The sequence below is a fragment of the Canis lupus genome, chromosome 34 (assembly GCF_011100685.1).
Source record: "Canis lupus familiaris isolate Mischka breed German Shepherd chromosome 34, alternate assembly UU_Cfam_GSD_1.0, whole genome shotgun sequence".
In the NCBI taxonomy this organism is placed as follows: domain Eukaryota; kingdom Metazoa; phylum Chordata; class Mammalia; order Carnivora; family Canidae; genus Canis; species Canis lupus.
Genome location: NC_049255.1, coordinates 4,656,554 through 5,809,986, shown reverse-complemented (window position 1 = coordinate 5,809,986; position 1,153,433 = coordinate 4,656,554). Strand labels below are relative to the sequence as shown.

At 41.1% G+C, this 1,153,433-nt stretch overlaps 3 protein-coding genes, 4 long non-coding RNA genes, 1 other non-coding gene and 1 pseudogene across 8 annotated transcripts; 6 read left to right on the top strand and 3 right to left on the bottom strand.

Annotated features, from left to right (window-relative positions):
• Positions 1–36,160: 36,160 nt before the first annotated feature.
• On the bottom strand, positions 36,161–71,216 carry LOC119867462 (annotated as a pseudogene).
• Positions 71,217–105,481: 34,265 nt separating this feature from the next.
• On the top strand, positions 105,482–107,503 carry LOC111093954. Its single transcript, XR_005383496.1, has 3 exons — positions 105,482–105,670; positions 106,011–106,187; positions 106,570–107,503. It is a non-coding gene; the product is annotated as an uncharacterized LOC111093954 (long non-coding RNA).
• A 291,333-nt stretch (positions 107,504–398,836) lies between these two features.
• LOC111093884 lies at positions 398,837–410,156 on the top strand. The gene is made up of 3 exons (XR_005383495.1): positions 398,837–398,933; positions 404,116–404,207; positions 409,472–410,156. It is a non-coding gene; the product is annotated as an uncharacterized LOC111093884 (long non-coding RNA).
• An 87-nt stretch (positions 410,157–410,243) lies between these two features.
• Positions 410,244–413,020, top strand: LOC119867422. Its single transcript, XR_005383494.1, has 3 exons — positions 410,244–410,883; positions 412,134–412,264; positions 412,827–413,020. It is a non-coding gene; the product is annotated as an uncharacterized LOC119867422 (long non-coding RNA).
• A 57-nt stretch (positions 413,021–413,077) lies between these two features.
• LOC111093959 lies at positions 413,078–439,062 on the top strand. Its single transcript, XR_005383493.1, has 4 exons — positions 413,078–413,569; positions 415,661–415,723; positions 416,985–417,142; positions 438,856–439,062. It is a non-coding gene; the product is annotated as an uncharacterized LOC111093959 (long non-coding RNA).
• Positions 439,063–559,586: 120,524 nt separating this feature from the next.
• On the bottom strand, positions 559,587–1,033,152 carry SEMA5A (semaphorin 5A). The gene is given in 24 exon segments (XM_038583333.1): positions 559,587–566,680; positions 569,621–569,832; positions 574,303–574,350; positions 575,721–575,876; positions 577,411–577,581; positions 586,437–586,655; positions 590,054–590,279; positions 627,926–628,073; positions 638,448–638,591; positions 644,387–644,568; positions 654,827–654,944; positions 671,294–671,501; positions 699,074–699,278; positions 706,367–706,502; positions 709,551–709,836; positions 725,101–725,314; positions 727,298–727,381; positions 727,383–727,397; positions 739,177–739,239; positions 801,376–801,421; positions 817,655–817,754; positions 863,180–863,377; positions 930,600–930,691; positions 1,033,025–1,033,152. Coding segments are annotated over 22 exon segments (3,222 nt in total). The 5' UTR covers positions 863,301–863,377; positions 930,600–930,691; positions 1,033,025–1,033,152; the 3' UTR covers positions 559,587–566,560.
• Positions 1,033,153–1,034,917: 1,765 nt separating this feature from the next.
• Positions 1,034,918–1,082,052, top strand: LOC119867461. Its single transcript, XM_038583951.1, has 8 exons — positions 1,034,918–1,035,206; positions 1,037,879–1,037,976; positions 1,060,363–1,060,455; positions 1,064,122–1,064,272; positions 1,070,540–1,070,605; positions 1,080,409–1,080,540; positions 1,081,518–1,081,641; positions 1,081,920–1,082,052. The coding sequence occupies exons 3-8, from the start codon at positions 1,060,417–1,060,419 to the stop codon at positions 1,082,050–1,082,052; spliced, it is 645 nt and encodes a 214-aa protein (XP_038439879.1). The 5' UTR covers positions 1,034,918–1,035,206; positions 1,037,879–1,037,976; positions 1,060,363–1,060,416.
• LOC119867575 lies at positions 1,037,711–1,037,779 on the top strand. Its single transcript, XR_005384089.1, has one exon. It is a non-coding gene; the product is annotated as a small nucleolar RNA SNORD123 (small nucleolar RNA).
• Positions 1,082,053–1,107,916: 25,864 nt separating the features above from the next.
• Positions 1,107,917–1,108,810, bottom strand: TAS2R1 (taste 2 receptor member 1). Its single transcript, NM_001145505.1, has one exon. The coding sequence runs from the start codon at positions 1,108,808–1,108,810 to the stop codon at positions 1,107,917–1,107,919; it is 894 nt and encodes a 297-aa protein (NP_001138977.1).
• Positions 1,108,811–1,153,433: the final 44,623 nt, after the last annotated feature.

The window sequence follows — 1,153,433 nt, the reverse complement described above, 5'->3', positions numbered from 1 at the left end:
TATCATCCATCTCATTTATTAATTAGATTTCCATTTTTCTTCCATTAATAAAATGAATTATGAATGTTACTTCCATAAACCAAGTAACATTTTAAACATATACGTTCCCCAGCCAACCTCACCATCCTGTTTTTCCCTGAAGACTTGCTTTATGCAGAGTTACACATGGATACTCAACAAATGCATGTAACTGGAGGAAGACAGCTTGGTCCACTCTGTATGCCCAAATGCTCAGCCTGAGAAAGTTCCCTGAAGGGGTTAGTTGATGGGGGAAGATGGCTGTGCTTTCCCAAGGCAGCCCCCAGCAAACTAGCAAACTTGCCTGCTTGTCTGGTGTTTTAGAGCATTTCAGAACTTTCAGCTTGTACAAAGTTCTAAAACAGCCAGGGACAACCGAGCCTGTGAAGGGCTTCCCACTTACCAAATGGAAGACAGTGCTTGTCTGGTGCAGGACCATCCTGGGATTGCTTCCCAAATAGAAAGCACATCCTGCTTTGTCAACATCTTCCTTCCGTTTTACTCTTGACTTTAAAAAAAATGACATCTTCATTGGTGACTGAGGAACGTGGTTGAGAAAAAAAACGACTGATGGCTTATTTACGGGTCGTAATATTCTTCTAATAAAGGTTTCCGTGGATTCAATGTAGTTGTACTTTGGAATATTAATCAAATATCAAATATCTGCTCGGGATATTTTTTGTGAGTCTCCAACAGTATAAGTGCGCTTTGAAGTGGTATCACCTGAAATAGTATTAACACAACTTAATTAAAGGATCATTGTAAGCCATGTGCTTTTCCATTAATGAAAACAAAAAGAAGTGTATGCCAGGATAGCAGAATAGGAATCTTAAAAAAAGATGTGAAATTTACCCACGTGGATTAATAATAACTATAAGCCAGAATGCATTCTTTTTTTTAAAAGATTTTATGTATTTCTTCATGAGAGACACAGAAAGAGAGGCAGAGACACAGGCAGAGGGAAAAGCAGGTTTCCTGCAGGGACCCGGATGTGGGACTCCATCCGGACACCAGGATCAAGACCTGAGCCAAAGACAGAAGCTCAACCAGTAAGCCACCCAGGCACTGCCAGAATGTACATTAAATGTGAAGGAAGAATTAAGGATCAAATCCACAATTTTGTGAGGTTGAAGCTGACCCCTAAATCTGTGCAAAGGACCCATCAGCTAAATCGAGAACTGAGCTGAAATGTCATCACAAACAACTGAGAAACACATGAAAACCACCTCCCAGTTTTGTTCACATGCAAGCTTTGCTGGGTAGCTCAGCATTTTGAGCAGCATGGTAGGCAGTTATAAGATACAACCCAAAGCCCTGGAAAAGATCGCAGATGTGGTGTTACTTATTTCATGTTACTTTATTCATCCGACAGTACTGTACACCCCGGGCCTACTGGGTCCTGCTCAGAACCATAGGCTGAATTCTTTTTTTTTTTTAAAGATTTATTTATTCATTTATTTATTCATGAGATACACACAGAGAGAGAGAGAGAGAGAGAGAGAGAGAGAGAGAGAGAGAGAGGCAGAGACACAGGCAGAGGGAGAAGCAGGCTCCATGCCGGGAGCCCAACGCGAGACCCGATCCCGGGACTCCAGGACCACGCCCCAGGCCAAAGGCAGGCGCCAAACCGCTGAGCCACCCAGGGATCCCCCATAGGCTTATTCTAAGGAGCACACTCCGCTGCCTGCAGACTCGCTGTTGCCCGGGGAGCCCAGACAGAGAGGCCGGGCACCAGGAGTGACTGATGAGGAGGAGCTCAGTCCAGCAAGCACAAGGCGCCACCGAAGCCCAGGGACGCCATCTACTCCAGGTCAGAAGACAGAGTTGGCAGAAAAGGGCCATTCGGTTCAGCAGGAAGGGGTGCTGAGGGTGCAGTGAAGCTAGATTCAAACCTCTGACTGCAGGTGAACCAGGCCATGCTGGAATGTGAGCACGGCCACACTGGGAGAGAGCAGGTGGTTCTGTCGCCCACACACCTGGCACACTTGGAAGGCCTCCCACAGGTGGGACAGCAGGGAGATCACAAGGTCTGGGATCCGGCCTCCTTTCTGTGCAATCACTGAGTCAAGGCTGACTCACAGGACACTAACTCTGACCCCTGCCCAAGCCCCAAGTGCACAGATTCCTGCATGACTGCTGGTGGTACTGCAGCGTGAGAAACAAGGCAACAAACAGACCGTGTCAGCTCCACTGCTGAGTGGCTGTTTGAAGTAGATAATTTTAGAGTCAAGAGGGAAAATTGAGAAAGATGTTTTAAAATGCAATGTAAATGATTCAAAAGAGTTACCCTAGAAATTCTTAAGAAGGTGGAATCATAAAAAAGTTATAGATGCAAATCACATTGTTTTAATTGAAATATATTTAGAGATCACCTCCCCAAACACCAGAAATTGTACTAATTCTGCCCCAATTACACTATACTTTTTATATGTGAGACAGAATCATGTTTGAACAAAAAAATTATCCAAACAACATATAATAATAGTCTTAAAACTTTTAACATCAGTGCACATTAGCAATTCTCTGGAGCACATTCATATAGTGTTGTGATACTCAAGACTAAATAAAACTTTATTTAAAATGAAGGGACTATTTAAAATCCTGATTTCCTTTCAAACCAACAATGAACAATAACAATTCAAAGAACAGAATTAATTAATTCAAATTGCATAAATATAGATAGAAAAGTATCATAATGTAAATGGTCTTATAAGATATACATAGTATATATTGATTAAAATAAGTTATTAATGACAGCTATAGAAAGTTGATTTATACTGTATTGTTTTTTTTTAGTACTTCTATTTGGATTATTTTAGGACTTAAAATCTTCATTTCAGTTGAAAGGCTTTATCGAAATCTGTTTTTATATATAAGATGATAGATGATAGATAGATAGATAGATAGATAGATAGATAGATAGTTTTATTTGAGAGAGAGAGAAGAGAGAGTGGTGGGGAGAGACTGAGGGAGATGGAGAAAGAGAATCTCAAGCAGACTGAGCGAGGAGAGTAAGGGGGGGCTCACTCTCATGACCCCGAGATCATTACCTGAGTGAAAACCATGAGTTGGACACTTAACATCCTTATGTTAAAAAACACATATAGGGTGCCTGAGCGGCTCAGTGGTTGAGTGTCTGCCTTTGGCCCAGGGTGTGATCCTGGAGACCCAGGATTGAGTCCCGCGTTGGGCTCCCTGCATGGAGCCTGCTTCTCTCTCTGCCTGTGTCTCTGCCTCTCTCTCTCTGTCTCTCATGAATAGATAAATAAATCTTAAAAAAATATGGTTTTAAAATTTTTAAACATTGAAATGTCTGTTAAATACAGAGTCTAAACCTTCCTTTAGTCCATTAAATACATACAGAAATGAGGCATTTTTCTACCTCTGAATCATATATGCAGTTCTATTATTATCTGTCACCTTCATTTATAGAATTTAGATCTTCACTGATATAATAAATCAACTGACATTGATTTCCATTTTTAGTTTTATATTTTACTTCAGAAATATGTAAGTCTATACCTGGACAGTTAAAACTTCCAGTGTAGACAATAAATTAAATATGCAATTACTAAAAAATTTTCATATGAAATATTTTTCTGAGATATTTCCAAGTATAAATATCATTTATTCACTTTCTTTTCTGGAAGGTAGCAGTGACAAAATATAATTACTTGTGTATGCTAATGCGATAAAATGCAGATATCTTATAATTTAAACTTAAAAATCACAAAGTGTATCTGGATAATTCCAAATTTCCCACAAAGTTAATTAACTAGCTTCTTCCACTCTGCTAGCTGTTATCATTTTAAACTTATCCAATTAATTTATTAAAACTATGTGAAAAGAAAACAAGAACCATTTCCAACATAAATAAAACAGTACTTTTATTTGTTTTTTCTTGAGTCTTTAAATATGACCAAGAAGATGCTGTAGCTCCTCCCAATTAATTCCATATGAGTGTGGAGTATTTGATTCACCTAACATTTTTAACAATGTGCCAATTCACAAAAGATTTTGTTTTTTCTATATTATGCATGCATAGAAAGAGGTAGGCTTATAAAATATATATGTATAAAAAATAAAACATATATGTATATGTGATATATTATCATATGTTGTTATACATTATCATGTACAGGTACTGTCATGTATGTCATATAAGTTATGTGTTATTATTTATATATATAAAACAAGTAGGAATACAACAGGCAGAAAATTTGTCCACACACAGTTTGCAATGGAAGTGCTATTATGTATCACTAGGCTTACCTACTTTTAAATGCTGCTTAGAGGCAGACATATTTGAAGGCCACAGTGAAATAGCACAGACATCAGCAAATTGACAATTTCTATAATGAATCCAGTCCAAAATACTTCATTGATGTATCTTTTTCTTTTTTTCACTGATGTATCTTAAGCATTACTTCAACTAGCTTGTCAAGTTAATTTTTCATATTATAATACCACCTCGTATAACACTCCTTTGTTAGGGAAAGAAACTTCAAATAAAACAAGAGACATAGACATACTAATAAGTAAGTCCCAATGCTATACTTGTTGGTCCTTTCCTCCATCGAGTGATACACTTGGAAATACGATTTACTTGCGGCCTTTAAATAATACTCAGCAGCATATAAGGTTTCCAGCAGGCATCAATAGAAAACATCTAATTTACAGAAATAATACAAGACAGCTTAGAAAGTTGGTATGTATCTCTCTTACCGGTTGTATCGGGGGTAACACACAATGATCTCATCTTGCTGCCTCTGACTCGCTCTGTGACAGCCCTTTCCACGTGGTGGTGTGATGCATGCTGGCCCACGGAAATCAAGAAAAGAGGGTGGTTGGCCTTTTGCCCCTTCCCTCACTGTTGACAAATGAAGACATGGTTAGAAGTAATGGGTGCTTTCACTCTGCCCTCTGATGCCCACTGCACACCATCTTCTTGGCCTAAGATTCTTGCCTTCAATTATCATCACGCTTGAAATGCTGCATCATGGGAGACAACTCCATGGGTGGGACAAGTTCTGTTTTCTGGAATACAGATCATACCTGCACTCCACCACTTCAAAGTAATGCTGACACCATTTTGTTTATGAAAATAAGGCAAACCTTGTTTTTTGCTCCATTTCTCCAAAAACAACAGGATACAGGGAAACTTTAAACATGTACCTTTTTCTGATGTGGCTGATTGGTCCTATGGTCCTATCCCTGGAACTTTTTTCTTTTTTATAATAAATTTATTTTTTATTGGTGTTCAATTTGCCAACATACAGAATAACACCCAGTGCTCATCCCGTCAAGTGCCCCCTCAGTGCCCGTCACCCATTCACCCCCACTCCCCGCCCTCCTCTCCTTCCACCACCCCTAGTTCATTTCCCAGAGTGAGGAGTCTTTATGTTCTGTCTCCCTTTCTGATATTTCCCACACATTTCTTCTCCCTTCCCTTATATTCCCTTTCACTATTATTTATATTCCTCAAATGAATGAGAACATATAATGTTTGTCCTTCTCCGATTGACTCATTTCACTCAGCATAATACCCTCCAGTTCCATCCACGTTGAAGCAAATGGTGGGTATTTGTCATTTCTAATGGCTGAGTAATATTCCATTGTATACATAGACCACATCTTCTTTATCCATTCATCTTTCGATGGACACCGAGGCTCCTTCCACAGTTTGGCTAATGTGGACATTGCTGCTAGAAACATCGGGGTGCAGGTGTCCTGGAGTTTCATTGCATTTGTATCTTTGGGGTAAATCCCCAGCAGTGCAATTGCCGGGTCCTAGGGCAGGTCTATTTTTAACTCTTTGAGGAACCTCCACACAGTTTTCCAGAGTGGCTGCACCAGTTCACATTCCCACCAACAGTGTAAGAGGGTTCCCTTTTCTCTGCATCCTCTCCAACATTTGTGGTTTCCTGCCTCGTTAATATTCCCCATTCTCACTGGTGTGAGGTGGTATCTCAATGTGGTTTTGATTTGTATTTCCCTGATGGCAAGTGATGCAGAGCATTTCCTCATGTGCATGTTGGCCATGTCTATGTCTTCCTCTGTGAGATTTCTCTTCAGGTCTTTTGCCCATTTCATGATTGGATTGTTTGTTTCTTTGGTGTTGAGTTTAATAAGTTCTTTATAGATCTTGGAATCTAGCCCTTTATCTGATACATCATTTGCAAATATCTTCTCCCATTCTGTAGGTTGTCTTTTAGTTTTGTTGACTGTATCCTTTGCTGTGCAAAAGCTTCTTATCTTGATGAAGTCCCAATAATTGCATTTTTGCTTTTGTTTCTCTTGCCTTCGTGGATGTATCTTGCAAGAAGTTACTGTGGCCGAGTTCAAAAAGGGTGTTGCCTGTGTTCTCCTCTAGGATTTTGAGGGAATCTTGTCTCACATTTAGATCTTTCATCCATTTTGAGTTTATCTTTGTGTCTGGTACAAGAGAGTGGTCTAGTTTCATTCTTCTGCACGTGGATGTCCAATTTTCCCAGCACCATTTATTGAAGAGACTGTCTTTCTTCCAGTGGATAGTCTTTCCTCCTTTTTCAAATATTAGTTGACCATAAAGTTGAGGGTCCACTTCTGGGTTCTCTATTCTGTTCCATTGATCTATGTGTCTGTTTTTGTGCCAGTACCACACTGTCTTGATGACCACAGCTTGTAGTACAACCTGAAATCTGGCATTGTGATGCCCCCAGCTATGGTTTTCTTTTTTTAAAATTCCCCTGGCTATTTGGGGTCTTTTCTGATTCCACACAAATCTTAATATAATTTGTTCTAACTCTCTGAAGAAAGTCCATGGTATTTTGATAGGGATTGCATTAAACGTGTAAATTGCCCTGGGTAACATTGACATTTTCACAATATTAATTCTGCCAATCCATGAGCATGGAATATTTTTCCATCTCTTTGTGTCTTCTTCAATTCCTTTCAGAAGTGTTCTATAGTTTTTAGGGTATAGATCCTTTACCTCTTTGGTTAGGTCTATTCCTAGGTATCTTATGCTCTTGGGTGCAATTGTAAATGGGATTGATATCCCTGGTTCAATCACCCAATTTATGCATCTCTCCTTCCTTCTTTCTCATTGATACTCTCATACTGTATACTACCAAGCCTGGTAAACCTGGGAATTCCCTACCATGCCTGACTCTCTCTTCAAGAAGCTGTGGCAACTCTGGAAAACAGTGTGGAGATTCCTCAAGATTTCCCCAAAGATACAGATTCTGTGAAATGCCAGGTCACCTGCACCCCAATGTTCACAGCAGCAATGTCCACAGTAGCCAAACTGTGGAAGAAGCCTCGTTGTCCATCAACAGATGATGGATAAAGAAGATGTGGTCTATATATACATATATACAGTGGAATATTCCTCAGCCATCAGAAAGGATGGATACCCACCATGTGCTTCAATGTGGATGGAACTGGAAGGTATTATGCTGAGTGAAGTAAGTCCATCAGAGAAGGACAATCATCGTATGGTTTCACTCATACGGGGAATATAAGAAATAGTGAAAGGGATTATAAGGGAAAGTAGAGGAACTGAGTGGGAAAATCAGAGAGAGAGACAAACCATGAGAGCCTCCTAACTCTGGGAAACGAACAAAGGGTAGTGGAAGGGGAGGTGGGCGGGGGGATGGGGTGACTGGGTGACGGACACTGAGGAGGGCACATGATGGGATGAGTGCTGGGTGTTATACTGTATGTTGGCAACTGAATTTATTTATTTTTTTAAAGACTTTTAAAAAATGTATCCATGAGAGACACACAGAGAGAGGCAGAGGCACAGGCAGAGGGAGAAGTAGGCTCCCTGCAGGGACCCTGATGTGGGACTTGATCCTGGACCAGGGATCACACCGTGAGCCGAAGGCAGACACTCAACCACCGAGCCACCCAGGCGTCCTGGCAAATTGAGTTTAAATAAAAAATTTTAAAAAGATTATAGGGGATCCCTGGGTGGCGCAGCGGTTTGGCGCCTGCCTTTGGCCCAGGGCGCGATCCTGGAGACCCGGGATCGAATCCCACGTCGGGCTCCCGGTGCATGGAGCCTGCTTCTCCCTCTGCCTATGTCTCTGCCTCTCTCTCTCGCTCTCTCTCTCTTTCTGTGACTATCATAAATAAATAAAAATTTAAAAAAAAAAGTTAAAAAAAAAAATAAAAATAAAAAATAAAAAGATTATATACTGGTAAAAAACAAAAAACCCACAAACTATAGCCAAAAGGGAAGAACAGAACTCCATCATCCACTGAAGCAATTCAAAGTGATGTGCTGCAGTGTGGATGAACTTAACAAAAGGACTTTTTTCTCCAAAAGATCAATTTCCATAGTTTCTGTAACCTCCCTGTCTGGAGTGGGGAAAGTATGGCTCTCGCTTTCTCCATAAAGTTCCCTGGAGACCTCAGTGTTTTCTGAAAGAACTGAGTCAAAATGACGAATAATTCAGACCACTAACTGCTTACCTGAATCCGTTAAAGCATTAAAGGTGCTGTCACTTGAGATTTGCAGCTTTCACCCCCTGTCCTCCAGCCCTCCCTCTAGTGTCTCCTACAAAGGGCTCCCGTGAGAGCTAAGGGATCGGAGGTGTTAATATCTGTCTTTACATCAGCCTCACGTGACTTAACCTGGGCCACTTGCTAGCCAATCTTGATATTTTCTTCCCATATTTATCATTTATTTTGACAATCCTGTTCCACGTTCCCAACCAATTATACAGTATATTACTCATGGTAGAGTATACCTGTACTCTATACATACTCAAGTATGTATCTAGAATTTTTATTCTAGAATAATTTGAGATTTACAGAAGAGTTGCAGAGTGAGTACAGGAGTCCCGTCTATGCTGTACCTGACCCACCCCCCCGCCGCCAATGTTGACATCTAATGTAACTAAAGAACATTCACCAAAGCTAAGAGATTAACATTGGTGCAGCTCAAGAATGGTACATCCTGCTTCACTCCTTGCCTCTGCTACTTATGACACATTTTCATGTCACTCAGTATAGAATCTTCTTCACTTTTTTTAAAAACTGAAGAATATGCCTTTACAAGAATGAGCCTGAGTTCCTGTATACGATTTCCTATCGAAGGCAATATTTAGGTTATTTTCAAGTTTTTGTTGTTGGAAACCAGGTTGCAATGAACATCTCTTTGTAGAAGTTACCGTAGCACAAGTGGAATTCTGAGCTAAAATTTAGGATTTTGTACTGGTTAATTTTATGGGTCAACCTGACAGGATCATGAATGCACAGATGTTTGGCTGAACATTATTTTTTAGTGTGTCAGTGAGTGCGTTTCCAGATGAAATTAGCATTTCAGTTGGTAGGCTGAGTAAATCCCTGTGTCTCCCCCTGCTCCATGTAATGTGGGTGAGCATCATTCAATCTACTTAGGACTAAATAGAGCAACAAGATGGCTTGAGCTGGGACACTCATCTCCTGTTCTCGGGGCTGCTGATGCTCAGGCCTCCAGACCTGGATTGGAATCCACATCTATCCGTGTCCAGGCTTCTCAGCCCTTTGGATGCAGACTGAAGCACAGCACTGGCTCTCCTGTGTCTCCAGCTTGCTGATGGCAGGAGCTTCTCAGCTCCGTAACTGCACAATCGGTTCTGGTTCTCTCAAAAACCCGGACTTGAGAACCCGGACTAACACAAGGCATTATTATTAATTTTGTACTAATCAACAACATGGCAGTACATGCTGACCCCTTCTTTAATGCTACTATTGGCATATTGTTTCAACTTTGTCCTCTCTGGTAGATACATTAAACGGAATTCCCTGTATTTTTAGCCAGGCTTCCTCTTGCAAAGCTGTCTGCAGACCTAAAAAACAGCCCAGTGTTTCATGAGAAAAGTTTAAGCTGTTTCAGATGAAAAGCTGCCTAAAATAATATTTCTTTCTCCTGATAATGTCAACAGTTGTTCATGTTCTTAAAATTCTGCTCAAAGCTTAAAATCATTGTATTTTTTCTATCCAAATACAAAAGCCAATTCTATAAAAGAATATATTATATGTTTTTTCTTTGTGCTGAATATTTTTATGCTGAGCGCAAAATTTTGATCGCTTTAACCTTTACTCTAAATTATACATTAGGAAAAAGTGGTCAATTACTTCCATGCTCCAACAAAAATTGTTATTTGGGGAAGATGGCTTTTGTAGAGTAACCTATGGAAATTCACAGACACTGTGTTACAACGGGGATCATGAAATCACACCCAGAGCCTTTCTTTATTCTACTTCATCTCTCCTTCTGTGATGAAAATAGTTAATGAAGTTCTTTTTTTAGAAAAGATTTTGTTTATTTATTCATGAGAAACACAGAGAGAGAGGCAGACACACAGGCAGAGGGAGAAGCAGGCTCCCCGTGCGGAGCCCGATGTGGGACCCAGGAACCCCGTTAATGAAGTTCTTGGTTTATTATTTTAAGTTGGAGAATTCAGACTATTATCAATTTATATATTGTCCTAGTTTTGGATGTATCACAATTTAGAGAACATTGTTGGTTGGAATCCTAAGATCTAACATTTAAAAGAATTACTGAGGAGCACCTGGATGGCTCAGTGGCTGAGCATCTGCCGTTGGCTTAGGTCATGATCCCGAGGTCCTGGGATCGAGTGCCAGGTTGGGCTCCCCGCCCAGTGGAGAATCTACTTCTCCCTCTGCTCCTCCCCCAATGTGTGCTCATGCAGTCTCACTCCATCTCAAATAAATAAAATCTTTAAAAACACAAAGATGTCTAGTGATGCTTTATCCACCTGAATGCATGGAGAAAATGGTGATAACAGTTTAAAAAAGCAACAAATTTTCACTGGATCCTTGGGAATCTTATGACTCCCTTAACTATTAGATTATCCAAATACCAACTGGCTTGTCTTTGGTTTGTTCCCCACTGCTGGTAACTGGTGGGTAGAGCCCAGAGCCATCGCTAATCATTTTACAATGTACAGGACGGCCTCTGGAACCAAGAATTGCCGGACCCAAATGTCAGTAGTGCTCCAGATGAGGAAATATTCATAAAACAATGCTGAGGATGCTGACGACACCATTCACGTACAAGCCCACAGTTTTTTTTTTGTTTTGTTTTGTTTTGTTTTGTTTTGTTTTTTAGATACAGTTTTTGGCCATGTGACAAAACTAATCGAATCCACATTGTATCGAATCCACATTGGGGCATTTTAAGAAGAAATGTGACGTAGCAAAAACACACTAGCTAAACCTGTACAAGGAAAATAATAAACTAAATTTAAAAAGCACGATTCCACACAGATACAAGTATTGCCCACTTAGGAAACATCTCAGGTGATCTTGCTCATGTGCAGACATCAGAACTTCATAGGACACAACAGTTTCACAGGGACATGTGGATCATTATCGGAATGAACGCAGTCATGGCAATTAAACACCAACCCACTTTTATCAAGTTGTGTGTTTTCTTATTGTTCAGAGTTCTTTGTATATTCTGGGCAACAGTCTGTTATCAGACGTGTCTCTTGCAAATATTTTGCAAATATTTTCTCTCAGTGTGTGTCTTGTCTTTTCATTGACAGTGTCTCTCACAGAGTGGAAATTTTTAATTTTATTGAATTTCAGCTCATGAATTCTTTCTTTCATGGATCATACCACTCCCATTCTATAAAAAATGTATCATGAGACCCCAGGTCATCTGGGATGATCTTCAGATCACAGCGGGTTTCCCTTCCACCAGCGCTCACCTTGGTGGCCGCCTGTTTGCCCAGAGCTGTGCTTCCAGTCAGCGTGGCCCTTCTGCACATGCAGCATGTCCTGAGTAAGACCTCCAGCTGTCGCATCATCTCTACAGGGAGTAACGACTATTTTTCTTGGAAGTCTATCTTCAAGGTTGCAAAGATTTGGAGCAGCCTGTTGTTCTGCTAAGTCACACTAATTTTAGTGTGAGATTTTTCAGAATAAAATTTTTCAAGAATCACATATGGTTTTATAGCGAAAACACCTGGACATGGTTGTGTGTGTGTGTACACACACATACAAACTCATGGCCATATCTGCATTCCTGCAAACTAAGAAAATATATCAATTAAAGATACATTTTTAATGCTATCATAAACTCAATTTTTGTCTTCATGTTTCCAGCCATTACATTTGGTTACATAATTACTAACCACTTCCATCCTTTTGGATACTGTAGCTATCTTCATTTATTTCCGGTCTTAGATAAGGTAATATGTGCTTTCATACAAATGGTCATTTCATTCCATTGAGTCAATTTCTTAGGAAAAAATCCAAAAGGAAGTTTATTTTATTTACTTATTTATTTTTAAGTAGGCTTCACTCCATGCCCAGGGCAGAGCCCAATGCAAGGCTTAAACTCAAGGCCATGAATTTCTTCTTTCTGGCTCTTTTCATTATGGCCATGTATCTTTAAAAAAGCCATGTGTCTACACTCCACTTCATGGATCTGTACCATTTCCCATACTATGTCTGGATGAAAGACTAATTTCTAGACCCAAGGGGGAACGCAAACTAGCCAGTCCTCATAGGAAGGTACTTGGGCTACAGTTAAATCAACTGGTTTAAACACAATAAAAATTTTGTCTTAAAGCAAGTTTAAATGTCAAAGACTTCCAAGAGGAAGAGTTTTTTTTTTTAACTCTTCTATTTCATTGCATTATGATTGTGATTACACATTTTCACACGGTGAGCCTATTGAATAAACGTGATTATCATTACCATGGAATTGTAGTGTTATCTCTAAGGTAATTGCAAAGGGAACTAGAACCACAGCACTGTATCTGGAAGCTGCAGACATATCTAAGGAGCAATGCTTGCAAACTTCAAAGTGCCCCCCAAATAGGTGCAAAAGCCACATTTCGAAATAGTTAAGAGCTACATTATGGATATTATTTTACTAGGACTAAGTTACAAAGTTTTAAGTGCGTAGATCAATGATAAGGCTGAGAACATTTCCCAAGTTATTCACAAATGATTAAGTTTGCACATACAACTGGAGAATTTCTTTTCTTCAGTTCCATCTACTGTGAAGCTGGAATGGTAATACCCAACTGATAGGGCTATTTTGAGGCTTAGATGATTATGAGTTAAATGAGAATAAAGTTTTTTTTTGAGATGGGATGCATATGGCTACTCTGATTTATGCTTCAATATAATTACAAATTACTACATATTATGTAGCTTCAGGGGTATTTGTACACATTTTTACATAGAAAATGCTAAATGTGCAAAAAGGTTCATTACCTAGTAAAGCATGTGAGATGCCACCATGTTTTCCATTAAGTGGTATGAAACAATTCAGCTATCTACCCGAATCAATCAATATAGATTTTTTGACCCCTCGCATGTCCGAGGCCCAGTGGCACATGTGGAAGACATGAATGAGAATAGCAGGGACCCTGCTGCCTAGTGACAGGAGAACATTCTGATGAATGTTACAGAATAGCACAGGTTGGCAGGGATAAATATTAAGGGAGAAGCCTGAGCTGCACCTCTCCTTTGAGGAGAGTTTAGAGGGAACAGAGCATAGGAAGGGATTCCAGGGAAATGGAAAAGAATAGTGCAACTGAGTGTGAAGGACATCTCCAGTATAAGGAGGTAAAAGGGCCATAATGATGTAGAAAGAAATGTTGGAGGAGTGGATCTTAAGAAAAGTACATTGGCTCTAGTGTATAGGATGTGTTGGGCTTGCCACAGAGAAAGGCAGTGAAGCTATTAGAATATTAATGCATGACTCTCATAAATATGTATGATAAATAGTTTAACTATAATTATAAGTAAGTTATGTTAACTCTAAAAAACCTGTTTATATTCACTATGTATATCTTGCTAAAGACACTTAGTAATTCATATTACATGCTATTATGTGTAGGGCATATTAATCAATAATATTTAAGTAATGACTTGCTTTTAACATATTAAAAATTATTCATTATTGATCTTTTATATACTGAGTTTAAAATGCACTGAATTGGAGCACCTGGGTGACTTAGTCGGTTGGGCATCCGACTCTCTTGATTTTGGCTCAGGTTATGATTTCAGGATCATGAGATCGAGCCCTACATCAGGCCCTGTGCTCAGCATGCAGTCTGCTTCTCTCTCTTTCCCTCTGCCCTTCCCCCTGCCTGCACTCTCTCTCTAAAATAAATAAATAAATCTTTTAAAAACATGCACTGAGTAATGTATAGAATTGTCTAATTGTTATATTGTACCCCTAAAACTAATATAACACTGTATGTCAAATATATTTGAATTTAAAAATAAAATGCAAATGATAGTTTTTCATGTTCTAATTTGCTTTTAATGATAAACTTCATTAGTTGTTATGTAATACCAGTAACGTTAACCAAATAATTTTTAGTTAAAGCATTAATACGTGTTTATAACCCTCCAATTTTCCTGAAAGATGTGTTTTAAAAATGATCATGTTTGATGTAAAGTTTACAGTGATGTCTTTTGGGAGAAAAAAAAGAGTAAGATAAAGGCAGCAAGAGGAAGAAAGGGCATTTGAAATAACCAGTTCTGAAATCTAGTAATTAATTGATAGCTTCTGTTTCTGATGTGATGCAGACTATCTACAGCACTCACATGAGTCCCCCTGGTCCTCCACCCCTGAGCTGTTCATCCAGACCTCCCTGTGTGTCTCAACCATCTCAGTCATAATCACAGTCACCTTATGACATTTTCTGTAGAATAAACAGAAAATCTCTCTGGAGAGGTCAAGTCTGCCCCCAGGATGAGACTCTTCAAGGAGGGCAGCTTTGTTCTCAGGAATCAAAACCAGGATAAAGACGACACGGGGAGTATCGATGGCCCAACAAGACCCCTTCACAGCCCAGGAATGATGAAGTAATTGTTGGCAGTGAGGACCAGAAAACGCTGTGTCCAAGTGCCCAAGAAGGAAAGAAAAGAACCTATGGTCACTTCATTCAGGGAAAAGCCTGCCCTTTTGGTATTCTATGTTCTCTACCCTCAAAGCAGAGGGAATGAAAGGTCCACAGTCCCTTCTCCTCCTCCACCAATCAGAGATAAAAATGAAGAGACAACTGCTCATTAAAAAAAAAAAAAATTGAAGAGACAACTGCTCTTTGCCCACTTCGTGTTTCTTTGAGGGAAACCCTTCTGCGTACAAGGGTGTAATGAACAGAATCTGAAGACACAGGAGAGTTTGAGGAGTTGTCAGTTACACCTGAAGAATCCACAAGGGGTGAGATAATACATCTTAATTTTTACACAAAGCCTGATGTGCCTTCAAATATAAATATGTCAGCAAGGTGCTATTGAATTCTAATGGCCAATAGGAAGTGACAAATTCACAACACTCCAACAACTGGCACATCTCTGTATGTATTCCAGTGTTCAAACATAAAGAGCTTTCATGTTTGTTCTCGAGTAGATGAAAAACGGCCTTAAGTCTGTTTTTTGTTGTTGTTGTTGTTGTTATACTCAATAAAAAATTGCATCTCACATGGCAACCAGCACACATACAAGTTTCAAGGACAGTTTTACTGTCATGTTTTCTATTCTATTCCATTTATTCTCCTCTATTTTATTGTCTTATGTCATATTACATCATGACACTTTTCAATGGTTTCCAACATGTTAAATTAATTGTTTTTTTTAATCAATTGTTGATCATGGACCTCAACTTCCTGATGGATAGTTACTGATTTAAATATCTCTGAAGTGTAGAAATCACATGATTGATTCCTGTTTTCTAGAGATAAGAATATGTGAATAATCTCCCTTGCCAGTTGTGGCAATTATTCATAGCATATGCATATATAAAAATATCAAGTTGTACACATTAAATATATACAATTTTACCTGTCATTTATACATCAATGAAGATGGGGAAAAGAGAAAAATATTTGCAAAAGGCATCTGATGAAGGACTTTTGTCTAAAATATACGAAGAACTCTTCAATTTCAACAATGAGAAAACAAACAATCCAATTTGAAAAATGGGAAAAACACCAAACCAAAGACACCTCACCAAAGAAGATGAAGAGATGGTAAATTAACATATTACAAGATGCTCCACATTATACATCATTTGGTAATTGCAAATTATAACAATGAGATACCACTACACATTCATTAGAAAGGCCAAAATCCAGAATGCTATCACCACTCAATTCTGGAGAGGTCTTAGAACAACAGGAACTCTCATTCATTGCTGGTGAGAATACAGAATGGTACAGGCACTTCGCAATATCTTTTGCAGTCTGGCAATTTCTAACACGCTTACACATGCTCTTACCCTGTGACCTAGCAATCACATTCCTTAGTATTTCCCCAAATGAACTGAAAACTTATGTCTACATTAAAAATTGCATACAGATGTTTAAGTGGCTTTATTTATAATTCCCACAGCTAGGAAGCAAACAAGATATCCTTTAGTAAGCAACGGATAAATAAACTGTGGCATATCTGTACAATGGAGTATTTTTCGGCACAAAAAGAAATGAGCCATTAAGCCATGGAAAGACATAAGGAAAACTTAAGTGCATATTACTCAGTAAATGAAGTCGCTCTGAGAAGGCTACTTGCTTTTGATTCCAATTATATGACATTCTTGAGAAGACAAAACCATATTGCCATTTGTAATAACATAGATGGACCAAGAGGGTATAACGCTAAGTGAAATAAGTCAGATGGAGAAAGATAGATACCATATGATTTTACTCATGTGTGGAATTTAAGAAATAAAACAAATGAACAAAGGAAAAAAATGAGACAAAAATCTCAGACTTTTTTTTAAAGATTGTATTTATTTATTTGACACAGAGAGAGAGTAAGCGAGCACACAAGCAGGAGGAGCTGCTGGGGAGCCTGATATGGGGCTCAATACCCGGACCGAGGATCATGACCTGAGCCAAAGGCAGATGCTTAATCCACTGAGCCACTCAGGCACCTCAAACCCAGATTCCTGAATGCAGAAAACAAACTGGTGGTCGTCAGAGGGAAGGTGGGCAGAGGGGGATGTGTGAAATAGGTAAAGAGGATTAAGAGTACACTTATCTCAATGAACTCTGAGAAATCTATACAGTGAAAGAAAAAAAAAGAAATGTGTACAGTGGCTGAATCATTATACTGTACATCTGAATGGTATGCTGATTATACTAGAATAAAAATATTAATTAATAAAAGGAAAAGGCAAGACTATAGGGAGAGTAAAAAAAACTAGTGTTTGCCAGGAGTTGGGGGAGGGCTCAATGAACAGGCAAACCACCGAGGAGTTTCAGGGCAGGGAAACATAGTATTATAATAATATAAATGTCACTGGCCATTATACATGTCCAAACACATAGAATGTACAGCCCCAAGAGTGATCCCTGATATGAACTATGAACTTTGAGTGACATGACAATTTAGATTCATAGATTATAAAGAATGCATACCTTTTGTGAGGGATGTTGCTAGTGAGGGAGGCTGCATTTGTGTGGGAAGAAGCCATATGGGGACTCTCTGTATTCAGCTTTGCTGCTCTAAGAAATAAAATCTACTTTTTTAAAAAAAGTTAATTGCACAAGCTTATAAATGATAAGTTCAGTCCTCATAAAGTCTAGATCAGTTCCTGATTATTTTAGGAAAATACTAACGTAACATATGTTTCATAATTTACTAGGTGAGTGAATGCATTACAATGTTCTACTTCCTGTTGCATTTCAAATGACTCCTTAGCTGCACACCCCAACTCCCAGGACTTTAGGTAGTTACCTTATGATCCTGTTGACACAAGCCCTTCTCACTCAGTGTCTCTCTAATAATGTGCTAACGTAGTGGTAATTAGTGGTTTGATGTAATCAATTTTGACTTTTACCCTTTATGTTTTTAAATAGTTGCAATGACAGCATACATACAATTCTATCTTATTTTCCTCAATTAATGTTATGAGTATTTCTTCGTAATCATCATTCAATGGCATCAAAATAATCCATTGTGTGTCATTATCCTGTTATTATTGAAAACTCAAGTTGAGAACACTGGTTATTACTCAGCTCTGGCTTTAGAAACAACTTGGACATGAATATTAGGCCAGTTGATTGGTTTTGAGTCTACTCCAGATTCTGACTATAATGATAAATGTATTTTAATGATAAATAAATGTAAAATTTTATTTTAATGATAAATGTAAAGTGAAATCTCAGTTACTGCCAAGTCCCTTTAGCTCATATACACAACAGATATTAAGGAAATTTTACTTATGCCATAATTTCACATTAAACTTTCAGCCCCAAGAAAGGAGGGTCAGAGCTGCCTCCTCCATCACCATACACCCAGGACCTGGCTCAGTGCTTGGCACATACTAAGTTCAATAAATATGTGATGAATGAATTAACTAAAGAAAGGCCACAGTCTGTAGAGGCTAAACCAAAGCCAATGCAAACAAAAGCTCGACATTGAGATTTGGAAAACATGAAATTCATTTTGAAGGGAGAAGGTGTATTTTGTAACATGGATTCATGCCAAAATACCCTTCTGGATCTTTATGTGTTCCACACTGAATGACTAATGATGTGTTGCTGGGGTGATGAAGGACTTTGTAGGGATCCTGCAATTTCTCTCCAAACATGGAAACATCAGTGTGTTTCTCCCATCAGGCAGATGCTGTCTTTAGAGAATATTTAATTAATAGAAGCGCCAACCTCTTAACTCCACCTTTTGAAACTTTGCCCTTTTAAGCAATAATTGCTCCGCAGTTACCTAATTTCCATACTAATTTTCTTAATGAGGTGTTAATCTTGTGGTCTAAATGACACTACCAGAGGCTAACTGGATTAATGGTGTCCAGATACCAGCTTACACAAATGCAGGAAAAGTAATTTGTTTCACGGTACCATTTTTTCCATACCAGATTTATAAAGGAAGATTCCAATTTCAGGACTCCCCCATTTTTTGAACAGGTTAAGGTTCTTCCCATTCCCTACTTTTCCTGTCTCCTCAGCTGGTTAATAAAATGAAAACAACACAACAAAAAATATCTAAGGTCCAAGGGTTTTCCATTTGTTTGATACTATCTTAAGTCACCACAGTTTTCAGGAAGTGGAGAGTTTCACCATTTCATAAGGATTTGGATGCTCTTTCCAGGTAAACAGTAAAATAACCGTGAGGGGAGCTGTCAGGGGTTCATTTATTTACACCGTAAGTATTTACTGAGCCTCTCTTGCACTGGGCACCAGGCTGGAGGCTACATGGAACCAGAGAACAAACAAGCTTCAGCCTTGGGGAGTTCAGAGGTCCCCTGAACTGAATGATCAAAACTCAGACAGGAAGTGACTGGAAGTGACAGGAAGAACTCAGAATTCTAGTTAGTGCTTTACAACTGGTCCAGAGCCCATAAAATTCCCCTCAGCTTGGCCATATTTTTTTAAATTTAATTTTATTTAAATTCAATTAATAACATACAGTATATCATTATTTTCAGAGGTAGAGTTCAGTGGTTCATCAGTTGCATATAACACCCAGTGCTCATCCCATCACGTGCCCTCCTTCATACCCGTCACCCAGTTACCCCATACCCCTACCCTTGGCCATACTTTAGACTGACTTCTTCCTAACTCTATGCCCCTGACTTCCCTTTTCTCAGACCATTTACTTAGAGAACTAAACTTTTTGAAAACTGGAAATTATTTCTCTGCCCCTTTGAGGTGTAAATCTTTTTAAAGTCTTTGTCACCTTGACAGCACAGAATTGTCTTTCTCAAGGACCTGAGAGACATCGCTGTGAAATGTAATCACCAAGGAAGATGGGGCCCTTGTCTCCCAGTCTCTGTTGAGGGGTGGGAGCTTACCTTCCATGGGTGCTTACCAGCAAATGCAGATGGCCTAGGCAAAAGAGAACAACATTGCAAACTCAGGGATAACTCAATGCATTGGACACATTCTGTTAATCAACAGATTCGTGAAGTTATTTTCCACTAGCTCATGTCAGCAGTTAGAAAAGCTCCACCATCTTCGTTCAGCACTGTTGAGTCCACATTCAGTTCTCTCTCTTATTGTGATAGCCTTAAATAAAGTCTACTTGCCTGTTGCTTATGTTGCTTGTCCAACAAGTTGGACAAGTTGCTTATGTTCTCCAATTCAGATTCCACATCTATAAGAGATTGACCCTAAAATCTAACCTGTTCATCCAGTTTATAAATTACAGTGAGAAAACAGAAGAATAAATACATGTGTGAGTATCTGAAGAACATTAAATACTATGTTTTGAAGGAGTTATTAGTGTCTATAGTTCAATAGTTAAGTGCCAAATTAATGAATGTAGTAGCTCATTTTATAAATCAGTGTGTATAACAATTATCCACTAAAATATAATTATAGGCTAATTAATATACATCATCCAACTAAAATGATTTAAAAACTAGAAAAGGTCTCCTATTGCTATGACCTCAAGCTTTCCCTTTCTTACAATTGAAGAGAGACAATGAACCCTACATTGGAAGGCTTCAAGAATTTCTCACACAGAAAATAGCATCCTGTCTTATAGATATAAATAATTCAAGTTCTGGAGTCCTGCTTTTCTTCCTGGTGAAGGGAAATAGGAACACTGGGCTCTTCTCCTGAATTGTTTTCGTCCATGAAGCAGCTCATGAGACCCTAAGAGTTTTCCCTGTGCCTACTCTTGGCCATTTGATTCTGTGTCTTGTTTTTGAGATCAGCTTGCTTTCCCCCCTTCCTCTGACACAGACCTAAAACCACACACCTGCACCTTGATGGAAGGAGTTGTGTACAGGTTTAATCATCCTGTTCTAGGGCTGCAGGATCATGTTTAAAATATTTGGAAAATGCAGACCCACTTTAGAATGATCAAAGGGGTAAAAAAAAACCTCCTGCTCAGTAAGCTACAGAACAAAATGATACCACTCCTTCTGGTAAAGCATAATACAGAGGCTAATGGGACAGAATATCAACTAACTGTCAGGAGACCTGAGTTCTGCTTGTCTTGGAAATAAGTTCTTTCTTAGTGATCAACCATTCATACAAAATGAGAACACATGGCTCTTCTCCATTGGAATCAGGACACCTTTGACTAGAACACATGCATGACTCTCCATTGCTGTCAGCTTCTCTAACATGCTCTCAGGTTTAGACCCCAGGTCCTTACCCTCTCTCCTCTCATCTCCCACCTTTCCCCAATTCTCTATGCTTTTCCTACACTCACCATCTTCAAGGACCTCAGAGGACCCAAGTTCTTTACCCTTCCCAAATGCTGTGCCCTTTCTCTGCAATAATCCATAATCTTCACTACCTCACCCCATGTCTTCTTCAGCCAACTAGTTTTCTGTCTTTGTTACAGAGGTATAGTCTGGTTACTTTCATGAAAATCTCTTCTGAACCACTTATAGGTGCAACGTCATACATTGTGTGATTGACTAACTTCTCCTGAACCGACCATATGGTCTCCCAAGCTAGAGAATAAGTTCCCTAAGAGTACAAGACATTTGCATTTTTATTTATTGTTGCGTTCCTGATACCCGGCATAGGCCTAGACTCAGTGAGCATGTTCTCCATCGGTGCCATGGAGAACAGCTGCACTTGAGGTATCCCCAAACAATCTGTAGATATTAAATAGGTGTGTGCACAGCACATAAATTCCAATAATCAATCTCTGTGTGCAGCAAAGAATGATGGCAGATGCTTATTTTCTTAACAAAGAAGGAACTGGCATTTATTAGTGAAAGCCAAGAATCATGGACCACTGCCAGTGGTTAGGTGGTGATTTAAGTGTTATGCTTCCATAAATTCTTCCATCCTTACACAGCTCTGTGAGGTAAGTATTTATCCCAGTGTCATACATGACAAAACCAAGACATCAAGAAGCTGCCATTGGCTATAGAGCTTATTTAGCTCCTTATACCATTCTATGCAATACACACAATGTGAGGTAGGAAATGAGATAAAATGGAGGTACAAAGACTACTGTAGCTTAACCACACTCACATAAAGTAGTGAATTAGTAAGGCTAGTAAAGGACACAGAAATAGTACAGGCTCGGGATGCCTGGGTGGCTTAATGGTTGAGCAACTGCCTTCAGTTCAGCGCATGATCCTTGGGTCCTGGGATCGAGTCCTGCATCGGGATCTTTGCAGGGAACTTCCTTCTCCCTTTGCCTACATCTCTGCCTCTCTCTGTGTGTCTCTCATGAATAAATAAATAAATCTTTGAAGAAAAAAAAAAGAAATTGTACAGGCTCATCTGACCACATAGCCCACACCTGAGAATATCATTTTAAAAAAATACTGAAGTAATCCAAAATAAGATATACAAAGAGTAAACAGGGAGCTAAAAACAGGTTTGACAAATAGAAAACAAAATATAATATGGTGGGTTAAAACCAATCAAGTTAGTAATCACATGAAACCATTAAAACAAATGGTTTAAATATATCAGTTGAAAAATCCTAAATTGCTAGGTTAGATTTAAAAGCAGATCCAAATATACTGTTTACAAGAAAACAAACAACAAAAACAAAATAAAAACCCTCTCACTTTAAATATAAAGGTACAGTTATGTTAAAATAAAATGATGGGAAATGATATATCAAGCTACACTGATCAAAAGACAGTTAAATGGCTTAATTAATACCAAAGTGTATTTCAAGGCAAGAATATTGCCATGGATTGAAAGAATCATTTCACTAATAGGACATAATAACACAAAACATGTATAAAACTAGTTACAGAAGTTCAAAATTCATGAGCAAAAATGTATGGAGCTACAAAGAGGCAGATACATCCACAACTGTAGTTGGATGTTTTCACACTGCTCTCCTAACAGCGAACAGAACACTTATAAAAATATGTGACAAAATATCAATAAGGATATTGACAGATTTGAAAAGTGGTGTCAACCTTATTTATCTAATGGAGTTATAAAATCCTCAGTCCTTCAACTACATACTCACATTCTATTCACATGCATATGAAATCTTTACCAGGATAGAGTATAATCTAGGCAAAAAAAAAAAAAAAAAAAAAAGGAAAGAAAGAAAAATCCTATCAATAAACAAAAAATTTCAAACACAAAGATTGTGTTCTCTGAGTACAGGGAATTAAATAAGAAGTCAACAGAAATGTGGAAAATCACCCAATATATGGAAACCAATACACTTCTCAGCAAACCACTGATCATATCATGTGTTGGCAAGGATGAAGAGCAATTGGAACTCTCATGGACTCATAGTGGGAATTTCTTAAAAATGGTACACTTGCTTTGGAAAGCAGTATGGCAGTTTCTGAACATTTAAAGTTATTTGTACCATATGACACAGATGGTACACATCTAGGTACTTACCCAAGATAAATGGAAACATATGTTCATAGAAAAACTTCTACATAAATGTTCACAGCAGGTTTATTTGTTATAGGGCAAAAATGGAAATGACCCAAATGTCTATCAGCAGGTGAATGGATAAATAGATTGTAGTGTATCCATACAATCAAATTATTCAGCAGTAAAAGGAATGAACCATTAGTAATGAAAAAATATAGATGGATATCAAAACACTGTTTGAGTGAAAGAAGCCAAAAAAGAAAAGAGTACATATTGTGTGAGTCCATTTATACATTAAATGAAAACTAAAGTATCAGAAAGCTGATCAGTGGTTGCCTGGGCACAGGGGTGAAGGGATGAGAAATCGGAGAAGAGAAGGGAGGAAATAATTATAATTGAGGATTTCAAACAAGGAAACTTGTAGAGCAATAACTGTTCCCTGTCATGATTGTATTGGTGGTTTCATAGTGTGTGTCTATTCAAAACGTATCCAATTGTCCAAGTTAAATATATGCAATTTATTGCAATGGCTGTAATAACACAATAAAAATAGTTTTAAAAACCCTGTGGAAATATTAAAAAAAACAACCTACAGTGTTTAGAGGTACACAGTTACCTACCAAACCTATGATGAAAGGTAAAGAAGTAACGATACTTGATTCATAATAATTCACTAAGTTACATGTCTGTTCAATGTGGTTTTCTGTATCTGTTATATTTTATAATAGGAAGTTTAAAATTTTAAAGACTATAATGCCAAGTTACACCTAATCTTCCAATTCACTGTTTCTACCAAAGAACATGTGGTCAAGGGGCAAAAGCTTGAATTAAAAAAATTTATGATTATTTAATGTAGAATGTAATACATTATTAAACTATGTCTCAATAAAATAAGTAGGACTCCTCATTTATGTATTTAAGAATACTAGCCTTTTTGTTTGTTTGTTTGTTTGTTTGTTTCAAATGTTATTTTTTACTTCAAAAACTACTTTTTTAGAGCAGTCTTCAGTTTTTGGCAAAGTTGAAAAGAAAGTGAAGACATTTCTCATACGTGTCCTGCCCCAACACATGCACAGCCTCCCCTATTGGTATCCCCACCAGAGAGGTGCATTTGTTGTCATTGTAACACACCACTCACTCACTCAAATGTAACACATCGAAATCACTGAAAACCCATGTCATACCTTAAGATTCACTCTTGGAGTTGCACAATCTATGGTTTTGGACAAATGTATAATGACAGGTATCCATCAGTATAGTATCATAGAGTGGTTTCACTGCCCTGAAAATCCTGTGTTCTGCCCATTTATCTCCACTCCCCAAACCTCTGACAACACTGATCTTTTTCCTCTCCTCATTTTGCCTCTTCCAAAATGTCATATAGCTAGAATCATACAGTATGTATCCTTTTCATATTGGCATATTTTGCTGAGTAACATGCATTTAAGCATCCTTCATGTCTTGGCACGACTTAATAGCTCATTTCTTTTTAGCACTGAATAATATTCCTTTGTCTGGATGGAAATTTATCCAGAGTTCATTTACCCATTCACCTACGATGTCACCTGAAGGACATCTTAGTTCCTTCCAAGTTTTGGTAACTATAAATAAACTTTTATAAACATCTGTGAGCAGGTTTTTTTATGTGTGTGGTCACAAGTTTTCAACTCTGGTTAAGTGCCAAGAAGCTCAATTGCTGGATCGTATGGTAAAAGTATGATGAGTTTTGTAAGAAATCACCAAGTTATCTTCAAAACTGTTTTTTAAAAAATAATCTGTACTTCTATGTTTATCGTCATTTAATAAATTAATAAATCTCTAATGTTTTTATAAAGTATAATGCCTGTTTTTTAAGTCAAAAAGTATGGAAAAGTGCACTGAAGTAAACAAAAAAAATCACAATCACAAATAAAGTAATATTTCTAGAAAGCAGAGGAAGGGATGATTGTCCAAAAAAACAAGGATACCACCCCTGGAACCACTAAAGGGCCTCATAGCATGTTTAGTTGTGATAATGGAACTCTCTTGGGCAAAAATCATCAGTTCATAATATTGATTTTTGCTTGTGACTAATGAAATCCCAGAAGCTGAGGAGCAAGTGGAGGTAGTGGGTAGAAAATTCGAAGGTAGATAGGGTTGCCATAATAACAGAGACAGTCATTTCAACCTCAATGATCTGAACCATCAGGAAAATGATCAAAGAAACAGGCAAAGGTCATAAATAAAAATGGCTTACAGAGGTACAGCTTGCATAGCATCACATGAAACAGTAATAAATTCAATTTTAAGTGACTGCTGGAGAAGAAATATTTGCACAAGACTTATCAAAAAATGGAGTGTAACTTGGAAAGGACATGAAGACAGTCCCCCAAAGAATTCCAGTCACAACGATGATGTGTAAAGCACCAAAACTTGCTCTCCCAACCTCCACCCCACAGGAAAATATGTGCATGTCCTACAGCAAATGAGTTACTAAGCACACCATGGGAAGAGTGACTGGGGGAAAAATGTATTTTCAGCAAGAAATAAAAAAGTATTGGGTTTAAATGAAATGGTATTCTTGGAGCAGAGTAAAGTAGTAAATAAAGCTGCTGGGACAAATTCCTAAAACATTTCACGGAAACAAGGTGACTTGCACGTGGGACCTGAGGATGCAGCAACGATGATTAAAATCCCCACAAAACCTTCGAGCGCTGATAGCTGGAGGTGGAGACTGAGTTTCTCTAGACCAGCACAGTCCAGTGGAGATAAATTACAATCTTCATAAGTAGTTTTGGGTTGTCTGGTAGCTACAATTAGAAAAGTAAAAAAGTTTATTTTAATTATAAATTTTATTTGACCCAATAAAACATTAGGACTTACACATATAACCATTATAAAAGATTGAGTAATGACATAGTTTGCATTCATTTCTTTCATGCAATGTTTGAAATCTGATGCACCTTGGACTTAACGGAGCATCACAGTTCAGATGAGCCACATTCCCGGTGCCAAACAGATAGCCTTGTGGCCAGTGGCCACAGCTTTGGTCAACAGAGAGTCAGACCTTGGGAATCTATGGAGGTGTCCCCATGCCACCCTGGAGAACCAGGTACTCAAAACTAAAAAGTTGAGGGATTCACAACAACACAAGCTTCATTTGATTGCATTTCACATATTGAAATCTGCATAAAATTTCCTTTGAACAGAAGATTCCATCTCTAAAAATGTTTGAAAATCCCCATGCTAGACCTTCTATTGCAGGTAAGATAATCCAGGTTCCCAATGGGTAACTGATAGCTCATGGTTACCCAGCCAGTGAATGCAACGTTGGGTCTGAAGCTGGGTCCCAACCCCCCCTCCCTGGCCACTTGGCACCACCCATTGACAATGTGCCCACAGGAGCAACAAGTGTCCTGTGAGAGAGAATGAGAACATTTCAGAAGCTTATGGGTTGCCACAAAGCAACCATGAACATTAGAGGAGCTTCCTTCTAATTTTTGTTTGCTTTGTAAAGTTTCGTTTTAACTAGAGGTCAAGCTAGTCGCTATTTTTCTTTTGAAATATAGCTTCTGACTCACTTTTTCTGAAATGCAAAAAGAAATAAAAAAGATCCAGATCAACCTACCAACAGAAGAGGAGGCCTGCTTGCTTTTGTTTATTTTGGAACATTTTTACTTTGAAGTAATTATAGATTTATAGAAGGTTGCAAAGAGAGTATTGGGAGGTCTCAAGAACCCTTCACGTAGCTTCTCTCCAAGAGTTACGTGGTACATAATTATAGCACTACCAAGACCAGGATATTGACATTGGTGCAATGTGTGTGTATAGTTCCATGTAATTACCATGATTTGTGTAGTTTTGTGTAACCATGACCATAGTCAAGATATGGACTCATTTTATCACCACAAAGATCTCCTTAGTGTCACCTTCCACTCTTCCACCATCCCCAACTGATGGTAACCACTAATCTAGTTCTCATCTTTATAATTGGTCACTCTGAGAATGTTGTATAAATAGAATCAGAGGTATAGATCCTTTTGAAGTTGACCTTTCTCACTCCATGTAATACCCTGGCCATACTGTTCTCCATACTGTTCTCTGTATCATTAGTTCATTCCTTTATATTGCTGAGTAATATCCCCTGGTATGGAGATGCCATGGTTTGCTCAAACATTCACCTATGAAGGGACATTTATTTTTGTTGTTTTTAGCTTCTGTCTATAAAGATGAAGTTGTTATGAGCAATCATGTGCATGTTTTATGTGGTCATAAGCTTTCATTTCTTTGGGATACATGCCAAGGAGTGAAATAGCTGACTGATATGGCCGATGTATGTTCAGTTTTCCTAGAAATTGCCAAATTATTATCCACAGTGGCTGTATCATTTTAGATTGCCATGTATGAGAGATTAACATTTTTAAACTTTTTTCTTTTCATTTCTCCTCCTGTTTTTGTTATAGTTTAAGGGAACATTGATGCTTTCTGTGTACTGAATATTGTGAAGAAATTATACATGCCTATGAAATAAACAGCACCACAGAAAGTGGCCATTTTTGGCAAGGCATAGAGATTCACTGCAGAAACCAAGACTGCTGACCCAGAATGCTAAACTACTTTATTTCAAATTGTGTAGGGTCTGGGTTGGCATTATATGTGTTTCCATTTGATTTCTCACTGCTCTATCAGAGAGATATTTTTAGTGTTTGTCTCATTGACCTAGAGATACAGCAGAGTGAAAGGAAACCTTTTGTATTTGCATCCATTACTGTTCCAAGCATTATCAGTGAGGTAATGATGAAACGCCCTCTTCCACTCACTGGGCAGCATGTTGCCATAGCAATAGAGCATTCTATACAGTCGATCAATTCAGCTGGTCATTATCCCAAAGTAGCTGACCACTAACATATTTTGAAAGTTCTTGCTCTATGTTGTAATTGAACCAGTGAATTACATTGGCCTTGGCACTGGGAACTCAGCATCACATTTATATAGTAAAGGGGAATTAAAAGAAGAAAACAGGTCTTGGTTAGCATTTACCTGAACAGGAAATTTTAATTAACTCAGTTTATCAGATTCAGCTCATGGCTAATTTCTTCCCAGAAAGAATATGTTAGCTTGCTTAAGTATGTTAGTCATAAGTTATATACAACATTCTTTTTATCCCAAAGTATTATTTTAAGCCTATTCCCACTTTCTTTCCCTTGGTAGAGAAGCTCCAGGGAGGCAGGTTTTGGGGGATATAGCCTGGCTTGTTCACTGTGATCTCGTTGGCATCTGGAACAGTGTCTGATACACAGTAGGTGCTCAAGCAAAGCACAGGGTTCAGAGGGTGGACTCTGGGACCGTTGGCCCAGGATAGACTCCTACTTATAGGCCATGTGGCCAAGAGCAGGCCAATCACACCTCTGTGTCTCTTCACCGTGGAGTGCAGTTCATAGGTCAGTGGCCATACAGTGAGGTTCTCTGTGCAGAGGGCCTGCCCATTGCCTGACACACAGGGCATGTCATGTACGCACCCACTACTAGTATTTTCTTGCTACTTCTAGCCTACGGATTATAAACCCTACTCAAGTTCTGTGTAGAAAGAGCAAGCTGCTGCCAGTCCTCGCCACGCCCGAAGCTGGAGGGGAGAGGCTACCTCTCTTCTAACAACTTCCACTGCCTTGCACAAAAACAAAATCAAACAAAATGCTCTTTTAAGCATGCAAAATCATAAGCTGATAGCTTAAAAGAAATTTGCCACTACATTTTCTGTGAATGGGAACCAAATTATATATAAAACAAGAGCACAGTTAGTCGAGTCCTCTGGGTGTCCTTTCTAAGCTCTCATCCAGTTCTGCAGCTTAAATGTAACTCCAGCTAGACTGAAGATTATTCCGCTAAGGAGGCAATTCAAGGTTCTGAAAGGAGATTACTTGCCTTAGATTTATTGTATCTAAATTACCCAACAGCCACCCCATTGGCAGAGTCGGCAGCCCTTCCCTGACAGTCACCGGGTGGGAACACAGAGTCTAAATCAGCCTCACACCCCAGTGGTGAAATTTCACTGCGTCTGGTCCCATCAGTGCGAGTTGGGATGGTTGAGAAAAATCTGTGCTAAGCACTTTTACAGTACATTAATTTAAAAGAAAAAAGGGAACTGTCTACTCGGTAGAATAAGAAAATCAAAATGTCATTTTCCTGAATTGCTACATTATGCTAATTATGAGCTCTCCAAGTTATCTGGGAGAGTTTCCCAATGCTTTCTTCAGGCATGAACTTACCCATTCCTGTGGCTCCAAAGCTGGGCTGAGGTCACTATTACTGATTCAAACCTTTCTCTTTACCTTCAAAGAAAAATCCTCAACTGACTGTCAGACCAACCACAGGCAACTGGAACTCAGGATGTTCAAAACTCAGCTGTGTTTCCTCTCCATTGGCCCACATTTGTTCATACATCTGAAATCCTGAATTCGCTTGTTAGGATACAAATTTTAATCTGACACATCTTACCCTTTAGCTTCATCTCCTGTCTTTCCACCCACAACTGCAGCTAACTTCAATTTCTCGCCTTTTCCAGAATATCCCATGCCTCACTATGACTATGTCTGTGCACCGTCTGTGCCTTCATCCAGCAAGATCCCTCCAGACCTCCTCCACCAGACAGCCATCTCTTCATCTTCTAAGACCAGCTCTCATACTTCTCCTTTGGGAGGGGAATGTGTTTCTGACCCTCCTGTGGGGTCCGTGTTCCCAAATCTCTGTGCTCATTGGAGGTTATTCTTACTTTACCTAACATGGTGCATTGAGTCAAACTGTAAGGAAAGTATCTCTTTTCTTGTATGGATATGATTTTCTATGAGGTCAAGTGCTAAGTCTTACTCTCATCCGTAATATTTTTATTTTCTCAGCACATGGTAAGCTGTCAGTGAATGATTACATAAAGATTTCAACTGAATCTGTGCCTCAGAAGTCAATCATTAAGCTAAGGGCTGAACTTCTATCTTTCAATCTTCCTGGTTATTACCAAAAAACTAGCAGAAGAATGATCGTATTAAAAATTCTATCACTGGGCAGCCTGGGTGGCTCAGTGGTTTAGTGCCACCTTCTGCCCAGGATGTGATCCCGGGGTCCTGGAATCGAGTCCCATGTTGGGTTCCCTGCAGGGAGCCCACTTCTCCCTCTGCCTGTGTCTCTGCCTCTCTCTCTCTGTATTTCTCATGAATAAATAAATAAAATCTTTTTTAAAAATCCTATCACTTATTTTGATAACTTGAAGGGTCTGAAGTACACAGGTTGTCCCTAAATTTCTGGGCACCCCTCTTACTGTGCATTCAGCTGAGTTACTTGACAGAGGAGAAGCAGAAATAAGATGGGGTCAGGAGCAGAAATTTGAAAAGACAGGCATGACAGGAGATCTATAGGCACAGCAGATTGGTTCTCAAATCTCAACCACCATAAAGGCCCCTCAGTAGAATTCCTCAAGGAGAAATTCCAGGCCCAACCCCTGAGTGGGGGGCTCAGGAGGTTTGCTATGAGGCTTGGGGACTAATGTCATTAAAAAGAATTCTAGGTGAATCTAACACAAGTGACAGAGGATGTTTGTTTGACCAACAATGAGGGGCTGTTGGTTCTAGTCCACATCATCAAAGATGCTGACAGTAATGGTCAGATGTAGACACGCCTGGAGATTTGATGACTATCCATTAACTTCCCTAAGCTTTGTTAGCTACTACATGGAAAGTGCTTAGCACAGTGTCCGGACCCCAGGGAGCTCTAACTGCTTGAGCTCCAACTGGTGAGGAGGAGGAGGATGCCATGGCCACAAGCCCTCCTTCTACTCCAAAAGCTCTTCCTTTCCTATGTTAAAAAGTAGCTCCTAATAGATCAGAAGTGGATATTATGGACCTTCTAACAGGCTACATGGTAGACTCACTTATGGGGCTATAAAATATTACAAATGCCTGGATCTTGCCTTCTTTTGCAGATACTTGATGTAACTGGTCCAGGTATCAGTATTTTCCAAAAAATGTCAAGGTGAGTGTAATGTGGAGCCACTGTTGAGAACTACTGACATCTGTAGCAGGGGAGAGTAACAAGAGAATTATGGGTGATATACAATTAACGATTAGAGAATTAATCCAGTTTTCTTCATCATCTAATTTGGTCCTAAGTATTAAGCCATACACTTCAAAAGTTTGAAAGTCCTATACTTTTCCAGTATGTTTGGGAGACTCTACAAGGTCTACAATTCTTGGGGCAGACGTGGAGGTGTGTGAGGCAGGACTTCTACTCTTTGCCCAGCTTCAACCAGTATGGGCACCTGACAGCCTCCAGCTATTAACTCTTTCAGGGACTGCATTAGCTTTCAAATGAGGTCAAAATGTTGTCAGAGAAGTCCTCGGCCTGAGAGAGACAGTGGTAACCGTGGGCATGTTATTCTCAGGAATTCCCACATACAATGGCTGGGCAAGGCAGTGAGACAAGGTCCTCGCCATTTCTGCTCAATTTCTCCAATAGAAAAATTTGCTTGAAGATCCACTGTGCTAGCAGAGCGCAGATCTGTGCCAGGGTCTGATGCTCCCCTTGCCCAATCCTGCTTCCTTCCTTTTTCTTCCCACAGGTGTCACTCCCCACAAAACCACTGATGCCCCAGGTCCATGTCAGTGTCTACATCTAGGAGAACCCAAACTGCAGTATGAACAGAGCCAGAGCAACACAGTAGTGAAGACATATACGTGTACAAATCCCAACAAAGCCAATGGGTAAGTGATGGAAGATGTTTGAACTTAAACTCGTAGGTAATAGACTTTCTATGTGCATCTCCTCCTTATTCTCATTTAAAATGTCACAGAATAGTTATTGTGATTACTATTTGACAGATACTGAAACTAAGACTTACAAGATCTGGAAACTTACTAATGTCACATGGCTTATAATAGGTGGAGGAAGGATATGATCTCAACCTTTTTTCTGAAAGTAAAGCTTATCTTTTTTCCCCAGCACTCCATATTCTTTCCAGTTCCTCCATGTCATAACAAGTTCCTCTTGGTCTTAACTCCTAATACACTAACTTTCATCTAAAGACTTACATTTAACACAAATTTGCACCATTCCAAAATGGCCAGATATAATCACCCTCAATACCATAACTTCAAACACCATGAAGTTAGGAACCATTATCTATGTTTCTTGTATATCTTGAACTTAACTTAGTAAATATGGGTCCTCTATCCATGCTTGCTTGTTAACTATGTATATAACACATATATAATGGGGTTGGCCATGTTCAGGGAACTGGATGACATCCAAGACATGTAAACATGTTGACTATGCTGGGTGGCATCTGACAGATTAGCATATGTTTGAGGTATTCTCTCTTCAGAAGCCAGGCTGTGTAATGTGCATGTGATTGGAACTTTACACAGGACTTGTCCGGCTTGCTCACCTGTCATCATTCTCCTATCGTTTCCCATCTGTTACTCCACAAATGAAAACTTTGTGTGTCAGATGGTCTCCCCTTCCCCAGTCGGGCAGCTGGAGTCGAAAATGTAGCTGAGCAGCTTTGGCATGGCCTCTGATCAGGACTAGAACCCTTCTAGTTTCTCATTACATTCAATCCAAAAGGATATGAATTATAGTAGACTTTGCCTCGTGTGAAAGCTATAACACATACTGATGCAGTGTTATTTTACTTTGACACATGAAGTTCTGCATCTTAAAATTTAACAGAATGAAGCATCTCAGTATCCTCATTCTGTACTTTGACTACTGAGGACACTTTGCTCTAATATTTTTTACTTTGTAGTAGAGTTAAGTCTGAGATGTAGCTGACTTGAGTGCCAGACAGGGAGTTTATTAATTAGTAAAGTGAAAAAGGTCACAGTTATGCAGTGACTCTGCATACATATCCTTGCATTGTGTAGCATACTTTATACATTCAATAAATATTTAAAACAAAACTGTGTTGTAGTTGGAAGCTCTGGATATCCCTTAAGCTCAAAGGTTTTATGTTGACTATCAGGAGATGGGCTCCATGATGTTATTTCAAAATAATATGGTTCAGGGGGCTAATTATACCATATAGGAAACAAAATAAAAAAGAACCACAAAATGGGGGGCAGGGGCGGTATATACTCAGAGCTTAAGTAAAATGCCTTTGTGGGATTGTATGTTGATCAGTGGCCACCAAACTCTGATTCTAAGAAGGTCTAGAAGGTCTTGGAAATACGAACAGTCTTTCCTTATCATTTTGCATCTCACTACTCACTGCTGTCAGAACTTTGCAGTGCCTGAACTAAAGAGGCTTTAGTCTTCCCAGATCCTGCCCAGATGGGGAAATCTATGAAAAGAATTGGGAAAATGAATGTACTGTCTCTTAAGTAAAGATCATATTAGACCCTTTTCATCGTAATGTATGCCAACCTTTCCACCATGACTTTGGCACATTGAAGGTATTTATATTGATAAAAATACACCACATTATTTTTTTTTACAGATTTAAAATTATAGGCAGCCACTCCTGCTTTCTAAACACATGCAAATAGCTGACACAACCTGGAATAGAAATGACCCAAGAGCTGTATAATTGGTGACCTTTAGGAGACCTTTAGGAGAAGGAATTGGAGGAGCTGAAGAGCATCAGTCACAGGAGGAAATGAATCACCCTGAAGACATTTGTCAGGAGGAAAGGGAGAAGCCCATCGACCAGAGGAGGGGGATGTGGCTGAGAGTTTTTTGTAGCTGAACTACTGGATCAGATCCTGGGAGAGAGTGTCATATAGTGGGGCCCAAAGGCACCAGCCACATCGGGTTGGCAGCGGGAAGGTACAGCATATTGGCAGAAACCAGGACTCCAGTCCAGGACGGTAAGCAGGAACGAACCCTGGGGTGCTGTCCAGGGGTAACTTCACGTATGAATGGGCCAACCCAAGCTCCCAGTCCCTGGACTGATGCTGTTTGCTGAAGCCACTGGAGTTCACTGCCTCACCCCTCATGCTGGTGTTGGGGCTGTGGCACCAGTCGTTCTAAAGAGCCCTGAATTGGGGGCCTAGGATGAATGGCCCTCCCAGTTCTCTGCCTCCCAGGCTACTCTCTCTGTCCTTTAAAGAATACTCATTCTACAAATTTACAACCTCTTTTGGCTTCAGCCTCTCAGTGGCAGGCACTAGACTCCCTTGGCAAACACTATATTTTTGTGCTACTTTCCTGTTCACGCTACTTTCTAAGAATTAAATGATGATATACAATTGAAAAAAAAAATCAGGCTCACCAGACACACACAGTTTCCTTCATGGCCTGTTCTGTCCCCAGAATCTTAACAGAGTTTTCTTTCCAGTTCCTTCCTTTGGTGGACAAGAAAAAAAAGGGGGGGGGGGCGGGGGGGATGGGCTTGAGAAGTGCCTTGTGACAGACAGGGAGTCAGATCCCCAGCTAATCAGTGTCCTGTCCCCTCTCGTCCGGTTCTCAGCTCAGCTGCCAGGGTCGGAGCCAAACCGCAGCTGGACAGAGTGAGCCCTGAGTGCTCATGTTCATTCAGGAAAGTGAAGTGCTGGCTTCTCTCCTAGGAAAGAAGGGGTTTCTTGGCTTGATGGAGTCTGGCGAGCTTTGATTTTGACAGCAGGGAGGTACCTGAGACAGAAGAGCTTGGACGGTCAAAGAAGACACCCTCGATTGCGTGTGCGTGTGTGTGTGTGTGTGTGTGTATGTAAATTGGAGAGAAAACAAAACCAAAGCTGACTGGGGACAACTGCTGTGTGTGACACAAGGCCAGGACTTTGGGCAGCTTTGAGATGTGGTACCAAAGCTGTACGCCTGTGTGTCTGGCCCCTGAGCCGGCCCTTGGGTTTAAGCTCCTAGAACCAGCTCATTGACAATACCACCCCCGCCCCCCAAATATGTCTTTATTCATCCCTGCTTCCCTTCCCCTACCCACTGGGCTCGCTGTGCTAGACTAGGCTCCAGGGACGTCCCGCCTTTGTCCCTGTTCTTATGTGTATTCGTTTGTGACCTTTAGCTCCACTTTCCGACCACGGTACGTCCATAAAGACAGTATTACACTTAAATGAAGTATTCCTTTTTGTAATCGCGTTGTAGAAGGTAAAGGAATTTAATAAAGCTACCGTATGATAATGTCCACACACACACACACAAATTTTTTTTTTGTCATAACAAGATTTTATTTCTATGAAAAGGTAATTGGGCAGTAGTTACCAGGAAAGCTGAATACAATAACATGTAGGCTTGGGAACAGTTTTTAAATTTGCAGCAGACATCAAAGAAATTGTATATGAATTTCTCAAATCAGGTTTTGAAAGACAGCTTTTCAACATAATAAAGACACACAAATACAAACCTAAAACACCTCTTCCCGTTCTAAAATATTTATTTTTAGTCCATACGTACTATGAATAATCTTGTATTAAGTATCTGCTGCAACATTCATTTTTTTTTTTTCACCCAGACACTGAGTGTATTTGTGGGGCTTAGGGAAACTGAACAGGGAGCCCGACCGACGGGCAGGCGCCGGGAGCCCTAGAACTCCTGGCTCTCGTCCTCGCCGTCCGCGGACTCTGTTCCCACTTCTTCATAATCCTTCTCCAGGGCAGCCAGGTCCTCTCGGGCCTCCAAGAACTCTCCTTCCCCCATGCCCTCGCCCACGTACCAGTGCACAAACGCGCGCTTGGCGTACATCAGCTCAAACTTGTGGTCGAGGCGGGCCCAGGCCTGGGCGATGGCGGTGGGGTTGCTCAGCATGCACACCGCCCGCAGCGCTGCACCTTGGCCAGGTTTTTTGTTTTTTGTTTTTTTTTTTGGACTCAACTCGCTCTATAATTATAACATTTGCAAACACATATTACGTTACACACTAAAACAACAGAAATTAAATTTTTTTGGGAAGTTCAACAGGAGATCTTTTGGCTCGTTTCATCACAGTGGGGTGGAGAGCCTTCTCGGTGTTTAAAGTCGCCTAACTTTTCTTTCTGTGCTTTTTATATTGACATCTAACTTGCCCACTTTGGTTGTGAGGCGGTCAAGAATGTCATCTTGCTCCTCAGTTTCCGTCTGCATCCCCAGGGCTCTGTGCTTCAGCCGGCCTGGTCCCACGGGTAGCTCATCCACATGCCTGTGGATCTCCCGGTGACAGGCTCGAAGGTGGGGGTTCCTAGGGGAAGCCTCGGTGCTCGCCTCCAGGGAAAGAGCCTGAGCCCTTCGGCTTCCCGAGGTTTGGGTGGCTGCCCTGGATGGCGCCTCCTGTGCTTTACTGGTACTTACGCTCCTTTCAATCCGCTGTTAGGCTGGGGGGCAAGGGTGCCTTTCTGTTCGGGGGGCGTCTCTGCTGGTTTGGACTCGAAGTAATCGACGAACCCCCCCAACATGCTCTTAGGCTGTTAACGTGCTTCTGGCCGGTCTCCGAATCTTGATCCACCTTGTCCCGCATCTTCCCCGGCGTTCTAAGACCCCCGAGGGCGGACGAGCTCCTCTGCAGACGCGACGCCGACCTCGCCGGACTCGCACAGGAGGGGCAGGGACCCTCGGTGCCGGCGGCCCTGGCCTGGGCCACGCGCATCAGCTCCTGCCCACGTGGCCGCCTGTCCGCGCGCGTCCTTCCACGGGCCGCCGGGCGCCCTCATCCTCCGCGTCGTCGTCCCACGGCTCGTCCCGGCCTGGGCAGGGGGAGGAGGTGCGCGGCCGCGGCGGGGAACGGTCCTCCCGGGGCCCTCGGGGCGCCCCCGCCTGCGCGCACAGCTCGGCGCGAGTCCCATCACAGGAGATCTAAAAGTGAGGGCTTTTGAGACAAAGGTGATAAGACATAATACACTCGCGCGGACCTTCATAGTTTTCAGAGTATGAATTCCTTTGATTTTAGTAGGATCCTTCAGTTCCGTGGGGCTGAATCCTACCCACATAGATACTAAGATACACTAACACATGGCACAGCCAAACGTGCGGTGGAGCTGAGAGTAGTATTCACGCCTGCTGACTCCCCCGACTCCCCATGAATTTAAACAAAGATACTGGGCCCTGGTAGGGTGACATATTAACCATATAAGTTACCTCACTATTTTATTAAGCTGTTTGCTCTTGATGACTATTAAAACTAACCTAAATGCAAATTAAAATAATAATAATTATAATCATAAACAAACAAATAAAATGCAGCTGTATTTCCTTAAATTAAGATATGGGATCTTAAGTGATGAATGTTCTAATGCCATAGGGCATTTTTGTCTTCTGCTTTCATTTACATTGAATAATTTTTAAAAAGTTCTCTTGGAATCTAGAATCACCTCCTTCTTTTAAGGTCTACTCTCCTAGCAACTTTCAAATGTATAATGCAGTGTTATTAACTATAGTTTGAGGATTATTCCTTAAAATAAATGAATAATAGAGGAAAAAAACATATTTAGAATGAAAGTATAATCAAGTCAGTTATGAGCATAGTAAGTAACCCTCAAGCGTGATATAAAATATTTGGTGATCTACTTCCCACCAAGTAGAGATTAAAATAAAACTTACTTTTCCACTGGGTAGAATTTTTAAAAATAGTTTCTAAGTACTAAAATTGAGAATGATAGTGCATTAAATTGGGGACAGAGAAAGAAAAATCTGGCAAAAAAGTTAAATTGCTGTCTAAATAGAAATAAGATTTTTTTTTCTCCTAATTGTTCGGGTATATTTTCCTAAATTAATCTTCTCCGTTTTTAAATCTAAGCTATTTTAAAATCAGAATGTAAGTTAATATTTAAATCATATCAACTATCAATTTTATTCAGTATGTTTAGAAAAGCTATATACAGATCTTAAAGAATACATAAATATAGCAAAAGGGCTAAATAACTGTCTGGAAGCAGTTATTATACAGGGAGGCTTATCAGCAGGCTGGAGACCACCCTCCTTGGAAAGCCCTGCTTGCTAGTTCACACCTGGCAGGAGTTTGGGACCTTGGCTGGTATCGATACAAAATTCTCCCTAGATGATGTGCCTATGTTCACGCTATGCCTATGCTGTTTGTATAAACAATGTAGTTCATGCTGAACAACTGTCTTCTTTCTGGGAGACTACAATGTTGGTACAAGATAGTAGAGGGTGCCTACATAAGCCCTGCCCCCCAAAAAACCTCTGGTCAAGAGTGTCTAAGTAGCTTCCCTCTAGAGGGCACTGTACTCAGCTTGTCATAACTCATGGCTGGAGGAATTAACCTCATCCCATGTGACTCCCCTGGGAGAGAACCCTTGGAATTTTGTGCCTGGTTTCCACCAGACCTCTTCCCCGTGTATCCTCTCCCTTTGCTGATTGTCCTTTGTTTCCTTCACTGTAATAAATCTCAGTTATGAGTTCAGGTACATGCTGAGTCATGTGAGTTCTTTTGGCAAATCACTGAAACTGGGGATGGTCTTGGAGATCCCAGACCTAGACACCACAAAGGAAAATTTTTTTTTCTTAAAATAAAAATACTAGCTTACACATATATGATGAACAATTTTGCAAATTCCCATGCTATTATTTTTAAAAGATTGCTCACATCTGTTACTTATCACATCAAGGGAAGTGTTAACATATCACTGGGACAGAGTTGTAGGCACTGTAGGAAACAGGCTGTCGAAGTCCTCGATTACTGAGAAAGAAATTCTGTGCTCGAGGTAGGCAGTATAATTTGTAGGTTGTGTAATATTTTTAAAATGGTGATTGTGGTTTGTATTTTAAAACTACTCAAGAATGGGGATTCCTGAGTGGCTCAGCAGCTGAGTGTCTGTCTGCCTTTGATTCAGGTTGTGATCCCAGAGTCCTGGAATGGAGTCCCACATCGGGCTCCCTGCATGGAGCCTGCTTCTCCCTCTGCCTGTGTCTCTGCCTCTCTCTCTCTGTGTTTCTCATGAATAAATAAATAAAATCTTTTAAAAAAGAATTTAAAAGCAAAACTACTTAAGGATGTACAATTATTGATAAGTGTGACAAAAAGGACAATTCAATGTTGGTTGACATTTTGAGGGATTTGTAATGTTGAGTGATTGTAATGTGTGAAGAGCTGCACAGGTAAAGATGCTGAGAAAGCATTAGTGACCTGCAAACACCTGCCAGCTCATCAGTGGCAGAGCCGAGCCTCTACGCTAGGCGGTGGGATGGCACAGCTCCAGCACCCAGCCACTGTGATTCATTGTCCCACACTGTGAGCTGCCATGGCAGCCAGCAGAGGTGCCACCAACGCAGACAGCCTTGTGTGATGGATGCCTGTTAGCAGTAGCTACAAGCACCCACCTTTCACTGTCCAGTGTCCGAGGGCTTCATCTCCCACCTGTGTTCACGATGCTTCTGTGTTACCATGGAGAGTAAATGAGGGGAGACTATCTGTGCGTTAGTGCGAAAGAGCGGGGTGATGCGGAAATGTGCAGAGGCTCTTCTGCCACCTTTACTTTCATGACTTCCAACTCAACAGTGTGTAAAATGCCAAGTTCCTATCACGTTTTTTACAGTTCTCTCTCTCCACTCTTCCACCCTCAGAAATAGCTGATGAGGGGAAATTGAGTGGGAGAAAGAATTGCTGCTTATCCTTATCTCCTGAATCATGTTAAATAATTTTATGTTATTTTCTGTACTGTATCTGTGCATCTAAGAAAGAAGAATAACTTTTTTTTTTTTGTTTTTTTTTTTTCCAAACTCCTGCTAGATCTCATTTTCGGCAAGTATCTTCTATTTGATCCTGGAAAAAAGTGACCTCAACATTATTTTTGGGATCTAGAGGACATTATCAAGGTGCTTCTGAAGATGTAAAAATTGCTCATGACTGGTATAACATTTGATACATACATTTGCCTGACCATTGCTTGATTCTCGTTAGGCAACATTTCTTTTCACATGTGATTTCTTTTCAGATGTTGTAAGTACTCCACCCCCCTCCACTTTATTGAATAAATAACATAATTATATATATGCCAGTGTACATATACTTTGGGGCTCTGATGAACATTTTCTGAGAAGGGTAGTAGGATGAAAACAAGTCTAGGAGTAATGCATGTGGGAATCTGAGTCTCCGTGTTTTGCTAGTGAGACACACCGGCTCCTCATCACTGCTTTCTTCCCTACAAATCATTCACCTCTCCCAGAGCATTTCCATGCCCAACACTGCAGGCCACACAAGGTCTGGACAGCACTGTAGTGGGCATGCATCCTCTGTTCTGTTTTGTCTCTATGTGTAGGCATTTAAACCAAATCGTCGCTAACATATCAACGCACCTATGGTGGGGCAAGTCAGCTGCTCCCCAGTTAAAATGAGTAAGTGCAAGAAAAATAAAAGCAATTATTTATGTGTAAAAAAATAACCCAACAACTTCTTGCTGCTTTTTTAGCTGGAATGTATAGGCACAGAAATGTTCCATCCTCTAATCAACTCAGCTAGTGTGGAGTGAAGACTTGCCCATGAAATGGCCCAGTGAGCATGGACCTGACTGTGACTGTCATTATGGCCTGTAGCCAGGGAGCATGGCCCTGAGCAGCAAGTGTCATCAGAGACATTGCATTAAAAAATAATGGGCTCAGTGCTTGGAATAAGAGAGATCCTATTCTCACAGATTATTCCTCAGATGTTGGAAAGAATGGCGAAAGAGCAGGGCTGGCAACTTCAAAAAGAGAAATAGCAAAACATCATCATCATCATCATCATCATCATTATTATTATTATTACTATTATATCTCTAGATTGAGCAACTCTGTTAAAGGCTACCACCTTAACACACCAACTACTCACTTCTTAGCCTTGATATTTTAAAAATTGCAAGGGCTACACTTAGTCTGTGCCCTACTTCTTATTAGATCTTTATCTTGGGCAAATTATATAAGCTCTCTGACTCAGTTTTCTCATCTATAAGATGGAAGTTAGTAATAATAGTATCTACATCTACTGCATAGAGGCAATGGGGGAATTTTGTGAATTAATATAACATTAGCAAACAAGTGGGATGACATCAAACTTAAAAGCTTCTGCATGGCAAAGGAAACTATCCACAAAATGAAAAGTCATCCCTACTGAATGGGAGAAAATATTTGGAAATCATTTATCCGATAAAGGATTAATATCCAAAATATATAAAGAATTTCAAACAGCTCAATAGCAAACAAAACAAAATAAAAATAAAAATGGGCAGAAGGGGGCACATGGGTGGCTCAGTAGTTGAGCATCTGCCTTCAACATGGGGCATGGTCCCAGGGTCCCTAGATCGAATCCTGCATTGGGCTCCCTGTAGGGAGCCTGCTTCTCCCTCAGCCTATGTCTCTGCCTCTCTCTATGTGTTTCTCATGAATAAATAAGATCTTAAAAAAAAAAAAAAAACAGGCAGAAGGTCTGAATGACAGTTTTCCAAAGAAGACATACAGATGGCCAACAGGTACATGAAAACTGCTCAGCATCATTAATCATAAGAGAGACACAAATCAAGACCACAATGAGATCTCACCTCACATGTGTTAAAATGGCTATTATCAAAAAGACAAGAAAGAACAAGTGTTGGTTAGGATGTGGAAAAAGAGGTAGAAAGTGTAACTGTGTCTATATGACATAGAGTGAGCACTACACACACACACACACACACACACACACACAGAGCTACTAAATTATAATTAGTAGTAGCTGATTTTAAAAGTTTGAATTTAAGCATCAATTTGTACTGAACCATTGTCCAGCTCCCAAACAACATACTTAAGGTATTTGACAGTTATCATCAGTAGCAATGGCGACTTTAAAGGCCAAGAGGGCAATCTATCTTCATTTCTTCTGGAATACTAATTACTATCTCTTTGGTGACTCCGATGTGCTAAAATATTTTAGATAAAGGACAATAGCTACATTAAATATGACTTTATTCTAGAGGATGGTACACATCAAAAATCAGTGAAAAAGGAAAAAAACCCTATCATTTTTAAAGTAGCTTTATTGAAAAATAGTTTACATAAAATAAAATTCATTCATTGGAAGTGTACCATTCATTTTTTGGGTATGTTTACAGTTAAGCAACCATCAACGTGTTCAATTTTAGAACATTTAATGGCCTCAGAAAAAAGCCCCACAGCCTTTAGTAAATGCCTGTATTTTCCCCCAGTCCCTCATCCCTAGCCCCAGGCAACTGCTAATCTACTTTTTGTTTCTATGGATTTGCCCATTGTAGACACTTCTCATAAAGGAAATCAAACAAATTCTTTATCAGATATATGATCTGCAAATATTTTCTTCCATTTATGGGTTGTCTTTTCACTTTTTCAATGGTCCCTTTGAAGAGCAAATATTTTAATATTGATGACAGCCAATATGTAGGCTTCCCCTGCTCTCTGAAAGTAAGGTGCTCCTTTGAAACCTTCTGTAAGCTGAAATGACACAAAGAAGTAAACACCATTTTGTAAAAACAAAAATCCTTTTTGGATTTTTTTTTTGTTGTTGTTGTTAGCAAAAGCAGATACTAACGTGGGTCTTTTGTAAAAGAAAAGCAGCACAAATTGGACTTTTGGATAGTAGGGAAACTTGTATATATTTTTGTTTTGGTTTCTTGTGCTTGGGTGTGATATCAAAAAAAAATGATACCTGTTTTCTTCTAGGGATTTTGTAGTTTTTATTCTCACATTTAAGTGGATGATCCATTTTGAGTTAATTATTGAATATGATGTACAGTAGTGATCCAACTTCATTCTTTTGCATGTGGATGTCCAGTAGTACTAGTACCATTTGTTGGAAAAATTATGCTTTCCTTCTTGAATTGTCTTGGCACCTTTATTGAAAATCAATTGACTAGGGCATCTGGGTGGTGCAGTCAGTTGATCATCCAACTCTTGGTTTTGGCTCAGGTTGTAATCTCAGAGTCATGAGATCAAGCCCAGTGTCGGTCTCCATGCTCAGCGAGGAGTCACTTTGAGATTTTCTCTCTTTCCCTCTCACTCTGCCCCTCTTTCCTCAAAGCCCATGTTCTTGCTCTCTCTCTTTCTCTCTAAGTAAATCTTAAAAAAAAAGAAAGAAACAAAATCAACTGACTGTAAATGTGAAGGTATATTTCTAGACTCTCAATTCTATCCAATGATCTATGTGTCTGCTCTTATACCACATTGTCTTGATAGTATAGCTTTATAATAAGTATTTAAGCTGGAAAGCATGAGTCCTCCAACTTTGTTTTCCTTTTCAAGATTGTTTGGTTTTCAATCAAGGCAATTTGCATTTTTTTAAAAGATTTTATTTATTTATTCATGAGAGACACAGAGAGAGAGAGAAAGGCAGAAACACAGGCAGAGGGAGAAGCAGGCTCCATGCAGGGAGCCCGACTCAGAACATGACCCTGGGTTCCCAGGATCATGCTCTGGGCTGAAGGTGGCACTAAACTGCTGAGCCCCCCAGCTGCCCACGCCAATTTGCATTTCTGTATGGATTTTAAGACCAGTTTGTCAATTTCTGCAGGAATGCCATCAGGAATTTTGATAAAGGATTGCACTGAATCTGTAGATCAATTAGGGTGGTACTATCATCTTAACATTATTAAATTTTTTGATCCATGAACATGAGATGTCTTTCCATTTATTAAAGTCTTCTTTGTTTTATTTCAAGAATATTTTCTAGTCTGAAGAGTATAAGGCTTTGCACCTGTTAATTTTGTTTCTAAGAATTTTATTCTGTTTGATGCTATTATAAATGGAATTTTTCTCAATTTAATTTTTATTCTTTGCAAATATATAGAAATACAATTTTCAGCTTGTAAAATAACTCTTTTGTTAGTTTTAATTAATTTTTAATAAATTTCTTAGACTTTTCCACATACAAGATCTTGTATATGGAAATATAGAGATAGTTTTTCTTTTACCTTTTTAATTTGGATAACTTTTATTTAATTTTCTTGTCTAATTGTCCTGCTAGATCCCTAACAGGGTGATGAATAGAAGAAATGAGTGTGAATGTCCTTGTCTTGTTCCTGATTATGGAGGAGGAACACATCTTTCAGTAAGTAAGTCCAGTAAGTCTGATACCAATCTATTTTTTTCATAGATTCTCTTTATCAGATTGAGTAGGCTCTCTTCCATTTTTAGTTTGTTGAATTTTTTTTTTATCACGAAAGGCTGTGAATAATATAAAATAACTTTGGTATCAATGGATATGATCATGTTTCCTTTGTCCTTAATTCTATTCATGTAGCATACTACATTAATTAGTCTCTATATATTATACCTACCTTGCATTCCTTGGGTAAATTAGGTTTGGTTGTGGTGTTTGATCCTTTTTATATGTTGCTGTACTTGGTTTTCCAGCATTTTGTTGAGGATTTTTTGTGTCTATATTCATAAGAGGTATTTGTCTATAGTTTTCTTCAGATATCTTTGTCTGGTTTGAGTATAAGCCATCTCTTTTTTCTGTTTTTTTTTTTCTTTTAAGATTTATTTGCTTATTTTGAAAGAGAGAGAGAGCATGAAGGTGGGGCCAGAGAGGAGCAAGACAATCTCAAGCAGACTCCGTACTGAGCACAGAGTCCCATGTGGGCTCTATCTCAAGATTCTGAAATCATGACCTCAGCCAAAATCAAGAGTCCAATGTTTAACCAACTGAGCCATCCAGATACCCCAGAGCCATGTCTTCTTTTTTAAATAAAACTTCATCAGGGAAATTTTGAGTTGAAGATTCATGTAAATAATAGATGAAAGAGATATGACAGGCCTAGGAGTAAAAGAGTGATATGTAACTCTTAATATCATTGTTCCCACTCAGAACCCATTAGCGTAAATGGGCTTTCTCCAAATCATGATGGGTTACTCAGTACATTTGCAGAATCCTGTCCACCAGCAGGCCTGCAGTGAGCTGCAACTTGGAAAAACAGCTTTACAGTTGTGCAGTGATTAACTGTGGCCCACTGTTAAAATAAACTTTTCCTGGGATGTGGAAAATGATATTTTTCACTTGAATATATATCATTGTAAAAGTCATATCTTTTCTTTTTTCTCCTTCTTTCTCCTCTTCTTCCCTCTATCTTCATTTCCTTCCTTCCTCTTTCCTAATAAAAGATATAATTGCCAGTGTTATAGAACAATTCTAATTAATTAACTAAATAAAATTTTCTTTCTTTTCTTTCTTTCTTTCTTTCTTTCTTTCTTTCTTTCTTTCTTTCTTTCTTTCTTCTTTCTTTCTTTCTTTTCTTCCTTCTTGATTAGTTCAAAACTAGCTGCAGAATAATCCCACAATGACCATTTTTATGTTGGTTTATAATATTTTCATCCTTTTTTGTAAATATGACTCTTAACCAAAATGTATTTTATACAATTTATATCTTGTCGCTTTTAAATGGAGGTCTCCTTTCTAATGGGCATTACTGAGGATCATTTTAGATAACCTCACAATGGTCATTAAGATTAATAATAGATTATTACAATGCTTAGGATGGATAGAACTTATGTCCCTGAGAGTAGCTGAGTAATGAGAGGCATTGTTTTTATGTGATTCTCTCAGATTTACCTTTAGATATAATAAGTACCTCCTCAGAGAAGCTGAGAGCATGAACTTTGCTAATGAGACATTTATGAGCAATCAATGCAGCCTTTACTTAACCAACTACCTGAAGACAAGAATACCTGAAATTATAATTATGAAGGAACTTATCCTTGGAGACCAAATAAAAGTCAATATAAAGAAAAAAGTATTTTTCGATTTCCTATGTTGGCCAACTCTAATTAGTGCTAAATAATAGCTGGATGGTCGAGATGGAGAGAAAGAAGCTAATTGTTAACCATCCATCATTCTCATCCTCATTGGCATTATTTTAACTAATCCAAACTATTAAAAATAATATTTAAGCACATTCAGTGTACACTTTAGATTTCTGAAGCCTGAAAAACCTAAAATCTGTTTGACATTTGGAGACAACTTTGAGATTTAAGCAATATTCAGATTGTAGTTCTAATTACCCAACTTTAGTCCAAATCCTGAGCCATAGAAGAATAAAATAAGACCAATGAAATATGCAACCTTTTCAGAATTAAAATTGAGTGTAGAGAGAGGAATAGAAAATTTGGATAAGAAAGAAGATTTCTTTCCTAAACTAGTACATATGTGTAAATGTTACTACATTATGATAAAGTGCTGAACATTGCCTACTTAGTAAGATGCACTTACAGTAATACTGGCCTAAGTCTAGTAGAAATTGGTTTAAATGGTCACAAATTAGTTTAAAGGCTTTTATGAACAACATTTTTCATATAATGTTGCCAATGTGAAAACTTTTACTAGTTAATTATGTGAATGCCTCACTATCTTTCTGGAATTTTGGAGAAAAATCCTGACCCTGAGTATTCTAAGTATTCTCTAAATTTTATTACTGGGATTTAGAGCTTCATTTTAAGACTCTTTGACATAAACATTTAATTAATTTTTTAAATCTGACCTTAACTACAGAAAAAGAATAGTGACTCAAAGTGAGAGAGAAATAGTGTCAACCACAGCAACCTTCTTATCTTTGGTAAGTTGAGTCTTTAAAGGCAATCTTCACAATGAGCTACTGCACTTTGAGTTGAACTATAATTTTTTAAATTTCATTTAGAAATTTATTGATTATACAATGTTGACTTTTTAAAAAAAATACTTGTAGGCAGCATTCATGTATTTCTGAATAGACTGGAGAAGAACCAGTTGACTCGGTCTTTATTGAATTGCTGACCTGTGGTCATTCACGTGGCAGCTTGTCTTTAGGAATCTCTAACTTTCAAAGGTAGGTCCTTAACCTGCACCTGTGGGTTCCTCAGATCCCTTCCTGGCCTTGGGCCCACAGCATGCAGGGAGCAAGATGGCACAGGCTCAGTGCCAGCTCATCTCGCCCTGGCTGCTCTCTGGCCCCTTGCCTAGTTTTAGTGACAAAGCCTTCAACATCTCTCCGGAGTGATGTTACAGTCTTTCCTCCAGTGTCTGAGTTTCGTCCTGCCTCCTCTGACACATACACCTCCCAGGAATCAGGGACTGCATATATGCCCTGTGATGGGTCCTGCTCCATCTCCAAACACCAACCTGCTGCCTCCTCCCCCAACAACCCCTACCCCTGTCCCCAGTCCTCAGTCTCCTACTGTGATTGGAACCTTCACCATGGCCTTCATGGTTGAATGATGTATCATTGGTGTTAGGTTCAGGCTGTCTCTCAAATATTTGGATCCTACTTATGGAAAGACAGTGAATTTTGTAAATACTCATAATTTGCCTACTCCATGAATGAAAGTTGGCTCAGATGCCACATAGATCACAAACAAACCCACCAAAGATTCAGAGAGCCACACTGGAAAGTCAGCAAGCAAGCCAGCAGGCTGAAGGACTCTGGATTTGCCCATCAGTGTGGGGCCCATCATCTCAGAAGTGTTACAGTGGGAGCCTGTTTCCCAGTCTCCTGTGATGTTTGTTATTCCCAAGCTTTCTTTTATCACTTTGCAACTCTCCGTTGCATGTGGTTTGACCTAGAACATAAATGGAAAGACATGGTATTGTTCTATGACTTGCTTTTGTTCACTCACATTATTTCTGAGACGTATATCATGTTTGTGCAGGTAACTAAGATTTCTCTTCATCTTTTTAAAATATTTTATTTATTCATGAGAGAAAGAGAGAGAGGCAGAGACACAGGCAGAGAGAGAAGCAGGCTCCAAGCAGGGAGCCCAATGTGGAACTCAATCCTGGGACTCCAGGATCATACCCTGCGCTGAAGGCAGGTGCTCAACCACTGAGCCACCCAGGCGTGCCTCTTCATCTTCATCACTGCAGAATGCTCCTTTGCATTCCTGAATTTTATGTTATTGCACTGACTGATATTTAGGTTGTCTATTTCATTTTACTTTTGCAATTATGACCATCTCTGTCTGCATCTTCTGGGCCAGATGTTTCTCCCAGTCAAGGCTTTTCAGTCATGGCAATCATAGAAATTGGCACTATCCATACAAAACAGTGGGAAACAAATAAACCCACCTGTGATGGTCACAAGAATGGAAACCTTGTCCAAGAGTGGAAGGGATCAATATCCTGGTGTACTTGCTGCCTCCTCCCAGCCCAAGGGTTGAGGACCTGAACTCTGGGGATGGAGCTGCTGGTACATCATGTATGGACTATTCAGCTCTGTTACAATACTCGAAATTACTGTCCAAAGTCTTTTTGCAAACCTCGTGATCTTCATTATACTTGATCCAATTAGTTAGATCATGAAAACACACATAAGATGGATGTTTCTATGACTTTGAAGAGGCAGGACGGGACAGATAGGATGATTCCTTAGCTCCAACCCAGTGCACTGCCCTTCTAAGTAACACTGAGCCCTCCATGTCCACAAGACAAGGCCCCAGTCTTCCAGACATTGGTCAAGGCTCCCTCCCTTACATTTCCTAATTTCCTTTCTCTGTCTGGAAAATGGCTCTTCATCCTTCAAGGTCTTGTTTAAAAGGATAGGCTTTCCCTTCTTCATTCTTCCTTCAAATACTGATTATGCATTTCCAGGCCTCAGAAGCACTGTCTCCACTCTACTTTCCTAATGGTGCATAGTGTCCTATGTGATCCTTCCCTCCTTCCTGCCAGGCTAGGGGCCAGGTTGGGGGTGGGAGGAGGAGAGCATGATATTGAGCCAGCTAGATCACCCTGGAAAGTTCATACTTAGACTGGAAGAGCATGGCAGCTGAACTTCAGAACTTATAACTGAGTGCACATCATTCACCATAGCTCACATGTCCAGATCAAGAGAAGGTCCTTCCAGTAACTCATTCGTTCCAACCAGAGTAAATTGGTGGGCACTATGCCCAGATCCAAATATTTGAGAATCTCCCAAGTTTGACATATTAGTAGCAAAAGCAGCTAAACCAAAACATAGCCTAAAGTAAGTGTTCAACAAATATTCCCTAAATGAATAAATGAATGACTAATTAGTATTTGTGTCAGAGAGCAAATGGTTGGCATTTCTCAGGTAATAGAAGGTAATAGAAGGACAGTATCTCCTGAGCAGTCTACCTGTAGACCTGAGCAACCTGTGGTCCCCTGTTGTCATAATGGAGCTGTGCCCTTTGAGTGTGAGAAATAAAAAAAGGCTGTTCCTGCTCTTAAGCCACCTATCCCAGTGCAATAGCATAATTACACTTTTATCCTAATAGCTGTTAATGTGAACAAAATGACAACAAATGGTGCATAGGAACAAAAAGCAATTTGGAGTCTCTCCCTGTTACCTGGCTGGTCAATGAAGCCGAGGAGGTGTTCCTGGATTCCAGACTGTATTCTTCTTCACTGACCTGGCACCCTCACTATGACTCATGAAAACCTGTCTGTGGCCATGGCCCTAAGAAACAGCCACAGGTGAGGAACAAGGATGCAGATGAGATGAGACAAGCAAAAGTATAGTCACAGAGCTGAGAGGAGAGAAGAATCAAGTAAGAAAGCAATTTTGCAGACACACAAATGGTCAGCACACCTGTAATCCTAAGAGTGTAAAGAGAAACTGAGCAGCTGTCTGGATATGACTCGGTCATTTAGAGAACTCCACTCATCAACATTCCAACATTACCATTTACTATTTTGCCTCCTGCTCTGAGAACACCTTCAAAGAAGTTGCAAAAATACCAACACAGATACGGCCCGAAAACTGTGCCTAACTCTGGCTGGATTTCCAACAGCAGAGAGACATGAGTGCAGCAAGAAAATGGACCCAGAAGTATCTAGGAATGGCTGTTGGACTCAGCAGCAGGGAAATGCCACATGAACTTCAAGACGCCCCGTAAACAGCACTAGGGGCAGGTCTAGTTCACTTCCATTGTTGCGTAACACTGACAAATAAAACAAGTCAGCTTTTAAAATGGCCATTGGCAAGTTTTCTCCAATGTGTGCCTGTTCAAGTAAAACCAAAGTGTGAGCGAATAAATTTATCTCCAAACCTGGTTTCTTTTTCAAGAGTCCAAACCCAAGATTCCAGATTCTTGCGAAAGATGACATTTTTTTTTTTCAAAATGCAACATTAACTATGTTGCAAGTGTTCAAATGAAAAGATCCAGAAGTTAGCCGAGACATAAAACTTGTAATTTATGGAGAGGGGGACAAAGTTCATTTATAAAGATAATGAAGAATTGTCAGGCTAGTCTAAATAAACTTAAATGCAACCTGGGAGTCGAGCTTCTAGTAGAACTTCTTATGCGGCTGTCCTGTGTCACTGTGTGTGGTTTAGAAAAGGGACCGAGCCTTAAGACCCCATATACCCATAGTTTTGTCCTGCGAGAAGGTGCCCGGTCTCACTGTAAATAGCTCTTCTCCTTGAATTTAACAACCTTGCTGGCAAGAAATAGAGCAGAAGAGTTCTGTATATTTATGAGCATCTTTGTGGAAAATCCTAACCTCTGATTGGAATTAGCAACATCTTGATTACATATGCCACATAATTTCAATTTGTAAATAGCCATGAATTAAAAACAAACAAAAAAACCCAAGACTGTGGTAAAGTCCACTGCAGCCCCAGAACAACAGATCGACAGCCTGGGATCTCACTGTTGCTGAGGCCTGAGCTGATTCCCCTCACTATGGTGTCCAGGAGGAAGACTGGTCCAGGCATGAGAGTATGCCAAGCAGACTCGGCATTCAACTTTCTAGATGGTTGAAAAGTATTCAGTGCTGGAGCACCTGGGTGACTCAGTGGCTGAGCGTCTGCCTTCAGCTCAGGGCGTGATCCTGCAGTCCCGGAATCGAGTCCTGCATTAGGCTCCTTGCAGGGAGCTTATGTGTCCCTCTGCCTGTGTCTCTGCCTCTCTGTGTGTCTCTCATAAATAAATAAATAAATAAATAAATAAATAAATAAATAAATAAATAAATAAAATATTTTTTTTTAAAAAAGAGAAGTAACCAATGTTGATAATGATTTCATTTAGGAGTCATAATTTAGGCACATTTTTCTATTTGACTAGATTTAGATTTTGTTCAAACATATTATGTAGAATAAAAATCTTCATATGGGTATTACCATCCCTGAAGACATGTTTTAAACAGTGATTGAACAAGCTGACTCTTCAAGAACTTAAGTGCAAACCAAATTTCATTAGAAGTCACCAGAAGCTTCTAAAATCCTGTATAAGCACAATGAAAACAAACATCAGGGATCCCTGGGTGGCGCAGCGGTTTGGCGCCTGCCTTTGGCCCAGGGCGTGATCCTGGAGACCCAGGATCGAATCCCACATCGGGCTCCCGGTGCATGGAGCCTGCTTCTCCCTCTGCCTGTGTCTCTGCCTCTCTCTCTCTCTGTAACTATCATGAATAAATAAAAATTAAAAAAAAAAAAAAAAGAAAACAAACATCACAGTCAAATGGCCCATGTGCCAGAAAGAGATTGTGGCTGGTTCATTAACTACTGCCTCCATTCGAATGTAAGCTCCCAGAGAGAAGGACGCTACCAAAAAGTTCACCATCAGACTCATCAGGGCTCAACTGAACCACAAAATAGTAAAAATCCTATAAGTTTTAGTGACTCGGTGAACAAAATAAAGTAATAAATGAGTGATTACAGAATGAGGGGTGCAAATTATACTGGGACCTGAGGAATAAATAAATTATTTGCCGAGCAGAGAAATGGTATAAAAGGGGAGGGAGTGTGTATAATTCCAATGTGGGAGGACCAAATGCGGGGAAATGCTGGGCAAACTTGCTGAACTGGGAGGAGGTCCCTGAAACTGGCCTCCAGGACCTCAAGCTGCATGTACAATTAACAGAAACACAGAACATTCCTGGACTTCTTACTGCACTACTGCCTTATAGTACTTTGGAAATGGAACAGTCTACCTGTCAGACCTAATGAGGATTTACCCCAAGATCTTTTATAAGATGCTCTGTTCCTTATCCCAAGGGAATGGTTCCAAGAATGCTTCCACATACTATCCTACAACAAAAATATTTTGCTATATTATCTTTTGGCCAAAAGGAAATTACCATGACAGACACAGCATTATGCTTCACTTAAAAACATCATCTGACCTAATGCTCAGTTGTCTTCAATCACCCAAATTAAAACAGTCTTGTCAAGAAATGACTTATCTTATGAAAAGTGAAGAAGCAATAGCGAGGTACTAAGTATTGTTTTTCCAATTACAACAAAGTTTGAAAGAGAGAAAAAGAGAGAGAGAGAGAGAGAAATTTTCCCACCACTAGCGCAGAGGATGACAAAGATACAGGAGTGGGGTAGATTTGCTTGACATTGAAATTGCATGTTCTCAGAGCGAACCACAAATTCAGAAGACGGTAGGAAACACCTCAGTGGACGCGCCAACTCCTACCTGTGGCCAGATAGATGATGTGGATGAGCGTGTCTCTACCCTGCCCCACATCGATGACCATGTGGGAGAAGCGGCTGTTGTCTTCCATGAAGGAGGGGGCCGAGGTCACCGGCTACACCACCTCGTGCATCAGAATGAACTTCTGAGCGTCCTGCAGGTTCCTCTCCGTCAGGTCCACATACAGGCCCTGCTCCACCGTGCCACAATGCAAGGGAAGGCAGGCCGTGACTGGGACCCCCACAGGCCAGCTGCACCCCCCACAGCTGCTCCCCCCCATTCTGGCCAGAGGGCACCCCGGAAACTGGGTCATTGCTTGGTGCAAATGTGCCTGCTTCTCTGGCCCCAAGTCCCCATCTTCAGTGTCCCCTCCCATTCTAGATTTGAACTCTCATCACATTCGGGGAGTCTGTCGACTCCATTATAAAAACAAATGGCCAGGAGTGAAAAAAATGTCACGTGGAAGTTATTGCTGACTGTAATTTGAACAGCATATGCATAAAAACTCCTCAGCATATTTTAAGTCACTTGGGAGCTGTCTGTCTAAATGTGTATTAGTATATCTGTCTGATAAATCAGGTGCCCAAAGTGAAAATGCAGCAATCAAGAACATCATTTAGATTTATTACTTTCTCTATTGGAGCCTATAAGGGCCTATAAGGCCATGAAGAGAGAATTATTCTAGTTTCATGTGGAGAGGATGTAATGTTGTTGCAACGTCATTCACACCCGCCGTAAAAATCCATACTTCCCTTATTGTCTTATATTGTTATTCCGAGTTATAAGAAATAATAAAGTCACTAGAAATCTGAGAAACGTGCCAAACTTTGCAAAGCAGGAAGAAACTGGGCAGGAGAGAAGAGGAAAAAGAAGGAAAGAGGAAAAAAGATAAAGAAAGAGAGAGACATTTTGAAGGAGAGGAAAAATACAAGTAGGGAAGTGGAACCTCAAAGGGGACAGAATGATCTGGAAATTGCTGGGAATTTCATTCCTAGTTGTGTTGCAGAGAAGCTGGGAGTGTATCACATGTGATAAATTCTAGCAAGAAGGACTAAAAAGGCATAGGAAAGAAGGGAAAGCTTTCCTGGAGCAGAGGACTTTCAGGACTACCCAAGCCTTTAAAATTCATTTATAAGCTCTAAATCCTCTAAAATGATGACTGATACTCATCGGAATCTTGCATAGGTTGGTTGGATAGGAATACAGTTCCTTGTGTGTAACAGTAAGAAGCTGCCATTTATAACAGACCAATCTCATCCTGGCTTTCAATAATAGATTAGAGGTACAAGACATACATACAATGTGTTTGAAAAGTAGAAATATATGTGAAGTACTTGATGCAATGTTCTGCATGCTACCAGATGGGGGGAAAACTGAGGAATTCTACAATAATTTCCTGCAGATCCATGTTGCTGGGTGTATCAGCTGTCCGTGCCTCTGTCTTGCAGAGTCGTATTCATGGGATAAATGCCCAACATGCAATTGTCGGTTTGTATGACGGTTACATGTTTAGCTTTATATGAATCTGCCAAGCTGTTTTCCAGAGTGGCTACACCATTTTACATTCCCACTGGCAATGCATGTACGGTTTCCCCTGCATCTTTTTGAACATTTTATATTGCCACTCTTTTCATTTTCACCATTCTAATAGGTGTTCAGTATTATCTCATTGTGGTTTCAATTTGTGCTTCACCAATAGTGAAAGGTGTCGATGGACATCTCTTCATGCGCTTAATTGCCATTGGTATATCCTCTATGGCAAGATATCTCTTCATGTATGTGGACATTTGCAAATTGAATTGGTTTTTGCTTTTGTGTTCTTTCTTTTTTGCTGTTGCATATTTAAATTTTCTAATACATTCTAGTCCGTTATGGATGCATGGTTCATAACTATTTTCTCCCAGAATATAGTTTGGTCTTTTTTTTTTTTTTTCATTCTCTTAACAGGGTCTTTTGAAAGTAACTGTTTTTAATTTTGATGGTGTACGAATTTGTTGATTTTTCTATTTATGAATTGTTTTTAACATTAAGTCTAAGAACTTTTTGCCTAGCCTTAGATCATGAAATTTTTCTCTTATGTTATTTTTCTAAACTAAGGGTTTTACAGTTTAAGATATGAAGTTAAGATCAAAAGGGTTTTTTTGATTGTTTGTTTTGTTGTTTTTGCCTATGATTGTAAAAACACTTCAGCAGTATTTGATGAAAAAATGTACCTTTTGTCTATAGAATTGCTATTATACCTTTGTCAAAATTCAATTGGGCAAATCAGGGCTTTTCACCTAGACAAGCTAGGAGGGACCCATTTCTCCCTGCTCCTCACTGAGCACAACTATAAACCCTTGGAAAATGCAAGAGGCATCCAAAGGAGAATGCTAAAAGATGGCACAAGGATGACCTGACTTGGGGTGCAGGATGTCTTACAACCCTGTATCCAACGGAAGAAAGCAACTCAGGCCTGACACCTGCTGACCTCTGACTTAGCAAAAGAAGGTCTTCTTCTCCAGTTGAATAGGAGTAGGAGCACTATTGCAGTGGGGTGATAAGGACCCTCCCCAACAGTAAGCAACCAGGGGAAACTCTGTTTCCAGCAAGTGCGATTTCTCTCCTCTGTTGAGAAATACTTAGATGGACATGCAGAACCAGGGAGAGGGGCCTGGCCACAATAGGCAGCCTGGCCCAGGAAGACTCTTTGACTCTATTGAACTGAGACTCCACTCCCCCACCTGGAGACACAAGGGCAATCACAGTGCACCAGTAAGAGTGTCCCACAACAATATTCATCCAACTTGGGAAATCCTCTCCATTCCCCAGAGGTTAGTGGGGGAGGAAATCTTTCCATAGCAAGTGCCCACCCAGGGAAATCTCTTGGTCCTGCAGGTCTGAGACTCTTCTCCCCACCAGAAAAATACCCTACATCTGGTCTGGGGAAACACTTTTTTGCTCCATCACGCAGTACCATCAGGGATTTGGGCGTGGGGGTAAAGGGCTCAGGTAGCAGCATGTGCACCAAACAGATCAAAATGACACCATTATTGCAATAAAGAGCAAACGACCCTTGGAATCACAACCCTTAAAGCAGTTCAGGACCTGCATGCTAAACCTGAACAGAATGACCACATACTGAAATTAACAATCTAAATAAGGATGCCTGAGGGGCTCCTGACTCTTGATCTTGGCTCAGGTCTTGATCTCAGGGTCATGAGTTCCAGCCCTGTGTTGGGCTCCATGTGGGGTATGGAGCCTACTTAAAAAAATTTCTTTTAAATCTAAGTAATACCAGAATCTCTTAATGTAATAGGCAAAATGTCTAAGATACAATCAAAATGCACCTATCCTACCAAGAACCAAGAAAATTGCAACTAGAACTGAAAAAAAAAAAATCAGCTCACAATGACACTGAGATAAGTCACATGTTGGATTTATCTGACAAGCATCTTAAAGTGGCTGTCATGATAATACTTCCACAATCCATTACATGCTATCTGGGAACAAATGAAAAGATAGAAAATCTCATCAATAAAATAAAAGTCACAAAAAGAAGGACCAAATGAAAATTATAAAACTGAAAAATGCAATAATGGAAAATTTCTTGAAAAATCAGTGGGTGGGATCAATAGCAAAATGGAGATGACAGAGGATGAACTTGAAGCCAGATCGATAGAATTCGTCCAATCTGAGCAACAGAGAAAAAGAGACTGAAAAAATAAATAAACAGAAGGGAGCAGAGCCTCGGGGACCTGTGGGATGAAAACAAATGACCCAGCACGTTTGTTCTCAGAGACTCAGAAGGAGGGGAAAGAGAGTAAGGCTACAAGAGTATTTAAAGTAATAATGGCTGGGGCAGCCCGGGTGGCTCAGCAGTTTAGCACTGCCTTCAGCCCAGGGCCTGAATCCTGGAGACTCGGGATCGAGTCTCCTGTCAGACTCCTGGCATGGAGCCTGCTTCTCCCTCTGCCTGTGTCTCTGCCTCTCTCTCCCCTCTCTGTGTCTCTCATGAATAAATAAGTAAAATCTTAAAAAATAATAAAGTAATAATGCCTGAAAACTTCTCCTATATGGCAAAAGATATACAATCACAGATTCAAGAATTTGAGATATTCCAAGTAGGAAAAATGCAAAGAAATCTATACCAAGACATATCATAGTGATCTGGAAACCAAAAACAAAGGAAAGCATTTGAAAGCAGCCAGAAGCTTCTCCCCAACAAGGAGGGAGACAGAGCTGATAAAACTGTGCAAAGCTTTGAGCAAACTCAAGGGAAAATTGGGAATTATAGACACTTCCAATTAAATTTTATTGTTAACATTTAAATAAAGCAGAAGAGTGCCAGGAGAAAACCTGTAGTTAGGTCAGCTGGGTTTGTTGCTTGTTGGGTCAAGGGTGAACCCATACCATGGAGAGTGGTGAGTGTCTCGGGGAGAAAGGGTTAAAATGAAGCTATTGATATACTTGGCATCTCCCACAGTAGGGGCATAAATATGCCAACTGTGGAAGGAGCCTCGGTGTCCATCGACAGATGAATGGATAAAGAAGATGTGGTCTATGTATACACTGGAATACTCCTCAGCCATAAGAAAGGATGGATACCCACCATTTGCTTCAATGTGGATGGAACTGGAGGGTATTCTGCTGAGTGAAATAAGTCAATCGGAGAAGGACAAACATTATATGGTCTCATTCCTTTGGGGAATATAAAAAATAGTGAAAGGGAATAAAGGAGAAAGGAGAGAAAACGAGTGGGAAATATCAGAGAGGGAGACAGAACATGAGACTCCTAACTCTGGGAAACGAACAAGGGGTGGTGGAAGGGAAGGTGGGTGCGGAGGTGGGGTGACTGGGTGATGGGCACTGAGGGGGGCACTTGATGGGATGAGCACTGAGGGTTATGCTATATATTGACAAATCGAACTCCAATAAAAAATATACAAAAAATAAAATGAAGCTATTATAGTATTTGGATTTTAGTTATGTAGTTCAGGGTAGGGTCTAAGACTGTGTAAACTGGGTGGCACAGGAAGCTGGGGTGACTCTAGCATTAATTAGATAAAGAAATAACAGTCACTCCTTTAGCAGGAGGAGGAGGAGTCTGTGATACTCTGTGTGTGTCCTGGTGACTGTCTGGGCCATTTCTGGATGCTGTAACAGAATATCCAAGACTGGGTGGCTTACAAACAATGGAACTTATTTCTCTTAGTTCTGGAGGCTGGGAAGGCCAGGATCACGGTGCCGGGGTGGTCAGGATCTGGTAAGACAGCCGACTTCTCCTTGTGTCCTCACGTGGTGGGAAGCGTTTGAAAGAGGGTCTAGGGATCTTTTCCAGGGCACTAATCCCATTCATGAGGACTCTACTCTCACAACCTAATTGCCTCCCGAAGACCCATTTCCTTGTATGGTCACACTGGGGGCTGGGCTAGGATTTCAACATATGAACTTGGGAGAGACACAAACCTTGATTCCGAAAAAGTGACTTTGCTTTTGTCTATGCTTAAATGAAAATTATCTAGAGGCTTTGTTTTGTTTCATTTTCCCACAATGTCAGAATCAACCAGTTTTATATGAGATTGTTTACATACAATAGGAGAGTAACATGGCCTAGCTGTGAACACCAGGGCAGCTTCCAGATGTTCGGAGCTGCCACTCTCTCTCTCTCTCTCTTTTTTTCCTTTTCTCAAATGTTATTTGCATAACATTCTGTTGTATATGCACTGGACCCATTGATGCCTTTGCAAACACAGTTGTCCCTTAGATTTATTTTTTAAAACTCTAACAACTAGATTTGATTCTTACGTTGTTTTTTTTTCTAAGACATTCCGACTAATAAGCAAGTGAATGAATTTTACCATGTAATTAGGATAATTATAGCAAAACAAGCTTTAGTATTCATAATCACTAGAAAGGTACAGATAACAACTATATCTCTTAGAACACATTTTCAGGGATAATTAGGTATCTGCTGGGGTAATTGAATTGCTTGTATGCTCTGGTAGGTTAAACTGAATTGTACCAATTGACATATAATTAATAGAGTGATTGAAACACATCGGAGAGCAAGAAGAGCTGGTAATGTCAGAGTGAGACAGTTACAGTCTCTCCTAAAGACTGAATGTAGAAACCACGCCATCTGACCTGGAGCTCCTGTATCCAGAATATGCACACACACACACACACACACACACACACACACACACACACCATGGTAACCAAAGAGGACATCAATTGTGTTACCAGTGTTCAAGAACACCAAATTGGCAACTCTTGTATAATCCCTGGATTACAGTGGTGTGGCGGGGACTGGCTGGAGAACAGATGGCAGAGAGAAAAAAGTGTCCAGGTGGAACCGAATCTCAGAGCTCCAAGGGCTCTCAGGAATACATAGAAAAAGTGAGAGGAAATGGCAATAACTCAGAATCTTGATTAAGAAGAGTGTCGTTGGAGAGCGTGTGACCTGGCTCTGGACACACCGTTTCAAATAACGCCCTTGTGACTCCAGTGTGCTGAGCACTGTGACTTCATGTGTCTGTCATGTGTTTAGGGTCCACCGTACCAAACCACTTCCTGCCCAGATTCTCATAGAGGTTTGTCCCACGTCATGAGAGCCTCTTCCAATGGTTATAAAGCTCCCCCCCACCACCTTGCCTATCTCCAGAAAATCCTTTTATGAAGTTATAAAAGAAATGCTCAAATGTCATCCTACTAACTAAGCAAGAAAAGACCATGTTGTAGTATATAGATGCCCCTTTAGTCAAGGAGCCAGATGATATTTGGGAACGCTTGGGCTGCCCCGTACAGTTGGCCTGGGAGGACAAGGACCAGACTCAGTGTGTCCTACTGTTGGAATGGAAAAGTTCCGTTTCTAGAAAGCAGAGCTTCCTGAAATTAAGCCAGCAGTGTCTTATCCTTTTTCAAAGACATGAAAGAAAAGGAATAATATTTAAGCCCACCATGGCATCATGGAGCCATCAGATGGCAGCTGTCTGCAGTGGCCGCCAGTCACCAATACAATCTGTTTGGAGACCGACGTGAGGAGCCTTTAAATCTCACCACAAAGGATGAGAGGATACAAACTGTTTTCCCTCCTTACTTAAATATTTAAAGTCTGTTTCTTGCTAAAAGGCAATTTGCTGCAAATCTAATTTGTGTCACTTCTGACTTAATCAAAGAAATCATAAAGCAGGCTTTCCCTAATTTACAATGAATGTAAGTGAAAGAGAGCTGAAAGGACTTTGTGCAGAATAGATGTGCTAACTAAGCGAGGCTGGAAATAGGCACAAGAATATGTCAGCCTGCGTAATGACGTCATGTGCTGTGTGTGTCTGGATAAACGTCTGGAGATGCAGCTTTTGTCACATGTGTTTGGGTAGTTTCCTGAAGAACTTCACGTGCAGAAAAGGAATTAACACATAATTTAAGGATTTTGTTTTACTACTTTGTTTCCCAAATGGTCGTATAAAACAAGGTCTCTGAGATTACTCAGAAAAGATCCAAAATTGACAGAAGCACTGGGCATTGAGAGAATGAACCACCGCAAAGAGAGTGGGAAAGAGTCCAGCATGATTGGTTGGCTACCTGGTGACATACCTAAGTTTCTTCACATCACGCTTCTGTGAATATTTTACAGAAATATTCTAGTTAGTATGGCTTATGTTTCCTGATTTTATTTTCAAAATTACAAATGACTACTGTCGGGGCACCTGGGTGGCTCAGTGGTTGAACATCTGCCTTCAGCTCAGGGCATGATCTTGGGGTCCTGGGATCGAGTCCCACATCGAGCTCCCCACAGGGAGCCTGCTTCTCCTCTGCCCGTGTCTCTGCCTCTCTCTGTATGTCTCTCATGAATAAATAAATAAAATCTTACAAAAACAAAAACAAGTGACTACTGTTGTTGTTTATAATTTAACTCACAGGATCAGAAACAGCAGCTCTCAGAAGTGCAGAAAACATTTAATAGTCAAAGATTAAGAAAAATAATTTTGAAAATATTAACTTGAATTCAAAGATTCTGGAAGCGTTTTATACATATTGATAAAACTAAAAGGTCTAAAGCTTTTGAAAAAAATAAAGTTTAATGGAAAGAAATATCAGATAGCAATATCGTCTGGTTCCTATCAAATGCCATCTCCAGCATTCAACTAGAGAAGCATCCATTTCATTGTTTGGGCCTTGATTCCAAACTCTTGGAGGAAAACTGGTTTTGAGAAACTATGGAGTTTTCATGAGCCGAGAGAAAAAGAAGGTAGAAGTACCCTGAAATAACTTCCCAAAATTAAGTGTTTACTGTTGCTTTATAATGTTCACTAGAAAAAAAAATATATAGATATATAGATATAGATATTATTTGGAGAAAATTTACTAAAACGTGTAGGCCTGAATATTTTATATGTAGGGTGACCATATAATTAATGATCCAAACTAGAACAACTCTGAGAAGGAAATAGGATGCTGTGATAATTCAAGGACAATGAAATGTGTAAACCAGGACTTACTCTTCTCCAAATTAATCTTCAGACAATCCACATTTAACCTTCTTGCTGAGCTGATATGACGATAGTATATTTCCATGAAATACGCCGAGGTTTTGTGTGTCGAGGCTTATCTTCTTTGTGTGGGCTCCATGTCTTATGCTGTAGATTTCCCTGTGATCAACTGTACACAAGCCTGCCCCTTTGCCCTCGTGGTATTTTGCTGATAGCACGAAGGCAGCTAATAAAATGGAGGGGTCTGTGAAACCATTCTAACTTGAATATGTGAGTTGAAACTCCAATGTTTTGAGTGACTTACTCTCATAAGGACAGAGCTTGCATTGAAAGTCTGGAAGGGATTTCATGGTTCCTCAACTTTCAGGCACTTAGTGCTTGATGAATGAGCCAAAGAGACAGACTATTACAGTATTTTTTTAAAGCACCAAAGAAATGGATCCCTGCGTGTCTTTTATCACATGTATGTACACATAAAGAACTTTATTAAATTGACACAGTATTCGGTTTGGGGTTTAAAAATCCTGGTTCATTCATCTTTTGGGCAAGCCTTTAGCGACCAAAGAAAGACTGAATTTTTTCCAGTTTTCACATGTCCGTTTTCAATGGCAAAATGTGGCTTGGGTTAGCCTTGTAACACTAACCTGATGTGTTTTGAAAAACTCCAACTTGGGGAGAGAGACTAGGGAAGGTGGTGATGTTGGTGTCTGTTAAAATATTTTGACCAAACCCGGGGAGGCCAGGAGCAAGCAGAGAGGGAAGAATAGGAAAAGCTCTGCAGTTCAATCCACGTTGAAACCTGAGCACATCCTGGGGGCCAGGTGCATGTCTCTTTCCCCAAGCCTGAGCCTGCTCATCTGTAAAATGAGGACAAGCCTGGAGAATTGTGTGGAGGACTATAGATGAGGTGTAAAGGAAGTTTCCCTATACCTGGCACATTATAGTTTGTTTTTAAGATTTTATCCATTCATTCATGAGAGATACAGGGAGAGAGGCAAGAGACATAGGCAGAGGGAGAAGCAGGCTCCCTGCAGGGGCCTGATGTGGGACTGGATCCCAGGACCTGGGGTCACTCCCTGAGCCAACCACGTCCCCTTAGCTGGCACATTGTAAGTAAGGGAGGCACTTTCATTAAAGTAAACTCTGATGCTATGACACCAAACATGACTTGCAACAAAATTTCTGAAATGCATCTGTCCTACCCAATATAGAAAATCTGCCTGATGACTCCTGATGAAGCCAAATGAGGCCCAAAATGTAAAAAAGAGAGTTTCACACATCACAATTCTTGCCCCAATATGCCCTGTGTCCACATCGTTAGCCTAGCCGGCTTAAACTTTGGGCACCAGAAATCAGGCTTCAGCTTCTGCTTGTGGATTTTGAAAAAAAAAAAAAAAAAAAAAAAAACAACAACCCTGTTCACAAAGACACCCCTTTTCAAGCATTTCTGCAAAGATCAAATACATGCCCAGCCAGCTGGTACCCAGTCTTTCCTCATCTCTGTGTTGAATTCTGAGACTTTTCCTCACAAATATCCTTCATTTCCAAATCCCATTTATCTTTGCTTTGTTTTTCCTCCATTTTCTCTTACCACTTATAAATTTCCAGTGTTAGCAAATGTCACAGGTCCAGGAGGAGCCTAGGACAGGCCAAGTTCATATCTTTGAGCACTGAGTTGTGTGGAGTCTGCCAAAGGGGCTCTCATTTGCCCTAGGACAGAGCCCCAGAAAGCCACCCTAGCCTGGCCACAATGGTTGGATGGATGGCTGCAAGGTGTGTCGGCTCCCAGGGAGAGGTGCCAGGCTCCACCAAGCACCTGTCTTCACAAAAATCATAAACAATTTCTTGAGTTAAGCACAGATGGGATTTTCTTCCTCCAACTAAATTACCTTTAATTACTAGAAAGTTAATGATTGTTATTTTTAAACCATAGAGAGTCTACTTCATGCTTAGCTCACATCTTCAAAACATTTCAAACCAGGGCAATTAAGTATGCTTAAGAGTCTTCTTTATTACAAATAATAGATCATAAAATGACTTTGTTAAACTAAGAAGGGTTGTAGATAAGAAATAAGTAAGTGAATTTCATATACGATCATTTAATATGCAGTCATGACCCTGAGAAGGAAGGAAGCAGTGGAGTTCATTGTGACTACTGTGGACAGAATAATAATGTTTATTCCACATATGGAAGAAAAATTAGGAATCCTCTGGTGTAGGCCAAATGAAGATCCATGTTGAGACAGTAAAGTTGTGAGACAGATTTCCTAAGTTCCCACCGACTTTTCAATCCACTGACAGGCCGGTAGCTCACTTGGAGCTCAGGAGCTCAATCTTAAATTCTAGTTTTAAGGAACCATTCTTGCTTCTCTTTACTTGGAGGCATCTCTACCTTGGGTATTATTCATTAAGCGTTTACTTCTTTTTAGTAATCCTGCCTTACTGAATCATGTAAAGAGGCTTATTAACTGATTAAGATTACAAGGCATTAGATTAGTTTAGGTATGTCCCTTAGCACATACATTTGATTTTTTTCTTTTTTATCTTATTTTATTTAAATTCAATTAGTTAACATATAATGCATCATTAGTTTCAGAGGTAGAGTTCAGTGATTCATCAGTTGTGTATAACACCCAGTGCTCATCACATCAGGTTCCCTCCTTAATGCCCATCATATATTTGATTTTTTTTAAAATTTTTATTTATTTATGATAGTCACACAGAGAGAGAGAGAGGCAGAGACATAGGCAGAGGGAGCAGGCTCCATGCACCGGGAGCCCGACGTGGGATTTGATCCCGGGTCTCCAGGATCGCGCCCTGGGCCAAAGGCAGGCGCTAAACTGCTGCGCCACCCAGGGATCCCCATATATTTGATTTTAACAGTGATTTTGGCAAAAAGAACAGATCTTTTCGAGACTCTGATTTATCATCAAACACATCACTTATGTTCCTGTTTCCTTTAGTGATATATCCAGATGATTCCACTCCCCAAATAGATGATTGAAAAAGCAGTTGAAAATAAGGATAGATGAAAGATGGAAAAAGTAAGATTTGTCACTTCTTGCCCTCTTGCTTCCCAATTTGTTTTAAAAAGATCAATGTATTGTTTTCTTCTTGGTCATAAGTAACAGAGAATTTTTCCCCTTCTTGTTTAGCCTTTTTAATATTTCTGCTATATCTCAAGATGGTTTGTTTCTCTCTTATTTATCCAGAAGTTATTGATTGAGTCTAGACTATGTTCTAGTCTATGAGTAAGATGCTGGGTGCTCGAATGAATAGGATGTCACTCTGACCTCAAGAAGTTTATAAAACTGTAGTTTATTCATTCTTCATTAAAAAAAATAGTGTTTCTAAGCACTTGGGATCCATTGTGAGCAAAACATAGACATATACCTACTTTGTGGGACTTGCACTCTAATGATGGGAGAAAAACAATAACAATAATCATAAAAAGGAATACTTTTGTGGGTACATTAGAAAGTGATAAGAGCTATGGAAACAAATGGAGGAAGATAAGAGGGGTCAGAACTAAGCGGGTGCTAAGCTGGGTGTTAGAACATCAGAGAAGAAGGTATCATGGCAGGCCTCACTTAGAAAGTGATACTGAAGCAAAGATCTGAAGGAATTGGCCTGCTGGAATTTCAGATGGTGGGAAAGGCAAAGACAAATGTCTGGCACTCTAGAGAAAGAACAAGGAGGCCAGTGTAGCTGGCGCTGTGTGAATATGATAGTGAGAGGGGACATGTTGGGGAGGAACTAGGGGAACAGAGGTCAGGGCCTCAGAGTTTGCCAAACTTGAAAGAGGGGCCCATTGCAGGTGTCATGCAGAGGGCTAGTCAAGAGTTCTGGGCCCATGGAAGTAAGACCACACTTAGGGAGGTGATTATGGGTAAGAGAGAACTGAATGAATCAAAAAACTGCTAACTCCACAGAGCATTGAAGGAGGAGTGGAAAGGACCCAAGAGGAAGAAAGGAAGAGATGAAAATCAGAATTGACACCAACTATGAGGGAGCTAAAGTAAGGAAGAGTACATTGCCTTCAGGAAACAGCCTAGTGCTCCTCAAAGGAAAACAAGGGGTATGTGTTGGGGGGGAGGTCCTAAGAGCTGAGGTTAAGGAAGCAGGCTGCCCCTAGAGTAGTAAAGGCCAGCCAAGAGGAAGAAGAAAATAGAGCTGAATAATTTAGGGTGGCCACTGACTGGTCTCACATGCTCATGCCCTTGTCCTTGAGGGTAGCAGACAGGTCTTCCAAATGTTACAGGAGGAACCATCACATGTGCTGGTCATGTGTGCTGCCAGTACAGTGACACAGGACCGGTGGCTGAGGCAGTAAGGCAGCATTGGTGCCATAGGAAGGTGTAGTATGTGAATCCCAACCCTTGTATCCAAAGGACCAGCTTCCCAAGGGGATATTTCTGTAACTGTGAAAAATACTCATGCTAGAGTTTCCAAACAATGTGATGAGGGTCACAAGAACCTTAGCAAACCCTTACTCAAGACTTCCTGCAGTTGGGCAGAGCCTCATGCTGGTCAGGCAAAATAACGCACCTGCTAGTCTAGGACATTTGCCTTGAGGAACAAGGGTCCCTGAAGGGCCTGACATCATCAAATTTCCCCCAGACTAAAGTGACCTATGAATGTCTCCTGAAGACACAGTCTTTCCCCCTATGGTTGTCACTGTAACTTCTCCAAGACAATGGCATCAGAGTGTCTTTTTTGCCATTCTTTCAACTCAGTATTTTGAGGGAATAATTCAGAATACCATCCTCACAAGGGAGCAAAAAGTGATTTAAGACCAGCCCTCAAATAGAGTGAGGGACATCCCTTCCTCTAAAGCTATGGGGCAAGAAGAGAGGGGCACATAAACGTAAGCAATGTTTTCAGTGACTTGTGTGGTAGATTGATTACACTAATGACCTAAATCCTCCTTTGTCCGTATGTCCATAGCCTTTGCCGTGTTACTCTGCAGTGTCTTCCTACACCAAGGTTGGCTGTGGAATTTGCTCTGGTCAATAGGATGTCAGCAGACAACACAAGTAAAGCTTAAAAATGTGCTTATTTTTACTTCCTCTCCAATGTCTCTGTCTTCACCAAAGAGATACCCAACTAGCTGCATGGGACAGAGCAGAGCCTTCCCTGTCATCCCAACAAAGTCCATCCTCATTCAGCCCATCTGGGCTGGCCCTGGATGCATGATTAAAGCCAACCTGGCTCAGCTCTAGATTAGATGAACATCATAAACCCACAATAAGGAATGTCTGTTGAAGACCACTGAAATTTTTGGTTGTCTGCTATGTGGCATTGTATGGTACTAGGGAACTGATATTTTCAATTGAGAAGAGTAATTTGAATTTTTCTGTATTTAAGGTTAACATATAATTTATGGTCCAAACCAGGATACATTAGAGAATGGAGGAATAATTTTAATAAAGTTAATAATTATGCATAATGAGACTCTTGCCTGGCAAAGCAGGATATATATAGTAACCTTGAATTTATCTAAGAATCTTCATTTATTGTTGGGAAAATGAAATTATATGTAATGAATATAAGCATAATAAGGCTAAGACAGAAAGCCTAAAAATTTGACAACTGCAGCTCAAGAAAATGTCAAGTTTTGGTCAGAAAGTAAGACATTATGGTTTAAGGTTTTGGCAAGAACTAATATCTCAAGAACTGAGAAGGAAAGTCTTGCTGGTGTGGACCTGGATGGATGGTTGGATGGATGATGCATGATGGAAGAGTGAATGGCTGGGTAGGAAAAATGCCAGGCATGTTGCTGGTATAGGCAGACTCATTAAATGTTAGTAATTGAAGAACTAAGAACCGAGAGATATCCCATTATTTGGTAAATTGTTCTACAGTTAATTTAATCTCAAGCAGTGACCACAAAAGGAAGGTTTTCATTTTGTTTGTTTTGTCTGTATTTTTTCCCCATAGTTAATGGGCTCAATCGAGTTCTCCTGATGCTTGAGACAATCTTCTTTCTATAATCTGAAAGGGTAAAATGGACTTAATGTACACCATGGCTCTCATAACGGAGTACCATATACTAGGTGCCTTGAACAACAGAAAGTTATTTGCCTTGAACAACAGAAAGTTATTTGCTCTCAATTTTGGAGGCTAGAGTTTTGAGACCAAAGTATCAGCAGGGTTGGTTTCTTCTGAGGTCTTTCTCTCTGGCTTCTACATGGCCATTTTTTATCTGTGTCTTCACAATCTCTCCTCCCTGCGTATCTGTGTCCTAATTTCCTCTTCTTATAAGGACACCGTATTAGATTAGGACTCACCCTAATGACTTCATTTTTACCTTAATTATCTCTAAATGCCCTGTCTCCAAATATAGTTACATCCTGAGGTGCTTTGGTAATAGGATTTCAACAGATGATTTTGGGGGAACAAAGTTAGCCCATAACACTGTATGATGCCCAAGGCAAGGATTCTGATCCTCACAATTTAGGAGCAGCTATTATGATGATGAGTGGTAGCTTCCTAGGGGCTCTGAAGTCGGCTAAAGTCTAGATAAGGGCGAACAGTGATGGGAATTGTGTGAAATGTGCTTTGCGGGGACCTGGGTACAGGTAACAACACGCCAAGAAGGGCAGGAGAGCTCAGGACCCACAGCTGGTTGGCCAGAGCAGCAGCAAATCACACAGCAGAGACAGAGCATGACAAGATGGAAAGAGGAGGCTTTAAGTGTTGAGATTCAGCCACTCAACTAATGCTTATTAACTGCCAACGACATGTCAGAAATTGCATCAGACATTGGGCAGTTAATAATCTCTCTTATTCACTGAGTACCTAATGTGTGCCAGGCACTGCATATACATTCTCTTCATTTTCCTCACCAATGTAAGCAGGAGGAAACTGAACCTCAGGAGGAAATCCACTCATCCAAGTGGATTGTGATTAAACTCTAGGCTCTGTTGTTTAGCTCTAACCTGCGTGCCCCCAAGAGAACTCAACCTCTGGCATATGGTGGTCCACAACATACGAGGGATGGAGTGCTGGCGTAAATGCTAAAGACAGACAGGGACAGGACACTTGGAATCCCTGAGACGAAAAGACCCCCTGAAGAGGTTCTCCAAGGGTGCCGTTTGCATTTTGTAGGCAGTGAAGGAATGCAAGGACAGACAAAGGAGATTGTGGACAGCTGCAGAGTGGAAGAGGCTGCACAACAAAGACATGGGCAGAGAGTTTAGACTTCATCCCAAATGCCAGACTGGCAGCCTGCAACTGGATTCAGCCTGCAGAAATATTTTATTTCATCTCTACAGTATTAGCCTCAAGATGTTAGAGAAATTATGTTCCAATATTTCAGAAAGATTTCACCAAAAAGATAGCAAGTTTTTTACCCATTTAGTAAAATCCAGATAACTAGGCAAGGCTGGTCCTGCATTCCCCACAGCAACAAAGGCTAAGCTTTCCTGGTGATCAGGTTTGCCACTGCCCTCACCACTCCTTGGTCTGGTCCACTTATGCCGCTTTCCTAACTGGCTCCTGGAGATGTTTGAGTTTGTCATGTCTGTGTAGATGATAAAGGGCTTTAGGAAAATTTTATAAAGAGAATTATGATCAAATTTGCACTTAAAAAAAGGTGGCTGCACACAGAGAAAAGAAGTTCCCTACAATAGAGATCCCATTCATTCATTCATTCATTCATTTTTGGTTACACATTCATTTATTCTCTCATCCTCAAGGCATTTACTGGGTATCTACAGGCACTTTGGATGTAATGTTAAGCAAGACAGAAAAGACTCCTTAATGAATTTAATTTCTAGTAAGAGAGACAGCCAATTAATCACCAAACGAGTCATAATTGCCATGATCACGAGTAGGGATTCCTGCTAGGAAGCAAAGAGAAGGTTGATGGGACGGGGATCCCAGGAGGCTCCTTGGACAGGGTGACCAGGGAAGGCTTCTCCAAGGACAACCTGGAACAGGTCCTTGCAGACTGAGAAGGGAGCTCCTTGGGTAAGAATGTCTCAGTGGAGTAGACAGCCTGGGCGACTGTCCAGAGTAGGAGAGGATGCGGCTCATGGGCGGAAGATGGGGAGCGGCTGGATAAAGGAGGAATGGGTGGGCAGAATGGATGCACATGCGGTCCATGAGCAAGCCACTGGTGCCTCCAAGGAAGGGAGTGGGCATATTTTTCTTACAGAAAAGCAAGCATGGAAATGTTTTTAAGCCTGGCACTAACATGATTTGGTTTACTTTTCTTTCTTTTTCTTCCTTCCTTCCTTTCTTCCTTTCTTTCACAGTCAGAACCCAGATTTGGCTTTCTGTGTGTTTGCTCTTTATGAGTTGGGTCAAGAAATCCTAATATTGGGATCCCTGGATGGCACAGCGGTTTAGCGCCTGCCTTTGGCTCAGGGCGCGATCCTGGAGACCCGGGATCGAGTCCCACGTCAGGCTCCCGGTGCATGGAGCCTGCTTCTCCCTCTGCCTATGTCTCTGCCTCTCTCTCTCTCTCTGTGTGACTATCATAAAAAAAAAGAAATCCTAATATTACATTAACAGGATTTGCCTTTATCATAGGTAACTTTTCAATATTTTTGATAGTTTTTTTGTAAAGTGTTTTTTACAGTGACAAAATATATATTACATAATATTTTCTACTTAGCCATTTTTAGTCGTAAAATTCAGCAGCATTCATTATATTTACAATGTTGTACAAGCAGGTCCACTATCCATTTGCAAAATGGTCTAAGTTTTTGAAAGCTCATCCTGGCTGCTTTGCAGAGAGTGGGTTAGAGAGAGCCTAGTGCATGGCTTCAGGCAACAGATGGAACATCCTGACCAAAGACAGCATGGGGAAAAAAAAAGAAAAAACAACACACATCTGAGAGGCATGTTAAAGATATGCTAGCCACAAGTCAGTTGTAGAATGAGTATGGAGACTCAATTCTTGAGCAGCAGTGATGTGATATGCTGCCTTGGGTTCTGGTTCCAGGGATGGGAGAATCACAGAGCCTCTGTCTTACATAAGAAGGTGAAGAGGGAGGTGCGTGGTTTGAACTTGCTGAGTTTGTAGTACCATTAGGACTTTAATTAATTTAGTTGGAAATAAACATGCAGATCTGGAGCTACATCTGGGAGATGAGGGCCGGGAGTAGAGGCCAAGCTACAGTGAGTAAATGAGGAGCCCAAGAAAAAACATGCAAAGTGAGGGGGAGCAGGCCAGGCAGGTAGGGGAGGAAATTTCAGGGAACAAGTTGTGTTTCAGGTCTGGAAAAAGAGAGTCCAAACCCGAAGAAGTGCCAGAATGGAGGGACTGAACCAGTTATGACCAGTACAGTGAAGTTTTCTGAGAAACTTTAAGGCAAAAATAGCCGTCAATGTTGTCAAAGACATCCAAGAAGCCAATTATGGTAAGGGCTAAAATAAATAAATAAATAAATAAATAAATAAATAAATAAACAAACAAACAAACAGATAAATAAATAAAAATCATTCCTTAATTTCAGCAATTTGACATTATTGGTATAGGGAGACTTCAGTTAAGGGATGGAGGTCAGAAGCCAAATCAGTGGGATGGGCAGCAACTGGGATGTTAAGAAGTTAAAAATAGTAAATTCAAGAAACTTGGCTGTGAACAGCAGACGAGTGATGGAGGAAAGTATCATTCCGTTCTCCTGAGGTTTTTACAGAAAAGAGAAAATATTTATTCTCTCACCAGGAGGAAACACAAGTAAAATCTGAAGGTCCTACCGTTTCTCACAGCACCCCATGAACCATCCGTCTCCAAGCAACTCCACCAGCAAGCAAAACTAACTTGATCTTCATCTGTCAGACTCTCGTGTCTTGGTTGAAATTGGTCTGGATTTTGGTCAGAACTGGTTAAAAATTGGGACGCCTGGGTGGCTCCATGGTTGAGCATCTGCCTTTGGCTCAATGCATGAGATTGAGCCCGCATTGTGCTCCCTGCAGGGATACCACTTTTCCCTCTGCCTGTGTCTCTGCCTCTCTCTCTGTCTCTCATGAATAAATAAATGAAATCTTTAAAAAAAGAAACTGGCTAAAAATTAATTCATAAAGAGAATGGGTTTTTATTTACTGGCTTCACAAAAGCAAGAAACAGGTGAGTTGTTTTCAGCTTGTTGAGCTTTGTTTGCTGTATTGCTAAGGGATAAAGAGGTCTGAGCATGTTTTTAAATGAGTTGACGGGAGAGGAAGTAGTTCTTGGAGAGGAAGTAGTTCTAGCTGAAGCAGCAAGAGCTGACCAAAGCTCCATGATGCTTGAGTAGGAGAGGACGCAGAGAAAAGACTGACTATGGGCCGAGGACATTTCTTGGTCTGTCCTGGGAGAAACACCTGCCTTTGTCTGTGGGCTGGTGTTTCTGTTGGCTAGCAGGAGCCTGGAAGGCCCAAAGGTCTCTAAGGAAGTACCAGGCAAGAAGAGGCAGCTGGAAAGCAAAGAGGCTGAGGATGGAGGAGGGGGATCTAATTATCACCTCCCCAATGTTCTGAACTTCCCTACATGTAGGTAGCAAGTCCCTACATAGCAGAGCCTGGAAGCCACAATCATCCATAACCTATTCAAAATGCCTATCCCATTTTTCCTGTAGGGTAGATCAATCTCTGAGTTTTAAGATATCTACCCCTCCATCACATGGCTCTGGGTTTAAGTGAAAAGACGAAGACCTCCTTCCTTTGACAGAGACCTGTTTAAGGATGGGCTTGTGATGCTTGTGGCCAAGGAGATGTATGGCATGGTCCGCTGGGCGGGGCTGCTGGGAAAGGTTTCTTCATGAAAAAAAAAGAGACCTGCAGAAGTAAGAGTTCCTCTGGATTTTACAGATGTGATACCCAGATTACATAACCGTGTTGCATCTGCCCAGGTAACTAGTCCAAGGACCAAGCTGAGGATGGCAGAGTGGAAAATGGGAAGGACATGGGGTTCTTTCCTTTTGAGGCAGTAAATGAAATGACATTGTAAACTTCCAGATATGTGGAATAATATTATGCCCTTCCTGTTTAAGCAATTTCGAGCCAAAAGCACTTTAACTGATATGCCAGTAGCTGCAAATTTCATTAGAAGTGTTGCTTATTTTCCTTCCCTGAGATCTAATAAAGAACAAAAAAAGGGATATCAACTGATGATAGAAATCCTTGACACAGGCAGCCCGGGTGGCTCAGCGGTTTAGTGTTGCCTTCAGTGCAGAACGTGATCCTGGCGACCCAGGATCAAGTCCCATGTCAGGTTCCCTGCATAGAGCCTGCTTCTCCCTCGGCCTGTGTCTCTGCCTCTCTCTTTCTCTCTGTGTCTCTCATGAATAAATAAATAAAATCTTAAAAAAAAAAAGAAATCCTTGACATGACATTAAATTTCACACTTCTAAGTATACTACTTATGCTTACTACTATATGTAGTATACATGGATATATAAGAGTATGTGTAGTATATATGTAGCGCATATATATAGTATGTATGTAGTATATCAGAGATTAAAAGATGAAACTTGTACAGAAAAAAATAATACTTAAATTTATGAATAATTAACCCATTATAATTTCCCATGTCTTCTGTGATGTTGGAAAGGGAGTTTGTATTCCTTATACAACAGAGCCATGTGGAACCCTTCCATATTAACTTCTCAATATTAAATATGTAACATTTTAATTTCTTTAGTTTTTTTTTCCTTTAGAAATTTTAAAATTTGGGGCACCTGGGTGGCTCAGTGGTTGAACATCTGCCTTTGGCTCAGGTTGTGATCCTAGGGTCCTGGGATTGAGTTCCGGATCGGGCTCCCCACAGGGAGCCTGCTTCTCCCTCTGCCTCTGTCTCTGCCTCTCTCTCTCTCTCTCTGGGCCTCTTATGAATAAATAAATAAAATCTTAAAAAAAATAAATTTGAAAATCTGCCTCTAAACACTAAGGAATGGGCACCATAGAAAACTAAGATGGGTAACTGGAAATGCCTTAACATTGAGCCATTGGGAGTTGCACTGCACAGAGCAGAAAGGGGATAAGGTATCCAGACTTTGGGAAACAGTAGGAGCATGTCCTGAGAAATGCATGGAGTTCCCTGCCTAACATGAGAAGAGCCACGGGCTAGTAGGGGGCATCTCATTCAAATTACTCAACTGCAGAGTAGAAGGAAAGACCAAAAGTTATTTCTCCATGGAAACTCCTTTCACAATGCCAACAGTTTACATCTACCAGCATCTTAGTGGAAGTATTTACAACAAGCTTTCCAGAGATCAGGAAATAAATGAAAGACATTTTATACTCTGACTTTGGCAAAAGTTAACAGTGTGTAGTCCTGGATAGACAATGAGCCCTTGTGTGTGTGTGTGTGTATGTGTGTGTGTGTGTGTGTGTGTCTTTTTGCAGTCACTGGAATCCATGCCATTAAACCACACAGCATTTACAAAATGTAAAGTTAATACCATTTACATGAATAAGATTATTATATATTTTTATTACAAATGCATAAATGATCTTTATAGGTTTTTCTTCTTAAATAAGCTGACTTAAGTATTAACAGAAATAAAGACCAAAATAAAGGATTAGTATAGATTATTTTCTCTTCAAATAAATTTCAAATATAGTAAATATCCCCAAATGATGTGTGGTGTGTGATGGGACTTAAATATTTCAGGAAGACATCCTGATATTATGTAGATATTTGTTGTGAATTCATCATTCCAAATGCAGTTAACCTTGGAAAACTCTTTTTATGGGGCAGGAAAATCTTTATTACTTATGTCACCAATAGGTATAATGGCATTGTGGTTAGAACCGAAAATTTTAGAGCTAAATCCTTTGAGTTCATGCTTTGGATCTACCACTACGACATTTGTTAACTGAAACAACTTACTCCTATGCTTTTGAGTTTCTTTTATAAAATGGGACTAATGGAATTATCTGTGAGGTAATACACTTAAAGCACTTAAAACTGTGCTTGGAAAATAATAAATGTCCCATAAGAGTTAGCTATTAGCATAATTATTTATTTCTAATAACAAAATATTAACTTGAAAATAATGAACAGAACACAGTAGTTCATAAATAATACTTAAGATTAGTTGAACAATTAGGAATTTTACAATATTTCTTTATTATGTTTATTTTAAAATATTAATTAGTACTATTAAGTTACTTTTCTAAAGCTGCTGTAACAAAGTACCAGAAACTGAGTGGCTTAAGCAACTGGATTTTTCGTGGTATCTCCTAGTTTAGGAAGCTAGGATTCAAGATCAAGTTGTTGCCAGGATTGGTTTCTTCTGAGGGCCATGAGGAAGAGTCTGGTCCATGATTTTCTCCTGGCTTCTGATGGTTTGTGAAAAATCTGTGGTATTCCTTAGCATATGGGAACATCATTCTGATCTCTGCCTTCATCTTTCTTTCTTTCTTTCTTTCTTTCTTTCTTTCTTTCTTTCTTTCTTTTTTTTTTTTTTTGAGAGAGAGAGAAACAGAGAGAGACAGAGACAGAGAACATGAGCAGGGCAGAGGGAGAGAGAATCTTAAGCAGGCTCCACACTCAGCGCAGAGCTGGACTCAGGGCTCGATCTCAGGACCCTGAGAGATCACAACTTGAGTTGAAATCAAGAGTTGGTTGCTTCACTGACTGAGCCACCCAGGCGCCCCTGATCTTGCCTTCGTCTTAGCATGGGGTTCTCCCTGTATGCATGTCTATCTCCAGGTTCCCACCTTTATGAGGGAATAATCTCCAAGTGCTCTGGGTTAGGATGTCAACATATCCTGGGTTAGGATTTTTACAGGACACAGTTTAACCTGTAACAACAGGGAACTTGTACAATTCCATTTTCGCTGTGATAAACTACCTATTTTTCCAATGTGTGTACCCCATATTAATTTGTTAGTTACTCATAGGCTGCTTATCCAATTTGAAAACATTTTCTTCTTTTGAACTTGGCTGTTTGCTACGTTACTACTTACTAGTACCTCACCAACTAAGTAGAATAGGAGAAAATCAATCCGCTTTCGGGCCAATTGATTCTTCAGTAAATAGATTGAAAATTGCTAGTTAAAAATTGAATTTGAAAATCAGGTTTAAACAAATTACTCATGCCATGTTGTGCTGAAGATTATTAATAATCCAGCCTTGATTATAAATCATGAAGTATTTATTCAAGCTGACAAGCCATTTTTTTAATTAGGCAGTAACTCCTTTGTGTACAGACACACTTTTAAACTTGATGTTTAAAACCACTGTTTGGGTTATCCTTGAATTTGTCAATGTTCTCCAAAGAAACAGAACCAACGGGAAGTGTATGTGTTGAGATTTATTTTTAAAGAATTCATTCACACAACTGCAGAGGCTGGCAAACGTGAAATCTGTGTGGCAGACTAATATTCCACAGACTCACAGGACTGTTGACGTTGCAGCCTTAAATTCAAAGGCAGAATTACCTTTTCCTTGGGGGCTTCAATCTTTTTCTCTTTAGACCTTCAACTGATTGAATGAGGTCCACCACTTATGAATGGGAAAGTTTTATAATAAGTTTTTTCTGTACTACCATAATGTTTTGCATAAATTTATGAGTGAGCACATCACATTAAACTGTAACCAACTGTACACTTAGTGATTTAAATGTTAATGTCATCTAAAAAATAGTTTCACAGGGATCTCTGGGTGGCGCAGCGGTTTGGCGCCTGCCTTTGGCCCAGGGCACGATCCTGGAGACCCAGGATCGAATCCCATGTCAGGCTCCCGGTGCATGGAGCCTGCTTCTCCCTCTGCCTGTGTCTCTGCCTCTCTCTCTCTCTCTCTCTGTGTGACTATCATAAATAAATAAAAAAAATTAAAAAAAAAACTAAACTAAAAAATAGTTTCACAGTGATATCTAGGCTGGTGTTTGACCAAAAACATATGGTCATATGTTTGACCAAAAACATACGGTCATATGGTTACCATAGCCTAGCCATGTTAACACATAAAATCAATCATCATAGTTCTCTATTATTATGTTCTGTTAAGACCCAAGAAAAGACATACTATGTGGTCCACAGACAGGAATACAAGTGTTGGTTTCACAGGTTAATAAGTGATCATGATCCACCAAAAATGTCCATATCTAGTTTTATATTGTTCTCCCAAAAGTAAAAACAGAATAGAACAGCATGTATTCAGAAGGAACAAAGGAAAATAGTTAATAAATTTATCCAAATAATTAATACAATAGTATTTGACCATTAAATGTTATATTATGGTTTTGGGAAAAAAAATAACTGTTAATTAAACTGTCACAGGGTCTCCAGTAAAGTATTTCCATTAAATTAGATCAATGGAAAGTATGGAGGCAATACTTAGGTTCCATTTAATTCTCAAAGTATGTCTCCTATTTTGATGAATTCAGATTAATAGTTATCTGGCTAATTTGTTTATAAGCCTAAACTATCTTTATAAAATAGGCATACTACTTCTAGGCTAAATACTGTTTTTTATACCAGGAGGAAAGAAGTCACAGCTAGCCTCCTCTCCAGTAACTACCCTGTATGTGCTGAATCATGTGGTCCAGACATGGCAAACAGCTCTCCATTGCCAGATGAGTCCTACCTGAGGAATGGGGCCTCACATATTCCCATCTCACAGCCACTACCTTTTGTCCTTCTGAAAATTAGCTCATAAACACTCAACAGCTATCCTCTGATTCCCCTAGAGTCCTAAATTCTTCTGTACTACCATAATGTTTTGCATAAATTTATGTACGAGTGAGTACATCACATTAAACTGTAACCAACTATACACTTATCTGTCTTTTGCTGGGTTGTGTTGTTACAACTTGGCTAAGCTTGTGAACTATATTTCCCAGAGTCCTGTTACTTGAGTAGCTTTCATTATACGCCTCTAAATAAAGGGTATTAAAAGCAGTTTGTTTTCAGCTGGCAAGATCAACAAAACTGTATTAACTCTCCAGCCCTATGTAATACTCTAGTTCACAGGGATCTTGGTGGTCTCTATGTCCCACAATAGGTTTATGCTGGCCGTCTATATTGATATCATACTGACCTGATCCAGTGAGCAAAATGTAGCAAATGTTCTAGATACCTTGTCTAAACTCATACATGCCAGAGATGAGAAACGGACACCCCAAAACATAAGGCCCTACTACTTTGGTAAAACATCTAGAGTTTCAATGCTCTGTGGGTGTGTTGAGGTATCTCTTCCAAGGTGAAGGCCTTTGGGATTCATAGTGTGCTACTCTGACTTATTTAAAAAGAAACCTAAAAGACTATCAGTTTTGAATGAAGACCAGATCAAAATATTGTTCTGCAATAGGTCTAGGCTACCAAACAAATTGATCCACCACTGGGGCCTTATATCCCAGGAGGTCCAAAAGTGCTTTTAGTGTTTATTACACATGGAAATACTATTCAGAGCATTTGGCAAGTTTCTACAGAATCACATTGCAAAACTTTAGGATTTTGCAGCACAGCTTTTTCATCCTCTGCAGATGTGTTCTCTGATAGCTCCAGCTTACACCCTCGCAGAGACACGATACCCGAATATGCGCCATAAACATTCCATGTGCTCTGCTTTTCAGGAATGGAGAGATGCCTGAGCCACCAAATAAAGTTGAGTGTGGATAGCAGCACACTACCATCAGGTTGAAGTTTTACATAAGAGATTTGGCTTAACAGGACCTGAAGACTTACACCTCTCCTCCTGCTGCATCGCCGCCTCTCTTTCAACCCACACGTGGTCACATGGGGACTTGCTTGTGACTTGTTGGTGAAGGAAGAAAAAAAAAGTCAAGCAATTTTAGAGACAACTCTGCATACTATGCTGGCATCACCCAAAAATAGACAGCGATAGCATGACATCCTACTCTAGGGGACCCTTTTGGAGCCCTGATTTTCAGGACCATAAAGTACTGTGACACAAGGAAGCCCTTTCAGTGGGCAGACCTTCAAGCAAGGCCCCAGGTGTTTATTTTCTCTGGCGGGGTAAGAGGCTGTTCAAGGTACATATCCATACTGACTCAGAAGCCTAGGCTAAGAGATTGGCTGGGAAATCATGAATCATTCCTTCAAAGGAATAGCATTGGAAAATGGGTGACAAAGAAGCCTGGGGAAGAGGTGTGTGGCTAGATTTCTCTGAAAGGCCACAGTATAGAGATATTTTCATCCTGTTGTAAATGCTAGAAAGAAATGCAGGAGGATAGGATGGAGTATGTAAAAAAGTTTAAATCTTTTTAGGCCTTGGAGAGCAGTCACAGTTGTTTTTAGAAACTTATAGTTATATAGAGCTCTTCTCCAAAAAACCCACACACTGTAATACCGTATGATTTCTAGAAGTTCAGGAACCTTCTAACGTAACTGTATCTATTAACTTCTTTGATTCAAGGTCAAAAAAATCTTTTAAATAATACAGATCTGAGAGGGAGGGGCAAGATGGTGGAAGAGTAGGGTCCCCAAGTCACTTGTCCCCACCAACTTACCTAGATAACCTTCAAATCATCCTGAAAACCTACGAATTCAGCCTGAGATTTAAAGAGAGAACAGCTGGAATGCTACAGTGAGAAGAGTTCGCGCTTCTATCAAGGTAGGAAGACGGGGGAAAAAGAAATAAAGAAACAAAAGGCCTCCGAGGGGGAGGGGCCCCGCGAGGAGCCGGGCTGAGGCCGGGGCGAGTGTCCCCAGGACAGGAGAGCCCCGTCCCGGAGACGCAGGAGCTGCACCAACCTTCCCGGGCGGAAAGGGGCTCGCAGGGAGGCGGAGCAGGACCCAGGAGGGCGGGGATGCCCTCGGGCTCCCGGGGACACTAACAGACACCTGCACCCCGGGAGAGTGCGCCGAGCTCCCTAAGGGCTGCAGCGTGCGGCGGGACCCGAAGCAGCTCGGAGGGGCTCAGGGCGGCTCCGCGGAGGGGACTCCGGGGCAGGAGAGCGAATCCATCAGTGCAGGCCCGGGAGCACTGGGCGCAGGAGACACAGCCCAGGATCCAGCCTCCCCCCAGGACAGGCAGAGGCCGGGAGGGCCCAGGACAGCAAGGACGCTCCTGCCCCGAGCTGAGCAGATCAGCGGCCCCGCCCCGGAGCCTCCAGGCCCTGCAGACAGAGAACTTTGCAGTTACTGCAGGAGCTGACTCCAGGGCTGGAGAGCTGGTCGCCACCTCTGTGGTTGTTGTTCCTCCTGGGGCCTCAGGAGGGTAAACAACCCCCACTGAGCCCTGCACCAGGCAGGGGGCAGAGCAGCTCCCCGAAGTACTAACACCTGAAAATCAGCACAACAGGCCCCTCCCCCAGAAGACCAGCTAGATGGACAAGTTCCAGGGGACGTCAAGGGACTTAAAGTATACAGAATCAGAAGATACTCCCCCGAGTTTTTTTTTTTGTTTTGCTTTGCTTTTTGATTTCTGTTTGCTTCCCCCACCCTTTTCTTTTTGCTTTCTTTCTCTTTCTCTTTCTTTTTTTCTTTTTTCTTCCTTTTTCCTTTTTTTTTTCTCTTTTCTTTCCTTCTTTCTCTCCTCTCTTTTTCTCCTTTTCCCAATACAACTTGGTTTTGGCCACTCTGCACTGAGCAAAATGACCAGAAGGAAAACCTCACCTCAAAAGAAAGAATCAGAAACAGTCCTCTCTCCCACAGAGTTACAAAATCTGGATTACAATTCAATGTCAGAAAGCCAATTCAGAAGCACTATTATACAGCTACTGGTGGCTCTAGAAAAAACCATAAAGGACTCAAGAGACTTCATGACTGCAGAATTTAGATCCAATCAGGCAGAAATTAAAAATCAATGGAATGAGATGCAATCCAAACTAGAAGTCCTAACAACGAGGGTTAACGAGGTGAAAGAATGAGTGAGTGACATAGAAGACAAGTTGATAGCAAAGAGAGAAACTGAGGAAAAAAGAGACAAACAATTAAAAGACCATGAGGATAGATTAAGGGAAATAAATGACAGCTTGTGGAAGAAAAACCTACGTTTAATTGGGGTTCCCGAGGGCACCGAAAGGGCCAGAGGGCCAGAATATGTATTTGAACAAATCATAGCTGAAAACTTTCCTAATCTGGGAAGGGAAACAGGCATTCAGAGCCAGGAAATAGAGAGATCCCCCCCTAAAATCAATAAAAACTGTTCAACACCTCGACATCTAATAGTTAAGCTTGCAAATTCCAAAGATAAAGAGAAGATCCTTAAAGCAGCAAGAGACAAGAAATCCCTGACTTTTATGGGGAGGAGTATTAGGGTAACAGCAGACCTCTCCACAGAGACCCGGCGTGCCAGAAATGGCTGGAAGGATATATTCAGGGTCCTAAATGAGAAGAACATGCAAACAAGAATACTTTATCCAGCAAGGCTCTCATTCAGAATAGCAGGAGAGATAAAGAGCTTCCAAGACAAGCAGGAACTGAAAGAATATGTGACCTCCAAACCAGCTCTTCAAGACATTTTAAGGGGGACTCTTAAAATTCCCATTTAAGAAGAAGTCCAGTGGAACAATCCACAAAAACAAGTACTGAATAGATATCATGATGACACTAAACTCCTATCTTTCAATAGTAACTCTGAACGTGAACAGGCTTAATGACCCCCATCAAAAGGCGCAGGGTTTCAGACTGGATAAAAAAGCAGGACCCATCTATTTGCTGTCTACAAGAGACTCATTTTAGACATAAGGACACCTACAGCCTGAAAATAAAAGGTTGGAGAACCATTTACCATTCAAATGGTCCTCAAAAGAAAGCAGGGGTAGCCATCCTTATATCAGATAAACTAAAATTTGCCCCAAAGACTGTAGTGAGAGATGAAGAGGGACACTATCTCATACTTAAAGGATCTATTCAACAAGAGGACTTAACAATCCTCAATATATATGCCCCGAATGTGGGAGCTGCCAAATATATAAATCAATTAATAACCAAAGTTAAGGCATACTTAGATAATAATACACTTATACTTGAAGACTTCAATCTAGCGCTTTCTACACGATAGGTCTTCTAAACACAACATCTCCAAAGAAACGAGAGCTTTAAATGATACACTGGACCACATGGATTTCACAGATATCTACAGAACTTTACATCCAAATTCAACTGAATACACATTCTTCTCAAGTGCACATGGAACTTTCTCCAGAATAGACCACATACTGGGTCACAAATCGGGTCTGAACTGATACCAAAAGACTGGGATCGTCCCCTGCATATTCTCAGACCATAATGCCTTGAAATTAGAACTAAATCACAGCAAGAAGTTTGGAAGGACTTCAAACACGTGGAGGTTAAGGACCATCCTGCTAAAAGATGAAAGGGCCAACCAAGAAATTAAGGAAGAATTAAAAAGATTCATGGAAACTAATGAGAATGAAGATACAACCATTCAAAATCTTTGGGATGCAGCAAAAGCAGTCCTGAGGGGGAAATACATCGCAATACAAGCATCCATTCAAAAACTAGAAAGAACTCAAATACAAAAGCTAACCTTACACCTAAAGGAGCTAGAGAAAAAACAGCAAATAGATCCTACGCCCCGCAGAAGAAGAGAGTTAATAAAGATTCGAGCAGAACTCAACGAAATCGAGACCAGAAGAACTGTGGAACAGATCAACAAAACCAGGAGTTGGTTCTCTGAAAGAATTAATAAGATAGATAAACCATTAGCCAGCCTTATTAAAAAGAAGAGAGAGAAGACTCAAATTAATAAAATCATGAATGAGAAAGGAAAGATCACTACCAACACCAAGGAAATACAAACGATTTTAAAAACATATTATGAACAGCTATACGCCAATAAATTAGGCAATCTAGAAGAAATGGATGCATTCCTGGAAAGCCACAAACTACCAAAACTGGAACAGGAAGAAATAGAAAACCTGAACAGGCCAATAACCAGGGAGGAAATTGAAGCAGTCATCAAAAACCTCCCAAGACACAAAAGTCCAGGGCCAGATGGCTTCCCAGGGGAATTCTATCAAACGTTTAAAGAAGAAACCATACCTATTCTCCTAAAGCTGTTTGGAAAGATAGAAAGAGATGGAGTACTTCCAAATTCATTCCATGAGGCCAGCATCACCTTAATTCCAAAACCAGACAAAGACCCCACCAAAAAGGAGAATTACAGACCAATATCCCTGATGAACATGGATGCAAAAATTCTCAACAAGATACTGGCCAATAGGATCCAACAGTACATTAAGAAAATTATTCACCATGACCAAGTGGGATTTATTCCCGGGACACAAGGCTGGTTCAACATTTGTAAAACAATCAATGTGATTCATCATATCAGCAAGAGAAAAACCAAGAACCATATGATCCTCTCATTAGATGCAAAGAAAGCCTTTGACAAAATACAGCACCCATTCTGATCAAAACACTTCAGAGTGTAGGGATAGAGGGAACATTCCTCAACATCTTAAAAGCCATCTACAAAAAGCCAACAGCAAATATCATTCTCAATGGGGAAGCACTGGGAGCCTTTCCCCTAAGATCAGGAACAAGATAGGGATGTCCACTCTCACCACTTCTATTCAACATAGTACTGGAAGTCCTAGCCTCAGCAATCAGACAACAAAAAGACATTAAAGGCATTCGAATTGGCAAAGAAGAAGTCAAACTCTCCCTCTTCACTGATGACATGGTACTCTACATAGAAAACCCAAAAGACTCCACACCAAGATTGCTAGAACTCATACAGCAATTTGGCAGCGTGGCAGGATACAAAATCAATGCCCAGAAATCAGTGGCATTTCTATACACTAACAATGAGACTGAAGAAAGAGAAATTAAAGAGTCAATCCCAAATACAATTGCACCCAAAAGCATAAGATACCTAGGAATAAACCTAACCAAAGAGGTAAAGGATCTATACCCTCAAAACTATAGAACACTTCTGAAAGAAATTGAGGAAGACACAAAGAGATGGAAAAATATTCCATGCTCATGGATTGGCAGAATTAATATTGTGAAAATGTCAATGTTACCCAGGGCAATTTACACGTTTAATTCAATCCCTATCAAAATACCATGGACTTTCTTCAGAGAGTTAGAACAAATTATTTTAAGATTTGTGTGGAATCAGAAAAGACCTTGAATATCCAGGGGAATTTTAAAAAGGAAAACCATAGCTGGGGGCATCACAATGGCAGATTTCAGGTTGTACTACAAAGCTGTGGTCATCAAGACAGTGTGGTACTGGCACAAAAACAGACACATAGATCAATGGAACAGAATAGAGAACCCAGAAGTGGACCCTCAACCTTATAGTCAACTAATATTCGATAAAGGAGGAAAGACTATCCACTGGAAGAAAGACAGTCTCTTCAATAAATGGTGCTGGGAAAATTGGACATCCACATGCAGAAGAATGAAACTGGACCACTCTCTTTCACTATACACAAAGATAAACTCAAAATGGATGAAAGATCTAAATGTGAGACAAGATTCCCTCAAAATCCTAGAGGAGAACACAGGCAACACCCTTTATGAACTCGGCCACAGTAACTTCTTGCAAGATACATCCACGAAGGCAAAAGAAACAAAAGCAAAAATGAACTATTGGGACTTCATCAAGATAAGAAGCTTTTGCACAGCAAAGGATACAGTCAACAAAACTAAAAGACAACCTACAGAATGGGAGAAGATATTTGCAAATGACGTATCAGATAAAGGGCTAGTTTCCAAGATCTATAAAGAACTTATTAAACTCAACACTAAAGAAACAAACAATCCAATCATGAAATGGGCAAAAGACATGAAGAGTAATCTCACAGAGGAAGACATAGACATGGCCAACATGCACATGAGAAAATGCTCTGCATCACTTGCCATCAGGGAAATACAAATCAAAACCACAATGAGATCCCACCTCACACCGGTGAGAATGGGGCAAATTAACAAGGCAGGAAACCACAAATGTTGGAGAGGATGTGGAGAAAGGGGAACCCTCTTGCACTGTTGGTGGGAATGTGAACTGGTGCAGCCACTCTGGAAAACTGTGTGGAGGTTCCTCAAAGAGTTAAAAATAGACCTGCCCTACGACCCAGCAATTGCACTGTTGGGGATTTACCCCAAAGATACAGATTCAATGAAACTCCGGGACACCTGCACCCCGATGTTTATAGCAGCAATGTCCACAGTAGCCAAACTGTGGAAGGAGTCTCGGTGTCCATCGAAAGATGAATGGATAAAGAAGATGTGGTTTATGTATACAATGGAATATTACTCAGCCTTTAGAAACGAGAAATACCCACCATTTGCTTCAATGTGGATGGAACTGGAGGGTATTATGCTGAGTGAAATAAGTCAATCGGAGAAGGACAAACATTATATGTTCTCATTCACTTGGGGAATATAAATAATAGTGAAAGGGAATAGAAGGGAAGGGAGAAGAAGTGTGTGGGAAATATCAGAAAGGGAGACAGAACATAAAGACTCCTAACTCTGGGAAACGAACTGGGGTGGTGGAAGGAGAGGAGGGCGGGGGTGGGGTGAATGGGTGACGGGCACTGAGGGGGGCACTTGACGGGATGAGCACTGGGTGTTATTCTGTATGTTTGCAAACTGAACACAAATAAAAAATTTATTATTAAAAATAATAATAATACAGATCTGTGAACAACTAGAAATCCACTAAATACAAGATTTCAAAAGGAAGTTAAAATCATTGGGGCCTAGCCCCCAAGTAAGCAGGATACCTAAACATATCAGAATCTATTCTGTCTCCCACCTAGTGTATTTTACTCTTTTTGCCTTGCTCTTTAAATAAAGAACCATAAATTTTGTAAATGATCTTAGAGATCAACTAACATAACTTCCTTTGACTTAGGTTTCATTGATGAAAAATCAAACCCAAAAGACAAAGTGAAGTACAATCATGACATGTTAGAAAAATGAGACATAAAAAATTATAACTGATATCTACACTGTACTTAATTTCTTTATGCCAGACACTTTTTTCTAAGTTTTTTTTTTAAATTTTTATTTATTTATGATAGTCACAGAGAGAGAAAGAGAGAGAGGCAGAGACATAGGCAGAGGGAGAAGCAGGCTCCATGCACCGGAAGCCCGACATGGGACTCGATCCCGGGTCTCCAAGATCGCGCCCTGGGCCAAAGGCAGGCGCCAAACCGCTGCGCCACCCAGGGATCCCTCTAAGTTTTTTATATACATTAAATCATTTGATTCTGATACAACCCTACTACCACCTACAAGGAAACTAAGGCTTGAGAAAGAAATTAACTTGCCATAAGTCACTTGGTTAGCATGTGATCAAAGTTCTAGATAATGGGGTCTGACATAAATAGGAGTTAGGTGCATAATTAACAGGGTGGGGTTTTTTTTTCTTTTCTTTTCTTGGTCTTTCTCAATAGAACTATTTGATGGGAGAGGGACTAGAACTCCATTTTCCTAACTCCAGAGGGTTTTTTATACCCACAAGCTTGCCTTCCTTGATGTCTCTTCTCATCCCTCAACCTGACCACCATTAGACAATAATGCATGTATATTTAACTAAATGCAATTCACTCCTTTTGACTTAAAAATCAGAAGCTTCCCTTGAGTCCATTCCAGCTCACAGGTTCCCTATTACCTCTTTGTATTTTTATCCTCCCCAATTTCATATTAGTAGAGAAATTCTTTTGATACTAGTTAAAATAGTTTTCTGTACCTTTCAATGATTATAAATGCTAATTTATACATTTTCATAAATTTATATTTATATATCAAAAGTATGGTCTATTTTTCTTTTTTCTCACTATTCACTCCCTTTATTTTTTTAAAAGTTTTTAAAAGTTTTTATTTATTTATTTATGATAGACATAGAGAGAGAGAGAGGCAGAGACACAGGAAGAGGGTGAAGCAGGCTCCATGCTGGGAGCCTGACGTGAGACTTGATCCCGGGACTCCAGGATCACCAGGATCACACCCTGGGCCAAAGGCAGGTGCTAAACTGCTGAGCCACCCAGGGATCCCCTATTCACTCCCTTTGACTGAGATCTAGCCACCCAACATATTTAGGTGCACTTGAATTGATATGAAAAATAAACTAATCCTCTCGAAGAAAATAAAGCAACTCTGTCTCTTTCATCAGTGATTCTAATATCTTTTATTGTGGTTGCTATCATCACCATCACCCCTAACAGAATACTGCAACTGTTCCCCCAGGTCAGTGAAGAGCCTGCGCTTCCAGAAACTGCCAGCTTCCCTTTCCATGAAAAGGTTTAGCATTCTTAACCATTTTCTTATAATTCAAGTACTCCACCTCTTCGGGACTTCTTCTTTAGAGCATTATGGAAAAGAGGGAAAACACTGCTCATATAAAGTCTTCCTAGACTCTAAAACATCAAGCTTCCAAATGTTTCTCTGATCTTAGAAGTTATAACCAGCTTACCTTGAGAAGAAAATAATGTTTATCATAAAGTCAAATAGATGAAATTTTATCAGCAATATGAATTAAGGAATTTCAATAGTATTCTGGGCTGAAAACAATCAGAATGAGGGAATAGCCAATTTTCTAGTTTTCTAAACAAAGTGTGGGTCTTGGTAGCAAGTGATTTAAGCAAGTAGCAAATAAGTTTTTCTAAGTTTACTGATTAACTCAGAAACTTGACTGGGAGAAAGTTTTTGGTTGCCAAGTAGGAGAGAGAACTTTCTGCCATTACATCCAAAATGGGCTTTGAGGGAATCCATTTTCTACTGAGTATCACAGAATTGCTCGCAAAGTACATGTTGCTCTAGGACTTTGTAAGAAAATGATTATTGTGCCCAAGAATCTGAACATTTCGGAAATTTTATCTAGGTCTTCATCAGAAAAAATAAAAGGTGTTTTTATAGCACCTTTACCCATTTCTATAATCAGAGGTAGTGTCTGATCAAGAAGCACCAGCACATTGCACCTTGGCTTACTAACATCGGCCTTAAGTTAGAAACTATCAACTGAGAGATGTTGCTCATCTAATTTTTAAAAATGGACTGTATATCCACTTCTTCAGCCCAGAAAAGTGTACAAAATGACACAATACCCTTTGTAATAAATTCCTCCAATTTTTCACTTTGCATTCCAGGGCTGCATAGCTGGACTTTGGGAGTTCAATCATACTTTTTCCAATACAGACTGTGAGTATCTATGAACTCTTTCAAGCCAATCTCGGCACTCTGCCATGAGGCTCACTGACAGGTTACTATAGGGACCCATAAGCTACAGAGTCAGGCTTACAAAGCAGTCACCAAAGCAGCATTCAACAGTTGTTGGGATTCAAAATGAAGTTATAAACACTAAAGATGTTATTCTCTAGAATCCCTTTTTCTTCCATTTCCAAAAATTGTAAAAAGATTTCCACTGCAGAATTTTCAGCAGTGTCTCTGGTGATCTTTTTATTTTAAAGTCTACTGTAACACATCTATTCATCCATGTGTTTATTCTCGTTTGCTCTATCCCCAGTAGTGTACTTGCAAAAGCAGCAGCGCACCAACTCGATGAGCTCCTTTCCATTTTCTGTCCGGGAACTTTTAACAGCAGGTATGAAAAATTTGAGCCTGAAAGATGTTGGGCGTAGAGAAAAGAAGCACGGACAGAGCTGTTTTCTGCGAACATGACTCACAGGTTGATTTTTCAGAGCAGCCAGATGTCCCCATGGGGCAGGACTAGCTACATTTAAAAGATTCCTGTACAACGTCATCCAAATCATGTTGTTCTCACTTTCTCTTGAAGAGTACCTAAAGGAAAAAAAAAAAGAAGAAAAACTATATATATAGTATGGTTACCTACTGGAAAAGATTCTAATTCAAGAACATACCTCATTCAACAAAAACGATCAGTGCTTATGAAATACGCGTCTGTATCTAAAAATTGAGCAGAGTCCGCACTGGGTTCTAAGCGCCAGGACAGGACACCAGGGACTCCGATCCCCACATCCTAAAGCCTAGAGATGCCTGGTGCCTGGTAAGGGCACTAACTTCAGGCACCAGTGCAGTCGTCCAGCGCCGAGGCTGCGCCCACCGCGGGCTGCACGTGACTCGGGAAGCACGCGGGGCCACGCCGGGCCCCCCACGCCGGGCCCCCCCGCCCGGGTCCCCCCCCCCGGGTCCCCCCGCCCGGGTCCGGCGGAGGAGCTCAGCCTCCCCCTGCGCGTCTTCGCAGCCTGCGCGCGCTGCCCGTTCGTTGACAAGCCAGCGCTGTTGCTCAAGAGCGAACTTAAGGAAAAAGGTGGCTGCAGACGCTCGATGGTTCTTTGGGTCGCACGGTCAGGTTTCGCGCAGGTCAAGGCAGGAGGGGCGCTCCCAGGTACGCCGGCAACCGGGGGTCGCCGCCAGTTAGAAAAACCTCAGCCTCAGCCAACAGGGGAAAGAGGAGATCGGGACGGCGCGGGGGGCCGAGGCGGCGGCCGGTCCGGCCCTGGAGCGGCAGCGAGGCCCCAGCCCAGGCCCGGCACCCAAGGGCACCCGAGCCCGCGCCCGGGAGAGGAGCCCCCGCGCCCCGCCGCCGCGTGTCCCGAGCGTCCCGGACCCCGCAGCCGCCCAGGCACCGCCCACACGCGGAGCGCGCGGTGATTGGCTCCCGCTCCCCTCGGGTCACGGGCCCGGATTCTTATTGGTCCCGCGCGCCGAGCGGGCGTCCCGCGAGATGTGCGCAGGCGCGGCGGTGAGGCCCGCCGGCTCCGCGCTGTCCCCGGGCTCCTCCGGCCGGCGCCCTCGGGTGGGAGCCCCGCGTGGGCCGTTCCCGGGCGGGGCGTCAGCTCAGCTCGGCCCGGGGGTCCTCTCGCGGGTGTGTCGGGAGCCTGGGCCCCGGGGCGCCGACCCCGCAGGTCGCTGTGAGCCCGCGGGGCCGCCGGGAGGGGGAGCTGCTCCCGGCCTCTCCCGTGCGCGGGCCCTGCGGGGGTCGGGGGGCCGCACACCTGCTGGCTGCGGGGGGGCCGGGGGGTGGCGGGGGGCCCGGGGGTGGCGGGGGGCGCTGCGGGCGGTGGGCTGCGGGGGGCCCGGGGGTGGCGGGGCCTTCCTGTGGTCGGCGGCGGAGGGCAGTGATGGGAGCGCGTGGCCGCGGAAGCTCCAGTGTCCCGCATTCGTTCTGCTCCAGGCGCTGTCCTGACGCCCAGGAACAGAATTCAAGTCCATGTATTGAGTGATTTTTTTCTTTTTAATGTGTTGTTCACCATGATGATTGTACCAGTTATTTTCTTTAAGACTTAATCTGCTCTTAGTCAGGTGTCCAGAGGAGCATAAACTTAGTTCCAACTCCTCCTGGAAAAGCCTAAGTTATGTTTTTGAGTTTCAGCCTAAACCTTTCTTCGTGACTCTTACCCGACACTCCCCACGATCCAGGCGCTGTGATGAGTAGGAGAGTTCTGCGAAAGAGTTTTATTTCAGTCTTGATTATCTGCTGTGGAAAGCAGAATTGTTAGGACATGTTTCAAATATTTTTCAGCAAAAATAGCCTCACTCTTGGAGAGTAGAGGCGAGCTCATTTGTGTACTGTGATTACTTCGTTCAGCGTTAGAATGGAAGATCCATCAAGAAACCTATGCATTTTAATTGAATTTTTCTTAGTTTAAAAATTTTACTTATTCACGAGAGGCACAGAGAGAGAGGCAGAGACACAGGCAGAGGGAGAAGCAGCCTCCTGCAGGGAGCCCAATATGGGACTCGATCCCAGGTCTCCAGGATCACTCCCTGAGCCACCAGTAGAAGCTCAACTGCTGAGCCACCCAGGTGCCCCCCAATTTTTTTCATTACCATGAGGCTTATAACAAGCAGAGTCTCCTGGCATGCTATGACAATTTTTAAAACTTTCCTTAAGGAATGGTCACTTGTGATCTCATGTTTATGTCTTTGCTAGTGAGGAGCTGTTTCTCCAGTCTCTGGATGTCTGTTCCTACTATTCATCCGATGCCTGGTTCTTAATCAGGGCAAGTCGTCCAATTTTTCATGGGAGCCTTTATAAATTATACATGTCTAAGTCCTACCTTCCTAGAGAATCTAATTCAGTACCTTTACTGTGGAACCGAAAGCCTTTGCATTATTTTGATAAGCATTTAGGGTTGAGGACCAGTGGTGTAAGTTGGTGCAGGGAATTTGCCTCCTGCTCTTTCCTGCTAATCATGTGACTTTGAGTCCATGCTTAATTTCGCATGTCACGTAAAGTAATTAATTTTTTTAATTTTTATTTATTTATGATAGTCACACAGAGAGAGAGAGAGAGAGAGGCAGAGACACAGGCAGAGGGAGAAGCAGGCCCCATGCACCGGGAGCCCAACATGGGATTCGATCCCGGGTCTCCAGGATCGCGCCCTGGGCCAAAGGCAGGCGCTAAACCGCTGTGCCACCCAGGGATCCCACGTAAAGTAATTATTGACGAGATACCTGGCCCATGAGAGACCACTGGAATGGGACCTAGGATTGCTTATGAATGTACATGTTTCTTACCAAAGGAGTTAGTGGGAAAATAGGCTGAAGGAGAGAGTGGTAGTAAATCTGGGCTTGAAAGTGTAGGTACACGTGCTGCGGTGGTGTTCTGGTGACTTCCCTGGACTGTTGTCCAGTCAAGCCTCTGCAAAAGTTACCGCCGGCAGATACATAGGACCTACAGCAGTTTCATGGTCTACATTGAGCCAGTTGTCTTTAGATTTCCATACATTTTAGACATTTCAGGCTCCAACAGCCAGCAGACACTTGTGTACCACAGATGATCTGTGAGCCACTAAATCACCCACAATACTTCAAAACTTATCCCATCAACACTCCTCCAACACGGATGCCAGGAGAAATATGTCTTAGGAATATGTCTGTGTCTTAGGAATATGTCTGTGTCAGCTGGGCTAAATGCTGCCAAGATATGGATTTGGCAACTCTCAGGCACTGGAGACTTGGGAAGGCCAGTTTTAACAGAGGAGGGATAAACATCAGAGGGGATGAGGAGAAGGTGAATCATACAAAACACTTTGCAAAGTACTTTGCTAAGAGGTGCCAGGTTAAAATCAAATCCATTTATTCACACATACAAAATACCAGGCACTGTTAATGAGTTAGGAGGAAAAAATGGGGCTAGGTAGGGGGCCGCAGAAGTAGGCTCACAAAAATCCCAAAAATGTTGAAGTGTAAGGAAACCAGGGAATAAGCCAGACCAACCTGCCCTAAGGTAACCAACAAAATCATGGGACTCTAAAAAGGGAGTGGCTCAGGTTGTGATCCCAGGGTCCAGGATCCCACATTGGGCTCCCTGCAGGAGCCTGCTTCTTCCCCTGCCTGTCTCTGCCTCTCTCTGTGTGTGTGTCTCTCATGAATAAATGAAATCTTTAAAAAAAAATAAAAAGGGAGTAAGCCATTAAAGATGTTATCACTAGTCCCTACTCAATGGTGATATAAATGGAGATATTAAAAAGGATTAGGTTCCCTGAATTAGGCTTTCAGTGAAAGATGAACCCTACAAGCCTTCAGTGGCAACCCTGTCAGGACCCCTCTCACTTCTGAGAGCTTCCTCTAACTTTGCTTAATAAACTTCTAACCCTTTACTCACTCTCCTGTGTCCACGAGATTCATTCTTTGACTCCTTGAGGCAAGAACGAAGGTCTCCCATGTCATCAGGATATTGTGGGATACAACGATACACATGGTATGTGTCCTACCCTCAAGGAGCGAAGTTACAAAACACTTAGGGCAGTGTTTTTTGGAGGGGCTGCCAGAACTCAAAGTAGAGGCCCTTTACCCTGTCTTAAGACCCAAGACATGTGAAACCACTAAGAAAAGGGCAAGACATCAGGGCATCTGGGTGGCTCAGTCGGCGAAGTGCCTGACACTTGATTTTGGCTCAGGTCCATCCGGATCTCAGGGTTAGGAGACTGAGCTCCTGAGTTTGGCTCCATGCTTAGCAGGGTATCTACCTAGGATTCCCTCTTCCTCCCTCGGCCCCTCTGCCCACCGCTCCCACACACACTCTAGAAAAAAGAAAAAGGAATAAATGAAAAGGGTCAAGCACATATAAGTCCTCGATGTGTCTATTAAGAGGTATAGCAACATTTACATGGCACATATACTGTATTAAACATAATTCAAGTCATTAAATCTTTACACTTGTGGCATTACTCCCATTTACAGATGAAACTGAGGCATAGAGACCTAGGTGCCAAAGGTCTCAGGGCTCATAAGCAGCCAAGCCAGTGTTTGTATCTGTGCAGTCTGGATTGAGTCTCATTTCCCTGCGAGAGAGTGTGTGCTTGTGTGCAAATGTAATCACTGATGGCTTTTCCTAGCGATGCATCAAGCTGAGAGCTAAAGCCGGGAAGTATTCCAAGCTGAGGGGCAAGAGTGAAAAGGCATTAAAGGTGTAAGAAAGCTTGATACTTTGAAGATGAGTAAGTCCTAAATGTGCCTTGAGAGATGAGGGAAGGGAGTGGGAGCCAGAGAGGAGGGGACAGGCTAACTCGATCCAGGCCCCAAAATCCTTAGACTCCTATTAGATAAATGAGGTTTCATCCCAGGGCCAGTAAATGGGAAGTTTCTGAAAGACTTTAAGTAAGGGCAGGACTTGATCAGATTTGCATTTTCGAGCCTTCTCTGTGACTGCAGGCCTAAGGGTGTGGGGGAGGAGGAGTGGAGAAACTGGATAGGAAAGGGTCCTTTTTCCAAAGAAGGCCTGGAAAGAAGTCAAGTGGTGATCTTGGAGACAGCAAGAGACAGTTTAGTGAGTTAAGGAGGCTTTGGTAAAAGATTTGTGGTAAGAATCTCTGCATCCTCAAATATTCCTTTCTTTTCTTCTCTAGGTGATAAATAGCCAAGGATTTAAATGATGGAAAGTCGGAGCTGGAGAACTAGAAGCACTGAAAATGCTGACCACTTAAAGAAAGGGAATCGGTATCTTCAGGACATTAGGTCAGAAAACCAGAAATTAAAGGAAGAAAAGAGGGCTTTTTGGCTCAGAAACTCTGTAACTAAAACTCTGAAACTCCATTTTCCTGAAGCTAAGACTTTGTTTTGTATGTATTTGTCTGGAGGCAGGGTTGGTAAACACTGAATGACATAAAAAGAAACCCTGATCTGATATGACATGGCACCTGTCAGGCAGGTCCCTTCCTGTATCTCTGACCCTACCCCGCCCCCACCTGACCCTACCCCCCTGCCCCGCCCTGCCCTGCTGCTCGAAGGCCCCTGAGCTAAGAGACAGCTCTCACTCCTGCATCAGCACCTCCCTGGGGCTGCCTGTACTTCCTGGAGGACCTGGCAGGGTCCTTGATCAATTCACAGGGAATCCGTATCCCTATCTATATGTGTGAAGGCTTCCTGGTGTGACATAGATACCAACATTGACTGGGTAGGTACTTAACTCTGTGAACTTACACTACCAAAATTATGTTGATAACTTAAAAATAATTTAGAATTCTTAGGAGGAGTCTCCTTCATTATATATTGAATTTTTGGATTACTGCATTTAAATGCACATGTACAACATAGCAGATTACATTTTAATATAAATTTCAAACAATTATTATCAAAGCTGTGTTTCTGATATTTTAAAGTGCTTATAAAGTTCATGTTTTATGAGGCTGCAAATGCGTATTTTGAAATTTCGTTGTGTTTTTTTTTTATTTTTTTATTTATTTATTTTTTTATTTTTTTATTTTTTATTTTTTTTTTTATTGGTGTTCAATTTACTAACATACAGAATAACACCCAGTGCCCGTCACCCATTCACTCCCACCCCCCGCCCTCCTCCCCTTCTACCACCCCTAGTTCGTTTCCCAGAGTTAGCAGTCTTTACGTTCTGTCTCCCTTTCTGATATTTCCCACACATTTCTTCTCCCTTTTAACATGGATTTAGGTTGATGAAACTGACATTGTCAAATTTTACACTTTATATGGTTTTAAGGCAGGTATGAAACAATGCACATATGCTTGGTAATAAATGGATTTTCTTGTATTGATTACTTAAAACACCCTTTACAAGTGTTTTGGGATGAGTCCAGCAAAGAAGCTAATGCGTCAAAAAATGAAGTAACTTGTCTGAATACACAGCGCTGGTTATGGGAGAAGGGAAAACACAAATTTAGGGTTTAGTCCCACTCTACTGGGCTGTGCTGCCTGTGGGAACAGGTTACCTGGGAGTTCTTCTATTTAAGGCCTAAGGGTTATAAATGGTCTTCAAGCCTGCTGGTATTCAAAATACCCTCACTCCATTTCCTCCTGAAATGAAAACAATTCTATGTAGTATTCTAACTTGCCAATAAGTGTCAGAAATAATAATGTTTGTTAAATGTTTATAGGATTTATTTCAAAGAGCTATTTTGTAAACATTAATTTTTTAAATGAACTCTTTTTTTTTTCCCCCATTGTTCCACTCTATTTGCTAACTTTATTCCAGGAGTCCCTGAAGTCATGTTCAGAGCCCTGTGTGTTATCTGTCAAGGCTAAAGCTTTAAATAGGTAATAAGAAAGCAATAGAGTCTATGTGGAAAAGCACTGAGTGAGAAAGCTGGGGATGTGGGTTAGTATGGATCAGGAATGGGCTCGTCAGCCTTTGGAATTATTTTATTTTAATTCTAAGGGTGAATTCTAAATTCTTATCCTGATGGGGGCATATTACTGAAGGGAGTAAAGTAAAAGCAATGGTGTTACATGAGCAGTGATGTTAATCCATGTTAAAAGTCAACATTACAGTGATGTTACATGGAGGACTATTAGTCAAGGAAAGGTGTTACTACTTGAACCAAGCAGTGATAGGGATAGGAGTGACGGAGGGAGGAAGGGGCAGATTTTTGAGATAATTAGTTATTCCTATCAGAATATCTAATTAAGAAATGTGGAGTTCAAGCCTCACATTGGACTCCATGCTGAACGTGGAGCCTACATTAAAATATGTGCGTGTGTGTGTGTGTGTGTGTGTGTGTATAACAAAACAAACAAAAAACTCAGTCCTTTGGTGGGGATGGGGGATGGTAAAAAAATTGGTGTAGCTGTTCACTAAAAACAAATAGCAGGCAAGAAGTATTTTGTCAGAATCGTAAATTTTGTATCTCCAAATATCCATATGGCTTCCCTCTTTGCTTTATTAAATTTCTGGTCAGATTTCACTGTGTCAGAGAAGATTCCTTGAACACCAGTGATGGAGATGTTGTTTACTCATGGGACACCCATGAATGAGCTCCCCTAATTTCTCACCCCTTTTGCAGTAGGAGGGAGCATGACACTAGTCCAGCCAATTGGGTATGGAGACTTAAGGGCCACACATGACCCTGTGGTTGGTGTCTACCACTGCAGCACCTATGGAGGGACAATGGGGATATCCCGTCCCAGGCGGTATGATCTCCATTTATCTCTGTCCCTGAATGAATTGGTAGAGCAGAGCCCACTGCTGACTTGTGGTAGACAGAGTGTGAATAAGAAATGAACTTTTGTTATGCTAAGCCAGTGAGCTTCAGGGGTTAATTTGTCAGCACAGCATACCCAACCTAAGCTAACACATGGTTCTGAGTACACAAGCAGCCCCACTCCCCTCCTGCCTGTGGTCTCTTTACCCTGCCGTAGTGTCCTGTGTTGTACTCATCACCACCTGACAGGTGTTCCCCTGTCTTCCTGCATCACCTCCTCCCACTCCCCACCCCAGCTAAACCTTCAGCTCCTGGCCAGGCCAAAACCCATGTTGCATGAATAAAGCTGCTACTTCTATTTGCAATTTACTAGAGACAAGGAAATACTGCATCAAGTTTTGTCTGTGTTGTAACAATTCTCAGTTGGGGTGAGTTTATACTTTTGAAAACTGGCTTTGTATTTTTTAAGCTAAACACAAAGTATTATTTAGCAGAAACGTCTTCCTTAACATCCTTGAGTTTGCGGCAAGTACGTAGTAACAGGTATGGAAAGTAGTGCAGGAAAAGTCATCTGGCCAGATGTAATCTTCATTACGCTGGACTCTGAGGACCCCACAGGAGATTTGTGCAGAGATGTGAAAATGGGATTTCTCTTTCTGCTTCAGAGCTGTTCCAGGTGTTACTTACTCCACCGCCTATTTTTTGCCCTCTCTTAACCCTGGAAGTTACCTCTATTCCCTTCTACGAGGACTTTCTGAATAAGAGATTAATGGATACCAGTATGCATGGGAAGGAACTGAAGGCAAAAATCAACAGTCATTTTACTTTGAAAATGTCCAAGTAAGTGATACTAAATGATAACTGAGCACTAGGATTTTTATAACTTCCTGTGGCCATCCTAACAGCATCGTATTTGGAGATTTTGCAGATGGCACTGGTCTAAGATTCACTGGTCGTGAGAGGGGTGAACCTCCCTGACTCTGAATGGTGACCCTGGTGGGAGCACCACATTACGGACAAAGAGAGCAGATGGCAAGTACTTGGATGCTGTCTTTCTATGTGCCAACATAAGCTTTTTATTTAAGTTTTAAAACACTATGAACTGCAAGTTGTAAATTTTTGTTTGGAAAGTACAAATTTTCGTTCAAACATGAAATATTTTTCTAAAATTATTTTTCTGAATTTGAATAAAAATTTTAAATTGAAATCTTTTTGTTGTTTTAAGCACGAATGAATCAAGAAAATAATGGTTATATACATGATTATTACCTATTACATACTCTCATTATATATTGAGAGAGTGTTGATTGTCATGCTCTGTGGACCAGATCTGCCAGATTTTTGGTCAGGAGGTTTGGGGGATGAGAGGTTTGTTACTTCAAAGTAACAAGTGAGTTTGAGGAGATGGCCAGTTAGATTGAGGAAAGGGATGTGCTGGAGAACAGTGTTTCAAGGGGAATGCAGGTGGCAATGGATCCATCCCTATCCATACATAAGGTAAGAGGCAGGTTATCTGTGGGAGTTAACAAAATGCAGGTCACGGGGGCTGAGGAGCAGCTTCCGTGGAGTGGCAGGCACAGAGCCCGACTAGAGTGTTGTTTGTTTCTTTTAAAGATTTTATTTATTTATTCATGACACACACACACACACACACACACACACACACACACACGCAGAGGCAGAGGCAGAGACAGAAGCAGGCTCCATGCAGGGAGCCCTATATGGGACAAGGTCCTGGGTCTCTACGATCATGCCCTGAGCCGAAGGCGGCACTAAACCGGTGAGCCACCCGGGCTGCCCTAGAGTGGTTTTAAAAGGGATGTGGTGAGAATGGGTGTCCTCGTTACTGTAGGTCACTACTGTAGGCTTGAGTGCTGGAGGTCAAGGTCAAGACCCTGAAAGTCAATAAACAGAGCTTGATAAAAGAATAATGAATATAGCAAGTAGAAGGAAGAGGATAATGAGGAAAAATTAGGCAATGAAAGTAGAAAACAATTTGAGGTTAATCAATACAACCCAAATCTGTGTTCTTTGAAATGATTAATGAAGACATGAAAAAAAAAAAAAGAGAAGCAATAAGCATGATCAAAATAGAAGATGTAACTGGAGATCCAAGAATTTTGTTTATATCTAGAAGAATATACATTGCTTGATATGATTTATTGGCCCCATTTCTACATCTCGGTGATATACAGAAAAAATCCTGAGGTCTGGAGTCAGAAAATTTAGGAGCTATGGCTGCTCGAAGGCTCTGGAGCATGTGGACATACACATCAAAATAGCTTATTACCTCAGAACCATAAAAGTAAATACTATAAATATATTTGAAATACTTAGCCAATATGGTAAAGTCCCCACTCGAATAGGAACATTAACACAATTGGTTCTAAAAGTCCTGTTGCAAATACATACTGATATTAAATCAATTCCAGATTTTCATCTATATTTATCTAATGTGGCCATTATCCAAATAATGGGTATCTTTGACATCCCGCAGATATCCTCGACTATAGGATTTGATGGGTTTTCTCAGGACAGGAAATATTTTAAAAGGATTTGATAGAGCAAGACAATGTTAAAGTAGATGAACTTAAGTCTGACCAATCTATCTTTTGCATTGCAACAGTGTGATCACTTTAGTATGATTAGTGGCAAAGCCAGAGAAGAAAAGACCCACCTGAGATTCTGGAAGGGGGTGCAGCGGCTGCTGTTTGCCTGGTCTACCCAGTTCAACGCCCCTGATCAAGGGAGATAAAACACTGTGCCAAATGTTTATGTTGAAAACTAACAATAACAGCCCCTCATATTGGCAACTGATCTGAAGATCATAATTAGACCTCAGTGTTGTTACAAGATAGTCTGAGGCCCACATCTAGACGGTGGTTCTCTCCACTTGGACATCGATGATCACAGAGTATTGACGAGGTCACTGTGTGACATGAACCACCAAACATGGCTCTCACTCACTGAAAGGGTGTTAAGGACTCTGCCATCTACAGCTTTTCCTCACACTGGTGTTCCTCCCTGTAAGTAGGATTTGTCAAGATACCCAGTTATAGTATCACCCCAGCTTCATGACACCATCCAATCTAGGGCAAACTCCACTTCCTTAGATCTTCCACCAAATGCTGCAACCAAAGATCCAATTCTCTAGTAAGTTCTTTCTTACACCCCCTGCTGGGAGCACCCCGTGGCTCATTATGATGTACATTCTGCCTTGTTTCATGGAGTAATTAAGCCTGTTTACATACAAGTGTATTTCCAGTAGGCTTTTGCTAAAGGACACTAATAGTGTATATTATAACTGAATCTTTACAGCAGTTCTGTGGTTAATTATTCTCGTTCTCCAGATAAGGAAGCCTAAGCTCAGCAAGCTTAAGTATCTTGATCAAGTTGGTGTGGGTAGTAGTAAATGACACAGCAGATTTCAAAGTCAGATCTGCTGTGCTCCGGATCCGATGGCCTTTAAAACATAAGATCTTAAAATCATTATAATATATAATATTTTATAAACACAAATATTAAATGCTACATATTTGTAAATTATGGCACGTAATAAAATGAACACCCATGAGGTCACTTCCCAACTTCAGAACAGAGGATCATGAGATCTATCACTGCAGCTACTTGGAGGCTCCTTCTTATCCCATCCCCTTCTTTCATCACCACAGAAACCAGTAACCTGAGTATTATGTTTCTCATTACCTTTCTTCTTTTCTTTTTTTCTTAATTTTTTTTAAGGATTTATGGAAAAATTTCAGGTACAACACAAAGAACTTTCTTCTGAATCATTTGAGAATGTTACCAACCAGATCCTCCATTAGTGTGCATTTCCTATAAACAAGAACACTCTCCTGCTTAACTGCAATGCAACCATGAACCTCATGAAATTAATGTTGATGCTTTACTACCTTAGAATCCTCAATCTCCATTCAATCTTTACAGATTGTTCTAGTAATGTCCTTCATAGTGAAAGGAATCAGTTCAGAATCTTACATTACCTTTGGTTGTCATGGCTCTTTAGGCTCCTTTGGTCTAGAATATTTCCATGACCTTTCCTTGACTTTCATGAGGACAGTTTTGAAGATTGCAGGCCTGTTATTTTGTGAACCTTTTCTCAAGTTAAATTGGATGTTTCCTATAGATTAAGTTCCAGTTATGTATCTTTGATGGGAATGTCATAAAATGATTACTATATTGTACTGTCTGCCTCTCTCTTACTCTGTCTCTGCTCTTCCTTCCACTCGTGGGCTCTCTCTCTCTCTCAAATAAATAAATAAATCTTTTAAAATTGTATATTTTGAAGAGTTATGTTTTATAAATCATAATTACTGGTATATATAAATATGATGGACTTTTCTGAATTAATCTTATATATCTAGCAAACTTGCTCATCAGTTCTAATACTTCATCTACAGATTATTTATGCTTAACCCATAGAAAAACATTGCATGTAAATGAGTTATATTTCTTGCTTACCAATATTCACATACATTATATTTCTCTAATTTTTGTTTGTGATGTTACAGCATTGTGTATAGCTCCAGTAACAATGAATATAAATGGTAATGGTAAGTATGTATATCTAATTTCTGATTTGAAATATTTCTGATGTTGTACCATCAAGAATGATGTTTTCAATAAATACTTGATAGATTTTATCAGATAAGTAGATTCTAATCCCTGGACTTCTAGGATCACATATTTTAGCAAAGTCATGAATAGGTACCAAATACTATTTTTCAATCTGTTGAAATAATCATGTTTTTTCTCCTTTTAATCAGTTCATCTATAAATGTCATTTATAGATATTTCTGGTTATAAATTTGCATTCCAAGTAAAAAAAAAAATCAGTTCTTTTTTTTCTTTTTTTTTTTCTTTTTTCTTTTTTTTTTATTTATGATAGTCACTCAGAGAGAGAGAGAGAGAGAGAGAGGCAGAGACACAGGCAGAGGGAGAAGCAGGCTCCATGCACCGGGAGCCCGACGTGGGATTCCATCCCGGGTCTCCAGGATCGCGCCCTGGGCCAAAGGCAGGCGCCAAACCGCTGCGCCACCCAGGGATCCCAGTTCTTTTTTTTTTTCTTTTCTTTTCTTTTTTTTTTTTTTGTAATAGATTCTGGGAGTTATTTTGTAAGTTTTGTATTGAATGTTTACAACTTTATTCAAGAATGAGACTGACCTGAATTTTTTTTTCTCATTCTGTTCCTGCCTAGTATCAAGTTTATTGCCTCATATGAGCTGATTCAGGGAGTGCAACCTGTTAACTTAAATTTTCGGAGGGGTTTGCATGATATTTGACTGATCTATTTTAATGATCTATTCTTTGAAAGTTTGGTAGAACTAAAAACTATCTCTGCCTGGAATTATTTTACTTATGGAAATACTTGGAACCACTTATCTAGTTTTGCTTTGTTTTGTTTTTAATGGTTACATAACCATTCAGGCTTTCTGTTTCTTTTTGAGTTAGTTTCGGTACATAATTGTGTGGAAAAGTTACTGTAGCAGGCCTGAGATTGCTATCCTAGCAAAGAAAAGCTTGCTTGGAAGATTAATCATTGGTTGTCATCAGAAACAAGGATTTGGGGAGGATTTCCCTCATTCTACAAACTGTTCAGAGTGGCTGATTGTACCCAAGCTGTTTGTAGAAACGGTGTGGGTTCAGTTGCACACCTGCCCTCCTTCAGGGAGTCTGGAATTTTGGTTTGTGCCAGGTAGAGTGCCAATGTGACAAGCAGCAATTGCAAACCTTGGGCGTTGGGTCTCTCCTAAGCTCCTCTGATGGGCAGCAATTCACCTGTGTTGTCACATCTCCACTCTAGAGGAATGAACCACTTCCTGTGTGGCTCCACTGGGAGAAGACTCTGGAAGTTTGTGTCTGGCTGCCTCCTGACTTCACCTTCTGCTGATTTTGCTAAAATAAATTCTAGCCAGGAGTATGGCTGTATGCTGAGTCCTGCAAGTCCTTCTAGCAAACCGTCAACGCCGACGGGGATCTTGGGACCCTCAGATCAGTAATATCTTCTTAGACACTTTTCCATTTAATCTACAGTTTCTCATTTACTGCTGTATGAGTGTTCATAGCACACATATATGATCTTTTTAATTTTTGTATATAAATGTTCCTTTTGTATTAAATGTTTCATATTTAGTATAATTCCATTTGTTTTTTGTTTTTTGTTTGGTTTGTTTCCTAATGCTTCTACACAGTTTATTCATTTTCTTCAGTCTCTTTAAAGAAACTTCTTTGAGTTTTGTTGATCCTCTCTATGGTGTCTTTGTCTCCTATTTCATTGCTGTTTGCTTGTATTTTCCATTTCCTTCCCTTTTCTTTGGCCTTATTCTTCTGTTTTTTAACATCTAGCTTAAAGACACTTAGTTCATTAATTGTCAGATTTTTCTTTTCTGACATGAATATTTTAAACTATACATTTGCCTCTAAGTACTCCTTTTAATATTTTCCACCAGTTCTGATTTGTGATTTTTTTTTATTACTGTTGAGTTATTAAAGTTTGTATCCTTATTTCTTCCTGGGCCCAGTAAATATTTAGAAGTGTATGTTTAAATGTCTACATATATGAGATATTTTTGTACATTTTATGTAATTAAACTCTGATTTATTTATTTATTTATTTATTTATTTTGATTTTTTTTATTTTTATTTATTTATGATAGTCGCACAGAGAGAGAGAGAGAGAGAGAGAGAGGCAGAGACATAGGCAGAGGGAGAAGCAGGCTCCATGCACCGGGAGCCCGATGTGGGATTTGATCCCGGGTCTCCAGGATCGCGCCCTGGGCCAAAGGCAGGCGCCAAACCGCTGCGCCACCCAGGGATCCCTAAACTCTGATTTAAGTTACAAAACTTTTAGAGACTAAGCATATATAATACCAGTTCTCTGAGATTTTCTGTAATCTAATTTATTGTCAATCCTTTTATTTTAAGCTTCAAGCATGTTTATGAGTACTCACTATTAGTCAGGGGACAGTTCTGTATATACCTATTGAGTCAAACATTAATTATGTTATTGAAATCTGTAGTTTGTCTAAATTTTGGAGTACTTAACCTATAAATTATTAAAATCCATGTTCTATTTCCCACTGTAATAGTATATTGTTTTAAATCTCTGTAGTTGTCTGAGTCCAGAACTTTATCTCCCAAGAGCATCACTGATACCAAGGGATTGGACCATGGGGAAACACTGCATTTGGCATGTTTATCCCCGTCCCCCCAGACACTCTTCTTAAGTTTAGGCTCACTTTTCCTTCTTCCTTTCCTGAAAGGATGTGGGGATGGTGGTGACAGGGAACCTGCTTAGGGCAAGTTTAGTGTGGTAGATTGGATTTTTGGTTCTAAATATTTGCTATGGAGAATGGCCTTACTTACAATAGTCAGAGTGCACTTGCACACTCCTTGACTTTGGGCTTGCCCATGTGACTTGCTTTGGTCAATGGGATAGTAGTAGCTCCGATACAATGGAGGTTGGATGACACTTGTGTGGTCAAGCTTGCCCTCCTGAGCTCCGGTGATCTGTCATGAGAAGTATACACACCTCAGCAGCCATTGTCCCTTCAGCCTAGACCCCAGAATGAGTTATGTCTTAGACCAGTTGCTGTGAGCAGAAGCTGGTTCAAGGAAGATGAGAGAGATGTGCAGTAAAGTTGACCCTTTCCTCAGCCTAAATCTTAGAACCCAGAACCTGGAGTCTGATCTTCACTGGCCAAGGTGAAGCCAACTCATGGATCCATGAACAGAAGAATAAAGAATTCTTTTAAGCCATTGAAATTGGGATGGTTTGTTAAATAGTGCAATTGGGCACATACCTGGCTAATATACCCAGCAAATCATTAAAAATGTATTTTATACAAGTGCCTGGGTGGCTCAGTTGGTGAAGCATCTGCTTTTAGCTTAGGTCATGACCCCAGGGCCCTGGGATCAAGCCCCATATCAGGGTCCTTGCTCAGCAGGGAGTCTGCTTCTCTCTCTCCCTCTGTCCCTGCTCATGCACTCTCTCTCTCTCTCTCTCTCTCTCTCTCTCTCCCTCTCAAATAAATAAAATATTTTAAAAAATGTATTTTATCTAGGGTGCAGGTATTTTAGCAAGGAAGGAGATTTCGTAGTATCTGCCAGGAGCAGAAAAAAAAACTTTGTATTACCTCATCCTGCTTCCTACAATGATGTATGCTCTTTCACTAACATAACAAAAGGTTAGTTGGAAAGGCCTTAACCGACACATCAAATGATGTAATCAAGTGTTAATAATTTACACAATTACATATGCAGAAAATTAAAAATAACACAGAACATGGGCACAGTATGTTTCTGCTATTGACCACCAACCAGTGCACTAACCAGGTGTTAGATGCTGTCTTTGGTCTTAACAGCCATCATCCAAAATGCTTCAAAATACCTGGATTCTCACAACAGAGTGAATTGTGATTAGTATGCTTCAGTGTCAGTAATTCAACCCTGGCCAGAGACTGATTTAGAAATCAGTTCTTGCCTACGACATAGTAACTATCATTTGAAGGATATTTACCATGTACCAGACACTGTGCTAAAGACATTTCATGGATTGAACTTCTCTCCAAAGCAACTCTTTGAGATTGGCACGAATCTTATCCCACTGCCTTGGCTAACATAGCAGTAAGTGGCAGATAGGATGTAAACCTACGTTACTTTCAAGGACAGCACTAGTAACCATGATTTTTTTTTCTATATCCACTGATTCATTCATTCAAGCAACACACACCCATGGAGATGCTGCCTGCCATGTATATGCCATGGAAAGAGAAGGGGGAGTAAGAACACAAAGTCCCCATCTTCCTGAAATTTACATTTTAGTCAGAAAAATATGTGTTCACAAGTAAACAATTTGTGTGGATAATATAGAAAGTGTCGAGAGAGTGTCTGAGGATGGTAATATATTTGGAGTTTATTTTATTTTATTTAAGATTTTATTTACTTATTCATGAGAGACACAGTGAGAGGCAGAGACACAGGCAGGGGGAGAGCAGGCTCCCTGTGGAGAACTCGATGCGGGGACTCAATTCCAGGACCCCGGGATCAGGCCCTGAGCCCAAGGCAGAAACTCAATCACTGAGACACCAGGCACCCCTGGAGTTTATGTTACATAGTATTGTCAGGAAACACTGAGTAGATGTCATATGAGCACAGAGCCTTTTCAGGACCTTAAGGCGGAGCATTACGGAGATTCTCTGTGCTGTACTGTGTGCTTCTTAGCAGCAGATGCGATTCACAATTACAGAGACCTTTATCCCCGCATATACTATTACTATATACTCTGATATATACCATCTACTATATATTATCTATCCTCTCTGATGCGGCTGGCTATGGCACACAGTTCTCGCCAACCCAGCGCATCTGTGATGGCCGGACGAAGTTCTACAGGCTGCCATGGCTCTTGGAAAAGATTGTCTTTCTGTCTCAGGCATGATTTGAACATTCTCTGCTTCTTCTAATTCCAAGTATGTAACTGATGCCAGAAGGAAAATGCACATCCACACAATTTTTGCTTAAAATTCTAGGTCCTCTGTGAAACAGTTTTTGTGAATTAACTTCCTTATTCCTTGCCAACACCCTCTGATGCATCTAGAATGAAAACTCTTTTAGAGTTGGCTATTTCCTGTCCCCACCACACCGGACTCCAGCCATGTAGCGGTGACTAAAAGGCATCTCCAGTCTTTGGCTTTTTTTCTTTCAGTGTTCACGCCTGCTCCACGGACCTCAGGGACAGCTGGCACATCTGTTATGGATGTATTTTAGACTGATGTGGACCAGACATGCTTAGGAAAGATTTTGGTTTAGGAAGACAGTATTTTGGCAAAATTAGTACTTATCTGCACCATTCTTAGGGTAGACAGAGGGAAGCTGTCTGCCCAGAAGAATTAGTGTATTGAGGATGCCAAATTTAACACAGCGCACAATGGTAGCATAAAGGAGACCTGGGCAAATACAGCTTTCCAGATCCTTCTATAGCACAAGAGGCATAGAAAAAGGCATCCTTCCCAGGAAATCAGCCTTGTGGTGCTGGTGTCTTCCAGAGGATTACATCCAGGGATAAAATATCAGCATTCTGTTTTCATATGGATTACCTTCTTAGCAAAGACTTTTTTTTTTTTAATTTCCTTAAGGCTGGTTCATTTTTCTTCAAATTTCTTTAATTTCTGACAGTTATGGTCTCATTCAGCTTTGTGATAGCTCAGCTTGTTTCACCTTTAAAATTTTTAAAAAATATTTCTTTTTTTATCCATGTTTGCATTTGGGAGGATATATTTTTTTTATCATCATGGCCATCCTTACTATCATTTTTAAGTGGCCACATAGATACATAACTGGCCTGCCTCGTAAACAACAGTGTCTTCTTTTATTGATGTTGCAGGATGGGCTTCTCATTTTCTCTGCTGACTTCGTAGAGTTGTTTGAGCAAACAGTAAATTCAGTTAGTGTGGATAGACAGGTATGTATGCATAGGCACAGAATCTTCTTATCCAGTAAATTGTTGCATTTAAGTTAGACTCAATTCCACTTCCTTTACCTAAGCGACCTTGATAACTCAGGATAATGGCAAATGATAGAGGTATTAATAGTGACTAAGTTTCAGATCTCGATAACTTTACAATAACTTCTTTCAGTTTCATGCTGTGGGAAGAGAGAGCTTCATACTTGGAATCATACGACCTATATTTGAATCCTGGCTCACCCTTCTGTGACATTGGACAGGGACTATTTTTTTTTCTTTCAATTCTGCAGATTTCAGCATCCTTGATTATGAAATGAATCCCTAACCTTTCTTCCAGCACCACAAACTCAGTGGTCAGCTTTTCCTCAAGATGATGCTTCCTCACTTGGTGACTCAAGAGTCCAGTTACAATCACACCCACCTCCTTCCACAGATTATTTGAGAACATCTTTGAAAGGTACATGAAATTAATACCATGGGTCCTCTTCAGAGAGAAGAATGTCAACACTGGAAGGTAAGAGTGGAAGGGAGATTTTTCACTGCACCCACCCCACAAACTTGATCAGTTTTGTCCTTATAAATAGACTACCAATTATTTCAAATAAATAGAAAACAAAATTATAAATAGGGAAAGTGACTTGAGTGGGGGGGGACCTCTGTTATGCTCTGTTCTATGGCTATAGTGATTGAAAAAAAGAAAACTTTATCAGAGCCCTAAAGATAGAAAAAAATCATTAGATTTTTTTTGTTTTCCTTTACTACTTTACAGTAGAAAGATTAATGAGTAATGTAATAGCCAGAAGGAAAACTAGAAAATTGAATAAGATGTATTGAGCCTCTCAGCATTGAAACTTGCATTTATTCAATATTTATTTGAACTTTATTTTGTATTTCAGCTAAGAAGCATGATAACACCACAGCTAACACCGAAGATGCTAACATTCTCTGCATGCCCACCTAGCAAAGATGTTCCACAAAATCTTTACTTCCTCAGGTGTTACTGCATGTTAACTGAGCTCTTACTACATGCTAGGTGCTGTTCTACCCTCTGTTAGTAAAGACATTTTAAAACATTCATTTATTTTTGTAAAGATATAAGGCAGAAAACGAGAGAACTTGTCTTCAGCTCTGGGGAAACAAAATCCAATTCGACACTCACTTTTCTTATTGCTTTGAATGAATAGACAAATTTTTAAGCATTTTGTATGGTTTTGACAAATAATCGTGAGTATTTTCAAAGCATTTCGGAAGAAAGTGGTGTTTGTGCTCTGTTCAGTGGAATTAACAGATGGTAGCCTAGACTGCATAGCAGCTATTCTGGTCATTACTTATTCTGGCACAGGGCATGGAAACGTTTTGTTTTGTTAAAGCTAATAAATCTGTACTGATACGCACGGAAGTGAATAGATAAAAATCATATTTTAAAATGCACTTTAATTCTGGAAAAAATATCTCTTGCTTTCTGCTGTTAAACACATGTTCTTTACGTATAAATAGTACAAAAGTTACAATACATGAATTCTGTTCCATGAAATTTTCTTAATTACCTACACTGAGATTTGAAATTCAAAACAAAACAAAACAAAACAAAACCCCTTTGTTGTGACATATAAATCGAACTCCATAGGTTTGCCACCCAGACCCTCTGCAACCTCAAAACCTCAAAACCTGCTCTCTGAAAGCCCCCACCCACCGCACCTTTGGAAAAAAAAAAAAAAAGTTTTGGCGTTTACTTCAGACCCAGACAAGATAAAGTGGGCCTTCAGTTTTGCAAGAGCAGACAATTGTAGGTTTCCAATTTAGATAAGGTTTTGAAGAGAATGATTTAAAAATGGGTATTTAGTGAGAAAATCTTAATGAATGCTCACTCTTCTTTCTGACCTTGGCTACCGCCCCTGCCCAGCTGGAGATTCTCGTTTTAATGAGGCAATATTGTATTTCTGAGCAGCAGGCCCTGCTTTGAAACAGTTCTCTTCTCTTCGGAAAGCTCAAAGCTGCTTTCATGCAAGTACTATTGATTAAGAAATTATTCCTTTAAATGAAGGGAAAAAAAAGTTCCATCAGGGGCTTACCAGTGAGAAAGTTTAATTTTAAAGGGAAAAATCCTCCCCATCCCTATTCTTCCTGGTTGTCTTGACTTTTAAAGCATTTCCATTAACAGCAACCATTGTTCTATACTGTATTTTGAGTCACCATTTACTTTTTTGGAATCTGTAATTTGCATTTCATAAAGATAACAGGCAAAGGGCATTTCTGGCTTTCTGAATAATTAATCCAACTTTCCAGTGGTTCATTTCAAAAGGCCAGGAGGGAATAAGTATTCACAGTAGAAACTGAAGAGTAAGCATGGTCCTTAGTGCGTTCTCTGCTATTCAGACACTTTCATGTATCACCTAAACTTGGAGGTTTATCTAACCCTGACCCTAACCCTAACCCTAACTGAATTCTGCTTCATGGTTTTGAGCTTGAATCATAGCTAGATTTTGTTTCTGCTTAACAGGAGAATGGTTTAAGTGTTCTTTTAAATGCTTTTTATAGTGTAATATTTTATATCGGTCATGTATATAAATGGCTGGTTCAGAGAATGGCTCCAACAAAAATGGTCGAGACCATTTAGGTTCTACTTTACTCTGGTGCTACCCATTATAATTATTTTTAGACTCTGGAAACAAGTAAATTCTATGCTTTTGTTTTTTTTTGAAGCTTCTACAAAAGCAAACGTTATATTTTAAATACGTTACATGTATAAAAAATAATTCCAGCTTAACATTTAAATATCTTGGAAATATCTTTGTTGAATTGTTATTCCTACCCCTTCCTCAGTGCAAGGATGATAGAAATAAAAAGCAAAAGGTTTAATTCTCCTTGTTGGAAGTAAGGAAAGAGACATCCCCTCATTTCTTTGATCATTTACTTAAGATAACCTAGCTCCAAGTCCTTTCTCTGTCTCTTTGAAATGTATGCAAATCTTTTTAAAAGCTGGGTAACTTTCTTAGTAGCTTTCCAACTCTGGACTGTCTTTCTCAAGGACCTGGGAGCCACCTCTTGGATACAATCATCTATGATGGTATGTGCCTACCTCCCAGTTTCAGGTCTAGGGTAGGAAACCTAACTGGTGGGCACCTGACTCCGAGTTACAAAATTGCTTCCTGTCATAAAGAAATGATGAATTTATTTTCTCTCTGAATAAAGCCAACTAGATGGTCACCCCCATACCAAGTGTATTTAGGATGAATTACGTGTGACAAATAGTACAGTTCACTTAAGGACTACTTATTGTTTATCTTGAGAACAAGTATGTAATGGGTTGTATCTGCTTGGCGACGTAAAAGGGTAAGATTCTTTGCAATCTCGGAGCAGATTGCCTGTGATGTACAACACATTCTGGTTTAGTGCTAATTCAGTAATAAAACTTTTCTTTCTGTGACCTTTATGGAGAGGGGTTTTGTGTGAGTTGGGAGGAGATTTTGTCATAATCAAAAAGACAAAACAGAGAAGCCCAACTTTTTTTTCCCCCTCCACAGTTATTTTGGCACATGTATCCCGTTTTCTGTTTCAGGTGAAATCCCAGCAGAGGTATTCTGTGTGCGCCTTCAGGATGAGGGCGATCCCTGATAATGAAGCGGAAATAACAATGTCCCTTTGCCAGATACGCTGGCTGTGTTAGGATGTGTTAGCCAGGGGGTCTGTCTCACCAAGAGTGGGAGGGAGGAAAATCTTACAAGTCATTATTTTAGGAAGTCTTGGAAATGCCAGCACAGTCATTAAGCCCAGGGAGGGACAATTTTCCTTTATTCTGTACCCAAATAGATTTGTTTTCTTTCTGTTTCTTTTCACAGAAGTCAATAGCTTGATAGCTCCTCTTTTGGATCCAATTTTAAAGAACTTGTGTCTGCTTTGAAGCATTTTAAGTCAGGCTCAATTATTAAAGCAGATGCTGACCACTCTGAGACTGTCAGATGGAAACTGCTTAAAGAAATACTACTCACCCCATGGTGAGCCCAATTCCTCCAGAGATAGAAATTTCTGGAACGATGTCTGGCACTAGCCGCTAATGTGCACTATTAAAATATTAAATAAAAATCATCTGTTTCTCATAGGTTTAAGTTTCACATATCATCAATTCACAGATGAGAGTTGTTCTGAAATGTGTAGTCAGCTAGGAACATTTAGGAAGAAATACTTTATCCAGGGAATCCAATTATCTATCATTTGGCTTTCAAAATACCAGGGTCATAATAAATCCTAGTGTACATACTCTTAGGAGAAGAAGGCTGGAACTCTCTTACCATAATAGAATCATCTGGTTCTGATTTTCCCATAGAATCTCAATAGAAAAAGAAGTCTGAATGTTGTATCAAATCTGAGGAGCTCTGAACTCAAGCATCTGAGAAACGTTATCAAGGGCTTCTGTGCCTTACAAATAATAGGAAGATGGTTACCTGCCCGTTCCAGCTCAACACTAACTTCTTCTCAGAAATGTTGCATATAAATCTGTCTTTACTGAAGCCCTGATTTAGTGTTGTGATTTCACGTTGTAATAAATATATTGGGGATTATTTCTGGTAAAATGATGAGGTTTAATTTAGACCTTGCGGTAACAAGTTCAAAACCGGTTTTGTTACCAGGGTCTTGATTGTGTTCTGTTCTAATGAAAAGATGGGGGAATAACGTGCTGATACACCTGACTCTTCTTCTTTCAAGGGCCAGAGCTAGTATGATGGAAACCCCATTGTATTTGAAGAGCAACATACCCCTCAGTTAAAGTTGTGAAGTCATTTGTCCATTCCACAAGTCAGCGAGGAATGCGGTCCCATGTCCCATACAAGTCCAGAGGGTGAGGATTCAGAGATGCAGTATGGATGGATGACCTTGATAGTTGAGGGAAGCACAGAAAAAGCACAGGAGTTTGAGGCCCAAAGGAAGGGTACCTGGGAGAAGCTGCATGGGGTCAAGTAGAATAAACAGGTAATAAGGATATAGGGCCCCTGTCAAGCAGAGGAGATTAGAGGTGGAAGGGGAGGTGCAAGGTATTCCATAGAGAAGGAACTTGCCACATTCGGCAAAGAGAAGGTGGCCTCCTCTGAGAGTACAGGGGCTGTGTAAGGTTCTGGCAGTCAGTCTCAAGTAGGCAAAGCCCAGGCCAGAAAAACATGATGCGACATCCAAACCCCTATGTCCAGATGATGCTTTGTTTTATAGGTGTTATGTGAATAAGTGTATTAACTTTAGTAATATGCCCTCTTCACAGCTGATAATGAATAGTGATAGTACAATCTTTTAAATGTTTTAAGATACTATGTGTGTATATTATATACATATTTATGATTTAGTCCTCACAGCTCATACTAGTGCAAAGTCAGTTTACATACATATGTATTTATATTTGCTTTAATGATGTACAGAGAAATAAATCTTGTAAACACTAAATGAACACAAATTTCTTTTTTTCCTTTTTGTTTAAACCAGATGTAAGAAACTTGCTTTTTGCATATTTGAAAAGATAGAATTCTTTTTTGCTTTTGACTTTTTGAAAAAGCATAGTATGAGGCTGAGTCATGATTGGGCAATGTCACGCATTTCATCTGAGGGCTTCTGACTCTACTCAAGTCCACCTTCACAACTACTGCTTTTTTTCTTTAAGATTTTATTTATTTGACACAGAGAGAGAGAGAGAGACAGAGAGAGCGCGCACAAACAGGTGGAGCAGCAGAAGGAGAGGGAGAAGCAGGCTCTCCGCTGAGCAGGGAGCCCAATGCAGAGCTCGATTTCAGGACACCGAGATCATGACCTGAGCCAAGGCTCACTCAACTGACTGAGCCACCCAGGCGTCCTACAACTCCTGCTTTTTGTTTAATAGTGCGTTGAGCCACACTTCAGTAAAGCGACTCAGAGTAGGTCTTTGAGTCTGGCTTGTGCTTCGCTGGCAACACAAGGGCTTTTCCTAGACAATATCCGATGGCTGACCCCACTCAGAGGCAGGACCATGCAGTGATGTCGAGCCCTGGCTGCCCACTTGAATCGGCTGGGGGGCTTTTAATATAGAATCTAAAGCAAGAGATAAAAAGTAAAATAATGGTTTACTTTTTTTGAAAATAATGTTCTGGGAATAGAAATATTGCAGTTTTGAGACACTAGTTAGCAAATTTAATCTCAAGCTCTACTATTTATCATTTCTTGCCTGTATCATCTTTTTTTTTTTTTTTTTAGAAAAAACAACGACAACAACAACAACAACAACAACAACACCCCTGGCAGATGGAACTCTTGAATTATCATTTGCTTATGCCAAGACCTAAAGGAAAATTTCAAAGTCCTGGGAGGCAATAGCTTGCACACTGACTTACAGGATATTGGATCAATGGAATTCACAGTAAATTTACACTTGAGCCACAAAACTACATTGCATTCAACAAGATTCATTTATTTCAATGTCTTGTTTTGAAATTTTTCGTCTCTTATCATTAGACTTCCCTTTAATGGATAGCCTGAAATGAGTTAGAGACATAGAGGTTTGTGAATAATTAAAAATAAAAATAAAAAACCTTGTTCTTCCCAAAGCTTTATTATAACTACTTATTTCTTATTGTTTAAAATACATCATCTTGGTCATGTCAACTCTGAGTAAACTCTTTAATTCATTTCAAAAATAAAAAAAATCTGCAGGACAATACAGCTACTACTGAGCAGATTGATAAATAACCTGCCATTGATAAATTTGTGTGGACTTTTTAAAAAGGAAGAAACACCTTGAGACTCTAACTCTAGGAAACAAACTGAGGGTTGCTGGAGGGGAAGTAGGTGGGCAGGTGGGATAACTGGGTGATGGGCACTATGGAGGGCACATGATGTGATGTTATATGCAACGGGTAAATCTGAAACTAACGATGTACTATATGTTGGCTAATTGAATTTAAATAAAAAATTCTTTAAAATGCAATTTTATTTGAGTAACTATTTGAAATCAAGGGGAAGAAGAGGATTTTGATTAAGATGTCGGAAATTAAAGTATAATACCCATTACTAATTCTACACGTGGTCTCCCCTTCTTTTGGCAGTAATGGTACAGAAGGACACCGTCAATGATAATCCCTGACTATTTCAATGATAATCCCTTACAGCCTCCAGAGGCTGGAAGACAAGTTCAGATTCAAGTGCTAAAACAATACACATTTAATACTCTTCCAATGGGACTATAACAATTAGGGTACAGTCAATTGCAGATAACATCAAACCTAACAAACAGTGGCTTGATCCTAAGGATACATTGTTAATCTCAGGAGAAGCTGAAGGCATGTTGTCCCTATGGTATTAACTCTTGTGACAGGACTGTCATCGGTGGCCAACGTCTCCGTGATTCCCTTCCCTGTCAGGCTTCCAAGACGGCTGTCTCCCCTGCTAAGCATCATTTCTCACATGCACATGCATGTCAGGAGGCAGCACAGGCAGGCGGTAAGAGATTCTCCTCGTGATTAGGATGGAATGTGAGGCTCCCTGGCCTCGGTGGCTGGAGGTTGGCTGGCCAGGAGGGAGTGGGCGAGCCTGGTGTCAGCCATTCCTACAACGTGTGCTATGGAGCCTTCTGGAAAGAAGTATGCTCTGGAGAACAGTGGGACACACCACCATGGTGTGAATGAAAACAGTAACTGGATTAGCAAAACTGTTCAGTTAAACATGTCCCATGATTCCCTTTTCCTGCAGCTGCTTCTAACGAGCATCTCTCCCCCTGTTGGTACCTCCTGATCCGTCACCCTTAGAGTATACAATCCTTCTTAGAGGATACAATCCTTCTTTTGAAGGATACTTGATGATTTTGTTGGGCTCCAATACATCCAGGTTTCCTTGAATGCTTGTTGGAGAAACTTGCTGTTATATGTCTGAGGTCTCGTGTAATAGGGACTACATCTCTTCCCACTCAGCATGCCCAGGGAAGGCCACTGGAGGCCCAGTTCTGGGTGTGCAAAGCCCAGCTGGCTGGCTGGTCTGGCCATGAATCGGGGCAACAGATTAGATGCCCCAATTCACTTGGGAGGAGAAAACTTTTACTTTCCTCATAGTGAGGAAATTCATTTTTAGTACCTTCACTTCCATGACTTCACTATCTCTTCCTGAGATAATTGTCACAGTCTCTTCAGAGATCACTCTCACCCATCCTTCCTGCCTGCACATGATACTGCAAAAATCTACCAAAATAACACAAGAGTGAAGATGATCAAATACCTTCAATGGCTTTCCATGTCTACAAGATGAAATCGTAACTTCTTTCCTGGCATTGATATTCTTGTCCACAATTTGGTTCCAATATGCAGTTTAGCCTTATATCCCATCATGCTCCAGGCCACCTGGTCCCACCATCCCCTTTCTGTCCCATTGTCCATCTATTCCTTTGTCCTGGTTCCTGGAAGAGTATCCACCATGAGTACAGAAAAATTCTTCCCATCCTGAGTAGGAGACTGTCATTTTTCTATGTCCAATATGCATTTCTATTTTTCAGAGAATAATACCTAATTGTGGTTTGGAGAATGCTCAGCTATTTACCATTGGGGTTATGATCAATCACGGTGAGGTCACTACCCTGGCAACAGGTGGTCTAGGGCCCAAGGCTGACTTGGGGACCCTCCCCAGTGTCTGTTCAACAGGTGGCACCTTGGACAAACCATGTTCCCTCACTGAGGTGGACCGTCCCAGTGGCAGCACCCTCATGTAACTCTGCTGATTTTCCTTTCAGCCCAGCCCTTGGCCACCTCCTGGTGGTTTATTCTCTGAGCTGCCTCACCCACTCCCCATACCTCACCTTCTGTTTGTCATATTTATTACCTAAAGGAGCCTTTCGTTTCATGCAAGCAAAGGCTCTGATCCTCTGTGTCACAGGCCGAGTCCTGGATCACCTCTTGGAGTGCTTCCCTTACTGCTCTGGACAAACATGCATATCTTCCCACTCTGCATGGTTTTTCTTTGTGTGGCTACTTTTGCTTCTCATTGTGGCACTTACTGGTACACTTTATTCATGTTTTCTGGCAAGGATGTGTTGTGTGTCTGTTGAGGATGGAAACCACATTTTAGTTGCTTCTGAGCCATGGCATCTGGTCACCACCATTGGTGCTCTGGAGCTCGTGACAGAAGGATGAATAAGGACAGCTTTTGCCAAGAGTCTTGTGTTTTGATACATTTCTTCACAAGCTTATTTATTTCCTGAATGTGCCATGCCTTGACAAAGTATGCATGTGCATGTCCATGGCTGCTAGAATGAATTACCAAACTTGGTGGCTTAAAACACACATTATGGTGCTGAGGCCAGAAGTCGGAGATCAGCTTCTGTGGGCTAAAGTCAGTGTGTCAATGGGGCTGATTTCTTCTAGAGGCTCTAGGATAAAACCATTTCCCTGATTCCTCGGCTTCAGTGACTGCATTCTGTCTTATGATCCCTTCTTCCCCTCACTCCAACTTCTTGTTCAGTCATCAAGTCTCCTTCTTTCTTTATTGACCTACTTGGCTTCCTTTGACAAGGAGTCTTGTGATTACATTGAGCCCACCAGGAGAATCACAATGAATCTATCTCTTCACTTAATCATACCTGCCAAGCTCCTGTTTAATCTGTAAGGTTATACTCACAGATTCATCTGGTTATCTTTGGGATCCAGCATTCCGCTGCCCTCATGTACATGTAAAGGAGTGGGGCCAGAGGAGTGACATGCATAGGAGGAGAATAGGTTTGGGATCCAGGGAAAAGCAGACAGGAACCAAAATCAGGCTACTAGAAGCTGCCAGACATACTTTCACTTGTATTCTTTTGACAAGAGCTTGGTATCATGGCTGCAGCATGCCCATAAAGTGAGGGCTGTCATCATCATTTTACAGATGTCAAAACTCAAGCACAAAGAACTTAAGGAAGGTGCCTGAGATCCTAGAGCCATACTCCGCATTGCTTCAATGTGAGTGACTTCTCTGATGAGTCTTCAGTGCTTGTCTGTTCTTCTGCAGATTATCAAATTCTGTGTCAGCAAGCTGAGATCTCTTATGAGCAGAGAGCCTGTTATTCATCTTGTCATCCTGGTGTCTAGCCCTGTATGTGCCCATTTATATCCTGAGAAGTGGTTCTGATGTTACTGTTAGGAAGACAACCCCTTCTCTCCAAAACAATGGTTTCCCAACCACCCCACTGTGTGAAAGGCAGACGTCAAGGCTGGTGTTATTGCCGCCATCTTGAACTAGGTGGCTTGGAATCAAATCTTTGGGCTGTAGGACATCGAATGTGAAGGAGCCCAAGGACGTTATAAGGTACAATTGCTCTACCAGTCCAGGTCACCTGCTTTGGGGCACTTATATGTGAGAGAAATAGCTGCCCTTTTAAAAGCCGTTTAAATTTTTTTTTTATTTGTGATAGTCACAGAGAGAGAGAGAGACAGAGACAGAGACAGAGACACAGGCAGAGGGAGAAGCAGGCTCCATGCACCGGGAGCCCGACGTGGGATTCGATCCCGGGTCTCCAGGATCGCGCCCTGGGCCAAAGGCAGGCGCCAAACCGCTGCGCCACCCAGGGATCCCTTAAAAGCCGTTTAATTTGGGTTCTCTGTTCCTGGTAGAGGAACCCCATCCTAACTGTCATGGGGGATAGGGTTGAATTGGTGGCAGGTGATGAAGGAAACTAGAACTAAGCTGCCAGGTGTTTTCTTGTCATCTGGGAGAGTTTTTATTTTAACAGACTACCAATAATGTTTTCATGATTGGCTCAGAATCAGAGCTTGATTTGTTTATTCAGGGAAGACAACTTTGGGGCCACTTTAGAAGACAGGCAGTCAAGTTGTTCATGGAACTGAGGAGGCACTGGTACAGTAGCACATGGGAGAGAAAGTAGGGCTAGGCCCCCACAGTGTTCATGTGAAGAGAGGACACAGTCCAGGGCCCAGTAATTCCTGAGGTAGAAACACAGGTTTGGAGAACTATTAATTGAGAGAGGCAAAGGAGAAAGGGTAGTCATTGTGTGATTGATGTTTACACTGCAAGCACTGGGAAAGAGCTTTCTAAGGGTCAGCAGTCCCAATGAGGGACTGGCATTGGGCAGGCTCCTCTTCTCACCATGGGGGCTGCTGTGGCTGAACTGTGTCCCCTTCAAATTCATATGTTGAATACCCTCCAAATATAATTCATTTGAAGGTAGAGCCTTTAAAGAAGCAATTAAGGCAAAATGAGGTCACCAGAGGAGTCATAGGCTCAACCTGACTGTAAACCTTATAAGAGGAGATTAGGACACAGACACACAGGGAAAGAATACAAGAGGACACTTGTGTCTGTAAGCCGAGGAGAGAGGCCTCAGAAGACACCAACCTTGCCAACAACACCCTTATCTGAGTTCCAGTCTCCAGAATGGTGAGGATATAAATTTCTATTGTTTAAGCCACCCCATATCTGATACTGTGTCATGGTAGCCCTAGGGCTATAGATTGAACATTTGTGTCCTCCACCCAAATTCATATGTTGAAGCCTAATATACATTGTACTATTATTTGGAGGTGAGGCCTTTAGGAGGTGATTAGATCATGAATAGGATTAATGCCCTTGTAAAACAGACCCCAGAGAGCCCCCTTGCCTGTCTGCCATGTCAGGACACAGTGAAAAGAGAGCCATCCCTGAACCAGGAATCCATTCATCACCAGACACCAAATCTGCTGGCGCCTTGACCTTGGACTTCCAGCCTCCAGAAGTGTGAGAAATAAAATTCTGTGGTTTTTAAGCCACCAGTCAATGGTATTTTGGTAAATCAAACCAGGCAGGCTAAGGCATCTGGCAAAGTAATATAGGGCCATCGTGTGCTCAGCAGAGAAACTCAGTCAAAGCCCGGTAGCTCCATTGGCTGAACTGGAAAACATCTCAGGAAGGTCCTTGAAGAGACACGATCCCTGATTGACCAGTGAGCTGAACCCTGGGTGCTCAGAGGCTCCTCTGCCCCCCTCCTCATCCTTGCAATGTGGGTTCCACTTGCCTCTCCTGCTCCCAGAGGTGGCTCCAAGGACACAGCCTTGAGACGATGATATGGTGTTGAGAAGACCTGTGCACTATACATGACTGAATCTAGTTAAGACCTCTTCATAAACTTTTAGGGTTTGGTGGATGGATGTGGGGATCCTCATTCTTGCTATTGCCCAAGACAAGCCTCATATGTCAGTTCCTCTTGTTTATTAAAACCGCCACCTGCCATCCTGGAGTGGCCTGTCTGTGGGCTCTCCCTGTCCTAGTTTCAGATCACACTTGGAAAACTCCCAAGGAGCTTGCAAACTGACCCACGTAGAGGGAAGTCTCAGCTTTGCAGCCACAGGGACACAAGGATCTCTCCAGTATCACATCAAGTATCCTTGGTTCAGGAACCCAAGGATTTCTAGAACCTTGGTCAAGGTTGATTCACATTTGGTTTGGGCTCAGCCTGCAGGTAAAATTCCCAGAGCTTGCAGATTTTTACAGGCTTCATGACCAGTAAGTATAAAATGCTTTTCTGTGTTTCTTTGTGTATCTAGAAAAATAAAAAATGACAATGCTTATGATGGGACATAAGTAAAAGAGACATTGCTCAAAATTGTATCACCCATAGGAAATGAACTTTTAAAATTCATTTTAAATGAATATTTTAAAAGTGTGTGCATAGCTTTGTAAGATTGTATTTTAAGTTTTCTTCAATTTCTCTCATAATTGTTTCCCAGGGGTTTAGGTGGGTTATGCATTTGCCAACACTTCTAGAAGAGCCTACAGTTTACAAAAGCATACAAAAATCCAAAATTCTATTTCAATGTAAGTTGATATGTTTTTAAAAATTCAGTACATATTAGTATATGAGTGTTAAGAAGGAGATTGGGAAGAAAAAGAGACCACCTTGATGGGAAAGAAAATACCATCTTTTCCCTGCAGATTCTCACCTTGTCATAAATTATCAGGCCAAACTCGAATTTTTACTCAGTTTTGGATCGGTGCCTCCTATGTCATCTTTTGGTCCTTTCATGAGTCTGTAAGAAAGAACGCAGAACCATGCTTCCTTAGACAAGATTTCTCCAACAAGGAGCTTGAGGATAGTTTTAATAAACATGCATTCAAGTCAGTGAGCCACTCCTGACACAGTCAACATGGCCAGGAACGCATGCCTCTTTCCTGCATTATAGATGGTGAGCTAGGATCAAGGTCTGAATGAGTGTCCTGAGCCTAGAAACATCTTTAAAGACTCATTAGGCCTGAATCCCTTAAGGTTTCCACTCATAGCCATGCAGTACAACAGATGATATGGACAAACAGAAAACAGGCAGCCTCTCCAGTTCTTCCTGACCTCAGTGCACCTCTCCAGACTCTGTTTGTACAGTGTCTTCGTGGTAAAGGACTTCAGCAAATGGGTCCAATATCTGGATATCTTGTCCCCTTCCCCTCATGATCTCTTCATGTCTATCAGTGAAAACAGGCCTGGTCAGCTTGCCAGACATCAGTGGGTAAAACAATGGAATAAAACCAAAGTGCTCTGAGTACTACTGGCTATAACTTTTTCAGTGTGGACCCTATGTTAGAGAGCATTCTGGGGACTTTCCATACGCTTTATGTTCACCAGAGTTCAGTGAAGTAAATATGAGTAGATCCACTTTACAGAAAAAGACATGATGAAATAATTGGCAAAGGCACATTCTGAGTTGATATGTCTCCCCCACATGGCACTGAATCTAATTGAGGTTGGGGTGCCAGGGAATTGAGTGGATTGTGTGCCACCATGATTGAATCACATGTAAATATGTGTCTAATTAACTTTCTCTCTACTAGGCTTGGACTTCATCATGAATGATCTTTTCACCATTGTATCCCCCACATATGGTAGGAACCCTGGGACCTAGAGAGGCTCAAGCCTTATTAAGGAATGAAGGAGTATATAAGCTTTCAATTCTCCTAACACCTCTACTGAGAAGATTGCCTTTCATAGCAACCTCTATCATGAAATGAGTCAAAATCCATTTACTCTTCTGTCAGGGGCTGCTTTACTCTTGTTTTCTCAACTCCATACCACAGTTGGCTGCTCTGTCTCTTTTATTCCAAGGGACCTGCCTTCCCATCATGACCTACAACTTGCTGTAACATTTGGGAGAGAGGAGAGTGTCTCCCATCTGCTTTCAAGACACCGAGTATCTGTTCCATGACTGGCTCCAACCTTCTTTGAAAGGCTGTGGGCCACCGTCTTCGTGACAGGTCATGCAACCTTCAGACCTCAATCTCCCTTGTGTGATGTGGTCTCTTGAAATCAGACATTGGAGATCCTTGACATTCCAGGTACTCACACATCAGGCCCCACTGAGCATTTCTTGCCCACAAGAGTAGCGGGCCTGGCCTATTTGGGGCCCAATGTCCAGATGGTCATTGGTGGTAAAACACACATGTTTTCATTGGACAATCCGGGATACAGCAAGATAACTGACTATAGCAAGAAAGAGGAGCCTCTCCCTAAAAGTCCCGTGAGGGTAATGGGTGGCCCATCCTTGCAAGGTGAGGATCATCAGAAGACAGAGCAGCGTCTTCTTACTCCTCCTCTACTTTCAAATCCCAGCCCACAGACCTCCTGGGGAATTGTCACCACCAGGAGCCTCTGAAACCCAGTGTCACGTGTCTTCCTATAACAAGGAGCAATGCTAACCTTACAATGTAAAATTGAGTGGCATTAGTTCAAGATTCAAATTTAAGCTTGCTTACTGCCATTTTACTGACCTTCTCATGGAGAAGGCATGTTTCTACCAACCATCTTCACCAATGCTACTGGAAAATACAGAAAGATTTATAAGGCTAAAGAGAAGAAACAATGCCAAGAGAAGATAATAACTTACATTTTAGACACAAAAGACTAAAATCAACCCAACTGCTAATTTGAGATTTCTTTTCCTGAGTTCTATTATATACAAGCAGGTCAATTATATACAAGATATTACTGTGTGAGTCCCTTTCTGCAAGAACCCTGGAGGAGCCCAGAGTGGATGGAGAGTTGGTGACACAGTTATGCTGGAGAAGCCTAAATGACAGAATGGCATAGCTATAACATTTGCGGTGATAAAATCCAACTCTTCTCATTTGGAAATTATTATTTGTTACAGTTTTGTACCTTTTGCTTTAAATATCCTTCAAGGGATCACATCTGTTCTTGGGGATGTTGGGCTTATTTAGAGCCCCTTACCTCCCGAGTACGTAGTCTATAAAAGGGCCGTGTCCCTGTGGCTTACTAAAGTCCAAATGTTATTAGGTGTAGTTATTTAATTCCTTAATTTCCCTGCCCCTTTTCTTAAGGGCTCCTATAGTTTAGCATCCTTAAGCAACCAGGTTAATGAGATACTTTGCCCTTGGAGACTACTGGCATTGTAAGGAGCAATTCTCTCTCTCCTCGGTGGGGTCACTGTCCTCCATCAACTGACACATTAGGGTAGGAAATGCAGGGCTGCTGGCGGGGATGAGCCTGTGCCAGATCTAGAGAAAGCCCTCAAGCAACTCGTGAAGCTTGCTCTTGTTTTGTTTCTATGTATCTTCAAAGCTGATCTGGTACCAGCATAGTCTGAGTAAGTGCCCAAGTTCCCTTAAATCTTTGCAGAGGCATCCCCAGGTCAGGGAGGACCTCAGAAGCCTGTGACCCCACGGGTGCCCAGGGCCCCTTGTGCAGAAGGACCCAGAGCTGGTTTAACGCTCTGTCGTTGTTGGCTTGAGTCTTAGCAGTTTTTAATTTTTTTTTTATTTTTTTAATTTATTTTTTTATTGGTGTTCAATTTACTAACATACAGAATAAGGACGCTCCTGCCCCGAGCTGAGCAGATCAGCGGCCCCGCCCCGGAGCCTCCAGGCCCTTAGCAGTTTTTAAAGAAGGGATCCTGCATCTTCATTTTGCCCTGGGCTCCACAGATTCTGTAGCTGGTTCTGCCTGGAGTCCAGGCCCGGGTAAGCTCCTGAAGCTTAGAGTTAGTTACTCCTAATCTCTTCTACCCTGACTCTGCAGGAATCTTCAAGTTTCTCAGTGGCTTTCCCTCTGGAGCCCATGTCTTGCCTTCCCTGGATTTCCACCTCCTATGGGTGGCATGAGCTGGGAGGGTCATACTCAGATGGGAGAGTCTCAGGACTGGGCTTTCAGGCTAAGGTGGTGACATCTCCCCTGTGTGATGACTGAGCCTGGAAAGACCTGTCACTGGTGAGGACTAATTCTGGAACTTCAGATGTTCTGCATGAAGGCCACAGTATTTTGAATGCACGGCCCACAGTGGTAAGCGATGAGGCCAGGAGCAAGTACCCGCTGCGTGGCCTGTCCCCACCCCTCACTGGGCTCCTTCTCCCCTGGTCTCTCTTCCTCCTGCCCACTCCCCACATGTTAGTGAGCCCCTAGGCTCCTTAAAATAAATATAAAATGCTCTGTGTCCAGGCTACTCTGCAGACATGCAAGTGAGTCGATGGCTACACAGACTTTAGGGAGAAATCAGAAGAGGAGGTCTGACTTCTGAAAGTACTGGTGTCTCTTCCTCTGCTCATTTAGGAATCCTCTCTGTGCTGCTTCTGCTTTGACTCAGTTTCTCTTTTCTTCTAGTTACCTTCTTCTGTCTCTCCTTCCTCTGGAACTCTGGGTAAAAAGTTGTCTCTTTCGTATGCGATGGGGGAGGAAGGGCCTGCTCTCCATCCCCATTCATCTGTTTGTAAAAGTGGCTGTGGACTTTGGGAATCTCTCACATTCCACAGGCACATCCTATAAAAATGCTCATGTATCCCTAAGGCCCATACATCCCCTGGGACAGATGTGCTTGCCTTGGAGATCCCACCTGAGACTAGAAATTATTATTATTTTTAATTTGCTTCTTCTGTTGCATCTTGGTCAAGACAGGCTCCCCATTCAGCACTGGCCTTGAGAAAGCGTTCACGTCTGGCCTGGTTTCTACTAATGACCTATTTACATCAACTCGCGAGGAAGCATCTACTGTCCAGATTGTGTCAATGGTTTAGGAAAGGAAATCTGAACCAAAGTATATGCCTTTTTTAAGTCTCATATCATAATATTAAAAGTGGAAACATGTCATCTCCATGTCCCTACATTAAATGCGGTTCATGGAATGGGCACCTCCCAAAGAAACCCCATGTTCTTGCATTGCCATTTACAACTCTGTACAATCATCTCGGATTGTCTGATTTCTGATAAAATAGTCCACTTCAGCTCCAGTAATGAGTCCTTCATTTATAGTGATTAATTTTTAATGCTTGAGATTAATATAAGAACCTGTTTAAACATTTGCCAGGAGCTAAGAAAAATAATTTAAAATAATTGATTCAAAAGCCTGTAGAGACACTCATTTCAGGGCCAGATCCCCTGGCAGATATTTGGCTGCGGCTCTGAGGTGTGGATTGGTCTTGGACACATGGGGTGGATCACCACAGTGAGATATGCTTTAAAGGGCCATAAAGCTTTGCACTCAGGGGTCTGTTTCACTGGGTTGCTTGGAGGTTACTGGTGTCTTCTCTTAAAATTTCCACAGCTACCTGACTAGCTATTTTTTACCTGTGTAATACATATTTTTAAAAGCATAAGATAGAGCCACATGCCCAAGATACATGATTCTTTTTTTAAAAATGGAGAAGTGTATGGAGTTTGAGTTCACCTTTGTAACAATTTTGAAAACAAACCAAAAAAAAAAAAAAAAAACAATTACATAGATCTGATTTTGCATGAAATATTTTTCTGGGAGTAGACATTAAAAATCCAGTAGTGGTTAATTTTATGAAGAGATTCTACATGGGGTTTAATTAATTAACTATAGTTTTTCAACTATTTGGAATTATAATTATTAGAACAGGTAACTTTTTGTTAACATCAATATGGTTGCTTACTATGTCATTCAGGTCTTTGTTATGCTGACAGAGCACTAACATCTCAAGGGGGTATTTCACTTTTTTCAAGGAACATATTCCATGTGGATTGGCAGGAGATCTGGGCCCTCACGGTGGAGGCTCTGCCGTCCGACCACGTGGCCCTCTTATCATGATGGAAGAAGGAGAGAGTGGAGGCTGGACCCATCACAGGCTCCTCGCTATGTAGCCAGGAAGCAGTGAGGAAGTATGACACATCTGCTCAAATTTCATTGGCCAGTGCTAGTTCCAAGACCCTATCCAACTGTAAGGAGGGCTGAGAATTATAAATGTCCTTTAAGTAACCCCCAACCTTAGAGATATCATTATGTTAGATACATAGAGACTTTCTGAGACTACAACAGATTGCATAAAATTGTTTCTCAGGAGCTGCTGGGATAACTGGCATTGGCTGTCAGTGGCTATGTAACTCTTTTATGTGCTATGTCTTATTTACCTATTTCATTGAGGATGCTTCTTATTTCAGGTATGATTCCTCATGGCTACAAAACGGCTGTGCCTCTCTTGGGATCAAGTTCTCATGCTGCTACATTAAAAGGTAGGAAAAAAAGATATTTTACTGACTAGTCTCTATCTGCAGATTAATAGAGGTTAGGTTTAACTGCATGCATATAAAAACTAAGTCTCACAGTGGCTTAAAACACACAGGAGAAAAGTTTATTGGGTTATCGGAATCAGGGATGTTCTTACACTTTCATGACTTATCAGGGTCCTAGATTTTTTCTGTTATTATGCTCTGCTATCCCTAAGGGGTTGCCCTGGATTGCAGGACCCATGGTGGTCATTGGAGGACCCATAGTCACATCACCTTCCATACAAGCAGGGGAAGAAAAGAGATTAATAAGAGAGAAATAGGTCTGCACATGCTGCCTTTTGAGGAAGATTCCCAGGAGCTTCCACCAACTCTTTGCTTACCATTTTCCAGAACTCTGTGATATCATCCTCCTAGCTGTGAATACATTTATAAAATTACATAATAACATGTTTTTGCAGGCTGTTTAATAATATTACTTAAAATATTTCCTGCTTTCAAACATTAAGCTGGCTCTCAACTAGAGAATTGCTGTAATATTTAGTGAAGCTGATTCTGGAGTTTTGCCTCTGTATTTCTGTGGGACTCCTAATACTAACAGTAACAAATACAGGTTTTAAAATAGAAATTCTAAAGATTTTCAATAATGAAGAATACACAATTAACTCAAAAAACATTTTTGCCAACAAAAAGAGGATCATCTAGATTTAAAGCTATATCAAATGTTGCAAAGAGAGGAGAATCTCAAATGTCATGTGGTTTGTAGAGTGATTTCCCTTGAAGGTCACACCATGTCCGTTGTGTGGCCAGTTGTCTATGCTGCTCTCAATAGTATCATATTCAAATGTAATAATGAGATTCTAGTTCATGGTATACTCAGTAGTAATAATACTCTTCACAGAAGACAGAGTGGTTTAAATAAATGGCTTTGGTAACTTCAAAGGAAATACTATATAGAGTCAAAACAGTTAAGTCTAGAAACTTCTGATAATCCAAACGTAGTCGTATTAGCCAAACATTTACTGAATATTGTGAAGACAGCATCAATACACAACTAACAAATGCCAACAATATAAAAGCTCCAGTACATTGACTTCATGTTTCCTGTAACCTCTAGTTTTTTGCTTTGTTTTTTGTCTTTAGCTTACAATGTCACAGTAGTTGGAATGGGTCTTCTAAGATATGTCTAAGATGCTTGCTTTGTTCCTGGACTCTTCACCTTATTCCACTGAGGAGCAAAGAAAGTAAAGAAACTGAAACCTGACAGATGTCTGACATTATGTGCACGCTCATTTTTAAAATGTTGAGCCCAATTAAATCTAGTTATTGACTGACCCAGGGGTCCCAGATCATAATGATTTTCCAGCCATGCACTTCTAACAGGATCAGGACAATTCTTTTTTCATGTTAGTTTTCAAAACAAAATTACACATAACAGAGAATGACTTATCCTATAAAGTGTCCCCGTTATGTTTTCTTTCCAATCATGAAAAAAAGTTGAATCCTAATGTAGGTCACTCTTCCCAGATGTTTCTTTTCCAGTAGTTTTCACAGAATAGATTCGGACTTTTTAGAGGGCAGTTGAATGCGATCATAGTCACAAATTGAACCTTGGAAAACTAAACATTAGTATCAGTTGGAATAAGAGTAGCTTATCAGAAGACGTTATTGGCTAATACCCAAGAGACTGGCCTCCGTGAGCACAGGAGGAAGGGTGGAAGTAGCCTGCCATCATTCTGAAATTCCTACTAAACCACTAATAGGCAGCTGATCGCCATCAGTAGCCACTAGGAGCATTCAGAGAGCAGCTGAGGGTCATCTACGCAGTGGACATACCAGACAACACCAAGATATGCTGAGTAATTGTCATATCGCTAATGTGGGACAAAGAAAAATAATTTATCTTCTGAAAATGATGCAGCCAAGGAGCACTAATGGGACAGAAGTTTGGGATCATTACTGCCTGAATGAACCACAGGTATGGAAAACAGGGAAGGTGGTTCTGGCAGAGTATGAGCGCCAGATGTACCCCCAAACTGATGTCTCCCCGAGATCGTTATTTTGTTGGAGCTGCGGAGCTGCCTGTTGCATTGAACCCACACAGCCATGATGTAAATGGGGAGAATGAGACGGCCCCAGCAGGCATAGTCACAGCCAAGTTAGTAGAAACTATGAGAAAATGCAAATACTAATCTCTTGCAATTGAATTTTGTAGATAATGAAACCATTCATCAAAAGACTGCAATTTTTTTTTCAAAAATATGTCTCTTTTACATTTAAACCACTAATGGGACAGAAGTAGAGAATATAAACCACTTATGGGATAGAAGTAGAGAATGAGAAAGTTTCTTAGGGTTGCAACGGACCGGGTCTCCGTCGGATTTCTTAAGTCAAATGGGACGGTCAGGACATACGGTGGGAGTTAGTGGTGGTGGTGACCCTAAGAGGAATCTGGAAACCTTCTCATGCCCAGACCTCATGGGAAGCCACCATAAAGTCGACTAAAGTGTTTCTCTGAAGCACTGGCCAGCTGTGCAGACAGACTGCACAGCACTGAGAAATGTGGTTCATGTATCACAATCCCCTCAGTCCCTTCCTAAAATTCACCAGGGCCTCCCTTGCACCCAAGATGGAATGCACATGTTCTGCATCATCTCAGTGCAGGGGTCTCTCTGAACTCTGCACTGGGCATGCGCACTTTCTCCGCCTAGCACTCCCACTGCGGGTGGGAAGGGTGCTGCACTTGCTGCTCCTTCTGCCTGGAAGCTGCCTCCCACATCAGTGGGAGGCCCCACACTCGGTCCCCTTTTCCTGGATCTCCTCCTTGGAGATCCTGGCTACTCTCACTAATCTCTCCTTTCCTTTCCTGGGGTTCTCACTAGCACACATTTGACACCTAGCACACCTCTCCTTCAGAGTTACCAGTGGGGTTTTCTTTTCCCTGAACCTGAGCTGGTGTAATCTGACAGTGCAAACACAACCTGAGTGGAAAAGAACCCCAAAATAAGTTGAGAACCACCGATGAAGGAGCAGGGATGCAGCCTGCCATCATGCCGTGGGTTATATAGCAGGAGTGTGGAGAAGAATGAGCATTTAGCTAACGGGAGTAAATGAAACTTGTTCCATGCTTTACAGCTGCTTCTTGTGAGTGGCATCTGGGTAGATCTCTAAAGTGTAAAGCATAAAGTGAAAGATGTGATCAGAAATAATAGTTCTGCAGTAATCAAGAGGGAAAGGCCGTAACAGCCAGCACGTCCCGTGAAGGCTAGATTTAATAAAAACCTGCGTGTGCACAGTAATAGTTAGCTTTTATGATTATACATTTATAGCTACTAAAAACATTATCAAGTAATTTCCCACAGAAAACAACTCTGTTCCTAGGAGTCTGAAATGCTTTTCAAACCCATTTCAAGCCACTGATCTTATCATTTTATTTGTGTGACTTTTTATTCTGCTATAATTTCTAATTTATAGAAAAATCTCGAGTTTAGTGCAAGGAACCTCAGTTCAAATTCAACAATTGTTTGTTTTGCCACCTTTGCTTTCCCTTCTCTCTCACTCTCTGTCTCTCTCTCTTTCTCCCTCTCTCTCTTTCTTTCCCTCTCTCACATATATGTACACACATATATTTCAGATTTTTGGAACCCCTTGGAAGTGATTTGGGGACATTCTGCATTTCCTTACTGAGTACCTTTGCTTGTTGTGATTCCTGCCTGGTGGGGTGACCCAACCTGATTTCTGAAGTCTGGGTCATCCACAATCCCATCTGAGTGAATGGTCACAGTTTTCTGTTGATTTTATTCACAGTCCATGAGAATACTGAAAGAGGCCCTAGATGATCAGCATTCCAGACCTTCTCTTCCCTCCCTGCCTCACGGAATAACAACCCACCTACCTTCTGCTTCATAGTCAGGACATCACCCCAGCCAGCACAGTGCAACTGTCTTCTTTGTCACTTGAGTCAGAGGCAAGAGGAGCTCCAAATGCCCAGAAGACAGTCTCAACTTGTAGTTCAATGGACTTAAATTTTGTGTCCCCTGGTGAAATCATTTTTCCCTTTGGACTTAGGACCTCTACACCAGCAGAACCTAAAATCACAGAAAATCAGGCAAATAAACCAATATCGAAGTCAAATGAAGAGCACTTCTTTCTACATAAGGTAAAGTAATGCATGTCAGGGTGTGCTGATGCATAATGGTAATGAAATTCTCAGGGCAGTGGACCCAAAGAAAGGCAGCTGGGAGTTGCAAAAAGCTACATGTCAAGCAGTGATTAAAATTAGTGGCTGCACTTTCTAGACAGAGAAATCAATACTAATGAATGTAAGATTTGCCTTCCAGGGAGGAAACAAATGGTTCGGACCACTGCAGTTGACGTCCTCCAGATGCCTACATGAACTGCAAAGGGCCCATGTGTGGTGTCTACTGTATTCTTTTTGATGGTTATGCCCCAGAGGCAATCTTTAGAAGCTCCACATGAACAAAGTCAATCTGGAAACCCACTGAAAAAGCTACAGGGAATTTTCGAGGATTAGAGCTCTGTTGTTTCTAATTTTTAATCTGTCCATTCACTTTGATTTTCAGCAGAAACTTGTGTATTTCCATTTACAAGACAGAGTAACCAAAAATGATCCAAACTTCAGTAACAATAGTACTTTCTGAATTAAAAATGAGTAAAGCCCAGGGCGCCTGGGGGGCTTAGCCCATGAAGTGGCTGACTCTTGATCTCAGCTCAAGTCTTAATCTTGGGGTCATGGGATTGAGCCCTGTGTCAGGCTCCTCATTTAGCATGGAGTCTGCCAGAGTTTCTCTACCTCTGCCCTTCCCCCCTTCTCATTCTCTCTCTCTCTCTCTCTCTCTCTCTCTCTCTCTCAAATAGATAATAAGTCTTCCAAAAAGAAAAAAGCTTTATTATCCTACAAAGACAAGTATCAGTGAGTATAGCAGTATGTACTAGCAGCCCTGAGAAAGAGATGCAAACATGTTTCTGATTTAGAAAATATATTCAGAGGTCTTGAAAATTGATACTTTTTAATTGAATTTTTATTTAGATAATGGTAGATTTGCATGCAGTTGACAGAAATAATACATTAATATACTCCAAACTCTTTACTCCACTCCTCTCAGTGGTAATCATTTTGTAATTTTGATAGTGTAAATTATTGCAACCCAAGTTTTAATACTGATAGAAATCAGTGATCTTATTTGGATTTTCTAATTTTATATATACTCCTGTGTGTGTACATGCCCCTGCATACATGCTCATTTTATTTCTGTAAAATTTAATCATGTGTACAATTCTACCCCAGTCAAGATTCTAAGCAGTTCCATCATCCTGAGGAGCTCATGGTTGCCTCTAATAATCTCTGCACCATAGTCCCTAACCCGTGACAATCATTGATCTATTTTCTACTCTAGAATTTTTCCATTTCAAAAATGGAACCTTGAGGGCAGCATGTTAAGTGAAATAAGCCTGTCAGAGAAAGACAAATACTGTAGGATTCCATTTAGATGAGATATCTACAGTAGTGAGGTCAAGAGAAATAGAAAGTAGCACAGTGGTTGCCAGAAGTTAAGGAAGGGGAAATGGGAAGCTCTTGTTTAATGTGTATAAAATTTCAGTTTTGCAAGATGAAAAAGTTCTGAAGTTTTGTTGTGCAATAACTTGAGTATCCTTAACACTACTGACTGTACACTTAGAAATCGTTAAGGAAGGGGCGCCTGGGTGGCTTAGTCAATTGAGCATCTGACTCTTAATTTTGGTTCAGGTCATGACCTCAGGGTTGTGAGATCTAGCCCTGTGTCAGGCTCCATGCTCAGTGGGGAGTCTGCTCGAGATTTGCTTTCCCTCTCCTCCTACTCTCTTACTCTCTTTCTCAAATAAATCTTTTTTTTTTAAAGAAATGCTTAAGATGATAAAATTATGTTATGTGGTCTTCCTTATCATGATTTAAAAATATTAAATGATCAGTTAGCATACTTGTGTGGGTCTATTGTTGTGTTTTCTCTTCTGTTCCATTGATCTATGTGTCCTTCCCTCCACCAACACCATATTGTTGATTGCTATAGCTATTTTCATGTCTTCAAATCAGGGAGACTGATTCCTCCCACTTTATTCCTCTTTGTTAAGATGGTTTTGAGTATTCTGTGGCTTGAAATTGGAAAAATAGGGACAAAGGTCTTTACTTTTTATATTTATATGACATCAATACTATTTTTCTTTGATTGCTCTGTATGCATTAGCAGAACTTCATGTGCAGGAGACATTTAGTAAATATTGCGAACATTCTTCTCAGGCTTCATATTCCCTGAGGACACATCATATCATGCACTAGGTTGGCAACAACCTCAGCTAAGCTGCCTTAGTGAGGAGGACCCTGTGTTTGCTTTCTGTGGACAGCCAGAGTTGGAGGAGAGGAGGAAATGGTGTCTTTGACCTCCATCTTTACACAGCGACCAGACAATAGTCGCTGTTTTACTCTTAATGAGTGACCTCTCCTGTCTCAGGGGAAATTTAACTACACTATTCACAATGGCCAACATATGAAAACTACTTAAGTGTTCCTCAAAGAATGGATGGATTGAGATAATGTGGAATACATGTAATGAAATATTAGTGAGTCTTCGAAATGAAGAAAATCCTGCCATTTGTGACAATGTAGGTAGACCTGGAAGGTGTTATGCTAAGTGAGGTAAGCCAGACAGAAAAAGACAAATTCTGCAGGGCATCACTTATATGTGGAAGCTTGGACAAAATCAAACTGATAGAAACAGAGAGCATAAATGTGGTTGCCAGAGGCTGGCAGTGTTGGAATTGGGGAGAGGTTGGTAGAAGTGTATGCATTTTCAGTTATAAGATGAATAAGATCAGAGAATCAAATCTAAAACTTGGTGACTATGGTTGGTATCACCATAACATATAACTGGTATTTTCTAAGAAAGTAGAACTTAAATGTTTTCACACCTGAAATGGTAAATATGCAAGGTGATGAGTGTGTTAATTAACTTGGGTGGGATTCTTTCACAATGAATACATACATCACATCATCATGTTGTACACTTTACATATCTTGCAATTTTATTTGTCAATCATATGCCAATAAAGCTGGAAAAAACCCAGAAATTAGAATTACACCTGAGGACAATTATAAATTAGTCCTTGTGCTGGTGGAGAGTTGAGTTTTCTACTTCCTAAGAGTTACATTCAAAGGTGAAAATTCAGGGAATGAAAATTCCCTGGATGAGGATGCATGGATAAGTTAGTTTTAATGTAACTTTATTCTCTGAATGTACTATTCCCTCTCTGCTTCCTCAAACTTGTAAGGGTGGGTCACCCCATTGCTGTTTCAGGAATTCTTTGCCTTCACCTTGTTGTTGTTGTTTTCCCAAATAAATAAATAAATAAAAGATAATATGTATCTTTGGTTTTCATCACATCAGATCATAATTATTTCCTAAATAATCTGATAAATATTTAAATAATCTATTTATTAAATCCATACTGGTGATTACACATTCAGGAGGGGGCTCCCTTTATTATCTAGCCAGTTCATGTCTTGCTGGCAGAAATGGAGTCTCCTCCCATGTCTGCCCCCATCTCATGACCCAGTTTTGAAAGGTTGCTTACTAATGTATAGGGAACTATTTGTTGATCTGTATGATCAGAGAAAGATCTATTTGGTCTGTACCTCTGCCCTTCCTGGGACATCTCTATAATATATTTCTCTGACCAAAATTTCATTGGGAGCATGTAAGCTCCTGGGAAGGGAGAGGCCCTGGCATCTACTCTTATTTCCATCTGGGTTCTGCACAGCAGCTGATGTGGAAGGAGGACCAATAAATCCAATGGCTGAGTGATCAAGACCAAAAAAATCCAAGATGAGAAACAGGAAAATAGATAAGACTTCAAAATATATGTTCTCCAAGATTTCAGACTTCTTCACAAAAGGGAGCAGAGCAGTAATCTGTGCTGATCGGTGACAGTGGCCATCAGTTTGCACTGAAACCTTGGAGTGATCATAACCTTACTCATACTCGCTGTCCACATCAAAAAAGCGTAAACAGCCGGTCATTCAGTTGAAGGGAAACGTAGATCTATATTTTATACATAAAGTATAAAAAGCTGACTCATATTACTACTGTTAATTTGAAATGTTCTAAGCTTGAGATTGATCCTACTAACATCTTTTTTTTGTGGGTAAAATACATGCTTATTCAGTTAGTTACTGAGCATATGTTGTGTCCCAGGCATTGTTTCCAGCCAAACAGATAAGAATTCCTGCCACCACACAACTTGCATTGCCAGATTCTGTGCAAACATTAAAACAAAAGAAAGATAAAAATATACAATATGTTGTATGTGGGATGGTAGCTTTAAGGAGGAACATAAAATGGGGAAGAGGATAGGGTTGTGTGTGTTTGGGTAGGAGGATGAAACCCAAAGAAGGTGGTCAGAAAAGTTTGACTTGAGAAGTCAGCATTGGAGCAAAGATTTGAAGAGGAAAAAGAGTGACATGTGGGTGTCTGTCTGGAAGAAAAGTATTCCAGGTAGAAGGAGGAGCCAGGACCAGGGCCATGAATCAGAGGTATGTCTAGTTTAGGAAAGCAAGAGGCAGAATAGTATATTTCCAAGGTGAAGGGGTCCTCTGAGGCCATTATCAGGCTTTGTTTTATTCAGATTGGGGTGAAACCACTGGTGAGTCTTAGTTTTAAAAATAGTCTACAGAGCAGAGGAATTGAAGCAGAGACACCAATCATCCTGAATAGGTGTGGTTATAATCCAGTGAGAGATGCTGGTGGCTTGGACCCGTGTGGTAGTAGTGGAGACGGTGAGAAGTCGTCAGGATCTGGATGTGTTTGCAAGGTAGTGCTGACAGGAATGCATAGCAGTTTGGGTGTTAAATATGAGAAAAAACAGTGGTTAGGATGACACCAAGGGTTTGGGATGCCTGAACAACTGGAGGAGTGAAATTGTCATTCACAGATAAGGGAGGACTAGAGAGGGAAGCTTTTCTGAGGAAGACTGAGAGTTCCATTTTGAACTTTTTATGTCTCACCCACCCAGGAGGAGTCATGCAAGCAGTTATATTTGCAAATCTGGGGCTATGGGGAGAGGTTCTAGGGGGATATATGATCTTGAGAATCCTCAGAACATGCTGTAGGTGATACAGACCGTGTTTTCCATGAGTTTTATTGAAAGTTTGTCATGAGTGATGATACGATGATATAGACATCAGTAAAGAGGGAGTAGCCAGTCAGAAAGCAATATGCCATGTGTGAGAGACCTATTACATCCTCCTGGTGAGCCTTGGAGTGAATCAGAATTTGATTCTGTATCAGGATACATCCACACAATTTACTTTATGTCCTCAGGATGGAAATACATTTCTCTGAGGCATACGTAGCCTGGGAAAACACAGTGTGCCTCTGTATCATTTTGGCCATGATATAGCCCTCAATAGGAGAAGATTTACAAATCCCAGACCTCTACTTCCAAATTTCTCCATCAAACTGCCCCCTCCCTCTATCCTCCAGAATGCACCTGAATAGGGAGGAAAGAAAAGAAGGACTCAATTGGATAACTTGCCCACCACTTCCTGATAAAGACCAAAACTGGAACTGCAAAACCATCTGTGAAAAGCAGCACATTTCCTGTGGGAGGAGCAGAGATAAGTCCAGAAGCATGGATGGACCTTCTCTCTTCTTTGTAGTTCTCTCTCCTGTAACTCCTCTTTCATCTACTCAGTGAGTCCTAAAATCACTGAGTAGAGCATTCAAGGATGTATGTCACAATTAATTAGGACTGGAGTTCAAATCTAAGGTGGTGCTGGCTGTGACAGACAACACATAGTGCCCACATTTCACGCATAGAATAAGTGGTCATTGGGACGGGAGGTGGAAGTTTGTGGACACAGGCTGATGGAGGCTCTGCTTCTCTAATGCATGGTTTCTAAGGCCCCACTGGTACTGTCATCCAGATAGGGGTCAGAAAAGAGAGCATGGAGAGAATAGACTGCTTTTAAACCTCTTAACCTGGATGGGATACCTTCCATTGAAGAGCACTATTTACAGAGTTCTTCCAACAGCATAGGGAGCATCAAAAGGTGGGTCATAAGGAACAGTGAGGACATGGGGGTAAAAAGACCTAACATACCAGTGCAGTAAGATAGAGTAGGTGGACAGGAGGTGAGCCACCCAGGCCACCATGTTGTCTGGGCATCTTCTTATTCCCAGGCATAGGATTTGTAAACTGCCACTCATTCTTTCATTGTAATCTTATTCACAGGTGAGTAGAATATATTCCCTGTGTTTGTGGGTTTGGAGAAAGTGCAGGGCAAGCATCACAAGTTGATGAAGTAACTTTGGGGCGTGTGGGTGGTGGGGAGGTGGGGCGAAAGCTTACCTGACTCCTCCACAGAACCACTGAGCCTATTTTCTAAATGCAAAGGCACACTCAGGGGGAAAAGAGGAGTGCAAATAAGAATGTGTTCTTTATTCTATCTGTATAACTAGAAAATTGTTCCTATATTATCAAATCAGATTTCATTCCCTGACCAAGTAAGGGCTGGTCACAGGAGGATGTTGAGAGCAACCTTGAGCCTGGAAATGATTCTGAACAGGCAAGAAGGTGCCTCTGGATGTGATTCTGGTGAGGAAAAGGTAGTTGCTTCTTTTGATTTTTATAGTTGGTTTCCTTGGATTTTCTATCTAAACATAATATTTTTCTCTTTTTAAATATTCTCAGAAATACTTCATTGTTCGGTTTTATTGTATTTGATGGGATTCTTTTTTTTAAGTATTTTATTTATTTATTCATGAGAGTCACAGAGAGAGAGAGGCAGAGACACAGGCAGAGGGAGAAGCAGGCTTCCTGCGGGGAGCTTCATGTGGGACTTGATCTCAGAACCCCAGGATCATGACCTGAGCCAAAGGCAGACGCTCAACCGCTGAGCAACCCAGGTGCCTAACCACTGTCTGAAGTTTCTGGTGTACCATGCACCTTTCTCCCTTCTGGACCACACAGCCTTTTATTTTATTTTATTTATTTTATTTTATTTTATTTTATTTTATTTTATTTTTTTATTTTATTTTTAAGATTTATTTATTTATTTAATCATGAGAGACAGACAGAGAGAGAGAGAGAGAGAGAGGCAGAGACACAGGCAGAGGGAGAAGCAGGCTCCATGCAGGGAGCCCGACGTGGGACTTGATCCTAGGTCGCCAGGATCACGCCCCGGGCAGCAGGAGGCGCTAAACCACTGCCACCAGGGCTGCCCCACACAGCCTTTCAAAGAGAATGACATGGGAGATCTTCATATTTTCTTGTTATCACAATCCATGGAAAATTTATTGTAGGTAGAAATTGTTTTATAGATATCATGAATTTTAAAGTGTTGATAGGGATTTTTCTGTCTATTTAGAAAAAGGATTGCAATTTTTATTGAATATAGAATGCAATTCAAGGAGAGAGAGAGCCTTCCTTTAAACCATCATCAGAAATATCTAAAGTTCTTGATAAACAGGCAAATTTCTCACTCCAAGCCTTTCAAATCAAATTATCAGGGCTTGGAGTCCTAGTGTCTCCAGTTTTTCTTAAACTAGGTTTCTAACACACAGTGAAGTTGAAAACTACTCTAAACCCATGGGAATGGATGTAGTTGTTAAAGGTATATATTTATGTCACATTTTCAGGATATACACGAAGCAAGTTTGTTATCTTTGCTAGTGTAGAGAACTGTATGTGGCATTAGGATTCACCACACAAAACCCTGCACAGAGACGTGCACAACAGCTTTGCTCATTGTTGCCAAAACTCAGAATCCACCAAGATGTCCTTCAGTAAGTGGCTGGATAAACTAATATATCCATACAAGGGAATATTGTCCAGCACCAAAGAGAAATAAGCTATTAAGCCACGAAGCACATGGAGAAAACTTAAATACCCATCACTGAGTCAAAGAAGCAATCTGAAAAGGCTACATACCATGATTTCCAACTGCGACATTCTGGAAGAGAGAAATCTATAGAGACAGTAAAAATACCAGTGGTTTGCCAGGGGTTTGGGTGAGGGACAAGGGATGAATAGTCAAAGGCAAGAAGATTCTTAGGGCAGTGAAACTACTCTGTCCAGTATCACAATAATGAGTCATTATACATTTGTCCAAACCCATAGAATGTACAACACAAGAGTGAATTCTAATGTAAAGCATGGATTCTGGGGATTACAATGTGTCAATGTAGATTCATCAGTTGTGACAAGTGTACCTAGGGTAGTCTGGTGTGGGATGCTGACAATGTGGGAAGCTGTACACATGTGAGGACCATGGGTATATGGGAAATTTCTGTACTTTCCTCTCAATGTTCCTGTGAACCTAAATGATCCAGGAATCTCACTCTTGGGTATTTACCTAAATATAAAAACAAGAATTCAAAGGGTTACATGCCTCCTCATGTTTATAGCAGCATTATCTACAACAGCCAAATTATGGAAGCAGCCCAAGTGTCCATTTATATATGAATGGATAAAGATGATGTGATATATATATATATATATATATATATATATATATTCAAACATTACTCAGCCATATAAAAGAATGCCACCTTGCCATTTGCAACAACATGGAGAGAGCTAGAGAGTATAATGCTAGTTGAAATAAGTCAGAGAAAGACAAATACCATATGATTTCACTCATATGTGGAATTTAAGAAACAAACAAAAAAGAGCAAAGGATGGGGCACCTGGGTGACTCAGTGGTTGAGCATCTGTCTTTGGCTGAGGTCATGATCCCAGGGTCCTGGGATGGAGTCCTGCATCGGGCTCCCCGCATGGAGCCTGCTTCTCCCTCTGCCTCTCTCTGTGTCTTTCATGAATAAATAAATAAAATCTTTTTAAAGATGAGCAAAGGAAAGAAAAATAGAGAGAAAGAAACCAAGAAACAGACTCTTAACTGTGGAGAACACACTGACAGTCACCAACGGGGGGTGGGGGCGGTGAGGAGATGGGGGAAAGAGGTGATGGGGATGAATGACATCGTTGAATCATCATACTGTGCACCTGAAACTAATATAACACTGTATGTTAACTATACTGGAATTTAAAATTTTTAAATGCTCTAAAAAAAAGGCCTTAAAAAAGTGTAGAATTCACATACGGAGAAAGACGATAATAAGTTCAAGAGCATATGAACTGATAGCCATGGGGAGAAGGGAAAAAAAGGAATGTGGAAGCAGAGAAAGCAGATCAAAGCAAGAGGAAAAGGAGAGGAAGTGTGAATTAAAAGACCAGTGAGATGGAGACGAGTCCATGTCCAACCTAATTAAGGGGTACAAAGCAGGTGGTCTTCCCTGGGTGCTTCTCTGCGGCCGCCCAGCAGGGGGCAGACTTCCGCTCATTTCCATCTCCATTCTCACCTCACAGAGCCTTCTCAGACCCTAAATGATCACAGTTGTCCATTATGTCTCTCAAGATTTTTCATTGGCATCCAACTATCATTGGCCTGATATAAATGGGGCCGGCTGTGTATTTGCAGGCAGTCATCTGTGGTTTATGCAGAAGTGGATACCGTATATACATTTATAAGGTGCTATTATCTCCTTGAGCACCAGGAGCAGCCTCCCCCAAAGACCTAGATAAATCCGTGAGCATTCCTTTCCATAGCTGACTTTGCACATGTTCCAACCTTTGCTCTGGAACTCCTTTCTGCCCGTGGAAAAGGCCTGGTGAATTGGATAAAGCAACTCAGAGCAAATAAAATTCAAGGGGTGGGGTGGGGAGCGCTACTCTGGGCAGAGAATACATCACAAATTGGCCACTAAAGAAGGAAACTAAATGCTGCCCTGCTGGACGTTAGGAAGAATTTGAGGTAGGCTGCTGCATTCTCCTAATAGGAGCACTTGGATGGTGTGGTGTCAGCCCTCACAGTTTTTGTTTTGTTTTGTTTTGTGTTTGCTTTTTGTAATGGCAGTGCCTGACTTAAGCTTTGATGCCTAAGGCAATCGTTTCAAACAGGGCTGTCCCCAACTGTCCCCAGTAAACACACAGCCAGCCACACACTAGACAAAGAGCCTCCCGCCTGCGGCCCCTCTGAGGGATCTTGGTTGATTTTAATAACTGACCATTCAGACTGCGTGCTTTTTTTCTCTTCCTGCACATTACATCCCTGCTCTTCTGTTTTAAATTCACTAATAAAAAGTGAGCCCGTGAGACCCTTGGCCCCCACTCTAGATCCCAATAGATGCAGAACCCCAGGCCCATGCCCCCTTCTCTCTACCTGTGACCTCACTGTGTGGCCCCAACTGTGCCAGATAACTTCCAGGTCTTATAAGTAAGAAACCTCGATTTTGTCACAGTTTCCTGGTGGTTGTTGCTGGGGGCAGCTTGCCATCGTAGTGGGAACCACAGCGGCTAGTCCAAACACAGCACTGGTTATTGATAGGCCGAGACCGGCACACAGCAGATGGTTGCAGAAAAAAATAAAAGGGAAAGAAAAAACAAGACATTGATTTTTCCCTCTTCTATAATAGTAATAGAATAGGAATAACGCAACCTCCAAATGGTAATTTAGCAGTTTTACTGAAAGATAAAGATGAAGCAATTCCAAAAGAGAAGTGAGACAGGGACCCCTAAGTGCTATTTCCTTCCTAGCTGCTGTCCAGATTAGCAAGCAAATGGTACCCGGATCGTTAGGGATGCTTTCATCATCTCCGTAAACCCTGAACGCAAGAAACAAGTCTACAGAGCAAAGCATGACACTGTCCTTTATTTACTGAATAGCACATTCTCTTCCTCCATGTATCTTGAAAGGAATGGAATACAATTTTATGCCTTTCATTCGCTAAATTAATGCTTCCACTGTGCGGTCTCCAGATCAACATCATCACGTGAGAACTTGGGCAAAGTGCCAACTCTGTGCCCCTGTCCCAGGCCATTTGAATGAGAAGCTCCGGATAGCCTCTCAGGAATCTGTGTTAACAAGCCCCCGGTGTTGCTGACACCTGCTCAAGCCAGAGAAGCACGGCCCTACATAATGTCCATATTCCATTTTCAAGCCTTTCCATTTTCAAGCCATTTATGTAAGAAGGAAAATATCATAGAACCGGACCTGATGCATTTATAATTCACACTTCTAAGGGCTTTTTGCTATTCTGATTTGTCTGCTACTATAAAGCCCAGGGCCATGCTGACACCTTCTTCACGACAGGAATATTACTATCTGCACTGTGATGCCCTGGGAAACATTTCAAGGCATAAAGAAAATGGGTATGAAGAGCAAGAGGGAGTAATTTATTGAAAATTGTCGCATTGTTCAAAAAATACGATGAGTTTGCAGGACCTTTCTCTGGGGAATCACCTCTCCACTGAGAAGTGGGGCATGAAAGAGATCGTTTTAATCCAACACAGAAGAAAGGGACATGAATTCAAAGATTTTAGCCCTCTGGTTGACAAGACTGGGATCAGAGGGTAGCACATGGACCTATGTTTAACATGGCGACATCATAAATATTCACTAGGCTATTTCTTATTAATGACTTTTAATGATATTCCCCCTAATGGTCTATCTGTTATGGTTTGGTATTTCTGGAGCTTTCCTGCTCTTCTCCCTCTATGCCCCCATCATGTCCTAATATATTTTGATTTATTTAAAAATTTTTAAAAGGGTGGGTTTTTTGCACTTTGTGAGAACAATTTAATATCCTTTTAGACTGAGATACAGTTCATATATCATAAAATTGCCCTTCTAAAGTGTCCAGTTTGGTGGATTTTATTCTACTCACAAATCTATGCCAGCCTCACCACCATCTAGTTGTAGAACTGGGGAATGCAGTAGTTTCTCTGTGAAACACAGAGTGGAGTGAATCTGGGTCCATCCTGACAGCACCTGGGGTGCAAACTCACTAGGAGCAGTGAGTACATCCAAAAAGCACAACACCATCACCTAGATAATAATCGAGTTATACTTTGCTTCTTATTCCCTGTGGTATGTGGATGTAGAAATTTCAGTATGGTGACGTAACCTGTTCAGCATGATTTGTCAGCCTTCTTTTGATACAGGGCCTCAAGGATTTAGAGAAACGCCAATCTTCTCAGCTTCAGAGAAACAAGAGGAAAAAATAAAGAGACCCCAAACTTCCCATCTTCTTCCAGATGTTGATTACTAGTTATTATCTATGAGACAGGAAAGCCACCAAGGAACCAAGGCATATGGCAAAATGCTGAGGCTGGAGCTGGCTCCACAGCAAGAGGAAGGGAGACCATTCACAGCTCTGGACTTTCTGCCCACCCACCCACAACACACAGCCCACATCCTTCTGGAAAGCAGACCTGCAGATCCAGAATCCAGGCTTCCCTCTCTTGGAGTTAATATCTGTGATCCTGCCAAGTCTCTTCTGACCAAATGGCTGCGAGCTTTGATCCTGCTTAATTGATGTGGGACTTCTCTGAATCCAGATGAGGCAATCACTCAAGGAGCACCGCAAAGTCAAGACTTCGGAGCATTTGTCTAGCCCTCCTGGAGGCTGAGCAGCCAGATTCTGTCCAATACATCCCCTTGAGAAGCTGAAGGGTGGGGGATCCATTTTGATAAAACACAGATCGAGGGGGTGTTGATATCAATACAAATGAATAGAGAGAGATACAAACCATGGCCAACCTGCTGTCTTGGCCTTGGAGGCATAAGTAAGAGCTATTGCTTCGAGTTGTCGATCCATACACCAAGCTGCAAGGTCACCCCAGATGTCAAAGAGCGCCCGGGTTGCTGAGGGCCAGCCAGGATCCTCAGCATGAGGAACATGAGTTCCAAAACCACGTGGAGTGCCTGAGCACTGCTGTGTTAGAGACACCAGAACCCTGCATCATAGCCTGGGCCTCTCTCAGGGAACAGCAAACCAGCTTGCTAATCTGCCCAGCTCAGACACCCTGAGGCCACCGGGGCCTGCGTCCCTCTACAGCCAATCAGAAGAGAGTTTCAAAGGGGTTTCCACTGTGACAGCACTGATGGCAATTGTCTGAACAGCAGCAGGATTATATATATATATATATATATATATATATATATATATATATATATATATATATATATAATTTCACCACACACACACACACACACACACACACACACACACTGTAACCATGCCAGGAGGTGGATATGTTAATGAGCTTGACTTCAATATATATATATATATATATATATATGGAAAATAGCCTTTTACTGGGTTTCCAACTTGATAAGACTGAAAATAGCATGCATGAGAGACTTCTGAAAATAGCATATGTGAGAGACTTAGGGAAATTACAAATTAAATACATTTATTGAGAGCCTAACATAAGTGCCAGATGTGATAAATGACCCCAAGTTCACATTTTTAGGACCTGATTGATTAAAATTCTGTTTGAAGATGCATTTTCTTTTGTGAATTTTGGTTTAGAAGAGGAGTCTTTTTCTAAGACCTAATTGAAAGTTATTCATTTGATATGCAAGAATTATCATTAATGTTCATTCATTTATGTGCCCACTAACTTATTTATTCATGCTTCCATTAGATGTTATGGCGCTTCTACCATGTTCTGTGTCCTATACTGGTTGGTGGGCGGCAATGAGGCATGACTTTCTTTGTGGGGCACCCAGGGGCTAGTCAGCAGGGACTTCAGCATTACTTCCAGGAAATGCACACAGATCCTAAAGTTCCCTTAGAGTCTCCCCCTCTTATTTCTGCTGATTGACTTCTTCTCTACCCAAACAATGGAGGTATAATTACTGATGCTCTATGACAAAAGACAGGAATGATGAATTCACATTTTTCTCTCTTAATCCAAGAAACTAATATTCAATATATAAGTTCAATTTTGTTTAGAAGGCAAAAAGATTGACTCAAGAAAAATATTTCCCCATAGCTCTAAACTTCCCAAGTTTTTATGAACTCACAAGGAAGAAAATATAATTTAAATACAATTTTGAAAATAAATGTCGTTATTAACATCATTCATGAGTCATCAAATTTCAGATGAAAAACAATTCTATTTTGAAAATTTTAGGATTGAGGCCCTGGCAATAAGAGATTTAAATATAAAACTGTAGAGGTGTCATTGTTATACATCTTTTTTTAAAAATGGATATGATGAGATTTGTGAGTGATTTAGCCACTGAAAGTCCATGTGAGACATATTTTAACTTTTAGCTTTATGACAGAAGGAAACATTAACTGTAATATTACTCACATCATTTTGCACGTCTTGGAATCCACCATAAAATCTGGAATATTCAATCAGCACTGAAGTTCACATGTCATATTTGGGCTCAGTCTTATGCTCTAGCCTTCTGTGAGTTGTGACTCTGGTAGGTGCTGTGACAGGTTTTCGTGTGTTCTAACACTATTTGTTTTAAAAACTTTTTCTTTGCTACAGCTACTAGACTAGCACTTTGATTTTTGAATATAATGTTTTATTTAGTCTCAACAGGTGAGACTATTGTGCCCCATGGCACAATACGGTACGATTAACTTTCTTTCCATTCAGAATGTACCCAATCCTATGACACAGGGGATGAACATAAATATGAAGCGAGAAGTTAGATGGTCAGTTGTAGCCAATTCAAATACATGACCATTCCTCTGTGATCTATGCAAAATGGCTTATATCTGTAGGATGTTTGTAGGAACCATGGCTAGTTGATGTAATCAATAAAGCTTGCTAAATGACATTTGGAAAAACTAAAATTTTGGAAAGATTGGTGAAAATGTGAGAGAGAAACACAATGCCACCACATATCATGATGTTCAATTATGTGGGAGTTGCCATACATCCTCAAAGAACCCCTGGTCTTAATCCACTGTTAAGAGTAGACTTTGGTTGTGTACTTTCACCACACACACACACACACACACACACACACACACACTGTAACCATGCCAGGAGGTGGATATGTTAATGAGCTTGACTGCAATCAACATTTCACTGAGTATATGTGTATCAAACTATCATGCTATACACTATAATATGTATGATTTTTATTTTAAAATTTTAATTCATATTTATGAGAAACATTTTATGTATATATTAAAAATATAATTTTTAATAGGTTTAAAGGTAGTCCAAAATGCTAATATCCTGAGTATCCCAAGGGATTCTGGGGCTTTGTATTGGAACTAAGTGGCTTTTTCACAGGGCAGTCTCGAAGTGAAGGTGTGCTCTATGACCATTGTAAAATATTCTGTGATACTTTGTGCAGTTTTGTGCCATTTTTAATGTATTATGTCAGGGGCTTTCACTCCAACATATTTCTTAAGTTTTAAAATCCACTACATTTGAGGAAAGAACCACACCTTTTTACACCTTTTTACCACTACAGACAATCTCAGATTCTCCACTGAATGCCTATATAAAAGCCTGAGTGTGGGCAGCCTGGGTGGCTCAGCAGTTTAACGCCACCTTCAGCCCAGGGCGTGATCCTGGAGACCCAGGATAGAGTCCCACGTTGGGCTCCCTGCATGGAGCCTGCTTCTCCCTCTGCCTGTGTCTCAGCACTTCTCTCTCTCTCTGTGTCTCTCATGAATAAATAAAATTAAAAAAAAAAAAGCCTGAGTGCATTTGAGAAATTCAGTTATTTATTGAACATTGGAAATGTCCCAGGAGGTCAGACTCAGGGTCCAGCCAGCCAGGGGTGTGCCTGTGTTGGATACCAAAATGGACAAGGCTGAGTCCCTGTGCAACACCCTATGGGGGCATCATGGCATTTCAACACTAATCGTGAAAAAGTTATTTTGATGTTCTGCTGCAGTTTAATTAATTGAACTGACAATAACTGTATTACAAAAGTAAGGAGTTCTTTGGAAGACTGAAAATTTAATGGGAAATTTTATTAAATACATCATTTTGATTTGCAACCTTATTATGAAATTTTAAAAATTCATATTATACATTTGGATTGTCCATATGTTTCTTTAATAAGCTTCAATAAAAATAGAATTTAAAAGGAATGCAGCTTCCTGTCACTTTTATCTTTTATTTAATTAAACTTTCCTGGCTTGCTAAATCATATAATTCCATTCATATCAATTCTGGCATGGGTGATTTTTTTTAATTCTTTTTCATTTGTTGAGCTCCATTGTCTTTTTAATATACTTTTTTTTTGTTAATTGTCAAAAACTATTTAAGTGTTGTTTTTCCATTCTTGTTATATTTTAAATACTCTCATATTGTTTTATGATCAGCAGAAAGCCAAATTTATTGATATCAATAGGGAAGTTTTGTATTGGCAAAATAGGAGAGTGTAATCTAAATTGAAGGCAAAATATATGACATTCTAGACATTTAGGTGAGGAAGGACTATAACCAGTCTTTGATTGATCTTGACCTCCAATGGGTGAATCTAAGGAGATAAAATCATTCCTACAATTCAGAAAACCTTGTAATTGGTTCAAGTTTTAAAGTATCGTGGTCTGGCAATATGCATGGTATAATCTCATTCTTTTTTGTACCTGTTGAGACCTGATTTGTGACCCAGTATGTGATCTATTTTTGAGAATGTTCCATGTGCACTTGAGAAGAATGTGTATTCTGTTGCTTTAGGGTGGAATGCTCTGAATATATCTGTGAAGTCCATCTGGTCCAGTGTGTCAGTCAAAGCCCTTGTTACCTTGTTGATCTTCTGCTTAGATTATCTGTTCATTTCTGTGAGTGGGGTGTTAAAGTCCCCTACTATTATTGTATTATTGGTGTGTTTCTTTAATTTTGTTATTAATTGGTTTATATATTTGGTAATTGCTTTCAAGTTTGGGGCATAAATATTTACAATTGTTAAATCTTCTTGTTGGATAGGCCCTTTTATTATGATATAGTGTCCTTCTTCATCTCTTATAATTTTTGGTTTAAAATATAGTTTGTCTGATATAAGGATAGCTACTCCAGCCTTCTTTTGATGTCCATTAGCAAAATAAACTGTTTTCCACCCCCTCATTTTCAATCTGGAGGTGTCTTTGGGTCTAAAATGAGTCTCTCTGGTAGCCCGACTGGCTCAGTGGTTTAGCACCACCTTCAGTCCAGGGTGTGATCCTGGAGACCCAGGATAGAGTCCCACTGCGGGCTCCCTGCATGGAGCCTGCTTCTCCCTCTGCCTGTGTCTCTGCCTCTCTCTCTGTGTGTATCTCTATGAATAAATAAATAAAATCTTTAAAAAAAATAAAATGAGTCTCTCATAAATGGCATATTGATAGGTATTTTTCTTTTTTATCCAATCTGATTGGAGCATTTAGTCCATTTACATTCAGAATAATTATTGAAAGATATGAATTTAGGGAGATGGAGGGGGTGGAGTAACTGGGTGATGGGCATTAAGGAATTATGGTAATGAACACTGGGTGTTGTATGCAACTGATGAATCATAAATTCTACCTCTGAAAGTAAAAAAAAAGGAAGAAAGAAAAAAAGAGAGAGAAAGAAAAGAAGAAAGAAGAAAGAAAGAAAGAAAGAAAGAAAGAAAGAAAGAAAGAAAGAAAGAAAGAAAAAAAAAAAAGAAAGATGCTTTCTAAAAACAAATAAAATCCAGAAAATCTGACTCCTATCCATGAATATAACCCCCACCCAGAATGGAAGACTTACCTATGTCTTTTCTGGGATTTACAATTGTCAGTATATTCTCTGAATAAACAATGGACTCATTCTAGGTGTTTCCAGTTTTCAGAATTTTTTCATGACTTTTCTTTTTTGATTTTGGGGTGTGTGTGAGTGTGTACACATGCACACAGAGTTTAGGGAATACGCTTTCTTATATAAGTATATTTATAGATTTGCCTTTCTTTTTATTTAGAAATTGAGGGAAAGTACTTGCTGTAAATACTCTTCTAGTTTTCTTTGACCTGAACTGGAAATTCAAAAAGCTCAGAGAAATACCAACGGCACTGGTGTTGCCAAAGTGAATGTTCCTTGCTTAGATTTCAGTAAAACTTCAATATGCCCCCTTTGAAGTTGAATTTGTGCTTTAAGCAAAAGAAAAGTGGTGGTGCTAAGGAATCCCACTCAGCTCAGGAAGGGATGTGGATTTCACCTCTGCAAGGTGTCCATTTGATTCAGTCCAGGATGACAGTTTCTCAGAACATCTACTGTCTGATTGCTCTTTTCTGGTCAATAAATGAAGGAATACAGATGTGCTTAGTTGAGTAGAGATCCTTCATCTAAAATGTCTCCAGTGCTTATATGCCCCTTTATTCCCAAAAGTCAGGTTCAGTTAGACTGTGGATCCCTGAGAACCCTTTGTCCCCACGTATGGCTTGTCAGGTGATGGACATGCCAGCCCTGTGCCTCCTCACCTGACCAGGGGGGAGACCTGCCTCCCCGCTACATGGCCTGTGTTCTGGATGGAGGTGAAGAGCATCATTCCTGCCCTGCTGGAGAGCAGGTGAATAGGGGTCTGGGAAATAAAACTGTATTTTTATTTACTATAGCTCTATCAATCCAAATAAACATGAGTATTTCCTTGTGTTCTTCTAAAGATATGCTTGATCTATAAAGAACTTCTTAAACTCAACACCAAAGAAACAAACAATCCAATCATGAAATGGGCAAAAGACATGAACAGAAATCTCACAGAGGAAGATATAGACATGGCCAACATGCACATGAGAAAATGCTCTGCATCACTTGCCATCAGGGAAATACAAATCAAAACCACAATGAGATACCACCTCACACCAGTGAGAATGGGGAAAATTAACAAGGCAGGAAACCACAAATGTTGGAGAGGATGTGGAGAAAAGGGAACCCTCTTACACTGTTGGTGGGAATGTGAACTGGTGCAGCCACTCTGGAAAACTGTGTGGAGGTTCCTCAATCAGTTAAAAATATACCTGCCCTACGACCCAGCAATTCCACTGTTGGGGATTTACCCCAAAGATACAAATGCAATGAAACGCCGGGACACCTGCACCCCGATGTTTATAGCAGCAATGGCCACAATAGCCAAACTGTGGAAGGAGCCTCGGTGTCCATCGAAAGATGAGTGGATAAAGAAGATGTGGTTTATGTATACAATGGAATATTACTCAGCTATTAGAAATGACAAATACCCACCATTTGCTTCAACGTGGATGGAACTGGAGGGTATTATGCTGAGTGAAGTAAGCCAGTCGGAGAAGGACAAACATTATATGTTCTCATTCATTTGGGGAATATAAATAATAGTGAAAGGGAATATAAGGGAAGAGGGAAGAAATGTGTGGGAAATATCAGAAAGGGAGACAGAACGTAAAGACTGCTAACTCTGGGAAACGAACTAGGGGTGGTGGAAGGGGAGGAGGGCGGGCGGTGGGAGTGAATGGGTGACGGGCACTGGGGGTTATTCTGTATGTTAGTAAATTGAACACCAATAAAAAATAAATTAAAAAAAAAAAAAAGATATGCTTGTTCCGGCTCAGTGGTTTAGCGCTGCCTTCAGCCCAGGGTGTAATCCTGGAGTCCTGGGATCGAGTCCCATGTTGGGCTCTCTGCATGGAGCCTGCTTCTCCCTCTTCATGTGTCTCTGCCTCTCTCTCTCTCTCTCTCTGTGTGTGTGTGTGTCTCTCATGAATAAATAAATAAAATCTTTAAAAAATATGCTTGCTCCAGAAAATATTTTTCTTCAATGCTAGTCTCATCCAGTGCAGGAGATTGTTTTGTGCTCACCCGTGTAAGGCCTAGCAAACCCTCCTCCCCAAGAAAATTTGGTTAAGATGCCAAGACGGATGATTTTATACATGCACTAAGAGGCTGTGCAAGGACTTATTATCCACAGTAATGATGTTTCCTGGGAAGCGCAGGACAGGCTATCAAGCGTGTCTGAAATAGCTTGACAAAGCAGAGAGTGTAGCCCTGGGATGAACAGTAGTTATGGGCTGGGGCCAGGGCAGCTAAGTCTGGTGTAGCATGAACTTCCTGGCATCCCAACATGGGTGTCATGGGCTTTTCATTGACTTACCCAGATTTGGAGAAAGAAGGAAAGCAAGAAGGTGGGGCTTGAGAACTATCAGCAGATTCAAAATTGAGCCAGACATTTAGGGTGAATTTTTCTCACAAGATCCTATTTGTTGATGGATACTAAAAGGCATCTAGTCTAAACTTGTCCTGTCCCCCCCCCCCAAAAGGATATATTTAATCACCATCATCTGGGAGGTGAATGATTCAGCCATAGCCACCAATGTTGACATCCCCAGTAAGTAGACTAGAACCTGAGAGTATGAGGATTGTTATTGATTGGGCCTGGGCTGGCAGGCAGAACTATTCTGATAGGAATACTGATGTGAACAGTTTCAAGAATTTCAATCTGTAAGAGCTAATATTCTTATCCTTGCAGTGTAGGTGTAAGAGGCCAGGGAATGTTCTAGAAAACATTCTGAGAAAGGATGGACCTTCTGGATGTCTGTGGCCATTAGCTAAACATAGAAAGGGACACTTAACATTTTGGCTACACATCCTATACTTTTATTTATAAGTTAATAGAGGCTTGCTCACAGGCATTCAGTTTGGACATTTTTCATACATTTTCATGTTATACTTTGGGTGAAGACTCTGATTTAAAAAAGAGGTGTTTGGGAAACTGCCTTATTTCAGAGTAGCAGTGGTAGAGAGAAAATAAACATCTGAGCTATGGCTGTGCCCTGGCAATCCTGAAGGGGGAGGGCCTAAGGTCTAGTGCAGGTCATTACTGCTAAAGACAGATAATCTTAAGTTTGTCCAGTGACCACTGACTTCTCCTACACAGAGCTCAAAGGACTCTATAGAAATGACATGAGTCCGGTGGAAAGGCATCTGTGAAAATGCTAGATTTGGGTAGTAAAGAGATATCTGTTCTAGAGACAGTAGTGGATCCTCCTCAACCAACCCCACCATGATTTATCCACTCTCTGACTGAGGGTATGAGTTATAAAATTGCTTTAAAAAGCAACTCATGTGAAAAAGACATAGCATGTGCCTTCTTCCTCATCCCAGGGCTCTCCCTCCTACCCAGAAGCCATCACTCTTGTGTGCATCTTGCTTTTTGTGCTGTGTCTTTACCTCATTGTACACCTTTTGTCACACCTCTGTGTGTGCCTGTGTGAGCACGCACTTGCAGGCTAGGTTATATCTATAATAGATTATTAACCATCAAAAATTACACATAAAACCTTTACTTCTATTTTTACCTATATTGATCTTAAGTGAATTTTAATACTTAGAATATTAAAATGTGTTTAAATAATTAAAATCTGCTTAAAACATTCAATTTAAAAAAGTTTATTTTATTTATATTTAATGAAGTTTATTTTAACATAAATTATTTGCAACATTTAAAATAGTCACACTGCACAACGCTTAAAGAGACCAATAATTCTTTTATTTTTATTTTGTATCTTATTTAAAGATTTTATTTATTTATTCATGAGAGACAGAAAGAGAGAGAGGCGGAGACACAGGCAGAGGGAGAAGCAGGCTCCACGCAGGGAGCCCGATGTGGGACTTGATCCCAGGACTCCAGGATCATGCCCTAGGCTGAAGGCAGGCGCCAAACCACTGAGCCACCCAGGGATCCCTGAGACCAATAATTCTTATAAAGTTGATTGCAGACATTAGGAGCTTCTTACCACAATGGATACCCCAAACCCACTTCCCCAAAGGCAGACACATTCAGCACTTTTTAATTTTTTTAAGATTTTATTTATTTATTCATGAGACACACACAGAAAGAGGCAGAGACACAGGCAGAAGGAGAAGCAGGCTCCCTGTGGGGACCCCGAGTGGGACTCGATCCCAGGACCAGCATCATGCCCTGAGCTGAAGTCAGACGCTCAACCACTGAGCCACCCAGGTGTCCTCATTCAGCACTTTTAGCTGGTTGTTTTGGTGTTGGTTTCCATGTCACTGAGAATCATGCTGAAATGGTTCCTCTTTATGCTTTGGTTTTAGAACATCTGTTGATGCCCACTGTGATAGATGAGGTAGGCTGTCCTGCACACATCCTTCCACTGACCCTTCCATTCCTACGTGCACATATTCTTCTTGATTTAATCTTCCAAGTATGCTTTTGTCATAATTTTGCTTATAAACATATTTAATATTTCCACCACATTACGTGCTTGCTATTCACAAGAGTTTGTACAGTACAATTATTTTTTTCTTCATATGATTTAGTTTTCCTTTCTTCCTTATGTGTTTATCACTATTTCAACCCCAGATTCTTCTCCCATTGTATAAATGTGCTGTCAGTATATTCTGAGCCACTATCAGCATCATCCCCCAGCCTTCTGACTGGTTCCAGCCCATCTGGCCTGCTTCCTCTCCAGACATGCTACCCAGGCCCCCATCCTGGGACCCTCTTCACCTCTTCCTAAAAGTGGACACACTGTTTCCTGAATTTCCTTGTCCATTCTTCTATTTTCTTGGATTACTGCCTCAATTTTGTAAACCACGTTTTCTAGTAGCTTGCTAGGACAAAGTGCAAGGGGCGTAAAATCTTTGAGAACTTCCCTATCCAAAGTATCTTTATTCCACACTTGCACTTGATACACAGTTTGACTTGCTGCAGAATTCTAAGATGTGGAGCATGTGGGTGGCTCAGGTAGTTAAGCAACTTACTCTTGATCTCAGCTCAGGTCTTGAGCTCAAAGTTGTGAGCTCAAGGTTATGAGTTCAAGGTTGTGAGTTCAAGCCCCATGCTGGGCTCCATGCTGGGTATAGAGCCTACTTTAAAAAAAAATTCTAAGAAGAAAATAACTTTTCTTCACCATCTGGAAAGCATTCTTTTCATATTTTTTAGTTTTTTTGCTTAATTCTTTATAAAAACAAAACGATGATGTTTTCCTCCTTGGAAGCTTGTTGAACTCTTTGTTATACTCAGGGTTCTGAAGACTCACAATGTTATCCCTGTTATGGTTCTATTTTCAGCCATTGTGCTCAGCAAGTAGTGGTGCATCTAAATTTGGAGACTTGTATTTCAAGTCTGAGCAATTTTTAAAAAGTGTCTTATTGCTAATTTTCTCCTTTTTTTTTTCTTTTTTCTCTTTTTTCCAAAAGATTGTATTTATTTAAGAGAGTGAACACAGAGGGAGAGTGAAAGAGAGAAGCAGACTCCTGCTGAGCAGGGAGCCCAATGCAGCCCTCCATCCTAGGACCCTGAGATCATGATCTGAGCCGAAGGTAGATGCTTAACTGACTGAGCCACCCAGGGGCCCCTTTTCTGTTTTCTTTTTTCTTTCTGTTCATTCAGCCATCGTTAATTGAAAATCTACAATTCTGTTTCATTCCTAATAATGTTTTTGAGATCTATTTTGGGGCTACCTTTAGAACTGGTCAATGCATCTTAACTACAGTTTAACATTGAACTATATAGATATGTCTTAATTTAATAATATGTTAATAGATACGCAGACTGTTTCTCTTTTGAGAGTTTGTAAGCAATGCAGTGAATATCTTTGTGCCTGGGCTCTTGGACCCATGTGAATACTTTCTGTGTGTAGACCACAATTGGGGCACAGAAAACACACATGTAAGTGAGACGTTATTGTTTGTCTTCCTGGCCATACTGATTTACGCCTTTATTTGCATTTCCCAACATCTTGTTAATGCCTGATCCTGTCAAATCTCTAAAATACGACCAATATGACAGGTGAGAAACTGTTCCTCAGCCAAATTTGTAAGTCTTCAATATCCATTAAAGTTGGAGATCTTCACATATATTAACTAGACATGAAGGTTTCCTCGTCTATGAATTATCTATTTGTCCATGAGTTCTCAATAAAATTGAATTTCTGGATATGACAAAATGCATACCTCAAAATATGGAAACAAAACCAATCTGACCAGCACAGAAAACATGTGATTTGTGCATATGACATTTTGCTATTAATAAGAAATATCTGGATATGAGTGATATATTTAAATAAAACATATTCATAATAATTTCTATCTCACTTCATTATTCTAAAGAAAGAATCCTTTCTGGGGCAGCCCGGGTGGCTCAGAGGTTTAGCACCACCTTGAGCCCAATGAGTAATCCTGGAGACCTGGGATCGAGTCCCATGTCAGGCTCCCTGCATGGAGCCTGCTTCTCCTCTGCCTGTGTCTCTGCCTCTCTCTCTCTCTCTCTCTCTCTCTCTGTGTCTCTCATGAATAAATAAATAAAATCTTAAAAAATAAAAAAGAATCCTTTCCTTTTTTAAAATGAAAACAGCAAGTGGGTGATAACATTGATTTACTTTTTACATCTTAATCTTATCAGCTATGTCTTCATCATTCATAAGATATTGCTAATGAGTCTTGTTAGTAAGCTAATTCATTTTTTAAATTTATAATCATAAAATGAATATTAAATTTTTACTGTATTCATAGTAGAAAAGAAAATTTAATAATAATCTCCCAAACTAGGAAAATTGGCATTAATATTTTATAGATATTTTTATTCCTTTTTATGTATATATAAACATGTTATATTTTAAATATGAATATTTGTGCAGACTATTATGCCACATTTTTCCACTCCATATAATATGATGAAAATTTTTTTCTACACCATCAAACATTATTTTGCAACTATAATTTAAATGGCTGCATAGCATGTCCATTATATAGGACAATTTAATTAAGCAGTTCCTCACTTTTCTATACACATTTCTCATATTTGGATCTCTACTTTCAGAGATATGAAATAAAGACAAAAATTATATCCACATTCCTTGCTGAAAAAATAACGCTAATACTAAAAGTCATTCATGACTGCCTCATCTAGAATATGTTTTCATTCCTACTTCTTTCTATAATATTCTCTGGATACCATCTCAATTTCCCATTCTCAAATTATTACAATAATTCTATGCTTCATTCTATGCCAATGGGATCAAGTTTGGTGCCACAGGAAATTCAAGACCTTTGAATGCTTTGTTTGGCCAATTTTGGGATCAATCGGGAAAATGCTAGCTTAGTTTCCTTGCACAGTGGTTTTTTAAAAAGCATTAATATTACTACTGTTGTGCAGTTGCATGAGGCAGTGCCTTAATAAATAATTCTTTGAACTTATCACCACATCCTAGGGATTTCATATTGACCCCCCGACTTATATGATTAAGGAGCCACATTGATAGTATAGGGAAATTAAGCTTTAGTTTCATACTGAGCTGCCAAGATTATCACTGAAAAAACTCCGATGTCATGCTTTACTGAATCTAAAATGTATATTTTCTCACATTTTAAATTTCAAAATGAAGGTCATCTTACAATCAATTATATATTAAAATACGGTTGTTGGCAGTTTTGCTTTCTTTTTTTTAAATTTTTTTTTCAGTTTTGCTTTCTTAGTGGTACATAAAATAACAGCACATCTCATACTTAATGGCTTCTTAAATTCTTTGACTTACAAGCTTTTTTTGGCATAGTTCTCAACGATCCTCACCTTCTGCTAGCCATGCACCAGGTAATTCAGTCCCCTTGAATGTGGGCTGGGCTGAGGACTTGCAGAACTGCAAAAGCCATAGGGTATCACTTCCAAGATTAGGTTATAAAAGACTGTGACCTCTATCTTGTTGGCATTCTCAGTCTAGCTGCTCTTGCATTTTCGCACTGAGGGAAAAGACAGCCTGGTGAGGAACTGAGCGGCCTCTGGCCTGAATACATCTGAAGCCTGAAGAGCATAATAATTTATTTTATTTTATTTTTTTTAAGATTTATTTATTTATTTATTCATGAGAGAGAGAGAGAGAGGCAGAGACACAGGCAGAGGGAGAAGCAGACTCCATGCAGGGAGCCTGATGTGGGACTCGATCCCAGGACTCCAGGATCGCGCCCTGGGCCAAAGGCAGGTGCTAAACCACTGAGCCACCCAGGGATCCCCAGCATAATAATTTTAGAGGATAGCTGCATCTCTCATATTAGAAATATCTATATGTCCACCAATTACTGAATGGATCTAAAATGTTCTCCTTTATTTTTTTAAGATTTTATTTATTTATTTATTTATTTATTTATTTATTTATGACCCAGAGAGAGAGGCAGAGACATAGGCAGAGGGAGAAACAGACTCCCTGCAAGGAGCCCGATGTGGGACTCTATCCCAAATCCTGGGACAACACCCTTAGCTAATGGGAGACACTCAACCGCTGAGCCACCCAGGCATCCCTAAAAATGCTGATGTTCTGTACAACAGCATACCCCATATCAGTGGAAATGAGTGAGTTACTGCTATGTACAGAAATGTAGGTGCATCTCACAGATGTGATTCTGGGTGAAAGAAACCAGATATGAAAGAGCACACATGGACTGTTGAGGCAAGAAGCAAAGTGAATCCATGGTGTTAGAAGCTGGGATAATAGGTCAGACCAGAGAATGGGGATAAGGTTGGAAACTTGCATAAATTTTTTCAGATGCTAGTAATGTTGTATTGATCTGCTTTGTGGTTTATACAGTTGTGTTTATTTTGTGATAATTCAAAAACTTGTACATTTATGATTTGTGTAAATTTCTCTATTTTTTTCATGTCTCTCTTATCACAGTGGAAATAAAGAGAGAGTGAAATGTCATGCACCAATTCTTAAATATTTTGGATGCAAACATATGAACTTCTATACTCAAGTCCTTTGGCCAGAACTTGTCTCAAGTCCCTACCTAATTGCCTTAGGCTAAGAATTGTGGCCTTCGGTGTGCTCCAAATAAAAAACACTAGAAATCATCAAACTGCAGTAATGTCTACTATATTAAGCTACTTTCTGAGATCACGTGTCTGTTAAGTGGCAGAACCAGGATTTAAACCCAGGCATTCAGATTCTGGAATCTAGGCATCTAACATGCATTGGACTACCTAAGAAGAAAAGTAGCTTGTATGGTGCTTGAGTCCAAGTCCCTATTCCTTTTTAGTGCTCCTTCTACTGATTTAGGTACTTTGTTGTCTTTTTAAATCGATTCATATATTAATATACATTAAACATTTCTTCAGGAAATTGTTGTCTATCAGGCGCTATATATCAATCTTAGAAATTCACAATGTTGGGTAAAAGTTCCCCCCTCGAGGATTCTATGGCCAAGAAGGACATATGGATGCAAAAGTAAATGAAATCAAATTTGACACACATTTACTAAGGGCAACAGCTGATGGAAACTGGACTAAATGGGGATTCAGAGATGGACAAGACATGAAGCATGCCATTAAGGACCTCACAATTTAGTGGAAGAGATGGAAAATTTAAAAAGAAGGAAGAAAGAAAAGAAAAAAAGAAAGAAAAGAAAAGAAAAGAAAAGAAAAGAAAAGAAAAGAAAAAAGAAAAGAAAAGAAGAAGGAGGAAGGAGGAGAGGGAGGGGAGTGGAAAGAAATGAGGAAGGAGAAGGGAAGAAAAGAAAAGAGAAAAAAGAGAGGAGAGGAGAGGAAAGGAGAGGAGAGGAGAGAAGAGAAGAGAAGAGAAGAGAAGAGAAGAGAAGAGAAGAGAAGAGAAGAGAAGAGAGAAGAGAGAAGAGAGAAGAGAGAAGAGAGGAGAGAAGAGAGAAGAGAGGAGAGGAGAGGAGAGGAGAGGAGAGGAGAGGAGAGGAGAGGAGAGGAGAGGAGAGGAGAGAAAGCTGGGTTCACTGCAATATAATATTAAATATGTAAGTGGCAAAAAGCTGCATAAACCAAGCTGATCAACTAAGGTTTCAGATAGAAGGTGAATTTTTTTTTTTTTCCGGGCTTATAAATGTGAATAAAGTCTGCAAGGAAGATAGGGACACATGTGCCAAGAAGAAAATGCTGTTTGTGGAAAATGCATGGTATGACCATGGCATGGCTTAAAGTGCCGAGTGGCAATGTGAGTGGATCTCAGCATGAAGGACATAAGGTTTTGCAAACTAGAGAGTGGTCAGTAGTTATGGTGAATGGAGTCATGAACTTGGGACAAAGAGAAAATTCAGAAACACAGTCCATTGTTGGGGTGAGAGAGGACTCAGGGATGATGCTAGCTTTTGGCTTGAGCAAGTGGGTGCAACTAGCAGATGAAGGGGCAGCCCTTGTGGCGCAGCGGATTAGCGCCGCCTGCAGCCCAGGGCATGATCCTGGAGTCCCTGGATTGAGTCCCACGTCAGGCTCCCTGCATGGAGCCTGCTTCTCCCTCTGCCTGTGTCTCTGCCTCTCTCTCTCTGTCTCTATGAATAAATAAATAAAATCTTTAAAAAAAAAAAACTAGCAAATGAAGGATGGAGTAGTCGTAGAAGTGGCCAATTGCTTTAGAGTGTATTTTGGACATACTACATCTAAGTTGCCTGTGGAATATTTCAGTGGGGAGTCTAATACAATTCAGCTCTGTAGGTGTTTGCATATTCTTTATATCTTTACCTTACTGTATTATCAAATTCTCTTTGTTCTTTCACTATTATTTACACAGAGGAGAAATTCAAGTGGGGATGTTTCTAAAACACCCAAAACAAAAGATCCATTAAGAAGATCTTATTGAGGCTGAATACCGCCTGGAGCTACTGTTGTGAAATTAATTTGTGGAAGTTGAAAGGGAACTTGGCATTTTATGAAAGTTCTTTCATATCTGTTCATCTGTTTTCAAATATAGGGTGAGACTTTGTGTGTGCCAGGGTCAATTTTCCAATAATAAAACTACTAAAACAGGACCACCAAAATTACTTACCAGCTTTTTTGTTTATCTTTACCTTTGGATTTTAACAGCATAATTAAGATGCAATTTACATATATTATACAATTCACTCATTTAAAATATACAATTAAACGGTTTTTAATATGCTCACAGTGTTGTGCAGCCCTCACTAACACTGAACTTTAGAATTACTTGTTAAGATTTTATTTATTTATTCATAAGAGATGCAGAAAGAGAAGAAGAAACATAGACAGAGGGAGAAGCAGGCTTCCTGCAGGGAGTCCAATGTGGGACTCAATCCCAGGGATTCCGGGATCACTCCCTGAGCTGAAGGCAGACGCTCAACGGTCTAAGCATCAGAAGCTCAATGCTACCCATGCGTCCTGAACTTTAAAATATTTTCATCAACTCAAAAGAAGCTCTGTACTTATTAGTAGTCTACCAGGTTCTCTTAATATTTTATTCCAACTGGACTCATTACTGCAAGCACTTATCCCATTACTAAAATATGTATTTTAAGATCCATGAAAGAAGATATTATCTGTTAGTTCTATTAGTATAGGTTCTAGATATACCAGCAAAATCTAATTAAAAGTCAATGATCCAAACAAATAATAAAATAATAGACCTAAATGCTAGCCTGCTGATAATGACATTAAAAGTAAATTGTCTAGACACACAGACATTGTCAGAATGAATTAAACAAATGCCCAAATGGATGCTTTCTATAAGAAACTCACTTCAAATATAAAGATGCATGTAGGAAAAAGAGAAAAGAATTTTTTTGAAATATCATACAAAAGCAAATCAAACAAAAGCTGAGATTCAGACCAATTAGACTTTTGAGGAAAAAAAAAATGTTCCAAGAAGGAAAATACATTAGTGATGAGCACTGTGTGTTATACTATATGTTGGCAAATTGAATTTAAATAAAAAAAAGGACAATAAAAGTGCTCTTCACTAAGGAGATGTCACCATCTTTAAAGGGTATGCATCAAATGATTAGTTTGAAAAGACATGAAGAAAAAACTAACAGAACTTAAAATTCACAATTATATTTGGGCACATAAAGAATCCCCTCTCTATACCTGATGTACATAACTATTAGACTGAATATCAGAAAGCATGTGGAAGAACTGAACACCAGCACTGACAAATGGAATCAAAATGACATTTAAAAAACGCTCCAATTAAAAAGAGCAAACTACACATTTCTTCCTTGTGCCCAAGAGATTTTCACCAAGATACATTTTATTCTGGATTATAAGACAAATCTAAACAGGTTGTAATTATTAAAAATCATAAAAATATGTTCTCTAACTATACTGTGATTGGATCAGTTATCAGTACTAGAAAGATGAGAGGAAACTCAGCATATGCTCAAAAAACAAGCAACATACACCTAATAATCTGTGTGCCAAAGGGAAAGTCTTAAGGGAAATTTGAAAAGCATATTGAATGGAATGAAGATGAAAACACAACATATCAAAATATATGGAAAGTCAGTTAAGTTGTGCTGGAAGGGAAAGTTAAAGCCCATAGAAATGCAGAGGAGTGTGAAGTTAGTGATCTACCCTACGAAGGAAAAAAAAAAAAAAAAGGAATGAGAACAAAATAGCCAAAAGCAAGATGAAAGTAAATAAAAAGATAAGAGCAGAAATCAATGAAAATGAGAAGTAGAGAGAAATCAGTGAACTGGAACCAGTCCTTTGAAGGATCAGTGACACTGATCCACATCTAGCAAAACTGACAAGGAAAAGAGAAAGCACCCAAGTTACAAATACTTGGAACAAAGAGACTATTATGCCTAATCTCACAGATCTTAAAAAGATATCAATACTACAAACAGCTCTATGCACATAAATTAGACAACTGACACAAAATGGACCAATTCCATGAATAGCAAAGCTTGCCCAAGATCAAACAGATTATCTGAATTATATTGTTATATATATTATGTACATATCTATGTATATTATGTACTATATTAAACATAGATCTATTACATTAAACTGTAACCCCAAGTATGAAATAAATATTCAAGAGTCCATACTAATATAAATAGATGACTGAATTAATAAATGAGAGACAAGGGACCAATTTTACATGCAGAAGAACACTGAATAATTTACATAGATTTTCCATCCTCCAGGATGGGGAAAATGACCTTCCTTCCTTACATATGAGCTGTGCATAGTGACTTCCTGCCAAAGAGTACATTATGGAAAGTGAAGAGTAGAGTTACTTTACAGAGGAGAAACCTGACAAACATGACCTCCACCAGTGATCAAGGGCAAAGTCAATAGTGAGAAGTCATGTTGGTAGTATGTGCCCATGTTGATATGATGTCATTAAAATGACAACCTCTGTAGTTTGCCTCCTCCAAATCCATAACCCCAGTTTAATCATTAGAAGAATACCAGAAAGTTCAAATACAGGAATATCTATTAAATACCTCACCAGTACTTTTCAAAATGGTCAAAGTCACCAAAATCAAGGAAAATCTGAGAAATTCTTATAGCCAAGAGGAGCCTAAGGAGAAATGGCAACTTAATGCATTGTGCAATCCTGGATGGAATCCTAGAACAACAAGAACAAAAAGACAAAGGTTTAAAAACTTTAAAAATCTAAATAAAATATAGGTTTTAACTAAAAATAAAATGTCAATATTGATTCATTAATTGTAACAAACTGTACTTATGTAAGGTCTTAACAGGAGCAACTGACAGGAGGGTATATGGAAGGTCTCTAATATGTTCTCAAACTTTCTATAAACTAAAACTGCTTTAAAAACTAAAGCTGACTTAAAAATCAATTAATACATTTTATGAGAATAAAATAAACTTATCATGTATGCTTAAAATAATTTGACAAAACCCAACACCCATTTACCATAAAATCTCTCAGCAAAATTGGAGTGGAAGAGAACTTTCTCAACCTGACAAAGGGCATATATAAAAAAAATCTCACAACTAACATTACACTTAATAATCATTATTGAATGCTTTCTCACTATGATCAGACACAAAACAAGATAGAGTTCTTACTTCTCTTACACAATAAATTAAAAAATGGACCAAAGATTTGAATAGACATTATAGACATGTTACAAAGCAATCCCTATGAATGGTCAACAAACACATTAAAAATGATTTGTCATCAGGGAAATCCATAATTTAGTACAATCTCACACCCTAAGATGACCACCAAGATGGCTAAAATTCAAAAGACTTCCAGTACCAACTGTTGGTGAGGAATGGGATAGCTGGAATTCTCATGCAATTTCAGTAGGAATGCAATGTGGTACAATCACTTTGAAATGTTCTGGCATCGAAAACATGTGGACAGTTTCTTAAAAAGTCCAACACATATCTTTTCTATGACCCAGAATTCTACTCCTATTTATTTATTCAAGATAAATAAAAACATGTTCACAAAAAGACTTGCCCAAGAATGCCCATTGCTGCTTTATTTATAATAGTTAAAAACTAAAAAAACATCCCTGGTATCATTCAATAGATGAATGGATAAACAAACTTTGGTGTATTCCTACAATGGAACACTGCAATAAACAGGAACAAATGTGTGATACAAGCAAGAACATGGAGGAATCACAAAAACGCTGAGCAAAAAGCTCTACACACAATAGAATATTTGGTTTCATTCTATTTACATGAAATTCTATCCAAGCAGAACTGATCTGGGAAAACAAATCTAAACAGTGGTTGCCAGTTTGGGTGAAGGAAAAGTGAATACAGACAGGGAGGGATTTGGCAAACTCCTCATGGTAAGATTAATACTTCACATTTTGATAGGGCTTTGGGTTACAGTGTATACATTTGGAAAAGCATCAGTTGTACACTTCTTATCTGTGCCTTCCATCATGTATAAATTTTATGTAGTACCTTTAAACAAATACATATATCTAATTAATAGCTATACACCTAAGCATTTAAAAGGTTGTTTAGTGATGTCTGCAATTTATTTGACATGCTTCAGAAACAGATTAAGTAATGAATATACAGAGAGATGGATGTATGGAGATGTGATAAAGCAGATCTAATAAAATGATCATAGTAAAATCTAGGTGGCAGCTATTTGGGCATTCCTCACAAATGTCTTTCAATTTTCTGAGTTCTTGAAAAATTTTATAACAAAATCTTGAAAAAACTACAATTCTTTACATGATGTCATTTTCTCACCAAAAGAGAAAACAGGCTGATGCAGAAGTTGCCTTAAATCAGCTCACTCCATCTTAATAAGGTCATCGACCCCATTGTTTGTCATGTTATATTTGTAGATTCTAGATTCATAACTTCTCCTATTTCTCCTTAGCAATACAAGCCAACAATGAAATATGTGCTCTTAAAGATCCCGATATCTCAACTGACTTCAGCCTAGTAAACTTAATTGTTTGGAAGGCTCTTCTCAGTGAGCGACCTATATTTCTGTTGGTGTGCACATGGGGGCGGGGCATACAAGCTTCAGTAATCTACAGGGGGAAGCACATTTTACTAACCTCAGTTAAGGGAGCCAAGGTTTACAAGGTCTGCCCTGGGCATGTTCCTCATTCCCTGTACAGTCTTAGCTGAGATCATGAAACCCTGAATGTGGCAAAGACGCTATTTCCCTGCCAGGACCCTGTGAAATTACTCTTGGAGTAAAATTACACTACCTTTCTTCTCCATCTGCTGGCTTACCAGCCAAGACATATATCCATGCCCTTGGAATCAACGTGAAATATTTTATGAACTGGATGGAAAAGGTAGTTTTTGAGGAATATTCTTTGAAGTTAAGTTGAGGTAGGGAGTTTAAAAGGGACAGTCAGAGAGAGCATGTGACAACAGAGAAATGAGGCATGAGGAACAAAAGGATGAAAGCTCCGCTCTGGGAACTGACTTGGCTCAAATGTCCTCAATGAGGAATCTGTAAATCTAGTCACAGGGCCTCCTTCTCAGGGTCTGCTCACCCTGGCCCCCCGCCGAAGCTCTAGCCTGACAGGGTTAGCCAATTTAATCTGCATTTTGGATGTTCTGAGCACTTCCTCACAACGTGCATTTGCAGGGACTATGAGAGGCCAAGCTCTGGTTTATCTCCAGGAAGGGTGATGCTGGGCACAATATATTTGCTGCTCATGTGTGTCTGTCCACATAATGATCACTGCAGAGCTGTCTCAGTCCCTGGGAGAGCAGTGTAGCTGTAAGGAAAAAGAAATCAATTTAAAATAGAGAATCAGGAATGCCTGGATGGTTCAGTGGTTGAGCATCTGCCTTAGACTCAGGTCAAGATCCCTGGGTCCTGGGATCCAGCCCTGCATCCGGCTTCCCACAGGGAGCCTTTTTCTCTCTGCCTATGTCTCTGCCTCTCTCTCTCTCTGTCTCTCATGAATAAATAAAATCTTTAAAAAATTAAAATAAAATAAAACAGAATTTAAAAAGAGTCTATTATTTTGATAGTGTTGCTACAACAGGGTATTAGCAACTGGGTAATTTAAGCCACAGAAATTTATTTGCCCACAGTTCTGGAGGCTAGAAGGCCAAGATCAAGGTGTCAGCAGGGTTGGTTCCTTCTGAGGCCTCTCTCCTTAGCTTGTTGATAGCTGTCTTCTCCTTGTACGTTCACAGCCTCCCCTGGGTGCATGCCTGTGTCCAAATCCTCTCTTCCTATGAGATCACTAATCATTAAGTGGGTTAGGGCCCACCCTAATGACCCCATTTTAACGTAATCACCTCTTTAAAGATATTATCTCAAAGGCTGTTGCATTCCAAGGCCTTGGGAGTTAAGACTTCAATATCTGAACCTTGCAGGGAGATACAGTTCAGCCCATAACAAAGTTCTTTCCCTCAAAATATTGTGAAGCTTTTGAGCTGATAACGTATCAATTTGATGAATGGTGTAGTAAAAGAGAAGCAGACTTCCTTGTGTCACAAGGATGCTGTGCTTCTCTAGGGATGCAGACAGATGCCTGAGGGGCTGTGCTGGTTGCACAGACTTTTGCTTCCACAGCTCCTCTTCTCTTGCTCTACTTGTCACAAGGTGGAGGCTGATAACAATCCTGTTTACTGGGTTCTTGTGTCATCTGGCTTCTGTTTCAGTTTCGCCAATGGAAGGAGCTGCCAGGGTCAGAACAAGAGACGAAATGGAGATACCAGAGTATTTATGTCCTCCAACCCCATTTCTGCCTTAGATGTCTCTGGCCCTGGGCTCATCTTCTTTACTGCTCTAACTCCAGCTTGGCACCATGGCTTCACATTCCCCTAGGTTGTCCCACCATAGGTCTAGCTCATTAAGGTGCTCCTTGCTTTTGGTTACTACAAACAGTACTCCTTCCAAAGGTCGCAAAGGTAGCTCCTTCATGCAGTTAAAATTGCCACACTAAACTATATACTATGGAACCTTCCATCACATAAGCAACAAATCCTCTTATTGAACTCCTTCAATTTAGAGTAACTGGAGTAGTTTATGGTCAAGTGTTGGGGTTCTTACTGGTACAAGGTGCTCTATTGAGGACTCATTAATCAAGTGGGGGTCAGAGCCAGTGGAATTTTGACACTTATTAGGAATGTGCTTCCATTGGTACAGATAGTATAATGAGTTTAGGGAACCTCAAATCATATGAGATCAGGGTTTGATTATCTATTTTGTTAGAAAACCCTCTTAAAATGTAATGGTTTAAGGAGCACCTGCCTGGCTCAGTTGGTTAAGCATCCGACTCTTGATTTCAGCTCAGGTCATGATCTCAGGGTTGTGAGATCAGGCCCCGTGTGGGGCTCTGCCCTGGGCATGGAGCCTCCTTGAGATTCTCTCTCTCTCTCCCTCTGTCCCTCACCCCCATTCCTCAAAGAAACAAGAAAAAACAAACCACACAAAACAAAACAAAACCTTAATGGTTTAAAACATTACTTATTTACAAATGATTCTGCAATGTAGATAGGGCTTAGAGGGGAAAACAGTTCTCTGCTCTGTGCATTGACTGGTCTTTGCTTTGGTATGTGCTTCCAAGATGGTCTTATTCACATGGCTAAAGAGTTGGTTTTGGCTTTTGGCTTCTGATATTGATGGAGTCTTGGTTTTCCTCTGCATGCCTCTCCCCTTTGAAGACATCATGGCAATCTTAAGGAAACTGAAAGTCTTTTTTTAATATGTTTTCTTTTTATTTTTTTTGTTTTTTTTTATACTATATGTTTTCTTTTTAAAGATTTTATTTATTTATTTATTTATTCATGATAGACATAGAGAGAGAGGCAAAGGCACAGGCAGAGGGAGAAGCAGGCTCCATGCTGGGAGCCCGACATGGAACTTGATCCCAGGACTCTAGGATCACGCCCTGGGCCAAAGGCAGTCACCGAACCGCTAAGCCACCCAGGGATCCCCAGGAAACTGAAAGTCTTGCCTGGTAGCTGACTCACCCTAGAGCACAAGAATGAAAGTTGCCAGATATTCTTAATGCCTAAGCTTGCAAGTCCCAGAACATCACAATTGCCACCCTCTGTTGTTTAGAGCACTTGAGGGCAAGTCCAACTTCCCAGGGAAGGGAAATAAATGCCCCCCCTCTTTGATGGGGGTTGGGAGAGACAACAAACTTGCAAAAAGACATATATGATGAGAGGTATCATTGTGGTCCCTTTGTGAAAACCATCTGCCACATGAGGGAAGTCAGGATTTACTATATTTGCTATGCCCCATTCTTCACTGGTTTCCAGACTAACAGGAGTCAGAGCTGCAGAAAAGCCAGAGAAGCCAAGATACTGACAACTATTCTCCAGCCATAATTCTGATACAGCAAGCCTTCCTTCCACCTCCTGTCTCCTCAAGCACACCACTTGCTGGCCTCAGCAGCATTCTGTCTCCACTTTTAAAAGTAGACATAGAGGCATCTTTGCTTTACCTTAATTTGTAACTGTCATAATATCTTAGATATCTTATTGCTGGGATTTCTGTCTCCCTCATCCTTTTTTTTAAGGATCTATTTACCTTAGAGAAAGAAAAAGAGAGAGAGAGAGAGAACATGGGAGAGAGAGCAATCCAAGCAGACTCTGTGCTAAGTGCAGAGCCCAACACAGGGCTCAAACTCAGAACTCTGAGATCATGATCTGAGCTAGAACCAAGAGTTAGATGCTAAACTGACTAAACCACCCAGGTGCCCCTTCTCTCATCCTTTTATCACACTTTTTTATTAGTTTTTGCTGAAGGCCAACAATATTGCCCTTTGGTGATTCATGCCTCGAGCATTCCCTCACCACCTCCCAAGTAATAAAAATGTCAACCACAGAGAGAGAGAGAGAGAGAGAGATTGTTAGTTGATTAAAATAGCCTTGCAAATTGGCCTCAAATTTCCTCAGACTTCTAAATTTCCAAGAAGCTAAACTAGACTCCTAAGATAATTATCAACATCATCAATTTCTCCTAATTTCACTTGATAAAGAGAATTAGAGTCTGGCAATGGCTAGATTTGTGATTTGTAGCTAATATTCCCCACAAATCATCTTGGGTCTGTGGTGATTTTACATGAAACATGTAAGAATGAAAAGATTCAGGATTTCTTACATATCTCAGGAAAGACCACCAATAATGAGTTGAAGGTTTGGGAATGGTGAACATGCAAGACACAGCATTTTCTCCTTACTCTGTGGTTTTCACTTCTTTGTAAACCAAACCTTGTCACAAAACTGGTAATCTGGTGTTTTAACTTCGCCTTCCCTCTTATTGTTAAGGTAAAAAGAAGTAAGAAGAAAAAGGACCTAGAAAACAATTGTTATTACCTTTGTGAGTCAATCTGGTTAATTTACACATGCACACAAACACACACAGAGACACATGCACACATGTCTCTTTTCCTTTCCTCTCCTTTTTAAAAGTTTAAATAACTTTCATTATCCAATTTGTGTGGCAGGAGCATGGGGGGCATGCACTGGAGAGATGGGGAGATTGGGGTTCACACACCTGTCTTCACTGAGTAGAACTGCTGCTGATCCGGAGTGGGGAGAGAAACTGAGGACAGCATAGTTTAAGCAGGGGTGCACAGACCACTGGAATTTTAGAGGAGCACGCCAGGAAATGGGCTAATGGACTGAACTCCTTTTTTTTTTCCTTTTTAAATTTTTTTTATTGGAGTTCAATTTACCAACATTTAGCATAACACCCAGTGCTCATCCCACCAAGTGCCCACCTCAGTGCCCATCACTCAGTCACCCCCACCCCCCCTCTGCCCACTTCCCCTTCCACTACCCCTTGTTCATTTCCCAGTTAGGTGTCTCTCATGTTTTGTCACCCTCACTAATATTTTCACTCATTATCTCTCCTTTCCTTTTTTTCCCTTTCACCAATTTTTATATTCCCCAAATGAATGAGACCATATAATGTTTGTCCTTTTCTGATTGACTTATCTCACTCAGCATAATACCCTCCAGTTCCATCCATGTCGAAGCAAATGGTGAGTATTTGTTGTTTCTAATGGCTGAGGAATATTCCACTGTGTATATAGACCACATCTTTTTTATCCATTCATCTTTTGATGGACACTGAGGCTCCTTCCACAGTTTGGCTATTGTGGACATTGCTGCTAGAAACATCGGGGTGCAGGTATGGACTGAACTTCTATGAAGACAAAGGCAGCAAAGTGGAGTGACACCCAATTTCCCCCTTTGAGAGGATAAGAATCCAGCTTTCCCTTGGGGACCCTTGAACAGAGTCATGCAGAGAGGGTTCTTCAAAATCCACACTGCCTGGGAAGAGAAGACAGGGAAGAGAGTGACATTTAACTGAGCAAAGAGGCAAGAACAGACAACATACTGCAAGTGCCTATGAGGTGGCAGTGGAAGCAGTAGCTCTGGTGGCAGAGGTGACGACTGCGGGAGAGCCAAGGGCCCAGGGCTGGAACTTGCTGGGAGCTGCTGCCTGCAGCATCTGCACAAGTATTAGCTCTCCAGCCTAAAATTGGAACTGCTGGAGCTCAGGCAGGAGAGATCGTCAGTAAATTATTATAAAATAAAGGCATTCATATGGACATCACGATAAAGCATATCAGGGAATTCTTACAAATCTTCAAAGAGAATACCCACAGGCCTACAAATAGAAATTAAATTTGAAGATCATCACATTTGATGGCAGAGAACATTATATTCACATGAAGCTTTGGATGAATCTATTATTAATGGGGAAGAGGATTTTTTAAATTAATTGCCAAGTTATCAAAGATACTGTGATTGACCACAAAAGCAGTTTTTTTGAATTGTGTACAAATCATGAATCCACTTTTTGAGTTCTTGTATTATATCCACGAGTTATAGGAAATGCCAGAGGAGATGTTAAAACAGGATGATGAACATTTACCTTTAAAACTAAATCAGTCCACACAAGAACTTGTACATGGATGTTTATAGCAGTTTTATTCTGCCAAGACTTAGCAGCAACCAAGATGTCCTTCAGTAGGTGAATGAATAAATGAACTGTGGTCCATCCAGACAGTGAAATGTAGACACTAAAAAGAAATGAACCATCAATCATTGAAAGACATGGAGGAGCCTTAAATGCATATGACTAAGTGGGAGAAGCCAATCTGAAAATGCTACACACCATAGGATTTCAACACTATGACATTCTGGAAAAGGCGAAACCATAGATACAGTAAAAAGGTCAGTAGTTCAGGGGTCAGAGGAAGAAGCAGATAAACAGGTGGAGCATAGAAAATGTTTGGGGCAGTGAAACAACTCTGTATAATACTATAATGGTGGAAACACATCATTATACATTTGTCCAAACCCATAGAAAATACAATAGTGAGCCCTATTGTTAAGTACAGACTTTGGGTGTACTTATGAGGTGTTAATGCAGGTTCACTGATAGTAATGAACACACTACTGTGATGTGTAACGATGGTAGGGGAGACTGAGCATGTGCGGGGACAGGGGTATATGGGAGCATTCTGCTCAATTTTGCTGTAAAAATATAATCGCTATCATATTTAATGTCTATTTTTAAAAAGTAGCAAGGAGTACATGAGTGGCTCAGTTGGTTAAGCATCTACCTTTGGCTTAGGTCATGACCCTGGAGTCCTGGGATGGAGGCCCACATCTGGCTTTCTGCTCAACGGGGAGCATGCTTTTTCCTCTCCTTCTGTCTGCTTGTGCTCTCTCTCTCTCTCTCTCTCTGCTTCTGTCTCTCTTTCTCTGCCAAATAAATAAATAAAATCTTCTTTAAAAATGTATCAAATTCAGACACAAAGTTCATTTGTATGAAGAGTTAAACACTTTTAGAAAAGTTGTTCTACAAGAATCACTACTTTTAGATGTAGTACAGTTTATACTTCAACATCATTTAGCAGAAATGTACCCTAATGTTGTCACAGTATATATAGCACTCTTCATTAGAAAGTAGAAACATTCTACTCCAAATTAAAATTTATCGAAAGTTACTTGTGATCTTACATTTGCCAAGAGCAACTGATGTTACTTTTGATCATATCAATAGAAGATGAAGTTGCTGTGGGTTCACATTTCAATGATTTAGGATATGAATTTTCAGAAAAGTGAGCCATAGAAATCCTCTGCTTAATCAAGATATTGCATTCATGAAGCATTATTATTATTTATTTATTATATAAAATTACTGCACTAGACTAGGTTTTGCAATTTTTAAGTTTGAGTTGTTACTCATGTATTAAATTACTCCTATTATATTTCATTAATAATAAAATATTTGTAAATAAAAAAGGTCTATTTCTTAGTACTTTCAACTTCACTTTTTCCCTGTCTTCCGAACAGTGGCTGACATTTTCATTTTTTGCATGAGCTCCACAAATTATGTAGCTGGTTCTGCTTATAAGTGTATTAAATCCACAGAATATATGTATTTGTTTATCTCAAATCTATTTTCTTTTCCTTTAGGAGGTACTTTCAAGCTGCTTGACTTTCTTCATATCACTAATATTTTCTAACTAATATTGTCTTTTAGATTAATTACTCTGAATTGATTGCATAAGCTTGTAGAGTAAACAAGTCTAATGATTTGTAAACTTCCTCCAGCCTTCTATGTGCTTTACTGTCTCTAATGGAAACTGTCACCATTTAATTTACTTTTTCATGCTTGTGAATATTTCTCCCTCCCAGTGAATAGAGGAACTCTGAGCCCATCACCCTGAGGTGAATGTGGCCTAATTCCCAGTTAAATATGAACTTGAAGAGGGGTAGCTCTGGTCTATCCCCAGGACTGGTTCTTGGGCACCCCAAATGAGTTTTCCTCTGAAGTCTGTGAGCCAAGAAATAGAAAGCTTTTCTAAATACCACTTTTATTTTATTTTATTTTTTTAATGCCACTTTGATTTTAGATGTCCTCTGGCCTGCAGCAGATGTCAGCTATGGGCCTTCTAATTCACAGCAGGCCTCTACCATCCTTAGAACACACCACTGTCCCTTCGAATTGTGGGAGAATCTGCCACAGGCTGATTCAGCAACATGGTAGTTCTGAGATGGCATGAAGAAACCACATGGATTGGGTTCCACAATCAACCATTCAGAGTGTGAGTTAATACAAACTCTGACTAATTACTATTGTTATTATTTTAAGAGAAGAGAGATGCATTGCTATGTGGTATAGAACTTTCTTGAATCTCTGAACCTAAATTGTACTGTTGGGAGAGAAAGAGAGGTGGTACTAAGAGTAGCTTAAGGGATCTGAGCCTTTCCATATCTCACACTCATTTCCAATTCCAGTTATGCCAAATAAACCTGCAGTATAAGAAAAATAAAAAGCAGAGAATGGCCCTTCCTTCCATCCAGACTACTGTCTTAGGCCCTTCCTATACAGAAATTCTGGAACCTATCCTGGGGAAGAGGACTGGTTGGAGGGATGGAGGCAGATGGTGCTATTCTCCAGAAGTGTAGACATGGAAGGTGTTCTGTGATATGGAAGGTTCTGGGGCCAGGCCCTGAGGAAGAATCTGGTACCTCCCTGGCAGCCCAACAGAGACGAAGGTCTTAACAGGATCATACAATGTTTGTTCAGCATGAGGCTGGTCTTCCTCCCAGACATCATTTGGCAGACTGCTCACAAATTTCTGTATTTTCCAAAGGCATAACTGCCACTCTTTTCTTTGCACTGGATGATTAACTTCAGATTTTTAGCTAAGAAGTGCCAATGCCTTTCCTTTGACTACACACCATGCATAATTTATTTGTAACAGATCTCTCATATCATCTCTTATTATCTTGCTTAGCCTTGATTTATGACATAAGATATATGACAATATCTTTTACTCAGCTCTCTAAGCTGATAAAGAGTCTCTCCATTTAGTAATAACTTTAAGTCTCAGTTTTTTAAGATGAAGTTTATTAAATGTGATCTAAACAAATGGGGATTGCTAGGGGACCCATTTTATTCCTGTCAAGAAAGCAAGTCATGAGCCTACAACCACCTCTTCAGCATTCTGCTGTCAGGTAAAGGAGTAACACCTCTGATTGGTCACTTTGTGGAGTAACTGCATGCTCAGCTGATCTCTATCCTTCTTTGCCTGGGGAACAGACCAACTGGGCCCACCCCAGCTGGATGCTAACTGAGGCTGGGTGGCAATGAGTGTGCAATTCTAGAATTCAGCAAGCTCCCACATAAGCTAGGTCCTCAAGTGTGGCCCCTGTTGATAGATAATACAGGTTATAATTTGACCATTATGTTGAAGTTTTAAAAAATTTCTCAACCTATTTACATGGAGGAGGCATATAGAGGGATGCTATTTGGGGGTATGGGGATAGCCAAATGAAGGTTTTTTGGTTAATATAGTCAATCAAACCCCACAACCCATCTGCCACTGAACACTACAATTGTCTCTACAGAGTCAAGATTAATTTGACCTCCAATTGCATAGTGCTCCTCAGAATTGTTTACATGGGAAATATAATTTACATACATCTCAAGAAACCCCTATAGATGCTTTTAAGGCTAGTTAATGCTTGAAGATGAAGCACTGGTTAATGATTCTTTCTGGGCAATTCAATTATGAAGAATGTGTGCATGTTGGCTGTGTAGCCTCTGGGTCTTTCCTGCTTTCAGGGTTTCTGGCAGAAATTCAAAATGAAGACAGCTATTTGTGGACTGGTAATTGCTGGGTTCAAGTGTGTGTGGTGACCCATACATCATCCCTACAGGGAGGTGCTCTGCTACTTTGAGATTGTCATTATTACATTTTGTTCATCCCAGTATTTCAGAATTAATCCATGGCTCATCTAAATGCAAAATAGGTGATAGTACTGCAAATGAGCAGAAAGCTGAGAAGAAAAAAACCCAACAGTGACCCTAAGAAAGGATGGGTTATGGAGATGAGCTTTTGATGAATTGGCAGTCTTGGCAGTAATGTCATGATTAAGGAATCACTTGTTGCTGTACTGTTACACTGGTTTTACTCTGAAAATGTAGCTGATTGTCAGTGAAATGTATCCTAAATTTAGCAGAGATGGAGCATTCAAATGGTGCTCTAAGTTTCTGGGGACTCATGGGTGTAGAAAAACTCACCTCTGGAACTGAAACAAGAAGAATTCTACACTTGAAGGAGCTCAGCCAGCAATAGAAGAAATTTCCCAGAGGTGATTTTCACTTCTGCTGATGAAACTAGAGTGGCATGTAATTCAATCAGGAACACAAGATGGTTTTTAAAATTTATGGCATTCTCGTATTCACTTTCTAGTGATGTGCAACTGATTACCACAAAGTTATCATGTCTTAGTTGGATCCTCTGTTCAGGGTTTCTCCAGACTACGATGATGACGTCTGTTTGCCTGCATTCTCATCTGGAGGCTTGACTAGGGAAGAAACCCTGTCAATCTCATTCAGGTTAGAAGAATGCATCTCTGTGGACTGTATGCCTGAGGACTCTGGTTTCTCACAGGGTGCTGAAGGGAGGCTGCCCCCAGTTTCTGTGCCACATGGCTCTTCCCATAGGAAGCTGTGATATGGTATCTTGCCTCTTCCACAAAGGAAAGACACAATGTCTACTTCCTCATATGCTCTCCAGTTCCCTTTTAAGGACTTTCACCTGATTAAGTCAGAACACTCAACATAATCTCTGTTCGGCTTAACTCAAAAAGTCAGCTAATTTGTGATCTTAATTATCTGCAAAATCCCATCACTTTTGCCATAAATTGTAACTTAATGAAGGGAGTTAAATCTATTCATTTTGCCAAATAACATAGCCTAATCAAAGGAGTGACATCCATCATATGTGTCATACTGTATTGGTCAAAACCAATTTCTGCCAGTCAAGGGAAGGGAATTATGCAAGGGCATGCATCCTTGAATGCCACCTTGAAATATATCTGCCATAATTCTTAAAAGTTTTCCATATTTGCCATGATTTGTTATCTAGTGAATTGAATACATTTTAGAAAAAGGAAACTCCTGTTCTCAGATTTACCCAGTCCATCCCAGAGAAATGGGGATTTGGCTCCAGGAAATTTGTATTGATTATCTGGACAAATATATACTGCTTATGTTTTCCTGGATTGGTGGGCATATCCCTTAAAGAAAGTCATTTCCTTCTGATCTCTTTCTGATCGCCAAATAACCTTGAAATTTATATTTTGGTCTCCTGAGTGAATGTACCCATCACAAGAGGGTGTTCTGAGAACACCAGCAAAACCACTAGCCCGAATCCTGTTGTAAATTACTAAATCGACACTCTGGTTGCTCTCCATCTTGGAATTTTGTTAAGTTGAGATACTCCCTCCTTGGTCAGCTGGGGTGAGCCAACTCTTTTCCATGGAAACTGAATGAAGTGTGGTTGTTGTGTGACTGCCTAAAGTGGCCAGTGGGGTTTCCTCCTCAGCATCATTCATCCCCAGAACCTCCCTCTGGCATTAATATGACCATCATGTTTTTCTGTCAACACAGATTCTGAACCCATATTCCTCTGTTAAGGTAATGGTCTCTCAAAGTGGCCTTTTGGCAAAGGAAATATCTCCCAACATAAAACTGATTCTACACTTTGATAAATAAGATCAATTGGCCTAAAGGCAGACACACTCAAAGGAAGAGAAAAGTGACTGGATCTGGAAGACATAAGTAGAGTGTTTTCCTCTGTCCTGCTCCTGTTGCTTCTCTAAGAACTCTGCCCACCTTACCCCCAGAAATTGCCACCTCATGAGCCATGGTAGTCCTCACTTGTCAGATTTGGAAATGCTCAAAATGCCTTTCCCCTGGTTCCCCTGCTGCTGCTACACATAGGAGATCCTCCTCTGGAATTCATTACAATTTCATGTTTAGAACAATGGGGGTCAGTCCCTACATCTTTCACAGGGCACCAGCTGACTACCAAAACCTTGGCTCCAGCTTTTCTTTCTTCTTCTTTCCTTCTTCCTTCTTCCTTCTTCCTTCTTCCTTCTTCCTTCTTCCTTCTTCCTCCTTCTTCTTCTTCTTCTTCTTCTTCTTCTTCTTCTTCTTCTTCTTCTTCTTCTTCTTCTTCTTCTTTTGACTCAGAAACTCAGTTTCTGCCCCAACACTCCCCATCTACACACAGCATTCTCTGGCTTTTGTTTTCTGAGTGAGAAAGACACATCATTTTAATGCAAATTCACCAGCTTCATCTCATTTTGGCCTTTGGGAGCCCAGCTCAGGGGACTTTATCAGCAGTAAACTACATACATCCTTTCCAGTTCCATCTCCCATGCTCATTGTGGGGAAAAGCACTGGAAATCAAGCATGCCTGGAATATCAGACAGGACCCTACCTTCTCCATCCATGTGCTACTGGTTAAATTTCTGTCATCTTCCTTTCTTCTTTTAAAGATGCTAATTAAATTTCACTGGTGTTGAGGATGAATCTCTCCTCCCCTCATCCCAGTTTAGGATTTTCTCAGTCTCTCATCAAGAGAAATACCTCTGAGGGTACAGACTGCAGAAGGAATAGACATGAAGCAGAATTGTTTCAGAGGTTTGTTAAGACTTTAAGAATATGACGAAGGTGTTCACTGCCTTTCGTATTTCATCTTTGTTGCTAAGACATCATATTAAAAGATCAAACATTCTCCAGTATACCATACTGACAAGTGATGTCTTTCTGAATGGATATGATCCTCAACATCTATGTTCACTTATAGTGACAAAATACATTTTATTTTCTAAGACTAGGTGAGGTAAACAGTCAAAACCAAAACACCAGCAAAGAATTTCTATAAAGCAAGGATTTTTTAAGAGTTTAAGAGTAAAACTAAAATATCAGGATGACAGAAATCTACCCTAGTAATGCAATATTGATTTCAATCAAGATAACTGTTTGAAGGTCAAAGGGGAAAGTAGGCACAGAGTGACTACTGGAAAATATTATTTTCTTATTTTATTAAATGACATGAGAAAATGTCTTAGCCCATCCTTCACAAAGGACTTAGACTTTCTCTCTGCAGCCAGTTGCAGTTAAATGAAAATTATATGAAGCAAATGGAAGAGCCAGTTTCAGAAACTGCCTACATTTAAAATATTCACTTCTGGAACACTCATTTCATAATCTTCAACAAAAAATGATTAGCACAAATACTGGACACTTCCTGGGAAATACCATGCTGCACTTTCACCGTGCACAAATTCTTCCTGACACTCTCTTTTGGAACACCAATCCTGGGTCACTAGTCCCCAAAATAGGTTGTTTTGAGTAGAGTTTTAATTTACTTTCAACTCACTTAACATAAGAATTGAAATGCCTAATATCTCTAAGTAATCATCTGAATTCAGGTTTTATTTTATGTTTCCAAGTCTGATACTTCAAGCATTCTCTGATGCAGATGATTCTGTGATTACTGTTGTCTAGCAGAAAATTCTGTAATCAACCAAGTAATGTGCCATATTCAAGGAAGCACAAATGTTAGCCCAGAACAGAAGAATTTATTAGATGGACAAAAGAGTACAGCCTCCACCAGAAGCTCCTGGTGATTTTTATTCTTCAGTCTCTGTTCTTGGCAGCTAATTAATCCAGTAACAAATATGTATTGGGCTTCCATTATTAAGTATCTATTACATTTCTACTATGTTAGCGGCTCCAAAGGGAACATAAGATATATTGATAAGACATGCATAATAATGATGGAAAACATAATCCCAGAGACAGTATAATAACAGCCACCTCTCTTTATTACCTTTCTTCTCTGGCTAAGAACTGTTCTAGGTGCTTCACACAAATTGTTGGAAGTTCTCCTTGGGGAAATTGCAAGGTAGGTAATAAAGCTTCTTTTAAAAATAAGAAAAGCAGGACTCAAAACATACCCAAGACTTCACATACATAATGCATGAGCAAGAGTGCATTGCTATTATATTAATTAATATGATGATATTATCGACAGATAGTTGGCTTGAGTTATGAGTGGGATTATATGATAATGAGAAGAGAAGATGGTGAGTCAGAATCAGAATGGAAGGATAGAATTGACTGATTAATTTATTTTTTTCAGGCAAGATGGTATCATTTTATTCTTGAGATCTGAAAATTAAAGAAACTTTAGCTGGCCATGGTCTTGGTCTTGGTAGTAAATATAAATTACTTAGGAACTACTAGATAAACTGCTTTCCACTGAACTGGATAACAATAGCCAATTTGTATTCCTGTGATTACGCTTTTTTTCCTCATTTTATGACACTTCAACTTTTTGGAGTTACTGACTAAGAACAACAACAATGGCAAAAAAAAAAAAAAGAAAAGAAAAGAAAAGAAAATAGAAACCCAATAACCAAACCAAAAAAAAAAAAAAAAACAAACAAAAAAAAAAACAAAAAAAACAAAAACAAAGATACAACTAAGGTTAGAGCTCACTGTAGGTCATTTGCCAAAAGAGTAAGAATGAGCAAGAGAGTTAATGCTCCTTAACCTTGCCTTTCCTCACCTGTAGAGAGGGGAAAATAATATCTAAGGTACAAGATGTGAGAATAAGGACGGTAATAAGTGTACAGAACCATGGAGGCACATAGAAAGATAGAATTGGGGACACCTGGGTGGCTCAGTGGTTGAGCATCTGCCTTTGGCTCAGGTCATGATCCCGGGATCCTGAGATGGAGTCCCACATCGAGCTCCCCAGAGGAAGCCTGCTTCTCTCTCTGCCTATGTCTCTGCCTCTCTGTGTCTCTCATGAATAAATAAATAATCTTTAAAAAAGAATGATAGAATTAGTAAAAATTACCTTCCGTTGGGAAAAAAAATCCATTTTTAGTTAATTGCCTTCAAATTCAATCTTCAATTTTCCCAGCACCATTTATTGAAGAGACTGTCCTTTTTCCAGTGGATAGTCTTTCCTGCTTTGTCGATTATGAGTTGACCATAAAGTTGAGGGTCTACTTCTGGATTCTCTATTCTGTTCCATTGATCTATGTGTCTGTTTTTGTGCCAGTACCACACTGTCTTGATGACCACAGCTTTGTAGTACAACCTGAAATCTGGCATTGTGATGTTCCCGGCTCTGGTTTTCTTTTTTCAATACTCCCCTGGCTATTCCGGGTCTTTTCTGATCCACACATATCTTAAGATTATTTGTTCCAACTCTCTGAAGAAAGTCCATGGTATTTTGATAGGGATTGCATTAAATGTGTAAATTGCCCTGGGTAGCATTGACATTTTCACAATATTAATTCTTCCAATCCATGAGCATGGAATATTTTTCCATCTCTTTGTGTCTTCCTCAATTTCTTTCAGAAGTATTCTGTAGTTTTTAGGGTATAGATCTTTAACTCTTTGGTTAGGTTTATTCCTAGGTATCTTATGCTTTGGGGTGCAATTGTAAATGGGATTGACTCTTTAACATGCAGAACAATGAAACTAGACCATTTTCCTACACCATACACAAAGATGAACTCAAAATGGATGAAAGATCTAAAAGTGAGACAAGAATCCATCAAAATCCGTCCTAAATGAGAAGAACATGCAACCAAGAATACTTTATCCAGCAAGGCTCTCATTCAAAATGGAAGGAGAGATAAAGAGCTTCCAAGACAGGCAGCAACTAAAAGAATATGTGACCTCAAAACCAGCTCTGCAAGACATTTTAAGGGGGCCTCTTAAAATTCCCCTTTAAGAAGAAGTTCAGTGGAACAGTCCACAAAAACAAGGACTGAATAGATATCATGATGACACTAAACTCATATCTGTCAATAGTAACTCTGAATGTGAACGGGCTTAATGACCCCATCAAAAGGCGCAGGGTTTCAGACTGGATAAAAAAGCAGGACCTATCTATTTGCTGTCTACAAGAGACTCATTTTAGACAGAAAGACACCTACAGCCTGAAAATAAAAGGTTGGAGAACCATTTACCATTCGAATGGTCCTCAAAAGAAAGCAGGGGTAGCCATCCTTATATCAGATAAACTAAAATTTCCCCGAAGACTGTAGTGAGAGATGAAGAGGGACACTATATCATACTTAAAGGATCTATTCAACAAGAGGACTTAACAATCCTCAATATATATACCCCGAATGTGGGAGCTGCCAAATATATAAATCAATTATTAACCAAAGTGAAGAAATATTTAGATAATAATACACTTATACTTGGTGACTTCAATCTAGCTCTTTCTATACTCGATAGGTCTTCTAACCACAACATCTCCAAAGAAATGAGAGCTTTAAATGATACACTGGACCACATGGATTTCACAGATATCTACAGAACTTTACATCCAAACTCAACTGAATACACATTCTTCTCAAGCGCACATGGAACTTTCTCCAGAATAGACCACATATTGGGTCACAAATCGGGTCTGAACCGATAACAAAAGATTGGGATTGTCCCCTGCATATTCTCAGACCATAATGCCTTGAAATTAGAACTAAATCACAACAAGAAGTTTGGAAGGACCTCAAACACGTAGAGGTTAAGGACCATCCTGCTAAAAGATAAAAGGGTCAACCAGGAAATTAAGGAAGAATTAAAAAGATTCATGGAAACTAATGAGAATGAAGATACAACCATTCAAAATCTTTGGGATGCAGCAAAAGCAGTTCTAAGGGGGAAATACATCACAATACAAGCATCCATTCAAAAACTGGAAAGAACTCAAATACAAAAGCTAACCTTACACATAAAGGAGCTAGAGAAAAAACAGCAAATAGATCCTACACCCAAGAGAAGAAGGGAGTTAATAAAGATTCGAGCAGAACTCAACGAAATCGAGACCAGAAGAACTGTGGAACAGATCAACAGAACCAGGAGTTGGTTCTTTGAAAGAATTAATAAGATAGATAAACCATTAGCCAGCCTTATTAAAAAGAAGAGAGAGAAGACTCAAATTAATAAAATCACGAATGAGAAAGGAGAGATCACTACCAACACCAAGGAAATACAAACGATTTTAAAAACATATTATGAACAGCTATATGCCAATAAATTAGGCAATCTAGAAGAAATGGACGCATTCCTGGAAAGCCACAAACTACCAAAACTGGAACAGGAAGAAATAGAAAACCTGAACAGGCCAATAACCAGGGAGGAAATTGAAGCAGTCATCAAAAACCTCCCAAGACACAAGAGTCCAGGGCCAGATGGCTTCCCAGGGGAATTTTATCAAACGTATAAAGAAGAAACCATACCTATTCTCCTAAAGCTGTTTGGAAAGATAGAAAGAGATGGAGTACTTCCAAATTCATTCTATGAGGCCAGCATCACCCTAATTCCAAAACCAGACAAAGACCCCACCAAAAAGGAGAATTACAGACCAACATCCCTGATGAACATGGATGCAAAAATTCTCAACAAGATACTGGCCAATAGGATCCAACAGTACATTAAGAAAATTATTCACCATGACCAAGTAGGATTTATCCCTGGGACACAAGGCTGGTTCAACACCCGTAAAACAATCAATGTGATTCATCATATCAGCAAGAGAAAAACCAAGAACCATATGATCCTCTCATTGGATGCAGAGAAAGCATTTGACAAAATACAGCATCCATTCCTGATCAAAACTCTTCAGAGTGTAGGGATAGAGGGAACATTCCTCGACATCTTAAAAGCCATCTATGAAAAGCCCACAGCAAATATCATTCTCAATGGGGAAACACTGGGAGCCTTTTCCCTAAGATCAGGAGCAAGACAGGAATGTCCACTCTCACCACTGCTGTTCAACATAGTACTGGAAGTCCTAGTCTCAGCAATCAGACAACAAAAAGACATTTAAGGCATTCAAATTGGCAAAGAAGAAGTCAAACTCTCCCTCTTTACCGATGACATGATACTCTACATAGAAAACCCAAAAGTCTCCACCCCAAGATTGCTAGAACTCATACAGCAATTCGGTAGCGTGGCAGGATACAAAATCAATGCCCAGAAATCAGTGGCATTTCTATACACTAACAATGAGACTGAAGAAAGAGAAATTAAGGAGTCAATCCCATTTACAATTGCACCCAAAAGCATAAGATACCTAGGAATAAACCTAACCAAAGATGTAAAGGATCTATACCCTCAAAACTATAGAACACTTCTGAAAGAAATTGAGGAAGACACAAAGAGATGGAAAAATATTCCATGCTCATGGATTGGCAGAATTAATATTGTGAAAATGTCAATGTTACCCAGGGCAATATACACGTTTAATGCAATCCCTATCAAAATACCATGGACTTTCTTCAGAGAGTTAGAACAAAATATTTTAAGATTTGTGTGGAATCAGAAAAGACCCCGAATAGCTAGGGGAATTTTAAAAAAGAAAACCATATCTGGGGGCATCACAATGCCAGATTTCAGGTTGTACTACAAAGCTGTGGTCATCAAGACAGTGTGGTACTGGCACAAAAACAGACACATAGATCAATGGAACAGAATAGAGAATCCAGAAGTGGACCCTGAACTTTATGGGCAACTAATATTCGATAAAGGAGGAAAGACTATCCATTGGCAGAAAGACAGTCTCTTCAATAAATGGTGCTGGGAAAATTGGACATCCACATGCAGAAGAATGAAACTAGACCACTCTCTTTCACCATACACAAAGATAAACTCAAAATGGATGAAAGATCTAAATGTGAGACAAGATTCCATCAAAATCCTAGAGAGGAACACAGGCAACACCCTTTTTGAACTCGGCCACAGTAACTTCTTGCAAGATACATCCACGAAGGCAAAAGAAACAAAAGCAAAAATGAACTATTGGGACTTCATCAAGATAAGAAGCTTTTGCACAGCAAAGGATACAGTCAACAAAACTCAAAGACAACCTACAGAATGGGAGAAGATATTTGCAAATGACATATCAGATCAAGGGCTAGTTTCCAAGATCTATAAAGAACTTATTAAACTCAACACCAAAGAAACAAACAATCCAATCATGAAATGGGCAAAAGACATGAACAGAAATCTCACAGAGGAAGACATAGACATGGCCAACATGCATATGAGAAAATGCTCTGCATCACTTGCCATCAGGGAAATACAAATCAAAACCACAATGAGATACCACCTCACACCAGTGAGAATGGGGAAAATTAACAAGGCAGGAAACAACAAATGTTGGAGAGGATGTGGAGAAAAGGGAACCCTCATACACTGTTGGTGGGAATGTGAACTGGTGCAGCCACTCTGGAAAACTGTGTGGAGGTTCCTCAAACAGTTAAAAATATACCTGCCCTACGACCCAGCAATTGCACTGTTGGGGATTTACCCCAAAGATACAAATGCAATGAAACGCCGGGACACCTGCACCCCGATGTTTATAGCAGCAATGGCACAATAGCCAAACTGTGGAAGGAGCCTCGGTGTCCAACGAAAGATGAATGGATAAAGAAGATGTGGTTTATGTATACAATGGAATATTACTCAGCTATTAGAAATGACAAATACCCACCATTTGCTTCAACGTGGGTGGAACTGGAGGGTATTATGCTGAGTGAAGTAAGTCAGTCGGAGAAGGACAAACAGTGTATGTTCTCATTCATTTGGGGAATATAAATAATAGTGAAAGGGAAAATAAGGGAAGGGAGAAGAAATGTGTGGGAAATATCAGAAAGGGAGACAGAATGTAAAGACTGCTAACTCTGGGAAACGAACTAGGGGTGGTAGAAGGGGAGGAGGGCGGGAGGTGGGAGTGAATGGGTGACGGGCACTGGGGATTATTCTGTATGTTAGTAAATTGAACACCAATAAAAAATAAATTAAAAAAAAAGAAGAAGGAAAAAAGAAAAGAATCCATCAAAATCCTGGAGAATAACACAGGCAATACCCTTTTTGAATTTGGCCACAGTAACTTCTTGCAAGATACATCCACAAAGGCAAAGAAACAAAAGCAAAAATGAACTATTGGGACTTCATCAAGATAAAAAGCTTCTGCACAGCAAAAGAAACAGTCAACAAAACTAAAAGACAACCTAAAGAATGGGAAAAGATATTTGCAAATGACATATCAGATAAAGGGCTAGTATCCAAGATCTATAAAGAACACATTAAACTCAACAGCAAAGACACAAACAATCGAATCATGAAATGGGCAAAAGGCATGAACAGAAATTTCATCAAAGAAGACACAGACATGGCCAACAAGCACATGAGAAACTGCTCCACATCACTTGCCATCAGGGAAATACACATCAAAACCACAATGAGATCCCACCTCACACCAGTGAGAATGGGGAAAATTAACAAGGCAGGAAACCACAAATGTTGGAGAGGATGTGGAGAAAGGGGAATCTCTTGCACTGTTGGTGGGAATGTGAACTGGTGTAGCCACTCTGGAAAACTATGTGGAGGTTCCTCAAAGAGTTAAAAATAGAACTGCCCTATGACCCAGCAATTGTACTGCTGGGGATTTTCCCAAAGGTACAGAATCAATGGAATGCTGGGACACCTGCACCCCGATGTTTGTAGCAGCAATGTCCACAATAGCCAAACTGTGGAAGGAGCCTCAGTGTCCACTGAAAGATGATGGATAAAGAAGATGTGGTTTATGTATACAATGGAATATTACTCAGCCATCAGAAAGGATGGGTACCTACCATGTGGGTATCCACACAGATGGAACTGGAGGGTATTATGCTGAGTGAAGTAAGTCAATCAGAAAAGGACAAACATTATATGGTCTCATTCATTTGGGGAATATAAAACATAGTGAAAGGGATTATAGAGGAAAGGAGAGAAAATGAGTGGGAAATATCAGTGAGGGTGACTGAACATGAGAGACCCTTAACTCTGGGAAATGAAAAAGGGGTGGTGGAAAGAGAGGTGGGTGGGCAGTTGGAGTGACTCGGTGATGGGCACTGAGTGGGGTACTTGATGGGATGAGCACTGTGTGTTATGCTATATGTTGGCAAATTGAACTCCAATTAAAAAATAAATAAAAATAATTTAGAAATCAAATTCAATATTCAAAGTAAAAGTCCTTGGGTAGATTCTTAATTCATTTTCCTGGAAAGAACTATGTCTAAAATAATTCCACCAGTTCCAATAAGATCAGTCACACTATGTAATCAGCCTTGCATTCTGCTCCAATGTCACTATATTCAGAAGTCTCCAAGAATTTCTAGTATTGAAGAGTTTTGCTTTTGATGGTGTTGCTTATAATCAATGCATTTAAGATCATTCACCTTTAGGAGTTCTTGGCAAATAGTATGTTGTACACATATAGTTAAAACATGAAAAAGAACTAAGGTTTTTTGAGTCCTAGGGGCCCAAACAAAATGTCAACCTGGCTCTATATTTTGATTCCAACTGGGGTCTTTTCAGAAATAATTATCACTGCCTTCTAGGAAAAGGTCAAATAAGATTTTAGTATCCTGGTATCTCTTTCTACTACCTTTAGGGTGAAAGTGTCAGACACTGAAACCAAACTTTGGATCTTGGTTAATGATTCTGGGAAAGAAAGCTTTGGTGCTTGCTGACCTAGACAGTCCCCAGTTGGATATCTTTCTCATTTAGTCAGGCACAAGGTCCAACTTGAATAGAGTGAAATTCAGAGAGTAATTGATTGGGCTTTCAGTTTGGGGGAGGAACCCAGCTTGATGTCATGATGGTGAAAATTTACAAGATTACTTTTTTGTGAAATCTTTTACTAACAACTTATAATGATAGCTTTTGTAAACAATCCTTAAGCCCAACAAGGTCTTTAACTGATGAAGTAGAATATTTTGTTACTTTGAAAAAAACTTTAACAGCCATTGGAATACTCTGTACCAATTCCATTGAAAGAGGGAAGTCGCCCCCCACGCCCAATTGCCATCCCTGTCCAAACAAGGAAACAGAAACTTCTTTATGATGTCAGTAGTAACAATGCCATGTCATTCTCAAATGCAAACTTGTGCATACTATATGAATGGAGAACTTTCTGGCTATTTGTTTTCTTCCATGATGAATATTAAATTTTAAGAATTGAGCGAAGAAAGCCCATAAAGAAAGAAAGTATGATAATTGATAGGATTGAAAAATGTGTCCTGGTTCTACTTCCAAAGACTATTTTGGATTTTTCTTATCTCCTAAAGATTTAGCTACAAGCTACTATCAGCCCAGAATCTTATTACACATAGATATTAGAATTATGCTTTGAAGCCAAGCAACATAAAATCACAAAGAGTGGTCAAAAGGATGCCTAGAAGAATATTCCTGACTCTTGGCTTAGATCAACAGTCAAGCTATTAAAAAACTGGCCTCTCACTGTGTCCTGGAAACCAGCAGGTCTGAAGCTCTGGTCTGAATACATCTGTTGCAGATAACCTATTCTTTTTGGACCTCATTTCTATTTTATAAAATGAGATCAGCCTCAAAGATGCTTTGTACTTTTATAGCATCAAAGTGGAAAAATGTGCATGACCCTAGTGAACTATTCAATTCAACACATGTCTGTTAAACATCTACTACATACAAGGCTGGGCAACATAAAAATAAAACGTATCTCCTTCCTCCTAAAGCTTGTAGTCTAGTGGGGTCTGTTGCAAACTATCACTGAAAACTTTACTATTTCAGCTTATTACTACTTAGTTGGAATAAATCACTCTCTCAGCTTTCTTTCCATATATTTTATATTAGAGAGCAAAACTTAAGAGCTGTTAATATAAATTAACCAGGTAACACAACCAGGCAAGACATTATATACATAAGATTGAAAATTTAAGATTTCTTACATCCCCTTGCTATAGGGGAGTTACTACATAACCAAAGGAAATTTCTATCTAGGAGACTGAATGCTGGAGCAGGTACATGAGGAACATAGTAAGATTATAAGCCCATAAATAAAGGTCCCCACACAATAGATTTCACAAAAGTAATCTGCTCTCTGATGGGAGGTGAGGGCGGGCCCCAATTATACAAGTCAAACCTATACCTCAGAGAAGAGCCTGGAATCTTGAGAAGCAGACCCAGAGTGTGTCCTGGATATTCTTGCGAGACTGAATGACTCTCCTTTCCCTTCCTCTATGGGCTGTTCCTGGAATGCCACAGTTTTTATGCTTATGAACAGAGCTCTAGCCCTTGTCCAAGCAGAGGAGCTCTGTTCACTCTGCTTTTGTAAATATATGCTGCCCTCCTGCCCACTTGGGGTTTAAGAGCAACTGGAGAAAGGAAAAGCACGTGAAATGTTTAAGATGTAAATTACTATAAACGATAATTCTATTTCTTAAAATACAAAACTGGTAACACAAAGTTATATTTGTTCTTTTGAGAAATACTTCTAGGCATTGTGTTAGTTGTCAATGACTTAATAAAATGGGAATGCAATAAAATCCCTTCCAATGCTGAGATCCTGCAATTTTAAGATGAACTACGTGCATTCAACAGCTTGTGAACATGAATGTTTATAAACTGACACTTGCAAAGGTGATTTATTCAATGTCATGCCTTTTGCAAAATTTGTCTGTATCTGTCCAGTTCCTCTGAGACACTGAGAAACCAGAACTCCTCCATCTCCAAAGGAGGCCATTTTTTCTACCTTCTCTAAAGCTGCCAAACCATAATAGACTCCCAATCAAGTGAATAATCAGTTATCAATAAATCAATAATCAAGTGAATGCTCTGGATGGTTAAATAGCCAACATTATTAGTGAGCATTTTAAATTGTACTCATTTCACCAGATGTTCCTCCAATATATGCAGGAATTTTTATAATTTTCAGATCCTAGAAAATGTCCAGGAAGAGCCTTTGTACTGTGCTTCAGTGCAAAGCTTTCTCTGGGCACAGGAAACGTATGGATCAGCTTTCCAGGCAACTCTCCTCACCTTCCTTGCAGCATCCTGCAAGGATGTAGAAAGCAGGTGGTTCAAGGAATCCCTGTGAAAATGACTGTCATCTCCACAACACTAATGAAAGGAAAGCAAGCTTCAGTTCTCATCTCATTAAGCAATGTAATTAGGAAGTTGATAAGATGAAAAAGGAGGTGAAAATAAGAGTAAGCCAAAGACTGAAAGTTACAATTAAATGGAATCTGGAAATGATCCAAAATTTCTACCCAGTGAGTTTTTTTATTTATGTTTCTTTGTTCTAATTAAAGTCATCAATTTGAACTGCTTGATAGAAATAACAAATTCTAAGCCTATCTTTTTATTTTTTTATTTTTTTTATTTTTTATTGGTGTTCAATTTACTAACATACAGAATAACCCCCAGTGCCCGTCACCCATTCACTCACCCCCCCGCCCTCCTCCCCTTCTACCACTCCTAGTTCGTTTCCCAGAGTTAGCAGTCTTTACGTTCTGTCTCCCTTTCTGATATTTCCCACACATTTCTTCTCCCTTCCCTTATTTTCCCTTTCACTATTATTTATATTCCCCAAATGAATGAGAACATATAATGTTTGTCCATCTCCGACTGACTTACTTCACTCAGCGTAATACCCTCCAGTTCCATCCACGTTGAAGCAAATGGTGGGTATTTGTCATTTCTAATAGCTGAGTAATATTCCATTGTATACATAGACCACATCTTCTTTATCCATTCATCTTTCGATGGACACCGAGGCTCCTTCCACAGTTTGGCTATTGTGGCCATTGCTGCTAGAAACATCGGGGTGCAGGTGTCCCGGCGTTTCATTGCACCTGTATCTTTGGGGTAAATCCCCAACAGTGCAATTGCTGGGTCGTAGGGCAGGTCTATTTTTAACTCTATGAGGAACCTCCACACAGTTTTCCAGAGTGGCTGCACCAGTTCCCATTCCCACCAACAGTGCAAGAGGGTTCCCTTTTCTCCGCATCCTCTCCAACATTTGTTGTTTCCTGCCTTGTTAATTTGCCCCATTCTCACTGGTGTGAGGTGGTATCTCATTGTGGTTTTGATTTGTATTTCCCTGATGGCAAGTGATGCAGAGCATTTCCTCCTCATGTGCTGGTTGGCCATGTCTATGTCTTCGTCTGTGAGATTTCTGTTCATGTCTTTTGCCCATTTCATGATTGGATTGTTTGTTTCTTTGGTGTTGAGTTTAATAAGTTATTTCTAGATCTTGGAAACTAGCCCTTGATCTGATACGTCATTTGCAAATATCTTCTCCCATTCTGTAGGTTGTCTTTGAGTTTTGTTGACTGTATCCTTTGCTGTGCAAAAGCTTCTTATCTTGATGAAGTCCCAATAGTTCATTTTTGCTTTTGTTTCTTTTGCCTTCGTGGATGTATCTTGCAAGAAGTTACTGTGGCCGAGTTCAAAAAGGGTGTTGCCTGTGTTCTTCTCTAGCATTTTGATGGAATCTTGTGTCACATTTAGATCTTTCATCCATTTTGAGTTTATCTTTGTGTATGGTGAAAGAGAGTGGTCTAGTTTCATTCTTCTGCATGTGGATGTCCAATTTTCCCAGCACCATTTATTGAAGAGACTGTCTTTCTTCCAATGGATAGTCTTTCCTCCTTTATCGGATATTAGTTGACCATAAAGTTCAGGGTCCACTTCTGGGTTCTCTATTCTGTTCCATTGATCTATGTGTCTGCTTTTGTGCCAGTACCACACTGTCTTGATGACCACAGCTTTGTAGTACAACCTGAAATCTGGCATTGTGATGCCCCCAGCTATGGTTTTCTTTTTTAAAATTCCCCTGGCTATTCGGGGTGTTTTCTGATTCCACACAAATCTTAAAATAATTTGTTCTAACTCTCTGAAGAAAGTCCATGGTATTTTGATAGGGATTGCATTAAACGTGTATATTGCCCTTGGTAACATTGACATTTTCACAATATTAATTCTGCCAATCCATGAGCATGGAATATTTTTCCATCTCTTTGTGTCTTCCTCAATTTCTTTCAGAAGTGTTCTATAGTTTTGAGGGTATAGATCCTTTACATCTTTGGTTAGGTTTATTCCTAGGTATCTTATGCTTTTGGGTGCAATTGTAAATGGGATTGACTCCTTAATTTCTCTTTCTTCAGTCTCATTGTTAGTGTATAGAAATGCCACTGATTTCTGGGCATTGATTTTGTATCCTGCCACACTACCAAATTGCTGTATGAGTTCTAGCAATCTTGGGGTGGAGACTTTTGGGTTTTCTATGTAGAGTATCATGTCATCGGTGAAGAGGGAGAGTTTGACTTCTTCTTTGCCAATTTGAATGCCTTTAATGTCTTTTTGTTGTCTGATTGCTGAGGCTACGACTTCCAGTACTATGTTGAATAGCAGTGGTGAGAGTGGACATCCCTGTCTTGTTCCTGAACTTAGGGGAAAGGATCCCAGTGCTTCCCCATTGAGAATGATATTTGCTGTGGGCTTTTCATAGATGGCTTTTAAGATGTCGAGGAATGTTCCCTCTATCCCTACACTCTGAAGAGTTTTGATCAGAAATGGATGCTGTATTTTGTCAAATGCTTTCTCTGCATCTAAGAGAGGATCATATGGTTCTTGGTTTTTCTCTTGCTGATATGATGAATCACATTGATTGTTTTACGGATGTTGAACCAGCCTTGTGTCCCAGGGATAAATCCTACTTGGTCATGGTGAATAATTTTCTTAATGTACTGTTGGATCCTATTGGCCAGTATCTTGTTGAGAATTTTTGCATCCATGTTCATCAGGGATATTGGTCTGTAATTCTCCTTTTTGGTGGGGTCTTTGTCTGGTTTTGGAATTAGGGTGATGCTGGCCTCATAGAATGAATTTGGAAGTACTCCATCTCTTTCTATCTTTCCAAACAGCTTTAGGAGAATAGGTATGGTTTCTTCTTTAAACGTTTGATAAAATTCCCCTGGGAAGCCATCTGGCCCTGGACTCTTGTGTCTTGGGAGGTTTTTGATGACTGCTTCAATTTTCTCCCTGGTTATTGGCCTGTTCAGGTTTTCTATTTCTTCCTGTTCCAGTTTTGGTAGTTTGTGGCTTTCCAGGAATGCGTCCATTTCTTCTAGATTGCCTAATTTATTGGCGTATAGCTGTTCATAATATGTTTTTAAAATCGTTTGTATTTCCTTGGTGTTGGTAGTGATCTCTCCTTTCTCATTCATGATTTTATTAATTTGAGTCTTCTCTCTCTTCTTTTTAATAAGGCTGGCTAATGGTTTATCTATCTTATTAATTCTTTCAAAGAACCAACTCCTGGTTCTGTTGATCTGTTCCACAGTTCTTCTGGTCTCGATTTCGTTGAGTTCTGCTCGAATCTTTATTAACTCCCTTCTTCTCTTGGGTGTAGGATCTATTTGCTGTTTTTTCTCTAGCTCCTTTATGTGTAAGGTTAGCTTTTGTATTTGAGTTCTTTCCAGTTTTTGAATGGATGCTTGTATTGCGATGTATTTCCCCCTTAGGACTGCTTTTGCTGCATCCCAAAGATTTTGAATGGTTGTATCTTCATTCTCATTAGTTTCCATGAATCTTTTTAATTCTTCCTTAATTTCCTGGTTAACCCTTTTATCTTTTAGCAGGATGGTCCTTAACCTCCTCCTGTTTGAGGTCCTTCCAAACTTCTTGTTGTGATTTAGTTCTAATTTCAAGGCATTATGGTCTGAGAATATGCAGGAGACAATCCCAATCTTTTGGTATCGGTTCAGACCCGATTTGTGACCCAATATGTGGTCTATTCTGGAGAAAGTTCCATGTGCACTTGAGAAGAATGTGTATTCAGTTGAGTTTGGATGTAAAGTTCTGTAGATATCTGTGAAATCCATGTGGTCCAGTGTATCATTTAAAGCTCTCGTTTCTTTGGAGATTTTGTGCTTAGAAGACCTATCAAGTATAGAAAGAGCTAGATTGAAGTCACCAAGTATAAGTGTATTATTATCTAAGTATTTCTTCACTTTGGTTAATAATTAATTGATATATTTGGCAGCTCCCACATTCGGGGCATATATATTGAGGACCGTTAAGTCCTCTTGTTGGATAGATCCTTTAAGTATGATATAGTGTCCCTCTTCATCTCTCACTACAGTCTTCGGGGAAATTTTAGTTTATCTGATATAAGGATGGCTACTCCTGCTTTCTTTTGAGGACCATTCTAATGGTAAATGGTTCTCCAACCTTTTATTTTCAGGCTGTAGGTGTCCTTCTGTCTAAAATGAGTCTCTTGTAGACAGCAAATAGATGGGTCCTGCTTTTTTATCCAGTCTGAAACCCTGCGCCTTTTGATGGGGTCATTAAGCCTGTTCACATTCAGAGTTACTATTGAGAGATATGAGTTTAGTGTCATCATGATATCTATTCAGTCCTTGTTTTTGTGGACTGTTCCACTGAACTTCTTCTTAAAGGGGAATTTTAAGAGTCCCCCTTAAAATGTCTTGCAAGGCTGGTTTGGAGGTCACATATTCTTTTAGTTGCTGCCTGTCTTGGAAGCTCTTTATCTCTCCTTCCATTTTGAATGAGAGCCTTGCTGGATAAAGGATTCTTGGTTGCATGTTCTTCTCATTTAGGACCCTGAATATATCCTGCCAGCCCTTTCTGGCCTGCCAGGTCTCTGTGGAGAGGTCTGCTGTTACCCTAATACTCCTCCCCATAAAAGTCAGGGATTTCTTGTCTCTTGCTGCTTTAAGGATCTTCTCTTTATCTTTGGAATTTGCAAGCTTCACTATTAAATGTCGAGGTGTTGAACGGTTTTTATTGATTTTAGGGGGGGATCTCTCTATTTCCTGGATCTGAATGCCTGTTTCCCTTCCCAGATTAGGAAAGTTTTCAGCTAGAATTTGTTCAAATACATATTCTGGCCCTCTGGCCCTTTCGGCGCCCTCGGGAACCCCAATTAAACGTAGGTTTTCCTTTCTCAGGCTGTCGTTTATTTCCCTTAATCTATCTTCATGGTCTTTTAATTGTTTGTCTCTTTTTTCCTCAGTTTCCCTCTTTGCCATCAACTTGTGTTCTATGTCACTCACTCGTTCTTCCACCTCGTTAACCCTCGTCGTTAGGACTTCTAGTTTGGATTGCATCTCATTCAATTGATTTTTAATTTCTGCCTGATTGGATCTAAATTCTGCAGTCATGAAGTCTCTTGAGTCCTTTATGGTTTTTTCTAGAGCCACCAGTAGCTGTATAATAGTGCTTCTGAATTGGCTTTCTGACATTGATTTGTAATCCAGATTTTGTAACTCTGTGGGAGAGAGGACTGTTTCTGATTCTTTCTTTTGAGGTGAGGTTTTCCTTCTAGTCATTTTGCTCAGTGCAGAGTGGCCAAAAGCAAGTTGTATTGGGAAAAAGAGAAAAAGAGAGGAGAGAAAGAAGGAAAGAAAAGAGAAAGAGAAAAAAAAAGGAAGAAAAAAACGAAAAAAAAAAAGAAGAAAAAGAGAAAGAAAAAGAAAGGAGAAAAAAGGGGTGGGGGAAGGAAACAAATCAAAAAGCAAAACAAAAAAAAAGAAAAAGAAAGAAAAAAAAAAGAACCACAGGGGAGTATCTTCTGATTCTGTGTACTTTAAGTCCCTTGGCTTCCCCTGGAAGTTGTCAGTCAGTCTAGCTGGTCTTCTGGGGGAGGGGCCTGCTGTGCTGATTTTCAGGTGTTAGCACTTGGGGGAGCTGCTGTGCCCCTGCCTGGTGCAGGGCTCAGTGGGGGGTGTTTACCCCGTGAGGCCGCAGGAGCAACAGCCCCAGTGGCGGGGCCAGCTCTGCAGCCCTGGATTCAGCTCCGGCAGGAACTCCGGAGCTCTCCGTCTGCAGGGCCTGGAGGCTCCGGGGCGGGGCCGCTGATCTGCTCAGCTGGGGCAGGAGCGTCCTCGCTGTCCTGGGCCCTCCCGGCCTCTGCCTGTCCCGGGGGAGGCCGGATCCTGGGCTGTGTCCCGGCGCCCTGTGCTCCCGGGGCCGTGCAACCCCCTCCGCAGAGCCGCCCGAGCCCCTCCAGCTGCTCCGGGTCCCGCCGTGCGCGCTGCAGCCCTTAGGGAGCTCGGGGCACTCTCCTGGGGCGCAGGTGTCTGTTAGTGTCCCGGGGAGCCCGAGGGCATCCCTGCCCTCCTGGGTCCTGCTCCACCTCCCTGCGAGCCCCTTTCCCCCGGGAAGGTCGGTGCAGCTCCTGCTCCTCCGGGACGGGGCTCTCCTGTCCTGGGGTCACTCGCCCCGGCCTCAGCCCGGCTCCTCGCGGGCCCCTCCCCCTTGGAGGCCTTTGTTTCTTTATTTCTTTTTCCCCGTCTTCCTACCTTGATAGAAGTGCGAACTCTTCTCACTGTAGCATTCCAGGTGTTCTCTCTTTAATTCTCAGGCCGAATTCATAGATTTTCAGGAAAATTTGAAGGTTTTCTAGGTAATTTGGTGGAGACAGGTGATTTGGGGACCCTACTCTTCCGCCATCTTGCCCCTCCTCCCCTAAGCCTATCTTTTTAAATAAAATTTTATTTTAAAATAGATATGGATTTACAGGAAATTTGTAGAGATAGTAGAGTTCCCATGTACCCCATCTTATCCTATTAATATCTTATTTTTTTTACATCCTGTTAACATATTAGTAACATAACATCATCACCACTAATCAGTATTGATCATTTTATATTAGCTGAAGTCCATGTGTACCTAATGTCATTTTGCAGGTCCTGGATACCACATTCTATCAAGTTATCCTTTCTCTCTGGGCTCTTCTGGGCTGTGACAATACCTCAGTCATTTTCATGTCGTATCTATGGTACCTACCCACTGTCACCCCTACAACTTACTCCCATAATGGCTATTATGCCTGATTGCCTACCTGTGGTTCTGTTTGTTGGGTTCTCTATGGTAAAGTTACCCGCTCCCATCTCCACTCTTTGAAAGGAGGTCACTATACACAACCCACACTTAGGGAGTGGAGAGTTAGGCTCTATCTCCTTGAGGTTAAGTGTCTACATACATTATTTGAAATTCTTCTGAAAGGAAATGTATCTATTTTCCAAATATTTTTTCTTATACAACCATTAATGTGTATCAGTATGGACTCATGGATATGTAGTTTATACTTTAGGTTGGAACACACTCCTTCTTTATTTATTGTGTTGCTTAAACTATTCCATTTCTACCAGTTGGGGGTTCCGTCAGCTGCCTCCTATGTCTCTTTGATATGTTCTCATCACTGTGGGCTTTTTCAAAGACCTCTTTCCTTTCTGGCATCATAAAATGTTCCAGAATTACCCCAAATCAGCAATTTTTTGACATATCCCTGGTTCTTTTCATTGGAGAATGGTCATAAAAAGTAAGATCTGGTTGATGGGTGTGCTTGTGGTGACTGAGGTGTCATTGCTTCTAGCCCCTCTCAGCTAGGAGCAGGGAAATACACGTGTGTAGACTAGCATGTGTAAATGCACTTATCCATAAGCATCTGTGTATGTGTCCATCTGTATACACACACATATAACTGGACCTGAGTTCATACAAGTCTCCAACTTTAGTCCATAACCACGTTGATTATTCATTCTTGTGTCTATGATTGTCTGTGATCTTTTATTCCAAAAGTTAGAAACCTGGCTGTAACTATTTGCCATCTATTTACTTAACTGTTTTTTACTAATTGTTCAATTCCAGTACCTATGGTAATTAACCTGTAGGGAGCAACTTTATCAACTACAGTACTTCTTTGTGGTTTGCTTTGGCCCTATTTAGTCTTATAGAGTCCACTAATTCCCAACATTATGAAGATCAGTACCACGTGTTCCTATGTATCAGTGACATTGTATCACACATTTGTATACAAGAGAGTCTTTTGTCATTGTCTACATTCTATCCTGGGATCTCTTGACCTTCTAAGAGAATTTTATAAACTGATATACATTAAAGTTTACTCTGTGCTATAATATTCTATGGGTTTTGACAAATATATAGTGTCCCATACCTAACATTAAAACATTATACAAAATTATTTCACAGTACCGTCTCTTGGGCTTCACCTAATCAAACCTTCCCTAGCACCAAACTCCTGGCAACCACTGATCCATTTACCATACCTAGTTTTGCCTTTTCTAGAATGTCACATAATGGAATGATATAGTATGTACCTATTTCAAATTAGCTCTTTTGGTGTGGACACTTGGGTGGCCTAGTAGGTTAAGTGTCAGACTCTTGATATCAGTTCAGGTCATGATCTCAGGGTCATCAAATTGAGCCCCACATCAAGCTCCATGCTCAGCAAGGAGTCTGCTTGAGATTCTCTCTCTCTCTCTCTCTCTCTCTGACCCTCTTCCCACTTGCACACTCTCTTTCTCTTGCTCTCTCTAAAATAAATAAATAAAAATGTTTTAAATTTAAAAATTAGCTCTCTTTTGGTTTGCAATATGCATTAAGATACATCCATATCTTTGCATGGACTAGAAGCTCATTCATTTCAATCACTGTGTAGTTTTTTCATATCACATTCTGTTTATCCATTTATCTGATGAAGGACATCTTGTTCAAGTTGGAAAGAATTGCCATCTTCACAATATAAACTATTTTCACCTATGAACATAAAATATATCTCCATTTATCTAGATTTTCTTTCATTTCCTTTATCAGTGTTTTCTGGAATTTAGTGTATAGATTCTGCACATATTTTGTTAGAATTATGCCAAAATATTTCTTTTCCTGCAAGCTTATAAGTGCTATTTTTTTTATTTCAAATTCTAATTATTAATTGCTGGAGATCAACTGGCTTTGATATACTGCATTTGTATCCTGTGATCTTGCTGCATTTACATTTAGTTCTGTGGGGGTGAGATTTGTAGATTTTTTTCAGATTTTAAACATACATAGTCATGTCATCTGTGAATCAAGATAGTCATTTATTCCTTCCCAGTCTTGACTGTCTTGATACAAGACATTGTCTTGTTTCCAATCTTAAGGGGCCATATCCACTTTCTATTCATTAAGTATGATGTTATCTATTTTTTTGTACTTCTTCTTTATCTAGCTGAGGAAATTCCTCTTTAGTCCAAGTTTGCTGATAGTTTTTATAACAAGTATTGGACTTTGTTACATGGTTTTTCTGCATTGGTCAATAAGGTCAGATGATTTTTGTTTTTATGTATGGTAAATGACATTGACTGATTTTATCTGTTGAAGATGTCTTGTACACTTGGAAAAAACTCAGTTGCTCATAATATATAATATTTTTATATATCATTGAATAAAATTTGCAAATATTTTTTGAGAACTATTTTGTTCATATTCATGAGAGATATTATTTTGTAGTTTTCTTCTCTTATAAACTCTTTATCCAATTTTGTTATTAGAGTTAATGCTGTACTTAGGGAGTTAGTGTTCTGTCTGCTTATATTTTTTGGAAGAAATTGTTCAAAATTGGTATTATTTTGCCAATTCCAAAGCCAGAAGCACTTGTCTGAAGTACTTTACTAGAAACCTTTGATGGGATGTATTAGATTAGTTTAGAGTGATAGCAAATTCATGATGTATAAGGGTTATTCTTGGTTCTCATTTTCTGAAAGGATTTGAGATCATTGAAGGAAAGAAGGCAACTTGACATTATCCCTTGGATCTTAGGAATATGTTTGTCTCAGGGAAAACTTAGACTAGTCTAATCCACATTCTGCAGTTCGGCACAGGAAGAAGGAAGTGGGGATAACTGCTTAACTAATACATTAGATTACTTCATACCTGAGAGACTATAATGAGCATATGTCACATCTCCATATCAAGTCAAAACAGAGTCACCTGTCATTTTGATTTACCCAGTACAGGTTCATTTTGCTTAATGTCCAATCAACTTGTCCAATTTGGAATTTGCCTTGGATTTTTCATTTTTTAAAAAAGTGTTACTAATAGTTGTATACAAATAAATTGAGATGTTTGATCCAGACTTCTACATTGTACATTCAGCTCATCCTTTGGCCGCTATCTTACCACAAAAATAAACCTGTATATTCTACAGTGACACTAGACATTTTTTTAGATACAAGTCCTAAAGGTTTTTCTTGTTTTTGTTAAAACCTAATTGGAAATATTTGATCAAATATTAAATTAAGTGGTGGATCAAAAAACATAAGCTTACTTTTTCATTTTCTTTTAAGTTTTTATTTAAATTCCATTTAGGGGGCAGCCCGGGTGGCTCAGCGGTTTAGTGCTGCCCTCAGCCCAGGGCGTGATCCTGGAGATCCGGGATGGAGTCCCACTTCGGGCTCCCTACATAAAGCCTGCTTCTCCCCTCCACTTTGTGTCTCTGCCTCTGTGTGTGTGTGTGTGTGTGTGTGTGTGTGTGTGTGTGTGTCTCATGAATAAATAAATAAAATCTTTAAAAAATAAATAAATAAATTCCATTTAGGTAACTTATGGTGTAATAGTCTCAGGTGTACAATTTAGTGATTCATCACTTATACACAACACCTGTTACTCATCACAAGTCCACTCCTTAATCTCTATCATCTATTTAGCCCTTCCCCCAACTCACTTCCTCTCCAGTAACCATCATTGTGTTCTCTATAATTAAGAGCCTGTTGCTTGGTTTACCTCTTTTTTTTACCCTATGATCTTTTGAAAAAAAGTGAGTGAGCTCCAGTTAGTGAAAAAAATAATAATAATAAAATAAATAAATAAATAAAAAGCTTGCATGCAGAAAACATTTATCCCTACAAAAATAAGAGAGAAACTAAAACACTCAGTAGGAATTGAAGGGTACATAATCTACTGTTTAAGTTCTTAATTTCACTTTAAAATACCTCACCTTCTAGGAAGAATCTTTTGGTGGCACTCCAATATTTAATTTGATATATTTATACTTTGTGTCATAATAGCTCAATACAAAAATACCTGTGTATTTTCAGCATCAAGATTTAACAAAACTTTTCAAAAGAATCATGAAGACTAAAACTAGGACTTTTGAGAACTGAGGATGCTCAGTACCTGGAAAATATTTGTACATTTCACTTTAAAATATTTTCATGTTGAGAATATTCTCCATTTAATAGACTTTCCTTTCAGGTTAGCAGGTATGATACCACTTAGAGAAATCATATTTTCTCTATCATAACCATTATGACCTATAGAAAAATGTCCATTAAAGTTGTCAACAATTTCAAATTTATTAACCACAATTTGGAGTTGCAATTTCTAATTTTCAATTCAGAAAGTTAAAACTAATATGATTATGTTGATGAAACTTTCATAATAAAGCACTCTTGATGTTAACAACAATAAACAAGAAATCAAATGGATCAGTTACTCTTTTATTTCTATGAAATGGCTTCTTCAGAAAATAAAACCCCAAATCATTTATATCATCTAATTGGCCCTATTAATGACATTTATCTACTGCTTCATCTCCCACCACTCAGTTACTTGCTTACTGTGTACCGCATGTGTATCTTGTTTCCTGAAAATCCAACACAACTTCCCATGTCCCAGTGCCTTCATATCTCCCTCCTCCCCAGATTGTTCCCCTGCCTTGCTCCATCCAGCTAACCCCTACTTTCCTTCATGCGTCAACTAAGTGTCACTTTCCTCATTTTCCCACATCTGAATTCCCTCAGGCCATTATTGATTCTGATAACATTTTCTAGTTTTACTTCACAAAATTTGTTATGATCTTAGTTAATACCTTGCATGACTATGTGTTTCATACATTTTGCTTTTAGACCATAAGTTCTACTGCAGCCCAAAAGGGAGTGAGAGGAGAGGCCACCCCAGCCTTGTTGATTAAATACTTGAAAAGACCTGGACTAGATTGCATTTGCTAGAGTGTTGTCTAGGAAAGGAAACTCTTTATTCAAGTGATGTTAGAAACACTGGATAGTCAAAACCATGGGGAGGCTCCTTCTTTCCTGCTGGTTTCATCACTTCCTGTTAGGCATTCCATCAGCCCCTCCTGAAGCTGATAGACTCTGGAATTTACTTTTGGAAAGTGTGACTCTGTTGACTGAATGCCTAACTACATTCCAGAAGATAAGGATTGTGTTCCCAATTTTGCTCTTAATTTTCTCTGTGGTCCTGAACAAAGCAGTAGGCATTTCCACATACAACTTCATCTTGTTGGTGAAATGCTGACTTAGCTCTTTAGGAAAAAATATTATGATCCATTTCAGATTTTTTTATTTTTTTATTTTTTTTATTTTTTTATTTTTATTTTTTTTTTAGATTTTTTTTTTTAGATTTTTTAAAAATGATGTTGAAATGCTGAGCAATTACTTTCTTATGATGTAATATTGATCATAACCCAACTACCTTATTGACCCAGTGACATACTAATTATTGATGTAAATTATTTGCATTTACAAATGATGGTCACTGAAAATTCTAATTCAATTAAACATAATTGTCATCATGCTCATGGTAAAGTTGCATTCATTATCAGGACTAGTCATTGCTAGATAGTTTGAGTGTCCTGCTCACTGTTGCTCTGTGAGTGGGTTGCTTTATTACTGAAAACCAGCCAGAGAACAATATAAACCACACACTCAGCTGCCTTATTAGGTATTTCCTAGGATGTGACATGTACAGTCTAACAGTAGACTAGTAAGATGACTTCCTTCAAATACATTGAAAGAAACCAAAAACATGGCTGAAGATAGTCTGCTTCCCCATGTTTCTGTAGGCACACAATTCTTCTAGAATTGATCAAATACCATGAGTTGTCAAACTGTATGTTAAGTAGATTCAAAATGGATAAGCTAGAGGACCTGATATAATTTGTATTGTCTCATGGATTCAAGTTTGTTAACAGAAAATGTAGTGCCAGAAAATCATTGATTATAGCAATGTATTATAGATAAGAAAGCAGGAAAATCTAATGATATTACAGGTCTATAACTAAATTCATGATAAAAAATAATAAACTCTTGACATGAACTCTCTTGTGCACCATGCAATTGACTTATTTTAATGTATAGAAAAATCACATATTTTCCTCAAATTATGTTAAACACCTGCTGGCAGACTTCTTGAAGGCAATCAGGCTCTGCTAACAGGTTCTTAAAAGCAATTTCAGATTGCATTAACGCTCTTCCCAATATACTTGCAGCCTCCACTCACTGCTGGTTCCAATGCCAATCCTACTTGTTCTGGAATGTTTATCACATTACTTCATTTGTTTGTACCAAAATCTGTACCAGTTACCTATTTTTATGTAACAAACCACCCCAAATTCATATCATTTGTTATCTTGTGGTCTCTGTTGGTCAAGAATTCAGGAGCAGTGTGGTAAGGACATTTTGTCTTGAAGTCATTTTGTGAGGCTCCAGTCAGATGCTGGCTGGGGGTAAAGTTCTCTGAAGATGTGACTGGGGCTGGAGAATCCTGTTTCGAGATGTCGCCCTGACACTGCTGTGCGATGGCTGCTGGCTCCTGGCCAGGGACTTCCATTGCTACCCACAGAGGCCTCTCAGGGGGCTGCCTGAGTGTCCTTACAGAACAGTGTTTAGTTCGCGCAGAGCAAGTGTTTGTTTGTTTGTTTGTTTGTTTTAAGTGAGATTCTCTCTCTTTTTTTTTTAAGATTTTTATTTATTCATAGACACAGAGAGAGAGAGAGAGAGGCAAAGACACAGGCAGAGGGAGAAGCAGGCTCCACGCAGGGAGCCCGATGTGGGACTCGATTCCAGGTCTCCAGGATCGCAAAACCGCTGCGCCACCAGCGCTGCCTGAGCAAGTGTTTTAAGACAGCAAGCAACATAAAAGGCCTCCCTGAGAGCTTACTGATCACCAGGGGGTGACTCCAATGCAGGGTGAGCTTGGACTGCACCAAGGCATCAGGGCTGTATAATAGAAGTGAGGAATGTGGGAGATTTTCTATGGCTGCTGGTTATACTTCTAGAACAAACCCTGCACATGGGGGTGCTGTGCTCAAGGGAGCGTAGTCAGATCCGAAGTCCATGGGTGATTCCAACATGGAAACAAGGGGTGACCCACAGTCATGTTGATGTGAAAATGTTGAGGTTTGGGAGCAAATGGTCAAAAAATTATTGAGAACTTTTCAGCACAAAAAGGGTGTTTTTATGATAGCATGGGGATAGGACCCTGGGCAGAAAGGGCTGCCCGGGTATTGTGAGGTGCAACTGATTATAGACTTTGGAAATAAAGGAAGTAAAGACAAAGGGAAGTTTCTAGAAGGTTTTCCATATGTTAAAGTAGACTTACAGGACCCCAGAGGCTTAGCTATTGTCAAGCTAAGGTTGTTTTTCCCTCTAGCAAAGCATTAACAGAGTTGGAAGTTCCTGGAGGAATGTCACACTTGGCCTATCTCAAGTATTTGTCAAAGGGCTGCAGGTTCTAAGATAATTTAATTTTACCTACATTTCCTTTTGTCTTTGTTCTCTGTATCAGTGCTATCAGGTTGAGACGTGTGGGTCCCTGCACCTGTGTTTTTAGTTTTCTTTTTTTAATGTGAAATCTGAACATTTTAGAAAATAAACTTTTTACTTTAGAATAATTTTAGGTTTGCAGAAAAGTTGTCAAGATCATACAGAGAGTTCCAGTGTCAGTTTCACCCATTTTTCCCAAATGTTGACATTCTGTGTAACCACGGCACAAACACAGTTCATTAGCGGTGGGTTGAGAATATTATTCTGAACTTCTTAGCAGCTTAAACAGAGAGGGAAATGAGACCCATTTTATTAATGGCCCTGAGAAAGAAAGATAATTTATGTAATAGAAACATGTCTATTTCTGGTGCTTCATGCTGAAACTCTTCTCCTAAGGGTTCAGAGTCATGAATAAAGTACTCAGTGAGATCCCCACAATAAATCCTGTTGAGTGCCCGTCTTAGCCTGACCATAACCACAGTAGTGGCTCAACTGGCCCTTGTGGTTCTTAGGATTGCAAGATGACAGAGGTTTATTACTTATAAGTGCTAGAATTTTCATGGCACACCTGTGGCCACACAGAGCAGTCATGGGGTTGAGGAGAGAGGGACCTGGGCTCTATTTTTTGGGAGGTGGAGGATGGGGCCTAGGGTTTCATGGACTTGCTCTTTATTGGTGAATTTAAAACATAATGGTAGGGGGGACACCTGGGTGACTCAATTGGTTAAACATCTGACTCCTGATCTCAGAGTCATGAGTTCAAGCCTAGCGCTGGGCTCCAAAATAAAACAAAACAAAAAAATAATAATGGAGCTGAGGGATTTTAAAGTGGGGGGAAAGGAAATATGAGTGGTCCAGATGGTCACTGAAATCAACCAAGATCTGGTGACGGTGAGGAGGGGGTGGCCTGGCTCTTTCTCCAGTCCTGTGGCTGGCAGTGTTTACTCAAGATTGTCCTTTGAAGTCCATGCCTTGACAATCAAAGCTTAAGTCAAGCCCTTGACTGGCCTTAGAAAAAAAGAAAATCCAACTGTCAGTGTTTACACTGCAAATACCTGACAGGATTCCTGTGACTCTTTCTTCTTCACTCTTCCAGGATAAAGGCCAAGGGCAGTTCTGTATCAGAGGGACGAACAGGGGCCTGGAAGATGCATTAGAGATGCAGTTCTGCTGGCCTCCTAGAACCAACCCTTGCCCTCAGATCTCTTCAGATGTCAGTTTTTCCACTTTGATAAATTTTAGAGGCCACTTTGTATTTCTGAGTCTCAACTGACCCATCTGTGGAGAACAATAATGGGTACCTTGCCTGGTGGTTTAACCATTTTGAATCACATGTGTGTTTTGTTTTGTATTAAACTGTAGCAGCTCTTGCTAGGGAGGTGGTGGCCAGGAGGGTCTGAATAGTAATGATGATGAGGGATATTTTAGTTTTGAAGACTATCACGTGACAATGGGTTCAAGGTTATGTTCTCTGACACATAATGGAGGGCAAATATTCTATGTTGTTCTTCTAACTTCAGGCCTCTTTACAGTTTCTCAAGACTGAAATCTTCAGGGCAACTTCTTTGGAAAGTGAGGAATCCCAGGCAAGGCAGGTACCCATTCTCCATAGTGGACAAGCATGGATGAGTACATGCATCTCCCGAATCTCAGAGATCTATTTTCCTTTTGTAATATCAACAGCTGCTCCCGCTCATCTTGCCCCTGTGGTGCTATTAAATTTCAAGTTCTTCTTAAGCCTCACCAATAAGTTAACTACATTGTATTAGCCATGTTGTTTTCCCACCTAAGAAACATCTTCAAAATTTTAATCATTTACAAGGGTCATGGGTCTGTAGATAAGCTGTGGTTAAACTGATCTGGGCTGAGTTTGGCTGTGTTATATGGTCCAAACTTCCAGAAAGTTTCAGGTATGCTCTCCATGTTTTCATTCTGAAGCACAAGTTGAATGGGACTGGAGCTGCCAAAGTGGACACCAGTGCACAAGATCCAAATCAAACTTCACAGGTATGTCTAAAGCCTCATTTGGTCAGGTCCACTAACTTTTCCTTGCCTAATATAAGCCATGTGGCCAACTCCATTACCCATTGGTGGAGAAATGCACTCCACCATGGGGAAAGGCACTGCACTGCTACTTCAACAAATAATCTTACTGTGATGGGACAGTAATGAATAGAGACAATCTGATCGCCACACAGAGTATGACTAGTAGATTGGATTCTAAATGACTACTCTGATCAATGGGTAGTGAGCAGGAATCTGGGCTTCTTTCACTATAAGCACCAAACTCATCTCAATCATGTTCTAACTTTATCAGCTAGACAAGAGTCCTCCAAAATATGTATTGTGCCTGGCTTCTTCAAGGCATCAAAAATCCCACAGTAGTTTTATCCTTCACAGTGTATTGGGTTTTATCTTTTCAATTTAATTGTCTATGGTTTGTTTCCGACATGGCCTGTATGTGTCTGAATGTACTAGTTACATATATTTTGGGGGTAGGGTGAGATGGTTATGGGTAGCTACCTGCCCTTCTGTTGAAGTAGGTACTAATAATGTGATTCTCATGTTTTAGGGACTCAGGGACTCACTCAAGTTAAACTATCAGCAACCATGGGTAGTAAAAATCACCAACAGATTTTGTTTTGTTTTTGTTTTTGTTTTTTGTGTGTTTTTTTTTTCACCAACAGATTTTGAACAATTGCCAAAACACAGATCAATTATCCAACGCTGTTCTCATAACCTTGAGCAAAGATGTACTCTAGAACAGTTATATCAGGGGAAAATGAAGAAGAAATGACCACTTCAATGAGTTCTAAAACACATCAAATGTTAGTAAATGTAGAGTTGCTTCCTATAATGTAATCTGTGATACTTATTCTCTATGTTAAAAGAATGAGTAAGATTTCCTCCATACCTAGTACCCTAAATTATAGTTTATATTATATTTTACCCAATAGATTGATGTTCTAAATCCACTTGGCCAGGAGTTTCCATTTACAACCTAACTCCCCACATCAATTCTATAAAATCCTACTTTATCAGGGCATTCATAGCCATCATCACCCCCCAAAATATTAAACATATTTGAGAAATTATTAAAACAAGTTATTTGTTATGATTTTAGTCAGAAGATTGAATCAACTTCTGAGGGGCAGGACATAATATTCATAGTTACCCCTCATCTCTGCACCCAAGATTCTTTTCTTTGGGATGCATCTTGGGCAATGGTTTTCTGTAGAAAAATAAGGGAAAGGCTTTTCCAGAGGTACATAGCCCCCCAGATGGTGCTGTGGGGCTGCAGTGGGGCTTCTGGTTGGGAAAATAATGGATGCCTGGAGCCTGACCCACAGGGCCTACTCCACCCAGATGAACCCCTTATGGACAGAAGTTCATTAGTAAGCAACAGTGTAGGGGAGCGGGGAGGGGCCTGGTATAGCATTCTCAACCAGTGCACATAGCCAGCAGGTGTGCTTCAGGTTCACTGGGGCAAGGTTTGTCTCTTCACCTGCATTGCATTGGCTTCCACTCCCAAAACATTTGGAAGGCCTTACCTTCTTCTAGACTCAGCCACTACCTCTTCCAGACATAGTTACTTTGCCAGCAGAATAGAAGCCCCTGGTTCCCTCTGCACTTAAATTCTCCTTTCTGCTGTGCTTGAGTCCAAACAGTGAAAGATAATATGGTACAACTGTCTCAAAGGCAGACAACCAGCTAGAGTGAAGATGATTCTCTTCATATCTCTAAAATGAGCCATCGCCGTAGATGAAAGCAGCAGGAAATACTTAGCTGAACAAGGTGAACATAGGTTAGTTAGAATATTTTTTGCAGAAAAAGGTTGCACAGGTATCTGGAGGACAGAAAACAACCTGCTCCCTGGCAAGTGGTACCAGGTTTGGTGCAACCTCCGTGGTCTGTTTTTAAAGACATGATAAATAAAAAGCACTGAAAATTTTCCGGCAGAAGCCTCAGGCTTGGAGTCTGATGAATTTCATAAGAGATGAAAGAATTCTGTTTTTGAATAAAATTTCTAGACCAAGTTTTAGGTGGTTTGCTAAAGACTATGATTTATCTTGATAAATATTAATGCTCTTTTTAAAGAAAATATTTTATTTATTTTAGAGAGACAGGGGGCACACGAGCAGGGGGAGGGGCAGAAGGAGAGGGAGAGAATCTCAAGCGGAGATCCTGCTGAGCAAGGAGCCTCATATAGGGCATCGATCTCAGGACCCTGAGATCATGACCTGAACCAAAATCAGGCATTGGACACTCAACCTACTAACCCACCAGGTGCCCTGAGAAACTGTAATGTTCTAGAAAGGCAGGAAGTTATGGTCAGCGAGATCGTTTCCCAGGTCATCAATGTATGCAGAGAGTCATGAAACTGGGAAATCATGACACTTGGATACTGATCTGAAGACCCAGGCAATCTTCTGATATTAGTCATCATAAAATGGCAAGCAATTGAAATAAGAGAAAATTTGACTCAATTAAGACTTTGACACGACTCAGAGACACTCAAAAGCAGCAGTTGCAAAATAAGCCCACAAGAAACCAGAGCCTTAAAAACAAGCCAAGGTTTAAGACATACATTTGATACACTGAGATTCAAACCATCATTCAGAATCTTAATTAAAAAGCGTTTTCGCATATGTTTGACTGTCTGGAGATTTGTCCTGAGCCTATCAGCCCCATCATGCTCTCGACTGGTGACCACTTTAAACAGCATCTGTTTTCCTGATCTTCAGATGGCTGTCATTATAACTTTGATCATCATAAAATAATATATGCCTTATGCTGACATATTTATGCACTCTTACATATTTATATTACATTATCTATCTCTAACATAAACAGTTTCTCATTGCATGGGGAAGAGAGAGAGAGAAACAAAGTTTATGTATAATTTAGAGTATTCAAACATGCCCCCAGTGTACTTGAATGCACACATCAAATAAATTGTGAATTACTGCTAAGATTGACTCTAATCTTTCTCAAATTGGGAATTTCACATGCTGCTAAACATGCATCATTACTGTCCTGAGACAGTGAGGGCTAGGTTAAACAAAACCTGGAGTCTTCCTGCTTGATGAAAATAAAAAGTATTATAAATTTAGGTCTAGGGAATGTAAACATACACATTCAAAATTAAATTCAAATTCAAATTTAAATAATCTGCATGCTTATGTGTTTTTTCTTCTTCTTTTTTTGAGCTGCAGTGGTATATTTTGTAGAAATTCAGGATTGCTGTTACCCCCATAAAAGTAGCTGCCAAGAATCAGACCCCTGCCAGCCAACACCATCTTGTAGTAAAGAAAATGTCAGGCAGAAAGCTCTAACACATTCTGGGTGAGAGCACATGGAATTCATTTCCTGCTTGGTCCCAAAGCTGTCTCAGATGTAGAGGTGATGGAACTGGTGTGTCTGTGCTTCTATGAATGTCACACTTCTGTGTCAGGGCTGGCCTTGGGCCCAGGAGCCACCTCGTGGGTATGATCCCAGCCTTGGCAGGCTGTGCCACCCTTCTCCCAATCTTGTTTCCCCATTCCTTGAATCCTTACTGGCTCAGCTCTGTAATTTATAATTTGCAAAAGGCCACATTGGTGTGGATTATTTTCAAAGGTTAGGGTAGGACCCAGGACTTTTTAGCAAGTTTTACTGTGGTTGGGTATTTCCTGTCCCTCTGAGATGGCATTTTTAATAAATAAGATCAATGCTGGAAAAAAGCATACCCTTCACTGAGGGTATGTCCGGGGTGGGAGTCAGGAAAGAATGAACACACGAAGTACCAAGACATGATTCTTCCTCTCTGAAAGTCTACCTAAAAGCTAGCTCTAGACACTTTCTAGAACTTCATAAGGAAAAACAGGTAAAATTGGCCCATAAATTAGTCCAATATGGCAGCTTCCAATCAGATTCAGAAAGGAGCTGGGCTTCCATCTCAGTCTTATACTTGTGGAAAGTGGAACCATGCATTTGGCCACCAGTGTGCACTTGGCAGATACTTCTTTGATGACACCATAGGCCATTTGGAACTGACTGCTCTTTTGCTCAGGTGGTCCTGGGTGTTGTCTGAAGAAAGTCTAGCAACTGCCAACAGAGCTATGAATCAAAAGGAATCAGAGTTTCTTTGGCTAATTTGGATTTTTGAAGCAATTGGGAAAATGGCCTTCTCATTTGGACATACTGTCCTCTGATGCTGTTAACACTAATACTTGATACAATTTTTAATAAGCAAATTTGGTGATGTGATTATTAACAATCTTTGGTCAGAGTTGACATAAAGATCAAGTAAGATGGTACAAGCAGAGCTAATAGGAACTATGGTTCATGCCAAATGCCACTAATCCAAAAGGAAACAAACACTGAATGAAATAAGAGATTTTAATCTAAGTATATGCAAAAGATCTGTCCCAAACTGTAGAATTTTTTTAAAAGGGGGTGGGGGGGAGAGGAGGAGGAAGGAAAGAAGGAAGGAAGGAAGGAAGGAAGGAAGGAAGGAAGGAAGGAAGGAAGGAAGGAAGGAAAGAAAATAGACCCTTTACAAATCTTGCTGGACACCAACAGGTCACAAGGTTTATTATCCAGCCCTGAACTCCTGATTTTTCAGTTATTTGCAATTTTTTAAAAACTTAGCTTTATTTTAAACTTTCCCCAGCAGACATTTCCTAACTGTTTTGATTACCCTTCCACTTCAATGTAAAGCAATATTGGCTCTGTTACTGTAGTATTTAATTTAGAGTAGGTGGTTTCATAAATCCACCAAGAGTACATGGGCCAGGAATAAGTTTGCTTATTTTTCTCCTTTGGAAGAATATAGCATCCTGCAGGCATACCTGGAGATGCTCACCCTTGAGTGGTCTTTATTCTACATACTGAGGGGCTAGCATTTTTTGATACCTGTTTTATGTTACCTTCTAGAAAAGGCCACTCTTATATGACACTCAGAGGGAGAAGTCATTAGTTCTAATTGTAACTTGTTCAGGAGGGGAGGATTTCAATTTGTAAGCCTGTTAGGATATTGTGGAAATCAGTGGGAATTCTACTGGCATTTTAGGAGGTACACTCTTCATTGTAGATTACAGTCCCTCACATTGTAGGACTTTTAGTAGGCCTACTCCCTTCCTATAATAGTATAATATGTTCCACTCAGGCATTATAACTACCAAAATACCTCCGCACATTTCCAGGTATCCCACAGAGGAGGAATATTAACCATGCTTGGGATTAAGGTTCTTGGTGGGACCAGGCGATGTAGATATTTTGACCATGTTGATGTAGAGCTTTTGGGAAAGAGATCTGAAACCGTAAGCTATAGGATATTTTGTTTCAAAGGGTCCCTACAGGCGCTGGATCAATATATTTGAGTCAGAACCATGGTTCACAGGCTGCAACAAAGGTGTGGGGCCAAGCCTAGACCACTTATTCTCAGCAAAACCAAAATGGCCCTTGGGTATGTCTTGAGGGTGGCCATAAGCAATAGTGGGAATTCAAGTTGTTGACAAACTTTGAGCTACAAGGGCAAAAGCACTGGACCACAAGGCACCTGAATAGACACTGGTAGTCCCCAGAGGGCTTAGCAAGCAAGGTTTATTTTCCTTATAATAATATCCTTATAAGACTGAAGACAAGGCTTCTTGGTTGACATGTTTAAGAAGGAGCCCCTTCTTCCACAGCACACATCATGCGGAGGCTCAATTCTGCTCATGATTGGGTGGGAAATTGTATCCAGTTCAGGATTAGGTATTAATTTAATATTAGGTATTAATTTAATATTAGGAGGCACATTTTGCTATGCCATATAAGATACATTTTTCAATTGCTCCCCACCCCACCCTGTCCAGGAGCAAGCTGCCTGCAGAGATAGTTGTACACAATTACTGTCAGTCCCTAAAGTAACAGGGCACAGTCCCCACCCCTGTGAGAAAGGGGTGGGAAAGGCTGCAGAATTTGGGTATGATCTCAAATCTCCATTAGTTTCTTTGCTTGTTAGATCCGCATTCTCTAATCCATGCAAATAATTGTGTATACTGTGTCATTCATTTAACCTAAAATGCACCCCACAAACCTTCGAGGGCAGGTGAAACTGCTAGAAATGTTCTGGCAAGATTATGGCTTCATGGAGGCAGGAACTCAACTAATGTCATTATGTAGAAAAGTGTAAGAGTTTGGACAGAAAATGCCAATGATTTCATATTAAATTGTTTCCTTATAAAAGTGATTTCGAAGACTACAGATAACATCTGACATGAGACATAAAAGAGAGTTACAATGTAAGTTAAAATAAGACTTTATGAGTTTATATTGCTTTATTTGTTTCCTTATGCAGCAGGTACACAGAAGGACCAAATCACATTTGGGGAGAATTGCTGTGGAATTTGGTAATAAAGAGTATAGTCTCCCTGAATTGTTTGAGGCTAGTAGGAGACAACTTTTACTATAGTATTATCAAATTTTACCTGTGATCCAGCTTAGAAGAATGAAGACCTCTGGAACCTCATTTGGTGGCAGGTCACAGCACTTTCTGGAAGGCAGTCACACTGCAGGACAACTAGTTTGGTCTGGGGTGCTATAGGGATTGGATTAGTGTGTGACTAAATTGGCCTTAAAACTGAGATATGGTGCAAGATACATCCATGAAAGCAAGAGAAACAAAAGCAAAAATGAACTATTGGAACTTCATCAAGATAAGAAGCTTTTGCACAGCAAAAGAAACAGTCAACAAAACTAAAAGACAACCTACAGAATGGGAGAAGAGATTTGCAAATGACCTATCAGATAAAGGGCTAGTTTCCAAGATCTATAAAGAACTTCTTAAACTCAACACCAAAGAAACAAACAATCCAATCATGAAATGGGCAAAAGTCATGGACAGAAATCTCACAGAGGAAGACATAGACATGGCCAACATGCACATGAGAAAATGCTCTGCGTCACTTGCCATCAGGGAAATACAAATCAAAACCACAATGAGATCCCACCTCACACCAGTGAGAATGGGGAAAATTAACAAGGCAGGTAACAACTAATGTTGGAGAGGATGTGGAGAAAGGGGAACCCTCCTGCACTGTGGGTGGGAATGTGAACTGGTGCAGCCACTCAGGAAAACTGTGTGGAGGTTCCTCAAACAGTTAAAAATAGACCTGCCCTACGACCCAGCAATTGCACTGCTGGGGATTTACCCCAAAGATACAGAATCAGTGGAACGCCGGGACACCTGCACCCCGATGTTTGTAGCAGCAATGGCCACAATAGCCAAACTGGGAAGGAGCCTCGGTGTCCATCGGAAGATGAATGGATAAAGAAGATGTGGTCTATGTATACAATGGAATATTCCTCAGCCATTAGAAACGACAAATGCCCACCATTTGCTTCAACGTGGATGGAACTGGAGGGTATTATGCTGAGTGAAGTAAGTCAATCGGAGAAGGACAAACATTATATGGTCTCTTTCATTTGGGGAATATAAAAAATAGTGAAAGGGAATAAAGGGGAAAGGAGAAAAAATGAGTGGGAAAAATCAGAAAGGGAGACAGAACATGAGAGACTCCTAACTCTGGGAAACGAACAAGGGGTGGTGGAAAGGGAGGTGGGCGAGGGGTGGGGGTGACTGGGTGATGGGCACTGAGGGGGGCACTTGATGGGATGAGCACTGGGTGTTATGCTATATGTTGGCAAATTGAACTCCAATAAAAAAAAAACTGAGATATGGAATTCTTTCATTAAATTGTCACCAATTTCCCACTCACTCATATCCTCTTGGCCACATTAGCAACAGCAATGTAAATATTCATGGGGGCACCCGGCTGGTTCAGTCAGGAGATTGTGCAGCTCTTGATTTCAGGGTCATGAGTTTGAGACCCATGTTGGATGTAGAGATGACTATACATAAATAAATAAATAAATATTCATAGTCTATTAACCTTGATAATCAGTCAACATGCAGTAAAGTCTCCACCTATTGATATTGGTAATTATTACAGAGTAGTCATTGTGAAACACGACCCATAATGGTTTAACTTTCTAATCTTCAGAAGAATCTTAAAAAAAAAAAAAAAAAAAAAGCCAGTGTTAAATGTCCCAGTTTCTCTTCTAGGCTAATCCTCTGAAATCCCACCAAGGATGGGAACCTAGTCTCAAGTAATCACTTGGCAGTACCACTCTGAACCGTAAACCTCCTATTGACTATATAGCCAGCCCAGATCTGAGAGGCGTCATCCTCCCAGGCACGGAGAGAAGGACCCCCATGGTCCATGGAGACTTCTGTGTTCTGGGCCTGGACCAAGATCCTGAGGGTTTAGTGTCATTGGCATTTTGAGACCATGAGAGTGTTTCTTGAAGTGAAGACTGCCTCTTCTCACCATCCTCCAGATGGTGCATTCTTCACCAATGCCTTGGGGAGAAATGAAAGCAGTGATATTTTCAGTCTTCACAAAGAATAAGCTTCATAAGACTCAGGATGGGTGAGCCATTCCAGGGTTAAGCTTATGCGTCCTCTTATGAAAATCCCTTGAAGGAAAGAAAATGATAGGACACCTGGGTGGTTAAGCATCTGCCATTGGCTCAGGGCATGATCCCATGTTTCTGGGATCGAGTCCCACATTGGGCTCCCCGCAGGGAGCCTGCTTCTCCCTCTGCCTGTGTCTCTGCCTCCCTCTCTCTGTGTCTCTCATGAATAAATAAATAAAAATATTTAATAAATTAAAAAAAAGAAAAGAAAATGCTAGGCCAGGATGTCTTATTTAAGATGCGCACAAATCCTTTATGAAACTGAAAAATTCAGACGGTTTTTATTAATTTATATAAATTAACACAAGGAGAAAATCATTTTTGGTGTATGGTCTGTCAACCATAGTGCCTTATCTTAATGTGCTCAGGTTAACACAACAGAATCTCACACAACAGACATTTAAGTCCTCATAGCCCTGGAGGCTGGAAGCCCAGGTTGATTTCTCCTGAGGCCTCTCCTCTTGGCTTGCAGATGGCCCCTTCTTTCTTAGTGCCCTCAGGTGGCCCTTGTTCCATGAGCAAACACTCCTGGCATCTCTTCCTCTTCTTATAATGACACTAGTCCTACGGGCCTCACCCTTAGGTCCTTATGTAGCCTTAATTACATCTCTAATGGCTCTGTTTCCAAATACTGTCAGGTTAGGGGTTAGGCTTCAACCTCTAAATTTGGGGACTGGAGACATGATTCAGGCCATAATACACCTCACGCCAGTGCCTTTCTGCTTGTGCAATAGGATGGGTTCACACTGGGAATCAGGCTGTAGGAAACACTCTCATCTGTGCTTGTGTAGGAACATTATGCCCAACAGCAGATTAACAAGCTTATATTTTTCCTTGGTCTCAGAGCCCTTGAACTGCACAGGGGTTGATGGGAAATGTAATGAAATGAGATAGAGAAATACATTCTAAGCATAGTTCTGAGCAAGTTAGTCATGTCATGGCATCATGGGTCAGACCCTGGCACTAACAGGGCTTGGAAATCAGAACCTCATATGGATCAATGAACTTCTCAGAAATGCAAATTCTGGCGCACGTCTCCAGAAGGCAGCACAGATGCAAGCTGTCCTTCCCAGCAACACCTCATCAGAGCAGCTGAGTTAGAGAAAGCCGATCCATCACACTACCTTAGTAAGAACCACGGGGGCCCCTGGGTGTCTCAGTCTGCTAAATGTCTGCCTTGGGCTGAGGTCGTGATTCCTGGGTCCTGGGATAGAGCCCTGCATGGGGGTCCCTGCTCAGTGGGGAGTCTACTTTTCCCTCTCCCTCTCCCAACTTGTTCTCATTCTACCTCAAATAAATTCTTTTTTAAAAAAACCCCACAGGTATAAGTTCTTGAAGTGATATATTAGTAACATCATACTTTTTTTCTGTTGAAAATTCCCCTGGATCATTCAAAATGGAACACATCTGTGAGATGGACAAACATGGCGCCCAGCCATCTCTGTCTCTAGTTCTGAGTTCCAGCAGGACTGTGAGGTCCACCGGGGATCTCTCAGGGCTGAGTTCTAAGCTAGATACAGGACAGGCTGCATGTAATATGGCAGATGGCTCACATGCTCCATTACTCCCCATGGCCTAGTCCTTCACCATTGCAGAGGGCTCAGGCCTTGGGGCCCTGCTACCTTTCCCCTTGATAGATTTGGTCCTTTCCCAGTGGCCCCGGTCCTCTGGCAGTGCCTCCCTGACAAACTCCAACCTTGGAGGAGCCCCTTTCTTGGGCAGAACTTGGACTACTGAGCATTCTGAGAAATTAATTGATCCATGTGGGATCCAGATTTCAGAGCCTCATTAGTCTCCTGCTCTGACCCATGGAGCTAAACATGAACATAATTTCAACTTGCTTAGACATAGACGTGCAATTTTCTTCTTCATCTCATGTTATTGTCTTTCCAGCCAGTCCCTGTACAACTCTGGTGATCTGAGACCAACAAAAAAATACAAGCTTGTTAACCCACTGCTCCTCATAATGTCCCTATAGCCTGCTCCAGGATTCACCTCATTTCCAGTGTGGGCACATCATACCACCCAGACAGAAGGCCTTGGCATGATGGGCCACCATTCAATGGAAATACATTAAAAACGGTGCCTCTTATTTTGTCAGTTTTTAGAAATGAATAAAAAATCTTCTGAATTTATTCAATTTCACAAAGGATTTGTACATATGAGAAACAAGGACCTCTGCTTCAAGTTGTCTTTCTGTAGAGGTGTTCTGTGGGGCGTCTGGGTGGCTCAGTTGGTGAAGCATCTGCCTCAGGCTCAGATCATGATCTCAGGGCAGAACTTGAACTGGAGCCCTGCATCAGGCTTTCTGCTCAGTGGAGAGTCTGCTTCTCCCTGTGACCCTTCCTGACCACTTGCATGTGCCAGTCTCTCTCTCTCTCTTAAATAAATAAATAACATTTTTAAAAAAGAGGTGTTCCGTGTGGAAACCCCTGATCCCTGGGATGCCTCCCACCATGCTTACTCACCAAAGCCATCACCACCCCTGGATAAACTTACTCTGCATAGCTATTAACTTTCTCTCTTCTCTTTCCCTGGGAATCTATGTCCAAACATTTCAAATTTCCTCTGTTCTCCTCACTCTCAGCCCAGAGAGAAACCAGAAAACATCTGAAATGAACACCCTCAGTTGCCCTGTCATCAACCTTACCTGTGCCTTCTCCCTCCAGGTACACGAAGCATTTATGTCTGGCATCTAAACACAATCTCACCTTCAGGACTCCAGACCTCATAACTTGTCTTCTGTTAAAGAGTGTAGATGGACATAATATCTTCCTAATAATTTTATTAGAATAAATTTTAGTGCTTGAATGGCAGGATGAAAAATATATACTGTTTGAGAATTTGGGTGTAGGATGGTAAATGGCTCATGGGTAACTTAGTCCACCTCCCAATAGCTGTGCATGAGTGTACCCATGTCTTCCTACACTTCTTAATTTATTATGCATGTGGCAATTTAAAAAATGCCCATCCCATAAGAAGGAACAAAAATTTTATTTTATTGTTTAAAATTTGTAACATTTTACTAGGGGGTTAACATTTTTCCCAAGGGCTTATTGACCTTGACTGAATTTTCTCTCTGTATTGCCTCTTACAGTCTAGCCCCTCTCCTAGAACATGTTCTTAAATTTCCACATTGACCTCAATAGGAGGTTGAAGCAGATAACAAACAAAACATTAACAATTATTCTGAGCTAATTATGTTTCAGGAATTGTACTTAACATTTTAATTATATTTTCTTATCAATACAATAACACTGAGCTTGGCTGAAAGTTTTACTCTTACCAGGTTTCCCCAAATTACATATAATTGCCCCCATACTAACCATACTCGCTCTTATAAGTTAATTTGTTTCATGAGTGAACAAGTCAATGCTAATAATGGTGTGGACTTGCACCTGTGCAAGTCCATCCACATCTGATTATTTTGTCTACCTTCATGTGACTCATCTCATTGGCTGAATCATACATCTCCATTCTATTTCTGTGAATGTAGGAGTCACTCAACAAAACCTATTCTTTTCTTTGTCTTTGTTTAAAAATAGGACCAGAGAAGTAAATTGGTGTCTAAGGTTTACATAGATGTACATATAAAACATCCAGATGCCCTGCTGCAGCATCTTAGTGCCACCTGGGAGGACTGTGCCCTCTTTGGGGAGTGTTGGGTATGACACCTTGCTTAACTCAGTGGTGGCTCCACTCTGGGCCACCTACTGGCAGGTGTAGACACAGGTGTCCAGCTCTGAGTACAATCCTGAAGTTTCTTCCTTGGTTTGAAATACATGGGGGGCTGTGGCTGGCCAGAGAGGAGAGCATCAGATAGAAGGCAGCCTTACATCTTTGTAGGCAGCATGACATTTACCGCGTGTGCACACCTGCACAGTTGACCTTCACAGCCCATCGGCTCAGCAGCTGCCTCCTTTCCGACGCCAGGGGTGGCTTTGGCACAGGCCAGTCTCTCGCCCTGCAGCTGTGTCCCTGAAACTGGGCAGAAAGGGGATGTGTAGGGTTTCCAGCTGTGGAAACCGCTGCCCCAGGTCCACTTTATGCAGTTTAATTACATAGGGAAGGAAGCCTTCCGGGCTGCTGTGTGTCTTGATTCCAGTGGTTCAGTCTGTGTGTCCTTCTGAACACTCTCTGGACTCTGAGATGCCCACAGTTCATGGAATATCTGGCCTGCGAAGTCCTTGGCCCACAGTGTCCCCAGCCCATGGGGTCCCCAGATTTCAGTGTCCTCAGCCTGTAGTGTTCCCAGCCTGTGGGGTCCCTGGCCAGCAGTGTCCTAGCCTGCGGGGTCCTCAGACTGCATGTCCTCAGCCTGCAGTGTCCTCAGCCTAAGGGGTCCCCAAACTGCCATGTCCCCAGCCCACAGTGCCCCCCTCCCAAGGTTCTTTGGTCAGCAGTATCCGCAGCCCTGGTAGTTCTCCTCCGGTAGGCCCTCCCTCAACCCCCACCCACCCAGAGGGAGTTCCTTCCTTGGAGGGAGGCCCCTCTGCAGAAGATCTGAGAAAGGTCAAGAGTTGGGCCAGGCACAGCTCACCTCAGGCTTTCAGGCTCTGTCTCTGCTGTGTCTTTTCAAAGAGCATGCACTTCACCGAATTTATTTTCGATATTGCAACCTTACCGACTGCCATTTTCATAAAGGACTGTGGCCGAATCAACCTTTACAGGTAATAACTTTACCAGATAAAGTTGACTCATTGTTTTTCTATAAAGTTCAATTGTCAAATTCCACTGCAGCTCGAGTTTTTAAAATAGAACTTTTGTTCCCATGGCCTCATAGTTGTTTTTTCCTTCTAACTTTTGGAAAACTACCTTGCATGGAATGGAAAGTTCCAGAAGAATGACCATGGTGGAAGCCAGCTTTATGGTGGGAGGTGATGAAACAGGGACAAAGGTATGGCCATTCCTTGTGCCAGGCCTGTCAGTAACCCCTGGGCCTCTGGGTTGAAGAACATGTAAGTGGAAGGTACTACTTCATGCCATAGATAAACTGGTATCTTTTGGACATCGTGTGTTAGAAATTACAAGTGATATGACTGGTCCTTACGGTGTTTATGACCATGACTGTATAGAAGGGGGAAACCCACTAGTCTCAACTGATGTAGTTCATTCAAACCTAATACATCGAAACACTTCGAATTCAGAAACAACTGCATTTATGTAATCATTCTATAAATAATTTTTGAAACCCTGCCTTGTGTAGTTACACATCCTTGTGGTAGAGATAAGACCCTCTCCTGTTTCTGGAGATACCATCTCCCTGGGGCAGTTTATTCATGTGCACAGCATCATGGATTCCAGCACATTCCTAAACCCAGGTGGGTCCTGCTCAATACTGCAGCCAGACCCTCATGCCTTCCTCGCATCATGTACCTGAGGGCAAACCCAGTGGCTCCTACTAGCCCCCATCTGCCACAGTGTAATCATTTCCTCTAGGGATGTCAGGGTTTGGCACATGTCCAGGGTGGGCCTTCATGGGAGTTAGACTTCGAGTCAGCATTTCCCTGCACTCCCAGCCTCCTCATCTAGAGAATCCTTCAAATCTCTTTTCTATAATTTTGGTCCCACCACCCCCACCCCAATGCTTACTCTGCTACTGTGACTCTTGCAGGTTTTCCTTAACTAGCCCCCACTTCATTATTATTCCTCCAGCTCTCCCTTTGCCCCCCCTCACCCTTCTTACCTCAGGCTGTCCAACTTCCTCCCCTTGATCCACTCTGATCAGCGGGGTCAATGTCAATGAATTCCAGGGCACCTGGGTGGCTCAGTGGTTGAGCGTCTGCCTTTCACTCAGGGTGTGATCCTGGGGTGCTGGAATCAAGTCCCACATTGGGCTCCCCGCAGGGACCCTGCTTCTCCCTCTGCCTGTGTCTCTGCCTCTCTGTCTCTCTCTCTGTGTCTCTCATGAATAAATAAATAAAATCTTTTTTAAAAATATTAAGGGATTTTGGACCATTTACAACATGGCTCCAGCCCTCATGTTTATCTTTCTTTCCTGACTCTTCCTTCCACCAAATCTCTGCTTCAGGCTCAGTGATTTAATTTGCCCTTAAAATATGCCAGGTGCTTTTTGTTCATTCTATTCCCTAGTCTTGGGTATCTTTCTTCTCCTACTATTTTTTTAACTTAATCTTGTTCACACTTCAAAAGTTTATCCGTCTTGAGGAGCCCTTATGCTCCAGCTCCCCATTGTCCTCTTCTCTAAACTCTACATTGTTGCCTACCTCATTAACAGACCCTTTTAGTCATGTCCCTGTGTTTTTGTAGCTTCTGTAGAACTACACATGAGCTTTACTGCATCACTGGGTGGTCTCAGACTATCTTGTTTCCATCCAGGGCTTGGCAGTGGGGTCTCCCCTCTTCATCATCACCGATTTATGCTGCTTCATTAGCTCAGCATACATCTATCAGGCATTTATTGTGAGATAGTGGAGTTGTAGAGGAAATACAGTAGACCCCCTGGTCCCAGGGCACTCACAATGTAGTAATGACTACCCGCATAAAAATAGGGAAGTACAACTCAATGAGCAAAGGATTTAGCCGGGTGCTGTGATAATAGGTTTGGGTCTGGTGCATCTAGATTTAAATCTCTGCTCTGTCATTTATTATTTCTACCTCACCTAGTATCTATGTTCACTTCCTTACTCCACAAGGTGAAATTAACAACACCTCTATTATAGGAAGGTTGTGAGGATGGATGTGATTATCTTAGCCCAGCACCTGGCACTGTGTACAAACATAACAGTTGGTCCAGGTTGTTACTATAACTCAGCCCAGGCACCAGGGAAGCTGTCTGGGAGGGAGGCAGGGGATGTTTCCTATATGGGAAGAGAAGCATTAGGTAACAGGGTAAGATATGAAAACTTAGTAAACTGCTTTCCTTCATTGCAAGTCTGACTATGGATTTTTCTGAAAAAAATCTGCTCTATAGAAGGATTTGATGCAAAATACAAGAAAGAAAAAGATGATGCATTAAAATTCAGTTTCTGAATGTTCAATGTGCTTAAGAAGCAGTATTACAGTTTTGGCAATGTTGTTTTACAAGAGAATTTTCCATATTTCTTTGAAATTCCTCTTTAGAAACTTTCAGGGGTAAACTTGGATAATCCGATCTGTAGAATTTCTCTCTAGTTTGAAAATATATACCACCTCCCACTTATGAGAGTGGAAGTCAGAGAGAAGTCTCTCCTTCTCTGGCGAAGGACTTGTGGAAAGGAGAGGCAGAACAGAGAAGAGGGTATCTGTTCTCCCACGCCTGGAAAGGCAAGGCAAGGAAGCCCCTCCTCCAACACTATAAACATGGGAGCCAAATATCTTCTGTCCTAGATTCTGGGCTTCTGTGAGGTGCAAAGATTAAGCCATTTGAGTATGGAGCTTCATAGTACAAAAAGGTAAGTTATGGACAAAGAAAGATAAACATTTTTTTGCACATTGTTTTCTTACTCAAATTTGTACCATCACTCCACTGGCAGAAACAGAGGCAAAAAGATAGCATGATGACCATGAGAAAACCCTCTAAGGCAGTGGTCAGTAGTGAGGCTGGTGGTGTGGTCTCACACAGTCATATCAACCATGTAAATCCTCAAGCAGTGACAGGAGGAGATCTATTGAGAGATGTGCTCTAGGCAACCAAATGCTCTGCTGAGTTGTATTTATTTTATTTTATCATTTCTATTGGTAACCCTAAAGTAAAAAATAGTCTCCTTTGTCATCTTATCATGGTTTGTCTCTTGTCTGATATTTCGCATGATATTTTGTTTCTGGCCTAATGTATTTGAAGGCCAAGACACACCGACAACAGCAGTTGAGGGGAATATAAGTTATAAGAAGGAAAGAGATAATTGTCTCTAAATTTGGATCCCTACCCCACACACAAAATTTAACCAAAATGAACCAAAGACCTAAATGTAAAATCTAAAATTATAGGATTCCTAGGAAAGTATAGGTGTAAGTACTTGTAACCTTCCATCAGGCAGTCTTACATATCACACCAAAACCACAAGAAACAGAAGGAAAGAATAGCTAAATTAGACTTCATAGAAATTAAAACCTTTGATGCCATTAAGAAAGTGAACAAACAATATAAAGAATGGGAGAAAATACTTGCAAGACATATATCTAATAACAACTTGTATCCAAAATATATAAACAACTCTCACAACTCAATAAAAGAGGCCAATGACACATGGGAAAATCAGTAAAGGATCTACATAGTTGTTTTTTCAAGGAGGATATACAAATAACCAATAAGCACATGAAAAAAATCCTTGATATTATTGGTCATTAAGGAAATGTGAACAAAATCACAATTATTTCATCACTCCCACTTGAATGCAAACAATGCAAAACACAAAACAAAATAGCTAATAACAAGTATTGATGAGGATATGGAAACACTGGGACCCTCCCACAGGGATGGTGGAATGCAAAATGTTGAAGCTACTTGGGAATATAGAATGAAAGTTCCTCAAAAATATAAACAGAGTTACTGTATGACCTGGAAGTTTCACTTCTAAGTATACACCCAAAAGAGATGAAATATATGTCTACATGAAAATTTATACATGTAAGTTAACAGCAGGATTATTCATAAGAGCCAAAAAGTAGAAGAAACCAAATGTCAATCAAGTGATAGGTGGAAAAATTAAATGTGTCATAGAACAGGGGATCTTTCTGTTGTAAAAAGAAATGAAGTCCTATACACCTTTTGACATGGATGAACTTTGAAAACCTCATGCGAAGTAAAAAAGCCGTAAGGCAAAAGACAACCAGTCACCCTATGATTTTCATGCCTATAGCTTGATGGCCATTTCAACCATAATCATAGATCAAACAGCATTGTTAGTTTATTTTTTACTTAACTGTGAGAACAAAGTACCACAGTAGACAAGTACACAATAGACACAGTATACAATAGACAAGATGCAGAGTGCATTAGAGTGCATCATGCTCAAACAGAAGTAAGAAAGAAAAGAAGTAAGAAACAATGAGGGAAAGCCAAATTTTTTCTCAGGACAATTTCTTTCTCAGGACAAGTTTTCTCATTCAAATTTTTTCTTAAGTTGATATTTTCTTAATTTAATTAAAAAATTCCTACAGCTATTTTTATTTCTTATTATTCTGGATTTGAAATTTTCTCTTCCTCCAAATGTATCTTTGTGGGTAAAATCTGCAATTACCAGTTGTAATCCAAAAGCAATTAGGTCATACATTTCCATGAAAATCAAAGCAGAGTAAAATGACCAAATTGCAAATATTTCACCAGACAGACATTAGCTATCATTTCTAAACCTTAAATACTAAGAAAAAGAACTTTGTTTAGGCATAAATGTTCATATTTCCATGAACACAGGTCTGAACAATATATTTTTCTAATTCAAATTGAATGATGGGCATGAAAGGTGTTCTTAATAAGCAGGTACAGAATGAACTGAATTATCTATTTTGGATTTCCCATGAGTATTTCTTTTTTTTTTTTCCCATAGTATTTCTTATGCTATGTGGTCAACTTTAGAGTGGTTAATAAAGAATTAAAGGGCTGGTCTACAAAATGTGAATCAGAGTAAAACTCAGATGTGCCAAGAAATGAGTTCTGGGCCTTTTGGGACATAGTAACTCCAAAGCAAAATTACTGGATTCTCCAAAGTGCATATGCATGTTCAACATTCCACATTGAGCTCTCTAGCATGAGCCCTTGAAAACAAGCCAGCTCATGGGTCAACCTGGTGTCTCAGTTTCTCCCTTTGAATACTGGGTACAATTTCCCCAATATAATGTTCTACAGCTTCTGGTACAGTACCATGTCTTCAGCTGTTACCAAGCTCAGAAGGATGGTGCCAGTCATTAGCCTCCTTAATATACCTTCAAAATTAACTACTTTTTGGATTCATTTTATAATTAAAGTTCTCCCAAATCTCCCAAATCTTCCCAAAATGGCAAATCCATAAATTCAATTTCTTTCTATTTCTTTTTTGCAAATATTATTTTTAAAAATATTTTTTTCAGAGGCACCTGGGTGGCTCAGTTAGTTGAGTGGCTGGCTCTTGATTTCAGCTCAGGCTATGATCTCGGGGTCCTGGGATCAAGGACTTCATGCTCAGTGAGGAGTCTGCTTGAGAATCTCCCTCTCTTTCACCTTTGATCCCTCCCCCCACTCATACACATGTGTTCAGTCTCTCTCTCTAAAAGAAATAATTAAATCTTAAAAAAATAAATGTATATATTTATATATACATTTATATATATATAAATATATCTTTCAAAACCTCCACAGTCTTTTCTTCAGTTTTATGCAAACTTGCATTCATAATAAGTAATTATTCTGTTACTCTTACATAATAAGTAATTATTCTCTTACTCTTACATATTCTCTGGGATCTGAATCATCCATCCCTATTACCTTGAAATGATTTCTTTTCCTTTCATTTTATCTCTTACATTTCCCAGGTCTCGAGTTGCCTTTACCTTCTGTTTCTTAACTCTGAGGGGCCTGAATGGGAATCAAATTGTGACAATTAATGTGTCCATTTGGCTGGGCCCCAATGCCCAGACTTTTCATCCAACAATATTCTGGATGCTTCTATGAAGGTTTTTTTTTTTTTTTTTTTTTTTTTTTTTTTTTTTTGAGGGTGAGTTTAAAATTTGAATAGATGGACTGTGAGTAAAGTAGATTACTCTCCATGATGTGGTGGGCCTTGTATAATTAGTTGAAGACCTTAATAGAACAAAGACTGATTTTGTGAAGCAGGAAGGAATTCTATCAGGGGAAGGCCTCTACACTTGACCTGAAACTTTTTTTTTTTCTGAGTATCCAACCTGTAGGCTTCCCTAATCACAATTTGGACTCTCCAAAATACAGTGAGTCAACTCTTAAGACAAGTCAATCAATTGATCAATTGATCCAGCCATTCATCCATCCAACCATCCATCCATCCATCCATCCATCCTGTTTCTCTGGGGAATCCTGACTAATACAAATTTATACTGTGTTTTTTTCCCTCTTCGTCCTGTCTTTATCTACTTCAATATCTCTAGGCCCCTTATTCCCCACTTTCTCTCTGAGCCCAGGAAATGCTCTCTCCTTAAGAGGCTGCAGAGACCAGGCTCCACATTACCTATTCCTATTCCTCCCTAGGAACCTGCTTGTCCCTGCTGTTTCACATCACACCTGCCCATCTCTAGTTTGTCTCCTTCTCTGCTTCCCTCCTCACATCAACCACTTGGGATCTATGTTATCTACCCCACTCCCCAGGTACTGTCCCTGGTTTGGAGCACACATTGTTCCAACTGGCTACTAACTTGGTCCATTTTAAACCATCCCAGCTATATATTTGTTGTGAGTCATTTGAAGTTGCTCATCTCCTGCTTGCCTAGTGGTTAGTGTCAGCTACCTGCCTCTTCACAAGTCATTTATTGGGTCTTCATGCTCCACCCCCATGACATGGTTCCCAAATAGTCATAGCCCATGAATGGTTTCCTAACCTGTTTCTCCAGTATGTCCTTGGCCATGGGCCATAAGTGCTCTGCCATTCCTTTGTTTCTACATAGAAATCATGGAAAACGTCACTTCCATGCTTTGCATTTGAGCAAGTTCTATTACCCACACTTCTCACCTGAATCCCATTGTTATCCTGGAACTGGTTCATTCTTCCCCATCTAAACCTTTTCTATAGTCAGGGTTTCAGCACTTGAGGGAGTGAGGATTTCAGGTATAAATATGGAAACCCAACTCACTTTTTCCAAAAGTTTTAGATCCTAATTATCTCAGAAACCTCCCACTTAATATTGGTTTATTTGCAGACACAAATCTCTGTTCAGATACTTTATTCCGAGGAATAAGATTTACAGTAATTACATTCTTAGGGATTAATTAATCAAACTGATAATCTGGCCTTCCCTGTGTATAGTTTCTTGAAAGCTAGCCTCCTGTTTGTGTGCAAACTCTCCAGCATACATCTTCTCTGGGAAGAGTTTCCCTGCTGCTTCCCATGCCCACTCTTCCTATTTCCTCCACAACTGGGAGAGAATCCATGCCCAGAGGGCAGGGTTCATCTTCTTCTCTGCCTACTTGCCCCTGCTCCATGTTTCACTGTCCTGTGTCTCACTTGTTGGCATCCTCAGTATTCACTGGTCCAGTTAGCATATCCATTCCTCTGGTCAAACAGGGGAGAGGGTTTCTCAGTGTGTGTGTGTCCCAATGTCACAGCTGCGTGCCCTCTGTCCTTGGTCAGCTCTGTAGAGCTTCCTGGCACACAATCACCTGCCAGCTAGAAACTCTGAAAGACAGAAGGGACAGCATCCAGAGACCACCAAGGAATATTTCAAAGAGAAGATGCCAAACCATGTGACAGAGGAGGGGTTTCTCTCTCCCAGTGAGAGGCTGTTGTCCTGGGGGCTAGCCAATAACAGCTCAGCACTGATTGTTAAATAGGGAAATTGGCAAGCCAGCTGTGACGTCATTGGCAGTTGGAAATCAGACACGGGGATTTACACTGCAGAGATTGACAAACTCACGAATCCATTTTGTTGTTATTGTTATTGTTATTGCTTCTCTTGAGGGGCTGATTGCTGGCTCCTGAGCATGAGGCTTATGCTGGGTCTTTCCACAAAAGCAGTAGAATTTCCAAGGGTGTGTGTGTGTGTGTGTGTGTGTGTGTAAGAGAGAGAGAAAGAGAGAGAGAGAGAGAGAATGGGACCTCCAGTTTCTAGGACGGGAAGCACTCTGCTTCCTTGCTCTGAGCTGCTCCCTCTGTCTGATCCCCTCCTCCCTACACCTGGGCGACATCTTCTCATGTCTCTGGCAGCTCAAGGGTCACAGACCCTAGGTCCTGACCACCCAAGCCTTAGATGGGGTGATCTTCCAGTTAAACTGCAGCACACCTGCACATGACTGTCTACTCATGGTCTGAAACCCTGTTCATTGGTCTGTCTGCCTTAGCTGACTGACTGGATCACCTTGAGGCAGAAACCCCATTTTATTTGCCTTTAAATGCACAGACTTATTCAATGTCTGCAGATCACACACCTCCTTCATTCAATGTTCCATCAATGAAGAAGCATATAAAGAAACAAAAAGAGAAAAAAATATGGTAACAAAGGAGCCCTGCACCCTGGGAAGCAAGCACAGACTGTGAGAACCCCAGGGACACCTGAGAGCCTCAACATCTCTAAAGCAGTGAGAGCAATGGTGACTCCATCAGGAAAAAGCAGGAGCCCCACAGTATAGATTTTAAGAACCCAGCCCATCTCTGCAGGCCAGGGAGGGACAAACCTCACACAGTTCTAAGCTCCTTATGTGAGAAGAAATTGTGGTCTAAGTGAAGTTCATCGATTTGTGGTAAGTTACATTTATATCAGTTATATATGCTTAATTTAAGTGAGTCTGCCACTTTTTAAAAAAGATTTTCTTCTTTCTTTCTTTCTTTCTTTCTTTCTTTCTTTCTTTCTTTCTTCTTTCTTTCTTCTTTCTTTCTTTCTTTCTTTCTTTCTTTCTTTCTTCTTTCTTTCTTTCTTCTTTATTCTTCCTTTCTTTTTTCTTTCTTTCAGAGAGAGAGAGAGAACATGCCCACAAGCAGGGGGAAGGGGCAGAGGGAGAGGGAGAGAGACTCTCAAGCAGACTCTGCTGAGCATGGAGCCCAACATGGAGCTCAGTCTCATGACCTGAGTCCAAACCAACTGAGGTATCCAGGCACCCCAGTGAGCCACTTTTAAATTTCTTAATTATCTGCAAGTAAAATCTATCACCAAGCAGTCCCATTTTGTTGCAGTGTAATTGGTTGCAAATTGAGGGAAATTTTTCAACTGCCTGGCCGCTATGTCTATGCCCCAACAGGTATTAATGACACCTTGTTGGGTCAGTCTATCTGCACCATTACCTATGGCATGAGTGTGTGGTGGCTGGGGTAGAGATGGGGATATGGGTGGTGTCTTATCTGCATAACTCTTTCTCTTTCCCCCAGAAGTTTCCTCATTCTGCTTATCACTGTCCATCCTCCTTGACTTACCACCTGTTGCCTTACCTGTACATTTGCTGCCCTGGGTCTGAACTTTCCATCCACTTGCCCAACCACAGGCACACTCATACAGGCTTGCCAATAGTTGATATTCATCTGATTAATGCAAATTCTAGAAAAATTGCCGTAACTATCTCCATTTAGAAGATGATAAAACTGAGGGGAAGACTGACCCTGACACCTATAACTAATCAGTGGCAAAACTGGAAATATCATCTGTATCCTTCAACTTGGACATGCAATTGTCACAGGTGCACTGAGGGTCTCTCCATCTGGTCTTCTAAACTCTAACTTTGCAGGACAAGGTCCCTCTCTTGACCTTGAGTGGATGGTAAGGGAATCACTATTTCAAAGTCAATGAAGCAAAACTCACATGCCTACATTACCCAAAACTAGCCTTTGAAATACATTAATTATAATAGTCTCTGTTTTTCTGGTATAGAATTATCAATGACTATAAAAAAAACATTTTGTGAGAATATTTTTTAAAATCAGATATATCAGGTATGTTTTCCATCTTATGAAGGATTCCCTGTGTCTTCTCTCCAGCTGCGTTAGCTATGTCTTTAACTAGGTTGCATATATGGGATTAAATTATTGTTAAGCAATGAATTAGAATGATTATGATTTTTAATAACCAAATTTGAACAAAAATCAGTTTGTAATCCACTAACTATGAACATTTACAAATGAATGATATCCAACCAGAGCCAGCCTAAGGTGTGTCAGGGGCTGAGTCTCATTTGCTTGTGGAGGTTGCATATTTATTGAAAAGACCAATGGATTTGGAGGTATAATTTATGCTTAAATATAAAAATTTACACAATTGCGTAGATTTTATGATGGAAGAACTAAATCTTCTAAACAAATGGTAAGCACACCAAGCTACACCCATATGGTCTTGAGTATATAATTCCAGGCACACAGCCCCTCAACCCCACAACACTCCTTCTCTCACTGGAGTACTTACATAAGAGTTCACATGCATAAGCCCCATGCTCTTTCATTGTGAAGGAACATGAAATTAAAGTGACTGTGAGTGGGGCACCTGGGTGGCTCAGTCCGTTAAGTGTCTGCGTTGGGCTCAAGTCATAATCCTGGGGTCCTGGGATGGAGCTCGAGTCAGGCTCCCTGCTCAGTGGGGAGTCGGCTTCTCCCTCTCCCTCTGCCTCTCCACCTGGCTTGTACTCTCTCTTTCTCTCTCAAATGAATAAATAAAATCTTTCTTAAAAATTCATTATGAGAAACAAAAGAGAATACTAACAGTAAACTGCAAATATGACGACAACAACAACAAAACAGGCTAAAATTAAGTCCAGTGTGACTTCTCTGCCCTGGTTTTAACGCTAATGGACATGAACTTGGCAGGCCCGAGTTCATCTGGGAAGCTCTCACATTTATCTATCAGGTCCTTTGAGGACAAAACATAAACATACCCTTTCCCTTCTTGTCCCCTTCACCACAAATCTACATTTCACATTAGAAAATAATCCAACTTAATGGCTTCTCATGGGAGATACCTCTAGATTTATGCATTTATTGATAGAGTAGGTCAAATGGAAATTTAATCTAATATACATTTAAGTAGAAAAATTAAGAACAGGCACACTCATTATTTCTGTTTATCCCCAAGCCAGCTAAGCTGATGTTATTTTGAAATCTCTACAACTGAAGGTTTTTAAAAATATGAGTATGAAGCAAAATGGAGCTTGCATCATAATTTAATGTTCCTACTAATGTGCTCCTTGATTTGAATCTACTATAAATTCATTGCAATTAAGTGGTAGAATTATTTAATGCGATTTTTCCTGTCTGAATCCATTATCATTTGTCCACTAGAAGCTGTCTGGCAAATACCAAGAATGTATATCACTGACAGGCAAATATATTTCCTTTCTCAGCAAAGTGTAATATGTAATTTAAATTCATTATTTGAGAATGTAAGATCACATTAGATATATAGAAAATAATTGGGGATCCCTGGGTGGCTCAGTGATTAAGCGTCTGCCTTTGGCCCAGGGCGTGATCCTGGGGTCCCGGGATCAAGTCCTGCATCGGGATCCCTGCATGGAGCCTGCTTCTCCTCTGCCTGTTTCTCTGCTTCTCTCTGTCTTTGTGTCTCTCGTGAATAAACAAATAAAATCTTTAAAAAAAAAGAAAGAAGAAAGAAAGAAAGAAAGAAAGAAAGAAAGAAAGAAAGAAGAAAGAAAGAAAAGAAAAGAAAATAATCTCACTATCAAAGTGTGCCGAATCTCTACCACATAATGCTTTCTTTATCTTGAGAAACATAAGAAAGGTGCTATTTTTATCAGATTCACCCCTTGTATTTTATAGATCCTAGTATGTGTCCTCCACATGTCCACAAATCTTTAGCATTAAAACCAATAAAACAGACCATGCAGCTCCCTTTTTCTGTCATATGGGACCATTCTTTGCACCTCCCTTCTCCTACCTCTTCATTTTGTATGAGCACCAACATCCCAGAGACCATTTAAACCCTAATACTTTACCAGTTACTAAAAGCAGGTATGTCAGCATTTTGTCATACCAAAGTTCCATTCAGACTCCTTCCTTTCAGTTCTAGAAGGGTCAAGTAGAAAGAGACTTTCACAAAATCTGTCCAACTATCCTATTTCCCAGAAAAGAACATTGAGGCCAAGAATTGGTAGACTCGCTCATGTGTAGAAACACAGGAGCATTGAATAATACAAATTTCTTTCTATAGGCCTCCTCTTTACGGCTTCCCTGACTAGCACATTTCACCCATTCTTCACCATTGTCCCTGATAGATAGATGACCAGCAAACACTTTCCACCTGAGATGACCTCTGTGAGCCCAGAGTACGGTGACCAGTGGCACCAGGGGTGCTTCTCAGCAGCAAGGGCTTGGGGCTGGCCTTCTGCACAAGCCCGACTCAGCTCATTCTGTTGTCTTCCCACCTGGAGCCATTGCCATGCCTCTTGTCCTGCCTGTTCATTACTGTTTCCAGTGATACTTCCAATGGGAAGCTCACAGGAGGGTCCTGATGAGTCCTCTGCTGACAACTGCAGAGCCACATCTATCTTTGGAAAACCAAGTCTCTTTGAAGGAACTCATCTATAACTCTTCACAACTGAACAAATGAGAGAGGCAGGCACAGCAGGCTTCCATCACATTCCTTCATTCAAGGATTAATGATTGAGCAACTGCTGTGTGCTGGGACAGACAAGGGCTCTGGGGATAGACACAGTGGTCAAGGCAGCAGACACAGTACCTGATGTCCCAGGGGTGTAGATGCAGAGGATCATAAACCATTCAGTAAATAACAAACAATATAATTGCAGGAGTTGTAAGTTTCTGAAGGGAATAGTCAAAGTGAGGAAAGAAAGATTGACTGAGAAAGCCTTGTATTAGGTGCAAGTTTCTCAAACTCCAGCCACATTTACTTTTGCTCATGAAGCTCCTACCACAGTGGTGTCCATTAAGAACCTCAAATCCCCAAGCTTACTGTTGCCTTAGAGTTTCACTCAGAGTGTTTCCTGCTCCCAGGTGACCCCCAGAAATCTCAAGGTCACCTCTTTCTAATTTGGTTCTCAAGTTAAACATGACCTCTTCAGAGACATGACCCTTGCTTCTGCAACATAAAGTAGCCACCTAATGTTCTCTATGACATCACCCTGTTTTCCTTCCTTATTCTTAGTGGTTCAGAAACAAATGATACGACCTCAAGATTTTTTATCCAATCTTGGTTAAAATTCTAGTTGAAACTGGAAACAAATGGTAGTTAATTGTTTAAAAAATCTTGAGAGAAACTAGGTGTAGAAGCTATCAAGATTCAATTTCAAGAAATATAGTGGACTAAATATATTATCTGACTGAATGCTAACCCTCTTTAAATATTAATTTAAACCACTTTATAACAAGATGCCATCTCATCACCAATAAGCAGAAACAAATTAAAATAACTCCAAGTGATGGAAGGGAGGTGAAGAACCCCAATGCTGATTGACATAACCATGAGTGTTAGTGGTACACCACTTGTTAAATGGTTTGGTATTATCCCATTGGGTTGAAGAGGAGCAAAGCCTACAACCTGTCCATCCTCCTGGTAGATACCCCGGCAGATTTTGCACTCCTGCACAGGGACCCATGTACAATTAGTCCACATGGGCATTGGGAGGCAAAAACAAACAAGAATGGCAAATGACCTAAATTATCAGTAAAACAGAAAAAAAGTAAATGTTGTTAATTTCTTCACGTATGCAATTCTACAGAGGAATGGTTATGGTTATAGCTACATGCATCAACAAGAATAATCTCACAAATGGGACTCCTGGGTGGCTCGGTGGTTGAGCATCTGCCTTTCACTCAGGATGTGGTCCTGGAGCCCTGGGATCGAGTTCCACATCAGGCTCCCTGCATAGAGTCTGCTTCTCCCTCTGCCTATGTCTTTGCCTCTCTCTCTGTGTCTCCCATGAATAAATAAATAAAATCTTAAAAAATAATAATCTCACAAATATCATATAGAATGAATAAAACAAATCCCAAAAGAATATGTATGTAAAATGTAAAAACCTTCAAAACATCGTTTAGTTACATAAACCTACACAGATACATGACTACTGGGTCCTGACAATTAAACAATAACAAAGGCACAAAAAAAGATAAAATTCAGGATGGTCGCTCCCTCCAGAGGCAGGAAAGGGGGATAATATTGGGGAGGTGCACAGACAACTTCTGGGGTAGGGGGATTTTCCATCTATCTGGTTGGGCAGATGGTATGCATTGTGTTATTGTTTTATTTGCATATGTAATTTATATAAATTATTTTTATTTGGGAAACATTTTGAAATAAAAATGAGAACTAGAAAAAGAGAAACCAATAAAAGAGCTTTTAGAATACAAAATGCTGAGTTAATAGAATACAAAATGCTGAGTTAACTCTTAAATTTATATAACTAGCTAAGGATATACAGGGACTATGCAGGCTTCAATTCTCATAACAAAGTACATTACGCCTCTAGTTTCTCTATATTTTGTTTTTTTGTTGTTGTTCCTATTGTTATTAATTCGTTTTTAAAGATTATTTGATTTTTCAAAAAAGAACCCCAAAACCTGCTTTTATTATAGACTTTTTGGTTCAAAAGCATTATTTTCTTTTACATTGAGGTATCATTGACCTATAACATTATACTAGTTTCAGCCATAGTACGATTCATCATTGGTACAAATTGCAAAAGGATCACCACAATAGGTCTAGTTAACATCTGTTACCACACATGGTTAAATTTTTTTTTTCTTGTGATAAGAACTTGTAAGATCTATTCCTCTAGCAACATTCAAATATACACTATAGTTTTACTAACTGTAGTCACCATGCAGTATATGATATTGTCATGCCTTATTTATTTTATAACTGGAGGTTTATACCTTTTGACCCCTGTTACCCATTTCACTCACCCCTCTACCCCCTTGCTTCTGGAGCCCACTAATCTGTTTTCTGTGGATTTAGATAATATAATAATTATCTTTCCCTGTCTTACTTCACATAGCATAATGTCCTCAAGATCCATCCATATTGGCAAATTTCATTATTTTTATAGATGAATATAATATTCCATATTTTATTTATTCATATTCTATTTATCCTGTTTTTACAATTTTGAAATTCTATCTTTATCTTTTACCAAAAGTTAAAGAAATTTCCTATAATATTGAAGATTAAATTTAAACTTTCTTTCTTTCTTCTTTTTTTTTTTTTTTTTTTAGAGAGAGGGAGAGATAGTGAAAGAGCATGAGCAGAGGGTGGGGGGCAGAGGGAGAGGGAGAGAAAGAATCTAAAGCAAGGTCCACACTCAGAATAGAGCCAAACACAGGGCTGGATCTCGTGACTTTGAGATCATGACCTGAACCAAAATCAAGAGTCAGATGCTTAAACAACTGAGGTGATCCTGTAAGGCTAATTTTAGTATTTCTAAAAACTGCTCTGAAATCTAGAATCACTGACTTGTAACATCAATGCTGTGGAGCAATTTTACAAAAATCTTTATCAGAGCGAAGTGTATTTATTCTCTTAAATTTATACACTTGAGTTCATTTTGATCAACAACTTTGTAATAAGAGAAAATAATTTCTCCACTCTAGTTAAAATGAATTCAATTCGCTTATTAATAGACATTTACCTTTTTCAAAAGTTTAGTTTTCAAAAGCGCATTACCTGCAAACTGCAGGGCTAACTCTTGATCCTCTAGAGCTCTGATCTAATATCTTCATGTTTATGTACTTCCTTATTTTCTTCTTGCCACTCTTCATAGGTTGTAGGCATCATGAAAGGAAGCTTCTATAACGAAGCTCTTCGAATAGCATCTAGATTCTAGTGAGTGTTAATAAATATCAGCTGATTACCGGAATGAAAAGCTCTTCGGATACTTTATAGTCACTAGGATATCTCAAGGGAGTCAAGTAAAACCCAAGTCTGAGCTTGCTATACACAGAGATTTTTTTTTTAATAATTATCAGTGCTAAAATTTCAATGAATTCCCTGGTTCCTCTTGACCTTCTCCATGAATAAAACATGATGTTTCTGATATTCTTATTTTGAAGGACCCTAATTTTTCCATTGACTTTCTAATTAGTCAATGACAATTATCATTGGTGCCAAATATCAAGCAGTATATTTTTATAGATATTGCTGCAGTGAGCCTAGCCTTAAATGTTATTTTATCAATATTTTCCATATATTCTAATTTTCCTTGTGTGAATGGCTTCTGATTCTTTGTTACTAGCTTCAGAGAAGATGGCATTAGCTCCTGAGGCACACCTGAGCTTAGAAGGTCTACCTTGCTCATCCATCCACCTCAGATGCTAACCAGTGAATGACCCTTGAGAACTTTGAGAGAAAGAAGCAGAAGCTACCAGGGGTAAGAGAAATAACAAAAGACTTACATGAAGGGCATTAAAATAAATCAAAATAGATGTTTTAAAATGCTTTTGGCAGAAAAAATGGCAGAAGTTTCCATGGCTGAACACAGCAGCTGCCCTGTAGTTTTGAAGCCAGTGAACAGGTAAATGAGCAGAATGAGGATGGAAATTGTCAATATAGAAAGGGCTGAGCTATTAGAATGGCAAATTTAGAAGAGATCACGACGAGAAAGCAGATGTTGAATAGACAACTAGTCATAAAACTGGCTAATGTTTACAATGTGATAAGTTTGGACATATGGACACACCATTACCACAATCAAGATAATAAATGTATCATGAGTATATGTATGTGTCTAAACTCTTAAAAATATATACACTAACTATGTGCAGGGTTTTTTGTATATCAATTGTATACCTCAAACAGCTGCAAAAAAGAGAGAGAGATTTGGGCAAAGAAAAAAACCTCTTTACAATGAAAAATACTATATGAATTATCATCCTCTTTCTTCATAGCAGGTTCATTGAGAATGATGGAGAAGAGAGAAGAGAAGACTATGATAGCTTTGGGTGTCTTTCTAGGTGGAGGCACAGAGGCCCCTGCCAAATAGAGTGAACTGTGTGGAAATAGTCTCAGGAATATCTACTCAAAAAATATTCCTAGTATTGTAATGAACATGATTCTTTACAATAATATTTTAAAAATTAAAAATTATATATTTTAGTTGTAGAATCTTCATAGGATTTGACTTACATAATAACAACTGAATTAAGTATACTGTTATAGTTCATTTTGCTTCCCCTTAAATTCCCTAAATTCATATTTTGAAGTCTTAAACTCTAGCACTTCAGAATGTGATCTTCTTTGTAGAGTGTTTTATAGATTTGAATTAAGATGTGGTCATTAGGACAGGTCCTCATCTATGGCTTGTTCCTTCTAAGAAAGGGAAATTTGATACAGGGACAACCCCACATGAACATGAAGATGAGGGGATCCCTGGGTGGCTCAGTGGTTTGGCTCCTGCCTTTGGCTCAGGGCGCGATCCTGGAGTCCCGGGATCGAGTCCCACGTCCGGCCCCTGCATGGAGCCTGCTTCTCCCTCTGCCCGTGTCTCTGCCTCTCTCCCTCTCTCTCTCTCTCTCTCTCTGTCTATCATGAATAAATAAATAAAATCTTAAAAAAAAAAAAAGAACATGAAGACGAATATTGGCAAGCCAAGGCAAGAGGCCTGGAATAGATCCTTAACTCACAGTCCATAGGAACCAATTCTGCCCACATCTTAGTTTTAGATTTCTAGTCTCCAGAACAATGAGATAAGAAATTTGTGTTAAGCCACTCAATTTGTAGTAGCTATTGCAGCAGCCCTCAAAAACTAATACACCAACAATTTTTTCCACAGAAAGAACTTTGCTTCATGAAACTATATATTTTTTTAAAGATTTATTTATTTATTCATTCAGAGAGAGCGAAGAGAGAGGCAGAGACACAGGCAGAGGGAGAAGCAGGCTCCATGCAGGAAGCCCGATGTGGGACTCGAACCTGGATCTCCAGGATCACACCCCGGGCTGCAGGCAGCGCTAAACCGCTGCACCTCCGGGGCTGCCCATGAAACTATATTTGAATAGGTTGTTATTTAAAAGGGCTATAACGCATTTTGGAATATTTACCAAGTTCAAAAGAATGTGGAGTTCATTGTGACCATTATCTAATTGATCACATCTAGCAAATTAGGAAGTTTGCAATTTTTGATACTATTTTAAATTTTTTCTGAATTATGTTGTTAGAATCCCCACCAATGAAAACTTTATTATAAATCTAACAAAATATGTAAGATAAATATACAAAAAAATATAAAACTCTGATGCAATAAACCAAAGAGTTAAATAAATGCAGAGATATTCTGTATTCATAGATAGAACTCATATTCACACTTAATATTGCCAGGATGTCAGTTCCTCCCAACTTAATCTATAGATTCAATGAAATCCCAATCAAAATACCAGGAACAAACAGATATCAACAAATAGATGCTAAAATTTATGTAGAAAGGTTGGGATTCCTGGATGGCTCAGCAGTTTAGTGCCTGCCTTTGGCCCAGGGTGAGATCCTGGAGACCAAGGATCGAGTCCCATATCAGGCTCCCAGCATTGAGCCTGTTTCTCCCTCTGCCTGTGTCTCTGCCTCTCTCTGTGTGTCTTTCATGAATGAATAAATAAAATCTTAAAAAAAATAGAATAAAATTTATGTAGAAAGGCAAAAGGCTCAGAATAGGTAATATAATACTAAAGAAGAAGAAAGTTGGAGAATTGATACTACCCAACTTCAAGACTTACTAAAGAATTACAATAATCAAGACATGTGATATTGGTGAAAAAACAGACAAATAGATCACCAGAACAGATTAGGGAACCCAACAATAGACCCACATAAATTTAGTCAACTTATCTTTAACAAGGGAGCAAAGCAAAACAATGAGCAAAAATGGTCTTTTCAATAAATGATGCTGGAAGAAATTACATCCATGTATAAAAAATCAATCTAGTCACAGATCTCACACACTTCACAAAAATTAATTCAAAATAGATCAGTGTCTTAAATGTAAAATACAAAACTATAAAAACCCCAGAAGAGAACATAGGAGACAACATAGGTGACCATGAGTATTGTGAGGACTTTATAGATGCAACATCAAACACATGAGCTATGAAAGGCATAACTGATTATTTGGACTCCATTAAAATGAAAAACAATGTTAAGAGAATAAGAAGACAAGCCATAGATTGGGAAAAATATTTGCAAAAGACACATCTGATAAACGACCACTACCCAAAACATACAAAGAACTGTTAACACTCAACAATAAGAAAACAATTTAATTAATAAATGGGCCAAAGACCTTACCAGACAGCCCACCAACGAAGATGCAGATGGCAAATAGGAATTTGAAAAAAATGCTCCATGTTATATGTCGTAAGTGAAATGAAAAGTAGGACAATAAGATGCCACCACACACCCACTAGAATGCCAAAATCCAGAACACTGACACCACCAAATGCTGGTGAGGATATGGAGCAACAGGAACTCTCATTCCTTAGTGGTAGAAATGCAAAATGGTACCATAACTTTGGAAAACATTTTGACAGTTTCCTACAAAAGTAAACATACTCTTACCATATGATTCAGAAATTACAGTTTTGGGTATTTACTCAAAGAGGTTGAAAACTTGTATCCACACAAATACCTATACATGGGTGTTTATAGTAGCTTTATTCATAATTGCCCAAATATGGAAGCAACCAAGATGTCTTTCAGTGGGTGAGTGGATAAATATACACGGTGGTACAACCAGACAATGGAGTATTATTCAGCATTAAAAAGAAATGAGCTGCCAAGGCATGAAAAAACATAAAGAAACCTTAAATGTATATTATTATCTGAGAGAAGCCAATCTGAAAAGGCTACTTACTATATGATTCCAACTATGTGACACTATGGAAAGGTTAAAATTATGGAAAGGAAAAATATCAACAGTTGCCAGGGTTTGGAGAGGGGGGAAAGGATGAATAAGGAGAGCACAAGGATTTGGGGGCAGTGAAAATATTCTGTGTGATACAATTGCAATAGATACATGTCATTATACTTTTCCAAAGTTTTGGAATATACTACACCAGGAGTGAACTATGGACTTGGATTGATTATGATGTGTTAGTGTAGGTTCATCAGTTATAACAAACATACCACTTGGCAGGGTGTTTTGTTTTGTTCTGAGAGGGAGAGAGAATACACACAAACGAGGGCTTGCAAGCAGTGGGGGAGGAGGGCAGAGAGAGAGAGAAAGAGAGAGAATCCCCAGCAGGCTCCACACCCAGCAGGGACCCTGACATGGGACTCTATCCTATGACCTGGAGGTCATGACCCAAGCTGAAATCGAGAGTCCTACAGTCAATGGACTGAGCTACCCAGGCAACCCTCTGCTGGGGAATGTTTTTAATGAGGGAATTTATGCATGTGTGAGAGGAAACGTACATGAGAATCTATATATATTCCCTCAATTTTTCTGTGAAGCTTAAGCTGATCTAAAAAGTAAATTCTTTAAAAAAATGCACTGAGAGGGCTTGCTAAATTCTTTGTCAGTAAGAGTAAAACTAAATGGAATCACAGAAATTATTTCCATGTAGTGTTTTCAGTTCTTACTACATTTGAAAATACCATAATTCATATTCTGTCCTTTCTACTTGTGATATTATGGTCAGTGCTGAAGCTATTCATGGTCATGGCCATCAAATTGAATTTCTATCAAAAATTCCTTATTTTATAGTTGGCATCTTTTTCTTCAATCTCTGTGATATTGTTTCATAGATATAGTAGTATTGTATTCATCCACCATCTATTGAGTGTCTTGTTTGTGCAAAATGTTTTGTATATTTTGCTTCCACTGTTGATTTATGTTTCACTGATTCCTTTTCAATGTCTAGGGAAAGCAGTTTGAACTACTGCTTTTCCAGGATGAAATGTAAAACCTGAATCTGCCAAAGCCCCACATGGGGCCTCTGATAACAGCCCACAATTCTTCTGCTTTGCACAACTTTTATGTCTGACGTGCATTGCTCACTCACTAAAATACATAATGCAGATATAGCAGCAGTCCTGTGCCTAATATGTGGATTCTCAATCTGTGTTTATGTGATTCAAAATATATCACCCACAAGGAGTGCCAGGGCCTATGTGGCTTAGTCGGTTGAGCATCTGTTCTTGGTTTCAGCTCAGATCATGATCTCAGAGTCTTGGGATCAAGCCCCACATTGGTTCTGCATTCAGCAAGAAGTCTGCTTGAGATTCTTTCTCTCCCTCTGTCCCTCCCCTCTGCTCTCTATCTCTCTCTAATTAAATAAATTTACATATCAATATATAAATCATATATGTATATTTATCATATTCAAGCCTGATTTTGTTAGTAGCTACTAATTCTTTGCATTCTGTCTATGCTTATAATTAATTATTTATTTCAACAAAGCATGTATATCCTAAGGGCATTCATTTATATACAGAGACATGCCTAAATATTATTCAGTCTGTTTCATACTGGTAATGGCTATCAATACACTGAAGTAACTAAATAGAAGTCTACTTTTATATTCATTTGGCTCCATACAAGACAGATAGAAAAAAACAAGCATGTTTAATATAGTCCTACTTAAACAAATAGGTGTGATTGTGCCTAGGAAAATAGCAATAGAACATATCTATTGGAAGCTGAGTTAGGGTGGTTCTTTCCTTCTCTTTGTGATACTCTGAATTAAGGAAGACATACCAAATCTACACTATTTGGGGAAACTCAACACCTAGGAGATTTGCAGGGAAGTTAGCCCAAGAGAACAATTTCTGCTCTGCTGGATTGTGAGAATTTTGATTTTTAGGATTCTTGCAACAGCTTACTGGGGTTATATAGTGTTCCTAAGTTTCTTTTTCTAGACATAAATGGTCTTCTTCAAAGAGATTTTTAGCTCAAACATTTCAATAAATTTACTACAGCCATTTGAAAGCAAGTAAAACTCTTGAACATAGATCAAACTTGCAGGAGTAAAGAGAAGCCAGGCACAGAAGTCTAAATGGGGTTAAAACCTGCTCTTAACTACAAATAGTTGTGAATTTTATTCCCTCACCGAGCACAGAGCAGCTCTCAGCATAGATCTACAAATTTTATTTTATATTTGAGTCACATAGGTGTTCTGTAAACTCTGTATCCTCTTTAGCAACATGCTGTCCCGTTTACTGAACTATCTATTAGCACCGGATGCTTGGGCTTTTATATATGGTCACACATCTGCGGGGAGGGAACAACCTGACTCTGGCTCCTAAGGTTCCGAGATCTACCTCCTGAAAACCCTTTAATTTTTCAGAGACCCAGTTTCTACATTTGCATGCTAACACAACTACTTGATGATGACATAACTAACTAGGTGTTGTAATACAATCATATTCAACAGGTATTGTAATTCCCTTTTTATAGGTGAGCACCTGAGGCCCTGAGAGGCAGTCTGCCTAATTCAGTTGCAGAGCTGGGATTGGATCCTCCTTCTCCCAACCTGGGAGTTTGGTAAGGTGCTATCATGGCCCCCGTCCTAGACTAACCAAGTCAGTATCAGCCCTAACCTTCTTGTGGAAAACTTGGTACACCATGTACTTGGTGGTCCTTATGGTAGTATTCATGTTTTATGAACTAATAGTGACAGATTTGATCGACTTTTCTTAAGAGCCGGTTCAAGTATTGGAGGATGAATCCTCCTCAGACAGATTGGTCCCCTCCCCCATGACACAATGAGCCGATCACTTGGATAGAGTTTTCTACCATTCTGTCTACACATAGCAGAGCAACTTTTTAATTTTTTTTTACTGGAAGAAAACAGTGACCATGTAGAAGCAAGACCCACAAGCTGAGGCTTTCCTACAAAGTCAATAGATAAATGCTTCCTATTTTCATGGCAGTGCTGATCCTACAGACCACCTTAGTAATTCATGCATTTACAAACCTTAAATTTTTAGACTAATGAAATCCATGACTTTGCCTGATTTGTGTAGTTTTGCAATGTTCTCATGCACCTCGGTTTGGGATTATTCTAAAATCCTTTGGCTTTTCCTATCATCGACAAAATCAACAGTGGGTTATCTTGTATTATTTTATAATTGATCTGCATTGTTTGCTAATTGATGTCTGTCTGAGTCTTATCAAGGAAATCAAGCCAAAAATCTCTTGAGAAGCTTAAAGAGACTAGAAGATCTTCTACTGGGAAAATCGTATAAGCAAACCATGACTGACCTCTCCATCTTGCCTTGGTCATCCTAGAGTAAGATCAGGAAAAGAGATGGGAATTTCCTTTGTAATTCCTTTTCAGAAAATTCTTGGGTTAATGGTGATATGGAGCAAGAAGTTATTAGCAAAAGCAAGGTAAGGATTGTTTCAGGTCCAGTCACATTTCTGGAATAGGTTGATACTGTAATGAAGTCTTTGTTGTTGTGGGGTACAAATGACTCCAACATGGGCTCGTCATTTTTTTTTCTTTATCTCATTTGTGACCAAAATGGCCTTGACTTTTCCTTCAGCTTGATTCAAGGTAGATGTTTTTCCTTGATTCCAGGTCTCACCTCCCTTTTCCTAAAGCATTTACATTCAAAGACTTGCAATTGCAAATTATTTTTTTTTTGTTTTTTGTTTTTTTTCAATTGCAAATTATTTATCTGACTCTTTGAGATGTAAACATTTTCAAACCTCAGCCTACAGTTTTATAATGCAGAAATTCTTTTCTCAGGGAACCTGGGCACCACATCCTTGAAATGCAGTCCTTGCCCCTGGCTCCCAGCCTCTGTGGGAAGGGGGGAGACCAACTGAGGCAAGCTCCTAATTCCACCTTGTCAAATCACCTCCCCTGGCATCTAGAAGCAAGTCTACATTTTGTCTGGTGCCTTGGAACCTTTCCCAGTTTCCTCCCTCTACTACCCTTCCCAGAGCCAAGAGCCCTCATGAACCCAGATACTGTTTCTATTGTCACTGGGAAAGGGGGAGATGCACCCCGCAGACCCAGGTGACAGTGTTGGGTCCTGAACAATGTCCACAACCTGCTGTGTCAGAAGAGCAGGACCTACCGTGCTGATAGAGGAGGGGTCGGAGGTGGCACCTCTGCCTGTTGGCCTCCCCTCTGTCTCTTGGACCCTTTGGAGGGAGGGATGGGAGGCTGTCCTTTCTGAGCAGTACCACCTGGAAACCTGCTTCCCCCAGGTGTGGGGCCTCGGGGTCACCAGGTGGTCTAAGCAACCCCAATTCCTTGTTTGCAGGGGAGCCCCAGTGTCTCTGAGAACACAGCTCCTGCCTCTAGAACAGAGCTGGCTTCCTATCGATTTGCACTTGGGCAAGTTGATTAAATAGGGACCCATGTGGAGATATTGCTCCCGGATTGAGGTCCAGTTGGGGTACTCTGCCTCTTACAGTAGACCCGAGCATGGGGCCCAGCTCCACACAGTTCAGTTTAGTAGGTATCCTGTTCACCTTTGGGTGATTCAAAACAAAGGAGAGCTGCACTTTGCCTCGAGGAGTCCCTGGAGAGGCCACGTGCAATCCCACATTCGGCCGACAGGGGCGGGTTCTGGGAGCCCCAGGCCAGGCCCAGTGCCCGTCCCCTGCCCCACCTCACCCCCGCTAAGCCTCTGTTGGCAGCAACTGCTGATATAAGGGTGGCGAGCTGGGCTTTTCCAACATTAAACACTGTGGTCCCGGGGGTCATCCTGGAGTCCTGGCCTTGGGGAGACAGCTCCTCTCTGGGCAAAATGCTCCTCCTCTGCTGATGTATTTCCAAGGCTTTAACACTCTTCTGTCAAGCCCTTTGAGGTTCATCCAGGACAAGCGTTGGTGTGAGTCACAGAGCACAACAGAAACACTTGAACAAAATGCTGTGTCGGCAGCAGGATTTCCTGTTCTGTCCTTGAGATAAGCAGGGAGAGAGAACTCTTGCCTCCACACTGACTTTGCCTGGACTGACCCCACAGTGAGCGTCTCTCACTTGTCCCACCTCGACTCCCGGGCCCGTTCTGGGCACCTGTGAGAGTTGTCTGGCGTCACTGACACACCCCCACTCTGGCTGACTCGAGCAAAGGGGAAATCTGCTGACATGGTTCACGGTGGCTGAACAATCAGTTTTCAGAAGGTCCAGAGCCAGCGAACACAGGGATCCTGGAAAGTGAGACACGATGGACAATTTCTTCTGGGGGCAGAGTTTCAAGTATTTTATCCTTGATTTTCTCTCCCTGTCAAGATTCACGTTCCAGAAGAGAGAGATTCTGATTGACCTGGTTTCGATCACATGCTACCTCCCCTGAATAGGCTAGGGGTTTAAAGAGGAGGCAAGTTGATAGATAGTCTCCCTGTACATGGTCTGGGGAAATGGGTTTATCAATTCTTCCTGATTTATCCAGAAATTATCTCATTTTATTGCTAAAAGTCCCACATTCTAAGAACTCCTTCAGTTTCAAGAAAAGTGGAGAAAGGTGTCCCCTAAGGATGGCTTAGAGGAACTGAGGCATGATTACTAAAGGCAAGATGAAGGTAGCACTGCCCTAAAACAGTAAATAGCCATGACAGAAAAAATTAAGGTTCTATTATTAGACATATGGGCAAGGTTGAGCAAACCGAAAATGGTACTGACATCAGCCCTTTCTGAGGGAGAGCATAAGTGTGAGTGATGGGAGGGAAGAGAATCTTAAGCAGATTCCATGCTCAGTTTGGACCCTGATGCAGGGCTTGATCTCATGACCCTGAGATCATGACTTGAGCTGAAATCAAGAATTGGATGCTCACTGACTGAGCCCCACAGGCGCCCAATCAGTCCCTTTTTTTATTCTAGCTGTGGTATATGATTATCTACATTCTGTTGGGCCACTGCAGTGGGAAATATGACAGAGAATGGGAGGTCCAATATGTGGATTTGGTTTCCTGTTCTTGTCAAAGAGCTCTGGAGTCCTTTTAAAGGATGAGGATTCAAAAATAAATAAGTAAATAAATAAGTAAATAAATAAAGGACGAGGATTCATTAATTAGGCAGGAATGTTGCAGCACTGTCATCGCCTTTTTCCTTAGATCTTTCATTATATTTTTTTTGATTCTAAAACCAACGTCCTTCCAAATCATGAATTTTGAAAGCCAGTATGTACAAGTCCCGTGTTGACCACATTGTGATGCTGCCAGTGAATTCAGGCTCTCTAGGTTCTAATTGAGCATTTACTCAATAATGGGCCCCGACAATCCTCTGCAGTTTGACACACGACCAAGATCTAGACCACACCTCTGAGGGGCATGTGGTCAAGGGGTCCCAGTCATGGGAGCAATTTCTCCAAGATCAGTTAACTTTGCTGCGTTCTGTGGCCACAGCTGCCACCTCTGCCTGCTGCAAACCTCCCTCTCGTGAGCCTCCAGGAGTCCAGAGAAAGGAGCTTCCACAGGTCATTGAAAATCTGCCACCTCTCCTGAGAGTTTTATAGAACTCTCCTCCTTAGTCTGGGTCTGAAAGTGCAACGCTCCATTCATAGGCTGCAGAATTAAGCATAATTTCTACACCATGATGAAAATTTTAGGACTAACGGGTGACCAGTGTCGAATGGTACTTCAACCCCACAATTCATCAGACCCCTACTTCACTTCTATCTCCTGTTGCATTAGAAATTTCTAGTGTAATATGTACAACTGTAATAGCCACATTGGGGATACCAAAATACCTGAACATTGTAACAAAACCACAATTTTAAAGCCTCCATTGTTTGTTTGTTTTTCTTCCTTTTTCAGGTTTTTATTTAAATTCCAGTCAGATAATATACAGTGTAACACTGACTGCAGGAGTAGAATTTAGGGATTCATCACTGACATAGAGCACCCGGTGCTCATCACAAGCACCCTCCTGAGTGTCCATCACCCATCCAGCCCATCCTCTACCCTCCTTCCAGCAACCCTCAGTGTGTTCTCCATAGTTAAAAGTCTCTTATGGTTTGTGTCCCTTTCTTTTTCCCCCTTTTCCTATGTTCGTGTGTTTTGTTTCTTAAATTCCACTTATGAGTAAAATCATATGGTATTTGTCTTTCTCTGGCTGACTTGTTTCACTTAGCATTAGACTCTCTAGCTCCATCCACATATGTTAGGTTATGCTCTACTCAGAGAAGATTTTGAAATATAAAAACTGAAACATCCTTAGCTATTCCTTTTAGGCTTAAGAGAATTTACTTATCTTTCCTTCAAGTTTTGAGTTTTGTGTATGTGTGTGAATTAGCCTCGTCCAGATGCTTCTTAGTTGTTATAAAATAGATCATCTTATGATAATATTTACACTTTTCAATGCTAAAGACAAGCACCTGCCAAATTTGTAGGGGATGTCCCACTTTACATTATTTTCTGCATCAGCAAAATTAACCAGATAGTCCAATTATTCAGCATTCAAAGCACATGTCATGGACAACCTCTTAAAATGGAAACGGCACAAAGTTGCTTTCTTGTACAATTGTCCCAATTTTTGTTTGGAGCAAGATGATGATCTTCCATTTATGTCTTCCTAAGAAACTGAGGCAAGGACTACAGCTGTCACCCTGCCTGCACATGTGAATGGTAAGAGCAGGCTTGATGATGAGTTGGAGCATGAAGGACATTCTGTTTGCTTTGCATTTTAGTGCACAAAGAGTCAAAACCTACTGAGAGTGAGCAGAGCCAGCAATTACCCAGCACATTTCTGTGAGGCAGGTAGATTTTCAGTATATTACTTGGTACAAGGAAGATGTAACAAACATTTGGGACATAGCGCTTTGTGTTATGGGAGGAGTTCTGTCCTCCCAAAAGACATCGAAGCACTGAACTCCAGAATCTGTAAATGTGTCTTTGTTTGGAAATAATATCTTTTCAGCTATAATAAAGTGAGGTCATCAGGGTGTGCCCTAATACAGTAGGACTGGTGTGCTTACACTAGGGAAGTTCACACACAGGCACAAACAGACCTGTGACGACAGAGCAAGAGACTCCAATAAAGCTGCAAGCAAAGGAAATTCAAGGATTGACAGTAGCCACCAGCAGAGGCAAGAGTCAAGGAAGGATTCTTTCCTACAGGTTTCAGAGGGAGCATAGTCCTGAGGACACCTTGATTTTGGATGTCTAGCTTCAAGAACTGTGACCTTCTGTGTTTTAGGGCATCCAGGGTATGGTACTTTGCTCTGACAGCCCAAGGAAACGAATACACCTCATCTTCAAAACCCACCGTTATGCAGAGAGCACCAGCTCCATACTAGACACCGGATTTATTTCTGGGGACGCAAATGCAAACACAATGTGGCAGATTTCCTGAAGAAGAACATGTACAGTAACTACGCGGGTGTTTTGGCACAGCTAAATGATAGCATCGCAGATGGAATCCCTAAAAGGCAGTCTTGATTTCCTGCAGTGGTAGCACACTGTAAAATAATGACTGAATTGTACACCTCTTCCCAGACCGCAGGGTATTTCAAAAAGATGTAGATTTATAATGATAAAGCCTACCAACAGACCCTTATGCAAACTGTAGTTTTACCTCCTATATTTATTTAGGAACCATTTCTGCAGGCAGGAAGATGAAGGGTGGGAATCCTAAATCATGGCTTGTGTCTCTGCGACTCCAAAATCTCCTGTAGATCTCCAAGAGAGAGAAATCTTCTGTACTTTACTGCTGTCTGGTCTCAAGTCCATATTTCTTGGTGGTAATTGTTCTTGAGTTTTGCACAGCAGCTTCCTGAGATTGCTTCTCTTTCAGTCAAAAGGGCTCTGTGTTTGATCTTAGGAGAGCATTAGTGGGAACTGGTAAATCAGGGATGTCTGCATTTAAAATTGCGTTAAAGACAAGAGCATCTCCAATTCTCTGGGGCTTTTAAAAATTCCAGCTATCCGTATGTTTAATTGGAAAGAGAATTTGAGGATAAATCAAACAGCATAAGGCTTAAGAGATTCTGGTACTATTAGGAGTATTGCTTTAAAATTATCGCATGGATTTGTTTTAAACCTCACAGTGATGTTATGACAAGTAGATGACAATGAGTCAGCCTTTCTGCCATATGCTCTCATTATTTGATATTAACATCTCCCCTGGGGTCCTGTAAACTAACCATAAAGTTTCCCTCAGGAATAAGACAGTTTAGCCAGCATTTCTCACCTCAGTTTATGCAAATGTATTAAATTAAGAACTGAAAAAATTAAGAAGGATATCAGGAATCAACTCTTTGTCTTTCACTGAGCAAATTAAAATTTAATAATTAGAAATACTGTGTAACTACTGAGTATTGAACTAACTTCCTTCCTTCCTTTCTTCTTTTCTCTGGCCTCTCTCTCTCTCTGTGTCCCCCTCTCTTTTATTCTTTCACAGAGCCAGGTCTGGAAAACCTCAAGGAAGAACTTTGATAGTATCCTCTTTTACTCCTTCATTATAAAAGAGAAACAGCAGGCCCAGAATAAAGTGACTTTTTATGACTATAGAAATAGTATATGTATATATTTAAACTGACAGTGTCATTTGTAAATATGATCTGATATTTATTTGGGGTAACCCAGAATAGGAAGCATACTGAAATTTGAGAATGTGACATGTTGTTTCCTAGCAACCAATAAGAGAAGAAAATGTATTCTGAGAACTCTCTGAGGATACTAAACTGTGACTAAGTGAATATTTTCATGTCCATAGTGAGAGCTATACTTTTAAAAAAACAAACTGTGTTTAATGTTGACCAGACATATCAAATCAGTGGCATCATTAGTCTTCTAAACACCAAGCCAACTTTTATACAAAATCCTAGGGAATTTATGATGGCTGCACAATGCAGAGATCCCCACTGGGCATGCTACCCTTACCAAAGAGGGTGACTTACCATAGCTCCATTGCTGAACACCCTTTTCTTGAAGCACATGGACTGGTTCAGCTAATTCTAGCGGGTCACCTGTGGTATTTGGTGATGGTGGCCTCCTCAAGGCAATGACGTCAGAGAAATAATTTGGATTCTTATTTTGCAACCTATGATTAGAGCACACAACGTGTTACCAGTTTCCATCAGAGCGTATGCACAGCTCAGCAGGTTTTGTTTGTTTGTTGCCAACCTTGAACACAACTTTTCAAACTTAGAACAAATTTTACATTTTGAAGAAACACAGAGGAGGGGCCCCTACCCTTAGACTTCTGGGTCCACCATTCAGCATGAACCCTAGCATCATTATTTGATACTTTATGCTCCTTTATAGTAACTACAAAATCAATTTAAAAGCTCACAGCAGCATTTAACTTGCATGAAGTATTTTTTGTTATTGCTAATAAATAGCACTGACATATATAAAACACATAAATTTTTTTTTTAATTTTTTTTTTTTTTATTTATGATAGGCACACAGTGAGAGAGAGAGAGGCAGAGACACAGGCAGAGGGGGAAGCAGGCTCCATGCACCGGGAGCCCGACGTGGGATTCGATCCCGGGTCTCCAGGATCGCGCCCTGGGCCAAAGGCAGGCGCCAAACCGCTGCGCCACCCAGGGATCCCAAAACACATAAATTTTTGAAGAACTCTACTTTGCTTCGAGTTAATTTACCCATTTTATAAATCACTAAATTAAATTAAATACACATAAGAGGTGAAAAGAAGACAAGAAAGAGGAATTGGGATCTTAATCAAAACAAAAGCATTTAACTTCACAAAAAAATTGACAATGTACTTACCTGGTAGTGGGGAATAAACAACAGAGCAGTGTTTAAATAATATGGTTGCTAAATATGCTAAATAATATGGTTTACCAAAATAATGTTGAGGTCAATAATTACTTTGGAGGATTTCTTTTATAAATATGATTCCTTAAAAACTCTTGCTAGGAAAAAAAAAAGTAGTGTTCATTATGAAGTTAAATAACTATGTAATTGTTGCTGGCTAAAACCAGTCTGAAGTAGTTACAACTAAAATTGAGGAAATATTTTTTTTTAAAGATTTTATTTATTTATTCATGAGAGACAGAGAGAGGGAGAGAGAGAGGCAGAGACACAGGCAGAGGGAGAAGCAGGCTCCATGCAGGGAACCCGATGTGGGATCATGCCCTGGGCCGAAGGTGGCACTAAACCACTGAGCCACCGGGGCTGCCCTGAGGAAATATTTTTAAGGAGATTCTGATTTATTAATGTTAACTTTTATCTTACACTGTAGTCTTAAGTAGATTAGCATGAATGAATACAGATGGTATTAATGAATACACACTAAAGCATACTCTCAGGAAGTAACCTAACTTCTATTAGTATGTAAAATGGGGACGAAATAATACCTGCCTCACTGGATAACTGGGAGCGCTGAATGAGTCCATATGCTGCAGCAGTATTGATTAGCATTGTTATTGATCAAAGAGTATGTCATGTGTGCGTGTATTATGTAAATAGCTCTGAATGCTAATATTCACTTACCAACAACAAACCATATGTGCTTTCCCACCACTGGGACATATTACCTTCTGTTAACTTCTTTGTGTATAAATATTTTAAATTTTTCAAAAACAGGTTCTTAGAATTAGCTTCCCGGAAAAAACCTCCTAGACCAAAAAGTGTGAAAAAATCAGGCACCTAAAGATGTTGCCTGACTCCATTAAAATGTTTTATAACTATATTATATGCATTTCCCTTTTACTCCACTGTCACTAATATCCTAACTTTAATGTTTTTTATGTTTATAAGTAAAAGTATGATTTTAATTTTTAGAAGTTGAATATTTTCTTATACATTTCATAATAAGTATATTACTTAGATGAATTTAATTAGATCTCAGAAACACTGTGCTTTCTCAGTGGTGAGACAAAATTAAAAAATGAGTTGGTGGTGGAGGCCCAGATAATGCACCTTCATCGGTCTGGATTCTTCTTAGATCAAGTGTGTGGGGACTGAGCAATGTAGGTTGAAGGAGCTCATCTGAGGCCACCTGTTTTCTCATGTCCTCTCCATCAACCCATCTACCCTGGGGTCAATGCTACTATCAGCTATTGGATTGTTAGTTCGTGGCACTGGGTCTTCACAATTTCTCTAGAGAGAAGCTACCTTATATTCACCTTTAAGGAGTCTATCTGGTTCCCACTCGGGTCCAAAGAGGTCGCACATGAGGACAGGCAAATGTAAATGGACTAGACGTGTGTGTGTGTGTGTGTGTGTGTGTGTGTGTGTGTGTGTGGCTAGAGGTGTTAGCAGGTTACAAAATGACCAGACTTAGGTGGGTTCTCCTGAATGAAGAAGCAAGGAGTTCTGGGCAGCCAGAGATGGAGTTGCGGAAACAAAGACCACCTGATGAAAACACAAAGGGCCCATTATTCAGAGCTTGCTTGAGCAAGGGAGTCTGTCATCATCACTTGCATTTGGAAAAACGTTTTATAGTGGAAAACAGGCAAGACTGCTCCAGCTCCTGGCTGGAGGCTGAAGTCGGAGAGGATTTAACTAGAAGCAGGGCATCCGTGTGACCGGTGAGGGGTACATATAATTGTCTTCCCCTGGTTGATTCTAATTTTTCCTAATTTTGTAGGGACAAAAATTAAGGAAGCTGTCAGCTATTAACCAAGTCCTTGCCATGGGGGGCCTGTTGTTATAGGGGTTATTGTTTGTCCTCCTGGATTATTACTAGAGATAGTGCTCTTCCTAGATTATTACTAGAAAAACTGGTCTGACTTCCTGCTAAGTCTGAGGTACAGAGAGCAAGCCAGCTTCCTGGGCTGGTTACACAGATGACAGGTTGGTTTCCTGGGCTCATTGGAGCTGACTGTGGCTCAGAGTTCTATCTTTATGCATGTTCTGGCTGTTTTCTGGCTGTGTATGCATTCAGACTCTCAGCATGAAGACAGTGGAGCCTCCACAAGGCACAGGATAGGGGTCCGATGCGTACGTCAAACACTGCAGGTGTCATCGCTTTGCCTCCCTTTTGCCATGGCTGCTCCAAGCAATGTTTGGGGCTTCACAAAATGACAAGCTGATATCCCAGAACTTGTCTCTCTCTAGTTTGAAAACATTGCCCTGGAGAAGTAGGTGTTTAACTGAGGAGAGATCTGTTTATTCAAATCCTGGACCTACTGATAGATGGAAGAGGGCAGACAAAAATTCTCTTTCCTTTGATGATTTTACTCATAATGTTTTAATTCAAAATGACAAGAAAATTTCAGGTTTTGTCAGTGAAGAGCAGACTTACTTCATTTCTGGCAAAATGAAATAAAGTTGGTTTGTGAGTTCCGATTTACATCCCCCACATCACCTGAATTTGTAATATGATTACATATGTAATTAAGTGATTTTTCCTCCTGACTATAGAAATAGCAGGTCATTGCTCATCTTGCAAGCTGTCATACCAGTGTGCTTTGTCTGTGTCGTGTGGATATGCTGATGCTCACAAGTTTGGCATTTTGACCATATGTGTCTTGACCCCAGTCTTGAGGGTGCTCGTTACTGGCCTGTTTTGTCTGAGTTTCTGTGAGCTATACCTGGACAGAAAACACAGAGGCAGGCTGAAGCTTTGTGTGCCTGTGCAGGGAGATCTGGCAGTAACCTGACATTGACCTCCCTGGGCTGGGATCCTGCCTTCAGAATGTGATCAAAAAGAATGCAGCAGAGGCATGCATTCCAGATGCCTATTAAATACCACATGTAAGTTCGTGAATAACTTTCACAATCTTTACTCAACTACATGATGATTTGGAGTCTATGGTGTTGTCCTCTCTAGGACAGTGTTTGTAACTGTAATGTCCACATGTCACGGTGTGTGGGATTTGTGTTTTCTGAGACCTACGGGAACAGTGAATATGTTTGTGAGGTGGCTAAACGAGATGTATTGGTATCTTCCTTTGGGCGACCATCCGAAGCCACATTTTGCCCTTACATATAAAGTTGGAAATTCATTTATCTGTGATTTGTACACTAATTGTCAGTCTCTTTCCAAAGACTTTTCCCTGATCAGAATATTAATCTGTTGAATAGCTCAGTAAGGAAACATGTCTGCAAGGTGGCAGGAAGAGGTAAAGCAACACATCCTGTTGATGGGAAACCTCATTACATGGAGAATCACATGGATCAGGACCCAGTCTACACACCCAGAGGCCAGAAGGAACAAAATAAAAGGCATGAAGTGAGTGCAAAGTTAGTCTACAACGGTTAGTAGGGTGTCACAAATATTCCACGATGAAATAAATAATCATGGCAAATGAGCAGCTCTGAGTATATTGTTTATTCAGATGTCAAATACCAACTGTGTGTTGGGCACATCTAAGCACTGTGAGGGATACAGAGGAAAGTCATGTCAGAAAAGTGAAAGTTGGTTGAGATTACTACATTGTAAGTGATATGTAGGATGAGTGTTAAGGGAATATTCTCACCCGTCAAATATATTAGGTGGCTCCAATGTTAGAACGTTTCACACAGGACATATCACAGTTTTCATACCTCAACTAAAGCAATGCTACTTTTTTCTCCCAATCTTTACTGTTTGATATTTATATTTTACATTTCTTTAGTTGAGGTATAAACTTCCCAGGCTGAAATGCACCCATCTTACTATGCAGTTCAGAAAACACTTGCCTTCTTAGAAATCTCCCTCTTGTTCTTCCCTAATCAATCCCACCAGAGGCAACCAGCAGTTTTATTTTTTCATCTTAGTCTAGTTCTATATGACTGTGATCATATAACGTGATGTTTTGTGTCTGGAATATTTCACTCAAAATTTTGTATGAGTATCCATGTAGTTTTGTGTATCAGAAGTGTTACTTTTAAGTGCTCAGTAACAATTAGTACTTCCCAGTGTGTTCATCAGTCTCCTGCTGATGGGCATTAAGGTTGTTTTCTGTTTGAGGAAATTGTAAGTAGAGCTGATGGATATTCCCATGCAAGGTATTCTACAGAATACTCTCCAAGTATTAATAATAAAAAGACTGAGAGATTCATTCATGTTTTTGTATGTGTCCATAAGTAGTTCATTTGTATTACTGAATAGGTGGCATTGTATATAATATACTATAATTTTTTGTCTACTTATCGGTTGATGAACATTAGAGTTTTCTCGGTTTTGACAATAATGAATACGAATGTACACATCCACATGTAATTGTCGCTATCTGCTTTCATTTCTCCCAGGGAAATGTTGGAAAGTGGGATATTTGGGTCTCATACACATATGGTAAGTATATGTTTACCTTTGTAAGGGATTTTGAAGGTGTTTTTCCAAAGTGGCCATATCATTGTGCGTTCCCACTAGCAATGCATGAGAATTCCAGCCATTCTTTGTCCTCACCAACATAGGGAGCGCTCAATTCTAAGTTTAGCTATTCTAATATTAGAGGTGGGGAGTGATGTCTTATTGTGGTTTTTATTTACATTTCCCTTCAACTAATAATGCTGAGCATCTTTTAATATGCTTATTGGCCATTCTCTTATCTTCCTTGGGAGCTGTCTGTTCAAATATCTTGCCTATTTTGTAGCAGTTGAATTGGTTGTTTATCTTGATTTTTGAGTAGTCAAAATTCTCTCAATATTCTGGATACAAGTTCTTTACTTGATATGCATTTTGCAACCATTTTCCCTAAACTCTTCTTTGTCTCTCATTATGTTAAAGTAACTTTTCAAAGTGCAGAAGTGTTAAGTTTTGATGAGCACCAATTTGTCTTTTAAAAAAAGCTTGTAATTAGTGCTTTCTGTAGACTTTCTAAGAAACTTTTGCCTAGTCCCATGTTGCAAAGACGTTCTTTTATGTTCTTTTCAAAAAGCTTTTAATTTCTAGCTTGTACATTTAGGTATCTGATCTATCTTGAGTTAATTTTCATATATATTATGGGAGGTAAATTTTGTCCATATAGAGTAGAGCCTTCTTTATTTGTGGGGGATATGTTTCAGGCCCCCCAATGAATGCCTATATTCATGGATGGTACTGAACCCTATATATCTTATGGGTTTTTTTCTTATATATAAATACCTATGATAAAATTTAATTTATAAATTAGGCACACTAAGAGATTCAATAATATCTAAAAATAAAAGAGAACAATTATATCAGTATAGAGCAATAAAAGTTTTGTGAATATGCTCTCTTTCTCTCTCTTTCTCTCTGAAGGTGTCTTACTATACCATATGCTCTTTTTCTGGTAATGACATGAGATGATAAGATGCCTGAGTGATGAGGTGACATGAAGGGAATGATGTAAGCACTGTGACTTAACGTGAGGCTACTGTCGGCCTTCTGATGCTAAATCAGCAGAAGCATCATCTACCTGCCTTGGGGGTAGTGGGGGGCAGTTGACTGTGGGTGACTAAATCAGCAGAAAGTGAAGCCCTGAACAAGAAAGGACTGTTAAGGCCACTTTTTTTTTTCTTTGCCACTAATTTAAGAAACTTAATCTTTCCCCATTGAATATCTTTAAAACCTATAAACCTTGTTAACAAACCATTGTCAGGGGATCCCTGGGTGGCTCAGCGGTTTGGTGCCTGTCTTTGGCCCAGAGCATGATCCTGGAGTCCTGGGATGCAGTCCCACATAGGGCTCCCTGCATGGAGCCTGCTTCTCCCTCTGCCTGTGTCTCTGCCTCTCTCTGTCTCTCTCTCTGTGTCTCTCATGAATAAATAAATAAAAATGAAAAAAAAAAAAAAACTATTGTCAAACAGTGTGGGTCTCTTTGTGGACACTACTCTTTGATCGATTTTTCTGTCCTTTGGCCTCACTATTATTTTCACTCTTTCCTAGGTCAGAGTAGAAGAATATATTTCCTTCAATTATCAATGCTTTGAAACACTTGTTCAGGATCTCTCTATTTCTGATTGACTTCCCAGGTTCTTGACTTCCCCAAATGGACACATTCAAAGGACATAGAGACCTAAGTCATCTCAATGTAAAGCTGAAGTTGACTATTACATATAATAGAATGTATTAATTCTTTATTTTTCTGCCAGTAGGAATGGAGTGAGATCAGATTATCCTTTTCATCTCCTTTTTCTAAAATTAAGGAGTTCTTTGGCTCAGCATTTCTTAGTGTTTTCTTAGGCTACTCAGTGGCTTTCGTGTATACACAAGAAAAAGTGCCTGGCAACCCCAGCTGGTATGTTAGAGTCAGGGACAAAATAGTGCTTGGGACTGTGAGGAGGAGGGCAGTGTCTGCAGATAAAATAAAAAACCCATCTCAGATCTGGGTTGGCCTCTAGTGGGAAAAATTTTAGAATGAGAAGTGAGTGAGTACTCAGGAAGAGAGTTTGGGGAGATGTCATCGAGAGAGATACATTTTTTTGATAATTTTATGTGTCTAATTGGAGTATGTTTTTGGATGAGATTAAACATACAAATACATGAACTTTGGAGGAAGAAATTGTTCTCTATAACATAATAATCTCAGGTCTCACTCACTCAGCTCAAGGCCTGAATAGAACAAAAAAGACAAGCATCTCCAGACTTTATCTGCACCATGGATTCTCCTGTGTCTCCAGTCTGCCAACTAACACTTAAGACTGTGTAGTGTGTGTATGTGTGTGTGTGTGTGTGTGTGTGTGTGTCCTAGCATAAATATGTATTCTATTGTTTTTGTTTCTCTGGAGAACCCTGGAGTTTTATTAGTCATAAAACTTCCTAGATCTCCCTTCTAGCAAGCCCTTGCTTGCTGCCTTACTGCAAAGATTGTGTGTGCCTGGCAGGGTGACCTGGAGTCAGCTCCTTCAGGGTATGCCTCAATTACAGAGAGGAACCTCACTCTGTGTCTGCTTTTGTGGGCAGCCCTGGAGACAGAACAAGGCAGGTGTGTGATGGCCTTCCATTTTGGCCTGATAAGTACTCCTTGCATCAGATTTCCTCACCAGGTTGCCCAAAGCTTTGTTGATCTGCTATGCAGTTCCATCTGTCTTTGCACCCAATCCTGCCTCATCTCCATTCCTTTCATAGGTGTTGACCTGCAATTCCAATTTATACCTTAAACCTCAACCAATCTTCTCAGTCTGAAAAAAACAAACTAAGACAGAAACATGAATTGGTCAAATGAAATTTTAAATTGGAACATTCAGTTTTAAAACTGAAAACACCTTACTTCATCCATCTATTTCAACTTTACCATCATGCTGATGATGTTACATCATGTTAATGTAAAGCATCAACTTTACACTAATGCTTTGGGCAAATGACTTATTCTTTTGAGGGAGGGAGGAGCTTCATACTCACTTTGACATTCAAAGACGAATTATACCTGTCGGCTTCAAGCCACCGTCTACTAGCTACTAGCTTTGACTCGGTGATCAACATAGCTATCAGACAGCCTCTATGGGGTCATGTCATGAGCTGTGTTGTAGGTATGTACTACATTTGGAGTCATTATAGCCCATTCACAATTTTGTCCTACAATGCATGTTTGCTAAGATTGTGAAGAAGGTCTAAGAACAAACAATCCAATGACAGACAAGGCACCAATTTTCTTGTCAACAATTCACTTAATTATGGCAAAATATCTCTTGGATCATGGCTGCTGGACCTTATTTGTAATACACCCTATGCCAGCCTAGACATGGACCATAGTGGACGGGGAAACAAAAATCACAAGTAAGGCCAGCTTTGCTTGTGAAGATGGACCCAAAGTATTCATTCTCTTGCAAGACACATATTTGTCTCCATCTTCTGGTGACTTTATCACCATCTGCCCCTCGGATCCCCTGTACTCTCAACCCTTGATTTCAACAGGCGCTAGAGGAGCCTCATTCTGGGATATGCCATTTCAAGTGCCCCTTCCCTACCCCTCACCCTCCACTGCCCGCCAAGTGGGAGGGGACACCAGTGATAAGTCATGGTTGAAAAAGGAATCAGAAATTTAGCAGGTTCATATCAGCCCACGATCAGGTTCAACAACATATTCTTTTTTTTTTTTTCTTTTTAATTAAGTTTTTAATTTTTTTATTTTTTTTATGATAGTCACAGAGAGAGAGAGAGAGGCAGAGACACAGGCAGAGGGAGAAGCAGGCTCCATGCACCGGGAGCTTGATGTGGGATTCGATCCCGGGTCTCCAGGATCGTGCCCTGGGCCAAAGGCAGGCGCTAAACCGCTGCGCCACCCAGGGATCCCTCAACAACATATTCTATGACAAACTGAACAAAGGAAATTTAATGCCAAATAGATAATTAGTCCAAGACTTGAAGACCTTCCTCTTAGATTTGTTTTTATATCATTGTGTTTTATTTTAATCCCAAACCATTGATTGGGGAGCTCAGAAGGATTTTGTTTTTTGGCATTTTGGTGATTAGCTCTGAACAAGAGTTCAGATTAATTTCTGAAGGCATCTTTTGTGAGGTGATGTGGGGGGAAGATGAAAAAGAAATCACTTATCTTTGGGAACAGTGAGAATTCAAGGGACACTGGGCCTCATTGGACAGTATTAGCCTAGGCCCAGACTATACACTCAAACCTGTGATTTGGGGGACTCAATAATTAATTTTCATTGGTTACTGAAAGGGGCAGGTGTCAGTGGCAACCCAGATGTAAATGAAATATAAATAGGAGACACGAGGGAGTCATTTTCCTAAACCAAACTCACTGCCCAAGACATTCATCTTCTGAAAGACAAGGTTAACTTTTTAAAGGTTTTAGGTAGCAAGAAAAATGAAAAATTAATCACATTTTTATGGCTTAGGAAGTTTGAGGGTATAAGGCCTTCCTGGATTTATAATTATGACCATATTCTCATATTTATTTCCTTAAATTAGTGTGGGGTCCAGGAAATCATGATTTTATGTGCATACACACTCTCTTTGTAGTATTGTTCAGTGTATGCTGCCATGTTTTACATTTTCACGACCTCTAATTACCTGCAAAATATTAAACGTTTAGAGAAAATATATTTAATGATGCTGTAATGCATAGTTAGCCCCTGCTCTTCTTGTTTATAAATATTCACTTCCTTTTATTGTTCTGCAAGTTTGCTACCAGACCAGAATATGTAAAGTTAGTTTTTTGGTAATTAGGGAACAGTGCATGCTGCTAGCATGCATGTGTGGCCGGATTGAAATTGAAGGGTGGAAGGTGTCATTTCCTGCATGGAATAATCTTTTTCACCTAATGTTTTGATGTATTAAGAAATGTGTCTGGTGTTCCACACAAATAGGATGTTAATGATGAGGTAGAGGCTGCCCTGATATTCCTACACAACTGTAGTACCTACCGTATTACCTACCAGAAGGTGTGTATCATTTTCAAATCAATGGCAACATTTGTATGGTACTTTGCATCTGTGGTAGCTAATACGTCCATTTGACTGGGTTGGGGGATGCCCAGAGTGCTGGTGAAACATGATTTCTGGGTGCGTCTATGAAGGGCATTGAGGAGATTAGCATTTGAATCAGTAGACTGAGTAAAGATTACCCTTGCTAGCGAGGGTGGGCATCACCCAATGTGTTGAGAACCTGATAGAAAAAATGGTGGGAGGAACGGTGTGATGGAAGGAATGGTGAATTCGCCCTCTCTATTGAGCGAGAATGTTCATCATCTCCTGCCCACTGACACCAGTGCCCTTGCTTCTTCAGCCTTCAGACCTGACCCAGACTTATACCATCCACCCTCTGATTCTCAGGCCTATGGGCTCCTCTTGGAACACACACTGTTGGTTCCTTTTGTGCTCAGGCCCCTGGCCTTGAACTGAATGACCTGACCCACTTTCCTGGTTCTCCAACTTACAGATGGCAGATTGTGGGACTTTTCAGCTCCCATAACCATATTGACCAGTTCCTATCCTCAATCCCCTCCTTAATATGTATATATAAAATTGCTCTTGTTTCTGTAGAGACCTTAATGCTGTGTCTCAGATTTTTTTCTACTTACCTGGTCTCATTTGACTCCAGGGACTGACACAGGGCAGATCTTATTATTATCCCAACTGTTAGGGGAGGAAACAGATTGGAGAAGTTGGAAGCCTATCTGAGGGAACTCAGGACCTCTGACTTCACTCTTCAAACCCCCCTCAGCAGGCTTGGGGAAGGTTCTGTGACCAGCTCAGGCCGCAACAAGCCACTTTCTATCTTCCTCAGGAGAACCTCATGGGGCCCAGGGTTTGTGCACACCAGGAGCTCCAGCATCTGCCCTCAGGGTCCTGGGCAGAAGGTGTGGTGACTCAGAAAGATTTGATCTTAAGGAAAGCACTGCATTTATTCACAGAGAACTCATGTTCTTGTTTTTCAATGAAAAATTTTCCTTTGCCTTTCACTGTTGCATTTTCATAAGAATATCACCGGATGATATTTGCAAGTAAACAAAGTCAAAGGAAGCAAAACCACCACTTCCAACTTTCTTGTATTTTCTTTTTCCAAGGTAATAAATGACACTGCTTCTAAATTTATTTTGTGACAAATAACAACAATGAACTTTGATTTTTGCTATTACTTTTGCGAACCCTAATTTTTTTTGTTGTATCAAGGAAGATTTGAAAGACACACTAGAACTAATTTTGACTGCATTTGTCTGTGGGAAACTTTCCTGCCTTATCTGTTCCTGCTCTACTTATTCATCATCTCTTTGTATTTTATTTTTCCTATAGAATCTATTTGTGACTTAAAGCTGATACCTCTTTCTGTGCCTGATGGGATCTCTGGATGCCACAGTCCATATCTCTATTTCTGCAGGTATCAATTTTATCCCTTCCTCCCTGGGTTTGGAGCCATCCCCATCCCATCCAGTATACCAATGTTCAGCCATTTCACATCATCTATTGCTTTGCAGACCTTCTTCGCTTCCTGAATTTATTTATTAGCACTGATGATAGGCATTGGCCAATATATTTATTTGTAATGAAAAAAAAAAAGAGTGAGGTAGGTAGACCAAAACCCCCCATTCACCTTAAAGATCTCCATGTCAAAATTCCCATAATTGGTGAACATGGTAGGTTATGTGGCAAAAGAAAATTAAGTTTACATATGAAATAAGGTTGCTAATAAGCTGATCTTAAACTAGGGCAATTTTCTGGAATATTTTAGTGGGTGCAGTGTAATCCCACAGGCCTTTGAAAGCTGAAAAGGAAGAGTGTGAGTTAGAGGGAGAGAGATGGGACAGTGAGGGGACCGGGGGAGTGGGAAGTAGGGAAAGGGACATGACACACTCTGGCGGGCTCTGGAGGTGGAAGAAGGGGCTACAAGACAAGGAATGCTGGCAGCCTCCAGCACCTGGAAGAAAGAGGAAGTGGATTCTCCCTTAGAACCTCCAGGTGGAGGGGCATCTGGGTGACTGAGTGGTTGAGCATCTGCCTTTGGCTCAGGTCATGATTCCGGAGTCCTGGGATCAAGTCCCATATAGGATTCCTGCAGGGGGCCTTCTTCTCCCTCTGCCTGTGTCTCTGCCTCTTTGTCTCTCATGAATAAATAAATAAAATCTTTAAAAAAAAAACAACCTCTGGGTGGAAACCAGGCCAGCCAACACCTTGATATTAGTCCAGTGAGACCCACTGAAGACCTTTGGCCTCCAGAATAGTAGGAAAATACATTTATCTTGTTTTCCACTCCTAAATTTGTGGTAATGTGTTACAATAGCTATAGGAAAGTTATCCAATGATAAAGGTAAAGGCACATGGAGACCATCCAGTAGTGACTCAAACAGAGCTTTCTAGTCATGGGCAGATACTGCTGCTGGTGAGTGAGTCTGACTTGGGGGGACGGCAAGAGTACCAAGCCCGTGAGGACATGGTGCTGGGCACAGCCAGGAAGGAGGCTCCTTGTCATGGGAACATGGATGCAAAAGCCTGCAAATTAACCTCATCTTTTCTTCAAATAATACATAGTAATTCTATATCTGTGTGTGCATGTGTGTGTGTGCAGGTGAGTGTTCTAAAATTTTCTGTTGGCATTCGTGGCTGTTTATCATAATCCAGGAGCCTAAACACTGGGCATGGAGAGGCTCCAGGGTATCCTGCTTGGACATTTCTGAGCTGTGCCCTCTTCAGAGAGCCAGCCAGTCAGTCTCTCAGCGGATGATTGCACTGACTCACAGTTGATTTCTCAGGCAAAGAAGGACAAAATCTGTAGTGTACTTTCTTCTTAGCTTTGAGGAATTTTTTTCCCTTTCTAATCACACATAGAATTACAGACACAACCACTGACTCCTATTCTGTGTTTCTCTCTTTATGAAAAAAAAATTAAATATAAAGCCTGAAGAAATTTACCAGATAAACATAATCATCTGTGTAACATAAAATATGGGATAAATCAACTGCTTCTTCAGGCATGCATATGATTACAGGGAGTGTGTAGTAGTTCCTTGACTTTTAAATTATTATGTTGAATTAGACCAGTGGGAAATTTTTCCTACCATAATGTACTCTGTTTATATTTTCACGGAAATTTAACATTTTTTTTATGTTTGGTTAAAATAATGATCCTTGAAGTGCTCCATATACATTCCATGTTTGGGAAACACTGCCTCGTATCTGTGATATTTCTAGTGAGCATAACAGAGTGGCACATTTCTGTTGTCTACCCCGTATCCTGTACTGAACTATGAAGGTATAAATCAGTCATATGATACAGTTCTTATAAATATTAATGAAAGGGCAAGATGATTGGTGTCACCAATCTTATAAAGTTTCCAGAAACAAGTTCCATCGTTAAACATTTGCTGGTATTCTTAAGAAAATTAGTGAGAAATGCAGCATAGCCTCTTCACAGCAGATTGTAATACCGTGCGGACATATTTTTTTAGTAGTAACTTACTGAGAGGTTGAGTTCTATTTCTATCCTATGCAAATGAGTGAATTAATTTTTCAGATATCCATACAACCAGTGACATAGATAAAGGAAGCAAATGTACTGAGAATTTTAGAAATTCATATGTTGCTAGATATTTTGGGCTGAATTCTGTTCCCAGCCCTACCCCACCCCACATGGTGAAGTCCTAACTCCTTAGTACCTCAGACTGTATTTAGGATTATGGGCTTTAAAGATTTAATTAGGCTTGATAAGGCCATGAAGGTAGGTCCCAATCCAATATGACAGGTGTTCTTACCAGAAGAGATTAGGACCTAGACACGCACGGAGGGAAGGTGACGTGAAGATGAGGGAGAAGATGGCCATCTCCAGGACTCCTCCAGGAAAGGACTCAGAAGAAACATCCCAGTGGACACCTCCATCTCAGAGTTCCAGCCTCCATGTTGTGAGAAAAGACATTTCCATTGTTCAAGTTTCCCAGTCTGTGGTGCTTCAGGATAGCAGCTCAAGGAGACCAGTTCATGAGATTGGACCTTGAAAAGCAGGAACTCAGCTTCTCAATACAAAGCAGAAAATGGAATTTGTCATCTCAATAATGACCACTTCTTCTAAGCTGTTGGCGAAGAAAACTGGTAGCACAGACAATGATTTTACAGTCTGCATATTAAATTGTGTGACAGAAAACATTTTTAGACATTCAACCTATCTGTTCATATTCTGATTAATATACCCTTGAAATACACTCAGAACCAATTAGAACATAAAAATGGATATGTTTGATATGAATGTCGCCTACCATGGTTTTCCTTCAGTACTTCTTTACATTTCCTAATCTAGCTGATCTCTTCTTTATCTTCGGGATTTCAAGTTTACATTTTTATCCAACCCTTACAGTTCAGAAATGCTTGAGCAAGAATAAGCTGGAGAAACGAGGATCACAATTGGCTCTACATTTGCATCACTATGAACCTGTTTATGGAGCTTTCATTTCAAGTAACAGAGGTAATGGGGAGTCTGGGTAGCTTCTTTTTTTTTTTAAGATTTTATTTATTTATTCACGAGAGACAGAGAGAGAGAGAGAGAGAGAGGCAGAGACACAGGCAATAGGAGAGGCAGGCCCCATGCAGGGAGCTGGAAGTGGGACTCGATCCCGGGTCTCCAGGATCACGCCCTGGGCTGAAGGTGGAGCTAAACCTCTGAGCCACTGGGGCTGCCCTGGGTAGCTTCTGACTCTCAGTTTTGGGTCAGGTCATGATTTCAGGGTTGTGAGATGGAGCCTTGCATTGGGCTCTGTGCTCAGCATAGAGTCTGCTTGAGATTCTCTCTCTCTCCCTCTCTCCCTGTCCCTCCCCCTACTAGTACACACATACTGTAAATAAATAAATAAATAAATAAATAAATAAACAAACAAATAAATAAATAAATAAATAAAATATTTTTAAAAATTAAAAAAAAATAAAATCACAGAGATGAGGAAAGTCCCCACACCTCTTCTTTTCTTCAACTATGTTTTCTACATTTCCTAAATATAGACAATTAAGATTAGCCACAGAAAGCAAGAAATCACTGGGAAATTATGGTGGGGAAAGGAATAAATTGGAAAATAGCAAAAGTAGCATGAGGAAAGACCTTCAAAACAGAGTCAATAATAGGCAATAATGCTCAAAGTTGCTTCCTTCTTGCAAGTGAGACGAGTGGCAGCTAGGGTCCTTTATCTTTTCATTCTTTTTCAAATTCCTATAACATTTTGTCACATAGCTATTTTTACACATTTGGAAAGATTCTCGAAACTGTTGCTCATTGTCTCAAAAACAACCAGTTTTTTTTTTTTTTTTTTTTTTTTTGGATAAAAACAACCAGTTTTTAAATCATACAGATGTTTTTAGGTAAAAAAATAAATAAATAGAAGCAAAACTGAATTTTAAGTAACACATACTACAAACGTTGGAAACACCCTCACTGACTGTAGGGTTGTAATTCGTTGATCTTGTTTTGGGCCATGGGAAAGAAAGGTAGTAAGTGGCACACACATGTTATCAATTACTTTCTTTGGGTTTTTAACTTTAATCACATCTGAGTTATACTCTTTTTCTGACCTTTGGAGTAATTTATGATCAATAACTACTTAGGATTTTTAAAAATCCTGGGTATTTAGTGTATGATAACTTCAATGTTCAGAGTCAATTAACCATTTTAACCCGACCCATGGATAAATGAGTTGTTAAAAAAAAATGCTACTCCGGTTTGTTCATCAGGTCTATGAGCATGAGCTGTTTACTCTTTAAAGTGGTTCCATAAGCTTCTAAAATGAGAAAGCTGCCACATGCCCTTTCTTTCCCAATAGCTGCCTGTTTTTAACAAACAATAACTAATTCTGTAGTTTCTTTGGTATTATGAAGAGCTTCTATTACTACAGGCTATGGCATCAGGAAAGTGGGCAATCCTGATGAAAATAATGAATTTATAGGTGAATATCTAAAGTGAAAGAAAGGATTTTATTTTTAATTTTCCAATGAACAAAAATAAAGTCTATGTGTATAACTTAGAAGGATGACCATAGGATGTTTGGAAAGTTCTGTATTTGTCTTTAAAAGTTGTCTTTTGGAATTTTGAATGGCAATTTTTCTCTCCACTTGTATTTATTTATTCAATAATTTGTTTTGAATATCTACTATACAGCAGGATGTCTTCTAAGTTCTGATAGCTTTCTTAAAATGAACCAGTTCCAAATGGAAACTATTTAAATTGGAATAAAAGGAATATCTGATCATCAGTCTAAACTTATTATATTTGCTTCTTTTTTACTTCTGATACAGTTATAGGATAGCTCTGATATTGATTATAGATTAATATCTCAGATTACAGGGAGGGACTCTAATTTAGTAAGGATATGGTAAAGTGTCTCAATCAGTGCACTAATGTGAAAATTTTTTTTTCAGGATCCTATAAAGACCTAGGAAATGAAAGACTTTTAGACCTAAATGTATGTGAACTCTTCAGGACTGGACAATAACAACCAGACAAGAGCATTGGAGAAACAGATTTCATTTTCAAACAGAAAGGTATGTAATTAAATTAGGAAGAGCTGAAAGCAGGGATGGAAATAAAGATTTTTTTCTGCTTTTAAAGATATTCTTTAATTTGTGATATTTATTTTTTTCTCCTCTATTGTCATTTCCAGTCATATCCTAGTATATTAGTAGAACCACCAAGATGGACTCAGTGCCTGTACTTAAATAAAGGGTCTATCCAAGAGTCCAAGGATGAGGGAAGGAAATGTGGTCAGGCATTTGATTACAACGACATTGTTAGTTTATTTTCACTTAAATCTTCATTTTATTAAACACACACACACACACACACACACACACACACACACACATTAGAGGTGCCTGGGTAGCTCAGTCGGTTGAGCATCCAACTCTTGATTTCAGCTGAGGTCATGATCTCAGGGTCATGGGATCAAGCCCTGAGTTGGGCTCCACACTCAGTGGGGAGTCTGCTTGTCCTTCTGCCTCTCCTCTTTTCGTGCATGCACGTGTGCTCTCTCTGTTTCTCTCTCTCCCTCAAATAAATAAACAAATCTTTTTAAAAAAGAACTTAACAGGGGACTAGGAGCTCTATGCTGGGAACTGGGAGCAGAGACCAATATATGCATTTTCTATTACCTCACATATGCACAAATTGCATTTTCTCTATCATTTCATCTGTGAAGGACACTTAGGCTGTTTCCATATCTTGACTATTATGAGTAGTGCTGTAACACACATGGGAGTGCTAACATATTTTTGAGATCCTGGTTTTAATTTTTTTAGATAAGTACTTTGACATAGGGTTGCAGGATCATGTTGCAGTTCTCTTTCTTATTTTTTTTTAAAGATTTTATTTATTTATTCATGATAGACAGAGAGAGAAAGAAGCAGAGACACAGAGAGAGGGAGCAGCAGGCTCCATGCAGGGAGCCTAATGTGGAAATTGATCCTGGGTCTCCAGGATCATACCCCAGGCTGAAGGCAGCGTCAAACCGCTGGGCCATAGGGGCTGCCCTCTTTCTTATTTGTTGAGGAATCTCCGTACTATTTACCAAAATGGTTGCACCATTGCATTTCCACCTAGTGTATAAGGGTTCCAATTTCTCCACATCCTCACCAATGTTGCTGTCTTCTGTTTTTTTTTTTTTTTTTTTGATAATAGCCATCCTAACTTTGTGAGATGATATATCATTGCAGTTTTGATTGTTCAAGACCTCAAACTGTAAAGCTCCTGAGGAAAACACAGGGGAAGTCCTAGTGGCCAGGACTGCCTGCTGATGCAGGCTGCACTGCAGCTGCCACTCCATACACAAGACCTTGTGGTTGGAAAAACACTAGCATTTTTAGGTACCAGTTAGATTCTCTAATTACAAGAATTTTAACATGCTTTTGAAGGAAGACCTTATGGATTACCACTATTCAAATGTTATAGTCTATCGTGTCTCAAATCCTTTTGGTACCCTATAACCCTAACCCTGATCTACAGGGTTAAAGAGTTTCTAATATCAACTACACCAAAGAATGTGTTTTCTTGTTTGGGCCATAAATTGGACCTAAGCTCAATGTTTAAAGGCCAGTGTATGTTTTAACAACTCCATAAATATAAATTCTGCACAATACGGTGTCATATTGGCTTGCAGAGAAACAGTAGCATTCAATCACTTTGGGATAAATTCTAAAAAATTGCTCTCTATGGTGGCTATTTCTATTAGCTTGGCCACATTTTCATTCTAGCCAGGATATTTCTCTCAGGAACCAGATACACGTTTAATTCTTGGTTCAGCAAAATCAAGATCAAAATTGGCTAAACAATATTGCAGGTATTTATGAGGCTCAAGTTTCAATTATGTCTCATGTGGATTTTAGTAATACAAGTAGGAGTTAAAATGGAACATCTGCTCAATGGAGCTCAGCTAGAAGTCACTTACACTGTGAGCATCCCTTTGAATTTCAAGGTGTTCAAAAGAACACTATTATGATAGTCTGAGGTGGGGAAACCCTTGAGAACATATTTTGTCTACACAGCAAGAATCTTTTGAAAGTGGAATTTTTTGTATTAATATAGAGAACCAGCAAAACTTTTGTTTCACTAAATAGAATATTATCATGAATGAAATACTTACTGAATTGAAGTTTGAATTCCTGCTGAAAACTGGGGACACATGGTCATCTCTGGTATTCTCTACTTTGGGGACATACGCAAGAGAGATGTGGGAACATCCTGCATTTGTAAACACTGCAGACATGCTGTCACCAGGAGGGGGCAGGAGCTCCTCACCTGCGCCCCCGGGAAGGTGGCCTGTGCCAGGGGTGATGAGAGGCGCAGAATGGCACTTCTGTGGTGTTTTGCCTTCACAGGGAACTCTCAGGTGTGATAAGTCACTGGACACACAGCCAGTCTCTTGTTAATCTTCCCTAGCTGTATACACAGCAGGGGTCACCAGCACCTTCTACAAAGGTAAATACAAATTGTGTTTGGGTTAGTTGGAGCCAGGGCTGAGAACAACTGCATATCTGGTGGAAATGGAGAAGATACCTCTTCTGTTAGTACAGGATCATGGGAGGACCTCAACTGCCACTGCATCTTCTTCCCTTCTAGAGAGTTCTTTCTTCTATTTCATCCCAGACTTTAAAAGAGCATCTATTAAACATCAATGATTCCCCTTGTGTTTAAATGGTCTTTCTGAAGTCTTTTTTCTTGTAGAGCTGAATTGCTGCTCTTCCAAAGACTGGAAAACATGTGTACTGTTCCCCTTAGCATCAATACTCCCCACTTCTTTATAACCTACACTTTCCCTGCGAGACCTATTCACAGAGCTGCCCTTTGGTCTTAGTAAAGTTTGTTCTTCCCGAAGAAATAGATTTGTCATCCTTGTCATGGTGCAGCAGGCCAGATCAGAGACAGCTGTGACTTAGCAGAGAGATACGGGCTGGTTGGGGCCAGATGGGCAGCCAGGGGTGTGGTCTCAGGGGCAGGAAGCAGGGGAATGAGGCTCAGGAGCCAGAGAAAGATGCCTCAGGCAAAGGAGAGAATGTGTTTTTGTTTGCACTTTCATTCTTCTTATTGGAAAGTGTTTTTTATGAAACCTTGACTCAGGAAAAAGGCAAGAGACTCCTTACTTTGGGCAAGAGGTAATGTAAATGATACTGAGCCCGATGTTCTTTATCTTTTTCAAACCATCTATATTATCAGATCTCCACATCCCTATCCAGCCAATATAAGGCTTCCTTCTGGAATATTCTCTCCTACTTTACCAACTACTAACCTCTCTGAGATCTATCTCACCTCTCTTGTCAAAGAGGGTTCTATCATTTTCATATGCAGAGCTAAGTGATCACCTCTCATAAATCATGCAGAGTACACAGTGGTTCCAAGTTAAGAAGACTCCAGCAAAAATGCACTAAGCTCTGCGTGTATTAGAACCTCCTTTCAGTGGGAATAACAAAGACACAACACTGGCACTTCTTTACATATTAAGTGTCAAAACATAGCAATTTAGGATATCTTACACAACAAGCAGCACAGCAAACAACAGTTGATATGATGTGACCTGACAAGTTTTCAGCATGAGAGATGTTGCCAGCATCGCTTCTCTGCTGGGAAATGTGCCCACCCTGTCGTTTACCGACCAAATACAGGTATTGCATTAGGGACAGGTCACCTTCTCATCAAAGCTCCTCTGCCACTGCAGGCACAGTGGCTTCTAGGACTTCCTGTGTGAAATTGAAAATGGTATATCCTGCCTGTCAATTCTTTGCATTGAAGACCCATTAAAAGTACAGACAAATTTCAAGTCCAGATGCATCAGCATGTGCGGCTGCCCAGCCAGTGAAAGCTGGGCTGTGTGGAATCAGATTTACTTTCAAAAGTTTTCTCCCAGTGGCCAAAGCCCCCTCCTTCCTTATACCCACTGGCCTTCACTCTCATCTGGGCATCCCCCCTCCCCTGCCCGCCACTGCCACCCGTTCATCTGTTCTCTAGAAAGAAGCAGGAAGAAACAAACAAGCACAAACAACAAAACATCTCACTGCCGCTTGCTTCCAGGGGGCAAGGGTCAGGGCTGAGAAGGTTGCCACCTGAGGTCCTGCTTTATGGAGAACTCGTTCACAGCCACTATGACAGACATATACATAAGAAGAAGCCAGATGTTTTAGCCCACACTGCTGAATAAGCTAAAATAACAAACATCAATGTATTTCATGGCTTTGTGTTTCAGAGTTTTGGAGGCAAGTCTTTTGAACTTCCCAGAAAAAGATAAAATATGCCAAGTTCCCAGGAAGACAAGGAGCTACACTTCGCCCTAGAAAAGATTGCAACCCTTTCTCGCAAATTTTGGTAGGAAAACTGAAATCATGTGCACTTATCTAGATGGGAGGGAAAATACACCCCCTCTCTTCACCCCACCCACATACACTGACTGACATTCTTTGAGCTAATCGATAAATGCAGTGAGATAAAACCAAGTTTTAACTTTAGATTCAAATCTGAAATTAGCTGAATTTTTCCTAAGTTGGCTTTAGTGTTGATCTGACAGCCCTATAATAATTTATTTCAGAAAGAGCTTACTCACAAAGCATTGTCATGCATTATATGCAAGAAAAGTAAAATAAATACCTATCATTTCGATCAAAAACTAAATATATAAAGCTTTATAAACAAGGCCTATACTTTATAATACAAAAAGCCTATCTATTCAGTATCTAACTGCTGAACTTAAAAAGAATAATGGCTTGTGTAATTTAAAAATTTCCCCATGAGAATGGAGCTGTGTCTTTGTAGATATAAAGGCTCCTTCTACTTTCTGTAAGTTTTATAAAAATATTACAAGTCAGCTTCCTTTCCTCAGAATTCAGTCACCTTACAATATTTTTGACAAAATTCTTTTCACAGATAAGGAGAAAAGAAAATAGGCATTGGAGAAGTGATTATAGAAAGTTTTATTTTGACAGCGAGAACTGAAGAAGAATATTGAGCTGTAAGTTTTTGCAAATTTTCAAGGTTTTCCAGAGGTGATAGCACCTCTGCTAATGCAGGCCGTAGATTTTTCACCGTCTGCTGTTCAGAAGGTAAACATTTTATACACTATACAGAAATGATTCTTCTTCTTTACGCTTCATCTGTGGCTGGAGATCCATTAGGAAGGTGGTATTCAAACAATTTAATGCATCCCACATTTTAAAAATCAGTTGTAAGTTCCACTTCTGTAATGACAATCAATGCCTCTCCAAAATCTGCTCCTCCATGTAACAACAAGAGGACAAACAATGATTGCCAAAACCAACATTTTCAAAACTCTGGACACTAAGCAAACCTTTTAAAAATTCAAGGAGCATTTATTCTGGAAAAATAGCTAAATATTGGTCACAACAATGATATTTTTTAAAAGGTTTTATTTATTTATTATTTATTCATAGAGAGAAAGGCAGAGACACAGGCAGAGGGAGAAACAGGCTTCATGCAGGAAGCCCGACGTGGGTCTCGATCCCAGGACTCCAGGATCATACCCTGGGTTGAAGGCAGGCACCAAACCATTGAGCCACCCGGGCATCCCACAACAATGATATTTGTAATGCTTGCTGCATCCCTACCACCCTCTTCTTAGCTGCATGAAACTTCAAGATAGCCTTGAAAACCAACAAAGTGGGAAGCACGGTAGCCGTGATAAACAGCATTTTGGGAGCCACTGGAAGGGGCAAACTAGGTTAAGAGTTCCCCCAAGCCCTATCCCATAGAACTGGTTATTATATGACTTATAATTTCCTTGGATCCCCCATCTCATAGACCTACTCAGAGTGGTCCATTAGTATGAACAGCTTTTTCCCCCAGGATTTTATTTTTTTTTCTTTGACAACAATCAGCAATAATTTTAAACATTGCAGCTCCCTGAGATGATCCAGTTGGACCAAACAAGAAACTGGCTAAAAATTTAAAAATTTAAAAGGGAAAAATTGTGGAATGAGATGCCCATGGAGACTTCGAAAAGGTTTCACATATTTCTGAGGAACTAGAAGTCCACATACATGGGGAACAGCTGTCTGCATGCATATGAAAGACCCAAGAAGACCAGGGCTCCTACCTGTGGCTGGCCTTGGGGTTCTGCTCAAGGAATTAAAGGGGAAGACAGAGCTATAAGCTGCCTGCTGGAGCAGTTAAAGCTGCATGCCCCAACTTGTATACAGAGCTTTTCAGCAAAGGTTGGGAGACTCTCTGGTTGAAAGGCACAGTAAGGAAATTTCTGCTGGATAATTAGGTGACCACCAAGCTTACTAAGCCGACTTCAGCTGTTACACACAATACACACAATAAAGAATATGGACTTTCCTATAAATTTAGGAAAGTCAGTAAATAACCAAAAAGTAATACCAAAACCATCAACAAACCCCTGGGAAGGGGAAGGATCTGATCCTCAGAGTTGCCGCAGTATATTACTTAAAGTGTCCAATTTTCAGGGACATCTGGGTGGCTCAGTCACTTAAGCATCCAACTCTTCATTTTGGCTCGGGTCATGATTTCCCGTCGGGCTCTGAGCTCAGCATGGAGCCTGCTTAAGAATCTCTCTCTTCTCTCTCTGCCCCTTTCCCTCCACTCATACTCTCTCTCTCTCATAAATAAATAAATAAATAAATAAATAAATAAATAAATAAATAAATAGAATAAAGCTCATCCTTACAAGTTGTATTTTTAAAACTCTCAAATGAACACAAACTAAACTCTGTTGTAGTCTCTAAACAATGTCCTAGAGTACTGAAGTGTGTGTGGATGTCTGTGTGCATGAGAGGCAGAGGCAGAGACAGAGACAGAGACAGAGACAGAGACAGAGACGGAGACTGAGAGAGGTATCCGTGCGGAGGGAGATTTTTCCCTGAAGCCTCTCAGGGGTTGAGATGGGGACCCTCCAAGCTGCCTGTGACCTTGGAAAGCTCTCCCGCGTCCTCCTTCATGATTTCTTCTTGCTGGGAGAAGACAAGGGGAGGGAGGCCGGCAGTTGTAGGAGACAGCTGAGCGTGGAGGACACAGACGGGGCAGAGGTGGCCTTGGGCCACCGAGAGCAGGTCGCGCTCCTTCTCCTGCAGACCACCTGTGCCACCCGGCGGGCACTGCCTGAGCCGGGACCCCTTCCATCACCCAATCAGGATTGGGTTTGCACCTTCCAAGAGGGCGGCCTGGCCGCAGGAGTCCCTCTCGGGACAGCCGGGGACCCTGGTATGCTGCCTCCCAAACGGGCATGTGCACCACGGGGTCCCAAATGTGCAGGTGCACCACGGGGTCCCGAACGTGCAGGTGCACTGCGGGGTCCCGAACAGACAGGTGTACCACGGGGTCCCAAATGGGCAGGTGCACCACGGGGTCCAGCTCCCGACGCCCCCTGAACCGCTGCTGCCCCTGCGCCTGATGGTCCCCGCGGGTGACCCGCTGGTGCGCAGCCCTGCGGGGCCCAGGACCCGGAGCCCCAGCCGGGAGGGAGCCTCCTGGACCGCGGACACCCTCCCCGGAGCTGCCCACTTTGCAGGGCGAAGGGACGCGTCAGGGCCCTGAGGCCCGCGAGGCCCGGGCTTCACCTGAGGCTCGGGAGGGCGAGGGGCCGCGTGCTGGGACATGTTGCTTCCCCTGGGCCCGGCTCCCTCCTTGGATCTACTGGCCCCTGTCCCCCTTCTCCCCGTGTCTCAGGACCTCTGACCCTTCCCCTCACCAGCCTGTGTCGGGGGCCGGCCAGGACCCCTGACTCCTCCCCACAGCGCCTCCACTAAAGCTTTGCTCCCACTGATGGGCTAGTGCTCTCAGGGGTGCCGGGGGACTCTGGGGCAGGTGTGCCAAGAAGGAGGAGGCCCTCTGACCCCCAGCCCCGGTCCTGGGCTCGGAAGGACCAGACTGCTTGGCCAGGCAGCAGGGGCCTTGTGCACACCTCCCAGGCCTTTCCTGGGCCCAGAACCTATGAAGCTCTTACAAAATCAGTCATTAAACTCCAAACTAATCAAAGTAACAGAAAAGATCTCTCTCACCTTCTTATCTCCCTTTTCACTGATTTCAGCTGAAATAACTGATTCCTGGTTGTCCATCTAAAAATGACAAAGTCCTTTACGCAGTGAGAGGAAGACACAATTTAGATCCAAGATGATTAGCTCTGAATCTGCTGTGTGTGTGTTGCTCATTGTGGGAGAGAAAAATTCTTTCCACTTTTTTTTCTGCTTGAGAACAATACTTCCATTTTCTACCATATTAATTAACCAGCAGAACCTGCAGTGGCTTCTCATCTTCAGTTATTAGGTGGAGGTTTGGTTACTAAGAGACCTGCTACCTCACGTCTCTCCAGGCCTCATTATGCGGGTGCACAGCTCTCCAGAAAGATTTAGAACATAATTACACCACCTTTATTTGAAACATATGATGCTGTTAAAAGATACCTAAATGTTTACCATACATAAGCCGTTAGGTGACTCAAGTGTTCTCTAGATTTATTTTTATGATAAACACAGATATTTTCGTAGCTGATTTTCTAGCCAGAGAATCGTAGGAGACTTGAGGATGGTTGCTGAAATGCAATGTCTAATTCATGAAATGTAAAATGAAGGAGCAAAGGCCTCAGTAATTAAATCTCCTATGAATCGGAGGAAGAGAGGCAGTAAACGTTATCCACAGCCTTATTGGTATCCCAGCCGCCTGCTGTGGCCACATCTGTCACTCTTCTGTGACACGGCGCTGCTTCTGCCACTGTATCACTAATTGAAGAAAATGGACACTCTGAATACCTATTGCTCATTAGAGTCTGGGAGCTGTCACTCACTGCTTTCAAGTTGTTTGGGTTTCTTCTAACCTCGTGCACGTCCGTGATTAGCTCACTTTTCATGTTTGTGAGTGGGTCTTTTTAAATTTTCTCTTTGGTATTTGAAATTTGATTTCCTAAAACAGAAAACAGGGCAATCCACTCATCCATAACTTGCAACAGCAGACTAGTTCAGCTCCGTGGCTCAATGGATGGGCTCCACGTGGGACCGATTGGCCTCAAATTATGGCTCTGGACTTCCTGGCTATGCAACCTGGGGAAAGTTCCTTCATGTCTCTGTGGCTGACGGTTAATTTTATGCCTCATCGTGACTAGGCTGTGATGCCGAAAAGCTTGGTCAGACATCAGTCTAGATATTGTTGTGAGGGTCTTTTTTGGATGTGATCAACATTTAAATCTCTAGACTGAATAGTGAAAATGACCCTCCCTAATGTGGGTGGGCCACATCCAATCAGTTGAAGTCCTTTATAGCAAAGGGTGAGGTTTCCTGAGGAGGAGGTGATTCTACCTCAAGATTGCAACATAGAGACCCTACCTGAGTTTCTTCCCTGCTGCCCTGAATCCTGCCAGCCTGCCCCACAGATTTCACACTTGTTAGCCTCCACAATCATGGGAGCAATTCTTTAAAATCTCTCCTCCTCCCTTCTTCTCCTTCTCCTCCTCCCTCTTCTCCTCCTCCTCCTTCCTCTCTCATATATATATATATGGCTGGAGAACCTTGACTAATACTCTCCCTGTACCTCTCTTTCCTCCATCATTATACGGAGGTAATCAAAGCACATCTCTCTAAGTGCTATGAAAAGAAAAATCACTTGGAACCATGCTAAGGATATACTTAAGGCTAAAAAACAAAGCTACTTATTAACCTCTGTGTATTAGTTTCTTGTGGTTGCTGTGCAATAAATAACCACAAACAAGGTGGCTTAAGACACAGATATTTATTCTCCCCTGTTCTGGAGCCCAGAAGTCCAAAACCAAGCTGTTGGCAGGGCTGCACTCCCTGCCGAGGCTCTAGAGGGGATGCCTGCCTCTTGTCTTGGAGCATCTGGGGGCTCCAGGCACTCCTGTGGCTGCTGGCAGCCTCGCTCCAAGTCTGTCCCAGTCTCCACAGGGCTTTCTCCTCTGTGTTCTCTGTGTTACAAGGACATTGAGGATTGGATTTAGGGCCTGTCTGGATAATCCAGGATGATCTCATCTCAAAACCCTTATCTTAATTATATCTCCAAAGGCCCTTTTAAGCAATAAGTTTGTATTCACAGAGGCCAGGTTGGATATCAGGGCACAGACCTATCTTTTTGGGGGTGCCACAATCATTTCACTGATTCACCTTGCCACTCAGTTCCTTTATTACTTATTTTTTATTTTTTAGGGAATTCTTTCAATTCTCAGTGATATGATTTTTTTCTTATCAGAACAGCAGAGCTCTAACTTCAGGTTTTATCCACATTTTTTTTTTTTTTTTTGGTTGTTGTTTACATTTTCCCAGATTTGGAAATAATCTGGTTTGGTTTTTTTTTTTTTTTTTTTTTTTTTTTGATAGACATCTACAGATTTGTCACTGATACGTTTGTTAAGGCAAGGACACATTTTCTTTATTTAGAAATCCATCCTCTTGACTCCCATTCTGTCCTTAGAATGAATATATCCTTAAGACTGTTGATAATCTTTCAACTCTCTTTCAAAACTAGTTAAACTTTTGGCTGGTAAAGACATACAAAAATAGTTGAAAGACAGCATATGATTTTACTCATATGTGGAATTTAAAAAACAAAACAGATGAACATAGGAGAATGGAAGAAAAATAAAATAAGATGAAACAGAGTGGGAGGAAACAAACTGAGGGTTGCTGGAGGGGAGGTGGATGAAGGTGGGGTAACTGGGTGATGGGCATGAAGGAGGGCACGTGATGGGATTGTATGTATCTGATGAGTCATTAAATTCTACCTCTGAAACTAATAATATACTATAATTTATTAAACTGAATTTAAATTAAAAAATTTAAAGTTGAAATAATTTGCTTCTATTTTAAATTAAGGAATAAATTGGGAAGATACCATAAGATTTTCACCTGGATACTGACTCTGCTTTCTCCACTAAATGAGGATATTATTTTGTAACTCCAGGAGACCCCAGTGTTTGCAAACCTCTTAAATGAAGTGCATGGGTGTTTTGTGTAAGTTCTCCAGTGGGGATGGAAGCCCTGAATAAAGGCACCTATGCTAAAGCAACAAGGGGACTTCCCAGATGTCATCAAACTCTCCCTGCTCCCACCATGTCATTGAGTCCACCCCCATCAGGACCTCCGTGGCCAAGAAAAGCTGCCCTGAAATGTGGGGTCTGATCCTCCTCCACGTGCCACCTCACTTGTGACAACATTCTGTATTCTTTGCTAAGGAAGTTACAAACAGTAAATTCACTGTGAATGTAGGTGGGAACCTCTCCTACCCACTGCAGCCCCCTCACCCACAACCCCGTCATTACCTCGCAGAAGCAATGTAATGATATGCTGATATGCTGTTCTCATTTTAAAAAATGTCTTTGTTGCAGGGGTGCCTGGGTGGCTCAGCAGTTGAGCATCTGCCTTTGGCTCAGGGCATGATCCTGGGGTCCTGGGATCGAGTCCTGCTTTGGGCTCCCCTCAGTGAGCCTGCTTCTCCCTCTGCCTTTGTCTCTGCTTCTCTCTGTGTGTCTCTCATGAATAAATAAATAAATAAATAAAATCTTTAAGGAAATTTTGTCTTTGTTAATGCATGAAAACAAACATTTATGGGAACTAAAGATGCAGATATTCAAGATCTAATGAAACAAGAATGACCATAATCCTATGTGTGAAACCATGCCATAGACAGGGGTTAAGGATTTAACTCAGACCATGGTGGTAGAAGAACTATTATTCCCATTCCTCTCCCACCGTCTATAGGTAAATTGGGTTTTCTTGATCACTGAAATGATGAACACAGAAAATGGAAATATGGAGTCTTCAGATCATAGGTGGGATCAGATGATAGAGTGGGAGGAGATAGGAAATGGAATTGAGAAGTTGAGGGATTCTCAAGTGGAAAGAACCAGCCGAAGAGGCAGAAACCAAGTAGACATGGTGAAGATACTGGTAAGTTGTCCTGTGTCACCAGAAATTAAAAACCAAAATGCACTACTAGTTCTCACACTAAACTGACACAACACAAATGAAGGAACATACACAATGGAAAAATTCATTTTAACGTTTTGTTTTTGGGACGACTGAGTGGCTCCGCCGCTGAGCATCTGTCTTTGGCTCAGGTCATGATCCCAGTCTGGGATCCCTTTAGGGAGACTGTCTCTCCTTCTGCCTTGTCTCTGCCTCTCAACTCTGTGTCTCTCATGAATAAATAAAATCTTTTAAAAATAAATAAATAAACTTTTTGTTGTTGCTATTATAACAGATATTAGGCGTGGGATGCCTGGGTGGCTCAGTGATTGAACATCTGCCTTTGGCCCAGGGCATGATCCTGGGATCCAGATCCAGTCCTTCATCAGGCTCCCTGTGAGGAGCCTGCTTCTCCCTCTGCCTGTGTCTCTGTCTCTGTCTCTCTTTCATGAATAAATAAATAAAATCTTTAAACAAAACAAAACAAAACAAAGATATTAGGCAAACAGGCTGATGTCATTGCGATGACCCTTCAGAGAAGAATACTAGGCTGTCTGTGCACGACCAGGATCAAAGGATTACACGATGTAGAAATATCACAATTCATCTATATATTCCTTTTGCTTGTTTTAATGTAATTGTCTCATGCAGGCAAACTTAAGCAGCATGTATTGCTTTTACAAAAATGCTTCACACAAATACAATGCCAGAATAAACTCTTATGTGTTTCATTATTTTAATATACATTTTGGCAAAAATTAAGAATGTTTTCTGCAGAACATGATAGGAATGATATTCACATTAAAGTCGTGCAAATCAAAATGTATTCAAGCTGTCTTTTAAAAAGTGATGGACATTGCCATGCAAGCCACAGCCTTATTAAAGCATGACATTTATTTCAACATCCTTCAGTGATATTTGTAATAATATGGTCATATGTTCTAAATTTTGCTGTTTTATACCAAACTCCACAAGCTCTTTTGAGGCAACATGTGAGCACACATGCACAAATATGAATTTCTTTTTGAAGAAACCGAGTACACAATTTTCTATCAAATATAACATTTTGTGGAATTCCTGTTAATATTTTCAAAAGGTGAATGTGATTAACAGGGCAAATTCAAGATCTCTGTTACTGTGTTTAAATCTGAGATTAAATAGTAATGAAATTCAAAGAAAAAATTTCTACATAAGAATCCAAACAAGAAAAAAAAGAGTATTTTGAAACCTGGGCTGACTGTTTAAAATGTTGGCCTTAAGTATTCAATATTTTAAAAACAATTTTGTTAAATAAATAAGGAAGTCTAAAATCCTCTAATGCTGGGGATAATTTGCTTTAATGCAATCTCTATTTGATAACTATTTTGAATATAATTTGGCACAAAGATGTTTAAAATGTATTTTAGGTACATTTTGACCATTTTTTGTAAGGTTGAAATTTTGCATACTCTGTGGCCCAGTGATTACACCCATATATAAACTGCAGCTCATCCTGCCAGGATTAAGAATATTCAAGAGGTCATTCATAAGAGCAAACAATCCAGAAGGCAATGGGATCATGGATTCACAGCATGGAATACTGAACAGTTCTGAAAAGGATTTTAATTCAGCTACAAGCAATCATGTGAATTAAATTTTATAACAAGATGGAGGAAAGAAAAAAGCAAGTAATAGGAAGACTACATATAGTATATAGTGTAATGTTATTACACTAAGTGATAACAAAACTAAGTGATATTCTTTAAGCAGATGCATATGTGTGGCCAGATATTAGCGTTTTTGAAGTCACTCTTGGAAGAGGTAAAGTACGTTTAGTGCCCAAATTGTACCCCATCAATCCAGCTTTGGTTGAAGCCAGATTGGTGTGAGCTCAACCTTCTGTATTTCAGGAGGACAATGAAAGATGGTTTCTGTACACTTGTCCGTAGGTCCTAGTATAATCAAGTCCCTGAGACCTGCAGTCATGAGCTTGATCATCCAACCACCAAGATTCAATTTGGGTAGGTCGCATGAAGTAGAGAAAGCATTGTCATATTAAAGGAAGAGCCGTTTAGAAGAAGAAAACAATTCTGCAAATAACAATTACCAAAAAAAGCTTACAAAGTATCTCAAAGGAATCCCAGCAGGGAATGTTGAGAGCTTTTTTTCATTTTATATATATATATATATATATATATATATATAACCATACAAAACCTGTCTGTGCCCTGAACACATGGCGAGGGGTGTAGGCTTCCTATTTAGGCAGACTCATGAGTGAGGGAGGGCAATCTTGTGCTAAATATAACATAAACTCAGCAAATTTAATAAAAATTTTCCCCAGAGCACTTTTATTTATCTTAATAATCTAATTATAAATTCATCTGGAGAAAAAGCCCCAAGAATAATCAAAGACATGTAAAACAATAAGGGACCTTGCCTTACCAAGTAAGAAGGCACGTTATAAATTCAGAATAATTAGAACATTATCATATTGGTATGAAAATATTGAGTCATTGAGACACACTAGATATTATTAAGAGATCGTATGTATGAGGCACAATTTATCAGAAAGGTGGTATTTCAAATCAGTGATGAACATAAGGAAGCACAAAAATAAATTTCAGGGGGATCCCTGAATGGCTCAGCAGTTTAGCACCTGTCTTCAGCCCAAGGTGTGATCCCTCATCAGGCTCCCTGCATGGAGCCTGCTTCTCCCTCTGCCGTGTCTCTGCCTCTCTCTCTCTCTGTGTGTCTCTCATGAATAAATAAATAAAATCTAAATAAATAAATAAATATTTTCAGAAACATCTAAATGATAAACCCAAAAGAAAGTTGTAAATGCATTATAGGGAAATTTAAAAAAACATAATTTTTAACATTGGGATCTGAAATAACTGCCACCAAATCACAAAATGAGAGTTTTTCCTTTTATGGCAAAAACCATAGCAGAAATAATGATAAATGTTGTGCCCAAGATTGCGAATCCGAGAAACCACCAGGGAGCCGACACTGATGCAAACACACGAGGGTTTATTACAAGCTGGAGCCTGGGTCCAAGTGCACCCGACACAGCGGAGCAGGGACTTGGACCCCGAGACTAAGAGGCACAGCAGCTTTATAGGGGCCAGTGGCCAGTGGGATATGCAGAAAGTTGCACAGTCATGTCGGTCCACACACAGGTGGCCGATTGAATTACACCTTACCCTATAGGATCCCCTTGAGCTGGCCTATTACTTTGGTCAGAATCGGCGCGCAGTTGTGGCGGGCACAAGGCAGGGTTTCATTGTTATGAGCCGATTTCCGATTAGGGTGTGTCCAGGGGCTTGACTACGGTGGGGCAGCGCCTTAAGCAATAAGCAGGTCATGTGGGGGTGATACAGGAGGTGGCGGGTGTAGCATAAAATGGAGTTAGTCCTGCTCTGCTTGTCCAGGGGTAGGGGATTTTTGTTAAATTTCTTGGGTCCCACAATAATTATATCATAAAAATATGCTTGCATGTGACAAAGTCACTGTAAAATTAAAATATATGTTAAACACTTGGCGTATTTGCTGGGATCCCTGGGTGGCGCAGCGGTTTGGCGCCTGCCTTTGGCCCAGGGCGTGATCCGAGACCCAGGATCGAATCCCACGTCGGGCTCCCGGTGCATGGAGCCTGCTTCTCCCTCTGCCTGTGTCTCTGCCTCTCTCTCTCTCTCTCTCTCTGTGACTATCATAAATAAATAAAAATTTAAAAAAAAAAAAGGCGTATTTGCTGCCGGGATGACAATAGAGGAATAATATTTATAATATTTATATGAATATTTAAAAATCTGTAAATATTCATAAAAACATAAAAATCCAATAGACCAGTGAACCAAGGTTAGAGATTGGGAATTCAGAGAATAGGAAACCATGAGGATGTGTGAAAATCATGTTAGGGTAAAAGTTTTCTCCCACAAGATTTTCAAGATTGAAAAATAGAAGAATGGCACCATCTTATTTTGTGGACAATGTAGGGCACAGTCACTGTCCTTTCACTGGTGATGGATCATTCCAGTCTTCAAAGGACAACTTGTAAGTATTTACTGTCATGATCAATGTGGTTCACTCTTGACGCATCATTACTCCTCAGCATCAAATCTTATGACATACTCACATGGGGAAAAGGAACATAGTCACAAAACTTTTCTTGTGCATCTTTTTACTTAGTAAAACCAGTAGTGGATGGAGTGGATGGCAGGTGTGTGGGGGGCACCCTGATATTCTCTTCTGGCGAATGGTTGCTCTACCCTGCACCCACCTGGCAAAGCACTGTTGCTGATCCATGAACCAGTTCCTCTCCAGGGCTAGACTCCTCAAAGGTAACTCCGCTAAAGTGTGGTTTCTGTTTTTGAACTTTTCTAGTTTTTTGTTTGGAAACTACATATATATATATATGCATATACACAAATTTATATATGTACCCACAAGTGTATACATGTAAACATTTATATATACACATGGTTATATATATAATAATTTTGCTTTGTATATATTTTTCTAAACACAAGACACAGTGTATGTTTTATAATTTGTATTTTTTAGTTATTAACAGGTAGTGGAGATAGTCCCATGATAACTCACACAGTTTTTTCTCACTTGTATTAACCTTGGTTTAAAAACTACTAATTGACCATAAGGAGACTAATTCACTACAGGAGAATGATGTTGGGTGTATGTGTCATGAGTGTGCATGTGTCTGTGCAAGTGCTTGCATGGATATATGTGTGCTTGTGTCTGCGTAGACTATTTAATTGATAAACAAAACTTGATGTTCCAAGATAAACCATAACTGGTCATGTACATTTTACTTTTTATTCGTTTTAACAAATGTGTTAATATTTTGTTTAGAATTTTTGTAATCACTTTCAAGAAAGAGACTGACCTGTGGCTTTCTTTTCTAGTACCGTTCTTCCTACTATAAGCAGCAATATTTTAAAAGATGCCTTTTTATATTTTTTTCATGATATAACAGAGGCATGTGCTCATTTACTATTAGAAATGCATATTTGCTCATGTTGATTATTTGTGATATAATACTGTTATTCTACTTTAGCATTCAATTTTACCAGTATTAGTACTAACACTGATATTGGCCTGGAGTTCTTATTTTGTGGAGATAGGGTTATTTATTCAGTTTTAACCCTGAGCACAAAATCTTTGCTCTTGCGAGTTCATTCATTTTGTGTGGCTTTAATGAGCTCTGTGTTAATGTCACAGTCAAAACATCACACACTGCTTTGAACAGTGGGGGTAAAGGTGGAAAATAATTAGTATCTATTTTAGGCCTTGAGGTCTTTCTGTGACAATAGAAAGAGGAGAGGGCAAAAACAGAGTAATGAAGGAAGGACTTTGCCCAGCAGGACTCTAGCTTAATTAATTTACCCCAGGTCAACCTGAAAAGAGTGGAAATGGACTCAAGATGCTTATCCTCACATGCATGTGTATTTAATTGCTAAGCTTCCCATTGGAAATTTTGCTTTATGCCTGTACATAACAAATATAGTTACTTTAGTGAAGACTTTCTATAAACTTGAAGCCAAAAAGAAGAACATCATCATTTACTTATTTTAATCCCTTCATTCTTTTATTTAACCATGCGATAAACATTGATAATCAAGGCCTAACATATGAAATAAAATAGAAGGCAAATACTTCTAAGTAGACTCTCCTTCCAGCAATGATAATGTCACTCTCTTCCCCATATTTTGCCAAGATGCCTTATGTGTGATTTTCAGCTATGCTTATTTTTTTTATTTAAAAAATTTTTTTAAAGATCTATTTATTTCTTTGAGATAGAAAGAGAGAGAGAGAGAGCTGGGAGTGGGAAAGGGAGAGAATCTAAAGCAGTCTCCATCCCCAGGACGGAACCAGATACATGGCTCAATCTCATGACCCTGAGATCATGACCTGAGCTGAAATCAAGAGTTGGATCCTTAACCAACTGAGCCACCCAGGCACCCCTCAATTATGCTTATTTTTTAATTAGTATATTTGGGACTCTTTCGGTTAGGACCATGGAGATGCTGTCAGACTTAAAGTTGTGCCTATGTTTCCAGTACCTCCAGTGATCAGGAGACATATGAGTAGCACTTTACTAATTCCAAGGAGGAGAAAAAATAATTTAAACGGCAGATGAGCACTGCAGAGAGATCTGTTAGTGGGTTTGAAGATATTTCTAAGAAACAGCCTTCTGAATAGAGTACAACACGAGGCATGTTTGAAATGAAGAGATAAGATACTTGATCGTGGTGTCTTAATGGCAGAAGCTCTGGGTCTTTTTCCAACTCAGTTCCTGACCTGGACAGTTTCACTGCCGCACCTTCGTGCATGCAGACCTCTCAATTGAGAGTATGTGCACAGCACACAAAGTAACACATGGCTGTGTGATGGGCCACTCTGCTGGTGGAAGGAGCAGGGAAGCAAGAGATGAGAGGCCCAGGCAATCCCAGACCTGTTTTTCCCATAGTACCTCTTGGGGCAGCCCTTTGACTTTTCTAGCATTGTTTTCTCAACTGTAAGGTAGAAATGATTAGTCTCACTTTGCAGCGTTTTTAGTCAAAATGACCTTATCTTCAAGAAGTTTTCACACTAGTGTAATACTCATTTTTTAAAAGGTGTTATTTATTTATCCATGAGAGACACAGGAAGAGAGGCAAAGACACAGGCAGAGGGAGAAGCAAGCTCCCTATGGGAAGCCCGGTGCTGGACTCGATCCCAGGACCCCGGGATCATGACCTGAGCCAAAGGCAGATGCTCAACCACTGAGCCACCCAGGTGCCCCCGATAATACTCATTTTAATTAGATCATATCACATAGTCATGAACTGACATCTCATGGTGCTGCAATTGGTGCTCTGGTGCAATGCTTTGCAATCATTGCTCCTAAAGAATGGGGATTGGATCTTAACCTGTGCATAAGTCTAGGGATTCACAAATATTCCTGGTGATAAAATTTGTAAGTTTTTGATTTGAGAATGAACAGCTAAGAAAGCATTCTTGAGACGTTTTTGGTACCAAAAGATGCCTTTATTATTATAGGATGGGGACAGGAGTTGTGGGCAGGAAGAGCTGCCCTGGGATTGTGAGGAGTGGCTGATTCTAGACTTTTTAGCTTGTGGGGCTTAGGCAAAGTGGAAGTCTCTAAGGAATTTGGAAGCAAGGCTTCCAAGACCTTGAGGGGCTAGCTGCTGTTAAGATAAGGTGACTTGTAGTCTTTAATAAAGCACAAATATGAAGGCGTTAAGGCAGCCATGAGTTCCTTGAGGAAGGTCAGGCAGTACATGTTCCAGGGATCTATCAGTGGGCTATAAGCTGTAAGGAGATAGAATGTAAGCTACGTTTTTCTTGCCTCTGTTTCCCTCATCACCTGGGGACTCCTGTGGGTGAGGATGTGTTGGGGCAAGGGGAGTGTACTGAACCTAAATCAGAAAAAAGACATCTCTCCTTTCCTTCAACTACTGAGACTGATTGTAGGTTCACATACAGTGTCAGTTCAGGCTGCTGTAACAAAATATCATGGCCTGGGCGACTTAAACAATAAACAACAATTTCTCATAGTTGTGAGTCCCAGGTCCATTGCAAAGATTCTGGCAGGTCTGGTATCTCTTCCTGGTTCACAGATGGCTATCTTCTTGTGACCTCATGTGGCACACACACACACACAGTACGATAGATCTTGATTTATGATGGATAAATTTGGCCTATTTTCTTTATTTTCTTCTCAACTCCTGGACAGTGATAACTGCTATCTAACTCTCTTGACAGCTGACCCCTACCTTTTGTAAAGACAATTCTATGCCTAGCATTGTTTTGGGGCCAGGATGTGGCCATCTGCCTTCCTAAATGCCCCTAAATGACGTGAGTTTCTGATAACCTTCACTGCTCATGATCCCTGCCCCTGCAGAGAAGCACCTGTTTCCATGCTACACTTGATGCCCACTGCTCAATGCCCACTGTGCTGACCCAGGAGTGATTTTTACGTCAGTTCCTTCACCCCTCCTAGGAGCACTGTGGGAGGTGTCTTCAGATGACAATTATTCTTGGCTACAGCCGTGGCCCCATTAAAGAGAGAAGTCTAGAGATGAAAAGTCCCAGATCCCATTATCAGTCTCTACTTCAAACATGAACTCTGGGTCGTGAAGTCTCTTCATGTGGCTTCCACAGCTTAATGACACTATTAGCATCTCCTACCTGAAGGCAGCGCTAATTAAGGCACTCAGACGCATGGCCATATATCACTTAATTGAGTTCATTTGCTAGTTTGCAAAGAAACACAATTAATAAAATAAGTTGTGCATGTCGCATTTTTTGGCAGGTCAACTTTGAAGTGATAACTGTTTGATTTACTCTGAATAAAATGAGGAAAATAGTTCATGCTGAACTATTTATAGGCAGAGGTGATGAACATATGTTTCTAATTTTGAGCTAGGAGAAAAGCAAAAATACACAAATTTAACAAATCTTAGTTCTTGACAACCACTTACAGGGTATTTCAGCTAAGAAATGAGCATATGGTTCAGGGAATAGAGAAACTAGCTGGTGTGGGGTGGAAATGAAGCTTCTAGGCTGAGTTTCATGACCACCATGAGCTCATTCTTTCTGAGATGGGGGTCAGGTCTTGAACGTTTTAGGTGGATTCTCCCATCAGTAAATGGATGCTTATCCGTGCAGGTGAGTTGTGTGGGGGTAGAAGGGGCACCTCATTATCTTACGTCACGCTTTGAGTGGGATAAGTTTTACAAGGAGAGGATTAGGTCGCTGCAGAGCTGCTGCATCTGGAAGAGATCAGGTGGTTAGATTCACTTCAGGAAAGTGTAAAATGTGACAGCAGAGGGGGGTGGGTGACCATCTGCCCTGTGAAGGAGTGTGTGCTCAGAGTAGAACAGTGTGGACACCATGACACTTGACTTCTTTTTCAGCCAAAATTGTTTTACTATAGTTAGATTATGGGCAATCCATTTTATTTTTGGCATGTCTCTTCATGTTTTTATTCCTAAGCCTATGTGTACCCTGCTGGCTTTGCATTGTAATTTACAGAAACAATATTATTTTTAGGGTTTCTCTGATGATGGAGTCAGACTCTGAGTTGAGGTCCTCAGCTGACCCCAATCCACATGAAGGTTTGTGCATTGCTGGGGATGGGGAAGAGTCACAGTAACCACCCTGGTGTTCTCAGCATCATCTCTTAAAGGGAAGCTGAGCTGGGAGGGAGGTTTTTTTTTTCTTTTTTTCTTTTTTTTTTTAGGAGGTGCCATGTCCTTTATTGAAAGAAAACAAAACAAAGCAAACACATTTCTTAGTAAGTGCAGTTTGTTAAAATCCTGTTAAAACATATGGGTCAAGGGGGGAGTAAAAATAATCAGAGGATCATTGTAGGAAAAACCTTTAGGTCTGGCACCTGGGAGACCTCTGGAGAGGAGGTGGTGGGAGAAATTTCATGTTCTGAAGGGAAGGAGCCCCCCCCAACTTCCCCTTCTTCCCTCTCACCCGCTTAATCCCACCAGAAACTACCAAGACGCCCGCCCGGAATAAAAGGTTTCAAGTTCAATAGTCACACTCTCTCCAAATACAAAAAGCAGTTACAATTCAACTCAACACAGAAGCTTGTGTGCAAGGTTACGGGAAACTGAGACATCGTATAAAAAGTTAGGTTAAAGATGATTCTGTGGTTTTGTTTTGTGTGTATTTTGTTTTGTTTTGAGGGTGTGGCTCTTCCTCAGTCACCTGAACTCAGCAAAGAAGTGGTTATCCTAATGAAATATCAACAGCCACAGTAAAAACAGATATTCTAAAAATTAAAAAAAAAGCATAATTACCAAAAAATATGTCACTGCTTCCTCCCTCCACATTTTACTTTTTAGACTTGTGGGGTTTTTTTTTAAGTTTTTTTTTTTTTTCTTTAATCCTGAAAAGTAGACAGTAAAATAGCTCCTGGAAGAATGTACAACCAACTGCATAAGGGTCTGGAAGCTGAGGGGCTGGACCAGGGCTGGGAGAAGTGGGCAGAAGGGCCCCTGCTCAGCCACTGTAGCCTCACTGTATGACCAAAGGGGGGTATGTGTCTTTAGTCAAAAATGAGGAAGGGAAGAGGAGGAAGAGGAAGAGGGGGAGGAAGAAGGTAAGGGGACAAACAGAAAATAAAAGGTCATTGTTGCCTGTTTGAATCCAGAGAAAAATGCCCAGCCCTGTGTTGGGGAAGAAGCCCCTCAGAGGGGAGGCAGTGGGCTGAAAGGAGGCAGCCCTGGGATGACCTGTCCCCCAGCACCACAGGACCCAGGGTGGGTAGATGAGGGGGCCGAGGTGGGCGCTGGTGGATGAAGCCAGCAGGGGCCTCCAGAGCACACTGGCTACTGTGTGCTCATGCCTCCCTGTGTGTTCCCAGAGTAGCTCCCATAGTCGTAGTTCCCGTAGTATGGTGGCCATTGGCCCTGGTTCTGATAGTACTGGTTCCACCGCTGGACATCTCAGCCAACATGCCAACATGGTGCAGAGGGGGTGTTGGGATCCCATGCTGGTCACGCGGGCTTTAGTCTCAGCTTGCCTCTTGCTTGGTGACTCATTCCGTTGGTGTTGCCTCAAGTATTGCCTTAGCACTGGCCAGGCTCCACACATCACAGTTCATCATGCTACACACACTTTCCTTCCAAATTGCATCCTTCAAAAGTCACTTCTCATCCCAGCAGTGAGGGGCAGGTACATTCTTTTTGTTTCTCTTCTAACATGTTAGCGCTTCTGAGACCCTTGGGAATTTTATGAAGTGGTCTTATGCTCCTCTGTACCTTCAAGGGAACTCTTGTCTGAGGCTTGTCTTCTTCCTTGGACCACTCATTGGAATGTATACCATGGGTTCTCTATCTCTTTAAGGCAGGTTCTATAGTGCTTCCCACGTGGCTAGAGCTGGGCAGTAGATTCCCAAAGTTCTTTTAGATCTGACACTTCTCTTCTCCAAACTTCTCTGTTTCTCTATAAATCTGAAATTCCATTCAGGCAGGAGAGATGGCATTCTAGCTGCCTAGATGCCTTCTCAGATCCTTCTGTCCCCACCTGTACAGACAGGAGCTTGCACTGATCTCACTCCTGGTCAGTGGATGTCTCTGTCTCTCACCTGCATGAAAGTAGGCATAGGGAAGAAGAAACAAATATGTGGTTTCTTTTCTTTTCTTTTCCTTTTCTCAAATTTATTTTCCCCCGTGAAGATTGAGCCAGCTGATATAATGGAGTCTACCATCTACAAGGTTAATTTTGCCATCCATGTTGTATAGACTTTCCTGAAACAGCTTAGCACATTTTGAGTTTTAAAGAAGTTGTCCTAGGGGGCACCCGGGTGGCTCAGTAGGTTAAGCATCTGCCTTTGGCTCAGGTCATGATCTCAGGGTCCTGGGATCAAGCCCCATGTTGGGCTCCCTGCTCAGCAGGAAATCTGCTTCTCCCTCTCCCTTTCCCTTCTACCCCTGCTTATGCTCTGTCTCTGTCACTCATTCTCTTTCTCAAATAAATAGAATCTTTAAAAAAAGTAAAGAAGTGGTCCTAGTATAACGATTGATGAATGGATAAAGAAGAGGTGATATCTATATACAATAAAATATGACTCAACCACAAAAAAGAATGAATTTTGCCATTTGCAATGATGTGTGGATGAAGCTAGAGTATATTATGCTAACTAAGCCAAATAAGTTAGTCAGAGAAAGACAAATACCATATAATTTCACTTATATATGGAATTTAAGAAACAAAGCAGATGAACATAGGGGAAGGAAAAAAAAGAGAAGGAGGCAAACCATAAGAGACTCTTAATTATAGAGAACAAGCTGATGGAGGGAGTTGGATGGTGGATGGGCTAGATGGGTAATAGGGATTAAGGAGGGCACTTGTGATGAGCACAGGGTGTTGTGTGTAAGTGATGAATCACTAAATTCTACTCCTGAAACCAATATTATACTACATGTTAACCAACTAGAATTTAAATAAAAACTGGAAACAAACAAAAAAATAAAGAAATGGTCCTAGATATTGGATGAGTAGCAGGTGGGAGGAAAGACAGAGATAGACCAGAGGGCCCATGGCTTTCCCCAAGGACTGGGTCTGGATCTGCCGCAGGTGCAACATAAGTGCACTGTCTATATGGGAAGCAGTGGGTTAGTATTGATGAGGCTAACCACATTCCAGTTGTCCACTGGCTTACTTATTTTGGAATGACCTTTAGAGCAGGGGGGTTACTTGGTAGAGAAATGGCATCCTGAAAGATGCTGGATTTTCCATTTTTTATAGTCCTCAACGTGAGAGGTAGTTGTGGTCTCCTCTCAGACTTGCAGACAGGCTTCACTCCTAATGCTGCACAGCACACGTGCTCATTGGGAGTTCAGGCTGATTGTACAGGTGTGGGGATGCCTGGCTCCCTAGGGGAGGCTAGTGGACTCTGGCTCTGATGCTGAACATGCAGTTCCCACTTCATGGTTCATTTGAGAATTGAGACTTCATTAGTAGGCAACACTGACCTTCTACTTCTCCAGGGCAGTGAGATGAATTCTCTTATTCTGCCCTCCTGTTCCCCACAAGTGGGTTAAGTACTGACTTAGATTCGTGAGAAAGGATTTGTGTCCTCTCATGTCTCCAATTAAAAAAATTTCACTTTAAGATGTGTCAATCACCATCTTAACTAATACTATGACTAAACTTTTCAGATAAATACGATGTGGAATTTGACCTATATAGCTTTTCATAAACACATTTGCCTGCATTAAACAGTCTAAAATCTGATCCTCAGTGTTCAGCAACACAAGGGGCTTTGTCTCACACACAAGTAGAACTGGAGGAGTCTGTGCTCTGCAGTGGATCCCAGGCTGTATGCCTGAGGATGTTCTCTCTGAAGAACCCTTTGTCCCACCCCCAATCCGTGTGCTCTGTAAGTTTTCTTATCTTCCCAGAGCCCTCTTCACCTCTTCCCACCCATGCTATAAATCTTTGTGTGGGACAGCTGAGCTACTAGCACAGTTTGCTGAGTAAAGTCCCCAGAAGCTAAATTTGCTAGAATGACCTTCCCATCCATCAAGTTAGCCCCACAGATCATCCTTGTTAAATGGCCTGGACAAACATTCTTGGAATCTCTAACACCATCCTCAAGGCATGCTCCTTGAAAAATGAGCAAGAAAGCAAACTTCTACAGGCAATTGGTATTTCAAGGGAATTAGATGCACGGTTGTGTTTCTCATCCCCATCCTCACCAATAAAACTGACTTGTGATCTATCACCTTTGTCTCATAGACAGGAGACTGGTGTCTGTAGTGGTAAATTTAAGTGCTCAGAGGTTCACGAGAGTATGAAATGCTGTTTGGTCTCTAAACAAGCTACTGACAAAAAGAACCTATGCTCTTGAAAATAGTAAGAGTTGATGCCCAAACCAGCAGCCTTGAAGTCCTTATCCTTATCTCAGTGAAACTGGTCATTGCATAATTGAGCCACAAAGGTTGTATTCAGGTCATTACAAAAGTTGTCACCTCTTACCATACAGCAAGACCAAAGCTTTCAGGAAAACAGTTCTGATTACAAATATTACTGGAGATTCTAGATGCACTTCTACTTCACATTTTGTATTTCAAAAGTATAGACCTTGAAACAAATCATCCTTATACAAGGATAGATACCTTGCTATACAAGCTATCTAAAGTAGAACAGTGACTTTTAATAGCTAATTTTGTACCACTTCTTATTTTTCGAAGATTTTATTTATTTATTCATGAGAGAGAGAGGCAGAGACATAGGCAGAGGGAGAAGCAGTTTCCCTGCAGGGAGCCTGATGTAAGACTCGATCCCAGGACTCTGGGATCACACTCTGAGCCAAAGGCAGATGCTCACCATTGAGCTATCCAGGCATTCCTACTTCTGTACTTCTTCTATTGAAAGTAAGCAAGGTTCTGAAGAATAATTTTTGATGAAGGAATTATTAGAAAGCCTTTATGGTGTCGTGTCAGTAAATCCGAAGAAGAGCTAAATGTTCTTCCCTTCAGAATGCCTTGATTTCAGCTATTTTGTGAGGTGTTTTTTAGGTTTTTAATTTTTTTTTGATTATGGGATTATTGTCTCAAGGTTGCATCCTTCAGTTACATTTATCTCAGATGAGTTCCCTTGTCATTTACTAGAATAGCCATATTAATAGCTTCATAGTATGATAATCTCTATAGAAGTTGATAATTGAGAGGTAGAAATAAACTTCAGCACAACCCATCTGCTGAAGTTTACATAAATGGTCATAATAGCAGGTCTGCGAAGGAGGTAAAAGCATCAGGAAAAAAATACTAGGTTCATTAACAATAATCAATTAATTTAATGCTTTATTCAATAAAATGTAGTTGGGTTTCAAGTGTATTGTATTCACTGCTGGGTATAAAAATATGAAGGCCACAATCTGTGCCCAGAAGGACTCTTACTTCAGTACAACATTATTCAAACTCACCACTGGTAATATTTGGGGCCAGGTAATTCTTGGCCTGTGCAATGAATGTGTCCTGTACAATAGGAAGGAGCAGGAAGTTCAACATCATCCCTGGCCTCCACCCACTAGATAGATGCCAGTAGACTCCTCTCCCACAGTTGTGACAACCAAACTTGTCTTTAGAGTTTGCCACATGTCCCTGAGAGGTCATATCATGGTTGAGAAGCACTATCTGGTAGGAGAGAGAACTCGTGAAGCTCCATGAGATGTGGCAAGTGCTGGGTGAGCATAGGGTGTCCTGTGGTGGCTATGGACTGACCCTGTACCAGGTCAAGAGGACAGAGTAGACTTGATGGCTTGATTTTATGTCAGTACACTAGTCTATTTAGTAAAAATAGGCTACATTTCTTACTTAATCCGGTAGAAAATATGATACTGTTAAAGCTTTATTCTTAGTGAAGTGACAAGATAAATAACATTTTTACTATCAGCCAATTTCTCTATGTTCTGAGATTTGCAACTTGTTTATGACTTTCAGATGGGGAAGTTTTCTTAAAAATATTGTCCTATATGTTTTCACAAGTATTCCACAGCTTTGCCTTTTATGTTCATACAACATATTCCATCTGATGGTTTTTCTAACAACTTTAAATCGAGAGACTAATTTAATTTTATTTTCTTTTCTTTATACAATAAGCAAGTTTTCCCAGGCTAATGACCTTGATTTGTGGTGTCTGGGCTCTAGACAGCTGTGGTTTCACAATCTAGACTTCTCCACTCCTTTCATGTTGGTCTGTTTACCTACATCTTTGGGAGTGCCAGACGCTGGCTTCATAATATCTTCTCTATAGAAGGATACATATTCTTTTTCTTTTTCAGAATTGGTTTATAAATATTGAGAGAAATATACTGTCATAAATTTTGAAAACTACTCAATCCCTCATCCCCGAATGTGACTCACCCAGTGTCACATTAAATTTTCTTGCTTAGTTTAGGAAGGATGCATATCTTAATGTTTGTCTCTGACTCTTTTATTTACTTTTTTATTTCACTAGTTGACTTAAAACTTACTCTCTGGGAGCCAATATACCAAGGGCAATTCCTGACTATGTAATAATGTAGTGTTTGGGCAAACAGTATCTTTCTTCATTTTCTAGTTACATTTTATTAATCTTCATAGATGTTTTATCTTTACAGTCGCTTTGTACTCACATTTTATCTTAATTTTGCCATTGATACTTCTGAGTTTTATATGTATAGTTAAGTATCCCTTGCAGATAATGACATTTGCCTTTTTTCTTCTCATCCTTATGTTATATGTTACTCAATAATGGTATTGAATGGGAGTATCTAAAATGGAAATCCTTATAGATTCAGCTACACTATAATTGAAAAATGATATAATTGAAGAAAAAAGAGGCAATTGATCAACCAGCAATTTATATTTGTCATATAATTGACCAATAACTGTATATAAAATGTCCTAGTAACTCCTAAAATCAACATGGATAAAGCACCATGATCCATTAGATAAACTGCAAGCATCTGAAAAGATAATACATGACTTTTAAAAATCTGGTTTACTTGATAACTATAAATGTTCAGTTAATAAGATAGTATATTGAAAATTAAAATACCTTTATATGTCTCCCAATTGCTGAAGTTTTAAAAAGTTAAATACAAAATTTATTGGCAGTATGGAAAAAAAATTAGTGGGAGCCTGAAATAATGCAGCGATTTTGAAGAAAAATTGAAGCAAGTAATAAAGTGAGGTCTATGTTTCACTCAGAACCCAGTGGTTCCATCACCGAGGTTCATATTCAGGAGGAGCTCTCAGTGAATAATTCATGTGCATTGTGGAATGAAAGGGAGTGATAAATAATATCTGGTCTACAACAGCATGGCTTCCCCAGTCAAAGCTGGGTATCTGTCTGGTCACCTTCCCCATGGAAATCTCCAGCAAGTTCAAAAGGACTTCTAAAGAATGCTAATTTCATCATTGTCTATATTAGTGAATAATGGAAAAGTCTAGACCTACCAAAACAATGAACGACTAAATTCCGGTATGTAAATATATCTTGAGATATCATAGAACAGTCCAAAGTAGTATATTATCTACATATCAATATATATTTATCTCAGAAGCAAATTTAGAATGAAAGCATTTTTGTGATATGTTTATACATTATGCATGCATATAATACACACCAAAACAACATAATGTGCTCACTAGTAACATGCATATTGTATCTTAGTCTGTTTGGGCTGACCTAACAAAACACCATAGACTGGGTGGCTCTAAACAGCAGACATTTATTTTCAGGCTGGAGTGTCCAAGATCAGGGTTCGAGCGAGGTCAGGTTCTGGTGAGAGTTCTCTTCCCGGCTCGTGGGTGGTAGCTGCCTTACTGTGTGCTCACATGATCTTTCTTCCATGCATGAAGTGTAAAGAAGGAAAGATCTCTTTCTTTTCTTATAAGGCTGCCTACCCTATTGGGTGAGGATCCCACCTTTATGATCTCACTTAACCTTAATTACTTAATGGAAACCAATGATCACATTGAGAGGTAGGGCTGAATGGGAATTTGGGCAGGGGGATAAAATTCAATCCATAGAAGGTAGTCAATTAGATTTATATTAATTTATTTTTCTTTTATGAAGAGTTCTTATATAAGCCTTTTATAGGAACACTTATTGTTTATATATAAGTATACAGTGTATGGAAAGTATGTTAGGAAAAAAATATTTTCAAGTTGCTATCACTGTAGAAAGGATAATAAAATTAAGATGCTGATGAAGGGATAAAAAATAAGGCTCTCCATGGATGGAGACATTGGACAGTATATCCAATACAGAGATTTATAATTGATAGTATAAATTCAATTCTCTACCATTGAGGACAAGCAGGTTATAATATATGAATTCAAACAATTTAATAGTGTGCAAAATAGATCAAGTACAAGAATATGTGTGTGGGGGAGTATAAAAATGAGGGTAAGGACAAAATGATGTGATTTTAATCTAGCAAGTTGAATTTATGAAAACGTAAAGAAAATTGTGCTCTAAATAGAGACAAGGTCAATTTAGATATTAAATGGTAGAAGTAATACCACTTGAAGGCTAACACACATGCAATATCTGGGGCCATGTAGATGAGAACAAATCTGGTAATATTCGTGGCGTTTGTAGCAATTCATAACTTCACATGAAGATAAAAAATAGACAAAATGAGAACTGCAATTTAGGCATGCGATATGTCATGTGACTTCTAGATGATAAAATAACATCTTCACTTAAGCCATCAGCAGAGGAACATACTTTCTTGAATCAGGATAACTCTTATCAGCATTTCAAATGACCTCCATATATTCACATTCAATGGTGGCTTCCCTTTCCTCATCTTAATGTGTTTTTGACACAGCAGATCACCTTCCTGAAACACTTCCTCTTGCATCGTGCCACATAACACCCTCCGGGAGTGTGTGTGTGGTGCAACCCAATCTCCATATGTGTGTCTTTCTGGTCTCACTTGTTGGCTTTTCTCCTTCTCAACCTGCTGGGGTCTCTGTTCTCTCTTTTGTCTTCCCCTCTCCATCTGTTTGCTTTCTTGGTGCCATGGTTTAAATGCATCAGATGCCGGTGACTCACACATCTGTATCTACAGTCCTAACTTGCTCTGGAGCCCTAGTCTTTCACAGGCCACTACAAATTTGATGTCTCTCCTTGAACATCAGAGAAGTGCATCACAGTTAACATTACCCATGTATAGCTCTTGCTTTCCTATCTTAAGGACTCGAATCGGTGGAGTGCTCAGATTCCAAACTTGATTCATCTTTCCTTAGCTGTCCACTTCTAGACCAAGGGCAGCCTGCCCCATCCCTTAGGTCCTGAATTACCCATAATTCTGTCTTCTCACTGCTGTGTTTCTGGCTGGTTCTCTTGAACCCCTGACTGGGAGTGGTCGTGCTTCCACTCCTTTCTCCCCGGCAGTCTCCTCTTCCTGCAATACTCAGAATGACCCTTAAAAATGATCATCAGATTAAATCATTCTCCAGTTTCAAAGCCTCCCAGGACTTCTGATCATTCTTAGAATGAACTACAAACTCCTACTATGAAAATTATAGGTCCATATCAGTTGGCCACTATCTGATGTTTTGACCTTTGTCCTTTGTTCACTTATTCTCTGCTGATGGTCTGTTCCAAGCACACATAGCATGTTAGTGTATTGCTGCGTGGCTTGGCTGCTCTAATTCCCACTGCCTGGAAGCCTCTTCCCTTGTGCCTCTACACAGGGGACTCCAGCCTGCCATTCAGTTCTCAGGTTGAATGCTGCCTTCAAAGAGAGGACTTCTAAATAATCAACTTGAAGCAGGACTCTCATACATCCTACATTCCTACATCCAAGTTGCTTTCACATTGCCTGGATATTTTTTTATGTTTCCTTTATTTTTATAATCAATTATTGTGTTTACCTTTTAAAATTATCTGTGTTCTCTCTAATCCACTAGAATTACATTTCATGGGGACAAAGACTATCTTTTTTTGTTCATATAACAAAAATGTTGCCTAAAATGGGTCCTGTCACATGAGACACAGAAAAGGGGATATATTTGGGTGTTTATTATGAACCAGACATGGCTCAGACTATTACATTAAAATCACCTACAGAGGAGAGTCTAAAAGCAGACTCATTCACGGGCTTGCTGAGGATGTAGCATTGCTAATAAGCAGGGCTGGAATTTGAATACAGTGCATCAACCTCCAGAGCCCACAGTCTTCATGGTACATTTTTACTCTTCTTAAGTGCAATGACCAATGTTGAATGAAAGAACAAGCAGAAAACTTATTCACATTATTATATTATGTTCTTATTTTAAGACTCAGCTGAAGTTACTGGGTATCCTCAATGCTAAATGTTGGAGATACCCCAATCATTGGAATTGAGAATAGTAAATATTATATAGACATCTTGAACTACAAAATCATTGATGAAATACTATGTATCCTATTCTTCCCATGAAAAACTGGAAATTTTGAGCACAGTGGGTTTATACCCTCTGCCTCTGAACTAATCAGCCAAGACCCCAGATCCCTGAGATCCCTCTGTCTCCTGAAACACCTAGTGCTTTAGGAATATTGTTCAGAGCATAGATTTTCCTTATACGTAATTATGTTGTCTGTTAAAGAATAGTCTTCAGCGTTCCCCTTCACAGCTTGTGAGTGACTGCGCCTTGGTTAGGTGGTGAGCCAGGGTACAACTTATTCCTTTTCCTTTCAGATCAGCTCAGAACCCAAAGTGGGATGTGTGTTTATGCTTGTCATTGTTCCAAGTAACACACCTTGCATTGTTATTAATCATTATGAGCAATCCCAGTAGATGGATCCATGAATATAAACTTGTGCCTTGTAGTTCATGATTCATGTCTTGCATATTAAAGTGTATCTTGCATGTCACCTGTGCAGATTCTGCTCTGTTTCATCACTTTGCTTTCCTATGTGCATAATGATGAGGAAGTCATGCAAAATGGTGTTCCTGCTAACTACCAAACTGTAACAAAACTCCTGTAGGGCTGCTTATTTTAGCAAAAGTTTTCATTCCTTTTAGCCACAAGTTAATAACATATATCACTGTGGTAAGACACTCTAGGTTTACAGAAGCTGTTTGAGACTGAGGTATAAGATTTTACCTTTACTGAAATAGCAATTTTCATCTTAAAAAATATTGGAATATTGAAGTTTGAAAGCTTTCTTCAACAAGTTTTCATGATTGTACAAAAAAGGGATTCTATTAGGCATAAATCTATCTCTGCAGACTCATTTGCTTCTACTGAGCCTTGCCTTATTTCAGAGTATGTATTATTAATCCTTAAAATGAGGTTTATGATTCCTTCTCTATGTTGGGCTATTTATGAAGGATGTCTCTGAAATGAGATAAGGTTAATGAGAAAAAAAATATCACCTAGAGCAGCTGAACCAGAGAAGGGACATAACCTCATATTGATGATAATAACTTTTTCAAGTATGGCTAAGGAAATAAAAATATTCTGGAGAAGAGCAGATAACACAGCATGGGTGTGTCCCATTTGTGCCCTGGAGCCATACCGTGAGTTTATTAATCCCTGCAGTTCTCACTAATACTTCAGACTTGAAAACAATAAAATGGAAGGTTTACAATTAACTTGATCCTCTTCCGGGGGGAAAAATGAGTGAAAATAAGGAAAGTGGACAAGACTGCACACCTCTGTCTGATTTGAAGCTCCATTGCTCTGTGGTGCATAGAGATATGATCTGAAATATTAGGATATTACCCATGGGCACACACACATTCCCTCACAAACACAGACCCATGTGTGGTGTTGACCTGAATCTAAGATATTTAACAAACTCAAGACTGTGGCCAAGGGACCTACATGAAGAGGAGACCACCACAGTGGGGTTCAAACATCCCCAGCAACCCAGTTACTCCCCTGGAGTGCATACAAGTACGCTGAAATTCTGGGGAGAAAATAAACCACTACCCAACAGGATGAGAAGAAGCATGAAGTCAGCATACTACCTCAAGAGAACCAATAGGATCTGTTCTGCCCAGTTTCCATAATCATGAACAAAATAAAATGCTGAATTTGCAAACACATGGCACCAAAAATAGGCATCATAGAGGACAGGAGGCAACCACTTAGCAGAAAACATAATTCAGGAAAAAAAAGAAAAAGAAGAAAACTCAAACTCGGAATGGAAGGAAAGTGCTCATAATTATTTCTGAATACGAAACTCAAAAATATTTATATTAAAATGAGCTTAGAAAAAGATAATAGGAAAATGAAATGCAAAGGAGATTTCCAATGAAATCTAATAAAATTATATTTCAAACACCGTGATGATACACCAAATAATGAACGAGATCAAGGAACAGAACAGTCTTATGAAATATAAAATTAATAACCTAGAGGAAAGATTTGAAATAATAAAAGATACATGAAAACAAACTCAGAATGTGAATAAATACGGAAGACCTTGGTAATTGTTATTCCTAAATTATGTATCTCAGCAAATGAAATAGAGCAATGCTTAGAGATACATTAATTTTCTCTAGAAATTCTGAAATACTGAATTAATAGGTCAGTTAATAATATCATGCTCATGGTACCTTGATGTAAAAATGCTAAACACTAGCACATATTTGAGTTAAGTAATTATAGTTCAAGGAAAAAATTCTTGATGCATCCAGGGAGACTGTTAGACTGGACTTATTGTCTAGATTTAAATATGGTCTAGGGGCAATATAAAGCTCTGGGTCTGTGTGACTTGAGGATACTCTGTGTGGCCAAGGTTGAAGTAGCTCAGGAAATGTTATTCTAGAAACCCTGGAAAAAAACAAAACTGACTTAATCATGGATTTTTTTCAGTTAGGGATAAATCACAATAAATGCTTTAGAGATATAGAAATCATAAGAAGTTGAATAATAAATTCATTTCAAGATGGTACTCGAATATATTCATATGATATCTTAAAAATACGTTGGAATAAAGTTAACAGTAACACTAAATTACAGAACATTTACAAAACTACAGAAATTTCAGCCTTGTAATGTGAATGTTTTGTAATGATCACAGATCACTTCAATAATTGAATACACTAAAGAATGAAAACTGGAAGCCAATATGACAAAAATATTCTAGGTGTTGGGAATGTAAATCTTTATGCTCATGCATTTAATTTCTAAAATAGAAATATAGAGTTAATTAGTTTCAGTAAGTAACTTAGCTTTACAAAACTGATGTTAGTATGTATCTCTAACAGTAAAAAGGATAGAATGGTTAATGACAATTTCACAGAAATTGGAAAGTACGAATAGCTAAGTTATAGGAATAAATGACCTTAAACACAGGCTTTCTCAGGGCACCTAGGTGGCTCAGTCATTGGGCATCTGCCTTCAGCTCAAGTCATGATCCCAGGGTCCTGGAATCGAGTCCCACATCAGGCTCCTTACAGGGAGCCCACTTCTCCCTCTGCCTATGTCTCTGTCTCTGTCTGTGTGTCTCTCATGAACAAATAAATAAAATCTTAAAAAAATGCAGGCTTTCTTGTGCAAATACTAATGGTATGTATCAATACAGAATATAAAGGTGAGAGCTACTACTTATCACCTTTGCAACCAGCTAAATTTGCCTAATTAGTTTGGGAGTGAGCCTTATATCCTTTGTCATTACATGATTTCTATTGAGTTCTCTTGCACTCCTTTTCAGGGTTGTTTCAATACTTTGTGGAGATATGAAAATAACTAGAGGACTAGAGAGCCCTGAGCCTTCCAAATGACTGTATCCTGTAGCCAACCATTGCCACTATTAGGGTTACCCATGGCCTGGTAAGTAAGAGAAAGAACAATATTTCTAAAAGCCTACTGAAAACTACACTTCTTATATATCACCTGCATTTACCTAAATTCATTATTTTGTTAATATCAACCTACTTATAAACCTGTCAAAATATTGAATTTGTTTTAAAGTTTGGATACTTCAATAGGATTTCCTTAAAACCAAATTAAAGGCCATTGGTTAAATTGATCTCCATCAGAAGCTACCATCTTGCTCTAAAAGCATTAGCACCCAGTCCTGTGGATGGAAGGCTGATGTTCTTTCCAGTATTAACTTCAACACTACTGTTCTATGTAAGTCTTAAATGAATTTGTTTAAATTATATTGGATTGGGCACCTGGGTCGTGCAGTCCTGTTAAGCAATCAACTCTCGATTTCAAGTTGTGGTCTCGGGGGTCTTGAGATCGAGCCCTACATTGGTATCCTTTGCTCAATGCAGGGCCTGCTTGAGATTCTCTCTCCCTCTCCTTCTGCCCCTTCCACTTGTGCTGTCTCTTTCTCTCTCAAATAAATAAATAAATATTTAAATTACACTGGATCTATTTATGTTTAAATATTTTGCAAAAGCTCATTAGTTTTCTGTTATAAAGAACAGTGTTTTGTTTTGCCTTCCAAAATCCACTCTGGAAAATAAATTCAGAGACAGACATAATAAATTTTTCTTCCTACCAACATAAAAGAATTTTTACACAAAATTATCTACCTTTATATATTACCAGGAGTGCTCAGTAGAGCAACATCCAGGTTGTTTTGGGTAACCATTAGGCAATGATGTCATGAAGATTTATTTTCTTGTGCTCCTAGCTTATGTTTGACTCTCTCCAGGGACCCGTGTCCACCCTCCGAGCTGAGGTTGCTGTAGTTGCCACTATCATCATACACGAAACCAGTCACCTGAAATGGGCTCCCAGCATTCTTGGGGAGTTAAAGCAAATGCTAAACACTGAAGATTCTCTCCTTTCAAAAGCCTTTTTTTTCTCCTATTGCAGTCCCCTCCCTTTTAGGAATTTCCTGAGCATTTAGTTACATAGCATAACCTAGTTCCATGTCACGTGCTACTTTCCGTTTCCAGTAGGCCATCTGTCTTAGTGGCTAGACCACATCTAGAAGAGGGTACCTGGGTTCCTGCAGCCCTGCACACAGATGGGGCCCTCTATGTACTAGCTGGTCTTCACCACACAATATTACAGACAATATTACAGGTGAAAGCTTCCACCTAGCTGAGAACCTAACAAGGCTCTCATCTAAATTTAAGAGATAAAGTGTGAGAACCTAAATAAGGCCTCCAAATATATACACTTGTTTTAGGTAACATGTCATTGGCTGGAGTTCTTGTTCACAAATTGGCAGTTCAAAATAATTACCCAGTAATCTTGAATAAAGAAAGCATTCTCATTTGAGAAATGTTTTATTACATTTTGAGGCAGGTGCATTACGTCCCCTTTAAAATCCAGTATTAGGCAAGCATGCAATTTTATATTTGTTCGTTTACAGATTCTGAGCATGGTTTATGAAGAAAGAGAGAGAAGGTGTCAGAAAATATGAACAATTCCCCCCTGGACAGGAAAACCAAACAAAAAACCTTGGGGTAATGTGCCATATGCATCACCATAATGTCAGGTGTCTATAGTCTACAGTAAAAATGTTAAAATTCACAACATTTGTAAATGATGAGTCTTTTCACTTATTAATCTAGATTTTCCTCCCTTAGGGAAATTTAATCTCACAGATTTCAATGTGAAACACATTTTGAAATTAAAAAAAAAACACCACTTTATCTTTCTCAGAAAAGCTGTCACTGGATTCTCTATATGAGCAAAAACACTTATAAGTGTAATACTTGAGTTTACAGGTGGTAAATCTTTTTTGGGAAAAGATATTTTTTATTTTTAAATGTTAATTATAGAATTTTCCTAGGAAAAGACACTCTCAGTTATCAAAAATATTTTAGAAATGACAGCATCCTAAAATGTTTTGAGTTTTTATTTCTGCATTTTTCACCTGTATTTGAGATTCTAAGGAGATGATAGAGCATATTCACTCAACAAATAATTTGCTAAGTGGTTACTATGTGCCAAGTGATGTGTTGGATATTAGTGAACAATACATCTCGTGTTCCTGGGTGGCAGACAATGAAACTTGTAATCACTGTAACATTCAAATCCTGTCATAATAGGAGAAGTACAGGGAATTGAGGAATGTAAGAGGAGCTGACTTAGCCTGTCTGGGGCCAGAGGAAGGCACCCTAATAAAGGGATGTTTAAGTTGAGACCTCAACCAAGGGTGAAGGTTGCAAGTGGGAAAGAGTGGAGGACCAGGGGAAAGGCTGAGAGAGTGCATGGTGCCTTTGGGACAAATGAAGGATGCCAGCAAGTTCAAACCCTAGGGGGAAGGGTGGTGACTATGAGTGAGATCTGGCCAGATCTGGAGAACTTGAGAGCCAGGTGGTCTGTACATAATCTGCAATGATGAGAGCCATTAAGAGCTTAAGTACCACAATTACATTCATGAAATCCTTGTGGCTGCAGATTTTAGAGAGGTAGAATTGGAGACACGAGATAAGTTAGAAAAGGATCCATAGTCCAGGAAAAAGAGGATTATAGGTCCTACTAGGAACTGGCTGGGAAAAATGGGTAGGTGCAAGAGAAATTCCAATATTCCAGCAGTAGAGCTAGCCATATTTGGTGATTGTTTGAGCTATGACAAGGAGAGTGAAGAATACCTGCATAGCCCATATAGTTGTGCAGGTTATACACTGAGAAACTCGGGTGTGTCATTGTCATCACCTCTCTAAGAAAGGCTCCTGATGAAGTTGTGCAATATGGTAGAACCTGAGAGCCCAGTGATGAAAGAGGGTCTTGGTCTCTATCCTGGGCAAATAAATAGGGATGCCATTTATTGTCAGGTAGGAGGGAAATCAGGGTTGATGATCGGTAGGTGAGTAGTGGTAGCAGTCATGAGGAGAAAATGATGAGTCGAAAGCTAAGCAGTTTGCATTTGAGTGGAGATGGATGTTAGTCACATGTGTGTCTGCTCTTCAGGATACTTGCATGATGAGGTAAGTTTGAGAAATCTCTGTATCCAGGTGATAATGAAAGAAGAGGGTTTCTTGAGACTGGAGAGTCTCAAGTGTAGTGTAGGGAGTGTAGGGACAAAGAACCTATGGGACTGCAACATTTATTGCTAAGGGAGAAGCATAGGATGGAGAAGACGTGAGAGACCATGGAAGGCTAAGGACAGAAGGTTCATGGAAGAGAGGGAGGAAGGGGTAAAGCAGCTGTGTCTGTAAAAGGAGTGTCCAGGAGGTATAAGGACACAAGAGTGGCTTAATTAGAATCAGCTTCACTGGGAAGAGGAGCAGAATCCAGGTAGTGTAGACGATGAGGACAGTAGGGGGGGTAGGACAGTAGCTGAGAGAAAGTTAAGAGCAAAGAGCGGTTTTAAAAATGCAACGCAAGAGTAATATTTCTTTAGTAGGTTAAGTAAGCAAAATTGAAGCAATTAGCTTCCTGTCAAAGCAGATACATACTGTTCTGTGTAATAATAGTGTGTTATCCCATACACTACTCATTTCTGTTTCACTTGAACTAGCTCAAATCAAAAGGGTATGAGCAGATAGAGAAAGATATTCAGAGAAGAAATTTTTCGGGAAACATCTTGAAAATTTATATGTTCCCTAATGCAATTACTATTTTATCACTTTCTGGAGAAAGTTCTCTTTCCCTTTTCAATTTACCTGTTCGGTGGCTTATAAAATTTTAATGCTAGTGGTACAGGAAAATCAAATAGTGATACATACATATAGTAGGAAAGGAATATCAATCCTATACCAAATTAGTTATAGAAATCTTGAAGCAGAATTTCAAAGCAGTAGCTGGATTTGAAAAAAGCAGCTTCTCTGCTATCCATCCATAGCCTGGCAGCCAGAAGTCCATGTTGGAAATACTTTAAGTGTATAAGAAAATTCAAGTTTATGACTCACTTTAAATTCTCTTAAATTATATAGAAAATCTGGGATTGGTAACCCATAGTTTTCAGGATCTTTGTTTTAACAAATTTGCAAGACATTCTTCACAGATAAATTAACCTTTCTGTTATCTTAATTATGCAAGGTCTGAAAAACAAATGCATAACAAATGCATAACCTTATTCAGGGTTATGTATTTCTCATATTTATGTTTGAACTAAAGTGCACATATTAGGTATTCACTATTAATTTATTGATTTCAAGGTAGTCTATGTTTGCTTGACTGTATTATTACTGATTTAAATATATATATATATATATATATATATATATATATATATATATTACTGCTATATACTGAATGGTGTCCCCTGTCCCCTCATTACTCCCAATTCATATGTCTAATTTTGTGATGGTATCTGGAGGTGAGGCTTTAAGAAAGTAATTAGTTTTAGATGAGGTCATGAGGGTTGGGCCCCCATGGTAAGATTAGTGCTCTTGCCTAGGAAGACACACAAGACAGCTTGCTCTCCGTGTCTACCATGTGAGGACACACGTAGAAGGCACCATCTGGAAGAGTTTTCAACAGAAACCAACCATCCTGGCACCCTGATAAGGGGCTTCTGGCTCCCAGAACTGTGAGAGCACAATTATCTGTTGTTTAAGCCACCTGGTCCATGGTATTTTGTTATGACAACTTGAACAGAGTGGTACAATTGCCGATCATGTAGATAATTTGATCCTAAATTAAGCTAGAGGGATATGTTATGTCATCCTAGGTTGGCGTTTTGGCAGTATTGGTATTTTAGGTCAAATAAGTCTTTGTAGGGGGCCACATTGTAGATGGCTCACCATTCCTGGCTTCTGCCCAGTAGATGAGAGGAGTATGCCTTTTCCCCCATTGTGACCATGTAAAGTGTCTCTAGACATTGTAAAAGATTCCCTGGAAGGCAATATCCTCCCGTCCCCTGTACCCTGGTGAAAATGATTGCACTGTGTAATATTTAAAGCAAAGAGGTTCACATAGCTTAGTCTTAAATAATATTCTCTTCATACTTCTCTTTTCCTGTCCATAAGCCCAGATTAGTTCTAAACAATGGACACATTATTTTAGCTCAAAAAACTGTTATGCAAAAATCATGAAATTTAAATATACTTATAAGAACTAAAGGACATTTTATTAATAACTTTATTAAAAACCTTTTACAAAGTAAACTTAGAAATAAAAGTGTATTTATATGTATTAAGCATCTTCCCAAATGAGGATATCTTCCCGTGTTGGACTTTTATTAGGGAATGGGGCCACAGTGGAGAATCACCTTGTTCATCTTCATGGTCATTTTTGCTGCTTGAATTTTACAGTTGTAATCTTCCCCATTTTCTCTGTACCACAATACAGAGAGAAAACCTAGATTTTCTAGGTTGAGAAAATCTAATGGGTTCATAAATCTCAGTTCTATTTATCTCAGTGTACAAACCTATCCTCTAAAGATTTTGAGAATTAAAAGTATTTTATGAGGAAATAAGAAAACAATGCAAAGTGTTTATAATGAGCATGATCAGCCTAAAAAACTCCTTTGAAAATTTCTAGTTATATAAAATGGAGGTTCTCAACTTTTATTCCATAGAAAACTGCAGGGTGTTCATGAGTGGACATTCAGGGGTCTAAGTTCAAGTCTACAGAAAGCCATGGTTGTATAAGCAGTTTCCACTGAAGAAGGCCATTGATTCTGATCAAATTCTCAAAAGGTTCCAACATGAAAATTAAAAACAAAACAAAACAAATAGTGAGTTTAATAGTAAGAGCTTAGACTCTAAATTTATCCTAAACTGTTCTTCTATTCATGCAAGCTTTTCCTGCTGTTTAATAGAAATGGTTCCTAATTGCCATAAGGTATAACTAAAGAATATCATATTGTTTGTGTTCTCAAGAACTCTAGGACATGACATCTTAACATATTTATTCCTTCATCTCATCAACATTGATTGACCAGAACTCAGTTGAAACCATGACAGTCAGAGGGGACAGGTTTTCCTCATTTGGGACTGACAAACAGATGGCAAATGTGTGAACACATGGCAAACATCACTAACCACTCTGTCTTCCAGAGCAGGAGGATGCTGGATGCTCTTCATCACCATGAGCTCTGTCAGGGAAGATGCATGCTAGCTACCTGTCAGCGGCAGCTAATCTCTCATTCTTGATTTCCCTCCAAACTATTCTCCACAGAGCATCAGAGATCCTAACATGCAAGCCTGATAATAATGTTCGCCTGCCTAAACTATGTCCCACCTGAGAATAAAGACCTGGGCCTTTGACCTGACTTCAATCATTCCCTCTCTGTCTGCTTGCTAAATCCATATAATCCTGTGTATATAATTCCTTCTATGAAATCAAGACCTTGTTCTCTTTGCTGTAATTTTATGAGGCCTTGAAAACAGATGTCAAGTTTTTGGGCAAATAGGAATGCCTAACCACATAAATACTGATGCAGCAACTTGGATGAGTACCAATGGAATTGTGCCAAGAGGGAAAAAAAGGCACTATCAATGGTTCATGTAATGTGTGATTCTGTTGATGGATCACTTTTAAAGTGACAAAATTACATATGGATGACAGGACAGTGGCTGCCAGAAGTTAGAGTTGTAGAAAGCTTGTAGCTGTTAATGGATGATACAGGGAGTTTTCTTTGAGGTGATATACTAGATCTCTCGATTTTGGTGACCATTACTCAAATACATACATGTGCTAAAATCTTAGAGCTATATATCCTTACTCCTCCCCCCACAACTGACTCTCCCCTAAAAAACCAAGGGCATGTTAAAAAAATTGGTAAAATCTCAGTGAGGTCTGCATAGGTTTTGGTAGTATCATATCCACCTCATCCTTATGGTGTTGACAATGCACTGTGGTTGTATAAGAGATGCTATTTTACAAAGCCTGATAAGGGTATGCAAGAACTCTGTACTCTTTTTGCAAACTTGTATGATTCTTAAACTATTGCAAATAAAGTCATTTTTTAAAAAGATTTATTTATTTTAGAGAGAGAGTGGAGAAGGGACAGAGGGAAAAGGAGAGAGAGAATCTCAAACAGACTCCCCACTGAGTGGGGAGCCTCATGTGGGGCTCAATCTCACAACCCTTAGATTATGACCTGAACCCAAACCATGAGTCATATGCTCAACTGGCTGAGCCACCCAGGTGCCCCTGCAAAAAAGGTATATAAAAGATTGTTCCAGAGCTAACGTCATTGGGATTTTCTGACATTTAGCTGCTGATTTCAGTATTATAATAGCAAAAAAAAAATTCTTAAAATATTTGTGGAAACAGTGAGTTATAAATAGAAAGCAAACACTTTTATGATTAGAAACTATTATCTGAGTATTTTCAGTAATTACTTAAAAGAAGGAAGATTATGAATATTGTACTTATCCTCTTAAGAAATTATCCAGAGAAAGAGTGTTTTCAAGGAAAAGTAGTTGAAAAGCTTTACAGACTATTTTATGACCACAGTGTGTACCATACTTTTGAAAAAAATAATTTTGAATAACCTATAATTTCTCCTGGGAAGATAATTTACAAGGAATTTCCATGTTGGGGATCCCTGGATGGTGCAGCGGTTTGGCGCCTGCCTTTGGCCCAGGGCGCGATCCTGGAGACCCGGGATCGAATCCCACATCGGGCTCCCGGTGCATGGAGCCTGCTTCTCCCTCTGCCTGTGTCTCTGCCTCTCTCTCTCTCTCTGTGACTATCATAAATAAATAAATAAATAAATACCTTAAAAAATTAAAAAAAAAAAAAGAAAAGGAATTTCCATGTTGGAATTGACAAAGCTGTATCTAATTCATTATTTATCGCAGGTCTTAAAGCAGCAATTCCATATAATTAAATGCGATTAGATTATATGTTTTCTTTCTCAAGTCATTTTCTTCTTCTGGAAGATTTTGCAATAATTCTTTCTCTTTCAAATGTATGCCTTCATCATTTATAACAAAGCTGAAGTATTAAATCAGCTCAGGGGATTTGAGGGTCTTCCATACGGTTCATTTTCAGTGTTTGTGTTGGTACATCCACATGAGGGTCCATTAGCTGGGAAGCATCCAGCATGTCTGCATTTGGCATTTTAGTCATGTGGGGCACCACCTGTCATGCTAATGTGCTGGCATCCTCTCATATGGCAACCAGGTTGCAAAGTCCTACTCTTCATTAGCGTGAGTTCACTGATTTCTCTTGAGATACAAAAATTCTTCAGTTGATGTTGAAGACCCTTAAGAAAGGCATCTTGGTATATGACAGATGGAAAAACAGAATCCACACATTCCTTCCCAGCATTTGGAGACACCATATTGTCCAGTAAATTATTTTTATTTTATAGAAACTAGCCCATTCTGTTTACTTTTCTCTAGCAGTGTCTATGAACTTTTGTTTTGATACAGCAATTGGCCAAGTTTGAGAGAAGTGAGAGTATTTGATGGTAATGTATGAGAAAACTAATTGTAAATAATTAATAGATAAGGTGATGCATTTGTCCTTGCCTAATTATTGGGAAAATTGCTCATTCCAATTCTTTTTGCATTCTGGATTTTTGGTGCATTTTTTTTTTTGCATGAAATGTCAGCTTCATTATTGTGAAATTTTGCAGATGAATGAGAAGTGTTTTTCGTCAGCCCTAGTCACCTGACAGTCAGTTCATGGCTCTGCACTCCATAATAATTGCTTTTAATTGACAGGAAACAGTGGGGTTTTATTTCCCCACAAAATTAAATATAAGGTAATTTTTCATTCCCTGTGTTAGAAGATTCTGATATTCTAAATGAAAATTGACTCATATTTAAGTAGTAGAATCAAGGAGGCAAGATGTTTCTATGTTTAACATATATGACATAATATGTATGTTACACTTATATGTACACATATCATCCTAGATTTTTTTTCTTAAATTAAGCAAAGTGATACAATGTATAAAAGCCTCCTTAAGCATATTAATTAATGTCAGTCAAAGGCACATTATGCTCCAGAGTGTCTCTTAGTTGAAAGGGGCATATTCATTCCCATACTTTTTCCTACCATCTGGATGTCTTAACCAATCCAAATCTCTGTGTTTGTTCCCAAAATACAAGTATTCCTTCAGACAACTGAATGGCAAGGCTGGTTTTGGGAGTAGGATGGAAATCACTGGCCTGACCTCCTCTTTTACTAAAAGTGGCTCTTATTAGCCATTCCTTTGCATTCTCTTGCATTATTAGCATGATTTTGGGTGAAGGGCTTATACCTAGGAAGAATGCACATACTGGTCAAATTGAAAATAATGTTCACAGTTCTGTAGTGATACCATCTGAGACTTTGTGGTCTCAGATGTGTGAGGGACCTAAGGTACCAGAGGGACACTGTCTTCTCAAAACCCCAAGCGGGATCTCACAGGACTCCCCAGAGGGCAGTGAGGCAGTCCAGGGCATCAGAGAGGATGGCAGGAAGTGCCAAGCTGCTTGTATTACATTGGCCAGACTTAGTTCTTTACATGTCCTTCTCATACACAATATTATTATTATTGGTATTATTATTATTATTACTTACTGTTTACGACCTAAAAACTCGCAGGTTATCAAACTTCAAAACCAAGTGTTGGCTTTGGATGATTTTCTATCTGGTTGCTATTGTAAGGTTTCTTCTGGACTGTTTTCAGATATTCAGCTATATTCTCTACTCATTCTCAGTTGCCTACATTTTCCTTTGAACAAGGTAATCCCTATTTAACAACAAGTATGCACGGCTGGGTACAGGGATGGATGTAAGGCCAAATAATTTCATGACTTACATGTTTTTCCTAGCACTGATGGCAAGACCAATAACAGGATATCAAATGACTCCTCTTGAAACAAAATTTGGCCACCTCATATCTCAATTTTGCGTTGCTTATGTTGCTCATTTAGGAAGAGTTTTGAAGGGAAATGTGGTTACCTGAAATGAACGGGAAGCACTCCCTATGAGTTCCATGTAGCTTTCCAGGTTGGGGTTTCTCCTTCCCATAGTACACACTGCTTTCTTCCTCCATCTCAAAGCAGGGCTCCAGTTAACTGGAACAGGATTGGATTCCTCTCTGAACCTCTTGAATTCTGCTTTTCATATCATTGCTATGGTAGGATGGGGGAAGATTGGGGAATGAGCCTATGAGGAGCTTTATACCTGATGCACAAAGAAATCACAGATTTATCATGGTCTCAACTGCTTTGTCTAATTTAGGGAGATAATTTAGGCAATATTGTGGATCTCCTTGTGTGTAAGATTGATTTTAGGATCCTTCATTAATTTAATCAATGCTTTGTTGGGAGAAGAAATATACTACAAATAATATATCAATTATAAAGTACCAGTCTAATTTTTAAAAAAATATTAAGGGCCTTTAAAAATTGTGTATTAGAATAAAGAATGAACAATAGTGAAATTAGGTCTCATTTTGACTCAAGATATGTATTGTATGCAATACCTATCTATTATCTGAGCTCTGGCATTTCAGAGAAAGTGTATAAAAAACATATTTGGCTGGCTACATAATAGGTAGGCCTAAGTACAAGAGGAAAATGAAGGCTTCTTGTTCAAAAAGCAAGGAAAAATATGTAAAGTACTAAAATGAAGGCTTTTTTCTTCTGTATCTTTCTTATGGTACTTTTTGTATTTAATGTCATTCTAAGAAATGAAAATACAAATTATAAATTGCTACTAGGACTCTTAACATTCAATTTTCATATTAGGTAACACCAGCATTAAATGCAAATATAAAAGCGTTCAATTCGTTTGTAAAATCACCAACATTATACAATTCACATTATATAGCTCATACACATGCAAGTTTTGTTCTTATCAGAAGAGTAGAAACACTATACAACCCTACATCACCTGCTTTTTATTTTTGTTTTCACTTCTCCTGTGTACATTTTACCACCATTCTCTGCTTTGGGCTTATTGGCAAATAACTAAAACCGAAAGGAGAACCCACCACATATTATTCTGTTTTTCTCTCTTTTGTCATCATGTTTAGCATAAGTGGCTGCCATAGGAAAGTAACATGGGTTAAAAAAATCTTTATTTTATCTCCAAGGTTTCTATTTTTGGAGACCATCACTGCTTACCTCCCTGACTTTTGTCTCTCCATCCTCAAAATAACTCTGTAGATGACTCTAATTCCTAAATGTAGCTCATTTTTATCTTTAGTACTGCCTTCCTATTATCTCAGCTTGGTCCTAATGTTATCCCTGGTGTGGCTGTAGGACTCTCCATCTGCAACCATCTGGCTCTAGTCTTGCACATAATCAATTCTTCACATTTTTTTCTGAAAAATCCTTGGAAGACACAGATATAATCATGGTGTGTCCTTCTGAGAGCCTTCCCAAAGCTCCTTGAATGACAGTTTTCTGACATGTCTCAGGAGGTCCCCTATCTCTAACCTTACTGCTTGTGGAGTCTGAACTCATCCCTACGACCCACCCATAGGTAGCGGCATGTCAAATGGCTCCTTGCTCCCTGGATACGTCAGACAGTTGAATTGCTTCAGGTCTGAAAAATCCTCCCTCTTACAGGAATATCTTTCCCATTCATCAGCAACTGAATTCCCAAAACTCTAAGAGCTTCTTCCTCTTGGAGACTCCCTAGTGTCTCACTATCATCAGGAAGAATTGACCATTTTCTGTGTGCCACGTATCCACTGCTAGCATGGCTTCTTTCTTACAAGAATTGCATGTGTGACTGCATGCACAAACACACACATATATATATATCCTTTCTCCTGAGTAGACCAGGTGGCCCATGTCTTGCTCACCCTGGGCCACTCATGCCAGCCCAGTTACTGTCTTGGTTTAAGCACATAGTCATTACTGAAGACTGAATATTTATGCTTACCCTCTTTATCATAAACATTCGTTAATACCCAAGAAAAAGAAACATGTCAGCAATCTTCAGCATAAATTAAAAACGAAAATAAATCTGTGAAACAAAATGTATGTAATGCAGACAAGACGTTGTTTTCATTCCTTTTTTGATACAGATATATCCAGGCAAATATTGTGAGGTTACCTTCACTAGTCAGGTAAATAAAATAAATGATTTGTATTTGGTTCAGATGAAGCCATCTACAATGTTTCTATATTTTTCATCGTTGAGAGCAAGATGACAAAATATATACAATAATTTACTTCTGTGGTTGAATTGGAATAAATCTACAATATGTTGAGAGCGATAAAAAAAATGGGCATGAATGAGCTGATGCTTTCACTTGTGTGACCTCATACACATTTCATAAGGTAATATATTTTTAATTTAAGAAGAACAAGAAGGTACAATTTTGGGCCAATAAATAAATATATACTAGAAAAGACAATATAGCATTTTTAGCCACATAGATATGACAAATGGAAATAAGGAAAGAATTTTAAAATTTAGAATTTTGTTAAGTAAACATAAGAGACTGAAACTTTTATCCAGTCTTCTGGCAAAAGAAAACTGCATGACTTGGTAAAATTGAACTTAATATATGTGATTAGGCAGCCTGTGAGTTTTCCTCACTGAATTACAAATGCAGGTGAATGCAAGCAAATATGGAGGGCTTAAAAAAATCATTGAGTCCATAAAGTAGCTTCTGAAAGGTTTCACATTTTGAGAATAGAGTAAAATCTGACAGTTGCTGACATTCAAAAATGTTATAATATTCAAAAATAATACTATTAATAGGGCCCACTCAGTCTTTAATATATACAGAGTACTTGTTATGGTTATTGGATTAAATGGCAGTCTGTGACAGTCTGTGATTAGTCTCTGATTATTAGTTAGCAAAATATCCTCATGCCACAGACCTTTCAGCTAAAGCACTGGACTGAGGCTTACCAACCAGTTTCTCCAGAGCACCCTGGGCCCAATGCGTTGGCTGGAGGTGTCTTGAATGTGGTTGAATAGGATTCTGCTGTTCCATTCAGGATCAGAGTGGGATTTCTTTCACACTTAGAAATGAGGGTGTGTGAGAGGCTGGAAACCATTAAGAATTAAGTATTTGCCCTCACTGTTCTCAGTCATTTCTGGTATATTTTAACTTTTTGGTCTCAAATTGTACTTTATAAAAAAATCTTGCCTTATGAAACACATATAAGATCACACAATATCAACTATAGCATAGGTAACAAGGATTTGAATGGCAAACATCTATAGAATGATGAATAAAATATTTAAAAGAATCAAAACTTATAGGGGCTCCTGGCCAGCTCAGTCGGTGGGGCATGTGACTCACGATCTCAGGGTTGTGAGTTCAAGCCCCACACTGGATGTAGAGATTACTTAAAAATAAAATCTTAAAAAAAACTTTATAGTGAGAGGGACTTTTCTGACTGTATATAAGACCTCTTATAACCAATAAAAAAAAACTGGAGTTTATGGAACAAGGTAGTATATATAGCCAGCTCATAATTCTCCCACACCAGTTTGGACCAGGACAACCTGAGTATTTTGATCTAATATCTTAGATTGCCATGCATTTCAAAGACTATTAAAAAAAAACAGGCAAGTCAGCCTATAATAAATCCAGGAAAAAAAGGTATAAACTGGCTTTAATTTTCTTTATTTAATTGATACTCTAATCCATAAGGCTAATCTATTTAACAGAAATTTAGAGTGAAACCATCATATAATTCTTTGGTAATATTCAGAATCACTACCATTTCTTAATGGAGTATATTCATACAGATTTCAAAGAGTAGAAAAAGTTAGGTAAGAGGATACTGAGGACAAGATTAAATAGTCAGGAAGCCAGGAATTTTAATTTAAGTGAAATACAAAGACATTTGGAAGGCTTTAAACAGAGGACTTACATTAGGTCCTTGGAAGATCATTCTGGCTGCTAAGTGGACAGAGGACTCCAGCAGTTGGAAACAAACACCATTATTATTGTCATATAAACTATTTCAGTAATTCATGTATGCAGTAATGGCAGGGAATGTGCTGATAAGTGGTTATATCATAGATGTATTTTTTAAATTTTATTTATTTATTTATTTATTTATTTATTTATTTATTTATTTATGAAAGACACACAGAGAGAGGCAGAGACACAGGCAGAGAGAGAAGCTGGCTACCCTCAGGGACCCCAGTGTGGGACTCAATCCCAGGGTCCCTGAACCAAAGGCAGACACTCAACCACGAGCCACCCAGGCATCCCTCATAGATAAATCTTGAAGATAGATCTGCCAAAGAATATATCCTGACAGCTCAGGTGTGGAGTGCTAAAGAAAAAAAAAACTGTCAAAGATGAAAGCCAGACTTTTTTTCTTGAGCAAGTGGAAAGATGGAGTTACTACCAACAGAAGTTGGGAAAGCAGAGAAGACATGGGGTGTAATCAAGTTCCATTTTGTACATGCTAAGGTTAAATTCTACTTAAGATGTTCCAGTGGAGATGTTGAACAGGGACTCAGTGATACGACCCCGGGAGTCTGAGGGGGGTGTGATCTAATATACAGATGGTTTTAAAGTCAGGAGAGTAGAGGAAATCTAGGGGCATCTATTGATAGAAAAACAAAAAGAACCAAAGACTTGGGGCCCAGAGTTGCTCCAAATTAAACCTTGAGGAGAAAAGGAGGTACATCAAGAGGTACTGAACAAGGAAACTAAGGATGTGATGTCCTCAAAGCCAAGTGCATTAAGGATGAAGGAGTGATCAACTATATGAAAAGCTACCAAACAGTGTGAGGACTGAGAATAGATCCTTGGATTTCACAAAGTGGAGCTTAGTGCTTATTTTGAAGAACAGTCCTGGTGCAGTGGTCAGAGCTTGCTTGGAGGGTGTTTAAAAGACAGTAAGAGCACAACAGGGGTGCCTGGGTAGCTCAGTTGGTTAAGTGTCTGCCTTTGGCTCAGGTCATGGTCCCGGGGTCCTGGGATAGAGTCCTGCATTGGGGGGGGCCCTGCTCAGCGGGGAGTCGGCTTCTCCCTCTCCCTCTGTTCTTCCCCCTGCTTGCACTTTCTCTTTCATTTGCTCTCTTTCTCAAGTAAACAAATAAATCTTTTAAAAAATACAAGAAGAGTGCAAGAAACCTAGATAACATATATGGGAAATTCTTTGGAGGAATTTTGTTATAATGGGGAGTAAGAAAAGGGCCAATTGTGGATGGGGAAGCAGCATAAAGAAAACATTTTTAAGATGGGAGACAGAACACCATGTTTATGTGATAATGTGAATGGTCCAGTAACTTTATGAATGGTCCAGTAAAGAGAAACTTGGATATAAGCAAGAGGGTATGGGGGACCCATCAAGTTCGACCTGGTGTGGCTGAGAGGGGATGAAGTCATATATACCAGAGGAGGTGTCTGCAGGATGGGAGCTGCAGGGTTTCTATTTACAATAGGAGGTTGGAGTATGTGGGTATAGATGATAGTTGATGGGTGCAATTGCTGGTGGGTGTCTGTGGAAGTTCTTTTTTTTTTCTTATCAGTCAAGAGTCACGGTCGTCTGCCGAGCAAGTATGGGAAAGGAGAAGTGGGACATTCGAGAAGAGGGCATAAGGTATGAAACGGTCACGTGAGAGTGTGGGAAGGGATGTGGAGTACAATCACCAGGTAGCACCGAGGGTCCGGTGCTGCTGATGACCCTGAATCAGAGAGACCAGCAGCCAGGGCATCCATGCAGGTTTATCCAGCTCTGGTCAAATGCATGTGAGCGTGCATAGCAGAGCAAGCAGAAAGCTGCCGGCACAGCACAGAGCAAAGCAAAAGGGGGGCCAGAATGTAAAAGATGTATGATGCAGGAACAGTATAATTATACTGTCTTAGTTTAGGATTATATTTTTAACTTCATCTCTTGTTTTACATCTTTCCTTTCAATATCTTGTTCTTTTCAGAGTGGCATATGTTTGTCGAGAGATGCCACGCAGCTCTAGGAAAGAATCTGTCCTCTCTGAGAGGGATTTTATCTTTTTTGCTGTTCTTCACTTTTTGAGAAAAGTGGTTGTTTTTTGTTTTGTTTTGTTTTGTTTTGTTTGTTTTCTCATTTTCCTCAGTTATCTTAAAACAGGTACACCTGGATGGCTCAGTGGTTGAGATCTACCTTCGGCTCAGGTTGTGACCCTGGGTCTGGGATTGAGTCCTGCATCGGGCTCCCCCCAGAGAGCCTGCTTCTCCCTCTGCCTGTGTCTCTGCCTCTCTCTCTGGGTCTCTCATGAATAAATAAATAAAATCTTTTTAAAAATTGGTACGTTGTCTCTGATCAATCTTGGGAAGTATTATCAGAATGCACCTTAGATTTGTCCCTGATGCTTGGTTGATAGCTGGATGCTCTTCAATCCACAACTAGAGACAGATGGAAGCTCATAACTCTCATTCTTATTACCAATTTTTTTCACATGCATTAATGGTAGTAGTTGTTACATCTAATGGTCACTGGGTTCTTTTGATATTGTTTTTAAATCGCTGTTTCTGTTTCTAGGGGTAAGAAGCACAGCTTGGAGGGGTTAAGACACACTCTTATCTGATCATAAAGCTTCTGTGTTACAGACATTTCCTTTTTGTTCTGTTGATAATCAGATATCTCTACAACCATTCTATATTTTGCCTATAATTAGACTTGCAATACCAAATGTTTAAGTTGGTGCCATCAACCCCTGTGGTCTATGCTGACCACAGGTTGCTGCTTTGGGGCCAACCTCTCAGCTCCGGGCCAGAGATAATGCACCTGGCAAATGTGCTACTGATGCTTTCTTGGTCAAAAGTACTCTTGAATACTCTTTTAATCGAAGTTTCATTGAGTAAGCATATGCTCATTTATCATTCTTTCTCAAATACTGAATAATGTTTTTCCATTATGTGGAATGCCACGTTTATTTTTCAACTTATGAATCATTCTTTTCAACCTTATTTCCTTGAGTGAGAATATTTATTCTGTTTTTTTTGTTGTTGTTGTTGTTGTTGCAGTTGCCAAATCAACAAGTTTTAAAATATAATGATAGCAATTATTTCTATCCAAGTCTCCTGGACATCTGATCATTTGGCTGTAGTGTGCACGGTTTTTCACTGTGTAACATAATTTTGCAGTAAAATGAGGATGTTTTGTCAAAATCATTAAGGATAAGCAAGCAGGAGTTTGAGGCTGTGTAGGTGTCACTTGGTTCAAATTTTTGTCTAGTAATTTTAAATTGTGAGACTGAATGTTTAACTGGCACATCCAGATACAATGAACACAATGAAGCTATAATTAAAACTTAATTATAATTAAAACTCATTATGATTAAAACAGGAAAACAGTCTGCACCTTTATTTCAATTGCCTGTTGTATAAAATTTTAAATTATTTTTAGTTTTCACTTGAAGAATATAGTTTCTAAATCATCGGTAAACTTGAAGATGATAATGGACTTTTACTATCTTTTTTTTTAATTTTTATTTATTTATGATAGTCACACACACACACAGAGAGAGAGAGAGAGGCAGAGACACAGGCAGAGGGAGAAGCAGGCTCCATGCACCGGGAGCCCGACATGGGATTCGATCCCGGGTCTCCAGGATCGCCCTGGGCTAAAGGCAGGCGCCAAACCGCTGCACCACCCAGGGATCCTGGACTTTTACTCTTAAAAAGAGTTTCATATTTGTTTGATGTCTTTGCTGACTGTGTATTTCTTAGCTTTTGCTCTGAAAAGAAGATATACCTGTTTCTTGGCTACTTTCAGTTTCTTGGGTTTACAACTTTGAAGTCAGGGGCTCTGATTTGCCCCAGCATGAGTATCTGAAATAAAGACTAAACATGACCACGACCTCATTACTCTATGCATGATGCTCAAGAAGTACAGTCAAAGATCCAGGAGCCCCTGGGTGGCTCAGGCGGCTAAGCATCTGACTTTGGCTCAGGTCATAATCTCAGGGTTTGGGGATCGAGTCCCGTGTTGGGCTCCCTGCTCAAGGAGGAGTCTGTTTCTCCCTCTCTCTCTGCCTTTGCCTCCTGCTGCCCCTGCTTCTGTGCTCTCTCTCTGTCAAATAAGTAAATACAATCTTTAAAAAAATTTAAACACAAAGTCAATCTTCATAAATTCAAGTTAATATCACAAAAATGAAAATGAAACAAAATGATATGTACTGTTGAAATTGCATAGTTCAATGTGACCTTCATGTCCACCAAAACTAAACAATAAATGGATATGTCTGCATTACAATGATGTGATGTGATGTGTACTTCCAGCCGATTTCTCCACAGTAATATATGATAATAAAAATTAGGTCTAATTAGGCTTACTTGTTCTCCTCATTATCTTTTTCTGTATAACAAACTTCTCCCAATTTTGTTGCACAAAAGTATTATGTTGTTATTCTCAGGGATTCCATGGCCCAAAGATTCAGGAAGTCCACAAGAAGAATGACAATTTCTGTCCAGGATGTCTATGGGCTCAAAGACTCTGGCTGAGAGATGAAACACCTGGAGAAGAAACTCAGTTCCAAGATTGGCATCTCCACCACAGTTCTGACATCTTGCATGAGCACAACCTGAAGGCTGGCAGAACGAGAATGTTTACCTGAGTATACAGATGCCTCTCCAGAGCACCTGACTGGCTCTGCTGGTAGAGCATGTGACTGTTGATCAAGGGGTCATGAGTTTAAGCTCCACATTGGGGAGTTTATTTAAAAGCAAACAAATACAGCCTCTCCCTCGACTTGGGCTTCTTCCAACATAATAACTGGACTCTAAGAAACAGCATGTTGTGGTAGAGCCTCAGGGAAGAGCTTCCTAATGACACAAAGTGTTGGTTACATGACTTTTCTGACCTCGCTTCAGAATTCACAGTGTTAATTCCATCCATTGTACTCTGATGGTCACAGGAGACAGAAGCCCACTCAGACTTGAAGGGAAGAGACCTAACTCTACCTCTTGCTGTGAAGAGTGATGAGGTCACCCAGCATGAGAAGATGTGGGAAGGGCAATAATGCTGGAGCCACTTGGATATTGCAATCAGCGACCTGAATGTTATTACCATTTGCTTCCATCTCCCAGTGTGCGTGGTCCCATGCATATGAACACACTCACACACCACATATTAAACCATGCCTATGAGTGCAGCACTAAGATGCTGAACTCTGCCGTGAGCTTCTGAGGCTCCTACCTGGAACTTGGCTTATACTTGAAATAGCTTCTGAATTATTTATCAGACGATCCATATTTTAATTACATGTTTGTAGCAAAGCTATAGCATTGGAGATGAAATTCAGGGTCAGTGATTTTAGCTCCAGACAAAAAATGGTGAGATATTTTCTAAGTAAAATGGAGCTATCATGCTAGAACACTATATGTATGTATGAACTTATATACGTACATTGGTGACATATATATGTAATTATATTATTAAGATAAAACAGGGAAAATATGTGATATTTTGTAATTTTTCTATATGCTCTGAATTGATACTGTATCAAAAAAATCTATTATAAGAAAAATATTCAAGAGCCTGCTACAACATGCATTTGCTGACTCTCGTGTCCATATGTATGAAGAATTTGAATACAGAGGAGTGTCTACTGAGAGCAATTTGCTTTGCTTAGCTTGTAATTTTTAGCATACTACATAGAATTTTAAAAGTATGTAACATATATTGGATATATGGAAACATACAAAAGTCTACCATGCAGTGTTTTTTTACCAAGCAAAACTCCCTTCCCCTTTTACGAAATTTCTATTGATCAAGTGAATATATTCATGTAATTAATTGGATTGTTAAATATGATTTATCTGATAAAATAGACAACTAAAATATATTTATTTAGACTAAACTGTCCTTTAGGTTACTGAATAAAGCAGTAGGGTTGTACTTGCTACTGGCTTATTTAAATATAAGGAGTAATAAGTAAAAAAAAAAAAAAAAGCTAAACTATTAAAATTAGGTACACGGGTGACATCTAAGCCTAACTGAAAGTAATAAAATCCTTTTTATGCGAGAAAAAAATGTATTACTTTTGGTCAGGACATCTTCATGAGAAATCAAGATTCATGCGGATATCTACATTGTCTAAAGAACATCCGTCTTTTCAGAACGAATTTGCAAATTACCCAAATAAAACTCTGATGCAGTCCTGCTTCTTTTAGAATGGGCGGGGTCAAAAGTTACTTGCTCTTATCTCTCTTCATCTATATTTTATTACTATGTATACTTTATGCCATCCCATGTTATTACAGTTCATACATGTGTCAATGCCCTCGACCATTCTAGGGTTAATTCTGTGAACATCTTTCCATTCCCAGTACTTACCACCATGGATAATAATTTTCTATCAACAGGAACATTCATTCAAATATGTTATTTGGCTGAACCAATGAAACAATGCATGTCAATTCACTTCCAAATCTGCTACAAAAATTGCTATCAGTTTTCTAAAAGTTTTTTTTTTTTTCTGGTAAAATTTACCTTACTGAGTTCATTCACATTATCCAATTTAGATAACTCTTTAAAAGCCATGTTTGAGGCATTTCTTAACCTCGGCTTATATCAAAGTCCGATGAGAATTGCCTAATCAAGTTGCAATGCTTCAAGGCCTTCAGAATGATGCAGTCCTTACCTTTCATTAAAAGATTGAGACAAAGCTTAAAATGTATCTACTATATTCATACTTTCCTATTAGATATTTGATGCCATCCCGAGGACACTTTTTTCACCTTGCTTTTTCATACTTAATATATAAGAGATGATCACTCCACCGACGGAGAGCTGTTTTCTCCGTCATTTTCATGCCATGAGAGTTCTGCACTGGAGAATGCACCTTTGTTTATGCTGCACATGGACCTACTTTTCATAGTTTTTGCTATTATGAATAGTGTTGCAATAAACAGCTTTATGGATATGTCTTTAATTTTCTGCCAGTTTATCTTCAGAATAGATTCTCAAAAAAAGAGATTGATTGCATTCTAAATTGTGTTATATTTTTCAAATTCCTCTTCATGGATAAACACTCAGAAGTAGGATTGCTAGATAACGCAGTTGCTCTATTTTTTGGGTTTTTGAGGAATCTTTATACTGTTTTCTATAGTGGCTGCACCATTTTACCTTCCCACCAATATTGTGTAAGGGATCCAATTTCTCCACATCCTTGCCAACATTTTGTTTTTTCTTTTTATATATAGCCATGCCGAACAGGTTGTGATACACTTCCTATCTGACAGTTGGGTGTTCTGTTTTATAATGTAAGTACCTGATTTGTGTTTTGAACACTAAGGCACCCACTTCAAAGAGCACTATCTTGACTAAACACACAGCTGGCCACACACTAAAGAGCCAGGTTGCCTCACCACTCTGAGGCTCCTTTGTTGTAGAGATCTTGGTTGATTTTGATAACTGACCATTTGCGTTGCTTGTTTTTTCTTTTCTTGCACTTTAATTCCTGCTCTTATGTTTCAAATTCACCAATAAAAAGTGAGCTTGCAAAAGCCTAAGTCCCTAGCCTTGACCCCAATGAAAGCAGAGCCCCAGGTCTGTGCTCTCTCTTCCTGTGTGGTGGCTCTTCCTAGGTGTGGACCTAGGTGTGTTGTGTATTTCCATACCCCCAATTTTTTTTCATACCCCCCAAATTAAGGTGTATTACTTATTTTCCCCAGAGTTTCTTGTTAGGTTATTACTGAGGTCATCTCGATTCATAAGAACCACAAGAGACAAGTCCATCAACTACATGGGTTGTCGATAGGCTGAGACTAGCACAAAATACAGGTATGAGATGTTATCTCATTGTGGTTTTGAGTTGCATTTCCCTGATAATCAGTGGTATGGACATTTTCCCTCAATAAACCGGTGAAACTAGAAATATATACAAGTTACAAGCTATATTGCCAAATTTTTAAAGGTACAGAACTTTAGAAGTATTAAAGGCATGAATGAAATCAGTGTGCAGAAAAATTTGTTGACTAGATCACCAGCTGAGTTCTTTGGCATAGCAGTTTCTAGGTCAAATGGCCAATAGAACATTCACCAGGGATGACATTTTAGCAAGGGGTATTCAGAATCTAGTATGTGTTATTTATTTATTTATTTTTATTATTTTTGTGTGTGTGTATAGTATGTGTTATTTAAAGGCTTGGTTCTCATTTTGCCCTTACGCAAAGATTGTGATATTTTCCTTTTCTAATCTGTAAATAAAATTTCAACAGGTATGTCTTCCAATGGAAACCCCTTAGGAATTTTTCTATTCTTGAATTTACTTAGAAATCTATTTATAAATTTATCTACAGCTGAAAAGGAAGTTATTAGTCAAGAAGTATGACCATTGTTTTTCCAAATGAGAAACTTTAAGTCCAGATGTTTTATAGTTTGCCATAATCAGAGGCTATGGATTTATGGAAACACACTGCATTTTTTTTTTAGTTTTTATTTATTTATTCACAAGAGACACACACAGAGAAGCAGAGACATAGGCAGAGGGAGAAGCAGGCTTCCTGCGGGGAGCCTGATACAGGACTCAATGCTAGGACCCAAGGATTATAACCTGAGCTGAAGGCAGACACTCAACCACTGAGCCACCCAGGCATCCCAACACACTGCATTTCAATATTTAAATTAAACAGGGAGATCTGGGGCATTAAGAGGCAGTAAGAGCCTACATGACATAAAAGTCCTAACAACAATAGCCCATGAACCAGCTAAGCAAAATTTGGCTCTACATGTTTGCAATCGTCTGATCAGTCCAATTAATGGCATCTCTTATCTATTGGGAAAGAAGTTACTAAATCCATTTACAGGATAATATGAGCAAATCTTATTTGAGCAAATCTTATGCAGGAAATAAACAAATGTGCTTCTATATTCTTGAAACACAGATCTGATAGTGTTGTTTCTCATGATTTTTTAAACATTTATTCACTTCATTGATTCTCATTTTTTTTCTGGAAATGTAGAAATATGTATAATTCACTGTACATGACACTATAGTACTTTTTAGTCCAGTGTTCATAAAAAATAAAATTGCATGGAATATCATCATGTTTTCAATTGAAGTCATGAATACCACTCTTTACTTTCCTGGATGTTGAGATACTTATATGACTTTGTTTTCTACAACTGACTTTATTCTGTCTGCCTACCATTATTGGACTTTCTGCTTTCCCTAAAAAAAACACTTATAAGAGAAAGCCTACTGGATGGGGCGCCTGGGTAGCTCAGTGAGTTAAGTGTTTGCCTTCCATTCAGGTCATGATCTCAGGGTCTTAGGATGGAGTCCCAAGTCAGGCTCCCTGCTCAGCGGGGAGTCGGCTTCTCCCTCTCTCTCTGCCCCTCTCCCTGGCTTGTTCACACTTTTTTTCTCTCAAATAAATAAATAAAATCTTTTTTAAAAAGAAGAAGACTGTTGGAATTAATTATATAATTAATTTGTTAAATATATCTTTGCTTCATAACTTTTCACCTACATTATTTGAAATAGTCTAATATTTATGTTTTATTTGAGCATTGAATTCTCTCCTATAGTAGGTATATCAAGTCAGTATTCACAATATTAGCAGCTATAAATTGACTGGCTTTACATTTGTATTAGTTATGTCTGAGTAGGGTTTATTCTTACAGTTAATAAACCAATACTTATAGACGTGAATGACATAGTACCTTTGTTTTTGATGGTGTTAGTCTTGGCTGTTATTGTTCTGTGGTTGTGGTTACAGTTTCCATTACAATTTTTCCAAGTGTCTGCACCATTAAAAATCTATGAACACTGGATAAACCGTGAATATTCTTTTTCATTACATGAGTTAATGTTTTTCATTTTTAATTTTTTATTGGAATTTGAAAGTTTTTCGGTATTAGAAAAAAATGACCTTTCTGTTATAACAGCTCAAATTCAAAGGTATCGCTAAGTTCCTTTAATTAGTGCTTTAGTCTTTATCCATGCTCATAAGTGAAGTAGAAATGTATTTTTCTGACATTTAACAAAAGTGTAGGAGAAAACTTCTTGCTTTGTTAGAATTAAATATTGGTATGGACCAGTATATTCAGTGACTATTCAGAAAATTATGAAATTTTTATGGCAAACATTAATTGTATCTGAAAAAATTCTATCCTGAGCTGATGTGTCAGTATTCAACTACAGAAACAGGGGAGATTTGGAAATGCTGGGTCACTGCCCCACTCCTATTACCATCATCATTACAAGATTCTTGTTTAGAATATTCTTAAAATCCAAATTGATCTTCCTGAGCAGCAATAGTTTGAACACATAGCATCTGGTTCTTCCTTGCTGGTCATCTGGCTCATTGTTCTTCCTCCTGGAGAGGCTGCTGTCTTCGAATTTCAGTGGCTCTTTTATTGTGATGGCTTTAAACATGGCTGTAAAGTCTTTGAAACTCCTTCCACAAAAGGCAGAGCCTAATTTATCTTCCCTTGAATATGGACACTTGTAATGAAAAAAAAGGAAGCAAAAATAAGATTGCATTATTTCTGCGGCTACATTAGAAAAAATGATACTGTTTTTGCATGGCACTCTCCCCCTCTTCGGATATGTGCCTAAGCCAACAGGGAAGTACTCTTGCCTGCCCTACAGCCACTGTGTGTAAGAGGCCTCATGAGGAGGACAAGGATAGATGCCCTAGGTTCATCAGTGCCCAGCTGACTGAGCATCAACCCTCTTCAGCAACTTCCAGCCCCAGGACTCAAGGCTGTGATAGTTACTGCAAATTTAGCAGAGATGACCCCATCTTCTCTACCTTGTCCAAATTTCTGATCCACAGAGTCTGTAAGCATAAAAAATGATAGCTATATCCCAATAAGTGTTCATTTGTTCTGTAGTCATAGTAACTAAAATCCCTCTAAAATACATTCTTAAGAACATAATTAATCTAGGGGCGCCTGGGTGGCTCAGTCACTTGAGCATTGGCCTTTTGATTTCAGCTCAAGTCATGATCTCAGAGTCCTGAGATTGAGCCCCACGTTGGGCACTAAGTTTAGCGAGGAGTCTGCTTCTCCCTTTCCCTCTGCTCCTCCCTCCACACTCTCTCAGATAAATAAATTTTTTTAAAAACCCAATTAATCCATTGATACCATAGGTCCCTTTTGCCCACTTTTTCCCATATCTTAATTGAATTCAATTAGCTAATTGATAATGGAGTATTAAAACACTTTTTTCTATGCTTTGAACATATTTAATTTCAATAAAATATAGTTTCTGTTTACATTTTTAAATAATTATATCTTTTCCTTTTCCTTTTTAGATAACAGTGGAGATGGGATAAAGCCCTTAAGGATCATCTGAGACACATTTTGTAAACAAATCCTTGGTCCTCCTTTCTAAGGTTATCCTTCACTCATTATCCAGGTAGGTGAATGTCCAGTGATTAGCATCAAGTGCTGTTGGATGTTTACAAAGATGAGGAATGAGAAAGACAGCAGGCCATTTTGATAAGGCTGGTGTTAGCCTTGGTGAGGCACCCTCAAATGGAATTTCAAGAGAACCAGTGGGTGGAAGAATTAATAAGATAGAAAAAAATAAAGACAATGAGCATAGCTAAGTCATGATTTTAGCTGTGAAGTTGAGAAGTAAAACCACAATTTCAGGCAAATATGAAACCAAAAGAAGGTGTTGATTTTTCATTTTACTCTTTTTTAAGATAGCACATACTTTAGCATGTTTACATTCCTTAATGGAGTCTGGAAACAAGTTGACAATATAGGACTTAGTAAAGTCAGAAAAGAGATCCAGGTCCCTGACTAAGGGAAAATGAGCTACACAAAGAAAAGTTGGTTTAGAGACCGAAAAGAGGATCCCTTTCATTATCATAGGAAATGAAAGTAAATATTTTAAATCCTAAATAGAATATCAAACATAGGGGCACCTGGTGGCTCAGTGGATAAGCATCTGCCCTGGGCTCAGGTTGTGATCCTGGGGTCCTGGGATCAAGTTCCGCATCAGGCTTCTAGCAGGGAGCCTGTTTGTCCCTCTGCCTGTGTCTCTGCCTCTCTCTCTGTGCCTCTTATGAATAAATAAATAACATCGTTTAAAAAAGAAAATAATATTAAACTTAACTAGCCAAAAAGTATGAATCTTAAAGTACTGGCAAAATGAAAGGAAACAAAAGGTAATGTAGAGAGTTTTCCAAATTGAAGGACTTGCCCTAAGACTAAGGAATAGGAGTTCTAGTGGAAGGAAGGGGAAACACTTCCATCTTTTGCCTTCCATTGGAAGGACATCCTCCATAGCTCACCAGGAAGCCTTTTGGCAGAGATGTCCATCAGATGTCCTTCTTTCTCTCTCCTACTAAAAGAACAGGATATTTTCATACTTTTAATGAATTCAAAGCCCTCTACTCCAAGAATACAGTTTTACACTTTGACAATGCCTCATATTTCTTTGACATGATGCAAATAGATAAATCTTCTTAATGCAGTAACATTTGCCAGTACCTTTTTGTCAAGGCATATATAAAGACCATTCATTTTAGATCATCCATTTTATAGCTACATAATGTATATTCTGTGTATGTACCCACAAATCTATGAATAAAAATAAGATATAAACGCAATATATTCAGTTACATTCAATTGCTTTGACATGTAAAGCTAATGGGTTAGTTTAACATTCCAAGAATATCTGTGGAGAGTGAAGAAGTGCAATAATGCAGTAACCTTTCAAAGCTATTTCCGCTGCACATACAAATTTCTGCAGTATTTATTTTCCAAATGGATTTTTCTCATCTCAAAAATATTATGGAATATACAAGGTTCAAAACACCTTTTTACTGTCTTTGCTATGTATAAAATTATTGTGTTAGTTGATTAAAAGCTCCAACCCCAACATAAAAGCCAAATCATGAAAACACACTTGAGGCTATAAACATTTATGAGGCTCTGATTTGAAAGTATTTAATTTTACCAATTTGGATTGTTCCACAAAAACATCCCTCTACCTCTACCAAATATCAGTTGGACATTAGTATCTGAAAAATTATTTTTTATCTGGATAGTCATTACTTCTCAAGAATAAAGCAAATAACTTTAGTGATTTTTTTCTAGTGGACTTTATTATTATTACATTTTATTTCTTGGTATTATTCTGCATGAGTGACAGGAGTTTGCTGAAATCTAGCCCATGGTCCATACTAAAATTCCTAACTATAGGTACTTTGTGGAAGTAGAACTATAGTTATTAGTATTTATCTATACTCCCCCTACAGCCCTCCCACACACAATATACAAGGAATAAAACAAAGATAAGGTATAGAAAACTGTCAAGAAATGAACTCATGTAAAACGATGAGGTAATACCAGAAATTCAGAAGTCCCAGTGGATGCACACAGGCTGGTAAGGCAAGATAGAAAAACATGGGAACAAATCTAGTGGCTGTTATTTGAGAGGTAAAGACTATTATCTGTGTGTCGAAAGATAGCCAATATGTCTACAGAGGTGGGGGTAGACAAGGCTCACCTGCCGTTAGAAAGTGGTACCATTGGAAAAGCCATTGGCTTTTCAACTAACTGATCATTAAACAATCAGTAGTTCACTCAACTCTTGGAAGTCTAGCTTCTTTACCTGTAGAATGCCAGGGATTCATTAGCTATTTTAGAAGATCCTAATATGTATACTATATATATATATATATATTATATATATATATAATATATATATAGACACTATATAATATATATAATATATATACACAAAAAAACCACATATATGTATATAACTTTGACTTAGTAAAATTTTTAGAATATTTGCCTCTGTTTATAAAGGATCTTGGTCAATAGTTTTCTTTTCCTGTGATTTCTTTTTCTGCTTTTGATATCGAACTATTCAGCATTATAGAATGAGTTGAGAAGTATTCCCTCCTTTTTAGTTTTCTAGAAGAGTTTGCATAGATTTAGTATTTTATCTTCATTAGATGCTTCATAGAATTTTCATTGAAGCCATCTGGATCTGGGGTTTACTTTATTGGAAGGATTTTAACTACCAATTCAATTCCTTTGACAGATAAAGGTCTACTCAATTTTTTACTTCTTCTTAAATATGTTTGGTTGTTTATTTAAGTAATTATTCAATTTTATCTAGCTAACAAATTTTTTTAATATTTTATTTATTTATTTGAGAGAGAACAGGAGAGAAAGCATGAGATGAGGGGAGGGGTGGAGGCAGAGGGAGAAGCAGGCTCCCTGCTGAGCAGGATGCCAGCCACAGGCTCCATCCCAGAACCCTAGGATCACAACCTGAGCCAAAAGCAGATGCTTAACTGACTGAGCCACCCAGGTGTCCCTAAGCTAACAAATTTGTCACAAAATCAATCAGATTATTCCTTTATTATTCTTTCAATATTTAAAGATTTTGTAGTGATATCTCTTTTTTTAGTGAGTATTTTGATAATTTTCATCTTCTCTTTTACCTCTAAACTGTCTAGCTAGAAGTTTATAAATTTTATTGATATTCCTAAGGGACCAGGTTTTTATTTCATAGAGAATTCCTTTTGTTTTTCTGTTATCTAATTCATCATTTCTGCTTTTTATCTTGATCATATTTTTCTGCTGACTTAAGTTTAATTTGGTATTTTTCTAGCTTTGTACAGTAAAAGCTGAGGTCATAGATTTTAGGCCTTACTCTTTTTTACTAGAGAGTTTATTAGTATACAATTCCATATATATACTGGTTTAGCTGTATCTCACAAATTCTTTATGTTGTGTTTTCGTTTTCTTTCAGTATAAAATAATTTTTAATTTCCCTTTTGATTTCTTTTTTGCACAATGGGTTATTTAGAAATGTGCTACTTAGTTTCTAAATGTTTGGGGATTTTTTTAGATACCTTTCTGTTAATATTTTACAATTTAATTTCATTTGAGTCATAAAGCATGGTATGTATCTTTGAAATCCTTACAAACTTATTGATGCTTGGTATTGGCTCACAATATGATTTATATTGGTAGTATTCCATGTTCACTAAGACTGTGTTTCTAATGTTGGATGGAATATTCTAGAAATGTCAATCAGATCAAGTTTGTTAAGAGTTTTTCTGTAAGTCTTCTCTGTCCTTACTGATTTTCTGTCTACCTAGTCTCTCAATTTGGGGAGGATGGATGTTGAAGTCTTTGACTATAATTGTGGATGTGTCTTTCTCCTTTCTACGACTCTATAATTGGATGCATGGATGTATAAATTATTGTGTCATATTGTTGATTAGACATCTGAAGGTAATCAGAAAAAGTGAACCAAAAAATCTATTATCTCAATTGTCCTTGAGTGAAGTTGAGCATATTTTAAAAGGCTTGTTTTTTGTTCTTCTTTGTTGAAGACCTTTGAGTTCATATAAACAAATTGGTAATTTAAGGGAGAGACAAGCAATTTAAGTTCCTGGGGGAAGCCCTGAGGGCAGGTAGCGGAGTTAGCATATTAGGGAGACTTCTCTTGAGAGTGAGGACAAAGAGGCTGCCCAGTGGCAAGGTGGGCAAAATGGTACCTTGCAGAGCTGAAATGTCTATGATGAACTGTATCTTCTGTGGGTATATGGCATAAATATTTCCTAAAAGTGACCCATCAAATCTACATTACAGTCTGCTTTTATACTAACGCTCTCTGCTCGAATAGCATCGTTCTGCTCAGTTCAGAAGAGTTTTAAGTTTCAAGTTTGAGTTGCCATGTTAAGGCTCAGAGATGACCAAAATGCAAGGACACAATCAGTGTTGTCCATCACCATGCGGGGTGCCTGAGAGTTTGAGGGAATTTAGGAAGCTTTGGACTTTCTCAAACCATGAGCATCCTCATCTGTCCTAGCTGGAAGACAAAAATTGCAGCAAAGAAAATGATTTTTAATCATTAAATGCATGAGATTTGCCTTCTTTAGAAGTGAGTACAATGGAGGGAAATTTAATTTTTTTTAAGTCTTGCAAAATATACTACTTCCTGTACTCACTATGGGCAATCCCAATGGTAAGGCATAACATTGGTAACTGAATAATTTCCCCTTGGTCTATGGTCCTACATTTTCTGGTTGTAGTTTTGAGAACCACAATATATAGGTTTACACATTTATTACACTGGTTTCCACACATATGCCTATAATGAGTCATAGGGTCATTTAAAGAAAATTTACATTTAGCTGAAGGAAGCCCATAGAGCCTTTACTTACATGGTTTGAGTTTTGTTTACAGCTTTCCATATGCCCAGACTTTGACAATCTGTCACACAGATTTAAAAAAAAATCATTTGCAATCACCCAAATTCGCTTCAGCATGAAGCTTATATACCCAGAAATGCTTGAAGATAATTAAAATGAAAACCAGCAATTTAGAGCACACTGAGTATGAATTAAAGTATGCTATCTGCTTTAAATGGGAATTTTCTGAGGAACAGATAGGCTTTTTTCTAAAGTCAGTAGCATTCACTGTGCTACAGGGTCGTGGAGTCATTCAGTGCCACATGTGGAGGCATTGCCATGGGAAGATGGGAATAGAAATGTTGCCATCAATGAAACACCCCCTTGCCCCCACTGAGATGGAATATCCTCAGAATAAAGAGCAAAAGAGCTACTAATAACATATTTTAGAGAAATATTGAAAAACTCTAAAATTCAAAACCTATGCCCCATTCGCCATGTGGAACTGGAGTGAGTTCTGGATTAATAAAACTTTCCTGAATTTGAAATTTAGTAATGAAGTTTAAAAACTGGGTGGACAAAAATTCATAATTACTGAGAACTGGTTTATAGGAATGGTTAAGACACTGGCTTCATGTCGGCTGTAATACAACTTCATTATATCCCTTTTGGCCCATTATTTCACTTCTCTGAGCATTGGTCCTTCATCTAGAAGACAGAAGTAATGATGGTGTCTCCTGATAAGGTTGCTGTAAGACAAACTAAATGATACAATACACATGTAAAAATACTTAGAACTAAAATAAAATACTAGTCACTACACGAAGTTACTGTTCAATAAATGTTTGCTCATATAATGAGCAAATTCCTGACCAAAGACAGGACATTTATTAATTTTTTAAAAGATTTTATTTATTTATTCATGAGAGACACACAGAGAAAGAGGCTAAGACATAGGCAGAGGGAGAAGCAGTTTCCCTGCAGGGAGCCCAATGTGGGACTTGATCCCAGGACTCCAGGATCATGCCCTGAGCCAAAAGCAGAAGCTCAACCGCTGAGCCATCCAGGTGTCCCAAAGGGAGTATATTTAATGCCTTCTCCACTGGCCATATTGCCCACTATGCCATGGAGATGTGTATTTTAATGTCTTTCATAAGTACATTAATAAAGACAGTTCATTGACACTTTAGCTTTCTAAAAGCATTCAAAAAAGTTAAGCATTTGGAAAATGGCTCCATGTCCTTAGTAAATGTCAGCCAAAGGTACAGTCAAGACTTGGTTAATTGTTCTGGAGAGAAAATGATCATTGCCCTAAGGCATCGACCAACATTATTATGTTAGTACAGAAACTTCTAAACTGAATAAAATGTCTTTGTTATGAAGTATTTACAGGATGGAAGTTCAGGGACATAGAGTTTACACCTACTCACTAATTATAAATTAAAATGAAAGAATTACTTACTTTATAATTCTTAAACTCATTAAGAATGGTCTAAGAAGATCATATCCCTACCTTAGGGATCAAATAAAGTCATCTGCCATTAAGTAAGGCCCAGCAAATTCAATCATGTAAAAATGCAGATTGCATTTTTCTAAGATCAGAAGAAAAAATTTTCTGTTAGTTTATATTCTCACAAAGAAAGCTCAAAAGAAAAGACAGTAAAGCACAAGGCACACATGGAACATTTCTGACCGGAGGAAAGCCACAGGACCGGGGGCATTCACTTTCTTACCAAGTTCCCTGAAGTCAACAGCGTGAGCCCAACCACATCTTGACCGCAGGGGCTAAAAGGAGAAGAGAGACTGCTAGAGTGTTGCCTTAAATGAGAATTTGCTTTTTTCTGGATTTTACTGTGTGGCTAAATGCATCCCTTCTTGCCAGGCTGTGTACAGTGGGGATCATTTAATGGAGCCCCATCAGAATTGGACTTCATGATCAGATGGCACGTGCTTTTCTCTGGCTCAAGTATATGATAAACTATCATTGTCATGTGAGTAAAATCCAAAGTTCATTTAACTCAGTTCTGGATTGATAGTTACACTCCAACCTTCCCTAGTCCTCAGAAAAGCACCAGAAGCCACCCATCCCCACACCCCCTGGAAGGGTGACCCTGGTCTCAGTGGAGCAGATTTCTGCTCTAGGACTGCACCAGGGTTGACAGCTTTTGGTGAACAGTAGCAGTACTCCCCTCTGTAAGGGCAGGTGACCTCTCACATGCTCCACCCTGTAGCACTCAGTGGTCCTGGGGTATAGCCTGGGCTGAGCCAAAGACAACCTGGGGTGAAAAGCCCAATTCCCAACTCTCTCATTTGTCTACACAGAACTGGGATGCACTCCACTGGAGAAATGAGTGCCAGTCCACACCTCGAAATGCTACCCAAATCCACAGAGGACATGTTTTTAATACCCTGCTTCTCTCAGGATACCATTTTTGTCATTCATCATTCTCCACATATATACAGGGAGGAAATACAAAGTAACCGGAAGAGGAATATTTGTGTTATTTGGGATTTACAAACAAATAAGTGAATGAATGAATGAATGAATGAACAAATGAATGTATCTCTGATCCACTCTGGTCACATTTGCTGACACTGAAAACAATGCCTGGCACAAAACAAACAAACAAACAACCAGCTCAAAAATATAGTTTGAATCACTGGATAAATGAAGTAGTTTGAGCTTCGACGCTGGTCATTTCCCCACGATGACAGTGCTTTGAAGACCCAAAGGTGATTAAACAGGATCCCTGCTATCGTGCAATTAATTCTCTTGAATTACACTGCCCAAGCTATGGTTTTAAACCACTTCTTAAGTTGTAATTTACATAGCAAAATTCTACCTACTGAAAATCTATCATTCTATGCTTTTAGAAAATTCAGAGCGTCATGCAATTTTTAGCACAACTCAGTTTTAGAAGATTTCTTGTCTCTGCCTTTCAGTTAATCCTTACTGCTAACCTCCATCCCAGACAACCATGAATCTGGTGACTGTCTCCATAATTGTACTGTTTCTAGAAATTTCATATTAATAGAATCATACAGTAGATAGTTTTTGCGTCTGGCTTCTTTCTCTTAGCATAATCTTCTTGAGGCTCTCCCATGTTGTCATGCATATCAGTTTATTCTATTTTATTAATGAGCAGTATTTCCATATATGGGTATGCCTCATATTATTTCTCCAGTTACTGATGCATGGGCATATTTTTGGCTATCACGAATGATGCTGCTGTCAACTTTCACTTACAAATCTTTGTGTGAATATAGGTTGTTGTTTCTTTTGAGTAATACCTGGAATGGGACTGTTGGGTCATCTGATAAATGCGTGTTCAATATTTTGAAAAGCTGTTTTCCAAAGTGCCATTTTACATTTCTACCAGCAATCAGTGATAAATCTAGTTTTTTCAGATCTTGTTAGCACTTGGTATATTCCATCTTTTTATTAAGGCCTCTCTAGTGTGTATATAGCAGTACCTCACTACGATTCTAATTTGCATTTCCCAAGTGATTAATGAGGGTGAACATATTTTCATATGCTTTTTAGTTATTCTCATATCTTCTTCAGTAAAATTTTCTTTCAAAATTTTTACTCATTTTTAATCTATTTTTTTAATTATTGAATTATAACAGTGCTTTTTTTTATCCTATGAACTCCTAACCAGATAAATGATTTGTGAATATTTTCTCCTAATTTAATGGAGTCCAATTATCAGTATTACTTTATGGATGAAAGAAATAAAGGTCAATTTTCTCCTGTTTCATTCTAGAAGCCAGGAAGTTTTAATCAGTTATGATCTTGTAGCCATCAGTTGCCCCTTTATCTTTTGTCTTTCCTCTCATCTATCACTTTTTTCTTGATAATTCTTTCAGATTTTTGTAACCCCAAAATAATGAGAATCCCTATTCCTATTTTAGTATAATTTTTAAAAGATTTTATTTATTTATTTGAAAGAGAGAGAGGGAGGGAGCATGTGAGTGGGGTGGGGGGGAGGGACAGTAGGGGATAGAGAGAGAGAATCTCAAGCTGACTGCACTGAGCAAGGAGCCTGACTTGGGGCTCCATCTCAGGACCCTTGAGATCATGACCTCAGCTAAAATCAAGAGTCAGATGCTTAACGGATGAGCCACCCAGGTGACCCCCCACCAGTCCCTATTTTAAATAAAGTGAACTATCTTTTGTTTTTGTTTGCTTCCTTTCTTTAATATACTGAGAAATTTCCTTGATGCAGTCGTAGCCTCAACCGTGTATGACAACTAGGCTCTCCCTACCACAAAGAGCATCAGTTGAATTAAGATAGAGGAAACACATGTGGTATAAATATTTATTTTGTGGTGAGAATACTGAAGATCTAATCTTTTAGCAAATGTCTTTTTTTTTAAAGATTTTATTTATTCATTCATGAGAGACAGAGAGAGAGAGAGAGGCAGAGAGGGAAGTAGGCTCCATGCAGGGGGCCTGATCGGGACCCGATCCCAGAATTCTGGGATCACACCCTGAGCCAAAGGCAGAAGCTCAACCACTGAACCACCCAGGCATCCCAGCAAATTTCAAGTATACAATACAGTGTGAACTATAATCACCATGCAGTACATATAATCTCTATAACTTACTCATTCCTCATGACCAAACCTTTGTACTCTTTGGCCAAAGTCTCCCTATTTTCCCCACCCTTAACCCTTTATCATCATTTTATCTCAGCTTTTATGAATTAAGCTTTTTTATATTCTACCTAGAAGTGGAATCATGCAGTCTTTGTCTTTCTGTGTCTGGCTTATTTCATTTAGCTGAATGTCCTCCAGGTTCAGATGTGGAAACAAGTGTCCATAGATAGATACATGATAAACACATTATATATGTAATGAATTTAAAATATGCAGCAAGAAACAAGAGGAAAGAGAAGCAAGACGGGAGAGAGTGGGATGCAAGCATGGTATCAGTAGTTCAGCTGAATGGGAGAGAGAACTAAGCTGTCAGGTGTGGGAGTAGCTGATTCAAGCAGGAAGCCCAAACTTAATAAGGTGAGCCTGTCATCACTTACTGGGATGGTAAAACAAGTGCCTAAAATGGAAAAAAAAACACTCACTCCCCATGTTTCATTCCTCCCCACCTCCCCACCATGGAAAGACACATCAGTCCCAATTCAGGTGGATCACTGACATGTGGGGATCATATTGCTTTTGAAAAAGCCCCAAACAAAAGGCTCCAGCAGCTTCATGAAGGCTGAGACAGAGAAGGCCTTGGAGCAAAACAGTACCAGATACTGAGTCAGAGTGACTCTGTGATGTGTCCTCGAGGTTTCCTGCTCATTCTCCCCAGAAAGGGGTCTCAGAAGAAGTGCCTGACCCCTCACTCTTCTCTCTCCCACATAGACCTTTATTGCTGTTTTTCTTGTTGATCAAAGTGACTTAGCAGAAGGAAGGTGTCTCTGACCAGCACTCAGCTGCTCTACTCCAGAAAAATAGAGGCAAAATACCCCAGGTTCATCAATAACCAGATGAGCAGCCATAGTTTTTATCTTGTGTCTCAGACAGTAGACATGTAGATGGAGCCAGATGGATTTTACTAGAGGGTGGCCAGTGTAAGGATGGTGTTGCTTTCAATCTGGAGGTGACAAGATCAGTCAGTGCCTTATGCAGAGACACAGTTTACTTGGGTCATCCATTCTTCCTTACTGAAACCTAGCACAGATCTAACATACCTTACCCACTATTTCTACTTTTTAGCAAAATGGAATATTCCATCATTTTAAGATCTTGGAAGAAAAACCACTGTCACCCTCATATATGAATAACACTCTCAAGATTTTGTCAAATTACTCTGACAATGTTTAAGAAGTACATCAAAATGAGCTCAGATTCTTATTAACACCGTAAAATTAAAATTAAAACCAGAAGAAGGTATGAGTAAACATCTGTCTATATAGGCAATTCAAGAAGATTGGAAATATGGAATGAAACCGCCTTCATGTGCAGTTGGTAATTAGAGATTTTGCTTTGTTAAACAAAAACAAAATGACATATGGTTTTTATTCAGGTAGAGAAAAAACACTCAGCAATGAGAAATAAAAAGGAATTACTGAAAGAAATGTCCAAAGACAGTGGGAACATGTGGTATCCTCTGATAGCCAGTATTCATTTCAGGCTTTTCAGGGTAAATTTTAAGTTTTCATAGACAGAAGGGGAAATTAACATATATTTGCAGGACTTAAGCAGCTGATTTATTTGGGTCTGCGTGTACATTACTCTTGCTCCCGCAGGAAAGCTAAGACAAAGTCTACCTAAGACTTTCACAATTGGCACCTCTTTCTTCAAACTTGAATGTCTTTCTCAGACTTCCTTGTGTGCTTTCTAATATACATATAATAAATTACTGCCATGGGTATGGTAACTAGAGTGAAACAAATTGCAGTGGTCATTTAGTAAAATGATGAATTGGTCAGAACCAATTAGAGGCAAAAAACTCAACACTAAGACTATGATGAATGGCTAAGTGATGTAAAACTTTTCTATGAGATGCAGCTCAAGAACTCTTCTTCCAGACCCAAGCAATAATGTCTTCATGGTGAAACTGGGGAGGCACATGAGAGGAAGGGAGAGAGATTTGCAAATTTTAATATAATATATCATGTCAAGTAGTTCATGTTATGGCAAGATGACTTTCCCTAAAAAGAGCATCCTTAGTTCCTCAAAAAACAAATTACATATTTGTTTTTAAAAATCTTATCCTTTGTCTTTATTTTTTCTGGCAAATTACTTTTTTACTTTTATTGCTTTAATACAATAATCTTGTTTTATGCTGTACTTCAATTAATATTATATTTTAATGTATCCATTTATTTAACATTAAGTGCTATAGAATTTCATCATAACTACCTCCAACTTTTTTACATTTAACAAATGCATCTTTTAAATTCCTTTATCTTCTAACTGTATGCATTATTTTACTAAATATATCACTTGTAATCTGCAAAGCTGAATTCTTAAAAATCCAAATCTGTCTTTTATTGTTTTTTTAAGTTTTTATTTAAATTCCTGTTAGTTAACATACATACAGTGTAATATTAGTTTCATGTGTACAATTTAGTGACTCAGTGCTTCCATACAACACTCAGTGCTCCTCACAATAAGTGCCCCCTTAGTACCAATCACCCATCTAGCCTATCCCCACACACACCTCCCTCCATCAACCCTCAGTGTGTTCTCTATAGTTAAGAGTCTGTTTAATGGTTTGCCTCTCTCTTTTTTCCCTTTATGTTCATCAGTTTTGTTTCTTAAGTTCCACGTATGAGTGAAATCACATGGTATTTGTCTTTCTCTGGCTGACTTATTTTACTTAGCATTATACTCTTTGGCTCCTTCCACATTGAGGCAAATGGCAAGATTCCATTCTTTCTGATAGCTGAGTAATGTTCCACTACATATATATTTTTTCTTTATACATTCATCAGTCCATGGACACTTGGGCTATTTCCATAGTTTGGCTATTGTAGATAATGCTGCTATAAACATTGAGGTGTATATAGTCCTTTGAATTAGCGTTTTTATATTCTTTGGGTAAATACCTAGTTCCTCAAAAATTTAAAAATAGAACTACCCTACTTTTTACTTTTAAAGTAAAATAGCATTTCATGGGTTCTTATTTTTTCTCTACTATTTTTAAATTTTTGAAAATGATTAAATTCCTCCACATCCCAACACACAACTTTGTTGACTTGCACCTTTACATCACTTTTAATCTTATTCAGTGGAAACTATATTAAGATCATTAAAGAAAAATAATCTTACAGGACAAATTTCAAATATGTTATGAATATTAAAGAGTTGGGTAATAAATGTGGTTGTAAAAAGGGCAAAAAAGACTATTTTCAGAGGATTGGTTAAAATCTGAAATTATTTTTCTGATATTGACTCATATGTTATTGTTAAATGAGTTAGAAAAATTAGATGTTTATTCCAAAGAGTAAGTGAAAATTTAGAATTCTTAAAAGTAGTTTCAATTGGAAAAAAAAATCAAAGACCTTAAAATATTGACATATTCTGATTTTCTGTATTTTTACCTTCATTCACTCTCTCCTCTAGCTCTAGCTCTAAGTTCATTCCTGATTGTCTGTCATGATTTCCCCACAAATACCATGAAGCTAGTACCCCTGTAGCTCATTACTCAGTGATCTACTAACTTATATGCATATGTGTATGGTAGGAAATCATAAATATCTATCAACATGATGTGTGCAAATTATTATGAAAGATACAAAGAATAAGAACTGTCCCTTGTCTTCACTTTGAAATGGTGGTGGTGGTGGTAGTAATAGATAGCAATGTTTTAATTCAATTTTAGTCTAAGGCAGGGTTTACCAAACCTTTTCTGAAAAGACCTATATAGTAAATATTTTAGACTACAGGAGTCATGTACAGTGTCTGTTGCAGCTACTCTGTCATAGCAGCATGAAAGCACGTTTAGACAATACATAAACCAAGGAGTATGGCTAGATTTGGCCCATGGGCCATAGTTTGCCTACTCCTGGTCTAAGACAATAGCACAAAATTGGATGATATGTGGGTAATAACAATGTATTCTGTAGCCAAATGTGATATGACAAAAGCAGATAAGATCTCCATCAAGATGATTTCTAAAGGCTTCAAAAAAAAAAAAAAAAACTAGTGTTATTAAACACTGCCCTGGAGAAATTGCTAGGCTTTAACAGGAATTGGAGAAAATACAGTTATTCTCAATAATATGAAACCTCACTTGTTTACCAAATATTTTCTGAGCTGAGGCTGAGCCAGATGAAAAGTCGGTGGATAATAAGTAAGAGTAATGTCTCTCTGTGCTCTTGGGTGGATAATCAATGCAAAGAAGTAGAAAGTTCCAGCATGATCTCTCATTCTGGAGGCCAACTTGACAAAGGCACAGTTGGATCTTAGACCAGAAAGACTAATCAGTTGATATACCAAGAATATAATAAAAGCAGAAGCCATTTTTCATTAACCCGTTAAGGGCTATCAACTTTTCCACAAGACTGCTGGCCCTGTGAGTTCAAACTTTCATAATTTCCTTTTACCTATGTGTAAGAGCTAACATATTACATAGCAATTCACTTATATGCCATGGTATGATATGATGTTTACATTTAGACATATGTAATAATTGCCTAAAACATCAGACATCTGTAATTAGAAGACTTTATCAATTCATTTCTTTTATACTTAGCTTTCACCATATGTAGAAATACTACCTTACATAGAAGGTTAGTATAATGTAAAAGTACATTATGAATACTATCAGTGCTCACCTGTTTTTATATCTCTATTAATTTTTAAGTATATAAAATTCCCTTCCTGGCAGGATTTCTCTGCAACCTAAATCCTCTCTTCCTCCTCACTGGTAGTGGCCACTTCTAAGTCTTACTTTATGAAAAAAAAAAAAAAAAAGTGATGATCCTTTGCTTAGATTTCTATTCCTTTTTTGTTTGTTTCATGTTTGCTCAGTAGAGTCATGAACTAGTCAACAAGCAGAGATATTTAAACAATTTATTCTTTCCCTTCAAGTTATTTAAATCGATGCATTAACATCTTGGAATTATCTTAATAATTTCATAGTACAGTATCTTTGATATTTCCCATACTTCTTCTACAAAAGAATGGCATATGCCTAAAGACTAGATTGAACTATTTTAGATACAAACAGACCTGTATCCTTTTGAATAAGAATCAGCATCCACCGTATCTTTTGGGACTGAAGAGAGAGTCAAGTTGATTCAAGTGAATCTCTTTTATTTGGACCTATTTTAAACTGTAAAAGTATGTATGGGTAAAATTATCTGTAGAAATGACAGGTTACTGAAGACTAATATTTGAAAATACTTTATAACTTAGCTATTTTTTCCTCACTGTTGAAGTAACTAAAAGTAAATTACATCAGCTGTATATCACGTACAAAAGGATTTACCTCCCCCCTCCACAGGCTTGCTGCAAATAAAATTATGTCAATGCAGTGAATGTCAGCTCAAGCTCTGAGATTGAATAATAGATGATCAAAATTAATCAACTCTTCAAAGTAGAAATTTAGACCCAATTTCACTCTATTTCTCTTAGAACATTTTCATGCTTAAATGAAGACAATGGAATTTTCTTCACATTTAGGATATTCAGATAATCAATTATGTTTAAATATGGATACCTTTAGATAAATCCCCTAGAGATATTAAAAATGTTGCAGTACGCCACCATTTCTCATAGCTGACTCACTTATAGCTGCTGTGACAAATGATTAAAAAGTAATTCAATGAGTAATTTTAAACTTTTGAATTGTGGCTCATGAATGGGATCCTGCCTGGTGACTCTTGGCAAAGTTAAAAAAAGCCAGGTTCATTGTAGTCTTGCTCATGAATGTTTAGCCTTTCTGGTACCATATTCTAAATTTAAACTTTCCTTATCATATATTCTTCTATAACTTATTAAAAACAACTCTGAAAAAATAAGAAACATATGAACACCATACCCAAGATAATGGGGGCTGAGACAGCAAGGTAAGGTTCTGATAAGCTATCAGCATTCTGATGTCACTATTTTTCTATGAAAAAGTGAATAGTTCAAACTCTGTTTTCAAATGAAGTTGCCAAAATGTAGAGTTTCAGTTTTACTTTGAATAATCTTTAGGAACTTGATTCTATATTTTATTTGCTCCCTTTCCTGCCTTTTAATGTTAATAAAATAAAAGCCTTAAATCCTATAGTAAAAACAAAAGCATGTGATAGTGTGGGCCCCCTGACATTAAAGGACCCAGGTGATTGGGAATTTTCAGAACTGATTATGGACCTGTGAATGTTGACTATATCCACAAGGATTTTTTTTGGGCTTCCCTCATAATACCCTAGGACTTTTACATCCTGGAAAGGGTTCTGGAGCTGGAAGACATGGGAATTCATCTTCATTCTGCTGCATCTCCTGTAGTAAGTGAACGTCCTGAATGGGGAATGAGGAGTACAGAATGCAGATGGCCAGGGAGATCTCCAGTCCCTGAATCCTATCCTCTTCTTTTCATGGCAACTGAAGAAAATCTGGAGAGGTCCGGACCTACAGACGTCACTCCATAGCACAGTATCATCTGGTGCTATCCTCTCAGAACTGGAAATGGAGATGATGCACTTTCCGGGGCTACGTGCACCCGGGGCATCTGAGCTGCTCCCTGCACACCCTTTCATCTTGACCTGGCCCTGAGTTGAGGATCTTCCTGATCACTCTGGTGCTGCGGCAGAGAAGAGTCAGATGGGAAATGAGCCTAGTCATCCAAAGGAAGTCCAGAAGACCCGGAGGGATGAAATGAATGCTTCTGACTATTCCTGATGAAATGAACCCTTCTGACTTCCTGCCAAGCTCTTGTGTCGCCCAGTCTACATTTCAACATTTCAACTAATTGAGGATGATCTTGGAAAGCAAATAAATGTGGGGTGTGGCACAAAGCAGGACAAAGAATGAAGTACTGAATGCCTTATCTCTTACATTGTAGACTGAATTCCTGTCAATAGAGCTGGAGACTCATTAACCCACTGAGTGAAATCAAATTCTGTGATTTACTCTTAGCATGTTAACCTGGATCTGGGGAGCAATTGTCCACGAGAAACTGGGAGCATTAATTCCTAATCAAACTTGGAATGAGGCTAAATGCATAATATCACTTTTACACTTCTGACTCTGTTTGCTGGAAAGACTGTACTTTGAATGCCCTATTAATTTGGAGCTCTACTCCAAGATAGTCAGCTGGGGTAAATAAATAAACTAGGTAAGCAGTATGATGGTTACAAACACTTCTCACTGGTGATACTGTTTCACTGCTGAGAGAAATTTTCTAGTAAAAAACAGACTTAATGGGATACTCCCTCTCATCTTGATACTATTAATTTTCTTGAATGAGCTGAGAGGATGGGAGTCAACCAGGCGTATTATCCCAATTTCACCACCTCACTAATACTCAATTGCCTGTCCCAATCATGCATCCTGTGCACCCCCTTCTTTTGCTTTATCTTCTCAACATTGTAATGACTGGCACTGCCACACATGCTCCGGAGCTCTCACTCTGTGTATGAATGAAACACGCAATAAATTAGGATGGCATTAAGGATGGGCAGCTCATCAAGTTGTCATGGGATCTTTCTGTTTATCATCCAGCTGTGGTCATTCTTATTCCATCAGGCCTCATCAGGTTTGATGTGGGGCTTCTGTTTCATCACACCAGGCTCTCCCAGCTGTGCCCTCATGTGGTCCTCATTACCACCACTCTCCCACCTTTGCTTGACCTTGAAAATGTTGGTAGGAGGATCGTGGGCTACTTTTTCTTACAGATGTAGGATCTGATCCTGTCACTCTTAGTGTGGCCATGGAGAAGGTAGTTGACCAAACTCTGAAGGAGATGATAGTTCCAGTCTCCCAGAGCTGGTGAGAAGATGAAATGAATCAGTGTATGCAAAGGCCTTACTTATACTTCTATGTTGTTGGCTATCATCAAGCACTCCTCCTCCCCCTGCCCTCATGTGCACACACCAGGCTTTGCTCCTGTATTTTCTGGGTATCATTAACACCTTCATGGTTCAATTTTATGTCTCCATTCCTTCTTGCAGTCTTTCTTTGAAATCTCAGCTCCTAGGTAGCCTCTCATTTCCTTGAACTTCTACAAAGATGGTAGCTTCCAACTTTACACCTGATTCTATTCCTCCCAGAGTCCTAAATCTGAGTTGGCTTCATTCAGGGATGTCTCTAGCAAAGCCAAATTATATGATGTGGTTTTCATCTGCCCGAGTAGGTGCCAGGCATACACCTGACTTCCTGGGTGCCCTCCTCTGTTGATTTGTAGACTCTCCATATCTTGGGAAAGAACACATGTTTTAAACTCCCTTGTTTATTAAAAATCTACCTATGGTGGGCATCATACCTTCTCTAGGCTTCATAGGTGAAAGTCACTGAGCAGACAAGATGAAATTTTATCTAGTAGGTAATTCATGCTCAGACATCAAAAGCAAGTGAAATTTTGAGAAAGATCAATAAAATAAACCTTATCATAACCACATTTGTAACTGGCATCTAATTAGAATCATATTCTTATGTCAGATGTGCCAAATCATGGTATTTGATTATAGGTAACCTATGTATTATGTCACTTACTTTTTAAAAAAAATTATTATTTTATTTTTGAGACAGAGAGAGAGAGTGAGAGGATGAGAAGGGAGAAAGGCAGAGGGGGAGGGAAAGGGACAAGCAGACTCTGTGCTTAGGACACTTAACTGACTGAGCCACCCAGGTGCCCTCTCATAATATTTTTTTCTTTCAGTTAGAATTTTATCTTATCATTATGTTTTATTCCTACTAATTTAGGATAAGTCAGCCTTTAGGAATAAACTAAAAATGTCTATAAAAGATTTCCAGTTTTATTTTTTTAAATTTTTTTATTGGAGTTCAATTTGCCAACATATAGCATAACACCCAGTGCTCATCCCGTCAAGTGCCCCCCTCAGTGCCCATCACCCAGTCACCCCCAACCCCCGCCCACCTTCCCTTCCACTACCCCTTGTTCATTTCCCAGAGTTAGGTGTCTCTCATGTTTTGTCACCCTCACTGATATTTTCACCCATTTTCTCTCCTTTCCCTTTATTCCCTTTGACTAATTTTTATATTCCCCAAATGAATGAAACCATATAATGTTTGTCCTTCTCCGATTGACTTATTTCACTCAGCATAATACCCTCCAGGTCCCTCCACGTCAAAGCAAATGGTGGGTATTTGTCATTTCTAATGGCTGAGTAATATTCCATTGTATACATAGACCACATCTTCTTTGTCCATTCATCTTTCGATGGACACTGAGGCTCCTTCCAGTTTGGCTATTGTGGACATTGCTGCTAGAAACATCGGGGTGATTTCCAGTTTTAAAATGTTATCTAATAGTAGCTATATAAATACATCAATATGCTGTTGGTTGCTAAATTAGGCCTAAAAGTAACTATTTATGAAAATTTTCAGAAATACAGTACATCCAGATATAATCAATTTCTAAAAGCCAAAAAATTATGACTGTCCAAAAGTTCTTTGATGGTTTTTCTGCCATTCCACAAGGGCTCTAAATAAATCTTATTCAACATTCACAAGGCCCTGAGAATTATGAACACTTCCTCTGTCCCTTTTAGGCAGAGAAGCAATACTCTGGCTGAGACAGCTGGCTGGTGTGGCTGTCATTCATATTTTGTAGGGGAGTGGCCGAAGGTCATTGGGTTAACAATTACAGAAAAGAGAAGCAAAATTACCTTTCCACTCTATTACAAAGATACATGTTATATGAACATAAATTTTATTGTGTATATTGTGACTAGATCTTATAAAGTTTCTTCCTATTTATCTGCTTTTGTTGTTTTTGAAAATAGATCATATTATTTCAATATATTTATGAACAGTTTCTATTTAGGAAAGTCACTAATTTTTGCATATTAACTTTGTATCCAGGAACTTTACTAAATTGTATTACTTATTCATGAGTTTTTATTTGAATATTTTTTGCTATCTTATCTATAGTTTTATCTCTCATAGATACCTGTTTGCAAATGATTCATTATTCACTTGTATCTTTTCAATATGCATGTAGCCTAGGTCCCTTTGGTTTTAGACAGACATTATTTTTTATTAATTCACCAGATTCCAGTTCTACCTCTTATTTTTTGCTATGTCAATTAAAAAGTGACTTAAGAAAAATCTCATTGAGAATTCCTCTCAATTCTTTGAGTTCTTCTCTACTTCAAAGAAGTGTTATGTGAATTTATAAGATAATTCTCTTAAAATAATTAAGACTGTTCAAGAAAGATATTTCACATAAGTATTAAGATACAGCATAGTGCTTTATCTTATAAACATTCAAAAATAGGAGATGATGACATAAGAATGGTAAATGGGCTCATGTGTGCTAAGAATTTAAACTCGGTGTGTGTGAATTGTAGATTCTAGCTTAATGTGGATCATTTAAATTAGGAGAAGTTGTTTAAGTACATAGCTTAGAGAAATATTCAAATTCAAATATGTATCAGCTAATGCGGGGTGTTGAAAAAGGACACAATTAAAAGAAAGCAGATGTGCTGAATATTATGTGGGTGAACATTTTTATTTTACTTCTAACACTTCTTTGAAATTTTCTGAAATCATTGTGCTGTCTTTTAATCAGATTAATGCTATAGGGGATAACCCATACACCTAAAATGTTAGCAGCTTACCGTAGAAATTTTTTAATGCATTTTAGGGATAAGTTGGGAGAACAGAGGGTATGCTAAGCATTTGGGGTAGAAGATTTAATAGAGGAAATTGCATCTTCTGTGACTTCAGAAGCTCAGGAAAGCTGCTGCGCACCCTCAGGGAAGCTGCCATGGGCATCTCAGTCAGCCTGATGCCCTGAAGTGGGTGTTTCTCAGACTCACCTGGAAGCTGTAGAGGTTCTCAGGAATCTCTAAGAAGCTCCTGTCTGATCTCCGAGGCAGTGGCAGCAAAGAGAGGGGTCCCCAGGCAGTCCCCAGGGAGTCACAGTGAACCTTGCATCTGCCAGAGTCTGCCTGCAGCCAGCTCTGGGGACAATGGCATCTCCTCTACCCACCTCCCAAATCATGCATGTTATTCTCCCGATGGCAAACTCTAACCTAGACCCAGACAAGGAACAGCACTCTATACTTTAGCAAAGCATAAATGGGTAGCAGACAACAGAGAAGGATGCATATTCACCTAACAAGGCAAAGGGATGTGAGCGATCCTGGTGGGTGTGGGGTCTTACAGTTGGGAGGATAGGGATGATATTTCCTGTCCACTCCACATTCATTTTCCATTGATGGGGACAGGTCACATGGCCTGCCAGGCTGTAAGAGGAGCTGCCTCTCAGTGGCTACTCATATGACTGACAGAGGAACATAAATGTGGATGAAAGGTTGTTCACAAATAAATTATTTACAGAAAAGATTCAGTTAAACTTTACAGTTGAAGAAGACTAATGCTGGGCCTGGGATGTAATGTGAAACCATAGTTTGTCAACATAAATTATATTGTTGACATCTTAGATATTCTCATTTAATGAATGATTACTTTCAATACCTTTGTAACATTCTAGGGTTTTTCCTAGGATACGAATATTACTGATAAAATGATCCCTAATTTTATCGTATGAGAGCCTCGAACTGATATATTAACTTTGCTCTACTGACAATCACACTGGTGCTCATCCTGAAGGAAATGATCAGATCACTGGGAATTGAGAGAAAATCTACATCTACTAAAACGCGATGAGTTTTCTGAAGTTTTTTGGGAAAGCGATTTTAATAGGGACATAGAGGAGCCCCGTTTGAGTTGTATTCAATCACATGTGGCAAGTCTATGTGACATCTTACAAATACACACATCTTATAATCTTGTTTTGGCAAAAAAGAAAGTTTGGCTTGCACTCATTATCATGAAAAAAATTAGAGGTTACCTGAACTTCTACTGGAAACGAGTAGTAAGCAGCAAGAAATCGAACACATTTATGTTTTCTGAAGTACCTTCTATGAAGTTAACTCTAGAAGGTAATTTGAGGAATTACCTGAGCGAGGAGCATGTCATGTATTTTATTCATCTAAATAAATCTCACTGAATAGTCTCCAAATGAATGAATGAAGTGAATTATTTATGTAAAGTGTTTACTTCTGTCTCCATCCAGTTCTCTTAAAATCAGCTATTTTTACTGCCTGCACCTAACGATATCTGCTACATTAATTTTTGTGAATGAATAAAAGTGGAAATTACTGTCAGATGTGCTTGATCAGCTCTTTTCTTCTAAAATGAAAATGCTAATTCTCTGTGCAAAAAGATCTTAATTGTGCATTCACATCACAGCAATGCTCTTCCCTGACGCCACAGTCCCCTGATGCTATTGAAATAAATGCACACCATTCATGGTACCCAAGCCCGGGCTCCTGTAGTCGGCAATGTCACGTGTGTTAATACTATAGAAAAAGAAAGTTTATGAAGATAGATATGCTGTGTTTCCCCCAAAGAGGCATTACTGCTTTAAAGGCATAAGTAGAATTTTACTGTATGTCTCCAGGTCATCTGAGTTATCACCTAAATAGATTTAACCATTAGTGGCTGCCTGAATTATAGCTTCTTCAGGGGTTATCTGCAATTTGTTTAATGTTTGAGAACAATTAACAGAACTGCACTGTGCTAGGTCATAATTGTAGCTCTGAGAAAGATATTTAACAGATCATAGATTTTCAAACACTTTTCTTGTTCTAAAATAAGCTTAGCAAAAAGGTCTTACTGTAGATGCAGCATCTAAAAATTTTAGGCAAGATGTATTTAAAAGTCAATTAAACTACAAAAAAGGGGCACCTGGGTGACTCAGTCAGTGATTCGTCTGCCTTCAGCTCAGGTCAGGATCTCAGGGTCCTGGGATCCAGCCCTGAGTCAGGCTCCCTGCTTGGCTGCAACGTGCTTCTCCCTCTCCAGTTCCCCCTGCTTGTGTTCTCTCTCTCTCTCTCTCTCTCTCTCTCTCTCTCATTCTCTCTCTCTCTCCCTCTCCGTTAAATAAATAAATAACATCTTTTTAAAAAAATCCACAAGATAATAAAAAGCACATTTTTTTTATAACTCAATGTTCAGAGTAGTCTTTTAATTTGTGCAAAGCAACTTTATATACATGGAGTTTTCAAGCATGTGACTGTATAATGGCGTTCACGATGCCCAATGAAAGGGGCGCAGATAGGGGCAGCCCGGGGGGCTCAGCGGTTTAGCACCTGCCTTCCACCCAGGGCATGATCCTGGAGCCTGAGGAGTGAGTTCCACGTCGGGTTCCCTGCAGGGAGCCTGCTTCTCCCTCTGCCTCTCTCTCTCTCTCTCTCTCTCTGTCTCTCATGAATAAATAAATAAAATCTTTTAAAATATATATTTTTAAAAAGGGGGCACAAATAGAATTTGGGATTGGTCATGTTGGGACTATCTTAGCTTATAGGAAATTGGGGAGACACTGAGTGCTTACCACTTTGTTTTTGTGAAGGAAATGGAGACTGAGAGATAAGACTAGAAATGGAGTAGAATTTACCAAAAAGGAACATGAGATGTATGTTGTGCATAGACCTCGAGAGGAGACGCCTTCTCAAACGGGGCTGCAGGAAGAATCGACAGCTGGTGCACTCTCCGTTGTGACTTACAGGTACGCAGGTGGATTCTTGGGGTTAGGGGCAGCATCTTGGGCAGGACTACCATTGGCCCTAAGCAGCTCTTGCATTTTTATTACAGCAGTGTTTATTTGGGTCACAGAAATTATTCTGCATCTTAAAATGAGTATGACATATGAAGTAAATAAGAAAAATAAATGACTTGGATTAATGTTGCTATTTTAATCGAACATCTAACTGACAAAGTCTTCCGTCACTGGCACATTTGTTAATTTGGCACTAGGCCTCCATGACAAGAGGGAAGGTAAATTCCCTGTTATATGAGATATCCATGCTTTTTCTCTAATTAACTATGGAGAAATAAATTATTATGTAAGGTATGCAGCAGTGAGTCTTGTCACTTTATCTCACAGATGACCAAACATTTTGAAAACTAAATTATATGTTAATAAGTATAGATATTTTTAAAAGGAATGTTATAATAGATTGTTGCACCTGTTAATCAAACACCAGGAAATTGACATTTGTCCACCAAGGAAATATCTTGCTTTATGGAGCTATGTAACATTGTGCAGAAAACAAAATGTTGTCTTGATGAAGAAATGAAAATTAATGTTTTCATACCCTAAATTGTTAGCCTACTTTTTATCTACAGTTTTTGATGATATTTAAAGCATCACTGACAGTTATGTTTCACTATGTTATTATACAAACAATGGTAAGCCAACTTTCTGTTCTTTCGTAGATTTTTAGATTAATGAAATTATAGCTTAGCATTTATTATAGTTCCATATTCCCTATGGACAATAAAGCAAACTAGTAAAGTTTCTTACTTCAAAACAATCAATTCAAATGATTGAAAGTCAACAGAAAAGTCTAGATAGAATGTGCAACTCAAATTTTAAGTAGTGCAGCAGAATCAATACCAGTATAACCTCTGGTCTGCATCAGATCATTACTAAAATTGAAAAAAGCTAATATGCAAATGGATGAACTATTCAGTGTTTAATACCGCCTTATCTGAGTATTTTATTTTCTGATGTGTGTTTTTGCCAGTTCCTTAATATATTTACATAGGAGAACTTTTTTTCATGAATTAAATTGTAAAACTCCTTAGGGACATTATGTTAAAAAATATCGAGCAGTGTTAGTACCTGTCAGTATAAGAGTTCAACCTGCAAGAACAATAAGATTTCAAATGCTGTGAATTATTCTAATAATGCCAACCATTGTCCGACAACCCTCAAATTTTCCTAAAGTTAAAATTTTTATTGATAATAATAAGAATTAACTTTTAAAAAACATTATTTTTGTTTCTTTATATTTTAAATATTTGCATTTTCCATAGTAAGTAAGTTTACAGGTTTTGGTAACAAAGTCATATACTTATGTATGGCAGGATTTACATTCTTCTATACAAAGAAGGGACCCATGGTGACTTTGGATTGAGACCCAACTTTATTAGTCTACCCCTGGTAAAGCTAAAAGACAGGGAAACAAGGTAGGAATGGGGTGGAGGGTAAGAGAATGAAAGAGAGAAAGCATGGAGATATAAGGGGCGAGAAGGAGATGTGAGGGCATTGTCTTGACTTTTAATGATTTGGATGATAAGTGTCCCTTCTGGAGAGCACTCTGTCCTTGCTCTGACACATCTAATCCCTTGAGCATCTTCATGTAAACCCATGAGCAATGGGTATTATCTTCCAAAAAATGTTGTTCACTTTTATAACAACTAGGGATGTGTTTTTTCTCTCCCAACACCTGCATTAAATGACAAGGTTAGGTTTGTTTGTTTTTGTTTGTTTTCCAAAAGGTAACGGCTTTCCCATAATACCCAATTAGAACATTATTCCAAATCTTTAGAATGTGTTATTTTTGTGAGACAAGTTGTGCCTATTAGAGATAGTTGAAACAATTTCTCCCAAATGGCTCTTATCTAAACGGATTCCTATTCCACATTATTTGCCAAAATAACTAAAATTTAGTTCTATTTTCAAAACCATCTCTTCAGAGACCAATCTTACCATTGTAATAAACAAAACAATGTATTTACTGAATACAAATAATGTATTTACTCAACTACCATGAAGAGGTTTGTTTTTTTTAAGTTGTATTTTTATTTATTTATGATAGACATAGAGAAAGAGAGAGAGGCAGAGACACAGGCAGAGGGAGAAGCAGGCTCCATGCCGGAGCTGGACGCCGGACTCCATCCCGGGACTCCAGGACTGCACCCTGGGCCAAAGGCAGGCACCAAACCGCTGAGCCACCCAGGGATCCCCTCATGAAGAGGTTTAAAATGAAAACCAAACACACCCTGAATTAGACCATTATTTTCTTTGTTTTCCTTATCAACGAATATATTGAAATGTTCAATACATTTCATGTGTTTTTGGAATTGCAGATTTTTCAAATTTTCTCCTTAAATTAGCTATACTATTTAAGAATTATTTAAAATTGAATCCAGGGATCCCTTGGTGGTGCAGCGGTTTGGCGCCTGCCTTTGGCCCAGGGCGCGATCCTGGAGACCTGGGATCGAATCCCACATCAGGCTCCCGGTGCATGGAGCCTGCTTCTCCCTCTGCCTTGTCTCTGCCTCTCTCTCTCTCTCTGTGACTATCATAAATAAATAAAAATTTTAAAAAATTGAATCCAGCAAATAGTTGATGTGGAAGGATCAAAAAGAATAAAAACACTAAACTTCTTAGCGCTCTGATGACTGACCCAAATTTTATTTCAGTTGAAGATGATTCTTTTCATAGTATTTTCTTAAATTTTGTCCTTCCTTCCCTTCCTTCATTTTGTTAACCAGATTTTTAAAAATTTCTCTGTGAATATTATTGTTTTGAGGTAGTTTGCTGTAAACGGCTTCAAAATACTTAAGTAAAAATGCTATAAATATACAAAAATGACTGAAACTGGAAAAAATGGTTGGATTATGAGTTTTTCGATTAGTGCCTCATTGGTGGCACTTTGTACTTTAGCTTTCCATACTCAAATAGGGTTGTGGGTTGTTACATGACACCCCTGTGTTTCATGCACTGTATGTGTCATAAAAGTTTGCTCTTTCTTTTAACTGCCCCCCAACCCCACCCCACATCACCTTAGTGGCAAAATGAGAGAGGCTTAAGAATGGACATAAATAGGGCGCCTGGCTGGCTCAGTCAGTGGAACATGTGACTATTGATTTCAGGGTTGTGAGTTCAAGCCCCATATGGAGTGTACATATTGAGTGTAGATATTACTTAAAAATAAAAATCTTTTACTTTATTGGCTCAGTTGGTTAAGTGTCTAATTTTCAATTTCAGCTCAGATCATGATCTCAGGGTTGTGAGATCAAGCCCTGCATCTGGGTCCATGCTGAGCTGGGAGTCTGCATAAGATTCTCTCTCTTCCTGTCCCTCTATTCTTCCCCCTAGCTCACATTCTTAATCTCTCTCTCTCTCTCTCTCTTTCTCTCTCTCTCAAAAAAAAAAAAAAAAAAAAAGGACGGCTGGGTGGCTCAGTGGTGGCTCAGTGGTTGAGCGTCAGCTCAGGGCATGATCCTGGGGTTCTGGGATCCAGTCCTGCATCGCACTCTCTGCAGGGAGCCTGCTTCTCCCTATGACTATGTCTCTGCCTCTCTCTGTATCTCTCATGAATAAATAAATAAAAATCTTTTTTAAAAAATAAAAAATAATCTTAAAAAAAAAGAATGCACATAAATAATTTGTCTCTCTAGGACTTGAAGGAAAAACTTCAGTCTACATACTTCTGAAATCTGGGAAAATGTCAAAACACCACTTGCCTTACTCATTTGTTTTTCAAGGCACATGTGAAGACAGCTGCCCTCCTACACTAGAACACTGTTCAGAGCTGGAGGGTCTTTACAGGAGTAGTAATTAGACTATATATTTGGGTAAGAAAATAAACATCTATAACATTATTCTCTAATACATTTGGTGTTTTCAAGGTATTATTAATGCAGAAGTCTCTCACTGTATATTTTTCTCATAAAGTAGTATTTTAAGTTCTCACTAATAAATGAGTGATGATTCCTAGAAGAGATATTTTATAGTTTTCCAAAATAGTGTAGGGAAACCATTTAACCACCAAATGCATTATACAGTCATTACATTCTATAAATTCAGAGTTAAGATGATTTTTAGGAATACTTATTTAAGATTTTCTTGTCATGACATTTTATGTTCAACAAGGTAATATTTTACCTTGATGATTTCAGTGACTTACAGCCACGTTTACTAGTGACTTACGAAGACTTACTTGGATAGCTTCCAAGTTTTCTTTTTCCTAGCTAAAAATATCTTTAATTCATTTCAGTTATGATCATAGTTTATGTGAATTCCATATATAGTGTTCTGACTTTCCTATATCAGGATTTTGTTTCAGCTACTAATAACAAAGCCTGACATCAGAGTTCGGGACTCATGGGGACTCACTCCCTCACACTAAAGGACCATGGAAGTCATCTGTCCATGGCTTGGAAAAAAGCTCTGCAAATATGATAGGCTCTGATGTACTTGAATCTTCCATCTGTACCTCACCTCCAGCAGTCAGAACGCCTCACGTACCAGGACAGCAGCTAAAACAACAACCCTCCTGCTCTCACATCAACATTCCTGGCAGAAGGAACGTTGCTGTCAGCATATTCCTTCATGTGGACACCACAGCAAATGAGATAAAGATAAATATTTATAATGAAAATGAGCACAATGTGGAAAACAGATTTTATTTCCTAAAGTTCTTAAAAGATTCATTAAAGATAGATTTGAAGAATGCTAAAGTTCCCAAAAAATAATTTCACTTTGAGGCAGATCATTTTCCAGATTTTGGTTTGTAAACCCGTATAGAATATAGTGGTTTCACAAATCACTCTTTTGGTATTTTTAAAACCTCCCCTCCCTACCACACATACATCCTTTTTTTAAGAAATGCCAGCCCTCATATGTCAGTGCCACCAAAAATGGTAAAGAACTAAGGATGGTCTACAGCATCAATGAGAGGGACTTGCACACTCTTTTGTTTACAGCCTATTGATTATATTCAACAATAAGATAGTAAATCACCAGTGATTTATAATACATTCAGGTCATTAACAGTGTCACATGTCTACCAACCCTAGCAAATTGATTTATTCCAAAAGTTGCATATTTATTCATAAGATTTATTAAAATATTTATACCTATCTATATGTAGGGTATAAAGTTTATAGTGATTGGACTATTAAATAGTTATAAAGTGTCAACAACTCATAGAAATTAATTTTCTTTAATGGCTGTTGATTTCCCAATAAAGGCTTATGATGCACTTCAGAGTCTTAGTGAAATACGAAGTGCTTAAAATGGATATTTCTGTAGTGGAGGTAATAATGTTCTCAGCAGCAACGTTGTAAATTACTCGTGATTTGCAAGCATGTTTCTCCCCTCATGCTTCTGCCACAAATACATTATTAATGCATTAAATCTGCTATTAAAATAAAGTGACTAAATCACCAAAGCAGTACTATCCACTTCCGTTATCCTTCCCATTGAATATTTTGTACCAAGAAAGTTAAATTAACTCTCTGAGACTCATGGAACCCATTGCCAAAATGTTTTTTGTGTGTGTGTATTATAGTGAAAATGGCATGATATTAAATTTGTGTCTTGTTTATTATGTAAGTCTCGGGTTTTCTGAAGATTCTGAGTTGCCTATGGCTTCCTTGAGCCATTCAAAATCCATAACTCTACTCAATATTTTCTTCATAAATTTACTGAGAAAAAGATCTGAGAATTATCTTCTCGATCCAGTTTGAGATTTTAGTGCTTTGAAAATGTATCTTAGTGAAGCTGTCAAATCCAAAGAATTCTGCTCCTTGGATTGTCTGGCCTATCAGCAAATTCTGTTTCACTGGATGTATTTTCAAGTGTGTTTAATCTGAATTGCATCATTCATTCAGTCAGTTACCAAGTATTGACTTCATATCTGCGACATGCAAGGCACAACTTTTACATCTAAACGAGGTCTTCAGCTGATGTCTTACTGTCTTGTGGAATATTTTCTCCTAAATTAGGTATGTTGTATTGGTCTGGGTTGTTATGATAAGCCCCACATCATCCAGGCTGATCTACACCTTTACCCCCTAATGACTTTACAGACATCTCTAGGGCAAACACCTCCATTCCTCATAACCTTTGAGTCCAGAAACTGCCAGCATGCCATAGGTATCTTAGCTTCCTCTGAAACAAGTTTATCCAACTATATATTACATTTGCTACTATCAGGACATAAATTCATATGTAAAGCTTTAAGTTCTGAAAATTATCATAATAATTTTTAAAATAAATTGTATTCCTTAATTCATGGTGTCCTGAAGGTCTTCATATAATCTAATATTACATGGAAACCAGTGCTTGTTGAGTGTATGCTTTAGATATTTCTACTCACCAATAGCCAACAGTGTTCTGACAAGACCAATACACTCTCCGGTGGAGGGAGGAGAACACAGACTTTAAGTGCTGGACCATAACTTGCCATATTCCCTGACTTCTTAAACAACTTTGTCTTTGGCACTTGTCATATCGAATGAAAATACTTGACATTAATTACACTTTTGTGATCTGTAACTACTCTTGTTGGAAAAAGGCAAGCTCTTCAGAGGATGATATGGCACCAAGAAAATCCACAAGATCAGCTCATCTTCCCAGTGCTGTCAACTCAAGTTCTATTTCCTGTGGGCAATTGTTAAAAGGGGCCTCATTGTCATTTTGGTACAAAGATGCTGAAAGACTTGTCTCATTGCACAGGAAGCAGCAGAAATGAAATGACATGTTTTCTTCAAGTCATTTTTAACGTTCTCCTCCAGGAGCTTACTGGCACCTCTGTGTTTTCACGGCATCCTTAACAGACCCCCCATTGGGGTATCCTGCTGTGATTATTTGGGTTGGCATCTATCCCTCAACCAAGGTGATTTTGTCATTTTCTTTCAAGGGACTATTATATATTCTTATTTACATTTCCAGAACTTAGTATAATGTTTAGCATATAAAAAGTGATCCACACATATGTAACAAATAAATGTAAAGTCATCATTACATAGTATATTTATGTGCCTGGTTTTAACTGATTTGTTCATTGTCATTTCTAATTTAGTTTAGGTAAATTGATATGTCTTATTAATCTAGAATTGATGCAAATCTGTGCTCTTATGGTCATATTTGGTGTGCAGTTCAATTCATGTAGTAGCTGAGAATAGATACTTCTGGGTTTCTGCTTATGTGCAACTCTGCAGCCCAGCAACTCTGCACACTTGAGCTTCCATTTGTGTCTAAAAGTCTTCAAAGAAGAGATGCAGGCTAGATAAATTTTAGTGTGGCACTCTTATTTCCTTTAAATCCTTGGCTTAGTGAGAGGGGTTGTTTGTTGTTTGTTTGTTTGTTTTATACTGTTGGTTAAATGCAAGAATGGGCATGGAGTTCTAGGAAATGTTTTTTCAGTGTACACCGTGAACTATTGCCTGGCACTAATAGCTTTATTAACATTGGACCACGTTTGCTTCTAGAATTAACATTACTTTGTCATTATGGAGTGTCCTTTTAATATCTTATGGATTCCATTTTAAAGTTTTTAAGGATTCTTGTCTTTATATTCATAAACTGCTCTATAGCTTTCCATCTTATAAAAATTCAGACTTCAGTGCTAGCTTATATTAGTCTGGAGGAGCTAGAGTATGTTGAAACAATGAGTAAACCCCTAGTGTCGGTAGCTTAACCGAGAACAGTTGATTTTTTTTTAAATATTATTTATTTATTTATTTATTTATTTATTTATTTACTTATTTATTTGAGAGAGAGAGAGAGAGAGAGCATGAGTGGGAGGAGCAGAGAGAGAGGGAGAGAGAATCTGAAGTAGACTGCCCTCAGCTTGGAGCCTAAAGTGGGGCTCAAGCTCATGACCCTGAGATCATGACCTGACCCAAAAACCAAGCACTTGGTGCCCCAGAAGGGTCAATTTTTAGCTTAAGGTACAGAGGCAAAGCTGTTGAGCCAGGTGCTCCACTCCACAGGATCACTCAGGGACTTTAACCCAAAGAATCATTCATCTTCACCATTTTCTGGCCACAACGTCTGGAACGTGAGACCTTTGCCATCACTGAAGCAGAGAGTGAGTGGAGATCTCATACTGGCTGAGGCCATGCCAGCCGAGGCAGTCAAATGTATGTGTTGCAGCTCAGTGACTAAAAGTAGATACGTGGCTCAGCAACAGGCTGTGTTGTGTAGCCCTTCTTGTGCTTCAATGCAAAATTACATATCAATCAGCCATAGCAGTATTTAACATATTTCAATATTTGGCATGTTGTAGAAGAGTTACAATACTTTAGGGCACCCACTTCCTAGGATTTCTTTGAGGATGAAGTAAGTTAATATGAGTAAAGCAAATAGGGTCAGACACATAGTAAGCACTATAACCTGTCCACTTTTATAATTATTAAGCTAATTAGTAGTAATAATAGTAGTGGTGGGAGTGGCTGAGATAGTAGCAGTAGTCATATTTGCAATAGTGGTAATATTGGTCATAGCAGCAGTAACAACAGTAATAGTTGTAGTAATAGTACTAGCATGAGTAAGAGAAGCAGTAGTGCCAGTACCAGCAGTAATAATAGGAGCAGCAGCAGTAGTTGATGTATTAGCAATAGTGGGAATAGTAGTAGGAGCTAGTAAAAGCAGAACAGTAGTAATTGCAGTAAATAATTACTAGGTTAATAGAAGCAGAAGTAAAAGCAGCAGTAGAAGTAGTAGTAGCATAGTAGCAGCGATGGTGGTGCTAGTAGCAGTAGTAGTAACAGCAGCAGTTGGTGGTAGCAGGGGAGCCCTAGTGATTGTAGTAACAGTCATAGTGTTTTTGCTATGACTTCTTAGATGTGGTCATTTTGTATGAAACTGCTTCCATTCCCTTAACCTCTTAAATCTGTAGAGTGATTTCCTTATTGATTTGGGTTTGGGGAGATTATCACATTTCTGTCTTGGTCTCTTGTTTTCTTCTGGGATCCCAAGTATATGTAAGTCAGACCTTTCGGCTCAACCCCTCACTTGGAAGCTCTAGACATTCTCTGGTTTGGCAGAAGTTTTAGCCTATCCTGCAGTAGACAGCTGGGGTAGAACAAAACATTTCATCCCAATGTAGATCTGAGCTGTCAAACTCAACCCTTGAGTTTCAACTCGGGTTGAAATTCTGAAACCTCTCCTGACCTCTGATTCTCCACTGTTTCTCCTGCATAGCCCTCCCTCCCCACCAAGACCAAACTTACAGGGTTATGGTAGTGCCAGAGTGCCAAACCCACCTTAGGTGCTCAGCTCTGATTTTTAAAAAATTTTATTTTATTTTATTTATTTATGATAGTCACAGAGAGAGAGAGAGAGGCGCAGAGACACAGGCAGAGGGAGAAGCAGGCTCCATGCACCGGGAGCCCGATGTGGGATTCGATCCTGGGTCTCCAGGATCGCGCCCTGGGCCAAAGGCAGGTGCCAAACAGCTGCGCCACCCAAGGATCCCTCAGCTCTGATTTCTATCTCCCATGCCCTGGAAATCTACCAAAAGCTACACCCTAATGTTTGGTTTTTGTCTACCTAGTTCCTCATGCACTGCACCTGCGCAGTGAAAGAATTTTGCAAATGCTTAGAGGGGCATGCAGCAAAGTATGAGCTTACCCCTTAGCACTTTTCTCTCTAGCATTTTGTCCTGTTTAACATGAATTGTCTACCCTTTTGGTTACAATTATGTCTTTGACATAAAATCCTGAAAAAGTAATTGCTGTGTAACAAGTCTTAACATTTTTTTTTTTACAAGTCTTAACATTAACGAAACTTTTGACATGTGTTGCTAAATTGTTCTTCCCAAAGACTGAATCAACCCATTCTCTTACCAGAATGTATGGCATAAAGTATATTTACTTGTAAAGGGATTATTTACTAGGGTCTCTTGCATTGATATAGGTGATAAATGAAGATGAACAAAATTGAAGGAGTGGTTTTATACGTAATAAAATTCCTCTATAAGTAAGAGGGGAAATGTAGTGGCGGAAAATTCTTTTTAGCCTAATAAGTGAAAATAAACTAATGGCTCTTCCTTGGTGAATTCTGAGCACCAGATAGGGATGACTATAAATTGAGCATTAGACAGTATATCAAAAGCTTAATGTTACAGAGAATTTATAATATCACTCAACTGTGAGAAGAGATAAGTCTTTGCCCTTCCTCCTCCCCATTGGTATATATTTTCCTATCAAGGCATAAATAATAGTTTATGTGTTTTAATAGACTTGAAATGATTTGAGGTCTGGGGCTCTACCACTTGCTGTTTGCATGTAATGGTGCCTGGTATGTGGTGGGCACTTAATGAAAGCATGTTGAATGCATCTTTCCTGCTTTGTGAACTCAGCAACATCAAAAAAATCTTTAACCTTAACTATAACACAAGATTTGCCTTTTTCTAAATATCTTTGGTGAGGAGCAAATAAGTTCCTCTTCTGTTGCTCAAAACACTTTATCAGTGCCTCCTCATGGGTCAACACTGATGAAAGAAAATCCTACAATTTATGAGCTCAATTATCTCGTTGGATGTACTTTGTTATATTTTTTAAATTTCAGAATCTTTTCTTGATAGTGCAGCTCATATCCAAAACAGAAGGTATTGTTATTTTTACAGTATTACACCTAAGACTTAAGAAACTCTGGTCCTTTCATGATGTGTGCCCTCTTGCTCCAGGGTCTGGAATGTGTGGACACGGGGACCCAAACCACACGCACCCCCTACAGTGGAGTCCCCTCGTCTAAAGAAGTCTTTACAACCATTTTATTCACATCTCTTAGTTGAGATTCTCCTTGTACCACAGTGAAAGCCTTGTCGCCCCTTTCACCCACTGGATTAAATAGGTCTGCGGAGCTTCGGGCACATCTTCCCACATGTTCTCTCCAAGCATATGTTTTACAGAGCAATGGAGCCCTTAAAACTTTTAAATTATAGCATTTAATATTCTTGTGACAGTTATGATTTTAAAGGGCCTCGGCATCACTTTTTTATTAGACTAGAACTCTTTAAAACAACTTAATGTTCCAAAGGATAAAATGTCTTCCAAAATATAGGCATTTTGCAGGATTAAGGTCAAATAATGGTAAGCCTTAAAGAGATAGTCCTTTGCAAAGTAACTCAATGATGTTGGAGATTGATGGCTTCTGCCTCAGCGATTTGGTCCTTTGCTAAACCAGGTGAAATTTAATTATCCCTGGAAGGTATTTTACCATTTCAACTTAAAAAGTAAAATGGGGCACCTTTAGCAAAAATATTTTTGAACCTGTTAAATGCAAAGCTATGAACTATAGAGAGTACATGGAATAGAAAGAAGTCAAAGAGGTATAGATCTGGAACATACTGAATGGATCAAAAAGAGTTACCAAGAATATTAACGTATTCTCTGAGAAGCTGAGCGTAGCTGTCCAAGTGACTGAAATTTGTTAATTTTATGTGAGTAGATAACATTTTCTTTTATTAACTTTAGTTATGCACAATATACACATTTTACTATTTAAACTTTAATTCTTAGTATGAAGTCTCAGTGCCTGAGTAATGATGGATAATTAGAACAGATCCATAATGACTATCTCTCATTTAGTTTTTTATGAAAGCCTCATCTTTCATTAATTTATTTATACTACGACTATGTGTGTTTTACTTTTATGAACCATTTGGAAATATATTTTTAATATCATGTCCTTCTCTCTGACTACTTCAGTGCATGTTTTATGAGAATAAAATGTTCTCATCCATAACCATAGTAGAGTTAGCAACTTCAAAAAAGATCATGTTTACTTAATTTCATCAAATTTACATTCCATGTTCTAATTCCTTCATTTTCTCCAACAGTATCATTTTTAATATTCTGTTTTTCCCTGGTACAGATCTAGTCTATGACTATTAATTGCTTTTGTCACTTCTCTTTTGACTCTTTTACTTTTTCAGATCATTATTATCTCTTGATTGATATTTGGAATGCAAGCCAGGTATTTTAGGAATTTTTCTCAATCTGAGTTTATCTGAAAGGTAGTTGTAACCTGAGTCAGTTTATGCATGACCAGCTGGATCAGACATGATGGTATGCCCACAAAACATTGTCCACACTCACACTGGTAATCTGAATTTGGACTGTCTGGTTAAGATCTTATCTATTTTCTCCACTGTATAATTAACTGTTGTCCCTTTGCTATTTCCACAGTGAGAAGTCTGGCTTATAATAACATTATCACACTTATGCATTTGCTCAATTCTACAACATACACAAAATAATTTCGGGATCATTGTACCTGTAAACCACAAAAAAACAAACCTAATAATAAAGAAACAAGATTTGCTTGCATGTGATTCAGGTGATGAGAAATTTTGGTTATCACATGTTGGGTCACATTTTAAAGTAGTTCTGATGATCTCCCCTTATTAAAAACTGATACGAGCTTTAAGATATAGATTCTATATGCTAGTTTTCTTTACCATTCATTTGTGTTACTTATTTCTACAGTATTTCATCTTATTGCACTGCATATATCTTTGTAAACTGATGAATTGGTTGGCTGCCTGTGTGTAACAAATCGCACACACACACACACACATACACGCATGCACATATTCATATATATAATAAGAACCACTTAAAACAAGAACAATCATTGATTTGACTCATGATTCTGTGAGTAACCAATTTAGACTTGGCTCATTCTGGTGGTTCTGCTGCTCTTTGCTGAACTGGCTCACACACATCTGTGTTCAGCTATAGAGGTGGCTAGGTTCTGGCTGGACCAGATGATCTCATTTGTACGCTTGATAGTCGGCTGTTGGTTGGCCAATAAAAGGTGATTGGGGCATGTGTTTTTCTCATCCAGAGGTGAGTTAGAGGCTGTTTACCTATGGAAGTGGCGATTTCCATAAGAGTGAGTAGAGTGCAAGGTCTCTTGAGGCCTGGGTTTGGAACTGACTCACCTTCAGTCTACCAAATTCCATTCACCAAAGTATGCCATAAGACCAGGGCAGATTTAAGAGGTAGAGAAGTGGAGCCCACCTCTTGAAGAAGAATTTGGAATGTTACATTGGAGAGTTCATGCATACAGAGAGACATGAAGAATTTTGGACAATTTCACAATATGCCACAGGTTCCTTAAGTCTTCTCAGGAAAGGATAGAGTTAACAACAAAAACAAACAAAAAGAAGCAAAAAGGAAGTTATGTATACTAATGTAAATACATTAGTGGTTATGAAAATGGATATAAAAATCCACATGTGAATTATGGGTTATTTGGCTTTTTGATGTTTTTAGTTTGTCACTGCTTCATCTCCTAGTTATTTAACACAAATATCAAAGTGGCTCATATCTTCTAAGAGAGTCTATCTGAGGATTGAGGGCCCAAGGAAAGATTATATTTTAACTCTGATATTATCTAAATGTAAATGATCCAAATAAAATGTCATTATTTTATCTGTGTGAGCATTTAAAAGCTCTTTTAGTGATTATTGCATGAGATAAGTATATAGGTTTTTTTTTTCATTGCTGATGATCTGGTTTCAGATCCTCTGTGATGTCCTTCACCTTTTTTTTTCTTTAAGATTTTATTTATTTATTCATGAGAGACACACACACACACAGAGAGAGAGAGAGAGAGGCAAAGACACAGGCAGAGGGAGAAGCAGGCTCCATGCAGGGAGCCCGACGTGGGACTCGATCCCGGGGCCTCAGGATCACGCCCTGGGCTGAAGGCAGGTGCTAAACCGCTGGGCCACCAGGGCTGCCCAATGTTCTTCACCTTTGATGGTGTTTCTCTCTCTCTCTCTCTCTCTCTCTCTTTCTCTCTTTGTCTGTCTCTCTGAAGCAATTCACAGGTAAGATAGATAAACAAGGCCAAACACTGAGAGGGAATGGAGTTTTCAAGTGTTCATTTCAAATATTTGACTTAGTAGCTCGGAAACTGTAGAACACTCTTTTTTTTTCCCTTCAGCTTTATTGATATATATTTGATACATAATATTGTGTAAGTTTAAATTATACAATGTGATGATTTGATACACAAACATGCTGCAAAGTGATTACCATAATATGGTTGGTTAACATCTCTATCACATCACATAATTACCATTTTTGCATGAAGTAAGGACATATAAGGTCAACTTTCTTGGCAACTTTCAAGTATACAGAATTGTGGACTATAGACACCATGTTGAACATTAGATTCCCCAGAAGTTACTCATCTTACAACTGGAAGTTTGTACTGTTTGGCCAACATCTCTCCATTTCTCCAACCTCCCACCCTGGCAAATAACTTCTAGCCTCTGTTCCTACAGAGTTCTGCTTTTTTAGATTCCACATAAAGTAAGACTATACAGTATTTGTTTTTCTTCATCTGGCTTATTCTGCTTAGCATAATGCCCTCAAGGTCTCTCTATGTTGTTGCAAATGGCAAGATTTCCTTCTTTTTTATGGCTGAATAATATACTTCCACTACACACACACACACACACATACACACCTCTCTATATATGAACATATACATACAACATTTTCTTTATCCATTCATCCATCCATCCATCCATGGATGCTTAGGTTATTTCCATGTCTTGGCTTTATGAATAATGTTGCAATGAACATAGGAGTACAGGTATTTTTCCAACATAGTATTTCCTATCCTTCAGACATATATCCAGAAATGGTATTGATGGATCATATGGTAGTTCTATTTTTAATTTTTGGAGGAAGCTTATGGAATACTTTTGAAACCTGAATATATCTCTTATATACACATTAGATTTTCCCATGGTTCCTCATCTTATTCCATGTTTTCTCCACTGAAGTTTGAGGTATCATTAAATGCTTATAAATATAAAATGATTTTTCTACTTAAATTGGTAAACAATCATTTAATTCTCCTAGTTAAGAATTTATTAAAGATGGTGATAAGTACAAACAGGTACAGTGGATACCATTGGTCAATGCAAGTTTGTTTTTAAACCCAGATACTTCCTAATTCTTCTAATTTCCTGGGCTGAGTATTGGTTAGTCACCAACTGAAAATTACATATAAATATATTTCTTTGGAGGATGCCTGGATGGCTCAGTGGTTGAGCGTCTGCCTTTGGCTCAGGGCATGATCCTGGTCCTGGGATCCAGTCCCACATCGGGCTCCCTTCATGGAGTCTGCTTCTCTAAGTCTCTGCCTCTCTCTGTGTGTCTCTCATGAATAAACAAATAAAATCTTAAAACATATATTTCTTTGTTTAATATGCTAATTGCAGACAGTTTTCTGTTTGTAAGCTTATTTATAAAATTTAAAAGACCAAGTGCTTTTAAAAGGAAATTTTCTTGGAAATGTTCCATATTTGGAGATAATGGCATCTGTAGCAAAACAATATGAATGAGAATTCAAGAGTGAGGGGCTTCTGAACTTTCTACTGGATTTCCATGTCATATTTTAAGTAAGTCACTTATGGTATTAAAACAAATATGACAAGGGGTGCCTAGGGGACTCAGTTGGTTGAGTGTCGGACTCTTGATTTTTGCTCAGGCTCATTTCAGGGCCATGAGATCAACTCCCAAGTCAGGCTCCATGCTCAGCACCAGCATAAGATTCTCTCTCTCCTTCTGCCTCTGCCCTTCCACCTCTGTTCGTGCATGGATGCTCCCTGGCTCTCTCTCTCTCTCTCAAAAAAAAAAAAAAAAAAAAAGAGAGAGAGAAAAAAAGAAAATAGTATATATTTTGAAGATAGATACTTCATGTTAAATTTCTAGGAGTTAAAAAGTTGCTCTTCCATTGTTAAAGACTGCAGAGTTGCTATTTGAACATTACTGTTTGGTGATAAGCATATTTTCAGACATTGAACATAACCGCTGTCCTAATGACAACTCACTGAAGTTAGAAACTTTTCTTGATGAATGCTCATTTCCTTACATTGTCTGTATTCCATTAAAATTATCCAGCATACTCGAGATAATGTTTACTATTTCTAAGATAAAATCTTTTTCTGAGGCTGTTTGGAGCATCACTACATACAGTTGTGTTAGTGACATAAAAAATATCAATCTTCAGTACAAAGATATTGATAAATATGTCAGTTCTCTGCTCTGCTTTTACCTCTGATAAAAATCCTATTTTTAAATAAAATACAGTAAAATGAATGTCACTTCACAATATGATTTATAAAATTATGTCATTGCCTGGAATCCTCAGGTTAGACACAGTCCTTCACTCCAAATATAAAATGTCTCAGGCCACCTGAGGGATTGTACCATCGAAGGGATGGCAGTCGTTGCTGCGGTAACGTGTCTGCATAGAAGGACAGGACAGGTTCACGGACATCTGGAGAGAGAGGAGGAGCGGCCTGTTTGTCTTTCACTGACAGTAAGAGGCAGTAATGCTAGATTCTTTTACATTACAGCCACCAGTGCTGGGCCATCCATGAAGTCTAGTTGACTGGGTGAGTCATAGCAGCTCCATCGGACTACAGAGACACTTTATAATGACATGGTCATTTCCCAGCGTGTTGCTTTGTATAATGTCATCGATTTGAATTCTTGTGGGTCTGTATTTCACTAGCCAAGTCCAAGTTCCTCTTCTTTGGTAGAACAGGTGTCTGGCATCCCAAGGCATCTAACGCCCGCAGGCACCTATTGTGTTTCTGATTAGTGTGGAAAGGGTAGTAGGTATTTACACATATATATCATGTGACTATTTTACAGATTTCATGGTCACTAGTGCGTGCATTTGAAAGTGAAATGTTGCAGTTGAATGCTCTTCTAGGCCACTGCTACATATAGGCGCTTGGAGAATATTTGAGGGCTCAATTTAATATGTTTATATACCCTTCACATATTTCCCAAAGAAATGTGTATTAACTGATCCTATCAAAAGCTACACTCAAATATCTTACTATAAACTTTCTCCTAAATATTTCCTTAGGTTTGGTTTTGGGGGTGAAGAGTTAATAAAAATGACATTAATTTGTCATTTTCATGTGACTATATCACAGGAAAGCAAAAACAGAGGCACTGAGGGAGGAATGATAGAGAAACCCAGTCAGACCCTCCAAAAAGAGTATTTAGTGAGCAACAGATATAGAAAGATACCTGTCCTTTCTAGCATATGGATAATATAACATGACTAAATTTCTAATAAAGTTCACATGATTAATAAATTTGCTGATTTGTTGATCTAATAAAGTTCACATGATTAATAAATTTGTTGCTAAGTGAAAGTTGGTCAAAAGCAGGAATGCTCATATTATCTTGATTTTTACATACGAAGGTGTTCTAGACAGTTTTAAATATAGTGAAAACATAACCTCTTTGCATAACCAGTGCCAAAAGCATTCCCAGGTTAATTGCTTAAATTAAATAGAGCAAACATAATTCACCCTTCCTTAATGACTTGAGGATGTTTCTGTGAACCTTTGGTTTTGTGATGTCCTGAAAGCTATAGGCTTTTCAAATATGCCCCAGTTCTCATTAGCTTGTATTTACCTCTGCTCCTGAGCTATTTTAGCCCATATTCTAAACCTCACCATCACCAAATTGAATCCTTGAGTTATTGAGGATTTTCTTCCCAAATCATCCTACTGGGCAAGACTTTATCAAATGTAAGGTGATATAATCAATCTTCTCTGTTTGTTTTGTTCCCATCTCATGTGACTGATGCCTACAGCCACTCTCACTGTCAGTAAGATATCATAGTGGAGACATCAAGGGGCAGCTCGAGACTTTAGTCCAGTACTCACAGAAGGGGTCAAGGCTGGAGGTTGGCCTTTAGAAGTCACCAACATGGAGATGGTATTTGATGCCCACACAGGGGTAGCCTTGAATGTCATTGAATAATGTCTTCATTCAGGCTTCTCTAACAGAATACCACAGATTGGGGGGATTAAACAACTAGCATTTGTTTCTCACAGTTCTGAGGCTGCAAGTCCAAAATCTGAGTGCAGCATGGTTCTGGTGAGAGCCCTCCTCCTGGTTCATAGACAGCTGTCTTTTCTATCTATCTTCCCAAGGTTAAGGAGAGCAGAGAAAAAGAGTAAAGTCTCCTGTCTTCCCTTAGAAGGACACAAATCTCATCACAGGGACTCTACCCTCATGATACAATCACCTCCACAGAGACCCACCTCCTGACAGCATCGCAAGAAGTAATGCTTGTGACTTTGCCCTGCTGAGGCACAGCCAGGCAATCCCTGCAATGACTGTTGGTCTCCCAACCGAGGCAGGTGATAAGATGGTGTAAGGGAAGAGATGAGACTGTAAGTCAATTGTACATGCCATCAAGGGGCTTGGGTTTCATTCCCACTATCACAAAAAGGAAGGAGCCCCTTTGATGTCAGTTATAGAATCCACTTAATCTCTTGAAAGTGGTCTGATACCTACAGCAGTTCTCTTGTCCTGTACTCTTTTCATAAAATGAGGGATGCTATATTTGCTTCATAGAGTTTGTATGTGGATTAAGGCAGATATTTTGGTGACAGGTCTAAAAGGGCATTCAGTTGTCTCTCAAGCAAACATACCCCCCCCCCCCCACCACCACTAATGTTTCCAAGTTATTTGAGTAACAACTACACCCGTATGTTTTAAGATAAATCAGTATAATGCATTCCTTTGACTGTGTACTACCCCTACTCAAAATCTCCTATGAATTTGTGAAATCCTGATGGAAAGATATTTTCTTCTTGATCTCCTCTCTACTCTACAGTATGTTTTAGTTTCTGTACCCTCCAGCTCTCGATATTTTGGTTTATCTTTATATCTCTATATTTTTACAACTTGATTTAACAAGGTGCGGCCAACTTTGAGACAACAGACACCACAATAAATGAAGCCCTCCTTTCCAGAAATGCTTAAATGTTTCTGACTTCTCAAAATAATTAATATATAAGAATAGACTGACTCCCCAGAATAACAACACCCTTTCTTACCTATCAAGCACCTTCAGTTTGTCACAAACCGTCCTGGTTACCTACAATGTGGACACTCTTTTTACACCCATTGTGCACATAAAGAAAGTTTACAGAGGATTAGGAACCAGTTCATAAGCATATGTTTGGGGTGAAGACAGAAATTTAAGTTCATCCAAATCTTGTGTTCTGATCACTGTGCATAGATTCCAGAATACACAAAGATTACATTAAATTAGCATAAAATAAAATAAAAATAAATAAAAGCTCTTGCACTCCTCATTATATTTTGTCCTAAAAGAATGTTTTTTTGGAGTGTTTCAAACATCATATCTGTAATTTGATCTGAACACCCTGATAATACTCAAAAAAATTAGAAGGAAAACCAGAAGAATGGCCTGAGGTTATTCGCATAAACTTGAAGTTATTCTCATAAACTTGCATAAGAGGCAGATACTCACAAGTAACAGTCACAGACTGTTATCTTGTGCAGCACTTAGAAGTAATTTTTTAACAGCTATTATGATCCATTTCAGACATATGAAAGTTATCTTGATCTATACTAATTTGGCACTCTAAAGAATGAGGTTTTTTTGTTGTTCTATTTCTGTCCTTACGCAGCCAGAATAGATTCAGGTTATTTTTCTAACATGAGACCCAATGGGGGGTTAAATTGGTTTTACAACAGTGAGTTCTTAATTGTCTGCATTTTTTTAAAGTGATGTCCTCACTTAAAAGTTTGCTATAAGTTCATTACAAAAGTTTGGATCTTAATGTCAGTTTTCATAAATAGAAGATACAATTTGACTTCCCAGGTGTGTGGGCTGCTTCTACTTCACAATTTAACTCACCAAAAAATAAACATTGTCACCGAAAAATGCCAGTCACTGTTGTCTGTTTGCATGGAGGTTTTGGCTCAACCTGCCTACCCTAAGAAACACTTTGGTCTCCATAATGTATCTTTAGAGTGACTTCTCAAAGTCAGAACTCATCCCATAATGTGCTTTTGCTCTGATTGAATGTATTACAGTTTCAATCCAGTTTAATTTTAGCTTTATAATGATTATCATTATATCGTAAAGCCAAATAGCATAGATCATCTTCACTCACACATAGTTCATAATCAAAGAGAAGTAATCATTCTTGATGCAAAAGGATGCACCATATCTCATTTCAGTTCTAACCTTAAATAATCAGCCATGTTGCCTAGTTCATATTTGGATGGTGTAGTCATCCATGTATATGAAATTATGAATGAATGAGCGAATGAATGGATGAGAGAATGAATGAATGGATGGAATAAAAGGAAAGAAAAAAAGCCTACTTCAGTTATACACTGGAGAAGTATCATACTCTGTTTTCTATCTGATGCTCTGTTTTCTATCTGATGACACAGCATAATTCTAGATGTGTGTATATGTGAACATCCATGTGCAAACGTACACAAACCCGAGAGAATGTTATTCCCCAATACATATAGGTACTTGTAATCATTTCCCATATGCTATTTTCTATTTCTCCATCAAATATTTCTACCAGTTTTTATTCTTCTAATAATGGTTTATGCTCCAGTTAAATGCAAATATTGTCTCTACACAGTTCAACTAGGGCTCACTCCTCAGCAGTGTCTGCCATGTTGGAGAATTTACTGGAAAGTAAATGTTATAACCTCCACTGTCACTCTTCTCAGCAGCCACAGTATTCCCCAGTTCATAGTGTATTTAATCTGGTCCTGCTTTCTATGGACTCAACGTTATTTTTTTTATCCCCTCCGAAACAAGACAAATTATATTCTTAACTTAGTAATGCTTTGCCTTTTGGTTTCTCAGAGTGATCAGGGACAAAGGCCCACATAAATAGAAAAACTAAAAATTTGCAAATCTTATCTCTGTTCCTGGGTAACAGTTTTGCAAAGGAGAAATCACTTGTGATGCTAATAATAGAAACAATTTGTCTCATTAATGAGTGTTGTCATTGACTTCTAGTTGTAATGATTGTTATTAGGGGTGTAGTTTATATTTTGTATGCCTTGAGAGATGGATTTTTGTGAAAACGTTTGGTGTTTTCCACTGGGAAAACTTTGCTTCATTATTCACTAGTGCTTTGATCTCTTTGCTTCGTTATTAAGAATATACATCATGCAAATCTAAAGGTCCCCCTCTTTCCCCTCCCTCTGTGTGACTGTGTTTCTCCATCCCTGTCTTTCACCTCTTTCCCTACTTATTCGGACCTTCCAAATGCTTTTCCATCCAATTAACCATAACACTGTGCTCCTGGACTTGAAGTATCCCTGGGGTTGGAATATGGGAACAAATCCACCCCAAAGGACAAGACAGAAGGTTCTCCGATGGGGCTGAGAAAAGAGCAAGTTAAATAATTTAACAAAGAGAAGAAGGAAGCCTTTCCCATTAGCCTACAGAGATGTAGCATCTCCTATCTCTTTGCAGAGCAGTGGACACAAAGCTACACCATGTTTAGAACCAAAAGTAGTCACCTCACACTCTCTTCAGGTAACAAGATCCCCAAAAGATAAAGCTGAACTTTTTAACTCCCCAAAGTTAAAAATAGAGAAAAGAAAAGAAATCAACTTATTCAGGAACAAGAAAAATAAAAAGCAATATTTATTTATTAATATAAATGTTTGCCATACTATTTCTTGACTATTATGCATTAATCACATTATTTTTTGCATTAATCACATTATTAAACTAATAACCTTGGTTCTCATAGTATAAAAGTCTTGTGTAAAATGTACAAAGTGAAGTATAGTGAGTTTATAAACATGTTTATGAGTTTGATATTTATTATTTAAAGGAATAAGGATATGTGACAAATTTGCATAAGCACATAATAGTTTTATAGATTATAGAATACATATTATGGGCTGTGATTGATATATTTAAAATGCATCACATCTAGTTCCTATTTACATTTCTCTCATCATTCCAGTTTGCTTTATACAGTGTGTTTGATTCAGAGACCATGAGAATGGTGAGCTGTGCTCAGTCTTCAAGGACATCAAGCTTGGCTTGAATAGATTGGGTTCTTTAATCTGATTTCACCATCAGTTAATGGTTAATTTGAAAATATATGTATTAAGATGTAATGTAAGTAGACACTGGAACATGTGCCACACTTCTACCCAACAACAACGATTATGTGTAAAATGTCCTGACCTCCAGACATTTTCGTATTATTTGATAAGAATTTTTAACTCTGGCGTTCAGATTCAAAAAGTTGTTTTTATTTTTATTTTTATTTTTATTTTTATTTTTATTTACTTATATGTTTGGGCCATGAATTCTATGCTTTTATTGATTGATTTTTTTGGTTTTGTTTTTATTCTGGCATAATTAACATATAGTGTCACATTAGCTTCAGGTATACAGTATAGTGATTCTATACATTTCTCAATGCTCATTATGATAAGTATATTTTTCCCAGTGGCCCTCACTCCATCTTCACCTAACTTTGGTACTTAAAAAAAATTAAGTATGTTTATCTTTCACAGGTTTAGGACACCCTTTTGACCTCGTATGTTTCTTTTTTTTAAAGATTTTGTTTATTTATTCATGAGAGACACATGGAGAGAGGCAGAGACACAGGCAGAGAGAGAAGCAGGCTTCCTGCAGCCTGATGTGAGGCTTGATCCCTGGACCTAGGATCACACCCTGAGCTGAAGGCAGATACACAACCACTGAGCCACCCAGATGTCCCTGGTATTGGTCTTCTTCTGATTTATTTTACTCAGCAGCATACCCTCAAGATCCATCGAGTTGTTGCAAATAGCAAGATTTCATTCTTTTTTATAGCTGAGTAACATCTCATTATACATATCACATAGTCTTTATCCCTACATCTATCTGTGGACACTTGGGCTGCTTCTACATCATTTACAAAAGTAAATAATGCTGCAATAAATGTACAGGTGCATATCTTTTTGATCTATGTTTTCATGTTCTTTGGGTAAATACCCAGTAGTGGAATTACTGGATCATATGTAATTCTATTTCCATTTTTTTTTTTACAATTTTATTTATTTATTCATGAGACACACAGAGAGAATCAGAGACACAGGCAGAGGCAGAAGCAGGCTCCACACAGGGAGCCCAATGCAAAATTCGATCCTGGGACCCCAGAATCACACCCTGAGCCAAAGGCAGATGCTCAACCACTGAGCCACCTAGGCATCCCCTATTTCCAATTTTTAAAGGAGCCTCCATACTGTTTTCCACAGTGGATACACCAGTTTGCATTCCCACCAGCAGTGCAGGAGGCTTCCCTATTTCTTATTTCCTGAGTTTTCGATTTTAGCCATTCTGACAGATGTTAGTGAGATCTCACTATGGTTCTAATTTGCATTTCCCTGATGACTAGTGATGTTGAACATCTTTTCATGTGTCTGTTGACCATCTGTATCTCTTTTGGATTCAATAGATTGTTGAAATATAAGGAATATAACTCCCCGAAGAACAAAGTTATCTTTTCATTTAAAATTTCTAATGGGTACTTTTCAAAAACTTTTAATAGTTTTTTTAAAAGATTGTATGTGTGAATGTATTCGTAGTAGAACTGGCCAAACATTTTAGCATTTAAAGGCACAGAGATGTCAAGACAGACATCAAATATCGAATGATTTCTACAATACAAAACCAGTCTCAGGAGTTATTGGTCCTATGCTCTTCGAGTCACAACATTTGCTCTTTAGGTTTTTCTCCTCTTTCTCTCCACTGGCATATCCTGATGTCAAGTATATTTGTCTATTGAGGGATCTTTTTCCAATGGTGTGTCAGTTCTGTTCTGGAAAACCTTATGACTAAACTAAAAGTACAGGAAGAAAGTAAGTTAGATCTAGCCTATTAAAGAGGGCTGGGAGTATCTCGTAGTTCCAGAAAGTAAAGAAGTGCTAAAAAAACAAAACAAAACAAACAACAACAACAAAAAAACACCACTTCGTTGTCAAAGGAGCATAGGAGCCAAGCAAAAGAGCTCCTAATGGCCAAAGCTGGAACAATTTGAGCAACAAAATAAGAAACTAATGGATTATAATCCAAAGTATAAAATAAATATCCATAAGTACATATTAATATAAATAAATGATTGAATAAATAAATAAATGGGAGAAAAGAGCAAGTCTCCCATGTAGAAAAACTTCAAATAAATTATGTTTATCCTCTGTCCTCTTTGAGATGAACCATAACTCCTCACTCCTTCGAGTGGGGTTCACATTGTGACTTACTTCCAAAGAGTACAGTTGAGAAAGTAGAGATAAGAGAGTAACTTTACAGTAGAGAAACCTGACTGACTCAATTACTGACCTGAGTAAGGTCAAGATCAACAACCATAAATAATGTTGATACCATTGATAAGATGTGATGAGGATAGCACTTTACCTCTGTGGTCTTTGTCCTAATCATTGATAGCCACTATCTAACCATGAGGAAAATGTCAGACAAACCAAAACAGGAATACTCTACCAATAACCTGACCCATACTCCTCAAAGCTGTCAAGGGCATCAAAAAACAAAGAAATTCTGAGAAACTGTCACAAGCCAAAAAAGGTCTAAGGAGTCTTGGACAGCTAAATATGGAATCCTAGATGAAATCCTGGAAAATAAAAGGATATTAAATGTTGGATTAAAAAATAAAGAAAATTTTAAGAATTGGAACATCTGCATGAAGCAACTTCAGTTAAGAATAATCTTTTTTTAATGCTAGTTCATTAGTGGTGATGAATTAATAAAGGATGTTAGCACTACACAAAACCAGATTGGGGTATTCAGAACCCTCTATACCATCTTTGCCATTTTCTGTTAGTCTAAAATTATCTTAAAATAAAAGTTTATTATAGAAACCAACACTTTATTTCATAATATTCAAGTATGCTAAATCTCCCTATTATTTATTGAGGGTGTTATATAATTTCTCTTTTTAAATTGTTATCTCTTTAAATGTGAGAGTCACTAACATCTATTAGAATCTCAGAAAATTAGGAACTTGGGTTTCCCTAAAATACCACCTATCCCTGGATCCATCACTGAGAGACACTAATTTATTTGCTCTGGTGTGTTGCTGGACAAGAGGGTTTTTAAACACTTCACGTTGATTTCAATGTACAGCCAAAGTTGGGAAGTCTTTTTGTTTGTTTTGTATTGCAGTTATTAGCTGTGTTTCCCTCCTCAAAATGCAAATAGCTGACCAATTATATCAGCATCTCTAGGGAGGATTGTTAAACATATAGCTTTCTAGTTTCTACTCCAGCAGTTAGGATGACGATCTCTCGAGATCTGAGGTCAAAAAATTCAAATTTGGCAGCAAATAATTCAGCCTTATGCAAATTTAAATGGCTGGTAGTGCCTCATTATAAGGAAAGCAAGGAGCAGTGAGGAAGAGAATGATTCAAGGCAGGAAGAAAGTGAAGGAACCAGAGGGAACTTGATGGAGTGAAAGGTAAGTATTACAGAGTGAGACAGAGAAGAGGACAAGGAAGAAGGCAAAGAAAGTGAAACGAGAGCTCAGTTACTGGCTTTGTGATTAATCACCTACCATACGTATTTCCAATATACTGTCTTATTAAATTGTTACAAGAACCCCTTTAGTTTGGTATTGTTGTTCCCATCTTACATATGAGGAAGGAGACCCAGCGAGGGTTGATAAGTTGCGCTGGAGAGTGTGAAGACCCTGGAGCAGAGCCAGCAGGGAAGAGTATGAAGCCAGTGTTGCATGCTGCCCAGGAGAAGACAGCACAGTGGACAATGCAGCTGCAGGCTGATATCACTGAAAAAAATAATAATAAAGTCACGAAAAACCTAGGGCATTTCCTGAATCTGAGTCAGTGATTCTAGAGAGAACTGCTCTTCTAAAGTCAATACACTCACTAAATACTTTATTTTAATATTGAAAGAGCATGTGAGTGTCTTGACCTTACATTGGTGTTTTCCTTACATTGTTGAGTATTTGCTCTCTGAAATAATGTTGTGTATTTTCTAGCTGTTGATATATCCTCTATTTTTTTAGGAGTTTCTACTAGAGTACCTGTAAAGACATACCTGAGTCATGCGGATTTGAACCCAGAAGAGTCCAGGGGGATTTGTACCCTCTGTGAGGCCCCTAACACCTGGAGTTACACCTGTGATGTTGAGTTTGGAGGTGTAGGTCTGTGTGGGTAGGCACATTGAAGCCCCAGTGCCAAACTCTGAGAAGCAATGAGCAGATAATATTGCTGAAAAGGCCACACTATGGAACAAGAGTATTTAATCATGCTGTAGAATATGTAGACGCTAGTTGTAAATGGAGAACATCAGGGGAAACACCTAATACTCTTTGGAAATATTGCTGGTGTGATACATGGTTTACTTAGGGAGGGAGCTGTAGTACCACCTAGTTTATCTGCACAGAGAACAGGAAGAAGAACCTGTGCTCAGAATTAGAAAGCATCCCTGGATGATGAGAGGAGGCTGCCATATGTCGAGGGGAGACACTCTCTCATCAATGAGTATTACTTGTGCTGCTGCATTTTTTTTTTTTTTGCGCTGCTGCATTTCGATGAGAAAGGGTCTTAAGGCAGAGAAGGGAGGAAAGGAGATGAATGTGCCAGCTGCATGAATGAGTTCAGAGGAGACTCTGTCTCAAACTACCTAAGAGCAAAACTTCTGTGACAGACATGAAGGTCTAATTCGACCTCCCTTCCGTTTTCGCTTTACTTTATCCTCAGTTGGTGACCTAGCATTTCCTGGGTTCTGACATAAGACAGGATTAACTGAATCACTATGATAATTTGTTTAACATATTCTACAGTTTGTTGAAATAAGAGAAACAATACCACTCTCTAGTGATCTGAACTGTTAGCATGACCTGTGATGTGCCATGGCTTGTCCATTTCCCTAGGTATATAAAAATATTTGAGAAAATAGCATGTGATAATCACTTAGAAAATGCCACTGGTTATTTAATATTAGAATTTGTTCAGGTAACATCTTGACTGTATAGTTAAACATAATTTGGACTAAAAGGCCTCCAGGCCAATAAAATTAAATTTGATTTAAGTGTTCATATTCAACATGTTCCATGGATTTTTTTAAACTAAATTAGGTAATGTTAAATCCCAAATCATTTTAGAGGTCTTTTTTTTAGTATTTTGAACTGGAACCAGGGGAATGGTTCTGGGAGGTCATTTTTCATAATTAGCTTTGTTGAGGTATAATTGATATACAAGAAACTGCACATATTTAAAGTATACAACCCAGTTAACCCAACATACATATATATCTGCAAAACCAATGATATCCAGGTAATAAACATATCTATCTCCTGCAAAACTTTTCTCCTGCTCCTTGGTGTTTGGTTCCATTTTTCTTTTTAATTTGTTTTTTTGTGGTAGGAACAATTAGAGCAACATGAGATCTACTGTCTACAAGAAGAATAACATGAGCTCTACTTTCTTAACAGAATCTTAAGTGCATCATACAGTATCATTAACTATAGGCACAATATTGTACATCAGATCTCTAGACTTTATTTCTTACATAATAAAAACTTTACCCCCATGAGTTCCCCATTTCTCCCTCAACTCATTCCCTAGCGACCACCATTCTATGCTCTGCTTCTATGCTTGGCTATTTTAGGTACCTCATGTAAGTGCAATCATGCAGTATTTGTCTGTGACTGGCTTACTTCACTTAGTATAATATAATGTGTTCTTGTCACATCCATGTTGTCAAATATGGCAAGATCTCCTTTTTCAAGGATGAATAATATTTCATTGTGTATATATGCCACATTTTCTTTATCTCTTAATCCACTGATATCCATTTAGGTTGATTTCTTGAATATGACACCAAAGGCATAAGTGACAAAAACAAAACAAACAAGTGAGACTACATCAAACTAAAAAGCTTCCACACAGCAAAGGAAACAATCAACAGATTGAAAAGGCAATCTATGAAATGGTAGAAAATATTTGCAAACCATCTATCTGATAAGGGAGTAGTATTCAAAACATACAAGGAACTACTGCAACTCAAACAAAGGCAAAGCAAACCAAAACCAAAACCAAAAATAAAACAACTTATCTAATTTTTAAAATGGGCAAACACTTGAACAGACATTCTCCAAAGACATACAAATGGCCAACAGGTATATGAAAAGATGTTGACCATCACTAATTATTAGGGAAATGGAAATCAAAGCCATAATGAGATATTGTCTCCTACCTATTAGGATAGCTATTACTGCCCCTGCCCCAAAAAAGTTGTGTTGGTGAAGATGTAGAGAAATGGAAGAGCTTATATGCTATTGGTGTGAATGTAAAATAGTATAGTCAGTAGGGAAAATAGTATGGATAGTATGGAGGTCCCTCAAAAAATGAGAACTATCACCATGATCCAGCAATCCCACTTCCAGGCAGACATCTAAAAGAATTCAAATAAGAATCACAAAAGAGGTATGTAAACTCCCACATTCATTGCAGTGCTACTCACAATAGTCAGGACTCTGGAAGATCTTCCTGTCACTTTAGTTTAACACACCTAATTCCAATCTCACAAGTTCAGGACTAAACCAGCTCCCTGACCAACTTCCTGTTGACCACCAATTTCCTGCCTGACCATCTCTCAGCTTCTCTCTTTCTCTCGTCCCTTCACCCTCCCCACTGCTCATTTGGACCCTGCTGGAGCAAGCAAGAACTCAGTCCACTGGATGCCAGCCCCTGTGAGAGCTGGTCTATAATTGACAAGGTGGGGTGGGACTGACGGTGAGAATTCCTGGAGTGACAACAAACTTGGGAGAAGGTAAGCATCATTGTGTGTACTGCAGGCACATCTTTGGCATCCTTGAAGAAATTATAAAGGGAAGCATTCTGGAATCAAAATAAGTCCCTTTCTAATGCACTGTTCTTCTAGCACCTGCTCTCCTGACCTAGTTTAATACCTTCCCTGCTGGAGAGGAGAGGCAGTGGGACTAGTTCTTTTATCAAAGAGAAAGACAAGGGTGTATTTAAAGAGGAAGGGCGATACATTGACAAACTGGCACAATTGACTTCTTGGCATTGCCTATAATATATTTTATCAGCTCATATATTTTCATTTTTTGTTTTCTTTCTTCTAAAGTGCTTAAATCTGACTGCTGGTGGTGCACCTCAGCGTTAGAAGACTGAGAACTGGTTCAGCAAAAAGGGGAATGCCCTACATAGCAGGTGGACGTGGTATATACCTGTGAATGAGAAGACACCTGTCCTGGAATTCATTTGCTCAACAACACTTCCGTGCTTAGTGTCAGGCTGTCAGGGAAAAGAGTGAGCATTGTACTTGATATAAAAGGAATCAGACATTAAATAACATTTTTAAGTTTTTATTCTAATTCCAGTTAGCTAATATACAGTATTATATTAGTCTCAGGTGTACAATATAATGACTCAACACTTCCATACATCCCCCCAGTGCTCATCAAAAGTGCGCTCCTCCAACCCCATCACCAATTTCCCTCATCCCACCTACTCCCCTCATCTCTGCTAATTAATCATTAATTTGTTCTCTGTAGTTAAGAGCCTCTTTCTTGGCTTGTTTCTATTTATCTTTCTCCCCATCCTTTGCTCATCTGTTTTGTTTCTGAATTCCACATATGAGCAAAATCAAATGGTATTTATCTTTCTGTCTGACTTATTTTACTTAATACTCTACTGTCTAGCTCCATCCATCATGCAAATGGCAAGATTTCATTCTTTTTATGGCTGAATAATATACCGCATCTTCCTTATCCATTCATCAACAGATGGACACTTGAGCTTCTTCCATATCTTGGCCGTTGTAAATGATGCTGCTATAAACATTGAGGTGCATGTATCCCTTTGAATTAGTGTTCTTGAATTCTTTGGGTAAATACCTAGTAGTGCAATTGCTAATTATATGGTAGTTCTATTTTTAACTTCTTAAGAGAACTCCATACTGTTTTCCACAGTGGCTGCATCAACTTGTATCCTTACCAACAGTGCACAAGGGTTCCTTTTTTCCCACATCCAGGCCAACACCTGTTGTTGATTTTAGTTATGTTTCATTCTAGTTTCGATTTGCATTAATCTGATAAGTGATGCTGACCATATTTTCATGTTTTTTGGCCATCTATTTGTCATCTTTGGAGAAATGTCTGTAAATATCTTCTGTCCATTTTTTAAATTAGATTATGTGTTTTTGGGTGTTGAGTTTTATCAACACCCAAAAGGGTTATATTGAATACTAACCAATCTTTGGTTAGGATAGATTGGATACTAACCAATCTAACCCTTTATTGGATATGTCACCTGCAAATATCTTTTCCCATTCTGTAGGTTGCCTTTTAGTTTTCTTGATTATTTCCTTCACCATACAGAAGCTTTTTATTTTGAAATAGTCCTAATAGCTTACTTTAGCTTTTGTTTCCTTTGCCTCAGGAGATAGATCTAGAAAAAAAGTTGCTATGGCTGATGTCAAAGAAGTTGCTGCTATGTTTTCTTCTAGGATTTTTATGGCTTCAGGTGTCACATTTAGGTCTTTCATCCATTTTGAATTTATTGTTATTATAAGAAACCAGTCCAGTTTCATTCTTCTGCATGTTGCTGTCCAATTTTCCCAACCCATTTGTTGAAGGGACTGTCCTTTTCCCATTGGATACTCTTTCCTGCTTTGCCAAAGACTGATTTGCTTTATTGTTGTAAATTTATTTCTGGATTTTCTATTCCCTTCCATTGACCCATGTGTCTATTTTTGTGCCAGTATCAGATTGTTTTGATGACTACAGCTTCGTAATATAACTTAAAGTCTGGAATTGTGATGCCTCCAGCTTTGCTTTTCTTTTTCAACATTGCTTTGGCTATTTGAGGTCTTTTGTGGTTCATACAAATATTAGAATTGTTTGGTCTAGCTCTGTGAAAAATGCCATTGGTATTTTGATAGAGATTGTGTTAAATATGTAGATTGCTTTCAGTAGTAGAGTCATTTTAACAATATTTGTAAAAAACAGATTTTTGAGAATAAGGAATACAATCATGTATAATCAGTGCTTCTACAGTTATTTCTAACCACCATGAATAATATTCTACATTGCATTGTGGAGGTCATTATTATAAAGTAAATCTCTCTCTCTTAGAAGGTTTTTCATAATATGAATAATGTCACAAATTATTTTCATGAATTCAAAACTGTAGCACTTTACTCTCATAAAACTAGTAATCATATCTGGTTGTACCAAATATACTGAAAATCACCTGCCTTTCTATTTGTGACTGTGACTGAACTCAGGTCATTCTTCATTGGTAATGCCAGGACATTATCTTTATAGTTATTTTCCCCTGTCTTGAGAGGACAGGATGAAAGATGGTCTTAACTTTACCTAGCAGAAGCAATGCCACAATTATTGAGATAAGCTCACCACATAAACCAGCAATTCTTTATCCAAACAAGAGCCTGGATTGGAATCCTCTGAAAATGTGCTGCAGGATGCTAAGAGTTGCCATAATCTATGTAATAAATGAAACTTCCACACTCCTCCCAAGAAAGGTTGTTTCCTAATTGGTATTCAGAGTTTGTTGGACTGGGTACTATTTCACTGTGGAAAGAGAAAACCCAAAGTGTAAGAGAAAGGAGATGTAGAGAAGAGGGCCAAGCAAGGGTGGAGAGGATGTTGTTGGTCTTGGGACTCATTCAGCCATTCAGTAGTTCGTACTACCAGTTGTCTATTCCGGGAAAATAGAAAAATTATTAGTTCAATAATTGCATTTCTTTTTAAATATGACAAACTTAATGATAAAAATAAATCAAGTAAAGTAATTTATTTTGTTTAAAATACATAAAATAGGGATGCCTGGGTGGCTCAGTAGTTGAGGTCTGCCTTCAGCTCAGGGCATGATCCCGGGGTCCAGGGATCAAGTCCCACATCAGGCTCCCAGCATGGAGCCTGCTTCTCCCTCTGCCTGTGTCTCTGCCTCTCGCTGTGTGTGTCTCTCATGAATCAATAAATAAAATCTAAAAAAATAAAATAAAATATAGTATTCTCTCCCAGAATGATCCAAAATGTCTGTTTATTTATATATTTATCTAGGGTAAAATGCCAGCAGGCCTCATAAATATAGGACATCCAGCATTTAATAACTCATGAAAGATCCTGAGTGATTAGAGACCTTTCTATTTGTTCTATTCATGTGGTAGAAGCTCACTAAATGCTGAATAATTGGTAGAACCTGTGCACTGAGGCACTGGACTAAAAATCAATTCCACAGGTAATATTTTCTTTTTGCTGGATGATTCTTCCACACTTCGGTTCCTGAATTGAGAGGAAGATCTCAAAGGGAGATGTCAATGTCCTCCAGAGGATTATTTACATTTCCAATATAGCTGGGGTTAAAAGGCCCTCAAAGAAAAACAGCAGGTAATAACCTGGGCTCCAGGAGGCCCCACGGGAGGATGCTGCCAGAGTTAGTTATTTGAAGAATGTAAGGCAAATACCACCCTGTCAATAATGCTGAGCTCTTTCAGAAGATGAGTTGTGGGAGAATAAATCATAAATACGTTTTCAGGTGTCAGTCAGGAAATAAGCTATTACTTTGTCCGAAGTGAAGCAGTTGGGAACAACAGAGCAGAATATTGCATGTCTGGATGCTTCTGTGAGCTCTGCGTGCCATGACTACTGGGCCAGGGGTGGGAGGGACAATCATTCCCAAGGGTAAATGGATCACAGCAGGTTTTCCTTCTGAATTCAGAATACAGAGGCTAAGGGGTATAAATGGATAATTCATTTCCCTAACTCCATGCATGACACTCTTGAGAACATCCAAACTGTTGAATGGTTGAATGGAGACTATTGGACAGGTCCAGGGTTATGGGGAGTGGGGCCGCTGATGGATATCCTAATTCAAGCAGCATCGTTTCCTGCTCTTGCTGTGTTGAAACTTGGGAAATCACACATTCACTCTGTATAAAGCACTGATCAGAAGCTTTGCCAGCTGCTGCTGGGAAGCAAAAATCTTAACTTTTGCTTAATTTTTAATACCTGAACTTCAGTTCAGGTATTTTAAAATGAAATACCTCCAGGTAACTCATATTTTGTATAGAATGTGAGTCATTTGTTATTATCATAGGAAAGATATCTTTGAAATTCTAAAAACTTTAATCATCTATCCATCGTGTGGATCTCAATAACAAAAAGATCTGGGTGGCAAAAGATTTTTTCCCTTTCATTAGTTCTTTGGTCTTATGTTTAACTGGCATAAGAAAATAAAAACAAAAAATCTCAGATTGGGACTTGCGCAAACACAGGTGGCCACAATCAGAAACATAGGCATTGAAACTTCACTGTGCTCTTTAGGACCTTTCTTCTGTCATAGTTTTGTCTGAACTAAAGTGGCAACTTGCCTGTTGAGGCTTACACAAACCAGTTTTAGATGTGGCCAGAGTTACCTTACAGACCATTTAAAAAAAAATGCTTTTGAACTCTGCATTTGTAGGCCTTCTCAAGCTGTGGCTACAATTCCAAACACAATTCTAAAATATGGAATTTTTCCAGACACCAAGTAATTCTTAGAATACCTGGGTATCCTATCATTAACTCTATTCCAATACAGTCTGCCTGGAGCAAGCATCAGATCTTACACGTCCTATGTCTCTCCCCCCACTTGAGATGCCAATCACAAGTCCAGGTTGTCACCTGTGTCTGACCTAGTAACTATAGATTAAAGGTGCCAATGCCCCCCTCGTTGGGTTCCATTAATTTGCTAGAGTGGTTCACAAAACTCAGAGAAATACCTTAATCACCAGATTGCTGGCTTATTATGAAAGGTTATAACAGACCAGATGGAGAAAGGCATAGAACAGGGGAGTTGAAAGACCTTGGAACATTCATGCTCCATGAGCATGCAACTGGCTCCAAATCTTGTGTTCACCAACCTAGAAGCTTTTGGAACCCAGTTCTTTTGGGTTTTTATGGAACCACTCTTGGCTGAGAGCCAGATTCAATTCCTAGGTGCTTTCTAAAGCTCATCTCACTAACATAAACTCAGGTGTAGTTGAAACGCTTTGTTATGAATATAAAATCCAAAGGTTTTAGGAGCTTTGTGCCAGGAATGGAGATGAAGACCAAATGCATATTTCGTATTGTAAATCACAATATTACCATGGCTTTTATGTTTCTGTTGGTGCCTGGTATCTTCTCACATATCAGAATTCTATAAAATCCTTCTTTATCAGGTTGTGGGTTTATCTCACTGAGAGTCTTTTTCCCCCTATTATATTAAGAAAAATCATTCTTTTTAAATTGATATTACATGTCGAAGCATTTTTTTCTAAAATGGACCCTTAGATTCTTCAGTTAGACTCTTGTAAGGTAGGATTGTATGTCCTTGCTATTTTATTTTATCTTTAAAGAAATCAGGGGATCCCTGGGTGGCTCAGCAGTTTCCCGCCTGCCTTTGGCCCAGGGCGCGATCCTGGAGTCCCAGGATTGAGTCCCCCGCCGGGCTCCTGGCATGGAGCCTGCTTCTCCCTATGCCTGTGTCTCTGCCCTCTCTCTCTCTCTCTCTCTCTCTCTCTATATATATATATATATATATATATATGTATATATATATATCTCATAAATAAATAAAAATAAACTTAAAAAAAAAAGAAAAAAGAAATCACTCCTCAAGTTTGGAGAATTCTGCTGTATACACATCTATGTCACTCCTTGTTCCCAGAACTTTGGCATATAACTCAGTGATATTAAGCAGCTTGCTTAGTAAAGCTAAGCAGCTTACCTCTAGGATTTCAACCTAACAGTCTTTCATTTGGCCATCCTCTTAAATACTAAAATCAATACTTGTTAAAGTTTAACAATAAGCACTAAAACTAAAATTTAACAGTAAAATCTAATTGGTGTTGGGAAACTATCAATCTTTATGCTTTTAATGCAAAGGAAGGTAATATTCCTGATTTTCACTTTCAGTATTCATCAGTTTGAACAGAGAAAAGAGAATATGACTAAAGCAGAGCAAAGCTGTTGGGAGGATGAGTGAATAAATATACATCTATTGATTAGTTGGAAATCCATCTCAGCATCAGAATTAACTAAAGTGTTGGGAGATAATCCTCCATATGTTTCTCAAGTTTCTGCAAGTCTGTGAACAGGAACAATAATTGACTTTATTCTGGACTGTCTTTCCAAGGATGTTTATGTAGCAAACGACTTGGAATAATAGTGATAGAGGGTAGGCTTCCTTACTACCTAGAAAGATAGAGTGTCTTCCACCAAACAAAAAGCAGGCACATTTACTGCCTATTATAAAATATTCAGGTTCCCTAAATTCAGGATTCCTCTCCTTTAATACAACCCGTGAATATGAAAATACCATCTAATGCTCCTTATATCTTCCTGCTGCAAGTAAAGAATATACTTGAGGCTATTTAATATGAAAAAGATTAGAGAACTGGAAAAATACGTTGCCCTTGGTATGATCCCAACTTACACAGGAGATCTTATTAATATTGAGAGATGTCTATACTATATTCATCTTGGGCTAAAAGTTTCAAATCCCAAGTAGTCATGAAATTGGCTTTGAAAAAAATGAGGTCATTTATTGAGTTGAAATATCTTCCTTAAAACAAACAAACAAAACCTATCTTCCCTAAGAGTTTGTAGAACTCTAGCATCTTTACTTGACCCTGGCATTGTTCTTTGTTTCCAAGAATCACTGTAAAAAGAAATTATAAAAGTGTTACATTAGGGGGTGCCTGAATGGCTCAGTCTGCCTTTGGCTCAGGCCATAATCCCAGGGTCCTGAGATCAAGTCCCAACATTGAGCTCCCTGCTCAGCCAAGAACCTGCTCTCCCTCTGCTTGCTGCTCTCCCTGCTTGTACTCTCTTCTCTTTCTCTCTGTCAATATATATTTTTAAAATCCTTAAATATTAAAAAAAATAAAGTGTTACATTAACAAGTCTTGGTATTTCCCAGGCACCATGCAAAATCCCTCCTGTATATTGTTAATCTTCACAGAAAACTCAAGATCTGAATACTATGCTATTTTCATCTTTTTTTACAGAGGAATACAATTAATTTATTCTGTGCCTGGGGATTTAACCAATTAATGGGCAGGAATGAGATTTGAATTCCTATCTGGGCATCTCAAAAGCTCACCTTCTCAACAAGATGCAGTTTGTCACACCTGTTTCCACTTTCATGCATTCCATTTAATTCAGTTCTGAAATTCACTCAGATGCTGGATAAATTTCACAACCTTTTTTTAAACCAATAAGAGCCCACTCCTTTGTTAAGCATAGTATTCTACCAATGGGCTGTGGAAATGCCACTTTCTTTTTTTTTTTTTTTTTTTTTTATATGTTGGCAAATTGAACACCAATAAAAAATAAATTTATTAAAAAATGGACAAAAAACTTGAACAGGCGCATATTTATAAAGAGAGGACATACAAATGTTCATAAACAGATGAACAAGTACTCAATTACATCATAAGTGATAACCAAATTAAAATTACAGTATTATACAGCCCATTGGCATGGATACAGTGGGGGAAAAATTATGTCTTGGAAACTACATGATGAAAAATGAAACTTTCAAATCAGAGCTTCTTCCAGATATGCCTCTCTCTTGGTTTTGTGGAGCTTCCTCACTGAATGGCCCCCAAAGGCCAATCTTTGCTCCCATCTCAAATGAAGAAACCAAGACTGCCTCCTGCCCCCAAGCTAGAGATGTCGACCTCTCAGCACTTCAAAAATAAAGTTTTCTCCAAAGGATTTCATTGAATGAGAGTGGTGATTCATCTTCAAAGTCCTCTGAAATCAAATGGAAATCTGGAAAGGATTTAACGAAACTTTCAAGTCAAATGTAGCTTGAAGCCAGCAGGAGGAGACAGCATTAGGGACCAGAGAGCTTCTTCCCCTGATTTACTGACCACTCTGATGCCGGTGCAGGTGAGTTAGGAGAGGTCATCAAAGATGGTGTTTGGCCAAATCCATTACAGTACTACTTGGTTCCTGATATGGATGATGGAGAATGAGAAGAAGGTGCTGCTGCTGCTGAAGAACGATTAGAAGATATTTGATGAAAAAGAAGATGAGGATGAAGGTGAAGAAGATGAAGATGATGATGAGGGGGATATGACGTAAATCAACATTGAAGTCCACCATTGTAGTTGCTGCCCCTTGGAAATAAGAAAACAAAGCACTATTTGGGAATGTGAGTGTTCTGATCCAATGTGTCTTTTTTATGAGGTCTGGTGTCTGTGTTTCTGTGATTCTCCTAAAAGGAGATGTGCCATGATGACATTCCAGGGCTGGGATGAGAAGTCTGAAGAGGTGGAAAGCAATGAAGATTTCCAGCCCTCATCCTCAGTGACTTTGAAGTTCACATGTTCCTGGTGCCATCACTCAAACTGTGGCTGCTCCGTGATTTTCCTGGTATGGTGATAATGTGGATTGGCTGCTGTACAAGGTGACCCATTAGGCTGCCACAGGGTTCAGCCAGAGTTTTGTTTCTGTACATTTGGTTGAACCATAAATCACTCTCCTTCCATATCTACCATATTAAATTATCTTAGGTTTGAATAAATTATTTCTGAAAAAGATTACTGTGAATGGGTTGTGAACAACTTTTCTTTTTCTGATCTATAGGCAAAGAAGGTCTGTTAATGATTCAGTGGTAGTGGACGGGGCTTTGATTACTTACTTTGATTGTAAATCTACCAGGTGGTGATCCTATGCAACAATCAGAAATAAAATTACTGACCTTACAAATTAATTTGTTTGCAATTAAATACCTTTCATGCTATTGTTTTAGGAAGGTCCCAAAAGTATTTTTATGCATTTTCTATAGATTCCTATCCCATAATCTTACTGCACTTTCCCTATAAAATTAGTACCCATGTTGCTAGTGCTTAGGAGATATTAAATACAAGCAAAGCTTTACTATCATTTTGTTTTCTGTTATAACAATCTGGTTTGTGAAGCAATAGAGAGGAAATAGGCTCACTTAAGGAAAAAAGAATAAAGTCACCCCAATCAATTCAATTGGATAGTGTCAAGGTTTAGGTGGAAGGGAATGAAATGGCTTTAAGATATTTTCCTTTTTCCATGAAATTACGTTTGCATGTCTTGTGGCCTTCAATCAGAAACCATCTAGAGAATAAAAACCACCTCAGGAAAGGTGTTGCATTTGTTTTCGGGAGGGAGGCTTCCCTTGGTTTGATTTGGAAACGCTGCTTGCCACAGAGGTTCCTCACAGGGCATGAAGATCAGAGGGCTGCGAAGCGTGAGTTCCTCCTCCTCATTTATCATAGATTGTCACTGCCATCATTCTCTGACACAGGACATCTGCTCAGGAGGTCCTTGGTCCCGATGTGCCCCCACCCCCCAGAGCTTCCCCAGAGGGACAGCGGCTGGCTGCATCTAGAACCCTCTCCCAGTGAAGCCCTGGGTGTTTTCTTTTTTTACTGGGTGCCGCCTCAGTTACCATTAGCCCAATATTTAGAAATAGAAAACAAATGCAAAGTGATAATGCCATAAAACATAACTGTTTGCTGGGTCTCCTAAGACACAGTTACACAACTTCTGCGGAGAACATTAACAGCGAGTTAATTAGCCATTGTTTTGACTGATAGTTAAGTCCACAGATTTTCTTTCTATGGGACTGATGTGCTATCTGGGCTAATCTGCCAAAGTTTAATAAGCAGAGGTTTCACAACAGCATGAAAAATAAATCATCTGAGATGAAAAACTATTACAAACATCCAAATCATCATTCTGCAAACTGCCGGCTCCCACCCACTACAAGTCATCAAAAGATAATAACCGAAAAGAGGGATCCTTGGAGAGCTACAGCTGAAATTCTGTATTTTAAAACCCTGGACAACTGTCGCAGCTGATGGGAACCAGGAATCCCAGGCCTCCCAGCCACCCGGCCGTGCAGGTGGCGGTGGGGTCCCCGGCGCCCCAGGCTGCCCTCCCCGCCCCCCCCCCCCGCACCTGCCGAGGCCCCGCGGGGGCCACGGGACGACCCCGAAGCGGAGCCGTGGGTCCCCGCGGGCCCCGCAGTCTGCGCGGTGACGCCCCCCCCCGCCCCGGGCTGCACCCGGTCTCACCCCCCGCCGGGAGGCCCCCAGGGCCGCACCGCCTCCAGGACGGCCTCCAGGACGCCCTCCAGGTCAGGGGCGCCTTCCCCGGAGAGGGGCGCGGCTGGTGGCACCGCGGCTCTGACGGCGGCCCAGGGGCGGGGGCGGGGTGCAGAGCCGGCGCAGACCTGGAGCACAGACCTGGACGGAGGAGGGGAAGGCGAGCCCTGCGTGGCTCCTGCCGGTCGCGAGGTCAGAGCCCCCTGCGCATGGTCCTGCCTCTAACTCTCCCTGCCGTCCCGACCTCTGAGCTCTATGACCTGCCTCTGACCGTAGAGGGAGGGGGACCCTGTGAGCCCGGTCGTTCAGCTCGGGGCCCACGGCGGCAGGCCCCGGGCCAGGACGTGTCTGACCCCGGAGCCGGGGCCCTTCTCCACCTCCTGCTCCCTCTGGAGAACCGGGGTGAAGGCCTGGGCTCCCCTGGGTCCTCTCTCCGTGTCTCTGGAAGCAGACTTTCCTCACCTGTAGAGCCGCGCTCCATCCATTCCCGCCCAACACACAAGGTAGTCAAGCTACCAAGAAAGAAAATAAAACAAAGCTCAGCCAGGGACGGAGGTGACTGCGATGTCTAGGTGGGGGGACAGAACCTAAAGTTAAAGTACTTAGTTTATCCTTCCAAGGTTCAAGAAAATCAGAAAACTATTATTTTGCAAGTTAGGCACCAGTCCTTTCCTTTGATTGCTCGGAACTCCTGATCTTCCCGAGTATCTCTTCTCGGGTCACTACTCATGAAGAGGAGACAAGCTATGCATTAGAGGCATCCTGGATGATTTTGACTAAATCTCTCATAATCGTTTAAGAGCTGCTATCCATGTATTGCACCTCTATAAAGTGATCATGGGAGAGTTAATGGAGGAAAGCAGTTGAGGCGGCGCCTTGGTAGAGCAAAGAATAGGAGTCCCAAAGATGCACTCACTTGAGCAACCAAAATATGTAGTGGCACAGGGAAATGTTTCCAGGGGGTGATTCAGGAAAACCCACGAGAGAGCGGGGCACAAGAGACATGAATCATGAGAGAAGACGGTGCTGCGGGTATTTGGAGATGGAGCATTTTGTTGGAAGGAGTGTTGAGTGTGAAAGCCTTTAGGCAGGAAGAAACTTGGCAAGGATTGAGGGCAGAAAGGCCAGCAGCCCTGGAAGGCAGTGACAGGCAGGAGGAGAGCATCTAAAGGACCAAGAGGGGAGACACACGCAAGCCCCCATGAGCCCCGTTAGACCGTGCGGAGTCTGCTTCCTGCTCACCTTTCAGCCTGAAATCACAGTGGTGTGTCAGTGTTCATTGACAGTTTAAGAAGGTCAGGCTTCCTCCTGGGTTACCAGTAGGTTCTAGGGAGGTAGGACTGGAGGAGCACAGAGACTCGAGGATGCGTGGAAGAGCCCCAAGCACCACATAATGCTGGTCTGGACCATGTAATTACCATTTGCAATATGAGAAGTGGATGGATGATGGATGCATCTCGAATGTAAAGCCAACTAGATGTGCTGCCAAAGCAGACGTGATGGGGTGCCAGCAAGAGAGAACCAAAGACGGTGTGGGTGTTGGGGCCAGAGCAGCTGGATTTTGGGTGTTAGCAGCTGCGATGGGAAAGGCTCTGTGGGGAGCAAACTTGCCTGGGCATGGACTTGGGTGGAGGGAGGTGGGACAAGAAAGCTAAAGTGCAGTAGGAAAGCAAGAGAGAGCCCCACTCCTCACCACCCCCATTCATCCATGAGGAGGTCTGATGGATCCTTCCCCATTGCCCCACTTTAGTAGCCACTTCCCACATAGCCATCATCTTCGCCTGAGCATCCGCTCTTGCTCACCTCTAGTCCATATTCCGTTTCTCATGAAACAGCATGAACTTTGAAAATGCAGATCAGATCCTATCATTTTGTTGCTTAAAATCCTCCACCGAGTATCTATCAGTCTTCGGGTAAATGCCACACCCTGGCTTATCCAGGACCTGGATGTCTGGTCCTGCCATCCTTTCATGCTCCAGCCACACCACACTCCCCTCTCCCAGTGCCACCCTGCATGACAGACTTCTCTTCCCCTTCAGCCTCCTCAAAGAGCCATTCTTGGGACCTTGGATATAACTGTTTTCTCTGCCCCATCTCTACATAGCTGGTCCCTTCCTGTCATTCAATCACAATTTAAATGTCATTTTTCAGAGAAATTATTTCTGTCCACACTCTGTAAAATGGCCACTGCATCATATAACCCTGCTGAAATTCTCATTATGGTTATCATCACTGGCATGATTATTGATACATTTGCTATTTATGGGGCGTCTCTCCCAAGTGGAATTAAAGCACATGAAAAATGGCTCTGTTCTCTTTGACAGCATCTGACACCTAGAAACTCACAACACATTTGAATGAATTAATTGTCATTTCTCCAATACCTTGGAATTGCACTTGGCAAAGTTTTCAAGATTTGAGGTTTTTTGTAATATATGACACTCAAGAATCACCCAAGTGTCTCATTTCTTTTCGCTGTACCACTTAGGTAGGGAATAACAAGTAATGTTCTTAATCTTTCCATCAAAATGCCTCTGTGGCAACTGTCTACTAGCTGCTCTGATATACCTAATTTTTCCTTAAGTTTTGAATTGAGAAGCATTATTTCAGAAAATTCAAACCCAATTGTCTGTCATATTGTTAAAAATAGTAAGTGTACCATCCCCATGTATCGAAACCATTTGTCCTATTTGCCTCAGGACGGAGATTAGTGCACCTGCCATCATCAAAAGAAGCTTAGACTTCTCTTCAACTAGAGGCATTTCCTTCTCTGCTGGGGAACATTTCACCCTAAAATATGGAGTCTCATTAGAAAGATAGCAGCATATTTGTAGATGGGCCGCAATATCAATTTATTTCAGAATAAATGTGTAAACTAAGAAGATAACATTCCTTTACTTCCCCAAGAAAAGCAAAATGTTAATTTGATCTGAACGACAGAATCAGTTCTTGCTAAATTGGTCGCTTATCAAATTGACTCCATTACACTCATGCCCCACAGACAATTAGCCTGACTTAAATATGTTGCCAGAGTTTGGTGGATGATGGAAGAGAAAGGAAACAGTGCTGAAAACACTGTCACCCAACTGTGGCCTCTGAGTTCAAGAGTACAGTGAGGTGGCCAGCAGCCTCAGGATAAACATGGTTTATAAACTACAGCCCTGATCTGTCTCAAAATTTTGGATAAAATGTTAGGCAATTAAACTTACAAGTATTAGGTATATCTTTTTGTTTTATTAAAATAATACCCGGAAAAAAATAAAATAAAATAATACCCGGAATGCTAGGAAGTAGAATGCATCTGCACTTGAATTTATGTGATAAAAGACAGAATTGTAAAGAGAAATTCCTTGACCCCTAGGCATAAGGACTGCTTAAGTTTTATCCTCAAAATCTCTGTGGAGTGTCCCCACTTCCATTCAGTTCCCACCACTATCAGGGATTTCCGCAGGAAAATATGAGAAGCCCTGTGATAAGTAAGACCACCCTCCTGCTGCCCTGGCCCCAAGGCCCAACACACACATCCACCTCCGAGTTGTGCTTTCTTTTCTCTCTTGGCAAACCCCAAGTAACTCTTCCATGATCTGCTCACAAACACTCCTTCAAGAACCCATGTAAGATGCCAACCTCAGTGTTATGAGCTTCTGCGACTTGCCTATTCCACTAGCCTTCAATATCTGCTCTTCCACCAGGCTGTGAGCTCCTTGATGACCACTGAGTAATTATTTGTTTTTCTCCCTCTCTTCTGTTGCAGATTGTCCCTGATCCCATAGATGTAAATTTCCTGGCCACCTTGCTTTCAATGACCACATTTCCTCATCCAAAGATCTATTGTATCTTTACCTTCCACTGTCCCTCACTTCTTCCTACTTACTGGTTTTTAAACCAGGTACAGAACACAAAACCTGAGCAATTTTCCCCCTCTGGTTTAATTCTTTTGTCTCAAAGCAGAGCTCCTTTCTCTTCATCATCTTCTTTAGGTGGATTTAGCGGTGATAATCTTTACTAAGTTGTGCTCCATGGAAGTGAACAAGTCAGGGGTTTTAACCTTGATTCTGCTAGAGTTACTGCTTTCATCAATCCAGGGCTACTTTTTATTGTTATGTCTCAGGTTGGGATTCCTGATCCATGCAGACAATGCAAATTCAGATTACACACCTCTGTATGGCAAGGACTCAATAGAGAGTTTTCCAGAATTCAACAACTATTTGCTGATCACCAACCATGTGTGAGATACTGCTTTAGACGAGATACAGCATGAACCAGAGTCAACAAGCCTGTTCTCAGGATGCTTAAATTTCAAGGAGAGTGGGCCTCTTATCATGGAGACGCAGGACAAGAGCAAGCTCTTTTGGGGTGGTGGTTTTCTTTAAATGATTAGACTGGTAGCACTGAAAATCCCCAGTTGTATGCCAGGGAGGCAGCTCTATTTCCCCTTCTTGGGTTGACTCAAGCCCACAGAACCTGTCCCCCCCTTGGGATTTTGAATCTTATCCTTTGCATGCCTATATCCAATTCCTATATCACCTTGCTTGAATTCTGTAACATGTCCTGACCACACTGTTTCCCTTGTTTTTAAGCTAAGCAATTTATTAAGGTCATTTTTGTTATGGTTTATTTAGCACACCTCAGGGTGTCCAGAAAGTCTGGAAATACAGATAATTTTTTCATAGTGAAGATGTCCTAGATGACATTTATCTATTAATCTCTGTTTTCAGTCTTTACAGACACATCTGTTTTTAGAAAGCAAGTTTTGATTCAACTCAGTCCATCAATCTACTGCAAGTACATGCAACATTTCTGCCATCTTCATGTATGGGTACCATCTCCACCTTCCCACATCTTGCTGTAATAAATTGTTATTGTGGATTAATACATAGAGAAGGCAATGAGTCCCAGATGAGGGATATGATTGGGATAGACTGTTACTCATAATTTAAGGAGCTAAAATTTTATTTTTCTTTCAGGGTGTCTGTTCTCTGAGCTCAGCCACTGAATGTTCTCTATTTTGTTGTAGTTTTTCTTGGTCTGTACCACCTGAACACTGGTGTGGCATGAGACCTGATCCTCCACCGGATGCTGAAGGGTTGTGGGCACCCAGCATCTATTTCCTCAGCCATAGATGACAATGGCCATCCACAGGGGGCGGGCGGGGGTGGGGGGCTCATTTCTTCCCTTTTCATGGTTGCTGGCAGGACTGTTAGCAAACCTGTTCTGCTCTCCGGGCTGACAGGAGGAGACATCTGAGCCAGTAACACCCTGGACACTATTTCAGGTATCACTTCTGCACAGTGGGGTGGCCAAGGCTTAGAGCTTTAAAACTACTTCAGTTTATATTCAGCCATGTGTACTGTGGGCTCGTAGGGCAGTCTTCTTCTCCAAGTGCTGTGAACTGGTGCTAATGGTAGATGATCCACCCAAAATGTCTTAGGTCTACTCACCTCTGTGTTCCCAGCTCCCTCAGAAATTCTCAGGGGAACAGACTCCTTCCACCTCGCTGCCATTCATCTTATCCCACCCAGACACTGTGCCACACTGTTGCCATGGCAATAAGTGTAGAGCAGACATGTGATCACATCCCTGGCAGTTCAGGATCCTGCCAGGGGCCCCCTGTAGACTATCAGTGTCAAGCCCTGTACTGTGATGTAGCATGGAAGAACCACAATGTGCTCATCCCTCCAGTCTTTTCCAGCCTCACCCCAGTCACAGCTTCCCTGGCTTCCCCAACCTCTGTCCATACTGAAATTATCCCAATTATCAAAATAGAGGTCACTTTAGAGACAGAGTTCTGGGGCTTCTAATGGATTCCTCTTTTGTCCTTTCATCAGAGGCCATGATAATGCTGGAGCCCAGGGGATTTGGGATAGGTCCAGGCAGGAGGTGGGAAGGAAACTGCAAAATAAATAGTAATCCAATAGAAAAATACATTTGCCCTTTGTTTTTGTTTTTGTTTTTAAAGATTTTATTTATTTATTCATGAAAAACACAGAGAGAGAGAGAGGCAGAGACATAGGCAGAGGGGAGAAGCAGGTTCCATGCATGGAGCCTGACGTGGGACTCGATCCTGGGTCTCCAGGATCATGCCCTGGGCTGAAAGCAGTGCCAAACTGCTGAGCCACCCAGGCTGCCCCACATTTGCCCTTTGACTCAAAAATTGTACCTCTTGTCATTTAATAGAAAAAGTACTCAAAGGAGCTGCAAAATGACTTCACTGCAACATATTCCATCACAACAAAAATTGGAAACAACCTAAATGTCTTTCCATAAGATACTGATTACATAGTATTTTGTACAGGGGTGCCCGGATGGCTCAGTCCATTGAGCAATCAGTCCTTGATTTCCCCTCAGGTTGTGATCTCAGGGTCATGAGATGGAGTCGTGCGTCAAGCTCTGCACTCAGCCCAGAGTCTGCTTGAGATTCTCTCCCTCTCCCTCTGCCCTTCCCCACCTTTTCTGAAATATACATAGTTTTTATAAAATTTATTTAAATTATAAAATTTATAAAAGTTATCTAAAATGTATATGTATATATCTTAAAATATATTTAAAATATATGTTTATATTATATTAAAAATATTTTTATACATTTGTGCAATAAAATGTACTATTTTTTCACAATAGCATGAAGAGAAAAATTGTATCATCCAAGAGCATGAAGGGAGAGGGAGTTTGAGTGCCTGGAAATGCTGCTTATGAAAGATTGTTACTTTCTCTGTGTTGATTGGACTTTTATTATTTATCATCAGAAATGTATGTAAATATTATATAACTAAGTTTATGTAATTTATAATTTATAAAACTGTATAAATATATCACTTCTGGAACATAGAGGTAGTCATCTGCTTAGATATATCAACAAATGAATTCAACTTCTAGGTTTGAATGAGAAAACTTTGATCTTATATAATAAAAATTCTCCATTTTTAGGACACCTGGGTGGCTCAGTGTTGAGCCTCTGCCATTGACTCAGGTCGTTATCCCGGGGTCCTGGGATCGAGTCCCACGTCGGGCTTCCTGCAAGGAGCCTGCTTCTCCTTCTGCCTGTGTCTCTGCCTCTCTCTCTGTGCCTCTCATGAATAAATAAATAAAATCTTAAAAATAAAAATCCTCCATTTCCTCCCGCAGAGTGCTTCAGAGTTTAATCTGCTACCTTCAATCTGCTGCTAACGTGTGTGAAAAGTCTATGAACTACAATTAGCTACATTTGAAGAGTAAAGAATTTAGCTTAACTAAACTCTTGTTCTTAGCCACTGATAACTTCTTGAAAAAAAAAAAAAATAGCCTTTGGCCTAAAATTTCTTTATCTGTTTTCAAGCCAACAATGAATTTTATTTGAAAAGCTTGAAGGAAAAATACTCAGCTCCTTTCAGTTATTAATATTTAAAGCAATGTGGCTCTTCATGCACAGAGAGAGGGAGAGAGAAAACATTTAAAGACTTTTGTTTATGGCTAGTTTGAGATGGTTCCCACTGAATTGCCCTCCAGTTGGCATGGTTGCTGCCTGAATTATTTTTAACATTTTCTCTGTTCATACCTGCATCCAAGTAAGTCAAGGGGAGTAGCGGCCATGGTTTTGCAGCCTCGTGCCTTTGTGGCCTCTCTGTATAAACATCAGATTCCATATGGGTCCACACAGTTTCTCCATGGCACCCAGACCACAGTGGAAGTCTTACCTTATGAAAGGGCATTTCTTTGTTTTTAACTATGGCAGCAGATCAATCTTCTCTCTCTCCCTCTCTCTCACTCTCTTTCTCCTTCTTTCCCTGCTCCTTCCTCCCTCTCCCTCTTCCTCCCTGTCCCCCTTTCTTAGCTGCTCTTTCAGTCCAGCTGTATTCACTTTTCCTCTTGAAGCTGGTGGCCCCAAGCCTAGGTCAGTTTTTTTTTTTTTTAATTTATTTTTTATTGGTGTTCAATTTACTAACATACAGAATAACCCCCAGTGCCCGTCACCCATTCACTCCCACCCCCCCGCCCTCCTCCCCTTCCACCACCCCTAGTGCGTTTCCCAGAGTTAGGAGTCTTTACGTTCTGTCTCCCTTTCTGATATTTCCCACACATTTCTTCTCCCTTCCCTTATATTCCCTTTCACAATTATTTATATTCCCCAAATGAATGAGAACATATAATGTTTGTCCTTCACCGACTGACTTAGTTTTTATAGCATAGTGACAATGTATGAAAAATCTTCCTTCAGCCTTCCTTTTTTTTGTCCCCTGGGCCCCATGTTGTGACTTACCTGGTGGTGCCAGCTGTGTTATGTGAAGAATCTACCCTGTGAGTTGGGTCAGCCAAGGTTCCTAGCTGCTCTCCTCATCCTCTTAAAGCAGAGGACTTTTACTTCATTCAACACTGTGACCTGCAAGCCTCAGGCGCCTCAGTCAGCCAGGTATTAACCTTTTCTTCCAGCTTCCAAAGCCTCCTTGCTGTCACCTCTCGTGTGCTCACCATATTTGTGTTCTGTGTCTTTGAAAAACTAGTCTGGTAGTGATTTCTGGAAGGAACCGATTTAATTCTGCAACATAAACCCAGCCAGTAGGGTGTTTCTTTTTTGAAATGTAAGTGCCTGACTTAAGCTTTGATTGCCAGGCATTACTCAAAGAGGGCTCGCCTCTGCCTTGACCTCCCTCCAGGCTCCTTTGTTTTAGAGATCTTGGTTGATTTCCATAACTGACCTTTAGGATGACTTATTTTTTTTCTCTTTTCCATGCTCTAATTTTCTCTCTAATGATCTAAAGCCAATTATTTTATGATTTCACTCATATATAGAATTTAAGAAACAAAACAGGATCATAGGGAAAGGCAGGGAAAAATAAAATAAGATGAAATCAGAGAGGGAGACAAACCATAAGAGACTTAACTCTAGGAAACAAACTGAGGGTCCCTGGAGGGAAGGTAGGTGGGGGGATGGGGTAACTGGGTGATGTGATGAGCACTGGGTATTTTATGCAACTGATTAATCACTAAAGTCTACCTCTGAAACTAATAATATGCTATATGGTAATTAATTGAATCTAAATAAAATAAAATAAATTAAAAAATAAATAAATAAGTTCATGGATCTATGAAACTCTAGGTCTCCACACTCCACAGGATAAAAGCAAAACCCCAGGCCTACACTCTCTCTCTCTCACAGCAACCACACTGTTTGGCCCCGGGGGCCACCTTGTAATTTCCAGGCCCTGTGACTAATAAACCATCCCCCCCCCCCAACACTTCTGATGGTTGTTGCTGAGGACATCTTACAATCCTAAGGGCTGGTCCAGCCATGACCATGGTTGTCAATAGGCTGAGAGCAGCACCCAACAAGTTCTAACTGCTTGAATTCAGTCTTCCAATTTATCCTAGAAGTTACGTATAATCTTTAACATGAGTGCAAAGTAGCTTTCCTTTGCAAGTGGCTCTGCAAGGCTGAAATGGGCAAAGAAAATCTAACCAAGAATGACACAGTGTATTCCTTATCATCTTAAGCAGAAAACAAACTAAGCACTGCAGAACTACTCATAATGGACAGAATAGTATTTTATATAAAGACAAAAGAAACTATCCCAAAGCAGCAGTACTAATGCATCAAAGTTCCTGTGTCATTGTAAAGGTTAAATTAAAAAATCATTTAATCTCTTACGCAGTAAGATGCATAATTAAAGTAACCTATAAAATAAAAATATAAACTAAAAGAGAATTATTAAATGCCCGTGTGTGAAGAGGATAATTATTGGTGACTTCCCAGTTCTCATGTACTTAGAACTACAGGAACACCTCAAGTGAATTTTATAATCCATTTTTTATTATCCAATTCAAATTCTCCTAAAAGTACAATTAGAAAATTAGGAGAAAGGAATGAGAAATCATTAAAGAATAAAGCCAATACCAAATGTCTAATTTATGGACTTTCAAACTTTTAGCCTTCTGCCCTTTTTATTGATCAAAACTTGTATTCTTTACTAATCCACATGAACAAGCCATTGAGCTTTAATTTGTCATTACTAAATAATCTGCAAATCCTTCTATGTTCTCCTTGTTGATGCACAGATATGAGCCATGTAATTAACACTCACTGTGAAAGGTTCTGCATTAAATATCTCTCTATATAACTAACCTATGTGTCTATATCTGCATCTGTACTTAATGATAACCCTGGTCTTGTACTTCCAGCAATATGGCAGACTAAACACAACACGTTTAGGTCTTAGATAAAATGAAATAAATACACTTTAAATGTATTCTGGAGCTCCTACATGTAAGGTAAATATCTAAAGAGCAAAAAAAAACAAATTTAAAATTTCAGGAATACCCAAAATATAAAGCCTGGGTTTGCTGTGGAAAAGTGCTGGCCCTAGGTCTGGTTTTAGGAAATTAAGCCAGAACCTGTGAAAGGTTCACTCTTTAAGATACAGTGACACGCGGTGTCCCCCTTAGCATTCCATGACTAAGTTTAATAACCAGGGAGAAACTTTTATACCACCATTTGCAAAAAGAAACAAGCCACCAGTGAGCCATGGTCAGTAGAAACAATCCAAAGTAAATAAACTCTTCAAAAGGCTTCAGATATCAAAATTACAACCAGAATGTAAAATGCTATGTATAAAAGATCTAAAAAATAGAATATGAAATCAAATATTAAGCAGCAGTATACTATTAGAAATGGCAAAGTAGATTTGAAAAATAACTAAACTATATGACAGTGAAAAAATGTAATCACTAGTAATAAAATCTCAACCGATGCATTTAATGTCAATTAGGCTAGGCTGAAGAAGCAGTTGGTGTCTTTGGAGATAGAATTGAAGATATTATGCAGAATATATAGTGAGGCAAGGCACAGTAACAGATGTTACAGAAATATTTCAGATTCTATTGTAGCATTAATAGCCCATCCCAAAACTTAGTGGCTTGAAACAACGATTTTATTATACTCATAGATTCTGAAGGTCAGTATTTTGTTTAGGGGAGGTTTGTCTCTGACCAGCGATGTCACAACCTCCATCAGGAAGATTCATAAAGATAGATGACTTTAGCTGGTAGCTTAGATTATCTGGGGCATCTTTACTCACATGGCTGATGGGTAAGAATGATTATCAGCCTGTACCCAAATGGAGCTGTCAACCAGAACAACTGCATATGGCCCCTACACAAGGGATTTTATCTGCACACCCAAACATTTTTGGGGATTCCTCACCGGTTGCAGAGGCTAGGCTCCAAAAGCAAGTGTTCTAAAAGCATGTGTCATTGTTACAATGTAGCCTTGGTTGTCAGCTAGCATCATGACTGCTCTACCTTTATGACTGAGACAGTCACAAATATCCACCCAATTTCCAAGGCAGGAAGCATGCATATATCCCAGCACTGGATAGGATAAATGTCAAGATCACATTATACAAGAGCTCATGGGCCATCTTTAGAAAACAAGCTCTGTCATGAGTGGTTAAAATCCACGGAGGAGATTGAAAGAGTCTAACATATAAACAATCAGAATCCCAGAAATGGAGAAGAGAAACAATTAAAAGAAATAACAGAATTTTTCACAAAGATGGAATAGATAAGTCCACCAGAGAGAAATCATAACCTACACTAACAAGAATTTTTTAAAAAGAATATATACCTTTTGCATATTTAATTAAAAATACAAACAAAAGAAAAGAGGGAGAGAATTCTTAGGATGATAAGAGGACAGAAGAATTACCTAATGAAACAATGCAAAGAATGGCTCCTTAGACACGATATCAAAGCCAAAAAGCAGAGAACTGTCTCACCAATGTGCTGAGAGAAAATAAATCTCATCCTAGAGATGAGATGTCTATGCAGTAGCACTGCATTTTATTAATGAAAGTGAAATACATTTCAGATTACCAACAAGTAAAAAAAAAAAAAATCACCATCTGTCAATCTTGCCAAATAATTTATTTTTTTTTAAAGATTTTTATTTATTTACTTATTTGAGAGAGAGCCTAGCAGGAAGAGGAGCAGAGGGAGAGGAAGAAGTTGATTCTATGCTCAGTGCAGAGCCTGAAGCAGGGCCTGATCTCAAAACCCTGAGATCATGACCTGAGCCAAAACCTAGAGTCAGATGCTTAACCAACTGAGCCACACAGGTGCCGCTAAAGAATTTTAAAGGACTTCTTTTTGGAATTAACAACTCAGGAAACAACAGCTGTTGGTGAAGATGTGGAGAAAGGGGAACCCTCTTAAATTGATGAGAATGCAAACTGGTGCAGCCACTCTGGAGAACAGTATGGAGGTTCCTCAAAAAGTTAAAAATAGAATTACCCTACAATTCAGCAACTGCACTACTAGTATTAATCCGTAGGATACAGAAATAGTGATTCAAACAGAAACTTGCACCCCAATGTTTATAGCAGGCATGTCCACATTAGTCAAAGTATGGATAGAACCTACATATCCATCAACGATGGCTGGATAAAGAAGAGGTGAGGTATATATATATATGATGGTATGTACTCAGCCATCAAAAAAGAATGAATGAAATCTTGCCAGTTGCAAAAAAAAAAAAAAAAAAGAAAGAAAGAAAAGAAAAGAAATCTTGCCATTTGCAAGGATATGAATGCCTCCCCCCCAAAAAAGGATGTGGATGGAACTAGAGGGTATTATGCTAATTGAATAAGTCTGTCAGAGAAAGACAAATACCATATGATTTCCATATGATTTCAGTTATATGTGGAATTTAAGAAACAAAACCTAGGGGAAGGGAAGGAAAAATAAAATGAGATAAAAACAGCCAGAGGGGTAAACCATAAGAGACTCTAAACTATAGGAAACAAACTGAGGGTTGCTAGAGGGGAGATGGGTGGGGGATGGGGTAACTGGAGGATGGGCATGAAAGAGGGCACTTGATGTATTGAGTACTGGGTGTTATATGCAGCTGATGAATCACTAAATTCTATTCCTGAAACTAATAATACACTATATGTTAACTATTTTGAATTTAAATAAAATTAAATTAAAATGAATGAATGAATTAATTAATTAAAGGACTTTTTTGGATAAATCTTCAGTCTTATTAAGGCATAATTGACCCATAAGGAATTGCTTGTACTTAAGGTATACAACTTGATGTGTTGCTATATGTATACATTGTGAAGTGATCAATACAATCAAGCTAATTAACATACCCATTCACTAATTAACACACCCATCACCTACATTAGTCACCCTTTTTTCTGTTTTATCAATTTATTTCCACCATTCCTTAATCTACTTATAAAAAGTCTTTATTTAGACTCCATTAGATTATGATGCCTTTTTCCATTAAGGCTTTATTCTGTTAGGGATGTCTGGGTGGCTCATTGGTTGAGTGTCTGCCTTGGGCTCCTCTCGTGATCCCATTAACCCCTGTCCAGGGATCAAATCCCTCATCGGGCACCCCTGAGGAGCCTGCCTCTCCCTCTGCCTATGTCTCTGCCTCTCTCTTTGTGTCCCTCATGAATAAATAAGTTAAAAAAAAATATTTTATTACTTTAAAGTAGTATAAAATTCAAAGCAAAACTGAAGGGAAGGTTCAGAACTTTCCCATAGGCACCTTGCCCTCACACATGCATAGCCTTCCCCGTTAATAATATCCCCCACCAGAACAGTATATTTGTGACAATGGATTAACCTGTGTTGACAAAAAAGTCCATATTTGACATTATAGTTCACTCTCACTGTTTTGCATTCTATGGATGGAGATGAATATTAAACGACACTATCCATCATTATGGTACCGTACATGGTATTTTTACTGCCCTAAAAATCCTCTGCCTTCTGTGTATTCATTCCTCATCCCTAACCTCTAACTAGTAGCAAACACTCATCTTTCTACTCTCTCCATAGTTTTGACTTTCCCAGAATTTCATTCATGGAATCATACCCTATGTAGCACATTCAGATTGCTTTCTTTATTTGTAAATACTTTTAAGATTCCTCCACGTCTTTTCATGGCTTGATAGCTCTTTTCTTTTTCTGGTGCTAAATAATATTCCATGGTGCAGATATACAACCATTTTTTTTAATCCATGCACCTACTGAAGGACATAGAGTTGCTCCCAAGTTTTAGCAATTATGAAGAAACCTATTATTAACACCTATACACAAGTTTTTGGTGAACAAAATTTTCAACAAATTTGAATAATTACCAAGGAGTGCAGTTTCCAGATTGTATGGTAAAGGTGTCTTTAGTTTTGTAAGAACCACCAAATTGTCTCCCAAGTGGTTGTACCATTTTTCATTTCCACCAACAATGAATGAATGTTCATGTTCTTCACAACCTTGTCAGCTTTTGTTATTGTCTGTTCTGGATTTTGGCCACTGCAATAGGTGTGTGGAGGCATCTCATTGTTTCCATATGCATTGTCCTAATGAAATATGATGCTGAGCATTTTTTCCTATGCTTATTTGATATCCCTGTATCTTATTTGGTGAGATATCTGTTAAGGTCTTTGGCCCACTCTTTAATTGAATTGTTTCCTCTACTTACTGTTGAGTTTTAAGAGTTATTTTGTGTGTATTTCAGATAACAGTTCCCTTATCAGATGTGTCTTTTGTAAATATTTTCTCCCAGTCTATGACTTGTCTTCTCATTGTCTTGACATTGTCTTTCACAGACCAGAAGTTTCTCATTTTAATGAAGTCCAGAAATCAATTATTTCTTTCATTTGGTAAAATGACATGCTATTGGTGTCATATCTAAAAGGTCATCATCCTACCCAAGGTCATCAAGTTTTCTTCCACGTTATATTCTAGAGTTATAGATTTGCATTTTATATTTAAGTCTATGATCTATTTTGAGTTAGTTTTTGTGAAAGATGCAAGGCCTGGGTCTAGATTCTTTTTATTGCATGTGGAAGTCCAGTTTTTCCAGCACCATTGTTGTCCATTGTGTTGTCTTTGCTCCTTTGTCAAAGGTCATTTGACTATATTTATGAGGGTCTGTTTCTAGGCTCTCTATTCTATTGCACTGATTTAGTTGTCTATTCTTTTGCCAGTGTCACCCTATCTTGATAATTGTAGCTTTGTAGTAAGTCTTGAAGTCAGATATCATCAGCTTTCCAAATTTGTTCCTCTCTTTATATTGCCTGGGGTATGCTGGGTCTTTTGCCTCTCTGTATAAACTTTAGAATCGGTTGGTCAGTACTCACAAAATAATATTGCTGGGAGTTTGATTGGAATAACATTGAATCAATAGGCTACTTTAGGAAGCATTGGCCCATGGAGCCAAATAAGACCTGTGTCTGCCTGTTGCATGTGGAGCATTTTGGAGCCCACAGACTGGGGACTAGAGCAAAGTTGAAGACTGGGCAAAGGTGGAGGGTGGCTTTAGGCACTGGGGTGGTAGAGATAAAGCCAGTGAGGAAAACCCTTGACCTTGTGGGCCTGTGGCTCTAGTGGCCCCTGAAACTTCATGACACATAGGTAGGTTTTCCCTCCCTATGTGCTCACTGTGATGTTGAAGGTCCTGGCTTGTGAGATGGAGGTGCTAAGCCTACTCATGCATCTGTCTCTTGGCCAAGCCTCTAGTCATGCCTGTGACTCAATATCTGATCCCACACTCTGAGCTGAGTGGGCCCACAATGGGTGTGGATGAGGTGCAGGGGGATGGGGAAGATGAATGGGCCTGAGCAAGGATGAGTAACAAGTGATGCTCATCACCCCACTGCACTGGGCAGAGCCACAGTGCTGTTCACAAGTGCGTAGACTAGGATGCTGTGGGGGTGGGGGTTTGGAGGAGAGGATGCTGGAACCACCCCAGGTGTCTGGGTTGCTGACTCCAGGAAACAACTGTGGGAGAGGCTCTGGAAGAGCTTATTAAGAGCCTACCATCTCTCCTTTGATGTGTGGGAAGAGCTATTCTGGAAAGCATCTTACAGCATAGGGAAGGACATTACCAATCATTCTTTACATCCTGCTTGTGTAAATATATAAAGCAAACCCAGAATGAATCATCTGTGGAAGAGCTGCTTTATTTTCCAAGGTTAATTCAGTTGTCAGTAGATGGAAAACAAAGCAAGACTGATTCTATCTTCACCTTTCCCCCTTTGGAGGTTCTTATGCTGTTGCCATAGCAACTCAGTCCACAGATTCGATGATAATTAAAACTAAACAGGGCAGCATGTTTACCTACTGGAACTGGGAAGTAAATCCTGAAGAGTACAAAGAAAGGTAAATACCAAACCGGTAGCCAAAAGAATAAAAACAGTTGGGCAACTTGCTCCATTTGGGAGACATATTGAAGCTAAATTGTTTAAGGATTTAATAGCTAATGCTGCAAAAATAATTCTTGTCAACCACAATCTGAATCAATAAAATATTTTTACTCAACTCAAAAATATTGTATGGGGTTTGGGGAATGGTTTTTTTTGTTGTTGTTGTTGTTTACAAAAGTAGATGCCACTATGCCATTTATTACCTTTTTGAAAGATATAGACGTACAGACTCTAAACAAGAAAAAGTCTGCATTCACTCTCCTTACTTGTAATTTCCAACCAATGCTAATGACTCTAATCCCTTCTCTAAAAACAAGCAAATAAACAGAGCACTCACTTTTCACAATTTCTGTGTGGGGTGTGTGTAGTGTGTGTGTATAAACATATGTAGCAGAACTCCTGAACCTCGTGTTGGCACTAGATCATTCTTTGCTTTGGACTGCTATCCATGTTTAGTGGCACCTTGGCCTCTACCCTGCAGATGCTAGTAGGATAATCCTCTCAGAGCTGTGCCAAAAATAACTGTATGCAGATCTTATCAACTGAGTCTCTTTTCCTAGACCAATCTTCTTTGACCTCATTTTATTTATCCTCCATTCACACTTCAGTGCGTATGGGTCTCCTGCAAAGAGGACTGGATTCCCTCCCACAGCTGAAATAGTAACAGGCCAGGGAAAGCTCCCCAGTACCATGCTAAGGGGGCATCATGCCTTATAGTTGCATATTCAAGAATTTTAAAACTCACAAAGGAGTTGGTGCCTTATACCCTCACAGCACATCTATATGTACAAGAGGAGCTGGAAGTTGTCCTAACCAAACTGAGTTTGCTGTGATCTGAAGAATGGCAGAAATTCTCACTTTGGAGAATCAAAATTTTTTTTCAAAATTAAGCCAGCCTCTAGCAGATTGCTGATAAGAATATAAATTGGTACAACTTCTGTAAAGGGTCATTTGGAAATATAGATATTACAACTGCAAGTGCATATGCCCTTTGATCTCACAATTCTATACAGCATTCTCTTAATATTCTTGTATACATGTAAAAATATGTATTTACAAAGACTCTCTCTCTTTTTAAAAATATATATATATATATTTATTCATGAGAGATACAGAGATAGAGGCAGAGACAGACAGAGGGAGAAGCAGGCTTCCTGTGGGGAGCCTGATGTGGGACTTGATACCAGGACCCTGGAGTCACAACTTCAGCCAAAGGCAGATGCTCTACCACTGAGCCACCCAGGGGTCCCATATTTACAAAGAAGCATTGCTTGTGATAGTAAAATATGGGGGTCAGCCTAAATATTCCCAATGGGACTGCCTAAGTAAACAAATTATAATGTGTAAAGGTAACCAAATCACATTTCATTGTATACCCATTCATGAATTTTAAATTATGTGAATATATCAATCATGCAAAAATGAAATATAGAGTAATAGCCAGTATCTTCTAAGAATAAAAAGGGAATACCTAATTATATAGCAAAAACCTGGGAATATTGATGTCATTTAAAAAAATTTTTTAAGATTTATTTATTTATTAAAGAGAGAATATGCCTGAGAAGAGGGAGGGGCAGAGGGAGAGGGAGAGAGAATCTCATGCAGACTACTTGCTGAGCACAGAGCCCGACATGGGGCTGGATCTCACAACCCATAAGATCCCAACCTGAGCCAAAACCAAGAGTCAGCTGACTGAACCACCCAGGCTTCCCTGATGTCATTTTAATTTAAAATGCATTAGCTTCGACATTAATGGAACTGGAGGGTATTATGCTGAGTGAAATAAGTCAATGGAGAAGGACAATCATCATAGGGTTTCACTCATACAGGGGGTATAAGAAATAGTGAAAGGGATTAAAAGGGAAAGGAAGAGAAAATGAGTGGGAATATGAGGGAGGGAGACAAACCATGAGAGACTCCTAAATCTGGGAAATGAAAGGGATAGTGGAAGGGAAGGTGGGCAGAGGGATGGAGTGACTCAGTGACGGGCAACGAGGGGTGCACTTGATGAGATGAGCCCTGGGTGTTATATACTATATGTTTTCAAATCAAACTTAAATAAAAACAAATGAAAATAAATTTTTTAAATAAAATATATTTTATCTCAATGTATATGAAACAGAAAGTAAAATTACTTCTTGAAAACCATTGTTTTAAATATTTTATTTATTTATTCATGAGAGACACACAGAGAGAGAGGGGCAGAGATACAGGCAGAAGGAGAAGTAGGCTCCACATAGGGAGCCCCATGTGGGACTTGATCCCGGGTCCCCAGGATCACAACCTGGGCTGAAGTTGGCGCTAACCCGCTGAGCCACCCGAGCTGCCCTGAAAACCATTTTCAACTGGATCAGTTAAAATACGGATGGGAAGCACACTTACCAACTTTCAATGTTCTTTTCCTAGTGTGTTTCTCTCGTTAGTGTTATTATCTTGGGAGACAGTAGAAATGAAAGGACTTCAGAGGATCAGCAAAGTCTGAGTACCAGTTGGTCCACCTTTGCCAGTAGTTGATTTTCTTTGTTTTTATTTTTGTTTTTGCTTTGAGAGGTACAAGATTGTTCTTACAAGCATGCAGTAATATTTCTTTGTGATTTTAACTTGTTTTTCTCTAAAGACTAACAGTGTTAAATAAATTTATCTCCTATATCACTTTTTTTGTTTCATTTTTACTTTTATTGTTTTGTTATGTCTGTTTTGTTTGTTTGTTTGTTACAATTTGGGAGTTCTTTCCATATTCTCTTACCAGTTGTTTATCAGGGATATAGTTTGGAAATATGTTCTCTCGGTCTGTGACTCCTTTTAGTATTTATTTTCATAAAACTTGAAGAGCAGATATTTTTTTAATGGGTTAATAAAATTTGTTTCTTTTATGGTTCATTTATATTATATTCTTGATAAGAAATGTTTAACCCAAAATCATCAAGATTCTATTCATTTTTGTAAATAAAGTTTCTAATTTTAGGCTTTTCATTGAAGTCCCTGATCCAATTTTAGTTCATTTTTATGTAATGTGAGGCACGAATATTCATTGACTTTTTAGCTGTACTCTTTTGCATCATATTTTGCAGTGACTGTGTTTGGGATTACAGTATACATCCTTGATTCTTCAAAGATTTTTAGAGTTCATACTGTGAGAGATCTTCACAAATAATACCTTTACTTCTTATAAATATAATAATCTAGGACTAGTAAGGTTCCATTTATTTTGCCTGCATTGTTATGCTTCAGTTGCCATATATATTACATGTTCATTTCACATAAACTTCAAACACAATGTCAACTTTTTTGCTTTTATACTCATGTGTTTTAAAGAAGAGAAACAACAGTTAATTTTTACATGTATCATATGTTCCCATTTTCATTGTTATTCATGTTTTCTGGAAAATGCAACTTTTTATCTAGCTTTATTTTTCTTCAGCCTAACTTCTCTTTAGGATTTCTTAGACTATAGTTATTCTGTTGACAAATTCTTCATTGTTTTGAATGAGATATAAGCTCTTTTTCATATCTTTATTCTTCTGCATGGTACACATACTTTTTCTTTCTATCTACTTTCTATAGTTCACCTTGGTCTTCATCAATGTAACTCTTTTGGTCCCAAGGTAATTAGTGTAATTTTATTTATTTTACTTTCAGATTACTCAGTGACTTGAGCATATCAAGTATATATTTCACAAAAAATAAGTTATTATTTTCACAATTTTATTTTCTATTCTAGTTTTTCTTCCCCTTATGGAACTGCAGTGTTGAACAACTTGATATTGTCACATAGATCACCGAGGCTTTATGTTTTTTAAGTCTTTTATACATTTTCCTGTCTTCAAGTTGAATAATTTCTATCTTAAAATTTACTGACTTTTCTTATTCTTCTTCATTCTGGTGTTAAGCACACCTACAGACTTTAGTTTTTTGTATTATTTGATTCTCAAATTTCATTAGTTTCTTTACCTTTCTCTACTGAAATCTCATATTTGTTTCCTCATCAAGACCATATTTTTCTTCAAGTCTTTGAATATTTTCCATTAATTATTTAAACAAATTTAGAATAGCCATAATAAAATTTCAATGTCTCCACATTGATTTCCTTAGATAATTCATTACAACCTATTTTCTTTATGTCCTTGAGCATAGTTATAATAGATATCTTCAAATTTATATTCATTGATCCTAGCATCTGGGACATGTCTCATTTATTCTGCCTTGACTGACTTTTCTCTTTCTTGTGATTTACTTTTTCTTTCTTTTATTTGATGTTTATTAATTTTGGATTAGACCCCCCAGATAATGTGAATGACACCTTGTAGAGATCAGATTCTGTTATATTCCTTCAAAGAGTGTTTATTTATTTTTTTCCTTGATAACAAGCTTTTACCTCAGCTGGACCCAGCTCCAAATTCTGTCTTCCACAATCATCAGAAACTAACACCTGCTATGTCCCTTTAGCGTTTTCTGGATTATTTGGAGTCTATTCTATATAAACTTAGTTAAGGGTACAACCAATGATTTGGCCAGAAATTAGACAGAATTTGTTGTTACTCTCTTCTTTGGCTAGCTTCTGAATAGAATTTATCCTCTAATTTTCAAACTGCTGTGGTCCCTCCTACTTTGTGCTCTTATTTCTCAGCCAGTAAAACTGTAGGTTTTAACCTAGGACTGGAGCACGCCACATGAGAACAATTATGGTCTGCCCTCAGGCATTAAGCCACAAACTTGGAAACTTACTCAGTGTTATGATCTTCTTTCAAATGTCAACTTCCTTTCTACTTGCTTTAGATGGCTTTCCTTTGGATTTTTTTTTTCATTTTTTCCCCAAGAGTTTATCATTACTATTTGAGGGTAAGTTAGTCCAACACGAGTTACTCTGCTATTATATGAGGCAGAAATTTTTATGGTGTTTTATTTTTTAGGGAAGAATATTCTACTACCAAGAGTATTATTAAAGAGTTTGTTTTAAGAAAGATAGTAAAGGAGAAAAGTGATGATTTCCTAATGACAAATAATGTAGCAGCAGAGTGCAATGATAATTTTGTAAACAGAATTGACTTTTTATTTATCTAAATTTACTTCTGTAATACATAATCCATGAATATTCCAAATGTGTTTTTTTGTTTATTTGTTTTTTGTTTTTTTTTTAGAGAGGTTGGAAAATAGGTCTGTACTTCTTAAAAGTGTATAGAGTAAGGGGCTATTGCAGAAGAAAGCTATGGCAACTGGACTAGGAATGAAGGTAAGTTCTTCAATAAATTAAAGAAAGGAGAATTAAAGAAAACAATTTTATTTATTTCAGCCCTCCATTGAATTTCTCATTTTGCATAAGCAGTCACATAGAAAATTAATTTAATACATGATTAAAATTTTGAAATATTTCTAATTGTTTTGTTCTTCACTGATTCCTAAAGTGTTTTATGATAATAAAATTCATGGTTATAACTATCATTACTATGCATAAGATGAAAATAGGTGGGTTTTTTTTTGCACTATCCAGAAATTACATACAGTCTCCTAATCCTCCTAAGGCAGTTATTAGAAATATGCCTGTACATTGTCAAAGTGTGTCTGCCTTGATATAACAATAATTATTCTTCTCTCCTGTGACATAAGTTTTAGATTTAGTCAATGGAATGTGAATGTAATAACTTTCAGATTCCTCCTATTCAATTAATACTTGAAAATATTTTATATTTATAAAGCAGAAAATTTACCATTTCTTTTGGTAGGATGACAAATTCTTCTGACGTTCTAAAATATAAAAATAGTGCATACATTTTATCTCAGAAAAATAATATATGTGGAATATTGTAGTAAATTTCTATTTATTTAAAATTCTCTTTAAAAAGTATCGGGGTGGGAGAGGAGTATCAGGGGATATATCACAGCATTTGATGTTTCTAAGACCCTGCAAAATCTTGACTATTAGACAAATCACTGCTTCTCAACCTGCCAGTTCTCACAGATTCTCAATTGTATAAGATCTACTGAAAATAGGGCTGAAAAAAAAATGGGCTGAGACATCAATATTTTTACATTTTTCCATGGTGACAATGTGCATACAAAATTGACATTACTGTCAATTACTGACAAAGTTCACCAAATAGAGATGCTTATTCCATCTTGATTGTTAAGTTGTTTTTCTGGTAATCTTCATTTAACATACACAACTGTTAACAATTTAATCCCACTCATCCTGGAAAAGTTTGTGTTTGATCCTTGTTTGATAAAATATAATAAAATAGCATTTAAAATTCCAAATTTAGTATGAAATAATACAGTAAAGCTACAATGCCTGGAGATACAGACATGCAAGGGAGTAAATATAATCTCACTGAATCTTTCCAATAACATTATGAAGTGAGTGGATTATTATTGCCATTTTACAGGTGAGAAAACCAAGGCACCAAGTAGCAAAGTAACTTGCCCAAGGCTACAAGGAAACAAGAAACTAAAAATGAACCCAGACAGTCTGGCTTTAGAGTCCCTGCTTCTCCACTTACATCTATACTTTTATATATGTATAGCAACATTTTCCAGTAAAAAAATAATCCTCCAGGAACATCTATTCCAAATATTCCTCTTCCTCTGGGTCTCATAACTCCTGAATTGTTTTCTTTTACTACCTCTTAAGGTAACCAAGGGGGAGTGTTTTTACTTTTTTTTTCCCCAAGGAGAGTCCCTGAAGTCATGGTTCTTCTCATTTCTATATGATAACTTTTACCTCCTCACCATGTGTACATGGTTCACCAACAGTTCCTTGAAACACTTTCTATTCTTGGCCAACATGAATGTAGCAGATGCTTCAGGTCCCTGCCCATGTTCCCTTAGCCCACCCAGAACTTACCTATAGCTCTGGAGGATAGTTTCCAAATACACCTATGGTGTCATTTGTTATGAACCTATGTCTTCTGCCTAAGGGCAGTCCATGGGTGCAGGAGCATCTAGATGTACATAAGAGGTGGAAAAGAAGTGACATGGAGCAATGTTCCATAAAACAATCCCCTACCATAGATAGAGTGATGGAGAATAGTAGGTAAAGACTCCAGTGTCCTTGCCCCTCAGTAGGATAGCTCTGAGTTGTGTTTTATACATTCTCTTGGATGTTGTCCAGTGATATCTCTCTACTCTGTGGCCAATAGCAGTCAGTCACTCAGTAATGAACCCCTTACTGGCCATCCTCCCTTTCCTGAATGATTTCCCTGTTCCCTCTGTGTGTTTCCTGGGATCACATTCAGATAAAATGAATGAATCAAAAATTCTTGATTCAGGCTCATCTCTTGGGAAAACTCAAACCAAGATGAGAGGGGAGCCCTCTTCCTCTTCTCTCTTCAAGGTCCTTGTTGCTTTTTCTCCACCTCCTAAGGGAGCGCTACTTCCTCTTCCCATCTCTTAGAAGATGGTATGCTCAGGATAGACAATTATGTGGATCCTAGTCTCATCTTACTTCCAGACGATCTCATTTTTTTCAAGATCTTAAATGGTTATCTATGTATCAACTGTGCAAAAATCATTAACTCTAGCTCACATGCCTCTCCTGTTATACCACTATCTTTTCAGTCATTTATTCCACAGTATTTATCACTCTGTGGCTGGCACCATTCCAGACTATAAGATCTTCAAACACAGAACCTACCTCAAGGGGCTCATGTCTCAGGTGGGAGAGATAAAACACCAACAAAGTATAACTGACAAGATTAGTGAGCATAATGGAAATAAAATGGAAATAATGCCAGAGATTCATGAAGATGAAAGAGAGCTTTAGTAAAGATGGGCTAGGAAGGCCTTCGCACACAACACTTTAGATGAAACCTGAGTTAACATTCCCCCATTGAACTCCTCCGTCAGGTATCAGATTGCCTTCTGGAGAGCTCTGTGTCTGCCTATCTGTCCCTCAGATTTGAAGGCCAGTAGTTTGCCCAGTGACCTCACTTCTCTGAAGGATCTAAGAGCATTCTTCAATTTTTCAGATTGTTCAACTTCTCACTTGTTGTTAAGGAGTAGTAACTTCCACGGTCCTACACACCAGGCTAGAAACCAAGTCTCTGATTCAGTTTTGATTTTTATACTCCTTCATAGATTAACCTTTACTCAAGTAAAGGAATGCAACTTTAAAATATGGACTCACTGTGTTTTTAAATGCTGTTATTAAAGAGCTATGAAATGCATGCACTGGTTTCTTGGTTGTGTTTTTATTTTGTTTTCTGGTATAATATATGTGATTTGAAAAAACCATGCAATTTAGAATTTATTAGTCTTGGCATTGAATACATATTCCATTGAGCATTATAATTATGTTTATAGCCAACATTGAAGAGTAACTTATAGGACTTTATCCAGCATCATCTTATAAAATATGTATAAAATTTATTTTTCTTTTTTAGAGTCTTTACACACATAGAATCAAACCATAGCAGAAATGGAGGATATATAATCTGGATCCCATCTGAAACTTGATTCTGTTTATGAGGCAGCTTTTCTTCAAAACAAGCATCAAATTAATCAGAAATATTGATGATAATTATGTTAATTTTAGAAAGAGGTTTAGTAAAGGAGAACATTTCTTATTTTGGGGGACTATTACATCTTAAAGGATAGTGCTGCTATAGAGCCCTCTGTCCAGGGAAAAAGGAGAATCTTCCATACCAGGCCACTCAGCTGTAGATTTAATTCAAGTCAAAGGAACTTCTCTGAAAAAGTAGTTCCCAATTATACTATCTCTTTAAAAGCTTTTGTCTCATTTAACCAGAACCTGAGTTGAAATAATGTATCCCCAAAAGTAGTTTAAAAAAATAAAAAGAAAACTTCTGTGCAATATGTAAAGAAATCAGACTATTGATTTACTTAGAGTCTCTTAAAAGTGACGGCCATATGTGGGTACATCATTATTGACTTCCCCCAAAATATCTTTGTACTTAAAAGGCAAGATGCAAGTCGATGTCCTCAATCTTTAACCTCACATTGCTCTCCTTTTTCCTTCATGCTCTCTCTCTCTCTCTCTCTCATATGCACACGTACATACACACACACACAAACTAGAAAATGTAATCAAACTTCATCCCCTGTGCATCTTATATTAATTGTTCAGAAGTGGTAAAGAAAAAGAAACAAAGTTTATATGGTGATCACTGAATTATTTAGATTAAAACGCACATTATTTTCTAATTATATTGTGTTAAATTTAATTAATAATCTAATTTAATTTTATTGTGTTATTGTATTCTTGGCTATATAAGATAAATGCAATGCACTGATTTCCACCTAAAGTCCTTAATTATGTATTCATAGTGAATACATATGCAATGTGTCTTTTAAAATATTTGCGTCATCCAAAGAATTCAGATGTTTTTAATTTTTTTTTAATTTTCCTATATAAAAGATTTAAAAACCTGAGAATAGATTAGGCTAAGATTCTGTCTAGAATAAAGCTTGGGTGTAAGAGTAGTTATATTATCACCCTACAGACAAAACATAAAAAGTTCAGGGTGAAATTCTCTATTATTATTAAAGTTGCAAAATTTTATGTCACAAAAATATTTCCCTAAAGCATATAATGGGTAAAATTATCTTTCTGGTTGATGCTACCCTTTGATGAATATACCATAAAATATGTAAATGCAATTTAATATACAAAACCAAAAAATAGAATATTAGTTCACTTACACGTATTAACATTTTTCTCTAAGACTATTTTTTGCATATAGTTATATTTTTATTTTGTTTTAGGCTATAAAGTCAGTTGCAATACTACTTAAACATACCATAAAATAACAATTGTTAAAGTAAAAGTATTTGTCATTAAGAAAAATTTTTGCAGAACATCATGTATTATTAAACCAAATATTTCTTTAGGCTCATGATGTGAACTTCTTGGTAAGTTATCATTTATAACAGGAGAACATATCCAGAAAATTCCTCTCCAGTGATTTTTTTCTCACTAATTAATTACAGAGTTAAATGCTGATGCAATTGGAATATTTCCTACTCACATATATTTCCCCAAGTGTAGCTTAACAATATTTACTTCAGTCACTCATTTAAATAGCTCATATCCCAACAAATTCAAATTCAGACACAACACACTAAGCTGCTTATTGTTTATAGCTTTCTTATTGATTGATTGATTGATTGATTGATTGACTTATGCAATATCTACCTTCAGAAAGGCTTCAGGGGAGTTCACATTAACACATAGAGTGTATTAAAGATAAAATATGATTAAAACTCAACTGAGTCTGGAGATTGGGCTCTTCTTCCACTTGTGTGTCCTTATGTGTTCCTTGTATGTCACACAATGTTTGTCAAACACCCTTATTCTTTGAGGGGGAAAAAAAGACCTATTGAAGAGAATCCAATCTTATCTAGCAACATAGTGCTGAATGTTCTAGAATTTCAACCATGGGAATTCTGACTACTTGTGGGTCTGTACTTTGGGCAGTTTTGCATCTGGACAATGTTTTACATGAGACCTCCTAACAATTCTTTTATTATACCTCTTTGTAGACTGTTACTTTTGAAAGTGAAGATGCCGTCTTCCTAATCACAAACTCACACAGAAGACAAAAGAAATAACATTTGTGATGCTACTATTGTGGGAGCTTGGTAAATGCCCACTGAAATGCTAAAATATTCCTTGCTGTGGGCCAGGCATACAATGGCCACCCAAGATAAATGCCCATAAACACCATAGCAGGGCAGGAGGAAGCCCATGCCTTGGGCCAGCCCACCACCTTATATATTGTCTCACAGAGCTATTCAAATGGAGCCTAACCTAGGATCATTTATGGTTACATACAACTACTTGATTTGTTCTGTACCACAGCATCTAAAAGTATAATCAATGAAACTATATTCAAAATTTTTCTGATAAAAGTCTGTTACTTCAGCAAATATACTTGCTTCATGAATGTGTAGTTTTATTCCAGATCTCAAAAGACACACAATGAAAATTTTCACAGGATGCAAATTTTCCATCTTGACAAATCAGTGATATTCCTTTCTCTTTCCCAAAACTGGTAACATGAGTAAAGCCCAGAAAACCTCATTAGATCTTTGTGTTTGCCCTGCATTCTATTCTGTTCCTTCATCCTTGCAGACCTCCAGTCAATGGTTATTCACCAGGCACTTAGAATGTGCCAGAGCAGGACTGGCCCCAGAAATATAAAACCCAACAGGACTTAACTCAGTGTAGGTGCTCATGAAACTCCAGGTCCATCCGGGGAGAAAGTCTAAACAAGGAAGTAAAAATAAATACGGACATAATTAGAAACTGTGGTGTGTGTTATAAAAGCCATAAGCAGCTCTGAGACAGAGAATATAAGAAGGATGAGAGCAGGGGTATAGAGTGAGCCCCATAAGCCCCTTGGAGGGTGGGCTCAGGAATGCACAGGGCATTCCCCAACAGAGAAGGAAGCTAGAAGAAGAGCTCAGGGATTAGGAAAGGAAAGTGACTTCTAATTGTGATTCTGGGCTGTCAGCCTCTGATTTCTTTGCTCACACTGTGGCTATGCAGCTCGGAACATAGTGCAGAAAGAATGAGTAAATACTAATAATCTGTTTACCTCGCCTTTTCTTTGCTTGCATGTTTACAATGCACTTCTCGCCCGCTCACATGTTCCAATCCGCCATTTCTCTCTCTTCTGGAAGAATTCACTGGTGCTGACCCAGGACTCATTTTACATTTTACGTCTTTTCTAAACTGATGCCCCTTGGAACCCTGTATAAAAGCTCACCTAATACGGGCAAGGTGCGAACAAAGACTTCAGCCCAAGATCCCCCTGAGTCAATGTCACAGGAGTCTGACATACCCAACTGGGAAAGGAGGCAGTCCAAAGAGCAATGTCCCTCCCAATGCCAGTACAACAGACCAGCACACAGCCTGCCGCCATTTCAGGGACGTTGCTCTACTGATGAAGGTACATTGTTGTTAACTAAGGATTTGCCACCAGTGCTTCCAATCACAGGCAATCTAGGGCCATCAATTCTGCTGTTACTGACAACTTGTCCTCAGACTTTAGGTGTGATATACTCTTATCCCCACCACTGGTGAGAGTTATTTTATTTTTACTATAAATCTGTGTTATAGGCAGAATAACAGCTTTTGAAGATGTCCATGTCTTAATCCCTACATCCTGAGAATATCACCTGACTTGGCAAACCAGAGACTTAGCAGATGTGATTATGTTACGGACCTTGAGATGGGCATATGATGTGGGATTTCCCAATTGGGCCCAATCTAATCAAATGAGTCCTTGAAGCCCAGAGAACCTTTTGTGGCTGTGGTTGGAGAAATCTGTGGCCACAGAAAACAAATCATAAAAACACAGTGTTGCTGGCTTTGGAATTAGAGAGAGGGCGTTTTGTTTTTCATGACATGGTCAGTCCGGTATGGCCAAAAGAGGGGACACGGGAGAGATGCAGGAATACAAAGTTTATTCCACTCACAGGTCCTGGAGGGACAGAGTCACCACATGCCATGAGGGGCCACATTCAGGGAGCACCAAGGGAGCAGACTCAGCCCAACTAGTGGGAGCCCAGAGTGAGGCCCCTGGGACAAGCACCTTTCCTGCGGTCAGGGTGAAGTGCACAAGGCACAAGGGGTCTCCTGGTACATGTGAATCACAGTGTGTGACCAGATCATGGTCAGGAGAAGGCAAAAGGGGAACATTGGCAGGGGCCTCCCTTGCCACATGGGTGCACTGGCCACCTGGGAGGTGTATTCACAGTCGAGGCAGCAAGAAAATATGAAGTTTCACAAACTACAATGGACTTTGTAGGGTCTCAACACCAACAATGCTAATTAGGATGGATAATCCTTGTCACCTGAGTTGTGGAGATAGTGAAGGTGACAGGGACAGCATGCCTCGGTCCCCGGAGGCAAGCTCTGGTAAGGGTGATGACCAGGAAGAGTCCTGATAGGCACATGTTGAGGTTCGGAGCCCACTTTGTACTTTGTAGGAGAAAACTAGAAGCACTGGTCAGGCTCCTCTGGATTAAGAATCTGGGGAAGATTGGGTTACATCAGAAAGACGTTTACCTCTTGGCCTATTCCTTGTCGCTGGGCCTGCACCTGTCCCGAGCAAGTGATGAATATACGGCAGGGGGTATATGGCACTTGATACCTCAGCCTGGTCACTGTCCTCTCCATTGTTTCCTTATGCTGCAGAAGCTGGACCTGCAAGGGATACCCCGCAGGCTCTGGAGATCTGCTGGGCTTGCCATCTCTGCTTATCACCTCTGACGTGACCTTGGGCAATTTACTGAGCCTCTCTGTGCCTCAGCTTTGTCATCTCTAAGGTGGGCATAGCAAGTAGTAGCTACCTTCTATGTTTAAAATGAGAATTAAATAAGTGAATGTTAGAATAATACTAGAATAATAATGGGCATAAAACTGGGACCAGTAAACTAGTGTTGCTATTATGGTTTTTTCTCATGGTAGTTACAGCTTCTGACATTTATCTCCAAGGGAAAAATTCAGAGGAAAAACATGAGCAGCCAATTAAAAGGCATTGATTTAGATGCATGCAATTTTAGGACAGAAAGAACCATGGATACGATCTGATCCCAACTCCTCATTTTCTGAAACTAGGAGAAAATTATTTGTTTTGTACTGAATGCCCTTGGTGAGTTAGCAGCACGACCTGGCTACAGTCAAAAATGGAACTCTGTGCTGGATCAGTGCACTTTCTAGAGTGATGTGACCTCTCCCTGTAGACTCTTCTTTCAGAATCCAAGTGGCAGATTTATTTGAAAACCATCAAGGAAAGTCGAGAGACTAGACCAGGCTGGCAGCGTGTACACTCCGATGGGATATTTTTGCTTACTTTTCTCTCCTATAATTCATTTCTTTAATTTCTAGTTTTCTACCTATGATGGAAAGCAGGAAGAATTACTTACTGCCAACTCCTCCACATTGTAAAGAGGAACTGACTTGTCTATAAAAATCTCATAAATCTCAGCCTAGATAAAGAAAGATCATCTAAGTTATTTATCATCAAAACTCTCAGCCTCCGAAGCCTACTGACTAGTGACCAGTCTGTAAATGTCACAGGACAAGGAACCCATTGGGTTCAACACATCTTTGAACTTTTCAGATAAGAAAGACTTTTTAAAACAAAACATCTCTCAAGGGCTGGCTGGGTGGCTCAGCTGAGTGTCCAACTCTTGACTTTGGCTCAGGTCATGATCTCAGGATTGTAGGATCAAGCCCTCTGCCAGGCTCTGCGCTCTGCTGGGAGTCTGTTCTCTCTCCCCATCTGTCCTTCCCACTCTACCCTCCCTCCCCTCATTCTCAAATCAATCAATCAATCTATTTTTTTAAAATCTCTCCAGAACCAGGACACACAGGAAGACAATTGTGCCAAGAAAATATTTGGAATTAGACGGTCTAATTCTGGCCACTTACCAAGAATGTTCTCAATGGAATGGATAAATAGCTACATGATGAGGATTAAGAGATGCATCAGAATCGCCCTTCAAAAGCCAGAGCTCTCCTTTTGCCTCCAAGGAAATAGGACCTTACTTCCCAGGTACCTAGAAGCCGAGGATGGGAGGAAGTGAGTGAGCACGTGCATGGGGGCCTTCCTGAGTAGGATTCTTGAGGTAAGTGGGGCTTGAATGAAAATATATCTTTTACCCTAGATACACAAATCCCAAACATTAAAGGCCACGATTTCCAGAGCACAGTACTCCTTTGCTTCCCAGGGCATTGCTAAGGTGTTATTTGGTACCCATGCACACACTGTCCAGTTGGTCTGTTTTTTCACTCCTCAGCCCAAGTTGCCTTATTTTTGTTTGGCTGGCTTGGTTAATTCCTATTTGCTTAGGTATACTCCCTCCAAGACAACTTCACTGACCCTCACTGAAGGGGCCTGGGAATCCTTCTACGTGAGACTTCGCCCAAACCACTGTCATGGCAATTGTCACATTGTCATCATTATCTTGTTCTTCTGTGCCTCTGAGCAGTGAAATCCCAGAATGTGGGGGCTGAGCCTTCCATCTTTATTTCCCTGGCACAGAACATACATCCTGGGGGCAAAATAGATCTTCAACTGATGTTTGGAGAAACTTTTAATCAATTAAACTCCAGTCCTTCCTGCTCTCTGCTACCATCAGAGCATTTGCTGACTTCCATACCAACCCTTTATTATCACTTGGAGACAGCATCAGAATTTGAGTGAAGAGAGTGTCATATTCTAAGGATCACACTCAATCTTCTATGATGTATGATAAAACTGTATTATCGGATGATTCTAACTAGTAACAAGTGACCTGGAAAGCACCTCATGTCAGATTATAATGTACAGGTATTGTACCAATCTGGAGTTGATTAACAAGCACCATGGACCAGGAGGAAGAAAGTTCTATGGAAAAGATGTGTCCCCAAACCATGTGAAGACAGAAACATAACCTTGACTTAGGTGAATTATAAAAGCTACATCTGTACACTGACACCATCATCCCAACACTGCCCATGTTGAATGCAGAGATAGCTACAAGGGGTGAGAGAAGAAACCTGAGTTAAATGATACAGCAATGAAAGAGCATCCACCTAAAGCAAATATACACAGACCCCTTCAAGGGAGGCTAAGTACCAAAGAGGGAAAAGACAGAAGATTAAAGAACTACTTACTGCTTCCATTAAATCCATGTATATTTATTTGAGAGCCATATCTATCCTGTTTTCCTGATGAATTAGAAAAAAGGCACTCTTTGCTCATAGTAGAAACCCTGATTACCGTCCTAGTTCACAGAGCTACAGTAGAAGCTGAGTAAAATCATTTGAGGAATTAACATCAAGAGAAATTTTATGAGATGAAATCTAAGCTAAAAAGAAATATTACATCTTTGTGCCATGGTTATTCAAGTGAAATTTTTTACATGTTCCACTGAGTGCACAAATGTGCACACATGTGGAGGGATCTGTTCTGGGCAGAATCATCTCCTGACTGTTGGATGTGAACCAAGAGCCCCAAATAGTAGACATTGACCCCTTTAGAAAAAGCTGGATACCAAGGCAAGCGTTTAGAAGGCAAGGGTTTAGAAGCTGGCAGAGAGAGATGATGCCTTTTGAAACAAAATGCTATGTGTTGTGATGGATTTTAAAACATAGACTTTTTCCTGGATGTCAGTACTGAAGGCATCTCCCATAATAACTTGGTCTTGTGAAACCTGCGCACTTAACACTTAATTCTACTATGGTGTGTGTGGTCATTACCCTCCCTAGTTGAGAGTGTGAAACATAAGCCAGCCCAGCACTTTGCAGCAGGACCTGGAGAGGCACGGCACAAAGGCTGGAGCTTCAGTATGGCCCCCACACTGCCCATGGGTGCAAGTAGGTCTCTGCCTCGAATACTATGCAGTGATGGTGAGAAAGAATAAGGTATCCCAGTCCAGGGATCCACCTGAGAAAGACGTCGGCAGGGAGCCCCTGGGGTGTCTGAAACCGAGGCTTGCACGAGAAGTGGATATTGACAAGGGGTGAAGGATGTTTAGAAGTGTCCAGTAAAACAACCAGGGTGCAGTTGTGCCCTGTATGGTCACAGAGTTGTTCCTTCATAAAAGTCCATGAGCAGCATAAGCCTCCAAGCCTCCACCTTACGGCTTTATGAGACTCACAGGAGGGAGGCCAACTCATTCACGGGGACAGTCATTTTTGGAGATAGCCTAGGCCTCGCTTTCATTTGTTTCTAGGTGAGGTGATAAGAACATCCCTTTTCTGCAATGATGACCCCATGGACCCTGGTCCAAACCCAGGTGAGCAAAGATGTAATATCAGAGCAGCGACCAGCTTTCCATGTGAGCAACCAGCTCATGGACGATAGCTGGGAATGCTTTTTAACTTACACATCGATTTCTCAGTCTCTTGTGTAAAAATCACACAACATCACATAAAATGCATCTAATTAAGCATATTTGGGTTATAACAGAAGGCAAAGTTCTACATATAACAAAACTTGTGCCAGACCCCCGGAGAGAATAGAGCCCTCGACAGAAGCCCATATTTTTACTCTGAAATTACTGGCTAGAAAACAGAAAGTTAACATGAGAGAGAAAAAAGGAGAGATGGGAGAATAAAATATTTGGATTTTTAATTTTTGCATAATTATTTTTGTATGCTGTTAGGCAGATATCTTTCTAGTGGGATATGGAATTGGGCCAATATTTTAATTGAATAAGAAATATATTATGAGACCCTCATAATGTATATATTAGAGAATTTGTTCTTTTTATCTTATAAGCACTAAAAAAAAGTCATTGAAAAATTTTATTAGAGGAAAGACATGATTAGTTTTACTCCTAAATCTAAAATACTATCCCCCATAGAGTACAGAAAATGGATTAGAGGATCAGGAATGCATGCATTGTTGGATTAGTCTATTTTCATTTCTCTTTGGTATTAAATGTCACAATTCTAATATGAAAGTCTCAGCCTTTCTAGACAGTCTTTCTTTCTTCTATATGAGTCACATGAAATTGACCAAAAGTTAAATTCTGTGAAAACTCTTCAAAGAATGATTTTATATTTTCCAAAGATACACAGAACAGCTTGAGTTTGCAAGACATCAGAAACTCTAAAAGACCAACCACAAGTTCAAACAGGATGTATTCAACAAATTATGCACCCAACAGGGTATCTATATTGTTTGGAATGCCTTTCAGAATGGCGAGATTTCCAGAAAGTTTATGTGACAATTGCAATGTAGGTCACCGTAGGAACTCAAGACCAGGTGATCTATATTGATCATTTACCAAAATTAAAAATTTCCATAAAGGTCATTTGCTAAAAGGAGTTGAGTGGATGAACTAAGTTTGTGCTTTCATGGAACAAACTCAGGGCAACTTTGAAAATTAACAAAGTTGCCCTGAGTTTGTTCCATGAAAGCACGAACTTCATACATTCCTCTCATTCAGATAGTTGTGAAATAGTGTTTTGGTTATCTAGTGCTGTGTAACAAACCATCCACAAACTTACTGAAATAAAACAATGTATTAATATCACTTGTGGTTCTGGCAGATTGAGGCTGAGGCTTGGAGATACCTGAAGTCCTCTTCACTCGCATGCCTGGCATTGGATCTGGACCTGGGATAGCTGGAAAATCTGGGGTAGACCAGGCCTCTCTCTCAATGTGGGAAAACATCTTGGGATCCCTGAAGCATAGTCATAGTCTCAAGGTAAACAGATGACACCTATTTACCCTAAGGAAAGTGGTCTGAGAAATCATGGCCAAAGTTCTGTAGTGTCATTTAGGTTTCTTATAGCCAAGTCTCAATAATCACACAGCATGGGGCTCCTGGGTGGCTCACTTGGTTGGGTGCCCAGACTCTTGATTTTTGGCTCATGTCATGATCTCAGGGTCCTGGGATAGAGTCCCACGTTGGGCTCTGCACTCAGTGGGGAGTCTGATTGATGATTCTTTCTGCCTCCCTCTGCCTTTCCCCCCACTCATGAGTGCACACTGTCACCCAAATAAATAAATTTTTTAAAATGTCACATAACATCACTAATAACACATTTTCCTGGTTACATAGGCCAGGAGGATTTGCTGTGGGAGGGGCTACCTAACACTGTGCATACCAGAAGCAGGGTTCATGGAATCATCTGAGACACTAGTAACTAGGAGGTTACATCATGTATTGGGGGCATAACGGAGAGAAGTGTGTGACAATAAGGGAGTTTAGGGGTTTGGGCCCAATTCCTTTGAATAAGAGGGCTGTGTGTTACACAGCAGATCAGGTCTGTGATAGCTCATTGAACAGATACTACATGGGAAGCCAGTTTAATTAAAGAGAGAATTCACATATTGTTATTACTATTTGTTAACATTTGGGAAGAAGCAGGGACAGGGAGTAACATGGACACTGAGCATTGTTATTCCTTACTCTCAGAAAAAATAATAACTGAACTATCTCTTGGAGTCAGAAGGTTAAATTTACCAGATAAAATTTCAGGAACTGTGATTTATCATCAGGAAATGAGGGACCAGACCAGTGCTTAGAACCAATCAGACCCCTGGTTAGTTCCAGAAATCAGGGAAACCACTGGCTGATTTATCTGGAAATAGAAATGTCACTTTGCCGCCATCACAGATAAGAAAGGGAAGGTGTCTATTTGAGATATTGTAAAATGTGCTGCCTTGTATAAATTATCCACAATGAACAGATCTGTTTCTCCCCTTTGACCTTGTTCTTTGATATAATTGGACACTGGAATTGCTCCAGAAACCTCAAAAGCCCCATGGCCTTGTGCTGCACCCCAAAGGTAGCTAAAGTCTTAAGATTATGGAGCTGAATGCCAAAAGAAAAAGAGTAATTCTGAAAATGGTCTAAAAGCACCGCCTTGTTTCACTGGCTGCCAGACAAATCAGTTCATGTCCAACAGAACCTAAGCGACACTTGCAGGGAAGGTGGGAGCCGCTGACTAACACCGAGCACCCCCATGCCAGAGTGTAAACCAGGAAAGGAAAATACCTCCTGAGAAGGAATCTCAGGAGGGAGAGGCTCTGTGGGTGGCAGGAACAGTCAAACTCTGGAAGGGCCAAAGAGCCCCAAGGCCCCCAGAGGAGCAGGGGTTAGAGGAGTAGGGGCAAGGGGAGGGGAATATGCATCTCTCATGACCCCATTTGCTCTTCTGTGTTTCCAAATCTGCCTTAGTCTGGTCCTCTGAGATCAGGTCATCCAGAGCACATAGGGGTGGGGGATGGGGAGGTGGGGTCTGGGAGTAGAGTTTACCTTCTGTGAAGGCTCCTAACCTTCCTGGGTCCTAGTGCTGGTCACCCATCCCTGGCCTCAGGAAAGAGGGGGCACCCACTGTCCCCTCCACAGCCCACCACGGGCAGGGGGCCTAGGGCCCACCCGAAGCCTCTAGGGGAGTTTATCAAAGAGGAAGGGGTCCTGAGGGCAGGTCCTAGCCCCTCCCCTGCAGCCACCCGGAGCTAAAGTCCTCTTTGTGTGGCCTAAAGGGGACGACGCCCTGTGTCACCTCCCAGGAGGGTGTGCGGGTCCTGTCCTGTGCCTTCAGGGCCCACCATCCGTCCTCCTCCAGGCGCCCTGAGCCTGAGCAGGAAGTGGCCCAAGGGGCACACCCCGACCCCTGGTGTCCCCACAGGCCCAGGACACAAGCCTGGGGTGACTCCGAGCTCCCGTGTGGACACAGGAGCGGTGGCCCCAGGGAGGCCCGTGGGGAACACGGGCACCGCGACCTCTGGCTGTTCAGAAGCGGCGTCCTTTCCCCACGATGTCACTGGTACCACAGCCTAGTGCCCAGGATCGCCCAGGATTGCAGAAGATCACAGCGTGGGGACCCCGCAGCCCCCAGGGGCCTCCCCACCTGCTTGCAGACACTCGCGACTTCCAGCCTGGGTTTCACGCTCCTCAACGCAAAGCGCGGGGCTGGGACTAGCAGATCCGACCTGCGGTGGCGGTGGCGTTTAGGTGGGCCCATGCCGGGGCCAGAGCGCCCGCCGCCCTTGGCTCTTCCGCTCCCGCATCTCTCACTTACTCCACGTGAGTCTTTAAAGCCTGATGCGGCAGGATGACAGGATGTGGGCCTGGTCCCCCGCGGCCCGCGGCCGACGAACCATCCCTGCGTTTGATGATGCTGACATATTAAAGGGAGATCAGGTTTAACATTTGTTGGAAAAAACATTGCCACTTCCCGGTCCCGGCGGGGGGGCGTGAGCAGGGGGTCTGCGCACCGCTCCCGGGAGCCCGTCCCCGGCGCCCCAGCTGAGCGGCGGGACCCCGGGGCGGGGGAGCCGAACCCGAGCCGGGCCCAGGCGCACGAGCCCCTCCCTCCACGCGCAGGTGCGCCCGCCGACGCCGGCTCGGGGCGGGACACGGGCGCCGGGCACACGCGGCGCGAGGACGGACGCCCCTGCAGGGCCGGGCCGGGGGTGCGAGGCCCTGTCGGGGGTGGGGGGGGAGGCGGGCCCCGACGCCCCGGGGTGCAGCGTCCTGGTGCTCCTGCTCGCCGCCGTCCTGGGGACCTGCCTCCGCGCCGCCGGCCTCCCGGGGGCTGCGGGGGGGGGGGGGGCACACAGTCCGCGGGGCCCGCGGCGCCCGCAGGTCTCCTGTCCCTGCTGCTTGTCCTTGCAGCCCGTCCCTTCGCCCCCGCAGGCCTCCAGGCCCCGTGAGGCCCATCGCTTCGGGTCAGTGACTTTCCAGGAGAAATGACTGGGGAAAGGTCTCTCTGCTGCTTTTGGATCTGCTCCCTCCACCTGGGCGAGCAGCTCGGGTAGCAGGATCGGCGAAGAGCCCAGAAGGGTCTCTGACCTGGCTGTTCCCGTGGGCCCCGAGGGCCGCTCCGAGGCCTGGGCGCGCCCCGCACCGCCTCCCCTGCGGGCAGGACGGTCCCCCGCGGGCAGGTGCGCGCAGCAGGGGCGCCGGGGCGCCGGGAGCAGCCGAGGACAGCCGCCACGGCCGTGCCCCCCAGGTCTCTCTGAGGAAATGGGGGGCAGCCCACGGGCCCCGGCTCGGCTTCTCTCAAGGCCGAGAAGGAAGCGCTCACCTGGGGACAAGCCAGAGATGCCGCAACACGGACAGAGGACAGGCGGCCGGAGCCCTCCACGCTGAGGGTGAGAACGTGCGGCAGGGAGTCAACCCAGTCCTCACCTTCAGGCTTTCGTCCCCAGTGTCCACGCTGAAAAATCCTGACGCCCCATGCAGATGCATTCAATGACTAGTTTGAGAAAACCTGTCTTTCTCCGGGAGCGTGAAGGAGCACCTCGGGGAGCTTGTTCACTTCCGCACCTGAGACCCTGAGAGCTGTCCGTGGTGACACCTCGAGGTGCATGGGCTCCTGCGACCATCGTGATGCTGAGCCACAGCCCCGGGCGAACAGGGATGGAGACCCTGTGTCTGCTCCATTCTGCAGCTGCATGCAGTAGCCCTGCTGCCATGACGTCAGGGGATGACCTACAAAGAGAAGACAGAGTGAAATCCGGGGTCTCAACGCTCCCAGAAGTTGTGACCCCACACTTTCCACCCAGGGTACTGGCTGCTTTTTCTTTCCTGAAAAATGCAAGTGATGCCTGTCCTTTATTCATATCAGTCCTTGTGTCAAACTTAATACGGTTGAACCAACTGGAAGAATATTCCTTCTGATTTGTTTTCTTTTATGAATTTTCACTTATGTGATCTGCGTGGTTTTAAGGGTAAACCCAAAGCCAAAGGAAAAATACTAGGTAAAAGACATTTTTACTGGCATTTCTAACATTTCAGGATGCCAAGATACTTTCATTTCCGAGAACAGCACCTCCGGCAGAGACTCTTACCCCTGAGCATTTCCTACTGCCTTAAAATAGAGACCTGGCAGGATTTTACAACCTCCTGATTAAAGAATGTGAGGGAGAGTGCAGTTCTACATATTAATGACACCTCTGGAAAATTATCTGGGTCACCCTGGAGGGCCTGTCTTAATCTTTCTACAGGGACTCCTCCACCCTCAGAGGAGCAACCCAAAATTCTCATCTGTTCAGCATGTGCCACAAAGAATTGAGAAGGAAAGAAGGGAGACAAAAGCAAGATTCTACATAAGGCATTAGGGTATTTTTCATTATTAGGTCAATATAGCAGATGATGAAAATTCCTGCATTGCTTTATGATGACCAGGCTTTGTGCCCAATGAGAAATGCATCTCCTTCCATGAGGCTAAGTGTAAGTGTTTCAGTTTAGGCTGCTTTGATTTATTACTCATTGAAGAAAAACCAGGTTGCCAGTTCTGCGAAAATGTTGAAATCAATCAATGTCAAGTTTAAATTAAACAAAAAAGTCAGTCTTCCAAAATGGTGTGTTCAGGAGTCACAGAACTTCCAGGAAGTGAAGGGATTTTAGTGAAAACTAAGACCAAGACCACATTTAAACATGTGGGTCCTGACTTGATTGAAATATCTTATTTGGGGGGAAAAATGTAAGCACAGCATTATGTTATCCTACTAACCTAAGGACCAGAAAAATGAAGAAAAAGAGAAAGATCACATCCAAATTTATCAGTTTAGACATTAGGAGAAGGAGATACATGAAGGGAAACAAAGCAACTTAAGTGGCAATTAGCCATAAATTCACCACCCATCTCAACAGAAGCACATTTTTTAAAGAGTAGAACAAACAAATAAGAATATTTCTTGAGTTACTCTAAATGTCCTGCAACCATTTTCATTTTGTATTCTCTGTCTCCATATGACTTTGGAGGATTTCCTACTGGCTCTCCATATTCTGAAACAAGTAGCTGGACTTAAAGCTTGTGGTGTCAGGGGAGCATACCATCCTTCCTACAACTCAAAAAAATTATTACCATTGAGGCAAATTTGGTACTCCTAAACACACCTTCATGCTGCTGCATTTTTTAGCCAAGAATATAAGATGGCCTAGTGGAAGGTGGGCCACACTGCTTAGATATTCCAATTGCTTTGGAAGAAATGAAAAATAAAAATAATACAAGTATTGTATTCACTTTACTATTGCTGCCATGACAAATCACCACACATTTAAAGGCTTAAAACAGAAAATTTATTAAATTTATTATCTCACAATCTGATAAGAAATTTCTGGTCGGGAATCCACATGGGAGGCATTTAGGTGGCTCAGTCAATTAAGCATCAGACTCTTGATCTCAGCTCAGATCTTGATCTCAAGGTCATGAGTTTGAGTCCTGCATTGGGCTCCATGGCCAGCATGGAGCCTACTTTAAAAAAAGTAAAAGAAAAAAAAAAGCCACATTGTTTGGCTGATTTCTTTGTTCTTGTCTTCACAAGTCTGTAATCAAGACATTAATAAATCTATTCCTGCCGGAGGCCGTGGAACACCCACTTCTAGACTCACGCTGACTGATGACACAATTCAGTTCTAGGTAGATGTAGCAGTGAGATCCCCATTTCCTTGCCAGCCTCTGCCAGAGGTCTGTCTTAGCTTCTAGAGGATACCTGAATGCTCTGGTTCATGACCCCTTCAACTTCAAAGCTGAAGTCAAGTTTCTTTCAGGCTTGAAATCTCTCTGACATTCCTGTCTGCTTCAGCTGGAGAAAGTTCTCTGATTTTCAAGGCTTATGTGATCTGATTGGGCCTGCCTGGATGATACAGGATAATCAACCATCTCAAGGTCCATAAATTTAAGTATATCTGGTAAATCTCTTTTTTAAAATACGCATTGTTTCTTTTATAAAAAATACATGAAAGAAGCTATGTGTTTTACATAGGAATACACATATTAACAAAGCATTTCTTAGACTTTTCTAAAACTCTATTATATCTGTCTGAATTTTACCTGTTAAATCAGAAATTTTTAGGTTAAAATGAAATCCCTGAAACCACTGGATATGCTAGACTTTTCCAAAAACAAATGAACCAAGAATATTAATATCGTTTGTGTTCCCTAAGTTTACTGTTAGCATTGTTACTCACAGTCTATAAGAGACAATTATATTGTGCCTTTGTGATAATGATACATTTCTTTAAAAACTTCAGTTCTATAGGATAGATTATAGTGCAACATTATTCTTGTTACATAATTATAGGGATGTTCTAGAGCCCAAGAGGACAGGGTAAGCAAAAGAAATATAATCCTGGGCCATCTGAACAAGATGTGACATAACAAATTCACAGGTCTCGGAGACCAGGAATGCTCATCTTTGTGGGGTCAGTATTCCTTCTATTTCAGAAAGTTTTTAAACAATAGAATAGGTTTAACAATTGTCCTAATATAAGTATCTGCTATTTGAGAATCAAATATTGGAATTTTGACCTCAAAGTATTTGGATTGGTTAATACTGAATTATAGCATTTGGTGAGAATATATATCTCATATTGGTTCCATTTGCTTATACTTTTTACTCCATGCATATGCATAGTTTGTATGTTTGTCTTCCATATAATATACCATGTATGTTGGGACGCCTGGGTGGCTCAGCGGTTGAGCACCTGCCCCTGGCTCAGGGCGTGATCTGCGGTCTTAGGATCAAGTCCCACATCAGGCTCCCTGCCTGGAGCCTGCTTCTCCCTCTGCCTACATCTCTGCCTTTCTCTCTGTGTCTTTCATGAATAAATAAATAAAATCTTTAAAAAAAATACCATATACGTCGTATTTGAATAGATCAATATGTGCATATTAAAGTTATGAAGTTATGGTCACTGAATTTCTCATATCAGTGTTGACTATTTCAATTTCTGATGATTCGTTACCTTCCTTTTTTTACTACTCTTCAATGTTTGTTCTTTTTTTGTTGTAATAATTAGCATTTATTATCTAAACCATTAATAAAACTTCTTTCAAGACTTTATTTATTTAGAGAGAGATGGTGTGTGTGAGTGGTGGGACAGGCAGAAAGAGGGGGAGAGAAAGAATCTCAAACAGACTCTCCGCTGAGCACAGAGACCCACACAGGACTTGATCCCGTGACCCTGAGATCATGATCTGCGCCAAAACCAAGCCTGACACTTAACTGACTGAGCCACCCAGCACTCCCATTGGTAAAACTTTTAAAGTCCCTTTTCACTGGGGGAAAAATAACTGCTTAGTAAATGTAAAGCAGATCTGCTCTTATTCTATATATTTTCCCCTATAATACAGTGAACTCTTTGAGGGCTCTTCCACAATGTAATGTGTTTACTTCTCAAAGCAAATACTATAATTATTAATAGAGGAAATATAAGTTAGTAGAAGAAACTAAAATTATTATGGTTTGCAGTTCATTTATTTTTACAGTAAGTCACTTCATTAACTTTTTGCATTCATACTTATTAGAATCAAATCAAACTTTCAATTTGCAAATGGGATTGATTTCTAAGAAACATATTCCAATATGGTTCCTCAGAGGATGGATAGTTGCAAAACCAGAGCCAGGTACTAATGCACGATGCTTCAGAAGTCTTCATTCCAATCAATGACTAAGAGAGTAACAAAGTACCCAAGATACCTGCACTTATAGGAAGCCTTTGGTTTTTCTTGGGCAACAGAGAAAATATACCAAAACCCTCAAAAGCCAAAGCGATTTTCATCGCCTTAATAATTTGTCACAGTTAATTAACATCAGGTAGGAGAAACCTTTGTTCATGTTAGTCCTCATTTCTAAACAAAGTAACAACTTCTTTTCAAAATAAAATGCTGACTTTAACTCATTTGTTATGAAATGTTGTAGTGTAAGATAAATATAGAACAAAATAAATTTATTTCATTTCTTCTAAAGCATGGCTTAGTGAAGATGAAGCTTTGTGAAGAAGAATTGGAGCACTAAAGATTACATGAAAAGGAACCATGAAAGGAAAATGACAGAGAGGAAGTATTAAATATGAGAAAACCTGCCCTGAGCAGATACTGTACATTGATGTCTTGATTTTATAGCATTTCAGTATCATTTGTAAAAATGTTTTACAAATTGCCTTTAATAGTTTCAAAGGAATCCAACAGACTCTGGCAAGGTTTAGAGGACTACCCACCAGTGGAAGCTATGGCACCAGAATTGGCATCATGGCCTCAGATCCCGATTCCCTCCCCTAACCACAGGTCTTCCTCAGAAGTCACACAAGGGCATGATGTCAGCGAGCTGCAGCCACTGGCTAGTATGTCATCCAGGACAGGGTGAGGGTGGGTCTTTGGCTCCAACCTCGCTGCCAGCACCGAGGTCACATAAAGCAAAGTGGACGTGGTACACATTGTTCTGTCTCACTGTGACAGGCAGTGCTGTGATGGCGAGACCAGGTGTTGGATGTCAGAAAGCCCCCTACCCCACACACAATGCATCTGTTCCTCAAACTGGGCTCTGCGTGGACTGGGGAATAATGGGCAGATGTCTGATTGGATCATCACACCCATTCCTGATTAAGGCTGTGTGGGGACACTGGCTCCAAGCAGGTGCCCCCAAAGGGGACAGGAGACAGGCAGCACTGGGCTGCTCAGCTCATTCTTCCCAGAGTTCAGACACAGCTCTGTCCTGGGCACAGTGAGGAGAGTGGAGGGAAGCCAGGGATCACACTAAAGGAGCACCTTTCCTCAGGTGGAAGATTCAGGGTTGGTCAAGGCTTTGCCCCTAGCATAAGGTCTCTAGGGTGGGACGTTCCTGGTCTTGACTCTGGATCCAAGACTTATGAGCCTATAAAGTGGGCAAGCTGCCTGATTCCCACGAGATGCAGTTCCTCATACATAAATGCATAGCAGTTAAATATGAGCACCAAGTTAAGATGAGATCAATCTATAAAGTACCAGGCAGATGCTTAAGTAATGGAAGCTAACATAAATATTGTCATTCTGAGCCAAATGTGTAGCTGGTCAGTAATGTTTAATTGATCATTATTCATATATTAACATTTGACTGGTTACGGTTACAGCACACTGCCAGTCCACTCCATCTGTCTATAGCTATTCTGAGAGAAACCAAAACATCCTGAACAAAAATAATGGAATATTTTCAATCAAATGAGAAAGGTGAAACCAGGTTATAGCCAGATACTCTAGACTAGATGTTGCACCTCCCCAAAATACGTACCATATTGATACCAGATTCATAATGTAATGGAATTAGGAGGTGGGCTGTTTGGGGGTGATTAGATCATGAGGGTGGGGTATCTTGAATGGGATTAATTGCATCATAAAAGAGGCTTCGGGGAGCTCCTTCATCCCTTTCACCAGAGGAGGACACAGTGAGAAGATGGCCATCTCTGAGCCAGGAAGCAGCCTCAACAGACACAAATCCTCCAGTGTTTTCATCTTGGACTCTCAGCTTTCACATTGTGAGAAATCAATTTCTGTTGTTTATAAGCTAACCTGTCTATGATATTTTTGTTATAGCAGCTTACATAGACTAAGATACCAGATTTTTAAAAAAATCCTTCTGTCAATTTTACCATCTTACCATGGCTCAGATTTGTTTACCTTTTTTTTCATTTTCCCCCTACAACCCTGGTGTAGGTACTTCTCACCTGTCCTCCTACACAGGCTCCTGGTCACTGATCTATTTCCTTTAATTTCTAACCCAGCTAATTGAGAGCCATTATTTTAAAAATATGCATCAATTCAAGGACTTCCTTTTGCCTCAACACAAAATCTATGCTCTGCTTCACTCTGCAACTTTGTCAAACATAGTCACTTCAGGACTCCTGGGCTCCAATGATGTTACCTTTAGGCTGGATCAGTTTTCTCACTGTGCCCACCCTCTAGACCTTTGCATTCTCTCATCTACACACTACCCTCCTCTTCTTGCCTGACTTTTACTAGTTTTTCACATAAGTGAGTTTCATCGGTCCTCAGATTAGACAGGACTTTCTTGAGAAAAGTAGTCCTTGACCTCCCAAAGCTAGAATAGGTACCCTTAAAACCATAGCTTCATATTTCACTCTATGTTATAATCTAATTTTTAGCTACCTCTCTCACTGGAGTGGCGAGTCTTCCAGAACCCAGAGCAAATTATTTCATGAGAGTTCTCACTGCCAGGTCCAAGGTACATACTGTGTCTTGAATTAACATTTCTCAAGAATGACTCAAGAATGAATGAGTGAATGAATGAGGTGATGAAAGTATGTGACATTACTTCGGTGACTCTCCTCTGCCTGATTCAGTATTCCTATTGTCCCAATCTCTGTCTTTCCCATCCCACATATGAACCTCTACAATACTGTATATTCCGCCCCCCCTACTTTAATTAGTGGCATTCACTTCTTTATCTGGAATGACCAGCATAACACTCAAAGTCAAGGTCACCATGTGACACAATTGTGCAACCAGTAGATTCTCAGTGTAAAGATTAAAAGTTGTAGAATCCAGGGCACGTTGGTGGCTCAGTCAGTTAATCATTTGCCTTTGGTTCAGGTCAGGATCCTGGAGTCATGTGATCGAGACCCACATCAGGCTCCGCGCTCAGTGGAGACCCTACTTTTTCCTCTTTCTCTGTCCCTTCCCCTGCTCATGTTCTCTCTCTCTCTCGTTCTCTCTCTTTCTATCTCAAATAAATAAATAAAATCTTCTAAAAAATAAAAAAAAATGAAAGTTGTAGAATCCATTTGGGGAATTCCTTTGAGAATCTTTTTCCTAAAGTTTCCTTCTTTGATTTCTTTTCTTTTGGACCCTATGTTTGTCTTCACGCCTTCTGTATGTCATACTTATCCTCTCTTTTTGGCCTTCACATATTTAATTCTCAGTTAAAGCTGTCTACATCTGCACAAAACCAACAGCTGGAGCTATAGAACAGACAAGCTGAATCCAGAGAAGAAAAGAAAAAAAAATTAAGGCTTTGAACAGCTGCATAGTACTTGAAATCAGCATCTCAGTCCCATGAGAAATCTGTCCTTTCTTCTCCCTGCTGAAGTGAGAACACTATGGAGGACCTAAAGAACGGGTGTGCCTAGGAATGTGAAAGAGGGTAAAGATGAGTGGTTTTCGTTCATGTCCAATTTACAACCATGTGTGGACGTAAGATCCAGGCCAGACTGGACCATCAGGTGCAAGGCTTCCATGCTGGGTTCCTTCATCAAAGATGAAAATTATACATTAATTAAATATTTGTTCAATCTTCTCTGCTGGTCTCCTTCAGATCCTTGTAGAAGTGGGAGGCAGACAACTAGTGGAGGTTTTAAGGATCTTGCATCCTACTCATTTCTCCGATATAATTCTACGTAGACAGCATGAATCAACACCTCCTGAAGAAGGCCAATTCCTCTCTAGTGCCTGTGACTTTATCTTATCTTACACCAGTAAGCATGACTTCTATCTCTTGTGTCTCCTTTCTCCTGCTTGTCTTCTTCCCTCAGCAAAATACAGGCTCAATTCATCATGTCTCTGAAAGAAATCTCTCCAAATGTTCCCATCAATTTTCCCTCTCATGCAGTTGACTTATCCCTGATCTTCCCTTTAATTCCAAACTCCTACAAAGAGCCATTTAGAGCCACTGAATGTAGTTCCTTACCTCTCATTCATTGGCCAAGTTGCAAAGTAATCAAATTGACTTCTTTGTTATTTTCTGGAAATTGCATTTGCCAAGGTCAACATTGGCCTATAATTTGCCACATTCAATGAAACTATTTTTTAAGAGACATTTTATCTTCTTTTATTTTTAAAGATTTTATTCATTTACTTGAGAGAGAGGGAGCAAGAGCATGAGCAGTGGGAGGGAAGGCAGAGGGAGAGGGAGAAGCAGAGTCTCCATTGAACAGGGAGCCTGATATGGGGCTCAATCCCAGGACTCTGAGATTATGATCTGAGCTAAAGGCAGATGAGTAACTGACTGGGCCACCCAGGTGCCCCTCAAGATACATTTTCAAAGTCAGCATTAAAGTATGTTTAGGGATTCCTTACTCTTTCACAATACTCACTGAGTCCTTGATGCCTTTTCCTGACACTGATTCTTCAGTTCAGCCCTTGGTTGTCTACATCTGCTCCTCCTTTCCCACTCTCTCCCATTATCTGCTGTTACTCAAAAGTCTGACAGGATACCCAATTACTTCTCAGTATCCATATCATCTGCAGACAGTACTATTCATTCCCATGTCTTTAGCTACCACTGACAAGTTTTAATATCCTTCAATAATTTGACATTTTTCTGAGGTTTAGTTCTACATTTCCAAGCTATATACAGAAAAATTTCATGAAAACATCCTAAGACAATTGAAATTTAAACTTCTTAAACCTGATGTCATTACCTAAACACACTCATCCTACATCCCTTATGGAACCAAGATTATTTGGTTAATAATGGTTTATTAATTATTTAAAATCACTATCATTTCTCCATAGATAAGATCCCACAAGAGAGGAGTTCTTATTGATCTACAAAACACTTTAAGTGGATGTGAAGTGTAGTGTATCAATAAAGCTGAGATGAGTTAAATGCTTGACATAAACAAGAATTGCAAGTGTTTGGGTACTATTGCAGAGAAAGAGAGTGAGGATTTAATACTAGAGTGGGGAAGAAGAGAAAAGAGGAGTTAGAACAATGAAGTATAATCTGAACTTGTAAAAAGAGGTTAGTAAAAGACTATAAGTGTCAAGGTAGCTGAAAGGAGGCACAGGTCATGATAAGTTCCAGCTCATCCAACGGGCAGGGTGATCTGCCCAGCTCTTCAGTAAAGAATCTTCTACCCACATTTAGCAATAGACTTCAATGTGTGAATAAAGTAGAGGAGATTATTTCTTGGGTCTGGAATGATACCAGGACAATGACCATCTTATAAGGACAATCTTAAAATATAAAAGACAATTGAATTCATATAGGTAAAACAATGACAACAAAGACAAGACAGTGTAGACCCTGATGAAAGTTTGGAGAGATCTGGGAGGTGTTTTCAGAATTCAACAGTTGTTGGAAAGAGGATTGGAATCAACTTTTTTTCTGACGAGGAGGCTAAGAAAACTCCTTTAATAGTGAATTTCCTCATCTGAGTTAACAACTTGATCACAATCAGCCATCTGAGTTACATTAGACTCAGGGATACTCATCATGAACGTCTCCCTCTCCTTCACTTTGGACTGCTTCTGGACTTGTTGGTTCTCATCCATTCATCCTTCTTTCTTGTCTCCTACTGTCCATCATAGGGTTCATCCCTGAACAGCTTTGTTCTGGCAGGATCTTGTGAATAGGAGGCTCCAACAGGAAATGAGAGAAACCAGAGCATTTCTTCCCTTCCCTCTATCTTCGATGGAGTCTTTGGCAGTGGCTGCATCTCATCTCTGTACACAAAATTCTGTGCTTACCTCTGCCTCTGGGGGACCCCAGTTCTGTCTTTGAGTCTCCCACCTGGGGGATGGTAGAAACCTGTATGACTCATCTCTGGATGGCTTTACCAACTCATTTGGATTCTCAGTGTTTCCATGGTATGTATGAGCAATGTTGCTTACCTTGTCTCTGTTTTAAACACACAAAATGGTTTTCTTTTGTTGTTGTTGTTGTTGTTTGTTAGACCTTTGCTGATAAGTTACATGCAGCCAAACATTCCTAATGAGCCCTAATGAGAAATATACACTAACATTTCAGTTTGAATGTAGTATTTCTGCCAATATCATTCTTTGAATTTAATATTAGAAGGATATCTTAAGTATTAAGTACATAATCAATTCTATAAATTTTTTTTAAGTTTTTATTTATTTATGATAGTCACAGAGAGAGAGAGGCAGAGACACAGGCAGAGGGAGAAGCAGGCTCCATGCACCGGGAGCCCGACGTGGGATTCGATCCCGGGTCTCCAGGATCGCGCCCTGGGCCAAAGGCAGGCGCCAAACCGCTGCGCCACCCAGGGATCCCCATAATCAATTCTAAACAAGGGTATGTCAAGGGTAAAATAGCTCTAGAATGCAAAATGTCTTATTAATGCTTTGAACAAACCAGAGAAAGGCAATAAAATCATTCATCCATCCATTTCTGCCTGTGCCCATTTGTTTAACAAACATTTACTAGCACCTCCATGAATAAGAAATTCTCCTTTTTTCTACAGAGGAGGAATTAGAGGAAAGTGGACAGGGATAGAAGGCTTCTGCTTCTGAGCAGCTCAGATTCAATCACAGAAGAGGGTAAATGAATAATTACTATAGACTTCAACCAGGTTCTGCAATACCATATGTGTCTGTGTCAGCTAAGGAAGGAAGGACCTCATGGTCATTTCTCATTAAAAACACAGAAATGTGATTTTTGAATAAATACTTATTATCTCCTGTGAGTTTACTCTTACTGCAAATCTGTTTTATTCATCTTCTGATTGACTTTCTTAAGCTTGTTTGATGGTTGGTCCTGCAAAGCTTTGCCTTCTCACAGCTATTGGGGGACAGACATCCATGTTTTTCATTAATTTGATTTATCATACAGGAGATAAGTGTGTACTCGGTTACAAGCACCAGAGTAGCAATATAGCAAGACGTATTTGAAAATTGACTACATTATATGTTTCTTTTTTCCAATTCACTGAATATTTCCTATAGCAGAAATACATTTAAATTTGATATTCCATAGACTTATTGTGTACCACCAAAAACAATACTTACTTCATTTAATTTAAAAGCCAACTGCAATCTGCGTGCAGATTGTGCTTACAGCCACATCTTTTATGAAATCCTACAGCATAAAGCAAATCTTAACGAATCACAGATTGTGAGTGATGTCCTGTGGATCACCTCAGCATCTGGGGTGTCACTGGAGAGCCAGGCAAATCTCCCTGATCCACAGCTCTGAGCAGAATTTAAAAGAGGCATGAAAACATTTTCAGAAATCAATTATGTGAAAGACTGAATATACAAAAGCACAATTTCACATCATATATGAAAATGGAACTCTAACCTACAGTCTGTAGCGACCAGCCAGCAAACCAACCCATTATCTCATAACCAGGCCAGTGAGCCAGCCTGCTATCTATCAGCCAGACTTGTAAGAGGCCAGACCACTATCTCTGGTAACTGATCCCAGAAGCCAACCAATAATCCCTGGAACAATTGGCCAGAAGTTGATTAATAATTGACAGCTTCCCTAATTTTTGTCCCTGCTTCTAATTTAAGACCAGCAAGAGGAACCCAAATATTCCCCCTAACTACCCACATAGGTCGCCCGTATCTAGTCAGCCCACCTCCAGGATCTCCATGCCAACAGCCTCCATACAGGGCACACCTGAAGCCATCCCCTCCTCCGCTATAAAATTTCCCACTCCTCTGCCTGCCTTTGAGTCTCTGCTGAAACTCAAGTGATAGTGGCCAACTCCCTTGCTAAACCAAGCGCTGAACAAACGGCCTGTGCTTTTCTCATTTTGTTTTCTTTATCTCCACATGTAATTTCTCTGCTTTCTCATTCCACATGCATTTAGTTGGCTACATATAGCGTTATTGTACTGAACAACACACTTGGGCTTCTAAAACCAGATTAATCATTGGATCTTCAGCAAGCCACTTCTGAGCCAGGGTCTGAAACTGCTTGTCGGAGTCTTAACTCTAAACCTCAATGCATCTAAGAAACCCGTAAATGTGCTACAAGAGATTCCCTACTGAGGTCTGTGCCATTTGGGCTAAGCAGAAATGTGGGTTCTTACAGGGAGAAGAGCTATGAGCTAAAATCCAAATATGCCCGGAGGCCCACTCTGCCATATAAAAGTGGATTGTGAGCGGCTACAATTCCTGGGGAGGGTGGCAGGACATCACCTGGGGGTGGGTGGTTCTGGAAGTCTCAGTATACTAGTTACAACAGGGGATGGTCTACTCATAGTAGAGGTCTAAAATTAATTTTCTAGCTTATCTCACAGATTTAAACGAATCTGTTGTTGAAAGGGCAGGGTGGTCTGTTTTGTGAAGTCCTAAAATACAAGCACTGGCCCTTGAATGTAGGTGGAGAAAAAAATACCTTTAACTCTGAATATATTAATATATGTAAAATATTGAAGAGATATGAGGGTATTGGATTAGATTAGATTAGATTTGGGGTGGGTATTAGATTAGATGATTTGTGGTCTTAAATGTCTCTCAAATTTTATGATTCTGTTCAACTATAGTTATACTAAAATAATAAAGTAGCCAGACATTTGCATTGCAAATCTGACTAGTCTTGCTCCACTAAACAAAACCAGGAGGGCATTTGGAATTCAGGGAGGAAGCTTGTCTCTCAACACTAGAAAGAGCTTGCTTTACCAAAAATAATAATGATAATAATTAACTAAAAAAAATAAAAAGAATAAATCTGATGCTTTATCCTAGATGAGATCCTAGAACAGAAATGGCATTAGGAAAAAACTAAGAAAATCCAAATAAAGTACGAAGTTAAGTTAATAATAATGCATCAATTTTGCTTCTTTAGCTGTGACAAATATTTCACAGAATGTGACATGTTAACAATAGGGAAAAGAGTGTCAAGGACACAGAAATTCTCCAAACTAACATTACAACAATTTTTGAAATGTAAAACTATTGTAAAATTAAATGTTCATTAAAAAATTAATGCTCATTAAAAATACAAATGACTAAAAGTATATAAGTTTTAATTTTTTTCTCTTTCCCTATTGATACTCAGAACATTGTCAAAGGTATATCAGATCAGAGATACTGCAATACATTCAAATCTAAATCCGTGAACTGGGAAATAAAAATAAAGTGAGGTTAGCTCATGCTAAACAGATAGTTAATTAAGAGTAGTCATCAGTATATTTAAGAAAATGTTAAGTATCCATCATTATCATAGTTTCAACCTCCAAATCATTTGCATCTAATAGTTTTTCCATTGCTCATGACTAATGTTAAGGCATCGTGATAGGAACCTTTATTATAACATGTATGAAATATTACAAAATGGGCAGGTTCTTTTAGAGGATGTCACTCATAAATTTGGATTTCCTTTCTAAATAGTGTGAGAATTTAAGCTTTTAGTAGTTACACTAAATAAACCTTTATTACCAAAGACTCTTAATAAAGGCATGTTCTTTAATAACCACTAACAATATTTAATTATCCAGAGTGATGACAAAGCAAAGCATAACATCTGCAGCCTCCACCGGAGTAAACAGCATGCTTTACTCAGCAGGATACTACTTTGAACAATTAGTTATCTATTATAAAATTATAAATCAATCCTAATTAAATGTTAAACATGAGATATAAAGGGAATAACTAACAAAAATATTTGCAAGCAATCATTGATGCTTCGACTATGGGCTTCATTAGGAATTCATCACAGAAATATTTTGATATATGAAAGTTAAAACATAGAAAAAAAAGTAAAGATAACTAACTTTTGCATTTTGAAATATATATATATTTTTAAGTGTTATTGAGGTATAATGGACATACAATAGACCACATATATGGAAACTGTGAAACAGGTGCATAAACATAAAGCTCTCACCATCATCAAGATAGTGAACATACATACCAACTGCATGAGAGTCCTCATGCCTTCCCATAATTCCTTCCTCCTTTAGTATTCTGATTTCCTGGCAAACACTGACCTACTTTCTGAATTTTTTGGAATTATATATAATTATATAGATGATGATGTTAATGTCAATAGATAGATAGGTAGATAGACACAGAAAGCACTTCTTTCACTCAGCATATTTTGTGATTATCAGTGTTGTGTAGGTATCAATACAGTAGTTCATTCTTTTTGATTGCTGAGTAATATTCCAAATATTTCATGGTATGGCTATATTAATATTTGTTTATCCATTCACTTGTTCATAAATACCTGGATAGTTTCCAGTTTGGGGCTATTGAAAATAAAATTACTATGAGCACTGGCATAAAGGTCTCTGCATGGACATAAGCTTTCACCTACCTTGTCTAAACACTTAGAAGTGGAGCTAGGTCATATGATAGAGTGAATGTTTAACAGATAAAGCATTGCAAACTGTTCTCTCCAAAGTGATTGTACCATTTTATGTGCTCCTTGAGAGTGTATGAGTTTCAGTTACTCTGCATCATTGACCACGTATCTGATAGGGCATCTCTTTACTTTTAGCCATTCAAATGAGTATGTGGCATATTTCATTATGGCTTTAATTTTCATTTCCCTAATCACCGAAGAAGTTGAAAACTTTTCAAGTGCATATTGGCTATCAATATATCTTCCTTGGTGAAGTGTCTTTTGAAATCTTTGGCCCATTTCATTATTCAGTTTATTTCCTTATTACTGAGTTTCTAGGGTTCTTTATATACTCTGGATACAAGCACAGTACCAAATATGTATCTTGCAAGTAATTTCTTCACATATGCAGTGTCTGTTTTCATTCTTTTAATATTACTTTTCAAAAGCCAGAAGTTCTTAAATTGGATGAAGTAATTTTTATCCTCTTATACACATATGGAGGGAGAAGTAATTGTATATATGTGTATTATGTATGTGTATATGTACACATAGTTGTTGATTTGAGTTTCCTTGGCATATTTCTTAGTCTCCAGAAATCCTTAAGGTCCAAAAAGTTCATCATCCCCCCTTAAGGATATGGATTTTATTTTCCCATGCCACAAGTGTGGGCTGCATATAACATCTGCCTTCTAAAGAGTACAATTTTGAAAAAGGAAAAAGGAGTAATTTCATGTGAAGAGAGCTGACAAGCACTACCTCAGCCAGTTGATCAAAATTAACATCAGTAGTGATTAGTCATGTTGATAGTATATGCTTTTGATACAATGTGATGAAAATGACACTTTATCTCTGTTCATATCAGTTCATTAATTGTGACAAATGCACCATGCTAATGTAAGATGTTAGCAATAAGGGAAATGGAGTGAGGCATATACCTACAACCTTCCACATTGTTCCTTAGATCTAAAAAGATCCCACTTTCAAAAGCATATTCAGGGGAAAAAAAGAAAAAAATTTCTAAGGATATGGATTTATGTAATACATTTAAGCTCTCCTTTGGATATAGATATTATAAATTGAAGGATCATTCTCTATTTTTATTATAATACAAATTGGTCACCTACTGCCATAAAACTGCTGATTACATATTTATAAGAGAGCAAATGTTCCTTTACTATTCCTTTGGTCCAATGAGTTATTATTGTGAGAAGTCACCGCGTACGATTTACAAAAGTAGATAAATATTTCACATCAAAGTCTTCCATGGCTTATAGAATTTTCTGTGCCTCAGTGGTTTCTGAGGATGAAATTTAAGTTGGAACAGATATTACAGTGAAATCTGAGTGAATTTTGAAGGATTCCAAAGGATTGGAAATGGTTAGTGAAACAGAAGAAAAATATTGCTCCTTTCCTTGGATAATGTTGTACAAACTATAATCAAATATTATACTAAATACCTTTAATGAAATTCAAAATTTTGACAGTTCCATGCGCAGCACATGAACATAATTGTACTTAATTACACAATTGCTATAAATCATTACTTAACAGAGACTGGTGTAATAACAGGGAGAAATAGTTCTGGGTGGTAGGTCAGACTCTGGCCCTCACCCTACTCATCTGCTATGAGATTTTAGGTAAGCCATTGAACCAATCTGTGGTGCCTACTGTTTGCTTCCTCTGCAACATGGAGATAATGAAGTACACTCTACATAGGATTGTTTGCCTATAAATGTCTGAAAACCTATTATTTATTCTTTTAAAAATCAGATTTCTTTTTTTTTAAGACTTTATTCATTTATATACTTGAGAGAGAGAGTGCACGAGTTGGGCAGAGGCAGAGGGAGAAGCAGACTCTCAACTGAGCGGGGAGCCTGATGCTGGGCTGGATCTCAGGGTCCTGGGATCATAGTCTGAGCAGAAGGCAGACCCTCAACCTCCTGAGCCACCCAAGCACCCCTAAAAGTTAGTTTTCTTGTACCTTAAATACAAGAAGAAAGAGCACACCATCCTTTGCAGTTCCTCATCCCTTTCCCATTTATGGTGCTCCTCTCTGCTACCTGCAGATCCAAGCTTCCCTCTGGCCTCCTGTCCTGCAGCCCAAAGGTCCTCCAACAGCATCGCCTGTGCTGCAAACTGCTGGCAGCAAAGCATCTGGGTTCGTTTACGCAACCTTGATTTCATCCTCAGTTTTAAAGGGTCTTTTTGGCCGATAAATTTTTATTTTTTAACTTCCAGCAATTCAAAAAATGCATCGCTGCTATCTTCTGTGAAATTAACATTTATTCTTACTCTTGCACACCTGTCCATAATGTGGCTTTTCTTCTCTCGCTGTACTCAAGGGCTTTTATTTCCTTTGCTTTCACTTCAGTTTGAAGGATTTTGATTATGGTGCATCTAGGTATGGTTCTTTTCGTATTTTTTTTTTTTTTTGCTTGAGTCTTGCTGAGATTCTTGTACACATAAGTAAACTTTCTCATCAAATGGCGAAAGGTTTTAACTGTTATTTAGTCAAATATTTTTTTATGTTCTGATGTTTTACCCTCCTTCTGAGGGACAATTTCACATGTATGCTAGGTCATTTGATATGATCTACTTCTTCCTGAAGATCTGGCCATTCTTGTTCAATCTACTTCTCTCTAATCCTCAGATCGGAAAATTTCTATATTTAAATCTATATTGTAATATTATATACCTAATATTTTATGTATTTCAACATATTAAATATTTTAATAAATATTAAGTATATAAAATTATGTATCATATGTAAAATGTTACATACATTATTTTATATATTTATATATTATATATACAGTGACCCTTGAGCAACACTGATTTTAACTGCCTAAGACCACTTCTTTAAAATAAATACAGTACAGTACTCTAAATATATTTTCTCTTCCTTATGATCTTATTAATCTTTTTTTTTTCTAGCTTACTTTATTCTAAGAATAGAGTACATAATACACATAGCATACAAAATATGTGTTAATAGCCTACTTATATTATCAGAAAAGCCTCTAGTCAACAGTAGGTTATTAGTAGTTAAGTTTTGGGGGAGTCGAGTATTAATTTTACAAGGATTTTCTGATGCACAAGGGTTGACATCCCTAATCTCCACATCATTCAAGGGCCAACTATATTCTACATATAGAATATATAGAATATAGTAAATATATTTTACATTAAATATATAATTATTTTATATATAAATATGTTTATATTTATATATTCTATTTCTTTTAAATATGCAAATATATAAAATATGTATTTTATATGTAATGTGTATCACATATAAATATATATGCCACATGGTATATTTTATATATAATACATAAAATAATTATGATGTATATATACTATTTTATATAACATAAAATTTATTATAAACAAGTATATAAATATTGTAATATCTGTCTATTATTTATTTAAAATTTGATATGCAATTATTTATATTTATACTATTTAAATATCGATGATGTTAGGTAACCATCTGTATGCACATATTTCTGGGATACTATTTTTGCTTTAAATATCATATGTATCATAGTTTACCCTGACTGATACCACATTTTTATAACTAGGAGACTTAGTTCCTTTATCTTCTGGCAGATTAAATCAGTTACTGTCCTTCCTTTGTAGAATTATATTTCTTCAGTTTCCTGAACTCACACATGGCAGTCTGACCCTCTTTCGTCAATGAAATGTGAAGACAATACGTGACACTTCAGGCATCTCTGTAAGAACCCATCCATCCTTCATCGTACTCTCTGTTCTCTCTGCTGGGATGCCCATCAGTATTCCAGAAACCTGAAGTCTCATCAGGCTGAGTGTGGCGTGAAAATGACAACCATGCAAAGCAAAGATCTATAATGATCAGAGTGAAAATAAACAGTTGGTGCTTAATCAATGAAATGTGGGTGTCACTCATTACTGTAGCACTGTTAGTTTACCCTGACTGATACTACAGGTAGTATATGTATGTATGTACATATTACAATTTTAGAATAATTAGCCTATTTTAATTGTGTTCCATCAAATTTGGGGGGAAATTGTATTAATCATATGAAATTGTTCAGAGTAACAGATACATTTAAATTATTGAATTGTACTCTCCAAGAGCATAAAGTGCCTTTCCATTTATGTAAATCTTCCCTTATGCCATCAAAGAGGCATTTTAGCATCTGTTATAGCATAATAAACGTCAACTGGTTCTAACGAAGAGTAACTTATTATTTTATCCTTAATTTATTAATAGTAGTATAATGAAATATTTTGCTTAAATATTTGACATGACTTAATTAATCTCACATCACAAATGCATAGAGTATGACTATGAAATTAAAGATAATAATGATCTTTAAACTTTTGATTATTGTCAAAATAATATCTTAGAAAAATTACATGAATTTACTCTTCCTCTAGCAATAAATCTATACTGGTAATTTATTGCAACCTTAATATTAAATTTTATCTTTTCTTCAGTAAAACATCGAGATGGATGATAGATAACATGGATGTGTTGTGAGTGTTGGTAAAGACACTCCTGCAAATAAAAAGTGTATAAAATGCATGTGTATATACATAGTACACACACACACACACACACACACATATTTTTAACCAAAACAGTGAAATATGCAGACATGCACTCATATATATATTCACATACGTGTGTATATGCATACTCATTCAGTTTTTGACTGTTGCTGAGTTAGAAATTATGTCAGTCTTGTTTTATTTTACCTTCTAACTCTCCACACTCCCTAATCCATTGGAGTGCTTTAATGCAAACCCCAAACATCAGACCATTTTACCCATGAATTCTCCACCACAGAACCTCTAAGGATTCAATACCTTGCCATACCACTAATGCTATTAACGAAATTATACTACTTCCTTAATTCTGTGTAGTATTTGTTAATTGCTCAAATTTCCCCAGGCGTCTCATGAATATTTTTTGTTTTAGACATTTTTGTGTTTCCTGTTTTCTTCTATCAACAGAATTTTATATTAAGCATTATTTCAAATAAGGCTGCAATTAACATGCCTGTGCATACATCTTTGCAAACATATAATTTATCTTTGGTCTCTACAAAAAAGTGGAATTGTGGAATTGAGTGGAATTGAGATCATGAAACAAATGCATCTTCTTATTTTATTTTATTTATTTTTTTATGGGGCTAAATAATTCTCCAAAGTGTTTAGACTTCAGTTCCCTGAACTCACACATGGCAGTCTGACTCTCCTATTATTTCTTTTTGATATACATCCTTAGTATATTATTATTATTTCTTATTGATATACATACCATCTAAATTTAGCTGTAGGGGCCAGACGGTGGGAAGAGTAGGGTCCCCAAGTCAACCGTCCCCACCAACTCACCTAGATAACTTTCAAACCATCCTGAACACTATGAATTCCACCTGAGATTTAAAGAGAGAACAGCTGGAACTCTATACAGATAGAAGGGTTTTCGCTTCCAGCAGGTAGGAAGGTGAGGAAAAAATAAAAAAGAATAAAGTGGGGGAGGGGAACTGTGACTAGCAGAGCTGAAGTGGGGTGCCACAGCCCTCGGAGAATCGGGAGAAGTTGGTCAGTCAGGAGAGCGGCTCCAGAGCAGCCTTTACACTAGAGCCCAGCAATGGACAGAGGTGACTGAGCCCCATTTCCAGGTGCGCTGGTCTAGCAGCCACAGAATCCCAGGGCGCCGTGGACATAGCCCCTGAACCTGCACTCCCCCTGGGACAGGCGGGGATGGGGAGGGCACAGGACTGCGAGGACGCTCCTGCCGCCGAGCGCCCCCAGCTGTGCAGGTCAGCGCCCCCTTGCCCTGGAAGCACCTAGGCCAGTGCAGACTGGGAGCTGCGATGGTTACTGGGGGAGCTGACTCCAGGGCTGGGGAGCTGGCCGCAGCCAGTGAGGTTGTTCCTCTTGGTGTCACCCTGTGCCTGGATGGAGTGGGCTGCCAGGGAATAGGGGTCTCATGGGGTCAACAGCTCCTACTGAGCCTGGCACCCGGCAGGGGAGGGCGGGTAGCTCCCCAGGTGCACACACCTGAGAATCAGCACAGCAGGCCCCTCCCCTGAGAAGACCATCTGGAAGGACAAGGGAAGAGCAAGTCCTTGGCCAAGCAGCGCTGGAAAGCTCCAGGGAAGTTGAGGGATTTACAGTATATAAAAACAGAGGGCACCCCTCCCTTTTTCTACTTCCTTTTTCCAGTGCAACTCGTTTTTATATCAGACTAAAAATTTCCAGTATTTTTTTCTCTTTTCCCGCCTTAACTACAATATTTTACCACCTTTCATTTTTAAGTTTCTTCCTTTTTGACTTTCATATTTCTATAATTACATATCTCAGATATATTTTCCACTTATAGATTCCCTTCAACATACTCAACTTAATTTTGAGAGATATACAAGATATGTTTTTTGGTTTTGTGTTTTTTGTTTTCTCTGTCTCAGTTTGTTCTACAATGATGGAAGTTAATACCTTCTAAAACATGACCAGCATGCACCCAGAACAAAGTGGTATACCGTGATACATTCTGTGAGATTCCTCATTCCCATTCTGCCCCCCTCTTTTATCTCGTTTATGTTTTGGTGGTCAATATTGGGCTTTCTACAAGTATTGCTGGTTTATATAAATTTGGGACTAAGCATCTTCTAACATACAGAATTTAATATACTCAGAACCAAGAGGATCACCCTCTAGGACCCCTCAGGTAGACTACATTCTCCCTCCACTACAACTTCTTCACCACCATCATCTCCCAGGCCCTCCCTTTTTTCTTTCCTCTCTTTTTTAATTTTTTCCTCTGTACTTTTTCTTTATTCTCTTCTTTTATTTTTTTCTTTTTTTCTTCTTCTTTGGGATGCTTGGCCTTTTATTTTTTTACTACTTTGTTTTAAAATTTGTTTTTCACTTTAGTGGTCTTTTGTTTTCATTTTCTGGTCTCTGAACTAAGTCAGAATCATCTAGGGTGAGATTTACTTAAGTTGTGGTTGATATTTTTGACTCAGCCCACTCATACAGCCACTCTACACTGAGCAAAATGACTAGAAGGAAGAAGGCACCACAAAAGAAAGAATCAGAAACAGTATTCTCTGCCACAGAGCTACAGAATATGGATTACAATTCAATGTCAGAAAGCCAATTCAGAAGCACAATTAGAAAGCTATTGGTGGCTCTGGAAAAAAGCATAAAGGATTCAAGAGACTTCACGACTGCAGAATTTAGATCTAATCAGGCTGTAATTAAAAATCAATTAAATGAGATGCAATCCAAACTGGAGGTCCTAATGACGAGGGTTAATGAAGTGGAAAAAAAAAGTGAATGATATAGAAGACAAGTTGATGGCAAGGAAGGAAACTGAGGAAAAAAAGAGAAAAACAATTAATAGACCATGAGAAAAGGTTAAGGAAATAAATGATAGGCTCAGAAGGAAGAATCTATTAATAATTGGGGTTCCAGAGAATGCTGAGAGGGCCAAAGGGCCAGAAAGCATATTTGAACTAAGAACTAAGAACTTCCCTAATTTAGGGAGGGAAACAGGCATTCAGATCCAGGAGATAGAGAGGTCCCCCCCCCCCCGCAAAAGAATCAATAAAAACCATTCAACACCTCAATATTTAATAGTGAAACTTGCAAGTTCCAAAGATAGGGAGAAAATCCTTAAAGCAGCAAGAGACAAGAGATCCCTAACTTATATGGGGAGAAATATCAGATTAACAGCAGACCTCTCCACAGAGACCTGGCAGGCCAGAAAGGGCTGGCAGGATATATTCAGGGTCCTAAATGAGAAGAACATGCAGCCAAGAATACTCTATCCAGCAAGGCTCTCATTCAGAATAGAAGGAGGGATAAAGAGCTTCCAAGATAGGCAGAAACTGAAAGAATATATGACCACTAAACCAGATCTGCAAGAAATATTAAGGGGGACTCTGTAAAAGAAAGAGGAAGACCAAAGAAATAATCCACAAAAACAGACTGAATAGGTATTAGGATGACACCAAATTCATATCTTTCTTTATTTTATTTTATTTTTTATTTATTTATGATAGTCACACAGAGAGAGAGAGAGAGACAGGCAGAGACACAGGCAGACGGAGAAGCAGGCTCCATGCACCGGGAGCCGGACGTGGGATTTGATCCTGGGTCTCCAGGATCGCACCCTGGGCCAAAGGCAGGCACCAAACCGCTGCGCCACCCAGGGATCCCAAATTCATATCTTTCAATAGTAACTCTGTGAATGGGCTTAATGATCCCATCAAAAGACGCAGGGGTTCAGATTGGATAAAAAAGCAATACCCATCTATTTACTATCTACAAGAGACTCATTTTAGACCTAAGGACACCTCCAGCCTGAAAATGAAGGGATGGAGAATCATTTACCATTCAAATGGTCCTCAATAGAAAGCTGGGGTAGCAATCCTCATATAAGATAAATTAAAGTTTACTCCAAAGACTGTAGTAAGAGATGAAGAGGGACACTATATCATACTTAAAGTATCTATCCAACAAGAGGACCTAACTATATGAATATTTATGTCCCTATTTTGGGAGCTGTCAAGTATATCAATCAATAACCAAAATAAATACATACTTAGATAATAATACACTAATAGTAGGAGACTTCAACATGGCACTTTCTGCAAATGACAGATATTCTAAGCACAACATCACCTAAGAAACAAGAGCTTTAAATGATACACTGGACCAGATGGATTTCAAAGATATTTACAGAACTTTACATCCAAACGCAACTAAATACACATTCTTCTCAAGTGCACATGGAACTTTCTCCAGAATATACCACATACTGGCTCACAAATCAGGTCTCAACTGATACCAAAAGATTGGGATTGTCTCCTGCATATTTTCAGACCACAATGCTTTGAAACTAGAACTCAATCACAAGAAGAAATTTGGAAGAAACTCAAACAGGTGGAGGTTAAAAAGCATCCTGCTAAAAGATGAATGGGTCAACCAGGAAATGAGAGAATAATTAAAAAGATTCCTGGAAACTAATGAAAATGAAGATACAACCATTCAAAATCTTTAGGATAGAGCAAAAGCAGTCCTAACAGGGAAATATATTGCAATACAAGCATCCCTCAAAAAAAATGGAGAAAATTCAAATACACAAGCTAAACTTGACCTAAAGGAACTGGAGAAAGAACAACAAGTAAAGCCTACATCAAGCAGAAGAAGAGACATAATAAAGATTTGAGCAGAACTCAATGAAATAGAACCAGAAGAACTGTAGAACAGATCAACAAAACCAGGAGTTGGTTCTTTGAAAGAATTAACAAGATAGACAAACCATTAGCCAGCCTCATTAAAAAGAAAAGAGAAAAGACTCAAATTAATAAATCATGAATGAAAGCGGAGAGATCACAACCAATACCAAGGAAATACAAACGATTTTAAAAACATGTTATGAACAGCTATACGCCAATAAATTAGGCAATCTAGAAGAAATGGACACATTTCTCTATTTCTACCAAAACTGGAACAGGAAGAAATAGAAAACCCGAACAGGCCAATAACCAGGGAGGAAATTGAAGCAGTCATCAAAAACCTCCCAATACACAAAAGTCCAGGGCCAGATGGCTTCCCAGGGGAATTCTATCAAATGTTTAAAGAAGAAATAATACCTATTCTACTAAAGCTCTTCCAAAAGATAGAAAGGGATAGAATACTTCGAAACTCGTTCTATAAGGCCAGCATCACCTTGACTCCAAAACCAAAGACCCCACCAAAAAGGAGAATTATAGACCAATATCCCTGATGGACACAGATGCAAAATTCCCAACAAGATACTAGCCAATATGATCCAATAGTACATTAAGAAGATTATTCACCATGACCAAGTGGGATACATCCCTGGGATGCAAGGCTGGTTCAACACTCATAAAACAATCATGTGATAGATCACATCAACAAGAGAAAAAACAAGAACTATCTGATCCTCTCAATAGATGCAGAGAAAGCATTTGACAAAATACAGCATCCATTCCTGATCAAAACTCTTCAGAGTGTAGGGATAGAGGGAACATTCCTCAGCATCTTAAAAACTATCTACTAAAAGCCCACAGCAAATATCATTCTCAATGGGAAAACACTGGGAGCCTTTCCCCTAAGATCAGGAACAAGACAGGGATGTCCACTCCCACCACTGCTATTCAACATAGTACTAGAAGTCCTAGCCTCAGCAATAAAGCAACAAAAAGAAATAAAAGGCATTCAAATTGGCAAAGAAGAAGTCAAATTCTCCCTCTTTGCAGATGACATGATACTGTACATAGAAAACCCAAAAAACTTCACCCCAAGATTGCTAGAACTCATACAGAAATTTGGCAGTGTGGCAGGATACAAAATCAATGTCCAGAAATCAGGGCTATTTCTATACACTAACAATGAGACTGAAGAAAGAGAAATTAAGGAGTTAATACCATTTACAATTGCACCCAAAAACATGAGATACCTAGGAATAAACCTAACCAAAGAGGTAAAGGATCTATACCCTAAAAAACCACAGAACGCTTCTGAAAGAAATTGAGGAAGACACAAAGAGATGGAAAAATATTCCATTCTCATGGATTGGAAGAATTAATATTGTGAAAATGTCAATGCTACCCAGGGCAATTTACATGTTTAATGCAATCCCTATCCAAATACCATGAACTTTCTTCAGAGAGTTGGAACAAATCATCTTAAGACTTGTGTGGAATCAGAAAAGACCCCGAATAGCCCGGGGAATATTGAAAAAGAAAACCAGAGCCAGGGGCATCACTATGCCAAATTTCAAGTTGTACTACAAAGCTGTGATCCACCAATGAGAATGGGGAAAATTAACAAGACAGGAAACCACAAATGTTGGAGAGGATGCAGAGAAAAGGGAACCCTCTTACACTGTTGGTGGGAATGTGAACTGGTGCAGCCACTCTGGAAAACCATGTGGAGGTTCCTCAAAGAGTTAAAAATAGACTTGCCCTACGACCCAGCAATTGCACTGTTGGGGATTTACCCCCAAAGATTCAGATGCAATGAAACGCCAGGACACCTGCACCCCGATGTTTCTAGCAGCAATGTCCACAATAGCCAAACTGTGGAAGGAGCCTCAGTGTCCATCGAAAGATGAATGGATCAAGAAGATGTGGTCTATGTATACAATGGAATATTCCTCAGCCATTAGAAATGACAAATACCCACCATTTGCTTCAATGTGGATGGAACTGGAGGGTATTATGCTGAGTGAAGTAAGTCAATCGGAGAAGGACAAACATTATATGTTCTCATTCATTTGGGGAATATAAATAATAGTGAAAGGGAATAGAAGGGAAGGGAGAAGAAATGGGTAGGAAATATCAGAAAGGGAGACAGAACATAAAGACTCCTAACTCTGGGAAACGAACTAGGGGTGGTGGAAGGGGAGGAGGGCGGGGGGTGGGGGTGACTGGGTGATGGGCACTGAGGGGGGCACTTGACGGGATGAGCACTGGGTGTTATTCTGTATGTTGATAAATTGAACACCAATAAAAAAATAAATGTATTTTTAAAAAAAGCTGTGATCATCAAGACAATGTGGTACTGGCACAAAAGCAGATACATAGATCAATGGAACAGAATAGAGAACCCAGAAATGGGCCCTTAACTCTATGGTCAACTAATATTCGACAAAGCAGGAAAGACTATCCACTGGGAAAAAAAAGTCTATTCAATAAATGGTGCTGGGAAAATTGGACATCCACATGCAGAAGAATGAAACTAGACCATTCTCTTACACCATACACAAAGATAAACTTAAAATGCATGAAAGATCTAAACGTGAGAAAAGAATCCATCAAAATCCTAGAGGAGAACACAGGCAACACCCTTTTTGAACTTGGCCACAGCAAGTTCTTGCAAGATACATCTATGATGGCAAGGGAAACAAAAGCAAAAATGAACTATTGGAACTTAATCAGGTTAAAAAGCTTCTGCACAGCAAAAGAAACAGTCAACAAAACTAAACGACAGCCTACAGAATGGGAGAAGAAATTTTCAAATAACCTATCAAATAAAGGGCTAGTATCCAAGGTCTATAAAGAACTTATTAAACACAACAGCAAAGAAACAAACAATCCAATCATGAAATGGACAAAAGACATGAACAGAAATCTCACAGAGGAAGACATAGACACGGCCAAGAAGCACATAAGAAAATGCTCCACATCACTTGCCATCAGGGAAATACAAATCAAAACCACAATGAGATACCACCTCACACCAGTGAGAATGAGGAAAATTAACAAGACAGAAAACCACAAATGTTGGAGAGGATGCGGAGAAAAGGGGAACCCTCCTGCACTGTTGGTGGGAATGTGAACTGGTGCAGCCACTCTGGAAAACTGTGTGGAGGTTCCTCAAAGAGTTAAAAATAGACCTGCCCTACGACCCAGCAATTGCACTGCTGGGGATTTACCCCAAAGATACAGATGCAGTGAAAGACCAAGACACCTGCACCCCAATGATTCACAGCAGAAATCTCCACAGTGGCCAAACTGTGGAAGGAGCCTCGGTGTCCTTCGAAAGATGAATGAATAAAGATGTGGTCTATACATACACTGGAATATTCCTCAGCCATCAGGGAGGACAGATACCCACCATTTGCTTCGATGTGGATGGAACTGAAGGGTATTATGCTGAGTGAAGTAGGTCAATCAGAGAAGGACAATCATTAGATGGTTTCACTCATATAGGGAATATAAAAAATAGTAAAAGGGATTATAGGGGAAAGGAGAAAAAATGAGTGGGAAAAATCAGAGAGGATGACTAACCATGAGAGACTCTTAACTCTGGGAAATGAACAAGGGGTAGTGGAAGGGGAGGTAGGTAGTGGGATGGGTGACTGGGTGACAGGCACTGAGCGGGCACTTGATGGGATGACCACTGATTGTTATACTATATGTAGGCAAATCGAATTGATCTCTAATTTAAAAAATATACAAAAAAATAAAAATAAAAAATAAACTTTAGCTGTATTTTTAAACTTGTTTTCTCTATTAATGAAGTTGAGAATCATTTCATATGTTTATTAATGCATTTGTGTTCTGTTTTGATTTTTTTCAGGTCCTTTGCCACTAAAAAAGTGGCAAAAGAAGCTTTGTTTTCTTTTATTAATTTGTAAAATATCTATATATATTCTGAATGTGAATCCTTTGTAATAAGCATTATAAATATATTCTTCTAATCTTTGTTTGATTTTCGCTAAGGGTTTCATGTCATATAGAAGTCATTTTCTACATTTTAATGCAAGTTTTCCTTTACAGTTCATGCCTTTTATTGTTTGTATAAAATTATCTCATATCACAAGGTCATAAAGATATTTTATATATTTTTTAAAGTATTTTATTTATTTACTTGACAGAGAGAGAAAGAGCAAGCATAAGCAGGGCAAGGGGTAGAAGGAAAGGGAGAAGCAAACTACCCTCTGAGCCGGGAGCCTGTTGGAGGACTCGATCCCAGGATTCTGAGATCATGACCTGAACTGAAGGCAAATGCTTCACCAACTGAGCCACTCAGGCATGCCCCCCCCCTTTTTTTTAACATTTTAAGTGCTGCTTTAACCTCTAGGTTTTTAGTCTATCTCAAATGCATTCAGAATATTTCCCCACTTGGATATCACTTTTCTCAAAGCTACTTTTTTTCCTAGGAATTTATTACACATTACATTATTACACATACATTATATCAGATAAAATTAATATCTTATTTTGATTATTCTCATATCTCTCATCTTATTACTCTTCTTTCACTTTCTAAAAAATCACATTTCACAATTTTTTCCATATGTTATTTCTATATATTTTTTAAATTTTCATTTTCCTTGGTGACTGCAATAGACTTTTCTGCTTCTTGCTCATACTCCCATTTTCTCCTCCAGCCACTTGGAAGGATTAAATAACCCCACCTGAAAGTTAGAGGTAGATACACGTCTTGATTTGACCAATGAGGTATGAACAAAAAGGAAGTCTGTCATTTCTAGATGGAAGCATTAAGAGCCAATAGCCCTTTCCCCATGATCCTATAACAAACTCAGCAACCAAGGATGTCTCATGTTACACATGGCAGCTATTGGAGAGTGCTTTCTCCAGCTTGGAATGTTGGTAAAAAAATGGGTCCCAGGGTAATTGACCAGGAGACAAAGTCAGACTTACTTACAATGGACACTGAATCAGCAAGAAGGAAGCCTTTGGTGTCAAAGTTCAGAGATTTGGCCATTCTTCAGCATAATTTATTCTAATCTGATTGATATAGTACCTTCCCAGTAGATTTTCTATGTAGACTATCATAACCATAGTAAAAAGTTTCTTTCCTTTTTTGCAGACTCCATAACACTTGTACTTTCTACCTCCCATCTCCTTGCATTGAAAAGAGCCTCCCATGCATTACTGCGTGTGTGCTGAACATCCATTGGATGTTAAGGCGATAGGAGGTGTCTTTGACTTGTGTCTCTGCTTAATGTAATGGCTAATAAGTATCTCCAAAAAGTACTCCATTTGCTGTCGGGCTCTTATAGCTGACTTTTCTCAGGTAACAGAATTTCATTTTTATTTCTACTTTATTTGCTAGATTTTTAAAAATCACAAACAATGCTGAATTTAATCAAACAGTCTTTATTGCTGTGTCATAGGACTTGGAATCCTAATGGTTCCCAGTCAAGGTGATTTTGTACTCTAGATCCTTTGCATCTCCACAGAAAACATAGAGTGGACCTGTGAGTTTCAACAACAAAAATAAAAATAGCAACACTGACAAATCCCACTGTGATTTGGAATCCACAGATCTATTTGAGGGGAATTAATCATAATTAATAACAATATGGGATGTTTGGTGACCTCCATGTATGTCTTTAGTTCTGTATAAAAAGACTGTAGAGTCCAGGATTTATCTGTTATATTTTGTTTTGCTTTTTCCTAGAGAAGATGATTTCCTCTCCTGTTATGCAGCTATAATAAGGGGCTGCCCTCAATTCAATCAGGAGCTGAAGGTGGTCCCAGTGGTAGCAACTTTAGTAATAGTCCACATCTGCTTTCTACTACCTGTAGGGTGAGTCTGCTGCTGTGTTTACTGCAGGCCCCTCCCACCAGAAGGACTTGGTCTCCAGGAGATGGAGACAATGCAGCCCCGCTCCCTACCTTCCCTTGCCAGCCCAAGGCTCAGCAAATGCCCCCCGCTGGGAAAACCGTGGCACAAGAGGTCCCCTCCACCTCTGTCCCAGCAGCCCAAGCAGCCAGGCCAACTCTGCTAGTTTCTTTCTCTGGTAGAGTCCAGGGCTCTGAGCCAAGTCCCATGATTATTCCCTCCAAGAATTGTCAAATGCCCCCAGGAAGATAATGTCCAGTATCTCAGCCACTGAATGGAAGTGCTTCTCCACAGAGTGTTAACTTATTAGCTAGTCCTCGCTCTGACCCTTTCATCTTTAAAATTGACTTCTTAACGAGTCCGCCTTTTCTCTGGTTTTTGCGGTAGGGGGCGGTAGTTTGTCACTATTTACTACCTACCATTTAGAAGAGAAAGTTCTTAGGACGTTTTTGAATGAATTCTTTGCCGATTTTCAAGAATTCTTTCATGACTGCTGGTATGTTAAAGTTCTCTGCTTTTGAGCTATATATGGCAATATTTTTTATCAGAGAATCATATATTCATAATGCCATTCATTCATTCATTGAATATCTTAATTCTGTTAGTATAGAGATGTACATAGCTGTTTACTATAATATTACAAATTTAATCCACGCTTTAATTTTTTTATTTTAAATTAACAAGTGTTTTTTTTTTTAAATAACCAGTGATAAATATATTTTGTCTTTGAATCATGAGAGACACAGAGAGGCAGAGACATAGTCAGAGGGAGAAGTGGGATCTCTGCAGTGAGTCGGATGTGAGACTCCATCCCAGGACCTGGGGATCATGACCTGAACCAAAGCAGATGCTCAACCACTGAGCCACTCAGGTGCCCCTTTCTCTTCTAATCTTATTTTCAAGTTCACACTTATTTTTCAAACTTTCTTTGTTTTAACATCTTTGATATTATTTTCTACCTTTTAAAATAGCCCTAGCTGTAGAATACAGAGTGACAATTTCTGCCCAAAATAATGTATTAAACATTAAATGGGATAATAATGTTAAGCCCTTAGCCTGGGGCTTGGCCAATTTAATATCACAATGATTATAATGCTTTTATTAAATCATATCTGAGATTTATTTTATATTTTGATGCATCATTCTCACTAGTATTGTTTTATATAAGTTTTAATTCAATCCTTAGCCTATTTCTGAAACTAAAACATAAATATTTTTATAAATCATATATTTCCTATGACATACATATGCATAAAGAACAGAAAAGTTACAAATAAGAGACGTTTATGTCTAATGCTATTCTTGCAGAATCTCAGCGTGAAGATCTCTCTGGGGTTCTCCCCTGTAGCCCACCCCCTCCGCTCTGTCTGGCCTGAAGATGCCCGCCCCCCGACTCCTGTGCCCACCACGTGTCCCAGTGTCTCGAACGGGCTGTCCCTTTGTACCCCCCCCCACAGCTTACTGCTCTGCTTACTGTGATTTTTTGTGTCCTTTCTGTATCTTTACTCTAGCAGGAGGATATGTTTCAGCTTTACTTACCACACAGAATTACTACCTGAATGATAAAACTTTATAAAAATCCCAGGTGCTATGATTTTTTTGTTACAATGAAATGTTAAAGTTTATTTATTTCCCCCCATGCGGCAGGCCTTAGGAAAGGGAGTCGTCTATTAGCTATCAAACCCTCAATCCCTAACCCCATGTATAATGTCCCCCTGGGTCCTAAGAGAAAACGATGCCTTCTTTCCTACCTTTGTTGATCCCAGAACCACTGCTCTCATGGCCTCTCTCCAGCACTTCTCTGAGAATATTTGAACATCCTGAGGCTCTACGATAAATTCATCCTATTTGTGAGCAGCTACACGAATAAAGTCTGCAGTCAGTTACTCAATCCACTCTGAGCTTTGTGCTTTCCCTTCCAGCCCCCTCGCTTCCTCTTCCCACAGAGGATGGAGTTGTCCCATAGTTGGGAATCCCTGAAACACATCTTATTGGGTTCAGATGTATCAGCTGTTGGAAGCCCTCCCTCCCCCTGCTAACATGCAGACACTCTTGCTGAACAGACATCTGCACAGGTTACCAGTCACCTGGAAGAAGAGGAGCAGGTGTTCTGAATTCCCACACTGCCCTTCCCCCCTGGGCTAAGGCCTCAGGTCACAGCCGGTCCCTGCTTCCCATAACTGCAAGTCAGGCATAGGGTTGCTAGGGGAAGAAGGATGGAGACAACTCTGTCACCCTTGAGTCTGGCTTTCTCTACACTTCTCATGCTCCCCAGCACCCAGGCAGAGGGGTGGAAACCCTCTTGTGGATGCCACCATCTGCTCCGACATGCCACCCAGACCCCTGGGGGCTACTGACCTTCACGCTTCTATGTGTCTCTGAATCCGCAACCAAAAGACACCATGGGGCCTACAGACCATTGCATCCTTCTTAGCAAAATGCTGTGTCCGAGGTGGAGTCTATATTCATTTCAGCAAAGGCTGGGTCAGGGATGGAGCAAAGTGATCCTGGGTCCTCAGGAGAGAGAAATCAGTGATCCCAAGTGACCCTGGGTCTTAAGGAGAGAGAAATCGGTGCCTTCTTTCCTCTCATCCTTAGGCAGCCACATTTTTGTAGTAACCAGCTTCCTGATGGGTCAGAGAATCAGGAAGAATGTTACAGGTTTAAAGAAAGAAAGATAATTCAGGGAGTGAAGACAATTCAAAGCTAGAGTGTAAGCCCACCACCTTTCAGCACCTCACTGCCCGAATCCCTTCTCAGGAGAGGGGTGCCCTTGACCCACTGGGATGGCAGCACAGGTGTCATAAGGACCCCACAGGTAACCTTTGTTCTAGGGGCGAGGGATAAAGGAAACCAGCGTGCTCACGTTGCAAAAAGCAGGTGCGAGAAGGTTGCCCAAACTTTCGGACCTCTGTCTCCTCTCAGCACGTTTCCCAGAAGGCCAGATGAGAGGAGCAACGTGTGGGAGAGTGAAGCTTTCTTCTGCCCCAGGTGAATTTATGGTTCATCCGGGCGTTTGCTGCAGACACTGCTGGAAGTGAACCACGGTCCTCCTGTTTTCTGTTTTCAGCTATTGTGTGTTATTTAAGACTTCTCAGCCTCATTTTGAGCAGAAATAATGGATATAATACTGCAGACTTTCCAAGCTGCCATCATTACTCAAGACTTCCCTTTGGAACACCTGTTTCCTTGCAGCAGGATTATCATTAGAGTGTATCAGCCATAAGGAAACGTCTTGAACCCTAAAACATAGTGCTTCTGGAGAGCAGTCCTTCATGTCTTGGAGGGATGGAAGACTTTCTTTGTCTTCCATGTCTTTGGAGAAATGAAGACTTTCCCTCCTTGGCACTTCCCCCTCATGATCTTTCCAGGGCACGGTGACTCCAGCGTATTTCCCTGTACCCCTGGGAGCACAGTTGGCTACTAATGAGGTGAAGTGACTACTGCATCACCCAGAAACTCAGCTTTCATCCACCTATTTAAAAAATAAACACTTGCCCTGCTTCTAGTCAGTTTCTGCATGAGAACCATTTCTCTGTCTTAAGATAAAATTCTCAAAGTTTTCTAGACCCAAATCTCAGGGCTGAAAGAGATACTGGAGTAAATAGTAGGGATGTCAGAAAAACTGAAATTCATATTTGAACCCTCATGTTTCATCTGTAAATGTCTCATGAACTTTGTAGCATGTGCCATTACATACTCATTTTTTAGAAAAATAATATTTTGTGTAGCACATCTTCAATTCTACTTGGAAATTCACTATCTTTATAAAATAGCTTCCTGTTCTCCCTAACATGTATGGGTCCCATTTTATTTATTTATTATTATTTTTCAAACTAAAAGCTTATGGTTCTTCATTTTCCTTTTTTGGGAATGCCCCTTCTATGGCAGACCATGGCATGGCTTATCAGTCACAGTTTAGTATAAAGAAGCTTGCTAGATCTTTCCTTAAGTGAGTGTTAGTAGAGAATATCTCCCTGTCCTCACACATGCGTAGCCTCCCTTATTATCAACATTCCCCACCAGAGTAGTTACATTTGTGACCATTGATGAACTTACATGGACACATCTTGTCATCTAGAGTCCATAGGTTACATTAGGATTCACTTTTGGTGTTGGACATTCTATGGGTTTTAACAAATGTGTATTGGCATGTGCCCATCATTATAATATCATGCAGAATAATCTCATGTCCCCAAAAGTCCTCTATGCTCTGCTTAATCATTCTTCCCCGCACCTAATCCCTTACAACCACTGATCTTTTTACTGCCTTTTCCAGAATACCATACAGTTGGGATCAAATAGTATGTAGCTTTTTCAGATGGGCGTCTTTCACTGAGTCATATGCATTTGAGTTTCTTCCATGTCTTTTCATGGCTTGATAGCTCATTTCTTTTAAGTGAAGAGTAATATTCCATTGTCTGGATGAACCACCGTTAGTTTATCCATACACCTACTGAAGGACATCTTGATTGTCCCAGTTTGGGGCATTTATGAATAAACCTGTTATAAACATCTGCGTGTGGGTGTTTGTATGAATGTACGATTGCGACTCACTTGGGTAAAACCCAAGGATGACATTGCTGGATCATAAGGTAAAAGTATGTTTCGTTTTATAAGAAACCACCAAGCGGTCTTTCAAAGTGGCTGTGCTATTTTGCATTCCCACCATCAGTACATGAGCATTCACGATGCTTCACATCCTAGATAGCATTTGGTATTGTCTGTTTGGGATTTTCATCATCTCAATACAAATCACCAGTGTTTAACACAGCTGGAATCGGGTATGTGTAGGAGAGCAGTGGAGGCTAAATACATACAGTGAACTCAGGCTGAAAATGGCCTTAGTGGCCCTTCTAGAAAGCCTACACTGTTCAATAGATGCATGATCTAAGCATCCTCTTCTCCTTTTTCCAGAAACCAATCTTTCCAGGTCATAAATGGAAAGAGGACAGAATTTATTTCACAGCCCATTTGCTTCTAGGCTCACTTGCTCTCTCCCAGTCCCTTCCAGCCTATCCTTACCCCTTACCTCTCCACCTCACCATCCTCTAACCATTCTCTCCCCACCAGGTCCATTCCTGGCCCTCCCCATGCTCCTCGCTGTTCCCTACCTGATCTCATCCTCCCACTCCTCCACTGATTTCCCCTCACTCCCCCAACCACAACTCCCCCACAGGGCTGGAGCCTGGGTGGGAGATCACTCCTCCTCACAGGTAAAAGTGGGGAGGCCTCATCTGCTTTGACTTCTCTTTCTTTAAGCCTATAACAGAAACCTACCCAAGGCTCCCCAGGTGGGCCAGAGTAAACTCAAATTCCTTACACTGAGTTTCCTCCTCTTCACAGGCTCATGGCTCCAAGGAAAGGGCACCACCTCAAGCCTATGATGAATAGTCCCTACCCACCCTTCCAGAAGTGGAACTCAAAATTCACAGGGTGGATAATAATCCATCCCCACTCCCAGAACAACACATCAAAGTCTGACCCCAGAATGGCCTTTGCCATCCAAGGGATGAAGAATGTTCCAGCAAGAGTTGTGTTGTTTTGACTACAGCAAAAGATTTCCCTGGCGAAGCTGCCAGGGAAACTCTCTGTCCACCCTTTTCAGGGGCCACATCCCCTTATCTCTGCTCCTAACCCAGTGTGAGCTTGGGTCTTTATGCACCCTGAGTGCTCTGGGATGAGTGATGAATTAGATCACGGGCACACACATATCCACACACAGGTGTACAGGGACACAAACATATCAAAATAATTTTCAAAGGTTAACAGAAATAGTTTTCTTACTTCTATAATCTTCATGGCTATGTCTCTGATAGTGGATAGCTTTTCATATTATCAAGTAAGTTATACATTTTGTTCTTTTCATTCTATGCTATCTCGTTGTGCCCTTCTGCATAACCAGGCATAAGAAGCAGGGTGTGTGTGGATGATTTATTCCTTATGGGTCCCTCTCTCATCTGCAGGAGACCAGGTTGGAGTTTCAAGATGACCACATGCAAGGGATGGCTGAGTTCTTGCCAACACTCATGTATCCTTGGCCTCTGCCTGGGTGGAGAAAGCAGCACTTCTTTTTTTGTGAGAAGAAGTAGAGAGCCAACATGGGCTTCGGATAAGGAAAGTGATACTACTAAATTGGTATCAAACAGAGGAACTAGCCAATTGCATCGTGCACCGGGCCTGCAGGGAAGGAGTCTGGAGTGAAATATTTAGGCAGCTGTAACAGAAGAACAGAACTAGCCTGAGAACCAGTGGCCCACGTGGAATTTAAAAGGCTCACTGTAGCTACAGGTGTTCATGTTGGGGTGCTGGGTTACAAGCACTGTCCCAGCTTGCTGTGAGGCACAGGATACCTGCGTGGGGAGATTCGCTCCTGCACAGACATTGGCTGCTCCTATGCAGCTTCCTCTGCTGCCTGAAGGCTACTGGTTCTAGTCTGGGCCATGCTGTGAACCTTACTCCCATCCCAGTGACACCGGTGTCCAGGTGTTCCTCCCTTCCTGGCATTTCTAGAGACAGCTGCACCTGATATATCTGTTGATAGATGTGAAAACAAATGATGGTGTGCCTGCTGCTGCTCTGTCTGGACTGGTGTCCCCACTCATTTGTTAGAAATAATGAGGTCAGCAAGCCTCATTTCATCTGTTGTGCCTGGACAGTGGCTCTGACCTACATTTTTTCATCTAGACTTTAGCCTAGAGGAGGTCGCAGCAGTGTCTGATCAGCTTGAACAAAAATCCCCAATGTTTTGATTTTGCTTCTGAAGCTCTGTTTTCATTGTGGTCATTGGGAGCCATGAGCATCCTCAGGGACCTTCTTTGAGAGGATCCTCATCTTTTTGAATAGTTTAAGCCTATTGTCTACCAGAGGCTAAATTACATTCCAGGAAAAACATGTTTTTGAAAAGCAATACTTTCTTATTAGTTTGTCAACTGAGCCCATTCTGCACTGGGCTGGAATGCACAGGAGCCAAGAACATGATTGCATCCAACCCCGGAAGTCTCCAAGCTTGAGGCTCAGTTACCATGGAGATCACCCACCTCCCTCCTGTGGAGCACCTGTGACAATGAAGATTAACTGTTGCTATTGTACTTTTGGTCCTTGGGTAGACATCATAGAGAATTTGTGTGCAGGAATTCATGTAGCTAAAATCCTTGCTGGGATACAGTATTCCCACATCTCAGACATATCCCCAGAAATTTCAACTTTCTTGTTCTGTGACCAGCCTGGACATTGGGATGATAAAAGCTTAGTCAGGATTATCTATCCCTGAGGATCACGCAAGGTGGGCTAAGTCTCAGGCAATTGTTCCAAAGGCTCTTTTTCTCTTCTGAGACTTGGTATGAAGAATGATTTAAAAAACAGTAGGGGCGCCTGGGTGGCTCAGTCGGTTGAGCATCTGACTCTTGATCTGGCTCAGATCATGATCTCAGGGTCATGGGATTGAGCCCTGTGTTGGGCTCCACACTCAGCAGGGAGTCTGCTTGGGGATTCTTTCTCTCCCTCTCCCTCTGCCCCTGCCTCCCCTCTCATGCTCTCTCTTTCTTTCTCTCTCTCAAATAAATAAATCTTTTTAAAAAATAGTAATAGTAAAGGAGTTCTGTTCATACATATGCTCCAAGTTTCTTTTTTTTTTTTTAAGATTTTATTATTCATTCACGGGAGGGGGGGGTGCAGAAACACAGGCAGAGGGAGAAGCAGGCTCCACACAGGGAGCCCGACGTGGGACTCCATCCCGGGTCTCCAGTATCACACCCTGGGCTGAAGGCGGCACTAAACCGCTGAGCCACCCGGGCTGCCCACACTCCAAGTTTCCAACTAGCTTTGGGTAAATGCAAAGTTTTCTGAGTTCAGGAGGATGCTGGTTTGCATCCTAGCATCTTTCTTTTCCCAGGTGTGCCCTCACTACTTGCCAGGAAGCAGGTCTCCTAGGGAAGCCTCAGAACCCATAAGGCTGCCTGAGGGCTGGCCACGGAGCCTTATTCTCCAACACTTGTGGTTTTAAAACTTGTCAATCAAAAGAGTTAAACTGTACTATCATGAAGTCTTTTCAGTCTGCATTTCTCCCAACAGCTTAACCACGTTGCTGTCTGGAACAATGTATCCTAGTTTTCAAAATCTGCAGAAGGACTTTATAAATGCTTTGTGATCTACTGAGAATGACTTTATCAAGTATGTGATATCATCCCCATTCTGATACGGCAGCCTGTTTGACTTACCAAAAAAGAGATTATTTTTAATGTGTGACAGCTATAAAATGTGTTCATGACTTCACGTGGCAATTTCTGGGATCGGGCCAGTGTGACTGAGAGACCCTAATGTGATCCAGAGATTTCTGATTCTGAAGCTAACTTTACAATTATGTTCTTTAAGAATTTTTTTAATTATTTTATTTTTTTCATTTTTATTTTATTTATGATAGTCACAGAGAGAGAGAGAGAGGCAGAGACACAGGTAGAGGGAGAAGCAGGCTCCATGCACCGGGAGCCCGATGTGGGATTCGATCCCGGGTCTCCGGGATCGCGCCCTGGGCCAAAGGCAGGTGCCAAACCGCTGCGCCACCCAGGGATCCCTGTTCTTTAAGAATTTTGACTCCAAGTGACAGCTGTCGAGGATGCAGTGAGAGCACTTTCTGAGATGTAGTGATCAACGATTTGGACATCAAAGATCCCAGACCTTGTATGAGAAGCTTCAGAGGAAGTTCATTTCTCCCTTTGAGATTTAATGTTCTTGGGTTTAACTTAATTCCATACCTGAGATTTGTTATTAGCTTATGCTCGTGGCAATGAACTAGGTGGATGGCATTCAGCTGAGATCATATGCACAGAATTAGATGAAAAATTGAAATATCAAGGTTCATTTAGCACAGCTGCTTGCTAATGAAGACACGTTACTAATGGAGAAATTTATTTTCTAACAGGAACTTCCACCTGAGGCTCTGAAAATCCAGAAGAGATGAGTAAACCAGGACAGAGACAGGAGGAACTATTCCAATTAAACATCAGTGAGGCATTTGGTGAACCTCAGATACTGTGTGGAAAGTTCAATGGTTGGAAAGGGGAATCGAGGCTCCCTCCACTGATATCATCCCAGAATAACTTGAATTCGAAATTGCCAGTGTACTTTGCGCAGTGTTCCTGTCATTTTAAAATGCATCTCCTTCTGCTCTCCTCTTGGTTCATGTATTCCAAAATAGGGCGCTGAAATACCAAACCGTGCTCAAACTTTAGAAAAACAGCAGTGACAGCAGCAACCACATTAAGCAAAACTGTTCTGTTTCTTGTGCTGAAGAGACTAAAATACTGTTAGCTGCCAGAGTCGAAGCACAGCCTATAACTTGTCTGGTGGTTGGAAGCTCATCTGTATCTGTTTCAACGTACTCAGTGGGGTGGACTTGTCTTATAGAAATACATGGTAAAATAGAAGAAAAAATAATCTATTTTTGTTATCCCAAAGGATCTTTCAAGAATAAGTACAACATCAATAGTAACAAAATGATAATCACTGGGACTGTTATATTCGAGGCAGGAGCACACAATACAGAGAGGCCAACCGAGCCAATGAGAGGATGCGGATGAGGTACAGAAGGCTGGTCTATTAAGAATTGTTCTCAGCCCAGGACAGGTGATTATGGAGTCTCACACCTTTATGGGTTGGCCCGATGCCACTCCCCCCACCCCTGGGCTGTTATTCAAACAGGAATCTGTTGAAACATTCTGAAAGTTTAAGTCAAGGATTTTTTTCCTCCATCTCAAACATTAGCATCTGTGTTGTCCTGCAGGCAGAGTTCTTGCCACAGCAGCAGAAGCTCAATGACATTTTGGATAGGGACGTTCACTCAGGTCATCGTGGGCATTTACCGTGTGCTAGAATGCTACTGGAGATATAAAAATAAACAAGGTCAAGACCTTTATTTTTCAGGGAGACAAATCTGGGTGGCCCTTGGGGCTTATGTTCTCCTATCTTTGGGAGCCCAGCAGAGAGAGGACAGAGCTGGACAGGGTTATTTCAACAGAAGAGGCTGAAGCCAGCCGCGGCTCACCCTTCCTGACAAGGGAGCTTGTCCAGCCAAGAGGCGTCCATGGGGAATAGTGACACAAGTGTGCCCTGCTCCCTGGCCCACGAATGTGTAAAGCATGAGAGGAACAGGAACACTATACACTTAACAGGCTGGTCATTTGGGTGGAGACCGGGGTGGGGTGTGACAATTCAGATGTGTGTTCTTCTGAGCACCTGAGTCCTGCCAGGTAAGCCCCATGTTCCACCTGCACTAGGGGCTCACGCTGTCTGAAAGCCACCCCTGTGCAGGGCCCAGGCTCCCTCTACTTATGTGCAGGGCCCAGGAGGTGTGCGGACAAGCAACCCACCAACCCAGACAGGGTTGACCCGGAGTAAAGCCATGGTTCTGCTGCCCCACGGGGAGAAGAGGACGAAGTCTACCCAGGGTCCGCGGACGGTTCCACGGGGGGCAGGTAAGCAGGTGGGGCCCTGAAGGCCGCGCCGGAGCTGGACACACCAGTGTGTTGAGGTCCCCGGCAAAGGCAGGGCTTGGGGAGCAGTGTGGGGTGCCTGGGTGGTAAGAAGCCCTGCAGGGGTCGGAGGTATGTGCCCTCGTGGATCACATCTGCCCAGAGAGCAAAGGGCTCGCATCGGGAGGTGCCGCCACCACCCTCCCAGGGGCACCCACACCTGCAGGACAGTGGTCACCAGGAAATCCGAGAACACCAAGCCGAAGTGGACCAAAGACCCTTCCTAATATTTTTTTCTCTTCACCCAAAGGTTTTCCGCCTCTCCTTAAATGCACTGCTTCCTCGAAATGGGAGTCTTGAGCTCCTCCAGACATGTACAAACATAATTAAGCATTCCTTTATTTTCATAGGATGCATTTTCCTAAACCTTCTCATAAATTTTGCTTGGTATTTAATGGGAATGGATAGGTGTCACCTCTTCTCCTCCAGCACATGGATTCGTGCTTTTTCTTCTGAAAGTTCTGGAGTTTGCATAGAATAGGCTCAAAGTTGTCAGCATTCAAAGAAGAAAAGATTAGTTCTCTTTAAATTTTCTAAGAAAATACCTGTGTTCAAATGCCAACTCTATAATAATAATGTGACATTCTATAAAGGATTGTCATTTTCTAGGAAGGCTTACTAATATCACTTCAGCAGAATAAATCCTGGGGGGGAGGGAATGAGAAAGGTCACACAACTGCTTCTTTATATATTCTTCCCCAAAACATGTAATACCATTGACTTAAGGTAGAATTTTTAATTTAACTAAAAATTCCTTTGGACTGTTGAACAAAGGTTTTAAAGATTTAAGGTTAGGTGAAAATTATAAACTTAATAATGCAACTCAAGTGGAGATGGCCTAGCTTCTGCTGATGGGAACATGAATTGGTAAAAAGGGCAGTTTTCACATTGAATTAAACGTGGAGTCAATGCTTATTATCTATCCTCCCGTTCCAACTGCCTTCTTTTCTTGACACATAGTTCACACTGACCTTCTCAAATCACTGTTTTCAGCTGCAGTTGAAAGAAGACCAGGAAGCATGATACAGTGGATGTACAAACTACAAGGGGGGGACACCAACCCAGAAACCCATATCCAGGTAACATTCCATCCTGAAGGTAAAATGAAGACATGTTTAGCCAAACAAGAACAGACAAGTTTTTGCAAGCCCACCTTCTCTACAGGATATGTTAGAGACATTCCTTTGGGTTGAAGGGAAATAATGCTACATGGAAACTTGTATCTACATAAAGGAATGTAGACGCTCAGAAATAGTAAACATAGGAGGAAATAAGAGATTTTTGAAAAATATATCTAAGGTGGGATGCCTGGGTGGCTCAGCGGTTGAGTGTCTGCTTTTGGCTCAGGGCATGATCCTGGGTTTGGGGATCGAGTCCCCCATTGGGCTCTCTGCGAGGAGCCTGCTTCTCCCTCTGCCTGTGTCTCTGCCTCTCTCTGTGTCTCTCATGAATAAATAAATAAAATCTTAAAATATATTTATATATATATATATATATAAAGTATAATTAACAGTTAAAAAACAATTCTGAGGTATTTTTGTCTCAAGACACCTTTACAGTCTCAAAACTTTAGAACCTCAGGGAGCTTTGTCATGTGGATTATATATCTATCAGTATTAGCCATCTTAAAAATCACAGTTGACATACGTATTAATACACATTAATGAAAATATTTATTTATTAATTTTTAAAGTATTAAATATAAACCTATGCTATATTAACAGAAATAGTATCATTTTATGAAAAATAACTACATTTTCCAAAAGAAAAAAATAATGAGTGAGCAAGGTGGCATTGTCTTATATTTTTGAAGATCTTTTTAATGTCTAACTAAATAAAAGGCAGCTAAAGTATCAGAACTGCCTTCACATTCATTATGTTGTAATATGACACATAATGCAGGCCTCTGGAAAATTCTCCTTATAAGAAATGAGAGTGAAAAGGGCAAGCCCTGGTTTATAATTATGAAAAGAGTTTCAGTCTCATGGATATCCTAAAAGGACCTTGTGGACCACCGGGAACCTCAGGCTGCACTTCGCAAACCATTCTTTTAAATGAAAACTTGTAATGGTCAGCTTGAAGTGTCTAGCATATATGGAAGTGCATGAGAGCATCAGCATGTCTGAGGGAAGAAGGAAATGCAGGGAAGTTGGATATGGCTCTCACATTATATTTGAAATGGCAAAATATAATTTAGAAGTAGCCAGTGATAATATATACACTGAAACCCTAAAAGCCATTATTAAAAATGAACACATGGGGATCCCTGGGTGGTGCAGCGGTTTGGCGCCTGCCTTTGGCCCAGGAGGCGATCCTGGAGACCCGGGATCAAATCCCACATCGGGCTCCCGGTGCCTGGAGCCTGCTTCTCCCTCTGCCTATGTCTCTGCCTCTCTCTCTCTCTCTCTGTGTGACTATCATAAATAAATAAAAAATTAAAAAAAATGAACACATGAAATAGATTTAGCAAATAGTCCCAAAGTGGAAATAAAAAATAATATTAAAAATAGCTCACTTATTCTCAAAGAAGACAGGATAAAAAGAAAAAAGTAAACATGAACAAGCAGCTAAAATGGAAAACATGTAGTAATACACACACAAGCCCAACAATCTCAGAAAGTGTATTAAATACAAAAGGTTCATAGTCATTGACGTGAGCTGCCACCTGAGAAGCTAGAAGAAAAAGAGCAAGTTTAACCAAAATGCATACATTGAAGGGCATAATAGAGAGTCGAAACAATGAAAGAGAAACAGTAGAGAAAAATAGTAAAACCAAAAGTTGGACCTTAGAATACATGAATCTAATTACTAAAACTCTAGCTATAATAAAGAAGGAAGAAAGGAAAGCAAATGGGGCCCCTGAGTGGCTCAGTGATTAAATGCCTGTCTTTGGCTCAGGTCCTGATTCCAGAGTCCTGGGATCGAGTCCCACATCACCCACAGAGAGCCTGCTTCTCCCTCTACTTATGTCTCTGCCTGTCTCTCTCTCTCTCTCTCTCTGTCTCAAATAAATAAATAAATAAATAAATAAATAAATAAATAAATAAAAAATAAACATTAAAAAAATAGAAAGTAAAAGAAAGAAAAGAGAGCAAATACAAAGATTAGCACTATCCTGTCCGGGTTTGACTGCCATCACAGAATACCACAGGCAGGAGGACCTGGACAACAAAAGTGTATTTCCTCTCAGTTCTGGAGGCTGCAAGTCCAGAATCAAGATGCCTTCGGGCTTGGGGTCAGGAGACCTTCTCTTCCTGACCTACAGGTGGCCACCGCCTCATCATGTGCTCTCCTGACTTTCCTTTGGGCAAGCGCAGACAGCAAATCTCCAGTGTCTCTGCCTCCCCTACAAGGATGCCAGCTCTATGGGATTTGGGCCCCATCCTTATGGCTTTGTTTAACTTTGATTATGCACACATAGGCCCTATGTCAAAGTACAGTCACATTGAGGGTACGGCTTCAACATAGGAATTTTGGGAAAACACAATTCAGTCCATAGCAATCACCATCAGAAATAAAAGGTGATATCAGAGATCCTACAGCTATTAGGAGGATATGAGTTAATCTTATGAACAAATTTATGCCAAAAAATAGGTATGCCTAAATAGGTTAATATGTTTCTCAAAAGATAAGAATAAGATTGACAGAAGAGAAGAACATTTTGAATAGCCCTGTATCTATTAAAGAAATGGAATTTGTAGCTAAAAACCTTTTTACAAAGACACAGCAGCCCCAGATGATCTTACTGGTGAATTCTATCAAATATATAACAAAAAATACCAATATTACTCAATATTTTAAAAAATAAAAGAACAAAACATTTACAAATCATTTTATAAGGCCCATTACTCCAAGCTAAATAATATAAATAGAATAGATAAATATATATAAATAAATCTACAATTCTCAAGAACATGTGTGCAAAATCCCTTTACAAAATATTATTGTTTAGCAAAACAAATACAGAAATACATAACAAGCTTAATACCTCATGGCCAAGTGAAATTTTCCCCAGGAATGTGAAAATGATTTACAAATTAAAAATCAATTATTTAAATTCTCTATATGAGAGTAATATAGAAGATTACTCTCCATAGAGGCAGAAAAAAATTGGCCAGGATCCAACACTTATCTGTAATTTTAAAAACCCCTCTGAAAATTATAATTAGAGGTGAACTATCTCACCTTAAGAAAGATCATTTACAAAAATCAAAAAGCAAACAAATATACAAAAAAATACCATTTAGCTAACATAATACAGAATTATGGAAGAATAAATCCTCCCTAAGTTTGACAATAAGTCAAGCAGGGCTGCTCTCACCAGCTTATTAGATATTATACTGAAGACCTCATCCATAGGAGTAATGCAGAGAAAAGACATTTTTAAAATATAGAATGCAAAAGAGGAGGTAAAATTGCCCTTATTCTGAGATGACATGAACTCATCACCTAGAATATTCTAAAGAATTTGCATAAAAGCCAGCAGAACTAACACATGATGTTAGCATAGTTGTAGTATACAAACTCAACACACAAAATAAATATGTTGTATACAAAAATACATTATATAGAGAGATAAACAAATGAACCCTTGGAAGAAAAAGAAATTAAATTATTCAAAATTACATGAAGATCATGAAACAAGGACAAATATAATGACAATATTAAAGACCTATACACTGAACACTACAAATCATTGGTGAGAGAAATTAAAGATCTATATAAATGAATGATAATATTTTGTCACTGGATTGGAAAGCCCAATATTTTCAAAATGTCGACACACCATGAAGTGATCTATGGACTCAAGGCAATCCCAAATCAAATTCTAGGGAGTTTCTAAAGATATTTGATAAACTATTTCTAATATGTATGTGGAAATGCATATAAATTACAGTAGCCCAAACAGTTCTTAAAAAGGACTATCAAACTAGACAACTTACATGACTTTGTTTCAAGACTTATGGAAGAAGATGTGGTCTATGTACACAATGGAATATTACTCAGCCATCAGAAAGGATGAAATCTTACCACTTACATCGATGTGGATGGAACTGGAGGGTATTATGCTGAAGGAAATAAGTCGATCAGAGAAAGACAATTATCATATGGTTTCACTCATATGTGGAATATAAGAAACTATGCAGAGGACCATAGGGGAAGGAAGGTAAAAACTAAATGGGAAGTCATCAGAGAGGGAGACAAACCATGAGAGACTCTTACCTCTGGGAAACAAACTGAGGGTTGCTGGAGGGGAGGTAGCTGGAGGGATGGGGTAACTGGGTGATGGGCATTAAGGAGGGCATTTGGTGCAATCAGCACTGGGTATTATACGCAACTGATGAATTATTGAACCCTACATCTGAAAATAATGATATATTATATGTTGACTAGTTGAATTTAAATGTAAAAAAAGACTCATGATAGAGCTTTGTCAAAGGCATTGACTGGAGCACCTGGGTGGCTCAGTGGTTGAGCATCCTGCCTTCGGTTCAGGTTATGATCCCAGGGTCCTGGGATTGAATCTTGCATCAGGATTCCTGCAGGGAGCCTGCTTCTCCTTCTCTCTATGTCTCTACCTCTCTCTCTATGTGTCTCTCAAGACTAAATAAAAATAAAATCTTTTAAAAAATAAAAAATAGATAAAAAGCATTGACTAGTGTCTGGGGACCAGGTAGATGAACCCACATGAAGCTGCATTTTAGCCATGAGGCTGCAGAAATTATGAACTTTTAAAATCAATATTCCACATAATAGGATTCAGGCCACTGACACACTGGGAATCATAAGACATTTCCATGATAGCTGTAGCTCCCTTGTATTTCAGACTGCACCATGGATGGTGAGGGGTGGGGGGAGCTGAAGGCACAGCACATCCGAGGGCAGAGGCCCTGGCAGCCTGGACACTCATGGGCTTCCAAGGAGCTAACCCTCCTTTAGCCTTACTTTGCTCATCTCTTATTACCTGCCCTTGGGAGTCTTTTCAAAATTTTCTGAATTCAAAATAGTTTCCTTTAAAAATTGCAGAGGCATGTTTTATGCATAGAAAACTGAAAAAAAAAGACATATAAGGGAAGAAAGTAGGGTTTGGTTACTGAATAATAAGAACAAGCTTGGTAATATTTTTCTAAAGCCATGAGTGGAGATACAGGCAAATGTGAGATGAATGTTTGATGAATATTTAGAAACTGGTTTGGACTGAATCTGCAGCGACAAAAGTCAAAATAGAAGTTGCTGTCAGAGGCAACTCAGCAGGAAAGGACACTCGGGCACCTTCAGGGTGCTAGACATGTTCTCAGGTCACGAGTCTGTGTAAAGATGTAGAATTAATTGAGTCACACCTTTAAGATTAGTGCACTTCACTTGATGCATGCTTCCCTCGATAAAAGAGCAGAAGAAAAAGTCTGGGAGTGTTTGTCTGGCTAGATATGCTGGGTGAAAGAAAACACAAAATTAAATTTAGAAATATTTTATTTTCCTATAAGAAAGTTTCCTCTTTCAAATAGATCTGAAACTGGGATAAGGAACGGGCAGGCTTTGCTTCATCACACAGCTCAGTGGTCATGTGAGATCCAATTTAATGAGAAGAGAAATAAAGTCATTCCTCATCAATGAAAGGCCCCACAACCCAGGCCTGGAGCTCTGCTGAAAGGTGTAGCAACCACCTGCTGAGCCACAGGCAGTGTGCCCAGGAGCACACTGTGTCCACCTTTATTTATGACAGTATCTGACGGCAGAAGACACTACTTAATACCGGCATCCCACTTGCACGTTGTATGGGCTGGCACATTTTTAACCACCTGGATCACTATGGATCATGGACCCACTTGGACGCACTTCTCTCTCTGAGAATCGTCTTTCACTTTTAACTGATGCTGCATTCAAAAGAAATATTCCAAGCAGCAGCAAACTAAGGAAGACCAAAATCTAAATGACTGCAAGGCTATTCCCCACACAGATAGGCTTGTTTGTCCTCCTTGCAAAGCAAATTAATATAGGACTTCTAACGAATGGGGCAGACCGGAAAGTTATGGACTCTGGTCTTATCACAACGGACTCAGGGAGAGAGACCACATAGCTGGCTAGTGTGGAGAGTGGAAATCCTGGGCCCTATGAGCCAATGATCCTGCAAGGAGACATGCATGAATATTCTAAGTGAGCCATTCATAACGATTTCAAAACAAGCAAAATATTTAGAGGAAGAACAGATAAAATTGACATCTCAGTGACTCAACATAATAGAAAGTTATTTCTAGCTTCTGTAAGGGACAATGGATGCATTCAACTTTGTGCAGTCATGCAGACATCCATGCCATGGGAAGCTCGGCCATGTGCAAGCATCCCCAGGTCACACTGCATTGGCGATCTCCCCACTGATGGAGAAAGAGAAAGAATGGACAGCCTGTCTAAAAACTCTTAAGGGTCAGGACTGGAAGAAGCATAAATTACATCTGCCCACATGCAATTTGCTAGAAGTCAGTGGCCCCATTTGAAAAAAGCGGGGGGAGCCCACAAAAATAGCTACTTTATGGAAAAGATGCATGTCTTTGGTGGCCGGAGAGCTGTCTCAACAACCACAGACCTTAAAGCAGTCTTTGAAATTATTTTCAAGACTTTATTGTAGTTTAATTCTTTCAGGGGTCCGAACCAGAAAAATGCTTTCCCTGCACATCAAAATATCCAGAATAATTAGATTAGATTGTCCGAAACAATCTTCTAGACACACTTGTTTTGAGGATAAAATAATTTCCACGTTTAGGGAAGAGCAATAAGCAAAAATTAATAGGATGTGAAGAGAGAAAGAGGAAAAAGGGAGCAGATGCCAATATTTCCAATTAGGGAGAGTTCTTCATCGGGATATGATTGACTAATTTCTTGCTTAGGATGTTTGAGAAAGAATTTTTAAAAATGTACAAAATTTATTGTTAAGCAGGTGTTTTATTGAAATGTAATATCCAAAAATGTGCAAATCATAAGTGTGTGCCTCAATGAAGTTTCACAAAATGAACATCCTAGGAAACCACCACCCGGATCAAGATAAAGAACATGACCATTGCCACCCACCCCCAGCCCAAGCCCTCTTCTGCCCTATACAAACACAGTGCCACATAAAGCTAATGGCTCTCTTGGCTCTATCTGCTGCATTCCCCAGCCTGCTCTGCAATTAGGTGTAGCCATATAATTGGGTGTGAGCCAATGGTATGCATACCCAATGTCTGAGATTTAGAGGAATGGCCCAACAGCCTCTCTCGTTTGATCCTTCATGTCCTTTCCCCCCATCACTAAGTGTATGGATCTTGGAAATCACATGTTCCAGATAACAGAAGCACAGAATGGAAGGAGGCTAGGCTCCTGGACCACCTGTCAAAGCAGAGCCTTCTGCCATTCCAGAATACCACTAATGGGATTTACATGAATGAGAACTAGCTTTTTAATTTGTGCTTGAGGGGCACCTGGGTAGTATAGTCAGTTAAGTGTCAGACTCTTGGTTTCAGCTCAGGGTCATGATCTCAGGGTCATGAGATTGAGCCCTGTGTTGGGCTCCGTGCTAGGTGCTCAGAGACTGCTTAACACTCTCTCTAGCCTCTCCCTTTGCTCTCCCCTCAAATAAATAAATAAATCTTTAAAAAATTAATTCATGCTTGAGATACATCTGTGTGTTTGTGTTTGATACAGTAGCTAGAGTCCTCTTAATTAGCACACCTGCTGCAGATGCACACAGCCAGCTGCCCATTGACATCTTCCCTATAGGTGTCAAAGGTTCCTCAAGCTTGGCAGGTCCAGAATTGAACCTGCTTCTCCTTTCTCCACCTTGATTTATTTCAGATTCTTTGGAGAAGGACAAACATTGTATGTTCTCATTCATTTGGGGAATATAAATAATAGTGAAAGAGAATATAAGGGAAGGGAGAAGAAATGTGTGGGAAATATCAGAAAGGGAGACAGAACATAAAGACTCCTAACTCTGGGAAACGAACTAGGGGTGATGGAAGGGAAGGAGGGTGGGGGGTGGGGGTGAATGGGTGACGGGCACTGAGGGGGGCACTTGACGGAATGAGCACTGGGTGTTATTCTGTATGTTGGTAAATTGAACACCAATAAAAAGTAAATTTATTATTAAAAAAATAATAAAAAAATAAAAGAAAACATATTTCAGATTCTTTGCTCTGTATAAAATCCACCCACACACCTGGAAGTCAACCTGGAACCACTGGACTCCCAGAGTCAGCCACTCACCATTTTTGTGGATTCTTCCTCCCAAGTATGTGTTGTGCCCACCTCCTTCTCTCATTCCTCACATCATCGCTTACTTTGAGCCCTTAGCATCTCTCACCTGAACCTCTTTGATATTTCTGCTTTCTGATTGCTCAATGTATCAGTCTGGGTTCTCCAGAGAAGCAGAACAAATAGCATGTATAGATACATAAGAGGATTTTTTTAATGAGAATTAGCTTGCATAATTATGGAATCAGAGATATGCCAAAATATGCCACCTGCAAGCTGGAGAGTCAGGAAAGCCAGTGGTATAATTTAGTCTGAGACTGAAGGCAAGGGGAGAGGGTCACTGGTACAAGACTCAGAGTCTGAAGGCCTAAGGTCCAGGAGCCCCCATTCTGAGGACAAGGGGGAAATGGACTTCCCAGCTCAGGAGAGAATTTGTCCTTGCTCAGCTATTTTATTCTATTCTTGCTCACAACAGATTGGATGAGACCCACTCACCATGGTGAGGGCGGATCTTCCTTCCTCAGTCTACTAATTCAAATGCTAATCTCTTCCTGAAACACCCTCACATCCACAAATAATGATCTACCAGCTATCTGCCCAGGCATTTGACACATAAAATTAACCATTACACTGTCCATCAGAATATTCCTCCTATAATAAAAATCATGAAAACCGTTACAAACTTCAAAGTCCCTCAATGGTCTTTAACTTTTTTAAAAAGGGTCAAATATATAGGGCTTTTTACGATCTATGATAGCTCTCCAAGTTCATCTCTTGACATATTTCACCCACCTTTCCCCAAGCCTAATTACCCAACCCATCCTGTGACTCGCCAGTTCCAATGGGCTTCCTCTTCCACCTCAGGATGTGCGTTCCTTATTCTGTGTTCTCTGCCTGGCACACCAGGCATCATTTTGTGAACTTCTGGGTAATCTACTCAGAGCTACCTGTTACCATGATCTCCTTTCCTTAGAAGGGAGAGCGGGTTATTAAAATTGTCTGCTTCCTATTTTAAAAGCGTCTCTCTCTCATTCCCTCCCTGCCTCTCTGTCCTGGGGTCTATCTGCCCCTCTCCATATTCTTTTCCTTGGCTTATCCACTTTTTCAAGCTCTTCTGATCCAGGAGTCCCAGCCAGCTTCAAATCCCTTTGGATTCACATGCACGTTATTGAAGACACCATTCCAAATGTGAGGTTCCATATTCCTTCACTAACAACTCCGTTCACAGCAACCTGGCTTCCATGTCTCTTTCATGCTCAACTATTTCCTTTGATTTCCTAGAATAAACTTAAAAAAAAAAACTTGCAATCCCCACCATATCTTATCTCTTTTATCCATGTCATGGAAGACTTGAGTTCCACCCCAAGTTCAATCTCTGCTGCATTGAAGGAACCCGTTCTGTGTGTTTGGGACTCTTGCTAAGCCTTTCTTCTGTGACTAGTCCCCAACAAAGGCTCTCTTTCAAGCTCTGCCCCTGACTCTAGGGTGTCTGGCCAACACCCTTTGGCTAGATGTCCACATGCAACTCCCCATGGCATCAGAAGGCACTCCAGCCATCAAGGTGGAAAATGGGAGCCAGAGCCCTCCTCTGGACTCTAGCCACCACTTGCATGTGCTCAGGTGCCTAAACTCATCATATCCAAATGAAACCCACTTTGTCTACCTGCCAATGTCCTTCTCCACCTTCCACTCAGCTTTTCAAGCTATGCCATTTAAGACTTTGATTCCTCTTTTTCTTCACCTCTCCCAAATTCCTTTACCTTCCAAATCTCTCTTGCATCCTTCTACCTCTCCTTCCAATTCTCACCACCTGAGTCTGCCCAGATCATCTGTCTTCCAGACTACTACCTTCGCTTCCTTTCAACTCCAAATTGGCTGCCAGAAATATCTTTCTGATATGAAGTTGGGGACATCACCATTCTGCTTATAATGCTCTGGTAGCTCTTATTGAATGTGGAGTAAATATAGTGATTCTTAGAGAGGTTTTTGGGCATCTAACTAAATGATAATACCAATATTTGAGCCCTGTATTTGAATACTTCCCTGCCCTGCTTGCCTCATGTGTCCTACCCCAGGGGCCCTCATAGTATTTTACTTTCATCTGAGCATACTGTACACATCTTCATATATCCCTCTGTCTAAAAAAAAAAAACTCCAAAAAAATGTCTCTGGTGCTCCTTTTAAATCTCAAGCTATTTTGAAAGACAACTCAGATATCATCTGTGATGCCTTTTTATCTATCATTTCTTTGTAGAACTATAGCACTTTATTAACATCCTTATTGTAAGTAATGACAAATATACCTATTTGTTTTACTTTCTAGAATATGGTCTCTTTAAAATTAAGGATACCATGTTACTTTCCATTGTATTCACAGTGCTTAGGATAACACCCAGAATAAATTCTTTGTAGACATTTGAGTTTGTTCCTATTAGGCATTTAATTCTATTTTGCATTACACCTCCATGTTGGGACTTAAGATACTTCTAAAGCTAAGCCAAGAAAACTTGTATGATGTCATTATTGACTTGAAGAAAATGTTCTTTATTTACATTATTATTTTCTCAGGGCCTCCTTTTCTCATGGAGGCTGTAAAGTAACATTCAACACTGGATGCCTGACTACCATGAGCTCTGAGCTAATGGTTTCTGAACGAGATTTTAGTCCATTAAAGTACTTTCTATCCCGAAACAAGATGATTGACATATCAATAGCACACATACTGCATTTGAAGTTGAAAATTCAAGTCAAGTGAATTGCTTGAAATAAGCAGTAACTTAATCTGTAGATAAACAGTGGCATACATAATGGCAGTCTTAAATATAATTTTGTGTACTTTAAATGAAATCCTTAGATATCAACTTCCTGAAGATGAGGGAAACCCATGACAAATACAATGAAATCCAGTAAATATAAAATAGCAATAAAAAAGAACAAAAACACTGATGGTCAATTAAATTAGATTCATGAGAAAGCCAGCTGAATATTCTTGCCAAGACCAAAGGAGATAATGTAATGTGTATAAGGAACAGTCAATGGCTGGGTGTATCCCAGGCAATCTGCAAAACCAGAGACTTAACCATAGGAAAATTCCAGTGCAGTTTCTACACCAACCAGAAGGAGAGCAAGAAAACCAGAATGTGTCACAAGGCCTTGAAAAGGTACCAAGGAGGATGTGACCATTCCTTGAATGGAAACCATCAGAACACATAAAACAAGAAATTTGCCAACAGGTCTTGAATTGGAGATACCAAACATTCAGCCTCTGGATGGCCTGTATTATGAAGGATAGAGCTTGATCATATCAGTTTGTTTCTTTAACAAAAATACACTGCTCTGAAAAGAAGAAAAGAAAAAAATTCTTTATATTGAACAACTGTACCTTTTCTTTTAACTCCCTGCAATTATTTTTTTTTCCACCATCATTTCAACTAAATCACATTTTCTTCCTAATCCAATGCTTGGACATGGTTATCTACCAGGATCAATATTGTTCTGTTGTTGGTGTTGTTCTTCTTGATTTTCTGATTTAGGTGAACCATTCAGACAAACCATTTCCACTTCCAATGACCTGGTGCTAAAGGGCATGGTCTGTCCAGGAAATCTAGGAAATGATACCATGAGTATATCTTTGATCTGTAACAGTGCTTGATTCCTCCTGAAGAATTAGCCCTTCTTCCTAATGTTCCCCAATCACAGTGTTGACAGTACCAGGGGACAGACAGCACAGAAGGTAAGAACCAGTTTTACATAATAAAAAAGGTGTGCATTTTTTCCTCCTATGAATAAGTATAATACTTTTTCATCTTAATAACTGAGTTTATTTGGGTAATTAGTTTTCAAAGAGAAGAGCTGGTTTTGTATAGGCTGTTTTCACTCACTTCTTAACTGACCTGAAAATTCTTTATTTGTTCCTTTTTAAGACTGCAGAGTATCTTCTCCCATTCTGTAGGTTGCATTTTGGTTTTGTTGAGTGTTTGCTGTGCAAAAGCATTTTATCTTAATGAAGTCCCAATAGTTCATTTTCGCTTTTGTTTCCCTTGCCTCTAGAGATGTGTCTAGCAAGAAGCTGCTGCAGCTGAGGTCAAAGAAGTTGCTGCCAGTGTTCTCCTCTAGGTTTTTGATGGATTCTGGTCTCACATTAGATTAGATTTTCATCCATTTTGAGTTTATCCTTATGAATGGTATAAGAAAATAGTCCAGTTTCATTTTTCTACATGTGGCTGTCCAATTTTTACAACACCATTTATTGACGAGACTGTCTTTTTTCCATTGGATATTCTTTCCTGCTTTTTTGAAGATTAGTTGACCATAGAGTTGAGGCTCCATTTGTGGGCTCTCTCTTCTGTTCCATTGATCTATGTGTCTGTTTTTGTGCCAGTACCATGCTGCCTTAATGAGTACAGTTTTGTAATAGAGCTTGGAGTCAGGCATTGTGATACCACCTTCTTTGGTTTTCTTTTTTAACATTCTTCTGTCTATTCAGGGGCTTTTCTGGTTCCATATAAGTTTTAGGATTATTTGTTCCAGCTCTGTGAAAAATGTCAGTGGTATTCTGGTAGGGATTACATTGAATATGTGGATTGCTCTGGGTAGCATAGACATTTTAACAATATTTGTTCTTCCATGAGCATGGGATATTTTTCCATTTCCTTGTATCTTCCTCAATTTCTTTCATAATGTCCTGTAGTTTACAGAGTACAGATCCTTTGCCTCTTTGGTTAAGTTTATTCCTAGGTATCTTATGATTTTGGTGCAATTGTAAATGAGATTGATTCCTTAATTTCTCTTTCTTCGTCTCATTGTTAGTTCATTGTTAAATGCAACTGATTTCTGTGCATTGATTTTATATCCTACCACATTACTGAATTCTTGTATGAGATCTAGTAATTTTTGAGTGGAGTCTTTTGGATTTTACAAATAAAGTCTTATCAGCCAGGGATCCCTGGGTGGTGCAGCGGTTTGGCGCCTGCCTTTGACCCAGGGCGCGATCTTGGAGACCCGGGATCAAATCCCGCATCGGGCTCCCGGTGCATGGAGCCTGCTTCTCCCTCTGCCTGTGTCTCTGCCTCTCTCTCTCTCTCTCTCTCTGTGACTATCATAAATAAATACAAATTAAAAAAAATAAAGTCTTATCAGCCAAAGGGCTAGTATCAAAGATCTATAAAGAAATTATCAAACTAAACATCCCAAAAAACAAATAATCTAGTCAAGAAATGTGCAGAAGACATCAACAGACATTTCTCCAAAGAAGAAGTACAAGTGCCTAATAGATACATGAAAAAATGTTCCATATCACTTGGCACCAAGGAAATACAAATCAAAACCACAATGAGATACTACCTCACACCATCAGAATGGCTAAAATTAACAAGTCAGGAAACAACAAATATCGATGAGGATGCAGAGAAAGGGGAACCCTCTTGCACTGTTGGTGGAAATACAAGCTGGTACAGTCACTCTGGAAAATGGTATAGAAGTTCCTCAAGTGGTTAAAAATAGAGCTACCCTATGATCCAGCAATTGCACCACTGGGTAATTACCCAAAGGATACAAACATTGTGGTCCAAATGAGCACCTGCACCCCAATGTTCATAGCAGCAATGTCCATAATAACCAAACCATGGAAAGAGCCCAGATGTCCATCAACAGATGAATGGATAAAAGAGATGTGGTATATATTTATAATGGAATATTACTCAGCCATCAGAAAGGATGAAATCTTACCATTTACATAGACATGGATGGAACTGGAAGGTATTATGCTGACCGAAATAGGTCAATCAGAGAAAGGCAATTATCATATGGTTTCATTCATATGTGGAATATAAGAAACAGTGCAGAGGATCATAATGGAAGGGAGGGAAAACCAAAATAAGATGAAACAAGAGGAGACAAACCATAAGAGAGTCTTAACTGTTGGAAACAAACTGAGCATTGCTGGAAGGGAGATGGGTGAGAGGATGGGATAACTGGGTGATGAGCATTAAGGAGGGCATGTGATGTAAAGAGCCCTGGGTGTTATATGCAACTGATGAATCACTGAACTCTACATCCGAAACTAATGATACATTATACATCAACTAATTGAATTTAAATAAAATAATTTAAAAAAAAGACTGCTGAGTAATCCACATCATTTTCTTTGTGAATTACTGTGATTTTCTGTAACAAAGTTTTACAAGAGTTTTTTTCTATGAGCAGGTGGCTCAGAATCCTTCATTACTGACTCTGTTGACTTGCTTCCTTTCCTTCAATTCATTACAGCTTCTTGGGGAATTACTTACATCCAGTTGACTGATAGTGTGAAGACTCCAACGTCATTTACAAGGGGATCTATACAGTACTGTAATTGGTATCACCTGAAAATCACTGCTGCACTATTACTGTCCCACTTGAAGAATTTCCTTTCACCACTGCCCTTCAAGATCCTCTAAGTGTTGCAGGAGGCCCCTCTCTTTCTCACCTCTGCCCAGCAGTAGCCTATCTAGACATCCAGAACCTCTGAGAACTGCTGTGTGTTTTCTCACAAAGCAGTGCAGTAAGAGAGTCCTCAGGAGGCTTTGCACTCAGAGTTCCAGGCAGAAAAAGAAGAAAGGAGAATAGAGAGAAGAACAAAGAGGAATACTTGTGTGTTTGTGGAGACACATAGAGCATCCCCTAAGAACTTCCAGAAATAACTGTGAGATGCTTGGGGAGGAGGACTGATACTCCATCATTAACACAGAATGAATTTATTAAGGTAATGGCTATTGACTATGTTATTATTTCAGAGGGCCAAGTCACTGTTCCATGAGTAGTTCTGTGATCTCAGTTGAAATGGTGTGCACCATTCATACAGTGGGCTTCACTTTCTCTTCACTTGGGAAAAGGGTGGAAATACAAATTGGGATAACCTTTCCAAAGAACAATTTAGCGATAAAACCAAAAGCCTCAAATATTGCCTGGGTTTGACCCCATAACTTCATTTACAAGAAATGTCTTATGACATACTTACAGAGCTATTAATCTCAGCCTTGTTCATACTATGACACTGCACTTGGAAACCATCTCACTTCTCGTAAGCAAGGATTTCACATTTCTTTAAAATATTTTATTTATTTATTTATTTATTTATTTATTTATTTATTTATTTGAGATACAGAGAGAAAAGCAGAAACCGAGGCAAAGGAAGAAGCAGGCCCCCTGCAGGGAGCCTGTTGCAGGACTTGATCCCAGAACCCCCAGGTCATGATCTGAGCCAAAGGCAAACCCTCAACCACTGAGCCACCCAGGTGCCCTGAATTTCACATTTTTGACATGGAAACTCTGAAGCCACTTGACATGATGGGGATATCCAACAGTGTTGCATGAGACATTTTGTTGTTGTTTTGTTTTTAAGATTTTATTTATCTATCTATTTATTTGTTTGTTTAATTGAGAGGGTGAGAGAGAAGAGAGGAAGACAGAGGGGGAAAGAATCTCAATAAACTCCCTGCTGAGTGCAGAATCTGATGTGGGGGTCCATCCTATGACCCTGAGATCATGATCTGAGCTGAAATCAAGACCAACACTCAATGGGCTGAGCCACCCAGATGCCCCAAAACATTTTTATATACGATGTTAAGAGTTGGAAAACAGGTTAAAAAGCTCCATATTTATAAATATAAATATATATCCAATAATATACACATTCCTATATTCCTCCCTGGAATAGACACATTCTGGATATTGATTTGCCTTATAAGCACCACCTCCCACTGACTCACAGAATCCTAATTTATCATCATGGTGTTCTGCACAATGACACATCTAAACAGGAACTCACTTCACTGTAGTAAGTATAACAATGGGCTCATGTCCATGGAAGGAATTGATTTTATCATATAACCCATTACTTGGAAGCAGATGAACTAGTTGGATGGCAGAGCTGTCAGCTGGGGCCTCTGTTATGGCAGCAGTTTGAACACAATACTCTAAGAGAACCATGCCTGTCTTATAGGGTGCAGTACTTTCTTTGAACCAGAGATCATTTCCTCTCTCTCATAATCAGAATCCATGAGTCTGGGAAGCAAGGGGTGGATGTCAGTGTGTTTCCTGCCAATGTTATTCCTAATGGCCAACTCACAAAAGTTTTACTTTCTGTCATTGAGTTCTGCTAGTTTTGATGTTTTATTTCCCAACGGGTAATGGTTGCACCAGGAGAAACAACAATGGTTCATTGAATTAGAAAATGAACTTGCCATCTGGACATTTTGGTCTTTTTATGCCATTGAACCAACAGAGATAAAAGGAGTTACTCTACTGGGTGAAATAATTGATTCTCATTATCAGGGGGGAAATTTGACTGCTGCTACATGATTGCAGTCAGGAAAGACTGTGTCTAGAACTCATAGGGATTCTCTGGGCTCATGTTTAATATCGTCATGTGCTACAATAAAACTGAATGAAAAACGACAGTAATCAACACGGTAGAACTTTTCAGTATCAATACTATACAGGGATGAAAGTTTGGATCACTCCATGGACAGGGAATCCTGACCAGCTTAGGTTATAGCTGAGAACAAGAGAAGTGTGAAATTTTCAATGGAAGAAAAAAGCCAGAGATATCAACTACAGCCTTGTGATCAATTTTTAAAATGAAGATTATCATATATTTGCATATTTTCTTATATTTTATATATATTTATATTATTTGTATATGTTAAATATTTTCTCTTTCTCTCTTCTTTCCAGTTTTATTCTTATGGAACAGTTGTTGGAGGTAACTCTACTGTCTTCAGTTGTCATTTTGAGAGAGGAGATAATGGATCACAGGTACACTTTTCAAAGTTTGAGTCTCAGCCTTGGGGGTTGGCACCTAGGCTCTTCCAAGTTACTTCTTTCTTTAGGCTATTCCCCTCAGCCCTAGAGTTAGTAGTTGCAATTTATATCTCTTATTCGTATATGCCTTAAAGTTCTCTTTACCTTTTTTAGATGTTAAGCCAATTTCACCATTCCTTGTGAATGGATACAAGAGTACAGCATGTCAAAAATATGGAGGCATAAAAGCAGTGTGAGAGTTATGTCAGCAAAAATGCTGGACTAAGGACTTCCAAAAGTTTGCCTCTGCATAAAAGCAATGAAAAATCTGGCAAAAATGGTCAAAATCAACTTTTTCAAGACTCTGTAATTAAGCAATAGCTTGCAGCAATCCGGTGAACATTTACTCAAGAAAAACAGCTAAATCTCAGGAAGAACAGTGAAATTTGTGATATTTCATCTTGTGACATTTCAACTGCTCCCATCTCATGCTGCCCAGCTCCATGACAGCCTTGAAAGAGAACTGCCCAACTTCCCAGTATGAGAGGGAGCAGAGCAGCACCAGAAATCTTTCATTTGAGAAATTACATTTGAATTTGGGTATTCTGATCTGAGTGGTGGTTCATTGGAAGAACCAGAGGTTCCAGGCAATTATGGAAATCTCTTCACAATCCTTAGCTGACCACTGAGCTAATTAAATGAAGTCTTGAGGAAAGATACAGACTTTACAAAAAAGGATTTGAAAGTCAATGAACAGGGACTCTTGGGTGGCTCAGTCAGTTAAGCATCTGCCTTAGGCTTAGGTCATAATCTTAGGGTCCTAGAATCAAGCCCCACATCAGGCCCCTACTTGGCAAGGAGTCTGCTTCTCCCTATCCCTCCTCCACCCTGCTCCCTCCCTGTGCTCTCTCATTCTCTCTCAAATAAATAAATAAAATCTTAAAATGAAGAAAGTCAATAAACAAATGATACTACAACAAACAGCAGCAACACAAACATTGAAAGGGTCTAGAAACTGATTTCTAGAGTTGCCGTATTATATTATCTGAAAAGTCTTATTTTCAACAAAAATAGCATGGACAGAAACAAGAAAGTACTGCCCATATAGAGGAAAAACAGCAGCCAGGAGAAACCCAGACACTGGCCTTACTCAACAAACACTTTAAAGCAGCAATGGCTACATATTTTTAGAGGACTTAAGGAAACTGTTTCTAAAGAAATAAAGGAAACAATGGGATATGTCTCACCAAATAAAGAAGGTCAATAATGAGATGGAAAATTCAAATGGAAGTTCTCAAGCTGAAATGCAATAAAAACTGAAATTTTAAAAATTCACTAGTGGGACTGAACTTCAGTCTTCTGACAGAGAAGGCAAAAGAATGAATGAATGTAAGCTCAAGGAGAGTTTGACAAACAGAAAAGAAAAAATGAATTGAAATAAATAGAACCATAGAAACCTGTGGGACAAAGAAGATGTGGTTTATGTATACAATGGAATATTCCTCAGCCATTAGAAATGACAAATACCCACCATTTGCTTCAACGTGGATGGAACTGGAGGGTATTATGCTGAGTGAAGTAAGTCAATCGGAGAAGGACAAACATTATATGTTCTCATTCATTTGGGGAATATAAATAATAGTGAAAGGGAATATAAGGGAAGGGGGAAGAAATGTGTGGGAAATATCAGAAAGGGAGACAGAACGTAAAGACTGCTAACTCTGGGAAACGAACTAGGGGTGGTAGAAGGGGAGGAGGGCGGGCGGTGGGAGTGAATGGGTGACGGGCACTGGGGGTTATTCTGTATGTTAGTAAATTGAACACCAATAAAAAATAAATTAAAAAAAAAAAGAAACCTGTGGGACAGTGTTAAACAGAGCAACACATGCACAATAGGAGTTACAGAGGAGCAGGGGCAAAGGGGTGGAGACAATATTGGAGCAAACAATGGCCAATTGTCAGAAGACAAATGTTGAGAGTGCGCACACCTAATCACTGAACACCTTCATTTCTCTTTTGATTGCCTGGGCATCGGTCTGTTAGACCAAGAATAAATCTAATTCCATGTGCACTTTGCCTTGCAAACATAGAATGACAGAAAAAGTCACATTCCTCTATTTCATCTCAGTGAAATATGCTTAGCCCCTTACCTGCTGATTATTGGGAAGTTCAGTCATGTCACTATTAGTGACTATTAGTGTCCTTTGCCCTGACCCCTCCCTGTACAGGTTCTGCAGGATCCCTGGTTTGTGTTACCATAAGCCAGGCTTGCTGATAGATCCTAAGGCCACAGTGACCTCTTAAAGATACAGACACAGATAGAGTCTGTTTGCTCCATTACAATCAAGGGCTTCACTCTGACCCAAGCATGGGATTTCCTCCCAGCCCTCAGATTTCAGCCCCTGAATGTGTGAACTCCTCCCACATATCACAGCACCTGATACCTCAGTACATTTCAGCATGCTCAGCTCATTCCCAAGTTTGGGAGGGCCACCTTTGCTTTCCTGAATCAGGGTTAATTCTTCTGCCTCAAAGCTAAGCGTGCATCTCACTTGTAGAAAAATCCAGAATCATGGCCTTTAATGGACCAGAAGCACCGAATCTATTCCCACTGTATACCATCCAAACCTCAGACCTTTAGAACCCAAATGGAAGCCTTTAAATAATAAGATAAGAGTCAAGGATGGTTCTGCTTTATCATTTCCTGGTGAAGCCCCAGCACCTCAAATACCACTGCCACCAATGATTAAATAATGCTAGTTGATGTTCTTTCGTTTTGATAATTCAGTTAGTCGCATGCATATAGAGATGGTACATATAAATGCGTTTGATGTACATCATACCTGGCATCTATTTCTTCATTTAGTCCCTTTTACCAGAACTTTAGTTTCATTCAGATGGTCATATATTCAGGTGATTTATCAGAAGTTTATTCTAACCTCATCCATTCATTCATCATTCCCTCATTTAACACATTCTCCCATAGTCCTTATGTCATTCCAGATTTTTTTTTAAAAAACATCAACTCAATAACTCACCCCCCTTTGCAGACATGCCCCCTAACTAATCCAAATCAATCAGGTTCAGCCCATTGCCACTGTTGGGATCCAGAGTGGAAACGTGGTACCACGTGGACCAATGACGTGTAGGGACAGGTTTGCTGCTGGCTTCAGAGGCAGGCCCTGTTGGGAATGCCCAGGAGCAGCCCTTTCCATCCGCAGGTGTGAATGAGGATCCCTAGAGCCTCAGGGCCTAGCGATTCTACCTTCAGGGAATGGACCCCGGGAGGAGCTGGACTGTGGGCCAGGGACTGGGGAGACAGAAAGCCTGGGTGCCCTGTCACTCCTCTGAGCCAGGGGACTCATCAGCATCAAGGCCAGTGGCTCCTCGGCCCTCCTGGAAGTGAGTCTGGGGGCTTCCTGACCTCCTCGCTAAGCAGTTCCTGGTAACTTTTGCTTTCTAACAGCTGACATACTCCCGCATGTTTCAGAGGCCCTCCAAGCTGAATCAGGTTGTTCCAATTAAATGGACAATATGCATTGATAAACAGAAGGGCCCAATGCACTGGGTTTGGGAAATTTGCTCCAAATAGGAGACCTGCTCCCTGAGACCAGCTTGGCTTTTCATTATAGGCAAATTCATTATTTCCCCTGTCTATGCATTGACCCTTCCTCACTGTTAACATTCATAGGTAAGAAAAATTCCATGGGACTTAGTGAACATGCAAATGAATGTCAATACCCGCACAAAGTTAATTATAATTAAATTTATCATGCTTGGCCTGAATCATTATGGAAAGTAAGTTCTCACACAACTTTGAATTAATTCTAGAATAGAATTTTGGTTTCCAATTCCTTCCCTTAAAGCACTATTAAGTCAGCCAGTGGCTGTGATTAAAATGCATTCCATTTGGAAGCCATCTAGAGGAGCTCCTCGACAGGAGTAAGAGGAAATGAAATAACGTGGAATTTTCATAGGCCTCTTTCACATGGGATATCAAGAAAATCGCTTTTTAGAAAGGTGTTTAAAATTCAACTTCCCAATCAGTTAATCCTTGTCTACTCATGTTTCTAACAAACTTATCGAACTAATACGTATTTTCCCAAATTAATGGATGAAACCTCTCTACTTTCAGGAGAAAAAAAGTCAAGTAACAATGTAGCTCAAAACACATGGCTCTTACTAGTTGTCAAGGGCTACGCTAATGGTCATCTTTCAGCCTTAGTTGCCTTTTCTATATGATGGGAAAAATTAATTAATTGCAAGGTTTTGGGGAGTTAAATAAGATGAAAGTTATAATGCACAGTACCGTGAATGTCTCACAATTGATATGCAATTGCTATTTGGGTTCACCTTCTTTTCTGCTCATAGACTTCTAAACCTAGCAGCCATTCAGGCCAGTATGCAAGTTGGTCCTCAGCTTGGCTCCAGTTTATTTATTTTTTTTCTCTTTTTTATTTTATTTTATTTATTTATGATAGGCACACAGTGAGAGAGAGAGGCAGAGACATAGGCAGAGGGAGAAGCAGGCTCCATGCACTGGGAGCCCGACGTGGGATTCAATCCCGGGTCTCCAGGATCACGCCCTGGGCCAAAGGCAGGCGCCAAACCGCTGCGCCACCCAGGGATCCCAGCTCCAGTTTAATCTTTACCTTGACCTTCACCTCTTCTCCTACCAAGTCCTCCACTCTCTCCAGAACCACCTCTGGATGCCATTGCCACCCACTGCAGGTAACCACCTGTATCCATGCTTCTGCCCTTCCCCCCCCCCCACCCTGGCAGGTCTCCATCCTCTCTGGCTCAGACACCCTGGCAAGCCAGTTTGCAGCCTGCTCCTTGCTGGAGGCTTCTCTCACCCTTGCAGCTGTCCATTGGGCTGCAGGCAGAGCTGGGCATTCTGTGTGGGTCCTGAGCTTCCTCTGTGGCTCTCTGCCTTCACTCCTGGGGTCCGCCTCCGTGGCTCAGCTTCACATGTCTGTTTTCGGGATGACTACGCACTAGGCTGCTGGAGAGCAGAGAAGAAAAATAAAGTGTTCTCTCTCGCAGCATCCACAGGGACTTGGGGTGTGTCTAGTCATTAATGTTTTCATTCCTCACCTAATCCTGGACACTAGACAGATTAATTCTCTCTCTCTCTCTCTCTCTCTCTCTCTGCTTTGGTAATTGAGCACTACATTCTCTATTAAACAGGACACACTTGACAAAGACCATACTTTTCTTAATTTGGACCTTTGCATTTTATGAACCACAAAATGAAAGTCTAAGATCAAAACTGATCATTGGCTACAGGACATATTCCAAAACTGTTTTCAAAGTCATGATGAGCAACTGAATTTTTTGTAACTCCTGGTATTTTATGGGCATCATTTTATTGTCATGGCAAGGCTGGGTAGCACCAAGGTAAATGGGGTAGCCTGGGGATCTAGAGCACCTGGTTTAAAACTAAACTCATTAATTATGTGACTTAGGCAAGCTCCTTAATCAAAGCTGATGATCCTCATAACCCTATCTGTAAAATGTGGTGATTATAGTATGTACCACCTCGGCTTGTTGTGGGCGAGAATCAAATGAGTGGCCCATCTGAAGCACTTAGAACGCAGGCCCTGGAGGTGGCAGGTGCTAATGGACATCACTGCCCTGCAGTGTGCAATGACATGGATCCTCCACAAGGGGGCAAGGTTAGGGGGCAGGTAACACATAACTTGCCCCAAGGAAAGATCTGGAAGTGGGCAAGTTGTGGTATAAGCAAAATACCACAGCTGTCCACCATTGACAGCAAATAGGTTTCCACAAACCAACGGTGATTGAAAATAATACATTATATTTTCTATATTCCATGTGATATGACTTGATTTCTTTCAGTTTACATTTTATTTCATTTAGTTTATTTCATTTTTTAGTTGACATGCAATGTTACATTACTTTCAGGTGTACAGCATAGTGACTGGACAACTCTATACAGCATGCTTTGTCCACCACAAGTGCAGCTTCTGTGTGCCACTGTACAATGCTACACAATACTCTTGACTAAATGGCAATGCTCTAAATAAATAAATCTTAGGGGGAAAAAAGGTGTCAGGGATGCCTGGGTGGCTCAGCAGTTGAGCGTCCAGCTTTGGCTCAGAGTGTGATCCTAGGATTGGGGATCGAGTCCCACGTAGGGTTCCCTGTGAGGAGCCTGCTTCTCCCACTGCCTGTGTCTCTGCCTCTCTCTGTGTCTCTCATGAATAAATAAATAAATCTTTAAAAAAATAATAAATAGCCCATGCTCTGCCTCTCACCTGGATGACTTATTCATCGCATGACCGAGGCCCGTGCCTCCCACTCCCCTTCACCCATTTTGCTCGTCGCCCCCAGCAACCATCAGTTTGTTTGCTGTACTTACAGGTCTGTTTCTATTTTTTGTTTGTTCTGTTTGCGACAAGGATGGTAAATGAAATAAGTCAGAGAAACACAAATAACATGATTTTCCTTAAGTGTGGAATCTAGAAAACTCAGTTTGTATTTTCAATTAGCAACATTATTCCTCCAGAAAACCCAGAAACTTATAATTAATTAAAAAGTAACCTGCCTACTTTCACTACTATTTAAATTACCTAGTCTATACAACATGGTTTTGTAAGAAAATATTAACCTGGACTCTAAATCCTGCTTAAAAAATTACTGGCCACACGACCTTAAAAAAAGTAATTTTCTTTCAGGAGACTCATTGTCTTTATTGAACACCACACAAATTAAACAGCTGCCCTCATTACCTCCTGCATGTATTGAGAGTTTGGACTAAAATAATTTACATGAAAGATGTGTGAGAACTTTGAACTACACTAGAAACACAAAGGTCTATCAGGAAGTTGAATGTATAGCAATATGTTTAAATTAAAATGTTCCTAGTGACAGACTTTCACTGGGTCAACCACTCAAATTTTAAACAGAGCGAAGTGTGCTTATTGTAGTCTAGTTGTAATGCTGGCTTTTTGGAATTCACATTTCAATCAAACAGGATACCAGGATGAAAAGTGGCTTTTTTCCTTTCAAATGTCCTTAAGCTAAATATTAATGAATCACTTTTGATTTGTGTTTTTCGTGTAAGAGTTAGACACATATGTGCATGTTGCCACTGTCTTGAAAAATCCATGAAAAAAAAAAAAAGACACATGCTTCTGCTAGAAAAGGGTGACCGGCAATTGTTAAAAAAAAGAATGCACACGATTCTGGATCTTCAACTCTTCCTACTGTTCCCTAGCTTCCCGTGCCCAGCAGGATGTCCCTTCATGGAGCACAGGAATAGCCAGTGTCGTGGCACTGTGGTTCAGTCCTCTGTACTTGCTGTGAGCAGGGGCCATAGGCAGGAGATGAGAAAGAACCCACAAAGAAGGAGGGTTGTTTTACTCTCTGCTGTTACATGCTGCCCATGTTGGCAGAGGTAGAGAGCAGTCACTCTGGGGTAGAGGTGAAAAGCTGTTTAGGAATCTTGACCCCTGCCGCCGCCCCCTCCCCCATGACATGGGCACAATGGGACCACCCTTCACAGCACTGCCATGAGGATGAAATGAGAATTCGCAGCATCGTGGGAATCCTGTGTCTGCTGCGTTCTCTTTCCTCTGTGCCTCCCTGGACGCACAACCACCTGACTGCAGCCACCTGGACTGGACTGCCCTGTGCTGGGACAGGAGGTGCCAGAAGACACGTCTGCCATGAAAACATGTGCTGTCTGTACCCATGTTTTCCATCAGGGCTTCTTTCTTTTAAGTGTTGAAAGGCTATAGAGCAGAAGTGCCTTCCTGGGGTTTGTCCAGAGTAAAACAGACTGGGGAGCGGTTCCATCTTCCCCCACAGGGGGAGGTTGAGAGTGTAGGAGAGAATCAGGAGGGGAATGGAAAGAACTGTGATCCCCAGACACTGGCTTCTTCCATTAACCTCTCCAAAAGCCACTCTAAGTGGCGCCTGGAAAGAAGAAATTGGAAGAGATAAGTGATGTTGCCAGTCACACAGAGTGTACACTACTCCAGGTTGGCTGGGTTCAGACAAGACCTTTTGGAAAAACCTGCATCTCCCTGGCAAATGAGGGGATCAGCCCACTTGCAGTCACTGGGGGACAGTCACTCTGCAAAGCCACAAAGCATGGGCTTGGGGAGAGTATCTCCTTCATTGGGACAAGCAAAGAATGTCTTCCTTTCTTCCTGTCAAGGTCTTGATCATTCTTCTCCTCAGTAGCTTGGAGCCAAAGAAGGATGTCCAGCCCCTATAGCTCCTGATGAATTGACAGGTGGCCCATCAAAAGGAAGGGTTTTGATGAAATGCTTCTCAGTCACAACCACTCACCTGGTAAAATACTGCCTTCTTCACCATATGTCAGGTCTTAGTCTCTGCCAAAACATTTCTTGGCCAGCGTAAGTGCATGCCTTTACAGGAGAGTCTTTCTCATTTTTGGAAAGGAAAGAAATAAATATTCATCTAGTGAATTTGAAACTACAGAAAATGGGACAGAAAATTGGCCAATTTAATGAAATTTACTTCAATATTTATCATAGAACAACTAAATTTATTCTGGATGTTGTGAGAGGACACTATTATGGGAAAATTTACTTTCTAGTTGAAATTACCTTCTATATAGAATGCATTTGTTGGCAGCAATGAAAGTCTTTCAAACCAGGAATAATGATTTGTAACTTAGCCAAATTCACAAGTTCTAGTTTAGTGAGATGCAATCAAAGTCTCGATGTGGTTAGAAACAGTGCCTCAGAATGGTTTACAAATCAAACTGACAAGCAATTGTCTCATCCATATATTATTACTATTAAACATTTATAATTGAATTCTTGATTTAAATGCCTTTCAGTTGCATGCATTGAGGAACACTTCTCATAAATGGAGAAAAACACTAGACAATTTGGATATTATGGCATAAATGTTTTAATAGATTTTTGGAACACTGATTTTGCAGAGGTGACATTTATAGCTTAACATAAATTCTGAATACAATAAAGTAGGATGTATGGCATTGGAGTTTATATACTTAAATATTAATCTAAGTTGCATGATATCAGGTAACAGGAAGAGCAGATATAGGCATGTCCAGGGCAGCAAAGCTCTGATACACAAAACCCGAGACCCCTTCCATAGAAGTCATGAGGCTGAGTCCATAGAGGGATGACAGCAGTAATCTTTATATTTTCATGAAAAATAGGCAGTAATGGTGCATAAAAATTCCATGCTGAGCATATGCCAGGCACAGCACTAAGGATTGTGCATGGCTGTCACACTTAACCTTCAGGATTTCTCAATGAAACAAAGGCAGAAGTCAGCAACAGGAGGAGCAGGGGACCTGAAACTTGGCTTAATGAGGTGGTATCATAAATGACTCCCCACCATCCAGGAAGAAAAGTGAGAGTTTCTCAGTGGACCACGTATATATGTGTCAAAGAGTTTCAGTTATTCGAAGCAACCTGTGCATTATTAGTGTGGCATAATGACCAAGCAGAAAATACACTCAGGGGGAGAGAGAATTAAATAAAACTAGATCATAAAACAAAGTTGAGGACTCCCTCGACTGTACCTTAGCAAATGTTAAGATTAGTTCGAACACGTGATTCTATCTTGCTCTGATGGCATCATATGTTCAGTTGGGTCAATGATTAATTGACACAGAAGCTGAGGAGGGTTTAGGTCACATGACATTTCTATGCATGGCAGATGGAGGTTGTCTGGGGAGACAGTTAAGCCGAATGTAGCTCGTGTGAGCACCTAAGGGAACTCTCTACTGCGAGATTCCCTAGTATGCATATTCTCGACATGAAATTTACATGGTGCTAAAATATTCAAAGTATTGAATGACTTTTTTAATCTCATAGGTTACCTCAGGGAAAAAATCTGTTGGGATTTTCACTGAGGATGTGAAAGCAGTGGTGGGTAAAAGCGCTGGCCCACACATCAGAGCAGGGGTGGGAAGCCATGCTAGCAGATAATGTATTTCTCCCTGCTGCATGCTCCCACTGAATGTAAAAGGTTATACTTAAGAATGTTCCAAATGAAGAAGTAAAAATTATTAATATTACAAAATCTCAAACTTTTAGTATATATCCTCTTTAAAAATATTTGGGGTGTTAAAATGAGAAATGTAATGGTTGTCTCAAGAAAAACCACTTGTGTTATTATTTGAATTACAGAGCAAATTACATAGTAGCTATTTTTTTTCCACAGAGCACCTTTTATAGTTGAAGAAATAAGTGACAGACCAACTATGGTTATTCAAACACAGATATTTGGCAGATATTTTCTTTAAAATGAATAAAATGAGACATTTGCTTTAAAAGAAACAGCTGACAATATTTGTTTCCAAGGATAGAATTTGAGCTTTCAAGTGAAAATTAGAATTTTGGAAAACTTGTGTCTGCCATCATGAGCTTGATCATTTCCTAACGTTTAAAAAATATCCTTGTGAGACTGAGAGTCAGATTAACAAACGTGATTATTTGTGCTGTATTTATAATCTAGTGACTATTAATAGATATCACACTCATTACCAGAAGCTGTTTGGGAGGCTTTGTTAAATTTTTGGGTGTATGAAGGGGCCCTGAAATCCAAACATTGGAAAATTTGGTAATATGCTCCTGCAGGAAAACAGAAGAGGGTCAGTGGAAACTAAACCCCAGTCGGACCAGCGAAATAGAGACAATTTCTTAATTCAGTTTGGCTAAGGGTTTTCATCAGCACCATAGTGAGGAGGGACTGGAAATTCATATCATAACCGATCTTTTTTACATGGAGCCATTTTAACAGGAATATGGTTGACCCAGTGCAGTGTAAACCCTACTTGAGGGAAACTGGTTCTCACCATGTGATGTGGGCTCAGTCTGGCCTGAGGGAAGCTCACTGAGCAGGACATGCATGTCCTGGCAGATGAAGCATGAATGTTGGGATGAGAGTTCCCTCCACTGGTGTCGTGGCTCTGCCAATAACCATGCTGTGACTTAGACAAGTCGTGCCAACTGCCAGTTTTCTCTCTATGTGTTAGGATAATATCAGTACTTAGTTCATGGAGTTGTAGGACAATGAAATGCAATATCTGACAGGAGCACCCAAAACAGAGAGAAACACAGTCAGTGCTCCCTGTCAGCAGCATTTTAGTGGCCAGAATGGATCAAAACAGAACCATCTTCCTTACGGTTGTGGTTCTCAAACTTGAGCGTTTTGGTACCCTCCACAGGACACTCCTGGCCCCCTATAATCTGGTGCCCCGCTCTCTTCCAGCCTTAGTTCCCATCACCCCATGGTATGACAGACTTGGTGAATCCTCTGCCTGGCTGTCCTACTCCCCAGCTCATGCCCTTCCCTCTCCAGTTCCCTCCAGATAAAATAGAACATCTGTGTTAGTTCATCAGGAGCCTCACTTACAGCCAGAATCAGTGCCCCATCTTCTGATCCAACATTGCCCTCTGTGATTCCTTTGTTACAGAATTGTTATAACATCTGCTGTTGTTATATATGAACATGCCCCACTGGTTCTTGACACATAGAACTATTCCTGAACCAAATTGAGAACATTTTGTCCACAAAGTGATATATTCTCAGATGATCTTCTATAGCAGTGTCATTGGTATTTAAAGGTACCATGCAAAATGACAAGACATTGCAACAAACTATATTGCTTTTTTGATTAATAAGGGAAAATATTTTTTATTGGAGTTCAATTTGCCAACATATAGCATAACACCCAGTGCTCATCCCATCAAGTGCCCCCCTAAGTGCCCGTCACTCAGTCACCCCCACCCCCTGCCCACCTCCCTTTCTACCACCCCTTGTTTGTTTCCCAGAGTTAGGAGTCTCTCGTGTTCTGTCTCCCTTTCTGATATTTCCCACTCATTTTTTCTCCTTTCCCCTTTATTATCTTTCACTATTTTTTTATAGTCCCCAAATGAATGAGACCATATAATGTTTGTCATTCTCCAATTGACTTATTTCACTCAGCATAATACCCTCCAGTTCTATCCATGTCAAAGCAAATGGTGGGTATTTGTCGTTTCTAATGGCTGAGGAATATTCCATTGTATACATAGACCACATCTTCTTTATCCATTCATCTTTCGATGGACACCGAGGCTCCTTCCACAGTTTGGCTATTGTGGACATTGCTGCTAGAAACATCGGGGTGCCGGTGTCCTGGCGTTTCACTGCATCTGTATCATTGGGGTAAATCCCCAGCAATGCAATTGCTGGGTCGTAGGGCAGGTCTATTTTTAACTCTTTGAGGAACCTCCACACAGTTTTCCAGAGTGGCTGCACCAGTTCACATTCCCACCAACAGTGCAAGAGGGTTCAATAGGGGAAAATATTTGAGTAAAGAGTCATTTCACTCTTTTGGTGCAAGCCCAATATAATGACAGAAGAAATCAGTAAGAAATAATACTCTTAAAATACTAAATGAATTTATGTATAATTTAGGGAAGCATTTTCTAATTTTGTTAACTTACAAAACTATTACATTATGTCTAGTCTCTGTAAGAAAACAGTTCTTTGAAGGCCAGATTCTGTACGTTTAAAAAGATAAAAACAAATCAACTGAAGATGTGATCTGATTGCCTTAACTCAAGCTTGTTTTACTTCACATTGAAATCGATCATTCTCTCTCGAGTAAAATATAAGTTATCTTAATTAATATGTAGATAAACCAGTAAGCATTGTAAAAAAAAATCTAGGGCCATATCACGGGACATGTGGAACTCAAGTGTTTTATGTGATCATTCTTTTGATTTGCTGTAAATATATTTAGTCCAATTGAATGATTTATACTCATGAAAGCATACTATCATAGGCCTGACATTATGTTGTTTATAACAATTTAGAAGTTTGTATGAATTCTTTTGCACAACAGACCCGCACTGTCCTATTAGGGAGTCACCACCCATATATAGCTAATGAACATTTGAAATATCCTAGTTCTAACTGAAATGTGCTCATAAACATGAAATACACATGAGATGTAAAGACCAAAAATGAAAAGACAGTGTAAAATAGCTCACATAATATTTTATACTGATTGCATGTTGAAATAATATTTTTGGAGGTATTAAAAATAAACAAATAAATGTGTTAATTTTTTAAAGGAATAAATATTGCCTTTGGACTAGGTTATGGACACTTGTCTACATATTCTCACTCTAATATGTATGGCTATAGGGAATTTCAGTCATTTCTTTGACTTGGTTTCTCTCATCTCCAAAGGAGGAGGAGATTTTTTACTTCTTTGCATTGCCGAGGAAGCTAAATGTGAGTGTTCAGAGTGCCCAGCAAAGCAATCATTATTTTTCTTTTTCTTTTTTTTCCTGTTCTTTGAATGTCATAGATTTCTAGTATCCCAGACATTGTAGAGGCTGCATGGGTGATCCTACTTCCTCCTGTATACTAAAGTATTGAGAATATAGTATTGATGTCGTAGGCAAAGAGTGAATTAAACAATGAGCAGTATTTATTCACTTTCAGGTCATTGCTATAAGGAAAATTACTGCAAGTGGACACAAAACAACTACATTTGAGACATCAATGAAATGGGCATAGTTGTTCGTTTCTTTTCCCACAGATGTTTTTAAGATGCAACAAACAAAAGTACTTTTAAATACACACATGTATATGCACCTGAAAGATACTGATTTTATTCTGAGAATCAAACAGAAATTATAATGTCAATGAAAAATATTCAACAAACTATAAAAATACTCTGACTGTTCATAATTTTCTATGGCTTCTCCGGAGGAATCTAGAATGTCATTACTGAGCGTTCCATGTCACGCATTCTGTCAACCAACTATTTAGCAGACTCGACACTGGGCTAGGTGACAGGTAGGTTAGCCACCTGTATAAACAAAAGGAACATTACTCTGCCTTCAGAGAACCCTCAGTCATAGACCAAACAGGAAAAGAAGCAAATTTTTAGTTGTACACTGTGATAAGTCTTATGAATGAAAACAGTAGGCAGTTACGAAAAGGCATACCTGGTGCAAGGGCTTTGATTTAGACGGGGGTCCGAAAGTCTCAGCCAGGATGTGTTTACACTGAAACAACAGAAGGAACAACAAAAGAGGGAGTGTCGAGAGTTGGGGGCAGTGAGAGGGCTGGGCCTAATCATGCGATGACACACGAAGGATTATTTATTTTCTCACACTTGCAGTGGGAATCCATGAAGAGCTCACAATAGGGGAATGGCAGGATCCAGTCATAGGGTGGCAAGGTCACGCTGGCTGCTCTGCACAGACACGCAGGAGAGGAACAGGTGGGTGAAGGAGGGTAGGTGAGGATGGCTTCCTGGATACCAGTGTGAGAAAGAGGACAGCATCTCACTGCTGTGAGGGGAGAAAGGAGGACAACATTCTGGCCACCGGGATGTGAGGAAGGAAGACTGGACCCAGAGGAAGAGAAGATAGAGTAGGGGTATATTTTAAGATAGAATGGCCAGGTTGATTTGCTTAAGTAACAGCCAGGCAGCAGGGGTCAATTCCCTATATGGAGAAAGAAATGGTATAAGCAAGAAGATATATCATGAATCTTTGCAAAGAAGAGATTCTGCTGGATGAATGCCTTTGACAATTGTTTGCAAATATGTTCTGAGATGATTGGATAACTCTCCATTGTCCTCAAAGGAAAAAATAAAATTCTAATAATTTTTCAAAAACAAATATTATAGTACCGGGCAATGCTGAGTGGTTATTGGTAATTGTTGTACTCAATGTTATCATTTCATTTATCCAAACATTGAACTACTGTCATCATAGCTCTATCATAATAATTTTTATCATAGAAGGCTTTGTGATTCTATTTCAAGAGGATTATTAGACATTTTTATTTGCCACTTCTACTTTGCTAGTTTCCCTACATATATTTTCTAGAGGTTTTTATGTTGTCTTCTAATACATTAAATACCCATAGTTATATTACCCACACCTCTACTTGTATTTTTGTCTTATTTTTTTTGTTTATTATTTGCTTTTAGAGGAAAAATGTTATAAGAAATGGCAGGTTTTCATCATTTCAAAAATAGGGGTTTGTAGGATGATATTTCCATGTAATTTTGATATACTAATAATAGCATTATGACTAGTTTGTTAAGGAAGGGAGTGAGGAAAGAGAACTTTCCAGTATAGATACACAAATTATATGCATAAATCATACAGGATTTTAAAGTAAATTGGCCAGCTAGCAGCATATGCGATAAATGTCTTCAGGCTTTAGTCATCAGCACACTTAAAAGCTTGTTATCTCCCCTGCATTATTAACACAAACCAAATTATCCCTCCTCCAGCTTCATCTGTGCTCATAGTACTCCCTTCTGGGGAGCTGGACAGGGTGGAAGGATGCATATTCTGTCCCACAAGGTGCTTAAGCCATCTGTAGTTCCTCTTCCTCTTGGCGATCTTCTCCCAGTAAAGGTTTCCATATACTCCCTCCTTTTCAACTTATCCTATGACTAATTTTTTCTGTAATGTATCTTTCATTCACCCAGGTACACATAAAAATAACTTATAGTTTGCCCTATGGCATCAATAATAGGAGCACAGCTACCACTATGTGCTACCACTGAAGGTGCTGCCTATCAGCCAGTTCATAGTCAATGCACTGATACTAACAGTAGCGCTAGTCAAGTTTTATATCAGTTTCATGTATCTTAAGATTTCGTATTGTGGCCAAAACAGTAAATAATTAAGAATCAATAAACTCTATGGAGATTCGTGGTTTCCTTCTTACCAGGAACTTCACAAAGCCCCCAAAGGGGACTAAGGGGGATAAGGCCTTCAAATTCCCAAGACTTTGTTGGGACACTTAGCCCTCCATGAGGGGCACTCCTGAGGAAGAAAGAACCAGAGAATAAATTATTTCCACTTCTCTTCAATGTTTTCAGATTGGTCAGGACCAAGTGAATGTTAAGCCACTCGCTTAGGATCAGTGACGCCAAATGTGTTTATCTTCCCTCTGGGCCCTTTAAATTCAGGTAACTTCAAATACTAGGGGTAAAAACAGAGCATGTTGAAGAGACTTGGTTTATAGATAGTATGAAATTACCCCCCAAAATAAGCCTGATTTTGTTTCTTCTCATGGTTATATTCTCTCTCCTGAACAGCACAATTATAAGGAGATATTGTATGTAGCTTGTCTTCTACTAAAGACACAAATTAAAATTAACGATGCCTAATTCTAGACAGGCGATATAGACCTCATCAGTCTCTCACTTTTACTTTATCCACCCAGACACACTGTGAAGAAAGTAGAGTTGTTATCAGCTCTGGTTCACAGATGAGAAAGATCAGACAGGAAAGTTGTGTGATCTCCTAAAGGCTTGAAGCCCAGAAGAGGCGGAGACAGATGTAAGCCTAGATGTCTGACTTCTAGTTCCACGCTCTTTCCACAGTAGCATGAGCCTCCTTGTCGCCCCTTACTCCCCATTGGCTCACGGTGCTTTGGGGCAGAGGATTCACATAAATTCTATTTGATTAAGAGATAAAGGTAATGACAATGACAAATTTATTTAAATGATATTAGTGACTTTTCAATTATATTATTTTGTGTTGACTTGGCTATGTTTCCAATAGTTATCAGTGAATTTTAACTCTTCTGATAATTGTAGATGAGCTTCTGCAATCCAACCCTTCCACCAAGAACAACTAGAAACAATGACAAAAGATATGGAAATACCTCTTTGAAGCTTTGCAGAACTATCAAGACAGTATAAGTTGAGAACCCATAGACAAAGTACCGAGAATTAAATTCATCATGAAGCACTATTTTCCCCATCAGCCATTTGTGAATTAAAGAGTCAGTTTACACTGGTTCTGAAGCCAATCAGGTAACTAGTGAGAATTGAAGAAGCTGAGCAGAGCTTCCAGAGGTTTCATTGCATTAGGAGACTAAAAATGGAGTTCAGGTCCCAGCATAGAAGAGAATTCCTGGTAATTAACCCAGCCATTCAGTGGAAATCCTGAAGGGCTACATACATGAGTTAAGAACAAACAAATGGATCAAACATCAAGATAATAAAGCCCAATTGCTAATCAGTCAATCCCTGATCAGATTTAATTTATGATTGGCTTCTGAGCCACTGGGTTTTAAATTTTTAATTCACAGAAGTCTCTAGGGGAAACTTGTGCTTAATGATGAGTTATTTTCCTATCAGAAGTAAAAATAGGGATCCCTGGGTGGCGCAGCCGTTTGGCACCTGCCTTTGGCCCAGGGCGCAATCCTGGAGACCCGAGATCGAATCCGACGTCGGGCTCCGGGTGCATGGAGCCTGCTTCTCCCTCTGCCTGTGTCTCTGCCTCTCTCTCTCTGTCTCTCTCTCTCTCTCTGTGACTATCATAAATAAATAAAAATTTAAAAAAAGAAGTAAAAATAGATCGTCTCTAAGGATGAAGCAAATTATCTTTACAACATTTTAAAATATGTGTGGCATTAAATTAAAATTACTTAACATACCAGGAGATAAGACCAAATGACAGAAAACAAAGAAAATAAAAGAATACAGAGACTCATGGGGAATCCAGATATTGATATTAAAGCTATCAGGCACAAACTTTAAATTATATATACACACATACTAATATGATCAAGAAATTGGAGGCAAAAATGGAAACTATCAACAGAGAAATTGAAACCAAGGAAACAAATCAAATAGAAAATTGAAAATTAAAAATACAATAAATATAGTTAAGAACAATCAATTAGAATCAGTCTATTAGATTGATATGATAACAGGATATTGACAGCCAAAAAGAGAGTTATTAAGCTGAAGACAGGTCAAAAAATAATTTTAAATGTAAGGTAAACAAAGTTAAGAGTATAAGAGATATATAGTACCTTATTTTTTTAAAAAGCCCTAATGCATATTTAAGTAGAGTCTCAGAAAGTAATAAAGAAAGATAATGAAGAAAAAGCAGTAATTGAAGGACAGCAATGACAAGAACTTTCAAAATGAGTGCCACCAAACCACAGATTCACAATTGTAAAATACATACTAGGAAAACCATAATGGAGAGAAACACACGCCCCAACATGAACGTTTTTAAAATTTAAGACAATAGAAAATTGTAAGAGCTGCCAGTGGAAAAAATACATAAAACTTCAATGAGGACAAAAAGTTTCACAGCAGACTTCTCAATTGAAACAATGCAAGCCAGACAACTGGATAATAAAATCTTCAACTTGTTGAAATGAAACTAGAATTTTATATACATCTAAAATACCATTCATTTTAAAAGGCAAAATAAAGAAATTTTTAGACAAAAACTGGTAGAATTTGTAAGCTCCACACTAAATAAAACTAGCCCCAAGTTCTATATATTACAGAGATACCAGTAAGAATAGCACAACAGAAAGATTATGTGGGAAGAATTCTAAATGAATATTAATTTTCTAAGTTAATGTTTTATTGAGTTTTTAATATCTAGGGTATTAAAATATGTGGCAATAATAGCACAAAATATAAAAGGAAAGTAAATGGAAATAAAAAGTTCTGAGTTCCTTGACATTGTAAAAGCTGAAATCACAGATTCATGTTGTAAACTCTAGAGCTGTGGTTCTCAACCAGGGATGATTTTTTTCCTCCCAGAAGATAAAAATTTCTGTAGACATCTGTGGTTGATGCCACTGGAAGGAGGGTGGTTGCTTCCAGTATCTACTGGGTAAAGGCCAAAGATGCTGCTTAACCTTCTGCATCACAAATAACCATCCCCTAAAACAAAAAGAAATTAAGTCCAAAATGTTAATTGTGCTGAAGCTAACAGACCAGCTCTCTCTACAGTACCCACTAAAGATTGAGTAGAGAAAAAACCTGATGATAGGTATGTGCCATCACTGCTAAATTTATACTTAAATTTGTATCCTGAAACCAACCCAAGTGGTCATCAACAGTAGGATGTCTAAACAAAGTATGTTTTATTTATTCATACAGTTGGAAAACTATACAACAATGAGAATGGACACAAAACAACATGAATGAGTCTCATTAACACAGAAGCAAAGCACAGTAGAATACATCCTTCACTACTTTCCTTATAAAAACGTCAAAAATCATCAAAGCTTAGCTATGCCATGGGAAGTGAAGGCAGTGTTTTCCAGCTCTGGAACCAGAAAAGGCTTCATGCTAAGGAACGGTAGAGGGCAGTCTCTGGTGTGCTGTGAATGCTCAACTTCCGGATATGGGTGTTTATATGGGTGTGTTCACTTTATGATAATTCATTAAACTGAATACCTATGACTTCTTTACTTTTCTATACATATGGTATACTCCAATTAAAAAAAGCAAAGATGTCTTTGAAAATGAGCAAGCAATGAAAATCTGAGGTCCCTGATTCCCAGAATAATAGCTGGTGCCTTTTTCCAAAAGGCACACTATTTGTACCAGGCTGGAGGTCCTGCAGCACCAAAATATCTGCTTTTGCTAAACTCCAGCTGGCAAGTTTGCCTGTTTTCCCCGTAGTGACATTTTATCTTTCCTGTGATGCTGAAGGAAGAAGGGAGAGGGTGTACAGGAAGCAATAGGATCTGTGTGGGATTGCCTTGAGGGTGATCCATGTAGTAGAGACCTCCCATATGATGGGTGTAGTGCTGTGCTTATAAGGCAGTTAAGTGAGAGTACTTTGGCATATGTTAAGTAAAATGCTTCAGAATTCAATTTATATATTAGAATGGTATTACTCATATTTATAATAACAGTGACATTATTCTCTTATAAATTTACTTCCCTGGGAACAACATCCATAGGGTAAGATTCAGTTGAAATGAGTTTCCAATGCTTTAGCAACTGAATTAAAAGATCAAAAATCAATCATTGAGGTTATTTCTAGTAAGATATAAAATAGAGAATATATAGTTTTAAAAGTATGAGTAATGCTTTTTATAAAGTTAGCTTTTTCCTTATTCTTTTAAACCTTCTCTCTGCCCTTTATAAATATGGAATGATGTCTGGAATAGAAATGATAGAATAGAAAGTTTTTCCTCCAAATCAAAAGTAAGGATTGAACTATATCATCATGAGTTCGTGCTTTTGCTCATTTCTTTGGTCTCTCATGTATTTGTCTTATGATTCCCCTGGGCTTTATGAGTCAGGAGAGAATCTAACTCTACTAGAATTCTACAAAAATAGTATGTGGTAAAGGTTACAAGCAGTAGACACAGGAGCCACAGCATATTCAGAGGACAGTTTCTATATTCATTCAAAATCATTACTGAAATTGTGGATTTAAATAATGGTGTATTTTATAGTAAAGAAGGCAATTATTTAGGAGAAGACATCTTTAGATTAAAACAAACATCAGGGCACCTGGGTGGTTAAGTGTCCGACTCCTGATTTTGGCTCAGGTCATGATCTCAGGGTCATGAGATCAAATCCCACCTCAAGCCCTGCATCAGGCTCCACACTGGGCATGGAGCCCGCTTAAGATTCTCTTTCCCTCTCCCTCTTCCCCTCTCCCCTCTCTAAGTAAAAGTAAAATAGGGATCCCTGGGTGGCGCAGTGGTTTGGCGCCTGCCTTTGGCCCAGGGCTTCGATCCTGGAGACCCGGGATCGAATCCCACATCGGGCTCCCGGTGCATGGAGCCTGCTTCTCCCTCTGCCTGTGTCTCTGCCTCTCTCTCTCTCTCTCTCTCTCTCTCTCTGTGACTATCATAAATTAAAAAAAAGTAAAATAAAATAAACATCCCAGAATAAAATGAAACTTTATTCCCTTCCAGGCCATTTGAATCTCTAAACAATACCAAACTCAGTTTTCCATTCCTTGGATTATTTTGAGTATTTTCCCTTCTCCTAAAACTGCCTCCATTTCTACAGAAGCTCTTCTTTCTACCACAACTGGGAATTTAGCCATCACTAGATCTATGTCATATTTTTTCACCAATTCAATACAGAGTTGCTTTCATTTTATTCACTCTTTCTTTCTTCCATCCTATCCATTGGAAGCAGGTGCTCCTGGCTTAAGCAAAATCCCTCCCCAGATATCCCTCCTGCAGACTCATCCATCCCACCTCCTCAGTCCTCAGCAGCCTAGATCCAGCAGATGTCTTCTTTCTGCTCTATAGTCAACCTCACCTTCTTTGTTTCTTCATCGCATGTAAAATGCTCAAAAATCTCCTATCCTTAAAAAACTGCCCTTGGCCCTATATATTCTTGCCATTACCACTTCTCATTTCCCACCAAGAACTTGCCAATGTTTGTTTCCTCCATTTCTTCACCACCACTCCCCAAATCACTCAATTTCTCTTTTCTACCAACACACAGTTATAACCACCATACGTAAGACCCTGCAGACTCTATGTAGCTGTACCCGATGAATGTGTCACTTTTCCTCCCTGCCCCCAAACTTGATCCTCCTTTCCCAGCGATACCACGTTCTTTGCAGCTATTGGAGCCAGGAACCTAGCAAGGAGTGTCATTGAGAGGGGAGCAAATATCACTGTCCTGTTTCACTGCCTACTCCTCATGGACTTCTACTATGCTTCATAGACGGGGTAAATGCCAAGCGCCAAGCACATCTTTAAGGATTTTAAATTAGTTTGTCAATTATCTCTAACAATGTTGTATCAGTTTATAATTCTAGAACCGTACAAAAGGGTTAAAGCTGATGTCAGGATATATTCAGTCTCTTTTGTCTTGACCAACATAGTGTGTAAGAAATGGTCTTTTCTTTTCTTTTTCCAGTAAGACTTGATTCTTTTTCCACATAGCCATTGACCTTAGTATATTTGAGTGTTTGCATTTTCACACTTGATTCAGTCACTTATTATTATGCCCACTTCTTACTGTTTTGTCAACACTCTAAAGATTGATATGAATCCTTTGAATATTTTGTTTACCAATGAAATATACTCTGTGTTAAGTCTATGTATGCATATACAGGATAAAAAAAATTAGCTCAGTGTATAGTAGAAAATCACAATATTGTCATTAAAAAATATTAGCATCATCATAAACCTAGTTTTGGGGCTAGGAAGACAATAGTGAGCCATAGATTATGGTCTATGTTTTACTAGTTCCTTCTAGACAGACTATGACTTCTCAGTGAAGTTCAGTTATTGATTTTAGTCCTCAAGGCAAAGAGATCATGGTCTTACTTTATGGTGAACTGTGAGGTACTTCCCATCTCTCTGACTTTGTTATAACTGTCCCTTTGATGAGTGTCCGTCTGTTCCTCCTGCTGGTTCCAGGTGGGGACAGTATTGGAACGCGAGGGACAGGGTGCAGAAATGAACAGCAGGGCCGTCTCATTAACCCCCAGTGCCCATGACCACCTAACACTTACTCTTTCTTTACAATTATTACATAATATCAGTGCTAAAAAGCAGTGATATGCAGAAATCTGGACCAGACGAGGGATTGTTTTTGGCACTTGTCAGACAGCTGCTCTCCTCCCAGCTCTCTCCACCCCTGCCTGGAAGATATGACTAACCTCCCAGCCTCCCTGCCTCCATGGCCCCCTCACCCCTAGCCTCTAACAAAGTCATCTGGAAAGTCTTCCTAAACCCTGACTTCAGTTCTATCACTCTACACACCCTAAAGAATAAGGGTAGGTTTAGGCTATGGTTATTCCACAAAGAAAGTATTAGTTCCTTTTCCAAACTTATAAAGATAATAATTCCATGAACTGTCTCTTACACAGCGGGTGGGGGGGGGGAGGTTGAAGCATCTTAGCACCCCCCTTAAAGGGCCTTCCATTCCCAGACATATCTTCGCCTCCCTTTCACAGACACAGCCCCACTCACCCACCATCCCTAAAGGACCACACTTGGCTCTACTTTCAGCATTTCCTGGTATCCTGGCTCTTTACTGGGACCTCATACCCCAAGCTGGGAAAACCCTGTGTGTTCTTCCTCCTGTGCCCTGACCCTGTTTCTCCTCCATCCCCGCTGTCCCTGAGGACCCCACATGCCCAGGGAAGCTGTGACTCTGGACCCTGGATTAGAATCTAACAATGTCCACTTTCTACGTGTGACTAGACATTTGTTGTCTGTGTTTTATTAGCTAGTTTCTAGAAGCGTAGCTCTCTGCAGGTCAACTCTCCCCCTTTGTTCCTAGGTACTTCAGGCCTGAGCAGTGGTCACAGATCCAAAACTAGGTTGCATCACTAGTTGCATCAGCATCCCAACCCCATCACTTGGCCTCATGGATGACAGGTCTCAAGGCTGCTTCCTTGACTCATCTGGAGCTGCAGCTGACCACCTCCCACCTGATTCCCTCACATCCCTTCTGAGTCCCAAGGTTCCATCTTCCCACATAGTCTGTCACTCAGTCCCTGCTCAACCATAAGAGCCCACCCTGGGGTTCATTGCTCTCTAGGTGATGAGTAAATGTAGGCTTATCTAGGTCACCTGCTGTGTGCAGGGGCCCCACTGGCAGGATTTCTGAGACTTCTAAAGGGGAAGGAATTTGGTGGAGCAACCTGCCTTTGCTGAGCACTTCCTGTGTATGGAAGAAGGCAGTAGCTTGAAGAAGCAGAAATCATAGGAGTGTCCTTTCTCTGAGACTCCTTCCTCTACCTGACAGTACAATCAGAAAATGCAATTTAAGCAACTGGGAAATCTCAGCTTTTATTTGGGGGTATGATCCACCTGAGATGACTTGTTCCAGTAAAGCCAACACCACCTGCATTCCTGAGTGTCTGCAAAAGCAAATTGTCACTGCTATTAGTTCCAAATACCCTTAAGATTGGTGTGAACACAATAGGGTTTACTTTCCTCAAATGATAAGAAGTCCAGGGGTGTAGTCCAGGGGTGTAGTCCAGTTCCTCTGGGGCCCAGGGTCCTTCTGATTTTTCATTCCAGCATGTAGCTTCCAGCCTCAAGTGATGAGAGCAGCCAATTCACATTCTGGGCAAGGAAAAGCACAGAGGAATAGTTTTCTTCCCATGAGTTTTCGTGGCTTCATTTGGGCATGACTGTCCGGATGTGTGTCCCCAGCTTACACAGTAAAGATGGATGATTATTTTAGCCGGGAACATGTTACACACACCCCTCACTCCAGACAAGAGACTCTTGTTAATAATAAAGAAGGGGATAATGAATATCAGGGTAAGCAAAGTAGTAATTGGTTGCCACCATGGATTTACTTTCCTCACCCAAGCTGACAAAAGTGGAGCTCATGCTGTTGTAAAATTTTATACTGCTTGTAACACTATATTAGAAATAAGAATGCTATTGTATTATTTGCTTTCTTTGTGTCTGTGTCAAATCATTTGGCAAACCTCCAAGTTTATATTTAGTCAAGGGTAACCATGTAAGGAATGATACTCTTATTTTTAGACACTTTACATATGCAACATTCCTAAGTAGGACACAGATTTCATTTTTGTTGTTCATTAACTATTTGTCTTCTTCAGCCCTTGAAATTATTTTGCATGTATCATTTCTCATGAACAGTTTGAGTTTGGGATTCCAAGACAAAAAGGAGAGAAACCAAATCCCCATTTTGCTGCTCTACATCTGACCCCCTCAACGTGCACACATGATTCTTAGATAAGAAGAGGCATGTATGAGAGAAAATGAAAAGCCAGGTGGCAAAAGTACTTCGATGTCTGATTCACCTTGTTTTGAGAATGGAAAAAATTGCTTAACTCATTCGAATACAGAAGCTGCTGATTAGTTCTTAATGATTATAGAACATAAAACACTGATAAAATATTTGGTTTATGAGTTAAGATATTAAACATTTATAACAGTTTATATTCATACGGATTAATTCATAGTGACTTCTTATGAAGTCTGATTATCTAGATCAAATTGAGGAGGAAATTTTGTAACCATGCAGTTACTGTGAAAGATGGTAATCCCTGAAATGGATAATTCAGGTAAAAATGGCCTCCATTTCATGCCTCGATTATCAATGTTCACTGATCTCTACAATTTGTGTTTAAGAAGATGAGACAGAAAATTATGCAGTCTAGCCATGTAACAATAAAGATAACTGCTGAGAATGCTAGTTCTCTCTGATTTGGGCATGTCATTTCTTCTTTGATTTCTCTAAAAGGGAATGAGGGTAAAGATTGACTGTTTTCTTTTAATATCTTCACCAAACTTATAATAACCAGTGAAAAATTTTGAGACTATTGTATCAACAGAAAATGAGTATCTGTGTGTGTGTGTGTGTGTGTGTGTGTGTGTGTGTGTGGCGAGATGGGTGAAAGACAAAAAATTGAATACAATCAAGGTGAGTTTAAAGAAAAATTGAGTAGATAGGGATCACCATATATCTGTCTAGCTCTGTGGTTCCTTCTTGATTTATCTTCTAAGAAGTACTTATAGCTATATTTGGTTGCTGTCTTTCATGATGATAACATGTCGAATTCCAATTTTCTTCAGATTATTTTGTACATTGTATCAGAGTTTCCTTCAGCTTCAAGTAATACAAAATTGAATGAAGTGATTCAACCAAATATATTTTCTCCGTAGGCAACAGAAGGAAGAGGGATCCATTCTGAATGGGAAGATTATCACCAAAGGAACTAGGGAAATACATTCCTCCTACCTCCCTGATCTGTGCTCCTTAATGTAGGGCTTTCATTCTCATACTCACAGAATGACTGCCATGCCTTTAGGCATCACATCCATATTCCAGGCAGCAAAAAGGAAAGGGAGAAAGGAGCCAAAAGAATGTGCCAGCTAACTCTGACCCTTTTTATCAGAGAAAATAGTGGCTTTCAGAAGTCCCCTTCACCTCCAAGAAAATCCTGATTACTTCTCATTGGACAGAATTATGTCATATGGTCACCACTAGGTAGAAGGGAACCTGGAAAATTGAGATTGTTAGGCTGAACACACATCTGCTCCAGTAGATAGGAGTTTCCTTACAACTGGAAGAAGAGGGGTAATAAATATTGGATAAACCAATCATAATATCTTTCACAGTTTCTTCTGTGGTTAAGATATAGTTGTGTATTCATTTTTGTTTAACAATTGACACTGGACATGAATTAAAAATGCATAACTAACTAATTTCATAGTTAAAGCTAAGATTCATTATGTTTATGGTGTTTCAAAGAGGGAGCTGTGATCTGGAAGGGAATCCCCAAACAGAGGCTGACTAGTGTGTGGAAGTGCTCACAGGGTCAGCATGTAGCCCTGGGAAAGGCTTCCATCCTCTCTGTGTCCACTGGGTCTCACAGTGCAAGAGTAGGTGAGGGGGTGGCAGGAAGATGGCAGGGGGTGAGCTGAGAAAGAAAAGGCATGAGAGGGGCTCCCTGGGTGGCTCAGTGGTTTAGTGCCTGCCTTCAGCCCGGGGAGTGATCCTGGAATCCCGGGATCGAGTCCCATGTTGGGATCCCTGCATAGAGCCTGCTTCTCCCTCTGCCTGTGTCTCTGCTTCTCTCTCTCTCTCTCTCTCTCTCTGTATCTCTCATGAATAAATAAATAAAATCTTAAAAAAAAAGAAAAGCCATAAGAATTGCAGTGTGGAGGGTAGGGGTGTACAGAATATGTGTGTTTATATCCACCCAGAAGCAGGGAGGGAGAGATGGTGGGACAGAGGTACCCACTGACAATGTCAGAACCCCTGATCTAGTGATGCTGGATGCTATTTCTGCTCTGGGAAGCATTAAACTCTCATTTTATATTAAGCTAGTTTAAACTCTGTTTAACAGGTACCTCTTCTTCCCCACTTGCCAAATTGATAAGCAGTAGATCCCTTGGGGGGATCCTTCTTTCAGCATGTATGGGCCATTCCCAATGTAGGGAAAAGAAGAACAGGCCAAGTGCAACTATTACAAAAAATAAAATGTGCATATATTCACTAACACACAGTTCTCAGCCACCAGAGAACTGTTCCTATAGGAGTCTGCATAGATAATTTTGAAGTCATGATTTGGAAAAACAGATTTATACTCTTTTTATCTGGAAAATTTGCTCACTTTAGCTCTGTTTTATCTGTTTGTTTTGGTGTTCTTTGTCGATGTAAAACAAATTCAGATTCTTAGAATAGTTGGTATTCTCAGACCACATTAAATAGTTTCACATCAGGAAAATAAGCTGAGCTTCAATCTGCGGTAACACACAGAATCTTTCATAAGGCGGTCCTGATACGATTGGGTCACATTGACAGCTCTAGTCTGTCCCACCACAATGGTGGAGATGACACCTTGAAAAAAATGCTTCTCTCCTACTTGGCTCACTGTGAAGCCTTCCTCTTCTCTGTCTCACTGTGAGGATGAACTCAGCTTTCTCACTAAGACCTTACATGCAGTCACCTTAAAATACAACCAATTTATTCTATGTTTAAAACACCCTTTTTAAAAAACCTTTTATGATTTTTCTAATTCATTGGCCATGTTTCACATTGACAAGAAAAGCGCCTGATTATATGATGTATATATATTCCATATTCCATACACAAATTGCCAGTCTTATTCTTCAGAAAGTAATTTAGTAGCATAAATTGAGGACAAGCAAATTTACACATCTAGAAATAAATGTTGAGTTCTTTTACTCCTTGAATAATTTTCCAAAATTATATTCCTTGTGTCCCAGAACTTTAAATCTGATGAAATAAGACTCTTCTGCCCTCCTTCCCACACCTGTATTTACCAGGAAAAGCTTAAATTTCTGTTAATTGTCTCAAATGTCTCACCACCTCTTAGAGCATTTATTTCTGACCAGGACATTATCCCATCTCGCCAGACTTCCTTCTCTGCTGGCACTTAGCATCCTTCAAATCCAAAAGTAACAGCTAATTTACAGGCCATATGGTTTCTACTTCTAACTAGTTCTGCACCAGATTTTAAGAACCACTTAACGAAATTACTGTTGAAAAGTATCAACCTTAAATTGACACTATTAGAACCAATTATTAAAGCCACATTCAGTGATTTGTCTTATTTTCTTTGGGGATCCAGGAGGTAGAAAAAGTTTGTGTGTAAGATTAAATGATAATCAAATTGTTCTTTGATCTTCTTTCCCACAGTGTGGAGGTCATATGGCTAGTCAGAGGTCATGCAGATCTTTTCTGAGCTGGGACATCACTTTGGTAGAGGTGAAGCCAGCCATATGCAGAGTGAAAAGGGTCCCTCTTGGGGAATCATCTGAAATGTGTGTATTAAGGTTTCATTTGCATGACACATGAGAAATCTGTGAGCCCCAAGTGAACTTTTATTTGTGAGTCTGCCAAGAATGTGGCTATAAAGACATGGTTGTGGGGTCTCCAGAAAACCTGATATAATTGCCATCAACTATTTCCTAGGAAAATCAACATTGATCAAAATAAAACTAATTTAAGAAGAGTTTCTCAATAATGTTTTCAATGAAATCAAGCAAAATAAAAGAAATAAATTGAGTTGCATTAATATAACTCTATTGGGACATCTCCTGGCATCTTAATGACTTAGTCATCTTCATTCATCTTATATTTTAGTTGAGAATTCAATAACTTTCTTATTTTTATTATTACCACTAATATCAAAGGAATATTACTATCTGCCATTTAACACACAACATAATCACACTAATGTGATTATATGATGATGTTCTCACAATTTCTGATTTTACAAAGGATCCAGATTCCATTAGTGTCTGTAAAATGTCGAAACTATACATGGTAGGTATTGGCAATGATCAAATCAGGTTGTTTGACCCCAGATCCAAGCACTGTGTACCTATATGTCCCCACTTCCCAAATTCCCATTGCTTATTACCTGGGATTCAAACACTGAGAAGTTTCTTGAAAGCAAATTCTTTAATTATACCTCTGTTGGGTATTGGACTTGTATATTTGTAGAAAATCCCTACTCTGTGTGTCTTTTTCTCTGGAAGATACTTAAGTCAACTTTTGTAGCATGGGTTTAGAGTGTACGTCCTCAGGGCCAGGTGGGTAACCTGCATGTGTGAGTCCCCTGAATATAAGGAGATACTAGAGGCCAGTGCACACACACACACACACACACACACGCACACACAAACTGGCCAAGCATTCAAATATGCTTTGATAACACATTACACTGATCAGATAAAAGCCTTTTGTCATCCAGGTGGTTCTCATGGGCAAGTGCTTGTGACCCTAGATCTGATGTCTGCAGTAAAATCAGTTGGTAAGACTGCTCAGTTAAAATTTTGCTCCAAGCACAGATAGTGAAGATTCAGACTTTGAGGTACTAAGTAAGTACAGTATACATAGATAATCTTTCACAAGATTGAAAAGGAAAACTATTAGAATGGAAGAATAAAACCAGGCCATTATACTGATGGGTAGTGAAATAATAATTGGGTCATATGAATATTCTAATTAAATGCATTTTTAATGCTGCTACTGCTCCAGAACTCCAAGTTTTCAGAGGTTAAAGTCCTTTGTTCTTACCTGATGAGAATGACCTTAATTGTTAAAAATGCAAAACCAGCTGTGCCAAAATGGAATATCCAACTCGTGCAAACTCCTTGAGCATTTGACTCTATTCTGTGGCATGTTTACTAAGGAAAATAAGATTTCTCACTTCTATAATCCATCTTTGTTTAAATTGTGCCATATTCAGTGATGCATCAAAGATGACTAAGGATTCTATTTACCATCATTGGTAAATATTAGGGGGCAGTGTAAATGTACACCTGCAACTGGGATGTACCGTCGTGATCACTCACAACATGACTACCTCTGAGAATCACTGTTTTGGAAGGAAGAATGTTTTAAATTTGGACTTCAGCTGCTTTTGTTGTCTATATCTTACATCAACAAAACATTATATTGACTGCATGAATTCATACCAATTTTCTACTGCAGATGGAAAAAGGAGACATAAAGAGTTAGGATTGCATCAGAGGTTGTCCAAGAGTAGACAGAGCCACTAGGAGAAGGCCATGTGATGTGAGAGGGTTGGAATGATGTATTGACATACCAGGGAGTGCCTGTAATTACCAGACAACCACCAAAAGCTAGGAAGGAGCAAAGGATGATTCCCCTACAGTTTTCAGAGGGAGTTTGGTCCTGCCAACACCTTGATTTCAGACTTCTACCCTCCAGAACTGTGAGACAACACATTTCTGTTGTGAGGTGCTTCGTTAAGGCAGCTCTGAGAAACTAATGCAAGTGGGGAATGACAAATGAACCTCAACAATACAATTGCCCAGGATATTGCCATTTGATTTTGGTTATCTTGGAACAGTTCTTAGTAACATTCCTTAACTCTTGAAAGTGACCTGATTTAGGGATCCCTGGGTGGCGCAGTGGTTTAGCGCCTGCCTTTGGCCCAGGGCGCGATTCTGGAGACCCGGGATCGAATCCCATGTCAGGCTCCCGGTGCATGGAGCCTGCTTCTCCCTCTGCCTGTGTCTCTGCCTCTCTCTCTCTCTCTCTGTGACTATCATAAATAAATAAAAATTAAAAAAAAAAAATTTAAAAAATAAAAAAAAAAAAAAAAAAAAAAAAAAAGAAAGTGACCTGATTTGGATTAAAGTATTATGCTTTGCATCTAGCAACAATTAATTAATTGTTAATTCCAAATGTCGTTCTTCTTAAGTGGGTGCGAGTAAGGGGAAGGGAGAATTAAGAGAGAAAGTGAACAGCATCTTGGTATGAAGGGGTAAGATTTTTTAAATCTCTGAAATAGAGACATATAGATCATGAAAGCTTAGTTGAACTGTAGGAAAATTGGTTGCTTTAATTCTTAGTTTTCATCTGCTTGTGACTGGCTGAGCTCTCTAAGGACCCAATAACAGCAAGTAGAAACTCAAAGAGAAGGGGATTGATTACTAGTTGAGCTCCCATTTTTGACAGCGTGCAGGTGAGGGCCAGCTTCAGTCCAGGCCATGCTGGTATAGAAACAGAGAGAAACCCAAGGTCTTACGAGCTTGAGAAATGAGAGGACAGACTCCAAAGTAAACATAGCAGATGGAAAGAGAGGAAGGCAATGCTGAGAAACCACAGTGGAGGGGCCACAAATTCTGTGCATAAACTCTGGGCACACTCCTGGCAGCTGCCTGCCTACTCCCATGTAGTTCTACGTGTAGACTGAGCTCAGCTCAGCTAAGTCTCAATGAACAGAACAGAGATTTCAGCTGCTGCCTTCTTCTAGGGTGACAGGGTGGGGAATTTGAATTTACTCAAAACAAAAAAATAATTTAACACTTTTGAGAGAAACATTCATAATTGTTATGATGTCTCAGTCATAACATCCAGGATACAATCCAAAATTAGCAGACATACAGAGAAACGCATGCTAGAGAAAAAGGCAGCCCATGAGGACCTCATTCCCTGCAGCTTTCAGCAAGGAAAGTGAAAGGAAGCAAAGCCTCAGCTAAAGCCCTGGGGATCTCTGGTATGTACAGCTAGGCAGGGCCCTCTGCCTCCAAGTACCCATGACATTCTGCTTTCTTTTTCAGGGCCATTGTTCTCTTACTTTGGTCCTCATCAGTGAACACATGATGCTTGTCACTGGAGTGAAGGACAGAGTAGCCCAAGCAGGGAGAGTAGGGAGGATGAGGGAAAGTAGCTTCTTCTCCTAATTGGTAGGTTTGTCTTCACTTTCTTGGGCTTGAGGACACAAGACATGTGTGGGAGCTGCTGGAGTTCAGCTTCTGAGCTGTGGTGACTCTGTGGCTCATTTACTGAACCTCTGTGGGATTGAGCAGGGGAAGCTACTATATGCTTGTCAAAGATTGAACATTGCTCTGTTTACCTCTGGGCCGTACTTTTTAGTTGCCTCATTAACTTCACTTTGTAAGAGCTAAAGGGCCCTGGAGATCATCTAATCTATCCTCATCTTGTAGGAATTAGTCCCAGAAAGTTCAATATATTCACAAGGTTGGACAGCCAGGTAGTGTCCATACCTCGTGTGCAACCCCACGTCTTGATTCCCAGCACCGTGTTCTCTACACTTTGGCAGCTTTCACCACTCAATCACTTGATTAATATATTGAATGCAATGTTTATCACATGCCTACTGGGTGCACGAATTGTCCTGTGGGGTAGAGGTGCATTCGTGATTGTGTTAGAGGAGGACCTGGTCCTGACTCTACACTTGCTCTTCTGTCTTGGAAGCTATCCATCTGCTGACTTGGAAGCTCTCTATCTCATTTAATCAATGGATAAATGCATTATTATAATTTTCACTTCCTATAAAGGAAATCCATTTGTTGATTTTCCTAACGTTGTTATCCCTCTGCCTCTGTTAATCTAAAAGAAGTTAAAGAAAACTAAACATTGAAAAAAGAAAAGGTACCTATTTAACTTTTGCTGTGACCAGGCTGCTTCCAGGCATTACTCCTTTCACTTCCTGTACCTGTCAATCATTTATTCACATGACATCTGACACAGTGAACGCAATTTGAGTGAATTCATCCTCAGGTGACTAGCTGTTGGGTCTTCCATATGAGAACCTGGATATTGTGGAGCAGAAACAAGTTGTCCATGATGTTTGTTGCTATTAAAATTTCAGACCCATAGAATCTATCATCATAATAAATGTTTGCTTTACTCTGCTGAGTTTTAGATTTAGAGTATTTGTTACAAAATTTTAGTAACCATTCACAATTTATTCCTTTATAATTTACCTAGTGTTGATTAGTTTGGCTTCCATAGCTCAAGACAAGCATATGATTTACTACTTTTCTCCCAACATTTTCTTTTCATTAGGGAATAATCTAAGGAGATAGATACATATTTGCTATTTAACTTTATATAAATAAATTCTAGGTATTTTTCCATATCCAGGGTTTTCAGAATCTTTTTCATCAAGATTTATTGTAACTATTAGGGGCAGGTGAGGTGGGGAGAATGGTGTTCTCACACCTGCTCTCATATACTCCCCAAGTCCAAGGTTTAATTGGCCCCTGGTGCCTGTATAAGCATTTGGCGGTGTGCCCTCACCACATTGCTGCCTCTCTGCCTCCACCCACACATCAAATCTTGTCTTCAAAAGAAGTAGAGTTCTAAGACCAAGTCTAAGTAATTTCCATATCAACCAGAAATCAGAAGGTATGTGGAAAGTGAATTCTAGTCTGAATACATAATCTTTTTTTAATTTACTTGAAAGTAGGCTTTTATATAAATTCTAGAGTCATATAAAGATATTGTAGGCTGTTCTTTAGACAGCCTTATTTCTATGAATAAATTAATATTTTTGGAGTCATTAGCATTTTTACCATAATGCCCTTTATTCCAAAGGCAATTCAATCACCTAAGTGGCAGCCCAAACTGCATGACTGTCTGTGGTTGCTTGTCACTGGGGTTCATGGCTGTATCTTTTTAATATTTTCATTAGACTCAGATTTCTAATTCACTGACTTGACATATCATGTTGATTTGATTTCCTCACTTGAGGTGTCAAGTATGCATTTCTGTAGATGATAACATGAGACACAGACTCTTTCAGAGTCGACTTCAGGGGGTAAATTTCAGTGCTGTGCTAAAATTATGGTTCTTATGGATTCTGCTGAGGCCAATTTAATTTCACTGGTATCATAATTTACAAGAAAGAGTGATATAAAAGAAGATAGGTTGAACACCTGGGGTGTATAATCAAGGTGATGAAGATGGAGTGAGTCAAGTTGCCCTTGGTGTTAACAAAGCTTGGACATTTAATTCCCCAGTTTGAGTGATAAAAATTTTTCTTGAATGCCTAATAGTATCTCTCCTGTTGTGACTGGTTATGTTGTTGTCTTCAGTATGGGGGAAAAACATGTATTTATTCCCCGCAAGTTTCCCATGTCATTGTTGTTTAGTGCCGCTCTCGAAAAGAGCGAAACTTTTCTCCAACCTTCTATATTTTCATACCTATTTTCTGCTCCCATTTTTCTTTTTCTTCAATTAAAAAAATCTGGAGACTTAAAACATCATGACTATATGCCATCGTATTTACCAAATGCCAGGACAGGGCCTGCTGTCAGTGAGGTCACTGGCAAGTCAGTGGCACACTTTTACAATGAGCTGAATTAGAGCTGGGGTAGCAAACTATCAGCCTGCATGTTAAGTAGAGCTCAAGTTGTATGTTCTCAGGGATTCTTATAATATGACTTCAATGCTTTGAACAGACTGTTACTAAAAGTGGAAATAATGAATATTCTATTAATTTATTTATTCACTTATTTATTTAATTTTTAATCTAGCTTTCTGAGAAGACCTGCTGCATCTCATATTAGGCACGTTAGATGCGAAGGAAATAAAAATAAAATAAAATCCTCTCCCATAAGCAGAGTCTAAAAGAGCAAAAAATAGATGTTAACTAGAGAGAAAATAATCCTCAGGCTAAAGCCACCCTATGTTATCTCCCTTCTTCAGATAGCTCTTTCATTTGCCCAAATTCTGTAGTAGTACTGGTCTTGCATCTCACATGATGGGCCATCTGTAATGGAAACAGGACCAAGGTCATCACAGAAGCTTGGGGAGAGGATTATTGTTGAGGATTAAAGAAGCTAAAACAAAGGCATTTTTTAAAATCCAGCTTAAATTTAAAATCTTAAATTTAAAAACATCTTGGAGCACCTGGGTGGCTCAGTCAGTTAAGCATCTGACTTCAACTCAGGTCATGATCTTGGGGTCCTGGGATTGGGCCCCACGCTTGGCAGGGAGTCTGCTTTGTCCTTCTCTCTCTCAAATAAATAAAATCGTTTTTAAAATTTTTCAAAAAAAAATCTATTCAATGTATTCAACTATACTCCCTAATTTTAAGGATTAAGTGATTTTTTTTATAAATTTATTTTTTATTTGTGTTCAATTTGTCAACATATAGAATAACACCCAGTGCTCATTCCGTCAAGTGCCCACCTCAGTGCCCATCTCCCAGTCACCCCCACCCTCCGCCTACCTCCCCTTCCACCACCCCTAGTTCGTTTCCCAGTTAGGAGTCTTTCATGTTGTCTCCCTTTCTGATATTTCCCACTTATTTTTTCTCCTTTCCCCTTTATTCCCTTTCACTATTTTTTATATTCCCCAAATGAATGATTAAGTGATTTTTTAAATAAATTATTTCTTTTTTAAAAGATTTTATATATTTACTTGACAGAGAGAGAGAACACACACAAACAGGGGGAGGGGCAGGCTGAGTGAGCAGGGAGCTGGATGTAGGGCTCAATCCCAGGACCCCGGGACCACGACTGAGCCAGAGGCAGATGCTTAACCAACTGAGCCACCCAGGTGCCCAAGGATTCAATGTTTATTTGCCTTGAAGTATTCTAATTCACAATCTCTTACAAGACACCCATTGGGACCATCATTCACAGGTGAGGAATGAGTACTTAAGTGAAGGGACTTGCTAGAACTGTGATGAGCATCTGTGTTTGACACTGGAGTGCTCAGGTGAAACTCCCTTGCTTGAGTCTCAGGAAAGGTCATGGTATGGTTGGCCTCTTCTGATAAAATTTGTTGAAATCAGAAGATGTAAGAAAGGGTCTTCTTTCTTTCCTTCTACACACCCAGTGGGAAGCTGGCTGCCCCTTCCTCTGCATTGCTATCACTTTTTACCTTTCTCTTGGTATTTATTAGTATCTCTCTCACATTTTTCCAGAAACACATAATTCATTAATTATGGCTCCTTGAGAGCAGAGTCTGTGATCATTGCAGATCCCAAACAACCCCCGTAACAATGCTTGGCCTGAGATTGACTCTGCACAGTGGCTTCTTAAATGTGAAAGGATTAGTTCCAGGATCCTCACAGAAGCTTTTAATCCACATCTCTATCCTCACCAGGGCAATAGCAGCCTATACAGTTCCCTTGTATTTAATAAAATTTTTCCAGAACATGAAAAAATTTTTTACTTGTCATAATACACAATTGTGCTATAAAGATCTGCTCTCTGCTTTGTTGATGAAATATACTTTGCCCAATCTACCAGATTTTATTGATGGCATGCTCTCTATTTCAGCACTCCTGGTTCTGTAGAATACTTCAAATCCACATTAAGTGCATCAGTGTTCCATGAACTTATGGTGACCCCAGGAGACAGGTGTATTGATACATCTCCTTAATCTAGCCAGAAAATCAGCTTTATAGTCTATAGGCAACAAGGGTCAGAATAAAGACAGTGCTGAGGACAAGTCATGAGTAGCTATGGCTTCATGTGGCTTAGGGCACTTCATGTCCACTCCCTGACTGAACAGAGAAAGGACCTTCTTAGGGACCTGCATGACACTGGGAGGAGACAGCCCACATGGATCTTTACACACAGGCTGCTCCAGGTGCTCGGACAAATACACACTCGGGAGACCCCATCCCAGGACACTGAATGAAAGAAGATGGAGGTCCCAGCCCTGACTCTGTCCCGGTGAGATCTGTGACCTGGAAAGACACTTTGCCACTCCTGCTGTGGTTTCCTTAAGGGTGTGATGAGAGGACTATACCTAGATTGGCCTGAAAGGCAATGTCAGCTTCAGTACTTTGTTCATTTCATTCAAACATTAGGGACAAATCCAAGTCATCTTTAATCCTATCAGATGTTCAAGACGGTTAAGACTGTAAAAGATGCACCTTTGCCTAGGTAAAGAGCTACCACCAGATGTGTGCAGCCACAGCTGGCAGTATCCTGTGACCAAGAAACTCAGAGACGAATGTGAAGGATCATATAACTGTGAGGAAACAAAAGGCATGGTGTCTCAGGATTTCTATTTTTCTACAAAGAATTTACAGAAGCTAAAGCCCATAGATTTCATTTTTAAATCAGACAAAAGGAAGGGGTGTGCCAAAAAGAAGCACAATCTGATCTATCAAGTAGTTATTTTTTTTTATCAAGTAGTTACTGAAATAGAATTGTGAGTTTAATTTGAGGGAAGTTTTGTGGGATTTTGTTTTGTCTTATTGGGGTTTTGTTGTTGTTGTTAATGAACAGAAAGGATGCTAGTTCACATAAGCATCACCTTAAAATCCAGGAGAAAAGTTACAAGGTGACAGAAATCAAAGAATATCAAAATATATTTATTGTGTGTTTGGTCATTTTAAAGCATAGCCACAGTTCACATTGATTTTGCTATAGATGTCACTCTTCCTAATGATTATGAAAATGTTGTCACCTATAATGTAGAATTCAGTTTTCTTTAAAGATACAAATCCCTAACACAAATCATGTGTAAAATGTAAGTGCCATTAACTATAAGATGTAGCTGTTTTTTTGTAATATTCTTCTATGATTCAGTTATTGATATAGTAGATTGTTACAAGTCACTTACACGTTCAAGACACTGCTCTATGAGGTGATCTAAGGATGTTTGCCACCTCAGTCTTTCTTCTGAGAGAAAGACTATCTATCTGTGAGAGATATTGCACACACAACTAACCACTGAATAATGCACTGAGAGATAAATACATATAATGGAGTTTCTTGGTCTAGATTGTTCATTCTAAACATTAACTTTATGATCCTCTCTACAAATCTATAGAAGACAAAAGGGTTGATGATACTGTTCCAAATTCACCAATGAATATATAAACTCAAATCACCCAAGGGCAGAGTCAGCAGCTAAGAAATGGAGGGTTTTAACTTACTGCCAGGACACCAAGCTATACTTAAAAGTCAGAGGTGAGGATGGTTATTATATTACCCTGTCAAGATTAGTAACAAGAGAAAGGTTCTGATTTTGAGTAAGAAGGAAGAGTTGTGAGTTATCTTAATGGACTAGAAGTTGTTGAACATTCCAGACAGAGGAAGGAGCAGAGGCAAAAGGACACACATGATAAAGTTTAATGAATACGCAGGTTACTCACAAGCAAGCCACTGACTGATGTGTGAGGTACCTAGGGAGGAATAGTGGCAAAGAAGTCTGGAAAGGAAGGTAGCATGTGTTGGATTTGGAATGTCAGGTCAAGCTTGGACATGCAGATTTATTCCTTGGAGACTGAGAATCACTGGAAACATTCCAGCAAGCCAGTGATCAATCAAATGGGTGATCTGGGAAGAGTAACTTGGAAGCATCTTATAGATTCGCCCTGAAATAATCTAGCTGAAGGGGAGAAGGTTGGAGTGAATTGGGAATTAATGGGCAAGGAGGATAAGAAACTCAATTGAGGGACACCTGGGTGGCTCAGTGGTTGAGCGTCTACCTTTGGCCCAGGGCGTGATCCCGGGGTCCTGGGATCGAGTCCTACATCGGGCTCCTACAGGAAGCCTGCTTCTCCCTCTGCCTGTGTCTCTGCCTCTGTCTATATATCTTTCATGAATAAATAAATAAAATCTTTAGAGAAAAAAGAAACTCAATTGAGATCAAGTAGCAACTCAGCATTAGCTTCACTTTTACATCTAGTTACGGTTAGAGGTCCTAACCACTCCAAAAATAAAATTGACCAATCCCAGTTGGATAAATTGGGTTTAACAAACATTTGCCTATCTTTCTTAAGCAAATAAGAATCTCAATTCATATATATATATATATATGTGTGTGTATATATATATACATATAATTATATATATATATATATATATATATTAGATGTTGCATGGATATTAGACTTTGCCTCTTCCTCTGACAACTGGAGGTTCCACCAGATTTCCTTTGAAGAACCTCATTTGGTGTCATTCCAAGAATCCTACAATGGTAGGAGATCTAAGAGGGTGCTTTTGATCCCCACACTCTGACAAGCCTCAAACTGCTCATGATTCTCTAAACAATAGTATTAGATATGACTTTCTCATTGTGCTGGTATTTTTAATTTCTTTGGTTATTCTGTGATTTGTTTAAAAAATAAGTCTTCAAAAGAACAATTTGACCTTTTTTTGGAGAGGCAACATTTGGTAAATATTGTCACTATTAATCTTATTTCCCTACTCCTTGCTTCATTTTCACTTTTTGTTTCTATGCATCTTTATCAAGTCTTGTCCTGTGTTTTAATTTTGTTCTATATTATGTCCATTGAGCCTACAAGGGAGTGATCCATATGGAGAGATGGAGGTGTAGACCGAATAAGCCCCCATTCAAGTGAATCCCATGGACTGATAGTTGAAGGTCTGCAAGAATGGCAACCAACCGGTGCAAAGGTAATTGGTCAGTAATGTTTGGGTCTCCTCTGTCCCTGTCCCCACCATGAACCAAATATATGTGAGGACTTTATCTTACCAAGTCATGAGAGACGACTTTGCTAACTACATATTCTGAAGTCAGTTTGCCAGCTTGTATAGTTTGTATATCATATGCCTTCTCCTTAACTTGTATTCTTCAAAGGCCTAAGACAGCATTCATCAGACTTCTGAGAGTATAGCCTCCTTTGTGTTTGTCATGAATTTGTCAAAGCCACAACAGAAAGCCAATTTCCCATATGACATCTCAAACTAATCCTTGTGACTACCCTGGCAACTGGCAATAGATCACTAAGGAAGACTCAGGAAGTGTTAGAGGTGTTTTGATATACGAAAGATACATTTATTGGGAACTTTAGAAAAAAGACAAAATGTAAAGCATAGTGTGGTCGGCTTTCTCTGATTGGATGCTAAAGCCTCAAAAGAAAGACTGAAGGAGAGCCTCCCTCAAAGATTCTAGGAGAAACATCAGGAGGAAGGGTTCACTGCCACTTGAGCTCCCTGAGAGTACTCTCCCTGTATCCCTCCTTAACCGGCTCTGTCATCACCCACTCACACCACTTCCATTCCTCCTGCTACTCCTCCTGACCTTCTTAAGGTCTACATTTCCTTCAGGGTTCTGTATGTGTTTCTACTTTTAAGCAGGAAAAAAATCACATTGAATAATCCTCCCTTTAAATTTCTAGATCTTTATTTTTTTTTTTTTTTTTTTTTTTTTAAAGATTTTATTTATTTATTCATGATAGTCACACAGAGAGAGACAGAGAGGCAGAGACACAGGCAGAGGGAGAAGCAGGCTCCATGCAGGGAGCCCGACGTGGGACTCGATCCCGGGTCTCCAGGATCGCGCCCCGGGCCAAAGGCAGGCGCCAAACCGCTGTGCCACCCAGGGATCCCAAATTTCTAGATCTTTAGAAGGTGAACTCAAACCCTGGTCGGGAGAGGACTTGAGGGCTTTAAAACTATTTTCCTGACTTTAAAAGTATTTCTACTTGTTTCATGAAGACAGACAAATCAGTGACAGGATTCAAGATTTTTTTTAGAAAACTATTGTCCTGGATTACCATTTCTGCACCAACTGACTCCTTTCATCTTAGGCTCTGAGAAAGGGAAAATGGTTAGAAACAGCACAGTGAGGAAGTGCCAGGAGAAGATTTAATCTAGCTGCACATAAATCCAAAAATGGCATTTAAAAAGGAGCTTATTATATAAGGTTGTTTCTGAAGTCTTTCCCTTAAGTTCAGATTGGACAAAGGTTATAAACAAAATAAAGATGAATATCTTTTAAGATGGACTTCAGAAAATTTCAAACAGTATTCTGGAGCACAGAAAGAGCTGAAGTCAAGACAGATGTGTTCCTCTTAAAACGTGTTCAAATATTAATGAGGCTTAAAAATGGAATTCAAGATTGCCAATTTAGAAGATTTTGAACATTTGGATAACATTTTCCAAATGCCTGGGAAATTATTTGCAAATCACTATCTGATAATACATTAGTATTCAGAATATATAAGAACTCTTAAAACTCAACAGTGAAATGACAAACAACCCAAGTCAAAAATGGGCAAAGGACTTGAATGGACATATCTCCAAAGAAGACATACAAATAGCCAATAAACACATGAAAAGATATTCAGCATCACTAACCATGAGGGGAATAGAAATCAAAACTGCAGTGAGATACCACTTCAGACCTATTAGAATAGCCATTATCCAAAACATAGGAAATATGTGTTGGTGTGGATATGGAGAAATCAGAACCCTGGTGTAGTGCTGCTAGAAATACAAAATGGTGCAGAAACTGTGGAAGACAGTTCCTCAAAAAAAATTAAATAGAATTGTCGTGTGAGCCAGTAGTTTCTCTTTTATTTACGTGTCCTGAAGAATTGAAATCAGGGAGTCAAATAGAAAATTAAAACACCAGTGTTCACCAGCATTATTTGCAACAGCCAAAAGGTAGAAACAACCAAATGTCCATTGACAGGTGAATGGATGCAAAATGTATATCCATACAACAGAATATTTTATTCAATATTAGAAAGGAATGAAGTTAGGGCACCTGGGTGGCTCAGTGGTTGGGCATTGGCCTTTGGCTCAGGTCCTGATCCCAGTGTCCTGGGATTGAGTCCTGCATCAGGCTCCCCACGGGCAACCTGCCTCTCCCTCTGCCTATGTCTCTGCCTCGCTCTCTGTGTCTCTCATGAATAAATACACAAAATCTTTTAAAAAAAAAAGATTTGGAAAGGAATGAAGTTATGACACATGCTACAAAATGGATAAAACTTGAAAACATTAGAAGTGGAATAAGCCAGACACAAAAGGATGAATATCATATGACTTGAATTAATACGGTATATAGAAAAGCCACATATGTGGAGACAGAAAATAGAATAGTGGCCACTGACACAGAGTCATTGAGCACAATGGTCAAGAAAGAATTCTGGAGATGGTTTATGGTGCAAAAAGGTGTTTTTATAATAGCTTGGGGCTGGAACCCATGGGCAGGAAGAGTTGCATTGTGATCGTGAGGAGTGGTTGATTATACAGGGTTTGCCATCCTATGGAAGTGAAGGTGGCTTAGGGCTCTGGGAAATAGTCTATAGTTTTCTGGAGGTCTGGCTATTATGAAATTGTGTTTTTCTTGTAAATCATGAAGACAGTTATGAACTATAGTGGAGTTTCAGGTCCTGCAGGGCTGCACTCTGTATCAGATGACCATTTGTTTCTCCCCTGCCTTTGTTCTTACCATCATGTGAATGGATCTATTGACACTGAATTGAACACTTAAAAGGGATTAAACTGCCAAATTTTATGTCATGTATATTTTTCCACAATTTTTTAAAGATAAAAGAAGGGGCGCCTAGGTGGCTCAGTTTGTTAAGCATCTGACTTCAGTTCAGGGTGATCTCAGGATCCTGGGATCCTGCTTTTCCCTTGGCCCTTCCCTCCACCCATTTTCCCTCTTTCCTGCTCTCTTTCAAATAAATAAATAGAACCTTTAAAAAATAAAGCAAAGATTTTTAAAAGCCCTAGAAAGTAAGCAAGCTGGGGAACAAATATATAGCCTTCTATTTCAAAAAATACCTGGATCCCAAAATAAAAACAAGATTAGAAGGTCCTCTGCTCTTTAAGAATTAGGAGGCTATGAATCTGGACACTTATAGATAGAATAAGTACAAGGACTACTGGAAGGACTCCTGTCCCACACTAAGAAACAAAGGACAACTTTCCAAAATGTTTCCAAATATTCTAAGCCAAAGAAAACATAAGCCCCCCCCCAACCAGATTCCTTGTCTGTATTCCCAAAACCTCATGTTGACTTGTATATAAACCTAAGTTAAAATAACATGACTTTCTGTAGGCATGAGTGCTTCTATACCTACCATCTATGTAGATCAATGATGACTTAGAGTATCCCTGATTTTGCCTAGTTCTTAATTTATACAAATGACTTAGTGAGGACACATAGAGGTCAATGCCACTGAATGAAAAGTTTAATGTTACTTATATAAGTTCCCATAGAAGGGAAGAGCATGCATGCCACGCAGGGCCATCCTGGGGAGCACCAGGGGCAGCCAGGAGGCAGAGGCGAGAGAGGGGAAAGTATAGACCAGAGTCCTTCCTGGGGTTTCCACAGGAAGGATGGCAGAGAAGAGTAAGTAGTTTAGGATTTGCTCATTTTAATAATTCCAGCTGGCTTTTGGTCATCAGGGCTGCCTTTAGCTGTCTGGTATGCGTGCTGGGTCCACTCAGGGCAGGGCTGACTCTGGCATGGTGTGTGAGCATCAGACAAAGGAGGTTGCTTGGGGCATGGGCTTGGAAAGGGGGTATGAAAGGCAGGCTTACTGACAAGTCCCTGGGAATTAGCTAGCCTGTCTGGCCAGAAGGCCCCCCAGAGACATCAAAACATTGTATCCTATAGAAAATAAAACACACGATCAGTACAATCAGATCCATTAGAATTCTCTAATCACTCAAGTAGTGGAAATGTCTAACGGTTGTGTCTTTCCTTCATAGCATGAACTGCAACTGTTATTTTGGGATCATCATCAGGCAAATGCAGGGTTTCCTGAAGTATGACCTCTATAAAATTTAATAAGTAGAGACCTACCCTGCAAAGGGAACAACCAACAAAATGTATTGCAGAAGGACTTACCTTAGAAGAATTTGAAAGTTCTCTTATACTTGGCCAAATTATGGCCGATCTAGATATTAATATAACATTATATAGGATTCAAAAGATAAAGAATAAGTTATATTCCCAGAAAACCTCCAAGCAAAAGACTCCCCAGACCTAGGCAAAATGATTTTTTAAAGTCCTTAGAGCACCCAGGGTGGCTGGCTGGCTCAGTTGGTGGAGCGTGAGGCTCTTGATCTCAGGGTTGTGGGTTTGAGCCCTTTGTTGGGTACAGAGATTTATTTATTTATTTATTTATTTATTTATTTATTTATTTATTTATTTAAAATTTTAAAGATTTTATTTATTTATTCATGAGAGACAAAGAGAGAGAGGCAGAGACACAGGCAGAGGGAAAAGCAGACTCCATGCAGGGAACCTGATATGAGACTCGATCCCAGGACTCCAGGATCACGCCCTGGGCCAAAGGCAGGTGCTAAACCACTGAGCCACCCAGGCGTCCCCAGAGATTATTTAAAATAAAAAAATCTTTAAGAAAAAAAAATGACTTTAGAACACAAGAATGATTTTTTTCCGAGGTAATCATGACTATTCTCATTGAATAGCACATGAAAGATGATATACTCTGCTCTAGGGCTATGAACAGGACAACACAGAAATTTCATGATGGTGATTACGGTTTTGAAATCTGAAAAGTGTCCACTCCTATAACAGATACATCAGATATTTTCATATAAAATTCTAACTTAATATTGCTTATGTATTATTTTAAAATGAAAGGAGATAACAGCAGGCTTATTCTGCAATGGTACACCAAGAGGGATCGTGGAGTCAGTCCCTTATAAGATTATAACTCGTCTCAAATGGCTAAGCCTATGGCCTTCTCTGGGGCACGTTAAATTGTTAAATGTAAAAACAGTAAATATATACACTCATAGTTTCTATGCTTTGGGAATAGTTCAAGGTTTCAGAATTCTGTGGAATCAGTGTTCTTAACTTCCATTGGCACCCCTGTGAAAATGACCAAAAAAAAAAAAAAAAAAAAACAAGAATTACTTGAGCTCTCAATTATAGCCCCAAAAGCTGCCATCATAAGAAAAAGAAAAAGGAAGAGGAAATAATTTAGCAGACCTCTATGCTGAACATGCTCTTTCAACTAAAGGAATTTCAATAGAACAGAAAGACATTCATGGAAAAACTGTAAGGAAGTACTGTTTAAGGGATCTTTTCAGCAAATACTTCCAAATGGATTTCAAACAACCGCCTCCCTCTATGGGCTGTGGATGTAGACTAGTCCTAATATAGACTAGTCCTAATATACTTAGTCTCTTAAATAGATTGAAACAATCTCGTTTAAAAAAAAAAAAAAAGGCTTGGGGGACCTAGGTTCAACTCTTGATTTTGGCTCAGGTTGTGACCTCAGGGTCGTGGGATCAAGCACCAGGGCAGGCTCTGCACTGAGCATGGAGTCTGCTTGGGATTTTCTCTTTCCCTCTCCCCCTCACCCCTGCTCACATGCCCACATGCTTGAACTCTCTCTCTCAAAATAAATAAATCTTAAAAAGAAAAAAAAAAAGACTTAGCACTCAGTGGTTTGAAAATAAAACAATGTATCCTCCAGTTAGGGAGTTAAAACTTATATTATCACTGTATAGTGACAGAGGGAATCATTTTTCTGGGAAACCTATTTGTGATTTAGTGAAAGCTTCCTCCATTTATCAGAAAATCCACTGTCCTTATAACCTGAGAGGCTCCGCAAAAGTGAAATGAACATATAGACTCTTGAAACTAAAATTATTTAAACTATCAGACACCTTTGAAATCTCATGGCCTAAAATACTACCCTTAGCTTTCATGGTCCTGCACTATTCCCCCTCAAGAATTTATATATTTTCTCTCTGTGAACTGGTCATTGGCAGGGCTGTGTCTGAAAAATGCCTCCAGTGACCCTCGGCTCATATATTTCATGGCTGATGTAACTGAATACTGCAAAGGAGCAGCTTGCATGCTCAGTCCTCTTGTGGACTTTTACAGGCTGTTTTCCTTCACCAATCATTAAATTAGCCCCTAAGTGATCTAAAAGTAGACGATTTGATGTCAGAAAAAGACATCAGAGAAGGGCTCTCTTCTGCCCTCACTGGTAAGCACCATATCCTGTACTCATGCCTAGCATCATCGTAATTAAATCTCAAGGAATTCCTTTTTAAAAGCATGTTTCCCAATTAAAACAACACTGCCCATTCTCAAATGACAAAAGTGGGAAAATTAGATATCTTAAACTGAGGCTTTCCAAGGAGTTCTAGAAGCAGAGGGTCTATGGAAGTTTAATGATGATGTAGGATCTTCAGAACAAGCTGGCAACTGTACGAAGTCGACAGCTTCTGCCTAAGGCTATCAAAAAAGATTCTCTTGCTTTCCTGGAGCCATGGACTATCATATTCTCTTCTGCATACTTTTTTTTTTAAGATTTCAAATATTTATTCATGAGAGAGAGGGAGAGGGAAAGAAGGAGGCAGAGGGAGAAGCAGGCTCCCCACAGAGCAGGGAGCCTGATGCAGGACTCGATTCCAGGATTCCGGGATCATGACCTGCGCCAAAGGCAGATGCTCAACCACTGAGCCACCCAGGTGCCCTCCTCTGCATACTTCCTTCGAACATATGCTTGAAACAGTTGATGGTACACACTTCTGTCTTAATAGCAACTTACTCAAGTCTGTGTTTTACTACAATCACTACCGTAACTCTAAAATTCAGATTTCACAAGCTACTGCCAGCACAAACACTCTAAAGAAGTATCAGGTATATCATTCTTTGCCAATTCCGAGGAAAATTCAAATAATGATTATAATCTCAAGTGAGGTTATTAAAGTACATCTTGATCAGGATATTTAAATTCTTAATTATTCTTAAATGGTAGACTGATTAACATTTGAGACAGGGTGGCTATAATCTTACTTCTATAAAAACCGTAACTCAACCCAATCCTGCAATTTTATCTGTTCCTTATCATATTTTGATGGTTATTCATGATCTTTACCTTGTGGTAATATTACAAGTCAAAATCCCAAAAGATTCAAACATTTGCAACCACATTTTTTGCTATAAAATAAAAGAAATGTAAAAATGTGTTCAGGCCTATAGAAAACTAAATAAATGACATAAAAATATGCTTGCCACACCAAACTAGCCAGTAATGAATCAAAGGCAAACACAGGATCAAATATTGACCCACAAACTATAAATCAGACTTCTGTAAATAAAACCTGAACCCTGAGGGCAATCAACACTGTTGCCTATAACTTTGGACAAGAGATGAGCAAAAAGGGAGATTCTGAATGAGAGTTATCTTACCTTCTGGAAAGCGTGGAATATACTGTAACCATGATGGCAAGTTACCGCCAGAACCAGTTTTACCAAAATCTACTGGATTAATGATACCTCAATGTCATGATATCACTTTTTAAAGCCAGCCAGCCAGTGACAGGATGCAGTTCTGGAAGTCCACCAGCTGGCAGCACAAACATGTCAGGAACCACCCTTGTGAAGGACAGCTTGTCGGCACCATATACATACCACTAAGTAACATGGATTGCCCAGATAATCAAACCATATAAATGCCTTTGGGTGCCACCTTTCAAAGTCCACCAATCTCTTAACTTCCCCAGTCCTCAGAATCCTCTATAAGGTCAACTCCCTACTCTGCTGGAGAGATTGTTCCCACAAGCATTTTCTTTGACTGAGGGATACAAAAGTTCAGCTTCATTGAGTGCTGGCCCCCTTCTTTGTCAATCTCATAAAAACAGATCTCATTGATTCGTTGTTGTTTTTTTATAGTGAAAATGCTGTGCTTTTGTTTTTTTCTAAATATGTCAACAATGCAAGATGAGGAATGGTAAAGAACATGTCTACAAACTGGTAGATAGATCCAGCAAATGTTTTCAATTTCCCCCAGGAAAAACCTTTGCTTATTTAAGAAAAAAAAAAAAAAGCAGTAAGAAAATAATGATTTTGTTACAGAAGGTTCAGAAGCACTTGCCTGTTTCTCTTAAGAGAAACAGCAAAGCAGATATTTCTCAGAATAGTCCTACCTTCAGGGAATTTCTGGTTAACATTCTATCCACTGTTAGTCCCTTTTGAGGTCTTGTCTTACTCTGCTTTCTATACCTATATAAGCTTTGGGAGCTCAGAGTTTATCTATCTTTTTTTATAGCATTGCCAGAATTTATATGAGAGAAAAGCAAATAGTAATCCTTAGCATTCAAAATGGTTACATCTTATACGATATCATATGTCTCAAATATTTTTCCCAGAATAACCACTTCCTTTTAGATCTGATGAGAACACACAACCCTCCGCCTTCATCTCCAATCTCCCAACACACAAATTATAGACAGATAACTCATTCAAACTCTTGCTGAACAGAAAAAAATCATGACATTTAACATTCTTTTATTTTTTTATTGAAGTTCAATTTGCCAACATATAGCATATCACCCAGTGTTCATCCCATCAAGTGCCCCCCTCAGTGCCTGTCACCCAGTCACCCTGTCACCCCGCCTACCTCCCCTTCCACTACCCCTCGTTCGTTTCCCAGAGTTAGGAGTCTCTCATGTTCTGTCTCCCTCTCTGATATTTCCCACTCATTTTCTCTCCCTTCCCCTTTATTCCCTTTCACTATTTTTTATATTACCCAAATGAATGAGACCATATAACATTTGTCCTTCTCCGATTGACTTACTTCACTCAGCATAACACTCTCCAGTTCCATTCACATCGAAGAAAATGGTAGGTATTCGTCGTTTCTAATGGCTGAGGAATATGCTGTTGTATACATAGACCACAGCTTCTTTATCCATTCATCTGTCGAAGGACATTGTGGCTCCTTCCTCAGTTTGGCTATTGTGGACATTGCTGCTAGAAACATTGGGGTGCAGGTGTCCCGGCGTTTCACTGCATCAGTATCTTTGAGGTGAATCCCCAGCAGTGCAATTGCTGGGTCGTAGGGCAGGTCTATTTTTAACTCTTTGAGGAAACTCCACACAGTTCTCCAGAGTGGCTGCACCAGTTCACATTCCCACCCACAGTGCAAGAGGGTTCCCTTTTCTCCACATCCTCTCCAACATTTGTGGTTTCCTGCCTTGTTAATTTTCCCCATTCTCACTGGTGTGAGGTGGTATCTCATTGTGGTTTTGATGTGCATTTCCCTGATGGCAAGTAATGTGGAACAAGTGCTTGTTGGCCATGTGTATGTCTTCTTTGGTGAAATGTCTGTTCATGTCTTCTGCCCATTTCATGACTAGATTCTTTGTTTCTTTCCTCTTGAGTTTAATGTGTTCTTTATGGATCTTGGATACTACCCCTTTCTCTAATATGTCATTTGCAAATATCTTCTCCTTTAGTTTTGTTGATTGTTTCCTTCACTGTGCAGAAGCTTTTTATCTTGATTATGTCCCAATAGTTCATTTTTACTTTTATTTCCCTTGCCTTCATAGATGTATCTTGCAAGAACTTGCTGTGGCCAAGTTCAAAAAGAGTGTTGCCTGTGTTCTCCTCTAGGATTTGATGGATTCTTGTCTCCCATTTAGATCTTTCATCCAATTTGAGTTTATCTTTGTGTATGATGTAAGAGAGCGATCTAATTTCATTCTTCTGCATGTGGATGTCCAATTTTCCCAGCACCATTTATTGAAGAGATTGTCTTTTTTCCAGTGGATAGTCTTTCCTGCTTTGTCAAATATTAGTTGACCATAGAGTTGAGGGGTCATTTCCGGATTCTCTATTCGGTTCCATTGATCTATGTGTCTGTTTTTGTGCCAGTACCACACTGTCTTGATGACCACAACTTTGAAGTACAACCTGAAATCTGGCATTGTGATGCTCCCAGCTCTGCTTTTCTGTTTTAATATTTTCCTGGCTATTCGGGGTCTTTTCTGATTCCATACAAATCTTAAGATGATTTGTTCCAACTCTCTGAAGAAAGTCCATGGTATTTTGATAGGGATTGAATTAAGTGTGTAAATTGCCCTGGGTAGCATTGACATTTTCACAATATTAGTTCTTCCAATCCATGAGCATGGAATATTTTTCCATCTCTTTGTGTCTTCCTTGATTTCTTTCAGAAGTGTTCTGTAGTTTTTAGGGTATATATCCTTTACCTCTTTGGTTAGGTTTATTCCTAGGTATCTTATGCTTTTGGGTGCAATTGTAAATGGGATTGACTCCTTAATTTCTCTTTCTTCAGTCTCATCATTAGTGTATAGAAATGCCATTGATTTTTGGGCATTGATTTTGTATCCTGCCATACTGCCAAATTGCTGTATGAGTTCTAGCAATCGTGGGGTGGAGTCTTTTGGGTTTTCTATATACAGTATCATGTTATCTGCAAAGAGGGAGAGTTTGGCTTCTTCTTTGCCAATTTGAATGCCTTTTATTTCTTTTTGTTGCCAGATTGCTGATTAGCCTTCTTTTAAGAAAAGCTATCAAGAGGTCAACAGAAGATCATCTAATAATTTGCTTTAAATATTCCTAGACCTTACTCCATTTGCTGCTTACAGATTCACACCTGCTTCTATAAAATGTGAAAACACCAAAAGCAAAAGAAGAGATGATCTCATAATAGAAAGTACATAGCATTTGATTCTTCCCATGGTGGGGTAAGTATTGAGAATCATTCACATGATGCATAGACTAAGACTCATTAGTATACTAATTCTTATAAGTAAAAGTAAATGCAAAATATTTCCTTAAATGTTATTTAAATGTAATTTAAATTTTAATAATGGCCACTTTCCCCTGATCCTTAAATGATTCATAATTACTAATTATTGTAATGGTCTTGTAAGACCATTACAAGAACCACTGAGTTGGCTTTCTCTATTGGCATAATTTAAGAGATAGTAAATACACTTAATAATTTCAACTGTATCTTTAATATCCTAGTTAACATTCTTGTTTTTAAATTGCATTACTGCTTAGAGACTATGCTTAAATATCTTTTTTCCTCTTCAAGCTCTATCATAACTGTTTGCTCAATTAAAAATAGAGCATAAGTTATTCCTAAAACCATAGACAGAGTAGGAAATATGCAGTTTGAATAGAAATAAAAAGATACTACATATTCCTAGTTTATTGCAGGTTTACTTTCTTTGAGACCTCAGGTCATGGTTGGCATGGAGTACAAGACTGTGCATGATAGAGCCTTGGAGACTCTGTAATCAGAGGACACATCTTTCTGGGGAAAGCCACACATTACCACTATGTGGAAGTTGTGCATTTCAGAGACAGGTGTGTACTCACTGCATCCGTGGGTGTCCCACGAGGAATCTGATATTGCACTGAGATGGGATATGTATAGTGATGTGTGCAAGCTTAAGATAAAGCCAAAAGGGATGTCTTAATACCTCGAATTTAGCAACTGCAAGGATCTATGACCAAACATAGCCATAGGACATGGGGAAAGAGTTGCTCCCAGAACCTGAAGAGAGTTGTAGCGATAGAAAAGGGATACTGGAGGGTATTACGCTGAGTGGAAGAAGTCAATCGGAGAAGGACAATCATCATATGGTTTCACTCATATGGGGAATATAAGAAAGAGTGAAAGGGATTTTTTCAAGATTTTATTTATTTATTCATGAGAGACAGACAGAGAGAGAGAGAAAGAGAGAGAGAGAGATAGGCAGAGGGAGAAGCAGGCTCCATGCAGGGAGCCTGAGGTGGGAATCTATCCTGGGTCTCCAGGATCACACCCTGGGCTGAAGGTGTTGCTAAACCACTGAGCCATCTGGGCTGCCCATAGTGAAAGAGATTCTAAGGTAAAGGAGGAGAATTGAGTGGGAAAAATTATACAGGGAGACAAACCATGAGAGATTCCTAACTCTGGGAAACAAACAAAGGGTTGCCGAAGGGGTGGTGGGAGGAAGGTTGGGGGTGACTGGGTGATGGGCACTAAGGGGGGCACTTGATAGGATGATCACTGGGCGTTATACTATATGTTGTCAAATTGAATTTAAATTTAAAAATGTAAAAAAAAGAAAAAAAAGGAACACCTAAAAGAAGCAATGAACTTAGGTGAAGGATCACAGTCACTGCCACCACACAGACTAGGAGGCAAGGAACCGTAGGAGTAAATAAGCAAATAAAGTAAATAAGCAAACCTTTTTCTCCCAGATTATGATCCACTCCATTGCACAAGTTCAACTGGAAGCTTGATGACAAGGGAGCCTATTGAAACAATCCATAAATTGTCAGCCGAGGAAAGTACAGCACGGGGCGGGGCAGGGGGAGGGAACCGGTCTGGGGGAGCACATGGAGGATATCCAGCACACTAGCTTTGCTGTCCTTCACTTACAAGGGGATTAGTCTTCAAGTGGCAGCAAGAATGCCGCCTTTGCAATGAGGCCGTCCTCTCTGAAAGGCCAGCTGCTCCCCTGGCCCCTTATACTGACCACACTGTGTTGTTTCCCACCTGGAGAGTTGCTCAGTGTGACCTAGCCATGAAGACAGATGCTATCTTATTCATCAGTGCCTCCCCACCACCTGGCAGAGGTCCTGGCATAAGGTATATACAATGAATGTTTGTTGATTGAACAAATGTATAATCTAACAGCATAATAATCATTTTTCATATTATGTTATAAAAGGACTTCTCATTGAGTGGAGAAGAATAAATATCATAGGACTTGGTTCTTCCAGATAGGCCACTAGCTCTGTGTTTACTTCAGGGGACCATCTTAGTGTTTCCCTAAGACCAATTTCTCAGGGTTTTCAGAATATCACATTTCCCTGTCATTCATTACTATTACATGTCCTCAATCAGAGACAATATCATAATGAAGTTTATCTGTAAAAAAGAAACTCCAAGCTTCCTATTTTCTCCTAAATCCTGTCTTTGATGCTATGTGTCCTTTGACCCTGGTCTGGTGATATGCTCCTGACCCAGAGAGAACTCTTCCAATATCATTTTTGACCAATCTTTGAATCAAACTAAAATTAAGAGAATTTTCAAGTAAATCCCCTAAATGAATGACTTAAGGATCCAACTCCATTGTCCACGCACTTAACTAACAGTTTTTCCAGCTAAGCTGGGTTCTCATAGTCCTGGGTCTCAGGGCTCCTCTGCTCCCTTCCTGGGTTTCTCTCAAAGAATCCCAAATCCCTCTGTCCTTTATTCTCCTACATGAGCATGTTTCCGGAGTGCCACTCACCACCTGAAGTGACTTTTTTTTTATTAAAATATTTCTTCCAAACATAGCACAAAGCTCAATCCATTGTAATTGTCAATAACTATTAATTTGCAGATGAAATAAGAGCTAACATTTATCTAGAGCCAGCTTTTCTCTTAAATTAACTCATTTAATACTCATTAGCAACCCTAAGCAGTACTTGCAATTATCAATCCCATTTTGTAAGATGAGAAATCGAATATAATCAATCAATTCTATCACAATGGTGCACATTGGCTGGGCCCAACCTGAATCAATATCCAGCAAGAGGAATTAATAGGTGACCATGAATATTGGTCCTAATCAAGACCTATTCCAGCTGCCTGGTTAGGAAAACCCACTGTGCCCTGGGTAGCAGGGAAATGTACTTAATTTTGAGGAATAAACAAAAAAATCTAATTTACAAGGATCAAAGCACTGTGGCTAGGAGCACTGACTGTGGGGAAGACCCGCTTGAGCAGAGATCCTGATACCACCAAGTCCCCCCCACCCCAACATTGTCATTGATGTTGTTGTTGTTATCGTCCCATCCTCCCTGCCTGGCCCGCTTATTAACCATGTGACTTCAGGAAAACTATTTAAAGATTTTGTAGCTTCAATTTTCTCATCTTAGAGTGAGGATAATAAAGGAACATACATCAGTAAGCATGATGGAAGAATTAAATTAGCATATGTGGGTTAATATTGAGAAACAGTGGCACCTGGGTGATTCAGTCAGTTAAACATCTGACTCTTGATTTCTGCTCAGGTCCTGGTCTTACGGTTGTGAGGCAGAGCCCCACAATGGGTTTCTTGCTCAGCAGAGAGTCTGCTTGATTCTCTCTCCCTCTGTTCCTTGCCTCTTATCCCAAACACCCCTCTCCACTGGCTTACATGCACATGTGCTCTTATATGCTCTCTCTCAAAAATAAATAAATAAATCTTCAATATTGAGAAAGAATTTATAGCCTGGTACTCTGTAATTCCCCATTCAATTTTATTTACCAAACACATATATAACATTTATTGTCTCTGTTTGTTAAACGCTAAAGTAGAGATATAGCTTCAGGCTAGTAATAAAGTTTCTCAAACTTTCATATTTTAGGAGTCTATAAGATTTCTCACTGAAAGGAAAAAAAATTGAAAATGATGGTCTTTGTCAGCCTAATAGAAGACAGATAATTTAAATGCTGTGAATGAGCTTGTAAGTTTCTAGCAAAAACTCTACTGAAACACAACCTCATTTCATATTCTTACAAACCAGGAGATAGAATTTATTCCCATTTTAAAGATAGGAAAACTGACAGTTCCAAAGGATCAGAAACTTCAAGTATTAAGTACAGAATAAGACAGGAGGAACATCTTGTGTATTAGTTTCCTTTTACCACTGTAACAAATAACCAGAAGCTTCATGTCATAAACCACACAATCTTATAGTTGTGAAGATCAAGAATCCAACATGGCCTCCAGGGGGCTAAAATCAAGCTGTCAGCAGGGCTGCATACCTTTTTGGAAGTTGTAGGGGAGAATCCATTTACTGACATTTTCTAGCATCTAGAGGCTGCCCACATTCCTTGGTTCATGACCTCTTACGCCTCTTCAAAGCCAGCAACAGCTGGTTGAGTCTCACATCACACGTTCTGACTCCTTCGCTTCCTTCTTCTTCCTACTTTTGAGACCACTTGTGATTATATTGGGCCCATCTGGATAATTCAGTATAATTCCATCTCAAGATCAGTTGATTAACAAACCTTAATTCTATCTGTCACCTTAACTCCACTTTACTATAAACGTAATCTATTCACAGGTATTGGGGATTCATATGTGTACATATTTTGGGAAGTGTCATTCTGCCTACTATATCTGGATAATACAAAGTATCAAATATAATATTAAATCAAACCCATTGTGAAGATATTTTGAATTTCCTTAATTAAAAACTATAGTGCTATGTTTAATATGATGACTTATTATTTCAACTCTATAGTATTTTTTTTTAAGAGAACCAGATGGTTGATTAGATGCCTCCAAGACAAATCACTTTCACAGACCTCTAAACTGTGGAATTGCTGGGTCGTAGGGCAGGTATATTTTTAACTGTTTGAGGAACCTCCACACAGTTTTCCAGAGTGGCTGCACCAGTTCACATTCCCACCAACAGTGTATGAGGGTTCCCTTTTCTCCGCATCCTCTCCAACATTTGTTGTTTCCTGCCTTGTTAATTTTCCCCATTCTCACTGGTGTGAGGTGGGATCTCATTGTGGTTTTGATTTGTATTTCCCTGATGGCAAGTGATGCAGAGCATTTTCTCATATGCATGTTGGCCATGTCTATGTCTTCCTCTGTGAGATTTCTGTTCATGTCTTTTGCCCATTTCATGATTGGATTGTTTGTTTCTTTGCTGTTGAGTTTAATAAGTTCTTTATAGATCTTGGAAACTAGCCCTTTATCTGATATGTCATTTGCAAATATCTTCTCCCATTCTGTAGGTTGTCTTTGAGTTTTGTTGACTGTATCCTTTGCTGTGCAAAAGCTTCTTATCTTGATGAAGTCCCAATAGTTCATTTTTGCTTTTGTTTCTTTTGCCTTCGTGGATGTATCTTGCAAGAAGTTACTATGGCCAAGTTCAAAAAGGGTGTTGCCTGCGTTCTTCTCTAGGATTTTGATGGAATCTTGTGTCACATTTAGATCTTTCATCCATTTTGAGTTTATCTTTGTGTATGGTGAAAGAGAGTGGTCTAGTTTCATTCTTCTACATGTGGATGTCCAATTTTCCCAGCACCATTTATTGAAGAGACTGTCTTTCTTCCAATGGATAGTCTTTCCTCCTTTATCGAATATTAGTTGCCCATAAAGTTCAGGGTCCACTTCTGGATTCTCTATTCTGTTCCACTGATCTATGTGTCTGTTTTTGTGCCAGTACCACACTGTCTTGATGACCACAGCTTTGTAGTACAACCTGAAATCTGGCATTGTGATGCCCCCAGCTATGGTTTTCTTTTTTAAAATTCCCCTGGCTATTCGGGGTCTTTTCTGATTCCACACAAATCTTAAAATAATTTGTTCTAACTCTCTGAAGAAAGTCACTGTTGGGGATTTACCCCAAAGATACAAATGCAATGAAACGCCGGGACACCTGCACCCCGATGTTTATAGCAGCAATGGCCACGATAGCCAAACTGTGGAAGGAGCCTCGGTGTCCAACTAAAGATGAATGGATAAAGAAGATGTGGTTTATGTATACAATGGAATATTACTCAGCTATTAGAAATGACAAATACCACCATTTGCTTCAACGTGGATGGAACTGGAGGGTATTATGCTGAGTGAAGTAAGCCAGTCGGAGAAGGACAAACATTATATGTTCTCATTCATTTGGGGAATATAAATAATAGTGAAAGGGAATATAAGGGAAGGGAGAAGAAATGTGTGGGAAATATCAGAAAGGGAGACAGAACGTAAAGACTGCTAACTCTGGGAAACAAACTAGGGGTGGTAGAAGGGGAGGAGGGCGGGGGGTGGGAGTGAATGGGTGACGGGCACTGGGGGTTATTCTGTATGTTAGTAAATTGAACACCAATAAAAAATAAATTAAAAAAATAAAATAAAAAAATAAAATAAAATAAAAAAAATAAACTGTGGAATTGAAAATAACCAACAGAGGGGTACCTTGTTGACTCAGCTGGTGTATCATGTGACCCTTGATCTTGGGGTTGTGAGTTTGAGCCTTCACATTGGGTAGAGATTACTTTAAAAAGAAAAAAAAAAAAACAAGAGAACACATCATCAGACTTCTTGAGCTGCCACTCTGACTGTAGCTTGAGAAAAAAAATGATAAGTGTACCTGAAAACCTTAGCTTTCAAACCCTGATAGCATTCAATTTTTTATATCTTCCAAAAGACATTAGATTATAGGACAGATAAGTGGGTCCAATGTGGCCAAAGATTGAAATCTAGTGGCCCACCAGCCATTTCAACCTTGAAGATATATAGAGATGTTCTCTTTTCCCTGATTTTTTAAATCTTTTTTCAAAAATTTTAATCTGTTAATACTGAAAAATAAGGGATCTCAGGTTTTTACAAATAAACATCATGTGATAGTTGTTTTGTAATACTGGCTGCTTTCTTGCAGGCTGACAATATACAGAACCTGAAGAGCAGCCACCCAGTTGAGGAGCAAATCTGCCTCAGGAGGATTGGTTCTTCCCCTTTTATACCCAGCCCACTTAACTGCCAATGCCAGATAGATGCTTGTACCTGGCCTCCTTATTCTGGGTTAATATCCTGGAACAGCCTAAGGGGAGGGCTCCATCCACAACCTCAGTAGAAGGAAGGATGTGGATGGAAGCAGGGGAGCAAGCCTATGTGCAACTTACGTGCAACAATTGAGGGGACAAAATGGGGACTGCCCACCTGTGTTGTGAAGGACAGAGGGACCTTTTGAGAGGAAAGTTCTGGGACCCAGAGTGAGAAGGTCTGGGGCATGTGCTAAATGGGCCAAGAGAAATAATGGGGCCAGAAAGCTTGGGGTTTACTGATTTTTTCAGTAGGAAATCATCTAAAAATAAGAACATCTAATAGTAACTGAGCATTTATAAGTGTCAAATAGGGATCGGAGGCTTACAGGCTTTAGTTCTTCAAATCCTCCCAAAGATATCATGACACAGACTATAGTTTTATCTTCAGCTTGTAAATAAGGAAATACAGATGTTAGGTAAATTTGTCAAAATTATGAGCTAGTAAAAAGAGGAAGGAAGGAAGAATGGAAGGAAGGAGAGAAAGAGAAGAAAGAGAAAGAAAAAATAAAAGAGGGCAAGCTCCACCTTTTAACCATTCTGCTTCACTGTGTCCCTCACCACAGCTCCTTGCTATGCACTAGCCTTTATTATACCTCCAGGTAGCTCCAAGGTGAAATGACAACACTAGCCACGTCTCTTCTTTATTTAAAACCTATTCCATTCATTGTGCGTTCACCATTTTTACTTTGTTTCTTTGTCAAGCAAATCCTGGGATTGAGCACTTGCCAAGTGTGTCTAAGGAAGTTACAGAAGCAGAAAATAAAGCAAGCTGTGGGCAAATACACATGGGAGAGCACTTGGCTCCAGGTTCTCTGGGACATCAGTGCCCCACTCAAGCCCTCGGTAGGATCCTTTCTTTTCTATTTGCATGCATGGTGCCTGATTTTGAAAAATGAGAAGGGTAAACGGGAGGTTCTGGTGAGATAGAAATAAAATAAGAAGAGAACTTTGAGGAGTAAGGGGCACCTGCTCACCCTGGGGTCTTCTATGCTGGTTTAATCCTACAAACAAGAGAGCTTCACCTGCTCCAGATCACTGACCTGTTTGAAGGATTCAGTTATTTGAGCTGCTTGGCAGCTCACCTTATGTCCAGAGTTTTAGAGGGAAGCACCATGACAGACAGACCCTCTCCACTCCCAGCCTGGGCCCTGTACCAGCCTGCAGTCCAGAGCTCCTACAGCTTGGAGACCTGCTAGGAGTCTTCAGTGTCCTCATGAGGTCCAAACTGCAAGAGGAGTCTTCTAGGGGCTTTGCAGCAAGAGCTTATGTGGCAGTGGGGGTTAGCCCAGACATGGAAAAAAGGGAGAGGCTCATTTATTTGTGGGGACACATGGAAGTCCTTGAAGGACTTCTAGAAATTACTGGGGTGGAGAGGGTCTTTGGAGCAAAGGAGCGACGCTTCATCACGAATATAGCCGGGACTCTGCAATCCTAAGGCTGCCAACTATATAAATAGTTTACTCACTTGTACTGCCTCACAAATGGTTCCCATAATTTTTGTTTTCTTTTTTTTTAAGATTTTATTTATTTAATCATGAGAGACAGAGTTGGTCAGAGACACAAGCAGAGGGAGAAGCAGGCTCCTTGCAGGGATCCTGATGTGGGACACGATCCCAGACCTCTGGGATTACACCCTGGGCCAAAGGCAGATGCTGAACCACTGAGCCACCCAGGTGTCCCTCCCATAATTTTTCAATTGAGATGGTTTATACCAGTTATACAAACGGGCCTCAGATTCTCCCAGTGAAGTATCTGCATCTTTTTAGCAGGCTTCACAATTTTAGAATGTTTTCACCAAAGAGTTTTTCTTTTTAAATGATTCCTCCATCCCGGCACTAGTAAAGGTACTTGGAAACAGGATGGAAATGGAAATCAGAATAACCTTTCCAAAGAGCAATTTAGCAATCAAATCAAAAGCCTGCCATACTTACCTAACTCTGACCCAGTAACTTCATTTACAGGAAATACCCTAAGACATACTTACAAAGATACTCTTCACAGTCTTGTTTCTAATGACCTTGGAAACCACCTAAGTTCCCCCAAACACGGTACATTCCCAACAGGGGAATTATGGAACCAATTAACACAAAGGAGAAGCAAACAGCTTGTTGTGTGGACTATATCCATGCCCATTGTTAAGAGAGAAAAAATGGTTTAAATGGTATTCAAAATCATGTTTATAAAAATATGTGTTCACTCCTAATAAAATGAACGTAGATGTTAGTGGTCATCTCTGAATGACAGGTTTATACGGCAGACTCTGCTCTTTATTTACACATTCCTGATTCTGTACTTTTCCCTGAAATAATCTTTCCTTTGTTTGGAATTACAATGTACCAGGTAAAGAACATTTTCCAAAATCTCTTGCACCTAGAAGTCTAACCAGAAGAGATGGTGCAGCAGGCTGCCAGCAGCTGTACTGCAGGACCACCAGTCCTCGTCACCCCCTCACTTTCTTCCTGTCTGGTGTAGAGACAGCACTTGGAGTTGCAAGAGGGAAAAGACTACATGCTAAGACTAGAAAAATTTTGGATACGGTGCTATAAACATTTGTGCACAGGTACTTGTGTGAATATAAACTTTCATTGCTCTGGGAATGCCATCACTGGGTCGTATGGAAAACACATATGTAATTTATAAGAAAATGATAAATCATTCTCCCTGGAAGCTATACCATTTTGCGTTCCTGTATACAACCGTTGATGAAGGCCTGGAGCTGGATCTATGGATGGCAAATCAAAAGATCTTTCTTCAAAATTACCCTCTTCTAAATTTACTTTTCAATACATTCATATGTACTGTAACACAACTTTTTCACATAACTCTACTGAATGAATGTCATAAAATGACTGACATTTGTTAGTATTTTATTATATTTCCACATAGAGGTGTCAGCATTTTCTCGTCTCCTAAATCTGGGACTCAACGTCATTTCCATCTTGTCCAAGTCAGAGAAACATAGTGAGATGCCCAAGTAGGTCCACGGAGGCTCCACAGCCAGCAACAAGCAGAAATGCGGTGAGATAGGGTAGCCTCTGGGAGACTTGGTAATTGATGTTGCTAAAATCTCAAATCATGGCTTCAATCCCTGGAATATTTCTTAAAGTACTTTCTTAATATTTAAAGTATCTGCTGAAAACTCCTATATTCCACTTCTCATCAATGGATACTTCCCATGAGCCCAACAGTGATTTTTCACAGATGCTTGACATTCTAGATACTGGAAGTCTTTATAGTATCTGACTTTGAGCATTTCAAAACTATAATATAGAACCTCCATTCCTTCAAGAAAATAACATCTTTTTATCTAATAGAGTACTTTGATTATTTTTGGTAAATGTTTGGAAAAAACATATAATGCATAAGCTCAAGATCTGCTTATGAATAGAAGGCGGTTTTCACCTCATTTATCCCTGTTGATACAGTGGAAGGAACTTACCAAACAGCAGTCTTGAAAAAAGACTTTTACAGTTATCTTTTTAAAAGTTCAAAGAGGTAAGATCCTCATATAGAAAGCATGTTTCTATAGGGCTATGAAAATGTGTTTTGTTTTGTTTTTTTAAGAGAGGGAGTGGGGCAAGGAGGGCCAGAGGGAGAGGGAGAGAGAGAATCTTAGGTACACTCTATGCTGAGTACAGAGTCCGATGCAGGGGCTCTATCTCACAACCCTGAGTTCATGACCTGAGCTGAAAGCAAGAGTCAGACACTTAATGGACTGAGCCACCCAGGTGCCCCTAGAAATATTTTAGATGACATTTTGCCATATTTAGGATAAGCTGATTTAACAAATAGACCTCAAATTGCACAATGGTTCAAACACCATTAAAGTCTGAGGTGTGCATATACCCTTCCAGGTCCATGAGGAGGTGGGGCTGGGGGCTAGGAAAGGAACTGTGGATATATCAGCAACATCAATGAATCCCAGACTAATCATGCTGAGTCTTTTAGGCTCCCAGGTGGCAGGAGCCCCCCTGACTGAGCAACACCTGATTTATAAGGACTTATGGAGCACCTCCAACCAGCACATGAGCAAGGCTGGGAGAGACTCACACTAGTAGTGACACAGTCCATGTTCCACTGCTCATGTTCCATTGGCCAGTTACGTGGCCCCACTTAAAGACATCAGGATGGGGAAATAAAGTCCTTCCCAGAGTGGCCGCTGCCCAGGAACAGTTCCAACCTATGGATGGGGGAACAGCAGTCTATGATGGACAGTAAGCTCTTGATAAATTATCATTCAAAGAATTTGTCATTTGTTTGATTGATTTCTAGAATATGCTGGGACATCAAGACAGGTCTTTGATTTTTTTTTTTCTCCTAAATCTTTTCCTCCCTATTTTTTCCAAGTGCCTAATACTTTTTATCAGCAGCGTTCAATCTAGGCAAAAGAGTATAAAAGCTAGTACCTGACAGTGGTTTCTGATTCCACTTTTTACTATTGCCCTCTATTCTCATCTTCAGCCCTAGGTATACATTAAATCCTCTCATTCCTGTGTCATGACTCTTAACACCCATTGTCTATTTCATCTCTGTGGTTCTTTTCACCTATGGCCTCAATTCTATCCTCTAATTACTGACTTCCTGTCATGAATATCTAATTTATCAGTTACCCTTTGAGATATTTTTCCACATAACTTTAAAAAAATTTTTATGGTTTCTCTTAATTACTCTCTTCTCCTTGCACCATGCCCTATCTTGACTTACAGATTCTCCCCTTTCTAATAACTTTTCAAGCATATTAAGTATACTTGTCTTCAAATCTTTCCTTCAGATTCGAAATAGCTGAAAACTAGAAATAATCCAAAAGTTCACCATCCCTCCCAGAGGGATGTTTTCTGTGTGTTTATGTTCTTTCCTTACCTTATAGCAGGGGTGGGGGAATGGGGAGCTGTTTCAGGGAGACACACTTGCCTCCAATTGTGGTATCTTGTAGTGAGAGAGTTTTACTTTTATCTCTGTCTGGTCTACCATATTTTATCGGTTACAGACTAATTTTTTTTCCCATTAGCATTACTGAAGTATATAAATGACATAAAATGAATTGTAAGGGTAAACTTTGATAATCTTTGACAGAAATATACATTAACAGAACCAGAAAAGTCATTTCTATTACCCCTGAAACTTTCCTTGGAAACAATAAGCTCTCCACCCCAACCCCTAGGTCCAGGCAGCCCCAAATTTATTTTCTGTCACTATTATTTTGCCTTTTCTAGAATTTCATTAAATGGAAGAATAGATCATGTAGAGTCCCTTGTGTGTGTCTGGCTTGTTTCACTTAGTCTAATGCTCTTGAGATTCATTTATGTTGTCATATGTACCAGTAGTTTCTTTCTTTTTATTCCTGAGCCCTATTTCATTTTATCAATATATCCTAATTTGTTTATCATTTGCTAGTTAGTTGCTGGACATTTGGGCTATTTTCACTGATTTGCTACAATGAACAAATCCAGTAGGAATTTTGCATACAAATCTTCTCATGGACATATGTTCTCATTTCTCTTTGAGTAAATATCTAGGATGGGTACTTGAGTTTCATAATAAACATATGGTTAGCTGTGTTTAAAAATTGCCAAACTATTTTCCAATATGGCTATTCCATTTTGTATTTTCACCAGCTATAAAATAGTTCTCGCTACTCCACATTCTTGCCAATATGTATTGTCAGTGTTTTTAATTTTTGACACTGCAATGGGTGTGTAGTGGTATCTCATTGTGGTTTTTAACTTGCATGTCCCTAGTGACAAAGATGTCAACCATTTGTTCATGTGTCTCCTTCCATCTGTATCTCTTTGGTGAAGTGCATGTTCAAATTTTGTGACTTATTTGTTGTGGTTTATTGAGTTCTAAATTTCTTTTCATATTCTGGATACAATTACTTCTTAGATTTCTTTTAGCAGATATTTTCTTCCACAATATGGCTTGCCTCTTTTATTTCACTAACACTGTCTTTCAAATAGTGAGTCTTTAATTTTGACAAAGTATAATTTATTATCGTTTTCTTTCATAGGTTGTGCTTTTTGTGTCCTAGAAATCTTTGCCTAACTCAAGGTCACAAAACATTTTAGTCTAGGAATTTCATAGGTGTAGCTATTGTCTTTAGGTCTGATACATTCTGTATTCATTTATAAATAAAGTATAATTAATTATTGTGACATTTTTCTATACACAAAAACAAACAGAGTTATATCCAATTGTTTCTGAATCATTTTTGGAAAGAATTATACAATTTTGTTTCATAAAATGCCTTTACTAGGGGTCTGTTTCTGGACTAAATAATATACTTCCATGTTCCATCCTCCCTTCCACTATGCTGATGCCCAGTAACATATACTATTACTACACATGTAATAAACATACAATACACTGTTTTTATTTTTGTTTTAAACAGCTATTTATTTTTTAGGGAAATAAATAAGAAAACATATTTTCTGTTACCCATACATTTATCATTCCCAGAACTCAACATTCCTTTACTTAGAACCATGTTCCCCATCTGGTATCTTCTTTTTGAAGAACTTTCTTGAATATTTCCTGCAGTGAAGGTTTATTGGCAATGGATTTTCTTATCTTTTTTTGCATGAAAAAATTTTTTTTCTTTTTGTGTTTTTTTTTAAAACATTTTATTTATTTATTCATGAGAGACACAGAGAGAGAGGCAGAGACATAGGCAGAGGGAGAAGCAGGCTCTCCACAGGGACCCAGATGTGGGACTCGCTCTCAGGACCCCGGGATCATGCCTTGAGCCAAGGGCAGATGCCCAATCACTGAGCCACCCAGGTGCCCACTGTTTTTAAAACATATTTCCTAAAAATAGACTTTTCAGTTGATAAGATTTCTTACCAGTAGTTCAGCTATATAATCCCATTTCCCTTGTTGGCATAGTTTCTGTCAAGAAGTCTGTTGTTCTCTTAGCTTTGTTCTTCTATATAATGTCTTCTTTCTCTCTAGGTGCTTTTAAGATGCTGTCTTTATTAATGGTGGTCTGAAACTTGGTTACAATGTTCCTTGTCATTTTCTTCAGGTTTCTACTTCAAAAGATTTGTTAATCTTCCTGACTATGTGGGTTTATAATTTCCGTCAAAGGTGTTACATGTTTGGCCAGTATCTCTTCAAATAGTTTTCTTCCCCTTCTTTTCTCCTATTCTTTTCAGAGAACAATTATGTACATGTGAGACTAATCTGCTATGATGAACAAGTCCCTGGTGTTTTGCTCATTTTTCCAGTCTTTTCCCTCTTTTCTTTTCCTCCCTTATTCTGGATGCTTTCTATTGCTATGTCTTTAAATTCACTCATCTTTTCTTCTGAAGCCTATTTTTCATTCCAGGTAAAGTTCCATTTATATCTTTTTCATATAACTATGACTATACCTTATATTGCTGTCCTCATCATGTGCATGTTTTCCTTTTTACTCTTGAGCACTAAGAGGTTACTTATGGTTGCTGTTTTACTTTTCTTATCTGATAATTTTATTATCTCTCTCTATAATGTCCAGGTTGATTTTTCATTAATTGGTTATTCTCCTTGTGAGGAGTCATGTTTTCTTGCTTCTTTACATGCTTGATATTTTATTAATGGGTACTGAAAATTGCAGATTTATGTTATTTAATGTTGAGTTTTATTTTATTCCTATATAGAGTATTAGGTCGTGGCCTGGTCTTAAACTACCTTAATCATTTCAGGATTTGTTTTTAACTTTTGTTAGCTTGAGTACAGAGATGATTTTATCATTATAGACTAGCTTTCAAACTTTATTTCTGTATTAGATTTTTCCACATCACACAGGCTATGGGTTCTTCTTTCTCATCACTACTGTTTTCCAACCATAGATCAGAACCAGTTCCCACATAAATATGGGGTTCCTACGTAGTGAGCACATGTTGTTTCTCTTTATGTCATAGGTAAGACTGCCTTCTTAGTTCCCAAATCCATACAACAGGTTCAGTTCCAATTCCTTCCAAAACAAAAATACAATCTTTGAGGAAGCATCATCTGGTTCCAACTGTATTACCCCCCTTCTCCACAATGATATTTACTACCTCAGTTATAACTTGCCCAATCTTCTGTTTTAATAAAATATTTAGCCCTCTGTCCCTCTTTGCATTTTCTGGAACCCCAATTATATGTAGATTCTTCCTTCTGAGGCTATCATTTATTTCTCTTAACTTTTCCTCATAGTCTTTTAATTGTTTTTCTCTTTTTTCCTCAGCTTCCTTCCTTGCCATCAACTTGTTTTCTATGTAACTCATTCTTTCTTCCACCTCATTAACCCTCGTCATTAGGACATCCAATTTGGATTGCATCTCATTTAATTGATTTTTAATTTCAGCCTGATTAGATCTAAATTCTGCAGTCATGAAGTCTTTTGATTCCTTTATGTTTTTTTGTCAGAGCCACCAGTAGCTTTATAATTGTGCTTCTGAATTGGTTTTCTGACATTGAATTGTAATTCATATCTGTAGCTCTGTACCAGATTCTTTCGATTCTTTCTTTTGTGGTGCATTCTTCCTTCTAGCCTTTTTGCTCAGTGCAGCGTGGCTGTATGAGCAGGCTGAATCAAGAATATCAACCACGACCTAAGTAAATTTCACCTTAGATGATTCTGATGAGGTCAGAACCCAGAAAATGAAAACAAAGATCAGAACAAAATAAAACAAAAGGACTACTAAAGTGAAAAACAAATTTTAAAACAAGGTAGTAAAAAATAAAAGGCCAAGAATGCCAAAGAAGAAGAAAAAAAAAAAAAAGAAAAAAAAAGAAGAGAAAAAAGTAAAAAGAAAAAAAAGAAATGATAATAATGCACAACGCATTTAGGTTTCAAGGTATCCACAGCGGGGACCTGGGAGATGGTGGTGGTGAAGTTGTAGTGGAGGGAGAATGTAGTCTACCTGAGGGGTCCTAGAGGGTGATCCTCTTGGTTCTGAGTGTATTAAATTCTGTATGTTAGAAGATGCTTAATCCCAAATTTATATAAACCAGCAATACTTTTAGAAAACCCCAATATTGACCACCAAAACATAAATGAGATAAAAGAGGGGGGCAGAATGGGAATGAAGAGAGAAGATAATCTCACAGCATGGTATTCCACTTGGTTCTGGGTGCATGCTGGTCATGTTTTAGAAGGTATTAAGTTCTGCCATTGTAGAACAAAGTGAGGCAGAGAAAACAAAAAACACACACACAAAAAACATATCTCGTATATCTCTCAAAATCAAATTGAGTATGTTGAAGGGAATCTAGAAGTGGAAAATATATCTAAGATATGTAACTGTAGAAATATGAAAGTCAAAAAGGAAGAAACTTAAAAATGAAGAGGTGGTAAAATATTGTAGTTAAGGCGGGAAAAGAGAAAAAAATACTGGAAATTTTTAGTCTGATATAAAAATGAGTTGCACTGGAAAAAGGGAAAAAAAAAGGGGGAGTACGCTCTAGCTCTATATACTATAAATCTCTCTACTTTCCCTGGAGCTTTCCAGCACTGCTTGGTCAAGAACTTGCTCTTCCCCTGTCCTTTCAGCTGGTATTCTGGGGGAGGGGCCTGCTGTGCTGATTCTCAGGTGTGTGTACCTGGGAAGATGCCCTGCCCCCTGCCAGGTGCCAGGCTCAGTGGGAGCTGTTGACCCCATGAGGCCTCTGTTCCCTGGTGGCCCCACCCCTCCCAGGCACAGGGTGATGCAAGGAGGAACAACAACACTGGCAGAGGCCAGCTATCCAGCTCTGGAGTCAGCTCCCTGCTAGTAACTAATGTAGACTATCCAACGGGAAAAGGAAAGTCTCTTCAATAAATGGTGCTGGGAAAATTGGACAGCCACATGCAGAAGAATTAAACTAGACCATTCTCTTACACCAAACACAAAGATAAACTCAAAATGGATGAAAGATCTAAATGTGAGACAAGATTCCATCAAAATCCTAGAGGAGAACACAGGCAACACCCTTTTTGAACTCGGCCACAGTAACTTCTTGCAAGATACATCCATGAAGACAAAAGAAACAAAAGCAAAAATGAACTATTGGGACTTCATCAAGATAAAAAGCTTCTGCACAGCAAAAGAAACAGTCAACAAAACTAAAAGACAACCTACAGAATGGGAGAAGATATTTGCAAATGACCGTATCAGATAAAGGCTAGTATCCAAGATCTGTAAAGAACTTATTAAACTCAACAGCAAAGAAAAACAATCCAATCATGAAATGAGCCAAAGACATGAACAGAAACTTCACAGAGGAAGACATAGACATGGCCAACAAGCACATGAGAAAATGCTCCACATCACTTGCCATCAGGAAAATACAAATCAAAATCACAGTGAGATACCACACCACACCAGTGAGAATGGGGAAAATTAACAAGGCAGGAAACAACAAATGTTGGAGAGGATGTGGAGAAAGGGGAACCCTCTTGCACTGTTGGTGGGAATGTGAACTGGTGCAGCAACTCTGGAAAACTGTGTGGAGGTTCCTCAAAGAGTTAAAAATAGACCTGCCCTACAACCCAGCAATTGTACTGCTGGGAGATTTACCCCAAAGATACAGATGCAGTGAAACGCTGGGACACCTGCACCCCTATGTTTATAGCAGCAATGGCCACAATAGCCAAACTGTGGAAGGAGCCTTGGTGTCTATCGGCAGATGAATGGACAGAGAAGATGTGGTCTATACATACACTGGAATATTACCTCAGCCATCAGAAAGGATGGATACCCACCATTTGCTTTGACATGGATGGAACTGGAGGGTATTATGCTGAGTGACATAAGTCAATCAGAAATGGACAAACATTATATGGTTTCATTCATACGGGGAACATAAAAAATAGTAAAAGGGATTATAGAGGAAAGGAGAGAAAATGAGTGGGAAATATCAGAGAGGGAGACAGAACATGAGAGACTCCTAACTCTGGGAAACAAACAAGGGGTAGTGGAAAGGGAGGTGGGCGGGGGGACGGGGGGACTAGGTGACGGGCACTGAGGGGGGCATTTGACGGGATGACCACTGGGTGTTATACTATATGTTGGCAAATTGAACTCCAATAAAAAATATACTTATTAAAAAAAAAAATAAAATAAATAAATAATATATTTAGTTTAAGGGACATTGGGCACTTTGTTAGAACTTTCTGGATGGTAAAATCTTAAGTATGACAATTTTTTTTGTAAATTTATTTTATTTCCTTAGTAATGCTCTGAGTATGTCCCGAATAGACAGTATGAAAATAGGGGATTTAGGATACACTGGTCACACTACTTTTCAGGTATTATAAGAGCAACGCAGAACAGCTTTTCCAGTGTAATGTAAGAAACACAACAATTATCTTTTCAAACAAAACCCAATATTGGCAATATTCTCTATAATGAACCCATTTGTGAGTTTCCTGAGTTAACTTGCCTCAGGTTGTCAAAATTTTGCAAATAAAAATGCCCAGTTATGGCAGTGTGGATGTAGGAGTGAGACACGCCTGGATTTTCTCCCTAAATCCCTTCCTTTCCATTATTTCCAAGCATCTAATCCTTTTCTGTTCATTAGCCACATTGAACTTGGCAAGGTGGTGAGCTGTCACCCCTAAGGGTACTAGAAACACAGTCAAAAGACATTGATCATTGTCTCAAAACAGATGACCTTCACAAGCCCAGAAAACTTTTAATACAGCCCAACAATAAGAATTATTGTTACCTAGGCCCCAATTTAATTTTATTATACTGTTGAAACTTGTTTTCTGAGAAGCTTCCAGAAAATAGCCTGACTACATTGGAAAGCTGACAGTGATGGGTTTGAAGATGCACAAGACAGTTGGCCACAGTCGAAGCCCTGAGCTCACCCTGCATCCTGCTCTCCAGGTTGTCGGGGGGACAGCTGCTGACTGCCAACCCCCAAGGCCCTCCTTAATGGAGGCCTCAGCCCTGCCCAGGGCCCTTCATTCTCTCCTGACCTTTCCTCCCTCCTTCTTTCTCTCTCTCTAGAATTGCACCCCCTTTTTCACCTGGGCACCTCCGGCTCTGTGGATGCACCACCCCAGCCCAGCAGAGTCATCCCTCAGCAGCAGGCTGACCTGGAGGCTTAGACTGGGACCAGTGCCCTTGGCCCTGGTAACAGCTCAGCAAAAGCAGGTCTCCCCACACCTCAGCTTCAGGCATACCTCTGTCCCCCCTCACTGTTCTACACACCCCTGTTTAACCTCAGTGTTTTACCTAACAAAAAGAAGGGAGCCCCACAACAGACAACAAGAGATTAAAGCCACTCGGCCCCAGGATAAGAGTTGTTTTTGTGTTTTGACAAAAGTACCCAAAGCCCCTCATTGTTCAGGCTCTTCCTGACCTGACTCCTCTCAGCTCCTCCCCACACATGTGCTGCTCCCCAGATTCCCCAGCCTCCCTGCACCATCCTGGGACACCCTCACTTCCTCTGCTGGCCCTGCCCCTGCTTTGCCTAAAATGTCCCAACTGCTGGTTTTCAACCCCCACCCTTCATCTGCTCCATTCCTGCCTTTTCTGGTCAGGGCCCTTCCCATCTCAGGGGCCTCCCTGGGCCCTGACCCCCGACAGCGCTGACACCCAGGAACCGATCCCTCACTGACAACTAATTCCGGCCTCACAGAGTCTTCTTTCCATGTAATGTTACATAAAGATCAGAATTTTCAGAAAGGCATCTTCCTATGAGATTGCTCCTACCCAAAAGTAGATTCGTATTTACACCTGGCGGCTGTGAAAAGGTTGGTTTTTGCTAAATTATGTTTATCTGAGTAGGTGCAGGTCCCTGGTCCGTGGTGAGTGGTTGGATGGAGTCAGTGAAGATGGTGTGGCAGGTGCCTCCCTCTGAGAGGACAATAAAACCTGGATAAGTGAGAAGGGGGCAAAGAAAAGAGCGTTTAATTTGGGGTGTTCCTTACTGAATACGGATCCTATCCGTGTGGGGGCAACTGTTAAACCCTCCACACGCCTGAAATGGGAGCTCAGACTGGGCCTCATCCCTCCTGTCATCCCCGCCTGTGCCAGACTGTCCTGAAGGGGCTTTCGGGCCCCTCCCCACGTGCGCAGGGATTGTGTCCTTGTGTCCTGTGGACAAAGCCCCACATTCACTCCACCACCACGGGCGGCGAGGTGACGCTGGATGCTACGGCTGCCTGGCCACCGGCTCTGCTCCCCAAGCTGGTGGTGTTGCCTGCCGCGTGGACCTGGCTCTATCCCCAGGGAGGACACCAGTGCAGCGAGCTTCCACGGGCTTCAGTCATAGGTTTCCACACTTCTGATTCTTTTGTTGGTGGCTCGCCCTTGCACTGAATCACAGCAGCTAAAAATGCATGTTTACTTTTACTTTTGTTTTAGAAGAAATTTTCTTTCTCCACTGCTTTCAAACAGCAGAATTTGGCAAAGGCTCCTTTGTCTTTCTGTTCGTGTGTGCAGGGAAAGTCCCACCGAACCGTTTTCGCCTGGATGGGCATGAAATGGGCACCTTTTAGTTCCAGTTGACTTCATCTTTTCACATCTTGCCTCTGTCCCGTGGGCCTCTCAATCCCAGTAAGAGCCGTCTGGTAGGATCCAGGACCCATGCTCTCTGAACTTGGGTACATTTTACAGATTTTCCCCATCCTGACCTCCAGAAACCTTTTGAAAATATGCAACAGTGAAAAATCAGACTAAAAGACCAAAAGATAATTTGTATATCCTGACCATGAAATACGGTTTCCTTGGCGGACTTTCCCGTCATCCTCTCAAATAGTTGGGGTTGGGGTGGTGAGGACTTTGGTCCCCATTTTCTGAACGGAAGTTGGGAGGCTGGACTTTAGGCTTTTTTTTTTTTTTACACCTTGAGGCTTTCCATCCTCATCTCTTTCTCTCTCTCTCTCTTTTTTTAAGATTTTATTTATTTACTCACGAGAGACGCACAGAGAGAGGCAGAGACACAGGCAGAGGGAGAAGCAGGCTCCCTGTGGGGAGCCTGATGCAGGACTCGATCCCGGGACCCGGGATCATGTCCTGGGCCAAAGGCCGACACTCAACAGCTGAGCCACCAGGCGTCCCTCCATCCTCATCTCTTTTTGACAACAGAAAACGAGATTAGAAACAAAAGCACTCAAACCACCTGTCTTTTAAAAAACCCTTTCTTCTTTCTCCAGTTGTCTCAAGAGCTGACAGCCCAAGACCATCAGCAACCTTAGCTCCTGCCCCTGGACCACAGAAACCCTCTCTCTCCTGGAATTCTTGAACAGGTGAAAGCATCACACACTCTTTGTTTAAATACTAATATACTCCAGGAGAATGTTACCTTAGATCCACAGAGAGCCTTCCTTCCTAAGAGCTGTAAGAATAGTATGTGTTTGAACAAGTCTTTCTGTCATGATGTGAGGACCGGGAACAGCTCTGTTCCAACAGCTTCTTCTGTATTCCTCAGAACGGTCGAGACTCTCAATGTTTCCTTCCCACGGGCACCTCAGCAATCGATAGTCAGAGCTTATTTAGCTGTTGTGGGACTCTTAAACCATCCCCCAAATATGCATCTGACCAAACAGATTCACTATTTCTCCATGATGGACACATATCTGTTCTGATATTCAGACACTTATTTTTTTAAGATTTTATTTATTTATTCATGAGAGAGAGAGAGAGAGAGAGAGAGAGAGAGAGAGAGAGAGAGAGAGAGGCAGAGACACAGGCAGAGGGAGGATCGGGCTCCCTGCGGGAAGTCCGATGTCGGACTCGATCCCAAGACCCCAGGATCAAAGGCTCAACCACTGAGCCACCCAGGTGCCCCTGCCATGGGATGTTTAATAGGAAAATTTTAACTGTACAACATCCCAGTTGCCACAAAGACTGTTTAGTAAAATTCCTTATATACAATTCACGTTATTCTCCCATTTGTAATAAAGGCAATGACATATTTGTTGAACGATCTGTATGTGTCCAGGCCTTTTCTACGTACTTTCCTTGTATTAACTCAATGAATCATCAACATAACCTTATATTATGGAGGCTTTTATCATTATCCCTACAGATGAGAAACGAGGCGCAGAGAGATGAGCAGCCCCGAGGTCATCAGCCAGCAAGGGCAGGGAGCTGCTGTCGGAACCCCGGATCCAGGCCCTTGGAAGGAGCTACTACTGTACAGTTGCCTTCACAGACTCTGGCCTCCCAGGATCCAGCTGAGACCTCACAGCCCGCGGGGGGCAGGCGCAGGCCCACGGATCACCTGCATGCAGCCGCATGGGCTTCGAAATGTGGTCAGATCAGTGATGCCCCGCAGTGGAGACTCCTTTCTCTCTCCCTGCTGACTCCCTCTCTAGGTCACGTCTGCTTCTATCAGGTGGTGGAGTGGCTGCGGGCATCACTGGGGGTTCTATGGGGACACTGCGCTGGGGACTCAGTTTGGGGACAATGTGTGTATGGGGTGACAGTCACCTCCAGGTCCCCTCCCTCCACCGTGTCCTGTGCTGAGGCACAGGTGAGGGGTGGAAGGCTGTCCTGCTGAGCACAGCCCCGACATCTGCCAGTATCAGGGGACAAATTCTGGTCTGTGCGAGAAATCATCTGGTCCCTCCACTTGTACATAAATGAGAGCTGATACAAGTGTGCCAAGGTGTGGACCCTTCAGAAAGTTTTGAAAGAATTAGAAATCCTAAAATTTTACATGTGCTTCCTCATAACAAAGTATTGAAAGATAAGTCAATCTGGACTAGCAATTATTTTGCGTTCTCGCAATGGAGAAAGATATTACAAAACTGTCCTCCTGTGGTGAGTCACACAGGGTGCCAACAAGACACACGGGCAACTATGATAGGTGTGTGCGAGGCAGTTGATTTACACGAGGGCTCTATTGTTTTTCTGGACTTGGTTAGATATGTAGTTTCTACCGGATTGTTCTTTTTTACATTTAAATTTTGTACTGATTTCTAAATCCAAATAAATATTTTCTTTTTTTTTTCCAAATAAATATTTTCGTGCTTCGTTTTGTACTGGAAATTTTGTATTCCTTTTCTTTCAAAAGGCCCTCTGAATTATATATGCTTCAGGTGCTTTGAAAATGGGATCTGCCCCTACGTATGTGCTTACAGAAATGCGTATTTCACAGTGAGTTAAGTTGAAATGACTATGAAAGATGTTGCTCCAAATTCAGAATGGAGTCCTTCTAGCTGTCACGCTGTGTGAGCAAGTATGTGTCCCCCGGTCCCCTCAGCAAATAGGAGTGCCTCGAGATTCGGAACAGAGACTCTTTCCAGCGTTGTACTCAGCTGCGAGTGGGGGAGCCTCCTCTCCTCATCCCGTGCACCCAGCAGACCTCTCCCGAGCACCCTCCAGTGCTGGCGTGCAGCTGGCCACTGGGGAGGGAGGGGGAATGAGAGAGAGAGAGAGAGAGAGAGAGCACTGTTTGGTGTCTTTTCTAATAAGGACACTTATTCTATAGGGTCAGAGCCCCACACTTATAGCCTCATAAATTATTTCCTTCCAAGATCCGTCTCCTAATACAGCCTCACTGGAGGTCAGGGCTTCAATAAATCGATTTGGGGAGAAAGAAGCATTCAGTCCATAATAACTAAGTTGGCAGAATGAGACACAAAGTCATATTTTCACATCAAGCTGAGACTTGAATGTGTGTCCTCATTTCTACTGCTCCCGGCACTTTGATGGCACGAGCTGGATTTCAAGTTCCCCCAGCTTCATTCAGGCCAAAAAACTATTCAGCAGGAGAGCCAGACATGGACCTCATAACTGATGGGCGTGGTCTTGCTAGAAGCATTTAACTTTTGTCCACATTATTCTTTTCTCAATACATCCTCCTGTCTTCAACCACAGGCACACACTCCTGGGGCTGCCATATGCCAAGCTCAGTGACGCTGAAGCCTACAGCTTCTATCGGGAGGCTGAACTGATGGAGAATGCCCCAGCCTGGCACACAGCTTACAGGACGCCTTCCAAGAGCATTAATGCCTGCATGGCTATTTGGCAATCGCCTATCGGTTCCCTGGATTATGACCTACTGGGTTTTAGGGGAGCCTTTCTATTTTTCACTGTGGTCCTTTCTGGTCTAAACACCTTTGCACCCTCAGCAGGTTGGGCCATTTGAAACCTGTCCCCTGTTCCAGGTCATCAGAGAACGCTGACCCCAGAGACCTTTCACTGTTTACTTTGTGCCCTAGGAACTGGCCATCCACTCAGACAATGCTTCCCCCTCACAGACCTTTTTGAAATAAATTGTTTGCCATCGTATTACTCTGTGGATGGCGTCCTCCTTAGTCTGAGGGGGAGTTAGCAAAAGCTTCTCCAATCTAGAAAATGTCGCACGTCTGAAAACATTGTCTCCTGAGCTTCCTTCAGCCACTACTATCTCAATCTCAGAAGTTCAAGGATACGTTGATTTTGAAAATGTTGTATTTTCATTTTTTTCACTTTATTAAATCTGTGTTGGGTGAGATTTTATGTGGTTTTCTTTCTTGTTCCTCCCATCATTAGAGGTCAAGCCTATCCTGTCCCTCGGACTCATGTTCATTTCAGACTTTCCAGTATTCCTCACTGAATTTGCAATTCTCAAACAAACAGCAACCTCTTTGGATACCCTTTTTCAAGATCTATAGAACAGTTACCAGGGCATGAATGTTGGTCTTTAGAGTGTATTCATGAAAGGATATCTGTATGCTAGATGGACATCTGGTCACCCAGCACACACAGCTGGCATGTAACAAGCCTGCTGTTCAGCTGATTCATGTCTGTAATGCTGAAAACTTGTCTTGGAGTGAATTTAAAGAAGACTCATTTGATTTCTTATCCCAGACATGAAATTCTTATTTCACTATGGAAACCTAAGTACTGGGGGCTATTACATTGGGAAATATCCATCAAGCAAAGCTCAAATTACTTTCTCTGTGGCCTATGTGTCTTGAAGATGTATCCAACAGGCTGTAACTCCCATGTGGAGCTGTCTTGGACAGGTGCACGATGAGGACCATGGAATATCATCCCTCATGGCAGTGCCCATCAGTGGAATCCATAATGGGCTCTTCATTGGGCCAGAACAGCTGGAAAAGACTTAGGACTATATATATATATATATATATATATATATATATATATATATATATATCATGGTAGACTGCTCTAGAAGGAGCTGCTGCTCACACCTTCTGACCCGACAGCACCTGGACACAGGTCTCACACGTTCTGAGAGGTACAGGTGAATCCTCAGTCAGGCATGCTCCTCCCCTCCTCCCAGGTCAGGTTTCTGGTTCTAACCTTGTCAAGAAAAGCATCAGCTCCAGGAGGGCTCTTAGTAATGGTCTCAGCTTAGAGGTGATGAGGAAAGCAAATCAAGTAAAGACAGAAGGAAAATTGATCTGCCTGGAAGGTTTCTGAGAGGGGGCACCCCAGAGAGGACCAGGTCTAATTTGGACTGTATCTCATGACCCCAACAGTCAGGAGGGCCTCCTGGAAGAGATGCCACCTCAATTTTCATCCCAGATTTGATGACCACAATATAGCTCCATGACTGAACTGACCTATTACAAACATATTAGTTTATTTCAACATGAGGAATACAGGGATGAAGAGGCAGGGCAAGGAGAGGAAGCCAGAGGGGAGGAGGGCAATGATGAGGGGAAAGAGTGGGAAGGGTTGTGAAGCTTAAGGAATAGACAATCTCTAAATGGTCACTGGAGAACCTGAGGAGTGGAATACAGTGATATTTGAGAGTCCTCAATTCTGGGCATTCATTCAATGTTTCTCTTATTCCCCTCAGCTTCTGCCTGTTGCTAGCTCCTTCCCTATGCAGCTCAGATATCCTGGAGCATCCCTTCCACTACCTACCAGGATCAGCACCATCCTACCTTAGTGTCCTTCCCTCCCATCCAGCTGAAACTGCAAGGGAGATAAATAGCAAGCCTTCTTAAATTCTAAAGAACATCATCTTTAATAGAAAAAAAGTAGAAGATGTATAAATGATTCAGAACTACTGCGTATATAATGGGAAAAAGTCAACATCTATTTTCACATCTTTCTGGAACTGACAAATGAAATTTCTTTAGAAATTTTCTACCAGGAGTTGATGGCATTTGAAATGTTAGATAAAAATGGTGAACTGTGTTTTCCATAGTTTGACTCAAGTACCAGAGCGGAAATCAAAATGACAGATATTTCAATGCTGAAATATGTGATTGCTTCTTTGGACTTAACTAATTAATTAGTGCTAAATATATAGCATTATATAATTTCTGAATTCTGACTTTTTAACAAGTATGAAAATCAGCAGAGTTTATATCATCTTTGTGATTCAGGAAATTTGTGCTCAAAGACTTCAAATAAAACAACCTCCCTTTAAAAGCAAAATAAGTACAGACCCTATAGAAATGCATCATGCCACCCTGGACTGGATACTACTTTATCTTATTTTCAGCCCTTTGTGTGTTTTGAGGAAAACAGACCTAAATAATGTCAATCTCACTTATTTTTATCATTAAGGTAAAATAACTAGAACACCTTGGTGGCTCAGTCAGTTAAGCTTCTGACTTTTGATTTCAACTCAGGTCATGATCTCAGGGTCTTGAGACTGAGCCCTGAGTCGGGCTCTTCACTCAGCCTGGAGTCTGCTTAGGATTCTCTCTAGCCTTCTACCTCTGCCCCTCCCCCTACTCTCCTCTCTCTAAAGTAAATAAATAAAATATTTTTAACAGGTATAATAAAAAATAAATAAAAAGGTATAATAACTTATCACTTTAAAACCTTTTGAAAAACTACATAGAATGTTGTAGAATTCTTGCTTTGGGAACACAGGTACAAGCCCCTTCACTCATTTTCATATTTGTTTGATAACTTGGCAAGGTTTTTGTACCTTCAACATAAATTAGAAAAACAAAACAATTTGTTGTTTCTTGAAAGGCTCCTAAAAGAAGATGTGGCATTTTTCAGAAAGAAAAACAGAGTAACTAGAAGTCTATATGCACTGAATGAGATGAAAGAATGATCCTTTTGTTTCAGTCCTTTGTTTTCCCACTTGCCTCTCTCACCACAAAGAACAAAGGAAACCTGCTTCAGTTAGAACCTTTACACCCATTTTTCCAATTCTCATACCTGTCCAGGTCACTTCCTTCCTGAATATACCAGTTGTTCTAGCAAAATATTTATAATTTACTCTAATTTTTCAATCTATGTTAAGTGCCTGTTTTAGTGAATGTTTCCAAAGAATTAGGCCTTAATTGGTTTCAGGTATGGGCAGCAATGCTGCTTGCAGAAAGAGGAGAATGACAAGCCCAAATTGTATAACTTTTATACAAATCTTATGAGTTACTCAGCACAGTAATGGTCAGTTGTAATAGGATTGTTCCCCAACAGCAGACTAATTGTTGCTAAAAATAGGCTGTTTGTCTTTTTTCAGGCAAAATGAGCATTTTCCCTGTTTATGGGATTAACTGGCTTAAAACACCAGGTCACATTTACCCAAATTTAGAAGAGATGGGAGTTGGGGTGCCTGAGTGGCTCAGTAGGTTAAGTGTCTGACTTTTGATCTCATCTCATGTCTTCATCTTAGGGTCGTGAGCTCAAGTCATGAATTGGGCTCTACTTAAAAAGAAAAAAAAAACAAAAAACAAATGGAACTTGTGTCAATTAATTATGTTGATGAATTGCAACTGCCAATTTTGGTGAAAGGACACCCTCTTTTTCTTCTGAGAAAGGTACACCAAGCCTGGATCTCACAAAGTATTCTGGTCTCAGGAAAGAGAAGAACCAGAAACAGACTTTTTTTTTTATTCGAGACAGATGGAGATCTATGAAGCTAGGTGAGGAGAAGCAAGGTGGGAAGTGAAGCCTGAACATGCCTTTCCCTCTGCTCCATTTTCTAACAAAATGTGGAGCCATCAGATGATCCTTCACACAAGGTGTGATGATCTCTTTGGAACTGTGTGTGTACTGAGTCTGTGCCTTCTTCAATCTCATACATTTATTCCTTAAACTCCTTTCTCCAAAGAAGACTCAGAGCACTTGAGGGAACAGATCTTGACATGAACCACAGCACCTGTCATTTCATCCCTACCTTTGGGCACCATGGTGGGATACTGTGGGATTTCCAACTGTGTGTGAACATGTGAATGTCTCGTTCTTATTTACTTTTAGATTATCTCTAGATTCTAGAATAAGAGTAGGAAAACCTCCTACATGCAGAACCAGGACAGTGTTTGAGCAAAGCGAGATGGATAAATCATTAGCCTGAAACATTTTCTAAGGACCTCACTGACATTAAAGAGAATGATGACATATTCTGAGCAGGGGCTTGATGAACCTTGCATTTTTTTCCAGGTGAAGAGAAGCCTGCGGACAGGAAGGCTGGAGACAAGAGCACACTCGATGGCGAGTTGCTGAACCAAGTTTGGACCTGCCTCTGTGCCATACCCCTCCCCAGGGTCCTCAAGGGTCCTTCCCTCTCTGTACAATTAGGTGACTTCATCACTTTCTCTCAAACTTAACTTTACACTCAAAAACTCCACTCTTTCACAGAACTTAGATTCTTGGAACTTCCAGCAAGGAAGGAAACAGAGAAAGGAAGATAAAAATATGAAGAAAATCACAAAGGAGAATGGTATGTTTTGATGTGCTGGGGGAAGGGGGCCCCTGCACTCACTCTCTGAAGGGCTGTTTGGCCTCTGCTACCCAGTGACAGGACTTTCCTGGTGACTTGATGTGGCGGTCACTATCCGCTCAGGGAAGGGTGAGGCAGGGCCACCAGGGGGCACATGGCCTCAGAGGGCAAGACCCTGTAAGGAGCATCTACTTTAAGCAAGAAATGGGGAGCAACAGCAAATCTGAGGTAGAGGAGAGGGACAAAATTGAAGAGGAAGAGAACTGTGGCCGGGCACTCACTGAGCACTGGAATGTTACCCTGACTTTCTGAGGAAGGATGGCCTCTGACACCACTACTGTGATGAGCAGTTGACTTTGGGCATCCCAAATCAAGCCCACATCCATGATGATCAGGAAGTCACAATTGAGAAGAGTTTTATCTGTGCTCTACGGAGTTAACTTATTTTCAAAACATTAATAGAAACTTTTCAAACTAGAAGTGAGCACAAACAATTCTGTGTATTGTATGAGGGTCACTTTTACAAGGGTAACTTTAGGATTTTATGTCTTCTGTTACACTTTTGGTTGCTAGTCTTAAGACCTCTGCACCACCCAGGACACACACACATTTATCGTTTATCAAATGCTGTCTTGTTTCAGTTCTGGTTCTGACTGTGATTGCAGGGGTGAGGTGAGAGCTTCAGATGCTTCCCAAGAAAATGGATGCCAAGCTGGTTAATGAGAGAATAGCTTGGCAGCATTGTTTTGTTTCGTTGTATAAACAAATTGTATCTACTTTAAAGACAAACCAAGTGTAATTCCAGAAAAATAATACTATTTTGGATATTATTTTAAAGACAATTTCCTTTTACATTAAATAGCTACATTCCTGCAGTCAGGACACTCAATCATTTCTGCTTCCTTCACAAGGTGGGTGCTGGGAGACACTTTAAATGGAAGTTTACATTATATATTTCAAATAGGTCCCAAAAAAGTACTTTAAGTTGTATTTCAATTTTATTTTTTTAAAGAACAAAGTAGACTATAAAAAGAAGAGCTGGTTACATTAGCATCATGTGAGAATGTCTAAGTAGCAGAATGGATCTCTCTAAACACAAAGATTCTGTGAAATAATCACAAGAAAATTGTGACACAACACCTACTTATTTTACTCACTTTCTAAACTGACAGCCAAACGTAGGGTCTTCACAGAATGTTTTAAAATTCTAATATTTCATAAACTAGAGATACTCAGATTCCAAACTGAATTAGTTGAGAAAGGGACCTGGGTGTTATTTAAAAGCAAAGCAGAAATCTCTCCAGATAATGCGCAGCCAGAGCTAATAAACTCCTGGACAGTTAATGTGTTGAACTGGGGGAGAACAGAACTCCCCACGAAGCTTTAAGAAATTATTCTTCTGGGACTCTCTTCACATTAAAGGACATCCAACCTTCTAATAGGAGAGAGGTCTTTAAACTGTGCAGTCAGTCTGTGTGACCAGGGCAAAATACAGATTTTTTAAAATTTAAAAATTAGTATTTCATTTTTTGGGTTAAGAACAGTTTAATAAGAATAACATGCTTCACTATATATTTTTACTTTATTATGTTAATTTTGGCCTCCATATTAAATGGGCTTTATCAACATCTTAGTCAATTAAAAATTATATATACATATGAAATTATACATTTTTATACACATGTGTATATACATATGCATATATACAGTTGGCCCTTCAACAACACAAGTTTGAACTGTGCAGTCCATTTATGCATGGATTTTCATATTTTATTGATACAGGACTGTAAATTTTCTCTTCCTCATGATATTCTTAATAACATTTGCTTTTCTCTAGCTTACTTCATTATAAGAATAAAGTAGATAATACACACAACGTAAAAAAAATCCATGTGTTAATGGACTGTTTCTGTTATTGGTAAGGCTTCCAGTCAACACTAAGCTATTAGTAAAATTTGGGGGGAGGGGAGTTCAAAATTATACAGGGATTTTCAACTGCAGGAGTCAATACCCGTAAACCCTGCATTGTTTAGCTGTGTACTGAACAGTTGCAAAAGATAGAGCGGAAGAGGTAAGGGGATCTTGGATCTTGGATATTCCAAATGAAATGTGGCTCTCATTCTAAAGTGGTTTTCCTGGGCCAGGTATCTTTTGTGTTCACGTTAGCTGAAAGTCAGCTTTCATTCTAGAAAAACCTTGTTTTATGCAAGAAATAATGGAATATGATGTGCTGGAGAGAAGATGAATATAACTTCATGAATTAAGCATCAACAGTGCCTGATAGCAAATCCTAGTAAATTAAAACCCTGTTTGGCTTTCCTTGTCACATATGTCCTTTTGCCCATGGAAACATTTCTAACACTCCTTGACTATATGGTAGGATCATCGTGAAGCTGCTGGGGGCAGTCTCTGGCCACCACTCCAGAGGCCTTGGGGTCTGAAGAACAAACAGGAGCTTGATAGGGGGTTTGGCCAGAAGGCTGTCCAGGTCTCACTCTGATGAAACTCACTCCAAGGTGCTGTCACACCCTACCACATCTGGGGCAAAGGGGCATAGAGGTAAGAAAACAATTCCACTAAATTGTTTCCTAAATGGTAGGATTTATTTCAATGCTCACATACAATCGAATGAGACAAACTATTTACATAAAACATAAGTACAAAAAATATAATACAATTTATACTGTACATAATCAGGATTCTCTTATTTTGTCCCAAAAAATGTTAGCAGATAGAGATGGTGCAGAGGGGATGCTATGGAGGGAGATCACACTCTTAATGGAACTCAGGATCATTCTTCATGAATTTATTGTTTAAAAATAAAGATTAATTGGTCTGGGTTATAGAAGCTGGCAATTCACCAAGAGCAGTGAGTGAGCATGGCATTTCCCCTTCAGTAATAACAGCTCATTTTATCTTACAAATATGTTTGCTCTTCTCGGAGTTGGGGCATGCAGCAGGTGTGAGTTGGTTTCTGCTGATCGGCAGGTAACCCTTGACCCTCCTCTTCTCAAATTTCCATAATTGATCCAATGCAGCAGCTCATGAGCTCCCTGCCTGGGATGCCACAGTTGGTATCTCAAACTAATTTTTCAAAGCAATGGATCTGTCAGGTGTCATTAAACAATATTCTTGGGTATAGACCTGGACAGCTCTCAAGTGAGCATTTAAGACCAATGAATTGATGAACAGAAAGCATAAAAGGGAAGACTACCGGAAAGTCGCATTACACATTTCTAACAACAAGGTTTCAAGTGTAACCTTGAAACCAAATTTAAGGACTGAAAAAGAGTGCACCCAACGGCCCAGTGAAGTAAGTTCTGGCAATCCATGAGGATTCCAATAGGGCAACTGGCACTCCATTTCCTCATTCAAGGAAGGGAAAGGCAATGCTACCTCATCTAAGAAGCCCCACTATGATTAACACATACTGTCTTTTAAAAATTAATTTTAATGTCAGTAACTTGCTGCAGGTTTACCAAGGGCTGAAGTTGGCTTTGGAGAAGGTTCAGTGAAAAAAATGAAACACTCCCAAATAAGTTTATTTTGTGTCACAAAACAGCAACAGCAAATTAACACAGAAAGAAGCATTTAACATTTTATAACATTTTCAAAGTCGAGTCAAGGGGTGCAGCACACAAGCTTTGTTACCCACTTTTGAAGAATCCTACAATGGACCAAGTTGGTGCATTTTCTTTGCAGACGGTGTAGAGTTTCAGCGGGGAATGCAGGTGCTCACGTTGAAACTTCATCCTGTGCTTTCTTTCAAGGTGCAGAAGTTCAACTTTGATTTTGGCCAACAGTCATGCTATACGAAGAAACACCCTTAGTGGAGAAAATACTGTTAACTTTCTTAACCTAAATTAAGGTTGACAATTTTGTGTACTTGTGAAACAATTTTGACATTGACTCAAAAAAAAAAAAAAAAAGCCCACAAAGTTCTAGGTGGTCCTCATTCCATTCTGTATCTGCATTCAGCTGTCAGCAGCCTGATTTTCCTGTATCTCTCAACTTACCTGAAGGACAGTAACAAAAACTCTACCTTCTAGAGGCAGGGCATCATCCCTATGACAGACTAACACTGTCACTAAGGTGTTTTGTGGACGATATAAAAGTAAAGTGATGTCACTTTCTGGAAGGCAATAACCCGAATTCTGAACACCTGTCTGCACCTGTTCTGATGCCACACGCCCTCCCTGGTAGGGGGCAGACATCACATCTGTGATGTGTTCCTTGGCCGTTTTCTATTCCTGAGTTCAAAGAGACATAGAAGAATGATTTTCTTCAAAGTGTAGCCAATCAATCCTCTGCTTGGCACTGGAACCACTAATATCCAGAGGAGATGATAAATCACCATCTTAAACAAGGCACTGGCAACTTTTTATAGGGAAATGAAACTATGTGCACTAACAGAGGATGGCTAACAATGTTCTCTTCTTAGCAACATGATAGTACAGTTTGGCTTTTTCAGAATCCAAATTTTGCTCCCAGCTTGTATTTATCGCACATTTGAACCAGTCTGAACTACCTTTTGAACTACCGTTCACCCTCCATTTGGACTATTTGGCATTAAGGTGCCATGAAGCTGAAAAAGAACAGGATCATGTTCCAACTGCTGGGCTCAGACATCTTACTCAATATAAAGAGATGGAATGGATGGTATTGCCTGTCCAAAATTTGGTTTAAGAAGTGCCACAGAGTAGTTTTCCATCTCTACTCTGTTCCTTCCAGGTTTTAAAAATATCCTTAGCTATTTACCCTCATCATGTCAATACAATAAAACCTGTTTGCCTGAACAAAAATCAATTCTGACTCTGGTCATGGGTAATCAGCTTGATTGCTTTCTATGGCAGAACCAGTATGATCTTTTGCAAATACTATGAGGCAGCTTACACTAGGAACTATACACGCTGTGTCAGGCTCTGCTTTCAGTTTTGACGATGCTCTAAGTCTCCTGTGCAGTGTAAGCTATGTTTTCAAGGAGAACAATCTCCCTTCCTGATGCTTTTGTAAAATGTACCAATAATTTGATAATGTGACATATGATAGATGAAAAAACCTTGATCCATCTGTTCCTCAAAATAGGTATAACACATCTTTAATATAAGTCCATAAAAAAAGGAATATAGAATAGTCATCATAGAAATCCCTGCCAATAATCCAACATTGCATCTTGTTAATTCTTTTTCAGTTTCTGAAAGGAAAAGCAAGGATTCTAGCAACTTATTTCCCTGTGTTTTACCAGGTTAGCAAAACAGATAATATGAATACTTTGTCAGTATATGCAGAATTACAAAGAGCCTTTAAATCAATTATTATTAATGACCTCAGTAGGGAAGAACAGCAGAGATAAATTCCACAATGTTTTCTGGTTTCCAAATCTTTTATCTTACATGGCGACGTGCTGTGCAATAATTGGCATTCTTTTTTAGGCATTTCTCTGGTCAAAGTGACTGTAACTTTATCTTCTCCCATTTCATACCCATCGTCCAGAGAAGCAAGGTGTTCAGAATGGCTTTCTGTTTTCTGATAACAGATCATCCTAGGTACTCAAATTTGCAATGGTGTGTCAACATATTATCACCACATGACAAGAGTTGCTGTGACATAATGGAAGCAGTAGTAGGGATGTATTGGGCATGGCAACACAATCTGTGAATTCCACTTTGTATCATCTTAAAAAGAATAGCAGAGAGTTTGCATGAGTTGATTTATGGTTCCCACTGGAATTCCCACCTTCACAAACATGGATTGTTGGAGGCTTAGGGACAGTCCTGCTCAGTGGAGAATGGCTGCTTTAAGGCAGAAGCATTCCCTGTACCCGCCAGTGGTACCTCTCGTCCCTGGATGGGTGCCCCAGAGCCATCCTGTGAGGCAGAAATGCTAAATGCAATGGAGCTGCCCCCATTTGCCACACACCAGAAAACCCCAACGGAGTGTAAAGGACATCCTGCCGAAGGTGGTTTGACAGTGCTGGGGACATGTTCATGATTTACTCTGGAAATAAGTAAATATCATAAAGAAGCATAAAGCTATTTGTGAATTCCGACACTATCAAGACTGTATCTTCAGTGCGCATTAAGGGGGAGTTTATGCAGCGATTAGCTGAGTGCTGACCCGATGCACTCCCACCTCCCCGAGCCCGGGGCACGGGGCCCCCCGCTGGGCCTCTGCCCCTCACTGGAAGCGGGTCCGACCACGAGTTCTCCCCAGGCCTCCAGGGGACCCGCCCACGCTGGGCTCGGAGTCCCACGGCTCTCACCCACGTGCAGAGCTGTAAGGACCTGCGGCCACCGTCGGGCCACCTCCTGCCCTTGGACGGTCCGGCCTCCGCCCCACGCTCAGCTCGGAGCCACCGGGTCCCCACGTTCCCAGCCCCCTCTCCCCACCGTCGCTTCTCCTCTCCTTGGCATCACTCGGCGAGTCCCCGGGCCCAGACCCGGGTCCCCCACCCCCACCCTCGCCCCCGCTCCCGAGCCCCGGGGCGCCCCTTCCCCGCCGGGCGAGCTGGGTCCGGGGGCCGCGGGGTGGGCGAGGCTTGGCGGGGGCCCAGCTCGTCCCGAGTCCCAGCCCCGTCCTCAGGGTGACAGCCGGGCTCCTCCGGCCGCTGGCCCGCAGCGCTCCTTGGGGACGGGACCCTGAGCAGCCCTGCTCCTGGGACTCCCTCCCAGAGTGTGAGCGTGAGCCCAGGGCCAGGTTCCTCGGGAACACCGGGCCAGCTGCCCCCCTACCCAGAAATAGCCCTCCAGATTAAGCCGTGACTATTGTCATTTGATGTTAGGTTCAGAGAGGGTGCTGCTTGTACTAGGGAGGAGGGAGGAAGGAAGGAAGGAGGGAAGGAAGGAAAGAAAGGAAGGAAGGAAGGAAAGGGGAAAAAAATAGACAGAATAAGTCATTTAGAAATTTAAAATCTGACCCAGAGAAATAGCAAAGCCCGCAGCCTCCCGGGAGCTACTTTCAGGAGGAGATGCCAGCGAGGTGGTAGGCACCCCTGCGAAAGCCCACCTGGGGCTCAAGAAACAACCAGAGGCATGGAGGGGAGGCACACCCATGAGCAACAGCCACACAATGATGGAAAAGCAAAAGTTACTCCATAGCTCGTTAGAATATAGTTAAAATTATTCTAAACAAATTGAAATTCTGTGAAATGAGAATGTGAGAGAGACAGACAGAAAGAGAAGCCAGTGCAATTTTGCTCTGAGTAGAGAGGCAGGGAACAAAAATGAGAGCATTTCTTTGCCGTGCTAAGTTCCTGGAGGTATGTGACTCCGTGGGGAGGGTGGGCACTGTCTCCAGTCACCACAGGACACCGACTGAGGTCCAGCGTGGAGAGCATTTAGAAAACATTTCTAATCAGGTCCAGGGATGCTTTCTCAAAATATTAGTATTCTCTTTCCTAAGGGAAATAAAATAACCGTTTAAGCTTAGAAAACACTGTAGAGAGGGATCCAAAAACAACTGTGATGTGCTTCATGGTAGGGACATTTTTCTTAAAGGAAGGTGATGACACTAGTTGAAGCATCCAGTGCAAAACCAGTTGGGGGACAATGAGGAAACCATCTGGCCGAATTTCACCTCCTGAGTCCAGACTTCAGCTGTGTGTGTCCAGACCAAGCAGTCCCCCCACAGCAGACCAGCCACGCAGGAGAGAGGCAACATGAACTCCCTGCTGGAAACACCCAGAACACCATTCAGTTGCAATCTATTAGACCTCCTGGAAACCACCTGCCATTTAAGCTTGACTTTTTGTAGAGTCGCTTCTGAAAATTTGGGTGCATGAGAATACTTTCAATACAGCAATACTCATGACTCAACATGGGATTTTTTTCCCCCAACACTTTCTGAAATTGTTTCTTTACATTGGATAGGCCACAAACACGTGTGCTGATAAGTCTGCGTTCCTCAATGCCCGTGCTGTGTATTTCCACAAATCTGAAGGTTCACTGTGCAATAAGAATGTTTCACCATCCACACAGGTCTTTATTGCAATGCCCAAGGGCATCGATGAACAGTTTCAATCCGGTTCTGACTTTCAAACATTATTCAACCAGCTGCCATGTATTATTTATCAGCTGTTTATGAGTAATTCATCCTGCTGTTTTTCCTTGCTGGGGACCTCTATGAATAGTATTATAACACTCTGAAATGCTTAGCAGTGTCAGTGCTCAGAACCACAGGGGTCACTGAAAACCTTACGTCCCTGCTTTCTCCAGGTACATCTTGAAATGCTCTTGCCTCCATGCAGGAGAAGAGGGAGGGGTGGAGGGGAGGGCAGCATTGAGATAGAAACACAAGGCACCAGAACCAAACGTCTCCTCCTTGCCTGACCTGGAGGCAGCAAATGACAGCTGGGTACTCGGGGAGCACTTCAATATGTACAGCGATGGGCTGCAGAAAGCCAGCCTTACGCATCAGTAATGCTCTGGGAAGTGGCTGACTGCTATACATGAGTTCTATCGGGAGATAGAAAATAAAAAGTTGCTTCTCCTTAAATGTCATTTCTTTCAATCCTTTCTGTAACATAGGAAATAAAAAAAGTTGGTTTCCATTTTATACTTCAAAGTATTTTTAATATTTAATACTTTTCCTCATTGGTGTCATGAATGTTCACGATTTTTCCTTGCAGGGACATTAGACAGGGCGTATGTCCAATGGTGAATAAGTAGTGGTTTTATAGATGTCTCTTCAGGCTGTTACTATGGACCGGACAGGTGAGCTTCCGGGCCTACCACAGGGCGAGGAGCTCCCTGGAATGCTGTGAAATCCAGAAGTGAGAATATGGCTAGCCTTGCAGCATCATGCAGAACACTGGACCCTTCATCATGTCTGTGCCTCTGGTCTTCAAGCTCACCTCCACCAGGGATAACACAGTAACTGCATCAAGACCAGGGGTCAAGAGTGTGCCACTCCTCATACCATCACCTCTGCAGACACAAGCCAGGGTGATTTTCTGCCTTTGCTCAGGCGAGAACCATTCCAAGTCCAAACACGCAAGTTGCTTTCAAGGATTCCACAGACTTATCCAGGTTGGGAAGATGGGAGATCCATGGTGAATAACTATACAGCCACATTCATATCCTTCATTTTATCAAATACTATGGACCTAACACTCCTTGTGGAGGGAGGGAGATTCTTAGTTGAAGTGTCTGTTTTCTTGAATTAGAACATCATGAAGATTTATGCTCAAAAGCAGGAAGACATTCCTATTTCTAAAGACTCCTTTCCCATGTGGGTGGCACATATATTAAAAAGCTCAAGAAAACAACCGACTTGTTAGAAAAATGGACTGGACACAATAAAAACAAAACAAAACAAAACTTCACGCCATGGCTCATTCAACAATGATCAAGCATTTAGACCAGATTTTCAAGACATCATATTTAGATTTTTGTTGCTTTTAAGGATGTCTGTTTTTGGCAGCAATGGGACACTGGTGGCTTGAAATGCACTTGAAATGTATCCAAACTTCATCTCTGAAGCCTTGGAAACATGGGAAGTCATGGAGCAGGGCTTGAGGAGGTGGGGGATTACAAGGAGCCAAAAATATAACAGCTATTAGTACTCATCGTAATTATTGAGATCTGTAAAGTAGGCGTTAGAATAGGTCTTCCCACTGAGATGCGGGTTGAAGTATTTGTTTCTTTCCTCTAGGATCAAGTTGTTTTTGTTAAATGCCTGTAAAAAGTAAAATTAAAAAAAAAAGGATTTAAGAAGACTCCATAAGTAGCATTTTGGAAAGAGAACATAATGAGGGGACGATTATATTGAATCTGAACTCCCTTCTGAGGCTCCATTGTTCAAAATGTGATTCCTCACCTACTGGCTTCCTCACCTTATTTGCCTTACTGAGGACCTGCCTCATGACCAGAATGAGGGTGGCAATCTTTGATAAATAGATCTTGAGAAATCTAAATCTTCAACAAACCTAAAACTCACTAGTGATTTCAAATCAACAGTCGCTTTGAATGTTACGTAACAGTAAAATTTAAGCAGCCTTCTGATTATCATGGACAGGTACATTGATAAGAGATTTTGAAGGAGCTTATTTAAGTAAATGCATGCAATTTAAAACGGCTTGATTTCTTTTCATTTTCTACACTGTTAGCAGGTGAGCTTGTGATGAGAAAACAGCCATTCTCAGGTGCCACCTGGGCATTTTTCAGCCTGACAAGCCTGCTCAGACCCACAGAGTCTGCACATTTACATGAGGACCTGAGCTTCAGGTTCCCACCCCAAGTTCCTGTTTTGTTTTTCTTGCAGCACCTGCTAAAATAGCCACTTACAGGGGCACCTGGGTGGCTCAGTTGTCCAAATCTTGATTTGGGCTCAGGTCATGATCTCAGGGTCCTGGGAAGGACTCAGCGTGGAGTATCCTTGAGATCCCCTCTCCCCTTCTCCCTCTGCCCTTCCCCTCCCCCTACTTGAGTACTAAATAAATAAATAAATAAAATCTTTGAGAAAATTAAAAAATAAAATAAGCACTTAGAGCTGAGCCCACAAAACGTGAGTGATGTCTCCCTCAACCACCTTTTAAGTAACAGGTGCCTGCCACCCTCTCTGTCTCCTGCTCACTGCTGACCAGGCCCAGAGGACTGCCCTTCCCTGGCAGTGTAAGTAATAAACCTTGGGACTTGACTTTCTTCAAGTGAGTGTACTGAAATTGCACCTTGAGTCAAAACAACCCCAGGGTCTCCCCTTCCCCAAAGAGGGAGCTCAGGTGCTCAGGGAGCTTCCTGCTGATCCCGTGTAGCTTGTACCTTCTTCTTCAGCCGGCCACAATATGCATATTCTTAATTTAACACACCAGCTATGGGCCCCCCAAAAGCCTACTCTAGCCACTTCTGACACAGACACCCATCCTTATTAAGTCATTAAAGCCACCTATGCTTTCAAAAACCTAGTTTACTATGCCAAGTGGAGGGTAAATACTAAAAGGGCTGCTATAAGGATGTAGGATGGTCAGCAGAGGCCAACTGTCCAAGACTGGTCTGGGCAAGGTATCAGAAGAAAGTTCCAGAAGGATCATTAGAGATTAGGCAGCAGTCAGTGCCCTCAAAGCCCTCTGCCTTCCGAGCAGTTAAATTTCTTATTATCTTGAGTGGCTCTTGGATCTTAAGTGGGAACAGAAGACCAGTCAAATTATCTTGAGACATTTGAAGTAAGAACCAAGTTGATTGGTTGGAATCACATTTCAAGGAGCCCCATTCTTGGGATCTAAAGGCTTGTTCTTGTTCATAAAAGGAGCTCATGTTCCTCCTCATACTCCAGAAGCTCAGTTCTGACAAGGTGTGAGGGGTGTGTTATTAGTGAGCAGTGCTTTATTTCTTGGCCCTAGCATTGATTAGCATAAGGTACTCATGGGTTCTGGATCCTGGTGGAAGCAAGGCCCATGGATAAAAGTCAACTGGCTCTGTTTCTGTCCAAGGGGTGGAGAAGGAGGCCTCGTGGTAGGGGGAAAACAAGAGAGGACACTGTGGCTCCCAGGACTCAAGACCTCCCAACCACTTGAACTTGTAAGAGTTGAAAAAGTTCCAAGTTCCCACATGGGAAGGAAATCAAATTTCAAAGGAAATCATCATGGCAGAGAAAGCATCAAAATGCTCCCTGAGAATGTTAAGGAGAACCATCAATTTAAGAGGAATGTCAAAATGATAATATCCTTCATTCACGTGGGTGGTCGGGCACATTGGGTGAAGCAGATGATGGCCCCAGATGTCCTTCCAGCTACACCCCTGACTCCTGTGTGTTATCCCATTTAAACCTCACAACAGAGAGATGATGTTACATATTGCTCTACCCATTTTAAAGATGAAGAAACTGAGGTTCAAAGAATTAACTAACTTGCATTTTAAACCCTGATGCACAATGCCTCAAATAAAAACCACATTTATTTTGCCAGGCACTACTCAAGGCATTTAGTGTAGCTGTTTCATTTGTTTCTCATGATCTCCTGTTTACTGAGGAGAAAACAGGCTCAGTGAGTGTAACTGGCTTTACGTTTACGCAGCTGGTGACTCATGGACACAGGTCTTCCTGGTCCAGAGCTGATGCCCTTTCCACTCCTTCTTCCTCAGAATGAGGAGACTGGCCATCAACTCTCTACTTCTGGGTCAGGCACTGAATTAATCACCCATTGAGAAAATTTAGCAGAACACTTCACCCCACACCAGTCACACACCATGCAAAGCTGAAGAAATTTCATTATGCAAACAAATTATTTTAAGATCGTTTTTATAATAACATAACAATTTTTCTCAGGATGAACCTGGATATCAGACTACCCCACCCTGGTCCTCATTACCACTGTCAGATGGGTACAGGGCCTCAGCCCAGAGCTCCTCTCTTTGAACATGGGAGGCACAGTGGAAGCAGAGCTGGACATTGGCCAATGACTCAATATTTTCCAGTATTTTATTCATTGCTGTTTCTGAGTCCTATTTGTAACCTACTTCCCAATTTGAGGCACCATCTTTTTTGCAGGCAAAGCAAACAAGGCAGCTCATCATAAGGGCCACCCATTGCCTTGTTCTCCACTCTGTCACTTCAGCCACCGCCTCTGAGCTTTGCCAACAGCCCCTAGGGCCCTTCTTTCACATCTGTCTGCCAACTCCTTACCTTGATAGCTTCCACCGAGTCATACTTGTCCAGTTTGTTGATGTGGTTAGTTATGCTGGTGTTGAGAGGGGCAGGAGCAACAGGGTGGATGACGGTGGCATCGTGGGACTGCTGCTGGTACCGTTGGCAGTAGGTGTAGACGAGCAGTGTAAGGAGGCAGCCTAGAATGGAGCTGCTCAGCCCCACAGCAAGCATGTGGAACAGATTGAACTCTGGGAAGACAGCATCAAAAGTGACGGTACTTTGGAAAAGAACACACTACTCAACAGCTCAAAGCACTTGCGTAAAAAGAGAAAGACAACATAAGAGGCCCATGACCTTCCTCTGAAATGTCATCCCCCACAGGGAGCACAGCATATTTTAAGTTAATGTTCTTATGGACTACAATCCGTCTTTTGGAGATCACCTTAATATACTAGAAGCATTTTTTTTTCATTAAAGGATTGTACAAGTCTGCTCATCTGTTTCACATGCAGCATGATCTCTGGTCTATGGGGTTCCTAGAGAACATTTTTTCCATGCTCTTAACAGGTAGAGCATCCCAGCCAATAGCCTGGCTGTGTCCCATGAAAAAAGTGAGAATGCATTAACTACTTCCAGTTAATTGCTCAAAATTACTGTATTTTGGAGACCTTATAAAGACAATGGTTTACACCAAAGAAATAAAAGAATTATATCAAAGGAATAAAATATGATCTTTTAATGGTGATGAAATGACCCTCCTTTACATATTTTTTCTATTAAATAGCATCTTTGAGTTATTTTCCTTGAGTTTTGAATACAAATTGCTGAAAAAATAAGCAGATGTGGATTTATGTCTCTAATATGGGATTGGCTTGAGAGACATCAAGGTAACATAATGAAGAACTTTGTAATGTCTGAGCAAATAACCACACAGGAAAATAGATGTTCATCATGTGTTGGTAAAACACCGTACAATGAAAGTTTCCAGCCTTTCAGGGAATAAAGACAACATCTGGGCAATGCTGAAGTAGAACATGACCTTATTTTTTCTATGCTGGGCTGGCGCCATGTGGCTACCCTGTCCCCTGTGGGTTATTGGCCTCTGGCACCTGTGCCAGGACCCATCCTGAGGACCAGCTTTCCCCCATCGTGTCCCCTCAAGGCACCACCAGGGGGCGCAGTCACCCACACTCTTCCTGGATGTGTCTGTCCATCCTGCATCTAAACAGAACCATTGGAAATGCCTGCTAGGCACACTACAGATCTCCGGCGAATCCCAGAGCCACAGAGAGAGGCTCCCAGGCTCTCAGGGTGAGAAGCCTTGCAAGTTTGTTCCTTGCATCCAAGCCTTGGGGTGTCTGCCCCTCAACTACCCTGGCCCCTGCCTGGATCCGCAGCAGAGGTGGGGTACCCTCACTGTCCCCACACGCTGACGTCTCCCTCTAGGCCATGACCCTTTGCTGCTCACAGATCCTGCATTCCCAGGACCCCTGAGAGCTTGAACTGCCTCCCCAGGGGAGCGAAGCATGCAGAGGCTGGGTTCTCTGTAGGCTGCAACCCACTCACTCCCACCCCATTCCTAACACAGAAGTCCAATGTCTGCAGCACTAGGCCCTGGATAATCCAGGTGGATGTTACTAGAATATTCCACAAGTATCACCTGCTTCCCCATATCCACCTGGTTTTCACTTCTTGGTTCTTTGGTCAAGCAGTTCATGAATCTCCAGCCTGTCCTGATTTTGTCTGAAGCTCTAGAGCTGGACGGCCTGGGCTGGCTGGACAAAGCATCCAGGGAGCATCCCACCAGCAGCCACCGGAAGTGTCTACTGTAACACTGAAGCTGTGCTCCAGGTGAGCAAGAGCAGATTTCACACGTGTTGTCATTGTTTTATACTTTAGCCACTTTGAGTCCCAGGGTCAATGCCATCTACCGATAAAAGGACTTCCTGCTGCACTGATAACATTTGATTATAATATATGAAAGATGTGTGATGCTCTCCATATGCAGATACTTTGTCATTAGTCCAATGAATCACGCCTGCAGGTGCCTGGGGAAGGCCGGGGCCAGCTGACATCTTTATGAGGATTATATAGTCTTTGTGTCTCATGAAACTAAAAATAGCTAAATTGAAAAATTTCAAAAGGCCGACACTTTCTGCATAGGGAAAAACAGTGCCTATTAAATCTCTTTTGAATCTGCTTGGTGTGGCTCTTTGCTTCGAATATGTTTTTCTGTTGTTTTTGGTCAGTAAAGCTGAAATAGAAACCAACTACCCCGTTGGCTCAACTGGATGATTTCCTGTAAAAAATGTGATTGATTTCTCTTCAAATGGGGAAAAAAAAAAAAAAAAAAAAAAGACATCTGTGTTGTCTCCCTAAACATCCCATTTAGGGATGCTGTATCCCTAAACATTTGCTAGGTGATTCTTTTTACCCATCAGTCCTACAATTAGATCCATGTGACCTCTGACTTGCCTAACCTGGTGTGTCAATGATCTAAAAAAATCAGTTCGGAATATTACAGTTAGTAGTATCTCTGTGATTTAATCAACAGCACATCAACACTTGGTTTGTAGTTGGGTAGCCAATTAGCCTGTTTGACTCAGACACATGGAAGCAGCAGTTTAAGGATGGGAATGGACTTTGAACCCTGCTCTCCCAGGTGCTTAAGGCCCTTGAAAGTCTCCTATATCCTAACCCAGAGACAGCTGGCTGGGGAAAATGGTTTTTAAATCTCTGGCAGACCTGGAGGTCAACTCTGCAGAGACATCAGCTGGCCGACCCCAAGTTCTGTCTTGGCCTCACATAGGACAGGAGGTGCTCCTTAAGAGCTCTGCTTCACTTCTGATCTGGGCTTCCTCTGAGGGCAGCAGGTGTCCCCAGCCCCTGAGTGTCGTCCAAAACTGTCACCTGACCAGGGCTGCTGTGGCTGCAGCCCCCGAGACACCATCCTCTCAGATACTCACTGCCAGGATCCTTTCCCTGTGGTTCTCTGGCCTTGAAGCTCACACTCGGATCCTACAGCCTAGACTCAAACTCTGGCTCTGTTGCTCTCTACCTGTGTGAACTTTGGCCAGTGGCCTCATCTCTGACTCTCACCATCCTTAATGTAGATGACAGTGCATGGCTGCTCTCCCTTTTCTACAATTTGTGAAACCCAAACTTCTGGAAATGGATTTTTCATCACTCACCTGGCAGCAAAGCCTGACCTGACCTGACCCTTTTCCTGCAGAACTAACTAGAACTGCAGAAGTATTAGCATCTTCACTTTGTCCACACTTCACAAAGCATCATTAAAGAGACTGGTTACAGAATGTGGACCTGGACACTGCAGAGTGTTACATAATAGACATCCTATGCCCCATATTACCCCTCTGAAATCTGAAAAATGCTGAATTCTAAAACTCTTCCGTATCTCCAAAGGTTTTACATTAAGGAACTGTGGGCTGCAGCACCTACACGTAAGCTCTTTGTGAGGATCAAATAGGATACTTCTTGCAATTTAATACAGTGGCATATAGTGACTGATCTAAAAATATTAAAGGACACTTAGAGCTATGATTATTTTTATGGGAACTTGTATATATTCATCTTCCAGCTGGATCCCAAGTTATCTAGTGCCAGTCTGTGAACTCCTGGGACCAACGTAGGTCAGACAACAGACACTGCATTTTTCAGGCACTGGGGTCTTTTATGAGATGACTGCTAGTTCCAGAAGGACTGTGGCTATTGTGTCCCGTGGTAAACTCAGTGTCCCTCACAGAGCTCATGGAGGGGGTGCTCAGCAAAGATTATTAAATGAACAGATCAACAACTAAACAGAATACAACAGTGGACTCTTAATTAATGTAGTTAAAAACAGTAAGTACATTCCTAAAACACACCCACAAAGTTCCAGATTCTATTCGAACATAAACAAAGACCAGAGCCTACGGCTGAGTTGCTGGGAATCCCCTGGTGGCATGGATTATGGCAGGAATGGGTATTTTTAGGTCACCAGCCGAATGTATAAATACGTGGTCTTGGTGTGGATATTGGCTCTGATTACCAAGGGTGGGCAGAGGATGGGCTTTGATCAATGGACAGTTAGCCCCTCCTGCCCAGACAAGTAAACACAGACATAAAGTCCAAATTTAGCATGAACTGGAACCAGAGAATGTAATTTTTGTCATCCAGGTTTGCAGAAAGTTTCAACAACACCTCCAGAGATGTAGGTATAATCTCATGCCTCATTACAATTTTGTCATTCCAGCCTGGAAGTCTGAGGCTGGCTGCCATGTATTTGCACTATATGTATAAAAAAATGCTTGAGTTTTACTCATGAGAAATTTAACTACAGCTAATATCAAGATCACTCGTTCACAAAGCTTATTATCATCCACCAAAATCACCTGAAAAGCTTATTAAACCACAAAGTGCTGGGCCCCCCTCAGAAAGGTTCTGATTCTACAGATTGAAGCAGGACCTGAGAATCTGTATTCCTATCAGCACTCACGGGGATGCTGATGATGCTTAGTCTAGGTACCACACCTGAGAACCACTGACCCAGATGTCAAATACTGACTTTTTGCATTTGTACTGCCAAAGTTTAAGGTGTTTGGATCAAGAGTTTCTCCATTCTGTTTTTCTTGGGCCAAGCATCATATGACACATACGGGGAAAGAAATGATCAGAAAATACCAGAAATCAATTAAAAATTAGTTAAAAAGAGAACTTACCCCCACACCTTTTCTCTTCTACACTACTGGATCTTGCCACAGATACTTCTGGAAAAAGAATTAAATCATGATGTGTAAAGGGTGTTGGAAAGAAAGACCACATCAATGATTGATTCACTTACAGAATGTCTAATGATTTCAAGTTTTATGTGAGTCAAAATTCAAAGCCCGATAAATTGTTTAAAAAAATTGCATGTTTCTTTGTTTTAACCAACCTGAGATGTATTTGGCCAAGGTTATCTGGATTGGAAAGGAGTGAGATTCATTATCACAGAAAGAAAACGCGATGGTCCTTTGGGTTGAAACCAGGGCACAATTTCAAAATAAGGCCAGAGTATGTGCTGATTTTCTGTTACCAATATATTATGCCAGTTGTGGACCCCAAAGAGTTGGTGTTGGTGTCCTTGTCTCTGATCAAAGCCAGCATCGTCAAATTCTCTGAACAGGGGGACCAACCCACCAGAGCTTGAAGGAAACTGCCATAACTCTTTGCCATGACACACATTAAATACCCAAGTAAAATGCCAATAAAAAAACAGATCCTGGAAATGTTTTAACCCACAGGGGTCAAACACCATTTCAGGAGATTGGAGACATTATTCTTTCCTGTACTGATTTTTCAGTGGGTAACAAGAAAGTGTGCAATATGTCTATGGTCAAAAAGGAAAACATCACAATAAACAGCATTTCTATACCATACACAATGGAGGCGCCTTATAAGACTAAAGCTAATAATTTTCTCTGAAATACAGTTACCATTTACAAAAGTGGAAGAAAACAAGGCAATTATCTATTATTGCCTTGTAAGAGGCTGGTCTCTGCTTTGGTCTATAGCATAGTCCTAACCCACACTGGACATATACAAATGATTTGTAAGTACCTAACACCATGCCTACAGTGAACATGTGACAGATGACTTGCTATGATCAATAACTGACCATCAATTTCACATGGAAAAGCCAATAGCCAAAGAGCCAGCCAGTCTCTTCTCCAAGATGAGAGCCATGGTAGGTTTCCATCTTCCCAAGTATATTAAGGTTGCATGAAGAACTGGCCTTTTTAATCTGTGCAAACACATGCACACAGCACTGCAAAAGCATTTAACCTAATGTTAAAATAACAAAATAATCTATTTTGATTTTTTGAGCAAAATTGTCACACCATGTTATAGTCAGTAAATTGTAGAAGGCATCGTGTTAAAAAAAAAATCTTAAAATTCATGGTGTAAATTCAAGCCTCAACCCACAGTTATCTGTAAATCTACGGACTAATTACCTTGAAACCACAGAGTTGATAGAATCATCTCTGTTTCACCAAACAAGACCTCGAAGGACAGATAAAACTTCCATCTGTGAATCATTTCCTTTCTAAATGATGGAAATGATTTTGTTCACACTGATAAGGCTCTCTGCCCTTACCTGGGACGAAATTGGAATCGAAAACACAAGGGCGGCTCTCTGTGGTGTTTCCAGAACACTGACTGCCCACAGGGAACAGAAGAATGCATTGGCGGGCACGGACCTGGACCCCAGACACGGCACATTCAGACCAGTCTGACCACTCTGACCAGCTCTCTGCAGTGACCAGAAGAGGGGAGATGCAACAACAAAGCCACTGCGATCAATCAACCTGGAAGCACTGTAGGTCACACACATTACTTTAAGTTTTCATATTACATTTTTAATGGGTCTATGTATAAATACGATGAATGCGCCTCCTCTGAGCACTCAGATAAATTATATAGGGCATGAATAAAAGAGCTCGTAGACCTTTGATAAAAATTAATATACTTAAAATACATTTTCTAAAATCCATGTTATTTTAATGTTTTAAAGTAACTACTAGACACTAAATAAGCTAATTCATGAGGTCCAGCTGTGCAGAGACGGTCATGGTGAGGGGAAAGAAATCTTCAAGGCAGACACCATTTCCCACAGGGCTGTGCTCCTCTGTAAGAGCAGCCCTTAAATGCTTTCCTGCAAAAATTCCTACAGGTCTTAGAGCTTGGGCAAGAGAAGTGACAGTGCATGAATGAGAAAGACCTGGTTGCTGAGAGGAGTTTCCAGCTACTACAAATACCTTCCCTTCTGTTACAAAAACAATTCTGCAGAGTCAATATACTGAAGTCAGGCTGTACTTGCAGAATTTATTTCATCCCATGTTTACTATTGCCTGTGTGCCTAAGATCATTGCACGACTTGGGTTAAGGTCCAAAGCTGAGTGATATAAGGTCATTTCACCCTGAAGTGGAAAATTTGCTAGGATTTGTTAAATTCACCCAGGCTTATGGATGTGTAAAAAGAGAACAATACTCATGTTTTAAGTAAGGAGGTTAAAAAATGTGCTCTCAGCATTATTAGGAAGTATTATTAAACAAATCAAAAAGACATTTTTGCACACAGTTTGCTTTTTTCCTTCTTTTTAAATTTCAGCATCATCTTTGCAGTACAGGGAAAATTCAGAAATCAAACTTGTGCCTTGATTCAATGTAAAGAGGTTTCATTTTTTCTGTAAAAATGGGTAAAGCACCAGGTTTGGGGATGACTGTATCTGGTTTCTAGGCACTTTTCAATACAGAGGGAAGCTTCCAGAAAGATTTGCAGGAGCAAGTTAGAAAATAAAAAGTATGACTTTCAAAGTCAAAGTTAGACTCAGAAGAGGGTGTCTCATTTTCATTCCAACTGGCTTCCATGTCTCTGGACAAGACGGGTTATTGGATGGGGAAGCTGTTGCAGTGTATCCCCTGGGCACCTGTGCTAGCCAGCCTCGAGGCTTGGATTCCCCCAAACCCTTGGACCTGAGGCCAGGTCCTTCACAAGTGTTCTCCTTGCTCCCCACCCTGATTTTCAGATTCCATTACCAGGTTAAACCTTTTAATAATGCCTTGTTAGAACCAGTTTCTGTTAACTAGTTGTGAAACCATGGCATGGTGAGAACTCTTCTATAGTAGAACAAAGTGGTCTGAAGTCACTTGGTGGAAAACAGTGCGGGACTGAGGTGTTCCCTTCTTTCAGTATTTGCTCTTATGAGCTATCATCAATTTCACGGTTTCTAAATCAAGGTTGGGAAGGGGTGAGTCTACCGCAGTCATGCGGTCAGGTTGCTTACCCGGGCAGGGGTCCGTGTTGCAGACTGCCTCCTCCGTGTGAAGCCCCAGGCAGATGTCTCCTCCGTAGGCTGGGGCTGGGTTTGTGCATGAGCGGGTCCTCATGTAGTGTCCACCGCCACATGTCGCTGAGCATTTTGACCAGGGAGACCAGCAAGACCACACGCCATCCACTGGGAAGGGACACAAATTCACATCACTTCTGAAAGTCCAAATCTGAGCAATCCGATGCGGCTGCAGATGGGATGTGCCTTACAGGAGGGCATCTGTGCACACCCCTGACTGCTCACGGGGCTGTCTGTGGTCTTCCTCCTGGGGAGGAAACCAGTTTTGCACATTTCTCCCTATGCTTTCTCAGTTCCTTTTACTTATTCTTTCAGGAAATATTTCTAAACATACAATATGTAAGCATGAAGAGAGCCAAGGGATGCTATGTATGTAATACAGGATCCCAGTTCCCGGGAAGGACCACAAGCTGTGTTCCGTAGTCATTCAGGTGAAGGCCAGCTACTTCTCCCCTTTGCTAAGCACACAGTCTACCTGGGGTCAAGGAAAAGCAGCTGTAGTCACAGGCTTCCTTTCCAACTGGGTTACGCTGTGCTCCACAACGGGGGGATAGAGAAAAGCTAATGGGTCCCAGGAGGAACTGTGAGGGGTGCTCCGGAGCTGCAGGCCTCAAACAACCAAACTGAGCATGAACCATGTGGACTTGGTGGTGTGCTTACAGGGGAGCCATACGAGAGGAACCCCAGTATTCACAGCCAGACTTCAGGATGATTATGGAGGTGAGTCCTACCATGTGGACATGAGGCATAACTGGTTCCAGGGCCAGCCACTGGTAACCCAGAGCGTGTCCCTGTTTGCTCCAGCCCAGGCTCCTGACACTTGTGCATAGACCTCCTGAGTGCTGGAATCGGCAGCCCGCCTCAATCTGGGACCTCGGTGCTGGTCCTGCATTAACTGATGTTGCTAAAACTGGCACCTCACCCTGGCTTCAGTCTCCAATACTGTCCCATCCGACCTGCTATTTATCTAATTCCTGAAGAGTGCTCCCTCTTGCTAGCCAGCCCCATTTTTTTTGGTAGAGGCCTAGAACAAAGCTGCAGGACTTTGTCAACCTGGCATTAGACGCATCAGTGGGCAAAAGCAGGCATCACCACAGCCGGCTAAATTAAAAGGCTAATGAGAGACTTACTATTACCATATGTATATAGTTTATTTTCTCTGTATCCTACATAAAAAGAAAACAGAACGGGGCACCTGGGTGGCTCAGTTGGCTGAGCATCTGACCTTGTTTCATTCAGTTTATGATCTCAGGATCCAAGGATCGAGCCCCTCATGGGGCTCCATGCTCAGTGGGCAGTCTGCTTGTCCCTCTGTCCACCCCCTGTTCATATTCTCTTTCACAAATAAATAAATAAAATCTTAAAAAAAACAGAAGCAATCATGAGAAGCAATGCTAAAGTTGTTCAGGATGCAAGGTTGTTTTGACTAGAATCACATCATTTGTATTTTAATATATCCACCATGATTTAACACATCTTTATGGAGTAATATTTTTCTTCAGATACAGGCATAGGTAAAAAGAAAGTATTTTTGAGAAACATGAGCAGGAATTTCATTTTTAGGATATTTGTATCTGCAAAAAAGTAGAAACAAAACAGAAATCAAACATTTAAACCTAATTTTAAAGTGAGTTTGTGACCTAATTGGGAACTTCATGATTGAAAAGTTCACACATTACCCCTAATAGGCAATGAGATAGACTAGGAAGAAAGGGGGAACCAGGCACGTATCTGTCACTGGATGAAGTACTAGTAAAAGGAGGCAGAACTGTCAAAGTTTCAAAAATCTCCTCCCATGTCTCTTCTTACTGGAGGGATGCTTGCTGGCAGTGTTCCTCTGTAACCTGAGCTGAAGTTTGGTCTGTAGCACATATGCTTGCACACCCTAAAGGAAGGTGCTCACAAGACATAGTGCCTTAGAATAACAGGTATCAAAGAGCCTGGGTGTCTGAATGTACACAAGATAGTCTGGAGCTCATCAAGGTCTAGTGTGTCATCTAGATGGTGCTGGAACCCAACTTAGAACCAACCATGTGACTGGAGGATTCTTACTTTTGTATCTCATGATAGATCTGTTGGCCAGTGGCCAATAGGGGCATGAAACAATGCTCAACATCACTAATTATCAGGGAAATGCAATTCAAAACCACAGTAAGACATCACCTCACACCTGCCAGGAAGGAGATTCTAAAAAGAAAAGCGATAGATAATAATGTTGGTGAGGAATTGGAGAAACCAGAATCCCAGCACATGGTTGGCGCAAATGCAAACTGGTGCAGCCACTAGGGAAAGCAGTATGGTGGTTCCTCAAAAAATTCAAAAAGGAACTACTGTATGATCCAGCAATCCCACTTCTGTGTATAGACAGCTGAAAAAATTGAAATCAAGATCTCAAAAAGATATCTGCACTCCCATGCCCATTGCAGGATTATTCACAAAAGCCACCATATGTTGCTGTACGACACTGTGTCTCTAGATAACAGTACTGTCTTGTGCACTTAAAGATTTATTAACAGGGGTGCCCGGGTGGCTCAGTCTGTTGAGCATCTGGCTTTTCGTTTCGGCTCAGGTTATGATCTCAGGGTCGTGAAATCGAGCCCCGTGTTGGGCTCTGTGTTCAGCAGGGTGTCTGCTTGAGATTCTCTATCCCTCCCTCTGTTCCCCCACCCCACCTGCTCTCTCACTTGCTCTGTCACTCAAGTAAATAAACAAATCCTTTAAAAAAATAAACATTTGTTAACAGGGTGGCTCTCACGTTGAATATTCTTACTACAATAAAAATGTTAAAAAAATTTAAAAACAAACCAAAGATAAGATGTTTTCATTCATAATCATTCTTTTTTTTATAAATTTATTTTTTATTGGTGTTCAATTTGCCAATATATAGACTAACACCCAGTGCTCATCCCATCAAGTGCCCCCCTCAGTGCCCGTCACCCAGTCACCCCCACCCCCCGCCCACCTCCCCTTCCACCACCCCTAGTTTGTTTCCAGTGTTAGGAGTCTTTCATGTTCTGTCTCCCTTTCTGATATTTACACTCATTTTTCTCCTTTCCCCTTCATTCCCTTTCACTATTTTTTATTTTCCCCAAATGAATGAGAACATATAATGTTTGTCCTTCTCTGATTGACTTATTTCACTCAGCATAATACCCTCCAGGTCCATCCACGTTGAAGCAAATGGTGGGTATTTGTCGTTTCTGATGGCTGAGGAATATTCTATTGTATACATAGACCACATCTTCTTTATCCATTCATCTTTCGATGGACACCGAGGCTCCTTCCACAGTTTGGCTATTGTGGACATTGCTGTTATCAACATCGGGGTGCAGGTGTCCCGGCGTTTCATTGCATCTGAATCTTTGGGATAAACCCCCAGCAGTGCAATTGCTGGGTCATAGGGCAGATCTATTTTTAACTGTTTGAGGAACCTCCACACAGTTTTCCAGAGTGGCTGCACCAGTTCACATTCCCACCAACAGTGTAAGAGGAGTTCCCTTTTCTCCGCATCCTCTCCCACATTTGTGGTTTCGCCTTGTTAATTTGCCCCATTCTCACTGGTGTGAGGTGGTATCTCATTGTGGTTTTGATTTGTATTTCCCTGATGGCAAGTGATGTGGAGCATTTTCTCATGTGCTTGTTGGCCACGTCTATGTCTTCATCTGTGAGATTTCTGTTCATGTCTTTTGCCCATTTCATGATTGGATTGTTTGTTTCTTTGCTGTTGAGTTTAATAAGTTCTTTATAGATCTTGGAAACTAGCCCTTTATCTGATATGTCATTTGCAAATATCTTCTCCCATTCTGTAGGTTGTCTTTGAGTTTTGTTGACTGTATCCTTTGCTGTGCAGAAGCTTCTTATCTTGATGAAGTCCCAATAGTTCATTTTTGCTTTTGTTTCTTTTGCCTTCATGGATGTATCTTGCAAGAAGTTACTGTGGCCGAGTTCAAAAAGGGTGTTGCCTGTGTTCTCCTCTAGGATTTTGATGGAATCTTGTCTCACATTGAGATCTTTCATCCATTTTGAGTTTATCTTTGTGTATGGTGTAAGAGAATGGTCTAATTTCATTCTTCTGCTTGTGGATGTCCAATTTTCCCAGCACCATTTATTGAAGAGATTGTCTTTTTTCCAGTGGATAGTCTTTCCTGCTTTGTTAAATATTAGTTGACCATAGAGTTGAGGGGTCATTTCCGGATTCTCTATTCTGTTCCATTGATCTATGTGTCTGTTTTTGTGCCAGTACCACACTGTCTTGATGACCACAGCTTTGTAGTACAACCTGAAGTCTGGCATTGTGATGCCCCCAGCTATGGTTTTCTTTTTTAAAATTCCCCTGGCTATTCGGGGTCTTTTCTGATTCCACACAAATCTTAAAATAATTTGTTCCAACTCTCTGAAGAAAGTCCATGATCACTTTCTAATCATGCAGCATCTAATGCTCACACACGAGGAAGCCGATAAGCTAATGTCTGCAACCTACCTTGTGAAATTTCAAACAGTATTCATTCCCATGCACATTTCAACTAATATTCGAAGCATTATCTCATCTAGCCTAATTAATGCTACCCTGCCCATTCACACCACCTGTCCTCTTGGTATCATGAAAAAGTCCCCTCGCACAGAACTTGTTTGCTAAAACATTCCCATGTGCCAGTTTAAACCACAAGATCACATCTGCCTTTCCCAATTTCAACTGCAATTTCATTGTCCTAAGGGATATGGTCAGAACTGGGGAAAGAGACCTCAACCTCTTCTCAGAGCACTGACTCTGGACTCAGGGGGTATGGTGCTTTGTACTGGATGAAAAATGATACTGCATTTTGAAGTAATGTTTCATATTAGGAACGCTAAAGTATTTCCAAAATAGAAATCATAGAGTATTAAGAAGCTTCAGGACAGAGCCTTCACTGCCAGGGAGATGCAGAGCCTGGTGGGGAAAGAGGAACACTGAAGCCAAGGAGAGAAAACAAACATAGCCAGGATGCAAGGCATGGCACAGACAGGAAACTGAGAGGGGCTGGGCACCTGCAATTTTCCTTTCCTGCTGCATAAACTATGCTAGTCTAGCCGGATAACCACACTGGTGGGAATAATAACTCAGTATTGCACCACCACCATGGGGGGTGTTCTAGTAATATGGATGGAACCACAGAGGGGTGAGGACGCAGAGGGGATGGGTGGGGAACTATTGTATGACCAGGAGGCTGAGCCCAGGGTCAGGCCCAGTTCAGGGCTTCACGTAGCTCCGGTCACATTGCTAGAAGTCCTGTGGGAATCTCTTCTTGGCCAAGAGAGACCAGGTCAGAGGAAGATCAGACAAATACACAAAGGCTCAGATCCCAGTTTCTTGCAAGGATCAAAGCAATTAATTGCAGGGAATTATTTCTGATAAAATGAAATTAATACATGAGGTACACTTGATAGAAGAGGATGACAATTCTTATTCACAGGAAAATAAGAATGATGGCCACACACACACACACACACACAAAGAACGATGGCCACAGAAAGGACAATTACTAGCGATCTGAAGAGCAAAGCAAAACAAAATGATTACTGTCTGAGTGTCAGGCATCCTGTGGGCTGTGAGAGATAGAAAGTTCTGCATTTATATTCCTCCAGGGCGTGGGTGTATTTGACACTATTTCCCCAGAGTCCTGAGGCCTCGGCCACACCGGTCTTCACTGTAAGACAGCAGTGCTCTGGGCTCCTCCAAGAACCTCTGGGCAGAACCGTCCTACACTGGCTGCCCTTCCCCAACCCCGCCAAGTAGCCTCAGCGCTCCCTCTGGACAAAATATAAGTCTTAGGATCCTTTAGTGTCACTCAAGGCTTACAGAACACAGTGTGGACTCAAGGATTTCATGAAGAGAAAGGCATGGAGCACTCTCAGCTCAGCCCTGGTGTCTAACACACGTTATCTACAGAACACACAGCTTCCAGAACTCATCATTTTGATTCAGAGTCGGCACTCTATTACATTGTCACTCAGTGCCCCTCTTCCCTCATACAGATGGTTTTCAGCCATCTGTCTATCTTCTATCTATTTATCTATCTATCATCATCTATCCTCTCACTTGAATTTGAATATTTTTCAGTAACACAAACTATGTATTGTTTCTACCTTTGTAGGCCAAGGTCTGGAATCCTTAGTTCTGAAACAAACATGGACTGAAAAACAGGAGAGAAGAAAGACCAAGCTATTTCTCAATGTTGGAGGAAAATTATACAGGTGAAGTTACTATCAGATAAATCCACAGAAAGGGAAAAAGGATCATTTCAACATAATCTTGACTTTAAAACCTTATGGAAGTTTATTATGCAAATTGGACTAGAGATCAAATTTTTCATTGATTGATTTAAAAGACTTTACATTCATCTAGCCTTAGATTTCAAATTTAATCAGGACAAAAGTGGTTTTTAAATAAGATACAGTGCCTATGTGTAACTGCTCTTTATGGACCCAATGGGACTAAAGATGAGTACATTCACAGGGAGGACAGTGTCCTAAATGAGGTAAAAATGGCACTCTCACTGGCAGAGCAGCTCAGCATCCACATCACGGAGTGGTTCCAGCCCCTCTTTGCCAAGTTACACTCTGTCGTGTGTTTAGGAATTTTCTAGAAGGTGGGAGAAAAGATAGATATTTGCTCAACTCAATCCCTTGAACTTGCTCATTCCCGAGTGGAAAGTGACAGGGGCCACTCTAAATATTTCCACAACCCTCTTTGGAATCTTGGTTTTCAGAAAGAAAATGAGGATGGAGCTATTTTGAGACATTAAGGTTATGTATACACAATACTGGCTTGACTATCAAATCAATTAAATAAAAACGGCCACCAGGTCATGTTAAGTGGTATCTCTGAGATGGGCCTGAGTCTTGCACTCAAGGACCAGAGTGGCGTCCAAATATTTGGAGGAGTCTGCATGCTCTGCTGACAGCATGTCTGGAGTGCAGGGAGGCGAGGGTGGATGGAGGGATCCTGACATTCCCTTGTAGCCCTCCCTGTTCAGTTTCTAACACGGATCCAAATCTAATGATGTCACCAAAGAACTCTCCTAGCACCAGGGAGGAATCCTACTCTCCATGCTGGGGCTGTGGGAAAGAACTGGCTCTGTGACCTTTCCCACCCCCTCAGCATCACTTGGCTGGGTGAGCCAAGTGGTTGGAGGGAAGAGTCTCCTGAGGCTGGAGAAATTCCGGCACAGTCAGTCTAGGAGGAGCGGAACAGCCATGAGAGCAGGGGCATTATTAGGATCCTCTGCCTCAGAGCTGAGAACTATGTATTTTCCATTTAAGGTACATTCACTCATTCATCCATCCACCTATCTATCCATCCACCAATTCACCTGCCACCCATACATCCATCATTCATCCACCCATCTTTTCATCGATCAATCCGCCCATCATCCATTCATCCTCCCGCCAACTCATCCATCCTTCATCTACCCATTCTTCCACCTATCTTTCCATCCACCAATTCACCTACCATCCATCCATCCATCCATCCATCCATCCATCTATCCATCACTCATCCATTCATCCATCCAAGAAATACTCACTGAACACTGCTACAAGTAGGTTCCTTGCTTAAGGAACTCAGAACCTTATTTGTACCTGCTGAAAAAAATGCTTTGCTCCCAGGCTTCTGTACCTTTAAAAACACTGTTATTTGATGTTGGGAATGACCCCTCCCCCACTCCTTATCCCTGTTCCTCTAGTGGGCCAACTCCTATCTGTCCTTCACCACCCAGCTCAGGGGCCACCTGATGAGGGTAGCTGCCAGGACTCCAGCTCCATGGGTCCTTGGCTGATGCAGTCACTACATCTTGTCACCAACCCAATAGCCAGTGACCATACTGGGTGGACACTCTTCACAGGATGCCTCCTCATGGACTCTGGGTTCCTCTCTGACCTGGACCACATCACTGTGCCCGCGTATTACCCTGTGGATGGTGCACAGTGAGCTACCCAAGAATGTTTGCTGACAAAGTGGAAGGAAGGAAGGAAGATCAAGTAACCAAGTGCTTGTTTTCTCATCATTCAGCGAACGGTCACTGATAGCTGTTTTGTGCGCACCAGGCCTGTGCTGGGAGCTGGGGGCACCGCAGTGAGCGTGATAGTCACAAAAGTGTCTGGAACCCTCATCGGGCAGAGTCCAAGGCAACATGCCCAGCCATAAACAGCGCTTGGTGGCTCCGGGGCATCCATGAAAGAGCCTATGGTTATGGGAACATCAGGTGGAATCAAATCAGGTGCCAGGGCTGTGCCCAGAGCTGTGACGGGAGGAGCACAGAGACAGCTAGAGCACTGCACTACAACAGGCAGCCCTGGGGACTGTCTGAACACAATGTCCTGTCCAGGAAGACGGAGGCTCCTTAAGCTCATTTATTAACCTTGTGCTCATCTGGAATAAAATGCCAGGTCTCAGGAGGAAGAGCCAGACAACACAGCCTCTGTCAGCCTCCGAGAGAGAAGAGTCTGTGTTTTGAGGAGTGAACTCAGGACTAAGTGGAGCCCTGTTGAGTGGGGACAGGAAGGGCTGGCTTGACAGGCCCCTGGTGGGTCACTCTTGACACCTGTCATTCTAGAGGAGGAATCTGTGGTATGGAGAGAAGGCAGTCCCCAGAGGGCTGGGCCCATCAGTTTGGGAGGAGGCCAGCCTCTAGTTTCGATGACACAGCACACCTCTCCATACCTTACCTAGGGCCCAGGATCCTTAGAGGGGCTCACGAGAATGTTTTAGTTTCTTTAAAATTAGGAGAAATAAATGAATATAACCCAGCCTACGTTATATCTATCTTTTTACCAATGACACTGAAAAATATAATCTGTGACTTTACATACCTATAATCTCAACCAGAAAGCCAGGGAAGCTGAGCAAGCCTCCCTGAACTAGAAGGTCTTCTAAGGCCCTTGATCTTTCAGATGTTTTCCAGATTATTTCCAGTCAATCAACTCACCTGGGCAGGGCAAAATGTTGCATTCCTGGTATTCTAGGGATGGGCCCAGGCAAGGCATCCCTCCATACTTGGGCTCAGGGTTGTTGCAAACACGCTTCCGGTTCCGGATGCCCCTGCTACAGTCACGGCTGCACTGTGACCACGATGTCCAGGCTGACCAAGCACCGTTGACGGTGTGGGCGGAGTACCTCCCAGCACGCAGGAAATCACCAGAAAGGCCTGCCAACGAAATGGCCCAAGTGTGATTCTGTTAGAAGTTCTTCGAGCCACTGCGGTCCAAACTAACTTTCACTCTATATCAGCTGCCCGCTTCATTCTATCATTACCTTTCCCAGATCTGCTGAGTACTTCCTATGCATTAGAAGATAAAAAACCTCTTTTACTTCGGGATGATAATCTCCTATAATTCCAGCTCCTTCCTCCGCAGTTGCTCTTATATAGGATGCAACTAAGAACCTGATTCATAAATGTGGTAACATCCTATGTCAGTCATAGATCTTAGGTTTGTAGGTCACTTATTTTTCTGAGAAACTTCTTACAAGGAAAACACACCTTTCTCACTTCCCTCGGGAGTTCTTTTTTTTTTTTTTTTTTTAAGATTTTATTTATTCATGAGAGACAGAGAGAGAATGGCAGAGACACAGGCAGAGGGAGAAGCAGGCTCCATGCAGGGAGCCCGATATGGGACTCGATCCCGGGACTCCAGGATCGCGCCCTGGGCCGAAGGCAGGCGCTAAACCGCTGAGCCATCCTGGGATCCCTCCCTCGGGAATTCTATAGCAAATGGTGCTGTATCGGACGAGGGGATGTTCACCATCGGGGACCTCTATCACTGGAGCATGATTCAGATGGTATTCTAAACCTGTTTCTCTACCGGTGAGCCTTTCCAAAGTGAATTCAGCCTGGTGAAAGGTGCAGAGCTCAGTGCCTCTGAATCACAGGCCACAGAGACAGGCGTCTGTTCAGGAACCATGCAGGGGGCGGAGCTCATGACCCAGAACTGAACACATCCCTGAACGAACTTGCACAGTGGCACACGCTCCCTTGAAGTTCAGGGCCTGCTACGCTTCCCCAGATACAGATATGGCCATAGAAGCAGCAGCAGTTGGGAGCTGTCTGGGTAGGAAAAGGCTCTGGATACCTAATGTGGATCTGGCCAACTCTGAGCACTCTACGCTCCCAAGGTCATTTAATTGGCCATAGTCAAAATTCCTGTTTGCTTTGATGAAAATGGCCACTCACTTAAAATATTAATAAATATTTGAATTTTCTCAAATGCTAGCAATGTGATGCAGGTTTTAACAAAAAAACTCTCCAAATACGCCATGGAGTTCACTGGGGAAGTGTTAGAAGGCAAACACCCCAAGAGTCCTGTCCAGGGCTGAGTGCCTTTGCCGTTTACTAAAAAATTCAGGCCCAGAAACCTCAGTAAGATGCTCTTTAGAGAAAATGTATTCGAAATGTCTTTCTGTGATGAGCCAATACTTTGTGGCTAATCAATACGGAACAGCTCTGCACAAGTAAACCTCATTTTGTGTGGTCAGAGGCAAAGAAGTTCAATTTTGTATTTTCAAGATGTCAATACCAAAATGTGTGGATGGTCATTAGGACTTGAAGCCCTCAAGACACAAAAAGATGAAGTACTTGTTAAGTCTTGCCCATGATATACTTTTGGAGGAAATACAGGGTATCTTTCATAAATGTATATCAAACTGTTTCTTAGTTTATATTGCTATCATCAAAAACAAACTCCAGCTTTTGGTTTTGTATGTATCTGAGAATAAAAGGGTAAAAAAAAATGTATGTTCAAAGAAGACAATGACATTCCTATGTAGGGAAACACTGCCACTCATTGTTTCTTTTTCACTCTGATATCGTAAGAAATAAGACAGTTCACCACCTGCACTGAAATAAGAGATTTAAGTACATAAATTGGAGACAGGGTTGCCAGAATTTGCAAATAAAATAGAGGAAGCCTGGTGAAATCTGAATTTCAGATGAACAACAAATAATGTGTTAGGGTAAGTACATCCTAAATATTGCATGGGGCACAGTTATCCTAAAACAGATTCATGGGGCATACTTATACTCAGGAAAATTCTGAGAAATATCTGAAATTCATCTTTAACGGAGAATTTTGTATTTCATGTCACAATCCCAATCACGATCACAAGATCGTCCCTTGTAGAATGTAAAGCTTTATAATGGGGTCTCGGTTCCCCCTTGGTATTCCATCATATGTCTTTTCTTCTAACTAAAGCAGGAGTTTACAAAATTAGCAAGGGTGAAGATAATTTTGCTTGATTTTCTACATGTATAGGTGTTTATTTAAATTGTAGACCTAGTCACACAAAATTTTTCACTAAAGTGGACTTTTTCAAGAAATGACGAACCAGCTAATATATAGTTGCTGAACTATAGTGAGCAGAATAATTTGAGGTCAGGAGGTGAGTCATGTCAGGACATACAACTGGGAGTGGCTCTTGATGGCAGCTGCCAGGCCTCCCAGCACACAGGCTGCAGATCCACCTGCCCCAGCCGATAGCAGCCTCCAGAGGAGGCATGGGGCCCTCACTCAGAGCCACCCCATGCAAGAGCTTCCCTGCTGGCAATGCAAGAGGACATTTATCACACTCCCATGAATTTATCCTACCCATGGCAGCCCAAGGGGGCGGCTTACTACCTCTGTGGTTCATCAAGGCCACCCACTCTAGATCTAAGGAACCCTCTCTCACGGTGACTGTGCTTTCTAGGTCACATTCATGTTGGGAGAACAAGGTGGAATCAGAAATACAACGTGCTGAGAAAATGTTCCCGGTGGCCTAGTGCATGATGTTACTATCACTGTTCTCATCACACCATGCTCTGGGAACCATCTGTGAATGCCCATCTTCTTGTTAGAAGTGGACAGATCTTGGTAAAGTAGATGAGAGAGATGGAGGAGATGAAGAAGAAAGCAGAAATGGAGCTCTTTGGGACGACCAGACTCACCCCCTTCCTGTGGTAGAGACAGCTGAGCTCCAGACGGAGTAAGTGCGTTGTTGGGGGAGAGATGCCCACGGAGCCCCAGGGCAGGCATGGGGGTGCATCTCTTAGTCTGTCTCAGAGCTTTCCTTACACTATTAGCATAGTATTGAAGGAATTAAAAGGACAGAGCAGTTTCAAAGACTATCAGAGGATTCTTCACAGGCTGAACTTCTGAGCAGAAAGACCCTTCTATAGACAGGTGCCCTTTCTTTGTTCAGTTTGGGGATAATTAAAGTAAAAGCTTATTTGCAGCTTATGTTTTTTGGGCCAGAAGATTTATGGAAGACCACTGAGCCCTCCTCAATATATTTTCTGACATTAAGTAAATCTGCAACAAACTTTTCTGGATCTATTAGAGTATAGTGTTATTTTGAGGGCTGAATTTCCAGGACCACCTCAGTATATCATTCTTTCCCATCAATTTGCTATAAAGCCAGTTCTGCACTAGTGAGATCGTTACAAAGACAGCAAAGCCAAAAATAATCAAAAGGAGAACATCCCCTTGCTCTCCTGCGACCTGAGAGATGGGATCGATGCCTGTCTGTGGAAGTGGGTCAGTCCTGGGCAGGGGCAGGGGGGTCTCCGCTCACCGTCTGTGGAGCAGCCGCTGGTCCCATCGCTGGAACAGTACCGCATCTCGATTCTCTGCCTTCCCACTTCCAGCAAATTCGGATCAGGCAGGCGGGCTTTGCATGTGTAGCGGAATCGCTGCTCATAGTGCCCCCCGTTGTCTGAGATGTTGACGGGTGTCCAGGGCGTCCAGGGCGTGGTCTTCTTCAGCTCGGGGCATGGGTTGGTGTTGCAAGGCTGGTACTCCTGGAAGAGAAAGGAATGACAGGGGCTTGTCGTGCGGCACCAACAGAGTCCAGAGCTTCCTTTCTCTAAGAAAGACAGGGCTCTCTCCAACGTCCCATCCTGACACCTATCTGCTACTCTACAAAGTGAAAAACACAGTTTTGTCAAATTGGGCATTTAAGAGCATGTTCAGTGGTCAGGTCAACTGACAGAAAGAATCTGCATAGTTTCTCCTGTGCCAACGAGGAGAATGAGACGACAAATGTAACCGCATGTGAAAAAGAATGAGCCTATAAAAATCATCTACTTCGGGATCCCTGGGTGGCGCAGCGGTTTGGCGCCTGCCTTTGGCCCAAGGCGCGATCCTGGAGACCCGGGATCGAATCCCACATCGGGCTCCCGGTGCATGGAGCCTGCTTCTCCCTCTGCCGGTGTCTCTGCCTCTCTCTCTCTCTCTCTCTCTCTCTCTCTGTGACTATCATAAATAAATAAAAAATTTTAAAAAATCATCTACTTCCCACTTTAGAAATTACCCTAACTGCTGATTATTCCGATGTTAAGCTGAGCCATTTTGTTTTAAAAAGGCTCAAAGTTAAAATGATGGGATCAAAAAATACATATTTTTTTGGACAACAGGATACTCAGTTTGAGATTAACGAGTATTTTAAGCTCCGGGATCACAGATGCTAAGTATTAGGGTAGAAGGGTATCCAAATACCACACACAATACATAGTAGCTTTTCGTATGTAAGTTTTCACAACATTTCCCTGGTTAATATCTGGGCAGCATTTCTCTATTTCCTCCCTTCTCTCCCTTATAAGCACAGGTGGGAGCGTCCTGGTTACTGAGCAGTGTACATTTGAAGGTCTGGCAAATGGGGCGTGAGGTGAGGGTGTTTGCGTGTGGAACTTAGGACTACAATGATAAAGTTTCTTAAAGATTTGGCAAGAATTATAAACATGGAATCTCCATAAAAAGTGCCACATATGAGGGGTATAAGGTTTGACCTTGGACACGGCACTGTTAGTTCTTCCATTTGAGGGAAGGTCATATCATTAGAGGGAAACTCACAACATATAATGGACTCAGTTATGACCATACTTGAAAAATGATTTTTATCAATGTTAAATATATATATATATATAAAGTGTTAAATAGCCCTCTCAGCTTTTTTATGAAAAAGAGAACCACTCTATCTTTCCCCCATATATTTTAGTTAAATATTTGCATGTTTATTCCCTGGATCTAACCACTAGGATTTTCCAGGATCAAGCATTATCCATTAACTGTGCTCTATGGAAAGAGAGGGTTTGTCCCTTTACTGCCTAACCCATCCCTGTGTCTGCAACATCGATGAAGACTTCCCATCTCCCATCATCTCAGTGCAGTCACACTGCTCTTTTGGTCAGATCCAAATCCAGTGTTTGCACTCATAACACCATCCACAGCTGAAGGATGTGGTGAACTGATGGGATTCTGTTCTTATCCACGTCTCTCGCACACCAAGTTTTTTGGGGGGTAGTCACTTAGATTCTATGAATTCGTCATTAATTCATCCTCCCTCCAATCAGGGATTTAGGCATCGTAAGAACTGTCCTTGTTGCCTTATGCTTTGAAAGAATACTCCTTTAATATGATATTCATGAGTTTCCAGTAGGAGAGAAAGTAGCTGCATGTGTCCCCACTGCCACCTCTATCTGGAAGCTGATTAAAATATGTATTTTGTCATTATTCTAATTACTATAACTACTTTTTTTTTTACTAGTAATCCAGATTTTAAGAAATTCATAAGTAACAATATTCAGGAGTTCTTCGTGTCTGTGTCATAGGCATTTAGCAGGAATCATGGAAAATGGTCACCACTGCGTCTGATTCCGTATCTTCTCGCCATTCCTTCCTGTGCGTACTGGTGCACCTCGTCTCCACACCAACACATACCAGGAAGACTGATGACTTCATTTCTCTGTGTTTATGGCATCTTTTATTATGGTATTATTTGGATGCTGCCTCCCAAAAGAAAAAAATAGCCCAATGAATGCCATAAAACCAATCATGTGAAAAACCAGACAGGACACTCAGGAGCCCTCTCGTTTCCTCTTGCAATGGAGGCCACGTGATGGGAACACAATAAACTCTCATCTGGGCTCTTCCAGGCTTACAGTGTGACAGCACTGCCAGTCCCAGGTTGAAGATGCCACATGCCACTGTCTTCCCCTTCATCACCTGGCACAACCTGGCAGGGCAGGTGTCCAGGGATCCTTGCTGAACAGACTCTGAATATACGTGGTATATAGACCCCGGCTACAAAGTACAGGTCTTTAAGATTAACAAGTTCATCAGTAAGATCCCACATCTTAAGAAACAAACATACAGGAGGCTCCCAATAACTCCTAGCTCTGTACACTAGAAATTTCACCCTTTTTATGGAGTGAAGTTTCAGTGTCGAAATACATGAATAGCAAATATATTTTAAAGCTAACTCAAGTAGCTGAGTTGGTCTCTGTGTGCTGGTGACAAGCCGAATGGGGGGTTCACGTGCCTCAGTGGTGGGCACGGCTCAAGGATAAAAATCAATTCGGGCTTCTTAGACCTAGCCTCTGATAACAAAGTTTTTTCTTCTGTTCATTGTCTTTTAATGGTATAAGGTTTACCAGGAGACTCAGAACTTCCCTTTTCACCTGCTTCTTGAGGGTTGATTGTGATGCATTCATTTAAGATGTCAAATTATGAAATGCTGAGAAATGGTATGACCACTCAGTTTCATATCAATGACCAAAAGTATGACCACTTCAGTGATTTTGATTCAATGGTAAGTAGTTCTATGGCTCAGCTGAATCTGCATGCTACAATGTGCTGATGACTCATGGCAGTAAATACCCAACTCTGAATGCAATGTGAATAAAATTACATCCAATGCTAAAGATAGAAATTATTTTCAAAGAAATTTCAGGGAGCCAATTACTGTTACTTGCCACATAGGATTAATATTCTGGTGGAAAATTTAGGTAACAATGGTTATTAATATCAATCCCACTTTTGGGTATATATCTGAAAAAACTGAAGTCACGATCTTAGAGTGATATTTGGACTACCATGTTCACTGCAGCATTACTCACAGTAGCCAAGGTACGAGAACACAGTAAATATCCATCAACAGATGAATGGATAAACAAGATGTGGTATGTGTGTCAATATAATATATAATATACAATACAATTTATAATAATATCTAATATAAACTATAATACATACTCTGCAACCATAAAAAGGAAGGAAATCTCCCCATAGATTCAGGCTTTTATGCCTCAGGGTAGATTATTTGGGTCTTACGAGGCCCTCAAGGCTTATGACTAGTGATAAAAGTTGTTTTCCCCTGTATACATTTCATTCTAGAACATTCTCTAGCTTTCCTGAAGAACAAAGGGGGAACACAGTCACTAGGTTGTCAGCCATCCTACACTTAAATCTAATTTTCCTACAGTCACACACAGGTAGTATCATGATAATCCATGCAACATGTGAAGGAGCATACTACCCAAACTTGGAGGTCTTCCCCACGTTTTCTTTTTCTTTCTTTCTTTTTTTTTTTTTTTAAGATTTTATTTATTTACTCATACACACACACACACACACACACACACAGAGGCAGAGACGCAAGCTCCACTCAGGGAGCCCGATGTGGGACTCGATCCTGGGTCTCCAGGATCACACCTCAGGCTGCAGGCGGCGCTAAACCTCTGCGCCACGGGGGCTGCCCTTCCCCACGTTTTCTCGTGACCAACCTTTCATGTGTACATCACAAGGTGATTATGAGGGTCAAATGAAATCATTAATATACAAATACTCTGTAAGCCATGAGAAGCTCTATGAATATAAGTCATTATTATTACTCTATGGGGAAGCCAAAGTCCAACATGGATATTCTGTCCCATGTCACTTTTCTTGACATCAAAGCACTGAGAAAATCCTTAATTAAAGAACTGATCCCAAGACCTGAGTACTGCTTTCAATTTATTTCAGGAAACAGATTGGCCCAATATTATCATTTAGAATGGAAATCTCTTCTTCGGTCCCCGAAAATCCCTGCAATAAGTGGAAAGAGTAAATGTTATTTTCTGACAAAGGAAAGAAAGAGTAAATGGAAATGTTCAGAGGAGCTATCTCATCATGGTTTAGCTCAGGCCCTCAGAAAATATTTGCTGAAATACCAACTTCAAGGCCACCATCATCAGCCAGTGTTCCAGGACATCAGAAACTTTAATGGCGGCAGGGGCAGAAAACCCTCATCTAAGAAGAGCAGGTGTGTTCAGGGGGAAGGCTGCTCTGCTCAGCAGTTGGATATGGGCACCCTTGGGAGGAGATGCCAGGGAGAGAAGGCTGGACCGCAGAACACAGAACACAGTGGAGGAGCAACAGCCCTGTTGTGGGGCTGACACTGCCCAAAAGGGTGATGGTTATTGAAAGACAGCAAATGGGGCCTCAGTGCTTCTTGGATGTGAATGAACCAAGGATATTCTGAAGCCTTTTGGGTGAGGAATCAGAGCATAAAAGCCTTGTTTGGAGTCAAAACTCCCATGAGACAATGACTTTCTAAAAACAAATCTGCCACTTGTGACAACCTGGATGGACCTCGAGGACATCATGCTATGTGAAACAAGTCTGGCAGGGAAGGACAAATTTGACATGCTATTGCTTCTATGTAGAATCTAAAAAGGACAGACTCAGAGGAACATAAATAGTGTGGTCGTTACTAGGTTGGGGAGATATGGGTCAAAGGGTATAAACTTCCAGCCATGAGGTTAACCAGTTTGGGGGTCTAATGGATAGCACAGTGATGATAGCTAATAATATTGTATCATGTAACATGATGATGGCTAAGAAAGGAGTTGTTAGGTGTTCTCACCTCAGAACAGAAATGGTAACCATGTGATGGGACCGGGGTGGTAGTTAATTCTACGGTGGCAGTGATTTGGCACTATATAAATGTATCAAATCAAATATGATACACTTTAAACTTACACAGAGTTATGTATTGATTATTTCTGGAAAAAAACGAAGCTGGAAAAGCATAAAAATAAATACAGGAAACAGTTGAGGACTAAGGACAAAATACAAAGGGTCAAGAACAAGAAAAAAACCCGTGTTTCTAAAGCAATTTTGCACAATTCTCCAGACACATTCCCCATGTACTGTCTGTCCCTGTCAACAGTAAAAGAACCATCCATTTAAAGTTTAACCCAGGGGTGCCTGGATGGCTCAGCTGGTTGAGCATCTGACTCTTGATTTCAGCTCAGGTCATGGTCTCAGGGTCGTGAGATCGAGCCCTGCATTGGGTTCGGCACTTAGCAGAGAGTCTGTTTGAGATTCTCTCTCTCCCTCTGCATGCCTCCCACCCCCCCCCCCAAATAAAAAAAAAAAGAATAAATCTTAAAAAAAATTAGAGTTCAACCCAGAAGCTGGACCTATGGAGTCCATTCTCTCCTCCCATTTGAACTGGCTCTTTCCTAATTCAGGCCACTGTCACCTCACACCTGGTTCACAGAATCAAAGCATAAATTTCATTGAAGTTTGTCGATTTGGTTTTTTAAAATATTTTATTTATTTATTCATGAGAGACACACACAGAGAGAGGCAGAGACATAAGGCAGAGGGAGAAGCGGGCTCCCTGCGGGGAGCCCAATACAGAACTCAATCCCAGGACCCTGGGATCACACCCTGAGCTGAAGACAGATGTACAATCGCTGAGCCACCCAGGCATCCTTGAAGTTTGTCTATTTGTAAGTCTGCTTTCACCCATAGGCTGCAAGTTTGTCAAGAGGAAGACTTTTGTCACATTTACTTTGTATTACCAATCTTAAGTATAGTATTTTTTTGGTGAATGTATAAATCATATTGATCATTTCACAAATAAGTGTATTCTGAGGGAATGTGCATAAATTTGGGGAACAGATTTAGGTGGTTAACAGGGGCTCTGTGTTTTTGCTGTTTATTTTTCCTTTGAAAAACGTTAAAGTATCTATATTCCATAGGTTGAAAGTAAAATAAATGGTGACAATTCAAGCAAAATTTTGATAGCTTGTGCTCAGCACAAACTAAGAATATTACCCTTAAAGTCATTTCATCAATAGCTGGATATATGAACTGAATTTATTCTCATATGGAATACTCATGGTTTTCACATGCATTTATCAAGTTCTCTCTTAGCAACAAAGGTTATCCTGCTGAGACAGAAAGCCTTCTGCATAAAACAAACAAGGAAGAAATACAGCTGTGTTTGCAAAGGGCCAAAATGCTCAAGCATGTGCACATCAGTAGGCCTGTGCCCCCTGGAACCCATGGCAAACAGAGCAAAAACCGACAGGAAGTCCTGGAAACCAGCTTAGTGGTACCCAGTAAGGAAGAGGAGTAAGAGAGATGATGGATTCAGAATTATATGGCCACAGAATGACTTCTGTTTCTGACCAAGATGGAGTAACAGAAAGGGGATAAACTCTCTCACCAAAAATAACTAAAAAAAATATATGGAACAATAGTTCTGAAGACATTGGACACCCGGGAATAAAGGACAGTGATCATCAAGTGACAGGAAACATGAGGTGAGCCTCACAACCCCACCCTGAACCTTGATGAGGGTTCCAGGCCTTGGTGGGGGGAAGGCGAGACCCAGACACACAGCTGAGTGACTGAGGAGACAGGGCTGAGGAGTGGAGGAAGCCAAAGGGACTAAGATTCTCAGGAGGGAGACGCACAAAGTAACTCCAATATTATCCAGAGATCCTGCCTCAATCACTTGGTTGGGTACAAATCCATGAAATGTGAGGAAACCACACAGGTAGGGAAAGACCCACCTGAAAAGATCAAAGGGAACAGGACACATCACTCACCCAGGGCCAGGCATGGTGTTCACTCCTGAGAGCAAGAGTGAATGACCTCACAATTCACTGGGCATCCATAAGAGTGCGAAGACGGGTCTTGCCTCTGCACTGGGAAAAATTACCCCAAACTCTGTTCTGGTCTCAACTAAAAAAGCCTAAAGCAAAAGCCAGAATGATCACTCTGGTTTTACACCACTTTATTGTGTCCCCAAGGAGAGCTCTAACTTAGTATCAGGAACACAAAGGTTTCCAGGACACAAGGGGAAAAAAAAATCATAGTGTCTTGTACTTAATTTATAATGACTAGATATGCAAAGAAGCTGCTGAAAAATAGGAGCTATTATGAGGAGAAAAATCAGTAAATTGAAATTGACACATAAATGACACAGATGATGGAATTTGTGGTCAAGAACATTAAAGCAGTTATGATAACTGGATCCCATGTGTTCAAGAAGCTAGAAGATTGAACATGTTAAGCAGAGACAGAGAGGACATAAGGGAGAAGTAAAATCAACTACACATAACATTTCCAGATAAATGCAAAGGAGAGATCACATCTCAAGTCATTCTATGAGGCCAGCTTTAATCTGGTTTCAGAAACAAAGACATTACAAGAAAAGAAAACTACATGTGAATATGTCCCATGGACTTAAGACACAAAAATTCTTGACAATATTTTAGTAAGTAAAACTCCCAACTGTACAAAAAGTTTAATATCTCAGGATTAAGTGGGGATAATGTCAAGGATACTATATTGCATTAACCATTGAAATTTGTTCAGTGTAATTCACCATTTATTAACAGTCTAGAAAGTAAACCTATATGATCATTTCAATAGATGAAAAATATCACTCGATAAGGTTCAAAATTCATTCCTTATAGAAACTCTCCACCAGCAATGAAAAGAAATAAATTCCCCAAATCTGATGAAGGACATGTATTAAAAATATACAAGCAACATCTTACTTAGTGGTTAAAGCCTACATGCTTTCTTTGTAGGATTAGAAACAAGGCCAGAGTATCTGCCCCTACCACTTCTAGTCAATATTAGACAGTTTTAACTTGTACAGCTAAGAAAGAAAAAGAATTAAAAGTCATCTATAGCAGAAAGGAAAAAGTAATTATCTCTTTATTCACAAACATTCGGATTGTATATGTAGAAAATACTATAGTATCTACCAGAAAGCTACTAGATCCAAGTAATGTTAATTTATCAAGGCTTCAGAATACAAGATCAATAGAAAATATTAATTTCATTCCTACATACTAGTAATGAGCATTCAGAAATTAAGAGTGCCATTTACAGTTCATATAAAAAATATGAACTACTTAGCAATACATCTCACAAAGTGTATACTTGACTTGTACACTATAGGAAACCAAATCCGCTAAGTGATCTATAGAATCAATGTGATCTTAATCATAATTCTAGAAGGCTTTTTTTCTGGGGGGGGGGGGTAAATATTGACAAGCTGCTTCTAAAATTCGTACAGAAAGAAAAATATCTAGATTACCCAAAACATTTTGGAAAGGAAGAACAAAGACGGGGGGCTTACAGAACCTGTCTTCAAGATTCATGATAGAACGACAATAATCAACATGCTGTGGTGTCAGCCTCAAGATAGAAAGACTGAGCAAAGAAATTCTGGACTGGAAGTCCAGAAATAGACCTGCACATATATGGTTTATTCGGTTTTGATGAGGGAGCAAAGGCAATTCCGCAGAGAAAGTAGGGACTTTTCAGCAAATGGAGCTGCAGCAATTGGATACCCATCTGTGAAAAGAAGACTTTTGACCCATAACTTAATCTCTTTGATAACAAACTCAAATGGATCATAGACCAACTGTCTAGAATCATAAAACTTCTAGAAAGAAAACCTAGAAGAATCTCTCTGTGACCTTAAGTGAAGCAAAGATTTCCTAGCTACAATGCCAAAAACATTATTCATATAAGAAAACTGACAATTTGAATTATTCAAAATCAGGAACTTCTGTTCTATAAGACACACTGAGGAGAAAGAGAGGCAAGCCACACGCTGAGAGAGTATTTGCAAATCAGATAAAAGACTCATATCCATTATATATTCAAAAAATTAAAATTCACTAATAAAAGACAATATAAAAAATTGTCAAATGATAGAAGACATGTCATAAGAGAAGATAGATGGCAAAAAAAGCATATATAAAATGCTCAACATCATTTGCCAGAAAAAAGGAAATTAAAACCATGAGGAAACTACCACACACCTATTAGAATGGCTAAATTAATCATAAACCCCAAACCTGACAACAACAAATGCTGGTGAGCTTGCGGGGACCAGGAACCCCCTGGTCTACTCTGTTGGTACAAATGTCGAATGGCACAAATTCCTTTGAAACTATTTGATGCTTCCCTAAAAAATGAAACATATACTTACCATGTGACCTTGACATCTGCTTCTTAGATATTTACCCAGGAAAAAAACAAAGTAGATGTTCACACAAGTACAGATACACGGATATTCTTAAAAGCTTTTCTGGCAATAGCCCAAAATACAAATAATCCAAATGTCTATCAGCAGGTGAGTCTCTAAACGAGTCATCCTATATCCATATAAGGAAATACTACTCAGCAGTAAAAAGAAATGAACTGTTGATGTATACGTCATAAAAGAATCTGGAAGTAATGCTGAGTGAAAGAAGTCAGCAGAATGAGTGATGCTGTGTGGCTTTGGTCACATAAAATGATGGAAACGGAAACTAATGTAGAGGCAGAAAGATCAGGGGTTGCCTGGGATGGGGGAGGTGGAGGAGGAAGGGGTTACAAAAAGAAACTTTGGGGTGATGGACATGATCATTATCTTAATGGTGTCATGGTTTCATGGATGTACACACCTGTCAAAACTTGTCAAATTTTATATTTAAACAGTCAGTTTGGGGTGCTTGGGGGGCTCAGTCAGTTAAGCAACTGCCGTCAGCTCAGATCATGATCACAGGGCCCTGGGAATGAGCCCCACATCGGGCTCCCTGCTCAGGGGGGAGCCTGCTTCTCCCTCTCCCTCTGCCTGCCACTCGTTCTGCTAGTTCTCTCTCTCTGTCAAATAAATAAATAAAATCTTTAAAAAAATAAACGTGCAGTTTGTTGTATGCCAACCGTACTTCAAGGAAAGTATTAAAAATTATATGTCCACAGGAAAAGTCTCTTCCTAATAAATAGTGGTTACCTTGCTGATTAGAAGTGATCTATAAAACAGTCCTGTCTGCACATACTTGCACACATTAAAATCACAGTTCTATTTTTCATAGTATTGGCAACTGAATGTGACCACTAAGTATTTGTGGATAAATGCTTTATAAATGCAAAATGGGCACCATGGAGCCCAACTGTCCTTTGTCATACATGCCTGCCAAATGCTACTTTCTATCCACAGCCAATGTAGCAACTACCTGTCACAGCCTATATACACATGTGTATCAGCTGCAAACTATTATAATCCTATTTCTCTTATAACCAGTGTCTTTAGCTGCAGTGCATTTTCATGCTGGTACAGGCTTTTAGAACACGAAGGAGTTAAAATATTGTTCCATGGCCTTGGAGAAGTCTTGGACTCACAGGATGGCTTGGTGGAAGAATGCGCTCCAAGGCCAGCTTCTTACTGTCTAGCCCTCCGCAAATCTATAAACACTGGGAATGTGTGTCAGTCCATCCTGGCCGCTCTAAGGAAACAGAGGGGTACACAGAAATGTACTCCCCACAGCTCTGGAGCCCGGGAGCCTAACCTCAGGTGTTAGCATGGTCAGGTCTTCTGGGTTGCAAACTTCTCTTTGTGTCCTCACATGCAGAAGGGGCGAGCTAACTCTCTGGGGCCTCTTTGGTAAGGACACCAATCCCATCCATGAGGACTCCATCATCATGACTTAATCACCCTCCAAAGGCCTCATCTCCTCATACCTTTTCCTTAAGGCATTAGGTTTTCTTTCTTTCTTTTTTTTTTTTTTAGGTATTAGGTTTTCAACACATAATTCTGGGGGAGGACACAAACGTTCAGCCTACAATAGCCCAACAAAGGCCAAATCAGGACCAAGGTGATCTCATGACACTGCACACAGTTTGGAATCCAGTCTTGTTTTGGATTAGTCCAGTGGCCCAAAATAATATTCAGAGCATATTAATCCATTTTAAAAAGGTTTGATACTCCAATGCTACATGACAAATAGTCTACACTAGCTACTCTGAAGAGAGGCTGATGATTTAGGGATTTTTATGAATATTCCTGAGCTCTTTCCATTATTAGGACTAGCCATTAAAGGCTCAGTGAAAAAAAAATGCAATTTTTTAAAATGGGAAAGAAACACTGTAACAAAAAGCATATTCTGAAGTAGAAAGTTGTACTGTTACTACTTGCTTGCATTTCAGTGGGTTTCCTGAGTTCGCCCTCATTCTCTCACCAACCTTTAGGGTACCAGTTGTTTGCATGGGGTTGCCCCAGCCTGTGAGTTTCTTCAACACTGGGATGACACAACTTTCTTCCTCACTGGGTGACTGGCACTATCTTTGGCTCTAAAGAGGAAGAGGATTGGGCTGAACATGTCAGGGGCTCTCCAATGGGTGAATGAATTCACTTTCAGCAGTGGTCATCCTGTAGAGTTGTTTTGTTTTGTTTTTAAGTGAAGAAAAGCAGCAAATACTCCTCTGCTGTCTTACTAAAAAAGAGATATGCTTGTGTATGTACTAGATTATATATGTGTGTGCTTATATATAAATGGAACTGGCTTTCCTCCTTACACATTATTTCAGGCATTCTTTTTTATAACACTGTAGAAAGCCCAAGAGAATAAGAAAATCAGTGCTGTTGTTGGAAATCTTTATTACAGAGACTGTGATTTGTGGGCAATCTATAAACTTACATCTCAAATGAGAAGATCCATCTATTTATTTTATTCTCTCACTCTAATGCCTTTAAGTTCGTAGTCTCTGAGAGTGAACATCAAGAATTCAGACAGCTTTTTTTTGTCAAATACCATGCATCGAGAGGAAAGACTACTTTTAGCTGGAAGTGAGAACCTATCATCGGGGGAAAAGTTTCCTTCCCAAATCAACAACTGCAATGGCCTTGAGCAAAGGACCCCACCCTTTACTTTCAGTCCTCCATTTTGGTTGTGATACCTGCTACCTGCTTATTCAATTGGCAAAATTCCTTGAAACTATCTCACAAAGATCCCAGAGCACTCAGCTCTCATACATTCCATCAGGCGTTAAGATTGTGTGTTTGAGTACCATGAGTTGAGTCGTCCTATGTGGAGCCTTGGGAATACCTGGTCTGTTTCCCATTAGTCATCTGCACTCTGTTACCTCAGTTGTGGCACAGCTTTGATCTTAAGAGTACTCTGACAGTAAGCACCTGATATTCCCATCACCTGGGTGCAATCCCCTCCTGGCGAATGTGGATGGGTCTTGTGAAGCTGATGGGATAGTCGTTTTCTTGATGAGATCCCTCCTAAGACCTCCTTGTGGTGGACCAAAGAGGGATTTTCCTGCTGGCTTTGAAGAAGTTAGCTTCCATGCTATAGGGGACAAGTTGCTAGAACCTGGGGAAGCCTCTAGAAACTAGGAATGTCCTCTAGCCTGTAGCCAGAAAAAAAAAAAAAAAAGTTCCTTCCTAAACCACAAGGAACTAAGTTCTACGGACAACCAAAGAGCTTGAAAGAGGACCCCAAACCCCAGAAATATTTGCAACTCTGGTCAACATCTTGATTTCAGCCTGAAACACTGGGCAGAGGAGGCAGTTAAACTGGTCCTGGACTGTGAGATAATTAATCATGCTGTTTTAAAACACTAAATCTGTGTTCATTTATTATACAGCAACAGAAAATGAATGCACACCTATGTCAATATGCATTTATTTGGTATTTGTACACAAAAGAAATCTATTCCATGACCTTGCTTTTTTTTTTTTTTTCTAATACTCCAAAGATTCAATTTAATAGATGATTCAAATGAAGTTGAGTTTCCTTATCTCTGGCCTTCTTTGCCTCTTAATCTGGATTACCCAAGGCAAGAAATTGGAAGGATTAGATTCCTTCATGGAAAACTCATTATCATCCTGCTATGTAGGATACTCTTCCATTTTTTTCTTATGTGAAAGTCTTGGTTAACAGTCTTTAAAAAGTGACCGTTGCTTATTATTAATAATACCTAGGAAAGTCAAGGTGTGAATGAGAGATCTGCAGGTTATGCACTAAGTTGAGGTTGGTTGTTACAGGTCAGGTTTTAGTAAAGATGCCTGATACCATCCAGAGTTAATTTTTTTGTAATTCAACTTTACAGAATAGTGACAAAATATACACGAGTAGATGATCAAGTTGTATCACAAATTCACGATTCCATTAAAGCTTTCTATTTAGTGTGAATCCACTGTGTTTGAGGGAAATATATTGGGTTAATGCTTTCTGCTTTGAGGGCATAAGCAGAATTTAAAGTGCTGTTCTATTCATTCCGAAAATGAGCTTTTCCCCAAGTGCGTCTCTGTAGGGTGCTGGTGGGTGCCTCAGAGAAAAGCTTCTGCTCTCAGGAAAGAGAGAGGCCACGGGTTCAACAAAGTTAAATGGGTTTCTCCAAACCACGAGTGATCAGGGCTTATATTGAGAAACCAGAACTGAGTGGAGTTCACATTACCATCGCCCCCTGTTGTGGGGGAAGCTGCCTGGAATTGAAGTTCTCAGAGGTGAGAGCGATTCAGTTGTTTATGATTGGTTGTACAACTGACTTCATTGATTCAAAACTGAAAATAGGGGTGTATCTTATATGGCAGTCACTTCTCTTTGCCAAACCTTACTAGGATTGGAAAGACTGAGATTTCATGAAACCTGTAGCCCATTTGACTCCATGATCTAATGGGGAAAGCCACCTCAAATATCCTCTTCCTTCAAGACTGTTGGTGGAGGGCTTTCCAGTGAGTGTATGATGCAGAGGGAGCCGGCACATCATTAGTCACGCTCCTCAAGCAATGTCTTCTCTGAGTTTATTCATGCGTGGGCTGGCCAGTTCTTACTGTGAAACTCTCTTCACTTCCAAGTTCATGGTCCCATGTGATAACCAGGAGGGCTACCAAGTCCATCCAGGGGGGTCTACTCCCTTCCATCTTTTAACCTAGTGCCTTAGTTTCCCATCTGTAAAATGGGCATATAAAGCAACACATGGTGATAATTTGGGAATGTTAACGAGCTAATATGTTTACAGTGGTTAGCAGGGAGCCTGGATTGTGGGGCATCTTTGTTCTGCACAGCGGCCTGGAAATGAAAGTGGGTTGCAGAACACGAAAACAGTAGGAATTCTTCAAAGTTGGTCAGGATCCTGAACATAAAAATATTAGAGGCTCTCCAAAGTTGGTCATTAGCAATCTGGAGAAATCATCATCTCTCAGAGTGGATGGTCACAATAACCCATAATTATCCCAGCAGGTCATACTCAGGGGAATGGATTTATCTGACTGGTAAGACAAGTTTAAATTTAACTTCCATTCAAGTTTCCATGTATATATATATCATTTCACTCCCCCTGTAATGTGATCATCTAGTGGAAAATTTTCTTCAATATTTGTTCTTATCTGAGTTTACATAAAACTGGGTTTTTATCAGTTCATGTTCCTTAAATAATCAGCCAAGATTTCATGCTCTAAAAAATAGTAGTAAGAACATTCATTTAATCTAAAATCCTTACATCATTAATGATATATTTGGAACATTCACTGGCAGGGCCAAAGTCCTTCTTTGATTTCATCTAACCAGTTTGGAAATAGAACGCTTGGGTATTGTTGGGGCTCTCCAAGCTGGGATCCCATCATTAATGGGTCTGGGAAATGGAAAACATGTCTTATAAGCATCTTTTGCTAATAATTTAAATCACAAGGGACTGTATTATTATTGTGATTTTTTTTTTTTTTTGCTCTTCTTTACTGTGGGAAAACAACTAGTTCCTGAAATAAAGATACTTAAGCTACTTTCTTTTAATAATCCAGATTGTTTAATTAGATTCCTATTACCTCCCAAATATTTCCTGCCAGAATTTATGGTTAATGACCTACATATCTTTTTTTTTAGATTTTATTTACTTATTTATTTATTTTTCTTTCTTTTTTTTTTTTTGTATATTGTTTTATTGGAGTTCGATTTGCCAACATATAGCATAATACCCAGTGTTCATTCTGTCAAGTGCCCCCCTCAGTGCCCGTCACCCAGTCACCCCGACCCCCCGCCCACCTCCCTTTCCACTATCCCTTGTTTGTTTCCCAGAGTTAGGAGTCTCTCATGTTCTGTCTCCCTCACTGGTATTTCCCACTCATTTTCTCTCCTTTCCCCTTTATTCCCTTTCACTATTTTTTATATTCCTCAAGTGAATGAGACCATATAATGTTTATGACCTACATATCTTAAAGCATTTATATTTTTGAAATTTAGAGTCGCAGTAATATTGTCCAAATGACGTTTTCAATGAACATTATAGTTATGAGAGTAGAAGTATCATGTTATCTGTCCATCCATCCATCTGCTCACCCATTCATCCATCTTTCAATAATCGCTCTTGGAGCATTTATGCCATGTACAAGATGCTAAGCTATATCTTCGGAATTTTGGATGTTATTGGTGAAACAAACACAGGAAGTCCAAAGGAGACATGTATAAGAGCTTTCAGCCCACATCAACTATGTGTTATGGGAGTCAAGATGCAGAAGGAACAAACCAGAAATAACACAAACATCTAGTAACTAACTGCACTGTGACCACTCCCAAGGGCTTACTCAGCCTGGGATTCTGTGTCTGACCAACCAGTTTCATAGCAAGGGGTGCTGTCCTCAAAATCACCAGAGGAAGGGCACACTCCGTGCTTTAGTTGCTTTGAGCAACCAATTCTGGCTAAATTATTTATGCCCTTAAGAGTAGAATATCACTGCTATTACAAAACAAAATGAAAACCCAAATGCAATCTTAGCTACTTTAAGAAAAGTATAACACCTTAATCACAGAAAACAAAAAGATCTACTAGTTAAGATATAAGTTGTCAAAAATATTAAGTATTTATCCTAATTTTCTTCCTAATACAGTGAGAAGTTTTTGTGCCTCAGTTTTTTTTTTTTTTTAAGATGTTGTTTATTTATTCATGAGAGACACAGAGAGAGGCAGAGACATAGGCAGAAGGAGAAGCAGGCTCCCTGCAGGGAGCCCAATGTGAACTCAATCCCAGGACCCTGGGATCATGCCCTGAGCTGAAGGCAGACGCTCAGCCACTGAGCCACCCAGGTGCCCCATGTGCCTCAGTTTTATAAAAGATCAAAATATATGAACAGGGTCCTTTCAGTAATTTTAGTGAAAAGGGTAAAGTACTAGGAGGGCCTACCCAGGACACGTGGTCACAAGTGTTGGCCATTTTAATTCCCAGACCCAAGGCCTGGATGGCCTCCCTGTCCTCCATCATTGTTCTCTTGCCTTTCCTCCCAAAGTTGGGAGTGGTATTAACAAGAAGCTCCCAGTCTCCCAGCAAAAGAGATGCATTTCCTTTTTTTTTTTTTTTTTACATTATTTATTTGAGAGAGAGAGAGAGAGAGAGAGAGAACGCACAAGCAGGGGGAGTGGCAGGCAGAGGGAGAGGGGGAGAAGCAGGCTCCCCACTGAGCAAGAACCCTGATGTAAGGCTCGATCCCAAGACCCTGGGATCATGACTGAGCCAGTGAGGCACCCCAAGAGATACATTTCCAATCTGAGGATAAAGGCTTTGTCCTTTCCTGCTAGAATCACCATCCTAGTGTAGTAGTCTAAACATACAATGGCTTTAATATGATCGTTTCCAACCAAATGATCACAAAAGTGAATATTCTGTCTAAATGAGGTGACAACATCATACAACAATTTGTCTATGATGGGATCCCTGGGTGGTGCAGCGGTTTGGCGCCTGCCTTTGGCCCAGGGCGCGATCCTGGAGACCCGGGATCGAATCCCACGTCGGGCTCCCTGGTGCATGGAGCCTGCTTCTCCCTCTGCCTGTGTCTCTGCCTCTCTCTCTCTCTCTCTCTCTCTGTGACTATCATAAATAAATAAAAAAAATTAAAAAAAAAAAACAATTTGTCTATGACTGCTGATAGATTTATTTCTAAGATTTATCACCTTGTCTCTCAGCTCTTAATTTAATGGCTTAGTGATTTCTTGGGGTTATAATTAAATTTGCTTATTACTGACAATACTATTGATGCAGTAGTAGAGTTTTGTTTTTTGTTTTTGTTTTTGTTTTTTTTACTATAGCCTACAAACATTTCTCACATCTGCTTATATTTTGTCTGTCTGTCTGTTTTTCTTACCTATAACCAAAGTTTTAGACCACTACTCTGCGGCTTTCGATGCCCCACTTCTCATGGGCCTCTCTCTCTACTTCCATCTCTGTGACAGTGTGGACAGCAGATGACCAAGCTTGAGCCAGTATCAAGAGAATCAGAAGACTTTGTGAGGACATCAGAGTCTTGGCCACAGGTTGGACAGGAAAATCCCTGCACCTCACCTGCTGCCTAAACTGGGTCTTGCTCCTGGTCACTAGCTTCGATGTGGCTGCCATCCCACAAATGAGGACTGCAGTGGAATTAAATATTCAAGATGTTGAAACCAAACTCACAAGTTAAACACTTATAGACTCAAATACACTTAACATATGGCAATGACATAAAACAGTTGATTCATCTGGAAGTTTCCTATAAAAAATAATTGTCCACATCAATGTTTAAAGACTAAACAGCATTGTAGATTTTCATCTGTTTAAATACAATTAGAAAGTCATCCTGCTGGAAATTCCTAAAATACAAAATGGTGATTGAATCATTATGTAGGGAAATTTCCCAAATCCAAATTTTAAACCTGCAGGTATGCCATTTATCGTGATGCATGTTGCATAACCCTTCCCTTTTATTGGTACTACGTAGACACACTTTTATATATGAAAATATAAAAGCTCATGATGGAGGTCACTCATTTGGAAGTTAAGTGAAACTTATCTGAACCAACAAACACAGTTATAATTCTCTCATTCTAGAACGTTGCTTCTTTAATAAAGAAGAGGTGTTTCTTATTCAAAGCCATCTCTCAGGCCTGTGGAGAAAGCCCCAGTTATAATCTTTAGAATTCTGTACTGTGGATGACTTTAAAATTCATTTTTCTATTCTATGAAACATCGCAAAATTTAAGCAAGAGTATTGATTGCTTTCTGCTTCGATTTCTATTCATTTAGGCAAAAACTTCTATAGCTTGGCAGAAGAAAAATGCCCTTCCAAAACACGACTAAAGCATCTCTAAGTTGCTGGATTTTCTTACAAATACAAGTATATAGAATAAAAAAATAAGTGATAGGTTGGAGTGAATGTAGACATCTAAGTTTTGTACTGTGACAGGAATAATTTTAGTTTTCTTCTTTTAGAACATTAAAGGTTATTTGGCTTTATTGCGCCACTACGTGTCCTAATTTGTGTTCCGTTAGAACATTTCAGGCAGGGGAGGGAGATGTCAGGTGTGCTCACACACGTGGTCAGGCAAGAATGACATTGGCAGCTGGAAGCCTAAATATTCATTTATTACCTATAATATAAACTTACATATAAAATATATATAACGCCACAAAGTCGTAATGAAATTAGCACGTGAGGGAACGCCGGTGTAAGAGAGTGTGAAGGGTGGGTCGAGGTGCCCACCTAGGGGGATGTGGACTTCAACAGTGTTAATGGTATTTCTGTGGATTCATGTTCCCCAAGGGTAAAGGCTGGAGAGTTCTCAGCTTTCCAGATACTGAGAAACTCAGGCCAACCCTTCGGCCCTGCGATCTGCATGCCAGCCCCTGGCACTGTCTCGAAGACCCACACACAGATCTCTACTGCGACCGTCACTGAGCCTTCACTGTGACCACCTTTCTTGTGAGATGCTTCTTCTCCTCAGTTGACCCCAAAACACTACTCCCTCCTTGGTGCTACCACTGTACTTTCTCCTGGGGAGTCACAGACAAAGGACAGACAATTGCAGTGACCTGTCTGCACAGGTCTGTGACATTTGTGAAGAGGGCTGCTTCCTATTTCTCATTTTCCTGCTCCTCGCCCAGGCCTGGACACCTGCCATTTGTCAAACAGCAGATGATCAGACGACATCAGAACTGTCAGCACATCCTCAGGCAAACACGACACTAACGGGCTTCACATGTCAAAACCCAGGACAGTACTTGGGATTATTTTTGATAACTTTTCCTCACTGGCGTCCAAAATCTTTAGAAATACTGAATAACCTTTCAATCAATAAGTAATATATAAACAGGTAACAATCACGTGGCTCTGGTTCAATTGGGGCGGGGGTCAAGTGACCCTCCAGCTGAGCACGCCCACTCCACCACCATCTGCAAGGGCTCAGCATTTGGCAAACACAGCAATGAGTGAATGTCACTCTCTATCTAATGACCAGTCATTAACTGATAGTGTCTGACCTTTTTTTTTTTAAGGATTTTATTCATTTCTTTGAGTCCTCAGAGAGAGAGAGTGAGCAAAAGAGAGAGAACTACAAGTGGAGGAGGGAACAGAAGGAAAAGGAGAAGCAGACTCCCAGCTGAACAGGGAGCCCGACATGGGGCTCAATCCCACAACCCTGGGATCATGACCTGAGCCGAAGGCAGATGCTTAACTGACTGAGCCACTCAGGTGGCCCAATAGCGTCTGATCATTGAGGCACAGGTAACAGAGCTGGCAAGAATCCTTGGGATTAATTATTTCTATCCCTGACCTTTTAACTCTTAATTTTTTTGCCTTGTTGTGTTGAACTGGCTGTGCTCTCCAGTACAATACTGAACTTTAGAAGTGCTGGCAGGAATCCTTAGCTTTTTCTTGACTTTAATGGAATAGCTTCCAATCTTTCACCACATAGTATGATGGTGTTTGCTAGAACGTCTTAATAGGTATCCTTGAGGTTACAGTTGTCCTTGGAGGTTAAGGAAGCTCTCATCCACGCTGTGTTGACTTTTATTTTAACTATTATGAATGAGTGCTGGATTTCATCGAACATTCATTCTGCTTCTATAGGAATGGTTTCAACATTCTTTCTGTTAATCTTATTAACATAAAATGTCCTACTTACCAGATTCTCCACTTGATCACTCTCATGTCAAATCATGAGTGTAAACACATGAATATAAGTGAAATGTAAATACACAGGTATAATTTATACTTGCACTAAAAGCGTGATGAACTGACATTGTACAAGATGGCACAAAAGAAGATCTCGGCTCTCAACCGTGTCTAATCGTCAGAGCCAACACCATTTACCAAGTGACTCCACCACTGAACATGTTCTCCTGAGAACTCACTATAGAAGTCTTGCTTTGACATCATCATCCTCTATGTGCAGAATCTCTGCTGGGAGTCCGTGCTAACTCTGGAACCTCTAATGCCTGTCCTCTACTCAGGGAGGTGGCCATGAGAAAAACCATCCAGAGGCTGAAGTGAGGGAGAGAGACACAAATGAAACTTAACATGTTGATGAACTGACTCTTCCCTGCATGCATTCCAACAAATGCGAGGACTGTCTGGGGCCTTCTCAAGAGACCGTTTCATCTCTTCTACTGATCCAAAAATGTAACAGTTCTCCCTGGAGCTGAACGCTGCCGGTGCATTTCACAGAATTCATTGAGCAGCAACTTTGTGCCAGGCACTGAGAAGGTGCTAAGGATGCAGGGGAGAGCCAGAGAGACAAGGTATCTGCAACTGGGGGCTGGAATCTCACGGCATTCTCCACCAAGTATCCTCGTGTCACGTGGTAGGGAGACAGCGAACGAGCATCACCCTGCTTCCTCTACCTTCAGCCTCACCAATGATTTCATCTTGAAATTGTTACAGGACATGATTTACAATTAAGAACCGGGCTGAGCAAATATCTATCCTCCACTGAGATGTAAATAAAATGCCTGCAAAGTGCCAGGATTATAAAACTTTTTTTTTTTTTTTTGTAATACTAGTCCTGCTGTAAATATTTATGTGGAAAACTTGTCTTTAACATGAGTATTTATGCTGGAGATTACTTCAGATTCCTTTCAAACAAATGAGGCAAACCCAGTAAGTTTACAGTAAACTCACAGCTGCACTAGGTCAGGGGCCTCCCTATCCAAATATCAGTATGAAAGCAACAAAAGGGGTTACAAATTCTACTAAGGAACAAGAAGTAATGTCTGCTGGGAAAAAAGTTATCCATTACATTTTTTTTCAAAGACTCAGGTAAAAGGTACAAATAACATGGTAGAATTTTTAAAAAATAACAATTTGTATCAGGATGCCATAGGGTTTCACTTGGTCAGATTCCTCTCATTATGCTGTGACTAATGGGGCACATCTAAGAACAATGAGATCTATGAATGCCAAGGATGACAAGACAATGCAAGAGCATGAGAAGCCCTGAGAAGATAAAATAAAATATGGGCACCCTAGTAAAAGCCTGCCAAATCCCTTCATGAAGGCACACCCACAGAATCATGTCTCCCAAACCGTGTAAACTGTGGTTTACAAAATACTAGATCAGTCCCAACAGGCCAGAAGTATTTACATTTGCAGTTTAATGGATGGTAGGCTAAACGACCCATTTGTCTCAAAGAGATTCACAGTGGACAGAAAGCAACAAAGCTGTTAGGTCCACAGGCAAATCTCTATCCTGTAGTGTAAACGCTGAGGGTTCCTTGATGGACATGGCAGGGGGGCGCAACAGAGGCAGGCCATCCCCTGGGAAACACTAGATGCTGGCTAACACCAGAGTCAGTGCCCCTTATTGGAGCTAACTGCTGGGGACACTATTTATATTTCAGGTCCCACTGAACACTGGTCTTCCGAGTCTCAATGACTGCCCTCCAATTAGCCAAATGCTAAAATGACATGGGGGATTTTCCAGAAAAAGCCATCCATACAGGAGACTCACTGGCTTCTTCCATTCCCTGGACACCTGCAGCTTGGATTCAACTATGACACTTTCTACCTGAAGTCAATGCTATGTGGTTGGTTGTCAGTATCTTTCTCCCCCGAGGCTGAGAGCTCTTGAGGACAGCAACCTACCCAGATTCACGTCCCGCCCAGCTCACACCCCAAGTGCTGGCTCACACTCACAGTTACTCAAGACTTGTTAAGGGGACAGAGCTGGACGAGACTTGAGTTGGTGTGTCTGAAGTATAGCAAGGGAAATAAGACAACATTTGATTAGCAAGCAGGTTGATGGTCTGAAAAGGGCTCAGAATCACTAGGACATGGAATTCTTACTTATAGGAGGGAGCTCAAATATTGGAATCTGTGCCACTTTAAAATGGTAAATTCAGATTTTCTTTTCTAATTAGATGCTCGGCATTAGTTTACTTGTGTCTTGCCTGTGGGGATCTGATAAAGTCTTGGAAGGTCACTGCCAAGTATAATCTAATATCAAAACCAATTTTAATGAACTTCACACATTATTACTGCAGGCGAACTTGTTTTCGGTGCTAAACTTCACTCACTTGGAGCAGCCTTGTAAAGCTAATTAAAGAATTTGAAATAATTTAAGAATATGAACAAGAAATAAAATGTTCATAAGTAAACATCATGGGAAGAAAAATTAAATGTGAAGTCGAGGCAACTCCACTAGGGTGTGAAGAATCTCTGCGAGAGAAGACCAGCCACAAAATATGTTTTTGTTGTAAAAGACTAAGGGGAAACCGCAAAGCAGACAGGGTGATAAAATCCACGAGAATAATCACTTCATTTGAAAAGACGTTGACAATATTTCCCCAAACTGCCACCATCTTTAAAAAGATTAATACATGAATTTAATAACTAGGTTTATCTACCCCTTATCCTGCACTCTGCTGGGTGTTGAGGATACAATCATGAATAAAACAGGTCCCTCTGTCCCTGACTTTAAAAACTTAAAATATCTTTTTGTTGTTGTTATTAGTTGGTTTAAGACCAAATTAGTTCATCTCGTGTTAATGTGATGGGACTAAATCCACATTTACATAACATATTTTTGGGCAACACTGACCTGAAATTTAAGTGTTTTAGGTCAAGGAGCAAGCATCTGCAAAGGCAACGCATGTCAGAATAAGGACCACATGGACACAGATGGACCCTCACATATTTGCACCCACAACATTATGTATTTATTCTGGATTAGATGGTGTCTGTCTTTTTTAGTAAAACCAACATTTTGTTTTTTCACGGCAAGGAAAAACAACTGAAAACATCATGGAGCTTAAATGTTGGAAGTCATAAAGGAGTGGTACTGTGGCAATACGAACCGAATAACATCAGTCCATCTCCAATCACAGAGCTGCCCCAGCAAGCTAGCAAGAGCCAAGTGCCGAACACCTTCAGCCTGATGTCGAGGACCTTGTAGGGATGAATCAATGTCCTTTCCAAGTCAGCGTCCAGCTGCATTTCTGTACGTATCCTCAGGCCACTCATATGATGCTACTTCAGGTCCTGGTGAATTCCCCACATCCTCTGACCCCCAGCCTTCACACATGTTCCATTCACACTCCCACTCCATCCCAACTTGACCAGATCCTGGCCACACCTCGTGGGGCCCTTGACCCACCCAGCCAGAGGTGACCTCTGCATCCTCTGGACTCCGGTTCCTCATCCTTGTTCCATCGGCATTCCTCCTTGTTCCTTAATTCCAGCCACGTGCTCTGTGGTTCCCTTCCCAGGCTAGGAAGTCAGCTCTTTGAGGCTAGAACCTTTACTGCACTCATCTGCGTATCTTCCCTGCTACCTAATGCACTTCTACCTACGCACAGCAGAGAATCAGTATTTTTGGTCAATCAGGCCTATACGTGAAAAGCTCCGAAAATTCTACAAAGGACAGGATGACCGACACAAATTGGTGACTGAAGTTGCTGAGACTTTTCTTTTCTTTCCACATGTGAAGCCATTCAGAAATTCATAATATCGTAGGCAATTCCACCAGGCATTAGAGAAATTAATTATCAAAGAAGACTCATGTAACAGGCACAGATGGCAAGGTCTTATCACTAAAAGCTATTAGCAGTTGCAAAGATAAGAGAAAGAAATCAATTAAAGAAGCTTCATAACAAAAACTGCCTGGCAAACGTCAAAGGGCTCCTCTTCGTGTCTGGATGCCATCTGTCTGCCCTACTATTTTTGTCTCTCCCTCTTCTGAGAGGCTACAGCTCACGTGCTTCTGGCTTCACATATGCGGAGGCTGGATAATTTTGTAAGGTAGAAGCCACAGCTTCCTTCTCTCTGCTGCGGCCGTTTCTTCCTCCCATGCGACGACACCAGAGTTCCTTTGAGGACTGCTTTCTCATAGTCTCACACTGGGGCAATTTCACGGGACCCAGAGAGACTGGAACAGATGTGGGAAATGTTTCCCATCATGACCGAAGCAAGATGCCCAATAAATGGCTGTGTGGGGGACGTTACTTTCTCACGCAGCATGGCTTATAAAATAACACAAGAATGTGGCCTGGTATGAGCCCATTTTATCTTTAGTCTTTAGTGCAACTCTTCCCTTCAAACCAGAGCCTCCTGAGATCCTGCAAGTCAAACAGATCTTGAAAAACCATGCTGAGGAGTGAAACGAAGAACTACTGTTCGAAGAATGTCTGTTCTTGAGGCACAGCACCAGACCACAGAGCAAAGTAATTACGTTTTTTTTTTTTTTCCTGACAACTTTAGAAGGCTTCTACACATAACCTTGTATTTCTGTTTAGAACTATTAAAGGAAAAAAAAATCTAAATGTAGTAGGAACTTCTTATGGTCTTTCATGTATTCACATAAAAGGGTTCTGATCTGGGCTCTAGTTCTTACACATTTTGGGATTGCCAAAGGGGTAGCACTTGGGGAAGAAGAAATTCTGGCATCTGTGAAAAACAGTCAATGCTTTAAAACCATTTTTTCATGTTCCAACATCTGTTGCTTCCCTTCCTTACTTAATTACAAGTTGCTTTGAAAATTATTATGTATGTGGATTGTTTTAACAACCAAAATTATACATGTTTAATAATTCCACTGAGGGCGCTCAGATGAAATAATAAAAAAATGGGAAATGCAAATCTTAAGCAAAACACAAATTAAAACATATTGTTGATATAATTAAACACGTATGTTGTTTCTCCAAAAGGAAGAACTGCCTGCCGAGAGCCAAACCAAATGACAAGGAGAGTGTGATCAAAACTCATTTTAAAATCCTCTGACTACATTTGGATACATGTGAACTATTTCTACAACACACCCCATCCTTGCTAGTGAAGATGGGTATCAAAGCACACTGGGAACCATAGCACCCACAAACAAGAGTAAGGCAATGAACAAACTAGTACAGAGACCGTTTCGGGGTAAGATTCATTATTCCTAAGTTTGAGCAGGGATAGTGATTCCCTTATTCACCCTGCTGTTCCCAGAGCCCATCACAGGGTAGGAGCTTAATATTCATTCGATCATAGTGGAATGAAGATGGGTAAAAAAAAATAATAATCAAGGTGCTTACAGTCTAGGTACATCAGTGTGAGTTCAGACAAACCTCTACTGAGACTGTGATGTATGTGGGGCAAATTGAGCAAAGCAAATGAAGATCACACAACAAGAAGTAAACTCAAGTAGATGACAAAAGCCTTTGATCAAATAATTTCTCTCCAGGTTTCTGTTTGCTTATTAATTTTTTTATTTTAGGGCATTTTAGAAATGAGTCAGCTGAGGCAGACTGTCAGCCACTGTAATGTCAACCTGCAATGGGTCAGAGCCCCACCTTTCTCCAGTTTTTCCGTAAGATGGTTGAGTATACTATCCCAGCCCCAGATTGGGATGGTGGGGCAGGTGGGGTGTTCCTCTTGTGCATTCTTCTCACAGCCCTGGCCTGTGAAGTGAGGTCTGCAATGAAGTACAACTTTTCCAAAGTGGAGGGTAGACAGCAGGACCCAAAGATGCAAATAAATGCCAGGGCCCGTCCTTGATGCTACAAACGGTCCTTGTCTCCAAATGAGAGGGACAGCGTCACAGCCTATCATTTAAAGGGCAGTTTGGCTGGACAATGCAGTTGCTTTTTAAAAACTATGAGCAATGCTGGGACACCTGGGTGGCTCAATGGTGGAGCTCTGCTTTCAGCTCAGGGCATGATTCCGGGGTCCAGGATCGAGTCCTGTATCATGTTCCCCATGGAGCCTGCTTCTCCCTCTGCCTGTGTCTCTGCCTCTCTCTGTGTGTCTCTCATGAAAACATAAATAAAATCTTAAAAAAAAAAAAAAAGAAAACAACTGTGAGCAATGCAATGTCTGCTCATACTCCAAGAGAACATTCTCTTTAACAGCAGGGCAAGCGCCTGATGCACCTAGAAGCAGACAGGGTGAGCCACAGGAATCGACCACACGTAAGCACACCAAACTGACTAAGCGACCCCAGAAACCTTCTCTCTGGATAATCCACGATTAGCCCACAGGTGTCAGCAGGGCAACAATCAAAGACTGAAGATGCTTTTGGAAAAAAATACTCACTGAGAGTTTTTGAGGAACATTTACTTAGGCCAACATTTAGGAAGTAACACTTAATTACACAGGTAATTATTGCAGTTAAAGATCTGACATCATTTGTAAGAGACCTGGGTTTCCTAAAGCTGAGAATTTGTTATGCCTTTTTTTTTTTTTTTTTTAAGATTTTATTTGTTTGAGAGAGAGGGGGGAAAGAGAGAGAGCACAAGAATGAGGCCAAGGGAGAAGGACAAGCAGACTCTGTACTGAGCCCAGAGCCTTATGTGGAGCTTGATTCCAGGATCCCAAGATCATGACCTGAGCCCCGAGATCATAACCTGAGCTGAAACCAAGAGTCTGGCACTCAAACGGCTAAGCCACTCAGGTACCTGTGTTATGTCTTCTAGAGTCAGTTCTGTGTATACTGTCCATTCATACAGGCCTGCAAAGATTTTTAGACTCATGGCCATTTGGTGAAAATCTTGTGACCGGCAATATTGTTACTATGTTTCCATAAGTAGGTTGTAGATATTTTAATGTCAGGTATTGGAAAATCTTTGTCCTGGAATTTATTGGAAAACTGAAAGGAAAAAAAAATCTGGGTGTGTCTCACCTAAGTCACTTCCACAGCAGAACCCTCTCTTCATGAAGCTTCTCCTTTCAATTAACTTTGCAATCACTGCATTTGAGTTATTATAGGCAGGAACAAACCTGATTTTGTTTTTTTTTTTTTTTGGTAAAGGCAAAGAAATCTGTGCAACAGACTCTTCTAACACTATAAATAAAACATTTTTGTGAAACACTCCAGATCTCCATACCAATTGCAATTTCCAGAGATTGTAGATGATAATTTATATGTCCTAGAAGCAGACTTTTGATGGATTAATTCCTATCATCCATCATTTTTCTTTTCTCCCCGTCTGTGTCGTGCACCATTCTTAAACTCGATCACTGAGCTTGCAGGGCTACATTTCAGCAAACCCACATTTCTGTGGCCACCCGCCATATCACCTGATTCTGTGTACTGATAGTGACTTCTTCAAAATGCTCAAGTCTCTTTTCACAAAATAGGGTATTTTTACTCTGACAGTCTTTCCCATTTGCAAGCCCTTCACTGAGGTAGCTCATAACAAAAGAAAGCAATTTTTGCATTCCCATGCTAATGAAGGTGTAATATCAAGTTTCAGCTAGGGAGATCAATCATTTCTCTGGGGAAGGATATTTGGAAATACAAGTGAATGCATTCTACAAGCAAGGTGCAATAGAAGAGTTCATACTGTGACCTTCTTCACGAAGGTCAAGATCAGTTTTGAGCTTTTGTGGAGCTCATGTGGATTGCATGAAAATTTCAGACCACTTGCAACAAATAAAACAATCAAGAAAGAGCATGGCTTTTACTATCTTTGTGAAGTGGTTTTAAGAGGCAGCTTCCAGAGACTGGACAGGAGCGAGAAAGCTTGGTGGGGGGGGTGCCCGCGCCCTCCCCATCCTTGAGGACCTGGCTTCTGAGGAGGAGGATGGTGAAGGGCAGGAGCAGCCACAGCCCTTAGGATAGTTTTGACTCCGGGCGGGGAAGCAGACACACGGGTGCATCGGTGCTCCCAGCTCTGCCTCTCTGCTGGGCTATTGCGTCCCTGGGCCCCAACCTGGTGACCCCTCAGGCCCTCAGCAGCTGGGGAGCAGCCTTCCAGCTTCACCTGCCCACACAGCAGTATCCAGAGAGGGAAGGAGCCCTCCCTTCCTGCGTCTCGCATTGAGGGGATGCAGAAACCTTTCCCAGGACCCCCTAACGGCTTTTCCCAAGGGAAGAACTGGTCCACGTGGTGAGAACCACGGAACTAGATAAAAATGTCTGCTGGAAAACAAGGTGCAATCTGCCCAATAATGAGCATCTACAGCCATCTGATGGCTGGAAAGTTCAGGAGGCCAGAGGACCCTAGAAGGCAGGGTGTAGCTCCAATTATTGGACGGCAGCTTCAGAATTCCTGTGCTCGCTAGCCCGTTCTAGCCAGGTGTAGCCAGTGCTTTGGGGGCCTCCAGTGGGGACCCCAGCTGCAGGCATGGTGGTGGCAGCCGTGTGGCAGCCACACCCACCAGGGGCACAGGTCTCACTTCCTGTGACTTTCCCTATCAGGGTCTTCTCTGAGGCCCCCAAGGACGGTGTAGCCAGGAGCAGCCCTCCACCAAGGGGAGCCGATGAGGCTTGCTTCTGACAGCCATCCTGCAGGCTTCCCAGCCATCCCGGGGAGAATCTGCCCTGCTGTTCACAAAGGTGACCTTGGCAGCAAACCCTAACATGGGCTCTTTCTTCTTCCCTGCCTTGCTCTCCTCATCCGTCTTACCTGCTGCTGTAGATTCATCTCCAGAATTAACTCTGTGATCAAGCCCTGTTTTAAATGGAGCTCAGGCTAAGACGTGCAGCTTGCCCCCCTCGGCTTCTACACCGCCATGAAGCAGAACGAAGTTCAAAGTGACAGGTGGCAACTGCCACATATATTTCAGAGGTTTTGAAGAACTATAGTGTTTATGTATGCAGGTCAGGTCTAAGGTGGCCCTGCAGTTCTACCATTAGCACCCAGGCTGCACACTGGCTTTCTATAGGGGTACTACTCACATGTAGATGATCTTCAACAGCCCTTAGAACTATGCAGTACACAACCTGTACAACTGTATATAGTGGCTTTGAAGAATAGGTATTGGAGGGTGCCCCTCCCAAGAGCATCTGGATGTCTAGGCCTCCCCCAAGAATCCTCTAGTCCCTCTAGCTCCTCATTACATGCATTCTCAGAAGCCACCAAGAGTCACCTGCTGCTCTCAATAAGTGAAAACTGATTGCCTCCTTTCAGCTTTTAGCTCGAATGATCCACTTTATCAAATCTGCTGTGGTTCATATTCAGTTGGGTAAAAACACTTCCATAAACACATTCGTGTGTATGGTAGCATCAGGAAAACAGCAGTCTTTTAAACTTTACCTTTGAAGTTATTTTTCAAATATCAGATAAGGCTACAGAATGTAGCTAGAAACACATAGGCCATCAGTACAAATGCCTGGCCTTGAGTCTGGCCACCCCTTGTGTGAGCTGAGCTATCACGTCTCTTTGTATCATGTTTCCGCACCTGTGAAGTGGTTAATCTAATAATAATGCCACATCCCTGGTTCACTAGCAGGAATACATAATAAAATCCCTAAGAAGTTCTTCCAACAATACCCAGCCTGCAGAAATTATGATGGTGATGATGAAACATATAAATTTTCTCTATAAAAATTCTATATGCCTTCAATTGAGTTGGAATCAAGTTATTTGATTTTACTTGATTTTATCTATTCTTATTTAAGAAGATTGGGTTGTTTTAGAACTATAGAATGGTATTTGGGTAAACAAGGCACAAAACTAGTTGTATCTAAACGAGCTGTATCTAAACTAGTTGTATCTAAAACTAGCTGATACAACTGGCTAAAACTAGTTGTATCTTGTATAAGGGCCAACTGGCTTATTAAACAAAAGCTTCCACACTGCTGCATAAGCAGCCCACGCAGGGACCCAGGTGAGAGATCAGCGCCTATGATGAGTTTTCAGGGTACAGTTGGCGATGGCAAATGATCGTATGGAAATGGGGATATGGATCTTGTCCCAAAGTGAAGTAACCACTTACCCGCAGCCTGGCCTGTGCTGGGCATACACGGCACACATGGAACAAAAGCGAACAAAAATACAGAGTAGGGACTACTGGGTAGCTCAACAATTGAGTGTCTGCCTTCGGCTCAGGGCGTGATCCCGGGGTCCTGGCATCCAGTCCCCCAACAGGCTCCCTGCATGGAGCCTGTTTCTCCCTCTGCCTGTGTCTCTGCCTCTCTCTGTGTGTCTCTCATGAATAAATAAATACAATCTTTAAAAAACAAAACCAAAAATAACAGAACAAAGGGAACACCTCCTACACACCTCCTGATAAAAATGTGCCTATCCTCCACGGCGGAAGCACAGATCTCCAGGTAAACAATGTTCAGAAATGGAGACGCTACATGTGAGCACAAAGGAAATCAACAATCACAAACTAGCAAGGAGAAACTTCCAACTACTTGAGGCGTCTTCTCGGCCGAGAGCAGCGGAGGTGCCACCGCCTACCTGCATAGAAGCAGGTGCCACTTCAAGGAGGCGGGTTCCCCTGGTGAGGGTTGAGCACGAGGCGATACGTGGGGTACGAGGATCACTGCAGCAGTCTGGGAGGAATGGAAATGAGCCTTTCTAATTAGTCTCTGAACCTGTCTGGTTTGGTGGGTGGGAGGAGCTTAGCTTCTGGCGGCTAATGTCGCAGGGCTTGCCCCATTTCCTGAGGAGGCCACGGCATCTGGACCTTTCCAGCACCTTAGGTGCTGAGAAGACCTGGAGCAGGGCCTTGCTCTGCCAGCAGCAAGGATTCGGGTGCGCACATCATTTTATCCAGGCCCTGATTCTCCCGTTTGGAAAACCAGGAATGGGCGAGATGACATTTTTCAAAATTTTGCAAACTCCAACGTGCTATGGAAAACCTGAGGTGTTCTGCGATAGTGCGATTATTTTCGTCTGTAACAAACTATTTAAAACTTCCGGTTGCCGGGTTTCATGTGTTCCCAAATTTACCCATAGTGCCATCATTTGACACCAACAATTTTCAGTGTGTTCCGCCAACTCTGATTAACCGTCCCTGAATCCCCTTGACAGGGTGTATTAATCTTAACGTCTTTCTTCTTGACCTTTCTGGGTCTCCTGGAGGCTAGCTCTTTTGTTTCTGGGAAATAGATACTCTCCCATGCTTCCTGTTGAGAGCATAAATCACAGCGTTTGGTCAACTGTTTTACACTTTGTGTGACATTTCAGTAATAAATACAGTGCGGGCCGCGCTACGTCTGTTCCCGTCTTTGAATTATCTCTCCTGTATCTGACCCCGTGTTTAGCTCTATTCTTCCACACATCCGCTGAAATCTTTGGGGAGGTTTGAGTTACATTAATTTGGGAAGCAATTCTATTTATACAACACAACATCGTCAGGTCTTTCTTCCTTTCATGTGTTGTAATTTTCTTCCAAAACACAGAGTTAAGACTTGTGTTATGCATTTGTCTTCAGTTAATTTCCACGGTCATGAAAATCTCCCACTGGCACTCTTGTGGTTAGCTGAAAACATGGGCACAGGCTTCTGAAAATCAAGGGTGCTCATGAACACAGAAGTATACAGAAGGACAAGAGGCCCTCTTTCTTTTCAGATATACTTTGTACTAGATAAAATGAAAAAGGAAATAAAGTCTTATCATTTACTACTGGGCATCCAGCAGAGAAATTAGGCAAAGGGGGTCGTGTCATTTACTTCTGTGTGTGCCAGTGAGCCAGTGCTCAAAATGCTGGCCCCAACACCCACTCGCCACTTGCTACTGGACAGGTTCATTAATCTTTCTCAAGCTGAGTTTTCTATCTCCACGTGAGGTACTAATGAAAACTGCCAGCAGGAGTACAAGGGAGAATACACATAATACATTTTAATTGCTTTTGGTGTAATTTATGGCATGTAGTAGGTGCTCAATAAAAGTTCACTGTTGTCTTATGTAGCACAGAATGCCATTCTATCCTAACACACCTACATAACAACTACGGTATGCTTCGTTATAATTCCATTTCAGCATGTCATTAGACATTGTGCAGTAAGTTAGGATTTTCAGGACTCCATTTAACAATTATCACTATGGTTACTAGTTATTCTCCAGAAAAGGTTAAACAGGAAATGAAAATAGGCCAACAATCATTCACCCCAAAATGGCTATTCTAAAATGATCTGGCTAATTATTTTAAATTAAATAATTATCACTTTGATTGTCAGGGCACTGATGTGATGTATGCTCAAATCCTGGCAGGAAAACTGTCACCCCTCAGCTTATTTCTCACAGGTGGGATGGGAAGGACAAGGGACCATACTGGTGACAACTTCTCCGGGGGCCCCGCTTCTCTGCCTACCAGCTCAGTACCCTTAGGCAGGTTACCTCCCTCCGCTGTCTCACCTCCCTCACCCATAAACATTAGTAAAGTCACATTCACAGAGCTGTGGTCACAGAACCAAAGACAAACAGAATGCTCCTGGCTCTTGGTGGCTATGCATTAAATATCTTTATTTCTCTCCACTGCCATTCAGGGTTACTATGAGCATTTTATTATGTAATACAAGATTTCTGTCTACCATAACAGGTTTAAATAATAATAATTGCAGTATGTTTAATTATAATTTCATTCAATAATTCATTTGATGTTACCCAGTAAGTTACCATTTGTAAGACTTGATATAATAATTATCACTATGGTTACTAGGTAGTATCAAAGCAAATTAGAAATGAAAGACAACCAGGGCATCTGGGTGGTTCAGTTGGTTAAGCATCCAACTTCAATTTCGGCTCAGGTCATGATCTCAGGGTCGTGAGATCGAGCCCTACATCAGGCTCTGCAGTGAGCATGAAGCCTGCACAAGATTCTCTCTTCCCCAACCACCCCCCCCATGCTTGCATGTATTTTCTGTCTTAAAAAGATTAAAGTGGATTATATTCATTAAAAAAAGAAAGGTAACCATGCCAGATACAATTAGTGTAAAATAATATTATATTAACATAGAATATCGATAATATTCATGTATTAGTACTTAATATAAAGATGATCTAAAATATAATAAAATATAAAATGGTAGCTGTTGCTGTTGTTATATTATTCAAGAACAGAATATTTTCCCACAGAAACTGTACAATGGCTGCCAATATGATGATGACGGGAATTCCTATTTTATGAATGCCTGTGTTACATTTGTCACTGAGCAACATTTACTCTGGGTGAGATTACATGTAATCACCCAAACCGCTGGGTGTTTATGCCGTGGCATAGCACGGGCAGCGTCCTGGTGACTCAGAGGCCCCACCACTCTACCCCTCCACTCCCCCCACTGCTCTGTGAGGTCACATTTGTGCAGGGATATCATGGAGGAACACTGAGGTTCAGAGAAGCCCAGACACTCCTTTGGTTCTAAAGAGGCTTACTTGAATGTGGAGAGGAAATGTCTGTCCCTTAAATGTCCTGATGTGTCATCAATTGTCTCATTCTAAACTTATCAGAGGACTCAGGCCCTGGGGAGGGACACCTGCTGGAAGTGGTCCCCTAGTCAGCTGGACATATGTAACCCCAAGGTCCACAGATGAGATACCAGGATCACAGACTCAGTGATTTGAGGGCCCTGGGAGCTTGAACACCGGCTGGCTTTGCCTCAAATCATGCGGAGGAAGACAGAGGTCCGGGACTGGGTGGGCCCCACATTCACACAATTAAGTGGCTGCACAAGATCCAGGTCTCCACTCTGAGTCTGTCAATCAGCTCCCCATATGACTGAAGGCTCTACAGCCACCACGCCTTCAACACTTGGACCTTTTCCCCCTGAACTTTATGTTTTTATTATTTGATTTTATTTTATTTTACTGTAGTAAGAACATTTAACATGAAGTCTACCCCCTAAACTTTTTTCTTTTAAAGATTTTATTTATTTATTCATGAGAGACACACAGAGAGAGGCAGAGACACAGGCAGAGGAAGAAGCAGGCTCCCTGTGGGGAACCCGATATGGGACTCGATCCCAGGACCCTGGGATCATGGCTTGAGCCAAAGGCAGATGCTCAACCACTGAGCCACCCAGGTGCCCCTACCCCCCAAAACTTTTAAGTGCAACGATGCAGGTACAACGATGCAGAGCATATCTCTAGAACTTGCTCATCTCGCTTAACTGAAACTTTGTGCTCATTGATCAGGAACTCCCCATTTCCCTCCCTGCTCAGCCCCTAAGGGGCCCTTTGATTCCACCACCATTCTCCTCTTTGAGTCTATGAATTTGATAGACTCTATCTGTGTCTACTTAAGTGCACGTAGCATGATGTCCTCAAGATTCATCTACGTGTTACATGCTGAGCAACGTGTTCCTTGTAAACGGCTGAATAGTATTTGATCGTATGTGCACATTTTCTTTATCCACTCATCTGTCAATGGACATCGAGATAGTCACATTTGGCTATTGTGAATAGTGCTGCATTGAACACAGGAGTGCAGAAATCTCATCAAGATCCTGATTTCGATTCTTTCAGATGTGAAGGGATTGGAACCCTGGCACCCTGTTGGTGGGAATGAGAAATGGGCAGCTGCTATGGAAAACAGTATGGAAGTTCCTCAAAAAGTTAAAAATGGAACTACCATATGATCCAGCAAGCCCATTTCTGCATGTTTACCCAAAAGAACTGAAAATGGAGATCTTGAAGAAATGTGAACATTTGGAAATTTTAAGAGCAGGGTTTTGAGGAAAAAGCTCATAGCTGTCCAAGAGGGCCCTTACCTTGTCTGCACTCAAGTTCTTATTGAGATTTAAATAAAGGCTTGGAGATTTATTCAAAGATAAGGATATATGAATTTCACAGATGATACTTGGGAAATCTTTTCGCAGTATTTCGGTTTTAACATGGTGGAGCAAGAGAAGATCCTCAAGTCTTTTATAACTTGTTAATACTTGGAACTTGAAATCAACTCTTTTTCTATAAATTGCTATAGTACTCAGGAAATTCGAGTCATCGTTTCCACAGACCCGTCTTTTACTGTGTAAATAATGCTTCATTAGCATACTGTCATGTTCAGTAAGTTTGAGCTTGGTGAAGCAGCTGTAGTCCAGGAAAAACAAACAGAAACAAGGGTGAGGAAAGTGCCAGAACCTCAGGCATCACCAGTTTTGACATTCACAGCTACCCTGGGAGGAAGGGACTGTTGTCCCCTTCTTGGAGGAGGAGACCAAGATTCAGAAATGCCACCTGACTCATCACCCATATTAGATATTGGCAAGTGGATAATCAACTTCAAGACTCCAAAATCAAAATGTTACCTATGCTTAACAGCTATTATTGTATAGAAGACCTCCGTAAAAAATGAACATAGTTTGAGGTTCAAGACTTAAAAACTGTAGCAAGAGGCACCCCAGGTGGCTCAGTGGTTTAGCGCCACCTTCAGCCCAGGGTGTGGTCCTGGAGACCGGGGATCGAGTCCCACGTCAGGCTCCCTGCATGGAGCCTGCTTCTCTCTCTGCCTGTGTCTGTGCCTCCCACCCCATGAATAAATAAATTAAATCTTAAAAAAAAAAAAAAAAACTGTAGCAAGAATCCGACAATCAACATGTTACTTTAAGTAACTGTCATTTTTAAATAAACTTAGGGATTTAATGGATGGGATACATTTTCTCAGTAATCCAACAAAGCCAAGCCCCTCCTTTATCCTTCTCATGTTGCTCAGTTGGCATGAGCTGGCATTAGTGTCTTCGGAGAGACAGGAACTGGAATAAGTGGGAAAAGCTACATGAGAAGAAAAATCAACGTTGTGCCTCTATCATAAAAGAGCAGACTGCACGACTGTACCACAGTGATACCTTCTTGGAAGTACATGACCACGAAGAAAAAACAAACAAAAAAACCACCCTAAATTAAAATACCTAAGAACTGACATTAGGCTCATTGGAGACAGGCATGACATTTTTCTGGATTGGAGAAGTGATGCTGTATTTGTTTCATAAACCATAATTCTGTAAATTTGGACACAAAGCAATAAATACATTAACACTTTAGGAAGACATTTGGTTTTTACATTTATAATCAGATGTAACACACACACACACTCCAGTGACTATACAGGGGATTCCTTAATATAATTATTTTTTTCATTAAACTGTATTTAAACCTAATTATTGAAGTCAATGACCTGAAATGTTTTTCATTTTCATTCATTTCAATGACCTAATTATTGAAAATGAATGACCTGAAATGTTTTCTGAGTTATTTGTATTGAAAAGTTTTAGAAACTAAAGTGCAAGATCAACCCAGGTCATCCTCCCTGCAGCTTCCCAGCTGATGAGACAAACCTTCATATGTGAGTGGGGATCCCGGTCCCTGACGCTGATCTACCAGAAATAGGAAATGATGTATTTCAGCAGAAAATGAAGCTACCCATTTAAACCATCTTCCTAGAACAAGTGAGTGTTCATGGAATTACCTTGCTCATTTTAACAAATAATTTTATGTTTCAGCATCTGAAATATCAATAAATATCATTCTAAACTGGCACTAAGATTCTTCATGGCCATAATTCAGTGCAGGCCAACCCAGAAACAAGTGCTTCTATAATCAGTTATAGCTTCTATTAAAGCTATGGCAATATTTGCCAGGTGAAGGGGAAGGAATCTAATTGCAAATCCCAGTAACAGAAATCTCCTTGCATTGGGCATCTCTGACAAAAATGCCCATGCCTTCTTCCTCTCTGAATTTTCCAAGGCTCTCAGGAGTGTGTGGTTTTTGCATTTCACAAAAACAAGCGTTACTGCAGCACAAAAACATTGCTCAGCCTCATGGACCACGGTTATGAAAACGATGCAAAGAATGACTGGAAAGACTGGCGAGGAAGAATGCCAAGCTAGACCTTCTCATGCTGAGCTTCTCCCCCAGGACATGCTCACCCACTGCGTGCACGCTATGCCGCCAGCCCTGGGGGAGCTGGCCGAGGCAGAGGCCCAGCAGCCCTCAGTACTAAGTCATCATTACAGGTACCACAGGAAGAGCAGCAGCAGCCTTTGGAATGGTGCTTGCACAAGTGGAATTTTTTGTAAGGATTTAGAGTGTTAAAAGAAATATGACCTGTGAAGGCAGAAGAAAAACAAAACTCTAAGTTGTCCTTTATTCGCTCTGACTTGGGCACCAGTGTGCTCTGACGACAGCCCCATAAAGTTTCTCGATCCTCAGAGTGTCTCAGGTTTGTTCTGCTTTCTATACCTTCGTATGGTTCAGTGTGGAGACCTTATGCCATTCTCCCAAACCGAATACAGTGACCAGAGGTAAGCACATTGAAGCTTCTGTCATAGCTTAGAAATCAGAACTGGGAACTCCGGGGGCAGTTTATCCCATAAGTGAATATTTAATTCAAGAAGCCTCCAAGCTACTATGAATTTCCAGTATTTCCTCCAAATATTCTCATTAACTAGAGAAACTTACATGATTTACAGCACATAGCACATGCAGAGCATCTTGTCAAATGTCACTTTACAGAGCATTTCATGTTTGCAGAGCATCTACTGTATACAGAGCATCCAGTGTCTAGACATGTCATGTTTACAAAGCATGTAGTGTTTGTAGAACACCTAATGCTTGCAGTATATCAAGTGTGTGCAGAGTACCCAGGATGTGCTGGCTTGAGACTCCCAGCTCTAGGTCATGGGCTGAGAATGAAGAGGTCCATACTCACCACATTACAGCCCGCGCAGTCAGGTCCATTCTCACAGGTCCTGCGGCGAGCTTGAATGCCACCGCCACACTGGGCTGTGCACCGTTCCCAAGGACCCCAGCCCGTCCAGAACATGTGCGGGGGGCACAGCAAATGCTCATTGCAGTATCTGTGATGGGGAAATCAAGAGGAAAAGGAAACTGTTCAGGGCAACATGAAGCCACAGACCTTTCCACGGTCCTTCCCTGCACCAGATGTTGAATACATGGGCATGCTCCATGTGGAGGGGCTTTTTGTGTGCGGAGTGGTTTGCACAGTCATGGGGGCAGGTGGGGTACTGGCCATGCTGTGTGCGCACAGACAGTGAGATGCACAGGAGACAATGAAGAAGATGCTCAACTCACAATGCAGGATGGAGCTTCCTGTGCAGCCAATTAGAGAAGAAACAAACAAAACAGAACCCTTCAAATAGACACTCAAAAATGAGACCACACAGAGAATAGCTAGGTAGGGCATTTATCTTCTAAACACAAATACTGAAAGATAAAGTAGGTTATGGACACAAAGGCAGCAAAAGTGTCTTTGGAATTCAATTCTCATTCTTGAATCAAATAAGGCTCACAATCCTATTAATATAAAGTAAAGAAAAGTTAAAGCTTGATTATAGCAGGAAGCCTCATGCTTCCTTAGGTTATTGTATTTTTAAATGTATTTGTAACCTCTCAAAGTGATGTCACACAACCTTAATTCTAAAAGACCACCAGTTATCCTTGACAACTTGAATAACTATTTACAAACACTGGTCCTATTCATACACCCTGTCCTTCTACATATATGTTCATATTGTCAATTATTAGCCAACTATACAAGGCCTTCTCTGGCCTTAAATGAGTCAAATTTCTCCCCAGTTTTTAATACTATAAGCGAAATGAAGCCAAGTGAGAGAAACAAATGAACAAACAAAAAGCAAGAAGGAAGCAGCCTGGCATTCTACAGGTTACAGCCTCTAGAGAGGAAGAGATTGTTCTGACCATGGTCAAACTTCGTGAAACATATCTGGCAATTTAAAGCACTATTTAAGTTCAGTTCTCCATCTACTAAACAGAAATTTAGCTTCTAGAGGACAGAAGCATGCAGGACTTTTTCTAACATGTCTCTCCCCACCCCATCTGGATCCAGACACGAGGCAGAGACTCTCATCTGCAAGGCTACGTTAAGTCACCTGTAATGCCACCGTTTTAATAAACGCTAAATCCTGCAGGGCATTATGCAAAGGGCATTCCAAGCGTGTTTCCATATGACAGGTGTTTACAACCTAAGATGAATACAGGGAAATGGACACAAGCCCAGAACAGAAAATACTATTAATGAGTAGGAAGTAAGGACAAATGGTAGCTGGTTTCCAGAAACCAGAACAAGTCATTTGAGGAAACAAAATTGTACCATCCAGGTTGGAAAGTGAAGACTGGTCTCCAGGGGTTGCTGTCTCATTCCCACTGGTGGCCCGGAGCTCCCTGAAATATCAGGAGCACTCCCTGTGTCAATGTGAGGTCCAGTCTCCAAAGACTCCACCAGCAGGAAGAGCAGAAGGAGCAAATGCCAACCAGGAGAGTCTGGATTGCAACAGTGCCAGGGAGAGGTGTTCCAAGCTGGACAAACACGATGGAAAGGAACACACTTGGGCTTGGGCTTGGTGCAGTGGGGCGAAGATGGGGCATCTGTGTGAGTGCAGAGAAACACATAAAGATGAACAGTAGAGTCATATGTCAGCCTCTCCTTTGTGGGAAGGAGGGAGGCACGTGTACTTCTGGGGGGGAGACAGCTGATGTGTCATAGCAGAAGAAGCCTCAAAGGCAAGAACCATAGGGCACATTTCATTTCTCTAAATGTTCACATAGATGAGTAGTCAGCGGAACCAAATAGTCCTCGCTCTTTCATCTTCTCAACTTTTAAGGAAGAGAAACATATAACCTTGCTCTTCCAGGTCATACACAGCCTCCCAGGGCTCTGGCTCTCAAGAGTTCAGGGCGATGGACATGCGTATGTGTAGGTGAGAAAGGGAAGGGGTTTGCTAATTAAGAGAGTGTGGCTTCTAGGTAGGAGAGCCAAAACAAGATTGAGGATACAACAGATGAAAAACATTTGATCTCAGGAAGCATGTGCCAACAGGCACAACTGCAATAAGGAAAACATCCTGCCTACCCAGGGATTAGTAACATATGTGTCAGCACATGGAGCATCCAAAAAGGGAGGTGCCATTCAAGAACATGTTTGGGAGGAAAGAAAACACAGAACATCAGAACTCTCAGATTTTGATTCAAAATATCCACATATAACTTCTCTCACTGTGATAGATTGAGGGGTAGGAGGCCACCTCCCGCTGGGCCGATTGGCCAACATGTAAAATGTATGGACCGCCAGGACTCCTTATCCTCATTTTAGCTTTCAGAAACAAAAACAAGCAATAGAAGAATAGGGAGGATAAAGGAAAATCTTGCTAAATATACTTATAAAACACTTTTAATAAAAAGCACAGCAAGGCAGCTACCATCTTCCCATAGCAAAATACATCCTAGAACATAAATACTTTCTCATATTTACCTATGGCAGGCCACGTCAGAAATCACTCTGTTAGCAGAGCTGACGTCCTACTGCAGGAGAGCCTGAAAACTGCATGTAGCACAGAACTTGCAACCAGGGTCAATAAATTTGACTGCATTTTAAAGCTATCCACATGCGCCTTCCATTTTTCGCTCTTTCTCTTGTTACAGCAGTCCTGGGAAAAGAGCTTCAACCAAGATATGTGACTCTGTCACCCTCTGCAAGGCAGGTCGGAAAGGAAAGAAATTGCTAGGCTAGCCAGCAATGCCCCCTTTACGTCTGGGTTTTCACTCACAAATCCACCTCAGGAAAGTTGGCCCAGAGGCAGAGCCCTTCCTTTACAATCCTCAAACACAGGATTCTCTGCAATTTCAAGGAAGCAGGGTCCTTCTGACCCCCAGGTCCCTCACTCCAACCAGCATGTGCTCCCGACAGAAGTGCCTCTTCTTGAACTACCCACTGAGTCTCCAGTGTCTTTCCTGGTCACAGACGACAATGGGGACTAGAAGTTAGATACCTTGGCAACTCTGCTTGTTCCAAGACTTTTATTAATTTATGGATAAAATATCTATACAATGGACCGGCCAGTGGTTCTTCATCTCTCTAGCCCTCTATACACAGCTAGCTTTTGCCCAATAACAGCTGAACATTCTTGAAGTTTTTTAGGCTTTCCTGGATCTCTAGTATCTTAAAGCACTGAAAGTCACAGATGCATTTCATGATGCATTAAAAATTCAGATTTTAATTTTGCCCTTGACTGCTCATTCTCATTTTGCATTTAAAAGTGAATTAATAACCCAGCAATATTTCTCCATAAATTATCAATTTTTCCACAAATTAGTCTCTGTGAAAAGAACTGCCTTTCATAACCCAATGTGAACTAGATTCTCAACACTGTATCATTTCTGGTCATATCTTTTTTTTATATAATAAATTTATTTTTTATTGGTGTTCAATTTGCCAACATACAGAATAACACCCAGTGCTCATCCCGTCAAGTGCCCCCCTCAGTGCCCATCACCCATTCACCCCCACCCCCCCCGCCCTCCTCCCCTTCCACCACCCCTAGTTCATTTCCCAGAGTTAGGAGTCTTTATGTTCTGTCTCCCTTTCTGATATTTCCCACACATTTCCCCTCTATTCCCTTTCACTATTATTTATATTCCCCAAATGAATGAGACCATATAATGTTTGTCCTTCTCCGATTGACTTACTTCACTCAGCATAATACCCTCCAGTTCCATCCATATCGAAGCAAATGGTGGGTATTTGTCCTTTCTAATGGCTGAGGAATATTCCATTGTATACATAGACCACATCTTCTTTATCCATTGATCTTTCGATGGACACCGAGGCTCCTTCCACAGTTTGGCTACTGTGGACATTGCTGCTAGAAACATCGGGGTGCAGGTGTCCTGGCGTTTCATTGCATCTGTATCTTTGGGGTAAATCCCCAACAGTGCAATTGCTGGGTCGTAGGGCAGGTCTATTTTTAACTCTTTGAGGAACCTCCACACAGTTTTCCAGAGTGGCTGCACCAGTTCACATTCCCACCAACAGTGTAAGAGGGTTCCCTTTTCTCCGCACCCTCTCCAACATTTGCGGTTTCCTGCCTTGTTAATTTTCCCCATTCTCACTGGTGTGAGGTGGTCATATCTCTTCATGCTACAAGCTGCGTTCTGCTCTGGTTTGGTCCGTGCTAGTTTCTCACTGCAGTGTCTGTCAGCCTGAACTAGTCAGTGCCCTGTCTGAGCCTCTGCTCCTGGATTGGCTCAAGCGACCATCCCTTTCCTGGGCCATATTGAAATAATCAAATCTCTGTGGCACCAGAGAAACTGTACCTACAATAAGTCCCCCACACTATTAATTTTTACCCCAGGAGAGAGCTAGGAGAACCCAGGAGGAGAAAGGAATGGTTTGCAAAGGAGCAGTACTTTAGCTTGCTAATAAGCAAACACACTCCAGAGAGACAGAGAAAAATATAATAAAAAATCATATGATAAAAGAAATCAAATAATAAAAATCACATAGTAAAGTCCCTACTGGTTCTGGGCCTCTTAACTTTGATAATGCAGTGGGGGCAGACTCTAATGTGGTCCCTGTGGTCCCCCCTTCTGGACGTCACACCTTGTGTGTGTGTGGTGGGGAGCAGGAGGTGGGAAGGACCCGTGATTTGCTCCTAACCAAGGGAATATGGCAAAAATGACAGGATATCATTTCCATGATTAAATCTACACAAGACTGCAATATGCATTTTTTTAGCAAACTCTCCCCCATCTCCCCATGCCACCGCTTTGAGGAATGAAGCAGTCAGACCTGAATGGCCTAGGTGGTGAGGGATTGAGGGAACTTCTGGCTCAGAGACTTAGTCTGATAGCACCTGGGGAGCGGAATGCTGCTGACAACCATGTGATGTGGGAAGCACACCTCCCGTCAGCCTCAGATGAGACCCCAGCCATGGTCTACGGTGTGTGGCAGCCTCGTAAGATCCAGAAGCAAAGGACCCAGGTCAACTGTGTCCCAGCTACAAACCCACAGAACCTGTGAGCCAATAAACACGAAGTGCTTCAGGCCCTGAGTCAGAGGTAACAGTGTTATGTAATGTCTCCTGAAAAAGATTTTGGCGCCTTAACGTGCAGTGCGACTGCAGAAAATCCTAGACATGTGAACATGACTTTGGGACCAGGTAATGGGTAGAAGCAAGAAGTTTGAGGATCGTAGTAGAGAGACTTTGAGGATGCTGCCAGTGAGGCTTTAGAAGGAAATAGAATAAGCACTAAAACTTCATGACAAAACCAACTCAATAAGCAAATGGGCAAAGGACTTGAACAGACATTTCCAAAAATGTAGACAAGTGGCCAGTAGGCACAGGAGAAGATGCTCAACATCATTAGTCCTTACAGAAGTGCAAATCAAAACCACGATGAGATAATTACTTTATACCTGCTGGATGGCAAGAAAAAAGGAAAGAAAGGAAGAAACAAACAAGCGCTGGCGAGGTTGTGGAGAAACTTGAACCCCGACACACTGTTGGTGGGAGTGTACAATGTTGAAGCCACTGTGTTGAACCATTTGGCAGCTCCCCAGAAAATGAAACACTGAATTGCCATATGACCCAGAAATTCTACTTCTAGGTTCATACACTGTCAGGTTTATACACTGAGCACTGTCAGTTACACAAAGAACTCACACAGGGACTTGAACAGACACTCATATGCTAGTGTTCACTGTAGCACTATTCACAAGGACCAAAAGGTGGAAATAACCCACCTGTCAACTGATGGCTAAAGAGATAAATACAACATGAGAAAGCCATACGGTTGAGTAGTATTCAGCCTATGAAGAGGAATGAAGCTCTAACACATGGTCCAGCACGGATGAGCCTTGAAAACATTATGCTACATGGAATCAGCAAGACACAAGGATGCCAATATCCCGTGATTCTATCTATATGAATATCTCAAATAGGCAAATTTATAGAGAAGGAACATAGATTAGAGGTTACCAGGGGCTGGGAGGAGGGAAAAAATGGGGAATCACTGCTTAATGTTTACAGGTTTGGGGTGATGGTTGGAAATAGGTAATGTTTTATAGTTATACAATACAGTAAAGGTAATTAATGCCACTGAATCAAACACTTAAACATGGCTAAATGGTGAATTTTATGTTAAATAATATATATATTTTTAAAGATTTTATTCATTTATTCATGACAGAGAGAGAGAGAGAGGCAGAGACACAGGCAGAGGGAGAAGCAGGCTCTGTGCAGGGAGCCTGACGTGGGACTTGATCCTGGGTCTCCAGGATCAGGCCCTGGGCTGAAGGCAGCGCTAAACCGCTGAGCCACCGGGGTTGCCCTGGTAAATATATTTTACCACCATCAAAATGAAAAAGAAAAGAGGAGCCCAGGATTGGAAACTGGGGTAAGGGAGAACATTGTGACACAGCAGAGAGCTTCCAGGCTGTCTCTACGGTTCTATGGAAAGCGGAACACGTCAGTGTGAAGTGAGTTACGCTGCCAAGAAAATTTCCACACAGAGTGTTGGAGGTGCAGCCTGGTTTCTTCTTGCTGCTTATGCTAAAATGTATGAGGAAAGGAAAAAAAAATTGTGGGAAGGAATAACAAACAGGAGGGACCAGGATGGAATAGTTTTGGAAATTCTGAGTCTCTACTGATGGCAAATATGCTCAAATCGATAAATAGCTTCTGAGTACTGTCAGGAATGGCTGGCATGGAGGAAAACGCTGGAGGCGTGAGGGTATAACCTCTTGCTAAAACCTCAGAAAGACCAAAGGATCAGAGTAGCTTCAGTTACACAAAGGGTGCTCTCCAGAGGTCAGGAGCAAGGGTGTGCCTCACAGATGGTCTCAATCACAAGCAAGCCACAGGGTGGGGTCCCGCACCATCAGGAGGATCCCTGGCTAGAGAGAGCTATCTCAAAAAAGGTCTGTGGGTGTGGATTTGTTTACTAGAGTAAACCTTAAGGAAATCCACAAAAGACCCATAAAGTTTATTTCAGCAAAAATACCAGCTTGCACCGTACAGAGAAAATACAAATGGAATGAGACTGCTGGAATTCAGAATCCTACTGGCAGGAAACAGTTTGATAAAACTACCCGGCTGCAAGCACATGCTAACTTTCATGAAAAAGAAAAGATGAATCAGGAAGCAGCAATGAGAGCCTAGAAGGCAGAGCCAAGAACCATGCAGAATTATGCATAGGCCTTGAAACTTAATCGAGCAACTCCCAACACTTGTCTGGCTAGATTTCAGAATTTCCATGGAGCAGTGATTCCTCTATACTTTCCAACCCTGCCCCCCGCTCTTTTGAACAGAAATGTCAATAGCTGTTACCCATTGCCTGTCCCACCACCACAAGTTGGGTGTATTGGTGGTAGATACCTTGCTTTGATTTTAGAGGCTGAAAGGATGAGAGGAATGACACCCAGAAAGCCTCATTCATATCTGAGCCTGATTGAAATGGTAAGGTTCTGGAATTTGGGGAGATGATTTAATGGTATGAAACTTTTGGGGGCCTTGGGAATAGGTGAAATACGTTTTGCATATGGAAAGGACATGAATGACTGAGGGACATGTCATTGACTGTGGCAGATATTGCAAGGTGACCCCAGTGATCCTTGCCTGCTTGTATTCATGTCCTGTGTAATGTCTTCTCTTAAGTGAGTCAGGGTCTGTGACTTCTAACCAATAGAATATAGCCAGGTGATGGCATGTCAATTTGCAACTGCACTATATAAAACCATACTGCCCATCCCATGAGGAGACTTTCTTCCTTGCCAGATTTGAGGAAGAAAGTGACCATGTCAGAATAGCTCACTTGGCAGGAAACTGAGATTCTTAATTTGACAATCCCCCAGGGACTAAATGCTGACAACAACCATGTGATCTTACAAATAGGTCTATCCCCAGTTGATGCCCAGATGAGACTGCAGCTCTGGGTGAGCGGAGAACCCAAGTAGTCATACTGAAACTCTTCATCCACTAGGACTGTGAAATAATAAATGTGTGCCTTTTTAAGCCACTAATTTTTTGCAACTATGGTTACATACGAAGAGAAAACTAATACAGATAATGACACTTGCATTTTGATAGTATTGACACAGAGGTCCACTGCTTCATCCTTGTTAGTGGCCTCTTTGGGAATCAGTACTTCCACTTGGTTCTTGGTACTCAAGAACATCATTTTCCGGTACCTTTTAGAACAGAAAAACTGTCCACACCCTCTAAAGTAAGTGTACAAGATAAGTTAGATTATTTTTTTAAATCCAGTATGTCAGAAAAAATGGTGTGAATACTTTTGAGATTTTTATTGCCATAAAACTACCATTGAATCACTCCATCCTGGACATTTTGATCCAAACGAAGTCACTAACTATAATCCCGGCCTTAACTTAGGGACTTTTCTGGGGGAATCAATCTATTCACTTGGGGCCACTTGGGAGTTCTTTAGGGCTGATGGTATTTAGAGCAGCAGGTACAATGGTATTACTGTGTATATGTCTTGTCATTGTCCTTCTGTGCCCTCCTATGGAGACCAGAGTCTCCTGGAATCTTGAGTTTAGTTCTCAAATATGTCTAGGGGATGGTGTTCCCTTATACTGTGCAGGCAGAGACACCTCCCATGTAACACAACAAAGAAATCTCAGAACTATTTGCTTGTGAAGACCAAGAAACAGGTATTCTGTACTGTTTTTTCTAAGTTTTATTAATCTCTTGATAGCCTGTTAATCTAGAAAGGCTGTTCAATAGGGAAGCTTCAATTTTATAAAAATCTTATAGAGTTTCTGTTCCTACCATCCACCCATTTATTATATATATTCAAATATTCCTCCACTAACAAAATATTTATCTTGCCCAAATAAGCCTGTTTTCTTTTTTTTTTTTTACATAAAAAGGGAACATTTTAAGTGTAAATCCCCCAAACATGCTAGCCATCCTGATTTTTCCCTGAAGACGTAGCTTTACCATCACAAGTGCATACAGAATGTACATATCTGTTAGCCATGGAGTTAAACAGCAACTTCCTTCCTGTGCACTCAGCCTAGGAAAGGGGCTAACGGGTGCTACATTTGCAGAGTTGCTGGGATCCTAGGGCAACTTCACACTGATGAAGGTGACTCTGCCTGAAAGAGCTGTATTATGTGACAATGTAAGGCATTTTAAAACTTCCAATCAATTTTAAATCTTACAAGGTTTAGAAATAGCAGGGAGACAATTCGCTCATAACCAGCTTTCCCACTTATCAACTGGTATTGGATTGGAAATGATAGATGTCTCAGGGGACCACTTCAAAAACGACCATCCTTGCTTCGTAAAAATTATCCTTCCTTTTCTTCTGAGTCAAAAGGAATGACATCCTAATTGGCAATTTAGGATCACAGTGAAGAAAGAAAGGCACGATTCTCCCCGGTTGTTTTGAGTTTGTAATAAATACCTAGCAGGGAAGGACCTGTACAGTAAACCTGTTGGTTTTGTCTATATAAATATTGATCACATAGCAAAGAGCTGCATACAGTAGTTTTCTAAGAGGCTCTTACTGAACCCATATGACAGATACAATCCTTACTACATTTTAATTAAAAGGCATCAAAAGCCATTTTGTTTCACATGGGTCAATACATTTATATAAGTGGGAAAAAATAGAAATCCTGGGTGGTGTGAAATTCACCTACTTGGATTTTCTCCCAACAGTCATAAACTAGAATGTACTTTACATATGCAGGAAAGAGCCAACCGTCACAACTGTAGATTTTATGAAGCCAAAGCCAAATGTTTGATTCTAGAAAAAGCAACAAACTGTTCAATGCAAGCTGAACTGAAACATCCCCACGAGGAACCGAAAGCTTACAGCACACACGGAACACGGCGCCGTCTGTGTTCCGCGGCGGCCTCCCCGAGCATCTGGGCTAAGAGAAGAGGGTGTCCTTATAAATGCACCCTGACCCTGAATATGTTCTCACCTTGCTCCAGCTGCTGGAGTTAGTTCTGATGGGAAACTACTTCATCCGACTACCATCTGGACCCAAGGCCGCCTTAGGTCCTACCTGGAACCGCAGGGTTTGAGACTGGGTCTGGTTGAATTCTAACACGAACACTTTTCCTCCAGCAGACTCACTTTCTGCGTCCCCAGGGAGCCCAGCACAGAGGTGCCCCCTGTCCCTGCACCTCTGCTCCCCTGGGAACTGCTCAGCGAGCCAACCATGCAGGCACGGCGGACGCTGGCACAGTGATGCTTGTCGACATGAGGCTTGGATCAAAAGTAGAGGATGTCAGGAGAAGAACAGGACGCTTTGGCTCGACAGAAAGGGATGCCACAGATAAGCTAAGCTACATCCCAAACTGAAACCGCAGAGAAACGCGGCCGCGCTGGAATGGCAGGAAGCGTGAGGATGGCAGTGCTGGGGGCAGAGCGGCGCCTACCTCTCCTCGCGGTTCTGGCCCACGCACACCCGGCCCCCGTGCCGCGGAGTGGGGTTGCTGCAGGATCGCTGGCGCACCTGGAAGCCGATCCCACAGGTGGTGCTGCAGGGAGACCACGAGGTCCAGGGGGTCCAGCCTCCATTCCTGGGGAGAGGAAGCAGTGGCGTCACAGAGTCAAACTAGCTCAGCATCTCCCGCCGTGTGCGCCCACCTCCAAATTCCTCCACGCGTCCCCCATGTGGACTGTTGGATCCCGGGCTGGGAAGGGACGGGGAAGAGGAGCCATAGGACAGGACTGGACACATCCAGTCCCGTGAGATCCTTCTCCTCGGTATCTGATTTTAGAGTCAAGGTAGGACCTTTGAGACTAATGCTTAAAGTGCACTATACATAATTTAAAATGGGCTAGAGAAACTACTAAAACATTTTCGTTATGAAAATGTTAAATTAATGAAGAATAAGTGTAATGAAGAATAAGTTTATTCTGTTGAAAAGGAATTAGATATGCCCTGAACCTCTGGAGTTTATCTTCTATTTGATTTGTACTATATCATTTCTGATGTATAAAAAGGGCACATCTGAACAAAATATCATCCAAAACTACCTATAATGCTTACTTTTAAAATCTAGTAATATCAACAAAGATCAGTAATTCTGATAGCATTCCTACTGATAAAGAGCATCGTAATGTCCAAAGTTTTAAAACAAACTTCAATAAAAATGAAGGAAGGGTACTATGAATTCAGATTCTTGGCTATTTTCTTAGAATTTGACGAAGATATGGAATATAAACAAAAAGTACAAATTGCACATGACTGTATTTATGTTATCCTACACATAATATGATAGGCATATAAACCATAAAATTAAAATGAAAAACAGTTTGTATTAAAGTGTTTTATAAAATGAACCACCACTGATAGAAGTTTTTGTTGTTGTTTAATGTTGTACTTTTCCTGTATTAAAATGTCTGTATTCAGAATGTTTAGAATTTAAGTATCTCCCTTAGTAGAGTCCCTGATATTAAAAAACAAATTGCAGGCATTTTTAAAGATTTTAACTGTCAAAAGATCTGTTAAATTCAGCATCCAAACTCCCATGTGAACAGTCTACTTCAATTGGAATATGTTTATACTTCTCTGATCACATATGCGTTTCTATAGATATGTTGTCCTCATAGGATTTTCATTTCCACTCAAAAAAAAAAAATCAACTGAAAAAAATCATTCTTATTTTTACTTTATACATTCCTTTAAAAATATGTAGTTGTGGAACCTGTGCCATTGAAACTCAAGGTATAAACAATAATTTGAATATATAATTTCTATAATAATTTCAAGTGAAAATTCCTCTGAGAAAATTCTTAGTATATTTCATATTTCTCTATTTTCTGAAACTTCTTCATGATATAAATAACTAAAATACATAGTGATACTTTGATGTATTATATTATCGTAAAGCTGCTTTAAGGTAATTCAACCAAGGAATGACAAAATATGACAAATCCTCCCAAGTTGCTCATAAAGGTAATTAGCTAGTATCTTATACCCTGTTATCCCACACAATTTAAAAAAGATATCAAAAATTCATTGAATTTTCTAAAAAACAGCCATTTCAACATGAATAAAATGACCTTTTGACTCTCAAAGTTTCTTTATATGTCGGCAAAACTGTTAGATACTGCAGGGAACACTGCTTCCAAAATTGTTTGGAAATTCTTAGTTTCCTAAACCTTTTAATATGACATCTTGTGATATATTCTATTTACAATATAGGGAACATGTTGTAGAGAGAGAAGTGGGTAAATGGAAGTATGCATAAATAACAGAAATACATTAAGTTTAGAACTACATGAGTGCAATTACCTACGTGTGTGTCTACTCTTCAGACCTGGGTTTGCAGGCTTGTAATGTCTCTTAGAAGCAGACACTGTAGCTGGCGGCCGTTAACTAACACCAAGTAAGCATGTATCAGCATACCAATCATTTCGAGGATTAAACCAATCCACAACAGGCCAGTTATGCATTTAAAGCATCACTAAGATGGGTTCAGTTATTCAATTATTAATCTTAAAATAACCACTAAATATATTGCAGGTCTGCTCAGAGGATGACATTTCAACAGGAACCAAAGCCAAAGACATATCAATAAACAAGCTGCAGTCATGCACTTGACTGTCCTTTTTTCCATAAATAGTATCAAAAAGAATATTCATCACTGATCACAACCTTCAAATAGCAACAGTTCTGTAACTTTTATAAAGTTTCTCCCATGCCTCGATGGCAACCATCTCAGTTTCATAAAAAGAATGCTGTGCAGACTGCAAAGCTGATATGCCTCTGTTTTCTGTAATCACACAAATCTTTTAAAGATTTTATTTATTTTTTCATGAGAGAGACACAGGCAGAGAGAGAAGCAGGCTCCCTGCGGGGAGTCCGATGTGGGATTCGATCCCGGGACCCCAAGATCATGACTTGGGTTGAAGGCAGGCGCTCAGCCGCTGAGCCACTCAGGCGTCCTTCACACAAATAATCTAATCTGTGGAGCCCTGCTGTACTCCTTTCAATCTTGTGAAGTGACCCGGGCTGGCCTGAGAAGAGGAGCAGGGGCACAGCAGGTCCAGGTCCTGGCATTGTTGGTGGCTAGACTCTGATTGGCCTTTCCTCCTGGGGAGGAAGCGCCCTCGCACACTGCGCTCTCACAGAGTGGGATCCCCCATTTGATCTGCAGGGTTAGGGATGTCATAGAAGACCTGCCCAGAATGGTTTTTGCATGCTAAACAGGCTCATGGAAACAAGACCATACTTTAAAAAAAAAATACTGTAAATTAACAAGCAAGTGTGGAGAGAGCTTGAAGACTGATTTGAGAAGTTTTCCTGATACTTGTTTTAAAATATAAGATGCTGCTGTGGTCATGACACGCCAGGGGCAGGGGAGCAGGAGCATGGAGTGTAGTAACACAATCAAGGGAGAGCAGAAGAAGAAGCAGAGGAAACAGGAAACTCAGCGCATCCCTGTCTGAACTGTTCTCCTGGTTACTCAGGACCAGGACCAGGATGTTGAGCCAGCTGGGTTGTTCTGCGTTCTGACATGCTGCAGCGCAGAGCAGGACTCTGTTAAGGACTGGGCTTCTTCTAGCCTCCAGTTGTCAAAGCCCATAGGATGGGTGCCGTGCCCTGTCGTGGCCCCAAGGACCGAGGCCCTCGTTTCTCCAGCTGCTCAGAGGGCCGGTGGCTAGGACTGGCAGCTGAGAGGATCGAACCACCACCCAGGGCTGTCCCAGCTCTGGGGCTCCCTGTTCAGTCTTTCAGGCCCACGCACAGATCATTTCTCCCTTCCCTGGACCTTCTACCTTCCTATTTGGCTACGTATTTCTCTCTCTTCTTCCTATCTACCTGGTTCTGCCCCTCCTTCCCCAAGAATTAGAATTCAGAAGTGACAGGGTATCATGTGGATGCACATTCAAATGTTCATTTTAATTATAAAATAAAACCAAATCTTTCTGACTGATAGGCTGACATGGCCCTGCTTTGAAAGTCTGGCTTAGCTAATTACTTTATATTGTGGATTTCCTTTCATACATTGAATGACTTCAATCTGCTGCTCTAGGGTAGTAAGAAAACATATTTAAATGATGTGATGTGATAAAAGCATTTAATCAAAAATATATTTGTGGGGTGCCTGAGTGTCTCCATCAGTTAAGCGCCTGACTCTTGATTTCACGATCTAAGGGTCCTAAAAGGCTCTTTGCTCAGCGGGGTGTCTGCTTCTCTCCCGCTCCCTCTATTTCTCTCTCTCTCGAATAAATAAATAAACCTTAAAAAAAAAACCCAAAAATATATTTGCAGGATGTACTGAATTAGCAATATTTTGAATTTCTCGACACTTTCTGAGTATATGGGGTTAGAGGAGATGCCTATGAGTAAACAATAACAGGTTTAGTTTGTAATCCTCTGGTTGGCCTTCTGAAAGGCTTTCCTGATGTGCTTTGCACAAACGGAGGAAGTATCTGTCAGTACTGAATGAGCAAAAAAGTTGGCTTGCAGGTAAGGTGGGTTGCAATTTTTTGCTTCCAACAAAATTGAACGCCAACATAAACAGGTCATCAATTGATATGAAGCAATAAAAGCAATCTTTGGCTATTAGATTACCATACTTTTGGCAGATGACTTCAAAAGAATTCAGAAAAGTGAGTGAAAATGCTGTAATCTTATATTTCCATCTACTTATGGGAGCCGTACTTGTCAGTGCTTGTAACTAGTAAGAATGGAATTGATGCTAAGCCCTCCCCGAGTCAGACAAGAGGCTGCATTCATGCCTGAATAGGAAAAATAGTTGGGAGTTAAAAACAATTGCCTGAAGTAATGGATTTCCAATAAAATCTGACATTTTAGTTTCAAAAAATTGTCAAAATGTGTAACATTCATGATGTTAATATTCATAGTAAGCTAATTTTCAAAATAAATATTTAAAATGTAAAGCCTATGGTTATCAGAAATAAAGATTTGGTTTTTCAATTCCATTCATATAATTTGCTATTGTGGTAGTCACAGAGAGGTATGATATAGTAATCAATATAAGACTTTTAAACATAGAAACATAATATATTTGGATAAGATTCTACGAGAGAAAGAGAATAGAAATAGGAAATTCACAGAAGGAAAAACATACATTTTCTAAATGTTAAATTAGAGCCTGCTGATTGATTTTTTAAATGGGCAGGTAGCTATGAAATCACTAAGGCATTTGGATTACCATTACACATTTAAATAGTGACGTAACAGAGATTATTTCTCTGCAACTGTTAAAACTTTTGATAAAAAAAAATATATGCCAATCTACAAGTGTTTGAGGGGTAGCTAGTTTAGCAATATTCTTTTAGGGGGCAGATGAGCAAGTTGCTGTGAGGACCACTGCCCCAGGACACTTGTACTGTGCAGGTACAGACATGGTGCATGTGCCAAGTCATGCACAGGCATGTGAAATCTAGCAGCCACCCCAGATCTGTCCTTTACATCATATTCGGGAATATTGACTCTATGGATAGCTTCTGAGACTGTCAAAACTATGCCACCTTGCTGCTCACACTCCAAAGGAGGCCAAGTGCATGTCACTTCCCGAATCTGCATGAGGGGGCACTTAGTACCTGTGCTGCAGGAATAATTTTTGTTTGATGCCTTAAGTGATGTCAGGATTGGGTGGGCTGATACACTATGCATGTACCTCTGTCTGTGCAGGGACTGGGTGCAGGGCTAGGGGCTCTCTTTCATGAAGTGTCTGCCTTGATAGCAGTCTGACTAAGGGGTTGGCTGAGGTGCTGCCAGAAGCATCACATCTGCCTTCTGAGAACCTCCATGTGCATACATGTCAGCAGGCCCGAGGGATGGGGAACTGGAACTCCATTTGTAAGAATCGGCTGTGTCAAGGTGTGGCCAAATCTGATTTCAGACTCACTTTAATTCTCAGGAACCACCTAATGGCAAAGTCAGGGTGGAGGGTTGATAGCACTCTCATGCTTCTAGACACTAGGGTCACTGACGTTGGCAAAGGAAAGGGACCACTGTGAAGAGCCACATGGGTTAGGTCAGTTCACAGCAAATGTATCGTGTCCTACCAGAAGGGACTATTAGGCTAGATGTTCCTGAAGAGGATTTTAATTGATATGGATGTTTCCCTCAAACAAGTCAATAACAGTATGCCCATTAAAAATATTTTTCCTAATCTAGCAATGAACATATTACACAGGTTTAGATTATAAATTATAATCTAATTTATAATTTAAAATCTCCTTCTGTAGATCACATAACTTTTATGTGTTCTGTAGTAAGTGTATGTCTTTTGATACCCTTCTCTTGAAAAGGGAAGGACACTACGAAGGACTTCCACCCCCCACAGTCTGCACGTCCACACGGAGCTGCACCAGTGTTGGGGGGACACACCTTGAACAGTTGGCGATCTCCATGCGGGGGCCCTCACATTGCCAGCCGCCGCACTGGGGGGCCGGGCTGTCACAGGTGCGGGTGCGACACAGGCAGGACCCCCCAGCGCTGCCATCGGTGTGCGTGCAGGGTGTCCATGGAGACCACGCGCCGAAGTGCCCGTCCACGGTGAGATTCCTTATCTAGGAAGAGGATACAAGTGAGGATGTCAGCAAGGGTTAAGGCTGGAAACAGAAAAACTGAAAGCCTCTCCTAGCACAATCAGAACACGTTTAGAATGTTTTAATGTTACAGTTAAAGAGGGATGAACGGGGAGGTATTTCATGATAACATAATGCAGCAGAGGTCATTGGTGGAGAGAGTGCTGGAGGAGGGAGGAGGAGGAAGAGGAGGATGGAAAGGAAAAGGAAGAGGTGGGTGGAGGAGGAAGAGAAGGAGGAGAAAGAGGAAGGGGAGGAAGAGGAGGAGGAGGAGGAAGAAGAGGAACTGGGGAGGAGGAGGGGGAGGAGGAGAAAGAGGAGGATGGAGGAGGAAAAGGAAGAGGAAGAGGAGGATGGGGAGGAGGAGGAAGAGGAGGAAGTGGGAAGGAAGAGGAAGAGGTAGATGGGGAGGAAGAGAAGGAAGAAGAGAAAGAGGAGAAGGAGGAAGAGGAGAAGGAGGAAGGAGAGGAAGAGGAGGAAGAGGATGCAGGAGGAAGAGGAGGATGGGGGAGGAGGAGGAGGAAGAAAAGGAGGGAGGGGGAGGGGGACAGGAGTGAAGAATGCTAATGGCTTGGCAATCAGGTCATCCCAGAATTGTCCACTAATGTTGAGAAACCCAAAGAATAAGCAGAGCCAGAGTGAAAAATCACAGATGTACAACTCTGTTCCATCTTTACATCCCTTAAAAAAAAAGACTGAGAGTTCAAATAGTTGCATTTAAGACCTAGCCTGGCTCAAATGTCACCGCAAACTGACATTTAACTTACAGCTTATTAAAACAACTGCAACTGGACTGATGGCTAGGCACACCCCGGCCAGAGCCACACCGTAACCACCCTGCAAGTGCTGGCAAGTGGGCAAGGAAGGGCCGGCATGAATCTGATGCCTCACGCTGGTGCAGGACCAAGGGCTGAGTTCTGAGCGGGGCTGTGTGGCCCAGCCTACACGCAGGATCTGGGGAGGCCGCCAGGGGCCAGCGCTGGCCCTCGCCTAGGCACACGGTGTTCGGGACCAGGCAGAGAGACTGGAGGACTCCAGGTCACATCTGACAGTAGAGCTGCTTAGAAGTCACAGGGTATTCCCATCACCCCAGGCTCCTGGAACCGAGCTGTCAGTCACCCTGCCCAAAAAGGCAACGGCCGGCAGAAGGCCTAGACGCCACACCTTCTAAATTGCATATGGGACTTAGGTGTTTCCTAGAAAACATGACAAACGAAGAGGTCTGACTGCACATGATAGCATGCTTTCCCTTGTCCCTCGGCTGCCTGTTGACCCAACTTCCCACTCCCACCCCCAACTGGTCCTTACACTTTTAAAGACCCATCATCCTCCCAAGAGAGGACTCCATGGACAAAGCAATTCATTCTTTTGAGGCTTCTAACTCTCCCTGTACTTCATCAGTTCAGAAAAACACCAGCACCAGGTGAAAAACACAGGGGAGCTTTACTTTTCTTGCATCATTTCTCCAAACACGGAAGGAAAGAGGCCACATGAAACATGTTCGCTTGCTCTGACTTGTCTGCTTGGTCGCCTCCAGCTGCCACAGTGGGACCCTCTCCCTCCCCCTTTCTTGTCAATACTCTAACCTTTTATGTCCCCTGAGGTGGATGAAAACCCAGAATCCCCTGCCATGCCTGGCTCTTTCCATAAGAAGCAAAGAGGAGGGAATGGCGCTGGATTGGAGGTGACTCTCTGGACCCGACCCAGAGAGAGAGTGAACACACAAAGGCACCTTTCTCCCAAGAGGAAAACATCCCTATTTCCAAGGTCCCTGTAACCGCCCCGTCCAGCCAGGATAAAAGTGCGGCTCCCACTCTGAAGTTAACTTTCCCTGGAGTCTTCAGTGTTTTCTGGGAGAACCGAGCCTCACATGACAGCCAAGCCACTAATTCCTCACACAAAAGTGTCCTTCAAGCAGCAAAGGCCCTGCCACTTGGGAGCTCCCAGTCCATCTTCCATCCACCCTCACCTCTGGCCCATCGGGCTCTGGGGCAGGGAGGACCAGCTGTGGCCTTCACTGTGACTGAACATGGAACTCAAGCTAACAAAGCCCCAAGTGCCTTTAAATCCAAACTTGTAACAATTGTAGGACTTTCAGAGACAGGGAACAGGTTATGGCAGCTGGGCCAGAGGCAGAGCCTGGGGAGGGTAGCCTGACAGAGCTGCAGTCTACGCTGGAGGGGGCAAGGAAGAAATACCCCAGACTCTCCACTCTTGCCCATGCCTCCTGTGGCCTAAACCCAAGACCACAGGGGAGCCTAGGTGGGAGGCAGCCAGATGTGGGGCAGGTGGGGCCTGTGGGCCACAGAGTAGATGGGGAGGGGGTGAGGACCGCCCAGCACAGAGCGCTATCAGAAGAGGCTCTGTGAAACATCTTGTCCCTTCCCTTTGCCTCTTCTGTGTGGAGATACGAGGGGTAAGGTAGGGAGGGGGCGCTGCCGTGATTTCTGAAGGTTTATGAATCCCCACACTATTAACCAGAAACTTTCAAAAGGTCTGACTGTTTGGGGATAGAGTAGGGCAGAGTAGGGCAAACAAGATTCTCTCCAAACCCCCTGGGCCTCTGTTCCTTCGTCCTAACATAGGAGGGAAACGCGCCTTCCGACTGTTGGGATCTCTTTAGCAATAGGAGGTTTAAAGGAAATCTGAAACCCACGGCACAGAACACTGAGAGACTGAAGACTGGTGAGACTGTGAGAAATACATCGTGATGATGACAAATGAAAGCGTATGGAAACAGAAATTATCCAGATTGTTGAAAGAGGGCCGTTTATGATGGAAACATATTTAGATTGTGTGGTCATGAGTCAAACTCACAGCCAAGTAAACTTCGTGCAGGCTAAATTTATCAGTGGATGGTTAGAAAAGGAGAGAGACAAGTAGAAAACCAAGAGTGTGTGAGAGAGAAACAGGCAGGTGGTGAGACAGACAGATGTGGAGAGGAGGGATCACAGCCACTGTCTGGTTCCTGTCCAATTCGTATGCTCTCTTGAAATAAATCTCAAGTCCTGGAGAGAACCTGGAAATCTGTTTCTTCAGCCCAAAGGGCAAGAACACCTGCCGGGGTAGGTGGGTATTTATGAAAGAGTCACTTTGAATACACAGGGTCTAGAGTTCGTCCTGGGAATTATTCCTCACCATTCTGGGGAGATGGCAGGGCTGGGTGAGCATCACCAGCCACGCACTTAACAGGAGTTAGCCTAAGACTATCATGGGAACCCCACCCACCTGGGCCAGTGTCCGGTCCAAGAAACAATGTGTGACCTGATTCTGGTCAATGGGACTCAATAGGAGACTGGAAGAGAATCCCAGAAATGATTTTCCTCCAGATAAGAGGAGCACACACTCTCTCTGTTATGTGAGGGCTCTGTGCCTGGTGCTCCTGAGATCAACAGAAGGCCCAGCATGTAAGACAGCTGCTCGCACACCACCTCCCCAGACTGGGCAGCAGAATCAGCCCCAACCCTGCTAACTCCCCGTCGCTAGGATGAACCCGGTCCTTCTTAAAACCCTACTCACAGGGAATTCAATTCTGTTTAGGCAGGTGCTATACTACTGGACACAATTATTACATACTATTTTTACAGAAAGAGCAAACCTAGATGTAAGGAAATTTTATAACTTGCCAAAGACTGCCTAACTCACGATTCAGGAGGTGTAATCTGAAGTGCTAGTCAGCATTTTCCTTTCCACGAGACCAGAGTTTTAAAATGTCAGCACTACTGACATTTGGGCTGGATAATTCTTTGTTGTAGGGGCTGCTCTGCACGTTAGTGGCATCCCTTACCCCCACCCACTGGATGCTAGCACCCCACCGTCCCTGGTTGTGACAACCAAAATTTCTCCAGGGGCGCCTGGGTGGCTCAGTCGGTTGGGCATCTGCCATCAGCTCAGGTCATGATCCCGGAGTCATGGGATTGAGCCCCACATTGGGCTCCCTGCTCAGCGGGGAGTCTGCTTCTCCCTCTGACCCTCACCCCGCTCATGCTCTCTGTCGCTCTCAAATAAATAAATCTTTAAAACAAAAACAAAAACAGAATTTCTCCAGACATTGCTAAATGTCCCTGGGGGCAAAACTTTCTCCAGATTAGAACCATTGTTTCTCAGGAAGTTAAAAGTAAACTACCGTAAGATCCAGCATATTCTACTTCTGGGTTTATAGCTGAAGGAAAACAAATCACTATGCTGAAGAGCCTGTGGCCCTCCTGTTATCACTGCAGGGGTACTTACAAGCAGACAAGACAGGGGATCCCTAGGTGGCTCAGTGGTTGAGCGCCTGCCTTCAGCCCAGGGCGTGATCCTGGAGACCCAGGATCGAGTCCCACATCGGGCTCCCTGCATGGAGCCTGCTTCTCCCTCTGCCTGTGTCTCTGCTTCTCTCTCTCTGTGTGTCTCACATGAATAAATAAATAAAACCTTTAAAAACAAAACAAAACAAAACAATAGCCAAGACATGGAGACAGCCAAGTGCCCATCGACGGTTGGATGGATGGATAGAGAAAATATCATGTATACGTATACACACACATATAATGGAATACTATATTCAGCCACAACAGAGAAGGAAATCTTGCCATTTGGGAACACATGAATGCACCCAGAAGGCACTATCCTATGTGCAATAAGTCAGACCGAGAAAGACAAATACTGAACAATATCACTTATACATGAAATCAAAAAAAAGAACAAAAAAAGAGGTCAGATTTCTAGTTACAAGAGGTGTGGAGCTGGGGTCAAAGGTATAAACTTCCAGTTTTAAGATAAATAAGTCTTGGGGGTTGTCCTGCACAACGCGATGACTAGAGTTCATTCACACTCTGGATGGGACATTTGAGTGTTGCTAAGAGAGGAGATCCTTTGTTTCACAAGGAAAAGAAAAACGTTCAGGGGTGGGGGCTATTTATATGAGATGATGGGTGTTAGCTGAACTTACTGTGGTGGTCGCTTCACAACATACGTAGGGAAGTCACTATGCCGTACACTTTAACCTTATACAGTGCTGGCAATGATATCTCAGTAAAACGCAGAGGGAAAGAAAGTATCCACTGCACTAGTCATCCCCGTCCCCCCACCCCTGCCAGTCCACTTGGGGCACTAGTCTAAGATCATAGTCTTCAGGCAAAGAGATACTGTACATGTTCTCATCCACATGTCTGGATGAGCAAGGGATGAGCTAATACAACAGAGTAAATAAAAGAGGACGAATTTGAAATAAGTGACGATAAATGAGAGAATTCTGTGGAATGGGGTAGAAAAACACAAAATGGTTACTACAGCAAAAACACTGAGAAAGAAGAGGCATTGCCCTGGGTACTTGGTAGTAAGGAAACTTAGTGATTGCAGTTCTCAGGGTAAGAGCAGGGGCTTTCTGTTTTGGCCAGGGGTGGGGAAGCTGTAGACGTTGAGGGGCAGCATTTTCAATCCAGGACCACAGCAGCTGGTTCTATTAACTTTTGGAGCAAGAAGAACCTGCAACATGCAGAAAAGCACGTGGGCAGTCAAACTCTGCATCGCATTTAACCACATGCTCCTTTTGACCCTGACTGTATTAGCTTGACAATCTGCCTACAGAACAAATCTGTGAATAATGGGGCAGGTTCTGCTGCTCCCCTTTCCCACATGATTATTTTTATATTTTATTAGTTTTTCTTAGAAATAAAGCCGTCTAGAATATATTACGTGTGGTTGTGCTATCTCTAGGCTTCTGCCAAGAGACTATTTGAGGTATGTGCTTTGTTTTATTAAATATTAAGCCACAGTAGGACATATACCACATATAGGTAGTTTAGCGTTTGTCAGGCACTGTGATGAGTGACGTCCATGTGTTAACTCTACAATGTTCACGATGGTCCTGGTACCCACATCCCATTCTACAGAGAGGCAAACTGAGGTTCAGATGAGGCTCAATTTACCCAGTCTCACTGGTTGTAAAGACCCAAGAATCAGTCCCAATAAGCTCATCCAGAGCCTGTGATCTCAGTCACTTCATTCCATAATGTGATTCATAGACACTTCCCTGATGAGAGTCTTATGGAAAACGGCACAGTACACTTTTATCCCTAATTGTATAATAGCAAAATTCCCTTCACCTAGGAAATAATGTATTTACAAATGGTAGCTAAGCAAGATTCAATTTTTGTTCGCAAGCATAATCTATAATCCCACATTTGATTCACTCATGTCAATTCATTAATTCCCAAGAAACCAAAGAGGTGGATACATTTGATGGGTACAGAGATCCCTGGAGTGTATCTTTAGGTTCTTTTATACTCCAACTGTTATTCTAATAATTAAATCAAAGTCTTCTATTTTCTACTGGGGTGCTTTTTCAGAAATCAAAATATCTTCCTTTATTTATTTTTAAAGTTTCATGTCTTTTTGGTCAGAGATTGTAACACAACAGGATGTGCTCCTTGGAAAGGAGTGTCTCATATATGACATCAACTTAATATCCCTAATCTCCGTCCATGAATTAACTGCATGAAGGAAAGCTAGCTACCTTTGAGGAGGGGTACATAGGAGCACTACTGGCCTCGGATAGGATGGGTGAATAGGGGCAGTCTTTAAAATGGAAGCACTCATACTTATCCCCAGTGTGATCATGACATTAAATGAGATAATCCATTGAAATGGCCTAACATGGCACTCAGCACATTGTGTAGACACACAATTAACCTTAGCTCCTTTCTTCTTCTTTTATAGTATATTTCACTATAAAATTCAGAAATAATGTCTCACCTACTATCTGAGCATAATATTGCAAGGTGACCACTGGGTCACCTGCTGGGTGCACCTATCAGCTACAGCTCCGGGGAGATGCTGACAGCTGGAAATGTCATTGTCTTGTAGATTGAGGATAATGTCAGAACCACTGGATTTAAGTCCTGATTTCTTTCCCAATGTAGTTTTAGAATCTTCTATAAACCCTTTAGACTCTGGTCTGTGGTGCTGCTATCTAAATGGAGGGCTCTGAGCTTAATCACTGCTTAAGTATCTTTTCACTGAGAAGGTATTACTTAGTATCCTGGGAGAGAGCCAGTTACTGCAAGACATTGAGGTGCTTATTTAGTATACGTGTTTTCCTAGTTGTTGCATGATGTATTTAGGAACAGGGAGCCATCGTATGAGATAGTATACTGGTGATCATGTACCCACAAGGGATGTGGATGGAATTTGGGCATAAATAAATCTCAGTACATTCTTAAGACTATGCTATCCTTGTTAAGTGTCACTGCAAGCTTTGTAAAATATAAATAATATTCAAATCACTCTAGATCTGTAAATTCAGATCTTATTCGAGCACTTCAAATCTCTTAAACTGAGAATAATGTTTTCAATATAATTTATATAAGCCACCAAAATGTTAATCTATATACGTCAGTTAACTATTGCTCTGTCTCCTGGACAATAGAAATCCATAAACATTTTAAAATAGGGATCTTTTAGTGGAAAACAGGTTTCCTAGGGCACTAAGTCCATTACCAGGTGGAACTCTCTAGACAGTGGAGGATCTGCCTGGGTTTTGACCACAGCATTGACTTTTGAGAACTCAGTGGTGCTGAGTCATTGGTCTGAAGTTCATGAAGATTTACTTGGTTCCCACAGAGTCTGCTATGACCCTCAGTGTACTTCCACGTTTGTCTAACTCCTACTGAGCTCCATGTTAGTAGCATATCCACTTTCATTATTCAACTTGGGTCTTTACATTGGATATAAGATGCTCTGGTCTCATTCAAAAATCTTTCACCTTATAATGCTTAATTTCCTTTGGATAAAGATATGTAGGTAAAATTATTTAACTGATTATAAGATTTTTAAATATATGTGTGTGCATGTATGTATACTATATATATAGCATATAGTATGTATACTGCATGTTTATATAGTATACATCTTTGAAATCAATTTGCATCTTGCAGCACATGGCAACATTTTTTTTCCCTTATAAAACAACAAGGGCATATCAGAAATGATGAAATACAGTAGGTTTGACCAATACAATCAAACCTTTCTTCTATTTTAGTCAAAATAAACAAATATCATAGAGCAAAATTATATTTTAATAGCTTTTAAAAAATCTTTCTAAGACATCTCTGTAATAATGCTAATAATTTTCATTTAGCTCATTTCTAAGAGATTTTTAGAAAGAGATACACAATTAATATAGCTGCTAAAAAATAAAACTACAACTGGGTGGTTCAGTTGGTTAAGTGTCTGACTCTTGGTTTCAGCTCTGGTCATGATATCATGGGTTATGAAATGGAGGCTTGAGTCCAGCTCTATGCTCAGTGGGGAACCTACTTGAAAATTTTCTCCTTCTGCCCCTCCCCCCACTCATGCGCACTCATGCTCTCTCTCCCTTAATCTCTCAAATAAGTAAATAAAGCTTAAAAACAAACAAACAAACAAAAAAAACCCTACAGACCCAAAATGGAGTTTCTTATGCTAAGCCCCATGTCACCAAACTGAGACTTGACTTAATTACAGTTTTGGTTCTTCTAGAAGAGGAATCTTCAACTAATCAGGAAATGCTTGACTAGCACTAGTTAGGTCATCTGTCTGATAGATCCTTGCCATCTAATAATCAACCTGCTCTTGTTGCCTAGTGTCACTTCCTTGTTCTCACTTACTTCTGCCTATGAAAGTCTGATTTTGTACAGCTCCTCAGAGCTCTATTCTATCTGCTAGATTGGATGTTGCTTGATTGGAACTGATTTTTATTCAAATAAACTCTTAAAATTTTTAACACACCTCAGTTTATCTTTTTACAAATAGATATCTTGCAAGCTATTTTTACAAGTGGATGTCTCAGACAGCCACTAAACCACAGTCACAGAAGATGCCCTTACTGCTTAAAAACTGTTATGATCTTCTTTTGCACTTTTTGCCATTAAAAATGCAAGGTCAAACACCTCTAAGAAGATTGGTCCTTAAAGTATATGCTCGTAATTTAGAACTACATTTATGTTTTCTCCAGCTACAAAGGTATCTCTGTGATTTTTAGCATTCTTCAGAAATGAGAAAACTTAGCACAAATACCAGCATTTTTCTAATCAATTTCAAGAAACACTGAAGAAAAGTTTGCTTCTAACCTCAGAGAGCTGAAGCTCCACAAACCAAAGGACTGGCAGTGAACCCCACGGCAAAGCTCTGCTGGAAGGCCCAAGGCGGTGATCACACACCTTTGCAATAAACAGCTTCGATTTTGTGCCCAGATCTGGGATTTGATGCTGCTTTTACTAACCCAGGCCTTCCTCACTCCACGTTGCCTAATTCCCTTTAAAAACCGAAGGACAGGCTTGTGAATAGATGGTTTAAGTAATGAAATAGCGCAGGTTCCTTGATAGGAAACAGGGACTGTCCGGTCCGGGTGCCTCAAGCAGTTTTGCCTCAGAGAAACAGCACAGATTTCAGGTAACAGAACGTGCTGTTTCTTTTCCTTCCTCTGTCTTGCAGAGGTTATGTCAGCGGGGACAGTCACAGAGATCAGCAGCTAGGTGACAGCACAGTGACTCAATCAGTTTTCAAATATGTGGAGGTTCATAGCCATTGCTCATATGGGCTGAGAACAGAAGAATTTGAGATTACTACGTTAAGAGTTCTAAAGACAAAAGAAAACAAATAAGCTGGTTCCTGCAAGCAGGGCCTCAAACAAATAAATTGGCAAAGGAAATTGTTTTCCTAAATTAGAGAATCTGGCTCTAAAGGGAAGTGAGTCTCTCTTCATTCTGTGGGTTCATAGTGGGAATGGCCATCATACTGTTTCTCTCAGACCTTCCCCTGCCCCTGAGCAGAATCTAGAAGACTGTCCCACATGGGTTCCAACAGTAATATCCCTTATTTTATTCTTTTAAAAGCTCTACTTATATCAGTTTCTAGAATTATAGCTCCCGAGGGAAATTGATGGGTGTGGATGTCACTATTTTATTAATGCTAAAAAGGGCATAATAGTCCACACCAACCTCTGGAGAGAAGATCCAAGAATGGTACAGAGATATTACACTCCATTTTCAAATCAGCAGTGTTTTCTCTTAAGACATGTCTCTTCAAAGCAGACAAAAAGTTTATGGCAACATCTTGTGTGGCTCTGGTGAAAGATCTGAGCGGAATGAGAGAGCGCAGACGGGGTTTGCAAGGAAGATTCCAGATGTGTGGACACCACTGAGCTTTAGGCTCAGATTTAGCACAGCTGGGTTCCTATGGACAGTGCTTTCTGAGGCTGGAGAACATGCACACTTACAGGACAGGTGGAGGTGATCTGCTCCCACTGCGTCATGTTCAGGCTGTCCTCCAGACTCGTGCATTTCTTCATCACCATGTCCCAGCCACAGTAAGGGTCCTGGGCCCCAATGCAGGCGCTGCAAACATACACCCAAAGGTCAACAGAGAGGCAAGGCAGCCTTCCCCACACTACAATAGACCCAAGTTTACAGGAGTCTGGCCCTCACGAACTGACATGGGAACCAGTTCCGAGAAACAAAGTTTTAGTCTGCACGCTGGAGAACAATGTATGCATACATCCATAAGTATCTAACTGAATCAATTAATTTTGGTTGAAATATCTATATTTTTCTTAAGATACAGGTTGGACAACTAAAGAACTATGTGTGCCAACATGAACCTTTTGGTGTCATGAATAAAGCTAGTCAGAATTTTGCAATGCTCAAAAACAGTAGGTTTTGTTATCACCACCACCATCATCATTATCATCATCATCATCACCACCACCACCACCACCACCACCACCATCATCATTATCATCACCACCACCACCACCACCACCACCACCATCATCATCTTCACCCCCTTAGCAACAGGTAGTATTTGCTGAAAACCTGTTATATCTTTCAGATACAACTTTTATAAAAAGGCATTATCATTTTCACTCTATCATCATCTTAATCACTACCATCACCACCATCATCACTACCACCAGCACCAACCACCTCCACCATCACCATCATCGCCACTGCCATCATCACCATCACTATCACCATTACCACACCACCACCAACTCCACCACCACCATCATCTCATCACCGCCACCACCATCATCATCACTTTAATTCCAGACGTTATTTGTTGAACATCTCCTGTAATATATCAATTTATTGTATCATTTAGACACTTAACTCTAATGAGGAAGGTAGTATTATTTTTATTTTGTTGATGAGAAAACTGAGGCACAGAAGATTTAAGAAATTGACCCAAGGACAAGCAAATATACCCAAAACCCTTCAACATGGTTAGTTTGAATTTAATAAAATACGAAAATCTTTTGGGTGCTGTAGCTTAAAAAGGAATTAAAATTTTCAATTTAATTGTAGCTTAATACAGTTCCAACTGCAATACTAAACACATTATTTCAGAAGGATTGCAGGATGGTAGATGCTTTATTTTAGCTTTGTCTCCAAGAAAGAGTTCATACATCACAGGGGCATCATTAGATGAAGACTTTGGCCCCTATGTTATAAATGCAAGATAAGGTATTCGAGGGTGGAGAGAAGCAGACAGAGTGATAATGACTGAGCCAAAATTATACAAAAGATGATGCCGCAGGCAAGCAGGGCATTGAACACCTGAGAATTCTCTCTCTGAAGGGGTCAAGAGACCAGATGTGCAGTAAATGGGAGGGAGGAAAGGCAGGCTAGTGCAGCATGGAAGTGCTAATGTCTTCTTAGGGGTAAGGAGCCCCTTCCAACTGGGAGAATCTGTTAGAGGATTGATTACCAGTTAACCAAGAGTAGGCCTAGAAATAATGGCATATCTATCAAACGTGGGCCAAAGAGGTAGTATAAGTAAGATTAAATTGTTAATATCAATGATATAAAATAATCCTAATTAACATATCAAATATGTTACCATATATCAAGCACCATTTTAAGAGCCTGACTTCTATTAGCCCACAGAACCTTTCTAAATGAAATAAATGTAGTTGCTTTAAAATAAAGAAGCTGAAGCAGAGAAAGCTGAAGTAGAAGTCTCACAGCAGGGGCATATAACTCTAAAGACAATAAATCAAGCAATAATGGTATAAAACTATTACTTATTGTTATTATGGAATTATTATTTATTTACCACCCAGAGAAGTTCAAACAGAGATGGTTAACACTGTTGCTTCTCCCAGCAGGACTAGGTTGGGTGGAGAGGGGTATGGGACAGTCACCTGTCACCACTGCCTCATAAGCACTTGTTGGTAAGTGACAAGGCACATGTTAAAAGGTAAACTGAGGCACATTGAAATTTCGAATCTGGTAGCATCAAATCTAAAGGGCTTAGGAGTCTCCCCTAATGGGAGCCAGGGGAGAGAATTTTACAGAGAAGACTCGGAGGCAAACCAAGGAAATTATTTTATTGCCTGTAGCTTAAGTGGTGGCCTTATTTGGGAAAGCCTGGTTGACTGGGATGGGTCGTTCACAAGTTTCACTTTCTCAGATTCAAGGGCAGTGACTCTGACATTGGTTTTAGTTTGCTGAGGTCAGCTACAAGGCTTTTAGGGCCACCCCAGGCTAAGAGCCTCTTGTTGAACTACCTAAACAGGCATATAGCGCCTGCATGTGAAAGATCAAACAAAACAGTTATAATGCACATAATACACGCTTTTCTTCCCCAGAACTAGGCACTATTCAGACTGTTATTTATTTGGAATATATTTTTTCTTCACAAATTAGAATTCATGCATGGTTACGTCTATATATACTTACATATTTTTGTTTGTGTTTATCATTACGATTAAATAAAACACACACAAAGGGAACTGTACACATAGCCTCTTATTTTGCTTTTTACACATAAAAATATATTCTAACTTCTTTTTTGTTAGCATATATAGCTCTACCTTGTTCCTTAGATGGCTGTATAGTGTTCTGTTCTAGATGAGTCAATATTTATTTGAATCCTTCAAAAGCAAGGCTGTAATGCACTTTTGTACGTATTTTCTACACGATAGACTTCCATATGTGGAACTTATGAGGCATAAGTTATGGGTATTAATAATTTTGTATCATCAATAGTTTGGAGGGTAACTACTCTCCCTCTTTCATGTTGAATGCTGCCTTTTTTTTTTAACTTAGCCCTTTCTAATAGATAAAAACACTCTTCTAGTCATCCGTTCTATTTGTTCAGTTGTGAGATTAAAGTGTAGTATATGTGTATGCATTTATGCATCACCTAAATTTCCATTCCTGTAAATTTCCTATTTGTAACCAATTCCTGCTTTGTGCTTCTTTTTGATTGAATAACTGGCTTCACCGTTTTTATGTAGTCATTGCAAGTGAAAATTTCGGTGTCAGAAAATTAACCCCCTTTCAATAATATTTCAAATACTTTTCCTACTTGTCATTAAATATTTTTTCTTGAGATACAAATGTTTTAAAATTTTATGCAGTCAAGTTTATGCATCTTTTCCTTCACAGCATCTGAATTTTGTGCCATATTTTGAAAGAGCTTCCACACTTAAAATCATAAAAACATTTATGCAGGATTTCTTCTTATCCTTTTATAGTATCATTTCATTTGCCTTCCCGTGATCCATGTGAAATGTATCTCTAGCAACAATCCCTTCCTCCCTCCATTTGTTGAATTAAAACAAACAGGCAAACAAACAAACAAAACATGTATTTTTTTTAATCTAAACTTCTCCATCCTCATACCAACACAAACAGATCTGGGGCTTAGAAGTAACAACCAGGAAGCTGTCGGGTTTCTTTTTCCTTTTTCTACTGAATTCAGACAACATCTTTTTAAAACACAAGTTTATAACACAGTACGTGAGCATCAGCTTTTGAAATCTCTAGCTTTTGAGGTTGGGGAATATAATATTTTAATAACTTACTTTTAAATAAAAATTCATTTCAGTGATCAGTTCCATAGAGTGGAACTTGACTTGTATTCATAGTAAATAAAGCATAACCCACATTTCTCAATTTTAAGAACTCATCATTTTAAAGACACACAATTGATTTAATACCTTTTTTTGTTTTGTTTTGTTTTAGGGAATAAGAGAGATGAAAATAAACCAGTGACTGTGTAAGTCAGGAAAGTGTGCATTTTTGCATCTACAAAATAAGATATTTCACATATTGTCACTAGTTTCAAGGTCAGCAAATCATCCCTGAGAAATGTTGCCTGTGCAGATGTTGTTCTGTAGGAAGTTTGTGGAAATCTGAAGACCCCTCAACTATGAGACAGATCTGGGCACAGGTGAGAACTAGGAGTCTTTCTGTTTCCTGCTGTGACCCTGCTTGGCTGGGACAGTGAGACCTGACTCACAGCATCCAGGTCTCAGCGCATCTGCCACATTGACGGAATGCCACAGCCTGTATCACACATGGGAATCCTCTCGTGTGTGAGCCCATTTTCACACTGGCGGGTAAACAGGGCAAAGCTATATTTACAAAATGATTCAAAAGGCCTGAATTCCTTTTCATGTTTCTTATTAAAGCAACTTGACCATCAGACAAAATTAAAATTCCAAAAACAGTATAATTCCACCAAACCCCCTTCACTTTGCCCTAGGCTTCTCTTTGCAAATCTGCCTGCAGGGCTGAAACAATGCCACAGGGTTACACAGGATATTTTAAGCTGTTTTAAATGAAAAGCTGCTTGTAAAAACATCTCTGTCTTCCCATAATGTTGGCGGCTTTGCACATTCTTAACATTCCACTTATCCCTTAAACTATTAAAACTTCTCTACAAGCACAAATGCCCATTCATTAAAAATTCCATTTATATCTAAATATGTTTTCCTCAGTCAAAATATTTCATACCATAGCAAAATTCTGATGAGCCCTACTTTTAAAGTATGCTTTAAGAAAACCCAATCATCATAACTGATTGCCCTGGGAAGGTAGGTCTTTTAAAGAGACCATGTAGAAAATAACAGATGTCTTACTAATGAGGCCATCAGGAAAGCAGCTTTTCTTCACCACACTTTGAAAATGTTTTTCTTTGTATGATGAATCTTTTTAATAAAAAATTTTCTTATTTTGCTAATAACCTCAGATTATTCTCATTTGATATATTGCCTTGGTATTTGAGAGGATCTGAATTCAGAAAATATGCTGGTCAGAATCTGAAAGTTTAATTTAAAAGCACATTTGTTGAGAATATGTTTTTGAGCTCAATGTGTATTTAGAGACAGGCCTTAATTCTAGAAGAAGAATAAACTTCTTCCCGTTTCTAGGACAGTGATATTAACATTTAGCTAATTTTTTCCTTTAAATTTTAAAGTTTGTAGTTCTATTTTCTAATTTAAGTATGAGGGAAAAGAGATATATTCATTAAAATCTTCTCATTGTATTTCTAGACAGCTGGAGCTGATTACTGAATACGTTCCCCTCACATGTTAGATTATCCGAGTGTCGATGATTTACCTGATTTGTTTCTGTTACACTAATTGTCATTAAATCAGCTTATTTTTGATCTTAAGAATTTTTGCCATATTAAGAAAATGCATTCATTAAGCATGAGATTTTAAATGTTTTAATCATTCATTCACTGGGCGCATACTTAGGACACCTGCCATGAACTAGACTGAAATTAGGGGGGTGCCATGGACAGCAACACTCACTGCACCTACAGAATTTACCCTTTAGCAAAGGAAATAGACACTAAGCAGTTACACTGATAAATAGTAACAACCATTTCCAAAGGAAAAACCCAAAGAGGGAACTCCTGTTTAGATAGGGTCAGGACATACACAGGGAGTGGCATTTAAACTGGGAGCAGTGAGATGAATAGGATCAGCTTTGACATGGCTCAGGAAAAACAGAACATCTGACGGCAAGATGGACATGGAGAAGGCACTTAGTTGGATGGAACTTGGGGAGTTTAAAGGATGAGAAAAGTGGAGGATAGACTTTGGTTGAAGCTTGAGGAGCAGAATGTGCAGAACCCTGGTACCCATTCAAGATTCAGGGTCTCCTAGTAAGTGCTGAAAACTTTAAAATACTGTGCAAAAACCATGTGTCTATACTTAACTTATTTCTACTATTATCATGACAGTAGTGGATTAGATGGATTTCTCTGTTCATGAAGGATCTTTGCCTTAAGTCCCAATACAATCTGAGGTGCCTTATTCCTAATGACCAGTGTCACTCTATACCTTAGAATATGCTTTTAAGATTTGTATTAAAAACACCGTTTTACTAGAAATAAGGCTGAAAAAATTCTAATGAGACCAGAAAGCACTTGAGGAATGCATTATAAGATACCCACACATCCGTCCTTCAGTTGGTGAATCCACCTGAAACATATATTTTCTTCAGTTTCTCTTCCCACGAAACTGGAATGATAATAATTACCTCATAAGGTATTGAGGATTAAGTTATATCATGTATTAAATAAGAAAAAGTAATTTGGGGGGATGGGATACATATAGATTATTATTCTATATATAACTATATAGAATTATATAGTAATTCTATATAACTATAGATGTTATTCTAATTAATCTCTAAACATAATCACATATTACAATATGATATCAACTTTTGGGTATAGAATGTTTGAAAGCATTCTATATCCAAAATACTAAATCTACCAATGCCCTGGGCTCTTTATTTATGCAGGCAATGTGACACACCACAGCACATTCTATTAAGTGGTACAAAGTATTTTAACTACAAGTTTGAATAGATTCACAATTTATTTTGACTACCTGGCAAAATGCCACGTGTTGAAGACACAAAGACCAGGAATGAACATGCAGTCTTGTGAGAGAGGAAGACTATGTTCATGAACACTGTCCACCAACATAAGGAGAGGTAACTACTAAGTGAGAATATCAGACAATTGATGCTACAAGGGTCAGAGGAAAGAGCAGTAGGCCAGACGAGTTCCCGGGAGATGCCATGTGCAGACTGGCTTTTGAATGAAGCTGGAGCTTAGCTGAGCGAGATAAGCATCCCTGGTCATGATGGTCCCAGGAAGGATGACAGAATCATGTGCATGAGGCAGGATCAGGATGATAAGCACAGCAGCATGGCTGGGCTGAAGTTTCCATAAGATTCCTAGGAAACATACTGATGTGAATAAAATGTTGGCGTTTTGCTTCAGCAAGAAAGATTTGGCTGCGGTGTGCAGCATGTATCTAGTTGTGAAATCTACTAGAAGATTAATTTATAATTCCCAAGAACTGAGATACAGCTACAGCATAATGGAATTTTTAAATTTAAGACACATGCCAAGTAAACAAAGATATAATTACTAGTAAAAATACATGTTTATACTCATTAACATCACTTGCTAAAGACATTTAATAGTAATTCACATTGCATGTTATGATTTGTAGATGAGATAAGTGAACTAGAATTTCAATTAGTCACTAACTTTTAATACATTAAAAACTATTCACTATTGGCTTATCATTAAATGACACTGATTAAATACAATGAGGATTTTTTACATTTAATTTTTCTTTTAATATTCATTTAGAACATTTAATATGTATCACCAGTAGTACTAAGTGAATGGTTTTTCATTAAAGTCTTATTAGGTGGATGGAACACTCAAATTTTCCTAAAAAGTTGTTTTCAAACTGAATGGAACTGACACACATTTTACAGTGAAGAATTTTGGGAAAATTGATAGTAAAAAAGAAATAGTGAAAGGAGTAGAGTATTTGAAATAAGCAAAACAAAAGTGCTCTCTGGAATTTAGCAATTGTAATCAACTTGGGGCATCAGCTTTGGTTTCTGATATGACACAGACAATCCTTCTTCCCTGACTCATCATGCACAGAACCTGAGCTGTTTATCTTGCCCTCTGGGTGGATCTCAATCATCGCAAAATTTGTCTCTTAACAAGCATAATATCTTTCTGGAGAGGCCAAGTCGGCCCCCAGGAGGAAGCTCTCCAAGATAGGTAGTTTTCTTCTCAGGGATCAAAATCAGGACAAAGAAGACAAGAGGAGTATCGGTGACTCCACATGAACCCTTCACAGCCCAGGGATGATGAAGTAATTGCTGGGAGTGAGGACCAGAAAACACCATGTCCAAGTGCCCAAGAAGGAAAGAAATGAATCTATGGTCACTTCATTCAGGGAAAAATCTGCACTTTTGGTATTCTATGTTCTCTATAAACCAGAGGGAATGAAAGGTCCACAGTCTCTTCTTCTCCACCAATCAGAGATAAAAATGAAGACACAATTACTCTTTGGCCATCTGATGTTGCTTCAAGGGAAACTTTCTGTGGACCAGGAGATGAGGGTTTAATGGACAGAATCAGAAGACACAGGAGAATATGAAGAATTGTCAGTTACACATGAAGAATGCACAAGGGGTCAAGTAGTTTTAATTTTTACTTAAAATATTAGAGGACAGTAAATCCAGAGAAAACATTTATATTACTTTGACTCTTTATAATTCACCCAGCTTAACAGTTTTCCCATGACTGAGTGAAGGAGGCTTAAACTCCAGAAAATGCCCCCATGAGAGCATAGCCAAGCTCAAGGGAAGAATTTCTGTCTGTGTCAGCAGAACAGTTATAGTGAGGGTGGCATCTACCCTGAATTTGGACACTCTGGTGCCTTCTCCAACTTGGTGACAACAGCAAGGAGGGTAAGCCCTTGGCTCTCCTCACACCTGGCCCTGTCCAACCTCCCCTCATCAGTGACTGAATCTCAGCCTCTTGGATATAGAGATAAATGACACAGTGAGGGACTTGAGACAGGGAATTACCAAATATCCACTGACAGATGCTCCTGCCAACTGAATGGAGCCATGTTGACATCACTCATCTACACATAGAACGTTGTCAGGGTAGAATTTCACAAACTGCCAGAAAATTTATTTGCCAGACAGACCAAAGCCAGGTACATAATATAATACATGTAGAGTCTGGCCTGATCAGCCCTGTCCCTCTCAGATAAAGGGTAGTTGTTAAAGGAGAAAAGTAAATTCTTGACAGGTCCAGATGGACTGGTCCAAAGGCAATGTGAAGTATACCTCAGCAAAGAAGGCAAAGCAGTATACAAGAGCCATTTGATTTTTTGTTTTCTCCGCTCCTCTCCTCCCTTTTCTCCCTCCCACTCTCTCTCTTTCTTTTTTGCCTTATTTCTTTCTTCCTTCCATCCTTTCTTTTTCATATATTTGCATTTGACTTTCATTTGAGACAGAGAAAAAATTTGAAACCAAGCCTTCAACAGAGTGTGCAATGAATCAAGAAATACCATCCACAAGCAATGTCAGCTCAGCAGGACTGACATGAACTGGATATACTGTAAGTAGAAGGGAAACAAATCATGGACTGAATTCTTTTTATGTGCCAGATTCATTATGTACTCTTTGTCCGTGTGCTTGCTGTAACATACGGAGTGGCTTGCTCATAATCACATACTAAGTAAAGGCTTATTTAGGATCCACCTGAATCTGAAGCTTATGATCTTTCCATATGTAAACTGTTTTGTAGACATGGGGTTAGTTATTTCCTTAAGAACCATTAATTCATTGGATTATGCTACAAATAAAAATCTTAAGGGAAGCTTGGTGTATAAAAGCCAAGATGCTGCTGGCCAGGATAACTCTGGTGCAACGATTTGGAGCCTGGAAAACTGCTACAGCCCAAGCTTACCCATGGAGTTCTCTATGCAGCTTTAAACTGGGGAGTGCAAACCCAGGAAGCCTGTGGAGTAGACACTAAATAGTGAAACCTCACATTGTGAGCTCTTTGGTTGTGTTTCTCAAACTCAACTGAGGTACAAAAGGTTGGTAATTACACCAATTACATGACTTTATCCAAGTGACTGGAACACAGATTGTCATTTAGGAAACAGAAACATCTTCTTTGAGGAAACTGAACAGAAAGCTAAACCCAAAACTGTGCTAGTTAATGCATAACCAAGGAAAGCTTTTGTATCAATTAGGAGAGCATTTTGTATTAATAATTTGATATTCTTTTCTTAGCTGGAACCCCTATCAAATTGTATAAGCTTCAGACCCCACAAAATCTGCATTTCTCCCTAATTATTACAGAGCAAACAGTAGTATGAATTGTGTTTCTTAAATTACTAGTCAAGTTCATGTATGTTCATCTTCTATCACATTTCAACTGTTCATTTTCCAATCTGCCCAGGACCTGGGGATATTAACTTGGGATTTCACTAAAAAGCAGTATTTCAGCCAAGCCTCTCTTATAGTGTGCTTTGCATAATAGTAAGTAGACGTTGGTGAATGTACTTTGTCTTTTTCTCCTATTTTTGGAAGTTATAATGATGACATACACATACTGCTATTTTGTTCTTTTTCAGTTACTATCATATCATGCATATATCTTCACAGTCATCACTTACTGGCTTCAGAATAATCCACAGAGTAAATACTCCATTGAATGAGTATATTGCAACTTGGTGATTAATTCTCTTACTATTAGAAATTTATGATTGGAACACTGGTTGTGATTCAAATAGCGCTTAAGAAATAATTAGACAGGGATGTCAGGCTGGAAGATTAGGTCCTAGGATAGTATAGGATCAGATTTTAATGACAAATTGATTTTGGGATAAAGTCTAAGGTAACTCTAAGGTCCTTTGGCTCAAATCCACAACAGATATTCAGGAGATTTTATTTATGCCAGAACTACTCATTAGACTCTGAGCCCCATGAAGATAGGGTCAGGGATGCCTCATCTATCAATCTATACCCAGGGACTTGGCACATATTAAGATCAATAAATATATTATGAATGAATTAACTAAGGAAAAGCCAGTCTTGAGAAGCTAATCCAAAGTCAATGCAAACAAAAACTCAAGACACCGAGATTTGGAAAATATTAAATTCATTTTGAAGGGAGAATATTTAATTTGTAAATTGAGTATATGTTAAAATTTCTTCTGAATGTTTATATGATTCATAACTGAATGGCTAAAGTTGTCATGCTGGAAGACCTGTGGGGGTCCTGCAATTTCTCTCTGTACATGGTATTTCTCCCATCAGGCAGATGCTGTCTGTAGGCAACATTTAATTAATAAAGGTGCCGACATATTAACTCCACGTTTTGAAACTTTGCTCTTTCAAGCAATAAATGTTCTGCAGTAACCTAATCTCCATACTAATTTTCTTAATGAGTGTTAATTTCTTTAACTAAATGACATTATTACAAGCTAAATGAATTAAAAATGGCTAGACATCCATTTGCAAAGGGAGCTGATCTCACTCTTAATCGTACCATCTTTCCCTAGTTTCATTAAGCAAAACTTAAAAGACATGTCTCTTCTGTTTTGTATGAAGACTATGATTCTCCTGGCTTCCAGCTTTTCTTCTCTCCACAGTTAGTTCTTATAATAAGCCCAAAATGAAACAACAAACACCTAAGGCCTGGGAACACTTGATCCTTTATCTAATGTTTCGTATCAGTACATTTTTCTATAAAGACAGTTTCACTATTTTGTGAGAATTGGGGTTTACTTTATAGATCATGAAGTAAAATAGCAGAGAGGGGCAAGGGAGTGTCCATTAGTAAATCTGACAGATGTTTACTGACCCTGTCTTGGGCTGGGTACCATGCTTAAGACTGCACAGACCTGGAAAGACATGCCCAGGTTGTGACTCATGGTTTGATGGGTTGAAGGAAATAGGGCCTGGCATGCAGTTCTTGGAATTCTAGTTTCTGGTCTAGGCCTGATGATTCTCAGGACATTCTCTCTCCAGTTTGGACCAATCCCTCATCTACACAAAGTTAGCCCTATAACTTGAGAGGTTCACCTTACCTTGTAATTGTGATGGATGTCAAAAAAATAAAGAATATTTAAGTGTCTGAAGAGAAGAAAATGCCTGGTATTCAGAAAAAGTAAGGTATAGAGTTAGTTCATGTAATTTAATAATTAACATAATAACTTAACACATTATTTTATGTGTACATGGGTGGCTCAGTAGCTGAGCACCTGCCTTTGGCTCAGGGCGTGACCCCAGGGTCCTGGGATCAAGTCCCACATCGGGCTCCCACAGGGAACCTACTTCTCCCTCTGCCTATGTCTCTGCCTCTCTCTCTCTCTGCTCTCTCTCTGTGTGTCTCTCATGAATAAATAAAATCTTAAAAAAACCCCAAAACAATAAAACACCTTATTTTATAAATCAGAGTTTATGATGATTGAAGGTACATTCATTCAAAAGGCATATATGATAAAATTCAAATTCAGGAGTCAGCAGGTGACAGCCCACGGACCAAGTCCAGACTGCCACCTCAAGTTTTACTGAAATGCAATGTAGGGCAATGTTCTGCCCTGACGCCCTGGTGACCTAACCTCAGCTGACTGAACTTTGGTGGAATGCTGAGTGATCTCCCCAATCGTGGTACACGGGAGGATTCCAAGAAGCTGTTAAAAAGCCATTTCCCTCCCACTACCCTATGTCCAGGGAAGCTATCATGAGATCGTTTCTCATCACGTTCCAGGCTCTGAAGAGGTTGAAGGCCTTCACCCCCTACACTCACCCCAGTACTACATAACTACAGGTTATGAAGCTGCTAAGCTGCAGCAGAGCTGGATCCTCAGCATCATGTCGCCCTCGTTCTGTGCTGCATGGTCATCTGGCCCTTTGCTTTGCCGTCATACCGTGGGACAAAGGGCATGGGTGGCTAAAACCTTTTCTGGTCTTGTATTTGTTGTCTATAAAAGTAATAAAGTGTTTGCACCTAAAAGTGAGTTGTTCCTTTGGCCTGGTGAATCTGTTACCCTTGTCAACCTCCATTCATTATGGTTGGCTGCTCCCATGCTATAAGGAGGGAGAGATCATGTAGTCTGGGAGGCCTAAAACATCTTCATCTGGTTCTTGACAGAGGCAGTTTGCTGACCCACTGATGTAATTACTGTGTAATCGTTATGCTGACTTTCAAGTCCAAATCAAAAGCCTTCCCATCACTACTTGCTTTTCCTGAGGCTGAGGAGTGTCAACCAGTTGTATCAATTGGAAAGCTACATTGTTTCCCGGGGAAGGGTAATAGCCCAGATCCTGTGATCATTCCTTCCTTTCTGAAGTAGCGAGATGAGGACTCTATCAGTTGTGACCAGAGTCTGTTTTCCTTCAAGGGGCATGTTATAACATCACATTCATATTCATGTCAGGCAGGAATTAAGGTAGCACAAGTCTTGGCTGCTCTATCCTTTGCATCCCTGTAGAGACCTCTGCCCACTTGAAAGGCCTCATGCTGCTTTGGGGGTGTCCTGACCCATGTGCCACGTGCATGTGATGTGGCCCAAGGGATGGCATTGGCTCACCTATATTCCACTGTCACATGCGGTACCCACGTCTGGGCCTGTCAAGATCCCCACATTCCTCAAAATTAGTAAATGGCAATTTACTTTATGAAACAAATACCTATGTATGGTAAGTCCTGGAGTACAAAAGGATATATAAAAAAAGGAAAAGTTCCCCTTGCACTTTACATCCCTAGTGGTAACCACCTGACGAGCTGGGTTTAATCACTGGCCTAATTTTCCCATGCTATTCATTAAATACTTATGCAAATAAAAAAAAAGCTAAAATTAAAACAAAATCTTTTCAATCATTTTTGAGATAAAACTGGACTAACATGTATTTTTTAAATGTTGTTCTTCCAAAATAACTTTCTGAGGTCAATGGCTCTGACTAGTTAAAAACATGGTGCTATTTGTTCCAAGTTACAAGGTATGTGCAGCATGGCATGCACACCCAACACATTTTTCCGCCTCCCCCAAGGCTCCAGAATCCTTTCTAGAACAAGTGGAGGTGGGAATTCACTGTGGAATAACCAAAGGGTATCAACCTCCCTTGGGTGTGCTGGGTGAAGCCTGACAGCAAGTGTAATAAAGAGGAAATGATGGGGAGAGGCGATGGCTAATCATCAAGCGGACATGCCTGACTTCTGCTTGCCTTTGTGCTTACCAGCTCTCAGAGACACACGTGGTCAGTGCCACGGTGCAGCTGACACCCAGCCATGAGGCTTATGTCCTCATTGTCCCAGGGGCAGCACAGGGAACCCAAGAGAAAGCCTGGGCCTTGGGGATAGGGCTCCAGTCCTGAAGCTGGCTTTCATATTGCAGAAGGTATATGTGATGTCGGGCAGGATCCAAAAAACCTGAGCCACCATCTCCTCATCTGAGAAATGGAGATGATGGGCAACTTGCTCCTCAGGGTGTAGCGGTGACAGGAAACGATGGTAAGAGCTAGCACTGCGCCAGATATGTAAAAGAAACTCATGGGACTGAATCAACTGTCATCATTTATAAACATTTGAACAGACACCAAACTGTGCATGGCTTTTGAAAAATGGACACTAAAAAAAAATGTTAATGTGATTTGGCAGGAGACAGGTACTTTAGTTAACCTCAGTCTTTCTTGTCAAACATTACAAAGCTCATTTATAAAATTGATTTTTCCAATAATGAATGAAATTACTTATATTATACTATGGAATATGGAAAGTATGTTTATCAAAGTAATTACTGCTCAGTTGTCACTCAGTTGTTATCCTGTTCCTATTCACTCTACTTCTTTAGGCATATTTCTAGAAAATTAAAATTGCTTTTGTCAAAAAAAAATCTTTCCCCATAATTCATCAAAAACAAATCTGGCTATGTAGATATTAGTTCCTTAAAAATCAGTGCTTTTCTCCAGTTAGTGTTCATGAGGGAGGTTTTCTCATCTTTCTGTAGGAAGAGGACAGCAAAGAAACATAAAGGGAAGAATCCACAGAAACGCTTGGGTTTAAGTTTTCAGATTTTCTTCTCTCAAATGGAATACTGAAGGGTCAAACACAACCTAACCCATTCTGAGTGTGGGGACACAGAAGACCACAGTTTATCAGTTTACAATAAAGTTATAATCTCTCGTGGCTGCTCTCTGAATGGGTGGACAAGTTAACAGCAGGGAGATTCAGCTCTGGGTATAACTGTATCATTTTCTCCTCCCAGGAGCGTGATGAAGACAGTCAAGTGGCCCTATTCTCCTTATAGGAGAAAGAGGGGACTATGAAAACCTCCTGGGCTGCTGTGCCTGGTGGTGGCTGGTGCCCATGGTTTCCTGACTGGGCTCCATGTCCAGCCGTGCAGGAGATGAGTTGGGCACGATGACACCTCGCTTCCCTGACCTGATGCAGGAGTTAGCTTTTCAGGTTGTACCCGGAGTTGGCCTCGTAACCCCAACTCAATGAGGCAACGCACCATGGGAAGGATAAGCTTTCCCCTGCTGAGTAAGCCATGGACTCTCATTTTGGTCCCCCAAACACCCCACATACACACAGGCCTGTGTCTTTCTGCGTGTTATCCTGTGTTATGCCCCCAAAAGTCCGTTACAACTCAGAGCTCACTGGGCTGTGGTTGGAAGACTGGTGCCCTTCCAAGGGCATTCCAATTGGTGACACTGACTGGCGAGACTCCAAGACTCCCTGTCACCCACTGACCATCAGCAACTGGGTAGAATCATTCCTGCACTAGGTCAGCCTTCCAAGGAACACAAATCAGAACACATTTCAAGCAGCTATCAGTTAATTTTAGGAAAAAGACACTGTATAAAGGATAGTTGCTGATATATATCAGCCTTTGTTATTATTGCTCACAACAGCATCACTGTTGGGGAGAAAGTGCCTTCTGTTCTTCAACACTCTGATCCCAAAGGAGGCATCATATAATATACTTCATTGTCTAGAATCATCTGAAAAGGAATATTGTCATGATTTTTATTATAGATAAAAACCTTCCTTCTACAAAAGATACCTACTTTGTAAACTGCTTTAAGTTTTAAACCATCTGCATTATCCCATTATCCCATTTGATTCAATAGCAATTTGCATGTGTTAGATGAAAAAGTGAGTTCTAAAATACTTTAGTGACCAGGTCAAAAATGGCATGTGTAGTCGGTCATGTGACTGCCAGTCTCTGAGCCCCAGAGCTCATGCCATGGGGCATCTTGTTGGGGAGAGAATGACATCTGTGAGTGATATACCCAAACAGTCCATTTCTATACCAGATCTGCCCTTATGCACTGCACTGGGGGCTGGAGTTACTGAGATCACTGATCCCTACAAACGTTTGAGATTGTGATTGCCCCAAGGGCTATCTTTTGTTGGGGGTCAGAGCACTTTTGCAATATTCCATCATTCAAGGGCTGGTCAAATGGATAGTCTGTACACTACCTTTCAGTTTCCTGAGTACCTGCACCTGCACTTTTCCAAATTGAGCTTTAAAGGCCACTGTGGTCCATAGTGGATGCTCCATGGACAATGAGAATGGAGTAGGGATGAGGAAAGGTGATGGTACTTGGGGTTCCCTGCACCTGCAGGGCTTCCTTGTTCTTCCCTCCTCCCAGGTGGCCTACAAGGTCCTGGAGCTCAAGAGAGAGGCAGGATCCCAAGGGAGCTGGTGCTGAGGATAGCACTGTGAGGACAGCCCTAGGGAGGGGACACCACATAGATCCTTCTCAGGGGATTAGCTCTGGGTGGAGATGATGCTTGCTCTGTACATATATTACATATAATACTCATTAAAAATAAACTTGTACAGAAGAATGCAGGAACACCAAATATCAGCATTAACACTGTGTGTTATCACACACCAAATAGTTTATGTTAACCCTGACAACTGTTCACAGGGGTGATGATGCAGTTCCTCCTCTGCAGATACTGTGGGTTGTTCTCATCACAGTAAATCAGTTTGCAACAAAACTCTGGATCTTGGGATCCAGGGTTCACAAGAATGTTAAGGTCCTGATGCCATAAACCACCAAGGCTGCCCTACCTGCGGGTGCGATAGAACTGGCACCTCTTCAGCTGGATCTTGGCCACATGCTCCTGCAAGCCCACGAACAGGGCACTCTGGCTGTGGAGGATCTGCAGACTCCTTATGGGCTCTGCCCGCTGCTCGGGGAAGATCTCAATCTCTTCCAGCAAACAGCTGCCGGCAGCTGGAGTCAGGGGCGCCCGCACTTTTTTAATGGTGCCATAACCTGTGAGGGCAACAGGAAAGCAAGAAAAGGGGAATAAGGTTAGCAGGTCTCACCAGCCACTCATCATGTTTCTCCAGCCTGGCTGCACACAGAATCATCTGAGGAGCTTTTAAAAATGCTGGCACTCAAATCCGACCCCAGGCCTGTTCCATGGCCAGCACTGGACATGGGGCAGATGCCAACCCTTGGTACAGCTCTCGGCAGGGCTAGCATGTAGCCTGGGATGAGAATCACTCAGCTACCATGTGTCTCAACAAGTTCCAAGTCCAGATACCCAGAGCACAGTAAAGCTCACTGAGGCTCAAAGTAGCCAGCTTGGCTTCATCCTGTGGAGATCATCAGATGAGAGGAGTCCTCAGGAAACCATGGTGGATTCCTAGTGTCAGAAAGAGGTACTGACCTTGCCTCCCCTTCAGGGCAGACACCTTAACTGCAGGTATGCAGGACAGCGAGGATGTGCCTTCTCCTTCTTGCCTAGGAAGTATATCCTCCTCTGTCTCTCTTCCTCCCCTGTCTAGAAGGCCTTCTTCCTCTTTCTCTCTAATATATGTTCTTTGGGAAGCCCTTCTCTGTCTCAAAGATCCGAATTCGTCTCTCCTGTACAAGTGAACAACTGTTCTCAGCCTGGTTTCTTCTGTGCCCCAGGGCTTCTGCTCACTGCAGGTCTCTGCTCGCTTGCTTGCTTGTTTGTTTGTTTATTTATTTAAAAGATTTTATTTATTTATTCCATGAGAGACACACAGAGAGAGAGGCAGAGACACAGGCAGAGGGAGAAGCAAGCTCCATGCGGGAAGCCTGATGCGGGACTCGATCCCAGGACTCCAGGATCACTCCCTGGGCCAAAGGCAGGTGCCAAACCACTGAGCCACCCAGGGATCCCTCTGCTCACTTATTTATAAGCATGGCTGTAAGTATGGCCTCTGAACCAGGCATCTCCCTGGACTGGCTGTGAAGAGCAGAGAGAAGAGTCCTTTCAGCCAGTGAAAAGGCACAGCATGGCCAATGCCACATGTCAGGGACACAGACATGAAAAACACACTAAAGGCCCCAGTGCACTAGGGCAAGGCCCTTGCTGCCAGCCTACAAATCCAGGGCAAGTTAGGAATATCTATCCTATCAAACCAAACCACTAGGAATATCTCCTAAAGTCATCATCAAGCTCCTCAAATCAACTCATCAGAATCCTGAGTTTTAAAATATAATTCTCATCCTGTAAACACAGAAAATGAGGCCAAGGTGTTGGCCCAAAACCAGAATTAAATCAAGAAACTTTGGCTTTGAGGCTTCCTCTCAATTCATAAATCTCAAGACAACTTTGGACAGAAATATTTTTCAGTTTTCCATGCCTAATGGAAGTCCTCAGAGACTTAGAAAGTTTCATTTAAAAAGAAAATACATGTGCAGACATATATTATCCCGAATTTATTTTAAAAAGTATATCTGAACCACATCTCCAGTGAATATTTATTGATTATGAATTGACTTCATAATAAGGTATGCAGTATTAGTAAACCATTGTTTAAGTTTCCCTTGAGCTAGCTAGGTACATGTGTTTTTGAGAAAGTTCAAGCATAAACAGAATTATGCTATATTATGGGAAGATAAAAAAATGTAGTGCCTGTCTTTGAGGAAAGTGTGTGTGTGTGTGTGTGTGTGTGTGTGTAAAACAGAGATAGAGAGAGAGAGAGAGAGAGAGAGGGAAAGGGAGAGAAGAGAGAGACAGACAGCCTATACAGCAGGCAGCAGACATTCTTATAAATGAACATCTCACAGATTTAAGTGTGTAAAAAAATATGTATGCCTTTGCTATGAAAGTCAACCTAATTTGGACTTGGTGACCATGGTTGGTTTCCAGCTGGTGGGAAATTTAACTTCAGTGTTCTGGGGTCTTCCTTCCCTTGCATAGAGACAAGCATCAACAAATATGCATAGAACCAAGCCATGATGGGGACAAGATGGAAACTTCAAGGAAGGTGACTTCAGTGCAGGTGTCTCAACCATAACACCCTGAGAAGAGGTCCCCACCAGCAGATGGAGGTGCCAGCCTTCCTATAGAATGGTGAGATGCATGGAGCCCCTGGCCACCCTTTGGGACACCATGATAACAGAAGACATCATCTAAGCCAGAGGACAGGAGGGGGAGCCAGGGACTGCCACCACTCAGTGGGCAGCAAGGCTGGTATGAGGGCGAAAGTGAGAGGCCCTTGGGATGAAACAAGAGCATTTTATAGCACTGCAGGGAGGGGTAGGGGCAGAGCAGATGGGAGTCCAACAGGAAAATCATCATCTTTAGACTACTGTTACACTATATTCATGGGAAATACGTGTTACAGAACAAAATGCTATTCAACAGTTGAACAAAGACCTTGATGTTTAATATTTATATTGATGGATTGCTAGTCTGAGAAACCTACCCAAATGAATAATAGTTTAGCTGTCAACATGCTCACATGCATGTCAAATTGTTAAGCAACTACAGGGAAAAACAAATTTTAAAAGATGTTTAATAACTTGATTTACAAGAATAGCCATCATTGGTCAAAACATCTCAATGCATAACTCTGCACACCTTGTACTGCTTTCTGGCAGCCTGGATCTAGCACAACTGTGGGACTTAACATTTCAGACAACAGAACTTAGCATGGAATCTGTACCTCTGTTGGGACTCCTTCACTTGCACTGTCTGGCCATGTGAGAAGCCTCTGGAAGCTCCACCTGGCCAGTCCATCTGGACCAGGGTCGTCTTGCAGGAGCCTCTGTTTCTGTGAAGCTTTTCCTTTCCTGGCCTGCGCCTTGATCTTGTTTCATGCTCACACCCTGCTCCCTTGTTGTAGAACACCTTCCTCATGTGGGTGCCTCCAGAATGCTTGCTCTACTCTCCTGTGTTTAAAGTGAGCATCAGGACCCACATGTGCTCACACATGTGAGCATCAGGACACACTCAGATCCTCTGCGTGAGCTGCCACCTGTGGGTTGTGCTTGGCTTGAGCCCTCACCATAGACTCCCTCATACCTTCACCTCCCTGTGCACCAGTCACAGGGGCCACCTGTAGCTCCAAGAGCCCAGGAGGACCTCAGCTCTGCACATATAGGTTCTCTGCCTGAAGTGGCTGCCCAGACACCTTCCTCTGACTGCTGCCTCTGACTGCTGTCCTGCGTCCCTGCTCCGATAGCTAGGGGGTGTTCTCTGTTCTTCTCTGCACACCCCCAGGTAGATGCTTCCTCCGGGGTGTCTATGATTCCCCGGTCAGGGATTTCTTTCACCATGTCTTTCGCCCACCTCTCTGTCCACAGGGGAAGACTTCTCTTGGGGGGCATGATTAGGTCATTTTTAAAAAAGATTTTATTTATTTATCTAAGAGAGAACATGCGAGAGAACACAAGCTGGGGGAGGGGCAGAGGGTGAGGGAGAAACATGTTCTTGGCTGGGCAAGGAGCCCAACAGAGGGCTTGATCCCAAGACCCTGGGATCATGACCTGAGCTGAAGGCAGATACTTAACCAACTGAGCCACCCAGGCTTCTTTTCATTTTTTAAACAATTGACTGAGTTTCTTAGTCATATTCCAATTTTTATTGAGGTGTAGAACATGGTGTAAGTAGAAGGCACACAAGTTGATCTTATCTATTCATACATTGCAATATGATTACCACTGTAGCACAGTGTCAGTTGACACTTCTATCCTGTCACATAATTTGATACAAATTTTGAAATATGAAATAACTGTGGAATTCCCAGCAATCTATTTCTCCTTGGAGTACATCAAAACAAAGAAAAAGAAAGCCTGAGTAATCTCGTGTTTCAGAAAAAGGAGCAACATTTCTGAATCCTACAACATTAACATGCCACTGTTATTTTAAGGAGGTTAATCAGATTCTAGAATCCCCACCAGCCACCATTTCACTGGTAGGTGGCCAATTCGACCTTTTATGCACCCTCAAGTTCTGATGGAATGTTCTCTCCTAGTTACCCGACACATGGTTGAAGCCCACTTGCTCCGGAACAAAGATATGGCAAAGGTATTTGTCGCTTTCCATGGCAGAAAGGCAGAGCCTGGCTCATAAAAGAGATGAGTGGGCAAACATCTATTTTGTTCAAAAAACAGTAGGACTCTGGTTGGTCCCAGAGAGCGCTTAATTTTTTGCTGTTGTTTCTGCTTCATCACATTTATCACAGTTTAATTACTCATTTACTTGTTTTGTGGCTTCTGTGCTTGACCTGAAGCACCAAGGGGGCAGACACTACATCACTTCTGTCCTCTGGTGTATGCAGAGTAGCCACTGCGATGGCCTGTGGAGATTAATAAACCCATGCTGGGGGACAGGCTCAGAGATGAGTGAGGAATGAAAAGGCAGAAAAAAGCAATGGGAATGTCACTATCATCTCTGCATTTGGTAGAAAACATCCTGGTTAATATTTTTCCCATCGTGGTCTTAAAATAAAACCATATATGCCCTCCATACACTGAAAATTCAATACTCTAGTCAAAGTGACTTGCAAGGGAAAAAAGATCAGATGCCACTGTCAAAAGTTCAGAAATCACAGAAGTAAAGCCAGCGACTCACCGAAGTAGCAACTAGTACAAGTGTATTGTGCACATACTAAAAGGACAGTGTGCAAACCAAGAGTACTTGAACTCTCGGAATGAGGCTCAGAGGAATATTATTATACGACAGCTTGTGTCCTGGAAGCTGGTGACTTTATTCTTCACGGGGATTGGTTATAATATTAGGATTTTCTTAAATAATAGGCAATTGGCTATTGGTTCCTCATATCAACCTTGGGCAACAGCTCAAGTTATCTTAAGATTTTCAGAGCATAAGCAAGAAATGACCCAGGTCAAGTCAGCCTCGCAAAAGTAGCAGATGAAGTTTTATTTGTTTGTCTGTTCAGAAACGTTTCGAGATTAGTCTCTAGTTGATTTTTATTGTAAGACGAGAAATCCATACAACTTTCTCAATCATTCTTTAAAATCCTGATGGGTAGGGAGAAAAGAAAAATTTGGCACTTTCTGTCACCAGTGGGTGAGGTCCCCAAGGAGCTAACAGCAGAACACACAGAACTCACACTGTCTTGCTGCAAATCTTCTAACAGTTGCTTTTTCTGGCAAGTGTCAACTACTAAGTCTGTCATGGACACAAATCTGAGAGTCATATTTTTGTAGTTTCTTTCTCAGATTGTAAACCATGTGTATTGTGGAAGAGACAGAGCTACTCCAAGATTTTTAAGATTGATCAAAGCTGATATTACGGTTGTTATTCCAAAGACATGAATAGTTGTAATCACATGGAAATTTCATTATATCTTGTACTGAGTAACTTATACTTGCCTCGTTTCAGCAGAACAAGCAGTAGGTTTATATCCTAGGGGGTTACCAGATTAAATAAAGGCTGCCCACTTAAATTTAAATTTTAGATTAACTATGAATGATTGTTTTTAGTAGTAGTGTGTCCTACTCAATAGTATTCATATTTATCTGAAATTGAAATTTAAGTGGACATCCTGTGTTTTTATTTGCTAACTCTGGCAAACCTATTACACCCGCATTTCATTTGATCATCTCAGCAAGCTAGTTAAGATGTAGGGAATACAGCTGAACCCTGATCACGGGCTTGAACTGAGCAAGTCCACTCACATATGGATTTTTTTTCAATAAATATAGTACAACACTATAAATGTATTTTCTCTTCCTTACAATTTTTTGAGTTTGTTTTAAGATTTTATTTATTTACTTGACACAGAGAGCACGAGAGAGCACAATCAGGGGGAGTGGCAAAGGGAGAAAGAGAAGCAGGCTCCCCACTGAGCAGGGAGCCTGATGAGGGCTCAATCCCAGGATCCCGGGATCCTAACCTGAGCCAAAGTAGACATGACCCACTGAGCCACCCAGGCACCCCCTGCCTTATGATTTTCTTGATAACATTTTCTTTTCTCTGGCTTACTTTATTGTAAGAATACAATATATCTTACATATAATAGAATATGTGTTAATGACTACGTACATTATTAGTAAGGCTCCCAGTCAACGGTAGGCTCTAATTAGTTAAGTCTGTGGGAAGTCAAAAGTCATATGCAGGGTTTCAAGTGTGGGTGCCTCTAGCCTCCTGTCATTCAAGGCTCAAGTGGACATGTATGATTATTCTCACTTCATACATGAGACAATTGAGTTTCAGAGAGTAGAAGAACTCCTACATCTTTCTCATAAGCTGTACTTTCTTATAAGGGGTCCAGACATGAAGTAAGATTTCACTTCAGTGCCTATGTGATCAAAAAGTATAACAAGGAATTCCAAAGTAAACATTAATTAAAAAGCATTTATATCAGTGAGTGAAAATTAACAAGACAAGGAACAACAAATGTTGGTGAGGATGTAGAGAAAGGGGAACCATCTTGCACTGTCGGTAGGAATGCAAACTGGTGCAGCCACTCCAGAAAATAGCATGGAGGTTCCTCAAAAAGTTGAAAATAGAGCTACCCCATTATCCAGCAACTGCACCATTAAGGTATTTCCCCCAAAGATATGGATGTAGTGAAACAACAGGACACCTACACCCCAGTGTTCACAGCAGCAATGTCCACAATAGCCAGACTGTGGAAGGAACCCAAATGTCCAGTGACAGATGATGGATAAAGAATATGTGGGCTATATATACAATAGAATTTTACTCAGCCATCAGAATGAATGAATATCTACTAGTTATATCAACATGGATGGAACTAGAAGGTATTATGCTGAGTGAAATAAGTCATCATTTGGAGAAACACAATTATTATATAGTTTCACTCATATGTGGAATATAAGGAACAGCATGGAGGATCATGGGGGAAGGGAGGGAAAACTGAATAGGAAGAAATCAGAGAGGGAGACAAACCATGAGAGACTCTTAACTCTGGGAAAGAAACTGAGGATTGCTGGAAAGGAGGTAGGTTGGGGAATGGGGTTGCTGGGTGACAGTGTGATGTGATGAGCACTGGGTATTTCACACAACTGACGAATTACTACACTCTACATCTGTCACTAATGATGTACTATATGTCAGCTGATTGAATTTAAATAAAAAAAAGAAAAGCTATTGTTGAGGAAGCAGTGTCATGTATAGAAAGAGGTAGTTTTATGGAAATTGTTTGTATTCTCTTTTTATTCCAGGAACTCTGCTGGAAGTCATAAAACTTAACCAGTTGGGAGGTAGCAAGGAGGAAGTCAACATTCCCATCCAATGGGAGCCACCACCTGATGTTTAAGTGAAGGACACACACTGGGAGTACTTGCTTCAAAAGGCATGTGTTCCCCTGGTCACCAGGATCACATTATCCTCTCTTGTGTACCTTGCTGATGCAGGCATACTTGGGACAACACAATGACTGACACTCCTGCTCCTTTATGCCACCTCTAGTGAGGCATGCAGAGTCAAATTCAAATAAGTGCTTGCAGATGAGCAGAAGCTGTACATACACTTACAAGGTGGTATTTCTGGGAATAAGAGAAGGAGATAGCTACCCCAAGAAACAAGGAGCATGCAAGGCAATATAGATTGCCACAAAGCAATCATAACCATTAGAGAAGGCTCCTTCCTGTTCTTTGTCTGCTTTGCAGAGTTTTCCTTTCAACTAGAGCTCAAGCTAGTCTCTACTCTTCTGTGGAGTGTAGTCTCTATATCACTTTTCTGAGAAAATAAATGACCCTGAGGACCTCCTGAACAGAAAGGGTGTGGGTAACATGATCTTCTAACACCCACAGCCTAAAGAATCAACGTGTTACAGCTAATGCAAAGAAGAAGAAAAGAACTAACCCAAATTAAGCTAACAAGGAAAGAGAAGTGCAGGTGTATAGCATGGTGTATCAATAGGAAAATATAGACCACCTTCATTTTCGTAAATCAGTTCATTTTTCCAAATCCAGCAAGACAAATCCAAGGGGGAGAATATGAGAGACCCCACTGGAAGGGCCACCTCTAATTGCAAATGATCTATCATCATTATTTTTTCTGAATTAAAATTCCAAATGGTTACAGGACATCAGAGATGGATGGGACCTACAACAATATTTTGAATTTTCTAGGTGAGGAAAGCAAAGCCCAGAAAGGTTAAGTGAGTGCCTAAGTTCACACTCTTGGGCCTGAATTTGGATCCTCTTCTTACCAATCAAGTGCTGGTTATTTTTGTTTTAAAAGTATGGGAGGGGTAATATGCAATCCCCATAATAGTGCATCAAGATCAGTATGTTCATGAGTCCTAAAATATCAGGGGGATGGTAAGCAGGATATGAAATGGTAGTTGTTAATCAAGACAAAGATTAAGCTATGATCTATGGTCATGTGCTTCTCTTACCATAGAATTCACTGCACAGATAACTAATGTATAAGTGGTGCCAAGCCCAGAATTGATCTGACTTCTCTATCAGGCTTGGAGCTCTCACTTATAAGAGCCTGGAAAGTAAACAAGAGGAGAAAAAAAAAAAGAGGCTATGAGAGGACAAAAGATATATATTTATTTTTAATTTATTAATGTTTTTGGTAGACTCTATGCCCAACCTGGAGCCCAACACAGAGCCTGAACTCACAGCCCTGAGATCAAGACCTGAGTTGAGAAGCTGAGATCAAGATGCTTAATGGACTGAGCCACCCAGGTGCCCCAAAAGATATTTAAACAAAAAAATTTACAATAAAAATAAGACCCTTAAGCCACTGTTTGTTGTATATGATGTTGCTCTAGCACTGTAAGCTCTATTGCACATCATTCAGTTATTACTGGTTGAAAATTAGTCATATTTTTAACTTTGAGGGCAAATAGCTGATATTTTTCTACTTTTCAGTGTTCACTTTGCTGACTAAAATTGACTGAATAGTTTTAATGAGATTTCAATTTTGCATCTTGATAGAGATGGTCAACTATAACAATCTCTCATTTGCTATGGAAATAAGCCTTATAATAAGATAGGGAGGATTATGGGCTAAAATGTGTCCCTTCAAAACTCATGTTGAAGTCCTAATTCCTAGTGCCTCAGAATGTGATTGTATTTGGAGATAGGGCCCTTCAAAAAGTAGTTAACACAAAACAAGGTCATATGGGTGGTTCCTTACCCAATATAACTGGAAATGATGTAGATACGTACATCCCCATGTGAGGACACATCAACAAACCAAGGGGAGGAGCCTCAGACAAAAACACGTTTGCCAATACCCTGACCTTGGGCTTCTGCCTCCAGAAATAAGTGGGAAATAAGGTTCTGTTGTTTAGCCCACACAATCCTTAGAACTTGTGATCTTTGTTAGGGTGGTTCTAGCAAGCTGGCAGAGACATTCTATGTCAAGAATAGAAAATATTAAAAATCAGATTTTGTCAGCCAGATAATTTTCTCAAAACAATTTTACAACTAGACCATGAATTATTGTTCTATATTTCTTTAAGATATCATAATTCAAATTTGAATGCAAAGACACTATAAATTATAGGTTTGATTCAATTTTTTTACCTTGTATGATCACAATGTAAGAATCATATTAGTAACAGCCTAGTATTTTCAAATCCTGTCATTTATTTCACTTAATCCCCTATGTATATGATCCTGAGCTAGTGAAGCAGCAGGAGATGATATAGGGCATGTAACATTGTGAAAAATGGATGCATTTTGATAAGGATTATAAAATAATTCATACAGATGGTGCTGTTGCTCCCGACCTTTATGCTAATGGCTCTGCTGCTCTTTGGGGGAACATTCAGAGAAAACTGAATGAGCACTCAAGAATGAACTTTCAGGTATCTGAGGAAAAGGTCACTGATTATAACGAATTTCTTTTTGGCGGATTTCTAGAATTTTAGTCTCATCAAAATCTCAGAAGTTTATGAAAACAAATCTTTTTATAGGAAAGCGGGCAGGAAGAAGGGAGGAAGGGAGAGAAGAAAATAAGTGGTCAGTTCAATATAACCATCATTATTGCTGTGATGAAAAATGATATTTTTTGAATTTTCATACTTCTATATAATCAGAGAGCCTTCTGCAGCTCATAAACCCTGGACAATTCCTTATGCTCTATGTGTGGGGTGTGGCTTTAATCTGATGAACTTGAGAACCCTGACCAATGAGAAAAGACTCAGAGAAACTGATTCTTCTTAAGAACAGCAGCCAGAAGCACTTCCAAAACACAAAATAAATATATGTTTATTCTAAAGTGCAATAGAAAACTTAGAAGGTGGAGTTGTAACAGACTATATACTGTGTGTGTGTGTATAAAGTTCTCTTTTATATAAACAAACAAAAAAAAAAAACAGTCATAAAAAGCAAAGAAAGAGCCAGTTCAGAAAAAAATGGGGACTAAAGATGCAGAGATTATTGTAGAGCATTGGATGGATAGATGTGATCTTGGCTCATCTTGTTATGGCTCTATGTTTTGTTATGTTTTAGAAATGTTTATTATTATTGAGCTTGCCATGTGCTGAATCCAGCATAGAAATTAAACCCATGAAATGGGCACACGGCAATTCTGACAATGGTTTCCTGCGACCGGGCTGGAGGCTCACTGTGGACATCAGACCACTAGCCAGGAAAGCTACACTGTTTTCTTTCTAGTTGGGCGTTTGACTCTCTGATTCTCTGCCGCTGTAACCAAGAGGCAATTTTAGTGTTTTGTCTTTATCGACCCAGAGTTACAGCAGAGTAAAAGGAAACCTTTTGTATTTGCATCTGTTACTGTTCTAAGCATTATCAGTGAGGTAATGATGAAATGCCCTCTTCCACTCACTGGGCAGCATGTTTCCATAGCAACAGATCATTATATAAAGTTCATCAATTCAGCTGGTCATTATCTCAAAGTAGCAGACTGCTAATATGGCATGAAAGTTCTTTCTTTGAACTCCTAATTGGGTAAGTGAATTAAACTGGTTTTGGCACTGGGAGCTCAGTACAGAATTTATGTAAGTAAAAGGGAATTGAAAGAGGAAAAGAAACAGGTCTTCATGGCTACTTTTTGCTTAAAATGGAGATTTTAATCAACTCAGTGTATCAGATTCAACTAATGGCTTTTTCCCCCCGCAAAGAGAATATGTTAGTCTGTTTAAGCATCTTTGTCATAAATTGCATGCAAACTTCTTTTATCCCAAAGTATCATTTTAAACCATATTCCTGCATCCTCGCCCTTGGCAAGTCTTGGGGGATGTAGCCTGGCTTGTTCACTGTGATCTCGCTGGCATCTGGAATAGTGTCTAGCACACAGTAGGTGCTCAAGCAAAGCATAGGCCTCAGAGTGTGGACTCTGGAGCTCAGTGGCCCAGGTTAGACTCCCTGCTCCAACGCTTACAGGCCACATGGCCAAGACTGGGCCAATCGCACCTCTGTGTCTCCTTCACCCTGGGGTCCAGCTTATAGGTTGGTGGCCACACGGGGAGCGTCCCTCTGCAGAGGGCTTGGCCGATGTCTGGCACACAGGCGTATAATTAGTATTTTCTTGCTACTTCTAGCCCATGGATTATAAGCCCTATTCAAGTTCTGTGTAGAAAGAGCAAGCTGCTGTCAGTCCTCACCATGCCCGCAGCTGGAGGGGAGAGGCTACCTCTCTTCCAACAACCTCCACTGCCCTGCACAAAAACAAAACCAAACAAAACACTCTGTATGTACAATCATAAGCTGGTGCTTATAGGAAGTTTATCACTGGAGTTTCCTGTGAATAAAACCAGTATCACAATTAAAATGAGAGCAACCCATCGAGTCCTCTGGGTGTCCTCTCAAAGCTCTCATCTGACCACACTACTTACATCTAACTCTCATCGTTCTGCTAAGGAGGCAATTCAAGCTTCTAGAAGGAGATTACTTGCCTTAGATTTATTGTATCTAAATTACACAACAGTCACCCCATTGGCAGAGTCGGCAGCCCTTCCCTGACAGTCACCGGGTGGGAACGCAGAGTCTAAATCATCCTGTCACCCCAGTGGTGAAATTTACACTTCATCTGGTCCCATTAGTGTGAGTTGGGATGGTTGAGAAAAATCTATGCTAAGCACTTTTGTACTTTTGTAACATTAATTTAAAAGAAAACAGAGAGCTTTCTACTCAATGGAATAAGAAAATTATTTTGTCATTCTTCTGAATTGCTACATTATACTAATTATGAACAAGTGACTGATGCTCCAAGCTATTCAGTAGCTAGAATTTTCACACACTGTCTTCAGACATGACCTTATCCGTTCCTATTACTTCAAGCTGAGCCAAGGTCTCTTTTCCTGACCCAAACCTTTCTCTTCAATTTCAAAAACGGATTTCCAACTACCAGACCACCCACATGCAACTGGAATACAGCATATTCAAAACAGTTCTGTCGGTTCCTCTTTGGCTCAAAAAAAAATTCTGAAATCCTGAATTCATTTGTTAGGATAAAATTTTCAACGTGATACATCCTATCTTTCAGCTTCATCTCCTGTCTCTCCACCCACAACCCCAGAGAATTTAAATTTCTCACCTTTCAAATGCCTCACTTCTTTCTAGGTTTTCCATATTCAGTGCCTTCTCTTAGGAAGATCCATCTGTCCTTCCTCACCAGGCAATCATCTCCCTATTTTTCAAGCTATACTGACAGCATGTGAGAAACTCATCCCACCTGAGCATAGACAGGACTCTGTGAGTCTAAGACCAGAGATCACTTGACAGAAGTTATGGGGAAAACTGTAGATGTCCGAAAACACGACAATGGTAGTAGGATGAAATGAAAGTAGGATGTGAAACAAGGAACCAAACATCCAAGGGGCAGGACAGCCCCAGCTGGACCCAATTGCTGGTGTGACACGTATTCTCAAATGTTCCTGCACTGGGAAACAGGCTCCACCTCTGAGATAGGCCCCACACTGATGGGCAAATCCAGAGTCCTTCAGCCTGCTGGCTTGCATGCTGACTTTCCAGTGTGGCTCCCTGAATCTTTGGTGGGTTTAGTTTGTGATCTACGTGGTGTCTCAGCCAGCTTTCACTCATGCAGTAGGCAAACCATGAGTCTTAACAAAATTCAATGTTTTTCCATAAGTAGGATCCGAATATTTGAGAGACAGCCTGAACCTAACACCAGTGATACATCATTGAACCATGAAGGCCATGGTGAGGGTCCCAATCACACAGTAGGAGACTAAGGACTGGGGATGAGGGTTCAGGGTTGGTGGGGGAGGGGGCAACAGGTAGGTGTCTGGAGATGGAGCAGGACCCACCATAGGGCACATATGCAGTCCCCTGATTCCTGGGAGGGGAATGTGTCAGAGGAGGCAGGACGAAACTCAGACACTGGAGACAAGACTGAAACACTGCCCAGGACAGAAGATGTCAGGCTTCGTCACTGAAACTAAGCGAGAGGGGCCAGAGAGCAGCCAGGGTGAGATGAGCTGGCACCGAGCCTACGCCCTCCTGCTCCCTGCATGCTGTGGGCCTGAGGCCAGGAAGGGATCTGAGGAGCCCACAGAGGCAGGTTAAGGACCCACCTTTGAAAGTTAGAGATTCCTGAAGATAAGCTGCCAGGTGAATGACCACAGGTCAGCAATTCAATAAAGACCGAGACAACTGGTTCTTATCCAGTCCATTCAGAAATGAATTAAGGTTGCCCACAAGTATTTTTAAAAAATGCCAACATTGTATAATCAATAAAATTTCTAAGTGAAAGAAAAAAATATTGTTTAACTCAAAATGCAGCAACTCATTGTGAAGATTGCCTTTAAAGACCCAATTTATCAAGGACAAGTCAAGGCCATTATTTTTCACATTGAACTAGTGTTTTTTTGCTAAGGACACGGTCATACTTTAAAATTAATTAAGTGATCATATCACTGAGGACCTAAATGAAACCCCTGCCCTGATAATTAATCTTAGAGATCACTTTCAATACTAAGGGTGGATTTTTTTTTTTAATTTCAAAATCCCATAAATGTAGTTGAGTACTTAGACAATTAATTATTGGACTTTTTGATTACTGGCACACATACATGAAAATGGAGGCCTCAAAAACCTCCTATCTGTTCTCTAGACTGTGAAAACCAACTTCTATTGGTCTTAACTGAGAGTTATTTTTTTTTAAGATTTATTTATTTATTTGAGAGAGAGAGAGAGAGAGAAAGAGAGAGCAAGAGAGTGCTCAAGTAGGAAGGGCAGAGGCAGCAGGAGAGAGAATCTCAAGCTGACTCTGTGCTGAACTCAGAGCCTGACACACAACTCTGTTCCATGACCCTGAGATCATGACCTGAGCCTAAACCAAGTCAGTTGCTTAACCCACTGCGCCATTCAGGTGCCCCAACTCAGGGCCATTTTAAGGGACTTCTACTGATATAGACAACACTCAGTGTTTCAGCCTCACATGGTACATAGCTGCACATATGCTTTCTGGTTAAAGAAACAAATTTTCCTTGAGCAAATTCTCCTTTCCTTTCTTTCAAGTTTAATACCTCAAATAAAAGAATCACATATTCCAACAGTTTATACCCAGTTGGAACACAAGAGTTAGACTAGAAACAGATAACAAGAACCACTCTCCTGGATGTTGTTTTAATCTCAAAATGCTTTAAAAATTTCAAACTGAGTTAAGCTTCTGCAGTCTTCAGAAATCCAAAAAGTGATGATAATTACTCCCTTGGTCAGAAAGTTACCTAATTTGCATCGAATATTCCTAAAAGGTCAGACAAAACCAGAAGCTCAGAGTTTCTTTCTTTCCTCTGTGGGGTTAAAACTAACAACAGTGGGGCTGGCTGATGAGAACAATAGCTGGATGGACAGAAGGACAGAGGCCTCTCACTTTCCATCTGCCGGTACATTTGGCAATTACTTGGCATATCCTAAGGTCACCTGATGCAATACAAAGGAAAGAAGTTTTACTTCACATTGATTTTCCTTTGGTCTACATGTGTAATCACCCACAGAATCATAATTTCAGGTATTCCTGATTTAGGGTTTGGTTAGGTGCTCAGTCTTGATTCTTCATAGATGGTTTCATCAGTAAAAGTCATGTCCTCAGCTTCTCTGAGGAGATACTTCTTTATGGAATGGGTAAGTCAGATTGAATCAGGTCAGGGCAGCATTTGCCCCTAAGGACATTAGCTTGGAACATCATCCCAATCTTGACACCATGAGAATTGTATGGTTCCTTGATAAGAATCCCTGCAACATCTTTTTGTATGGGCAATTCTATTGAAATACTATAAAATACCCTATTTAAGAAACATCGATGTGGCTATTTCTAGGTTTCAAAGGGAAAGAGGGGTGGAAATTGAAGAAGCCAACCGATAATTTAACACTCTTTCAACCTGGCTGTGAAACTATGCTATTTTTTGAAAGACAAAAATGAAAAGAAATGCTTATGTTGACATCTCTGCACATGACAAACACTGTTTCCCTCCATCCAGAACAGGTTTGTTTGGAGACATGCACACTGTCAATATTTGCACCACTGCAGCAGGCTATTTACTCAAATCCCAGTTTGCTGCGGGCATCCTGGTGGAAGGAAGTGTGCTGTGCTAATTTGCCATGATGATCTGGGGAGAGCCCACTTCTTCTAATGGGTTCCAGGTGGGAACTACAATTTTTTTTTGGGGGGGGGGGAACTACAATATTAATCGATAGAGCCTTCTCCCTATACCTTGGCTATCTCCTCCCACCAGGTCTGGCAAATCCCTAGGAATTTTTCTATCCACATTTCCTCTTCAGAAGGCTTATTTTCGAAGAAATGATGGGTGTGTTTTCTTCCCGTCCCTCTGCTGTGTAACCACTTCTGGATGAAAGCTTATATATAATGTCATTGGTGATGACATTTTGTCATACAGTGGAGATCGCACTTACTCCTCCCTAGTCCTTCTGAGTGCCTGCTATCTGCTCTAGAATTTCATTACCTAGGCCAAGGCTTAAATGTCATGCTCAGGAGTGGCTAATCACCATCACCAGGCAAGCAGCATATCTACAAGTTAGCGAGGAGGTGCTTAGGTAAAGAATGAAAAAGGAAGACGTGCGAAACTAAGGCATCAGCAATCCTGTGAGCAATTTGCCTGCCTGATCAGATGGGGCTCCAAGCCGCTTGCTTGGAAATGGGCACTCCAAGCCCCTGTTACCATGGCCAACATCATGTTAGACGAAATCGTTACAGAAAGATTTACTCTGAAGACAGCATTCCTTTCAAGGGACAAGACACAACAGCCCTGTGGCTATCTGAGTGGAATCTGAGTTTTCCTGGTGCACAGATTCAATTGGTTAACATAAAAGAATCAAATTATTCCAGATTTTATGGAGCTATGAACAATTTATTCTTCTGATTTAACAGTGCAGACAATGACTGCGTTGGGCCTGTTGACAGCAATTTCACATATTATTCTAATGCCCACCTGCAATGTGGACATGCAGTGGGTAGAGTTCTAAAATTCTGTCCCTTGCATTCTCAAAGGAATCCCAGACCTCATCCCCATCCTCTGTGTTCAGAGAGGTCCACATCGATCCCAGGGCAGTGGACAGTCCCTTCCTGAGGGACCCCTGAATGTGCCCAGGGGTCCTGGAACCACCGAATGTCAGAGAGGTGGTACTCACTAGGGGAGAGACATGGCCACCTCACTGCCTGTGGGGTGACTGGACCATTCTCCTGCCAGGGTGTGTGTTCCTTCCTCAAGTCAGGCAAAGAACATGTATCGTGGTCACGGTACGAAGAAAGGACGGAGGAGAGAGAGAAGAGGTGGCACACTGTTGATGTCAGCACTTTGCAAAGGTTCCACAGAGAAAGGGTCCCCTTGTAGAAGTGGAGATTGGGGGTACTGGGTAGACTTCACTAAAATCTCTTTGGAGTTATGACATCATTTCCCACAGACACAATGAGATCCTACCCAGATTTCTTCACAAACAGGAGGCCAGCAGGTCTGGGAACAGGAGCCCTTGTACTTAAACTCTAGTAGCCACCGTGAAACCTTAATGAGATACATCAGTCATGAGCAGCAGCTGGGATTTATATGAACAAATGCAGCAAAGAGAAATGGTTTGTATTTCTGTCCACAGATCTCAGTGCTTTACTACCTGGGGCAACTTTTGATCAGTAGAAATCATGTGAAACAAGCAGGAGAAGACTGAAGACTCAGTAAGGTCTCAGCCCAGAGAAGGCGAAGAGGAGAGTGAGAAAATGGGTCATTCCACAAATACCTGCCCCACAACTGGGGGAAACTGGGACATCCACTCATTTGCAGCACAGAATTCCTTATTATTTGGTGGTTGGGGAACTAGGCATGAGCTACTAAAATTATTTGGAAAACATGTTTAAAAACAAAACACATTAAAATACAAGAATGAATGTTTCTGTAGTTAGTAAAACCAAACAATTAGTCGTTCTTAAACCATTTAAAGTGGCTTGGCATATATTAGATTGTTTTCCAAAGCACACTTTTCATTTTAATTGGGCCGGACGTAGACTAATACTAAAATACCAATTCTGTTCATTGAGTTCTGGTCACTGAGAAACATCAAGGGAAACAAGAGAAAGCCAGGCGACTCTTGAAATTTGGTTGCAAGATCACATGCAAAGTGGCAAAGTACCATCGGGTGGATTAGTGTCCTGGGGCTACTGTAATAGAACACCACGCTCTTGCTGGCTTAAAGCAACAGAAATTTATGGTCTTGCAGCTCAGGAGGCTGGAAGTCTGAAATCAAGGTATAGACAGGGCTGTGCTCCCTTGAGATTCTGGGCAAAATCCTTCCTTGTCTCTTCTTAGCTTCTGGTGGTGGCTGTTGATCATTGGTGTTCCTGGGCTTGCGGCTGCACAGGCTAGTCTCCAACCCTGTTGTCACATGTCCTTCCCCCTGTGTGTCTCTCTCCCTCCTCCTCTTAAAGGGACACCAGGCATATTGGATTAAGAGTCTACCCTATTCCACTCTATTCCAGTATGACTAAATATTCACTACTCACATCTGCAAATACCCTATTTCCCTTTTTTTTTTTTTAGAGCAATAGAGATTTTTTTATTTTTTATTTTTAAAAAGGCCAGTCAGGGAGAAATTCGTCAGGAAAACACGTTTCATGGGACATCTCGTTGGTCTCTACATGAAGGCACCACAAAGCTGCCCCCTTCCCTGGGGTCCTTTACCCCCCCACCACTCCCCCTCCCCCGCCCCCGCATGAGGGCTCAGCATAGTCCTATTTCCAAATAGGCTCACATTCCAAGATATTGACAGGTTAGGACTTCAACATGTCTTTTTGGGGGAACAGAATCCAACCCATATCACCTTGGGATTTTACCACACTGCTATTATTCTCTACAATTCTACAAGGATTTTATCATCAAACACAAAATTGATTAGATTTTATCTAATGAACACTCAAACTACTTAACATTTCCTTCTAGCCTACAAGAGAGAACCCAAATGGGCACACACAGAGCAAGTTCAGCTCAAGTTTGGATTTCCGACTTCCAGCAAAATGGACAGAATTAGGGGTGATTGTTGAAAAATCTTTCCAACCCAGGATCTGCACAATTTTAAGCTTGCTCATGATACCTAAGTAGTTGCAAATTGATTATAAATATTAAGGGAGACAGCTATTAATAATGGCAACAGAAGTGAGTCAGTTGGGTGGCTCAGTGGTTGAACGCCTGCCTTCAGCTGAGGGTGTGATCCCAGGATCCAGGATTGATTCCTACAGCGGGCTCTCTGTGAGGGGCCTGCTTCTCCCTCTGCCTATGTCCCTCTGTCTCTCATTAATAATAAATACATTTAAAAGAAAAGAAGTGTGTCAGTTAATATTTGGTACCCATTGGAAGTCTCTCTAGAGTCTCTCAAGTTTTGTGTACTTCAGTCCAAGGGCTTGTTGGGGCCCATCCTGCCCTCAGCAACCTCATCTTCCTCCCTGTGGGGCTAGAGAAGGTACTAGAAGAAATTGTACACAGAGAGATAAGGTCAGGACTGGGATTTCAGCATGTGCTAAGCCAGCTGCCAACTGTTACTCATACAAGAAAAATTCTAGAATATAAAGAACATTGTTTCTCTCTGGATGTTCCTACTGGCTCATCTGGGAAGCATTACTGATTTCTGGATTTTAATAATGGTCGGTCACAAGTAACAATAAAGATGCCATGTTCTGTGTTAAAAACATACTTGGGGGATGTCTGGGTAACTCAGTTAAGTGTCCGTTCTTGATTTCGACGCAGGCCATGATCTCAGGGTCATGAGATCATGCCCCACATTGGGCTCCACGCTGACCTGGGAGTCTACTAGAGATATTCTCTCTCTCGCTCTCCCCCTTTGTCCCTCCACCCTGTTCACATGCTCTCTCTTTCCCTCTCTCTCTGAAAATAAATAAGTAAAATCTTTAAAATATATACATATCTAGGGGCACTAAGGTGGTTCAGTTGGTTTAGCGTCTGCCTTCGGCTCAGGTCATGATCCCAGGATCCTGGGATCAAATCCTGCACCAGGCTCCTATTCAGTGGGGAGTCTGCTTCTCCCTCTACCTCTTTCCCCTGCTTATGATCTCTCTCTGTCTCAAGCTCTCTCTCCCAAAGAAATAAGTAAAATCTTAAAAAATAAATGTATATACATAGTTGGAAGGAAACAATGGGAAGGTAGGATGGAGCACTGGCTCTATTTTCTCCATGGTACTCCCAGAAAAGCTATGGGAAGGCATGGGTGCTTGGGTTCCATCTGCATCAAGGTGTCTCCTTTCTCCTCCCTGGAGTTATGTGACCCCAATCTCTGGCAGCCTTCAGAACATCACTCGTTCAGTGACCCCTTCCCCTGCTCAGTAGGCAGTCTCAGTGAGATGACTCCCTTCAGTAGCTGGGAACTTCATAAAAGTCAGATTTATGGGGTCTAATTTCTACTGAAAAGACTCAGGATGATGCCTTCCAAAACACAGAAGTCCTTGAAAGTACAATCCCAAGCTCTACCTCCTACCTTCTGATAATCAATAAACAGAATGGATCCCATTCGTTACACTTAGAAGTGACTGATACCCTGGCCTCTCACATTCCATCTCTGCTTTATTTTTTTTTCTCCAAGTGACATTGCATATAATTGTTTAATTGTATTTCTCTCTAAAATACAAGCTTCTTAAGGGCAGGGAGCCTGTGGTATTCACGGATGAAACTTCTCCATGGAATCTGATCCCTAAATTTCCATTTCTCTCTTCTCAGACACACACACACATAAAATTTTTTTTGAGAGGGGAGAGAGAGAGCAAGCAGGCATGCCAGTGGGGCTGGGGTGGGGGACAGAGGGAAAAGAAGAGAGAGACTCTTAAGCAGGCTCCATGCCCAGCACAGCCCAAAGCAGGCTCGATCTCATGACCCTGAGATCACGGCCTGCACTTGAAATCAAGAGTCAGAAACCCAACTGACTGAGCCACCCAGGCTCCCCATTGTCTGATACATTTTCATCATTCTGTACTAGCTTATGCATCTTAGACATTTTCTTTCAAATCAAGTCCCAGATGTTTGGTGTACTAGTTAGCAAATCATACCAGCAGCCACTGAAACAAACAGTAAAACATATCTGTTAGGCTCATGTTGGATAACAGATTTCACATCTGCATCACAAACAATTAGGAATGATGATGATGTCAGCGCCTAATCATAGAGAAAGGTAAGGTACATCTGTTACAGACAGATTCTAGGTCAAGAAAATTATTATTTCATCCAGAATGGCATGACTTGAATATGGTCCAGAAATGCACAGCATTAAGTTGACCTGGGAGCCTGTTACAAATCCCAGCCTTCTGCATAATGTATAAACTTGTTGAGTCTCTATGCTGTATACCTGAAACTAATGTAACATTGTGTATCAATTATGCTTCAATAAAAAATAATAAAATTTAAAAACTAAAATAAAATTTGTAATTTGTGATTAGCTCTTTCCCTGTTCTAAACACATATTCCTTTCTCTCTCTGTGTGTGTATGTGTATAAAATGCCAGATCTCTGTACTAAAAATCAGAATCCAGGTCTTATTCATTCTCAAGCTGAACAAACACTGGTATAAGATAGTACTGGAGGGACGCCTGGGTGGCTCAGTCGGTGAAGCATCTGCCTTCGGCTCAGGTCATGATCCCGGGGTCCTGGGATCCAGCCCCACCTTGGGCTCCCTGCTCATCGGGGAGCCCGCTTTTCCCTCTGCCCCTCTCCCCACCTGTGCTTGCTCTCTCATGTTCTCTATCTGTCTCTCTCAAATAAAATAAATAAATAAATAAATAAATAAAATCTCTAAAAAAAAATCAAATAAATAAGAGTACTGTAGAAATAGTAAGAGACTGAAATAAGGGAATGGCTTATGGAAAAATAAAACAGATGGTTAGCAGACGTGGTGGAGGGATCACATCTCCAGGATGGGCCGCCTGATCACGAACAGGAGAGAATAGGGAGCAGAAGCAATCTGTGCGGCAAAGACACATACTTGATTAGAGACACATTGGCATGGAGACAAAGGAAAAATAAAAGTAACCCACTTCATCCTGGAAGGCAGAGTAGAAACCCGGAAACTGAATGGTATTTCCAGGGCGGTAGCATGAAACAGAACCACTGGGGTTAGAGCCTGAGTAACAGCCACACGAGGGGCAGGCAGGGAAGGTGGAGCCAGCCGGGGGGCCTCCCCCGCGACGCAGGGAGGCGGCGATCTGAACCAAGGACAGAGGGTGGTCAGCACGACTCTAACTCTGTCTTTGCAGGGGCAGCTGAGCAGCCGTGTGGATGCAGACTCAGTCACTTACAGAGTCCAAGCATACATATTATCATTTTGTTTATTATTATTATTATTATTTTATTTTTATTTGAGAGAGAGAGAGAAAGAGAGAGAGCATGAGGGGTGTAGGAGCTGAGGGAGAGGGACGAACAGACTCCACGCTGAGCATGGAGTCCAATGCAAGGCTCGATCCCAGGACCCCGAGGTCATGACCTGAGCAGAAATCAAGAGTCAGACGCTTCACCGCAGAGCCACCCAGGTGCCCCCAGGCACACATGTTCCAAAGGAGTGACCGTTTGCCGTGTTGCCTCTTGCTCTGAGAAGACCTTCAAAGAAAGAGCTTATAAAACAGCAGCATATAATGTTTGTCCTTCTCCGACTGACTTACTTCACTCAGCATAATACCCTCCAGTTCCATCCACGTTGAAGCAAATGGTGGGTATTTGTCATTTCTAATAGCTGAGTAATATTCCATTGTATACATAGACCACATCTTCTTTATCCATTCATCTTTCGTTGGACACCGAGGCTCCTTCCACAGTTTGGCTATCGTGGCCATTGCTGCTAGAAACATCGGGGTGCAGGTGTCCCGGCGTTTCATTGCATTTGTATCTTTGGGGTAAATCCCCAACAGTGCAATTGATGGGTCGTAGGGCAGGTCTATTTTTAACTGTTTGAGGAACCTCCACACAGTTTTCCAGAGTGGCTGCACCAGTTCACATTCCCACCAACAGTGTAAGAGGGTTCCCTTTTCTCCACATCCTCTCCAACATTTGTTGTTTCCTGCCTTGTTAATTTTCCCCATTCTCACTGGTGTGAGGTGGTATCTCATTGTAGTTTTCATTTGTATTTCCCTGATGGCAAGTGATGCGGAGCATTTTCTCATATGCATGTTGGCCATGTCTATGTCTTCCTCTGTGAGATTTCTGTTCATGTCTTTTGCCCATTTCATGATTGGATTGTTTGTTTCTTTGGTGTTGAGTTTAATAAGTTCTTTATAGATCTTGGAAACTAGCCCTTTATCTGATATGTCATTTGCAAATATCTTCTCCCATTCTGTAGGTTGTCTCATTCATTTGGGGAATATAAATAATAGTGAAAGGGAAAAGAAGGGAAGGGGGAAGAAATGTGTGGGAAATATCAGAAAGGGAGACAGAACGTAAAGACTGCTAACTCTGGGAAACGAACTAGGGGTGGTAGAAGGGGAGGAGGGCGGGGGGTGGGAGTGAATGGGTGACGGGCACTGGGTGTTATTCTGTATGTTAGTAAATTGAACACCAATAAAAAAATAAAAAATAAAAAAAATAAAATAAAAAAAAATAAATAAAATAAAAAAAAAATAAAAATAAAAAATAAAACAGCAGCACAGTTGTGGCCCAGCTAATGAGCCTCGCCCTGGCTGGATTTCCAATAAGTGAGAAATGGGAGCAGCAGCTAACAGACCCGGGAGGTGTCCGGGAAAGGCCCATCGCCTCAGTGGGGTGGCAGCCGGCAGGGAAAAGCCATTCAAGCTGCAAGAAGCACCATCAACAGCACTATTAGCAAGGTCTATTTCACTTCGATTTTTAGATAATACTGACAAATAAAATACACCAACTTTCAAATGGCCATTGGCAGGTTTTCTCCAACTCCTGTTAATTCAAGTAAAATCAAGGGAGGGAGTAAATAAATGTATCACCAGACCTGGATTCCCAAAGCCAAGAGAGCAAATTGATTTTATTAGCAAGTTAGGAAGCACTCTGCTTCATGTTCGCTGGTTAGGAATGCTACACTCACGCTCTACCAGTTGAGGCTTGTAAATTCCCAGATGAAGTCCAGCAGGTGCTGGAATGGGACCAGACGTACCCCAACTATGTGTGCTCAGTATTAGCTTTAGCATCAAAGAGGAGGAATGCCCCATGTTTTGTCTTGATGGAACTCTACTGGAGTTTATTTATATCTTTCTACTCGAAAGTTATAAATAAAAGACCACATCAACATGAGCCTTTAGAATTTTCAGTCAAAATCTCTACCTTTGTCATCCCTCCTTGTCAGGAAGTTGCTCAGGTCTTAGCAGGGTAAGTGAAAATAGACTGGCATTTTGGACAATTCTTTCCAGTATTCATATTCCAGTTTTACATTTCAATTCCTTGGAAATAAAGAATAAACCTAAATATTTGATCATAAAGATATATCTTTTAAAAATGAATTTTATTCTAAACAAAAACATAGACAAGAAGGCATTTCCTTCAAAATATATTGATCAGTGCTATAAGAGATACATGAAAGGGCACCCGGGTGGCTCAGTCAGTAGAGCACATTGGACTCTTGGTTTTGATTCAGGTAGTCCTCTCAAGATCATGGGATCGAGCCCTGCATCAGGCTCCACACTCAGCACAGTTTGCCTGAGATTCTCTCTCCTTCTCCCTCTGCCCCTCTCATCACTCGCAAACTAAATAAATAAAATATTTAGAATAAAAAAAGAGAGAACAACACATGAAGAGATCCAGAACTTGGTTGAGACATGACATTTCTAATTTACAGAGGTCCTACAATTAGAATTACCCAGCTCGTTTAAACAAACTTAAATACCATCTACGCATCCAGCTGCCAGTGGAACTGTTCAAGCTTCCGAGTCCCTGTACATGGTTTGAGGGGGCCTCACTTTAGGAACCCATGTATCCATGGTTGTTTCTGCTGGAAGGGACCTTCACCCACTAGAACCTCCTCTTTTTTTACAGTTTAACAAACATCCTGCCTAGTGATGCATGGAAACTGCAAGAGAGTTCTCTATACGGCATCTTCCCCAATAATCCCAACCTGTGATTCCAGTTAGCAACATCTTGATGCATGCCAATTTTCAATTTGCCCAGAGTCAGTATATTAAAACAAAAGCAAAACATCAGGCCTGTAGAATAAACAAGTGAACCTCCATAGACATATCTGCTGAAGGGCACATGGTATATGGTTCTCAGAATCAGATCTGCAAACCTAGAGGCAAGACAAGACAGCCTGGGATGGCTGGCTACCAAGATCTGAGCTAATCCCCTCCTTATCCTGTAGGAGGTGATGGGCTGGGGTGCAGAGGGGAGCGGTAGCTCAGTTTTGACGTCCTATGACACAGACATGGGCAAGCAAGTTTCTAGAATGATATACTATTTAAAAAAGTCATGGATGTTGACCATAATTTCATCTCAAATCTGTAATTTACCCAAATTGGTCTGTTTTGACTGGTTTAGATTCTGCAAAAGCTTATTGTTTGTAATAAAAATCTGCAAATATTTTATTCATGTGGGTAACTTTTAAAAAGTAGTAGAGGGGTGCCTGGGTGGCTCAGTCGATTAAGCATCTGTCTTTGGTTCAGGTCATTATCCCAGGGTCCTTGAGCCTTGTGTCTGGCTCCCTGCTCAGTGGGAAGCCTGCTTTCTTTCTCTCTCTCTTTGTCTCTCCCCATGCTCATGCATGCTCTCTCTCTCTCAAATAAATAAATATATAAAGTGGTAGAACAACTTTCTCATTGCTATGGACTGAATGTGTGTGTGCTCCCAACATTCATGCTAAAGACCTAATCTTCAAAGCGATGATATTTGGAGATGGGGCCTTTGGGATTTCTTTAGGTCATGAGGGTAGAGCCTTCATGAATGGGATTAGTGCTCTTTTAAAGAGACATAAGAGGGGAGGCACCTGGGTGGCTCAGTTGGTTGAGTGGCCAACTCTTGGTTTCAGCTCAGGTCATAATCTCAGGGTCATAAAATGGAGCCCTGGGTTGGGCTCCATGCTCAGTGGGGGCTCCATGCTTCAGCAGGCTCCATGCCTGCTTGAAGATTTCTCTCTCTCCTTCTACCCCTCCCCTGTTCAGATTCACTCCCTAAAATAAATAAATCTTTAAAAAAACTAAAGGAGACACAAGAGAGATGATCTCTGTTTCCATCCTATGAGGGCACAACAAGGAGATGGACATCTAGGGACAAGGAAGAGGACTCTCACCAGGAAACAAGCTGGCTTAGCACCTTGATACTGAACTTCCAGCGACCACAATGGTGAGAAATAGATTTGTCTTTTAAACTACTCTTCCTGACCCACCCCCAGTCTATAGTATTTTGTTACTGTAACCTGAACTGACTGAGACACAAGTCAAAATTAAAGTACCTGGAGAGTGCCATTAGAAATCCTCAATAGCTCAGTACAAATCATTATAAACACAAGGAAACAGATGTCACCTTCTTACAGCTTTGGTTGTGGAAGAGTCGGAATTCCTAGGCTGAGGCTTCAGGCTTCACCATCCAGACCCTCCATGGCCTGCTCAGGATGACCTCATCTCCCCTTCACCATCCCCACTCTGCATACTGATGAGACACTCAATGGCCTCCTGGAATTCCAAGAGGACTCTCTTCTCTGTGACACCAACCAAAACATTTATGGAAAACAAACAAACCAACCAACGAACCTAGGGAAACCTTTGGAAAGATCCAGTTCACTCATTCCTCAATCTATACCAACATGCCTGGCACCCTGTAGGCATCAAGGATAAAAATGGCAGAAAACAAGCCATGATTCCTTCTTATGCTCTAGTGAACAAGATGCACATTGCTATGGTAATTCTCTGTCTTCTCTTAAAACACAATAAACTTGACCTCCCAGTCCCTCCGGCTCCCGTCAATCCTCTTTGAAGCCTTGCTCATCGTGGACTTTCCACCTCAATTCCTCCCCGCTCCTCCCTCAGACTGACCTTTAGAGGCACCGATGGCCTCCTTTGGCAATCCCAAGATCACATCTTTGTCCTTACCTTACCTGACACCATGGTGCCACCGCCCATAGCTGACCACTCCTGCACCTTTGCTGTTTCCCTCCTCCTACAAGGCCAGGTCTCCCTCCTTAGATGGTTCTCAGCTTAAGTGTCACCTCCTGGGGGAGGCCAACCCTCACCAACCAAGTACAGGAGCCTCCCTGGCTCTTGTGAGCCCGTGGCTCTATTCACATCCTCCACATAAGCCTATTACACCTGTCTGTCATTTCCCACAGAAGCTGGTTGATATGTGTTGTCCTCAGGAGAGGAGGATGTTGCCTGTCTGCTCACCGTCTGACCACCATTGCTTATATGAACCACAAAATAGTAAATATTCAATAAATCTTGGTGACTTCATGAATCAAACCAACTGATAGGTATATAGGATATTATAAACAGCAACTGCAATGGAAATTGTGTTCTGTGAGAAACTGGCCATTACACAGGGTGCTGGGCAGAGGATGTAGAGATGGGGGCAGGCTCCAGGGTGAGGGAGCTCTGTGTGGGAGGACCCGAAGGCAAGGAATAGGTGGACAAGTGTACGAACCGGGACAGGATCACTGAGGCTGGCCTAAGGCACCCTTTGCTGTCTGTGCCACAAACCAAGACAGGACCTGCCTCCAATATGCTAGGGACATTGGAAAACAGTCATTCTAGCTGTCACTGATAATTTGATAGACAGTGTTGCCTATGTTTTCTTTAAAACAACTTGTTGTTTGTGCCTCAAAACATATTCCTCAAAATGCTTGTAGCTACATCCCACAACAGGAATATCCTGTGAGCACTGTTTTGAACCAAATGAATATCACGATGACAATCCCAGGATAGTATCGCACCCAACAACGTCCTCTAACAGATTCCATTGTCTTTAATTATCCAACTGAAAATGGTCTCACTAAGAAAAGACTTATTTTATGAGTTGTGCAGGAATAATAGTTAAGAAATCAGGCGTTGTCTTCCCAACTAAAATTAGGAGAAGGTAAGACAAAAAGAGAGTGAAACCAAGTTTCCTGTGAGAAGCACAGAGGATGATGAGGACCAGGCTGCTCTGTGGGTTTTGCTGGGTGTGACACAGACTCACAGCTTGTCACCAAAACTGCAAATTTAGAATTTACAACATGAAAGCAAAACATGGCAGAAAACTCGGTGGAAGCAACTCCTACCTGTGGCCAGATAGATGACGTGGATGAGCGTGTCTCTACCCTGCACCACATCGACGACCATGTGGAAGAAGCGGCTGCTGTCTTCCATGAAGGAGGGGACCGAGGTCACCGGCTGCACCACCTCGTGCATCAGAATGAACTTCTGAGCGTCCTGCAGGTTCCTCTCTGTCAGGTTCATGTACAGGCCCTGATCCACCGTGCCGCACTGCAAGGGAAGGCAGGCTGTGACTGGGACCCCCACGGGCCAGCTGGACCCCCACAGCTGCTCCCCCCCCCCGCCCAAACTCTGGCTGGAGGGCACCCTGGAAGCTGGATCTTTTCCGTTTGCCCCCAAGTCCCCGTCCTCAGTGTTCCCTCCCATTCTAGATTTGAGCTCATCACATTCGAGGAGTCTTTAAACTCCATCATAAGTGGATGATTAGATGCTAAAAATAAAGTGGAAGTCAGTGTTGACTTTAACTCAGACACATGTGCATACAACTCCTCATCACCTGGTGAGTCACATGGGAGCTGTCCGGCCACGTGCCCACTATTACATCTAGCTGATAAATCGGTGCCCAAATTGAAAAGGCAGCAATTGAGAACATCGCAGAGATCTATTACTTTCCCTATTAGAATGGCGAGTCTATAAGCAAGATAGGGATTCCATGGAGACAGAATTAGGCCATTTTCATCTGTAAATTATGTAATATTATTCCAGTATTTTCCACCTGGGTACAAAACACTGCTGGCCTCAATGCTTTGTGCTCAGGGAAACATCAGGCCTGGCAATTGCTGAGAAGTGAATCCTGCGTTGTGGTGTGGAGAGGTGGGCAGGTAAGTACTGTGTAGGATGAGTTTTGGCAAGGATGAGGTAGAAAGAGGGGTGGGAAAGAGAGAAAAGCTTTTCTGGGGCAGAGCACATGATCAGAAAATCCTCATCAACCTTTCTCATCGCTTTCATAAGCTTAAATCCCGGTGCCAACAAAGGCTGATCCTCAGCAGCACTTCCCATGAGCAAGTTTGATGGAAATGCATCTCCCTGCCCGTACCACCTGAGACTGTTGTTTATAACACGTCATCTCTAATACTTGGTTTTGTAACAAGTGAGAGGTGCAAAACTGTAAGATGGAAATGGCTTTTTTTAAAATAGATGATATTTATGTAGCACCTGATAAAGTGCCCTACATGCCGTAAAATGATACGCTGGTTGTAAAATCAGAGACTATCAGAGAGGAATGGATTCTAAGTCTTGTCCAGTGTAGAGTCGATGTCACACATCCCTGAAAGGGCAGCCCATCTGCCAGGGGACGGCACCACTTGGGGTCAGGTGAACGGTCAGCTCTGCTGCCCAGGGAGCCACGCAAACTCAGGTAAGTCACTGCCTCTCCACCTGTCTCTATAAAGAAGCTAGAAAAACACTTACTCCTCTCACTCTGCGGGTGGTTGTGAAGCCAACTGAGATCATCAGTGGAAGGCATTTGTAAATTAATTGAAAGTGCTTGTAAATGCCAAGAACAAAACAGTGTGCCTGGCACAGAGAAGCCATTCACCCAGTGGTCTATTTGTCTTGTAGCAGGACAGCAATTCTATGGTCCACTGAGCTGCAGTGGCCAGGGGAAATGCATGAATAAATAAAGGATAGAATCCGTGGGTGAATACACAAGCAGCTGCCAGTAGGGCAGGGGGCATGCTAGGAGGTTTCACACTATCATCCTAGGTATCAGTAGCACTTAAAGGACAGGCATGTTGCCTATTAACAAATGTGTTACAAAATGACAGCTCTCCCCAGGCTTGGTCTGAGGTCTACCCAGGTGAGCTCTAGTTCTGAGACTCTGTGTTTGGCAGTTTTCTCTTCCCAAAGTCAATGGCAGTGTTGAAGCACAGGTGGCACTCAGCTATCTACCTGTTGGGTGAAATTTTACACCTAGGCTTTGTGTTGTTGGCACAGTGTTTTTTTAAAAAATTGGCATCACGAAAACCAGGAGTCATAACACAAAACTGAGGACCTTGTGCTGCTCCTGAGGAACTGGGAGGTCTGCGAGACCTGGGAGGCCTTGGTGGGCTAGAGCTGGGTGGTAGGACCCCTGATCTGCCTTTGTCCTTTTTACCCTGGTCCCCATATCTTAAGTCACAAACCAAAACTACCATTGTGATATGATTTGTACAAAATACATATTTGGTCTTTGTCGTCTTTCTGACACAGAGCTCCTTAAACCATGGAAATCTTCTGGGTGCTATGAGGAGTCAAGGTGCCCTTTGTCATGTCAGTGAGGTGACCCTTGGGCCACAGCCCCCAGGTAACCTAAGGAGGGGGAGCCAGTTGATAGGAGATCCAATTGCTTGATTAGAAGGCAGGAACTTTCAATCCACTGCTGATCGCCAGCGAAGGGAGAGAGGCTGGAGGTTAAATTCAATCACCGACAGCCAATGATTTAGTCAATCATGCCTTGTAATGAAGCCTCCATAAAACCCCAAAACGCACAGGATTCAGACAGTTTCCAGGTTGGTAAACAGGTGGAGATTTGGGGAGAGTGGTGCTCAGAGTGGGCATGGAGTAGCTCCATACCTTTCTCTAGACCTTGTGTTGCACATCTCCTCCAGCTAGCTGTTCTAGAGTTAAGTCCTTTTAAAATAAACCAGTAATCTAGTAATTAAAATGTTTCTCTGAGTTCTGTGAGCCCCACTATTGTTACTGGGGCCCTCATTAATTGAACCCAAGGGAGAGGTCATTGAAACTTTCCATGGAGAATCAATGGGCCGGAAGCACAAGTGGGGACCTGGACTTAAGATCAGCATCTGAAGTGGCGAAGGGGTGGGGAGGAGTCGGACTGATCCTTGTACCTGTGACAGCTGATGTTCTCTCCTGGCAAACGGTGTCAGAATTGAGTTGAATCGTAGGACACCCAGCTGGTGTTGGAAAACCCCCCACATTGGAATTGGGTAACATCTTTGGCCAAGAACGAATTCAGAACTCTCCTCTATGACATCTTGGTTTATTTTGCCTGCCTATGATAAATATCTCACCCAAGGATTCTTTTTCAAATATTCTGAAAGCTATAGAGATTTACAGTATGTATTTATTGGCTCGTAAGTAACCCACCTCGCTCTCTAATGGGCAGCAAATTCTCTAGCTGTGTCTGATACGCTGGGTTCCCATGGTGTCTCTGTGACACCTTGGGGACTCTGTGCAAGACGGAAACAATACAAAGAGTCACTGTCTTCGAGTGTGTTACAAACCACAATGGCTGTCGTGCTAACGCTTCTGAAAGTAATAAGGGTAATCATTCTACTATTTTTTTTAATGCAATAATACTTGCATTTTTGTTTGTTTCAGGGACAGTAGACCCATCCTCATTCCAGCTTGCCGGAGCTTTGTGCGAGTCCACAATCATCCAGCCTCAGGCTTAGAATCCCTGATCTTAATGACCCTCTTTCTCCTATCTTGCTGCAAACATGCACTGTGTATCGAAGGGTCCTGATGACACTGCCAACCCCTTCATTTGGTCCAGCAACGGCTTCCTCACCTGCCTGACCACCTTTAAGGGTCTGTTTTCCATTTTGGCTCCATCATTTCTGATTGGTGGTTATCAAAACTACTGCACAGAAAATTCTGGAGTCTGCCCACTGGACCTAGATGGTGTTTTCTGTTACTGACCAACTCATTTTTTCCTTGTGAAGCTCAGGGCTGGGATGACTTTGGGGACTGCAGGCTCTAACAAGGTAGGCTTTCACAGCACTGCCTACAGTGGTTTCTAGATGGCAACTGATAAAAATACTAAATATTTTTCATTGTTTTGTTGTTTTCAATTGATATTTCTGTATTAAATCTTGAAAAAAGATGCACTGTTCTTAATCCATTCTCCTTCCTCAACCTGAATCATATTTCTACTCCTCTAACTTATTTGCTAGTTCTAGTTCTAAGAGCTGCATAAAATTCCAAATGTCAGTAGGCAAACAAGAATAAAAAAAAAAAAAAAAAAAAAACTTCTCACTGCTGGTTGCTGCAAACATAAGACCATTTATATCTGACTAGTGAGGGGATCCTTGGTTCAAAATATATTCCCACCCTGTGCCAGCTAGACAGTCTCATGAAATGTCAGTAAGGATGCCTATGCCAACACGGTTATCAAATATGGTAAACCAAAAGAAAATCCTTGGTACATATTTATACCAGAGATTATATAAGGAATCATCATCATCTATAATTTTAGTTCCCTGCGAATCTTAAATTCTGCCCAAACAAGTTAAGGCCAGCTAAGCAAGCTTCCTGCCTGGAATGCACGCCGCATCTCTGCAAGCTTCATTTGTTATATGGCACAGAGCTACTCCCATCTCATCAACGTGAGTAAGCCCTTCAGTGTGACACTGGCATTATAAAACCAGACGCCTGTGGCCTTAGGAAATGAGGGATTTTGCTGTGTGCTACAAATATATTCAGACAAAGAGGCTAAAAGTTATCCACTGCCTGGAGGTGGTAAGGCATCACGGGTTTATTAAGTCACCGTTCATTGTGAAGATGTTTGCAATAGTAACATCAAGGCATTAAAAGTACCCTATAAATATAGTGAGCATCTTTGTTAATTTTTTTTTAACCTTCAGGATTTTACAAAGAATTTTTTAAAAATAATAAATTTATTTTTTATTGCTGTTCAATTTGCCAACATACAGAATAACACCCAGTGCTCATCCCGTCAAGTGCCCCCCTCAGTGCTCGTCACCCATTCACCCCCACCCCTTCCACCACCCCTAGTTCGTTTCCCAGAGTTAGCAGTCTTTACGTTCTGTCTCCCTTTCTGATATTTCCTCCCCATTTCTTCTCCCTTCCCCTCTATTCCCTTTCACTATTATTTATATTCCCCAAATGAATGAGAACATATAATGTTTGTCCTTCTCCGATTGACTTATTTCACTCAGCATAATACCCTTCAGTTCCATCCACATCGAAGCAAATGGTGGGTATTTGTCATTTCTAATGGCTGAGGAATATTCCATTGTATACGTAAACCACATCTTCTTTATCCATTGATCTTTCGATGGACACCGAGGCTCCTTCCACAGTTTGGCTATTGTGGACATTGCTGCGAGAAACATCGGGGTGCAGGTGTCCCGGCGTTTCATTGCATCTGTATCTTTGTGGTAAATCCCCAACAAAGAATTTTCTTAAAGGGAATGATCTATTTCACCTTTAGGATTTCACAAAGGGCCTTCCTAAACAGTTATGTTCCGCCCCAGCATTGGGGGCAGAGGGGAATTCAATGCAAAGAGCAGAGGGGCAAAGGATCAGTGTTCAGTTAATAATGACATAAGCTGTCTATGCCATGAGGAGCTGGAGCTACTGCAGGTTCGGTTCCACTAAACTGTTAGCTCACCTCACCTGTAATAGGAATTTGTCTAGTACTGAACCTTCTTAGCAGCAGGGCTGGCGTAATACATATAAACCTAATCACTTGGTTTCCCAACTTCTAACGTGCGGAAGATGATGCCCACCTTACAGAGCTGGGGAGACGAACGGTAACAAGCATATAATAAAGCATTAACACCATGTGTGATACCCAGAAGGCACACAGTAAATGGTCCCTGAAAGTCATCTTGTTCAAATATATTCTACAGTTAGCAAGGCACATTAATCAATATTATCAAAGTTTATCCCTAAAATAATCCTGTGCCTCTGTGTTCCCACCTTCCTTTTCTGATCAGTGAGAATGAGAGATGGAGGGTGCTAACTGAATGTTCCAGTAAACCAGCAAATGGTAAAGAGCATGTAAAAACCACCCATTTGCTGCTAATTCCATGCTCTTAAATAAAAATAAAAATTTAAGTTAAAAAAAAAAAAAAGAAACCTCTTTCAAAATGACAAGAGCTGAATGGCTCTGGCTTAGTCTTAAGTAAAGTATAAAATAATTGAATTTTTTCTTATTTCCAGTTTTCTTAGAAGGTACGATGTATTGAGATGATAAACCAACCAGAGCTCGGAAGCCTGGCTACAGGAGACGTTCTAGCACTGACTCGTGCTAATGAATGGTCTTTTAGATGGAAGATGTTGGGGCTTTGCAGCTGGGGACCGAGTCTGAGATCTCAGCTCAGCTGCTAAGCAGACAGTGTCCTCAGCCTGATGATCGGCACTGAGGCTTGGCGCCCCTCTGTCCAAGGGGACATCAATGGCCACGATCATGGCATCGTGGCCAGCATGCATCATGACGAGCACTTGGTGGTACTAAAAGCTACACCCATGCTGAGGATGACGGCGATCTTATGAGCATTCTTGTCAGAAGGGAGGCCCTCAAGGCAAGCCCGCTGTTGTGGACTGAATGTGTGTCTCCTCCCAAAATGCAGAGGTTGAAGCCCCAACCCCCCAGTGTGGCAGTCTTAGAAGATGGAGCCTCTAAGGATAATTAAGGCTAAATGGGGTCACAGGTGTGGGGTCCTGATCCCACAGGATTAGTATCTCTCCCCACTCGCTGAGGAATGGCCACATGAGGACACAGGGTGAGGGTAGTCACATTTAAGCGAGGGAAGAGAGCGCTCCAGAAACTGAATCAGTCTGAGAGTTCATCTAGGACTTGTAGCCTCCAGAACTGTGACAAAACACAGGTCTGTTATTCAAGTCACCTGGTCAGGGGCATTTTGTTACAGCAGCCCATGCAGACTAATACACCGGCTGCCGACCAAATGTGAGAAAAGTAATAACTTCTTTGGGTCTCAGCTTCTTCTGAAATTGGGAGAGGAGAGTACATGACATACAGAGCCCCTTATAGCTCAAACATCCTGTAATTTTGTGATTCATAAGCAAACGGCCACCATCTGCTCTGCCCACTCCCGCGCCCCCCCCCCCACCGCCCCACCCCAGGCTGTACCATCACATCCTGCTCACCCCGATGGGAAATCTCGCCACATTCACCAATTAGTGCTCTAGTTCTGTTGATGTGTCTCCACTGCTCTGTGCCCTGGGCTCCATTCACTACAGTGTCATTCATTAGGGATCAGAGCTTCTGGGGACACAGAATCCACCACCATTAGCACTAATTGAAGCTTGGACTCCCAGCCTGCTGCTTTATGCTGGCCTTTCTCAGTGCGGCCTCGGGTGTTCCAGCCAACAAAAAGCTCCTTTACGGCCCAGGCACCTCGGCTGACAAAAGGCCTCGGCCCCCTTCCATGAGCCAAGCTGAGTGGGGGCCTGTCCGCGACGGCTGGGGGGCTCCCAGCTGCACTGTGCACACTCAGGGGTGTGTGTGGGGGTTCAACTGTGCCAGGCCGTCTACACGGGGTTCTGCTTTCTTGGGGAAGGAGTGGCCCTGGGCCCCCAGATATTACCTGGAAGTTGGGGTTGGGGTTGGGATACGGCAGCCAGGCAGAGCGTGAATTCTCCTGGTACTTGAAGGGTCCGTTGAAGGCCTGGGAGATGGCGCTCAGGTTGAAGACACACACGGCTGAGGCAGCGATGCTGTTCCTGGGGGGCCGAGGAAGAAATGGGGGGAGACGCGGTCAGAGAGCCCCACAAGGACGCTGTGCAGCATAGGTGCCTGCTGGGCGACCGCCAGACCACTGGCTCCGCAGCACCGTGAGGAGGAAGTTGAGGACATGACTGGGCGTCTCCGTGGTTTCTTTGTGGAAAACAAACCCTTCAGTGTAGAAGCGAGACTATTTAGCAGTTATGACACTTCTAATCCTGCCAGATGGGATTAATCCACTCAGCCACAAGGAGGGTGACAAAGGACTGTGAAGAGTTGCATGTTAGGCCTTTCAAATTCTGGAGGAAGCAGGCATCTTCCTGTAGGGGCTGGAGCCTCCCTGTAGTCCAGGGGGCTCTCAACCCCACTGTTCACCCAGTTCCTGGACACCAGTGGGGCCCACTGCTCCTGCTCTTCTCAAATCCTCACAGAGCTGTGTGTGTTTTCAACCCCTCAAATAATAACTGACTAAAAGCGTTTTGCAAAAAGTACCTGTCAGAGACCATTCACATTTTTTTATTCCTTTTTTAATTTAAAAAGCATTTTAAATTCAAAGGGTCAGTGGGAAAAACTTGACGGAGGAAAATCTTGAAACCTCAAATCAGAGTTCAAGCTCTGCAGAGGGAGCTGTAAATGGGAGGCTCCTAGGAGTTCGGTGCCCTTTCACTAAGTGTGTTAACAGCAAAATATTGTCTGCTTAAATAAATCTGCATTTTCGAGCACAGCTCTGATTTCTACCATCTGTGAGTCGCCATTTTTAGACATCTGGGAACAAAGGGCTGCAGTGACCCCCACCCTACAGTAGTATCCCATTTCCTGCTGCCCAACCCATGGCCAAAGGGGTAAGACAACCATACAGTCCCAGGTCAGAAGGAGCTAGAACGATGACCGTCATCCCCACTCCCAGTGCTAAGAGGCCATGATGAGTATACAGAGGCCAACCAAAACCAAGAGCAGAAGCACCGGGAGCTCGGCCTCAAAGCAGCCACCCAATGTAGAGCCAGGCAACAACTGGCCGTCTCTGATCGTTCACTTTTTCAATTTGGAGCAATTCTTTTAAAGAATGTGGTCATTGGGATGCCGGTGGCTCAGGGGTAGAATGTCTGCCTTCAGCTCAGGGTATGATCCCAGGGTCCCAGGACTGAGTCCCACATCGGGCTCCCCGCAGGGAGCCTGCTTCTTCCTCTGTCTGTGTCTCTGCCTCTCTCTCTCTCTGTTTTTCAGGAATAAACAAATAAAATCTTTAAAAAAATGCAGTCATCTGTCCAGAAGGTAAGATCAAGGCTGAGATATGAGGGGGAGGAGAGATGGAGTATATTGTGGGATTCGAAATGGCTGTATTAGAAAGTTGTTCCTAAGACCTGGTAAGACTAGGTGTTGGAGGGAGAAAGGGAAGATCCAGCGATTCTATCTCTGCTAGTATACTTGCTACAGACTGGGTGATTTCCAACTTGATGGGGATCTGCAAGACTCAACAAATGGTCTGAAATAGTCTAAAACCTGGTTTTGCGAGTATCTGAATTGACCATTCACCACTGGAATGGCCCAGATGCGATACTTATATAACTTTTTAAATTGTTCATTTTTGCCCAGAGCCAGGGGAATGAACAGCTAAGTAAGCCAAGCTCCCATTGTGTATAAAATTGATGTCAACTCAGCAACTGAACATCCATCTTGTGCCGCCAACACTATTTCTTAAACCAGGTTTTGGAAAGCAAATCAACTTGAGAAACTATAAATTGATTTTTTAAAAGAAACTTATCAAAGACAGAAAATAACCTCTAGGGTTGAAAAGCAGGCTTACAATGAAGATGGTCATAGTGGGGCAGGGGTGGGTGGGGAGCCTTCCATTTCTGTCTTATTTTTCTAACTTCATGTCAGAAAGAAGACTCTTCTGGAGTAAATGTTATTATCGAGCGGCTGTTAGCACTTAAGCTCCGCAGGGGAAAGAACAGAGAGAAAGAGTAACAGGGAAGGAAGAGCAGATGAAGTGAGTCTCTAGCAATTTCGACAGGCTTCCCCAATTCTCCCAGGACTGTGAGGTTTCCTGGGACACAGGGCTGACGCCAGGGCAATCCCAGACACCCGAGGACAGCTGCTCACCCAACCCCGTTATAAGCACTTTCAACCCACCCCGATCTAGGTTTTCTCCAGACTGTTAGGCCACCCGATTAGAGATTTCAAAGATGGTCCAAAGCAGAACCCACATTGCAGACCAGCATTACCACCAGCAAAAGGGAACCCAGACCTTGTCTGAGTATGAAAAGGCTATCTGTCACTCCTGGGGTGGCCTGTGATCCTGTGCGCCCTTGCAGGGCACATGCGCTACGAATATGAAATAAGTGTGGGTCACAACACACTCCTCCAGGCTAAGAGTGAACGAAAGACCAGGAAACATCAAGTGCTTTCCCTCAACCAAATTTTGTCAGTTCCGGAGCTAGGAGTATCTCCCTTCAAGAAAAAAAAAAAAAAAGACGCTATCATTTTTTTCAGTTATATTTTAAAAGTATAATTATCATTTTAGAAATGCTTGCCCAAGTTAACCATCTCCTGGAACAAAGGGTTAAAACATAGTTACAGGAAAGTGAGAATGTCCATTTTACATCTGAGCAGGGATTCAGGCATGAGTTACATTATCTCAAAGATCAGACTCTTCAGACAACACTACTTTCATTCTGCACAAATGCATGACTTGCATGTTGGGGAAAAAAATGCATCTGATATGTACCAGCATTTCAGAAAGTGCCCAGAACACACTGGCACATCAGGAAGGAGAAATTTATAGTCAAAGTAATTTGATGCTACAATTACACAAGGAATAGATTGAAACTTTTTCATTTCACTGTATTTTCCGAATACCAGTTTCAGAAATCACATTATTGTCGCATAATATTTAATTCCTACTCAAACATTTATTTGGCCATTAGCCCAGTAAAATAAGAAAGATTTCTTTTAAAACAACTTTGCAACCACAAAGGTCAGAGAACAGTAGGCTCATTCACAATGAACAGAAGAGCAGGGAAAGAAATTTTTTTCCAGTTACTTACACATTGGTGGTAAAGATGCCATAGATCAAATCCAGCTCGGCCAGGAAGAAAGTGCTCTGCAGTTCGTTGTAGTAAAAAGGGACCTCCCCGGGCCGGGAGCAGTTCAGGCGAGCCTTCATGAATGTGGTCCAGGTGTCCTCCAGCAGGAACCGGCCCCCGATGTCATTCTTACAGACCCGGGCAGCTCTGGAGAACACAGTTTTCCCACAATCGTGCTCCACGGCATTCTCTCGGAAAAAGAAGTAGGTGAAATTTCCAATGTCGTAAGATGACACGAAGTTTGGTTCTGGAGATCAGAGGAAAGAAGAAACATGTAAATGTTCCTATGATGTTTCTTTATGTCTTACCTCCTCGGTTATTTATTCCAAGGAGATATGTGTTCGTGCAGACACCACCCAGGTTCTGAGGGACGAGTGGGATCCCTGGGAACAGCTCCATGATCTGCGCTGAGGGAAGAACTCAGGACAGAAGTTCCAGGTGACAAGAAATCGCCCACATGATGTCACACGAAAGCATCCTGATTTAACGCCGCACTTGAGTCACACATTAATGTGTGACTGGGGAGAACAGGGTTTTGTGATACACTTTAAAGCAACACATACTAGTTACTTGTATATTCTCATGTGACCTTCAGAGAGAGTGGGGCAAAATGAGATTAAACATACGTGTGATTGAGAATATAGGAGTCTATTATCATGTTTGTATAGAAGACGACAAAATTCCTTGATCTTACTTGAATACATATGACTGACATAATTTATGTGCTTTTAGTGAGAACGTGAAGATGGTTTTCATTTGTGAAACCTGAAACAAACATTGAGACTATCAGGTTAGTGTCCTGAATTCTCTTTAGCAATTCCAGTTACTATGGTGACCACATCACTGTGAGGACCAAGCCTCATCTTCTTATTTCTGGGTTGCTGGGAAATCCGTGTAGAAGAGGGGAGTGTATGGAGATAGGGTCAATGCCTTCCAGCTTCCTGGTCTCATAATTAGCTTAAAAATAAGGATTCAGAAATGACAAGATTATGGCAAAACCTTTACTTTATCACCAAGCCCACTGGGAGCTTAGGAATTTTAGTTTGTCAAATGAATTTCATAAATAGTATTCAAAGTGTTATCTTTGTAGCTTCTTGTTTGAATCCATTCAGGGTAGAAATGATACTCTTTCAAACATAGATATGCCCTAACATTTATCTTTAAAAAATTCTAATAACCAGGTTTGGTTTTTACTCTTTCCTCTATTGCCAGGGGTTTTCTATTCAATTAGCAAGTGTCTGAATTTTATGGTGCCATTACAATAATATGGCAATAACCTTTTGTGTTCAAAATTAATGGAAAGACACATACAACAACTATCTCCACAAGGACACATTTCAGGGACAATTAGTTTTTGGGGGCAATTCAATTGGCCTTGTACTTTGCCAGATCCAATCAGATTGTACCAACAGATGTGTTACTGGCAGGACAACTAAAAGTACATTTGGCTACAAGACAACCCATCATTGTTAAAAGTGAGACACACAACAAGCTCACCTCAGGTCTGAAATATAAACATGGAGGTAATCCTGATGACTACTATTCCATCCAAAAAACTGTTACCAGTTTTCAATTAACACATATATTAGATATCTTCACAAAATGCCTCATTTTAATTCAACTTTACATCATAAAAATGTAACAACTAGTCTAGGCTGTGTAAGCTGTGCATGCAATGTGTTCTTCTTGGTCCGTGATATTGTTCTTCAGTAATTTAAGCACGTCAGGTAATAGAGACTTCAATAAGGACTATTTGTCATTTATACACAGTCAAACATCCTCGTAGATCACTATTATGTTAGCCTGAAATGGGTATAAAGGAAACTAGATTGCATAAAAGTGTATGAAATGGAAATCAAACATATTTTCTGTACAGCAAGCTTTCATATCAAGAAAGATGCTCACAGAGAAGCAGGAGGTGACCTGGGTTTCGGGAACATTCAGCAAAATAATGCGGATGTTTTTGAACCTGTGTTTACTGAGCTTCCAAAAGAGAATTACTCATTGAGGAAGACCCCAAAAAGCAAAGATACGGAACAATTACAAAACTATATTTGGTTGGTTTCTCAAGAAAATATTCACTTATACAGCTAATTCTAAAGAGAAGGCTAAATCAGTTCAGAATATGCCCTGTACCCAGGCTCTAAAACAAAATTGTAATTTGATAATTTTGCTAAAAACAAACAATAAAAATCATCATGATTATCATGAAAACAACAACCACAAAGCTTACATAAGATGGAGAAAGCAAAGAAAGAGGATTCAGGACTGGAGTGTCCAGCTTGGGGCTATGATCACCAACACACGTGGATGAGGGGTGGGCAGAGGCCACAGCATTTATCAACACCCTCACAAAGACCTATTCCTGCTACCAATTTGAGGACAAACAGCCTGAAGACCAGAGTGTATGTCTCTAGGAGGTCTGGACCGAGGAAATGAGAAGCTGCAAAGGTAAAAAGATCTGTCACGGTTTCTTCCAGTCAGAGCTGAGTCTGTAACTTAAAAAATATCTACAGAGTGCTAATGCTACTGCGCCAGGCTTCCACTCGGGGCTTCCATTCATGTGCTCGTTAAACTCACAGGCATCATAAAGGTAGGTACTGTGTTACTAGTTATTAGTAAAATGGCCAAGTTCACACAACTAGCAGTGGGGAGCCTCGGGAGGGGGTTACATCCCGAATCCAGACCATCTGACCTCAGAGCCTAGGCACTTAGCCTTGCACTCCCCTGAAAAAAACAACGCGCTACAAAGGAACAATGGACTATATTCATAACATTCACAAAACTTAGTATTCGGGATGGTGGTTTAGAAACCAGAGTGGGGGAGCAGGTTTACTCCAGAAGACAAGTGTCCAGACTGAATTTACCCTGCTGCTATTAGGGACATGAGGAATGACAGGGCAACAAAAAGTGGGAGAAGGAGCCAATAATCCAAAGGCTCATTAGGCAAGAGTGCTGCTGGGAAGCACCTGCCCAACTCCAGAGACATTTCAAGAGGTGCCACCACCGCCCCAGAGAGCCAGGGAGTGACACTTAGGACATCTATTCCATGTCCATCATCTGCTCAAGATGAACAGCTTCACTTGGATGTCTCCTAGGAGGGGACACTGGCCAATGCCATGCAGACCGGCCCACAGTTTCCTCTCTCCACAGCAGACTTCCACTGTATCTCCAAACCACCTTGAGATAGTTGTATGATAGGGTGACAAAGCACACTTCAGACAGAAACGCTCAAACACTTTTTTTCCTACTGAGTACAAATGGGGGAAGAATGCATGCTCAGTGGGTCGTGTGTGCCATTTTCTAACTCACCACCCGTTACAGGTCCATTTAGACAGGGAACTAACTGACACTTGGAAACACATCCTGCTGTCCCACTGTGGCCCTTTAGGACCATGATGGGTCCCTGATGGTGCGACCTGCTGTAAAACCAGGAAGCTCCATTTCCTGGAAAGCACAGCCTTTTGAAAGTCAGCCAGCATCCTGTTCCTTTTCCAAAGACAATAAAAAAGCTGGAATAATTGGTAGACAGACAGCCAAATATCTCTTGCATTTATAGATATAACCCCGGAGGTAGGAGATGTTTGACTCTCACCAGGCAGTATAATAAGATGTCTACTGTTTCCCTCTCATTATTTAAGTTCTGTCTCTTGTTAAAATGCAATTCACCACATACTAGTAATCTGTCACTCCTGAGTGAACTGAACAAGTCATAAATCAGGCACTCGCCTTCTTGCCTACAATGAATATAAGTGCGTGAAAGAGAGATCTGAGAGGTCCTTTATTCTTTATTGTCATTAGAGCGACACACGAATAGAAGGTGCTGCCAGTTCAGAAAAAAAATAATAAAGCAGACATGAGTATATGGCAGCTTATTATAATTATATGCATGGAGAAGCTGTTTTTTCTCATGTTTATAAAACATCTTGAGTTATGGATTACAAAGCATTTTACAAAATATGTCATATCATAAGAGCAGATATGTTTCATGACATAGGAACTTTCATTTTATACATTTACTTATCAGTGACCATGCAGAATGCAGATCAGGGTAAGGGAAGTGAGCCATAAGATAATAAATAGGAGTAATGAAAAGAACAAAAGCTTCAACATTTTTGAGAAGACTTTGACCAGGTGAAACCAAAGGCTGAACATCCAAATGGATCCTTCCATTCTGTAGTCTTTCTAAGGCAACACCTCCTCTGTCAGTCTGGGGGCGCCTTATGTCCCGTGGTTCAGTCAGATGACAGACCAGATCACGTACAAGCTCTTGATATAGAACTATTTGTCCAAATTAATGCCCATGGATATTGAAGACACAAAGGAATTCCAGTCTGTCAGCTCTACAAAAATCTTACTAGAATCAACATCTATCATAAATCCTTTTTTCAATCAACAGCCAGTTTGTAATACACTCATCAAAAGCTGACTGGAAGAGGGCTGGGCATGGAGCCTACATGGGCTGTGGCCTCTGACCATCCCAGCTTGAAATCCTGGGCTGGACCATGGACATCTAGAGGGCTCTTTTATCCTGGATGACAATTCAGGTCACAAAAGACCTACTTTGCCTTAAGGATCAAGAGACTGGTACACAGTAGGATCCCAATAAATGGTGCCTATAATTATTATTTCATGATTTATTCTTGATTTCCCTCTTAATAATTTATGTTTAGTAGAACTTCACATAATTATAATGAATTATCAAACACACAAATGTTATCAAACACACAAATGTTAAGCTTAAAGATGATCAAAATTGGAGAAACATAAATAAAGCCATGCTGAGTTTTTAAAGGAGCAAGCCATTGCACAAAAAGGAAAGAATGAATGGAAACAATCTTTAGACATGACACAGTAAGCCAGCTTTTTTAAATCCTCTAATTTGTTGCTGTCAGGCACTACCAGAACAAAACAAAACAAACAAACAAAAAAAAACCCAAAACATTTCCATATATCTTCCTAGATTTCATACGCCCTCTTACTGTGCACATTTTCCCCTTGTCACAGTGACATGAAAACGTGCTGCAGAGTGGTCCAAAGTAAACTAATTTCATCCGGTATCTAGTAAGCATGGATAATTACACTAAAATTAAATTAAGTACAATATGGTTTAAAAGCCATTGACATACTAAAGCTTTCCTGAAGATTTCCAGTAAAAGGAAGACAGACAGATAGGTAGATAATACATGTGTGTTTGGTGTCCTTGTGTCTATGCGTGTCTGTGCGTGTGTCCCACGCACACATACATAAGGTACCGAGGCATATGTATATATGGCTCAATACCTCCACCTACTGGCTGCGTGAACTAGTCAAGTCACTTAACAGCACAGATTCTGTGTCCGGTTTTAGAGTGGTGGTGACCCCACCCAATGTGTATCATTAGGGGAATTAAAGGTGATGCATGACAAGTGCCGGAGCACTTAATTGCTAATCATCGAAATGTAGATCACCATGTGTTTGTATGTGCAAATTAAAATATAATAAATATGCATATACACAAAGTATGTAAATCAATATTTACACATATATTGGTAAACTTATAGTCAGTATTTACTTAAAAAGCTACATCATCAACTTTGCATTCTATGTAACAAATTAGGGCCTTTGTTCCCCTAAGCAGATGTGGCACCAGATATAGTGTATAGTGGAGGTGCTATAGATAGAGTCCTCCTCCGTCATCAGCTACTCACCACCTACGGTGGGGACAGTGCTGAGCTCTGCGTGTGCGGTAACTGAAAGAGCTCATGTCCTCAGGGACAGTGTGAGGAAACCAACAACACAGACCAACAAGTAATCACAATGATGACAAGGACAATGATGACCAGCAGCAGCGAGGTGAATTCCAGAATCAGAAAGGAGAGGATCAGAAAAAAGGCAGATGTAAGGTTGGGGAGGGACCGCCAGGCCAAAAGCAGGAGAGACACCAGCTAAGAGGACTAAGAGGACACCCAACCAGTGGCCAGGAATGGAATGAAGTTCGTGTTGGAATAAAGGAATCAGCCGGGCAGGGGAAAAGCCAGGACAGCAATCCAGACGGGAGCAGGGATGTCAAGTGCCCCTGGAGAGTCAGTCACCGAGGAGTTTTAAAGAAAAGTTCATGATGCAGGCTCCTGTGTGTGAGGGGTGGCAGTGGTCAGGTAATAGTGGGGTGAGGCCAGCCTTGGATCCCCAAGCCCTTCGCTCACTGAGCACCTGGCAGAAAGAAAACCATTGCATAAAACCAAAAATGGAGTCCCAGCCAACTTGATTCCTTCTTGCTTCAAGGGGAATATGACCTGATGAACATTTTTTTGCACCATTTGCTGATTCCAGCAGGAGCAACCAGTACCAAGTAGACCTGTGCCATCTCTCTCCGAATGAGATCTGCTCCTCTACACGAGCGCTCACCCTGCAAGGCCAAGACTGTCCTCCAAAGCCCCCTCTATGTCTAGAGAAGTTTCACTAACTGGCTGTCGTCTAGACGTTCTCGCTCAGAGTGACAAAGACATCCTTCGTCTGTTCCCCCTCAATCTGTTCCAAGCACAGAGCCTCTGCAGGTTTTCCCTTCTTCTGAGAGCGTCTCCCACACCACATGTTCCAAGGCTCAATTCGTTCGAACTAATTTCACAAATATGCATTTTTAAACATTTACAAAACGGAAAGTTTCAATTTACTATGCTCATTTTTTCTTGATTCTCTTTTAAAAGCAGTGGTTCACTTCTTTTAAGAATGAATCATTTAACCTGCAGAATCATGAATCAAAGCTGAGAGGAATTCTTTTAATTGGAATAATAACTTGAATTCAAAGATCTTAGAACTATTTTAATGTTTATAAATAGTTTTAAAGAGGAAGAGGAAAATATGTGAGAGCTCACTGGAAAAAGATACCGGGCTGCAAGAGTATGCAGTTAGAAGACATAAACTTCAACGATGCTGTGGTCTTCATCTCCTGAGCTGACCTGGGCCAGGGCAACGCAGAAGCCCAAAGAACAGAGTCAACTGTCTAATATGCAGCCATGCAGATAAAATGTGAGAGGCCACTGAGGGGATGCAAAGAGTTTAACAGAATAATTTGGAGACAAATTTACTGAAACACATAGACCTGGGGATTTATAAACAGGATGACGATATGATTTATGAGCCAAATAGGAGCACTTTTGAGAGGGACAGGAAGCAATGTTATAATCATGCCAGGGAGGCAGGAGTGACCTAGGACTGTCGCAAGGAAACCGCTCATGATGTCTAGACAATAATACATTGAAGCGTTTTCCTGCCTGGTGATTAAGTACTAGAAAATTTCCATACAGTATATATTGTCTTCTTTCTAATGGGACACAACTTCTCCGTGTGGATTTCTGCTCTGTTTGATGCAGGTCTCCATATGACTTAGTGTATATCGTTGTGCCTTTGGCCACATAATGCCTTGGTGGAGGAAAGAAGGGCTTATTCATCCATTCTCTTCTGAAATGTGTAAATTGAAAGTCCTAATGACTGACTGGTGAGTACAGAGCTGTCACCACAAGACTGAAGGGGTTCTGTACTCCCCTACTTTCAGGCATTCAGCACAGAGACCCATCAGTACATGACACTGCTTGCAAAGAGCACCAGAAGAACCGATTCCTTTATGTCACTTAACAAGCTTTTGCGCCCATGAAGGGCTGTTTTAAATTATGTCACAGGCTTTTCTACTTTGGGTTTAATAATCCCCATTCATCTCACCTCTTTTTGCAAACTTTCACAAATAAAGGAAATCCTCCTAAACTCCAGGGTTCTCCTATCCCTCCTCCATGGTAGCTTATGCATTAAAAAAATGTGTATGTTAGGAGGGAGATGGAGGCAGGTTATGATGTTGCTGTTTCCTAAGATGTGGATGAAGCAAATGGGATGAGGGAGCATGTGGAGGGGCAAAGATGCAAGCTCCGGAGTGGGTGTGTCTTCAAACCCTGGCTCATGTACACATCTGCCTAGAGGCTCTGGCTCAGGGAGCTAGTCCCTTTGACCACAGCTTGCTCATCTGTAAATTAAGGACAGCGTCATCTCCCTTGGAGGATTCTGTGGAGGATTACTGAAGGCATGTGTATGGAGTCTCCCATCTACCCAGCAAGTTCGAAATGGCCATTGCAACCCTATAAAGATAATCAGATTTGGTTTACAACACAATTTCCAGTATACCTGCATCCCACACAAGACAGACAATCTGCCTGATATCCCGCCAATCAGAAACGGTGGCTCATCGTGCTGGGTCCCACGTCACCCGACTGCTCACATGCTCTAAGCCCACGACTCATCATCCTAGCCAGCTGAAACTTCACACATTAGATGTCAGGCTTTAGCCTCACAGCTGCAGTGCTGAAGAAGCCCACTGTTCGCGATGACACCCCTTTTCAGCATCTCCCCAGATGCCTGTTTAGTAACATATAAAACTAGGCTGCTGACTATGCAATCGTGATTTTTGTTCTGGTTTTACTGAGCTTCTTCTTGATAAAGACTTGAGTTTTCCTACACAAATTCCTAGGCTCCACTTGTCTTTATTTTGCTTGTTCTGTGAACACTGCTTCCAATTTATGAAATTCCTGCTCTAGCAATGTTGCCCATCCAGGGAGCCCCTGGAGCAGATGATTCACACCGTTAGGGACTGTGCTATTTAGACTCTGCCAAAAGTGAACTCATTGTCACCAGGATGAGCCCGAAAGAGTCACCCTGGCATGGCCATGCCTAGAGCTTTGAGAGGCGGCATCTGCTCTCAGGGAGAAGCGCTGCGCTCCTCCACCAGGCACCTGTCTTCACGGTTAGGACAACCATTTCTCCTTGAGTTAAGCACAGAGAGGATTTTCTCTCTCCAAGTAAATTATCTTTAATCATTAAGAGGTTAATCATTATATTTTAAATACCTCAAAGAGTCCATTTAATGCATAGGGCACATCATTAAAGTGTTTCCAACCAGGAGAAGTTGAGGTTGTTACAAGAGGAAGTCTCTTGGCCTGAAACATAATAGCTGATATGAAACAATCTTGTGTGGATAAGATGAAAACCCCTGTGCTATCAGGTTTTTCTGCTTCCATATGAGGTCATGGTGGGAATCTGCAGAAACAGAAGGAGCTGCGGACTTCATCGGGACAACTTCGTTGGACAAGCAAACACTTCCCCCCAGAGAAGGAAAACAAGCAGGTCATCGAGTGTCAACGAGATTATGTCCACACAGACATCCATGCTGACTTATTAAGGCTCATTTATGAATTAGTTTTTCCAAGTTCCTAGTGAGATTTTTTTTTTCTCTGTAGGGAACATGTAGTTCCCTAAGAACCCATAATCTCAATTTGCACAATATTATTTTGGAAATGTCATTTCCCCCTTTGTCGTGGGTTTATTGTTTCCCCAATTTGATCGACAATTTCTTGGCAAGTTTCTGAAAGCAAATTTTACAGCTTCTCTATTTTAAGCATTGACTATTAAACATTTATTATCCTGCCTTACAGTAATCATTTAATAAGAGTAATGATTAGTATTTTAATGCATTAAAGTGGTTTTAAGGTATTTCTCTAAACACATAAGTTTTTTTCAGAGTAATTTCAGCACAGGGCATAAATTTGATATTGAAACTTACATTCACTACCAAACACATGACTCAGTGTTTCAAATTCCACCAGAACATTATCCAATCAATTGCACTGCCTTTGATAACTAACTAACGGTTGAGGAGTGCCCAAATGAGAGGACAAAGGAAGTTTTCTCAGATGTTTTGATGTGAATCAGTTTCAAATGTAATAAATCTATTTTTTTTTTTAATTCTAGGTTACAATTCCCATGACACGCTCCCTTTGTTTAACAACACCATTCATATTTCTACTATTTATGAAACGCACTTATCTCCTACTCATTCAAAAAATATTGATGGAACATCAACTGTGTTTCAGGAACTTAGTGAAATTTTTTTTTTTAACTTAGTGAAATATTAAGCACACAAAGATGGCTCGCATATAATCCCTTCTCTCAAGGAAAGAAGCAAAGAAGCAAACTAATAAGTAGTAACTCATTTAGTCAAAAAATATTTTTGGGTGCTTATGATGTACCCAACACTGTTGAAAGCATGCAGGACACATCACTGAACAAAATACATTAGCCCAGCCACTGGGGAGCCTCCATTCTGGGGGGCAGGGAGGAAGGAGGCCAGCATTCAAAGGGCATAGGAGTTAAGGATCAAAGCTGAGCATGGTAAGAGGGACAAAGTAGTCTCAGATGGGACAGGGTGTCACTTCACATAAGGCAGGGTCCCATTGAGAAGCCCCATCTGAGCAAAGACTGGAAGGAACTAAACCAGTTGGCCAAGTGGCTTTTGGCGGGAAGGAGCTTTTCAGATAGAACAGGGACCGGCAAACTATGGCCTGCCAGCCAACCCTACCCACGAGCACACAGCCTCCGCGATCAGGTGGGCGCTGGTGATGGCCACTATGAGGGAGGGACCGAGAACATGTGTTGCAAGAAGGGAAGGACAACATGCATTGCAAAGCTTACGCTGCTTTTACTCTCTGGCCCTTTGCTGATCCCTAAGAGCCAGTGAAGAGCCAGAAGCACTGGGCAACATTTAAGAGGCCAAAGCAGAAGGAGCAAGGGAAAACACAGAGGTAACAGGCGGCAGTGGGTAGGCCTTCAGCTTTCTCTGCAGGTGGAATGGGGACTCTAGATTTTAAGCAGAAGAACGGCCAAGAGCTCCAGGATCGTGAGACAAGCACAGTCCTGCGTAATGCAAAGAAGGGATAGGAGATCTAGGAAACCGAAACTCTAATTGTAGCTGAAGGGGGTGGGGGATGGGGGGTGGAGAGCAGCATTTGGGAGGAGGCAAAAAATCAAGGGAAGTGAGGACAGCATAAATAGCGTGTACAAAGAAACGTGGTAAGGAAGGCATGCCCCTGCACACTTCCCCTGCAAGGTCACCAAAGGTGCACACGAGCAAAGTTGCAGGAGTTAGGGCAGAAAGAACAGGCGGAGCCAGACCACATGGACCAGGAAAGAGAAAAGAGCAACCCCGATGAAGGTGTCCACAGTCAGCCCTTGCTGACAGCTGCTGGCACGTGCCAGCACCCGGGTCTTGGTGCACACAGACAGCGATGCTGTTGGGGTACCCACCTAACTGCCATAAGACCATAGAGGTGGTGGTAATAAGAAACTGTGCCTGGAACTCTGCTGTTAGATCCAGGGTACATAGCTTGCTCAAAGTAGGTTATTGGAACTAGAGCAGGTGTTTATGCTGGGTCCCTGGGGGCATGAGAGGCTTGGCAGGTGCTCACTCAGGGTTCCCTGTGTCCTGGCCAGATGTGAGCCTGGGCAGGCCAATGCCACCATTTTCCTGAAGATTACCCCCAAAGCACTGAGGTTCCTGGGATGATGGGGTGACCAAAGGGCCCTGGCTTGCTGTGCTCTGTCCACATGTCCTGAAGTCCAGGCACTCTGTGTCTATTTGCTCTTCTCAGACTGGGGTGTCCGTGTGCTTATTTCTGTCAAGCCTTCACTAGAGACCTTTGAGGGAAGATCCCCAACACAGAATGAGCGAGATGAAATGCACTTCTGCATGCTGTGCATGCTGCCTAGGAGACGGGCACCCCTCCCCGCACAGATCACGGGGAGGACAAGGGATATACAGCAGACAGGGCCACAGTTTAAGTGAACAGACTGTCCACACCAGTGGTCTGGAGAATGCAAGGAAGAAATGGGGGAAAACCAGCCGTGCCTTCGGCAAAGAGGAGACAGCACAACCTGCTAAGCATGAGATACTAGAGCAGAGATAAGGAGGCTGAGGAGTGGGACAGAGGATTGACTCATATATAGCACAGAGAGAGAAGTAGAGTTGTCATCAGAAATAAGACACTGCAGTGTAAGATGGCAACATCTGAGCATTCCCTGATCAGTGCACCATTACAGGTTGAATTATATCCACCACTCCCCCCAAAAGATATGCTGAAGTCCTAACCCCCAGCACTAAATGAACTCTTATTTGAAATGGGGTCATGGTAGATTGAATTAAGAGGAGTTCATGCCAGCGGATGGTGGGCTCCTAATCCAGTATAACCAGTGCTCTTACATGAAAATGGCCAAGTGAGGACAGAGACGCACAAGGAGAAGGCCACGTGAACACAGAAGCAAAGACCGCGTGATACTGCCACAAGCCGAGGAATATCTGGGGTGACCAGTGCTGAAAGAGACAAGAAGCATCCTCTCCTACAATCTTCAAAGACCACTGTGTTTTTCCTGTATTAGGCAACTAACTGAATTATGAAAAGGGCCACCTCTGTGTAAAAGGCAAATTGTCCTGGGTGCAACTTAATCACAAGTACCACATCTGGACACAAAAATTGTGCATGCCATAGTTAAAAGGTCCTATATTCTAGACCTCTCTCCTGCTAAGACAATTCTCTTCTGTCAAACAAAACTGTTGGCAAAACCAAAAAATGGCCAAAACAAAGAAATGAGTCCTGATTCATATGCAAGCAGCTGTTAGCTGAGCGACAGCCTGAGATGTGTAAGTAATGAACCCTGTTTGCTCACGTCTATGAGTGAGTGTCATGAAACCACATTTCCCATCAGCAGGCTTGGGCTTTCCTAGAATGGGCTCTCCAATGCGGAGGGAGCTCCCGATGACTGTCATGAGGCGGGCTTGGGCCTCCTCATTCAGCAGGCCATCATCTGCATATTCGTAGCTGACCACACCAGCTCCGGGTTTTCCAGAGCACCCACTCAGCTCTATCAACAGTAAATCCAAACCTCTGCTCTGCATTTGTTTCCTGCGTGCCTTGATTCTCAATCAGCTGAGAACTCTGGAGAAGAATATAAGAGCCTCATTGAATGGGTCGCTAAAATCACAACAGGAAATGGGACCCTTTTTGGATACTGCAGAACTAACTTTGTTTTCAGCTTGTTTGGGTTTCTTTATTTGTTTTTGTATCCTTTAAGGGGAAAGACATCTGCACAGTTTTATAAAAAGATGGCAGTCATCACTAGAGAGGAAGAAATCTGAGGCTATGGGAAAAAAAAGGGCGGGGGGAGGAATAACAGATACGCAAACAATCTCAAGTAAAGAAAGAAAATTTCTCCAGAACATAGCAGGGAACTGAGACCAGGGCGTCTGGTTACACAGCAGGTGGGATGCAAAGGACAGATTCCAGCGAGGTCAGTAAGAATAGAGGCCCCTGCTTCCAGGTTCAGGTAGGGGACAGAAGCAGAACTAAGTGGAGTCAGAGACCAGAATCTGTCCTGGATGGTCAATCAGAGCAGAAAACCAGGGCCAACCAGGAGTAGAGACAGTATCTTGGGGCTCAGTAGAAGAATGCAGTGCTCCAACAGGACCAGGAGACGGAAGAAACACTCAACACTCAAATCTCTGCTCTCTGCCCTGGGAGTGAGGGCCTTCCTTGGTGGGCAGGGGAGGGCAGCAGCACCATCTGGTGCCATGGGAATTAGGATGACAAGGTGAGTCGAGGGTGGCTTTACCATGTTTACCTTGGACTTATCTTCAATTTTTCAGTAGTTGGATTCTATCATATATAAACAGCAGCACACTTTAGGAACCTAAAACATTACTCATTATGTTCGACAAATACTGACAGCACGCCTACGGTGACTGTGCTAACAAGCACAGTTAGCTCTCCCATCGCCCTTCTCACATCACTTGGCTCTCAGACAGAAAGGGTTCCACCCAGAGGTTAATGGAATCAGACCATCTGATCAGCCAGTGGGTATTGGAGTCACATGCAAAGAAACAGTCCACATTTACAACTCATGCTATGACCTGAATTATTTTTCCAGGATATTCTTCAATGGGTCACTTTTGGGAAAAAAGAGAGAGAGAGAGAGAGAGAGAGAGAGAGATGGTATTCCTAATGACTTTTTACTTTGCTTTGGACAAACTCTAATTACACTGCCTTTGGTTGGGGGGCAGGTGATTCTGATTTTTAACTAGAAACTTTGCTTGGTCAGTAAAAATCAACAAATGAACAGAAAGAAGAACTTTAAGTAAACAAAAGAATGCTCCAGGGCCCAAAGGGGTCTAAAACCGTTCAGTGGAAATAATGTTAATGAAGAAAATCTAGTTACAGCTGCAGTTTAGGAAAACAATTCATGGTGCCCTTTGGAAGCTACAGAATCATTTAAATTACTGGAGAAAGTTGATGAGGAGATTCTCTTTTCTAGATGGAGTCTTTTAAAGGCAACCTGGTGGCTAGTTGAACCATATTATCTGGAAAAATGCTTGTGTCATGTTTATATACACATACAAATAAATATGCATAAATAATGAGCCAAAGCCAGTGGTTCTCAGCCAGAGGCGTTTTTCTCCCCCAGGAGACACTTAGAAACTTCTGGAAACTGTTTTACTATCACAACTAGTAGAGGGGTGCTATTGCATCTAGCGAGTAGAGGCTAGAGATACTGCTATCCATCCTATGATAACCAGCACAGCCCCACACCACACACATATCAACGTATTATCTTTTTTCTCAGTGCTGAGGTTGAGAAATTCTGGTCTATATAGTTAGCTTGTACTTGACAAAAGGCCAGTAAACCTTTGTAGAATTTGAAAGTTCAAAATAATCAATATTATAAGGGCAATTTCAAGATTTCATCTTCATGCAGACTATTGAATAAAGGGATGTCCTGTGGTGTGTGTTAAAACACTGTGTGTACAGGCACATTCACACATGAACACCTACGTATACAGAAAGCTCAGTTTCTGCTGGAACTCCACACTCAGGTCTGCTTAGTGAGCACATGACCAATTTCTAGTCCAAGATTGAAAAGAAGTCTTCTGGGGGTTTCTGGTCTCTTTAAAAATAAAATAAAACAAAACAAACAAACAAAAAAACACCACAAACCCCCCAAAATACGAGGAATATCCTTTTCTTCTTCTGGATATTGTCACACCTGGATGCAGGGCCAGGAACTACATCACTGATCCTGCATCCCCAGCAGAGAGCTTGAGGACTGTGGATGGCACAACAGTGTAGGTGGCAGAGAGACCAGGGACAGAGCTTATGGACTCTGGTGCCATTGAACCAAGTAACTCTGAAGATGCCTCCCCCGGTGTTCTAATTATGTGACTTGATACTTTTTTTAAATCGATCAAGCTCTTTGGAGCTACCTTTTACCCAGTGTCCGAAAAATTCATGAAATTCCAGGAATTTCCTGTTTTTAGATATACAATGAGAAGTTAAGAAAGAACATACATGAATCTACAGATATCCTTGAAGCAATATCAAATTTCCTGAACGTCAAACAATAGCATTATTTGAGACATCGTAAGTTCGACGAATGGTCCTATCAACGTTAGCCCTGTGTTACCTGTGGTTCACAGTGTTGACAGTATCTGATCCCTTCTACTCCTAAAGAGCCCCATACAATGCCTTCCACACAGATGTACAAAACAAGTGACATTTTGATTTCTTTAGAAAACAAAGAAATTGAGTTGTGACAGTTTGCTGGTTACCAAGCAACCAGGCATGACAGACAAACAGGGTGGACCATGGGCAGTGACCATAAGACTTACCATTGAGCCACTTGGAGTTGTACTGGGCCGTGCGGAGAGGAGGTAAGATGCCCAGACTCCGGTAAATGGCAGGATCCCGTCCCGGAAAATCCATGGCTGTGGCAGCATAGAGTTCCCCGCCGGCTGTGAGAAGAGCCGTGGAATTGTGCTGGGGACTGTAGGGACAGCGGGCCATGCCACTGATCTGATCATGGATCTCGGTCAGGTTACTCAACTGTGGGTGAGGACCAGAGAGAGGAAACCGATTATCCCCTTGAAAGCCCTTTAAGAGCATTAACGGATTACATCTGCCCAAACTGCAAAGGATACATAAGTGATAAACTTTCTGGGGCTCAGGATAAGACAAGACCGATGTGTGCACTCTGACTTTGATGAAAACACTCTTTGGTGGACATGGACAGAGAACCCACCTCCCTCATCGTCCCTTCACGCTTGCTGGACCTCAAACCATTAAACTCTCACAAAATGCGAAGTAAGATTATTGTACATGGGTCCTTTTTTTTTTTAAGATTTTATTTATTTATTCATGAGAGACACAGAGAGAGAGAGGCAGAGACACAGGCAGAGGGAGAAGCAGGCTCCATGCAGGGAGCCCGATGCAGGATTCAACCCTGGGTCTCCAGGACCATGTCCTGAGCCGAAGGCAGTCGCTCAACCACTGAGCTACCCAGGCGTCCCGATTGTACATGGGGCCTATTTATGATGTATGGGCACTGCAGATCCCTCCACTTTAATAAAGAAAACTTCAATATTTACTGAAATGCAAACCACAATAAAGACTATGTACAATTTTATCACTACAAGGGAATTAAGATGTTACAAATAGCCCAAAACTGTGCTCACAGATAAGGATACATGCTATTTTGTACTGTGCAACCCAAATTTCCAAGACTTTATATCATCAGTTTTTAGACAGACAAGTCAGGCATCTGGTATGAACCCAGGCATCTGGTGGCTAGATTCCCAACCAATCACTGAATGAGAAAAGTTCCACCAGTTTCTTCATCCTGACCTAGGTCGTAATAGAGGAGAAGGACTAGACAGGGGATCTAGACACTCTGTTTGCTCTGCTGTCAGAGGGTTAGCTCTGGGGAAGTTACTAAAATCCTTGCACCTTAAACTCTTGTTTTAACACACAGGGACCAAAAAGCTCAGCACCACTTGGTATAGATAACCACCACCTGAGTAGGTGCAAAGTGTTGAGAACAGGGCATGAGACAAAGGCCTCTCTCTGTAACACTTACCCTCCTCCTCATCTCCCTTATACTTCCAATAACCGAATGTTATTTTGAAAATATTGCAGATGATAAATTCAGGCTCTGAGAGTTTTGCAACCAAGAAATCAACATAAAATATTTCTTTATTATCCTCCCTGCAGAACATCCCACTAATATCTCAAATTAGGAAGATTGCATGTGTGCTGTGGCAACCCTGCAGATCTACAGGTGTGAGAGGCAGGCGCTGGAAAGCCCTCTGCCAATAAGGACGGGTTAAAAAACAAACAAACAAAAAAGAGGTCAGGATGGAACTTTACTTTGGCCAGGGCTTCATTTGCTGGCTAGCTTCAATTTTTTGACGTTGTTCTTACCCAATTTATAAATTATATTTTCTTCATTTTGATTATAATTTTTTTACAGATTTTTTGCATTTATTGGAAAGAGAGAGAAAGAGCGAGAGCGAGAGAGAGAGAGCACAAGTGGGGTAAGGAGCAGAGAGTAAAGCAGGCTTCCCGTTGAGCAGGGAGCCCGACATGGGGTTCAAACTCAGGACCCTGGGATCACGACCTGGGCTGAAGGCAGATGCTTAACTTGACTGAGCCACCCAGGTGCCCCTGGATTATGATTTTAAGGCCATTTTAATACTTGTCAGTATCTCTATAATAAACCAGAACAAATGAAGAGTATGTTGAGGATTAGTGTTTGGGATCATTGGTGGGGAAAAGCTGGTAGAAACAGTAGAGAAACATATTTGGATTTAATTAAACAAGCTATAGCTACTTCCAGCTCTTTATATCATAGGCAGTATGATTAGTAATAAATCAATACATCAAATATTTATTCAATTTGAAAAAAGACTTTTTCTTTGGTTTAAAAAACAAGTCCTTAGAGAACAGAAATACATGTAAAACTATAGATTTAACAGAGTGTTTGGATTTTCCTGGTATTAGATTGTGTCAGGGCTCAAGATGAAGACCTACCGTGCGGTTGGTGCAGACAGGTGTGAAAGCATTGGTCCCACAGGTAAATAACCAGTCACCACTCACCAAAAGCACCCGGATGTAAGTTCTGACATTCCTCCTGAAAAAAAGTCCACATGAAACATGTTAACAAGGCCTGAGCTCCAAAGAAATGGTGAAACTGAATATATTTTGACTGGTGAATAAATTATATGGTAATTGACCACTAAAGGAAAAAAAAAAAAAAACATCTTAGATATTGACCCCCCCCCAAAGAAACAATACAACTGTTAAATAATCTGATCTTCTCCATCTGTACACCTGTCCAATAGAAGATATTAATGAAGATAAATATATACATTCACTTAAAATCTCAAAGCATGTATCTTTTTTTGATGAATGTGGTTTCATTTTGAATTGTACCTGTTAACAGTGCAAACTGGAAATCTCCTTTGATATGTGTTAGGAGAATAAATAAAAGGAAACTGTTGGATGCCACTCATGAAAAGATGTCTTAGAAATCTTCTCTGGAACTTTGAAAAAAAATGTTACGAATGCTTCTGCAAAGGCAAGGGTCACATGTGAAGCTCTGTAAACAAATTGGAACAAGTTTTCAGAAAGTTTTCAACTGCTGTTCCATACACAGTAAGAATCTATGAACATTTCTGAGTCTTGATGGAGAAGTAAAAATGTAACTAATAAGGAAAGGATGTCCAGAACATGTGGGATAAAACCCCATGCTGAGTGATGACCCAGAGTTGAATGTTTTGTGCTTGCAAAGTATGCATAGAAAATATGGGGTACTGTCATCGTAGCGCATGGGCCTCAGCCAGCATTTACTGATTAGATATTCTTTGGCAGACATTGTGCTCGAGGTCACAATCCAGGCACTTAGCAGGAAATGAAAATACAGGGCCATAACAACTATTACAGAGTTGTGCAGAGAACAGAATGTCGCTACCTCCAGAGGGAAGGGGAAGGGGAAGGGGAAGGGGAGAGATGCAGGAAGCCTTCCCAGAGGAGGTGACATCTAATGTAAGTTTTAAAGGAAGGACAGAATTTAATGAGGCTTCCTGGAGGAAATGCCACCTGACACACATAGGATTTTAGTGGCCTAAAGTGGAAAGACATTCGGGGTGGGGGGTGGGATGGACCGTGCCGAGGCACCGTGCCTCACGAAAATATGGTGCTTTCCTTGGGTATGGAAGAGGTAACACATACACCATGGAGTCAGAAAGGGCCAGCTGTGCCTAGTGAATTTGAATTTTACTCCGAAAGCAAAAGGACTCATTTTCTGTTTTCACTGCATGAAGTCTGACCCGATCCAGTGTTGAAGGAGCACTCCATGTAGAAGCTAATCTTGTGACAGGGAGATTACAGTTCGGGAGACGGGCAAGGAAACCACTTCCCCAACTGGGGCCCTTGTCCCTTAGTGCCCGGACTGGGTGGGAGGTGTGGAAGGGCACGACCAGAGTGCAGTGAGCCACCAGGATGCGGTAAGGAACCAAGCAAGGGGCCAGAGCAGATGTCGTGTGATCCATGAGGATTTGAATCGCACACTGCCCTGCGTAAGAAGCTCTGGATCGGATGGCTTGGCAACGCTCTCTTCAATCTGAGCGGAACCCCCACCTCCAGGCGGTGTTGATTTGCCATAACTCAGCCTGCTGGTGCCCTGGCCCTAAGGATGATGAAAAGAGCTAAGTCTGGGGATCTGCTTTCTAAATATGAAGTAAAATGTCAAGGGTAGATACTTCTCCCAATACCATAACTTAGCAAGAATAGTAAGAAATGATCACTGGCGACTAATCTGAACACACGTTGAGAAAAATAACAATAACAAAAAGGAATGAAAGCTCTAAGTTTGATATCAGAAGAATTAACAAATGAATGTAAACAGTGGGCGGTGCGTTGGGTAGCTGAGAAATGGAGAGGAGGCTTGTTTTGTTCTGTTCTATTTTGTTTTTGTGACTGGAGAAAGGGCAGAGAGTTCAAAAGAGAAAGAACAAAATATGGCTTCAAAGAGCCACACGGTCATCCCTTCCCAGGCTGAGGGAGCACAGGGAGGTTACGGAGGAGGGGCGCGGCGGCCCAGCCAAGTCAGGGAGCACGGGGGCACCGGGGTCTGCAAAGACAGGATAAAGGCGAGGATGGAAACCCGAAGCCTAAGCAAGGTCGGAGGGAGACTCCAAAAAGGCACCTTGGAGCACACAGGGCAGAGAGGGCTTGGTGCCTCAGCACATAAAACAGACACAGAAATGACACTGCCATGCCTAGGAGACAGGAAGTTCCCAACAGTGGAGAGAGGTAGGGATTTGGCTTGTTTTCTGTTGTGCTTTTAGAACTCTTTCCAGGAGGAGTGAAGATGTACAAGAACCTTTAAGGTGTCATTTTACTTTTTTCCTTTTGCTTGTAAAGATTTTATTTATTGCTTTATTCGAAAGAGAGAGTGAGAGAGAGCGAGTCCAAGCAGGGGGAGAGACGAGGGAGAGGGAGAACCAGACTCCCCACTGAGCAGGGAGCCCGATGCAGGGCTCAATCCCAGGACCCCAAGATCATGACCTGAGCTGAAGGCGGACACTTCACTGACTGAGCCCTGCCCCACCCCCCCACAAGGTGCCCCTTTTGCTGTCATTTTAAATCAAGAGACTAACACATATCCATGAACACAGTCAGGGGTAAGTTATTCCAAGATCCCAAGTGAAAGATGCTGTTTATAGACCTGGGGGAGAGAAAGCAAGTGCCTCTTATCAGTTCTGGGAAGGACAGAGCACAGGACAACACAATGTTTATCTCCCAAAAGAAAGACAAAAGTGAAAATAGGACCAGAGGTCATTAACACCCATGAAGGCCCATCACAAACATGACAAAGAACTGGAAGGATGGTTAGGGAGGGTGATCACCAGGATGCAGAAGTGTTCCAGGGAGGCAGGACAAATCCAACTTGTAATTTTTTTTTTTTTTAATCTTGGAAAAAAGTAAATAAGGGTGGGCACAATATTATTTCAATTGGAACAGAGAAGTGTTAACAAGCCTGGTTGAGTAACCAGGACCATGTGAGAACACCTTGGCGGCTCTACTGTCTGAGAAGGGTCACGTGCCCATGCACCATGGATCACCTCCCAGCTCAGTGAGTCTGCAGAGCGGGGGTATGGAGGAACAGGCCAGGGACCAGGATGATCAGACATGGAGCTCTGTGCAGTCCTTCCCTCAAGGATACAGGACAGACCCAGCCCTGTGGTCCCGAGTTGCCTGAGATATATGGGACCTGACCAGTGTAATGTTCTAGATGAGTCCAGTATGCCAACCAGGGTGCACTGGAGGAGGAGGAGAGGAGGGGAGGAGGAGAAGAAGAGGTCAGCATTATCACTATCACTAAGGAGGCTAGGACGGTATGCTGGCTCCTTGTGTTCTGTAAGAGGAACTTTGGAGGCAGGTGCACTTCTGTGTCAAGAGCTTCTTAACTGTCAAGAGCTGAAGTCATCTGCCCAAAGTCTGGCTCAACTCATCTCAGAGCTTTCCCTGTTCTCACTCCCTTAAAAGTCCCCTCATGTTTAATTCACAGACTGCTTCCACTGATTCTAGAAGCAGGCAGGATGTGAATCCTAAACAAATAAGTGCATCTAAAATCATGTTTTTAAAGAACAATTGGGGTAAGTTCAGACAAAACAGATGCAGACCACATAGAAAGTAGAGGTACTTAGCTTTCAACCAACAGATAAATTTAGGAAATCAGAGAGTCAAAATTAAGAATGAAAGGAATGAAGCCCCAGCTCTGTAATAATCAGTCTCCTGCTGAAAATCTAAGACCCAAATTCTCCTGCGGAAAATCTCCTGGTGGATCGCGTTGTTGGTCATGGCTACAAATGTGGCTGTTTTACAGGTTATCTAAAGTCCTAGAAGTACAGGCATGACAGAGAAGTCCCTTTAGGAAATTCAATCATAGGTTTGTCTTAAAATTCAACTTACCTAAATATCTTTGAATTTCCCTTTCTCATCTAAGAATTTTTTCTCTTTTATCCCATTTCTGTATCTTGAAAATGGTTTAAAGGAATTTAATGAATTCTGGTTTTCCAAGAAGTCATAGTGCTCATTTCCAAGGCCACGAGCAGCCCCCACCACACGGCTTCTGTTGTTGATAATGAGAGTCATCTATCTACATTTTGATAATCCCACTTGAACACTGAAACGACCCATGTGCGCCTGTGATCCCACAGGCGGGTCAACCTGTCCTTGGCTTCAAACCAATTCTTATTTGAATTGATAGCTGGGGTGCATAGTTGCTGACTCACTAAACCGCTTTGAGACAGAGGCAGGCCAAGGTCCACGTGGTCTCAAGGACATATGGCCTTGACCCCAGGACAGAAAACACATGTCTTTAGGACCTTTGTTTTGAATGAGTTAACTGGTTTTTCCCTTATAGTATTTCATCATTTCCCCCCTTTCCAAACAGGTACGTTCTGCTTGAAGAAAGATTGTCACTGTGTAGGCGGATGATCTGTAAACAGGGTAAATGTCTCAGCAACGCCAGCCCATCTTTGTTAGGAGTAGGGGATGTGGGCTGGGAGCCTGGCAGCATTTATGCTAATCACAGCGCTCCCAGTGACAGCAGCATGTCTCCCTAAGCGATGCATCACCTTTCCGAGCATCCAGAGCACCGAAGAGCAATTTATAGTAACTGCACGTGCTTCTTATGCTGACTGTATACTTACTGAAAGTCACAATTACCAGGTGAATCTAGAGGAACTGTATCACCCAATCAGATGTCTATATATTTATATATATGGCATATATACAAATGAGACATATATGTGTAAATCCTATATGTGTGTAAGAGACACATGTATTACATAGGTAGGCATGTGCATACAGGTTTCAAAAGTTTTTTTTTTCTTTTCTTTTTGAAGATTTTATTTATTTGCTTTGAGAGAGAGTGCATATAAGCATGAGCAAGGGGAAGAGTAGAAGCAGAGGGAGAGAGAGAATCTCAAGCTGACTCCATGCTGAGCTCCCACAACACCCAGATCATGACCTGAACCAAAATCAAGAATCAGACACCCAACCAACTGAGCCCACACGGGCACCTCCAGATTACGTAAGTTTAAATAAATATATAGACATGCTATTATAGTCATATTTATATGTGAATATGTAGATGTCATATCTATAAATATGTAGACATAAATACACACAGATGTATGTGAATATATGTTAATATATCTATTGTATGCTACGTAATACAGTGTATGGATAAATTAAAGTGTATTTATTATGCATATATTTACACAATGTGACTATTTTCAACTGAATTCCATGGAAAACTTGCTGGGGACACCTCAATTAAACAAAACAAGACTAAAACTTCCTGCACAGAACCTACACAGGTTGTGTTTCTAACCTAAAAAGTCCTCAATTTTTGCAGCAATTATATAAATTCAGGTCGATAGTGTGCTGCATGCATTAACTCAAGAATTCCAAATAATGGCACTTTGGGAGAAAATGTCCAAGATCCCTCCCTCCCCCCGCATGCCACCAGGTTCCCAGGCAGGATGGGGTCTAGTTGGCTTCTCCCCACCATCTGGAGTTGGCCAATCTCCTTGCACAGGGGGATGACATGGCTAGTGGGACCCCAGAACAGCAGGAAGGACAATCTACAGAGTCCTGGATGTCCATCAAAACTCTCCCACTACATAGCAAACTAATTCTAGGAACTTGGTGTTAAAAGTACTGAAATGAGGTCACGAGCAAGAAAAGTCTGAGAAGCATACGCTGCAACAGGTGCCTGAGGCCAACCAGGCCCTCCGCCTTGGGGACAGCAATGCCTTTCCCAAAGGGCGTGGCAGATACACTGACCCCAGACATGCAACTCTTGCTAGAGCACAGGAGAATTGCCCGTTTATGATTCAAATACTATTTGTTTAAAACACATTTACATAATTCTTAAGCCCATTTCTGCAATGGTGCTCCAAAAAGAATTAAATATGACCCATTTTATAATAAAAAGTTTTAAAATACATAATACGATGTTTCCTCCCCCCTTTAATACATGAAATGTTTGAGTCATTGTGGGTAAAGTCACCTGCTTTCTCCAAATGAGCTGAAAATTTTATAAATACGATTGAACTCAAACCTCACAAAGAATTGGCAGCCCGAGTACCTCCTTTGTCTTCTAAATGGGCCCAAATCAAAGATCTGGTGACATTTTCTTGACCTGGTTCCCTGAACTGTCATTTTAATGGACGACACGTGACATGGTGCCCGTGTGGGTCTGAGCAATAGCAGGGAAACAAAAGGAAAAGTGTCATCTCCCCCCTGCCCTGCTCGGCAGCCGGCTGAGGAATGTCCTCATCACAGCGGCAAGTGGGCCCGGGAAGCAGCGCCCCCGCCCCGCGCCCGCGCCGGGCACCCCCGCTCTGCATGCGCTGCAGTATGCGGAGCAGCGACGCCACTGTTCCCAGGCTGGAGGGAAAAATGAGATCAGTCAACGTGGCTGGCATTTTTCTCATTTCTGAGATGTCACATTTTGCATTATTCTTTTGATTTTGGGGAGAAGGGAAACTTTGTAATTCTGGTGCAGTTGTCATAATACAACTGCACAAACAAAAAATATGAAAAAGCTGAATTCTTATTTCTAAGCTCACAGCTCATACGGAAAGCCTGAATTAGGCTCCCCCAAACAGATGTTAGAGCTGTCCCTCTTGATCCACGAGTATGCCATACAGACCTCCGGGGGATGTCTGAAACCACGGGCAGTACCAAGTCCTCTATGTACTATGATTTTTCCTCGACAGACATACCTATGATCAAGTGGATTTTGTAAATTAGGCACAGGGAGAGATGACAACAGCAAATAATGACAGAACAATTAATGCACTGTAGTGAAAGTTTTGTGAATGTGGTCTCTCCCTCCCTCCAGACGTCTTGTGTACTGTATTCACCCTTCTGTGAGTGATGATGTGAGATAAGATGCCTACGTGATGAGGGGACGCGAGGTGAATGATGCAGACAGCGTCACGTAGTGTTACAGTACTACTGACCTTCTGACATGACATCAAACAGAGAGGATCATCTGCCTCTGGACCATGGATTTGCGGTTGACCATGGATAATGGAAACTTCAAGAGGCAACACCGCGGATAAGAGGATTGCTTCTAGGTAAGCTGACTCTGCGAAAATGTTTTCGGATTTGGCCCCTTGAACTGTCAGAGAAATTTGGGTTGTCTGAATTGTGAATTCAGGGACTGGCCCTTGGGCAGGTGGTGTCTGGCCTGACCGCTCCTTTTCGTAGGAAGGACCTTGCTTCCCTCTCTTCTGTGTCCTTGGCGCTGGGCTCAGGCCTCTCACAGACAGCCACTATGTCAGGGGCTATTCTAAGAAGGTAACAGAGAAGCTAAGTAAAAAAAAAAGGAACTAGTGAAAGAGGATGAAGAGCCAGATGTCCTGTTGCTCTCCCTACCCATGGACCATCCCAACAGCGCTGCTTAGGCTGATGCCTCTGTAACCCATCACATCATTTTATGCACATGAACTTCTACCTCACACGGTTCTGCGACAAAACCGAATTCCATTTCAACTGAGTACAGGTTGTTCAAAAGTGTATATGGGTCTATCAATACACTTAATGCAACCTAAAATAACACGCGATCTCTCCTTAGAGGGCTGGCACTTGCCATTCATCTTCATCTGTGTTAACATATTCCTCTTAAAAAAATGCCATCTACAAATGCAGTTTGAATCAACTTGTAACTACTGAGATTTGCCATTGGTTTTAACCCATTAAAACTAGGAACAGGGGATCCCTGGGTGGCACAGCGGTTTGGCGCCTGCCTTTGGCCCAGGGCGCGATCCTGGGGACCCGGGATCGAATCCCACGTCGGGCTCCCTGGTGCATGGAGCCTGCTTCTCCCTCTGCCTGTGTCTCTGCCTCTCTCTCTCTCTCTCATTCTGTGACTATCGTAAATAAAAAAAAATTTTTTTAAATTAAAAAAAAAAAAAACTAGGAACATGTGAAATTTGATGGTCTGACTTTAGGCAATAATACTTGTTTTGCTCATTTGCCTTCTGTGTCACAGAGGACCCAGCTGAGGGTGTAATGAAGGACCCCTTCTGTCAATCAAGTGTATGTTACCTAATGGAATGAAAGATGCTCTTTCCTATTTGTTTCTGATTTTCACTTGCCTAATTTCTAAGCACCAAACAACCAATGGTCACAGCTTAAGGCAAAGCATGGGTCAGTTTTGATTTAGCAGAAGCAATTTTTCACTCCAAGCAGTAAAGATCTGCTAGGAATAGGCTACCACACTAATTCTTATAAAATTATCGACTCAGGGATCCCTGGGTGGCACAGCGGTTTAGCGCCTGCCTTTGGCCCAGGGCGTGATCCTGGAGACCTGGGATCGAATCCCACGTCGGGTTCCCGGTGCATGGAGCCTGCTTCTCCCTCTGCCTGTGTCTCTGCCTCTCTCTCTCTCTCTGTGACTATCATAAAAAAAAAAAAAAAAAATTGACTCAGAGACTATCAGCAGGAGAAGGCTACATAAATAATCAGATGTTTTCCTTAAATACATAAGGGACCCAGGAGACTGATGGTCCAAAGAGGGGAAGGAAATCGTTATTTTTTAAAAAGTCCATGAAATGAATAAATATGATCTAAAGGAAGCACAAAAATCATTTGAAATGGACCGTGTAAAAGTTGCCAACACATTCAGCATTTGAAGAAATACAGTAGGTATTCTTAACCATGTCAGTATCTGGCAATCTCTGGAGAAATTTTTGGTTGTTTTTGGTTGTCATGACAGGGTGAGAGGGATTGATTATTAGCACCTAGTGGGTATCTGGGGACACTGCTACACATCCACAACAAGCAGGACAGACCCCACAACTAAAAATGATCTGCCCCTAGACATTGAGAGGGGCAGGATGAGGAGCGCCTAGGTGGTGCAGTCAGTTGAGTGAGCAACTCTTGGTTTTGGCTCAGGTTGTGATCTTGGGGTCATGAGATTGAGCCTCGTGTTGGGCACTGTGCTCAGGACTGAGACTGCTTGAGTTTCTCTCTCTTCCTCTCCCACCCCGGCTCTCTTCCTCTCTCTCTAAAATAAATAAATAAATAATTATTTAAAAAGAGGGGGCATGGTGAGAAACCCTGAATTAATAATGTTCACCACCCAAGTGCGGGTCTCATGTGCTTGGTCACACATCAAAACACTGGGGTTACACTTTCAACAGAGGCTGTGTCCTGGGTTCAACAAGAAACCATCAGGCCCAGCTCCCAGCAGAGGGCCATGGATTGCATATTGAAAATGCAGCATGACAGCGAAAATACAAATGGCTATTGGTAACTGGTGTAATGTGGGGGTGCAGCAGGAGCAGGAAATCCTGCAGAAAAAGATACAAATCCCAGGCAGTAACTAGGGAAGGCAAAGGGGTAGTGCAGGCAAGATGAAACCAGGGGAATGCCTGAGATGAGGCCCCTTGTAAGGGTAGGAAGGCACGGCCCCCCACAGGTCCAGGTTACACCCATGCTGAGAGATAGGCACTGAGGTAGGTGTCCACCAAGTTTGTTGCTGGGTTTCCCCAAACTGAAGTGTGCTGACTGGCATGCTCACGGACCCAGAAGGAAGAAGACAAGGAAGAGCTAAAGCCAGAAAAAAAAAAAAAAAGAAAAGAAAAGAAAAGAAAAGAAAAGAAAAGAAAAGAAAAGAAAAGAAAAGAAAAAGAAAAAAGAAAAGAAAAGAAAAAGATAAAGACAAGAAGAAGGAGAGGAAAAACAAGAAGGAGGAGGCATAGCCACAGACCCTGGAAGGCACCTATGATGCCGGGCAAAGGGGATGATGAGGGTATTGGAACCATGGAAACAAAGGTCAATGCTTTCTGCTGGTAGAAGGAAACAGTCTTTGCCCCCAGCACCCTGCGTAGTCCTGCCTCTCCACATCACGGTCAGGCCATCTTATCTGAGGAACTCCCTGTGCTCTGGTGAGCAGGGGGCAATGCATCTGGTGTAGCAAGACATGAAAGCATTCCAGGGAGGAAAAGCAAACCATATAAAAAGCACCTTTTCAGACAGAGTTTTACACATAATTTCTCCAAACTCAGTAATAATTCATTAGTTACTTATCATTTATTTTGTGGGGCATTTTAAAAGACAATTTTCCTGGGTTTTGTAACCTGGGTTATCTTTACATCTTCTTGTGTCTCTGATGATTTATCTCAGAAGCATTTTCTGAGGTTAAAGATCTCCCAGTAAATTGCCTTCATCAATTTCTGCCTTTTTTTTCTTTCTTTGTCTCCACGTGTTTTCCCTGGCTAAGACTGCATTTTATTTCTTCCCCTTTCCTTCTTCCCAGGTTCTTTACTCGGTTTTGGAAAACCCAATAACTAAGTGTGCTGACATCTGCCTCCATGTCTGACTCTCAAAATTGTTCAGTTAAAAGAAAAACGGGCAATTAAATTGGATGAAATAAAGCATTTAATGTCTTTCACAAACAACAGAGGATCACTCGCTTCATAGGCTAGATTTCCCCCAAGCTCTTGGCTCTGGGATCACATGTACATGGGGAGCCTTACTTGCTACTCTCTGGGTATCTGCTTTCTTGTGTGACCCAAGTTGTGATTCATATTGGAAAGGCCCGTGCTCCAATACAGTAGGACCATCCCTCTCAAGATAAGACCTGATGAGCCTATGTACCAGCTGCAAAGGAATTCCTCAAGATGATCCAGTATCACTTTCTCAGAACCAGATTTCCTGGATGGAGGAATTCTGCTTCTATGGAGCCAGCTATACATGTGGAAGCAGGTCTACCCTATTCACAGTTGCTCAAGAAATGCATTTCCAACCTTAGCTATAAACTACTCTTTCTTTAGGAACTTGGGGATGCTGATTTTCAAACAGGAAGGGAGGGGGTAGAGGAGAGAGAGAGAGAAAGAAAGAGAGAGGGAGTTTATTTTATAGATATTTTAAGATTGATTATAAAGAAAGCTCATCATTTTAGATATAATTATACGATTTTTTAAATTGAAATTCAATTTGCCAACATATAGTTGTTTAGTTCATTAGTTTCAGATGTAGTGTTCAGGAACTCATCAGTTGTGTATAACACCCAGTGCTCATCCCATCATGTGCCCTCCTTAGTGCCTGACACCCAGTTACCCCATCCCCCCACCCACTTTCCCTCCAGCGACCCTTTGTTTCCCAGAGTTAAGAGTCCCTCATGGTTTGTCTCCCTCTCTAATTTTTCCCATTCAGTTTCCCTCCTTCCCTCATGGTCCCTTTCACTATTTTGTATATTCCACATATGAGTGAAACCATATGATAATTGTTTTTCTTCGAGTGACTTATTTCATTCAGCATAATACCCTCCAGTTCCATCCACGTTGATATAAATGATAGGTGTGCATCCTTTCTGATGGCTGAGTAATATCCCATTGTATATATAGACCACATCTTCTTTATCCATCATCTGTCAAAGGACATCGTGGCTCCTTCCACAGTTTGGCTATTGTGGACATCGCTGCTATGAACATTGGGGTGCAGGTATCTCGTCATTTCACTACACATCTATCTATTTATCATATTGTCACTTTATAGAATCATCCCTAAGATATGATTGGGGGAAATTAAAATGTTATTTTTAAAAATCAGGCCTATATTTCCAAATGATATCATGGCCAACTGAATCTCTCTCTAACTTAGCCTAATGATTAATAGTGCAAATCAGATCTGATTTGCATTTTGAATCTTTTTTGCAAACTGAGGTTAATCTTGATTTAATGTTAAAACCTTGAGAACCTACTGTACATTTATTTTAAATCCTACTTTGTTTATCTTTTTCAATTACAAGGCACCATCATCAGGAACGTATAGTCCTGCCAAACAGCAGTGACTACACATACCTGCATGCTCCTTACCTTGGATTTACCCTTACTGTAACAGGCCTTCTTGGTGGCTTCGTCACACTCCCACTCCACAGCCTGTAGGAAACACCAAAATGACAGTGACTTAATATGGTTTTGATTGAATAAGAGGGGGAAAAAAATAAGGCATCGGTACTTAGAGTAGGAAATGTGGGCATAATATGGCATCAAAGTTTTCATACTAACAGAATTTACACAAAATTTATGAAATTCACTCATAGGGGCTTATATTTAGCTTTGAAATCAAAGCATTTTCAAGGACTTGTCCCCTAAGCATCTGTACTAAGCACAGTGTGATATTGAGATCACTGTAAGAAAGGTACATGCAAGGAGTTGGTGGCTACTGTGCTAATTACTGAAAGTATCACTTCAGTGAAATCACAGGATAGATCCATGGGATCTATCCAGCATGCTGGAAAGAAAAGCCATGGAACAAAATGATGTAAATACTCATTTAGACATTTGTATTTTCTGTTAATAGAATGTCATTTATCAATATTCAAAGATAATGGAGCAAGGATGATTTTGTACATTCTTACTCCCAAGATCCATATATAAATGATGAACAGTCAATCAGAGAAATAACTCCTGCAAAGAGCACATCTACTACTTCATCCAATACCACGAATTCTCACACTGTTAGGAGCTCTGACTAAATAGAGCCACAACTCTCGAGCATGTTTTCCCAAACTTTCCAAATCTAACTCATAATGATCAAGTTGATGTGTACTGTTTCACATATGCAGCTGCCTCACATATGGAATCTGTGATTAGCTGAGATAGTATACAGCCCTTACTTCATAGGAAGAAATGATGATGACTGCAAATATTAACGATCTATATGCTGAGATTGTGAATTACTTCTTTGAGCAAATTTAAGAAACTGAGTTATCTTTTGTATTATTGCATGAAATGTGGATTTATGTTTTAGCTTATTATTAGAGCTAGATTTCCACAGAATTTAGGATTTCTGGAGGACCAGTTAAATCATTATGAGTGATTTTTTTCAAAAAAAAAATTTTTTTTTGAGAGAGAGAAAGCCTGAGCAGGGGAAGGGGGTGGGCAGGGAGACAATCATAAGTAGGCTCCAAGCTCAGCGTGGAGCCTGATGTGAGGCTCAATCTCACAACCCTGAGATCATTACTTGAGCCAAAATCAAAAGTTGGATGCTTAACCAACTAGGCACCCCATTATCAGAAAAAGTAAGTAGGGGGCAATTTTTTTGTGAATTTGAACTAGTGTTAAATAATAAACTAAACTAAATTAAAAATAAGCTACTGTCAAATAATATGAAGGAGAAAAATGGCTTCACTCTTACTTCTAGGAAGATATTATTCTCTTAGGTTTAGAGAATTACAAAGTAATGGTGCATCATAATCTAGTATTGACTGTCCTCCAAAGAATGTTACATAATAGAGATTAAAACACAAAGCACTGTATCTTGTATAACTTATCTTCCTTGGCAAACATGAGTCCATAAGTGAAGTATTCTAAAGAGAACCACTTCCTTCCGTGTCTTTCAAAGAGAAACAATATTATAACTGCTTTCCCGGGGGGTAGACTTAGAGATTTTTATCAGTGTCAACATTTGATAAGAGAATTTGTTAATTTTCTGTGATGTCTTCCTGTTCATAATGTTTAATGGCAGCAATAAAATCACAGCTAGTCAACATCTGATGCAAACAAATGACTTGAATTCTGTGCAAGGATGACAAATACTTTCATGAAAAGGGATGACACCTCCCGAGCAGACATAAGGGCTTCACATGTAGTGGCAGATCTATGTGTCCCCCAGGGGGTTAAAATAAGTGCATTACTATTGTTCCAAATGGACCTTTCCTTTCTTAGGTCTCTTTATAAAACTCACTTTGCTATTTGTATTTAAACAAAGATATCCATATTTTGCCTTACTGAAACTAAGAACAGAATTGATACACTATGATATGGTCTTTTACAAAGTTGACCCATTTGCAACTCTGACTTACCATCACCAGGAGGATGTGGTTATATAATTGCAAGGATGACCACAAAGTAAAAAAGATTTAAATAAAGAGGTATTCGTAGTGGCTCTTGTTAGCCCAGTGATTTTACTGAAAGTTAAATAGTAATTCCCTTTTCAGTCAATTTAAGATCTATGAGGAGCATGGTTAGACCCAAGGCAGCAAGAATATTTATCAATGCCATCAAAATTGTTCATTAAAGCGTTCTGTCGAAATGGCAAACAAACAGTCTTCCCAGTCTGCCTGATACCCAAGTAGCCTGTGCGTTTTCAGATAAACAGAGGCCAAGGATTGGATGGGGAAAGTAATAGAAAAAAGAATATAAGTTTTCAAAAATATTGCATTACTTTATCCAGTTTAGCAAGAAAGAGCACCTGCACACACAAGTTTATTAGACCAACAGAAAATAGGACAAATCTTACAGATATTTCTGAAGAGTTATTAAAAGAAGCAAAGTTACTTCTGAGGCATTTTTATTACAGTATAACCGGCTTTCCAATAATATTCAAATCCAGAATTAATTGAAGACCAAGACTGTACGCCTTTTCTGTTGATTCAATTCCTGCCTGAAGAGAGGACAGGATAGACAAGATTTATACTAGAAATGGACTGAACTACCTATTGCAGGGCTGGACAAATATTACTGGATCACAGATTCTGATCACAAAATGTATCACAGAATGCAGTGGGGAAAACACGTCTTTCCCAGATTGGGCTAAAATCAGATGTTCCTGCTAATCCTATAGAGTCTTTCTATTCTCTCAGTACACTGGACTTTACCCATTTGACCACATCACAACTATAGGAGGAAATAAAAAATAATAATATCACTTTCATTAGAAAGAAATACGAGTATCAGCAAAATCTTCCTGTACCAGAGTTTATTTCTCAGTTACTCCCTCTGTTTGGAATTTTATTATGTTTTAACCTGGTCATAACTTTCTTTATTTCACAAGATTTGTTCTAATCAATTAAATTTCTTTTAATCAAGTCTCCTTGCTGTATTCTCACAGGAGATTCATTGTTCTTCTTTCATGCATCATAATTTTGGAACAAATCCCACTACTGATTTGTGAAGCTGTCTTTCCAGCTGACTACCTTTTAAGACACTTTTCTATCTACACAAACCTATCTTTATGACAGTCAAAACAAATGCGAAGGCGTTAACATTCTACATCTCAGATCTCAGTACAGCACTCATGATCTTATTTCCTGAGTCTTTGCGTTCTTTTTTAAATCTAATTTTTATCACTTCTTGTCTTTTTCTATTGCGCAGTAGCCATGTAGAGAAAAAAAATCTCAATTCTCTATTCTGCATTTAATCTTCATTATACTTTTTGGCAGCAGACATGTAGCAGTAATTTTGTGGTTACTTGGCTATCCAAAGACTATCCACAGTAGGCAAAGATGGGGAAGCATCTATATCTTAAGAGACATGAGGAATCCCATTTATGGAACCTTTTTTTGTTTTGTTTTGTCTGTAAATACATACCGGTAACATCTGTGCTCTTCAACTACTTACAGAAGCTTTGCTTTACACATATGCTCATTCTCTCTCTCATGTCATACATAGTGAAGTATCTACCTATCAAGTGCAAGACACTACACTACATAATTTTGGTGGAAGAGAAATAGACTCATAGGTGATATCTGCACATGTCGGATAAGTCTATGATAAAATAGAAGTGTCTTCCATCAGTCTGGACAACATCTTTCTAGCTCTGAGAATTTCCAGTGGTCATTTCCATCGTTCCAATAGCCAAGTGCATTTCCGATCCAGGGATACCCTGGAACGTACAACATCATCAGCTTTCCAGAAGTCACAGTGCTATAGATGGAAAAGGAAATAGAGTAGGTTTACAGAAAATCATTTCATATCTGCAGAAACCCTGGGGATGTAAGGAAGCGTGACACAGTACATACCTCACCATCACGCACATACACATGCTCAAGTTGTGATAAACGGAGCTCTGATCTCAGGAGTAAATCAAATGTGGGAAAGAAATAAGGTTGGTTCTTTGTATGTACGTGTTACATACATTTAAATCCACAGTTCTCAGAAGTATATAAACAAAGCTGCGTATTATCACATTCCGCAGCGAGAGGAGTTAATTAGACAGGGACCAGCAAAGGCAGATACTTTTCATAAAAATGAAGAGAACAACATTCTAGGCAGATGGGCCACTACTCTTTCAGCAGATGGCTTCGCTAATTAGATACTGGCAAAAGATAACATTAAAAAAACTAGTTTAATTACACAGTGCCAAAAATTAGCAACCACCTGAGGGCTTCTTCTTTTTTTTTTTTTGACATCACATTCATATTCTTCTGTTATGTATTTCTGTGAAACACTGGAGAATGTTAAATCATGGTGGCAACTGTAAACAAATTGCCAGGGAATGTGAGACCATACCCCTGTACAAGACAAGCAAAACACAAATGAGTTGGAACTTGAAATAACTGATTTTTATGTAACGTCAATAAAGTGTTAATCCAGTTATCCTTAAGCATGGACATGTCCGCGAATTACCTTTAGGGGCCACACATGGCAGGATCAAAACACGTGGAATCTGAGATGGAAATGGTGGGTATTGAAAGACAGAGGGGTAAAGAGTTTAGTCAGTTCGGAGGAATTTGTTCTACATTCCTCTGCCTTTACTTTGTAGCGTCTATTGTATATTTGCTTTCAATATCAATTTGCAGTACATTTGCCTTCATGTTCATGGCAAATATAGAAGTCTGCTTCATTGATACTGGTGACTTCCGAATCAGAGAACTACATGGGAACGTTAGTCCTATTACCTAACGACTAGTTTTTGATTCTCATGACACTGACATCATCTACAATTACATAGAAATCCCATAAAAATGTGTTACTACCATTTTTAAAATCCTTATATGAAAGTCTGAGATCTTCCACATCCGAATATCAAATCAGACTTACTTTGATAGCTACTCACTCGAGTTCCCAAATTGTTAAATGTTTGTTGGACCTTTTGTTTTTTGGTGGATCTTTTTAAGATTTTATTTATTTATTTCAGGGAGGGAGAGAGAGAGAGAGAGAGAGAGAGAGAGAGAGAGAGAGAGAGAGAGAGAATGGGGGGGGGGAGCAGAAGGAGAGGGAGAAGAAGACTCAGTGCTGAGCACAGACCCCTAAGATCATGACCTGAGCCGAAATCAAGGGTCAGATGTTTAACTAACTGAGCCACCCAGGCACCCTCTTTGGATCTTTTTAAATTGAGCATTGCTTTTTAATCGAGTAGACAGTATATTAGATTCCTAGAGCTGTCATAACAAAGTACCATAGACTGGGTGGCTTTAAACAGTAGAACCTTACTCCCTCACAGTTCCCAAGGCTAGAAGTCTGAAACCAAAGTGCCAGTCAAGTTAATCCTTCAGGAGTCCCTAGGAGAGTCTGCCCCCTGCTCCCCATCCCAGCCTCTCGTGGAGGCCAGCAGCCTTGGTGTTTGAGGGCTTCTGGAAGCATCACTCCAGCCTCTGCCTCCATTTGTCCAAATGTTCTCTTCTTATAAGGGCTCCGGTCTTTGACTAAGGCCCACTCTATGCTAAGAAAACCTCATTTAGCTTATTGCACATGTAAACACTCTACCTCCAGATAAGGTCACCTTCTGAGAATCTGGGGGGACATGAATTTTGAAAGGATACCATTCAACCAGGTATAGACGGTGTATATAAAAGTAACAGTTTGAGATTGACAACTGCTAGTACACAAATGAGGGTCATTGCTTCACCAGAAATCAGCTGCCAAGTCTTAGGCAAAATACTGACAATTTACAAAACTCTTACATCATGCTGACCACAGAGCTGGGTGCTTTCTATACATTTTCTAAGTTTCTTTATAATTTTATGCAGGGGATTAACATTACTCTAGTATTCTGGATGAGGACACTGGCTAACTGAATTACCAAAAAGCCATAAAAATAGTAATTGGGACATTGAGATTTGAACTTGGTAACTTGGACTGAAGCCTGTGCTCTCCAGCTACTGAAATTGTTAAAGAAAGTGACCCTCATTTCTGATTGTCACACTTTCTTTGTCCCACGGTTTAGAAAGATACATGTCTACATCACAAATTTATGCACACCTAAATTCAGAGCTGCTGGCATTCAGTAAATATTAATTAATCATAAAAGACTTTGATTCTGGGGTAGTTCAGTAGCTCAGTTAAGCTTCTGCCTTCAGCTCAAGTCATGACCCCAGGGTCCTGGATCTAGCCCCACATCTGGCCCCTGCTCAACGGAGAGTCTGCTTCTCCCTCTCCATCTGCCCACCCCCACTTGTACTCTCTCTCTCTCTCTCTCACTCACTTGCTCACTATCTCAAATAAAATAAAAATTTTTAAAAAAAGACTTTGATTCCTTTGTAATGAGTGTACTCATTTTTAAAGTTTCCAGACTGATGCTAGTATTGATCTTAAGTGGGATGGGACATGATTCACTAATGAAACTCTAGGTTCAACAATTATATGATCAAGATATAATATAAGATGGGGTGCCTGGGTGGCTCAGTGGTGCCTCTGTCTCTCATAAATAAATAAAAATCTTAAAAAAAAAATGATGCTATTAACAGAAGTGGTACCGGAAGGTAAACCTAGTACCAAAAGCTGCTCTGCTTTGGGTTTCTTTCTTGACAATGATGTGAGGCCTTGCAAATATTAAAAAAAAAAAAAAAAAAAAAAAAAGAATGAATAGCATATTGGCATGGGATGATTTGTAAGATACAGAGCAACTCTAGGGACAAACAACTTGCTATATAATAAAAGTTGTCCTGGAAATGTCTTTGCAAGGATAACATTGTAGCATGGCTTTGACCAAAACATTCCTATGCACAGCACTTGACGACTAGCAATCATATTCTAAAGCCATTGGGAAAAGTGAAGAGAGACAACTGTGGCCCAAATACAAGAATGAGCCATATAATGAAATTTCTTTTGGAAATGTAGTCAAATGGTTCAAAGGGAATTTATCACACAAGCAATATGAAGGACCAAGGTATTTATTTTGAGACAACATGAAACAGATGTAGAAAAAGATTCCAGCAATCACAGCTTGAACATAAATGAAGATGCAGACACATGATAATTCTTATATAAGTTACATACTACTTATGACTTTTGTGTGTTAGCTTTCTCTTGCCAGAATTGTAAGGTCACCTATGTCACAGTCATTCAGTTTTGGTCTCATTATTGTATATTCTGGCTGAAACCTAATGAAGACATTCCACATAAACTGTCAGCTTAACAGCCAATATAGATTTATTTATTTAGTTTTAAAGATGTTATTTATTCATGAGAGACACAAAGAGAGACAGAGGAAGAGACACAGGCAGAGGGAGAAGCAGGCTCCATGCAGGGAGTCCGATGTGAGACTCGATCCCGGATCCTGGGATCATGCCCCAGGCTGAAGGCAGACACTAAACCACTGAGCTATCCAGGCGTCCCGCCAATATAGATTTAAATAGATGAGTGTTTGTTTTTAGTTTTTCCATCAATATTTTCTTTTCTTTTCTTTTCTGAAACTGGCTTCATGAAAACAAACAACACTTCATACCTGATTACTTTTCTCTGCAGTCCTGCATTAGAATATGTGCACTGGATTCACTGGAGTACACAGAAAGCCCAGATTATAGATGCTTACTGGGGACTTATTTTATATCCACTGAGCCAACCACTCAGAATTTATTTACTATTCACATTATGATGCTGGTTTCCTGAGATGCATCCTACCACTACCAAGATTGACTTTACTTCCAGTTTCAGAACATATCGATCTAGTTGCCAAATCTCAGGATATACTGAAAACCCTTTTTATGAGCCTTATTCAGCATTATTTCCATAAATTTTTGTTTGCAGCTGAGAAAAATGAACATTAAAATTTGTCTTCTGGTGTACATTTGGGCAGTTACATTTCTTTCTTATTTTAAAGAAAATGTGAAACTGGATGATATACTTCTGTTCAAGAAACATTACTTATAATATGATCACAATGTTAAATGAGAACTTAATGAACATTATTGATATATTCATTTCCAGTTAATATTTAATATTCTCATGATTTTATGAATATCTGCTGCAACTTATTAAATCAAATAAGTTAGCATTAAACAATACTTTTTGAGTTTGCCATTTATTTCCTAAAACATTTATCTCTCTTCTCTAAAGAGTTTACTTACCAGAGGTAAGTCCTAAAAATCTTATCACAACTATTACTAAAATCTTAGATGAGAAAGACCTCTATCCAGCAAAGAACCTCAGAAGTATTTCATGTCTGAGAATGAGAGGTGAGTTTTTTTATTTAAGATTTTATTTATTTATTTATTTATTTATTTATTTATTTATTTATTTATTTATTTATTTGAGGGGGAAGCAGAAGAAGAGAGCGAATCCCAGGCAGACTCCATGCTGAGCACAGAGTCTGACGTGGGGCTCGATCTCATGACCCTGAGATCATAACCTGAGCCAAAATCAAGAGTCAGATCCTCCACCGAATGAGCCCCTCAGGCAGCCAAGAGCAGGTGGATTTTGGGTACACGTGATGTCTAAGATATTTTGTTTGAAAATGGAAATTTTTTGGTATAATTTTACAAGAAATTGTGATGAACATCTTTCATGGTCCCCCTCCCCAATTTGGTCCATTCTCCGTAGCTTTACTGCTATCCCAATCAGCGGGAATTGGCAATTCACTGCCAAACGCTGTAACTTTACCCAACTTCCTATGAGGGAACTGGGTTCTATGGCTCTGGCCGCACCCAGAAACACACATTTGTGCACGTCAGGGTGAGACTGTGGTAGACTGATAACAGCCCCACAAAAGATTGCCACATCCTATGCCCTGGAGCCTGCGGATGGTACCTTGGATGGGGAAAAAAGGACTTGCAGATGTGACTGCATTAAGGATCTGGGGATGGGGAAATTACCCTGGATTATTCGGGCGGCTCCCAAATACAATCTAACATACCCTGAAGAGGAAGGCAGAGAGGGGTCTGCACACACGGAGGAGAAGGCAGAGCGGCCCTGAGGCAGAGACTGGAGTGATGCAGCCACAAGTCAAGGAAGGCCAGCAGTCGCCAGGATCTAGAGGAGGCAGGGAACAGATTCTCCCCTAGAGCCTCCAGAGGGAGCATGGCCTATAAGACACCTCGGTCTTAGCACCATAAAACTTATCTTGGACTCCTGGCCTCTGGAACTGTGAGAGAATGAAGTTCTGCTGTTTCCAGTCCCCATGTTTGTGCTAATTTGTCACAGCAGTGATAGAAAAATAATAGAGGCATATGTATATATGAACTACACACATGCACACACACCCACACGTACAGATGATCTTCATGTTAGCAGGTGGATAAATTCATCTTCATGTTTCTGCCAAATATCTGAGTCAGTCCCTATAAATAGGAAAGATGCATCCCTGATCCCAAAGAGTTGCTGGGGAGTTCGTGCTGCAGTTTGGGGAGTACTGAAGGGGAACACAGATATAGATAAGCGTGAATGAAGGGCAGGTCCCAAGAAGGCAATGCTTGGGCTGGATGTGAAGAGACTGACCAGTGAATGAGGAGATTCAGGGGTGGGCATTCATGACAAGCAAGGAAAGCAGCCAGTGCAAAGCCCAGAATGGTAAGAAAGTATATTTGTGTGAGGAACTGAAAGTTGCTAAGGTGGGGAACAGAGAGGGATATGGCTTTACAGGCTGGCATATAGTTAAAGACAGACTCACGAGCTATGCCTCTGAGTTCAGAGTTTTCATGAGCCAAGAAAAGCCAAGGGTCAGATAGTAAACAAGATGCCAGCACAGTGAGATGAGTAACTGAGAAAGACCTCTGGGGCTGCTTGGGCCTCGGGGGCGGGTGGTGGGTGAACGGGACTCTGGTGTAGAGGTTGTGGCAGGCAACCAGCAGGCAGATGCTGATACAAGCAGGGACAAAAGGATGGGCAACGCCCTCCCTAGTGGGAACAGCACTACCTATGGTCAAAGCAGACGTTGATGTGAGGGGATGCCACACATTCGACCCAGCCTGACAGTGGGTGGACATCAGTTGGCCAAGTCTGTCTAATATATAACAGAAAAGCCTGTCCCACCCACTCTGGTGGCTGGACTGGGCACCATGTATGATTCTGGATTGCCTTCCGGACCCCCAGAAGTAACTCTAGTCTTAGAAAAGTAACACTACCTTTACCATGCTGGCTGAAGAAAAAACACAATAGGATAATAAATGGATTTCCCGAATAGCAGAGTAGTTCATCCCCACCCCCCACCCCGCGCACACACACACACATCCATAGGCTATTTGGATCACCATACTTTTGAATTAAATACATGTTTAGTTCATTGGTAATAAATTCTGGTTTTACAAAACTACCTGAAAATAAATCACCCAAACAAATCATATTAATTACATGATTAATCAAATTAATTACATGAGAGGTATGAGAAATTCATACTAGTTCAGTACAGGAACTTCACTTTTAAAGTCATATGATCATGACTGACTTGCTTGGAATTCTGTGTCCCGAGTCAAGCAAATGTGATTAAATAAAAAACAGAAATGCAAAATGAGGGAAAACTCATAACCTTTGACATATAGGACATTTAGCAAAGAAGTTGAAATTAATAAGTGGAAGAAAACAAGAAAAATGGAAAAGAAGAAAATTAAGTTTTTCATATCTTTTAGGCTTACACTTCTCTTAGATTTTTTACATGTGTGGAAAATTCAGAAAGAAATATGCTATTAAAAATGTAATATTTATGCAGCTTCCAAACCAGCCACATTCAGAATTAATGTGAGAGTTTCAGGTATATTAGGGTCTCCATTATAATTCTCAATATCAACAGAGGAAATTTAATGCTACTTTGAGTCTGTGATTTTCCAAGTATTGACTGGATGAATTCACAGGTGCCCACCCTTTGGATCCACATAGTGAGTTCAAAGAAACCCAATAGATAAACCTGTACTGTAGAAAGCTCTGGCTCACTCTGGAGTTGACACAATGTTTCAGGCATAAGTGGTAAACAGAGCAGCAAGGTAACAACAGAGACCAGAAAATCAGACATGTGACAGTAAAATACCCTAAAAGAGCGCCAGCAAGATATATCAGGGAAAATATCCTGGAGGTCCTGATGGGGATGATGTCTGCTACTTTTCTACCCAACACTACACACATTCACCTCCCAACAGCCATGAAACACAGGCACTACTATCAGATTCACCCTACACAGCAGGTGGCAGAAGAGGTAACTCGCCAAATGTCACCAAGCTATCAAGTGGATGACGCAGGATTTGAACTCAGGTCATCCAGCTTCAGCATCCATTTGTCTTAAACCATGTGCTCTGACCTCATCTTTCAGGGAGTGCAACGCAAGGACCTCCCAGATTTCTAATTCCTTCCTGTCTCACCAAGGTCCCACCGAAAGACTGAGTTGGCTTGCTTTGAACTTGTCAGAAGAAATAACACGTTGCTTTCTCTTTGTAATAAATGGGAAAAGGGCTTTGGTGGGGAAATGAGAAATAAAAGAGTTTGAACAGACGATGCTTCTTCACTTTGTCATTACGGAGATTTTGACGGTTCCATTGTAGATTTCATATGAACCCATTCGTTTGGACATTTTGGGCTGGCAACCCCTCCTACCCTGAGTTCTGAAAGGACATAGATAAGACAAAAGTAAATTTAATCGAAAATAGCTTATCATTCTGCAATGCTGTGGAATTATCCAAACCAACATGAAATTATATCAAAAGCAAGACAAAGAGCATGTATGAGCAATAAGTGTGCATACAATCCCATCTTCCAGGACATTACGCTGGGGTAAAGATTATTAAACTACCTACAGAGTAATTCACACTGGGTTATATTCCCAAAGTGAGTCTATGTATTGGATTCGAGAGAATAAAGGAAACACTATCCCACGGAGATACCAGGCAGGTTGAGTTGAAAAGCACCACGGTCAACAGAGCCCAGGGTCCTGGATATGGCATGGACCCACATTATGCAGGCATAGCCAGGAAAACACACTTGAATTTCTAATCTGAGCTTCTAAGGTTCTATGACCCTCCCACTCCGGTGAAAAGTGGGTCGTTACCTCCCCATGTGTAACATGGAGGTCAACCTCCTTCTCTCATAGCACAGAGCAGGGGAACTCTGAGGAGGTAACAGACCATCCAAGAATCACCACAAGGTCCCAGAGAGATAAGGACAAGAGGCACTCCTGGGTTCTTATCCTGGGGGGAGCTAGCCTGCCTTTTCTCCAGATCTCTATTCCCCGACCCCAAACAGTTGCTCCAACCCCACTGCTGTCTTCTTAATGCAGGGGCCAGCCTTTCAGAGTCTCCCTATATGGTCTCAAGAATGGCAAGAGCACCACTAATAAACAGGGAAGCCAAGCATTCTCCCCAGAGCCATTACATAGGCTGCAGAGAAGCACTGTGCTTTCAATTTAATATTTTCTAGGACAATCATGCCCTAAGAGTGCTAATGTCTCTGAGATAAATCATGCTAACAGAGTTATCCTCACTTCCTAAGGCCTACAGGTCTGGTTAGGCTGAATATTAAGAGGAGTAGATTTTTTTCTTTGTTTTTATAAATAAGATAACTTTTCCCTATACATATCTATATGTGCTCTCAAGGGCAACTGATTTAATGGATTACGATGATGGATAATTAGGCCTCTTAATTATTTTCTTAGGATTATTGTAGCTGTGAAAATCAAGTCATATACACATACATCCAAATAGCAATTATAAAATATTTAATTGCTTTTTAATTTAGAAATGATTTCTGGTTTTGAGAACTATCTCTGTCCCAGTGTGTTCATCATTTTCATTGCATATTCAAAGACCTTATCAGTCTATTTATAACTATTTTGCTTGGGTTACCTTCTATGGTATTTTGACAAATGTCATTCTTAATTACTTAGATTTGTGTTCAGATCAACACATAATCTGGGTGATTCAGCCAACACATAATGTTTAATTACCCAGTTTTAATTTAATCTATTTTTAAAAATGGACGCAGCAAGTCCAAAAGTGATCTAGAAAATCTCTGAATCTTACCTTTTCTAGGCACCAGACTCTGGGCATTTCACAAAGATTTCATCCCTAGGCCTTCTCTGCCAATGTTCGCTTTTTCTTTAAATAATGGTGAATCCCAGGAAAAAGAAACTCTTGGCTTAGTGAGTAGCTTCTATATTCCCTCTACATCAGTGATAAACAACAATGGTACAACAGCATAATAATTCTAAGCTGACAACGCAGTTTCTCCTCCAATGTGTAAAAACACGAAGGACAGTCATTGAGGATTGTCTGAGTTTAATATTAGGTAAACTCACAATATATGAAATACAGAGAGAATTCTATGTTATCTTATGTAGTCATTTTTTAAGACTTCTTTATTTATCTAAGAGAGAGAGACAGAGACAGAGACAGGCAGAGACAGAGAGAAAGAAAGCGCATATGAATGGCAGGGAGGGGTAGAGGGAATTTTCAGGCAGACTCCCCAACATGACATGACCTGAGACAAAATCAAGTTATCCGCTTAACTGACTAAGCCATCCTCGTGCCCCTGTAATCACGTTAATTGGTTCTATGCCAAGGAAACACCCCAAAACAGACCATGTTAATTATCCAGTATATTTCTATGTAATCCATCTTAACTTGTAAATATATTCAGCTAATATTTACTGAGCACCTATTATGTGAAAGAATGTGGGTTACAACACGATTCTTCCTAAAGCCTCCTGCACTTTAGAAATTCTGAGCATAAGGACACCTCGGTGGCTCAGTGGTTGGGTGTCTGCCGTTGGCTCAGGTCATGATCCCGGGTTCCTGGGATCCAGTCCTGCATCCGGCTCCCTGCGTGGAGCCTGCTGCTCCCTTTGCCGTGTCTCTGCCTCTGTGTCTCTCATGAATAATAAATTTAAAAAATTTTTAGAAACAGCAGAAGGCACAGGTGTAGGTACCAGCATTGCTAACTAGAACAGGATCTACTGAAGGCTGCACGTGCTCTGGACAGAAGGTCTTGAGTTGGTTCTCTGAGGTCCATTTGAGATACTCCATTCAAATGGTCCTGGTGGTGTGAAAAAGCATCTACCTTCCAGGAAAGAAGCTGGTTGGAGGTAAACACAAAACACGGTTTCTTCTGCCCCTTGTACTCATCTTGGCTCAGAAACAAAGGGAATGTTGTGATGTAAGTGTGGCTCACATGTTTCATTTTGGCTATTGTCTTTCTCTTTTTTGGGAAGGGGGTGGAACAGGAAGTCACAACAGCTCAATCAACAGCCTGTGTTCCCCAGAGCTGGTCCACATGCAGGGGCTGAGCCCAGGTGCTGGCTGTGTTACAGGTGTGATGAAGGGAACCCCAAGACCTTTATGTGAAATGCCCTTGTTCGAGGGATGATTCGCTCTAACACACTGACACCTGGCTTGAGGACTGTGACACTGAAGTCAAGAAAATTCCATAGTTTCTTCTGGACAACAGAGTACAAGGGCCATCATACCACTAGTCTGTCCAGGCAATTTGGTTTTGTTTGTTTGTTTGTTTGTTTGCTTTGATTTTTTTTTTATTGGAGTTCAATTTGCCAACATATAGTATAACACCCAGTGCTCATCCCATCAAGTGCCCCCCTCAGTGTCCGTCACCCAGTCACCCCTCCCCCCCGCCCACCTCCCTTTCCACCACCCCTTATTCTTTTCCCAGAGTTAGGAGTCTCTCATGTTCTGTCTCCCTTTCTGATATTTCCCACTCATTTTTCTCCTTTCCCCTTTATTCCTTTTCATTATGTTTTATATTCCCCAAATGACTGAGAACATATAATGTTTGTCCTTCTCTGATTGACTTACTTCACTCAGCATAATACCCTCCAGGTCCATCCACGTTGAAGCAAATGGTGGGTATTTGTCGTTTTTAATGGCTGAGGAATATTCCATTGTATACATAGACCACGTCTTCTTTATCCATTCATCTTTCGATGGACACCGAGGCTCCTTCCACAGTTTGGCTGTTGTGGACATTGCTGCTATCAACATCGAGCTGCAGGTGTCCCGGCATTTCATTGCACCTGTATCTTTGGGGTAAATCCCCAACAGTGCAATTGCTGGGTCGTAGGGCAGGTCTATTTTTAACTCTTTGAGGAACCTCCACACAGTTTTCCAGAGTGGCTGCACCAGTTCACATTCCCACCCACAGTGCAGGAGGGTTCCCCTTTCTCCATATCCTCTCCAACATTTGTGGTTTCCTGCCTTGTTAATTTTCCCCATTCTCACTGGTGTGAGGTGGTATTTCATTGTGGTTTTGATTTGTATTTCCCTGATGGCAAGCGATGCGGAGCATTTCCTCATGTGCTTGTTGGCCATGTCTATGTCTTCCTCTGTGAGATTTCTCTTCATGTCTTTTGCCCATTTCATGATTGGATTGTTTGTTTCTTTGGTGTTGAGTTTAATAAGTTCTTTATAGATCTTGGAAACTAGCCCTTTATCTGATACGTCATTGGCAAATATCTTCTCCCATTCTGTAGGTTGTCTTTTAGTTTTGTTGACTGTTACTTCATCCAGGCAATTTGTTATGGACTTTTCAAAAGCATTAGAGAGTTGACTTCTCCTTCATTCTAGAATCACTTTCTTCTCCTGGTCTGCAGCCCACAATGCCTGGGTTTTCTTCTTTATTCGCTAGCTGCTCCTTATGAGTCTCCTTCCCAGTCCCACCACTCTGCTAGGTCTTCCCCAGATGGTGGTATGCCTCTGGCATCTGCCTGAGACTCCCACGGTTCTTCTAGACTCTTGCTCCTCAGGGAGTGTCACCTGGTCCCATGAGGGTAAATACCATCCATACACTGTGCCTCTACTCCTGTCTGTTGCCAGGAACTATTCATCCTTCTCTCCCCTGAGTACATCCCTAGGGACAGCCAAAATGCATCTCATGGTACCCAAATCACCACACATGATTCCTCTCAGTGTGTTCCAGCTTGCTTTTCCCCATGTTCTGTTCATATCACCATCCACTCAGGAAAAACACAGGCAAGATCATTTTTCATATCTTCACTGGTTTGCCATTGTACTTTAAACCTGGAGTCCTCAGCCTTGCTCACACATATCATGAGCTCTTGCTCCCATTTCTTGGACCATGGGTAGTATCATTCCTCTGCCCCTCAACACTATGATCCAGCAACACTAAACTTCTTTATGTTCCTTTAGCCTTCCAAGATAAATCCTTCTTCTGGACCTTTGGATTTCCTGGTCTCCCTCTCCATAAAGTTTTTTCCTCTCACCTCTGCCCTGATGCCCCATTGTTCACATGTTAGCTCAAACATCACTCCCTAAAAGTTGGCTTGTGCTGCCCACCTTCCATACAGGAGCCATGACGACCCTGTCTACTGGATAACTGCATTCACGTTCTTGACAGCACACCGATCATTTTCCAACCCTTTCCTTAACTATTAATTGATTGAATGTTTGTCTCCACTATAACCAAATTTCTAAGAGAAAAAAGTCCTTTTCTTTGATCACCATTTTACTTCCCCCACTTAGAAGTCTGATGGTCACACAGAGCATCCTAGTTAAATATGTGTTGAAAGAACTAATGAATCCACGAGTTCGGAAAGGCACACTGACTTTACCTTCAGAAACTTTCTAAGCAGAGGGCAACAATTTCAAGGCTAAACTTCCTTACTGGTTTTAAAACCGGCCATGGGTTCAAGATGAGTGAAGTTCAAGCAAATCACTGTGCATTTCTTTTTCTTTTTTCTTTTTTTAATTATTTAATTATTTATTCATGAGAGACACAGAGAGAGAGGCAAAGACATAGGCAGAGGGGCAAGCAGGCTCCTCACAGGGAGCCTGATGTGGGACTTGATCCCCAGACTGGGATCACGCTCTGAGCCAAAGGCAGATGCTCAAACGTTGAGCGACCCAGGGGTCCCCACTGTGCATTTCTAAAATGCAATCTGCACATCCTTATAATGGGAACAATAATGCCTGTGCTTCCTGTTGCATAAGATTGTTGTGAGATACAAAGAGATGTGGAAGCTCTCTGTAATTCTAGGGCAAAGTCAGTCAGTAGGAGTAGTTGGGCCTGGAGTCTTTGATCTTCATCAGGAACTGGAAAGCTCATTCTTATCATTGATGGATGTGTTGACCCATTAAATGGATGAGGCATAAGCAGGGTAGTGGGAGTCAACACTTGGCCCTGAAGAGTTCTGCATCCAACAGAAATCCAGAGAATGACTCCTCCACCAGGTAAGAAACCCAGAGAAAACTCCTTCATCACCATCGCACTCATTGACTCTGCACAGCAGCCTGTACTGAAGGTCTTCAGACTGACTGCCCCAGGGATGAAAATCAAGTCACTTTTTGCTTCCATAGTATCCACGGCACATGTACTATCACATTGGAGAAACAGCCACAAAACAATTCTAAGGGGGAAAAGTAAAGCTCATAATACCTGGCAAACAAACTATGTATTTCATATTTTACATACATATATATGTATACCTAATTTCATACACACACACACACATATATAATCTTTTTTTCAACACCAAGTTAACTGAAAGTCAGTCAAATGAAATAACAGCTTCTGTATTATACCTGAAAATGGCCATCAACAGGGCCAGCTCCATCATAAAACGTGTGGTTTATATTATGGACAGAGACTGGATGGCTCTAAAAAATTAATTATCATTTCTCTTTGCAGCAGAGGAGGCCAGTGAACACTGTTTAGAATAAATGAAGCCCCCTAGCCTCTTCCTTCCACCACTTTACTTGTCAGGCATCCCTAGTGATTCAGAAACCAGGCACAAGAATGGTCAGCCTTGTGTCCTCGTGCTGGGCATGACTTCCAGACATTTCCCAGAGGCAACATCAAGGAGCATGAATGGGATGTGTCAACAAGGTTCATGAATAGTTACATCCAAGAGCAAGCAGAGAGGGTTGCCCCCTGACAGCTCTGCACCCAGCCGCCAAGGTCCCCAGGAGGCTTAGAGAAGGGCAGCCAAAGGTCAGGGTGGTCATGGTTGAGATCACTGAGCCTGAAGGCACCCAGAGCAAAAACCAGAGGTTTGCATCTATCAGATCCTCATACTGAACACTGAGAAATGGCTGAGGAGGAACACTGGGGAGAAGAGTTGTCAGATGTCACGATGAAAAAATAAAATAGATATATTCATGCTGATTTGGAAAGAATCTCCAGAGAAGTTACAAGTCTAACCCTCTTCCCTTCAATGGGGTTCTCAAATGCTAGTCTGAGGCATAATTCTACAGATTCATTTGTGTTCTTAAATTAGAAGGCTCAGTGAAGCAAAATTCTCCTGTGCAATATAAATCCTGACTATTGGATTAAAAATGTATTGATCAAACCTACTCAGTCTTGAGGACGGTATTTGGTTACCTAATGAAGACAGAGAGCCATGCAGACAGGCTGCTGATCAAGAAGGGGAAACAGCAGGTCTGGTTGTCAGTCTGTCTTTTCTACTTGCAGATTCAAAGGCAAAGTCACAGGTACCTCTCTCCTTCATCAAGACAGTGCAAGTCCTGCTCCAGCCACCTTTGGGTGCTGGGGGTAGGGAGAGCTGGGCTGAATCCTGGCTATGTGATTCTGGAGAATCTTTGTCTTTCTCTCACCCTCATTATTCCTCATTTGCCTCATGGACATAATAAAAATCAATAGCATCGAAGGGCCGTGGCAAGTACTAAGGAGAATTTATAAATAGCATTGAATATAGAGCATGTACACAGTAAGCCTGCCAAATTGTTAACTATTTAATGATTTGAATTATTTTTTAAGAATCCTTTCTCGTCGCATCTTAATTCTCCAGGTATCTGTGTATAGCCTGGAAACCTAGCTACAATGAAAGGGAGGAATGTCAACAGCTATTGGGCAAAAGTTTGCTTTTAACATTCTTAAAAGGTTCATAATAACATATATTTCCATGTGTGTTGACAAGAAATGCTTTTTTGTGTGTGTGTGTGTGTTTGGTTGTTTTGTTGTTGTTGTTGTTTTTGCTCCGGGGAAGCCTTGAAAATAAAATTTCATATAAATGTCTACGGAGGGGCCTCTGGGTGGCTCAGTGGTTGGGCGTCTGCCTTCAGCTCAGGGTGTGATCCCAGGGTCCTGGGATTAAGTTCCGCATCAGGCTCCCAGCAGGAGCCTGCTTCTCCCTCTGCCTCTCTTGTGTGTCTCTCAGGAATAAATAAATAAAATCTTTACATGAATGAATGAATGAATGAATGAATGAATGTCTAAGGAATTCCAAATGGCTAGGAAAGCTTAATCCATTCAGTCACTTAGGGAAAAAAGACACAGATATTTGCCCCCCTGCCAAAAAAAAAAAAAAAAAAAAATATCTGTTCAGAATGTGAAGCTGATGATTGCAATATCTGAATAAAGCTGGAACAAATAGTTCTGTGCATTAAGGAATCATTGAAAATTTGTTATCAATGTGTGATACCACAAGGAACATACACTTGGCCTTTGCTTCCTTCCTCTCCTAGTTCCTCACACAAAGCTTTGAAAACTCTTGGAATTTCAGGAGTCATAAGACACACTCCTGACAGGGACATCGTGTGATACTCATAACAAGGTCCTTTCAACCACACCTGAGTCGGTGCTAAGGTCGTGCCCCTTGGGGACCCAAGGATAGCTTCAGGATGGGGGCTGGCTCAGCAGAAGCAACCACCCGAGCAGAGGGCTGGAATTGACAGTCCCACCCGTGGGCTTCCAGGAAGGGAGAAGGGCTAAAAATTGAGTTCACTCATCATTAACCATGATTTAATTAACCATGCTGATGTAATGAAACCTCTATAAACCTAGTACATGATGAGGTTTGGAGAGCTTCTTGGTGGGGGAACACACTGAGGCACTGGGAGGGTGGTGAGCCCACCATGCACATCTCCCCATTACTTTGTCCCATGCATCTCTTCCATGTGGGTGTCTCTGAATTTTATCTTCTATAATAAACTGGGAAGTTTCAGTAGTGTTTTCCTGAGTGTACAGGAGCCGTTTCTAGCAAATTATTGAACCTGAGGAGAGGGAAGAGAGAAGCCCTGATTGAGAGCAGGTTGGTCAGAAATACAAGTGACCATCTTGTGGGTGGACTTGTGGGTGGTATCTGAAGGGGAGACTACTCTTGTGGAACTGACTTACTCTATGGGGTCTGAGGAATTCCAGGAAGCTAGAGTGAGAATCAAATGGCATTTCAGGACACCCAGTTGGGGTCCAGGAAATCAGAGAATTGGTCAGTGTGCGAAAAACACCCACTGATGTCTGAGGTGTTGTAAGTAGAAACAAAACAGACTGGATGGTGAAAGGAATAAAACCAGCCCCTGGGAAAAAAGAAACAAACAAACAAACCAGCCCCTGCTTCCTCACTCTGTGCCCCAGGGCCACAGAAGCTGCCCTGACACCTGCATGCTGTCATTAAGCTTTTTCTATGACTTGAATTTCATGCAATTTGATTCATGCAAAACAAAAGAAAATATGGTCTTTAATGCCTGTGACCTCTACTGGTTCCTCATCATGTGATTACCTGGTAAAAGTCCAATCACTCTCACTGATTACACCTGGATTGTTAACCTCACAGCTGCTCTAAAAGAGGTCTGTCCAGGCCCACATTTTCCCTCTTTGGCTTGGGTGTTTCTCAATATGTCTCCCTGCAGAAACCAACCATGAGTGCTATGATGATTTATCTTTTCTCAAACACACGCTCGCCTCATCCCTCCCCATCTTCCCTGCAGAGATTGATAAGTGGAATTTAGCTTGTAAATCTACTTTTGCTGTTGACTTTGAACTAATTGGAGGATTAGAAACTCTCAAAAGGTGGCTTTGTGCCTGGTTTCTTTTTAGGAAATGTGGACTCCTCTTGAAAGATGTAAACAAACTCAAATTCAAGTCTATTTGGGGAATTATGTTGTAAGAGGGGACAGAAAGAAAAAAAATACCATTAAAAGAGATCACCTTAGTTTTAGTTTATGGCTATTATTTCCTGTTGAAGAGCATTTCCTATTTGCCCAACACACATCTATAAGCCAAGAGGGATGGGACTTGTGTGGCAGGAAGACAGAGGAGAGACAAACAGGGACAGTGAAACAGGGAAGGGAGACGGGGAGCGAAGACCAGGAAGGAGAGGGGAGATGGGTACGGTGAAGGAGGGAGGGGGGTTGTGATGAAGAGGAAGCCTCCAAGAAAAGGACGGTTGTATTCCAATAACGTTCCAAGCAAATCCCAGAGCAGTGCACCAAGCATTTGAAATTAAAATATGGCCACACATTCAGGGAACCATTTTATAAGAAAATTAATCCAACGTGATGTTGAATAAATTGGTGGAGTAGAGCCCAACCTCCAGTTCTCAGCTTAAGATTCTAGGCTGGTCAGAAGGGTGATGCCCTCATACCACACTCCCTCTGGATTCACCTGTGGGTGACATCCAGTTGAACCCTGGAGACCCAGGATGGAAAACAAAACAGGCCATGGAAGACTCTTAACTCTGGAAATGAACTAGGGGTGGTGGAAGGGGAGGAGGGCGGGGGGTGGGGGTGACTAGGTGGCGGGCACTGAGGTGGGCACTTGACGGGCTGAGCACTGGGTGTTATTCTGTATGTTGGCAAATTGAACACCAATAAAAAATAAATTTATTATTACAAAAAAAAGTAAAAATAAAACAAAGCAGGAGGTGCATCTCTAGTCTTATCATTTTGTATATCCTACTGAGGACAAAGGGTATCCTCCTCTTAATAATGAGGACAGTCTTTGAACAACAATAACAGCAGAGAACATTCACGTGGAGGTGTAATGTGTGACCTCTTATGAGTGAGGAGGTGAAGAAAGGGAGAGTGCCATGTGGCCAGGAACCAAGTATCTTTACTTAATAATAATTCATCCCTTATTTTGAGCCCCCCAAAAGGTGAATAAAGACTCTTTGACCTGAAATTCCTTCTGTCTTTTTGTTGGGATTTTTTTTTGCTGTAATTATATGTTCATTAATATTTAGGCATACAAAGGTCGGGGGAAAGGGCACCTGGGTGGCTCAGTCAGTTGAGTGTCTGATTCTTGATTTCAGTTCAGGTCATGATCCCAGGGTGGTGAGACTGAGCCCCACATCAGGCTTTGCATTGAGTGTGGAGCCTGCTTAAGATTCTCTCTCTCTCTCCCTCAGACCACCCCCCCCCCCACTTCAAGTGCTCTCTCTGTCTCTCTCTCTAAAAAAAAGAAAGAAAGCAAGAAAGGAAAAAGAAAAATAGGGAGAAAGTATTCATATGTGAGCTGAGTGAGTGAAAAAATGAGCGAGTGGCCCACCGGGGTTACAAATGAGTGCATTTCTTTTTCTCTCTCTTGTTCTCTCTCTCTCTCTCTCTTTTTCCCAGTCATGATGGCATGAGGTCTAAACTCAAGACCTATTTCGTGCTGCCTCCAAAACTGGAGGACTGGGAGCATCTCAAATGGCCAAACTGCACATTCCCCTCCCTGCTGTGTCACCATGGCTAAGGTCCCCTCCTTATCACGGACCAGGCACTGTTCCTATTCATCCCCAAGTAGTGGCTTCAGCTGTCAGCTCCTACAGTTCTTCAAGCAAACCCAGCACCCCCTGCCGTAGGAGCCGGGGGGCACCCCAACCTCTTGATACCATGAAGCCTGAACCCACAGTCTGGTTTCTTCACTCTGTGCCCCATTTGGTCTGGGCTTTGTTTCTATATGACTAACAAACTGCTGCCAGCCTACCTGTCCAGGGCCAGGTTTCCTACGTCCCCAGAACCCTGAGGCAGAGGACTTCCTCCCTCACCATGTAGGTAAACGAGGGCTCCTAAACCAGTCATCACCTCCTGCGTTAAGTGAAACCAAGTTCAAGGGAGCTGCCCCCTCGGCTTCCTTTCAGGCCATCCCAGAACTGGTTTCTACCCACACTGAATGTCTGGGCTCCAGACAGCACTGGCCAGCTCCACACCACGCGCTCAGTGGGAATGTCAGGCACTTGGATGGCATGCCGTGTTTTCATGGTGAGGGCCTGGCATCTAAAAAATGCTGGAAGGAGAAAGGCAGCATTTTGCGGAGGAAGACCAAAGAGGAATTGCTAAATTCCAACATTCCTTGTCCCACAGCACCCTTTCTTTCCAGGCCTCTCCCACATTTTCTCCTACCACCACCAAAAAAATAAAAAAAATAAAAAATAAATCCATTTATCTCACATTTCCCAACCTGTTGGTGGACAAAGAGAGCACCAGTGCTGTTTCACAGGGCGTGAGCTCCAAATGCTGCTGGCTCTGTGTCTGCCCTCAGGGCATTTTAGGGTACCAGGGATGGTATAAGCCTCTGAACACAGGTTGATGTTTCCAAGGAGAGAACAGTCTTGTCCACAGTTTTGTGTTTTGATGTTTTGGATAACATGACACGTCAGTGAGCCAGGGCACTTTTCAAAGCTCAAGAGCGTTTCTGTACTTTCTAGGTATGCTTTCAATTGAATCCATGGGCAAACCTACACTTGTAAATACTATTAATAAAGAGGAGGAAGAGAAACATGAATTGGGGGGCATCCTGTTGTTTGTAGCAACCTGTAGAAGGCGATGATTCCCTAAACAACTATTACACATTTACAAAGTCTCTATCAAAAAAATGATGCAACGTTTGGTTAAATGAGCCATGATTGTTCAGTGTCATATTTAGCTACAATGGAAACTTCTATCAGGTCCCTTAAGACAACACTAGAAAAAAACGTTTTATTTTTAAAACAACTTCTTCCCACCCCTAAGAGAAAGAACGTAGCAATGGAACAACTACAATTGTCTTTTGATGGGAGGAAGCAAACATGATTAAATTAAGAATCCCTGGGCACTGAGGTGGCCACTTGACGGGATGAGCACTGGGTGTTATTCTATATGTTGACAAATTGAACACCAATAAAAAATAAATTTATAAAAAAAAAAGGAAAAAATATTCATATTTCTTCAAAGTAATGAAGAGAACTTGACCTAGCCCAGAATGCCCACCAAATTCTAGCCTCCCTCTGGAAAGATCATGTGCATTTCATCATTGTACCCCCAGTTAGACTGCTGAATAAATTAATACAAATACGACGACTTTGACACAATATTAACGTGGAAGTTTGTGAAGCTCTGGACATTTGAACAGTAAATCAAGCACTTAATATCAAGCACTAACTTGAGTACAAAATAAAGGAAACAAACTTAAATTATGGCCCCCTATGTCATTCTCAGAAAACCCCTTCAAAAACCCCTTTTACAGATTGAGAACCTCGGGTTGAAGCTGAAGGTAAATACCTCGTTGAGTCCTGCCCAACTAGAAAGTGGTGGAACCCAGGCGGATCCCCAGATTGTTGGCTCAAAGCACTAGGATCTGTCCATGGCCTCCATGTCCACACTACAAATGAATGAAGCTCTTGTCCAGCTTTCATATTTAGAAAAGATTCAACTATTATTTCATAAAAACCAAGAGAAAGGTGAGCTGAGAATTCAATCACACCTCCGGGGGCTCTTTGGAGCAAGCCACATGACACCAAATCTCACCTAAACCCTCTCTACAGGCAAGAGCTGTGGCTCTGTCTGCGTGATAAACCAGGTTGGCTGAAAATACCAATTTCTTGTGACCATCCATTGAATCTCTGGCCCACCTGACTCTAGAAGTTATTTCTTAAACTGAGCTGATATCTATGACCCCAACAGCTTTTATCCTTTAGTTCTGGTTCTGCGCCTTAGAGACAGTGGGATAAAATCTTTGCCTTCCTCCACATTATTGCTCCTTTCTTGTTTATGAACCCCTAAACTGTCCTCCTGGGTCTCCTCCCCTCTAGACCTGTGTGCCCAAGTTCCTTTTCTTGTTTTTCAGATACTAAGGCATCTGATTCCTCTGACTGTTCTGGCCCTTTTTCCTCTCTCCTTTTTATGACTGCCCATAACTCAAAAGTAGAGAATTCAACTTAAATACTAAAAGATGATATATGACCTATTTTCTAAGACTTGCTTCAGGATCCTCTGGGGCTTGGGTGGCCACTGGGGAAGTGGATAAGGAAATAGAAACAAGATTTGCAAAAATATTGATACATGTTTTTAACTGACTGCTGAATACATACAGTTTCATAGAATTTTCTGGACCTTTATCTATCTCAAACTTTCCATAATAAAATGCTTTTAGAAGTATAGCATCCAAAAATATTCATAATACTTCTACATGATAGGATTAGTTAGAAAAAGCTAAGGGATTACATTCTGAATCAGAGTATTGTACCCTGATTAATAAAAAATGATTACTTTTTTTAGAGCCACCAAAATCTGTTGTTTTGTGTTTTCTGAAACAACTCGGCTATTTCTCATTCTTGATTAACATAGTTGGCTCTTGCTGGTTTTTATTGGTGATGGATTTATCTCCAACTGGAGAGCTTATTATTTTGCCTTTGAAAATATTATTTTGGTAGATTTCTATAAAGAACCAACAGAAGCTAAAACTGCCAATCAACTTATTCACTTGGGACTATCCACAAATATTTTCCAAATATCCTTTAAATCCTAATCTGAATCATTGACAAAACAAACAAACAAACAAAACCCACTAAGGCTGTGGTGCAAGCCCTAGAAATGATCTTGCAAAGCATTTTCTGTGTGTGGAGGATGTTCACAGATAGCAATTCAGTCTGGAAGGATGACTGAACAGTGATAAGACCATCCATTCATTGAGAAAAATCCAGAAAGTGAGGTTATGGAGCTCTCAAGGAAGGAAATGTACAGCTTGTTTTTGCATCCTTCTTTTGCAATCAAGTTTGGAATTTGTTGATAATGTGATGATGCTGATCTGGACGAGAAAAACACCAATAATGCTCTATCTAAAAAGGCCACCTTAATAAATAGGATTGTCCTGGAGCAATAAGAGTTGACATAGAGGAAGGACATATTGAATCCAGAAGTGAGAGAAAGAGATAATTGGATGTTAATAAAGAATTTATTTTCCTTCCGCTGTGACAAATTTCATTTACATCACACTTTATAAATAATCACCTTCAACACTTCAACAGATTGCTGCAATTTATCATGAATTTTTTAAAACACTACCTTGCATATAGATAATTAATCAGCACCAACTGTTTGATTTGTAATTGCTTCATAATTTGGGGATAAATTATATTTATCTCTGTTTTAAGCATACTAATTTATTTTTGAAATAGGTATATTTCAATTTGTTTTAGAAATGATGACAGTTTCATGAAAAATAAGGCAATAAGGAGTACCACATTTGCATCACACAGTTATCTTCTGAGACCAGCAAAATACATTTATTTTTTCTTTTAGGTTGTTAAGATCAGATCTTTAGACTAAAGGAACTACCCGAAGTACATCGCTTAAAATCATCACATAAAGTCACACGGGGAAAAGATTGTACTGACGGGATAATTGTTGGTTGGGAAGCTGAGAACCTTGTGCCTCTACTTTGTTACCGCACTGAGTCACCCAAAGTCCCCCCACCCCCCACCCCGCAACAAATTACCTAGCCTAGAATCCCCACCTGCAGTCGGAGATGGTGAGGTGGCATCTCAGGGGAGGGGGCAGCCAGGTCAACAACACTTCAGGGAGAGTTTAATCCTATATGCTGTAGGCATGGAAGCAGTAACAGTAGATATTAAGGCTAGTAACAGCCTCTTGTGTTGTAGGTGGGACTCTGACCTGCCTCAATAACGACACCCTAGAGATGGCCATGGAGTTCACGAAGGAAGACACGTGATTTGCGTTCAGGCTTTGTTCTTAGTATTAGCTATTCAACCCTGAGCAAATCACCTAACCTAAGTTGGTTTGCTCATCTGGAAATAGGGGACAAAACCACAATAAATGCCCTAATTACCAAAATAGGGTGATGTAGAGTTTCAAAGAGGTAACATCCATGAAAATAAAAATACTCTTGTTAACACTAGAATGAGTAGAAACATTTCCATTATAATTACTTATGTAATGATAGAAAAAAAAAAAGGAGGCACCAAATATAGGATGTAAGATTTTATATGACAAAGGGTGACCTTAAGGTTTCTGTAAATAGGTATAAAATTTCTCAAATTACACTCCAGACTTCCACTTATACAGTACTAAAATATAATGGTTTTAAAAATAAGGATTAGGGAGCCTGGATGGCTCAGTGGTTGAGTGTCTGCCTTTGGCTCAGGTTGTGATCCCAGGGTCCTGGAATCAAGTCTCACTTCGGGCTTCCTGCAGGGAGTTTGCTTCTCCCTCTGCCTGTGTCTCTGCCTCTCTTTGTGCCGCTCATGAATAAGTAAATAAAATCTTTTAAGAAATAAAAAATAATAATAAATGTTTAAAAAGTAAGGATTAGTTCTAGGGGTCTTTTCTGACCCAGAAAACCAGTGCTATTAAACCCCATCTGACAATGAGCCCCCTATAATGACGAGTCCACACAGCAGGCCTGGGACTGACCCCTAGAAGGATGTGCTTGCAAAGCAGCCTTTAGCTGGTACCTGGGAGCTTGGATTTCAGGAGAGTATTCACCATTCTCCATTATGAACAGCTCGCTGTAGCTAAACCACATATGCAACAAGGTGGTTTATGCTGAAACTTGCTTTGCTTCAAGGAGTCTGGAATTTTAGAATGTTCCAGGCAGAGGGTGCCTATGTGACCAGCTCTGAATAAAAACCATGGGCCCTGAGCTTCCCTGGTAGAAAGCACTGCACATGTATCATCATAGTTTATTGCTGGAGGAATTCAGCTCATCCTCTGTGACTCCCCTGTGAGAAGATTCTTGGAAATTTATACCTGTTGCCTCTGGACCTCCCCTCAACCCATGTGCCTTTTTCTTCTGTAGATTGGGCTTCATAAACTTCACAAGAAACCACAGCCATGAGGGGCGCTTGGGTGGCTCAGTCTGTTAGTCTGTTCAGTGTCTTATTCATGATTTCGGCTCAGCACATGACCTCAGGGTCCTAGGATTGAGCCCCACACTGGGATCCATGCTCAGTGAGGAGTCTGTTTGAGGATTCTCTCTCTTGGTCTCCTTTTGTTCCTCCCCTGCTCATGTTTGCTCATTCGCACCCTTTCTCTCTCAAAATAAATAAATGAATCTAAAAAAAAACAAAAAACAAAAAAACAGACCTAGAGAGAAAGAAAGAAACCATAGCCGTGAGCCTGACCATTTGCTGAGTCTTATGACTCCTTCTAGAGAACTATGAAAGGTTGGGCGGTCTTGAAGACCAGCCCCCCAACCCTGCTCCAACTTCAGCACAGTCATTCTATAAATGTTTATGGAAGTGATAATTTTCAGAAATCGATGGCCAGAAATCTGAGTAAGATTTCACAAGTTAACCTGAAGCAATCATGTCTCTGGACTCTGAATAAAATGGAGAGTGTGGGAGGCAGAAGAATCCTGGGGACCATGTTAGGATTCTGTCCCCCACCCTTCTTGGTTGGGAAAACTGAGTACTTCATCAATTTGCCCCTGCCAACTTATCTTTAACCAAATCCCCCAACACAGGCCAGTTGGTGAATTGTAGGCACCGCCCAGAATAGGCTCACTGCTACACAGAACACGTGTTCCTTCAGGCCTCCCCATGACTACCCCCAAGTTGGTCTCTCCGCTCCTTCTTACTTGTCTCAACGCCTAACATCACTTCGTTTTCATGGTCATAGTACCCAAACAAAACAGGGGGTGTGTGGAATTAACTACTATGCACCTCAATGCACATGATCCATGGTTTTACTAAAAATATGTATATAATGAATTTGTCCGTATCAGCTATGTTTTCCTGATTGAATGTTCCAATTCCAAATGAAAGCACATTGTAATGAATATCCAGCAATGTAATAATTTTCAGAGGACTATAACACGATAGCTAATATAGAATTCGGAAAGAAACTAATAGTGACAAGGGGAAAGCAAAAGATCTTCATTTTCATAATGTAAACTCAAATCTAGATTTGCTTGCCTGAAAAGTATCAATGTAGACACATCCTGAATGAATTATGGAGAGAAATTGGCCATGTGGGAGTTAACAATGAGCCAGCGAATAAGGAAAGACGGGAATCTAATTACTTCCATTCCGTTTTTATGACAGATTGGGCTGATTCACATTCAACACTATTTATCAATTATTTTTAATAATCACCAGTGATGGGATTTTTTTTTTTTTCAAATTCCCAACTCTACCACTCTTGCACAGGGTAAAATTTTGAGGAAGTCACAAATGGAAATCATGAGCTAGTGTGGACCTTGGGTATTTTTTGCATAAAATGAGGAACAGCCCTCCTATTTGTTCTTGTAGCACTCAGTTGGAAGAAGCCTACCAGGATAAAACGGATGTGCTTTAATAAATAGCTCTCCTTGTGCCAACACGTCACATGTTGCTTCAATTAGAGTTCTACCCCAGCCGTGGGGGAAGGAAGGAGCAGTCTTCACAGCCAGGTCCCAGCCCTGGGAAAAGTGATGACAACACAGGAGGAGGGCACCCCCTTGGCCAGCCAGATAAACGCTGCCAGTCTGGGGCAGCGGGCCCAGCAGGACGACTCAAGAAGCCTTCTATTCTAATAATAACACCAAAGTAGAGGAAGTGAGGAAGCAGCATCTGTGGTGTGTGCGAAATTCCTCATGCCTCCAATGCAGTTCAAGTTCCCTCCCTCTGACTAGAAGCATCTGCACATCACTGCAGACGCTTTTTCCTTCCATCCACTGACGAGGCTACCCTATCGGGCATTTGGAACATTTCTTGTTAGAAAGTGTTCCTGCCTGCAAAATGCTTGCATTCCTGGAAACTGCCCTAACTCGATGGTGCGGGGTTTCATTCTGAAGCTGGCCTGCAAGGAATTCAGAGCATCAGTCTCTGCTCTGGGGACTCGCCAAGACTGTGCCTCTGTGAGTCAGCCTGAACGGCCAGAAAAGCCTAGAGCTCTTCCTCCCCAAAGGAACATGGGATTAACAAGGAACTCTTGACTTAGTCTTTCAACATATTACCATCCAAATTAAACACATCATTTAATTCAAACTGTAGTCGCCCTGGTCAAGCCATGAGTCATGACACTCAAAAGCAGCCAGGCTTGGTTCTTCTTCTTCTCTAAGTGAAACTTCAACATGAGCTCACAAGTTTCCACAACAGCTGTGTCCGGTGCCTGACTCGTCAGCCAAACAGCCATCCATGAGTGCCCAGGGGAAGAGCACACTCCCAGGGAGGTCTCAGAGCAACTTTCTCCCCCATGGAGGTGGCGTGCTACAGTGAATCTAGACCCAAGTGCTCTGCTGGTGGCTGTTTCATGGGGAATCCAAAAATACTGTCAGGAGTGCCTGGGTGGCTTAGTCAGTTAAGCATCTCCTTTGTCTTGGGTCGTGATCTCAGGGTCCATGTTGGGCTCTGTACTCAGCAGGGAGTCTGCTTCTCCCTCTCCCTGCCCTTAACCCTGCTCAATCTCTCTCTTTCTCTCCCAAATAAATAAAATCTTAAAAAAAAAAAAAAAAAAAAGAAAATACTGTCAAAAAGTATGGATGTTTCCAAGAAAGCCAAGGCAAGCAGCACAAGCTTTGAGACAAATCCTTTACAGAGTAGAGAGCTACACTAGAAATACTGAGTGCTTTGTATAAAGCTTCCAGGAACACTAGGGATTTGTTTCCCCACCTTGACCAAAAACAGATGATTAACTAAGGTGCTACAATTCCATCTGTAATATTACAAAAAAAAAAAAAAAAGAAATTACAAAGATTTCTTACAGGTTGTGTTTGACAATGCACCTTTGCATTACATGTAGGTGGGTCACTGTCACCTGACTGTACCAAGATAAAGTTAAATCTTCAAATCATTACAGTGCTTAAGGTTACATTAAGTGCTTAAGGTTACATTACATTCAACAAATGTAAGCATCATACAAAATGGGTTTTCATATCATTTTATTGATAGCTATATTTCCATAGAATCTGGTGCTCACCCCACCCTTCCATCTCCCAATCCAATACATTAATAAGGCTCAGCAATCTTTCTCTGCTGCCTGATTCTAAATTCTCACCAACTGCGTTGGGTTACACAGCAGACATCTGTGATCCTCTCCCCAGCTCACCATGCCCACTGCCTTAGAAGCACCCCTTCAAGGAATAGCCCCAAATGACATAGTCTTACTATGATCTGCCTCCTGGTCATAGCCTATTGGACCAGGAATGGACAGCTAATCCATTCCAGTCCAAATAAGATATTCCTTAGGACTTGTTTTTACACACTTTTTTTTTTTTTAAATAAAGGATCCTAGGTTCTTATTTTTTTATTTTTATTTTTTTTAGATAAGCTCTACGCTCAACTTCGGGTGCGAACTCACGGCCCCAAGATCAAGAGTCACATACTCCGCCAACTGAGCCAGCCAGTCCTCCCATATAATCACTCACTTAATATTCATATTTTATCTCTTCCTCTATTTTATAGGAGTCTCCTAAGGTCTTGGGCCAGGGCCTTCCAGCACCAGCTGACACTGGACACTTCCTTCTTTGAACACGTTCTCCTTTTTCAGTTGCACAGAAAACAATCACAGTCAGTTTCAGCCTTCTGTTTTGGATCTTCATGCACCCTATGCAAGGAGGAGACAGCACACGCCCTGACACAGCATGCAGTGCAGAAGACCCAGAACTAACAGATGGATTGATCCACTTTCCTCATCCACCTAGATTTCACACAAAGACAAACGAATATGCATGCATGCATGCAGACACACATGCACACATGTGTAAAATGAAGAAAGACATTCATTTTTATATTAACTTAGACATCAGCATGATCTGGAAAATGTCATCTTGTTCAACAGTCACTAGGGTCAATTAAATGTCTGTTAAGTGGTTTCAATGTCAGAAAAAGTATCAAACACTATTTTTAGGTTTCACACAATACACTAAATATTACTTGATTCAAAAAAGACTAGATGTTGGGCGGCCCAGGTGGCTCAGCGGTTTAGCGCCGCCTTCAGCCCAGGGCCTGATCCTGGAGACCCAGGATCGAGTCCCACATCTGGCTCCTGCATGGAGCCTGCTTCTCCCTCTGCCTGTGTCTCTGCCTCTCTCTCTCCCTCTCTGTGTCTCTCACGAATAAATAAAAATCTAAAAAAAAAAAAAGACTAGATGCTTCGTTCTTTCATGTGTATGTAATTCTTATGGCCAAGTATTTCTTTGTACACTGTAACTATTTTTAGATGAATATAAGTAGTTTTCTCTAAAGAGAATTTAAACAATAATTTAAATGTCAAAGATTTTATCATTTTATCCACTGTAAAGGTTTATAATCTATCTACCTTTAAAAATGTTATACTTTTAAAAGAAATCATATCCATTTCCTTACACTGTTAGTCTCCTACAAGAACTGGCAAATCACAACCAGCAGGACAACCTGGCCCACCACCTGTTATTATAAATAGTTTTATTGGAACACAGGCACTTCTGCTCATTTATATACTGTCTGTGGCCAGTTTTGCATCACAAATGGCAGAACTGATTATTGGCACCAGAAATCACATGTCTGCAAAGCTTCAAAATTTAGTACTTGGTCCTTTAAAGGAAAAAAAAATGCTAACTCATACTCTAGTCAAATATAGCATAACAGTTTGAAAATCCTTCTCTTCAAACTCTGACTTAAAAAATTAAACTATGGGATGCCTGGGTGGCTCAGTCAGTGTTCAAGTCTTGATTTCAGCTTAGGTCACAATCTCAGGGTCGTGAGATTGAGCCTCATGTCAGGCTCCATGTTGGGTGTGGAGCCTGCTTAAGATATTCTCTCTCTCTCTCCCTCGGCCCCTCACCTCCCCACTGGAGAGCATGCAAGCGTGCTCTCTTTTGCTCTAAAATAAAGAAAGAAAGAAAAAAATAAATAAATAAAATAAAGAAAGAAAGAAAGAAAGAAAGAAAGAAAGAAAGAAAGAAGGAAGGAAGGAAGGAAGGAAGGAAGGAAGGAAGGAAAGAAGAAAGAAAGAAAGAAGAAAGAAGAAAGAAAGAAAGAAAGAAAGAAAGAAAGAAGAAAGAAAGAAAGAAAGAAAGAAAGAAAGAAAGAAAGAAAGAAAGAAAGAAAATACCATCACAGTCAAACGAACTCAAACAAAAGATGTGTATTCTTAAAATGTCTGTCTCTCTTTGAAATTATCAATGGGTAAAGAGTGTAAGCAAGCAATATAAGACAAGTTTAAAAGAAACACATGACCTATATGATGTGTTCTAAAATAGAATTAAAGATATCTCCAAAGCCTCGGAAAGTCATAAAATAAATCTGTAGAATGTTTTATTAAATGATGGTCCTCTAGAAAACAATGAGTAATATCATTATGGAAGGTAAGAAGGACATAATAAGAGAACTATGAAGAAAGATGTGGGAGGGGGGAGGGGGGTAGAGGGAAACACAGGAGTCTCTAGTGGCTCCCAAGAAGTCCAGATGGATAGTGGGAGAAAACTGGGACCATAAGAGGAAGCCAGGTCATATGGAGCTCTGTAGTCTGAGTCCTTGGATGGAGCTGACCTTTGACCAAGGGTCACAGCCAGTCCAAGGTGACTCTGTGAGCACAAGTGAAGAGAATCATAACCCCAGTCCTCTCTCTTCCCTCCTGCCTTTCTATGTACCTTCTCCATTGGCCTCATCCAACTGGAGTCTTGACGAGCAGGAGCATGGAGGCAGTCCATGCAGTTGGGCCCACTGGAGAAGGAGAAAGTTTACTAGAAGGTACTAGTGAGGGTGACCATCACAGGTACACGTTCTCTCAAGGGCGATGAAACAGGAGCAGATAAATGTGAAACCATTCTCTATGGCATTTACATTTTTAGCAAGTATCATGAATGAAATTTGTTTTCTAAAAATCAAAGTTAATCCTGAGAGGGATTCTGTTTTTCCAACATTAAACTAAAAAAAAAAAAAAAAAATTCTTTTACTACAAACTGGTTGCATATGAAGTGGCTAGAATCAAAAGGCAGTCCTGATCAGAAAACAATTCACTTGGCAGAAGCTAAATGCTCAAGTTTTAAACCACATCTCCTTATCAGAGTAGAAAAGACAAACAAAACAAGTGAAAAACAGTAAAACATTTAATCATGTTCTCCAAACAAAGGCTTGGTTTTCTAAAAAATATTTTTAAATCAAATGCCTCTTTTGCTAGAAAGAGAATCGTAGCTGTAGTAATATTTTATTCAATTGTTTAAGCTGACTGGAAACCAGTACACTGTGGTATTCACAAAAAATCTTTAATAGGACTCTTCCAGTATTTCTCAAAATGCTTTGCTTATACATCCTTACCACTAAGACTCAACATTTACTCCCTGTCAGTGTGTATTTCCTCATTTATGTGTTATCTACACATACAGCTGTGTATGTAGATATATATTTTTTAATTCTATTTTTAAAGAATGGCAAAATGATAAAATGAAAGATGCAGCAGAATAAATGTTGTTTTATATTCTAATTGAACAGAAGGGTTTTTTTTTTCCTTAAATCCTGGCTTAGTAATTTATGATATAGTGATACAGTGATTCAAAATTGTTTAGGGAGTCTGTTTTTACATTCAATTTATTTTGATTTTTGGTTTAAAAGTATTACAGCTAAAGTATCTCAAACAGATACATAAATCCAATTGCATCTCTGACTGTTCTTACTAAATTTTGATCTGCTATATATTTTCAGACCTATCTTCCAATTACATGATTTTTTTGTTGTCAAAATTTGCCTAGTACATTTCCATCCTCATGGACAACAAAATCTCATGCTTGAAAACTCATAAGAGTTTTTAAATGAACAGAAAACACACCAAAAGCCTCCAGTTGGAAGTTTTATAACCAAGTTAGAAGTGTATGTTAAAATATAATTTTAAATGTTCTAAATTCTTAATTCTTAAGTATAGATAAGACATTATCCAGTGACACCTGTATCATTTTCAATAGCAAATTCACATAAAGATAGAACTATTATGAAGTGTCTGATTAAAAAATGACTTCCATTGCATGAGGCTTTTTGGTTTTTTACTGTTTCTCTTTTTAAGATTTTATTTATTCATGAGAGAGGCAGATACATAGACAGAGGGGAAGCAGGCTCCCTGCAGGGAGCCTAATGTGGGACTCGATCCCAGGACCCTGGGATCACGACCTGAGCCAAAGACACACAAGAGGTTTTTTGGTTCACTCATCCTTGAGATGAAAAGGTTATTTTTTCTATAATTACCTACTATTTATCATACTACTAAAAATTACAGAAAGTTCAGCAAATTTGGATCACTTTTATCTTAAAAAAAGGACACCTTCATATATGTGCAGACACATATACACACACCCATATATTAAGCTTGATGACTTTAATGTTAAATGTATGTGATGATTTTTAAAATATGTTGCCACTAGATACCTGGAGAACCTCTCTATGGAACACAAAGTAACAGTCCCTTTGCACTTCAATACAAAATACTAGGAAAATCCTATCATATTAAATAACATAATGCAAAATTCCACTATACTGGCACTTATAAACCAAAATCTGTTCCAATTTGTCCATGACTCCCTCAAGATGGCTCAGAAATTAACTCTGACATGTGTCAGTAGCTTGACATATTGAGAAAGCCAGGGCACCAGCATCAACTGTACAAATTAGCAAGTTTTATACCAACTTTTATATAAAAATAATAGAAACAGAAATTCTGGTATTATTTCCCATCCATTTTTGAAACCACTGCTTCTGAGTCCAGATTCCCTGCATCAGACTCATGTCCATATGGGTGTTAAAGATGAAGACTTTTGGGACGCCTGGGTGGCTCCATGACTGAGCATCTGCCTTTGGCTCGGGTCGTGATTCCGTGGTCCTGGGATCGAGTCCCGCATCGAGCTCCACGCAGGGATCCTGTTTCTCCCTCTACCTATGTCTGTGCCTCTCTCCTGTGTGTGTCTCATCTCTCATGCATAAATAAATAAATCTTTAAAAAAAAAAAAAAAGACGAAGACTCTTGGTCATGGAGGTCAGAATCAATGGGAGGTGGAGTCGCAGAACACAGGGTTGAAACAAGGTTGGAGGTGTGGCCGACCATGCCCCTCAGAAGGCCCCCCACTCTTTCTCCCCTCCTTCTGTAAGGACTTGCCTGTCCTCTGTCCACAACTGAGTCTAGTTCACCACTCTGAACCCCTGCAGACCTAGGACCCTCCTGACCAATGGAATAGGACATAAGTAACCCTGTCCCTCTGAGCTCCATGCCCAGCCCTACCTGGCCCATCAGCTTAGCCTCCTGCCTCTCATAGTACAACTATCTTGACCAGCAGGAGAGGCCCTGGAGTATAAAATGCCAACAGAGGGTCAAGGAGGGAAGAGGAGAAAGAAAGAGGGAGAGAAAGAGATTTGTAAAGTTCAGAACTATACTAATAAAATGATAGTGACTTTCATCCAGTGCTTAACAATACACCAGGCTGCATTCACAGAGTGTTACCCGCAGGTGCTTGTTTACTCATCATGAAAATCTGAAGGGTTTTCCCGAGAGGAAACTGAGACACAGTGAGTTTAAGTAATTTGCCCAAGGCCATGCACATGGGAAACTGAGGCATGGGATCCAGACAGTATTTTCCAAATCTCTTCTTCACTGCCTCTAGTTACTAACACAGAAGTTATAGACAGAATGCCACATAACTAAACTTTGCTGAATTTACGGGAAGACTAACTCTTCTAGGATTCCCTATAAGTTAAACAATCAGTTTTCCTGATGCTTTATTAAACAAAAACTAGCATGGAAAAGAATACTTCTTTGTAATCCTCAAATAATACAGTGGGTATTCAACTGCATGGATCATACGTGTAATTCAAAAAGCTAAGCAGTTGCTTAGCAGCTAAGTTGCTGCTGGTGTAGACCAATGGCTGTCTGCTGGAGGCTATTTAACTGCCTCCCTCCAGGGAACATATAGAAATGTGTGGGGACATCCTTGTTGCCATAATTGCAGGGCTGGGGCACTGGCATGTAGTGGTTAAATGTCAAGGACGATGCTAAAAATCCTACAATGCACAGGGAGTATTCATTAAAAAAAAAAAAAAAAAGAAAAAAAAAAAGATGATCTGGCCCAAACTATGAACAGTGTGGGAAACCCAGGTGTGGAAGGTGATCAGAGCCGTCCTGTGTCTCCTCTGACAGTCTCTGTCCCTGAGCATCTTCTCTCCGGGCTCTGAACTCCAGTGCTGGTTTATGTCACACACCAGCAATTAATCACAGAGTGCCTGGGACAGCACTCCACTATCACCATTAATTTTTCAGGAGCATAAATCTTATCTTGTCAACCAGAACATAAGTTTCTAGTGAGCTCTCAGGTCCCCTTCTCTCCCAGCAGAATTTGCCAGTATGATCTACCTTATAATTTCCATTTCTTGAAAATTTGAAATGGAAGCCTCAAAGCAATCCAGGTAATTGCCTCCTTCTGAGACAATGTCTTCCTTAAATGTCTTTTTTACCTCTTAAGGGTTTACGATGCCGTCCTTTGTACCTCCCGCTCCAGAGGCAGGAGGAAAATAAACTTCCTCCCATTTTAAATTGCAAGAGAAAGTTATCATCAGAGAAACACAAATTCCAATTTTTGAACGCTCAGTGCTGACATTCCAGCTGCTTCAGACTCATTGCATGGACCAACGGTAATTGCGGCTTTGTTTGTGATAATAATAGCAAATCCAAAGCATGTCATTAAATTCTACACTGTTCATAATCTTAGTTGGTCATAGGATGCATTTATAGAATTTTTCTCTCATGTCTACCTCTCCTGGACTATTTGCTCATCTAATTTCTTTTTCACTTTTCATTCTGCTCCTCCTCTAAAACCGAAGTTTATTTAGATCAATTAGCAATCTGCCATATGCCTAGAGTTTGCCCTATGACACCCAGTATTTGGTGTTGAGAAAGTGTTAACCCAAATTAGTAATTGAAATTCAGGTGCAGGTGGAGGGGATAATAGTATTTTTTACAAAAAGTCAAAAAAGAACTAAATAAAAAGATGAATGCTCTTGGCACCGTACGTTAGCTCTATGTTAACTGTGTTAGCTCTATGCTGTTCTCTAAAGAGAAAAGAAATGAAGAACCATTTGTCTCTTTATTTGCAATATCACAATTCCAGTCTCTATATTCCAACCTCCTGTCTTATTACCTGGTAATACCTTTGCCAACAGAAGCATCACTGGTGTGAAAACACGTTGGATTTTAATTAAGCATATAATAGAAAGGAGGGAAGAGACAAGCACCTGAAATGAGCAACAGAAGCTCAGATCATAGACATCAGTGGATAATCCCCAAATCTTGTCTATCTGTCTCTGATATGTAGCCAGACAGCCCCTGGGCTTCCCACCACACATCTGCAGCGCAGGGCCCTCGGGCACACACTCGCCCCCAGCTCACCGCCACGGCAGGCACTCGGGGTCGGAGAGCTGCAAGCATCGCGACTCTTCGGAGGGCCTTCTCCTGAGGTACACGCCAGAGCAGGCACCAGTGATGCACCCCGCATCACTTCAGAAAGTTGCAAACACCCAAGAGATAGTTCCCTTGACATCAGCAGATATGCCCAAAACTGGGGCAGCGGATCTTTGCCTTGGGCTCAAAACCCACAGTTCTGCTGGATGCCAGGAGGTGGATACAAACTCGGCTCCTTCCGTTCTCTTCTGGGCTCCTCCTGCTGTTCTTGCACAAGAGTTGACAGTACGCCTCTCTCATATCAATACCTGTATCAGTGCTGACTCCCCGCTTGGCATATCTGAGCCCCCAGGGCTGCCACATACCTTGCCAAGAAGCACTCTGCAGATCCCCAGCCAGTTTACCTGCTGCACGCTCCGAACCCCCAGCCCCACACCTGACATCTGCTTCATCCGAGGACCTCCGGGCTCCTCAACACTTCCCCGCAGAGCAGGCAATCCACTCTTCCTTTACATTGAGAGGCCAAAATGCGGGAGTGGCCCCATTCCCAGACCTTCCTGGTTCCACATTCACTTGTTCATTTATCCACTCTTTCAGTCATTCTCTCCATCACTGTCGCACCACCACTTGCTCTGTTTTCCTCCTCCCTATCCTTCCTCATCCCCAACCCACCAAGAGTTTAAACTGCTTTTTCAGATACCCACAGGACAGTGAACTGGATACCTCCCCGTCACTCAAGGTCACCAGGGTCAGAGCAAAACTTCTTCCATCCCCTCGACCAACCTAAACATCCACTCCTCAAAAAGCTCCTCTCCCATTGCTCTCAGCCGCTCTGTGATTAGATGCACTGTTTTCACCGTCCACGCCTGGATTGTCCCCACAAGTGTGAGGTGTGCTGTCCCAGAGTTTGGGTTCAAGGCAGAGACATGAAAGATATTTGGGGATTTCCATCTATGAAAGTCTATTCAATTCAACTTGATGATCTATCAGATTCTAGAACCAGTGTGTTAAAAAGTCAGTAAGCCTCTTATCCTGGCTCATATTTGTAATATTCATTCTACTGGAAAAGGGAGCATAGAGAAATAACTTTGCTTTGCTAGGCTAGTTAAGGATAGCTGGTTTTTAGAATTAATTAACACAGTGAGAAATAAGAGACCAAATAATTCCTGGTGAATGTTTGGACTCAATAATGAATTTTATAATGGTTCAGATGGTACACAGAAGTTTCAAGGGGGAGAGGGGAGCAATGAGGAAGAAGGAAGAGTTGCTTCCTCCCCGCCCCCGAACTGCTCTTCAGTATTTATGGTAGAAAGTTAATAGCAGGAACACTGCAGCCAGGAAGGCTGAGGTCTGTTCTGGAGTCCAGCACAGAGACATGTGACACTGGGGCGCCTGGGTGGCTCAATGGTTGAGCGTTTGCCTTTGGCTAGGGATGTGATCCCAGGGTCCTGGGATCGAGTTCTGCATCAGGCTCCCTGCAGGGAGCTTGGTTCCCCTTCTGCCTGTGTCTCTGCCTCTCTCTCTCTGTGTCTCTCGTGAATAAATAAATAAAATCTTAAAAAAAAAAAAAAGGATTCATCATATGCAAAGTCAGGATAAAGTTGGTGCCTATCAACTAGGAGCTCTGATTCAAGGCATGCCCTGTATGCTCTCAGCATACAGATCGATATATATATAACAATATTCATTAAGATCACTGTTACATCTAAGATTCAGGAAAATTTAACCTCTTTCTCTTGTTAAATATCTTCAGAGAATGACACTGCATTGACAATGCACGTATCTGAAACATCTGGCTTGAAATCAACGTACTCATTCAAATATCACTCAGTGCTTCCTTTGATTCTAGGTAGAATGAGCAGAAAATCTAGTTTCTATTTGCCAAATACCAACTCTGATCAACCGGTGGAGCAAACAGATTACAATTTATCATCTAAAGGGTATTTTAATGTGATGAATGATAATTAAGGACTTAAAATCTCAAATGTTACCATGTTAATTTTAAAAGGCTGTAGAACTGGGGCAAGAAAATAAAGAGCTGACTCCCATGCAGAAAGGAATACAGTCTAAAAACACCAGTTATTTTAGAAGGTCAGGGAAAAAAAGGTCATTAGTGTAGAATATGTAGAGTTAATATATTATCCGTACATCCATTTATAGACTTACGGTGCCAGAGAGGCTGATCTATGAATCTTCAAATATGTTGGCTATATTTAAACCTCAGTGACAAAGGGAAATTTGTCAAAAACTGGTAAAATGGTTTTCTTTTTAAAAGAGCTAACTGTGGTATATTTATTTATACAGAGCTCTCCTAGCATCAGGGTGTGAGTACATGAAGCAACACACCCTGTGACTACAAAATATGCATTTTGCATGAAAATAGAAGAGTCTCTGTTTTCTATTTGTAAAACCTTCCTTTCCACAAATGTATTTCTTAGCAAATAATGAGCCTTCCTGGCAAAATTCACTCTCACTTTGAATGTTATGGAAAAAAACTAAAAATGCAGGTCCAGAATTTGACTTTGGACCTGAAACAGTTTAATTGAACTTAATAGGAAGATACCAATGCTACAGTAAAATTATTAAATAATTTCACCAGGAATTCCCTTACTGCATACATGCCACATATGCTAGAGGGTTTTCTCCAAACTGAATGACCTCCTCACTCCTTTCCAAGTAGCTTCAAGTACATACTATCTTTTCAAGTTTGCTGCTCTCATTCACTCTTCTTCTTTTCATATAAACTCTACCTGTGTCCTTGATCATGAGCAATGAGTTTGAGATTATATATATTTGCTTTAGTCATGCCTCAAAATGACAAGCCCATTTTAATTATGATTTCCTAGAGGAAAATGAAATAATTTATTATTAGAATTATACTTTTATCCATACATGGAAATCTAATAAAAAAGCCATCAATGTAAAATCTGTGTTTACCAAGGTAAACAAATTGTAAATTCTTTTCTGACTCAAGGAACACATTTACATTTATGGTTATGTGCACCTTCCATTTTATACTTAGTTGCCAAAAGGCATCATATTATGTTCTTGGTCAGATCTTTATACTGCCTATTTTTAAAATTTTATATTTTCTAACTTTTATGCTCAATTAATTTAGCTACTTGTTTTTCTCTAATTACAAATGGAAATCTGCCTTTTAGCAAGTCTTGAAGCAAATATAAATGCAAAACAAAACAAAGAAGTAACCTGGTCCAAAAGAGTGACATGAGGGGACACGTGGGTGGCTCTGCGGTTGAGAATCTTCTGCCTTTGGCTCAGGGCATGATCCCCAGGTCCTGGAATAAAGTCCCACATCGGGCTCCCTGCAGGGAGCCTGCTTCTTCCTCTGCCTGTGTCTGCCTCTCTCTCTGTGTCTCTCATGAATAAATAAATAAAATCTTAAAGGAAAAAAAAAAGCAACATGGGGAGGGAAATACAGAGTATTTTCTATATGTAAGACATGCTTCAAACTGCATGGGCTCAAAAAATATATAAAAGCACTCTCCTCTGCTCAGGGAGTTCTGATCAAATTATGGCAGAAGCTTCAGGATCTCCCTCTGGAAGACACCATGCTCCAAGTGACACATGATGGAAAAGAACAATGTGCAGTTAAAGTCCAGAGAAGATAACCAGCATCTTATGCTCCATTGTGAGAAAAGGAGAGCACGGCAGAAAGGAATGAAGAACAAGGAAGCATGGTGGTTGCCTTGGAAAATCTAACAACAGTGGTGCCTGGGTGGCTCAGTAGGTTAAGCCCCTACTCCTAATTTTAGCTCAGCTCATGACCTCAGGGTCATGAGATCAAGCCCCATGTTGGGCTTCGTGCTGGGTGTGGAGTCTGCTTGGGATTCTCTCTCTCCCTCCCTCCCTGCCTCCTTGCCCCCAAGCTCATGCGCACACTCTCTCTCCAAATAAATAAATCTTAAAAAAGAAAAAGAAAATCTAATAACAGCTGAATGTTGAAGAGTAATAAATTCAACTAAAGAAACACATACTTTTTTCTAAATGTTCTACAAAAAGATGAAATGCATTTACTTGCACATGCGCGCACACAGACATAAAGAATATATCATTATGAACTTAGGTGACTAAAATGTCACCTATGATTAAAAATTGTATTGACGGTGTTAAAAGCTCAATTATACTCCCCCCCCAAAAAAAAAAGATGTTGACATTTCCTCACCCCCAGTAGTGAGTTAAAATGAATTCTTTAGGGTAGGCCCTAATCCAATAGGGCAGGCATCCTTATAAAAAAGAAAAATCTAGAAACTTGAGACAGTGAAGCATAGAGGGATGTTGGTGTGATGACACAGAGAGAGAAGATAGCCAGGTGATCAGAGTGACACACCGTGGAAGGAACATCAAGGATGGGTGAGGAACTGCTGAATTCAGCTGGAAGAGGTGGGGTGGAGTCTCCTGTAGTGCCTTCAGTGAGAGCACAGTTCTGTGACACCTTAATTTCAGATTTCTGGCCTCCAGACCCAGGAGATAATAAATTTATGTTGCTGTAAAACCACTCCGTTTTTGTTACTCTGTAACAGCCTGGTTAGAAGAAAAATATCACAACCTAATATTTTTCTGAAGAGTTGTTGAACGGTCTTCCCAAAATAAACATAAACGTATAAATAATAAAAAATGTTTAGGTAGTTTAATTTTCTAATGCTGCCCTGATTCCATCTTTTTTAAAGAATATTAAATATGGGATCTGTTCTCTGTCTGGAATAGAATTTTGAACAAGGGGGCTAATGGAAAATATCTGTGATTAAGGTTATTTTGCAAGACCAGGAGACTGGCTGACATATATGAAGTCGCAAATATATGGAGTGATCCTTTTTCGTGAAGGAGGATGGTGATACTCAAATACTTCACAATGGGCTCATTGTTGTATGATTTCAAAATACCATAATATTGTAGTAATGTGCTCTCCCAGCCTTCAGTGCTGCCCACTGTGCAATGGAGGCCATTAGCCTAAGTAAATCCTCCTCTTGCAGAGCTGTTAGGAGTGTGGGATCAACCAGTTAGTCATTTGGACAGGCTTGACAAGCCAAGCTCACAGTCAATGGCCACTGAAGGCACAGAGTGAGTGAGATTTTCTGCACATTAATATTAATTATATAGCCAAAGTGAGCCTAACTGTTCAGAAGAAGGGTAATCTATAGCAACTGGACATGCAAACCTCAGGCTCTTAGAGCTGAAAGGGCCCTTGGAGATCATCCGTCCATCTGGTCCAATCCTGTTGAGATGGAACAAAGCAAATAAGAATACCGGCAGGAGATATTGAAGAAACAGCCTTGCATGGAAGCAGACAATGCAAGTAAAATTGCCAGCATCTGATTTGGGGGAGAGTGTAGACAGGCAGCCCAAAGAATCAGAGCAGGAGACACAAGTGAAGACACAGATGGAAGGTCTGGGTTTGACTGCATGAGCCCAAGCAAGTTGGGCAATGAGGAATTGGTGGCTGTCACATTCCAGGGACTTTCTCAGAGCTGGCCTGGTATCTGCATCAGCTCCCTGTCCCCAGTGAAGCGAGGAAATGGGGCAGTAGGCAAGGAAGCTGGGCAGCAAAGCCTTGTCACCCTGGCAGGGAGAGGCTCAGGTGCCAAGTGTAACCTTCTCTTTAGGCATAGCCGTAGGCAGAACTTCATCCTTTGTAATTTGTAAACACCTGTTATTTGAACACGTTTGGGGAAGGAGGTCATAAATATGTAACACCTTTCTCCAACTTCCTATGTGAAACTATAAAAAGCAAAAGAATATTTGCAAGAAAACCTTGGCAGTGATGAGTATGAATGGACAAGAGCAACATCTTCACATTTCCTTTCTCCCATACATGGCAGGACCATGGATGCCCTAATGTAGTTGAATTACAACGGCCAGTGAGCTCTGGAAGCCCTTCTTCAGGGGCCAAGCTCACCAGAAAACCACAGGTTCCCAATGCTCTCACCTTGAGACATCACCACAACACCAAAACGACATCCAAAATGTGAACAGAAAGAAAACTGCAATCCCACCCTCTCACTTTCCCCCACTTCCAAAGGATCCTGTGCTCACCCACCTTAGGGCTTTGGTGGGTGGTACTGTGATGCTGTGTAGTACCTGCTGCCATTGTAAGGCAAGGCGAGCTATGATCACCTTGTGGAGCTCTTGGGGAGGTGTGCTCCAGGATGGCACCGAGATGGTGTTAGGACAAATGAGCTCTCAAGGTCACTGACCCCCTCATCCATCTAAGATAATGTGCTCTCAAGAAAGGGGTAGATGGGCAAATCACAGCTCCTTCCATACACCACTGTCCACTTGCTTTGCCAGAGACAACACATTCCTCCCGTTTAGATTTGGGAAAGGCAGAGTTGACATTTGTCTCTGTTTTCTCTGATCCTGTTCTCTTAACTCTTTGCCTTTTTGTCAGAAAACATTCATCACCATCATTGTGTGATGTGAGGATAGAGCCATGCTTTGCAACTACAGGTGATTTTGCCTCCCAAAGGGCATTTGGCAATGTCCGTAGACATTCGTGTTGTCACAATTGGGGAGCAAGGTACTACCGGCATCCGGTGAACAGAGGTCAGAGCTGCCCCTCTGCCCTACATCCTATAATGCACAGGATAGCTCCCCAGAACAAAGATTCATCTGACCTAAATGTCAATAGTGTTACTGTTTGGAAACCCTGAGGTAGAGAAATAGAGGAATCGTCATTTTTCAAAATCTTGCAGTCATGGCACAAGCAGAAACTTCACGGCACCACAAATAGGTAGGACCTCTTAAAAACAATGATGCATATACTAGGGAATGTTCTTCTAAAGAGCCCCCACCTGCCATCTGCATTGGGTTGAATGGTCACCTTCCTGGAACCTGTGAACGTGACCTTATTTAGAGAAAGGATCTTTGCAAATCTAATTAAGGATCTCACAATCTCTGATCATCCTAGATTACCCAGTGGGTCCTCAGTCCAATGGTGAGTGTCCTTATAAGCAAAAGGTAAGGGATATTTGAGATACTCTGACACAGAGGAGGCCATATGAAGATGGAGCAGAGTTTGGGCCAACAAGCCAAGAACTCCTGGAGCCAGAAGAAGTTGGAAGAGACAAAGAAGGAATCTCCCCTAGAATCTCTGGCAAGAGTGTGTCCTGCTGACATTTCAATTTTAGACTACTGGCCTCCAGAATTATAAGAGAATACATTTTTACTTTTTTAAGCCACTAAACTTATAATAATTATCATAGCAGCCCTAGGAAACTAATAAACTACTAAATAATAATTTACAGACATAACTTGTATTCTTTCTAATGGACAGAAATACCTGGTTTACATGTGACTTCCAAATGAATTTGGTGAGATCTATATTTATAATACAAGCATGTGCCTCATGAATTAAATGATTCTGTCAACCAACGGTAATGTTTATTTTAAACAGGAGAAAATCACACTTGGTATATGCATCAGACCCAACACTCTAAAGACAGCCTCTTCTCCCAAAGGGTAGACAAATTTTAGGCAGCAAATTCACAGGCATCAGGAGTCTCAAACTAAGTGTACACTGGCATTCAAATCTGTCTTGAGAAGGTTTAATGTGAGCAGAAGACAGAAGTAAAATCATTTTAACCATGTTCTTAGGACTCTCTTTCTAACAAGTGATAAAAACTCAACTCCAATCAGTTTAAAGCTAAAGTTTTCAAATCCCTTCTGACTGGAAAGTGTAAGAAAACCAGATATGACCACAGACTAGCTCAAAGATTCAGAGCACACCATTAAGAATCCAACGGGGGCAGCCCTGGTGGCGCAGCAGTTTAGTGCCGCTTGCAGCCCAGGGTGTGATCCTGGAGACCCGGGATCGAGTCCCACGTCGGGCTTCCTACATGGAACCTGCTTCTCCCTCTGCCTGTGTCTCTGCCTCTCTCTCTCTCTCTCTCTCTCTCTCAATGAATAAATAAATCTTAAAAAATAAAAAATAAAAAAAGAATCCAACGGGTCAAGTCCTAGTTATGCTGGCCCCTGCTGGGGCTTAATCTTGGGCAGATACCGCCCAGTGACAAGATGGCCACGAGGAGCCTACAGCCAATATCATCCTTCCCACTCATGACTGCCAAGAAAAGAGATTATGTTCATTTCTCTCAGGGCATATTCCACAATCCTAAAAGGCCACTAATTAGCTGCACTTTGGTTGTTTTCAGAACCCTGGACCAAGGACATGGGATACAATTATTAGGCTTCCCGGCAGCCCACCTGTAAGATACAGGAATTAGAAGCCATATGTACTTGTCCCCTGTGGCTGCCATAATGAATTACCATAAACGCGGTAGCTTAAATCAACAGAACTTTAATGTCTCATAATTCTCGAGGTCAGAGTCGGAAATCAGTATCATTGGACCAAAATTGAAGTGTTAGCAGAGCCATGCTCCCTGCAGAGGCTCCAGGGGAGAACCTTCCTTATCCATTCCAGCTTCTAGTGGCTGCTGCTTGTGGCCACATCATTCCCATCTTCAAGGCCAGCCTCCTCAAGTCTTGCTCTGCTCCGTGTTCACATAGATTTCTCCTCCTCATGCATGCGTCAAATATCACTCTACTGCCCCCCTTCCTAAAATAACACTTCAAACGCATTAAGGACATACTCATATAATCCAAGATAACTTCTCCATCCCAAGATTCTTAACCTAACTACAGTTTTTCCATATAAGGTAACATTCACAGGTTTCAGGGATTGGGACACAGACATCTTTGGAGAGTCAATTTTTACCCTACCACATCATGTCACCAGCAACACTGCCAGAATCAGAGTAGGGCCCTGATTATCCTAGAAGGAAGAGAAGCAAGCAGTAACAGATGTCCCTTACAGGCTAGAGCATGGGCTTGCTCTATTATCCCTGCTGCTCATCCTCTGGATACAGTAAAGTCATCACACGTTTGAAATACCACATAAGCCAAACAGAATCTCATACCTGCTTTATCTTCACAGAGAGGTTACAGGGAAAGAGTGATGAAAATAGTGTGCTTCATTTCAGACTCGTGTTCCTTCATGCTCATGAACCTGGCTCAATTCATGGCTGTTTCTCAGAGTAGATATGCGTGCAGTGATCACCAAGGCATGATTCCAGCCACCAAAGAGGCATCAAAGGCTCCATAATATGAATATTAGCCAATCTAGACAAAGACAATGCCTTAAACACTGACACAGAAGCAACTGCTACAAAGTTCAGAAATCTGAATTGCACCTGCTAGCATAGCAGGGAACTGTGTGGATGGTGAAAAAGAAGATATACACCCATTCTTTCAGCATTTCTTCCCTGACTCATATGAGGCTCAAGCCAAGAGAACAGAATGGAAGCCCTTAACAAACGCTAATTATAATACAGAAAGGAGTTTTGAAATGAAGTATAATATTTTTTTTTTTGCTTTCTTCATGGGTCTATTTAAATTGATTAGCTTTTGCCCATACTAAAAAAAAAAAAAAAAATGCATATACACAGCAATCTGGAAAATTACAATAAAGTATAAAAAGGAAAATCTAAACCACCCACCGCATGAAGATCACCACTGCTAATTTACTTATCCCAAAATTAAATTTAAGTCACACATTCAAAAGAAAAAGCAGTTGAGATCAAACTGAAGGAATGCCCGAACTTCCTATTTCTTAACTGAGGTTATAAACCCCAAAATGTTCCTAAAAGGGACCATTAAAAAAAAAGTTGTCAACATGTAGAGGAAGAGGTCAGCAATGTAGCTCTTTAATTTTCAACCACATTCCTTTAGAAAGATGTGGTCTAGATATACAATGGAATGCTACTCGGCCATCAAAAAGAATGAAATCTTGCCATTTCAATGATGTGGATGGAACTAGAGGGTATTATGCTAAGAAAAATAAGTCTGTCAGAGAAGGACAAATACCATGTGATTTCACTCATGTGTAATTTAAGACACAAAAGAGCTGAACATCGAGGAAGGGAAGGAAAAATAAAATAAGAAAACAGAGGGAGACAAACCATAAGAGACTCTTAACTAGGAAACAAACAGAGGGCACTTGATGTAATGAGCACTGGGTGTTATATGCAACTGATGAATCACTAAATTCTGCCTCTCAAACTAATTAACAGTATATGTGTCATTTAAATTGAATTTAAATTAAAAATTAAAAAAAAATAAAGAGCACATTCATGTGCCCATATAGTAAAACTTAGACCAGCTGCTTAAGAAGAATCAGAAGAAACAAATAAAAAACAATCCTTTTCATGTGACTATTAGCCATCTGTATGTCTTTGAAAAAATGTCTATTCATGTCTTCTGCCCATTTTAATTGGATTATTCATTTTGGGGGTGTTTTTAAGTTCTTTGTATATCATGATACCAATCCTTTATTAGATATGTCATTTGCAAATACCTTCTCCCATTCCATAGGGTGCCTTTTAGTTTTGTCAACTGTTTCTTTCACTATGCAGGAGCTTTTTATCTTGATGAGGTCCCAATAGTTTATTTTTGCTTTTGTTTCCTTTGCCTCAGGAGACCTATTTAGAAAGAAGTTGTTATGGCCTATGTCAAAGAGGCTATTGCCTATGTTCTCTTTTTGGATTTTTTATGCTTTCAGGTCTCACAGGGGAGGTGAGTTAAGGCAATGCGAGCAATAGGTGATAGGGATGAAGGACTGTACTTGTGGCGAGCACTGGGTAATATATGGAAGCGCTGAATCACTATGTTGTGTACCCAATGTTACACTATAGGTTAACAACAGGAGTATAGATAAGAACTTATAAAAAGAATTCTTGACAATTACAAAGTTTAACAACTCTTGTATAAAATATTTTGAAAAGGAACAAATTTTGAAATCTAAGTTTGCTTTTAGCGTGATACTCAAAGAAAACCGGAAGGGAGAAGATGAACATTTATCCAGCAAAATATCCCATTCATGAGACAAATAACTTGTTAGGGAAAAATAGAATAAGCATCATTGAAAATTGATGTATTGTGAGCTATAAATAAAACCCAAGAAATCACACGCAAATATAAACTATAGTCCTTATGTTCCACCCACATTTGTTGCTTTTGCTTTTTTTATACTCAAAATTGTTCCAAGTTTGTTTTATATTTGGAGCACCATTTACTTGTATACTTATTATTTATCTTGGTTTCCCCATAGAATTTCTAATTACATTTCCACTTTTCCTTTTGTTAAAAATAATCTTCATATAATTAACCACTTTTCAGTTGTTAACCTTGTGATTTGAATTAAAATGATCTGCTTTCTTCTTAAAGGCATTTTCATGGAACCCTCTAATTCCATTTTGCATAATTTCTGATGAGTTGTATATGTGAGACCTCATACTTTTATTTCTGTGAATTCCTCTGAATTCTGTTGTTTTTTTTTCCCATGGCAGCCTCCTAATGCCTTATGAATATAATATCATGTTGATATTATTTTCTAACTGAAATTAAACATGCACTTAATTTATATAGAAATTTACAGGAGCTAAAATAAAAGACTCAAGTAAGCCCTCTATGTTGTGTCCCATACACTGCTCAAGGTAAGAGCTTTCAACTCTTTTATGGCCTATTTGACATTTATCTCCACATCTCTAAATAATATAATTTTACTGTTGTTTCTTAATATTGTTTTTCAGCTGAAAATACCACTTACTGGCTCCTTTTTCAAACTATCCCTCTTCCCCCATCAATACATATAACTCCTCGTGTCCCTATTTGCTCAATATTGTTTTATCGTAATTCTGCTTGGATCTTCGGCATTTACATATTTATGACTTGTCAATACTATTCACAGATGTGCCATAAAGTAAGAAATGTTTTTCAAAACAATTCTGTTTTTCTTGGAGTTAATAATGGTCTTGTCTTAGTTTTTTTCAGGCTGCTATAACATAATACCATAAACTGAGTAGTTTATAAAACACAGAAACATTTCTCACACTTCTGGAGGCTGGAAAGTCCAAGATCAAGGCGCCCGCACATTTGGTGTCTGATGGGGGGGAATGGTCTGCTTCCTGGTTCACACATATTGCTTTTCTCTATAACCTCACATGGGGGAAGAGGTGTCTCTGTTTTTGTTTTACAAGGGTACTAATCTCATTCATGAGGGCTCTCTCCTCATGACCTACGCATCTCCCAAAGACCTCATGTTCAAACCCCATCCTACTGAGGGTTAACTTCTTTTTATTTTTTTTTTTAAGATTTTTATTTATTTATTTGACAGAGAGAGTGAGAAACAGAGAGACAGAGTGCACACAGCAAGGGGAACAGCAGGCAGAGAGAGAAGGAAAAGCAGGACCCCAGTTGAGCAGGGAGCCAGATGCGGGGCTCAATCCCAGAACCCTGGGATCATGACCTGAGCAGAAGTTAGACGTCAACCAACTGAGCCACCCAGACACCCCTTCTACAGATACATTCTAACACCCCAAGTATTCCATTATAGTTCTGCCAGGAGGATACCTTCTGACACTGTCCCACCTACTCCAACCTGACCCCAAATGATGATTAAAAATTTCCAGCAAAGAACCTTATGAGGTCTTTGGACTTCAATTCATACACACCTATACCTATCTCGTTATTAAGTAGACCCCTTCTCTAGCAAATATCTGAGTGGGAAACTTGCCTCTGTGCCTTACAGAAAACACGTACACAATCATTGAGTATCTATCCCTCAAAATTGAAAATAGGGTTGAACTTCAAGATTTAAATTGGGCAATCAACCCACATAAAGTCACAGCAAAGACTGTATCCTTCAAGAGGCAAGTCCCTAGGGCAGTAAGAACTGATGCACACAGATGAAATATTGGACCTAATGAGAAAGTAACATATCAACTCTAAAAGGTTAGCTATTAAAGAATAGCAAAAGGAGACTTGATAAACATACATTAAACAAAGGCAGTGCCTATCACGCCTCTACCCATACTTATTCTTTTCTTTTTAAAGATTTTTATTTATTTATTCATGAGAGACACAGAGAGAGAGGCAGAGACATAGGAAGAGGGAAAAGCAGGCTCCCTGCATGGAGCTTGATGTGGGACTCAATCTCAGAACCCCAGGATCATGACCTGAACTGAAGCCAGACGCTCAACCACTGAGCCACCCAGGTGTTCCTACCCACACTTAATCTATCCAACTCCATCACATAAATTCAGGATGACAAAGTGCTCCTAACTGAAGAATCACCCAATCAGGAGATTCAGTACAGGCCCTGTTGAGAATGGCAGGTCATTGGGACTCACATGTTTTTCATTTATATTTCTCCCTTGCTGTTCATTTTCACTCAGCCCCAGGTCACTGAATACCTAATTTCTTACACAAATAAGAAATCCTTTACTTCCCTCTGAAACAAAGGGTTCTTCTGGTGTGTTGACTTATCTATATGTGTCAGCATTGGGGGATGAGGCACATGAATAAGGAAACTGAAAGCAGGGCAGGGAATCTAAGCAGGCCCATCATTCAGCAGTGGTGTCAGGTGCTGGGGCCACTTTCTGAAATAGAAGTAGAAATGCATTTTAGATAAATGAAATGGACCCCTCCGTTTATCTAGCAGCCTGCCATTGCCATACAGTATTTGCTGCTGGCTCACAGAATCTTCCTGACTTTATTTCATGAGACTAAAGGATACACGCAACTAAGAAAAAATATTCACACATCTTCAATTTTGTTGCTGATGCATAAATTATTCAGAAATGGATAGGGGAAAATCATTAAAGACCAAGGCATGGACAACACAAGAGAATGCATTCAGTAATCAGGTATGTATTACCTTCTCTTTTCAAAGACATACAAATCGTTTGCTTCTTTGGTGGCAGTGGCTGGTGCCTCTGCACATAAGGGCTAGAACATGAGGACAAGCCTAAGTAAAATATGCAAACATACTGAGTAGTACACATCACAGTGGGCGCTCCTGGTATCTTACCTGGTTCTCCTTTCAGAACAGTGGCCCTTCCACTGCTGCTGTGAGAGCTGGCCAATACTGGCTCACAACTGTTGCCTTCTTAGCTGCTGAGTGCAGCCTTGTTAGGAGACTATGTTTCCACACCTCTCCAAACATGAAAATCAGTAGCTAACGATTGAAAGAGAAGTGGAAGTTGAAGATAAATCATCATCCCTCTGGCCTCAAAGGTGACCAACTGAGATTCTATCCAGGCTCCAGAATTCTCTTGGGACACTAGACTCCAGCTGAGAGCAAATCCCTGCCTACTTCCATTCTCTATTTCCCTCACTCTTCCCTGCTGAGCACATGCCCTCAATAAAACACAAGTATACAAATTCCTGTCTCTGACTTCCAGGAAACCCAACCTAAAATCCAGATATAACTTATCATTATAAATTAACAACTACATTCACTGGAAACCGCTGTCCACCATAGATGTCATGGCAGTCAGTACCAATGAGTAGAATAAAGTGACATATTGGTTAATGATAAAGAGACAGTCCTCTGGATACCAACATATCCAGATCTAAATCTTAGCTCGGTCACATGCCAGCTAGGTAGAGTTAGTTAAATCACACAAACTCTTTAAACCTCAACTCCTCCTCTATAAAATATTAAAAATAATATAATGTCAATCTTGGTGATGTTGAGAGGATGAAAGTCAAGACAGACAATGCATGTGAAGAACTCAGTACAAAGTAAGGGTACAGTGAGCGCCACCTGCTATTGCTATTGCTCTTGTCACCATGATTTTATAGCATTTGGGTCATTGTAGTTGACTCAAATAAGCACAATGCCAAGTTTCCAATTGTAGGAGTTTCCCTTAAGGAAAAGGAATCCAGGAGTCATTTAAGCAATGACAGAAGAAAGAGAAAGTAGAAGGATGGTGCACATTGAGATTTTAATGCTGAAAGGGACTGCAGGGATACTCCACTCTTCTTCTTGGCTCTCCTCTCCAAAAGGCACCGTGGAGAAAACTGAGGTCCAAAGAGGCTAAGTGGTTTATTCAAAGTCTCTCACCTTTTTATTTACAAAAATGTTAGAAGCATGAATCAATCTGTTTGGGTGGTAGCAGAAAATTAGAATGGCAGTGGTGGGGAGGGGAGTGTGGAGAACAGGGAGTAGTAAGGGCATCTCTAGGGACTAGACTTGTTTTCCCTAGCACTGTCTAGGAGAAAATGCTAGAGTCTGCCACTGGCCTAATGTACCCAGTTTTCTGCTTCTTCCTGGGAAAGCAAACTATACTTCCCACCACCACCACCCTTGCAGTGGATGGAGGCCATGGGACTGAGTTATGCCCACTGGAACATGGGCAGAGGGAGGTGTGCCACTACCTGGCATGGCCCATATGCTCTCCTTTGCATAGTTTCCATTTTTTCTTCCATGCTGTCCCTGCAGATGTGGGTAGAAGATGGGGTACATAATGCAGAACATCCTGGGCTCTTGGATGGCAGCATAGAACAGGGCCCCCACAGCCTCTGTGCTGGCCTGTCATGCAAGTGAGTAATAAGGCTGTGTGTGTGTGTGTCTTCAGCCACTGAGTATACAGGACTGTCTACTGACAGCAGTTAGCTCAATCTCACTGAGACTCTGAAACTAGTAAAATCCTAGATGTCATTATAAAATACACATAAACAACTACAAGTCCTCCAGGAAATTATGAGAAAAGGAAAGTAAAGGTGTTTGAATACATGGGTAGATCAATAGCACTTGACAGGGAATGTTCACCAAAGGTTCAGAATCTGGGGCGAAGGTCTCCAAATACTTAGTTTCTCAGCTCAGAGGTCAAGGCGTCCTGGGACCAAGTAAGGCATTACACATGGACTCAAATGAACACAGCAACCAAATACTACCTGAAAAACTAAAACAAAAGAAAACAAATTACACTGCCTTATATTGTATTCACTCATTCATTCAAGAAACACTCACGGAAAATTTGCTATGTACCAGGTCCCATAACAAATCTCTTCTTAAAGGATCACTTGGTAACTAGTTTTGGCTTTGTTGGCAGGACAGTCTCTGCGACAATTGGTTAACCCTGCTCTACAGCAGAAAGAGACAATATATAAGATACATAGGTGTGTCTGTGCTCCAAAAAAATTCATGAACTATAATCCCAGGCAAGCAACATCAAATGAATGAGCATGGTCATGTTCCAAGAAAACTTTAACTATGAGACACAAGCCCTGGTTTGCAGATAGGTTTTTTTCTTTTCTTTATTCATGAGAGAGAGGCAGAGACACAGGCAGAGGGAGAAGCAGACTCCCTGCAGGGAGCCCGATGTGGGACTCGATCCCAGGATCCCGGGGTCACGCCCTGAGCAAGAGGCAGGTGCTTAACCACTGAGTCTCCCGGGCACCCCTGAAGAAAGGTTTTAATAATAATGATCTCTGTGATTCCCTCTATTTCTACAATACCATGATTTTAGGAACATGTTTGATAAAGAAAGGCAAAAATAAAGTTTAGAATTACAATACATGAGGACTACATTAGAGATTGGTCTCTCCTTATCCTTATATCATATAAAATTTGATTTAAAAATTAGTCTTTATGAATACCATTTGAATAGTTATCCAAAATTAAGTAATATATCATTCTTTAAATTATATAAAAGAACTCCAACAGAGGGTAGTTACCTGATATTGTTACCACCACCCATCAGAGAGGTTCTGGTATTATTGACTGAACTGATTTTTAAATGCAATCGCATATTGACAAAAGGAAGCCATCTAAACTCAAGAATTCCAGCAGCGTCTTTAGAAACAGACACTAAAATTTCATACATGCTTTTGGTTAAGCATATGAAGAAATCGAAAGAGAAAAGTTCCTTAAGCACATCAAAGATCTCACAGATTTAATCAAGGAAGCTTAACATCACAGACTAGAAAAGCACCTTCTTCAGAGCACGTGGGAGTGAGGCAGCGATGATTTAACACAGGGTTTCAACCTCGGTGCTGCTACCACACTGAGCCAGGATAGTCTTTGTGGGGTGGGGAGAGGCTGCCTTGTGCATTGTAAGATGCCCGTAGCAGCCCCCATCTGTGGTGAAAACCAGAGGCTCCCAGCAGGTTAAACAGCCCCCAGTTGAGAAGCCCCAGTTTAGAAACTGTCTTGAGTTGAAACTGAACTCAAACCTAAAGATTCAGGAAACAAAGTCAACATTTACCCTAACTGCCAAGAGAAATCTCTACCAATATTGACCAAGTTGTCAGAATCTTAACAGTTTTTAACTCACAAATCGTGGAGAGGCAGGTGGCAAATTGGAACACAAATTTCAATTTTTCTGCTCATTCCGGCAGTTCTAAGTGAGAAGTAGGCTGCGAATTCCTTTTCCTCAGTAACAAAACAATATAAAAATGGATTTTGAGCAATTTCCCAAAAAAATATTAGAAAGATAGGGAGGCTAAATGAACTGCAGTTGCTTTGTGTTCTTAGGACACTGCTCAGGGAGTGTCTACCTCGGGCCATCCGAGGTACGATCCCAGATGGGCAAATGTTGTCAATTAATCTTGAGGCCAGCTGCATTTTTATATTTTTCAAAAAGCTTCTTTGTTCTTGCAAAATAACTGCTGTGATCAAGGCAAGAAGAAAAGCGATATTGAAGAGTTGAATCTGTTATCATGACAACAAGTAGGAGAGACGCATAATGGTGACCGGCCACGTCTTCTATCACTATGCCTGATTGGTTTCCCGGATGCCATGGCTAAATTTCAGCAATTGGGGGCCACGAGCAAACTCATCACAGCCTCTGAGTGGAAAAATGCCTCATAAAGGATAGCACATTGATAAATCTGATTCTCTAGCCACCGATAAAAAACAGGTTTTATTTCCTTAAATTAAAGCAACTCTTGATCTCTCACTCTAATACATAAGGTATGCCTGTTTGAAAATCATAACAAATATTCTGAGTACAGGCATTTTACCTCGTGGTGTATTTATATGTGCATAGTTTTGTGGTGATGCCAAGAGATTTTCCTCAAACAGATCACATTCACTCAGGGTAACAGAGGAATTGTGCCCCAACCCGATCCCAGCTCAAATCTTTACTGCTTCAGAAAACCTCCCAGTGGTGTCTCACCTTTGCTTGAGAGGCAAAGGGAAAGAGAATTCTCTCTTTTTTTTAAAGATTTTATTTATTTATTCATGAGAGACAGAGAGAGAGGGGGGCAGAGACATAGGCAGAGGGAGAAGCAGGCTCTGCTGGGAGCCTGGGAGCCCGATGCGGGACTCAATCCCGGGACCAAAGGACCACGACCTGAGCCAAAGGGAGACGCTCAACCCCTGAACCACCCAGGTGCCCTGGGGAAAGAGAATTCTGATTCAGGGTTCTGTTGACTCCGGTTTCAGAATGCTTTCAGCATCGGGCTTGCCAGGCAATCTGAGTTTTCCTATTCTGAGGCCACCCCACCAAAGTCTATTTTTCCCACCAGTGAATTTGGGCATAGCTCCACAAGCCGAGTCACAAGGCGTGACCATGTTTGCACGGACAATGTGCTTGGACTCCCATGTGTAATGCTGGCTCCACCACTCTGGCAGGAGTAAGACCAGGCCTCTCCCCTTCCCGTCTCACCAAACAACATAAACTGGGATCACCACTGTGGGGACCTCAGGAAGGGGAGAGGGACAGGGTGTTCACTGTACTCCTGTTCTGGCCAGGAGCTGTACTGGCTGCTCTCCGTAAAACAGCACCGTGAATTCAGGGAACATTGATGGGGGACAGTCTCTAAAATTCTCTATCAATCACTTGGTAGGAGGAGCAAAAGGAACACTAATCAGCATTTTCTTTCTTGTTACTGATCCTAAAACCCTGTCAAAGCGGGAGATGAACTTGGGGCAGAGGAAAAGTGTAGAGCAATACTGAGCACACAGGTGATTGGTGTGTCAGAAAGGAACGAGTCAGCCAGCAGTTATCTGTTTCATCCTAGAATCACGCTTTGGGGCAAAGGGATGTACGCACATGTTCCTGGATGCTTCTTTCCACAAGGGTTTAGCATTGCTCTAGTTTCTGGGTTGTGTTCCTTCCCTTCTCTTGAACTTCTTGAACTTCACCTATAACCCCACTAATGAGAAATTTAAAAAGTTAAAGAATGAACCTATTACTCAAAATCAAGGGATTAAAGCAGACATTTGTCTTGAGTCTACCACTTGCCAGGTAACCTAATGATCCACTCCTACCCAACATCAACAAGACAGCAAGAGAACACTCCTCACGACACAGAGACAACTTCCAGGTGATACAATAGGGACTCATCAGAAATAGAGGCCATGAGGCTGTGAAATGATCAGAGGGTCACCGGTCCAAATTGATTCGGGATGAGTTACAAAGAGGAGGTAACTCAGGATCAGCAGCCTTTGGGACTTTGAGGGACTCCAGATCGGTAGCCTTTCCTAGATTAAGATGATGATGGGGTTAAAGTGTTTATTAAGGAGGACAAACAGCAAGAGCAAATATGCCTGACATTGGGCAAGAGCCTCCAGGCTAGGAATCTACAAGCAGCTTGACATGACAGACAAGGTGGAGGCGACTAAAGGTGATGGAGAGGGACACGAACAAGACACACAGCCACCAGGAAGCAGACCCGCTGTCATGAAGAGGAGGGCAAGATCAAATGAAGCCTTGCCTAGTGGGAAAAAAGGGCCATTGTAGATTCTCAATTCTGATTCTTTCCACTTTGCTGCAAGTTGTTTTTCCCTCATCTCAGGCCCCTTATTCTCTCATGTTTAAACATTCATTTTTTATCTTTAGTGAGAAAAGGAAGGAAACAATTAGTAGCCTGAGATATTCAAATTAATCCAGCTGATCCTAATAGAAAATAACATTTCTATGCCGTAACTGAATGCATTCAAGTCATAAGTGCTTCTGCACACACTCTCTTGAACAGCATGGTCCAACTGAGGAGCACTTGCCATGCTGAGCTCCTGAATGGTGGTCAGTCTGACTCACAATGTGCTATGTGTGTAAAATCCACACTAGATTTTATAGATTTAGTGCAAAAAAAAAAAAAAGAAAAAGAAAGGAAAAGAAAGAAAAGAAAAGAAAAGCCAAGAAAGAAAAGAAGAAAGACAAAAAGAAAAAAAGAAAAAAAGAAACACAGCAAACTAACCCACAACAACCAAAAAATCAAGAAAACAGCTCCCATACACCCCACACAATACAAAAAGAAAACAAAACGAACGAAAAGATCCCCTACCAGAAAAGAAAAAAGCAAAAGAAAAAAAACTAAATACAAAAAACCATCTCATTCATTTCTGGTAATGAGTTCATCTTGAAATGATATTTTTGATGCAATGAGTTAAGACCAATATATTATTAAAAATAACTCCCGTTTCTTTGTACTGGTTTCAATGTGGCCACCAGCTTCAATAAACTACCCATGAGGCTCACTTTATGTTTTATTGGACAGCACCGTTCATAACACAAGTACAACCCTGTCCTTATTGGCAGGCATCCCTTTTTGGTCACTCTTGGAAAGAGTCATTTAGATTAGAATAAATTATTCATAGAAATCAATAAGACTGCTTTACTGAAGACATGTAAGAAAGAACAGTCTGTAGGGAAAAACTGCCAACTCTCTCTCTCTCCACACTGAGTCAACAATAGACTACCAAGCAGCACACACAACCACAAAATGTGTTAAGAGGAGAATTGCACTCTTTTGCACCAACAACACAGCAACATCTGACAGTTGTCACCAGGGCTGGGTGGTCAAAGCCACCATTCAGAAAGTCACGGTCTCCTTGCTGGGTCGTCTGCGAGTAAGACTGTGCTCTCTCACCAGGAGGTGATGGTGATGGGTTTTCCACAGTTCCATCAATAACATAAACTTGATTTCCACCAAAAGGCAACCACAACAATGGGAACCAACTATGGGAAAAGCAATTTGGTTTCCTCATCCCCACTCCCCCAGCAATAGTGTACACAGGTCAACGGCAAACACATGGTCCCATTCTTTGCATCTCTTTATTTTGAAATAACTTAAAGAAAAGTTGCAAGAAAAACATAATGGACTATCTTAAATTCTTCACCTAAATTCTTAGATTTCCCCATTAATTATTTTATCCCCATTTGTTTTATCATTGATTGTCTCTATGGGCATGAATTACCATTTTTTCAATGATTTCAGAATAAGTTAAATGATCCCCTTTACCCCGACTTATCTCAGTAGATTTCTCCAAAGAACAAGATCATTCTCCTACATGATCACATCACAGTTATCAAAATCAGAAAATTAATACACTTCTATGACCTCAGCTACAGACATTAAAATTTTGTCAATTGTCCCAATAGCATCCATAATTTAAAAAAAAAAATTCTGTTTCAAGATACAAGTTGGACCCAGTGTATCATTTGATTGCCATGACATTTTTTTCTCCTTGATGAGAGACTAGTTCTTCTTTCTTGTTATGCCTTTCATGGCCTAGTGAGTTTTGAAGAGCAGAGGCCAATTTTTTATATAATGCCCTTCAGTTTTGGTCTATGTGATGGTTTCTCCTGACAAACTGGTTATAATATGTAGTCCGAATATCAAGGAAATCCTGCTGTGTCCTTCTCCATACATGGAATAAGGACACGTTTTCTGGCTCTTTGTCCCACCACGGGGCCTTTGAGTACTCGGCTATGGTGTGAGACTGCCTGGGTTTCTTCACCATCAAGTGACAATTGTCCTCTTATGATTAATACATATGTTTCCGGTAAATACTCTGAGACTATATAAATATCTTGTCATCATCCGAGTCTCATCCATAGATTTCACAGCCGTTGATCATTTGTGCCTGAATCAATTTTTAGTATCGTGGTTGCCAAATATTAATTTTGTAATTAAGTCATTTATTCAGTATTTGTCAGCTGGCATTTGACAGAAGAAGAATGGGCCCTCTGCCTCATCGGAATACCCAGTTATTTCGATGTTAGTATATCGTCCTCATTGATTCTTAGTTTATTCAACGTGTTATGATCTGATACCATCATTATTTGTTTTAGCAATCACATTGTCCCAGATTTCTTTACTGAGCCCACTTCCAGCTGCCTCCTGGGTACTTCTGACCTGCACTCAACATGCTTTGAATATGTCCTTAATTTCTGAAACAACAAGATCCTCCAGGCTTCTCTGGGACTTTTATTGCCCAGGCCCTGGAACCAGCTACTTCTCCAAGAAATTTGGTTCTTTTTAGTGGAGAATTAAATTTAGAAACCAAGCACTGTAGGGGCGCCTGGGTGGCTTAGTCGGTTAAGCTTCTGCCTTCTGCTCAGGTCATGATCCCAGGATCTTGGGATCCAGCCACAAGGGGCTCCTTGCTCAGCAGGGGGTCTGCTTCTCCCTCTCCCCCTGCCCCTCCCCGCACCCTGCTCTTGGGCTCTTTTTCAAATAATTAATGAAATCTTAAAAAAAAAAAAAGAAGAAGCCAAGAATTATACACTAAATGTGCTCATTGCTACTAGGACACCAATGCTTCCAGACCCTCTCAGCCAAGACAACTAAAAGACGAGAAAATGAGTATGTACCCACAAATGTGTCTATGCACTCCACTTTCCTACACACACACTGCGGCAGACAATCTAGTATACCGTGAGAATCAAAACAAGCATAATATATAGTTCCGATCTATCTCAAGATCTATACATTTCATAATGATTATTGAAAATCAGAGTTTTAAAATACAGTATTTTGGTTAAACTGATCATTCTGATTTCTTACTAATACATTCATGATTTTACCAACAAATCAATTCATTTAAAAGACTTACATCCTAAATTGCAGTGGCAAGACCATTAATTCACTGACAGTGGGATGAAATGATTATGATAAGTCATTATTTATCACTATCACTTTTAAAAACAAAACCAATTAACATTTGTTGAGAAATCACTATGCCTTCTCCCTTTTGCACACCTTCATTTAATTTTAGCTGTGACAGCATGAGGATAGTAGGGCCTTGTGGCCATTTCCCAGATGAGGAAACTCAAAGTTTCCGGGATGCTTGAAGCTATATCCCAAAACTAGGTCTACAGATCCTCAAAGCCCTTGCTTTTTACCAAAATTAGCTTTGGCTTATTTTGAAGCCCTGGTGAATAAAAGGTCTAATATTAAACACTTGCTCTAAAGTTTCCTGGATACTTGCAAATACCAGCATTATGTAGAGAAGAAACTAACATAAACTTCTCTCCACTACTTCTTAGAGCTCTAGTACACGAGGGTAACATTAAAATTGGTTGAAGAACTTGTCCCAAGCTGCACACCACCCAAGAGTCCTGGCATATGCCACTGGGAGTTCCAGATGCTTGGCAAGGAAGATATTCATGTCCTAACTCTTGCCTTGTCCAAGGAGACCCTGGTTACCAGACAATTCTAAAACCCTGGAGGGCAAAGTGGGCTTTTGTGACTCATATCTGCCACTAAAATAAATATCCTATTCAGGCAGAAGGATCTCAGACTCCTTCTTCAAACTATGTAATCGCAAGTAAGTAAACTGCATTTTTACCTATCATCACTTATTCTTTGCTATATGTGGCTTTTAACCATCATATTTATATTTACTTCATTATAAATAATAAGGAGGAAACAAAGATCTTTTTCTAAAGAAATTGACTTTTACAAAAATTGATGGCTGAAGGCAGCAAACTAAATAATCAATTATTCTAACGAGCAAGAAAAGGTGCTCCCAGACATTGAGGGGGTGTCCTTTGAATTGTCTATTGTTTGATGAAGACTAAATCAGGATGATGCCCATGAAAGGAAGGGAGGCCGCACAGTAAGAGGAAGGGGCCAATGAGGAATATCAGCAGGTGATGACCCATGTCAAGCAGGGCAGCCAAGAGTCCTGCAGCCTGGCCTGCTGGGGAAATGAGCCCCCGCTCAGTCATGATTACTACCTTTGCACGCATCTGTCTTCATACCCTCAAACAGTAAGCTAATTGGGGCTGGAAATGAAAGCTTGAGAAAGATAAATTGCACCTACCTGGATCAGAGACAAATCCTCAAGCTGTAACCTGAAGAGGTAGTTTCTACAAAATACAAAAAGAGAGGAGTTTTATTTTTAATAGACTTAGAATATTACAGGTCATTAAAATTATGAGAATAAGGGAAAACAAAGTAATGATGATTTTTGGCTTCCAAAGCATCCTCTGGCTAAGAATGTATTTTCTTTGCACCTCAGAGTTCAGAGAGGCATTCATTATGTCAACAGGTATACATGTGGGATTGGCAAGAAAGTCAGGGAATGGTGTGTGTGTGTGTGTGTGTGTGACACTAAGGTAAGTCTCAATTATTAATTGACACTCTTGATCTACTTGGAATGGACCAAAGGACACAGGCAATGGATTCTGCATCCGAGTTGAAATAAGACAATGCAAAACCATTCTTCATGAGTCTTCATTCTTACAGATCACCTACATTCACCATGATTTACAATTACAGCACGTCCAGCTTCTGAATTCAACCACAGTCTGAGTATTAGAGTGTTCTCTCCTGTTGGATGGATTCGGTGTAAGTTTAGAAGCAGAAACTTGTTGGGCTGCCAGCAAAGGTTTGAAAAAGTCCCCTCTGGCTGGCCAAGTGTGAAACAAGAAATCAGAGAAAAGGAAACTATCTGTTTTCAACAATGACAGTGAAGAACAATGAAATATGCAGTCAAGATCAGCATAATGGGGGAGAACACAAATATCCATCACAATTAGGCTTTGGACTTGACCGCTATAACTTTCAGAAACAAATTGGCCTCCCTCCTGGGAGATGCTCTGGCCTCTGACTCAAATCACAAATGCCACCCTAACATCATGCAGATGAGGAGCTGGTGTGACCAGAGCCACATGCCAGGGACCATGGAGGAGAAGGTTAGACCGGATGCAAACAGTAACTGCTGGAGACCCGGCGTACATAACAGAGAGCAGACCCTATGAATGCATGAGTGTGGGAAGGATCTCTAAGAAGCTGTGGTTTTGTATCATGGGCTGCCCCAGGATTATTTCCATGGCACTGAGAGTAAAGAAAGTTTCCCAACCACCCAGATGCTAAAGTAGATTATTTTCCTTATTTGGGGAGGTGCGTAGATGTCAGAAGCGGCCAGGCTGTCCTAGTGGAAGTGACAAGTGATGGCCAAGTCAGGCCAATGGCATGACCTTGGGGAGACTGAGAAACATCCTTACTGAGCGGGCAGGGATGCAAGGACAAAGCCAGTATGGAAGCCAGGGTCCAGTAGCATGCGTGTGCATGCTTGGAGAAAGAAATGGGACAAGTTCACTTTTATTTTTTTAAGATGTTATTTATTCATTTGAGAGAGAGCATGAGTGGGAGGAGGGTCAGAGAGAGAAGCAGGCCCTTCAGCGAGGGGGAAGCCCAATGCAGGGCTCGATCCCGAACCCTGGGATCATGACCTGAGCTAAAGGCAGACACCTGGCCCACGGGGTCACTCGGGTGCCCCACAAGTTCACTTTGTCAGTGGTCTCATGTGTCCCCAGTGTCGCCCCCTGGGAATCCTGCTTTCTTGGGGTTTGTCCCCCAGCACGGGGGGTACCACGATCCTACACTCAGTGGAAGCTGCCTCGCCAAACCACTTCAGTGGCCTCTTCACCACACTCTTTCCGAACCTCCAATTTACTCTCTGAAATAGTGCCAGAGAAGCTCCCAGAAGCATTGCTTGGCACATGCCACCTCCACCGCTAAGCTGTTTGTGGAAGACACCCCCCCACCCCACCCCCTTATCACAGACAGCTCTCGCAGCCCTCTGTGCAGACCCGGATTAAGGATGCCTTTGACGAGGGAACGTGACAGCAGCATCTATTTGTATTTAGTCAAGCTGAGGCAAGGCTTCCAACAGAAACCTCTTCCTGCAGGGGAAGGACAGGCGTCGGGGCGCGGGCACTCGCAGAAGCGCCCGGCCTCCGCCTGCTGGGAACCCGAGGCCAGCGCGACTCCCAGGAGAAGGCAATGACTGGCCATAAGGCACACGGAGCACCGGGCTCCCTGCCCTCTGGCCTGCAGGAGGCGCCCCGCGGGCCTGTGCCCCTCCTGCCCGAGCAGGGTCCCCGTGTGCCTAGGAGTAGCTCTGCGAGAGCCAAGGCTGTGCCAGCCTCGTGCGGGAAGCACTCCCACCTCGGTCTTCTCTCTCGGGGGGGGGGGGGGGGGGGGGGGGGGGGCTAATCGCCCACCTACTCCCTGCAGCTGTGAGCCTTACATCCAAGGAGAACAGTTAGAGTGGTCTCTGCGCCACCGCAGGCACTCGACCAATTGTAGCCACTTCTAGACAGTTTATTGAAAGTACTGAAAATACTGAAATTTCCAGACACACTGAAATTCCCAGTATGTTCTCCATTGAGCAGAGAAGGAAAGAGAACTTCTGCTGTCCAGCCCTTTCGGATTTGAGGTAAAAGGCAGCGTGACTCTCTTGTTCAGGTGCGGGGGCTGTTGTCACCAGGGACGGTATGGCACTGCGGGCTTTTTAGAACAGAAGACAGCATTGTTCATCTTGTCATGGTTCTGGGTTACAATCATCACATGCTTCAACTCACTAGCTCTTTTAAGAAATACTTCTTCTGTAAATACTTTCAGTAAAAGAAATTATTCTTTATTTTAATTATTTTTTATTCAAAAATATTCTTATATTTTTGGCCAATTAAGTACCTAAGGGGTCTGATGAGTTGCAAGGCCACCACATTCCCCACCCCTGTCTCCCTTTCTCTCTCGCTCTCTCTCCCTCTCATACACCCACCCCCCTGCCATACACACACAGGTACACATGCACACATGCATCTGTATCTGGAAACTTTCTAGAAAGGCACTTCTCATACACACACTCAGAGCTGGAATGACCTTCTCACCATTGAGGAAAAAGGATGGGAGTGTCCACCATGCTCTGGACAGGATAAGTGGAGAGGAAAGTTCAAAGGAGTGGATTGGAGGAGGTATAGAGATCATTCTCTGAAACTTATGGGTCCAGCTTTCAGGTCCACATCTCCCCAATATCCCTATATTGAAATATTGAAATCCTAACCCCCAAAGGTGATGGTACTAGGAGGCAGGCTTTGGGGAGGTGATTAGGTCAGAAGGGTGGAGCCCTCATCAGTGGGATTAATGGTCTGGTAAAAGAGGGCCCAGAGATTCTTCACCCTTCTACCACTCAAGGACGGGACACAGCAAGATGCCGGCCATCTGTAGCCCAGAAGAGGGCCCTCCCCAGAAGCCATCCATGCTCTCGGACCCCTACCACTGAACTGTGACAAATAAATTTTTCACTGTTCATAAGCCACCGGAGTCTGTCAAGTTCTGTTCTAGCAGCCCCAACAGACCAAGACAGGAAGACACTGATCTGTGTTAAGAAACACGCCACATTCTCAGTCCACATCCCCCCAAGCAAAACTAACTGCACTGACCATGCTTTTTCTGCCCATCAGGGGTCGGGCTGGAAAACTAGCCCTCCTGCCCCCACCACTGCTGGTGAATTCCAGCCATTTGCTCTCACTATTTGAACTCCTACCAACTATGGTGCCCTTACTACCATCTGGTCAGTAAGAAATCAGTCTGGTAGAGACATACAATAGGTAAATCGAAGGGAAAGGGAGAGAAAGAGCCACAGTAATTATGAGATGCCACCACCACCACTACCACCACCACCACTACTGCCACTATGCCCAGTGCTCCAGTGAAGAGAAGCAATAAAAAAACACAAGAGCTTTTCTTTTGATATTTTCTAGGTTGCAAGATGCAAATTCGTCATTATTTTTAAACCATCCTCAATTTTTTTTAATCTTAAAAAAAAAAAAACAGGCAGAGAATTCAAGAATTCTAAAGCTGAGTCGTCATTGGAGGGTATACACCTTCAATTTGCCAATGAGGAAAAGTCTGCATATTAAGAAGTGATGTGATTTATTCAAGATTATTAAGACAAGATAAAGTGCCAGGATTAGTATCAAGACCTCTCACACCGTGCTGCCCCTTGACCCACTGTGCCTTTCAGCTTCACCAACCGGTCATCCCATGACCCCTTCCTAATTCCACCAGCATGCACACTCACACTCACACCCACTCCCACACACACACACACACAGACACACACAGTAATAGTTCTTACACCACAATTATTTCATGGCTTCATTGTTCATTCACAGGTGCATCTACATATCATTTTGAGATGATTCAAGTCTTACACTGCAAATGGCCAGTTTTTGATCCTGCATAATTGATTCTCAGCCCTGGGATGAGATCTGACTGCGACAAATGTCTCCCCATTAGTCGAACATGTTAATGCTACTGGTCTGGCTGATTAAATGGTGCATTCTTTCTCCCTATTTCCCACAAATTCTTCCTGAAACTGCCTGCCCATACTTTAAGAGTGCCCATGTTTCTTCATTTAGGACATGAGAGAGCTAAGCTATACCACCTCTCAATATATTTAAGTCATACACCTTAAGTATATTTAAATCTTTTAGTTTCTAAGAGACCATGACCCTTTTTAGATATGAAATAGTTAAGAGAGCTACAGAAATATGTGACCATTGGATGACTTATTATCCTGACATATTTTGATAAATTCCTGAGAAATATTTTGAGTATTTCAAATATTTTAAATGAAATTTCAAATAATTTTAAAATAATTTTAATATTTCATATTTCAAAATAATTTTAAATGAAATCTAGCATGTAAGAAAGGAAGGAGAATACTTTTTTCTTTTTTTCTTTTTTTTTTTAGAGAGAGGGAGACAGAGGGGTAGGGGCAGAGGGAGAGGGAGAATCTTAAGCAGGCTCCACACTCAGCTTGGAGCCCATCACAGGGACTCGATCTCTCTACCCTGAGATCACGATCTGAGACGAAATCAAGAACCAGATGCTTAATGAACTGAGCCACCCAGGTGCCCTGGAAGGATAATTCTTTATGAACACAAACTCATTCAACAAGTACCTACATATAATATTTGTTAATTATAGTCAACTGAATAAGCTAACTTAAAAATTTTGAAACTAGAATTATTAGAAATATGTTATCTGTAACTTTGCAGAGCTTCAACATCTGTTTAAGGTTGATCTTTGCATTGGTTGGTTACATTTTTGTCGCTAATTTTTGCTTGATTTTGGAGACAAAGAGTTGGTAGGGGCGCTCAAATATTTGTTTAATACATGACTGTGGTCTACACAAAATCCAAGTAGGCAAGTTAATGCCTTCCTGGACCTTCCCATGGTAGAAATATGTAACATGGAACATTTTAGTGTTCACTTTATCTATCATAATTTTCAAACATTTAAGATACCTTTAAGAAATGAAATACAAATGAAACATTTGTGTAATTCCCTAATCACCTCCCTGGAACCTAAGAACCTGATAAAACACTGTGTGGATTCTACTATTCGCAAACACCTTTCCTCAAACTATTTGGTTCCAAGTACAACTTTGAGTCCATTTTTGCTATTGGAAAAGTTCCAATCCAGCTAGCAACATGAGGGACCTGAAATCTCCCAAGATAGCTTGATCCATCACAGTTGAGGTCAACAACCTACGAAGTTAAAGATTACACAAAGAAAGAAAATCTTCTAAGGGGAATAAAAAAATTGATATTCCCAGATGTTGGGCCACTTGCACAGTAAAGTAAGATCTATGGTCCCCTGCAAGTGGCTGTTCTCCAGGGAATTAGAGAAGGGGCAACCACTTTATCTTGCAATTGTGAGCACACAGATGAGGAAAAACAATATATGTGAGGTTCACGAGAAAGGCTACCAACCTTTCCAACGAAAAGGAGTAATGGTTCTGGCTCCCTGCCAACAGGGAATGCTAACAAAATGTTTCATACCGGTTCAATTTCTCTAGTTAGAGCAATGCTTTGAGCCACCCAAAGCATTTAAGTGGTCTCATTCATCTTCATAACACCCTGAGATGTAAATAGGTAGTAATAAGGAATATTGCCATTCTTCAGGGACAAAGGCACTGGTGCAAGAGGTTAAGAGATCAGAATTTTTAGAATGTATTAGTTATACAGCTTACAGGGAACTACTCTGTATTTTCATTTCTCCCCTCTCATTAACAGAAGTACACAGCAAGAGTTTGCCACGTTGCAAAGGTTCGGTTTTATGACGACACTAAATAAAAGTCTGTGTTTTTCTTCCCTTGGTATGCATCTCCTTTTTTTCAAACGCCTTGAAATAAAATTTGACATTGTGCATTTAAATGTAATAACTGTATTACTTTTAGGAGTAATAATATATGAGAGATACATAGACCCAACAGACTGAATAATTCAAATCACAAAGCCATTAAATTTGGTAGACAAAAACTGACAGTCTCCCCACAAGACATCTGCATGTGTTTTCGCCCTCCTCACCAGAGTTTCTTTCTTATTGATTGTAGGATTGCATAACTCATCTCTGCCTCCCATCAATCCCCCAGTGGCCTATTAGCAACAAATCACTAAGCACAACAATATATTCTCAGAGGGAGCAGTGCGGGCCTTAATAGACGAAGTTCATTTGCGTCTTCATGTAAAGTAATAAAATTCAGCCGGCATTAAAGAAAAGGTTGAGCCATCACGAGCATATTAACTAAATGACTCATTTTATCTAGAGACTCTATAAAACTTAACTCTGACCTCCATTAATTATGAAAGACACAGGTGTTTTAAAATGACATTCTCTTAGAATAACTCAATTGGTCTCTGATGAATATAGCTATAAAATCAAAGAAGAAAACTCCAGGCTCTTATTGAACATGTAGATTAGAGGCTTGCTTATAACTGAGGAGCAGAAGACCGAATAATGAAGACAGACAGGTATGCATTTTGCACTAAGAGAAGGTGAAGACAGGATAGCAACTAAATCCATCAAATGCATTTAAACAATGATGAGAATGACTTCTCTTTCTTTTTAATAAAAGCTTAGACCATAGCCAATCATGAAACAATCTGAAGACAAAACACGCCCTGGAGCTGACGTCAACTGAGAGGCCAGCCTCACCTATACCTGGGTCAACTTTCTCCTCCCTGATTTTTCACCACAGCAGGGTTCCATCATAACTGTCATCAGCTGGTGACTGCACAGAGCTTGAAAGAGCAGCATCCCCGCCAAAGCCCAAATTTTCAACTGCACTGGTAGGCCTGAATATTAAAATATAAGCTCATGATTTTGAAGTAAAGGAAAAGTGATAACTATATCTTTTAAAGCAAAACTAAAAAGTCGTTTATAAAAATTATTGTATTATTTAAATGTAAAAAATATATAAATCGTATCAATAACCTTAAAGAATTTGAAGATTTAATTTCATCCTCTAACCAACTCAGGTAGCTCACCAATCCATCTAAAATTGTTTTTCCAGAGACTTTCATTATCCAAACAAATTCCAGGAGCCTTTACGTTCTCTGAGGTTATAACCATTCTAAAAATATCTCTTTTGTGTGCTTTTTCCACAGATTTTGAAGGATTTAATTATTTTTTTAATTATTCAGTTGGACTACATTTAGATTACAGTTTGAATAATACACTCATGTTATGAGCTACCTCTTCTGTCAAAATTATTCCTCAAAAATAAGTATATGTACTCTAGGCTATGAAAATTTAAAAATTCTGATCTTATTATTGTTGTCATGAACATACGTGTCCAGTATAAACTTCCCCAAAATTGCATCAACTTATTTCCTTCCTTATCCCCAAAAGGTTACTTCAAACCCTTTAAAAATCTTGGTTATTAGGAAAGTTTCAAAGAATTCATCAAAAATAAGAACAAATCATTTTAATAACATTCTTGTATGTTTAAACACCCATATTAAAAGGCACAGAAAAAAGACAAAAAAGGCACCGAAATAGTTGGGAGAGCTTCTTGTTATTAGCAAGTAAAATGAAATAACAAAGATGGATTCTGAAAGTTATGCAATAATTAAGACCAATGCTGTTAGCAAATTGCAGAGACATAAAATCATAAACTTTTTCCCATAAGCACATTTAGGGTCAAAGTTATTAATCAATATTATTAATAATCACGCTGATAATTTAAATTTTATTATGTTCTAAATATTACTTGCAAATCCCTCAGTGCTTTAAAGATTACAGATAATGACTTATTGCTCCAAATTTAACTCACAACTTCTGCTTTTGTGAGTCCACTGGGTATTTGATTTGTTCCTTCCCATTTTTCAGTTGATAGAGATCATATTTCACTTGAAAAAATACCAACTGAACTATCTTATGATTCCTTTAACCTCTGCTTTCTTAGGAATATTCACTCCTCAAGTGATCTCCATATACAATTCTTTTTCTGGGTCATTTTCATAGTTAAAGTGGAAAATTTTTTTTTCATGTATCTTCAAATAATCAAATTGTAGCTCATTCTCCACATGCTTAGGGCTAGCTAATGGCATCACAACAAGCCACACTCCCAAATCTTGCTCCAAATCTCACCTTTGAGCCTTGCTCTCTGCCACCCCATTCCAGTCACCATCAATCATTGTCAAACTCAGCTCTGAAATATGTCTCAAATCTGACTCTTTTCCCCATTCCCACCACCACTGCCTGAGTAACATTCTGACACCTGATCCACAGCTCCCAAGTACCATCCCTACCTCTGAAATCCTCAAACTCTAGAACACTCTGCACATAGTACAGTAGAAGTATCTTCCCAATGCAAATCTGAGCACTTAAATATGTAGGCTTAGAAATCGTCCAAATTTCTAATGCCCTTAGCACAAGTTCTCAAATCTTCCAGTCTAGTAGATCCTCAGAATTTTGATTAAACCAAAGATTCCAACATTACTTCCAGAAAGTCTAATTGCAATTGAACTGAAGTTGGACATCTGCGTTCTTGTAAGGCCCTGTAGGCGACTCTCATGACTGCCAGAACTGCAATCACTGGTCTGGAGGATTATGTCCAAGGTCCTCCATGATCTGACTCTACCTAAAACTCCTGCCTCCCCTGCAACTACTTCCCCTCTCAGTCACCAAATGGTCCAGTCAAGCTGAGCTCTTCTCAGCTTCATCAGGATCTCCAAGGTTCCCCAGGGTACGAACCTTCTGGCAAGAAGACCCTTCCATCTGCCAGACTCCTGCATTTCCAAGGCCCACCTGAAAGAGCACTTTCTCAGTATATCCTTTTCACTCCCAAAGATCATCATGTGTCTTAATTTGTAGGCTTTCCAGGGCTCCGACCCAGGCCTCCATGGGCAACTCCAATTGCTTGTGTTTCCCTTATAGCCACCAGCCAAGAGTCAGCACTTTTTATTTAAGGGCCAGAGAGCAAATGCTTTGCCTTCAAGGACAGTCTCAGTCACAACCACTTATCTCTGCCGGTAAAGCTCAAAAGTAGCCACAGGAAATACACAACTGAATAGGTGTGGCTACGTGCCAATAAAACTTTATTTACAAAAACAGGAGCCAACCCTGGTGCCTCAGCTTGCCAGCCTTGCACTAGATTTTTGCTAGGTTATAAAGTCTTCATCAGGTGGAGACTACCCTTCATCTTTGTTTCCCCAGTGCCTTAGATACTTCCTGGCATAAAGTAGGTTCAATAAATATTTGATGAATGAACAGTCATGAAAGAGTAACTGAGTGAACTAATAAATTCTGATGGACCCTACGTGGGACTGGCTGGGAGCAAAGCTCTCAACACTCAAACACTGCAGCAGACACATACACTCAAAGTAAAGAGGATGATTAATTTTTATTACACTGCTTTGTTGGCTCATTCATGCATTTTGGAAAAAAAGGACTTTATAACTAAATAAATAACTGTTCCACTAGACTTACTGTTCCCCAGTTCTAGCAGGGAAGAAAACACAGAGATTATTCTTTTTTTTTTTTTTCTTTTAACAGCAAAAAGAACAGGATGTCCAAAAGTCTTTCCCACAAGAGTGTCTGTAGACCACCTCTTGGTTAAGAGCTCACACTCCTGGTCCCCTTCTTTCCCACTGTGTCAGCAGAACTGGGAACAAGGGATAGAAGAAGCTTCACTTTGAATGAACAGTGGTGATACTCAGGTACCCTGAAGTCTGGCAAATATTTCTGGACAAAAGGTAACAAAGCCAGGAGACAATGAGTAGGACTTTTTAACACAGATCAGATTAATTAATCAAATGAGCCTCCTGGAAGAAAGGAGACTAGTAGGTATAAGAAGGAGGAAGATAAGCCAAGAGAATCCTAAGAGAAACACACATCTACAAATCCTGTGCCAATACTGAGAAGGAAAATCACAAAGAAAACATTTAAACAACAAACTAAAGGATAAAAAAAATACTCAGTCGGGTAAGAGTCTACCTGTTGATTTAGGCTCAGGTCAGGATCTCAGGGGATCGAGCCTGAGTTGGGCTTTGTGCTCAGCAGAGAGTCCACTTGAGAGTCTCTCTCTCCCTCCCACTGTCCTCCTCCTCTTTTTCTCTCTCAAATAAATACATAAATCTTTTTAAAAAAAATTCCAGGTGAAGATCAGGAATGAAAAGTGCCATCCATTTTTTTCATTACCAGCTGTTTTCCCTAAATCATAATTAATATAAATACAATGTAAACATCATCACTACCCTGGGTTTCTTTGCATTATGGGGGTCTACTGCTTTCTGGATTCACTCCCAATTGCTGACTTCACTCCACGCAGCAGGAGTTCACCTTAAATGTGCAAACTTAACTAGAAAGTATCCTTTGGAAAACAGAAAAACATCGTGGCTACTGGAAGCAGAACTGCTGATCTTTTAAAAAATCTCCATTTTTCCTTTTAATCATATGCTGCTTCCAACAGATTAATTCTAAGGTAAAACTTTAAAATGAAAATAGCAATTAAAAATCACCACTACCTTGGGAAAAAAAAAAAAAAGAGTGAATAACACTGGTCAATTAAAAAAAAAGACTTTACATGAATCTAAAATTCAGCTCTTTGTTTAGATCCAGTGGCAAAATCATTCTTAAAGGAGAACTTAGTCTAATTAAATAAAAGCCTGCCCATTCATTCAATGTGATCTTATGGGAACAGATGCTTTGAATACTTAAAGCAAATTCAGTGGGAGCATAACAAAAGCAAGTTCATCTTTCCTTTTTATTTTTATTTTTGCAGATTCAAACCATGGGAAAAACAATGCTTGAAAATAAAACATTAAAAATTTTCAAGGCTAGTTTTTGTGACTATAAGGAAGATCAAGTTCTGCCTTGGAAGCACTAGGGTTTCTGTTTTAGTTTTTAGTAATAAACATGCTCATTAGAAAGCTATACAATTTATTATATAGACAAATGTACGGAAATATCTTCCCACTTATGGAGATAGTCCATATATCCATTAACTGTACAGGCAAAGGCAAAAGGCTCTGGGCAAGGTGCAAAGCTTTGGGCTGGGCCTCATGTCAGGTCATGTGTACAAGGAGACTCATTCATCCCCATTTACCCTTTCCCTTGATCTCTCCCTAATGCATCCATTTCATTATGTGACTTTAATAGAATTAAAATGTGAAATCTCCAAGGTCATAAGTTGTTACAATTATCATCAATCGTGATTGTGACCCAACCCAAGTATTGAGTCTATGAGCTTCAATCCTACCACCTTAAACAACCGGCAAATGATTGGGCCTCCTGGAAGCCAAGGTGCTTGTATGAAAGCTTATGGGTGAGGGTTCTTATTGAAATATCACAGGCTATGAGACTATGCCCTTCAATTTATATGTTTATATTGCACTGAAGCTAGTTAGAGAAGAGTAAAATAGTCACAAATCAACTGAGAGGCGCTTGGCTGGTGTAGTAAGTTAAGAGTTCAACTCTTGGTTTTTGGCTCAGGTCATGATCTCAGTTTTGTAAGACTGAGCCTGGCACTGGGCTCTGCACTCAGCTCGGAGTCTGCTTCAGATTCTCTCTCTTGCTCTTCCTCTGCCCCTCCCCACCCCTGAGCTTTCTCTCTCTCTCTTTAAAATAAGTAAATAAATCTTTTATTTTTTTAAAAAAAATCAACTGAAAGACCAAAAAAAAAAGAGAGAGGAAAGAAATTCACTTCTCTTTGATGAGAGGCTTTTTTCATTACTACTATATGGCTTTATGCTTTATAAAAATGTGGTTAATCAGTAAATGCCCCAATTATAATTTGATTATAATCAAACACTAGGTTGGATGCAAAGCAAGTTTGTTGCCATTTAGAATAACTTGAATTTAGTGCAGAATCACTTATCATCCTTGCAGTGAACTTGGCACACTAAAGACAGATTCATTTGGAAAATAAAAATATAATCACCTGCTTATTTCCAGCATTACAATTCTATCTGCAACAGAACTTAGACTTACGTCAACTTTGTGAACTATTATTAATATCAATATTTTTATAGTTATTATACAAAACCTCTATACCAAAACATATTTCTTTACTTTGGAATTTTTCTTCCTATATATAAAAGATCACGAAAAATACAATAAAATGTCATGGAAACTGCCTTTAGTAGGCTGTTTGACAAAGAAATCATTCATATTCATTTGAAATATTATTCAAATCATAGAAACAAATAGAAATTAAATAATGTGGGAAAATAACTGAAAAGGTAAACTGTGATTATTTCCAAAATTGTGGTTTTTTTCTTTATGCTTTAACTGTATTTTCTAAAAAGCTTCAGTCTCATCATTAAAAACCCAAATGCTATTTTAATTTTCATAGAACCCTTTGGTGAAACAACATATGAATGTCAATGCTATTAAAATAATATAAAAGATAATGTGCACCCTGGAAATAGTAAATTTAGGGATCTTTCCAGAATCTCCACGAACTCAAGATGCAAGTACCTTCTGGGACTATATAACCACAAATCACTTAAAGGGAGGTCTTCCTTTTGCAGCACAATGAACTTTTTGTGAGGAGTCCAAAGAATCTTTAACTGAATTCAATTTCAGAAACAAAGTGTCACTGGCATAAAGTGAAACAACCCAATAAATGGCTTTGCAATGCCAAGTGTTCATCATAAGAAAACAAAGCCTATTATCGTATTTTCCCACGTTTCATATTTAAACCATTACAGATTTCTTAAATATGCACCTGCTATGTATACTTTTTTGCCAGGTCAAACCCTCCCAAACAGGAATCTGAGGGCTGAGTTATTTTTAAAGTTTTATAACTGGCTCACACTCCCTCTCAAACTTTCTGAGCCTAATCCCATCAAGTTTCCTAGTAAAATTCCTCACTCAGTGATGTCTGCCAAAAGCGTGCATGCACACGTATGCCAAAATCCATGGACATCCAGCAGAGCTACCCCACTGCTGCCCGCTTACTGCGTGCCTCTTACTATGACAATCACTTTTCATGGATTATTTTATTAAATCCTCACAACAGCTGACAGGGGTAGAAATAATTACATCAATTTTAAAGATGAGAAAATTAGACATGGAAACTGGCTTAAGGTCACACAACTGAGCAAGTCCAGTCTGTCTCTTTCTTCCTTTTCCTTGTTTATCAAATGCCTATGAGGTTCATGTACTAGTGTTCCGGAACAGAAAATAGAGCCTATGTTCCTGGGGTTGCTTACCTGAAATTCAAATTTAAATTGTGCCTCCTGGACTTTTATGTGCTAAGTCCGGGGATCCTGTTGTTCCTGGTCACCATGCCATACCATGTGCCAAGTGGACTCAGTGGTTAATCTGATCTCTCTCCAGCATGGCTGGACTGGGAATGTGGACATAGGGACACTGGGATGGATACCTTCAGGGACAGGTGTCCCTGTGGACAGTTCCCCAGGGCTGTCTCCCATCAGGACAGGACCATGACATATCTCTTCCAAGTGCCAATGTGCTCAGTGGCTTTTCACATCCATTAGGAGAATCTCTGTCATTCGCCAAAAGCCAAACACCCGCAGGGTGTAGCATGTGTGTGCTGCTGTCCTGTTCGTGCAGCACCACACACCTCCAGAAACAATGGAGAGTCTTTCAAGTCAAGCTCACAGGCAAAACTTTTCCAAATTTCTTTAGGGTTGAATGAAGGACAGAAGTTTCAGCTCTTCCAACTGAGGTCATATTTGCACCTTCTACACCAGCAGCTGACTCCTTCCCCTTTGCCTAAGAATAAGAGTTCATTTTCCCTAAGGGTTAGCTTTGGGGCTAAAGATTGCCACGCCCTTGTGTCCTTGCCCAGACATGGGAATCTGGGATAAATCTGCAAAACCCAATCCATTTACCCCTGAGGATCTTCCCAGACGCAGAGTGGCACAGATACAAATCACATCCTTGAAGTAGATATATTGATTCAACAGGTATCTCTACGCTTCTGCCAGGGGAGAAACTATGCTACATTCTAGAGAAACAAAGAAAAGACCAGCACATCCTCCGCCATCTGGTAAGTCAGTATCTGATAATGGCAGGTGGGGTGTGGGTGGTACCCGACAAAAAATAATGCAGTAATGCAGTTAAGGAAGGTAGATGAGAAGTGTGCTAACAAGACCACGTAGAGCAGGGGATGGAGGAACTCAGGCCCAGGGGAAGACTCCTGAGCCAGAACTCTTGACTACAAATATGAGCTCAACAAGTAAGAGAACTTGGGGGAAGGGGTAATGTTCCAGGAAAGCAAAGAAGTTTGTTACCAAATCCCAGAATAAGAAAGAATCATTTTACAGTGGTGGGCAATATAAATAACTCCACATGTCTGGGCTATGAGAGAATGAAAAAAAGCGGAGTTTGTAAGGGATGTGGAACCACAACCACAAGGCAGAGGGTGTGGTGGGCAACACCAAAGCGCGAGCATTTATCCAACAGGAGCTACCAAAGTGTGTGGGGGTGCATTCTAAAAAAGATGGCGTTGGCCATGGTACACAGGAGGAGGACAAAATCTGGAGGCTAGAGGACAAATTAAAACCCCTGCAACATACGGTCCAGGCTCCCAGTGATGAAATGTGTTGGAAGTCAGCACCTGAAGTCCCCCATGTATTCCTCACGTGCCAAAGTAAGTCCAAGTACACCAAGTAAACCAAACCACTCTGTCCTCACTGTCAACTCCAAAATATCAAAAGAAATGCAGGTGACGGGATCCCTGGGTGGCGCAGCGGTTTAGCGCCTGCCTTTGGCCCAGGGCATGATCCTGGAGACCCGGGATCGAATCCCACGTCGGGCTCCCAGTGCATGGAGCCTGCTTCTCCCTCTGCCTGTGTCTCTCTGCCTCTCTCTCTCTCTCTGTGACTATCATGAATAAATAAATAAAATCTTTAAAAAAAAAAAAAAAAAAAAAAAAAAAGAAATGCAGGTGACATGCTCAGTGCTAGGAACTAAGCCAACTTCTGTCTATGCTTTTGAAGTTGTGCCCATACACCTCAATGTCTTCAAGGGTTAGGTGGATGCACAAGGGCTCCTTGAGATCTGAGAGCCAAAGCGATTATTCTAGAAACTGTTCAGTGTTTATCTAGAGTGCCCAGAGTATAAGTCAGACTGAGCTTCACTCAGCTATATGTGGAAATTGCATATACTCTCTTGCTATGAAAAGTATGTTTTATAATCTAGTAAAATTGACCAAAAGAGATATAACCATTCCAGTGCCCAAAGTGCTTTGCTAGAATGCCAGAAGAGTCCAAATGGCCTCTTTCTTCAAAGTTAGCATTCTTCCAAAGAAAATGGTATGAAGTATTTTTCATACATCATCCTCAAAACACATTGGCAGGATAAGTGATTTGAATGCAAGGATTATGCCTGTTTTCTGAAGAAGTAATGATAAATAGAAGAGCAACAATTCAAGATCTGTTCTGATGGTGTTCTAGCAGCCTCCTCATTAAACTGGAATGTCAAGTGTTGACCTGGATATAGGACCTTAAAAGAGGTAAATAATAACAATTTCCTTGAATTATCAATAGACTGGTAAATGGTGTAATCATGGTCTCAGAGAAAGGTAACAATAGGCATTGGAATGGATGTCAAATGAACCTCTTGACTCTAGAATTTTCTTAAAGAACATACCGAGACTGGAGTAAAAAATGCCTGCATCTGAAATCTTGAGTCCAGCTTTTATTAGACATCATAGTATGTCCTGCCTCAATGTCCTCATTTCTACCATCAGAATGTTGACAATACCTACCTCTCAGCTTTCATGGAAAAAAATGAATTAGTTCCTGTCAGAACAGTTCCTGCCACATGAGGAGCACCCAATAAATGGGTGTAGCACCTTGCTACAAAGAGCAGGTGTCATCCTATTATTAGTAGCATACTTTATGGTACCCTTATTCCATATTTCATTCTTAGAAGTATTACTTAGCACTCATCAACTATGGCAGAGAAGCTCATGTATAGCTGCATCGATGTCAAATGAAATCCAAAATTATCTGTGGTGGCAAAACATTAAGATCTCTCACCTTGCTCCTACAACAAGTTCTTTCTGTCCTGGGTCAAATGTTAACTGCGAGAAATCCACAGCATTCTTCGCTCTGAACTCCCGTAACCAGGGGCCAATTTCTAAATAGGAAAAATAAATAAATGAAAAGATAAAAATGAATGATTTTTTTCCTCCAGGGACCACAAAAAGTGCACATCAGGTAGCAAACATTACATTTCAGAGAGGATTTGGAGGTCCCCTAACGTGAGCGCTTAGGGGCCACTGGAAGTTTCCATCAGAATGTCACATAATCCATACTGAGAATGTGTAAAACATAGAGGGCAGCCACCCAATAAAGAGTGAGCAAAGCATCCGCGCTTGGGTGTGATTTACAAGCCAGAGGTGCATTTTCCTTTGGGCTCTGGCCTGGCCCGAAAATCACGCAGCATTCACAGGCTTCATCAAGGGAATACTGAATGCCAACAAGACCATTTCCTGTGTGTGCTCACTGGCAAGAACTGAAGACTTGAGAATCACAAAGCCCTCCTGGGGAATCCAGGACAAACACAGGGGTACCAGGAGCCCTCCTTGGAGGTGAACAGTCTAGGTCCCTGTCTTCAGGTTTCTATTTTGGCCCCATGATCAGGCATGTTAAACACATACAGAACTTTCTAGATGAGAAATCTAGTTACTTCTAGGGCTTGCTGGCATTTTTTTTCCTAAGGGAAACCAAGAAATAGCACCCTTTAGAAACAGGTTTTTCACAAGACTGTTTCACAAGACTCCTATGATACGGCCTCCAGCCTAGAGTCCATTTATTGTAACATGACAGCATTGGAGAGCAAGAGAATGCTGCTTCAGGAGCCATTTTTGCAATTTTTATTAGCACATTTTTAATACCACAAAAATACTCTGGGAGTTGCCTGCCAGTTGTGCCTCGCCTTATCATTATTCCTGACAATTAGCCATGTTATCTGTCAGTTTTTTCTTGAATTTACGATTTTGAGTGATATCACACTGACTAAAGAGGCACATGACAAATGTCATATCCACAAAGTCATTGGTATCGCACAGGAATAATGTCTTTTAACAAAAGCAGATGCCAAAACCAGATTTAATATGGAAATATGCCCACGTCACATAACGTGTCCCACACAAACACCTTTGTTGATGTGATTGAGATGGATTATTTTCCAGGATTGGCTCTGTATAGCACTTCTCTGCTACAAGTTATTGAGGGAAAAAAAGATCATCGATGGAAAGCTGTTCTAGTCCACATAGAGGAAACCAGGGTTGAGTTCTATAGAGACTTGTATTTGGGCTTTGAAATTTTAATATGTGTCTTGATTCTTTTTAGAAGTTTCTATAAATTTACTCATTTTATAGCCAAGTCATTTAAAAGAAAACACTTAATTATAGTAGAATATGTACAAAGCCCTGGAGCTATAAAAAGTTGTTAATAAATGGTGTGCTCAGGAGTTCGTAATTCAGTTAGGGAACTAGCGCTAGTATCTTTAAGCACAGTGTCTATGAATAGAAGATCTTTTTTTTTTAAAAGATTTTATTTATTTATTCACGATAGACATAGAGAGAGAGAGAGGCAGACACACAGGAGGAGAGAGAAACAGGCTCCATGCCGGGAGCCCGACGTGGGACTCGATCCCAGGACTCCAAATAGCGCCCTGGGCCAAAGGCAGGCGCCAAACCGCTGAGCCACCCAGGGATCTCCTGAATAGAAGATCTTTACAGGTATTTGTAATATTATAGGAAGTACTCACACATAAAAAGAAGAGATGATGGGGGCCCTAGATAAGAGGAAAGGAAAGATCTGACTGCATATGTACAGTCAGACTTGGGATGCCATGGTGCCCCTAGGCCATATTCCATGTTGCTCACCCTCTTGCCCACCATGCCTCATCAGTTCTGTTTCTGGAAGAGGGAGCCAAAGGCTCTTTTGTCTGCAAAGCACACAGCACAGTACCCTAAATGTGGGAGGCCAGAATGAATGATGCAATAATGAAAGAGCAATGGTTAGTGAATTCAAGAGAAGAAGAATGAACAATGAAAGGAGAGAAGGTAAACAGAGAAGAGAGAAAGGGACAGTAACTCAAGAAACCACTGGCAGGCGTCTTTAAATATAACTGTAAAAATATCTGCTCACAGGTTAACACGTCTGGACTTGGCTTCACCCATGCCAGAGAGGCTTTGAAATGTTCTCAAGCAAGTACTTGACAGGTGAAAGCAGGTATCCTAGGAAAGTGCCTGGGCCACCGGTGGGCAGGATGGGGGCAGGAATGTTAGCTGTTGGAAAGCACCAGCATACACGCTAGGTAGCGGCTATGCGAATGGAAGGAAGATGTGGTGGGGGAGCCTCATGGGCCTGATAACCAACTGGAGGTGAGGCTCAGGTAACAAACTGAAGATAACAAAATCTTTCCAAGACTGAATGGAGAGGAAGACGATGATGACAAGACACAGGCATCAGGAGGTGAGGGTGGTCTGAGAGAGAGAGAGGACAGTTTCAGCTGCAACAGCAGGAAAGGTCACATGTGAAGGATGGCCCCAGAGCCATTGCTGAGCATGGCTAACATCTAGAGATGCCTGGAGAGCTCTCTAGGTCAAGAGCTTCATCACACAGGCAGGAAACTCATGCCCAGGGAGCCCTGCCCCGGACTGAGTCCCTGTTCCTGAGTGTCCCTCTAGGGCTCTCTTCTCCCAAACTTACAGCTCCCAGAGCCAGGCACACATGTTGACTCAAGGGGGGAAGAACAGGAGGTTTCATGAGGCCAGAACAGAGAGGCACAGGCTGACCTTTGCACTGGAGGGGTAGAAACATGAGCCATATAAGGGGAGAGGGGGCTGCAAAAAGACATTAGAAGAGCATCAGTGAACCTGTCTCTCATGCATGAGTCTCTCTTTTCTGTTAGACAAACGGGAAGAGTGGCCAACAGCGACCAGGATGAGGAGACGCACTTAAGGTTTGGTTCCTACACTGAGCAAGGAGGAGGGCTACACTGCTTCCTAAAACACCGTCGAATAATAAAACGAGGCACACAGACAGGGAAAGACAAGCGAACAACATATAGATTTATCACTATTGTTCCCTTTTCTGTATTTTAATTTCCAAAATGCTTCCAGGGGATTTTTATGGTCAGCACTAGATCACAGTTCAGTGATCTGCACATCCTCTTCTTTCTTTTTTGATTTTCCTGTGCATTCCCCCAAGTCTGGCTGTCCTGACTTTGCATATCACACAGCCTCTACCTGACGGACTACCATGAAGGCCTGGGGAGAAAGCTCCAGCACCAACTCATCCCTAACTGAGAATGCGCCTGTCCCAACACCCCTTCTCCACCACTTTCCTGGCAAGATCAGGGGCCAGAGCTCTCTCCTCTATGCCAAGACCAGCCCTTCCTCCTCTGCTCATCCCACTTCTTCCCTCTCCTTTGGTCCCTTCCCTAAATCACCTGTTCTCTCTTCTAATATCTCCCATGTTACCAGGCTCCTTCCCTCTGTCTGGAAGTATACATAAATTCCCTCATAAATAAGTAAATAAATAACCTTTCAAAATACATTTTCCTTACACTCTTGTTATGACAGTGTCAAACACCCAAGACAAAATGTATAGTAAACTCTGAGCCTGTGCCTTCTTTGACAAACTGTACCTCAGTTTCACATGTGCATTCCAACAACCCCTTAAAGAACATGGAATCCCAACTCTATACAGCTTATTTCAGAGATGAGCAAAGAGATAAAGCTTCCTAATGCAGATGGGAGGCAACTGTGATCCTGATAATCTTGCTAGTAAGGCTGCATAAAGACATTATGAGAAAGGAAAATCATTGTATAACCTCATTTAAGAACATGGCTGAAAACATCGCTAAGGAAAGCTGTGTATTAGCAAATCATACACACACACACACACACACACACACACACACAGTGTGTCATATGAGATAGAGTCTATTCCAGAAAAACAAAATGGATCAACAAGCTTAATGTCAGAAGTCTTAGCGCCGCCTTCAGCCCAGGGCCTGATCCTGGAGACCCGGGATCGAGTCCCAGGTCGGGCTCCCTGCATAAAGCCTGCTTCTCCCTCTGCCTGTGTCTCTGCCTCTCTCTCTGTTTCTCATGAATGAATGAATAAATAAATAATCTTAAAAAAAAGAAAAGAAAAGAAAAAGAACCATTAGGGATACAGAAAGCGAGAAGAATAGAGTGTCAAGTAAGGCAGGTGAGGACAGTCTGACCATGAGGCAGGTGGTGGGAAACAAGCTCAGCAAAAGCCACAGAAAGGTCAGGGTGACAGAAGAGAGCAGGGGACGGCACATAGCACCTGGTAGGTTGAGAATATAATTTTCAGTAACATGAACTTTCTTAATAGATGCTCATTTCTCCCAAATAATGGGTTTACCTTTTTCATCTTTCTCTCTTCTGATCTTGCTGGGAAAAAAAAAAAAAACACTTGATAAAATGGAACTTAAACACGGCAGCCAATACCACCGTGTTTGGAAGTTAAGTAGTAACATGAAGCCTATAACTTCAAATTCAATATTTTGTAGATAATTTTTAATATTTGATAGCAATCATTCTAGCTAATCTATTCTTTACACAAATAGGGCTTTTTAAACAGGGCCTCTGGCAATGACTTTCTATTGCATAAGTAGCTGCAAAGATACATTTGTTCTTTCTCTTACCACTATGTAAGCACCCATATGATTGTTTTGCAAAGATTTTAAAAATTTTATTTATTTATTTGGCAGAGAGCACACAGAACATAAGCAGGCAGAGTGGCAGGCAAGGGGAGAGAGAGAAGCAGGCTCTCTTCAAAGAACCTGATGTGGGGCTCAATTCCAGGACCCCGGAATTGACAACCTGGGCCAAAGTCAGACACTCAACTGACTGAGCCACCCACGCACCCCATTTTGTAAAGATTCTACTAAAAAGTATACTGATCCAACTTTAAAAAGAACCTAGTGTTGGGACGCTTGGGTGGTTCAGTGGCTGAGCATCTGCATTCAACTCAGGGCATGATCCCAGGTCTTAGGATCCAGTCCGGCATTGGGCTCCCCACAGGAAGCCTACTTTTCCCTCTGCCTATATCTCTGCCTCTCTCTCTCTCTCTCTCTCTCTCTGTGTCTCCCATAAATAGATAAAATAAAATCTTTTAAAAAAGGAAAAAAACCCAGTGTTACAGTTTTAAGAAATATCTTTTATGAAAGTGTCAGCATTAACAAATTTGGTCCCAATGATGGTATAGATAAACTAGAAACTTAAGCTTACAGATTCAAGTTAGTCACCCCCTACCTAGCCCCAGAAGAAGATATAAAATCTTTTTAAAAAGAATAAATGTTACTATCAAATAAAGATTCAAACACTCTAGAGATACTGAAGGTAGTCATGTTTATAAGCCAAGAAGCTTTTGAGATCCTGATAAATAAGTATCACAGGGGATTCTGGTGTGGAAGCCCAGGGCAGGTCCAGAACCTGACAGTCGCTGGGAAAACCAGATCGATGGCTCCTGTGAGAGCTGAAGCCTACAGCACTCGCTGTCAGGAGACCATGCTGACTGGTGGGCAAACCTGAGCAGTGAAACCTTTCGGGTCAAATAAGAGTGGCTCCGGGTAGCCTGTTCCATTCTTCACTCCAAACGTCAGTCAATTAAGGAGTCCAGAAAGCAGGATTGAGAAACTTCTTTGGAAGCCTTGAAACCCATACTGGAAAAACCTAACAGGTAACTTCCCAAGCAACACATTACACATTTGAAAAGTAATAAGACGAAAGAAAAAAATCAACATCCTCTTCATTTTGAAAGTGAACTGATTCCCAGGGATGTATACTGTTAAATAAAAACTGCCACCCACTCAGTTTAATAAATAATGCATCGATTGTTTCTGCTGTTGTGATTATGAATAACAATGATCTACAAGTCAGTTAAGATCTAAACAAAAGAGTGTTCCCATTGCCACCGGTTAGGTTTTATGTTCCAAGGGTCTTGGTGCAATGAAGGCAGGAGAAAATGTCAATAATCATGCACTGATCAGCTTTATTAAAGCAGAGAACATTCTGGAAGGAGAAAGAGAGGATGCAGGCAGAGTCTTTCGGCTGGATGGTTCAGCAGTCTAGGTTACACAGCTCTGATGTAAGGGGACAGGACAATGTCCTGAAAACTCAAGGGTTGGGTCCTCACCTTCCCCAGAAGGTCATTCGTGCTGGCTGGAGGAGGAGAGGTGCAGAGTAAACTCTTGGCTGAGCATTCTAGAAGTTCTCCCTGCCTGACCTTTCCCCAAGTTGTGAAAGAAACCATTCTACATCAAAGATACCTATTACTCTTTACAGGTGGCATGCATCTCCCTTCCATGGACGTCCTTTTCAGCTTCAGTGCATTACATGACCAATCTAGCAAGACAATCTTAGCTAAACCATGATTGGAAAACAAAGGAGTGGAATTTTTAAGAAGCCATAAAAAGAATAGCAAGGCAGGTCAGTGCTGGTTTACTGCACCGTCGCTGGACCGCTACCAATTTTCTTCCTTTTCCTTTCTCATCTGCTTTTTTCAGGCATGTTCCTCCAACCGCGATCATTCAGAGCAAGGTAAGTGTGCTTCAGGCAGCAGGTCCTAGCACCCCATGCCATGTTTCACCCCCAAAATAAGATACATCCAGGTTTTCAGTTATCGGAGTCCTGCCCGAAATCCTTTAAGGGATTAGAATAGATTTCAGTTCTAAGCCTCACGTGTTTGTCGAGTGACAAGCCAGGGAAAACACTTCGCCAGGTAGGAAAGATGCAAGTTCATCATCATTTATGCTTATGAAAAATATATATATCAGAAAAACTGATGTCTCCTATTAACACTTTTTTTTTCCTTTTGGTTACTGTCTATATGATCAGTGTTTACTTAGTTTCAGGAACTACAGGAGATACCCTTACATGTTAACAGTGTCTTATTTCATTTAATGTTTATAATCCTGTGAAGCTAGAGCTATAATCTTTCGTGCAGAAATAAAAATTAAAAAAAAAAAAAAACCCTGAGTTTTTGACAAGTTACACATCTTGCCAAATGTAACATAAGCGGTAAGTGGCTAAGCTGGAATTTAAACCCAGGATAGGACTAAGGCAGTGTTGCCATGAGGTCCAAATTAAAAATCAATTTTCTCAAGAATGTATAAAGCACATTAATCCTTAGCACCTAGTAATATATCAGCATGGATTAATCTATCAGAAATGGTAGCTGCCACCCACCGAAAGAGAGCAAAATTAGATAGAATGGAAGAGGTGGTAATTTTCAGATGGGGGGCAGGAATGTTCCAGTGCAAGCTGCCTATTGGGCAGAGCACAGCTGGAAGAAAGAAGGTCCCAGAGAAAAGCAGAAAGAAACCAGGGTCCTTCCACAGGCATCCATGGAAGAAGATCCCAACAATGGAAGATACACTGTCATTTTTTCCTCCAAGACAGGTCCTATTTACTACCTCAGCTAATGCAGAAATATGCCAATATTCTACTCACCTTACTTTAGCTTTCTAGAAAGACTGAAAAATACCAGGCCAATTTTGTTTCTCCAAATGTAAAGACCAATTATTTTCTCTATAACTGCTATCTAGAACTCCACAGAGTCAAAGTAGGTATAGTAGGACAGGACACTGGCTATCCCGCAATCCACTGCCCAACTCTATAGCTTATAAAACTAAGGGCAAAGAAGTTCCATGACCACCCAAAGTTACATGCCAATGAGGATGAAGTGGAAAATCCCAAGTCCAGTGATTTCTTTGCCAATCTATATTCTTCTTCATCACAGCACTAGTAGAAAATCCATCCAAATGGGAATACCATCGTGTGGTCTCTGAGCACACAAAACTTTCTAAATCATAGTATTTTCAAGGGCCTAAAATGTCTATATCTTGATTTAGATCTCAATATATTCATCTGTATGTTGGCATGTATAAATTATAGGTACCGTGTGTTTATTTGCACATATATACATATATAGATATATAAATATGTATATTAAGTGTATTTTTACATATACATGTATACCTGAATACAGATCTATATAGTTATACATGTATCTAGAGGCATCAATATGTTCATTTGTATATATACATGTGTGTATATGTAAATACATACATTTACACATATGTATTTGCAAAAATGTATATAAGATCTATATATCTGTATATATACATATATATATGTTAAAGACACTAAATTAGAGGGAAAAAATCTCAAAAGATTGCTACAGGAAATGATCAAAATGTTCAATTGATATGGCTTTTTTTTATTTAATTTTTTAAAGATTTTATTTATTTATTTATTTGCCATAGAGAAAGAGGGAGAGAGAGCACCAGAGAGCACAAGCAGGAGGAAGAGCAGAGGGAGAAGGAGAAGCAGACTCCCTGATGAGCAGGGGGTCTGATGCCACCACCACGGGGGCTCCATCCCAGGACCCTGGAATCATGACCTGAGCCAAAGGCAGACGCTTAACTGACAGCCACCCAGGCACCTTCAACTGATATTACTTTTTAAAACTAAAACAAAAATATTCAGTAGTAACCAATTAGGGAAAGTAAAACATTTTTTTCCATAAAGCATTTTTACGCCGGTAAAAGCAAAAAGGATCCAGTACACTAAGAAGGCGTAAAGCATCTTTCATTTCCATTTTTATTTGTAAACATGACACATAAAACACAGAGTTTTGAAATGCTAACAGTGCTTTTTCCCATCCTTTCTGTGTTCAATCACGTATCTGTTCAACAGGGGTCAGATGCTCCATCAAGCCTCTTCATATGTTTCCTCTGCAATGACATTTTAATACTTAATCCTTCTTTCACAGGTTCACCACTGCAAAAATCCACTAACTGCAAGTTTTGCAAAATATCTGTGCTCTGGAATTGGGCTCTTCTAAAGTTCACTGCTCCACCTCAGACAGCTTGCCAGGTAGATTTCTTAAGAACCCAAAGAGCTGTGATCGTGCACTTTTTACTCACACTATTCCCTGATTTGGGTGTTCTCCACTCAAACACAATTTGAAAGCCACAAGTGTCATTTAAGCTCTGTTTTACAGCCTGGAAGCTCCATTATAATATAGATTCAAAATGTAAACAAGCATTAAATAATAGCCACAAATCTGTTAAAATTATAGGAAGGAAAGCATGCACTATTCCTGTAAGGGCAGGACCGGACAGCCTATCTTGAGAAGGTGGCTGTAGATAAAGACTGGCGGGGGGAGGCTGAGGACATGCTTCACCCTTCAAAGAGATTCCTGCGTGAATTTCAGACATGTTGCTTCTCCAAGCTAGATTATCGCAAGATAATATAGAACTGATAAATGGTTTCTATTTTTCCTGGGTATACATTTTAAGAGAAATCTTAGACAAAACTTCATTACAATCAACCACCATCTTCATAACCAACTGAAATGTACTCCCTTTCTGAATCAATGGTGGGATTCACAGTTTCTACTATTTCCCCAAATCTTCATTTGTGTGCGTGATCTTCTGGCCATACCAGGAAAACCTGTTCAATCTCAGGATCTAAAAGCCAATGGGGCCCAAGAAATTCTGAGTCATCCAAGGGTTACCTGAGACACACCTGGCAAGGCGTAAAGAGAAGTTTCTGGAATGTTGTCAGTAAACTAGTTTTCAAAATCTGCCTGGCAGGCTGGCGTTGCCTTCCCTTTTGTTTATAACTTTTAAGATCGTGGAAACCTCCTATTTCATTAAACCATCTGGAGCAATTATTCCTAGTGGCTGCAGGATAAGAACCAAGCTGATAAGAAGCAGGATTTTATTGCTGGATAACTCACACAAGAAGCAATTTCTATTCATCCATCCATCAAGACATATTTTTTTAATTTAAAAGATTATGCAAATGCATATGTAAACTAGGCAAGACCTTCAAACCCCTGGACTGTGACCAGCTTTGTCCTCCAGGCCCTGACATGTGTTCCAGGGCTGCCCTGCCCCTAAACTCTGTGCAACTTTCCTACAGGAAACTTTGTTGGTGCAGAAGGGTCTTAATTTTGCCTTGTGACCTGCGGCATATGACTACAGGCTATAAAATCTAATTGCAAAATCTTAATGTTGTGCCAGAGGACATTAAAAAGTAATTTCCTTCAGATTTATAACTTGAGAATTACAAATGATGTTAATGTGACTCAAAATATAAAAATGAACTGTTTCTACTCAACGGGCACTTAGATTATTCCGGGAGTGGCCACATGCTTGCTATGTAAGCAGTGATGACCAGAAGTCTGAAGGGCACAAATAAAGCCCTTCATGCAAGAAAGTCTCCTTGCTTGAAGGCATTCTAAATAAGCCTCAAGATGGTCTCTTTGCCAAACTATTGATTCTATCTTATTCACCTGAGCTAGAACATTTTCCAAGACCCACCCAGATTCTTCCAGAAACTTCAGGATTCGGCAATAGGGTGATATACATCCAACTGGACAACACAATTATTCATTTACGTAGTCAACAAACAGTTGAGTACTTGCTACTTGGAAGACCCCGCCTGAGTACTGGCCAGGATACAGTTATATAAGACAGACTTCTGCCTTCAAGACACGTATAATTCAGCTGAAAGGGTAAGATATACACAGAAGAGAGCTAAACTGAAGAAGAGGAACATGAGCTGGCCCCAAGAAAGTGTGATGGTAAGTGCTCTAAGGCAGCGCTATCCAGTGAAAATAATAACATGACCTACATGTGTAATGTCAAAATTTCCAGTAGCTATATTTAAAAAAAAATGCTAAGAAGCAGGTAAAATTGATTTTCAACAATAGAGTTTATTTAACCCCATATACCCAACATATTATTTCAATATGTTACCAAATAAAATCTGCTCGGATAGTTTGACTTCATGTGCACATTCTAGGTTTTTGAATTCCTGTGTGTATTTAATACTGATGCACATCTCGATGTGGACTAGTCACATTCAAGAGCTCCACAGCCAAACACGGCTCCCGGCTACTCTCGCAGACGGCGTGGGGCTCAGGTATTAAGAACAGGGCTTCCTTGGTGATACCAATTATATCCATTATTGAAAAACAAATTAACTGAGTCTTCTCAGAAACAACTGCCATTAACTCGGCAATTGAATCAGAGACCACTTCCAACAAAACTGCCCTCTGTTCACCCAGTTGCTGAGAAAAGTGACACGGTCCTTGGAGTTGAACTGACTTGGGTTTGAATCTCAGACTCAGAGCTTTCAGCAGAGAGACTGTGAGGCCAAAGCCAGTGGCCTCATCCTTTCTTAACAGACTATATTAACAGGGAGAGAATAAGAAAACAAGAGTTTAAGTTGAGAAAAATTGTAAACCGATTTCCATGAATCAGCTGACAGAGCACCTAAGCCACAAGAGGCTCCAGAACCTGGGGTCCCCACCCTCACCACTGCAGGCAGTAAATGGTCATCTTCGCCTACGTCACAAGTCCACTGTGGCCCTACTCTAGCTGGTGACAATATCCTGAGTACCAGCAGAATATATGTCATTAATTTTAGCCCCCTCTAGAATGATACGCGAGTTCATGTAAACCCTGGTCTACCTGTGAAGGCTGTAAGAGCCCTGCCACATTTAGGAAGGGCCACCAACAACTGTTCAAAACCAACTGAACAGATAACACTCTGGCAGAAATCTATTAATCAAGTGAGCGACTGTTTTGTAACCAGTTGAGTCAGCTGGTCTGGGGGGTGCAAACCCTGCAAATTCCAAAGAAAAGTTTGACCCTTGACTGACTCCTAGAGATAATCTCTAAGACCTTGGAATATCCTGCCTGATAAGATAAGAGTACCTCTGCGTCTCAGAGGGCCTTGGGCCCTGCCAGATAGAATGTACTAGCAATGCGATTGATGGTGGGGACCTTTGACCATGCTGCAGTCATGTGATCACTTGCACAAGGGTTGTCTCTGTCTGCAAGTTTCCACAGCCACAGCAAAGGGTCTCAGCCTGGCGGTCAGCCCAGCAAACTTGCCTGCTCTCCACTTCTGCTCTCCCCAACACAGATACCGCAATGGTGCTGCCACCAGCACTTCACTAGACTCATTCTCACAGCCCCACTATGCTAACAGGATTCCAACCTCTCATGACGAGCCGGCCTGCTCTCTAACAACTATGAACAGGCTGGGAGCCACTAGAGAGGAGGGTGCAAGTTCATCAGTATCTGTGTTCTACTCTGGATGACGATAGCCCTCTCCAATGAATGTGCGTTGGCTAGGATGTCGAACATTCCAAGGCACGACGCAGTCCCAGAAGCTACCTGCACCCTTCCCTAAATAGTAGCTCTCCATCCCTCTGTCCCCCAAGATACTGCCTGCATAATAGAGCTTGACGGCTGATTGTATTTAAGCTGGAGTTATGAACTATATCCTACCATTCTTTTAGTTGTTTTACATATGAATGAGTTTATGCCCAAATAACATTGTGAATTTATTAAAGAAAGCTAACTTTAACATTTATGTAGTATAATTTTCAGTGTCTAGGCTCTGGAACAGGGATTGGCAAATGGTGGCCCATGAACCAAATCAGGCCGGTGGCCCTTGCTCATAAATAAATTTTTATGGAGCACAGCACTGCCCAGGTGTTTACCTATATTCTAGGACTGCGTTTGCACTACATTGGCAGAGTTTATACAGATTGTCTGACCTCCAACACCTAAAATATCTTGCCCCAACCTCTTCTCTAGAACGTAGAGTGAGAGCTCAATAAACATGTATACCAGATAACTAAACATACTATGTATAATTCTCTAGTAATAGCAAAAAAAATAATAATAATACAGACTCTCAAAGTGAGCAGAAACTCAAGACATGCCTATTCAGATGTCTCACTGCAACAATCAGAAATCTGGAGTCCAGAAGAGCAAAGGGACTTGCTGAAATTCACTCAGCCACACATCAATATGGATTAATCTAGGAAGAAGCCCTGGTCATTCACCCTACATGATTTACCCTACATCACACAGCATCAACAAGTACTAGCATTTCCAAGATATTTTATTCCATTAGTTTTTTATGACCTTTAATACCTTTCAACTAAAATGAAAAAGGTATACAGAAACTCATTACGTGACTCATAGAAAAAAGTTGAGTGTTCTATGCACAAAATCATTTTGATAACCCAGCTAATTATTATACTTCCATCTCCTCCAAGAGGAAAAGCAAACCTTCTGGAAATCCTAGCAGGGCCTATTCTCCATTAGCTAGTGTTACCTATGATCCCATAAAACTGACAGCCCTCCCTCACAGGGTCCCTTAGGTCCCAATAGCCCCAAGTCACTCAAGATGTTGGACTGAAAAGAAAAAAAAAAAACAGCATGTTTTAAATGTGAAATCAAAGCTGACATTTGTGGCCTGAGGTTTTTATTTCCAGTGGAAGTAGAGTCCTGCCTCGGTCCAGCCTTTGCAAGAGAGCTCAGCCCTCCACACCTTTGAGACACCGACCCTAGTGAAGATAGGTTCACAAAAGGAAGACAGAGGAGACAGGCAAATCAAGGCTAGGTTTCCTCTTGTTTGGCCCACATGGGTGTACTTGGGGAAACCATAGTAGTTTTCATTTCCAGGGACTAACCTAATCCGATGGTGACCTGGCTGTCTGAAGCTGCTCGGGTTCCCAGCCTGCAGCAAAGCCGCTGTGTGGACAAGTTCAGAGCTGCATTTGTGAATTCCTTAGAGAAGTTAACTCAGTGTCACAGTCATGTTTTTAATCTTGTTTTTGATTTTTCTTGACAAGTTCATACACCCATTTCCTGAGGTATCCCATACAACTTCAGAGACCTTTCCTGATCTGAGCCCCATTTCCATGGCCAACGCTAACTACTTGCTTGACCTCCTTGCATTCTCTCACCGGACCATCCACCACCAGGTATGTGACAGCCTTCACTGTGTAGATACTTATCAACTCCGTGCCTGGACCTATTCTTAGAACTAAAGACAAAGCGTTCCCACTCTGAACAGAAAAGGCTCCTCCCGCATTAGAGGTATACTGTAGTGAGGAGGACGGGTTCAATAAAATAAGTAATAAAAGTAGTAAGTTATTGCCACAAGGTAAATAAAACAGAATGACTTTTGAGAGTAGGGCTTGGAGTGACATTCTAGAGTTTTGGGGGAAGACCACTCCACTGAGGTGATATTTAAGCTGAGACCTGAGTGACAACAAAAAGCCACACAGAGATGTGGGAGAAGCACATTCCAGGAGAGAGACCTGTCCAGGAGAGGCCTGAGGAGAGGGTGGGGGATGAAGCAGGGTAACTGAGCAATGGAAACAAGGCAGGTGTGCAGTGAGAGACAAGGTGAGGGGAGAGCCCAGAGGGAGGCAGGGCCCAGAGGGAGCTAGGGCCGGTTAAGGTAGAGTCTTGCAGGTAAAGGTGAAAAGTGTTTAGATTCTATTCTATGGGAGCAATTGGAAAGCTCTTGCTGCAAAGGGCCAGATAGTATTTTAGGCTTTGCAGGCCATATGGTCTCTGTCACAACTACTTAACTCTGGTTCTGTTGCTATAGATAAATATACACTTGTGGTTATGGCTGGGTTCCAACAAGACCATGCTCACAATACCTGGAGGTGGGCCAGATTTGGCTGTGGGCTGTCATTTTCACCAGCCTCCGTTCTATGCCACTAAGAAGCCAAGATAGGTGTGGGGAAGGGGTGGTGGGTAGGGCGGGGAACATAAGCTACTTTGCATTTTTAAAAGCTCCTATGGCTCTTATGTGGAGGATGGACCACAGAGGATGTGAAATACAGGAACTGAATACGCCCAAGCAGTCCGAAAACACTGAGGGGCAAAGGTAGTAAGTGTCTGCAACTAATTGGGGCCCTAAGGAAATGTGAGGAATTAAGGATGACACCCACCCACGTTTTCCACAAGAGTTACTCCATCTCTAGGGCCATTTCTGAGACAGGAGAGACTGGAAGAAAAATAGGCTTGGAGTTTGGAGAACAAGCCAACAGTGCTTTGATGAATGCCTAAGTGAAAATCCCCAGTGGAAATCCCAGTGGAGATATAAGTAGGTAGTGGCAGGGCAGTTCTGGGGTTGAACTCCAGATAAAAGTTTGATAAGACATAACCACATTGATTGTATTGACCGCAGGTCTAATTGGGATATTAAAGGGAGCAAGTTAGAACAAGAAAAAAATGGTCCAGACGCTGAAAGTCAGCAGAAAGACTTGAGAATGTTGAGCAAAGGCACAAACACACAAAATGATAAATGAGGAAATCCCATTTTCTTCATCCAGAGGGTCATGTTATCCATGGCCAATCATCTGTACCTCCAACAGTTCACTGCAGACACTCGCAGCTCAGAATCATGAAGGGTGTTGGTCTTACAGCGAATTTGACTACTTAGCCATTTACCTGCTGATGTGCCTTTGCTTTTAAGTGTCTCCCAACTGGATACCGTTCCCAGCCCCATAAACAGAAATTCTAATCTGCCTCTTCGCCCCAGTTCTTTCTCTGGAAGAGACAGCTTATGGCCCTAGTTATGTCTCAGCCTCACCGAAGACGCAATTCCTTCCCACGGGCTCCCGGCAAAGTCAGAGGCTCTATTACTGGTAATTACACGGGTAACTCACCTCCTGCACTAGCCGGTTTACTAGTTATAGGTTCTGATTAGCTCCTGCCTCCCAGTCAACCCACGTCAGGGGCAGGAGCAGGAAGAGAGGCTAGTGTACGTGTGTGGAGAGAGTTTAGCTTTGCCTGTCTGCCCCGGGCTGTGGAATGTAACAGATGGGATCCTAACTACGAATATATGCTTTACAAAAGGATGAAGGAGGCGGAGTGGGCTGACTCTGGATTCCAAATCAGACCCAAAGAAAAAAAAGAGATTTGCCCAAGAAAGTGCAAGCGGAAAAGAACCCCCCACGGAGTTCAAAGGGACCTGTGTTTAATCAGACAAAAACAATTTTTATAGCCTCAGGAACCCACTGGGTGCACGAGGAAGCTGTACAGTTGGATGGTATTAGGGGCTGAAGCCAGCGTACGTCTGTGCTATTCTCTGTTTGCAACTAGTGTTCAAAGAAATTAACTGTGTAACAGATACCGAAGTGGATCAGACCCATGAATTAACACAGTCCTGGAAAGCAGCTTCTTGTTACAGGCAAAATAACAAGTGGCCTATCAAACACAGCAGTCACCGTAGAGCAGCTGTCAAACTTTCTCCGGGGGTTCCACCGTGTGGCTTGCGTGGTCTCTTCCAATGAAGCTCTCATCCACCTGGTGTGCCCACCTAGTTGCCTCCTGAACACATCAACGAGCTCAACTTCCAGAAGCCCTTAAGAGAAGGTGGTGGTATCTGGCAGGGTGTACAGTCCTGTTCTTCTGAAAAATCCTCCTCCTTCCTGAGGTCTATGGGCAAGGGGCTCTGTTTCCTACTTGAAGGTCACACGTATGGCCAGACCTCCATCTCATTATTATAACTGTTGGCAAGCCATTAAAAATCTCATTTCACTTTACCATTCACCCTCCTTTTAACTGACTTTTCATAATTATAATTCTATTTTTGATATACTAGACCTATTAAATTTAATGCCATACAGAGATTTTAGAGCTCCCGAAGAAAAGACTGATGCTGGACTGTGTCCAGGAAAGGATGTGCAGTCCTTGCTCGGGAAAATGGCAGTGTGCTCTATTTTCATACATAGAGAAAGAAAAGTCAAGTTAATTGCATATGGTCAGTATAATAATGCTGTCCTTCTGGAAGGGCTATAATTAGCGAGAACTGTTTGCACAAACAGGACGACCACGCTGATGACTCCAACTTGAGTTTGCTCTTTTTCTGCCCCACCAGCTATAAACATTTCTATTTTTGTTCTTCCCCAAACATAAACACTACTATATTAGACACCCAGGGAGAGGAGAGCCTGACAGTATCTTTATAAATGCCGAGAACAAATATAAAACTCTTTTCAAAGATTGAATCTGTGAACGGGACTGGGATGACAAGGGAGAATGGGAGGAACCAGTACTCAATAGCCCACGTTTATTTAGGTGGTGACATCAAGAGAAAAAGCCTTGGAAGAAACATGTCCTTTGACTGCCAGTAGCTTGTACTGAAGAGACATGTGCAGAGGGGTAATGCCCCGTGTAAAGATGAGGGGATCGCTTAGAACTTTTGGGTCTTAAAGAAGGCAAAAATTATTTATCTCCACATCATATAGGACAATACAGATGAATATTTATGGACAAATTTCTAATCTCACTTCTTTTGCTGAAGTTGTTTAATGTTATTTGGACAGGAATTGTGAGGAGGCCTTTTCCAGGGCTGAAACTCAACCACAAATGAGGAATTATCAGGTTTTAATCAAACTGGATTGAAGAGAATGGATCATCTCTGAATATACTAGAGCGATACCCGCTGAGCAGCAATACACACACACACACACACACACACACACACACACACACACATCCATTCACGGAATCCTCTGGCTTCTACTTCCTTAATGTGCTTCCTTCTGTCCCCGTGCCATGACCTGGGTCTGGGCCACCACAATCTCTCATCTGCACTACTGCTCGCCTGGCTAAGCCAACTGTCTCTCCCTCACTGCTTCGGCCTCCAGCGTCCCCTGCCTGCGACTCCACATCAATATCCCTAGATGAACCTCAACATAAACCATCCCAGTCTGGGACCTCCAATCCTAATCTCCAACCCCATCACTCTCTCTGCCATCCATAGTGTATGCACTTTGGGCTCTGACTATATAGGGACTGTGAGCCAGGGACTATCCAGAAGTCCCCATACCTCCCTTTTCTCACCTGGTGCTATATGGCCTGCTCTTCATTTGCCAGCTGTGACAGCCCCTCCAGAAAGCCTCTCTGAGTCTCCATAAATAAGATGAAGGCCCCTGGCCACGAGCATACACCACACAAGCTTTGCCCTATGAGAACCCATGATGCCATGCTCAGTTTGCCTATTTACACATCATTCTGCTTCCCATATTCCCAGCACCTAACATGAAGGCTAACACAAAGCAGGTGTTGCCTTAAAAAAATGTATTTAAGGAATGAATGGATGCTGGTTGTATGAATAATTGAAGGAATATATGTTAGACATGAAGAATAATGAATTAACATTACTCTTAGGTACCAAGTCTATAATGAAAACAATGAAACTAGAATGTAAGAGAAAGCTATGGTTATTAAACTGGAGTTCTTTCAACTGAATTTGGGGTGCTCTGCTCCTCGGTAGTATACTAAATACATCTGGAATCTAGAAAAGGAATCTCTTATTTTGGGCACTGAGGTAAACCGAGTTATCGTTGCCTTAAAACTTTTGGATTCAAGGAGCAAAGCATTGGCTCAGAGCCCTCTTGTAAATATAACAGCCAGCAGGGCTTTAGGAAGCTTCTGTTAAACTGAGGAGGGGGAGTATAAATGTGTTGACTAGGGAACAGCATGCTTTCCCTCCCATTTGAGCTCCCAGATCCTCAGCTCAGCACCCAAACCACACATGCATGTGCACACACATGCACACATGAAGACATTCACACGAGGTAGTAGCCTCAAGGTGCAGCCTCCTCCCATCACAGCGAGGGCCTGTAAAATTTTAGTGCCTGGCCTTTTCAGCCTGACATGCCAGTATTCTAGTATTCTAGTCCTTATTCTGCTACACATGCACCATGGGCTTGTGGGCAAGTCACCTCACTCTTCTTAATCTGTTTCCTGGGCTACATAAAAAGGCAGAGACACAACCACTTTATAGAATTTTTATAAAGACTAAAAAAACATGGTGTTTGTTGGCATTATTGGAATTTAAGACTGCTTTTAATTTTTGCTTTTCTCATAGCCTGTCGTGATTATCAGCATTGTTTTGCTCCAATAGAGTCCCTTTGAAATACTGTGGCTGGAGTGGGGACTTCTCAACATGTTCAGATTGAAGCTGAATTTATGACAAATTGACATCCACGGGATCTAAAATGATTCCTTACTCTCAAGGACATGACACAACTTTTATGCCTATAATAATTATTTTCTATACCCAATTTTGTCCTTCCTTTGAAAATTTCAAAATTTCATCAACTTCAGCTTATTCTGTCTTTATATTTGGCACCACATCACGTTGGCTTGTTGAGCAATGAAGTATCCACATTCGCCTAACTCAACCATTTTCTTGAGGGCAAGGAAAAAAAGCAAACAAGAAAACCATGAAAAAGTTACCCTTTGAGGGCAAAATGTCCACCCCATTTCATAAGAATCACTGGGGCAGGGGAGGCAGAATGATCCGGAATTCAAGACTGTAATGATCTAAAAATTACTCCATTGACAACATTTCCTGGTTGTTTATCTTAAGGTCATGATAACAGATTTTAGGATTTTTGTTGTCCTCATTTTATAGAAGGATAATGAAGGAGACTGGTTTTATTTAGCTTTTCAATTCAAGGTAAACAAGAATTTCAACTGTGAGATCATCTTCCAGCAATGGCCTGTGAACCCTTTGGGCAGGTCAAAGAACTAGTCACCAAATGAACCATGATTCACCTTTGTAGTAGATCATCACGTCTCATCTGTAGTTTGGACATTAATCAGAAGTTAGCTTCAATTATGGGCATACTTACTTGGAGATAACATATAGGGAATCACCTACTGGGATGGGATTTGAATTCTGTTAGTGGCCCTGATAGAGTCCAGCAAACAAGATCTTAAGAAACTTGACAGACTGGATATATTTCAAGAGAGACAACATTTTAACAGTCTAAAAATCAGTAAAGATGTTTTTCAGAATACAACTCTTACTAAAATAAAGATGACTATAAAGAGAGGTTAGATTAAGAGACAGAGACCCAAAAAAGAACTCTCTCAATAGTATTCCCCCAAACAAATACATTTTTATTATGTCCCATACTATGCTTTTTTATAACAAGGCCATAGCTTCCGAAGAAATGAAGCTTTAGCACACACTCTTGAGGAATTTTATGTCAGATGATGGTGCAAATAAAACTGCAATGAAAATGATAACACCAATGATGCTATGTATTGATTACACACAGTATTCTAAGTACTAAGCTAGGCAACAGGGTGGTTATTTTACATATACATTCCTGAATCTTTCAAAAAGCCCCAAAGGGCAGATATTTTTATCCACATTATTCATGCAGCAAAACTAGAACTCCGAAAGCCAAAAGGCAATGAAGAGAAAAAACCACAAATGATGAATACTCTATGTTAAAATTTTATCTATCAATCTCTAATTTACCATTTGAATGCTTAATTTTCTGTTTTCTTCATTCGTATTGGAGAGAGTAAGCTCTTTGAAAGTAGAGAATTAAATAGAAGACATGCTCTCCACCAACATCTATAGAGCTCATGCTTTGGGTACAACAATGAATAAAACAGAAAGTTCACCATCTAAAAACACAAGTCCATGCAGGATCAGGATCATATACCTTTCTCATTGAAAATAAAGGAAGAGGGCACCTGAGTGTCTCAGTGGTTGAGTGTCCACCTCCAGCTCAGGGCATGATCCCAGGGTCCTGGGATCTAGACCTGCACCAGGCTCCCTGTGGGGAGCCTGCTTCTCCCTCTCCCTGTGTCTATGCCTCTCTGTGTGTGTCTCTCGTGAATAAATAAATAAAATCTTAAAATAAAAAACAAAAGAAAGGAAAGGAAGAATGCATGGCTCTTTTAAGGGGGGAAGGAGGGAAAATGATCAACATTAAACCATTGTAACCTCTATTTTTTTCTGTGATATAGGAGAGAGCCATTTCTTTTTCACATGTTATGAGCTGTAGGTAAATACTTAAATGAATTTCTTGCTTTGAATTCAAATGTCGATTAATCTATTCCTTGTTTTGCACTATACTCACACAGATTTCTTAGAATTTTTTTCCCAACTCACAATACTCTTGTTCACTACATCTATTCTCTGTCTCATCTATTCTGTGGCCTCTTGCTCTGGCCATACTGATTCTACCTGTATCTCTTACACACTTCAAAATCTGCTGGGGGTTGGTCTATTCATGGGCCGAGGACCTTACATTTTGCTTTGATTGTGTCTGCCAACTCTTAGAGCCACCCATCATGTCACTGGTATGTTTTCCTTGACTCTGAGCTCCTCTGCAGCAAGAGTTATTCTCACAAGAACCCATGACCCAGGAACTATGGAGACACCACAAGACCGTAGAACAGAGAGGGCCCGCTCTGGGTCTGTGGTTTGGTGTTTGAGTCCATTGTTGATCTCTTTGCTTGGGGCTCTCCCTTGCAAGGACAGTGCCTGTTTAGATCCCCCATGGGGCCTACAGAGCAGGCTTGATGTTCCAATTTCTCTTTCAAGACTCTGTTTCCCCCCTCGTTCCCCCCTCCTTCTTCCCTCTACCTAGGCGGCTGATCTGTATTTCTTTTGGACTTCCACTTCAAAGGTAGGATAGCTCACTGTGGCTTGCAGCATCGTATAGGAAGTTGAGCTTCTGCTGTCCATGCCAATCAGCACCCACCACCCACCTCTCCTGTCCTCGAGCATGTTTTGAAAACCAAGTCCCTAAGGCATTTCAACTTGGATTTTTTTATAAAACTGTCCCCTGGGACTTTCCCTCTCTTCTTTTTAAGGCAGCTCTGTATTTTTTAATGCTATTATATTATGGTGATGGATTTCTCCCATCCACTCAGCATTTTGCTGAAAATCTTGGTAAGAAGTGTCTTCTTTACATTTTCACATCATTTCCTCAGTAACTAGGATGACAACACCTAGCGAACATAGACAATTAGTTTGAATGCTACTCCACATTTCCATGTGGATAAATATTGACATTTTAAATCTTCAGGGACATAGTATGTAATTTGAAGTCCTACTTCCTACTTAATATTAGACGTTTCACAATAGAATTTAAACTACTGAGGTAAATCTCATTTAACCATTAATTCTATCCAAAAAGAAAAAAAAAACATAAAAACCCAAATGAACACAGTCTACTTGCCCTATCATTTTGGGATCCAGCCCACACACAACCGAATCTCTTTACTAAGCCTCCCCACTAGCAGAATCCCAAAAGTGAGGCAATCTCACTGGCTTAAAGCTGAGGTTAAAGCAGAAACTTTTTAGTCTCCAACTCAAATCTTAATTTTTACATGCAAAACCATCTGTAAATACTTAGAGGAGAGATGATGAGCTGTCCAGAAACCATTCTTCACTTCACCTGGCCCCTGGGGAGTGTTCGGCAGACTTTCTCAGTGACTGCCCGGGCATCTTGGCATGGTATTTGGGAATGCACCTCATTTTTTATTTTGCACTTCTATTTATTTTAACGTGGTTAGAAAACCCCACCAATTAAAGATTCCAGGATGCTATAATACATTTCTTTAGAGTAGGATTTTTCATGAGATCTTATAATCACATTAGGTTCTTCAGACATCGTTTTGTTTGTACGGTTATGCGGCCAGAGGAGTTCGGTCACAGGCTATGAAAGGGATAAGTCCTTCTAATCTATGAATGACAGATATAGCACACAGGAAATCATTGCAAAGTGCTGATATAATCTTCTCTGTTTTACCCCGTCTGAAGATGGTTACTGTCCATCCATGCACACTGGCCTGTTAATGTACTACAGATGATAAAAACAAACAGAGCAGCAAGGCAGATGTGGTCGTGTGCTAGATCTGCACTTAAAAATAGGGCTGCTACCCTCACCTACCGCAGTAGAAGAGGAAGGTCACAATTAATGGTAGGGCAGGAAAGGTCAAAAGCAAATTTCTGGGACGAGAGAAGTTCTAGAAGGTCAACATGATTGGATTGGCTGGAAAATGGCTCCGGCACTAGCAAATATTTTTGCTTGGCTTGAAGTCATGGGAAGAGCTATTGCTGCATAATAGAATTACACATCCTTTGGGAGATATTCTTCTCTTACTTGGAGTGTGAAATTCTTGGCAACAACAACTGAAGCTTCACATAGGTAGGGAGGTAGAGGAAACAGAGGCATTCAAGAAGTATAAAACATACTGCAGACAGGGTATTACCCAACCATCGTACCCTGGCTTGCCACCCTCACGCCAAGCAGGGGTTACATGGTTCTGGCCAAGAGATGCAGACCAGCAAAGGGTCATTGCTCAGTTGCAATAAAAACAATTTTTCATTCATGCAATGGGATGGCCGAATCAAAAACTTACATAAAATGGGGGCGCCTGAGTAGCTCAGTTGGTTAAGCATCTTCCTTAAGCTTGGATCATGGTCCCAGGGTCCTGGGATTGAGCCCCATGTCAGGCTCCCTCCTCAGTGGGGAGTCTGCTTCTCCCTCTCCCCTGCTCATGCTCCCTCTTGCTCTCTTTCTCAAATAAATAAAACCTTTTAAAAATAAAAAATAAAAATGATATAAAATCGAAAGGCATCTCAAGCGGCCAGAAAAAAAAGGGGTATAGGGAATTAGTCAGGTCGTGAGGCCAGACATGGCTAGGAAAAACAGTATTTCATTGGTTGCTTCAAAAAAAAAAAAAAGTTGCTTAGAAAAACTGGGGTGCTCAGGTTTGGCTCAGGGAGAAGGGGAAGTCTTAAATAGGAGCAGTAATGATAAACACATGCAAAGTTCACTATAACCTTCCCACTTTTTCTATCACTGCTGTGCACGTTAAACCTTCTCATAGCAGGCATCTTTAACAACCAACTATGTAAATTTATTATTTCCATATGTTCTTCCCTTTTTATCCTCTAAATTCCAAACATTGCTCTCAAGAGCTTTCAAAAGCTGAATTAAATCAGACAAGACATTGAACAATTTTGTGCAGACACTTTTGAGATTGAAGAATTTATATCTTATAAATAGTGTGAATAATACATTTGGCCCTTAATACAAACTTCTTTTATAGCCTTGCATGAAATTCCTACTACATATCTATATCACTCAGGCTTCACAGGCCTAGATGAATTTTTTTCATAAGAAATTTTCACTGTAGGAGAATTACTTGTATTCGCAAGGAAAAGCCTGCTAGAATTTTAAAGCTTTTCCAGTGAGAGATGGCTTTGTATCACGCCCCTTAGGAAAAAGGGCTTACAAGGTTTCAAATAAACAAACTTACCAACATCAACTCATAGTTAATCAGACCAAAGCTAGAGCAAGATTAAAATTATAGGAAAGATGAATTCTTTTGTACCAGTTTTCATATTACATAATGACAATTTCCATAATTTTATGACATGAGTTCTTTGAGAACATACTTCGTCATTCTCCAAGACAGCCGAATTCCCATTGTCCATTTCAGGAGACACAAGAAAGCATCAACAGATCTTTCTATCCTCTTAGTCTCTTATGAATCATTTTAAAATTTCAAGTAATCCAACAATATGTCTTTTAAAATATGAGAAAATACAAAAATGAGAAATTCCTGCTTTTCATAATGGTATCTCAGATATGTTTTGGAACAATCTGCTGGGGCTAAGTTTTGCTTCTTATCAAGAGTATCTGGTTAGTTATTCAGTCAAAAATGTACTGAGTCCCCATTATTCACAAAGAGTCCTTGTGCGAAGTGCAAGGTACAATATACACTCTGTTTATCAAGCAGGGTGTTAAAATATAAAAAGAGAGACCTATTCCGTGAAGCATATATAAAAACTTACATTTATGAATATTCATGGGGCAGACATACCAGAACCAGCTACACAGCTGTACAGACACAGTTAACTGCGCATCACTTCTTCCTTGCTAATGGAACCCAAATTTGGTTCAAGAGCAAGGGCCAGGACAAGAGTAAGGCAAGTAAGCTTTCATATACTGCACAAAATTTAACCGGGTACCAAAAAAAACCTCAGTGACATAGTATTTTGAGGCAATATTTTTTACATTCTAAATTAATGCCCAACAGCCCGGATGGCTTGGCAGTTTAGCGCCGCCTTCGGTCCGGGCTGTGATCCTGGGGACCTGGGATCAAGTCCCGCATCAGGCTCCCTGCATGGAGCCTGCTTCTCCCTCTGCCTGTGTCTCTGCCTCTTCTCTCTCTCTCTCTCTCTCTCTGCCTCTCTCTCTCTCTCTCTGGTCCCTGATAAATAAATAAACAAACAAATAAATAAGTAATCTAAAAAATAAAAAATATTTTTAAAAAATTAATTAATTAATTAATTAATTAATTAATGCCCCCCAAAATCCATGATGAACAAACTGTCAACATTTTAAATTAAGACAATGGAGCTCCAAGCAGGGCTCAGCAGGGGACTGACTATATTAATCCTATCTTCATTTAAAATCTGGATAATGTGTTCATCGTGAATTCTTCTTTGTCATTAATACCAATTTTGTAAATATTGCATTATATAGAGATGTACACACACACACACACACACATACACACACACACATCTATGATATTTATTTTGACCACGGAGGTTTTTTACCTCTTAAATTTGCATCCAAGGTGAGTTCCTGTCTTCCCCCTGCTACCAGGCCTATTGGATTCAAGAGTTCAGTCCTGATTTTTCCCATTGTCATTTGCCAGACACTTCCTTTCCCCTTGTACCTAGAGGCAGGCAGGTGACACAGCTCTGGCCACTTACATGTAAACAATTCCGAACATTGGTTTCCATGAGCAATCTTGCTTTTGTTGTTGATTTCTGATATGAAACACATGAATCAAGAACTTGGTTATCCTGCCTCCTCTCATCACCACCTGACTTTGAATGCTGCCAGCTGCCTTCCAAACATGAAATAGAAACAAAAGTGAATGCCAATCTCTGCAGGTGACTGAGCAAAATGATGGAGCTCAAGTCCTTGCTGACACCCCCGAGCTCCTAAGCCAGCCTAGTTCTGTACTTCTAGTTGGGGAACAAGAAACAGCCTTACTATTTAAACCACTGTTAGGTCTGTTTTCTGTACCTTGTAGCCAAGAAATTTCTAATTGATGCTGCAAGCTTACCAGTGAGCTTTTGAAGTAAGAGTTTCTAAACTTCACTGCATTGATGACTTAAAATGTATATTAACATTTCATCTCTGAATGTTTGCTTCTAGGTATCAAGAAAAACTGCTAAATCTATTTGGATATGAAACTAACCTTTTTATATGTTAATTAATTGTGAAAATGGATGAAAATGAAAGGTCAAACCATTCTTCACATAAAATATATTAATGTTTCCTGCTACACATTTGTGATAAAAATGTTGCTGATGTCAACAATGTCAACGGAAATCTCTATTTATATTTTGCTCTTACAATACAAAATTTTACAGTGTTCTTTTCTGAGGATTAAGAGGGAGTTTTCTTGAAGAACTAACAAATGTCCCAAATATCCCTTGGCCTCCCCTGTTATCCTGGTTTAAAGAGCAACAAAATCACTGGGGTGGTAGTCTTTGATAGAAGACCCCACTACATTCATTTTTCACTTGAATAAATGGAGACCAAAACAAAAGACAGAAGGAGATTCCTTTTACATCAGAGAAGTAGTTAACAGCAGACGTATAACAATTACACAGTTCTCCTCTTCTCAGCCTGGTCTTTATTTTTTTTTTTTTTCTTTTTTTTTTTTTATTTTATTTTTATTTTTATTTATTTATGATAGTCACAGAGAGAGAGAGAGAGAGGCAGAGACACAGGCAGAGGGAGAAGCAGGCTCCATGCACTGGGAGCCCGATGTGGGATTCGATCCCGGGTCTCCAGGATCGCGCCCTGGGCCAAAGGCAGGCGCCAAACCGCTGCGCCACCCAGGGATCCCTCAGCCTGGTCTTTAAATATAAACAATGACACTTTCCAAAAACCTGACTCGGATGAGATGCCAGAACAGAAGAGCCTTTGAATAGACATGGGGAAAAAAACCTATACCAGTAGTTATTATACAGTGCTAAAGGCCAAAGGTCCCCACATGCACTGTCCAATATGGTACTCCACCACTAATAGATGATTATTTGTATTTTAACAAATTAAAATTAAGTACAATTAAAAATTCATTACTTTAGTTACACTAGTAACATTTCAGTCCTCAAAAGCTATGCATGGCTAATGGCTATATTTTCCAGCACAGAATATAAGCATTTCCATCATCAAGGAAGATTCTATTGCACACAGCTCCTTTATACTAATGGTCCTCTTATTGCTGTAGAAGTAAGAAAAAGTAAATGACCATGTTAGAAAATCAGCCTTGAAAAGGAAAAAGAAGAGTTGTATGCTTGTATTGCAATCAAAAATACTAGATGTATGTTTCTCTTGTTTCTTCTCTATAGTTTTAATAGCTGCTAATTCCAAGAAGTGTTTTATCTCTTAGTTAAAAAGTTACCTAAAAATGAGCAATTTTCAGATGTGATGACATCTTATCAAAGTATACACGAATCAGAAATATTTTCCTGCAACGATTTCCATTGAGGGGCACCTGGGTGGCTCAGTGGCTGAAAGTCTGCCCTTTGCTCAGGGCATGAGCCCAGGGTCCTGGGTTCCATTTCAGGCTCCTCGTGGGGAGCCTGCTTCTCCTTCTGCCTATGTCTCTGCCTTTCTTTATGTGTCTCTATGAATAAATAACACTTAAAAAAAAAAAACAACAAAAATTACCATTGAATGAAATAGTATTTGAAAGAAAAGCTTTCTATATAAGTTACTTATCTTACATCAAGTTAACCTGAACTATAGGGTTCTTGTCTCTTAATGTAACTTTGGCTTAAAAACTTAACTGGTTAAACAGTTTATGTGGCAGGTTTTTCATTAAAGACCTGAGTATCTTAAATTCTAAGAAGCTTTGCTGATGCATATCACACACACACCCACACACACCCACACACACATACACACTTTGTTAAATGTCACATAACACATTATTCGTAACTATCTTTCTCACTGTAAAGTTCTCACATAATGCTTGCCCATATTGTCAAGGAAATGTAGCAGTGTTTTGACAAACTCAGGCTATTTCTTAAGCAATCTGATTACTGAATCCTACATTCTTGACAAGCCCGTGCTTCTCTATTAGAGTTAGAACTTATATATATTTCCTTTTAAAGCAGCTTCATGGAGGTATAACTGAGACACAATAAATCTACTAATTTAAATTCAACGACTTTCAACAAATGTATAAACTCTGTCACCATCACCTTAATTGTGATATAAAATACATGCACCAACTCACAGGATTTCTCTCGAACCTTTGCAGGGAATTCTTTCCCTTGACTGCACACAGGCAACTCATTAATAAATATTCTGTAACTTTAGTTTTAGCTTCTATTCTATAGAAGATAAAACTGAGATAACCCAAAATATACGTAGTCTTTTATACCTGGAATCTTTCACTTAACATAGTATTTTGAGGTCCATCTGTCTATATCAGCATTTTGTTTCCTTTTACTGCCCAGTCATATCTAGTTCACATAACCAATCTGGCTGCTCCTACTGATGGGCCTTAGAGTTCTTTCCAGGTCTTGGCTAGTAAGAATGAAGCTGTTATAAACCTTTGCATGCAAGTCTTCCTGTAGACACTATTCAGTGCTTCATTACCTTTGGACAAGGAACTATGAGCAGTGTTGCTGGGATTTATGGTAAGTGTATGTTTAACTTTTGAAGCAACTGTGTGTCTTCCCAAGTGGCTGTACCATCTTGCTTTATCTAGAGCATGGTGTTAAAGGTCTAGCTCCACCAAATCCTTGCTGATGCCTAGCACTATCAGTCTTTTAAGTGTCGCTCTGTTGCATGTGTAGAGACACCACACCATGGCTGCCATTAGCATTTTTCAAATAGTTTAAATCTCTAGACCATTCCTTAAAATTTGGATTATTTTTTTTAGATTGGAAGAATTTCCTTATACATGCTGGACACAAGACCTTTCACAGATACATGTTTTGTAACATTTCCATATAGCATCCAGCTTGCTTTCCCTTATTCTCAAAGATATCTTTGAAGGGCAGATATTTTTAAATTTGATGTGGACTAATTTATATGAAAAAAATACATATGCTTTTCGTGCTTTTCTTATCCTAAGAAATCCTTGCCTAATCCAAGGTTTCAAAATCTTTTCCACAGTTTTACTTCTAGAAGTTTTATAATTTTTAGCTCTGAACTTTAGGTCAATGATCCATTTCAGGTCATCTTTGCATATGAGGTATCAAATTTTTTTCATTACCATTTGTTGAAAGAACTATAATTTCCTCACTAAATTACCATGGCTACTTTGTTGAAAAGTAATTGACAATATATATATGCATCTACTTCTGGTCTCTGTTTTCTGTAACATCGATGTACATGTTTATCCTTTTGTAAACACCACATAGTCTCGATTTAGGTATTGCCAGCCTTCCAACATTGTAATCTTTTTTCAAAACTATTTCACCTTTCCTAAATCTTCTGCCTTTCCATAAAAGTTTTAAAATCAGCTTTTTGATTTACACAATAAAAGCACAGTAAGATTTTGATTCGATTTGCATTAACATATAGATTCCAATGCATATGATATAGCTGAATTGATATCTTAACAACACTGAATTTCTGATTTATGAATATTTAGCTCCATTTGTCTAGGTCTTTTTAATTTTCTCAGTAATGCTTTCGCAGCTTCCAATGCTTGGCTCTTGCACATATTTAGCTAAATGTATCTTTATTTCATATTTAAGATGATACTATAAATGATAGAATTTAATTTCATTTTCTAATTATTAGTTGATGTCACAATGCAATTGAATATTTTTATAATCACTTTGTATCTTAAAATCAGGAGCCCACTTATTTGTTAAAGATTTTAAAACTTTAGTTAGGATGTTCCATATAGATAATCTTGTTTGCAAAAAAGAAGAAGAAAAAAGTCAACTTTAACTCTTCCTCTCTAATTTGTATGTCATTTGTTTATTATATCAGTTCCATTATACTATAGCATTTATCTATTATTAGCGTTTACAGTGGTTAGCATAATGGTACCTAAACGTTAGGCTACAAGTGGAAAGAATGAACATCCTTGTGGGGAAAGCATTTAGCCTTTCACCATTAAGTATCATATTAGATTCTGACTTTTTTAAGCTACCTTTTGTCCGTTTCTAGGTAATTTTTTTTTTCGTTTCTAGGTAATTTTTATTCCTAATTTTTTATCATGAATGTGTGTTAAACTTTATCAAATGATTTTTCTATATCTATTGAGGTTATTTTTTAATATTAGATTTTATTTATTTATGTAATTGACAGAAAGTGCATGCATGAGCAGAGGGAGGGGCAGAGGCAAGGGAGAGGAAGAGGGTAGGAATCCCAAGCAGATGCTGTCTTAAGTGCAGAGCCCCACGTGGGACTCATTCTTAGGACGCTGAGATCATGACCTAAGCCAAACCAACAGTTGGATACCTAACTGACTGAGCCACCCAGGTGCCCCAAGACAATTATTTTTTTTAATTAGTCAGTTAACACATTGATTTACATGGACTGATTTTCAAGTACAAAACTTTAGAAATCCTGTGCAATCTTGCATTTATGGCATAAAAGCCAGTTGGATATAATATATTATCCATCTTACAAATTACCAGATTCGACTGCTAAAATATTATAAAGGATTTTTGTGCCTATGTTTGTGAGAGGTGTGTCATTTTATATTTTGGAATGTCTTCTCTGGTTTTGGTAAAAGAGTAATGATGACTTCTTTAAAAAGCTGAAAACCTATTCCACTCTGGAAGAGTTCCAACCTCTTCTACACTGGAAGAGTAGAATGGGTATCTGTTTTTTTCTTCCTTAAATATTTCTCAAATTCACTATTGAAGCCATCTGGGTTTGGTGTTTTCTTTGTTATAAGGTTTTTAATTATAAATTGAATTCCCATAATGGATATTAAATTATTCAGGTTATCTGTCCCTTCCTAAGTGAGCTTGGATAGACTGGATCTTCAAAGAATTTGCCCATTTCATCTAAGTTGTCAAATTTATTGGTATAAACTTGCTCACTGTTTTCTATTACTGGTCTCTTTACTTCTGTAGGCTCTGTAGAGATGTCTCCTCATTCATTCCTAATATTGACAAATATGACTTCTCTCTTGTTCCTAACCAAACTGTTTAGAGACTTATTGATTTTGCCGATCTTGTTAAAGTGTTAGCTTTAGTTTAATTGATCTTCATTATAATTTTCCCCTTAACTGATTTGCGCTCTTTTTTATTTTCTTCTTCCTCTTGTTTACCACAGATTTAATTTGCTTTTTTATACTTCCCTAACATCCCAAAATCATTGATAGCAGATTATGCTCTATCTCTAATACAAGCAAATAAGGTACCAATTCCTCTGTAAGCTCAGGTTTAGCTGCATCCTACAAATTTAGGTAAGTTGTGCTTTCATTGTCCCTCAGATGAAAATATTTTAGAATTTCTCTCTTGATTTGTTCTTTGACCTCTGCATCACTTAGAATCATATTGCTTAAAGTCCAACATTGTTTTCCATATATCATTCTGTTATTGATTTTTAGTTTGGGTCTTATGTGCTCATAGATCACACAGAAATGATTTCAATGCTTTTACATGTATGAGACTTGATCTATGCTGGTCTATGTTTGGATTCCCCATTACTGTACTCTGCCTTGGAAACTACTTCCAGTGAACTAAGGCTGTCATAGGACTCATCTATTTCCTTTGTCTAAGAATTACAGTCCTGCTCTGCCCTCTGCCTATTGTCCATTGTCTAAAAAATATGGTTCCTAATATTTTGTCTGGTTTTCTTGTTTAAAGCAAGAGGGTAAATCAAATCCAATATTTCCACCATGCCTAGTTGGTAAAGTCCCATATATAAAGTTTCATCTTAAAAATAAAAATAATCTGTTTACCAAATCTTGGTCAAACAACAGCTATATATGACAGAAGCTCTCTAACAGTCTGTATACAATTTCTAAAATTAGTATTAGATACTACGGTTATATATTCAAACAAGAAACAAGAAAGCCCACATTTATAAATTTTGCTCTGATTTACACTTTTAGTCTCCAAACTACTTAATTTAGATTTCAGATTTATATCTTGCTCCATGAGTTTATCATGTAAGCTTCTGTTTCCACACTATGAAATGAAGGATTTATGATTTCCATGCTGGGGCTTTATTTTTGTAGATATGCTTCTTAAAAGTAGGGCTGACCTTTGGAATTAAAAAAATAAAAGCATGCAAACGAGTTCTAAATTTTACTGAATTGTGCTTACATTATTCTAGCCCATTTTTTTAATTCAGAAAATATTTAAATATGACTTGGACCACTTGTGTAATGACTTAAATTTTGCCTTTAACTCCCAAATGAGAAGTTCTCAACATATGTTTGCATTATCCAGTGATTAACATTAAAACCCAGACAAAAGTCATGAAGACCAAATATTCAGATTTCTTGTGCATTTCGTCATGGCTAGCTCCTCAAATTACTATGCCTCAAAGAGTTTGAAAAACTTCCTAATAGTTAGGAGTGCTATAGGAGTGCTACATTTAAGCTCAAAGGCAGCTAATTCTAATGTTAGATATAATGACAGCTGGCTCTGTAAGTCTTTGTACTTTCACATACACATAAACACACACAAACTGTCATTTCCCCTACTGAATAACCCTAAGAAGGTGGCACTATCATCCCCATATTTTTAAATGCTAAAGAAGACACAGAATTATTAACCTGCCCATGTTCACACGATTATTAAGTTACAGGACACAAACCCAAAATCTTGTCTCCTGGCCATGCTGCTCTTTCTACTCAACAGCTGGCTAATAATGATCTCAATTAAGGGGTCAAGACCAACTTCTGAGATTTCTCCTTTTACATATAGCAACCTCATACAATACTGTTTCTTACAAATCACTAGGGCAATTCTTTCTTTGGCCACTATTCAAGGGATATTCGCATTCAAATTACATGGCATGTCCCACAGTCCTCTAAGTATCTGAAGAGTTCTACTGCTTAGAAACTTCAGCACCTCCTGCTAATATTAATATTGGCCTCCTGCTTCCTGGTGTTCAAAGCAAAGTCTCTAGTTTTTAACCTGTTAGGCCACCATGGAAAGAACTTTTCCTTCACTTGTCTCCTAGGACATCTCTGAATATTCCTTCTCCATCTTATCTGTTGTCTCATCTCTCCAAACTCTATGTACTGAATTACGCCAGGGCTTGCTCATTACACCTCTTCACCTTTCTATGTACACTCTTTCCCCTAGAGAGCTCAGCCAGACTTAGAGATTTAAATGCTCTCTGTATGTTAATAACTCCCAAATGTCCACCTCCAGCCCTGACAGCTCCCCAGATCTGCAGACTTGTGTATGCAACTATTTGACATTTCTACCTGGATGCCAAAGAAGCATCTCAAGCTTAACATGCCCCAAATGGAGCTCCAATACTCCTTCAAATGTGACTGTCCTACACACTTCCTCATCTTCCACTCTTCCAGTTGCTCAATCAAAGCCCTCAGAGTCCCTCTTGCCTTTCTCTTTCTCTCACAACATGTACACAGTCTGAAAGAAAATGCTTTGGACTTGACTTCCAAAGTAAGCTCTATCCAGAACATGACCACTGCTTCCTGTGTCTGCTGCTAATACCTTCATCCAAGCCACCACCAATTCCAGCCTGGATTATTCGCCAGCTCCCAAACTGGTCTCCCAATCCTGCATCCCATCCATCCACTTGCAATTCACTCCATCCTCAGCACAGCAGCCAGCATGATCCTTCTAAGTCATGTTAAATCATATCAATACTCTACAACAAATCTCCCAATGGCTTCCCACCTCACTCAAGATAAAAACCAAAATTCTTCAAGGCCCTATAGGATCTGGTCCCTGTTATCCTTCTGACCTCATCTCCATTACTCTCCCCCAAGATTCACTCCACTCTGGCCATTCTAGCCTTGTTGCTGTTACCCAAACCTGCTAAGCATAATCCCACCCCAAGGCCTTTACACTTGCTCTCCTTCTACCTGGACCATTCTTTTCTCAGTTATCCCCATGTTCTGCCCCTCATCTCCTTTAAATCTAGACTCAGTGCCTCCTGCTGTATACATCATAATCCATCCAGGAAAATACAAACTGCCCAAGGTAGTTGATTAGAGAAAATTCAACATAGAGAATTCATTGTAAAGATAACGTGAAAACTAAAAAAAAAAAAACTGAAGGATGAAGGACTAGGCCTGAGAAAGCCAGAAGGAAGAATGCATAGCCCACAGAGATGAGCTGCTCTAACAAGCTGGACTGAGCCCATAAGCTTGCATCTGCTGCTGTGCTCTTGTCCAGCAGTTCTGACCTAAGTGGGAATTGCCAAAAAGCACTGCCTCACTCTTGGGCTGCACTCAGCACTCGGAGGTATACACTTCCCTATTCCTCCCCAGCTCCTGCTGCCTCCTCCCACTCACACACCCGCAGAACAGGAGCCCCGCTGGCACAGGAGCCTGAGGAATCTTTCAGACTCCCTGACTAGTGTGTCTGGAGGCAACAGGTTAAGTGTCAGGCCCGCCTTGTTACCTTGATCTTGATAAAATTGCAAGACCCCATACTGAACCTGTTCCCTGTTTTCTATTGTTTTGCAGCTCTCATGTAATCCACTCTGTAATACACCATCTTATTCTTGCCTGTCTCCCCTAATAGGATGTAAACTCCGTGCACTCCAAGATTTCTACCTGTTTTGCTCACTGGGGTAAGTAATCCCAGTGACTGGAACTAGCCCATAATGGGCACTCAATAAATCCTGATTAAATTATTAGTGAGCTGGACTCAGCGTTTTCTTCAAACAAGCAGAAGCTAAAACACTCTGGGTGCTGGAAGCCAGGGAATCGAGTGGCACAAAAATAAAAAACACAAAGGCGAATGACAATCGTTAATCATCACTCTGGGAGCTACCACAGGCTCTCTGCTAGCCTGGCATTGGGGTCCCACTTCACTGATTTTATTTAATAGGGTTTGCAGTCTCCCTAACATGTGGTCCAAAGGTGCTTTCAAAGAGGGAATGATCAAACTGCTTTACCACAACTCTGTCACACAGCAGACTGGAGGAATGCATTCATTTCAACAAGGTCCACAACACTACGCTCTTGACCAGGAGTAAGAACGCCTCCTGCCTAGTGCAACACGTGTGATTAGGCTCTCTGAGTCCACCCCTCAGTCACCTGAGGGAGACAGGAGAGCAGAGAGGAAATTAAGGAATAAGTCTTCCCACAAAGCCAGAGTCTATTTCTGAACCTTTTTCACTCTACCATAATAAAGCCTCGGGAAATAAAAGGTTAGTGTGATGATTAAATTAGTAAGCAAGCTAAATTTAAAAACCTCATTGGAGTCCCTTCCATGTCATTAATATTCTAGGTCATCGATAACAGGAAAATGGCAGCACCGCTGTCTGCTGGAGCTGGCCTAATGCTTCGTCCCCTCATGTAACCACGGTTGCTTGCCTTGTCTTTGATATTCAAGGAAGTCAAGAGAACCAAAATCCAAGAAGAATGCCACCTAGTAAAAACTTTATACACTCTACATTCACTCTTCAACTCTTACTACATATAAAAGAAGGATATGATTTTTATCTACTTTCCTTGTGAGAACAGATGAAGTGCCCATTTAACGCTCAGAAAGATGAGAATATGCTTAGAGATAAATAGAGTAACATACCATTTGAGGCCAAATGAAATGACTGCTTTGAATCAGAACCCTGACAGTAACTTGACAAAATCTTATTCCCAGTTTTAATGCAATCACATTGCTCTACCTCACTTGTAAGGCATTCCATTTGCAGCCTTAAAATAACAGGAACTATTTCCCTGCCTAGCCAAATCCATCAAAACACTTGAAATTGTATCTCAAGATACAATATAAATATTCAGTCTTATACACTATTTCATTAGTGGCCCTGGAACACAAAAAATAATACAGAAGTTGTTGATAATTCTCAAAACTCAAGAAATCATTTTCATCAGAACTTAAGCATTATTTGTATAAAAAAGGGAGGGGGGGCTCTCCCAACTCTCATCAGTCAAAGACCAATAAGGACATCAAAGTTCAATGTAGCAGGGCGCCTGGGTGGCTCAGTCAGTTAATCATCTGCTTCAGCTCAGGTCATGATCCCAGGGTCCTGAATTGGGCTCCCTGTTCCTGGGATCCCAGGATCCCAGGTCCTGAATTGGGCTCCCTGCTCAGCGGGTGTTGGTGTTGGAACCAAATCACCCATTGAGTAACACATAGCGGTTTTACACTGTGTTTTCTCCTTACACCTCTGTGCATCCATGAATGATCATGATATACCTACATTAGAGACTTGAAAAGTTGTGTATTTTTAAATATTCACTTTTTCAGATAGCAAGCTAGCAACAGACTCTGAAATAAAAAATGTATTCCCAAATGCAGTTTTTAATGTACAAAACAGGCAGTGTGCCTGTGCCATAGTGGCTTCACTTGCAAATAGATTGGAATATTTTGCCCGTGTGATTTTGACAGTACATTATACAAACCATTCAGTCATATGTATGATAACAAAAGTCAAATTATTTATGGAACCAAGAACTTTTAAGGATCCATAACAACAATTTTCCTCCCCAAAGAAACTCACAGGAGGATAACTCATATCCTGTTATGAAACCAAAAAGAATCATACTTGGTTTATGTAGATTTTACATTTCATAAAGAAAAGCATTGCATTCAAGAGTTTTCAACAGTTAGCAGTGTCTTGCTATACCTATACTCTAATCAGAGTCATATGAAAACATTCAAACTAAATATTAAAATGAATTTCATACAATCTATTTTTAATTAAAATAAACTTTCCTAATTCTTCCTTGGAGAAAGTAGGCCAGTGTTATACAATCACGCACATCTATGATTTATAAAGGTCAAATGGCAGATCTGAGACTAGACGAATGGGGAGAAATACTAGAAGCAATTTCAATCAAGGTTTATGTACTCAAAGACTCTCAAGTCTCTAAAATCTTATGGGAAACAGAAATCATCTATTGCAGCCCTTCCTGTAGTGCTGAGGACCAGGTCCCAGAGAAGGGGTGCAATCCAGGCACGGCCATAATACCACAGGGCTGACTCGGGTACTGGACACCAGAATGTCAAAATCCAGAGCAGAAATGGAACATCGTGGGACACCATGGAACTGTGGGACATTCCTGGGTCCTGGGACATGCATGAGGCCATGGGACACAGGGAGTCATGTCACAGAAACAAGGCCTGTGGCTCCCTTCTGGCATCCCCGTCCTTCTGCCTTGGAGGGTAACTGAGGCTGCCCAGGCTATAGCTTCCTCAGCCCCGAGGGAAGCACAAAGCAACACAGTGGTCCCAGGAACTGAGGAAGCCATGAGAAGAGCAGTAATTGGTGGGATAATGGGCAGGAATGATGGCTAATGGGGCAGTAAGAAACGTGTAACTTGGCCAACCTACAGACTGGTAGAAAGATAGCCTCTCCCAGGTAGGAAGAGGCTGGGCCTCCCAGTTAAGTTATCCTGAAGAAGACAGTTACAAATATGTCACATGTCACTGCTGCCAACATTTAACAAATCAATGCTTCTAACACACAAATACAATGGAATATAATTATGATTCAAAAGAAAGACGCGGGATTTGTGAAAAAAATTTATACTGTGCTAAGAGAATAGAACCCTAGTTCAAAATCCTCTGTTGTACCCTGTCAATCTTGGTTCCTTCAATCTCCTAAGACAACACGTGGAGATAAAGACAGTTGTTTAAACTGAAGGCCCAGTGCCACTCCCAGTCCTGTCCCAGGGATGGCCCAAGCTGGAACACCCCAATTTGATTCCCTCAGATGCCCCTCCCAAGATCTGGGGCCAAACGTTGCTAATCCTGTACGAAGCACTCACACCACTCTTTCCTCAGTTCCAAAAACAAATCTCTGGCCAATTGATGAATCCGGAAGTAGGAAGGCAGTCAAAGTGGACACCAAGGAGTCAGAGATAAAGATCTTGGAGACCCTAGAGTGGAATGAATAGTGCCTCACCTGGTTCTGCGGCACGAGTAATCTTAGTGATCATTAATACTAAGCACTACCAGCTAAGGCACTGAAGAAAGGCTTCCAGATTAGTCATGATCTTAAGGCTCTAAGCCAAAGGAGGCCTATGTGTGGCATGACTCACCCCACTGGTGGTCGTCCTCTGCGCATACTGTGAAATTGTTGCCCATAAACCAATTCCTATAAGTGGAGCACACTCTGAATAGCAAGCATGCTGGGTAAACTTTAATCAATAAACAAACAAAGGCAGACTATGGCACTATTGCCTTAAGTGGACATTAAACATTTAAAACTCATTTCAGAGATGGTTATGAGACTCAGTAAGCATGCTGAGAAACATGCTGTCTTAAAGGGTCACTATTTTTTCCTTCTTTATTGGAACAGACATGTAAGCAAATGACAAGGACAGAAGTGTAAACAGTGTGTCTGCAATGGGTCGGGGTGTTTTAGCAGGCCCTGCACAATCACAGAAACATATTCCAGAACACGCATCATGGGAGTAACCTTGCAAACACAGCAAGCTGCTAGAGCATGTTGAGCAATGAACTCTGCTAGACAAGAGAAGCCCACGGTGGCAAATATTTTACCTGGGATCGGGGGAGAAGATCCCACCAGCACCTTCCGCCTACCCAGGTAAATCGAATCAAGACTTCAATAAAACGTGCTTCGTTGTACTAAGACGTGAACGGCAGCATCTGGTCCAACTCATCAGCCTCTTGTGCAGAGTGCCTCCGATGCACGACATTAAATCATGAAATTTTAAGTGTATGCAGAAATCAGGAATTTAACACTCAAGATTACCCAGATTACTTCCTTTGTCTTTCCCACATCAGCCTTCCATCTTCCTTTCTCAAACGTTCCTGGAGAGTCACGCTTTACACAAAAGTGTCCATGTGGCCCAGCAATGGCCACCTGCTCAGCTGTAACATGAGCCATTTCAAGGACGGCCTGGGCTCCTAACATCCCCCAGGGACTCTCCCATGTGTGTTGATTAAGAGCCTCACCCCTTCTTCAGAGAAGCCTTCCTTCCTAAAGCCCCATACTCCTGGTCCAAGACCTGCCGGCTCCTCCTGAGCTGGGACAGAGAGGGGAGGTCCTCAGGGACCCTCTCTCCCTCCAGCCACCTCCACCCGCTAACTCTCCTGCAGCCTGGGTGCCCCGGTCTCCCTCCCTCCGACTCACTGGAGGTGGGGTCTCCTTCCTGTAAACTAATCCCCCACCTGTGCCCAGTATCCTATCCCCTCCCACAGCCCCAGAGACCCTGTCTAATCAATTTTCTCCCCCTCTCTCTGCACCCCCTTCCTTCACCTGGCCTTTCCCCATCACCACTTAAGGATGATTAAGTAATGCTCCCTTAAAAGCTGTCCCCTGCCCTCACATCCCTGCTGGCTAAGTCAATAACTGTCTCCTTTTATATTTACTTCTTCATCTCACATTTGTTTCTCTGCTTATTACCATGCAGTTTCTACCCCTGGCACTGCCCTGAAACTGCTCTGATAAATGCCATTTGTTACAGGCTTAATTGTGTCCCTAACCCACCCCACCCCAACAAGGTATGTCAAAGTCCTAACCTTAGTATCCACGAATGTGATCTTACTTGGAAATAGGGTGTTTTCAGATATAATTAGTTAAAAGGAGATCATGCTGGGTGAGGGTGAGCCTGAAATCCAATACGACCAGAGTCTGTATAAAAAGAGAGGCAGACAAAAAGACACAGCTACACCAAGAGAATGCCACATGGCTGCAGTCTCAGATTGGGGTGACGCATTTACAGGCCTAGGAATGCCAAGGACTGTGATCAACTCCCAGAGGTTAAAGGAGGGTTTTTCCCCTAGAACTGTCAGAGAAAGCATGAGCCTGCTGACACCCTGGTTGGTTTGTTTTTTTCACTTCTAGCCTCCAGAACTGTGAGACCAGATATTCCTGGTGTTTTAAGCCACCCCGTGTGTGGTATTTTGTTACAGCAGCCCTAAGAAACTCATACACAGATTATAAGACTTTCAGTGCTACCCCAGCGAAGTCCTGGACAAACCAGGACGAGTCTGTCACTCTGCCGTCTGCACCACATCTGCCTCAAACTCTGTATTATCAGATACTCGGAGGGCAGCCTCTCCCCCCTTGGATCCCATGGTGCCTCACTCTCAACTAGACAGCCCACCTGATGGCAGCTAGGATCTCAGCTTTCTCAATCTCAAATCATCATTTTAGATTCCCTCCTTTATTCTATATGCAATGATCAGCCAAGAACTTAGGGATCATACTCAGTGTCTCCTTCTCCCTCCTGTCCTACATCCATGAAATCATCAATACCTCCTACGCATTTCTAGAACTCGCCTAATTCTTTACATTTCTGTGACCATCCCTCCAGCTTACTTCCTCATGATTGCTCCCTCTGATCACAGCAGCAATCCCAGGCTGGGCTCTCTGTGCTGCCTTTGCTATTCTAAATACGGGCTGGGAAACTTCTTAAAGGGTTTTTAGATACTGGGCTAGAGGGAAGCCCTACAACTACTTTAGCCTCCTCGTCTTCATAACCTGAACTACAATTTCATGGTTTACTGTGGAGGAGACTTGCCAGGACCTGCTGTGCTCCCCTCCCTCACTTCAGGGCTTCTGCACTTGCTCTTTTCCTCTCCCTGAGACACCTCTCCATTCATCAGACTCATAAACACCTTCTAACAATCACTTGGGGCTCAGCTTTGCTGTTACTTAATCCCAGAAACCTGTAACGATTCTCCTAAAACCTAGGCTGCCTGGTTCAGATGCTCCTCTCTCAGGCTCCCCCAGCACCCAGTGAAGACACCTATTAGGACCCTGAATAGAATGTAATGCAATGTTCCTTCCGGTTTATATTCCTAGAGCTATTCTAGACCTTTAATGCGGATTCTGTTTTTTGCTTTATCTCCTCAATATTTAGCAGAGACCCTGTTACATAAAAGGCAAATGTTTGTTGAACATTTGCTCCAAATTAAACACAAGCAAATTAAAATTATGCTGAGATATCATTTATGAATTATGGGATTACTCCACATCCTGAAGAGTGCTAGTACACTCTGCTGAAAAGGCTGGTGGGAGACAGATCCTCATATCCAAGACAAATGAGAACACAAAATGGTGCAACCTTCATGAAAGGGTATTGGGCAATATCTAGCAAAACCACATATGCATTTACCCTCTGACCTAGCAATCCCAGTGCTAGGAACCTCTCCCAATGGTACCCTTGCAAAGGATTAAGAGATGTTTGTAGTAGGCATTACTCATTATAACACTACCCATGACCACAAAAATGGTCAAAAAAATACTCTAAATCTCTCTCAGTGGGGAGTTCTGTTGAGTATACTATGATTCATTACAGTGGAGAGCTATGTGCTATGAAAAGGAGTGGCACGGGGGCACCTGGGTGGCTCAGTGGTTGAGCAGCCCAGGGTGTGATCCTGGGGTACTGGGATCGAGTCCCACATCGGGCTCCCCATGGGGAGCCTGCTTCTCCCTCTTCCTGGTCTCTGCCTCTCTCTGTGTGTCTCTGATGAATAAAATCTTTAAAAAAAAAAAAAAAAAAAAAAGGAGTGGCACAGAGTCTGCCACTGGGGAGTGGACTCCAAGATATATCTCCATGTCAAAACTGCCAGACAGAGAAAAGAAGTGTGGACCATAAAATATAAGTGAAAGGTTAGATAAGTGCAGAGAGAGAACGGGGTAGAGAAAACACAAGTGAAGCCAGTTTTTCCAAACATTCCTTGTTTTCATTAATGAAACTTTGAAGCATTATATAATAAGGTAAATCTTTAAAATTTCTAAAAATCAAAAGTTAAATTAGACAAATGAAATGAACTGGGTTTCGAGTTGGTAGCATAACCATGCAAAAAGGAAATCACTTCAAGTGATTTCAAAGTCGTCACTTTGCTCTAATTTCCCAAGAAGGGAAGGACTACAAGAAGAGAAGCAGATCATCTTACAGCATTTTCAGTAGTAAAAATGACTAGAACTGCTGGACACTAGCTCTGAAATGATGCGGTGTACACTGCAGGAAGGGCGAAGGAACAACTGTGTTGGCTGCATAGACTCAGGATTTCATGCATGGGACAAAAAGACACAGACATCAGGTGGAAGAGAGTCAGAAAAGTCATAGAGTCCTGGAGATGAAATGGAAGTATCTGGAGGAAATTACGGTGCATTTTAAAAAATTTTTCCTTAGCTCTGAACACTGAAAAGACCTAACACTGAAGACCTCCACGCTCAAATCAGCCAAAATGGCTGATTCTCAGGTCTACAGAAGAAAGTGGCTGAGAAGAGCCAGGAACATCTTGTTGTCCCAGAATAAGCAAGCCATCAAAGGCGGCCATGGGTTATGTCAGAAAAGCTTTGGAACCAACTTTAAAAGGCTACCATGGGCTTCACGTGAGATGATTTCACCATCTATGAGCATCAAAACTGGAATTGCCTGAAATGTTTCAAATGTTAAAATCAATACATTAACATTGATTCTAATAACCAACATAAGAAAATAAAGCAAAACAAAAAGTAAACATAATATATTATTGCCCCCTGTGGATAACGTTAGAGAACCAACTAACTAGTCTAAAAAACAAACAAATGCTAGAAAAGGGAAAAAAAAAGGATTTATTTTGCCTTTCCTATATGAGCTGGGCCCTCAGGATATTCAAATAGTTGATAAAGGAAAGTTACCTTATATAAAATATTCTTGCTGTTAAAATGAAGAAATAATAATAAAATTAGGAAATCCCAGCTTTACACCCTTCAATAAATCAGTAGATTAAGGACGCAATCATCAGTGACTGCTAATTTCACACCTGGACATCACCGGGCTCCCCACAGGAGGACACTGCAGCATCCATGCCACAGGCGAGACAAAAAGATTCAAACCTGAATCTAAGCCACCTCTTGATCTACTATGCATTTATACAAATATTCGTGACCAAAGAACATTTGAACACCAATGGGATACACTTGGCAAAAGTGAGAAAGGCTACAGGACAAAGAGCTTGGATTTCCTCCATAACTAATTTGCACGGGAAGCAACAGCAACCACAACAAAAGGGAGATTAGAAGAGCGTCAAGAGCCACGCCAACCAACTGCAGTGTATGAACTCCATTTAGATCCTGAGTCAGTCCAACTGTTAATGAAATGCATCGGCCTTCACGAGACCATCAGGGATCTCACAATACTCACTGGATGTCAAATGATTTTATGGAAATGGTGTTTTGGGATTTTTTTGTGTTTCTTGACTGATGTGATAATGGTGCTGAGAAAGAAAGCTTTGATAGTCATGAAAGGAAATATTATAAATACGATTATATGATTTTTTGAATTTGCCTCAAAATAACTTGGTGGGTGTAGGGTGGAGCATGCATGAGGATTTAAAAGAAGAAAGGCAGAGCATGAATTAATAAATGTTGGGTTGGGTGTTTCTTAGACTATTCTATTTTTGCATATACTTGAAATTTTTCACAATATAAAGTTTAAAACACAACAAACCATAAAGCTATTTATTGCATGAATTATTAAAATATAATATCTGATTAATTATAGTTGGCCTGATAATATAATGCTAAGTTTCTTGAGGACAGGGACAAAGACTGATTTATTTTTCATCCTGAATGCTTTAATGTGCCCAGGGTAGAGACTGCCCTAAGTAAATTCTGATAAATAAAGGGGTAAATGACTGGATATACATACTAATTAATTAATCCTACAGATCCACTGACATTCTTAAGATGTTAAATCAATTCTGTCTGCCATGCAGTGTCAGATAAAGACCAAAGCATAAGTTTTATGGTAAGACTAATAAGGCTTTGTTGGGAAATGCTGAAGTGAATAATTTTTTGTTTTACTTGGTTTTATTGTTATTTCTGAAGATCATAATTTTAGTGTATGGTTCAATTGCCTCGGAGACTCTCAGCACATCTTAAATAAAGGTGACCTCATCAAGAATGGGATTTTCAACCTGTGAAACTCTGATTTTGAATTCTTCTTGAGAGAGTAGTGATCAGTTTTGGGATAGCAAATTCTTACAATGGAAGATTTTGTATTTTTGCTCATATTTTAAACAATATCTAAAACAAGAGTCACAGAATGACAGAGCAATAACTGAACATGGAAAAGTGCACGTAAGAGGTGCCCTTGTCAATTTACACATTTAATGCAATCTCTATCAAAATACCATGGACTTTCTTCAGAGAGTTGGAACAAATTATCTTAAGATTTGTGTGGAATCAGAAAAAACCCCGAATAGCCAGGGGAATACCAAAAAAGAAAACCATAGCTGGGGGCATCACAATGGCAGATTTCAGGTTGTACTACAAAGCTGTGGTCATCAAGACAGTGTGGTACTGGCACAAAAACAGACACATAGATCAGTGGAACAGAATAGAGAACCCAGAAGTGGACCCTGAACTTTATGGTCAACTAATATTCGATAAAGGAGGAAACACTATCCACTGGAAGAAAGACAGTCTCTTCAATAGATGGTGCTGGGAAAATTGGACATCCACATGCAGAAGAATGAAACTAGACCACTCTCTTGCACCAGACACAAAGATAAACTCAAAATGGATGAAAGATCTAAATGTGAGACAAGAGTCCATCAAAATCCTAGAGAAGAACACAGGCAACACCCTTTTTGAACTCGGCCACTGTAACTTCTTGCAAGATACATCCACGAAGGCAAAAGAAACAAAAGCAAAAATGAACTATTGGGACTTCATCAGATAAGAAGCTTCTGCACAGCAAAGGATACAGTCAACAAAACTAAAAGACAACCTACAGAATGGGAGAAGATATTTGCAAATGACATATCAGATAAAGGGCTAGTTTCCAACATCTATAAAGAACTTACTCAACTCAACAACAAAGAAACAAACAATCCAATCATGAAACAGGCAAAAGACATGAAGAGAAATCTCACAGAGGAAGACATAGACATGGCCAACAAGCACATGAGAAAATGCTCTGCATCACTTGCCATCAGGGAAATACAAATCAAAACCACGATGAGATCCCACCTCACACCAGTGAGAATGGGGCAAATTAACAAGGCAGGAAACCACAAATGTTGGAGAGGATGCGGAGAAAGGCGAACCCTCTTGCACTGTTGGTGGGAATGTGAACTGGTGCAGCCACTCTGGAAAACTGTGTGGAGGTTCCTCAAAGAGTTAAAAATAGACCTGCCCTACGACCCAGCAATTGCACTGCTGGGGATTTACCCCAAAGATACAGATGCAGTGAAACGCTAGGACACCTGCACCCCGATGTTTCTAGCAGCAATGTCCACAATAGCCAAACTGTGGAAGGAGCCTCGGTGTCCATTGCAAGAGGAATGGATAAAGAAGCTGTGGTCTATGTATACAATGGAATATTACTCAGCTATTAGAAATGACAAATACCCACCATTTGCTTCGACGTGGATGGACCTGGAGGGTATTATGCTGAGTGAAATAAGTCAATCGGAGAAGGACAAACATTATATGGTCTCATTCATTTGGGGAATATAAAAAATAGTGAAAGGGAATAAAGGAGTGAAAATGAGTGGGAAATATCAGAGAGGGAGACAGAACATGAGAGACTCCTAACTCTGGGAAACGAACAAGGGGTGGTGGAAAGGGAGGTGGATGGGGCTGGGGGTTACTGGGTGACGGGCACTGAGGTGGGCACTTGATGGGATGAGCACTGGGTGTTATGGTATATGTTGGCAAATTGAACTCCAATAAAAAAAAAAAAAAAGGAGGTGCCCTTGTAGTCCAAGGGTGCCAGTCCCTCACCTTTATAGGAAGTGACCGGGTGCTCCGCTCTCTGGCACTGGGATGTATCTGTTTCTGGCTGGGCGAGTCTCCACCACCCCAGGCTTGAGAAAAGCCACGCAATGACGCAGGTCCCCTTCATGGTGAGCAGAAAGCCTTGGACTCCCGGCACTTGTCTTCTAACCAGAAGCTCCTCTTCCTGTCATGTGGGGAAAGTGCCTAAAACACACAAAAGAGAAAAATTAGATGAACATGAGTTCAGGTTTTCTGGTGGGTGGTCTTTTAGGAAAGCTGCATCACTGTCTTTAAAAACGAAAAGTGTTCGAGTGCCTGGACAAATCTTTTTCCTAGGTGATGTTTCAGATATGTGTGAGTATGTACCAGGGCAGACCTTGCTTCCTGCCCATAATTTTCCAAAATAACCCATTTATTATAAAAAGACAAATATTCAGGTTTAAGCTGTACCATGTCATCACTCCTAAAGAAAGCAGTTTGTTTAAATTTTTGCAAGATATTACTTATTTGAGAGAGAGAAAGGGAGGGAGGGAGGGAGGGAGGGAGGGAGGGAGGGAGGGCATGAGCAGGGGAGGGGCAGAGGGAGAGGGAGAAACAGACTCCCCACTGGGCAGGGACTCCGAGATCATGACCCCAGCCAAAGGCAGATGCTTAATTGACTGAGCCACCCAGGCACCCCAAGAAAGCAGTTTAATAGTTGTGATCGCTGATCATTTTTCTCTTGGAACATCTTCCTCACCCCCTCGTGCTAGCACAGATCTACACATGGAAACCCTAAGGATCTCTGCTCTTTTCTTTTTGATATCCAAAGTCTCCATTTAATCCAAAGCCTCCACCACTGCCTTTTCCCAATAACCTGACTGATACTAAGCTACCCAACTCTTAAAAACTGCCCATGTTTGGTGCATTTATCCTTTGAAATTTATAGATGACCTGCGTGCAAAGTTTCTGGCCAGAAATCAAGCACAGTTCAAATAAAAACCCATAGTGAGCACCTAGTGGGTGAAATGAAATTGCTATGCTGGGAGCTGGGAGACTTTAAAGATGATGAATAATTTAAAAGATTAATAAGCTTTAAAATAAGATGGGCTTGTAAAAAATAACTAAGCTAAGCTGTTAGAAAACCTCGGAAAGGGGCAGGAGTGCTATAGGATTAGGATCTTGAAAGCCACCACCATTTAGAGGAAGCCAGGGTGGGTCCCATAAGTTGTTCACATTTGAGTTTCATACTGCAGGCTAAAGAGGATTTCAACAGATAGATGATTCTGGAAGTGCATCCCAGGCCAAGGGAAGAGGATAAAGAGGTGTACTGGACGGGCAAGAAGAAGGAGGATGTCACGATAGTTTGGGGAACGGTTTACTGTACTTGAGCCAGATCTCAGGAGATATAGAGAGGCGTTCCTGGGAAGCAATTTAGACAGGGGGTTGGGCTAAGATTTGGAAGGGGTTCTACAACACAGTCTGAGGTCTCTATTTCTCTTCAACAAGCTACCATGGTAGAGTAACTGCAGAAGAAATTTAAACAGTTGTTCTCAGAATAGCGTACACAGGAAATTGGATAGCGAAGAGCATAAAGATAGAGAAGTTCATTTGACATGACAGGAACTGTTCAGATGAGAAATAAATGAAGCTGTGACTTACTCCGGGTGTTACCAATTTGAATAAAAATTCAAGCATGCACAGCAAACGCTCAATGTGAGGGGTAAGGGGACGTATGGCAAATTAAACACGGCCACTGCTTCCTCGACTTTCCTCCCATGGAAGCTGGGTTTACTCCCATTCTCTTGAATCTGGACTGGCTCTGTAACTGCTTTGTTCAGTCGAATTTAACTGAAGCGATGGCATGCTAGTTTCCAAGCCCAGACCCTAAGAGATTGGGAATTTCCACTTCCTGTCTCTTAGAATACATTCTCTGGGGTGCTAAGAAACCCGAGAGAAGTCCAGATACCCTGAGACAGCCATATGACAGAGACCACACACAGGGATACCCAGTGACATTCCCCACTGAGCCTGGCTGGGCATTCCCCACCAAAGAACCTGATACGTGAGTAAAGCTGAACCCCACCAAGTAACTTCAGTATCATGAGAGCCAAAGAATCACCCAGTTGAGTCCTGCCCAAATTCCTAACCTCCAAAGTATGACATATAACAAAATGGTGTTTGTTCTAATCTGCTATGTCTGGGGGGAAAGAAAGCAAAGAGGCACAGACAGACTCAAGATAGAGAATACTAGTGACCATAAGACTAGTGATGCCCCTCATTTAAATATCATAATCAACAGAAGAACCTTGTTTATTTTTTTTTTCTTTTTAAGAACTTGGTTTAGATGAGAATATGATCACTTACTTTTACGTGTGTTGGGTTTAAGATGCTGAGAGAATATTTAAGGGCATGTAGCAGGCTGCCGAAAATCCAGTTTGGACACTCAGAAAACCAGGAAGTCAGAGACAGCACACAAGGTTTGGAATACTCACATTCTGGGAGTGGCTAAGCTTCATTGGAGGAAAGCATGGAAGGAAAAGAAAGGGCAAACCATCTGCTGGGAAACTGTAATTTAACAAGTGACCCCCACAAAGAAAAGGAAAATAGAGATGGAGCACCCAAGGCAGAGGGCAACACAGACGTCCAGCTAGGTTGGAGCACAGACATAACACATTTTATTTTAATTTTTTTAAGATTTATTTATTGGGGGCGGGGGGGGCAGTGCATTAGAGTTGGGTGGAAGGGCAGAGGGAGAGAGACAGTCTTCAAGCAGATTCCACCCTGAGCATGAAGCCCAACTCCAGGCTCAATCTTGCAACCCTGAGATCATGACCTGAGCTGATGCTCAACAGACTGAGCCACCCAGGTGCCCCAGCATTACACATTTTAAAAAGAGGCCTGTTGAACTATATCCTGGGGAGGCACAGCAAAGACCATTAACTTTTTCTCCTCCCAAATTTTTCTTTAAATTCTAGTTAGTTCACATATAGTGTAATATTGGTTTCAGGAGTAGAATTTAGTGATTTGTCACTCACATATATAACACCCAGTGCTCATCACAGCAAGTGCCCTCCTGAATGCCCATCACCCACGTAGCCCATCCCCCACCCACCTCCCTCCAGCCACCCTCATTATGTTCTCTACCATTGAGAGCTTTTTACGGTTTGTTTCCCTCTCGTTTTTTTTTTTTTTTTTTTACCCCTTCCCTGATATTCATCTGTTTTGTTTCTTAAATTCCGCATATAAGTGAAATCATATGGTATTTGTCTTTCTCTGACAGACTATTTCACTTAGCATAATACCCTCTAGCTCCACCCATGTCACTGCAAATGGCAAGATTTCATTCCTTTTGATGCCTGAGTAATAAAGACCATGAGCTTTAGTCAACAGTCAGTGATCAACCTGGGACAACGAGAGCCAGAATCTATACAGCAAAGATCCAAGAGACTGGATGGAGCAAAAGTGGGACAGAATGTGCATGGCCATCTTGAACGCTAGGTAACCCCCCAAATTCAATCAAATCACATAAGCACTGAAAGACCAAAGTTAGGAAAAGTCCAGGATCAGAAAACCCACAGCTAACGGGGGTTGCTTTTCTGAGCCGTGGTGGGTAAAGAAGAGATTATAGATTTGGGCAGGGGTGGGGGGAACTATCCGATGGAAGAAGATCCAGAGGATACTGAGGTGGGAAGCTATTAGGATCCTAATAAAGAAAGTGGTCCTGAATGAAGAAAAGAGGACTTCTCTTTCAAAGAAAAAAAGAGGGCAGCCCCGGTAGCTCAGCAGTTTAGCGCCACCTTCAGCTCAGTGTGTGATCCTGGAGACTTGGGATGGAGTCCCACATCGGGCTCCCTGCATGGAGCCTGCTTCTCCCTCTGCCTGTGTCTCTGCCTCTCTCTCTCTCTCTCTCTGGTGTGTGTGTGTGTCTCATAAATAAATAAAATCTTTAAAAAATAATAAAAAATAAAAGAAAAAAAAAGAATGCACACATGAACATATGGTCAGATGCCAAGAGAGAGAAAACAGAGAGTTGAAGGTTCCTCAAATTCCAGTCTCTGTATTTTGAGTCCCATTGAGTCAATGCCCCCATCCACAGAAATATTCAAGTTGGGCAGAGAAACAAGAGTCAGGACTGTAAATCACGAGGAGGCAAGAGTATGGCTTCTGTAGGAGCAAGAAACCCTGTGCTAGAGAGGTAAACTGGCTGTGGGGGTGCATCTGTCCACTGGGCCGGTGTCCCCACCCAGGCTCAGCACATCAGAATGGATGATGGAGGCACAAGCGTCATTTCCTTCCCCGGGGTATAAAATTAAACATATGATTAACTGCATTCTTGCAAAGGGGGCACGATCTGTAGAACTGGCAGCGGCTCTACAGCTCCTGTCTAGGCGTAAACACATGGAGCAGTTCATCTCTTATCCTTCAGACCAGAGACTGGGACACAAAATTGCATCAAATGAAATATCTTAACACAAGAAGGCCCACGAGAGGTGTTGCAGATGCAATTTCCCTCAGTTCAGAGCCAGGAGATGTGGACCAGCGGCACCGGTCGGCCAGGGAAGGCTGCAAGCAGATTATCACCGCCCCACGTCAAAACAAACTGGCTCTGACCACGATACCAGGGGAGGGCAGCCACCCCAGGGCGGAAGCCCCAGCCCAGGGACTCCCCGAGCAACACTGCGTCGCAGAGACGGACGGGGCACGGCCCTGTCTCCATGTCCGACGCCGAGCTGCGGCCAACCGCGGCTAAGGGCGAAATTCACTCCGTGCACACAGTTCTTCAACGCGTCGGGCCCACGCCAGCACACAATCCCGCTGCTCACCGTGAAGCAGGTCCGCCAGACCCACTGCCACCTGCAAGGGCCCGGCGGCAACAGCGGCCGTCACTCCCCTCTGCGGGCTAACACGGTGGCCTCCCGAGGGAAAGGTACAGAAGGACCACTCGCGGGCCCGGAGCGTGCCCTCCCTGGGATCTGGAAAGCGACCATTCGAGAAGCGGGACATGCCTGTCAAGGGAAAGAGCAGCTAAAACGGGACACGCGGTTCCATGGGGAGGAGACAAAATTACACGTTTGCCACGTTAACCGAAGGAAAGCATTTTAATGAGACCAGGTAATTTTTAGAAGTTTGTAATTTTCAGACTAGAACATGTTACCTTTTTTCTCAAAATAAAGACACTATAGGCAGTCGTCCTGGTAAGGTGCCAGGGAAGGGCAGTCAGTCTTCACTTAGCGTGGGCTGTTCTGAGCCTGCCACCCTGCGAGGCTAATTCCTTGAATAGTCTTTTCCTCCGAATAGCTCAGATCTCAATAGCAGGTCGCTTCACCCTGGACTCGCAATTCTAACTCCCTCCGAATACAAGAAAGCTCTCACCTCTTGGGGGGCATATTCATACCAGGGATTTCAGCGCTCAGTGTCAGCTCCACTGACAATTAGAGCCAGATAATTATTTGTTCGGGTAGCGGCTCTGGGTATTTCGCAGCATCCCTGGCCTCTACCCACTCAATGCCAGTAGTGCCTCGGTCTCACGTGTGCCAACCAAAGTTGCCTCTGCTGCCAAATCGCCCCCAGTGGAGAACTTCTGATTTATATAGATCATAATCCCTCTCCTCTTTAGAAATTAAACAAGCTATCATCACTTGAAAGTTGATTTTAAAATGCTTGCATAAATCACCCAGCTGACTTTGTATTGATTCATTTCAGCAAAATTCCAATAAAAATGAAAGTCACGTTAATTACAACTACTTGCTACATTGGGGAAATACCTTAGGAAGGAACTTTCAAAGGATCAATTTCAATAAAAGTTGTTCTGATTTCGGCCTAGCACCTCTAGGAAATTGAAAATATATTAGGTTATTTAATGACAAGTGATTTTGCCAATAGGAAGATTTAGCACAACCGGATGGTTTGGGCTACAAAATATAACATTTCTGTTGCATCTCCTTCCAAAATCCCTGAAGCCTTTCTTTTAGTTTAGTGATGTGGGAGGAACTCTCTTTAAGCTCAATCTAAATAAGCAAATCTCTGTATATAAGTGTTTGTGCAATAAATAACATTTCCCATTCACACCCACACTGCAAATGAATAGGCTCTGGCGAACAAAAAAATGACTGTTCCTTTTAGTTTTTAAAACAAAATGCTGTCAAATAAAAATGAAATCAAAAGAATTAAAGCTTATACAAAAAGTTTTGCTTAGGGAACAAAGTCTAACCAGTTATTAATAAAAACAGACCGAAAATAGGCTTAGCGTGGTTCTGTGCAGGGGAGGCTGTGTTTCTCCTGAGCCTCAGACCTACTGCACTGTTTGCAATTGGCCAGACCCCGGGTGCAATTCAGAATCCACAGAAACCCTCCAGCCCGGCTCCTACCTGCTGGCTTGAAGGACTTTCATTGGAGAGAAGCCGGAGGAGTCGGGTGGGGAACAGGGCCATGGAGTTGATGGACGGCACTCGGGTAGCTGGGCCCCACGCCTGCCCGCCGTACAACTGCCTTGTATCAAAGGGCAGAGGCCAGGGTCGAGCAGGACTGCTGCACGTGTGCCTCTTAATCCTGAGAAGTCAGTCCATCCTCACATCAGAAACACAAACAGCACGACTGCTAGGAAGGGATGGACAGACAGCTTTTCCTGTAAGGTTTATGCGTCATCGATGTTTCCACCTCTTGGCCCGATTCCACGGCATCAGGTGAACTGCTCACCCAGAGCCTACAGTCCCCGCCCGAGCTGAAAGCCACATTCCACCGTCCAGCACCCCTGGCACTGCCAAATACGGCGTCTGTTGCACAATCATCCGCTGCTGCATAAACAGCCCTGCCCTAGTCAAAAACCTTCAGGATTCCTTTGCGGCTTTCCAAAGAAAGCAGGGTGCCCTTTCACCAATAACCCATCCGCTAATTCCACGTCCACTGCCCCCACTGCCAAGGCTTCCCGTCCGCCTCTCTGGCCTGCCCAGGGTCCTCAGGGTCGGCCTGGCCCATACAGGATTACCCCCGCCGGCGCCGGGGGCCCCATGCCTGCCCCGAGTCTCCTGCCCGCACCCCCCCCGGGCTCCGGCTGCCTTCCCCTTCTGCGCACCGGCGGCCACGATGCCAGCCCACCCGGCAACTCCCCGCCGGGAACCACGGGCTGCCAGCCACTGCACCTGCGTCCCCATCCCTGGTGGCACGTAGGCTCACGTGCCCCATCCCGTTTCAGAGTTTGACTGATTTCATTATAAGCGAGCTATGGACTGAACAGAGTTCCAACTCCTAGTGTCCGTGTTCCAACACGCTCCCGCCGTCCGCCGAATCAGGGCTCGGGCAGCGCGCGGCTGACATCCTAGTTAGCATCCAGAACTCGCCCAGGCCTTGCCCCGAGCACACGACGCCAGGCGGTGGTTTGTGCGGCCCCCTGACACTGAGACAGGAAATGAGTCAACAACCCACCGAATCGGAGGTGAAGGGGAGGTGAGATCACTCTGCAGCTGAGAAGGCAGAGGGGCTGGGCCAGGGTCAAGGATCCTACAGGTGGATGAAAGTCAGACCAGGTAAGCAAGGGGCGGCCTCTAGCCAACCACACGGAAGGGGTTCACCTGTGGTCCAGGGGTGGCCCTCCAACAGTGGGGCGAAGATGAAGAGTCCACAGTCCAGGCAAGAACAGTCAAGCAAGCGAGAGTCTACCTTTTTTGATAACAGTCAAACAGAAGTCGGAGCAAAGTCTTAGGAAACACAGGAGGAAGAACTCCCTCCAAAGGGAGGAAGAAGACAGAAGCTACGGCTTCTGAGGAGGTTCCAGTTCCAGTGTGCAGAAAAAAGGAATGAACGATCCAGGAGCATCAAAGCGTGGGCTGCGCTCAGGGCCGGAAGGCACATATCTTGAATGAATCTAAGGTCTTTCTTTACGGTAGTATCGGATATTCTAAGCTCTGAACAGGAAATGGGATTAAATGAAGAATCAATAAAACAATAAACTTACGTTAACACACAGTGTTTGAGTAAATAGATTCTTCTAACCTTTTTCAAAACCAATAACTGAACATTTTATTCTCCAGGAAATAAAGTGAAATTAAAGCTTTCTTGTTATTGCATTGAGTCTATGAGGAGACTCAGGATGTCCCCCAAACATATTGCATCTCCAATTGTTACGTATGGTTTTGGGTAAAAATTGGACCTTTTTTATATTTGAATCCATGTACCTTGACTGCCAAGCTTCAGCCAAAAAAGATTTTATATAAATGAATTAGAGAAACATTTCAGGAACGTGTTAATGAAAACACTGTACGTACAGAGGCACCGCCAGCTGCCACCTTCAAGGAACTGGATAAAAAGTGGGCTCTGTTACTCATAGATTTTTATCGTATCTGAATGATAAAATTCCATAAGATGGAATCTTATGACTATATAAAATGACCTCATGATATAAAATGGGAAAAACCAAACATTAAACGATTTTATACATTTCAATAATGGTTCAGCTCCAGTGACCTTGTTTTATATCTTTCTTCAAAGGGAACTCTTATTACCATTTTGCCTTTTTTCCCCCTTGTTTAGTTCCAGATTGCCCGGAGGAACCATAAAAATAAATGAAGTCCATTAGATAAAATTATTATTTACACAAAGGCAATATTAATTCTATCTGTCAGCAGGTTTTAAAACTAAGTGAAAGTTCACTCAATCCACTCTGTGCTAGCTAAAGCAACCAGAGGCCTGAAAGAAGGAAGAAGAAAGAAGAAAAGAAAGGAAAGGAAAGGAGGAGGAAGGAAAGAAAGAAAGAACGAAACGAAAAACAACAGGCCCTTTTAGGCAACAATTATATCAACAATTTCTAAAAGATTTATCCAGAGATGTTTCCCCAAGGCAGGAAACTCATATGGACACAATAAGAAATCAAATGATAAATGGCTCATGGTGGAGAAACTACTATTCACAGCTCCCACTGGTTTTTAGTTCATCTGGGCAGGTTTGGAGTGCCACATTCCACCTTGTCACCCAGAAGGTGCAACATCCATTCCAACTGATTCAACAGTACAAAATGGTAGCAGGAGAGAGGACCTACCCTTGTGTTTTCATGACTGACCAACATTGCTCATCACCTCGTCATGCCAACCCAGTGAGTTCACGCAGCTGGGTATTCCCATGGCATTTGTGCCCACTGACTTTTCCCTTGAATATCTCCCAACCCCTCCTTCCCTGGTTTCCTGAATGCCCCAATCTCTCTGTTCTTGTATGGCCAAAACACTGACTGCTGCACCTCAAACTCTCTTGAACATTCATTTCTTCTCAACCTGCACACACTCAGTGGCCTGTATCTTCAAACTCACATGACTTTAAATACTTCCTAAAACCTGGTGACTTCCAAATCTATAGCTCTCTTTGAGACCTCTGTACATAACCCAGATACATAAACCAAAATATACATCTTCACATAAAGCAGAGGTACCTCATCTAAAGGTGACTCCATTATATGCCTTTACCAACTGTCTCCTTTGTGCCTATTTCATCTCATGGTGAGCTACATCATTTACTCAGATATGTGACCCATCATCTGGAGACTCACCTGCCTCTTCTCCCACCTGCATCCTCCCAAATCTCCCCCTGACATTTTGTCACTACATCCTGACAATTCTTCCCTACCCATATCCAGAGTCGTGCCCTTCCCCCTCATCTGAGCCAACCCCCTCTATTTCTCACCTGTGCAATATCAGATCTTTCTTGATTGGTTTCCTTGCCTCTCATCCAAATCGTTAGGCTTCATCTCGGAGTTCATGCTCCCCACCTGGACCCACTGTACATCAATACTCATTTCTATTACAGCCTTAATCACTGGAAACCACCATTACCTATGTTTCTGCCTCATCCTAAACCAGGCTGTGGGAAATTTCAATCTCTGGACAATACAGGACATAGTAGAGATGAACAATCACTGCCTGAGAAATGAATTAATGAGAAAAAAATAATGCAAATCCACATACACCTCTCTACTTTCCTCACAATGTTTATGCTCCCATTAATATGCTGTTCACATTCTCTTTTTGTCTGTGACTCTGCTCTTCATTGTCACAGATGTTTTATTCCTCTATTAAAATTCTCTTAACATCTGGTCCAAATACAAGGATTCCCATGGTTTTGAGAAATGTCCTTTCTAAATGTCATAATTTTCCAATTAATGGTCAAAGGGATGAAGGGATTACTATAGGCAGACTGGCTGAAAAGAGGAAGTCTCCTGGGCCTTGAAACACGAAAGCACATGGAAGATATAACCAAAGTGTGTGAACCCTGAGGGGCTCAAATAAGTTACTCTGGAACACCATAATTCCTTGAAGCCACTTGAAAAGTCAAAGGACAGAAAAAGGAGGATAGTATAATTTATAGGAGAAATAAATTCATCAAATTCATTATTCTAGAGTGAAAATAAAGATACCTTGAAATACTATCAGATATATTTACAGAAAATGGACTGCTGGTGCACTTCAAAAAATTAGCATTATTTCATAAAAAGGCTCTTGATTTATTGTTTTCAGATTTTAGTTGGGAACGACTTCTGTGTGTGATATCCAATGATACCTATTCAACCCAAAGGATCAGGTATGTCATAGTTGATACACCTGAATTTATCCAAATCTGTCACTATCTTTAGTCTTAAAAAAAAAAAAAAAAAAAAAAAAAAAAAAAAACACAAGCAGGCCTCAAAAGCACTACAGTAATTCCCCCTTATCCATGGTTCCGTTTTCTGCAGCCTCAGCTACCCATGGTCAACCATAGCCCAGAAGCAGATGGTCCTCCTTCTGACATATGGTCAGAAGGTCAAGAGTAGCCTCACAGGACATCACAGTGCCTATGTCACTCACCTCACTTCCTCTCATCAGTTAGGCATTTACTACATCACACCATCATGAGAAGGAAGCTGAGGACCATAAGATATTTTGAAAGAGACCACATTCACGTAACTTTTATTACAATATGTTGCTATAACTGCTCTCTTATCATTAGCTGTTGCTCTCAATCTCCTACTATGCCTCATTTATAAACTGAACTTTATCATCAATTTGTATTATCGATCATAGGAATAGATAGGGTTCAGTACTATTTGTGGTTTCAGGCATCCACTGCGGATCTTAGAACACATCCCTGGAAATAAAAATAAAAAAATAAAAAAATAAAAAAAATAAATAAATAAAGAACATATCCCTGGAAATAATAGGGGCACTACTCTAATTGCTATTTGGGGGTCAGTTTATTAAAAATAAGAATAAGGGGGGGCACCTGGATGGCTCAATTAGTTAAGCATCCAACTCTTGATTTTGGCTCAGATCATGGTCTCAGGTGGTGAGATGGAGCCCCCTACCAGGCTCCATGCTGACCGTGGAGCCTGCATAAGATTCTCTCTCTCCTTCTCCCTCTACCCCTCGTCCCCTGCTCCCTCTCACTTGTGCTCTCTCTCTTCTCCTCTCTGAAAAAAAATAAAAATAAAAACAAAAATAAGAAATCATTGCTAAAATTAAAAAATACTGACATATCATATCAAAATCAAAGATTCCACCAATCAGAGAATAATAAAATTTAAGAAACTGCAGAGAAGGTTCTGTGCTTATATAAAGTATTAGTATATCTCTATTTTTCCTAAAATAAATCTGTAAAATAAGTATTCCCATTCTTTCCTATTTCATAGATATGGAGATTCAAAGAAGCCCCACAGGTAAATGGGAGAGCTAAAAAATGTTCACAGGTAAGTCCCCGGCCTCAAAGCCCCGATTCATCTTGCTGTACTGCAGATACTGATCATGTCTTTCCCACATTTCTGCACTGATCACTTACTGACTAGGGATTGGGAGCTGTGGGATAACCTGGCAGAAAGGATCAGATGCTCTATTTCTAACCAGCTGACTTCATGATGGCCTGGAATATGTGTTTCCTTAGCGACAGAAATTTCACAAAATAACTAGCTGTGGCATCATTCATGGATGCTAGGGCCAGGTACCTCACTGAGCAAGGTTTAGTGTAGCCAGCGATGAAAGAGCACTCTGCACACCTGGGACAGCCTTCCCAGTGTCCTGCCTCCTCTGGCTGCCATCCCTACTCCCTCGTGGGGGCTCATGATGTAGAGGAGCATCCATCACCTGGTGAATAGAAATTCCTATCTGAGCCTCCTCCATCTGTCCCAAAAGCTGCAACTTCCATCTGCTTTTCACGTCTACCTGAGTGACAAAGAATTCCCTCCAACCAAACATGGACGAAATTACCAATGATTTTCCCTTCCCCAAATCTTCTTCCTGCCTCCATTTCCTGTCACAGCTAGAGGCATTTTGTTTTCTCTCCTTTCCCCACAGGACACTGTAAACCATCCAGGAACTATGCCAACTGGATCACATCCACTCAAAGGCATCCCCAACCAGGCCAGCTACCCGTGTCTTACTCTCCACCCCAGATTCTGTGATTTTTCTCTTCATGGCACTTGAAACTACTTGAAATCACTCAGCTGACATATTTTTTATGGCCCGTTTAACCTACTAGGATATAAGCCTTGAACTGAACCTCCATTCTGTTCACTTGATATCCCCAGGGCCTGGAAGAGAGTATGATATATAATAAATATTATTGACTGATTGACTAGCTACTAAAGGGGATAGAAACAGAGACAGTCTTTGTCCAAGTGATGGAAACCATCATCATGCAGACTTTCTGCCAGCGCCACTGAGTAGTGCTTATGTCAAGTTTCAGGAGATTTTGTATGGAAAACTACAATTTCACTGGCAGGGAATCAGCCTATTAGGTGAGATTTCACAAGAACAAGTCAATAAAAACCCTGAATTCGCTGCCACAGAAGCATCAAATGATTAGCACATAATGCGATGCTGTGAAATGCAGACGTACTGTGAACATATGGTATTTTATCCTTCAGTTCATTAGCTGGAGATATGGAAAGGTCATTCAGGACATCACGAAAAGGCCTCCATGGTGGAAAAGTCATCCCTAAGTGTTTTAAAAGTCAGGCGGTGCATATGTTCATGAAAACACAAAAGGAACAATTCCTAAGTGTAAGTCCAGAAAAAGGAACATCAGATTGCATCAATTTGGCAAGACATCCCCCAAAAGAAAAGGATTTAGACACAGTTGCAGGAGGTCTGATTTCTGCTTCTATCTTGCAAAAGGTTAAGAACTGCCTACAGTGCTCCTCTGCCTACAGCACCTAGCAACCCGACCCCCCAACCCCAGTGTAGGAGAGGAGCACTGTGGGGACACAGGACCCAGAGCGCCTGGGTCCTCATTAGCTCCAACATGAGCCTTACACCTCCGCTCTCATCATCTGTTACTACGGAGATAAAAAACGATGGCTTAGAATTAGATGAATTACTTTGGCATAATGTAGAGTCATCCCTAGCAATTAGGAGGCACTAAAAACATTTTAATAAATAGAAACAAATGAAGACTACTTTAAAAAAGAAAAATATGTTTTACATCTTATAGAAATAAAAATCTCTAAAAATCAAATTAGTGCTTTCCTATCTCTCAGGAGATGACACAAGCAGTTCAGCCTGTGGTTCAGAAGCACTGTAACGGTGGGTTGCCTCAGCCTAAGCACAATCCCACACCTGCCCAGGAAACATGTCAGAAAATGTGCACAGCAGCCTTGTTCATACTAGTAAGACACTGAAAACAATACAGGTGTCCACTGAGAGAACACAAATTCGTGGGGTATATTAGATCACAAGGAACGTGAACTGCACCAGCCATGTAGAAAAGAAATCAATATTAGATACATAACACAGGGAGGCAAAGAGTCAAGAATAATATAGAATATAGTAAATCCAGGGACACCTGGGTGGCTCAGTGGTTGAGCATCTGCCTTTGACTCAGGCTGTGATCCCAGGTCCTGCGATCAAGTCCCACATCGCATTCCCTGCAGGGAGCCTGCTTCTCCCTCTGCCTGTGTCTCTGCCTCTCTCTGTATCTCTCATCAATAAATAAATAAATTCTTAAACAAAAAAAGAGCATAGTAAATCCGTATCACTGCAAATTTAAAAAAAAGTACATAATATTTTGAATGTGATAAAGCAGTATGAGAAAGCCAGGGAATGTAAACAGAAACTTCACAGTGATGCTAAAGGGAAAATGAGCAGATGTTGAATGGGCAACTAAGGTAATAGGTCTGCTCTTCCTCGACTTCCCCTATCAAACCACCCAGATCAAACTCAAGCACTCACTAATTCTGCTCCACACTTCCCACATCCACCCTTCTGCTTGCAACACATCCCTCCTGGTCTGTATGAGAACCTCAAATCCCTCTTAGTTCCAGATCAAACTTAGGAGCACTGGCTCCTATTCATGTGACCATTTCCCCATTGAGAAAGCAAGGACACCTCATCCCAAGCCTCCTTAGATGCAATGCCCAGAACCCTCAGGTCACTCTGCCACAGAGTCTGGCTTCTTCTGCCTTGTGACATGGCATCCCTGTGGTACAGCAGGGTCATGAGACCCTCACTCATTACTATGGCCCCTCAAAGACCTCACAGTTCTCTGCACATAGAAAATACCTACTATTTGTTGAATGCATCCACTAAACATTAACAAATAATGGAATGAAGTGCCAGGCTAATATAGGAGGAGGCTGGGGATCAGGTGAGTTTTGGGGGCACAGGCATCAGGTGAATGCACTGGAAATAAAAAGAACACTCTTTTCACAGAGAAATGGAAAATGTTTCAGGGTTGAATTTACTGAGAATGAGGATAAGGGAGCAAATGCATTTATCTGTTTGAAACATAAAGACCAAAGTTATTTGTAATGAGATCAAATAAATTATGATACATCCATACTATTAAATATGATGCAGCTTGTAAATCCAACGTAGTAAAAGTCTACACACTGACATAAAAATATGCACGCCTATGTCCATCACAGCATGATTTACAACAGCAAGATATAGAAGCAACCTAAGTGTCCATGGATAGATGAATGGAAAAGGATCTGATATATAGAAAGAATATTATTCCGCCACAAAAAGAATGAAATCTTCCCATTTGCCACAACACGGATGAACCTAGAAGGTACTATGACAAGTGAAAAAAGTCAGACAGAGAAAGACAAGTAACATATGACTTCATTTGTATGTGAAATCTTGAAAACAAAATAAATTAATACACAAAACAAAACAGAAACAGACTCATGGAGACAGGAAATAAACAAGTGATTACCAGAGTAGGAAGGGGTTAGGGGAGGGTGAAATAGGTGAAGGAAATTAAGAGGTACAAACTTCCAGTTATAACGTAAGTAAGTCATGGGGATGTAATGGACAGCATAGAGAATAGAGTCAATAATACTGTAATAACTTTGTATGGTGAGAGGGGTACCTGGGTGGCTAAGTGTTTGACTTCAGTCAGGTCATGATCTCAGGGTCCTGGGATCGAGAGCCCCCGCCTGGAATCGAGCCCCGCATCAGGTTCTGTGCTCAGTGGGGAATCAGATGTCCCTCACTTGTACTCTCTCTGTTTCTTAAATACATAAAATCTTTAAAAAAAAAAAAAAAAAAAGAAACTTTGGATGTTCCTCAAAAAGTTAAAAATAGAGCTACCCTATGAGCCAGCAATTGCACTACTAGGTATTTACCCCAAGGGTACAAATGTAGTGATCCAAAGGGGCACCTACACCCCAAAGTTCATAGCAGCAACGTCCACAATAGCCAAACTATGGAAAGAGCCAAGATGTCCACTGACAGATGAATGAGATGGATAAAGATGAATGAATAAATATGTGGTGTGTGTGTATGTGTGTGTGTGTATATATATATATGAATATTACTTAGCCATCAAAAATGAAATCTTAACCATTTGCAACAACATGGATAGAACTAGAAGGTATTATGCTAAACAAAATAAAGTCCATCAGAAAAAGACAATCTTCATATGATTTCACTCTTGTTGAATTTAAGAAACAAAACAGGATCATTGGGAAGGAAAAGAAAAATAAAACAATAGAAAATCAGAAAGGGAAACAAAACATAAGAGACTTTTAACTCTAGGAAACACACTGAGGGTTTCTGGAGGGGAGGGTGTGGGGAAAGGGGTCAGGTGATGAGCATGAAGGAGGGCACATGATGGGATGAGCACTGGGTGTTTTATGTAACTGATGAATCACTAACTACACTTAAAACTAATAATTCACTGTATGTTAATTAATTGAATTTAAATAAAATAAAATTTCTAAAAATATAACTGTATAGTGACAGACGGTGACCAGCGTTATCATGGGGATTGTTTCATGATGTATAAAAATACAGAATCACTACATATATGTCTACAATTAATAGCATGTCCTATGTCAACTATACTTCAGTTTTTAAAAACTCTATTAATGATGTTGAGTGAAAAAATAATACAATATACACATTTACTTCTCTACATAGGGATAAGAGAGAAAGGACCAACTTTTGACTAAAATAAACCAAATGATCTCTGTTTATCTTTGTAGATGCGAGGAAACCTGCATTACTCCTAGGCAGTGGAAGTATTTCATATGCTTCCAGGTAGCTTGCATTTTCAAGAAGCACTTTTTTTTTAATAATTTAAAGTGGGTAAAAACATTCAAGTTTATTTTTTTTATAAATTTTTATTTATTTATGATAGTCACACAGAGAGAGAGAGAGAGAGAGAGACAGAGACACAGGCAGAGGGAGAAGCAGGCTCCACGCAGGGAGCCCGACGTGGGATTCGATCCTGAGTCTCCAGGATCGTGCCCTGGGCCAAAGGCAGGCTCCAAACCACTGCGCCACCCAGGGATCCCAAAGTATTCAAGTTTAAAAGAAATGAGTGAAGTGAGATTAGCTGTGTGGATTAACTCAGGAGACGAGCCCTAATGCACGTTTTTAGATTCAGTTCAGGCTGACTCCCTGCGTGCAGGGGAGAGGACACCCTGGAGAGAGCACGTGCAGGGCAGAAGCAGCACAGGTGTGAAGGAGGGATGGTTAGAAGGTATAGATGCTGACAGAGCAGAGGCCAATCTCCCACAGGTATTCTCCACAACCTCAGGACATTCCTATTCTCACTTAAAGTTGAGGGCAGGGGGGAGGGGCAAGGTGGCGGAAGAGTAGGGTCCCCAAATCACCTGTCTCCACCAAATTACCTAGAAAACCTTCCAATCATCCTGAAAATCTATGAATTCGGCCTGAGAATTAAAGAGAGACCAGCTGGAATGCAACAGTGAGAAGAGTTCGCGCTTCTATCAAGGCAGGAAGACGGGGAAAAAGAAATAAAGAAACAAAAGGCCTCCAAGGGGGAGGGGCCCCGCGAGGAGCCGAGCTGAGGCCGGGGCGAGTGTCCCCAGGACAGGAGAGCCCCGTCCCGGAGGAGCAGGAGCTGCACCGACCTTCCCGGGCAGAAAGGGGCCCGCAGGGAGTTGGAGCAGGACCCAGGAGGGCGGGGATGCCCTCGGGCTCCCGGGGACACTAACAGACACCTGCGCCCCGGGAGAGTGCGCCGAGCTCCCTAAGGGCTGCAGCGTGCGCCGGGGACCCGGAGCAGCTCGAGGGGCTCGGGGGCGGCTCCGCGGAGGGGGCTGCGGGGCGGGAGCGAATCTATCAGCGCAGGCCCCGGAGCACAGGGCACAGGAGACACAGCCCAGGATCCGGCCTCCCCCCGGGACAGGCAGAGGCCGGGAGGGCCCAGGACAGCGAGGACGCTCCTGCCCCGAGCTGAGCAGATCAGCGGCCCCGCCCCGGAGCCTCCAGGCCCTGCAGACGGAGAGCTCCGGAGTTACTGCGGGGGCTGACTCCAGGGCTGCAGAGCTGGCCCCGCCACTAGGGCTGTTGCTCCTGGGGCCTCACGGGGTAAACACCCCCCACTGAGCCCTGCACCAGGCAGGGGCACAGCAGCTCCCCCAACTGCTAACACCTGAGAATCAGCACAGCAGACCCCTCCCCCAGAACACCAGCTAGACTGACTGACAACTTCCAGGGGAAGCCAAGGGACTTAAAGTACACAGAATCAGAAGATACTCCCCGTGGTTCTTTTTTGTTTGTTTTGTTTTGCTTTTTGATTTGTTTCCTTCCCCCACCCTCCTTTTTTCTCCTTTCTTTCTTTTTCTTTCTCTTTTTCTGTTTTTTTTTTTTCATTTTTTTTCTTCCTTTTTTTTTCTCTTTCTCTTTTCTTTCCTTCTTTCTCTCCTCTCTTTTTCTCCTTTTCCCAATACAACTTGCTTTTGGCCACTCTGCACTGAGCAAAATGACTAGAAGGAAAACCTCACCTCAAAAGAAAGAATCAGAAACAGTCCTCTCTCCCACAGAGTTACAAAATCTGGATTACAATTCAATGTCAGAAAGCCAATTCAGAAGCACTATTATACAGCTACTGGTGGCTCTAGAAAAAAGTATAAAGGACTCAAGAGACTTCATGACTGCAGAATTTAGAGCTAATCAGGCAGAAATTAAAAATCAATTGAATGAGATGCAATCCAAACTAGAAGTCCTAACGACGAGGGTTAACGAGGTGGAAGAACGAGTGAGTGACATAGAAGACAAGTTGATAGCAAAGAGGGAAACTGAGGAAAAAAGAGACAAACAAAAGACCATGAAGATAGATTAAGGGAAATAAACGACAGCCTGAGAAAGAAAAACCTACGTTTAATTGGGGTTCCCGAGGGTGCCGAAAGGGACAGAGGGCCAGAATATGTATTTGAACAAATTCTAGCTGAAAACTTTCCTAACCTGGGAAGGGAAACAGGCATTCAGATCCAGGAAATACAGAGATCCCCCCCCTAAAATCAATAAAAACCGTTCAACACCTCGACATTTAATAGTGAAGCTTGCAAATTCCAAAGATAAAGAGAAGATCCTTAAAGCAGCAAGAGACAAGAAATCCCTGACTTTTATGGGGAGGAGTATTAGGGTAACAGCAGACCTCTCCACAGAGACCTGGCAGGCCAGAAAGGGCTGGCAGGATATATTCAGGGTCCTAAATGAGAAGAACATGCAACCAAGAATACTTTATCTAGCAAGGCTCTCATTCAAAATGGAAGGAGAGATAAAGACCTTCCAAGACAGGCAGCAACTAAAAGAATATGTGACCTCCAAACCAGCTCTGCAAGACATTTTAAGGTGGACTCTTAAAATTCCCCTTTAAGAAGAAGTTCAGTGGAACAGTCCACAAAAACAAGGACTGAATAGATATCATGATGACACTAAACTCATATCTCTCAATAGTAACTCTGAATGTGAACGGGCTTAATGACCCCATCAAAAGGTGCAGGGTTTCAGACTGGATAAAAAAGCAGGACCCGGGGATCCCTGGGTGGCGCAGCGGTTTAGCGCCTGCCTTTGGCCCAGGGCGCGATCTTGGAGACCCGGGATCGAATCCCACGTCGGGCTCCCGGTGCATGGAGCCTGCTTCTCCCTCTGCCTATGTCTCTGCCTCTCTCTCTCTCTCTCTCTCTCTCTCTCTCTGTGACTATCATAAATAAATAAAAATTTAAAAAAAAAAAAAAGCAGGACCCATCTACTTGCTGTCTACAAGAGACTCATTTTAGACAGAAGGACACCTACAGCCTGAAAATAAAAGGTTGGAGAACCATTTACCATTCGAATGGTCCTCAAACGAAAGCAGGGGTAGCCATCCTTATATCAGATAAACTAAAATTTACCCCAAAGGCTGTAGTGAGAGATGAAGAGGGACACTATATCATACTTAAAGGATCTATCCAACAAGAGGACTTAACAATCCTTAATATATATGCCCCGAATGTGGGAGCTGCCAAATATATAAATCAATTATTAACCAAAGTGAAGAAATACTTAGATAATAATACACTTATACTAGGTGACTTCAATCTAGCTCTTTCTATACTCGATAGGTCTTCTAAGCACAACATCTCCAAAGAAACGAGAGCTTTAAATGATACACTGGACCAGATGGATTTCACAGATATCTACAGAACTTTACATCCAAACTCAACTGAATACACATTCTTCTCAAGTGCACATGGAACTTTCTCCAGAATAGACCACATATTGGGTCACAAATCGGGTCTGAACCGATACCAAAAGATTGGGATTGTCTCCTGCATATCCTCAGACCATAATGTCTTGAAATTAGAACTAAATCACAACAAGAAGTTTGGAAGGACCTCAAACACGTGGAGGTTAAGGACCATCCTGCTAAAAGATAAAAGGGTCAACCAGGAAATTAAGGAAGAATTAAAAAGATTCATGGAAACTAATGAGAATGAAGATACAACCGTTCAAAATCTTTGGGATGCAGCAAAAGCAGTCCTAAGGGGGAAATACATCGCAATACAAGCATCCATTCAAAAACTGGAAAGAACTCAAATACAAAAGCTAACCTTACACATAAAGGAGCTAGAGAAAAAACAGCAAATAGATCCTACACCCAAGAGAAGAAGGGAGTTAATAAAGATTCGAGCAGAACTCAACGAAATCGAGACCAGAAGAACTGTGGAACAGATCAACAGAACCAGGAGTTGGTTCTTTGAAAGAATTAACAAGATAGATAAACCATTAGCCAGCCTTATTAAAAAGAAGAGAGAGAAGACTCAAATTAATAAAATCATGAATGAGAAAGGAGAGATCACTACCAACACCAAGGAAATACAAACGATTTTAAAAACATATTATGAACAGCTATACGCCAATAAATTAGGCAATCTAGAAGAAATGGACGCATTCCTGGAAAGCCACAAACTACCAAAACTGGAACAGGAATAAAGAGAAAACCTGAACAGGCCAATAACCAGGGAGGAAATTGAAGCAGTCATCAAAAACCTCCCAAGACACAAGAGTCCAGGGCCAGATGGCTTCCCAGGGGAATTTTATCAAACGTTTAAAGAAGAAACCATACCTATTCTCCTAAAGCTGTTTGGAAAGATAGAAAGAGATGGAGTACTTCCAAATTCGTTCTATGAGGCCAGCATCACCTTAATTCCAAAACCAGACAAAGACCCCACCAAAAAGGAGAATTACAGACCAATATCCCTGATGAACATGGATGCAAAAATTCTCAACAAGATACTGGCCAATAGGATCCAACAGTACATTAAAAAAATTATTCACCATGACCAAGTAGGATTTATCCCTGGGACACAAGGCTGGTTCAACACCCGTAAAACAATCAATGTGATTCATCATATCAGCAAGAGAAAAACCAAGAACCATAGGATCCTCTCATTGGATGCAGAGAAAGCATTTGACAAAATACAGCATCCATTCCTGATCAAAACTCTTCAGAGTGTAGGGATAGAGGGAACATTCCTCGACATCTTAAAAGCCATCTATGAAAAGCCCACAGCAAATATCATTCTCAATGGGGAAGCACTGGGAGCCTTTCCCCTAAGATCAGGAACAGACAGGGATGTCCACTCTCACCACTGCTGTTCAACATAGTACTGGAAGTCCTAGCCTCAGCCATCAGACAACAAAAATACATTAAAGGCATTCAAATTGGCAAAGAAGAAGTCAAACTCTCCCTCTTCGCCGATGACATGATACTCTACATAGAAAACCCAAAAGTCTCCACCCCAAGATTGCTGGAACTCATACAGCAATTCGGTAGCATGGCAGGATACAAAATCAATGCCCAGAAGTCAGTGGCATTTCTATACACTAAGAATGAGACTGAAGAAAGAGAAATTAAGGAGTCAATCCCATTTACAATTGCACCCAAAAGCATAAGATACCTAGGAATAAACCTAACCAAAGATGTAAAGGATCTATACCCTCAAAACTATAGAACACTTCTGAAAGAAATTGAGGAAGACACAAAGAGATGGAAAAATATTCCATGCTCATGGATTGGCAGAATTAATATTGTGAAAATGTCAATGTTACCCAGGGCAATTTACACGTTTAATGCAATCCCTATCAAAATACCATGGACTTTCTTCAGAGAGTTAGAACAAATAATTTTAAGATTTGTGTGGAATCAGAAAAGACCCCGAATAGCCAGGGGAATTTTAAAAAACCATATCTGGGGGCATCACAATGCCAGATTTCAGGTTGTACTACAAAGCTGTGGTCATCAAGACAGTGTGGTACTGGCACAAAAACAGACACATAGATCAGTGGAACAGAATAGAGAATCCAGAAGTGGACCCTGAACTTTATGGGCAACTAATATTCGATAAAGGAGGAAACACTATCCATTGGAAGAAAGACAGTCTCTTCAATAAATGGTGCTGGGAAAATTGGACATCCACATGCAGAAGAATGAAACTAGACCACTCTCTTTCACCATACACAAAGATAAACTCAAAATGGATGAAAGATCTAAATGTGACACAAGATTCCATCAAAATCCTAGAGAAGAACACAGGCAACACCCTTTTTGAACTTGGCCATAGTAACTTCTTGCAAGATACATCCACGAAGGCAAAAGAAACAAAAGCAAAAATGAACTATTGGGACTTCATCAAGATAAGAAGCTTTTGCACAGCAAAGGATACAGTCAACAAAACTCAAAGACAACCTACAGAATGGGAGAAGATATTTGCAAATGACATATCAGATAAAGGGCTAGTTTCCAAGATCTATAAAGAACTTCTTAAACTCAACACCAAAGAAACAAACAATCCAATCATGAAATGGGCAAAAGACATGAAGAGAAATCTCACAGAGGAAGACATAGACATGGCCAACATGCATATGAGAAAATGCTCTGCATCACTTGCCATCAGGGAAATACAAATCAAAACCACAATGAGATCCCACCTCACACCAGTGAGAATGGGGAAAATTAACAAGACAGGAAACAACCAATGTTGGAGAGGATGCGGAGAAAGGGGAACCCTCATACACTGTTGGTGGGAATGTGAACTGGTGCAGCCACTCTGGAAAACTGTGTGGAGGTTCCTCAAACAGTTAAAAATAGACCTGCCCTACGACCCAGCAATTGCACTGTTGGGGATTTACCCCAAAGAGACAAATGCAATGAAACGCCGGGACACCTGCACCCCGATGTTTCTAGCAGCAATGGCCACGATAGCCAAACTGTGGAAGGAGCCTCGGTGTCCAACGAAAGATGAATGGATAAAGAAGATGTGGTTTATGTATACAATGGAATATTACTCAGCTATTAGAAATGACAAATACCCACCATTTGCTTCAACGTGGATGGAACTGGAGGGTATTATGCTGAGTGAAGTAAGCCAGTCGGAGAAGGACAAACATTATATGTTCTCATTCATTTGGGGAATATAAATAATAGTGAAAGGGAATATAAGGGAAGGGGGAAGAAATGTGTGGGAAATATCAGAAAGGGAGACAGAACGTAAAGACTGCTAACTCTGGGAAACGAACTAGGGGTGGTAGAAGGGGAGGAGGGTGGGGGGTGGGAGTGAATGGGTGACGGGCACTGGGGGTTATTCTGTATGTTAGTAAATTGAACACCAATAAAAATAAATTAAAAAAAATAAATAAATAAAATAAAGTTGAGGGCAGCCAGAGTGGCTCAGCGGTTTGGCACTGCCTTCAGCCCAGGGCATGATCCTGGAGACCCAGGATCGAGTCCCAGGTTGGGCTCCCTGCATGGAGCCTGCTTCTCCCTCTGCCTGTGTCTCTGCCTCTCTCTGTCTCTCTCTCTCTCTCTTTCTATGTCTCTCATGAATAAATAAAATCTTTAAAAATAATAATAAAATAATAATAATAAAGTCCAGTGAGGAAGAGTGAAGCACGCAGGTGTGAACTGGGACTCAGTGACAGGCATTTGTACAACCGGGACCTCCTACTCCTTTACCTTCCAGATTCATTGTGCCAGGGGAAAAAGAACTCTTCACCCTTGCCTAAGGAAATGAAATGGGTTTTATCAGCCTTGACCAATAAACCATATTATGCAAAGCTCCCTGCTTATACTAAGGACAAATGCCCAGGCACACAGGCACCGACAAATGCTTCCATCCTGACACAGCCATACTGGGTTTCTCCCCTCCAGGCTGCCACTTTAGCTTGGTGAATAACATACCTGTGAACTCTTTATAGGAAAGGTTGCACACACGTTTGCTTTGTTGATAAGCACAAGGTTGTGTTTCCGGTTGAGTGGAGAGAGGAAAGTGATGTACTTTCTCTAACATCATATGTTGAGAGGCAAATATTATGCTTACTCTCACTGTTCTGTAAAATTCCTGCAGTTCTCTCTGGTTACAACCACAGCGCCACAAAGAGCAGCTCATTAACCACGGAGATGAGACTGGAGGTGATGGGCCTGTGCTTTCATGCACAAACACTGGTTCTGGAAAATCAGATGTTCCGGGCACGGACCTCGCTGTCTGAGGACACCTCGTGGAGAAGCACAGACAGACAGATCTATCTAGTTCAGTAACTAATCTCAGATCACAATGAACTGGCAAACTGTGGAACAAAGCTGCTCACTTGAAAAGTCTGAAAAAAAAGAAAGTTTGTTTCTACCTGTTGGGATCCAGAATGGCTCCGATTGCCATTTTAAAACAAAACCATAAAAAAAAAAAAAAAAAAAAAAAAAAAAAAAAAAACCATGAGGCAGTTGGCAGCAGTGATGGCTGTTTGACACAACAGGCTTTACTGACTGGACACACCCAACACCCCCACACAGACATGCAGGTATCTTAGCCGGCTAAGAAGTATTCACACACTTTGCTGAACACTCTCCAAAGGAATTCATCTTTTATGTTAATAAAGATCCGCACTGAATTATATTCCTCCTAGTCGGATTGTTGTGTTACAATCATGATCTGGAAGCTTCTATTTGGAAAGAAGAAAATGGTCTTTCACAAATTAATTACATCAGGAAACGTTAGGGCCATGAGAAACAATATTAAGCAGACTGGCAGAAACCGGTCTCTCTGTGTGGCACAGGTCAACAAGTGCACACCCACAGACGGAGGGCCACACCCTCAATGCATGTTCACCTGCCTGCACACACACACATTCTCATAGTGAAAGGTAAACATGAGCACCGGAAGCCTGGTCTCCGTGTGTAACTCCGTGTCAATTGGATGCAAATTCCAGCTCTGCCTCTAGCTGGTTGTGTGCCCTCTATTTCCATCTTCAGGTGGCGACACCGTTGTGCCTTTCTCATACAGTTTGTGAAGATTTACTGTTCTCATCAATATGAAACACTTAGGACAATGCCTGGCCCCCAGTTAGTGTACAGTAATGGCTTATATGACCACGCAGATCTTCACTGTTACAATTAACAGCTGGAGGAAAATACACCAAATCATTAGAATGTTCTGAGATATGTGGTTCTGCATAATTGTTTCATACTTTTGGAGACTTTTTTTTTTTTTTTAATGATAGTCACAGAGAGAGAGAGAGAGAGGCAGAGACACAGGCAGAGGGAGAAGCAGGCTCCATGCACCGGGAGCCCGACGTGGGATTCGATTCCCGGGTCTCCAGGATCGCGCCCTGGGCCAAAGGCAGGCGCTAAACCGCTGCGCCACCCAGGGATCCCCTGGGGACTGTTTTTGCAAGTTTCTTGCAAATAGGAATGTGTGATTAATATCATCAGCAAAAAGATTATACATATTATTTGCTTAAAAAGTGCTACAGAGAAGAATCAAGATGAATTGACGTAAGCCCCCTCTCTGATTCATTTCTATCACCCCAGGACAGAAGAAGCTCTATCTATTAAGTCCAGCCTTGACACATTTGTTACACGTGGTCATGCTTGAAAACACCAGCCAGAAGAAAAGAGATGGTGTCAAAGACAACCTTCAATTATTTTTAGAAGGACCAGAATTCCTTCATCTGATCAGGGCTAGAGGGACACCACACTTAGGAGCACCTAAAGCATATGCGTGGTCCTGTTCTAAGGGGAGAGCTAATCAGAGTTATACTCCCCAGAGAAAAATCAAATAGAAAGAGATGCTAAGTCCAACTTCTCTAGAGGAAATTGAAAACAGTCAACGATTTTACTCACAGCAGGACCAGAATTTAAATTCAATTTTTTACTTAAGCTATACAGTAACTGAAGACCCACTGACCAAAGCAAGCACAGAATAAAACAAATCAAGAAAAACAATATAATGTTCTGAAGCCTAAGAAAAAATATGACAACAGTGTGACACCAAATGCCAGAGCAAAAGATGGGCTTTGGTAGAGGTCATCCATAACTTTTGAAGTGGAACTCAGAGCTAAAGTGTCCAAAAGCACCATCGCCAGTCTTCAATCATCCTGTGTGTTTCCCCCCACACCCAATAGTGAAGATAAAACACAATAAGCTCATAACCCTTCCAAAGCTTAGTTTTTTGTCCAACATTTTTCTCTGGTGGTTAATGGAGATTCTCACAGATTAGAACAGGAGTGGTTACAGGAAAAGACAAGAATGCAGACACATTGGGGCACCTGGGTGGTTCGGCCAGCTGAGCATCTGACTTGGGCTTCGGTCATAATCCCAGGGTCCTTGGATGCATGGGGGGGGGAGGGTCTGTTTCTCACTCCCACTGCCCTTATTCCTGCTTGTGTGCTCTCGCGTGCACACGCACTCCCTAATGAATAAATGAAAAAAAATTTTTGAGTGCAGGGATGCCTGAGTGGCTTACTGGTTGAGCGTCTGCCTCTGGCTCAGGGCGTGATCCCAGAGTCCTGGGATGGAGTCCCCGCTGGAGCCTGCTTCTCCCTCTGCCTGTGTCTCTGCCTCTCTCTGTGTGTCTTAAATAAATAAATAAATAAATAAATAAATAAATAAATAAATAAATAAATAAATAAATAAATAAAATATTTTTTTAAAGATTTGAGTACAGACACATTGAAGAAACAATTTCCTAGCAGATGAGAGTTGCAGCACAGAAGGATTCAACATGGCTGGAGAACTCCAACTCAGGTATGTCAGGGACCAACCCTTCAGCCTCCAGGTGAAAAAATTTCCCCAGTTCACCAATTTTATCCACACAGACATTACCATTTTCTACATGCGATGACATGAAAACCTTATGGATAAAAACCATGACAGCTTGAGAATTACAGACCTGGGTTTAACCCAGACAAGAAACTGATTCAAAGAACTCAACCTTCTAGCCCAGGGTTACGGTCAGTCTAGAAAGCAGTGCCAGAACTTGAATTCACTTGGGTTTGACTCAAAAACCACTGTGCGATCCCATGCCCCCAGTGCTTTAGGTTGGCTGACAATTTTGCAACCATATCGTGCCAACACCAATGGAGGACGCACTACATTTTTAAACTCTGTGAAGTGTATGCTACATCTCAAATGTAAGACACTATTAAAGTAGTAGTCTCTCTGTAAAAATTCCTATGACGTAGCAATTTCATTCCTAGGTATATACCGAAGAAAAATAAAAATTTATTTCCACACAAAAACCTGTATATGAATGGTAACAGCAGCACTATTCATAATGATCTGAAAAAGTAGAAATAATACAAATTCCCAGCAACAAATGAATGGCAAATGGATAAAGAAATGTGATATATCCTACAATGTAACACTACTCAGCTAGGAAAAGGAAGAGTGCTGACATGTGCCACATCATGGATGAACTCTGAAAACCCTAGGCAAAGGGGAAAAAGCCAGTCACAAAAGGCCACATATTGTTTGATTACATTTGTAGGCAATGTCTGTAAGAGGCAAATCCATAGAGATGGAATATAGATTAGTGGTTGCCAAGGGTTTAGGAAGGGGGAATGGGGAGTTTTCACTAACAGGTACGGGTTTTTTTTCCTGGGGTGATGAAAACATTATAAGATTAAATAGCAGCTGTGTATACAACTCTGAGAATATATGAAAAGTGCAGTAAACCTTAAAAGAATGAGATATTATATGTGAATTACATATCAGGTAAACAAATGCTGGAGAGGATGTGGAGAAAGGGGAGTCCTCTTGCACTGTTGGTGGGGATGTGAACTGGTGCAGCCACTCTGGAAAACTGTGTGGAGGTTCCTCAAAGAGTTAAAAATAGACCTGCCCTACAACCCAGCAATTGCACTGCTGGGGATTTACCCCAAAGATGCAGATGCAGTGAAACGCCGGGACACCTGCACCCCAATGTTCACAGCAGCAATGTCCATAATAGCCAAACTGTGGAAGGAGCTTCAGTGTCCATCAACAGGTGAATGGATAAAGAAGATGTGGTCTATATATACAATGGGATATTCCTCAGCCATCAGAAAGGACAGATACCCACCATGTGCTTCAACCTGGATGGAACTGGAGGGTATTATGCTGAGTGAAGTAAGTCAATCAGAGAAGGACAAACATTATATGGTCTCAGTCATTTGGGGACTATAAAAAATAGTGAAAGGGATTATAGGGGAAAGGAGAGAAAATGAGTGGGAAATATCAGAGAGGGAGACAGAATGTGAGAGACTCCTAACTCTGGGAAATGAACAAGGGGTAGTAGAAGGGGAGGTGGGCAGGGGGACGGGGTGACTAGGTAACAGGCACTTAGGGGAGCACTTGACAGGATGAGCACTGGGTGTTATACTATATGTTGGCAAATCGAACTCCAATAAAAAAATATGCAGGGGGATCCCTGGGTTGCTCAGTGGTTTAGCGCCTGCCTTCAGCCCAGGTCATGATCCTGGAGTCCCGGGATGAAGTCCCACATCGGGCTCCCTGCATGGAGCCTGCTTCTGCCTCTGCCCGTGTCTCTGCCTCTCTCTCTCTCCCTGTCTCTCATGAATAAATAAAATCTTTAAAAATACATATGCAAAAAAAATTTTTATTTAAAAAATAAAATAATTTTTTAAAAAATTAAGTGGTTATAAGAAGCCAATTCCAAACTCCAATTCACGCTACCATGTTCTTGTGATGATGGTTCCAGCAGCAGAATCTAGAGGTAAAAAAAGAAGGTTGGAGTGTGGCTCATTCCAAGAGGGGACGTGGGTGGACCTTTTCAGTTTCAGGTAAGAAGGGTTCAGCAGGGCTATTAGGTGATACTGGTGACTGGGGAGCCAGTAAGGAGAGAGCTCTTCATTGGCCACATTCCCATTGGCCTGACACAGATGGGTGAAATTGACATTCTTATTCGATGGTGGAGGCCAAAGTAAATCTTTAATTAAGGTTTGTGGGGGTTTTTTGTTTTTTTGTTTTTCATTTGTTTTTAATTTTTTATTTAAATGCAATTAGCCAACATATAGCACATCATCAGTTTCAGATGTTGTGTTCAATAATTTTTCTATAGCACATAATACCCAATGATGGGCAATGGGCATTAAGTAGTGCATGTGATGTAAAGTTTTTATTTTAATTTCAGTGTAGTTAACATACAATCTTATATTAGTTTCAGGTGTACAATGTAGCAATTCAACAATTCCATACAACACCCGGTGCTCATCTCGACAGGTACAATCCCTAATCCCCATCACCTATTACTCATCGCCCCAATCCCCTCCTCTCTGGTAATCATCAGCATGTTCTCCATAGTTAAGAGTCTAGGGTTATCTTGGTGGCTCAGTTGGTTAAGCATCCAATTCTTGGGTTTCGGCTCAGGTTACAATCTCAGGGTCCTGGGATTGAGCCCCGCATTGGGCTCCATGCTCAGTGGGAAGTGAGCTTAAGGATTCTCTCTCTCCTCTCCCTCTGCTCATCCCCTCAAATCATGCATGCTCGCTCTCTCCCTCCTCCCTCTCCAAGAAATAAATCTTTAAAATAAAAGGAGTCTTTTTCTTGGTCTGTCTCTCTTATTTTTCCATCATTCGTTTGTCTTGTTTCTTAAATTCTACATATGAATGTAATCATATGGTATCTTTTCCCTCTGACTTATTTTGCTTAGCATTATACCCTCTAGAACCATCTATTTGGTTGCAAATGGCAAGATTTCATTCTTTTTATAGCTAATAGTCCATTGTATATATATACCACATCTTCTTTATCTATTCACTAAGATCAAGTGAGACTTATTCCTGGGTTGCCAGTGTGGTTCAATATTCTCAAATCAATCAACGTGATACATCGTATCAGTAAGAGGATAAAAATCATATGACCATTTCAATAGATCCAGGGAAAGCATCTGACAAAGCCCAACATCCATTTGCATTAAAATCGCTCAACAAAATAGGTTTTGAGAGAACATACCTCAACATAATAAAAAGCCTTATATGAAAAATCCACCCCAAACATCATCCTCAATGGGGAAAAATTGAGAGCTTTCCCCCTAAGGTCAGGAATAAGACCATAACGTCCACTTTCACCACTTTTATTCAACATTGTACTGGAAGGCCTAGTCACAGCAATTAGACAAAAAAAGAAATAAAAGGCATCTAAATTGGTAAGGAAGAAGTAAAATTTTCACAATTATCATAACATGATAATATATATAGAAAACCTGAAAGAATCCATGAAAAGATTACTAGAACTGATAAATTCAGTCAAGTCTCAGGATACAAAAATCAATGTACAGAAATCTCTTGCATTTCTTTTTTTTAATCTCTTGCATTTCTATACACTAAGAATGAAACAGCAGAAAGAGAAATTAAGAAAATAATCCCATTTACAATTACCAAAAAATAATACAGTACCTAGGATTAAACTTAATCACAAAGTTGAAAGATCTGTACTCTGAAAACTATAAAACACTCATGAAAGAAATTGAAGAGGACACAAAGAAATGGAAAGACATTCCATGCTCAGGGATTGGAAGAACAAACATTGTTAAAATGTCTATACTGGGCATCCCTGGGTGGCTCAGCAGTTTGGTGCCTGCCTTTGGCCCAGGGTGTGATCCTGGAGTCCCGGGATCGAGTCCCACGTCGGGCTCCTGGCGTGGAGCCTGTTTCTCCCTCTGCCTGTCTCTCTCTCTCTCTCTCTCTCTCTCTCTATGTCTGTCATAAATGAATAAGTAAAAAAAAAATTTTTTTAAATGTCTATACTATGCAAAGCAATCTACACATTTAATGCAATCCCTATCAAAATACCAAAAGCATTTTTCACAGAGCTATAACAAACAATCCTAAAATTTGTATGGAACCACAAAAGACCCTGAATAGCCTAAGTAATTGTGAAAAAGAAAAGCAAAGCTGGAGGTCTCAGAGTTCCAGACTTGAAGTTATATTATAAATCTTTAGTGACCAAAACAGTATAGTACTGGCACAAAATTAGACCCACAGATCAACAGAACAGAATAGCAAACCCAGAAATGAGCCCAAAGTAATTTTAGGCTGAAATGGACTAGTTACCTAGATAGTTTGTTGCTACACACATATTCATGAAGCCTCTAACTCCAAAATAACTTGAAATATGTTATACTATTTATAATTATCATTTACTATAGAATCTATATGATTTATCAATATAAATTACCTCATGGTTTAAAGTACTTCTCTTCTACTTAACAATTTAATATAGTTTTCTAGCTCACACTTACCTAGGAATTGTGTAGAGAGAGGTCTCTCCAAGCACCAAACTCAGTGTCATCTCCAATATACATTCCATGCACACCCTTCCACAATCCCTAGAGACTCTCCACACAGTTCTTCATCCAGACATATTTGATAGAAATTTCCACTCCTCCCCAGTATTTTTCCAGTTAAAGCGGTTAAATCAGATAGCTGAAGGAAAGTTTTTCCAGCATTGGTCATTCTTCAAAAGAAGAGCAAGATGCAAGAGCCATGGGCATGAAAGCTGTGCCCAAGCACTTGGCCATGTTACTTTAACTATGTATAAATGACAAATGCTCTGATACCATTTTGCTCCAAGCACTTAGTTCCATTGAAGACTCAGGATCTAGTGCCATTTGCCAGCCAAAGACAGTGTTTCCCACCATCTCCACCATCCATAATTACACATGCTTTTCTGGATCTCGGGAGGTATCCCAGAGATCACAGGTTCCACCACCTAATGAAGCTGCTATCGCACAACACCTGTGTTATCACCCGAGGTCAGCAGTCCCTCCTGGTCCTCTTCTCAGCTCAGAAATATCAGAATATCAGAATCACCACCCCCCTGTGCTGTTCCCACAGCCAGAGGTCGAACAAAGTGTGCTGTGAACTGTCAAATTAGCATTTCACATCATGAAGTAGTTATGTTTTCCCCAAATCACAATCCAATAAATCTTTAGCAAACATAACTTTAGAACATAATTCCTAGACCACTGAGCAAGATTCTCACCCTATGGGGGGGGGGGGGTTCTCTGGGCAAGATTCTTATCCCATGGGAGTTGTACTTAAAAATGTCAAGGATGAGAACTGGCCCGGGGTTGCTAGCTAAGCACAATAGAGAGTCATAACAAACAGCTGCCTCTTCTCCTGACTGTCCCCATTTCCTCCATACCAGTGCCCACAAGCAAGTCAGCGCACTGTCTTCAGCATGCTCTGATAAATCAAATATCAGCTTGTTCCAGTCCAAGCAGACCCCACATATGAATCTCTAGACAGTGGTGCGTACTGGCCTACAGCATGGAGAATCGTGTCCTTATTGGGCTATAAGCACAAGCTTAAAACAACTACACACGAGTGCATGCACACACACTGGACTCAAGTGTCTAAACACTACTCTTAGTCCGCTCTATTCTCTTAACCCTAACCTGTAAAGAAGGATCTGCAAAATGTCCACATAGTCATACAATCAATAAATAAGGTGATTTTGCTCATGGCCAAGGACTAGTCAGTTCTACTGTAAACATATAACGACAGAGCTAAAAAGGACTTTGACAGCTAATCTCTGCTCTCAACACTTCTCGCAAGGCTTTCTCAAAGTAGAATATCTCAACCTCACCCTCAATTTCAGAAGAGATGCTATGACTTTATCACCAATCCCATGCAAAAGGGTTTGTTCCAAAGGTCCTTGGAGAGATTTGTGGAATTAGGCAGATGTGAATTTGAATTCAACCCTGCTTTCTAGCTTGGTGACTCTGGGAAAGTATACTAAACCTTTGCCAACATTTTCTCTTCACCTAAAATACCAATACCATCTACCTGTCTTTATGAGGACCACATAAGCTCATTCTTTTAATGTTCCCAACACAGATATGTATTAAGTGGCCACAAAATGGTACCTGTTAAATGCCTTTCTGTCTCTGCCCTGACCAGTGGCCTAGCTGAACATCCCTGGCTCTGTTCTCTCTTTCTTCCATCTACCTGCAACATGGCTTAAACGCCTCTGTCTGGATCCTCTGGACTTAATCCTGTGGACAGTCCCTGAGCATGGCCTGCAAGATGCAACACAATCTCACTGCGAGCCCCTGCCTCATCTTCCAATATGCGCCAGGCATGATTCATCATTCTTGAGACACACCAGCATTTTGGTGTCCATACACCCTTTTGCTCCTTATGCTCACCATGCCTTCCCCAAACTACAATTTTCCATCTATCCCGTGAAGGCCTACCTCAAATGCACCTGCAAAAGCTTTGTCATTCATGAGAACCAATTCTTCCTTTAACCTTGTACTCAAACAAAGCCCATTGTATATGCTCTTTATCATTCTACTTACAAAGTGATATAATTATTCATGAATTTAATTCCCCCAACATAACACAAACCCATGGACAGAGATGCTCTTACTAGTACACCTTTTCATCACAATAGAGAACTTAGATATTCAATATTACAAAGACCCAGCTAATGTTTGTGGGATAAAGAAGAGGAACAGGAGGGGGTGAAGAAGCCCAACTCCTTCACCAAGCTTTCTGAATTTAAGTCTCTGTGTTGCCCCTTGCTGACTGGGTGACTTGGGGCACGTTACTTAACTTCTCCACAGCTCAATTGTCTCATTACAAAACAAGGATATTAACTGTGTTTTCCCGTGGGTTGCTGTGAATTTTATAATACTGAATTCTTTACATGCATCATCTCTCTGACTAGCATGCAATGATTAACATGTACCTGCTGTCACATTGTAATGAAACTTGGAACCCCTAATTTTAAGCCATCTCATACTCTGTTGAAAAATGGGCCAATCTGCTTTGCTGAGTATTCCTCAGCAATGTTCAAAGGTTTTAGCCTTAGAAACAAACAACTTAATAAAATTTTTAAAAGAGGATGACAGAAAAGAGAAACAGAAACTGTATACACATAGCTCTCCTGCCATTGGAACTGGTCAGGAACACAGTAAAGGTCTGGTTATAAAACGACCTGGTGTTTACATCCAAGTCCTGAGCCAGGCTCGGCATGGGAATCATTTTTAGAAGACATACATGTGATCCCTATGTTAATTTCATAGACTATGAAATCCAGGACTGTTGTATTTCCCCAAACATGCTTTTATTAGCTGCCTGACATGAGGGTAAGAAGAACACATCAATGATTTGTTTCTAATCAAAGTCATAGGTTCAAGTCATTTCAACATACGCTCTCCACTATAGGGCTCTGTGTGTGTGTGTGTGTGTACTTATATACATTATGTGAAGGAGAAAAACAAGACTCAAATTGCTGCTTCTGTGCCAGAACTTTCTAATATCAGCAATAAATCTTTAAGCCAAGGCTAAACCATTTAGAAGACCTGATAATAGCTCAAAGTATCTAATGCTATATCACCTGATTCCTTATTTAATCTAATTATTTTGAAATGTCTTTGCAAAAGGGGTAATTAGAGGGCTCCACTTACAAAGGATCATTCCAGTGTCCCACTGGCACATAATCTGATGACAAATAATTTCCCCAGTGTCCCAATGGCACATAATCCGATGACATGATCCGACCAACCTCAGACAGCTAGTTCTTGAGGTCAGAGGAAGGAGTAGCCACACATGAGTGAACAAACACAACGACCTACCGGGTGGACTATCTTAGACAACCTCCAAAGGGTAAGTCATAGAAGGTGAGTATTGCAACAGCTTTGAGCTGTGTTGCTGTCTCTTTCTTTTTGATCAGGTATTAGGTTCCAAAACGGATTATCCAGCTGCCCAAACACAGGGTAAGCAGCGTTCTGAGCATGTTGTCTCACCCAGTTTAATGAAAAACCATGTGGTTTGGAAGCAACTTCCAGAGTTACAGAATGTTAAGCAAGATATTCATTATTATATCCCACCATGAAACAACAGGCCCAAACAGCCCACTCTGGGAATGTCCTCTGAGACTGTGTTTGTACACGTCAGGAGACAAAACAGGGTGTTCCAAATGCCCTGCTTGTTGGAGTATTTCTGCCCCTTCTGAGAATCTGAGTAACACAGAAATAGCTTCACGGAAAAATGGACCCACCCACTCCACTCTCTGGAGATTCAAAATTCCACAGGAATCCCACAGGAATCCCACAATGGGGGCTGTCCTACATGATTCCATAAAAATCTTCCCTGTCATCCAATAGCCATGTATTGTACTTCAGGGCTTGTCAAACTTAAAGCAGCACCTTCCTGAAATTTTAAAGAATGGTTAAGGTCATGTTTCCAGAAGGTCTAGGCACAGTGTCCCTTCTGAGCCTGGGTCACCTTCATTCATGCACACTGAACTAGACGGTTTATCATAAAAGCCAGTGGGATACAGTGAGAATACGTATTTGGAGCTGGGCAGACCTCAGTCAAATATGGAAATAAAAACAGTGGCCGAATTAAATCAACAATGTGAGCTGCCGGTCCTCTGTGGGCAAAATAAGGATATTCACACCCACCTTGCTGGACGACTGCAAGGCAAGAATGAGCTAATACCTACCAAAGGTCACCAAGGTGCCCAGTGGCCAGCTGATGGGCAATATTCATGAATTTCTTTTCATGGCCTTCTAAAGGGGGACTTCAACTATCTAGATTCTCTTCCATATCACCATTGGCCCTGACCATTGAACTGACCACACAAAAGACATGTGTGGGTCATCTATGTCCACAAGAGAGGACATCAACTCACCCAGGGTAAGCACCCAGCCTGCATCTCAAACACTCCTGTGAGAGGTGACCCATCCACATGACTGGCTCATGGCCTTGTCCTTACCTACCAGGAAGAAAAGAACTGTGGGTTTCCAATTCTCCAAGATGATGTTAATACACGCCTCCTGCCTTATCTATCCAAAGAAATGAACATGGAAGAACCTGATAGAAATCAAATAAAAAGAGCACAGTTAAAATGACATCACCAAATTAGTTGTCTCAAAAAACCCCGCATGCCTGATGGCAGGATTTGTCCAAATGGAAACATTTTCCTAATGGCAGTTGCTCACTCACTGTTAACTTTTGAAAGTCATAAATATCTATTTATAATATCATTAAAAAAGAGAGTATAACACAGGCTTTTAAAACACTGGCCAGTGAGAATAGTGTCATAAAGACTCTACCCTAGATTTATTAACAAATAAATACAATAAGAAAAGTTTAGATAAGTAGAAAGCTGGAAATATTTTCTCAGATGTGAAACAACCTTCTTTGATGTCTGTATTCAAATCCAATGATTTTTAAATATGTGTCTGGTTTGGGAAAATAAAAGAAGAAACATTGTTTTCTTTTCTCTTCAGTGAAAGGAATTACAGATGTCAATAAAATAATATTTTGATTTATATAAATGCATCAAGTATCAAATTTAAACATTAAGTATTTACCAGATATGTAAAGCATGGATAGCGCTAAACTACATTTTTCACATAAATCAAAGAAATTTCACAAGGTATTAAGGAGTCTAAAACCAAACTTAGGGAGAAGAAACATATATAGAAGCTGCTTTGTAAGAAGTGATAAAAAATGCCATGTTGAGAAACACAGGATATCTGCAGGGGTAATCTGGAAATGTTTGTATCAAGAGAATGTACAGAAAAGATATAAAAAGACACTGGCCGGATGCAAGTAGGTTTCTCACAGTACACGATTTTCAAACAGGTCTTTAAGTAAATGTTAGATGGCTTTGTCATGGATGTGGGAATTGGAAAGGAAGAGATTCCAGAATGAGGAATGTATATTCTATAAAACTTCTCATGAAATGAACACTATACACCAGAGCTCCTTAATCTGAGCATTCCTGGTGTTCGGATAGGTCACTTCGCTGTGCTGGGGGCTGCATGAGCACCAGATAGTGCTGCGCAGCACTGCCTGCCTCTACCTATGAGATGCCAGGAGCCCAAGATAACAGGCTTGACCATCGAAATGGCCCCAGATACTGACAACTGTCCTGGGGTGGGAGGTGTGGGGGCAAATCACCCTCCCTCACATTGAGAATCTCTGTTAGATACAAAGTTAAATCTCAAAGCAATGCTGAGTTGTGGCATTAACAGAAGGATGGCATGTAAAAAGGGAACATCTTATCTTTTTCCATACTTCAAATCTTGTCTACTTACTATGTCAGTATGATCCTATAGCTAGAAAGTACTACACCTACTAACAAATCTGTATCCTGAACCACGACAACACACAATTTCATCACAATGAAACGTGGCTTTTACAAATCACTTATATAATGGAAACCAGATTAAGTGAGCTTCAGTTACCACAGTAACGAGGACAGCAGAGTTTGGGAAATAAAATGAATACTGCCAACATCTGTAAGCAAAACCCTCAAAAACCTGAACAGGAACCCCAAATGTCCTAGCAAAGCATGCTTTGATCCTCAGCTATCTGGCTGCTTTTGCTTTGCTTTGAGGCAGTAATGGAATGACGAGCCAAATGTGCACCTGCGAGAGAGGCTAGCTGAATTTCACAGGTCATGAAGAATGAGGGAAAGAAGGATTCCTCAGTCTGTCTGTCTCCCACTTCTCTCCTTGCCTTGTAGCTAAATGGCTTCCTTTCTAAAGGAATCTCCTGTCCTGCCTCATCACCATCACTGCCACATCCATCATCACCACTGCCACCATCACCTCCACCTCCACCATCACCACCTCTACCTCTACCATCATCACCTCCACTTCTACCATCACCTCCACCTCCACCACCATCACCTCCACCTCCACCATCATCATCACCACCCCCACCATCATCACCACCATCTGCACCATCATCACCACCTCCACCTCCACCATCATCATCACCACCATTAGCTGGAAATCTCATCCCTACAGAAAGGATTTCCCCCAACCCTGCACTGGGCTCCAGCATAACCTAACCCCTCCTTGGACAACTTTCTCAGAACACAATTCTTACCAACACTAACTACACTTTTCTACTTCTAGAACTTCTGTTTCCAAAACTTGCTCAAGTTGCTCTCTTGGCCTGAAACAACCACTCTACCTAAGATGTGGGTTGCCATCTTATTCAGTCAAGCTGGAAACACACTGGACATGAAGAAAACACTGAAATTGCTCAAACATTGCAGAAATTGCTTCATGTTGCAAACAAGTTTTCCAATGGATAAGCATGCACTTAATATTTTATATTTTAATATTTTATGATGCTTAATAGGCACCAAGTTGGTGTTTTAAATATTTTACAATCATTAATTATCTTGCCCTTAAAACAACCCAGTGAAACAGTTACTATTTTTATTATCTTTTTTTTTTTTATTATTAATAGACTGTATTTTTCAGGGTGGCTTCATGTTTATAGCAAAATGGAGGGACAGATACAGAAATTTCCTACCATGCCATCTGCTCCACACAAATGCACAGTCTCCCCATTATCAAAATCCCATCCAGAGGAGTACATTTGCTACAATCAATGGACCTACATTGACACATCATTGTTGCCCAAGTTATTATCCTCTTTTCACAGATATGGAGCTGAGGAACATAGATGTTAAGAAAGGTGCCCAAATACATAGCATGGCACAAGAGACAGAGCTGAGATTTGAACCTAGGCAGCAGGCTCTCCCAGGTCTTTGAACCTCTCTACTCTGCAGTCGCTCTAACCTGAAAACAGTTCCCAGTCAAACTTAATGTCAAAGTAACTTTTAAAAAAAATAAATGTCAGAGTCAAACAGAGCTCCAGGAACATCTGGTTGCAGATTTTCAGCCTTTTTGTAGCAAGAGACCATGATTTTCAAAAGCCTTGACCCCAGCCCCTAGTCCCTCTCAGAGCACTTCAGGGAAAATCTGGGGCCATTTGAAACACAGTTTTAAAACCATCAATTTTACTTCCACCTTCTCTTTTCACAGATTTAAAAGCTGAGGCCCCAGGAGGATAAGTCGTCTGCCCCAGAAACACTGATAGCAGAGCTGAAAGCAGGACCCAGGAGTCTGGACACTGAACCAGCTGGTCTTCACTTAGACCCTGGCACCCTGTTTAAGCCCCAAATAAGTGTTTTATAGAAAAGTATGGCTTAATATCTATCTGTTTAGAAACGTGGCTAAAATCACAATGAAAATAATTCACCAGGAAAGCCATACAGTAATCAATCACAGAAATGTGCCTCTAAAGCCGTATCCTGATAGTCGAATTTGGGATTTGGGCTGCACTTCTCATTTGTGGGGTTCAAAGCCCTTTTCTGGCAAACCTGGGCAGCCAAGTTACTGGCAATCTGAGTTCAGGGCCAAGCAAGAATGAAAACCCCACGTCTCTCAGTCCATCTGTCCATCGGCAGCCAGTACATACACCCAGCTCTGGGCTCCCCCTCCCGGCCCACACCTTTACCTGCATTAGGGACACAGGCTCCTCAACAGCAGCCTGTATGTGATTTATGGGTTGACCTTCAGACCTTCACATCCTAAACCTTTCCATGACTAACTTTTTCTCCCTTCGGAAAATATACTTCCCTCCCCAAAGAGGTGTTAAAAACTTATTAAATGCACCTGGCCATGGGCCAAAGCACCCCACAGGGGAGGCAAGGGGGGCAGGCTGGGTCATTACCAGGAAGGCTTCTGCTGACTGTTCCTGCAGCTACTCGAATCAAAGTCTCCATGGAGGAAAAAAAAAAAAAAAAACTCAAGGAAAAATGGTTTCTAACAAAGGAATAAGAACCCCTACTGCTCCCTGGTTTCATGTTAAGTATGATGCTACAGCCTCCATGTAGGCTTTTTTCTCTTTTCTGTACCCAGGCATCATGTAATCCTAATAAAACATTTTATGTATCTTCCTATGAAAATAATAATTCAATAGGAAAAAACTCTCCCAGCTTTTGTTTTATCATGAGAATTTTTTTAGCAACCATTCATTAAAAGTTAATGCTAGCAGTTTTATCTACCAGTATCTTTCTCTTGTTTTTATTAAATTGAAAAGTGTGTAAATAACAGATAAGCATCTACATCTATAATAGTACAAAAGAAATCATATGATGTTGTGAGTCTACCAATTAGGAAATTTTTTTTAATTAACAATAATAATAAGGAACTCCAAGGAGATACTAATAGCTTATGTAAAACATCACATGTAAAACTAATGAACTTTCTTTGACATTACAGGCACTCTAAAGGGATTTGTCTTTATTCACCTTTTCAGAGCATTCTGTTCCATTTTCCTAGGATTGCTTTAATGTGTGATTTCCCTGAGAAGTCAGCTGTCTATCTCTCCAGGATTGGGATTTCCATTTCATTGGTCTTTAATTTTGCAAAGCATCCAGGCTACTCTTTTCAAAGATTATAAATAAGTAAATAAAACAGTCTACAAGGAAAGAAGAAAGACATACAAGCTGCCTACATTTTCATAACAGAGTGTTCTGTACCTACTCACTATATTTATTCTTGAATTATAGCAAATGACAATTTCCATCTGGACTTTTTTTTTCATAAAAGCATTTCTCATTTCATCCTGTGATAATCTGAAAAACTAGGTACACTGTGTAACCATGAATAAAATAGCTTACAGCACCACTCCAGAAATTATTCTCAACCTCCTTGCATATTAAGCTTGTTTTTGCAGCCTGGACCAGAGAAATCCAGTCAGACAGCTGTACAGTGGAAAGGAAAAAAACAACATGGCATGTCTCTGGCATGTTCTCTGTTATGCTCCTGATTATCTTGTGGGGCTCTGGAGTTTAATAAATCTTCTTAATTGGACAATTAGCTTAGCCTTGGGCTAGAGCAGCCAAACAGAAGACAAGTCTTTGTTGTGGATATGCATTCTGTGCCTTATCTATTCCATGGGGTCCTTCAAATTTAACCACTTCAGGGTTGATGCATCTCCAGCTCATATCCAAGCAACATCAAGTGGAAGCAACAGTGTGTTGCTAGCTGCACACCGATAAAGGCACACCTGAGTCTCATGTACACCATTTCTCCAACTAGAATAGGCCTGAGGCACTTCTTTTATGTCACCCGTGGGCTGAGAGTCAAGTCACATCATTACCCACTGCTAGAAGAATAGCTCATCCCCAACCCAAAGAATTAAACTGTGCTGATGAATTACCCACAAGGAAGGGACAGAAGAAGGGAGAAATAAAATTAATCTTGTGCCCACCAAATAGAAAACCTTGACATTAAATATGTGATCATGATTAGAAAACGCCACAAGTTGTAACTTACAGGAGTATAAACAGAGGCTAATTAAGGCCAAATACTACTGTGACTGTCAGTATTAGAGTTTTATTTTAGAACAAGACAGAGGATCTTAGCCAAACTCATGCATGGTGTTCTCTGAAATGAAAGACTCTGTCTCCTGCAAGAAGGCAGTGTCCTGTCCCAGTAAACGATGCGCAGAAAATCAACTGTGTCCTGGATTCCAGGTGCCCTTTTCCTTTGCTCATCCCTTCTTCTGCTTGTTCTAATTAAGCCCTGGATAATTATTTCTATGGAAAGAAAATAGAGCCTACCACATTCTGGACTGTGCTATCCTTAAATGACTTCTCTTTGGAATAGCTAACTTAATCGACTAATAATATTCTTTAGACTTTCAGATCAAGAACGTCCTATGAAACAAAGAACCGTGAACTGCTTTTATTCTAATTCCTCTACCACTTTACTATTGTTTTCTACACTGAACGGCCCCCTTTTTAGTATTTTCTTGTATCAAGAAACTTCATGACCAAAACACAGCACTTATATATCCATCTACCAGCAATCTCTGCTGTTCCATCAACAATGTCAACTGATCCATAGAACCCATCACATAAAATGTATGTAGAAGGATTGCTGGCAGGAGGCAAAAGAGAATCTAAAGTCCCAACCAGCTACCACCAGGTCAGACAGTCAGGTATTGGACTTCTAGGAATCAGAGCAAAGGGAACGTTGGGAGTGAATGTCATGTCCCCAGGATAATAGGAAATAAATTAGCCAGAGACAGAAGAGTGGGCAAAATGTTTCTCAAACCATCAGCGGAGTACTCTAGAGAAGGAGAAAGGGCATCACTCAAGCATGTATCATCTATACACTAGTGTAAAAGTATACGCTAGATATTGATGGAATAACTAGACATAGGGAAGTCGACCTGAGAAGAGACAAAAGGACCTCAACTAGCGTCAGAAGCCTTGGACAAGATTTGGAAAATTTAGGCAAAGAATATCCAAGATTTAATGGCATGCCCACAGTATTGGGGCAGAGTGGAGCTAGGACTCATATAAATGCACTGGTGTATGTTGATATATTGGGGCAAAACCTTCCAGTACATTCAGCAGGATTTCATAATGAAAGAAGCATCCTCCCTTCAAGTAGCATGAACTGGAAAGAGTGATATGGCATGTTGACATGTGTGGCTGAAGTGGGTAGAAGAAGGCGAGGTAGAACAGAGGGGAAGAATGAATGCATGAAGAGGCACCTGGGTGGCTTTGTCGGTTAAGCACCCAACTCTTAATTTTGGCTCAGGTCATGATCTCAGGGTCCTGTGTCAAGCTCTGCAGCAGGCTCTGCACTCAGTGGGGAGTCTGCTCAAGGACTCACTCTCTCTCTCTCCCTCTCCCTCTGTCCCTCCTCCCACTCTCGCTTGCTCCCTCTCTCTCAAATCAATCAATCAATCTTAAAAAAAAAAAAAAAAGAATGCTTGAAAGTAGCAGAAATTGGAGAAACTTAATCACTACATAATTTCACCCTGATCAGTTTACACAGTGACCTCAGAAGGCAAATGATAGCAGATATTACTCCATCGTGTTTGTATTATACACAGACAACAAAAGCTCCACACACTTAACAAAAGTCAAATTACACAGTCATAATAGCTCAGATGTTCCTGAAACATTCCTGTACCTTGAATCTCCCCGATAGCCTAACACTGACAAACTTTATGAATCCTCCTTTAAAAGAATTTTCCTGCATGCAAGCATGGTGTATACCGAAGTAGGTAGGTAAAATCTCTAAAGTAAGCAAACCTCATCTGAAAAAATTAAGAGAAAATGTTTCCTAACATTATTTTTTTCTATCTAGTGGGATTTGGCTCAAAAATCATCATCCAATGTCTTTCTTTTTTAACTATGAGAGCCGAACAGATACCCAACTCTCCTATTACGGTGAAATGAAAATTTATTATGCAATTATTTTTGGAAGACACATATTACATGCATAAATAGACATCATTATAATCATCATATTTCACTGTAATAATATTTGAGACTTTAAAGGATACCATCAAATAAAATTAATTTCATCTACAATAAATGAAGCAGAAGATATGGAAGACTTTAGTCAGCTGTGTTAGGGATTTAGCAATTCACTAAGTTTAAAAATTACTTTCATCTAAGATGATAGTTTTTCTCTAGCTCTTTTGCTGATGCCCACTCAATATATTCTCTCTAAATGGGCACAATATTTTAAAATGTCCTTCTGATTAGATTTTATAACATAGATCTCCATTCAGTGCTCGAAATATCATGGATCCTGCAGGAGTATTAGATGGAAATACGTCCATTTTCAAATGTTTATAAGTCACTGGGCTTAATAAATACTTTTAGTGTCTACTAACCATAACATAAAAGCATTGGTAACATTTTTTACTAGAAGTCTTCACAAAGATGTAATGAGAAACTCATCCAGAAACCTCAGCAAAACCAATGATCAACTCATTAGGAAAACATATCAACCACAGGTATTACTGACAACCAAAAGAAGAATTTTTCCCAGAATCAGGGTGTGGGGTTTTGAGTTAGCAGATCCTGGAATGAATCCCAGTTTCAAGATTCTACCTTAGTCAAGTTACATGACTTCTAGGTCTCAATTTTATGTTGTGAATGGGACTCAAACTTTGCAGGTTTCTATCATGACTGACCTAACATTCAAAAACAACCAAATACAGTGCCTGACAAAGCAAGATCACTATAAAGAATACATCATTTCATAGATGGTGGTTTGGTAAATACTATTCCATTTCATAGGTAGGTGTCAATTTTGAGTCATTCTTTACCACAAAAAGCTCAGTCCACTTGATTCAAACAGGAGATCTGGTCACCATGAGACAAGATGGATCTTTAAGCAGATAGACAATGGGCCTAAACAAATCCTGACTTGTATTTTTCAAGTGATAAAGCAACCACCACTTGATTTATATAATAAGTGCTTTCCATAAGAGATTAAAAATGCAGCTTTTAGAAAACTGCTTTATTTAAACAGAATTTCATTACAGAATGAAAAAAATCTTTGACCAGTATAGAGGAAGCTATACCAACTATAAGAACTTGACTGCTCATTGTCTAGGAGGGTTTCTCCATGTTAAGATGAGAGTTCTTCTACAGAATCAAGTGTCCATGATCATTGAACACAGACACATGTAAGGGTCGCTGGGCCTCAGAGATGTCAAATGATGGAAGGAGGAATCCACATACTTTGTGACACACCCCAGAGGACAAATAGTTACCAGAGAAAGCCAGGAGAAACTTAATTTAACATAATGCATGTGTTGGAAGATGAAAAATTAGCATTTTCTTTAACCATAATTTAATTGCATTAAATTCAGTATTTTTATAGTATTTCTTCCAGTTGGCAAGATGTCAAAAGACAATAAAAAGTACTTCCAGATGGTTGGTCTAAGCAAATTGGGTGGAATTTACCTTTAAACAAAATGGGAAAAATATGCAATAGAAGCCCTGCAGAACTCCTATCAAATCAGAATGACTACTGTCTGCATCATTATAATTCACTCACTGGTTTATGGCCTCACTCTATTTCAAGGAGTTTCTCAAATTCATGTAATGTTCTGCAGTGCTACAGCTGGCATCAGATCTCTGATTCAGCTCAGAGATACAGACTGTGAAATCCTCCATTGTTAGACAACTTTCTTCTTTGGATCACAGCTGAGAAAGCTGAGCAGCAAAATAATTATAAGTTTTTAATTGCACCCTTTCAAGGGCAAGTCTAACCTACACTCACTCAGCTCAATAAACAATGTGGGTTTCAGGGATAATAGCAAAAAGATTTTCACTGTCATCCGAAGTATATATTTTGTTCTAATCCTTGTATTGTTTTGGAAAGTCGTCAGTAAAAATACGGAAGACAAATCAAACGGTGGTCGGGGGTCATCATACCATAAACTAATTCTCAAAGCTCTTCTTTTGCCTTCAGTCAGGGGGATTGGATTTTATCTGTTCCAGTGTTTCACTCTAAAGTCCAGGAGCACATAAATAAGGGGGGAAAGGCTGAATTGGAAAGCTGGGAGGCCAGGGTAGATAGAAGCTAACCCGTGGCAGTGTCTGTGGACTCTAACTCACTTCTGATCACTGGTAACTACAGGATAAACCCCGAAGTCATTACCCATCAAAGGCAGGCCCCTTGAGGCACCTGGGTGGCTCAGTGGTTGAGTGTCTGCCTTTGGCTCAGGGTGTGATCCTTGGGTCCTGGGATCCTGTCCCAGTATCGGGCTTCCCACAGGGAGCCTGCTTCTCCCTCTGCCTGTGTCTCTGCCTCTCTCTGTGTGTGTCTCTCATGAATAAATAAATAAAATCTTTACAAAAAAAAAAAAAAAAAAGGGCAGGCCCCTCATTTCCCAGCAATTAGATCTAGATGGAGGCGAGCCTCCAGGAGCCTCCAGGAAAGAGACTAAATGTTGTCAATGCCAGGTCCTGCTCTCCAGCTTCCACCCTGGGCTATCTCCTGGATGGAAGCTAGTGGCATGAGGTCAGGAATACTGTCAAAGGCAACATGAAAATAGCAGTGCATCAAGCCCAAGGCCTGGCCTTCACAGATACATGGTTACACAAGCACGCACATGTCTTCAAGACTTGTTACGTCCTGCTTCTGATTTAGTAGAGTGGGTTTAGGCCAATAGTTCAAAACCAAGGGCAATTTCGCTCCCTCTGCCTGGGAACATGCGGCAATGTCTGGAGACAATTCTGGCTGTCATGACTAGGGGATGTTACTGACATCTAGTGAACAGAGGCTCGGGATGCTGATAAATATCCTGTAACACACAGGAAAGCCCCCCTCCCCCCAAAAAAGAAATTATCCAACCAAAAATGTCAATAGTGCTGAGGCTGAGACACTCTGCTTTAGGGTGAAATTAAAGAGAAAAAAAAAAATGATGGAATTACATTGCACTATGCACTGTAAGGAGGAAAGGAACCGGTGAGACCAATTACCATCAGCCCCCTCCCGTGATTCCAACCAAAGTCCAGCCACTTATTGGAAATTCCTGCCACGCAAGAGGAAATGTCCTTTATCATTGACATTGACATTGCTCTCCATGGTCCCCAAATACTCAGGGCACACTGAGCTGGAAGCCCGAGCCCCCAAAACTTGTCTCAGCTCCTCAAACAGGAAGCCTGGGAGAGTCACTGGACAATTTTCTAATTACCTTTTACATACTATACAGTCGCTCTTTATTCTGCTGTGTAAAAAATAAGAAGCAATTTATAGCAGGCATTTCAACTCTCCACTGTTTATTTTAAGATGCTGCTGCTTTTACATTTTGTCCATAAGAAGCTGCACTGAATAAATAAAAACAGTTGGACAGAATTCACAGACAAGTTTTTCAAAGAGCATATTCTTAACATCATAAACTGCAACTTCTAATTAAATATGCTATCCTACTGGATTGTATGCGCAGAATATATTTCCCATTTCCACTTACGCACATCATCTGCTTTGCTCAAATAGGTTTTTTTTTTTTTTCAATTTCTCACATAGATCTGTATTTATTTAAGCCTTAAGTGGGATCCCAGTTTGTGCACTGCTCCCCACCGATTCTAGTTATTGCCCGGCACTGCCTACAATTTGCAAAGTCGAAGCTGGCTCTCATTGCTTGTGGTTTTCAAACTCAAGGGGAGGAAGAACGATCCTGAAGCCTGAATTCATTCACCTGATTCCATAACTGCATTCCTCTGTTGAGACATCTTCCTTCACCTCTATACCATAATCACCACTGATCCTGGGATCCACACCTCCCCTGCCTACTAGCCATTCTGACTGATAACATCATTTTAAAATTTATCACATGCCTCCCGTCTTAGATCAGGCTTCTGTAATAAATTACCACAGACTGGGAGGTTTGAACAACAAACACTGATTTTCACACTCCCAGAGGCTGGCAAGTTCGAGACCAAGGTCCGAGCACATGTGGCGTCCGGTGAGAACCCGCTTCCTGGTTCACAGACTGCTGTCTTCCCTCTGTGTTGTCACACAGCAGAATGCGGAGAGGGGTGGCAAAGGAGAAAGCCACCTCTCTCATGCCTTTTTTTTTTTTTTTAAGATTTTATTTATTTATTTATTTAAGAGAGAGAGAGAGAGGCAGAGACACAGGCAGAGGGAGAAGCAGGCTCCATGCAGGGAGCCCGATGTGGGACTCAATCCTGGGTCTCCAGGATCACTCCTGGGCTGAAGGCGGTGCTAAACTGCTGAGCCACCCCGGCTGCCCTCTTATGCCTTTTTTTATAAGGGCACTAATCGATCCACGAGGGCTTGACTGTCACCTCCCAAAGGGCTCTCCTGCTAACATCATCACATTGGAGGTTAGAAATTCAACACAGGAATATGAACTTTAGTGGGAACAGAAACACGCAGTCTGAAACACCCCCTATATGCAAGATGGTGCGAAATGAGGGCACACGTTCCATTGCCCATGTTCCTCGCCTCCCAACCAGTGGTATTTGGTTTCAGCACGTAATTGTCAGACCCCTTCCTATGACTACAATCAATCTGCTTGCCGCTGCTCACAACTCCTGCCACCCAACAGAAGCGATCCTTATCCTTGGCACACAACAACTGTCCCTGTAGATGACAGAGACTGGGGGCACAGTTGGCTAAGCTCCCCAGAAACGGGAACTCCGATTTCTATGTCTTTATACAGCAGAGAATAAGAAGCTAGTAGCAAACACAGCTCCACATGCTGAAGACAAGTAATGGGATAGAAAGTCCTAGAGACAACTGTTGGTGCGAAGAGGCACTCGGACCAGTAACGGGCATCTTAACCACTCAAGACCAGTAGAGGACCGAGTCTCCGGCCGGACTCTGTGCCTCCCCTGGGAAGTCAGGACAGAGGCAGAGACAGGATGGGGCAAGACCCTCCTCCGGGTCCTGCCAGGGGAGGAGGAAATGCAGCTCCGAGCCGAGGACCAAAGGGGACGAGGCGGTGACGGCGTTCAGGGGCTGACTCCGCAGCGGGGGCCGCACGCACACGCACCCCAGTCCCGGCACCTTACACGTCGGGAAATGCCACCCAAGGACCCTCTGTGGACTCGTCTGGGGAGCACAGTGTTCCCTCAAGAGTCGGGGTCAGCCAAGGGCGGGAGAAAGCTCAACCCCATCTACTCAACTCCAGCAAACACAAATCAAGCTTCCAGATGAGAAAATTAGGAACGACCCTTGTTTGTCCGGAGTGTCACCTAGAGAAAAGTCACGACTAGACCACTGGCGACGGGACGCGCATCCTCGCAGCCCAACCGGATTCCCCCCACGGCTCCTTCCAGGGCCTGGTCCTGGAATCTGGGCCGCGCAGGAGCTCCTCCAACAGGGGACCAGATGAGCGGCTTCCAGAAGGTCATGGAAACCCTCACCTCTGCCACGGGCCCACGCATCTATCGCCCCGCAAGTTACTTCTGCCCCCTTTCGGCACCCACCTGCTGTCCTCCGTGTAAGTCAGAGCAGCAGCAGGTGCCAGCGGCGAGCTGCTGCGGGGCCGGATCCGACCCGGTCCCTCCTGTCTACACAGCACCTCTCGAAGAGAAAGTTAAGCCCTTGCCGTGACACTGTACCTTAGTTACAGTATTTGCCATTACCCATAATACACCAGTGATTACAGCATCTGCACACGTAGAAAAGGCGATTGAGACACAGGAAAGCATGGTCTTACTTGTCCTGGGTTCCCCATGTGCTGGAGAGAAGAGGAAATATTAAATATCTTCTATCAAATACCTAAGGGCAGACTTCAGGATTTCTAATTCACTGCTGGTGAATATTTATCTGCTAAGAGGAGGCAGTGGAAAGGGAGAACGAATATTATAGAAGACCCTCAGAAAGGATGCCTCACATCAGGAAGTGATGGTTGGGGGTGGAGAAGAGTCTATAACCCTTGCAGGAGTTACTTGAAGCCCTTGAAAGAAATGCAAAGGCTCTCTGATGATCTGACCTGTATCCGGATCTCAACAGAGTCCATCCAGTACAATTGGCTTGGAACTCATGGTCCCCAAATTCCCACACCTTCATGCCTTTGCAAGCTCGGTGCCAACTGCTGGGCCATTTCTTAGAAGCTGCTTCTCCGTCTCCCTTCATAACCACTGTTAATGGTCTAGCAGATACCCTTCTAGATCCTTCTCCGTGTTCACGTAATTACATCCAAACATATGTATACAGGCTTGGAGGATGAGGTCTTCCTGCTTTATAAAATAGGATCTATCTTGCTCACTTAATAGTATCAAAACCTCTCCAAGTTAACCAGGAGTGATTGAAACTAATTTTTAAATGGATGCGCCATATCTGAGGCATTCTCATCATTTAATTGATACATAAACTCACCATGCAAGGTAGTTTTTTGAGGGCTTTGGGGGTAGGAGTGGGCACTGAAAACAATGATACTATAAACACTCAACACACGTAGTCTTCTCTATCCGTGCTTGCATTTTTATTTTTGTAATCTGTATTCCCAGAAGTGGTACAACTGGGTCAGAGTGTGTATATTTTTAGTAGGAACTGTCAGACAGACTGCTTTCCCAAAAATGTAAACAATTCACATTTCCATCAGGAATGGGGGTGAGTCCCCTTTATCAGCATCTTTACCAGCAGGGGTTTTATTTTATTTTTGTTTCACCAGTCAGAAGAATGGAATTTCAGTTGTGGATGGATCATTATTTTATCTACTTACTGGACATCAGAATTCACTCATAGTTGAATTGCCAATCATATCTTTACCCATTCATTTGTGGGTTATTTGAATCTTTCTTATCAATCAATTCCTCTTTGTAGATTAGAGATGGTAACCTTAGGTCTATCACATGCCTTGCAGATACTGTCTCTATGTAATCTCTGACTTGTTAGATTGTCTCCATCATCTTTTAGCATACATTTTTCTTAATAACATCCAAATCATATTCTAGTTCTTACATTGCCAATAAAGAGGAAGAAATAAGCAGAAAATTCCCGATCTGCAACTGCTAAAATTAAGACTAAAAATCCACTGAAATATAAACTTGAACGGAATCCAGTATAAATAAAACTACACGTCCAAAAATGCGTTCTTCGTCATTGGCACAAAGGCTGTCTTGACCCTTCCTTGGCTGACAGGAGCTCGATGCATAGAATGTCAGTAACATGGCTGGTCCAACACCTTCCAGTGGATGCCACCGAGGTGCCACTCAGCAACTCTGAAATCTGGGCAAGACATTTGTCTGGGGAGTTTTCAGCTGCAAATCCTACTCTGTGCTGATGGGAGGATAGACTCCTTGAGCAGTACTCAGGAGCTCTGGGTGACATGTTTCACCCAGAAACCCTCATGTCTGGCACAGGGAGCAGCAGCACCCAGAGAGGGGGCAGTGGGGCTGCACACGCGACATGGGGTGAATCTGGACAGACGACTGACTCTCCATTTCATTAAAGCCAGTAGGTGGAATTTTTTTCTCTGCTTTAGAGATAAAGCAACAAGAGCAGCGAACAGGACACGTCCACCGGAGAATTGGTCTCTTTCATTGTCATTAAGAGATTTTGTTATCCCATTCTGTCATCTTCCAGAATTTTGCAAGTGATAAAGTCATAGGCTTTCCTGTTACGTGGTAAAGAGGCAGAGAAATATATTGTTCATTCCACCTGACCCTCTCAGGCACATTTCAGTGTTGTTGGCTTTTGGGATCCTGTTGGATTTCTGTCAGAATGTCACTGTTGACAACAATAAGGAAGATGCTTCACCATGTTTCTAATTCTAAAAACGGTAGAACAAAATTACTCTTAAGAAGAACAACAGAGGGGGACGCCTGGGTGGCTCAGCAGTTGGGCGTCTGCCTTGGGCTCAGGGCGTGATCCCGGGGTCCTGGGATCAAGTCCCACATCCAGTTCTCCATGGGGAGCCTGCTTTTCCCTCTGCCTGCATCTCTGGCTGTGTGTCTCTCAGGAATAGATAAATAAAATTTTAAAAAAAAAGAGAGAGAGAGAACAACAGAGCGAGCGGCACATGGGTGGCTCAGTTGGTTAAGCATCTGCCTTCAGCTCAAGTCACCAGGTCTCCGGGGTCCTGGGACCGAGCCCCACATCGGGCTCCCTGCTCACCAGGGAGCCTGCTTCTCCTTCTCCCTGCCTCCCACTTGTGCGCTCTCTCTCACAAATAAATAAAATCTTAAAAAAAAAAAGAAAAAAAAAGGACAACAGAACTCCCTTTCCTCTCACCAACCCCATCTGAAAGCCTGGGCCAACTGTAAAATCTCATCATAACGACAGGTCATATGTTCTCTGGCCTCACAGACAACCTGTAAGCAAGTATTGAAAGTCCTGATCAATTGGGGGAAATTTCACATTTTATATTTAATGCCCTCAGTGAGCTTCGCATTACTCATTTGAGAAGACACAGCAGCACTACACTTATCTCTGAAATCTTAATACCATGGCACAGCAGAGAAGGGAAATCATGTAACATTAAAATTCAGGCTGACTGAGTTAAGGTGCTGCAAGTTTACTTCTGACCCCAACTGACCTGTTCCAAAAGGCATTCCTGAGAAGTGATTCTCAATCTCTAAAAATAACACAAATTTTTAAAATGGGATCAACTATACACAATAGTACTTGGAGCTAAAATAATAATACTGTGTTGTAGATTTAAATCTGCTGAGGTTAGATCTTAGGTTAAATATTCTTAAAAAAAAAAAAAAGGAATTTGGGGAGGTCTTGGGTATGTTTAAGGCCTTGATGCTTACAGTGGTTTCACAAACTCATCAATGTATGTAAATACACATTTAGATATATTCTTTTTATTGGCTTTTCTAAGTCAATACCTCAACGAAGTGACTTTTTTTTTTTTTAAGATTTTATTTATTTATTCATGAGAGACACAGAAAGAGAGGCAGAGACACAGGGAGAGGGAGAAGCAGGCTCCATGCAGGGAGCCCGACGTGGGACTTGATCCTGGGAATCCCGGATCACACCCTGAGTCAAAGGCAGATGCTCAACCGCCAAGCCACCCAGGCATCCCACAAAGTGGCTTTTTAAAAAAATGAGATCTTTTAGATTACTTATACAACAACTCCTTTCTATAAATCAGCATTTTCCCCATGAAATGCTCCACTGGGAAATAAATCAATAAATGCCTGATTCTTCAGTTCAGCCTACTGTTAGAATCCATGGCTGGATCACCGTGCCTTACAAGTCATCGATGTCCTTTTCACAGGGTCTCCATGTGGATGCTGGATCAAACCTGTTCCTTCTCAACATTCAGCCCTATATCCTGGTTTACTGTACACACAGCTGCCCTGGGGAATCTTAATGGCCAGTGTCAAATCTTATTTTCACTATGAGAAAGGTGAGCTTTCAAACTTCGCATTAATAAGCCAAATGCATTTCTCCTTGGTAAAAAATCAAAGTTCTAAGCCACTGATAAAACTCTGATGACACCCTGAGTTTCATCACTCTGATCCTCTTACAAAAAGGTGTCCACAATGCTAGGGGGGTAAATAAACTCCTTGCACGAAATCAAACCCAGAGTGGCTCTCTGGCCTGCATCTCTACCTGCTGCATTATTATTAACACCATGTCATAGTCTCCTACCCAGCACTTTGCAAATGCTCACAGAGATTGACTTAGTCAATAAGTACACTGCCTGCTGCCAGCACTGCCACTGAGAACATGAAATATGTTGGGAAAAATATTCGACGAGTCTCTTAAATACTGAACTTTCACTAGCTCAAGGTTCCTAGAAAAAAAATACAGTAATTAAAAGAGCAGGATGCGAAAACAGTAGGGCAGATTTTTATGTCAGAGAGTAGCATTTTGGTAACAAGGAAACCCGGATAGATCATTAAAACCCGTGTCTCGCCTTGCCCCACGCCTCCAAAGATTCAACTGGGAAGAGACTGCATTTACAAAAAACAGCCTGAACTGCTAATTGAAAGAAAAAAGGCAAAATAAATGCTGACAAAAACTACCATCGCAGACTTCATTGTGAGAATCTGACCTTATTTCTATAACCAGAATGGGATTTAATGTTACAACCGTGGAGAATTTTGCTGCTAAGATGTTGAATGAAATCTCTCTCAAGGGGAGAATTACCTTTGGGACTTCAAGTATCAAAGCACCATAGTATCAAGTGAGATATTAGGAAGAGCTCTCCAACAGATGCTAAGACCCTCCCCAAACGTTGTAGCACCCATGGGTCTGTCTGCGACACTGTTTCCCTCTCGCTAGTGTATCCTACGGGACAGCCCTGGACTCTAATACTGTTGATATGTCTGACTCCCAAACCTACCTCCTGTTCCAAGCATTCGCAGGTAGTCCAGACTCACATATCTATCTGCCTACTCTCTCTAACTGGATGAAAAATGAAAGCTATCGGGGATCCCTGGATGGCTCAGCAGTTTAGTGCCTGCCTTCGGCCAGGACGTGATCCTGGAGTCCAGGGATCAAGTCCCACGTCAGGCTTCTGCATGGAGCCTGCTTCTCCCTCGGCCTCTATCTCTGCCTCCCCCCACCCTCTCTTCTCTCTCTCTCTCTCCCTCTGTGTGTGTGTGTGTGTGTGTGTGTCTCTCATGAATAAATAAATTTAAAAAAATAATAAGAAGAAAGCTGTCAACCCAAAATTAACATGGCCCCAAGAGAATTCTTATTTTTCCCTCCAAAACCTGTGCCTTCCCCTGACTCCAGGACTTCTGTCTCCATAAGTGGTGTACCATCTACTGACTTTCTCAAGTCCAAAACCTACAATTTGTTCTTAATTTTTCTTCCTCTCTTCCCCAAAGCCAAGCCATCAGAGTACCATTGACTCTGCTTCTAAAAACACACCAAACCCATCCACTTCTACCACCTCCACCAACCACTCCCTAGTCTGTGCCATATCATGCCTTACCTTATCACCTGCCATGGCCTTCTAGCTAGTCATCCTGCTTCCCCTCTTGCTAATCCACAGTCCACTTTCCTAATGGTAACTCTGACAATTTTGAATGACAGTTTTAAAATGCAAACAAATCCAGTCCCTGCACAGCTTCTACCAAGGCTTCTCAAGGCCCATGACGAACATCCATATTTGGTGTCCTGCCCTACAAAGCCCTACGTGCTCTAACTCTTGCCCACTTCTGTGGTCAATTCATACCACTCTCCCCTTCCTCATTACACACAGGCGAATCTAAAGTTGCCCACAACTTGCTCTCTATCACATGGCCCAGTCTGGGTTCTCTGCACAGCACTGACCACTACATGATACTCTTCTTCTTTATTGTGATATAACTATTGGTTATAGTCCAACTCTCCCACCTAAAATGTAAGCTCCATGAAACTGGGAGCCTTGTCTTGTTTATCAGTGTATTTCCAAGGCCCAAAACAGTCATATCCACTGTATGTCCTCAATAAATGTCTGCTTGGATATGGGGAGGTAGGGTAGATACAGATTATTTCACCTTACCAGTTTTGTCACAACTTTCAAGAAAAAGGGTTAGCGTTTTACATCAATAATAGAAACGTAATTTCCAATCAGACATTAATTGTGATGCCCGCTAGTCCTCAATGACCCCAATATACAGGAAAAGATGTAGGAGAGTAACCCTTTGTTTATACAGATGTTTATCCATGAGGGATCTTTGTTTGAGATTAACCACCAATCATGTGTTTTCTGCAGAAAATTACACAGTGAGAGTGGGTTCTAACCCTCAAAATATCTGCTAGCTCAGTGAAATAAAACCAAGACACTATTTGCAGAAACCTATAGCAGCTTTAGTTTACAACATTTAAAATAGGTGGGTTCTACTGCTTTACAATTCTTGTCCATAATTTTCTGCCATGGGAGCTTCCTTGGTGACCTTTACAAACTAAAGGGACTGAAATCCACACTGGATTAAGAAGGTCCATGCTGCAGCCCTGGTGGCACAGTGGTTTAGCGCCACCTGCGGCCTAGGGCGTGATCCTGGAGACCCTGGATCGAGTCCCACATTGGGCTCTCTGCATGGTGCCTGCTTCTCTTTCTGCCTGTGTTCTCTCTGTGTGTTGTGTCTCTATGAATAAATAAAACATCTTAAAAAAAAAAAAAAAGAAGAAGAAGAAGAAGAAGAAGGTCCATGTTATCCACAGCCATCCAGGTGATCTTTGTGTGACCTTGGTGAATTTCTCAACCTCTCTATGCCTCGCAGTTTTCTCACCTCTAAACTGGGGATAACATTAAAACCTGCTTTGCATGATCACTGAGAAGATGACATGATACAAGTAAAACAGTTGTAGCAGGGCCTGGGATAAAGGCTTGAGTGATGTGAGCCATATTATGAATTACTACCAGATTATTACCAGTGACTTATATAATGTTTCCTATTATTAGAGAATCTTTATTAAATTTGTACTGTCATTGCTACATTAGGAAGGACTGTTGAATGATGTTCCCTGGAGAACTGGTCCAAATCCTCCTTCATACCCAAACAGGGGTGAGTACTGCTGCTAGGTGGGGCTGACATAGGAATATTTACCCTGTGCACTTTCCACACATGTGGAATTGGCCTGAGTTCCAGAAAAGGAGAAAAAGCTACTCCAAATCCATCAGATCTCCATAAACCCAGCATCTTTGGGTAGAAATGTTAGTTGTAGGTATATCTGATCATTTAGGGTTTGCTTAAGAAAACAAAAATTACTTTGTAAATGCTCCGCCATTGAGACAGACTGTGAATAACAAAACAAGAGTCAGTGGGGCACCTGGATAGCTCAGGTTAAGGGTCCAGCTCTTGGTTTCAGCGCAGGTAATGATCTCAGGGTTCTGGGATCAAGTCCCACCAGAGTCTCTATGCTGGGCATGGAACCTGCTTGAGATGCTCTCTCTCTCCCTCTGCCCCTCCCACCCCTGCTCTCATGCATGGGTTATAGCTCTAAAAAAAAAGAAAGAAAGAAAGAAAGAAAGAAAGAAAGAAAGAAAGAAAGAAAGAAAGAAAGAAAGAAAGAAAAGAAAAGAAAAGAAAAAAAAAGTCAAAGCTAGAATATATATGACACTGAACATTATAATCACCAAAGCTGTCATAATTCATAATTACTGTGACATCCCAAAAGAAACTTCTAAGACCTTTGCACAGACCTTTTTTACACCTAGATTATGCAATAATGTTGGAAGAGCATAATATAGTACATAAAATAGAAAGTTATAAGCAGACACAATCAGCTCCTAGAACATATGGTAGTGGAATGATAAAGCTAGCATATAACTATGTATCAAATTAAGTTAAGAAGGACGGCATTCCAGAAAAATTTTTTTAAAAAAAGTCATAGTTATCTGAGAGAAAAGCACTACACCATCCTACGGAAAAGATGCTTGGTTCAGTGAGGATACTTTACAATGAGCACTAATCAAGGAAGTGTGTGGTCACTCACATGCTTCACTATTATTGTTCCTTCTTATTTGCTGCTTACTGTATGCCTGCCCTGTAGATGCATCCTCTCTCATGCTCCCACCTGTGAACACAATGGCAGCATGGTACAGGTATATGTGCTCAAATGGCTGATAAAAACGGTGAGCAACTGTCCACATTGTGCAGTAAAAAATATGTGTGTGTATGTGTGTGTGCACATACACACTCACAAGTGCTTGTAGCACCAGGTTAGTGAAAGATCACTAATTTAAAAGGTTAAAAATTAAATTAATTAAATTAATTAATAAATTAATATATTAAATAAATTAAAAAGGTTTAAAAGCATAGCTGTGGTTTTCCTCTATTGGGTGGATGCTTTAGCAGCCCTGCATTACTTTACTAAAAATTCAAAGCTAAGCCACAATGCCGGGCTTTAGCACACTGTTTTAGACATTTATGTCACTGATGGCAATCCTGACATAGTGGCCTTCATGAGTCTTAAAAATAGCATGATCTCTGTCTATACCTGTATCTATAAACCTATCTACATGTATATCTCTATATATCAGTATCTACATCTATATATCTGTGTCTATATCTGTATCTATGCCCATCTATAGCTATATCTGTATGTTTATATACCTACAGCTACCTACATTTATGACTTTATGTACATCTATCTATCTATAAATATATATATGTACATTCAACTGACATGGATCTGGGCTCCCAGCATGGTAGGGACTCTGTAAAGACACATCATTGTTATTTTTTAAACATGTACATTTCAATAACTAAATTTACAGGAAGTAGGACTTCGGGGTGCTGAGCCTGGCTCAACACCATGACCTGATAGTCATGCTGTGCTGTGCTATTTTTACACTTAAGAATATGTACTCCTTGAAGATGATACTGATGAAATTCTCCATGACACTGACAGGAGGTCCAAATGCTGAATTTAAGAAATGTAAATGCCAGGAAGGAACTGACATCTGATCCTACAGTGCAGGGGAGGGGCCGCTAGTCTCAGCCCATGTGCTGTTTAACCACTGTCACCTTCCTTTTCAGCCATCTTCACATCTTATAGACAACCATTAGGGAGAAAGAGACTTCAGAGCGACCACACACTCTTTCCTCTCCAAGATACAGTACGAATAATATTCAGTTATACTGGAAGTTGGCAAAGATTACTCAGAAGGCAGTACACTGGGTTATCAGGCCTCAGCTGGACAATTTGGGGGCAGGCTATAATGGCTTTAGCAAATCTAATTATTTAATTATTGTAAAATCGTGAAATAAACATCTTAAATGTAGCACAATCAGAAGGCTAGAGAGGCACATTTTTATTGCACTCTTAAGGACCATTAGAGTAAGTTATGTTTTACAAAATTTCAGTCTAAATCACTTCATTAAATAACACATACATAATGAGTGCTTATTGCGCGCCAGAGTGTTAAGTAGAAGAGAAACGCAATCAAGCCAAGGGCTTTGCAATATGAATAAAAAAGACTACATGTACACAACAAATACTACCATGAATCCAATTTTAAATTGCCATAGTGGGGGCATGCACAGGAGTGCGGGGACACAGAGGAAGTGCAACTTCATTCATCTGATCATGGAGAGGAAGAGTAAAATCCAGAGAAGTGACATGTGAGCTGAGAAATGGTGAACTGGCAAATATCTACCTGTCGGAAAATAAGGGGAAAATTATACCAAACATACCAACTGAAGTTGGAAGTGGAAGGGGAATAATCCCATTCCTTCCTCATGTAGACAAGCTCAAAGACTTCCAGCCCTGTACTCAAATTAGAAATAGGGTTTTTCTCATTCAGTTTGGAAAATTCCAAAAGATCTATCCATCCTTCCATCCATCCATTCATCCATCCACCCAACCATCCATACCTCTATAAATCCATCCATTCAATAAATGATTATTGATAGCTTTTTATTTCTTGGGCTCTTCTCTATGCCTGGAGATGGACCGGTGATCAAAATAGGTAAAAAATCTCTGCCTTCATGGAGTTTACATTATGGGGAGGGCAGAAATTATGCAAATGGTGGGGATGATGGGCAAAGCTAGAGGCAAAGGTCAAGGTAGTGAATCCTCAGGGACTCCAGGGCTCAGAGGGCAAGGAGATGAGCAGCTGAGGTTAAGAGGAAATGGCTAGAAATGTTAAGGAATCACACCAGGAAAACGTGCCCTGAAATCAGTTGAAGAAAGTGCTTTGAAGAAGAGGGAGGGATGAGCAAAGGAATGCTGACCAACTGACTGCCAAGTACAATGCTGATGCAGCCTTGACCCCCTTGTCAGTAACATGACAGTGACCTGAGGAGGCAGTACTGATGGAAGACTGAGTGGTCAAAATGAGTTCAAGAGGAAATGCAAACACAGGAATTGGGGAAAAGAAATAGAGGCAAGTGACTTTAAGGAGTTTTTCTGTTAAAAAAAAGAGGGGGGGGGGAGAGATGTGGGTTGTAGCTGAAAGGGAAATTAAAATCAAAAGGTAATTTTTTTTTTTTAAGATGGTAGATGTTGGGATTCCCGGGTGGCTCAGTGCTTGAGTCTCTCTGCCTTTGGCTCAGGTCATGATCCTTGAGTCCTGAAATTGAGTCCTGCATCTGGTTCCTCACAGGGAGCTTGTTTCTGCCTCTGCCTGTGTCTCTGCCTCTCTCTCTCTCTCTCTCTCTCTCTCTCCCTGTCTCTCATGAATAAATAAATAAAAATAAAAATAAAAAAGATGGGGGACACCTGGGTGGCTCAGCCATTGAGCATCTGCCTTTGGCCCAGGTCATGATCCCAGAGTCCCGGGATTGAGTCCCACGTTGGGCTCCCTCTGCCCATGTCTCTGCCTCTCTCTCTCTCTCTCTCTCTCTCTCTCTCTGTGTGTGTGTGTGTGTGTCTCTGATGAGTAAATAAATAAAATCTTTGAAAAAAAAAAAGATGGCAGATGTTTCCATTCCTGTTGGAAAGATCCAACAGAAAGGGGAAAATAAAAACCAATGATGCTAGAAAGAGAGGGAAGAACATTTAACTGCTATCTTTGAGTTGGAGAGAAGGAATGAGATATTAGAGCCCGAAATGAAGGCATGGCCTAAACTAGAATTAGTCAGGGTGGCCACCAGGTGGGACACATGATCGGCTAGCTTGACAAGGTATTGCACCTTCAAACCATCACTGTGGCAGGGAGGTGGCTTGCTATAAGAGAGGAGGCACAGTTCTCAAAAGGCACATGAGAGCTCTGAGCAAGGCAGTCACCCCCTTACCCACCCAAAAAATAATCTGAGTTTTGTAAAAACTTAGATGCACCCACCTAATTTCTGAATGTTGGAAACATAAAATCTTTTCACTATTCTTAGATACCATTATTTGAAAACATGGTGGTATTTGCTTCCCAGAATCTCCTGACCATCTTTCCTTTCCAAAACCTTTGCTTTTTCTGCTTTGGTTTAACCAATCATGGTTACTGTCCAAGTTGTAAGCAAAAGCAAATGAAGCAAAATGACTCGATCCACAGTGGCCTGGAAGGCTAAAAGAGACACAAACACACATGAAAACCACATGAGAAGCTCCAGTGGATAGAACACGAACTGATTAGGTTTGCAACCCTGCAGCTACAGAAGCCTCTCCAACCCTCTGATCTGGAGGCCACAATGCAGGAAAACCCCAAGTCCCATGAAATTCAAAAATCCAAACACAGGGTCATTTTTATGCCCTTAGGAAAGTTCTGCCAGAAAGATCTTACGCACAGTTTAATCAGGGGACCAATATCCTTACAGGCACATATAAATCTTCAAATCCAAGCAATTAACCCTACATACATCTGCCCCTCTAATGGGTGTGTGAGAATGAACAGCACACATATACCATCACTACCCTGACTCAAACATGAAGCAAAGGAAAGAAAATGAATTCCGAACTTGACCACACATCTGTGATTCACAAATATTTATAGTGGTCATAAAGCCAGAACAAAACATACTTGGCAGACACTCACCTAAACAAACAAGGAAAAACGTCAAAATCCCATACTGGAGAGAAAGCAAGGTTTCCCCAGCTCCATAATGGGAATTCCAATGCATTCTAGTGTGGATAGTAGAGGCAGACAATTGTCCTGTCAGCGAACTTGGGAAATGAGGAGTGAAGTGCATGTGACCAAGGAAATCAGACCTGCATGAGCCTCTCCAGATCACCTCCTGGAGATTTTCCATCAGGCTGACAAGGCAACAAGACAGGAATAATAAGAAGTGGAGTCCACAGCTTTAGTATTTCTGACATTATTAAGACTGACAGGCTAAATCTTTATTCCAAAATATAACCACTCAGCATGTTTAAGCAACTGATGTACCTGTGTCAATAATATACATTGAAATGCACCAGAAATAACACAAAATAAAATTCCAATCAGCACAGTGGCACCAATTGAAACAATGAGAGCAACTCAGTAAGCATGTGGCTTCCTATTTATTTAGTCTTTTTGTCTCCAGAAACCCAGTCCAGTGTCTCATTGCCTCTTCCCACTCTAAACTGATGCCCTTTCACTTTCCTTATGTGAAAGAAATCTAGAAAACCAAGAAAAGTAAAGCTAGAGACCTGAGTTGTGGTTAAATCTGTCCAAAGCCAGGTTAATCTTGATCTCGAAAAGAGAAATCTAGCCAATTCTCTACCTTCTGGAATGTGTAAATTAGGAAACCATTGTTGCAGGCACATGATAATTCATAAATAAGTTAATAATTTAGGTGACTGCTCTAAACTCAACAAGTGAGGATACCAACCAACGCATATGTGATTCCACCAGTACCATCTCTGTCCCACAGTCACACTACATAACGTTGAACACAAACACCAGAAGTTGGGCACGAACATGAGACAAGAAGAAAAGCACTGTGATAATGACTTAATCATATCCAGCATAATACATCAGGTTCTACTACATAAAAAGTACCGATACACAGTAGTTAAAAATATAGGTAAAAGCTAGAGAACATCTCAAAATGTGAAACTTCCACCTTTCCCCCAACCAAAAGGGGATTAAAGAAAGAATGAAAGAATTTCAGGTGCCTGGCCATAAAATAGATTTCTATTTGTAGGATGAAGTAATGTGCAGCTGAGATTCCTCATTCATACAAATATCTTAATTCTCTGAATATCCTCATTAAAGTAAAATTGGGGGTAGATTTTTGTCAGGGAAGGAAAAGAAAGGCAGACTATAACTATGAGACAAATTACAAAGAACAGGATCCATTTTTAAATAACTGAACTGTTCTCCAAATTCTAGAGATGAATATTTGTAATAATATCAGGAGAAAGTAGAGGAATTTTTTTTAATTTTTTTATTGGAGTTCAATTTGCCAACATATAGCATAACACCCAGTGCTCATCCTGCCAAGTGCCCCCCTCAGTGCCCATTACCCAGTCACCCCAACCCCTGCCCACTTCCCCTTCCACGACCCCTTGTTCATTTTTCCCAGAGTTAGGTGTCTCTCATGTTTTGTCACCCTCACTGATATTTTCACTCATTTTCTCTCTGAAGGAAAATTTTTATTAAATTCCTTAAGTACTGATATCATGATGAAAAAAAATATCTGGCAACACTGTAATAAACTTTTAATTCAAAAGATAAAGTCAGGGGATCCCTGGGTGGCTCATCAGTTTAGCACCTGCCATTGGCTCAGGGCATGATCCTGGAGTCCCGGGATCAGGTCCTGCATCGGGCTCCCTGCATGGAACCTGCTTCTCCCTCTGCCTATGTCTCTGCCTCTCTCTCTCTCTCTCTCTCTCTCTCTCTGTCTCTCATGAATAAATAAATAACTAAAATCTTTTTTAAAAAAAAAGGATAAAGTCAGCAAGCAAATGAAGTAAGGAAATACTAACAACAAAGAGTTAATATTCTTAAAAACAAATTCTGTTAAAATCTTTAAGTGCTGAATCTTAATAGTAAACAGGTATAAACAATTCTTTCACTCTCCCTCTGCCCTCTCCCCTGTGCTCACATATGCTCCCCCCCTCTTAAAAAAACAAAATAACAAAAAACAGAAAACCAACCAAACAACATAATGAGTAAATAATGGAATATATCAAAATGAAGGAATATTATCAAATAGACAAAAAAAAATTAATGATGATGCTCAATAATAGTGAAGTTTTAGTAGAACAGACTTAATATATTATTGGTGAAGTATAAATATCTACAACAGTTTTGCAAAGCCAGTTAGCAATCTTACTGAAAATGGTTGGTTTTAAAATAATAAGTCAATGGCAGCTAATCAGACCTAATGAATGAATCTTCAATTAAAAGAAAGCTTGATAATAGTGGTTGTTATCATTTATGAAGCATATACTTTATGCACTAAATGTCTCCTTTCCACAATGTAGATCATAGTGTGAGCTATAAGAAGCTGGAAAGCAGGATTCAAATCCAGGTACATGAGTGTGAGCTACCCTCCCCTTGGCATGATCGTTTAAGCACTGTCTATGATTTTTGTTACCTAAAAATAATATGTATATATATCCAGCAAAAAAGAAATAAGTTGCTTTATACTGCCTTTATATGATGGACTATTATGTGACATTAAAATGAGGTTTATTAACAATTTTCAGTAATATGATATCATATATGTATAATAAAAAGTATATAACAAGGGGAAAAACAATAGGAAAAATTTTATGTTTACCGTTATTTCCACTCTGTAAATTCCTTATCAAAAATATATTATAAAAGACTACATTAAATGGCAATACTGTTAGTCCATGTCAAAAGCACTATGGGTGAATTTTTTTCCCCTTCTTTTACACAATATCTATGATGAACACTCACTACTTTAATCTTTTCTTTTTCATTGTTTTTAGATTGCACATGTATAATACTGCTGAAAAACTACAGCAGTGAATATGTGACTCATAAAGTACAAACGTCCTCAAACATAGAGATAATCTGTTTAGAGTTTGGCATATATTGCTGGTATATGTTCTAGTAGACTTTTTAACACACATGCACTTGTGTGTACAGATTATGTGTATGTGTTTAAGATGAATGGGATTTTATTAAATACATTATTTTGAAACCTGCTTTTTCCAGTTAATAAGATGTCATATATAGTTTTCCATTACTTTTGAATCTAAATTTACCTTTTTATATCATTGCTATTAAAGTGAAGAATCCTTTCAATACTCATGGAAAAAATACCTAGGGACCAGTGGCTGTATCAAGCTCATGGGCTTGCTAAAGTTATGTGTTTCTATGAATTAAGGAAAGGATAAATGATTAAACAAATAGAGCACTTTTCTGCTCAAAATCCTTAAAGAAACAAAAACTATTCAGTTTTCCCTCACTCATCTTTAAGATTTTATTTATCTATTTAAGAGAAAGACAGAAAGAGGAGAGGGACAGAAAAGAAGAGAGAGAATCCCAAGTGGGTTCCACACTGAGCTCGATCTCACGCCCCTGAGATTAGGATTAAGACCTGAGCTGAAATCAAGAGTCAGACGCTTAACTAACTGAGCCAACCAGGTGCCCCCCACACACCCATCTTTTTAGATGATAACCAGTACAATAATCAGATAGGCCTTCAGGTGTCAGAAGTATCCTTCTGAAAGAAAAAGTTAAGACAAAAAAAAAAAAAGAAGAAAAAGTTAAGACAGTGTGGTACTGGCACAAAAACAGACACATAGATCAATGGAACAGAATAGAGAACCCAGAAGTGGACCCTCAACTTTATGGTCAACTAATATTCGATAAAGGAGGAAAGACTATCCACTGGAAGAAAGTCTCTTCAATAAATGGTGCTGGGAAAATTGGACATCCACATGCAGAAGAATGAAACTAGACCACTCTCTTGCACCAGACACAAAGATAAACTCAAAATGGATGAAAGATCTCAATGTGAGACAAGAGTCCATCAAAATCCTAGAGGAGAACACAGGCAACACCCTTTTTGAACTCGGCCACAGTAACTTCTTGCAAGATACATCCACGAAGGCAAAAGAAATAAAAGCAAAAATGAACTATTGGGACTTCATCAAGACAAGAAGCTTTTGCACAGCAAAGGATACAGTCAACAAAACTAAAAGACAACCTACAGAATGGGAGAAGATATTTGCAAATGACCTATCAGATAAAGGGCTAATTTCCAAGATCTATAAAGAACTTCTTAAACTCAACACCAAAGAAACAAACAATCCAATCATGAAATGGGCAAAAGACATGAAGAGAAATCTCACAGAGGAAGACATAGACATGGCCAACATGCACATGAGAAAATGCTCTGCATCACTTGCCATCAGAGAAATACAAATCACAACCACAATGAGATCCCACCTCACACCAGTGAGAATGGGGCAAATTAACAAGGCAGGAAACAACAAATGTTGGAGAGGATGCGGAGAAAGGCGAACCCTCTTACACTGTTGGTGGGAATGTGAACTGGTGCAGCCACTCTGGAAAACTGTGTGGAGGTTCCTCAAAGAGTTAAAAATAGACCTGCCCTACGACCCAGCAATTGCACTGCTGGGGATTTACCCCAAAGATACAGATGCAATGAAACGCCGGGACACCTGCACCCCGATGTTTCTAGCAGCAATGTCCACAATAGCCAAACTGTGGAAGGAGCCTCGGTGTCCATCGAAAGATGAATGGATAAAGAAGATGTGGTCTATGTATACAATGGAATATTACTCAGCCATTAAAAACGAGGGATCCCTGGGTGGCGCAGCGGTTTGGCGCCTGCCTTTGGCCCAGGGCGCGATCCTGGAGACCCGGGATCGAATCCCACGTCGGGCTCCCGGTGCATGGAGCCTGCTTCTCCCTCTGCCTGTGTCTCTGCCTCTCTCTCTCTCTCTCTCTGTGACTATCATAAATAAATAAAAATTAAAAAAAAAAGAAAAGAAAAAATAAATAAATAAAAACACTTTAAAAAAAAAAAAAAAACGACAAATACCCACCATTTGCTTCAACGTGGATGGAACTGGAGGGTATTATGCTGAGTGAAGTAAGTCAATCGGAGAAGGACAAACATTGTATGTTCTCATTCATTTGGGGAATATAAATAATAGTGAAAGGGAATAGAAGGGAAGGGAGAAGAAATGTGTGGGAAATATCAGAAAGGGAGACAGAACATAAAGACTCCTAACTCTGGGAAACGAACTAGGGGTGGTGGAAGGGGAGGAGGGCGGGGGGTGGGGGTGAACGGGTGACGGGCACTGAGGGGGGCACTTGACGGGATGAGCACTGGGTGTTATTCTGTATGTTGGTAAATTGAACACCATTAAAAAATAAATTTATTATAAAATAAAATAATAAAATAAAATAAAATAAAACAGAAAAAGTTAAGTACAAAAAACATAGAACCACCTCATTTAACGTATGTGGCAAAGGAGATCACCATGTTATCCCATGATTTACGTGCATCAACCTTGTTCAAACTTGACTCTTATAAACATCTGGTTTTGCTCATAATAAAAGAGGAAGATGTGATACCAGAACACTTTTGAGCAACACAATTATCAGACAGCCCAAAATAATTGCATGTTTGCCCTAATAAGTATAAGCAATAGCATTTTTAAGGGTGCAAAATAAAAATGTCACATTTAGAAACTACACAGAGACCAAAAGAGGAAATGCCATCTGATCTTATTTCATAAAGAGTTATACATTCTAGACTAACTAAATACACTGAAAGAACAGTGTTTATCAAGCCTACTAGGAGCAAAGCTGCAAGCTAGGTGCCTGCCTTAAGCTAATACACTTGGGGCCTACAGACTTATGACAGCAGATGCATTTATTCTAAAGAGTAGGTTTTGGAATACCTGGGTGGCTCAATGGTTGAGCATCTGCCTTTGGCTCAGGTCATGATCCCAGAGTCCTGGGATGGAGTCCCTCATCAGGCTCCCTGCAGGGAGCCTGCTTCTCCCTCTGCCTATGTCTCTGCCTCTTTCTCTATGTCTCTTATGAATAAATAAATAAATAAATAAATAAATAAATAAATAAATAAATAAATAAATATAAAAATTATAATTAAAAAATAAAGAGTAGGTTTTTACAATTACAGGAGACTTCATTAAAAGTCACTTAAGATTAAATTCAGAGCATCCAAGCGAAATTTTGCTAAAGGACTCATACCTACTGGCCACTAAAACACACTTACTCGTCATACTGTGAGATCTCTGAGTGCTGTAAGTATACAGACCAGGGCTCGATAAACTACAGCCTATGGGCAAAATCCAGCTCAGCTGGCCTCTGGTCCTTGTAATAAAGTTTTATTGGAACACAGCCATGTCTGCTCATTTACCTATTGTCTGTGGCTGCGCGAGTGCTTCAACATAGAGTTGAGTTGTTGAAACAGAGATTTATAAAATCAAATAGCAAATCCTAAAATATTGACTAGCTCACCCTTTTCAGAAAAAAATTTGCCATCTCCTGATTTAGACAGTTGTTTGAAAAACTAATTTCTTACTATTTATTGTGAGCTTCTCTTTTTTCAGTAAGGGAAAAAAAAATTAAAAAGCGTGTCTGCCTGATTCTCAGAAAGTATTCCCAGCACTATGAGGTAGTATTATGTTAGGCTTAAGAACACGGGTTCAGGGATCCCTGGGTGGCGCAGTGGTTTGGCGCCTGCCTTTGGCCCAGGGCGCGATCCTGGAGACCCGGGATCGAATCCCACGTCGGCTCCCAGTGCATGGAGCCTGCTTCTCCCTCTGCCTGTGTCTCTGCCTCTCTCTCTCTCTCTCTCTCTGTGTGACTATCATAAATAATAAATAAAAAAAGAAAAAAATTAAAAAAAAAAAGAACACAGGTTCAAATCCCAGCTCTGCCTCCAATTACTTGGGAAATCGTGAGCAGATTGCCTCACCTCTCTGGGGCTGCGTTTTTTTGGTCGTTCACTGCCATTTTTAACAGCAGAGATAAGTGACACTCATAAGCTATAACTGTGTCTCAATCTATAAAACTGGCGGTGTCTTCATTTCCCACAGAGGTGTTTGACTTACCAAGGAGGGAAAGGGGGGAGCGTTTCCTGGATCATGTATCACACTACGGATCCACAGCACCTGGGCACTCGAGCCCACCTCACATGTCGGCACTTCAAAAAACAAAAGAAAAAAACAGATCCTATTAATCCATTTTAAAAGAGGCTATGGTCATTGCTTATCAATTCTAGAAACTTCCAGGAAGGCCCTGCATAACCAGCAAGCTATTTTAGTGATGTAAGACTTAGAGCAAAGTGACCCAGGACAGCTCGGAAATCACAACAGATAGCCCTCGCCTTATATCCCACATACGGATGGGTTTCCTTCTTCAGAAAAAGAAAAAAACAACTCCTACGCCGTTAACATACGCAAACACATCTCATGAAACACCAAAAGGACCATCGTTTCAAACCCATGTAAATTACTTTAAGCATTTTGAACATCAAATTCAGATTGGTTGTGTGAATTTACCAGTTTTATGAGGGCTCTTTCATCCTGTTGTGGGGTATATATTGCACTTTAAGTAATGCATTTGAAAAATAAGGAGCAAAGGCAGAAGGCAGAGAATAAACTATACCAATAATTTGAACTTGTATTTTTATTTACACATTAATTTGTTTGGTGCAGAAGAAACTTTATTAGGAAAAGAACTGTAAACCATGAAAGCATTCACTTCACTAAAATGAATTCATCTTATTCCACCAACTAATCACCCCCCCAATCTCTTCAATTTAATATAAAAATCCTGAAAACTTGATACTCTAATGTGACAGAAAGACTACTACAAGAATTAGCCTCGCTAGAACCATATATGCCAGAAACTCAAGAAATGGGTTACCATCCCTTTCTGATTCATAAAGAATGAATTTGTAGTGAGGGACACCTGCTTACTTCAAATACTGTCCTTTCAGCGCTCATGCAGGTTCTGTTGTCCTAGTTCACATAGTCTCTTTCTACTCCCTGCTCTGCAGCTTCTGGCTTCCAGTAAGCCTGGAACACAATGGCGTTGCCTATCCCCACACATACACTTGGGTAGCAGCTAGAATGATGATGAGAAAAAGGGAAGAAGAACTTCCCGGAACATTCTGGAACATTCTGGCTATTCCTCTATGCAGTGGTTCCCACACTACTTCAGTAATTATCTAAAGGCCATCTGCCTGCAGAAAATAAACTGAATTCCGGCATCTGGAAGTTTGTAAAATTTTATATCTGTTGAAATCAGCCGTTTGGAAGTCTTGAGGTCCAGAGGCCAGAGGGCAGACTAAGTGACACTGTCTCTCCATGAGGCTCTTTGCCTCCATCGGGTGCCTTTGGTTAGTTCACGGGAAGCCGGGGGCAATCCCAAACAACATATTCAGAACTGCCCAGGAAAGCCCGCACAGCCCAGGTGCGCACACACACACTACAGCATCACCAAGCCCAACGTGGTCCCAGCTGAGTCTTTGAAAGCCCGTGACATCACCCTTTGGACAAGAGGAGGTGCAGATGCAAATTCTTGAGGCCAAAAGAAGAGTAAGGGAGCTCTCTCCAAGGTAAGGAGGCATACTCAGTCCAGAAAAACTTCGTAGGAGCAGCTAATTCCTCTCTCCCACCACCAGTCTCTCCTTTGGCTGTGGCAACAAACATGCTAGTCTGAACTTCTTTATACGATGGCATGTTGGAATACACCCACATCCTCTCTTGAGCCCCAAAATGTTTTAAAATTAGCCCTAAAATGTCTTTGTGTTTGTTTATTTCTTAGTTAAAATTTAAGGGACAAGGTTGGACAGACCCACTCATTATTGCCAGGAATACCTGGCAATTTCTATAAACTCATATGTGTCAGAATTAAATTTAAAACAGGGCTAAAAAAAAAATAATAAATAATAAAAAAAATAAAACAGGGCTGATAATTAGGTCTAGAGGCTGAGCTCTCCTATCTTCCGTCAGTGCAGTCATAAATTAGTTGATAGGGTCCCCAGCTATAAGATCTAAGAGTCACACCTGCGAAGAATGGCCATCCTCTGAAATGTCAAAAGACTCAGAGGCCAAAAAGGGCATTGCTGGGAATTCAGAATCATTGACTCAACCAGATAAATAGTGCAGAAGAGGACTCCCCCTTCAATCCAGGCAGGAACAGCCCACAGTGTGGACCGCTGGATGCTCCAGGGCCAACTTCTGATTTCAAAATCAAGCCCCTCTCTTATGAAAAGGCACCACTCAAGTGGCACCACGCGCAGTGCAGAGTGTACACGGCATGGTGGACAACAAAACTCCCTTTAGAATCCAAAGCTTAAACTGGAAACCACTTCCTACAGGAGGAGTCAGGGGCATCCACCTTGAAAGGTTCTTACCCTGTCTGTGTTTACATCAGTGGTAAAGAAGATCTTTTCCCACCTTGGTGCCTGATAACCCAGCAAACAACATTGGGACCTCCTACACTAGGAGGTCAACCCTTGTCTGGGTTGGCGTTCCACCCTCTGAAGGAATACACCACACTCAATACGACACCCACATGTACCGAGCAGTGTAGACTTAGCAGGAGAAGCCACAGCAACAAGGCAGTGACCTTGTCTAAGAGCTAAGTTAAAGTCACAGACAAAGGCCCCTTCGGGTCCATGGGCTGAGCACTCCCCTCCTCCCCCCATAAGGTCACAGATTCCCTGATGTATAAACCATAAATCACTGACATATTTTCCAGAAAACTAAGAAGAAAGTCAAAAGGTAAAGAAATGACAAAGCCCCAGAGGGTTGCCTCGGGCGGTAGGTCGGAATATTTTAAAATAGATATTTAACTACCCATCAAATAAGAAATAGCTTATGTTTTATTAAAACAAAAAAGTTCCCATTTGACTCAATTCTGTATTATCCTTACTCTTTTCTCCTTTAGCTTGGTTTCCACTTTAGTAGAAACAATGGCCTAAGTCCTCCGCATCAGAATTCTCAGTGACAGCCTCACTCCAGAAAACACTGCCCCTGCAGCAGTCCTTCATGATTTACAAACAATAAACCTTCCCTAAAAGTTGCACCCCAGGCCACCTTCACAGGCTCTTAAAACTCTTAATTGAAATGCATAAATAAAATTTAAACATCAATTATAACTTCCTAAGTGCCCATCAGCACACGCTTTCTGCTAAAATATGCAACCTCCCCAGCCTGACCTCCTCAGAAAGAGGAAAAATGTAGATTTAAACATTCTTCTAGAAACCAAAGGTCAGCTGAGCAGTGGCCTTTCTCCTATGGATACAGGAGAAAAATTAAAATTTCAGGCCAGTCTTAAAAGCTCAATTTAGAAATTGTGCAACAGTAAAATCACAATAAAATGAAAACGGATGACACCACCTGGCATCATAACGATGTTGAATGGAGTCATGGAAAGAAACCCCACCAGATATAGGCTCAGAAAACCTATGAACTGTTGGACCAGAATGTCCCAACTTGTAAGAATTTTACCGGTGGTCATGGGGCTCAACTAAGAGACATCTTGCACTCAATCAGTCAGTTAACTGCCACACGGCCCCGTGCTTGGTAGGTGGTCAGAAGACAAAGCAAGAACCCACTGTGCACTTGGGAGCTCATCCAAGACACTCTACGATGGGCCTACACAATTCTATAAAAGCCTGCAATTGGAGGAGAGGGAGAAGTCAAGGAGAGCTTCCCAGAAGAAGAGAAATGTGATCTGGGATTTAAGGGACAGGTATGATATTCAGAGACACGATGAAGTGTGTTCAAGTGGGGTGAAATACAGGTGAAGCTGGTGGTAGATAAGGCAGGAATCCTGAAAACCCTAGACAGAATGAAGAGCCATTTGGCCAGAGGCAGCCTAGGCTGGACCACGAATGTCCGGTACCACACTTGGGGTGGGAGGAACTGAGGAAACCCAACTGTGGGGCCAGCAGACAGGAGTCTGCAGGAATGCCAACTGAACGGGGTCCGGGGAAACATAGCAAGTGACCTAAAGGTGGAAAGACAGGACTGGAGGACTGTTAGGACCACGGACAGGAAGCTGTCTTCTACTCCAATCCCTGGAGGAAAACAAGAAAGTAAAGGAGAATGAATTCCAAGTGGGAACCCAAGGCTGAGGAGCAGGAAGGGGTGGCATCAGGAGGGGTGTGAGCACGGCCACTGCGGAGCACGGCCAAGTGGGAAGAGGGCTCCAAGGAGCCGCTCCACGGAACTCCTAGATGGAGCTCCTCCACTAGAAAGGCAGCCAACTAGGGAGTGTTCTCACAAGAAAAAGACAAGATCTCGTCCAAAGGAGGGGGGCCTTGAAGGCTCCATGGAGTACCAGCACAAGAGGGAGATTTAGGAAGATCCATACGGCGGGTGAGCAGGGAGACAGGCGGGACTGGGAGAAACCAGAGGCCACAAGCAGCTTCCACTGGGAACTCCAGACTTGAAAATACTAAAAAAAAAAAAAAAACAAAAAATTGCACAACTATAAATCACACCCCATTTTTACAAACTATTACTGGTACAGAAAGTCTAGAAACAGAGCATGTCTGGATATAAGACAATAATGTCAGCAATGAGAATCCCAACTTCCTCACTGCGAGTTAAAGTACAAATTAGGGAAAGGATGTCATCGTTTTTTCTCACCAGTCCAGGGCCAGCAGTATGGCTGGGAAGAACAATCTATAGAATCTGCTTGAAGAGAATCAGCAGCCTCTCTGCACACACAGTGCCCCTTTCTGAGACTGTCCCTAACTCTGCTCTTGTCACACGAAGTTACCTCCAACAACCTCTGTCATTCGCCTCCAACACATGTGCCCCCCCTGGACGTGCTTGGAGAGATCAACAGAGGGCTTTTAGGGTAAAGAAAGACACTGTTTGGGGTGCCTGTTGAACACCTGCCTTAGGCCCAGGGTGTGATCCCTGGATCCTGGGATCGAGTCCCTGCATCAGGCTCCCCACAGGGGGCTTGCTTCTCCCTCTGCCTGTTTCTCTGCTTCTCTCTGTATCTCTCATGAATAAATAAATAAAATCTGGAAAAAAAAAAAAAAAAAGAAAGGAAGGAAGGAAGATGTCATTTGAAGGGAAGGCAGCCCCCAGCCATTCAGAAACAAAAAGGAGGTGCCCACAGAAGGAACAGAAAAAGAGGAACTGAGGAGGCAAAGGTGGCCGCGAAGAGGACAGTAGGACGGGGCAGGGGAAGGAAGGGCCCAGGGGGAAGGAGGGGGAAGGGACAAGCATGCAAGAAGCAGCAGGCAGGTACCTGGGTGCTCTGACAAGGTGCGCAGACTCTCAGGAACATAAACCATGGCAGGCAGCCTGGGCCCCTGCCAAGAGGAAGGAGGGCAGAACCTTGCTCCCAGCTACAACCACATTCCTAAGCAGAAATTCCAGCATTCGGGAAAACCACGTGAAGATCCAAAGCAAACGCCCAGAGAGCCTGAGGTGACGGAAAGTCCACGGTGCCGGGGTGGCCTGGCCAGTGCCATCGCAAGGGCGACTGAGCAGAGCCCCTGCCCCTCGGCTGCAGGCTGATGCGGGCCGGGCCGCAGGCTGGCTGTGGAGCAGCCTCATTTTGATGTCCCCAAATAGAAGACCACCGACTGCTTCACCTTCAAGCCGGGGCCAGGACTCAAACTTTAAAAGTTAGCTTTGTTTCTTTTTCTTAAAGATAGGCCTCTGGTTCGGTTCAATATTGCCACCAAAACTTGAAGCACTGTTGGACATTACGATTTGCAAATGCTGAGAGCAGCATTAAAAAGTGTCCCAGCTCAGGACTTTTTCCTTTTCTGAAAGGTGTTCTTCGCCCGTCGGCAGCTGTGCTGCTGCCCTGCCCAATTCTGCGATGGCACACAGCCGGAAGCTGGTAGTGTCGCCACCAGCAGGGCATCAGGGCAAACAGCTGGGGCTTTCAAACGAAGCTAGAGATCTTATACAAAAGTGTTTGACAGGACAAATGTACAGGGAGGAAAGAAAAATTTAAATCCGGGCTTGAGAGTTTTGACATTGCACCGAAAAAGGAAACGGTTCGCCTTCATTTCCTTATCAGTGTATGTGGCCCATCAGATGCATCTTCCTGCATCACAGTGGAGCACAGGACATGTAGAGGAATGACAGCCATAAAGCCACAGCGCACTGAGGGGCTCTGGGCTCAAGGAATTCCTCCTTTGGAAAAGTTTTCCCCACATCAGACATGATCTCTTTAGTCACCAGCTAATTATTTTCTGTACAAATAATGCCATATATTGATCAACAACAGCTAATAAAGAATCTCTACGAGAGTCATCTCATGTGCATTTTAAAAGACAAGTGCCAGATGTCACCATTTCCCTTCTTTAAATCCCTGGGTGTCTTAGGGCCAACGCAGGAACACCTGGAGACCAGTCCCAGTGATGGCCGTGGCTGTGTGGACAGTGTGTCCTCACACAGGAACACAGGGCCTCACACTGGGTCCCTTCATGATGCAATCACCTGGCTCTGAGACCAACAGAGGCAAATCCTACCTCCCTGAACAGAAAAGCAGACGCTTCCAAAAGTTGAACCCAAAGGCAAAGAGAAATGCACTTGTACTTGGAGCTCTCCCACCCAGATCCGCCCAGCCCACTCCCTCCATCACACAGGTGGTGGTCACTGGGAAATGTGCTGGTTTAGAAATATTAAACACAGCTGAAGCCTACAGAAAACGGAAGGCGGAAAACTGGGATTTCATCTCTCAAAGTGTTGACTAATCCTAACAATGTTTAGGAAGAATGCAACCCAATTGTTTTCCATTTAGTCTTTGTGCAAAGTCATCCTTTGCGGAGCACAGAAAGCTGGTCGGAGCTGCTGGCCCTGGAATAGATGCATCGCCTGAGCGACGGGAACAGAGCTGGCACAGAACGCCTCCTATTCCTTAGTTTCCACATCAGACAGTGAGAGGTGTTCTGAGCTGCCGAGACACATGGGAACAGAGGGAGAAAAAGAGAGGGGTAAAAAATGACTTCTTTATGAAAGCAAACAAGTTGCCAAAAACTAAGCAACTGCTCAAAATGAGCAATTTCTAAAATCGGCTCTCTCAGGACATCACCATCTCTGAAGAGTGACTACTTTCTCATTTCTGTCACCATGTGCCAAATTTTCAAAGGGCAGCCTCGCTCTTCCTGCAGGCAATTTCGAAGGGCTTGCACAAGTGGCTGATTTGCATGGGCAATTGGCCTCTCAGCTTTCATTTTGACAGCTAAATTGATCCATCCTTTGTAGACTACAATCTCACCACTCAGAAAGAGAAGGGTGTCTGAGGCTTTTTGAAAAATGTGGTCTCTCAATTCCTATTGATTCAGAACAACGCATCCAACAAGACTTACCCTGGAAGCAGTAAGTAGCTTACCCCCAGAGAAGACAGCCAAGCTTCAATTCTAAATCTCAAATCGAGGTTTAATTCTTAGATCAAAATTTAACTTGAAAAAAAAATTATTTAGCTACTGTTGTTGCTTAACTTTTTTAACTTTTTTTTAAGATTTTATTTATTTGTTTATTTATTTATTTATGAGAGAGACAGAGACACAGGCAGAAGGCAAAGCAGGCTCCATGCGGGGAGCCCGACGCAGGACTCGATCCCGGGACTCCAGGATCACGCCCTGGGCTGAAGGCAGGCACCAAACCATTGAGCCACCCAGGGATCCCGCTTAACTTTTATTAAAGCAGACAGGAAGGGCTTGGGTTCTTAGATGGGTCCTTTGGTCATTCCATAGGAAGAGGGAAATGTCTGCCACAGATTAAACCCGCAAGTGGCACCCAATCCTTCCCAGAAGAGAGCAGAACTAAGGCAGACAAAGGTCTGCTGCACGAGCATGGAGAAAAGAGGATAGCTCATCCCTGCAAAGACGGGGGACATGGGATTCACAAAGAACTGTTAGCAAAATGGAGATGTGTTAAATCACTCGGAAAAAAAATATTTTCCTAGAAAAAAAAAAAGAACAAGATAGCAGGTTTTAGGAGTTGCTAGCCATAAAAGAGGCTCTCTCTCCAACTGAGGATAGAGAAATGAATTCAGGAAGGGCAACTGATGAATACAGATCCATGTAAGCCAACCCAACCCAATCTGCACGCTGGTCTGTGTCAGTTCTGGGTTTTCCATGACTTTATGAATTTTATGTACCTCAAGCCCAAGGTTGCTGTTTTGCATGGGGTAGGGTAATCGGGGCCAAGCAAATTGGGTCTCTACTTGCAAGGCAGTCTACGGTGTTGCTTTTCAAAATGTCCATTTCTCCAAAGATATGAAGAATAAAAGACTGCTAAATCCAGCTGAAATTAGTCCCAACTACCTGTTGGATCTTCCAGCGTCAAAGGTGGGCAGCAGGGGCTGCACGAGGAAGACGTGACTCATCTTGAGTCGGCCACGGTGCCCAAGAACGGCACTCATCCCACCTAAGGATCTCTTTCATGGTTTTGAGACAACAGAAGGCTTATCACTATAAGAATCCTTGGGTGTGTTGTATAACCAAGAATCTAATTCTGTTCTGTCATCCTCTCAGTATAAATTAGTGATAAAAATAAGAACTAGGCTACTACGCAGTGAACCAGATGGTGTCTTACCTTCCTATAAACACTGCTGTGTTTAGTGTTTACACATGCGGGGGAGTAAAAAGATCTTCTTTTTTCACATTTGGCAGTGAGTCAGGTTGTCCATTTCAGGATGAACAGTACAGAAACTTCCTCCCCATGAAGAACCAGTGCAGCTTCCCTAAGGTTTAAAAACAACCACGTCAGCTGCCTTAGGTCAGTCCTGAAGCACGCTGCCCATCCTGCAGCTCCATCAAAGAGACCATCTGATCCAGTCGGACTCACTAAGTGGAACCAGGAGGCCCTGATGCAAACCTGCTGCTTCTTTGTAGGAGTCCAGACACAGCCTTCATATTTTTTTTTCTTTTTTGCAAACACACCCTGAAAATTTTCGACCCAGGAGGCTGACTTAACGGCGCCCCGTTTGCCTGCACCCGTTTGCCACCATCCCGGTGGAGAGACCCATCGAACCCGGGACAGCAGCGCTGAACAACCCGGGAAAGTTCTCGAGCGTACTGACTGTAAAAGCAGCCACCGTTACAACCTAACCTTTCACTCAGTGAAAGCCCATTCCACTGAAGCAGCCGGAAGGTAAACAAGCCCACTAGGAAATGCAGACCACATTCTACAAGAGGACACTTCGCGCTGACAAGCTCCGCCAGCAGACGTGTCAGCACAGGTGACGTGGGGAGGACGGTGCCTGGGAGAGTTCGCCCTGGCCCGACAGTCTGGTTGGGTTTGTGTTTCCTCTTCATAAACCATCAAGAAAACACCCCCCACCCCCCGCTGAGCAAACAGCATTAAACTGACCACTGGTGTTGGTTTGTTTTGTCCTTCTGATGTTACGCGCAGCTTGGACGGTCACCGCCCTCCTTGTGATTCGGACAAAGCTGACCTGAGTCCAGAGCCGTGTCCCGCCTGCCCTTTCGATTATATCTGCTCCGTCGGCCACCAGCGCTCAAGCCAGAGCTGTGCCTGCATCCCTGCTGGCTCCGCGATCCGCGTGTGCCCTCGGGGTCTCCCTGTGGTGGGTCTGCCTCAGCTCCGTGGACAGGACACGCGGCCCTGCCTCCAGCTTCCTCAGATCACCCTCTGTCGTCCATCTGGTGGCCTCCGTGTCAAGGGCAGGTATCGTGTCCTGTCCGCTTTGCACCGCCAAGGCCAGGCCTCCGTCAATGAGCACCTTCAAGAAAGACATGCAAGGAGCCTTCCTTCTCTTACATCAGGGTGCGTGGCAGTGTTAACAGACCAGGCGCACGACCTCAAGTCAGCTTGCAGGGCCATCCTTCCTACATGACATGCCCCGCTCATCACAGTCACCCAAGAAGCTAAGCCGCTCCTCCAGGTCCAGAGCTCGCTGGGCCCTCAGCAGGTGCTCAGGAGGGAGCAGGTACATGGAGGCTGTGCCCGAGTCAAAGTCTTAAGGAGAGAAAAATCACACCTTCCCGGCCCCGAGGCACAAGGCCAGCCTTGATCCCACCTTCGCTGAAAATGAAATTCTTTTTTCATATCTCTTTGGAAGGTTTTCAAGTCTCCGAAGAAGTTTTCTGATGCTACTCACACAGATCCCAGGCCCTGTTTGTACTCCTGTAAAATCCAAATCTGTCACAGACCCTGCCACACTAGCTGCCGCTATCTCTCCCCTTCCCACCTGCTGGGCCTGCGGGCACACTCAAGGAACCTTCCACAGCCTCCTCCCCCACCACCCCCGACAACCTCTCTGCTCACTCACAGAGGTCTCCTCGCACTGACGGCAGCTCCCGTGAACAGTCAAGACAGGGGGGCAAGGCCAACCGGGTGGCCAGTGGTGAGCAGTCAGGAAAATACTTTTCCTCAGGAATATGGACACTATCTTTGTGAATCTCAGGCTTATCCTGATAATTCCCTTAGTAAACCCATATTTTATAGATATCAGGAGAATTACTAAATAAAAAGTACTCCAATTCGTGAATCAATGATGTTCAGTTGAACGGAAGTGTTTCCTCTGCAGTTGCTGATCAAAACGAAATCCAGATTTTCACTTCCTGGGCTTCTGTTCTCGCTTTACAACCAGGGCTTTCAGGCCCCTTCACATATAAACGTTCTGAAAACACCTGACCTTTGGCTGAGTCTGTCCACCTTGCCTCACTCTCCTCACTGCTGGGTCCCTCCTCACTCCTGGGTCCCTGGGTCCCCAGGGAGCTGCAGAGAAAAGACAAGCTTCCAGGAGTTTCCCTCCTCACTGTCCAGCTGCCAACGTCATATGTGGCTTTAGAAAACACGTATGTGTTCTGACCAACATGAACATGCAATTACGATGTAATTTACCAAATCAAAAACTTAAAAGCATTTTACGTAATTAAGCACCAGAAAATCACTATGCTCTTGAGGGCATTTTATGCTTGACTTCAAAATGTGCATCTTAATCTCAGTGTTACTTTTTTTGACTCTATTTAGTTGATACTTGTGATTCCGATGACCTCTTTTTTAGGCCTATGGAAGCGATGCTACTCAAGGAGGGTAATAAGCCTAACTGAATCCAGAGCTTTAAGTAAAGACTGCATAACTCTAGCACGGAAGACAAAACAATGATGCTGAAAATAAAGTCAAGTGACAGTGGCACACAGACTTGCCCTTGCTTTGGGTTTTTTTTTTTTTTCCCCAAACTATAGAGACTCGAGTGTTAGACACTCTGGTCAAGTTAACCTTCTCATCCTCATCCCCTCTCCCGGGCTGGCAGGCATCCAGCCTCTTAGCCGAGCTCGTCATCCATCCCACGAGAAGCATTAGTACCTAATTAGGGACCGTCCTGTCGGTGCACAGTCCTTGTAAACGTCAGGGAAATGAAACCATAAACAAAACCCCTCATTCGAAGGGAAAGCTGATCACATTCTAGAGGAGGAGGAAGGTGATAAGACTTGTTATTGTAGAAGGAACAAAATGTCTTGCCTTGTTGGTCCTTAACTTCTTTCACATGTTTCAGCTTGCCCTGGGAAGTAGGGGCATGGCTATTCATTATTTATTGACAATTTTCAAGTCGTGCCCCATTTCCCAAGATGGCAAAAGAGCTATGAATCCGGAAAGTGGCATGAAATTTTGGTGACAGCTGCTTTTCTCAAAGACTCATAAGGTAAACCAATAAACCATGATTTGATGCACTGGCATGGTGTTAATGCTGTTCCTTGATAGAAACACACTCCTCACCCCCTTCCAATTAGGTCTCTCCTATTTTCCTATTCTGGGGTGCACATGAATCTTTTAACAGAAGCTAAAAAGACACATGGGGGTTATAACCATCCCAGGACTAGAGAGGAGAGGGTCAAGAAGAGCCCAGGCTTACTGACTTCCCTCTGCTGGGAACCTTGGGAGATGCCAAATTCCTTCCCACCTTTCTTGGCTCCACCAAGGCTGACAGACAGGCATTCACCTTCACAGACAACACATATCCACCTGACCAGCAAGTAACGACCATAGTTCTATCTGACCCATTCAGTAAAGGCGACGAAGATAACAATCATGACGGGAATCTGAATAGCTGGATGGTTTTGGCACTACACCGAATCCATCAGCCTTCAAATGATAACGACTCAATAGAATCTTCCCCTTGGCCCCTTTCTGCACTTCTTCCACGAGCGCCTTTCCATTTGTCAGCCCTACAGATCAGCACATTGGGCCCCTTTCTTGATGACAAACCCTTACAGAAAAGGAAGGGCAGAGAAGTTACGAGGACGCGAGCTTTCCTCCCTCAAGGACAGTCACTCCGGAAACTGTCACCGCGCAGAAGAGATCTTCATCGCGGCCAAATTCACTAGAGGGACCCCCTCCTTCTCCAAAATTCCAATTTGCTGTGACAGACACATGGCTGTCAAGGAGCCAAACACTCCTCTGAGGGAGATGCTCCGCACAAATTCCTAAGTCGGCCTTGGCTTGTCAACAGAAGTCAGCAGCTTGGGAAGAAACAGCTGTAGAATCCCAGCCAACGTGGCACAGCACCCGACAATACACAATCTCACCAGCAGAACGCCTTCCACCCCAGATCATCCCAACCCTGCACCCAGTGTCTCCCACCAAGCCATGGAGGCCGGCGCTGGGTTTCAGGAGGAGGTTTCACAAACACGTTAAAAGGGAAGTCACGGTGGGCTCCCTCAAATCAGACCACATTCCTTAAATGCAGACCAAATGACCCTTTCCTTCAGCTTTCCAGCCACACTCTCCTAAACCAAATTCAAAAAGAGAACTGGCAGTAAAGTGTTAAACCGTAAAATAACCATCGACGTTACTTGTTATTCACACCTTACTAGGTAGATGTGCTTCATGCCTCACCCAGCTGGTTATTCAAGGTGAGATTTATTACAAGAGCTTCAAAATCGCTGTTCTTCTCCAGTTTAATGCAAAAGCACTATAGTCCAGATTCAATGATGCCAAAAGAAGGACAGGCAGGAAAGCTTCCAAAGGGGTCTAATTCATCCCCAGGAAGAAGGGACATCCTGAGAACAGCTTCGGAGGCTGTGACGTCTTCCATCAGTTTGGCTGCAACCACCAAAACCATGGTAGCAGAAAACCCTGCCCTGCACATCTACTCTGCACCTGTGAGACTCCGAGTACAAAAGAAGTCGGGTAACTCCAGACATGACTTCTTTCTTATGATAACTGATATTCGTTAAAGGAAAAAAAGAGAGAGAAAGTCAATCTTCATTATTCACAGAGTCCATTTTTGTGAATTCACACATCGCCTAAAATTTATTTGTAACCCAAAATGTGCTACTGTCTGGGAGTTCAAAGCTATTGAATCAACTATCTATTAAATAAGGTGTCTTTAAACAGAAACACCCATGAAACAAGGTTCTTTGCTGATGAGTTGATGAGGTTGCTGTGACCAGAAGCTTACAGGAGCCTAACCGGGTCTGGCCCCTAGGAGTGATGGTACGGTTTTAACAGATTCGTTGTTCATGATGAACTTCCAGAGCAGAGTGCCATCAATAAGGAGGATGGACTGTAAATGAAGAATGTGAACAACACCCTAATAGTGTCCCCAGCTCTACCAGGAATGGCAGGGGCTGACTGGCATGAAGGTGGGCTGTGGGACTGTGTGTGTGGAGTGCCTATCACTTCGTGGAGGGAGATTAGGACCAGGCACTAGAAACTTGAAAGATACAAGCGATCTGATCATTCCTGAAAAGCAAAATGTGGGCCCTCTGGCTTCAGAGGGGCACATAATTCATCACACTAGCTGCAAACTATGAGAGCCGTGGTGCCTGACTGTCTGGCATTAACAACCATGGGCAGAGACCTTTCTGAAGTCATTCTAGAGTGAAAATTAGATCCCTCAGAAACAGAAACCTGGACAATTACCGGCCATCAGGGATGACAAGCTGGTGGCCAAGGTCACTTGCCGATTGAAGGCTCTGGCCTTGGCTCACAGGACTTGTTAGAGCTCCCACCACATAAACGTGAACCAGATCCCCATCTTCTGTGTTAGATAATGATCCTTGCTCCAGAGATTTAGGAGATGATTACAGTCTAAAGAGTTGATTGTATCTCGTTACACTTGTGACAATATATTCCTGACAACTGAGGCTATTAACTTGAATTTCCAAATATCAACACATGTCACACATGGCCCCCTCTGACATAGTCCCATCTGTCATGTGTCAAATAGGAAAGTGTGTCCTCACTACACGGCACACAATGGAGAAAATGTTAAACTGGTCCAGAGCGGTGACTCCTGTTCAAGTCCAGGAAAGTCTTAACTGAACGAAGTCACTCTTAGTACACCAAAATCTTTCACATTAAAAATAAAACAAGCAATGCAATCCATAATTTCCCAAAAATAAAAAGGTCCAAAGCCTTTCCCTTCTTGCTTCCTGGTGGCCTCACAGCTCTATGCTAGCAACTTCTCCCCTTTCATTATAATCTCAAGAACTATAACTACCACCTTTTGGAATAGAATTGCCTTCCTTTTAAACTGCTTTCCTGCCTTTATAATAATAAGAAGAAGAAGAAGAAGAAGAAGAAGAGGGATCCCTGGGTGGCGCAGCGGTTTAGCCCCTGCCTTTGGCCCAGGGCGCGATCCTGGAGACCCGGGATCGAATCCCACGTTGGGCTCCCGGTGCATGGAGCCTGCTTCTCCCTCTGCCTGTGTCTCTGCCTCTCTCTCTCTCTCTGTGTGTGACTATCATAAATAAATAAAAAAATTAAAAAAAAAAAATAAGAAGAAGAAGAAGAAGAAGAAGAAAAAGAAGAAGAAGAACTGAGCACCTCTCTCCACTTCTACGTGTATGCTGTCAGCCATCAAAAGAGAGTAAACATAACAGAAATGGTTCACTTGTGTCTTTGGACTAAGAAAAGATACTGATAAAATAGACTGTTTCCAAGTTTAAGAAGAATGGTTTCTACCACGATCTCGAAAAGATAAGCTGGCAACCTCCACAAATGAATTCACAAAGAAAAACAGAGTAGTCTGTAAGAGCAACAAACCAAACCCAAGAGTTATGGACATGAGTCAGGCACCAAAATTTCCATCCCACGAGCATCAGACAGGGCTTCCTCTTGCCTACACCCCGAGGCTGTGAATACTGCAAACTAACCACACGTCTCACGGAGTTTCCTGGTGGGTTAGCATATTGTTGGCTGCATTTCTAGAGAAAGCACCAAGACGGGGCGGCAATGTGCCAACAGGAACAGGCTAGAACAGGAAAGGGGGTTTCAAAGTGGGATCAAGCAATCCTGTAATAAGAAATTGTGGGACTTTTTTTAAAAAAATGACTATTCCATCTGCGTTTGCGGCCAAATCTGGTTCTATAAATTCCCTGATCTCTCAGAATACTAGATGCTAAAATAAGGATGTGCATGTGTGTATATAAGTTAACGGGGAGCTTTAAAGAGATCCGGTGGCAACATGAAAGCGGGGCTTAGCGCCACTAGAATTGTGAACTGAGAAGCAGAGAAATGGTTGGTATTTGACTAAACTTACAGAAGACCCTTCTGGGAAGGGAGAGAGGTCAGCAGGGGACACATTATCTGGAGAGCCCGAAATGCACAAAGCACTTATGGAAGAACCTGATCAAAGGAGCCTGGTGAAGGCAGAGAAGGAGCTCGAAGAAACAGGCCTCTGTTTGCCAATTACAGCAGGAGCCGGCTCTTTGTTTCCCAGAAGCCAACAGTTACAGGACTGGGATTGGGGCATAAATTCTAATTAAAGTACATCCTTCTGGGTTCCCTGCAGAATTTCCCCTCACCAGCTTCATCTCTGCGCCACCCGGCTTGACAAAGCTCGGCTCTGTCCCTGGCCCAGCCAGGGAGGGAGTGTGCGTCCCGGGAGCACTCCTGCCTTTCTGGGAAGGTTCATCTCTCTTCTGCAACTGGCTGCAAATAATTGCTTCTGGAAAGGCAAGCGTCAGGCGCTAGGTGCAGGTGAGAGGCAGGATTTGGCTAGGGGAGGAGAAGGGGGGATTGGAGGCAGACGACACAGCATCACACGAGAAAATGTAAAAACCCTAACTTGTAAGGGAATTCAAGGGCAACACCAGGAGGCGAGAAGAGGGCGAGAGAGGAAGGGCTCTCTCTGGCTAGCAGGCAGAGAGCAGCCGGGGACACGCGTGACTGCGGGAGCTCACAAAAGGCGCACGCGTCCAGGGTCCAGGGCTGGGTCAGACCCCCCCAGCCTGATCCTAAGGGACTGGACGCTACCACGAGCCGCCAAAGGACAGGGCAGAGAAGGAAGGTCTAAGCTGGCCCAGCTGCAATAACAAATCCAGAAGGGCCCAACCACCAAAGCTTCGAAAAACAAACATTGTGATTCAAAGCCAGGGGAAACCCTGAGCACCGCACCGCCCCCCAGCACCCCGCACCCCCCAGAACTTAAAGAAGCAGGGATCTCACCAGACATCATTTTCAAAACCATTTGGAAACTGCCTCTCAATGAGGTGTTTAAATGACAATAGAGGCCCACCCGGCTAGAAGAAAAGAGGATCAAAGGGAGAAATCCTCAGAAGGATCCTGCTCCAAGAAGAGACTCAACTGACTTTTATCTCCCCAGGAGAACCTCCATAGTGGCCAGCAGGCCTCTAAGCCCCCAGGACGCTGAAAGCTTAATACTGTCACCCCTAAATTTTCTAGATCAATACCAGCAAATTAGCCCAACTGGGTACCTATTTCAGAGCTTCTGTAAAAGAAGCAGTCTCCCTGCTTGTGCTAAAACCTGCTGCTGCGGACAGTGACTCCCACAAGTAAAAACTGTGGCCCAGAAATTCCCAAGTAACTTAAAAGAAACAGATCTTAAAAAAATAAAAAATAAAAAATAAAAAAAAAAAAGAAACAGATCTTGTCATCTACCTGGGATGGCTACATGTGAGTCAATCTCCAACTCACGCTCTCTTTCTTATAAAAACTTTTTTTTTAAGATTTTATTTATTTATTCATGAGAGACACAGAGAGAGAGGCAGACACAGGCAGAGGGAGAAGCAGGCTCCATGCAGGGAGCCCGACGTGGGACTCGATCCCAGGACCCCAGGATCACACCCTGGGCTGAAGGCAGATGCTCAACCCCAGACGTCCCTCTTATAAAAACTTCTAAAATGCCTCCCCATGAGGAGAAATGGCTCTATACCCCGAGTTCAAAACCTGTTACTACTTTCTCTGGAGAGCAGGAACTTTTTTTTTTTTTAATTCCTCCCAAGTTTCTTCTGCTGTAAAAACAGGATAATAACTGCAACCAGGTTACAGGAAAGCTGAGTTTTCAAAACCCTGTGTCCCAAGTTCCTGACTCCAAAGTGCTACTCAACATGATTATCACTGTGCCAGTCCCGATGGCCAAGGGTGTTGGAGTTAATCTATCCTATCTGCCTACATCTACAACTCCTCCTCATGGCTCAATTTATAAAATAAAGTTAGTATGTCAAATAATTTCTTTAATGCCCATTTCGGCTGTAGAAAATCACATGGCCCTGGGTAGTTCAGTCGGTTAAGCATCCAACTCTTCGTTTCAGCTCAGGTCCTGATCTCAGGATCATAAGACTGAGCCCCACGTCAGGCTCTACTCTAGTGCATAATCTGCTTGAGATTCTCTTTCCCTTTCCCTCTGCAGCCCGCCCCCCTGCCCCCCGCCCCTCCCCCCGGCTCATGTTCCCTCTCTCTAAAATAAGTAAATAAAATATTTAAAAAAAAAAAAAAAAAAAAGAGGGCAGCCCAGGTGGCTCAGCGGTTTAGCCCTGCCTTCAGCCAAGGACCTGGTCCTGGAGACCTGGGATCGAGTCCCACGTCGGGCTCCTTGCATGGAGCCTGCTTCTCCCTCTGCCTGTGTCTCTGCTTCTCTCTCTCTGTCACTCATGAATAAATAAATAAAATATTTAAAAAAAGAAAAAATCAAGATGTCTGGGAATTTGGTTTCTTCTGTACTTTGCAACTGTAAAGGCTCATTCTATCCCTACCCCGACATTTTTTTCCTCCTAGCAACTTTTCCAAAAAAAAGAAAAAAACCCACTAAAATACAATAACTTGATGCCCACTGTGGTGCTTTTTTAAAAAGTCACAGGATAAGTTTTTGATATAAAGCACAAAACGAAAAGAAAACTTATTCTTCAAAAATCAGCATGTCTCCTTTTATTTGAGAATGTTTTTGCCAAGTGTAGAGGTCCAAAGAGCTGTTGACAGATGGGTCCCATTTTTTTTTCCCTAGAGATGGTAGTTTTGTTCTAAATCTTCAAGTCGGCTACACCTTAAAAATTGATTTGACCAGTTTTGCGATCTTTCTCAAAATTTCAGAATAATATAGAAAGTATACATAAGCCTGAAGTGACGGTCTGAAACTAAATGAGCAACTACCACTGATGCACATTCCTCAAATCTTAAGCTGCTCCACTGTGTAAGCACATCAATCACAAACCTGTTAGTGAGATATAGAGAGCAGCACACATCTCCATGTGGTCAGCATGTAAATTCAGGCTGCCCATCAAACCACTTGTCTGGGCCTGCATTACAAGTCCATAAGCTGAAGCTCCAGGATGGATGAGGGAAAGTCTCCAAACAGGGCTGGATCTCCATGTTAAAAGCCAAGTTTGCTGTGATCTATATCGCAGGAAGCTCTGAACTGCACAGAGCACACGTGCAGTTTGCTCACATTTGGGAGACTCAATGGTAGTTCATGGGCAAACGTAAGAGGCTGAGAAGCTGGGGCAGGGAGCCCCAGAGTTGCACACATCTTACAATCAAAGTTGTGTGAGTAGTGGCTTCCTTTAAAGCCTCAAGGCTCCTTTAGCCTTCATTTAGGAGAAGATAAGCTACATTGAATGAAAACTGGTTCAGGCAGTTTTTAAAGACTCAGCCCTTGATTTGATCTATTTTAACAGAAAATATGGACCATGAAGTTTTTTATCAATAAATAGTGCTTATTATATGCTATATATAAGGTTAATATCTAATATCCAATCTTACTTTTTTAAATTTGCCCATAATTACATTGATTTCCTTAAAAAATTAGAAATGTCTCCCAGAAGCTACTGATGGACCCTGTTTCAGAGAGAATTTAAGATACTCCCCAGGGATATCTGCCTCCACATGTTCATGTTCTTGGCATGATTTGATTCCTCTCCCTGAGGGTAAGTGGGACCTGGGACTTGCTTCTACCCACAAAACACAGCAAAAGTGACAAGATATGAGTGATTACATAATTATATTATGCAAGATTTCAACACCCGCCTTCTGGTGTCTCCTCCCTGGCTGACTTTGAGAAAGCCAACAGCAATGCTGGAGGAGTCCATGTGACAAAAGGCTACAGGAAGCCTCCAGTAAGAAAATGAAGCCCTCCATCCTCCATCCACAGGGAAATGAATCTGCCAAGTGAACCTAGAGGCATGCCCTCACCCAGTCAAGCCTTCAGATGAAACCCCAACCCCGGTCAATTGCCCTTGATTGCAGCATTAGGAAGAACCCAGCTAAGCCATATCCAGACTCCAGACCTACAGCAACAGTGACATAACAAATGTGTGTTCTTTTAAGTCACTAAGTTTGTTGTGATATTTTAATATATTGATAGATAAGTCATGGGGTGCCTGGATGGCTTCGTTGGTTAAGCATCTATCCTCAGGTCATGATCCCAGGGTTCTGGGATCAAGCCCCACACTGGGGAGCCTGCTTCTCCCTCTCCTTCTGCCAATAGCTCACCCCCCTTATTCTCTCTATATATAGCAAATAAATAAAATCTAAAAAAAAAAAATGGGGGACGCCTGGGTGGTTGAGTGTCTGCCTTCGGCTCAGGTCATGATCCTGGGGTCCCAGGATCAAGTCCCACTTTGGGCTCCCATTGAGGAACCTGCTTCTCCCTCTGCCTGTATCTCTGCCTCTTTCTCTGTGTCTCTCATGAATAAAAACAAAAAAAAAATCTTTAAAAAGAAAGTTTACTCAATTGAACTTGTCTATCATAAACTATAAATATATCTTTTAAATACTAAACTTTAATAAGACTACTTTTACCTACAACACAAAATCAAGCATTGCAAATGGCTCATCCACATTTTCCATCTACCACTCTGCTGTTCTTCAGAGAGCAAGGCTTTAACCAAGTAAGAGAAAGAAAGTCACATAAGATCAAAACATCAACATTGGATCATGAGTTACTAACCACAGATATAGTTCAGTCTTTAAAATCATAATATACAAAATCACCTATAATCATTATAAAGTATTCCATCAAATATTGTCAAAACTTATTTTCAAAATTCTGATAGGTCATAAATCATCCCTAGAATATTCTGATTTTCATGTCAGCAACAGTATAATATAAATAAAGCATCTGGGTGTTTGTTGTTTTGAGAAAGAGAGAGAAAGAGAGCATGCATGAGCAGGGAGTAGAGGGCTGAGGAGACAGAGAATCCTGGGCCATGCTGGGCTCCTTCTCACCACCTTGAGATCATGACCTGAGCCAAAACTGAAATCAAGAGTTGGATACATGGGATGCCTGGGTGGCTCAATGGTTGAGCATCTGCCTTCAGCTCAGGTCGTGATCCTGAGGTCCTGGGATTGAGTTCTGCATCAGGCTCCCTTCCAGGGAGCCTGCTTCTCCCTCTGCTTATGTATGTCTCTACCCTGCCCCCTCTCTGTCTCTAAGGAATAAACAAATTAAAAACAAAAAGAGTCTGATGCTTAACTGACTGAGCCCCCCAGGTACCCCAGGATCTGGGTTTTAGAACAGCCATGAGCTAGGTATTGCTAAATTGCATTATGTTAGCAGTTCAAGGGTTAGAATAACTGTAAACAAATTCACAGGAATGCAGATTAATAAAATTATGAATGCAGACATTTGTATTTTACACAGAACAAAGCCATTTATAGTTAAGCAAACATCTCACTATTTCAACATATCCTGCAGATTAAATATACTCCCAAACATGAAACATTATGAAAATGTATTAGTCAATTAGCGCTCGCCTAACAAAGCACCACACACAAGGGCTTAAACAACAGAAATTTATTTTCTCACAACTCTGGAGGTTAGACATCCAAGATCAAAGTGTCAGCCAATTAAGTTCCCTGGTGAGAGTGCTCTCCCTGACTTACAGATAGCCACCTTCTTGCTGTGCCTTCACATGATGGAGAGAGAGAAGCAAGCTTTCTGGTGACTCTTCTTATAAAGCCACTAACCCATCGTGAGGGGATCTAACCTGCATCACCTCCCAAAGGCCCCATCTCCAATATGATCACATTGCGAGGAAGGGCTTCAACATACAGATTTTCAGAGGGCACAATTCAATCCACAGCAATACACATCAAACTATTTTTTAAAAGCGTAATTATGAGTTAATTTAAATATGATTGGTATGTTTAAATGATTTTCTGTCTTCAGTTAAAAATGCACGTAATAAAACACAGTATGCTAGACATCCAAGTAGGAAAATTTTGCTACATATACAGAGCAAAATGTTTTCAATCACATCTTCATTTTAAGGAGTAAGGAGGGGAAAATGTTTTCCTCATCTTGACATGTTTATCAATTTGAAACAGAACCAAATGTTCCCAGTTTATATTTTCTAGCTCCTAGAAATTATAAAATTCTTTGTTTTGTAAAATCCATTCTTCTCTTGTCACTGAAAATATACAATATAAGTAAATGAAAATAAATGCAGTTAAGCCTTGAATAACATGGAGTCTGAGGTGCTGACCCCATCCCACCCCCAACAGCACAGCTGAAAATCCATGTATAATTTTTGAGCCCCCAAAACCTAACTACTAATAGCCTACTATTGACAGAAAGCCTTATCAATAACATAAACAGTCAATTAATACATTTTGTATGTTATATGTATTATATGCTGTAGTCTTACAATAAAGTAAGCCAAAGAAAAGAAAATGTCCCTTAAAAAATCATAAGGAAAACACATTTACAGTATTGTTCTGTAAAAAAAAAAAAAAAAAAAAAAAAATCTGCATCTAAGTAGATCATCACAGTTTAAACCCATATTGTCCAAGGGTCAACTGCACTATATTCCAGACTTATATTCTTCTACTGATAAGAAATCAATAAGGCTTTGTAATTGTGTTTTGAAAAATTATAGCTTACTTATTGCATTAGGACTTAAATGTAGTTGTTTTCTACTATCTATTTTGCCATTCTCATAAAGAGTACCTACCAATTATTCCTTCTATTTGCTGTCTTAGATTTCCTTGAACCCTGCTGAACAAGTAGCATATGGCTTCTCTTTGGACCTAACCCCAAAGATGGTTAAGAAACCTGAATACAGCCAGTCTCATTGCAATTTACATCAATCACAGATACGCTTATTTCTTTAGTCATGGGCTTCTCCCATCTACACCATGCATAGAAATTTCCTCACACAGAAACGATATTTAAAGTTTATGGAACTACATGGGCAAAGTGGGAAGATCTCAACTAATGATGGGAAGGCTGAATCCTAGATGTTATTTCACACTATCCTTCTCCTCCAGGTTCATACAGAGTGCCCACTAAATTTTCCAGACTGTCCCAGAGGCATGGGAGAAACAAAGGTATCACTTAGGATAAAACAAATGTAATGATCAAGGGCCAGCTTAGCTGGCACCACAGGGGAACATCTACAACAGTAGTGGTCAGCCACATGGAAACCTTAGCTGAGCCCTAACACTACTAATGACCCAAGGAAAGCAAGACCTTCCATTGGAAATTGAAAAAGCAATTCTTAGCTGCCAAGTAATGCTGGACCCAACAGTACAAAGCCATGGGGAACAGTTTTCCTAGTAAACATCTATAGTCACCTGGTTTTCACAGTAGAACCAAATGCAGATCATCAATACCTGCTCAGAAATGCCCCCACAATGTCATTCCAATACACCTAGCTACTTCCCTTCCCTGAAAGACACACCTTTAGAAAGTGGCGTATTTACAGACACTTGACTGCACGACTATACATGGGGCACACTGTCGTCGCACAGACCTTCACAGACTGCCAAGTAAAAGGCAGGCAACCAATTTTTTTTAATTCACAAAAATATAAGTGTAGTCTAAATAATCTGGTGCACTTACACATGCACACACATGCATGTAGTACCAAATACTTGGCATTTGCCATTCTATGCGGCTAGAAAATAACTTCCCATTCATCCTATAATCTCCAAATTAGACTTGCTAACCAGGAAACCAAAGACGAAGAACAAACTGGGACTATGACACCATAAAAGTTAAAACACACACAAATGTTTTATTATTCCTTTACCTATTTCCATTGTTATGATGATTGATTGCATTGCTACACATAATCTTGGCTTACAGAGTAAAGGCTGCTATGACCAACTTCACCTGCCTAACATTCTTCTACTCTAGTGCTGGGAGCATCTGTATCCCAAATCTCATAACTAATGGATGGTAAATTGTCAGAGAAATAAGGATGCACCTCGCATATGAGCTCTCATAAAGACTCAGATTAAAAGGAACTCTCTTAATTTATTTTAAATAAGGTAGTCTTATTTGGGAAAGACACAGCCTGAAAATAAATAAATAAATAAATAAATAAATAAATAAATAAAACCAGAGAAAGGATCTCAAAGACTAAGCCAAGCTTCTCTGATAAAACTAACAGCTCCTTCAAACAACCAAAGAGAAAGGGAGATTTGGTGATAAACTGCTTGTCAAAGACTTGCTTTATTTACATACAAGAGGAAACAAAACCACACCTAAACTTAAGGTATTGCCTAAAGAGTAAATGTCCTCAACAGCATATTGGGGAAGGGCAGAAGGTCAGGGCAATATTATTAATAGTAAAGTATGATTTTCCTAGCAAGCTAATTTGGTTTTTTCCTAAGTTTGGTCCATTGCAATCATTGTATAAAGAAAGGACTTGATCCTGAGCATGAAGGAAACACAGTGGAGCCACTACAAAAATAAAGCATTCAGAATCCAAACCATAAAAAAAAAAAAAAATTAAAACTCTAGAGCTAAAAACGGATACTCTCATTTTGCCTGCAAAATTATACGTTCGGCAGGTGCATGGAGCCGCCAAGGCCTCAGCTGCCAACGCGGCAGTCCTCTGTCCCAAAACAGCTTGCTCTCCTCCACCGGAGCCACGCCACAGGAAACGGCAAGGTATATTTAATATTCAGGTAGTAGATGCTGAGACCACCCAGGCTGTTCCAAACCAACAGATGTAACAACCAAACCCACGCTGGAATATGTTCCCCACACAGCTCTGTTTGGAAAAGCAGTGCCCCTCATCCCCAAAGGGCATTTCACTGTGTTTATTCTGTGACTTTGCTTTACATTGTTGTTACTGGTTGATAAGCTATACTCTGAAGGCAAAATCCATCAGTCTTAAAATTAGTGATGCCACTGCAGGTTTTATCAACACTGGCAGCACCGACACTGAGGGCCAGCTAATCCTCTGCTGTAGTGGCCGCCCGTGCACTAGAGGATGAATCAGCAGCATCCATGGCCCCTACACTGAAAGCCAGGAACACCCAGCACTGCCCTCTCAATTTGTGAAAACAAAAATGTCTTTAGACATTGCCAAATGTCCCCTGGGGAGCAAAACTGCTCCTGGTTGAGAGTCACTGTGCTAGATCCATATAATGGTATAACTTTCAAAATGCAGGCATTGAAGAGCATAGGGTAAGTCTACATGCTGCCCTACAGCTCTCTGAGATAGAGTTACATGAAAAGAAGCAGGGGCCAGAACAATATCTAAGCCCTCATTTCTTATAAAGACTATGTATACACATGCATGTTCCGAGCTGCTTAGAAAACCTCTGGAAAGAAACAAAAAACACTTAATGTGCTTGCTTCTGAAGAGCAATGATCATTTATACTTTTCTACTGTTTTGCATTGCTTGTTACACTCTATACTCCTTTAGAGCCTTTCTTGAAATAATTTTCATTAAGTTCTCATATTTTTAGAAGTCTTTCAACAGGCTTTCAAAACAGAAAAAAGAAAACTAGGGTTCATTTTTTGGTTTTATTTTATAGTCAATTTGGAGTTTAAATAGGACCCTCCAATCCACTGGAACCTCCAAAGCCTCAGGTGGGGGAGCTGGGCCCAAAGATTCAATGATCTCAGTGGGGCCTGGCATGAAGTTTGAGACTGCCTCCATTGAGTGGAAATCAGGAGAAAATGTCAGGGAGGGCCATAAGTGCCCAGGAATGATGACCTGCTATATGGCAACCTTAGCCCTGGAACAAGATCCTTAGGACTAATGGACTCAGGCTTCCTTTAGAACAGATGCTGGCAGCAAATCCTACCTGTTATTTTACACTCACTCAGGACCAGAGTTTGCGGTATCCTGCCTGTGTGCAGTGGTCTTGGGTTAATGGGGTAAGGGGTCCACACCGCAAACATTTCCTAGTATTCTCCACAAACCTCTCATTGCATTGTTAGTCTCAGGATTGCCAGGCCCATCACCCAGGCGCACTCTAAAGCTTCATGACATGAGGTCATTTGGGTCTGGGTTCTGGTTCCCCATCAGAATGGCTAGGGAAATATCCCAGGCCTGCCCCTGGCTCACTAAATCAGAATCCCTAGGCTGGGGCCTGGGTGTCTCAGCTTTCACAAGTCAACAGGTGATTCATATAAACCTTCTGCTTATTTGCGAATTTCTTTGATTTTGAGGGGTCAAAATCAGAATCTTATATACATTACAATGACTTTCCCAAGGTATAAAATCTAAGGATTTCTCTAAAAGTCTCCATGTATCAATCTTGAAACAGTTGGGAGACATTTACTCATCAGAAAAGGGTGTTTCAATCACCCACTATGTGCCAAGATAATTACAGTCCAGTGGGCTGAGTGTGGTGTAGATACGTAATTACGTTACACCGTGTGGGGTCCTTGGGCAGAAGCACTAGTCACTGCCTGGAGTGCCACGGTGGAAAGGTTCTGGAAGCATGAAGACAGGGTGTGTGCGAGTCCGTGGAGTGGGAAGGCGAGCATAGGACAGTGAGACGCTCAGTGTGGCTTCAACGCAGGGGACCTTGATGGGAATTCAGATGAAGTATTGAGATAAAGTGATGTCAGGCCACTGATCAAAAGAAGTTCTTTCCCCTCTCTCGACTAACAGTAGGTCCATTCCTCCCTGATCTAGGCCCTTTCCTTAGAGCATTTACTTTAGAAAAACTTGCCATTGTAAATTCCTTCTCTGCCCCTTCAAGATGTAAATCTTTTAGCAGCCTCTTGCCAGTTTTAAAACCCAGGAGTGGTTTTCTCTAGGCCCTAGGAGTCATCCCTTTGAAATGTAATCATCAAGAAAGATAGGGCCCCTATCTCCCAGGCTCTGTGGGATGAGGGGGAGCCTCCCCTTGAAAAGCACCAATTAGCAAACACAGATGGCCCAATCCCACTGACCAACCTCCCCTCAACATCCTTCAGTAGTTTCCCATTAGCTCACGCCAGGTTTTTAAAACACTTCCCCCTTTTGTTTGAGTGGAACGGAGTTCAATCTCTCTCTTGACACCTATTTCAACAGTCATGACCCCTACCTAAAGTCTTACAAAGTCTTGAACTTCTCCAGGGCAGTGTTCTCTTGACATTCTTGAAAGGACCTGCACGTAAGGACAATCTGTTTCTTACTTTATCTCAAGGGCACTGGGAAACCAGTGAGTTGTGTGAGCTTGGGATCTGAGTGGCTGTGGACAGAGGTAGTTTAACCTGGTTACTAAGAGAGATCATTTGGAAGCAAGGATTAACCCAATGGGAGTAAGAGCAGTCATGAGGCCATGAAGGAATTATGCCTCAGAGGTATCAATGTGGTTAGAGAGCATGGAAAGGAAGGGCTAGAATATTTGGGGGTGGGGGGTATTTTTAAGACAGAATTTGGCAGCTAACTATAAGAGAAGGTGAATGAAAGAAAGGGTAGCATTTAGAATGATTCTGAGATTTCTAGCTTGGGAAGGTAGGTAAACGTATTTATAGACAAAGATAAGACAATCCAATTACCAAAGAGTCATTAAATGAGTACAATCTGCTCTTATGTTACAATAAAGTGCTTATTTTCAATGTTTATCATAAATATTTCAGAGTTAATGATCTGGGATTGGTCTCACCTGGGTAGTTGGCTGATTCTTCTCATTCCTCCTCTTCCCACTCAGCATTAATTGGCATCCACCCCCGACAAGCATTTCTAAAATACTCTTCAAAGTCACTGCCAGGAGGAAGGCTGTGTTTTCAGATCGGTGTGTCTCAGATTTATCACAAGTGGGCAGATGTGAGGGGAAAGGAGAACGAGGTTTGGCAAACATAGTGCAGAGAGGAGTTTCATTATTCTTAGGGAGCACCAAAGATACCAACGGGCAAAATCATCCTCATCGGCAACTGTCCACATCCATCTCCTCTGCAGACACAAAGCTTCAGACCTTCCATCTCATGAGCCACATGTACAAGAGGACCCAGATGCCAAGCACAGGGAAGTGAGTCTCATAAACTGTTCTGAGACCACATGGGCATTCACCTATTCCCAGATGATGACTCTGGACACTTTCTACTTCCACAGGTGGGAGCTTTATGGCACTGGCTGGGCAATGCCCAGGCTCTGTTTGGCCACACTATTTTGCAGAATTGACAACAAGCGAAGTGTGCACATGGGGGAAAAGTTTGTTTCCTGGCACAGAAAGGAGGGTTGTGAGCATGGGTGGCTTTCTACCTTGACAGAATTTGGTAAATAAGCCCCAGAAGCCTCCAAGCCAGAATCAAGCCAAGACAGGTAGCAGCAGCTCTGTGCCTGGAGGTGGGAGCCAAGGTGGGCGGTGTGATCCAGGCAGGCCTGAGCCCGACCCGCTCAGTGGGGCCTGGCATCATGCCTGCAGGAGGCCGGTTCCTTGTGCAGAATTACTAAACGCTACAAATAGGGGAACACTGCAGAGGAGGGTTTTATAGGCTTATTAGTAATAACACCATTCAGGGCACTAAAACTTCAAAGCCTCTTTACTAACAAAGTCCAACTAATCCTAACAACACTCTAGTGAGCTAGGTAAGCAAATAAGCATTATTATCCCCATTTTATGGATAGCAGAGAGGTAAGCAGCTTTGCTCCAGGCTACGGGAAGCTCAGTGTTACTCACATCTCTGTAACCACCGAGTCCAGATTCAGAACAGCAGGCTGCCCCTCGCTCCACTGACTCATGCTGTTACCAAAAACGTAGGGAGGGTCAGCTCAAGAGTCTTTCATTACTCAGTAAGAAACTTGTGATTAGATTTTATTCAAAATAAAGAAGCAGACATTGTTTTCTGCTGTAGCTTTAATAACAGTAAATGACAGTAATTCTGCAAAATTAGAAATGTCTGACTTGAGATGCTGGCCGACCCTTCCACTATGGGAATGAAGACTATGATTGTGACAAATCTCATCCAGAGTTGGGGCAGCTTCCCTGGGTCTCCTCTAGCAGTCTACCGCTTTCCATGGCAATCTAAAAAGTTTAGCTATGGGTACTAAACATTCCTTAGTGCTTTTTGAAATCTTCCTTTAAATAAAGTACAACATTTTTTCAGAATATCTACTTATTGTAATACATTTTGAAAAACACAAAAAAGGAAAAAAACATGACAATAGTGATCTCTCAGTGGTAGATGCAAGTGATTCTTGGTAGCATGTGGAAATACGTGCTTCCTGTGAATTTGTACGCATGCAAATATATTTCTAGTCTGTAAACTTGGGGTTACTCTACTTACTTTTACCTGATTCTGTCACACCCACCGATCACACCCCTAAATCTACATGATGTTGATGTACGTGCTTGAGGGTGGACCAGTGGTGGGGTCTGAAAACAACCAGGCTGATTTCTTGATCCCTGCAGGAGAGCACGTGTGGGTCTGCCCGTGGCATTGGACGGAGGGGGGACCAGGAGAAGCTCCTCAGAGATATAAGATTTCCTCCTGCTCTATGTGCACAGCTACCTCTCAAGGTTCTGAGTCATTGAGTGAATGAGGAAGGGAGAGAACAATGTGGCCTCCCTCACCCCCCGACCCTGTCCATACCCACCAGAAAGACTGGCAGCGCTTCAGTCCCAAGAGAAACGCTTCATTCAGAACTAGCCATGACCTTGGGAAATTCCAGAAGATCGATAACAAAGTAACAGGTCTTTGGGTCAATGAGAATAATAAGCCAGAGGGCAGCCCGGATGGCTCAGCGGTTTAGCGCTGCCTTTGGCCCAGGGTGTGATCCTGGAGACCCAGGATCGAGTCCCATGTCAGGCCCCCTGCATGGAGATGGAGCCTGCTTCTCCCTCTGCCTATGTCTCTGCCTCTCTCTCTCTCCCTCTCTCTCTGTCTCTGTCTCTCATTACTAAATAAATAAAATCTTTAAAAATAATAATAATAAGCCAGAGAGATTTTTGTAGAAATCCAAAACATGCACCATACCTAACTTTTTATAGTCGTGTGCATAATATTGAATAACTGTTGCTAATTAACCATTTTCTCAACCAGTTAGTTTATATCTGTTTCCTTTGCTAAGAGTCATTAAACACTTACCTGAAGGATATAGTTACAAGCAAATTTGGTTACTCAAAATTAAATGCTCTGTGGCACACTTTTACTCGAAGCAAGAATGCAGAAAAGTAGAAAAAAAGTACCTACATGTTATTCTTAGTAAAATGAGATGAAGCTCTTTATAGTATAAGACCCATAACAAAATTATTACAAACGGAGCCATACATATTTAATCAGAATTTTAAAAAAGGTTCAACTCACTGCCTTTGTCTCTCAAATACATAGTCTGTCATGTGGTTTGTAAAGGCATCGATCCCTTGGGAAATTTTTCTTCTGCTTTTTCTCTAAATGCCTGGCAGTGTTTGGTTCTGGTTTTGCTTTTTGTTTTTCTTCTATCTGCCTCTTGACACTCTTGAGCATAGAAAAAATAACATACAGTGCTCCAGAAGAGTTTTTTGTTTTGATTTTCGTTCTCTTACAGCACCCCCTGATAGCATTATGTGACTTTGGAAATCAATTCTGGGGATGCCTGGGTGGCTCAGCCGATGGGAGTCTGACTTTGGCTCAGAGCATGATCCTGAGATCCCGGGATCGAGTCCCACATCAGGCTCCCTGCAGGGAGCCTGCTTCTCCCTCTGCCTGTGTCTCTGCCTCTCTCTGTGTCTCATGAATAAATAAAATTAAAAAAAAAAAAGAAAAAGGGAATCAATTCTGTGCTGTGCAAGTAAGGTATGAAATGAAAAGTTCCTGCCCTGTGTTCAGAGGACAGGGTTAGTTCTCTTGCAGCTTACTACATTTTTCCCTGTATCGGGTACAGGCACCAAATAATCCCTAGCACGGGGTGGGGCAAAAGCGGAAGGAACTCACTAAAACAGCAGACCCTCGGGGGAAGAAGAGGGTTTTAGGTGATGGGCGAAAGCAGCAAACCAACCAAACAAAAATAACAATACACTAAATAATGCACAATAATTTTTGGTTACTTACATAAATGTACTTAGCGTTTTCACAGGTCTCTTTATCTTCAGTGGGTAATCTGCACATACCCATTGCACAAAATGTATAAAAATACAAAAAAAAAACAAAAACATTCATAATCTGACCACCAAAAGATGCTCACCATTGTCACTTCCACACGTTTCTTTCTGGCCTCTTGCCTATAGTAACCAGTTATTTTTTAAAATATATGTAATATGTCTGAAATATACAAATGTCTATACAACTGATGTTTACTGGATAAGACACATTTCCATACACATAGTGAAATCTGTGAAAAGCAGGATTTTCAACAACTGCATAATACTCGTGTTATTTATGCAGCACTGTTCATCCGTGTCCTGGCTACTGAGCAATTCTTTGCTCTATATTTTAAACTCTTCCCTGTTTTATGTTTCTTTCTGTCTACTCCCATATTTAACAAGTAGGATAAAAGTCAACAGAGAAAGAACCACCAGGTCACCTAGTCATGAATGACTTAACAATAAACAGAACCTTAAAAATCTTGTTGTGACAAGATTTTTGCTAGCAAATTATACAGCTTTCATTAATACAACCTATTGGTTGAATTTGGAAATCAGTAGTAAGAATGAAGAACACTCACAGACCAGCAGGCCCAGTGAGAACCAGGAAAACACCAGGAACCATGTCCTGGTTCTGACTCTCCAGGGACAGACACCAGAGGACCAGTTCCTGAGATCAGGTGGCCCCGCCAAGGAAGTAAGCAGGCGGGGCACCAAGATGCGACCGTGATATTTCGGCCAAGCCCACAATGCAGTATATGAACTGGGGAGAGGGGAGAAGACGGAGGAGAGAGTAGAAGATAGAAGATGAGAGAAGAAGAAGGAAGGAGAAGGTGTGGGGAAAGCAGGAGGGCAAGAGCGGACGAAGGCAGCCAGGGAGACGGGCTGCGGCAGGTGGTGTGCACGGCCCGTGCTGGGCCGGCACGGGGCGCCCACGGAAAGCCCAGCCTGGCCAGCTGGCTCGAGGCAAGGTCATGAACATCTGCCCACCTTCCCAGGGCCTCGACAGCCAGGCGGTGGAGAAGCGATACGTTTTCATGGCCTGAGAGCAGGAGGTCAGATTAGAGGGCAGGAGTCCAGATGCTGGCAGCTGGAATAGCAGAGTCGGGAATAAGCGATCAAAAGACAGAGTGACGAGCCCATCGGTGACACGGAGGAGTCCAAAGGAGCTGGTGAAAAGCACAATCATCACGCCCCTTCCACAAGACGTGCGATCGTTAGTTATGCAGCATGCACGACAGACCCCAGTGACCTCTGCCCTCAAAAAAATAATAATAGTAAGCCAAAGGGTTTAAATACTAGAAAACTGTAAGTGATAAAGGAGATGCTAATAAAACGCTGTGGATGTTGAGAGCAAGAAGCTGTCTCCCTGTGAAGAGTCAGGCCCCTCAAGGCTGACTCCCCAAAGGTCAGATGCGGGCACAAGAGGTGACCTTCCACTGAGTCAGGGCTCCTCAGAGTCAGGCCACCGCAGAAGGCGGCATACACAGCAGGGCTGAGCCTGCGGGCCAGGCTAAACCAGAGCGCTGCCAGCAATGGGGTTCAAGGGGAGGGGCTAGACACAGGGGCTCACCAGCTGCAGCAGACACGAATCAAAGGCAAGGACAGACCCTCCCACCAGCAAACAGGAGTCAGATGAGGGAGTACGACGCAAGTCCAAGAAGCACTTTAACTTTTTTTTAAAGACATGCTGGCATTTCATCTGAAAGTGTCTCTATGAGTTTAAGAGATGTATCTGCTGGGGACGCCTGGGTGGCTCAGTGGTTGAGCACCTGCCTTCGGCCCAGGCCGTGATCCCTGGGGTCCCGGGATCGAGTCCCACATTGGGATCCCCACAGGGAGCCTGCTTCTCCCTCTTCCTGTGTCTCACCTCTCTGTGTCCCTCATGGATAAATAAATAAAATCTTTAAAAATAATTTAAATACATAAACAAACAAACTAATGATGTTCCACTTACTAAGTAATCAGGACAGGAACACCCACCACGGGCAAAGCACTGCGTCACTCATCTCCCTGCACATTACCTGGGATGAACCCTCTAAGGCAGAGCTGTTTCCACCCTCAGGGTAAAACGGCTGGACCACTCTGGGCTGTGCTAGTGTCACCTCACCCTGCCTTCCTGCTACTCCACCCTGGCCAGCCCTCCCGGTCACTGGATTCAGAAACATGGGCAGCCTTTGCCTCTCTCGGCGATCTTACATCCTGGAATGCAACCTCCTTCTTCTGTGGATGGTTCTCTCTCCTTCTTCACGGCTACCTGAAATGCCGTCCCCGCAGAGGAGCCCTTGTGGATAGCCCTGCCAAGATCTTGCCGCCACACATGTGCTCCACAGCCCTTATCTCAAGTTTAGTGAGATATTTCCTTATTTGTTTTCTGTTTCTCCAACTAGGCTTCAAAAAAGAAAGGGCCACATGCATCTTGGGCATCAAGATATCCCTGGTGCCCATGCCGTGGCCGACTCTCTGTGAACACATTGTCCGAGAGAATACCTCAGACCATGATACACACTGAATGAATTTTAAGGAAAAATACAGCGTTTAAAACATTTCTTTGAAAAAAAATAAGATAAAAAGCATTCTTATTTTATAAGACTCAAAAATTGTTTTAGAAGAATGCAAAAAATAATTCACCTGCACAGTTATCAAATGATTTTATCTAGACTTTAACCTAAAACTAGAAAATGGGATTATCTGGCCATTATTTCTATTTATTTTTATTTTATTTTTTTTAGTTTGTGTGGAAGCTACTTCTATAGCAGGGAAAATGTCTCGTTCATATTTATGTTTCTGGTGCCAAGCAGAGCACCTGGCAATTAACAGATACTCAATAAATGTGGTTTCAATGAGCAGCTTTTTCATTTTAAACTAATACATGGTGATAGTTGTTAAAAGTATAGCATTACAGAAAGTGAAAAAACCTTCCTTCCATTCCCCCCAAATGCAATTCATTTTATAGAGGCAGCCAATGAGGACAGGTTGATGTATATTCTTTGATTTTTCCATGCACTTATGACCAAAAACACATTCACAAAGGGCCTACACATGCTGTTTCCTAACTGACATTCACCCAGTACACTGCAGATATAAGTCTACATGTTGCAAATATCGATATGCTCCATTGTTTTAAAAGGCCATATACTACTCCACACTTTATTTAACCAGGTCCCTTCTTCTGGACACTTAGGTTTTTCCCACCATTAAAAATAAAAAAGCAGGGGGATCCCTGGATGGCTTAGCAGTTTAGCACCTGCCTGCAGCCCAGGGCTGATCCTGGAGACCGTGGATCGAGTCCCACGTCGAGCTCCCTGCATGGAGCCTGCTTCTCCCTCTGCCTGTGTCTCTGCCTCTCTCTCTCTCTCATGAATAAATAAATAAAATCTTTAAAAATAAATAAATAAATAAATAAATAAATAAATAAATAAATAAATAAATAAATAAAAAAGAAAGCAATGAATGTCCTCCACCATGGCACAATTATGTAGCATAAATACAGGATCAATTCCTAGAAGTAGAATCACCAGGTCACTTAATATTAGATATTTCTTAAGCCATCCAGTGGCTGTGATATTCACATGAACCCTTGTACACACTGGTGATATCTTTTTTTTTTAAATCTTTGCCAATCTGATAGGTGAAAATCAGTTGATAATTTAAATTACATTAATTATGAGGGCACCTGGTGGCGCAGTCATTAAGCATCTCTTGGTTTCGGCTCAGATGGTGACCTCAGGGCTGTGAGATCGAGCAGAACACTGGACTCTGTGATGGAGTCTGCTTGAGATTTGCTCTCTCCCTCTCTCTCTGCTCTTCCTGTCTGTACTCTCTCTCTCTCTCTCTCTCTTAAAATAAATCTTTTTTAAAATTTGCCTTCATTATGAGTGAGGCTAAGCAGCTTTTCCTACTGTTAGCTGCCATCTATATTTCTTTTCTAAGTAATAAAGACTCTCTGATGCATCTATGCTAAGCAAGATGCTAAGTACTTGAGAGGGGTGCTGGAAGAGAACAAGCCCCCTGAGCAGGAGGCTGTACAGAGTCAGTGTCCAGTCCACCCTGAGCTCTGCCTCTTGAGCTGAACCAGCCTAACTCATCCCTAACCTTACCTAGGCTGCTGGACAATATGCTTTATTGCTTTTTTAAATGCATGTTTATCATCCCAGCAGACATCACCCTCCATTATTCTTCGCCATAACCTTTAATGAGACCAAATAAAGATGCCAGTTGTCATTAGAAACCAACACAGCTTGTCCTTCCAAAGGCGCAAAGGTAGGACAGAGAGCAGTGGTAGTGGGGGGCAGGCTCTAGAGGTAGTGGACACCTCTGCTGCTCGTGAGCCTGTGAGTGTAGGACACACAGCTTCCCATTCCTGAGCCTCAGTTTCACCATCTGTAGTAACAGCGACCCTGCAGGAATGCTGCATGGATAAGTACAGTGCTTGGCACTTTCATGCACAAACAGCACAAAATAGAAGTGCCTATTATGGGCAGTAGAAAGCAGGGCCTCCCTGTGAAACTGTAAAATCTCCCTTTGGGCGTTATTTCTCACTTCACACCAGGAATACAGAACGAAAGGTGTATCTGCCCCTACCGTGAATCATGACTACAATCTATTAATTTCAAGTGGCATTCAGGTGGGGCGTCATCCGGGGGATGGTCATCTCCCAGTGCAGACAGAGCTGCCAACAGAATGTCTGCAGGGACCTTTTCAGGGGCAGGCAGGGCAACACTTGTGTTCACGTCCATCATTCCCCCCAGGGCCAGCACCGTGCCTCAGGATAGCTGGGCTCACAAAATACCTCTTAAGTGAAAGAATGAGTGACATGTCCACCAGGAAGCTTTCTGAGAATTGCTTTTTTTTTTTTTTCTCCTTTAGAATCTGTTGAAACTAAGGGTTCCCAACCATAGCACTACAGACATTTGGAGTCTGAGCAGTCTCTGTTGTGGGGGACAGGGGCCATTCTGTGCATTAGATGGAGTTCAGCAGCATCCTTGTCCTATAACCACTCAACACCACTAGCACACGCTCTCTCTCATCAAGTTGTGACAACTACAACTGCATCTAGACATCACAAAAGAAGTCACTCCCAGTTAAGAACATCAGGTTTAGAGTATAGGAAAACAACCAGATATATTTATTAGAATATATATACACATATGTGTATACATATATACATGTGTGTATATATATTTTTTCAGCATATATATATATACACACATATATATACACACACAATGCTGAAAATTGCTTAATTCCAAAGCTGTTTTAAAAGATGAGCCAATGATATAAGCTATAAGTTAGCAAAATAAGTCATCAGGTCTATTACAACTGATTGGAGAATACTAACCGCCTGAGGCAAATCCGTCACTAGCTGCTGCTGATCTTGAGGGGGACCCAGCATTAATAATTCAATAAAGGAAAGGCTGCAGGCACTAAGACCTTAGTGTTATTTATTTAGCCAATTAGATTCGGTTTGGGTGGCAACCCTGCTTTTGTGACTATGACTAAGCCATGTGTATTCTTCAATTAATCAGGAAACTGTACATCACCAGTCTGCCCCTCTTGCCTTTCGTCTGGGAGATGCGAGGACAAGTGGTCCTCCAGCCTGCAGAGGAGGGACAAACCAGCTCACAAGCAGGGCAGACTGGTAACTACCCACCTGGCATGAAACAGAGATGCAGGACAAGTGTGTACATTACCTGGGCTGCCCGCCACTCCTGTCTCACCTTCCAGCCTCAACCCCGGGCTAGACAGGATGAATCACACCAGGTACAATTTAGATCCACTCACCCATGGACAGACACAGTTCTTTACCATTTAGAGATGAACAATCGTCATCTAAGAGACTGAAAACACCATACGAGGTATACATCGGGTATATACACATCCTTTGTATGCCTCCTTCACAGTTTAGGGTATGGGAACTACAGATCCCTGAAGGGGACCTTTTCAGGGGCAGGCAGGGCAACTGTTGCATTGGTCACAATATGCCTGTCACCTTCTGGTTGTCAACCCAGAGTCCTCTCTGAGTCCTGCACACTCTGATGGCCAAACTGGAGGGGAAAACATTGCTACTAAAAAAAAACATCTATCTACACCTACATAGCTCTGTTCATTAAACAAACCACTGGAAATTTTACAGATTTCTGTCTAAACTGCTAGAAATTTAGAGATATTCTTTTCTTTTCTTTTCTTTCTTTCTTTCTTTCTTTGGGCCTTACAACATGAGCCCTTCCATTTCCAGTCTATATTTCACTACCACTTCCCTTTCTCTCTCTCCCTGACCTTTCTTTCCGTTCCACTCATTTGTTTAGAAGCCAGATTGAACAATGACAGAGGTGCCCTGCAAGCTCTGAACTTCCAGAAGGTCAGCTGTCCACAGAGACCAGGGGCTCACCGAAAGGCCACAGACAAGGCTCCAGTGAGGAGGTGCCTTTTATCACAGACTCATCCTCCCATCTAAACAAAGAGCAGAGCCCTGCACAGCTCCCCGCCCCCAGGCCCCCTGAAAGATCCTAATGCACAGACACATCTATTTCAGCCTCCCTGGGGACGAGGGTCAATGAAATGCCCCCAATGAAGACACAAAATGGAAATCACATCTCCAAACTATCTTGTTTCACTGAAATTGAACTGATGATTCAGTAAACAAAACGCAGGGTCTCTGCTCCTCATGAAATTTCACTGACCCCCCAAATTACCTTGGTCAACCCAAACATATTTTTCTCTTGTCCTTTAGCGTGCTATGGTTGTGATCGCCAAGGCCAGTGGCATACATGGGCCGATGCAGGGGCCAAGCACAGTGACCTAGGACTGAGCCAAGGCCTGCCATTCCCTCCACCGCGGTCATGGATACACTGGACCCCGGACGGTCCAGACCACCTGGCCGTGTTGTCACCTGTGTCACCTGGGAAAACATCCTACTGATTCAACACAGTCACAGGGCCTCATACCAAGAGCACTGGGGGTCCTCGTTAGAGCAGCAGCTTACAGGAAAAGAACTCAGGACAAATACATCTTGATTGAGAAAAGGGAAGACAGTCAAGAACACAAGACATGACTTGGAGTGGGTACCCTCAGAGCTGACATTCTGGACGAGAGGGAGGTGAGAGGAATAATAGCCCATCATGGGCATCCAGTAACAAGCGCCATGGATACTGGTCACTGGAAGGGCATGAGGGCATACAGTGGTGTGCTGGTCAATGTTTCATAACTAGATTTCCAGAGAGCCAATGTCCATGCTGCTCCCACCATGGCCCACCTCTGGCTTCCAGAGGATGCCACCCAACACAGAGGTGGGGAAAAGGCTCACACGGTGGGCGGGGCCCTGAGACCCACTTCCCTTGTTTAGAGATTTGCTCTGCAGAGAGCTTCAACTGGGCTTCAACACAGGGAGCTACAATGATCATTTATTCTAGGAAATTAAATGGAGCCTCTTTCCTTTATCTCTCTCCATTTGCCTTTATAAAATTCTAAGGAATTTAAAAATTCATGAAGAGCACATATTAACTTAAATCACAACTTCAGAGGACTGTTCATTATTTTTCCTGTTGTGACCCTATTGTATTAAATATTGCATGAAATTATCATGCCACTAATTTGATTCAGAAGCACTTGAGTTAATGGCCTCTATTGACAAAGGCGGTTCACCTTCTCCTTTGGAGACTCCTAGACTCCTCCCACCTCTCTCTCCATCCTCCCTTGTCTCTCCTGTCCTCCTCCCCAACTCTGGTCTCCCTCCCGGCTCCCTCCCTCTTTTCCTCCCGCTCCTCTCTCCCACCCTTCTCTCAACTTCTCAGGGAGGCAATAATCCTGATCCCCATCCCCATAAACTACCTGGAAACTCAGGCCCTGGTTCCCAGGCATGTTTAAAGGAGTGACTTGCCAGATTACAGAGCGAACAGGAACAAGTAAATGAACGGAAGCACAGCAAAATACCACCCCTAACAAAAGCCTGAACAAAGCTCTAAGTGCACAACAAAGTCTGCCGTACTCTTACAGACTTAATAGTATGTATCAAAAACAAGTCCTGCAGGACAATAAGGTTATTATAACTTACACAGGTGAGTAAATTAGCAACCACTTAAATAAAGCTAGCTGGAAATGCTGCAGTAAGAATTCTGAGGGTTATTCCTCTTTAGATCCTGGTGTCCCCTGACCAAGGTGTGCACTAGCCAAGCTCTTAAATTACATTCTTCGGTATCAAAAGGTGCAGAAGAGAAAAGCAAATCAGACCCAATGACTCCAAAGCTACAGTAACAAAATGAATGCAGTTCAACAAAAATAAATATTCAAAGACTTGGGGGAGGGAAAAAAGTAGCTGTGGAGGAAATCAGACAGAAAATAAAGACCTATTAAAGATACAGATGATGTCAAGGATGATTGCAGCTTTCAGCCAGTGCAGATTGTGTTGCCAGCGTGTGCAGGGACAGGTAGCAGGTGACAGGACTCTGTATGTGACACTTCCTGGGAGCCAATCCTCTGTTCACAGAGTCATATTCTGCAAGGGCAGGAGTCCCAGGAAGTCTCGGGTCAAAATTCTGACTCCCAAGAATAAGGAAAAGAGAGAATGAACATGTACAACTGAACAACTGGAAACTGGAAATTGTTGACATCTGCAGATTTTTCAGAAGAAACAGATTCACAAGTTGAAACCATTCAAATGCAAGCAATTTTATAAGAAACTTTTTTGAAAAGATGAAGGCAAAGCCTGTCCCCATGTTCCTCTGCTTCATAAAAATGCAAGCGAGGTCTATGGTTTTTATAATCGTTGGACAAATATGTCAACAATCATTAGCCCCTAATATCATTTCACAGGCCTCCCATGGTCAGGGAGATAGAAAAAATTCTTTATGTGATCTCAGCGTCAAAACACCGCTTCTTACTTAGCATATCATCAGGACGCTGTGAGCACAGAGTTGGCTGACACAGTCAACATCCAATACCTTCGAAGTGAACCATACTAAATGAAAACACTAAAAGAACGGTCATTAAAGAGCATGCTTGAATAATGCTGCAGGAGAATTATTTTGCATTTCAAACAAAGTGCTCGAAACACGTCCGTAGACTTTATGGGATCACATCTGAACTAATCACATTTATTCTTCTATATTGGTATGTTTCTTGCTAGAAATTCATTTTTTTTCAGTGAAGTATCTGCATCATTCCTACAGTTATTTATGGCTCTGGCCTGACTGTGTCCTCAGCCCATTGAATTCATTTGTTGAAGCCTAACCCCCAGGGTGATAGTGTTGGCACGCAGGGCCTTTGGCAGGGATCAGGTCCTGGGGGAGCCCTCAGGAGTGAGACCAGGTCATACAGAAAGGGCTCCCATGAGATCCTTCAGCCTATCTCTGCCATTTGCAGAAACAGCAAGGAAGGGCTGTCTATGAACAGAACAGTTCTGTCTGGTTCCAGACTTTTCCCAGACACCAAATCTGCCAGCACCTCAATCTTGAATCCCAGGCTCTAGAACTGTGAGAAATTTCTGTTGTTCATAAGCCACCTAGTATGGTCCAGTGTTTTGTTATAGCAGCCTGAATGAACTTAAGATAATTAGGAAGTTGGCATTAAGAAAGCATCGGAGTGATACCAGGTAAGTCCATTCAAGTTCAACTACTGTCATCTGACCCAGCTCCCGAGGTGGATGACACCTATTGCATCGGCAGTATTAGGACCCTAGGAGCCCCTGCTGCAGGGTCCCTGGGTGTGGATCACTCTCTCTACCACCCCCACCCTCCACCACACATGCACCTCTGGAGGCAGTGTGGCTTCTATTCACCAGACACCAGGGGGAGGGTTGCCAGATTTAGCAAATAAAAATACATGATGTGCAATTGAATTTGAATTGCAGATAAAAAGCACAGGGCTTTTCAGGTTAAATGTAAATTTCAGATAAACAGCGGATACTTTTAGACAGATTTATATGGACACGATTATGCACTGTTAATCTGAAGTTCAAATTCAAATAGGCACCCTGTATTTACTTGGGCAACCCTGATCCAAAAAGCCTGTGTGAACGCTTGTATAACCCAAGGTCCTGATCCAGGGTGGGACCAAGGTGGCCCTCTGAGTACATGAACCTGGCTCCTCTTCCCATCCGTGGACCTTGAAATGACAAAGGATAAGTGCATTTAAAATAAAGAGTTGGGGCGCCTGGGTGGCTCAGGAGGTTAAACGTCTGCCTTTGGCTCAGGTCATGATCCCAGAATCCCCGGATGGAGCCCGCCCCAACCCTGCTACTCCTTCCTCTCCTCCCCACACTCCACCACCTCCCCTTGCTTGTGCTTCCTCTCTCTCCCAAATAAATAAAATCTTTAAAATAAATAAAAGAAAGTGTTCGTGGAAGTGCAAGAGGAAAACATGGAAAAATGGCAATGTAGGTGAGGAATCTCTGAAAGACAAGAAGGAAATCCGCTCACCTACTCAGAAGAAAGAAACCACAGCTTCAACAATAAACAAAAACGATTACTGGGGAACTCTGTGGTGCCTCCCCTCCAGAGCTATTCCAAGTTCAGAAGCAATAGAAGCAATGAGCATGAAAAGCAAAATCCATGAGGATTACCTGGGGAGCCGCATTCAGAACCATGACTCGGGTGCAAATACACACGGTCTTTCACAGGTAAGTTTGTTGTGAAAGACTACTTTGGCCTATCATATTGTGATGTGACTATATTCTGCTCTTTCCAACAGGATTCGTTATTATCCTCAGGTCAGGAAAATCAATGACTAATCTCAACCGTGTGTCTATGGAATGCCATCGTCCACATGGGGGGGCATATTCTTGCACACACCTGCATTCAATGTCCTCTCAAGTTAATAGTTTCCAAGCTGCCCTGGTCTGGCTCTCTACCATGGTGTTTGTGGGTCTGATCACAGTATTTATGTACAATATTCACTTGTTGTATTCTAGAATAAAATTTCCCCATTTCCGAGTCTTTTCTGCAAACAGAAAGATATTTAGGTCTATTTGAAATCCACCATGCATTTTAAAAATTGTGCAAAAGGAAATGTTAGAAATCTACAAAATTCCTTCCTGGGGCACCTGGATGGCTCAGGTCATGATCCCAGGCTCCTGGGATGGATCCAAGAGTCAGGCTCCCTACTCAGCAGGGAGTCCGCCTCTCCCTTTCCCTCTGCTTGTGCATGCACTCTCTGTCTCTGTCAAATAAATAAATAAAATATTTTTTAAAATCTATGAAATTCCTTCCGAATTCAATAAACTTTAGTTTGAACAATCCTCTTGTGTTCTTTTGCATTTTAACTCAAAACAGACTTGCTTGCAAAAAGCATCTTTTGAAATGTTCACTGGTTGGTGTTTCTGGTTGTTATTTATTTTGCATTTAGCTCCAGTGAGAAATCACTTAATAGTTTCATGATGATCAGCCCACTTGCAACAACCTGAAATCTCAGGCGGGGCTCACACAGCATTTTTCTACAGGCTTTCCTGAGTGCCAGACAGGCAGGTGACACAGACAAACATTATATCCAAAGAGTGTCTGTCCATCAGCAGCTTTGGCCAACTAGAAAAAACTAGATTTGAATGCAGAATTAAGCAAACGACAATGAGTTTGCAGTGTAAGCCCTGACACTGAGCTTTGTTTGCCTGGGCATCCACCTCAAAGAGGACTCTCTCGAATAAACATACACTACCAGACACAGAAGTGGATCAAGAGCCAGGCCACCTCCCCCGCCACGAGTTGAAGGGTCCTTTGTTTCAGAGATCTGGGTTGATTTCGATCACAATTTGGGCCACTCATCATTTCTCTTCCCACACCTTAAATTCACACTCTTATGCTTTCAATCCACCAATAAAAAATGAGCCCATAAGACCGTAGGCCCACACCCTCGACCCCAGTCAAAGGAGGATCCCAGGCCCGCACACTGTCTACCCGTGACTTCACTGGGTGGCCTCAACTGTGTTATATAATTTCCCCTCTTAAGAATTAAACCTCTATTTTTTCAGTTTCCTGATGGTTGTTGCTGAGGAACATCTTGCAATCACATAATAGGAGCCACAAGGGCCAGTCCAGTCTTGGTTTGGAAAGGGGGATATCTGTGGAACTCACTGGGGCCCAGGTGGGTGCCCCCAGGCACATCTAGCTGATACTAGAAAAGCATTCCTATCGAAAGGCTGAGACCTATACAAAGCAGGTTTCCTCATAGGTCTAAAGAAAATTGTTGGGAAAAAAACAATATGTTAGTTTTTTCATAAAACTTATCCAGAGATAGTTACCCAATAGCAGGTGCCATGCTAAGCCCAGAACACAAGAGTTTCTTTGATTTTAATGAAAACTGTGCACCACCCCCCTTTCATAAAGCACAGATCTGCTCCGGCCCTCCTAGGAGACAGGCCCTACGTCAAGTGAGACAGAAGGTAATGGAGAAGCCACCATTGAGAAGAGAGCCAGGGGAACCGCAGAGATGATGGTGAACACATTTTGCCACGACTGAATGGACCATACTAGATATTGTGGATTACACTGCGAATATGTCTGGTCCATAATATCCAATTTGAGAAGCACAAGTTTTGAGGAAAACCACTCTTCAAATAACATGTTTAAAATCATTCAAACAGAATAAAAATGTGAAGAAGGTACTTAACACTTCAGAAATGAAAGTGCCCTTGAAACAGAGCCTGGACACGAGGGCAGGAGCAGCTCCCGATGAGGGAATGGGTATTACAACCCCACGTACTGACAGATCTGTTATTTCTAACATTATTATGCATTACGATTCAAAGCACAAATTTCTATGTAATAGGCTACTCAAGTGATCATTTGCTTTAAATCCAGTGCCTTCAAGCACCACTCAAGATACCCAATTTTTAGCTATGTAATGCTGAATTTCAGTTGGCACCACCCTACCCTCCTATGCTGTCATTGACACTCTTCTTGCTATGTGATCATGGAAAAGCTACACAAGTGAGCCATTCAGCACAGTCTACTCAAAATAAATATATGAGGAGTTTATAATTAAAGAAGGGAATGAATCTCATCTGCTCCCCAAAGAAATTGAACTCCTCGGTAAGAATGTGTCCATAGAATAATCCAACATATGTAAAATGTCTGAGCACATTTCTTCAACATAAATGCACGTAACAAATAGGATTGTCAACTTTCTTCTGCTCATGTGAAAAAAAAAAAAAGCTACGTTTGCAATTTGAGAACATTAAGAAGGGCCCAATTTAAATTCCTTAAAGGTCCCACACAGCAGAGAAGAGAAACAAGGCAAGCATAATACATCTTATTTAAATTGACACAAGATTTGGCTGCCACAACCCTATCCTTACAAAGCAGCTTTTACAGATTCTGAGATTCTCCAAAACAAGTCAGATAGGAAAGTAGATCATTTTCTTCTCTCATGTGATCCATCATTAATTAAGTTCTCCGCATCAGGGGTGGGGGGGTGGGGGGGATAACAAAAACCACTCCATTAAAATAATTTTATAGGAAAATTGTGTCTTGGCCATCAGTGGCTTATCTCAAAAGCATTTGTTCAGACAGATGTGTAATACATACATAACTGCATTCCTCCTTCAGTCTGCGCTCACACGGGCTGGCAGGGAGCACAACATTCCGACAGGGCCGGGCCGTGGGGACCTGACGCGGACACCTGACCCCAGCACCGTCCCCAGGCCCTGCTGCTTGGCAGGGAGAAGCTGCGCACACCACCCAGGACCCCGGGGGACAGCGTCCTTGGCGGTAACCTCCTGTGTCCCCCAAACCTTGACGCGGGCCTTTTTCCAGCTTCGTTCTCAGATCTAGTGAGAAGAGGCAGTCAGCCCAACGCCAATGCTCCTGTTGCCCCGCTGTCACCACCCGCCTTGCCCTCTGGCCTCTGCCGGGTAAACAGAGTATAGCAGAGGCTAGGAGGCCTGAGGCGTCAGAACCTAGGGGCCGATCAATAGGAGAGAAATGGGGGAATCTTCTGTCCCAAACCAGTGACAGGCCGTGCTCCATAGGGGTCCGCCGCACATGGCCTGCACCTGGCTTGCACCTGGCTCATGACACCCCCCAGCTTCAGCTTCGGTCAGATGGGGCTGGGCCTGGACCACACATCCCTTGCCTCAGTTTTCTCCACCTGAGAAGCCCATCACAGTGCTCTGGACAGAGCAGCCACTTAACCTTCAACAGGGTCTTTGAAGTTCTTCTATATCTGTATACCTAGACTGTACATATAATTCAAAGTCATGAACAGATACAAACGCAGGGAATTATGAAAAAAAGTAAAAGCTCATGAACAGACAGTAAGCACTGTCAAATTCTTTGATTAAAGTCAGGTTCAGATTTCTTTTTTTTTTTTTTTCCTTTGGCGGGCGGGGGAGACAGGCAGGGAAAGGGCAGAGGAAGAGAGAAAATCTCAAGCAGACTCCCCGCTGAGCATGAAGCCCCACGCGGGGTTCAATCTAACAACCCTGAGATCACGACCTGAGCTGAAACCAAGAGTCGGACACTTAACCAACTGGGCCACTCAGGCACCCCTAGGTGCCTACCATCAACCTTAGTGTTTGGTTTTAATCAGATCACCTTTAACTTGCCACTATAAAAATGTTAAAATATTTTTAAAAAGCACAAAAATAATAAAAAGGGAGGAAAAAAAAATTCCATCACCATTGTCATTTCACTCATCAGAAAAGGGCACGGTGCCCAAATTTCTTATGGTTAAATTCGATAGTTCTACAATCATGAGTAGGGATCCTAATTCAATGAATTTATTGAGGGCAGCCCGGTGGCTCAGCGGTTTAGCACCGCCTGCAGCCCAGGGTGTGATCCTGGAGACCGGGGATCGAGCCTTCTTCTCCCTCTGCCTATGTCTCTGCCTCTCTCTCTCTCTCTGTCTCTCATGAATAAATAAATAAAATCTTATTAACAAAAAAAAAAAAAAAACAATGAATTTATTGAAAGAAAGAATCACAGTAAAATTAATTGATTTGCTAGTAGTAGTCCTCAACTCATAGAAAAACACCACTTGTTAATACTCATGCTTTTCATTGGCAAATTTGTGGCCAGTGCTCCTGGAATACAGACAAAAGGCACACAGTAGCTTCTACAGAGTCCATCAGTTCATTTGGAAAATTCATTCATTCGTTCAACAGCTTTTTATTAAGTAACAAGTCAGATAAATATATCTGCTCTCATGAAGCTCATATTTTTGTAAGGGAAAAGGAATAAACAAGATAATAACTAAATGTCGTAAGTTGGAAAGTAGTAAGTCCAATGGAGGAAAGTAATTGCCCACTGACCACTTTTTCTATGCAAGGCTTTGAGTACACATTACCATCAGTAAGGCACTATTGATACCTTTTCTAGAAGAGAAAATTGAGGCTCAGGATGATTAAGAAACATGCTTAACTTCAAGCAAATGGTTAAGTGCTGACACAGGGATTCAAAGGCACATCTGCATAACATCAGAGAGTATTTGTCTAATCATTACTCTGCTGGACTCTTGGGCAATCCTGAAAGAGACCTCATTAACTACCTGAATGGGGAAACCAGGCTTTACTCATTGCAATCGGGGGAAGAATTTAACAACATGGGAACTGGACACCAGATGACCCAATCAATGCCCACTGACCACCCCAACACTCAAGCTCTCTTCACCATCTCCTTGGTGTCTGCAACAATCTAATTCCATATGCTTTTCATTTTTACAGAAATCTTTATTTAGAAGAAAACAGCATAAAAAGACTTCCTCTATAGGCATACTGTCATTCATAATATCCAAAACATGGGAGTAACAAAGATATCCTTCAGCAGGTGTATGGGTAGATAAACTGTGGTCCACCCAGACAATGGAATCTTATTCAGGGCAAAAAGAAAATGAGCTGTCAGGCCAAAGAGACTCCAAGGAAACTTAAATGCATGAACTCAATCTTTGGAGGCTACGTACTGTATGATTCTAACTACAGTAGATGACACTCTGGAAATGGCAAAACTATGGAGATGATAAGATTAGTGCTTGCCACCAGGGGTTAGGGTATAGGGAAGAATAGGATTTTTTAGGGCAGGGAAACAATTCCGTATGATGCTACAAAGACACATCATTATACATTTGTCAAAACCTAGAGAATGTACAGCACCAAAGTGAGCCCTAATGTAGACTACGGACTTTTGGTGTTAACGATATATCAAAGTACCAAATGTGTCCCTCCGGTGTGGGATATTGATGCTGGAGAGCCGGTGGGTACGTAGGGGGACCGAGGGGCATATGAAAACTCTGGACTTTGTGCTGTGAATCTAAAAACTAAAGTCTATCAATTAATAAAATATATAAAACAAACATTAAAAAGCATACTGTCATCATCACTATTAATGTCTATTCAGAAGTTATAGAATCTTACCCATCTTTTTTTTTTTTTTTTTAATAGGCTTCCTCTTTATCTCACCCACACATGCCTAGTTTGATTGCTGCAAGACTCCTCAATAATGATGCCCTGGTAGCATTAATAATTAATTATTAACTTCTTTATTTCTATGGGGAGAATGTCCGTACAGTCTTTCTATTTATAAAACAGAACTAACTAAGGAGACAAGCGAATGAGGAGAGAAAAATCTCATTAGGGCCTGACAGCCCTTGATAATGGGATTAAAGTTATTTTCCTTCCCACTACAAGTACACAGAATTAAGTCAATATCGTTGTGTCTTCTCTTCTCTTAGAAATGTGCATTGCGGCTTTGTAAGGAACTTCTCCCCTGTTACACTGTCTGTGACTCACAGGAAAAAGTATGCAACGTGCTAACTGGATGACAGCTTTGACAAAATGTCAGCATGACACCCGCAACTCGTGAAGGGACACTCACCAGGAGGGGCTCAGAATGGACCTTTATGGAAATGAAATGTTTGAAAGAATATTTTCCCTGCAGTGACCCAACAAATTATCCATTTGAATTTCTCCCTCAATGTGCTCAGGTTCAATGTGACAGATGCAGGGTTATTATACCTTTCACAAGGACTATCTACTACTAGCATGTGCTAAATATTGTGCCTATTTATAGTTAAATTTTTTTAAAAATACGTTTTTGAAAAGTGAGTGGGGGCCATGTTCTTATCTGGGTCTGTATGTCCAAATGTTCTCCAGAAGACTGAGCTTAATTATCCCCTTTTAACAGACCCAAATTAAGTGGGCAACTATCCTCAGAGCTCTTTCCTTTTCAGAATTAGCCAGGTGTTACAGTAGTAGAAATAAATAAAAGAAATCCAAGACACAGAACCTGTTCTCAAATACATTCTTATGGAGGCAGAAGGAAAGACGAAAGGATACATACAGTTAATCTGTTAATTCTCAAACTCAAGACGATCGGAAATAGAACTTGAAGGCAATACAATATTTACTCTAAAATTGACAAAGTATGTAATGAAAGTAGTAAAATCCACTCCTTCTAAATATAATCTTTCTGCTTTCCATGTGAGTTTCCAAAGATTGGACACCTGATGAGAACAGAATTTATGGAGGAGGCAGAGACAGAGGTTAAGCCAGTGGTTCCCCAATTTGGCCACTCACCTGGGCTGATGAGCCAAGGCAATTCACTGGAGAGGCTGTCTGAGCAGCCCGGCTCACACGGTGCCCAGACTTCTGTGCGTGGCTCTCAAATTATTAGGTCTTCCATGAGTCAGTTTCCATCAATTCCTGCCTCTCCCATGCGTCCCTCCCTTCCATTAACCACATATGTGCATAGCACTTCAGAGTTTGCAAAATTTCCTTGCTCTAATTTTTCATCTTGTGTGAGATTATTGCCATTTTTTTAGATGAGAAAATGCAGGCTATATGACATGTTCCTGTTTGCAACCAGTAAATAATAAATACCACAGGTTAAGGTTAGACATTGTGCAAGATATATTTCCAAGATTTTGTCCTACAGATAAGCATGTATTAAGGGCATCAAGTAGAATACAAAAAGTTATCCTTTCCCAAGTATCTAGTTAGAATGTTCAGGCTCCTACAAAATACCAGATGCACCCCTTGGCGTTTTTTACTTTAAAGATTCTGGTGAACTGACTATATATAAGAAAATATTCATCCTGGTTCACACTAGAAAAAGAAGAGTTATTTGTACATGTGTGTGGGCACCAAGCTCAAAACCAAAGTAGTTGTAAGTTATATCAAAGTGCTTCAAATCTTTATTCCCTTTGAGGCTGCCAGCATTTTAGGTAAAACAAAAATCTGTGTTCCTTCTCTGCTGTGGGGCTGTGTCACCTCTGGTCATACATGAAATATACAGGAGTCTCTACTAGATGATGACTTACGCAGAGTCCGGGAGTAAACGACCACTGCCAGGGATCGGTGGGTAGGCATGGTCAAGGACAGGGGTCTCTGATAACAACAGCCCACAAGAGCAAATTCAAGGTGAAGCCTTCTCGCAGGAGAGAAGATAAATGAGCCAAAACTGGTAATGTTCTGGGTGGGAAAAGCTGGCTCTTATACGATGCTCTACTGCCCATAACTTCACACATTCCCAGATGCCTCGGTGGTTCAGTGGTCGAGTGTCTGCCTTCAGCTCAGGTTGTGATCCCGGGGATCGAGTCCCACGTCGGGCTCCCTGCATAGAGGCTGCTTCTCCCTCTACCTGTGTCTCTGTGTCTCTCTGTGTGTCTCATGAATAAATAAATAAAATCTTAAAAAAAAAAAAATTCACACATTCCTAAAGCTAGAAAGTTCAGTCTTCCATTTGCAGTAAGGATCATGCCTAGAAATAGAATATGTGTGTTCCATCATCAATACGTATGTTGCCTCCTTACTAAGTGTCTGGGGCTGTAGTAAAGGCTGGGATATGAGGGAATGAGACTGAGCCTACATGGTTGAGTAACCAGCCAGTGGATGTTACCTCCTCAAGACAAGCCACACTAAATGGAATGTGCCCTCGAGAGGGTGAGGAGAGAACCAGTAGGGCCACTCCAAGCCAGGACGGTCCAAGGATATTCATAAATTGTAAAGTTGACAAAGCAAACTAGTATTTTTTTGCATTTAAAAAGGAACGGTAATAGGTACGTAATAAATCAATCGATTTGAAGTCATCCTTATATCTTCCAGTTTAGCAATCTGTACTTCTTATCCGACCGCTACTTACAAGAACTAGGAAATAAACTCAGAATGTAATTTTCTTCATTTGTATTTCTGAATCTCTCTGCTCTTCAGCTAATGTGTAGAAGATGTGTGACTTGTTATTTGATCATTAAAATGTAATAATTATTTCTTACTAAATTTTCCATCTTACCATTTCAAAAGCTACAGTTTAAATGTAAGTTGCAAAGATTCTTCTGCATATTTACTTACGGCTACAGATGAGAATTTATTCCCAGAGTAAAAGTAAGAAAGAGGAGGAGGTCGCACATGAATTATAAGAAAGTATGTAGTTATCGCCCTGCCCTGTGGCTCTGTCATGGACTGCAGAAGCTGGGATCAGAGAAGTTTGCCTTCCACAATGTGGGATAAGCCCATTAGTCTTAAATAGTACCTGATGCCACCTCTTCAGACCCTCCCCATCATCACCGTAAATAGGAAGGCTAACAGTCCCAGAATACACGACGCTCCTGCCTGCCAAGGCGGGCAGGACAATGAGACATCACCAGTATGGGATCAATGTGGGAGCAAAACCTAGCCATTTCTCAAAATCTAACACGTCTAGCTAAAGGCTTATAGTTGAAATATATTTGCAAGTCCTTCAAAATAATTTTCTACTAATACTTCTGTTTTATTTTACTTATGCTGTGAATCAATAATTAAACGGGATCTTCCAAATTTTTCTTTTTGCTAATGAGAATCTAGAATGCATCTATGCATCAATTCATTCAACAGACATTTATTTGCATGAACCTGCTATGGCAGCAAGTATAGTACTAGACATTGGACATGAATATCCTTTGGATGTTCATGGCCTAGTAAGAAAATCAGAAAAACATATCAGTTGGTGTGAATAAAAAGGAAATACATAATATGATACAGTATAAGGACAAGAAGAGAGTGACTAGCTATGTAAGGAGAATTAAGAAAGAAGTTAATTTTTAGGGGCACCTGGGGGGCTCAATCCATTAAGCATCTGCCTTTGACTCAAGTCATGATCTCAAGGTCCTGGGATCAAGCCCTGAACCTCCTTGGATCATTACTGCACCCGGAACCCCCCCTTGGGCTCCCTACTCAGCAAAGAGTCTCCTTCTCCCTCTCCTTCTCCCTCTGCCTCTCTCCCTGCCTCGTGCTATCTATCAAATAAATAAATAAAATCTTTTTTTAAAAAAAAGTTAATTTTTAAAGTTAGGAATAATCACTTGCAAGAGAGCAAAAATGGGGGTGGCCTGGGTGGCGCAGTCAGTTGAGCATCTGACTCTTGGTTTTGGCTCAGGTCATGGTCTCAGGGTCATGAGATCAAGCTCTGCATCCAGCTCCATGGTCAGTGCAGAGTCTGCCTCTTCCCTCTGTGGACTCTTTCTCTCTCTCTCTCAAATAAATAAATCTTTAAAAGAAAAAAAAAAGAGGGCAAAAATAAAGTCACAAACCTTTAAAATTTGAAGAGCTGTCAATGCACATATATGAGTGTTCGTAAATAATCCACCATTGGATATCTCATGTTTCTAAACATCTTAACAACAGAGGCACTGACAAAGTTTGTTCGGAACCATCTTTCCAAGGATGTTTGTAAAACAAGTCTTGGAAGACAGAGATAGTGTCCCTTTCCAAGAGCAGAGGGCAGATCTGATCACTGTCCCATGTAATAAAAGATGTCTTTCTGGGGCAAACATTGGTTGGATTTGCATGTGGTTATCAGTGATCTGGATTTCTTAAACTTGGGGTTTCTCAGCCATGATGCACATCCACCACATGTACAAAATTTACCTGGACCCTCCATGCCTATCCCTGTGAGACTTAGAGTTTGGGGTCAGCAATGAGAGTCAGTGCAAACATGAGGTTCATGCTGCTTGCTGTGCTGATAGAAATGAAGTTCTGTATCTCTGAACCAGGAGTCTCATACCTTCTGCCAGCATCCATGAAGCTGTGGCAGGTTAGCCATCAGCTTGCAAGTAGGGCCAAACCCCAGACCCTTCACAGTTTTTGACAGAAAGCCAGTGACTGCATTCCACATCCACCAATTCCTATTCATAGAAACTAAGTAAAGGACTAGCACTGTGGCCTCATATCCACACGGGACATCCAACTGGCTAGAGTATCAGATTCTAACCCAAATCAGTTCTCTAGCCACTAGACTTTCTAAGTGGTTTGAGGTATGCAGTGTTTGCTATGGTGTCTTCATCTGCTGATTCTGTAACAAAATACCAGAGACCAACAGACCAAAAATTAGAAACAGCAGGAATATTCTTCTGACTGTTCTGGAGGCTGTAAGCCCAAAATCAGAGTGCCATCACAGTAGGATGAGAACCCTCTTCCAGGTTACAGACTTCTCCCTGTATCCTTACATGATGGAAGAGGCCAGGGAGTTCTGTGGGATCCCTTTTATAAAAGCACTAATCACATCACATTCAAGGGAGGGAGGGAACAGGTTCCACCCTCATGGCCTAATCATACCCCGAAGGCCTCACCTACTATCATCACCCTTATGGGATAGGATTTCAACATATGAATTCTGGAGGAACATAAACATTCAGACCACAGTATAAGGGATGTAAGATTATTTTTAAAAAAGAAACTGAGGATGAAAAAAATTAGTATTTCCTTTCTTCTGGGCACGGCAATATCTTATAGAGACAAAGAAGGTTGACTGACTGTGAAAGTGCAGGTAAGAAGAAATGCTGGCTTCATTCTGGACAGTGTTCACTTGGAACTCAGTATGTTCCCATTGATACTTAAAAATGAAATGCTGTGGGTGTTCACAAAACATTCTTGGTTTTCACACCAAAATGGCAGAGCTGCCAATCTAGTTTTAAATATATTCTCTTTCTTTATTTTTCTTAAAGATTTTTTCTTAAGTAATCTCTACACTCAGCATGGCGCACGAACTCACAACCCCAAGATCAAGAGTCCCTTGCTCTACTGACTGAGCCAGCCAGGCACCCCTAAGTGTATTCTCTACATATGTGCAAATAAACTATCTATCCTTTTATGTCAAAAGAAGCATCCAGTTTGAAGGAAGTCAGCTCGTGCAAAAATCCAAGAGGCCATTTAACAGACTCCCATTTTATGACTGTCTTCATGAGCAGCTGAAGGTTTCTAAGACATTCTAGTTGCTAAGTGGTCAACAGAGAGCACTACAAGGGAGTGTCCTTGGGCTTTTCTCTAGTGTTTCCTTTCTTAGCGAAAATAATGCTGATCCACACCAATTCTCTAAGTCATAGCCATAGGAGTGCCTTCATAAGCATAAGAGGTAAGAGTAGATGCTCTGCTCCCGCCCAGCACAGGCACCCTCAGACCACTCAGCCTGAGCCAAAGTGCCCAATGCATCACTTCTCATGTCTTCTAACCAACATCTGGTCAAAATTCAAATTTTCCCAAACTGTAAACTGTACCAAACCATAGTCAGGGATGACTGGCTCCCCAACCCACATCCACACACACTAACTAGATTGGAAGCTTCAGGAGGAAGGTCAGCTGGTGTATCCCCAGCATGCCCTAATAGGGGGCACTAAATATTTCTCCAATTAACTTCTAAGCAAAAGTAAAGTCCACTATGGAAGAATGTGTTTAATACATGCTTTAATAAGATGCATTTTAGAGGAAGCTTAAGGGTAATATAATTGTTTCAATTTATTCCAGAAGGAAGCACTGAAAACTTCCACCTAGACTGTCTACTCAGGCCATGACTGTTTTTTGGTTTTGTTTTGTTTTGTTTTTGCCATGACTGTTTGGAAGCAGACTGAAGTTGCAGTGAATACAGCCCAAAATAAATATTATTATATCCATTTTTCACATTGGAAAAATGTCTAATTTAACCCAGCTGGTAAGTGGCAGGGTCAAATTTGAAATTCAGAGTTGTTAAAATCTGAAGCCTATGCTCTCTCCCCTATACAAGCCAGCCCGCCTGCTAGTGGTCAGGCCAAAACCATCATCCTGGAATATCTGGTAAGCCACCCGAAGAAGGCTGGGTCTTTAGAAGAACGGCTTTGACTCTTCACTTTTTATTGATGGGTATACACTTCCATAACTTACAAATTACTCTGTAAGGATATTTTTAAAGCCCATAAAACCACACACACCCTGCAACCAGCTACCAGGAAGGACAATATTCTGAGCAGCCTATTTGAGATAATCACTGCTCATTTGTGTTTTAATATGCATGAATAAAAAGGCCTTAAAATAGCCTTGCATACGAATCCAATATTTGTCTTTTAAATTAGTTAATCTGGTATGGTCTTCTAAATGGACTGCCTTATTAAAGAGAGTATCATATGGTGCCATTTGTCTTTCCCCCTTTAGCTCAGTGTATTCGAGACTTCTAGGGACATGATATTTCTCTCCGGAACACTTGGAGCCAGTGAAGCCAATGATAAGGAAACAATCAGCTTCCACACTTGACGGAGAACGATGAGCTCCTAAAGATAACCGGCCCAGAAATACTTAACATCAGTGGTTTCCCAAGAAAATCATGACCATTTTGTTCATACTGCCTCAAAAACCATTCTGCTCAAGTATCTTTTTATTTAAAATAAAAATAATAATAAAGCCTTGCACATTTTGAGGCTTGCTGCCTTCCTGTGTTATTTTCAAAGACAGAGCCCACCGTGTTTGGACACACTTACTTCGGGGTGAAGTCTGCAAGAGATGATGGGGAAGCAGCCGGAGCTCAGACATCTCGATAACCGGGCACACCTCATGATATCTGAGATTTAAGCTTGAGTGGCATAGTGCCAGCTAAAGGAGGCTCACAATCAAGGCTGTGTCCACTAACACTGAGCCAGCACTTGAAGGCACCAGGCATGTAAGCATGTTACAGCGGGTGATGATCCATCTTCAGAAGAGCCCCAAAAGATGTCCTCATTTTGCAGAAGAGGAGCATGAGCCAGAGGAGTCAGTGTCTTGCCCAGGGTCACACAGCAAATACAGTGATGCGTCGTGATTCAGCCACGAGCCTCTCTCAAGCCATTGCCGCTCTGAACCACTGGGCTGATCTGCCTTCGGGAACATCTTGCCTCTACGTGTCAGACTCAGTCCCTCTTTCCTCATTGTGTAACGGCCTGTTTGACTCTTGGCTGGCACTCAAAGGCAGATGCACTCTACTGTGCTCTAACTTGGTGAACTAGATGTTCATCGTTGGAAGACCGGCGTAGGCAAAGCTGCAAACAGGAATGAACACAAAGAGGCCAGCCAACGTTGACCCCGCCAAAGCCCGGGGCCCCCGCGCCCAATGCAGTCCCGCTGACCCTGTAAGTCACTAAAGTGCCTGTACCTCCAAATGGGAGGCATCAGTAATGTTCACTGATCTGTCCCTTTGGTCACCTCAACAGAAACACGTAACAGCTGATTTTTAAATTATTGAATAAATCTGTGCCTTTGATGTTTCTATTGCCCCCAAAACATTTTTCTATTGATATTATTAAAAAAACCTGATGGGTCACGCGCATAGCTGGAGAGAACCACTTCTCACCACTCTGCTGCCACAGAGAGTCATGAGCACCTTACACGTACGTGTTCCAACCTACCACAGAGCTCTCAAGGCCTGCCCTCACTCAGGAGGGCCAGAGACGCCACAGCTGATGGATGCTGGCTCAGGATGCTCATGGCTCCTCCCACCCATCCTTCCCAGTCTGCTAGGCGAGTGCCCAAGTTCAAAGGTATTTTTAACAGATGTGTTCCACGAAATCAATGTTTCACTGTGCCCCCAGGACAAGTGCTTCTTTTCCATAAAGTCAGACTTAGATGGGAAAGGAGAAACAGGGGCAGGAGTCCACCAGGTGAGGAGTAGGCTCACACAGCCTCTCACCCCTCTTTGGAACCCAGAGGAGCACCAGTATGACCACCTGGATTCACACAGCCTGAGAAGCCAAGCATCAGCCCTAAAGCCAGAGAAGTCCTGGGCACTGGGAACTGCAAGCTTGTTCCATATTTCCTTCTTTTATGTAGACTGGGCTGATGTTTTGGGGGAGGTCAGCCTTTCCTCCATAGTGAAAGGGGTCAGGTCAAGATTCAGACAAAGGTTTGCAGGGAAATGGGGAAAGAGGAAAACGTGGCCTGCTTTGGGATCTAGGCCCTGATCCAGCAACACATTTACTCTTGCTTCAGATGAAGGTGAGGGGTGAAAGGAGAGGAAGTGAGGGGAAAGGGGCCTGGCAGGCAGCAGCTAGTAAGTTGGAATTGGGGCAAAGGCCCAGTAAAGTGCTCCTGTACCTGGCCCTGGCTCCTGCACTGTTATTTCCTTCCAGATCCTGGCAGATGGTAGATGCTCAGAAATAGGAGTCAAGTGTTCCTAAGCTTCCTGCCATCAACCAACATAGCTTACGATGCTTAATACAAAATTAACCCTGATGAAGTATCTCATCCATTCATCCAGAAATGAGAAACCATTTCCTGAAACTGGATGCAATTATTGCCCACAGAGTACAAAATCTGGGCCCACGCTCAAAGATGTATTTGTTACCTATATACCAAAGAGTTTCTAGAATAACAACAAAATCACGACATTGCATTTCAGAACATCATTATCATAAACAAACATAAAGACTCTAAAGTATGGCACTGCCGCCCTAAAGGAATATGACTTTCATTCACAATCCATCCGTCTCTTTTAAGAAAATTACAACAAACTTTGCTGTTATTTTATTTCAGTTCAGGAATAAATGTTAGAAACCTTCGTACAAATTTCTGGAAGTTAAGGCCTTTTTTTTTTTTTTTTTTTTTTTTTTAAGACAGAGTTGTTATACTCCAGCGCTCTCAGACTGTTGTGTGGATCCTCACTGAGGCACAGCCACAATGCAGATATGGGATTCACCAGTCTATTTCTCAGCCCACAATAAGGCACCAGGGAGCAAAACATCATGGAATGGTAGATGAGCCTCATACCACAAAACGATCAGCATATATTCTCTGTAGCTGCTCACTTCCCATGGGTATGCCATACATGTGCTATAATAACCAACTGTGACCCAATGAACTTGTCAGGCCTGGGGCCAATGAGACCCAAGACTGGTGTTAGAGTTGGACTTAAACCACAAACATTAAGAGCCAATGTTTACCATGCTTTGGCCTGGGTTGGGTTCAATAGTGTTAGCATGTGTTTTTGTTCTGTATTTTGTGTTTGTTTTGTGTATGTGATTAACAATTACAGAACTCGCTCTATCAATAGATATATCAGTTACTGCAAGCTAAAAGGAACATAATGAAAATGTATGCATGCTGCAATTATGATAATGCCACAATCAAATGAGTAAACGCAAAGCAGTGGGTATAAACATAAGCATAGAAAGGTCCCAGCCCTTCCCTCTGGTGGGAAGAGGATGCTTGTGCTTTGGTGGTGCCACCTGCTGGGGAGCAAGAGAGACCAGACCAGCTAGTCACAAAAATGGATGACTGCCCGACCATCACCAATAGGAGACTTCACAAGAGTCCCAAGTGTTACTACTCTTAAAATTTCACAAACCTTTATGAGGCAATTGAAAAACAATTATTTTTAGGGAAAACATCAAATATGTTACTGTTGGTTCTATATTCTCTTTCTGTCCCCATCTGAGTCAACTTTCCATTACTTAAAAAAAAAGTCATCGAATGCCAAATTTAAAAAAAAAGGCAAGAAATGGATAGAAATGATGGGTGTATTTGGTAATTAATGCAGTACAAAATCACAGAAATTGTACTATTAATAATGGCACAAAGAAGCCTTGCTCCCAATGGAATATGAATAATGCCTCATTGATCTAATTGTCTGGATATGTTTTCTCTTCCCCCCATTAAACTGCAAGCTATTTGAAATCAGAGAAATACCTTCTATATCTCTAAATATCAGTCAATGCTTTATGCACAGTAGGCCCTACAAATAAGCTCACATCGGAGAACAAAGGTTGACAACTGACCTCTCTCCCCTGGTCTAGAATGGATGCTTTGATTCTTTAATTTTTTATCACCAGATAAAGAAAATACAGCCATAACAGATAAATAACAAAGCCACAATCATCAATATGCCAATACTGTCATGATCTTAAAAGTGTTTCAACCTCATTATGTATCAACTTCCATCCACTTATAACAAAAACCGAACTCCAAATGGATTCCAGAGCACAGAAATTCTTCCATCATGTAATAACACAACAAAAAGAAATTGGGATAAGAAAGTGTAGGAAAAGTGAGTTAAAAGGCCAAAGCTAGTGCTGTCTAGCAAAATGAAGGTTATATTATACCGAAACAGGTTTATAAATAAATGGAAAACAAGAATGAAAAAAATGTATAGGATGTGAAGCACCATTAGCAAGCATCCATCTGTTACTCACATTTTAATATCTTCTGCATCACCCTACAGCACAACATATGCAATTAAGAAGAAATCGCTATTTTTTAATAAGTTATTGTCAAGAGGCCAACCACCAAACAGAGCCAGTTGCAAATCACTAAGTCAATTTAGTACCAATTTATGAAGTTTTGATTAATCCTCAATTCAATTTGTTTACTATAATACATTACTAAATGCAACACATGGTTCGGACTCGATCATTTGTAAATTTGCCATATATTGATCATGACAGTGGGGCAGATGCTATCCCCATGAGGCCTCTGAAGCAATATTCTTTCCAAATGATAAGGCAACTTCTGCTTGTAAGACACATGTGAAGAGCTGTCTGAACCAAATATTTAACCATGGTAGCTCTTGATGTATGCATTTTTCATCAATGTGTGCCTTGTTATACAACCAAGATGACTCATTTTCTCTAGGCTGATCCAGACTTCAACACTCTGCCACCAGGGACGACACTGAGCTAATCCAGGCTGACCAAGCACAAGAGCCCACACAGTGGTGCCCTGAGTAGCAGATGCCAGATAAAATCCAAGACCCCCAGTTAAATTTGCTTATGGGATAACCAGTGAACAATGTCTTAGTAGAACTATATCCCCTGCAATGTTTGAGCAACACTTACACTAAAGTATTTGCTACCTGGCAACTCTGTGCACAGAGCTCCAGGCTGTGGTCCATGCCTGGCCCCACCCACACTGCATTTATTTCAGGAGAGGAACACATTTGCAGTCTAGGGTCAAGTACGCTTACTCCCTCATGGGTCTCTCCCTGCCTTTTGCTCTTGCCAACACATTGCTTCTAAGCTGGATCTTTACTCCATAGGAATCTTTCATCAACATCTTCAGAAGCTAAACTGCTAAAAAAAAAAAAAAAAAAAAAGAAGAAGCTAAACTGCTCATCAAACATCAAACTAAAGCCCTAGTAAAAAAAAATTAACTGTCCTTGCCTTTATGAAAAAAAAACAGACACTGATCTAAATGGCCACTGTGCAAGGCTAGAATTTCTTACTCTGATTTTCCTGATATTTATGATGATATATTACAAAGACTAGGCAAAAAGATTAATTAGCAACCTTCTACTAAGGTTTTCTCCAATTAAAACACATTTGATTCACAAAATACATTAGCAGTTTCATAGAACTGTGTTGAAATGTTTACTAATACACATTAAGCTCTAGCCTGTTATTGACATTTTAATATACCATAGAAAAATAAAATCCACATATATTTACATTTTTAACTATAGGTGGCTGAGATAAGAGAGCTTAAATTGCTGATAAATTATCTTTTACCCTAAAGACAGATATTGAAATATACATATGTGTGTCTGAACGAGAAAGAAAATATGCGTGTGTAAAATACTCTATTATAAGGTGTATATATAATACTATATAATATATATATCTTATATAATAGTATATTATATATATACACACACAGACATAGCCATGCACAGATATTGAAATATACATATGTATGTGTGAATGAGAAAATGTGTGTGTAAAATATGTGTGTAAAATACTCTTATAAGGTGTGTATATATATAATACTATATAATGTATATTATACATAATAATTATAATGTAATGTATATATACGTTATATATACATTATAATGTCTATATACACAGACATAGCCATGCACTCTTCTGGGTGCTTCTCTATGTGCAGAATAAAAAAGAGAATATTAAGTGGCAAAGGAAGTGTCCAAAATCCATGTGGGGAATTGGAGGTTTCTGAACAGGAGCAGTACCCTTTCTCACCCCCTGTACAAGGCCATCGCCCCTACGCTCCTCTCCTGCACCAGGGCAGCTGTGGGCCATCTCCCCGTCCCTTTCCTTGATCATTTTGCACTGTACTCTGCATACGGTACATGCACAAATAATAATCTGGGAGATCCGTGAATCCCTGGGATACAGCTGTCATTGAAAGGAATAGCACCTCTGGCCTTTCCAGGATTTAAATGAAGAAGGAGCAAGAGAGGGAGAGTACTCGAAGCAGTTTGAATGCTCTCACCCATTTGCAAGACTCAGAGCAGGCAAGAGGGGCACTCCTGGCCTCCACGCCCCACGAGGGAGAGACGTCCCTGACACCGTGCCTGGTGCCCGCAGGGCCTGATGTTCCCATGAGAACATCGAGAGAGATCTAAGGCAGCAGGGAGGGCTCCAGCAGAGGGGGAGCACTAAAACAGCCCCAGGGCCCAGACACAGGTTATTTCTTGAACACACAGCAGGCTGATGGGTGACACCTGTTTTGCCCCTGAGAGCTGGTGTCCCCAGAGACTGTCTCCCATACAAGGTCCCACCAGGCGGACTGCAGAGCACACACAGGGCCAGGCATCACGGCATCACAATGCCTGCTTGTTCCATCAGATGCCACTGCACTGACTTGCAGCCCACGTCCTAGGGCTAACCCTAAGTGGTTTGACATTCACGTGAAGCCATCCCTTTGTATTTTAAATCCCATCCTACAGTTGCGTACATTTGAAGTTTACGAACACTTCCAACACTGGATACCTTGTCATGGATGAAAGTCAGCACAAGGGTCCCACTCTTAGAGTGACATCATTCTTGACTATAGACAGACAAGTCCATTTCCCAGACACCAGGGCTAGTATAAAACTGCTTGTTGTCCTGGGACCAAGATTACTTTCAAGTCATACATTTCTTCAAAACCCAACACTTGGTATCATTTACGACAGTAAATGTCCAGAGTCATGCCGGGCCCAGAGAAAGTGCTCAAGGAAAGGCAGCTGATGCCAACTCTCCCAGCATACTAATTGGTCCCAGATCATGAATTACAATCTTCCCCCATGTTACTGTTATTAAACCAAAGAAACACAAATGTTTATTTTTCACAAATACAGTTTCCACAAAGGATGTTAATTCTTACAAATGCAGTACTCATTTTAGATGTGTCGGAGCCTCCATTCTTTCCCAGAAACTTTCTGCAGTGGAGGACGACGAAGTCACTGTTCTCGCCGGGAATGGATGCAGGAGAGGGAACAGAGAACAAATCAATAAATACAGGTACGTGCTATAACAGCGGGTGATAACAAGTGTGAAGGAGAACAGAGGACAGTGAGGGGACAGACTAACCTCAGAGAGAGCAGTGATGCTCCTGAGCTGGTGATGCTGGAGCAGAGGGGAAGGTAAAACCATGGGCATCCCTCAGCAGTTAAAGGAAGAGCATGTTGGTGACCGCAGCGGGAGGGTGAAGCATGGGAGAAAGTGGTGAATGAAGACAAACAGGGCCGAGGGCCAGGCCACGTGAAGCTCCATCACTGGTGGGTCCTGAGCACAGACGCCATATTGCTACTGATGCCATCAGTGGATTACATCATGGTGCCAACTGAAGGTTGAGGGGCATTTTGTTGGTTTTCTTTCAATCTATGACCTCATCCAAAGGCTTAGACATTCCTCTCTGTTTTCCTAATCCCCTCTACTTGGTGTAACAGCCCGATGCCCAACCATCTTCAGCATTCCTATAACTGCATTTTTGACAGAAATCAAAATTCTTCACCTCATAATTTCTCCTGAACAAAAATTGCAACATTCTTCATAATGCTGAAGAATTAAAAGTCTGAATTATTAGCTTCACCGTTCATCTTCTATTTGGGCAGAAAAATACAACTTAAAGGAGGAAAGTGTTCTAGAAACATCCAACATTATTATAGTAATAAGCAGTTTCATATGGCAGGGGGACAACGGATATGATGCCCACTTCCCTCCTCCCCTCCTGGATCTAGCGCTCACTTTATTAGTTCCCAAAAGACCAAAGCATCTCGCTTTCCACAGACAGCTCACTGGGTGTGGTTCAACCAATGAAGAAATCCATTTAGTGCAATGTTTTTAAATTATACTTCACATTTCTGTGACTCAAACTTTCAAATTACAACCTGACTCCATCAGCCATTTTACTAATTACCAGGGGGAGAACTCAGATGCAGCCTCCGTGTTTGGGGGAACAGGTAATAGGCTACCAGATGGATCACAGCCTCATCTCCCCCTTGTGGGGAGGCACACAGACTGTCAGAACACACTCTGATGACACAAGGGAGGCGGTTAAACCTTCCCTGAACCCCTTGGAGAAGAGTTAATCACCCTCTTCAGGAAAGCAGAGCAGCTTGAGTGCTAGTGCCCTCACACACAGAGCCTCAGACCTTGAGCCCTGAGGGAGGACCCCAGAGAGGGAGCACAATAGCACCCAAAATACCTCTGCCAGCAGATCTTCCCAACAGGGGGACTGGATTCGTAAAGCTAGGACAGTGGTCTATGCTCTAATTGCTGCCAGGAGATACAGTGCAGGCTCACGGATGGGTGGCATGGTGTTCTTCATCGACTTTGACTTCCTGGTTGATCATTTCAGTGATCAGTGATAAGAAGAGACTTAAATGAGCAATCAGAAATCTGTCCTGGCAGATTAACTGTCACCCTAGCAGCTACTCTCCACATTCATCAAGGACAGAGCCAGATGAAACATTCCAAAAATAAAACCAAAAAGCCTAAGTAGATATCAAGAGGAATGGCATCGTGGATGAGGGAAGGGATTCTCAAGCTCATGAGAAAGTTTCCAGTATAATTAAATTAACACATCTAACCAGAATAATTTACATGATGGCTACAGACAGAGGAAAGAATAGAAGGAACCGGGTAATTCAGACTTTCTTTTAGAATCATTTAAAGATGGAACTAGCATTAGACAGGGGTCAATTTAGTTGTAAAATTTTAATTTTATATTGGCTGTAATGAGGACACTCTTTCAGCAGACTACACATGTAGTTTTAACTTCAAACCATGGGTCAGAAGGTGCTAAAATTACCTGACTTCTTCTTAGTTTGTTCCGATCTACATTTAACTGCTATAAAATGTATTCATACATACTTAAAGTTCAAATTTTTTAAGCAAAACATTAATATAAAGGGTCTCTTTTGAAAACTTTGGCTTGGGCTGCTAATAACTATCATCAATCTTACGTGACCCAGTTTTTTGAGAGACAACTGTCAAGAATCCTATTTAAAGAGGAGGCCAAGTCTAACGTACAACAAAGTGCACCTCACGGGGCAGGGTTGAAAGCAAAGGCCCTGAGTCTCTTGCACACCAAAATTAGGGATCAGAGGCTGATGGGGTGGGAAATCTCTGTGTGTGTCTGTTGTGCCCTTACTAATTGTGGGCAAGTACAGCAAGCAGCCATGTGGAGAGAGTGATGAAACCATAAAAACAAAGTTTTGGGGACGCCTGGGTGGCTCAGTGGTTGAGCATCTGTCTTTGGCTCAGGTCATGATCCTGGAGTCCTGGGATCAAGTCCCACATTGGGCTCCATGCAGGGAGCCTTCTTCTCCCTCTGCCTGTGTCTCTGCCTCTCTCTGTGTGTCTCTCATGAATAAATAAATAAATAAAATCTTAAAAGAAAAATAAAAAAGTCTCTACATCCAAAGCCAATGGCGAGCTCCCAGAAGAGCAGGTCCCAGCTCTGAGGTCCTAGAAGACAGTCAGCCTCCATACCCACAAATGCCCCACCATGTGGGCACCATGCCCCCCAAACCACACACACTTGCCCCAGGATTGCCATGATACCTACAGACAGCCCTTCTCTGCAACTGTTCTGAAGCCTGGGCTTGTGCCAAGATAATCTTCAAAATTAAGTAATTACTGAGTATTTATTAAAAGCTGATCTTACTGTTATGCTTGGCACAACTAACAATGAAAGGGGGGTCAATTTCTCATAGAACGATCAGTGTCTATTCCTGTTAGAGGTGGGATGAAATCTGTAAGGTAGCATAGGTGTTATTTTACTCGAAATAAAATAATTTTAACAGGCTACGTGGGGGAGTTCTCCCACAATTAGATCTCACTGTTTTATCACTGTAATAAAAGGGCACGTGATTTGATGAGGAAGCAGTGGCTCTTTCACCATCGCTCTAGAGTTGCTGGTTTCTAGCTCTATTATCATCAAGTTACTTTCAAGTCAAAACCATCCCAGAACACCTGGTGCAGATTTACACACCACCCAGGTCCTCGGAGAGAGGGGATGTCCACAGCCTTAGAAAGCTGTGCCATGGAGCACCTGGGTGGCTCCATGGTTGAGCGTCTGCCTTCGGCCCAGGGCGTGATCCTGGAGTCCTGGGTTTGAGTCCCCATCAGGCTTCCCGTGGGAAGCCTGCTTCTCCCTCTGCCTGTGTCTCTGCCTCTCTATGTCTCTCATACATAAATTAAAAAAAAAAAGAAAGAAAGAAATACCATGTGGCACAGTATGACTTCTCATTCACAGTTTACCCAATGCCACCATCACATCTGGTCTATGCGTGCCTCAACCACCTTCCACAGGAGTACATCCGCTCTCCTATCAGACGTGCTTTGCCACGCCTTCTCCACCAGATGGTTACAGATGCTTATAACATTTTACAGGAGATGCTCCTGAGATCTTTCCTCTTCCTTGGCTTCCAAATTTGATGCGATGTCTGTAAAGACTACGTCGTAAGCCCTAGGTCAGCCTACGAAGGAAGGAAACAGGCCCTGTAACTGCCAGATAGTGACGCAGGCAGGAGTCAGGTTCCATCCTAGAAGAGGCCACCACGGAAGGCTGCGGAAACGTACAAAAGGCAGTGTGGGGAAGCACTTCTGGAACTGGATTATGAGGTCATGGTAACAAATGAGGAGAGATGAGTCACTGGGAGTGGGTCAAGTATTAAAATCCAAAGAATTGAATTCATCCCCTCATCCCCAACACCAGCAATGATGAACACGCCTTCTCTGGTTTCTCACCTGGGAATGGAGCATCTCTTCTTTGAAAGATGAAGCAAGAAGCCAGTGTCACCTCCCTCTTCATCATGAAGCCTCCTCCTCTTACAACATCTAGCATTCACAGCATCCTATACACTGAGCCCCCGACATTCCTGTTCAACAGACCTCTTTCCCTCTCACTGTTGCTGCTAATAACACCTGGCACCATATCAGACTTGGGCCACTGAAGATGCTCCCAAACTGGTCTCTCTGCCTCCAATGTCGTCCTCCCCCAGCCCATTCTCCAGGCTACAAAATGGGTGGTTTGTAAAGCTCCCATCAAGGCACACTGCTGACACAGTGCTTGATACTGGCCAGACAGAGAGCATCCAGTTCTGCACTGCCCCAAGCTCTCTTGCACCCTGGCCTCCCATTATGCAGCTCCCTCTGCACGGAGCAGCCTTCCCCACCAGCCCACCCAGGCCCTTGCCTCCCCCTGGTGTCCCATCACAGCCTCTGTGAGGCCTTTCCTAAACTCCTCCAATTGCTATCCCCTAGCTATCTACCCCACAACCTTCTGGACTTTCCATAGCCTCCTCCCACCTCACTGCTGTAACTTTTATGACTTCCCATCTTCATTGGCATGAAGGAAGTGCTGTGGGACTCCACAGCCATGTCTGCCCTGTCCATCACCATGTTCTTGGTACATAGTACAGAGTAACAGCTTAGTGATATGTGACAAATGGAAAGTGAATTACAAGGAAGAACTGAACCATAGAACAGAGTCTCACTGGTAACCCTAGAGGATGCTGATCAGAACCCTTGTAGGTCCAACAGTGAATAGAGTGGCAATGAAATCAATGCCTCAAAAAGAAAAGAAGCCAAGCAATCTTACAACCATGTACCAATTCTGGCCAAGCAGTGGGTATCAGGTAGGTGTCAGCAGAAGCTTACAACCACTCTCCAGAGCTGCAAAAGCAGGTGACCATGGCAACCAATGACAGGAGCAATAGGCTGGAACTAGGAAAGTCCACTTTTAGATTTCTTCCATGATCCACTAATATCCAGTGCCGAGCACTTAGTAGGCATTCAACAGACAACTGCTGAATGAGTGAATACTGGTTCTAGAGTCCCAGGATCCCTACAGCACTATGGTGTCAGTCCACTCACATGGGCCCAAGGCCTCATCATTCTAATATCCTAAATTCTGCAAAAAGTCAGAATTTCACGTTAACACTTCGCTTCTGGGTATGCCTCTAGGCAAATCAGCAGATCTCACTAGATGGTTTCTTTTCAAACAATCCATTTATTCATTTATTTGAGAAATGAATACACTGTTGAATGAGCAAGGTGATTCCAATCATGGACCTCACTGGAGTAAATAAAAACTATGTATCACTTTATAAACTGGAAAGCATATTGTTTCAAATAGTGGTAAGAGACAGAAGGGAACTAGAGACACACTGAGAAGCAGAAGATTTCTTATGGGCATGGCAATGGGCTCTTCCTGATAGGACACCCAGGAACGGACCCCCTGAGGAGGCAACATCTGCAGGACCAGAATGATTTAAAATAATAATAATAATAATTCCATGGAATCTGGAAAGAACTTTGAAAGAAATCTTAAGAGGGGCATATGGTTGGCTCAGTTGGTGGAGCGTGCAACCCTTGATCCTGGGGTTGTGAGTTCCAGCCCCATGTTGGGTGTGGGGATTACTTAAAAATAAAATCCTAAAAAAAAAAAAAAAAAAAAAAAAAAAAAAAAGCATGCCATTTTCCATTTTATCCCCCATAACCTCCAGCACAACGCCCAGCCCAAAACTCACACTCATTCACTCATTCAAACTTCCATTTATTTACTGTCTCATTCATTCCTTTAACAAAGGGCTAGTAAGGATTTATAAGACACCAAGCACTGTGGCATTATTATATTATAATAATATAATAAATGATTGTTGCTTAATTTGAAAGAATTATGTGAATTTGAACACATAAGTACTCCAATACTGGACAGACTTTGACCGACAAAATGGCAATTTCACATGATTCACATGTGATGCTTTAATTCTGGATTGGTAAGTACAAACAACTGGTAGGTAAATAACATGGTTTAAATACGTGCATTTTCAAGTCCTTTGTAACTGCTCATTTATGTATCCTTACAAGAGTCTAATGTTTTCAGTTGCAAAGGAGTCTCATCTCTGGGTTATGGGATTTTTTAAAAGAATCATTGTTAGCTTTGTTCCATTTACAGCTGATCATTAAAATAAATGAAATTGCGTGTTCTTAAATTTATACTTCAGACCTTTCTTCCAATTTACTGCAAAGCTCACAATATTTTACATGTATTGGTATATATCAGACTCCTTTCCATTTACCTTCCAACTAGGATTTTAACCTGGGATTATCTTTCCAATCCCTCTTGAGGGATTGGAATGCTATACAATATAATTTCAAGTATCAATTCAAAAACCTAGTTAAACAGGTTTGAAACATATTTTTGATGACAATCATTATACACAAACACACAAAATTGCCAAATAAACTGAATCAGAACCATTTAGTCTACCATGACAATTCCAACAGACACATAATTAGAAGCTGCTGCTGTCTTAAGTCATTCAAATGTCACTCCACGTTCTGGTCATGAGTACCAAATACGGTCTTTCCTCACATCAATATTAAAAGCTGGAAATATTCTTGAGTTCTCTTGGTAGCCACTAATGGCTCTTTAATTCATGAACTCATCCAAACCCTTATGGAATTCACATACAGTAAATAATTACAATAGATTCCTTAACTCCTGAGGTGATGAACAGTATAGCTGTGTTTCCCACCATGCAACATACTCCTACAGTCAAAAGTGTATCACGTTCAAGAGACTTCTGATGTGGTAATAGTGATTAATTCCTCTCATCTCCATTATTCACTATGATACAAAATTGGAATACATCTCGTTCTTAGTTTACACTAAGTCAAGGAAATACATTCTTTTTATGACAGAACTTTTTCATGTAGCTGATTCAGTAGCCAATGTCAAGAGTAAAAACTATCTGATGCCACAATTACTTGTGCAATATCGCTTCTCACTATTCAGAATCCAAAGGAAACAGTATCTTGATGTACTGGAGACAACAGCCTAATGAAAGAACTTGAGAACACCTAGCTCTGTAACCTGCAAATATTCTAGTCCAGAACCTGCGGCCCAGGTATCAGCTAAAAGCAAAGCTATATCACCCAGCTAATAACCAGGAATCCAACAATTTGAGGGACAGTCATGACAAATAACAGTATGCAACACAAATGCAAACAATACTATCCTATATCAAAATGTGACTTCTCTGGGTGCCGGGTGGCTCAGTCAGTGAGGTGTCCAGCTCTTGGTTTCGGCTCAGGTCATGATCTCAGGGTCCTGGGATCAAGCCCTGCATCAGGTTCCATGCCCAATACTGAGTCTGCTTGAGATTCTCCCTCTCTCTCTCTCTGCCCTCCTCTCCATGCTGTTTCTCTCCCCCTCTCTAAAATAAATAAATAAATAAATCTCTTTTAAAAATCTTATTTCTCTCCCCATTTGTTCTTCTTTGCACAGACACCTTGTTCTCTCTTAGCCAGGGATTTAAGTTGGAAGAATCTGGAAACCTTCATCATCATATGGAGATGGATGAAGGCTAAAGGGTATTCATCAATCTTAGGTTCCTGGTGCCAAAGTTAGAGGAAATCACAACTGTGGCTCCTAGAAGACATAGGAGGTAACACAGCCCCCCTTCACAGCTTAAAAGTAGAGCTGATTCTTCTTCATGCCACCCAAAAACAAGTGTGTGAAAAGTTTACTTTTCTCTGACTTCAGCAGGATCAAAACACCTTCATGATTAAGCTTTTCTTTTTATATAAAATTATATTTTAGGAAATTTTCCCATATACGAAATCTCTAAATCTTCCAAAAAATCCTGAGTGGAAGCAAGGCAGATATTGCTACTTTGCAAATGAAAAAATGGAAGCTTGGCGCACTGAAAGCCCTTGTCTAGAGTCACGTGGACAGGAAGTGATGAATCCTGATGACTCCAAAACCAGAAATCCTAGCCTTCTAATTCATAATCCAGTGTTGTTTTTCTTTCTTTATTTTTGTTTTTAAATTAGGTGTTCTTAGTAACTGAGCGGTCTCAATGAACACAGAATGGATTTGAAAGTCAATTATCACGTTCAGTTCTGCCACACTATGTAAAGTATTCTGGAAAAGCCTCAAGAAGACCCTGGTCCCTTGCCAGCAGGAGCACTGTGATGCATTCTGTTTCTCCTTTTAAGGCATTTGAAGTTAAAAGAAGAAGCCTTCGACACTATCTCTTTCTATTCCACACACAATCAAATCCTTTCAATGAAAAAACCAATTTGGTTTAGATGCAATGATTTAATCTATTTTTGAAAGTCACATAAACCAAACCTGAACAAATATGTTCCCCTGCATGTTCTTCCTGCATTTCAGTCAAAGTTTTTCAGTAATTAAGCATTCCTCCTAGAGTGTTATGAATCAAATAATGTTCTGTGCCAAAGCAAGAAAAGCATTAATGAAAACAAAGCATAAAATGAAGCCAAGTTCAAGTAGTAAAAATGTTCTGCCTATTTCATCGAAATGAGATGCAAAAGAAAAATATGCAAGTGGGGATTAACATCAAGTCCGGTATTGTCAACGTGGCAGCATGACTTCTCCCACTAATTTTTTTTTTTTTTTTTTTTTTAAGGAAAATAAATCTCCCATCTCGAGAACGAAAAAAAAAAAAAAAACAGATAAAGAAAAAAATGTAAGAAGACTGGGGTAAAGGTAGCTTTTAGTAAATTTAAGGATGTGAACGATTCACTCTTACAACATTATTAAGCTGGAGAACTTCACTATCTTTATAGTAAAAAATAAATAAATAAGCCAGAGGGAATTCTATCACCGTTTCATCCAAGAAGGTGTCAAATCCTTGACATTCCATCAAATTTCTTTAAAAATGAATTCCTTTTCTTTCTAGAATAGCTCAATCAAATCACACCCTAGAATATCACAATCAAATGCACACCCTATAGAGTCATCTTCCAGAAAACTTCAGCCACTGGGAACACGTATCTGCGTCTGGAAGGAGAACACAGAGCAAAGGAGGGAAAGGTCGAGAAGGACATCATGTCCTCAGCAAAATTTACAGTCTTGGATTGTACAACGTTGCGGCAGTAGCAGCTCCTCCACAAAACAGATGGTACAGCGCACAGCTGTGTCATAAAACGCCAAGAAAGTAAAGAATCACCAGTTCCATCAATTCCCACAGCTTTTCCAAACAATCTATGCTCCAGAGTCAACATCTAAATTTCTTGCATTTTAATTCTTCCTTGATTTGAATCGCTAAAGCTACTCCAGTTTCATACAGGCCCCTTATACTTTGGGGCATTACTTTTACTTTTAAAAACACAAGGCACTTCAGCCAAAAGCTTACTAATTGGTGGAGTGGCACATCCTTTTCCTATGAAACCAATTACCACTGTAACCAATTATCATAAACTAGGTGGCTTAAAACAACTCAGATTTCTTCCCTTGCACTTCTGGAGGTTAGAAATCTAAAAAGTGCTTCTATGCCATGACAACAACACCTCCACAGGGCCATGCTCCCTTCTGAAGGCTCTACGAGAGAATCCCTTTCTTTGCCTTTGCAGCTTCCAGGGCTGTGTTCTTACATCCCACGGCTGGGCTCTGCTTCCAAGCCCACAGAGCATCTTTAAATCCCTCTGCCCCACCTTCACATCCCCTCCTCCCTGAGAGACTTCCAGCACCTCCCTCTCATAAGGCCTCTTGTTGGTCACATCCAGAACCCACATGGACAATCCGGGGTAACCTCCCATCTCAAGACTCTTAACTTAATCATATCTGCCAAGTAACATGCACAGGTTTCAGGGACTGGGACAGCAGAGCTCTGGGAGCCACCATTCTGCCAACATAGCAGAGGATGTTTATGGTGCAACACCTATCACTCCCAACTATTCCCAGATCACCTTCACAAATGGATATATGCTTTCTAAGAATCCCTCATAATGATCAGCGTTTTTGAAATCTTTGGCTAGATTATTTTTATTAGTATTTTTTTTTTTATTTATTTGAGAGAAAGAGAGGGAGAGAGCCTGAGCAGAGGGGAGGAATAGGGAGAGAGGGAGAAGCAGACTCCCCACCGAGCAGGGAGCCAAGCATGAAGCTCGATCCCAGGACCCTGAGATCACAACCTGAGCTGAAGGCACACTCTTAACCTACTGAGCCACCCAGGTGCCCCTGGCTAGTTTACATTCCACTTGAACTTAAACATTAGCCCTGTACATTCTGAAACTCATGGAGAAAAATTATAGGATGGGATCCTGTGATCCCTTCATTCTTAAAAGAAAGATGTTGAAAAGTTTAAAATCAGATTCCTCAAAATGTTTTCTCCCACATTCAAATTGTATTTCTATAACAGCAGCCAAAATCTAACTTGAAATTGGTCCTATATCTCAAGTTTAAAAAATTAAAAGTCTGCTAATTTAACATCAGCCTGTGCAGTCAAATTGATTAACCCACTGCCCAAAGACATTACAATCATGGGATAGAAGAGTAAAAATAATCATCTGAATGTGATCATGGGGGTATTTGGGTCACAAAATAAGTAACTGGACATCTGAGCTCAGACCCTTGGCTATCTTCAAGGTACTGCTAAGCTGATTAACATATTTTTAATTAACAGGTCAGCAAAAATAAAATCTTCCAGTTTTAATTTTAAGTTATTTCAGCAAAGGTCAGATGAAATAACCAACTTTGGTGTGAACCACTCCAGAGCCCCCAGCTCATTCTGACAGGAAGGTCACAACCCAGGGAGACACAGAAGGTCTGGAGCTGGTCTCCCAGGGCGCAGGCTGATGCATGAGCTGTCCCCGCACCTCACCTGCTGAGGAGCATCTGAATGCCTGCGCCCACCACACAAACTCTCTCCCCCTTCTCCATCACCCCCAGGGACAGACAGCATTCTGGTGGCATTTATTCTGTTATCACAAATGTCCCTGCTCCTCAGAGTGCTCTGCTTGTCCTTGGTGACACACTGTCCTCAGTTGTTTCTGGAACGAGAACCTCTTCTCTTCAGCTCTGTGCTGAGTTCCAGAGGGCAGAAGACATACATTCTGCCCAGAACACCCCTCCTGTCCTGCAGTTCCTGGAACAGAGCGAGCAGAAGCAGAACCCTATTCAGGTTTCTGGCTCTCACCTGGATGCCAAGGTCTAACATAACTGTCATTAGGTTAAGGGACAACTGACTGAAATATACTTCCTGCTCCAAAGAGAAGTCCCCCTCAAAATATTTTATGTAACCGGTGGTCTCTAATGTTTAATAAGATGAATCATGTTGCTGTTGATGACAATAATTAATAATAATACATACATACATAGAATACACCAGGCACAGTTCTACATGCTTTCCTGTATTAACTCCTACACTAATTCAGTGAGTCCTAAAAAAAAAAAAAAAAAAAAAAAATTCATAAAGGATAAGCACTATGTTTTGCATTTTACAGATAAAGAAACTGAGCACAGAGAGGCTAACTCACCTGCCCAATGTCACACAGCTAGTAAATGGCAGAGCCAGGTCCAGACAATCGGTGTCCAGATTGAATGCTTGTAAGTGTTATCCTAAATTTTTTTTTACTTACCACACTTAGCATTGGCATAAAAAAAAAAAAAAAAAAAAAAAAAAAAGATTCTAGGGTCTTAAGCTAATGAAATAAAATATAAGTAGTAAGTAAGAAAAAACATGGAAGAACAGAAAAGGTAACAGATTCACTTGTAAGAAAAGTTACATATATAGATTCATACTCTTCCTTATTACACAAAATTCAAATACAAAACTAGAAATGCCTCAATACAAAATTTTAGCTTTAAAAACAAAACTCCAAAATGTTCTTTTCTGGAAATTTTATTTCAAATTACATCTACCTACATGCATAGATTTATAACATAGTTCTTTAAATAACGTGAAATATAAACCTTTTAATTCTAATTCAACTTTTAAAACAAGGTTTAAACGCTCTTTGGAGAAAAAACATGTATTATGTTTAATGTCAGGTGTAGCTGCTTCTGGATTTCTAGTCTTGCCATTGACCTGAGGAACTGTGGCCTCACCAAGCTGAGGCTCCCATCTCTATAGAAGGTGTACACAGCAAGGAGGTATTTTCATCTCTAACTGGCCATACACTAGGAGGTTAAGGAGCAAGCTCGACGGGGGTACGGAATCCCCCTGGGCATTGCAGAGGATGTCTGTGGCATGCTTCTCCTGGGGCAATGTCCTCATTTTACTGTGTTTTGCTTGGCTTTGCTGCACTTTACAGCCCCCATATTTGTTACAAATGGAAGGTTTGTGGCAACTGCATCAAGCAAGTCTCCCAGCACCCTTTCTCCAATAGCATTTGCTCTCTGTGTGTCTCTGTGTCACATCTTGGTCATTCTCGAAATTTTCAAACTATTAATTTATTTATAAATAATAGTGATGATATCACACTAACAGCTTGGGTCACAGTTTGCATTTTTTAGCAATAAAATATAAATAAATTTTAGCAATAAAATATTCCTTAATTAAAGTATTTTTTAGATAGTATCACACATCTAACAGACTACAGTATGGTGTAAACATAATTTATATATGTACTGTGAAGCCAAAAATTTCATTTGACTCCGTTTACTGCAATATTTGCTTTATTGTGGTGGTCTGAACCAGAGCCTTGGTATCTCCACAGTATGCCTGTATTTCCTACTTAATTTCTCTCTCTCTCTCTCTCTCTCTTTTAATTTTATTTATTTATTCATGAGAGACAGAGAGAGAGGCAGAGACACAGGCAGAGGGAGAAGCAGGCTCCCTGCAGGGAGCCCAATGCAGGACTCGATCCCAGGACTCCAGGATCATGCCCTGAGCCAAAGGCAGATGCTCAACCACTGAGCAACCCAGGCGCCCCTTAATTTCTTTCTTAAATCAGCCTTTCCCAGTTCAAGGACAAGGAGGGTTCCCCTAGAACCCAAAACCTGATCGGGGCATCTGGTGACTCAGGAGATGGACAGCACGTCTGCCCGGCCGAGCCAGTCCTCATAGATGTTGACGACAGCACGAGGTGCAGCTGCTCATCCTTCCTCTCACACACCCCACAATACAGGGTCTTTCCTTCCTGCCCCCCACTTCCAAAAGATGGGCATCTAAAACTTCCTGTTATCAGGAGACAGGCACCATGCATAGCGCATGTGAGGGTACAAGCTCAAAACCCTCTCGTCCATCACACAATCAAAACTTGAGCAGAAACATCCTTTAAAGTTGATACAGGGCAGCTCCTGTGACCGCACGAGCGCGTGCAACCTTTTCTTAAAGTGTGAAAATGCATGCCTGCCACGGTTACGGCAATCAGGGGCTCAACAGAAAACCCGGGAGAAGGGGCAGCAGCCCCGATGACCCTGAATCATCTAAGAGCTGCACAAACAGAAGAGCTCCCAGGCCCTAGCAAAATGCAACCCGCAGGTTTCACAGCAGCCTGGGCCCGGGCAGGCCAGAGCGCAATGGGCTAAGCAGCACTGGGCCGGGGTTACCAGCTCTCAGCAAGGTGCTGCGGGATCCCCTTCGGGTCGGACTCCTTAGCAACCACTGATCAGAGAGGGAAAGGTAAATATGTTAATGGCAATATAAAATCTGGAAGCAAATCAATCATAGGAATTTCAATTTCTTAACCTGCCCCCAAAAAGTACACTAAGAATCCAGCTGTGCTGGCTGGTGCAGAGGCCAGAGTAAACCTCACTGCTCCCCCCGTGAGGCCCCTGGGACCCCACAGAAGAACTGGGTACAGGAATTCTGTTCTCTCAGTAATTCACTCACTCCTTTCTTAGCTACAGCTATTTGAGATTTGTGAATTCCTTATAACAACTATCACTTTTTGTTCAAACGCAGCACTCATACATTCAATTCAATGTATCCAAACAAATTTATTAAATATCTACTCTGTGTAAAACCCTGTGCAAGGCACTTCAGAGGATGCCCAGCTGGACCTGACGTCAGCCCTGCCTGCAAGAATGTGCGTGCACACACACCCCACTCACACCACACAAACCCCTCCAACAGACACATACCACACTCACACCACACACACACACACACACACACACACACACACACTGCTCATACACATCACACATACCATATGCACATACCACACACACACACCCCCCACACACGCACACCACTCACATACCACATATACATACATATATAAACCAGCATCAATAGAAAAACAAATTCTGACACCTGTTGATAATTGTCATGAGTTTTTTTCTTTTTTTTTTTTTTTTTTTTAAGGATTTTATGTATTTGAGAGAGAAAGCACACAAGCTAGGGAGGGTGGGTGAAAAGGGAGAGGGAGAAGCTGATGCCCCACTGAGCAGAGAGCCCAACATGGGACTCCATCCCCGGACCCTGAGATCATGACATGAGCTGAGATCATGACATGAGCTGAACGCTTCACCAACTGGGCCACCCAGGCACCCCTGCCATGTGTTTTTCTAAATGAACAACAGTGAGATTCAGTTGAAATCTTGCCTAACCTGCTTACTAAAATCTATGCAGGAGGAAAAAGGAATTTCTCTCCAAGGTTTTAAATGGCTCTGCAGTTTTGTGCAGCATAATCCTGGCTACTCAAAGTGGGGTCCCCAGGCCCCTGCCATCAGCATCATCGGGGAGCTCGTCAGAAATGCAGAATTTCAGGCTGCACCCTGGTACCACGCTTTGGGATCCACGTCCTTACACAATCCTGGGATGTTCTTCACGCACCTACGTTCAGGAGAAGCAGTGGAGTAAACACCAGGAGTGCAACCTGGAGTACGAGTCGCTTGCTGTGGCTCACTTTTTCGTACTATTGATTATAATTAATCTCTGCAATTCATGAAGCTGGCCCACCTATGACTTGGAATCATTTGGCTAACAGAAGGGATTTAATATAATTAATCTGTGAAACAGTTTTAATGCATCAGTAATCCTAAAAAGTTTACAAAGTCTACTTCCCCAGCTCATTATGAAGGAAATAATGCCACAAAAGAATCCAGGGGCTGCACCTTACCAATGAGCTGACTCCCTCCAATCTAATTTCCCGTAACCGTAGCAACTCAAATTTGCAGACAGAGAACATGCATACAAAAAAGCAAGCAAACTAACACAAAGGAGTTTTTTTTCCCTTCTGGTCATGGTTTATGGTAGCAACAGGTGAGAAAGGTCAAGAAAAGCAATGATTTACATCATCACATAAAAAAAGAAACATAAGCAGTAACTATGGAAACCAGACAAAAACTTCAGAAATGACCCACAGTTTACAAAGGGCAAAGCAACTCTATTTCAGTCGCAAAAAAATTAACTATGGGCAAATTCCTAGAAATAGCTGAATTTGAGGAAGACGGTAACACAAATGTTTTACGCAAGCACCATCCCGGATTGTGTGGCTTGCAGTGGAATTGTTAAATCACACGTTGTAACAACTGGGTTACGTGTGACTCAATCTAGATTTTCATACATTCTGAAAATATAAAAGGCCCCTACTTGAGTCAGCTAATTCCTTCAGTGAGCCACATTCCCTACCAACGCCTGAAGGTCAGTGGAGTGGGATCTTATCAATTTTCGAGACTTAAGAAATTCATGTAACTCCTAAAATACCCAATTTACACCTTAGGAAGACGAATGATCTCAACGACCCTGACTATTACCTGTTTACTGAGCTGGTCCTCTGCAGATTTCCTATGTAAGGATCAATATACATTCCCACAGTATTCACAGACAGAAAACAAGGCAGGGAGGCGTAAAGCACTGACGCCAACCACCCGCGGCCTAGCGAGGTCCATCCAGCTCCACTGCCATAGACGGCTCCCCGCCTCCGTGTATTCCTGTAGATTTTCCTATTTATCTGTTGGATGCTGTCTCTTACTTTCAGATCAGATATTACTTACTCTTTTTCAGAGCAGCTTATGCACTGCCTGATGCTTAATGGATGCCCCAAAGGAGAGAATGACCGTTTACTAAAAAAAAAAAAAAAAAAGACAGATACTGAATCACAACAGGAGGTAAAAAGATTTTTTAAATAGGAGTCTCAATGATACTTTTATAGCCCAGAATGACATGTTTATCTTTCACCTATTTTTTTTTCATTCCACACCAGAGTAGAGAATATTTTTTGAACTTGATAAGTGAAGGCTCATTTGGGGGCAGTTGCCACTCGAATTACTATCTCAGGGTTAAATTAATAACTATGGCATGTTATAAACACATAAATATAAAGTTGGGCTCCATTCGTCCTAGCGTATTTATATGAGTTTTTGCCTCATTTTGTGTGACTGTCTGGGGTTTCCCTCCTTCCTCTGTAAAACACATCACTGCTAATTATCACCACGTTATTAGGCACTGACAGAGTGTGCAAAGAAAAGCTGGCATTGTTTGCACAGCCCCTCCTGGTCGCGGCTTTTTTTTTAAAGTAACTGTCCTCCTTTCAACTCAAGTCTGAAGAATTCTAAAACATTTCAAAGTTAAATGTTTGCATTCTACTTTGTGCATAGCACATTGTTGATGGATTAATAACAAAAAGATTTAAGTTTGATACCGTCTTACATGGCATTAGAAAAGGACAATGCTCCTGAACCTCCTCCATTGCTCCGTTCTGTTTGCAAAGTGAGAAAAAGCTTCCCATCACCAAAATGCAACAACAACCTGAACTAGCTGTTTGACCATGCCAGGATCCTTTTAGTTTGGTGTTAATTCTCTCATTTGCTCTTTTATTTTCTCTAGTCACATAATTAATGCTGAAAGGAGCCTTTTTAGGGTTTACCACTGAGCACTCTATGTCTTAGTGGAAGGAAAAAGTGTTTAGATGTGTCCAGTTGCCATGTGTGTACTGAAGCCCAGGACTAGCAAACCAGAACCATGAACTACCACAAAATCCACATAATTAAGTGCTGAAACAAGCAAGGGCTAAGATTCACGCTAAGACCATAGTAAGAGAACTAAGACCACACTAAGGCCATGCTAAGACTGCTAAGATCATTCTAAGACTCTGCTAATATTGCAGGACTTGTGTCCCCTTAGTGCCCAGGGTTTCTGGTCACACCACTTTGAAGAATGAGGACGTAGAGCAGAACAAGAGTGCTGGGCAGCAAAGCAAAGTCTATTGATCAAGAGTATAAAGTTCCCAGAGAGGGAGGGGGGCCTGAGAGGGCTGCCCCAGTGTCTCCTAGTTTAGGGTCTTGTTGAGCTCTTTTGCAGAACTCTCTTCAGCAATCAGGGTATGCTGAGTCAGGCCAATCACGGCTTTGGTCTCTATCTGCCTACCTACTAGGATAATGTCCATGTGCTCAGGGTCCTTTTTTGCTGACATCGGGGGCTTAGGTCTTAACTGCCCCTTGCCCTTGATACTGACAAATGCCTTGTGGTTAATTGTCTTACTTTAGGACATTCTGCAGAAGTCATTTCTGCAAACGCTGCAAAACAGGATGTCATTTCTGTTTTATCTTAGCTATCCTGATTCCACATTTTCTTGTTGGGGACCCAGACCCCCTAACTGTCCAACTAACTCCTAACACTAAGACCACACTAACACCAGGCTATGAACTGCACAGGCTGGTTTTTCAGGCCTGTAACTCCAACTGAGTTTCAGTGCATTCTGTCAGTTCATCACTGCATTTTTTTTTTTAATTTATTCACAAGAGACACAGAGAGAGAGGCAGAGACACAGGCAGAGGGAGAAGCAGGCTCCCTGTGGAGAGCCCGATACAGAATTCGATCCCAGGACCCCGGGATCACGCCCTGAGCTGAAGACAGACACTCAACCACTGAGCAACCCAGGCGTCCCAGATCATTATTGTATTTTAATACATTATTTATTACCTTGATTATATTATCCTATTCCTTCTGCTATCACAGTATGTTTTTGATGGACTCTGATACATTTCCCAGCTTGAAACCCATGTGAACCCTCACAGACAATGCGCCTCTGCAAATACAGTCACAACTCATGCAAAAACTGCCAGTTCAAACCTTTGTGAAGAAAAGTGCTGAGGGTATACAGGGTATCATCAAACCCCACAGCTCTCAAAGCCTAATCCTGCAAGAAAAGAGGGCAGAAAATAGCAAGTGCTATGGGTGCCCCCGAATAGTACCTGGTGAAGGCCCATCACAATGATCTGGCACTGGTCTTCATTCACCCCAAAATTGTAACCTCCAATGTAGATGATCATGGTCTAAATGCTGTGACCTTTCTTCCTGCAAAGCATTCATCCATTTGCTTTCCATTCAATGTTTGTTGAGCACCTACTATGTGCCAGGCGCCTTAGCAAGGGCTAAGTGGAGAAAGTATACTCCCCACCCTCCTGGGGCCAACCCTCTAGGGAAGGCGACATCAGGCACAGAGACAGACCTACACAGGATGCCTATGTTGATGCCCAAGGGGAAATGGAGCAAGACAAAGGGCAGCAAGAGTGGGGTGGGGAGGAGGCCAATGGGCCCTGAGACAACCTCTGGAAGGACAGCCCTCTGGGGCCAGTCAGAGGGGCTGTGATAGGGAGGGTGAAGAGGGAAGGGAGGGGCCAGGGCAGGGCTCACTGAGGACCCACAGCGCCTCCCATCTTTGGAGTACTAGTACTAGTCTCTGGACTACTATTGGAGCGCCACATTTATACGGCCTCAGCCAGGTGAGCGAAGGTCAGCATCATCAGTGCCAAGTTGATAATATGTACCCAATAAGATGCAATGGGAATGGCACGTCCCCTGCGGGTTGCCTCCTCAAACCCACAAACGACAGCCTAGTCATGAGGAAAACCTCAGACAAACCCAAACTGAGAGACATTCTGCAAGCCACCTGACCAGCATGCCTCAAAGCCGCCAAGGTCATCCAGAACAAGGGCAAGACTGACAGCCTTTATGGAGTAATCCACGTGTGTAGATGCTGTGTTAGGCTGGGAAGGTACTCAGGAGGGAGGAAGTGAGGTTATTTTGTTTAAAATATGCAAAGACGAGACCACTAGGTATCATGTGAGATTCTAGATAAGATCCTGGAACAGAGAAAGGATGTGGAAAGAGGAACACTGAGGAAGTGCCTATGAGGTCCAGACTTTGATTCATACAATGTACCTGTGTTGGCTTTTCACTGTGGCTATGCAGAGGTAAGACACTTCCAGGGAAGGACCCATGTGCACAGCATACAAGCACTCTCTGTGGTATCTTGGCAACTTTTCTATAAATCCAAAACTATCCTAAATTTTTTTAATTTATTTTGTTTAAAATATGCAAAGGCCCTCTGTCTAGAAATGATGATTCTGGAATACAGACTAAAACAAAAAATAATGGTAAATATGCAACAACACTGGAGGCCAAATACTCAGGATTTAACGCCTCTCTGCTTATTCCTGCCAAGTGCTTTATCAATCCCATTTGAGACCTCAAAGCCAGCCCATTTCTTTATAATTCTAAATCACTAAGGTTTTTTTCCCCTCGCCGATCCTCATTCTTTGCTAGGAGGCCACGAGTGACAAAGAAAACCTCCCTTCCTTCTCACCAGTTCAACCAATCTCTTTGGTGAGAAAGATCTTCAACTCAAGTAGGTCCTGGCCTCCGCTGAGCTCTGAGCTTGCCTATACCAACAGTGTGTGTCGGTGTGTCCCTGGCATGTCCGTGGTTGTCATCCTCTCCAAGGAGGGTGGACGCCTGGCATCCTCCAGGGAGGAGGTGACAGGTTGCAGTGCCTGCACGATGCCCCTGCAGGGTGGCAGGGATATCTGAGTGGATGCTGAGTGGATGCTCAGGACTCCCTTCACCTTCCCCAGGGGTCCAGAGCACCCTCAATGCTACACCTGTTCCCTGAGAAACAAGACTGTGAGGGGCTCCAGAACACAGGCTCAGACAGCCTCTCACCCTAAGAGGCCCCATCTACAGGGAGGGAAGCTTCCCCAGAACCTCACTTCCTCCCTCCTGCAGCACCTTCCCAGCCTAACACAGCATCTACATGCGTGGATTACTCCACAAAGGGTGCCGCCAACTTCCGGGGAGAAAAGCAAGATTGGGCTACCATGGATCTCAGACATCTAGAGCAGCCAGGTTACATGTACAAGGGAGAAAATGGGGCACAGACCACGGGCAGGGAGCAAACAAAGGGAGGTGTGCCTCATTCTCCCAAATGGTTTTAATTCCTGGACTTTCAAATGAACAGCTTTAACCTGGAAAGTTAAACTGTGCCTGTGACGTTCATCATAACTAGGAAATTAACACTATTCAGCAAAAGTGTCTCCAACAACTAGTCTTAATACAATTTCATTTCCTCCTTCTTTGTTTTAGTTGTAGAGTTTCTACATGGCTCTTGATGGGATTGATCTTCAACTGAAACTGAATTCACACAGCCTTCTGCATAGTTTGGACGGGCGCAGCTCCTAACACTACTGAAGCGGTTTCTCAGAGGCCAATTTTCTTTTCCAAACTATTGTGCACACGCATATTTTGAGCTTAAGTAAGATAAAGATATAAACAATTTTATAAAAGAAAGCAATTAGGAAGCAATAAAGGTGATTTGATTTATATAGCTAATACAAGAATGTTTATAATCTATTATAAGCTGAAGAAATCTATTCTTTATTTAGATAAAATGGGAATTAACTCTCCCACTCAAGAGGAAAATGAAATTGATAAATGAAACATACATAAGGGAGTTGTGTAATCGCCACACTGAGTCCCCACAAAGGACAATTATGATTTGAGTAGAAGTAAATGAAGCACACTGGCTGTGGCTCACTATTTTCAATGTCTAAATGTCGCCTCTTTTGGCAGAGCCTTATCTTATCACAGTCCCGTGGGAGATGCAAGCTCCTGTACCATTATCTCTCTTAAAAGAAGGTGGCTTCATTTTCTAAAACGACAAACTTAATCATGCTCATGAATCCCATAAAAATGCAGGAATTGTAAGCGTTTAGAAAGTGAGAAACCTTCATAGCATATTTTTCAAATCTTAGCTGTAATTGCAAGTATCCTGTATTATGTAAGACTATTTACAAAATCTCATAAATCAAAACCATTAAATACAATCTACGTTAAGCATCTAAATTATTACTATTAAATATATAATAAGATAAAAGGAGGGCCCAAAGACAAGGGGACCTGACTCTGTCTCAGGGCAGGGAGCTGTCACTGATCAGTCACCAACGCCACAGCAAACCACCTCCTGGTGGACTGTGGGTCTGGAAGAAGTAGCTTGCAGGCAAACTGAAATCAGCAGATGTTGATTAAGCACTCAAAAATTCAACCTTCCATTCTAGGTCCCAAGCAAGTAACTCGGGACCACCCCTTGGGGCAGAAAGGTCACTATCAACCGCCAGCCTCTGTCAAGATGCCAGCAGGTGCCGACTCTGGCGCCCGGCACTCTGCATCACTCCCTAACAGATGCTGCACTGGGCTGCAGACAGAACGGTGTCCCTGGAAATCTGTGTCTACCTGGAACCTCAGAACATTACATTACTTGGGAACAAGGTTTCTGCAGATGTAATTAGCTAAATGAAGATGAGGCCATTCCAGAAGAAAGTGGGCCCTGACCCAGCGACTGTGTCCTTCTAAGAAGGGACACAGAGATAAAGCCACATGGCGATTGAGGTGGAATCCAGAGGGATACATCTGCAAACCAGGAACACCAAGGGCCATGGGCAACCATTAGAAACTGGGAAGAGGCACACACCAGATTCTGCCTCAGAGCCTCCGGAAGGAAGCAACCCTGCCCACACCTCGATTTCAGACTCCTGGCCTTCAAGACAGTAAGAGGACAAAGCTCCCGCGCTTTAAGCCCCCAGGTGTGTGCTGGGATAGCTCTAGGAAAACAGGTACAGATGGCAACAGCCACCACCACAATAATAATGAACATCCCCTTGGTCACAGTATAAGGACTCAGCAAATCTCAACTGCTATTAATGTAAGTACAAATACATACATACATACTTTGTAGAGTAACCGAGAGAATATTTAATCAACTATGAGTTTTCTTTCAGTGATGGGATTTTGAGTTTAGGGCTCTGCATTTCAAATACTTACTAAACGTGTAACTATTGCATGACCGAAATATTTCAGGGTTTGACTTAGACACCATAGAAGGATAAAAACAGGCTGATACCAAACATACAAAGAGGAAGAGGAAGAGAGACACAGATGTATTTGGAGTAGAAATGAGACACACATTCAGACGATAATGAGATTCGCAACACGATATGCTATATATTATACTGAATCATATGAAACTTCCAATAGCTGACCATTTTTGAACTACAAAAATAGCTATTTCATATAAGCTCAAAGCCAAGATTCAAAAACTAGCATGTGAGCCAAACCTGCCTATTTGTGTAAATAAATTTTTATTGAAACACAACCATGCCCACCCATTCCTTTGCATGCTCCAATGGCTGCTTTCAGAAAACAGCACAACTACATGGTCATGACACAGACCATGTAGTTCTCAAAACCTAAAATATGTGCTTTTGACCCTTTTCAAAAAAATTCTTTCAACCCTTGGCTAATCTAGTGTTTACATCAAATGACTGGCAAAGACAGCAAAGGCAACAGAATTTCAGGAGCAGGCAAGGTAACTGCAGTGCATTCCCTGAGAGCCCAGGCTTGAGCAAGGACTTGAAAAGGAGATGGATTCTGAGCCAAAGGTACCAGGATTCTTCAAGCGAGGGCAATGGATAATGATTCTGCTGGCCCTAGGGCCCCAGATGCCAGGAGCACTCCTGGTCACTGAGACAATCCAAAATGTCCCCACTTGAGCAGCCCAGGTGGCTCAGCAGTTTAGCGCCTGCCTTCAGCCCAGGGCATGATCCTGGAGACCCAGGATCGAGTCCCACGTCGGGCTCTCTGCGTGGAGCCTGCTTCTCCCTCTGCCTGTGTCTCTGCCTGCCCCCCCCCCCAACGTGTGTCTCTCATGAATAAATAAATAAAATCTTAAAAAAAAAAAATGTCCCCACTTACTTCTAAGCACTGTCTCTGCTGAGACTCCTCAGGAAAGTGGAACAAGAATGAGAAAATTTTGGGAAGGTTTTCAGAGAGGCTGAAATTCCTCGCAAAGCAGACTGAGAAATGGCATCTATTTCCTTTAAGCATGAATCAGTAGAGGGGCAGGACACAGCATGACAAAAGTGTTGTATTAGAAGATTAAATTCTAGAGATGGGAAATAATTGAATCTTGAACAAAAATTGTACTGTCTGGAATATCTGTCCTTATGGTCCTTTATAGGGCCACATTATGGAAAAATAATTACTCCAATGATTGCAGTAATTATAATTTTAAAAATTATGGGGAGTTCCAGAGAATTGGGAATCCCTTTGTGGTTATTAATAACTAGAAAAGTAATCAAAAGGAGCATTTCTTTCTCATTAGAAGCCACACATTTCATCCAAAATGTGACCTACAATAAAACTTGCATTGTACGTTGAGTTGCAAAGTTCTTGGTACCAAATGCTTCCCACGGTCATATAAATACTGAAAGGAAGGGGGAATGTGCCTAACTCGGGAGAGTCCTCTTCTTCTCCACGCACATCAATTAACTAAAACGGGAATAACAAACATTTAAAGTTAAGGATTAAGCTAGAAAGCCAAGTGGGATGTGTGTGTATAAACCAATAGGTAAACAGATATTTATGTGTTTATATATCCGAGATTAAGTATATCTTTGACCCCATTTAGGAAGTCTGTCCCAGCATAATACAGTTTACTGATTTTATCAAAACTAATTCATAGCATATACAGGTGTCTTTAATCATGTAAACCAGCTGTCCACTACCCAGAGAAGACATCAGCTTGCACACCAAGAATTGTCTAGCTTAGAAACTCTCAATTTTCTAATGGAAATACCGTCAGCCTCTAGTCAAGCTCCAGAGGCAATTTCTTCCCAGAGACTCATCAGTGATAGAAGATCAGGAAGTCTTGGGGCAGCTTGACTTCAAACAGAAAGTTCTCATCCCTGGTGCCTCCTCGCTGGTGGTTGGCGAGGTATGGCAATCAGATGGCCAGGATTCTGGCCCCATTTCAGCGCATGATCCTATTTCCAGGCACACGATCTGCTTCACCCCTGCTGAGCTTTGTGTGACTTACAGGACTCTCAAATAATGTACAACAACCTATCATAGAGGGTTGTCTGTGACTTCAACGGGACATCTCAACAGCTCTTTACAGGCATTAGGAAAGATAATGGAGTTCTTAACTTCTCACATTCTTCCCCTTGCTCGCAGGAGCAGCTACCACAAAACCAACTGAAAAAGGATGTCAATGTTATCATTCTGCAAGTGGAGTAGCCAGGGCTTTGAGGGACTCAGGCCACACTCTACTTGGGTATCTAACCAATGAGAGGATTGATAAAGGGGCAGGAAACAGAAGGCACAGTTCTGAGGCCTGAGCCAGCTCAGGTGGTAACCTCTAAGCCTCCTGGGCTGGAAGGAGGGAGCGTTTTCCAGTTCTGAGAGCCAAGCCCAAAGGGGCTGTGTAGAGGATCCCCCGGGTGGGCACAGAGGCCTCAGTGGAAGGATGGGGCCATTCAGGCACACTCCTCAGGGCACAAGCCCTCCTTTGTCCCCTCCAGGGCTCCCATGGGAGGAAGCCAACCAGAAGCAGAAGGCTAGCAAGCCCATGATGCCTTTCATGCAGCTCAACCTCCTGAGCTTGGAGAACATTCCAGGGAGGATCTACAAGGGAAACAGAAGATACGCGCCACAAACAGGTTTGAAATCACCAATCTTTTTTTTTTTTTTTTAATTTTGTCCCAACACCAAGAGATATTTGCTCTTTTGCAAAGTCAAGTAACAATGCCCAGCCCTGTTTCTATTTTTGGCAAATGCCTTTTTCTGCCCACCCCACTCCTATGTGGGCATTCCTGGGCAGGTGATGTAACAGAAGCCGATCCAAGTGCACCATGCAATGTGCATTTAGGTAGAGGAAGATGCTAACCCACACCTGGGCTTGTCAAGAGAATTTCTATTCAGGACACAAACACTTGCAAACACTACAGGGTGCTCACTTGCTATGGAGCAGGCAATTCACATGCATGCAGTCTCGAATCTTCACAGACCGCCTACCAGGCAGGAACTGCTCTTTTAAAATTGAGAGTGTAGCCCAGAGAGATGGAGACATTCCTCAAATTCCCATAGAACTGAGCTACAAATCCAGCCACTCCGATCCAAAATCTACTCTGGTAACGGCTACATTTACACTCCTCATGATCATATTGAAAAGATCTACAAGACTCTGATATTTAAGGATATCCTGCAAATAATCTTCACTGTGGAGTTAAAAAAAATCCATTTTAATGAAAAAAAAAAAAAGACTACTCATTTAGTAATCTCTGTTTGACTTCTGCATGTTGCATTTGCTGAAGTACCCCACGTGTTAGCTTCCAAATCCTGTCTTTATAGAGATGACGTCAAGTATGATTGACCTTAGCAAGTGATTACACATTTATTTTGTCGGTTCCCATACACTGAACAGGAGGCATGATGTGGCAGATGGTATTTTCCACAGATGGCCTCCACACAACATCCCCTCCCACGTGTTCTTCTGAAGCATGCCTTGGCACTTGCCCATCACTACGCACTCGATTTCTCCTACCCTGGAATGTGGGCAAGCCCGAGGACTCCCAAGACCAATGTTCCAGAGCGGAAGTGGTCTGAGCTAGTGCTGGGCACAGCCTTACATGGCCTGGAAACTTTTGTGTCCTACCTCTTGAAGGCCAGGTACAAGGAGTGAGGCCACAGAGAGGGACCCTCGGTGCCAGATGTGCAAGTGAACTCATCGTGAACATCCAGCTCTGGGAAGCCTCTGATGATTCTGGCTCCAGCCATGTGACAGCCACCGCATGAGAGACCCAAGGAGAACCACCCAGCTGAGCCCAGCCACCCAGAGGACTGAGTCATAAAATAACAAATTAATGTCCTCGGCTTCTCAGTTAGGGGATAATGTGCTGCACAGTATAGAGCATGGAAATACACAAATGTACAAATGTAATCTACAGGTGACCCTTAACCATGGGTTGGAACAGTTTTTTTGTTTTTTTGTTTTTTTGGTAACTAAAGTACAAACTGTAAATATATGTTCTCTTCCTTATGATTTTCATCTCTCCAGCTTACTCCATTGTAAGAATACAGTATACAATACATAAAAGATACAAAATGTGTTTATCAACTGTTTATGTTATTGGTAAGGCTTCAGGTCAACAGTAGGCTGTTAACAGTCAAGTTTGGGAAAGTCAAAAGTTATATGCAGGTTTTTGATGGTGGGGTCATTGTCCCCAGGCCCCACATTGTTCAAAGGTTTATTATATCTACTTTTGAGAAGAGAGCAAGGATAAGCGAGCCCTAGAAAAAAGACAACTACAGTATTTACCTGTATCCCAGGTATTAAAACAATTTAACCTGGAGGCCAGGCATCTATAGATTTTGGGGGGACCCAAATCTAGTGGCTCTGGCAAGCCTTTGTGATTTAGGTTGTTCTCAAGATATGATGACTATACCTGCAAGTCTTTGTATTTCCGGAAATCCTCAGAGAGGCCGAAAGGCAGCTTCTTCGAGCTTTGAGCCTAGGGGAGCACTGTCTCCAGGCGGCTCTGGTACTACACATCGTCCCCCCCAGTTCTGAAAGCACAAGCAGCTGTCATCCACATCACAGTCTGAGGAACCACCTAAGGCTGGCAGCCAGGCCTTGGGTGAGAAGAGCTGCCCGCCTCAGTATGTCAGCTCGGCTCTCACTGCTTCCAGCCCACGTTACTGAAACAAAAGTCCCCACAGTCTTCTTTCTGGCAGCCAGGCTTGTCAGCACCTTTCAGAGAGGTCAGGATGCCACTTGGTGAGCCCCACGAGGCAGCCTGCCTTTGCTGGCAGCAGAGCACCCCCCCTCACCCTGCCCGCTCCCCCACTGGCTGTGCGACTCCTCCCAACAGCTTCAGGATACAGGACCATGGCTTTCATTGCATGCTAAGCTACCAAACCGAAATTACCACTAATAAACTTCAATTAAAACAAAATAAAACACGCAAGCTCTTTACGCCAGGAATATTTCAGACATTGACCCTTAGGCCTCTGCCAACATCTACTGAACCGGTGCCAGAATTTTTTTTTTCCAAATTATAAACTAGTAACATGCTTTCAAAGACTGGCTTCCTCCTCCTCCTATTTCAATCCCTATAAAAGTCCATGGGTATGTTTCAAAGAAACTGTGAAGTTAGCCTTCAATTATCATTCATTCTTTTTAAAGCTCTTCAGCAAGAAGAGGAAGTGGGGATTGAGAAATAAAAGTTCTTTTTGGCAACTGAATATACTGCTAAGCCCCCTTTCTGCTACTTTGATACCCAGATTCTCACTGCTTTTACTCCCCCTTGGATCATCTGGAACTGGGATCTTCAGAAGAGTGATCTGGAGTTATCTCTCAAGCACCGTGAAACCCAAAGTATCAGGATCAAATGGACTCAGTATAGGTCCAACATAGCCAGTGGTCTGTGTAACCTCTAAAGAGACAGCAGCTTTAGCTCCTCAGGAGTCAGGGACACACCTGGGAGTAGAGAGAGGTGCTCAGGAGCTCTGGGGCCTGGAGTCCACCTGCATGGCAGGTGAGCAGCTTGCTGGCAGCCTTCCTCCCTGAATCTGCTCCAGCACCAACTCTCCCCTGCATATCCTGAGGCTCTTCCATTTCAGGAAAGGCTACTTTCTCTGCCTCACAGCAAAGTGCATTAAACACCGGAAAAGGCAGTCCTGCATCGGGGGTAGATTGTGTGACTCTGTCCTGGAAAACATCAGGAAACACACCACACAGTTTGCAGCTCCGTGAGATGGTGAGCTGGTCAAACAGGGGTCTCCGCATCCAGGATCCCACAGGGATGACTAAAAACTCCTCAAAGATCCTAAAAGAAGTGCGGGAACACTTAGATCCTTACTTATTGTGACGCTCCTGATTTTCAGGCCCTCTCTGCTGTTAGAGAAGGATGTCTGAAGACCCCACACCCCTCTGACAGTGCTCTGGTGCTCTGACAGTGCTGCTAGCATCCTGGGCAGAGGGTACCCATCAGCGGTCCAGGCCACCTGGGCATACACCTTCCAAACCTCCATGCTCCCTGAGTCCCAGTAAGTGAGGAAGCTCAGCCAGGGCACGGAGACAAGAGACTGTTCCAACTTCAACTGCACCCATGCCTGGCTCTTCCACCTGCTATTACAGCCCTCCTGCTTTGGCGTTCTAGACATTCCTCAATGTCTGAATGAACCTGAAGCATCATCCAGGTTCTTGAAAACATGCACCAAGAGAGCATGCACCAAGAAACTCTCTCTGTCCTGTAACACACCATATGCACAGGGCAGGGCCTGGGCTCTAGCCCAAAGGAAGTTTCTGGTCAACACTTTTTAGTTGACCAAATGCTACCCTACCTACCTTTCATCCTTGGGCTCCCCTGGACTACAATAAAAATAAACTGCCCATACAATAATGGAGCCCCCACATAAACTCTTCTCTAAGAACATAATAGATCACCATCTTTCTATGGGGGTTTAGAAAAGGCTCTGCCTGGAGACCAATACCGGACAGCTTCAGTATCTCCCAAATTCTGGAATTCTATGGAATGGTTATATCCATTAGGAGGCCTCAACATTCAAGAAATAGGATGTTATGATTCAACCAAATGCACTGTCCTTCCTTTGAATCAAACCAACCTCCCATATGCCATGTCAACTTGATTTAAGACAACCGAAAGGGGGAGGTCTTGATTTCAGCTTGGAGTCTACTTGAGAGCCTCTCTCTACCTCTCTACCTCTCCCTCTGTCTTCCTCCATCTCTTCTCCCCTCAAAAATGCATATGCGCTCTCTCTCTAAAAAAAAAGTTTGTGAGGATAATTCTATTAAATTTTAGCCCATCTTCTTGTAAACTACCAACTACTTTATAAGCAAACAACAACAAAACCTTAAGGAAAAACAGTCATCAACATCACTGCCAAGAACAATTGTATGTTGCATATATATTTAAAAATGAAGTGTTTCTCTAGACATGGAGAAATGGAAATACGATTCTTTCAAAGCAATTAGGTCATTTGGCTCTCAGATGATTGGGAGCAACTTGTGTAAAAGATCTTTTCAGGCGGGTAACTGTATCCTCTCTCCATTTTTCCACAGATGAAAGGCCACTGTGATAAGCAAGATTTTCCTGCCCTAGGGGTTGCACTTTAACCTTCTTTTCATGTAAACAAAACCGAAGGAGAGGAAAAAATCTCAGCTATTCACCTTTATGCCCCTCCCAATAAAAAAGTTAATTTAACTTAATTAAAAAACCCTGTTAAGTTTTTAACTGCCCTCATCACCAAAAACCTGTCATCTTCCAGTAGCTTGAACTGCTGCCATTTTTATTCAGCACCCACTTTGTCTAGCACCTAATTCCATAGCTCCTGACCCCTTTGTTCACAGTGAGAGGTTATCCTTTTGTTTTCTCCAAAGAATGATGTATTGTTTGACCAAAGCAATCAATCCTACTGTCAGATTTAGGTTGACAATGCAAAGATGTTGAGCAGGCTGGTTTTCTGAGCCCTTGACTGACACTGTGCTGTCCAAGATCCCATGACTAATTTTGGATCATTGGAAATTGGCCACCACAGGATACATTTGAACTTGCTAAAAATAGCCCAGCTCCCTCTCCAAACACTTCAACTTACTGTGGCACCAACAGAAACGTGCTTCTAGTTTCAAAGCTGGCTTACTCCCCTGGAATACAGTAAAAGAATAGAACTTCATGATACAGGATTTTTGAGATCATCCATAAGATATTTTAAATAGATCATTCACTTTAGAACTTAAAGTTAAATAATTTAAAAAGAAAGATTATTAATATAGAACTGAATGTCTTTGCTCTAAGTATAAGCAAATCATGTCATATATTGTAGATCAATAGAAAACAATTGATGCTATTTTCAGAATGCTCCCTGCCTGGGCCTCCACTCCACTTAAATGTGGAGCGTTTAATTAAGTAAATCCAATTAATCATCTGGAAGCCAATGTGAGAAAAAGAAACAGCCAACAACCTCCCAATTGCTCAGAAAGCAAAGCATTTCAAACATGTATATTTTATATGTTCCCTGCATACTCTAATTATGTCTTTATATGAATTCCTTTAGCTGTCTACCAATTCTTAAAACCTAACACCAAACTCTTTTATAGAAATATACCTACAAAATCCTTTTCTTCCCACACCAAGGAAGAACACAAGAACTGAGCTGTCTGGCACTGATGAATACTTGATACAAGCTGTAACACATCTGTAACATACATATATACATACACTGTAACATTATCAGGCAAAATGGCTAATTGGCAGAAGTCAAAGTCAACACCAAGAGCTACCTTTAAAAAGAGACCCTGGCCCTTCCCTGCAGAGGAACAAAGGTAAACATGAGCATTTCTACACACTTTGAAACAAGCAGCCTTCCCAAAGGTGCTTTTGATTTGTCTTCCTAAATTTACCCCTGCAGGCTTAACTAAACCAGCTGTTCATTCAAAAGTACAATTAAAGAAGATCCCCTGAGGGCCCCCATATCAGTCCCCAAAGTAAGCCATTCACTATCTGCACACTTTGTTCAGGCTTCTTTTTTTTGTTTTGTTTTTCAAGACTTTTATTTATTTACTTTGGGGGGGGGCAGGAGTGTGAGCAGGGGGAGGGGCAGAAGGAGAGGGAGAAGTAGATTCCCTGCTGAGCAGGGAGCCCCATGTGGGGCTTGATCCCAGAACCCTGAGATGCTGATGGAAGCTTAACCAGCTGAGACCCCCCAGGCGCCCCCTGTCCAGGCCTCTTGATAAAGATTTTGCCAAGCCTCTAGTCATGGTCCTATGTTTCCCACTTACCACTCCCTCCAACGACCACGGCAGGAAATCTGGACCCCAAAGCCAGTTCTTTGGGGAACACACACTTTAATTGAAAAATAAAACCTCTTAATGTCATTGAAAAGCACTTACTTTTCAATCCAAAACTGCCTTCAAGTCCATGTACAACCATCACTCATTAAAGAGACTCTTGATTACACATCATTGGGGGCGAACTCATAGCCCCATGCCATGGGGCCCAATGGGGCCCATGCGGGGGTGGGGGGGCGGAGCGGCAGGCTGGCCAGTGTTTCAATCCACGGGGGCCATGTTCCCATGCAAACTGTCACAATGCTCCTGGGCTCTTCTGCAAATCACTAGCTCAACGACAACCAAAAGGCTCACAGCTTTTGCAAACGATTACTGCCTTGGACACAGGAAGAGGACAGAAAAGGCCAGTGTGGACTTTAATAAATGAGAAAAAAAGATGAAATGGAACCAATATCCCCTAGAGCTCAGTGGGGTTTCCATTACTCACGGTGATCCTTTCCTTTCTGTGTCCCTCCTGCATGTTGACCCCAAACCAACCACCAATGGAGTTGGATGTCCCAAAGCAGGAAAAGCATGAGAAGAGACACCGTGGAGCCTTATGAAACCCAGTCGGCACCATACTGAGCTTCTCTAACCTACAAGCCTTGGCTGAGAAGTGATGATGACTCTTTTCTCTCTTAAGAGAAAAGAATAGTAATTGGCCACCAAAAACAAAACAAAACAAAACAAAACACCTGGGGTTTTCTGAAAAATTATCATGAAACTCAAGGTCACAAAGATCAAATGAAAAATGCTTATCTGGCCTTCTTTTCCCTAAACTCACATCAAAGCCTGCACTCCTCCCCTCTAGCAACCAAAAGAAATAAATAAAATACATTTCTAAACTATGTTCGAATCTGTAGGGTGTGGTTTTGGGTTATAATTTCCACTATATAAGAAAAAAAAAGTCCCTGTAAATACTATGTAGACATTGGGAAATGCATTTCTTCCCAAAAATTTATGGTTCATGACTCCCTGTAGTCCCTTCCCCATGCTTGTCAAGTCCATCCTCTCCCTAACCATGGTCTAAGTGGAAAGCATTGATTTCCTTGGGCCTACCTCAATAAACAACTAATTCATCAATGGATCCTCATTTTAAAAAATGTCTTCAAGGTATTTTAATTGGCAGGGTATCTGACCACTATGAAGACTAAGGCTCCCCTCTACTGTCCCACGGTTTGTAGCTTTAGCCACTGAAGTCCATGCATTTATATTCACTCCATGAAATTCTTCTCTAGAAGAAGTGCACAGACTCGGGTCAGGGATGAGTGAGGTCTAGGACCAGGGGAAGGCCCTTCTGCTGATCACCCCTGGGGCATGTTCCATCAGAGCCACACTGTGAATCCTTCGCAGGCTTTCCCTGTACCAAGATAAACCTCAATGAGATGGAAACCCAGCAGGTGGGCCTGGAGAAATTGTTCAAAGTTAAATAACATTTGCGGGTGTAAGCTTTTGAGTGAATGAATCTTTGCAGTTCTTACTTGCCAGCTTGCAGTTTTCTGAATGATTTCTTTTCACAAGCTGGTGATAGGACCTAGGAATTCCATCACTGCTGGCAGACGGAGAGTAAATTTGGCTTCAGGCCTGACTTTGGAGTCTGCTTGGAAAGCGAAGACAGCCAAGAGGCACTGCCTGGGCTTGTAGCTCTGTAAAGGGCTCCCCCCTTCCCACACCTCCCCATCTTCACCGCCCAGCCCCATCCTCCGACCACCACACAGTTTACATCCAAGGGTGGCATTTTTAGATATACAAAATTGAAGGAAAACACTTGTTTAAGATACGCATTATTAAAAAAATGAAATAAAATAAAATAAAATAAACTTAAGTAGAGGGGGAAATACTTTCAACTCCAGTACCTGGGTTTAGGCATCCCCACCTGCTGAGCATCACCTATATGACCAGTGGCCAAGGAAATGGGAGAGATTCAAAGGTGGAGAATGGGAGGGGCTGAGAGCATAGCTCCAAGGCTTCAGATCACTTCTATCTGGACAGTGACCCAGGGAGGGAGGGCTTCCCACTGCCTTGGAGCAAATGCTTCTCCCCCTTAAACCTGATAAGCAGAAAAGCATGCTTTTCCCAACTTGAGAGACCATCATGTGAAACAAATGTTGGGATGTGGCTTAACAGCCATCACATTCCTGTGACTCTCATACTGACCTAGATGAGGTCTAGGTTACACAAGCCAATGTGGAACATGACGGGAACAACATGAGAGAACCTGTCTATCATCGTCAGGTCACATCAGCAGTAGCCCTGAAACCCCTCAGCAAAGGGTCAGATAGTGGAGACGCCACACAGTATCAGAGCCGGGACAAAACCTGGCAAATCCCTCCCACGTGGCAGGGGAGGGGGGCACTGAAACAGAAGGGAAAGGAAAGAGAGTGAGATGGGTCCTATTAGAAATGAGACAGCTAGGCTCAAAACTTTCTGGTGAGGGAGAAACATAATAATTAAAAGGCTGCTGGGTTAGCAGAGAAATTGAAAAAGCCATAGGACAAGTGAGGAGCAGTCCTGTCAGAACAGAGGGAAACCAGAGTCCAGTATTCCCCTTCCCACACTGGGCATCTGAGCACTGGACCCCTGCTCTGAAAATGTGGTCTTTCTTTTATATGTACAGCCCAGAAATCTCAAACGTAAGTAATGAATGTACCTATCTTTACCTCCTAGCTCAGACTTTAAAGGCATTTTCCTTCACTGACAGGTTTGGTGAAGATCCCCCAATCTGAAACTTCAGAGCAATGACAGGATGGAAGGTACCGAGGAGCCAGCAGGGAGGAGGGACAGCACAGCCCCAGGCTATAAAGTGAACATTCCAGGCTCTTCCCTGTGTTCCCAACTGTCCGAATAAAGTTAAGAACCTATACATTTTAGTGTCCAAAATCAGTATTTGATGTTAACATTTGGATGCTTTCCAGAAGAGGAAATGGTTTAGAAAAAAGTAAAAAATTCTTCCAAAATAAAGGTCTAATATATTTTCCCCGGCTGAGGACATTGTCTTCGCGTCATTCTCTATGTCACACTCTGTGTTACTTTCATTATGATCACCTCCAACTATCAGATCCAATACAAATCAACGGTAACCCCAAAGGAGGCCTTAAAACAAAGAGAACATCACATCATTACTTATTCCTCATGTTTCAAAATGAAATATCGGTCCTAGCAACATGGAAATTGCTCTAATCATGTAACCAGTCAGTCTGTTTAACAGAATGCCTAACCAGTTATTCTTGAAATCCAGAGAACATTAGCTCATTGAAAATGAAAGAAAATAACCACTAAAAAATACCCACCTAAACAGTATACATTACCGACCAATTAAAACCATCAAAAGTGACATCAAAAATAAAAATGTCAGAAAACAAAAATAAAAAGTTCACCCACCCTTTTGCCCTCTAATAAGCAGCAGGAAATACTAAAGCAATCTCAAAAATAATTCCTTGCCACTCACCAAGGGTGAGTAATAATAAATTAGGATTGGTAATAGAAAAACATGGTCATTTTATAAATATTACTCGTAATTTGTGTCTAGGTCAGGCTGCAAGTTCTCAAGGAGGCAAATTCAGAATGAGCCAGTTAGAAATTACATTGGTATGAGGTCAATAAAGCGATTGCACTAGGATTTGAAACTTTTGTCAATCGCGGTTTCTGCATACAACTACTGGAACCGAAGAAATTAGACGTTGTAAAATGCTTGCCCGAAACATCACAGGGCTGGATACAAATCCTTCGTTACCAAACGGAGAGAGGCTTCTGAGCTCTGAAGGCTGGCGAGTCACAGCAGCTCCAGAAAGCCATGCTGGGGGACTCTGGACCGCCTCGGACAGCCTGCGCCAAAGTAAACACTCCCACAGCAAGTCACCACGTGGAAACCAACTGGTGGGGGGAGAGCAAGGTGCCCACGAAACAGCCAAGGAAGCCCCATGGCAGGAGGCAGAGAGGATTTTCATGCACTCAACAGATGGAAGTCGCAATAAACAAGAGGGAAGAGCTAAAGACACACTTTCACCCAGAGACAACAGTCAAAGAGCAAGGAAATTACAGGCAATTCATATGTATCTCTATGCATAACCTAATTTCAGCTTGTGCTTTAACTGCAAAACTTGTCAAAGGAGGATAGAAAGAGCTAGAAGCAATTCTAGGACTCTTCTCCTACTAAAGGCGGGGGGGGGGGGGGGGGGGGGGGGTGGTGGTGGTGAAAAACCAGCACACTCTCATTTGAGTGCTCAGGCCCTGGGCATTTAAAAATCTGCATTCTTGGGACGCCTTGGGTGGCTCAGTGGTTAAGCACCCGCCTTTGGCCCAGGGTATGATCCCAGGGTCCTGGGATCGAGTCCCACATCGGGCTCCCTGCATGGAGCCTGCTTCTCCCTCTGCCTGTGTCTCTTTCTTTCTCTCTCTCTCTCTCTCTCTCATGAATATATAAATAAAATCTTTAAAAATAATAATAATAAAAATCTGCATTCTGCCCCTCGACCGGGCTGTTGGAAGCTACCTGCCTCAGCAGCTAAAATAAGTACCCTGCTACAGAAATTTACAAGGACACTGAAGCAGGGATCATGGGGCTCCTGGCCCCTGGTGGCTCAGTGGTTAAGCGTCTGCCTCCAGCTCAGGTCATGATCCCAGGGTCCTGGGATGCAGTCCCCATGGACTTCCTACTCAGCAGAGAGTCTGCTTCTGTTTCTCCCTCTGTACCTCCCCTCTTCCCGCTCATGCTCTCTTGTGCTCTCTCTCAAATAAGTAAAATCTTAAAAAAAAAAAAAAAGCAGCAGCAGCAGCAGGCATCATGAGGCTTTCCCCAGCCACAGGAAAGCAGCACAGTTTGTCAAGTAGAGCAATACTCTGGGAATTCAGACCCCTGCAGCCCTGACAATACCAGGAGACTCTGTTTCGAAAGATTTCCCCCTGAGCTACACAACACTAGAAAACCAGCAGAAGAGAAGTCTACACAACAAATGACTGGGAACAGAGCTGTACCAAACCAGGTTTGCCGGTTAGTTTCATGGAGGGATTTAATTCAGTTCTACGGTCTCATCTGAAAGCAACCAGGTTTGCTCATTTTCATAAAAGAGATCACCGTTCAGACATACTTCCCAGAAAGAGAGCCTCAACATTCTACGGCCCCAGTACCTGTCTTTGTGAAACTCATGGAAACACAGAATACAATTCCCACTAAACAGCAGGATTTGTTTAGGCCACTGGCAGTTTAAGGCACTCTCGCTATAGAGATTATGTCCCAGATTCCTTTTCTTTAAAATAAAAAAAAAACTTCATTGCTGCATAAGTTACATACCATAAAATTTACTCCTTGTAAGTACACAATTCAATAATTTTTAGTTAATGTACAGAGTTGCAGGAGTCTCTCCACAATCCAGTTTTAGAACATTTCCATCATCCCAAAAAGACCCGCCTATCCGCTGTCAGTGCCTCCCAAATCCCCATCTCTGGCCCCAGGCAACCACTAACCTGCATTGTCTTTATAGGCTTGCATTTTCTAGGCATTTCATACAAATGGAATCACAGGATATGTGGTCTTCTGTGACTGGCTTCTTTCACTAAGCATAATATTTTCAAGTTCACATACTGCAGCATATATCAAGAATTCATCAATTTTATTGCTGAATACTAGTCCACTGTCTGGCTGTACCACGTTTTGTTTATCCACTCATCTGTTTCAGCTTATTAAATCTATAAATCCAACTAAGTGACCAGGCTTATTGGTCTAATCTCAGAAATAAAATCAGAAAGTCTGCCATATTTCTAAAATATTCTAGAATTTCTAAAATCTCTGTAATTGCGTGAAGATATCTAATGAGGATACAACCCGTTTCCTGAAAATTTTGTGTGTGGTGCTACTTTAAATAAGTAAACAATGTCCTTGAATTTCCATTTTTTATGTTTTAATATATGTCTTAAACACATAAAGTGAGGTGTGTGGGTGGCTCAGCTGGCTCAGCAACTGCCTTCAGTTCAGGTCATGATCTCAGGGTCCTGGGATAGAGCCCCATCCCCATGTCAGGCTCCCTGCTCATCGGGGAGTCTGCTTCTCCCACTCCTTCTGCATGCTTGCGCACGCTCTCTCTCTCAAATAAATTAAAATTTTTTTTAAAAAAATTCTAAAACACATAAAGTGTTTGGGGCGCCTGGATGGCTCGGTCCATTAAGAATCTGACTCTTGATTTCAGCCCAGGTCATGATCTCAGGGTCGTGAGACTGCCCCCCACGTGGGGCTCTGAGCTCAGCTGGGAGTCCGCCTCTCCCTCTGCCTCTGCCCCTGCTTGTGCTCATGCACGTGCTCTCTCAAATAAATAAATAAATCTTAAACACACACACACAAAGTGTTTTTATGATAATTTGCAAGTCAAGCTTCCCCGCCCAGGGTACACATCTCCCCCTAGCTGGGATCATTCGGTGCCCACTGCAGGTCCCAGGCCCAGGGACCCCATCCTGCACTTAGGCAGCCACAATCTGAGAAGCCCTGGCCCCACACTCAGCAGCAGCTAGCCCTGCTCGCTTGGTTCTGTCAATGGGTGCAAATTGGTGGACTTGTCCCTTGAGCTGTCCTCCCAGCCATGACTTAGTTCTAGCAGTGTTTCATATTATCATTCCTGAGGTTCTAGCTTCGTAACCAAACACCCTAACCACTCCTGCAGGGCACTCCTACCACACTTAGTCCCTCCACCTCCCCTTTATCTTCTGGAAGAGCCGTGTCTATAAGGACCCAAAGACCTGCTGCAGACGTCGGATTCTGACCCAGACCCAGCACCAAGGCTTGGCCACCTCCAAGTCCGTCCACACGGTCTACCTGCAGACTCCGTGTGGGGGCCTCAACACAACCTCTATCAACAGCCAAGTCAGACGGGGACAGTTTTACCGCTGTCAACTGCTGCTGCCCACGCCACCCCCTCTCCAGCTGCCACTCGGGCCCGGATCCCACGGCAGAGCCGTCTCCAGCATGCAGGCCTGTCCCCGTGGGACCCCCCCAGTGCCAGCGAGTGCCCCCTCGGATGTGGATGCCCCCCCCCCAACTGCCCTGCCCAGTGAGGCCAGCAGCTCCATGAACCCACTGGTGATTATTCTACCCAGCTTCCCTCGAACTTTCTTAAAGCCAAGTCCACCCACAGCGACGGCACCCGGGAATTTACACGACAGACATCTCAGAAGCAAGTCCTTAGTTAGTTCCTGCTGCACAGCAGCGGACATTACCGATGGCTCAGCCACGAGATCTGCTGGACAGAGAAGGCGTAACGTGCAGTGATCGTCTTTGCTTTACGCCACCAGTTACAACGTGGTCGCCTCTAAACTCTGTAAAGTTTCATGGCAGATCGGAATCTTGGTCCCACGACGGCAATCCCAGACCCCAGTCGTGATTCTAGAATCCATTCGGTCGCAGGATGTCCAACTGCCGACGTTCCTGGCATCCGATGCCTTCCTTTGGCGGAAGGCGAGAGCGGTGCAGGCAGCCGGCAGCTGCATCCCTGGCGGCTGGCTGCGAACAGCTTCGGATGCCCTCTCCCAGATGCGCCACATCTCCAGCTTTGTTACAGAAAGGGAAGCTCTTTGTGTGGAATTTTATCTGGAGTCAGTCTGTGAGGAACACATTTCTTCCAGGAAGTTGAAGCCAAGCGCTAGCCGTTTTATGATTTTGCAGACAACTCAACAGAAACCGCTTAGCAGAATTCTTATTACTTTTTTTTGACTCTGCTTTTCTTTGCATAGGCACATCATAAATCGTTGTCAAATGTTGGGTGAATCTGAACTGATTGAAAGAGGCTCTATTTCCTGTGAACAATCTGTCCTTGCTCAGTCCTGATTGTCACTTGCCTTGAACTTATTTAATTTCACATCTCAGCAAATACAGCATTATTCTCCAGTAGAGCTGGCTTCTCAAACCATCACTCTCCTGGTTATTTATCATACATATCTGTAATTGAATTACCTATTGCAGTAATGTGATCTACTCACAAATGTACATAAAAATGCAACATAAAATAAAATTGTTCCAACATATACTTCCTCATCATCTTACATGAACCACAGGATGGCCAATTCCAGAGACACAGTGACAAATAAGGAATGAAAGATGGGAAGATAAGGGATTAGTGGGTTCATGGCCTTCCAGAAATAAAAGATATTCAGCCCTAGAAAAATGTATTCTCTTTCAAAATACAATGTTTTTCAATATTAATCAGGAAACCAGTTCTAGCACACTGGGGGAAAAAAAAGAGCCAAGAATGGAATGATTTTATTTTTCCCAAATGCAACAGTACTATGCCAATAAATTTTAAAACTCAGAAAAAGAGAAATAAAGTATGTCCATCTTTGCTCTTGTCAGACAACCATTAATCTTGGACAGAAAAAAAGAAGGAAAAGAAAAAGAAAACAGCAATTCTTTTGAAAAAAATTCTGTTTTCTTGAGTGCACTGTTGGGTTGACCCTACTGTAAATGCCATGCCCCAGGTGAAATGCAACTTGTCTTTGAAGTTGCCTGGCTTCAAAACACTCTGAAATTCAGAGGGAGGTTTCATTAGCTCTACAAGCTTTAGACAGCATAGATTAATTGTGCTATTATCAGTACATTATAATAAATTACTTATACACTATATTCTCTTGGATCAAATTTTCATCTGCTTTACTCTGTTTGACTTAAATTCTGAATCAAAACAAGTTTTGGGTAAGCTCACTGAAAGTGAAAAGTTTATCCATGTACATTCCAGTCCACTTTAGTTTTTTTCTTCTTGTCTTGCTATTAGAAATAGATTTTATATATCCAGCTAACAAATTCATCAAAGAAATAAATGATCTATTTATCAAGCATACAAAAAGCTGCTTCTTCAAAGTGCTTCCCAATGAGCTACTCCTCACCTGTTGAATTTATCATTACGACGTTACCAATTTGGGCAGGGATTAGAGACAGCAGATTGCCCCCTATCTACAGCAGATCATTTCTACAAGGCAGCAAGGCAAAGTGACAAACACCAGTAATTCTCAACAAAACTTCTGCATCTCAGTTTTAAAGGGTTGCTGGAAACATATGTGAAAATGTCTGTGTTGTCAACAACAGTACAAAAAGATAATACAAACAACTACAAGCACTTATATATATCTTAGTACTCAAGAAAATAGTTCACTTTCACTGTATAAATTTGCAAACGGATGCAGGCGGACAGAAATGTACAAGGTTCCACACCGCACACTTTGCACTTGGGTGTAACTCAATTTGTTAGACACTGTAATTTACATTTTAAAAATTATTTAACATTAAACATAAAAATCTGTCACCTTGGTGTTATAATTATACCCTAAGCAATTTGTCTGAGTAACTATAGCAACAATTTCAGAAGCATTTGCAAATACAACTTTGGTATAATTTTAGAATCAAGAATTATGGAGGATTTACTGCAGGATGTAGGGCTACTTTTCTCAAACACTTGTCCATATACTGCTACAGAACTGGATTCCTTGACTCAGGAATTACCTAATTAGTTTGTTCTATCTTGCAAACTATATGATTTGCAAGGCAAACCTTCTTGTAGGGATTCTTTTCTTATCTTAGTGATTTCTAGAGTTCATAATTACTTGTTTATACAGTGGAATGCCTTTATAACTTTGGCTGGACATTTACCAAAGTTCTGTTTCTCCCTCCCTGACTTTCCTTTATTTTTATCAGAAACAAAGCCTCCATTTCAATGATTCTGTAACCAAAAAGAAAGACATTTGGAATCATTCAAAATAATCATCAAATTAGTAAAGGCTACGCAGTGAAGGTTCAGTTAAGCGGCTCTAACACCAGGAGCATTCAACATAGTCCCAAGGAGCTGGCATAGAACACAAAGCAAAGTTTTTGCGGTTTTAACATTTGTCCCTGAATTAAGAGTCCAAAGGGCCTCTCAAGCAAAATTTCTTACTGCAAAGCCATGGATTGGGCTTCAGAAGGTTTGTGAACCCTCTAGAGCTTAAGCAAAAGCTTATGCTAATGTGCGTATATTTATTATAGCCACATAGCCAACAACTTTTAACAGTCACTGTACTGTATGTTTCCGTTTCATTCTGTCCAGAAACAGTCAAGAAATAATTTTAAAAGGGAAGCAGCAGTGAAGAATGCAGGTTTATTTTTACCGAATCCTGAACATCTCAAAAACTTCTTTTGGACAGAGACAAGCTTTACCACCCAGGAGACCAAAGTCTTTGCTCTCAGCAGGGATCTTGCAGCTGTTTGCCATTAAAACAACCAAATAAGTTAGCACAATTCGCAAAAGGCATAAAATGATTAGCATCATCCGTCTTCTCCCTATTAAGGCAAGTACGCATAGATAGGCTAAACACACGTAAAAGCAGGTACCAGTTCATCACCCCTGGGGGTCCAGGAGCGGGCAAATAACTACGTGACCTTGCAACACCACGGATGAGCTGCTATTTTGTGGCAAAGTTTTAACAAGAAAGAAATTCAAGGGAAAAGAAATCTGTGTTTCAAGTAGCTCAAACAATTATATCATGGACTGCTTTTTCTTTTAAAACAAAAATGAAAAATGGTTGGGATAAAAAAAAATGTTTCCTTTGGTATAAATACAGGCATAGACAAGAAAAATGTATTTAAGTCATACACAATTTAAGGTATTATCCCCCAAAACTGAAATTGTGAACTGGTCACCCAAAGTACTGCATGATAAACATTACACCTTCTTCAATAATAAAATCAGCACAACTGGCAATTACTTTGGCAATCCTAATTAGATGTGACAATCTTCTCTAGTAAAGACTGTTCTTGTTTTTCTGTGTCTACTTAACAAAGACTAACAGTAAAATTACTAACGTGTCTGCTCTTTCCAAACTTGGCCAATATGACGGAGCTCTTCTGGATACGCTGTGACACACGATTGTTTTTCCTAAAAACAAGGTGCAACAACCATTTGTAACTCCTGGCATTTTAACTAACGGGCTCCCGAGGAGCAGAACCTTGTCAGTATTAAACATAACTCACATTATTATTGCTGCTGTTACTGCTTTTCATTTTTGAGAAAATACTCACAAGGAGGAAGACAGCTGCACAGACAGGAGGAGTTTGCAGGGATACGTTGGTCTCTGGAAGAAACCTTGTGTTCGGCAACCACCTCTCGTGTCCTTCCCTTGGCAACGCTGAGAGCTGCCCCTGGTTCACGGATCCGCTGCCCCACCCCCACCCTTCTGAAATCACGGCCGGATCCGCGGGGTCCGGGTCCGGGTCCGGGACCCCCACCCACCCAGGACTCCGGGACTCCGGGACTCCAGGACTCGGCACCGCTCAGCAGCCTCTCCGCCGCTTCCAGCGCTCGCTCGCAGCGCCCCCTGCCGGCGATCCCCGGGCCGCCGCGGGCGCAGGAAAGTTCAATCCCAACTCTGAGCCGCCGCATCCAGGTACAAAGCAAGGAAAGGGCGAGGAGGTGCGCGCGCTTCCCGCCAAAGCCCCGGGAATCCGGCTCGGCCTGCGGTAAGCCGGGCACCGGCGCCGCGGGAAGCGAGCCCGCTCCACTCCTTGGCGGCGGTCTCCCCGCACATCTCGAGAGCGCCAGGTCCCTCCGGGGACCAAATGCACCTCCGGCCCCGAAGCCCCGATCCAGGGGGTGCGAAACCGTGCAGCCGCGAAGCCGTACGGCGGAAAGCGACTCGCCCGGCCGCAGCCCGTCAGGCGGCCCGAGCACCGCATCCCCAGCATCCCCAGCCTCACTCGCCCTCCACCAAAGCGCTCGGCGGACTTGAGCCCAAGTCCCTCTGCCTCCCGGGTTCTCGCGCGCGCCGCAACACCCCCGTGTAACTCGAACACGAAAACCCGCCCCAGCCGGTGGGGCGGCGAAGCCCAAGCCGCGGGGACCCCCGCGCACCGCTCGCGACCGAGCTCCTGGACGCGCGCCGGGTGCGCGCACAAAGCCCCCTGCGCCCCTTCCCGAGGCGTGTGGCGGGGGTCCCGCCTCGCCCACCACCAGGTCGCCCACCCCGTCGCTTCTGCTCCTTACCTCAGCACGCGCCGACCTCGGCCACGACGGGGCACAAACTTCCAGCCCGCGCGCTAGCTCAGCCGTGGCGCCCGCACGGACGGCAGTCCTGTCCCCGCCCAGCGCCTGCGGGTCGACCCTGCCTGCGATCCCCACGACCCACCCGCCGCCCACTGCCGCCCCGGGTCGCGGTCGGGGCTGCGGCCGCGGCCACGGGGACCGGGCGGGGGTCGCTCACCGGGGGCGAGGCGCGCTCCTCGTGCCAGTCATCCAGCGCCGGGGGCTCCGGGGCGGCGCTGTGGGCCCTCGTCAGCGCCCGCGAGGGAAGTCGAGGCAGCGGCCGCCGCCGCCCCCGGCCCCTTCCCCGGGGCCGCCCACCGCTCGCGGCGCTCCGGGCTGGGGACGTCGCTGTGCGCGCGGGGCGCACCGTCCCCGGGCGCGCGGCCGGGCCGGGGGTGAGCAGGGTCGCGCCCGGCGGGGGCGACCGACGAGGAAAGGCAAAGTTGGGTGCCGGAGCCAGCCCCGCAGCGGAGCCTCGGGTAGGAGCGGGGAGCCCCCGGGAAGGGCCACGCGGGCCGGGCCGCCCCTGCGCAGGGCAGGCGGAGGCGGAGAGCGGGCACCGGGCACGGCCGCGGCCGGCAGGGGGCTGCGGAGCCCACCCGCGGCGGGAGGACAGCGCGCGGGAGCGGGCGCAGCGAGAGCAGCCGCCGCCGGCGCCGCCTTCCCGGCGAGTAGAGCCGAGCGCGGAGCGCGGAGCGCGGGCGGGGAGCGCGGGCGGGGAGCGCGGGGCCGCTTCGCCCCGCCCCGGCCCGGCCCGGCCCGCCCTCGCCCCGCCCCCCGCCCCGCCCTCGCCCCGCCCCCGCCCCGCCCCTCGGCCGCGCCTCCTCCCCTCCTGCCTGCCCGGGTGAAACCCGAGCGCCCCACCCGGCGCCTGACCTCCCGGGGCCCCGCCCCCGACCCTGCCCTTCCCGGCCCGGGACCCCCTCCGCGCCCGGGGGCCCCTCTGCGCCCCAGGAGCCCCACGGCTCCTTCCCTCGCGCGCGCGCGCCCGAGCGTTACTTTCGGTGACTCCCTCTCCCGGGCCCTCAGACCGTCGGTGGCTCCCGGGCCCCCGCCTCCGGCCGCTCCGACGTGGCTGTCGGGGAGGGGGAGGGGGCGGGGGAGGGCGCGCTATAAAGGCCGCAGGCTGCGCGGGCCGAGCCCCGAGACGTGGCGCGCCCACCCTGCCGGCCTCTCGTCCAGGTACGTGCGCGTCCCCCGGCCGAATCTGGCCTCGGGGTGGGGGTGGGGGTGGGGGTGGGGGTGGGGGTGGGCCGGGGCCGCCGGGGCCGTCCGGACGCCGAGTGTGAGATTTGGTTTGCTTTGTGTGACCTCACCTTGCTGCTCTGAGCTGGAAACTCCTAAAAGACCGAAAGAGTTGCTCCGGGTTCTTGGAGGAGCTATTTGAGGGTGCACCTCCCGGCCAGTTCGGCTGGATCTCAGTGGAATGAAGTTAGAGAAATGAACAAATCCGACCAACCAAGGGAGGCGAGTCAGGGGGTCCCCAAAGAGCCACGCTGAGCCTTAAGAAAGGAACCCTCCAACGGACAAAGTCAACTTGTCCAATTCTGGACTAAATGTAACTTGTTGCACTTTTGCGCGGATCCTTCGGCCTCAGGGAGCAAGTATTAAAGTGTAAAGATTCATCACTGGAAAGCATAGTACCTTTTAAGGCGCCTAGACTTGGATACTTTGTTGCAAAGCTTCCGCGTGGAACCCTGAAGGGCCCCGCCTGACCCTTTCCCTCTGGGTAGGGGTGGGGAACGGTATCTTTGGGCCCTTTTTTCCTCGATCTCGGCCTCAGGCCGCGGCTGTAAAGTTTCCCTTGAGTAAGGAAACGCCTGAACGCGCCCCCCAGCGCTGTCCTCCCTTACCGCAGTGACACATTTGGGCCTTTGGCCCACATTCGCAAAATCGCTCCCGAGTCTGGTTCTTGGGATTTGTCCCACCGAGGAGGCCCCAGTGTGCCTTAACTGTGCCATCGAGCTCATCTATAAAACAAAAAACAGGTCACTGGCTGGAAGGCATCATGGCTCACACAGTAGCCACGCAGATCCAAGAGGAGGACCATAGAAATACAAAGTGACCTTGATTTGTCTTTATAGTCTTTATAGAATATTTCCAAATGAAATATTCTTATATAAAAGAACTAAAGAGAAGCAGTTCTGAAGGTTTGCATGGAAGGAAGCCCAGCCCCAAACGTCCAGTTTCTCTCTCTCTTTAGTGATGGAGCTACTGTGGGTACTCTAGGCCTCATTGGGGTTTCCTGTAAGATATCCAGAGGAAATGTCAGTGTCCTACGGCCTTTTTGTAGAAGCGTTCTCCCCTGGCTTGTGCTGGGGACCTCAGCCTGGTGCAGGGCAGCTGCTTGGCTCCTCGAGCCATGGTGAAAAGCTTAACACTTCTCTCCTGTGCCTGGCACTAGCTCCTTCCTGACGTTCCCATTGATTCTTCTGCCTACGTGGCACAACCGCCTAGGAGCATTCCCTGGGAGGAGGAGGCGGCCAAGATCTGGACGCTGTGCTCCTGGGGGGGGAGGAAGGGGAGGGAGGACACTGCCTTACACTTGACCTTGCAGGGTGGGCAGACCTGTAGGGCCCCTCGCCATCAGGAAAAAGGGGGACAGAAATTAGGACCCAAATGTGTTTAGCTAATTCTTGTCATTGCCCCTCCATAGGACAGGTAAAGGCATGTGTGCTTAAAAAGAACAAAAAAAAAAAAAAAAAATTCATGGCACATAGAGACTTAAGCGTTGGGAAGAAAATAGCTTTCTACACCATAACCCAGGAGCGATCATAACATAATGTTTAATATGTAACTTTATGTGTATGGGGGAGTGTCAATTTTACTGCAATTTACAGGCTATAAGGAAGCATGGTTAAAATATATATATTTCATGATGATGAATTACAAACTAATAATGAGAATGAGATGAGGGGAGGAGAAACCAAATAATAATTGAGAGTGCATCCTTAGTTTAAAGAGAAATAAACCCAAACTGAGGGCATAATTTCACCTTGTGATCTGGGGAAAGCTCCTTTACTTTCCTGAGCTACTGTTTTCCTCTGGAGCTTGAACCAACCTGCTGGCAAGTGTGTCCTCTCTTAGCATGAAGGAGGTAGGAGGCAAGGCGGACCCTCGCCATGGCCCAGCACAGAAGTAGGCTCTTTACAAATAAAATTAGTTTAAAGAATCCACAGATGTTGGGACGCCTGGGTGGCAGTGGTTGGGCGCCTGCCTTCTTGGGCGCCTGCCTTCGTCGTGATCGGGTCTGCATAGGGCTCCCTGTGGGGAGCCTGCTTCTCCCTCTGCCTGTGCCTCTGCCTCTCTCTCTCTCTCTCTTTCTCTGTCTCTCATGAATAAATAAATCTTTAAAAAAAAATCCACAGATGTTTCCTTTTTCAAAATGAAATTTCTGGGTTTTTTTTTTTTTCCTTGAGAAACTATTCCTCACTGAAGGACTTCCTCCTACTTTGGGCTGCTTCTCATCCCTGTAAAACTAGAAGTGATACTACATCTGAAACTAAGTATGTACTGCATGTTGGTTCATTGAATTTAAATGAGAAAAAAAAAAACTAGAGGTGATAATTTCAAACCCAAACTGTTTGGTTCTCTTCTTTTCGAGATAAAACTACAGCTCTCCCTGAACAGTTTCTGATGAGCTGTGCACATAATGTAAACAAAATGAGAAACCCAGCCAAACACATGGTGAAAATGATGAACCCTGGGGCGCTGATCACGTGACTTGAAAAACGCCATCCATTTCCTGATTCACCTTAATGTATGTGTGGAGGTAGGAGGGATCTCTTATGTCACTGAGATAAGTAACCAGTTTTGTGTCCTCTGTACCTCCCTCCCTTCTGATTGAATTCCAGCCACGCCGCTCTTGACACCTCCATCTCAGCGTAGCAGAGCCCAGAAGGGGCTGAAAGAGCCCAGAACACGACCTGGAAGAGTGAAGAGGCCGCTGTAGGTCAGGCGCGCCCTTAGAGGGAAACCTGGATATTTGTGATCTTTAATGACGGGACAAGAGTGTATTAACATCATGAAAACCCTCAGTCCAGAAATCTTAGCCTCCAGGCATTTACATCTTAACCGGATTTTCCTACAGATGAGCCAGGGGACACATCACAATCATGAGCCACAAGTATTCTTTTACTTGGCTTTTCCTTCTTTTAGATCCATGGCATTTGACAATTAATACAAGTGCTAGATCAGGACGCCTGAGGGGCTCAGCGGTTGAGCACCTGCCTTCAGCTCAGAGTATGATCCTGGGGTTCTGGGACTGAGTCCCACATCAGGCTCCCCACAGGGATTCTGCTTCTCCCTCTGTCTATGTCTCTGCCTCTCTCTCTATGTCTTTTATGAATAAATAAATAAAATATTTTTTAAAATACAAAATAAAAATAAATAAAACTGCTAGATCATCTGAACAACCCCATCAGTTTTGTTTTTAAGCAGCCAAATGTTGGTAAAAAGATGTGCCATTTTATGCCTCACTACCATCGCCTAGGCTGCTGCTTTTTGTTCATGTGTTCTAAGTATTGGAAGACCCTTGAATAGGGCTACAGAGGATGCTAACCTAAGTTTTGACAAAGAATCACTAAGTAGGGAGAGTATCAGGGAGCCTTCAGCCCTGACTCAAGTCCCTTGAGCTTTACCAGAAGCTCTTTCAGGTTTTACCCAAGAAAGGCTCACGCCGCCCCCTTTACTATAGCTGCTCACTCCCCTGGCAGGGGTAAGCAGGCCAGTGGGGGATCTCTAGGCGGCCCAGCGGTTTAGCGCCACCTTCTACCCAGGGTGTGATCCTGGAGTCCCGGATCGACTCCCACATCAGGCTCCCTGTATGGAGCCTGCTTCTCCCTCTGCCTGTGTCTCTGCCTCTCCCTCTCTCTCTCTCTCTCTCTCTCATGAATAAGTAAATAAAATCTTTAAAAATAAATAAATAAAACAGCAGCCTGGGAGCACCTGGGTTGCTCAGTTAAGCATCTGCCTTTGGTTCAGATCATGATCCCGGGATCCTGGGATCTAGCCCTGCATTGGGCTCCCTGCTCAAGCAAGAGTCTGCTTGTCCCCCTCCCTCCTCCTCCTCCTCCTCCTGCTTCTTGTCTCTTGCTCGTTTTCTCTCTCAAATAAAGCCTTAAAAAAAAAAAAAAAAAAAAAAAGATACACCTCATGGCCACATTCAGGGGAGCAGCCTTTTTAAAGCCTACCCATTAGGAGCCACAGCCAAAACAAGGATACAACAGCCAGAGCATGCATTCAACTAGAAGTGCTCATCTATTTTTTACTTAGAAAAGTTTACTAACCCATCTCCCTTCCAGTAAGGGCCTATTAACAAAAGACATTGCATTTTACTTTAGCTGTGTATCCAGAAGACCCAAGTATTCTAGAAATCTGGAAGTATTTTTGCCTTTTCTTATAGTTAAATTTCTAGCAACCCAATTTCTACCCAAAAACAAAGAAAAAAAAAAGAAAGTAAAAAAAAAAAAAAAAAAAACTCTGCTCAAAACACCTCAGTCATCTTTTTTATTAGTATGGAGAGAGGAAAAATGCTAGGTTTAAAAGACTTTTGGAATACCTAGAGGAAATGCAGATGGTTTGTGGCATGGAAATAAACATCCGTATGGTTTTCTAAGTGTCATTTTCTGACATTGGGCCTCGAGTATATCTTGAGTGTCTATAAGCAAACAATGGCTATACTTTAATCAGTGTCCTCTGTATTCCTCTGTCTTTGGAAATAGAGCTTTGGGGGAAAATAAGTCACTTTGGAAACATATTTTCAAAAACAATGTTAGTCCAGCATAGATTTAGAAATAAAACACAAATTAGTCACCTTTATTTATTCCATCATTTCCCTGGGAGATTAACTCCTAATGATCTTGACTTCAATGAAAAGAATATCTACTAAGTTAATTTAAACCAATAGGCAAAGTGTCTCCTGAAGTACATCAGTGGGAAGACGAGCTGTCAAAGGTCCTGTCTCCCATCCACCAAAACTCATTTCAGACTCTTCCTTTCATTCCAGTGCTGCCGCCTTAATTCAGAATGTCAGCTTCTCTCACTCCAAATCCCAGCAGCTCGTACTGACTGGTCTCCCTGCCACTCCCAGTCCGAAGCAAACACTGCAGTGATCATCCCCAAATAGTCATCCCCATCGTCCTTCATAACACTGACCTCCTGATTTTATTTGAATTGCACTCTGCCTAGCTTAAAAAAAAAAAAAATTCTTGAAGCTAGGTGAGACCACAGAACCTAGCTGTGACAAATAAGATGAAAGTTGGTGCAGTTCCAAGAAAGGCTGCACAGAAGGGCCCAATAACTAGCAGCATGGTCTTTCTTGCCCTTCCGTCTTCTGATTCCTGCCTGGAACTTGATTATGGTAGTTGAAGTTCCAGGTGTCATTGAAAAGGTGGCATTTGAGCTGGCATTTAAAGGATGATTATCAACAAACAAAATGGGAAGGGGTCCTTCAGGAGAAAAGAGTGAGGGGCAGCCCCCGTGGCGCAGCGGTTTAGCGCCACCTGCAGCCCAGGGCATGATCCTGGAGATCCTGGATCAAGTCCCACGTCAGGCTCTCTGTATGATGCCTGCTTCTCCCTCTGCCTGTGTCTCTGCCTCTCTCTCTGTCTCTATGAATAAATAAATAAAATCTTTAAAAGAAGAAAAAAAAAGGAGAAAAGAGTGACATCCAGGGAAGAGTGGAAATACCAACTTTAGAATTTAACTCAAACACACTTGTTAAAATGCCAGGGATAGTAATAGTAATTGCAGAAGAAGAGCAACAGGTACAATCTTATTAAACGTTAGATAAGAAAAAAGATGAAATAAAGACAATTTGATCTATCATGTAATAGAAAAGACAGAAATGGAAAGAAAAAATAGAGAAGAACTAGTAGAAATCAGTAACCATATAAAATTGCATTGTAGCAGAAAGCAGAGTAATACAATGGGGAATAAAAAACATCGGACAAATTATCAGTCAAAATAAAGCTAGTTTACAAACACTAATCAGAAAAACAGATTCTAAGGCGAAAATCTTTTTCAGTAAAAATATTCACCATTGAAAAAATTCAGTTCATTAAGATATATAAATGTGTATGCAACTAACAAAAGAGTTTCAAAATAAGAAAGGTAAAAATCTACAGAATGATTAGGAAAATGAACAAATCCACAATCATCAATGAAGCACATTCCTGTCACTAATTGATAAATCCCTGGGAGGGAAAGATAATATGAATTTAGACAGCCTAAGAGAGCAATTAGCAAGATTATTCTAATGGAAATATTAAATGTTCAAGCAAGACTTACAAAAATTAAGCAAGTCTGGGGTCACAAAGCAAGCCTCGGTGAATTTTGAATAAGCATCATACAATTAGGTTACAAATTAATAATTTAAAAATTAATTGAGAAAACTTTACATCTGCCTGTCATAAGCCACATTTCCAATAGCATGTGTGACAAAGAAGTTGTAATGGTAATCAGGAAAATTTATATGCTGTGTGAAAACTTAAGTAATGAACCTAAAGTAGTATTTACAGAGAAATTAAGCCTTGAGTACTTAGGAAAGTAGGACTTAAATTAGCAAGCTCAATGGCCAGCTCAAAAGTCAGGAGCAAAGTAAGGGTAATCACATAGTAAGTATCACATATTAATGAAATAAACTATGAAGTTACAATAGAATCAACAATACCAAAGCTATTTTAAAAAATAAAAGATTGATAAAGTAGACAAACATCTGACAGGCTATATAATTCACTCAGAAAATTTAGCCTAGGAAACTAAAGAAATGAAAATCTAGATACATTTGTGACCATTAAAGAAACTGAGTCAGTAAATACTTACCAAGTGATGGTTTGCCAGAAAGATTTTACCAAATATTCAAGGCACAATTAATCCCTATTTTATAAGTTATTCCAGTGAATATAAAAATTATAGGCCAAAGTCATCAAACTTCAAAGATGCTTTATCATTGGAAAATATACTAATACAAATCACCTCATCAGCAGAATTAAGAAAAACCATATGATTATTTCAATAGCTATTTAATATACTTTGATAAAATTCAATGTGCACTTATCATCTAAAAAAAAAAACATTTTAGGGCGCCTCGGTAGCTCAGGCCATTAAGCATAAGCTTCTGCCTTCTGCTCAGGTCATGATCCTGGGGTCCTGGGATGGAGCCCCCCCCATAGAGCTCCCTGCTCAACAGGGAGTCTACTTCTCCCTCTCCCTCTGCTGCTCCCCCTGCTTGTGCTCTCTCGCTCTCTCTCTGTCAAATAAAGTAGCAAAATCTTTTAAAAATTAAAAACAAACTTCTTGGCTATTATACTAGTAATAGAAGGGAGTTTACCCAATTTGATAGACTATCTTCCAAAAACAAAATCCACTAAAAATTTGACATTTAATCATAAAAAGTTGGAGACATTCAGTTGAAAGAGATCAAGACAAGCAAGCATACATCCACCCTTCCATTCAAAACCGAAACAATGGTCGAAAGGAAGAAACAAACTGAGCCCCAAGCGATGGAATTGTCTCCAACAAAGCCACTTAAAAGTATTCCAGATAGGGGGGTCTGGGTGGCACAGTGGGTTAAGCGCCTGACTCTTGGTTTCAGCTCAGATCCTGATCTCAGAGTCCTAGAATGGAGCCCTGCATCCATCTGGTTCCATGCTCACTAGGGAGTCTTCTTAAGATTGTCTGCCTCTCCCTCTCTCTCTGCCCTTCCCCCACTTGGAAACACATGCTCTCACTCGCTCTCTCTCTCTCTCTCAAATAAATAAAACCCTTTAAAAAAATCTACAGAGGGATGCCTGCGTGGCTCAGTGGTTGAGCGTCTGCCCTCGACTCAGGGCATGATCCCAGAGTCCTGGGATTGAGTCCCACATTGGGCTCCCTGCATGGAGCCTGCTTCTCCTCTGCCTGTGTCTCTGCCTCTCATGTGTGTTTCTCATGAAAAAATAAAATATTTTAATAAAAAAAATCTACAGATAAATAATTAGAACAGAAAGTTTGCAAGTTTCCTATGTAGAATCTCAGTATATAAATCAGTTCTGTTCCCATAAATCTGCAGCAAATACGTTTAGAAAAAATAACATTAACAACAACAACAAAAATTGATAGATTACCTAAGGAATTTTGGCAAAAGGTATGTTGGTTCTCTGTGGAAAACGTATAAAACTAAAGTTAAAGATTCCAATGAATTTTTTTAAGACTTTATTTATTCATGAGAGACAGACAGAGAGAGAGAGAGAGGCAGAGATACAGGCAGAGGGAGAAGCAGGCTCCCCACAAGGAGCCCAATATGACTCAATCCCAAGACCCCAGGATCATGACCTGAGCTGAAGGCAGACACTCAACCACTGGCCACCCAGGCGCCCCATGAATTTCAAAATAAATTGATGATATCCCACATTTATGTGCAGAGTGATTCAGTAGGTAACATCCTGAATATGAACTATTCAGAAATATCCACATTTCCCAAATTCATCCTTTCTCACAATGGAGATCCAATCAAAATCTCAAGTGGCTAGATGGAATTTAAGTAGATCCTAAAAGTTATAAGCAAAGCAAGAGCAAATGTGTAAGAGTGATTAAAGAATTTCTGCAGAAAATGAACAGGGTAGGTTGGAGTCCTCATTGTTCTTAAAGCCATAGAGATTAAGGCATTGAGATATTGGCACAGAGTGAACAATGTAACAGAGGGCCCACAAACAGGCCCACATGTATGCCATCTTTGATGGGTGACAAAGGGGGCCACTGAGGAGAGGCACAACTCAGCAAATGAATCTAAGCCAATTGAGAACCCTGATTGAAAAACACTGAATTAGATACCTCCCTCAAGCCATTTATAGAAATAACTCCAAAGTAGATTAAAGCCAAAGTGAGAAACAAAACATTAAAACATTTAAGAAAACCTATAAGAAGCTATATATATGACCTCTGGGTAGGGAAGCAGTTTTCAAAATAAGATACAAAGGCCAGCCATAAAGAAAAGGGGAAAAAATCAATAGAGCAAACAACATTAAAGTTTAGAACTTCCATATGATGAAATACTACTTAAAAAGCAAGCCATATCTAGGAAAATTTCATGCATACGAATGACAAAAGATGGTAGACAGAATATGCTTTCAAACTCCTACTAATCCACTGGAGAAGGAGGAAACAAGAGAACAATGTACAAATGAAACAGGAAGCTCAGTGGCCAACAAGCAGAAGAGTAGAATACAACCTCCCTGATGTTGCTGGAAGTGTGTTTCGAACAACGTGGCACCATGTCATATCAATCAGATTGGCAGTAGTGAAAAAGTCTGGCAATACCAACTGTTAGCACATATTGGCGAGAGAAACTGTAGAGGTGTAAATTGGTACCGTCACTTGGGAAGGAACTTTGGCCACTCTTGCAAAGTTGCAAGCGTGCATTCCATACAGCCCAGTTGGCAAAGTGGCGCAGGACATAGCATGGTAATATACTGTCAGTTTAAGTAAAGTATGAAAACAACAACAACGAACATCATATCTGTATAATGCACGGATGCCTACACAGCAGTTCAATAGCACAGAACTGATAAACGCTACATTCAGATTGTTTATCTCCGGGTGGGTGGGAGGGAGATCATGGAAAGATACGGGCCGCCAACTCTAATGGTGCTTCTGTTTTCCATGAGAAAAGTAATAAGATATGAAGCAAATATTAAGAAATGTTAAGATTGGATAGAGCCGGTTGGGTGGGTGTTCATTAGATGATTATCCTTTTCCGTACGCTCACAAGATTTCATAATTCAGTAAAGAAGGTTAATGGGAAGTAAGGAGTACAGACAGTGGGCGAAAGCTCATTAGAGCAGTTTTGTCCTGAAGAAGAACAAAGAACCTGCTAGCAGCTGGAGGGACATGAGCACAGAGGGCTATTTTTTAAAGTGGGTCATTTGAGGCATATTTAGACACTGACTGAAATAACTTTGTGGACAGAGAAACTGACCACACACTAGAGAAACAAGCTAATTGTAGGAACAAAGGCCTTAGAAACACAAGAGGCAGTAGAATCTGGGTTTGGAGAGAGCAGGGGCTGTCACAGGACTGTCATAGGATTGAGCCCGGTGGGAATGGAAGTTGTGTTGGTGTAGATGAGGGCCTGGCCTCTCTGAGAACTTTTGTTTCCGAATAACGTACAGGATTGGGTTCAGATGAGGAGTTGGGAGAGGCATTAATGTTAGAGAAGAAAAGGGGAAGCTATGAGGTCAACATCCTGGAAATCAAGAAAACAAACTTACTGGAATCTCCATGCTGCACTCAATGACCAGCCAAGGCTTGTGCTCACCTTCCTAAAAAGAACTCCATCCACTTGACAGTGGGATCATCTCCAGCAAAGTTTAGCAGCTCATCCCTAGTGCAGAGAGGGCGATTGGGTCCCACCAGGAGATGGTTGCCAGTCAACAGGAGAAGAGAGAAGCAGGAGAGCTGAGGTTGTTAGCCAGGAAGTGACTTTCAGGGTGGTCATACAATGTAAGTTATCTAAAAGGACATGGGGACAAAGGTAAAGATGGTGTCAATGGAGAACAAGATGAGGTCAAGGAACCATTGCCCTGGGAGCCTGGAAAAGATGAACCAGAAAAAGTCATGAGGCAGGGTAGATTCAGGAGGTACAGAGGCCCAAGATGTGCCCATGACAATGGGACCTGAGCTGGAGAAGTCAATGGTTGTGGCAGGAAGGAAGGACAGATGGGTCATGGGAGACCAGCCTCTTTCATGTGTGATGCATGTAGATGGAGAAGCCCCCAAGAGGAATCTTTAGTGAATGAGGCAGTGTGACACAGGAAATTCAGGAGACAGCAGCCATGAACAAAAGGGCACTGCTTTGTTCATTTTACAGTTTGAAAATGTGGTCCAAAAAGAATATGCTTCTATGAAGCAACTCCCAAACTAACAAGCAGAGGGACCCAGAAGGGTTGGACTCCAAACTCCATATCCTTTCTCCTGTAACCAATCTTCTTATACAAGTTTCAACACAGTAAACTTGAACAACTAAACAATGGAATTTGATGCTAACCTTCCAGTACCTTCTCTAGACGGCTCTGGTCATCACAACCCTTAACCAATGTGACTAATCAGGAATGTTTGGGGAGTGTTTTCAACATACACAAGCCCAGGCTGCCCCGACACCTAGTGATCGGCCTCCAGGGGATGTTTGCAGACATGTGGTTTTGTGAAAGCTCCCAAGATGAGTCTGACACCCAGGTACTTAACAACCATTCACCTCGGGTTATTGTCAGTACAAAAAGCTCACCTGTCTTCACAGCATGAGTGGTCCCGACAATCCTGAGAAAGAAATGATCCAAGAGAACAAAGACTTAAGTGCCCAGTTGTGTTTCTCTATTTCTGTGGTTCTTGCTCTGAGTACCCTACACCACAACTCATTCCGGACTAAGCTGTATTAACAGATATGTTTTCCTGTTCAGAATCTCATGTGATCACAGAACATTCTTGGTAGTTGCTTATCTTGCTTAAAGATTCGCTGAAATATCAACCTTCATCAACAGATTTCTATAAAATTTTTTGCTTATCTGTAATACCTTCTGTAAAATGTTGTCAAGTTTATTACTTTAGAGACTGCCAATCTTAAGGGGATTTCTCATCCATCTGTCTATCTGTCTCTGTCTCTGTCTCTCTCACACACACACATACACACGCACACGCACGAACACACACATGCAACTTTTCTTTTCTGCTAAGATCGGATTTTCCAGGTTTGTGCATGAATGGAAGGGATAGGAACTGAGAACATTCCCCCACTGCGTTGCTCAAAAACCATTTTGACCAGTTTACTTCCCTTCTACCTAACTTCCCAGCTCAACCAGCACAGACATGATTATTTAATTACGCCAGTATGAGAGCTACAATATTTATTTCACCTTTCCCTACCCGCAGGAGATGATGTCACTCCTGCTCACCCCAGGAAAACATGTCAGGCTCCTGGGGCAGGTGAGGAATTGGCATGTAGATACCTCGTTCCTAAAAAAATTGTGCCACACCTTCCAACTTCCACCAAATTAAATAATGGTATGCTGAGCAGGCTGGATTGTCTTCTATTTCATTCCCTCGAGCCTTGTACAGTGCATGTTCCATGAATCATCCAAATGTGGGAACTGCATCGGTGAAGGCACAAACATCTGAGGCTCAGGCGCTCCCAGTGAAGTGTCTTGCAATGTGTCATTCATGTAATGGTAGAAGGGGTGGATGGGATTCAGATGGCACCACTCGGGGCATCGGAGGCTGGATCCTCCCCATCTCCACTCCTGGATCAGGATTTGAGAAGTTTGCCTATAAAGCACTAGTAGTAAATATTTAGGCTCTGTGTAAATACACAGTCTCCACTGCAATTCCAATACATAAACTAATTGTGTTTCACTAACACTGGATTTACAAAAGCAGGAGGAGAGCCACATTGCCCCCCACCTCCTCCGGGTGGTTGTTGGGACCTGCTCTCGACCATGCGTGCTCAAACTTGAGAGTGTCTCAAAATCATTGGGAGGACTTATTAAAATCAACCAGGTGCCCAAGAACTCCTGAGTTTCAGATTCAGTAGGTCTTGAGTGAGGCCCACGACTTGATAGTTTCAGTCTGTCTCCAGGTGATGATAGTCAGGCTTAGGGGCTCAGGGGAATGTGAACAAATACACCAGCCTGCCCATTACCTTCTGAAAGCAAATCAGAATTAATATAAAATATCGCCATTCTTATGCCTGAGTTCCCATCATTTTCTTTTCCTTGCAGTCTTTATTCAGCAATTTTGTTTTCTAGAACCTGAGCTCTTCAGACAGGGACAGGACTTTATCTTGGTATTCACAGTGCCTGGCACGGTGGCTTCTGTTACCAGGTGCTCAAAATGTTTGCTTGTAGAATGAAAATAAAATGAATGACTGTACTGCTGTGTTAGGTTATTTCCAACAATCTTAAAATGTGATAAAAATACTAAGGATTTGGGTAAATTGCTCTGACTCAGAGAATGACAGTACCTGGTGTGGGAAAATAATTTGTATTGAACAAGGAGCTCATTTTTTCCAGTTCACACATTTAAGGAAAATCTACATTTTGAAGACAGTCCTGAGTTTTGTCCAAGTCACATGATATGGAGCCTGCCCTGAGTTAGATGCTCCATAAGAAGCAGCCCTTGCCTGTCAAGATATTGTTCCTCAGGGACTAGGGATAGAAGGAGGTGCAGGCTCCAGGTCTCAGAAAAGGCAGTATCAACCTAGGCAATAAATGATCTTATAGTTAAAGGATTGGGATCAGGCTGACTGAACATGTTGAGAAATAGCTCGAACAGAGGATGGCTGCCCGGGTCGATTCCCCCCTCGGGGTAAATAGCCAGGTGTCCGGCGAGGACCAAGCTACTTACAAATCTCAGGGCTCTGGCGGGACCATAAAGGCATCAGAGCTCTGCGGTTGCCTTTATTTAGAAAAATGGGTGGGAAATTAAAATGTCCTCCAAACGATTTGAATTTCAAAAAAGGGAACCTCATTGAGTTTCAAAGCATGACCTTTCTCCCCCCCCCCCCCCCGCCCCACTCACCCCAATTCTGAGAAAGCCCGAGCACAGCCGCAGCGTGAAAAGACCGCTTGCTGTCCGAGGTACACACGCATCGCGGCTTTCCTGCGTCCAGATGTTAATTCGAACTGACAAAGCACTCTCGGCACTTTAATTTTATTTCATAACGAAAAGGCAAACTTAACTTCTAAGCATTTTTATTCCAAGTGTAATGGCTCCCACTCTGAGGTCGGCAAGCAGATGGAGTTGAAGACGAGAATGTATAATTGCAGATTATGAAACTGCAAAATTAATATTACTTTGTTCATGTCAAGAGAAGATGGGAGAGCCAGAAGGGATTTTCAAGATCATTGACCTCCAGCCTCATCACCCGTGAGGACCGTGAGGCTGGAGTGACGGCTGTCCTTCCCGCCACAGAGGACCTCCGCCACTGCTTCCCCCCACGTGCGTGGCCGCACCCCGACGCCAAAGCACAAGCGAGCTTGGCCACCGTAGCTGCCGGGCCACCAGGCTAATTTCGTCCACCAGTTTGGGAAATTTGACAATTTACTTTGACCTGCTAACCCAGGATCAAACAAAATCCCTAATAGAATTAATCAAGAATGACTCAACCTCGCCATGTGGAGTACAAATGAGGATTGGATTGGGCCGTATAGGACACACCCCCAAATACAGGGGGGCTGAAACCCCAGAGGTGCCCGGGGCAAGGAGAGCTGGAAGGCCACCTGACATGACTTCACACACACCTGCTGCCTCCTGTGTCCTGCTCCCCGTAGCTCTGCCATCCAGAGGGCTTCCCAGTCTTCACGCTCCTACACGGCTAACCGCACCCCAGAAAGTGTAGCCAGGAGGGAAGAGAGGGGAGACGGAGGAGGAAGCACACGTTCTCTCCCATGTGGCCATGCCATCTACACCATGGGCAAGGGGTGAGTCCACAGTATCCAACCATAGGCAGGGGGGGGAGTCCACGGTATCCACACCATGGGCAGGGCGTGAGTCCATGGTATCTACACCATGGGCAGGGGCGTGAGTCCACAGTATCCACACCATAGACAGGGGGTAGTCCACGGTCTCCACACCATGGGCAGGGGGGGAGTCCACGGTATCCACATCATGGGCAGGGGCCTGAGTCCACGGTATCTGCACCATAGGCATGGTTCTCCCCTGGGCTATGCTCCACAGGCTTGGTCCCCTCAACTCGCTAGAAACTAAAAGGTTAAGGTCTCTGCCCACCCAACCCATCCAGTGTTTCCTGGTGGAGCAGGAGCAGAAGACATCAATGAGAAAACATCTCCTAGTGGGAGACAAAGGGCAGTCCCAAGTTCTGACCAGTGTCTACATCCTCCGGAAGAGCCTCTGCACAGGCACAGCGTGGCCTCTGGGTCATTGCGAAGGCCTCTGGGCGCCCGCGAAGGACTGTGGCCTCCACTGTCTTCCTCGCCTGGCTCGGCCTGCTCAGCGGGCCTGCGGGTCCCTCAGCCTGTGCGGCATATGCACACCTCAGCGGGCGGGGGGTGGGGGCCGCCAAGCACATCCGTATGCAGGCTCCCTGGTGGCTTCTTTGGCAACGCAACATCCTCAAAAACTCAGCAGTGACGGCCATTGCAGCCTTAAAATTCAGCATTTTATATTTCTTCACCTCTGTGCTCTGCCAAATTTCAAGTTAATGGTGACTGTGTGGAGAGTGTCTGGAACAATAGTCTTGATGGGAAGGAAGTTTCCTTCTTCGATGTCCCATTCTCTGACAGGACAAATCTCGTAGGAGGAACGTGAGAACAATTGTTGCTTCTGTCATCCTGCCTCCTGCCCCTCTGTGTCACCGCACTGCCTCTTGTTACCCTTTCAGTTTGGGGTCCAGTTTAGATCTATCACCCTTACTGAGTCCCAAGAGGACACTTACTCAACTCACTTGACTCTGTGGAAGCGAGTTTGTTCCTTGAGAGAGCACAGGACTTAGCAGAGCTGTGTTCCTCCCATTTTTGCTTAACATCTGGCTGCCTTCAGTTTTAATTCCCTCTTGTGTGGCGAGTAGCAGCCAGGATGCACCAACGTTCTGAATTTTCTGACCATGTCCCTAACCGTTGGTGACAGTAAGTCTTCTCCCTCCCAAGCTATTGCAGATGACCATGTTGACACGGAGCAAGAATCGCTGGCTTCCCAGCCACCGAGATCTGTCTGTGCCACCCACAGCCAGAATGTTTCCTCTAAGCCAACGACATCCATTCTAGGTTCTAACAAGGCAAGGTTGTATCTCCAGGTATGGAATTCTACTCTCCAGATTGCGGTGTGGGAGAGAGCACCCCATGTTTTGATGGTGTAAGCACAGTTTAGTTCTTTCTCACAAACCATCTGAACTGTGGTCTCTGCTCCACTAGGGTCATTAGGCTCCTTCTTCTGGTCGCTCTGCCGTGCTTTGGTGACTGTCTTGCCTTCATGATCCAACCTTTCTTACCATCATGTTCACCACTAAGGTGGCAGAAGGAGGCACAACTGTTAAGCACAACTGGGAGATTTCACACAGCTTTTCTGCTCAATCCCATTATTCAGAATTTAATCTCGAGAATAAACTTGCTCTTCATGTATGGCTTGGTGCCCAGACAAAACTCCGGGTTTTTATTGCTATGGAAGGAGGGGAAGTCAGTATTGTGGAAAATGAGCAGTCTCTGCCGCACTATGGAATCTGTTTAAGGTTAGGCATAAATATCTAGAAAACAACCTATAATTAGTGTATAGATGTCATTGCAGCATAATTATACTGTCTACCTCCAAATCTCCCCTATCTAGAATATTGGTGATTTTGCCAAGAAGGAAATTGTGAGAAATTCCTTATCTGAAACTGAAATCAGGGTGTCCTGATCCTTTACTACCATTTGAGCTTCCCTTTATTCCCAAACAATGAGCACCTACTCTTCCTGTGCCACAAAGGATGTTGAGTGACAAAATCTTTAGGTAACTGTTCAAAGTTCATATTTTGGATGCATACAATACCACTTATTTTTATTTTCAATGGACATAATTCTCATTGTTAGAATGGTCTTTTTATAAAATATTGAGCTTGTTTTCTATTGTCCTCTGTGGCATCAGTCTTCTCGAGTATGCTAATTTCATGATCAGTGCCCTATTATTCCAGTGTCTGAAATCTGTTTGTGTGTTTTGCTGGCTCATGCATATGGTGGATTGTTCTTTTCCTGATTCTTAAGTTTAGATTGTTGAGTCTGTGCTCAGTGGGGCTTTATCTGTTTAAATCCTGAGCATCCTGAATTAAAATATGTCCCTTCGGGATCCCTGGGTGGCTCAGCAGTTTGGCGCCTGCCTTTGGCCCAGGGTGCGATCCTGGAGACCCGGGATCAAATCCCACGTCGGGCTTCCGGTGCATGGAGCCTGCTTCTCCCTCTGCCTGTGTCTCTGCCTCTTTCTCTCTCTCTCCCTGTGTGACTATCATAAATAAATAAAAAATTAAAAAAATATAATTCAAACTTATTAAAAAAATAAAAATAAAATAAAATAAAATAAAATAAAATAAAATAAAATAAAATAAAATATGTCCCTTGGAGAGAGTGTTGCGCATCCTAGTCTCCTAGACTGGGACTCCTTTGTTGTTGTTAAGTGCTTCCTTTGGAGATCCCAAATATTGTAACATCAGGCAAAATCTTCATGAAATAAATCTCATGATTGTAATTGTTAAGGAAGGGAAGAGTTTTTCCCACCATGAACCCAAGAGGAAACAGCTTTATTATCTCTTTGCTGGTCAATGGGTGTTTTACACACCCTTTCACTGAGGATGTGGCCAATCAATAGGGCTGGCCTTCAGGGTTGGGTGGAGGAGCAATTTTGTCTCATCATCCTGCATGTCCCAACACCTTATTTTCTGTGACCATTACAATTTGAGCCCCTTGATCATTGGTTACCAAGATAAGCATGCCCCACATGTCCTCTCCTCCATTTCATAAAACACAACCCAGTGAGATTCTATTCTCTTTATTTTCAGTGCTTATGAGTCTTCTCACTTTCTTGATAGCTCAGGTGTGCATTTTATTTATTTTTTTCTTTAAATTCAGTTAGCCAACATATAGTATATCATTAGTTTCAGATGTAGAGTTTAGTAATTCATGAGTTGCATGTAACACCCAGTGCTCATCCCATCACATGCCCTCCTTAGTGCCCATGACCCAGTTACCCCATTCCCGCCCACCCCCCCCCCCCCCCCCCCCCCCCCCCCCCGCCAACCCCCTCTCCTCTCAGTTTGTTTCCTATAATTAAGAGTCCCTGACTCTGGGAAACAAACAAAGGGTTCCAGAAGGGAAGGAGGGGGAATGGGGTAACTGGGTGACGGCATTAAGGAGGGCACTTGATGGGATGAGCACTGGGTATTATACTGTATGTTGGCAAATCAAATTTAATAAAATATTTTTAAAAATTAAGAGTCTCTCATGGTTTGTCTCCCTCTCTGATTTCTTCCCATTTAGCTTTCTCTCCCTTCCCCTACGATCCTCTGCGCTGTTTCTTGTATTCCACTATGAGTGAACTTTATTTTTATCCAGCTTTTTCAGGTGTTCTGTAGAGGGAAGGGCTTTAGATTATCTACTAGACCTTGTTTTCATAAAAAGAAGTCAACTCCTCACTTTAATTATGTAGAAGCAAACTAAGTTACATACTTTAACCTAATAAATTGTAATGAAAGGAACAGACTGAAAAGAAAATATTTGCAACATTTGTTATAGACAAAGACTTAGTATACTTGTGTATCTGGGGACATTTGGTTATTTTAGCTGGATCCCAGATGCCCCGAGGTAAACAGTAGCTCTAAATGCCCCCATCCCTAGTTACTCACTTCATCTCTGAAGCCTGGCAAAGTCTTGCACCCTAAGGATGGGATTGGCACTACTGTTTTCCTACCATAGAGAAGACAGTTTCTCTGTTAACTTCCAAGAGTATTCCTGACCATTGGTGGCAGCAGTGTGACTTTCTAATATGATGTACCAATGATGATAACTGGGTAAGTTGGAGCCCAAGGAAGTCAGAAAGCAGGCAGTGAAGGCAGCTCATTAGCTGGGATTATTGGTATGTGGGTCTCCCAAAAGTAATGGGGACTGGAATCTTTGTAGTGACCTGATTCCTGGCAATCAGTTAGTGGTGACTGAACTCTCATCGTTGATTGATTGAGCCCCTAAAGCTAAGGTGACTTTATATTTTCAAGACATGGATGATCTGGGTGATGCTAAATATGTAGAGTCCTTAAGAAAAAGAAAATCCCAAATAAATGATGAATAAATAATAATTCAGAAAAGGAATAATAAAATAGATACCAATCATAAAAACTAATTTTGCAAAAAATTAAAAAATAAAGTAACAACAAGATACTGTTTTTATCTTGCCAAATTAACAAAGAAGATCAAATGTAAAGTTTGCCCTCTTATTTGTCTGACTGGTCGGAATGTACATTTGTATAAACTTTACGAAGGCAAATACTTAGGAAGAGCTTTTAAAATGGATATACCATTTCATTCTAAATTAATTTAAAGAAATAATGAGAGACTTACAAAAGCTGAGGACGGAGATTGTCACTGTGGCACTCTTATACACAATAAAGAAACACAAGTATCTCACAATAGAATAATCAAATAGGTTTTATTCCATCCATTACATAGCTATGATGGCGTCATCTGAGTCTCACGTTCTTCTCAAAGCCTTTTTCAAGATATGGAAAACTGTTTATAACATTCTTGTGAAAATTGCTTATAGCAGAATTATGACACACATGAAAAACATAGGTTACAGATAGCATATAAAGTGCACAGTCTGATTTTTATATATTTACATATGTGTGCATGAAAACAACTGGGAACATTTACGCGAGTGATCACCACTTTCTCCAAGGTGAAATTCTCTATTTTCTAAAATTTTCACAGTAAACATAGGTTATCTTTATGTTCATTGAAAAGGACAATAAAAGTCATTGTTATGATTATATGGTCTTTATCAGCTGGGTTTCTGTGGCTCTAGAGTTTTTACTCCCTTTTTCCCTGATGCACACATCTGGAGAGATGCTCAAGGGGAGGGCAGCCAGCACCCAGGAGGGTCCTTGGAGGCCATGTTGGCTCTGGGTTTGGAGGAGCCCCACTTCTGGTTGGGGCGTTCCCTGATCTGTTCTCATTCTTGTTTTGTTTGTTATGCTTTTCTTTTCCTTTGTTTGGAAGCATCTCTTTCAGAGTTGTTCTGCTAGTTAACAATTCCATCACTCTTCATGTTGAGTTTCCTGTATATATTAGGTTAAACCAGATGAAAGTGACAATATTTAACAATTTTTCACTTCCATAGAAAGCACTTTCTTTTCTTTCTTTCTTTTTTTAGATTTTATTTATTTATTTGACAGAGAGAGAGAGAGAGAGAGAGAGAGAGAACACAAGCAGGGAGGGCAGCAGGCAGAGAGAGAAGGAGAGGCAGGCTCCATCCCTCCCTGCTCAGCAGGGGCCCATGTGGAGCTCAATCCCAGGACTCCGGGATCATGACCTGAGCTAAAGGCAGACGCTTAACCTATTGAGCCACTCTGGTGTCCCCATAGAAAGCATTTTCAACTGTTCTAATCCACCTCAGTTATATCGGTTTCCCTTTTAGTGGAAAAATCTTTTTCCTGACTGATTAGAAATTCTTGTTAACTGGCTGCCCTATGCAGGTGATGGTGCTGGGCAGAGCTATACAGGCTCTGAGTAATGCTTTCACATGAGCACAGATTGGTTGAATTTTACTTAAATGTTTTTATTTTTTTTAACTTTTTTTTTCAGTAATCTCTACACCCAACTGGTCTCAAACTCATGACCTTGAAATCAAGAGCCACATGCTCTTCTGACTGAGCTAGCCAGGCACCCCTCAAATGTTTTTTGTTTTTTGTTTTTTTCTTCTTTTTAGAGAGGGAGGACAGGGAGAAATGGGGGAGTGGGGGGGATGAGAATCTTTTTAAAGATTTATTTATTTATTTTTATTTGTGATAGAGAGAGAGAAAGAGGCAGAGACACAGGAGGAGGGAGAACCAGGCTCCATGCCGGGAGCCTGACATGGGACTCGATCCCGGGACTCCAGGATCACGCCCTGGGCCAAAGGCAGACGCCAAACCGCTGAGCCACCCGGGGATCCCTTTTTTTTTTTTTTTTTTAAAGATTTATTTATTTATGGGAATGAGAATCTTAAACACACTCCATGTCCAGCATAGAGCCTGATGTGGGGCTCAATCTGACAACCCTAAGATCATGACCTGAGCTGAAATCAAGAGTTAGAGGATTAATCTACTGAATCACCCAGGCATGCCACCCCTTAAATGTTTTAGAATAATACTTTCCCACTAATCTAAACCACCAATTTAGAAGGTCCAACTGGAGTAATGACAATGAAATAGGCTTCATTTACATAAGAAGGAACAGTTTTATCTGGCCTTTAATTTAGAACAATACACCTAAAAAGAAAAAGCAGAGAAAACTTTCACAATATTTTATAAGTTGATTAGATTTGCAAGGTATTTTGAAATATGTTTTAATTCAAATGTTAAAAGCTACAGATGACTGGAAATAACATAGAAACAGAAAATCCTATTTTAAAATACGTATTTCATATTGGAGTAGAAGCAATATGCATCTCAAATCATTCCTGGAGTTTGCAAAGTGGAAAATAAAATATAATCTAGAGACAAAAGCAAAGCGTGTTAGCTGTTCTTGGACAATGATTAGCAGATGGGCCAGAAAAAGTACTACTTAATATAATCTCCATCCTTTTTATACTGTCATACTACCTTTAACCTTGGTTTAAGAAATGCCATTCTCTGGGCACAAAGTGATGATACAAAGCATTCTTCCTGAAGGTAGCTGGGATGGTCAAGTCTGAAAGTCACAAGGAGAGTTTAAGAGTCTTCAGTTCAAAGGATGAGAAGAGGGTAGGGGAAGAGCAGAGTGTAGAATGAGTCCTGGGGCTTAAAATTCTGGGGACACAGTGAGGGGTGGGAAATGGGGGGTGAGGGGTGAGGGGAGAAACCAGCAATGGATGGAGGGGTGTCCAATGAGACAGGAGGAAAACTGAGATTGCTTAGTGTGCTGGAAGCCTGGTGAAGGAAGCAGGTCCAGGAAGAGAGAGCAATCAGCTCTACCGATTCTGCCAAGAGGTCAGCTAAATGAGAATTGCCTGCTGGGTTTGACCTTGTGTGTAGCTGGGAGTAGCTATTGGGAGTGGAGGGGCAAGAGTCTGAGTGGAGGTGAGAGAAGAAACAGAAGAGTGTAGAGTTATTTTTGAAGTTTTCCTGCAAAAGGTGGTGGTCATGGCTGGAATCCTAACGTTTAAGACAAAATGAACAGTACAAACAGGCTCACTTGATTCAATATTTAAAATATAAATGCAACTAACAAGCTGTTAAGGAATAGATGCTCTATCCTCCTACCTTGAAAAAAAGATATTGTTGATGCAAGCTGTTACCATTAGAAGAAAGCATATCTAGGATCTCTCTGAAGATTTTCCTACAAGCATGTGAACCTAAAATTTTCTCTGTATGTATCTCAAAAGTTATCATTACAATTATCTCCAAAGTTAAAAAGTGATGCTTTTGTTAACAACCTGGAAGACCAAGTTTGAATTTGCTATGAGAACTCCTCTAAGCTCTGATTCCAATCTGGGAGAAAGGGGGTATCTATATAAATTGCAGGACCCATTGCAAATGAAAATATAGGGCCCCATGCTCAAAAATGATGAAGAATTTTGAGATGTTGACAGCAGAGCATTAAATCAAGTGTGGAGACAGTGTGAGGCTGGGCCCATGTGAATGGGGGTTGCACAGCCCCTTCCAGCAGGGGGTCTGGGCTTGTGTGGTTGCACCTCCTACTGGCACTCTGGTCCCACCCACATGTGGGGCAGAATGGGAGGATGTGAGGTGGTGGGCCTGGTCGCTGTCAGCAAACATCAGAAGTGGAGTCAGACTTTTCATTCCGCGCTCTCGCCTCCTTCAAGCCTGATGGGTCCATCTAAAATTTCACCCCCTCTCCCCATACATCTAGTTCTGTTTCTATGTTCTATCTGGCTCCTTCATCCCCAGGGCACATATCTTCTTATCACAAACTATGTATTTTACTTTTTTTTTAATTTACTTTTATTAGTAAATGAATACTTTCACTAGAAAGTAAGCTCTCATAAGGACAGGAGTTTTTCTCTGTTTTGTCCTGAAAATGGTGCCTCACCCATATTTCGTGCTCAGTAATATTCGGTTGTGGGTGGACGGGTAAAGTAGGACTGCACAAATCAGCCTTGATATGAGAGCTCACTGGAAAAATCCCCAACTGCCGAATATCTCATCGCCTCTTGAGTGTGAGTCTTAAATCCCACCAGCGGAATGCGGCTCCTTCCTCTCTCTGCGGTCCCCTTTAAAATGCAAACATTGCAAGGGCCGAACATTATTTAACACTCAGGTTATGTCAACATTTTACTGCTTTTGGCTCCAGATGGTAGAAGGACTCATGACGAAGCAAGCAGTGGTGAAAATGTCGTCTTGAAAGTAGAAAAGTGAAAAAAGAAAAAGTGAGAGGGTGACAGAGCAGGAGAATATGCAATGTTTTAAGGCTGATTTCACAAAAGAAGTCATCACGCCCCACGGTGTGGTTTGAACTCTTGATTCTCAGGTAGTTCTTACTCTGATTGTTAAAGAGGAGAGTGGTTGTCTCTAAGAGGGTGCGCTCTGGGGAACCTGAGGTTCGTGGGCTGTCTAGAGGGACCAGGGTGCCTGCAGAATGAAGGATGAGGGCTGGAGGCGGGCGGCAGTGGGAAAGAAGATTACCACGAAGGGAAAAATGCTTAAATGCTTGGCGCCAGAATGGAGGAGATAGGGTGAGAAGACTTGGGCTGCCTCCATTTTGACCTTAGACTTCCCAGTTGGGTTCTCCTGTCCCGTTGGTGTCTCCGCTCAGGTGGAAGACCCGGAGGGCAAAGGATCCCCTGATGGCAGCAGAAACTATCCCTCAGACCACGAGGAGAGCCGTCCAGAGCCTGCACCATCCCTCAGACAGACCATGAGGACGGCCCCCAGCCAGCAAGACTTGCCTGTGGGTGACTCCAAGATAATGATGGATTGACCTTCACGGCCCACCTGCATGCACCCACCCACTTTTGCCCCATATTTTCCTTACATAAACCTGCAGGTATTTTCAGCACTTGGGAGACAGTCTTTGAGACATTAGTCTGGTGTCTTTCAGGGGTTGGCCTCTCTGAAATAAATTTCTTTCTTATTTTACTGCCACTCATTTCTTCACCTTTGGATTTTGTCAGCAGCAAGTGGCCAGACCTGGTCTGTTTGGGAGCCCCGGAGACAGGTGCTCTTGCACTCCTTGCGCCCCAGCTACCACAGAAGAGGGCCTCAATACAGGTCTTTTCACTTCCCCCAGGCTCCTGGGCTCCAGGCCCGATCACCGTAATCTAATTAGGAAGCACAGACTTTGGATCTCATTTCAGGTTTATGGATAAAAATCAGCCTCCTGTCAATTCATCTTTCTTCTGGGGTCTGTTTATCAAGCTTCAGAAATAGAGGGGAAAGCCGGATGAAGAGCTCCTTGCTGGGTAGCCACATTCTGTGGTCTGTCAGACATTTATGATCCACCAGAGTAAGTTTCATGGAACTGAACTTACCATGTGTCTTTATCTTTTTGAATTCTAAACCAAGATTATGTCTGACTTAGGGGTCTTCTCATCGCCACCTGCCAGGAGAAGATAGAAGAGTAAAATAGTTGGAAAAAGGAAAAGAGAAAATAATATAAGTTCATCTGATCCAATCCTACACTCACCTGTCCTCTGAGTATGAGTCAATCATATACTTGACAGTCGTGATTTTGGAACTAGGGATTCCCTACACTGTGATGAAAGCCTCAGTGTTTCATCTCCTGCTCTGGATTCCTCTCTGTGGTTTAGGGACGTGGCTGTAGTTCAATCTTGATACAAAGTGGAAAGAGAGGCATACCATGGAGTTATCATTTCTATCTTTGAGAATGAAACATATTAAAATAAACCCCCAAAATTGTCATTGCCTGGAAATGATCGTAAGATTTCCCCTTTTCCCCTTAAATATTTAAGGTCACATAATTAAACAATCTTGCCATGCATCACATGTCAGTCTTCCATATCGTCTATTGTCATAACATTGGAAAGAGATGCTTCAGCAGACCGGACCAGCCGCTACTGGGGAAATGTCCTAAAGGCAGACTAAGGAGTTGTAAATGAGAGTTGTAACACTTGCTAAAGGGCCCATCTGCATTTGCACCACCATTGGAAGAGAAATAACAAAGTTCCAACAAAGTGTAATTATCAGTAAAGGAGCATAATAGCCTACCCCAGGTTGGGAGGATGGGAGATTTTGCCCAAGGAACAGAACAGTAGTACTTCACGTTGACAAATGATATTGATTATTGTGCCATTTTTCTTCAAAGATAACTTCTGTCATGTGTTCATTGTTGCTGTTGTAGTTCATAGGCAACCAGATCAAGGGGAGTCAGATGCAGAGCTGATGGAGCGATCACATGAAATCCTGGACTCAGAGTGAAGGGGACTTGAAGGGTATTTTCCTCTGCAAGAGGATGATGTATGTTTTGTGCGGCGGTGTGGGAGTGGGAAGGTGTAAGTGAATATTTGTGACCAAGAGACTCCACTGAGAGCTAGTATTTTTATTGCCAACTATTGGCTCCTTTGCACTGTGAGAGTCCTCCCCCATCTGACTTTGTGAGGCTGTAGGATAGAGGCTACATCTGAGCAGAAGCTTTAAGAGCCACTGAGTGTTTGCCTCACCTTCCTTATTTTCTTTCAGCAATGACCATGTTCTGTCCCAAGAGGGGCCGGCTCCTCTGGTTTTGATCCTGGAATGAAGATACATGAAGCTGACCCACCAATGACACTGACCGTGAGCGAGAAATAAACCAGAGACATGGGTCATTTCTGCAGCAAAATAGACTAAAAACTGATGGCTAGATTCTATAATCAACTCTGTGTAGTTGATTATTCACAGAAGGAGAGGGAAGCCTGTGAAGCATCAGGTCAATATGGTCAAAGGTTTACATCAATTAAAGTTTAAAAAATCTGAGAGATGAAAGGTTAGCAGCATGTAAACACAACATCCAGATTACAGACTGAAATTTGGGCTGAGTTAAAGTTGTTGCCTGCCTTCCTATTGTTTGACTGTAATCAGATGTTATAAGAATTTGTAATGGTTTTGAATTTCGGGGTATCATAGTAATTAGAACTCGCTTGCACTCTATATAACTCAAATGTATGCTGCATGTGATTTTCTCGGGGAGTAATCAAAACTGACTTTTCAAGGGTGAAGCAAACTTCAGAAGTTCCGTTAGCTGAATTATCTGCCAATTTAGAATGGAGTGTCTACCTGCAACTGGTTCAAATGCTATTTGACTTCTCTCCTATTTAGTACAAGTTAGTTTCAGAGAGAATTTGATGGACTGGTATTCTTTGTTCTATTCTTCTCTTTTTGTACCAAATAAAAATATGAAGACTTCAACAGGTTCTCTTAAAAAAAAAATCATCATTAAAACTAACACATTCAAAGCCGTTTGTATAAATTGCAGGGAGAACTGCTGCCCTCCTGTGATCAGTGGACTCTAAACAGAAGTTTGATAAAGGCTGTCAGTGTGCTTGTTAAAGCATCAATAACCTTGGCCTTTGGGAAGGAAGGCTGAATGAAGACGGATGGGTGGTGGGCTCCGGCCAGTCAGCCTCTTCCACTGCCAATTGTAGATGCTGATGTGTTTGCCAGTGGCAGCACGACCCAGTGCAATTAACAGATGCCACAGCCAGAACAACCAACCGTTCCCGTCTCATTCAATACCACCACTCTGACTTTGCTGCTAACTCTTAATCATTTTAGTAATGTGACATGCTGCTGCTTGGCACTTTTTTTTGGAGGCATGCTGGAATGACATTTTCCAAATAATTATTCATAATGTGATAAAGTCCATAGTTTCCTCTTGCAAGTTCAACATTTTTTTTTTTTTTGGTATTTTTTTTTTTTTTTATTGGTGTTCAATTTACTAACATACAGAATAACACCCAGTGCCCGTCATTTTTAATTGCAGGTGTTTGGAAAGTTAGCATGTATGAATGGAGTCCTAATAGTAAACAGGCATGTTTTAATTCCCTTAAGTTGATAGGAAAGATTTAAGCACACAGGTACCTAGTGTTTCCTTAAACATAAACATATTATATTCTCTTAAATATAAAATATAAACCTACCATGCATTAATTTACTTAAGTGGTTATATAGTCAATCTATACGTCTGTTTTATTAGGGCAATATTAGCTGCTGTAACAAATAAACCCAACATTTGGTTGTTTAATATAATGGAATTTTTTCTTGTTCATATAATAGTCCAATGCAAATTCCTGGTTTGGTAGGCAATTTTTTCCAACTTGTGATTCAAAGACCTTAACATCTTCCATCTTGTGGGGCCACCATAACTGGGTGCTATGATAGCTCAAAGTATTCTTTTTCCAACCAGAAAAAGGGCAAGAAGACAGTAGAGAAGGCTCATCTGCCTCTAAATACCCTAGCTAAGAAGTGATACACATTACTTCCACTCATACTTCATTGAAAAGAACTGGTTCACGGCCAGACCTAAGTATAAAATTGATCTGGAAAATGTTCTAAGTTGGGCAACTACCTACAGAAAGCATCAACTTGTGGAAGACAGCACCATTTTGGGTTCAGAGCTAGCTTTTTCTGCCACGATCACCTTGTAGGATATTACATTTTGAAAGTTTTCTTCTCATATATTTAAACATATTGGTCTTTTTATATCAATGTTATGTCAATTCTATTTCAAAATTCAAGAGGCAACATCTCCCTACAGCACTGAATTATTAACAATCTGACTCTATCTTTCTACACACAAAATTTGTATTATAGTTCTCAAAACACTGTTGGGTAACACTCGCTAACTAAAATTCAATTTTAATTATTAATTAAATATTAATAATAAATTAATAAATTAATTTTATTATTAATATCACTGGACTCAGAGAGTGTCAGTCTATACTCATGATTTGGGGTTGAAGGCAAACAATATCTTGCAAATCACACACTCCTTCTTTCAGATAGCATTAAAATATTAAATCTGATGACTTCAGCAACTTATTCACACAGAAAGAATCCAGATAATTTTCAGTTATCTCATTCATTCATTCAGAAACACTTAACTACTCTTCTACTAGATGCCAGCTATGAAGACTCATTTCATATTTCTGCTAGTGTAAAATATTTAATTTAGTTACCTGCAACTTCTAGTGTAAATTTGTTAAGAATTTTTCAAAGGGAAATAAATTGCATTAATTGATTCTGTACCCTTCTCTCCAATATATCCAAATGCTCTGTTCTTATTAGTCAACTAAGGGGCTATTCTCCCAGAAGTGCTCTATTTACTAAAGCATAAACATTAAGCTGATTTTCCTAGTGTGGGACAGAGACTCACAGACCAGACACCACATTCCTCACCTACATCCTCCCAACTCCTTGTGATTTCCACTCACCTAACAGATCAAGTTCCTCAGCCCTAGAAGGGAGGAAAAGCCATGTCACTGAACAAAAGACTTCCTCTCACCATTCCTTCATCTTCCCATGTGCCCAGCTCAGAGAGCATGCTGTGAGAAATGGAGAAAGAAATCTATACTAATGACTTGGTAATAAGTCAGGTAGATTTCATCTTTTCTGTTTTCAGCCAAATTGCAAAAGAACTTAATTAAATTGTCAGCTGATAGAACATTAAAAGTAATTTTTGATGATAGATGATAGCACGATTTCTGAAGGGTAGCTTTAAAGAGTTGAAAGAATTGAGTGACATTGTTGGAACAATTTTCTTCCATTTCCATCTATTTATGTGGATGCATTCTCCAAGCACTTGAACTTATAAAACTGAAAAACAGAAATGGAAAATGGAACTGAATGTTTTTTTATTTTAGCAATAAGTGATTTTCATCCAGAGACATATGAACTAAAAGAAAAAAGAAAAGAAAAAAAGGGAAAAGAAGAAAAAAGTACCATCTCACTAAAGATGCATTTTTCAATAAAATGTTATGTTCTTTCATATAATTATCAAAATTTGTGAGACATTTTCATTTTTGTTCCATTATGCAATGGTAATTATTGTAATGATAACTAAATCCAGAAGTAATTATTCAAGCTGTAGAGCAGGGTATTTAAAATATCACATGATATTTTAGAAAATTAAATTTAAATACATACCCATATTTATATTGTAGAGAAGTATAATGGAAATGCAAATTTAATGAGCAAAAGAAATGATGTAAAAGTTCTCCGGTAAAAGAAGAGTTTGTTCATATAGTTTAAAAATAGTCGATGGTGGATATCAAATCACTTAGGAATTTAGATTCCACTGGATACATTTAAAAGAGAAAATATTAAGGTTATATTTTCAGTTTCCAATATATACAGGACCTTTGAAACTATAGCCTTGCAATTAGTTAAATTTGTGATAGTACATTTGGATATTAAGTTTAACATACACAAAAGGAAACATTCATACATTCATCATTCTTTTAGGAAAAATATTTGAAGGTGCCAGCCATGGCACTGGTGTATTTCCATGTTCAAGTGGACCAGACTGGACTAAAAGCCCACAGTGGGAGGACATACAGATCTTCTCGCTCTTACTCAAAGCTCCTGGGCTGGAGACGTATCATACATTACAAAGGTAAGGTGGTGCCTTACATACTCTGTTCCACAGAGTACGTAACATCCTGTGGTAGGTTATCAATAGCCAGACTCTTTGCCACTTCTCCCACTGAGTGGTACTAGGTTTCCCTTGTCTTTCAATCTGGGCTGGTGTGTGACTTGTTGGGGCCACTAGAAGGCAATGTAAATGACGTTGTAAACTTTGAGCCTGCACCCTGGGAAAGCTACAGCTTTCCTTCAATCTTCTTAGAGTTCACCCTTCCCAAATCCCACTTCCTTGCTGAAGGAGTCTGAATGAATCATATGGAGAAGGTCATGGTGGAGACCTGATTCATCTTCAGTAGGGCCCAACTCAGGCTTGACTGCCAACCATGTGAGTGAGCCATCTGAGAAGTCTCAGCCCAGGTGAGCCTCCAGATGACCACAACTCAGAGCTGACACCAGGTGGGACAGAAGAACTACCCAGCCTTGCCTATCAACCCTTGATCTCATGAGGAGAGAGAGACCACAAATGGTGGTTGTTGCTTTCAGCCATAGGTTTCGTAGTCGCTCATGGATAGCAAGACCTAACCAATCTATGCTACCAGTGGGGTCTAGGGCAGCACCCTATCACCAAACACACAAATATTTCTGCAGAAAAATCTAGAAATAGTCACAATGTGGGGCAATAGAGATGGTGAAGAGCCTCACATCAGTTCATGTCAAGTGTTCCCTAAAGAGTTCATTAGGTCATTTTTGTTGTTGTTGTTGTTGTTGTTGTTGTTGTTGTTGTTAGTCACATGAGTTACAAACAGAATGGTTTCTGGAGAATTTTGAACTTTAGAATTGTGGATATGTATAACTCACATAGTGATTTTAAATCTGAATCTCAGTTTAAAACCCAGCTGAGGGGCACCTGGGTGGCTCAGTTAAGTGTCTGCTTTCAGCTCAGGTCATGATCCTGGTGTCCTGGGATTGAGCTCCACATCGGCTCCCTGCTATGTGGAGAGCCTGCTCCTCCCTCCTGCTTGTGTGCTCTCTTGCTATCTCTCTCTTAAATAAAAAAAATAAGATCTTAAAAAAATAACCCAGCTGAAATACTCTGTTTTCCAGAAAGCTGTCACTGAAACACCTCTCATACTTTCCCTGCAGCTTCATAGTCATCCTTGCACAGTCAGGCATCTTTTCTTATAATTTTTGTACCTTTCTTTCTTTTTTTTTTAAGACTTATTTATTTATTTGATAAAGAGAGAGCATGTGTGCAGAGGGAGAGAGAGACAATCTCAAGCAGACTCTGGATGAGCGATGAGCACAGAACCCAACACGGAGCCCTATCTCATGATCCTGAGATCATGACCTGTGCTGAAACCAAGAGTTGGAAGCTTAAACAACTGAGCCACTCAGGCACCCCTGTACCTTTTCCAGTTGCCACACTAAATCATAAGCTCTCTCAAGGCAAGGAAATCCTCTTCTCTGTCCTTTGGGCAATCCCAAACATCAGGCTTTGCACCCAAACACACCTACCAGGTAGAAACTTGTCATTCTCAATGATTCCAGTACCTCATCTTTACCATATTGCAAGTGTCTACAATTATCCTTTGCTTGTAAATGAAGAAAAAGAGGTCCAGAAAGATTTAACTTTCTGAAGTCACACTAATAGAACTAATAGTTCTAATAGATCATGATGCCTGGCTTTAAACTCGGGTAGGTAAGCTTTGCAGCACTAAAAATATGATTTGCTTTATGGAGTTTTTACAAAGTTTGTTTATTGGTAATCTCTATACCCAAAGTGGGGCTCAAACACATGACCCTTAGATCAAGGGTCACCTGTCCTTCCACCTGAGCCAGCCAGGCCCCCCTAGTCTCATGTTGGATAGCCATCATTGGAGCTGCCTAACCTAAGTAGTCTCTTCTCAAGTGAGAGGAGGTTACACATGAACTTGTGCTTTTTTTCCCTATAAAATTTGATACATTTCACAAATCTTTATAAAGCAGCAAAACACTGCATTAGTTACTCAAGGTGATACAAAGACTATTGAGTATTCATGAAAATCACTCAGCAGTCAAACACACAGATATAAAACTACATATTGCTCAATTAATTTTGTTGAATTATAGGAAGAACAAACTGCCAGTTCGATTTCCCTGGCTCATCTTTTTTTTTTTTTTTTTTTCCTGGCTCATCTTTTAAGAGGATCACAATTCCCTTTATTAAGAAAATAAAATATGTATTCATTAAAGTAGATGCTCTTGTAAAGGTGGGACAGTTCAATGAGAGCACAAGGTAAAAGGAATATATAAGCTTTAATAACAAAGTATAACAAAATAATGCTTATCAGATGTTTGATCAAAATATATATATTTTTATACTTAGCTATCATCTTTTGTCTTTCCCAGGACACTACAGACCATTTTAATGCTCCTATTGCTCCCAATTCTGAGTCTCTTTCTTCTTTTTTCAAAATTTAAATTCAATTAGCCAACATATGGTCCCTTTCAATGCCAAGTGCATTCTAAGGTTTCTCCTGCTCCTCTTAATTCTTCCTGCTGGTCATGTGTTTGCACCATCGACTACTCAACCTGAACTGATAATTGACTCTTTTTCCTCTTCTGCAAAACTTACTGGTTCAGAAATCTTCCTTCCTGGTGAGAAATTTCCATTTTAGAATGCTGCTTTCTACAAAATCCAGATTCTTTTTCTTCTGAACATTTATAAACCAGCGAAAACAACCAAACACACTTAAAATGATGTGTGAGTGGGCTCCCTAGAGGTGCATCTGAACAAGCGTAATCAATTTGCAATGCACTGATATTATGACATAACACGTTGGAAGAATGTACAATTCGGCAACATTTCTAGAGTCAGTAGATTTTGTACCAACAGCAATGGGCTCCTTGTTTCACACAGAGCTTGCACTCCACTTGCTAAATCAGGTAAAACAAGGAGAAAGAGCAGAAAAAGACTCAATTAAAATATCACCCGAGGATTTCAAGGAAAATATATTAATGTCTTCCCAGAAAACCTGTAAACCACAATTGTGATACATCTGAATGATTAGTAATAATCATTCATATATAAACCCCAAGCAGTTTGATCATTAAATTGGAACAGCATTCCCTTATTCCTGAAATATAAGTTGTTAAAGGCCAAGATTTTAAGCTTATGGTTTTATATTAATAAAGTTAATATGAAGAAATGAGGTTAATATTGGTATTTGTGACATAGCTTCACATATAAGTGTATGTTTTGCCCCATAAGCAGTTAACATCAAGAACATTGTATAAAATGCATATTGAGGTTCATGCAGAGATCATATATTTAAGTAGTATTGTTGATAAAATTTTTTTTTGCCTTAAAAGATTGTTTCTGAAATAAGAGAAGTTTTCACATTAAAAAGAAATGCTTATTTTCTGCTCAATCTTATTGTACTAAAAAACACCAGAAGGGTTACTTGCCTCTAGATGTTCTCATCTGAAAGGTGAATTGTATTGACAATAAAAATAATCCTGTGATTTGCTGTGGATTAGAATTTCCGGGTCTGGTGGATGGTGGCATGTCTGTGCCAGGGCTGCCAACTGCTTATGTGAGGTCTGCACTCAGAGAGCACCTAGAGAGGTGCTTCAACATCCACCTCTGGGCAGTCACCTCCACCTTTGCCCAGAGCGCAGGTCACAGCTGGGCCTCACTTTCTCCCACCTGCTTTCAGGCATGAAGCCTGAGACAGTCTCCCTGATAAAGTTGCTCAGAAAATTCAGGTCTGTTTGTAACTTGTTATCTAATAAAGGTAATGTATTTCTTTAGAAAGGTCAACTCCTGGGATCCCTGGGTGGCGCAGTGGTTTGGCGCCTGCCTTTGGCCCAGGGCGCGATCCTGGAGACCCGGGATCGAATCCCACATCAGGCTCCCGGTGCATGGAGCCTGCTTCTCCCTCTGCCTGTGTCTCTGCCTCTCTCTCTCTCTCTGTGTGACTATCATAAATAAATAAAATTAAAAAAAAAAATAGAAAGGTCAACTCCTAAATGCAAGGGGTCAACAAACTAGTTAACCAGTACTGGGCCTCTCCCAGTGCTGTCTGGGGATGTAGGCCAGACCTCAATGATCTCCCCCAGGAGACGAGAAGTGCACCAGACCTGTGCTCACAGGTTGTCACCCACTTGCATTAGATGGCCCTTTCTGTGGTTGTTCTGAACTTGAGCTCAGAAACGGTCATAAATTAATTGTACCAAGGTACCAAAGGACAAAGGACAAGATTGCTTCACAGGCTGGAGATTGCACCTTGATGAAGTAGCTGGCTGTCCTCACACTTCGTGGACAGCTAGTTTATTAGGAATTTGTCTTTGTCATCTAAGGCTGTTTGCTTTCTGCAGAGAGGGTTGAAAACTCCTCTTATCCGTTCCCTGAGTAAATGGCCGCAGAGACGCCTGAGTGAACATCAGGTGGACTCCAGGTGCTGTTTGTGATGTGGTTGGAGAGGAGTATGGTGGAAAAAAGACTGGATAGATTATTTCCTTTCTTTAGCTCTGGAAGGTTAGTTTTTAACAGAATAATCCAATCAATAATGATAGTATCATTTTACATGTGGTAGCCACTACATGTATCTACATGTATCCACTCCATGGGACAGAAAGCCCAAACTGGCAGTGGTTTACACAAAGTAGAAATGTTACTTGTCTTATTTATTTAAACAGTCCCGAGATAGGCTGCGGGGGCTCGCCTGGGACTGCTCTCCTGTCTTTAAGACACACCTCTGCTATCTCTAGAATATGTCCCATAGCCTCAGCATCCTGGCTGAATGCCAGAGCTCCAGCCATCACAGCCAGAGACTAAGGAGGAAGGTCACCTTCCTCCATTTAGAGACACTTCCTGGAAATTGCACAAGCACTTTGACTTACATTTCTTTGGCCAAAATGCACGGCCACATTTTGTTTTGATGGACATGGCCACATAGTCATTTGGCTTGATAGCAAAGAGATGAGGATGAAATTGGGGTTCTAAGAACTAGGACGATGGGGGAGTGGACAGTGGGAATTTCTGCTGCATATAACTATATCCTCTTCACATGTAAAGCACTTGCATTAGAGACTGCTATTGGAGGACAATTTTCTTTTTGAAAGCAATCATATCATATAACCCTAGAAACAAAAAAAAAATGAAGAACATTGGCCTATTCATTATGATGATATATAGAATTACATCTTGGCTAGAGATTATTTGAAATCCTATAAAATGTACTAATTATATATTGAATCATCAAGCTTATAAAAAACCTTGACACTATAAAGATAACCATAGAATTAAAATAAGATTCTCACTAAGCTATGTGGAGATACTTTTCATTATTGGAATTTATTTTGTTAAAAAAAATAGCAAAAAAAATCTATGAGAGAAAATTATATTTATCCATCTAGAAGTTTTAAAACTCAAATCACTGGAGCTTTTTATGACAGCATTAAGAATCATGTCATAGAAGAATTCAACTTTATGTCTTTGGAAACAGGGTGACCACTCTCTCTCCAGTGGCCCCCACACTCCAAGAACCCACAAAATAAAAGTTTGTACCTTGAATTCTGAATCCGGTTGCTATGACAATGGTAACAACAGGACTCCATTTCATTGGGTCATGCTGTTCCATTTGTTTTTTAAAGGGAAGTGTGTATTTTAGCTCCAGGGAGACAGCGATGATGGATAGAGTCTCAGACTAGAGGTCAGAAGACTGGTTTCTATTCTCAGCTTCCAGCATTGATTTGTGTGGCCACAGGCTAGTTACTTACAGTCTTTGGTTTTATATCCACTTTCAACAAAGCTTAGCTACTTCCATTCGATGGTAGGTATTGGAGAATTCACTACGAAGCCCTCCAGGTCCTCACATTCTGAACGTTGTCCATCCCCTTCTTCCTCTGTTGATGACTCCTGTACATCACACATAATCAGGTGTAGACCGTGTAGCCAGTGCATTTGGAATGTTCTTTCCTGCCATGCCTTTCACGGTCCAGGCATCTGAGGAATTGCAGACTCAGCAGCTTCAGAACGTCAAGGAATTGTTTGGATTCAGATATACTCAAATTTTAAGAAACTCATTTATTAAAATTTGCAGCCAAAGCCAAGTGAGGCAGATTTCTCTGGACACTTTGTGTGAATTAGACAAGACTGAGAGAGTTGAGCCAGAGCTCTGGCAAGTTTGATTCCAGATCTCAGATCTGGGTGGAGATGTGAAGGAGGAACTCCTGAGATTACCCCTGCTGGCACAGAGTGGGCAACTTTGCCTGCCACACAATTGTGCCACCTGACTTGTTTCTTCTCTTTCAGAATGGACCTCCTGCATGGTTAAACATACAATGGGATGGGATTGCCAATTGCTCTGCTGTCGTGAAGGTAGGAGATTAAACTACTCACGTCAAAATGAACCAGCGTGCTAAGAATATTTTAGTTCTCCCAGAAATCTTGAGACTGTCTATATATCCATGATTGGAAAACCAATCCTTTAAAATATTTTAGAAGTTCTAAAAAAATAATAATAATAATAAAATAAAATATTTTAAAAGTTCTGTAAAAAATGGGAATATATGGAAAGCCAGCATGAAAACCAATCTGCTGAGAACCTACAGCTGCTTGTAAAATAGACGTACATTGTGTACAGGGTTAATGGGATCTACGTCCTGAGGACTCTTGTATTTGAGACCAGAATCAACTTTACTGTACATCAGTTTTAGAGCTGGACAGACCTAGAAGAAATCTTAACCTCACTGTTTACTATTTGCATGATTGTCAGCAAGAAGAAAAGAAGGAAGGAAGGGAGGGAGGGAGGAAGGAAGGAAGAAAGGGGAAAGAAAGAAAAAAAAGAAAGAAAGGAACGAAGGAAGGAAAGACTTCTCTGAGCTTGTTTCCTCAACTGTAAAATGGAAGTAATGTCAGCCTTCCAGGGTTGTGAGGGTTAAGGACTTTAGTGGATGGGAAAGCACCAAGGCATGAGCATTGTACATTCTCCAAATGGGGATTTCCTTAGTGCTCCAAAGTTGATTCAGCAAAAGCAGGAGGCACATTCTAGGCAGGTGGCACAATTTTATGCTCTGACCTGAACAACTTTGACTCCCTCCTTCCAATTTCTGTAAATATATATGTAGTAAAATAAAAGCCCCAGTTCTATAATCAGTGCAAAACTTCATCAAGACCAGGCTGAGCCCAGACTTGGTCTCGCTCTTCATTTTTTCTTTCTGCTTCCTTGGAGGAACATCTTTATCTCATTGACATTGAAAGAAAATGTAAAGCGACATGGCTGGTGCTGAGGACACAGGACTCTGTGAGAGAGGGAGAAAAAATTACAGATGTGCCAGTGGCTTAGTTCTGCTACCCCAATAAGATAGTGTAAACAACCCCTCCATTCTGGGAGCTTCAAGCCAGCAGGCCAGTTTCACAGGCACCCCTGGTCTTTCTTGTCCTCCCAGCAACCTGCAGCTTCTAACCTCGCTCACTCACAGATGTCAGCGTCAGATCTAAGGAAGCTGGAAGCTGAGCTGTCCTGATGACCATGGGAGCCCTTAGCTGCTTTCTTTCCCCAGCCCCCAACATGCTGGAGGAGCTCAAAGAGTTTACAAACCTGGTTCTGAGAGTCACATGATTCAGTTTAAGGAGAAGAGCCCCTTGACATCTGCTCCAAGAACAGAGGTTGGTTGCAGATATTGTTCTTCCCAGATCTAGTAACCATGTTTTCTATATTTTTTAGCTACACATCACAACCTTCTTCTAAAAATGACATTAATTTTGCTGGGGAAAATATACAAATCCATGGCAATTATATAATGAAGCAGCTGGAAAGAGGGCACACGCCTCTGCTGATCTTCTACCCACTTTCATCCTCCTGCCTTCGCACAGCTCAGCTCAGAACAAGGCACATATGTCAGAGGCTGCGGAAGGAACCGGAGCCTTCTTTTGCCAAAATTCCTTTTAGAATATTGGCAGAGATCTCAAATGTCAGTGTGTAGGGGAGCGACAGGGAGAGATTTGTGGATGCGTGTGTGAGAAAGAGAATATATATGTTAGACGAAGAACCAGTCCATATGCTCCTTTGAAGCCTGTTTCCAGGGTGGGCAGTGACCCTTGGACTTCCAAGGTAGCCCCGCTCGCCCTCCCTATTTGAATGCTGTCTGTTGAGAATTCCTTCTGGGGTCAACCAACCAACCTCAAGCCCACTTCTCCTAGAAGCCTTTGCAACTCCCATACTCAGCTATTTGGATAGCTGTCTCTCTACGTGTTCTCAATTTCCCTTGCAAACTGCCGACCCACACATCTTTCTCTTCACCAGACATGTGAAGAATGCCAACAAATCTTCCAAATTTGTGCCTAACTAGTTCCCTTAGACCACTAGCCCCCCAATGGGTTGCATATCCATGTGAAAGGGATCTTTACAATTGTTCTTTCCTGGCTGGAGGTGGGGTGGGGGATAAAATATGCAAGGTTTCCCTAGTCTGTAAGAACGAATTGTCATTCCTCCTGAAAAAGGTACAAGGATCAAAGACAGAAGAATAGGAGGGAATAGAACATCTACATCCATAAGGAGAAAGCCGTTCCATCTACCTGAAACTAAAGAATTGCAAATTAATACAATATTACGGTGGGGGGAAGTGCTCTGGAGAAAGGCAGATGGTGCCTCTCTGATGCTTACTATCAGGGCAGCTGTGGATGAGTCAGGGAACTGTCTAGAACCTTGGTTTCCTAACATGGAAAATGGGGAACAGAAAACCAAACATGCAGATCTGTTGAAAGAATCACTAACGTATTACCCTGCACATAGTAGCCTAAGTGGTGAAGGGTGCATTTGGTGTAATTATTTTTAAGCATTAGAACTAAAAGTGGACAAAATCAGGTGAAACAAGTAAAATAATAATTATACTAATAAATTAATAATAATAATAATAATAGTGTCAGGGGATGTGTAATCTTTTGAGGGCATTTTGACTATGCTAACAGTTCCCAAAATAGGATCCGTGTCATTTGAATCAGTGCATCTTTTCCTGTGAATTTGTGTTAAGAAAATAATTTAAAAATGCAATATGTATCATGATTATAAAATTATGACAATGCAGTGCATGGTTAGATGAATTAATCAATGCATCAGAATATAAAGTCTAGACACAGACCCACACTTCTGCAGTCACCTGGTATGTGACCAAAAGTGACATTGCCAGGCAGGAGGAATAGATGACCTTTTTGATTGCTGGCACTGAGCCAACTGGATATCCATATGGAAAAAATGATTCTTCAGCCTCACGTCCCACTAAACACAAAAATCAATTACAGATGGAGTACAGATATAAATGTGAATAATAAAAATAATAAATCTTTCAGAAGACACTGTAGCAAAACATATTCATGACTGTGGAGTAGACTTAGCTTTTTAATACACGTAGTATGCTAATCATAAAATGATACGTTGGAATACATTAAAATTAGCAAAGTTTGTATATCAAGATACCATTAACAGATTGCAAGGAAAACCCATGGGATGACAGAAAATATTATAAAACATATATCGGAAAAAGGACTTGTATCCAGAATACATAAAGAACTTCTACGAATCTTCATGGAAACCGGCAGACAAGCCAAAGGGCAAATGGGCAAAAGACTTGAGCAGGCACTTTAAAAGGATACTCCCAGTGGCAGATAAACACATGAAAAGATACTTAAGAAATAACAGGGAAATGTGCATTAAAATCACCATAAGGTATCACCCAAATGGTGATTCAGGATCTCAAATCTCAAATTCGTGAGGACAAAAACAGCAAGGGTTAGAAAGGATGTGGAACAAGCAAGTGGTAAATACCACTGATGGAACCATAAATCCTTTGGAAAGTGGCTTGGCATTAATATTCCAACTGGTGCCACATACCCTGTGATCGAGCAACTCTACTGCAAGGCCTCGCACCCCATACAGCTGGACTTGTATGTTCATCATTAGACATGTACAAAAATGTTCATAGCAGCACTACTCCAATGGCCCTGAGTAGAAACTACTCCAACGGCATCAATAGTGGAATGGATAAATAAATTGCAGTATATGTGTGCACATGCCATGCTAGGAAGCCTTGTGATGAACATCTATGTGCACGTGAATGTCACAAAGACAACATGGAGAAAAAGAAGTAGACACAGCAGGTAGAGGTCATCTGCTTTAAAAGTCAGGAAAGATGGGCAGCCCGGGTGGCTCAGCGGTTTAGCGCTGCCTTCAGCCCAGGGTGTGATCCTGGGGACCTGGGATCGAGTCCCAAGTCGGGATCCCTGCATGGAGCCTGCTTCTCCCTCTGCCTGTGTCTCTGCCTTGCTCTTTCTCTGTGTCTCTCTTGAATAAATAAGTAAAATCTTAAAAAAAAAAAAAAAAAAAAAAAAAAAAAAGGAAAGAAACTAGTCTTAATTAGGGGAAGGAGACCTGAGAGGATCCTCTGGTCCTGGTAATAGTGAGTTTCTTCTAAGTATTGCTTATATGGTGTGTTCACTTTGCAAAAAATTCACCGATCTATATCCTTATGATCTGTGTGCATTTCTGGGTGTGTGTTGTGCCTCAGCAAAAAGTTTAGCCCCCCACTGAAGTATGTGTGAAAACATATGTGCATATATACACACCCAATTTCATTAGTACCAGACTTGGGAAATAGTCCTAATGTCCCTTGATGGCTAATTTTATATGTCAACTTGGCTGATCACAGGGCGCTCAGCTATTTGGTTAAAAGTCATTTCTGGGTATTTCTGTGAGGGTGTTTCTGCATTAGATTAGCATTTAATTTGGTAGATGTGAGTGGGCATCATCCAATCCATTGAGGGCCTAAATAGAACAACAAGGCAAATGAAGAGAGAATTCTCTCTGCCGGATGTTTTGGGCTGGGATACAGTTTTCTGCCCCTCAGACTGGGACATATATTGTCAGCACTCTTGGTTCTCTGGCCTTCAGACTTTGACTGGCTTTCCTGAGTCACCAGCTTGCAGACAACAGACTTCTGAGCCTCCACAATCACATGAGCTAATTCCTTATAATAAATCTGTATTTTTATCTATATCATTTTTATCAACTATTGGCTCTGTTTCTCTGGAGAGCCCTGACTAATACATTCCCACATTAAATTTTCATGAGTTCTAGAATAGCAATCCTGCCCTAAAACTTCTTGCAGCCATTCTGGCTGCTACCCCACATAAGACTTCCTTTTGGATGCCCTCCTCCCTGCCCTATTTTATACTTGCAATTTCTTTATTGTCTCATCAAACAAGAGATCTATCAAGCCATATCTGTGCTGCTGTTGGGTGGAAGATTGCCATCTGAGCTGATCCCAGATGCTCCAGCTCCTCATTCAATTAACTCAGTAGGTCACAAATAGATACTGATACCAACTGAACTTGAAAGTTGCTGACGGTCATTACTCTTCCAGGGAATCCAAAGAGACAAACTCACCAATATTTCCAGTTGTGATTGGTGAGGTAGCAGGATGGATTGGGTAATGCTACAGAAACAACCTGAAAAATCTCATTTGGCTAACTGTTAGGCACTCATCTCAGTGGCTAACTGATGAAGTTTATTTCTTGTTCACACTGCCTATTACAGACTCTGCTCATTTTAATTACTCATGAACCCAAGCTTCCAGGGGTTCTCTCCCTCCATCATCACAGATGAGGGAAAAGGGAACAGATGCTGACTCTTAAAGCTTCCCTCCAGAACACTCATATTTCATTGGCAAAGAGGCAAGTCATATGGGTCTCCTCAAGGATGGTCTGTCCTCCACGAGAGGCCCACTGAATGAGTGTGTTGCAGTCTTCTACAGGGAGAAGTAGGAGGAAGGGAGGGAGGCACTACAGAGGGAACATCAGATGTTGACAGTAATCATATACATGTTTTCCCCAGGTGTCCTTTTGAGATAGGAACATGTTCAGTAGTGAGGGGCAGGATGTACACCCAGTCAGCCAGGTCAGTGGACCCAACCCTGGTCCTCAGTGGGTTGATAGTCCATCCACACTGGCTGATAGTCCATCCAGATAAATGTATTTGAATTAACTCCACAAGCTCAAAAGGGCTTGTGGATGTTCAACAGTAACTTAGTTCAACATGTAACTTGTCCAGTTGGAGTCCCTTAAGGAATACATAAAGATGAATTACCTAATCAAAACATTGGGAAATAATCTCTTTATGGAGATGTGAGGGGTTCTGTATTTATTAGCTTCAAGGTGAAAAACAGCAGCCATTAAGTAGGTGACTTGATAATATGTTAATAGTTTTCCTTGTTCTTCCTAGAAAGAAGACAAAAAGAAATTATTTCTTTAACGGCAGAGTCACCTTAGGTTTCACATTAGAAAGGGCTGACTTCACATTTCATTGTCTAAGGAGATTGTGAGATGTTGAGATCCTGGTCAACGGAGCATCTTCGAATTAATCTCAGGATTCTCTCCAGCCCCACCATCAGCCAAACTTGGGAACATTGAGTGAGGCCTTGCTCGTTATGTAACAGTCCATCTCTTCTTTATAGGAGGAGCCCACTGAGCATATGCATGTTCCCTGCAGATCTATAAAGTTTAAAGAAAACAAAATAAAAATCAATTTTATTCTGCAGATGGTGGCTCACTGTAAGCTGTTAATTTTATCGGGTGAATTATTTTATCATAAAAGTAAGTTTTCGCATTTTCTAGAAACTCTTATTTTGCCTGGGGATCTGATAGAGCTGCTTCTCAATACTCACCCTTCTCAGCTTGCAAAGGGAGAAAAATTATTGTAAATGGCTTTGCTTCTCCTCAAACGGAGTTCCTCACTGTGAAGCTGAGCCTCTAATGAAGGGAAAGGAGGTTGGCTCGAAACTCCAGGTGCAGAGCGGCTTCTGATAAGATTAAAAGGATGTTTTCCCGTAGCAGATACCATTCGCCCTGAACTACTGTTTCCTAAACAAAGTGATTATATGCCAAATGGTGCAATTTATCTCTTGGGTGCTCAGTTGCTTGCTTCTGAGTTTCTGATACAAATGATTAGCTCTGGATTTTTACTGGTAACTTTTGTCTCTTTGTTTTCATCCCAATTTCAATACTCTTGCATCAGAAGACCTCAGAAGCTCTGGTTCTGCTAAGGAATTAGTTTCCATTGTGAACTCATTGCAGTTATTATTAAATCATACAGAAATGTTTAGGATCCAACTGTTTCAAAACTTGGCGAAATTTTACTTTTTCCTCCCATTGATCTAAAACCAAGGTATTATTATATTGATGCCTAATATTGCTGCAGCTTGTCTCATAATAAAATTGACCAACTCTACTTTTTTATTGTGGGAAAATAAAGATAATATACAGCTAATCATTTTAACCCTTTTTAAGTATGCAATTTGCCACAGTGTGCCAATCAGGACCTCTATTTAGTTCCAGAATTTTACTGACTAAAATTGGACGCTTCTAAGAGTTCAAAGAAATCTTGCTTCCCAGGGAAAATGAATGTCTGTTGCCAAATGATTTTATCAAATGATTTTTTTTAATCAAAATAATTACTGGAGCATGGGGACAGGAAATCATAGGGATTTTCCTTTGGAAATCCCATTCACCACCCACATTCCAGTGTATACTCCTTCAAGAATGTCTCTGGGGCAATGCCATCCTATTGGCCAAGGAACTGCCACGTTGGCCCCAGGCCAGCTCCAGGGGGACAGCCCAGAGTGCTCTGTCCTGGGCACAGAGTTAGAGCTAAAGGACGAACCACCATTAATGAACTGTTGGGTGGCTCCCTGTCCAGTGCACCCCCCACCACCCCATCTGTCACAGGGACCCAGTGGTATGGCCTGGCATCCCCTCTGCTGCAGTGCAGGGAAGCTTGACATTTTGATAAGAGCAGTTGCAAAAGTAAGAACTGAGTTTCATTCCTTTATTTAACCTGAAGGTTTTCCTAATATCCCGCCAAATAGTGCCAAGAGCTCTGCTTTCTGACACTTGACTGGACTCAGAAGACATCTGGATTTGATTTCAGAGGAAAAAAGACCAAGACAATGAAATGAGTGTTTTTCCAAATGTAACCTTTAGGTTCCTGGAATGATTCCATCCTGGCCCCCATCCCCCACTCCCTGCAACCCCCCTAATCCAATCACAAACCCATCTGGTTGTTTTCGAATGTAAAGGAATATTTTACATCTCTACCAAAAAGTTAGACTTCGGTAGTGTTCCAAGCTACAACTTTAAACCCTCCATCATCCTTATGAGTATGAAAGCTAAAGTAACTTATGGTAAATTAATCCTTATTAGAATATAAACTCCAGAACTTTCTGGCAAAAATGCACCACATTTCGCAGTGATGAAAGCAGCATTTCTAGTTTCCCACCGCACAAGACTGTGAGCCTTACCGATGTACCCCAGATCCTCAAGCACCATCCAGTGAAGAATAGACACCTGTCCATATCTGCTGGATGAATAATACTGATACTTAATAAATCAGAATACCAATACCAGTTTTCCCAGAACTTCTCTGTGGAAGTCAATGTGGTAGTTGTTAATAACAACATGCTCTAATTTACTTCAAAGACTGTGGGGGTGGGGGTGGGGAGCCGGGGTACCTCAGGTCCAGTTCCTATTAGCATCTATGTCTTGTCTTATGCTCATTCTCCCCTTTTCATGGAACTCCTCCCCTCACCACTACTGGCTTCTCTATGCTTAGCTTCTGCTTCTTTTCCCTCTCACCATTTCTCTGAGCCTTTCTCCAGACTGAATGCTTGTGTCCCTCCAGAAGTCATACGTTAAACCTAACCCCCGACACAATGGTGTTAGCAGGTGGAGCCTTCTGGGAGGTGACTTAGGTCATGAGGGTGGAGCCCTCATGAATGAGGTTAGTGCCCTTATAGAAGTGACCCCAGACAGCAACCTTGTCCCATCTGCCATGTGAGGACACAGCAAGAAGACGGCCATCCGTGAACCAGCAATTGGGTTCTCATCAGACAGGGAATCTGCCAACAACTTGACCTTGGGCTTCCAGTCTCCAGAACTGAGAAGTGAATATCTGTTGTTAGAGCCACCCAGGGCATGGTATTTTGTTACAGCAGCTGGAACAGACAGAGACATGCTTTTTTTTTCTCCATTTAACCCCACCTTGATCCCTTTGAACTTTCTCTTTCTCTTCCTCTTCCTCTCATTTTACATTTTGCTTCTCCTCTGTGCACCTTCCCCCTTCTTTAGCAAATACATGTATTTTAAGGGGTATTCTGATTTATTAAGTATCAGTGTCCCAGTCCTTAATTTTTCTCATGGAGCATTGAAATCTTATGAGCCTTTGTAATGCAACAAATAAAGGCTATTTTTTACTTGTTTCTGGCAAAAAAAAGAATAAAAGTTCTCTGTGATGACAAGTGGCCTCTTGAGAAGGCAAGGAGCACATGGCAAGCTCTCCTGGACACCCCACTGCTTCTGCACCCCTGAATGGCCTGGCAGTTTCTCTCCCTCACCTGAGCAGCAGCATCCAGAAGGTTGGCCTATTCCCAAGTAATGGGAATAAGTTATCCTACTGCCCATAGCTCCTACTTTATGAAGAAAAAATGAAGGATCCTCAAGTGGTGTCCAGCTTTGTGTAGGGAACTAGGTAGGTGCCTTGTGAGGAATGAATACTCTTATCAAGTGTCTGCTTTTCCAATCCTAGTTTTCTGTTCAGTGATTATTGATACAACATACATTAAATTGAGGGTACCAGTGTGTTCAGCAAAGTGCATTCCTGGATTGCCAGATGAAGAGAAACCATAAGATTTATTTTTTAAATTAATAAAAACAGGGTGAGACATACTCCTGGTGTTTTGTATGGGACAATCAATACTTATCTTCCTCCTTAATTTGAGTGACAAAATTAATCAACAATGTCATCACGACTCTGTCATATTGTCTGTCCTGTTCTAAGTCCATGTAAAGAAAAATTGAACGATGATGGAGAACCAGAAAAGAATAGGAGACAGTCCATTGTTCCTACTTTCAAACATTCAAGTTTTCTAGTTCACCGGGTAAGTTAATTGAAGCAAATTCTTAGATAATATGAGAAAAATCGTTTTCTGCTAACATCACAGACATGTGTACTGTTTCTTTTTAAAATTTGAAAAATAAAATAAAATTTGTAGAAGCAGCAATTGTTAACTTGTTTCCTTGGTCAACAGATTAATTTGCCTCCCTCATGTGTCTCTGCTGTTTTCCCATTCACTCAGCTCATCCATTCGTTGGCACAGTGCTTTTCCCCTCCTGGATGCTCAAGAAATATGATTTGATGATAAACCTACCTATAATTTCCAGATGCCTTGCTTCCCCTCCTGTTGCTTCCTCAGCTCTTGCCAGGGAAGGTAAGCTAGCATGTTGTTAGGCAAGGGCTCTTCTTTAGTAAGTGCAGGTGGAGGAGGGAAGGTTGAATAGCAAGAGAACAAAGGGGAAGAAAATAGCATACTTTGCCATTTCTACAACCTTTACTAAAAATTTTCTTTTGAAGCTATACATGTATTTCTTTCAAATAGAAAGCTTTGTTGAATAAAAACATTCTTAAAATTGCCATTAAGTGCGCCATTTTGTTCAAGATGAACCTATTAAACATTTTCTTTATTTTAATGAAGGCCAGTACACAGCAATTGGAAAGATTTGTCCAAATGCTAAAAATTAGCTCTCAGCATAGCACGAACTAGCAAGCCGAAGAATAGATGTCTATGTACTAAGCCCCAAAGAGCTCATTTTTGTTTTGTTTTGATGCTAAGAAAAGGCAGGTGGTTCAAACCCAGGACAGTCCCTTTGTCTCCTCAGCATAAGCCTATTCAGCGCAGCATTGTTCACATCTACAACTGTAATCCCTGCCAGACCAGAGACTGTGGGGATTCCTAAAACCAGGCAGTTGACCTGCAGAGGAGAGCAAGGGAGCAGGGAAAGGTCAAGGATGATATGATGGGGGCACCCGACAGGAGCGAACCTGGTCAATGGGCCATCATGAAGGAAAGCTGGTCATGTAGCCTCGCAGTTCCCACCATGAGAACCCAGGCCATTGTTTTCAACAATATGACTCGCAAGTTAGGTGTTTATCTGTATTGCTGTCTGTGGGGTTCAGTGACTTGGGATTTTTTTAGGCAACAAAAGGATTGGCTGATACTGACTGAACATTCTCGTAGACTGAGCACTATCTATAGTTTACTAAACAATAAACCAAAGTCTAACCATAAATCCAACAGGCTGTAAATAATATGGAAGTACAGGATAATCTGATTGAGGAGAGTAATAATTTTTCTCTGGTTATAAAAGGAAAAGAAGCTTATTTCCTTTCCCTTTCTCTTCCCAAAAGGCAAAGGGACTCTTGGATGGAAAGCTGAATTCTTGCAGAAGAAGAAGAGTAAAGAAGGGGTAGTGGAGGAGAGCAGAGCAACCCACACAGACAGGTGTCACTGGGGCTGGGCAGGGCCTGAGGGGTGAGTTCTGCTGGGAGACCTGGGCCCCTGGCAGCACCCCAGGTGACGGTCACCTATTTAAGGAGTTTGTGGTGGCCTGAAGACTTACCCCTAAGACCTGTGCCCTTTGAGGCTGCATAGAAGATCTAAGCCGCCAAATTCATCAAGGGGAGTGGAGGTTGTGAGAAGCAGTTTGCCTGTCTTTGGGTGGCCTATGGTAGATCAGTAAGCCGTGGCTGGCTGACCACAGGCAGCCTGCAGCCTATTTTTGTGAACTGAGTTTTTTGGGATGTGGCCAGGTCCACTGGTTTGCATACTATCTACGCCAGCTCTCACACTCCAAGAGCAGAGAACAGACAGAGATGGCAAGGTCTGAAATATTTGCTCTCTGGCTCTTCACCCAAAAAAAGAGCGCTGAGCCCTGAACTGTGAGCTTGAACTTCAGATTTAGAGGATGAGCGTGCAGCTGTCCCCATCATGGCCTGAAGTTAGGAGATCTTGTGTAATTCTCTGGATCGCTCAGTCCTCATGGGTACTGATCAGATCCTAGGACGAGGGAGGGATTGATCACGACAGCATCCCACATTTTTCCACGATGCCCATTCTTGCCAGTTAGTTCTAGCTTTAAATATGAGATGACATTTTATATTTCTAATAAGATGCACATTTTGGAAGTTAAATAATGTGATGTTTCTTGAACTAAACTCTGTAACACAGACTTATATCTGCTACACGCCGCACTAGTTTCCCATGGTGGCTGTAACAAATTACCACAAACTTGGCGACTTAAAACAACAGAAATTGATGATCTCACAGTTTGGAGGTCAGAAGCCCCAAATGCGTCTCACTGGGCCCAAGTCGACGTGTTGGCAGGGCCGCATTTCTTTGGAGACAGAATCTGCCTCGACTTCTAGAGGCCACCTACATTTCTTAGCTTGGGACTTCTTTTACCATCTTCCCAGCCAGTGGGAGAGTATTTTCTCTCCTCTCTGAGTTATGCTTCTTTTGTCACAGCTTCTTTGACTCTAGCCACTGCCACCACCCCCTGCTTCCCTCATCAGGATCCTGTGCTTACATGGAACCCACCCTGATATTCCAGGATAATCTCTCCATTTCAAATTTCTTAACTTAGTCACATTTGCTAAGTCCCTTTCACCACATGAAGTAACATAGTCACAGGTACCAGAGATTAGGACCTGGGCATCTTTAGGCCTCAGTCTCAGCCTGATACCCACGCAGGACCCCAAGGCTTTGAGGTGCACCTTCAACTCTGTAAGGAATTGCTGAAAAGCTATGGGAGCTATAGGAAATGGGACTGTTTGGGTCTGTTTGGGTCCTACTTAGTCTCTGCTGTTTATTCATCTTCAACTCCTATTCAGGAAAGGGGTGAGTAGGGATGGCACCCAGGAGGTCACTGGTTGGTGGCATAGGTCACCCCCCACCCCCCCGCTGGGTGAGAGCAGCCCTGCCTTGGCAGCAAAGTGAGCTCTTGGACAACTGTGCTGTCTGTCATGTCCCCTGTCTCCCTGGCTCTCGTTCTGCTCTTGAGGAAGCTATTCCTTGTCCACATCCTGTTCCTCCCTGGCCACATCTTCAGTGACCCTGGGGGAAGGATGCTGCTCTCTGGGGGGAAGTAGCTATAGTTTTAGAAGTGCAGTTCTTGTGGTTGTGGGTGTAGGGACCAGGAAGTTGCCTCGGGGGATCAAATACTCAGAGGATGTTAACAATCAGACTCCAGATAGCTTTAGAAAGTTTCCTTATAAGAGTCGTGGGTCCGTGATACTTTGTTGTGGCTGCTCTAGGGGTTGATGCAAGCTCCAGGCAGCGGGAGGTGTGGAAAGTGGGGGGCACCAGGAAGGCCATCTGGACCAGCCACCACCATGGCATCTACCACAGGACGCAAGTCCCAGTCTTAGAAGACGAGTGTAGATGCTTGGCGGTCACTAAGGATGAGAGATGGTCACCTCTCTGAGCTATGGAATAGAACTGGTGCGCTGCCAGGAACTTCCGAAGATGGACCCTGAAGCCTCTTCATAGGGAGAATATCTTTGCTTTAAAAACAGCCCTCGATGATTACATTGAGCAACCCCTCTGTCTGCATGGCTCTGTCGTGCTGGGCAATGGGCTTCCCTCGGGGGTGACATGGGTTTCTTTCTTTCCTCTGCCCAGCATGCAGCCTGGAAGTCATGGAATTCCTAAAACAAGATAGAGAAGTAGGTTGTGTTTCCTTCCCCCTATGCCTAGACCCTTGCAAAAGCAGAAGCCATCTAGTTACAAACTGTCATATTTCCTTTGTCCCTTAATCCTTTCAGATCCTGGTTGCGGTGGCTGTCCTGTTACTCACTCTAAACCAGATGGGTGATTGCCCAGGGTTTTCTATTTTCCACCCTGGTGCTCCTGTCCCTGGCAGAGACAGCAGGGAGCAGGTGTCCTCTTCTTTCAAGGTCTATCCCGAGAGAATGTTTGCCTTCAGTGCCCTGTATAAACCACATCATCCAGCCATACTCCTGATTTCCCTGACCACAGATTCTTTGTGGTGAAGGTTCTTATTTTTCATTTCTCCTGTGATGTTCCACCCTCTGTCAAGCACAGAATGAATAATGGAAACAATGCTCACCTTTATTTTCCACGCTTGATAGAACTGTAGTGGCTTGTAGCAATTGGCATCAGAAGGTGAAGGCACAATAAGACATTCGATTCAGTAATCAAAGAGGTGGCTGCACCAAGATGGGGTGCCAACTTCTGAACTATACTGACACAGTGGAAGAGTCCAACAGTGACTCAGGATATGTTTTTCAAGCAGCCTCGTGTCTTCTGCTGCATAAGACATCAGACAAAGAAATATAAGCATTTGGGTTTTTTTGCTTCCATCAAAACTGGAAAAGTTCGGAGCATTTTCTTGGCAAACAGTCTTGGTGTGGTCAGAGAGAGGGGTCTGCAAGCCCAGGAGCAATTTCTCTGCAAGAACACCGTACGACACGGCACTTTCTTCCAACAACAGCTATGTTTTCAGATATTGAGTGTGTATAAACTGGGTGGATATTCATATACAGGTTTCAACTGGTTAAAAAATGAATGAATTCTGGAAATTTCTTTGTGGCTGATCTGACATCTAGAAGTGAATTACACTGGAAAATGTAGAGCAAAGAGCAGAACCTACTTAGGCACCATTAGGAGCTATCAGAAGACTGTAGGTGGATAATGTGACCCCAAGGAGGCAGATAAAAAGAGTTTTGAGCCACTGACAATGTTGTGCAGAGATGCCCGAGGCACCTATGATGAGTCTGTGTGGTTGGTTGTCCTAAGCAGGCTTGTAAGTGGGATAAGGCAATGGGGGCCTGGAGCTCAATGGAAGAAACAGGGTGAAGAGAGGGTCTCTGTACTCACAGGACCAGCAATACGATCAGCTTCCTTACACCTTTGGGTGATAAGGAGTTCAACAGGAGGTGGATTCCATGGGAAAGAAGCCTGGAAAGGACTACAAAGGAAGCAAATCTATTCAATACTGCAATCCAGATGGTGAGCTCATAGACTAATGCCATAGATCATCCCTTCGATCCCTGTTTACTGAAGATCTGTGTTGATGCTGTCAGTGACTTAGACAGTGTCTCTCCCTTCATCTGTTCAGGCTGCTGTAACAAAATACCACAGACTAGGTGGCTTACAAGCGACAGAAATGTATATCTAATGTTCTGGAGGCTGAGAAATCCAAGATCAAGGTGCCAGTATAGTCAAGTTCTGGCGAGAGTCCTCTTCCTGATTCATAGACTGCACCTTCTTACTGTATCCTCACATGATGGAAGGGGTAGGAGGTCCTCTTATAAGGGCACTAATCCTGTTCACGAGGGCTCTACCTGCATGATCGATCTAAGTGCATCCAAAAGCCCCACCTCCAAATACTGTCATTTTGGGAGGTTAGGATTTCAATGTACGGATTCTGGGGAGATACATACATTCAGACTACAGGAGTCCCTTTCTTTGTGGAGCTAAGATTCTGGTAGGAGAGCAGGTGGTCCTGCTGTAAAGCAGGTGAGGGGCTGGAGAAATGGTGGGGGGAGGAAGGAGAGAGAGTTTGCTGTGAGTTTCGCTTCCGGAAGGCAGAACTGAGAGGACTTGGGATGTCCCAGCTCTTGGTAGTGGAATCCCAAATGTTTCTAGGCTCTACCAAGCTAGTCCTCACACACAGGCTCTACTTTGGGGAGAAGCAGACTAAGGAAGGAGGCTCTACTGGAATCCAATTTCAGAAGAGGTATCTAGCCCCTGGGGCAGCAATATGTGCCTGGCTGGTCCCTGGAACAAAAGTGACATGGGACGTGGGGCAGCAGCAACTGCGGTGAGCCTGGAGGCATGCCCAGCTCAGTGACAGCAGAGATCCCACTGCCAGGCCATTCTTGTAACTGGTGTGGGGCACAATTTCTGGAAGCAGTGAGCTTATTTCTCCAGAATTCTCAAGGATACTGTGGGTTCTTCAGCCTACTCTTTTCTGCTAAATCTACCATAATTAACTACTTACAGCTAATAACCTTTTCTGATTCTGGCTATCCTATCCTTTCGAAAACATGCCCACAGAGTCTATATACAGTACACATAAAAGCAATAATGTATTTTTATATTTAAGAATTGGACTCAAAACAAAACAAACAAAAAAAACAAAACCAAACAAACAAAAAGAATGGAACTCTGATATACACACTAAGTTAGCTTAGACCCACCCTTTCCTGTTAACCACTCCGTAATATTCTGTGGCATTATACCCTCCACCGTAATTTGCTAAACAAGCAACCCCCCAACTCATTTACATTTTTTAAAAAAGATTTTATTTATCCACTCATGATAGACATATATATATAGAGAGAGAGAGTGGCAGAAACCCAGGTAAAGAGACAAGCAGGCTCCATGCCGGGAGCCCAACGCGGGAGTCGATCCCGGGACTCCAGGATTGCACCCTGGGCCAAAGGCATGCGCCAAACCGCTGAGCCACCCAGGGATCCCCCCACTCATTTACATTTAAGAGATTTTTCCTATTTTAACTTTTATATGCAAGGTAGCAGTTTATCTACTACTGACATGTTTATCTTTACTATCTCACATTCTGGTTTTGTATAGGTCCCTAGCAGTAAAATTGTTGGATTATCATATATACATACAAAATTTTTAATATATGAAATGAAATTATATTTTATTTTTATTTTTTTATAAATTTATTTTTTATTGGTGTTCAATTTGCCAACATATAGAATAACACCCAGTGCTCATCCCATCAAGTGCCCCCCTTAGTGCCCGTCACCCAGTCACCCCAACACCCTGCCCACCTCCCTTTCCACCACCCCTAGTTTGTTTCCCAGAGTTAGGAGTCTCTCATGTTCTGTCTCCCAATCTGATATTTCCCACTCATTTTCTCTCCTTTCCCCTTTATTCCCTTTCACTATTTTTTATAGTCCCCAAATGAATGAGACCATATAATGTTTGTCCTTCTCCGATTGACTTATTTCACTCAGCATAATACCCTCCAGTTCCATCCATGTCGAAGCAAATGGTGGGTATTTGTCATTTCTAATGGCTGAGTAATATTCCATTGTATACATAAACCACATCTTCTTTATCCATTCCTCTTGCAATGGACACCGAGGCTCCTTCCACAGTTTGGCTATTGTGGACATTGCTGCTAGAAACATCGGGGTGCAGGTGTCCCGGTGTTTCACTGCCTCTGTATCTTTGGGGTAAATCCCCAGCAGTGCAATTGCTGGGTCGTAGGGCAGGTCTATTTTTAACTCTTTGAGGACCCTCCACACAGTTTTCCAGAGTGGCTGCACCAGTTCACATTCCCACCAACAGTGCAAGAGGGTTCCCTTTTCTCCACCTCCTCTCCAACATTTGTTGTTTCCTGCCTTGTTAATTTTCCCTATTCTCACTGGTGTGAGGTGGTATCTCATTGTGGTTTTGATTTGTATTTCCCTGATGGCAAGTGATGCAGAGCATTTTCTCATGGGCTTGTTGGCCATGTCTATGTCTTCCTCTGTGAGATTTCTCTTCATATCTTTTGCCTGTTTCATGATTGGATTGTTTGTTTCTTTGTTGTTGAGTTTAAGAAGTTCTTTATAGATGTTGGAAACTAGCCCTTTATCTGATATGTCATTTGCAAATATCTTCTCCCATTCTGTAGGTTGTCTTTTAGTTTTGTTGACTGTATCTTTTACTGTGCAAAAGCTTCTAGATAAGATATGATGAAGTCCCAATAGTTCATTTTTGCTTTTGTTTCTCTTGCCTAACTCATACTCCCACTATAAATGCATGAAGACACCAATTTTTCCCATTCTCTCTAGCACTTGATGTGAATAATCTTTTAAATACTTATTTATTTATTTGAGAGAGTGTGTGTGCAAGTGTGCGAGTGTGGGGAGGGGCAGAGGGAGAGGGAGAAAGAGAAAATGAATAGTCTTTAGATGTTGCCATTTTGAAAAGCAAAAATGCATCTCATTTTAATTTATATTTCAAAAATTATTGATGAGATTGAGTATATTTTCTCATATTTACCTGTCATTTGTATTTTTCATTTGTACTTTATATATTCATACCCTTTGCCTATTTTCTACTTTTTTACTAATCAGTAAAGATGACCTTATATTTTCATTGTGTGTATATAAATATGTATATATATAACATATGTAACATATACATTTGTTTGCATTTGTATGCATTGTATTACAAATATTTTCTCTGAGCCTCTCATTGATCTTTTAATATAATTTGTGATACCTTCTACTATACTGACTACATAAAAGTCTAGGTCCACACTTGCTGGAATGGTTCAACATTCAGGAATCCAGTAATATAGTTAATTACATTAATAAGTAATTTCAGTAAAGAATTTTCAGATACTGAGAAAATTTGATCTAATTGAGAAGAAAATTGTGTGATTAAAGACTTTAAGTAAGATAAAATTATTAAGTACTTCTGATAAAATAAAAACTTCCTAAAATGATTTTTAAATGATACCAGAGATCATTATAAAACATGATATGAAATTGTAAGATCCTAAATATATTCCTACAGCAGTTGGAAACAAGACAAGGAAAAGGGTACCTCCCACTAAAATTCAATCTTATTTGGGAAGTTTTAGCTACTGCGATAAGACAGAGTCAAGTGAATGGTGTAAATTTTAGAAAAGAGATGAAAGCAGTACCACTTTCTGCAGATAATATGATTTTATACCTAGAAAATTCAGGAAGCTTAACTAAAAAGAAAACATCTTTGAACTCATTTAAAAAAAGCCCACCACATGAACATGTCAGTCTGTAAGATAACTACTTGAAAAATTTAACAACTTTCCTTAGTACTAGTAACAACCATTTCACAATTGAAATGGCAAAAGATTCCACTCATGACAGCTACTAAAAACTACAAAATGACTAAAAATAAATTTATCAAGGAGGTCATAAGACTAGAACACATCATCCAATATTAACATTTTACAGAAGACATAAAAGAAGGCTTTGGTAAATGAAGACATGTCATATCCCTGAATGGGAAGACTGAATGTTGTAAATATTTCTCAAATCAGTGCATACATTTCATGCAACTCCAATCAGAGTTCTAATAGTTGTTTGTGTATCCTGATCTGGCTTTTGGAATTAGACAAACTGATTATAAATTTTATGTGGAAGAAAAAACTTGATAATTTCTGAGAACATTTTGGAATGTTCTCAGAATGGACATTTGGAATGTCCATTATAGGGAGTTTATTTTCCAAATACTTAAATGTATGTTAAAGCCACTGCAGCCAAGACAATATGTCATGGCATTAGACAAATTGAGCAAAAAAGCACATAGAACCCAGAAACCAAACGAAAAATCCTTGAGTTTTTGATATATGATATATGATACTTGGACAAATAGTTAATAGTTTTAAAAAAATTTTAAAGGTATACATATGCATTTATGCAAAATTTTAAATGATTTCAAGATGGATTAAAGATTTAGATGAAAATAAAATTCATTTAATGACATGATACTATATATAGGAGCTATGCTTTTGTTTTTTAACTATCTAATGGGGAAGTACTTCTAAACAAGTTTGATAATTCAAATGCCATACAGAAAACAAAACAACCCCATGGTCTCTCTGATCATATATTAACCTCTTCACTCTATAGATTTAGATATAAAGCTTATAAGTGAAAATAAGTAATTCATTCAAGTTCACTCAACTACGTGGAGGTAGAGAATAAAGGGCTATTCAGGTAGGGATCCCTGGGTGGCTCAGTGGTTTAGCACCTGCTTTTGGCCCAGGGCATGATCCTGGAGTCCCGGGATCGAGTCCCACATCGGGCTCCCTGCATGGAACCTGCTTCTCCCTCTGCCTTTGTCTCTGCCTCTCTCTGTGTGTGTCTCTCATGAATAAATAAATAAAATCTTAAAAAAGAATAAAATAAAGGACTACTCAGGTGATCAGCATGTTTAACTGGTGTAAATTACATGTTTTTCTTTCTTCTAGTGGTTGTTAAACTTTACTGAGCATAAATGTTACCCGAAGTTCTTGTTGGGCCTCCCAGTTTCTGGTTTAATACATCAGGTTAGGGCCTGAGAATGTGCATATCTAATAAACTCACAGGTGTTGCTCACGTTGTTGGTTGCAGCCTCAGTTGGAATAATCCTTCCTGTAAAACTTCTGTATGCAAACAATAACAGTACTAATATGTATATATATATTACTTTGGGTGCCTCAATAAGCACACATTTTACCCCAACTTAGTTTAGTGGTATATTCATGTTATAGAACAATGAAAACTTAGATTTAGAGATAAGTAGTTAAGAATCAAGAATCAGGGTAAACCCCTTTCAGAAAGAGAGCTATCAAGTCAGGCTGAGGCTACATAAAAGCAGCACAATTAAGATATTTCATGTATCAAGAAATTTCATAATTAAATGATCAATAAAAAAAGCAGAAAATTCTCTTTGCCAAAAATTCTCTTCTCCATAAAATCAATGAGAAAGATGGCAAAAGTTGTCAGAATCAACTTCATTAGAACTCTGAAAATTGGGCAGCCTGGGTGGCTCAGTTGGTTTAGTGCTGCCTTTGGCCCAGGGTGTGATCTTGGAGACCTAGGATCAAGTCCCACGTCGGGCTCCCTGCATGGAGCTTGCCTCTCCCTCTGCCTGTGTCTCTGCCTCTCTCTCTCTCTCTGTGTCTCTCATGAATAAATAAATAAAATCTTAAAAAAAAAAAGAACTCTGAAAATTAACCAAAGGTGTGGAGTAATCTAAGGAGCATATTAGAGAATAACTGGCTAAATCTCAGTAAGATCAGTGATCTCTGTAGCATTCAACTTGCCCATTTGCCCATCCTCTGCTCTCTAGCTCTACAACAACCATGTGAGATGGAAGCCTTTGTTCCATTGCAACCTGGCAGCCACTGGAGGTAACAACACAGAGCTGAAGCTTTTGCAAAGCCCCAGTTCCAAAGAACTATCACTACCTGACCCCTCCTATGGTTCTGTAAAGATCTTACTTGCAAAGCTATCTGCATTTGACCTGACTTAGAGCTTGCCCAGTGCAAAGATCCTCCTCCCCAAGGAGTATTTGTTGAAAACCATTAAAGGGAGATGTTTACTTTTTCATTGCCTGAGGTGGTGGATACAGTGGGGACAAACTATAGACTGACCAAACCTATGAGGAAAAGCCAGGAAATGAGTTCATAGAGGCTTAGAAAAACTCTGATGTGTTCCTGGGAATTTAGAAGACCATGTGTATGTTAGAGCTGCGCACATGGGTACTGTGCATGCTCTGGAAAAATTTGAGACGGTCCTAAACTCTCACCTTTGGCTGACCTTGAAGCTTTGCATGGACAGGAAAGGATGGCAAAGGCAATATTGTCAACTGCTTGATTGAGTGTTGAAGGATTGTCCCAAAACATGTATAGAACCTTTGGAAAAATCTGGGGGACTTATTGGCTCCAGGCATTTGAGGAAATCTGTCCAATCCTTAGCCAAAGACTGACCTGAGTAGAGACTTCAGTAGCCACACATGAAAAAGAACACAAGTTTTTAGGGGTGGAATTAGTACAGAAAGTCACTAAATAAACAATAAGCACAGCAACCAGTGACAATAATAACAAATCAGGATCAAGGCAGAGAAAGGTCTGATTTTCCAAGTTGCCACATTGTATTATTTTAAATGTCTGATTTTCAACAGAAAATATTATGGGACCAGCAAAGAAACTAGAAAGTATTGTCCCTACACAGTGAGGAAAAAGTAACCAATAGACGCTGTCTCTGAGGAAGATCAGACATCAGACTTAATGATCAAAGACTTTAAATAAGTTATTTATCAAAGAGCTAAAGAAGACCACGTGTAAAGAACTAAAAGAAAGTAGGCTTCCTCACCAAATAGAGAATAGCAATAAAGAAATAGAAATAATTTTTAAAATCAAATAGAAAGTCCATAGCTAAAAGTAGAATAACTAACATGAAAAATTAGAGAGCTCAACAGCAGATCTGAGCAGACAGGAGAAAGAAAGAATGAATGTGAAGCTAACCAAATGAGAGTAGTCAGTCTGAGAAATGGAAAAAAATGAAGAAAATTGAACAGAGTCTCAGAAACCTGTGGAATACAGTCAAGATTCTCAATATATGAATAATGGCCATCCCCAAAGGAGTGGAGAGAGAGAAAGGGACAGAATAGATATTTGAATAATGGCCAAAAACTCCCGAAATCTACACATCCAAGTAGCTCAATGCATTCCAAGTAGGATAAACTCGAGATCCACTCGTACATATCATCATGAAACTGTCCAAAACCACAGAGTAAGAGAGAATTTTGAAAGCAGGCAGAGAAAAGTGACTCATTTTGTACAAGGGATTCTCATTTAGATTGATGGAAAATTTCTCACCAGAAACCACGAACAGCAGGAGTCAGTAGTACGATGTTTTCAAAGCCCTGAGGAAAAAACTGTCAATGATAAATTCTATATCTAGCAAAACTATCATTCAGAGATGAAGGAGAAACTAACATATTCCCATATTTTATTTTATTTTTAAAGATTTGTTTATTTATTTTAGAAAGAAAGTGAGAGCATGAACAAGAGGGGCAGAGGGAGAGGGAGAGAGAGAATCTTGAACAGGCTCACCTCTGAACTTGGAGGCCAACATCAGGCTCAATCTCACAACCCTGAGATCATGACCTGAGCAGAAACCAAGAGTTGGACACTTAACTGACTGTGTACCCAGGATCCCCTTCATATTTTGAAAATTGGAGATAATTTGTCTCTAACAGACCTACCCCACAAAAAATAATAAACAGATTTCTTTAGGCCTTAATGAAGGGCTACTAGGCAGCAACATGAATCCAAAAAGAAATAAAGAGCACCAATAAAAGTTAAAAACATACATAAATATATGTTTATGTTTTACTTACAACTTTTTCTCTTATCTAATTTATTTATATGTGTATTTTTAAGATTTTATCTATTCATGAGAGATACACAGGGAGACGCAGAGATATAGGCAAAAGGAGAAGCAGGCTCCCTGGTGGGGGGGCAATGTGGGACTCAATCTCAGGACCCCGAGATCATGCCTTGAGCCAAAGGCAGATGCTCAACCACTGAGCCACCCAGGCATCCTTGTCGTATCTAATTTAAATGACAACAGCATAAAGAAATAATTATAAATGTGTGTTGGTGGGCATAGAATGTACAGGCATACCTTGTTTTATTGCACTTTGCAGATATTGTTGTTTTTTGTAAAATGACAGTTTATGGCAACCCTAGGTTGAGTAAATTTTATCACACCATTTTTCCAATAGCATTTGCTCATTTCACATCTCTGTCACATTTTGGTAATTCTCACAATATTTCAAACTTCTTAATTATTATTATATTTGTTATGGTGATTTGTGGTCAGTGATTATAAATCATTGAAAGCTCAGATGATGGTTAGTATTTTTTAGCAATAAAAGAATTTTTAATTAAGGTATGCACATGTTTAAGACGTAATGCCTTTGGACGCTTAATAGACAACAGTATAGTGTAAACATAACTTTTATATGCACTGGGAAGCCAAAAAAATTCATTTGATTCACTTCATTGCCATTCTTGTTTTATTGTGGTGATCTGGAACCAAACCCGCAATATCTCTGAAATGTGCCCTTACACAGACGGAATTTGTGATAATAATACCACAAAGGAGAGGGAGGGAAAGGCACTATATAAGAACAAAATCCTTCTGTACTATAGAAATTAACTTGGTATTAATCCAAACTAGACTGGTAGAGGTTAAGGCATAAATTGTAATCCTGGAGCAACTGGAACAAAAGTAACTAAAGCACGTAGAGGTGAATAAATGGAAAGAGAATGATAACGCCACCCTAAAGTATGTATACTTAACATGAAAGAAGGCAGTAATAGAGGGATGGAGGAACAATAAAAGACATCAAACATACAGAAACCAAACAGTAAAATGGCAGAAGTAGAAACCGACTGAACATTCTTGCCCACAGTATGCGATGCCAGGGGACTGAGGGAGCCGGTGGGTGGCCAGCACCCGGGGAGCAGCTGTGGTGAGGACACGGCCGGAGAGAACACACCTGGAAGGAGCAGAAGCACCGCAGTGAAGGCTGAACCAGCAGGCAGTCCCACCGCTCCCCGTGGGGCTCCTCAGCTCTTCCCACCTGCTCCCGGCTTGGCTCCCACTCAAGGTGGGCTTGCCAAGAGGAGAACAAGGCCTCCCCTAGCTGCGTCCTGTTTCAGCAATGCAGGGAGGATTCAGGGGTTCAGCCTAACAGTCACCTCTACACCCTGCTGGTGGGGGGGGGTAGGAAAGGCCTGGGGGTGGGAGGCTGGACGTGCCACCAGGCAGTGGCCACAGGAGGCCTTATCCAGAGATCCTGGGGGACGAGGGCTCTGGAGGCTTGGCCTGATCCTGCACCATGCCAGTCCCCAGAGAGACCCAGGTCTTCGGAGAGCTTCCCGTGACCCTGCATACCTCCCCAGTCCCGCTGGGAGGACCCATGGAGCAAGAAACTCTAGGGAAAGTCACCACTGTGGCATTGCCCCATATCAGAGGGGGTGTCCAAGGAGCTTTACTAAACTCTCAATAGTAAAAAGCAAATTCTGTCAGCCTTGCTAGAGGAAAGATGGAATTAGTTTTCTATTCTCTCTACAGAAAATGATATTACAAAATTATTTTCATAGGAGGAGGCAATAAAAGAGTATGCCGGGAAAAAAAAAAAAACAGAGAAATGAGCATTGCAGAGGGTGTCAGGCAGTCAATTACTGTTACTACTACTAATAACAATTTCGTGCTATTTGTCTGGATTTTACGGTGTTTGTAGCATTTGTCAGCTTTTTAGCATGCACCTTTGTGTGATTCTTTCTCTTGGGTCATCAATGCTGTTTGAGTGGCCAACCCCACCCCAGCTGGTCTGTGTGGTCCCCACTGCTTACGGGGGCTGCCAGGGGAGCTTTGGGGCAGAGCAGGGTCCCAGCCCCAGCAGAGCCTTCTAGTTTGTTGATACGAGCTTGGTCAGGGCTCTCTTTCAAAATCTTTAAAACTTTTCCCTTATGACTTTTGCCTGCTTTGTCACCACTGATAAAATTCATTTCTGGTCTCTTCATTTATACTACTGTTCTCTTTCTTTCCACCAAAAAATATGGACCAGATGTTCTTTTCAGAGCCACGGATGCAGCAAAGAACAAGCCAAAGCCTCCCTTTCATGGAGCTTTTGTTCTGTTTGGGAAAAGGTAATAAACAAAAGAAAAACTGAATGTATAAGTTATCATCAGGTGATATTTGAGGTGCTAGGAGGAAAATAAGGCTGAGTTAGAGGACACAGAAGGATGGCGGAAGGTTTTGTTTTACATGGGATGATCAGGAGAGGCTTCTTCGTGGAGGTGACGTTTGAGCAGAGACCTGAATAAGTGAAGGAGAGAGTCAGGCTGCACATTCTGAGTAAAGGGAAGCAAGTGCAAAGGCCCTGGGGTGGACATAGCCTTGGTATATTAAGTAAGGACAGCATGGAAATGTGCTCAATGTAGACCAAGTAAGGAAAAGAGACAAGGGGAAAGAATTCAGAGACAGCTCAGAGAAGGCTCACGTTTCATGAGATCTTATAAAGTACAGAGAAAGTAGTTTTTATTCTGAATATGAAAGAAAGACAATGGAGGGATTTGAACAGGAGCAGGAGAAAGCAGATCTACATATTTTAAAACGATCGCTAGTGTGCGATAGGCCTCTTTACTTTCAAGTCTCTTTCAGGGAACTTGTTTTTGGGGTCCTATCAAAAGCCTGAAGGAGCTGGATCCCCAGGGAACAGGTGGGTAGGAGTGAACATGGGACGTGTGCAAGAGAAAAATAAGAGAGAGGGGAGGGGGGGAGAGAGGGGGAGAGAGAGAGAGAGAGCGCCTCATGGGAGTCAGGGAAATTCAGACCAAGGCCCAGCTTTGAATGTAAGGCAGAAAGTCAGAAGGCAGAAAGAGCCATAAATAAATAAATATCATCATATATCTTACCTCACTGCCTATTTTTTTTGCATTTAGTGTTTTACAAACATCCTCGCGTACGTCAAGATAAATATTTGTAATAGACGCCCGAGTATTGCGTGTACGGTTCGGCTGTAGTTTATGTAAATACTCTCCTGGTCATTGAGGGTTTTCCACATTTTCACTTTAATAAAAAAGCCTGTCACATGCTTGGCGTGTGTCAGGACAGCCTGCATCACCCCTGAAGGGTTAGCCCCCCAGCAGCGAATGTCAACGGGATGAGGCTTTCTAAGTTTTCATCGGGGGCACTGATCTCATTATTTCCTGACAGTCAGTACTTAGCTGTGGCTGGCGAAGTGGGAGGCCCCACGCGGTGATCTCTGGGTGCGTGGGCCCGGCGCTGCTGTCCCCCTCGGGTGCGCTGGGTCCGCTGCCCCCGCGCTCCCTCACTGGCAGCCACACTCTTCCCCTTTGGCTCATCTGCCAGTGAGCTACGGTGCCACCCAGCTGTTGTTCCCACTGCATTTTGGTGATGATTTTTTCATGCACTTTCTGGCTTTTTTTGAGTCTCCTGTTTCATATCTTTTGCCTACTCTGTCGGGCACGCTTGTCTTCCTCTGATTGCTTTTGGGAGCTCTTCCGACGTTAATATGAATTCTGTTCTATCTGTTGAGATTGGTCTCCCAATATCCTGATGATTGTCATTGAGTTTATTTTTTTCTGCAGAGAGATTGTAAATGTTCATATCATCACCTCTATGGGTTTTTTGACTTTAAGGTTCTGCTCGGAGAGACCTCCCCCACCCCCAATTCCACCAATATGCGGTTTATCTTTCTGTTGGTGAAAGACTTGTATTTATTTAGCCCAGCCAGCTGTCTTAGTGCCAGTGGTATTCTGGTGTGAAAAATGTGAAACGTAGTCACACTCCATGCCCTCCTCGTCACCCCAGCACTCCTAGCACACCTGCCCTCCTCCTGGGGTCAAGTCTCCAGGGCAGCCACCCTGCAGCTCTGTTGGCAGGGGCCGCACCGGCTCCCATCACCTAAGGCTCTGTCCCTAAGCTGTGAGCCCTGCTCAGGGGTAGGGCTGGCCCCAGCCCTGGAATGGCCACAGATGACTTCTCAGGCAGGAGATGACCAACAGGCCTGCCTGCTTGGCTTGACATCTTCCTCCACGTGTCTAAAGATATGATGGATGACCGGGCGGAGACACCCTTGAGTCGGGGCAGAAGCTGGTCTGCACCCCCAGTGAACCTACAAACAGACACGCAGGTGTCTGGAAGAGGAGCTGAGAATCTCATCCCCAGCTGCTGTCGCCTCCATTTGGACTGTGGCCTCTAAAACCCACCCAGATCATTAGAGAATGTGGTCTAGGATTTAAAGACAGCATTCTCCTTAAGCAGAACTATAGATGAAAGGGAGAGGTTCTTCAGCCATGGACCTCTTTTTTTTTTTCTTTTAATTTTATGTATTTATCCATGAGACACACACAGAGAGAGAGAGGCAGAGACACAGGCAGAAGAGAAGATACAGCAGAGTCCCGGATGCAGGACTCGATCCCAGGACCCTGGGATCACGCCCTGGGCTGAAGACAGACGCCCAACCGCTGAGCTACCCGGATGCCCCTCCTCCACAGACTTCTTAATCCACGTGGAAAGCTGTCCTTCCCTTTCGATTTGTCCCAACAGCTCTGAGTTTGGGACCCACCAACTTATTAAACCCTACATCAGCCCCAGATGCAGGGATCGGCCACGACCCCTGAGACGCCCTCACTCTGGGGGGCTGGCAGCTGCTGTTTAGAGGTGCAAGCGGTGGTTTGGAGTAGAAAGCCACAGACGACACGTCCTGGGGATATTTTCGGGGAGAAAGATGAAACCGGACTGGGTTTGAATCGGGTTCAAATGACACACCTCACAGTTTTCTCGGGAGGCTCTGCGGTGTAAGTGCAGGAGCACAGCGGGGTCACAGAGGGCCTGTAAGCTCTGCCCCAGGAGGGCCGGTGTGCTCGGGGGCTGGGGGACCAGCAGCGCGCCGTCCCCCAGGCTTCGCAGTTTTCGCCCTAACAGGTGACACCGGAGGCGCGCCTGCCACTGCAGCACAGGCTCCCCGGTGCATGTCCACCGGTCTAGGACAGAGAGGAGAAGGTGTCCTCCATGTACCCTTTAGACTTTCTCCCAGTTTAATCCAAGATGGAAAATGTTGACCTGAACCGAGACAACCCGGAGGGGGAAGGAAACCCATGTGTGTTGGGGGGGTGTCCATAAACCGGTGGGGGGCGCCCAGGGGAATCAGCTCAGCTTGGGGTACCTGCCAGCCCCGCGTTCCAGGCCTTGTCACCCACAGAGCATGACTCTAGTGTCCTCCACGCTGACGCCTGGGGACGTCGCAGCCTGTCCGTGGCTGAGGTGCCAGGGGCTCCTGGGTGCCAGGCCGCCCGCTGTCTCGCGGCTCCATCCTCAGCTCCCTGCCCCGCAGGTGGTTCTGCCCACCCCCGCTCCACCTCCTTCCTCAGGTCCTTCTCAGACCAAGGTGAAGTGCAGCCGGCCCTGGACCCTGGTCCTATGGGCTCTCATTCCAGCAGGCCCAGCAGCACTTGTGGGGTTGGTCTAACCTCTCCCCGCCGGCTCCTCCTCCCCCTAAACATTCCCTGGACCTCACCTCCATGTCCATCTTCTTGTGCAGGTGGCTTCTGCTTGTATCCCCTTCATTGTCTCCAGGAAGGACTGGGCTGAGTACCCTGTACTGAGCACTTGGCCCTCAGCACACCCCGGAGGTCTGCAACACGTTGTACCACTGACTTAGAAGCTCTGGCTTCAAGGTGCCACTAGACCAGCCTCTGAGTCTCTGTTTCCTCATTGCTAATGCGATCAACAATACCTGCCTTAGGTCACAGTTTTTAAAATATTAGGATCAAGCCAGAGCACATCATCATCATTGTGCGTATTTTAATATTAATTTCTTTTTTAAGATTTTATTTATTTATTCATGAGAGGCACACAGAGAGAAGCAGATACACAGGCAGAGGGAGAAGCAGGCTCCTTGTCGGGAGCTCGATGTGGGACTCGATCCCAGGACCCCGGGGTCATGACCTGAGCCAAAGGCAGATGCTCAACCACTGAGCCACCCAGGTGCCCCTTAATATTAATTTCTTAAAAACAAAAACAAAAACAACAACAAAAAAACAAATAGGAAGACAGAGCATAACCATGGAATGTACTTGTGCCTCCCGTCTGTGTAAACTTTATTACACTTAATACTCAGAAGGACTCACACCTTAGTCTAGGGGCTCCCTGGGCCTCAGTTTAGCAAGGACTGCCCCCCGAGCAGGGACTGTGGAATCACATCTCGGGAGCCTGGATCCTGACAGCTGAGGCATTGTGGGCAAATTATGTTTCCCAGCGCCCTGTTTCCATATCTTGAAATGCAGAATGAAAATAAGGCTGCGTTAACACTGCTGGGGCAACTTGATGAATTAACCTTCACATGGGGAGGATCAAACCCAGCCCACAGTAAGAGACCCACCCCAGGGAGGGTCGTCTGTAACAACCTCAGGGCCTCACTGCACAGCCCACCTGGTCTCTGCCGGCCACAAGCTGTCCGGAGTCTTCAGCCTCTGCTCTGTCCTCAGAGCATTTCTGCCACCTTGCAGCCGCCCTACCTGACATGCAATGACAGGCTCTGTGCTCAGGGTGGCTCAGAAGAGTCCAGTGACTAGACTTGTCCTCTTTGCAGAACGGAGCGGGTGCCAGATGCCCCACGAGCTCCCTTGGAAGGTGTCTAACGCCATAAAATGAAGTTTATTGAGAAACATTAAAAGCTGATTAGGCTCTGTGTCAGGTCACAGGAAAAGGCTCATAAAATGAAGACAAAAAGCAAAAGTTACTCCATCGTTCTTTTAGAAGAAAGAGATTTTAAAATTTCCACACCTGTTAAATTAGTAAATGCAAACAAAACAAAACAAAACTTAAATAGCAGTGCCGGTCAAGGTATGAAAAACCTGGCAGACTCGTGCATTGCTAACCGGCAGTACAGCAAATCCGTACAGTCTCCCTTAAAAGGCAAGTTGCTGATGCATTTTATAGCCGCTGACCTAGGAATCCTATTTCTGAGAACTTCCCTACGAAATTATGCAAAAGGTAGGAAAAACAATAATCACAAAGATATCTATTAAACATTATTCATATAGTAGAAATGAAATCACATCCAGTGCTCCCCAAATAAGGAAGTAGATAAGTAAAGTACATTAATTCATCTTTTCAACAAATATTTACCAAATGCCTGTTTCTGGGCACAGTGCTCTATATCAGCTCAACAGAATATTCTGTAGTTATTAAAATGATCAACGAGAAAATACTTCACATAATAAGAAAAATGAAATCTATAAAAATATACCTTTGTCATGATTATAATGATATAAAATTAAATATTTTTATTTACAACATTTGAATGGGCACATGGGCAAATCAAAATTGCTGATATGTTAAGATGATGAATTTTGGATGCTTTTCTTCTTCATTATCTATTATTCAATTTTACATTATTTGCAATACGTAAGAAATATAATTAGAAATTAGATTTCCCACTGCTGCCGCCCTGCAAGAGAATCACAGGACTTCTCTGTACCTCACACTTCAGGATGATCTGCACTCCAGAGGCAGGAACTGCCCGGTCTCACTCGGCCTTGGCCTTGAGAGGGCTTAGCCCCACCGGCTGGAGGCTCCTTCCCCTGGAGGGCTCTGCTGTCTTGTCTACACTGTTCTGCTTTTTAAAATTTTTGCTCTCTCAGATACGATTTAAAATCCCAAAGATTGAAGAGTGACTTCACGAGAGGCCCATTCATTCTCTTCCTGGAAAAACAGGGAGACAGGTTGCTATTCATGCCTGGGACCCCCCTGGGAACTCTGGGAGGCATGGCACTCAGCCTGCACCTGATGAGCACACCTGGGAGATCTGGGCGTGGAGCGTGACGAGGCCGCTGTGATCTGCTGGGGTGGAGTCCTGGAGCCTAACAAAACACAGAACACGGGAAAATAAAGTGTAGTTTGTTCTCAGATGAAATTGCCCCGCTGAGCTAAACTCTGGTCAGGTTCCCATTTGGAAGGGACGGCTACCCCCACCCCCCCAAAGATGCTCCCACAGCATGCTCCCTGGGGGGCTTCACCTGAACCTGGTTCCATCCAGGGCAGAGGCATTTTTCTTTTTAACATTCTGGAAACATACCACTCATAATGAGTTTGCTCCCTGTGAATTAGCCACCAATGATTGAATCAGGCTTCAAAATTCTTGACTACAGGCAATCAAGCACAGCTCCAATGCCCTGAGGGGTTAGAATTTCTCTTCCCTGTCATTTTCCTCTGAGGACCCAGTCAGTACCCATTAAAGAGAGAAAGGAAGAAAGGAAGAAAGAAAGAGTGACATCTACTTTTTTGGTTTATTTGTGTCCCATCTTTGAGATGAATATCAAACTAACCTCTTTTTAAATTTTGCTAATATCAATTAATTAGCATATAATGTATCATTAGTTTCAGAGATAGAGTTCAATGATTCATCAGTTGTGTATAACACCCAGTGCTCATCACCTCACATGCCCTCCTTAGTGCCCATCCCCCAGTTACCCCCTCCCACCACCCCCTTCCCCTTTAGCAGCCCTGTTTGCTTCCCAGAGTTAAGTATCTCTTATGGCTTATGCCCTCTCTGATTTCATCTTGTTTTATTTTCCCTTCCCTTCCCCTATGTTCATCTATTTTCTTAAATTCCACTAACCAACCTCTTTTTAAGGAAGATGTCAAAGGACTTAGGTTTTCCTGGCTCTATTCTAGCAACCAGCACACGTTCCTAGGTTTGGTGGCCTGTAACATGCCTTATGGACTCTGAAGGGAGAAGAGCCTGTGTTTGAATGGTAATGATCTATTGGATTCTCAGGTATCCAGGTTCATAATGTTTATCCATTACCCTGAGTGCAAGTGGATTCTAAGGAGCACTGATTTACTAGTGAGTGAATCCCCAGGGGAGACGGGCACCTGTGTTTGCCCGTGAGCAGCAGCACCAGAACATAGCAGCAGGAGTCTGCCCAGCCTCTGCCTCTTTCCTTTCACAGTAGATATTTTTATTGTGGTAATATACATAACATTCAGCATTTTAGTATATGTGCTGCTGAAGTGAGCACAACATTCACCATTTTAACCATTTTAAGTGTACAATTCACTGGCACTAAGTACATTCACAATTTTGTGTAACCATCATTGCTGTTTCCAGAACTTATAATCATTGCAGACAGAAATTCTGTACACATGAGCCCTCCCCACCGCCAGCCCCTGGTACCCTCCATACTACTTTCTGTTTCTATAAATTCACCTTCTCTAGGTCCCTCATATAACCAGATGCATACAGTGTTGATCCTTTCGTGCCTGTCATCTTTCACTTACAGTATTTTTAGGGTTCACCCATGATGTATCATGGGTCGGGACTTTATTCCTTTTATGCCTGAATAGCACACCGTTGTATGGACATACCACATTTAGTTTACTCGTTCGTCTGTTGATTGACACTTCGGTTATTTCTACTCTTTAGCTGTTGTGAATAACCCTGCTACGAACCCTGGTATACAGATGTCGGCTCAAGTCTCTGTATTCAGTCTCTTGGGTGGAATGGCTGGGTCATATCATAATTCTATGTTTAACTTTTTGAGGAAATACCAAGCTGTTTTGCACAGCAAAGTCATTACTCACCCGTTTGGTAGAATTGGTCTTATTCCCAGATAGTTGCTGCCTTCTCTAAGGGAGGGGATGTCCTCCTCTCATTCTTTGGAGTTTGGCCACCTGGACATGGGAGTGATTATGGCACAACTTTAGGCTTTGTTCCTTGCCCTCCGCCTCAAGAACAGCATGTCCTTTCTTCCCCAGGTAACTCTACACATGCTATTTCCTCTCTCTGGAATTAGCTCCCCTCCAAGCCCTCTGATCGATTGTTTGATTGGTGATTAGCATGAAACATATAAAACTACTATTTCTGCAGGTCAGAAGTGATCATGTATCAGCAGTTGTATACGTTTTAACAACTGAAAACACTGGCAGCAACAAGGCATGGATTCCACTAGCTCGTCGACTCTTCTCGTAAAGCTTGGAATCAATCAATTATTCACCCCCCTCTTCAAAGATGGGGAAACATGATGTGCAGGTCTTTTAGGCCACCCAGCTCATTGGTGGTGGATTTAGATTCCAAATCAAGCTTCCGTGTTGACCCTCTTTTGTTCAACATGCTCCTTCCCATGTGCTCTCCTCCTCTCCCAGACTACTACTGTTGGACAGTCCTTGTGATAGTACAAACTTCAGTCCCCATGGCTTGGGAGTTACATCGCAGTTATATACCTGGAACTTTGTGCATGGTCTCCATCCTTTATGTCCCCATTTCACAGATCAAGGAAGAGAGGACCAGCTCATGACTATGCTTACTGCATTGCACAGAGGTTGCTTAAATGACCAAAACAGCAGGTGTGGTTTTAGCGAGAACAGGGGAAGCCAGGTTATCAGCCTGGAAACACAGTGGTTTGGCTTGTGTGTGGACGAATTATCTATCTTTTTACGGTATTATATACAAATCCACTTAGGTTCCCGAATCTAAAATATTATGCTCAAGATTTCCTCTCTCCTTCCACAGAGCCTGTTTTCCAGATCTATCATCAACAAGTGCCATTAAAAACATCATGCCTTTGTGATCAAAGGCACAAGTCCTTATTTCAAGAATTCCAAGCATTAGAGCAGACAAGGAGCAGTGAATGTGCTGGAGAATATTTATCATGAAACTGAGCTTCCTGGCCATATCTGGTCAATGTTCTCTGGAAGCCAATTGCCTAGGTTTTAAGTGGAGTAAAACATTAATTTACAATCACAAGTACAACATCTGCTTTCTAAATGAGTGGGTTTACGGCCAGAGGGCAATCCATATATTTAGTAATGTAATATTCTATCCCATTGTTAGCCACTTATTTATTTTCCAAATCCTTATCCACCTGCCTATTTTCAGAAGAATCTGGTTTCCCCAGTGGTTCTGGAATTTAGGTCATCCAGAGTAGGCTTACCAAGTGCTTAGCCCTGTTTAGCTACAGGACCTCAGATATTCCCAAATTCCAATTCTACCCAGTTATTCATCAGCAGGTACTTATATGAATTGCTTACACAAATCTCTGAGAAGAGGAGAGTTTATTATAAGAAGCTGAAGATTTCACTTAGGTACATGCATTCCAGCCTCAAAAATAGAGAGTCACAGTGAATCTCTTTTCTCAAGAATGTTGAGGTTTACACAAAATGAATTCTTGGTCATCATCTTTAAAAAAGGACATATTTTCAGACATATAAGTGGCCGTTTTACTTAATATTATGTCATGTTGATGATCTTGTAGAGAATTGTTTAAAATAGAAACTAATAAAACAACCGAAAAAAGGAAACCCACACTTCACTGATTTGAATATGTTTTAAATTATAGGATAAAATCACCAACTCCTGACCTCCAGCCAGAATGAAGTAGATCCAGATGTCACAGATATGAAGCCAAATGTTTACATCAATATCTTAAAAGCAATCAGTATTTAATCCTGTGAAGGTATAAATCAGGTACTTCGATGTAGCAAGGGAGGAGAGGGAGATGCTGTCTTTCTACAGAAAGGTAGTGAAGCAAATGACCACCAGCCATCTGAATTTATGTGGACTGTCCCCCAAACCTTAATATTTTCTGTTCATTGAAGCAGATTTCCCCAGCACCTACCCTTTCCCCTGGCATTAAGGTTTCAGATGACAGTCTGCAATTATTGGGTTGCAAAATAATAATTTTTTAAAAGAATATACTATTGATATTAGGTTCGTGTTAATTTGATCTCTAATCTGATTTCCAAACTCATACCCTAGCTGGACACTTTTTAAAACATGTGGGGTTCCCTACCCCTGTCGCTTGGAGCTTTCTCCAGTATGGGTGCCATCTGTTTGTAACATCTGTTAGCCTGTTGATTGCCAGAGTCGATTTGGACGATTTGCCTGGCTTCTTTCTCTCTTGGATATTTCTGACTACCTGTCCCTCTTGTTATCCAAAGAGATGTAAGTCTATGTGGGCAAAAGTTATGGCAACCATGTTCCCCAAGCCTAGGATTAGAATATTCATAGTCTGATGAGTATGACTATACTTAAGGATACATGGCATATGATCTATCTGGAATGAGTGGTCATCAGCCTAAAGACTGGTAGACATTAAAAGCTAATATGTTCCTAGCATGTTCAGGTCCAGATCATTCTACATTTAAGTAGTTATTATATTCGAATGAGGGATGATTTAAAAGGCATTTGTAATTTGTGAGACTTTTAAGACTATTGCATTTATTTTTTTAATATTCAAATTGTTACAGCATTTATACTTCAAATATATTAATCTGTGCGCCTTTTCACCATCAACAATATTCAAATTGTTACAGCATTTATACTTCAAATATATTAATCTGTGTGCCTTTTCACCACCATGTTTAGTCATGGGAAGCTGTGGAGAAACCCTGCAATTTTGACCCCCAAAGAAGTCAATGTCAGAAAGGGGAGTGGGACACGATGCAGCAAGTCTTGCATTCTGGTTTGGCCCATTTTCTGAGCCCTTATCTGAAATGGAATGGGGTACTGTGCTGTCTCCCATCTCAGTAAGAGCCTGCGTGATAGTCCATCCTCCTCTGCCCTTGTCTGAGTAGGGGTGCTGGATCTCCTCCAAATTGGGGGCCTTAGGCAGGGGGTGAAGAGTGCATAGCACTCTCCCCTGACACACGGACATGTGACCCCCCAACCAAGGCTCACAGGGGCCACGATGGCCAGTCCACCCTTACAGATGGAGAGGTAGGGTAGAGGAAGAATCTGCATCACTACAGAGGCTAACCCATGCTAGATGGCTGGGATGAAAACAATCTGTCCAGGCTAAGGAATCCAGACGAGGCTGCTAGAGAGAAACCACAGGCTGAGTCTGTTTTGCTTCTATGATGGAGCAATTAGCGTCCCACACAATATCCATCAATGTGATAGCTAGGCAACATTTCTGGAAGAAATATTTCTAGGAAAGTAGACTGTGAAAAGGTTTCTAGAATAGTTTTCTTTAGCATGCCTTCTCTTTTTTATAACTCCTTAGTAACTTCTAAGGATACAAATAGTTTTACCTTAATACTCATCTCATCTACTAGGATTATAAAAGCATAAGTTGCATGAAATGGAATCAGAATTTGGTCTGAGGAAAAAAGCACACGAGAGTTGTATATTTACGAGTTTCTTCCGGAATGTTTGAAATTGCCCCCACTCTCTTTCTCTCTATCCACCTACTTGTGTACACACCATGCATGATTCAAAGAGCCGGTATCTAAACTTGAGATGCACAGAAAATAAAAGTAACTCTTCACTGTGTCTTCTCAAAGCAGGAGCCATAATCACCTGCAGGACACAACTGCTGTTCCCCGAGCTGGCTGCCTGTGTGCACCATTAGCTACAAACCTTCTCACCTACTGGGACGAAGGAAAATGAAATGGCAGGAAGATGGAGGCTGTTAATTTGCTCCTTGGGGAATGAAGGATGAGATGCATGGAAGAGGACAGCAGTCTCTGAACTCGGTTTCCACATCCAAGAAGATAAATGCTTTCCTGCATCTTCTGAAGCAAAGACCTCTATTAGTTTAGTACAACCAAGCCTGCACGTTTTAGGCTTGTAACTACTCTTTGAATCTGCATTCTTGGCAATTGGCAAACCCAAACCGAAACACGCTTTCCATCATCACGTGAACTGCAAGCTATAGCCAAACTGAAGAACATCTTTTTTTCTTTGCTGGAAGCAAAAGGGTTCTGAAGCTGTTTTAGGAATACATATATATCTTAGCATCTAAAATCATCACTCAAATAGAACATGTATCTGTGACTTGAAGCAGATGGAGACACCCCCAGCCCACCCACCTACTGATGTTGCTTCGTTGGGAAGACATGCAATGTGGTAGGAGTTCTAATTTGTTACCATCGGTTGAAAAGGTCCCAAAGCTCACCACGCAAATGCAAAAGGAAACATCTTTGCAAGCTATTTTCTGGTCAGTGTGCCCAATTAGGGGAAATGGAAAATCCAGCCCTGGATTCCTCTTCCTTTTCCATCTGCCTATTTTTTTTTTTTAAGCAGTTGATGGGACATGTCAACATGGCATCTAGCATCTCAGCAGTGTGGAGTCAGTGAGCAAGCTTACACAGGACAGAGAGAGCCAGCTTGTCCTCAGCTTCCTCTCAGATCTGATGAGGGAGAATGGTTCCATTGTCTGTGACTAACAAACAGAGCAAAAATAATCTGCAAGTAGACAAGGAAGGAGCAGCCAGGCCTTGCAGGATAGAGCATCTAAGATGAGGTGTCAGATGTGCAGGCACCCCATGGCATTCATGCATTTGGACATTACAAGCTCAAACATCCTTTTCTTTTTCTTTAAACTTTTTATCTTGAGATAATTGTTGATTCACATGCAGTTGTGAGGACTAAAACAGATAGATCCTTGTACCACTTACCCAGGCTTTCCCAATGAGGTAATATCTTGCAAGCCGACAGTCTAATATCATAACCAGGATATTGACATTGATGTAATCTGCCAGTGTGTGTTGTGCTTTGAAAATCAATTTAACCCTTTGTAAAAGAAGAAAATCCATGAAAATGCCTGAGGTTGGACTAACGGTCTTTAGATGATGTTTTGTGTATTTATGCGCAGACTGCTTTGTTTGACGGAGGGAAGCATGGCAGGCACTGTGAACACATAGACTCCCCTGTTCTTCCCATGGATCAAAGTTCTCTCTCACTGGCAGCACTTCCCGTGGAGGAGGAGCTTCTTTGCATTTTGTTTCAATTTAGGATTTCCTAAAATTAAGATCATAGAGTGTCCAGAAGGATAGGACCCAAACACCCAGAGACAGATCAGAAAGACGAGGCTTCTGAGCTGAAAGATCTGAAAAGAGAGCAAAGCAGCTGCCATGTAGTGGGAGAGGCAGAGGACCAGGAAGGATAGAACGGACAGGATCGTGCTCACGTGGACACCTGTGCTAGGGTCCCTGGGGCCTGTTGCTGTGTTTCTCATCTGCCAGGTGTGTCTCCCCAGGGAAAATATCAAAAGTAGGGTGGAACCGAGAAAGATAAGCAGTGGCAATAATAACCTAATAAGAAAGGCAATCTGTAAAGCAGATGTTTCTTTGATTTGAGTTGCGTTTGGGGAAAAAAGGCTGGACAAAACGTTTTGGGAATAAACCCATATCTGTTTGCTGCAGAAAACAGAAGGGACGGATGCATACATCATGGACCCGAGGATCAGCCATGGCATCCACTTGGATATCCTTATCTTCAACCAGAAAAAGAATGAGTGAGTTATGGGGGCGATCTTGGCACAGTAGTAAACCCCAAGCCATGTGGCGAACCAAAGTCCCAATTCATTTACAAACACGAAAATTACAAAATTATCAGCAAGTAGGGGGACTTCAATCAAGAAGAGAGTACCCAGATTCATGAAGAAGATGATCAATTGTAGACAAATCCTGGAAATCGCCAGACAGCAAAGAAGGAGAGCCAAGGGAATCATCTTTCTCTGCTTGATCAACTCAGTGCCATTCACCACCACAATGATGCCATTTGCTAAAACCCCGATGAGAAATTGCATCACTGTGAAAAGAAAATGGATAATAAGGTAAAACTCTAACATTTTGAAAAGGAAAAAAATAAGTTACTTTAAAAATTGATGTATTTATAGATTTTTGAACAGTTTGGATTATTCAAGTTTTCTATTTTGCTTCATCTCGACTGGAAAGCCCTTTGGGGAACATGACGCTGACAATAAAGGCAATAAAGCAAGAAGGTGGTGTACATTTGCTTATATCACCTTTTACTCAATTTGGTTCCAAGGCAGTCAAATAAGAAAGAGATACTTGAGCAACAATTTGCTTCTTGGTGACAGTTTTTGCATTTTCCAGATCTACTTATCTTCCAGCGTCATCCCAAGCAAATGATGGAACCAGACACCTTCAGGCTGGGAGAAGGGCTCCTTCACTACATAATCAGTGGAAGCTCCTCAATCCTTCATCCCCACCATGAACACTGCACTGTGCCTGCAGGTGTAATTTCGCTTACTGTTAGTGAGGCATTCTTTAAAAAGACACGTCTTTGAAATGATCACTTCTGCTGTAACTGCGTAGGATGGTCAGCAACATAGGACTTCTGAGTAGTAATTATCCAATATGCCATGACTCAGTGATTCAGGACCACTGAAAATTTAAAGCAGTTGCGTAATAAAATGTATGTGATAAACAGAAAAGGTCACAAAAGGTAGAGACAAAGAATTAGGCTTACATGTATGCGCATACAATCAGTCCAGAGTCTGAAGGAAGGTAATGTACCACTGAGAGAATCATAGCACGGTTCATAACATAACCATCCGTGGGATAACACAGGATTTGAAACCTCTTCCTGTTGTTTTCTCAATATTATGAGATTTTTGTGACATGAGCTGGTTGTTCCAGGGGAATAGTAATAAATTTTAAAAAAGACTATCTGATTCAATTTGCTGCTATAATTGTCAAACAGACTATTTTTGGAAAAATTAAATTGGAATTGATTCGCATGTATACTGTGCTGGGGGTTGAACTTAACCAGGTTTTCTCAGTCTCCACACTGTTGACATTTTGGGTTGGATAATTCTTTGTTGGAGGGGGGATGCCCTGCGCGATGTGAGATGTCCACCATCCCTGGCCTCTACCCACTAGATTCAGGGAACACACCCCACTCCTCTGGTGGGGCAACCAACAGTGCTTCCAGACATTGCCAAATGCTCCCTGAGTGGCCACATAACTTCCAGTTGAACACCACTGTCCTAGATATTAGGAGGAAAAAGATGAATGGAACATGGTTTTTATCCTTAAAACTCTCAGAGACTAAAGGCCAACCACATGTACAGTGTGACATAAAACCAAATTAGGTATTTGGACAATTCACCACCAGAGTGCAAAGTAGGGAACAGTTTATTACACACTGGGGGGATTGAAGCTTTTCCAACTTAGCACTTGACCATACTGTTCCCAGCAGACCCCCTAATGAGGCATGTCCTTACAGATATGTTTCACTCTGGCCAAAGGTGTCTAAAGGATGCTTAGAATGAATCTTACCATTAGAAAACTGGAAAAGAAACCATGTGAAAACGTTAGTGGTAAGAATAAATCTCTAGGTTACTTTATCAATCTTCTCTGAATGTGTAATGTCTGTGTGGTGTGGGACTCTACTTTGTTCTTGTTGCAACTTCAATGAGATGAAGGGAAGGAGCAGGAACATCATGAAAGAGACACCAAGGGAGGCAGTTCGTGAGTGGATTCTATCAAAAAGGATCCTGATTCAAGCATGACAATCACGGTCAAGCTTCTTTTTCTCTCTCAGGTGGAAAGAAAAAGGTGCTTCAAAAGTACTTTCGGGTTTTACCTTCTGTTGGCTGGAAAAGCACAAACAGAAGGGCCTCCACCTAGGAAATGATGAAGCCAAGAACTCTCGAAAGAGTGGCAACTACCTCTTTCTTGGTTCTCCATCAAACCCCATGCTTGTACGTGTCACATGGTGGCCTGTGATTCCCAGCTTTCTAAGGGCACATCTGGGCTTTCTCCTCAGCCCCTGAGCCCCGCTCATTCCTTTGGCGTTTGGTATATGGGTATTTCGTAAAGTAGAACCAAAGCGGGTTATATTAGGCTTTTTGTAACAAAGGAAAAGAGAGATAAATGTTACAAAGTCACCTAGAGAGTTTTGGGTTTATGTCCATTCCTAGAGACATCAGGTTATGGGACCACCATCCAGCCCTTCCCTGCCACCCCAATACTGACATTTATGCACCGAGCCCTTCACACTGTGCCCTATGCACCAAAAGCAAATCTGGGCACTTCGCTATTGCAGAAAAGTCATGGTGATGCAAAGAAAAAGGGGAAAACATTCAATGGAGTCTAAAACCATAGTCCAGTGTTTCAACAGTGACCGCAAACGAGCAGAGATAACGCAGGGTAGGCCAAACACTTACAGGAAATAACTATGTCTACTTGTGTCTATTGACCGCTGTTTGTCTTTTTGGATTCAAGCATCTTGAGGGGATATGCAGTTTCCAAATATTCTATTATAATTTCTGTGAGAGCTAGCTCGGGGAGTCAAGGCAATGCTTCACAGAGAACTTTAGTTCATAGAGGTCTTTTCACGCGGAAATCCCACTGAGGGAAAAAATAAAAATTCATGAGGCTTAAGCTACATTTTTTTCATTAAATAATTTCCATCACCAATCCCTTCAGTGAGCACACACAAAGGCGGCTGACAAGGGCCACCACGTCGCCCGAGACTTGCACTTCTTACACGAGAGGAAAGCAGAATAAAGGATGTCTGGTCCCAGGAGCGCAGCACTTGTGCGGCTGCTGAGCCTGGTGCCCCATCCAAGCCGGGAGGGGCTGCGTGTGGGTGCTGCCGAGAGCTCTCCGAGGTGCTGGACCCCGGCCCGCCCCCAGACGCCAGCGCATCAGTCAAGACAGCTGTAACCTTAGCTGTGCTCTTGTGCTAAGTGAGAGTGAGCTAAGTATTTTAATGAGCAACCCAACAAACCGGAAGAGACAAAGGTCCTGAATACAGGACCCGTTTGCATCTTTGAAGCAGTTTGTTTCAGTGAGAAGGACACGTCAGAGAATTTCTGGGTCTGAGCTGAAAAACGAACGTGTCTGGCCTCACCTGTCAGTCATCGGCTGGAAGTGGTGACAGTTTTACATGGACAAATGGCTTGGAACAGATGAAACAAATCCCGATGTGGAGAAATTCACATGATGATTACCCCGTATTACCCTGATTAAATCCGCTCACTCGCACTCATCTGTAATGAGCGATCATTAAAAGAGACAACACTAAATATTCTCAAGGTAACTGACAGGCGGAAAGAGTTGCTTATTTATATTCAAACCATTCGGCTCCTCAAAATAAAGTGTGATTTTTTTTTTCCACAGGCATTTAGATTGACAGTGGCGAGCTTTTCACCAGGTAGGAGGCTGCTGTGATCATCTTCCTGCTTTCCAGTGGCACGCGGACATTCACTTTGAGATTAGAGTCATCGTGAGAGTGAGTGATAGTTTTAATACCTTTCCCCAGTGTGTCTTCCCATTTCATTATCAAGGGAACAATTCCTGCTCTTAGAAGCGTGTGCATGTATTAACATTATTGTATATTTAATAAGATCGTTCAAATAAGAAAGAAACATACCCTGTGCAAACCAGGGCAGATACTTGCCGAACCTTCCTGAACCAGAGCTCAGGCCTGCCGAAGCGCATGTAGACTTTATGGCATCTAAAATTCACAATGTTTCAAGTGAAAAGCTCCATGTTCTTTTGGACTAATCATTCTTTAAATCTGTTCTTTTGTTTCTCTCCACTTGAATTTGCATTTGATCTTTCGGACTAAAATTTTTGTCTCTGATATTCAGGTCATTCCCATTCACTTATCCCTTCTCTTCCTTTATGTATCCTGGTGGTGTATTTCTGGGCTTTTCCTTACTCTGCTGGATATGCTGACATTTATTTGCCTGGCAATATATGGAATCATGGTGCAATGTGATAATACATTGAATTCAAGTCCTACACGTAAAGAACCCAAAGTGCTTGGCAAACAAGAATCCCTTGTTGGTGACGATGTGGAAAGGCAAGCCAGAGAGGCTTCATGTATCCCACGAATGATCTCTAGTCTTCATGATTTTGTCTTCAGCTCAAAAGTGAGCTATGGAACTTCAAATCCTTCCCTCCCTTCTTCCTCCCCTGTTGTCTCCCTACCTCTCTCTCTTTTTTTTTACTTTTCCCTTCCTCCTTTTATCCATATGTCAACGTGTATTTACTATGTGTACTATGGGGTGGGCACTATTCAAGTATTGAGTACATAGTAGTGAACAAGACAGAGTCTCTGTCATCTTGGAAATTACATTTTGGAAATTTGGTAGGGAAGATGAGAATTAAGCAAGTATAAAAGCAATATGTCCAGGGGACACAGAGAGGGATGCTATCCTAGAGAGCATGGTCAGGGAGGATAGATTTCTTCCAAGAGGAGGTGATCATTGAAAAGAGAATTGAATGAGAAGGAATAATCTCTGGATATCTAGGGGGTACACATTCAAAATGGAGAGGGCGGGACATAGCAATTCCCTCTTGAGTCAAAAAGAAAAGAAAAGAAAGAAAAGAAAAGAAAAGAAAAGAAAAGAAAAGGAAAGGAAAGGAAAGGAAAGGAAAGGAAAGGAAAGAAAAGAAAAGAAAAGAAAAGAAAAGAAAAGAAAAGAAAAGAAAAGAAAAGAAAAAAGAAAAGAAAAAAAGAACTTGAAGTGTTCCAGAAACACAGAGGGCCAAACTTTGAGTTGCTGGAGCAGCATGAGCAAGGTGAAGGACCCAAGGAGAGGAGAGCAGAGGGGGCAGGAATGGCCAGGACACGGAGGGCTTTGGGTCACAGTAAGAATTAGCCTGCATCCTCAGTGTGACGAGAAACCATCGAAAGGTTTGCGTGCAAGTGTGTGTGCTGGTGGGGGATTCATCATAACCAGATCTGTGTCTAAAACATTTACTCTGGCTGTTGTAAAACCAAAAACAACATTTACTCTGAGCAACAGATTTGAGAGTCAGGAAAGGGCGAGAGTGGGGGCAGGAAAACCAATCTGAAGGCTTATGGCAGTAGACCAGGCGAAGAATGTTGTTGACTTAAATTAGATCGGTGGCACAGGGTAGAAAGAAGTGTCTGGGTTTGTAATATATTTTGAAGGTAGGACCAATGGAGATTTCACTTGGCTTTGATGGAGAAAGAGACCAATAAGAATTACTCTTGGGTCATTGGCATGACCCACTTGTGAGTGACGGTGCCATTTTTCAAGAAGGGGAAGATTGGAAGAACATTCAAATCAAGAGCTCTGGTCTGGACATGATCTGTCTGAAATGCTTATTTCAGGTTGAGGTGTTAGTAAGCAGTGAGTGAGAAATTTGGAATTTGCGGGGCCACAAAACCTGGAAATACATATTTGGAATTTACTTGCATATAGATGACAGTCTATGCGTGAAGTCATGACACTGGATAAGATTATGTAGGGAAGAGATTGCCAAAAGGAGTGTCTGAGCCCTATAAAGAAGCAACAGAATATTTTGTGCATTCATGTCACCCTGACTGTACCGTCTGATGCCACCTCTTTGTGGAAGGAAGTCTGATGAAAGCAAAATATATGAGTTAACACTTGCTTCCCCGAAGTCAACCCCCCTAGTCATGGTACCCTAATCTCTTTATATGTGGCTGATTCTATTTGCTATTTCATTTAGAAATTTCACTTCTTCATTTATAAGGCAGATTGGTCTGTAGATTTTTCTGGCCCTCTATTTGATAAATTTGATTATACATGTTATGCTGGATTTATCTAGAAATTGTTAAGCTTTTCTTATTTTCTATGCACCGGAACAATTTAAATAGCATAGGAATTATCTGTTTCTTGGAGAATGGAAAGAATTCACAGTGAAAGATTATGAGGCCAGGGGCTTTTGGGAAGGGGAAGAATATTTGCCATTTATTTCGTTCTTAAAACGATAAACAAGTCACAGACGTAGTCTGTGTTTCCCTCTTGACAACACTATGGAATCGATATTATCTCCACTTTAGACTCTATTAAGCTGAGGTGCACAGAGGATTGGAAATCGTCCCCAGTCATGCAAGTAGAAAACAGTGTTTCCATGATATGGACCACAATCTGACTTCAAATGCTATGTGTGTGTCCTTGAGGACTCAGTACCCTGGCCTCTCACCTTAGCGCTCACAACCACAGTGAAGACTCCTTTCCACGCTTTAACATGAAGGTTGCACAACTGCTATTTTTTTCTGCCCAGAATTTATTACCCCCTGCCTTCACCCTGACTTTCTTTGGATGAACCACCTCTCCTCGATCCTTGTTTCTGGGTCCTATGGGATTCCCCATCTCTAAATCCAAAAATAGGCACATGACCCAGATGTGGCAACCAATATTTCCATTCACCTGACAAGGGGCGATCGGTTCAGGAATGAGCTCAAGGCCCAAATTTTGTCTGTCAGAAGTAATCCCAGAACTTTTGCTTGAGCAGGCTGAGCAAAATGTCCCTCTCTGTCAAAGATAGGATGTTTGTCTGATGCTGCTGCAGCCGTCTTGCCACCATGAGAGGCAGACCTGAACACACCTAAGAATGGATTCTGTGCAGAGAGCAGCAGGGCTCAGAGAAGAGAAAGAAAGCAAGACCAGGGCTCAGTGCCAGCCTTCACTTCCTGTTGGCCTTGACATTTAAATGAACCCATAAATTTCCAGCATTTGCTGAAGTGAGCTTGAAGTGGGTTTTTGTCACTTTGGGTGTATTAGAATATAACAGCTGCAGGTTATATAGGAAGGCAAAGATGTGCTCTCCACTTTTCACATTTAGGGATTGGAGCCAGAGAAGTGTTTTGCGCAAAGCCAGGGAATTTAACGATATACCCAGGGCCCAAACCTGTGATCTCTAAATTAGAGCTGACTGCACCATTCACTGAACCCATAGTTTTCTCAAACATATTTGTAAAAGAACTCTTAAGAAAAAAATACAACTTTCTTTTTTGGGGTGTCCCTTATATATTTAATTATTCCTTTCCCCTCATATACTCACTCTGACAGCTCAAAATTTTATTTGCTATAAGAAGGGTTAACAAAGCATAAGGCCACCATATGGGCATTAGAAGGTTCGTTCATTCCAAATGCACAAGATACCCTTGGTATTCTATGCCGACTGGCTCTCCTCTGTCCAGAGGATGTGTGGTCCAGTAGATCGATGGATCTATGGCTCTACTGGACCACACAGTACCTATTCATCTACATATATGCTGGTTGCAACTGTAGGATTGGAAAAGGTGCACGTGTGGTCTGGAAACCCATAATGCCATTTCTGCCCTGGTCTGGTCTTGAATGGTTCTCTCTCTCATCCTAGGAGCCAGATCTCTTTTGCTAAAACTGAGTATTCCAGGTTTTCCTGAAAACAAGGCTATCTGGCACCTGGTTTCTCTTTCTCTTCCCTGAGCCAACTTTCTCCAGACATAATTTTATCAATTCCTAGAAAACCCAGATGATTTTTCCTTGCTTTGGTTTCCCCAGTAGCGGGGACTAAGGTTCATGGTCTCTCACTTCATGGTGTAGGGAAATTGTCCCCATTCCCTGTACCAGGACAGATATTTATGTATGGATATATATGAAGATGCTCTATAAGCATTGCTGAATGAACAGCAATGAGTAAAATGAATAAAGCTTCTCATCTTTAGAAAGATGTTGTTATTAAAAATTGAGTATTACATAAACTTCATAATGTCTTTCCTACAGCAGAAAATATAATTCCACTGACCCATCATCAACTAATATCATTTTATGGGCATTTGTGGGATAAATAAATAGGATGAAAAATTAGGTCTGTGACCAGGAATTAAAGCGAATCTCACTAATTCAGAGGGTGTGAAAAAACATGAACTTGGATTTTTAAATTTTATACAGTAAATTTAATGCAGAACCACACTATGTCATATCTGCAAAGGATATTAGTGATGACTTGTGTGGCTCTTTATTATATGAAAGAAGAGAAAATAGAATTTCAGAAAGGATGCATAACGCCCTGTGCCTTGGTCTAGGGAATAGTCAGATGTGTATTCTAGAAGAAGGCAAACTCTGGATTTACTTCACCTGGTTGTGACTAGTGCAGCCTCCATGGGAGCATGACAAAATGCAGTCGGTTGATGGGACAGTGGTCCCTATAGGTCCACCCAAGACATGTCTAATGATGATACTTTTGGGGAAACCTGGAGAAACTCCACACCCATGTATTTGTATCCCATTGCTATTGATTGCAAAGGATACACATAGGAATCTGCAATCCTTCCTCAAAATGAGGGAAAAGAAAAGAATATCCAGTAATGGTACCCAAGGCTTTTCAGGTATTTGTATAGAGTGAAATTGGTCCAACATATTTTTCTTAACTCCAACATATTTTAAATTGCAACCATAATATATTTAGAAAGGGAAACATAAGGGAAACTTTAAATTCCAATTTCTTGTCATCATTAATAATTATCTTTGTACACTTAAGACTCCCTCCATACATATTAAGTGATAATATAGAAGTTTCATTTTATGAAATCTTATGCTTCCTCAATTATCCACTAATCTGAGTATGGTCTTATTGCAATTAAGTAGATAATACCCATTTTTCAAATCTATTCTTTCTGCCTGGTATGAAACACAATTTAGGCAATCACAGATTCTACTGCAGCACAGATTTGGATAATGTTAACAATTAAGCAATCAGGAATAGGGTTTTTCCTAGGTTCAGTGGACTCTCTTTTTTCTGGGTATGACTTCACACAGTGATTTACAAAACTGACTTCCTCTTCAGAATTCACAGAACCATGAAATAAGCAATTTTGGTTGAAAAAACAAGATGAGATCAAGTATATTCCAAAAGTAATAGTTATCAAATATATTCAAAGTGCAACATGCTTTGCTTTAAAACAGAAAAAGTAAGTATGACAGTGGAAACATGGCCATGGTGGTGTGCAGTGGAGGAGGAGAAGGGAACAGTCCAACGTGGGTGAGAAAAACAAGATCTTAATTATATGGACTGATAATTAGTACAGCTCAAATTTCTCATGTTGACCCAGATTGCTGAATACAAACATTTAAACCTCATTTTGGCTTCCAATCACTTTAAAAACTGATTTATGAAAAAATAATCATGACTTTTTTCTCCCCAATAATCTATCGGATCTACAATAAGGTTGATCCGCACTATTTTTGCATCATTCTGGTTGGGGAGGAAGAGTTGAACTGGTTTGACAGGAAGAGGCCATAATCATGCCCTTTGTAAGATGAAGTTAAGTTCCCATGCCCTGAGCTTTGTGGGATACGATATGGTTCCCTCAAGCTGAAGCATATACCTCAGGTAAGTTTCCACTGGTCCCACACCTGCTAATATTGGGGGCAGGGTGGGGGCAGCAGCAAGGGGTGAATGACACATTGTTTGCAAGACTGAGTCTTGCCAAAACGAAAACCTCAATTTCCTATAGTGCCCTGCCCTTTTCTGCTAGGAACTTGTATCATCATTTAGGAAGGATCTAGACTAACAATCTATGCCCCAGGACAGTACTTGCTTCAGCAGCACATATTCTATGCCCCAGGACACCTGGCAAACATTTGGATCTCAAGCCAAATTCAGCCCCAGCAAGGCCCACATTCTCGTGTGGAGGGAGGGAGCAGCACCAGCATTAAGGCATCACTGAGGGATCTCTTCAGCTTTTCTCCTCCCCAAAGCCCCTTTCCCACCAGCTCACTCCTGAGTGACGTGAAACTCCTTCATCTTGTGTTCTGATAGTGTTTGATGTGATGTCCACAATTCCAACTGTTGGAATAAAGCTAGAAATACTCCCTTCGTCTGAGGCTCATCATCACAAATACACCTGACTCAAGCAGTGTAAGAGCAATTTTACAATTCAGAGCAACCTTCAAGTTCCACCACTTAATTTTGTAGATATAACAAGTATCTTGACATACCCCAATCTTTGACATTGCACTTGTTTGTTTGTCCAACAAACAAATACTTACTGGGCAGCTACTACCCTACACATTTCTTCATATGTATCATCAGCAATGTGTGGAAGGAGCAGAATGTTAAGAAAATTAATATAGCTACCCAAGGAACTATTCACAAGTGCATTTGAAGCAAGTTATCTGACACTAGCTTCTGCCATAATGTGGCAAATATTATGTAGAGGATATAATAGCAAGAGTTAGAAATATTTGCAAAAGACTTGTGCAGAAATTTGCTGACTCTAATTTTATGACCTCAGTCTCAGGGAGACTTTAGCTACATCTTATCTTTCTAGAATACTCTTAGGTAATGGCTTCTCTATCACCTCTATGGAATGTAAGTTTATCAGTTTCTATTTTCTCAGTTTCCTATAATTCAATCAGAAGTCAGCAGTAACATGCCCTAGGGCGAGTTCTATATCAAATATGCTTTTTAATGAAACACAAATATGCACATGCATGTTCCAGTGAGTTGTTCTGCACTATGCAAAAGTGTATTAAAAGTGGAACCACATTTACATTTGTTTTGCATTTGTTATTTAAGAGGTCAAAATATGCAAACTGCATCCACTCTTGTCAATACCTTTGAGCAAAAGAAAATTTTATTAAAGTTAGGTTCATGACCAATAGAATAGCTAATATCCCTCATTTTGGGGGAAAAGTCTGCATTTTTAAAATAGTAGGCATTTATTTCTTATCTAAAACTGAGAATACTTACCAAATGTGCATTTTGAACCAGGTATAATGGCCTACACATAATGGCCTGCAATTAAAAAGTAAACTTAATTATAAGCAGTTTATAGCCGACATGGAAATAGTTACACAGTCTGCAATTGGTCCTGGAAATTTTTATATGAAAAATAAAATTAGTAATAGAGGAATAAAAGACATTTAGTGATTTCCAAGAATGAGTTTTAGAGACAGCCAATTCTTACCCAAGATATACAAATAAAGTGTATAGCTATAGAAAAATTTGCAGTTTCTAAGTTAGATAATAGAAAGAAAATCTGCTCTAACATAACTTAAGAATTATAATCTTAAAAAAAAAGAATTATAATCTTATTATATACATGCTAAACTCGTTTATGGCTGCCTTCACCAAAGGAAACTTTTTTCCAAATTAAAGAAGTTGGGCTTTTGCTAATTCAGCATCCATGTTTGCCCTGGAAAACACTGAGCAAAAAAATGGTATGAAACAAAGCAAAATAAAAGTGGCATGTGTATGACATCTTTCCTGTGCTCTACTGGCTGTGTAGGGTTAAGGGATCCACACTGGCATTTCTATAGCACGGTTTAGATCTTCTGCGGACCCCAGCTCTGTTACACTGATGATCATGTGACTTTATGCCTACAGTTTCACATTGGGTTTTGCTGGGTCCAGTGCAAATACTAGGATGGACCCTATGACGTGCACAGGTTACCCTCTATAGAGTCTGAGATTTAGAATGCTGGAGCACTCTTCCCTACCCTCAAGATCTGTGCCCTGTCCTAATTCAGATCAAGTGTTACCTCAGGCCATACCTGATTCCTCCACCATACCACCCTCACTCCCCACCCCCTTCCCCTGCTTCATCTCCTTTTGTTTTTTGTTTTCTTTTTTCGCTAACACTTCATCACTATTAGACATGTTAATTTTTATTATCTGTTCCTCTTCCTAGCATCCAAAATTCCATTAGAACAGAGATAATTTTTGTCCATCAATGTATCCCCAGTAACTAGATGCTGCTTGGTACCCAGAGGGGCTCAATCTTTGTTGAATGACTGCATAACTAAATGAGTAAAATAAAAATACATCTGTTCATCAGTGACATTGTAGAGAGGTCCAGGAGAGAATGCAGCTTGCAGATTGGCTGGGAAACATTTCCTACAATGGCTATTGTTTTGAACACTTAGGAATTATCAAGACTTCTATGTGCTTCTGACAGACTCAAAGTATGAAAAGTGTCAAAGCCTGTGTTATGCTGTGGTGTGGAGAAACCCCAAACAGAAAAACTAAACATGCTCCATCATCAGACTCTATCAGACTGGTGTTCTCAAGATGGTCAACTGGGCAGCCTGAGGGAGGAACATGTTACCAGTTTCATAAATATATCATTAAATTGATCCTCAGTGTACCTATTGAATTTCATTAAGATGAATCTGGGCAGGGGATCCCTGGGTGGCTCAGTGGTTTGGCACCTGCCTTTGGCCCAGGGCGTGATCCTGGAGTCCCGGGATTGAGTCCCACGTCAGGCTCCCGGCATGGAACCTGCTTCTCCCTCCTCCTGTGTCTCTGCCTCTCTCTCTCTCTTTCTCTCGCTCTCTCTATGTCTATCATAAATAAATAAATAAATCTTTTTTTAAAAAAATATGAATCTGGACAGATGGAAAACAATGGAACCAATCATTCTTTGAATAGGTGCTGGTATGGAAGGAGATAAGGGCTTAGATTGGGGAAGGATATAGCCAAACCAGAAATCAGCAATGAAAGAATTTCCAGCAGAAAAATGTGAAAAAATTCAATAACATTCATGTTACTTAAAAATCACCCAATGTGTTAAATTCTGATCTGATGAACAAGATAAGTTGGGAAGTGATTCACATATCATGAAGATGGTTCAAGTTTACATAGGCACATTTAATAGAGAAATCTATAACAAAGTTTAAAGGCCTTGTTTTTATTTTATTATTATTATTATTATTATTATTATTATTATTTAGAGAAGGAGAAAGAGAGTGAGGGGAGGGGAAGAGGGAGATAGAGAGAGAGAATCTTAAGCACGCTCCATGCCCAGCATGGAGCCCAATGCAGGGCTCTATCTCATGACCCCAAGATCATGCCCTGAGGAAAATATCCAGAGTCAGACACTTAACTGACTGAGCCACCCAGGTGCCCCTAGAGACCTCATTTTTAAAAGAGTATAACCAAACCCAAGATTTTATGGATATACATATAATGTCAGTACAGGCAAATTTATAGTCACCCCATTTGAGTAAATGCAACTCCAGCTCCAAGTAGATACAGTACCATAGCCTTTTAGATGTGCAATGGCATCATGTCTAGAAAAGACAATGTACATACTTTCATTAAAAAAAATACTTTATTGCTAAAAATTCTAACCATATTTGAGCATTCAGCAAGTCCTAATCACTGATCAAAGATCATTATAATAAATACAATAAAGATGAAAACCCTAGAAATATTGTAAGAAATTTTACGATGTTACAAAGTCAGCAAATGCTGTTGGATGATTGACACAGGTAGACTTGCTGGATGCAGGATACCATGAACCTTCAATTTGTAAAAAAAATAAAGTAGTATCTATAAAGTGCAATAAAGTGAAATGCAGTTAATGAGGTATGCCTGCATAGGTCTCTCTCTTTTTTTATATATATTTTATTTATTTATTCATGAGAGATACATAGAGAGAGGCAGAGACACAGGCAGAGGGAGAAGCAGACTCCCTGCAGGGAGCCCAATGTGGGACTGGATCCCAGGACCCCAGGATCACACCCTGGGCTGAAGGCAGATGCTCAACCACTGAGCCACCCAGGCGTCCCTGCACAGGTCTTTCTTAAGTAGCCCAGGTGAAGGTTTGGATGAAGAACACTCCAGAGGCCAGAAGCCAACTTACGACTCACTGAAGCTGGGGCTGGGGCTCAGTAGCCTTCTCGAAGCCCTCCGTCCACTCCCATTCACTTCAGTGCTAGGGCATCTAGGATGGAAATGTCGTCCAGAACCTCACAATGAGCTGGTTCATAGTGGCTGGGTTTCTATATTCCAAGCTGAGCAGTGGTGCAAATTAGCTTTCCATACCATCCCGTCTCTAAACTTGATCTTAGTAATGATTATCACCATAGGAGTCACTCTTCACCTGAATGTCAGGAGACAATTCAGAGGTCTGTTATTGAAATGATCTATCTTCAGATCAAAGTGTGGATTAATTGAAATAATTATATGTATATTCACATGACTATGTATTATCATTCTAAGCACTTGGGACCAATCACGTAGACATTGTAAATCTTTGTTTCCCCTAAGAAGTATCTTTCCTACAGGATTCTAAGAATATTACAGATCTTATTCCCACAAGACATTTCTCAAATACACCCTTCTAGTGGGACTCACCTGGAGCAGAGAGCTGCAGTTCTCATATCTAAGACCCCTCTTTGTCCTGGACACGCAGCTGAACTCTATTTCCCAGTGTCCCTCATGTTATATGTGTCACTGTGACAGAGTACCCCCTAGTAGAACATAACTGGGACTGATGTGTGCCACTCTGAGCCCTGGCCCATAAAAACTACCCAAGCTCTGTCTTCATGTTCCTCCTCTTCTCCCCAGTAAATAGTATGCCAAGGAGCTAGAGGAGGATGAGGCCACAAGACCACAGGGTATGGTTCCCTGAATGACTGTGTGAAGCAAATAGACTACCGAACTGCCCTCACTAGATTCGTGATGGACAGAAATATGAGTGAGAAATAAACTTCTATTGCACTAAACCACCTACATTTTGGGATTGTTTTGTTCAGTTGATGTACCTTGACGAACATAATGACCTGTCATGGTTTTTCAGAATCTGAATGTCCTAGGATCTTTTTTTGTCTCATTTACTTTTTAAAAATGAATTTTAAGTATGCTAAAATATAAGGAATATAAAAGTTAATATTTTAACCACTTTTAACTGTACAGTTTGGCATTAAGCACATTCGCATTATTGTGCAATCATTCACCTCCAGAACTTTTTCATCTTGCAAAAGTGAAACTCTCTCCCCATTAAATGGTCACTCCCCATCCCCACCACACCCTTGCCTCTGGCCACCATCATTGTAGTTCCTGCCTCTGTGGATTTGACCATTCTAACTACCATCGACAGTAGAATTATGCAGTATTTAACCTTTGTGATTGGTGTTCACCTAAAAGGAGCAAGCCTTTTAGAATCTGTAAAAGTATGAAAGAGTTCTATTCACACCCAAGTTAGGACAGCTGCCTGGGAACATGCTCTTCGAAGGGAAGAAAGTGTTCTGGAGAATGAACAGTTTTTATTTTTACAGGGTTATAGACTTTTTACATCTTGTAAAAGCTCAAAAGATTATAGATTAGCTTATAGGCAGGAATCACAAGTTTTATCAAAAAGGAATGCAGAAGTAGGAGCGCTGATCGATATCTCAAGGACATAATGGTTTTCCTTTAGGCTAGTCATTCACAAAGCAGATGTACAATACATGCGTGGCTAGCCATAAATTGGGCTTTTGGTTTGCATAAAGTTTCTGTACAGTCATGTTGACTTAGAAAGAGATCTAAAATGGCTTTCCTCACGTGGCAGGCCTTTTGAGTTTTTCATTTCGCATATCTTCCAGGTTCATCCATGTCATAGCATGTGTCACAATTTTCTTCCTTTTTAAGGCTGAATGATATTTCATTGTATGTCGAGAGAACATTTTGTTTATATATTTATCTGTCCATAGACATTTGGGTTGCTTCCACCTTTTGGCCATTGTGAATAATGCTACTGTGAACATGGGTGTACTGATAATTCTTGGAGAGTCTATTTTCAATTATTTTAGGTGTATATCCAGAAGTGGAATTGCTCGATCATATGATAGTTCTATTTTTAACTATTTGAGGAATGGCCATAATGTTTCTCATAACAGGTGCGCTATTTTACATTCTCACCAATATGGCATCAGTGTTCCTGTTTCTCTACAGTCTCCTTTCCTAGGATCTTAACCTCCAGAACATGTCAAGAAAAGAAACAAAATGGTATTGCATCATTTACTGTCTTAAATTTAATCAATATCTCTGAAAATTAGTCCCAAATGCAGAATAATTCCCAACTATTCAAAGTCCACTGTTCTTTCCTTGATAGGAGCCACAATCACTTTCCTAAAACCCAGCTCGTGGTTATACAGTGATTTGTGAGCATGAAGGTAAGGTTGCAGTTGGTTTTGTGGTTAGTAAATGATCTTCTGGTAACAAACTTGCTCCATTAGTGGGTAACTTTAGAACATCAAGCTTCGGTCTGAGTCTGACAGCATACTTAGTGCTGTGTGAAGCAAATACACCAAGCACTTGGGACCTTTAGTGGCAAGCCTTGAGAGCATTGTAACCATATCTGGAGCAGATTAACAAGAAATGTAAATTCCCCTCCAAAAATAGATTGTAGGAAGTTAGAACATTTAAAATTACTTTCCATAAGAATTTCCATGCCTGAAGCTCTAATTAAAAGGACTCTTGAACTTCAGCGAGGTATGAAATTAAAAAAATATATATCCTCTTGCATTTGTTGTATAAGAATAATATCTAATACTTTTTTTAAAAAAATAAGACTTTGGGTTGGGTTGTTATTTTCCTGGGCAAAAGTTTACAGAAGAATGGAACAATCTCAATTTTATGCTCTATCCCTCCATTATCCCTTGACTTACAAAAATGACATTTTTAAGAAAACTATCTTGAATTTCAAATAAGATTAAATGTATAAGAATAGTCAGATAAGTTTTGGAACAACAAAATGAAAAAGTAAGGAAGAATGGTCTTTCACTATTAGATACTGAAATATATTATGAAACAGTAATGACTAAAACTAAGTGATGCTGGCCTTAGAAAAACCAGGAGAATAAATGGATAGTCCATAAAAAGAAAAAAGTATATAAAATCATTCTTGTCTTTAAAGAAATGGAGAGATTACGGACTATTGGATGAATGTTAAGTGGCTAACCACCCAAGGAAAAGTGAAGTTAAATACCTATTATCTCAGAATTTACATAGAAATTAATTAAAGATGAAACAAGTGTTGGTAAAAATGCAGAACAACTAGAACATGATATGGCTACTCTGGACGAGTTTGTCAGCTTATTATAAAGTTAAATATACACATAGTCTGTGATCCAGTGATTTCATTCCTATCTACTTACCCAAGAGAAATAAAGCATATGTCCACAAAAAGGCTTATACAAAGAATGTGCATAGCAGCTCTATTCATAATAGCCAAAAACATAAAAGAAACCAAATGTCCACTGAGAGACATTTGGATAAATGGATAACTACATGGAAATATAGTCATGCAATGACTTATTATTCAGAATTAAAAGGAACAAATACTGCTACACACATCAACATGGATGAATATCAAAAACATTGCATTGAGTGGAAAGAGCTAGATGCAGAGTGCCTAATGTATAATTGCATTTATATGAAGTAAAATAGAATAAGCAAAATGAGTCTGCAGTGACAGAAATCAGAATAGCAGTGGTCTGTGGTCAAGGCATGGGATGTGGAAAGAATTGACTGGAACAGGCCATGAGGGCAGTTTCTGGGATGAGGGCAATATTTTATGTCTAGGTTGTAGTGGTGGTTACATGGTGCATGGATTTGCCAAATTCTTTCAATTATAAACCTTAAGTGGCAATTATATCTTCATAAAATTATTAAGTAGTGGAGGGTGTAATATTTAATGAAGAGGCTGACAAATATAACTACTTAATTTAAATTTCTAGAGGATCAAAAAAACCACAAACAATAATTAAAAGATGAGTTAACGACCAGAAAGAAATCATTATGTATAAGAGACTGAGTTAATATCTTTATTTTAGAAACAAATCTCAAAACTAAAAAGACCGGGATCCCTGGGTGGCGCAGCGGTTTAGCGCCTGCCTTTGGCCCAGGGCCCGATCCTGGAGACCTGGGATCGAATCCCACATCGGGCTCCCGGTGCATGGAGCCTGCTTCTCCCTCTGCCTGTGTCTCTGCCTCTCTCGCTCTCTCTGTGTGACTATCATAAATAAATAAAAATTAAAAAAAAAAACAACTAAAAAGACCAAAAAACAAAAAAACCCCACTACACACTTCAAAAGGAAAATGAGCAAAGATTAAAAAGATAAGCAATTTATTAAAGAAGCCAATGTGCCTGAAACACTATTTTAAATGTGTCACGTGGTTGACCAAGGGCTAATATATCCCTACTATAGAAAGATTCTTAGAACTAGAAAGCAAAATAAATAGAGTACTTGGATAAGTAAACAGAAAAGAGATATGAAGAAACAGTTCACAAGGAAAAAAAAGACCAATGAATATTCAAAATGTTCAATTTGTCTAGAAATCAAGGAGAGACAAATTTATTTTTTTTATTTTTATTTTTTTATTTTTTTTTATTTATTTATGATAGTCACATAGAGAGAGAGAGAGGCAGAGACACAGGCAGAGGGAGAAGCAGGCTCCATGCACCAGGAGCCTGACGTGGGATTCGATCCCGGGTCTCCAGGATCGCGCCCTGGGCCAAAGGCAGGCGCCAAACCGCTGCGCCACCCAGGGACAAATTTAAATGACTGCATGCCACATCCTGACCTTGCCCTGTGATCTCCTAGCACTGGCGTTTCCATTCTTTCTCCAGGACCACCATTTCCCAACTTGATGTCTGGGTAAGTCTTATGCGTCCTCAAGATCCCAATTCTTTGGTAGTTTCTCGTGACTCTTGTTCTGATTAGGAAGGCCTGCTTCATCTTGCTGTGTTGCTCATGATTCCTACAGAGCACTCATCCTACTGTAATGAACAGCCAGTCTTCCAACAGCCTCCATGGGAGCTCTGAAAGGACGAGGCTACAGTCCAAGTGCCTAGCACAGTGCCTGGGACAGGCAAGTACTCAGTAAATATTTTGTGTGTCTTTTAGGTAGGGTGAGATAGCATTTTTAAATTGGGAAAGATTAAAATGAAGAAAAATATCCAGTGTTGGCAAAATTTTTAAATTGTGCCATTTTTATCTCCTCCTGGTGGAAGTATAAATAGACATAAACTTTTTTGGAAGGTGATTTGGCAACATTTAATAGAAGCCATTAAAATGCATTATCCTCTTGATCTACTAATTGAGCCTTTAAGAATGTGCTCTAAGGAAATTATCAGATAAGTGTCAGATATTTGTACATGAGACCTCATTGCTTATTGGTTATAAGATGGAAAGATATTTTTTAAGTATGTAAAGGAGTAATTAAATAAACCATAAATTACAATGAAACATAATTCAATAATTAACAGTGATATATGATAACCTACAATTATTGATATTAAACACTCACTCACAATATGTTAGATTTTAAAAGCCGGTTAGAAGGAGAATTATAGTATAATCCAATTTTAATTTGAAATATAGACACAGAAAAAGCTGGAGAAACATACATCTAAAAAATGCTATTTTCTTGGGGCAACAGAATCATGGGCGATTTTTTTCCTTTTGCTAATGTGGAGTTTCCTAGTTTTTATGTCAGTTAACATGACTCATTTGTGTAATTTTAAAGAACAGAAAACATTAACTATGTGCTTTGGAAGATCCGTTTTCTTAAATAGACAGACCTCACCTTGAGGTTCCAGTGTACACTGGATCACAATCAAAAGCAGTTCGCTGAAATTCACTCTTTTCTTAAAAAGTTCCATTTGTTTCTGCTACAAATATTCCTGCTCTGATTGGTCTCAACACTGATTCGCCTATACTTCTCGTAATGTGGCCTTAGCAGGATAAGAGACTGGGATGTTGTTTAGGTGCAGAATTTCAAAGACAAAAGTGATCTTAAAAACCAACAGGCCTGCAATGGTGAAGAAACCAGAGTCAGATAAGTTCAGTCATCCTGTCAAGGCCATGGAACAGGTGAGTGGCCAAGATGCAAGCCTTATCTTCCCAGTGCCCCATCCTGGGCTCCTCTGCCTTCATCCCACCACTGTTCAGATGCTGAGCACTCAGCAAATCAGAGCAAGTAGAGCAGACACTTCTCCATTCTCTCTCTATCACCCCTCAAATGAAAGCAAAAATAATGGCAAACACTTAGAACTTGCTTCCCCATGCAAGGTGCCATTCAGAACACTCAGAGTGTCTGATACCCCTCACGATGGCCCTGTGAAGTAAGAATCATAATTAGGTCCACTTTACAGATAGGAAGCCTGAGTTTCGGAGAGGTGAAGAAATGTTCCCAAGGGCATCCAGCCTGCAGTGGATATAGTCAGAATACAAACTTCACCCGTCTGGCCATCAGTCCACACTCTTAACAATCACAGCCATGTCATTCATACTTTCATGGACAGAAGAATCACCCAAAAGCTTCCTTAAAGCTCTGTCCTGGACTCTGTCCTCAGGGAGTCTGATTCAGTAGATCATTACTCTGCATATCTGTCAAGCTCACAGGCGGTGCCGACCGTGCTGAGCTGAGGCCCACGCAATGAGTAGTGCTGCAGACCCTCCAAGTGTTGCAACAAAGCACACCAGCTACTTCCTGGAGTTAAACTAGTAAACAATCAATAATGCATGAGTTACTTGTGGATCAAATTAATTTACCCCAAAGACTTGCTATTGATATAGAAGTAATTGGTAGCAAAGTTGGCTGATAATCCAATTTTAAAATTGTTACTTATTCAACTATATTGCGGCAAGTATGAGGCAATGCGTGCCCGTGACAAGCCTGCTGGGAGTCCAGGGCAATGGCAAACCAAGGAGTATCATTTACTGTAAAACCACCATAACAGCACAACACGGCCTTCTAATTGCTAAAACTTCATTTTCAGAAGTCACGAAAGACACAATATGAATATAGCATCCCACGAAACCTCACCCTCCCCTTGCTCTCACTCTACAGCTGCTTTTCCAGAAGAGGTTGCCTTGGATACAAGTATCCTTATGCCTGCATAGTCTATCCCCTGTGGCAAATTAGCAAATCAGCATTCAGATTTAATAAATCTGTCTATTATTAATTTTCCTGCATGGCTCAAGCCCCCAAAGCTTGATAACCTCTGTGAAAACTGATAAAACCAGTTCTTGGGCTCTCAAAGTGGACTGCTGAGCCCAGACTTTGGGTGACCACCAGGAGCACAGAAACCACTGAACTGTTGCCCCAGGAAATGGAGAGTATCCTTTGCTGAAAACATGGGAACTGCAGTGGGGGAGGTTGGTTTTGGAAAGGCCTTTTCGACATCCCTAATTTTGACTCACCTCAAGACCTAGATTAGCTGCCCTTTGGGGAAGGTGACAGTACCACGTTTAATAACAGGTCTCGGGATCCCTGGGTGGCGCAGCGGTTTGGCGCCTGCCTTTGGCCCAGGGTGCGATCCTGGAGACCCGGGATCGAATCCCACGTCGGGCTCCCGGTGCATGGAGCCTGCTTCTCCCTCTCCCTCTGCCTGTGTCTCTGCCTCTCTCTCTCTCTGTGTGACTGTCATAAATAAATAAAAAAATTTAAAAAAAATAACAGGTCTCAGGGGGACCTTCCTCTACTTGGAACAATCAGTCCAGAGCAGTAGCACAGGAGCTGGTTCCTCTCGTCATGAGGTCTTCTGTCTGCATGAACGCCTTAGAGAGCTAGCAAGCTGGTGGCCAGGAGACACAGTCACATGACATGACTTGGCTCCCCATCAGGTCTATCTGATGCATGAGAGATCGGAGAATGGGCACATTCCTAGTGATGGCCCCATAGTGCAACCATCCTAAGCTATTAGAAGGATGTGAACACAGAATGTGAACACTTTTGTTAGGTCATAAGAGGTCAGGCCCAATAGAAGATCTTCACTTTATTACTGGCTTCCCTTTTATATCACGCTGCTTCTGAATGAGATCCATACAGCAGCCCCAAATGAGTTCCCTTCCTGTGAGCATCCTCCTATCCTCTATATTCACCACAAAAGAAGAGAATGTCTCTGGGTTAAGGACCATTCCCAAGAGTCAGAAAAGGGGGCTGTGACATCCTTTGGGTTGTCCCACTCTGCAGAAGGGACACCAAACTTTAAGACACACATATTCTCTGAGCCCTGGATTCACCAGTGAGTTTCTCAAGACTGGGACATGAACAGTCAATATTCATCTATAAAGCAGTCCCTAAATAGAAGCAGTTTAAAAAATACTTTTTAAGAATAAATAAAAGGTATGGAAAAGTCTCAAATATTTCTAAATAAACTGACAAAATAGGAACCTCATTTATCCTCACACAGAACATGCCCTAGCAATCACAGAGGTACATAGGATCTCTAATGCACTCCTTCCCTGAGCTCACATCCCAAACAGCCCAGCCCCGGAAGTGAGACCCAGTGGTCTCGAGATGCTCAAAACATGTACCTCTAATGACCCTATGCTTCCCTGTAGGCTGTAGGGGGCAGAACGATGGCTCCCTGAGATATCCATCATAATCCCTGGAACCCTTGAATATGTCACTTACATGGCAAAAGGGCTTTACACTCATGATTAAGGTAACACACCTTGTGATGAGAAAATTACCTGGATTATCTGAATGGGTCCAACCTAATTACACGACATCATAAGTTGGAAGAAGATAGCAAGGGGGTGAATCAGATGGCAGCAAGAAAAGGATCAAGAGGTGGGGTCAATTCCTTAGGGCCTTGGTACGTGGCAGGTGGTGTGCACCAGGTCCTGGCTCATGCCCCATTCTCTTCTCCTCACTTACAGCATTTATAAGTGCCCAGAGTGCTGCCTCAGGAGTCCACAGCCTATCTGAATTTTAAGCTTGAGAGAGTAGCTTTTGCCCAGAGCTACTATGCCAAAACTGTAGTCCTAGGATGGAAATTTAAGATATATAGACCTCACTACTTACAAAATGACATTTGTAAATAATAAAGTTTTATACAATGTTAAAAAAAAAAGCATCTGAGAGAGGATTCTGGGAGGTAAAAGTGGCTCCCAGTTGATGGCCAGCAAGGAGATGGAGGTCCCAGTTCTACAACCATGATGACCTGAATTATGTCAGTGCCTGAATGAGCAAGGGGACGGGTTCTCCCCAGTATCTCCAGTGAGGAACTCCCCCTTGGACACCCCCGTCACAGCCCACTGAGGCCCACACTGTACTTCTGACTGCCAGAACTGGGAGAAAATGAATCCATGTAGTTTTAATCCACTTAGTTAATGGTCACTTGTTATGGCAGCAATAGAATACATAGTTTTCAAGCAAATTTCCTTTTAAATGAAAAGTTTTCCACTTTAGGCAATCCGATTCTTTCTAGCCACAGACACTAATCGTTCTGAATTCTGGTGCCTTCTTGTAAAGCAACCCTCTTCCTCAGATGAAATAATTTAGAAAGGTCATTATAACTTTTTATACTAACCTTTCTGTATTAAAAACATCAGGATTTCCGTGCTCTATTTTAGCCCAAATGATTCCAGCTTGACTAATCACAGCAGTGTCAGTTAGGAGTGATGTAATCCTAACCTCCAAAAGGCGAATGAATGCTATCATTTCTGATCCTGAAGGTGGTCTCCACGATGTCTGGCAATGACTGCATAGAATATTCTGGAATGCATCAGGACAAAGAGGGAAACACAAAGGTACTGATCTTCTAACCTCACAATCTGGTTTTAATATCATTTGTCTATGGAAAAATCAACTATTAGAGCATGATTTCTTCAAGTCCGTTTTGTAAAACCACTTTAATCTCACCATCTGCTGAAATTATGTTGACAGAAATAAGGAAAATTTGAGGGAACATCTGAATTTCTTTGTTTATAAAATAAAAACAGGATCACATTCTTGACCCAGTTTGCTGATAAAAATCAGTCTGCTATATCCACATATCACTGTGTGTGGAGATGTATATCATACAGACAAGGATTTAAATTACCCACATACAAGTGTGTGCACACTCGTGCATACGCACATATATGCATGAATCAGGACAAGCTAGTTGCCGTTGCATCTGTTATCCATTGCCACATGCAAACCACACAAACTTACTGACTCAAAACAACAAAACTTTCTTCACTCACAGTCCAACAGCTTTTGGACTGGGCTGAGCTGGCAGTTCTGTGGGTTTCGCCTGGGGTCACTCGTGCAGTGCAGTCATCTGGGGTTGAGTGGTCCAAGGCGGGCCTGTTGCATGCCCGGAGCTGGATGCTGGCCATCGGCCAGATCTCTCTGCACCTGGTCCCTCCTCACGGATGCTGGCTTCAGAGGCGGTCTGAGGGCAGCATGAGGGGTTACCAGGAGGCCTTTCTCATTTCCCAATTTGCTTCCCTCAGTCTACGGATCAAAGCAAGCCACACATTCAGCCCACTTTTGGGGGGTGGAGGAGGAAAATCCACTCCTCGATGAGAAGGGCAACAAGTCACCTTACAAAGATGATGGAGGAACTTATGGCTATTTTCATCATCTGGCAAAATCCCAAATCTCAAAGGTTTGTTTTTACTCACGCTGCCTGTCCGTCATGGTCGGCTCCATGTTATTCCTCATTTGGAAATGCAGGTTGATGGATTTACTCCTCCACGCAGAGCATACTGTGTTGGTTATCATAAGCGAGGGAAAAATAGCAATGAAGTGTCTTTAGATAATTAAATGCTTCGGTCTGAGAGTGACATGTGCTGCTCCCAACCAGGTCACTGTCCAAAGTCAGCTATATGACCACCCCTGCCTTCAAGGCAGTGGGAGGACTTCCTCTAATCAAAGCTAATCTGGCCTTGACAGGGAAATTCAACTTAAATTATTGTCTTTGAACAGACAAGATAGAGTTAGTCCTATGAAAATTTCTCGTGGAAAGGAACAGAACAGCCTATCTTGTTCTTTCTTTACTGATAGTTAGAGGAAATGTTTTGGAACAGTGATGGCATTCCCCATAGCAGGAAATACTTGAAGTGTCTGTGTCACACAACAATGTGAATTGATGGTGTGTGTGCATATATATGTGTGTGTCAGGGGGTGTATATATGTGGGGGGGGGAGCGCATATATATTGTGCTGCTTGTTATCAAACATATCTGAGTTCCCCTGTCTCTGGGCACATGAGAAAACTCCCACCGAAGGAAGGACGAGAGAGAAGAGGAGCAGACAAGATCCCGTGAAAACAGTCAGAGACTGGAGTGATGTGTGTACAAGCCGAGGAACACCACGGACTGCCAGCAGCCACCAGAAGTGGGGACAGCGCGAGGTCCAGTTCTCCTCCAGGGCCTCCAGCAGGAGCCAGCCACCCAACACCTCGATTCCAGGCTTCACCCTTCCCCAGCCGGGAGAGATTCTTTTTTTTTTTAAATTTATTTATGATAGTCACAGAGAGAGAGAGAGAGGCAGAGACACAGGCAGAGGGAGAAGCAGGCTCCATGCACCGGGAGCCCGACGTGGGATTCGATTCCGGGTCTCCAGGATCGCGCCCTGGGCCAAAGGCAGGCGCCAAACCGCTGCGCCACCCAGGGATCCCAGATTCTTTTAGGTTGTCTCCAGCCAGCCGATTTGGGAGATTATGTTGTGGCAACCCTAGGAGCCTGGCACGGTCCCATGTCACCCAGGATCGCCCTCCCCAGGCCTCCTTTTTTTAGTGGCCTTCCCCGACAAGCCAGCAGAACTGTAGTCTCTGAGTTCACACTTAGTTCACACTTAAAGTCTCAGTGGTTGCCCTCCACGGCCTGGCTGCCTCTGAGTCCTGCGTCAGCGGAGGTCGTTCTATCCCACGCATCGGGGGCTGGTCGCGAGCGTGGATGTGGGGCTCCTGCCGCGCGGAGGGGGCTCGCGTGCGTCCCACGAAGCCTCGCAGCTCTGGGCTGGAGCTGAGAGGACACCGCAGCCAGAGTCAAGTCTAAACGGGCCGCGCTGGCCCTGCCTCTGCCAGGAGGCCTCGGGGCTGTGGGCTGTCCGCACCGTGTATGTCGTCTACACCGATTTCCTTCTTGCTCTTCATTTTTGTCTCCTGTTTCACTTTTCAGGATTGCAAGTTGCCTCTGGAAGCTGCCACCGTCTGAGATCAGTTAATTTTCTTCTACCTATTAAAATGCAAATTCATCTTTCAATGGAACGTGTGATGGATTTGGGTAAACCTGGGGTTTTCTCCGTTCGAGTCTCTACGGGTTTAATTTTAATCTGGACTGTCTATCAAAGTCTGTCCGTCCCTCAAAGTTCACTTAAAGGGCCTCCTCTCCCACGGAGACTTTCTCGGTTCGCTCTTCGCTCCCACGGTGAATTCTGTGCACCTGGGAAGCGCGCCCACATTCGGTGCACGTCTGCCGAGCTGCGGCACCGCGCTGCACTGTCACCTAACCACTTGCTTTAACCTTCCAGGAGCACATCTCCCTTAGCTCCTCTCTGCACATGAGGAACCTGACTCATCAGGTTCCCGACTCCCCTCGGGATGTTAGGATGGGGGGCTGTGCAACAAGTTCCGCAAACCTCTCACGCTAAAGCACTCGTTTGCGATCCCACAGCTCTTCGGTCGGAGGTCTGACACAGCACGGCGGGTTACTCTGCTTAGAATCTTACAAGATTAAATTCAACGTGTTGACTGGGCTGGGCTCCGTTCTGGAGGCTTCCTGGAAGCATCTGCCTGCAAACGCATCTCTGTTGGTGGTGGCTGTAGGACCCAGGTCCCGGTTTCCCTGACTACGGCCTCCTCCAGCTCCAAGGCAGCAACAGTGCATGAATATCTCTGACTTTCTCTCCTGTTTCCACTTCTAAGGGCTCCTGTGATTACTTTGGCTCCTCCTGGATAACCCAGCATAATCTCCATATTTTAAAGTCTGCTGATTGGGAATCCTAATCCACATCTCAAAGTCCCTTTTGCTGGGTAAGGTAACCTATTTACAGGTTGATTCGCACTCCATGGGAAACAACTTTATCAACTACAGGACAGGCTTTCTGTGCAGTTCCTTTGGCTTTTAGTTTTATAGATTCTGCTCATTTCCAGAGTGACTTAGGTCAGCATCTTTGCTCTCACACCCCTTTTTAAAAAAGATTTTATTTATTCATGAGAGACCTACAGAGAGAGGTAGAGACACAGGCAGAGGGAGAAGCAGGCTCCATGCAGGGAGCCCAATGTGGGACTCTGTCCCAGGACCCTGGGATCACAACATAAGCCAAAGGCAGATGCGCAACCATTGAGCCACCCAGGTGCCCCTGCCCTCACCCCTTTCAGTATGGTTATTTCATTCATTTAGAATATATTTAGATTCCTAGTCTCATCTGCTTTTCTTATGGGGATCCCCTCCAACCTTCCAAATGATTTTCTAAAATTTGTATACACCAAAGTTCATTCCTTGTCCTATAAAATTCTATGGATTTTGACAATTGTCTATGTTATGTATTCACCATTATTTTTTTTTAAAAGATTCTATTTATTCATGAGAGAAACAGAGAGAGAGAGAGAGAGAGAGAGAGAGAGAGAGGCAGAGACACAGGCAGAGGGAGAAGCAGGCTCCAAGCAGGGAGCCCAACATGGAACTCGATCCTGAGTCTCCAGGATCACGCCCTGGGCTGAAGGTGGTGCTAAACTGCTGAGTCACCTGGACTGCCCTCCATTACAGTATTTTACAGAATAGTTTTGTTGCCTTAAAATCCTTGTACTTCATCCACTCATTCTTCTCTCCCTCTCATGTTGATATTATGTACCCTTGACATTACCTGATGAAAGTGGCACTTTCCCTCCGTGGTCTTTCTCTGGATAAGCCATAATCCCAGTCTTATCAGGATAAAAATGTCAGAAAAATCCCAACAAAGGGACATCCTACAAAATATCTGAGCAGTACTCCTCAAAATTGTCAAGGTCATCAAAAATAAGCCAAGTCTCAGAAGCTGTCAGAGCTGAGAGGAACCAATGAGGCATGATAACTAAATCTAGTGTATCCTGGAGCAGAAAAAAGGACATTAGATACAAATGAAGAAAATATGACAAGGTATGGATTTTTTTTAAGATTTTATTTATTTGAGAGAGAGAACACACGAAAGTAAGCACACCAGAGAGAACACAAATGGCAGGGAGGGCCAGAGGGAGGGGGAGAAACAGGTTCCAAGTGAGGAGCCCGATGCGGGGCTCGATCCCAGGACCCTGAGATCACAACCTGAGCTGAAGACTGATGTTCAATTGACTGAGCCACCCAGGTGCCCCATGGATTTTAATAAATAATAATGTATCAATATTGGTTCATCAATTATAACAAATGTGCTATACTAAGGTAAAATGTTAGTAATAGGGGAAAGTGGGTTTCCATAGATGAGAATCCTCTGTAATATCTTTTACATTTTTCTGTGAATCTGAAACTGTTGTTCAAAAATGCAAGTCTATTAAAGATTAAAATTAAATGCTGAAAATAAACTTTAAATTCTTAAATAGTCCCAATTACTTGCAGGATAAAATCAAAACTGCATCATTAGCACTGAATACCAGCTCTTATTTTCTCCTCTTTCCAACTTATTTTCTCCATTTCATGGCTCCTCAGACAATTACAGCAAACCATCAAGTCTTTCCACAGTTCCCCACCTCTGGACATTCCATTCCTCTAGATCTTTCTTGACAAATGGCTCATCTTTGAAGATTTAACTTAGTTGTCCCCTCTCCAGAGAAGTCTTCTCAGGCTTTCCCAAAATACATTGATTGGGTGCCTCTCTTCCATGCAACATGGCTACCAGTGAGTAAGTGCAGTGTATTGCCTTCCTACTTGCTACTCTGTGTGTGGTCCATGGACCAACAGCAAAGGAATCACCTGGAGCTTGTTAGAAATGCAGACCCTGGGGCACCTGGGTGATTAAGCATCTGAATCTTAGTTTTGGCTCAGGTCATGATCTCAGGGTCATGGGATGGAACACCATGTCAGGCTCCATGCTCAGCATGGAGTCTTTTTGAGATTCTGTCTCCCTCTGCCCCCCACTCCCGCACTCTCTCTTTCAAATGATAAATATATCTAAAATAAATAAATAAATAAATAAATAAATAAATAAATGCAGACCCTCACCTCATCCCAACCTATAGAATCAGAATCTGCATTTTAACAAGATCTCCAGTTGATTTATAGCCATATTACATTTGGAAATGTTTGAGCACCAGGATTTAGTTCTCCCCAAGCCCTTAGCATGTAGTTCTCTGATATTTTTTAATTGTGTGTGTCCTCGCCAATTTATGAAGTCACCGAAGACAAGGCCCCATGTTTCATTTGTGTTTTTTTCCCTTTATCTCTAGTATTTTCACAGTATCTGGGATGTTCATGGAAATTGGACTGAATGGATTTATGAAATGAGAGGCTGTACAGGAAAGTTATATAAATTTCACAGGTGAATACCTAACACTCCGTTTTTCCTTGCCAAAATTTAGGAATAACTGAGAGACAGGCAATGGCCAGACGGATGATGTACAAAACATCCCATTTATTGCTGACCAAGCTGATTTGGGAGAGCATGGCTTGGCTGTACAGCTAACCAGCTTCTTTATACTTTGCCCAGAATTAGACAGACAAAAAGTTTATCCAGGCTTCCCTTTGGGGAGTGGGAATCTGCTCTTATAAAACTGAAGTCATGGAGGAGGATCAGACCTGTACCTTGCTCTCTCTGGGCAGAGTCCAAAGAGAGTGGATATAGTAGAGGTGCACTTTCAACTTGCTCAGGGTCCTCTCCCAAATTCTCAGGCAACTGTGTTCCCTGTGGCCTGTGGTGCATGGATAGTAGGTTACCCTGATGAAATGGTAAGGACCCCCACTCACAGCAGGACATTCAGGAGGGAAAGGAGCAAATAGGAACTAAGGGAGAAAAGAGAAATGTAATACTTGAGCTACAATCTTTTTTTTTTTTTAAGACTTTATTTATTTATTCATGAGAGACACAGAGAGAGGCAGAGACACAGGCAGAGGGAGAAGCAGGCTACCCACAGGGACTCGATCCCAGGACCCCGGGATCACGGCCTGAGCTGAAGGCAGATGCTCAACCACTGAGCCACCCAGGGTTCCCCTGAGCTACAATCTTGAAGAACTAAAATCTCAGGCAAAGATCCTGTGACTGACACTGTGATGGGACGCTGAAGAGGGCTCGCCTGGGCAGAATTTTGCCTACTTTACGATGAGACCCTTGGACCTGCCGCCACTGAACTGAACTTGATCTGATCTGTCTCCTGTGGTTTCCAGGTGAGCCAGGCATGGTGGGTAATGCCCAGCTCAGCCTAGAGTCCCAGCTAGGCCACACAAACTGAAGAGTATGGGGACTGTCCCTGTATCATCCCTTGTGGCAGCCTCACTTTCCAGCACCTTTGCTTCTACTGACCAGAAAATTACATAAAATGATATATAATGGCATCTTTAATCCATTGAATAGGGATGAACCCTAAGAAACCAGCAGTAATAAGCAGAATTTTGATGGGGCCAGGAACATGAAAAGATCCTTTAATGTAGACTAACATAAAACTGCAAGGGCTCAAAGCCACATCATTTGAAGTATTACTTATTCTTTGCCTTTTCTGTACCACTGAATGCACAAAATTTGTTTTTCTCCAAAAATCTTTGGGCCATATGTGTTATAGTATAAGATGTGTTATTAAAGTATACAACATATTATATATAACATAACAACTCATAATAACTCATGGAATAATCTGTTATTTTAATCCTTAGACAGAATACTGCTCTCTGTAAGTCTCCAAGTCTCTTGGAAATCCATTTAACACATGATTGAAGACCCATGTGTATATTATCCTAAGAAATTAAAGTGATGCTTCTCACTGGGCACGTGCATTAAAAACACACACTCAGGGGCTGCCCAGGCAGCTCAGTTGGTTTAAGTCTGCCTTCAGCTCAGGTCATGATCCCGGGGTCCTGGCACCAAGCCCCACTTTGGGCTCCCTGCTCAGTGGAGAGTCTGCTTCTCCCTCTCCTCCCCATTTGTGCTCTCTCTCACTATCTCTGTGACTATCTCTGTCTCTCTCAAATAAATAAATAAAATCTTTAAAAAACAAAAACAAAAACTCACACAGTGTAGTTTATGAACAGCTACAATTTTGGAAGGTTTGATTGTTGATATAAGAACCCCAGGGGGAGCACAGCCCTCCTTAGTGAGGCACAGGTGGCTTTAAACAAACCCAGCAAACCATCTGATACTCAGGCAAGCACCCAGGGATGGTTTCCCCTGATTCTTTAAGAAAGAAACCCCTGTTAGCAATAGAGGATGTAAATGCTTAACATTCATGATCATATACCTTTAGCTACTGCCCGTGGCAGACATTACTAATTGATCACAGCAGTCCTCTGCTTCCACCTAGACTAGCCTCCTCAACCCAGAGCTCAGGGCAGCCTCAATTAATTGATTGGACTCTGTGCACAATATGAAAACTGCCTGATATCCCAGAGCTGGGTCCTTCCTCTCTTACCCCTCTTGCTGGCAAACACAGCTGCATGCATTTGCCTCAGCAAACCGTGTTGTCACTGTCACCCTTTTGGATGTCAGTTCAAGGTCTTTACTGTCATATTCCCAGCATCCAGCCAAGAGGGTGCACATTTTTGTCATAAGAATGGAAGAATAGGGGAAGGGTGGCACCAAAACCTGTAATGGAGATTAGGGGAGAATAGCAGGTCTGGGCAAAGCCAGAATAACTTCAGGTTTGGACTGAGTGAGTCCGAAGTATTGGTACATCATCCCCTTCCATCCTCCTCCACTGAAGTCTGGACCCTGGGGACAGAGGCTTTGTGTAGATCAGAACAGGCTCCGCAGCTCATGGCTCATACCCAGGTCGTCTCTGCTGAACAGAGTATGAATTTGCAGGGGACACCCAAGGGGCCATCACATGTATGAGTCTGGAGAACAAAATGGGTCCGGGTCAGCACCAGGGATGTGAGAAGCATCAAGGTAAAGCTACAGATGGGGTAGGAAATAACCTGGTAATATTTCTTCCCTACTTGTGAAAGCACTGTAGAGGAGCATAATTGTTTACACAGCCAAAGGCGAGACTTGGAAAAAAGTGGACCTCTGCTCTTTGAAGTGGATTAATTGGCCACATAATACAACACTCCAGAAGCATAGAAAATGTCCCATCTAGACTAACATATGTCAAGGGAAAACACTTCTGGAGAGCTCTAGATACAATAATTTATTATTGCATTTTTAATACAGCTTATATTTGTAACATCTATTACAGTATCACATTATATTGTATTATAGTATATCATAAATATATTTATAAAAATAGAATTGGGCAAAACATCCTTTGGATATCAGGTATAGGAACCATCAGCCCATGGTGATTGCTTACATATTTAATAGTTGTGTCAAAATCTACTCAGATTAGTGATGTTGTTACATGGTAACGACAGATCTTGAGGACTTTGTGTAGTATCTGTGGAAACCACCCAGCCAGAGCTGATGGCTGTTGATAAAATGACATATTCCAGCATAATTCACACTCCACAGTGCCAAGGAAGAAGCCTAGTTATTTCTAGCAATTACTTTTACCAAAAGCATAGTGCATTGTGTTATATACACAATTAAATATTGTTAAGTACTGTAAGCAAATTCTTTAGGTAGAGAAAACCATTTTGTGTCTTTTAAACTACAATTGAATACGTCTCTTTTATAAAATCTTCAATCCCTGGATTTATTTATCAGTACCTCAATAATAGATAACACCCTGAGTACCAGCATGTCATCGACACAACAAAGCTGTTGCCCCTGGGAAAATCTCACTTTGAAAAATACATTATTCTTGAGGAAGAAAAAAAAATGTTGATTCAGCAGGAAGGATGTTATCCCTAGGCATTTCCCAGAGGCTTTGGTCACCAGATGGGAGGTCCAGCCCAGGGTGAACTCTTTCCTAGTGGCCATTAATTCCAAGAAATTCCTTGGGACGTACTTTGTCATGTAATTAATCACATACAAGGCCTGTAATCTGATGTTCAGTGCAGTTTTATTTACCAGAGAGAAAGAAGAAAAGAGACTAAGATTGAAGGGGGAAAAAACAAGTCAAAAGAAATGAATCATAGGAGGAAATGAGCAAATTATACTCTATGTAATGGAAAATACATGCCTACTAAAATTTGCTTTTCAAAAACTTTATATTATTGAAAAATTCTAACAAAATCTTAACATTTAAAATTAAAATTTGTTTTTATTGAGCTATTATTGACATATAGCATTAAATAAATTTGAAGTGTACGATATGTTGACTTGATACGCTTATGTATTGCAATATAATTACCAATGTAGTCTTAAATAATACCTCTATCCTGTCATATGCTTATATCTTTCTTGTGGTGAGAACAATTAAGATCTAGTCTCCTAGCAACTTTGAAGTTATAATACAGAATTGTTGTCCGTAAGCATTATATCTTCAGAACTTAATTTTCTACAGGTTAAAATGTCAACTTTTTAAAAGTAGAATTTAAAGTGGTACACATCAAATAATTCCAATTTCATTTTAAAACGTTGATTATTACTATAAATATGAATCTAAATATTAATAATAACTATATCTTAGTAACAATACTTGTGGATTATCTTTATTTCCTTCTATGTGTTTTCTTGTATTTGTTATTATACTATATTGCCCTTCAAATTAACATGTATTACTTTAAAAGTAAAATAACAAATGCTATATATTTTCAAAATATCTAGTTACTTTTTTGCATGAGTTTTAAATACATGCAAAATATTCCTTTAAAATGGAAAATTGTGATTATTTTAATAGATGACAGAAAGATAGCTTGAATTATTAGTACATATTTCAACTGTATGTTCTAACATAATATATTCTAATTGAATCATTAACATATATTTCTTTACTTAAATTCAACTTAATAACGTAATGTATTATTAGTTTCAGAGGTAGAGTTCAGTGATTCATCAGTTGCATATAACCCCCAGTGCTCATTACCTCAAGTGCCCTCCTCAATGTCCATCACCCAGTTACTCCATCCCCCACCTACCTCCCCTCCAGCAACCCTCAGTTTGTTTCCTATGATTAAGAGTATCTTATGGCTTGTCTCTGATTTTGTCTTGTTCCCCCACCCCTTTCCCTATGATCCTCTGTTTTGTTTCTTAATTCCACATAGCATATATTTTAAATAGGAACCACAGAACAAATGGAACTTGAGTTGGTATGCCTATTTACAGAGTCTAGCATACCCAATGAGCTCTCTGAAGCTAACACATTATGTTAACAGTATATCACTAAAAATGAGCCATAAAAACATAAATATTCACTGGTTCCCCAAAATCCTATCCATGATTTTATTACTCATACTCCTTATTTTTATTGCCAGATGGAACAAGAGCCACCAGTGAAGAGGGAAACACAATGCTTTCACCCAACTTGGAAAATGTTTTTGACTTTTAGGTAATGCTGGTGTCTACAATGCAATTTTATCTTTTGATCCTCCTGTGAGTGAGCCAGCCCCATGAGCAGCCCCATGGTTGAGGAGCCTGACTGATGGTCGTGGTGAACAGAAGGGCCAGGCAAAGCATGCCATGTGCACAGATGAAAATTTAAGGATCCCACCATGGACTTTCTCTTTTTACTCTCTGTTATTCTACTCTCTGTGGCCACCAGAGTCAAAAGCATTTGCCCCCTTATTCCCCAGGCATCTTCAAAAGCCATGCAACAGAGCAGGACAGAAAGGCTCAACTAATGACAATAAATTTTCCAGTGTCACCAGCTTCATCCATGTACTTTCTCTCAAGCTTCCAGAAGGCAGTGATTGTGTCAGACTCCCCTTTAACAGTTTCCTGCAGTGCCTTCTGGGATGTTCTGCCTGCAGTAGATCTTTAATTAGTATTTGCTTTGTGTAACTCTAATTGAATGAGGCGAGTAATGAATAGAAGCCTGCAATCCTTCTATCAATAGGAATCCATGGTAACTTCATGGGTATTCAGTGCTACACGTGCCAAGGTCCAACCCAAGAAAAGTCATTGACTTAGTAGAATGGACTCTTCATAGAGGAAAAAAGTAACCAAAGACTTCAGGTGGCAAATTAGGTATTTTTCCTTGCCTAGGAGATTTGAGTACCAGAAACCTCAGAATAAAAACATAATTTTTGACTCTGTGCTGAGATGACTATGCTAAGTGATACTAATTTGCTATCCATAGAAATCTAGGAACCCTTTAAACCACTAATGGGGTGACCTTTATTAAGCTTCAAAATTCTTGCTATGGACAGAGACTTGATTAATCACTTGGGCAGGTTAAATGAAATCCTACATGGTTATGGGAAAATGTGGGGTTTTTTTCCAGAAAAAAAGGAATGCTTGAAGTCTACAGAATATAAGAATCACTTGTTGGGCTTGCCAAAATAAATAGAGATTCCCAGTTATCTCTCAGAGATTCTGATTGAGTAGACCTGGAACAAGGCAGGAATTTGCATTTTTTAAAAGATTTTATTTATTTATTCATGAGAGACACACAGAGAGAGGCAGAGACACAGGCAGAAGGAGAAGCAGGCTCCACACAGGGGGCCCGATGTGGGACTCGATCCCGGAGCCTTCAGGATCATGCCCTGGGCTGAAGGCAGCGCTAAACCACTGAGTCACCTGGGCTGCCCAGGAATTTTCATTTTTAACAAGGACCATAAGTGAGTAGGATGTGGGTGTTTCCAATGTATGCAGACAGAGGAAAGACAGACAGATGGATCTTTGTATCAAGTAGATGTCCACCTTCCCACACTCCTGCAAGCAAAGGTGACTTCCCTAGGTTCTGGATGGCTTCACGTTCACATCGTTATGATCGGGAAAACATCAATGGCGGTGGAGTTGGAGAATGTAAAGACCCTTGCCCCATGGATGCACCACGAATCATCATCCCCTCCAGTTCCAGAAGCCCACTTGCATCACCACTTTGTAAAGACGATGGTTATCGAGAAGCAAAGCAGGGCAAGAATGGAAAAATTGGAGAGCCTTTCCTGTGTTAGCAGCTTCATGCTTGGGGACTGGCTGCTTTGGGGTTGGATACAAATGGTTTTTGAACTGGGCCCTGGGAAAACGTGCTCAGCAAAGATGGCCCTGACTATCAGTGCATCAGCATCACCTGCACCTGCTAATCTGGGGCATTTAGAACAACAACAATCAAGGGATAGAAGTGGAGTCATACAGAACAAACAAAACACACCCTCCTCACTACCCAGTCTAGCATGTATCTGAACTCTGACCATTCAAACTCAGGTCAAAGCCCTTCCATCTAGCACCATGGTACACTCTTTATAAAAGGGTGTGCAACTCAGATAACCTGGTCCTGCAGGAGGTGTGGGGCTGTGTACTTCAGTGGGTCAAATGATGCCCCCCCCCGAGAAAGATATGTTCATGTCCTAATTTCTGGGGCCAGTGAGGGTGACCTCGTTTGGAAAAAGGGGTCTTTGAAGATATAATTAAGGATCTCAAGATGAGATCATGTTAGAATATGCTGGTGGCTCCCAGATCCACTTCCAAGTGTCTGTATGAAAGACTAGCAAAAGGGGACAGATACACAGGGGGTGGAAGAGAAAGGACATGTGCGGATGGAGGCAGAGCTTGGTGTGATGCAGCCATGACCAAGGAACCCCTGAGTCCACCAGAGGTTGGAAGAGGAGACTCTCCACTGGAGACTTTGGAGGGAGTGCAGCCCTATTGACAACCCTGAATTCAGATTTCAGGCTTGCAGAGTTGTAAGAGAATACATTTCTGGCGCTGTAAGTCACTCCAGTGTGGTTCTGGTGGCCACAAGAAACTAATACACACTTGTGGACTGAAGGAGGCTAAAGCAGGTGCTAGAGCTGACTGGGGGTGAAGGCAATGTGCCAGTGAGGGAATATGTTGGACATGTGGGATGCTGAAATGCCCGTTACTTGGTGAAACAAAACGAGATATGTAGTGCTTCATCTGAGTCTTAGTTTCTGACTCAATTATTAAGAACTTATTTGATTTAAACTTAAAAAAAATCTGCAGAGTTTCTATCTCTTAATAATGCAGCTGAGAACTAGGTCTAGGCAGATCAGATGATAATTTCCAGGGGGATAAAACAAACATGAGATGAAGCCTCCCTCCAGCCCCAGGGTCTGGACTCCAATCATTCTGACACCCCAGGAGAAGCTGCCGCTGTCCCCTCCTTTCTCTCTTGTCTGCAGTCGATGGAGTTCCATTCTCAGCAAGTCTGGGCTCTGTCCTCAGTTACTCTCCTGACCCTCGTGAAGAGGGACAGTGGCCTTGGCTCTGGATTGTATCCGTGTGTGGCTTCTTAGCTTACATGCTATACCAATCCCAGCTGTAGTGATGACCAATGCTTGTGCTCCTTCTTTGGTTGATGTCAAAGAGCATCCACACCCTAAGTGCCTGTCAGAGAGCCCCTGGAACCTACTACCAGCCAACAGTGAACAACAGGTTAAGTCAGAAGGAAAATACTTAGGCAGGATTGCCTGAGAGTTCCACACCACCTTTCCTCCAGATTGGTGGTTCTTAAAAATTGGGGTCATATACTGTTTGAGAGCCTGATCAAGTTATGGATTTTCTCTTTTATTTTTATTTTTTAAAAATGTTTTAAAATGCAGTACAGGCATCAAGAATTACATGACAAAACATGTCCTCCTCCCTGACTGTCATGGAACTGGCTTTGCAGCTCATCTCACCCCTGTAGAAGCCTCATATTGGCTTCATCATTGTTTTTCCTTCATCCTGATTTTCTCATTTACTTTTCAAAAACTTATTTACTAAGAAAGATGTTCACTGAGGACCTGTGAATCCTATGATAAAGAAGGATTCATTTCTCTTGTCTATAGGGACTCTTCGTATTGAATTCGGAAGCTCTTGGGCACCTAGGTGGCCCAGTGGTTGAGCATCTGCCTTCGGCTCAGGTTGTGATCTCCGGGGTCCTAGGATCAAGTCACACATATTGGGCTCCCCACGGGAAGCCTGCTTCTCTCTCTGCCTGTGTCTCTGCCTTTCTCTGTGTGTCTCTCATGAATAAATAAAATCTTTTACCTCGGTGTCCATCGAAAGATGAATGGATAAAGAAGATGTGGTCTATGTATACAATGGAATATTACTCAGCTATTAGAAACGACAAACACCCACCATTTGCTTCGATGTGGATGGAACTGGAGGGTGTTATGCTGAGTGAAGTAAGTCAATCAGAGAAGGACAAACATTATATGTTCTCAGTCATTTGGGGAATATAAAAAATAGTGAAAGGGAATAAAGGGGAAAGGAGAGAAAATGAGTGGGAAATATCAGAGAGGGAGACAGAACATGAGAGACTCCTAACTCTGGGAAACGAACAAGAGGTGGTGGAAAGGGAGGTGGATGGGGCTGGGGGTGACTGGGTGACGGGCACTGAGGAGGGCACTTGATGGGATGAGCACTGGGTGTTATACTATATGTTGGCAAATTAAACTCCAATAATAAATAAATAAATAAAATCTTAAAAAAGAAACCCTAATTCGACACTCTTTCTTTCTTCCTCTTCTTACTGTTCTCCTTCCTCTCACCACTCCCCACCCAACTCCTTCTACTGGAAAAGCCTTTAAAGACTATTTTCCCTACTGTTGGATACACCTCTGGAAATAAGCAAAGCACTCACAAAGGTTTACAGTGAAGCAGAGGTGGCTGTTTGCCTTCAGTCTATCAAATGAAAAATAAACATATATAAATATCAGATAAATAAATTATACAGCGACCATTTAAAACTTTTGGCTTTTTACAGGCATTTTAAAAGCTTCCCCAAAACTCTTTTTTTAAAATAGAGAGCCACAGGGATCCCTGGGTGGCGCAGCGGTTTAGCGCCTGCCTTTGGCCCAGGGCGCGATCCTGGAGACCCGGGATCGAATCCCACGTCGGGCTCCCGGTGCATGGAGCCTGCTTCTCCCTCTGCCTGTGTCTCTGCCTCTCTCTCTCTCTCTGTGACTATCATAAAAAAAATAAATAAAATAAAATAAAATAAAATGAGAGCCACAATAAAGAGGCAAATACATTTCTTACAGTTCTTTGTATTTCTTGCCGAATTATAGTATGACCTCTCGCATGAAGCTTTCTGTTCCCAAACCGAGTGTGCTAACTACATTGCCTTTTTAAAAATGTTTTATTACACAGACAGCAGTTAGCCAATGCTTGGGTCCTTTTAGAGACTGGTTTGTATATAATGTCAGCCATCAGATAGCAGTGTAAAAACATGGCCAGTTGTTATGCTCAACAACACTTTGGGATGTAATACATTTCAACTAGAATTAAACTCACTATTATAACTCAATAACCCTCACCTCCAAGAATCAACCATAGTTTATCTTCAAAGGAATTACTAGCTTTTTATTTTTTCCTCTGAGAGGCATCCAATTTTAATAAAGCTATCCCGGGTCTAGTGTTAGTACACAAGGGAGACGGCTTCTTAGTAATTCATGAGGGAAGAGTTATAACTAATTATGTTCCTTTGCCAAAATTAAGACACAAATTAATTACAAAGTTGACCCTTTTAAGTACAGCATCTAAGATGTTTGCAGCTGTTGACAATAAGAAAGCCAATGATAAATTATAACAATTGGAGAAAACAAAATCAAACAAGTTCTTAATTCATAAAAATATGGAAGAAATTAAGATGAGATCAGAAAAGATTTCAGTAGTTGCAAATCAAACAAGAGAAGAACACAAACATTTGTTTTCCCAAAATAAAGGTGGAAGAAGAAAAAATGAGTCTGTTACCCTACTTATCAAATAAAGGTTTTCTTAATTTTGGCTTCCAACATTTGGTCTTCCAATAGGTGTCACCTTGTGTTTGAAGTGTATCACCTCCTCTTGCCACCCATGAATCAATAGAAAGAAAATGTCACAAGGCCAATTTCTTTTTAATGAGTTTCAACTGTTTGATCTCAGTTTTCAATCTCTTTTAAATCCAGTTTTGTAGGTTGTGATGTTTGATAAGAAAGTCCAGTCAGCTACAATATAAGCACTGAAGAGGATGGTATATGAAAACTCACTTAAAAATTGGTAAAACAATTATTCCTCAACTCTTTCTCATCTATTGTTCCATAATTTGGTTTCACTTCTTTACCATTAAAGGACCTTTCCCAATTCCGTGACATTGTTCAGAGTTTTATTCTTGAATTCGAGAAGTAGACTAAGTACCACATAAAACTCTTTCTACTTCCAGTGCATGGTTAGTAGTGTTGATTCTGGAGGTAAGCTGGCTGGCTGAATTCCCAGCACCCCTGTCCACCTGCTTTGTGACAGCAGGGCCTGCTTCATCTCTGGAGATGCTTTCCTCATCTGTAAATAGGAGGGAATGATACTATCTATCACACTGAGTGCCTTGAAGAGAGTAATTCAGTAATTCATGCCTAGTGCTTAGTACAGGAAAGCGCTTAACAAAATGATTGCTTCTGTTGCCATTATTACTGTAACCAGTAATAACATTATTATTATTTTTGTTGCTTCAGTTGTCATTTTGCCACAGGCCTGAGAAAGCCTCAAATCCTTCTCAATAAAACATCTACGAAGATACAGAGGAACATGGAAACCCATAAACTAGATCCAGGTCTGACAGAGTTGAGCTTCTGTTTTTGGCATTGGGAAAAGGTTTATACCAACTCCAAGACAGGTGGAACTGGGCTGAGCTACATTCAAGCTTAGAGAAAATTTGGATGACCTTTTATATTCTCTATAGAATGAATGTAGGGGGACCAGGGAAAGATCGACTTTGCTGCTGGGTATTAAAGCTCTGAAGGTCAACAAAATCTCCCTCTGAATATCTACAAAGCTGCATGGGTGTATCAAGGACATGGCATAAGGCCATCTGGTGTACAAAGACTCAAACTGAGGGAAATGGCAGGTCTCCATGACCACTAGAAGCAAAGCCCTCGTGTTCGACAGGGCCTGTGAGAAAACTCTCCACATGAGGTGAGGGGAACACCATCTTGAAGATTCAGTAGGGGACATATCTCACTAAAATATTTTCCACAGCCACTGAAGCAGGGTTCAGGAAATGGAGTGTGAGGCAGGCCAAACAGGCAGGAAGCTAGAAGACGTCACTAATGAGGAACAACACAAAGAATCATGAAGAGAAAGGCTTTGGGGAAAGGAACACAGGATGAAATGAAGACATATTACATGAAAAAAAATTAAGTGAGGTAAATTAAAGTACATACTAGAGAAAGTAATAATCCACATTAACAGGGTGGAAAGTATAGCAATTTTATGGTTAGATGAATTTAAGCGGGTTACTGGCAATGCAGAAGAAAATATATGCAAGAGACAACTGGGTGGCTTGGTCAGGTAAGCACCCAACTCTTGATTTTGGCTCAGGTCATGATCTCAGAGTCCTAGGATCCAGCCATGCATTGGACCCTGGCTCAGTGGGAAGTCAGCCTGGGATTCTCTCCCTTGGCCCTTCCCAAACTCTCACTCATGTGCTTGCTCTCTCTCTCTCTCTCCTCTCTCAAATAAATAAATCTTTTTAAAAATATGCAAGATTGAAAATAATAATCTAATGATAATAATGTGTTTTGTAAGTCTCAGAATGTATTTACTAAATGCAGGGAGAGAGTAAACCAGTTGCATTCTTTTCTCCTATTACCTCTAGTAGAGTCAGGGTAAAGGAGAAATTTTAGTATTACTTTTGAAAATACAACTTTCCCAATTCTTCAAAATTATAAAATATTCTGTATAGCCCTTGGTTAAAAACAAAATAAAATTTATACGCTACAAATATAATAACTAAATGAGAATAGAACATATAAAACAGCACAGCATCTAACCAAGTATATAATCCGAGGAAAATTTGCAGCTTTAAATGTTGCAGCTTTAAATGCTTTCATTATGAATGAGACAAAACAAAGATAAGTGAACTAAGTCATCAACTAAAGAAACTCAAAAAGCATGATAACCAGGAAAAGAAGAAGAAGACAAAGAAGAGAAAGATGACAGGAAAGAGGAGGGAAGAACATATAATTGCATGGATATATTTGAACTCAAATCTAAAAGCTGTCTTAAAAAAAAAAAAAAAAAGACAGCCTCTAGAAAAAAATACTTCAGGAAAGTAAGAAGAGGAAATTGTTCCCCAAGACACAGAAAATTTACTTCAAGTTAAAATAACACTAGACTTTGATGGAAGAAATTGAAGAAGACACAAACAAATGGAAATATATCCAATGTTCATGGAATGGAAGAATGAATATTGTTAAAACGTCTGTACTACCTAAAGCAATCTATAGATTCAATGCAGTCCCTATCAAAATTACAATGGCATTTTTTACAGAAATGGGAAAAAATCCTAAAACTGATATGGAACTACAAAAGATCCTGTGTAGCAAAGGCAATCTTGAGAAAAAAGAACAAAGCTGTAGGTATCACTTCCTGATTTCAAATTATACTTCAAACTATAGTTATCATAACAGTTTGATCCCAGCATTAAAATGTAACCAATGGAAGAGAACCCAGAAATGAACCTTGGCATAGGGTCAACTATTATTTGGGAAATGGGATCAAGAATATTCAATGGAGTAAAGATATTCCCTTCAATAAATGGTGCTGGGAAAACTGGATAACCACATACAGAAGAATGAAATTGGATGCCTACCTTTTACCACTTGCAAAAGTTAATTCAAGTGATGCCTGGGTGGCTTAGAAGTTGAGCATATGCCTTCTGCTCAGAGCGTGATCCCAGAATTCTGGGATCGAGTCCCACATCAGGCTCCCTAGTTCTCCCTCTGCCTCTCTCTTTCTCTCTCTCTCATGAATACATAAATAAAATCTTTTAAAAATTAATTCAAAACAAATTATAAAGACTTATATAGAAGATCTGAAACTGTGAAACTCCTAGAAAAATATAGGAAAAAAAGATTCTTAACATTGGTCTTGACAATATTTTTTGTAGCACACAAGACTACATCAAACTAAAATGGTTCTGCACAGCAAAAGAAACAATCAACAAAATTGAGAGACAATTCGTAGAATGAGAGAAAACATTTGCAAATCGTGAATCCAATAAGGGATTAATATCTAAAATATATAAAGAACTCATACAACTGAATGGCAAAATCAAACAAACAAAAAACAAAAGAAGCACTATTTAAAAGTGATTTAAAAATGGGCATTGGAACTGAATAGACATCTTTTTTTTTTCAAAGAAGACCTAAAAATTGCTAACAGACACATGAACTCAGCAATCAGCAGGGAAATGCAAATCAAACTGCAATGAAACATCACCTCATACCTGTTAGAATGGCTTATTTTAAAAAAAGAGATAATAGGTGTTGGCAAAGATATGGAGAAAAGGGAACCCTTGTGAATTCTTGATGGGAATGTAAATTGATGCAACCACTGTGGAAGACAGTATGGAGGTTCCTCAGAAAATTAGAAACAGATCTACCCTGAGATCCAGCAATCTCACTTCTGGGTATATACAAAAAAAAAAAAAAAGGAAAAAGTGAAAAAGAATCTTGAAGAGGTATCTGCACTTTTATGTTCATGGCAACATTACTCACAATATCCAAGATAAAGAAATAACCCAAATGTCAGTCAAAGGATAAATATTCACATACACACACACAGGAATAATACTTAGCCATGAGAAAGAAGGAAATCTTACCATTTACAACATGGATGGAACACGAGCACATCATGTTAAGTGAGATAAGTTAGAGAGAGACACGTACTGTGTGATATCATTTATATGTGGAATCTAAAAGATCCAAACTCATAGAAACAGAATGGAATAGTAGTTACTGGAGGGGGGAATGGTGGGGAATGGGGAGAGGTTGTTTAAGGGTACAAACTTCCCATTACAAGACGAGTAATTTCCAGAGATGTAATGCACAGCACAGTAATTATAGCTAATAATACTGTAGCGTATAGTTGAAAGGTGCTAAGAGAATAGATCTTAAATGTTTTAACCATAAAAAAATCCTTATGTGATGTAGGGGAGGTGTTAGCTGACACAATGGTAGTAATCATATTGCAATACATGAGTGAATCAGGTCAACACCTTGTACACCTTAAACTTACAAAACGTTGTTTGTCAATTCTATCTCAATAACGCTGGGCAAAAATTACTGCATGTGATATCCTATGATGGAGCTTGATTGTTTTTTTGATAAGTGGATTTTTTCTGAGAAAACAACAAGTACACATGTGTGTACCAACCAATGGACTACACACCATAAAGTCTTTGGAGCCGGACTGTTTTATAAATAAGTTCTTCAAAACTTTAAAGAAGTAGTCCATGTAACATGTAAAGATTTCAAAGGACAGAAAAATAGTCAAAGTTATCCAGTCCATTTTTTTCAAGCTAGCAGTAAAGCATTAGACCAATATATTAAAAATATAACGCAAAATAAATTAAAACTTAAGTCCAATTTCACGTGGATGTTAAATACAGTTCAATTATACAGGAAAAATTTATCCACCTCATAAAAGAAGGTTAAGCCCTTTAACACAAAACTGGCTTAGTACTAGGGAATCTGTTAATATAATTTTATGCGTTAAGAGAACCAGTATGAAAAACTGGTTCCTATCACTTACCAAAAAAAAAAAAAAAAAAAAAAAAATTTCATTGGATTTTAACACTATTTGATATGTATAAAAAAAAAAAAACTCAGTAAACTACAAAGAGAATATTTTCTTCGGATGATTTTTTTTTTAAGTCTCATACCAACAGCTATCACACTTAATTTTAAAATGCTAAACATGTTCTGGTTAAAGTCAGGAACATAATAATCATCATTGTTATTTTATTTTATTTTATTTTCATTGTTGTTATTTTATATAATTCAGAAAGTTCTGGTTTATGCAATAAAATCTGAAACAAAAATAAAAATGTAACCATTAAGAAAGATAAGGCAGGAGTGTCTGGGTGGCTCAGTGGTTAAGTGTCTGCTTTTGGCTCAAGTCATGATCCTGGGGTCCTGGGATTGAGCCCAGGTCAGGATCCCTGCTTAGCAGGGAGTCTGCTACTCCCTCACCTCCCTCCTTATGTACTCTCTCACTATCTCTGTCTCTGTCTCTCTCTCAAATAAATAAAAATATTTTTTTAAAAAAAGGAAGGATAAAGCAAAAGTTATTAAAAACTGCAAAAAAT

Excerpts from the sequence above, each read along its gene's own strand:
- TAS2R1 (NM_001145505.1), bottom strand. The coding sequence starts at position 1,108,810 with ATGTTAGAGTTTTACCTTATTATCCATTTTCTTTTCACAGTGATGCAA.
- LOC119867461 (XM_038583951.1), top strand. The coding sequence starts at position 1,060,417 with ATGAAGATACATGAAGCTGACCCACCAATGACACTGACC. Across the intron at positions 1,060,456-1,064,121 it reads ACCCACCAATGACACTGACC|GAAAAATATTTGAAGGTGCC; the intron begins GTGAGCGAGAAA and ends TCATTCTTTTAG. Across the intron at positions 1,081,642-1,081,919 it reads GGCTGGGCAGGGCCTGAGGG|GTCCACTGGTTTGCATACTA; the intron begins GTGAGTTCTGCT and ends GGATGTGGCCAG.